The sequence below is a fragment of the Tiliqua scincoides genome, chromosome 2, assembly GCF_035046505.1.
Source record: "Tiliqua scincoides isolate rTilSci1 chromosome 2, rTilSci1.hap2, whole genome shotgun sequence".
Lineage (NCBI taxonomy): Eukaryota > Metazoa > Chordata > Lepidosauria > Squamata > Scincidae > Tiliqua > Tiliqua scincoides.
In genome coordinates this window covers 243,292,536-244,445,968 of record NC_089822.1, presented here as the reverse complement: position 1 = coordinate 244,445,968, position 1,153,433 = coordinate 243,292,536, and the positions used below count along the sequence as shown (strand labels likewise).

General features: G+C 43.3%; 4 protein-coding genes and 9 pseudogenes across 17 annotated transcripts in view; 8 read left to right on the top strand and 5 right to left on the bottom strand.

The window, feature by feature from the left end:
* The window catches only part of FHIT (fragile histidine triad diadenosine triphosphatase), a 1,225,929-nt gene extending 949,797 nt beyond the window's left edge, over window positions 1-276,132 (bottom strand). For 3 of the 10 annotated variants that reach the window (XM_066616396.1, XM_066616392.1, XM_066616405.1), the window contains exons 1-3: window positions 276,056-276,132; window positions 213,978-214,026; window positions 12,348-12,416 (exon numbers count right to left, since the gene is read on the bottom strand). The gene's annotated coding sequence lies outside the window, so the exon portion shown is untranslated. Of the gene's footprint in view, window positions 1-12,347; window positions 12,417-19,539; window positions 19,570-34,939; window positions 34,997-211,952; window positions 211,974-213,977; window positions 214,027-244,925; window positions 244,954-276,040 lie in introns of those variants that run through there. The other 7 variants (XM_066616393.1, XM_066616395.1, XM_066616394.1 and 4 more) reach the window with 7 other exon arrangements.
* On the bottom strand, window positions 67,582-67,698 carry LOC136642747 (5S ribosomal RNA; annotated as a pseudogene).
* On the top strand, window positions 255,194-255,313 carry LOC136642610 (5S ribosomal RNA; annotated as a pseudogene).
* A 97,357-nt stretch (window positions 276,133-373,489) lies between the features above and the next one.
* On the top strand, window positions 373,490-1,033,402 carry PTPRG (protein tyrosine phosphatase receptor type G). 3 transcript variants are annotated; one of them, XM_066613931.1, is made up of 29 exons: window positions 373,490-373,749; window positions 531,806-531,910; window positions 708,693-708,872; window positions 722,602-722,750; window positions 801,032-801,127; window positions 857,432-857,498; window positions 886,334-886,491; window positions 891,280-891,472; window positions 912,366-912,550; window positions 914,624-914,732; window positions 917,168-917,217; window positions 919,114-919,891; window positions 941,994-942,126; window positions 976,805-976,896; window positions 993,892-993,983; window positions 1,006,885-1,006,981; window positions 1,009,531-1,009,613; window positions 1,009,841-1,009,975; window positions 1,010,793-1,010,927; window positions 1,011,481-1,011,644; window positions 1,013,117-1,013,252; window positions 1,016,507-1,016,653; window positions 1,019,107-1,019,200; window positions 1,022,223-1,022,299; window positions 1,023,297-1,023,425; window positions 1,027,039-1,027,185; window positions 1,028,594-1,028,736; window positions 1,030,988-1,031,123; window positions 1,031,913-1,033,402. In XM_066613931.1, the coding sequence occupies exons 1-29, from the start codon at window positions 373,665-373,667 to the stop codon at window positions 1,032,057-1,032,059; spliced, it is 4,242 nt and encodes a 1,413-aa protein (XP_066470028.1). In that variant the 5' UTR covers window positions 373,490-373,664; the 3' UTR covers window positions 1,032,060-1,033,402. The 3 variants fall into 3 exon arrangements, with proteins under 3 accessions (XP_066470028.1, XP_066470026.1, XP_066470027.1); XM_066613929.1 differs by having other exon boundaries at window positions 918,976-919,891; XM_066613930.1 differs by lacking the exon at window positions 1,023,297-1,023,425 and having other exon boundaries at window positions 918,976-919,891.
* LOC136643435 (5S ribosomal RNA) lies at window positions 451,239-451,355 on the top strand (annotated as a pseudogene).
* Window positions 552,281-552,401, top strand: LOC136643257 (5S ribosomal RNA; annotated as a pseudogene).
* On the top strand, window positions 718,475-718,595 carry LOC136643134 (5S ribosomal RNA; annotated as a pseudogene).
* LOC136642691 (5S ribosomal RNA) lies at window positions 719,379-719,497 on the bottom strand (annotated as a pseudogene).
* On the top strand, window positions 749,509-749,625 carry LOC136643088 (5S ribosomal RNA; annotated as a pseudogene).
* Window positions 876,298-876,411, bottom strand: LOC136642919 (5S ribosomal RNA; annotated as a pseudogene).
* On the top strand, window positions 979,721-979,840 carry LOC136642463 (5S ribosomal RNA; annotated as a pseudogene).
* A 39,444-nt stretch (window positions 1,033,403-1,072,846) lies between the features above and the next one.
* CEP15 (centrosomal protein 15) lies at window positions 1,072,847-1,092,730 on the top strand. Of its 3 annotated transcripts, none has more exons than XM_066617254.1 (5): window positions 1,072,847-1,072,961; window positions 1,080,282-1,080,370; window positions 1,083,829-1,083,952; window positions 1,090,885-1,090,959; window positions 1,092,279-1,092,730. In XM_066617254.1, exons 2-5 carry the CDS (start codon window positions 1,080,318-1,080,320, stop codon window positions 1,092,420-1,092,422), a joined length of 396 nt encoding a protein of 131 aa, XP_066473351.1. In that variant the 5' UTR covers window positions 1,072,847-1,072,961; window positions 1,080,282-1,080,317; the 3' UTR covers window positions 1,092,423-1,092,730. The 3 variants fall into 3 exon arrangements, with proteins under 3 accessions (XP_066473351.1, XP_066473352.1, XP_066473350.1); XM_066617255.1 differs by lacking the exon at window positions 1,072,847-1,072,961 and adding an exon at window positions 1,073,010-1,073,178; XM_066617253.1 differs by lacking the exon at window positions 1,072,847-1,072,961 and adding an exon at window positions 1,073,010-1,073,205.
* Window positions 1,092,731-1,116,376: 23,646 nt separating this feature from the next.
* FEZF2 (FEZ family zinc finger 2) lies at window positions 1,116,377-1,120,113 on the bottom strand. Its single transcript, XM_066617538.1, has 4 exons — window positions 1,119,229-1,120,113; window positions 1,118,516-1,118,650; window positions 1,118,165-1,118,297; window positions 1,116,377-1,116,651 (listed from the first exon to the last, which is right to left on the bottom strand). Exons 1-4 carry the CDS (start codon window positions 1,120,111-1,120,113, stop codon window positions 1,116,377-1,116,379), a joined length of 1,428 nt encoding a protein of 475 aa, XP_066473635.1.
* Between the last annotated feature and the right edge of the window lie 33,320 nt (window positions 1,120,114-1,153,433).

Here is a 1,153,433-nt window from a genome sequence, read left to right as displayed (position 1 = left end):
AATGATGTGGTTCTTGAAAGATAGAACCTTTCTTCAATTGTAAAAATTCCTACGGGGATTTAGAACAGCCTGCCCATGCAGATCGCCTTGAATAAAGTCTGAGGAGAAATCTGACGACCAAGAAAGGTGGTATATAAATACCTGTATTATTATTATTGTTGTTGTTGTTGTTGTTGTTATGTAGAAGAGAGGTGTAGCTGACCTACTCTCCTGTACAATTGTAAACTCAGTGGGAAAGTGTCCGGAAATACTTTATCGCTGATATTGTGTCTGAGGGCCTCAATGCACTGTCACAACTATGAATATTCAGTTATTCATTTTTGTTTTGATAATTATGCACAAAAGAGAACTTGTTTGCATAAAAGTCAGCAATCTGCATCAACTGAATATTTCAACATTCCAGAAACACCAGCACTGCCCGTTCCCAATGCATTCCCTGCAATAGCCACCTTCACAGTCTTTCTTAAACAATGTAACATCCTGAGGTTGCAATATTAGAATTATTAATACTAGGCAGTCAATCCTGCGGTCTTACTGTAATTTGTTTTCATAGTTATGCTCCGGTATAAACTTGATATTACCCAAAAACAAAATATATTGTCACGCGTTGCTTAGAACTGTTGAAAGCCTAGCTTTGGATTAATTTACACTTATACTTGTATTAATCAACCAAATTTAAGGCACATCATTTGTTAAAGAAATATGCTATATAAGCCTTTGGAGAGTTTTTAGTGCCATGGGGAAGAAGGCTACACACAACAGTACAATATTCATAACGTTATTTGGATGGTTAGTTGTATCACTCTACAAAAATCTAGATAAGTTTTTTTACGTATTTATTATAGGTCTGAAAACATTAAACGATTAATGGTTGTGACTTAGAAAGAGTCAAATATTTAAAAACCTAGAGTCTAGTCAAACTCAAAGACTCTAAGACAAACTCTAAGTTTGTAATTTGCAAACCTGGAGGTGCAGACAAAACCACCACCAAGCTAAAAAAATATGAGAAACAGAAGGATGTCAACAGAAAGCTAACCCAGCGATTCTCAGCCAGCATGCTACAGCACATTGGTGTGTAGCGATTTGTCCACAAGTGTGCTGCAGGAGTTTGGCAGAGGAAAATTTACTAGTAGGGCTATTATTGGGGATGTGAGCCCCCTGCTGGCAGCACAGTGTACCTTGTCAATTGTCAAAAAACCGATGATGTACCCTGAAAATTTTAGCACCTTGTCAGGAAGCAGTGAGATGAAAAAAAAGTTTAAAATCACGGAGTTAACCAAACAGCAGTCTCAATGACTGCCTGAACGAAACAAGATTTTTTTAGAAAATTAAAAAAGCATGTCACAGGCAGATTTATGCAGATGTAAATGAGCAAGGAGTTCCAAAAAGGTGGGTGCCACAAATGAGAAAGTTCTTTAGTGGGTTCCCACCACACACACACTGAATGGGAGCAGTGCAAGCCCATCCATGAGGGCAACTGAGTGGTCAACTCAGGTAGCAGATAGCAGGGCATGCTCATGTCTGTCTATTCACTCACCACCATCCCCACTGCTCTTCCTTCTCTTCCCGTTCCCTGGAATAGAAAAGGAAGAAGAGGACAGAGCAGAAGATGAAGTTGAAGGAGAGCGGTAGGCTGGATGCCCTAGTCCATCAACCTCCTATCCTCCACATTTTTTTTCCAGTTCCATTCCCCTCCTCCTTTACCAACCCAAGGAATGGAAGAAGCAGAAGTTGGCACATCTCCGAGTAAGAGGGAGCTGAATGTGGCACATTCCCGCAAGTGCCAGGAGGATCTGTACAGGAGCAGGTCATGCTTAAGAACATAAGAAGAGCCCTGGTGGTTCAGGCCAAAGGTCCATTTAGTCCAGCTTCCTGTATCTCACAGTGGCCCACCAAGTGTTTCAGGGAGCACACAAGACACAACCTGCATCCTGGTGTCTCTTCTGCATCTGGTATCCTAAGGTAGCCACCTTCTAAAATCAGGACCTTGCACATAACTATCATGACTTGTAACCCATGATGGACTTTTCCTCCAGAAGTCTGTCCAGTCCCCTCTTAAAGGCATCTAAGCCACATGCCATTACCACTTCCCGTGGCAAGGAGTTCCACAGACTCATTACATGCTGGGTAAAGAAACATTTTATTTTGTCTGTCCTAACTCTCCCAACACTCAACTTTTGTGTATGTCATAAGAACATAAGAACAGCCCCACTGGATCAGGCCATAGGCCCATCTAGTCCAGCTTCCTGTATCTCACAGCGGCCCACCAAATGCCCCAGGGAGCACACCAGATAACAAGAGACCTCATCCTGGTGCCCTCCCCTACATCTGGCATTCTGACTTAACCCATTTCTAAAATCAGGAGGTTGCGCATACACATCATGGCTTGTACCCCATAATGGATTTTTCCTCCAGAAACTTGTCCAATCCCCTTTTAAAGGCGTCTAGGCTAGACGCCAGCACTACATCCTGTGGCAAGGAGTTCCACAGACCGACCACACGCTGAGTAAAGAAATATTTTCTTTTGTCTGTCCTAACCCGCCCAACACTCAATTTTAGTGGATGTCCCCTGGTTCTGGTATTATGTGAGAGTGTAAAGAGCATCTCCCTATCCACTCTGTCCATTCCCTGCATAATTTTGTATGTCTCAATCATGTCCCCCCTCAAGCGTCTCTTTTCTAGGCTGAAGAGGCCCAAACGCCGTAGCCTTTCCTCATAAGGAAGGTGCCCCAGCCCCGTAATCATCTTAGTCGCTCTCTTTTGCACCTTTTCCATTTCCACTATGTCTTTTTTGAGATGCGGCAACCAGAACTGGACACAATACTCCAGGTGTGGCCTTACCATCGATTTGTACAACGGCATTATAATACTAGCCGTTTTGTTCTCAATACCCTTCCTAATGATCCCAAGCATAGAATTGGCCTTCTTCACTGCCGCCGCACACTTTCATCGACCTGTCCACCACCACCCCAAGATCTCTCTCCTGATCTGTCACAGACAGCTCAGAACCCATCAGCCTATATCTAAAGTTTTGATTTTTTGCCCCAATGTGCATGACTTTACACTTACTGACATTGAAGCGCATCTGCCATTTTGCTGCCCATTCTGCCAGTCTGGAGAGATCCTTCTGGAGCTCCTCACAATCACTTCTGGTCTTTACCACTCGGAAAAGTTTGGTGTCGTCTGCAAACTTAGCCACTTCACTGCTCAACCCTGTCTCCAGGTCATTTATGAAGAGGTTGAAAAGCACTGGTCCCAGGACAGATCCTTGGGGCACACCGCTTTTCACCTCTCTCCATTGTGAAAATTGCCCATTGACACCCACTCTCTGCTTCCTGGCCTCCAACCAGTTCTCAATCCACGAGAGGACCTGTCCTCTAATTCCTGACTGTGGAGTTTTTTCAGTAGCCTTTGGTGAGGGACCGTGTCAAATGCCTTCTGAAAGTCCAGATATATAATGTCCACGGGTTCTCCCGCATCCACATGCCTGGACCTTTTCAAAGAATTCTATAAGGTTCGTGAGGCAAGACTTACCCTTACAGAAGCCATGCTGACTCTCCCTCAGCAAGGCCTGTTCGTCTATGTGTTTTGAGATCCTATCTTTGATGAGGCATTCCACCATCTTAACCGGTATGGATGTTAGGCTGACCGGCCTATAGTTTCCCGGGTCCCCCCTCTTTCCCTTTTTAAAAATAGGCATGACATTTGCTATCCTCCAATCTTCTGGCACCGTGGCCGTTTTGAGGGACAAGTTGCATACCTTAGTCAAGAGGTCTGCAACTTCATTCTTCAATTCCTTAATAACCCTTGGGTGGATGCCATCAGGGCCCGGTGACTTATTGATCTTTAATTTATCAATGAGGTCTGAAACATCTTCTCTTTTAACCTCTATCTGACTTAACTCCTCGGTCAGGAGGGGCCGTTCGGGCAGCGGTATCTGCCCGAAGTCTTCTGCCGTGAAGACAGATGCAAAGAACTCATTTAATTTCTCTGCCATCTCTGAGTCTCCTTTTATCTCCCCTTTCCCTCCCTCACCATCCAGAGGGCCAACCGCTTCTCTGGCAGGTTTCCTGCTTCTAACATATTTGAAGAAGCTTTTATTATTCCCCTTAATGTTGCTGGCCATGCGTTCCTCACAGTCTCTCTTGGCCTCCCATATCACCTTCTTACGTTTCTTTTGCCACAGTTTATGTTCCTTTTTATTCTCCTCATTAGGGCAAGACTTCCATTTACGGAAGGAAGCTTCCTTGCCCTTCACAGCCTCTCTAACTTGGCTGGTTAGCCATGCGGGCACCCTCCTGGGTTTAGTGGAACCCTTCTTTCTTTGCGGTATACACCTCTGCTGGGCCTCTATTACTGTTGTTTTAAGCAGCCTCCATGCACTCTGGAGAGATTGGACTCTTTTTACCCTCCCTTTCAACCTCCTTCTAACCAGCCTCCTCATTTGAGGGAAGTCCGCCCGTCGGAAGTCAAGGGTTTTTGTGAGAGATTTGCCTGGTATTCTTCCCCCAACATGCACGTCAAAACGGATTGCAGCATAATCACTGTTCCCCAATGTCTCAGTAACGTTTACATCTCTAACCAGGTCCTGCATATCGCACAATATTAAATCCAGAGTCACCTGTCCTCTGGTGGGCTCCGTGACTAGCTGATCTAAGCCACAGTCATTTAGCACGTCAAGAAATCCGGTTTCCTTATCATGACCAGAACACAAATTGACCCAGTCAATATGAGGATAATTGAAGTCCCCCATGATTACAACCCTGTCCCTCCTTGTCACCTCCCTGATCTGTTTCCTCATTTCAAGGTCCCCATCAGATTTCTGGTCTGGAGGACAATAGCACGCCCCCAGTATTACATTGCTGCACAAGCCTGGTAATTTAACCCACAGAGATTCTACGGTGGAGTCGGACCCACCTTCAATCTCTACTTTGCTGGATTCTATCCCTTCCTTAACATAAAGGGCCACCCCACCTCCAACACGCCCCTGCCTGTCCCTCCTGTAGAGTTTATAGCCTGGGATTGCGGTATCCCACTGATTCTCCGCATTCCACCAGGTTTCTGTTATGCCCACTATGTCAATATTTTCCCTTGTCACCAGACATTCCAGTTCTCCCACCTTTGCTCGTAGACTTCGGGCATTCGCATAAAATGTCCCCTGGATCTGGTGTTACGTGAGAGGGAAAAGAGTGTCTCTCTATCCACTCTATCCATCCCATGCATAATTTTGTATGTCTCAATCATGTGCTCCCTCAGGTGCCTCTTTTCTAGACTGAAGAGCCCCAAGCATGGAATTAGTCTTCTTCACTGCTGCGGCACATTGGGTCAACACTTTCATCGAGCTGTCCACTTGCACCCCAAGATCTGTCTGCAAGAGGGACTCTCCCAATCACATCTGTGACTGAGCAGGATCATATGGGAAGAGCTGTCCTTGAATTAGTGTAACAGAGCAAACAATGGAGGCCTAGAGCACTGAAAGCTGATGCCATCCAGTTTTTCTATATTTCACATACTAAGCCTGAGCAAAATTTTTATTCTTCAAAAAGAAGATTTAGGTGTTAGCTGCCTAACATTAAAAAAAATGCATTTCTTTGAGAGCTTGAGAAAAAAAATGTTGTTTTTCACTTCATGGGAAATTTAATCAAAGAATCTCAAGTCCCATCCCCTCCAGGTATTCTAACCATGCCTTCCAGCTCTATTTACAGCACACCAACATGTCTCCTGATGTCTCCTGAAGAATATCCTCACTTTGTCTTGATAACAGCCTGACATATGCTCATTTATATTGCTGTTACAAAAAAAAAAGATGCAATTCTACTGAAGCTGGAGCAGCTACTGGCAAAGAGCTAAGTATTCTGTGACATCTCAAAGTCTAAATGGATTCTGGCACGAGCTTGCACAGGCTAGAGCGCACTACATCAGATGCCATGATGTGTACTGTGACAGTTCTGGATATTATATAGACGTGGGTCTATTGCAGTGTTTCTCTACCAGTGGCATGGGTGCCATCACTAGTACTTGAGGTGGTGTCTGGTGGTATTTGCTAGAACCTTGCTGCCTGGCAGTGAGATCAGGAATGCGACAGAACAAACGGTGACAAGAGGCTCAGCTCAGTGAGCAGAGTTTCAAAGCATATTTTCCTGTGCTCAAAAAAGCCCTCTACCCGGAGCCTCTTACTGGTTTTGGTTGCATCACATCTGGCCTCCCAAAACAGACATAACTGGCAATGATGTTACTTCTGGTGGTACTTTCAATAGGTGGACCATGTGAAGTGGTACAGCGAAGGACAAATCTTGAGAAACACTGGTCTAGTGTGGTGGAAACATCGGCTTTACCAGGTGACATGAAAAGAGCACATCCTTGAAGTGGAGATGTCATACACATACACATCAAACCAATTGAAGTTAACAAGCTTCACTCACCAGGAGTCAACAAGCTATGTATACTGTCCTATCCTGAGCTCCTAGGAGGAAGGATGTTATAGAAATTTGAGTGAATAAATGAGTCTTCAAGCTTGAAATGGACTTCCACGGTCAAGTAAACAGACATCATACACTGAGGAAAGGTCCAAAACCTAAAATTAGATTTTATGGGAACAACATGGCCACCAGCAAAAGCAGTAACCCAGTGATTCCTTTTCCACTTGCAGTACTACAAATCATGTGACATCATCATGCTTTGAGGTTATTTAACCTAATTCAATTTCATTGGCTACTGATTCCAAGAGCAGGAAAATGCAAATTATGTTCATAACATGCAACACATTATGTACCATTTCCTATAACAAGCAGGAGATACAGAGCCATGGGTTCCCCAAAACAAGTTGCTCCAAGTCTCTCCAATGGTAATGCAACCATTACCGCCCACACATTTATACAGTGACCTGATAAGGCTTGTTCAACCTATGGTATTTGGCCATTTTTTTTCATTTATTTTACTATGTAAAACGTTTTGTGAAATTTTGTTGTTGTTGAAAAGTAGTATATCAGAATCCTAAATAGGAATGAACAACAATATATGGTGGAATCATCTCAGGACAGACCATAAGAAAGGGACGAAAAATGTCACGGAATTTAAGCCACTATGCCCTGGGTTTACAGAGAGCATGGCAGCTTCCAGGACACAATCATGCGGCACATTCTACTGGGGATATCATTAAGCATAGATTCATTATATTATGTGCTGGAAAGACCCTCACTGCTGATATTCTCAAGTGTGTTATTGGCTAACACAACAAAGATTCAAGTGAATTTTATTTTCAGAAGAGAACCACTTTATACAATCATAAAATATCCCTATTGTTTTTACTGAACACTTCAGAGGGGCTTTCTTGCAATGTTGATTTTTCCCCACAGGGAAATCTCAATCTTGACAACAGAGTATTTTGTCACAGGATGGAATTGGCTCTTTATCTTGTATTGATGGGCAATGGTGTCTGTGGACTGTCTCTTTGTACCTGTTTTTTCTCTCCTCCCCCCTCCCCCCGTCGCCGCAAGCACCACATATTGAACAGCTTTGTAAAACAATTAATGTTCCCCTTACTTACACTTTTGAATAAAATCACAGATATGCTCAATTAACTATTCAGGTGTGTTGAAAAAAACGCATAGTAGTTTCACAATAATAATAAAGTTTGTTCAGTCCACAGTAATGCAATTCAGACAAACCCTTCATGTGAAATCTCTCTCTCTCTCTCACACACACACACACACACACACACACACACACACACACACACACACACACACACACACACACCCTTCACCCAAAGCAAATTGCTCAGGAATCAATTTGGCAAATAGGATTCTAAAGTATCTGTGCCCAAAGGCACAATAAAAAAAAGTTATTTCTGCCTCTTATAAAGGAAAGGAAAGCTCCCAGGCAATAATTTCATGAAATGCATAAAGGTACTGCATCAAAAGTGCACCCTTCTATACAAAAAAAAAAAAAACACCTTTCACTATTTCTGCTTTCCTGGTTTCAGAATATTACTGTGCCACAGTGTATTTCAGAGCAATTCAAGACATTCTGAGGACAGGTGCTATATAAATAGCGGACAGCCACTTTCAATATATTATCCCAATTTTTAAGCTTGGAGCTCCAACTCCATCCTGTTAGTTACAGTCAGTAAAGTCAATATTGTCAGTAAAGCTGCCCTGCCTAAGTTTCTTCTTGTTCAACAGTGGTCAGCGACCAGTTTCAGAAGGCGGCAATCCCACACACGCTTGGAGGTAAGCCCCAGTGATCACAGTGATACTTACTCCCAAGGAAATGTGCAGTGGTTCAGGTCACACGTGTCTTTAACCACACTAAGCATAGATTAAAAATAAAAGCCAAGACAATTTTCAGGGGAGATTGTACACGCACATCTCAGTGTCATTTTTGTATAGAAATGTATCGGAGAACCTCACCCAAGCAAATGAGGAGTGATGGAATCCATATATGGTTTGGCAAATAATGAAGAACAGCTGATGGGACAATACGGTGCGCCACTAGGCTAAGAATGTTTCACCAGCAGTTTCTCGCTCAGGGAAAATTTGCTCGGCAGATAACCGCAATGAGATGCAGGAGAACTACCACAAGGTGGGTAGGCAACGTGTCTAAAAAATATTATAGAACAAGTAAGAGGCAACTTTCTTGAATGTGTTATGTTCCTGTAATCATTAACATACACATCATATCAGAAAGCCTTCTGAGGTTTCCCCACAGTCTTACTTCCAGTTTCCCAGAAGCACTGTTTAAGACTGTGAAGAAGCCTCAGAAGGCTTCCCAAGTTGTCTTTGGGATCACACAAGGCTCCACTGCGCTGGGTATGTGGGGAGGGGGGGAGCGGAATGTTGCAGGGGGCACATCATGGAACTTTGCACCGAGGAGCTTCTAGGGGCAGGTCCATTACTAATCTTACTCCCATTTATTTCCTGGGGAAGGTGTCAAATATGATCCAGAAACAAGCACAACAAGCCCCACTGAAATAAATGGGACCCCAATTCTGCACTGTTCCCATGGGACTATCCTAGCTACCACTATAACTACTGATGATCAACCACCAGTAAGATGCCGTTCAAAAAAGTGCCAGAAGGAGCCCATTAGCAAATCCAAGAATGACTGCATAATAGCAAAATGAAGAGGCCACAGTCCATTTGACTCCCAGTCTCTGCCCTTGCCTAAGCCCTTCACGTGCATGTGAAAACGGTACCACAAACCATCTGGCTGCTTAGAAGTGCGCAGCCTTGGTGCAGTTTGTTGGAACAAAACATTAAGTCTATTACAAGAGGTTTTTATAATGTCTTCAGTCCTTTTGAAGTATCACCAAGGCGTTCTTCCATCAGGCCTCAAATGATGCAATTCATCAGCCAGTTACTGATGGGGCTTCAAGGAAAGTCCAATTCTGAAATATATATGGGACTGTGAATCTTTCGTTAGGTAATATAAATAAATCCAGTCTCAGAAGTGCTGCCTTCTTAATCATCTTTAAAACACAATGGGTCTGTCACTGCAGCCCATGACTCCGGTTTTCAGTGCGGCAAATATGGCAAGGAAAATCAGCCATTCCCTTGAAAAGAATGAAAAATGTGGAAGGGGGAAAAGAATGAACTTTCTCGGAGAAGAGAACCAATGTTTAGCTATATGCACAGATTCTATTTTACAGGACAGACTCCCCTTTCATTTACTGGCTCCGTCCAAACAAAACTACATAGTAATTGTATTTACTCCCCCGCCCTTAATTTGAAAGTGACTAATGAGCTGAGAACCAAACAAGATCTTTCCTGACGAGATACAGTCATTGTCTCATTCAGAGCATTTTCACACACAAACTCATTTTATAAGTGACTGACTCTCTCTCTCATCAAGCTTACTGACAAAATGATTCACCTATCAGCAGCCAGAAATATCAAGCTCTAAAGGAAGCTACAGCAGAGCCATTCTCACAAGCCTGCTTAAGAAGATGCGTCTCACAAATCATCTTAATCTTCAGGAAGGAAGTTACTGTTCCAGAGCCCTGGGGCTACAGCAGAAAAGACCTCCTAATTGTGGCTGCTATCCTAATCACTGGAGACTGGGAGATCCCAAGTATAACCCTGCACATTGAGCACAATGTGTGATTGGTGGTGGTTGAGGCCAGAAGAGGTAAGCTGGTTGCAGGCTTGCAGAGTTTAAACCTCCCCTTAGGCTGTTTATGTGGCACGTTTAAACAAAATTAATACAGGCGAGAAACTGGAAGAGAGGAATTGGTAATGTAAACAACGTTCTGGTCAATGTGGATTATTCAGATTGATTGAATCAAGAGCTTGTTTAAGCCTCATGAGCAAGAACGCCAGTTAGTTACACACTCACACACAAAGAGTAAGGTTCAACAAGAATATTCAGTTAAAATGGCTCAATTGAACTTGTACAGAAAGAAAAACATACCACCTGCATTTTGAGGGCTAGAATTTATATGACACTTTAACTCGATTCACACAACATAACTGCAGTGAATGAATGTGCATGGGGAAAACAGGATCTATGTGCCTTCAGCTCAACATCTGCATGGAGTCTATTGCATAGAGCTCTCTTGGTATGGTTGAGATTCCTTCTTTGCCAGGCTTCTAACTCCATAGAGTGAAATATACACATTGAGACACTCCATAAAGCCATTCAATGCAACACATACACAGGCTGGAGATGACCTGTTGCTGTGATTCCACTTCTGTTTCCCGCCCTGCCCCCCAAATGGATGTTCACTCACTACGTCTTTGACAAGTGAGCAGGTCTTCTGACTGCAAAGTGAAAGTTTGCAGTTTAAAAAAAAAAAAACTGAACAGATGGAGGACAAAGCCATATAGAACACCCAAAACAGAGCAGTATGCAATTAGCTCTCTTTTCAGCACAGCTCCCATTACGAATTAATACAGCATAGATTTGGTAAAATGTCAAGGAACTTATCTCATATACTTTAATGTAGGAAAGTTCCAGTCATGATTTAGACATACTGTAATGGGGCAGGTTGCCAGGTTGATCTCTTCATGTGGTGGAGGAATGGAGAAATACTGCCTCCCACCCAAACACATGTAAAGCCATGATTGGTGTGGTACCTCTATGGAGAGGCCTGTATGCCTGAGAGTGTGATTCACATTGTCCTTCCCTTCAAACAGGGGCAGTCCAACCCAAACCCTCCTCCAAATTCTGCCATGCACAGTGGTATAGTTAAAGGAAGACCAGGGGAATCCATTGCCCTGGAAACCCTTACTTGTGGGGTGCCAAGGGGGTGCCTTTTGGAGGCTTTCCAAGGCCCAGGGAGGCCACAGAGAGCCTCATAAGAACATAAGAACAGCCCCACTGGATCAGGCCATAGGCCCATCTAGTCCAGCTTCCTGTATCTCACAGCGGCCCACCAAGCCTCCAGGAGGCCTTATGAGGCGTGGGGTCGCGTATGGGGAGAATGGTGTGTTAAACCCCTGCTAATTGGGTAAGAGGCACTTTTTCAAGTGGGTGCTCCTTTTTTTAGCAGGGGGAGAGTAACTGGCCCACCTCACCCCAGCACTGTCTGTTCTAGTGGTTGTCTGCTGGTATTCATTTGCATCTTTTTAGATTGTGAGCCCTTTTGGGACAGGGAGCCATTTAGTTATTTGATTTTTCTCTGTAAACCGCTTTGTGAACTTTTAGTTGAAAAGCGGTATATAAATACTGTTAATAATAATAATAATAAAAGTGTATTGGCACCGGCTGCCAGATTCCTTAGCTACACCACTGGCTATACATTTCCCTACCGGTGTAACTCCACATTACAAGAAGCAACAGCAGGGACGCAGGAGGAGGAGGAAAGCTTTTCCTGCTCTTTTTCTTCCTGCTCTGCACTCTTCACATGAAAAAGTGAGAATGCCAGGCAGGTGATGGGCTAGGGGAGGTGGCAAGTAGGCATGGAGAGCAGGGATCCCCCCCCTCCAGCCTGCTGCCTCTCCAGCCTGCTGCCTGAACCAAGGGGTTCAAACTGGTCTCACGGTTGGGCCGCCCCTGCCCTTAAAGGGTGTGGGTGGGAAAGTGCATGAACTGGGTTGCTGTATGCATGGGTTTGTGCATGGATTGCCCACCTTGTGTATGTTACATGATGCACACGTATCTTCCGCAACACAAACTGTAATACTGTTATTGTATGAATAATGCTCTTGAAATGGCATCTGATTACCAAACCAAAAAAAAAACAAAAAACCCAAAATAAGTTGTCGCTGTTGTTTTATTTATTAGTCTTAGCTGGTAAAGTTGAAGATCTATCACCGCTTCCCTCCAGAATGGCAAATATCTGTTGTGAACGACGCGCGTCTCCCATAAGGTATCACACATTGTTACAAAAAGCCAGCATTTCCTACCGTTTTAGTTGTCCTGCCTCAGGGCCTCTTCTCGCACAAGAAAGTCTTCAGACAGGATGTGCTCTGCTCCTGTTGAGAAAAAAGGGGAAGTGTATTGACCCTCAATTTGTAGTTCTACCAAGAATACCTTTAAAGGGTGGGTGGAGAGGGAAAAGACAAATGCAGAACAGAGACATTAGTTCCACGAAGGGGAAATGTTAGATTTTTATAGAAACAAGCTTTTTTTATTATTTTGAAAAAATAAACACTTTAGACTAGGGGTGTCCAAAGTTTTGGCAGGAGGGCCACATTATCTCTCTGACACTGTGTTGGGGGCCGGGGAAAAAAAGAATTAATTTACATTTAAAATTTGAATAAATTTACATAAATGAATATATTAAATATGAACTTATATGAATGAATGAAGGTCTTGCAATAGCTCAAGGGCTATAAAAGGCCTTGCACAAAGCAAGGCTGGCCTTTCCTTTGCTGCCGCTACTGCATCACAGACATGAAACAGCAAGCAGTGGAGGGAGCCCTCATCCCACAGCTCATGCAAGAGGTCAAACAGTCGCCATCATACTGCGTCGGGCCAGAGTGGGCTCCAGCAAATCTCCGGAGGGCCAGAGGCTCATTGGATACTGGGGGTTCCCTGAGGGCCACATTGAGCGGCCTTAAGGGCTGCAAGTGGCTCTAGGGCCGGGGTTTGGGCACCCCTGCTTAAGCACCTTGGTGCAACGAAATGTCTTCTTGCTTCCTTCTTGCTAAGCTGGGGTAGGGTCAGATGTTGAAATGACCACACTGTATTCATTCTCCCCACTCTCTCTGCCACGGATGCTGGCAGGTTCCTCTCCTCAAACCCTGTCCCAGATACTGCAGCCAGCAAATGTTGGAAGGAAAAAAAAATCCCCAGAAAGCATGAAGGAAACCTTTTCTTTGTAAACACCCAATGAGCACCATTACAGAGCACAAGGACCCTCATTATATTTAATAACTTCACTAACACCAACTTGGCTACTAGCAATTTGAGGGCAGTGGGAAGTTAATGATCGCACACTGGATCAAATGAAATATTCTACTTTTACCTGCCTAATTAGCATCAAGCTGAAGCCCTCGGGTTCAGCCAGTCCTGAATGCAAAACTTCCCATTCCAATGCAGTTCTACAAAACAGGGATATTTGTGCTTGCTCCAAGTCTGGAGAATACTCAAAACCCAGCTCTAGTTCAACCAGATTATGGGGGGAACAGGTTGTTGCAAGGCCCCATACTTCTCCAGATGCTGAGAAGTTCTGAGGCAGCGTTACCGAGGTTTGGTTTCCTGCAGAGAAGAGATCTCACTGGAGATTTGTGTTTCCACTGCACTGTGAGCCTGCATGATAGGGTGGATGTTCATCTCAGGCCACATGCACATATATCTGCACGTACTTGTTATGTTCTTTCCCTCTGGCAAGCCTCTCCAGCTGCTGGCTTGCACTCAGATGTTTTTTTTTTCCATCAGCCTCATAAGACAGCCAAAAAGAGACATCCCGCAGCACCCCGTGAGTGTGCCATGATACCTTAAGGCGTTGCAATGCACACTTTGGCAATTCCTGACTTATAGTGTTAGCTGGGACTTACAGCGTTGGCTGATTAAAAGAGGAAGACGGAGCATTAGCCCTTTCCTTCTTGACAAAAAAATGTAGAGTTTACCAGAAAATGCTTCAGCACCCGTCATGTGGTCTGAGATGTTTTAGAAACATGACACAGAATACAAAGCCCCTTGTCTCTCAAAAATCAAAAGAGTGCTTTCTTCATAGGTGTGAAAATAGAGAATGCTGAATTGCCTATTTTGCAAGACCTCCATCCCTTCGTAGAAATACCTAAATAAAGGAGAAATCTGATTTTCAAGGACTAGAGCAATCCAAAGCACGTCTACTCAAAAGCAAGTCCCTTGGAGCTCAATGGCATTTAAGCTGCAATCCTCTTCACTCGTATCTGGGAATAAGATCCATTAACTATTATAGAACTTACTTCTGAGTAAACATGCATAGGATTAAGCTCCTGGTTGCTAGCAACTGTGTTTAGGATTGCAGCTATAAGGTGCTGTGTGTTCAGCTGAGATAGGATATAATCTACTTGTCCATTAAGATCAGAGAAAGAGGCTCTCTTGCACATTCCATCACCCCCTAAGGTTCAGTTGACAGTAAAGCAGAAGAAAACCTTCTCAGTGGCAGCTGCCTAAATATGGAATTTCCTTTCTTGCACTAGGTGCTTGTCTTCCTTCTTGTCAGTATTTCAGCAGAGGTTGAAAACTGGGCTCTCTAAACAGATGTTTCCTGTCTGACATTTTGTTCCTCCACTGGATCTCGCTTTAATTGCACTGCCATCTTTTATTGTGCTTTATCAAATCTTTTTAGCTGATATCAGAAGCCACCCTGAATCCCACAAAAAGAAAAAAAAAAAGAGGAAGAAATGCTTTACATGAAATGATAATAAAATGGAATTCTCCATACAGCCAAGTCTGTCTGCATCCCGCTGTAAAGAAAGAGATAGGTTCTGAAACCAAATGTCTTCTTCAAAATGCTACTTTATTTTGCAATAACAGCTCATACATAAACCACGGACGTATGACTTGCTCCTATAAGCTTGCTGTGGAATCTACTGGTGGTGCCACTACTTTTTGCACATAACAACATTCATTCCACACGTGAGTGGAAAAACAATAGAGGCAACATTGGCGCAGAGGTGTGGAGATATCAGCTTGCCTTTAGCTGAGAAGCATCAGCTCAGGTCTTGCCTTGGATGGGTGACTGGAAGCTGCTGGCAAGAGACAAAGGAATATGGAGGAGTCGGCAAGAAAGGGATACATCCTGAGAATCAGCCTGAGGCACGCTTTGCAGCTGCCTGTGGAACATAAGAAGAGCCCCAAGCCCAAAGGCCCATCAAGTCCAGCTTCCTGTATCTCACAGTGGCCCACCAAATGCCCCAGGGAGCACACAAGACAACAAAACCCAACCTGAGTCCTGGAAATTTGGAAAGCGCAAGAGCTTGTGCAGGCAGGACGATCACACTATGAAGAGAAATGCCTGCAGACATGGATGTTTCTCTCACAGAACAACACTTGTAAAAAACCCCACTTGAAAAAAATGGGGTTTATGGTCAGCCTGCCTATGGAAACCATCTTGAGTCTGCGAGACTCAAGTCTATGAGTCTATGGGAAAGACTATAAATACTGTAATAAACCCATAAAATAAACATTGCTGGGGAGTCCTGGCATCTTCATCGTATTTGGTATATTTAGAAAAATACAAGCTGAGCATCAGATGGAGGCGACAGCAGACACTCCTATCAGGCAACAAATATGATTCCTCATATCAGATCCCCAGAGAGACAACTCTGCACCTCAAGGTGTTTACAGTCAGTTCTTGGCTTCTTCTTTTTCTCTCTATGTATCCCAGAAGCTGCAAATTGCAGTTTCTTTACACTCACACACACTCACAGCACTAAGCTCAGCTCCCAACTCTTGGCTGAAGGCAATCCTTTTCCTCACCTCACATGCCGATGGTTTCCCCAACCCTGAAGATTCCAGAAAGCTCTCTGTCTATCTCCAAACCATTAGCTCACGTTAGGAGATAGCCTTCTGGCCTTCCTCAGTCACAGAAAAATATTCACATTCTTTCTGACAAATCCCAGACTTTAACAGACATTGACTGAGAGGAAAATAATGGTGATAGTCAGCTATCAGACACTACCCCAACAACAATATTGTCTCCACTATTTTAGGGCTCTAGTTCAGAGGACCCTAACATTTGCAATAGTTCTGTCATGAGATGTGATAAAGGGGAATGTGCTGAAAATCAGGAGTTCCCTGATCTGAATCTCGCCTCTACCATTAATTCTCACGTGGTGATCTTGGACAAGCCATTCCCTGTCAGCCTCAACTCCCCAGCTGCAGTATGGTGACAACAACACTTACCATATAGGATTGTTGTATGGATTGCACAGAAGCACTTTGCACGTTCAGAAAGCACTGTGCAACTGAGAAGTATTAATAATTGTTAGTGAATTTTTAAAAAAGAGGAAAAGGCAAAAGAAGAGCCCTGCTGAAGAAGACGGCTCCATATGGTCCAAGACCCTGTTTTTAGCCGAGGCCAAACAGATTATTCTGGGAAACTTAAAAGCAGGGCAGGAAGGCAGGGTTGGCCCATCCATGACACCAATTAGGCTGCAGTTTGGTAGAGACACCCACCTCTGACTGCCTACTTGTCTCTACTGCTTCTCCTTCTCTTTCCACTCTCTGGATTGGGAAAGGAAGATGGGGACAAAGAAGGGAAAAAATGTGGAGGGGAGGGGAGTGCTGAACTGGAACACTGGAGAATGGGAGGACCAGAGGCTGGCACATTGTCAGGTAAGGGGGGCAGCAGTTTGCATGCTGTCTCCAGTGTCAGCAAGGCCAGAGTCAGAAGGTTAGAAGGTTCGTTGTCTCAACATCCTTTTATTTAGATGTTTACCTTTTTTCCCCATTTCTGTTTGTTTTGAATCTTATTACGGCTGGGGGGGGGGGAGAGAGAAGACCCCAGTGTAACTAACACACACTTCTTCCACATTTCAGACTACAAACTGAGTTCTTTTCAAAGCAAGGTAGGAAACCTTGTAAGAGTATACAGTCTGAAGTCAAAATCTTTGCTGTCACTTGAATCTAAACACAACTGTGAAATATTGCTGCTCCAGTGCTAGAAACAACAACGTGCTCCAATTTGAGTTCATTAAGTTGCAAGTGTCTTTCATTCTAGAGAGTCCAGTTGTGACTAAAGCAAAACCGTTATCCTGTGTTTGAAAGACTTTTCATATTCAACCATGAACATCATAAAATCAGCATAATGACTGCACTGTAAAGCTGCAAAATAAACAGAACTGTGATAGAACCACTTCAGCTAATCACCACATATATTATCTGGACAAATATTAGTAACAGCAGCCATTGTTATTTCATGAAGTCTATTCTGGATCCATCTTCAGTATTTAAATGGCAATGTATTCTCAACAGGCCTTGATGATGGCCAGCAAATTCAAGCGAGTCAAAAGCTCCCCCCCCTCCAGTTTTTGCACAGCCATATCTGGAGTCCGTTGACACAGTTAGTTATCCTATATAAGAATTTCTAAATCACTGCTCTCGTCGTATGAAACAAATTCACTTGATAAAGGATTAGGGGCTGAAGCAACCTGAAAAAGAGTAAGTAGCCACCAGCAGATCAGGGGCTTTTGACTCATTCATCTCTCTTACCCCTTCCCAACAAAAAATATAATCAATTTGTCATAAGAAAAAATGTGCTACCCTTTGCCAGACAGCCATCAAAGCCTAGTATTGTACGAAGGCTATTCTGAAACTAAGTACGGCATGGCTGTTAAAAAAAACTAGAGTTAAGGAACACAATTTAATACTGCTCAGAAGTTAAATACCATGGCCACACTACATCTCCATGCAATCTCCATATGAATTGAGGCAATTGTCATGTCCTGGGACAAGCTTCTTTATCCCCTCCATGAAGAATGTTCCCTCCAAGCTCAGCCAGCTCATAACCCCTTCTGCAGGTCGCTGGGTGCATTGTCATGCAGAAGAAGCAGCCAGATGTCAGAATTGCTCTCCTTTTGTTCCTAATCGCTGTCCTGCCTCCCCGGTGATTGTCATCCTTTAAGATCCTTCCTTTAAGGTCCCATTAGCTTCTTGTTGGAGAAAGTTTGTTTGAACTGCAGTTGTCTTACAGAGCTTACTGCTCAAACAGCACACTCACCAAGCAAATTTTGTCTGTTTGGGCACTGTGTTCTGGGACCTTAAAGGACCACAATCACCTGGGAGGCAGGAGAGCAATGAAGTCGGGTTGTTTCTTCCCACATTGGCCAACCAGATGCCTCCAGTGGACTCATGAGAAGGACATGAAGGCAATAGCCTTCTCCGTCTGTACATTCCCAGCACCTGATATCCAATTGCATCCTGTCTCTAAACACGAAGGCTTAATAGGTCTGGGCAGGAGGTCTGGTCTAGAGGGTTGAGCCTCCATTTGCCTGAAGATAACATCCGAAGGTCACCAGTTCGAGACCACCGGCACCGTGCGACCTTGAAGCAGCTGACAAACTGAGCCAAGTTATTCCATCTGCTCTGAGCGTGGGAGGATGGAGGCCAGGATGGAGGCCAGATCAGAACAAAACATCTGAATTGTTGTAGCTCTTGAAAGATAGAGCCTTCTTTCAATTGTAAAAATCCCTACGGGGATTTAAATTAGCCTGCCTATGTAAACCGCCTTGAATAAAGTCTGAGGAGAAATCTGAGGACCTAGAAAGGTGGTATATAAATACCTGTATTATTATTATGTATTATTAATAGCCAGTGACAGACCTATCTTTCATGAATGTATCCAATCCTCTCCAAAATCCCTCTAACTTAGGGTGCCAAACATAAGGCCCACGGGCAGGATACGGACTTTGGAAGCCATTTATCTGGCCCCCATTATAACTGGGCTCTCGCACCATGATAATTTGGCTCTCTCGTATGTTGAAAAGATTATAGTTTTGCATATTTTTTTCTTTTGTCATTTGCAGCTAATGAGTTTCTAAGAGAGAATGAAGTGCTTATTTCTGGCCATCATCTGCTTAATGATGTCACTTCCTGCTTAATGATGTCACTCAGAAGGTGCTATGAATGCTATTCGGCCCACTGTATGAAATGAGTTCGACAACCCTGCTCTAACTACTAGCTATCACTACACCATGTGACAGTTTATTCCATAATTTAACAGTACATTGTATGAAGGCCATGTTTCTTTTGACTTCTTTTGAATGCAATATGTCTATTATGAGCAGGCCCAGTCCAATACAAGGGCAGGGCAGGGCAAGGACAGAACTTGAGACATTTTGAACACATCTTGCATGAAGAGAAACCAACATTATTCTATTCAAGCTCTATAAGCAATGCATTTTTTTAAACATCAGGCAGCATATACTTAAAGCTAGGTTTAGGAAAATAAACATATTGCTTGAACTTTATGTGATGGGATCCAAACATTCTAATGGAATCTGTTTTCTAGGTATCCATTGTCTCCTGTTAACATTAATTCAAAGGGCTGCCTTTCTCGTATGACCATGCATGGTCACCAAGGTCATCATGAGAGGCATTCTTGCAGGTTCCCCTCCCACCTCCTGGTCCCTGAGAAGGCATGCCAAATGCTGCCCCTCTTACCTGATTAGGTACCAGCCTTTTCTCCTCTCGCTTTCAATGGACTGGAAAAAAAGGATGAAGAGGATGCAAAGAGAAGAGTGGTAGTGTTAGAATAACATTTGGGGTGGCAAACACGATACACTTTCCTGAGCTCCTCTGAAAAAATTGACAAAGAATATAGAATATAGTTTTTATGAACTATCTTTCCTTGAGGTTACCCTCTCAGATATCTTAAATTATGCCCTGAGCTTGTATAGTATTTTGATCACTTCCCTTACTTTCTAGCCCTTCTGTGTATGCAGCAGGTTTGAGGTAGTAGAACAGCCTGCACTACTTCAGACTGCAGGTGTAGAATACAGTTTTTGAGTGTCTCCTTCCATCCAAAAACTGCAGACAGAAAACCAAGCACCGTGGGCAAAGGTGCTCAACTACCACTTTTTCTCCTTGATGTACTAGTTTTCTGTTTGGACACCTCAACTTATTAGGAGGTTTGAACAGGAAAGCATTCAAAAGCAGTACCCCCCCTCCCCACCTGCCACTTGAAGAGGTACAGCGCATTCCATTACCAAAGCTTCTCCTTTCCCACCTTGCCGTCTCACATGCGTAGACCCGGTTTCCAACCTTGGCAAGACTTCTTGTGACTCCAGGGCAAAAGAATACAGACCATGGTTTTTGCTTTGACTTGGCAAAGCCTGACATTGGATTCCTGCCCTAGGAGTATTTGCCCTATATTCCGACTCTTATCCTGTTTGAAACCTCCTTTTTTATTACAAATCTGCACACGGAACCTTTGATTTTATTCAGCCTTTCATTTCCTTGGAAGAGATTGTCAAAGTTTCCGTAATGCACAATTTTATCCCATTATATATGAGAAAGAGGGAAAGAAAGAAATCCCTTTCAGACCTGTGCTGCGCAGCAGAGAATGTACACGGAGGATTATTTCTGTTTGTAAAGACTGTCTAATTATTCTATCAAGAAGCTTAGAGAAACCATCCTGCAGAATGAATCTTACAGATTATCAGCTTCCATGATAAAAGTTAAATGTGGTGCTCTCTGTGGCTTTTTTTCTTCCTTCTCGTTCGGCGTGATAAGCATCCCCTTAGAGAAATTTCTTTGAATGAGTAGGAACAAAACATGACCAAAGGCACATGACAGGATGAACAAGCACAGAACAAGCTGCCCATATATGGTGCGCAAAGTCATTCTGAATATTGTGTCAAAATCAAACGTCCTTCAGTCTCACGTAGCCGCATCTCCCCCTTTCCTCTTCCCAGTCTCAGGACTGTCATGAGCTGAGCACTTTACCATTTGGGCCAGGAAATCCTCTGATGTCCTTTGTGTCATGAGGTATAGCCGAGGTTCTTGGCCTCTGCCAACCTACATTCAGACCCTGGAATTCCTTGCAGTGGGATCTCTGTGTACCTATGTGTGCACTCTAACCCCTACTTGGATCCTTTTCGCAGACATCTGTGGAACTCCTTGCCACAGGATGTGGTGATGGCACCTGGCCTAGTTGCATTTAAAAGGGGACTGGATAGATTTATGGAGGAAATGTCCAATGCAGCTTACAAGCCATGATGGGTATGTGCAACCTCCTGACTTTAGAAGTAGGCTATTTCAGAAAGCCATATGCAAGCCAGCAGCAACAGGATGCAGGTATCTTGTTGTCTTGAACGCTCCCTAAGTCATCCGATAGGCCACTGTGGGACACAGGAAGTTGGACTAGATGGGCCTTTGGCCTGATCCAGTGGGGCTCTTCTTCTGTGTTCCTCTCTGTGCTCAGCTTGATGCCAAGCCTCCCTGGGAACCCAGCCTCAATTCTTAGTTTATCAGCCTCCTTTGTCTAGAAGCTTGAGCCTGGTGACCCTGAAAATCTATTCAACAAATCATCTCTCTCCTTATCTTCCATTTTTTGCATGCAGTCCATGTGTGGTGCTACCTTGTCAACTCACTCTCCATCTTTTTCCTCCCTCCCTGACTTTTACTAACAGCAGCCAGGACCTTACAGAGGAGGATCCTTTTATTGCTGATATTTCCACCAAGTCCAGTTTTCTTAATCAAAGCATGAAGGTCTGGAAATCTAGATATCATCTCCATGAACTCTATGAATCAATCCTCCCCAACCACCCATCAACTGCCCTACCTTGTACAGGGACTGTAATGTTCATATACAGCCTATGGGTAAAAAATCCAACATAAGATGCATGGTTAGTTACTGTATTTTGTCTGGGAAGCGAACCTTGCACATTCAGCCTGTTCATGTGGGCTGTATGCAAATGCTACAACCCTGCATGAATATCCCAGAGTGCTGGAAATAGGATTGGTATGCTGGGTGAGGAGGTAGGGCAGCAGTGCTCTTATTCTGCTTCATGTATGCGGGCTGGATTGGGAAGATGCAAGTCTGAATAAGCCCAGAGACAGTTATGATGATCTGCCTGTTTTATACATATTATTACTTATGTTGTGCATGTGCAGGAGGAGAAGGGGAGAATTTGGTATATTTAGCCTGGAGAAGAGACAGATGAGAGTGGATCGAATAGTGCTCTTCAAATACCTGAAGGGCTGTCATATGGAAGAAGGAACAAAATTGTTCTCACCTGCCTCTGAGAGTAGAACTAGATCCATGGGGTACAAACTACAAGAGAACAGATTTTGATTGGACACCAGGAAGAAATTCTTGACCGTCAGGGTGGTTTGGCAATGGATCAGGTTGACAAAAAAGGTGGTGGATTCTACCTCCCTGCAGATCTTCAAGCAAAGGCTCGACAGGCAAATGCTGGAGATGTGCTAGGAGGATTTCCTGCTACAAGAGGGGTTTGGACTAGATGACCTTATGCATCCCTTCCAACTCTATGATTTTATTATAATATTGGGACCTTAGCTGAAAAAAATCTCAATGTGCTTGTTAACTTCTCTTAGCAAAGTCAAATATTACTTTTCAAATATATTAAGTAGGTTCTGCACAGAGTAGCCTGTTCACTTCAGGGTTTCAGGTCTGTTGCTTTCAGTCACAATATCCGTCACTTGGAAAGGCTATGGAAGGTTCTTTGCATGCAGATCGAGGGGAGAATCTGTTATCTGAATCGGATTTCGAACAAGGGCACGTAATGAAATTCAGTACATCTACAAGCGGTGCTCAGTAATTTCCACAACTGAAAAGAAAATGTATTATTGTTCTTTATAGAGAAAGCAAAAATGATAACGTAGGGGGCTCAGTTTGAAAGGAAACACCAAAGGGGCCTTTCACATCACCGAAGTCACAGACGGTTGCATATCTTGCTCCAACGAAAACCCACCTGGAGAGAAAGAGGTCAGCTGGCTGCCTACTGCCTAAGCAAAGAGAGGCAATGTTTGATCTGAAGAGACAGGAAAACTCATGAATTAATATCGGTGCTTATAAATCGCTGCTCTACAAGGTCACACAACTGCCTTTTCTGCGCTCACTCCAGCCAGAGTTCTCAGAAACCAGAGTGTGTGGGGGGGGGGGAGAGAGAACTGGAATATGATTATATGGGCAAGAATAAACAATTCAGCATTGAAAGCAAAAGTGAGAAATATGACACAAAGGTATTTACAAGGTAAGCTCTAAACAGCCTCAGTGCACAGTGACAAAGGCCAAGGACTCTCAAGTCGCCTGAGGATGGGGATTCCTCCTGTGCAGTACAGAACTAGTCCTACAAAGAACAATCATGATTTGAGAGAAATGTAGAAAAAGATCACACTTTAATTAATAAGTTGTTCATGATAGACCATTCTAGCAAGCCACAAACAGATGGGGAATTAAAGGACACATTTGAGTGTCTCTGTTATTGATCATTGTAGCCACTCTGGAAAATTAAACACAGGCCACTACAACTTGTACGTCTGGAATTAAATCTCCTTCTTATCGGTATGAAATATACCATTAACCTTGATATTTCAAAAAGCTATTCTACTTTCAACCTCTCACTCAACAGATCAGATCTCTGTATGTTCACAGTCTTATCAGTTCACTTCCAAGAGCAAGTTTCTGCTTCAATTTTCATGCTTGCTGAAACTACAAAAGCTAACACAAAGAGGCAATGATCCTATTCACTGCTGTGGCCCAAACATAACTGTCAGTTAAGAAGATTATATTAATTGCATCTGGAAAAAACCCACATATCAGATGGAAAGATACAAGGTCTGTTCTACAACTTGGCATTTTATGGATAGGATTTATTCAAGTGGAAGGTGCTTTCTGACTCTGCATACCATCACTAAACCCCTCATACAAGGATTAGCTGGAAGGTACATGGGCAGGGGTATGTGTTCATTTTGGAAATGAATGGAATGAGAACTGAATGGGACCTATTCCTAGGCAAGCAAGCTGGTACACAAGAGTGTTACAGGTACAAAGGAGGTTTGTTTTCAGAATTCAATCATTACATTCATTTCAATCATTACATTCATTTTTAAAAATTCATTTGAATTTTTAAAACAAAAAAAGTCTTACTTTAAACTTGATATTTCCTGCCAATGGCATCGGTGGTGGTCACAGCTTTAAGCTCATCCTCTTCCTAGCATCCTATCCTGAATGCCCATAATTGCCCTGAGATGCAGAGTTGTCCCAGGACAGCGTGGGTTTAAAAAAACAAAAGCAAATATGACCTAAACCATGGAAAAAATAGTGGCTGCTATTTTAACAGCAATCATTAGTAATCCTGCCCCCATATTGCCCTGAGACAACAGCATGCCCTGGGAAATATTGATTTTTTTTTGGGGGGGGGGGATATAGGTTTTTATTTAAAAAGTTTCATACTACAATAAATAATACAAAGGAAAGAAATCACATTTTACATTTTCAACTACAGTCACATTACATCAGCTGTTTAACTAGAACACAGATACATCAAGTTATAGGTGGATTCACCCCATCTAACCACTCCCACCATTTTTTCCACCTGTCTCTACCGGTTCTCACCCTTTCTAAGCCGTGACGCCGTATACTCTGGAGACCACAAAGCAGACCCATCCCTACGTGTTGGTAGACTTTTTCTCCTTTATTTCTTTGCCCCTTTGGATGCCAAGCGCAGAAAGGACATACAGATTTATCAATCTTACCACAGACCATGGCACCTCCCACCTATCATCTTTTCCCCTCCGTTGTCCCACATTACTTTTCCTCTTGGGTCCCTTCACACCTCCCGCCAGCTCCTTCCCAGAGACAATAGTCTCCCAGGTCTGTTGGGCCAGTTCAGGTCACTTAAAGGCCCTCGCTACGCCCCCTCCACAACTCCTTCGCCAGCATACACTCTTGGACAAAATGGGCTACCTTTTCTATCAGCAGCAGGGTGCCTACCGATCTAGAGGGTCCTGACCCCTTACAGGTCAACCTCTTGCACCTCTTCTGATCTTCTTGCAACCATGGGTTTGCCGCTCCCACCGTGAGGACCTGATGGAAAGCCCTCCACCTTAATTCCCATAAACTAAAGGGGATTCTCTTCTTGCTAAAGGCAGTGTGCGCCACCTTCTCCTGCAAGAGGTATGCGGAAAGGTGCATCTTACTTTACTGTTTCTCTTGGTGAGGCCTCATGATAAACTCCTGTACCGTCATTTCATACATATAACACTTGAGTTGTTTCCCTTCCAGCCCGCTGGTTTTTTACGGCTTGGCCGAGAGTCCCATCTCCTTCATCAGAGTCACTGCCTCCCTCATGTACTCCAGCAAAGATCGTTTTATCGCCTGAGTGAGTACGTATCCCGTCTCTCCTTTCACCCACCATTTCTGTCCCCAGGTCATCTTTTCCCAAGTGTCTCCGAATTGGGCCCATACAGATGCAAAAGCTCCCCCTTCCTGTGGCCTCTGCCTCCATTTCCCCCAGTTGCCAAAGTTATAGGAGACAAAGGCAGCCAAGAACAAAGGTCCCAGGGCCCAAACCCCTAGTCGTCCTTCTTTCACTTTCTTATATGCCATCACTCGGGAAAGAGTGAAGAAGGCAGTGCCCCACAAGAAAACAAAAACCTGATGGGTAGCCTTGTCCACCATCTGTTAAGGCGGGGGATAGATTGCCACCAAATTGGATGCCATCGGAACACAATACATATTGATGTAACGCCCTCTGGTACAGGTTCAAGTTCCATTTTTTCCACCTCTTCAGCTTTTCCTCCACCTTAGAGGCCCACAGTTTCCAGTTTTCTTCCAACCCTCTTTGTTTCAGTCCAACAATTATACCTAATTTTTTTTATAGATTCCACCTTTTGAATCTCTTGTTTCCTTTCATCCGTTTCAAAAACAGCCCCCGTGGCCCTCACCTCTGTTTTTCCCCCTCGACCCAAGAGAATAACATTTGGTTTTATCCTCGTTTATCACCACTTCCGAGGCCCTCCTGTATTAATCTATTATTCCCTTCAATGTCTCCATCTCACACACGTCTATAACCATAACGTACACATCATCTGCGTGGGCTACCGTTTTTATGGCATTCCCAGCCTCTGCGCTATTCCCTTCCCCACCATGGCAATTCCCTTTATTCTGGGCTCTGCCTGGAGTATGGCCAGCAACGGATCTAAAGCTAATACATAGAGGAGTGGGGTCAATGGACATCCTTGGCATATCCCTGATTATATGGGTATGATTTTTCCCTTCCATCCGTTTACCTGCAGCATAACCGATGCCTGTTCATACAGAGTTTTTATATAGTTTATGAAGACCTCTGGGACACCCTTTGTCATCAGCGTTTGCCAGAGATACTTTCTGTTTATTCTGTCGAGGGCCTTAGATTGGTCCATTTGTAGAAGTATCCCTTTCCACTGTCCCTTCTCCACCATCTGAAAGATCTTTCTAACCAGAACTAAGGAACTGGTCATCTTCCTCCCTGGGACAGCACTAGTCTGGGTTCTCATAATCAACTTAGGGGCTATTTTGGAAAGTCTATCATTCAAAATCTTTGCTAAAATTCTATTGTCGATGTTTGTCAGAGTAATGGGCCTCCAGTTTTTAGGCAGAGTAGGGTCCCCCTCTTTATAAATGAAGGTTAAGATTCCTCCTTAAAAACGATCTCTAAATTTGTCCTCCTCCCGAAAGGCTCTATTAAAAGCTAGGGGTTTAGCCAGTTCTTTCTGAAACAACTTATAAAAGGTGTAATTTAGTCCATCGGGACCCGGAGCGGCGCCATCTCTTCCCTTTCTTATCACCTCCAGCACTTCATCTTCTGTTACAGGTTTAGTCATCTCCTCGGCTTCTTCCTTACTGGGTGAGTCATAGGCATCCCTAGGCATTTTCATCAAAAAGTCAGTCATGGTTTGCTCTTCTATCTTTTTCTCAGCGTACATTTCCTGGTAGTGATTATTTATGATGCTCAACATCTCATCGGTTGAGTATTTTATCTCCTCTCCTCCTGACTTTCGAAGCCCTTCAAAGTTCCTGATCGTCCTTCCCCCCACCCCTTTGTTTCTTCTCCCAGTCTTCCTGCTCCACAATTGGCCCCTTTGATCTGTATTTCTGCTTTTGTATTCTGGCCTCTCCTCTCCTCCGGTGATATTCTTGGATAATCTTCCCATCCCTCTCTAATTTCTTCTTATTCCATGCCAGTCCTTTGTTGATCCTCTGATGGGCCTTCAGAAAGCCAAAAAGGCCTCTATTAATTATTATTATTAACAGTATTTATATACCGCTTTTCAACAAAAAGTTCACAAAGCGGTTTGTACCAAACCAAAGCCTCTATGGTACTGGGCCAGTTCTTTCCTATACACGTGCGATGACATTGCGATGCACTTCTGCTTAATTTCCCTCTTTAGCTTCTGGGACACTGAACAGCATGCCCTGGGGCACTGAACAATGAGTAGAATGCTTAAAACAAATGGAGTCAATGAAAGAATTAGGGCTCTCTGAATGGGTCCCCAAAAGGAACCAAGTTGAATGTCAATATGATCCTTGAAAACATGCAGAATTCCAAAATTAAACATTTTAGTACACACCCTTATATCGTGGGCATCAGAGTGCTTGTGTTTTTCAGCCGCTACCCAGTGGCTGCCTTCAAGCTATGACCTTGTAGCTTGTTATCAAACATACCCTATGAGCAGGCTTTTGTGATACCGAGCCCCTAACCTGTACATGGCATCCTAGGAACTATGACAAGAGGCACGTGTGGGTGTGTGAACGCGCAAATCTCTTCATACTGAGTGGCGTTTCTGGAGCCTGTTCACAGTCTGAAGCTTGGCAAGCTGTTCCTGAAAGTCAAGGGGCACACTGTGAGTAGCCTCTGATGCCAACTAGAGTGCATTACTAAGAGCCTTACTGCAGAGTACACCTTTCTCTACCTCTCGTTCATCAGTGGAAGTAAGTGGGAGTGTGAATTTAGAGATTAATAGGGAAACTTTAGAGATTAATAGGGAATCTTTTTTATGCAGGAGCTGGACTGATAGGGCAATTTTTACATTAGATCAACTTATTAATCAGGATCAGGAATTTTTCTCATTTGATAGACTTGGTGAACAGCATCGCCTTCCAAAGTTCGCTAGCTGGCAATATTTACAATTGCAACATTTATTAGTTTCTAAATTTGGTCCCTCTACATTATCTGCTTCCCAACCCCCCCCCCCCCACTCCTAGACGTACTTATGCAGTCTGTTGATATGAAGAAACCAGTAATATATGTTTATAAATATCTAATGTCATGTACTAAGTTTGATACACATTTACTTCAAATTAAATGGAACTCTGAATTGGAATGTCCTATCCTGGGTGAGCAATGGGATGTGGCACTTAAGAATATACACACAATATCTAGAGATCTTAAATTATGCCTAAAACAGCAAAAAATACTCTTTGGAATATACTGGACACCACAGAGGCTACTTCTTAAAGGACTTAGCAAGGCATCTAGATGTTGGAGATGCTTGAGTCTGAATGCTACACTTACACATATGTTGTGGTCATGTCCTGTTATTGTAAGCTTTTGGGATGAAATAATTAATACTATAAAAATAGTGCTACAGCAACCTTCAATTTTTACGGATATGTATGTAATTCTTAATTATCTACCCGTTATCTGGAGACTCACACCTGCACAATTGAAATGGATTCTCTGGGCCCTCACAGTAGCCAAAAGACTTATATTACTTCATTGGAAGGAGAGATGCCCACCTACATATGCCCAATGGACAACACAAGATTATCTTGGCTGACAGACCAATTCACTGATAGTATGGGAAAAAGGTCAGTGTGAACAAACCCTGAAAACAGAACTTGAACAATGCATGAGCATCTCAGAGCAGCAGACCCTCAAAGCTGCCACACTTCCAGAAGGCAATTAGCACTACCATCACCTAATCAAATGCTAGATAATGTTACATAAGGCATAAATACATGGAGAGCACACAGGAGCATTGGCGTCACTAGAGTTCGTGTCATCTGGGGCGGGATGCCAGCGTGTCACCCCCCAAGCAGTGGGCGGGGCAATACCTCAGGTGGTGGGCGTGGTGATGTACTGCCCCCACTGGTTTTTTGGCTGTACCTTTTGATAGAACAAAGGCAGAACACATTCTGCATGAAATTACGGATTGACTGATATGTAACAGGACGGCATTATTATTCCAAATTATAATTTTAGTGATTCTGGTCATTAGTGGTGTCACACCACCACCCCCCAAGGGTGTCAACTTACTAACACCTTATTGTAGCAGTTCTCAAACTTTTAGCACTGGGACCCACTTTTTAGAATGACAATCTGTCCAAGACCCACCAGAAGTGATGTCATGGTGGAAGTGACATCATCAGGCAAATTAAAATAAATAAGTATAAATTATTAAAGTAAAACAAATAATTAAATAAGCAGAAGCTAGCCCTGTTCCACCAAGTGAATTTCCTCTGTAGCCTGCCTGCAGTAACACCCCCCTCCAAAACCAGTAAGGTTTTCAGTCCCACCCAGTGCCCAGTTTAATTTAAGAACTTCTGTTTAAACCACATCACTGTCAGGATCCACCTCGCTTTGCAAGTCTCAAAAATGTTCACCTTATCAGCTGCAGCCTCTGTTTTGATCCTTTTTAGTGGGGGGGGGGGGGGAAGGCTGCCTTCTGGAGCACTTGTTTAGATCCAGGTGCATAGGATCAGGACCATTCTGGTAGCCTTGCATTCTCCTTCATCTGATCTTCCACACCAGCCAAGGCACATTTGCTTGCTCATGGGTAAAGTCGACCATGAGGCTTCATTTTGCTTTCCATAGGGCTCAATACATTCATCTGCTTGGAGGGAGAGAGTTCCTTCTCAGGTGTTTTTGGGGGCTGCAATCTTTGGATCAAGACCATTCTGGTGTTGTTGGATTCCTCTCAGCCTGCCCTTTCCAACAGTCTAGGACACGTTCACCTACTCGCGACTAAATGCGCCATACAGCTCACTTTCACTTTCCATAGGGATCCATGCATTTTTTGCTGTCCAGTTTTTTGGCCATAACTTTTGATAGAAAGGAGATATTCCACTCTGGTTTTTTGCATTGCATTCTGCTGGAAATTCCATATCCAACGGTATATAACATGATGGTATTACACCTAACCACCATGATTTTACCGTTTCATCACCCCAGTGCGCATCACCCCCCATGCGCGTCACCCGGTGTGGACAGCACACCCCTCACCCCCTAGCAACGCCACTGCACAGGAGCAAACCCTACAAATGTCTATTGAAATAATTCAAAGCTACTATAGTTATAGATTTGCTTGCAGCGATGCCTGAGCACAACCTCGCTTGCACTGTACAGATCAGACTACGTCTAGTAGATGTAAATAAGTATAGGAAAGTATAGGAGTATAGGAAATTATAGGAAAGTATAGGAGTTTGCCTTCAGGCTGATTCAGATGAGCAAGCACTATGTCAGAATTCACAGATTTTGGTCTAGAAATGTGCTTCTGTAGAATTCTGGCCATTTCTGCCACATCACTTCTAAACAGCATCCCTTCTTTCAACAGTGGCTCTTCTAAAGCATAGCTCGCAAATAGGATTGCCACCCAAATTCACCAGCAACGGGAAGCCAAATCCTATACAACTCCTGTTCAGCAATGCAGCTGCATAAGTGGGGCACATGAGTTATTCCAAATGGGAGTTTTGGGACCTGGAGACCTCTTCAGGATAGGGGAACATTTATTCCCTTGCCCCAGGGTAAACCCACACTGGCCCACTGGGTGTACTAGGACCTGCAACACTGATTTCGCTGGTTGAAGTCCACATGGACCGAGGTCAGGGGATCACGGCCTGGAAGACGGATGGGGTATTGGCTGCGCCGCCGCCACCAATACAGCCCCTTCCTAGCCTTGATTCACCCTCCTTCCTCCTACATCTCTGCTCTGTTCCTGTCCCTCAACCACCTCCTAGCCCATGCACTGACTTAACAGCACTGGTGGGTGTCCTCTGGCAGCTGGAGGGCAGACCAAGCCACTCACAACTTGTGAATGTAGCCAGGCCATACTGAATGGCATGATACATTTTGCAACAACCATAAAGGGCCTTATACTACCAGAACAAGTAAGGCCCTAATAGGATTGGACCAATAATTTAGATAAACACAGTGGCTCTGTCAGTTGGCTACACTGATTTGAAAATGTATGCAGCACTGCAGAAACCTGCTTTGCTTTTGTTGCTTCTTCTTGTTCCACTAGGGCGGGCTCCTCCAAATCCAGCCAGGGGACGAATCTGGGGTTTGGGGAAAGCTTCTGCTCCATGAGCAGACCTTACCGTTCCACCTCCATGCAACTCATATTTCAAGTAGATCTGGGCACCGGGATGTTCTGGGCAGCTGCACCTGCCCGGATATCCTACTGCACAGCCTTCTGGGACACCGGGCAACAGACATGACTGCCCAGAGTATGCTGGTGCTCAGATCTACCCAGAAGACAAGTTGAGTGGAGGTTTAATGGAAATCTCCAGTCTGAACAGGGACCAGTTCTCCATTGGACAGCTGTTACAAGTTTGGCAACCACTGCTCTATGGCAGGGCTGATGTTAGGTATCGGCATCATTGGGTAACAGCCAAGGGCCCAGTGCCAATCTCTAAGGCCACCTCTGTACCCCATATTGTTTGTGCAGGAGTAGGAAAATCCACATCAGAAATCTCCACCCATACCATTTAAAAGCATTTTGTCCACGGGGATGTCTGTGCTTTTTCACCTGGGGAGGGTGAAGGGTTGCATCTTGGAGGCTGTGCACTCCCCCCTCTCCAGCAAACACAATGCTTGGGCATCTAAACCTTCTCATGACAGAATTGAGAAATAGTTCCAGCAGCAGCAGCAGCTTTGACCAAAAGCAAAACTTAGCAGAAACCATGCACTGCTTTTTGTGACAACTGCTAATTAAATTGTATTATTCTAATGGACAGAATATTGTGTACCTCTGCTTGCCTTGAAGTTGCTCTCATTTGCATAACTTACACCCACTGTGAAATGAATATTGCTTCTTGTGTCTTGAACTCAGCTAATACAACTTGCCACTTTTACCTGTCTAAGATATGAGTAATATGGTCTGAATGCCCAGAGGGATTCCACCATGCATACATATGCTTTATGATTTCCATGTTTATTTTTTTTCATATGAACATATTAAATAAAGATTAATAAGACCTTATCGGGCACAGTCAGCAGCATCGCAAATGACAGGCGTCATGCTGATGGGGCTGTATCCCCCCCGAAACGACTTGACTTGGGCAACAAAACACAACATTGACGGAGTGCATTTCAAATCACACAATGCCCTGGAGCATTTCAGAAAGAAAGTTTGAAGAATCTTTAATGACTTCTGAAAACAGAGATATTAAATCCAAGCCCATTATTCTAAATGCTGATTAAAGTTGATCCAAACTTGTCATTTTTCCAACATTAGATGCGAGTGTGGAAACTTCACACATTTTTATCCTTGTCCAGGTTTCACTGGGTGACCAGACAGCCTTTTTTCAGGACATGTCCTCTTTTTTAGCCTTGTGACCTGGAAAAGAACTTAAATGTCCTCCTTTTCCCTGTGAGCAGCCCCCTAAAGGCAGCGCATAGCCTTCTTGTAATTAATTATATGTAATATATGTAATGTAGTTTTAAATTTAATAATAATATAGTGTTTAAATTAACCACATGAAATCAATATAAAGGTGGTGCCTCTATCCACAGGGGATCCATTCCCGGACCCCCTGCAGATACTGAAAACCGTGGATAATCAAATCCACGGTTTTCAGCTCACCTGGGCTCCAAATGCAACAGTCGTCCTTCTGAGCCTCCCTGATGCAACTGGAATGAGGTTCCGGTTGTGTCTGGGAGGTCTGCAGGGGGGATGATCCAGGGATTTAGCATCCACAGTCATGCAAATGCATAAATGCCAAATCTGCAGATAAAGAGGCCCCATCTGTACAAATGTTTTTGGCTTTTATTTTGTCATGTCCTCCATTTTTCTTGGATGCCCTACATTTTGAGGTGCCTTGTCCTCTTTTGCAGTTATGACATCTGGTCACCCTGAGGGTTCATAATTAAGGACGACTGCGGACAGGAGGAAATAATTTGTCCCCCTGTCATCCCAAAATCCTGTGCCAAAGCATATTTCACCAATCTCCACACAAATGCTATCACATCTGAGTTAGGCACCCTCACAAACATATATTTGTCTAATTTACTGTTACACAATCTATGAGGCAGTGCCATTCAACAATTTGGAAACTTCAGTGTCTCTGCCAAGCTCTTATCTAGTGTGAGACTGGCCAACCATATAACCCAGTGGTTGAAGTGGTGGGTTGCAACCCACCATTGGAACCTAAAATTGGAACCTAAATGCCATGTGGTGCCAATGGCACCCCACCATGCCAATGGCAATGCCAAAATGCCAATGGCAATGCCAATGGCATCCCACCATTGGATGCCATTGGATGCCAATGGCACCATTGGATCTATCCAATGCCATTGGATGCCATCCACCATCCAAATGCCATTGGATACCAATGGCACCATTGGATGCCATTAAATGCCAATGGCATCCCACCATTGGAACCTAAAAGGGAAGGTGAGGGAAGGCTCACCAAGGGGGTAGCGAGCCTCCAGGACCCTCTGAGGGGCTGCACAGTCCCCCACGTAGGTGTAAATGCACCTTGGTTCTTGCAGCACCACGATCACTGTGGCGCCATTGGGACATCCCCCCATCCCAGTCCCCACTCCCACAACTACTTACCCTAGGTTTTCAGACTCCCAGAGAGTTTGAGAACCACTGATATAACTCCAGTGCTTTTCAGTTTTAGCTGGTTACATTATTCATTTCTGGGTCCAACTTAAGGATCTGGTTCCTATTTGTAAACCCATAAATGCCTTGGGACCCAGGTACTTCTAGGATTGCCTCTTTCAGTAATGTCCTATCTAGGTGCTTTCATCTTGGGCCTATCCTCCTCTGCAGTGGGCTCCAATCTGCAGTCAGACACCACTTCTGTTTTTGGAAATTCCATGCTCTGACCACAAACCAGAAGTGGGCTCCGACTGCAGACCGGAGCCCACTGCATCAGATGGGAGGCTTGCAGAGGCGGCTGAGAGCCTCCAGGACCCTGCACAGTCCCCCCAGGTATGTATAAACGCACCCAGTGTCCGCGACACCGCAATCGCTACAACACCATCAGGGCACCCATTTATGGGTCACTCCCCTTAAGGGAAAAGTGACCCTTTTAGGTACCAATGGAAGTGATGTCATGGTCAGAAGTGACATAATCAAGCAGGAAAATTTTTAACACCCTATACAATAAAGGGCGCAATCCTAACCCATTAAGTTAGTGCTTTCCAGCACTGACTTAAGGGCAATGCAGCTCTGAGGTAAAGAAACAAACATTCCCTTACTTTGAGGAGGCCTCTGTGAGTGACACCCAACTGCAGGATGCAGCACACGTTCCATTGGCACTGCTATGCCAGTGCTGAAAAGTACTGACATAAGGGGTTGGGATTGCACCCAAAATCACTTAAGTAAGTAAGGCCCAAATCCTAACCCACTTTTCAGCACTGGCATAGTGATGCCAATGGGACATGTGCTGCATCCTGCAGTTAGGGGGTACTCACGGAGTCCTCCTCAAGGTATGGGAATGTTTGTTTCCTTACCTAGGAGCTGCATTGCCCTTATGTCGGTGCTGGAAAGTGGGTTAGGATTGTTCCCTAAGTAAATTAAAAGTTTGCAATAAGTATAAGTTTTAAAATGTATTTAAAATAAAGAAGAACCCTCCTAACCCTCTCAAGTAGTCGCTGGTCTGTTTAAAAAAAATTCCCCCAAAATCCCAAAGCCTGCAATCCTAGCCACACTTACCTGAGAATAAGACCTATTGGCTATCATTGTTGAAAGCACATACACCGTAGCCTGTTCAAAGTACAGATCTGTAATATTTCCCCAAATGCAGTCACCTACTATGGTAGCATCACGTCAAATTACATTAAAAAAAAAAAAAAACACTCTGAAATGAACTGGGACCCACCTGAAATTGGTTCGCTACCCACCCAGTGGGTCTCAACTGTTTGAGAAACAGAGATCTAGAATGAAAGGAGAAGAGTTTATATGTCAAAAGCATAACATAAAGGGAAGCCTGAGTCTTCCTCTCTCCCATCATCAGGGCATATTAGCTCAAAATATGAGACATCATAGGCAATGCAGAAGCAAGAAAGCAGAACAACTGAAATATACAAGAACAAGAATTTGTGTTCATTTTACAGCAGCAGAAGCCATTAGAATCTGAAAGGGAGAAGTCAACATCGGATGATAGATAGTAGACAGCCACTCATAAATGAATCTTCTGAATGTACTGCTCAAGAATAATGGTTGTTAGGTTAATCTGTTTCACTTAGTATTGTTGAGGTGGTTACTGTTAATTAGAATAATGAAAAGAGAAAATAAAGAGGCAGCTCTCTTTATATAAATCAGGGCATGCTTCAGGAATGCTGATTTTGTTGCTTTTGTTAGATGTTTGAGGATTAAGTGCTTGAAAACTAACAGCATAATCCTAACCCCCAGGTTAGGCTGGCATAAGTCACTTGTGCCGACCAGGGGGTGTTGCAAACATGCCATAAGGCACATTTGCATTGACTCAGGAGCCAGGGTGGCCAGCGCAACTCGTTGGGCTGCCCTCCGCATGTCAGAGATCTGGGGAGGGGCATGGGGGGCAGGGAGTAGGCATTTCAGGGCGGGGAAAGGCAGATGGCAGGCGTCCTGGGGCGGGCAGGCGGGGAACGGGCCAGGATCTGATGGTTATGTCGGATCCTGACCTGTTCCCAAGCAGCGAGGAGGCTGCTCTGGTCTACTCAGATTTGTGCCACCTCCTGAGGTGGCTCAGATCCGAGTAGACCCATTGGGACCAGTCAGCGTGACACAGGGTAAGGGGAGAGTTTTCTCCTTGCCTTGAGTTGAGCCGATTCTGGCCCCAAACTTGCGCTGGTTGCAGTGCAGGCCCGCAGGCTTGCTTGCTCCAGAGCAAGTTAAGATTGCACCCTAAAACTTTCTGTCCACCCTACCCTAAATCTCTCTCTCTCCACCCTATCCTGCATTTACCCACTCTCAGAGTGACTGTAGTGGCATTCCCCATGGCAACAGCTGCACTTAAAATGTCAACATGTGTGCCTTCACACAGGTGCTATGTCATATTCAAAAGTTCCCTCACTTAAGAATAGGTTAGAGCAAGTTAAGATTGCACCCTAAAACTTTCCGTCCACCCTACCCTAAATCTCTCTCTCTCCACCCTATCCTGCATTTACACAAGCCCACTCTCAGTGTGACTGTAGTGGCATTCCCCATGGCAACAGCTGCACTTAAAATGTCAACATGTGTGCCTTCACACAGGTGCTATGTCATATTCAAAAGTTCCCTCACTTAAGAATAGGTTAGGTTCTAGGCCAGAGGTTCTCAAACTAAAGTTTCACAACACAGCCCTCTGAAGCCCTGCCTCTGGCCCCTTAAGGGGTGGGAGAAGGGGGAAGGCAGTCACATGATCCCCAAGATCATGCTGCTGCCAGGGAAGCGAAGGGTTTTTTTTTACATACCTCCAGCCAACGCCAGAGTCCTGGGGTGTCCAGGAAGCCCTCCACAGGGCTCTCCGTGCCTCCTAACATCTAAAAACAACAAAAAAGGGCACTTCCAGTTTTCATCGCTACCTTAGCCCATTCCCCGCACAACTTCTAGGCATTTGTAAGTTATTTTGTTCTTAAGTCCAACATCATTATTATTGGCAAATTCACAGGGGTGCCGCAGAATGTACCTGGTGGCCACTTCTTCTGGTTCTCCCAGACCTTGCCACCTTGGATTGTGCGATGCACGACTGTGGCACTCAGAAGAGCCAGGAAGAGGCCACTATGAAAGAAGGGCACTTTGACTCCAGTAAGTTTAGGAACTGTTGCATTAACACATTTTTGTTTAGTTATTTTTTAACACAGCACCATGTTAAACACAGCAGCGAGTACAGGACATAAACTTAAAGTAAAGCATTACTAGATTTAAATAGACTATTGAAGATTGACTAACTGCTACAACAGGCAGAAGTTTCAAATAAGGGAAACATTGGGGCTCTCTCCGTGTTCAACAGTGACAAACACTTTTCTTTAGCTTCTTTGTATCAACCTCTGGATAAGGCAACGGTCAGATCTATTTTTAAATGACATCAGGCAACAGGGGAAAGAAACACATACTTTGTATTTTGAGCTGTGAGAGACAGCTTTTTCCAACAACAAAAGCCCAGCACTGCAGTGTTCCCATACAGGAAGCAAGTTCTGGCAAAGACTAGTTTTATCCGGCATCAGAGGACTAGGCAATCTGACTTTTCACCTTCACCACAATGGCATCGCTGAAAAGAGTTTTGTGGCACCTCATCGTGGTCTCCTGCTCTGCAGATACATCTTGAATTCAGGAGAAGCCCAAACCCTCAAAAATCTTAAACAAGTACCATTGTTTAAGAGCAGTGCTGTGATTTTGGATACAAAAGGATGGGGCCAAGTCACATTTCACATACGTGCACGTATCAATGGGCTGCTATTTTCTGAGAGCATAAAGCAAACGTTACCCTGAGGAAATTCATACTCATTCAAGGAATGTTCAAGGCCTGTACACACATTAAGCCTATACAGTATTTAACAATTAAGCTAATTTGCTTTACCCCACAGTCGTTGACTTTTCTCTCCATGATATGTTAGAGGCAGTCAGGCTGTAATTATCACCTTCCAAGATGCAGGGCTTGCTTCTTATCCCTAAGTTCTTGCTTTAATCCCTTTATTTAGAAGGGAACAAAACTACAGATATTGCTTCAGTATTTCATCTTAACACAATTTCTTCCAGCATTTAAGTGTGAATGGGCAACTTGGTGAGGAAAATCTTTGGACCTAAGCGTCCAAGTCTGCGCAGCATTTACAGCATCAGTCCACCACCACCCGCATTCTGATACATTCTTGCTGACCTACTAGAGTAAAATGTTGAAGTTTGCAGAAATCACTTGACTTCCAGAAATGTGTTCAACTTCCCTTGAAAATGCTGAGATTTTTCACCTTGGGAGGAACTCTTGTTACGTGAAAATCCCATTTTTTCTTTTAAGTTGTGATTTTTATATCTGGTTATGTTTCAAAAACATCATGCAGGCCACATCTCCCCCAGCACGTTTCCAAAGGACCTGGTCAAGCCACAAGCACATGAATTACACAACCCCCATTTCCTTGCAGGTCAATGTATGCATTGTATTGTTTTAAGAAAGGGGCTCCTGATCCAATCACTGTTATGCAAACCCATTAAACCTGAACACACAGGACAATCAAGTCAAGTCAAACTCACAATGACGACAAGGAGTCTGGCATAGCTCCTATTGTTGTAGCTTAATCACTTTTAAGTAACCGTACTCGAACAGCCAGCTAACCCCTCTCACAGGAAGCCAGCCTTTGCTGATAGCTGATTTCCGGACCCTTCCACTGTTTTACATACTCCATGTGTCCCACTGTGTACTGAGCATGCGCATCCAGGAGGCCACATCTGGGTCATTCAGGTCAGCAAAAACCCTTAAAAGAGAAAGGCTGCCATGTGCGCTCTCTCTCTCTGGCTGCCCTCCAAGGCAGAGGTCCTCAATAGGACTCTTCCCCCCTCCCATCCAACTGCTCCTCAGGACAGGTAACTATATCTTGCGTCTGGAACCTTTTCCCTGCTTCCCCCCCCCTTTTTCTCCCCTTCTATACCCATCTTTAGTCAGCAACTGGGTTATGCAGACCAGGGACCCCTAAAATCCTTCCCTACAACCTATCCTTTTCTAATTTCTTCGGATGCACTAAATACATGGCACATGCAACCACCATAAAGCTAGGTACACAGGATCCAAGTACTAGGAACCAAGAAACATATACTGACCATTTTCCATGTGCATTATGTATACCTGTGTGTTTTTGCAATAAAAATATAATCCTATTGAAAGTCATCTTTCTCCCAGTCTCTTTTCAAGCTAAAAAGGAATTTCTTTGCATTACACTGTCTTGTTATCTAGCCTGCAATCCTGAAGTTTCCAAAAGGGTAATATAATAATTCCCCTTAAAACATAACAGCCCTTTTTGATAACACTCTGGTAATCACAGCAAATCTCATGTTCAGGTCTCAGCTGGGCATCCGTCTGGGTGGAGGCATTCCAGGAGGCAGTGATTGCCCTCCTGGCTGTGGCCCCTCTGAAAAGTCTGCAGAGCCCCTGCAATAGGACTCACAGCCCAGAGAGGGTGTGTGCAGCAAAACGGCCATGACTGGGGCTGAGGCTTTGGAAGACAGAGGCAACGAGGGCGCAGTACAAGAAGGAATAGAGGCGCCAAGAAAGCAAAGGGGAGAAGGGGGGCAGGATTCTGCAACAGACCTTATCACACCAGGGAGAGAGGGGCAGGACCAGAAGGGGCTGGCAAACCCTTTATAAGGCAGGAGCAGGCCAGAGATGAAGGTCAGTAGTGGCGAGAAGGCTGGCTGGTTAGGAAGCTGGCTGGCCTGTGAACTCACAAGGAGCTGTGAGCTGGGAGGAGGATAAGGGAGAAGCAACTCCACAGCCTGCGGCCTACAGCTCTGGACCAGTAAAGGAGGACCGGCGTCCCTTTTGCTTGACAGCTGTCACCTTTCATGGACCCCATTGAGCCTGATATCCCTGGGGTGGCAGGCACCCTGCCAGACATCTCACCTTTTGCAAAATTTCAGCGCCAAGCCTAACAAACCATCATTTGCATAGAGAGGGCATCAAGGAGGAAGATGTTGCAAAATTTTGGTATGGCTGAAAGTTCTGAGAGATTCTCCTACAAGGCAGTTCCAGGATCTGTGAAAATCCAAATATCTGTTTCATCTGATCAAGAATGTCATTCAAAGCCAGATAATTAGGAAATGCTAATCAAACTGTTTCTCTGAGGTCAGTTCCTATTCACATGATGCAGTATACTTTCACCACACATCATGTGAATAAGAACTGACCACACAGAAACAGTTTGACTAGACTTACACAATTAATGAGTCTATCTTCTAAGTTGAGGATATTTGCCAGCATGGCAAACAATCTGACATTAGTTCACTGGCTAGGGAAATCAACAGAAAGGTGTGAGGCTGGATGAAAAGATCTGTCCCAAGATAAATAATATTTTAGATATTCTGCACCTTTGTGAGTCCAAGCCACAGAGTCTTCTAAGCCACTGTGAACACGCAGATAATGGTTATCAAACCACTCTTGAGGCTAGACATGGGGAGAGATGGTTAATTAATTAAAATTAATTTCCCATTGAGAGAAAGCAAGGTGCATATATGTAATCTAGGTAAAATCAATATTTGAAACTTGTATGAAGAATGCCCTATTTCTTTCCTTTCTTTTTGCCAATTCCTCTCTTTTTTTAATTGGACCTTTCCTATTCACTCCCTATTTGCCTTCCAGAATGATGCAACCTTCCAAAGAGATTGCCTGGCACCCTAAATGCGAGAGGTATTCTCCTGGGATGCCCTCTGCTTTGTTTGGAACACCATTCCCAAAGGCCGCATGTGCAAGATGTGATTCCCTATTTTCATGACCAGATGAAGACAATAGCTCCTCACCAACCTTCCTGCAGAGACTGGCATGTGTCAACCAAATGGGCAGTCAAACCCAGTTGACTAGATAAAGGGAAGACACAGAAAAGCAAAATGGTTGCCTTTCATTCAACTGGATGACTACAGGACAGCAGTTCCCAAACTGGTGGGTCGCGACCCACCAGGGCAACCTGAAATGGGCCATTCCGCTTTAAGGAGAGTGGCCCAAGAATGGGTGTCCCAACTGTGCTGTAGTGATCATGGCACCATGTGGACCCAGGGGCGGTCTAAAGACTTCTGGAGGGTCCTGGAGGCTCGCAGCCCCCTTTGCAACTCTCCACACAGCTCCAAACTGCTATAGTAGTAGTAGTAGTAACTTTATTGTCATTGTGCTACAGCACAACGAAATTTATGCACCTTTGAGATACAAGCATAAATATATACTACAATTCCAACAATCACACTCTACACACTCACCCACACATTCTATACGACATGCATCATAATATAAAAACAGTATAACAGACCATAATGCCCAGGAGCATGGTAACAACTATATCGCCTTATTCAACCTAATTACGGCTGTGGGATAAAAACTGTTCAGGAGTCATGTGGTGCATGCTCTAATAGTTCTGTATTGTCTACCCAAAGGCAACAGTTCAAAGAACTTATGAGCTGGATGGAAGGAGTCCCTCAGAATACTATATGACTTCTGCAGACAGCGAGATGTATAGATGTCCTCCAAAGCTGGTAGATGAAGGCTGATGATGTGCTGTGCGATCTTAATAATTCTCTACAGAGCAATTTCCGTACCACACCAAGGTATCATAGGTTAGGACACACTCAATGGTGCAACGATAGTAAGACACAAGTAGCTGCTGTGACAAATTTAACCTTTATCGGAGCTTACTTCCATTTTTTGCAATCGCAAACCGAAGTGAACTCCGATAATAGAGGAGAGCTCAGTGCAGCCACACCAAGGGTGGCAGAGAGACCTCCAGGACCCTCCAGGAGGCTTCAGGACACCCCCAGGTCCCTGCAGCATCTTACCACTGCAGCACCTGCTCCTGCCCCACCCCCGCAACAAACCACAGCATTCCCAACTCCCTCTGATGAGTTTTGGAAGCACTGCCCTATGACATAATCAAACCTAGATTTTTTAAAGACATGCACAAAAATACTTGGGTGCATCTAGCTTGGATCTCTTAGAGAAAGTATGAGAAAGACCTCATCCGTGCCTGGAGAACTGGGAGGTGTGATGGCCTCTTGTAAGTACTGATCATGGTGTAAGTATCAGATAGGGGACAGTGAGATTTAGAGGTGCTAAGGAATTATTTTGCTTTTTCCTGAAATCACCTGCTGGTGGATTTTTGTAAGCTCTGAGTACCCAAGCTACTTTATTTTCTTTCCAATACTTTATTTTCTCCCTTTCCAGTTACTGTACCCCAGTTTTTTGTTAATCCCATTTTCTTTTGGATTTTAATAAATTATATTCGTACCACTTGCCCATCTAGTCCATGGGTGGGAATGTCCCCTCCATAGATTGCTCACACCATAGCTTTGGTTTTAAACAGAACAAGTAGTTTCCATGGTCTCTTGAGAGGTAAGGTCTTTCTCACCCAGCCCACCACCTGGTTCCCTCAGTGTGGGTTGACAAAAGCAGCTATCTACCAGGTTTCTTCTTACGCACACTCTAAATTAGTGAAGCAAAGAGAAGGAAGGGATATGCAGAACGGAACGTTACCCACTAGGGGCTACTCCCTTTGGTCAGCCTCCAGCTTCCCTAACACTTTGGCACTATCAATAGCTCAGAGGTCAAGGGGCAACGCTGGTCCTAAATCGGATGTAAGATTATCAGAATGCCTCTTTTTAGGAAGAAAAATAATCTAACAAAGTTTTGTTGAACTAAGAAACAACTGTTCTTTTCCAAGACACTAAATTGTATCTGAAATTGGAAAAAAAAACCAACCAACCAACAAGTTAAAATCAATGAAAAAAGTGTGTGCTTGCAATTATTTTATTTCACTGGTCAATGTACATTGGAAACAAGAGAACTCAAACCTTTAGAAGGAAAGCATAATCTGTATTTGATCTAGTTGAGAAGTCTTTGCTGTCAGCATTTTAAATATCACAACATATTGCTGACAGTCATTATGTTAATGTTACTATGGGGAGAAAAAGCAAAAAGCCACATACTTTTTGCTTTGTTTTGTGTATTAGTGCTGATGAATTGGTTACAGAACCACCAGGCAGCGATAGAATTAATTAATTAATTAATTAATTAATTAATTAATTAATTAATTAATTAATTAATTGTTGTTATTATTATTATTAACAGTATTTATATACCGCTTTTCAACAAAAAGTTCACAAAGCGGTTTACAGAGAAAATCAAACAAACAACCAATGGCTCCCTTTCCCAAAAGGGCTCACAATCTAAAAAGATGCAAAAGAACACCAGCAGACAGCCACTAGAAGACACTGCTGGGGTGAGGAGGGCCAGTTACTCTCCCCCTGCTTCTCCCCCCTAGAATCATGTATTCCTGCATCATCATACAGGTGATGCAACAAGAACGGCAACAAGACCCATACAAGGAGATTACCTATGGTCTTCTCAGAAAAACAAAGAAGTATGTTTTAAGACAAGGCCCATAATCATGGAGGGCTTCCTTGTACCTCAGAATGCCCATTATGGCAAAAGAGTCACTTCCAGTTTTTCTCCAGAAGCCAGACATGGCATTTTAATGTGTCTTCGAGTCATTCCAAAGCCTGTAGAGGCACCAGGCAGATGCGTGCTGCCTCCGTGGGCTTCAGAAAGCCCTCAAGAAGGGACTGGAACACAGCTCCTACTGGAGGCCCCCGCATTAAGCCAGATCAGCAGATGAAAAATCTGTGGATAAACAAGCTCCACCTGTATATTTTAAGACAAGGTCCATAATAATGAGTAAAAACCCATTCAAATTAAAGATGCTGTCTGAGATATCAGTCTGTCTTTCCTAATCTACCCTGCAAGAGACGCTCCTTAGGACTATCTGTACTTTTCATGCCTTGGTGCTGAGAAAGTTAATTAATTCGCCAATGATCCTCATCAACCATACTGAATGTCCTGGTTACTGGCTTGCACTGTGAAGGCTATATCACTAAGAAGAGAGACAAATGTCCTGACTAAAATAAAAATAAAAACACCACAGAGAGGGAGAGAGAGAGAGAGAGAGACCAGAAATATGCATGAAGGTGGACATCCCAAATTAATCTTTTGTTTGATTAGTCTGTCTTTAACACCATTATATTTTATTGATAAAGCAGTTAATATTATTAGGCATTTTACAATTTAAAAAAAAACACACACACACACTATCATTCTCTGTATGTAGACTCACACTCCAAAAATGACTGACATAATGAAAACTTAAAGGTGCAAACTTGCAAAGGTTGAAAGAAATAATAAGGAATGGTAGAAAAATGAACCAAGAATGACCACAGGTTACATGACTGCAGAAGGAAATGCAGGGCAAAACAAGTGATTTCTAAAACAATTTTCTGGGTAGGGATAGGGAGAAGCCAGAGAAAGTAAGCTGATGAGATAGCGTCAAGATAGCAGAAGGAAAAAATGGACAAAGATTATGAAGGAGAAGGAAGTATAACTAATGGCGCAATCCTAACCTGCGCTGGAACAGGCAAACCAGAAAGCTTGGGCTGTATCCAGCGCACAATAGGAGCCAAAAGCAGTTCAGCCAGAGGCAAGAGGAAACATTTCCTCTTACCCCTGGGAAAGGCGCCCTTTCCCCTATGGGTCTCCTCGGACATGTGCCACCTCCTGAGGAGAGCGGAGGAGAGCGGAGGGGAGCGGAGCGGAGGAGAGCGGAGCGGCTTGAAGTCACTCCGTTCTCCCTGGGAACGGGGGTTGGGATCCGGTATAACCGCCAGATTCCAGCCCCACCTCCTGCTGTCCCACTCATCATCCGTCCTCCCCCCGCCCAGGAATAACTCCCTCCAGCATCCTCCCCGCCTCTCCCCCGCCTAACTTTGCTCCCGTGTGGAGGAAGCTGGTGCAGAGGCTTGTGTCGGCCTCCACAGGCCAGTGCTTATTTGAGCGCCAGCCTTGTTTCCTCCTGGGAAGGTGCAAATGTGCCCTACAGCACATTTGCGACCCTCCTGGGCTGGTGCAAGGGACTTGCACCGGCCCAAGTGAAGGGCAGGATTGCACCCTAATACAGACAGAGAAACCTTATTATTATTATTATTATTATTATTATTATTATTATTATTATTATTATTATTATTATTATTATTATTAACAGTATTTATATACCGCTTTTCAACTAAAAGTTCACATATGCTTGAATGACTGAAAGGAATAATGAAGAAGTGGCAAATAAACAGAACCAATGAGATAAGCAGCAGTTTCAAAATAAGAGGAGAAATTTGAGATGAAGGAAGACCAATGAGAATATGAGCATAATCAAGACAAGAAACATTCAAAACGGAAACAAAAGCATTATCAACATCAAAAATACTAGGTGAATCCTTAGAGTATGAAACAAAAAATAACTGAAAGTCTTTGCTACAGTATTAATGTGCAATGACACAAAGATAAATCAGAATCCAATGACACACTAAAACTGCAGGCAGTGGAAGAAGCAATGAAAAAAGCATTATTAACAACAGTGAGGACATTTCTGACTCTGTTGCTACTTTCCCTGATCCTTCTGCATGACACAAAAAATTACCATAATGAGGCAAGTCTCTTTTATTGCCTAGTTTGCAGGTTTGGGACAGGAGAGCTATTTGGCCAAAGTGTGCACTTCTGTATAAGAATTTTTCCACAAGTTGAATTCAGTAAATATCTTGGTAAGTTGATAAATAAATAAATGAAACTAAAAAGGATAATGTCTCCAGTGGAGATTCTCCACCAACCACCACCACCACCTAGCTCAGCACACTTTCAAGAAAGACATATTTGAATAAATATATGTGTTTTTATTGTGGTTAACAGGTAACCTTCATTTCCTATGGTTGTGCTACATAATTCTGTCTCTAACAAGGACGTGATTTCTTTGTTAACTGATGCATTCATTTCACATTTGTATCTTGCTGAAATGTCAATATAACGCTTCCATTTTTTTTAAAGGGACGGAGTGTAAGCATAGAGAAAAGTAAAATGTGTCATCAAATGTGAAAAAATGAAATCATTACTATTGTTGTTTACTTCCATTTCTATGGAATTTCAACAGCACATTTCAATGAACCACATAGGATTATATTTGCATATCTTTGCAATAACCCAGTAAGCCACATGAGAAGCAGTGATCAGGATAAAGTCACTTGGGAAGCTTATAGGCTGAGCATGGATTTGAAACTAGAATCCCAATTTCAACCATATTGACTCAGAAGTCCTCCTTATTTCAGTTGAATATGTTCAAGAAAGTAGCAGAACTGCAACCTGCTTCTCCTATATTCAAGCCCAACGCTACTCACCACACCACAAGATGTTCCCTTATACTCCCCAACCCTTCTCTTGCTACACAGACCACATCAACAAGATGTGAATAGCACTTTAGACACACACACAAAAACCCACTGTTATGCAAATCAGGGCACTCCGCGGAAGAATTCTGACACAAATGCACATTGAACTAGTATGAATTTGTGGGGTGAGCTTTTAGCTAGTTTGATTTTTGGCTATAACATTTGAGGAGTCTCAGAGAAAACCTACAAGAAATCAGTAATGGACTGATTTCACAGTAACTGACTGTGAAATTGGACATCTAAATACAAAAATATTTCCCATTTTCACAACTTCTCCGAAATAAGCATAATAAACTGTCAGGATTACAGTCAGCAGCACTGGAATATGCTCATGAAGCAGGGATTTACCCCACCCCCATTATAAATGTTATGGGGTGCATGCAAGTATGCATGTAGTACGTGTATGAGAAACAGAAAGAGAAAAGCAGGTCTTTAAGCCACTGCTAAAAAAGCTGAGTGAACTCTTTGCTATTCAATATGATGGAACTTGCTAATATTGCTGCACAAAAGCTTATAAATAGCAGTACCTCCCTTAGAATGCTATTTCTTTTTTTAAAAGTCACCAAGAGGCACTGCTGGCATGCAACTTGAAAATTTCACGCAACTCCGCAGGACGTTGGTTCCTATTATGTTGGCACCCCTGAGTGTGTCAAACCCTTGTTTATTACAGTGGGGCTGTACTTGCTGAGGTTCTTCTCCCAAAGGCTGAGATTGGTAAGCGAGTATTTAACGGTGCTTCTCCACACTGACTTTTCCTCTTTACATACTGAGAAATATGCAAGGAAAGCTGCTCTCTCACAGCTGCCTTTGAAGCAGGGGTGTCTTTGCCTAGCCCCACCTGTACGTGAGACAGGAGCAGGTAAAATGAAGCTCCTTATTGGTTGTGTCATGGAAAGGGGGAGGGTCTAAGGCAGCTGTTGGCTCAGCATGCCTCGCACCTGGGGTCCTTTTGTCTACATTGGCTAATGCCATTTATTTAAGGGACCTGCAGCAGGGCATTTGTGGCCTATTAATGGCTTCTGGGGCGAAGAACGATAAGCTCCAGGCTGACCTCCCCCATGTGGCAGGTCTAATGCAGGTCAGAGAGTAAGAGTAGGGAATTTTACTGTGAAACTTGAGGTCAGTGGAGAAGTCTATACCAATCTCCAGAGGCTCCCTGGCTTAGAGAGGCTGCGTGGCAATCCCTTGGGCTTGGATTGTAAAGTTGACCTCAAAGACCTTCCTGCTTGGGAGAGGCAGAGCAATTCAGGTGCCTCAATTCATTTGGGCAGTGGTTTCCAAACTTATCCTGGTCGCAGTGACCTTAGCTATGTGGTAGGACAGAGATGACCGCCAGCAGCCTCCCCAGATCACACAAGATCTCAGTCTAGCCAAGATGGCAGCCCCCCTGGAAAACATTGTTCAAGAAACACTGCCTTTGGGGGTTAGCACTGAGAAGTGGTGTTTTTTAGCAGGGTTCGCTAAAGTGTATCAGAATAGGACAGATTCATAGGACTGAGGATTTTAACCAATGGTTTCCTTGCACCTACAGACCAAATCCTTCTACAAGTGGAAGACTTCTTCAGCAGGTGGAAGAAAACCTGAGGGTTTCCACCAATTTTCCATTTAGAACAGATACAAAGACATATTGACAAAAAGCTGACTATGGGCATCAAAAAAAACAAAACAAAAAAAAACAAAAAACAGCCTCCTTTGTCTCAATAGGCCTCTTTATCACCAAGAATATTCAAGTTAACCAGGCCTGAGCGGGCGGGCCCGGGATTCCAGGGGGCCTGGGCTGTGACAAAGAAACTGAACAGTACAAAACAAATTTATGAAGAGGGCCCAGTCAGGCATCTTGCCCCAGGTCCAATGCCAGCTCTCAGCAGCCCTGACCAGTTCCAAATGTAAGTGCTCAAGACCCCATGCAATTTTCTTGTTCAAGCCTACTTAGACGCAGTTCTCAGTTCTGGATTCTATCACTTTTAAAGCGTTATTAAGCACCCCGTCTGACAGACAGCTTCCAGTTTGGGCATTCCAGGGAATAAACTGAATGCAAGAAAGCCCAGATTCCCGTTACCTTCTCTGTTATAAAAATGTCAGGCCCAAGGAAATGTTGAATACATGGCAAACCTTCCTTAAGTCATACAAGGAATACTTTTGAAATATTCTTGTTCGTCAACAGCAATTAGGCAAAAGCTCCTTTGAACTGATAAGAAGGAGCAAACAAAACCTAAGAATGCAGTAACATTTTCTCCTTGCAAATAAATAAATTACAGCCCAATCCTGAGCTGCCCAGAGTGCCCAGGCTCGGCGGCACCAAAAAGGGCTGGCGCCGAATCCTGCGCCTCCCGCGGTATTGTGGGAGGCTCCTCAGGAGAAGGGGACGTTCATCCCCTTCCCATGAGTAAGGTAAGCAGCCCCTCAATGGAGCCACTCACTTTAGTAAAGGCGCTCGTGTAGGGCGCGTAGCCCTGCACGAGCATCCTGGATCCTGCAGAGCTCAGCTCTGCGGATCCTCCTCCCACCCACCCCCTGGCACACCTCCTGCCCATCCCCACTAGCCTCCCCTCCCCAGAACACCTCCCTGTCCACACCCGCCTCCTGTTCCGCAGCCCAGCAGTCCAGGAGACTGCCAAGCCATGGAACTTGGGTCACCACCTGGCGCTAGCCCAGGACCAGCCGGTGCTGGACTAGCACCGGTGGGAGCCCAGTGGTGAGCCCCGCAAATGTGCGTTATGGCATGTTTGCAACTGTGGCCACCAGCATGGAGCCATTCCATGAACTACAGGATTGGGCTCTCAGTCAATAGCGCTATTTTAAGAATAAAAATCCACAGTACAAAAGTTTCTTCAGCATAACAGATTAAGGTTTCAATGCAGCATAAAGACAAATGGCACAAAAAGGCAAAATGCAGCTGCAAAGCATCCTTCATCTCAATACACACAGAGAGACTTCATGTTGGTGTTACTTTGCCAAAGTTCCCGAGAATCTGCCAGGGTGGACAGCAGCACTCACCCTTTTTGTAAAGGAAAGTCACAGAGATGGTGAAGTCAGACCAATATTGGACCAATAAGGGTCCAATATTACTCCACAGAGCATTTCATCCCTGTGATGCTCTACTTCCAACTGGTCAAGTCAATCTTTTAGCTTGCAGACCCCACTGGAATACCGATTCTCTGCATTTTGCGTACATCTGCAAAAAGCAATCTGCAAGAGCATATTTCATAGCTGCATATTTTTACATCCTATCAGCTGGAATGGGGCACGGGATATCTAGTCTTCCATTCTGTTTATCACAAATGGATGTATTGTTTTCATAAGCAGTCTCAACTAGTCCTTCAAGGCAGAAAAGGAAGAAAGTGGGGTAGAAGCTATAACTTTGAGTTAAAGAGTTGGAGAAGAATATGATGGTAAAAATGAAATTTTGTTGGGAGTACAAGAGAGAGACGGGCGTGGGGAGCAATCCTGACAATTTGGCATAAATTGCTGTACAGGCATCCCCCCATATCTGAGAGGGTTCTGTTCCAGAACCCCCTGTGGATATTCCAATCCGCAGATATGAGGGGACGCCCCCCCACCCTCCCCTCACCTCTGGAGGGTCTATTGAGGCCCACAGAGTCCACACGTGATGGCCCACAGCTGCTGAGAGCCTCAAAATAGCTGAAGAAGAAAACAAAAACACAAACACAAACAAAAAAAACCTTCCAGTTTTACAATAAAAACTGGTCCTCCAAAAGCCATATAAGGCATTTAAAGTGACACTTCCGGTTTTATTGCAAAACCGGAAGTCACATGTGGTTTTTTTTTTGTCTTTTTGGCTATTTTGAGGCCCAGAGCAGCAGTGGATTGTTGTGGGCAGCCTCTGTGGGCCTCAGGACACCTTCCAGAGGTGAGGGGAGCCCAGTTCCCCTCGCCTCTGGAGGCGCGCAGAGGGACGTACGGGGGGGGGGGAGTGATTTGATCAAACAATAGATACAGGATCAGTGGATATGGCCCCCCCTGTACATTTTAAAGAATAAGAGAGACTGCTATTAGAGGAGAAGAGAAGCAATTACCTTTGAAGAATGAGAAGAGTTCAGACGGAGCAAAACAGACCTGACCCAAGGAGTCAAAAGTAGAAGGGAGCTGGAGAAGGAGAAGGCAGGTAGGCTGCAGGTGCCTGGCAGGAGACCTGGGGCATAGGCAGAAACAGTCAACAGAGACCAGGGGAGAGGAAGAAGCTGTATTCCCAGAGTGCCAGAGCCCAGCTTGGTTAGGGATCCAAGAACCCTAATTAGCCAGCAAGTGGCCAGAGGTCTGAGCTACCCCTGAGGACCTTGCGCAGGTTGTCACTATATGAGGAAGGCCTCTACCTAAGAAGCCCAGCAGGCCTCCTCAGAGGTAGAGGAAAGAGCAAAGTTCACCCAGAGAGGAGGGGCAGCCCTTTCCTGCTTTTCCCCTCCACATTTTTTAGGTAAAATAAAGAGACTGTAAATGCTCTGCAGTGGCATGTCAGTGAGGGCGCAATCCTAACCCCTTACGTCGGTGCTTTCCAGCACTGGCATAGAAGTGCCAATGGGACATGTGGTGCATCCTGCAGTTGGGTGTCACTCACAGAGGCCTCCTCGAAGTAAGGGAATGTTTGTTCCATTACCTCAGAGCTGCACTGCCCTTGTGTCAGTGCTGGAAAGCACTGACATCAGGGGTTAGGATTGCACCCTGAGTTTCGCAAACCCCCTGGAGATACAGTTTCCCCCCAGGAGGAGGAGAAGATAGAGATAACATGGGAGCAGGAGACATCTGGACAGCTGAGGGTGCTGAAGCCAGAAGAGTGAAGGTGGTGGCCAGGAGTGTAGTGGGTTATGAATGTAGCACAGCAGTTCTCATCTGGTGGTATGCGTATGGTGGTATGCCTGGTGGCGTTGGGTGGTACACGCAGCACCCACTGCCCAGCAGTGAGACTGCAACGGTAGCTTCCAATGGCAACTGGAATCTCAAGCCAGTGGGGCAGAGCTCTAGTGTTTTCGAGCACAAGAAAAAGCTTGCCTAACCCCCTGAGCCTCTAACCAACCGTAGTAATTCCTGTCGTAATCTCCAAATCCAGAAGTAACTGTCGATGATGTCACTGCAGGAGGACAATGCAGCGGCATGTGGTCCATAGGGGAGCAACTTTGAGAAACACCGGTGTAGTACAATGCTCATTTTCATTGTAGGCACAAATGTTCATTAAATAATAAGCTTCTAAGAAGCATCCATAACAAAGTCATTTTTTAAGAAGGGAGAAATAAGAAAAGTAATAAAGATATATTGGTAATGCACACAGCTACCTAAGAACAAGGATGAAAGCTGGATAAAGGAAAAGATCATATTTGCAAGGACGGATGGATCGGAAGAAATGAGAGCAATCCTTGCAAATGTCAGAAACCTGATAAAAGCAGAGTGGCATTTGATCTTCAGGCTGAACACTGAACATAAATCTTCCCTACTTTCCTTACCGCCCAGGAGCGGAAATCTAACTTTCCCTGTTTTGAAGATGAAAAGGCTCCTGGACAGTTACCAACAGCTGCTGCTAGTTAATTGTGAACAGTAACCCACTATATGGGTCTGACTCTGCTTGCAGTTCTGTGGCATTCAACTCTGTGGTAGGTAATTGACCCTCTTGCCAGCCAACCTGTAGGACACTTTCAAGGGCTAAATTCTGCTCTGGCTTGCACTTTTCTTGCCATCAGCAAAAAAATGACCCTTCATTAGTGGATGGTTGAAGATGAGAGCAACCAAGGGCTAAACTTTATGTCACATTATGTGTGTAGTTCGGCTTTGTGCACTTGCTTTCCATAACTGAAACAGCACACACACCGGAGGAAACCAGAAGTGGAACCACAGCATAGAGAAGGAGGGTTTTACATACACATCCATGGCCCCAGTCCAGTTATTTGCCCAACTTCTGTTTCCCTTTTGCTATCAACACTAATGACAGCCTCTCTCCAAGAGGAAATTGCAGCACAAAGGTGATTCAGATCAAGGCCCCAGTGCAGTGAAAAAGTTAAAATCTATGAAAAGTCACCAGCCTGGATTAACAATTGCCTGGAGCATGCTAGAACATAGAGCAGAGGTAGACAACCAACGGATATACATGAGCTACTTACCCTGCTCCTCCAGCCAGTAGGAGCCCGTCCTCCTCCACTTGGCAGCCTGACCTGTTTTGAGGCTGCCAGCCAGACCCACCAGCTTTGCCCCTTCCAGCAGCGACCCACTCCTGGACTCTTGCCGGAGCTTGAGTGAGTTGCTCCTTACTGCTGCCTGCCACCTGCTCACCATCCCACCTACCCCCCAGCTGATCATCGGCAGCAGTCACGGCCTTTTGTCTTGCTGTATGATTCCCTAGCCAGCCAGCAGCCACGGCTTCCCTTCCCTGATGGCGGCCAATGCTCCACCCCCTCACCTCCCTACCAGTGGGGGTCCTGAGCGACCAAAAATGGACCCATAAGCAAAGGATTGCCGACCTCTGACACAAGGGTTCCAACATCATTTTCTGAGAACACCTTCTTGCCTGTGCTTTTTTTTTTTTTCCAATTCTCCAGAGCAGTGTTTCTCAAACTGTGGGTCGCAAGCCAATTACAGGTGAATCCCCATTAATTTCAATATTTTATTGTTAATATATTAGACTTGATGCTACCACTGCATTTGGGGAAATGTGACCCCTGTATTTGGGGAAAAGGCCCCTGTATCTGTGAATCTGCACCCCTCGTGCCCCTACCCCGAGCCCATTAATGTTATTGAAAGTCTTACTAGGGTGAAGTGTTTCTTGCTTTTATAGTAGTAGTTGGCAACTTTCAGTCTCGAAAGACTCTGGTATCGCGCTCTGGATGGTGGTTCTGGAACAGCGTCTAGTGTGGCTGAAAAGGCCAATTCGGGAGTGACAATCCCTTCCACACCGGGAGCAAGTGCAGCCTGTCCCTGGTCTGTCTCCCTGGCTATGGGCCTTCCTTCTTTGCCTCTTTGCCTCAGTCTGTTGGCCAAGTGTCTCTTCAAACTGGGAAAGGCCATGCTGCACAGCCTGCCTCCAAGCGGGCCGCTCAGAGGCCAGGGTTTCCCACCTGTTGAGATCCATTCCTAAGGCCTTCAGATCCCTCTTGCAGATGTCCTTGTATCACAGCTGTGGTCTACCAGTAGGGTGCTTTCCTTGCACGAGTTCTCCATAGAGGAGATCCTTTGGGATCCGGCTATGATCTGTACTTTTAACAGGCTACTATGTATATTCTTTTTAACAATGATAGTAAATGGGACTTATTCCTGGGTAAGTGTGGGTAGGATTGCAGCCTAGGAAAATTTTCCTACTTGATGATGTCACTTCTAGTCATGACATCACTTCCAGTGGGTCCTTGACAGATTCTCATTCTAAAAAGTGGGTCCCAGTGCTAAACGTGTGAGAACCACTGCTCCAGAGTTCAAAATAAAACAACTCAGCATGAAGGGGAGATGGTGACCATGTCCCAAGCTGTAGGGACATTTAACAAAGAAGCCAATCCCAGCATGAATAGTCATATACTCAGAAGAGAGTCTGCTTTTGTGTTTGAGTATGAATCCAGGTGCAGCAAAGGACTAAGCATGACTTATAGATCACAAATACAGAAATGCCTTGGATCACACAGGACATATGCTTCCCAAAAGCCAAGTACTACCTGAAACAGCATCAGGAGACAACTGAGACATCATTGATTGAATAGACAAGAAGCAGATGCTCACTGGCCCAGAATGCACTGCTCCCAGTGGTTGGAATGGGTGCCAATCACATTGGGACAAAGAGCACCGTAACTAATCAGCACTAAAAGAAGCTGGGTTGTGTGAGGTACTGTATGTAGGGAGTCCTTGGATATGATTCAGCAGGCCTCTTGTTCTGGTTCTTGAATCTGGACCTGATCGATGCCACATGACAAAACACGTGCCAAGCAGAAAAAGATACACCGTTTTTTAAAACCTTGGAGCACGTTTCCTAAAGTCAGGGGATAGCTCAATAACAGCAGAACCATTGTTTGGTCACTAAAGAAGAGCTACCAGCCCATGGCAGCCTCGGCAGAGAAAATGTATTTCATACTCCGTATCTCTACATGCCGAGCACTTTATCATGCCAGAACACAGAGCAATAATTGTAATTTAATAATGCAGACCGCAGTACCCAGTAACAGTTGAAAATTAGAGGAAACAAATGAGCTTTCCACTCCAAGCCAGATGTCAAGTTCTTCTGAAACAGGCTGTCTCTGGGCACACACAGATAATAAATAGAAATGAATGGATATTTGTATTAAGGTATAGTAGGTCAGCCTCCAGTGTTGAGCTCCTGAAAATGAGAAACTAGTGAGCATACCGAAAGTGGACACAGAGCATTAATTCACTACAGAGACTGCAGACATTTGAGAAACAGCTGCATTTTCTACATACGCAGGATAGGGCTATGCCAATACAAATAGGAAAAACAATATCTTTTTATTGGGTCACAATCTATGCTAGTTTTCACAGACAGTGCAGAGGTGTCATCTTGGACATCACTTCCGGACTCAAAGTGACTGGTGATGACATCATCGCCAGTTCCTTCCGGGTTTGGAGACTGCATGGGATGGTGGTACAAATGATGGTAAGAGGTTCGGGGTGGCTGGGAGTGTCTTTCCAGGCTTGTGAAAATCGCATGCAGGAGCTCTGCCCGCCAAGCCAATTCTCCAACCACTGTTTGTAACTTCACATTGTGGTCTTAGTGCAAGTGGCCCACAACACCTCGGGGAGTGCCTTGCAAACCCCAGGATATCACGACACACAGTCTGGGAACCCCTGCCATAATATAAGGCAAGAGTGCTGCAACTCGGAATACCATCTGATGCTGTCTCAGGTTCAGCACTGCTGCACTACAAAACCCCCCAAACCCCTTACCATGATGGTCACATGCTGCTGACAAACTCAGAAGTGTGGGACTTCCAGTTTTATTTTACAGCTTTAATAGTTCCAGAACCAGAATAGCTGCAGAATAGCCATTGCTGGGAATGGCTACTCATCCTGCTTGCGAGCTTCTCTAGCTGGTCTCTGTGAGAAAGAGGAGGCTAGGCTAGGTGGACTTTTGGTATGATCCAGGAAGACCTGATAGTGTCCATTTCCAATGCTTGATGAAGTATCAGAATGCATTCCTGTGAGAATCCGGTAGCATGAATTGTTCCACGATGGGCTGTGGGATCAACCTCAAAGATCAGGGAAGCACAGCATTTCTGAATGAATGAGCCCAATATACCCTATTCATGCTTCTTGAAAAACTCCTTTAAACTTCAGAGTACTCTTTGCCTTTAAACAAACAAACAAAACAGCAAAACCCTAGAATTTCAACCCTATGGATTTAATCAGTTTTGCATCTTGAGAAAATGCCTCTAGGAAGCCATTTTTCCTGACCTTTGTGTGTTCATGTATTGTCATCCATTATGTAAAAATCAAACCCCTTAAATTAAAAATGCAGCACATCAGAGAAATATTAGTTTTTGAATATTATGCTGTAAACTCGCTGTGTGTCTAATTACGTTGCAGACACATTCTATTTTTCTAAACAATTATTTCTTCTTTTGTCAAGTTAGCTATTATACATTCCAGATCTGATGCTCGACTGCCAAAGAGTTGGTAGCTTGTATAAAACAATTTCCATTTACTTCACATTAAGTCAGTCATCTAAAAAGCTTTGGCTGCCATCTATATGAATGCCTTCAAGAAAAGCTAAATGTATCTTCTTCTCCGCCACAACAAGCCACTGAAAGCCGATTTAAGGAAAGTCTTGACAGATAACACAATGCCAAATTTTATCACTTTTGAAACTAGTAATGAAATGCCATTGGAAACGCCTCATTAAAAATGTGAAATATACTTTGCATCTTCCCAGTTGGAGTCAATAGCTGTGCTGTGAGAGACACTTCTGAAGATGTATAATATCCAGTTTAAGTCACATCTCTGAATAAAATTCAGGTGTTGAACATTCTTAGGCACAGGCTGCCACGTTCACTTATGCTGACAGCAGTCAGAACCATGTCTGAGTGTTGAGAGTTCAGTTGATGACATTAATTTATTAATCAGACACATTAGTCACCTGAGTAAAGGAAGTAATTTTTCCAGCACTAATCACTTTTCTAAACACAACTTAGGTAAGTGTTATTAAAATTCTTCTAGGTATATTTAATTTATTTACAGCGCAAACCTAAGCTGCACTTGGGCCGACGCAAGTCCCTTGTGGTGGCCCAGAAGGGTCACAAAAGTTCCATAAAGCACGTTTGTGCCTCCTCACAAGCAAGTCACACCGGCGCACAGAGGTACGCCAGCACACAGAGGCAGAATCCAGCCTCCACGGCGGCTTGTGCAGCACGCCTTGCGTCGGCCCACCAGGGTGGATGGGGAGGAGGCAGGAGGGAGGCGTTCCTGGGCAGGGGGAGGGCAGGCAGTGGGCGTCCCTGGGGGTATGCGGACAGGTGGGGAGCAGCAGTCAGGGCTGGGATCTGGCAGTTATGCTTGAAGCCGCTTCGCTCTCCTCAGATTTGTGCCACCTCTAAAGGTGGCACGGGTCTGAGGAGACCCATAGGGACCAGGGTGCCTTGCCCAGGGGTAAGGGGAAGAGTTTCCCCTTGCCTCTAGCTGAGATTATTCTGGCCCCTATCCTGCGCTGGATACAGCACAAGCCTCTTGGCTTGCCTGTTCCAGAGCAGGATAAGATTGCGCCCTTAGTTCGTTAATTGCTATTATTTGTTTGTTTTTATACCACCTTTCCTCCAAGACACTCAGGGTGACTTACATGGTTCCCTTCCTTCTCCTGTCCTCACAACAACCCTGTGAGGATGGTCAGGCTGAGAGATAGTGAGTGGCCCAAGGTCAGCTAGGAAGCTTCATGAGCTTCGGATGTGAACCGATTTTCCAGGTCTATGTCCATCTCTTGAACAACTACACCGTTCTTGGGTTCAAAGCAACTAATGAATGGGACACAATGGGCTGCATCTTTACTTCTGTACACTGAAGAACGTCTGTGCCAGCTCTGCTCTCAGAAAACTGCTTCAGACGATTTGTAGGAATTTTTCTGTCCCTTGCAATAGCCTCTGCCCCATCTCAATCTATTCTGCAATACCCAGTAGTTGCTGGGGGGTGGGCCTGCTGTAGAAAGGAGGTGTTAGGTAGCTTCCCTCATGCAATCCTCCTTTCACCAGATAACACAAAAACAAGAACACAGTGGAAATGACAGAAAATCATTCACAAAAAAAGCAAAAAACCATAGTTTGTGAGCCAAGAGCAAATGCATGACTTAAAAGCATGAGTCTGCAAAAGGAGGCAAAAACATAAACCAATGGGAGTTAGGGAGCAATCCTGTGGCAGGGAGTTCTACATCTTGGCATTACCATCAAAAGGCCCTCTCCTGTATTCCTGCCAGGTGTACCTCCAATAAAGGTGGGACATGAAGGAGAGTGTCTTTAGATGACCTCAGATATCAGGCAAACTCACATGGGAGAAAAACTGTTCTTTAGGCCCAAAACTATTTAGGGCAGGGGTGTTCAATAGGTGGATTGCGATCTACCGGTAGATTGTGAGGCAAAATGAGTAGATCGCGGAGTGCCGACCCCCCTTCAGGTGCCTCTGGGAGGAAACGCCGGGAGTAAGGCCCATTGTACTCAATGGGGCTTACTCCCAGGTAAGTGTGGCTAGGATTGCAGCCTCACAGCCTAATCCTAGGCATGTCTACTCAGGAATAAGTCCTGTTATACTCAGTGGGGCTCAAGGTACACCAACATACATTGTACACATAAATGTTATATGTTATGATGGCGCGAACATTGTAAAAAAAACTCTGGTAGATCTCCGGGCCTTGCTGGGTTTCAAAGTAGCTCTCGAGCCGAAAAAGTGTGAGCACCCCTGATTTAGGGCTTTAAAAGATAATAGCCAACACTTGAGGTCAGCCCAAGACATTTTTCTGCCTGAGTTAGACATAGAGGCTCACTCTGACCCCTTCCTGCATGCTTCGGTGGTACTGGAGCTGCTTCTCCATGGTTAGATCATAGAATCATAGAGTTGGAGCGACCTAAAAAATCATCTAGTTCAACCACTGCCTATAGCAGGAAATCCTTCCAAGGTATCTCCAGCAGGTGCTTCTTGCACTGCTTCATGAAAGGTCTGTATAGGAATCACTTGAGTAGGGCCAACAGCACAGGTCTTTCCTAATCTCTACCCAGACTGGAAGGAAGGTCATGACTAGACGGGAAAAGATAGATGCAACGGGTCCCACCCAGATTTTTCCAGTAAAGATGCTCGCCACATCAGCATGCTGTCTCATCACAGAAACCTGGCTTCCATGCCACTGAGATAATGTGAGAACAGTCCTAAAAGTCTCATGCAGATATGGCCACAAATTGCTTTCTACAGTAGTTAACAGTGTCACGATGTAGCCCATAGTATGGAGTATCTGTTAAAAACATTCTCTTGATATTGTGGCCTTCCAAAAGGTTCTGTCCACTAACCTCCCCAGAAAAGCATTAAAAACGTTTGAGAAGTTCTGTCCAAGATTTGGTGAAGCCTTTTCCATTTTTGTATTCTGATTTCCAGAGTACCCACGAACAGGAGTGCTGTACAGAACCAAACATAACATTAAGTGCTTGCACCCCACTTCCCTGAATAGAGAGAAGTTCCAGCGATACAGCATTATCTGGGTCCAGGTTTTCTTTAGGTCAGTGGATCTCAGACTGTGAGTTATGACCTGATTTTTGGTGGGTCACCAAAGGGTGACGGAAAGATGAGGTAACCAATTGCCTCAAGTCCTGAGACTATTCAAAAATCAGATACTGTAGCTGCTAATTATCCCTGCAAAGAGCTCAGCTCCTGCAGTTTGCAAGCAGGTATTATTATAGGGAGATAAATGTTTGAGGGTCTTTTATCCAGTTATTATTAATTATAAATAAATAAAAATACTATTTCTTTCTAGATACCCTTTTTTAAAAGCCTGGTAAACCTAGGTGTGTTTAAAAAGCATGTTGTTTAAAAAAAATGGGTCCCAGTGCTAAAATGTTGGGAACCACAACTTTAGGCAAAGTGCATTTTGGTGGTACTTGGTAACTTTGCAGTATTTGCTTTATTTGCTGCTATGCAGGTTCGAGCTTTCGGATGGACCAGGGCAGCACACTCCTGCAAGTACCGTCAGCTATATGTGTCTTCTATGCCTGCTTGCAGCCAACAGCAGCCAGCTTCTTGCCTTCCATTGCAGTCTCAGATCAAATTCTAGCTCTCTGTCTTCTCTAGCTTCTTTCTACCCTTTGTCTTATTCACTGACCACACAAAAGGAGTCCTATTGACACTCACACCTCATCCCCTTCAGGTGCCTGCTTGGCTTTTATCAGCTTTCTAATCAGATCCAGCCCTCTCGCCCTTTCTACTGTTGATTTGTTCAATAAAAGCCTGCCCTGGAATAAAAGTTCCACCCTCCCTCTGAATTCCTGGCTTAGAAACAGAGAGCTGGCCAGCTACAATTCTATCACAGAAGAGCACTTGATTTAATATTTGAATTGTAACCCACAAAACTCATTTCCTAATCCTGTTAGCAGTAGGATAACTAAGTAACAGATGGGATACACAAGGGAAGAGAAGCTGGGGCAAAGGTAGAGAACGGTCTACCGAGGAATACAAAACACTGACTTTCCTGCTTCCTAACATTTGTAGAATGCCTTCCGTAGTTGCACATATCAGAGAGAGAGAGCTTTTCAGAAGCAGATGCATTAACTAATGAATCTGACATTAACTAATTAATTTGCAGACCAAGGAGGAAAAAACAATTCTAGAAAATGATTAGTTTGAAAATTGAATTATTATTTTTTTTTTTAAAAAACAACCAGAATGGGTTACTACAATCCTATACCTGGAAGCAAGTTCCATTGAACTCAGTAGGATTTACTTCTGAGCCGACATGCAGAGGGCTGCTTTTCTTCTTGCAAAAGCACAGAATGGCTCACAGCTGTAGCAAAGCAAGCGACTGCTCCTTCACAGGGAGCAGAATTAATCTGCATCATTCCTATAAGGACATGAACTTACTCAACTGCACTGACATTAAAACATGGTCACAGCTGGAACAAATCCATACAAGCAAGCAAAATCTGGCATTTGATTTCATAGTTTTGCATGTGTTGTTGCCCTTATTGGACACAGTGGCTGAAGTTACAAAGTTTTATTGGCATGTATATTCTCCTGGTTGCCTGCAATGAATCAGAATCACCTCCAGAGGAGTAGACAGGAAATCCTTTAGGATTCACCAGAATAGGGATTTTTCACTTTTAGACACAATTCTTTTTTCCTTTTCAGGATATTAAAGTGCCATAAATTACTAACACAGGCATGTCCACCAAGACAAGCTAGGGAAAAATGTTGTGGTTACTAATGTTTATAGATTGATTCAGAAGGCAAATCCAGGAGACATAAGTCATGTTGGGTCCTATATAATTTAACAGACAAAAGTGCTACATCTTATTCACAATAGTTGATTAAATATTTCTGGTCATAAATCTGATGCTTGCTGCACACTGATTTTAGGAATGGATACCCAACACCTTCAGCTTTGCTACTCTAAGGGCAGCTTAAAGAACCTTTAAAAAATGTCAATAAACTCTCAAAACAACCAATAAAGTCAATAATAACCAACAGTGCAGGACAGGAGAAAGCATAAAAATGTAGATACTAGCACTGGCCTGAGAGTTTTATTACTAGATTGTAGTTTTTAAAATGCTGCAAGCCACCTTGGGGGTCTCTTCAAAGGTAGAAAAGTGGGGTCCGGATAAATGGATAAAAGCAGTAATTCAATCAAGCAGTGTTTCAAAGGCCAGGAAAAAGATCTTAAACTTAATGACCACTAGACATGATGGGTATGTACCATCTTCAGTTGTAGGGAATAAATGGTTGGGGAGAAAGGTCTTTCTCTCCTGCTTGTGGGCTTCCCAAAAGCAGCTGGTGGGCCACTACAGGAATCAGAATGCTGCACTGGATGGGCCTTTGGCCTGATCCATCAGGGCTTTTATTATTATTATTATTATTATTATTATTATTAACAGTATTTATATACCGCTTTTCAACTAAAAGTTCACAAAGCGGTTTACAAAGAAAAAATCAAATAACAACTAAACGGCTCCCTGTCCCGAAAGGGCTCACAATCTAAAAAGATGCAAATGAATACCAGCAGACAGCCACTAGATGTCTTATGTTCTTATGTTCTTTTGACCCCACATGTATAAATGTATACAATGCAAACAGTAGTCTCCCAGCAACCTGGAACTGGTCCTACCAGCAGGAATATAACCACCAAAGCACATGTTGGCAACCTTCAGTCTCGAAAGACTATGGTATCGCGCTCTGAAAGGTGGTTCTGGCAGAGCATCTAGTGTGGCTGAAAAGGCCGATTCGGGAGTGACAGTCCCTTCCACACCGGGAGCAAGTGCAGTCACAAAGCTCTCACAAACCTTGGCCACTTGGTTTAACCAGCTTTGGAACAACAGCTCTGTAGAGCTGACCAGCTTTGGAACAACAGAATCTTCTTTGTTTGCTTTTATGTGGCACCAGAAAGGGATATGCCCAGTGGCCATGATGCACCAGCTACCTTGAAAGGAAGGCCAAAAAAGAGCTCAGGAAGTGAAGAAAATCCCCCTCCCCACCTGATGGTGCTTCTTTAAAAAGTGTAGGCTTTGCCCCTTCCCCTTTGCAGTGGCCATGGTGCACCAACTGCCTTGTGAGGAGCAGGGAAAGGGTGGGGGAGTTTATGATTTTATGCTCTTTATCATTGCATCATACACTTTATGTCTAAGCCAAAAGCCTGGGGTGTCATGAATATGTGCATGTTAGGCCTAGGTTGGCAGTAGAAGCCTGAACCACACTAAGACAATGTAACTGAGGAATTGCTAGCCGTCCCTAGCTGCAAGAATGTGAGTAAATAAACAAAAAGATTCTTGTCTCTCCTTTGCTGGCCAGAAAGGACAGATAACAAGAATTACAACCCATTGGAATGTTAACACCTTAGTAGACAGAGAGGCGCCTGATCAAGTGGAATGGAACGCAGCTATGGATCTCCAGTTGGGAGGGTTAAAGAACTATGAGGGGCTAGCAACCAGGCCAACTTTAGGAAGGTTCTCTCCTCAAAAGTTTCTGATTGGACAGTCTAAATAAGTATCAAGTCACCTCAGTACTATTAGCATGAGAAGTATAATAATGAGACCCGAAGGGTGTGTGTGTGGTTCTTCTTGAACAGAGTTTTGGGTGCAACATCCTGCACGCTGTGAGCTCCATTGTCTACCATGGGCACCTGGCCTCATAGGTAGCCTTGGGGCTAAAAGATCTACAAGAGAAACTGACCCAGGTGAGAGATAGGGATTAATAGAGATAGCCAGCTAGCTTTATTATTTTATTGCTGATATGTTTCCTAGATGTTTATGCCTCTAGCATTTGCTGCCTTACTGTAACTTTATGTAACCTTATGTACTTAATAAACTAAAATCTCTTTTACTAAGTTGTTTCATTGCCTGTTGGGGACAAAGGTTCAGAATCCTGCCTAGCCATTCAGCAAGCTACCAAGTGCTCATTGAGGTCTAGTAACTTGAGGACTGAAGCTTTAATTGGAGAAAGAGCTCAGTGCCTGCAAGGGATAGAGTTAAGCCTAGAGGGTCTAGAGGGTCTCAGTGTCCCTGGACTGAGGCACTGGCACATACAGGGTGGTGGCAGTCCTACTGGACAAGGGGACATTGAGGGTTTCAGGGTTCGAGAACCAAGAACTCTGAGCACCCCAAACCCCCTAAGTTTGTGACATGGGGGGAGCAGAATTAAAATATCCATTAAAAAATACCATTGGTAGCCCTGCCTGATCTCTTACATTGAGGATGTCCCAGGGAAACTGGTGGTTAATCAGTTCCATCTGATTATATCTAAGCAGCTATCAGAATGGATTTCAAACACAGCCTATTCATAAAGCAATAACTCAATACAAAGACACTTTACAAGAGAAAGGAATAAAATAAGTACAATGCAATCCTAAGCACGTTTACCCAGAAAGTCCAATTAAATTCAATGGGCCTTACTCTCTCATTCATGGTTTTAGGAATACAGCTTGAGTTGATTTGAATTCCAAGGATCTATTTAAGATCTTGCAAGTCTAATTGCTAGAAAATTATGAACCGATATATAACTACATTCAGGGTCACAGCTAAATTAAATTATTGATTTAGATCAGGGTTTCCCACCCTCCCTCCATGCCTACACTTCCAGAATTTTTATATAAATATATATTATACTTACAGGGAAGATAAAATCTTTTATAAATGCGATCTGTTTCAGAATTTGTAGGATTCTTCAGGTCACTAAACTGAGATGTTCGAAGGAGAGGAAAGGTATTTGTTTTTCTCCTCAATGTTATCAAGTCCTCTTAAACCTTAGCTACTTTTTATAAGTATTGTTTATATCCTTCTTCAAAATAATATGGCAGGAAATGAACTACAATGTCCCATGTTGCTTTGCATGTTAAGTGAGTAATACTAAATCTGGGTCTGCTTGCTTAGTAACATTTATTGAGAACTCGGAAGAAATCAATGGTTTCACGAAACCAGTAAATAAAGTGTGCTATAATCAAAGCCCCTAAAATTAAGGTAATGAATATTCAATTTTTTAAATCTATACTCTTTAATTACAGATAGCGTCTCTCCATTTTCACAAGCCATTTCTGAACTTGCACCAGCAGCCTCTGTTCAGCATTGTTGGAGGCCCACAAACAAGAATGATCTTGCTCTAGGTGCAGAAGTGTCTCTAGATAGAAGCTCACCAATGGGACACAAAGGCAACACCTCCCCATACCTTGATGTCAAATACACACTGTGTGTGTGTGTGTGTGTGTGTGTGTGTGTGTGTGTGTGCTGGAAAGGAAGAAACCAAGAACCGAATCACAGCCCAATCCTATGCACAGTTTCCTGGGAGTAAGCCCCACTGACACTAATGGAACTTACTTCTGAGTAGACATGCATAGGATTGAGCTGTCAATCTCATTTGGTTCATTTTTTCGTCATTTTGAAACAAATGCTTTCAAGTTACAAGTGGACGTCTGGAAGAAATTAATGGCAGACCATCTATTTAATTCAAAACCTCATTAGTTTTTGTAAGGAATTTACCCTGTAGCACAGAAGATAAACTTTTTTTATCCTTTAAAACAAATGCGGTACACTTTAAATAGCCAGCAGCAGAGCTCCTTTCCTTGCGGCTGCCATTTTCCAGGTGGGGGAAAAAGGTGATCACTAACAAAAAACCTCTCCTGGCAAAACAGGTGCCTACCTGCAGGGACGGACTGTGAGTAACAAGGGAGTAACAAGGGAGGAGTCAGGAGCATGCCAGGGGAGGAGGTGATCTGGCAGCAGTCATATATGTCACGTCTTATCCCCTCTTTCTTGAAGTACCCTGCCCCTTTTCTCTCCTTGGATATATGCCATCAAGATGGCTGACATTTTGCCCAAGGAGACCTACAGGCAACTGGGCAGCCTCCCCAAGGCTAAGTAAAAATATCTCTTGCAGTCTGTCCAATCCCTGCCCCCATAGCAAGCAGCACATGCTCCATTGGGATGACTGTGTGCTATAACATGGCTGGAGCTAGGGTTGTGCAGTTGGAGCCGCAGTAAGCTTTTTTGGTCCTTGTCCCAATTGGGGACCGGACCATTTCTTGACATCACCACCTATGCAGGGGAGTCTGCACGCATCCCCCCCCCAAATTCCTTATCTACTCACCACATTTTGTCTTCACACCAGGTTTAATGTTTAAAGGAATCACTTCCATTTGAACTTTAACTAATTAGTGAGTATCAAACCTAGGGAGAAGGTAGCAAAGCGTTCGTTCCTTGTGCAGCATTTAAAGTTTAAATGGACATGTTTAAAGACATGTTTCCTTTAAACCCTGTGTGAGAACAGAGTGCAGGGAGGGAAGGAGATGATCCGATTCACAAACAGGGAGTGGATCAATGAGTGAAGCAGAAGGATGCACTAGCAGACTCAGGGTGAAGGGCACCCCAAATTTGCTCCTCCTCCTGCCATCTGGCTCATCAGGTTGCTTCCCGGCTGGGGTGATATCTGAGAGAAGATTAAAAAAACTGTTTCATAGCAGTGACCCATTTAGCAGGGCCAGGGATGTAATATCTATAGAGGCCTGTAAACACAAAGCCTGTTAAGAGAACAGGACGTCCTAAGTCCTGGAAATTCTACGTGTGAGCAGTTTTTGCAAAGATCTGCAGACATGAAAGTATAAAAGATCAATATTTTCTGCTAAATCATCTCTCGGGTGAAGGGATCAGCACACGGGCTTTTCTATATAGTATGTTATCCTCTTATCAACTAGACTATTAGCTAAACATCTGGCAAGTCCTTTTCTACCCAGGTTAGGCACTTTGGACATTTTGTACTCCTGCGTGTGTGTGTTTCTTCTCTTTCTCTGATTGCAGCCACTACTTTACAACCTTAGACAGACTAATGTTGCTTTGCAGCCTTTAGCACAACCTTTTCTCCTAAGCACGTCATCGGAGAGTAAGCTCCTTGGTGTTCAATGGAACTTACTTCCACAAAGTGCATTGGGATGGAAGCTTGAAATCTACACTGGCAGTCAGTCTTTGGCTATCTTCTGAAAACATTAAAGGCTTATACAAGAGCATATTTACCCTTGCATCCCCTGTGTCTTTGTTGTTCTACTATTGACAAAAGTAAGCTCCTTGGGACAGAGAATCAGTAGCGGACTTCCCCTTTGGATGCCCCAGAGCAAAGATCTGTGATGGAAGCTGCCTGCATGAAGCTGCCCCTCCCCCCACTTACCTGGAGTGCACGGAGTCTTGCACGATTTCAGGACGCACCAGGGAAGCTTACTGAAGCTTCCCCGGGCTCTGTGTGCTTCTGGCACAGTTTTTGACTGCGGCAGGAGAGTCAGTGAGGCTGCTGACGCAGTCCTAAAGGCACACAGACTCCGCGCCTGGGGCATTTGTCCCTTTGAATCAATGGAAGGTCCGCTGCTGCAGAGAATTCTATTCTCTATATAGTGTTGCGGACATTAATAGTGTAGTAATATCTCTCTCCAATTTTTTATATTTTTGCCAATTTAGCCCCATTGCTACATCACCATAAATCCTGACCCACCTTCTGCACATTCATAAATATGTAAAACAGATGTGCCCTTTTAGACCGCCACCTCTATACACTGAGGTCAAAGATAAGCCAACTGAAGAATGGGAATATCTCAAGGGAAGGCCAGTGACATGCTCCTTTCCCTCTTCTACACAGAGACCACAAGGCTCTCGGAGAAGGTTTGAAAAGACTTAATGTTTGAACTAGGCTTCGAAAACCATGGGGTGTGCCTATTTCCCTTCATTTTGAACGTATAGCATTCTAACAGTGACACTTCCTGATATATTTTGTACTGAAGCACCAATATCAAAGTACAAAATACTCGTGTGCTGGGTCAATTTTGATAGGTACCTACATATATGCTAATACATTCACTGACCTGATCCTTTCCAGGTAGCCACTTGCACAAGTTTTGAAAGGAAAAGCCATTAAATGTACATACAGATGAGGTTGCACATTTAGGTGTTTTGTTTTGTTTTTTTTCTTCATTTTTTTTCTTCATTTCCCTGATCCTACCAAAGCCCAATACACCCCTTGAAAACTCATGCAGGGGCCTCTTATGCTGGCCTATATGTCAGAAAAAGTCATCCTCAATGTCATGTGATACAATCCAGGCAAAAGGACCTCTTGCTTTAGTATTCATTGCAAATACAGTGCAGGACACTGGTGGCACACAGAGATGGACCCAGACAAAAATGCTCAAGAAAGACTAATGCAATTCTATTCCCTAGGAAATAACACAAACAAAAAGAAATTTACAAGCTTAAACCACAATCAAGACTTTTTTTTAAAGATTACTGCATACTTCTCCCAAGAGAAAATATAAATCTAATATAATATCTTATAATTGAAGTGAGACTTGTCACATTCCCCCTGATGACAGATGAAACACTGAGGAGATCTAAGAATAAAATGCATGTCTTCAAAGACTTACAATTTTAAAATATTATTATTTGGCTAGTTCATATGGAACATACGCCCGCTTGACAGAAGGTGTTTAACTGAAAGCGAAGCAAAACTATATTGGTTACAGTAGTGGAAATTATATGCAAAGTTTATTCCTTGTTAATCAAACAATTAATTAATTTGGGAATTAAACATTGAGAACACACACCCTGGGCTTCTAGAAAGTTTGGCATCGGGTTTTGAGTATTTTCAGCTTTGGTGAATTATTGAGGAAAGGGGGGATTGTGGTGTTTCACAAGCAGGTCAACTTGGTCCAAAGGGGAGAAAAGCAGCGAAAGGGGCCAAAGTGTCCGCTACTGGATTCCTTTCACCACTTTGGGGGCTCCAGACACATGAAGTCTTCTCCACCCTGGGACAGCACCACCCCTTTAACCACAGGGCAGGTCCAGGTAAACTAATTCACACAAATACATTCTATGCTTTGGGGGAAGGTTGGCAACCTTCAGTCTCGAAAGACTATGGTATGGCATAAGCCTACAGCACCCAGTATTCCCAGGTGGTCTCCCATCCAAGTACTAACCAGGCCTGACCCTGCTCAGCTTCCAAGATCAGATGAGATCAGGCATGTGCAGGGTAACAGTTGAAGACAACCTCACAAATCTTTCTCCCTCCCTTATTGAGGAAGTAACTGTTAAACGTCTTTTAGACGGAATTATCAATGCGCGTGGTGCTTCAAAATCATCATACTGATGTTTGAACTTCGACTGCTGGGCTCAAAGTCTAGAGTACTAACCACTGGAACTTAGTGCTCCAGAATGGCAGTCTGACCCTAAACCAGGGGTCGGCAACCTACGGCCTGAGGCCAGATGCAGCTCACCAGGCCCACCAGATCAAAGTCTTCAGGCCCACACAGAGCTCGACTTGGGAGACAAAGCCTCCCACTCAAGTCACTGCACACCAGATGGGAAATGGTGGCTCCACAAGCACAGGCAGATGACCCCACCATTCCCTGTCTCTCATGCAGCAAACTGGGTGGAAGGCTTTGCCTCCCAAGTTGAGTTGAGCTCCAGCTGTTTACAGGTATTTGGCAACCTGGATGTTCGGAAGTCACATGATGCCGTCACTTCCAAATGTCTGGGCAGTTTAAATAAGAAGGTTGCCAACCCTTGCCCTAAATCAGCAAAACCAAACACTCAGGGAGTTTGAAAACTGCGTTTGAAAAGTCCTTGCGGGGGGGCAGCAAGGGCGGGGGAAAGGCAGCGGTGTGATTCCTAGGATCGCGCCACTCAGAGGGCTGCAGGGGCTTGGGTGCACTTACCAGAGCCTCCTGCAGCCTCCTGGGGGTGCGGGGAGCCAAAACTGCAGAAGTGAAAGTGGAGCAATTGCGCTTGTTATGCTATATGCCCCAGGCCTGCAGAGAATTTACAGGCTGGACAGAGCAAGGCCCTGATGTCTTGGCCTGCATACAGTGTAGCATCATGGGAGTGGCTGATGCAATACCTTGTCACCCGATGCGTCACCAGATGGTGAGTCATGGAATCACCAGACTGTAGCCCACCTCTCATTGGCCAGTGCCAGTATATACTGCAGCCTGTGCAAGCTGCTATGTGGGAGATGTTATGTGGAGTGTCTGCGGGAAGCTACGTCAGTGTGATTCGTGATCGGAGTGTCGAGAAAGAGTGCTGTTTGCTGGCAAAGCTGCCTTTGAACTGTAAATATCTTGTACATACTTCAAGTAAAGGAACATCTGGTGGTGGAGCACTGCCGTGTGCCTCGTTATTTTCCGGGAGTACTTGCCTGATCTTGGGTCTCTGGAGCTTCCAGTTTAGAGGAAGTGGACAGCGATCGCTCCACTTTCACTTCTAAAGCATCGGGGAGCCCTGCAGATGGTCATGCAGCCAAGCCCCTACAGCCCCCTGAGTGGTGTGATCCTGGGGATCACATCGCTGCCTCCTCCCTGCCTTCTCGCTGTCCCCACCCCTTAAGGGGGTAGAGGCCAGGGCCCACAGGCTGAGGCGTCGTGATGCCCCAGTTTGAAAAGCCCTGCCTTAAACTATCATCCACCAACCACCCCAAAGTATATTTAAGTGGAACTATTTTAATGCCACAGAACCTCCTGATGGCTATAGTGTACTTCCTGTTGAGCAAGAGGGGATGGACAAGGGGAGGGATGGGGAAAAGAGAGCTCCTTCCTGACCCATGTGTGTTGCAACAGTGACTCTGTAATCAAAAGACCGTGCTCTCAGATAACATTCATATAATAAATATAGTAATAGCCAATGTCCATATTTTAGAAGATAATTGTTATTTTCTTATGGTATTATTGCAGAACTAAAATACTAATGACCTTGATTTAAGCAAGCAGTCCTTGATATTTAAAGATAAGCTTTCTAAACCAGAAAAAAATTATTTAGCCTGGGTAAATCCCAGCATAATTTCTATGGCCCTTTTGAGATCTTTATGCTTTTAAAGGCGCTATTATTGTTTGGAATACTTCCCGTAAGTGCTAAGCATTAAAAATGGCACCTGGACAGCAGCTAAGCTGAATCACCTGTACAGTACCCTGGAGAACTAGAAGTCATTTAATACAATATTATGAAAAAGTGATCTCTCTCTCTCTCTCTCTCTCTCTCTCTCTCTCCCACCCACACACACACACACACACACACACACACACACACGCAAAGAGGAGAAGGGAAAAAAGTGTCTTTGCACTTCAAAAAAAAACACACAACTGTGTTTAGTTGGCCACTGGAGATGAAGTTTGTGCAATCCTGTTTCTCTTACCTGGGAACGAGCTTAGTTGAACTACATGTATCTGAGCTCCAAGTAAACACGCATGGCATTGCTCTACTAAACACAGACTGAAAATACTTTTCTGAGTAAAAAGAAGGTGATTCCTATTTATTATTATCATTATTATTATTAACAGTATTTATATACCGCTTTTCAACAAAAGTTCACAAAGTGGTTTACAAAGAAAAATCAAATAACTAATGGCTCCCTGTCCCAAAAGGGCTCATAATCTAAAAGATACAAAATACCATCTAGTGCAGGGGTGCTCACACTTTTTTGGCTCGAGAGCTACTTTGAAACCCAGCAAGGCCCGGAGATCTACCAGGCACTCCGCAATCTACTCATTTTGCCTCGCGATCTACCGGTAGATCGCGATCCACCTATTGAGCACCCCTGATCTAGTGCCACTAGAAAAGACACTGCTGGGGTGAGGAGGGCCAGTTACTCTCCCCCTGCTAAATAAAAGAGGAGCACCCACTTGTAAAAGTGCCTCTTACCCATTAGCAATACTACTCCATGCTCAGTATTTGCATCAAGAAAACTAAACTTTCATCTCAAACCCTGCATTACCTTTTTGTAAAGTTGCAAGCTTGGATTGTCAACAAACTGCAGCTTCAAGAGGCCAGAACTTTTCAAGGGCTGCATACATTAAAACAACTCAGGACTAGAGGGAATTATCTCAGCTATGCCAAACCCACAACCTGTAAAGCAGGATGCGACTTCTGTACACGCTTATGATGAAGTAATTCCCAGGATGCTTAATGGGACTGACTCCTAAAAAAACATGCCTAGGATTATTCTGTAAACTTATTAAATTCCACTGATTGAAAATTAACTCTGTTTCCCTCCTCACCCCTCTCCACAAGCACACAATCGACAGGGGCTTGTTAAATGCCCAACGCAGAAACAACACAAGTTGTCTCTAGTTTCTCTCCTGCCCCTTCTGCCAGTTATTTATTGCCATCCGAAGGCAGCAAAGTAATTGGAAAGCTGATAAGCTCCTCCACACGTACATTAAACTGAGATTTAAGTTAGCTCCTAGAAAAGGGTCCTGAGGGATTCTAAATGAAAGTTTTATAAGCACTGATATATGCACATATTATTACTCCAAATCGTAATACCTTATTTACACAATTAGCCTTTGCTTCTGCAATCAGCGCTGCCGAAATTTTGCGAGAGTGCTCGTCGGAGCCAAGGTTGCATTCTCACACCTAGCAACTGCAAAAAAACTGGAGATGAGGTTATATAAAGAAGACCCGCACATTTTTGCTTTACAGTTCTGAGGAATCACTTCCCCAACTGTTCTTCTCTCCCCCACTTTCTGGGAAGCATTGCATTCCACACACATAAGCACAAGGACTTGGCTGCTGGGGATAAAATTAGAATTCCCTGTCGGAGCTTCCCCTTCAGATAAAGGTGTACTCAGCATGTGTGTATACTAAAAATTCCACATCACTGTTCTTGGCATTTAATTAGGGGGTAAAGTAAAACGTGCAGGACTAGAATTTTAAGTGTTGGTTTAATAACCTTTACCCAGTTCATTTCTGAATGATTTTCTTCCTCTCTGGAGAGGTTTCTAATGTCAAACTGTGGTATTAAGGTGAGTCATGGTTACTGAAGAGGCACAAGGAAAGTACATGACAAAATTTCTTAATTTCAAGATGGGGGGAAGCTGAAGTTATCCCTTCCTTTTAGAAGGAAGTGAACTATGTATGAAGTGGCACTCAAAACCTATCTCCAACAAGAAGTATTGAATCATAATCTGGTCAGCATCAAGGATAAAATGTCATCCACATGTGCTTTATTCCTTTATTTATTTCAATTTATAACTCACCCTGTCACAAACAGGTCAATCCGGAGAGCAGCATTTATAACCCAGCCTTGTTTTGTTTTACAAATGTCATTTCTTTGAAGAAAACAATATAAAATATAACAAATAGGCAGTTAAAATTACCTCTGCTTATCCTTAGCCACTAGATTAAATAAAAAAGGTCTTCTGTCATGTCCCAAAGATATTCTGGTTCAGAACTGAATTAACCTGTAGTGGATCATGCTGGGGGGGAAAAAAATCTTCCTAAAAGGCTTGATCATACACTGTCATCATTGTTGATATGCAGTGACGATGTAGATCAGGGGTGCCCAAACCCTGGCCTTGGGGCCACTTGCGGCCCTCGAGGCCTCTCAATGCAGCCCTCAGGGAGCCCCCAGTCTCAAATGAGCCTCTGGCCCTCTGGAGATTTATTGGAGCCCGCACTGGCCCGATGCATCTGCTCTCAGCATGAGGGCGACTGTTTGACCTCTCGCATGAGCTGTGGGCTGAGGGCTTCCTCCACTGCTTGCTGTTTCACTCTGTGATGCAGTAGCGGCAGCAAAGGAAAGGCCAGTCTTGCTTTGTGCGAGGCCTTTTACAGGCCTTGAGCTATTTCAAGAACTTCAATCATTCATATAAGTTCATCTTTAATATAGTCATTTATGTAAACTTATTCAAATTTTAAATGTAAGTTAATTATTTTTTCCCCTGAGACAGTGTCAGAGAGATGATGTGGCCCTCCTGCCAAAAACTTTGGACACCCCTGATGTAAATAATACTGAGCTAGGTGGAGCAATGGACTAAACTCAGAATAGGGCAGCTTCTGTGGCCTCCACAACCCATTCTAAGCAGCAGAAAAATTGAGGAAGCATGAAAGGCAAAATACACTGGATACTAACCAACGAATGTTAAGAACATTGGAGAGCCTGATACCAAGCTGGTTCCTGCTGGCAGAACAGGCACATGTTTAGTCACAAATGTGCCGTAAAGGCATGTTACGGCTCTGCGGAGGCCAGTGCTGCTGGCAGAGAGGCCTCCACTGGCAGGCCTCCTCCAGCGCTGGAGCTCTGCTCACCTACCAGGTGAATTCCTGGGCAGTGAGGAGGCAGGGGGAGGGTGGCCTGGGGGTGGTTCAGATCTGGATGGGGTGGGCAAGGCAGCAAAGGCTGCTGCTGCATCCTAACCCCTCCCATGCATCAAAGCCCTACATGGTTCTCCTCAGTTCTGCTCCAGCAATTGAGCTGGTGACCCAGGGCCTGACACGGGATAAGGGAATCAATGTTCCTTTATCCTGAGGAGACTTCCAGCTTCCTCCCTGGTCCTGCAGGATACAGCAGTGGTTGTTGCGGCACAACTATACTATGGAATAGGCAACCTGCATAGGACTGGGCTGTAAGCTGTGACGCTTGTTCTGACAACATTATGTGCCCATAGGGTTATAATTCAGCATACATGATTCCCCACAAACCAGACAATCCTTGTGCACAATCCTTGTAGATTTCTCCCTCTACCCAAACAGAGATCACACATCAGACACATTGTACTCATAGGTCGCTTAGGTAGAGATGAAGCACTGTTGCATCAAAACACTGAACTAGTTTCATTCCTAGGTAAAGTCCAGGGCTTCTACTCCAGTGCTAAAGCACCAAAGAGGAAGCATTAGATTAGATTATTCTGTGTTCATTTAATATTTTTAGATAAGCTTTAATAAAATGTAAAGGTCAAACAGTGTGATGTTATCCAAAAAAAGAATATTGACTATCCAAAAGTAACTAGCTAATATTTGAAGTCTAACCTGATTGTAGTGCTATTTTAATCAAGATATTTCTCCTAAGGCAGAGGTGGACAACCAGCTGCATGTGTGCCACTTAGTGGCATGCTGAAGTGTATGGAGTGGTATGTGGGATACCTGTGGATATGGTGCTGGGGTGCTTAGGCAAGCCCTCCCTCATTTGTCTCCCTTTCTGCTGCAATCTAGACAGCAAGCTTCTCCAGACAGACACCTGTCATGCTATTCTGCAAAATGCCACCATTTGAGTACCATTTGAGTAAAAGAAGTAAAGAAACAGTTTTGCTTACTAAACCAGGAATGAGATTGGGGAAACAACACTTTCAACCTTCCAGAGTTGGTCTGATAGAGGTCACAAAGGTATCCTGGACTCCTGGTCATTACTTTGAGTCTTCCCTTGACATTCCCCCCACAAAATGTTCAACCCCAAGAAACTTTGAAATGCCCATTTGGAAGCCATGTTGTGATCCTTAATCTTCCCCTACAATATGTGCTCATTATTCAGAATTGGAATTCCAGCTCTGCACATCAGGAAAACATGACTGTATGGCTGATGGCTAAGAAACTCAATACACCGGCATATTTTAAGCTCAAGAGAACAACTGTTTGGAACAAAAGGGAAGCTGTTTCTCTTTGTCACAACGACAAGCTGAAGAGGCTCATTCAGTCTTACTCTTTCACTCCCATGCTATTTTAGCTAAGTCAGAGGATGTCATGAAAGTTCATCTCACAAAGTTTCCTTTGTATTCTACCTGCTACCTACATAATCTAGAAGCCACACGCACAGAATCACAGCCCTGCAAATCCATTATTGAAGCTGATGAAAGTACAAAGCCAACAGTCTAATCTCTCTATACTGAGGTTCTCTATAGTGAGGTTCAAACTGACCTTGCAAAAATTAAGGGCAACAGATACTGTAGAATGGGATATATAGTGCAAATGCTGTTTCATCTTGTGATGCAACTCATTTCCACAATTCTTACCTCAATCCTTAAAGTTTTCTTTTAAGACCTCTTCTGGAGTGGGGGCAGGGGGAGTTATAACTCCCCATGCTTAGTTAAAGGCTGAGAACAAAACTTCCAGGAAAGTCGGTTTAAAAAGCCACTGGGCCAATTTCTGATTATCATTGGATAAGAATATATTTCACTGCCCTTTATGTTTTGAGGAAAGAATCGGGATGTGCTTTCAACAACAAAAGAAGCAATTCAGAGCTCAGGAACAAAAAGATAGTCACTAGGGCAACTGAGATCAGAATCTATGCCAATGACTTGTTTGCAGGCAAAGAAGGGGTATCAGAATAGGATCTGTGGGAATCCTGAGCTGCTGGATCTTACTAGAACACCTGCAGGTCAACTTTTATATTATAAATTGAGGGCTTGAGAATAGAATGCGGTGGCAAAAGCGCTCCTAAATTAGCATTTCAGTACCTTTTGGCAATGCAAAGTTTCCAAATGAAAAACATGTCTTATGAAAAAGTTCCAGCAACTGCCCATTTTCCACTTAAACTGTTTTCAAGTATATACATACAAATGTATTTTTAATTGAAACTATTTATATCTCACCTTTTCTCTCTTAAAAAAAGGCACCCAAGGCAGCACCACAATCATAAGGAAATTAAAATACAGCATCAACATAAAAAAGAAAAGCACAGATATTTCATGAGGTATTCAAAGCAATGGTTGTTTCTGTAAGACAAGTATGGGATTCTCTGTTTGCCTGCCACACCCAGTCAGTCTGCTTTACAGAATAAAAAGAAACTGAGCTGCGCTCCATTTCCAACACACCTTTTACAGAGTTAAATTCCATTGATTTTGGTGGAACCTACTTCCAAGTAATAGTGTTTTATATTAAGCCCAAGGCAGAGCACAGGAAAGAAGAGTTTATCACAGCCTCCCCTGAAGAACAGGATCTCATTATCTAAAGAGGGGTCTAAGGAGAGGACCCTTCACCCCAAACAGGTTTAAACACTTACAATTAGGGTTAATCTGGAAGCAGTGAAAACCTGTTTCTCCCTCTAATGAAAAAGATGAGAAAATGCACTGTGTGCTGGGTTATTCACACAGAAAAGAGGTCACCAGTGTTATTAAGCATTTCATGCGTTAAAAAACGAAACAAAAACTTAGCATACATTGCCTGGCCTTAAGCAGAATGCAAAGTATCTCAGAAATTATCAAGACAATTGTGATCCTCCTTCCAAGTGTGGGAGATTTTGGCAATACACCATTTGGCCCTTAGTCGTGATTTTTGATACAACCCTCTGTCTATAACAAGAGAAGAAGCCCAACTGATGTTAACAGAAAGGTGCTACACTTTCCCTTGATACTTTGTCGCACATCACTTTGGATAAGAAGTTAAAACAAGGGAAGCAAGGCAGTCTCAGAATGCTTCTCACGTTGTACACTACTGTGGGTTCAAAGCGTTTTGAGCGTCAACTTCCTTGTGGGCAAAAATATCTTATTCCGCTTCATCTCGTATTTCACTCAGTGCACAAGAGCTGCTCCCCTCTTTTTTTCTGTCATCACTTTCAGTACCCAGTGGGGGGGGAAAAGGTTAACACATTAGCATTCTTCACCGCTTTGGATGCCACAATACAACAGCACTGTACAAAAGAAAAGGAAGAGAAAGATACCATTTTGGCTTTTCAAAAAATTACGCATATTTATTTTTAAACAACTATACAAGTGGTTTAGAGGCCGTGTCTTTGGATTTAACTCTACTCCATATGGTTCTGCTAAGCTCATATACTAATCCCCATGTTAACAATTTTGCCTGGTTAAAAACATATGATACATAAACCTTTCCAGAGAGCAAGTGACTCCCACCTCCCCTTACGCTGACATTACACTGATTTTTCAAGAACTTTAAGTGAAAGAGATGTTAATCCATTGCCTAGTAAGCTAGGGATGTGGATGACAGTCATGCAAAATAACCCAAGATGCAACCAACATCCCACTGAAGTCAACTGCAAAACTCTCCATTGACTGAAGATACTTTGAAAGTCTAAGCCCTACTCACAGGAGAGGGCAGAAGGTAGATGTGTTTCACTGATGAATCACTGACAAATTTCCAGTGGACTACCTAGAGCATTTTGAGATTCTTGGTAAAGAATGCTGGACTAGGTGGAGAAAGCACTTATCCTGCACCTGATCCTGCAAAGCATTTGTTACATTCTTAAGCAAGGACTGCAGACCCAGAATCACTTTATGCAGAGGCATTATGCTTTAATTGCAAATAGATCCTAAGTATGCACTCTTGCTACATAAAACATAATCCCCAGAGTGGATCCTGGGGATTCTAGTAAGTGCAGGATTGAAGTTGGTCCATTCTTGCAGAACAGCTGATAAAAGAATTAGCAATTACATTTCTCTTTCATCTATAGAAAATAAAAAGTTGGTGACAGTGTCATATCTGAGGTGGGAGTAAGGGGTGCAAATGGCCCAGGCACCAGACTTGGGGAGGGGGTGCCGTGCCACCATCCTTTCCTCCAGGTGGCACTCAGTAAGCATGCTAATACTGCGCACTAATCGGAGGGCTGCCCCCTGATGGCCACCCCCCAGAGGTGTTCTGCGGGCCAGGGAAGCCATGTGCAGCCTCCCCAGCCCTCAGAAGGCCTTGCAATGCCTTCAGGAGGCCGAAAATAGTCACTTCCATTTTTTGGCCAAAAACTGGAATTGACCATTTTTGGCCTTCAGAAGTCCTTACAAGGGCTTCTGAGGGCTGGAGAGGCTGTGTGCGGCCTTCCCATCCCTCAGAATACTTGTTGGGGAGGCACCTCCAGGTAGAGGCAGCACCCCTGGGGGTGTGCCCTGGATGGGCCAGTTGCCATTTGGTTAAGTATATAATGTGGCAAATAAATAAATCCTCAGTTGTAGAACTCTCACAGAGAGGACTGGTCTGACAAAAATGTTAATTCCAGCAAAAATGTCAGGTAGACATTTACTGTAGACAGTAAGTTCCCCAAAACTAAGTTTCACAAAAGAGTGTAAGTTTCACAAAAGAAATTGCCTTCTCTGGAAATCTGCTTCAGCATTCCTGGACTAATAAAAGTTAACCATCCACCTACTTCTACACATTTATGGATGCATAAAAATCACAAATAAAGGAGGGTGACAGTACTAAGATTAGAACACAATATTTCTCAGCAGGTAGCTCCTGTCTGGTACTACGAGTCCAAAATGCAGATAACTTACTAAAAGAGAGAATAATTTTAATTAAATACCTTAATTTTTCATTAGGACTATCATTCTTTCTGGAAGTATCTGTCTGATATGCAACACACACAAACTCAGCTTTGTCATGAGGACAGCATGATAGCAGCTGTATTACATCAAACAGCTGAGTTAATGAACTTAATGAAACTAAAACATTTTACAGCAGTCAACATCTTCCCTTCCTGCTTCTTGTTTGACTAAGGCCCAAATCCTAACCCACTTTCCAGCACTGGCGTAGCTGTGCCAATGGGACATGTGCTGCATCCTGCAGTTGGGGGACACTCATGGAGGCCACCTCAAAGCAATGGAATGTTTGTCTCCATACCTAGGAGCTACATTGCCCTTATGTCGGTGCTGGAACATGGGTTAGGATTGTGCCCTGAGTGCTCTAGGGGCCCATACACAAGCATGTTGCACCACATTCACCATTGGTCAATTCAGTGAGTGACAACCAGCTAGACCAGCTATTTTCAACCTGTGTGCCATGGCACACTGGTGTGCCGCGAATGGTCCACAGGAGTGCCACAGGAGTTTGGGGGAGGGTAATTTGTTAGTAGGGCCTTTGGGGATGTGAGTCTCTCACCGACAGTGTGGTGTGCTTTGTCAACTATCCAAAAACTAATGGTGTGCCTTGACAATTTTAGTTCCTTGTCAATGTGCCGTGAGATGAAAATGGTTGAAAATCGCTGAGCTAGACCAATAAAAGACTGGTTTTAATTGAATTTCACACACACAAATCAAGTAGCCCTCTTTCAGTTTAAATGTGCTCTCACAAACAGCTCTTTTACTGAAAACAGTAGTGTGAGGGGGAATGCTTCTTTAAAGATTCACAGAAATTGGGCTACTCTGCCTTTTGGGGTCAATATGGACTTGCGCCAGCTATTGAGCTTGCCTATGTCTGAGTTGACCCATAGCAGCTGCTGGGGTTTACCCTGGGGCAAGGAGACAAATGTCCCTTTACTCAACGAGACTTCCTGCAGCCAAAAATCTTCTGGGGGATACAGCGGAAGCTGTGATGGTGCCACTGTATCTCCGTGGGGGGATTTAGTTTGGATTGGGTTGGAAGTCATGCTAACTAAATCTCAGCGTGATGAATTAAGACGAGATACTCAGCACAAAACTATCAGGCCTTGTAGTCAAAGTTCAAACACAAACTTTAATTACCATGGTGCTGTAAAGCAAAACTGTAATGCCTTTCCTTCATTAACAATAATTTCATGAAGCAATGATATTGCTATAGTTAGCAGGATGAGAGCTGAGAAGAAAATATGACAACAGCACTAACATATGGAACTGGGGGAGAGAGGCAGCTTATGTCACTATTGATCAACCATAGCACTCACAGCAGAGTCAAAATTCAAATCCCGCACTACAGACTGCAGTGGCCCCATAGTTTGCTTACGCTGCTCAGAATGTAATTATAGACAGCTTGATTAACAAATATCAGAGATACCATATGGGCTGATAGCAAGCTGAATCCATAGTTATAGATCACAATCTGTTGCTGAAAGGCATATTCAGAATACACATGGTACAACTACATACAACAATAAATCCTATGTGCTAATTACAGTGGAAACGTCCTGATCAATAAAGAGTGCTTTTTGCCGCAATGGGAAATAAAACGCAGGGATATTAATAAATACTGGGTTCTTTGTTAAGAACGAACTCCTGAATCAATAGAAAATTAAATACACATTTAGCTGTAAATGCCTATAAAGTTTACCTTTAAGAAAAAAAAATAGATCTTGCCATTGTCGCTGAAACACGCAGGGTCACATTTTGTTTCCAATCACTCTACTGAAAAGGCAGAATTGCTCTATTAAAACCAAATCAATCATCATGCTATCTTTGCTCCAGGATGCAAGCCATAAGGAAAATGGGACTGAAAGTGACATTGACATACACAGGACACATCCCAGTTTGTTAATACCCCACCAGCCCCATATGCTGTGCCCAAAAACCCAAGTCTTTTTACTGTCCATTTTTTTCTGACAATATATCTTCATCTTGTTTGCACAGACTACATTTCTGTTCCAAAATCTTTGTTTTGGAACACTTCTTTTGAAACAAATATGCAGCTAACATTCAGTAGTCATGTCTTTTCTTGTTATCTTTCCCCCTTCTTTTCGAAGAGGAAGCAAATAGTCATAAAAAGTTTCATTCCACGGAACAATAAGCAAGTCCGTATTTGCATCAATATTACATTCTACACTGAATTACACACTGAATTCTACACTGACCTACAGAAGACTGGTTGCAAATTCAAGTTCAGGTCCTACTCAAATCAATGATGTGCACCTATGAGTTCAGTTGTATAGTCATTAAGTAAGTATTTATTTGTTTTCATTTTTAGTGAATGCAGAGTCGATTGATGCAGCCTGCATCGGCACTGGGATGGAAGGAGGCAGCAGCAGACTTAGGTTGAACGGCACCCCAAATCCACTGCTCTCTAGCCCCCCACTCAGATGACACAAGCCTCATCAGCCCTCTTACTGAGTGACGCCCATTGTCCATCAACATCTGCACTGTCCATACTGATTACTGGCGGTAGCTGTCTGGTGTTCCAGGCAGAGATTCACAAAAGGTGCAAAAGAGAGTGACGAAGATGATTACTGGGCTGGGGCACCTTCCTTATGAGGAAAGGCTACAGCGTTTGGGCCTCTTTAGCCTAGAAAAGAGACGCCTGAGGGGGGACATGATTGAGACATACAAAATTATGCATGGGAAGGATAAAGTAGATAGAGAGGTGCTCTTTACACTCTCACATAACACCAGAACCAGGGGACATTCACTAAAATTGAGTGTTGGGAGGGTTAGGACAGACAAAAGAAAATATTTCTTTACTCAGCGTGTGGTCAGTCTGTGGAACTCCTTGCCACAGGATGTGGTGACGACATCTGGCCTGGATGCCTTTAAAAGGGGACTGGACAAATTTCTGGAGGAAAAATCCATTACGGGTTACAAGCCATGATGTGTGTGGAGTGATCATGCCCCGGGATGGCTCCGCTTTTGCTTTCACAGCTGCTGGGAGCCCTGCAGAAGGTCGTGCTGGGCTCCCCGCACCCCGGGGAGGTTGCAGGAGGCTTGGGTAAGTGCATCCAAGCCCCTGCAGCCCCCCCCCCGAGCAGCACGATCCTGGGGATTGTGCTGCTGCCTCCAGGCTGCCCCCCCCCCGCTCCTACAAGCACTTACAATGGCTCAAACACTCCATGAGAGTTTGAAAACCACTGCCCTAAACTGTCCTTCAATCACCACCCACAACTTTCTAGCTCATTTCTGAACAGTGACACATACACAGCATGTCCTCCGTTGTCACACAGAAAGGTATGCTTGGCCCAGAACGCCATACAGGTTGCTTTTATTACTCAATTCATTTCTGTTTCAGTGCAGGAACTCTTAAAGGAAGATTCACAAATGGTCTTTTTGTGTGTGTGTTTTTTATCTGTGTTTTTTTTTTTAATAGATTAAAGAACAAGATGATTTGTGCATTGAAAATGTTTTGCTGTACTTGCCTCGTTAAAGAGTTTTCTTACATGAAATACTTTAAGGTTATTGGACATATGGTGTACTTAGGACATAGAACTCTGTCCTGTAATCACAACCTGTAAGTAGGAAGCAGGGGGGGGGGGTTTAAAATGTTTTTAAAAGTACAACAAACCTTATAGTTAATACCCTGTAGAAGACTCTCCAAATTACCTTGTCCCAGCACTGCAGGCATATCACAAGTTTACATTGTCTAAATTAATTAGAAAGCATTTTATTTCTCATCATGTATACGCCCCTGCAAAATCAGCATTTAATTAGAAGGCTCATTTTGCTTGTCATTTGTTTTAAAATAAATTGCAACAGCAGGAGGAAATAAGGTCCACTGAAAAATAAATAACAAATCAATAAAATGGCAGATATTCAGCTGCACTTGCAAAAACAAGCTCTGTTTTCACTAATCTGAATATGGCTGTGAAGTGGAAAGGGAACAGTGGAAATTATGAGCAGCACTGCTTGGCTCAGCACATGGAAAATGCACCTTGCTCCCATCCCTTTCTTCTGGCCCATGCAGCAGTGTAATGAAAAACAAAGGACTACCTTCCCTTCCTTTGCAAAAGAAATCCAGGAACTGGCAATGTCTTTGGCTCCCTTCAGATCCAGTATGAGAAAGTGACAACAGAGATACAGGACGGGGCACAACTCACAATGATCTTTAGTTATGCCTGTAAAAAGCATCTGGTTCTTCATTATAAATAGTGGTATACTGCAATCATCATAATTCTTAAAAAAAAAAAAAAATCCCTGGGTGTATATCCCCAATAAACACACTATTGCTTGCCAAGTGCATCAGAAGGAAAGGCAGCACAAAGAATTAAAAAGGCAATGTTTGAGCAATGGGCGTATGCATTTTAAAAAATCCCATCAACAAATGGCAAGTGGAAAAGAAACAGCAAAAGTACCAGAAAGTAGTAACAGAAAGGAGGTAGATTCAAAGTTAAGGCAAGCAGGCAATTGGCTGGGATCCTTCAGGAGAGGACTAGGCTTTATGGCACTGTTATTTTAAAAAAAACACTGTTTTGAAAAAAAAAAAACCAGTAGTTGCCACCTACTGTTTGGTAGCAGTAGTTACCAAAACAGCAGGTCAGATTTCCCCTAGTAACAGAAAACGTGCTCCCCCTCCACTTCATCAGCTGCCCTCTTTGGGAGGAAAGCTCACAGTACGATGATGTCACATTTTGTATGACTAGGGGCCCAATCCTATCCAACTTACCAGGACTGAAGCAGCTGCAATGCAGCACTAAGACAAGGGTACAAATGTTACCTTTCCTTGAGGAGTCCTCAGTGACAGCCCCCCACCCCCAATGCAGGATGCTGTGCATGTCCCAATGACACAGCAGTATCACAACTGCAAAGCAGATTGGGCCTTAGATGCAACAGAGGATATTCAGGGCTGCTGTGTCTGGCGGTATCCATACATATTCTTTTTTTTTTAATGGAGTTTATTTATTTATTACAGATACAGGTAAGGAAAATCGGTTAGACTTAGGGCTGGGACTACACAGGTTACACATGGGGGTACTGGCCATCGATTACAACATACATTAGCCCCCCCCCCAAAAAAAATAAAGTGATAATGTCTAAAAACGAAATTATTCATCAATACAAAAATTATCACATTTGTTAGTCTACTGATTAATAATTTAACTAAACAATCAATATTTTTTATCTAAAATTATCTAGCCAATCATAAAAAGGCTTCAAATTTTTACTTATACACTCTTCTTGCCACTAAACTAATATTTAAAATAAAATATTTCTTATCTGATTCTTAGTTTCTGATGTCGCATTTAAGAGGAATGTTTCCAGTTTAAATGGTAATACACACTTCAATATCTCTTGTAACAGTTTATATATTATTTTCCAATATTTCTTTGCTTTTTCGCATATCCACCACATATAATAAAAAATTCCCTCAATTCTTTACTTATCCAACATTTGTTTGATGACCCAGGGTACATTTTTACTATTTTCTCTGGAATTAAATACCATCTATAAATTATTTTATATAATTTCTCTTTTAAAGAATAACCCTTTTAGTTATCTTAATGCCACTTTAATTTTCGCAATATTTGTGTTCCAAGTTTTCATTTAATATAGTTTGATTTAATTAAGTTTCATTAAGTTTGATTTAATATAATTAATGGAATACTCTTCATTTCTAAAAAGAATTCGGTCCATTAATATCTACAAAAGGAAAAAAAATTCTACTTGTTCAGCCATTTTCACTTTCTGTCTTAGTACTTCCTTTGTTCTCTGTCTTATTGGTGTTTTCCTTCTTGCTCCTCCCACTGCTCCTTCCACTTCTTATTTTTCTTCTTAACCCTCTTAAATTTCTCAACCCCTCTCTTTTCTTCTTTCTTTTTCTTCATTCTGTTCTTTTTGGATTTAATCGAAAAATTCTTCCTCTTCTTGAAAGAACGTGCTCTCTGAAAGTTCCCTCTTTTTTCTTCCTTAAAATTCTTAAATCTGATAATGAAGGTTGCTTTTTTCATCTCCTGTCTCATTTCAAAAATCTCCACTTCTTTAGTTTCATCCAACATTTGATCCATTCTTTTTTTTTTTTGTCTGTTATTTGTAGTCTGTTCCTGCATGCTTGTCAGGGAGGAGTATATTTGCTTCATTTGTTCAGATAGTTTTCTGACCTGTTGCTTCATTTCACTTCTGAAATTCCACAACAAATCCATTACTAAGGACTGGCTTTTACTAACATCCTTTAAATTTTTAAATGCCATTCTTATCAATATCAAATCAAGCCAATATACCACTGGCTGTAAAAAAAACAGAGATAAGATGGTCCAACACTTAAAAAAAAACAACCAATTCTCATTATCTTGTTTCACCTTCTTGTAGAGCTAATTTCCAATTTTTATATCCAAAAAGCGTAAGTCAATATTCCACTTCCAGTCATTAACAATGTCAAATCAGTCAAACAATTAAAGAGTCATCCAAGTCTTTATCTTGCATCCCTTCTTCCAAAAGGGGTGGTTCAGTAATCCAGGTCAATAACACTGTCAAATTAAGTTAGTATACCTTTAAATGACCAGTCCTGAATCGAGCCTTGCTAGGAAAGCGAAAGTAAAAGTTATTTCAGCCGTTGAAGATTATTTATTTCTTTTCCATGCATACCATTCAGCAGGGTGATTTTATCTTCCTCTGTCCTTTTCTTGCAGTCATCCTTATTACGAAACAGAGAAAAGTAAAAGCGATTTACTTGCTAGGAAAGCGAAAGTAAAAGTTATTTCAGCCGTTGAAGATTAGTTATTTATTTCTTTTCCATGCATACCATTCAGCAGGGTGATTTTATCTTCCTCTGTCCTTTTCTTGCAGTCATCCTTATTATGAAACAGAGAAAATACTCCAGCAAGGGTCTCTTTAAATCCAGATTCGCTCATTTCCCCTCTGGGTGGCTACCAGCCAACATAAATAATCTTAAAGTTATCTTTTCCTCCTTCCAACCTCTTGATTGCAGTTCTTTTTATAGCCTTTTAATGAGCTGATTACTCACAATTTAAAGCTGTTTTCGCTGTCATGTTGTTGTATCTAGGCCGTGGGGGGGGGTTCTCAGCTGTCCGAATCGTATCCGAAGATTGCGTCCGAGATACGATGTGATTCAGCACAGAGCAAATGGGGAAAATCTCTGAAATTGCCTGTTTCAAGAGACTCCGCCGTTCAAGCGCTCAGCCTTTGTTCCTTCTTCTTGGCAACGAAGAGTACCTCATTGTTGAGGCACTTGAAAAAAACATCTATTTAGCAGTCGCCTCGGGAGCCCTCCGAGGTTTCCCTGCTACTTCACTAAGTGTTAACTCTGCCCCCCTCCATACATGTTCTATAGGCTCTAGTCCAGTGTTGCCAACACTGTTCTCATACACACACACATTCATGCGTCTACCAGTTTACATGCCACCATACACATTCTCAGGTCCAGGACTGCCTGGCTAAGAATTGAACTAAGTTGGAAGAATGTTTGACAGGAGAAGTCAAAATGCAATGAATTGTCATTTTGGAGGTGCTGACCAAATAGTCATAAGAACATAAGAACAGCCCCACTGGATCAGGCCATAGGCCCATCTAGTCCAGCTTCCTGTATCTCACAGCGGCCCACCAAATGCCCCAGGGAGCACACCAGATAACAAGAGACCTCATCCTGGTGCCCTCCCTTGCACCAACAACCTGAAACAGTCGAGCAAACAACCTGAAAGTGCCTCTGAATCTTGTTTTCCAAAACAGTATTGATTTCATTGTAAGTCAGAGAAAACTACAGAAAAGGCAATGCTTGCATGCAAGACCAGTTGCACAGAAGTTTAAGTGGTTGTGGGTGAAAGGATACCTACAAATAGTTCAATTTGGACAGGCACAGATTTAAGTGAAGGAGAGAAAGAGTGAGCGTCAGGCTGCCTGCTGAGCTGGCCTTCCTTTGCCTGTGACCACCCAATAGGAGAAAGGAAGAATATTAGTGGAGAGTTTAAAACAGGCTTAGGGGAGGATTTTTGGTGGAAGAGTTTTTAAGAGAGAGAAAAGCAATTCTTTATCCTTAGTCTACTGGGTGGGCTGGAGTACAGTGTCCTTCTGCGGAGTGAGATTGAGTTGCTTGGCTTCAGATGACAGAGAAAAATGGAAAAATGCCTCTTAATGGGGTGGGGGAAAGCAGCACCTCTGAGAATGGCAACACCAGGCCCCATGCATATAGGTTGAGAGACAACCTCCATGGAAAGTCATCTCAAAGTTCATAACGTCTCTTCACTGAAGCAACTCTGTCAATTGCTTCACACTACTTAGTTGCTCCAGTGAGGTTACATGAAAATAACTTTTGACAGGAGAAAGCACTATGTGCAGAGGAGTAGGTAAATGCATAAATGAAAATAAAAATGAAGACCACCTTAAGTGGAAGATACAGGACTATTTTTCAGGAATCATAAAGGTCTATCCATTGAACAACTGAGGCCACTGCATGGGCATGTTGTTTGGATCAACTTTCATGGTAAGGGAAGCGCCAATCGTGCTTCAAAATTCATTATTCATATACTTTTTTTTAGGAGTGTTGGCAGGACTTTGATGATCCTAAACTTTCTAGCTTAGGAATCATCTTTGATTCTTCCTTTGCCTTCTCCCCACATCCACAGGCTCACCAGTTCTTCAGCTTCCTCTTTGGCAACATGCTGACTCTCCTGACTGCTGAAAACCTTATCTATGCTCTTAATTTATTCGCCTAGGTCTACTCAGAATGACATTGGTAAATTCATCATTTTCTCCCTGTTGCTATGAACTCTCTCCTTCAGCACTCCTGCCACTCACTGACATCAGCTCCCAGCTTCTCCTCAATTTTAAATCTCTCCACTTCCCGGTCCCAGTGGTATTGCCTTATTTGTCACACAAAAAGCTCTGTTGGATCAAACCACAAAACCATTTTGTTCAGCATTCTGCATACCACAGTCAACAACCTGATGCCTCTGAAACCCACATAAGCATGATATGAAGGCCACAGCCATTTCCCACGATTGGTCCCCATCAAACTGGTATCCAGAGACATAGTGCTTCTGATTAGAGATTTCCTTCAGTGGGTACAGCTGTTCTGACAGATGTATTCATCAAGAATTTGTTCAATCTCATGGTTCAAGCCGACTATATCAGCAGCCATTTCCACATCTTGCTCCACATTCTATAACAGGGAATTCCTAAAAAAAAAAAATGCTCCCATAGCCTGCAGCAGTGTCTATTTACCAAGGGGGGGGGGGGTCTTAATGCAGAGAAGAGTCCATCTATCTCCAGTAGCCTGTACAGCCATCCAGTGTCTGGCAGGGAGTGTCTGTTTACACCACAAAGGAACTTGATTGGTGTCGAGGAAGGAGCAGCTTCTTATCAGCTTAAGCAGCTCAGGTTAAATTTTCTCAATATGATGAAACTTTTGCACCTACAGTAAAGGGTGAAGCTGTTAGACTCGCTTTAGCCACTGCAGCCACAAAAGGCTGGCATATACATCATTATGATTTTAACACTGCGTAGCTGAATGCCGAAAAGAAACTGTCTACATGACCCAAGCCCCAGGTTATGAAAGTAAGAAACCAGGCACAGTATACAGGCTAAAGAAAGCGCTATATGGACTGAAACAAAGTGCCAGAAATTGGAATAAATGTTTAGACAAAACTCTTAAAGACATAGGTTTTGTATCAACAAGAGCTGATCCATGTGTGTATGTGAAAGGCTCTGGAAATGAAAAGATGATACTATTGGCATTTGTTGATGATATCTGTCTAATAGCAAAAGAAATCCAACAGGTTAAGCAAGTTGCCCAGGTGCTAGCAAAAGAATTCAAATTAAAAGACCTAGGGGAGATTCAAAATCACCTAGGAGCATTTTACACAGCTTGGGCCCTACCTTATCCAGGCCAAATTTCCCCAGGTTGTTTTCTAACCCTGACAATTGGACTGAATGTTCACTTAATGAATTGCATAACAACGGGGCTCAGAGAACATATCCCTGTCATTAAGTAATGCACACATGTAATATCAACCAGGTCATGATACTACTAGCATCACCACCATGGTCCACAAGGATATCTTGTGGTAGCAGTAGTGAAGCCAAGTAGGCCACTCACAGGAGGTCATTCCATCACTACAAAGGCATGAGCAAAAAGGCCTTTACTCACATCAGTTCACTATAGCTCACACAGTGGGAGGATGTGGAGAAAGGCCTCTGACCTTTATCTAAGTGATTGGGTAGGTGCATTTGAGTGGAGATTGCACCAGACAAGATTGCAAGATCAGACAAGATGGTGGGGCAAATCTGGAAGCTGACACAAATGTGTCCAGTTCTCCATGGTCCAATACTCCCTCTTCTATTGGCCGTATACTATATAGGCATTTCTTCCTCTCACTCCTGCACAGTGCCAACACTGCCTTCTGCATGTGAGGAGGCCACTGTTTCTCCTCCTCCTCCAACTTCTCTCATCCCTGCCTGCTTGTATCTATCCTGAGCCCCCCTCTCACCCGTGCACCGCCACAGTATTCGCAGATAACAGAGTAGGTGGCAATTCTGCCCCTTGTAGGTAAGTGAATTCACAGATAGCAAATTTGCATATAAAGAGAACTGACTGCGTATGCCCTCCACCAACGGCAAAACTGGCATACAACTGATTCCTGTGGAATGCACAATGGGAATTTCTAAAACAATAACAGTTTATTGCGATACAAGGACATCTGCAAGAGGGATCTGAAGGCCTTAGGGATGGACCTCAACAAGTGGGAAACCCTGGCCTCTGAGCGGCCCGCTTGGAGGCAGGCTGTGCAGCATGGCCTTTCCCAGTTTGAAGAGACACTTGGCCAACAGTCTGAGGCTAAGAGGCAAAGAAGGAAGGCCCATAGCCAGGGAGACAGACCAGGGACAGACTGCACTTGCTCCCGGTGTGGAAGGGATTGTCACTCCCGAATTGGCCTTTTCAGCCACACTAGACGCTGTGCCAGAACCACCTTTCAGAGCGCGATACCATAGTCTTTCGAGACTGAAGGTTGCCAATATAATAAACAGTTTATGCAGTGGTAATAGCCCATCCATAATTAATTTGCTTTATTCCATAAGTACATCTCTCTCTCTCTCTCTCTGAAATACAGCATTACAAATAGCTGTCGCTGCAACTTAAACCAAACAAAGTCTCTTTGTAATTCTGCTTGTGTGCCAAGGAGATCCAATTGAGCACTACAACCATTAAACCTCACAAGCTTCCTGGTAAAAAACTCAAAATAATCACGTCGTACAGCTGTGAGTTGATACCCAGTAATCTCTGTAAGACACATACTTACCCAATTAAATACAGACCAACAATAATGTAACTGAGCTAGATTTCCAAAGTTAGGCACTCCCGCTCAAACCTAATAAGCAGTGCTCTTCATCTGCATTAAGGAAAACATCTGGCATGCCATTCACCTTTCATTGCCCCCGCAGGTCTATCTTTGTGTCGACCTGCTGCTTATTACAAAGCTGCAGTGACACATTAGCTAACAGCACAGGTTGCACATGGCTGCGAATGAGACACCTGAAGAAAAACAATAGATGCTTTGAAAATGGACATCCGTTCCACACAAGGCAGCATTAACCCTGGCTGCTGGTACTTAATTTTACTGTAGTCACTCCAGTAGAGACCATGCTGGGAAAATTCAATCTACAGGATGGGTCAAGATGACCATCTGAACATGACATCTTGCGCAGTCAGAACATTCAAACGCTTGTGCACTAATGCTGCCAGGGAGCAAACAATCTCCAAAACGGGGGCATTTACAAATTTTAGAAGCAAGAGAAAAATATCCCTCCTTGCAAGACATTTTCTTTTTTTTAAAACAGATTTTTATGTCTGCTGTCGATCTTGGTTCACACACACAAGTGCACCAAGATTATAGATGGATGGCAGCTGAACTGACTGTGCTGAGAAAATTTATGCACAGTGCCTTGTTATTGTGTGATCAATATTCATTGGCGAACCATTTTGTAGTAGTGTTGGAAACTTGAGTCAGTGCTTCAGACTCGAGCCGCGAAAATGCAGGATTTTTGCTGACTCAGCGATTTGTGAGTTGCACGCATAGAGGACTCTGAAAAAGACTCGAGTCAAGTCTCGGCACTCATCCCCACACAACCTGACTCAAGCCTGCCTGTGTCTGGGGGTGCTTGCTTACAGTTTCCGCAGCATGGAAAACCTTGTGGGGCCATAATTCTGACCAGCGAGCACCAGGGAGTTCCAGCTGGGAGACAGGAAAGGGTTAATGTGCAGGACTGGACTCTCTTTTCCCTTCTCTGATAGGAAGGAAGGAAGGAACAGATTATCAATGGACAAAGGATCAGCATTCTCATATTTCCACTGGCTGAGGGAGGGCAGGAGGAGGAGCCAGCATGACCGATGGGGCGGTGAAAGCTTAACTGAATGACCAGCTGCAGTCGGACTACTTCTGAGTAGGGCTACCAAGAATTGTGTCATTCTAGTAAGCCTCCCAGCTGCTGTGTGTGACCCTCCTCCCTTTCACCACTTCTGTCCTGGCTCTCACTCAGTCCCATCCACCCTGTTATAGATGGAAGAGGGCAGCAGAAGGAGTAAGTCAAGAGGACTTCAAGGCAGGCAGGCAGGCAGAGACCAGCAGCAGCCCCATTTTTCCCACAGAAGGCTTTTTAAAGGGGGATACTTAGCCCAGGGAGAGAGAGGAGGTAGAGGAGGAGTTCATAGCAATCACACTTTGCACGGCATGGCTCTGTTGTTACTTGGGAGGAGAACCCTCATTGAATGACTGGCTACAGAAGGACTACTTGTGAGTATGGCCAAGGATCAGGTCGTCCTGGTAAGCCTCGTAGCTGCTGCTCTTGACTCTCCTCCTCCCTCTTGCAGCTTCTCTCCCACTGCCTCCATGTTTACAGATGGGCAGGGACAGCAGGGGAGTGTTCAAAGAGAGCTCTGACACTCACACAGCCCAAAAACAGCCCCGTTTCTTTTTTTTTGCAGCTGGCTTTTAAAAGGGGGCAGGGACTCAACTCAAGTCCATTAGATTCACTAAAGGGTGACTCGGGGACTCTGAAAGTACCCCTATTAGGACTCAAGTTGCGGGGGCGGGGGGTGATGACTCGGCGACTTGACTCAAGTCAAGCCATGCTTTGTTTTCCCATCCCTGGTTTTTAGCATTCTTTTTTTTTTACCATAATGCTACATTGACACTGTGTCTTCTTTCCACAGTTGTCCTGACAGTTTTTCTACATCAGGCTCATATTTGTCTGAGTCTCCAGAAATCTTTATTTTTAGAATTCACAACGCCATCCAAATAAAAATCTATGCCTCACATAACTTTTGCCAGACAGACAGACAGACAGATATAATAACAGTGTCACCATTTTTGTGGGCACATTCTCAAAAGGGAACTGAAGAGGGAAAAAAATTAATTTTCAAAAGTTCTGGCCACACATTTCAATCAATTCCAACCTTTGATAACTTCAAGAATACACAAGGGGCCCTTATTCCAGAATATCACACACAAACTCATAACATACAGTTCCATGTGCAAAAACCAATTAGTCTTAGAGCAGTGTTTCTCAACGTTTGACTTCCACCATACCACTTCATATGGTCCACCTATTCAAAGTACCACCAAAAGTGACTGGTGATGACATCATCACCAGTTACTTCTAGATTAGAAGGCCAGATGCAACACAACCAGTAAAAGGGTCATGGTGAACAGGAGGGCTCTCTCAAGTGTGGGAAAGCATGCTTTGGAGCTCTGCCCACCAAGCTGAGACTCCTACTGCTTTTTGTTGTGTCACATTCCAGGTGGCAAGTGCCCAGGCATCCCAAAAGTACCACCAGACACCACCTCAAGTACCACTGGTGGTTCCTGTACCACTGGTTGAGAAATACTGTCTTAGAGAAAATTCACACTCTATGGAATTCCATTGTTATTCCAGAGTTTGCTGTGGCGGAAACGTGAAAAGAAGCACATTCCACAAACTGCAGCCACAACCCAAGGTGCAACATATTTCTACCAGTGCTTGGGAAATACATGTTTCTTCTTTACACTATGCATTTAGTGTGGCAAACACAACAGGCAAATGTCATCTTGGATCCCAGAAAATGGGTGCAGGTCCTGTTCCTTTTAGCAACTCAAGAACTTTCTCCTCTACTACAAAAAGATTAGAAAAACTTAAACATTGTGTCAAGGCCTGGAGAATTCCATGTCTAAGAGGATCACGACAAGTTGTAAATGGCACCCAAATTTTATTTCATTTTATTAGCATTTACTAGAATTTATATCGGGACACAAATTCAGTACCAGCCTGCAACCCCAACATCAGAAGAGAAGAAGGATTTACTGGGAAAAAGAATCTAAACCCTCTTTATGATGATGATAAATGACCAGAAGAACAACATATTCACAGAGTGTGGTTAGCTGCATTTGGCCCAACAGCATATATTGGCCTGATACTTTGTCTGTACATTAGGCAGACAAACAGCTCTGAAGGGATGTGACACAAGACAAGGTTCTGTATTTAGACTCTTAATCGACTGTAAATTGTGAGAACCACCACCATCCAATAAAATCTTTCATCTTGCTGTGCAGTTGCTGGTCTGGCTATCCACCTTTATATTCTGCGTTATTAGCACCTAGCGTCCGTGATTGAAGTAAAATAGAATAAGGGAAGGAGATTTTAATAATCAAGCAGCAGGCAAGCAAAAGGGATGGGTGCTTAACCAATACAGAGCAAAGAGAGCCTAAACACTGCAATTAAATGTAATTTTTAACTGCTTTTATGTGAGCCACAGGGGTTTTTGTCTTGGTTTTTACTATTTAATTGTTTTTAATGTTTTACTATTGGAACATGTTTTAAATCTTGATTGCCAAATTGATTGCCCTTACTGGGAGAAAGGCAGGGTAGAAATTCTTCAAATAAATATTCAGATCGTTTTCCTCTTAAGACCTTCATGTTTTTCCCCCTTAAGTGACTTTGTACTACCAGAGTAAGAGACATACATCATTCTCAGCTTATGCTCTACAATCACAACCAGTTGTTCCTGGTTTTAAGAACTGGGAAATACTAGGCTCAAGGCAGGCAAAGAACTAGGAAATACCAGGTAGTATGATTTCCTGGTGCTTGAGGAGGTATGCCAAGTGCTGCCTCCATTATCTCATGATGCACTAGCCTCTGCTTCACCCACTCCCTGGCTTGGAAAAGGAAGAAGGAGGCAAAGAGGATGAGTGGAGGAAAGTAGAGTGGTGGGCCAGAGTGTCGGAGGCATTCTAACCCATCATGCTCTTCTCATTCCCTTTTCTTTTGGGTTTCCTTTCCAACCCAAGGAGGAGGAGGAGGGGGACAGCGGTGATGAATGGGTGGGCAAAGGTACCCCATCAATCTGCCACTTAAGATAAATGCTTGTCGGCCTCATGGATAGGTTGGCCCAGAATGTGCATAATGAGCACCCTTCTGCCCATGTGAGGTCCTTTCCTATTGTATAAGACAGGGGTCTCTAAACTTTCCGGCCGAAGGGCCACATCAAATATCTGGCACAGTGTCGAGGACCAGAAAAAAAATTAAATATAAAATTTAAATAAATACATTAGAGATGGAACTTAGATGAATGAATAAATGAATGGGTTCAAATGTCCAGGACTTCTCCAAACGTGAACACAACCCAAGAAATAAAGCACACACTTAAATGGACCCCCACTCCCTCACCCCACAAGCACAACTCTGGTTCTGTTTGGTCAACTGAGCCAGAGGTGCTCAGGGGAGACTGGGCACGGGCCAGACAGAGGCTAGCCATGGGCTGCATCGGGTCCCTGGGCCAGGGTTTGGAGACCTCTGGTATAAGAGGAGAAGAAACCTTTAAATACTCTGGGCTCAGGCTTACTATATACAGTTTTTAAAACACGTCACCATGAAATGGCTATTACCTAATCAAACCAAAGAGGTACCTCTAGATTGCATGGGGTCCAAGGATACACATTGAGGTCATCTGATGCAATAACCTTGCTGAAGCGAAGTAGGTCTGGATTTGGTCAGCATCTGGATGGGAGACTGCCCAGGAACATCATCATGAATTCATGATGGAAGGAAGGAAGGAAGGTGGAATACGAATGAATGAATGAATAATAATTGTCTTCTGTAGAACAATGTCTTAAAATGTGAGGAATGACATCAACATATTGAACGAAAAGAACCAGCGAATTGATCTGAGGGAGGAGAAGCAACAACGCCAAGAAGAAGAGATTTTTTTTTTCCCCAGCAGCCTTTGGATGGACTATATGGCCAATGTTTCATCATATAAATACTCAGCTAACTGTACACAAATACATAGGAATTGGGGGCATACTGTCAGGCTGATCCTCAAAGGTCACTGTATGAGATTACATTCACTCAAACAACAGTGAAAATGAAGAATGAAAAATGGCACTGTCATCCAATTTAAATACGCTAGTAGAGTTCCCCTCCATCCAAGGCATGTCTGATACCACTTGAAAGCGCTTACTGAACTGAGAAGAGGAACACAAATTCAAAGTGACAGAACAAAATATTGTGCATGGCTTGCTTTGGAATGTTAACCTTTTAAAGTCATTTTGGCTTATAAAGCAGCAAACGGAAAATCTAACCCTTCAGAAGACACGCCCCAGAATCTGCTCTTAAGGGTCATCATCTTCCAACAGTATGTCCCGTCCCATTCATGCAGTTTCTCAGCCTCTCTTGTTAAACTGCTAATTTCTACAAAATCAGCTAGCCTGAATATTTTACCTCCACAACCAGGAGCCAGGACTGGTCAAGTTTCCAAATCCACAATTCTCTTCCTTCCACTGCAAAATTAAGTTTACAGATATTGTATCTGTAGGCTCAACCACACTCAGCCATTCAAGGATTTCCTGTTCCCTCAAAGGGCTCTACCCTTTTGCCCCTCTCCATTCCTTCTTCTTGGCATTGCTGGAACAACATGGATTCTTTCAAAGATTCCAAATGAAATCTTTGCTTAATGGGTTTGCTCACGAAAGAGGTGCCACGTTGCAGATTTCCAACCATCACTATTGTACAACCAGCTAAAATATGCAACTTAAATCCTTTCATAATGGATGTAGCTAAATTCCAATACCATTTTGGCTTTATTCTCTCTAGCCCAACCACTAACCAAGGCCTCTGCAGCAGGACTGAAGTATTCGGCATTGCACTCAACTGCCTCTTAAAAGTACAGTACATAATGTCCCTACAACTCCTTAGTCTTCATATTGTACTGTAATCAACCCTATGTAATTGAATGAATTCTTTTTCTCCTCCATGCCTCCATTTTCCACGGCTGCCTTTGTTGTAACAGTTTTGAGACTGTAAGCCCCTTGAGACGGTCCTGCCTCTTTTTATTTCTGAAGGACCAGACTTACTGAAGGCACTACAGTAAAAAATAAATGCAAATACAAATGTAAACAAACAGGGTGTAAATTCCAGTGTATAGGATTCATGACACAATCAAACACAATGTCATTAGACACAATCCCAGAACTCCGACAGGATTTCTCCATCAGTACCAAAACAAAACCAAAAAAAAATGTGTAAAAATGAATGAAGCCGAAAGGCATGAAAGAAAAAGAAATGACTGGAAGAGTCTGAATAGATAGCAGCAAGGACAGAGAGGAAAAAAAAGAATAAAATCTAAAAGACAGCAGAAACCTCCCATAGAAGTAGCTGGTTGGCATCTTATTTAATTATTTACTTACATGCTGCCAACACACTCCAGGTGGTTCACAGTTTAAAACAATGATTTGCAATCTAATGGCAAAACAAGAGGAAAGGAAGCAGGATGGAAGAAGGAAGTCTGTCTGACAGATTCAGGCACGAAAGCCACTACAGAAACTGGCAGGGAAGAGCCAAATGTTCCCCCACCAGGACTTTAGAAGAAGCCTCACTGTCTCACCTGACCCTTCTATGCAGCCAGGTAAAACAGTAGCTGATCTGGTTTTGGGAACAGAGAAGCCATGCGAAGGGGGAAACAACAAAGAGCTGTGTTGGCCAAGGCAATATCCTGCAAATTGGTTCCTGTCATAGTTGGTTTGAGGATACCTATAACAAATTATTTAAACATACTTAGGGGCAGAGCTAGACAGAACATGGATGACATTGAAGCATCCAATTATTCTTTTTCAATGAGAAACCACAGAGGCCTTCAATTAGATCATGGGTGGTCAACTTTTCAACTTTAGGGCTCCTGGTCCTTTAACAATTGGAGTGTACACTTCTAAAGTGTAGAAGAGGGAATTTCAGCAGGTGCAGCTTGTCATCTCACAGATGTCTCACAGACGATAAGCTGTACCTACTGAAATTCCATTTCTGCACAATTATTAAAGGTCCAGAAGTCATAAAGTTGAAAGGTTGGCCACCCCTGACTTAGATCAAAGCCATGAAGCAAGGGGTTTTGCCCCACACTTATTCTCTAAGGTGGTGTTACTCAAACTGTGGGTCAGGACCCACTAGGTGGGTCATCAGCCAATTTCAGGTGGGTCCCCATTCATTTCAATATTTTCTTTTTAATATATTAGACTTGATGTGACCATGGTATGTGACTGCATTTGGGAACAAGTTACAGACCTGTACTTTTAACAAGCTACTATGCGTATTCTTTTAACAATGATAGTCAATGGGACTTACTCCTGGGTAAGTGTGGGTAGGATTGCAGCCTAGGATTATTAAAAATGTTTCTGCTCGATGATGTCACTCCCGGTCATGACATCACTTCTGGTGGGTCCTGACAGATTCTCATTCTAAAAAGTGGGTCCCGGTGCTAAATGTGAAAAAACCAATGCTCTTAGGGCACAATCCTAACCTATTTTCCAGCAGCGACATAAGGGCAACGCAGCTCCTAGATAAGGAAACAAACATTCCTTTACTTTGAGGTGACCTCTGTGAGTGCCTCCCCCAACTGCAGGATGCAGCACACGTACCATTGGCACAGCTATGCCAGTGCTGGAAAGTGGGTTAGGATTTGGGCCTAAAGCAAACTTTCCTCGTTCCTCCACCCAAGCTTTACCTGTGGAGAGGGAAACAGAGGCAACCACTGTGCCTATCTCCCCAGCTACTATTAGTAGTAGTAGACAACCTTCAGTCTCAGAAGACTATGGTATCGCTCTCTGAATGATGGTTCTGGAACAGCGTCTAGTGTGGCTGAAAAGGCTGATTCGGGAGTGTCAATCCCTTCCACACTGGGAGCAAGTGCAGTCTGTCCCTGGTCTGTCTCCCTGGCTATGGGCCTTCCTTCTTTGCCTCTTTGCCTCAGTCTGATGGGTGTAATATGCATTGAACAGTAGTTCAGGGGGAGAGGGTTACCTCCCTTCCCAAATCAAGTTGCAATCAGAACCTCTCTGTATGTCCTATGCAATACCAAGTTTGACCATAACAGACGATGTTTTATGGCTATCAGCGTTAACAGGTAAGCCACAATTCCAAATGCGTTATTCTAATGGTACAGAGTACATCTCTTGAAATGCAGTGTCTCTCAAACCCACTGGGAATGAAGGATATTGTCTTGTCCAACTCTTTGTTGCTGTTGTGTTTTTTTTCTTGTAAGTTTCATTCTGCCTAGCTGTGCAGTGTATGTGATGGTATCACTTTCTTTACATGGGTTTTTTATTTGATCATTCCTGGAGGTACAGAACTCTAACACAATACATTCCTTTAAACGAAGAAAATAAGTTTCTCTCTCTCTCTCTCTCTCTCTCTCTCTCTCCCTCTCTCTATACATACATACACATAAATACAGGCCAATACAAATTCCTTTCTCTCCAGTAAACTAATGAAGAGTCCTTTTGAAGGTGAGGTGGGAATACACTATCACTTGATTAGATGGCCTTAGTCAGTACAGATGGGAACTGCAGGTATTCAGAGTCTCTCTCTGTGAAACTTTGTCATTAAGAAAAATCTGGTTTTATTTCCTTGACAATATCCAGTTCACGCAATGATAGCCCTTGGGCATTTCTCTCCAACAGCCTCTTGTTTAGGGTTTTAATCCTAAGAACATGCTTATGTCTGAAAATGATTGCTTCTGTGAAATTCTACTCCTAGGGGTTTCTACAGGAAGAACACTTAAAAATAATATCCAATAGACCAAGGCTTATGTTAAAGAACACGGTGCAAATCAGACAACTTGGAAGCAAAATTGCTCAAGATTAAATACAGTACATTATAAACAAGAATATGAAAGATATGAAACTCCTTTCCACCAACCCAATCTGTTAGTCCATCTAGTCCGATATCATCCACCATCTCCATGGTCTGCTACCTGTGATCCTTTCCCCATTTTTTTTTTAAGGCAAACATAAGACCCACGAGAGATGCCACAAATTGAACATGAGATCCTCTCCAGAGACATGAATGAGATCCACACGCAACTCTGAAGGGAATCTTTGACTTGTGGCTCATGACATCTGTACATTGTGTATTGGCACTTGAGGAGTTAACAGGACAGACAGACAGACATTATGAATGACTGCCAGTTTACTGAAGAATTATTATTTACAATATCAGGAAGCATGGAAAACCATCAAAATAAGGTGGAGGTTGTAGAAATCAATACATTTTACAATTGACCAAGTAGGAATGTTGGAACATGCTGTGCTCTGCAAATGACCAGAGAGGGGAGGAGGTAGAGTACAGACAAAAAACTGATAGGGTGTCTCTTTCAAACTCTCCTGTTTTGAGAGAGAGAGAGAGAGAGAGAGAGAGAGAGAGAGAGAGAGAGAGATGAATAGGCACTATCCTTTATCATTGTTCCCATTAAATTCAGTGGGGTTTGTGCAGGAAAATATCTGAATTGGGTTGTTCCTTAGCTCTTCAACTTAAAAACAAACAAAAGTTTCAGTTATTTAGAGAGGTGCAGTAGTACATGAATGAGGACATATAATTATCAAATGCTTTAACAATACATACAGAGCATAAGAGAATTCCGGGCAGCCCAATCCTATCCTGAGCTGGAATAGGCAGGCTGGTTGGCCTGTGCTATAATCCAGAGCAGGATAGAAGGCAGCTGCCATGCAAACCAGACTAAGGGGATTTATTTCACATTACCCTGGTTGTGCAACAGCCATCCCAATGGGGCTACTTGATTCTGTGCCAGCGATTTCGCTGATGCAGATAGAGCAGCCTGGTATAACGTTGGGAAGGGGTTAGGATACAACCTAGGTCACCCAGGCTGGTCCCACCACCCCCCTGGGCCCAGTCTGCCCTTCTCTACCCTAAAACACCCCCTGTTTTGCCCTCCCACCAACCTACCCAATCACCACGCTGGCCAACCTTGGCTGCACAAACTCACAGTTCAATGGTGTGGATCTGGCATGAGGATGCCAGTGTACATCCTTGTATCAGCCTCCCCAACTCTGTAGTCATTGCAGATATGCCTTATGGCACATTTGCGACACTCCTGGGCTGGAGCAGTCCTTTGCACTGGCCAAAGTCAGGGCTTGGATTGCACCCTTAGGCACTCTATGACACTTTTCCCTCTCATGCTGCTAATTATCATTCCTGAACAATATGAATCCAGGCAACGAGAGCAGTCTCCTCCTCTGAAAGCAGTCTAAATCCCATCTTTAGTTTAAGATAAGATCACTGAACAAGGATGTTGATTGTGCTCAAGAACCTGAGAGGTTTAGGCTGCAATTCTAACCATACTTTCCTGACAGTAAGCCCCATTGAACAAAATAGAACTTACTTCTGAGTAGACCTGGTTAGGCTTGTGCCCTTAGAGTGCTGGGAAAGAAATATCCTGACGGAAGTCAATATATGTGGGGAATGATGTAGACACTCTATGACAATAACAATTTTTATTATAACCATTTAATATGAAACATTAACAAAATGCAGCTGCTTGGCAGCAAGAAAAAGATGAAATGACTAAAGAATTCATACTTTCAAGTTCACTTCCTGCCTTGCACCTCATATGGTACAGCCCGCCAGTTCCAATTTTTCAAAAAAATCTAACATCTTCCCTTCAAAATTCAATTACTGGCCATCCCATCTGAGAAAATGGTTGCACATGGGTTGTGCATGCAAAGCCTAATGTACATGAAACTGTAGCAATACATTTTATTTATCTTTCATTTTACGACCAGACCGTTTTCCTGGCATATTTGCAATCAAGACTGCAGGAGGATGCATCAACACATACGTAACTGAGAATATCACTGATCACATCCTAAGCAAGCACAGGATACAGAAATGATAATATCCCACATTGTGCCAAATGATTAAGATAATGCTGCAAAACATAAAGAAGCTACAGGTCCATTCCCCCCCTGCCTCCAGTGCATCTGTCAATTTCACTACTGTAACAGGTCCTAAAGAAAAAGAGATGCTTTCAACAAAACCAGTATCATTCGCAACATGTAGATATGCTTTGAGTTTTAAACATGAGATGCTTCACAGTGTTTGTAAAAAAAAAAAAATATCCACAAATGTTATCCCACTGAAATACCAATGCACAAAATCTTCCTTTTTCCTTTGTTCCTGTTCAGTGTTTCACCAGGCAGAGAGACAAGCTATATAGCCCACCTTATGACAAGACAAAAAGGACTGATGAGATACGGAGGGCCTTGGAAATGTCACTTTCTCAGCAGAGGCGGAAAAACAAAACTTTCTGCTCCTGTCTCTTCAGCATTCAGCATGGCCACACAAGAGGAAAATCAAATAGCTGTTTTTATAGCAATTTGTTTGAAATAAAAAAAAAATTAAGTGGTCTTTAGGACAGAGTGCATTTTTATTTCATTTTCCTAGAAAATACTCCCCACAGTATTAAAAATACGGAGACAAATTATTGCGATAATAGGTTCAATTACTTGGCAATGCAGTGAAATCCAAAGATTTGGGTTAGAACTGAGGTATATGACATGTATAAAGGGAAGAGGGAAAGTCAAGAGAAGGTAGGATTGAACTGGAGAGATTTCTTTGTCTCACCATTTTTTATTCTTCTCTTTTTTCCAGTAGTCTGCTTTATAGAAACATCAGAGGTTGACATGATGCTGTGGTAAATTTTTAAATACAGGAGCTCTTCCTGACACCACCATGCCAATAGATATGATCCACTAAGGGTGCAATCTTATCTTGCGCTGGAACAGGCACCAGAGATAAGGGGAAACTCCCCAGGTTAGCCAACTCGGCACCAATGAATCTCCTCGGACTTGCACCACCTCCTGAGGTGGCACAAGTCCGAGGAGAGCGGAGCAGCTTAAAGTTACTCCGCGCTGCTCAGGGAATGGGGTTGGGATCCGGCATAACTGCTAGGTCACAGCCCCGTCTCCCTCTCCCCACCTGCCTGCTCCTGGGGCTGCCTACCACTCACCCTCCCCTCACCCCAGAACGCCTCCCTCCCGCCTCCTCACTGCCTCCTCCCCACCCATCCCAGAGTCTTGCATTGGCCGACCTTGGCCAATGCAAAGCTTGAAGCCTCCATCGGCACAGAGGCTTAAGTCAGCTTCCATAGGCTGGTGTGCCCAGTCAACTCACAAGGAGCCGCAAACGTGCCTTATGGCCTGTCAGGATTGCACTGTAAGACTATACAACAAAAAAATCAAATTACATTTTTCTCTTTAGAGTGTTTACCTTCCCCTGCCACTTCTCCTTTGAAACTTAACCTTTATTTAAATATGCAGATCATTTCATCCCAGTCTTCTGAGATGGGTTGAGAGAATTTTTAAAGAGGTAAATGAAAAAAATTAAGAGGCAGAATTTTTAAAATTTCAAATAAATATTAAAAACAAATCCTATGCATATTTACTGAGATATTTACATATCCTTCACCTTTGTGGTCTGGGTGCCCTCATCCAATGAAATGACGCAAACAATCTCTCATTCCCCTCCCCTCCTTCCATCCAACTGTCTCAGAGTCCAATCCTAGGCATGACTACTCAGAAGTAAGTCCCATTATAGTCAATGGGTCTTACTCCCAGGGATAGGATTGTAGCCTCCTATCTGCCCACCCATCTCCACCCCTTTCCTTTTCATCATTCATCTACATCTAGTGCAGTGTTTCTTAACCAGTGGTACAGGGACCACTAATTGTATTTGATGTGGTATCTGGTGGTACTCGTGGGACATCTGGACATCTGCCACTCAGCAGCGAAAATAGGAATGTGACACAACAAACAGCAGTAGGAGGCTTGGCTCAGCGGGCAGAGATCCAAAGCCTGCTTCTACACATTTGAAAAAGCCCTTGAGTCCACCCTGAGCTCCTTACTGGTATTTGTTGCGCTGCACCTGGCGTCCCAATCCAGATCTAACTGGTGATGATGTCATTGCCAGTCACTTCCAGTGGTATTTCAAATAGGTGGACCATGTGAAGTGGTATGGTGGAGTGGAAACGTTGAGGAACATTGGTCTAATGACAGCGCAAACTGGTGCTTATGACCCTAGGCATGTTTCTGAGATTGCCTCCTGCTGAACTTGAGGTTTCTCTCTCAACTCAGGTCCTTTGAGAAAAAGTTTCCAAGGCAGCACCCAAGTGCATGTGCTGATGCTGTCTCCACTCCTGCTATAAAAGAAGATACTGTGGTATGCTCTTCAACCCACCTCCCAGCTACGCTTCTACATATGATCGAAATGACCCTCTCTGTTATGCCTACAAGGTTGAAAACGCAAAGAGCTCATCTTTGGATAAAGTAGAACTAACAGCATAAACTGTCAGAACTTAAGCAGGGATCACTACAAATACTCAGCGTACATCCCCCTCCTAATCTGGAAACAAAATTGCCCAGTTTACCATCTTTTTGTACTACTGGTTCAGATGAGACGCCCAACAATTCGCTTCCTTACCTTAAATTACCAACAGAGCTGTTTGTTTCCGGTAAGATCGGATTACAGCCCAAGTCTTCCTGAACACAATGGACAAACTTCTGAGTATAATAAATAACATCACTTTCAAACACTTCTAGTTGCCATGTTTAAGCCACACTGACAATCAGACCTCTGACTAGAAACATCCAACGCTACTAGACCCCCACGGATTCTTCGCAAAGAATCACCTGTCATATTCAATGCAAGCCCTGTGCAAAGTGATACAGCAACAGCGATAGCATGGTTGAATTATAACAAAATCAATGCAAGATTGTTGTTCTGCATTTCATTGCTTTTGATATTTCTTTAGCAATCATCTTTGCAGGCTGTCTAAACAATTCCCAGTGCACTGACATTCACAATAATGTGTTTTCATTGCAAAGTTAGACACTGTCACTAGATTTAGCAAAAGGCTATATTTTTCAGTTCCCAAATATTTTTCACACCTCACTGGGATAGGAAATGGAAGTTTTACATCTGTTATATTTACTTGAACACAACGAGCACTAATAACAGATTACTAGAAATCTACAGCGAGAGGATGTATTAGTCATCCAACACAGGAATCGGAATGAGGATACGAGCTAACCATACTGTTTTGTCTTATTGTCAGCCACAAATTAAACTTTCACAACACACATAAAAACAACATTCGTACTGTTTGCGTTAATTCATTCCAACTTATTAAATATCTCTTTTTCCTTCTGGCTCCAAGTGATTGAGCCAGGAAAAAATTTATAGCAACGTACTCAACAATTTCCTCCTTTACAATAGCCTTAATGTGCTAGGCTGGAGTTCTGATTGCTAGCATCTGAAATTCGTCTCACCAGTTGTGACACTCAAAATCCAACACCCTCATCTCCTCCTCACACTTTCCTGCTCACTTCCCCACTCCTTTGCAAATCTAGGGATTTATTTATTATTACTGTATTTATATACTGCCTTTCCTTCTCCTCGGAGTACTCTTTCAGATATTACTCAAGGCAATTTACATAGGCAGGAATCCTAGACCCAATAAGGGTCTTTACAATGCTGTTCTATGTACACAGGGCCTACTGTAACCACGGATTCAGGAGCCATGGATTTCATTCTCCATGAACTTTCAAACTAGCGGTGTTGGGCCCACATAGAAAATTCAGAGGCAATTGGCACTGTGCTACAATAACCTCTGAAGGATTACAGGGCCCCTGAAACCTGCTGATTTCATCATCTGTGAGTTTCTTTATCCTTGGGGGGAGGGTCCTGGAACTGAATCCCTGCAGCTAACACAGGACGCTCTGTATACAGAACCCTTCAAATTTCTGCTGCTATCCTTCAATAGTGTAGCCAACTTCCTCTTAGCTGCACGAACACTCCAAGTGGTCCACAGGCAAGCCACACAAATCACACCAAAAGGAGATAATCCTTCCTCCAGATACCACCCAGGCTGTACCTACTTATCTTCCAGTAGTCTTCAGGCAGCTATTCCTCTGGACCACACCTCCTGCGGCAGAGGTGGGCAGGCAGATGAAAGCAGGAGTCTTCATCCAGCCTGCAACCTGGTAAGTGTGTATAGGATTGCAGGCTTGCTTAATGTGGTGCACTCCTATGGAGGCCTGATAATGGAAGGTCAAGGCTAGAGCTAAGTACACCTGACAGTTGACCAGATACTGTCAATTTACTCCTGTTTATTTGACCATGGTCCAATACTGGCAAATATTCCACAAAGAATGCCCCCCCCGTATGTGTTTTAATTAATGATGATGTTGCTCATTAGCAAGGGCAGAAATTAGAGCTCCTTGCAGCTCTAGATCTGCAGCAGGTCAAGGATATATAGATGACCAATTTATATAGGTGGAGAACACAAGAATAGCCCCATTGGATCAGGCCATAGGCCCATCTAGTCCAGCTTCCTGTATCTCACAGCGGCCCACCAAATGCCCCAGGGAGCACACCAGATAACAAGAGACCTGCATCCTGGTGCCCTCCCTTGCATCTGGCATTCTGACATGGCCCATTTCTAAAATCAGGAGGATGCACATACCCATCATGGCTTGTAACCCATAATGGATGGAGGTGAAAAACCAGTTGAAGCCAATGCTTGAAGAACTGCCTTGCCGCCTACATAGCACAACTACCTTTAAAACTTGAATTTATACAATAGTTGCCGTCACTTTGTTTTATGTATGTTTTAATAACTGCAAGCTGATCTAAGGTAACGGTCAAAGAGAAATCTATTCAGTGAATCATTTCATTACGTTACATTGTTAGAAGTTAGAATAATAATTTGCTACACATTTTTAAAAGTTAATTTCATTGTTTCATTATAATAGTTAACTAATCGCTTTAAGTAATTAGTATAATTATCTAACATGTTGATAAAGAATGTTTTATAAGTTAATCCTTTAGAAATATTTGACAAATGACTGCATTTGTGTCAATAAACTGAATCTTTTCTGATTGGTCAAACGCCCAACTCTCGGGCGATTTCTACCAGTTCACAGACTTACACCATAATGATTAAACTCTGAAGTACATGTGAACAGTTCTGTTTTCAAGAAAGAAATAACTTGATCAGGCCATGAAAGGCCTCTATGGCTATTGACTCTAAGTCAAATATCTAATTTGTAAGCAGCTTTACAAAGGTGGTGTAAAACCAAAGAAAAAATACTAAATAGGTTCCTATTTTTTTTTTTTTTTTTTAATCAGTTGAAATATTGTATGGGTTCAGTGTTTCTAAATTATTTGGTAAAACTGTAAAAAAATTAGTCTTTTTTAAAAACTTCTTTACTGTTTGTTTAAAAGTTTTTAACCGTGCCTTTCCTCTGCCGGAGCAAATGCCCAAGATGGCTTAAAATTTCCATCTAAAAATATACAATATATAAAAACAGATAAGATCACAAGATTAACAAAACCAATTGGAGGATGGAAAACTATTCACAACTCTGTGCTACAGAGGCATAGGAGGCAGACAACCCATCACCCAAACGCTAGACAGAACAAAAATGTTTTGCGACCGAAAAGCTACAAGGGAGGGGGTAGATCTTAATTCTCCTGATAGGGAGTTCCATAATTGTGACACTACTACTGAGAAGGCTCATCCCTGTGCCACCATCCTACTAGGGGAAAAGGTGGCACTTGCAGGAAAGCCCCCTCAGATGACCTAAGAGGGAGGGCCAGAATATATAGTAGAAGGTGGTCCCTCAGATAACCTGGCCCCAAACCATGAAGGGCTTTGAAGGTCAATACCAGCACCTTGAATTGGACCCGGAATCAAATGGGCAGCCAGTGCAGTTGCCAAAGCAGCGGTTCAAAAGAATCAAACCACCGAGCTCCAGAAACGACCCTGGCTGCCGTATTCTGCACTAGTTGCAGCTTCTGAACCATCTTCAAAGGCAGCCCCACACAAAGCGCATTACAGTAATCCAAACTTGAAGTCACTAGGGCATGGATCACTGTGGTCACATCCAATCGACTCAAGTATGGCCACAGCTGGCACACCAGCCGAAGCTGGGCAAACGCACTCCTGGTCACCACAGCAACCTGGTTCTCCAGGAGAGCTGAGAGTCCAGGAGCACTTTCAAACTGTGCACCTGCTCCTGCAGGGGAAGAACAACCCAATTCAGAGAAGGCAGATGACTACCTTCAAAGATTTCCTGACCAGGAGGACCTCTGTCTTTTCTGGATTCAATCTCAAACTATTAGCCCTCATTCGGACCCCAACTGCCTCCAGACAGGGCTCCAGGACTTCCACAGTCCCCCTGGAATGATATGGTAAGGAAAGATAGAGCTGGGTGTCATCAGCATATTGGTGACAGCGTACTCCAAATCCCCGGATGATCTCCCCAAAAGTTTCATGTAGATGTTAAAAAGCCTGGGGGACAGAATATAACCCTGTGGCACCCCACACTTTAAAGGCCCAGGGTGACAAACAGGGATCCCCCAGCATCACCACCTGTCAGCTAAGAAGGAGCGGAACCACTACAAAGCAGTGCCCCCAATCCATAGTTCGCCCACCCAGCCCAGAAGGATACCATGGTCAATGGTATAAACCACTGAGAGGTCCAACACAACCAACAGTAACGTACTCCCCCATCGGGTCCTTGGCGAAAATCATCCAGCAGGGTGACCAAGACTGCCTCTGTCCCAAAGCCTGGCCTGAAGTTAGACTGGAAGGGGTCCAGATAATGTCTCATCTAGGACCCCCTGGAGCTGAGATGCCATCACCCATTCGATCACCTTACCCAAGAAAGGAAGATTAGACACTGGTCAGTAATTGTTTAAATTGGTGGAATCAAGGGAAGGCTTTTTCAGGAGGGGGCAACAATTGCAATCTTCAGGATGCTAGGCCTCATTCCCTCCTCCAAAGATGAATTTATAATGTGATCCACCTACCTGCCAGAACAGTCCTGGCAGAGCGAATTAGCCACACTGGGCAAGAGTCAAGCAGGCATGATGACAGTCTCAAACCTCAGAGGACCCTATCCACATCCTCAGGCTGTAACAGTTGAAAAGAATCCATAACGATGGAATTGACAGATGCCATAGGGGCAACTTCTGGAACTGTGAAACCAGGGTCCAAGTCACGACGACTATGATTGATTTTATCTGCAAAGTGCCTTACAAACTCATCACAGCAATCGAGCCCTCCAACTTGTTCACCGAAGAGGGTGAGTGGGCTCCGTGGGACGGCTCCTTGCAGATGCAATGGTGGCAGTGAAAAAATGTTACTGTTACCAAAGAGTTTACAAAACCAAACCCATATACAGTATTTCAACTGATATAATTGTTTTTAACTGGTTGAAAAATTAGGGATAACTACTGTTATCTGACTCACAACCACCAACATAAATTTGAATTCATATTTGTCAAAAGAGTGGGTATTAAAATGAATAATTTTTCTCAAAGGTTTACATGAAGCAGGTCACTAGAAAGAGGCGGTTTCGGGTAGCCTTATTATGTCCTAAGATCCCGCGTTCCATATGCTTGAAATAACTAATCCTTGATAAAGTTGTGCCTTGAATAAGTACAACCCACACTCTTCAAAACATTTATCAGCAAGGAAGAGTTTATACATGTGTGTAAACTTTCTGCAATGAAGAAAGACATTTAGTGAAATGAGACTGCAGAAAAATTGTGAACTAGAAGTTAAAGTTTGATTTCATCAGCTGAAAATGGTTGCCCATGAATGGCCTTACACTGTGTTTTGTTGAACACCACATGTTTTCTACTATTTTTTCTACTTCATCAAAGACATGAAATTCAGATCATCCAAGACCATATGAATAAGTGCAAAGTTGACCTGACAGAGATTCAAGAACACATCTATGAAATGGGCAGTAACTAACAAAGTAGTCAATGTTGAAGGAAGGGAATGTAGCTCAAAGCTTGCAGATTTAATCCTTGGCATGTCCAGTTAGGACTGGGAAATACACTTGTCTGAGGTTCCCTAAAGAGTTGCTGCCAAGCAGGGTAAACACTACTGAATTAGGGGGATTCTGTGGTCTGACATGGCGGCTACTTATATTCAAAATCAGAGTTTTAGAACGACACCAGAGTCCAAACAGTGGCAGGTCACAGGTCAATGAGCACCCTCTTTCTCCAGAAAGGCAGCAGTGATAAAGGAAATCTCTAAAGAACTCTGATTCTCCTGAATGACTTTTCCCAGGTAGGACAAACACACGCTCAAAAAACAGTGGGCAATGTTGACTGAAATGGGTCTAAATAACTGGAAAGACTGAGACTTTGAAATCTGGGACTCTGAAGGTACATTCATCTTCCTAGCAGCACGACTTAACTTTTTTGCATAACCATGAAATGATTAATTCAGCGATTAACTTGAAACCCAATGCAACAATGAACAACTCAGTCCTCACATATCTTACCAACAAGAATTTCTTAACATTATATATCAAAACGACCCACTCGCTGACAGTCTATCTTGCCCATCTTGTTTTATTCTTTTGAATGTCAATGGGATTTTTAGTAGATTTTCAAAGGCATTGTCAAGTGATTTGACAAAAAATTGGAAACAGGAGAGAGAAAAACTAGACACTATTTAAAACACATCTTAAGGTTTTTCAAATCCCCACCGATTAAGCAGCATTGTTTGGCATTTAAAAGGCCATTGTCACATTGCAGAAGATCTGAAAAGCCCAATCATTTCCCAAAGTTATTGGTGAGTTCTGCCTCAGGTACTGCCGCAGTTGGGAACTGATGCCCTCATCAGCAGGTGTCACCGGTATCTCCTGTAATTCCCAAAGTGTTCAAAAGAACAAAAGGAGATTTTGACCTGCTGAGAAAAAAGGCCTCGCAAGCTGAACATCAAACTAAGAAATAGGCCTTTGATGTCTACCTGATAGCTGTAGTTGTGTTTGCTCTTGCTGGTGTGCTGCAAATTTTAATCATGAAAGGAAAGATAGCCACTTAGTCTACACAGTCAGTATAATAAGGACGTCAAACCCAGTCTGAAAAGACTTGACTGAAAATGGATTTAACAATATGACTCTCAAGTATTCAAGACATCAGTAATGGTATTACTCTGTACATACATCTGAACCATAATCATGAACAAAAAAAAAATACAATTTCTATTCTCCCTTTTCAAGCACAGATCAGTTTTACAAAGACAACTATGCACATTTTTCAGTAAGTCTAACATAAAGCTTACTTCTAGTGAGGGAGGTAGATGTACTTTGATTGACAGGATTCCCCAAACACAAAGGAATCCTGGAGGTCTTGGACAGAGTTCTCTTTACCAATGCTGCCCTTGTGGCGGCTTCACATAGTTCTGCTCTGGGCAAAAATAAATTTATAAACATGTCATCCTATTATAGTTCCTCCAAGATATTTTAGCATTGGGCTGTTTTGCCTGCGAATGTAGGCATTAACGTGAGTTATGCTGATTTACAGTCACTGGTTTAGAAGAACGTAAAAGAAGATTAGACAATTCCATAGAAGACTATATATGCGGGAAATAGGATACTGCATTCAGGCATTCAGTAGGATCCAACCGGGTTTTTCCTATGAAGGTATCTCGCAGGGATCATGGCACCTCTTAGGAACCCTGAATTGGGAACATCCTGATCTGAAAATTATGATCTGAGAAAACTAGTTTGGTGAATAACCTGGGAACTCCCTGGGAATGTAAGTACATTAGGTCCTCAGTATCTGTGGGAAATCCATTCCAGAACCCAACCCAACCCAACCCTCCAGATACCAATTTCTGCAGATAATCAAAACCACAGGGGACCTTGCCAGCAAACCGGAAGTGTCTCTCAGAAGTCTCCAGGAGGGAAGGGTGCAAGTGACCTCCTTGCACCTCACACAGCCTCCTGGTCACAACTGGAAGGCACTTCCAGTGATGACCAGGAAGTCCTAGAGGCCCTCCAGATGCGGGTTCGGCACCTGTGTAGAGTCCAAGGTGCCAAATCCACGGATAAGGACGGAGCATGGGGGGAAGAGGGCCCAAATGTGGGCCCCTGAAGTTTGCTGGTAACATGGAGCTTTTAGATTGGCCAGGTCTGGTATAAATATTAGGGGACTGTCTTTGGGTGCAATCCTAACCAATTTTCCAGCACCAAGTTAAAGACAAGATAAGGGAACAAACATTGCCTTATTTTGAGGAGTCCTCCGTGACTGCTCCCCAACTGCAGGATGCAGCACATGCCCCACTGGCACAGCTATGCCCGTGCTGGAAAGTGGGTTAGGATTGTGCCCTTTCTGTCTTAACTTGGGGAATGAATTGTACCTATAGCTGCCTAAACTTCAGACTACAGTGTCTCCCTGCTCACAGATCTTTCAGCTTCCTTTTACTAGGGGTGTTTGAAAATGGTTTTATTTTTTTCACATATTTTGTGATTTGAAAGGTAGAAAGCGGTGATCTGTGTTTTTAATTCCAAGTTCTCATTTTTTATTAATTTTAAATACTTTAAAAGTAGACTAGGTAGGTGATATAATGTTAGCAGATGCAGCAACAGTATTATTTCTAACTGGAAAAGTAATCTATTTTAGTTTCTGGAAAATACCTTAAACACCAAAATGCGGAGTTCTGTGTTATTATTTGTATATTTTAAACACAAAATGCAGTGTTTTAAGAACATAAGAAGAGCCCTGCTGGATCAGGCCCAGGTCCCATCTAGTCCAGCTTCCTGTATCTCTTAGCAGCCCACCAGATGCCTCAGGCAGCACACACAAGATACTTGCATCTCGCCGCCACCTCCCTGCATCTAGCGTTCTATTTACGCTCACACACCCTAGCAAAGACACCAAATTGCAGTTGAGTTTAACATATGCTACTTTATTAAACACAGTGACTAATTTTTAATGCATGTAACCTACTGAATATACCTTCCCTCCCTCACCAGTCTGGGGTAGGCAAATACACTGCCATTCCCAGCTGAATCAGATGACAGAAAAATATCCCTACCTGGCCCTCATCATGAGCAGCTAGCTAATCTCAAACTGTACATACTCATCATGGCTTGTAACCTGTGATGGAGTTTTCCTCCAGAAATCTGTCCAATCCCATTTTAAAGGCATCTAGGTTGGATCCCATCACCACATCCTGTGGCAAGGAGTTCCACAGGCCAATGACACGCTGGGTAAAGAAATATTTTCTTTTGTCTGTTCTAACTCTCCTGACACAAAATTTTGTGTTTTTATGGATTTTTAACAAACCACCTATTACAAGAATAAACTCCAAGTCTAGTGTCAGGTACTGTGTCCCAAGATCCCAATTTAGTCTTATCAAGCTCTTCAGGTCATTTGATGGTGATGAAACCTAGCAACATTTAATATATTTATTTGTAGAGAACATCATCCTAACAAATAGCTTCAATCCCAACATAGGAAGATAATAGATATCTCACAAAAGAAATACCGGTCAGTTCTTGCCCTAAGGTCTTTGGATCTTGCAATACAAATTTGAATAATGCTGTAGGTCAGTATTTCTCAAATGTCTTGGCCCCTGGAACCCTTCACACTCTAAAAAAAGGAGTTTTGGGAAGCCCTTCAAGAACATGTACAGAGTCTCAGGGAGCCCCAGAATGCCGGTGCATAAGTAGAAAGGCACAGTGTTGAAGCCAACATCAAATACCCGTGAAGAGCCAGAACAGGAGGGGAACAAGGAAGAAGAGTCATGAACAGGGGAGGTGGGAGGGACAGTGGCCTCCACAGGCCCCAGAATGCTTTATGGAAGTGACCGGAGGTAATTTCCAATTTGCAGATGCAAATTCCATGCAGCATTCTGGAACCATGGAGGCCAATGGAGTGTGTTGCCAGGCCAGCATGAACCACAAGTGGCCTCCAGGGGCTCCCAATAAGGCATTGGACCAGCTCACTGAGAAGGATGAGGTGGGTTCCAATACTAAAAAGTTCGGGAACCACTGAGTTAAGGCTTTTGCGATCACAACTAGAACCTTAAATCAAGCCTGAAAACAAATTGAGAACCAATGCAGTTCATGAAGAATTGGGATACTGTGTTTCCACTGGTTAACAATCTGGCTGCTGTATTTTGCACCAACTGAACTTAAAAGCTTCTCATAGGCTTCTTACAAGAATTGTGATAGTCCAACCAGGAGGTGACCAGAGCATGGATAACTGTAGCTAGGTCTAACCTCTTCAGGAAAGGCCACAGATGTCCACTCAGTCAAAGCTGATAAAAAGCACTCCTAATTACAAGAGTCACAGGGCCACGGGGAAAAGCTTCAATTCAAGGAGCAGCTCCAAACTGTAAACATGCTGTCTAAGGAGGTATGCAAACCCATAATCTCTTATGTTCTGAAGAAGAGAAGTGCTTTGATTTTACTCAAGCTAACTGGCTTAAGTATTTAAAAATAAAAATAAAAAATATACTTACTAAGTCTGGGAAATCAGAATCTGTGTCAGAAAAAAATATAATTAAAAAATCCTTTTCACCTTGTTTATACAAAACATTAACTTCCCAAAGTGTAAAGTTCATCAGTGCACATAGACAGACAAATACAAAACTGGTATCATTCTTTTTCAATCATAAAAGTGCTTGTTTTATCTGTCAGAGGGAGTATTTTGGAAGAAGTTATGCTTCTTTAAAACTTTATCCAGATCTCTTAAAGAACAACATGAAAGAGATTTTGTTATTGGATATACAGCAGATGCTCTTTGACCTTCCTAAGTCAACAATAAAATATTGAGGTTTCCCAGTGGTAAACGAAGTCAAACCAACGTAGAAACTGCTTTTTTCACTAGAAGAAGGCAAATCAAAGAAAATAATCTAGGTCATTTAAACACAGGGCAAGTCTCTGAGTGCCTGAAGGAAGAGCCACCAGAAAGATAAAACCCTATGAAAAATGAAGGATTGGACCTCAAAACTGTCAGTCAGCATGAAAAGATTGTGATCACATTGCTCTGCTGACATCAGTGACAGGCTGGAACTCTCACTCTCTCTCTCTTGCCCTACAACAAGCGAGAGGCCTGCGCCATCCCAACCACCTGCCCGAACCTCTTTAAGAAAGCCTACCCCCTATTCTAAAAACCAAAGGTGTGCAGAATATTGCTGTGTGTCATGTTCTTTTCAGAAAACAAAAAGCTCACCCACATTGTTGCAGTTGAAGCACTTGGTCCTTTATTTTAGATAACGGTCCATGTTATCATTGACATAAGACTAACTTTATCTGAGATTTAAGGTGCCAAATACTTTGTGACTGTATCTGTTTATTACGTTGTTATCCCACACTTCTGTGGTATTCCGTGCGATCCAAAAAGTTACATATTTCATCTCCCCATGTGGATTTAATACGTTTTGCCTTGCTTCGCTTGAATCTGTCATTGATTTAATTGGAACCAGGCCTCAGTATCAAATAGTTCAGGCTGCCCCCTCCCAGACGCATTTGATAACACTTTGAAAATAAGGAATTTCATCACTTTCAACATTAATGACACTTGACATTACAAGACATTATGGTACAGTGCGAAGAACGTTCGTGTCATACAATAACCAGAGATATGGTTCTAATCAACCACTGGTTGAACGTAACTTGAAGCAAGACAGTTCTATTTAGAATTTAAAAATAACACCTTAGCCTGTTCAAAGGGAATATTTGAGCACTTTATTGCATAGAGACATGAAGACAAGAGGCAACTCAGGACATAGATCAGGTACATAAATGGCACCTCTATAATTTAGGGTGGAAAACACAAGGTGCTAGAATTTATTAGCTAATTAAATTCAGCACACTGTGCCATTAAATTATTACTCACGTTTACTAGACGTCACAGTGGCAGTACAGCAGAAAAAAACATCTGTTCCAGTACCAATACAGCAGTGATATATGATTCTGCATGCTCTGAATTAATTCTTTGGCTATATGTAAGGAACAGTCTCATTAATAATTCACTAAAGGGATTCAACAACTAAAAAAAAATTTCAAAATGTTCCAGAATGTAAAAGGGTGCAGGGACATGTACACCCATTCTGTATCACCAGTGGCTTAAGACAAGGGTGACATCCTGAAAAACCAAAGCTATTTTTGTAGAGATGGATGCATTATTAATTGCACTGGTACAAAAGTGGCAAATGAAAGATGATCACTGAATGAGGACAGGCTAGGGATTTGGTCAAGAGGACCTTGGTCCAGAAGTCTTTTTTTTAGATCTTGAACACATCTTTAGTCAATATCATACCTGCACAAGTAAACAAGTGTCTTTCTTGCACAAGTAAACAAGTGTCTTTCTCCCATATGCATCTTTGTAAGGTCCAGGTAAGAGAAACCTCTGTTTATGACGTATTAAGCCAGTGGCTCCCGAACTTTTTTCAGCTGGAGGCTCCTTTGATCTACTGAGCCACTGGCCGTGGCTACAATCCTATACATTGTATAGGGCAGTGGGTTTTCCCCAAAATGCATTCTCTGAATAAAAGTTGACCAGTATTACATGTTTGAACCCCTCTGTTTTTATTATTAAACTTCAATGAAACTAGGTCAGGTATGGCAGAATCCCATCCTAGTATTAGGATCAGAATCTTCTGAAGTTCCGTTTGATTACTGGCTCTGATTATCTCACTGATTCTGTCTCACCTTTTTTCCTATTTGGGTGAATCCAGGCTACCTATTGAGACTACTTTAGCAAACTGCCTGCAGGTCCAGACAGGATTTCCATTAGGAGTCATGATAGCTGTTTTTAGTTTCCAACTTGCTGAGTTTCTGGCTCTTTGTCCTTTCTAACCAAGCTGCTTCTGGAACTGTGTTGTTCTGTCCATAGTCCAGGTTTCTTTCAGTTTGGATCTCTTTCCATCAGACTGATTGCTTGGAGCTCTTGACTTGGATTGTTCTGCCAGGAGTTCTTGGAATATGAGCCTGGGAAGACTATCACAGTGCATAGGGAATATAATTGTAAGTGGATTGCTCTGGCCCCTGCCACTGTGCCCTGTACACGTGTATACTCAAAAAGGTCTTGGCTATGAGTAATTCATCCTTGACTGCATCATGGATAGCTTTGTGGTTTGGGCTGGAGGAAATTAAAAATGGTTTCCTCTTTGAGGGGGAAGCAGAGTAGCTTAAGCAGCGGACCCCCCCCCCCCGCCCTTTGGGTATCAGCCCAGGGAACCTCCTTCACCCAGCTGACTGCTATTCAATAAAAAAGACAAAGAGGCAATGGCTTGTTAAAGTTGCAAAAAGAAGTTATTTACTTACAGTTCCATTGAGTGTATATTTACAGCATCTGATTAGGATCAGAGGTTCAGTTAACACTTAGAGATAGCAAGGCCCTGGAGCTGCCTCACCCTGCGTGCCTTGTGCTCAAGATGGCCTGGGCATCAGAGCCCTGGTGTGCGCCATCTTAACAGGTTGGTGATCAGAGGACAAGAGGAAGTGCTCAGAGGAGAAGGGAAGGATAAAGGGTTAGGGCCACACCCTACAAGGATCACAGAGAGAACAGGTAGAAAGGTCAGAGTCACTGGGCCATAACTTGACCCCTTCTGGACAGCAGACAGAGTTGCACCAACTCCAACAGTTTTCAAGCCCAAATTTCCTCTAAATAAGAAATCTTGTTACCAAGTACATACTATAGTTGTCTGTTTAATTCTTGTATTAGAGGGCCTTGGAGAGGTGGCACAAGAAATGTGATTTTGGTTAATGTTCTTCAGTCCTACCCAACACCTAGCAAGTTGGATGTTGCACACCGAGGGACAAAATAAATCACTCCACCAGGAATACCTGGTAGAGGATGCAGTCTCATGCCTCCGATTAAGCGAGAGGAGGAGCAGTTGCACAATGTGTGGCTGTTGCTGGAATGGCCAGTTGTGTACGACAGATAATGCTGTTCCATTAGTACAAAGTAATAGAAAGGTGTTACGTACCATGCCTAGCTAATTAAGAGACTTGGATGGAAATTAAAAGTCTGGTAAGAAACATTCCTCTGCCCTTGAATTTGCTTAGCCTGAATGGAGAGGAAGGGGCAGCCTATGCAGCCTGCTCAATCATACCTACTGGGCCTCATCCCCCCAATACCTGTACATTCAGCATTCATTTAAAAGAGACGGTACTTGCATGCACACAGAGCCCATTCTCATTTAATATGTGAGCATTCAGAGTTGTCATGCCAACATTGGGGGCAGGCTAGCAGGTCAGAGAAAATGGCAGCACAGCCCTGGATATTGAGACCTGCCAATTGGATAGGTCAGCATTTCTTAACATTTGTCCCCCACTGTGCCGCTTCACACGGTTCACCTATCGAAAGTACCACTGGAAGTAACTGACGATTACATCATCGCCAGTTACTTCCGGACTGGGAGACCAGATGCAACGCAACAAACACTGGCAAGAGGCTCAGGGCAGACAGGAGGACTTTTTCAAGTGTGCAGATATCACACACTGAGACTCTGCCTGCTGAGCCAAGTCTCCTACCACTGCTTGTGATGTTGTGTTACTAGTCACACAGCCAGGCAGAAGGGGGTCTGGGGGTCCAGCACATAACACCGGACCCCATGTCAAGTACCACCAGTGTTGCAAGTACCACTGGTTGAGAAATACAGACAGAGAGACACAGATGGGCACTAATATAGATACCAAATGGTATCTACAAATAGATACAAGGGTTCGTTGTTGTTGTTTTTTGCTGCTGCAGCAGACCAACACGGCAATCCTGACCCGGAAATAAATATTTGGCTTCACTTCTAACTGTCTTAAGTTTAAAAAAGAATAAAAGCCTGTTTATTTGTATGCCTCCTACATGAGCAGTTACTTGCATGAGCAATCTCACTGATAGATCATTTGAGCCGATTCTATGAAAATGTAAGTAAAACACTCTGAGCACTTTGGAAAAGCATTGCATAAATACTTAACAACAAAAACAACACTTACAATAAATATTACGCAGTGCATCCTTTTTGATACAGTCAACGACCCCACACAAAGAACTCCTCGTACCTCTCGCATGAACTGCTCATATAGGGTCCTCTTCAGATTAGAATCTGCCACTGCAGAATTGTGATAGCACACCCTATGACCTATACTTGTTATGTACTCCCAGCACACCAGTGGGAAGCTTCCTTACTGAGTTCATTCAAAGCCCACCTTCTCTATGAACCTCTTGGCACCTTGCCTTATTCCCCATTCGGAGTAGAACTTGCAGCACAAACCTATGCCTGTCGACACAGTCATAAGTCTCATTAAATTAAGTTAGGCTTATTCCCAGGGAAATGTGTACAGCTTGGTAACCTAAATTAAGTACATGAAACTGAAATAACCACATGCAGTTTCTGTTTACCTCTGCCTCCATCCCCTTCTAGGGGCAGATCCAGGGGGGGGCAAGGGTATGTGGGGAACACCCACTGGGCAGGCATCAGTGGCAACATTGCACCTGGCCAGGAGCCCAGGTCTACTTGCCTGGAAGAAGGCAGTTTCAGAATGGGAGCCCAGGTCTACCCAGCAGGTAGATCTGGGCTCCAAGTCCAGGTGAGAGCTCAGTTCTAACTGCCTGGAAGAGGTGGCTCCAGAGGGCAGTCTCAGAACGGGAGCCCAGGTCCACCTGGCAGGTAGCTCTGGGTTCCAAGTCCAGGTGGCAGTGTGGCTTCTGGGGTCTTGAGGAGGCCATGGGGAAGGCGGAGGACTGTGGGGGGAGGGTGGAACTGGATGGGGGGAGAGTAGGAACAGGCGCGGGAGGGGACAGAGACAGTGGCAGGCTCTGCTGCTGTATCCTATGCCCCCTCCCGGCCTGAGCAGTCCGACACAGGCATCTTTGGGTCTCTGCCCGCTCAAAAGCAGGTGCAGATCCAAGGAGACCTACTGGAGCTACAGCAGGGTTACCCAGGATAAAGGAGCAAACACTCCCTTATCCTGAAGAGACTCATGGCACTGGCCCAGTGCCCATAAGATACAGTCGTCGCCATTCTGGCGCCACTGTAGCCTTGTGTGCCGGTGAGGATAGGATTGGGCTGCCTGGCTGTAATCCTATGCATACTTACCTGGGAGTAAGCTCCACTGAACTCAATGGGACTTACTTCTGAATAGACGTGCATAGGCTTGCACTATAAATAAAAGACAAAGGGCCTTTGGGAACCTTCTTTTGTCTGTTTTTGTAGGAAGAACAGCCTCCTTAAGTTCCCTATACCCGAGAAAGAAGAAAAAAAAGAAATAACTGTATTACAGGATGTGTTTCCAAGAAATTGAGACTCTCAAAAGCTATACTAATCAAGCAAGAAAAGAGCTTGCAGCACTTCAAGACTTCCATTGCGCAAATAAAAAAAAAGTCAAGGTAATTTTTTTTAAATAAAACACATTCCTCTTCAGAATCCTGAAACCTGTTCAAAGATATTTGTAAGGAAGATCTACAAAAGATGATGTTCACAGATAAAAATAATTTCCCTTGTGTCACAGTGGCTCAAAGAACAAAATGGTCCTCAGAAGGCTGACTTGGTGTTCATATGTCAAAAAGAATTTTAATTTAGTGGTCACAATAGAGGAAGTCTTGTCAGCATAAGTACTGGATTTAAAAAAAAAAAAAAGTCTCAAGAGTACCTTAAATTAAACGGCCTTTTAAAAAAAATTGCACTCAGGGGGGAAAAATCAAGGTTCGATAAATCCACTACAAAAAAACGGCACTGCAAGGCAATTATGGAAACCATCACACACTAATATTTTAAAAAATTGTACTTCTCTCTCACTTTCCTTCTCTCCACATCTCGTTGTTAACATATTCTATCTTTCCAAAAATACCCAGTTGCCTTGGTGGTTGGAAGCATTTGTTAACTTTCCTTCAGACAGTGGATGCCATGTCAGTCACTCTGTGATGCTTGCCTTGTTTGAAGAGGGCAGAAACATGCTAGATGGGCATGCAAGTCAGAAACTGGCCAGATCATTCGTCAAACTTCACTTGATATTTTAAAAGACAGGAAGCTCCTGTATCTGCTGATCCTAAATCCGAGATTTTAATTATCCATGGTTCTGGACGTGCGCTGGCCTCTGGAAACCATCTCCAGCACCACTGTGCCAGAGGAAAGGTAGGTTTGCACCAGCTGTTGCAGGCCGGCGCAAGCGTCTGGGGAGGGTGGGCAGGTGGCAGATGGGTCCATGGGTGGGCCAGGGCAAAGCGGGGGTGAGGACAGAATCCAGCATGTTTATTTAGTTTCCCTCCATATCGTATTGCTGGTATTTTCATGTGGAAGATAAAGGTGAATCTTCTTCTATCCAGCTTAGGTGCGAAAATCAGTCTCCTTGAATTACTGCTTTAAATGAGCAGGTTAGCAACTTGCTACCAGTAAACCCTTGAGAGCTGAATTTATTCCTGGGTTCGAGAGCTCAAAGTTGCTGGGCTTTTTTATCTCAGATAGTTGAAATCTAAGAAATTGGATTGATTTATGACTTGTGCGACACATGTCACAGATAACAGATTCCAGAAAAAAGAACCTATTAATTTAATCACAAATGAATTGTGGTACACTTCATGGATTACGATCAAGAGCACAAAGGGATGCATTGCATTAAAGCCCCCTCCTCTGGCAATATCACTTAGGCCAATTACAACATCTAAAGCAGCATCCTTTTATCAAGAATCTAGTGAAGAGTGACCATGTTCCAACTTACCATTCAAACAAAGGTCACATTTGCCTCTTAAACTTCACCCAGTTTTACATGAGTTTTGAGTTATAGAACAGTATGTGGAAGAAGCAAAGTTTGTGTTTTCAGACCCTGAAAAACCTTAAGAAAATACTTGGATGTTTTCAGTGTCTGATTTTCCCCCACAGCACAGCTTTCAAATTAGACGAAAGCATCCATGACAATTTCAGGAACACCACAGGAAGTTAAAACACGATATTTAATTTTTTAAATGAGCATATTGAAAACTTGATATTTCACCCCTCATCACCCAGGACAACCAGATTACATCACATGCTGCATCACTTCACATTGTGCAGTGATATCTCCTTTGGATGGCAAGATTATTATTATTATTAACAGTATTTATATACCGCTTTTCAACTAAAAGTTCAAAAAGCGGTTTACAGAGAAAAATCAAATAACTAAATGGCTCCCTGTCCCAAAAGGGCTCACAATCTAAAAAGATGCAAAAGAATACCAGCAGACAGCCACTAGAAAAGACACTGCTGGGGTGAGGAGGGCCAGTTACTCTCCCCCTGCTTAAAAAAGAGAAGCACCCACTTGAAAAAGTGCCTCTTAACCAGTTAGCAGGGGTGATCAGGAAGATCAGGAAAACATGGGCCTTAAAGCAGGGGGTGGGAGTTAAGGGATAGGAACTTGATAAATGTCCAAGAATACACCTTTACAAAAGAAAACAGGAGGAGGAGTTTAATGTATCATTGAAGTCAGTTAAGGAAAAGATCAAAAGGTAGTGGAAGAAGTTGTTACTAGGGCATGTTTCCAGCCATGCAATATGCAGATGGAGAGGGGTCTCCAAAAAGTGGTGAATGGGCTGAGAAAATTGAACAGTGTAGAAATTCAGGTGTTATCTCAAGTACCATGTTGTGCAAACAGTGGCAAATTGTCAAAAATCTGGTGTTGCTCTTCGGCACCAAGAGTCCTGGAGATCTCTGACAAGACAACAGACTGTAAATCAATCACAGAAACTAAGTTGGTTTTCCAGTTTCTCTGAGGACAAAAACAGGCACAATCAAATTCTCTTTAGTCTCAGGTCTCCTACCTGTACTTTTATATCATATTCTAGGAGTCTTAAAATCTATTTCTAGACAAAATCTAGTGGTCTTAAAAGGCATCCCATCTTTCAAGTGTGTTACTCAGTCTCATGACTGAGTATACATTCAGTATGTTTGGGGAATGTTACATTTTCTTATAGTCATATACAGTATCTAGATCTAGCCAAGTGGATAACTGCTTCTCACAGTCCAAATCTCAACAAAGATTTTGCTTTAAACTTTCCCCTTACAACAGAGAAGAAGTCTCAACACTGGGGCCCAAGGTGCAAAATTCAGAAATCATTCCATCAAACAGGGCTAGCTTTCGGAGGTTCCACCAGCAGTGATGCCCTCTTAAATTTTTTGTTAAAAGAACTTCCATTCCCACACCCCAACAAGCTTGTTGTCACTCACTTGAGCAACAAATAACCAGACTGTGTACATCAGCATCAGCTGTGCACTGCACATGATGAACAAGCTGTTCGGAAACCGAAATCCCACTGTATTTGCTGGGTGTTCATTCCTGTCTTCGCTGTTGTTAAATATTAAGGACATTTTGAGTCAATCTGTTCCAAGATTAACAGCAGCAACAAGCTCATGCACAAAGGGCATGAAATAATTAAGAACTACAGTAGCAATACAAGGGATGTGAGGAAGATTTAAATTTCACCCTAAAGGGATAATTGGATGCTGTTTATTCTACAGATGGATAGGGTGCGTACAACAAAGCAGAGCAGATGTATAGGCCTTTCTACCCCAATTTTATTTTCAAAATGAAGTTGCCTGAGATTACACATGAGGCAGCTCAGAGGTAAGTTGTTGAACTGCCAGGGTTTAATTTGTGTCAGGCCCCAGCCTCCTACTGCCGACTTCATCAAATAAGCAAACAAAAAATGGTCACCAAGAAAGTGCCAGTCTCTCTCTCCCTCACTAAGTACTATGTATACACATGGGCCACTGCCCAGTTCCTTACAATAATTTTGGGTCAATGAGTCTACAAAGGCAGCTTACAAATTTAACTTAAATTAAAATAAACAGTAAAATACAGTACAGCAGTGGTTCTCAAACATTTTAGCACTGGGAGCCATTTTTTAGAATGTCAATCTGTCAGGAACCACCAGACGTTATGTCATTAACCTGGAAGTGATGTCATGGCCAGAAGTGACATAATCAAGCAGGAAAATTTTTGACATCCCCCCAGACAACAAAATCAAATTCAATTAATTAAAAGATTTCAATAAGTATAAGTTTTAAAATTCATTTAAAACAAAGAAGAACATAACCTTCCCAAGCAGTCACTGATCTGTTTAAAAAATTCCCCAAACATCCCAAAGGCAGCAATCCTATCCACACTTACGTGACAGTAAACCCCATTGACTATTATTGTTTAAAGCATATACATAGTAGCCTGTTAAAAGGACAGATCTGTAATATTTCCCCAAATGAAGTCACATTTGGCATCAAGTCTAATATATTAAAATACACATTGAAATGAATCAGGACCCACCCGAAATTGGCTTATGACCCACCTAGTGGATCCCGACCCACAGTTTGAGAAAACGCTGCAGTACAGCACAAGTAGTGAATGTTAAAACAATTACTGAAACCTTAAGACAGTTACCCCAATGAGGTGTGCCCCAAAGGTTCTCTGGAAGAGGACCAGCTTGGCCAACTGCCTAAGAAGAAAGAAAAGCAGAGCCCCACCCCTTAGATCAGTGTTTCTCAAAATGTGGGTTTTGAGTGTTTCTCAAACTAGGTGGGTCATGAGCCAATTTCAGGTGGGTCCCCATTCATTTCAATATTTTATTTTTAATATATTTGACTTGATGCTACCATGGTATGTGACTATATTTGGGGAAATGTTACAGACCTGTACTTTTAACAGGCTACATGTATATGCCTTTAAGAACAATAGTAAGTGGGATTTACTCCTCGGAAGTGTGAACAGAACTGCAGCCTAGAACTGTTAAAAAAATTTTCTATTTGATGATATCACTTCTAGTCATGACATCACTTCCGATGGGTCTTGACAGATTCTCATTCTAAAAAGTGGGTCCCGGTGCTAAACGTCTGAGAACCACTGCCTTAGAGTACATCCAGGAGTGAATTGGATACATCTACTAGAAATAGGGGCAAGCCAGAGGATAGTTCCAAGGATACAAAGCTTCAGCTAGAATTCTTGTGTGCACGTATACACTCAATTTAATAATGTAAGATATATTATGCTGCAACAAAGTGAATTGAAACTCAGGTTTATGAGGTCTGTTAACCAATATAGTTTATTTAAAGTCTCTATCAATGGAAAACAATTCCCTGCTCCTCTCAAACAGGCCGGCTTTTCGTGACGTCTAGTTTCAGTCATGCCAAATGTTTGCTAATGCTGTACAAACAGTAGTCATTAAAATTTATTGCTCTGCAAACCAGACACCTTTTCCAGAAGTCTTCATTAATGCACCAAGGCACCAGATCTGACCTGTATCCATCCAAATGCCAGACGCCAAGTAAATACTTCCTATTAAAGACAGCAGTGCTAATTATTAATGAGGTCTGGCCACTGGCCAAAACCACTGCTGAATCCCAACACCATTTGATTAAAGAGTGAAAAATTAAAAGTTCAGTGGCGTATCTCTAGATTAAATGACAAAGGGTGGGGAATGAGGGTCTCTTTCAACATTTCTCTTGCAGAGAGAAAATGACAGAGGAGCAGACCAGCATTTGCCTGCCTGTCAGCCCATTCCTGCTTCTATCACTACCAACCATCAATGGTGGGATAAAGGCATGATGGTAGATAGATGAGTCTTAGAGTAGGCAGTGACTAGTCATCTCCAAAAACCAGCAGAGGGAATCCCATTTCATTTTAAAAGGCCAGTTCACTGGCCAGTTGGCTTCTGGTTGCACTTACATTTCCTCAGTATTTTGTCAACTGTTTGTGTAATTCAGAGCAACAGATGTTTTCACCAAACATCTGCAGGTTCCAAATTGGGGTGGGGGAGAAGATCACATAGCAGGAAGCTCACATGAATACTTTATCCTAAACATTTGTGAGGTCTTGAATAAGGAACCCTGGCAATCAGAGTGCACAGCTCTGGAGGCTTTACACAGATGACATTATTTAACAACAGTGTCACTTAACGATGGGGAACGATGAGTACCCCGATCCCCATCGTTAAGTGATGCTCACCTATACAGGGTACAGAGCTGCTGAGCAGGGTTGGCTCCCAATGGGAGAGTAGTGTGGTGCTTTGCTCTGAATAGGTGTGAAGATGGAAAGCTGAAAAGGAGGTAGGGCTGTGAAGTTGGAGAAGCATCCAAGTCTGTATTCCATTTTGACGTCTGAGCTGGCATGTCTGAATTCCAAGTTATGCAAAATAACAGCAGGAGCATGCTGTGTAATGGGACCATTGGCTGATTGCAGCTTAGGTCTGAAGTCTAAATTGATGAAGTCACTTGTGGCCATGACATCACTTCCAGATTAAAAACATCACTTCTGGTGGGTCCTGACAGATTATCATTCTAAAAAATGGGTCCTGGTACAAAAAAGTTTGAGAACCACTGGTCTACACCATTAACAACTAGCAGTATCTCCTAATTAGATAAGGCTTAGTTGCTCAATCAAATTAATTGTAATCAATTAAGTATGCATATATTTGCATATCACTAAATACCTTTGTAGAAAACACTATTTTTGCTTGTTTTTAAGACAGGAGGCACCATCTTAAAAGAGGCATTCTGTCCTATGTGAGTGAAAGTGGAATGCCTTTTCTAAGATGGTGCATACCAGCTGATGTTTTTACAAGTACAAGTGTATGCCACTTAACAATAGGGATATATTCTCCAATCCCTGTTGTTATGCGATTAGGTAATTAAGTCATTAAGTGAAGTTTCAGTCCAATCTATTGCCTATGGTGTGTAAACTGACACCCCCTGCCAGACACTAGCTGGTTGCACAGGCTACTGGAGACCAATTGCCTCTTCTTTGCATGAAGAGCCTCTCTGTTGCGTAAACAGACACACTGCTGCAGGCTATGGGAGACGTGATTGCCTCATTAAGAGCATCTTTATTGTGCGTTGACCCTCATCATATATGTGGTCCATTGTTAAGCAAATGGTTGCTAAACGGCATACACCTGTAGTCAAATTACAAATTTGTCAATTAACACAATTTTTAAAAAAATGCTCAACCTTATTGCTACAAATCTGTAAACGCCATGGACTTGGGTGGGCAAAAGCCTCCATTGCCCTGAATTAGAACAACTGGGGGACACTTTTCAGCTAATTAATCCAAACAATTAAGGGTTGCAGTCCTAAATTCAACTCCACAGCTGGCTTTCTGAGCTGGCTCTTGATGGCATCTTCAGCCTGACAGCATTTTGTTCTATGAAGCACCTGATATGAAAGGGATTTGGTGAGATCTCAGGACATGGCTACTGTTTGGTGTGACAATGAAATTGTACTTCAACTGGTGATATTACGTAGAATGAGACATGCCAAGATGTTCCACTGCTCACAAGAAACACAGAATACACAGCATATTCAGACACAGGAGAGGTATGGCTAGAGGCAACTTAGCCATCCGCTTGAGGAACACAGCAGGAGTTGCCTTTGAATTTCTGTTTGATGCTTCAGGCTAAAAAGAAGTGCAGGATAATTATTCTTTTATTAAAACGTTGTAGAAAGTGTCACACTAGGACATATCATAGACCAACCATGTGAATTGGCACTTCAAGATAAGCACAGAAGTTATTATTGGTGATGCTGCCGCAATGCTTAAGAGTATCAGGGGGTCACAGTAAGTAAAACTTATCCTAATCAAAGTAGCCCTCCCAAACTCAACTGTCAAGGCTTTCCACCCCCACGGCTGCTTCTTCTAAAGTTGCCCCACATTTCTTTGTACAATCAGGGAAAGAAATGTCACAGGCAGAGAGAGAGAGAGAGAGAGAGAGAGAGAGAGAGAGAGAGAGAGAGAGATTTTAAAGGAGTCATAGCATTATGGTTTTTTGCTTTATTTCTTTCCAAAAGCAGCGTTACATGATCAATGTACCAAAACACTTGGACTGGACACGGCAAAAAAGCAATTTTTAAAAATTGCAATGTTACACATGAACACAAAAATGTTGGTGATGTTGGCACTAAGACAGTTTTAGCAGGACCTTGATGTAAGAATTTTGACTATAAAACATCCCATTTCAGGAAGGGATGTATATACTGCCAGCACATTTAATAGGGCCAATTTCTAACAGTGAAATTACAAGCACATTTTCCAAATCGAAAAAGGGCACTTCACACAAACAAGTAATAATTATTTTCTCCATGAGAACATAGCTCTGCAGAAATGTCTGTGGCTGTTTCTATGATCTAGGAAGGCAGTGATTCACAACCACGTTTCTCCACAAAGTTGCGTATTCTGGTGCACAATCTGAGTGGAGAAAATAAGCACCCCTTGTTTGGGTGAAGGGATATGAAAATAAGTGTAACTTGAAAGCATGCATATTCCTTAAAGTGGAACAATGTATCTCTTTAAGTTCATTTTCCCCAATTTCTTATTCTTTGAAATCATCACAGCAACTGTTTTTTTCCCCAGACCATTAAAAAAAAAAATCCACTTTTAGGCCTTATTGTTGTGAAGAGGGGAGGTGGGAAGAAGAGGAGGAAATGGATCAGATTGCCATAATGCACATATTTTTATAAATAGCAGAATATTTTATATTGGTAAAAAGGAAACAGATTGGAGATAAACCAGCTTTCAACATTTTACTGCCAGGTTAAAATCCCCTTGAAAACAGAGCCCTTTAATGGAAACCATATAACAACTTTAATTGTCTTACTACCAGTGGAAGCTTACACTATAAAATAAATGTTTTGCTTAGCAGTAGGACTGCACAGTTCAAGTCATTTCAGTCAGGCTTTTTTACCGGTAACAAAATGTACTGATTTAAACTGGTCTAGAATAAAAGTTAGTTTTTGGGCGCAATCCTAACCCCTTATATCAGTGCTTTCCAGCACTGGCATGGCGATGCCAATGGGACATGTGCTGCATCCTGCAGTTGGGTGTCACTCAAGGAGGCCTCCTCAAAGTAAGGGAATGTTTGTTCCCTTACCTCAGAGCTGCATTGCCCTTATGTCAGTGCTGGAAAGCACTGACCTAAGGATTAGGATTTGAGTCTAGCAGTGCTAGGAAAAAATGGAAAGGCAGAAAATTGGCATTTAAATCTAGATCCAGCAACAGGGTCCCAAGGATTCTAGTACAGCGTTAAGTAGGTATTGACAAGTATAGGCAAAGTAGAAAATGTACCTGAATGGGATCCTGAAAACCCAGGCGGAAGCACTGGTCAGGAGTAGTATTTTATTGTCTTTGGCTACCTTCCACTTCTGAAAAAAGGGGGTATGGCTTCTTTCATTCATACCCTTGTACATTATTATTTGTTTACTTTTATTTTCATGCTCTTTGCCTTTACGTTGTATGTGAGCACAGAAAGTTTCACAAATAAAAAACGCAATCACTGTTTGTTCATATACTACTATATACTATAAAATCTTCATTGGTTGCCAGTTTGGTTCCAGACTGATTTGATCCATTAAAGTGCTAAATAGCCACGGCACATTGGTGTGCCATGAATGGTCCACAGGTGTGCCGCAAGGGAGGATCATTTATTAGTAGGGCCATGGGGGATGTGAGCTACCCAATATAGTGTAGCGTTCCTTGTCAATTGTCAAAAAACTGATGATGTGCCTTGACCCATTTTAGCACCTTGTCAGTGTGCTGTGAGATTAAAAGATTGAAAATCACTGCTTTGGAGACAGGTTGGGATACAAAAGCAATACAAACAATAAATGTCTTCGGGAAGGCTATTGCCTGGATTGTGTAATCTGATCTGGCGAAGGCCATACCAGGGTCTGGGACACAGCTAAGAATGAACTGGACGGCCCTTTGGTCTTTTCCACCTGAAAGGAACTCAGTGTAAGAGAGTATCAGATGCCCTGCAAATACAGCAGCCTACAGCACGAGCCCTTTGATGAGTAACAGGGCCATAAATTAAAAAGCATTCAAATGTTCCTCTGAAGAATATACATATTGAATCAGAAAATTCTCCCCAGCTAAAGGCAGGCAAGAATTTAATTAAGTATAACAATAGAGTAAGTCTAATCAAGCTTTATATCTAGTCCAAGATGCAGCATTATTAAAACTGGAAGAGTTTTTTTTTTCTTTGCAAGCTGCTTTATTTGCAGCAGACAATCTCTTCCACAGAAACTGTACAGAATCTACTTTAGAAGAAAAGAGAAGAGCAGCGATTTTCAAAGGAAAAGCTAAAAGTTAATTCAAGGTAATCGAAAGAAAGAAGAAGCAACTTCCTGATATGAGAGGTCTTTGTTCAAAGTGATCTGAGCTGATCTAAGGATGTAATGCTCATTCCTATACATCATGGCTCTCCAGCACGAGGGTCAGATCTGGTGCCTTCCATAACCCCTCCCCTGCATAAATGGCGCTTACTGTTCCATTGGGGAGCCACATGGTTGAGGTGCCACTCTCCCTCAATACGTACAGCAGCTTGCCACATCTCAAGAGGTAACCACAGGGGATTGCTCCCTCTCTTACAGTGAGCGGCAGATCTGCTCAGAAGTCTCCCTTTGCAGCCTTCACTGGTATTTATTTCCAAGTACCAGCACGTGCTCCAGACCTTGCCACCAAGCAGAAGGAATTTCACATGCAGCCACACCCACCTCAGAAGCTCTGTGAACATATTTCCTTTGCGTCTTTTTTATCTACTGGCTTTAGACAACACTCCTCTTCCTGCCCTCCCCCCAGAAGCTGCCAGCATCCAATAGTGTTGTTGCTTGTTAGCAATTAATTTGCAGCTAATTGATCACCTTATTTCAAAAATTGCCAGCATAAATTAGACTTCCAGTATTCATTTGCAAATCACGCTATTTCAAAAATGTGCAAACTAAGACTGTGTTAATGGAGAGCTGCTTGTACACAAATCCACCAGAAAAAAACCAAAACAAAGAACCTTTGTCCATCTTCATGGACAGAGCTTTTCTGAAGGTTCAAGAGGCATACAGGCTTGCAAGTCTTTTTCTACCACAACGACTATTCATACTGGGAGGCATGTCATGTTTTCCCAAGCTCAGCAAATGCAACCATCACCTCAACCACCAAGCTACAAGTAGCAGTGTGAGAAAAATATGAGCTAAAGACAATAAATGGACATAGTCATCATTTCCAAAGCACTTTTTCATTTGTATTTTGTTCAACTTCACAAGCACCACTCAATGAAGCACGGCGCTGTTTTCTCATTTCACTGAAAATAATTGAAGCCAGGGGACAGTGGGTTGATGAGTTTAAACCATTTCTGCCCAACATTGCATATATGCAACAAGGACCAAATGTGTACACATATGGGCTGGACAGAAATGGGTTAAGCTGCCACGTCAATCAGATCAATATTGTGTTCAGCCCTACACTGAATCCTCTGACTGAGGAGGTTCCTCTTCTCCAGAGTCTCACAGGCAGAAGGTTTTGGAACTTGGTCAAGATAGGACTGATCAAGAACATTTGCAAAAGAGGGCAGAGGAGACACCATTTGAAGGATAAGAATTGCCGAGAGAGAGAGAGAGAGAGAGAGAGAGAGAGAGAGAGATACAACAAAGGAAAAACAATTTTGAAGGGTAATTAAAGAAACTGGTGCATGTCCCAGAACAATATATAACAAGCCACAGAGTCTATTGCCCTTGTAATGAAAACTAAAACATTTGCACAGCTTGCTTATTTAAAACAAGTTTGAATGTCATACTTTTTAATATACAGTATTTGATACATGCAATTGGATAAGCACTGATCAAGTATGTATCTTGGTAATTTCTCCCTTTCTTTTCAACAGTTCTTTTATGGTGAATCAAGCCACTGGTCTGCCAACTCTAGCCCAATGAATGGAAAAAGAATGGAAAAGGAATGAATGGAATTTGTCACTGATCAACTGACAAAAGGAGAATGGGAAGTGTCGGCAAAGGATGGCAAAGGAGTCAAAAGACAAGCAGGAAATAAATTAAAATTTCTGTTGCAGCTAATTGGATATGATCTGTATTCTAGAAAGTCACACTATTCCAAGATCCTAGTCCTAATATTCCCTCTTGCAGCAACATGAGCAGGTAAGGACCTCCTGTGCAGCATCAGATGGTTATGGTTTCTCACCAAGGCAAATTAGAAGAGATGTGTGTGTTTACATGCTATGCTTTACACAGCTGTGAGAGTTAACCCTGCTTTACCTGTATAATGGTAAAGCAGGGTTACCTGGGGGCTGGGGATAAGAATAGACCCTCAGTTTGGCTGTACTTGTCGTAAGAGGCGACTAAACAGCCACCGGGTCGATGGGACTCGTCAGCCTGGGAAGGCAGCTCATCTGAGAGAAGGAAAACTCTGATCCCAAACCTCCACTGCCTTGTGGCTACATCCAGTTATGGAAAAGGCTTCAGGAGTCAACCTCGAGGCAAAATCCGGAGCCGGAGTCCCTGAGGCAGTTCATGGCTGAACACAGTCACGTTCTGGCAACTCCTGCAACGCCGCTGGAACCAACCGTATTGGCCTCTGCCTTTCCATTGGACCATTCCAGCGACGTGGAGAGGGGGGATTTGCTGCATGGGTAACAGCCTATCCTCCATACCTACTTTACCCAGGCTTCGCGCACTGGAAAGGACACTCTGTTCCAGAACCACCATTCAGAGCGCGACACCATAGTCTTCCGAGACTGAAGGATGCCAACAACCTGTATAATTGAATGGAGGGTCACCTGGCAGGGCCTTCTTTAAGTGAATTGGACCAATTGCTCCCAATTGGGTCCCGAGCTAGGGTAATCTATTTTTTTTCTTTATATATATATTCGCTTAAAGACGGCCCTGCCAGGTGACCCTCCATTCAATTGTACAGGTAAAGCAGGGTTAACTCTCACAGCTACGTAAAGAAAGTATACGTAAGGCAAAAAATAGATATTTACTTAATCATTTCACAGTCACTAAAACAAGTGGTTTATGTAATTACTTGTCAAAGGTGATCTACGCTTTTTTCACGTGTAGGTTTACATGCATGCAATTTTTTATTAAAATGTGCTTAATCCATTTGGTCCATTAACTCATACTCACTTTTTAAGTGCACATCTTGATTGCTTTCCATTCTGCTATAGAGACATAAAGTCTATAAAAAATTTTATTTGTATCTCTAAGGGTGCAATCCTAACCTCTTATGTCAGTGCTTTCCAGCACTGACATAAGGGCAATGCAGCTCTGAGATAAGGGAACAAACATTCCTTTACTTTGAGGAGGCCTCTGTGAGTGACACCCAACTGCAGGATGCAACACATGTCCCAGTGGCACTGCTATGCCAGAGCTGGAAAGCACTGACATAAGAGTCAGTGCAAGAAGGCTTGCACTGTTTCCAGCACAGAATAGTGGCCATAAACGGCTTAGCCAGACGCAAGGGGAAACTTTTCACCTTACTCCTGGGTAAGGGCTACTGGCACCTATGGGTCTCCTCGGACTTGCGCCACCTCTGGAGGTGGTACAAGTCCAGGGAGAGCGGAGCAGCTTGAAGCTGCTCCTTTCTCCCCAGGAACAGGGATTGGGATCCCAGCCCTACCTCCCACTCCCCACCTGCCTGCCCCCAGGGCTGCCCATTGCCCACCCTCCCCCCGCCCAGGTACACCTCCCCCTCTCTTCCTGATTTGTTCCCCCTCTCTTCCAGGTACGCCTCCCCCTCTCTTCCTGAGATTTGTTGGAGCCCGCACTGGCCTGACGCAACTGCTCTCAGCGTGAGGGCCACTGTTTGACCTCTTGTGTGAGCTGTGGGATGAGGGCTTCCTCCACTGCTTGCTGTTTCACGTCTGTAATGCAGTAGCGGCAGCAAAGGAAAGGCCAGCCTTGCTTTGTGCAAGGCCTTTTACAGGCCTTGAGCTATTGCAAGACCATTCATATAAGTTCATCTTTAATATATTCATTTATGTAAACTTATGTAAATTTATTCAAATTTTAAATGTAAATTAATTCTTTTTTCCCCCGTCCGTCCCCCCCCGACACAGCATCAGAGAGCTGATGTGGCCCTCCTACCAAAAACTTTGGGCACCCGTGCCTTAGACCATTCCCTCCTCAGAGTCCAAAGGAGCTGAGTAGCCTGGGGGAGTGTTTAGCTCATAAGAACATAAGAACAGCCCCACTGGATCAGGCCATAGGCCCATCTAGTCCAGCTTCCTGTATCTCACAGCGGCCCACCAAATGCCTCACGGAGCACACCAGATAACAAGAGACCTCATCCTGGTGCCCTCCCTTGCATCTGGCATTCTGATATAACCCATTTCTAAAATCAGGAGGTTGCGCATACACATCATGGCTTGTACCCCATAATGGATTTTTCCTCCAGAAACTTGTCCAATCCCCTTTTAAAGGCGTCCAGGCTAGACACCATCACCACATCCTGTGGCAAGGAGTTCCACAGACCGACCACACGCTGAGTAAAGAAATATTTTCTTTTGTCTGTTCTAACTCTCCCAACACTCAATTTTAGTGGATGTCCCCTGGTTCTCTGTTAAGTGAGAGTGTAAAGAGCATCTCCCTATCCACTCTGTCCATCCCCTGCATAATTTTGTATGTCTCAATCATTTCCCCCCCTCAGGTGTCTCTTTTCTAGGCTGAAAGGCCCAAACGCCGTAGCCTTTCCTCATAAGGAAGGTGCCCCAGCCCCGTAACCATCTTAGTCGCTCTCTTTTGCACCTTTTCCATTTCCACTATGTCTTTTTTGAGATGCGGCGACCAGAACTGGACACAATACTCCAGGTGTGGCCTTACCATAGATTTGTACAGCGGCATTATAATATTAGCTGTTTTGTTCTCAATACCCTTCCTAAGGATCCCAAGCATAGAATTGGCCTTCTTCACTGCCGCTGCACATTGGGTCGACACTTTCATCGACCTGTCCACCACCACCCCAAGATCTCTCTCCTGATCTGTCACAGACAGCTCAGAACCCATCAGCCTATATCTAAAGTGTTGATTTTTTGAATCAATGTGCATGACTTTACACTTACTGACATTGAAGCGCATCTGCCATTTTGCTGCCCATTCTGCCAGTCTGGAGAGATCCTTCTGGAGCTCCTCACAATCACTTCTGGTCTTTACCACTTGGAAAAGTTTGGTGTCGTCCGCAAACTTTGCAACCTCACTGCTCGCCCCTGTCTCCAGGTCATTTATGAAGAGGTTGAAAAGCACCGGTCCTAGGACAGATCCTTGGGGCACACCACTTTTCACCTCTCTCCATTGTGAAAATTGCCCATTGACACCCACTCTCTGCTTCCTGGCCTCCAACCAGTTCTCAATCCATGAGAGGACCTGTTCTCTAATTCCCTGACTGGAGTTTTTTCAGTAGCCTTTGGTGAGGGACCGTGTCAAACGCCTTCTGAAAGTCCAGATATATAATGGCCACGGGTTCTCCCACATCCACACGCCTGTTGAACTTTTCAAAGAATTCTATAAGGTTCGTGAGGCAAGACTTACCCTTACAGAAGCCATGCTGATTCTCCCTCAGCAAGGCCTGTTCATCTATGTGTTTTGAGATACTATCTTTGATGAGGCATTCCACCATCTTACCCGGTATAGATGTTAGACTGACCGGCCTATAGTTTCCCGGGTCCCCCCTCTTTCCCTTTTTAAAGATAGCTCACCCACCCACCACTTCTTCACTTGAAATTGGTCACTTTCTGCCTATTCACAGCTGTTCAGCAGTGACTTATGGTCTAGGACACAGGCCTTGCACAAGCTTTTGCACTTCCTCTGCACAAACACACTGTCCTCCTCTGAAAGTTGCCCTCATGGAGCCCTGGACTGTGGTTGTTCATGAGTGTCATGTCAATATTCTTTCCCCAGGGGAGACCAATCTAGATCCAATGAGTTCAGCAAAACTAAGCCCCTTGTGAAAGGAAAGCAAATGTTCCTTGAAATGTCAACCTTGAACTCTTTCAGAAAAAAAATGGGTGGCAGGCGCCAGCACCAACTATTGCATGTGATGTGACAAAAATTGGACACAGAATTCCCATTAGCATTAATGGAAGTGCTACGAGTGTGCTTTGAATGCCCCAGCAAAGAGCAGAACAACTGCAATCTACTAATGCAGTTATAATTGAGTAATGTCAACTCAATGCAAAGCATAAATCTTTGAGAATTCATTCCCCCCAACTGATACAATTTGTAATCCAATGTGATAGGTTGCCCAGAAGATTGCTTTAGTGTGCTAATTGATACTGAATCCTAAAACAGTAACAGCAGCTGTGAACAAGTGAGTCTGTGCACCACAAGCTTTTTAAAAACTCCTGTGTATTCCCTGGAACTTTAAATGCCCACCCTTCAACCCCACAATGCTTACAACTAACATCAAAAGCCTCAGCAACACTTAGCCAGGACACAGCCATGCTCCGGGTGATGCTACTACATGTACTTCAAGAGTTAGGAAAAGCTCACTTTTTTATTATCACCATCACTAAGAAGCCTCTAAAGTTGTGCTAGGCACTGTAAAGGTAAGACACAAGGGCGCTAACACTGCACTGTAGCTATTCACCTATAAGTCAATCTCACAGAAGTTTAAGGCGTGTTTTGAGTCAAAAATCACGGAATGTTCTATGACCCTTAGAAAAGTCAGGGACTTAGGGGGATGTCTTACTATAGTTTTGTCTGATTTTACCTGAGACCAGATCCTGAAAAATAACGTATCAGTAATTGTTATCTAAGAACTGTAAAAATATAGTAAAAGATCATAAGATACATTTTTTTTCTTTAACTTTTAAAATTCTGATCTTCACAACCTTTTTGTAAACACTGTCAGAGTAAGTGCACTGTAAACAACATACCAGTAGAACAGTGGTTCCCAACCTGGGAGTTCATGTATCCCAGGGGCACCTGACAGGACCTTTAGGGGTACTTGAAAAAGAATGGAATAATGGCAGAAAAAGGCAGATAGTGCTCCAGAATGCCTTGCAGGGCCAGCAAGGCAGGGAGGGAGGTAGCTAGTTGGCTGTGAAAGCCCCACCAATAGCTAGATTTTGGTCATCAATTCAGGGATGAATCAGTGACTGAAAACCAGCACAGTAAAAAAAACTAAAAGTGATCTGATTAATCTTCAAGAATTTCTTAGTCACTTCTGGTACAAAACACTGACAAGGCATAGTCTTCAGTTCTTTAAACAGATAAAAGAGAAAATACTGTGATGAATACATGCAGTATGGGTTTTCATATAGAAGAGATGAGGACTTATACTATAATATTAATTACAAACATTTAGTTAATATGAGGGGTACAATTTATGGAAATGGGCTGCCAAGGGTATGCAAGTGAAAAAAGGTTGGGAACCACTGCAGAAGAACCATTAATCAAATCCTTCTTTAAGGTGCCTGGTGTGTTAAGCCAGAGGCTGTACATATAACATATAACACATAACTGGGAGTGTGCAATTCAATTCACAGCAGAGAGACAAGCAACAAGCAGCTGCACGTAGTTGCAACCCATTGTTTTCCATGGATGTTATTCTTAAGTAATGGTGCACTGAATTGTAGGCTGGAACTTTATTTCAAAAGGAAACCAGGACTACATCTTAGTGTTTAAAAAAAACAGATCTCTGCATAGCATTTGCAAAAATGGAAGGAGGCTGCAGCAGGGTCTGCTAAAGAGAACAAGGCTTGCTTGATTTCAAAAAGCTTTGAGCCCTTTTCTCCAGAGAATAAAAGCTTAACTTTGGCTGCAGCTTTCCATGAAGGTTACCATGTAGATTAACGGCCCTCTAATTATCTCTGCATTGCTTCTCTGGTGCTGGGACTTGCTTGAAAAGCTCTGAGCCCTGAGTGACCTTGCAGATAAGGTGAAGTGATTATCTAAGCTTGATTTATTGGCAGACATTTCTCACCCTAGTGGTGAGTATCTATGGCACAAGTGTGTGTCTTCTACAGCAGCAGAAATGTCCTTGGCATTGTAGAAATGGAGAGAAGCAGGAGGAATGGTGCAACAGTGTGTACTGTAGCTGCTCCAGCTGCATTAAGTGCTGAGAGCTGGCCTTAGGATGGCCTGGGTGGTGTGGGAGAGAGCTGCCTGAGGGCAGACAATACCAGGACCTTGACAATGAATCCCTGTAAGCCACCATTTCAATGAAGGAGGGGGGAAAAAACAACACAAATCAAAGTTGCGCTAGTCAATTAGGAGGTTAAAAAAAAAAAACCCTCCCAAATCCACAGTAGGGTAATACCTTTATTTCAGGTGAAATCACACATTGCCCTCAAGGCATAATGCAGGCCCCCCCCCCTTGTGTTTTGCAGATGTTTTAAATAACAACCTGGAGGTCTTCAATGGAAGTTTTTTCTCTCTCTCTCAAATGGGGAATTGGAGGAGGCACAACTGAGAGAGCAAATTCAGCAGGGAAAAAGTCTCAACCCACCCCTCAAACGAATTCCACTCCCTTCAGCAACCTCACAGGTCATAACCTTCTTAAAAAATTTTTTAAAGAATAATGAACCCAACCAGGCCATGTTCTCTGTTTAGGGTAATGAGTGTTATGGCCCCTAAATAAAATGTCACAAGGTAGTGAGCAAGCTCAGTGCAGTGGCCCATCAGACTGGATTTTAAAATAAGCTCCTTTACAAAATACAGTTTGGAAGGAAAAAAAACGCACCTATTGAGAGCACCACAATCAAATCCTGACCATTCTTAATCTAACCAGGCAAGTATGTTGGCCAGCTGGGTTGAGCAGCATGTGAGCGGCCAAGTGGCAAATGCCAAAGCTTGTGCATCTTCTCCCTGCTTCCTAGCGCTTGCTTGTTAAATGTGAGATCAACAGCTGCCAAAGCACTGTATGGACAAATACAAAGCTACCTGAGCTGCTACTCCATAAAGCCAAAAAACTTACAGATACCAATACATTTTGTCCCTTCATAGGGCAAGTAGATAGAAAGATGTGGGTGGTGAGAGACAGAATGAACACAACACAACTGGAGCTGAAACCACAGTTTGATCTTGTTTGGTTTCCAGAGCTGTAACTAAGGTGGAAACTGAGGGGCACCTGCCCCAGCGCTAAGCCAAGAGGGGGTGCATTTCTGCCCCATAGCCTCTGCCCTAGCTACAGAGGAGGAGCTAGGAGCTTCACACCACCCATTCCTTCTCCTGTGGTGACTCCCCTTCCTCTTGAAGAGGAGCTTCCATAGGAAAAGGAACAGGTGGTGCAAAGCTACCACAGCCAGTGCTTCTTCTCTGGGGAGAACCCAGAAGTGACGTCACTGCCCTCAGAGCCAAGGCAGTGCATTGCAGCTCTGTTGGTTTCCCTACCTATGGCTTTAACTAAGGGCACAATCCTAACCAGGTCTACCCAGAAGTAAGTCCTATTTTGTCCGATGGGGCTCACTCTCAGGCAAGTGTGGTTAGGATTGCAGCCTAAGTCACAGTTCCCTGAGTTCACAGAACTGTGTTTTAGTTCAAACAGAAACTACATCTCCATAGTGAAAAACTATGTCTGAAATGGGCCACTGTGGCCTTAAAATGAGTAAAGCAGACTGGCCACTACCCAACAGTAATGCAACTCCTGAAACTCAATGCTGCAAAATTGCTTCATGTCAGCTTCACATCAATCTACCACAAGCAGATGTATGAAAAAACACAGTAAAACCCAACTTCTACTTTACTTTTTAATGCTTACTTTCTAAGGTGCAAACTTAGTTGCTTCCTGCACTCAGACTTCGAAGAACTTTGCGTATAACTAGAAAAAGGCAGAGGATAAAGGAAGCTCTATATGAAGACATTTAAAGCCAGGAAGGAAAGGAGTGAAAGGAAATAAGGCAGTAAAAGAAAAAAAGAAGAACCTGTTGAGGTTGAAAAGCAACACTTCACCTTTCCAAGAGCTGAATCCAATAACTCAAGGAAAAAGATAGGGGTTTTGCTACAGTGACGGAAATTCTGGTACCGCTGAACACAAACTTCTATTACCCAGCCAACAACAGTGTGAAAAAGTGGCAGTGTTGTTTTTTTCCCCCCTTAAGATAGATCTTCTTGGTCAAAGAACCAGCCTGTTGTCTGTTGAAGATAAAGGAAGGGGGGTGAAGTAACTCGGGGGAGGGTCTGATTGATTGAAATTTTATGAAACTTTTAAGTCCACAGTCCACTGAGCTGTTGCATTGCTTTTTTTCCCCCATTTGCTTTGAATTACTGGAGCTGCCAGCATTTGACACTTTGGTAGAATTTACTTGGCAATACATTTGTTACTGCCAAGATATAGGTTGCATCAGAGATCCTTCACCTGCTTTCAAGTCTGGTTTATCAAGCAGCAGGCGAGGCATTCTGTTCTGTGCTGCCTTGCTTATGTTTTGTTCCAGAAGTTTACATTATTGAGCAGCACATTTATTTTCATCTCTCCCAGCCAGCACAGGAGGGACTCGGGTAGAAAGCCTTTTATCCATGCTTAATTTAGATAAATGACTTTTCTTATTTGGTGTTTGTTCCATGGTAACTGAAGTTGCATTTGGACAGGTGTAATGGTAGTTTAATAATAATACAGTTTAATTGGTCTATTACTTGTGAACCAGCTATGTCAATTTCAAAATGGTTAATTCATATTACTGTAAAAGAGACATGTTTTGACATGCCAGATTGAAAAAAAGTGAAGCAGGGTTCTGCTCCATGGTACATATACTCCAGCACTCCCAGGTCTCAAACCACTGCTGCATTTTGCCACTATTATTGTGGGCAGAAGGCAAGAAAGGTAACTTGTTAACATTTTGTTAGCGTGAGTTGTTCAAGTTTTGATTCTTCCCCAGGGTGTCAAGCTATTAAATCTTTGAGCGAGGTGCAGTTGCATTAATGTATCTTTGTGTGCATGAACTCTAAACACCACACACATAGCCTTTCTCTCCACACAATAAAGCTGCTGAGCTTTATTTAGAACTGATGATAAACAGGGCCGGCCCGAGCATGGGATACGCTCAGGCCCACCATTGTCCTCACATTTCCTCTCCAGTCTGGAGAATGGGAGGAGGAGCAGTGAGTGAAAGGGGCCAACGGAGGTGTCTCCCGCTAATCTGCAGTTTGAGGCAACTGCCTCAGTTAGCCTCATGGATGGGCTGGCCTTGCTAATAACCCATTGTAGGACCCTTATGCTTTTGTAGGGTATCTTTAGCCCAATAACCTCTCTCTTTCTCTCTGATTTTAAATTAGTAAAGGACATAAAATAGATCAGGACGTGATCACTGGTTTAAGAATAGAAGCATTGCAAGCATCCCTGTTTTCCTCTGTAAAATGTTAGAGCAGTGATTTCCAACCAGTGTGCTGTGAATGGTCTGCAGGTGTGCCATGGGAATTTGGGGGAGGATCATTTATTATTAGAGCCATTGAGGGATGTTAGCCGCCCCACCAGAATCATGGTGTGCCTTTTCAGTCATCAAAAAGCTGATCGTGCGCCGTGATAATTTTAGCACCTTGTCAGTGTGCCCTGAGATGAAAATGATTGAAAATCGCCATGTTAGAGAGTTTGATCTGAAATACTTACTGATGACCACAGACATAAGTAGTTTGCAAGCTACCCATGAAAGTAGATCCTAACTCTGAGAGTTACCATGATGAAGCAGTTAGTCTGTCAGATTACAACCAGGAAAATCTGAGTTCAAATCCTCACACAGCCACATAGCTCAGAGGGAAACCTCAAACCAGTCACAATCTCATTGTTTATTCTAGTTTACAGGGTCATTGTAAGGAGATAATGGGCAGGAAAGGACTATGATTCTCACTCTGCTCCTTGAAGTAAGAGTGGGGGTATAAACCATAAACCATGAATAAACCATTTATTCATGTCCATAAGAGTGGACATGAATAAATAAGTCCAAATTCCATTCAAAGACTGTTCAAGTCCATTATTAAGCTTCCATAATGAAAGTATCGGATGTTCAGGTGAACAATCTCCCCCACACTGGGCAAAATTAGAATAAAAGGATTTACTGGGCTCTGTCTCCTAGAAGTGGTCCTGCTGAGGCAAACATTAAGGTGTATGTTTCAATTTCCAACTACATTTACATTTTGATTAAAAATTCCCTGTAGGGACCAAAGTTCAAGATAATCTATTGTTTTCACTTTCAACTTCCTCTGGGTAGACTGTCCATAAAGCAGATCAAATGCAGTCTTTGATGTCTTCACTATGTCCAGCATTTGGGACTTAATCGAATTGAGGGATTTTCACCCTACTACAGATGTTAAATAATCAAAACAAAGGTACAATGATTGTGTCGCAACTTGCTCCTGTTGCAAATAGTCATTTTGTCATATCTTGCGTATATTTCAGCTGTCACAGACTAGACATCCTGCTTTTAATGGTCTTTTGGCCCTGGCGCACTCTCTCTCTCTCTCTCTCTCTCTCTCATATGAAAGTTTAGCCTGCAAGAAATTACACAAGAAGGTACCACAAAACACTATTGCATTTGCTGCAGCAAACTAATGTGGCTTCCCTGCTCAAAGTGGCTTCCCTCTGCATGTCACACAATGGTCTTTTGGTCAAAATCATTAATACACCATTGAGGATATAACCTGTATTAAAATACTGACGTATTGCAATCAAGAATTTCATTGGTTACAAGAAAGACACAATAACGACAACTACTTTTATTTGGGTTGATGTTTATAATATAACGCGCTAAAACTAGAAATGCTGCTGTTGTTTTTTTTTACTCTTTACCCTACCAAAAAACAATTCATTTTTTCCCAATATATCTACTAATCTTTTTTGAAGAGCTTCCAGTGCTAGATTCCTGTAAGCAGGCTGTGCAGCATGGCCTTTCCCAGTTTGAAGAGACACTTGGCCAACAGTCTGAGGCTAAGAGGCAAAGAAGGAAGGCCCATAGCTAGGGAGACAAACCAAGGACAGACTGCACTTGCTCCCGGTGTGGAAGGGATTGTCACTCCCGAATCGGCCTTTTCAGCCACACTAGACACTGTTCCAGAACCACCATTCAGAGCACAATACCATAGTCTTTCAAGACTGAAGGTTGCCAACAAACCAGCTGCTTATGCTAACAGTAAAATCTATGATTTAGTTTGGTCACTTCCTTTACTTATTTAGCTTTATCCTTGCAGCATCCACAAAAATCAAAGCAAATATGCTGAGGCAGCCAAATAAACTAAGATCAGACCAAATGTGCAAAAACCCTTCTGGCAATGGGCATTTTCCACAGAATAAACTCATGTTTGGAAGCAAGATGTACACTGGCTCCCTAATCTCATAGGTTTTGTGCCATAGGATATCAACCTCTCTCTCTCTCTCTCTCCCACTCTTAATCCATACTCTCCACGTGGGTTTTCAACCATATGGTTGCAAAGCCCCAATATCCATGAGTTCAGCTCCTAAAGGCAGGAATAGAGCCAATGGAATGAAACTACAGGGATGTAGATTTAGACTACACATGAGGAAGAATTTCACAACTGCAAGCAGAGTGAGTTTGCCCTGTCCTGCCCAGCCATGAGGTGACCTGAAGTGGTTTGCATCCTTCCCAAAGGATGTGGTGATGACACCTGGCCTATATGCCTTTAAAAGTGGATTAGACAGATATACGGAAGAAAAGTCAATCACAGGTTGCAATTATTATTATTAACTTTATTTATATCCCACTTTTCTCCCCACAGGGACCTTCTGGTTTTAGGCTAGCTCAGAATGCCATGTGCAAGGAAGTGGCAACAGGATGCAGGTCTTGTTGTCTTGAGTGATCCCAGAGGCATCTGGTGGGCCACTGTGTGATACAGAAATCTGGACGATATGGGCCCTTGGCCTGATCCAGCAAGGTTTTTATGTTCTTATGTTAGTTATCCTTAAAATTATAGCTCTGGGCATTGGAAATAAATTATACATTTCAGTTGCCATAACAACATGTAGTATCTATGTATTGCCTTATAATGACAGTTTAAATGAGCTGATGCTATCTATTTTAAACTACTTATTTTAAATAATGGTCTGGTGGTTTAATAGTCAACAAGTGTGGTTTTTTGTTTTTGTCTCATCTGTTCAGTGTCTCAGGCAAACTTAGAAATGACCTTTGGTTTATATTTTTTTAAAAAGATTTTCATCCAAATCTACATTTTTAGTTTGTCATTTATCTTTTTCCATATAGATTTTTCTTTTAAATGCTATGCACTTTTTTCCTCCATCTTTCATAAACATATTCCAAGAACCAGAGTAGACAATGGCCCCAATCCATTTCCGGAATTATCTTTTAACCTTTAGGAGAACTATAGCTTGGAAGTGTGGAAGACGAATTACCTGGTTAATTGAGATTTTATGAGGCTACCCTTCTGGAATTTGAAATTTCATAAAAATACTAAAAGTTTAATTAAAACAGTCAACAGTTTTGGAAGATTAAGTTGTAGTTATGAATTATCACGCAATATTCATCTAGTGTGTGTTTGCTGATTAAATCACAATTAGACATAATTAATAATATTTTACTTGCGTTCAATTTCTCTGGCAGAAGCTATGGATCTTTTCTATTATCTAACATATTACTTGAGTTTAGTATTGCTGTGGCCATGGTATAAGAACCCAGAACACTAGTTCTCAAACATTTTAGAGGCTCTAGAAGCTGCTGTCGGAATGATAAATGCAAAGGGGTTTGCCTCTAATGGTAATGGGGCAGCAATGCTCCCCCCACAAGTAGCAGCTTGTTAAACCCTCGATGCACATAGCTTAATCTACCCTGACATTTTCATGAAGCACCAAAAATTGGGTCACAACCCACTGGTGGGTCCCGAACCCACAGGCTGAGAACCGCTTACCTAGAATATTTTCTCTCCCCAGCAAAATGTTGGTCCAATAAATGGCATCAATTTATGTGATTGGTGTGTCTTTTTTTAGGCATTTAGTACCAATGAATGTGTAATTTTAGGGCTTAATTTCACTTTGCATTAAATTTGTGTTCAAGTAATGTGCTTCAGGCTGGTCTGTACCCTTTCTAAAGAGAATGTAGGGTGACCCATATCCAGACTGAGATATTTTCACTCATGCTGTTTTGCACTGGAAATAATCGTCATTGGTTTGAAGAAGAACATGACAAAGAGGATGAAGAATCATGCACATTACTTTTAATGTATTCAACATTACATATGGTTTGGCCCTCAACCTCAAAGTAGGAGGCATAACTCCCATGATAAGCAGCTTCTAAGGCCAGGAGGAAGTGTGAACTTTTTCTTGGCTCCTTCCAATCTTGGTCTGTATGTCTCAATTAGACTATGTGCTGGAGTGACAGTACATCACCCTCTAGTTGGCAGGGATTCCTCAGATTACCCAGATTCCTCTGTTTTGTTTAATTTCTGCTGCCTGCAATCACATGCTATTTTCAAATGTAGTAAAGTAGCAAAAAATTAATCATCAATTTCGAGTGTGAATCTATATTTTGAAAGTTGATATTGAACTAGCAAAATAAACTGGGCTTGTTCAAGATTGTCAAGTAACATCTCTCACTATAAACATTACATTCCAGCTTAGAACCACTTCATGATCACGGGAGCTTCAGGCAAGCCCCAACTCCATGGTGACAGGATTCTAAGTCTTAGCAGCCTGCCTCCCTACATACAGCATTTGCATGCAGCAACAAACACTATACCTAGGGAGATCTTCTCCCTGTGATGAAGAATGCTGGGTACCAGTACTTTCCAACAAGCATAGAAGCTCTCCCCAAGTATCACCCATGTGTACAAGAAAACATACACATGGATGGTAGACCTTCTGGAGCATGTCGCTGCAAGGCTGTCCAGTGAGCTCTGGTTTCTCCCCCAACCACGTGGTGACTGTATGCTGGAATGAAACCTCTGAATATAAGGCTCCTGAGAGATGCATTTAAGCATCTGTGTGGGGAAACTGACATACCCAAGTGCCTTGACTGAGTCCACAAGTAGCATGTGAGTATTCTCAATTTATTTTGCTTGCTTTTACCTTTATAAAGACCAAGCAATGGTTGCTTGAAGACGGCTGCACATAGGACAAATGAGGAATTCTTGCTCCACGACAAAACCAATGATTTCAGCATCTTCCTATTCCTCAGAAAGCAGTTGGGGTTGTAACTCTCTGATGTCATATAATGCACACATTTATTTTTATTCTTTACTCCCATTTCTCACCAGAGGTGAGAAAATTTAACATACCATGGTTGCCTAGACACTTTGCTTCTATTCTGGATCTCTCCAGACTGGCAGAATGGGCAGCAAAATGGCAGATGCACTTCAATGTCAGTAAGTGTAAAGTCATGCACATTGGGGCAAAAAATCAAAACTTTAGATATAGGCTGATGGGTTCTGAGCTGTCTGTGACAGATCAGGAGAGAGATCTTGGGGTGGTGGTGGACAGGTCGATGAAAGTGTCGACCCAATGTGCGGCGGCAGTGAAGAAGGCCAATTCTATGCTTGGGATCATTAGGAAGGGTATTGAGAACAAAACGGTTAGTATTATAATGCCGTTGTACAAATCTATGGTAAGGCCACACCTGGAGTATTGTGTCCAGTTCTGGTCGCCGCATCTCAAAAAAGACATAGTGGAAATTGAAAAGGTGCAAAAGAGAGCAACTAAGATGATTACGGGGCTGGGGCACCTTCCTTATGAGGAAAGGCTACGGCGTTTGGGCCTCTTCAGCCTAGAAAAGAGACGCTTGAGGGGGGACATGATTGAGACATACAAAATTATGCAGGGGATGGACAGAGTGGATAGGGAGATGCTCTTTACACTCTCACATAATACCAGAACCAGGGGACATCCACTAAAATTGAGTGTTGGGCGGGTTAGGACAGACAAAAGAAAATATTTCTTTACTCAGCGCGTGGTCGGTCTGTGGAACTCCTTGCCACAGGATGTGGTGCTGGCGTCTAGCCTAGACGCCTTTAAAAGGGGATTGGATGAGTTTCTGGAGGAAAAATCCATTATGGGGTACAAGCCATGATGTATATGCGCAACCTCCTGATTTTAGGAATGGGTTAAGTCAGAATGCCAGATGTAGGGGAGAGCACCAGGATGAGGTCTCTTGTTATCTGGTGTGCTCCCTGGGGCATTTGGTGGGCCGCTGTGAGATACAGGAAGCTGGACTAGATGGGCCTATGGCCTGATCCAGTGGGGCTGTTCTTATGTTCTTATGTTCTTATTCAATTTAGCTATAATGAGCCTGTGCTACTCCTGAACGTCAAGGTAAGTCACCTGTGAACATTTTAGGACAGCATGAACAGAGACAAAGTGAAAATGCAACCACAGGAAAAACCAGTGTCATGATTTCTATATGGGCTACTCTAGAGTGACAGGAAACGGAAGTGGCTGAGCGATGCAAGGATTGGAGGAGAGATCAGGTGCGACAAAAGGATACTGCAGTACAGAACGGAAAGCTCCACATTGCACAGGGACTGCTTTTCAGGACACCAGATCCAGCCCATGGGCCAGGATTTGTTGTTTGTTCTCTTAAGTCAAGCAGAAGTCACTTTGAAGTTGAGAGTTGATTACTACAATTTAAAACAGTTTACTACAAATTACAGTTTTGCTCTTGGGGCTAAGTGATAGATCCAGAAACGAGCACTCTCTTGGACAGAAATCAGGAATAAATCATGGCTAGGATCTGCAGTGCTGCTTTAATTATTTTGACAAACGAAACAATGAAGTGCTAAATGTCAGTGTTGCTGATCAACTCTGACTATTTTTGCACTATTGTCATTATTTCACGGTGGCGTCATTTAGATTAATTGGCTGTCGTGGTGACATCATTATCTAGAAGAGCAGCAGTGTGATGTGCTACGTTAGAGCTAGCCAGGACACAACTTTTTACTTGAATCCAGTATATAGAGTTTGCAATGCTGCTTAGTTTAGGTTCCAATTTGAAATACTCAGTGACTTGTAATGCTCACCTTTAATATAATAGGAATGTAATTCAACCACCACTCCAATTTGAAACTCAGTGACTTGTAATGCTCACCTTGAATATAATAGGAATGTAATTCAACCACCACTCCACAAACAGTTCTTCTCTGGCTTAGATGAAAGCCCTTCCCTGACCTATTTACCATACAGGTGAATGTTAGGAGTGCTGTGAAAACTATATTTCCCATTGTCATTCACACCAGGTTCACAAAGCTGCATGTCATTTTATCAAAATATAGAGAGAAGTTGCTGTGAAATTTAATTTTTACAAAAAAGGGAAAACCCAAAGGTTGGTTTATTTTTTAAGCAAGTACACCTCAGTTAATATGATTAGCAGAACCCAACTGAGCAGAGAGTACATGGGATCATTGATGTAAGTTTTTCCATCTGCCTCTGAGAATTAAAACTCAAACCCCATTAAAATGTGAAAGGCTAGTGTAGTTATTTCAAATCCTATATACCATGTGAAAACTTATCTTTGGACCTGGTAAAACACAAATTGATTTTAGTTAAAGTCTTTGTTTCCAGTGGTTTTAGAGGAGCCATTGTGCTTTTAATATTTTAAGCAGAAAACTAGTTTTAATGGCCCTTTTCACTTAAGGCTTTTCATCTGTTCACACAGGTGCCATGTTTATGGCTTTCCTGTGTTTTTTAAAAGTTTTTAGAGGAAAGTGATGAGGAATGAATACACCTTGTGAATACCTTTTCAAAACTCATTATGGAAAAGCGATGACCATCTTCACATCTTCCAGGATTCATCAATCCTAACCCTTTCATAAATGTGTCACCGCCCACTCAGCCAACCCATCACAATTTAATAGTCTTGTAGACTAAGATGTAGTGTTCTCGTAAGAGAGACAACGTTCTGAATTTCGGCCAGCTTTTCTGTACTGTTGAATGAAAACGTAAATAACTCTACATTTAGAGAGAGTGCCCGGTGTGCCTAGAACTTGCCTGCAGGATTCTACAAATCCACTGGGGAACTACCATAGACGAGAACTGTCACACAAGATGACTAACAAAATATGCAATCAAACAATATATAAACATAAACATTAAAACTGCTCTAGCACATCTAAACAGGGTTAAACTATACATCACATTCATCATGTAGATTGCCCATGTCTGTGTCTTTTTAAATAGCCATGAGAGGTCTGATCAGGATTGGGTCCATGTCACATGAAAAAGGTTTTTTAACCTTTCCTCTCATGACACAGTCCCAAGAAAATTAACCTTTCCCTTCGTGTCACAGTCCCAACACAAACAATAATAATGCCTGCTACACACAGATGCAGGCAAACTAGACGTTTAACTCACTTCTGCCCAGCCCACAGGCATACATATTTGATCCCTGTTGCATATATGCAATGTGGAGCAGAAGTGACTTGAAGCACTACTGTGGAATCTTTTTGAAAATATGTTCATTAAATATTTGAGTTCTGCAAAATAATTCCCTTCTTCAGCTCACAGAAATCCAATGGATCAACAAGAAAGCCATTAATTTCACTTTAGTGCTTCATATATACTGTGAGTTGACAAGTAAAGCTTGTGTCCTTTAGCAGTCAGTCCTTGAGAACCCTGACAACTTTTGGTTGAAAAATTGAGCAAATAGGTAATTGTTGCAGTGATGAGACTCCCAGTTCCCTGGGACTCCAGTTTGCCCAAGGATATCCATAAAAATAGCATGGATCCATGATGAGTTGGGTGAGGATGATTTTGCTCACATTTATTAGCAACAAACTGTTCTCAAGCACCTATGTCAATGCCCTGATGATACGCAAGCCAACATCCTAATGATCGGGATAACATAAGAACATAAGGAGAGCCCCACTGGATCAGCCCAAAGGCCCATCTAGTACAGCTTCCTATATCTCACAGTGGCCCACCAAATGCTTCAGGGAACATACAAGACACAACCTGCTATGTGAGAGACAACAAGACACAACCTGGGGTGTGAGGTGCTGGGAATGAGATATTACTGGTACATCTCTAAGCCCTTCTGTTGTGTCAAGTTTGGTTCCTTAACTCTCTAGTTTTCTTTAGAACTTTCTATATATAGTCTGTAAATAGTTGTTGGCAACCTTCAGTCTCGAAAGACTATGGTATCGCGCTCTGAATGGTGGTTCTGGAACAGCGTCTAGTGTGGCTGAAAAGGCCAATCCGGGAGTGACAATCCCTTCCACACTTGGGAGCAAGTGCAGTCTGTCCCTGGTCTGTCTCCCTGGCTATGGGCCTTCCTTCTTTGCCTCTTAGCCTCAGACTGTTGGCCAAGTGTCTCTTCAAACTGGGAAAGGCCATGCTGCACAGCCTGTAAATAAATATTCTGGAAAATGTGTACACACTGAAATTGCAGGTATGGTTTTCTACTCTTTTGGTTTTTCCTTGAATTAGTCTAATTCTCATCAGGTAAATTATGTGAACCTTTGAACCTATTAAGTGCAATTTTCTCTAACTCTCTTTAGGTAGAAAACTAATTTTCATGAACAAGATGATTGTCCAAACATTCAGGCTCAGTTTTCTTCTGCCGAAGTTAATAATAAAGCTATTCCTCTAACATAAAAAGACATAATACGGGTCAATCCTCATCATCCACGGGGGTTCCATTCCCAGAACCCTCACGGATGCAGAAAACCGTAGATAATCACATGTGGAGTCTGACCTATTTTTCTGAAATGCGAGGAGGCCTCATTCTACCTCCCTATGCCTCAGAATGCCTGCACTTCGGGTTTTTGTGAAAACTGGAAGTGCCTGCCAGAAGTCTCTGATAGGCATTCTGAGTTGCAGGGAGGCCGCACACTGCCTCCCTGTGACTCAGAAGACCTCCCAGAAGTGACTTCTGGAGGATCAAATCCACAGGTTCTGAATCTGCGTATAAAAAAGAAGACTCATTGTACCCCTTTCAAACAGTAGGTGTGATTTCATTTTTACTTCTTTTTTTATTCATACGTCCAGGGGTTTTTACTACATAAGAACATAAGAACAGCCCCGCTGGATCAGGTCATAGGCCCATCTAGTCCAGCTTCCTGTATCTCACAGCAGACCCACCAAATGCCCCAGGGAGCACACCAGATAACAAGAGACCTGCAAGGCTTCCTGGGAATTGTAGTTAAGAACATAAGAACAGCCCCCCTGGATCAGGCCATAGGTCCATCTAGTCCAGCTTCCTGTATCTCACAGCGGCCCACCAAACGCCCCAGGGAGCACACCAGATAACAAGAGACCTGCATCCTGGTGCCAGGATGTTCAAGGATTGCACATTTAAGTTTAAATATGGTTATTCATAATATGTATAAACGAATCTGTGTTGGAATAGAATCAAGCTATCCTTCAAAAGAAAATCGGCAGCCAAATGTTGATATAATTTTTAATTTTAGGATATTTTTATCCTACCATTCGGCCTCCAAAGAGGTCTTCTGGGTGCCTCACATCAATTAAATACTACAATAAAATGGCAGGGGAGAAAGGGGAGGGGAGCACAGTAAACCTGTTAAAAGAGACTGCAACAGGTAGAGTATATAGTAGTTCTTTGCTTGTTGGTTTCCTTTCTCCTCCTCCTCACAAGGTAGATGGTGCCCCATGGTCACTGAGCTAGGTTTAGAGAATAGACCCATAGTTTATGGTAGAATTTAAACTATAAAATGAGCTTCCCCCTTCTTTTATTCTTCTCTGTTGTTTTTTTCTTTGTTTGCTTTTTCCAAATATTCCAAAGTCATTTCAGTTGACATCAATATGCACTAGAGCCAGCGCGTACACAAAACCAGTCTGGAGTCTATACAAACAGAACAATCTGGAAGTAAACCAGATTTTCCCGCTTGGTTACTCCCCCTACCATACGTGCAACCAGGAATGTTAACTTGAACCTATGCAAGTAAAGTCCACTCAACAATTAGGCTTTTACAAAGCAGAGGTGGACCAACCAAATGGGTGGAGACACTGATATGGCATTGGCATGCACTGATGCATCCAGGCTTCGGTTCCCTTGAATACCATGAATAGGGAAGGATGTATAAGACTGAGACTGACTCCTTTACCACACCCGCATCCCACCCAGGACAGTGGGTGAACTAGCACACTTTCAAATTAATGTGTACAATGCAACACATCAACAAGCTTTTACAAAATAAATTTTTTTTCTTTTTACTTATAAACTTTCTATCTCAAATTCTCAGGGTACATGCTATCATTTACATGAGGCATAAGGGGAAAAAAATATGAAATTTTAATAAAGACAGTCCAAAACATTTCAATCATCCTCCAAACTGTTTGCTATCAAGCCTGTAAGCAAAGGTCAGATGGCAAAAAGTAACAGATGCCACAAGCTTCAACAACAGCAGCAAGATGATTATATGAGAAGACAAATTATTGAGCACTGATTCAGATGACAAAACTGACGCGCTGAAAATAAAGGTTGAAGAGATTAATTTATAGTGGCTAGCTTCCCATTGGCCGTTTCTGCCATCAGAAGCTCTCTGGGAAAGGAAGGAGCATTCCACTTGTGCAAGGACCCTTTGGGCAAGCAGAATGCAGTATCAATTCCCAGAGGAAGTGCCCGACACCGGAAGCACAACTTGAGATGCTATCCTGTCTTTTTAACTCACCTGTTCCCCCAAATCGAAGACTGAAGGTGCAAATAAGACAAATAAGGGTATACAAAATAAATAAAGTTAGGAGATTATGAGCTTTACAATCACATAAAACACACATCAAATAAAAGCTAACTGGAAAAAAAGTTTGAAGATTCAGAGCCACTGGATGGTATAAAAATTGTAGGTAGCTGTGTTGGCCGAAAAGATTTTGGTCTTAGGGACTTTGGACAATACCGAATCTAGCCAGCTAGCAGGGAGATTGTGAAAATGACTAAAATATTTATCACCACCTGAAGATGAGACTTTACTTTTTGAGGGAGGTATGCCCTCTATCCAACCAGTAGGCATTACCAATAATTTCTTTAATCAATTCTGTACCTAGTGAAACATCAATTAATGCTCAGCTTTGCTAAAGATGAAGAAGCTACCATCCTTTCTTTTTTCTACTTCTCTTCTTTACAAGGGTTGTGCGCCTTAATTCATGCTATAGATGTATCAAAGTAAAACTGCCAGGTTGTATATTTTCTAAAAGTTGGGTACAGCCAGTATTGACATATTCATCCTAGAAGCCCTGGGTTCATTCTGAGATCCACGTCTACTATCTACTGAAGCTTATCAGCATGAGTCTGCACAAATTCTCGTGACTCCATCTTAAGACTTTTATACAATGCAGTCCTTTTTGAGGCAATTTCTGCAGATCTACCTACCCCTTTGCTTAACAACAGTGGGCCCTCCTTATCCATGGATGCCAAGCCTGCAGCTGAAGGGTCTCAGAGGACCTCCTGCATGCAACCGGAAATGGCTTTTGGTCATGTCCAGGAGGTGTTCTGAGGTGTGGGGTGACTGCGCGACTTTCCTGCACTTCAGAATGCCTCCCAGACACAACACAAACATCCAGTTGATGCTCGCAACACATAGTCACATCCGGGGTCTCAGATCACCTCCCAAATACAACTTGAAGTCACTGGTGACTGCCCAGGAGGTTTCTGAGGAGGCCGGGAGGCTGCTTGCAACCTCTGGCAGTCCAGGCAAGGCCCCCAGGCAAGTTATTGTGACACTACACACCCCTCCCATAGATTTAATTATCCATGGATTTCAGTATCTGCATGAGGGTCCTGGAACAGATCCTCTATGGATACTGAGAGTCCACTGTATATACAACCTACATCTAGGGATAGTAGATGAACAGGCACACTTCCAAATTAATGCTTGGGGGGGAGGTATGGTATATAAATGCCCACTCTGCAGCACCATTTCCAACAGTCACAATTAGCAGTCAGTGCTGTTGCAGGGAAGGATAGGCATTCCAGGAACTGGGACTCAAGATCTGTCTCCTCCAGGCAGAACCTCAAAGAGTCCATTACACCTGGACCTGAGCGCTGAGTTGTTTTTACTTATTTTTATTTCATCTTGAAAGCACCCCAAACAATTTTTTCTTTAAGTCTGAGAGCTCCTTTGGAACAGTTCTACAAACAGAAATATATATATGCAATGAACCCATGGGATGGAACAGGATGTAAACCAATATATGACAACACCAACAATTGTTATATTTGTGAGCCAGGCTGGTAGTCTTTGTAGAGGGCATAAAGGTGGGATAAAATAAGTCTGTCAAATAAGAAATAAGACATAATAAATTTAAGCAGGACTCTCACAATGGAGTTTGGAGAACAGACACAAGCAAGGATGCCTCCTTCAGAATCATGTGAGAAACCAACAGAAGGCCTAATACAACTTGAGCTGAAGCTGAAGTTTTAAACTGAAGGGGGGGACAGTGAAGGGGTTTAGAGGGAGTTAACTCCAGTTCATTTTAAAGCCATAAAGGGTTTGAATAACACTCCAATCCTATGCCACATGGTACAGCAGTACTGAAATAACTGCAGCTGCATCCTGCAGGGCCAGAGCAGCTGCCAGAATCTTATTGGTTCCCTTCCCCATGTTGAACTCGACTGGCCCTAATGGGTCTTGGATCTGCGCCAGCTCAGTAGCTGGTGCAGAACCAAACAGACCTGTGTCAGACTCTGCAGCACCGGAGGAAGGACAGGATTCAGCAGCAGCCTCTGCCACTGTCTCCGCTTCCTTCCCAGACCCGATCCACCCTCCTCCCTGGCCAGTTTTGCCCCCTCCTCACCTTTCCCCTGCCCTGAAAAGTCTTCCGGCTGCCCAGTGGGGGAACTCACCAGCTGGCACTCCTTGTTGGTGTCCCCCACGGGCCTCCCCACCAGTTCTGAGTCTCCCATCGGCAGCAAAATGTCTTATGGTACTTTTGCGACACCCAGGGCTCGTGCTATGCTTGCAAAGGATTGGGTCCTAAGTGTTGAAAATGAATTGCTCACCCTTTCTATAAGGTATAAAGTTTAATCTATGGCAACCTGCAGTTATCTAAACATATTTAAAGACCTTCAGTGCATATTTAAGCAAACGGTAAGAGTAATATTGCTGTAATAATGTTGGCAACCTTCAGTCTCGAAAGACTATGGTATTTCGCTCTGAATGGTGGTTCTGGAACAGCATCTAGTGTGGCTGAAAAGGCCAATTCGGGAGTGACAATCCCTTCCACACCGGGAGCAAGAGCAGTCTGTCCCTGGTCTGTCTCCCTGGCTATGGGCCTTCCTTCTTTGCCTCTTTGCCTCAAACTGTTGGCCAAGTGTCTCTTCAGACTGGGAAAGGTCATGCTGCACAGCCTGCCTCCAAGCGGGCCGCTCAGAGGCCAGGGTTTCCCACCTGTTGAGGTCTACTCCTAAGGCCTTCAGATCCCTCTTGCAGATGTCCTTGTATCGCAGCTGTGGTCTACCTGTAGGGCGCTTTCCTTGCACGAGTTCTCCATAGAGGAGATCCTTTGGGATCCGGCCATCATCCATTCTCACGACATGACCAAGCCAACGCAGGCGTCACTGTTTCAGCATTGCATACATGCTAGGGATTCCAGCTCGTTCCAGGACTGTGTTGTTTGGAACTTTGTCCTGCCAGGTGATGTTGAGAATGCGTCGGAGGCAGCGCATGTGGAAAGCGTTCAGTTTCCTCTCCTGTTGTGAGCGAAGAGTCCATGACTCACTGCAGTACAGAAGTGTACTCAGGATGCAAGCTTTGTAGACCTGGATCTTGGTATGTTCCGTCAGCTTCTTGTTGGACCAGACTCTCTTTGTGAGTCTGGAAAACGTGGTAGCTGCTTTACTGATGCGTTTGTTTAGCTCGGTATCAAGAGAAAGAGTGTCAGAGATCGTTGAGCCAAGGTACACAAAGTCATAGACAACCTCCATGGGTAAGGGTAATATTGCTGTAAAACATTGAAATAACAGAAAAAGCTTTGTTTCTTTGGAAGATGTCATACCTGTGCTCCTCAAAAATTCTAGGCAAAATGAGTCTTCTCTGAACAATTATCAAATTTCTAGTACATTTTTACAGCTTTTAATCACCTTTGAAAAGAATGTCATTAGATACAACACAAGAATTTCTGAGAAGCAGAATGATTGGCAACCTTCAGTCTCGAAAGACTATGGTATAAGCCTACAGCACCTGGTATTCCCAGGCGGTCTCCCATCCAAGTACTAACCAGGCCTGACCCTGCTTAGCTTCCAAGATCAAACCATTCTGCAATTTGAATAGCCAAGCTTAGACACTAAGCATGTTGGTTCTGCTCTATTTTAAAGCCTGAAAACATTGTCACAAGAACAATATTGCATCTCTGTGCGGTCTCCATTATTCTCATTTTACAGATGGTGAACTGAGATTAACAGGTTCAATCAACTAATAAGTCTACAGCAAAGTTTGACTTGAATTCAGGTTCTCAAACCCAAGTCTCTTGAGACCTTTCGGCAAGGCCTGAAGACCCTTCTGTTTAAACAGGCCTTCTGAGTTCTTGGCCTTTTAACATCTTTTTAACATCTTTTAATATTTTTTACAGGCCTGATTCTTTTATGACTTGCTGCTGCTCTATGCTCTTTTTACCTATTTTTTTTTTACTCTGACTGCTGTTTTTAGTATGTGTTAATATGTTTTTATTTGTTTTTAAATTGTTTTTAATATGTTGTAAGCCGCCTTGAGTCCCTTCGGGGAGAAAGGCGGGGTAGAAATAAAGTTATTATTATTATTATTATTATTATTATTATTATTAAGTCAAATTCTCAGTACTCTGGACTGCACTAGGTCTTTACAACAGTAACAGAAAAATAGAGCTATTAGCTGTGGGCTATGGTATTTGCTTTTTAGCCACAGGATGGAAAAGTGAGGATGAGAATTAATGATGGGCTTAAAAAAAGAAAAACCAATTACTATTTTTAATAATTAGTGATGGCCTTGTACGCTTTGAGAAGATTAATTATTCCAAGGCCAAGTTAACATTGCACAATGCTGTAGTTTAATGAGCAAATCTACATACAGTTTTGTAAAATATCTACAATCATGCCAACTGCAACAAAATTGTATTACCAGAAGGATTCAACAAAAACCCATTAATTCTCCTTTTGATTGAAGTGCATATTTACTATACTTGATCACATGCTCACCTCTTCCTTACTCTGAAAGCAAAGGGGTTAGAACCACTTTTAAAATATGTGGTTTCAATGAGGCACTATTAGGTAACATCCTAAAGATGAAAAGATTCGACTGGCCACAAATAAGAAACTTGGAAGAAGTCATGCCTTTGTTTCAGAATGTCAACTGCACTGATCAGGGAGAACGCACACTTTTTTTTATACCACTACACTTCCTCAGAAAACAAGGAAACACATTAGCGATAATTTTTCACTGTCTGTAGCCTCCAATTCAGTTCACTGCTCATTTAAAATTAGAAACAGACAACATCCTCTGAAGAAACACCATCCTTCGCTGCTGTCTGGTAAAGTGCTACATTCTTACCATAACAATGTATATCTATGAAAAGAAAATTTTCCAGATCCATTTACATCTGGCATCTCATGGGAATGCCACTCTTGGAAAGTAGTAATTAATATCACTCCTGGGCACAAAAGCTTGGTGTTCAGGTTGCTCTAACTGATGTTCAGCATCCATTGTCATGTTTGCTTGATGTATTTTCCTTATTTGTATATGATATTTGTGGTGTTTTTAAGTGCTTAAGCAGAAGCACACAGAAAGCCTTGGTGATATGGCAACGGGCAAACCCTCCCTTGTTATGGCATGCCGACAGGGATGCTAGTTCCCAGGCTGAAGTGTGACAATAGCTGATACAGCACTCTGTGAAGAAGCACCCATTGTTCTCACCCCTGTATGAGATTCTAATGTGGCTTTATCTGAGAACTGAATGTAGCTGTTAATGTTGCAAGTACAATAAAAACGCAGGAGGAGGCTAGTAGAATCAGCTTTTCTCTCTCTCTGCTTTGAATCCAAAAGTCTGTCTCTCGTCTCTTCCTTGGCTCCTTGATTCTTTCCTGCACTTATCCAGCAACCTAGCCCGGGGGCTTGGTTGCTCCCCCAAGGGTCACTGCAACAATATTTTCTCCGGTCACCATCTAAAGGCAATCTTCATCAGTAGCATTAATGAACTGGACTAGATGCACCCTTAGCCTGATCCAGGAAGATTTTTCTTGTGTTCTAGCTTCTTTGTGCTCCTGATTAGCTAGGTATAGATTTTGTCTTACCACTATAAAAGTTACCCAGAAGGCGCTTGGTTGTAATATAGGTACTTTTGGACTATCTGCTTGTCTTACCAATTTGCACTCAGCTGAGACACAAGCTCTCCTCACACAAATGAAAATCCTGGCCTGTCTGGATATAGTTCAACACCTTATTCTTTCATTTACTATTTTTTTAACCTGCTTTTCATAACCAATCGAAGGGGCAGCAGCATAGCTAAGAGACTGCAGGGGGTAGCAGGTAGCAGGGGGTAGTTGCACCGGGCATCAAGTTTTCGGGGAGCAACAAGCTGAGCTTGACAGTAGTGACCAAAATTGTGAAAATCTTGCTCTGTATGAATAATACAATCATGTTATAGATCATTGGAAAGGCATTTTAATGCAGAGTGCAATGAAGCAAACTGCACTGGAATATCTGTATTCTATCAAAAGTTATGGCCAATTAACCAGAAAATGAAAACACAATTGTCTTGTGGAACAAAAAATGGATTTGCTTAACTCCAAACTGACCTATGACACTGAGGGCACAATCCTAAACCCTTATGTCAGTACTTTCCAGCACTGGCATAGCGGTGCCAATGGGACATGTGCTGCATCCTGCAGTTGGATGTCACTCACGGAGGCCTCCTCAAAGTAAGGGAACATTTGTTCCCTTACCTCAGAGCTGCATTGCCCTTATGTCAGTGCTGGAAAGCACTGACATAAGGGGTTAGGATTGCACCCTGATTGTTCTGAGTGCCAACAAGATGTTATTATAATACAGCATGGAACCAATAGCTTTTCATTTATTTACTTAATTAAATTTGATTTTATCATGCGGGGGGGGGCCTACAAAATCTTCTTTGACCCCGAGTAGCAGATAGATGCCTTAGCTATGCCACTGACTGGGAGGAGGCAGCAGAGCAAGTGGGTGGTGAACTGCTGGGGGGAGGAGGTGGGTTCCTCCCAATTTTCACTTTTTAAAAAGCCTGGGTATGATGTCACTTCCAGTTGTGACATCACTTCTGGGGCAACATTTTGAGCTTGGCATTGGGCTACATGATCATTAGCTATGCCACTGCTAAGGGGCTTACAGTAAAAAAAAAAAAAAAAGAATTGGAAAAGGAAAATTAAACATCACGAAAATCATAAATATATATATCAGGGGTCTACAAACTATGGCCAGGGGGCCACATCCAGCCCCCACAAGAGTTTATCTGGCCCTCAGCAACTTAAAATATGTATATATGCCAATAAAGGTTACTGGATTGATTGATTGATTGATTGATTGATTGATTGATTTTAGCAATTTTCTTTTTGCTAACATTGGACATTTTTACTGGTAGATCATTTCTAAGTTTAAGCATGGCATTGTTTCTTTGCAGTTGTCACATTTCTCTTTTGTTCTGAATCATATCATGCCGATTACAAAAAAGATCTAAGTAAAACTTATCCATTCATTCACAAAACTTGATTTTTCTGGCATGCAAAAGTGTAAAATTTACGATGGAGCCCTCGAACCGAAAAGTTTGGAGACCCCTGCTACACAGGTATATGCCATAAAAAATGATAACATTGCCACTAAAAGTGGTATGCAATGGAGTGATCTTAAAATCAACTCTGGCAGCAAAGCGTTAATACCTTGTATCATAGAGCAGAAAATAAGCCATACAAAATTTTTTAAAAAAAAATTAACTTCTGAAAAATGCCAGCGAAGGGGCTTTTCAAATTTCTTCAGGAAGGAAGTTTCATGCCTGCAGGGCAACATCTTCCAACTAAGGTGGGACCCTGAACGTGCCTCATCCACACCTATAGGAAGCAGAGCATCAGGGCATGTGAAAGACATGAGGGCAAAAGGTAGAAAGAAACTGGCAGAGGTCCACAGTGGTCCTGATAAAACTCCGTCATTCAACTAGAAAGCTCATTTATGATCTCATCATAAATAAATAAAAGGGCAAGCTGCTTGAAAATCTATTTATTCTCCCTGGCTTCTCCAGGTGTTTCCATTTCACAAGGTTGTTTTTTGTTGCCCTTTTGCTGATTCTTTTTTACCTACACTGCTTTTGTGATGCTTACTCTGATGACTGTGTTATTGCTATTTTAATTTTTAACTTCTTGGAAGCCGTCTTGAGAACCTCCCATTGGGACGGGTAAAGCAGGGCAAAAGTGGTTTTGTTAGTTAAATAAATCCAGCCAACTATTGACTGGTTCCCTCTGAAATTTCTACCAGAAAAAAAAAGTTAGTACTAATCAAAACTATAAGGGAAAACTTTAAATACACACTCGTTTTATTATGTGGATGTCATCATAGCACGGAGTTATGCAGCTACTTCACTGAATCCAAGCCAAGAAGTAGCTAATGGCCAGTCGAGTCCAGTGCAGAATGCTCGACATTTAAATGAGTGAGATGAGTTGTGTTTAATTCTGTCTTCTTTGTTAACATCTCTGTTTGAATGCAGCTAAAAACACTTCTGTCACTCAGACTCTGTCAATCTAGTAATAGGTCTCAATTTAAGCAGAGTGGAGGCAGTTGTCTTTGCTGCCAACAATAAAAGAGATATACTTCAGAAGAAAAAGCCTAAGCAAAAATGATTTTCTTCATTTGTTGTTACAAAAAAAAAATAAGCCAGAGTACCTAGCATTATCGTTTTATTCCATTTTGATGTGTCTGAAATGTAGGGATGTGGCATTAAGAAGAGAAGCCTAGAAGCAGCGTAGTTATGATTTCCAAAATGTTCTGCTAGCATGAAGCCTCTTACACAACACAAAAAAGTACAGTGCTATTTTTCTTTCCTTTTTTTAAAACATCAAAAGGTCTTGGGAACCCAAGGTCATATCTGCTATCCCTAAAATTTCTGGTACAAATGAAACCTGGCCAAAATTCCAGTTCAATTCAAGCAAGGTGAGCAGAAGTCCTCATTTTCCAGGACATGCCCTCTTTTTTAGCCTCATGTTCTGGAAAATAACTTAAAGGTCCTCCTTTTCCTGTGAGTTGACCTCTGCAGGCAGGGCTCAGCCTTCTTGTAATTAATAAATTATACGAGTAATATAGTTTTAAATTTAAAAATATTGATTCTAGTGTTTAAATTAAACATGATATTGCAACATGATGGTATTATTCTTAAAAACCACAATTTTAACTAATTTGGCCAGTAGTGGTCACAGATGCACACATGTGCATCACCCAGTGCGATGCCACTGATTCTGCAGGTATTGTGTTGCCATTTTGACTTATTCTCTATGGCTCCTGAGGTCCGAACTGGAACCAGTGGGCTGAAACTGCAGGGAAATTGGATTTGGGCTCAACACAAGAAAGAATGTTCTAAGTAAGAGCTGTTTGACACTGGAACAGTCTGCTTCAAACAATAGGGAGTTCCTTCTCATTGGAAGCTTACAAGCAGAGATGGACAGCCACCTGTCAGGGATGCTGCAGCAGCAGCTTGCACTGAACAAGGTCTAGATGGCCTCCAAGGTCTCCTTCAACTCTACCACTGTATGATTCTATCTTGGTATTTTTCTTTCAGTCACTGAGAGTTCAGTTGTTTGGGTAGTTTGCATGTCCTACTTTTTTATTAGCACGATATCCCCATGAGAAACATTTACAGTTGAGCATGAGAATCCTAGCTTAATCAGGGCATTAATAAAAAACTTTTGTAATGGAAAAATGTGCACAATACAGAGATTCAACAGGCATATGGAGGGTGGGAGGGAAGGAATGCTGCAGAATAGATAAACCTGGGGAAACATCCATCTTTAGTCTCTTTCATCGCCCATTTGCTTGGCACTATGAGCTGGGATTTCCTAAATCTAAGTGCTCATCTAAAAAACATTAGTGCCTCCCAGTTGGGAGGATTTGCTTTTTACTGCCAAGGGCTTAATACAGAGAAGATGCACTGAGCAGCCTGAACACATTTGAACACCCAGAGGGTTATTTTGGCAGCTGTAGTGAAAAGCCTCAAACCATGCCCGCAAGAAGGCTCTACCTTTGCAGGAGAATGAAGCAACATGTCAAAACCTGCTCATAACAATCATGTTTTCAGCCTCACAATTACCTCTAGGGTGACTGTGCCACAGATAGAATAGTGCTACCATGACAGGACAGCCAAAGGCTATTCATATACACTGCCGAGACAGAGCTGTACAGGGAATATCGGCATTTTGTAGATTACCCAGATTAGAAATGTTAACACATGATCTATTATGAGTTTTGACTGCCTGAGACCAGCAGTCCTTCAGCAATTGAATTTCAGTCCTTTTTCTTTACATTATACACACACCAAAGTAAAAACTGACACCCACAACATACACGTCCATGCAGCAGCTACACACTGACAATTTGTGGAATCTATGAACACCAAAAACCACAGCACCATTGCCTATGAAACTGATAAGAAAAGATTCAGATATAGCACAAACGTTTGCCAGAACTGCAAACATTTTAAGGTGTACTGCCATTACAGGAATATAGGAACACAGCATTTTTACACAAAATGATTACATGCACAGATTTGTTCTCTCTTTTACCTAAAAATGGAAACAATTGCTTTCCCACAATAGCAGGTTTTATCTTCTAACCTGGTCTTGTTCACTGCCACAAAAGTTGCTACAACACTGGACCACAACACAATACATAATACATCACTGATATAATTGCCTGTACTCATTGGCAGAGCAGTAATTTAAAATAGTCCCAGCTTTGATGATGCTGCTGCCATTAAACAAGTAAGAGCGGAGGAAGTGCTGTCAGAAGGAGCAAGTAAGTGCAAGAATAACTATGTATTGGCAGTCACTGGTGGATAGCCCTTTGGCCATCTGTTGAATACCTAGGGATCCCCTGGTTTCCCTGGGATCTAGGATGCTGTCAGACTGCATCTTAGATCCCTGAAGCAGTTTCCTCCATGCTCTGAATAATTGGGATCCGGAGGATTTTCAGTGAAAACACTGCTTGCAAGGGGTCTGTCATGTCTCCCTTACAACTGCAAGCATATGTGTACCTATTTCTATGTTATCAGTGAGCTAGTTGGATAGGTTGGGATCCAGCATTCGGATCAGATTTCTCATTGGTTCATCCTATTTAGAGCAGAGCTGTGAAAATCATTAATAAACAGAGATTTATGAAAATGGTGTTATTGATCTTACTCAAAAGTAAGCCCATTGTGTTTAGTAAGATTTAGGGTGCAATTCTAACCCTTTATGTCAATGCTTTCCAGCACTGACATAAAGGCAATGCAGCTCTGAGGTAAGGGAACAAAATTCCCTTATTTTGAGGAGGCCTCCATGAGTGCCACCCAACTGCAGGATGCAGCACATGTTCCATTGGCACCGCTATGCCAGTGCTGGAGAGCACTGACATAAGGGGTTAGGATTGCGCCCTTAGGCTGTGATCCTATCTTACTCACTGGAAACAAACACCTCTATTAATCAATCATACAGTGAAAGCCTCGAGGAGACAGTAGAATTAAGGAGGTTGAAAGAGCTGGGTAGAGAAGGCAAAAAGATGACTGAAAGGGGAAGACACTGATCTTTTTCAATATTTTGGAATGTAATAGGGTGAATAACTGTTCCTTCCATCAACTCAAGAAAAAATATGGTTGTGCTTTTCCCAGTCTGGTCCCCTGCAATGATGTGTTTGATTAACTTGGGATTATTTCATTGAGCCCCCAAATATCAACAGAAACTCATTCCACAACACTGGCACTGAACCAATATGTTTGGACCCGAGGAAGAACTCAATTCTTAATTTCAAAAGGCTTCAAGCGATAAAGAAAATCTACCACACCCCAAGATTGGCCGTTGTAGTGATGAATTGCCCTTACTCTTGCCATCTGATTGTGTTTGGTTGTTTACCGAAACCTTCATCTCCACAAGATTACCTTGGGTCTGCAGCGAGATTATTTTTCCCCCAGTTCCTACCACAATCTTATTGTAAAGCAAGTTATGAAACCCTGGAGCTCTAATAGGCCTCAATCACGACACTATACAATTACAAGATGTATGACCTCATGACTTGTTACTGAACTGTGGAATTCCTAGAAGTCAAGAAAATTGACTTTGATACAGCAAGCACCGTATGCACTCTGTATGTGTTGGGATATTCTCTTTCTTCCCAGCTAGTTCTTCAGCTATAAAAACAGTCATTAACGAAGCAACCTTGCCTAAAGATTACATTTCCAGACACTCTTATAGCACTCAAAGCTCTCAGAAAACACATTAGCATGATAAAGGGATCACAATCTGCCAGGCAACAACTCTGCATTGGGTTCAGTCTGTTCGCTTACATCTAAAAACAGAAAGGCATTGTCAAAGATGCATGTTCTTTAGATATTTACTACGAGTTTGCCAGCAAATCAATCAAATATATATATTGTTCCTCCAGAAATGCGAAGAGCCTTGAACTGATTGTGTTACATGACACTGTGCTCAGAACAGTTTCTTCCAATGTTTCTTCCAAACTTCTTATGGTATGAGATAAGACCCCTGAGAATATTTCTGTGTTCTCTTGCCCTTCCTGCAAAGCCAGCAGCATAAGTCATTTGGACTGAAGGCTACTGAAGGTTTCTCTATGTGTCTGAATGCGCACTTTATCCTCCAACCTCTCTCTCTCCCCGTCTGTGTTCAGAACTGTATGCCTGACCTCACTCTAACCAAGAATACTTGCTTTTATCAGTTATTGCACTTTCTTCCCCCCAAACTCAAACTCACAGAAACTGCTGAGTGCAAGATATTATTTGTGTAATAATCCTCATGCATGCTTAGGTTCAACAGCATGTAATAAAAGCAAGAAAACCTATATTACCATCTGCATTAGAATGTCATTTTCTTAAATTTTCACATGTGCTCTTAATCTAACCAACAGAACACATTCACCTCTCTACCTCATTCACGTTGGGATATAAACTTCACCCATACAACGACACGCTTTGATCATGTGACTATGATGAGGTTGTCACAAAACGCTCATCTGATCATGTTTGACCACATCACTTTTATATAAAGGAAAGAAGGAAAGAAGGATGGTCAGTCGGCAGGGCAAAGGCCACTATAACCTCCAATCATGCCTTTAAAAGTTGACTGTGCCCCTCCCCACTCACAGGGATCCATCAGTTTCTTCTGTGAGGAGAACAGGGAAAAAGTGTGTATTATCTTGCAGATGAAATGGAACCCACCTTGAGAGTTTTTTTAGGAGGTAGAAAAGTGAGATATAAAGATCAGTGGTTCCAAAACTCTGAGTCATGACCCACCAGGGGGCCACAAGTTGATTTTTGGAGGAAATGAGGGCCAATGACAACTGTGGCACCACAAATAATTCTGGCATTGTACCTGGCCACCAAAAGGCATTTAGTAGTGCTACATGGTTGATGAACTGGGTCATGGTGCTAAAAACATTGGAAAGCACCAGTCTAGATAAATAAATAAGATGGGGGGTGTTCTAACAGCTACCTTGTTTCCACTAGATACCTATTATGATTACTACTACTACAAACATTCACATATAGTCTTACATCTGAAAGCATGGGGGGGGGGCTATGTTTCCTGAAAGTTGAACACTACGTGGAACAGCCCCATCATAGACATTGTTTCCTATGTAGCAGGAAACTTAAACTGAGTAGTCCTGCACTATCCAGATGCACTGCTCCCATTGGCTACAAAGGCTGTCAATCACACCCAGAATGAAAAGCACTGTTATGAATCAGCACCAAAGGAAGCATTGTTCTGGGAGTTATTACCATATTGCTTTGTACAAAAAATGAATAAATAAATAATCCCAAGAAAGTACAGCTTCTCTCAAAGTGCTTTTAACAAAAGCAAAGATTTGTTTTGAAATGTGTCAATGTGATTGTAACATACTCCGAAGAGCATTGTTAAGTTTACAAATTGTTTTTTCCATGATGCAAAGTGCTTAATAAGTTCTGGATGTGACTAGCAGGCTGTGCCTCTAAATCCTGCTGGCAACCCTGGAAGAAAAAAAGCCAAGCTATGTGTGACAAACACAGTATTTAACCCCACTGAAATTCTTCATCCCTCCATGACTATTTGCACTCAAAGCTGTTACTCCAGCAAAGCAGGGGGGCGTGATTTATAGCAAGAAAATGGCATGGGTGGAGAGTTAACCTCTCCATCTCTCTGCAACACGGTCATATGCTAGATCAGTACCAGTGTGATACTGTTTTAAAAATAAACAGATGAATCCTGTGCTTGGAATTATTTTCAACATCATACTTTACACTATTTGGCCCAAAGAATCACAAGGACAGGTGCTCTCACTGTTGCCAGATGGATGTGTCACTGTTCATGGCATTCACTTATTGGGTTGGATGTTATTTCATGAAAGCTATACAATCAATAGAGCAAAGAACCACCTCAATTTGACTAGGTTGAGTTCTTTCAAGTGAGCACATGTCTTTCTGAAGCCTGCCACTGAACTTATAAGATAATTATGTTGTAGTTAAGGACACTGTACCACAATGTTGCAATTTTGCTCACTCTTGATAATTCAAGTCAATGCCAAGCCAGTCACTTCGACATCTCTCTCTCTCTCTCTCTCTCTCTCTCTCTCTCTCTCAAAATGAAAGATTAGACTTCCTCCTTAAAGCGGACAGGCAACAATGGGAACTAGCAGGCACTCATAAATCCTTCCAAGACCCTGCTGCAGAACAGTTCTTGAGCTACTCCATGCCCTGCAGTAGGTGACACAACACTTAAACCCGTTTAGCTTCCTGTATCTCCTTAGCTGGATAGCTCCCCTGCTACTTGGAAAAGCTGGTTCCTCCCCACTGGACAGGTCCCACCCTCTCTAGTGAAGTCAGGACCCTGAGCCACAAACAGCAGACAAGAACAGAACAAAGAAGGGACAGATATTGCCTGTCTTCCCCATCCATTCTCCACTGAAAGGACTTCTTCACACATACTGTCTGCATTAACATTGTAACAACATTGTTTCCCTCCACAACACTTAGGTCTACGGTAGATGCCCTAAAACTGGTGGTAGTTGCACATTTTTTTTATTTAAAAGATATTTGTGCTGCTTTTCCATAGCTCAAAATGGCATACAACAGATTAAAAAGATAATTTAAAGCACCAAAAAACAGCTATATAAAATACAATGCATTACAATAAAACAACAATAGCAGGTACTTTAAAACCATAACAATATCTTATGATAAGAAAATATTTTATTGGCACATTTTATTCTGAAAGCATTTGATCTTATATTCTTTTTCAAGAGGTCTCAGTCACAATAACTGTGCTACTAAAAAAATAACAGCAGGTTCTCTGTCCTACACACTGGTGTTGTGTTCCTACTAATGGGCAATCAGGAAGGGAAACCGAATGGCATTCTATTTAATGTGATAACTTCAGGCCCTGGAACATCATTTTGCTTAATTGCAAAAAAAGGGGGGGGATCAGTTTTCAAATCAGGCATTTTGGTATAAAAAGTCAAGAGCTGCTAATTAGGAGAATGAGTGATGAATCATAATCCCAGCATCACTCATTACACAGATCTGCATTCAACATGGATTTACCACACTGAGTTTTAATAGTAAAGAATATAAATTAATTCCTTTGCTAAAAGCTCCCAAAGTTTTCCACCATTAAAAAACAAGGCTTTGTATCATATATGGTTCTTCATCCAGGATTCCACTAATAATAATACAGGTATTTATATACTGCCTTTCTTGGTCATCAGATTTCTCCTCAGACTTTATTCAAGGCGGTTTACATAGGCAGGCAATTTAAATCCCCATAGGGATTTTTACAATTGAAAGAAGGTTCTATCTTTCAAGAACCACAACATTTCAGATGCTTCTTTCTGATCTGGTGTCACATTCTGACCTCCATCCTCCCACGCTCAGAGCAGATGGAATAGCTCGGCTCAGCTTATCAGCTGCTTCAAGATCTCATGGTGCCAGTGGCCTCGAACTGGCGACCTGTGGATCTTATCTTCAGGCAAACGGAGGCTCTACCCTCTAGACCAGACCTCCTAGTCCCATCTTGCAAATGAGAACACCCCTGCAATAAGTTGTTAATTCCACTCATTTGGATGTATTTGATAAAATGAAGGCAAATGCTTCCAGTTGCTGTTCTGAATATGAGAAAGCACTCATTACCAAAAAGAAAATAAGATCTTGTCATGGCAAATCTGACAGACAAGTTGGCAAATTAATTTTCTGCCCAGCCTACAAGTGTACACATTTGATCCCTGTTGCATATATGCAACATTAGGGAGAAACAGCTTAAACAAATTCACTGGGCACCATTTCTCAGTCATGCCCTAATCAGATATACACAATCATTTAATACAAAAAGATAAAAACACACACAACACTGTGGCTGCCAAACCTAAGGTTTCTCAAGCTTTGTGACACGGTCAATCATAACTTCTATTTTTTTTTCATTGCACACCACTTTTCAGGTCAAAGCCTCCCAAAGTAGTTCACACATAATTAAAAAACAAAACAAAACATATATGTCATTTTTCTCCACAATGTCACTGCAGACTCTGCCTGCCACCTCTTCTTCTCACACAGCAGCTCAAAGAGCCAGCAAGAGCTAGGGGATGGGATGGCAACAGAACTCACACAAGCCCAAATGTTCCGGCAGCTGCCGGCTTCAAGGCATGTCTCATGTTAACAGGCCCCAGGAAAATGACGACTCACCATATGAAGATTTCCCCATCACATCTGGCATCACCTCTCCATACACCTCTGGTAGCAGCAAACACCATGTTACTCATGAGAACAGATGCATGTTTTTAACAGTTGCTACATTACTGTATTTATGAAAATAAACAAGTTATATACACAAAGTCCCCAAGATATGTACCAGTTGTGTTCCACAGGTTTGTCCTCTGGATTCCAAATTCATAAATCGGAACACACGTAAATCAAAACCACCAGCTCTTGATGGCTCAGAGCTTTGTTACTTGTGTAAAAGCAGCATACTGGATGGACTGCACCTGCACAAAAGATCGACATGATCCTCCGTAACTCAAGTACTCAGTGCAGTGCTTTTCAACAACAACCAAAAAAGCTCATAAAGCAGTTTTACAGACCAATGACATACTAATGAGCAAGTTCCAAGAAAGAGAGTCACAAAATGTGGAGTAAAAGCCCGGCTTCATTGCTGTTGGGGATCTGCATTGTATACCACAGATAGTACATAGCTGTTATCAATATGAATGCAATGATGCATCCCTTAGTTCGCATTCTGGCACTTACGTGATTACAATGGATGCCACTAGCTATAAGTGAAGCTGTCACCTTACTTATGGTTTCTAGTTCTGTCATAGGCTTCCAATGGGAACTTGGAAAGACAATTAACCTACATGTGCTCTGCAAAAACAGGGGTAATGGCCCCTTCATAGCAAGGCTTTATTCATTCATATCTGCAAAGTGCTTTGAGACAAACAGAGGAGCAAACACATTTTTACAATGTTAAATATTGTGGTTGGAAATGTGTTATTTTGAAGAAAACACTTTTTTACAAGTAGCAAACTCAACAGCTTCCTAAGCTATTGGGTGCATATTAAAGTGCTAAGGCATATGCTAATGCAATAAGATAAATAAAATATGTTAAGCCCCATTAATGTCACTAAAAGGTACTGTCTAAATTCTCATTGTTTTCCCTTTCTTCTTTCTCACATTTCTGCACATCATCAGTCAGTTACTCAGGCATTCATAAAGAGTATAAGCAGATCCTCAGTCAATTGATGAAAACACTTTGCTGGAAAGAAAAAAAAATTATACCATCTGAGGCTTAAGGCAACTGGGAACCACAAACAAGGAACTCTTTTAGAACTACCAACCTGCACAACTGACTGAGAACACCAGTTACATACAAAAGAGTTGGAGAAATGATGTGAGCACTGAGAGGATACAGGTAGGCAGGAATGGACAAGTGCAGAGTGCTAGCAAAATGCTGTACCCATGTTCTCATCATTAAGCTGAAAGATGGTCTGCTCCATACAAACATGGCCAACCATCAAGATATTCTTCAGAGGGACAAATAATGGGGAAAGCAGACACACATCAAACAAATAATTTTTAAGATTTTCCAAGAGCTCCCACTTTCGAAGTTGGACGAGTAGCAACCAAAGAGTCTAGTTCTGAGGGTCAGTTCAAGATCTCCAGGTGCATGTAGCTACCCTTCTTTACCTGCTGAGGTGTCTGCCACTGCTTCTCCTACCCTTGTGTTGAAAAGGCAGAGAAGAGTGGAGCAGAAAAGGAGGTATGGTGGATAGGAAAATGCTGAGCTACCAGCCTACGGTCTACCATCCTACTCTCCACATTTCCACTTCATCCTCTTTTTTCCCCAATTCAAGCAGTGGGGACTGTGGGTGGAGCAGCAGTGAAGGTAAAAATGATGATGGGAGGTGCCCTCCCCCCAATCTACTGCCTCAGCCTCAGTGACGGGCTGGACCTACCTGTTCTGTCTTAGCACCACAGAAGACCTTTTATAATAATAATAACTAGGTATTTATATACCGCCTTTCTGGTCATCAGATTACTCCTCTGATTTTATTTAAGGCAGTTTACATAGGCAGGCATTTCTAAATCCCTGAAGGGGATTTTTACAATCATAGAGGTTCGCTCTTTCAAGAACCAACAACATTTCAGTTGGATCTTCCTGGTTTAGTCTCATTCTGGCCTCCAGTTCTCCCACGCAGGCTGGCAAGCAGCTCCATCTCTCACCTGGAGGGCAGCCAAGACGCTTCTTGCTCACACCAAGAGCAGGTGGAATCACTCAGCTAGGCTTGTCAGCTGCTTCAAGGTCTCGCCATTCTCAGCCATTCAGGGAGCTGCCGGTGTCCTCGAACTGGCGACCTTCTGATGTTATCTTCAAGCTAACGGAAGCTCTACCCTCTAGACCAGACCTCCTACCCTTTTCCCAACACATGTGGCTAATGCCTGCCCTCTGCATTTTCAAACTAAATTCACTTTATTCACCCTTAATTTAACCAACAATGCTGTTGACTTTATTGCTGCTTTTGAGATTTTATTCTTATCATATGTATTGATTTACAGTGTGTTCTACTGATTTTGCAGTGTTTGCATTTAGTTCATTTACCAAGATTTCTTAATGCTAATGCCTCAAATGTGAATGTCTGCAGATTACATACAATACCAGCCAAATTCCACAAAGGGGTTCCTAAGAGCAAGTATAGTTCTTGGCCAAGACAGCACATATGAGCCAAGTAGGTTTGGCACCTTCTTTCCTGACAGTCTTTAACTGGACAAATCCTGTAGTATTAAGATCTTGCCATCCATCCATACCAAGCAAGCTCATCACCTGGAAAATGCATGAATACCCCAAAGCATACTTATCTATGAATGGTCCATTACTTAAAGCATTAAAAAAATAAAGTATTGAGACTGTTTGGAGCTCCCTCAAAAAGCCATCCTGCACATCAAGATGGCACAGATCAATCATTTTGGAGTATTCTGCAATCACTGAACACTGCAGAGCTGCTATTTGTCAATAATTTCCAACCTGTTACTACGGGAGGAAGTGTCAGGATTTTCAATACAGTGGGCATTGAAATGGTGACCTGAAGTAGGCAGCTGAGAGTTCAGTCTGTGTGCATCTACACAGCTCTGGCCAACAGAAATCTTTTAAATCAACAAGGGCCTGATCCTATTCAACTTTCAAGCAGCTACAGTGCAGCCCCATGGTAAGAGAACAGATATTCCCTTATTTTGACGAAGTCTCTGTGACTGCCCATTACACCCCAGAATGCAACATATTGTCATGGTTGCATCAGTGCTGGAAAGTTAGGAGTGGGCCCTAAATCACCTAAGTCAACAGATCACTCCCCAATCCCCTATGACAGCTTTCATGTTAGATCTGAGTAACCAGACAATCTGCTCTTACTGACTACAGACCAACCTTCACCATGTTCTCCCTTTGTACCCCCAAAAGGATCCCCAAAGCTCCTGCACCCTGCTGTACAGTAGGGAGGACCAGCTCCACAGGAATCAGAGCCAACAGAGAGAAACAATTCCTGAATCCCATGGATTTCATTGCATGTTTGGCACACCACTATTTTTGCTACCCTTCTTAGCACTTTGTGCTTTTCCTTATCTTTTCCTCCTTCCGAAAATCAGATCCCTGTTCTTTTAAGTAGACAGACTACCTGCTGTTGCTGAACCCGAATTTCACATCAAGAGCACAAATTTCACATCAAGAGCACAAATTTCACATGCAGCGCACTAAGCAGACTTCATAGCCCAGGATACAATAGCAAGGGCTACTTCATTCCCGAAATACATTACACTCTTTCATATAAAACATCTCATCTGGCATTCCTGCAGTACATTTTAAAGAACCGACATTTGGCAACAGAATGGAAAGTAATTTAATGGGGAATGATTCATAAGAAAAGGAGAGAACCTTTGGCTAAGCGCTGTTATTTCAATGGGAACAGGGTTGGTTTCAAAAGGAAAAAAGAAGGAAGACTTTGAGCAAAAATCTGTACAAGTAGGCAAAAGATTCTGCCCTCTCTTCATCTATTCTAACTGGTAATAAAAGGTATAAAATACAATTCTACACATTATCACAGTGATAAGACAGGGTTCAAGAAATGGAAGAACAACATTACTAAGCTAAACTTTGGGTTGTTGTTTTTTTAAAAGAATAACTTGAAATGAATACTAGCTAGGTTAAGGTGTAGTCACAGAGCTTTAGGTCCAACAGTACTAAATTACATGTAGTAAGAAAACAGTTCTTGCAAAAAAAATTTTTGCTATTTAAAAAAAAAACCCAAGGCATCCTGGATAGGCTCTGTCCAAGCAGAAAAAATGGCAAATGGCAAGAATATCTTTCCCCTTTAGCCCTTTTTCAGTTCAAAAATTCCCCACTTGAAGCTGCTTTTTCACCCACAGGGGAAGAAGACAAGGAAGACACGAGGATCCTGTATCATTACCCTTGCACAGGGGTGTCCAAACTTTTTGGCAGGAGGGCCACATTATTTCTCTGACATGGGGGCAGGGGAAAAAAGAATTAATTTACATTTAAACATTGAATAAATTGACATAAATGAATATATTAGAGATGGAACTTATATGAATGAATGAAGATTCCGGTGGGCTAGAGGCTCATTAGAGACTGGGAGCTCCTTGTGGGCTGGATTGGGGGCCGCAAATGGGGTATGGGCACCCCAGATGAAAAGTGGGGGGGGGCAATTTTTGAACAACAACTGGAGGGGAAAGGAGCCTCTCTCCATACACCCTTCATCTACTCAAGACTCCTAGCCTGTCCAAGTTCATTTGCATTTCCTAATGAATATATGCTAGTTTGGTCCTGGTTGTTCTGTGAGTCTTTACTGCCTACTTAAAACCCTGTTGTAATTATAACTCCTCCTTCAAAAATCTTAGTGACTCAAAATGCTGCATTCATGATGTGGCTAGATTAGATATACAGTATTTCCCATAACCAGGACATGCTTTTGTACCCCATCAAATTTATTTAATAATGCAGTTAGATATGTCAGAGCACCAGCATTCAGCTAGAAACACAGCTGCAAAACCACTGATTGACTAACCATGTGGAAGGCCCAAGGACAGCACAAAGAAGTGACTAATAGGATTCACAAATTAACTAACAGGAACACTAGAAAGAAAGCTAGGCATCGGCTTCTGCAACCAGCAAATCCGGTGAAGAAAGTGCACAACTGAATACGTACCTCTCTCCACAGATCAGGCTAGATGCCAGAGAAGCGAGTTCTCATCTAGCCTTCTTCCTAATTTATGTACCTCTACATCCCACCTTCCATAAAACTCAAGGAGGCAAACGTGAGGTTCTCAAGAGGTCTCCCATCCAGACAATGACTACACCCAAACCCTTCTGAGTATATCCTGCAAATAATATGGTGAGTTTCAAACATGCAAGATATGTGTTTTGATATATGCAATTATTCACCCATTCTGCTATAGTTATAAGTAGTACAGCTTGGACCAGGGCCAGCCCATTCATGAAGCCAACTGAAGCAGCCAACTCAGGCAGCAAATTGGCGGGGGGCACTCACTTTTGTCCACCTGTTTGACTCCATTGATCCTCCTCCTCCAATTCCCTGTTTTGGAAAAGGAAGAGAGGCAGAAGTGTGGAGGAGAGAAGAACAGTGGGCTAGAGCGCAGGCTCTCTGAGGTCTAGGGCTGGACACAGTTTTGTTTTTCTTAGGCCTATCATTCTTCTCTTGTACTTGCAATCCAAAAAATTTGATAACTGTTAGCCACACTTAGGCCCAATCCTATCTTCTTCAGCGCTGGTGGTACACACATACCACCGGCTGCGAGTGTGGCAAAGAAGCCATAAAGCATTTTTGCAGCACCTGGCAAGGAGGGAGCATCAGTGCTAGCTCTCAGCACCACAAGGACAACGCACGGAGCAGTCAGTGATAACATCAACCGCCAGCCACCAGTGCAAGGGGGAGGGGAAGACCCAAGGCAGCTACCGCCATATTCTGTGCTCCCTCCCTGGCTTGGAAGCCCAACACGGGCCTCCTTGAGTCTGTGCCTGCTCAATAGTGGGCACTGATCTGAGAGGACCTATTGGAGCTGTAGCACCATTAATCAGGGTAAAGAAGCAAACATTCCCTTATCCCAAGGAGACTCCAAGGAGCTGCCTCAGGATATAGAGAAGGCCATATGGCACCACACACCATAGGATTGGGCTGCCCTTTTCATTATGTATTTCTAAAGTCACCAACATATTGGAAGTGCAACAACAATTTTATCACATAAGGAGGTTTAGTCAAAGCACAACAGGACACGTTTGAAATGATATAGCAACATCTTTACATTCTGTTACATACAAGTCTCTTTCTCTGCTTGCTAGTATTGGATAAAACTGCAAATGGTTAAATGGCATTCAACATTTTATTATAAGCAACATTTCTAATATTGGAATAAACACAGCAAGCTGGGGAAAAACTATAGTAAATTGTTTCTAGGCAAAAAAATATTTTGCTCCAAAGAATTTACAAGTTCTATATTGGTAAAGTCAAACAATTTACTCCAGACATGCACTTCCTTTACTTAGGAATAAATGCGAGACACTGGCAAGCTTTACTCTGGCCCAATTACATTGGCTCACAAATTACTCGCTTATGAAGGCGCCCTTTGCCTTAATGGAATCAATGTTTAAAATCTGCAGCGGATAACGAAAATTCTGTACTCCTAATAGAAGGAATCAGTTGAAATGCTACTATATCAAAGGCATCCTTCTAAACCCGACTAATCTACCATTCCTTCAAAACATCACGTTCATTCATGACTTTGAATAAATAATATCCTGATGTCTCAAAGGCCAGGGCATATTTAGATAACAGTATTGATCTAAAATCAAAAATAGAAAACATACCTATCTATGCTTTAATTTCTGGAGTCGTGGGCATGCACCTTTACTGTGTGAGCATATAAGCATCTCAACACTAAAGGAAATTAGGTTTTGCAGCTAAAATGCACTAATGCCTCCCTTATGGAATTAGCCATTTGACTCTATGACAACTTTTTATGGCGATTCTTTTCCTTAATGCAGTTTGAAAGTCAGTAATTGACGATCTGCGAAGCTCATGCTCAGCAGTCTCATCGCTAAATACTTGAAGGTTTAATGTATGGCAAAGAGACACGCTGGGGATGGGAGAGAGTCAAACAATGACATGCTGGCATCCTTCAGTCTCAGAAGACTATGGTATCGCGCTCTGAATGGTGGTTCTGGAACAGAGCTTCCTCTCCAGTGCGCGAAGCCTGGGTAAAGTAGATATGGAGGGTAGACTGTTTCCCATGCAGCAAATCCCCCCTCTCCACGTCGCTGAAATGGTCCAATGGAAAGGCAGAGGCCAATACGGTTGGTTCCAGTGGCGTCGCAGGAGTTGCCAGAACGTGACTGTGTTCAGCCATGAACTGCCTTAGGGACTCCGGCTCCGGATTTTGCCTCGAGATTGACTCCTGAAGCCTTTTCCATAACTGGATATAGCCACAAGGCAGTGGAGGTTTGGGATCAGAGTTTTCCTTCTCTCAGATGAGCTGCCTTCCCAGGCTAACGAGTCCTATCTACCCGTTGGCTGTTAAGTCACCTCTTACAACAAGTACAGCCAAACTGAGGGCCTATTCTTATCCCCCAGCTCCCAGGGGAAAACATAATGACAAGGAACCTTGAAACACCCTAAAGCAGCAGTTCTCAAACTTTATACAACCACGATTCACCTTGTCCTCCATGCCGAGACACAACCCAATGCTCTCTGTCGCACTGGAAAGCACTACTAGGAACCAGCAGAGGCTGCTTCTGGGTTGTGCCGGGCCCGTGAGATTGGCTTCTGCGAACCCCAAAATGCTTTGCAGAAGCAAACTGAAAGTCCTGGATGCAAACTTCTGGTCACTCCTGCAAGGCATTCTGGGGACCATGGAGGCCAATGGAGCAGGTTGCCAGCACAGTGTGACCCGGAACAGATCTCCAGTGGCTCCCAGTAATGCTGTGCAGTGTGACAGAAAATCAGGACGCAACCCACCAGTGGGTCACAACCCATAGTTTGAGAAATGCCGCCCTAAAGACCAATATATTTTAGCATAAGCTTTCATGCTGTTCATTTCATCAGAAGTACAAAACAAAAGTGTGCACAGACTGCAGTCCAGGAAAGCTTATGCTGAAAAAAATTGGTTCGTCTTTGGGGCTGCAAGACTCCTTGACAGTTTTGCTGCAGCGGACTAATAAAGCTGAAAGTTCCAAACATAGGAAATGGAGGAGCCCAATTCCTACTTCTCTCCCCCCCCCCCAGCAATCAATTTTGTGTCCTCTCGTGTTATTATGCCACCATTCAACTCTTTCCGCTGCGTAGGAGGTGGGATAGTTACTGTAATGACTACAGGTCACATGGTACAGTGTGCTACAACATTTCTTTGCTCCCTGAGGAATTCATTTTCCTCTCTCATCTAGCTAACCGAGCACTTTGTTTTCATGAAAAACCAACTGTGCATGCAGATATAAAATGTAGAGTCTTATTTTATTTAACAGGCAGTACACAGGCTAAATAAGATCAGAGGAGTCAGGCAACCTTTGCCTCCTCCCAAGGCGCACTGCCACTGTTCCCTTTCTCCTTCTTATCTTCCCTCCCCACTTGAAAGGCGGAGGAGGAGGGCAGGAGAGAAGAGAATCAGATGTCAGGGTCAAGAGGTGGAGGATTCCTTCCGAGACACATTTCTTTGGGCAACTAAAGAAACAGTTCAGACTTGCAAGAGACCTAACTCAGTCCACCATTTCCCCTACAGCATCCTGTTCAACTCCAAAGAACACCAGTGCCCTTGTGCCAAATCTGAAGTAACATGGCGGCACAGGCAATCATCTCCCGACTTTTGTTTCTGAATTTTTTTCATGTTCCTCTTTCAGCTTCTTCTCTGGTGCTTTTTGTTTTTTAACCTTCCATAGAGAAGAGGTTCTATTTACACCACCAGCTAGGAATTTAGGGTCTCATTTTTGATACTTGTCTTCAGGAATGAACAGGCATCCCAATATTCATCCTAAAGGAGCCTGAGCTTTCACACACATTCCAGGCAAACAGCGTCTTTCACAAATAGATTCAACCTTTGCCAAAAGGCTCAAAGGTTCATAAAGCCACTGGCTCCACTAGTTTCAGCTTTCCCTTCCCCAAAAGCCAAGAGTCTTCTCTCACTGCAGTACTCTGACTATACAGATTTTCACTCATACAGGACATTGCACATTATCTGAGGGGGTTCTGTTCCAGGAACCCCTGTGGATAAGGAAACCTGAGGATAAGGAAATCCACAGGTTTCAGGGCCCTGTAATCCTCCATAAGTGAGGGGAGCTGTGCTTTCCTGGTCCTTTGAAGGCCTTTTTCCCATAAAACTGAAAGTGACCCTCTAAGGCCTTCCACAGGCAGATGAGCGCTGCCTCTCCAAGCTTCAGAAAGCACTCCGGAGGGGACCAGAGCACAGCTTCAGTCCCCTTCTGAGGGTCCAGTTGCAGCCCAAGTCTGTCTCAACAAAGGTCAGGATCTGTGGATATGGAGGACCCATCTGTAAGGCTTGAGGTGCTAAACCTCAAAATGTGATGCTAGAATTTCTGAAAGACGTTAACATTGTGTTGATGCTGTATAATGTTATTAAATGTTATTTATTCTATCATGCCACATCCTTTCCCTTATGATTTTAGGCATTTAGGATATTGCTGGGTGAACTTGGAATGGATTTGGAATATGTTAGAATTTTTCCCATTGAAATTAATGCAATAACTGCACTCATCAAGATTTTTACTATAAGAACTGTTTTCAAGGATGGATTCCGTACATATAAGAGGGGAAAGTGTTATTGCCTTTGGTACCATGGAAAGCAGCAGCACTGGGGTGTCCTTCCTCATTGGAACCACTCCTTGAATCCCAATTGACAAACTTCTACAATTTGTGTCATTTCTGCCAATGAGAAGGCCGTAATTCTGTCATCAGTGATGAAAAGTTTGCGTGCTATAACCCATTTCCCTTTTTTAAGGAAAAAAAAAAACCCCTGAATGTAGGTTAACAAACAGTAGCACATGATTATTCAACAGGAGTTCTTCATTTATGAAATACCAGTGTAGCCATGGTAGGTCACATGGTTAGGTACCATCGATCAGCAACAGAGTATACCAATTTCATGTAGAAAGCCCTAAGTTCAAGCAAAGAACCCCGTCTCCAGAGAGAGTCTGGACAACGGCAGTCAGTCAGTGGCATACTGAGATAGGTGGCAGTTTCCGATGTTCTGACTCAGCAAAAGGTGGTTTCCTATGTCAGAAAGGACATCAAAAGAAATACACAGTGTCCGCCGAACAGAACAAAAGACGAAACCTCCTGTCATAAATGCAGCGTTTAAACATTAGCTGAACAGAAAAAAAAGCCACAAATGCTGCTATACATGGAGAAGTAAAAGGATTTTAGTTCATTAAAACAAAAATAAACCAGGTAGTATTTCATTAAAGCACTAGGGAACCACATTACTTTGAAATGTCACTTTCTCTTTTAATTAGTGCACTCAGATGATAAGTGTGTGTCATTCTTGCCTAACGAAACTTGGGAGTGCATATGGAATCTGGGTCACATTTCACAACTGGGAGTCACGTAGGTAAACACAGCATAAATTACGTTTGCCATCAAAAGAGAGAACAATTAAAACAACACCTTGGTTGCCAGCATTTTTCTCTAGCTTGCAAAACAATTTCCTAAATTTTTAAAAACTACAAAAGCGTCAAGTTGGCTCATGATCCCAGTTACTGCTATTTCAGCTCTTTCCTGTAAGACTGGTGTATCAAGGCGAGCTAATCGGTTTCATATGAACACAAAGTTTCACATGCATTTGTCTCATCGTATCTCTGAGGCGTGATTTTTGAACAAGGCCACCTGCTCAGAGGTATATATTTAATAGAAAGTAACAATAGGGCCACCTGTTCTGAAGAAAAAACTACATATATCACCCAGTTGCACAAGGCTTCCCTTCCTCACAAGGTAGCATTGACTCCTGCAAAATAAATCAAACCCTTACAAAATAGACAGAGATTTGAACCAAAAAACAAAAACCTGAATTGTCAAAAGAAAAAAAAGTTGTAAATACATTGTTCATTTTATCTGAAACTCAGGGAAGGTGACAGCAGAAGGGCATGTACTCAGAAGATTTAAGAGCTACATGTCGTGGCAATGGAAGGAGATAGAAATCCCAGTGCCAAATGGGATGTGCAAGACGTTTATTTTAATGTCAGCAACCAGGATGCTCTCAGTCACATTTCATACCACTTTCTGGTGGTTCGCAGAAACAGAAAAGCGTCTGGAGTGAGCTTTAATGTACATGCCATTCCCTTTATGAGCACTTTGCATGAAGGATTTCTGAAAACCTCTCTCAGCATTTAGCCTCCTCACCTTTCCTGAATGGGGATTACTTATAGACTCCCACATCTGGAAATGTTTTTCCTCCCCGTAACAAGCCTTGTGTTAGACATCAGCAGGGGATTAAACTAAGCCAAAGAAAAGCTTCAAAAGAGGGAAAGGCAGTTGATTTCCTTATATCATATGATTACAACAGGCTCAAAAAAAACAAGAATAGAAACAGAGCTACATATGCTGCCTTTTAAAAAATTAAAACAAAAAACAGCCATGGTTAATAGCCTCTGCTTCATGATCCACTAAAAAAAAAAATTTCTTTGTATTATCAAAGCTTGCTTACTACATTGTCAAGATCTGTTTTCATTTGCTGGATCCTGCTGGATCAGGCCAAAGGCTTATCTAGTCCAGCTTCCTGTATCTCACAGTGGCCCACCAATGCTTGAGGGAGCACAAAAGGCAGCAAGACACAACCTACATCTGGCATTTGAAGGTAGGCAACTTCTAAAAACAGGAGCTTGCACACACCTGTCATGACTTGTAACCCATGATGAACTTTTCCTCCAGAAATTTGTCCAATCCCCTCTTAAAGGCTCCTAGGCCAGATGCCATCACCACTTCCTATAAAGAGTTCCACACACTAATTACACGCTGGATAAAGAAATATTTTCTTTTGTCTGTCCTAAACCGCCCAACACTCAATTTTAGTGGATGTCCCCTGGTTCTGGTATTATGTGAGAGTGTAAAGAGCATCTCCCTATCCACTCTGTCCATCCCCTGCATAATTTTGTATGTCTCAATCATGTCCCCCCTCAGGCGCCCTTTTTTTAAGACTGAAGAGCCCCGTGGTAGTTCTATGTAGGGTCAACTCTCCCTAAAAGTCAAACTATATTACTAGTAGGTTAGACTATTGTAATATGTTCTGTGTGGGTCTGCCTTTGAAGACAGTCCAGAAGCTTCAACTGGTTCACAATGCAGCTGCCAAGATTCTGACTGGAACCATTAGATCAGGTCACATTTTTCCCATTCCACTACCTGCAAAAGTACCAGTTTGCTTCTGGATTCAATTAAAGGTGCTCGTTCTGAATTTTAAAGCCCAGAGCAGCTCAGGATGAAAATATCTGAAGAGTCACCTCTTTTCATATAAGCTTTCCCCAGAACTGCATTTCACTTCTGACCCTCTACAGCAGGTAAGTAAGAGAAGGCATTCTGTCACCCAACATTTGAAACAGCATTTCAAGAGAGGAGTATCTAACACTGTCATAGCCTGCGTTCAGTGAGACCTCATAATCTCCACCATTTGTGAGAATTAAAACAACATTTAAGCTGCCTACGAGAGGGGAAAGTGTGTGAGGAAGAGGAGAAGTGCCTGTTGTTAACCCCCCCCCCCATGTATTCATAAAGCAAAAGGGGGGACAAACTTAATATTAATTGTTCTTTGTTCTCCAGACTCTTGGAACCAATGAGAGTTTCCTCCTGAGGCAGCACAGCCCTGGGGGTTTCAACCCAGATTAAAATAACAACAGATACAAAGGTTCAAAGCCTCTTCCATGGACAAAAGCTCCTGTGACTGCAAAATGAATTAAGGCCCCATGAAAGCAATTCACATTAAATAAAATGAAACATACAGGGCTAAACCATATAATTAGTGTCACATCTATTTAGCCTTTTTTTACAAAGACATCAAGGTTTCAAACTCAAAATCAATTGCCAAGGCATTGAAAAATTGCCTTGGCAGGCAGCTGTTCACCCTTTCATGAAAAGTGGTAAGGTTTGGAGTACAAATGATAGCCATGCCAGTAAAATGTGCCTATGGTGGAGTCAAGGGTATATCTTGGAGAGAGGGCTGGATAGGCTTCTGGATGACTGCTCCCACCTGATCCAGCATGAGATCCTTGGGGACAGGGGGAAGAGGAGTGAGCATTAATGCTCAGCATCTTCAGAAAGGGGAAGGCCGTCATGAAGAGGAAGTTGAGTCAGACATGGTTGACTTGGTGCACTGATTGGTACCCTGTCAGCTCAAGGAAGATCTGCCTAGGATGCACCAAACAGGTAGCACTAAACCATCTCCCTGAAGCCTCATCTGTACAAATGTGATACTGTGTAGAAATTCAGCAGTGTGCTCTTTTTTGACAGCAAAAATTGTGAGGCAGAATTTAAAGTTCTTATCCAATAGGGGTTGAATGATACTTATCAGCAAGAGTCTGGCGGGCCACTGTTTTCTTGTTATGGCATGACGAGATAATATATTATTACTGTATGACGTACAGCCCAAAATACAAAAAACACCTTCTTCACCAAGCCCTGGAAACTCAGCAGGAATTAGAAAAGAATCAGTGGATGGCAAGACGGGGGGGGGGGGAGAGAATGTGCATGCTGAACTCACCAATTTCTTTCCCATTGTTCTGCTGCTCTGTACCTTCAAAATATCACCACTTGATGAGGGTGGCCAAATAGTGGATAATGCTCATGAACTTCAGAACGTTTTCCCTTCAGGGATCACAATTACTCTCTAAGCATCCAGCTGTTTTGGCACAACATCACTGCAGCTAAGCAAATGGCAGCCAGAACATCAACTCTGACAAGTTTATAACATATAAGGAGATGAAACCAAGATGGACAGATCAAGCCGACAGAAATGAAGCAAAGAGCAAGAAAGCGAAAATGAAGAGGGGTGGAAAAGTTCAGTGATGTGACGTATTGCATCAATTAACTGGTTACTGATGTACGTACCTTGATAAATATGAAGTGCAGACGGAGTTCTCAACCTGATCTGCACTATTCATGTCTCTGTTAGAGTTACTGTATCAAAGGTGGTTATTTAAGATCCTGGCACAGCAGTTGATCCAGTAAGTTCCCAGGACTGTAACTTTTCTTCTCCTATCATCTATTTTATTGTTTACTTAAAGTTCTCTTAGAGGTCAACCACCTGTACTGCTCTAATGCATATCCAGCTCCACGCCAAGAATGACAGGTTGCTATATGAGTAGTTTGTTCTCCACAATTTTCTTCTTGCCTTCTTGATCACACTACAGCATAAATAAAGGACTAGTAGGTAATCAGAAATGTAAACTCTTCTCCCTCGTTCCCCACCCCAAATTCCTTTATAGTTTCTGATAGTTTAAGTCTAGTAGAACTAAGCATATGCTTAGCTATGGGGGAAAAGACATTCTTGCACAATTACTTTACTAAAATAAGCCAACCAAGAAAGTTGTGGGGAGGGGGGTGGATTTTGACATTTCATATTTGGTTGAATGCTATTACTGTTCTGGCAATCACTGTCTCTTACATACAAATTAACAACCCACCATCTGTCAAGTGTTCAGATAATCACAGGGTTTAATGCACAATATGGTTATTAGAATGTGACCTGACAAAAAGAAAAAGAACACAACCTAATTTGGACTACAAAATCTATGATCTCACTTGCAAACGACAGTTTGACAAGTCATTATTCTGCATTTTGGCTGCAACAGTAGAAACAATTTTATGCATACGTAATTCTATTAGTCATACAGCCAACTGTCTGTGAAGATTACTTTAAACTATAGCATTTGCTTGGTCATAGAATCTTTTGAATGGATTCTTACACAAACATTTTGTGTGTCAGCTAAGAAATGTAATGATTGTATATCTGCAATAAAGCACAGAACACTGAGCTGTAATACAGAACTAAAAAAAAGGCTTATTTTGCCATTTGGTGTGCAACCATGATCATGTCCTTTCCAGTGCATATCTTAACGGACAGCTCCAATAGAGTTGTTTAAGATGATCAATTACACAGACCCAAATCAAAAATCAAACAGATTTTGTAAAAAGCTAATATATGGGAGGAATCGTCTGTAATGGGTGTATTTCATGCCCAACGGTGGTAATTGCTAATGAGTATCATTAATATTGTCAGTTTTTTATTTATTATAAATGCCATTTATGTGAGCCATCTTTATGACACATCCTGCATGGAGCACTTCATGTTTTCACTAAAAAAACACAGAGTACTGACAGTTTTATTTAATGAAGGCATTAAAAGAAAAAGAAGAAGAAGAAGAAAAAACTAGTTCCCTACTGGCAGGATACAGAGCATCTAGTAAACTGCACAGATTTTTAATGCTTCTATTTTTCTACGCCTCTCAAACACATTGCGCAGGTCATAAAAGTGGCATATTTCCCAAATGTATTATAACACCAAAGAGTTAAAGATACAGTCACAGTGTAAAATATACACTTTGAGGATGGATAAGAACATAAGAACAGCCCCACTGGATCAGGCCATAGGCCCATCTACTCCAGCCTCCTGTATCTCATAGCGGCCCACCAAATGCCCCAGGGAGCACACCTGATAACAAGAGACCTCATCCTGGTGCCCTCCCTTGCATCTGGCATTCTGACATAACCCATCTCTAAAATCAGGAGGTTGCACATACACATCATGGCTTGTACCCCGTAATGGATTTTTCCTCCAGAAACTTGTCCAATCCCCTTTTAAAGGCATCTAGGGTAGACGCCAGCACCACATCCTGTGGCAAGGAGTTCCACAGACCGACCACACGCTGAGTAAAGAAATATTTTCTTTTGTCTATCCTAACCCGCCCAACACTCAATTTTAGTGGATGTCCCCTGGTTCTGGTATTATGTGAGAGTGTAAAGAGCATCTCCCTATCCACTCTGTCCATCCCCTGCATAATTTTGTATGTCTCAATCATGTCCCCCCTCAGGCGTCTCTTTTCTAGGCTGAAGAGGCCCAAACGCCGTAGCCTTTCCTCATAAGGAAGGTGCCCCAGCCCCGTAATCATCTTAGTTGCTCTCTTTTGCACCTTTTCCATTTCCACTATGTCTTTTTTGAGATGCGGCGACCAGAACTGGACACAATACTCCAGGTGTGGCCTTACCATCGATTTGTACAACGGCATTATAATACTAGCCGTTTTGTTCTCAATACCCTTCCTAATGATCCCAAGCATAGAATTGGCCTTCTTCACTGCCGCCGCACATTGGGTCGACACTTTCATCGACCTGTCCACCACCACCCCAAGAGCTCTCTCCTGTTCTGTCACAGACATCTCATAACTCATCAGCCTATATCTAAAGTTTTGATTTTTTGCCCCAATGTGCATGACTTTACACTTACTGACACTGAAGCGCATCTGCCATTTTGCTGCCCATTCTGCCAGTCTGGAGAGATCCTTCTGGAGCTCCTCACAATCACTTCTGGTCTTTACTACTCGGAAAAGTTTGGTATCGTCTGCAAACCTAGCCACCTCACTGCTCAACCCTGTCTCCAGGTCATTTATGAAGAGGTTGAAAAGCACCGGTCCCAGGACAGATCCTTGGGGCACACCACTTTTCACCTCTCTCCATTGTGAAAATTGCCCATTGACACCCACTCTCTGCTTCCTGGCCTCCAACCAGTTCTCAATCCACGAGAGGACCTGTCCTCTAATTCCCTGACTGTGGAGTTTTTTCAGTAGCCTTTGGTGAGGGACTGTGTCAAACGCCTTCTGAAAGTCCAGATATATAATGTCCACGGGTTCTCCCGCATCCACATGCCTGTTGACCTTTTCAAAGAATTCTATAAGGTTTGTGAGGCAAGACTTACCCTTACAGAAGCCATGCTGACTCTCCCTCAGCAAGGCCTGTTCGTCTATGTGTTTTGAGATCCTATCTTTGATGAGGCATTCCACCATCTTACCCGGTATGGATGTTAGGCTGACCGGCCTATAGTTTCCCGGGTCCCCCCTCTTTCCCTTTTTAAAAATAGGCGTGACATTTGCTATCCTCCAATCTTCTGGCACCATGGCCGTTTTGAGGGACAAGTTGCATACCTTAGTCAAGAGGTCTGCAACTTTATTCTTCAATTCCTTAATAACCCTTGGGTGGATGCCATCAGGGCCCGGTGACTTATTGATCTTTAATTTATCAATGAGGTCTGAAACATCTTCTCTTTTAACCTCTATCTGACTTAATTCCTCGGTCAGGAGGGGCCGTTCGGGTAGCGGTATCTGCCCGAGGTCTTCTGCCGTGAAGACAGATGCAAAGAACTCATTTAATTTCTCTGCCATCTCTAAGTCTCCCTTTATCTCCCCTTTCCCTCCCTCACCATCCAGAGGGCCAACCGCTTCTCTGGCGGGTTTCCTGCTTCTAACATATTTGAAGAAGCTTTTATTGTTCCCCTTAATGTTGCTGGCCATGCGTTCCTCATAGTCTCGCTTGGCCTCCCGTATCACCTTCTTACATTTCTTTTGCCACAGTTTATGTTCCTTTTTATTCTCTTCATTAGGGTAAGACTTCCATTTATGGAAGGAAGCTTCCTTGCCCTTCACAGCCTCTCTAACTTGGCTGGTTAGCCATGCGGGCACCCTCCTGGATTTAGTGGAACCCTTCTTTCTTTGCGGTATACACCTCTGCTGGGCCTCTATTACTGTTGTTTTAAGCAGCCTCCATGCACTCTGGAGAGATTGGACTCTTTTTACCCTCCCTTTCAACCTCCTTCTAACCAGCCTCCTCATTTGAGGGAAGTCCGCCCGTCGGAAGTCAAGGGTTTTTGTTAGAGATTTGCCTGGTATTCTTCCCCCAACGTGCACGTCAAAACGGACCGCAGCATGATCACTGTTCCCCAATGACTCAGTAACTTTTACATCTCTAACCAGGTCCTGCGTACCGCACAATATTAAATCCAGAGTCACCTGTCCTCTGGTGGGCTCCGTGACTAGCTGCTCTAAGCCACAGTCATTTAGCACGTCAAGAAATCCAGTTTCCTTATCGTGACCAGAACACGATATGTTGAAATAATTAATTTGTAAGGGGGGGATATCTTAAGGTGACAAGGCAAAGCAAAACTTTAGTGCCAGCAATTAGATGACCTGCATAGTTTCGATAAGAAGAAAACAACCAGAAATGTAAATTATATTTCTTGGTTTTAGCTACTGCCAAGCATCTCGTGCGTTCACATTAAATCATGTAAAAAATAATCTCTTTTTCTGTCATGTTTCAATAAGACACTTCTGAGTCAGCATGCTGAACCTCTCCAGGGAAGAATCAGGATCAAGCGACGGACTGTCCGTCATAAAAGCTGAAATATAATTTTGAAGAATAATGTGGTGGATTTTCAAAGCTGTAGTTACATTACCAAAGAACTGTTCTACAATAAAGATCATGAATGCCCTAAGGAGGTCCTGGAGAAAAAAAAGAAGCAGCATGATTAATGTATGGCCTGCTGGCACTATACAAGGAAAATACAATTTACAGCCATATTGGACAGTACTTATCCAATAGAGCAGCCATTTTCAACCACAGTGCCATGGCACACTGGTGTGCCACGAGTGGTCCACAGGTGTGCCACAGGAATTTGGGGGAAAGATCATTTATTAGTAGAGCCAATGGGATTGTGAGCCCCCCACTGGCAGCACGGTGTGCCTTGTCAATTGGCAAAAACCTGATGGTATGCCTTGACAATTTTAGAGCCTTGTCAGTGTGCCATGTGATGAAAAAGGTTGAAAATCGCTGCAATAGAGTGAACTCTATTGTGACTCTGTTTAGCTGCTCCAAGGAGGACAGAACAGGATCAAGTGTACAGTCCATGCATATTACTCAGGGCAGGAGGTCTGGTCTAGAGGGTTGAGCCTCCATTTGCCTGAAGATAACATCCAAAGGTCGCCAGTTCGAAGCCACCAGCACCGTGTGACCTTGAAGCAGCTGACAAGCTGAGCCGAGTTATTCCATCTGCTCTGAGCGTGGGAGGATGGAGGCCAGAATGTGCGGCCAGATCAAGAAAGAAACATCTGATTGTTGTGGTTTCTTGAAAGATAGAAACTTTCAAAATTGTAAAAATCCCTATGGGGATTTAAATTGCCTGCCCATGTAAACCGCCTTGAATAAAGTCCGAGGAGAAATCTGAGGACATAGAAAGGCGGTATATAAATACCTGTATTGTATTGTATTGTATTGTATTGTATTGTATTGTATTGTATTGTATTACTCATTATTTCATATTAAGGGCAATGAAAAGTTTCTTCTGCCAAAGCATGTGTGCATACATCTTGAATTATACAGGAGCAACCTTAAGATTGCCACTGATCCTGTTTAGATACCAGGAAGGGCCACCCATTTCAGAAAGGAAGAAAAAGCATCAACTCTGAGAATCATTTTGGTCACTGCTTACATACATCAAGGTAATCAGACTAGTTAATCACATAAATTCTCTATTTTAGCATCTAACACAGTGGTTCATGATGCCCCACAGCCTCCTCCCCACAGGGCAGGAGGTCTGGTCTAGAGGGTAGAGCCTCCGTTTGCCTGAAGATAACATCCGCAGGTCGCCAGTTCGAGGCCACCGGCACCGTGCGACCTTGAAGCAGCTGACAAAGCTGAGCCGCGTTATTCCATCTGCTCTGAGCGTGGGAGGATGGAGGCCAGAATGCGATACCAGATCAGAAAGAAACATCTGAATGTTGTGGTTCCTGAAAGACAGAACCTTCTTTCAATTGTAAAAATCCCTATGGGGATTTAAATAGCCTGCCTATGTAAACTGCCTTGAATAAAGTCTGAGGAGAAATCTGAGGACCAAGAAAGGCGGTATATAAATACCTGTATTATTATTATTATTATTATTATTATTATTATTATTCTTTTCAGCTCAGTTGGGTACCACCATCTTGCATCTTACAAAAGGCATAATCCTATGCATGTCTACTCAGAAGTAAGCCCCATTGTGCTATATAGGACTCACTCCTAGGAAAGTATGTATAGGATTGCAGCCAAAATCTCCTGACATCCAAGACAGCGGCATCCAAAACATTTGAGCTTTCATGAGATCCAAGATGGTGGCACCCAAATCTTGTGAGATTTGGGCTCCACCATCTTGGATCTCATGAGATTTTGCAGGAGGGGCAAATGGGGACATCCTAAGGCACCCCTGTGAGGGTGCCATGATGCCCCTAAAGCATCACTATGCACACTTTGGGAACCCCTGACCTAACCTACTGAGAACTGTAGGTGATTCCAGACTACATAAAATTATTTTCTGGCTGATCCATGATGCCCCAACTTCATTAATAGAACCAAAGATCAAAAATTATGAAGTCTTTTAAAAAATAAAACAAAATTCTCAGATATTCTGTGAGTAAAACTGTTCCCCATCAGGTAATGAAATTGAAGTTTACAGAATGTTTCATGGTGGTTGGTGCGTCAGGACACAAGCAGTAGAACAGGGACTGCAGGTAGGAATGACTGTAGGAAATGACTTGGACCCGTTCTGAATGAAGTACCTGATGATGGCACTTTAGCTCCTCACCCATATGCTCTCAAGTTTCTAGGGCTTTATCAAAAATACCTGCGTGTTTTAGACTTGTTAAAAATAAATATTATTAAGGTGATTTCAATACAAGAATTATAAAGAAATTCAAAGAAAATAAAAATTTCATGTTGCCAATAGCACAAATTTTTCACCTCTCAAATGCACTGACAGAAACACAACACATTGCTCTCTGCAGGGGAGTTCAGCTTTTATTGCCATGGAACCCTCCTAGCGATATGCATGTTCCATCATGCTTTTTCCAAGGGACAATGTGCTGGTATCCAACTTCACTTCCTAACTTTGATCCCTCTAAGCCAGCGGTTCCCAAACTCTCAGGGACTCTCAGAGAGAGATTGGGATGCTGAAAGTGCTTGTGGAAAGAGGGCGGTGATGTGATCGCCATGTTCACTCTGCCACTGGGGACAAAAGTGTGTTTCTTTTAAAAAATTACCGGGGGGGGGGGCCTATGGCTCTCCAGAAGGTTTCCATCAGAAAACCTGAAGTGGCCTTTTTCAGCAGTTTGGAGGCATGAGGAGGCTGGCGGAGGGTGAGGTGGGCTCCCTGAATCCACTGGAGAGCCATAGCGACCACCGAGTAAGTTTTTAAAAACCCTTTTGTTCCTGGCAGTGAGATCATGTAGCTGCCATCACTGTCGCCCCGCCCCTTTAGGGGACAGTGTCAGAGATTCCCTGGCCGGGGCGTTGCAACACTCCAGTTTGGGAACCTCTGCTTTAAGCCAAGGACCTGGTCTATGCAGGCAAAAGATGATAGGAGCCTGAGGAGGTGGTTGTATTATTATTATTATTATTAATAAGAATATTTATAAACCACTTTTCAAACAGAAAAGCTTGCAAAGTGGTTTACAGAGAAAATTAACTAAAAGTTTCCCTGTCCCAAAAGGTCTCACAAACAAAAATTCATCAAGTATAAGGGAGCTAATCTAGCTTAGCTGATAATGCTCTAGATTTTCAAGACCTAGTTTCAAGCACCATAAAATGACTAACAGGTCTATCACATTGCAATTCCCCAACTGCAATTCCAGAAAAAGAGCAACAGAAATTTAAATAGAATCATATACTTAAAAGTGACCCAAATACAATCTAACCCTAGAACAAGAAGATAGTTGCTGGAAGAATGCAATAGAGACCTCATTTTGTACAATAAAAGCCATCTAGAGAAACTTAAAAACAGGTTCCATTGTCTACAACAAATTGGTCACAGTTTAGATTCCCCCAACTCAGTTGTCCTCCTTACTTCCTTGAGGCTTCCTTGAGGCTATTTTAACTCAGGAGCTAAAAACAGCATTTAAAATCTCAGGTTTCTATATTTTCAACAACCACCAAAAAATACAGGCTAAGAGGTCTTTTAATTTCCAGTTGGGTCGAGGGGGGGAGCATACAAAAACCCCACACAAATACAAAATTAAATAAAACTATGTTTTTTTAAAAAGTGTAACAGAACAACCCACATGCCATATTTCAAATGGCAGCAGGGATGAGCCCATTTATACAAAACTAGAGATGAGCAAACAAGAGAAAAAAGGTCAGAATAGGTGTATTTTTCATAATGAGAGCAACTTCATGATTCCTGTCCCCCTTCATCTACCCACACTATTCTAGTATCAGTGCTGCCTGCACATTTGCTTCTCTATGATATGCTCATCCCTAACAAGATCAGAGAAGATGATTTATTCCACCCCCAGCCTTCCTACATTTGAACACCATCCTAAGGGACACTAGATTTCTGAATTGCTTTTGGCCATCCGATATTATATTACTGCAGCTTTCCTTCGAATGAACCAGAGAGAGGGGGGAAAAATTCAAAATAATTACATTCATGCTGGGAATCAAAGTTTATTGACTTTCCCTTGAGCAGTGATACCAAAAAGCTGGGTACAAAAGTTGCCAACTTATATAATGATACAGCTACCTCCTCCCTATGCTTGTCAAAATATCTTTTGAAAACATTCTCAAAAGAGACACTTTTTTAATGCACAGCAATATCGTATCCGTTCCTTTTCTAAAGGCAGCTAGTTTTCATCATCCCTCTCCTTTTTTTAAACACTCAAGTACATCTGAATATTGAGCACTTTTTTATCTCCCTTCTCCCATTCCCAGTTGTCAGAGTCTAAGAAAGTCAATTCTGGTACTGGAAGATACTGTCATTTCAAAATCTTCCCTTGAAGGAGAGTTTTGGATTGTCATACACTGTGTCATGCAAGCTGATATGTCATTGCAGTCACACCTTGTATTCATTTATTATTTTTGTTGATATACCTGTGTAGAGACTACATTTCAATAGGAGTATTGATATCACCAGCAGCAACTAGCACTCTTTTCCCCTCCAAGCAGCCTTTTCTAACAATGTAGTGCTGTGTGACTTCACCTCCCCAAGAATGGGATTTTTAAGGGATCAGAAATCCTCCATAATCAGAATAAGAATTTACAGTATTTCCTGATTTTTTAAAATTGAAACATGACTATTTACAACAAGAGACAATACCATTCCAGTAAAAATTTACCTAATTTTCAAAACTTCAGTTGAAATTAGTTATATACCAAAACTGAAGACTACCCAACTTGGAATACAAATGTTATGTTCTCAAATACAATATGGATTAAACACTGTTCCCCTAATAGCTTTTTGGAGGCTGGGGATAAGAATAGGCCCTTGGTTTGGCTGTACTTGTCGTAAGAGGTGACTAAACAGCCACCAGGTAGATGGGACTCATTAGCCTGGGAAGGCAGCTCATCTGAGAGAAGGAAAACTCTGATCCCAAACCTCCACTGCCTTGTGGCTACATCCAGTTATGGAAAAAGCTTCAGGAGTCAACCTCGAGGCAAAATTCGGAGTCCCTAAGGCAGTTCATGGTTGAACACAGTCACGTTCTGGAAACTCCTGTGACGCCGCTGAAGCCAACTGTACTGGCTTCTGCCTTTCCATTGGACCATTTCAGTGATGTGGAGAGGGGGAATTTGCTGGATGGGTAACAGTCTAGCCTCCATATCTACCTTACCCAGGCTTTGCGCACTGGAGAGGACACTGTTCCAGAACCACTATTCAGAGCACAATACCATAGTCTTCCGAGACTGAAGGATGCCAACAACTGTTGCTGATTATGGGTCCTCTCCTAAACACTGTGCTGCCATAGTTAAGGCACACTGAATGCAATTGGCTGATACAATGTGTAGGATTGTTATCATCAACCAACTGCTTTCAGCAGAATATCCAACAATAGTGATTTGGAACAACAGCTTCCATGAAATAATGATGGCATGCTATATTGCAGAAGAAGTCTCATCACCAATGACATCAGTCAAGATGTACCATGACTTTCAAATACTATCAAAATTTCAGGACATGATTGCAATCAGGTAAGGGTGGGAAGGGAAAGTTAAATAAAACAGGGAAAAGGTGAAAGCAAAATGGCTAGGGTAAGCTACGTAACTTTTTCAGGCAGTCAGGCAAAGTTACTGCCTGGTTCCACCTGAATGGAATTGACTAACTACTACAGATTCCATTTGACTATAATTTTCACACCTTTGCGTCTCAATACAAATTTTTGCCAGTCAACATTCAAATTAGTCTCTTAATAATGGGAGGTCAAGTCACATGGCCATTGGCTGCACACACTTTTTGAATCTGTAACCTATGCAGAGTTGTATTTGTGGCAAAATGAAACCTGAACCATCACTAGTACAAATTATACCATTATAAAGACTTCTAGAGCAGGTCAAGCAGATGCATGCTGAACTACAGTTAATATTCATTATGACCACTTTCAGCTGTACAAGTGGTATTTAGGCCCAAAAAGAGAGTCCTAGGCCAGTCACATACAGTGCTCACTAGAAATCTCATTCTCAAGCTGCCTTCAGAACCTTCTCTTAATACAGTGTGACCTTCTGACCTGATGTGTTTGGGTACATACATATAATTGCTCTATGAGAACTTCTATAGTATTAAATAAAATCTGCAATACCCAATGGAGTCCAAGAGTATCCTTTCCAACCACTGGTTCTACAAAAACTCCAGACTGCTGTATAAATCCCTGAAAAGTTGTCTGGGAAGGTGAGGCAAAAGCTTCTGAAACTGAAACTCAGGAACAAGATATCTGAAGTCACATATATCAGTATTCTTTTCAGGTGATTACAGCAACCTGCTAAACCAACATTTCCAAAAACAGCCTGAGAATGTCATGTGAGCTAATGTGGCATAAGGGTGTGACCTCAGTATCTGCAGGGATTCTGTACCAGAAACCCCCCCCCCCCCCGATACTGAAATTCAGGGATACCAGGTGTTACCAAAAAGGGCTGTTTTATTTAGGGGAATTAGTATATTAGCCTTTTGGAAACTTTTAGGATCGCAGGCTGGATAACAAGACAGCGTAAAGCAAAGAAATCCCTTGTCTAGCTTAAAGAGGAGACTGGGAGAAAGGTAACTTTCAATCAAAGATTATATTTTTATTACAAAACACACAAAGGTAAACATAACACACATTTCTTGGTTCTAGTACTTGAAAAATGTACCTAGTTTTTTATGGTGGTTGCATGTGCTATGTGTTTGGTGCATCCGAAAAGGAATTCAGAAACAGATAGGTTGTAGGGAAGGATTTTAGGGGTTCCTTAATCTGCTAAACCCAGTTTGCTAACTAAAGATGAGGGAAGAAGGGGAGAAATAGGTAGGATGGAAGGGAGAGAGTTTTAGACGCAAGATATATTTACCTGTCCCGGGGAGCAGTAGGGGGAAGAGTCCTATGTAGGACCACTCCCTTGGGAGGGCAGCCAGAGAGAGCGAGAGAGCATGTGCTCAGAGTTCTCGTAAAGGGTTGTGTCTGACCTGGAAGCTGACCTAGAATGACCCGGAAGTATCCCAGAGCTGTGCACATGCTCAGTATACACACAATGGTACACATGGAGTATGTAAAAAAAAGACATGATGAACCGGAAGTCAGCTTACCAGCCAGGCCGACCTTCTGGTGGAGGGAGGCAATTTGCATAAGGTGTTTAAGAGTGATAAAGCTACAACAAAAGAACGATAGACTTCTTCCTTTGGAGGTGCATGCTTGTTTTGCATAAAGGTGATTGAATCAGGAGGCACAGTGATTAGGTTACATTGACCTGCAAGGAAGTGGGGGTTGTGTAATTCATGTGTTTGTAGCCTGACCAGGGCCTTTGGAAACATGTGCTGGGGGTAGAAGTGTCCTGTATTCTGAGGTTTGAGCTGCATGAGTTTTTCCATAATACATACAAAATCACAACTTGGAAGGGAAAAGGAGATTTTCACTTAACACCATTTAAATGCCTGCAAGGAAGAAAAATGAGCAAAAATAGCAGTTCTTACCATCGAGCGGTGGTTACCAAGCTTCTGTGGGCTAAAAATACTATAAATATCCTACTTCCGAGTCTATGAAGGTTTCTAGCTCCTCCTATAATGCGTCACTGGACCAGATGGGCCTTTGGCCTGATCCAACAGGGCACTCTTATGTCGTAACAGCTATTACTGTCACTGGATTGTGTTGAATGTAATTCCATGAACCTCCACAGACCAGGAAGTGGGTCTTATCGCACGACAGTAGGAACCACTATTTTTGCCCATTTTTCTTCTTTACAGGCATTTAAATGGCAACCCTGGTATCCACAGTGAGTTAAATCAGATCCATGGATACCAAGGTTGCAACTGTAGTAGTCTGAGTGTTGGTTTAGATTGAACAAGGGACACCCAGGTTCATATCACCAAACTCAGCCATGAAACTCACAGGATAACAATAGGCTACTAGACTGTCTCACAATCTAGCAAAAAGAAGAACTAGGTATGGCTTCTATGAGCTCCCTGGAAGTGTGATAAAATTATAAGAAGCAAACGTATGAGAGTATATAAGCTGTTTTAAACAATGTTCTGGCTGGCTGATCCTTTTACATATTATACGCATACTTCCCTCCATCAAACAACAAAACCAACACAAAACGGATGCTCTTGGGAATCTGCATGCAGGGCCAAGTTTCTGAAGTGGCAACAACCTTACAGAATATCCCGAGGGAGATCTGTGACTGCCTGACTTCAACAATGCTCGCTTTGAGTCATCAGGCCAGAATCTGGTTCTTTGAGAAAGTCTTTGAGCAAAACTAATTGCTTCTGTATGGGTCAGAAGCATATAGGTCAGTCAGCCTCTGCTCTGCATTTGCTGCTCTTTAGTGTGCTTTTTTCTGCCCACTGTTGTATTTTTTCCCATTATGTTTTGATGCTAGATTGTTTTAAAGTTACTTGGAATTATTTTCTGATAAAATAAAGTGGGATAAATTAATAATAATAATAATATTCCCCACAGGAAAAGATAGCTATGCGTCTTCTAAACCAAGACACAGTCTTAAAAATAATAATTCAAGGTACACTATTTACAAATCAATTTCATTCCCCACCCCTGCCACACACTCACACACAAACACACCACTTCTCCTGTGCTCTTCTATGAATGCAACAAAACATCCACATGGGTTCATTCTGGTTCACTGTGAATTTAATTTCAAGTTCATTTAATTGTATTTGAAATAGGCTGGGTTCTTGAGAAGCCTATTCAGGGAAAGAGCATATCACTGCCTTGGGTTAAGGCTAAAGGTATTGATTGGCAGCTCAACATTCCAGGGTAGAAACTTATCCGTATTAAAAAAAAGAAGAAGACATAATCAAAGATAGATGCAAATAACACAGCAGTTGAAAACATTTCTGTAAACATAGAGACACTATAAATTAAACAATTCTAAAATTCATTGGTGCTTTGTAATTGATTCATCAGGAAACCGATATTTTTTGCATAATTGAAACAGAGGACAGACAGATTCCAGAAAGAGAGGCTTTGGAGTGTTATTCCCCCTGTAGTTACTGTCACATTTTAATATGTTTTCAAAAATCTAATTATGGCTGGAATCCTATGCAGACTTACCTGGGAGTCTGGCAAGCCCCACTGAATGCCATGGGATTTAGTCCTGATTAGACATACCCAAGATTACACTACAAACAAGTGATATCAAAACATCAGCATGACAGGTTGTGATGAATACCGTTTTTGTCCCTAATTTTCTCTTATTTTCAGACACTTCTAACTGCACAGAAGCTCCTGTGCTGGTTCAGTAGCATAAAAGTTGCTGACATGCAGCCTTTGTCTGGAACTCCATTAGCCCCTAGCCATGTGTAGATGTGAACTCAGAAAATTCCTGACTGTCCTAGAATACTTCTCCTGCTTAGCAATTCACCTGCCTTGCCAACTGGGCAGCAATCGCGTCTAATTAGGTAAAGGGAATGGGATGGAGAAGCCTGGAGGATTCTACTCCAAATTAGGTCACTTGATATTAGCCAACCAAGGCTTTTTAAGAGCAAGCACACAGGAAGCTCATGTGTCCTGCCCAGTCTCTGCCGTGGATACCTAATGCTGGTACATGGAAGAGCACCTCTTATTCGCTAGGGGTGCAAGGGATTCCTTGGACAAAAACAAGTCACTAGGACAGAGACTCCATTTTCCAGCAAGTTACATTCAGGAAATTTATTATTATTATTATTATTATTATTATTATTATTATTATTATTATTATTATTATTAACAGTACTTATATACCACTTTTCAACAAAAATTTATTTTGCTATGTCTGCTATTATTCCAAGCTGCTTGTCAACTTCCCTGAGTTTATAGAGATAGGCATTGTCTTGGGAAATTGTTCTTCCCTGACACAGGTGAAGTACAGAACCCAATGCAGCCAATGGTAAAATTAAAATGGTAAGATTCCCATTCCCATTGGATCACATTTGCACATTTTCTATCCAACCCTAACAAACTATTACAACACCATTCACATGAATAGGGGTAGTGCAGCAGAACATACTGGGTCACTCCAAATAGATACCCCAGTGTAGATCACAAGTCTTCTGCTGTTCACTTCCTGTTAGCATTTTTACTATTGTTTCCTGTAGCATTCCACTAGCAGCTACTAGTCTAGGTTCTCACTGTCTGATTCCTATTCCAAAGCAAAAGGAAGAAAAAACTGCCTTTTGCAAAACATTTGCAAACAAAGAGAGGTGAGTCAGGAGCAAAATGTGGGGAATTTGACTAGGGTTCACTACTATCTGTGATTTTGGCTATCTGCAGTAGCAGCAGGAACCTATCCCTCACAAATATGGGGGGGTGCCTGTGCAGAGAAATTCCTAAAAAAATTTTCTGATGGCATAAATCTCTGAGGACCCCTGACAACAATTCTACAAATAAAACAAAATTTTTAAAAAAACCAGAAGTTTTTATGTTTTTTCTATCCTTGGTCCCAAATGAGTTAAACACACACATTAAGTGGTTGGACAAAAAGCTAACCAAGGACGCCAGAGTACCAAAACAGTAGCTATGAATGTTTTCTTTCAAATGTAGAAATATCTAGGATAAGTCATAAACACTCTCCACTGTACAGTAAGTTTCTCAATTAGGCAAAACCAGCTTTTCGTATCAATAGCAATCATATGTCAACAGTATAATGTAGGATGAGAACAGGCGGAAAAGTTATCTTTATTTGATTTGTACAAAGAGGCTAAAACCGCAATTTCTGAAATGCTTGATAAATATTTTTAATTGAATGCCATTATTAACATATTGTCAGAGAATCTTTCCACCTTTATTCATTAAGTGGCTATTATTTCTATCACTGAGTATTGTTCCTGCTCCAAGTTCTGCCTAGAAGTCCCTTGACGAGAGAATGATGCACATTGACCATTATTCCTACAGGAAAATATTAAATAAATATCTACAAATGCCTTTGAGGATGTATGTGTTTTTAAGACAATGTGAAGTAAAATTGTTCTGCCAGGACTTACAAAAGATAACCGCTCCTATTAAAGTCACTGGGGAATGCACAAGGAGGCAGAAGATATTCCTGGTGCATGGCGCCCTGAATCTGTAAAAGCCTGTAGTGTGCTCACCTAGTAGCTACATCTTTTAGATATATGACTGCCTTGGCTTTGAGAACATCCCGCTGTACATTATGCTTTCATCAAGATCATAAGGCCCTTAAGAGAATATAAAAAGCTCATTATTTCTGGGTATGACTGATATGTTTGTGCCCTTAACAAAAACATCCTAGGCCAAAAAGTATTAGAAAAAATATCAGCATCCTCAATGGGCTTTGGTGCAATCTAATTAGGCACCCCAGCACTCCATTTTGTCAAAAAAGACTCTGACAACCTAATAACCAGATTGTCATTGCGTGACATTGAAAAATGATATTGTGTTTTCCAGCAATGGAAAAAAAAGAAACATCGTTCTCTGCCAGGCTCCTATAAATCCCATCCATTTGCAGTGATATTTAAATTTTCATTTCTCAGCTAACAAAGTTAGTCTGGCACTATTCCTGCTTAATTTCCTTTAAACTTAATGGTTGAAACTCAGAAGCACCATGCATCTCATTTCAAGCCTAAAATTCTAGCGCCACAAGGGATTGTGAAGACAGGTGTGCATAGGTGTGCATTTTGTTTTGAAGAAATGTAATAAGTCTCTCTCCCAATGGAGAGGAACAGAAAGGACATCCATTGTAGACCTTCACAGGTTTTAAATCCTACAATTTCTGGTAAGCGGCTGTGCTAAGTGGGAGATAATGAAAGCATTATGGTGTGATGACACCACTTTCAACAACCTGAAGCAGTAATGTGTTGCTACACACAAAAGTTAGACTTTGGCAATGGCAGACCAAGAGTTAATTAAACTTGCAGTCATGGGGTCCTCTCAGTATGCAGAAGATCAGGGTTCCAAAAGCACCCCGGTGCCAACATCTCCCTGAATGTAAACAGCATATACATCCTAGCTTTCTTCCTAATTTAGAACCTTTCCACATACAGGGCAGTATGGGTGTTGGGCAGCATTAAAGCAAGCACTGCCTCCTCAGATTGTGGTGAAGTCTCATAAGCCATCTCAAACATTTGCAAAAGTTACAACTAGTAATAGCAATGCTTTTTAATACCAATTAGTTACAACAACACTAAGTCTACTAAAAATAGACCCTAACAGAGGCATTATAGCCAGAGGTATCTACTGTATTCCTAATAAATATTCATTAGTTTTCTGTATCATTTCAAACCACATGATTATAGATTCAACCTACATGAATCTGTTGATCTACATGATTGACACTCTGTAAGATGTATCTGTTGCTGCACTATATATCAGTTCCAGAATGCATACCTGGGCAAAGAGGCATTTTTAAAAGTGGTTCTCTTATAATTAGCAAGGAGAGAGCACCTGTCCCTATTCACTTCTGCACAGGATCTTCTCCAGTGGATGCTTGCTTGGGTTTCTTCTGTATTTTTTTAACTCTGTAAGCTATTAAAAACGATTGATTGATGTGTGAACCGTTTTGTTGAAAGGCGGTATATAAACATTCATATTATCCCACTTCCACCTTTCCCTCTGAATAAACAGAGTACTCGTGGCAGTGATGATGACAACTACGTCACATCATCATCGCCCTGGAGATCTCTATCAGTGAATTCGCAGCACCATTGCTGAACATCCCAGTGTTCTTTAAACTGGTATAAATTGATACACTGCATGCTTATATCAGTTTAATTGCCATAGCCTTCCTCCAAAGAATGAGTTAGGTGAAAGCATTGAAAATTCTCTGCCAGACATCACTAGACAACTCAGCAATCATATAGAAAGGCAAGGCTGGTTACAGGTCTTGGGGGTCCTCAGCAAACTGATCACCTTGAGCCCCCTTTTACCTGGAGGGCTGCTCAACCCAGTTCCACAAAAAAGCTGCGGTCACAGAGATAGTCTCAGGGATCAGCAATCAATCCTTCAGACGGACCACAGCAGCTGCCCCACAACTCCAAACTCTGATACCAGACCTGACTGCTAAGAGATCCATTAGATCAGTGTACAACTGTAGTGTTGAGATGCCCAAAATCAAATTATTCATTTTATTTATTTAAGAAATTTATACCCTGACTTTCTGTCCAATGAAAGACACTTAAGGTGACAAGAGCATCCTTGTGATGCCCCGAGTGAGATAAGATGTTCCTCCATCCCCTCTTCCACCCCAGCACAATACAGGTGCAACCTATTGCCCGATCAGTTTCAAGGCAGCCCAAAACACTGCAAAAAGGCTCCACCTCACCCAGGCAGGGAAATAGCCCTGGAGCCATGGAAGGGATTCCCCTTGCAAAGGAACAGTAACACTCCTGGAGCCCCTGAGCCAGCAAAGAGGCTGAAGAGGAGGGGGGGCGGAAAACCTCTGTAGCCAGAGCATGGTGAAGCTCTCTCTCTCTCTCTCACTCACACACACACAAGGGCAGGTGCAGTAGCAACAGAGGGGATTGCTTTAAAAAACCCAGGCAGTGTTTCCCAATCCCCCCCCCCCATGGTGCAGGCTCTCCTGGCTCCAGCCTATAGAAACAAAACAGTCCAGCAAGCAAAAGCAGGAGATTTAGGCTACAATCCTCTCCACACTTTCCTGGGAGTAAGCCCCATTGACTGCAATGGTGCTTACTTCTGAGTAGAAATGCATAGGACTGGACTCTTAAAAGCTCAGCATCCCACCTGTGAAAGGGGGAGGAGGGGGAGGCGAAGGAGCAGAGGGGAGGGAGATCAAAACTTCACACATAGGCTGATGGGTTCTGAGCTGTCTGTGACAGATCAGGAGAGAGATCTTGAGGTGGTGGTGGACAAGTCCATGAAAGTGTCGACCCAATGTGCGGCGGCAATGTGCGGTGGCCAATTCTATGCTTGGGATCATTAAAAAAGGTATTGAGAACAAAACAGATAATATTATAATGCTGTTGTACAAATCTATGGTAAGGCCACACCTGGAGTATAGTGTCCAGTTCTGGTCATCGCATCTCAAAAAAGACATAGTGGAAATGGAAAAGGTGCAAAAGAGAGCAACTAAGATGATTGCTGGGCTGGGGCACCTTCCTTATGAGGAAAGGCTACGGTGTTTGGGCCTCTTCAGCCTAGAAAAGAGACGCCTGAGGGGGGACATGATTGAGACATACAAAATTATGCATGGGAAGGATAAAGTGGATAGAGAGATGCTCTTTACACTCTCACATAACACCAGAACCAGGGGACATCCACTAAAATTGAGTGTTGGGAGGGTTAGGACAGACAAAAGAAAATATTTCTTTACTCAGTGTGTGGTTGGTTTGTGGAACTCCTTGCCGCAGGATGTGGTGATGGCATCTGGCCTGGATGCATTTAAAAGGGGATTGGACAAGTTTCTGGAGCAAAAATCCATTACGGGTTACAAGCCACGATGTGTAAGCGCAACCTCCTGATTTTAGAAATGGGTTATGTCAGAATGCCAGATGCAAGGGAGGGCACCAGGATGCAGGTCTCTTGTTATCAGGTGTGCTCCATGGGGCATTTGGTGAGCCGCTGTGAGATACAGGAAGCTGGAGTAGATGGGCCTATGGCCTGATCCAGTGGGGCTGTTCTTATGTTTTTATGAGGGAATTGATAATAGCTGCCTTAGTTTCCTTCCAGCCCCAAGTATCAGGCTGCAGCATATTTGCTTCACTCTATGGAATTTAGCACAATGCGTTTTTTATTAGTCGAGACGGGTTAAGGAACGGAACTCACGCATATAAATAGGCTCCACCTGTATGTGTTTTGATTCAGTCAGGTCAGGTGCCAATTCACATTCAATTTAAAGAAACAAGACAATGTGCCAATTGTTGATGTAGCCAAATCAGTGCTTTACATTTCACAAACATTTCCCTGCCCAAGGGGTCAGAGTAAGCTTATGTGCTCTATTCCTTCCTGTTTCTTGGAATCTACTTAAAACCAAGGGGAAAGTATGGAAGAATGAGAATTGACAGACAAACCATCAGCTTGTTTTTGCACGCAAAAAGCCCTGAATGTTTTTTATGTTTTAACTTAAGGAAGCTTACAAAGGAAAATTTGAAGAGCTCAGGCTTTGGGGCAATTGCAGTTGGGGAATGATTACAGCTTTCAGGTATTAGAGAACTATGAATTCTTTTCATCTGCTATCTTGAAACTGCGAAAATCAAAAAGTACCAAGCAGATTGCTATATTTCTGTCTCCATCCACATGCTCACATTGAAAAGCCTGGCACCGTTTTGGCAGCTGCTGTATCAAGATCCTGAAAATGGAAGTCAGAAACCAGTATGGTATACAACTTGAAAATTGTAATCTTTGCCTTCAAGTAGTATAAAGCATTAATCCCTAACTCTAGCAATTTGACACTGGCTGCTGAAATCATGTGGTTATTTGCTTTCAAAGGGCAATTATTTTAAAAACCAATACAGATTTCTAACAGAGTTTTTAACAGCATCAGAAGCCTGGAGGAGGCCCAGTTTTGTCTTCTCTCAGGTATATACCTGCTGTTCTCGTATTATTGCAACTCCACTTGGGAAGGAAGTTTAGAATCCCTTGATGGTTGCCACGCTTGCAGCAGGATCCTGACACATATCTGCGGAGTTTGCTTCCAAATAAGCATATCAAGGACTTCAGCTTTAGATAGCCTGTCCTTATTGGATTTAAAACATTGCACAGTAAGAATTCAAAGTTCTTGGCCATGGTAGCCAACCACTACCTTCAAAGACACTAAATGGATTGCATATTACAGAGTATCGAGCAGCTCAAGATGTTGCAAGGTTGATAGAGCAACTCAAGACTCAAGAACAACTTGGTACTCAGGGATGAAGGTCCACAAGCTTTTATTTGAATTGCATGCACTTGGTCCACAGGACTCATGTCCAAAGCATGGACCCCATTTGATGGTGTCACAGAACTTTTATGAATTTCTCAGCCCTTTGTCTGAAAACTTAGACTTCCCATTGGCTGAAATGTGACATCAGAAATGGGGCTAACTCCTAATAGGATATAGATAAGATACAATTTACATTAAAGATAGAAAATAGGTGGGCAATAAGTGGGCAAAACCATTGATTGGCTCTGATTTACATACAGGTGGGGTTTCACCTTAAAACTTAGCCAAAATTACACAATTCCCAAAAGTTTTCAAAAACCAGCAGGGTACGCTATATTACCATTTACTCAGTTTTGAACCTTATTCACATCCATCATTTCAATTAAGAGTATTTTGACACGTCCTCTTACCAACCTCATTAAAAGAGGGTACAAAAATACTTAAACACAGGTGTGAAGACCTCATCTTTGGCAGAACTTCAGACCCATTTCTTGGCATGCCCATCTTGTTAAAGCATCCTGATACAGTCCTCTTATCTTTTACACCTGTTGCTTAACATAACACAGCAAAGTAGCTTTTGGTTCCTTTTATTGAAAGGGGTTTTCAAAAGCTTTACTAAAACTTCTATAGCTTAATTCTATATAACTATTGTGACCAGTTAACCTTGAGTACACTGGTATTAAGGGATCACTTGGTTTCCATATGTCTTTTGCCCTAAAAGCATGCAAGTATAGTTACAGAGTTTTTCTGGGGGACACAGATATGTTTAACTTCTGCCAAGGCTTACATCTCCAGCCACTGCCTGATACTGTTATCTAAACTAAATTCCAAAATGTGTAACACAGACTTTGAGGCCCCAAAATGAGTCCGACTAACCTTATTGCTTTTAAAATCAAGCAGCTCTTTACCAGTGTATGTATGCTAGTGTATGCTATACTGGGCTATCCAGTGGCTCTAGGGTCAAAGGTCACCTTGCCTCAAAGACACAAAGGTGAAAAGTCACAAACATGGGCAGGAGGTCTGGCTCAGTTGGTAGAGCTGCCGCCTTGTATTCCTGAAGATCTGAGGCTGCCAGTTCGAAACAACTGGAAGTACCTGAGAACTGACAACACGATGATATACTGATGAGCTGACCCTAGGTGGCAGAGAGGAGTTGCCGTCAAGTGCAGCATGGGAGGTGAAGGGCCAGAGAGAGGCCAGAACAGGAAGGAATCCAGCTGGAACAAGGAGTTCTATGAAAGACTAGAACTATTCAATTGTAAAAATCCCTACAGGGGTTTAAAACAGCCTGCCTATGTAAACCGCTTTGGATTAAAGTCTGAGGAGAAATCTGATGACCAAAGAAAGGTGGTATATAAATACCTGTATAAATAAATAAATAAATTCATATTGCTGTTACGACATGGAAGCATAACTCAGCTATCATCTTGATGAGCAACACCCAACAAGCAAACTTTGAGGTTTCAGAGCTAGTTGTCTAAAATATTTTATTCAACTAAGAAAAACTAACACACAACTGTGTGTCCATTTAATCCTATCAAAAATCAGCTCCATCACTTAGAGCTGGACTTAGAATAGGAGAATAATATTCTGCTTCTAGTTTCATAGGTGGAACAGAATGAAAGAGAGACAGTATGCATTTCCACTGAGCAATGGGTGGGCTGGAGCTGTGTACATGGAAATATGGGGTTTGCAAGGATACCATTAAACCTCACAGAAGAGGAGAGAGGAGCATTCCTTAAGTTATGGGGAGGGGAAGAAGAAGATTGCCCCCTTTGAAGGAACGATGGTCTAGGTTAGAAAATAATCTGCTGCCTCATTTGGGCCACACTTGGATGACATTAAGGTCAGAGGTGTGAAAGTCAGACAGCTAAAACCTATGATGCTAAATTCACAAGAAAGGTTTCTGCATAAGCAGATTTGATATTCATGGAAGTTATAATAGAACATAGAAGAGCAATTCTTTTATATGATAACACAGGCCTACAAAACTGAGGGTCAGAAAAGATTTTCCCAAACTTTATGGTGGTTTGATATGACTGGGATGCCAATTCCAAAAATGGCACTAGTTTATGAACTAGAGGCGAATGAGCAAGAGGCTTGCTGAGACGCATTCATTCTTACCTAAACCATAGTGTAACTGATTACACAGGCCTACAAAATTGAGGGTCAGAAAAGTTTTTCCCAAACTTTATGGTGGTTTGATATGACTGGGGTGCCGATTCCAAAAATGGCATCCGTTTTGCCCTATCACGTTAGTTTTGGAGATATAGTGTAGCCTCATTAGTGAATGGTTCAAGCAGCTTCCTCATGAGGAAGGCTACACCATGAGGTGTAGGCTTCCTCATGAGGAAGTTGCTTGAACCATTCACTAAAGAAGCTATGCCATATCTCCAAAACTAGACGTGATAGGGCAAAACGGATGCCATTTTTGGAATCGGCACTCCAAATATACCTAGGAATTGGTGTAACATTTAAGAAAGCAAGGTGTGTGTTGGCCTGTGTAATTAGTGCATTTCAATTTTCCGAGTCAGGCACCAAATGCATTGGCTCAGCCTATCCTTTAGTGATGAGCACCTGGTTAATATATTTAATTTGACCACTAATGCCTACCATATGTAGCTAGGTGTTCACACATCCAAACACAAATAGTACAGATTTGCCCCTTTCCATTGCTGCCTCTGATACATCCAAAGGCACACTCTCTTCCTTCTGATGCAATAAGGTGGTTTATGAGCATACTCAGCTCTCAAAATGACCACAGCCGATAACTAAAGCATGACAGTAGACCATAATGTGCTTTAGAGCAACCGGTAATTTTTACAGTGACACATGTTCATTAAAACCTACCATGGCAGTGGCACAAAGCCAAAGTAGTAAGAGAAGCTACCATTGCAACAGATGGCATGGGACACTGGTAGAGTTAGTTAATTCTGCAGAGATCCACACAATCCCAAGTGACACAAGAAACCAAATGCAAAGCAATAGCTGTTCACATACAAACGATGCAACTAGTGATGAAATCAATCTGCATGTTTTTTTCTGAGCTCCCAGAACTACCTTATTGGTCTTCTGAGCACAGCAATGAATGTGAAATGGGTGAAATTGCTTTGGACCTCTGCTTACCTGCCCGCTTCAATCACCAGCTACAAGCCACCCTGAGCACAGAATACAAAACACGTTCTACAAAATGTTCCTGATGCTATGCCATGCAGATAAATGAGGCAGTATTGTACTGTATAAGCAAAATGAAAAATGACTACACCGGACTGCAGCATCCCTGACGAAGCAGCAAGTTCTGAAGTCTCAAACATACAGATAGGCAGACAGTTCCTCCCTTCAGTTATACTACTGAAATTTTCTGTGTATAAAAGTACAAGATGCATTTCTGTTACATTAACAAACTAATGGGCAACTGTTTGTCCCTTGTCTCCTTCCCCAGTCTCCTCTCTTTCAGAAGAGAATGGAAGAATCTTCCTCTGAAGAATCTTCTTCAGGAGAAATCTTCCTATGAGCATCCACCGAAACACCTAGTGGATATGGCAAGCTGATCAAAAGATACAAGTCTCTGTACCACATAGGTTAGCCAAAGTAACCACTTCTACTATTGTTTATTTTATTTTATTTCCTCCATTCCCCAACACAATGAGCAAAACCTCAGGCTGGAAGGGAACGCATGAAATATTGCTTACAAGATTTCAAAAGCCATGTATTTATGATGGTGAAAATATGTTTTCCTCCAAATAATTTTCTGTTTGAACTCTGTTTCAGATTCCACATACACAAAGGCATGTAAGATTTATGTCCAAGTAATTTAGACATATATACTGCACTCACTCTCAAACAGTAGATGGGGTTCCATTGACAGCTGTTGGTAACTGTATATTAAACAAGAGTTCCACATCAGCTCTTAAATAGTATACTTCTGTATTGTCTACACTGGGAGTGTCCAAACATTTTGCCAGGAGGGCCACATCATCTCTCTAACACTGTGTCCAGGTTGGGGGGGGGGGGGATGAATTAATTTACATTTCAAATTTGAATAAATCTACATAAATTTACATAAATGAATATATTAGAGCTGGAACTTATATAGATGAATGAAGGTTTGCAATAGCTCAAGGCCTATAAAAGGCCTTGCACAAAGCAAGGCTGGTCTTTCCTTTGCTGTCGCTGCTGCATCACAGATGTGAAACAGCAAGCAATGGAGGGAGCCCCCCACAGCTCATGTGAGAGGACAAACAGTCACCCTCACACCGAGAGCAGTTGCATTAGGCCAGCACGGGCTCCAGCAAGTCTCCAGAGGGCCAGAGATTCATTGAAGACTGGGAACTCCCCGCAGGCTGGACTGGGAGTCCCCGAGGGCCGCAAGTGGCCCTAAGGCCGGGGTTTGGGCACCCCTGGTCTACACAGTCAGTAGTGTACCAGTTTTGTCTGACTCACAGATATGCACACAGAGATATTAAAAATAAATGACTATACCTATAAATAGTCTGTAATCTAATTTAACATAATTTTTAAAAGCTCAGACTGGTTCCTGTTGGGGAAAGGTAGCCTCCCTAGCATCAGTTTTGGCCTTACCCTAGACCAGGGTCTCCAAACCCCAGCCCGGGGGCCAGATGCGGCCCACAGTGAGCCTCTATCCGGCCTGCGGCCAGCCTCTTGTCCCCTGAAAACCTCTGGCCCACTTGGCCGGACGTGATTGGAGCTGTGCTCTGGTTGCATCTGGAGGGTGTTCTAAGGGCCAGAGCGGTTGAATGAACGAGCTCATTCATTCATTCATTCACTCATCTAAGTTCCATCTCTAATTTATTTATATAAATTTTATATTTAAATTTCTTTTCTGGTCCTCTAAACCGTGCCAGATATTTGATGGAGCCCTCTGGCCAAAAAGTTTGCAGACCCCTGCCCTAGACAAACCATAGAGGGATACTGAAACATACATAACATCACATATCAAGGAGGAACAGCAAGGGGTAGCAAAATTGTGACAAAAGAGAAAAGAGGCAGGAACGGTTAAGAATGCAGTGTTGCGTTTATGTTTGCTTGACCAGTGGGATTGTTCAGTACACTATTTACTCTATCAATTGTTACATTAGGTCTTCTCTCGGTTCCCCACTGAATGCAATGAAAACGGACTTGCTTACTATGCCTGAATGCTCTGTGTTTATGATCACCAATATTTTCCCTATGTATGTAACCGTGTTTTGGGACCTCATATTTTCTACTTGGTTGTTCTTCTTTATAAATGTGAAACATTCTCTAATAAAAAGTTAATATTTATTACACAAGATCAATATATTTTTACTGATAAATTTTTTTCTGCTCTCAAGAGAAATACACCTTGTATGTATTCTACTGCAAGCTACCAGAGAACTCCAGCTAGAGGCTCTAGCATCCAGCCACAAAGGCCTTACTGCAGGGCTTTTCAAACTGGGGCGTCACGACACCCCAGCCTGTGGGCGTGGCCTCTGCCCCTTAAGGGGTGGGGGCAGCCAGGAGGCAGGGAGGAGGCAGCGGCACAATCCCCAGGATCGAGCCGCTCAGGGGGCCGCAGGGGCTTGGGTGCACTTACCCAAGCCTCCTGGGGGTGCAGGGAGCCCTGTGTGACCTTCTTCAGGGCTCCCTGGAGCTTTGAAAGCAAAAGTGGAGCAATTGCGCCCCGCCTCCGCTAATGCAGAAGTGGAGTGCGATCGCTCCACTTTCACTTCTGAAGCTGCGGGGAGCCCTGCAGAAGGTTGTGCAGGGCTCCCCGCACCCCTTGGAGGCTGCAGGAGGCTTGGGTAAGTGGACCCAAGTGCCTTCCCCCCACCCCCTGCCTCCCCCCCCCACCCCTGTAAGAACTTAGAGCAGCTCAAACTCTCCCCGACAGTTTGAAAACCGCAGCCTTACTCTCTTGGTCACTAGTCTGTCCCCTGCTATACTTCGACATCATGAAAACATGTGGCTGGGGTGTTGTACTGAAGCTTGCCAACACAGTGTTGTCATATGATACAAGGAGCCCAATGAACATTCACTTGACCCTACAAATCCTTAGTTTCTGGCCTGGCCCTTTCGTTTCTAAGCCAGTGAATTTCAACCTTTTTCAGCTCACGGCACACTGACAAGGTGCTAAAATTGTAAAGGCACACCATCACTTTTTTTTTTTACAATTGACAGGGCACACCATGCTGCCATTGTGGAACTCACATCTCCCAATGGCCCTACAAATAAATGACCATCCCCCAAACCCCCATAGCATACCTGTGGACCATTCACTGCACACCAAGGAGCCATGGCACACTGGTTGAAAATGACTGATCTAAGCAACTAGTCTTATTAGAAAAAGAAGATCAAGTTGCTGTTGGACTACACATGCCTGTTACCAGGGCACCCGTCTGCCTGCCCAGCACACTGACACATTGTGCATCCCTCAGTTTGCCAGTGTAGGTGGAATGGCTGACACTATCTCATGCACTACAGCAGACTGGGCTAGGTCTGTCATTTTCACTAACAGTTGGGAAACTGAATGTTTAAATGCTTCATCACCAAGCACCCAGCACAAACAAAATTAGCATGACAAGAAGAAGGTTCTAGCCCGGCCTTTTCCCCCAAATCATCACTTTTGAATAGCCCCAGGCTGTTTGTTGTCTCTCCCCTTCAAATGAAAGGTCATATGAAAAGAGTGGAGGCAAGAGAAAAACAAGAATATTTCAGGTAGATTTGGATAATGATTGTGATAATTTAGTAATTACTCATAATGATAGTAATTTCTGCTGGAGAAAGGACTCATCACATTTTCAGTGAATGCCCTCTCTCTCTCTTGTCACAACTTGGCCAACCCCATCACTTCCTCTGGATGTGTAGCAGGCACTATGAATGTTCTCCTGTGGGTGAAGTGGTATTGGATGGAAGGAAGGAAGGTTCAACTTCTTAGCCACGTTACAGAAGAATTATCAAGGTTGAGTTGTATCTACAAACCTTTTTCCTAGATGTTGGTGGCTGCTGTCCCCTGTGTTTGCATTTAAGGTACAAAAAAACCTGCATATTTTTATATACCGTATCCACCTATGTGTTGCATTCTACAAGCATAATATATCAGCAAATTGGCATCAAAGCAAGAAAGCTAGTATTATATAAGCCAAATAGATGCTTTCGGAGCAGTTTGTGAAAGAAATTCAGCACACACTAGCAATTGGCACACATACTGAGAAAATAAGTACTGTTCCTTTAAATAGGTGTATTTGGATAGATTTTATTTCTCAAGGCTCTACACATAGCAAACTGGTTGTTACATCGTTTAAATTTCTGATTACAAATAAAAGATTAGGTATGGGGATTTTCCCCCACTTTCTGTGTGCATATGTGTTCATAAGACTTCCTTTTGTAGGATTTAAAGATTCTTACAGAGCGAGGGTTAAGCTGGGGCAAAGCAATTTGGCATGCCTGCCTTGGATTTTCAGACGGAAAGCAAGAACAGGCCTGAGCTGACCTTAACAAAACTGAGGTGGAGATGCTATGCGTGGGTTGGTGAAAGCCAGCAAAATTCATGTTGAATGAATTCATTCAGTCATGAAAATTCATATGGTACTATGGCCAGGAATTAGTGGTACACTTTAAAGTGCAGAAAACTCATCGGACTACATCATCATACCAGGGTACACTCACATAACCATGCCCCAGTAATACTGTTACACACACACAAACCCCTTAAAATTTCTTTTTTCTTCTCCTGCCAACTATTTCTGCTATGAAACTTATACTTCTCTGAAAGAGCAGTCATAGCTCATTTCATCCCAAACTCGTTTTAAAATTAATGCATAAACACTGAGCAATGAGATTTAAAAAATTACCCTCCAAAAAACAGAAGGAATGCTAGCCTATGCATTCTTACTCAGATGTAAGCCCCACTATGTTCAATAGGGCTTACTCTCAAGAAAATGCGTGCAGACAAATGTAGCCTTAATGTAACATGAATTACATACTGTCTCTCAGCCCTTGGGAAAGATGACGACCTAGACTACGGATTCACGAACTTTGAAGCACTGTGATCAACTTCATCCTCCGGGTGGGTTGCCACATGCCTAGTGGTGCTGGAGGGTTCCCTCGACCCAGCAACTCACTCTGCAGACCTCAGAAAGGCCCTTAAGTCACTTCCGAGTTTTAGAAGCAAAGCAGAAGTGGCTTCCAAAAACCAGAAGGGGCTTGTGGAGGCTTCTGAGGGCCATTCTGAGACCTGAAGAGGCCTATAGAGTGGGTTGCTGGGCCAGGAGAGGCTCCTGGAGGCTCTGATGAGTAATGGGGCTCCCAGAAACCAGTGCAAGCATGGGCAGGAGGGCCCACTTGCAACCCACTGTGCTTGGGCTTGTGACCCACCAGTGAGTTGTGACTCACACTTTGGGAAGCACTGATCTAGACTTTAACATATGACCTTAGGCAAATTTCAAAAGGAAGCACCTAAGTGCTCCTGCTGATGATATAACCACATGTTATAAGAGAAACCCCAGAGCTTTGCTCCCCAACTTCCCTTCAACTTTGCCCCTGTGACTACTGTGTTAAGAGCGCCAAACCACATGCCTTTGAGGCATACTTGATTAAAATTCAAGTGAAAGATCCAATGAACTGCAAATCCCTAATGCAAGGGACTTGCAATAGCCTGGTGGAATTTTCCAATTTTTCCTTCTAACCACATCTTAGCTCAGTCCTATCACAGTCAGTCTTTGCTCGCAATTACAAGTACAGTTTGTCATGAGACATGAGAGATTCTGCTTCAGAACACTACGGCTACATAGAGAGAAGCTACTGGTGGATACTCTACAACCATAATCTACAATCCTCCTATGGAAGATTATTCATTTGAATGTTTTCCAGAAACAGTAGAAGACCTCTGTCCTTGGGTTACAATCTGGCAATTGGAGTTAAGTAGCTTTACATTTATTCTGCTTTGTAGATTGGATCCCAAGGACAGGGTGACCAGATGTCTTCTTTTTCCAGGACATGTCCTCTTTTTTAGCCTTGTGTCCTGGAAAAGAACTTAAATATCCTCCTTTTCCCTTTGAGTGGGCCCCTGCAGGCTTCTTGTAATTAATAAATTGTATGGAATAAATTATATGTAACATAATTTTAAATGTAACAGTGTTCAAATATAGTGTTCAAATTAACCACATGAAATCAATATAGGAGTGTTTTTAGCTTTCGTTTTGTCATGTCCTACACTTGGATCTCCTACATTTTGTGGTGCCTTGTCCTTTTGTGTGGGTTATGACATCTGGTCATCCTGCCTGAGAACATTGAGCGTAACTCTGCTCTTGCTATGGCGACTTTCAGTTTCATCCATCCCAGTGCAGCTACTTACATGCCCCCTCTCCCAATTGCTCCTGAGTGTCAGAAACAAGGTCAGGTGTATTGTGAGAAGCTGCAGAACGACAGGGAAATCTGCAGTAATCAGGATGGGGGGAGGCTTAAGTTTCATTCACCCAAGAGTCTCTTTAGATTCTAGCCTAGGTTTTAAAAGTATAACATCATACAGTTTTTTATATAGCCTCTGAGCTTTCAGGACAGGTTAGGTCATAAAATTAAATAAATATGAACTGTGCAAAAAGCAGGCACTGTGTAGGAATAAAATAATGGCAACCACGAGAGCCACAGCAGCCAGCCAGTTTGCAACATAGCTCTGTTCTTCTACAAAACAGACAATGGCCGGGGCTGGTTTGTTGTCGTTTTTAAGCTGACTCCAGGGAGCAACAAAAAGAGCATGACTGACAAAGCCGACTGTAAATAGAGCCAAAAAGAAAATTGGACTGGCTATTTTACAGTGTTAGCTTCAAAAACAGGGGAGGCAGTGCTAGCACCACAGTGAGCAACTTCTAATACTTCTTCTTTTACCAGCCCCATGGAATTCAGCTCCCCCACACACCCTCCTATGCCGCAAACTGGGCAGAATTTGAGACAGAGGAATGTTCAGATGTAACACTAAGCCACTAGTGTTAAGTGCATAAGCAGTCACAAGCCTGAGGCTCACACACTTGCCACCGCCTCCTTCCCTTCCTGCAGGAACAAAGAGAGATTAGAAGTCTCAAACCATAGTTTGCCACTGCAGTTTGGCCTTCAACCAGGACTGCAAACCACAGTTTCACCCATGTAAGCCAATCTGGGAATGGGGGCAATGCAAGGTAGCATTCCAATGATTTAAAACAAACCCTGATTTCAGGATAATTAGACCACAGTTTGCCAGGTTTGGATGCAAACTATGGTTTGCTAATGCAGTCAAAAACACGTGGAGGAGGAGGAGGAACACACAAGCCTAGGCTCATGGGTCCTCCTAAGCTATGGTTTCGCGTACCTGCAGAATCACAGAGAGTTGTGGAGTTGCCACCGTTCTAAGTGCCTACAGGTAGCAACTGCTTTTTCAAGAAAAGGAGAAGTTACTACTAAAGGCAAGAGAAATCCAAAACTGGTTACAAAACAGAGAAAATGAAAGTGTTCCCACACATTTGGACATAAGCCAGAAGACATAGGGCACAATCCAAACCTGCGCTGGAGCAGGCAAGTCAGGAGGTTTGCGCTGCATCCAATGCAGGTTCATTGGCTTCAGCGGCTCAGACAGGGGCCAGGGGAAGCTCTTCCCCTTACCCCTGGGTAAGGGCTGCACGTCCTCTGCACGCCCTCTACCTCTGGAGTTAGCGCAAGTCTGAGGAGAGCGGAGCGGCTAGAAGCCGCTCCGTTCTCTTCGGGGATGGTGGATGGGATCCAGCATAACCGCCGGGTCTCAGCCATCGCCCACCCCCCCGCCCAGAAACGTCCCCTCCCACCCCCCCACGCTTACCTTTGCCGCTTGTGCCAGCGCAAGTGCGCCGACACAACCGGTGGCGCAGGAGCCACCACAGAGGCTTTTGCCTGCCTCCGCGCGTCAGCGCATCTGAATGCGCCAACATGGCTCCCGCCCACGGAATATGTTGCAGGGCCTCCTATGCCGCCATAACTGCTGGTTAGGATTGCGCCCATAGTGTCACAAAGCAATTCCATGCAAAAGATCTACAATTCTGGAAAAGAAAATGGTGTCAGGAACATCTCTCAGTCAACACATAACTATTCACAAGTGATAATCCACTAGCAAAAATTTCAGATGAGACAACACACCTCAGAAACTCAGTTTAACCAATGTTTTCAGCAGTTGATCACAGTGGTTTACAGCTGATGACACTACAAGACTAATAATTTACATATCACTGCATAATGTAACATTCTTCAGTTTTTAAATCTGCCATTTCTGTTATAGGTAGCTTTAATTATCACAACTCACCATTTCAACATTTACCTCTTTGAAGACTGTCAGTAAAATAACATTCCTCCTCCCCAAAAAAGACTAGTTGCTGAACAACTGCCAAAAACCTCCTTGTTAATAGGGGACGCACCTCATACTCACCTTAACCTCATACTCACTTAAAATTATTTAGTAGCTGTGCATTTGCTACCTAAAAATAAAATCACAAATGACAACTACATTACTGCCAGGCAGCCCAATCCTGAACAGCCCAGGGTGCCCAACCTCGGTGGCACCAAGAATGGCTGCCGCTGGATCCTGTGCACCCCAGGCTAGCGCGGGAGGCTCCTCAGGAGAAGGGGACTTTCATCCCCTTCTCCCGAGTAAGGTAAGCAGACCCGCAATGGGTCTACGCACTTTACCGCCAACCAAAAGGTCGGTGGTAAGGTAAAGGCACTCACGTAGGGTGTGGAGCCCTCCATGAGCACCTTGGATCCAACGGAGCGGAGCTTCGCAGACCCGCCTCCCTCCCTCCCCCCAGCACGCCTCCAGCCTGCCCCCCTCCCCGCATCACACCTTGCCCCGCCCTCTCTCCACCCCCCACTGGCCTCACCCCTCCCCGGAATGCCTCCTCCCCACCCCCGCCCCCGCTTACCGCGCCGTGGCTCTTACCGTGGCTCTAACCGTAGAGACCACTGAGCCGCGGAAGCTGGGCGACCGCCCCGCGCTAGCCCAGCACCTTGCAGCACGTTTGCGACTGTGCTTGGCGGCACGGAGCCATGCCGCAGAGCACAGGATTGGGCTCTTATTCATTTATTCTTAAGTCTTTCTCCTCTCTTTTTCTAGAATGCACATCCATCCATGCTTTTCCAGCAGAATTTCTATCCCCAATCCTCCTCCTGCAAGAGTAATCTCTCTATGCATGCAAATTAGGCCATATTGTGCTGTTTGTCACTTAATTTCAATTTACAAGAATAGCCTGCAAAAAAGAGAAATGGAAGTTGGGAAGGGGGTGGTATACGATGCCTGAATAGTAAAGAAAGGTCCTTATTCAGCAAGGTCACAATTCCCCATGAAGCTGCTGTGTAAGACCTTCTGAAAATCAATGTAAAGTCCAACTTGCAAAGGAAAAGCGGCCCATTGGAGTCTGTCTTTGAAATATACACCATTCATTTAATAAAACCGATTGTACATCAGAATCATAGTGGTAAACAGTGGCATTGTAGAAAGCAGTTGGGGTATCTATCAGCAAAGGCCTGGGAGGAATGATTACGTAATCAAGACTATATCACTTTAATTCAATACAACTGAATCATTGATGGTTTGAAGTCAAGAGGATTCTCCTTTTTCACCTGTTTGTGAACTCCTGCCTATGGTGCATATCAATTCAAGGTAGTAATAAATAATAAACAAACTGCAGCAGCCAGGGGGAAAAAAAGTTCAAAATCACAATTCAAAAAGGAAAAATAAGACACCAGAGGCCAGCTCCATCCTACACTCTTTACAAGGTTACTATCCTCACCAAAGACAACTACGTTTGCCCTAGAAGAAAACTCCACAGGATCATTATTCTTTGACTTTTGTACAGCACTGGCAACCTGAGTGCTATACAGGTGATTTGGCTCCCTATTAGCATCTACAGGGGTTGCTTCATTTGATAGTTAGATGGGTAAGAAAATAAAAAGCAAGTACAAAACCAAGCCTGGAGGGCATGGCAAGCAAGCAATAAATTTATTTCTCCCTTTCTGCAGAGCCATTCACTGCCCAATATTCCCTATCGCGATAAATTTAACACAGTCAGATTAAAATGTGACTTAACAGTCACTTTAAGTACTTTATTTTGCCAGCTGGCTTTATGCAGCTATTGACCAAAAGTAATACCAGTTTCCATGGGGTCTTTTGCTCTTTATGCTGCCACATTAATCTTAGTGAATACAGCTACACTCTAATATCTCAACCGCCAGGAACAAAGCTCGTGTCAGCAATCACACCAATATTTGGCCATACTCAGCACATCATTGCCTTTCTGTGCACTTTCTCCCCTAACTAGGGCTCAGAGAGTTGCACAAGGTGGGACAGCCGGGTGGTGAAAGAAGTTGTCCTGTCAGCTCTATCATTAATCCAAGTTCTTAAATCCCTGAATAAAAGAAAAATCAATGTTGGTACGGCAATGTTTGTCAATGCAATGTAATAAATACACTTACCTTTACAGAGTATTCTCAATGGATTTCACTCCTTTGCCGTGCTTCAAGGCTACAGGGGGATAAAGAGAAGAAAAAAGGAAAGCATTGAGCTGCCTGCCAATGGAAAGAGAATGTCTGCTCTCTACATTACTGCCCATTTTTAAATGTGTCAGAGCTGTAGGAGCTGAATGAAACCAAGAAAAAAGAGCTGTTACTGGTGTGCTGAATTGACCAAGCTCTATCTGCTGCATACATGCACCACCACACAATTCTCCCTTCCCACCATGAGAGACGGCCACTACTGAAGACAGGTTATTGGCACAGGGACATCTGGAGAAAAGAATAGCCATCTTCTAGCCACTGAAAATCAGTCATAATTTATGTATGTCTACATGACATGAGCAGGTTGGTTGGCAACCTTCAGTCTCGAAAGACTATGGTATAAGCCTACAGCACCCAGTATTCCCAGGCGGTCTCCCATCCAAGTACTAACCAGGCCTGACCCTGCTTAGCTTCCAAGATCAGACAAGATCAGGCATGTGCAGGGTAACATAAGCAGACTTACAGCCAAATCCTATGCAGGCTGCCCATGCCATGGCACAGCAGCGCCAACATGGCCCTTGCCGTATTCCACTGGGCCAAAGAGGTGGTCAGACATCTCCTTGGGGTAAGGGAATATCAATCCCTTAACCTGCGTCGGGCTCCAGCAGCCCCTATGGGTCTTCTCGGTTCTGCATTAGATATTTAGCGCCAGCTATTTAGGATGTGGTGGTAACCTCTACTGCCATTCCTGCCCCCTCCTGGGCCTTAATCACTCTCCAGGCCATCCTCCCCTGCCCAGTTTCACCCCATTCCCGCCTACCCACTCCTCGAAATGCCTCCTGCCACTTGGCGGAAATCACACCACCGGCGGCTCCACAGAGGCCCAGCACCAACTAGTGCTGGCCTTCCCGTTGGTATTTTTCCTCTCTCCGCTGCTGTGACATGCCTTATGGCATGTTTGCAACAGCCACTGCCAGGGCAGCATACAGGAGACTGGCATTGCTCTGCAACAGGATCAGGCCCTTAGTAAAAATATTCTCTTAGCCTACATGCACACAGTATGCCAGCACTGTAAGATCCAAGTGACAATTGCACTATCAGGTTCTGCACAACACTTGAACCAAGAACCTTATGGCTGATAGCTGGAACCTAACCTAATGGGTCACCTAGAATGTTACAGACACATAACAACTAAACCAGCCCCCAATTTCAATTGTCCAAAAGAAACTGTCAATTAAGTGTGCTTGAGACTGTGGAATAAAGCTCATTCATAACACCCAACGTCACTGCAGACAAAAAAACAAGAGTCTGAATATTTCAAACCAAAAAGCAGGCAATGGCCTATTTTTTGGGTTCTGACTTGCCTTAAACTCAACTACATGGATTGCATGGTTCAAACAAGTCTCTAAGATCAGTGCCATTACAATCTAAAATGAGAGAGAGGGAGAGACTAAACCTCTAGGCACAAAATCTATAAGTGAAAGTTAATAGTTATGATGAATGAAGAGAATATTTGCAAAAAGCATCAAAGTGGCCCAGTTCAGATAATACAGGCCAAAACACATTTTGCTTCCTTAAACGTTACACCAATTCCTGGGTATATTTGGGGTGCCGATTTCAAAAATGGCATCCGTTTTGCCCTATCATGTCTAGTTTTGGAGACACAGCATAGTCTCTAGTGAATGGTTCAAGCAGCTTCCTCATGAGGAAGCCTACACCATGGCTTCCTCATGAGGAAGCTGCTTGAACCATTCACTAATGAGGCTATACTATATCTCCAAAACTATTATTAACTAATTAACTAATTAGTTAACTAATTAACTATTAACTAATTAACTATTATTAACTAATTATGTACGTAAATGGGAAACTACAGGTTAGTCAAAAATGACAATGGAAGGTTTCGGTCTCCAGTTTTTGTTCACTTCATATGTGCTGTGGTTTGTTCTCATAGTGCTCTTACTGTATTAACACTATGTCTGAAGTGGGACTCTAAGCTACCTGTAAATGTTTGAAAGTGCTAATGTGAGATTCTTTTTCTGAAGTCAACCAATAGATTACTGTCAGCAAAAAGGAAAGAAAAAAACCATGAGAATTCTAACACAGGCTCAGGTTCGTTGCCTTTAGGAACATGAAGCAAACACAAGGGCCCTATAATTAGGATATGACCAGGGCTTTTTTTCTAATGGAACGCGGGGGGGGACGGAGTTCCGGCACCTTTTTGCAGGGGCCCCTCCCCTTTGGAGGCATTCCAGGAGGGGGGGCAAAGTAGAGGCATTCGCTTGAGGAGTGGGCGGGCACCTGGCCCCTGCCTGACCGCACAATGACCCCCTCCTGCCCTCATCTCTAAGCTCTCGCCTGAGCCCAGCCCGCCTCCCCTCCCCCGCGCTCTGCTTCCCAGTGCAGCTTCTAAGCCGGTGGAGGGCGCGGGGGACATGCGCCGACACTGAGGAGGAGGATGGACAGCCAGCCAGGGAGACGGGCTGCGGCACCCACAGAACTCCTAGGTACTGGCTTGGCGGAGGAGGAGAGGAAGGAAGCTGGTTGGTGCAGCCCCCGTGCCAATCTGCAGCACGAGCCTAGGCATGTCTACTCAGAAGTATGTCTCTTTGTGCTCAATGGGGCTTGCTCCTGGGAAAGGGTGCATAGCCTTGCAGCCTGAGAGCCCAAGCATGTCTACTCAGAAGTAAGTTCCATTGTGTTCAATGGGGCTTACTCCGGGAAAGCGTCATAGCCTTGCAGCCTGAGTAGACAGGCAGAGGAAGGGCTCTGTGGCTGTAGTCCTCTCCACACTTTCCTGGGAGGAAGCCCCACTGCCTCTAGTGGGACTGACTTCTGAGTAGACAGGCACAGGAGGGGCTCCGAGGCTGCAGTCCTCTCCACACTTTCCTGGAGGAAGGCCCACTGCCTCGTGGGACTGACTTCTGAGTAGACAGGCACAGGAGGGGCTCTGAGGCTGCAGTCCTCTCCACACTTTCCTGGGAGGAAGGCCCACTGCCTCGTGGGACTGACTTCTGAGTAGACAGGCACAGGAGGGGCTGAGGCTGCAGTCCTCTCCACACTTTCCTAGGAGGAAGGCCCACTGCCTCGTGGGACTGACTTCTGAGTAGACAGGCACAGGAGGGGCTCTGAGGCTGCAGTCCTGTCCACACTTTCCTAGGAGGAAGCCCCACTGCCTCTAATGGGACTGACTTCTGAGTAGATTGGCACAGGATTGGGCCCTGATGCTGCCATCCTATCCACAGTAAGCCCCATTCACTAAAGTGGACTTCTGAGTAGACATGCATAGGATTGGGCTCTTAGGCTGCAATCCTAGGCACTTTCCTGGGAGTAAGCGCCATTGACTAGAACGAGACTTACTTCACAGTAGACATACCTAGGATTGGGCTCTTAATCCTGGCAGAGATATATACATCTGCACCCGTTTTCACATGCTAAGGGCAGGTGAAAAGGGATTCTACGTGTGTACAACGTGCTGTCCAGCCTTGCCAGAGATCCTCCTCATCCTTCCCCCACAAGCATGCCCTCTGCCAGCCAGCATTTGCAGCTCCTCTCCAGCAATGCACAGCAGCTGCTCAGGGCAGCAGAGAACATACAATTGCATGCCAAGCGCCTTCCCAAAGACACAGAGTATTCTGATACCTGAATTAAACCATATTTTATCGCTTGTTTGCAAACGTAGCTGTTTCTATGTGCACCTAAGGACCCCTCTCGTGTAAGAATTCCTTTTTTGTTCTTACTCCCACAGTTGCTTAGAGTAATTTTACTACATGGAACTCATGTAAGCCATTTTCCGGAATCCATTCACTGCTTCCTCTCCTCGAAGTAGTGCCACACTACATACTACACGCTACAAGTGCACCTGTACAGTATTTTTCCCCATGTATAGAAAAAATAGCTAGGGGGAAGGGGATGTGGAGATTGACAGCCTGATCCTATGCATGTCTACTCAGAACTAAGTTCATCTTGAGGGGGAAGCACATAAAAAATATTATATTTCTCCAATAAAAAATGGTTTATAAATAAATAAATAAATAAAAGATTAACAAGTTGTGAGTTCCTGCACCTTTTTATTTACAAAAAAAGCACTGGATATGACCATTCATAAACTGAACTCAAGACTTGCTGGATCCATATATTATTGAAACTTGGAGTACTTGTCATAAAACAACGTTTAGTAAATTCTCATCATAATCATTCCAGTCGAGTAATATTTAGAAGCACAGAAGCACCACGGAATTGGGGTGTGTGTGTGTTTTAAAGGCAGCTGCTGGAAGTGCTGTATACAAGTTTAGACGGGCGCAATATTTATTTCGAATCAAATCTCATACGGCTCCTGGAATGCCTTTTACTTGAGTGTCGTCTGCCATGCTGGCTGAGTTTCAAATCACAATATATATATGAAATTTTATGTACATGCTGCAAAACATTCTTTCCTTCATGGGCACAATGTTCTATTTGATTAAGGAAACATCTATAAAGTCCTTCAGATTCATTCAACACAGAGAGCGGTTTGACAAAATGGATTTTACCTGAATATTAAGCAGCCTAAACTTTTCAGCCAACTCATTTTGAAAGAGAATAAATTCTTTTAAAGAAATATTAGGGTAGGACTAAGTTTTATTTTAAAAAAATACAAAACCATGAAGGTTGCTACCTGCCACTTACAACAGCAAATCCATTCTAATGACTGCCTTCACCCACCTGGCTACACCTGGCAGACAGGTGACAAAGTGAGGCCTCGTTCATCGGCACGCCTGGGATTAACTGCCATTTGACTCCTCCATTCTCAGACCCTGTCTTAAGAACATAAGAGCAGCCCTGCTGGATCAGGCCATAGGCCCATCTAGTCCAGTTTCCTGTATCTCACAGTGGCCAACCAAATGCCCCAGGCAGCACACAAGACAACAAGAGACCTGTATCCTAGTGCCCTCCCTTGCATCTGACATAGCCCATTTCTAAAATCAGGAGGTTGCACATACACATCATGGCTTGTAACCCGTAATGGATTTTTCCTCCAGAAATTTGTCCACTCTCCTTTTAAAGGAATCCAGGCCAGATGCCATCACCACATCCTGTGGCAAGGAGTTCCACAGACTAACTACAAACTGAGTAAAGCGTCTTCATCAGCAGCATTCCAAGTGACCTGGTCTGGTCACTTATTTAACTATAGTTATTTGATAAATTTATTTATTGCCTTCCAATGAAAAAAAATTATCTGGTACGTCAGACTGGAAATTATGAAAACAATAGTAAAGCAATAATAATAAATGCATCAACTAAAATAGTAGGCTGAAAATATGAGCAGTGTTCATAACGATTTGGATAATAAAAGCCCGAGAAAAATTAAAAGTCTTGCTTCACACCAAAAAGACATCCAGGAAAGCACCAGGTGAGGCCCCCTCCCCGAGAATTCCATATACAGGTGAGTGCCGCTTAACGATGCTCCAGCCAACAACAGCTCTTATTTCCAATAACTGCCATTGGGCCCTGCCAACCCCCCCCCCCCACAGCCTCCAAAGCCAAGGAGAGTTGCGCTTCCCTCACCTCTGGAGGTTTTTCTGAGCCTTGCAGAGGCAGCATACAAACATGCACTGCCTCCCATTTTGGGCAAAAACATGACTTCTGGTTTTCCGGGAAGCCTTTTCACTTGAAACGAGCATTCTGAGCCTCAGAAAAGCCTCCTACAGCGAGGGGAACGTGGCTCGCCCTCGCCTTCAGAGGTTCCACATAATGTTAAGTGCCGCTTGATGCCGGGGATGCCGGTCCACATCCCTGTGGTTAAGTAGCACATGACTGTACAGGTGTGTGTCCCTTAACAACCTTCCAGCTAGTGACAGGTCACATATGCGACGGCTGCCACTGGTCAGGAGGTTGCACCCCCCCCCAAGCCTCTGAAGCTGAGGGGAGCTCTGCTCCCCTCACCTCCAGAGGCTTTTCTGAGCCTCCCAGAGGCAGCGCACAGAATGCCCCAGTCGCACAAGGGACGCAGTTTGAATCTCTTGCGAATTGTGCAAGAAAAGTTGAATTTCTTGCACAATTCTGGCATTCTGATCCTCTGATCCTTGCAGATGTGCACTGGGAAGCTCAAACAAGCCTCTGGAGGCAAGGGGAGCGGAGCGGAGCAGCGTTAAGTAGCGTACGACTGTATAGGGTGTCCTAACCAAGATGACCCTCTTTCAAGCCCACCACACACCAAGAGGGGGGCCTACAAAGAATACGCAGGTAGGCTTGTGCTGGAAGAAGCCATTCTTAAGGTATCCAGGTTCCAGCCAATCAGGGCTGTATGGTAAGAATCAACACTTTCAGTTGTATTCAGAAATGTACAGGGTCCTAGAGAAACTGAAGAGATGAGTTCCAATGAACTGATCCCAGCCAATGGCCTAATGGCTATACTTTGAATTAACTGCATTTTCCAAAGAGTATTCAAAAGGGATATATAAACGAATTACAGCACAATAATCTGGAGGTTACGTGAGCATGGAAAATAGAGGCCAAGCTATGCCTTCTGGAAGAGGGGTCGCAGCTGGCACAGTAGCCTGAGCCAACTGAAAGCATCCCTTGCCAGAGAGGTCACTTCAACTGCCAGTGACAACACTAGGTCTAAGAGTACTTCCAAATGGCAAACCTGATTATTCCAATCCCAAATTGACCACCCATCACCCAGTGGCAAATGAACTCCCTACCCACAATACTTCTATCTTGTCTGGACTAAGTTTCAGATTACGGGCCTCTAGCCAACCAGTCACTGATTCCAGTCATTTAGTTACCAATTTAGCACATTCACTGTTTCATCTGAATCAGATGTAAAATAGAGTAAAATGCCACCCGCATCTTGACAACATCCCACTCCAATTCTCTAGATGCCCTCAACTCAGTGGCTTCTTGTAGGTGTTTAAAACCATGAGAAACAAGATGGAACCCTGTGGGAAACCACAGCTTAAATGCCATGAGCTAAGCAGTACCCCTAGCAGCACTATAAATATTATACTATCTAACAGCTTATATTCTGATTTCTTCCCCCCCCTTTTCTCCCCATCCCTTTTTTGCCTTAATATCCTAATCATTACATTGTATGTCATGATTTTAAACTTTAAAACGCCTTGGGTGTTTCAGGAGAAAGGTGATAAGTAAGAATATAAATACATGAATAAATACTATGGTACAATGTACTTTGTGACCTGGTGCAACACTGAGCTTCCCCTACCCACAGAATGCAGTAATGCAGAGGTGAAGAAATGCCCAGTGTAATGACAACAGGCATAAGTTTTTCTACAAATGAAAGAGGGGAAAGACAGAAATCAATATGGGGCTGATGGCTTGGGCGGAAACTTTATTTTATCAATTGTGGGGATTTATAACCCGGTTTTTCTGACCCCAAGGACCACATAAGGTGGCTTAAGGAAAATTAAAACAAGATAAAACAAAAACAAATCCCACTATTTTCAAGATAAAACCACCACAAAGGGGCAGGAACTAGAGTACATATTTCTTGTGATGTGTAGTACCACCATTAGTTGAAAACAAAGACTGATAGGGGAAAAAATGGCTTTTATTAATCTAAAAGAGATCTAAGAAAACAGCTCATTCTAATTTTCTTGAGGGTTGTGATTCTTTTTAAAAAAAAAAAATAGTGCCATTACCCTGCAAAACGTAGGCTTCAACTTGCAAGCGCTCTCCTTGGTTGTAAAGACTGCATACATAAATCTTTGCAGAATCAGAGTCCCTAATTGAACTTATTGTGCAAACTTGAGGACCAATGAGGAAGGCAAATATTGATGCTGCCATATTTAATTTAGGAGGGAAATAAGAGTTAACCAGTTTATTGTTGTAAACAAAGGCATTTGGTTAAATGAAAGTTCCATCAAAGCTTAATAGCCAAATTCAAGTGAACATAAAGTAAAGGCTTATGTACTTTCTGTGGTTTCTATAATGGCTAATCTAATAACTCTAAATGGAGTGTTATTGTTTATTCCTTTGCCTCCATTCCATAAATTAGATAAACCAACCTGACAGTTACAGTACTTGGGAGTTTTATTCTACTAAGTGATTTTTAAAGGCTTCTCAAACTCTAACAAAGTCATGACTTGAATGGACTACTACAGAGTCCTATCATTTTTTTTAATTAGAGAAACCTCAGCAATTTAAATACAACACATTACAAATATCAATGTAGCCTCTGGGTTTAGCTACCCCTCATAATTAAATATGTGTGATTCAACCCTAGGAACCTTGAACACTTACCAGCACCCAGTGTACCTCAGTGAGAGCTGAACAGATAGATTCCCTTGGATCTGGTTTCGAGTACCATCTCTGCTACTACTTCATAATTTTAGCATCAGGATTGTTTGTGATTGGCTTTTAACTATTTTTAATTAATTCATGTCATCTTGCACGTTTGGCAAGCTATTATTAATATTTTTTTCTTGAGAAGCAGCATAAACAAACATCATCACCATATTGCAAGGTACATTTCCTCAACATCTGGGAAATTATCAACAGAACGGGATCAATGGAATGATTTGATTTAGTTCTATTTTTAAGCTCTGCAGAATCAGAGTCCCTAATTGAACTGACTGTGCAAACTTGAGAACCAATGAGAGTCTGCACCAAAACACTATCTGGATGGAAAACTACTGAGCTCTTTGGGGAAAGACTGGATATATAAACAACAACAATATTTATATACAATAACAGCAACAGTATTTATAAACTGCTTTTCAACAAAAAGTTCACAAAGCGGTTTACAGAGAAAATCAAATATCTAATGCCTCCCTGTCCCAAAAGGGCTCACAATCTAAAAAGATGCAACACCAGCAGACAGCCACTAGAAAAGACACTGCTGGGGTGAGGTGGGCCAGTTACTCTCCCCCTGCTAAATAAAAGAGGAGCACCCACTTGAAAAAGTGCCTCTTACCCAGTTAGCAGGGGTTACTCCATGGCACCACTGTAAAACCGAAATAAAATAATATTTTTGTATTGGCAACCTTCAGTCTCGAAAGACTATGGTATCGCGCTCTGAAAGGTGGTTCTGGCACAGCGTCTAGTGTGGCTGAAAAGGCCAATCCGGGAGTGACAATCCCTTCCACACCGGGAGCAAGTGCAGTCTGTCCCTGGTCTGTCTCCCTGGCTATGGGCCTTCCTTCTTTGCCTCTTAGCCTCAGACTGTTGGCAAAGTGTCTCTTCAAACTGGGAAACGCCATGCTGCACAGCCTGCCTCCAAGCGGGCCGCTCAGAGGCCAGGGTTTCCCACTTGTTGAGGTCCATCCCTAAGGCCTTCAGATCCCTCTTGCAGATGTCCTTGTATCGCAGCTGTGGTCTACCTGTAGGGCGCTTTCCTTGCACGAGTTCTCCATAGAGGAGATCCTTTGGGATCCGGCCATCATCCATTCTCACGACATGACCAAGCCAACGCAGGCGTCTCTGTTTCAGCAGTGAATACATGCTAGGGATTCCAGCACGTTCCAGGACTGTGTTGTTTGGAACTTTGTCCTGCCAGGTGATGCCGAGGATGCGTCGGAGGCAGCGCATGTGGAAAGCGTTCAGTTTCCTCTCCTGTTGTGAGCGAAGAGTCCATGACTCGCTGCAGTACAGAAGTGTACTCAGGACGCAAGCTCTGTAGACCTGGATCTTGGTATGTTCCGTCAGCTTCTTGTTGGACCAGACTCTCTTTGTGAGTCTGGAAAACGTGGTAGCTGCTTTACCGATGCGCTTGTTTAGCTCGGTATCGAGAGAATGAGTGTCGGAGATCGTTGAGCCAAGGTACACAAAGTCATGGACAACCTCCAGTTCATGCTCAGAGATTGTAATGCAGGGAGGTGAGTCCACATCCTGAACCATGACCTGTGTTTTCTTCAGGCTGATTGTCAGTCCAAAATCTTGGCAGGCCTTGCTAAAACGATCCATGAGCTGCTGGAGATCTTTGGCAGAGTGGGTAGTGACAGCTGCATCGTCGGCAAAGAGGAAGTCACGCAGACATTTCAGCTGGACTTTGGATTTTGCTCTCAGTCTGGAGAGGTTGAATCTGATCTGGTCCGGAGATAGATGCCTTCTGTTGCAGTTCCAAAGGCCTGCTTCAGCAGGACAGCGAAGAAAATCCCAAACAAGGTTGGTGCAAGAACACAGCCCTGCTTCACGCCGCTTCGGATGTCAAAAGGGTCTGATGTGGAGCCATCGAAGACAACAGTGCCCTTCATGTCCTTGTGGAAAGATCTGATGATGCTGAGGAGCCTGGGTGGACATCCAATCTTGGGGAGAATCTTGAAGAGGCCGTCTCTGCTGACCAGGTCGAAAGCCTTTGTGAGATCTACGAAGGCTATAAAGAGTGGCTGTCGTTGTTCCCTGCATTTCTCCTGCAGTTGTCTAAGGGAGAATACCATATCAGTGGTGGACCTGTTGGCTCGGAATCCACACTGCGATTCTGGATAGACGCTCTCTGCAAGTACCTGGAGCCTCTTTAGTACAACTCGGGCAAACAGCTTTCCTACAACGCTAAGGAGAGAGATGCCGCGGTAGTTGTTGCAGTCACCCCTGTCACCTTTGTTCTTGTACAGCGTGATGATGTTTGCATCCCTCATGTCTTGAGGTACTCCACCTTCTCTCCAGCAGAGACAGAGGATTTCATGCAGCTCAGTGATGATGATCTCTTTGCAGCATTTTAGGACTTCAGCAGGGATGCTGTCTTTTCCAGGTGCCTTGCCAAAGGCAAGGGAGTCCAGGGCCACGTGAAGTTCTTCTAGGGTTGGTTCACTGTCAAGCTCTTCCAGCACAGGCAGGCACTCAATGTTGTTCAGTGCTTCTTCGGTGACTACATTTTCTCTGGAATATAGCTCAGAGTAGTGCTGCACCCAGCGTTCCATCTGCTGTGCCCGATCCTGGATGACCTCGCCTGTGGCAGACTTCAGAGGGGCAATTTTCCTCTGTGTTGGACCTAGGGCCTGCTTGATACCATCATACATCCCCTTGATGTTGCCCGTGTCAGCTGCTATCTGTATCTCGGAACAGAGCTGGAGCCAGTAGTCGTTAGCACATCTCCTGGCAGTCTGTTGGACTTTGCTGCGAGCAGTTCGGAGGACCTGCAGGTTGCGCTCACTGGGACAGGCCTTGTATGCTGCTTGAGCTCTCCTCTTTTCCTCAATGACTGGTGTCAACTCCTCAGAGTGGGCTTCAAACCAGCCTGCCGCCTTGTTGGTCTTCTTGCCGAATATGGACAAGGCGGTGTTGTAAACGGTATTCTTGAAATGTTCCCATCTGTTGGATGCGTTTGCGTCGGCCGGGCCTGGAAGAGATTCCTCAAGCGCTTGTGCAAATTCCTCCACTCTTCTCTGATCCCGGGTCTTGCTGGTATCAATGCGAGGTCTTCCTTCCTTTTTAGTGTGATACAGTCGCTTTGTTTGCAGTTTCAAACATGTATAATGTAAAACCATTATAATGAATGGGGTCACCACATGAAGACCACTCATAAACCAAAAGTGATTTATGAACCAGTTAGTACTAACTGTATATTGCCTGAGTCTAGTTCCAAGGTATTATGGCCATCTTGATCATCCCTGACATTTCTGTCCCTGGCTCCCTAGCCTAACCCTACACGCACTTCTTTCCAGCTGGGTGGATAGTCTTTCTTGACCATAATCCTCATTTGTTCCTCCAAACAGATTATGATGAACTGGACAAGCCATGCCAGTTTCAATCCGCACTCAGCAAGTGTTTCTTTATTAGGCTTTTTGACCAGAGCCACGGAGACCTTGGAATGTTCAGTCAGAACTGTGTGAGGCAGCATAGGCACTAGCAGGACTGAATCCAGAAACAATAACATTCTCAGTCTCAGGGTTCCCCAAAATGTGTCTCGCAATCTAAGTGGGTTTACCAATTACACAAAATTCTTCAAAGGCTCTTATAATCAAAAGAATCTCAACTTTCATTTTTGTCTGTGTTTCCAGGACTTCCAGTTTTAGATAAGCCAGTTAAAACAGTTCTACTGTCTAGGATTGCCATCCACTCAGAAGTCACATGGCAAGTGTGCAGCCTCAGTCAAATGGATAAGTGCTTACAGATAGTCATTCATGGCACACCTGTCAACTCTTATCTCTTTAAGTGTTAGACCACTTTTTAATCCCTGAAATTTCTGGTTTTCATCTATCACTTTGCAGTTTGCATCAGTTCAGGGAAGGACTATAGCTTACTGGTAGTACTAGTAGAGCACATGTTCTCTCAAGAGAAGAAAGACATCTCCAAATAGGGTGGGGGAAGACCCCTCTCTGAAACCCTGGAATGTTCCTGCCATTTAGTGAGGAAAATATCAACAAGATGGAACTATGGACTGACCATAAGGCAACTTCATACGTTCATAGAAGAGTCTATTTCTACTAAAATATTGCTAAACATTTCTGTACTCACTGAGCTTTCTCCACTGTTTCTTGATCAAACTGATATTTCAGCTTCTAAAAACAATTTAAGTGAAACCATAGTGGAACACTGGCCACAGAATGTGCTGTACACCTGTTCTAGATGCCTTTAAAAGGGGATTGGACAGAGGAAAGGGGATGCCTTTAAAAGGGGATTGGACAGAGATTATAGAGGAAAAGTCCATCACAGGTTACAAGCTGTGATGACTATACGCAACCTCCTGGTTTTAGAAACAGGTAACCTCAGAACGCCAGACGCAACAGAATAGCAACACTTTACAGGTACCTAGTTGTCATGTATGTTTCCAGAAGCATCTTGTGGGCCCGAGATATAGGAAGCGGGACTAAATGGGCCCTTGGTCTGATCCATCAGGGCTCTTCGTATGTTCTTATGTAAAATGGGTTTCTAGACACTAAGGGCACAATCCTAACCCCTTATGTCAGTGCTTTCTAGCACTGGCATAGCGGTGCCAATGGGATGTGTGCTGCATCCTGCAGTTGGGTGTCACTCACGGAGGCCTCCTCAAAGTTAGGGAATGGTTGTTTCCTTACCTAGGAACTGCATTGCCCTTATGTCAGTGCTGGAAAGCACTGACATAAGGGGTTAGGATTGCGCCCTAAAAAGTGAAAATTGTGTATACTGCAAAGAGCACTCAAGGCACAAAAGAACAATGAATTAGGCTTTCTTTCACAGTTTTAAATTTAAAAATGCATGTTGGATATCAGCCAGTGACTGCCACTGGCCATACTGGGGGAAATCTATATTAATTAACCTGCTGAGTGTATAACTTTTTAATGAATGTATTGAACAGTAAGCTACTTTTGCTGCTGCCAATGCCTACATTCTTGAATAGGGTTAACACTGACAACCAGCACGGGAATCTCTGTTGTCCTTGTTTCAGATCTGTGACCATCATTCAATAAATATGAAAAGTCAGCGTCCTTGGCCTCTGTTCAACTGTGTGAGACACTAACAAGAGCAAGACAAAAGGTGACAGCATCTCATCTGTCTGCTCAGACAGTGTAAAAATAATCAAGGTCCTTCATCCCAAGCGGGCTTCTTGGATAGCTCAAAGGCGTCCTTAAAACTTGCAGATCTTTAAGCTTCCAGGATATAGGACAAATGCTTCTCTAAGACTTTTCTTTACCAATTTTTTCCTCCTGTGCACCCGCGATTTCACTGATAGCCTCGGAAGCAATCAGTGGGGGTGGGGGGAAGCGGTGGAAATAGCCCCCTGAGCATTTCATTCACGTAAGATTCTGCAAGCTGTTCTGTATGACAGCTGAGCACTGTGAGCTAAAGCAACTTGTTCCGCCTGTCAGCATCCAAGAACCTACAGCAATGAGATACAATTGTGATGACACCGCTGTAGTAGAACTGGGTCAGACTTACGGTCACTTTAAAGCGGAATGTCAACCGTTCCTTTCTACTTCAGTAATTTGATTCACTGGCACTTGAAAAACCGTTAGAAACTATTAGCTTCATATCTAGGTTCAAAATCAAACTGTGACAAGTGTTAGAGGAATCCTCCTGTGAGCACCAAGGATTGCGGCAATGCAACGCCAACATGACTGGCAGATTCCATAAGTTTTCTCCAGAGATATCAAGTACTTTTCACTCCAAAACCTCTCCCTGGTGACACACGGCATTGGGCATCTTCCTTACTTCTGCCAGCAGAATATTTCCTAGCAGTGCATAGCATTTAAACTTCCCACAAATTGTAATGGTAACTAAAAGTTCCCAAGACAAATAAAGACAACAGTGACACAATTCAAACCAATTAGAAACTAGCATATGTTTTCCAACAAAAGTAAAAGTGTCCTGAGTATGGTTCTGTAATACAAAACAGCTCTGCTATCCCTAAAACACTTTTGCTAGTAACATCTAAATTTGGCCATATTCTGCAAAATAAACAGGCAAGCGACACTGATAAGATTTATTTTAAAAACACATTTGCTCCAACTGTGCCAGCTAATCTCACAGGTTGTGTTTCCATTATGTTTTGATAGGAACAAACTCTTGTACCAAATACAACAGTCATGCTGTGCATCTGTTCACAGCAAGAGTAATTTGGTGTAAACAGCTGATCAGTACAACTTTTATAATACAGCACCAAAAGGTTTACATTATAGCCTTTGGCAATGATAAAATCCTTTACTGCCCATCCCTCTAAGACAAAAAGCAAACAAAAAATAGAATATATTAAAGCACACATTCTTTTAATATAGCAATCTCTCTCTACCAGTGGTTCGCAAACTCTCTGGGAGTTTGAGAAGCAGGGTAAGTCTTTGCGGGGCAGGGTGGAAAGCAGCGACACAATCATCATGATCACACCACTGCAGGGGAAGGGGAGCTGTTTTTAACATACTTTCTGCTGGGGTCTGGGGAGCCCTGCAGAGACCTCTGCAGGGCTCCCCACAGCTTGTAGAATGTAAAAAATAACCTATCATGACCCGGTTTTGCAATCACAACCCAGAAATGGGCAGCAATCTTTTTTTTTTTTTACACATTCGACACGTCGCAGAGAGCCCTGCAGAGGGCTCTGCAGGGCTCCTTGCATCCCCCAGACCATAGCAGCAGTTAAAAACAGACCCCCTATTCCCCCACAGTGGTGCGATCCTGGGGATCACATCGCTGCTCTCCCAAGCCTCTGCCTCTTAAAGGGAAAGGGGCAGTGGTTCTCTCAGACTGGTGGGTCACGACCCACCAGTTTGAGGATCACTGCTCTCTCTCTCTCTCTCTCTCTCTCTCTCTCTCTCTCTCTCTCCACACACGCGCGCACACACACACACACACACACACACACACACACACACACAAATCAAACAATATTGGAGCGCATTGTGCTCTCTTTCATTGCTAGGCACGCTCATATTTTAATTGCACAAGTAATTTACAATATGATAGCAAACACACCAAATGAGTGAGAGACACCATAAGGACTCTTGGCATGCCCTAGCAACATGTTCTGAACTACTTCCCTACAAGTCATTTTCACATCTATGCAGGATGCATTTGCATACATTTGCAGACATGCTGAAGTGCATTCAAATATCTGGAATAAACCAGGCAATTCAGTTATAACAAACAATATTCTAAAACAGGGGCGTTCTAACTTTTTGACAGGATAGCCACATCATAAGAACATAAGAACAGCCCCACTGGATCAGGCCATAGGCCATCTAGTCCATCTTCCTGTATCTCACAGTGGCCCACCAAATGCCTCAGGAAACACACAAGAGACCTGCATCCTGGTGCCCTCCCTTGCACCTGGCATTGTGATGTAGCCCATTTCTAAAATCAGGAGGTTGCACATACCCATTATGGCTTGTAACCCGTAATGGATTTTTCCTCCAGAAACTTATCGAATCCCCTTTTAAAGGCATCTAGGCCAGATGCCATCACCACATGCTGCAGCAAGGAATTCCACAGACCAGCTACATCATCTCTTTGACATGTGTTGGGGGCCGGAGAAAAAAAAAAGAACTACCGCAGACACTCATCTATAAGTCGGCCCCACAGATAAGTCGAGGGCAGGTTTTGAGCCAACAACCATGGAATTTTCTATGGCCCTCAGATAAGTCGGGGTTAAACTTATCTGAGGGGTGTCTGACTATAGTTTTGTCTGATTTTACCCCAGGCCAGATCCTGAAAAATAACCTACCACTAATTGTTACCTAAGAACTGTAGTCTCTAATTTATTAGAAACATAGTAAACTATCATAAGATACATTTTTATTCTTTTTAAATTCTGGTCTTCACCACCTTTTTGTAAACACTATCAGAGTAAGTGCACTGTAAACTACATACCAGTAAAACAGTGGTTCCCAACCTGGTATTCACGTACTCCCAGGGACACTCAACAGGACCTTTAGGGGTACTTGAAAAAGAATGGAATAATGGTAGAAAAAGGCAGGTCATGCTCCAGAATGCCTTGCAAGGACCAGCAAGGCAGGAAGGGAGGTAGCTAATTGGCTGTGAAAACCCCACCAACAGCTAGTTTTTGGTCATCAAATCATGTATGAACCAGTGATTGAAAACCAGCACAGTAAAAAAGCTGAAGCATAATATGTAATCTATCACCCAGAATTTCTCAGCACACTTCTGGTGCAAAACAGTGCAAAGGCAGAGTCTTCTGTTCCTCAGACAGATAAAAAGAGAAAACACTGTGATGAATACATGAAGTCTGGGTTTTCATAGAGAGGAAATGAGGGCTTGTATTATTACAAACATTTTGCTAATATGAAGGGTACAATTTATTATTGCCAAGGGATATGCAAGTGAAAAAGGTTGGCAACCACTGCAGGAGAACCAGGAATCAAATCCACCTTTAAGGTGTCTGGTGTGTTAAGCCAGAAGCTTTGCATACAACATACAACCCATAACACATAACTGAGAGTGTGCAATTCAATTCACAGCAGAGAGATGCAGCTGCATATATTTGCAATCCTTTTTACTCAGAAGTAGACTCACTGCTTTCCATGGGTGTTATTCTTAAGTAATGCTGCATTGAATTGTAGCCTGGGAATTGTTGCTTGACCTCTGCCAAATGCAAAGCCTTTGCAAAAGGGAATCGGGTTGCAGCAGCAAAAGGGAACGGAAGGGATAAAAAGGCTATTCTTACGTTCTAAGCAAGTGACAACACCAATAAAACCTAAACAATGGAGTGATTCAACCTTACAGCAAGAAGTAGATCCAAAAATGCCATCAGCACATGTGTAACAAACAAAATTATATATTTTAGTTCTTAACCACCAAAATTTTTGGAGAACATAAAGTGCTTTCTGTTGGCACTGAAAACATGCCAAGTGGAGGTGGGTGGGGAGGCTGGGTGCCTTAACAAAAAAGGCCTTGACCAGGAGTGCCACACAGATAATTTCTGAAGTGGGAGGCACCAAAAGCAGAGCTTTTGCAGATTATCTTAATGGCATCTACATCATAAAGGGGAACTGGTTTACTAATCACCCCATTCCCCATATATCAGAATGCCAGATGCAAGGGAGGGCACCAGGATGAGGTCTCTTGTTATCTGGTGTGCTCCCTGGGGCATTTGGTGGGCCGCTGTGAGATACAGGAAGCTGGACTAGATGGGCCTATGGCCTGATCCAGTGGGGCTGTTCTTATGTTCATACACACCCAGAGTATCTATAGTAATTAAATTGACATAAAACCCAACAATTGTGATTAACAAAAATGAGTATTTAGTGGGGAGATACACCCTGTGATTCCTCAGATGCAGCTTCTCCCAATAAAGTGTTGCAGTATTGGGCCATATACATTTGATAGATATCTCTAGGATTAGACACATACTCAGTACTTGCACATATTCAGTACCCACAGCCAAGAAATGGATGGGAAAAGCACGGGCAATTACATGGAATGCAGTGAGCCAGCACATACAGAACTGCTTGTGAATTCAAGTGGAGGGTGGTCCCTTATTTGCCAAGCGGACAATCCCATTGGAGTAGGTGGGAAATTCCTCTCCGAGCAGAGCAGAGCAGAGAAGGGAGATCCAGATTAGAACATAGCATAGGGAAAGATTAAAGCCTTCCTTCCTCCACATTAAGGTTCTCATCAGCCCCCACTCCAGTAGCTGAAATGTATGGTTAAGAAAACACACAGACACAGAAATGGATGTCAGGTGGAAAGATTCCACTGGTAGCTGCAAAACAAATGAAATGCAGATGGGCGATAAACAGGGTAATAGTAGGTTTAAATAGAATATTGGTACCTGTATGTGCTAATAGAAGGGTACGAGGTGCAAACAGCAAGAGAACAGAAGACAGAGAAGAGCAAGGCCATGGAGATGTCTGCAAGTACTAGAAGACGCTTAAATGAAGAGAAGGGCATAAAAAAAATAAACAGCACCTGGAACAGAAACATCATCAAACGGCAGTTTTTAAGACAGAGCTGGGAACCACAAGAACAGAAATAGGGAGACCACCCAGAATGTTACAATACTCAATGTGGAAATGAATTATGAATTGAATAAATGGGTTCAATCTTACTATGTTCAACTTATAAATAATGCTGCCAGTGATCTGAGAAAGTGGTCTGTTAGGAATTTCTTGGAGTGCAGAGATTTCTGGGCTGAAAATGAATGAGTTGCCTTCGCTGAAAGCTCCGTGCGAGAATGCAATGATCCCAGCCAGGTCTGCTAGGCACTAAAGCAAGTGACAATGTATGCTTGCTTTTCATAGCACTTCTGTGGAACAATAAGAAGACTAGAGAGGAGACCAGCCTGCCCATGAGCTAAACAAACCTGCTTGCATTGGGCAGCAATTTGGGTCTGGAGCAGAGGGGACAATGTACACAAGGGATGCCACCTTACCCCCCCACACACACACACTGCAGATGGAGCCAACCTCCTTACAAGCCTCTATCACCACACGGCTCTTGAATCAAAGCAGGAAAAGCAGGGCCTTCCGGGATCGCTCCAGTATGCTCTACATTTCCTGCTTCATGTGAAGAACCCATGCAGAGGAAAGAGTGAGATCAAATGTGTTGATCTCCTGGCAAAGAAAGAAGCAATGTGAAAAGGCAGTAGAGGGTCACAGACCACTGCTCTCCAAAGATCAGAATGCAGGGATTCCTGCCCACATAACAACAACAACAACAACAACAGTATTTATATACCGCTTTTCAACAAAAAGCTCACAAAGCGGTTTACAGAGAAAATCAAATATCTAATGGCTCCCTGTCCCCAAAGGGCTCACAATCTAAAAAGATGCAACACCAGCAGATAGCCACTAGAAAAGACACTGCTGGGGTGAGGTGGGCCACTTGCTCTCCCCCTGCTAAATAAAAGAGGAGCACCCACTTGAAGAAGTGCCTCTTAACCAGTTAGCAGGGGCCAGGCTCCTTCCTCTGCACAGGACTGTACTGCAAGTTTATTACAGACTTGGAACAGGGATAGGAAAATACTTTCTCCCAAAATGCCTTTATTGATGTTGCTTATTTGTAACAGCACCTTTCTGTTGTCTGGAGGTATTTTCCTTTGGGAACAATATTACCAGAAATAAAGATCTCCCACTAGGAACTGTATAAACCCGGCTCAGATAACATACGTAATTATGAAGGGGATGGATAGAGTAATGTTCTTTTCCCTCTCACACAACACTAGAACCAGCGGACATCTACTAAAATTGAGTGTCAAATGAGTTAGGAAACACAAAAGAAAATATTGCTTTACCCAGTGTGTAATTAGTCTGTGGAACTCCTTGCCACAGGATGTGGTGATGGCGTCTGGCCTAGATGCCTTTAAAAAGGGATTAGATAAATTTCTGGAGGAAAAGTCTATCACAGGTTACAAGCCATGATGGGTATGTGCAACCTCTTGAATTTAGAAGTGGGTTATCTTAGAATGCCAGATGCAAGGGAGGGCACCAGGATGCAGGTCTCTTGTTGTCTTGTGTGCTCCCTGAGGCATTTGGTGGGCCACTGTGAGATACAGGAAGCTGGACTAGATGGGCCTATGGCCTGATCCAGCAGGTTCTTCTTATGTTCTTATGACATGAAAGAAAAGGAACCTCTTTGGTTTAACCATCAGCAATTAACTCATGTTAGTATGCAGAACTGTAGAACTGAAAAGCCGGTATGCGGGTTGACTATTTTGATCAAATATGAAAAGGTACGAAAATCTCAATTTTATCAGTTTCCTGTATCTATAACCCAATGAGAGAAAATGCTGGGCTATGAAGTTCTGGAACCTGTCTGTTACCTTGTATTCACCAGAGGTCTTTTCTGCTTCTCCTTGCCTAGATATAAAAGGCAGTCAACAGAAGGTCTTGTTTTTGTTGGTACCCAACACTCAACTGTTTAGTAAAGATTTATAAAAATGGCAGTGATGATTGCTGGAAATGCCTCAAAGGGATTTTTATACGTGCATGGTGGACTTGTGATAACACGTTTGTTTATTTTTGGCATGTATAAACATCAGTGAAAATTATACAGAAGACACATCAAAGACAAGCAACAGGAAAAAATGTTTTAAAAGCCAGATCGGTTTGTGTTGCAATCTAACAGGTTATTTAACAGCCTGTTCTGACTTTTCTCTCTTCCCATCTGGTTAAGAAAGTCTTTCCTTTGGGGCATGGGCAGAGCCACCTCAGCTGGAGCACCAGAAGTTAGCTGGCAACAGCTCATCAGCCTTTTCCAGCTTCTCCCTCCTCCCTTAGGGCAGGATGGTTAGGAAGTTTCCACATTCAGGAAGGAAGCTGTGGTGGTAATCAGTAATAAGGCCAGTTACTCTATTCAGTTGGGAAGAGACAGTAAGCTCAGTGGCAGAACATGGCCACTGCAAGCAGAACAGGTCTCAGGTTCAATCCCTGGCATCTCTAAGAAGGACTTCCAGAAACCCAGAAGACTGATGCAATGCCAGTCAGTGTAGGCAACGCTCAGCTAGATGGATCCAATTATCTGACTCAGCATAAAGTCACTTCACATGTACAATCTGAATCATTTCTAAGGGCTTGGACTCCATTTGTTGTTCAAGATGGACATCAACTCGCAAGGCACTTTCAATGCTGTCTTTGGTTTGGTTATAATTGATTTATAATTGATTGTTGCACTTACTTAACCTTTGTATACATATAAATGTTTATCCATCATAGCTGTTTCAGATGAAATTTTAAAAAGGGATTACAGAGCAAGTTAGCCACTTGCTTTCCATGGTACTTAAACACAAACGTTAGCAGAATCACAGTACCATTTCCAAACTATCCGGTTATTTATTTATTTTTCACATTTTTATACCACCCTTCCTCCACAGAGCTCAGGGCAGTGTACACAGCTGCTCCCCTCCTTTTGTCCTCACAACAACCCTGTGAGGTAGGCAAGGCTGAAAGTAAGTGACTGGCCCAAGGTCATCCAGGAAGTTTCATGGCTGAGGGGGGATTTGAACATGGATCTTCCAGGTCTAAGTCCACCTCCCAAACCACTACATCACACTATAGTGGCCAACATCACTTCTCAGTGCATGGTGTACTACAATTTTATCACTATTATACCGCTTTATACCATAGAAGCTATTCAGCTGCTGGACTTGTAAATAAAAAGTGGGAAGAAGGAAAGGGTGCGTGCATAAGAACATAAGAACAGCCCCGCTGGATCAGGCCATAGGCCCATCTAGTCCAGCTTCCTGTATCTCACTGCGGCCCACCAAATGCCCCAGGGAGCACACCAGATAACAAGAGACCTCATCCTGGTGCCCTCCCTTGCATCTAGCATTCTGACATAACCCATCTCTAAAATCAGGAGGTTGCGCATACACATCATGGCTTGTACCCCGTAATGGATTTTTCCTCCAGAAATTTGTCCAATCCCCTTTTAAAGGTGTCTAGGCTAGACACCATCACCACATCCTGTGGCAAGGAGTTCCACAGACCAACCACACGCTGAGTAAAGAAATATTTTCTTTTGTCTGTTCTAACCCGCCCAACACTCAATTTTAGTGGATGTCCCCTGCTTCTGGTATTATGTGAGAGTGTAAAGAGCATCTCCCTATCCACTCTGTCCATCCCCTGCATAATTTTGTATGTCTCAATCATGTCCCCCCTCAGGCGTCTCTTTTCTAGGCTGAAGAGGCCCAAATGCCGTAGCCTTTCCTCATAAGGAAGGTGCCCCGGCCCCGTAATCATCTTAGTCGCTCTCTTTTGCACCTTTTCCATTTCCACTATGTCTTTTTTGAGATGCGGCGACCAGAACTGGACACAATACTCCAGGTGTGGCCTTACCATAGATTTGTACAACGGCATTATAATACTAGCCGTTTTGTTCTCAATACCCTTCCTAATGATCCCAAGCATAGAATTGGCCTTCTTCACCGCCGCCGCACATTGGGTCGACACTTTCATCGACCTGTCCACCACCACCCCGAGATCTCTCTCCTGATCTGTCACAGACAGCTCAGAACCCATCAGCCTATATCTAACGTTTTGATTTTTTGCCCCAATGTGCACGACTTTACACTTACTTACATTGAAGCGCATCTGCTATTTTGCTGCCCATTCTGCCAGTCTGGAGAGATCCTTCTGGAGCTCCTCACAATCACTTCTGGTCTTTACCACTCGGAAAAGTTTGGTGTCGTCTGCAAACTTAGCCACTTCACTACTCAACCCTGTCTCCAGGTCATTTATGAAGAGGTTGAAAAGCACTGGTCCCAGGACAGATCCTTGGGGCACACCGCTTTTCACCTCTCTCCATTGTGAAAATTGCCCATTGACACCCACTCTCTGCTTCCTGGCCTCCAACCAGTTCTCAATCCATGAGAGGACCTGTCCTCTAATTCCCTGACTGTGGAGTTTTTTCAGTAGCCTTTGGTGAGGGACCGTGTCAAACGCCTTCTGAAAGTCCAGATATATAATGTCCACGGGTATATATAGTGCATGCTAACCACTAGGGCGCTACTCCCCTTGGTCAGCCTACCTTCTCCTGGTAGTCCCTTTCCCTGACAGTTAAATCAGTTTACTTGTGGTATAAACATGCCCTATGAGCACTGGTTACAGTCTCTCACTGTGGGAGAGCATCCCCACAGATGCCTGGCCAGGAAGTAAGAAGAAAGGAATTAAACTTCTGCTGTCCTCCACTTACTCATACACCCCTTCCTAGCTTGAGAGGCCCAGGCGGTTCTGCACACTATAGTTGTATGCTGGCTACCACAGTAATGATACCTCAGTGTTAAAACAGCATCTGGCATCACTCAGTAGAAAAGCAAATGAATTCCCTTCTAGCTTTGAAAAATTCAGAGTAAGTCACTGGAATAATGTACTGCAATATCCTCATCACAGTGGTAATAACTTGCTAGCGCACACAGTCTGATGAAGAGGGAGTGCAAAAGTTGTCACAATTAGACGCTATCCAAGAAAGCATAAATGAAACTTGGGTTCTCTTGGGAGACAAACATCTTGCTCCTAATGGTATTTTTTTACTAGGAAGCCAGTCCCATTACTTTCTGCCAAAGTTTGCTTTGGGATTGTAGCCAAATAAATTCATTGATTCACCTATACGAATGATTTTTGTGAATGGATTTTTGTCTTTTGCTTCTGCTCTCCAAGCTACTCTCTGGTATCAGCCTCTGCAATACAGATTTGTGCTCTACCTTCTTTTCTTCATGTCTCCTGTTTTTGGACTACCCTCTACAGTGTCTACCCACCTCCATCCAGTTTTTATGCTTTTCCAACACACATGTTCGACATACGAACTAGAGAAGATCAAACACTCCAGTGAGCAAAAGGTGAACACCTGCAATACAAAGCCAGATTCAATCAATGTTTTGATGTGGAAATTCCCCTGGGCAATCCTTGCATGAAATACTAATCATTTTCTCCAAGGACATGGCAGAAAGAAAAGGAAAGCATTGCCTTGTGGGTTCCCTTTTGCTAACTTCCAGAGAATGGCTGAACTATTCAAGGTCGTTAAAACCAATAATCCTTCTGATCTTGCGGTTTCTCCCAAGCAGCATGCAGACACTGACATTGTCTTCTTGGAAACCACAGACCAAACAAATTTCCCCTACCCAAGTGAGTTTCTCATATCACATGCACATTATCATCAGTTATGCTTTAATTGTTCTATAATATTTTTATAAACTACTTTGTATGACAATCTGGGAGAAAAGTGGGGTAAGAACTGAACAAACAGTTGTATTTTAACCTTCCTCCAAACTGTTCAAGGCAATATCAGGGACACCAGGCCTGAGGTGAAGACCGAGGTTGACTTCTATCCCCCCTCCCAAACTCTTTGCTGCCACTACTTTTGCCAATAGAGGCAGCAGTTAGGATTGCATGATATCCGCAGTAGAATAAGAAGCTATATCCACTTGAGAACTATAACTGATTTCCAAAGAGTTTTTGCAGACACCAGTGGCACCATGGTCAACAGAGTCACTCTTTTAAATCACTACTTCAGGAGGCAGTAAGAGATATGATGCTAACTCTGATGAGATTTTGTGTTGTCCCATCCCCCCCAGCTAGACTGGCAGCCCAATCCTAACCAGTGCTGGTGCAGCATTTGTCTCCTTATGCCAGGTAGAGCCCCAGCCTGCCCTATAGGACTTCTCTGATATGCGGCACCTATGTAGCTAGCATAAATCCGGGCAGCCCAAACACTTGTAGGCCTAGAAGGTAGGATAGGAATGGCAGAGGAGGCCTCTGACAATCCTGCACCCCTCCTGGTCCTGTTGCATTCTACTCTGGCCTACTCCACCCAAAAGCACCCCTTCCCCACCTCCCTACCACCCTGTGCTGATTTGCGTGAAACTCACCTCTGCCAGCATCCCAGGGGCCTGGTTGCAGTGCTGACAGGCCAGCAAAGGCCATCCCAGTGACTCTGCTTGCTCACAAGTTGGTGTTATGCGCTTTCAGCTCTTTCACAATGGTTCACAATGGCGTAGCAGCCACCATGCCAGCAAAACAAATAGGATTGCACTCTGGAATTTGTTTGTTCAAGCATTGGGGCAATGGGATTCATACATTTAAAGATATTTTATTAGTGGATTCTGCAGTATATTGTTCAGAGTTTAGATGATGATTGTGGTTTTCTGTAATATTTTATTACATTATTATTTTTAAAGTGTTAAAAGCCACAGGCCTTAAGGTTGACAGGCAGAATTATACACATAAATTAATGGGTGTGCTCTGCCAAGCCAACATTGGTCAGGTTTCAACATTTACCTGCCCAAGCAAAAGTGGCAAGTAGAAGCAAAGAAGCTTCATGGTAAGCCAGAGATTAAGCGTATTCATTTCAGGCCATTTCATACGTTAGATGTCAGCAAACCTAGGCCTGACACCACGTATATAATGTACACATATTTTAAATTAGTAAATAAAAATGGAAAGCAAAGGACATGAGTTATTCTTGCAAAGAGGAAAGCACAAGTATGTCTAGGTGACAGAGTTTTGCCTTCAGGCAGAAAGCTACTTTAAGCAGGAGAAGAAAACATTCCCACAAAATTTTGGAATAGCCAGATAGGATGGAGGTGAGTCAGACTGTCAGTCACAGGATATGCTGCATATGTAACACATCTTAGTCTACTCATTCTAATGAGGGAAAGTGTCATTCTAGTTTGGCTTTTCTGAGCAAAATACTGCTGAAATCTCCACTGAACAAGAAAAAGACCACGCCACTAACAGCCACAGGACAACCAAACCTGTCTGATGGTGCTTGCAAGAATGACAATTTCTGATAGTACCATCAGGAGCACTACGCAGCCTGAAACTTAGACACAAGTGCACCTGCTTACAGGCTGCACATTTCCATGCTGGGCTTACAAGCAAGTCACTGAATCATTTTTAAGCAATAAAAACAGATTACTTTTAAAAAGATGCAATTCTCCTCTTCTTTTACACGAAAATTGTCATTGATCGTGATCTAAAGAACTGCAGGGGGGGGGGGTTCCAGCCTCACATTTTGAGTGGCAGCCTCCCTGAAAAGTATCTCCCAGAGATCACAAGACTCTCTGCCGCACCACCAAAGAAGAAATCACAGCCAGAAAGGAAATCAGCAACCACTTTCTCTAAATCCCACCCTGAGTCACAGTAATACTGTACAGTAAAATTTGCAGTTTATTAAGAAGGCTGGGTAAATAAAGTTTTCAACAGGCATCTAAAACAAATACTCCAGGCAGACTGCTTGAAATGTGAGTTCCATTCCTAGGGACCAAAAAGGACTCTTCCAGGATGTACAGTATTTCTCTTTGGATCCTAGTCATCATAGATCCAACTTTTAATAATAGGTCATTCTCAGAACTTACACACTAACAAGGATGAACCCTGTTGCCACTTGAAGCTTTGATAATTCAATGTACATCCAACTATAAGCCCCACCCTAAATGTTTCCTACCATCAGTTACTTGATTGAGGAAAGTAGTAGTGTAATCTACTTATCTGAATTCTGGTTTATCACAGATAATCACATACCACAAGCCATTTTTAGTAGTAGATGGGGGAATTACTGAACCACTCCACTTATTTAAAGGACTAAAAGGAACCTGCCTCCGAGTCACTAATAGAAATATGGATTTGCAAATCACACTAAGTATCTTTGTGTGTCACACGGCTTACATGCAACATATGCTTCCTTCTGCTCGTCCCCTTCGTTTACAATTATATCATTATTTTAGAGTTTACAGTAACAAAAAAATCTATAACTGAACAACCTTATCAGATTAAAGATGCCAGCCCAATTACAGCCTTGTCCCTTATATTCTGAAGCATTATATAATTGGTGTTTACTTGCTTTGATTTTTAGATATTTTCTTTGATGTCAAACATTAATATTCATTCATCTTCTAAAGTTAGACTAATGAGAACCTTAAGTGTTTGTGAGACGGGATTTAAATACTATGCTTTGAATGCTGCTTTTTCATAGGGGTGGGGGAGATGATCTGATCCTGGGATTTAACACAATGGCAAATAAGCATTCAGGATGAAGGTCTGGCTAACAGGATATTACACCAGCACAGATGCATAATTTAGCGTTATCAGTCAAGTATATAAATCGCAACGCCCTTCTACAATGGCACTAAAAAGACTAGCAGGGCGCATAGCAAGGTGGAAAGCTCCACTTGCCTCCCACAAGCTATCTCAGTTATTAGCATCTTTAAGGTTGTAGAATCAGCAATTGACATCAGAAAGAATTTGCACTATAAACGCAATATTTATCTATTGAATTTCTATCCTGCCCTTCCTACAACAGCTCTAGGTGGTAGATTCTCCCCATCCACATTTTTATTCTCACAACTCTGTGGGATAGGTTGTGCCAAGATAGTGACTGGGCCAAGGTCATCAATCAGGCTCCACTGTGACGAGTGAGCCCAGATGCCCTAAATCCTAGTCCTGTATTTAGACACTATATAAGAATAGCCCTACAAGATCAGATCAAAGGCCTATCTAAGTCCTGTTTCCCACTGTGGCCCAACAGCTCAAAGAAGAAAAGGGTTAATTTTTCTCCCGCTACTGGTCCCCTGAAATGCTCTCTTGCAATCTGCTGTTGCTATACCACACTGGTTCTTCTTTCTAGAAGAAGAGAGCTCAACATAAAGGACATAACAAAAGAATTTCAGGAGCAATTCTAGCTAGCAAAGGTTCTGTATTACTTCTATTATCTTCTGTCCAAATGACAGGCATCTGTAGAACATCTACATGCTAAGAGCTGGATACACAGAATAAAGGCAACCCAATCCTAAGCTGCCCGGTGCGCAAGGCTGCCGTGGCGCAAAAATGGCTACCGCAGCATCCAACATGCAACCGGGCAGTCTGCAGTGGCTCCTTGGAGAAGAGGACTTGTGTAAGGGAAGTAGCCCCACAATGGAGCTACTCAATTCTGTGGCAGTTCTGGAGCTGCTGTAGAATCAAGGAGTCCCATGTCGGGTCGCATCTCCCGACATGGGGCTCAGGATCCGGTGGAGCTGAATTTATTATCCCTGCAGTGAAAAACCCTTGTAATTACTCAGCTGTAAAAGAAATGAAAATAAATTATCATTCTGCCTTTTACTGCTGAGTCCTAGGTCATGATCTGAGAGCCAATGATAGAACCATGTGGTTGAAGGTAAGCAAGTTGAGAGTCTGGATGGGTGACTGCCTGAGAATCCCACATATACTGCCTTGAGGGCCATGATGAGAGAAAGGTGGGATGAAAACATAAGAAATACATTAAATAAATACTAGGAGAGGCCTTGGGCCAACAATCCCACACTTGCTAAGGTAACATAGGAAGCTGTCTTCTAATGAAAAAGCCCACTGGTTTATCTACTGCAGAACTGCCTACTCACAATAACTGGCAGTGGCTCTCTAGGTTCTTCCATTCCTACTTGGCAATGATAGGGATGGAACCTGAGACCTACTGCACACAAGAGGTGTTCTGCCACCAAGTTACAATTCCATCCCCTAAAAAAAAAAAAAAGCAGGAATAAGGAGCACTTACAGAGGGAGGATCAGTGGGAGGGAGACAAACTTAACCTAGCCCGGACTTGACAATACTTGCCAAAAAATGCTCCCATCCCAAGGCTGTTTTCTCTCCAATCAAGTAAAGCTTCTACTTTTTGAGAATGACAGAGGGAAAATGTATGAGAGAACATTCAGACATGAGAAGGGTTAAGAAGCTGCCCTTCTACCTACCTGTGAGTGCTTCCCATCTACATTATGTAGTACAAAAGAAAAACATGGGGCCGGGAATGCCATGTTTGCCTTGTGCTCTGCAGTTCCATTCAGAATCAGTATCTTAGATGAAACCATTCTTTTCAAAAATTGCACATTATGAAAGCTGAACATTATTTATCAGCCTTTTCAGCCACACCAGATGCTGTTCCAGAACCACCATTCAGAGCGCGATACCATAGTCTTTCGAGACTGAAGGTTACCAGCTATTTAAAACACACACACACACACACACACACACACACACACACACACACACACAAACAAAATGATGTTCAACCTCTACAAAAGTGAATGCATGCCTTTTAATAATTTCTTCATTTTAAGCACATTCAGTTAAATGCAGTATTCCCCCCTCCCCCCGGGGGAAATTCCTCTCCAACAGACAAAGCTCAAATTAGGAAAAAAAAAATGTCATGGCAAAATGGTTTTGATCTAGGACAGAAAAAATGCAATCCACTCATTAGGTTCAGCAACAGACAATTTTTTTTAGATTGAACAAAAACATTGCAAAACACACTAACATTAAGCTGAAGGACAATTATGGTTTGTCTTGAATCCTACTCACTTCTGGGCCTTGCTTGTACCTTTTAAAACCAAAATAGATGCAAATACCATTACAGAGCAAAGAAATAATAACAAAATATTAATGCAATATACAAATGCTTACATCACGGACTCGTCATTTAAATGGTAAAAAAGCAGAGTATTACCAATCACAGCCTCTCCCTCCCCATGAAAAATCTCCATGAAAAATCTCCAGAAATATGTATTTAATAGAAACCCAATGCTCTTGCCAACTGCTAGTTGCATGCTTGAAACCTGCTGTAATTAGCCATGCTTCACTGACTCATAGCCTTTTTGTGGTTTTATTATTATCCATCCTGAATTTTAATGAACATGAGTGTTGGATTCCAACCCGATTTTAAGTCTCCACTTTACTGGAGCATAACTCAAAATGTCAAAATCTGTTCTTCTGAAGATATATTTCAAGAATTTTGCAAACCGAGTGAGGGGAAATTCCTGCTCTCTTTTTCGTCTTTTTCCAGGCAAACATACACCAAATAAATTCAAAATGTCAGCATAATAGAGCATCCTGTGATCCTGCATACCAAACCTATGCACATACAGTTTGTACACTCTGTATAGAAGTTAAGCTGAACACATCTGGTGGTGAAGCCAGTAAGCTGCTGCCTAATGGGCATTTAGTCTACACAGTGTGACATCTGCACAGACCTATAGCGTCATCCCGTTCTGCAGGAAGACACAGGTCTCAAATTATGTGGGGAAGGCATTATGCCAAAGGAAGCATGGCTGCATCAGAAGTGTGATTTAATTCACTCACTCACCTGCCTTAAATCCTGTTTTCATGATGTATCTATGGTGAGCAAGTGAATGCAGGGACAGAGCAGTATCATGCCTGCTCCCAATCTATGCATGTTGAGTTGACTGTCTGCATAGTGTGCAGATACCCAACACTCTCTTCACAAAATCCGGCACCCTGGAAAAGCAAGATTCCCAACTGTAGGAAGAGAGTCCTATGAGTGTGTGCAAGGCGCCCCATGAAGACATACAATCAAACCACATAGTCACTTTACCTAGGATATATCTTAAGAAAAAGATAACAATGTTCCATAAGAGAAGTTTAAAAGGGGGTAGGGCTAGTGTACTTTACATATTTAAAACAAAACCTGATTAACCACTGTTTCTACAATTCATAAATAGCAACTTCTACTTTCCAGAATTGCACGCTACTGCAATTTCACTGCATGTATGAAAGCATGTGCACATATATACACCCCCCCAAAACAGAGAGAATCAAATTTAAGCATACCACCATCAACATCCCATGTTCAAATCAGATAGCTAGTTTTGACCATTGTTTCAGCTCAATACTGGCTATTAAGGTATTAAACTGCCTTTTTTGTAATTCTACTAGCCAGCTCTCCCCATGACCTTTAGAGAGAGTTTGCAATGTATACCTATGCAGAATAAACAAAATAATCTCTAAGAAAATTCACTGAGCACACCTGACCTTTGAAAACAGCATGGCTAATTTTAATCAGATTTGTACGGCATCGACCTCTGTGTCGACCTTTGTATACATTCATAAACATCATGGGAAGATTTCCAACATAGAGAGGGAAAGATGCATAATCTCTAAGTGCAAACATGTGAAGCAGACTATCAACCATACCCGAGAGTGAGGAGTGCACTCCCTTGGTACATATCATAAAGATTATACAAGGAGTGTGATGCAACTGTACTGTTCCCCATTGACAGCCACCTTTTTGTTACCTACAAGGAAAACCACTAACATTACATAAGCAGATGAAAGTGGGGGAGGGGTTTTTGTTTCATGGCTTACTGGTTTCACCTTCGCATTTATGGCTGAAACTTGAAGGCCTTGGTCCTAATAACCTAGGAAGAAAGAAGAATATTCATGTAAAACCAGTGTAAAACCCCCAAAGTGTAAATCCTCCAACAATTTGGCTCAAGTAGGATAAAGATGAGAAAACAGAAAAGGGGGCAGTGCACTAACTTTGCCTATTTTAGTTGACACACACACATAATTACAAATTATTTTACAAGTGTTGCAGGGTTTTTCCACATTTCTTATCTTCTGCTTCCTCAAACTGGTTGCCCTAGTAGTATGTGTGGACTATATTTCTGCAGACTGGAACTCTGAAAGAAGTGGCCAGAGTGACCTGCAAGGAGTCCAGGATTATCTGAACTCATACCAAGAGAAGAGGATGAATTTAAGCACTGAGATTCCCAGTACATCGAGTATGTCTGTATGCTATATTAATGCTTCTGAATGTTTGAATGAGACCAACCAAACTACCACTAGAATTGTTGTCCTAAATGTGCAAATAGATCATTCATTCAATTAAAAAAAAAACTTGCCTCCAAATCTATTTTGCTCTTTTTATCCCAGCCCAAAAAGGAGGCTACACAAACATCAGGTCCACTGGGCTAAGAGTACAGTAACCCAGACTCTTTCAGAGCCTATCACACAGAGTTTGCTCCCATGGTTCAGGATGCATACTGTTGTCTTCTACCATGAAGCCGCAGCAGGGAAATGTAACATGAGCATTTTGTTTCATATCCAGGAGGCCCCCGTATCTGCGGATCCTATATCTGTGGTTTCATTTATCTGTGGATCGGGTCTGTGGGCCCCCCCCACATGTACCTCCTGCACACACACCCTCTGGAGGAGAGGGTAGCACAGCTCCCCTCGACTCCGGAGGGTCAGGGTGGGGCATTTCCTCATATTCACTGATTCAGCTATCCACAGGTGGTTCCGGAATGGAACCCCACAGATACGGGGGCATGCCTGTAATAAGCAATTAATTTTTAACTGCTGAAAATTAATATTTCTATTAGCCAACATTCTGCAGTGCAACATGATAAACATACACATGCACAAAAAAAACACAAAAGGCCTTTAGTATCAATATTACCATTACAAACAGTGATATCTAGCAACAAGATGGAAAGAAGGAGCAAAGAATAAGAAACAGTAAGCTTTAAAAAAACTGTAGAGATTCAAAGTTCAGAACACCTGCCTTCATTATCCAAGAATTGCCAAGGAAGGTGACAGTGGGCAATTGTATAATCTGAAAAAGTGAACACCTTGGTCTACCTTGTTCAAACACAATTATTCAGGAAGGTCACCTTCAAACAAAGCACTAAATGAGTACCTTGAACCTTATGCAGGAGTGGGTGAAACAACTAGAACAATGGCATGAATTTAGCATTAGTGCACAGATGCAGCTTTGTTGGGGAAAGCTATTATTTTCATCAGAAGACACTGGCTCACATTATTTCCAGAATAGTTGATTATAAGTCTGTAACTTATTTGCCTCTACAATACAAAAGATATTTAATACTACTGAACTGCTAATGTCTCCAGAAGAGCCCTGAGCAAAGCATGAAACTTATCATTTAAACCACAAAAAAGTGGTAGCTATCTACCTCTCACAAAATCCAATCTTTAGAGTATAAATGATTAGTTTATAGGACAGGCCCTTCATTCCAGTAATTTTCACCAGCTTGTAATTTTTATTTTTAGAATGATAGCAGTTTGGGTCCGATTTAAATCGTGGAGCAAGCAAAAAAAAGCCACTTTGTGAAATGTTCAACCTATTACCAACTAATACAAAGTTGGAAGAAAGCCCTTATCTTCAGAACTACACTAGAACCTGTCCTATATTTGAACTGAAAATACTGACCCTTCCTTCACTTGTACGTATCTACTTTCAAGGCAGTACCAAAAAAAAGAGGAGGGGAAAAAGAGTTCTATGTATAGAGTTGGGCCCAAGGGAAGCTGCCTTGTCTGGCATCCATTGGTGGCTCCTGCTAAGGTCAACTAATTGTTTCTTATTTAAAGGCCCAAGTGGACCACAGTTTGCTAAATTTTTGTGAAAGCTGCACCATTTTCTGGACCCAGAACTCCAAATAAAAAATGGAAATGAAGCAAAATTTAGGAATCTTCTGAAGAATAAAGGTTTCAAAGTGAGGCAAAGTGCATTATCAACATACAATTCCAGAAGTTCAGTTTCTTTAACACAACTGACAGTTAGTGATAACTCTGCTGCTGATTTTCATTAGCCAAGTCCAAGGGTCCCTAGTACATGTGTCCCCCTGTATCTATTCTCCCCTGGTAGATAGAGAAACTGCGGCTATGGGGGAACCTTATTCAAACAGCAGCCTCCCACCCTCCCCCCAACCATTACCTTAGTTTTTGTTTAGTTGCGTTGGAAGCACTGGTGTTTAACATTCTTGCTTCACTGAAGAGCAATATGCAGGCAATCAGCCTGCACACTACAGGGAGCAGACAAACTGCTCTTCCTGTGAATATCCAGTTAGTCTTCCTCTAGCATGAAGGCTGGTTGTCTGCACATCATATTATTCCATTAAGCAATAATGTTGCTTTGATAAAGCAAGAAACACAATGCTTCCAGCACTACTGAACAAAAACTAGGGTACTGTAATGTGCTTGGGGAGACCCTGATCAGTGGATCAGCCTATATATAAGTAAATGACACTCTGTTTTCTACAACACTTCATTTCAAGAACTGACTTTTCTATAGCTGTAATGTAAGTCAACTTTAATATAGACCAGCACTAACCAGGACTATCAGATCTGAAGCACTGCAACTCCTCCAAAAGAGAAAAAGAGTAGCCCTGATGGATCAAACAAAGATTCCATCCGGTTCAGTATCCCATTTCCAGCAGTAGCTAAGCTAGATGCCTCTGGAAAACTCACAAACAGGGCACCAAACAGCCTGTCTCTGCTTTTTATACCCAAAAACCTGTATTCAGAAGCAAAGTGCTACTGAATATGGATATTCCACTTAGGTATCACACATAAAGTCATTAACAGACCTATTCTCCATGGCTGCCTAATGGCAGTGAATTACATTAATTAATAATGCAATGTGAATGAGTATTTTCTTTTCTCTGTCCTGAATCAGCTGTCACTCAGTTTAATTAGGTAACCCTGAGTTCTGGTGTTAGCAGAGAAGGGTTTGTTGTTTTTTTTACGTCTTGCATTCAGAGTTCCTTTGGGCAGATTAGCCAGAAATTCATCTTGGAACATCATATATTAGTGTTGCCAGCGGCATCACTAGGGTTCACGCCACCCGGACGCCAGCGCATCACCCCCATGCAGTGGGTGGGGCAACACCCCAGGTGGTGGGCGTGGTGATGTACCATCGCTCTGCCCCCACTAGTTTTTTGGCTGTACCTTTTGATAGAACAAAGACAGAACACATTCTGCATGAAATTACACATTGATTGATATATAACATGATGGAATTATTCCTCCAAACTGTGATATTAGTTATTTTGGTCACTAGCGGTGCCACACACACACACACCAGCGTCAACTTACTAACACCTTATTGCAGCATTTCTGAAACTTTTAGCACTGGGACCCACTTTTTAGAACAACAATCTGTCCAAGACCCACCAGAAGTGATGTCATGGTAGAAGTGACATCATCAGGCAAATTAAAATAAATAAGTATAAATAATTAAAGTAAAACAAATAATTAAATAAGCAGAAGCCAGCCCTGGTCTACCAAGTGAATTTCTTCTGTAGCCTGCCTGCAATAACACCCCCCTCCAAAACCAGTAAGGTTTTCAGCCCTACCCAGTGCCCAGTTCAATTTAAGAACCTGGCTTTGCAAGTCTCAAAAAAGTTCACCTTATGAGCTGAAGCCTGTTTTGAACCTTTTTTGTGGGGAAGGGGGAGGCTTCAGGAGCATTTGTTGAGCTCCAGTTAGAGCAGGACCATTCTGGTGGCTTCACATTCCCCTTTGCCTGACCACCAGCCAAAGCATGTTTGCTTATTCGCAAGTAAACATGACCGTGAGGCTTAGTTTCGCATTCCATAAGGCTTAATACATTCGTCTGCTTGGAGGGAGGGACTTCCTTCTCAGGTGTTTTGGGGGGCTGCATTCATTGGATCAGGACCATTCTGGTGTTGTTGGATTCCTCTCAGCCTGCCCTTTCCAAAGGACTAAGGCACGTTCGCCTGCTCACAAGTAAACACACAATACAGCTCACTTTCACTTTCTATAGAGATCCATGCATTTTTTGTTCTCCGGTTTTTTGGCCATAACTTTTGATAGAAATGAGATATTTCACTCTGGTTTTTTGCATTGCATTCCACTCAAATTCCACATCCAACAGTATATAATATGATGGGGTTACTCCTAACCACCACGATTTTAGCGTGTCGCCCCAAGTGTGCGTCACCCCCATGCACGTCACCTGGTGCGGACCGTAACCCCCACACCTCCCTAGTGACGCCACTGGTGTTGCTCTGAACACCGGACATCAGGAAGAAATTCTTGATGGTAAGGTTTGGCAGTGAAAGGTGGTGGATTCTCCCTCACTGGAAACCTTCACACAGAGATTCAACAGGCACCTACTGGATGCTCCAGAAGAATTTCCTGCTAAGGCAGAGGTTGGATTAGATGTCCTTGTGGGATACTTCCAACTCTATAACTAATCACTCTGGATGATGACCTACACCATTAACTGGAAAGAAGGAATGTGTCCTGTTGGTTCTGCCAGACATCTTCGTGAACTTCATACAATTGTCCACGATATCCTTCTGGCCATGTTGGGGCTGGGATGTTTTGCAGTGATTCTGTCTGGAGGTTAGGGAATAGAAGGTAGTGCTAGCAAACTACTCTTGGGTCCTTAACCTTGGGGTCCTCCCTCGTCCTCTCAGTAGCCCTGATGCAAACTAGGCCACTACACAATAACCTTTGGCGGGGGAGGGGGGAGTCAGAAATGCATCCACACAACTCCAGCATCAGACAAGTTTGACCTTCAACTCTGTACCCAGACTACCAGCCAGCTGAAAGAGATCCAGAAAACTGATAGCTTTCATGTTCACTTGAAGGGAGAAACCACTCACATAACAACCCTTCACAGAAAGGAAAGGCACGAAATGAGGCTACAATAGCATTCTACATTTGAGTATACCATATGTATGTTTCTAAAATCTATGCTTTGACATAAAAGAAATAGCTGGTATCTATCTTCACATCTGCTGGCTGCAAAAAAGTAACACCAGCTTTCACTATGCATCATCCCGCATATCATAACCCACTATTTGACAAAATAAAATATTTTTCCCCTACAAACTACAATTGCAGAGAATTCCCTTGTGCAACAGATAAAAATGACACATAAGGTTTATAAAACAGTACAATGAAAGGCTTCCCAGCCACAGCGGAATATCACAAGACAAAGTACACAGCCACCAAAAAAAAAAAAAAAACCCACTCAGACTATACATATTGGGCTTTGAGGCAAACCTCTCTAAGCAATTAATGCTGACCTCCTCCTCCAAAAAAAAACCCTGGTTGTGGATGCACCATCATTAAGATGCTCATTTTTATGGTGATTTAGAGTCAATCCTAACCAGCTTTCCAGTGCCAATGCAGCCTTGCCAAAGGGCCACAGGCTGCATTCTGCAGTGGGGGGGGGGGGCAGTTATGGTGGTCTCCTCAAGGTAAGGGAACATTTTTTTTCCTTACCATGGACCTGCACTGTGGCTGCACTGGTGCTGGAAAGTTGGTTAGAATTGGGCTGTTCTACTCTGGCTTTGGGGAAATCCTTCATGCAGATGCATAAGAGTAATGCTGGTTCTGGCATAAAGGAGTCCTATTACATTGGCTATTGCCCAGTGTACTTTAGAGCACTGTATTTTATTTATTAAAATACTTGTGTCTTGTTTTTCTACCTACAAAGTGACAGACACACACAGCAGCCAACAACTCACATTTTAAAATATAACAGAAAGAACAAAAGGGCTCCAGTACCAAAATAAAGTTTTAAAAAGAGGAAAGAAGTGTCAAAAGCAGTCAAGCCACAGCCCATTGGAACAGAACTGTTTTTAACACGATGCTGAAAAATCAACAGAGTAGGAACCAAACATGTCCCTTAAGGGAGGGAACCTGGACACCATACCCTCACATACTCACTAGCTACACCACAGCTGACAATGGGATACAAGGCAGCAGTGGCGTAGCTAAGGAAGTGCATGGGGAAGCAGTTGCACCGGGCATCAAGCTTTGGGGGGCAACAAGCTGAGCTGGACACTAGTGACCAAAACTGTGAAAATCTTGGTATGTATGAATTATACCATCATGTTATATATCATTGGAAAGGTAATTTAATGCCGAATGAAATGAAATAAACTGCACTGAAATATCTGTATTCTAACAAAAGTTATGGCCAATTAACAAGAAAATGAAAACACAACTGCCTTGTGGAACAAAAAGTATATTTGCTTAACTCCAAACTGACCTATGAGACTGATTGTTCTGAGTGCCAATGAGATGTTATTATGATACAGCATGGAACCAATAACTTTTTATTTATTTACTTAATTAAATTTGATTTTATCATTCAGGGTGGGCTACAAAATCTTCTTTGACAGATAGTTGCAGATAAATGCCTTAGCTATGCCACTGACAGGGGGGAGGCAGCAGAGCAAGTGGGTGGTGAACTGCTGGGGGGAGGAGGTGGGTTCCTCCCAATTTTCAGTTTTTAAAAAGTCTGGGTGTGATGTCGCTTCCGGTTATGACATCACTTCCAGGGCAACATTTTGAGCTTGGCAACAGGCTACACGATCATTAGCTACGCCACTGCAAGGCAGGGCCCCTATCTAAGAAAAAAATAGGAGTCAGGATCAAGATAGGAGAAGCACTGCCTGCCCAGTGGTTGGATGCTTTTCTTTGTGTCCTTCATAGCTCCCAGATACCCAGGGACAAATCCTAGTCCAGTCCTGTTTGGACTATAGGCAGAATAGCAAGCAGACTGTACCACTGTTTTATATATACAACATACATATCCCATATACATACATATATATCCCCTACATTCCAGCCCACGCTCTTAGGTCATCTGAGGGGGCTCTCCTTCAAGAGCCACCTTAAGCCCAAGTTGGAGAAATGATGGCACGTCTTCTCTGTAGTGGTGCCACTACTGTGGAATTCCCTAACAGGGAACTAAGAACTTCCTCTAAGAATGTTCTGAAAACATTTTTGTTCCATCTTGCATTTAGGTGATATGCTGTTGTCTGTCTCCTGTGTCCCTATAGCAATGCTTTGGTTGTAAATAGTTGCACTCCCCAAACTGCTGTCATCCTTATGATTTGTTTTTAACATTGTTTTATACATTGTATATTTTAGCCTTGAATTGTGTGTGTATGTATATGTGTGTATTTTTGTTGTTGGCATCCTTCAGTCTCGGAAGACTATGGAGTCACGCTCTGAATGGTGGTTCTGGAACAGAGTGTCCTCTCCAGTGCGTGAAGCCTGGGTAAAGTAGGTATGGAGGATAGGCTGTTACCCATGCAGCAAATCCCCCCTCTCCACGTCGCTGAAATGGTCCAATGGAAAGGCAGAGGCCAATATGGTTGGTTCCAGCGGCATTGCAGGAGTTGCCAGAACGTGACTGTGTTCAGCCATGAACTGCCTCAGGGACTCCGGCTCTGGATTTTGCCTCGAGGTTGACTCCTGAAGCCTTTTCCATAACTGGATGTAGCCACAAGGCAGTGGAGGTTTGGGATCAGAGTTTTCCTTCTCTCAGATGAGCTGCCTCCCCAGGCTGACGAGTCCCATCTACCCACTTGTGTGTTTGTGTGTTTGTATACACACAAACAAACACAGTATTGCACAAACTGCTATTTGTGGCAGTGACTGCCATTCTGTATACACTGCCAACAAGTGACTGCCATTAAGTATACATCATACTACTCAGTAGTGAAGATGTTACTGTAAAATATTCTTTCCTAATCAGGCACCTAACTGAACACCATCTATTTTTGGCTCTAGATTAAAAAGTCAAATATTTGAGTGGCCAAAAACATTTATTATTTCCTAAAGCATATTAATATAATTTATTTAAAGACATAAAATGATATAACAACTACATCATAATAATTTAGATGCACCAATAAATGAAAAGGAATCATACCATCTGTACATTTTCTGAATTTCCACATATGGTTCTCACAGTTTCCTTACCTCTGTATATTTAACTAGATAACTGGCAAAGCTATTGATTTTGATCAGTTGTGAGATACAGCTATAACCAAGTGTAGATAAGAATCTAATAATTGAATCCTAGATACTTGGGGGAATACACATGTTCAGGCACGTACAACAAGATTGGTAGGATGTGCAACAAAGAGTTGTCAAATCTGGGCAATTTCAATAAGACTGCTACATGCACTGTTCTCCAATGGTATTGCACCCCCCTTGAAATTATCACTGGGTTACCTGGTCAGAAAGTGCACGACTATCATTTTATTTAATCAGCCTTCTAGATTTTATCTGAAGCTGTAGTGTCACAAAACAGCAAGCGCTGAAATCAATCTCCCTTTAGAGAATCCTCTTTTCACCAAAAGTAACACAATACTGAATTTAATCTTTATCATGAAAACAAAGTACAATTCAACACTTTCTAAAGGATCTGATACCTTTAGAAATGGCCTTTATTTCTCCTTTGGATCATGAAATGCTTGCAAAAATGCGCCAATGAGGTAGAGGAGACGGCACCACTCCATTTTTATTTGGGTTTTGAGTGGGCTGGAAAATGAAGTGCAGCTTCTCAAATCACAAATTAATTCTGCATATCCTCTTAAAAAACAAAAACATTTACTGATATTTCATTACCTGATCTCAACTGACCCTTCTCACTTTTCCGCACATACCTGACTTCTATTCCCATTGCAGATGACATGATTAGTAGCTATCCAATAATGCTATCTATTCCAGAAAAAAATCATGCTGCTTGGCATGATCTTGTACTGTCTGCAAGTCCCCTGGAGGGAACCTGCTCCTTCCCTACAAAGGCTTCTCTACTTAAGAACAGATTAGGTTCCAGGGATCTGTTTGTCTGTTCATCTTTAAGCCCATCATCATCATTATCATAATCATCTTCCAGTTCCTGCTGGAAGCTCAGAAGGCAAACCCAGATGCTGGATTCCATTTGGAAAAAAGGATTGTAGGAGCTACCCATAGAATAATTATTGCAAAAACTCATTTGTACTCTACTGTCGAGCTTTGTAAGCTGCCTTGGGCATTTGCTTCAGCATGGGAAAGGCAGGATATAGATTTCTCAAATAAATCTCTATTATTGGGAACGAACATGTTGCAAAATATAGGGGAGATGTATTTATACAGTATACCTGCAGTTTATAGAGTACAATATAATGTGTGGACTTGCCTTGAAAAACAGGCTAACAGGGGTGATTGAAAAGACTGGGAATGTTCAGGAATGGGCACTCAATGGACATATAGCCAGGCATGTTTGTATCTTGAAAATTCTTGATTTGAATGTTCTTAAGTAGGTGAGCTTCAGTATATCACTAGTCTTTGGCTTGTTTTTTGTTTATGCTATTAAGAAGTGTATGGGATGGAGGTGTTAAAAAGATACATCATAGCTTAACAAAGTGGTTCCCAAACTTTTTAGCACTGGGACCCACTTTTTAAAATGACATTCTACTGGGACACACCTAGCTTTACAAGACAGGCAGCCTAATCCTGAGCTGCCTGGGGCGCCCAGCTTCGGCAGCACCGAAAACTTTCATCCCCTTCTCCCTGGTAGGGGGAAGCAGCCCCACAAGGGGCTACTCACTTCATGAGTAAATGCATTCATGTAGGGCACCAAGCCCTACACGAACAGACACAAATGGACAGCAGAGCTCCACCAGACCCACCTCTCTGCTTCCCCGCTCCCTCCCCCGGCACAACTCCTGCCCGCCCTCTCCCCGCCCCTGACTCCCCTTTACACCTCCTCCCCACCCTCTGCCTGTCTCCCCCCTCCCCGTCACACCTCCTCCTCACCTCTCCCCCCGCCCCCAATTTCCTCTCCACAGCTCAGCTGTCTGTGAGACCACCAAGTAGCAGAGGTTGGGCACCCGGCCAGCGCTAGCCTGGCACTAGCCCAGCGCCGGCCAGCGCTGAGCTAACACAGGCAGTAGCCTGGTGGTAAGCCTCGCAAACGTGCCTTACAGTACGTTTGCGACAGTGCACCCTGGTGGAAAGCCAGAGCACCAAGCTCAGGATTGGGCTCTTAAAAAGATCTAGAAAGAAATAGTGGTGACAGCAACTGTTACCCTGCACATGCCCAATCTCATCTGATCTTGGAAGCTAAGCAGGGTCAGGCCTGGTTAGTACTTGGATTGGAGACCGCCTGGGAATACTGGGTGCTGTAGGCTTATACCATAGTCTTTCGAGACTGAAGGTTGCCAACCAGAAAGAAATAATATTTTTCATTTCTTTACACAGGTACTATTTTTTTTTCTTTCTTTTGGGAGCTGAGCCACTTGCAGAGCCAACCTGCAAACTGCGGGAGCTGAGCTCTTATTGCAGGACAAGGAGCAGCTATCTCATTTTTAAAAATTCATTTATTTATAATACTAAAAGAAAAAGTACAAGAAAAACACCAAAAGAAGAAGGAAAAAGAAAACAAAATATAAGAACATTAAAGCTACATTTAAAAAATGAAAAAACTAAAAATGTAGCATGGGCAAAGTCAAATATTCTAATTACTTACAGCTTTATATCTTAATACTCTAAATTCCCACCCATATATATGAGCAGCTGTCTGATTTCTGAATAGCCTCAGGGCTTGAGGAAATTGGTTTCCATCAACAGTGTTTTCACTGTAGGCCCTGCTCAGTGCTACTCAACCCGCCAAGAAGCACATTGAGACCCACCAGTGGGTCTCAACCCACAGTTTGGGAATCACTGGCGTAACACATACAATTATTATATAATCCCAAAATGTAATTATGATGCATTCAGTTTCCTAATTTCTGTCCTACTGTGTAACACTTCCCCCCAGTTACAGTGTTTTTCAACCTGTAAAATGAGTTCCACTGATGATATTTCACAATATGACAAGTGGTACCTGGCCTCACTGCCATGGTGACCACCTAACACTGCTCTTTGTGGCCTGAACCTGTCAATTCAAGCGGTATAATTGAACAGGTAGAACTTAATTAAAACATTTTTTTAGTTGACAGCAAACATCAAACATTGACTAGCTCTCCCACTCCAATTTGAATGCATCTATGTGTTCGCTTTTTAAAGAGAAAATGGTCCCCACTGAGAAAGCTCCTCAACAAATATTATTTATTATTAAGAATATTCACTGTCGTAGGAACTCACAGAATGGTAGCCGTGTTCGTCCATAGGAATAAAAAAACAACAGTCTGTTGTACACCTAGGAATTTCTTCCAAACTGAAATTAATTTCACTTATGTGCATAAACAGTTTTCAACTCAAGTTAAAAAAAAATGATCTATTAAAGCAAACAATATGTTGAAGCAAGTGATAATAGCACTGCTGTAATACACACTACATTAAACCAACAAAAAATATTTCCTCAAAATATTTCTTTTATGGCCTGAATTTTTAAAATATTGTTCAGCTATCCTTGAACTGCAGAGCCATGAGCCATCAATCTGTTTTTGTATGTTTATCCGTACAGTTTAACTTCGTAATTTTAAAATGCTTTTTAATGGTTTTTATTTATATGTTTATATGGTTGTATTTGTATTTTTTTTAACTGTATAGGAACATAGGAAAGGCAGTATATAAATCTAAATAAATAAATAAATAAAATGTTCATGTGGCAGTCCTGTACTTCTGCTACATACAGAGGCCAACCTTGGTTCCTGATAAACATATTTCTAAGCAGAGAATGCCTTCCAATGGTGAGAGCAACCAAGCCCAGTAATAAGCAACTGCTTTAAAACTTAACACAGACAATGTGCAGCTATTAAAACCCTCTTCATAAAAATACTTGACAAGCTTGACAAGTTGAAACAAGAATCAATACTGACTGTTTGGTCTAGTCACGCATTACAATGCATCATTAAGTTTTACCATGTGGCCACTTCTAGAGGTGCTGCAATGCCAACATAACTTTGGAAATGTATATGTTCAGGGCCTGATATACACATTAAGGTGATAATGATCTACTTAATCACTGCATTCCAAGCAAAGTTTGCAAATAATCCTGATAAGAGTGAAACCAAGGAGCAAATTTACCCAAGAAAGTTTTAGGATGAAAAATTTGCTTAACAAAAAATTATTTTATCCCAGTGATAAAATCCTCCAAAGGTGAACATCCACAAGTGTGCAACTCCTCAAAGTGCCCTGTTCTTATATGCGTCTCATGTGACTCATATTTCTCTTTCTTGGGAGTACTGAATTCCCATCAGTGCTGAACGTCTATGCTGACAAATAAAGAGGAGGAGTGTTTCGGCATCAGGAAAACAGTGGGTTATATCGTCATGGTGCTGATGTGGAATTTCCTACAATACAATAGAATTATTGTATTCTACAATAATAGAATAATTATTATTGTAGGCAGGAGGTCTGGTCTAGAGGGTAGAGCCTCCGTCTGCCTGAAGATAACATCCACAAGGTCGCAGGTTCGAGGCCACCGGCACCGTGCGACCTTGGAGCAGCTGACAAGCTGAAGCCGAGCTATTCCATCTGCTCTGAGCGTGGGAGGATGGAGGCCAGAATGTGAAGCCAGATCGGAATGAAACACCTGAACGTAGTGGTTCTTGAAAGAAAGAGCCTTCTTTCAATTTTAAAAATCCCTATTTAATAAGGGATTTAAATAAGCCTGCCTATGTAAACCGCCTTGAATAAAGTCTTGAATAAAGACCAAGAAAGGCGGTATATAAATACCTGTTGTTGTTAATTATGAAAGATAAGGCCCTTGATCCCTTTGGAGTTCATATGGGATGCTATGCCCTGCTCCATTTACTGAATCACCTTCTGAACTAGAAGTGAACTGCTTTATTATTGTCAGATACATGCAATTCTATGAGTTAGCTGCTTTGTCGAATAATAATTTTCAGCTAGTTAAAGGAAAACAATAACTGTATTAAAATAGAACTTACTGGGATATATTTTGACAGGTGTAAGAGAAGGTAGAACTACGTACTAATGTGTTTTAAATGTTGGTCTAGCACAGTGTTTCTCTACATTTGTCTCCTGCTCCACCACTTCACACAGTCCACCTATTTGAAGTATCACCAGAAGTAACTGGTGATAACATCACTGACAGTTACTTCTGGATTGGGAGGCCAAATGCAACACAACCAACACCAGTAAGAGCCTCAGGGTGAACAGAAGAGATTTTTCAAGTACAGAAAAGCATGCTTTTGAGCCTTCAACTGCTGTTTGTTGTGTTGAGTTCCTGGTCTCACTGCGGGGCGGCAGGGGTCCAAGGGTCCCACAAGTACCACTAGACACCACCTCAAGTACCACTAGTGGCATCCATACCACTGGTTGAGAAACACTGGTCTAGCACCATAAGCTCCTTGGTAGGAATGCCACCCTGAAAGAGCGCAAGTGAAGAAAATAAAATTAGGTGGAACTTATTCACTTCTAGTATGCTCCGAAATGCCCTTTGCAATGTATAATCCTAGCAACCATCCAGATTTATGAGGCAAGAGTTAACCCACCCACCTCTCACATAACTCAGTAGCTGTTTCACTGTGGCTTCATTCAGGCTGCCAAAAGGTAACCCAGGGTCACAACAGGAGGCAGCCAAAAAGAAGAAGCTGAAGACAAACCTCAATCTTTTCTTTTTAAATTGCTGAAGTGGCTATTATTTATTTAGTTTAAACATTTGTATCCCATCTTTCCAGTTTGCACAGAGTGGCTAACAATTTAAAATAGTTACAGTAAATACAGCATAAATTAAAACTCAACCTCAGAATAACTCATCAAGCAGTGAATAAAAAAACAATTCAAAATGATATGATAGTAGATAAAATACACTAAAGCATAAAGGCAAACAGCCCAGTAGCAGCTATAAAAGTAGTGGCAATAAAAGGAACAAAGCAAATAAAACAATAAACACAGCAAACATGGTAAAAAAACAACACAAAAGCCCCACTCTCCTACCCATTCTCAAAAACAAACTAAAACAATAAAGTCTTCAGGGCTTGCCAGAAATTTTCTAGTGAATGGGGACTTTATTAAATTCCTTGGGAAGAATTCCAGAGGTGCAGTGCCACCACTGAAAAGGTTCTTGCTAACACCATTTCCATCTCTGATGGTAGTGGAACTTTCAGTAGGGCTTCTGTCTGATGACTTGCAGGAAAACAGTACATTAAATGATGGAGCAATGTTGACACCAGGTTGCTAGAGTCTCTGGTACAAAGCCCTGCACCAGACTCCCAGGGTGCCTCTCTTCCATCCCCTGTTAGACCACTGATTACTCCTACTGTCAGCCAGTACTGAGGGTCAAGGAGCTGCCTATTCAAGTGGACGCTCTGATGGGTATGGGGCCTCAGCCAGAAACCAACATGGTTGACCCTTGGTACTACCCCAGGAATGGATCCAAAACAACCCACAGGGTCTGGTCTTAAAGAAAGCAAGGCAGCCACATTGCTGAAGCTATGCAGTCAGGGCTGGCCCATCCACAAAACCAAATGAAGGGGTCGCCTCAGGCAGCAGGTGCATGGGGCAGGTCTCTATCTACTTACTTGCCCCCACTGCTGCTCCTTCTCCTTCAACTATCCAGATTGAAAAAAGAAGATGGGGACAGACAGGAAGACTAAAAGTGGAGGGAAGAGGCATGCTGAGCTAGAATATTGAAGAGTGGAAAGAGCAGAGGCTGGCACATCATTGGATAAGGGGGGGCAGCATTTGGCACTCCAGGATCAGGAGATCTTGGGCTGATCCAATAGGCAGGTCTGGGTTAGATGACAGCAGGCAACACCTGTGGGGTACCACCTCCTTTCTTTTCCTTCCACATTGGACACAAGACCAAATAATTTGGAACACTAAGAACCTGGGAGAAATCTGGATTAGAGGAATTTTGAAAGCATCCTGAAACTCAGGCAAAGATCCTTCTAACTGTGTTACGGAGGTTCTCTGTATTTTTATTTACCTCACTGTACAGTTAAGAGTTTTTAGAAGAAAAAGCACCAACTCCCTCCCAGAACTGGAGGGAGGGGGGAATTGATGTAATGAATATACAGAAGAGGATTTAGATGACAGTGGATGACAAACTGAACATGAGTTTGCAGTAACATAAAACAGTAAATCCCTTCATGTACGAGTATATACAAGGTTATCACTTGCAAGACAGCAGGATAATCCTGCCTGAAGAAAAAGGTTACAATAGCTGGGCCAGGTGATTTTCTTTTTTTCCCATCCTATCAGCAGCTAGCAAGATACAATATGCCAATATAACCAGCTAAGACCTTTCTTTGGTAATGTGGAAAGTTCAACTTAAATTAGCAGCCACAAGTGACTAATGCTGCAGTCCCAGGAACACTTACTGTGCAGGAAGTCCCATTGAACTCAGCAAAACTTATTTCAGGTGAACATACAGGTTGCATGGCAGGCCCAAGTCACAGCACTAAAGCAAGCTCCATTTGTAAATGTTTACAGTTCATTGGCTTCACTTAAAGCAGTGTTGTAATATGCAGCATTTATCGACCAACATTAAGATCTACTGAAAAGAGCACTTGGCGAGTTAAGGCCCCCTGCATGTCTATCCTACCTTGAAAACAAGTCCACCAACATTACTAGCCCAACTATTCTGATTAGACAATTGTAAGAGAGAAAATAATGTTAATGTACTTCCATTAGCTCTATGTTGGCCCACACCTGGCCCTTCATAGTGTTTTGCCTTTCCTTTCTTAGCTTCTTCCTGTTAAAGCCTAAGGAAAGTTGTGTATTAGGGTGGATAAAGTGTTTTGCTTCTGTTTATATTATGTTGTGATGAATGCCCTGTTTTTTGCCTGTTTTTCCTTATTGGATATTTCTAACTTCCCAGAAGCTGTGCAAGTTTAGCCGTCTAAAAGTAGCTGGGACATTCCTGAAGCAACCTTTTGTTTGAAATGCCATTATCAGTCAACCATGTGCTTTTGTGTGTTCAGGGTCCTTCTCCCTGTCTGGAGTAGCTATGTTTCCTACTGATTGGAATACTCCTACTGATTGGGCAGCCAAACCTGTCAATCTAGGGAAACAAGTGGGATGGAGTGGCCAGGGGGGTTCCATTCACTTGGGTAACAGTAGGACATAATCAAACCTATGTTACTTAGGTTCAAGCACAGGGATGCTCATGTACGTTTCTGCCAGGTCTGCCATGAAGTCTGATGCTAATTTGCAGAAGACATACCCACTTACTCTCCAGTGACTGCACAAACCAAGATTCTTGGGCAATCCAAGTAAGTAGTAATAGGGGCTATGATCCTAGTTGGATGCATGAGGGAGTTAATTTACTTTGTCACTCCAAGCTGCCCATAATTATGTGTGCTCTGCTCTTGAGTTTCATCCCAGCTTCATCTGCTGGGCACTGCTACTTACTTACAGTTATCTAATTTGGTCAAGCTTTTTCTTTTTATCTACCCAGCCACAATCAGGCATTTTTCATCAGCCTGCTTGAACTTTTCCTATCTCCCACTTTCCCCATTTAATTCCTTTTCTTCCAGATGTTGATTCTTTCCTTGCCCAGACCATACTTGTGGGTTATGCAGTGGGCTGCCACGTCTCATCACTCTTCAGAGGCTACTGTGTCCTGTATTTTTAATAAAAACCCCTGGGGTTCTATACTATTCTGTGAGGGTTTCCCAGACAGCCCCCCTCTTCCTGGTCTCTATAGCCTGGGGTACTGACAGCAGGCAGAACAGCAGGAGTTTCTTCTCCATTCAGCTGCTGGTCCCATAAAAAGGAAACATGGAGAGTAGAAAGGGATGCATGCACGCTAACTACTAAGTGCTATTCTCCTTGGTCAGCTTGCCTTCTCATGGTACAATCCCTGACATAATTCTAGGGTTTTTTTTGTTTTTGTTTTTAAGTATTTGTAAGTAAATATGCCAGTAATTTTTTAAAAGCCTCACTTGTCTCAAGTTACTAGTTATAAGGCCACTATATATATTCCATAGGATGGGGGATATTTGTATTTAAAGTAAAATTAAACAAACAGCATTCGTTTTCTGAGATTAAGATGGTGTTGCATATATTGGACTGGATTCAGTGTTTTCACTCTGCACACAGGAGGAGATTCCATTTATGAAATATAGTGCAAGAAGGGCCTCTGTGTTCCACGAACTGAAGAAGATTGGATAAAATCCAATGTAATCCATTTTCAGTGGTCTGTAGAATGCACAATATAGGTATGATTTCCAGTTGTAGAAACTGCTGAGATTGCTACTAATAATTGCTGTCAGTTCACCCTTGGCAAGGCAAATTTCCTCAATGTTTTCCCATGACAAAAATTGTAAGAAAGGATCATTGCATCTTACCACCACCTTTCTTAACTGCCTAAGGCTGCAACAGTAAGGCACACTTACAAGAAACTAAGTCCCGCTGAGCTCAGTGTGGCTTGCTGCTGAGTAAATATCTTTCCGACTACAGTGCATGTTCCTTATAAGAGCAAATGAATAAAAGTGCATGAAAACGAAACAATGTGCACAGTCCTATCCTTTTCAGATAACAGGTCCGAGTTTTACACTGCAATGCCACGTGTATCTACTCAAAAGTAAGCTCTATTGATTCCAATGGGACTTACTCCCAGGGAATGTGCACAGGATTGCAGTCTTCGTGTTGAGTGCACTTTTAATATTTTTATTTTAAGTAACAGATTAACATTTATCTGGATGCATCATTGGCAGCCTCTGTAACTTGATCTGAAAAAGATTAAAATGAAATTGGGTCTTAGAAAAAAAGTTATTATAGGTTGAAGCCCCTGGACACCTTTTTTCCTCTTAGGAGGGTTCTGAATTTAAGTTTAAAGATAGGAACAAGTGCAAACCAAAACAAACTTGTGCGTAGGCAAATTCATCACAGGAGGCACAAGATGGCTCAATTCTTCAAGCTGAGACAACCAAAATCCACCAAACCATTTTCAACATTTTTCTGATTTTTTTTTAACATTATCTACACTGCCAATAGCCAGTTTAAGTGCTACTTGATGGGAATCTGTGACCTAGGTATTTCTAATTGCTTATATTCATGCTTCATTCATCTCAGGTCCCTTATAAACCACCAAGAGTATCAGCAAGTCAGCTGCAAAAAGCAAGATACAGTTCCATACGTTAACAGAACAGTCATAAATGCGAATATCCCCCAGATAGTACAGAAATCCAGCTCGTGCCTTTAAAGACCATTCTGGGAAGGCCAAGCAGAGGCAGAGAAACATATAGATGAGAGATTCATCTGTTGATGGATGATCATCTCAAAAATTCTATTCAACAAGGACACTCAGGAAAGTAGATAACACATCTCTAATACAGTATACTGAAATATTAGCAAGACTCAATAATTAAGCTATGATGCAAAGCTGAAGCAGAGAAATATAGTAGCATCACATACACATGACATATCACGGGTAGGATTAAGCAGAGGCCCTCCACCTGGAGTCCCAGGTAGGCCATCTGATGTTTCAAGCCACTTTCTGGTTTATTAAAGTTCCTAGGACATGTCCAGGAATGGATTCTGGGTCCCTTTGTATCCTGCCATTGCACAGCTCCAAACAGAGCTGTGCCTGGGGTGGGTGCTTCCCTCCACTCCTCTGGCTACCTGCCAGGTCACCGCAGCTGGCTTCTCTTTCCTTTCCCAGAATCCTTTCTAGTTCCTTTCCTCTCCCCAAGATGAACCTGGATTTCCTTGCCCCTACTTTCCTCCCTCCACTCTTTCTCCTCCTGGGCCTGGGCTTTCCCACATCTTTTCCATTTCATCCTCTCTCTTACCAACTTCCAGAACCTGCCTCCTTTCCATCCTTTGTCCTTCTCTGTCTCTCTTGGCTCCTGATATCCTTTCCATCCTTTTTCTCTTGCTGCAGGGAGCATTTGAAGGACTGGAACCAGCCCCCAACTTTCCCTCACCAGATACTAGTTGGGTTGGCTGACTGCTGAGAGTGGGCATGGCCAGTGACATCACCAGACATTGCTCCTTCATCCAGCTGTTCCACATTCCCACCTGCCAGTTCACTGAGCCTGACCAGGGCTCACAGATGGCTACTAGCATAAAAAACGTTTAAGAAATGATCAAGCAAAAAAATGAAGGAGACACCCATTGATGGCTGACTCGTAGCTATCCCAGTGAGAACCACATTAAATATGTTTATAAAAAGTAGACCTTTGACTATTCAGTATGAAGGCCCATCAACAAGCAACAGCTATCACCATTAAGCCCAGCTTCAGATTCTCTGGTTCGACAGATTGCTGAGCTGTATAAACCGCTGGTCTAATACAGTATAGCAATCCTCCAAAATGCTCAACTCCAACTCCACAGCACAAATGCAGCAACTCCAAAACACAAAAATGTGGAATCAAGAGAGGCATGGCTGAAAGCTATCATAATGTGCAAATACATATAATCAGTAACTATCTAAAATGCTTTCAAAGCATACTTTTCATTTCCTCCATAATATAAATGAAACACTAGCTATGTGACAACATAATTAGCTGTGTCAATAAAGTTAGTGAAACTAGCAAGATTACCTTCCATATTCTGGAAAATAAGAGCTCTTGAGATTTATGCATGTTAATTCTTACACACTACCATAAGAATACAACCCATTTGTCTCTGAATGTCTACATTCAATTAGTTGCACTTGACAGATGTTTGCTCCTTACCCAGTGATTCATTTAGAAATTTGTAACAATTTCTAGGGTCTACAGTTCTCTAGAACTGCTGCCTATTCATTTAGGCCTTGCACAAGATTTAAACCAATTAAAATTACCATTACCATTTTTAAAGAGAGCTGATGAAGTAATTTAATTACATCCCATTACTTCTGAATGTTCATGCAATGCAATATCAGAGTTTAATGTGAAGTAAAAATCATAATATTCCACAGGGTGTTCTCCTGTCTAAGCATCAATGATTATCCATAGGGAAATAATAGATATAGTGGATGAACTGGACCAGGTTCCATTCAGCTGTAATACAAGGGCCTTCTTAAACATTCTATATAGGAAATGCATAAACAACTTTGTATACAGGGGAAAAAATAAAAACAGGAATAGATTTTGATGTGCAGTTATCACTCACGTGTCTATTTCATTGCGTGTACATGCACTGAAGAGACTGAACTGACAAGTTAATTACATTTAGCTTTCATGAGCACTCCAAATCACCCATTCAGAATATTTTTTTAAAAATGGAAAAGGCAGTTTGGATGTTCAATCTCTTTACAGTGCACAGAATGTAACTTTAAAATTAGGAGTACCATTCAGCTGTCATTCAAGAAGATTTAAAGGTGCTCTGAATATCTTAAAATGTGTTGGAGAGAAATATGAAAAGCAGGTTATGAAATCAAGGAAACTAGTATCTGTTGGACATCACAGACATCTTGCCCTAGGGAAAAAAGGGTGAAATACTTAATGCAATTTTTCCATTAAGCATTTCAATGATTCAATTGAAACTTAAGTGGCCAACATCCTACCACATATTCAAGAATGTCTTATTTAAACTGCCAACATCGAATATTTGGAAATGAATTACTAGAAAATCTGCCTGGAGGTAGGACATATTGTTGGCAATTATTCTGCCACCTGAACTTTATAGACGCATGCTTTGGAATATTACATTTCAGATTAATTGTATTGCTCTCTATATAACTAATTGCAACACATCCTAAGTGCATCTTCAAAATGAGTGCTGCATACATCGTCATTAAATGAGTAATTTAACATGTCACACCAAGGTCAGAGTCACTTCTTTTAACCAACTAATTCCTTCGTTCTAAGGAGAGTCCTACACATTTTTCCTAATGGGACTGTTAATTTACAAAGATAAAGAAGCAACTTTGAACTTCAAGGGGAGAAAAAAAACCAGACTTCTTACAGCCTCCTTACTCCTAGCTTTGCCAAAATCTGCTAGCATTGCCGGTCAGTTTTCAGCTGCAACTCTCTTCAGTTTTTCTGCTAATAGTCTCTTGATTTCAACCCCATTCTTCTACAAGAGTATTCAAAGTGGCTTACAAGATGTATAATACAGCACCATTAGATGTAAATATCAGTTGTAAAAATAAAATATCAGATGTAAAGCACCAAGTAAGCAATAAAAAAGTACATACAAATATTTCAAAAAACCCACAACATTACAGCAGATGAAAATAGTAGGACAGTTCTATCCGGTTTTTAACTAGAAGGCGGGGTATAAATTATTAAAACAAATACCCTGATGAATAAGACAATTCCAAAAAGGTCTCCTGAACGGTCATCCCCAACCATCTAATACAGTGACTGGGATAGGCATGCCTCTCCCTGAAAGCTATTCCAGACCTTGGGCACCACCACTGTAAAGGTCCTAGCTCCTATAATCCAAAGTCAGAGGAATCCAAACAATCTCAAAGTGGAACAGAGTCATCTTGGATGCTTGTGGGGGTAGTGGATGGGGAGGAGATTCATGATACTTTCTGGTCCCATTAAAGGCATTAAAGGTCAAAACCAGAACCACAAATTAAGCCCTGAAGAAAACTAGGAACCAGCAAAAATGGAAGCAAAACTATTTGATCAAATGTCCGCAGACGGTTCACTGCATTCCAAACCAAATGAAGCTTCTAGAAGGTCCCATGGATAAGTATATTATAATAATCTAGATGTGAGAAGAGCATGACTTACCACGGTCAGGCCTCTTTTCTTCAGGAAAGGGCACAGCTGGCATACCAATAAATGTGGTATAATAGGCTCCTGGCCACTGCTACCACCTGAGCATCTAGGGACAAAATCAGGCCTAGGAGTATACCAAAACCGCAAACCTGCTGCTTCAGAAAGATTGCAAACCTATCCACAAGTTGAATGGCCCCTCCTACTTGTGGCTTTTCATACTCAACTAGTTCAGTGGTACGTCGAACTCAACTCACCCACAAGTTGGCATTCTGGCCCTTTTCCTAAAATACCATTTAGTGCCTATTTAGTAAAACAGGTACCAGAATGTGAAAGTTAGGGGTGTTTTCTGACCACATCATTCTAATCTAGTTCAATGGAAAAAGTGAGTTTGGTTGGTTTGCCTAACTTGGAAGTTGGTGTTCAGGGTCGTTTATCTAGAATACCATTGAATGAATAGAAGAGTACTAAGAACATACATTTTGTGGATATTTGGGGGCATATTGCAGCATTCTCAACCCAGTCTTTTCTGGTATATGTATCTGGCTTTGAATGGAGGGGAGAAAGAGAATAGTGAGAAGGAGGATGAAGCCGAAAGAGACTAATGACAACTCTGCAGCATGGTTTCAGCATTATTCTATAGCAGGGGTGTCAAACTCATTTCATCCCAGGGGGTTACATTGGATTTATGGCACCTGCTGAGGGCCAAACTCCAAATGTGGCTCCCGGAAGTCACCTGAACACCAGAAGTGACATCACAAGTGACATCACTTCCAATGTTTTGAAAAAGCTGAGGCTTCCCCCTTGCTCTGCTTCCCCATGCTCTGCTACCTCACCTCACCCCATACCCCCTCCTGTTCACCCCCACCAAGCATCCTTGCTCTGCTGGCCTCCCCCTCGCTGCCTCACACCACCCCAGATCCCCTGCAGTTCACCCTCACCAAGCACCCAATAGCCCCCCCCCCAGCCACTGGAGTAAGGGAAAGGAGCGGGCAAAGGCACATTCGCCACTTCTGCTTGCAAAAGTCTGGAGTTTATTTTCTAGTGAAAAAACAACCCTGAACTTTTTGCAAGCATAGGCAGTGAAAGCTACCTCTGTCCACTTGCTCCCACTGCTCTACTGTCTCCCACCTGCAGCATCCCTCTCCTGCCTGCCCACCCGCCAGCCAAGCCCCCTGCTCGGCCCCCAGCCCCAACCTACTTGCCACTGTAGCTGATCCAGGGAGAGTCCAGAGGGGGTTCCAGGGCAACCTACCCCCACTTGCTCCAAATGTAATCGAAGTTCCCCTCTGGTCACACCTGGAGGGAAAATCTGAGAGCCAGGGAAGCCATACGCAGCATTCCCAACCCTCAGATGCCCCCCTCCGGACACAACTGGAGCAAAAGTGAGATCCAGTAAGGCCTTTTGAGGCCTCAAAAATGTCATTCTGAGGGCTGGGGATGCCACGCGCAGCATCTGCAGCTGTCAGAATTCTCCTTCGAACATGACCAGAGCAGAGCACTGGTCAAGGTCAGAGTGAGCAGGAGTGGGGTGGCCCCAGAACTCCCCCAGAGCATGGGGGTTGCCCAAAAAGGTTCCATGGGCTGTATCCAGCCTGCAGGCTGTATGTTTGACACCCCTATTCTATAGTACCCATGGGAGTTTTTTAAAAGCAGTTTGCAGGATGTGGGGCAAGAAGGTGAATAACACTGATAAGTGAGAGTGGTTAACTCTTTCCATGTGGGCTGTTTCTGCAGTCAAAATTACCCTTTCACAAAGCTATTTTCCCACCTATTAAAGTCACTTTATCTTTCCCTGGTCAGATGTGTATCTGCCCCATCCCCTCACCTACATAATCTGCACCTGCTTCCCCATTAAAAAAAATAGTTTGAAAGGGGATATTAAACAGTACTTTAAAATACTGTAGTTGAAGCTATGGCCATTCCTACCACTTAGTGGTTGTCAGTGGCCAATTTAAAAAAAAATTCCCCCTTTTCACAAAACTGACAGGTTGAAGCAAAGATCAATTTAAAGTATCCCCCAAGACCTCTTCCAGACCAAATCCAGGACTCAGTTGCATGCAGATACTCCTTGTGCTCTGCTACCTTGCATGGGAATAGATTGCACTTTTGCCCCAGCAAATCAGAAAATGAGAACCTGGACAGACTGTGCATCTAGGCTTTTATAAATCTATAATGGCACCTCCTCTTTGGGTAACAGTGTTGGGAGAAAACAGAGCTAGGGGACAAACATATATGACAAAAAGATGAGAGATGCTTTGCATTTACAGCCCATTTCTGTGCAGGTCTACAGAGAAATGAGTCCCCCTCCCCCTCAGAGTGTTGAATTAGAGCCTCAGAGTCAGTGTGCCAGTCCTTGAAATAAAATATTCTGGTGCCTGAGGGGAGCCCCTGGAAAACACTGTGTTCATCCAAAATGTATAGCTATTTGCATATGTTTGTGTAGAAGTAGAATGGCATGTTCCATTGCCAGATCAGTGGAGGTTAGAATAGAATAGTCCAGAAGTGGGAAGCTGACAACTTTAAAAAAAAAAAAAGTAGAAGAATGCAACTTACAAATCCTGTTTGAATCCAAACAAATGATCAAATGCATTTAATTTGGTAGCAGAGGATGGTTTAGTGCTGCTGTGTAATACAATAAAGTGAGCAAGTGTCTTCATCATTTTTTTAGCTTGTTTCACGCTGGTCAGTTAGACAGACTCTGCTGCCATCAGCTATGTTTGAACTCTTCCTGGACATAAGAAGTCATAGCAAAGTAGATCAAGATAGGGTGGAAAGTCTCTGCATGGAAATAAAGGGACAGCTGTGTCAACTTCAAAGTATGGTTCTGCTGAGTTGGTGCAAGTACTTGGGAATGGATGGAAGAGAGCCAGGTGGCTTGGAAAGGTCGAATGACATCACTAAAGCACATTAGTCAGCACTTTGATGGTAAAAAGGTTGTTGGCCTACAAGACCAGGGGCTATCCTTATTAGACACGCTAGGACCATAAGCAAGTTTTTAGTGGTAGTGTTTAGAAGATAATTTAAGATTAACAGTTTGGGGGCTTGAATAAAAAAGAAGGACTGGATTTTTCTAGTCTGGTGAATCATATTGAAGTAAGACTTCAATAGGGCTGTTCAGAAATGGAAATAATGAAAGCAGTAATTAAAGCAATTGCCCTCCAAAATAGCTTGTGAAGGAAAGGAAATTGTCAAAAGGAAATTGTACCATAGTCCTGCCAAATTAAGGTGAATTCTAAGGGCTTATTATCACAAGAAGAGTACCACAGAGCTCCACAGTCCCTTAGCTAATGACTCTTGGAGAATTAGGAAGAAACGCTCAAGATTTCTTGTTGGGGGTCATGTATTAGAGCAGAGAGCTCCGAACTACGGTCCACAGGCCAGATCTGGCGCCCATGCTAACCCCTCCCCTGTGTGAATGGAACTTACCATTCCATGGGGGAGCCTGCTATCTTCGTTCCCTATCTTCCCCAAAGTTCACACCAGCCAGCTGCTTCCACATACTGCTGCCCCAGCAGGCTCTGCACCCAGATTTCTAGGCAGAAGCGGCTGGGTGGAGCAAACTTTGGGGGAGATCAGGAACTAAGACAGCAGGCTCCCTGGTGGAATGGTAAGCTCCAGTCACTCTGGGGAGACTTTTTTCACTGTGCAGCTATCTCCAGTGTGGAAACCACTGAATTTGAGACAAAAGATACACAGGACAGGATATAACTCCTTTCTGATGTAAGCACATTCCTTCATTCAGTTTCCATAGAGTGATTTTGTTTGCACACGAACTTGCAAGAACTTTACCCACTGCATAATTAATCTGTGGAACTCTTTGCCACAGGATGTTTTGTTTTTAATATTATTATGCTGTTGCTACTTTTAAATTTTAATATCTTTTGTGGCATATGGGACTTTATGTGTTTTACATGTTACAGATCAATAGTCTCCAGGCTGTGTCCCAAAAAACTCCTCTCCGTCCTGAGCAGCAGTTACCATTCTGCTGTGGTGCTTCATTTTTTTCGAGCTGATTTGGGCACAGGGATGCAGAACATAAGCACTGCTCATGGAAGGGGGGGGGCTTTTTCCAAACCCTGGATCTGGTTCACGGGTTGGGGTTTGGAGAGCCCTGTTATAGATTTGTGTATTGAGAGCCCAGTTATAGATTCTTGCATAATCGGTGATTCCATGTCAAAGAATTCCAAACACCTGCAGCGTATTATCACCAAAAGTTAGCCAAACCACAAGACAGAGGCAGTCAGACGTCCACTTCACAGCCAACATGACCAGTAGTCACTCTCAAAGGTCCTCAAATTGTCACAGCAGTTAGAATTTTTTTCTTCTTCTGACCTCCCACCTCCTAGGACCGCCAGCCCATAGCATAGCCAGCCCATAGCTCCTAGGACCGCCAGCCCAAAATATTGAGCAGACTGCACTACTGGGATTGCTTCATGTGGTTAAAAAAACTAAATTACTATAAAAGCTGCAATTCACAAATGGATCCAGCTCCCTAAGCTGCCATTTCATGCTCCCAAAGCTTTGGCAAGTAAAAGAGAGCTACTGGAAGCCTAACAGCCCAGTCCTAACTCCCCGCACAGCGCTACAACGGCACTAACATGGCATCTGCTGTATCCCATGGGAAACTTTTGGCATATAGAGGCCTCTTCAGAGGAACAGAAAATTTGTTTCCTTTTCCCAATTAATCCCCCAATGACGTCATGGGTCAACCTGTGGTGTAGCTAAGGAGGTGCAAGAGGTAGCAATTGCACTGGGCAACAATTTAGGAGAGTAACAACCTGAGCATGACACTAATGGCCAAAACTGTGAAAACCTTGGTATGTATGAATAATACCATCATGTTATATATCAGGGTTGCCCAAACCCCGGCCCTGGGGCCACTTGTGGCCCTCGAGGCCTCTCAATGCGACCCTCAGGGAACCCCCAGCCTCCAATGAGTCTCTGGCCCACCAGAGATTTGTTGGAGCCCACACTGGCCCGACGCAACTGCTCTGTGTGAGGGCTACTGTTTGACCTCTCGTGTGAGCTGTGGGATGAGGGCTCCCTCCACTGCTTGTTGTTTCACATCTGTGATGCAGGAGCGGCAGCAAAGGAAAGGTCAGCCTTGCTTTGTGCAAGGCCTTTTATAGGCCTTAAGCTATTCCAAGACCTTCATTCATTCATATAAGTTCATCTTTAATATATTCATTTACGTAAACTTTTGTAAATTTATTGAAATTTTAAATGTAAATTAATACTTCCCCCCCGCCTCCAACACAGTGTCAGAGAGAGGATGTGGCCCTCCTGCCAAAAACTTTGGACACCCCTGTTATATATCATTGCAAAGATAATTTAATGCAGAATGCAATGAAACAAACCACATTGGAATATCTGTATTCTATCAAAGGTTACGCCAATTAACCAGAAAATGAAAACAACTTCCTTATGGAACAAAAAGTGGATTTTCTTAACTCAAAACTGACTGATGAGACTGATTGTTCTGAGAGCCAATGAGATGTTATCATGATACAGCATGGAACTAATAATAACCCACTCCCTTCCTGGGCATGATCCCCCCTCCTCCCTTCCTGTCGCTTCCCTGTTTTGCTCACCCCTTCTGTTCCATTCCACCCCCTCCTGACCCCTGCACAATCTTACCATCAGCAGCAGGTGTCCAGGCCTTGCTCACTGGCAATGTCATAAAGCTGTTTATGCCACCAGAACACTTGTTCTGGTGGCATAAACAGCCAATAGGATTGGGTCATAAGTCTGCTCACGCCTTCAGTAAGACACACACACACAAAATCACATAATCATGTAAGGAACACAGTTACTGTTACTCAGGCTGCAAGCTTAAGAGCCCTACTGAACAGTGTGACTTATTTCTGTGTGAACATGAAAGGATTGCACTCTCATTGGTATCTATGGTAGCATGCTCCTATGCTGCTTCAGTTCCCCCCAATGCTGCCTGTGTGTGTGCATGTGCTCCAAAGCCTTTACTTACTAGGAGCATGATCCATGCTGCCTGGTCCACGCTGCTTGTTTGAGATGGAAGAAGTGCCATCTGGGTTCCCAGCATGCACCTCTTCTGCTCATACCAAACAGAAGCAGCGTGAACTAGGTACACTCCTGGAAAATAAGCTAAAAGAAAGACAGTGTGGGCTCCAAATAGCCTGTCCCTGCATAGTGGGAAGCGGTGGTCTGGAGCTCAGTGGTCTTTTGTCACCCACTTCTTCTCCCATCAGTGAATAGAAAAGAAATGTTCCTTACCTCCTTACTGTGCTCTGTCCTATGGGGTTTAAATAAAACATCTCCTTTTAAATTTTAAATTCTATGTGAGCATGGAGCAAGGGGATAAGCATGGAGCAAGAGGGTGCTCATTCCTCATGCAGCATTTAAAATAACATGTTCCCTTTAAACCACAGGCAGAACAGAGCATGGGGAACGACGGGGATGATCTGATTCCTGCTGGCAAGCAAGTGAGAAAGGGATCAATGTGGCTTGCATCCATGGTGAGTTGGACAGAGAGTGCAGGATGAAGAGAAACCTGAATCCTCTGCTCCTTCCACCAGCCTTGGTGTGCATTATGTGACTTCATGGTTAGATTGGCCATGCATGCATACACTGCTAGCAAGTACGAGCTCCATCCCAGAACCACCCCATGTCCACTTAATTCTCTCTTTTCAGCCACTGGTAGTCCCACTTCCAGAGCCATTTTAAACATGCCTACTCAAATGTAAGCCCTAGGAAGAAAGCTTTTTAGGACTACAGCTTTACATGCCTTTGTACATTACTTAGCCAGCACAAATGTCCATGGAGCTTACTCCTTTGCATAGGATTGCTGTCTTAAAAGCCAGCTGGGACAATGAACTGCCATGAGTCGGACACATTAATTCAGACCCTTGCTCTATAAAATTAATTGGATGACTTAAGTGCATCTCTATCCGCTATCCCAACTTACCAGAGCTTTTTTTTTTTTTTTTTTTGTGGTGGTGGTGATATTCCTCAGTATGTTTTCAGTCATAAAAATTTTTTCTAACCCACTCTCCAGAGGTTGCATATTGCATAATTTATAACTGCTAGATTTGCAAAAATACAGATTAAGGGATGGAGAGACTGCTAGAACGGACGCTTTTGTTTACCATACATAGATTTAATTCTCTGCTATTAAGCAAGAGAAACAAATGCAAACACACATAGTAAGCTGTGATGCATGTTTGCAGAGAATCTGTTCCTAATATTCAACAGAGCATGAAAATGTTCTCTTTAAAAGAAGCTGAGTCGGGATCTTGGAAGTAACACAAATTCTTTGTTAGGAGCTGCTGATGTTTCTAGCAGGGCACACACTCTTTTTCAGCTGTTTCCTATTTCAGATCCAAAACTAATAACCTTTATCTCTCAGACTTCAGCAATAACAAATGCTAAATATTATCTGGTACCTACCAATGACACCTCTTCAATGAACCAAGTTTTTGAACAAAGTGCTTTGCCAGCCAAGAGGAATTTGAGGAGGGGTCTGGCACCATGCTGCATGGGAACTGTAGTTTCTCTTTATGGTTCCAGAATTTCTACGGTAAAGACGCTTTAATATACAACACTACAAATCCAAGAAATTATATTTATGCAGAACATGTTTTTGTCATGTCTCCTGACTTTTAGGTCTCACAATTCTCCATCCAGAGAAATTTTAAGTCACATTTAAGTATCAGTGAAGATCTACTGGGTCTAAGTCAGTGTTTTCCAAACTGTGGATCTGGTCCCACCAGTGGGTGGTGAGCTGATTTTTGGTGGGTCAAAAAAAAAATGAATTTTTTTTTAAAGAAAAAAGCTTTGCAAGAATCCTTTTGCAAGAAAGTTTGCAGAAGAAACCTGCAGCAGTGGATATAGAGAGACTGCTTTCCTGACTGGAATGCTAACTTGTGGTATGAGGTAATCTTCACAGCACTAGATTAAAATGTCACATATCCCAATTTTCTCTTGTAATTGGCATGCTGTAGAAACTGTGAACCCAGTTTCAGCCTTTGGTCTGGACTAGAAGCCACTAACTGAACATCTTGCTCTCCAATTCAGCCTTCTAGGTACCCTGGAATGACTATAAGGTTTGGGGGAACAGTCCTTGAACTCCATTTCCAGGAGAGAGTATAGGAAAGGTAATAGGCACCCACACTATATGGAAGGTCTCTAGCAGCCTTGGGAGCACAGGACACTGATTATTAATTATTCTGATTAATAAAAATATTCCTCTCTACATCACTTTTTTGTGTAGTAAAGAATACACTTTCCAATTGCTTGTCTACTGAAGCTATATGGGTCACGATAGATTGGGTCATTTTAAAAAGTGGGTCCCCCTGTGCTAAAAAGTTTGGGAAGCACTGATCCAAGTTAATTTGCAACACCTTTCACTGGTATAAAGTGAATTTAACCCATTTTTGCCCACAGGTGTACACATTTGATCCCTGTTGCACATAAGCAGAAATTGGCTTAAATACAGCTGGCTTTCTTTGAATTGGTACCAGCAGGTTAAGGCTGCAATCCAATCCACACTTACTGGGGAGTAAGCCCCCATTAACTATAATGGGACTTACTTCTGAGTATACGCATAGGATTTCGCTCTAAGGCTGCAAATCCTACCCACACTTACCTGGGAGTAAGCCCCATTGGCTATAATGGGACTTCTGAGTGGACATGCTTAGGATTGGGCTACAAAGCATCAAGTAGCAGCATCCTCTGCACATTTACTCAAGAGTAAACCCCATTAAAGTTAATAAAGCTGTCTTCCAAGTAGTCAATGATCTCAGGATCACAGGCAGCTGTTTGTTGTGTGGAAACCTTTTGTCTGAGACAAAGGTACAGTACAGTACCTGAGACAAAGGTACAGTACAGTAATCCTATCCACACTTACCTGGGAGTAAGCCCCACTGCCTATAATGGGACTTACTTCTGAGTAGACATGCATAGGATTGGGCTCTAAAGCTGCAATTCTCTCCACACTTACCTGGGAGTAAGCCCCATTGACTGGAATGGGACTTACTTCTGAGTAGACTTGCATAGGATTGGGCTTTAAGGCTACACTCCTATCCACACTTTCCCGGGAGTAAGCCCCATTGCCTATAATGGGACTTACTTCTGAGTAGACATGCATAGGATTGGGCTCTGAGGCTGCAATTTTACCCACACTTACTGGCGAGTAAGCCCCACTGACTGTAATGGGACTCACTCCTGAGCAGACACGCCCAGGCTGGGGCTGCAAGGAGACTGGGTGCCCAGCTACGGCACGGGCGGGGCCGTGTTGAGGTGCGACAGTCGAACGTCCCCGGCCTCGGGGGCTCAGCACAACGGCGGCCACTGCGCGCCACGCACCGACGTCCTACTTGCCTCAGAGCCCAGCAGGGGAGGGAGGGGGGAGTTCAGGCGGCGCCCAGCCTCCTCCGTCAGCCCGCTCAGCAGCCTCCACCGCGCGTGCGTGCTTCTGTGCGCGGAGGCCCGGCAGCAGCCTCTCGCGAGACATCCGGGTCGCTCCGCCGCAGCGGCAACAGGTGAGGAAGCGGCGGCGGCGGCGTCGCCATCACCATGGCAACCATGGCAACCAGTGCCGCATCCCTGGACCAGGCGCTATGGCGAGGGCGACACAGCTGAGCCTGCCCGCCCAGGTAGCGCTGCCAAGGCGCCCCTTCGCTCCTCAGGACGCGGAGCGCGTGGTAAGTTGACCAAGACTTACTTAAAGCCCAAGCCTATGCTTGTCTACTCAGAAGTAAGCCCCATTATAGCCAATGGGCCTTACTCCCAGGTAAGTTTGGATAGGATGGCAGCCTCAGAGCCCAATCCTATGCATGTTTACTCAGAAGTAAGCCCCTTTATGGTCAATACAGCTTACTCCCAGGTAAGTGTGGATAGGATTGCAGCCCTATGCTCCAATCCTATCCACACTTTCCTGGCAGTAAGCCCCATTAACTATAATGGGACTTACTTCTGAGCAGACACGGATAGGCTTGGGCTCCCACAGCACAAGCCCTTGCATGTCTACTTGGAAGTAAGTCCCATTGGGTTTCATGGGCCTTACTCCCAGGTCAGGGTGCATAGGATTTCAGCCTCAGGTGTGTGGGGGGAGGGGAAGAGGCATCAGGTGAGGTATCTTCTTGTGTGTGATACATGATTTTAATTATATTAGATTTTTTTGATACAAACATGGGGGGACATGATTGAGACATACACAATCATGCAGGGGGTGGACAGGGGGATGTTCTTCTCCCACCCACACAACACCAGAACCAGGGGACATCCACTAAAATTGAGTGGAGAGAGAGAGAGAGAGTTAGGACTGACAAAAAAAATATTTCTTTACCCAGCTTGTCATTAGTATGTGGAACTCCTTGCTACAGGATGTGGTGATGTCATCTGAACTAGACGCAGTTAAAAGGGGACTGGACAAATTTCTAAAGGAAAAGTCCATTATGGGCTACAAGCTGTGATGGGCATTTGCAACCTCCTGATTTTAGAAGTGGGTAATCTTAGAATGCACGATACAAGGAAGGACACCAGGAGGCAGGTCTCTTGTTGTCTTGTGTGTTCCTGGAGGCATCTGGTGGGCCATTGTGAGGCAAAGGAATCTGGACTAGATGGGCCTTTGGTCTGATCCAGCAGGGTCATCTTATGTTCTTTTAGATGTCTTACTTTTTACTGTGAGCTGCCATGAGATGTTAAGTAGCAGGGTATGACTTCTGGAAATATAGATAATACAGTACATACAATTCAAAGGAATTTTGGCTTTGAATTCTTTTATGGCCAATTTATTTCTTGTTTAAGTTGATGTTAAAAAATGCTATTAGAAAACCTTTATCTAAACGATTAATGCTAGTCCTATATTCTCTTTTTCAAAATGCATGTGCTGTTCGACTTTCTCTCATGCTGTGAGAAAGATATACTTCGTGAATTTTTACACATAACAGTGGACCAGTTTGGATGCTGCTTACCAAACTAGCACATGCATGTTCCCCTCACTTTTCAGCCCACCAGGTCTTTTTAACCCTATTGCATGGAAAGAGGACCAATGCTGCTGTCTTATAGCAATGTAGGTAAGGACCAGCACCCTGGTACAACTAAACAAAAGTCCCCAGCAGTTTGAGAAGTGGGCATCCTCACCCTGCAAACATGTGAAGGAGTCCATATTGTCCAAACTGGCTCCTTTTTTGTTTCAAATTAAATTCATAATTTAATTTGGAGATTTTACCAATATTCATAGAAAGTCAAGTGTTTTATAGTGGTTCAAGCTGTCTGGCATTTCTGAGTATTTTTCTTAGATACCAGCCTTTTCAGTGCACTATTGCACCATTCAGTCCAACAAGTTGTTCATCTCTTCTCCTCTGTCTTTCAAATACTGTCTGAAAATTGATGGTCTTGGCTGAAGAACAATGGCCGCATATCTAGCCCAAACCTCAAAATCAGTAACACCAACTATTCATTTCCCTCTTTATATGCTGATTGTCGCCAGATGCTTCACCCTTCTCATTTCCAATGATTGCACAAAGCACGCATCCACAGATAACTGTGTATGTTCACTAAGAGCCCAATCCTAAACAGTGCGCATTGGCTCACCACCAGTGCACACTGTCGCAAATGTGCTTTGAAGCATGTTTGCAAGCCCTTAGCACCAGCCCAGCGACAGAGCTAGCCCAGCACCAGCTGAGGCTAGCCAACCAGCAGGAAACCTGCAGTCCTATTTATGTTTTCCTGGGAGTAAGTCCCATTGAACTTAGTGGGATTTATTATTGAGTAAATATGTATAGGATTGTGCAGTAAGTGAAAGAAACCATGTAGGCACAGGTGGCTTTTTTTGTAAAATGTATTAAATACAACCATCATAAATGGAATCAATTTAGCTATGTCTGGTTTACATTTCAGCTTTCATAAGCTGTTTAGTAAAAACTGAATGCATACAAAAAGATTTTAAGAATGCAGTGGTCTTGCCAAAACTTTTCTGTAGTATAGAATCTCTTAATACAGTATAGGTACAGTATAACCATAGCATGTGACAAGGGAATATAGAAACATTTGCTGTTCTTAGGCAACATTTGGGTTTACAAAAAAGATTAAACATCTAGAAATACTTATGCCCGAGGACTTTCAGCACAATACTCTGTGTGTCAACTCAGAAATAAATTCCACTGAGTTCAGTGGGAGCCTTGCAGAACAATCCTATGTTTATCTGCTAAGAAGTAAGTTTAATTGTCAATCAGCCTTATTCCCAGGAAAGTATGAATAAGATTGCAGGCTTGGTAATATTCCCTAAAAGTAAGGAGCCAAGGTGTTAACAGATGATGATCTTGTCTTGCTTTTCAGTTGAACCATAAGTTGTTCTTAAATAACTCTCCAGAGATATATAATATGGAATATGTTCAAGAAAAATGCACTGGATATATAGTACTACAGTGGTTCTCAAACTGGTAGGTCATGACCCACCAGCCCAAGAAGACTTGTCACTGTCCTCTTATGGGGCAGGGCAGGAAGATGGTGGCAACACAATCTCCACAATCACACCAGTGGCAATGAAAGAAGGCTTTTTTTTTTAACTTACCTCTGTGCCAACCACCAGGGGTTGCAGCCTCTACAGGGCTTCCCACACCATAGAACAGTGAAAAAAATGTGAATGTAACCCACTTCCAGGTTGCAATCACAAAACCAGAAAATGGGTCACAAAACACATTTTTTCACTGTTCTGAGGCAAAAGGAGACCTGCAGAGGGCTCCATGGGGCTCCCCGCACCCCACAGAAGCCAGTGCAGACAGAGGTAGGCTTTTTTAAAAACCTCTCTGTTCACACTAGCAGCATGATCCTGGGGATTGCATCACCACCAACCCTCAAAAACACTTAGAGTGCTTCAAACTCTAAACTAGCCGTAGAGAACAGATGCAGTATTATATGAAAACACCCTGCAATACAATGGAAATATAGTTTTGACAGTACAGGCAATGGGGCCATGAGATAACAGATTGTTTTCTAAATACTTTGAAAAAATATATGAAATACAAGATTTAAGCTAAGAGTATTCAACACAATAAATTGTTTTTCTGAGTGTGTGAGTTTTGTCATGTTTATCTTAATTCCTTGATGAATCTATATTTATTGTTAACCCACTTAGCAATAGCAAGAGACTCTGTACAACACAAAGGCATGGAACTACAGTTTCATCATTTGATATATAGTAATCCTAGAAAGTATCTGCTAGTAATATATGCTTTGCAATAAAGCTCTAGTCAGCAAAACATTATAGCAAAATGCAATATTTCAATCCATATGTCAGGGCCCCCCTGACTTACCTGGGGGAAACCTGGAGGAAGCAGGCTTGCTGAGCAAGAGGGGGCCTCAAAGCAAGGAGGAGACAGGCTTGAAGGCCAGCTGCAGGAAGAGTACTAGCCTGGAGAGCCAGGGAGGGGGAAGGCACACCAGGCTCCAGCCTTTTAGCTATCACAAGCAGGGAAGAGCAGGGCTGGGGGGGGGGGAGCAGTCAGCTTTTTAACCCTCCCATGGAGGAAGGGGCGAGGCCTGGAGGGGCTGGTAATGAGCATAAAGCCCAGCTGGGCCAAGGATGAAGGCAGTCTGGGTCAGGCAGCTGGTAGGAGCAGAACCCTGCCTGCCTAGGAAGTAAGACTAGCTAAGAGCCAAAAAGCCTGAGTGGGGGAGGGCCTGGGTGAAGCAACCTCCTCTCCCCCACACTCTTTGCTGAGGCCCCAGTGGTTGGGTCCTTGCTCTGGGAGACAGAACCTCCAGTGCCCCACTGCTGCCTCTCACAAATAGGAGGGTCCCTCTCAAGCCAGGATTCCACATCATAGTACTTTAAGAAGCCATAGAAAAATTTGCATTGTTGTCTGGGTAGGGAACCACTATAGGCTTTACATTGGTAGCTGGTGACCTATTGTATGGATCAGATACTGCAAATAGATTGCCTGAGAAAATACCCTTACAGCCCAGTCCTATGTGGGAACTAGCGCAATTTCCACTGCGTGCATCCTTTTGGAGAGGCTGGTTGAGAGCAGTAAGAGGAATAGGACTTAACTGAATGTCCTGACTGCTGCATAGTCCCCTATGGAATTCCCCAGACCTATGCCAGCTTTACTTGTGGCACAGCTCTGAGGAGCCACTGGGAGCTTGTCTGGCTCAGGACAGGGATTCAGGTCCAGCAGCTGCAGGCTCCACCTCATCCTGTCCTGCTTTCTGCCCCTTTGCCACCTCTCCATTGGTGGGGTTGTGCCAGCGGCTAGTCTGTGCCCTGCTGCCAGTGGCATGGGGTTTTGCAGCTGCTACACCAGAGTACATACAGCAACCACCAGCAGGGAGGCTTTTGCAATGGTGTGCCTGGTGCTACACTGGGATTGGGTTGTTATTCTCTGGCTGGCTCCGCTAGTTGGGGCACAGTTTTGGGGTTCAGGTTTGAGAGATCCATTGTTTTTGACCAGTGGGCAAGCCTATTCTACTGTGTTAATTATACGTCATTTTCCACCCCCTTTCAAAAGCTTACCATCAAACAGATTACTGTATATGTTTGTGCCAGGTGTGTGGTAGTCAAATAGCTAATAATATGTTGTATTGCTAAGACATTTCTGGATTCACTTATGTCCTATCTCCACCCAGTTCTGAACTACAGCAGACTTTATACCTGGCAACGTATATTTTCACAAACGTTCCATGCTGTGGCACAATATTCCTAGTTAATATGAAATACTAATGTCAGATTGTCAGATTGTCAGGTGTGAAAATGAATTCCACTCAGAGCACTCATGTGCCAGCACATCAAGTCTCAGCACTGTAAGGCTGCAGGCCTTTGCACACTTAATTGGAAGTAACTACTTCTGAGCAAATACTGTATACACTCAGGACAATTTACAAGACCTGTAATTTTTCATTACATGGAGACATATTGGATGAAGGAAGGCCTCTTGATGAATTAATTCAAGGCAATGAGTATAAGAGAGGTATAGAAGAAACCCTGAGCAACAAATTGGGGAACATATTTCCACATCTAAATAATCCAGAAAGGAGAAAACGATTGCCCCCCACAGCTGGATGTGTTCAGGAGGACAGTTTGCCATTATTTACTGCATAATGGGCAAGTGAGGCATTTGAAGAGGCTCCTTCAGAACAAAATAACTCTTATTTTGGAATTATAGAAGATTTTAGTTTTGAAATGTTTGAGATGAAATATGTTAGGATCCACATTAAGGGAAGTGTTGGGTTGGGATAATTCTTGCTCACAGAAAAGAATTTGAGAACATAAATAGACATTTGTTGCATAATCTGCTGGTACAACTGAGAAGCTATTTTACCATGGCCTTTATTCATCTCTTTTCAAAAGTCACCTTAGGATAGAAAACAGACTTCCAAGTTTCTTGGAAAGTGGAGTAACTACTTTTGAATGAACATACAAAGTGTCAGGCTATAACAGTGCTATATACCTAAATTTTAGATAGTCTGGTCCAACAAGAAGCTGACGGAACGTACCAAGATCCAGGTCTACAGAGCTTGCGTCCTGAGTACACTTCTGTACTGCAGCGAGTCATGGACTCTTCGCTCACAACAGGAGAGGAAACTGAACGCTTTCCACATGCGCTGCCTCCGACGCATCCTCGGCATCACCTGGCAGGACAAAGTTCCAAACAACGCAGTCCTGGAACAAGCTGGAATCCCTAGCATGTATGCACTGCTGAAACAGAGACGCCTGCATTGGCTCAGTCATGTCGTGAGAATGGATGATGGCCGGATCCCAAAGGATCTCCTCTATGGAGAACTCGTGCAAGGAAAGCGCCCTACAGGTAGACCACAGCTGTGATACAAGGACATCTGCAAGAGGGATCTGAAGGCCTTAGGAGTGGACCTGAACAAGTGGGAAACCCTGGCCTCTGAGCGGCCCGCTTGGAGGCAGGCTGTTCAGCATGGCCTTTCCCAGTTTGAAGAGACACTTGGCCAACAGTCTGAGGCAAAGAGGCACAGAAGGAAGGCCCATAGCCAGGGAGACAGACCAGGGACAGACTGCACTTGCTCCCAGTGTGGAAGGGATTGTCACTCCCGAATTGGCCTTTTCAGCCACACTAGACGCTGTTCCAGAACCACCATTCAAAGCGTGATACCATAGTCTTTTGAGACTGAAGGTTGCCAACAGAAGCACAGCCCATGTCTGCTTTAGATGTGTCACAATATTTGTTGTAGCTTTTATATTTAGGATATTTTAAAGAACACTTTGCTGTATCCTTACTGATTTGTAGTTTTCATCTCAGGTGATAAAATGTTCAAACACTACTGGAAAGCCAATCAGTGGCAAATGATGTCCGACATTACTTGATAAACAGTTGTAAGATTTAACAGCTCGCTGGGAGAAAGTTCCGATATCGGTACCCTATTCTACCTTCTGAAAAATAGACCAACTCACAAGGCATCAGTTAAGACTGAAGGATAAATCAAGTCATACACCTTCAGTTCAGGCTGTTTGTCATCTATTGGTTTTTCAAAGATCTGTTAGAAGGTAGTTTTTCCCTCCTCCTCCCGCTTTTTAGAGCAAGGTTATTCTTTTGCACAATTGTATCTCTCCAGAATATCTGAATACATGACTTTTCAGACATATTTTCCTAGATCCCATTCATGCATAGTTTTATGCAGGTAAAAAGGAATTTTTGTTTATCAAAAGCGATTTTTAAGTTACTAATAAAACATAAAATAGGGTTGCATCAGACACCAGGGGAAGAATGCAGATGGCATAAGTCACACCTAAAAAGCAATTTCCACAACTGTATAATCAAGATTGGAAAACAAAAGGAATTGATACAATAGAAACTTGTTATCATGGTGGAATAGCCTGCTTTCTTAATTCATCAGAAAGAAACGCACAATATCAAAAACAATTATTTTTGCACCTGAAGTGTTTGTTTCTAACCAACATGAATTGTTGCTACATTTAGTGTTTTCAACATTTAGTTTTCAAATAAGATACAAATCTCTTGGAGATGACTTATAACAATTATTCTACATCAAGGCTCACCTTATTTGCATAGTAATGAGTCATCCCTCTTTTGAGGTATCTGATTGAAAATAAAACTTCCTGGTCAGAGATTTTCAAACTGTTCTCTCACCTAACTCACACTAAACTTTGTACTTTTTCTCATTAAAGATGATTAAAGTCAAAGTCTCTGTTTTAAAATCTTTGATTGATTAGTCATGTAAATGAATGTTTTCATGTGTAATACAAATCTCAAGAAAATGAATGTTGCAGTACAAATCAAGCTGGTTCTTTTTTTTTTCCCAGAGAGCCAAACATATAAAGTGAGCAAGCTCTAATTACAGAACATACAGAAACATTTTCCATTACATATAATTAACCAGATAGCAGTGAGATACATTCAAGGGGCTACAACCAAACCACAAAACAATCATTAAAAAGGAGGAGGGGAAAAGCTGATGTTATCTCAGCCCAGTCTGGTTAAGTGAAAAGCCTGCAGACAGATGAAATGACATATTTCTGCACCTCAGCTTTCAAACACACTTGTAAATATCACCATCAATTGCATGACCTTCTCTGGAATGAGCATCACATTCTGGATCTACATTTAGACATTTCTCACAGATCAGAGAATACAAACTTCACCTGCCCACCCACATCTGATGTACAGGGTTCTGTTTTGTTTTTTAGATTTAGTGTGATTGTTATTTTTTAATACATTATCCCAAAATTGTAAAATTCAAGATGCATTTGAGATAAATAAAAGAGATGACAGCTGGGTCATGGCTGCCATAAAAATAGCTTCTGGGAATGAAATCATTTAAATTTTAATAACTATCTTATATTGTTTTATATTTTAAAAATATGCAAATTTCCTTTAATACAGCAAATTGGCCCTCTTAAAAAACTGTTATCTGGTGAAAGGAGTTCTCAACCTTGTAATCTAGTCACAGTTAAAGTTTAGGTCCATTTTACACATAACAAAGCCCCAAACCTGAGTTTCCTGACAAGTATACTCTCAGTAGACTGAAGGGTGTACATTTAGAAGAGATATCATTTTATGTATCTGTTTGTCACGTTCGCCCTTTACATTTTTACATACATGTTTAAACTGTTTATGGTAGGTGAACTCCAGAAAGTCATAATGTTTAAAGAAGTAAGAAAGCACAACCCATTGTCATCCTTGGTTTGGGGGCCATGCACATTTCCTTGGGTCCTTGTGCAGCCTGACCTACCACTTTTTTTTCTAACTCTTTAACCTTCAAGGAGTCACCCCTCAGTTTTCATTTCTGTGATGGCAATCTTGTGGTACAGACTCCTGCCTTTCTGCACAGTCACAAGCTGATCATTGGAATGTCTGTGCAGACTGTACTTATTCTAAAGGGTATCCTTGTTAACTGTATGACCTGTAATTGATTTCTCCAGCTATGTAAAATACTTTTGAAAATGTGCTTTTGCGGGCGTTCTTTCAAACCTTCCAGTCCCAATCAGGGTCTACCCCATTACTTCTTATGGAAAAAAAATCTCCACTAACCATGGATCACTAACCAAGTCAATTTTTTTGTCCCCTTGACCTTGGATAATGAGGAACCCTGTATAAGTAGCCTACATAGGAAAGTAGGGAGACATCTGTTATGCTGGATGTCTGACTAGAAATTACATGGGACTTTGTACTATTATATCTTCCAGGAGAGTCTCCACAAATGTGCATACAACTTTCCTATTATGCCTCTGCAGTCTTTATTCAGTCTGCGGTACCTTTATTCAGTCATCCAACAACCAATCAATCACTCAACAATGGAGACCCCAGCTGTCTGGGACCAAGTCAGTGTGTTACTATGGGCCAGCAGCAGCATCTGTGCCTACTAGTCTTCAGTATGTATAGCATTCCTTCTGAATAAATTCGCAATAGGGCCACAATCCTAACCAACTTTCCAGCACTGTCATAAGGACAATGCAACTCCAAGGTAAGGGCACAAACATTGCCCTATCTTGAGGAGTCCTCCATGACTGCCCCCCAACTGCAGGATGAAGCTCATGCCCCACTGGCACAGCTATGACAGTACTGGTAAGGGTTAGGATTGCGCCCTAAGTGAATTAAATAATTTTTTATATTCAGGCTACCAAACTGGTTCTGATACAAGATAGCGCCACAGGATGAGCTAGATCCTGGATTTCTTTTCTCCCCACCTAATGGTCCTATCCTTGAATAAGTTGTATGAATTACTGTGAGGAAACATTTTCATATGTACCCAAATGTTATACCAGAAGTGACTGTGCTTCAGTTCTTGTAAACAGCATTTGTAGAACGCTAAGCAATTACACAGCAAAAAGTAGATCCTGACATCCTGCTCATTAGTTCTTCCCAATACTGTTTGTTTCTGTTGCAAAGAGTTATTTTTATTTTGTTCATGAAATAAAATAAAGGGCCTGGTGAATCTTAGTTTTAATTTCAAGTAAAGTGGATGACATCCACAAACAAAAATAAAAATGTTCAGCACGAGAGCAACCAGGCTGAAATCAGAGCAGTTCACGTATATGTTTAAAATAAAGCATTTGCAGAATTTCCATTTGAGATCTGCTATCCAGACACCTACACACAACCAGCCTTCAGAAATGTATTGATGTCCTTCTTATATCTTTGTATTTATAAAAAAAAACATTGAGCACACAGTGCCATGCTTTTTAGGAAACCATCAAATACATTTTACTACTCAAGTTTGCATCAAATCATGCCTTAACAGTAAACACAGCAATCCAAAAGCCCATTTTAAACGGCAAGGTATTGAAGAAAAATATTACGTAGAATGGAAGATGAGAGAAGCTATAAGGCAATATAGCTGTATGAAGCAATAAAGGATACATGGGGCAAATGAAATATATACTACAAGAACAGAAAAGGATAAGGGAAGGTTGTATAAATACATTCTTGGAAGCAGGAGAAAAAACCCAAAGAAATCCAGTACTCCCACTAAATCAAGGGGAAGGTAAAAAATGCTGGCTCTAGGGAAGGCTGCAGCACTGAACACCTATTTTTCGTATTCTTGATATAGAATACGAAAGCAGCACAAAGCTGAGATAAATATTAATGAAGCTCTGGGAATATCAAGCAGCAGCATTAATAAGGGACAGGTAAAAGAATATTTAGATGATTTAAATATTTATGATTCAAACCGGCCAGCTCACATTCTCTGAAAGGATTTTTTTAAGGAACTAGTTGAGAAGTGTGTGAAGCTTGGCTACTTGTCTTTCAGAGCCCTTGTGGGTTCAGGCACAGCGTCAAAAGTATTAAGGTCTTTTAACTGTTTAATAAAATTCATGTTTTAAAAATGAAGATTGGTAAGTTATAATTGCACCAGCTTCTCAAAACCAGAAGAAGAAGAAGAAGTGGCAGAGATCAGCAGCATCTTAAGTGTGGGATTATACAACAGTGCAAGACTGCTGGTCAAACTTCACTTTGCACGGAATACCATTTTCCCATCGCCAATCCTTAATTTATGAGCAGTCTCCACTGCCGATAGAGTAGGTCTTCTCTCATCCTGTCCTAATTCATTAATCTCCAGATTACTATCAGATCAGTTCCCACTGCAAGCTTCCCCCATCTGTAGAGACAGGTGCCTTGCTAACGTGTCAGTATCAAAGCACTTTCTGCAAGAATACTAGCGCATCTCTTTATCTAATATGCCACTGTGTCTTGCTCAAAACTATCATTTTTCACATGTTCTGCTGAAAGTGTGCGAAGCAGGATCACATGCATCATTCCTGCTCCCCCCCCAGTTCAGTGTAACATGTGAAAAGTGCTATTGATGCAGTTTGCTTCACTCCTTCATTACTATAGCCTAGTCAAGTAGCTTATCTGCATCTGAGATCCACAGCATTCCACCTCCCACTCCACAGCTCTTATGGGCTCTGGTCTCCCAATCTCAATAACGAGCTGTTTCACCATCCACACCTCACTGGCCTTGGACATAGTGTACTCCCGATTCTCTTTCTTTTACAAGGATTCTGTGCTTCTTGCTTGTACCATCCTTGTTTCCATATCACATCAAGCTTTTTGACCTTCCTTTGACTACTGCTATTCCTGTGTAACTGAAATACATTCATCAAAGCAATAATTGGAAAAGATTGACAGATCCATCTACTGGAGAAACAAAAAATGCTGCTTCCTAGGCAGATACCCAGCATAGTCTAGTGGTTAGTCCAACACAATAAACATACCTGCCAGCAAACATAGTTATCTCCAACTCTCTAGCTACATATTAGGCAGTTCTAGAGTCAATACAGCCCCTAAACAAGAAGGGGGGGAAAGGGTTCGATCCCCCGCCTGATGGCTGCTCCACCACCCTGTCCCTAGGCAATGTCATGTAGTCAATGTCCGTTAACATCCTAGACATACTCCTGGGTCAGGATCCCGCTACAGTACCCAATCACCACATTGATTGTTAGATGACCTTTGGAAAATTGCACACTTTCTGTTGGCCTAATGTACTTCACAATGTTGTTGTGAGAATCAAATGGCAGATGGGCTACGTATGCCACCCTGAGCTCTTTGGGAAAAAGGTGAGAGAAGATAGTTAACACATTTTTACCAGTCCACAGGTGTATATATTTTGTCCTTGTTGCATATATGCAACATTAAGCAGAAATGGATTAATATCTGGAGTGACTCCAGTGACTTAATATCTTTAAACCTTCACTGTCTCCCAATCTTTTTTTTTTTTACCCTGGTTCAAAAGTGTTAAGCTGGTCTTCCCTTTTAAAGTATATATGGTTTGCAACCAGGGTAAGAACATGAGAACAGCCCCACTGGATCAGTCCATAGGCCCATCTAGTCCAGCTTCCTGTATCTCACAGTGGCCAACCAAATGCTCCAGGGAGCACACCAGGTAACAAGAGACCTGCATCCTGGTGCCCTCCCTTGCACTGGCATTCTGACATAGCCCATTTCTAAAATCAGGAGGTTGCACATACACATCATGGCTTGTAACCTATAATGGATTTTTCCTCCAGAAGCTTGTCCAATCCCCTTTTAAAGGCATCCAGGCCAGATGCCGTCACCACATCCTGCGGCAAGAAGTTCCACAAACCAACCACACACTGAGTAAAGAAATATTTTCTTTTGTCTGTCCTAACCCTCCCAACACTCAATTTTAGTGGATGTCCCCTGGTTCTGGTGCTATGTGAGAGTGTAAAGAGCATCTCTCTATCCACTTTATCCTTCCCCTGCATAATTTTGTATGTCTCAATCATGTCCCCCCTCAGGTGTCTCTTTTCTAGGCTGAAGAGGCCCAAACGCCGTAGCCTTCCCTCATAAGGAAGGTGCCCCAGCCCAGTAATCATCTTAGTTGCTCTCTTTTGCACCTTTTCCATTTCCACTATGTCCTTTTTGAGATGTGGCGACCAGAACTGGACACAATACTCCAGGTGTGACCTAACCATCGATTTGTACAACGGCATTATAATAGCCGTTTTGTTCTCAATACCTTTTCTAATGATCCCAAGCATAGAATTGGCCTTCTTTACTGACGACGCACATTGGGTCGACACTTTCATCGACCTGTCCACCACCAGCCCAAGATCTCTCTCCTGATCTGTCACATGTATGTAAAGAACTACCTCCTCCCATACGATCCTGCCTGACGGTTATGTCTTTAATCTGGCCATGCCCTGCTATCATTAGAAGTGTGGCTTGTGAGTATGCTGGGCCAGACTTGAACCCCACACCATTGATGTTACAGCATTTAGTGAGGACCATCTTGTCTCAACATGTTTTTGATTCACAGAAGGATTAATCCACCCTCATCGTATTTATTTGTATGTTGCTTTGGCTGTTCTTGTTTCTCTACTGCTGTTAAAGTGACAGGCAGTTGCCCACTGGCACCTAGCATCCCTAAATAAATGTGAGACTCAGAAACTGAGTAGCATCATGCAGAAAAGGGACAGAGGGCAGAACAATTCTTATACTCTCACAACATCACTCTCACACAATCCCTAGACTCACACAATGTCCACAGAACAGTTGGTGCTCTCAGTGATGAATCAGGGCAACATCCTTGGGTGTGATCTTAAAAAATCTAGGTTGATGAGTTCATAAGTTCCTGGTCACGTGGGCTTGGATGCCCCAAACTGGTGCAGTCCGGAGCCTTCCCATACTTGTAGTCGTCTCTCCCACCACCCACCAGAGCACATAAGCCTGTGAGAGAGTTAGGAGGGATGGAGCAGGGCAGAATGGGGCAGTGACGGGCTGAAACCAAGCAGGGAGGGGGGCATAATAGGGGTGGGGAGGCTGCAGGAGGGGTAACTTTCCCACTTGCCCTTATCCATCGCAATAGCATGCACAGGATCCTGTCCTCTCTGGCAGCAGCCTCCCTTCCCCCTGTCTCTCCTTGGAGTTGCACTAGCAACATAGCACATGTCCAAGAAGACCCATTGTGGAGTGGGAGGCTTACACATGGATAAGGGGATTTAAATCCCCTTTCCTTGCTGATGCTTCTTGATTCCCCCCCCCCCCCATACAGCACACCCGTTTTTGGTGCAGCTGCACTTGCGGGTAAGAAGAAGAATGGGATTGGGCTATTAAACACATATATGTCTTCCTTATGGCCACCCATGTTCGTGGGATCATTCTGGTAAGAAGAAACACAGTGTGCATTTTCTCTCCTTGCTTGTGCTTGCCTCACTAATCCTGCTTCTGCCCTGATCTACATTCCTTCCCTGCTCAGCTATGCTGGTCAGTAGCTGTGTGTAGCTCAGTCATGCTCAGGAGGTATTTGCTCAGTGAATGATCATTACATGTAAGGGAGGAGGAGCTCTGAAGCAAAAAAATATGCAACCGAAAATGGTTCTTAAAAAGCCCACTCATCCAGCTCTATCTTTCAACCTGGAAATATTGATAATTACAGTTCAAAGCATTCACTGCATCCTCTAATAAAGCAGAATGAGGCTGCTGGTGATGGTTTTGCCGCTACAAGTAAAGGTTTATGTTCCAAGAAGCCATGGAACTTGGCAAATTTTGATCCTCTAGGCACTGAAGAGGTGTTAGTGTGCCTTGGATCTAGACTTTTGGTTTGGCTGGCATTGGTTGTTGGAATCAGCCACACAGTTTGGCTGGAAAGGTTTCACATTCCAAATCCGCCTGCCAAAATGACAGGCTGTTTCAATCGAAGGGTTATACATCTAAACAAACCTTAGATCCTTGTGGTTGGCAGATTGCTTCAAGCATGCTTCATCTCCCCCATCATAAGAACAGACACATCTACGCTTTGCTGGCTAGCAAAAGCAGTGGGGCTCCAAGCCAGGCCTGCCTGTTCCTGGACTGTGTACTTATTGAGTGAATTATCTGCAGTTCCAGATCTCTTACTTGTGCAGCCATGTATTAATTTATTTTAGATCTGGATTTTCAACCCACCCTGCTGTTTGAGCCTCAGGTAGGTTGCTTCCATTTTAAACTATGGAAGTTTAAATAGAAACAACATACTGTATTGGTAGATAGAATGATATGGTGATATGAGTAGTGACCTAAGAGAAGCTCATGCGATCCCATAACTTTCTACAGAGACGTCATGGGGATAGCTATGGAGTATGGTCAGGAGATGACACTGGATAAGGGATTGTTAGCTGCACTAATCAGAGCATGGCCAGGGCAGCAAGGATAGTGTGGTGTGGCAGACATCTGGGGCATTGTGTGATGATGTCACAAGTTCTCGGGCACTGTGTGTGATGATGTCAGAAGAGAGAGAGTAGTGGCCCTAACAGGAGGAGCTGGAATTGTAGGAAACCTTTGAGACAAGTGTTGAAAATGGGCATGGTGGAGGTCAAGCAGCTATTTCAGCTTCAATATAGGAAAAATTATACCATAATTCAAATCAGTTTTTGCATTGCATTATAGCTCACTTCCCCCCCCCCCCCAGCTTCCTTAAGAATTGGTGTGAGGGCTGAGCTGTGCTTTGTCCTTGAAACAGATGATTAGCTGCCAGCCTAGCTCAGAGCAGGTCACATACTTTGCATGCAGAAGGTCCCAAGTTCAATTCTTGGCCTCTCCAGAGCTGGAAAAGACTCTTATTTGAGACACTGGAGAGTTCCTGTCAGTCAGTGTAGAAAATACCGGTTTTAATACCTTTACTAGGTACATCATAACATACTAAGGAACTAGCCTTTCCACACCACTAAAATCCCTAAAACTCAATTAATGTGGGCTAAATTTTTTTTAAACTACTGTACTGTATGCACCCAGACCAAGTAGTCAAGCAATGATGGCGTGAAATTAAAAAACAATTTTCACATCATGAATAATAATCTGTTCAGTTTTTATACAAATAAAATAAGAAGTATGGAACCATGCCATGAATAATGAGAAACTAGTTGGTAGAAGTGAAAAAGTAGGCTATTAAAAACTATATTATTGGAATCTACACTTGCACATTATATTAATATATGTTCAAAAATTCATTTCATAGTGATAATGAATTTGTACGTAATTAACATCCTATCACTCAGCTCCGAACAGTGTTACAAGAGTCTTCTAAAGGCACTAAATAATCAGGCAAAAAAGAAAACCAGGCATTTTGATAGAGTGTTCATCTTATTTTTACACCATTAATCTTTGGGTCTCTCCACAAACAGAGGACTCCTTCCAGACAATTTTATTCAAGTCTTGGGTGTACTGATTCAGTGCATCTTGGAAGCAGCCCTCAAGCTGATTCTTGCTCACACATTAAGCAGACCAGGAACTAGTACAACCAGTGCAGTTGTCACGTCTTGAAATAGTAGTTGTCATGCAAAAAACACCATGCTGCTGATCAACACCTTCCATTTCCAGTTTGGTGCTGCAGTCTTCGGAAGGCACTATGTAATTGCAAGCGTTTAAAAAAGAAAAAAGCTAAGAAAACCAACATTAAACCAGCTGTGGGGAAGGTGCCATCTGGACCATCGTTGCTTGTTTCAAAAAGGAAGATGGAATGCTTACAGAGGGAAAAAAGATGAAGTAGTTATGTAAAAGGAACTGCAGTGAAGCCATATATCACAAGACAAACTAGGAAAGTGCAAATGTTGGAAGAAGCAAGTAAAATTGTGCTCCAGGAACTTTGTTATTCAATGTGTACTTCAAAGATCATGGATTGAATGCTGATCCTGGTGTCTTGGGCCAACCAGTTCAGCATATGTGAGGCTCTAGGAACTCCCACCCATTTCTGTAACTTGCTGACTCCTCACATCACTTCCTTACTTCTCAGGGCGTTGGGCAGCCCAATCCTAACTCATTCCCTCATTCATCAATGCCCACTGTCTCCTGTAGGGGAGTTTTGGCCTCTGGAGGCCTCCTGGGGGCAAGAGAATGTATGTTCTCCTGCCCTGGGGTAAGCCTGTGTCAAGCTACCAGGTCTACTCAGACCTGCACCAGCTATGGAGCTGGTGCAAGTCTGCAATGACCCATGAAGGTGGATTGAGGCCAGGAAGGGGGTTTGGATTCAGTGGGTCCCATTGCCACAGAACATGCCCCAATCCACCCTCATTCTTGCCCCCATTTCTGCTCTGTTCTGCCTACTCCATTCTATCTACCCACTGCCTCCCATCCCCTGTGTTCACTGGGGTCGATGGGCATCTATCAGTTGCTGGTGCATGGAGCTGGCCACTTCACTGCCTTTTGAGACAGCCAGAAAGTGCCTAATGCCACTAGAGCACTTGTGTCAGCAGCATTATACACCCATAGGATTGGGCAATAAAGGTACTAAAATACTTTAGTATTGGGCAATAAAGGTACTAATTACCTTTATTGATTTATATTTTTAATTTATATTTTTGATTTATATTTTAATTACCTTTATATGATTGGGCAATAAAGGTACTTAAATACTGTTAATAATAATAATAATAATAATAATAATAATAATAATAGGAGCTGCTATGCTTACACAAGCCTTGCTCTTGTCCCAGAGGAGCTCATGGGCCATTTTGCTTAGCTTTTCTTGCTACTTATTGGGTGCTCTTGCTTACTACCTATTCTTTACTTGCTGCAGTGCTGTCCCAGACAAGCTGTGTGCCCTCCATTAATTTTCATCTGATCCATGCTTCTTAGATTGCTAGCCTAATAGGCAGGACTGTCAAAACCTCCGTCCTCTCCTAGGAAGTAGTACTCTCACTACTACTACTGTGAACTGTGGTTTAAGTTTAAATTCCGAGTCAAAACAAAACTAAGGCAGATACAGAGGTGGGGAATGGTTGGGGATGATTGAGTTGAACTAATGATTAGAAGAATGGGTTCTGAACCCAGAAAACAGAAAATAATATAGATGAATCACACCCATAAGGAACATGGCAATTTTGATGGGGAGGAGTGGATAATTTAGGGACAATAGAATAGGAAGGGATGTCTCGATGTAAAGAACATAGCAAAAGTTTCTGGAATCATTCACTCCAAGGGAAAAGTCACATAGGGTAGAGAAAACAGATGACCCAAGAACTATGTGTTTTCACAATTCCCTCTCAGGCATCACACTGATAGGAAAAGGAAGCAAAAGTAGCACCAATTAGCATCTTTCATTCTGCTGCTATGTGCCTCACTGACTGCTCAGAGCTGTCAATCACACAGTCACTTGTCTGATCGCCTCCTCCTATATATGGAAGAAAAGGATGCAGGCTTCCAGAGACAAATAGAAGAAGGGGGGGAGCCAAAGGAAGCATCCAGGCTTTGCTTGTTTTGTTTAGGATTCTGTCTGAAAAAGCATCCTTCATTGTGGAATGTGATTCTCCCCCAATCAAAGGTACACCCTTCAAATCCCTCAATGTCCCTCAATGTAGGAAGACTTCTGGAATAGTTAGGTGCCAGTAATCTTAGGGCCCAATCTTATCTCATTTTCCAGTGCCAGTGCGGCTATGCCAATGGAGCATGCACTGCATCCTGTGGTGGGGGAGGTAGTCATAGATGCCTCCTCAAGGTACAGGAACATTTGTTCCCTTACCTCTGGACTGCATTGTGGCTGCACTAGTGCTGGAAAGTTGGATAGGGCACGTAATCCGTTCCGCATTGGCTGTGTGACCTGATAGTCTGGGCTGAAATGCCCTGTGCATGTGTACTGTCACAATCAGATGTTCTGTGACTGTATTACCGCAGTATTTACACTGTATTTACACTGATTACAGTGTAAATTACAGCATTTTTACAGTGTAAATTACAGTATTTACACTGAAAAATGCAGTGGGCCCTCCTTATCCGTAGGTTCGACACCCATGGATTTGAATATCTGTGAATGCTGAGCTTGTGGCTGGAGGGCTTCAGAGGACCTCCCAGATGCAACCAGAAGTGGCTTCTGGTCAAGTCCTGGAGGCCTTCTGAAGCCTCCCCATGCCTCCGAAGGCCTCCTGGACATGACTGGAAGATACCTCCGGTTTGCTGGCACTCCACAGTTATTATCCACAGAATTCGATATTCATGTGGGTTCCTGGAACAGATCCCACAGATAGCAAGGGCCCACTGCAATATACAAATTCTAAGTCTTGTTTATTATAAGTATATAATATCTTTCTTCTGCCAGCCCAAGTGGCTTACAAAAATAGTAGGAAAGTAAAAATAATAAAACAAAACCCTCCTGCTATAACAGCAAGTAATAAAACCGCAGACTCAATCAATATCAATAGTCAAACATACTCGGGGCCCGTCCTATCCCTGACCAGTGTGACATGGTACAGCGGCAATGAAACAACCACTGCTGTATCCTGTGGGGCCAGAGAAGCAGCTGGAGGTCTCCTTGGGGTAACTTTGGTTCCCTTACCCCATGTAGAGCCCTGGCAGCCCGAATGGAAGAAACATGGAGCTGCACCAGCTATTTAGCTGGCACAGAATGGAGGAGACCTGTGTTAGACTCTGAGGTCCAGGAGGAGGGATAGGAATTGGCAGCAGTCTCTGCCACAGTCCTGGGCCTGAACCGCTCCGTGCCACCTTCCCCCACCCAGTTTCACCCCTTCCCCACTTTCCCCCTGCCCCAGAATGCCTTCCCACCACATGCTCTTCCTGGTCCTCCCACCAGCACCAACAGGCACTTGTCTCTCTGCTGTTACCTCTCCCCTCCTGGCTGCCACAGCATGCCTTATAGCACGTTTGCAGTGGCTGATGCCAGGGCAGCACGCAGGCCGCCAACACTGCCTTGGCGTAAGGTCAGGCTGCCTGTGATAAAACTCATTGATTTTTGATTTTGATTTTGATTGAAAAAACTCATTGATTTTTTAAAACTCTAGATTTAACTTCCAGAAGCTTTTTAAAAAGCCTCATTTCTGCATGTGTGCATGTCTGTGGGATGAAAATTCACAAGAACACTACTGTGTGTCTGACAAGGACTTGCAAAGCCTGGGGATCCCTATTGAGAAGGCCCCTTCTCTTCCCAACTGCTATTCTAACTTGTCTGGAAGATGAGGTTGTGAATAGGATCTTTCTTGTAAAACTTAATGGGGTGGAGGACCACAAACTGATTTTCAAACAACCAGGATCAATTTGCTTATTTTTAGCTTTTCCAGTCCTAAGGGGGCTTGGGCAGACCATGATAGTCTAACATCAAAAGCCAAATGTAAAGAGCAGAACAACATCTAGCTGGAACGTAAATGTAAAACATGATGTACAGAAAGCAAGCAAACACATTCTTCGCTGTGGCAGATGGAAGTCTGCTCAGATAACCTTACGAAGATTCTGAAAAATGCTCATTATATGGGAGTGCCATGAAAGACACAGAGCCTGTCTTTCCTCAGGCTGTCAGGAAAGTTTAGTGAGTTGTTAAAGTGGAATCAGTCTTTAGCTTCTGGTAATTCAACAGCTAAGAAACTAACTGCGGGCTAAAGCTACCTTAGGTTCCCTCCCAGTTGGCTCCTTACCTCTTCCTTATAGATTTTCCAGCAACTTGTGAAACTTTATCAGCAGGAGTCCAGTGGATCTGGAGAAGAAAGGAAACATGCCATCACAGTAAGCCTTGGGCCTCAAACACCAATGGATTTATTCATCTTATTTAAACTATTTATAGGCCACTTTCCCCATGTTCAAAGCAGTGTACAGTGTTGAAAAACAATAGAGCAATGAAATTAGAAAACAAACCACAAAGAACCCTCAAATTTATAAATCAACCAAAAGCTCCCCCCCCCCCAAAAAAAACTAGATTTGCAGCTCTTCTGGATTTCAGCCAGAAGTGGGTTCCTCTCTATGTCTAAAAGGTTGAAGAATTTGGTTTTGCTTAGTTTGGAGAAGAGACAGCTAAGTCCAGAGATCACATAATAACTGTCAATATCTGAGGAGCTGCCATGTGGAAGTTGGAATGGATTTGTTCTCAGAAATTCCCAAGGGTAGGCTTGGATGAATTGACTTAAACTACAACAAAATAGTTTCAACTAAATGTTAGGAAGAATTTCCTGACAGTAAGAGTGGTTTGACAGCAAAACATTTTGCTTCAGGTGGTAGATCTCCATCACTGAGGCCTTAAACTAGTGGCTAAATTGCCATCTACCAGGGGTGTTGTAGTTGTGCAGTGCCTACATTAAGCAGGGGGTTGGACTTGATGATCTTGTAAATCCCTTCCAAGTCTATAATTCTAAAGGCAGGTTGTTCCTAGGTCATGTGGCTGCCAGTAAAAGCCCTGTGTCTCACTGCATGATTTGAAAATATGATGAGAATGTGAAAAACTGGACTTGATCACTTGATTGTTATAGGATATAAGTAGGGACTGCCCTTAGTGATGTAGCCCTGAAACGCTATGTCAAAACTAGCCTCTTGCGCTGTGCCTGGAAGCACCCTCATAGCCAGGGCAATTATGCAGGACTAGTTGGGTATACATACTATCACCGTTCCATACCATCAAGAATATGGGTAACAATATTTTGCAACAGCTGAAAAGTCCAAGTCATCTTCAAGGCCAGTCCCATGTAAAGTCCATTGCAACACTCTGATAGGCAATCTGTGCTGGGGAATCTTGATTCAGAAAGAACAGTTACTCAGCAGTCACACTAAGTATAGGGGGGGAAAACAGTCAAATGACAGGAAGTTGGACATACCAAGTGGTACCAAGTGGCTGGCTACTAGCAGCAAGAGCGATTCTGCCTCAGAACAGGTGACCCAGGGAAGTCTCAGCTGCTTTAGGCGTGATGGATCTTCTTTCGGAGCAGGAGCAGGAGTTCGTACTAGATGATCAATGAGTCCTTTTAAACTCAACAATTCTATTTGTGTCCCTTTGCCCGGGACTGGCACCTTGCAACAACTGTGTGCAGATGGCAATCACTGTGTGGAGTGCTAACTCTGCTTGTTTAGACCTGCGGGCTGCTTCACTGCACCCAATGAGCTATAGAGTGCTTACCACTGTTCTATACTAAACAGTTCTGGCAGTGCCACTTCTCATAACATGTAAGTGTTGCTTCCACTTGCCTTAACTTTGCAAAACCTACTGGCAAATCTTCAGACTCATCAAGTTTATAATTAAGTCAAGAGGGCTTTAAAAAAAAAGTAATGACAAAAATAAGTTTCAGCTTTTCCATGGCTCACTTGTAAACAGTGGGGATTGTAGTGTGGAATCCAGTATTATAGAGAAAGGGAAAACATGAGGAAGGCACTCTGTGGCACATCATGTATTGCTCCAAGAATATAGAGTGTTAAAGTTGTGTGACTTTCTCTTACTCTTTTACAGTGAAATTGATCAGTTTCCTCTCTGTATCTTTCTTTCCAAAGAATAGTTTTCCAACAATTGGAACACTGAAGAATTTAGCACAGTGATATTTGAAGTGAAGCTGATCATAACTACGAAGGCCTTGTTAAGATGTACCTGCACAAGCACAACCTCATGACTTGGCTTAACACCACATGTGGATCAATGTGCAACTGAATTATGCATCTTGCACTATATGTGGGCTGGTTGTCCATCAACCATACACGAATGAGGAACTCAGTTATGGAATCCACATTGTAGACTGGCAACATTGGTACAATTGTGATGTTGGCACTTGCATAAGTTTATGATAAGCATCAACACTCCAATTGTCATCCTCTATGCTTTTACTTGGGAGTAAGAGCTCAATCCTGAGCTCTTTAGCACCAGCAGTAGAAGCACACTGCCGGTGCTAGGTGTTGCAAACATACCATAAAGGATGTCTGTGGTATCTGGAAAGCAGGGGCCGCTGGTGCTGGGCCAGCACCAGCTGGCACTAAGCCTCAGAATTGCTCAGAGAGCCGGCAGGCACTCCAGCAGCACCAGCCAACAGTAAGTGGTAGAAATTGGGGCAGGAGGATGTGGGACTGGAGGAGCTCTGCTCCAGCAGATCCTGAACTCTGTGTCAGGTCAGAAGGCCTGATATGAAGTCTCTCAATTCTGCGCCGGCAAAATAGCCAGTACAGATTGCAAGGCTTGGGGCTTTTCCCAGGAAAAGGGAACAAATTGTGTATTGAGTACTGGAACTGAGACTTCAGGAGTTAGTCTGACTAGGTGGGCCCTCTGCTAGGCATTGGACAACTTGGCCAACGCTTGAAACTACCCCTGATTATTGGTCATGAGTCATTGTAGCATTAATGGTGTTACAGCAAACATGTTTAAGACGTGACTTTGGACCAACTTTCTTTATGGCCTAGTTTGAAATCATAAACCATCATCTTCCTAAGAGGAAGCACATGTACCTAATCTGTTCACACACACACACACACACACACACACAGGACAGTTGGAATTGCACAACATAATGCAGTATTTCTCAAACTGTGGGTTGGGACCTACTAGGTGAGTCGTGAGTCAGTTTCAGATGGGTCCCCATTAACTTCAATATTTTATTTTTAATGTAGTAGATTTGATGCTGCCATGGTATGTGACTGCATTTGGGGAACGTTACAGACCTGTGCTTTTAACAAGCTACCATGTATATTCTTTTAGCAATGATAGTCAGTGGAACTTTTTCCTGGGTAAGTGTGGGTAGGATTGCAGCCTAGGATTGTTAAAAATGTTGAAGTCACTTCCTGATGTCGCTTCAGGTCATGACATCACTTCTGGTGGGTCCTGACAGATTCTCATTCTAAAATGTGGGTCCTGGTGCTATAAGTTTGAGAACCACTGACATAATGAATTTCCTAACAAGCCAGTCTTCAATAGACCCTCAAATTCTGCCACCTGGCTCTGCAACTGGCTTACTCTGCCTTATGAGAGAACAGTTCCTGTGCTTTTGGTACCTTTTCTTTGTAGAGGCCAAAATAAATATGATATTAAAAGTACCATCATACTATTTGGGGTTTGCTTTCACTTTCAAATAGCAGCTTTCTCTGGGCCCAGTTCAAACCAGTACTGCATCCAGGAGATAGGGGTGTTTGACCTCTGAATCCTGCACACTTTCTCACAGAAAATTTCCTATGAAACTTCTCTGGGCACCCAAAGATGCCATTACCGCAAATGGCACCATTTTTGACAGGACAGAGAGGAATTGACAGGAAAATGGTGTGGAATTAAACAGACTCCACCTGCAGTCCCAATCAGGATAAGGCCACCCTGTGGCTACTATCTGAAAGTGAGTATCAAACAAGATGATGCCTTTCTATCTACTTTGGCTCTGAAAGTCTTGCCATTTTCCCTCAACCTAAATGACAGGGTTCAACATGCATAGGCAGCTGGGTGCTCCAGCATTAGTCAATATAACAAAATAAATAAATTTAAATTTAAACTGTAAAATTATAAAGCCACATTCAGACACCCACATGAGAGCTATTCAATGTAATTGTCTACTAGTGTTGCTACTAATGGTGGGGACCTATCTTTTTTCATGATTCATTCAATTATGCCAATTTTAGTGCCATGAGTTTGTCACGCATGGGTAGAGTTTGACTCTGACCAAAGTCTATTGTTGTTGTTCATCTGTTAAGTCGTGTCCGACTCTTCATGACCCCATGGACCACAGCACACCAGGCCTCCCTGTCTACCACTAACTTCTGGAGTTTGTCCAAATTCATGTTCATTGCCTTGGTGACACTATCTAACCATCTCATCCTCTGCCGTCCCCTTCTCCTTTTGCCTTCATTTTTTCCCAGCATCAGGGTTTTTTCTAAAGAGTCCTCCCTTGTCATGAGATAACCAAAATATTTAAGCTTTAGCTTCAGCATCTGTCCTTCCAATAAACATTCATGGTTGATTTCTTGTAGGAGTGACTGATATGATCTCCTTGCAGTCCAGGGGATTCCCTGGACTAAAATCTAGCTAAAAATAAAAACAAAAATTAAAAGTTGGACATTCCTTACACATCATGACAATACAAAGAAATAGATGGTTAATACCAATTCCACTGATCTCCACAAATGGGTTTCCTCCCCAGCCTATGGAAGCAGAACTGGACATATTTCTGGAAGAGAAAATTAATTTGAATGCAGTATCGATCTGGGCACATTATGGATGCACCGGAAGTGAGCCATCTGTACATGTAATTCAGCTCATTTCCCACAGGAAATTAATTTGTGTGTTACACAAAAATTGTCATGCACGCCTGGGCGCTGTCCCCAGATAATTGCAGGGACAGCAGCTTGTGATTTGCAAGGCATGGAAGCAAAGTTGGCTGAGCCATATGGATGCTCAGATCTGTGTGGACAACAGGAAAATGATATACAATCCATAATAGGCTTGGTCCTTGCCTTTTCCTCCCCCCCCCCCCACAGAGAGCTGCATTCTCTTGCAATTACACCATGCAAAGAACTAACTGATCTTTTTGTCGTTCAAGTCAAACCTTAGCATTCCAGAGTTTCTTGCTGTAAAACACACAGAGACGGCAGAATAACAGTTTGCAGTACATTTGCGGCAATAGAAACACATCGTATTAAAAGTTTCAAGAGGTTTTTTAGTATGCAGGAGTGGTATACATGCTCATCGTCTACATTAGCACAATGGCTCTTTTGGAGCCATTATAGTTGATCGTACCAATGATCCATGGATTATGTACTTTTACAGGGTCTGATGCACTTGCAAACAAAGGATGGGATTTTCTTCTTCTTTGCATTCCTAGCTTCTCATGAGAGATTTTTTTTTCCCTTCTAACATGTAAAACTAACAGAGAAGAATGAAGGAACTAAATAAAGGAACATTAACCTAACTCACTAATGTAACTCCATCTGAAAAACAAACAAACATCAGAGCTAGGATAATGCTTGCATATTTACTTGTATATTTACTCCTGCAGTGTGAAAGCAATAAAATCCACACACCCATTGTTATCTTGCTGTGCTACTCCTTTATTAAAATGTATTTATTTGCTTTATTTAAAAACCTTTATACTCCGCCTTTCCACTTTTGAAAAAAAAGGCATCCAAGGTGGCTTATGATACTATAGACCAATATTAAATACAATAATAAAAAATACATATTGATATAATATTTTATAGTGTTTTGTTTTTAATGTGACATGTATCTACGATTGCTAAACAAATTTCAACTTGTTTGAAAACCAGAGTGAAACATCTTCATTCTATCAAAAGTTATGGACAAAAAACCCAGAAAACAAAAATGCATGGAATCCCAGTGCTATATGTTTGAGAACTGTTACTTTAACTCAAAATGGACCAATGAGACATCCTTGGGAGGCGGTGACACCCTAGTGATAAAAATTGTGGCTTTTAAGAATAATACCATCATGTTATATACCATTTGATGCAGAATTTTTATCCATTACTTGTGGGGAAATATTCACTGCTTTTTTTTTTTTCTGGCCATTATTATTATTCATTTCATGTCATACCTATTACTATCTCTCAGTCTCATCTACCTCACAGGGTTGTTGTGAGAACAAAATAAAGGGAGGAACCCTGAGCTCCTTAATTAATTAATTATGTCATATGGGGGGGGACACAAAAATTGAAGATGTCAAATGACCTAGCTATGCCACTGCCTCTCCTGCCCTGATTGGTCTACTTGGACCCACACCAGCTACTTTGCTGGTTCAAATTTAAGTGGACTCAGGTAGGTGTTTCAAAGCTGGTAAGGGAATAGGATATCAGTGACATTGTTGTGGCCAATACCCTCTCCTTTTGAGCCTTGATCTCCACTCCCCATCCCAGTCTCCTCCCTGTCCCTGTCCCTCCCCTCCTCCTCTGCCCATTCCCATCTCCCTTGTACTGACTTACTGGCACAGGGGCTTGGCCAAAGTCACTTGGCCCCAGCCACTTGCTGACTGTGGCAGTGGCCAAGCCATGAGGCATGGTGTCTTGCCTTTTGCAACAGCTATAAAGCATGCAGTGCTGCCAAAATGCAAGTTATGGTGGCGCAGCAGGCCATTAGGATTATGTCCTTATCCTTCTTCAGTAGATGATGTGCATTGGAATAGATTCAATGTACACAGCAATGTATGGCCATTCTCCTTTGCAAGTGCGTCATCGTTCTTACATTCCTGAAGAGATCAACAATCAGAATAGCATCCTCATTTTCTTCAGTCCAGCTTCTATTGGGTTAATTTTTAAAACCTGCATCTCCTAGAAAATAGTCATGATAGAACAAACCAGAGACTGAAAAGCTTTATAAGAGATGTGCAGGTTTATTTAATTAATTGAATTAATTAACTGTGGAAACAAACATTAGATTCAATAATAATAATAATAATAATAATAATAATAATAATAATAATAATAATAATAATAATGGTATTTCTATACCGCCTTTCTTGATCGTCAGATTTCTCCTCAGACTTTATTACATAGGCAGGCTGTTCTAAATCCCTGGGAGACCACCTGGGAATACCGGGTGCTGTAGGCTTATACCATAGTCTTTCGAGACTGAAGGTTGCCAATCATTTTTCTTTGAAAAGGTCAACAGGCATGTGGATGTGGGAGAACCTGTGGACATTATATATCTGGACTTTCAGAAAGCATTCGACATAGTCCCTCACCAAAGGCTACTGAGAAAACTGCACAGTCAGGGAATTAGAGGACAGGTCCTTTCATGGACAGAACTGGTTGAAGACTAGGAAACAAAGAGTGAGTGTCAATGGGTAATTTTCACAATGGAGAGAGGTGAAAAGTGGTGTGCCCCAAGGATCTGTCCTGGGACCAGTGCTTTTCAACCTGTTCATAAATGACCTGGAGACAGGGTTGAGCAGCTAGGTGGCTAAGTTTGCAGATGACACCAAGTTTTTCTAAGCACTGAAGATCAGAAGCGATTGTGAGAAGCTCCAGAAGGATTTCTCCAAACTGGCAGAATGGGCAGCAAAATGGCAGATGCGTTTCAATGTAAGTAAGTGTAAAGTCATGCACATTGGGGCAAAAAATCAAAATGTCACATATAAGCTAATGGGTTCTGAGCTGTCTGTGACAGATCAGGAAAGGGATCTTTGGATGGTGGTGGACAGCTCGATGAAAGTGTCGCCCCAATGTGCGGCGGCAGTAAAGAAGGCCAATTCTATGCTTGGGATCATTAGAAAAGGTATTGAGAACAAAATGGCTAATATTATAATGCCGTTGTACAAATCTATGGTAAGGCCACACCTGGAGTATTGTGTCCAGTTCTGGTCGCCACATCTCAAAAAGGACATAGTGGAACTGGAAAAGTTGCAAAAGAGAGCGACTAAGATGATGACTGGGCTGGGGCACCTTTCTTTGAAAGCATGTTCTTGTTAGAGACTTAGGGCCCGATCCTATCCAATTTTCCAGCTCTAATTGCAACCATGCCAACGAGGAGTGTGCTGCATCCTGCGAGGGGGATCACACTCTTCAATGTTAGGGAATATTTGTTCCCTTACCTCAAGACTGCATTGCAGCTGCATCAGTGCTGGAAAGTTGGATAGGATTGGGCCTTACTCCCAGGAACATGTGCATAGGATTGCAGCCTGAGGAAGGGAACCTTACCTGGGTGCATCCTGCATCAATCTGAGAAAGAACTCATTCTTCTTTTCATTGTATTTACCCATGTTAATCTAGATTAAAATGATGCTGTTGGAAGAGGGAATGTCAGAGTAGACACTGAGGGCTAAAGACTTCCATGATAGAGATGGGGAAGATGATGAGGGAAGGGACTGCTTGGTATCGGGTGAACAGTACAACTCAATCTGCAAAAACTGTATTATGATCTTACTTCCAACCTATCACTTCAAACCAATGTCATTCTCCTTTTTTTCCCCTTTTTCAACTTCCAAACTTGCCGTTGTAGAAGTGTTTTTGTTTGTTGGGCAGCCACATAAGCAGAGAGCCACGCTGTGGTTCTGTTGAGCTGGGATACATGCTGAAACAGAAGGCCTTTAGATTGAGAACAGCCCAGATCTGCTGACCATGAGAAACTTTGGCATTAATATAATTTCTTTTTGTTTGCTGTAGGCCCTCGTTCTAGGAAGTAGTTATTAAATGGAAGATCAGTCATGCAGAATACTGACTAGGAGAAAAAAATTTAAGGGCTATTGTCAAAAAGACCTTGAAATTGTCAGCCTAGCATATCAGGGGGGAAAAGACAGCTGAAATGCAGCAATGAAAGGATGTAAATGCCGAAGCAGAGAATACTAATCAAAAGATGTTCCATTGTTAATGTTTAAAAATCTGGACCCATCTGTAGTTTTGCAGTCAGCTCTGATTACATTTTTTTCATAGAAAGGATGTTGCTATCATCACCCCAGGAAGAGCAGCAAAGCAGGATGACTCCAAGTTATAATGGTCTTTGAGACAAGGCAATTATAAAACATTAAACTTGCTTTCATTGGGAAGCACCAAAGAGGCATAATAGAATTTTTCAAGGTGACCACAGAAGGATTATGCCATAATTATTCATAAAATATCATGCACTTGACTGGGATGAATGGAGAGATTCAATAGGCTGAAATCACAGCCATCTCACCAATGGCGAATGGCTGGGATCCAATGGTCAATGCAACCCCTATTGGTCTGAAAAGACATTGCAGTAGAATTTATTGATACCACTAGAGAGTCTGTGGAGTTAGTCTGTTGGAGTTAGTACAACTCCGTCTGCTTCCACAGGTGGCAGGATACTGTCCATTGAAAGGTTAGGCCATAGCCCAGTGACCCTACCTGTCCCCTTTGCCTGACCTATGTGGGGGCATGGCCCCAGACCCTATTTAACCTTCCCTTCGCTCCAAGCATGCCCTCTTGCTCTCTTCTTCATGACCACTGACCAGACAAGATCACCGCTCCCAGCAGGGCTCTGCTGGTGACGACATCTTGACCACATGGCATGCAGGACAAGGCAGCTTCAGGGCCTTGTTATCTTTTAAGTTAATGTACCTCTGATCTCAATAAGATGCTGTAACCTTACTTCCTATGAATCGTGAGTAAATGAATCTCCTTTGCAACTTCAACCAGCCAATGTTGTTTGTGTTTCTTGATTAGCAGTCAGCTGGGTGTGGGAGGCTCCCTGGGTTGATTCCCAGCAAGAGGGGGGGTCTGCTGCTGAAGCCACTCTGCTTCCCCTCTAAGGAGGAAACCAGTTTTAAGAGATTCCTCCAACATGGTCCTCCATCCATTGGTGTTCAAGGCCGTCCTTTTAGGCCAGTGGTTCCCAAACTTCTTTCGACTGGCAGCTCCCTTGACCTACTGGGCCATTGGCCATGGATCTTCCTTAGGGCTACAATTCTATACATTGTATAGTGCAGGGGTGCCCAAACCCCGGCCCCGGGGCCACTTGCGGCACTCGAGGACTCCCAATCTGGCCCTCAAGTGGCCTCCAGTCTCCAATGAGCCTCTGGCCCTCCGGAGACTTGCCAGAGCCCGTGCTGGCCTGATGCAACTGCTCTCAGCGTGATGACCAACTGTTCAACCTCTCTCGTGAGCTGTGGGATGAGGGCTTCCTCCACTGCTTGCTGTTTCACATCTGTGATGCAGCAGTGGTAGCAAAAGAAAGGCTGGCCTTGCTTTGTGCAAAGTCTTTTATAGGCCGTGAGCTATTGCAAGACCTTCATTCATTCATATAAGTTCTATCTCTAATATAGTCATTTATGTAAATTTATTTAAATTTGAAATGTAAATTAATTCTTTTTTTTCTTGGTCCCCAACACAGTGTCAGAGAGATGATGTGGCCCTCCTGCCAAAAAGTTTGGATGCCCCTGGTATAGTGCAATGGGTTTTTTGCAAGGATTCTGGCTGGTTTCTGTGGCTGTCCAGGGAGAGGAGCTTGAGAGGAGCTCAAGGTTTGAGAACCACTGTTTTGGACACTTAGTGTACACTGAAACTGATACCCCAGTACCCATCATGGAAAGCCAATGGGAGCTTTTTAAAAACTATAAACAGTGCATAGCAGGCACAATCCAGGTGAGAACTATGTCAGGGAGAAAGTATTAATGTCCTTCTGCCCCCCCATCTCCACAGTTTGGCTTTGGATCATTCAATTCCCCCATGCTATTTTTAATGAAACCATAAAATGTTTCAAGGGCCAACACACACTTTGATCGTAATGTATACTTTGGCCCTTAGAGTGCCTCACTCTGTGTTCACGGCCATGAAGATTATTAGCAGCCAGACAGTGAAAAACAAAACTGAACCAATATGGATTGCAACCAGAATGCTGCTGTAGGTGACCAAAGAATGTGTCGGGCACATACTTAAGAGTCACAACCCAGCTTTTTCTGATTTTTATCATGCTAATTTAGTGATAAACAACACAGCCCCAAAAGAACAGTGAAGAAGAATGGAAGTACCCTAGGACTGCCGGCGGGCTCCTCAGTTTGCTGTCACCTAAGCTCAAGCAGAAAGTCTCCCAGGAAATGAACCTGGAAAAAAAAAGCAAAAGGAACATGATACTAAAACAGACTGCCACTGAAAAGAGCCACCAGGCACAGTAACAGCCAGCCCTTTCATGTGATCCCATGCACCACTTCAGATCCAACTTCTGAAAAGAATAAGCCCAGACCGATGACTGATCTTTTATTGAAGCAGAGAAGAGAAAGTGCTAAACCGCAGCATGCTGGAAAAGTTCAACAAACAACACCTAATATCACAGCACAGTATCAGTGTCTTACTCCCACAGCTCAATCCTAACGAAACTGCTACAAGGCAATGTGGTGGCGCTGGCACTGGCTATGCTGCATCTCATGCCAGACTTATGGCTTCAGAAGGTCTCCTCGGGGTAAGGGCACATTTGTCCCATTGCCCCAGGGTAAGCCCCAGCTTACCCTGCAATAGGTCAACTAGAACCTACACCAGTGTTATCACACCGCCTATATAGGTGCCACCCTCTTAGGTCATCTGAGGGGGCTCTCCTGCAAGTGCCACCTCTGTTCCAACTTCAAGGGATGTACAGAGAGAGTGAGACTTTTCTGTAGCGGTGCTACAATTATGGAATTCCCTGCTAGGGGAAGTAAGAACTACCCCCTTTCTCATGGCTTTTTGGCATGGGCTCAAAATTTTTCTGTTTCGTTTGGTGTTCGAGTGATGGTTGATGTCTGCCTTCTGTGCCACTATAATAGTGTTTTGGTTCTGCTGCTTCTTTCCAGTTCAAATAGTTCCCCCCATGGTTTTATTGATTTTATTAATATTTTATTTATTGGTTTTATAAAATGGTAAAGGTAAAGGTCTCTCCTGCAAGCCGTGTACGACTCTAGGGGGTGGTGCTCATCTCTGTTTCCAAACGGAGGGAGCCAGCATTGTTCGAAGGCATCTTCCGTGGTCATGTGGCCAGCATGACTAAATGCCAAAGGGCACAGAACACTGTTACCTTCCCACCGAAGTGGTACCTATTTATCTACCTGCATTTACCTGCTTTCAAAATGCTAGGCTGGCAGGAGCTGAGGTACGTAACAGAAGCACCGGTTCCACAGCACCAGGGTCTTGAATTTTGGGCTGCCAACCTTCCAGCCGACAGTCCAGTGTTTTTAACCACTCAGCCACCACACTTATTGGTTTTATACAGTGTGGTAAATTTTTATTGTGGAACTTTGTAACCCACCTTGGACATTTGTTCTGGCATGGGAGAGGCACGATATAAGTTTTTAAAACATAAATACAAATAAATAAAATTGATGACGTAGACATATCCCACCATTACTTCTGCTGCTGCTCCCTCACCTGCCTAGTTGTTTGCTTGAATATGGCCAAGTGGGCAGGAACAAGTTGGAGGAGGTGGTGGACAGAAAAGTAAGAAGGTGGGCTGCTCCTCCTTGTTCTCACCCACTTGGCCTTTCTGTTGGGTGGGCAAGGAGGGGGGCAGAGGTGGAGTGATCCTGTTTTTATCACTCATGGGAGTGAGCAGCCAGACCAAGATTGCCTTGCTGCTTCTTTCTGCAGGACCATCACCATGAAGTCCTAAGCACTGGTACCGGAGGAAGTAGTGAGTTGCCAACTGCTGCACCGACACTCTTCTCACTCTCAGAATTGGAGCATCAATTGAAGCACCTGGTAGGAGGCAGGCCGGAACAGGGTGGAAGGCAGATGCAAGGAGCAGGACATCCCATGTCATTTCACCACCTCCTCCAGCGGTGGACTCCTCCAGGACTCCAACGGCTCAAAGCAGCTGTTGCAGTCACCCTAATCGCGGGGCAGGCCCCCACCCTCATTGTCCCCCACCCCAGTGGCCACTATAGAGGTGTAAGAGCAGAACAGAAAGAATTGAACCTGCAGCAACGGTATGTGGTAGCAGGAGATGCTTAGAATGTCCACTAGGATAGCGCACCTCTGAAATCTTTAACAGTCCTTTTAACAGCACTTTGATCTGCCTGCCTTGCAGATGCTAATGTTTAGCTCAACCTTCAGCTGCTAATGTCTGGAGTTCACACATCTGTTAAAGAGATAGGAGAATAGCAGGCTTGGGGTCCCCCCATTTCTTCATTCTTTGTTCCATTATAAAAATAGATTGCCAAGAAAACTAGATTCTGATTATGGCTATAATCAGTCCACACAGACTCACATGGCTGCCTTTTGCCTTTTAGGGTTTTGGTGTAATTAGCCCTGCCTCGTGATAAGATCGTTTCTTATTCCAGGATTCCTCCAAGAAGTAACAGATCACCCCCCAAGTACGTCGTTAACTTATATCCACTATTGCCGCACCAGTGATAAGTTTTATAAATGAACTGGTCTTCTAGATTAAGTTATTTCATCAGATTGCTTCATCTAGTTCTACAGTATCTGCTTGCTGTACTCCCTGGCAGTACATAAATGCCCAAGCCAACCTATAACAACGTCATGATTCTCATGATTGATACGAAGTTGACAAGAAGCCAAGAAGTACTGTGTGAAAACATACACCCTGCTGTTTTTTAAATTTTGTTTAGCGAAGCTATGAAAAATAGATGCTCTGACTAGCACTAATTTGGCTGGCAATGAATAAATATAAATGAAAACCAGGTTAATGCCCTTCAACCTTCCGGGCAGTTATTTGCACTCAATATTCCACTGAGGAGCTTGAATGTTGATGCTGCCAGCGGTCCGGCATGCATTTCTAATGCATTTTGAGCTTTTTCCTGCCAGAGGATTGCATGTTAATGCTCCATTCTGGAACAACTACCAAGAGGGGGACTTGACACACAGGTATGACATTGCAAGTGGTTTAGTATTACACACACTCGCAAAGGACTGCAGCAGGGGAACCCTTCATTTTCTATCCACTGTAGGGCACAATCCTAACCAGGTCTCCTCAGAAGTAAGTCCTATTTTGTTCAATGGGGCTTACTCTCAGGAAAGTGTGGTTAGGATTGCAGCCGTACTTGCTCACAGACAATGCAATCCTGTGCATGTCTATTCAGAAGTATATTCCATTGAGTTTCCTATGCACACGTCCCCACATTTCCAATGTGGGGAAGTGTGCATAGGACTGCAGACAGAGTAAGGTTTACTCCAGATTGGCCTGATGCTAAGGAACAAGACATGTCAAAACCTCAAACACTAAACAAGCAATTGCTTGCATGATGAGCAACCTGAGCCTCAGGACTAATGCAAGGTTAGTTCCTTGTACCCATACTGGGTAGGACTGGATTTATTCAAAAAGACACAGGAGGGTGGGAAATTTGGCCATAGCACTGAGCTGTAGTACCTGCTTACCTGCCAGCCCCTTGCAGCAGCATCAAAGAACTTCTGAAACTTTGAATGGATGTATCTTCTCCTTCCAGTTGGGTTTTTCCTCACTAAATTGCTTCAACCCTTTGAATTCCTGTTGAATCTCTTACCAAACAAGCCTATGCATGTCTACTCAGAAGTAAGTCCCACTGTGTTCAATAGGTTTGACTCCCAGGAAAATGTGCATAGGACTGTAGCCTTAAACTGGTCTAGAAGACAAATAATAGGAATAACTTGGATGTTGCGGGTCAGGGTATTTGATGCTTTCAGCAGCTTGCAGGGAACATTTTAAGCAAGCATTTTGATCCATCCACAGCCTTAACCTGCAGAGGCTCCTGGAGAAGCCATTGTCCTAACTCTGTCCTGATGGAAGTTGTTGGCCTGCTCTCCGGCTTTCCCCTGTAACTTTTCCTGCAAGCAATGATTTAGTCTTTCTGGTTGTGTTTTCCCATTCAGTTTCTGAGAGGCTCGTTCCAGTTCCCTGCCTCCCCCTTAGGACTTTGCCAGCCGTCAGATTCAATCTAGTCCAACTCCCAGGGCTTGAATCAAGTCTGGCTGCTTGTGTCTCTCATAGGTTATGGAGAAGAAGAGGAGAGGGACATTCATCATGGCTCCATTCCCAGACAGTTCATTGGCCCCCAAAACCAACCTGGTTATTAATACTTCCAGTTGATGCCTGAGTCTTGTCTATGAGGGGAGGAGTCTACAATGTGCAGCGCAATCCTATCTTGTGCTGGAACAGGCAGACCAGTAGGAACAGGTATCCAGTGCAAGACTGGGGCCAGAAATGGCTTAGCTGGAGGCAAGGGGAAAATCTTCCCCTTACCCCCGGGTAAGCCACCACAGCCGCAATGGGTTTCCTCAGACCTGCGCCACCTTAAGAGGTGGCACAAGTCTGGAGAACAGAGCGGCTTGGAGCCGCTCCATGCTGCTCGGGGAACGTGGTTGGGATCCGCCTCCTGTTCCCCGCCCACCTGCCCCCTAGAACACCCTCCGCCCACCACGTGCTTTATGGCACATTTGCAAACCTCCTGGGCCAGCACAAGGGACTAGCACTGGCCTAACACAAGGTTAGGATTGCTCCCTTAGTGATAACTACAGCACCTGCTCTGCATACAGAGCATCCCAGAGCCTGGCAACTCCAGGTAGGGCTGGAACAGACACCTGGGAAACCACTGCCAGTCAGGGTACACAATGCTGAGCACATGGAGTAATGTTCTGGCTCAGCATAAGGCAGCTTCATAGGTCTGCATAAAGATCTAGCTAAGACTTGACTCACCTTGCTCTCTGCAAGGGCTTGGCTCACTATCGTCTTAAGTTCCACTGTGTTTGTTTACCAGTCTGTTTGCTACTTGTCTGCATCCTGCCCGCTTTGGACAAATCCCTTCTGGATGATACCTAGAACATCAGGCCCAATTCTAACCCATGCTGGAAGTCAGCCTGCCCATATCCAGAGCAGGGTTGGGGCTTCCTGTGGCTCAACCTGGGACAAGGGGAATGCATTCCCCTAACCCTGGGTAATGTCGCAGCAGCCCCGGTGGATCTACTTGAAGCTGTGTCACCTAAAGAGATGGTGCAGATCTGACCAGCTTGAGCTGTGCCAGGTTGCCCTGGAGTGGGGTAAGGATCTGCCCTAAGTGCCGGATCCTGGCCCCACCCCCCACTCTGCCCTGGCCAACCCCCAGGCCCACCTGCCGCCCTCCTTCTCCCATCCCAGAACACCTCAATTCCACCCTCCTCCTGCCCTCCCCAGGTCCCTGTGCTGGCCTGACTCAACAGGCACAATGTTACCTTTCTGCCAACTCTGTGGGGCACGAGTGAGCCTCCCTCTTCTCCCAGTGGCGCGAAAATGACTTACAGCACTTTCACGACACCTCCAAGCCAGCGCATGTGACTTGCGCTGGCCCAAGGGCTGGTTTGGATCTGAGTGTGTCTGGGATTGGGTTCCTGTCCACACCATAATACGACGTACTCAATGGCTGAAAACTTTCTGTGTTTCCTTCACCCGGTCATTTCAGTCCTGTCTCATTCAGGTCACCATTCCTGAAATTGGACACAATGCTTTCTCTCTCCTCCTTGGTTTGCTTTTTGTTCTATATCTCGTATGCTCTGTTTGTATTGTAAGCAAGGAAATGACTTTTCCTGCCTATGTCTTAATACAATGGAGCTCTCTAATCTCACTTCGGGCTTCTAGACATTGCTGCAATTCAGAGGATAAGAATAAACTTGTGCCACCTAGTAGCTTGTGCTACTAAACCTGACGCTGAATCTAGCAGCTTGTGCCTCATGGCAATTAATATTTGTCATACCTTGATAACATTCTTACAGGAGATTTTTTTTTTCTTCTCCATAATCTTATTAACGTGATACACCTCTGCTTTCAGGGACTGAAGGCTATATTACCTCCAAATGAAGATACAATAGCTTAGCTCCTTCCCTGCACTGCAGTCTTAGGGAACAAATGAAGTTTCTAGAAGTTTGTGACTAAGTGCCTCTGTGCATAGATCAACAAGAAAAGGTGCAATCCTAACCAACTTTCCAGCATTGACATAGCAGTGCCAATGTGGCATGCACTGCATCCTGCGGTGGGGAGGCAGACATGGCGGCCTCCTCAAGGTAAGGGCATGTTTCTTACCTTAACCTAACGCTGCATTGTGGCTAGGTCAGTCCTGGAAAGTTGGTTAGGATTGCGCCCATACTCATACTGATTGTCCTTGCATAGGCTTGAGCTGTGCATCTCCTAGTATAGGAGACAAATCAGCTTCCTAACCAAACCCTTATCAGCTCTGATATATTTTCATGATCTATTTTTGTTTTTCCCATCAGCTGCTGGAAAAATTTAATTTCATTAAATTAATAAAGGGTTCGATCCTATCCAAGGAGAATGAGAGAAATGACTAGTTGGATTGGGGTCCAGAGGAGTGTGTGTGTGTGTAATGTTGGTCAGACTGATTGTTCACAAAGTTCATTTGATAAAACAATTCTATTGGTATGCTTACAAAGTTAAAAAAATGAGTCTTCCTGGACCAGACAAAATCTACCTACTCCAGCATCCTGCCTCCAGCAGTGATCAGCAGCTGATCATTTATAAAGCATGTATATTGCTGTGTAGTAATAATATATTTTTAAGATCTGCATTTAATTAATGATATGATTAATATAATTGCACCCTATTAAATAATATATTAACATTTATAGTTAATATATAATATCATATAGTTAATATTTCTGGCCACTTCCTGTTTAATTATGTCACTTCCAGCCCTCAGGAACATGATGGGGAGTCATGGCCAACAGCCATGGGGGTCAAGGGAGCCACTGGCTGGAAAAGTTTGAGTACCACTGCTCTAACCCTTTCTCTGACCTTGATCCCCTATCCCGGCTCCATGTGGATTTGCACCAGCAATATTACTGATGCAGGTTCGAGTAGACCCAATGGACCAGAATGGGCTTACCCTGAGGAGGCCTCTGGAGATTGAAACTCCTCCGTAGGATGCAGTGGGCACTGTGTTGGTGCCACTGCATTGCCACGCAGGGAGTTGTGATGGGTTGGGCTGTTTGTTGTTGGACTGGTTGTTAGCTATGCTGTGGAAAGGGCAGGAGGGAAGATTGAAGAGTCCAGAATAGGCAACCAAGGCCCAAATCCTAACCAGCTTTCCAGCTCTGACATAGCTGTGCCAGTGGGGCACGGTTGGGGGGGGGCGGTCAAGGAGGCCTCCACAAAGTAAGGGAATGTTTGTTCCCTTACCTCAGAGCTGCATTGCCCTTACCTTGGTGCTGGAAAGTTGGTTAGGATTGCACCCTAACAGCAGACCCAGGTTACCGTCACATAACTGAAAAGTAGCAGGTGGAGTGGACGCAATAGGTAAGGAAGGAAGAGGAGGTATGAGAAGGGTGCTTAATCCTTTCCTCACCTTTTACTTTTCCTGTACACACCACTCCATTTTGGCTTGTCTCCCAGTCAGACTTCTCTGAGAACAAACACTGAGGGATTGGTTGCAGCAACCTAAGGATAGCAGTCCTTCTTCTGCCCACTGCTCCTCTTCTCCAAATTGCACACGTCCCCATCCCTCAGCTATTTCTTCCTATATTTGTGGGCTCCTTGAAAATGCAACCATGAATCTGCATTGATCTTCATAGTCCGATGATGGCGCTGAGTAGGATTTGAGAGGCTGTGAGGTAATCCTGATTGCTGGAGTCGAGAGCATATTTATAAACAATTAATGACAGCCTTGCCTGTTTCTTCCTCTCTCCTGCACACCTTGCCAGGGATAAAGAGCTCTCCATCCATCAGCTCTGCACTCCAAAAAGACAAAGAGAGCGATGAAAGGAGAACAAGTTTCAGCAACTTGGGGGGGGGGGGGAGAGAGGGGAGTGTATAGCAGAGTGTATAGTAATTTGCCACCTACACAGCACCTTACTTTCGTCTGCCACCTTCTTCACAATGCTGCAATTTCCAGGGATAGATAATTTGTGGGAAAAGAAATCATTAAAGGTATTTAGAAAAAAGATTGGTCACTAAATAACAATGGCTTGCAGTTCGGCTACATGTAATTGAAAATGCATATTGTCAAGAGGAACAGATGCATGGAAAAAACGGGCAAGAGGTGTAATCAGCAACAAGTGCCACCTTTATAACTAGGCCTGTGTCAGCTTGGTTAGTTTAGGAATGGAGAGCGGTGGAGAAGGGAAGAGGCAGCAATATGACATCATAGTTCAGTGTGTAAGCGTACATGCTTTGCATGCAGAACATCCCCTGATCAATTCCTGTCATTTCCAGTTCAAAGGATGGCAAGCAGCTACTCTAGAAAGAGCAACATTGGTGAATTATGGAGAAACCCCTTCAGGAAGCAGGATTTTCTTTGGTACCAAGAGGTACCAATGTCCATCGGTTGAGCAGGCTGAGGAAGAACGCAGGTAGACCTCTCATGGTTAACATGACATTAGGATGTTAAAAGTAGAATACTCTACAGATGACACATAGAAGACTTTAGTGTCCCCCAGGGCTAGACCAGAAACCCTGGACTCCCTGCAGGACTGCTCTGTAGGGTGAGCCACCAAGCTGTAGTTGGGACATCTGTGGGGCAATAAGTAAAAAAAAAAAAAAAAAATCCACCGAAATTTGAAAAAAATATAAAACCATTTTATTTGATTTTTATTTCTTATTTAATGGTGTGTGTACGGGCAATGACTGTGGCTGCATCTGCTGACACTATACCACCTATATCACCTACCTAGTGCACTTTAAAAGTGATTTTAATTTTTAACTATAATTTGTAAATTTTGAACAACAACACATAACACAGCTTTCTGTACGCCTAACTTTGGAAAACACAGAAATCTGCAAAAAAAATAAAACCATTTTCTCCCACCTCTAGCAATAAGGTTTCTGAGATTCTGGGCTGGTTCTGCCTACCAAGGTTGGCATTGTACCCTCCTGAACAAGATTTAGGGTCCAATCCTATTGAAAGGCTGCTGAAGGGCACAATGGTGGCAGCACAGGCTCCATTGCATCCTGTAGGCAACCACAAACCAAGTGGTGGCGGAAAAGTCAGTAAACGTTTTGTTTACTTACCTAACTATGCTTCTGCATGGTCCCTATGGGTTCTGCTTAGACGTGTGCCAGCACTTTAGCTGACACAAGTCCAAGTAGAGACCAGGGGATGTGTCTCCACCAGAAACTAGCCAATGGTCTATGGTGACCAGGTTTTCCTTCTGCCCATGTCCTGTATTGCACATGCCTGTAATATAGAAGATACCAGAGGAATGGATGCACTGAAATAAAGCATTATACAGATCATGTAAAATGGGAACGGACGCTGTACAATTTCGGAATTCTTTTCTAAAACCCACTCCCATATGCTATATTTTATTGCCAGGACAAGCTTATTTTAAAAAGAAATAATAGCAATTTATAGCGTTGAGGGTGGGAAAATAAGGATGTGAAAACAGCAGCAACATAGCTGATAAATAATAGATCATTTCTGTCTTAAAGTGTACTCTTGACAGAGTCACATGAACCTGCGTTCTTTGTCTTTTGCCTTAAACCCTGATAGTACATTTGGCTGTTATTGAATAACCCCCTCCCCTGGGGTTCCCGAAATTAAGAGCTTCATCTCTTATTCAGCCAGTCAAACTCACTTTTCCAAAAGTCTTGGATTGTCAGCCCAGCCTCTTAACTAATTTATACTTAGTAGGAACACTAATTGGTACTAGTCTCCCAGGAATCCAGGAAGCTGTGAAGAAAATATATCCCAAAGCACAGACTGCCAATTAATAAGTAACTAAGGTATTGGGCAGACATTTTTCTAGGAAGACATTTCATCTGATTATTGTTTTGGGTTTTTTTTTTAATAAAATGCTGCAAGAGCCTTTCCCCTTAATCTGCATTCTGTGCTGAAATGAGCAAATCAAAACATTGTGAAGATTTGATAGACCACTCCATGAGGACGTTCAGTGTAGAATTCTAAAGCGTCAATGCATGGCAGAGTTTGACACAATGCTGTATTCCCACCGTTGAAGTGAACAAAACCCTTACAAACTTTGTTTCAGTCTCTCCTCCTGGTTTACACAATTATCTTTCATGGCAGATCTAGCTTGTTTCCCATGAAAAATGCATAAGCATGATGCAGTGGGGAAACTTCAGTTCCTTGCACTTTCTTTCCTGTCCTGTTCTTTCTACAGCTATTTCTGTGTGCATGCACATGTGTGTTCCACTGTTTGTTCCAGTGCATCCTGATAGCCACATCAGTATATGGTTGTCCTCAAATTTGCATATTTAAGACTAACTAGTTGCAGTGAAAAAAGGTCAACAAGCCATCTGTGATCCCTGACAAACCAAAATACCCATTTACTGTGGCTTGTATTTTGTCTTGTCACAGCTCCTCCCCACTGGGCCTTGTGCCCGCTTAAGGCTGATTAGTTTTCCTTGGTTGACTCACCAGTACAGCACGCAAAAGTCAGAGTCCAAAGTCAGCAAGCCACATCACAGTCCAAGGTCAGTTTGTCAGTCAGTCAGTCCAATCAGTCAAAGGTGCCAAGTCAGAATCCAAAGTCAGCAAGCCAAGTCACAGTCCAAGGTCAGTTTGTCAGTCAGTCAAAGGTGCCAGATCAGAATCCAAAATCAGTCCTCTCCACACTCCCTCCTCCTACAACCCACAATCCTTTCTATCTCAGGTGTTCCTTATATCCTGAGGGATCTCCTTTGGCCTCTAGTAGCTGCAGCTGTGCAGCACACCTCCAGCTACCACCTGGGCCTTAATCCTGCATTCACTTAGAGCAAGGGGCACTGTGGACACCACACCCTATCTCCTCGGTAATATCTTCCGCAATGTCACTACATATTTCATGGGTTTGTGTGACACAGTCAAGAATGGCTGTCATGGGGCTGTTACCTGGGCTTGTAACAGTACTCCAGTACTCTGAGTACAACATCACACTGGCTTTAAGAGATAGGTTATGATTATAAGGTAGGCAGCCTCCAATCCTGGCACTTTTCATTTTTTTAAAAATAAGCAATGACTCCCCCTCCACCACTATCACTAATCTATACTGTCTTCTGAGGGAGCAGTGTTTTTTTCCTGCATAAAGCCTTTTTAACAGTCTCCCAGAAGTATGCTTTTAATCCTCTGATAGGAGGTTCAGAGAACCCAATCCATCTGGAGTATTTGTGTGTGTGCGTGTAGATAATCCTTGCTTCAAGACAGCGCCTTTTGAAAAATACTTGCAGTATATGCGACAGAACTGTCATTAGGCGTCAAAATAATATATTTTTAAAAAACACTTGCTTAGCAGTTGTTTTCATCTATAATGTACAGTAGGCACTAGGATTTTCCTTCCCCCTTGCATTTAATCATGATTTTAGTGGTCTGGTGGGGTTCTGAACAGCAAGGATGGGCAGCGTCCCCAAATGCAGGATCTACTTTTGTTTTCTACTAGCTCCTTGCATATTGGTATTTGAGCCTCTTGGCTCATGCATGAAACCTCTGGACTATGTATACTCTGGTTCTGAACTGAGACCTTTAAGCCAGGGTGGGCAAACATTTTGGCAGGAGGGCCACATCATCTCTCTTATATTGTGCCAGGGGCCAGGAAAAAAAAAAAAAGAATTAATTTACATTTCAAATTTGAATAAATTTACATAATTACATTAGAGACGGGACTTATGTGAGTGAATGAATTTTACTAAACTGTTACCCTGCACATGCCTGATCTTGTCTGATCTTGGAAGCTAAGGAGGGTCAGGCCTGGTTAGTACTTGGATGGGAGACCACCTGGGAATATCAGGTGCTGTAGGCTTATACCATAGTCTTTCGAGATTGAAGGTTGCCAACCAAGCTTATTTATAATGCACATGAAAACTATAATACAGGCATGTAGAACCACATGAGAACTGTGAACTGTTTGCCACATACCTTGTGGACAGTGAAAAAACCAGAAACACATGAAGACATAAGTTGTTCAGAAGCAATGTAGGGGAGGTTAAAATAATGCCCATGGAAAAGCAGAAAACACATGGAGACTATAAAAGATCTTGCTCTAACGCGGCCCACAGCTCACGTCTGGTAGTCGACTGGCAATGGTAGGCCAGTGCGACCTCCAACAGTCTCAGGATTGTCCTGCGGGCTAGAGTTAGCCCACTCTGGCTTTAAGCGAAAGGAAAATCAGTAAAACCACCAACCACTGTGGATTAGATCAGATAAAACTTTATTATTTTGTCTGTTCAAACAAAACTAGTGAATTGGCTTGTCCGCTTAAATGAAATGTTCCTATTTCAACTGTGTAACAGACAACCACTTAGCAGGCATATGCCACCAATAATGACAGGATAATACAGGCATCTTCTATGAAATTAAGGGGAATGTAATTGCCCAAGAATGTCTTGTAAAATACCAACTCTCCGCCCTTATTATGGGCATTACTTTTGATTACCATATCAATGTCTCATTATCTTACAAACATCTTTTCCTAGAATTCTTTTGGAAAGTGATCAAGTACATTGCCTTCTAGAAGGCAGAGGTAAGCAGAAGCCTTCATCAGCAGAGGGCTCAGGTTGAAAATACCTGGCCTGATCTTAAAAATAATTAGAGGTGAAAAAAGCCGATGGTGCTTCACAAGGGAAGGTTTCTTAGAAGGCTGCTCAGTGGGTGCTGCTGAGCTGTGGTTTGTTTCACTCAGGGGGGCATGGGGAAGAAAAGAAAGGAGGCTAGAAAGAGAAAAGAGCTGTCTAATACCCGTCCCATGTGCCAGTTCGCACAGCTGTTCTTGGGTCATTGACCATTCAATCCTAACTGGCCCTTGAATTGGCGCAGCCATCCCTATGATGACTCCAAAGGTCGCAAATGTGCCATTGGCATGCTTGCAATGACTCATAAGCTAGCTGTGCCAACACAAGGGCCTGCGCTCGTCTGCTAGCACTGCATCCTGGAACAGTGCCAGCTGGCACAGATAAGGCTGCGCCAGGCAGCTCAGGAGGTGGGAGAGAGGGACAGGAGGTCATTCTGGAGGCAGGGAGGGGGTGTTTGGGATGCTTTACTCAGGGTAAGGGGAAATATATCCCTTTACCCTGGAGAGACCTCCAGCTGCCTCCTAACATAAGAACATAAGAACAGCCCCACTGGATCAGGCCATAGGCCCATCTAGTCCAGCTTTCTGTATCTCACAGCGGCCCACCAAATGCCCCAGGGAGCACACCAGATAACAAGAGACCTCATCCTGGTGCCCTCCCTTGCATCTGGCATTCTGACATAACCCATTTCTAAAATCAGGAGGTTGCGCATACACATCATGGCTTGTACCCCGTAATGGATTTTTCCTCCAGAAACTTGTCCAATCCCCTTTTAAAGGCGTCCAGGCCAGACGCCAGCACCACATCCTGTGGCAAGGAGTTCCACAGACCGACCACACGCTGAGTAAAGAAATATTTTCTTTTGTCTGTCCTAACCCGCCCAACACTCAATTTTAGTGGATGTCCCCTGGTTCTGGTATTATGTGAGAGTGTAAAGAGCATCTCCCTATCCACTCTGTCCATCCCCTGCATAATTTTGTATGTCTCAATCATGTCCCCCCTCAGGCGTCTCTTTTCTAGGCTGAAGAGGCCCAAACGCCGTAGCCTTTCCTCATAAGAAAGGTGCCCCAGCCCCGTAATCATCTTAGTCGCTCTCTTTTGCACCTTTTCCATTTCCACTATGACTTTTTTGAGATGCGGCGACCAGAACTGGACACAATACTCCAGGTGTGACCTTACCATAGATTTGTACAATGGCATTAAAATACTAGCCGTTTTGTTCTCAATACCCTTCCTAACGATCCCAAGCATAGAATTGGCCTTCTTCACTGCTGCCGCACATTGGGTCGACACTTTCATCAACCTGTCCACCACCACCCCAAGATCTCTCTCCTGATCTGTCACAGACAGCTCAGAACCCATCAGCCTATATGTGAAGTTTTGATTTTTTGCCCCAATGTGCTTGACTTTACACTTACTGACATTGAAGCGAATCTGCCATTTTGCTGCCCATTCTGCCAGTCTGGAGAGATCCTTCTGGCATCTCCTGAATCACAGGATCCTTCTGATCCTCCTGAATCACATTGGGTGCAACAGGCCATATGGCCCCATAGCACCAGCACAGTTTAGGATTGGGCTGCCCAGGGAGTGGTGCTTAAGGTAGCAGCAACAAAAAGCTCTCAGCTACCTTCCTTAGGAGGAAGGAGGAAGGGGATTGTCCACATTGGGGGTCTTCGACAACCCAATGTAGAGTCTTTCGAAGGGTGGTTTTATCCCCAACTATCTTTTGTTCTGAGATGGTCCTTGATGGGTTTCTCCCCTGGTGGAGATGATTCATCTCCTACTGTGTAGCAGCCTTCTCAATCTCTCAGGAGACCTGTATCCGATTAGCATAAGGCTCTTGATTGACATTGTACTTTTTTGTGAACACAAGTGTCCTATGCCTCTCAATGATGTGGCATTGTTTGCAGGTCTGAATAGCATGGCTGAGCACCATGCAGTTGGTTGTGAAAATTTCCAAAGTACAGTTTCTTACAAGCCAGTTGCTGGAGGGTAGGAGGTTGCACCCACAAATCAAATTTGGCATGTTGATTGTGGGACCTGACATCAGCCCAAACAAAGCAACGTGAGACTGGCCAGGGTCACGCCGTCCTGGCATGCACCCAGTACCACATGCATGCCAGTGACATTCCAGGAAATGAAATGAACTTCTTGTCATGAATTGAAAGTACATCATTATGTCTTCACAGCTTTCTAGAAATATCTTAGCATCAAATGGGGGGGGGGGAGGGATGAATGAAACTGCCCAAGGGCAGAATTTTAACATCTGACTTGCTGCATGCAAGTACAAATTCTGCATACAGTACAAATTCTGTACTGTATATTGCAAATTCACTCAGCATGTATGAAGTGCAAAGTGCTGTTGAAAGCATGAAATAGGGATTCTGGGTAGCCCTGGAAATCCTGAGATACATGCTGGAAGATTGCAAAGGTGCTACATTTCATTACTGGTGCTACGTATACCAGATCAGTCCAGGTGTACTGACAACGAGCCGCTGAGGAAGTGTCCTGGTTTACATCTAACTAACACAACAAATGCCACTTGGGGAGAGATTTATTGAAGCAGAAAACTGGCAGTGAGGAGGATTGCTGCTTTTCTTTTGAAAAATTCCATAAACCAGCACTTGTGAATATCATGTAGTTTGCATCTGAGAAACCCCTGCCCAGCTCTCCAATAAGGGCAGGGGAAGATAGCAGCTCTTGTGAAGATTTTTGAAGTTGAGAATACTGAGCACAATGATTCTGAGAGTATTTGAGAGCCACCTGGACCTTGCTTGCAGGCGCCCCTCCCCCCACACACAAGGCACTTAAGGGAGAGCTGGGAAGAAGGCATGTCTTGGAAAAGAGCTCCAAGGATGCAGAGGGCATCAGTGACACCAGGATATAGAGTCCCAAAGAAGGGAACTGAGAATAGAATGGAGCCTTGCCAAAATGTCAATGGGGCAATTGCATATCATGGCAATAGCACAAGGGAGATGCGATCATTTAGAGAAGGTTTCACATGCTATACCTGTTCATATGATCTCATCACCGGACGCCCCAATCCCCAAGGTCTCCAGTTTAAGACTCACAGCTCCAGCATCTAGAAAACATTTCAAAATGCTTTTCTGGGAAGCCATTGGCTTCCCTCCCCAGCCTTTATTTATTTGAGGGGGGAAAATCCCATGCCAAAGCAAATGCCCAAGGACGCTTACACAGCACCAAAATAAAATGTACAATGTATCTCAACAATAGGTTAAAACATTAAAAAATAAAAAATAATTAAACCAATTCCCCCAGGGCAAGGAACTGGCTTCTTATTCTTTGTTGAACACCATGAACAAGGTAGTGCCATAGAGAATAATGAGACCACAACTCTATAGAAGTTTTTATTACAACTGTTAGTAAAAATCATGCTCTGCACAAAGAAGACTCATAGCCTAATCCACTACAACTTCCCAAGTGGTGATGCAGAGATACCAATCATCATTCACTGAATCCCGTGGGGGAGTTTTGACCTTGGGAGGCCTCCTTGGAATAAGGGAACACTTGTTATGTTCTCTCCAATATTTGTTGCACCCATGTTATATATCATTCAATGTGTAATTTAATGCAGAATGCACTGAAACAAACTACATTGAAGTATCTGTGTTCTATCAAAAGTTATAGCCAAATGACCAGAAAAGGAAAACACAACTGCCTTATGAAACAAAGTGGATTTCTCTAACTCAAAACTGAGCCTGAGTGTTCTGAGAGCGAACGGGGTTATTATGACACAGTATAGAACCAACAAGTTATTATGAATCAGCTCCCTTTTCCAAGTATCAGAGCTAATACTCAAACCCATTCAGTTGTGTGACAGTTATTGTATGACTGTTTTCTTTATGGTTACTGATTGGTTGTTGATCTGTACTGTTCTATAGTAAAATAAATAAATAAAGTTGATGGGGTTACCAGACTGGGTGACACCAACCCTAGTGACGCTACTAGTAGGAAGGTTAGGGGTGTTGGTCACTGGCTTAGATTACTTTTAAAGTAGATTCTAAACATTCATAGTGGATTATAGTCTATCAGTGGTTATTAACCATCATGATGGTTGAACTTCTAGATGCAGGGGCAATATGTCACTGAGTACTATGCACAGGGGAGCAAGTGCAGGGGAGGGCACTGACATTCATCCATTGCTTGTGGGGAAATATTCATTTATTTTCTGGTCATTATTATTATTCATTTCATATTATGACTATTACTATCAACCTCACATACGTCACAGGGTTGTTGTGACGACAACAGAAGGGGAGGAACCATGCACACCACCCTGAGCTCCTAAAGAGGAAGGCTAGTATAAAAATGTGAAAACTATAAATCAAGCAATCAATTAAATAATCAAATAAATGATTTTATAAGGGGTAGCAATAATTTTTCAGCCCCAGGTGTCAAATGACTTAGCTACGCCCCTGTCCAGTGATATTGCTGGCACAAGTTCACATGGATTTGTGAAGGCAGAAAAGGCCCAGGTAAGGTGTCCAGTGTCTGTTGCCAAGTGGGCCCAGCTGCTCACCACTTCCAGCAGTGGCCAGGCTGTGCTCTCCATCAGGGTCATGACTGACAGCTGCAAAGCACTTATGCTGGCAGAACGCATGTACCACCGGCATAACCCACCCTTACTGGGCCTTCAGAGTGCAAGCCTAGGCATTCAATCCTATACACATTTACCCAGGAGTAAGTCCCATTGAACTCAGTGGTATTTACTCCTGCGTAGACATGCAAAGAATTGTGCTGTCACTGTTTTTGTTGTCAGGAAAAAAAAAATCAAGAAAACAGATGTGCTGTATTGTAAGGCACCAAGAAATGACTGGAAATTATTCTGGGAACTTTTCAATCCAGTGTAGGACTGTATTTTAATTGAGGTTCAGTTTCTAGTAATAACTGGGATGGAATTTCTCCTCTTGAGAGACATGGAGCCCTTAACTAGAAGGAGAAACCCCATTTTTCTGACTCTGTAAGCCAGCTCCCTCCCGAGCATGGGGAAAGCTCCTTTTGTAGCATGCCTGATGTGTTTTTGTGTATTACAGTGGGTGGGTGCTGAGGGCAGAAAGCTGCCTGGGTTGATCTTTACTAGGTTTTCAGTTGTTGCCTGTAGGCATGCAGCTGAAATTCTGCATGTTACTCATTCCACAAAGGCTCTGCAGATCCGTAGAGATTTGATTCTCCTGAACTGAACTGCATGGCAATGACAGAATTACCACAGTGAGAGCCTAGGAACATCTTACATCTCCAGGACTTCAGTACCACAGACATAATGAACTTTTCTATTAATATTTCTAATTCCCTCCCTCCCCTATCTTTCTTTTTCTCTTCTTCTTCCTCACTGAATTATTAAAATGAGCACCCTTTAATGCCATGGCTGTTCCTGCTTCAGTCCTTTCCTCTCCTCCTCCTGCAGTGGCATAGCTAGAGGGGGTGCAAAGCACTAAGTTTTGCAGGAATCACCACCACAGTGTACAAGCAGTCTCTACCCTTCCCCCTCCCCCTCCCCTTCAGTGCCATTCCGTGCAGTGTTCCATTTTGCTCCCACAACCCAGAATGGCTCCAAAGGGGAGGGGGGCTGCTTGCATGCTGCAGTGAGGCTCCCTGCAAAGCTTAGTGCTTTGCCCCCCTCCAACTATGCCACTGGCTCAGGGTTTGACAGAGGGAGAAATTTGTGTGCAGGGGGGAAGGAGCAGGATCACAGCCCTTGCTGTGTTGTCTTCTGCAACTGCCGAACTGTATACTGTCTAAGAAGAGCATAGGTGGGGGCCAACAGCATGCACACTTTCCCTAAGCAGCTGATGTGCTATCACCACATTAGAATCTCAGAGAAAGAAGCCCAGCACCCAAATCCATAGCTACTCACTACTCACACATGGCTTAGACCAACTTCCCCTCCTTAGCTGGGTTGTGGCGTGACCCTTCCCAGGGCCTCTGAGAGGAATTTCATCAGGGGGTACAAGGTTTCTTTTGGGCCCCTTCCCAAAGAGGGAAGGGGTGAAACAGAGTGGGGGGTAGCAATGGGGTGGGCAGAATGGGGGCAAAATAGGCAGGGGGAAGTGGCAACAGCCAGAATAGTCTTTGGAGTCCAGGTCTACCAGTCTTCCTTATGCAGAGCTCAGATCTACCTGCCTGCCCTGCATTGGCAGCTAGATACAGCATTCTGCATGGACAGTGAGCCTGGTTGAGACTGGAAAATGTAAGATCCCAGGAAATTTCTGGGCCCCCTCCTTTGGCTCCTGGACCCCCTTTCTGACCCTGGGCCCAGGTACAAATTACTCCCTTTACCCCCCTCTCCTAGGCCCTGACCCTTCCCCCAGCTCTGATGGCTTTTCCATTCCAGACATTCAAGAGAGATCCCTGGATCAAGCAACGCTTGTCCTAAAAATTAACTCCAATACATCAAAATATCAACCAACCATTAATAATTAAGTGATCCACATGAAAAGGAAATGGTTGGCCTCCTATAGCAATATCTTAAGCCTAAGACTCTCTCTCTCTCTCTCTCATCACAGATTTTTATTCCAGCTCCTCCTCTGCCTTGATTTGTGAACTGTATAGATCTCTTTTAATGTTTTACCCTGATTCAAGAGCAGTCAGGCACAGGGCTAAGGTGCTCACTTACCAGATGTGTCCACTATCAGGTCACATATCCAGGATCCTCTTTTACACCCATGGCTTTCATATTTTGAGGTGGGTTTTCAAACTTTGAGGAGGTACCTAGAAAGGTACCATAGATACCTAGGGGAGAAATGGATATCTAGAAGGTTGGTACCTTCCAGATAAGATTCACAGGCAGGCAATGCCTCTTCCCACACTAGCCAAGACCTGGGTAGATCTAGTGCCCTCTGGAAGTGGCCACTGACTAATGTACTCTGAATTTAGGGAGATCACTGCACCCTTATAGTTCCACCATTCAGAATTCAGAAAGAGCTGCTTCTTTGCTCTTACATTTCCCTGGGAGTAGTGCACAATTATCTCTATGCATTCACCTATCAAACAGATGATTGGGGCTAGGTGGTGGAGGTAGGAGGTCACATACATTTAGAACATGGGCCTGAGTTCAAAACATTTGATGGGAAGGGGGTTAGGAAGTTGGGCTTTCCAAGGGAGTGCTTGAAGTTTAAATACAGTGGGAAGGGGGAACAAGAGGGAAAGAGGAGATGGACTCAACTGTTTCAAATGACTGCTTCTCCCTCACTCAGACGCCCCCCTCCCACACACAGCTTATTGTCTCCTTTGTCCTGCTCTGTCTTGGGTGCCACTCCAGAGATGCCTCCATGGGCGCTGGTGCTGAGCGAGGGGGGGCTGCTGATGGCTGTGGTGGCAGATTGCCCTGCTCTGCCCTGCCCAGCCCATGGAGCTCCTGCAGCTGGGCAACAGCCTGAAGGAGCACACCCGCAAGCAGCAGCAAACGCTCAGCAACAGCCTGCACAACCTTCTCTCCGCAGAAGATCACTTGCTCCCTCCCTCAATAGTGATTGGCTGGCTGGCTCACTCGCCTCCCCCCCACCCTCGCTGCTTGCCTGCCCCGGAGATAAGGCGGGACAATGATTCAGGCTGCTTTTCTGGGAAGAAATTTTTCGCCTTATAGGTGAGTATCTACTATACTCACATTGAAACGCATATTGAAACTTACCTTGAAAGTTACTTACATTGAAACGCATCTGCCATTTTGCTGCCCATTCTGCCAATTTGAAGAGATCCTTCTGGAGTTCCTCACAGTCACTTTCACAATCAGATGGCCATCACACAGTCACAGTCAGATGGCCATGTTATGCTTGCATTCTGTGCAAGGAGCTTCAGGTCCAAATCCATGAGCCAAATGAATGCAGAGATGAGTATACAAGGAAGAAAAAAAATAAAGCAGCAAAAAATATGTGACCTTCTGCTACTTATGCAGAAATTCTAACCAACTCTCCAGCACTGGCATATGGGACCAATGGGACCTGTGCTGTATCCTATAGTTGGGTGGCATTCACGTAGGCCTCCTCAAAGCAAGGGAATGTTTGTTCCCTTACATCAGAGCAGCATTGCTCTTATGTCAGTACTGGAAAGTGGGTTAGGACTGCACCCATAGTGAGGTGCATATTTTTAAAACCATCACAACATCCAACTAACTATGTAATGCTAAACCAAGTTGGCTTCCATAGACCCTATTCCATTGGCTTTCATTCACTTCCATTAGTGTGTTCACTAAAATAAATTTTTGCTTTGGCTATTATAAGGATTACCATGTTTTTCTTTGCATGTACATCTCTTCTCTGCCTTTTGAGGGACCCATTGGTTTCAATTAGTACAACAATAGGAGTCAGCAATTTTTCTTGCCAATCCTGTGTGATGACATCTAGCCCTCCAGTTACTAGTCCCAGAGACAACCAAGGGGCCATGGAAAAGATATACCTGTGGCAATAAGATGCAGCAGGCTCTTAGGAAGGGCTGGCCCATGTTCTGCCAAATCCCAATTCAATGGGCCTCGTGCCCACTTAAGGCTGATCAGTCCCCATGGTGAAACTCACCAGTGCAGCAAGCAAAAGTCAAAGTCCAGTTCCAGTCCACAGATGCCAAGTAAACTAGTCCAATCAATTAGAGTTGCCAAATCAGAGTCCAGAGCCAATAAGCCAAGTTACAGTCCAAGGTCAGGTTTCAGGTAGGTCAGTCAAATCCATCAGGATGTCCAAAGCCAAAGTCCAATCACAATCCACAGTCAGATTCCAAATTCAATAAGCAAAGTCAGTCTCCTCTCCAACCTACACTCCTTCTACAACCCACAAACCCTTTCTGCCTCAGGTGCTTCTTATATCCCTGAGGGCCCTATTGCCTTCCAGTGGCTGCAGCTGTGCAGCACACTCTGCTGGATGCCCAGGCCTTACCCTTAAAGGGGCCACTGCTGACACCACATCCACCTCCTTGCCAGTTCTTCCAGATTCCAATACAGCCCATCCATGCAGCTGTGTAGTGTGGTAAATTTAAGAGCATCCTGCTATCCCACCCACCCACTTGCTCAGTCACCTGCTTGCTTACCAGACCACTGTTGCTAATGCCAGTGTCACTGCTCTTAAGTAAGAGAAGATGCTCTAGCCAAGTGTTCCCTCTCTTTGTGTCTTCATTCAGACCCTCCCCACCCTCCTTTACAAATTCAGGATGGAAAGAGAAGAAAAAGAAGAAGGAACCAATGTTCACCCAGCCCAGTTGATTGGTTGCAATTCACTGCTGCTGGGCTGCCAAGGAAGGGGGCAGGGACAAGTGACAAGGGACCAAGAGGGTGACATTCAGTACCCCACTTCAGGTACCAGAATATCTTGGGCAACTATTGGATTTTTAGTCCACCGTGCTCCTGTGAGGGTGGCCATGCAAAAATTTACAGCCCAATCGTGGTGGACAATCTGCTGGCAGAACTAGTGTTCCACCAAACAGTATGTTTTGCAGGAGCCTCAGCATTCCATGTACGTGGCCTCTCCCCCTTACCTCCAAAGTTGTTTTGGGTTGTGAGAGCAATGTGAAGGAGACATGTTCGTATGTATGACACGTGTTAATCTCACAGGTCAGGCATTGGGAAGTTTTAGGGCCCAATCCTATCCAACTTTCCAGAGTCAATGCAGCCGGAATGCAGCCCTGAGGTAAGGGAATGAATGTTCCATTACATTGAGGAGGCCTCTGTGACTGTCAACCTACCACAGCGACACCCCATTGGCACGGCTGCATCAGCACTGGAACATTGGATGGGATTGAGCTCTTCAACTGGGGTTGAACTCTTGTTCAACCTCAGTCCCCAACAATGTCATAATTGGGAACATTAGCAGACACAGCCTTTTTTACAGGAATACTGTAAGAATGGATAAATAAGAACGTTAATCTAATAGAAAATGTTTCGCTTGATCTTCGCCAGAAGGCTGAGAAATGGTTACAACAGGTCCACTATTGTACTGGCTTTTAGTACCTCTTAAAACATGGACACATTGTCATTTCCTGCTTCCCTGTGTGTGTGTGTGAGCGCACACTCATGTGGCAATCTATTGCTCATATAACATTTTCGGAGCCAAAATTCTGAATAGGAACTGACAGTATCTAGGATTTTGCCAGTCGTTCCATCTGGAAAAAGATACATAGTGAATCAATTGCAGTCTGGGGTCTTTACCCTTCCAACTTATTTCTTCTTCTTAGGCCTACAATATGTTTTTTATTCAACCACCTTCATCTTTATTCTCTGGTTTCTTGGAAGTTTCCCTGCTTTAAAAAAAAAAGAAGAAAAAACATGATTACTTTCTTTTGTAAATACTGTACTTTAAAACTGCTTTTCCCTCCTTCTGCCATTTTACTCCTAAATTTGTCCTTGTGATGAAAAGCCCTGATTTCCCCCCACTTTTTAGACCCCTCCCTTGACTGTTCTGGAATGCTTCATGTAAAAATCTCTGAAATCAGCACCATTTTGTGCACCAGGTAATTCTGTGGACTGCTTGTCTTCAAATCCCCTTAACACTTGACTGAGTCAAGGGGCAAGTAAGGGTTTCCAGATGATCAACCATCTAATCAGATGGACCAGTGGTTCCCAAACTGTGAGCTGTAGCTCCCTGGGGAGCCACAGAGGGAAGCCATGGAATCCTTGCAAAAAACTCACCACGCTATACAATGTATAGGATTGTAGCACTAATGGGAAGCCACAGCCAATGACCCAGTAGGTGATGGGAGCCACCAGTCAAAAAAGTTTGGGAACCACTGAAATGGACCTATGACATCATCAGTCTTAGGCTGCAATCCTATCCACACTTACCTGGAAGTAAGCTGCATTGACTATAATGGAATTTATTTCTAAATAGATATACATAGGATTGAGCTCTTTAGTGAAAGGCACACCCCCTCACCATACTGGAATTTGAGAGAAAGGACCAGGCTCCTGGGACAGTATGAATCACTGGAATAGAGACAATATTCAGTTAATTATAACAGAAAATGTGTTTTCCATTTGCATTGCAATATCTTTGCCAACAACTTGCCTTTTGTTGTTCAGTCTGCATTTTGATATGTGCCTTGTTTTTGCCATTGTTTGTTTTAGCCAAGCATTTGTATCTTGCCTTTCCACCTCTGAAGAGTTTCTCAAGGTGGCTTTACAACATTTTAAAATATGTCCAATACCATAATAAAAACATTAAAAATATACAAATTTTTAAAAAACCAAATCCCAATTAATTCCAACTAATCCAAAAAACAAATCCCAAATCTCAATAAAAGAGACCAGTATTAAGAGCAGGGAAGAGCACAAACTGCAGGTGGTGTCATTCTTGGTTCATTCAGCCTTCTAAGAAACAGTGTGTTTCTTCTGCCTGCCTGATGTATGTTCAGCCAGGAGGGAGTAGGTTTGCCACACCTCTCGGACCATCATGTTCTGCTACTGTTTGCTTTTGAAAGAGGGTTGCACATACACCCCCAGATTCTGGGACTCTCTGTTAAGCAGACAGTGGACAGTTCCTCAAGCTGAGGAACTGTTTTTGGTTTCCTAACCTTGGTGGTGGCAGCAAGAAAATTACCAGTTTCCCAGTCAATTCCCAGTCAGATCAGTGATAAGAGTGAAGCAGAGAGCAATGGAGAAAGGGATTGTTCCTATTTCCCATTTTCAACCCTATTTTATTTTTTTATCTAGTGTATGTGTTGCAGTAAAAACCACAAAATTCCATTAGAACAGTAGTTGCCAAGCCCCAGCCTGCAGACCGGATCTGGCACCCACCATGATCTTTCCCCTGCGTGAACAGACCAGCCAGCTGTTTCCATGTTCCATTGCCCCAGCAGGCTTTGTGCCTGGATTTCCACGCAGATGCAGTTGGCCAGCATGCAGTTTGGGGGTGATCAGAGGCATAATGTGTAGGCTTCCCAGTGGAACAGTAAGTTCTGTTTGCACCGGGGAAGGGTTTACAGGTGCGTAGTGGTCTCTAGTTCGGACACAGCTGCATTAGAACATCAACTAGTAAAAACATGAAGCTCTCAAGTGTCTTGGAAGTCTCCAGTTCCAATACAGTAAAGCTCTTTTGGATAAAGCACTGGAGCATCTTCGAAGTTACTTGTTCTGACTAGTAAGAAGTAGAAAGCTCTGTCCTGAAGAACCCAGTGCTTTCACTTTCTGTCTGGTTAAAATACAAATCTCCAAAGACTTACATTTTTACTAGGTGGAACACATAATGACAAATTTTAGGTTTTTACAGTAACATATATAAATGAGCTATTTCTCTAATTATACAAAGTACACATTAAAATAAATACCATAACACAGATCACTACCAATTTTAAAGGCCCATCTTAACATAGACACAGATATGTACATTTAAGAACGAGTAATAGCACTAATTTAAAACATCCACACTTATAGAAAAATACCTACAAAAGAGGAAAAATTACTGTGCCTACATTCTTATACCATTCCTTTTTAAATCTTCACATACTATAATCTAGCTGAATGAATTCTTGCTAAATCATCTTAACTAATCAAATATTTAACTGAAAGGTCCAAATGTCATAATTTCTACATAATCATTTGAAGCAATTGTACATTTATTTAGACCTAAATTATAACTGTTTCTCATGAATTCATTTATTGTAGATGAATGGTAGATGGATGATTCATGTAAACTTACATCATTTCAACTACCTTCCATGCTCTAACTGTGCAATCCTTTACTTCTGCTACACCAGTCCAAGAGGTATAGGATATGTAATGTGACCTTGGATGTTGGCACAACAACACTGCCCTGCCACAACAATAGAAACTGCCCTGCCATCACAGCCCCAGTTCCACTGCCTGAGAAACCATGGATGCTGGTACAATGCCATGCTGGTAAATTACCAGCTCTAGCACAAACTGTCAAATGGGGCGAAGATGTGGGAAGGTTGTGGGCAGGATGAAGAGAAGTTGACATATGGCATGTCAGACAATTGACATGACCCAAATGTTGCTAGAATGCTATTGTGATATCAGGGCTGGTGGGGGAATTCAAAATCCCAAAGAAAACCACATGAAGGGGAAGCATCAGGCATCCTAACTCTTGTCACCCCATCCGCTTTCCAAAAGCAGAGCATGGATAAGCTACACTCCCCAGCCAATCACAGCACATCAACCCCAGTACTAAAACCCCTGCCAGGGAGACCACAACTCAGATAACAGGTGCACAGCCTGGTACTTAAATTTTAAAGAAAAACACTCCCAAGAGGCAAAAAATTGGGACCACAAAACAAAGACTGTCCTTGGTAACAGAGACAATTAGAGTGTACACAGGTGTTGTTTCAGAACCTGTATTTATAAATAGTGGCATTCAGGTATAATAGCTTCTTCGCAATGTTCTGCCAAGACACGGTAGTACAAAGTGTATGAGTACAAAGTACAATCAGTGGTGCAATGGAAGATGAGGATTTTTCTTTCCCCTCAATGCTTAAATTCTAAAAATAAGAACGCTGCAGCTGCTAAGTTATATCCATGTCATGGGAGCTCTGCCAAGGGTGGTTGTCAACTCTCACCTGTCCAGATCACTCAGGCTTGCAAAGTTTGAATGAGTTCATTAGACTTGTGATGAGAAGTAAACCTAAACGGAAGTGCAAACAGGACTCTGCCTTCTGGCTAAAAAAGGACAGTTCCAGGCAACATGTACCTTAGGAAAGAGACGTGAAGATAAAGCCATCTTGATGCAGTGATTTTTCATTTTCATCCTGAAATACAGAAAGCAGGCAGCATAATGGACTGTGTAAACGGCCCCTCCCACTCACCATTGGAGCCATTCTGGGTAGCAGCAACAATGCTCAAGAGGCACCATTTGGTTCAGCAAGTGCTTGTGCATTGCCATCACTGCCCAGAATGGGCAGAATGGGAGGGGCCAGTTACACAGCATGTTGCCGCATCTGTAATACTGTACTGCTATTTTGCCCCCTCTCTAGCTATGCTACTTCCCATGCTCATATCTTTAAGTAAACAGATCAGGAGCTTTGAAAAATTGTTTAAAAGGATACCAGATTCCAAGTTCCTTCCATTCTCTCCATGGCAGAAGATTTCTATACTGATCCTGGCTGGATTTTCCATCTCAGGAAAACGGAAATGAAAGTCTTCTACTGTAATAGACTTCCGAACAGAAGCCCCCAAAAACATAAGAATGACTTGTTTGGAAGAGGAAAATTGAAATGAACTATCTTGTTTGCCCAAAAAAAGACCCAACTACTCCAGCTTTCTAACTCCAGCAGCAGCCAATCAGATGCTTCATGAAGATCACAAGCAAAGTAGGAAAGCAGCAGCCCTCCCCTGTTGTTTTGGCCCCAAGAACTAGCGTTCAGAGGTACACTGCTCCCAGACATGGAGGCTCCATTTAGTCACCATGACTAAAAACTGCCTATAGATCTATTCTTCCTTGTAATTTCAGTTTCCCAAATGAATTCCACTATTCCTACAGGTGCCATTTTCTATCCTTCCCCCATCCCGTGAGTCACATGAGCTTCCTTTCCACTCTCAACATAATAATTTTATTATTTATTTGTAAAGTTCAGGGGGAGTGATGCCAGTTTATACACACACACATTATATATATACAGAGAGAGAGAGAGAGAGAGAGAGAGAGAGAGAGAGAGAGAGAGAGAGAGAGAGCAAATATACTCTGGCAGACTTGTGTCATTTATGAGCCATGAAAATGACATCAAATGCGATCTGCCAAACATGGCAGCCTATGAGAAGCCAACATCCTGGTTTTGCTGACAAAACTGCAAAATGTGTATACAGTACATATGTGTGGGGAAGTCCACTGATCAGTCCAAAGGCCTGTCTAGGCCAACTTCCAAAAGATGCTTAGGATCAAGCTCAGGCTCAATCAAATCTTTTGGGATAGGGAGAGCGAGAATTGTTGTGTAGGTTAGTTGCTGCCTAATCTATTGAGTCTTACACTGAGAGCCTCACTTACTTCATCTCTTTGTTTCCTTGTGCCTCCTTCAGAGCCAGCCCATCCATGAGGCCAACTCAGGCTGCCTCAGGCTACAGATTGTGGAAGGCGTTCATCATTGCCTGCCTGCTTGCCTCCACTGCTTCTCCTTCTCCTCCCACTCATAAGAACATAAGAAGAGCCCCACTGGATCAGGTCATAGGCCTATCTAGTCCATCTTCCTGTATCTCACAGACACAGACTCCCTGGATTGGCGGTGCCAGAGGAGAAAAGGAAATATGGAGGGGAGGAAAGAGCTGAGCCTTAACATCTGGAAGTGAAAAGAGAAGCTGGCACATCATTGGGTACAGAGCCATAATGCACTGCCCCGACGCCCAGGTCAGTGATGTCATGACATTATGTGATGTCATGATGTCAGTTCTGGGTTCTCCCCAGAGGAGTGGACAGTTGGTGCAATGGCTTTGTGTGCCCTGTTTCATCTCCTCTGGAGGCTGGGAGAAAGTAAAGCACATGTGAAGTTACCCTCAGGGACTTCACCTTCTCTGGGGAGAACCTGGAAGTGACTGCTTTGTGCTGAAAGCACAAGTAGTGCAAGGCAGTCACTTCCAGGTTGTCCTCCTCGGAGGAAGCGCTGGCAGCTTTGCACACCCTGTTCCTTCTCCTTTGGAGGCTCCCAGCCTGGAGCAGGTGCTCCACAGGCTCCAACCTAGGCAAGAGGTATGGTCTGGTACCTCCGTTAGCCTGAAGATAACATCTGAAGGTTGCCAGTTTGAGGCCACCGGCAGCTCCATGAATGGCGAGACCTTGAAGCAGCTGACAAGCTGAGCTGAGTTATTCCACCTGCTCTTTGGTGTGAGTGAAGAAGCGTCTTGGCTGCCCTTCAATTGAGAGATGAAGGGGCTGCTTGTCAGCCAGCGTGGGAGGCATCTAGGGGCCAGAAGTGATACCAGACTGTGAAAGATCCATCCGAAATGTTGTGCGGTTCTTGAAAGATAGAACCTTTCTGTTATTGTAAAAATCCCCTCAGGCGTTTAGAGATAGCCTGCCTACCTTGAATAAAGTAAGAGGAGTAATCCAATGACCAGAAAGGCGGTATATAAATACAAGTATTATTATTATTATTATTACTACTGCTCTGATTGGGTAAGGGGGGCATTATTTGGCATGCTGTCTCTGGTATCAGGAGATCTTGGGCCAGGAGGTCTTGCACATGCATCTCATCTGCAGTCTCCTTCAGCAAATTCACAACAAATCCTGAAACAAGCTCTTGCTTTAGGCTGTCATTGTGATGATGTTGCCACTGCTGTACCATACATCCCTGTCAACTTTGGACAGTTCAGAAGTCATTCAGTTTAGTTCCTTCCAGCGTCCTTGTTGCCTGCGCCCCATTTTGTCACCTATTCAACCTGTGCTGAAAGTCAAGTCAGTGAAAGCACACAAGGTATTTGAACATTTGGATCCCTTCACAACAGATGTATTATTATTTTACAGCATAGCCACGCCCTCTTTCTTGCAAGTTGCCTACATTTTAGAAGATGAGAAAAGCACTTTTGGAAATTATATTTGCCCATCCTTCTTCGTATGTAAAAATGCCTTGGCCCTCATTCAAGCCTACATTCAGAGACAACAACTGCTCACCTTGACATCCATAAATTCCATTTTATTTCTACCATTTTCTACACTGTCCCCTTTTATGAAGAAACCAAGCATGGGCAGGGGGGAAGAATCATTCCATGTCATGAAGCATCACTCGTAACCCAAAAGAAAAAATGTTTCCTTTCCTGAAAACTGGAGATTAGCCTTAAACTGCAGAATAAGCCTCATTGATCTAGGCATGGCGAGATATCCATTGAATAAGAAGTGTTTAGCAAAGTTTTCCATTTGTAAAGACTTCCTGTAAATTAAGGCTCAGCTAGTGTGCGGTGTAAACATGTCATGTCAAATTGGCTTGCAGTGGTGGGGAAAGCTTCTTAATTCTTAAGAGAGAACAGCTGAGACACACACACCCCTCGTGAAATGTGTGAAGTGGAGATACGACAAGGTTGTTTGTGGAGTTGCTAGACCAAAATGTAAAAACAACACAACAAAGATTAAGAGATGCTACAGAGCTTTCAGAAGGCATGGAATCAGTTGATCTATGTTTCTTGCAGGGCCGAGTCATACAGTCATTAGAGCTGTAATGTTCTGAATTAAACAATGCTCCATACTCTTCTGTGTCCCAGCCTTCAGTGTGCCTGATCTCCTTGCATCAGGACATCCACTAAAATTGAGTGTTGGGAGAATCAGAACAGACAAAATAATTCTTTTTTTAATCTAGAGCAGCCATTTTCAACCACTGTGCCGCGGCACACTGATGTGCCGCGAGTGGTCCACAGGTGTGCCACAGGAATTTGATGGAAGGTCATTTATTAGTAGGGCCAACAGGGATGTGAGGCCCCCACTGGCAGCATGGTGTGCCTTGGCAATTATCAAAAACCTGATAGTGGGCCTTGACAGTTTTAGTGCCTTGTCAGTGTGCCATGAGATGAAAAAGGCTGAAAATCACTGGCCCATAGGTAGGATAATCAGATACAATAGGGGACAGAGTGCATATACCTTTAAAAGTTGTATAGAAAAGGATATTTGGGCAGGTGCAGCTTTTTAAAGCCTTCCATGTTGAGCTGCACCTGCCAAAGAAAATGCCCTCTTGTGTACAATGGTGGAAGGTATAGGCCAGCTATTTTCAACCACTGTGCCGTGAGTGGTTCACAGCTGTGCCACAGGAATTTGGGAGAAGGACATTTATTAGTAGTGCCAATGGGGGATGTGAGCCCCAGCCAGCAGCAGAGTGCACTTTGTCAATTGTCTGACAAAGTGATGATGTGCCTTGACAGTTTTAGTGCCTTGTCAGTGTGCCGTGAGATGAAAAACCGCTGATCTAGAGAGTAATTAATATGTGGAACTCCATGTCACAGGATGTGGTGAAGGTGTCTGGCCTAGATGCCTTTAAAAGGGGATTGGCCAGATTTATGGAGAAGTCCATCACAGGTTACAAGCCATGATGGGTACATGCAACCTCCTGGTTTTTTAGGCTGCCTCAGAATGCCAGGTGCAAGCGAAAGGCAACAGGATGCAGGTATCTTGTTGTGTGCTCCCTGAGGTATTTGGTGGGCCACTGTGACATACAGGAAGCTGGACTAGATGGGCCTATGGCCTGATCCAGCAGGGCTCTTCTTATGTTCTTATTAGACATCGCATCCATGCAGATCATGCATCAAAGTTGCGAAATGCAATTTAAAAAACAAAAAAACAAAAGGCTACTCAAATGTTGAACAAATGGAAGGCGCACCAAAGATGTCCCTTACCTGGAACACCATTTGGTCCTGCGCCGGAGCAGATAACCGCATCCCATTTGAGAATAACCCAGGCTCCAGAGTGGAAAATAGCACAGAGGAGTTTTCTGTACCACATCCCCCAAGCAGTGTAGAGATTATTATTTGCTATGGCTGCAGCTGACAGGTTGACAAAATACTGGTGAAGTGCTTGCACGTATGTACTTAGCTTCGGTCATGTAAACTGGGGCAGCAGGAAGAGCAACTCAAGTTCTGCTGGCTGCACATAATCCCTGAGGGACTTGTTAGAATCTGAAGACTCCCAGCTTTCATGGGTGGAAAAAAAAAAACACCCCAAAACAAACATACCCAGCTTCTAACCCTGGGAGTAGTAGAGAAAAGCTTTCGAATGAGATGACAGTGCGTGTTAAGATTAACAAATAAAGCAAACACATAAAAGCGGCACTGATGATTTAAAGAAATAAATATTTATTGTGCTTGTTGAGTGTAAGCCATGGCACTGAAGGGGCCAACACTAGATGATTCACATTTCAAGTGAATTACTCCAATTCAGGAAAGCAGGAAAAAGAGCACCTGTAATTGTGTGCAGATTGTGCCAAGACATGTAACCAGAAAGATAAATACGTGCTGCCATCTGGACTGTGTGATGCATTCCTACTAATACCACTTTTGTTCGGCACCTGATTGCGCAACTATTAGGTGCTTTCAGTGTACAAATAGTACTAGTTGTGCTGTTTAAGAGTTGTTTACAGCAGGGGTCTCCAAACCCCGGCCCAGGGGCCAGATGCGGCCCGCAGCAAGCCTGTTTCTGGCCCACAGCCAACCTCTTGTCCCCTGAAAGCCTCTCGCCCACTCAACTGAACATAACCAGAACCGTGCTCTGATTGTGTCTAGGGGGTGTTCTGAGGGCCAGAGAGGTTGAATGAATGAGCCCATTCGTTCATTTATTCACTCACCTAAGTTCCATCTCTAATTTATTTATTTAAATTTTATATTTAAATTTTTTTCCGGCCCTCCACATCACGCCTGATATTTGATGCGGCCCTCTGACCAAAAAGTTTGGAGACCTCTGGTTTACAGGGAAGAGTCCCCTTGACATCTCAGCTGTCAAGAGTTCTCTTGACATCATTAACAGCGCCTGTTCCAGGCGTGTTTACATAATAAAAGTTACATTCCACTGAATACAATGGGACTGAACTAATGCACTGGTGAATTATTATAGCCCAAGCAGGTTAAACAAATGGACAGCCCAAGCCCATACTGTATTTCAGACACACTGTTCTAAATGGTAAAAGATCTGGCAGCAACCCTTGGATGCTGGCGCAGCCCCAGCCCCAGACACAAATGCAACCCCACACCAGTGTACCCTCACCACTGGGGCAATTTCTGCTGCTGAAAGTGCCACATGGGGCAGAGACTAGTGTTCTACTAAGCTTTGCAGCCACAAGGGTAGAGAGTGGGCCAAACAGGGGAACAGTTCAAGATCAGGAAAAGATAGATCTCAGCAGCAGTCACACACACTTGATCTTATCCCTCTTTCCAGGCCTGGACTCACCCCCCATCCTCTCCTCAGATTTAGCACCCGCAAAATAGTTGGCAAGCCTAAAATACCGCAGACACTCGCCTACAAGTCGGCCCCACAGATAAGTCGAGGGCAGGTTTTGAGCCAACGATCGTGAAATTTTCTATGACCCTCGGATAAGTCAGGAGTTAAACTTAGGGGGGGGGGGTGTCTGACTATAGTTTTGTTTGATTTTACCCGAGGCCAGATCCTGAAAAATAACCTACCACTAATTAAGAACATAAGAACATAAGAACAGCCCCACTGGATCAGGCCATAGGCCCATCTAGTCCAGCTTCCTGTATCTCACAGCGGCCCACCAAATGCCCCAGGGAGCACACCAGATAACAAGAGACCTCATCCTGGTGCTCTCCCCTACATCTGGCATTCTGACTTAACCCATTCCTAAAATCAGGAGGTTGCGCATACACATCATGGCTTGTACCCCATAATGGATTTTTCCTCCAGAAACTCGTCCAATCCCCTTTTAAAGGCGTCTAGGCTAGACGCCAGCACCACATCCTGTGGCAAGGAGTTCCACAGACCGACCACGCGCTGAGTAAAGAAATATTTTCTTTTGTCTGTCCTAACCCGCCCAACACTCAATTTTAGTGGATGTCCCCTGGTTCTGGTATTATGTGAGAGTGTAAAGAGCATCTCCCTATCCACTCTGTCCATCCCCTGCATAATTTTGTATGTCTCAATCATGTCCCCCCTCAAGCGTCTCTTTTCCTTTTTACCTAAGTTAAATTTACCTAAGTTAATTGTTACCTAAGAACTGTAGTCTCTAATTTATTAAAAACATAGTAAAAGATCATAAGATACATTTTTATTTTTTTAAAATTCTGGTCTTCACCACCTTTTTGTAAACACTATCAGAGTAAGTGCACCGTAAACTACATACCAGTAAAACAGTGGTTCCCAACCTGGTATTCACGTACTCCCAGGGACACTCAACAGGACCTTTAGGGGTAATTGAAAAAGAATGAAATAATGGCAAAAAAAGGCAGGCCATGCTCCAGAATGCCTTGCAAGGCAGGAATGCCTTGCAAGGACCAGCAAGGCAGGAAGGGAGGTAGCTAGTTGGCTGTGAAAGCCCCACCAATAGCTAGTTTTTGGTCATCAATTCATGTATGAAACAATGATTGAAAACCATCACAGTAAAAAAACTGAAACATAATATGAAAAGTGAGCAAACACCCAGAATTTCTCAGCACACTTCTGGTGCAAAACAGTGCAAAGGTAGAGTCTTCTGTTCTTCAAACAGATAAAAAGAGAAAATATGTGATGAATACATGAAGTCTGGGCTTTTGTATGGAGGAGATGAGGGCTTGTATTATTACAAACATTTTGATAATATGAAGGGTTCAATTTATGGAAATGGGCTGCCAAGGGATATGCAAGTGAAAAAGGTTGGGAAGCACTGCAGGAGAACCATGACTCAAATCCACCTTTAAGATGGACATGAGGAGAACCATTAATCAAAGACTGGTGTGTTAAGCCAGAAGCTCTACGTACAACATACAACCCATAACACATAACTGAGGGTGTACAATTCAATTCACAGCAGAGAGATGAGATATTTGCAATCCTTTTTACTCAGAAGTAGACCCACTGCTTTCCATGGGTGTTATTCTTAAGTAACGGTGCATTGAATTGTATGTAGCCTGGGAAAGAGGGTCCCATTCTGGTGTTTCAAAAAAAAAGACTTGCTTTGCAGCATTTGCTGCAGCAGAAGGAAGGAGAATAAAAGGTTAACTTTGGCTGGAACCTCCCTGGAAAGCAACTATAGCAACTAAGTAGGTGCCTGCCTGAGCTGAGCAATAGCTCAGCTGAGAAAGGAAACTGTTCAGAGTGGAGAGGCTCTGCCCTCTGATTGACCCAGAGATCAGGCAAAGTGAGAATTGGAGCTGGATTACTTGGCAAAAATTGCATGTACTATACGTGAGTATCTACGGTACTTCTTGCTGTCTGTCTGATCACACACACACCACCATCAAATGCAGCTTGCACTCTGTTGGTGGAACTAGATGCTATGAACTGCTGCGGGATAGGATTGGCTGTTGGATGTTAATGACTTCAGTATATCACTGTGTGCTCAAGTCCCATTGAATTCAATGAGGTATATGAATTATTTTTTTTCTCATTCCTTCTTTATTTGCTCTTTTTCTAGCTTAATTCAGAGTTACATGCTTTACAAACAACTCCCACTGTGTGTGCAGTGATTGTCAGGAAGCTATTATTATATATGGATTTCATTTTCATAACTTATTTGGGCATGAAACATCATTACTGAGATCCTTAATCTGTAGAAATAATTCCATTCATATTCTCTTATTTCAAGGGGAGTGTGTCTCCTATTTGTGCATGAATGCATGTGTACGTGTTAATATAGTAAAGGGTTAACATACATTGTTAAAGTGATTGAAGAAGCAATGGAACTTCCTAGAGGCACTGGAAAAGGAGGAAATCAAAACAGTGCTCTTTCAGGAATCGCATCTAATGTTGCGAGACGCTGACAAATGAAAATGGAGATTGGGTTGGTCAAGTATTTTGGTCACATGGGCTAAGCTAATAGAGAACGGACAATTATCTTGATATACGTATCTTCTGGGAAGGAACCAATCTACTGTTTGTTAGGTTCAGAAAAGAGTGTGTAATAATAAATACTTTGAAATAATTTTCATAGATAATTGAGGTGGCAATCCGCACTTTTTTCCTAGCAGATCCATACCCCTCTTCTGTTCTGTCTTGATCTGAAAGGCCTTCTGCCAACATGACCATAATTGCAATCTGGGACAAAGAAGATTAAAAGAGCAACAAGAAGCACTTTCAAATGCCTTAGGCCAGTGTTTCTCAAACTGTGGGTTGGGACCCACCAGCAGGATGACAAGCTAATTTCAGGCTCGTCATGGAACACCTAGCTCAGATGCCACTGAAAATACAGAGTTGAAAATGTGTACATTGCTGCTGGGCAGCACCTCCCTAGCGACGCCACTGGCTCCATACTTCCTTTTGTATTCCACTCTCCAATTCCTTTGTAAATCCACAAGCAGGAACCAGAACCAGTCACACTGCTGGTTAAGTGGGGGCGGCTTCCGATCTCAAGGACCTGAGGACCTCAGGCCAATTTTGCTCTCCAGAGGTTTAAGGACCAGTCTTTGCTGCCCTGGTTTATTGATTTGATTACTTGCATGAGACGGTAACATTTTCCATAGTGACGCAACTGATTTACTGAGGCTTAAATCCTAACCAACTTTCCAGCTCTGACACAGCTGAATCGATGAGGCATGTGCTGCATCCTGCAGTTGGGAGGCAGTCACGGAGGCCTCCTCAAGGTAAGGGAATGTTTGTTCCCTTTGACCTGCATTGCCCTTACCTTGGTGCTGGAAAGTTGGTTAGAATTGCACCCTTACTTACTTAATTCGATTTTGTTGTATGGGGAGTGTTAAAATTTTTTCTCCTTGATGATGTCACTTCTGGCCAGTGACATCACTTCAGGTGGGTCCTGACAGATTTTCATTCTAAAAAGTGGGTCCAGGTGCTAAAAGATTTGAGAACCACTGCTTTAGGTAGTCTGCTGCCTGCCGTTCCACTGGACATGCAGTTAATGTTCCATAAACTGTCCAGCCTCAGACTCGCCTCCCTCCAGGATGGCTTCCCCCTTTCCAATGGGCCCAACAATAACAACAACTCAGCAAGCCTTTGCAGGCCTCCTGATCCACTTGAGAAATTACCACACACACCCCAGAGTGGTAGGGAAGCTGCCTGTTGATGAGCACAGGTGACACAACCCCACCAAGGGAGTCAGCCTAAAACAAGACCTATGGGAAAGGCAGTGCTGCCCCCAGAGCAGGCAGGGGGAACTTTTGAGCCCCCAACTCCACCACTGGAGAAGGGGATCAGAGTGGTAATGGCCCTTGGGATTTGGTAGGAGAAGGTGCACTGGTGACAGCACTAGGCAGGATGGTGAGGCAACCCAGATTCTCCCCAAGGCAAGCGGGACCCCCCCCCCGGGTAAGAAGAAAAACTCCTGGGTCCCCACAGCATCATGATCACTGCGGTGCCATCGGGACACCTCCCCAAGTTCCCAAAGTGGTGGTTCTAAGTAGGACGCTGGACTAGAGGAGTTATCCTATTCCTGCCAATGTAGGAGCCTCAGATTCTCCACCTATTGATAAGACAAAGGAAGTAGCCCGTGGGAGGAGTGGCACCTGCCACGAATGACTTCTGCAGGATGCTATCCCCTCCATTGCCAGCCAACACTCTCCCTTTGTCTCCTTAGACTTGTGTCAGCTGAAATATTTCCCGTACTGAAAGCTAAAGAGCTGGCGCAGGTCCAAGGATACACATTAGCAATTGTGGGTCTTACGGGGGGGGGAGGGAGGAAAGATTTTCTTTTGCCCCTCCCATGTGTCCCAATTGCCCCTGATTGTAGCATGCAGCATAGCCAGTTTTAGTGCAGTTGCACGCTATGGTGGGGGAAAGGATAGAATTGGGCTGCCAGACATGCATTCTTAAAAGAGCCCCTGATTCAGGACATGCTTCAAAGCACACTTACCTAAAAGCTTTGGGCCATGCCAATATAGTCCCCAAGATTAAAGATGCTTAGCCTCAACCACATCTTGAAAACTAAATGCCTATAATTCGAATGGATAGAAAAAGCTTCCATCCAATTAAATCCCCTTGCGGTTGTTTTTTTTTTCCCTGCAGTGATTGTGAGGAGAGACTGAATGGATACAAAGTCTATCTGTCAACCTTCAAGACAGGCTTTCCTCCCTGTTAACAAGAAGAGCTGCAAAAAGCACCACTTTACCCGATAAGTCAAGTGGAAACCTTTTGTGGACTGATATTCGCTCTGCCACTGCCAAACCTGCATCTTTCACCACCTCAGGATACAAACAGAATACTTGGTTTTCTATATAAACCTGTGGTGTGAAAATAATTTGGGCAGACTTCTGGTCTATCTCAGAAGGAGTTGCTGCAAAAGTTTTAAAAATATGGTGGATTGCTATGAATGGGCCTGTGATGGTAGGGGGAAAGTAGCCCTCCTGTTTTCCCCACACTGAAAGCCTCTGATGGGCTCCATCACTGGCCACCATCAGGGAGAGATGCATGATCTGCTCTGCCAACTATTTGGTTGCTCATTTGTTTGCTATCTTGCTCATCTTCCTCATCTGGCAGTCCAGGACAAAGAGCAATGTCCAGCCCCCTCCCCCCAGCAGCAATCCGCATAGACCAGACTCTTGGGCATCCAAGTTCACCTGACAAAATAGAGGACACTTTGGCAGGCTCAGATGAGTTGATTTGTACCCATCCAAATGTTATTAAAATCAAAGCCTGAATATGTTCTGGACTCTTTGCTTTAGTTCTTTCCAGGTAAGTGCTAAATATAGCTGACTCCCCTTCATTAAGGTTTGAAGCGACCCTCCCTCCCCAGCTTGGAAAGTGAAGGACCCCAATTATTTGCCTGAAGTAAAAAGCCTTTGGTCTTGACTAAAGCCTTCTCCTTACTGAATTTCCATCAATTCATCCGGTTTGCCCAATCCAGCGCAAATTCCCACAAAGCAGTGCAGTAGTGCAGGCACAACCAGAGCTGCATCTGCAAGGGAATTTCAACTGCTGGAGGTCTCCTTGGAGTAACTGCAGTTTGGCAACTTAGACCTGCATGAGCTCAATCACTGGTGCAAGTTCATTTTGCCCCATGATGGCAGATCAGGCCCGGGAAGGGGGATAGGATGAGGCACGCTTCAGCACCGCCAATATGGCCTCTCTCTGGGCCTGATCAACTCACCCCCTTCCCCTTCCTGCAATTTAAACCCAGTTTGTTTAAAGTCCTCCAAAGATGTGGAGAACATTCTCCTTCTTCCTGATGTCCTTCCTGCCATGTAGCACAAGGATGGCATTTTTCTATCACCACACCTCAGATGGCAGGAGATTAAATTGGTTAAATTTAAGACTCCTTTTCCTGAAATAAACTCTGCGTGGGCAGATGGCTGAACTCACTGATTGTTTATTACAGGATGAGGGGTCTAAATGGGCTTGTGCTATTCAATATGTCAGATGAAGTCTCCCTTCCTAACATAAAATCAATTTGTCTATGAATCATTTCCCATAGCACATTCCACCGAAATGGTCAATACGTTCAGGTCAATGGGGTGAGAGAGCCAGGATCACAGTCTGCAAAAACGTAGTAACATCCAGGAATCAGGTTAGGTGCCAGGGCACTATTGGACAAGACCAAGGGGGTTGCCCCCTCTTGTCAAGGCTAGAAGCAGGAAAACCCACCTACCCCCTTGTGGTGATTCATCAGGGCTATGAGTGTTTCATTTAATATCATGAAATCCTTTTTATCCAGCTGATAAAACAATGCAGTAGAAACATGTGGGAGAGTCACCTGGAGAATGAGGGTTTCCTTGGCACTATTCATCCATGCTTTTCCAACAATCACAGCCCAATTCTATCCCCTGCCAAGCCATAATGTGCAACAGCTCCAACAGGGCATGCACTGCACGCTATGGTGGGCATGAGTAATCAGATGGCCAGAGAGAGATAGATAAAAATAATTTTTACTTACCACCTGGTAGGCTACCTGATTGCCCAAGGCCACCTTGGACCTCCTTTCGCTGGCGTGATGAGGAGAGGAAGGAGGCAGGTCCAGGCCAGGAAAGGGGTATAGGATCTAGCAAGCATGTCTGCCACCGAGATCTTCCCCCTCCTTCTCACTCCTTGCCTTCCACCCTCCCTTCTCTGAACCTCCTTCAAGCCACCCACGACCCACCCCACTGCCGCTTTACCTGCTCTGGAGCAAACCAGATCTGTCAGTGGCAGGTGCATGGAGCTGCTGGTTGCTTGCTTCAGCGGCTCCAACGTGCTTGGCAGAGGTGCGCCATTTCCTTACACTGGAATAACCACAGCTGTCTTTCTTGCTTCTCAGTAACAAAGGAAGTAACTACAAGTCACAGGATAACATTTCTAAGAATACCAGCCTTTCTCATTTTGCAAATTTAAACAACCCCCATCTCGCTAGGAGCCATGGTAGTGTGTGCTTGCTTCCAGGCAGCCATTGGAGTGGACAGAGTGGCCCCGCACATGGCAGCAGGACAGGGGCAGTGTGCCAACTCAGGTAAGTTGGCAGGGAGGGCAGAATGGCCCAGAACGGGGTGGAACGGGGGAGGGCGGGGGGCATGATGAAGGGGTGGCCCATGGCACCAGTGACTTGTGCCATATGCTATCCCCTCTGATAGCAAGAGGCACTCCCCCTCGATCTCCTTGGACTTGTGTCGGCTAAGGAGTTGATGCATGTCTGAGGAGATGATCAGAAGGCTTGCAAATGGGTAAGAGAAAATGTTTTGTCTTTCTCTTCCAAAGCCTCCCGATCTGCCCCCTCACACCATAATATTCAGCGCAGCCTGTTTTGGTGCTGCTGCATGCTATAGTGGGGGAAAGGACAGGACTGGGCTGTAAGTTCCATCTGGAACAATGGTGTCATTATTCCGTTAGGCAGGTTAGCACTTCCAGGAGAGATCCCATCCAAATCAATAGGACTGCTTTGTCTTGTGGCCACAAGCATTGCCTTGAAATGCTTGCAGTGTAATCTTATGCCTGTTTACTGAATTCAGCTGGCCTTGCTCCTGGGTGAGTATGCACAGAATTGCAGCCTTAGACATAAATAAAAGAATTATGCCTCTGAGGAAAGTCTTGTTTCCCATAAATGTAGGTAAATATAAATTGATCATTAATTCTTTTAATGCAGCTTTTTGGAAATGAAAATTAGTTGTCTCACTGAATGGTTTGTGGTTTAAAAAAAAAAACACCAGAAAAATGGGGAAACAGTTACAGAAATGATTGCTCAGCCATACTTATGCATATGGAAAATAAAAAAGGAGTGTTGAAAACAAAATGACACCCAGTCCATTATGGAGAACCATTTAATCAGACTATGGCAAGCAATAAGGTCTTGTCCATTGGCCAGAATTTTTTTTTTTTAATTTTGGTGTGCTCTCCTCCAGTTGCTACAATAATATGATCACGGGGAAATATATGTGTACCTTTTTCTGCTTCCATTTGCCCTTCCCACCCCATCTAAAACAGCCATGGAATGTGGGCCACAATCAAACCAAAGGCAGCTGGAATCAAGTGACTCAATTCAAATGAATAGAGACCCCTAGAAAGACGGGAGAGGTACATGGGCATGATATTCCCCTCCTTTTCTGATGGATTGGGTTAGAATCTCCACTAACAAACAGGGAATAGGAGGTGAGATGTAGAATGAAGTGGTAACGTCTCTTCTGTAAGTTCTTATGTGAAAGCGAATATCTTTAATTTCTGAAGGATAGGTTGGTTGGAAACCGCCTTTAAAGCTGCAATCCCATGTACACTCACCTGGAAAGGGCAGCCTAATCCTGAGCTGCCCGGAGCCCAGAGAAGCAGCGGTGCCAAAATGCCTGCTGCTGCATCCTATTTGCGCTGGGTAGCTGCTGGTGTCTCCTTGGGGGAAGAGGGCATTCATCTCCTTTCCCCGGATAAGGGCACAGGCCCCTTACTCAAGTCTGCACAAGCTGTTTTGCTGGTGCAGAGTTGAGAGTCCCCGTGTTGGCTCAACATAGAGTACAGAATACAGCGGAACAGAGCTCCAGCAGTCCTGTCCCTCCTACCCTGCTCCCTCCTTCTGCCCCGCCCCATCCTGAAATGCCACCCCCCCCCCCCGTCCCAACAAACCTCTCTGCCGCCCAGAGCTCTTGCTTTGTTCTGTGCAGAGGGCGACAGGCTTCCAGCTGGCTGGCACGTTTGGGACACCTTATGGCATGTTTGCAACACTCTGCACTGGCACTAGGACAGTGATTGTCAACCTTTTTCATCTCATGGCACACTGACAAGGCACTAATATGGTCAAGGCACAGCATCAGGTTTTTGACAATTGATAAGGCACACCCTGCTACCAGTGGGAGGCTCACATCTTCCATTGGCCCTACTAATAAATGACCTTCCCCCCAAATTCTTGTGGCACACCTGTGGACCACTCGCGGCACACCAATGTGGCATGGCACAGTGGTTGAAAATGGCTGCACTAGGAGCTCAGGATTGGACTCTGAGTCCCACTGAAATCCATGAGACTTTCTTTTGTGTAGACATGCATAGGGTTGTGCTATAAGACCCTAGATGTCATATGTGGGTTTTAATTGAACAGAACAGCACAATATAGCCTTTGTTTCTCATTGCCCATTGATCAGTGCATACCGAAAACAAGAGGCCATAGTTAAAAATAAGCAGCAGCTCAAGATTTTTTTAAAAAGGAAAGAAAATGAAAATAAGTCTTCTGCAAAACAAAAAGGAGATGATACAACAACAAAAAGACATTGAAACAGAGGAGTGTCACATGTTCCAGACGACCTTGCTGAAGGCCTGACCTTTCTGCAGCTGCTTACAGTAGCCTGAGATTCTTCTTTCAAAACTTGTGAGAGTTGGTTACAGCCATATGCTCAAAACCTCTGTGAGCTGAGATGCTGGAAGGCACAGAACTTTCTTCTGGATGCACTAGCCTCATTAGCACCGGTACAGTGATAAACAAATAAAAGATTATGGAAAGCATTCCCCAAGAAATGAACACAGGAAGCTACAGTTGGGGTGTGGTAAATCTGGTAATGCCGTAGGCACCTCCAGCTGTCATGAGGACTCCTACCCTGACCTCTGTGACCTGCTATTCCCATTTCACCACAGCCCCTAAAGAAATATTCCCTGCTCACTTTTGAATGCCTCATTGACAGCAGATTCCTGGTGATGGGGCATTCAAATTTCATGGTGAGTAGTGGAGACCTCTTCCTCCAAGAAGGTCTGGATGAACCAGGAGTTACTTCTGATGCCCCAGGAGGACAGCATTGGTGTGGATCAGTGGTAGATCATATCCTTGGGTGGGGGTAACTTACAGCTCTGGAGCAAATGTAGAATAGTGTCAGAAACCAGTGTAAGTGTGTTCAGGCATGATCTAAATCAGGGGTCTCCAAACATTTTGGCCAGATGGCCACATCAAATAAAAAATTTATATAAATAAATTAGAGATGGAACTTAGATGAGTGAATAAATGAATGAATGGGCTTATTCACTCAACCTCTCTGGCCCTTAGAACACCCTCCAGATGCAACCAGAGCACAGTTCCAGTCATGTCCGGCCAAGTAGGCCAGAGGCTTTCAGGGGACAGGAGGCTGGCTGCGGGACAGAATGAGTTTGGAGACCCAAAATCTAAATCCTTAGGCCAGCTTTTCTCAAACTTTTAGCGTCTGGATCCACTTTTTAGAATGACAATCTGTCAGGAACCGCTGGCAGTGATGTCATGACTGGAAGTGACATCATCAAGGAGAAAATTTTTAACAATCCTAGGCTGCAATCCTATCCACACTTACCTAGGAGTAAGTCCCATTGACTATCATTGTTAAAAACTTACCCATAGTAGCCTGTCAAAAGTACAGATCTGTAACATTTCCCCAAATGCAGTCACATACCAGTCCAATATATTAAAAGTAAAATATTGAAATGAATGGGGACCCACCTGAAAGTGGCTCGCGACCCACAGTTTGAGAAACACAGACAGATTGTCACTTTTCAGTTATACCAGCAGCCCAAATGAAGAAGGGACCTGGAAACTGAGTTGCGTAATTTATGTATGTGGACTAAACTGACTTGCCTGTAAAGATACATACAGCAAGAGTGATCTGTAAAGAAGCAGAAGCCTATGGATTATTAATAGCTAAGTACTGGAGAGTCAGCCTCATGCAAATAACCCAAGGATAATTTATTTCCTAGAGACAACCAACTTCCAGCTACCAACATGCATGCAACTTCCAACATGCATGCAACTACCAACTTCCAACATGCATGCATAAACGGAGTGCTGAAATTTAGGGCACAATCCTAACCAACTTTCCAGCACTGACAGCATCGCAGCTCTGAGGTGAAAGAACAAACATTTCCTTGCCTTGAGGAGGCCTGCACGACAGTCACCCAACTGCAGGATGCAGCACATGCCCCATTGGCACAGATGTCAGTGCTGGAAAATTAGACCCTAATAACTCAACAGCAACACAGTCCAATATGTAAGGTAGAGGTAGGTGTGTGTTTTACCACTGAATCTTATTGTTAATGCTCCGTTTGCTCGTTTCAAAATAAGATCAGTTTGAATTAGGTTATTTCTGATATATAGCACTTTATGTAAACAAAGGACTTCACAATCTGTCTTATTCGTTATTTCTGTGGTGCAGCGGCAATTATAACTACTATCTTACAAAGGGGAAGTGAAGAGAAGTGACAACAGAAATAGTCAAGGCTGTGCTTATGCTTGAGCAGAGATGGGATGTCCTGGGCCCAATTCTAGCTCTCCTGCATTACAGTGACTGAAGGCATGTAGTCACTAAAGGAAATAACAGCTAGAGATAGGTAAAGGTCATAATTTCATGGCAGACTGTGTACATGTCTGAGGCTGATTGTAATAAATCTTCAGACCTGTTTAATAAAACAACTTCAGTACAAACAAATATGTAGAGCATGACTTACCAGAATCTTTCATAGCTGCCTGACCAGGTTGGGCACCTGCTCCAGCAGAGGAAAGGTGGGGTAAAAATCTTTTAAACAAACAAACTGGTCCAGCCTATGGAGAGACTGAAGGAAAACATGGTTTTGAAGAGTTTGGTATGCTAGAACTACTAGAGTTTGGTATGCTAGATCTACTAGAAAACATGCAGCAGACTTCTAGATACTACACATAGCCAGGAATATCTGCATTCATCCATTTGTTTGGCTCTCCACCAGTATCTCCCCTTCCACCATCATCTCAGCCATCATTTTCACCCAACACTTGAAGCAGTATTCCAGATATTCCCCCTCCCTCTCTGTCCAACCATGGCTTCCTACACTTTTTTTTTAAAGGAGAAGAATAGAGGGGAAGAGGAAGTGTGGAGGTGCGTGTATCCCTCTTCCATTTTAAATCTAGGGAACAGGAAGAGAAGGAGAAATGGTGACAGCTGACATACTCTCCTTCAACTCACCTCCTGAGACAACTCAGCCAATCCTATCCAACTTCCCAGTGCCAATGCAGCTGCAATGCAACCCCAGGGTAAAGGAACAAATGTTCCCTTTACATTGAGGAGGCCTCCATGAGTGCTCCCCCACAGCAGGATGCAGCATGTGCCCCACTGGCACAAATGCATCAGCACCGGAAAGTTGGATAGGATTGGGCCCTCGGTCATCCTAATGAATTGACTGATCGTGCATTCCATCAACTTCACTGCCTATAGTTTTTTTGGTATTGGAACCCCCTTTGAGATTCTTGAAGGGGAGGAAGAGCAAACTGAATGAAGGGAAAGTGATCACATTGGAAAGGGAATGAAATGGCAGGTTTTTGGGGAGGGGACAATTTTTGCATTTTTTTGTTTCTTCTGATTTCATGAGAGCTCCTTCTTTGTTCTAGTTAATTAGCAAACTACTGCCAGCTTCAGTCACTCCTCAAAAAGTTATTTATTTTGTTTCACAACATTTATTTGCACAGTACTACTGATGTGTACACAGATTACAATTTAATGAAGTTCTGAACACCCTCACACAGCAGGCATTTTCTGTTCAGGCCAGAAAACACAATGTGCCATGTATAAGCTTCTGACTAAAATTAATCTCACTCAGTTTTTACCCTGCCTGATTATTTTTCATGTGTTCGCTCGCTCCCTCCTCACCCCTTCCCCCCATTTTCTTTGGCATATTATTTTTAGGCCTTATTTTGACAATTTATAATGATTTATATGCATAATCTGTTTACAGTCCTTTTCACAGCTGTGTTCAAGATAGTTTGGCCTACCTAATTGAAAACTAGTTTATTCATGTCAAAAAATAATGTGAGTTTGCCCTGTGAGTATCCTGAAAGGAAAAGCAAGACTTCAAAGCATGATAGTAATGAGAATTCTCCAATATCTGTACTGGGAAGACAGCTCAGTACTGTTGTCTGAAGTCAGTGGCACAGCAGATCACAGGCCCCAAGACTGATCTCTGGTAGCCCAGGTAGGGCATGAAATCCTGGGGAGTTGCTGCCAGACAATGTTGATGATGCTGAATTACATGGTCCTATGGCCTGGCTCAGTGTTATTTATTTTATTTATTTATTTTTCACATTTTTATACCGCCCTTCCTCCAAAGAGCTCACAGCTGCTCCCCTTCTTTTGTCCTCAAAACAACCCTGTGTGGTAGGCGAGGCTGAGAGAAAGTGACTGGCCCACAGTCACCCACCCAGGAAGCTTCGTGGCTGAGGGGGGATTCGAACCTGGATCTTCCAGGTCTAAGTCCACCTCCCAAACCACTATACCACCCTGGCTCTATAAGCCATATATATCTTATAAGATATACCTTACATATATTATGGTATATAAGTATAAAGTATAAATGTATAAAGTAGCTATATATATGTTCAGTTGGTACTAAGGAATTTGCATCCTGGATTATTGTGTCCTGGCCAAAGTCATTGGCACCCCTGGACATTTGTGTCTGGGTTTTTGTTTTGTTTTGTTGCATCCTTGTCATTTTATCCCACTATAATTCGGAAACAGATAAGCTACAACTGGGCAACAAACTCCATGTTATATATCCCATGCCTCTTACCCCAGCCCTAACCCTAACCATACCTTGGCATTATAAAAATAAAAACTACATCTAATATAAATACAGGGACACAAATGTTCAGGACGTAAAAAGAAAGGGCACAAATGTCCAATACCAGGACACATTTGACTGGCCCACAGATGCCCAGCGCACAATGGTCCTGTTGCTGTTCAATCATGCTGGAGAAAATTCTAGTATTTTGTAATAAAATGACATGTGTGTGTGTGTGTGTGTGTGTGTGTGTGTGAGAGAGAGAGAGAGAGAGAGAGAGAGAGAATATGGGAAACCTTGGTTCAAGTCCTACCTCTACTCTTAATGCAGTGGAGCCAATGCCCCGTGGACCTCCTAGGGCCCCTGCCAATTCATCCCATGACCATAATTACTTGCATCAATCAAAAGGTCTACTTTTGAGATCTACAACCACATGGTGACTCTAGATTGTCTTAACCGGTTTCACTCTCTTTAATAAGCCAGTTTGTGAAATGAGAACCATTCCCTATAGTTGTAAAATGGAATGTGATTGGTGATATATTTTACAGATCAAATGCAAGACATTTGAAACACACACACGCTCAAAAACGCTGATGGATAGAGTGGATGGATAGAGTGGATAGGGTGGATTAACAGGATGGGTAGAGTGGATAGAGAGATGCTCTTTTTCCTCTCACATAACACCAGAATCAGGGGACGACGCTAAAACTGAGAGTTGGGAGAGTTAGGACAGGCAAAAGAAAATATTTCTTTACCCAGCATGTAATTAGTCTGTGGAATGCCTTGCCACAGGAAGTGATGATAGCATCTCGCCTAGATGCCTTTAAGAGGGAATTGAATAAATTTCTGGAGGAAAAGTCCATCATGAGTTACAAGCTGTGATAGGTATGTGCAAGCTCCTGATTTTAGAAGTGGGCTACCTCAAATGCCGAATGCAGGGGAGGGCACCAGGATGCAGGTTGTGTCTTGTGTGCTTCCTGAAGCATTTGGTGGGCCACTGTGAGATATAGGAAGCTGGAATAGATTGGCCCGATCCAGTGGGGCTCTTATGTTCTTATGCTGTGCCCACTGAAAAGTGATGTATGGCGGAGAAAGAGTTGGGTTACCAGAGAAGTAGGAAACTGATTGCAAAAGAAGGGAATTTGTTCAGTCCAGGCAGATTTGATTCCCATGTTCTGTGCACAGCCTGCCTCTTTTTCCCATCACACATGATGCTTGCTGCCTTTTCATGACTATCCTTGATGTACAAGATTTGCAGACCTGGGCAGCTGCCCTGCTGGAGAGTGGCAATCATGCCAACTTGGTTTAAGTGTGGAGGCGGCGGCGCCAGCAGCAGCTGCCAGACACATTAAAAGCAAAAAAACAAAACCCAAGGTATTTATCTTATTTTATTTACTGTAATAAGGTGCCTGTTGGAGAGCCTCTAAGTGCAGTACAGTAAAATCAATACAGAACATTAAAATCAGAAATGAAAACCAACCAACCCCAAAAAAGCTACCAACCAGAATCTAAATGCACTTGGCACACAGGCAATCTTAATAGCCCAGGTCATGAACAATTATCCCTTCCTCCCCGCCAATTCCAACACTTCCTTGTCCTCTAAAATGGAGCCACTTCACATGGAGGAGATCAAACCTGAATTCTATACTTGGTATATTTGCAACAATAACTGATAGGAATGCTGAACAATTGAGGTTAAACTATTTGAGCAGGCATCTTCAGAAAGAAGGGGTGCCATTTAGGGAGGACAATGAAGGAGAGTGCTCTTAACATACAGTGCACTTATGCACATTTGACAAGTTGATCCTGTGGTTTCACTGCACTAGGGTTATACTATGCCAGGTCTAATATTGTTGGAACCAGAGCCAACTCTTTTACAAGCCCAATGGGGATCCCTAGTGGCATGTCAGACCTTTCTGCACATTACCTGGCAGCAGCATGACCAGGTAGCTGCTACTGCTATCACACTGCTACTGCCCTCCTTCTCTTTCCTCCTACCAGCTCCATTTAAAAAAGAAGAGAGAGCATGAAATGAAGAGGATGTGGACACAGGCAGCCAGTCTTCTCTACTGTCCCATCTTAATTTCCTCTGCCCATTCCCTGCCCTTACTGAATTTTCAAATGGCAGAGAGTGGGAAGGAGAATGGTGGCAGAAGAGAAATGGGCTATGGAGGTGCAATCCAGAGGCTGGTGGGCAGCAGGATATTTGGGGACAGATATTTGAGATGGAGGGTTGATACAGGGACTGGACACATGGAAGTGTGATTCAGGGGCTGGTGGGGCTTGTGATCTGGGGTAGGGGATTTGGGGGTGATCCAGGAGCAGGAGCAACTTGCATGGCATGCTTCACACACTATGGGGATGCAGATGGCAACAAATCAATCTCAGGCACAAGAGGGCTTCATTCTGGGTCTTGTTGGGAACATAGTTGTGATCCTATGTTCAACCAACAGCAAAGTCAACAGCACAAGAATTGCTATAGAGAAAAATTTTTTCCAACAGTCACTCCTGCCTGTGTCTGACAACTCTCTCAGCATCCACCAATCACAATAGTGTGTACCAATAATGCCTCCACATTAGCCATGCATAGAAGACACAAACAAGTAGATAGCAGTGGCCAAATAACACCATCATGTTGCCCAACCTTGTAGACTTACACAATTCACAGCTGACCAGAAAGAGATCCCAGTGCAATAACTCACAGAAGGCAGTGGCTGATTCCTCTAATCATTCACTCCAAGGCTTCCTGGAGTTTGAATCTGTTTGAATCAGATAGATAGCAAACAGGCAGAAGCAGACAGGAAAGTAAGATGAGCCAATCCGGTACCAACACCCAGCCCAGTGGACAGGTGAAATGCATGGAAATCCCATGAGTTCCTCAGGACAGGAGAACACACTGAGCTCTGCTGTGTGGCAGTAATATTTAGATACTTATTAGGACATTACAAAGGGCAGCCATAGTAGCTCTAGAATGAACACTAAAAGCATTTTGCAAGGTAGAAAGTCACATGGTCAAAGAAGAGAGAAAAGAGGAAACTCCTAGGAAACATCCCCAAGAAAGGGCATTGAAAAGAGAACTAGAAGATGGGGGTTCAAGTCTTGCAACATGGCAACATTTACTTGTGTGGTTTTCTGCCAACAACAAAGATTTTGGATGTATAAGAGGGGGAGTAGGACTGTGACTTCTAAGTTCACAGAGCATGCAGCCAGTGGCATAGTTAATGATCATGTAGCCCGATGCCAAGCTCAAAATGTTGCCCCAGAAGTGATGTCACAACTGGAAGTGACATCACACCCGGGCTTTTTTAAAAGTGGAAATTGCGAGGAACCCACCTCCCCCCACCCAGCTGCTCACCACCCACTTGGTCTGCTGCCTCCCCCTAGTCAGTGGCATAGTTAAGACATCTATCTGCTACCCGGGGTCAAAGAAGATTTTGTAGCCCCCCTCCCCCCCGGCATGATAAAATCAAATTTCATTAAGGAAATAAATAAAAAGTTATTGGTTCCATGCTGTATCATAATAACATCTCACTGACACTCAGATCAGTCTCATGGGTCGGTTTGGAGTTAAGCAAATCCACTTTTTGTTCCACAAGACAGTTGTGATTTCATTTTCTGGTTAATTGGTCATAACTTTTGATAGAAAACAGGTATTCCAGTGTAGTTTGTTCCATTGCACTCTGCATTAAATTACCTTTCCAATGATATATAACATGATGGTATTATTCATACAAACCAAGATTTTCACAATTTTGGTCACTAGTGTCAAACTCAACTTGTTGCCCCCCTAAAGCTTGATGCCCAGTGCAACTGCTACCCTCTGCACCCCATTAGCTACGCCACTGAATGCAGCCATAGCAGCAAAGAACCATAACAGGGCTTCTGTATAGTCCTAGTGACCCATCCTGGCTGAACAGGTAGAATCAATTTTCCGAGCAGTCTGTCTCTGCAGCAGCCCTGCCAAGCAGAAGCACGCTGAGATGCAGAACTAACTCTATGGCTCCCTAATGGTGCATTTGCTATCTCATGGTTTGTTCAAACATTTCATTCTATCAAATAAAATCATCTCTAACATTGTTAACCTGGTCATCCCTATGGCTGTTTTCAATCCAAATGACCCACTGTCACACTTTTTTTTTTCTCTCAGCTCTTTCTGTAAAACAAAGTGGTTGATTACTTTGGCTGGAATTCAGCTGGCTCTGGAGATATAATTCTCAGGACCTTCAAACATAACGCTTGTAAACTCTTTCGTTCTGTTTCAGCTTGCCTAGTCACAGTTCGCTCAGAGGAAGGGGCTGCAGGAGCAAGAGAAAGCCCTTTGTTTACCTTTCAGCAGCAACCCAGCCAACGTTCACCACCTAGTATACATGGGATAACACCCCAGCAAAACAGCTTGGAACCTCATCCAGAAGATTTAGCAGACAGAAAACAGTAGATAAACTAGTGCAACAACACCATGCAATGCTATTGTCCCTGTATCCTAACCTTTCTCCAATGAATTTGAGGACCACGTTGGTGATCATATTTTAGCCTCACAAGTGCCTGCATTGGGATGAGATCCCATACCCCGGTCTACCAGGAAAGAGTCAAACTAGACATGTACATAAACACAGGATACAGACTTGTTCTCCACAGCAGATGTGATGACACAGGGGACTGATTTTGGCTTGGCCTATGGCACACAGAGAGGATAGGGGGTAACTCTTTCCCATGCACTCTTTTCCTAATGAGAATTGCACACTAAAACAGTGATTTGCCCCCAAAGTGAGCATGGGCCAATCCTATCCAACTTTCCACTGATGATGCAGCCGCAAAGCAGCCCTGAAATAAGGGAACGAATGTTTCCTTATCTTGAGGAGGCCTCTGTGACTGTCCCCCCACTGCAGGATGCAGCACATGCCCCATTGGCACAGCTGCACCAATGCTGGAAAGTTGGATAGGATTGGGCCCTATGACTTCAAATAGCTTTCTGAGCAAGAATTTCAGCTCAACTCTTCCCAAGCTATCACATGATGGCCCAAGACTATTGGTGCCATATGCCAAAAGAAAAAGCGCTTTCTCACTGTTGCAGAAGGCAACACACTGGAGCGCACAGCCTGGCTGCTACTGCAAGCAACGAACATTTGACTCCACATGCCAGCAGCCTCTGGATACCCACTGGCACAGGTAAGTGTGTGCAGGGGCTAGGAGCGACGGGGGTGGGGAGGAAGCCGATCGATACTGGAAAGGGGGCGGGTTTGGCTGTAGCGGCATCCACCAAACCCTTTCAGCCTCAATCCCCCAACCTGGGTTCATGCAGACTTGCACCAGCTACAGAGCTGGGGCAGGTCCAAGTAGACCCAACAACTTGGTATGGGCGTACCCCAGGGCAAAGAAACAAATGTCCACTTACTCCTCTGAAGCCTCCAAAAGCCAACCCCCCCCCCCCAGTATACAGAGGTGCATCACCATGTGGGAAGTTGGTTAGGATTGGGCTGTAATTCTTCTACATGTGCTTGGTAAATCTCTAGTTTCACATAAAGATAATGTTTATAATGTTGACCTCTCTCTCTGTCTCTCTCTCTCTCTGTCTCTCTCTCTCTCTCTCTCTCACACACACACACACACACACACACACACACACACACGTGCGCGCGCACAGAGAGAGAGCGCTCTTTCTCTAAATACTCCATGTTAGGTTACCAACTGGCCATAAAAGACACAAACCTGATCTGTTCCTGCACCTTTGAATTGGAAAAGTCAGCAAGTGAAAGCTTTTCACGGCATGACATAAACATATTATCACCTGCTGCTGTCTGCATATCAGGCTGCTTTTGAAAGCCACAGTTACAGTGTCTGGTTGAAATTCTAGGTACTTCACATACTGTATATGGTTTCAGTAATACTTGCCACTAGGCAGGCCAGTGTTGTTATCTCCATATTATCAGCAAAATGCCACAGGTTATGGGGAAGGGAGGAATGAGGAGGCAGGTTGCATTAAGCTTAGAAAATTCATGTACTGGAGAGAGTTTGGCAGACCAGAAAGCTACTGAATCAGACCACTGATTCATCTGGGTCAATATTGTCTGCAGTGAGTAGAAGTGGCCCTGTTGGATTTCAGGTAGGGTCTTTCCTATCTCTATCTAGAAGTGCCAGGTATTGAAACTAGGATCTTCTGCATTCAAAACATATGCTTTTCTGCTATGCACTTCTATGTGCACTAAGCGCATGTGAGTTAATGGATGAAATGGACATAAGCACATTTTAACATAAAATTGCATACAAGACTGGAGTAGATTATCCTAGCACGGGAGCCCCTTAGCTGCAGGGTTCCGTTGGGAGCAGTTAGTCTAATGGGCTTAAAGCTGGCCCTGCTCAGAGGCTGGCCAGAACAACAAAATACAGACTTTGAACAGAAGCCCTTCCTCATGAGATTAATATGTTGCCTCCAAACTAGCTACAGATTGAAGTAAACCTAACAAATATTTGACATGTCACGTTAGGAAACAACCTACCCATGAAAGGACCTGGTGCCTCCTCGTGTCTTTTGAAACAGAAATAATATTACAAATGCACAGCATTCTTTAAGACTTTGTTTCACTTGACAGCTGTTTGCAGAGACTAAGTGAAGCAGCCGGGAACCCAAAAAAATGCATTTTATGAAAAAGAGAAAGATCTTCACTCAAGCAGCAACTCCCCCTTGTGGTAGAAGCAGGCCACCTCTTGGGCCTCTTGTCAACCTGGGCTAATGACTGCTATTACTTGGGAGATAGGCCTGCCAACAGCAGCAGCTCCAATACTTGGTCATGGACCCAAAAAAAGAGCACAAGGTTCAGCAACAGTCCATTCTTTGGATTCCTCCCTTCTTAAAATCCTGCCAAGTTAAAAATACCTGCCACATTTTGTTTGTACAAGATGTAACCTTTTGCTGTAGTGTGCCTCCAGGAACAATTATCACACCTCAATATTTTATTGGTGTGAATTAATCATATTCACGTTACCTCTACCCAAATTTTCTTTAATTTGAAAGTTGACACCTTTGACAGATGACAGCGCAATTATATTTTCACATTTATCACTCTGCAGTTTTGGGGGGAAAAAAATTTCTACATATAATTTCACATTAAATTTAAAAACGGAACAAAAACCCAGCATGGACTGTAATTAATGAGTAGCTTGACCCTAAACGTGTCTATTCAGAAGTAAGTCTCATTTTGTTAGGTGGGGTCTACATAATTGTGCGTAGATTTGTGCTGTAAGTCTCTCTTTGGGGTATTTTGTGCGAAAAATATCCCTCCGGGTTATGACCTAGAACAGGGGTGCCCAAACCCCAGCCCCAGGGCCACATGCAGCCCTCGTGACCTCTCAATGCAGCCCTCAGGGAGCCCCCAGTCTCCAATGAGCCTCTGGCCCTCTGAGTATTTGTTGGAGCCCACACTGGCTCAATGCAACTGCTCTCAGCATGAGGGCGACTGTTTGACCTCTTGTGTGAGCTGTGGGATGAGGGCTTCCTCCACTGCTTGCTGTTTCACGTCCGTGATGCAGTAGCAGCAGCAAAGGAAAGGCCAGCCTTGCTTTGTGCAAGGCCTTTTATAGGCTTTGAGCTATTGCAAGACCTTCATTCATTCATATAAGTTCATCTTTAATATATTCATTTATGTAAACTTATGTAAATTTATTCAAATTTGAAATGTAAATTAATTCTTTTTTCCCCCGGCCCCCGACACAGTTTCAGAGAGATGATGTGGCCCTCTTACCAAAAACTTTGGACACCCCTGACCTAGAACAAGGTTTCTCAAACTGTAGGTCAGGACCCACTAGGTGGGTCGCAAGCCAATTTCAGGTGCGCCCCCATTCATTTTAATATTTTATTTTTAATATATTAGACTTGATGCTACCATGGCATTTGGGGAAAGTTACAGATCTGTACTTTTTAACAGACTACTATGTATATGCTATTAACAATGATAGTAAATGGGACTTACTCCTGGGTAAGTATGGGTAGGATTGCAACCTAGGATTTCCAAAAATTTCCCTGCTGGACGATGTCACTTCTAGTCATAACATCACTTCCAGTGGGTCCTGACAGATTCTCATTCTAAAAAGTGGGTTCCAGTGCTAAAAGTGTGAGAACCGCTGACCTAGAAGCTTAACAGCCTGATCCTAACTAGGGCTACATAGCCCTTTATGACAGCAGAATACTGTGCCGCTATCATAAATGGCTATACGGCAGCAAGCTGTTCCTGCCACAGACAGCCATTTTGGGGCTATCGCTGCAAATGGCAGTGGTGCCAGAGACCCCCTGCCTCAGCTAGTTACCTCCAGACTGTTCCTTTTGAGGAAGCCTCTGGACTGCCCCGTTACAGGATACAGCATGTGTTTTGTTGGTGCAGCTGCATCTCTATGGGACTGGGGTTAATTAGGATTGGGTTCTGTTTCAATCCTTAGCCACCCACCCATCCCTTAAGGAGAGAGGAACTAAGAGGAAAAACCTTAAAGAGCTCCGTGAAAACTGAACTAGGGGTAATCAAAACTTATAATCAAAGGCAATATATAGCTGTGTTTGTGTGTGAGTCAATAATGTAAAGCAGTTTGTGCTAATGTAAAAAGCAAATCCGAATATTTAAAATAAGATGGCCTGATTCAATTTCTTTCATGGTACACTCCCTTGAATATGATGTCGTCCCAGTTGTTGTGACTGTGTGTCCCTGCCTAATAACAGAATTTAGGTCAATACCGGTATTGTCCTCTGTGCCTCAGGCCCTTCCCTAATGCGGTCCAATCAAACCCAAACAGATCTGATTAATTATTGGAATCTTATAGCATTCCAAAATTGAGAGCTGTCTTTTTTTCCCTTCATGGCATTTCATGTCACCTCCCATTGGATTTGGTGACACTCAAGGCCTGTTTCTGCATGACAAAGACATAACATTTCTCAAAGATTGTCATTCCAGTCAGCGGAATGGTGCTGAGATGTCATAGGTCTGTATAGTTGCAGGGGGGGGGGTCATGGTGGTGGGGAGGGCAGTCATTACGAACACAGCAGTGGTTCTCAAACTTTTTAGCACTGGGACTCACTTTTTAGAATAACAGCACGTGGGGACCCACCAGAAATGATGCCATTAACCTGGAAGTGATGTCATAGCCAGACTTGACATCATCAAGCAGGAAAAATTTTAACACCCCCATATGACAAAATTAAATTAATTTCATAAGGACGTACGGCTGCAATCCTAACCACACTTTCCTGAGAGTAAGCCCTATTGAACAAAATAGAACTTACTTCTGAGTAGACCTGGTTAGGATTGTGCCCGAAGTGAATTAAAGTTTACAATAAGTATGTTTCAAAAATCATTTAAAGAAGAACCCACCATACCCTCCGAAGAAGTTGCTGATCTGTTAAAAACAAAAATTGCCCAAACATCCCATATGCTGCAATCCTATCCACACTTACCCAGGAGTAAGCCCAATTGACAATCATTGTTAAAAGCATGTACAGTACATAGTAGCCTGTTAAAAGTACATAGCTGTATCATTTCTCCAAATGCAGTCACATGCCATGGGAGCCTCAAGTCTAATATACTGTATTAAAAATAAAATACATATTGAAATGAATGGGGACCCACCTGAAACTGGTTCGAGTCACAACCCACCTAGTGGGTCCCAATCCACAGTTTGAGAAATGCTGGATTAGAACATGCAGAATACTCCTTGGTTCAGAATGCTCTTCCGGAGCAAGGACCATGGGAATAGTCATGCTGAACCATATTATGGGGTTCTGTGGATAAGAACAGAGTTTCTAACTTTTTCTGCAGAGAACCAGCATGGCGTAGTGGTTTGGGAGTTGGATTGTGACCTGGAAAATGCAGATGCAAATCTCTGCTCAGCCATGAAGCTTCCTAGGTGACCTTGGGTCAGTTACTATACCTCAGCCTCACCTATCTAACAGGGTTGTTGTGAGGACAAAAGGAGGGAAGGAACCATTATGAGCATCTTACAGGAAAGTGGTATTAAAATAAATAAAATAATTACATTTAATACTAGCCATGCCACAAGGGGCATTTAGTTCCACCCCTGCTGATGATATACAAAGAAGAGAATTCAGGATTCCAGTGGGCCTTCACAAAACCCCTGAAGGAAGACAGGGCAGAAGCCTCATCACAGAACAAGCTTGTGGGGAATCCCTCATGTTGAAGGATGCTTTCGAGATATGGATTTGTCTCTGCTCCTATCATGAGGTAGGAATGACAGAGAGAAAGACCTTTTTCCAAGTGTGGCTAGGGACATTGGGAATAAGCACACTGAACATAAACTCTACCCACTTCCACAATGTCCCTTATATTTGATGCAGTATTTTGAGGTGGCTATTGTTGTGATTGCCTAGTTTTGCTTTCTTCCTTTAAAAGGTTTGTCTCTTGTTCATGTAATGCATGCCCGAGGGAGGGAATTATTTCATTTCACAAAACCCTAGTCATTTTAAGAGGATTTAACAAGCTAATGCAGAACATGTCAACAAAAGGGCTGAATACAGTAACTGGGAGAAATTCAAAGGTATGGAATGTTCATCTTACATAGAGATGGATGTATAATGTCCTGGTTACGGGTTACATTCATCATATGAAAATAAGTAAGACAGGCTCTGCATGTTAAGAATTCTGAAAACTCCCCTTGCACCTGTAGAACCACTGGCTGCCTTTCTCCATCAGCTGTTTATCTATGTTCAACATCTCTCCACAGCAGCAAATAGTCTCTTCTCAAACCCTAGGGGTGATCAGCTGCCATGACTACATACCTGAGAGATGGCGTTGTGTAGTGGCTCAGAGACCGGGCTGTGAATCTGGACTTCACTGTTTGAATCTTGTCTCTTCCATGAACTCATTGTGTGGCTCTGAGGCAAGCTATTCCCTCTCAGCCTGAGTAACAACATGGTGCTACCTTTCCATGGTGATTGCAAAGATTACTTCAAATAACAAATACGCTCCAAAAGTGCTGCACAAATATTAAATACTGTTATTATTGTCTGCTTCTGTCCCCACACCAGATCTCTGTTAGACACACTGGACCTTTACTTCTAATTAGATCTAATCCAACCTCTTTAAAATAGATATCTTCAAGCTGAAGCATCTCCCATGAATATCTTTCATTTTTTTCCTAGTAACCTTCTGAAGTAAGTGATCCTACAACTTAGTTTGATTTAGGCTGCTATCCTAACCACAGTTTCCTGAGAGTAAGCCCCATTGAACAAAACAGGACTTACTTTTGAGTGCCCTCAATTGTGCCTTCAATCATTTATGAACTTGAGAACAGAGCAGGCTCAGTTTCTTGAATGTCATTTCTATGGCATGAGAAGAGTTAATGCAACCCTGCTACCCACTGTCAGGTAGGAATTGCTCAGTTTCACACTTTGGAGTTTAAATTGTCCTAACTTTATACCTCAACTCTACACTTAATGGAGTTTTTTTTTGTCACTGAATTCTTGTCTAAAGTGTACTCTCCTTCTCATTTTTCAAGGCTTTCATTAGCTACCTCTTCTACAAAGCCTCCCTAGAAGTCTTCCATTTGCCTGTCATGCAGCGAAACTAGTTGATTTGCTCAAAATTCTTATGTGCATCCATTTCCTCTTCCTTCCCTTGTCTGTTGTCATTTTTTTTGGTCTGCCTTTAGAATGTAAGCTCTTCAAAATAGAGAACCTTTAGAAATGAGAGCGGCAGGTTTGCCCTCAAAAAAAGGCAGGACTTCCCTGTTTGAAAAGACTGCAGTTGTGTATGTACAGGACCATGTGTGGGTTCCATATCAACCCACCAGAGCCCTGAGATTGGGCTGTCCTCCAGGAAACATTTGTTTGATGGGCACCAGAAACAGGGTCATCTCAGTGGCAGCACCACTATTATAGATGCACTCCCAAGTGAGACAGAACTGGGTCTTTCCCAGTTCATTCTTAAATTGAGATTTTAAACTTTTCTTCAAGTCCTTTTAAATGGTTTTCATAGCAAAATAATGCTTTGGTCTTGTCTTCTTTTGTTTGCTGCTTTAGTCTGTCACTTTTGTTGTAGTTTTATGTTTTGTACTTGAAAGCATTTTCTTTTAATTTTTTTTTAATTATTAGCCATCTTGGGTTATAACTGAAAGGAAAAACAAGATATAGAATAAATAAAAATAGATACTTTCACACAATTCTGAACCCTGATTCCAGACCCCTGATTTATACACATGGAAAAATATGTTTGGCAGCCCTGTTCCAAAGTAACTTGGCTTCAATCCTATACACACTTTCCTGGGAGTAAGTCCCATTGAACACAGTCAGACTTGTGAGTAGACATGTTTGTCCCCCACTGTACCACTTCGCTTGGTCCACCTATTGGAAGTACTACTGATTGATGTCATTGCCAGTTACTTCCGAATTGGGAGGCCACATGCAACATGACAAACACTAGTAAGAGGCTTAGGGAGGACAGGAGAGTTTTTCTGAGCGCATGAAAAGTGTACTCTGGAGCTCTGCCTGCCAAGCTGAGCCGCCTACTGCTAGTTGTCATGTTGTATCACTGGTCTTGCTGGCAGGTGGAGGGGATCTGGGGCCCCCAGCAGACACCACCTCAAGCACTCATACCACTGTTTGAGAAACACAGCACAGACAGCAGAACCTTTAGAATCTATTGTTATATATACAGTAGGTGATTCCTGGGTCACTGCTTTCCACAGTGATCGTTCACAGTATGGTGATAGTTTACAGTATGTCTAGTAGTACAAGTACCACCAACTGAAAGGGACAACGAATTTGAAAGAATGACCTAGAAATTGAACCCAGGATGTGGCTATGAAGATGAAGGGGTGGAGTTATTCAGGTTTGAAATGATATAGTTCTCAGTAGCTCCTATTTTATATCCCTTGGAATGAAGGAAAGGAGCTGCAATCTGGGGCACAGGTAGTTGAGGGGGCATGATCACACTTGTAGTCACCAAGAGATAAAGACAAGAAGAGCATTAAGCCCCAATTGGATGATGTTCCCAAGTGTATCCTTTGCCTTCATGGTGAGCACCTTAAAGTACCAATTGTACTATGTACCCAATGTGTAGCTAACATTGAAGATTAGCTACAAGCTGTGCCTATTAGCCTGACACAAGACAGCATGAAACGGGGCACTGATCCCATAATTTGGCTGTTGTATGCTGAATTTTTGAAACACTGAACCACTTTGGGTTACAAGATTATACTTCACCAGGAGAGTGTACAAGCAAATAACACCTAAATGCTAATCTGTGTTTCATGGATTGTTGAAATACATATTTTCCCAAAATTATCTGGTGTGAAACATCCCCACACCTTCTGGATGAGGCTTGCCTACCACTGTACTGTGATTTTGTTCACTTAGTCCACTTAGCATAAAAAAGTAGTGAATCAGACTCAGCATTTTTATAGAGCTGCACTAATACAAACCAGCTGACAATTTGGGGTTGATTTCCAGCGTTATAAAGTTGAATTGTAACAAGTCATTCCTTTCCTCTTTATTCCCCTGTAGCCTCACCCAATTCTTTGCATGCATTAACGAGTCTGCTTTAGAAATTATTAATACCATTAATATCTGTCTACTTCAATAAACCTTCTCATCTTTGAACCACTTGCAATATCTTGCTGTTCTCTTTCCCATTTCTCTACTAATTCATACATATGACAAATGTATGAATCTTGGTTTCAGTTTTCTATTATTTCCCTTGTCTGATCAAATAAATTAACAGACTTTCATTCCATTCCCAGGAGTGATGTCCATATGCTGATGGAAGCAGCAGTAAAAAAATATTACCTGTTCAAACAGGGAAAATAAAAGAGAAAAGTTAACACATGTTACTTGCCCTCACTTGCAAACCAAACAGAAAGAGATGCTGAGTTTACTCTTTTCATCTGGATGTTGCCCACTGAGCTTCTTGGTCAACAATATATTGCTACATTTGCAATGTTCTCATCAAACTAGACTTTACTGTGTCATATTTAATGTCCTACCCCACCTTTACATTCACCTGAATGTAATTGGAAACTATTATTTTAATCACTGGAGAGAGAATTGGCTTGTCTCAGCAGCAGACACTCTTTCCAGCTGCACAGCATCAAAGCAGTCATGAAACATGGTTTTTATGCAGTTTCCTCTGTTTGAACAGCTAAAGGAATGATTTGCCCCTACCTCTTGTTGATAGACAGTGTGCCATAGGCAAAGAGATACTGGAAAGGAAATAGCTAACTGCCTAATCTTGTTTACCTTCATTCGCCAGACCTCTGTCATATATTTTTACGGCTCCTCAACAGAACCGAATTGCTAATGCAAAAAGAAAAATGACTCCATCATTCCTGATCTCAATCTCATATATGCTGATGATGTAATAATGATTGACCTGTGGCTGCAGGAAAATGGGTATGGAAGTTCTATCCTGAACTTCTGGAACCAAAAAGCCCTTTCCCCAAACTATTATACCCTTCAAAATATTCCACAGATACCATTGTCAGAAGGAAGCATTTGCTTGGTGCAGACATAATGCATAACTATGATAAATGCAAACAACAGCTGGCAAATCTGCTTCAAACCATGGTTTCACATCTTGGTTTGTAGTCATGATTTAAATTTTTTTTAAACATGGTTATGTGCTTAGACAGTGACTATGATGGAGTGTAAATCAACACCATCTTGTTTGCAGGTGCAGCTTCAAAGATATAAGATCCAGTATCTATATCACCCACCGTAGTGTGAGTCCATAGCCCTAGATTTGTATCTAATGTCCTCCACATCAAACAATATGTGGTGTTAATTCCATTATTAGGGCTGGCTAGTTTGTTTGTAACTGAGTGAATTGCAATCCACTCAGCAGATTCCCCTGGCTCGTAGCAGGGGGAATGGGATTTAACCATACTCACCACCATGGTCTCAATCCAGATTGGGGGATATGTGGATGCCAAGAAGGGAAAAAACACCTATGGAAGCCTGTCCATAGGGCAAGATTAGTAACCTATGTATGAGATTAGTAAAAGGATCTCTAGCAGCACAACTGAGACTGATTTCTATCTAACCCTAGGAAAGCTACTGCCAATGACAGTAGACCAGTGTTTCTCAACCAGTGGTATGGATATCACAGGTTGTACTTGAGGTGATGTCTGTTGGTACTCACAGGATCCCTGAACCCCTGCTGTCTGGCAGCGAAACCAGGAATACTACACAACAAACAGTGGTAGAAGCTCCAAAACATGCTTTTCTGTGCTCAGAAAAAGTTCTTCTTTCCACCCTGAGCCTCTTACAGGTGCTTGTCACATTGCATCTGGCCTCCCAACCCAGGAGTAACTGGTGATGATGTCATTACCAGTTACTTCCAGTGGAACTTTGAATCAGTGGACCGTGTGAAATGGTACAGCAGAGGATAAATGTTGAGAAACACTGCAGTAGACCAATACTGGGCTAGGTGGACTCATATAATTCTCTTTTTCTATAATATGTAAACATCAGAAACCAGCATAGTTAGGATGCCACAAAGACCATCAGAAACAACATAGAAATGTTATGGTGACACATTGTTCATATAATCTGGACCTCCTGTAATTTTGTGCTGGAAAAAATTCATTTGAGGGGAAATAAAAAACAGTGGTTGGCAACCTTCAGTCTCGAAAGACTATGGTATCAGCCTACAGCACCCAGTATTCCTAGGTGGTCTCCCATCCAAGTACTAACCAGGCCTGACCCTGCTTAGCAGCCAAGATCAGACAAGATCCGGCATGTGCAGAGTAACAGTTGCTGCAATGTATCATTGAAAACATATTTTTATTCATTTTACCTCTCCACTTGATGGCTATTTCTTTTTCTGTTAACCTGAGTCCTACCAGGAAGATGCTCGTGTGTAGTATCAAATGACTCTGCTTGTTTATTCGAATTGCTACATTCGTGTTTGGCCCATTTATGCAGCATATTGTACAATGCGGCATGTTGTAGTTTGGGGGTTTTATATGCATGAAGAGGTCTTCGACAAGACAACAGAACATTGTTAGGAAGATGCCTGGATTTCAGCTGAGCATACTGTGGACTTGGGCTGGACTGGAAACATGCTACATTGTGGAAGAAGGCACTTTCTGACTAAGAAAGAAAGGAAGATACTTACTGGCAGAGGAGTTCAAACAACTCCACAGGCTCTTAAGGCATGGATCACTATCTTTTTACTTAATCCAGGACAATTAGTTTATTACCTTCTGGGTGAGTTAACACAATGCATATGCGTTAAGGCTTTCCAGTGCAATAATGACTTATAATGCAAAAAGTCTGTGATCTTGATTGTATTTATTTCAGTTGCTCAGGAATCTTGACCCAATGGCAAGATAGGAATGGAGTGGTTTCACTATTTTGGAGGTGAACCAGGCATGCAATATATATGCATACTGTATACTTATAGGCAGTCTAGTACAACCCTTTGACACTGTGTGGGCAGGACCAGGGAAAACATCATTAATTTACATTTAAAATTTGAAGCAATTTCCACCCTTTCCCATCCCATTCTGTCTTCCCTACCAAGTCACCAGCATTGGCAGGAGCTCCTACCCCCACCACTCTCCAGTGGTGCTCTGAAAGTGCACAGTTTCTCATGCTACTGGAGCACTGTTTGCAATACCTGTAAAACAGGTACCACTATTGGAACATTTTCTCTAGGGGATATGACCCATAACTTTCTGTCATCTTTTTTTGCTGCTGATCTGAGTTTGCTTACCCTAGACACTGTGACTAATTAGGGCCAGTTCACCCATTAGTAGCATAGGAGTCAGTTGTGGTTTTCTCTCACTGGAGATTTTCAAGCAGAGGCTGGAAAATCACCTGCCAGGGATGCTATAGCAGTTGCCTATACTGAGCAAGGGGCTGTACTAGACAACCTCCAAGGTTTCTTCCAACTCCAACAAGTCCCACTGAGTTTAATTTGATGTATATGTGTGTGTGTGTAATCGCAGCAGTACAGTACAAACTTAAGCACATTTACTCAAAAATAAATCCCACTGAGTATAATGGGGCTTAACTCCAAATGTGTGTCAATAAGACTGCAGGCCTAGTGTCGTGTCGAAATACCCCAAACCAATGTTTATGCTTGTGATAAACCATTTTCGTGCTACAACCCCAATATTGTATATAAATAAATAAAGCATGAGCTAGACCCTCTATGTATCTATCCCTCACACCCCCAGGTTCCTATTTGCCCACCCCATCCCCATCGCTGCCCACTCCTTGCCTTTGTAATGCCCCCCCCAGCACTGTTCACTGTAACCAAATATTCTTATAAGAGAGGGCAGAAAAAGTTACCATGAAGCCTGGCACTAGCGAAAGCTATTTTAGCACAATTGCTAAGAACCTGAGCAGGACTGGGACACAATCTCCTGGTCCCTGAACGGATACACCAGATGCCTCCCCCTTTATCTGGTGGTGCTCTCGTTCAATGGTCTTCAACCTTTTTCATTCCCATAAGTTGCTATGACCCCACAACTGAGGCTTCACGACCCCACTGGGGTCCTGACCCCAAGGTTGAAGAACACTGTGATAAATGATTTAAGGCCTAATCCTATCCAACTTTCCGGTGCCGGTGCAACTGCACCAAAGGGGCATGTGCTGCATCCTGTGATGGTGGGGCAGTTCACAGTGGCCTCCTCAAGGGCCTAAGGGCCCAATCCTATCCAACTTTCCAGCACTGATGCAGCCACAACGCAGCCCTGAGGTAAGGGAACAAATGTTCCCATACACTGAGGAAGCCTCTGTGACTGCCTCCTCACCACAGGATGCAGTGCATGCCCCATTGGCACAGCAGCACCGGCAACGGGAAATTGGATCAGATTTGGGCCTCAGTTGACCCACAAATAGTAGGTTGGACAGATTGGGATTGGGAAAGAGTGAGAAACTGCTCTGGTTATTCCGTGCTGAGGATGGAATTCTCAGACCATGTTGGGTCTTGGGTCATCCTAATAAACGTAGGATTTTAAAAGCCTTGAAATACTCATATTTTGTGGTATTCCTGGATCCAGCCAGACAAGAGAGCCTTTGGTTAAAAAAAAAAAATTGTTTTGTATTAATCATTTAAAAATAAATGAAAAAAAATGCACTCGCCTGTACGGAGGATGCTGTAGTAGTACAAGTAGCTTCAAACAGATACAATTTAGATAAGGGCTATTTAAAAAAAAATATTACAAATGCCAAATTATCTGGACTCAATTACACATTTCCTGGGAGGGGGGGAGAAAGCGGCTCGCAGGCACTGGTTAGGAACAGCATCAAGGCAAAATAAGGTGGCGCTTCTCAGGAAGACTGGATAAAATCTTCCCGTCTAAAGGAAGGGACAGAACTCATTACAGATAAGGCATTTCCCCCAGAACGCCTCTCGCGGATTGCTTTTTATTTAAGCGCCTGGGCTCCAAAGGAAATCGCTCCCTCCTATCTCTGCCCGAGATCAGCCTCGCCTCCGGGCTCGGCTTCGTTCTGATCACAGCAGCCAGGGGTTCCTTTGAACCTCTCCGCCACATCGCAGCGCAGGGATCTTCTCCTGGGCTGCGTGCGCCTGGCTGTAAGAACACTGGGCTGGGCTGGGCTGGGCATGTGCTCCCTGCCTGCATGATGTGCTGCTGCTTCTTGTTCGGATTAGGGCTGTTTAGTCCAAACACGACGCTGCCCCTTGCATTCCTCCCCCCCCCCCATAGATCGATCTTGCTTGAAGCCCCCCTGCTGTCAGGAAACGGGAAAAATGTGCAGCCAGCCTGAGCTTGCACAGGGGCTTCCAGTGCGCGCCAGCCAGCCGCGCATCGTGGAGCGGGTTCCCTGGCTCCCCACGCGGGGCAGCCTGCACCAGCATGCCTGGCACCAGGGGGCGCGTGGGGCGGGGGAACGGAGGGGGTGGCTGGGCGGGCAGCAGAGAGGGAGGGAGGGAAAAGGCGAGGGGAGGCGAATGGATGCGTGTCGGGGTGAGAGAAGTGTGTGTGTGTGAGATAAGTGAAAACATCTACGTGTGAAAGTGATCACACCTGTGAATACAAATACACCTGAGGGCGTTCCTGGGGTGTCTGGAGAGTTCAGAACAGATGTGCAGCGAAAATGTGTGTGTGAGTGGCACGGAAAGTGTGTGTGTGTGTGTGAGAGAGAGAGAGAGAGAAAAAGAGAGAGAGAGAGAGAGAGAGAAAGAAGGGGGTCCCTGTCTCGTGTGAGCAGCAAAGCATGTGTACCAGTCACCGAAAGTATGTGCACATCATGTGCAGGTAAGGGATGCCTAGCAAAGAGAATTGTTGTGTGTCTTTGTGTACAGTGTTCTGTTAGCACAGTGTGTATCAAAATAGCCTGTCCGCTCAGTGTGAATGAGAGAGAGAGAGAGAGAATTCCTCTGTGTCTTCCCGCACAAGACTCATGGGGTGTGGAGAAGCTGCCCAGGCGAGTGACACACCGTGAACATGAAGGAGACGGCTCTCTCTCTCTCCGTGTGTGTGTCCCAGAGGTGCACGAATCCCTCCCTTCGGAATGAATGGGAGGGAGGCAGAAAAGTGCGAGGGGGCACCGAATCTACCGGAGAGAGGTGTGGGAAGCGGCGATCGTGTGAACGCGTCTCTCGTGCAAAGGGCGTGTGTGCGCGAGAGCCCGGGCGCACGTGTGCCAACGCGGAACCAAATCCCCCACATGTGGCTGAGAGGCACACACTGTTGAAAGGGCGATGGTGCGCCACGGGGGCGCTTGAGGGTGCTGCTTAAGAGCACAGGCGTGTATGTGGACACACAGTGTGCAGAAGAGCCTCTCGAAAGGCGCTCTCTCCGGTCGCCGCTGCTGCCTGTGCAAGTGGATGTGGGGAGAGGCGCGCGTGCGCTGCCGCTTTAAGAGCCTCGGGGGCGCGCCAAGCCAGCCCCCCCTTCTCTCCCCCTGCGCGCCCCCGCCTCCTCTCCTCGCTTCTCCTCTGCTCTCCCTTCCGCTCCCTCTCCCTCTCCGCTTTAAAGTCTCCGCCAGGATCCAGGCTCACATGTTACTTCCTGTATGGAAGAATGGAGCGCTTCCAGCGGCTCCTGCCTGACTCTCGCTCGCCCGCCGCCCGCTCCGGAGCGCCAGCTCGCAGCCCCGGCATGGACTGAGAGCTGCGGTGGGCATCCCTGCTCTTGGCTGCTGCCGGGGACCCTCCGTCGCCTGGGCTGGGGAGAGGATCTGCCGCCGCCGCCGCCCGCGAGAATGCCTGCTTCCCTCCGGCCTGGCGAGGAGCTGCCCGCATGAAGAGCGCGCCCAGCCCCGGCGCCCTCTCGCCCCCGCTGCCCGGCGCCTTCGCAGGCTAGAGTGGAGGAAGTTGCGGGCTCCCTCGCGGTCCCCAGGCCCGCAGCGCGGCTGCTCTGTCCGCTGAAAGACCGCGGGGTGGGAGGCTGGGCTTGCCCCTCTGCCAGGAGCGGGGGGCCACCGCCGCGCCGCGCCGCGGCTCCGCTTCCCCTGCAGGCAAAGGCCAGGCGGGGCAGCCGGCAACTTTGTCTCCCTGCCCGGCAAGTTTGTTTCCGCGCGCCTGGAGCCCCGCATCCTTTTGCTGCGCTTCCAGAGAGAGCCCCCTGCCCCTTTTCGATGTACGGCTTTGGACATGCGGAGGCTACTGCAACCGTGTTGCTGGATCTTTTTCTTGAAAGTCGCCGTCTCCGTGCTCCATTACGTGGTGTGCTTTCCCGGTGAGTGAGCGAGCGAGCGAGCGGCCGGCCGGCTCGGGCTGGGATGGATGGGAGCTCAGGACCTGGAGGGGGGGGGCTCGCCGAACCCCCTGCTCTGTTTCATCCCTCCGATCGCCCCCATCCCTCCACTGGTGGCGGGCGAGGGCAGATGGATTGTAGCCCGAGGTGGGAAAGGTGTCCCTCTGCCCCCCCTTTCCTCCCTCCTTCCCAAGGAAGGCGTGTGTGGCTTGTGGTGCCTCTTGGTGGCAATTCGGTTCTGGGTGTCTTGAGACTCCCCATCTGGAGGGAATGAGAAGACCGGGTCCTTCTGGGGATGTGGTGCCCAGCTTGGACAGGGAGATTTTTGCAGGGGGGGGGGGCGAGGAAGAGGAAAAGCAAACCTTGATCCCTCCCAACTGTGTTAACCTTCTGCACAACTTGGAGCCCAATCCTATCCACACTTTCCTGGGAGTAAGCCCCATTGACTCTAAGGGCACCGAGTAGACATGCCTAGACTTGGGTTCTCAGTCTCTTCACTGTCTCTCATCTGTGTCCCCCCGCCCCCCCCCCCGACTGCTCCAGCCCCTCACCCGTTCGATCCTGGTGGCGGTCCATGGGCGTCAGCCGAGCATCCTTCCTGCTGTGCAGTGTGTGTGTGTGTGTGTGGTGTGCTCCTCTCCATGCCTGCCCCTGTGAGTGAATGAGTGTATGTGATTGCGCCCACCAGCCTCGGTGTTCCCTTCCACAACCGTGTGTATCTCTGTGTGAGCGCTTAAGTGTGTCTAATGGGACTGCCACTTTAATACCTGGTGCTGCCGCCTATCACCTCTCCTTATCTTTCCCCTTTTAGCAGGCACATGTATCCCTCTTCGCCCCCACCCCCCACTGGCTGATGCCTGGTGAATTGCAGGTTTTAGGGAGCAGAGAACTCCCCCTCCCATTTCCCGGAACTGTACCCCTTTTAGCCCTTCTCCCACAGTCCTGATTTTTTAAGGGGGGGGGGAAGAGGTTACCAATATCTCTCCACTCCCCCCCCCTTTTACCTAACCTTTCCCTCGCCTGCCTAGATCTTGGATTTGGTGCAGTGCTTCCCTAGGCAGAGCCTGGGCATCACAGGGTATGAATGCCAGTAGTGTGTGTGTGTGTGTGTGTATGTGGGTGGGTGTGGGTGAGTGGGGGGGGGGTTGAGCACCACCCTACTCCATGCTGATGGCTGAGTAGGCACCAGGAAGCACTCCAGCCATGGCACCTCGGGGTAATAATAATAATAATACCTGCCCACCATTTGTATCACAGTTCTGGGGATAACAATGAACCCCATCCTGACTCTTTGTGTCTCCACCTGCACCAGTCCTGCCCACCATGCCCCCTGATCGAGCTGAGCAGTGTCACATCACTGACCTTGGTAGACATGATCGGATCCTGTTTCTGGGAGAGGAGAAGTCAGGGTTCTGAGATCGTCCATGATGTCCAGCGTTTGAACTGGGCAGATGAGATGTAGATGATTGGCCTGAGATGTTGCCTTCCCTTTCCCAGGCAGTTCTAGGGAAATGGGCATTGTTAAAATGATTCTCGGGTTGCTGGGTGTTTACAGGAGTCTCCTGCTCCACAGTGTGCTTTATTAATTGGGGGGGGGTGCGAGAGAGATGGTTACCCCCTATTCACACACACTGTGGAAGCATTGGTTAAAGGCAAGATTCTCCAGGTATCGAAAAGCACATCACACTTGCTCCCTATACCCTCATTTTTTTGTTACAGGCTGACCGTGAAGCTCAGGAAAGTTAAAAATGTCAGGGAAGCTAGCAGGAAGATTCCCTCTTTCTCTCTTCCCCCCCCCTTGCACTTTCCCCATGTGCAGTAACATCCATGGACCAGTAGAGGCACCGCTGAGCTTTGGTCTTTCTGGATTGTGTTCAACACAGATCCCAAAAGTCCCTCAACATATGTGCACAGATCCCCTGATAAGAGCTGTTCTTAAACTTACAATTAACCCATCCCTGTTTTCTAGAAGGTGTGACTTTGTTGTCTGCTCTTGCCAGTGTTTTTAATTGCAGCGTAATGTTGGCTACTGCAGCTGGAGAGATGAATGTCTGAAGCTTAACTATGTCATTCTGTGTGTTGTTTCTAGGATCTCCCCCTTCCTCCCCCCTTTTTAAATAGGTAGCCCGCAAATTTGCCTGAGGAAAAATCTTGTGTTCTACATAGCATCCTTCTCTAATTGTAATATCTTGGTGGGGAGAAATGCTGAAAAATGCCGGATCAACTTTTTCTCTGAATATCTTACATATAGGCAGGGGTCTTTCCCTAGGGCAGCAGGGAAACGGATCTGTTTGCAGCATCCTATGCATGTTTTCTCATGCATGTTTATTCAGTAGTAATTACTCCCTACAATGTATGGATTTCACTCTTACAGTGTGAATCTGTGCATGTTTACTCTGAGTTCATCATGCCTAAACACACTTGCCTTACTTAAGTGTGTTTAGGATTGCAACCAAAAGTACAAATTCAGCTAAGTTTAGAGTCACAGGATGTGTACTTGCATCCACACCTTTCTCCTCCCCCCTTGGGATCTGTTGCTGACTTCATACGCCACTTCCTCTCCATACTGTAGTTTTATTAGGCTTTTAATCATTTTTATTAGTGTCTCTTTATAGCTGTGATTAAAAGCAGAAAGTTTTGTGACATTGACCTTTTTGATACTGTTTTTTTTTAAACCTTGGATTGCTTTAGAGGTTGAAATAAAAGAGCAGGAAAAAAAGTAGTTCTTTAAAACCAAAAGATCAAAACCCAACATCCATACAAATAGTTTAGTTGTATCTGAATTCTCTCTCTCTTGGCAGCAGCTCCTTCAAACAAAGAACAGATTTCAGTTCAAAATAAGTCCGAGGGAGGGTGGTGCTAAAACTTCTGTTTGAAATTCTGCAGCTCTTGAGAAGAAACATTTATCTTCTTTGTATTGATTTCTTCTTGATTCCATTTTTCCAAGTGAAGCCCTTCTTTCTGATTCTGATATATATTGCACAGTAATTACATCTAGAAGGCAGGCCATGGGAGCACTTCAGGAAAACAAGCACTGATGTAAGTTTGATATGACACTGTTGTAAGACTTGAGAATAGGTGGAATTTGAGCAAAATCACACATCTGTATGGCAGACTCCCGCAGATCTGCTGGCCTTTGTGTCTGAGCTCTGGTTTGTAAGATGTAAGAATGGTGCTAGCGGCAATAATGTATAAAGAAGGGATCCGTTTTAAGTGAAATCTGACACTGGATAGTGGTACAAGTTTGTTTAAAAGCAAGCAGTATCTTGTGAAGAATTTTTGTGGATATGGATTTGGAGAGGGGCCATAGCTCAGCGGTAGAACACATATTTTGTGTGTGGAAGGTCCCAGAGTCTATCCTTAGTATTTCTAGTTGCAAGTCTGGGAAAGATCTCTACTTGAAACCTGAGCTTGGATTGTCACTGTTGTCATGGTGTCTGATGCTGGGCTCAATGGACCAATAGTCTGATGTAGCATGTAGGGCCAATGTAGCATATAGATTGGTCCTTTCGGTTTTTTTCTCTCCTCCAAATACAGAAATTGCATGCTGCTTTTGCCTTAGCACAGCAAGGCAAACAGGGACTCTCCATACTGCCCTGGGGTTTGCAAACTTAGTACTCTCTGTGGTGGATGCCTGCCCGCAGCTCCGGCAAGTCTGATGGGTCCCAATGCTTCATCTAACCTTGGAACTGTGGAAGAAGGGTGAGAAGAATCATCTCTGCAATCTCATTGTGGTTTGGAAGCACTCTGAAGAACTCCGAAGCTCAGCATGATCTCAGAGGGGAGACTTCCCATATCTCCTCCAAATTGAGCTGTCAATTGGGCTTGTTTTCTGGGCTCCTAAAACTATCCCTATGAAGTTCTTGTAAAAGAGGGATGCCAGAGGCAGGATCACTCCAGGGATCATCTTGTACAGGATGTAAAAGTAGAACAGGAGATGCCACCGACATCAAGTTTCAAAGTCATGGTCAATGGGGAATACTTGCCAACATGTAGCTATTCTGCCAGTGGCATTAAGTCTCTCTTTCAGCAGCTACCTTTAAGCAAACTGGAATGCACACCAGAAAAAGCAGATGGTTTACAGTTTAGCAGGCCAGACCAAATTATAGTGAATATGTTTACTCCTAGCCAAGTTCATGTGAGATCTAGGAGAGGGTAACAATACTCTGTCCTAAAATGGTTTTGCTGAGACACTCTCAGCACTTTTCTCTGACTTTTAAAAGCCAGTCTAAAGCTTCCCCCCCCCCCCAGCTTTCCTTATTGGAAGGAAGGGACGTACAGGGCCATATTTCTAGACAAATGCTACACGTATAAAGGTTTTGCCATTTTTCGTGGCTCACTCTGCAAAATGCACCCAGGTAGCACTGAAGTTTGATAAGCTTCACCAATCCATTATGTAGTAGAAGATGGGTACAAATGTGGATTCAATGTGAGTTCATATGGCAGTCTTGTAAATACCCTGTGCCTGTGATAAGAATTGGCTCCAGATTGCCATGCTCCTTACTATAACGTAGGCAAAATATGTATAATGGAATAAGTGCATATTCTCCTGTGATCATGCAATCTTTCCCTGTTTATTCCTGCATCCACTTCCCTCTGAAGGTGGAGGAGTCCTGGCCCTATGAAGCACAACTTCCACCTGGAGCCCAGGTCTACCAGTAGGGTACATCTGTGCTCCTGGTCATGCTTGGTGGAAGTATCTTGGAAAAAGACTCAGTTCCTCATCTCCCTGGTAAACCTACAACATTATTAAGTCAAGTGGAAATATTCTGCAGATCCAAATAATGAAGAGACCCTGATAGTGGCCCTAAACAATATTAATAGGGAAAAGCTATACAAAACCACACACAAACACACACGAACCTGGCTTTAACCTAAAAGAGCAAGATGGGCATTTATTAGCCGGAGGCCCATAAAAATGTGTAGTCTAATGTAGTCTTTCCCAAACTCTGGGTCTGGAACCAGTGGGTCACAAGCTTGTTTTTGGTGGGTCTTGAAAAGTTTCTGAAACATTTAAAAAAAACTTTGCAAGCACCCTTTCCCAGTTTGCAGAAGAAAACTGTTAGCTGGTATGAGGTAATCTTCATACATGCCAAATTCAAATGTCACATTTTCCAATTTTCTCTAGTAATTGTCTTGCCAGAGATCACCTATGAACTCAGTTTCAACCTTCTATCTTGCATGGAGGTCCTTAACTGCACATCTTGCATCTTGTTCAACCTTTTGGGTGCCCTGGAATGACTATAAAGGTTTGGGGGAACAGTCCTTGAACTCCATTTCTAGGGTGAGTCTAGTAAATAGTATCTACAGTACACAAACATACCATTACAGTACAGGTGTGCTCCTGTATCTGCAGGGGTTCTGTTCCAGAACATTCCCTCTATAATTAAGTGAAACTATGGATATGGGCGATCACCCTGCAGAGTTGAAGCAAGCTCTGCTCCCCCTCTGATGGGTCATCTGAGCCCAGCAGAGGCCTCAGACATCTGTTCACACCCTCTGCTGGGCTCAGACTGAGAGGACAAAACACATCATTTCTCGTTTTTTGGAAGAACTGGACGTCATGTGTGTTTGCCTCTAAGGTTCAGACATCTGTGGCCTCTGCTGGGCACAGACAAGCTTCCAAAAGGAAGCAGAGCACCCCTCACCACCAGAAGGGGTGCGTGTGGGAGACCCCACAGATCTGATCATGGATAAGTAAATCTGAGAATGTGGGATCTACAGATATGGGCCCCCCCTGTATATATAAGGTCTTTAGCAGCCTTGGGAGCACAGGACCTTAATTATTATTAATAAATAATTTACTATTAATAAATGTTTTTCTAGATCTCTTTTTGTCTAATGCAGTGTTCTCACACATTTAGCACCAGGACCCACTTTTTAGAATGAGAATCTGTCAGGACCCACCGGAAGTGATGTCATGACCAGAAGTGACATCATCAAGCAGGAAAATTTTTAACGATCCTAGGCTGCAATCCTACCCACACTTACCCAGGAGTAAGTTCCATTTACTATCATTGTTAAAAGAATATACATAGTAACTTGTTAATAGTACAGGTCTGTCACATTTCCCCAAATGCAGTCACATACCATAGTAGCATCATGTCTAATATATTAAAAATAAAATATTGAAATGAATGGGAACCCACCTGAAATTGGCTTGCAACCCACCTAGTGGGTCACGACCCATAGTTTGAGAAACACTGGTCTAATCGGTTGTGATTGTCGTTTTTGAAGTGGGTCCTGGTGCATAAAAAGTTTGGTAAGCACTAGTCTAATAACGTATTTGCAAATCTAATAACATAATATGACCAGAGATCTGCCACCATCAGGGCCCCTAAATTTATTGGGCTTGCAGTGTATTTTCCGTTCAAGTCCATGCTTTCCTGAAAAACAGTTAAGTTTTTTGATGTGTGTGCTTAGTTTTATATTGGGTGCTACTTTTTTGCAAATCTCTTTGCTTCCAATTTGAGATTTTCTTCTGAGTGTTCAGAGAACAGTAGCCATACTGCTACAATGTTCTTCAATGACTTGCTTTGATGCTGGGTTTTAGTATTTTCTGCACTGAAATAGATTCAGGCCCATTTCTTTAATAAATCAGCTAGCTGTACAATAGCATTTGCCACTAAGTAGCTAAATACTTCTGAATTCACTTTTTGCCTTCCTATTGCATTCTTTTATATGGAGCGCTCAGGTGTGGGTCATAAGGTTCAGTTGAACTTGGAATTCCTTTAATCTTAAAAATAATCATGTTCTTTGCTTACTTAAGACTGCTTGGAACTCACTGAAATACATTTGAGAAGAGCAGTATGCTGAATAGAATTGCACAGATTATGGATTACTAACCAAAATCTGCCAGTTTTGGAGATACTCTCATGTATTCTAGAGCAGAGATGTCAAACTTGTTTCATACAGAAGTTAGCATTTATGGTGCTTGCTGAGGGCCGGAAGTGACATCATTAAGCAGATATGGCCAGGAATAAGCACTTTGTTCTCACATAGCAACTCATTAGCTGCAGATGACAGAAAAGAAAATGTGCAAATCTTGTTCATATTTCCAAGGCATGAGAGGGCCCAATTATCATTCTGGGAGAACCCAGTTATAAAGGGGGCCAGATAAATTGCTTCTGGGGGCTGCATTTGTCCCGCAATATTCATTCATTCATTCATTCATTCATTCATTCATTCATTCATTCATTCTGCTGGATTGTACCCTGCTTATATGTTTATAAAATAGTATATATAAGACTGGCATTGTAAACCTCTGTATAGCTCAACTTTGTTCTCTCGGGAATTCTTGTGGTGTTGCATTGAGTCTCAAAGTGATGTATTGTAAGGCAGATTTATTTTAAGAGAAATTCTGTTCAGTTGAGATAATTTTCTTGTTGTAGTAGTAAACCTGTAGAGACTTGTGTTTGTACTTTTGTGCTGTTCGTATTTCTGGATAGAAAGCTTCTGGATAGAAAGCTTCCAAAAGTTTGGAATATTGTCCTTTTTAATATTTTATTCACTCCTTGTTGAGCATTCTGATGAGGTGCTTTTGTGGTTCTCTTTCTGTGTGTTTGAAAATTGGGCTTATTTTGGCATGTTTGTAGCAAGGATGTCTATAGCAAAAACCTGTGTGTTTTTGTGATGCTGTTATCTTCCAGAAAATATGGAATGTACAGGAGAGGGCCCTCCAAGACTTGAGTTAGTCTTCTGGCTTTATGGAGATGATACGTCTTACATTTTAATGATGACTTTACTTTTGAGTGCCTTCCTGCCCATGCTTCATATTTCTGGAACTGTCTAATGAAGTCCTTGCAGATTAAGAATGTCAGATGTCTGTCTTCTCTTTCCCAGGCAGTGGCAGATGAACTAGCTAACAGGCTTCAGAGGAAAAGGCAATGAGGGGAGAATTCTGATATCCATGAGTAGGTTTACAGAAACTGGTTGTACGGTTAAGGATGCCAGAGTGTAGCTTTTGAAAAACTTGAAACCGGTTATCTTAATGAATGCAGTGAGGATGATTTGAGAAGGGGAAAGGGGAAAAAGAGGGAGAGAACTTCAGCATATTAAAAGGAGGAAAGAACAGACTGCCCGTTTCGGGAGAAACATGAAGCATAAAATACCCAAAAGAATGCTGCTGATGTTATGTACTTTAGAGCCCAGTCCTATTCTTCCCCCTTCTGCCATTGCAGTGGTACCCAAATGGCTACCACTGCATCCTGGGGGTGGGGGCAGTTGTAGAGGTCTCATCTGGGTAAGTGTACAATCATTCTGTGACCTGGGAATGTCTCTGTGTTGTGGGGGAGGGTCTACTCAGACCTGGTCTGCCCTCCCCCCCAACTGTTGCCCCATTTCCCCATCTCATCCACCACTTTCTGTGATGTGCAGCTCCGGATCTGTGGCACTTGTGGGAAGGCTCTGGACTTCCCACCAGTGTCCCTGGCAGTGCGCAGAGTAGTAACCTTCTATGATAAGTGCTGACTGCTTTATGGCAGTCAGTGCCAGCAGAAGAGACACTGAGGTTGAACTGAGCAATTGGAGAGCCATTTGGGCTGCAATCCTAAGCATACTTACCAGGGAGTAAGTAGGTGAACTAAGTGGGTCTGTATTCTGAATGGACATGCATAGAATTGCCCTGTAAATATGAAAGTTATTTAAATCAGTTTGCTTCGTAGTTTGTAGATGGTGGGATCAGTTCTTTGATGATGTTCTTGAATACTCTTCTTCTTAAAAATTAGGTAATAGAACAATTATACTCTGGGCCAGATAGCTTTCAGCTTCAGATTGGGGAGAATGAAAGTTTTTACACTGAAGCATTTCTAAAACAGTTCTCAGTAGAATGACCGTTATCCTCTGTTACAGATTTTTATCCTCTTGATGTAATAGTCTGTCTGGAATAAATAAAAATGCTGAGAAGTGATGAAGTCCCCCGGGAGGGGAAAAATAAATTAGCATTAGTGAGCTTGTTGTGCATTGTCTGCTAAACTTCACAAATGCTTACAATCCGTCAGATGTTAGGAGTGCCAAAATCTATCAGTAGGATTTGGGATTTTTTTGTGTGTGTATTTCCTTATGCATTTTTAATTGAAGCTTTTTAGTGCAATTTTTTTGTTTTTAAAACTCTTGTTCTTTGTGGTCAGTTACGAAAAACACTTTACAGTTCCGCATGTGATGATCGGCGTTCCACTCGAACTGCTGATGGCTTTTGGAAATTGTGTTAATTTTCAGTGCTCTGTAGCTGCATTTAAAAGGGCTGCAAAGTGATAGCCTGAAGTATCTTGGTAAAAGATAAAGATAACAAAATTTCAGACATCTGGTCACCTGTGTGCTTGGCATAGAGTTTATAAACGACGGCTGTTGAGGTCTGCTAACTGAGAGGACTTGGTTAAGTCCCCCTGTTTGTGGGCCGCTAGATCGGCTTTTCTGTCTTGTGGTACCAAGAACGTTCCATTTCATACCCAAAAAATCTGCCGTTGTTTTCAGCGTGAAGTTTCTTCAAAAAATAATCGAGGTCTTCCTTCCTAAAGGAAGGCTTCTGGGCAATGGTTTCCAAACTTTGTGTGGTCACTGTGCCCTGCTTTTGCCGTGGCCTCTTCTTCCTGCTCTTTTAGTTTGTTAAAACGAGCTAAACTAGCTGTCTGATAGTGCCATTCATTAATTTGGCATATGAGTCAGGGCCTGATAATATACACAGGCTAAGAATTTTAGCTTCTTGGCAACTGAAAATTCACATGATCTTGAGAAGTGGAGGTCTGTGCCCAGACAGGAAATTCTGCAACTGAAATACATTGTGTTCATTTGGAGGATCAGCATAGATGTATAAATTTGCTTGTGTTATTTTTTTTTCTTTTCTGAAGGATTGGGGGGGGGGAATTGGTGGAGAAATGTTGTTGGGTAGATGGAGACAAGGCTTTCAAGAGTGGGAACCCTATTGTATGGCTACTTTCAATTCCACAGCCATCTTTTCTGTTACCCACCCATGAGGTTAAAAAGTATGTTGGTGGTTTGTAGAGAGGCTGCTAAGCTATAGCTCAGAGGTGCTCACACTTTTTTGGCTCGAGAGCTACTTTGAAACCCAGCAAGGCCCGGAGATCTACCAGAGTTTTTTTTTTTTACAATGTTCGCGCCATCATAACATATAACATTTATGTGTACAATGTATGTTGGTGTACCTTGAGCCCCACTGAGTATAACAGGACTTACTCCTGAGTAGACATGCCTAGGATTAGGCTGTGAGGCTGCAATCGTAGCCACACTTACCTGGGAGTAAGCCCCATTGAGTACAATGGGCCTTACTCCCGGCGTTTCCTCCCAGAGGCACCTGAAGGGGGGTCGGCACTCCGCGATCTACTCATTTTGCCTCGCAATCTACCGGTAGATCGCGATCCACCTATTGAGCACCCCTGCTATAGCTAGAATAAAAACCAGAGTGTGCATGTGTGTACCATGGTATATGGCCTTTGAAGTTTTGGAAGAGGAGAGGATGAAGGAACACCTTGGAGTTGTAATACAGGCTTTCCTTATTTGTGGAGTTTTGACTTCATTTTTTATACATGTTGCTGCTGGAGCTGCAAGTTTTTCTAAATGACATCTTAGGCCCAAATCCTAACCCACTTTCCAGCCCTGACATAGCTGTGCCAAAGAGGCATATGCCGCATCCTGCAGTTGGGTGGCAGTCACGGAGGCCTCCTCAAGGTCAGGGAATATTTGTTCCCATACCTCAGGGGTGCATTGCCCTTACCTCAGTGCTGGAAAGTCGGTTAGGATTGCACCCTTAGAAGGATATTTTCCTGTAGGAGAGCTATTTTAGAATCCTGAGTAGAAGGGGACATTATGATAATTGTGCTTTTCTGAGTTGGAACGCACTCTCAAACGTATTGTGAATTGTTCCAGACTTCTTCAGCCTTCTTGGGTTGTTTGTTCCAGTGATGAGCCTGGTCCGGGCTTGTTGCAAACTGGAGCTGTGAGAGACATTGACAGGGGCAGGTACTTTTCTAACCTGTTAATCATTTGCATTGATACCAAGATGACTCGGTCAAGTGTTGAGACTGTAGGATTGCAGGTATAACTGTGTCTTGAACTGCTGCTGCTGCTGAATGTTTAAGGGAGGCAAAGTGAGTCAAGATGTGACTTTCATGTAAATCCAATTGTGGATTCTTTTTGTCAATAATTGCCCCTGAGCCTGCTTTGGCATTCGTCCCCAACTTTAACTTGACAGTGAAAGGAGGAAAAACAAAGACATGGGGCCTGTTTTGTGTGTTGGCCCAGGTCATGTGTTATATTTTAGATGTACCTATAACATGTCAAGTACAGATATAGTGGGGCCCTTGGTATTTGTGGGGGATGTGTTGCAGGACCCCCTGTGGGAACTGAATTCGGTAGATAATTGAAACTGTGGTTGTGGTACTGCAACAACTAGGGCTGTGCCTAGCCCTCTGGAGGGTGAATGCAGCTCCTGACCTTCTCAGGCGGCCTTTTGGACGCTACTGGAAGGCACTTCTAGTTCATGCTGGTAAACCAGCAGTGCCCTCCAGTCACATCTGCGAGGTCCTCTGAAGCCCTCCAGCCTCAGGCTCAGCATCATTCAAATCTGCAGATACTGAGCCCATGGATCAGGAGGGCCCACTGTATGCATCTTGTACAGGTGTACTTGTCAGGGACACATGTTTGACTGTAGCTCCCTTGGTGTGCCTGTGTGTAATGTGTAAAATAGTTCCCCCCCCCCCACACACACACTGGATTGTGTGCATGCATTGAAAGCAGCAGCTACTTGTGACTCTGTCTAGAAATGTCTGCCTCCCAGTTACTGGAATCTGTACTTGAACGATGGTTGCAAGTATACATACACGTGGGTATACATGTAAGACTTTTCCTTATTCTGTTGCCTATTCAGTCCTATCACTGTTCTCTTTTTAAAAATACCCTCTCCCCCCCCCCAAAGCCCCTGAAGCTCTCTTCAAATATTGGCCCTCTATGGAAGACCAAAGCATGAGGAAGGCAAATGGAAGACCTCCCTATTTAGCTGTGCCCCCCTACACTAACGTACTACCTGGTCACGTCCTTAGATGTCACCATGTTCTTCCCTTGTCTTTAGAAGGCAGCCACTCATCATGGGGAGCTTTCTTCCCCATAACTTATAACCCTGGTTGGCCATGGTTAGAAATCACAGGGAGGAACGTTCTCCTCGTTCAGAGCCTGCCTCCTACAAATGTTTGGAGAGGGTTGATATTGCCAAAAAGTGTGTCAGGTCATGTGTTGAGGCTAGCCGGCATAATCCCCTATGCCAATTTTGTGTGTTGGTCCTGTAGAAAGGATGATATTCTAAAAGGGATAGTCAAGATTCTGCTTCAGTAATTGGATGCTACATTTACCTATCACATTCAGCGATCTTTGTAACAGTTGTTGATTTGGCCATGCAGACTTTCTGAGCCTAAGGGTATAGTCATAACATTTGTCTTTAATATGCTGAAGTCTATAATGGGAGGAATTATGAGTCAGTCTAATTTCTGTTTGCTTTTAAAGTTACTACGTTTTTCACTTTATTACTGAGAAATATATTATTAATTGCTGCTGTGTTCACACCGTGCTGTGATTCTTTATGATTATGTATTCCTGCTTGCAACCTTTTTTTGCAAGGCTTAATTATATGGGGCTTTTAAACTGTAAGTTTTAACTCCCTGCCTGCTTCTCTCCCCCCCCAATTGTTGAAATCTTGAAAAACTTTTGTGTTTTCACTAGTGAGTCTGCTCTCTGTTCAGTAGCATTTTAGTAAAAAGGGATGTTGTCTGCCTTTCAACACTTTTAAAAGGAAAATGACTTCATATGGTATGCTATTTTGATTCTGTTCATTTATTTGTGTATTAAATCTCCTGCCTAAAGAAGTCACAACTAGTGACATTTGGCCCAGGTTAGAAGGTTTACATGCCAATCCAAAATAAATGGAAGTTGGGTCCATTTATTTCCATTGAACTTCATTCCAAGTAATGTGTTCAAGACTGGAATATAACCTGACCTTTTGTTTGTAGATACAGCAGTAGCAATTGCCCTGAGGAACCTCTGTCACAACTGAGGAGCAGTGTGTGTGTGTGTGTCTGTGTGAATTGTGGGTGCTGCTGAGCAACTAAATTAACTCCAGTCTGGAGCTGCAAGTAACCTGGCAGGATTTTCATGGTGCCCTCTTGCCTTCTCTGACATTCTTCTAATGCAGACTACTTGCCTTCTTGCCCTTAGAATTAGGGTTGCAAGGTTTAGTTGGTTGATTTTAGTTTAGTCAATTTCAAAATCTTTTTCACTTTAAGAAAGGTATCCCCAATTACTGGAGCAGCAGATTTTAAAAAACATTTAACTATTTTTAATACACACAATTGAAAGAACTGTAGGTGGTAAGCACCATCTTAAAGAGGCGTTTTGCCCCCTTCTCTCTCATACACAGAACAGAATGGATCTCTTAAGATGGTGCTTGCTGCAACCTGTGCTTAAATAATTTTTTCTTCAAAAGCGTGCTCTCTTTCTCCCCTTCTGAAAGATAGTTTTACTTGTACATGCAAATTTTAAGTAACACTTTTAGCATTCATTGACTGAGATGTCTTTGATCTTGTGACAGACCTGCTTAAATCAAAATGGCTGAGTGATGAAATGACAGTTTCTTCCACCCTGTCGTCTTATGTTTCTGGATGAAGTGGAGCTGAGCATGATCAATCCAATTTTATGAGAACAGTGTGCTACCTTCCGCACAAATCTGCTCTCACAAAAGAGGGCATCATCAGGTAGAGAAGAGCTAACAGGATAGGAGAGGCAAACAGTAGTTCGGCACCAGAGCAGCAGTGAAACAGTTACTCAGTACTTGTAATGAATGGAATAGCTTTGCAGCTATTTGAATTAAGCTGGCTTTCAAATAAAGCAGTCGTCTCAAGGCAAAATCTGGATATCATGTGATATTCTGCAGGTGTATGCTGCTGTTGGAGAATATATAACCACTTGACATGGTTACTAATCAGAGTATCTTAACCCTTAAGCATCAAGTAATTGGGATGAAGGACCGTTTCATAGAATTAGGAATATGGCCACAACCTGCACCTGTCATGGACTCTTGATGTCTCAATTGTGGCGGGTGCTGCCATTTTATTTTATTATTTTTCGTATAAACAGTGGTCAATGCTGGGGAGAAGTGGCTTGTGCTTGGGCATGCTCTTTGCCAACTGCTGACTTAAGGGGCTTTTTGTTTGTAATGCAGAAATCCACGCAAAGGAATTTGCTGTTGTTCTCTCAGAGATTTCCCCATTTGAGAAAGTCCTTTTCTGTGCTTGCAGATACTTAATGAAGGAGACCTTGAGCCAAGAGGAGCTATGCTGCTGGTGCAGAGCAAAATGCTGGATATTATGTAGTCATGTGGCAGCTGTGGATGTGTTTGTTTGTTTTGGTTTTCTCCCTTTCTATGAAGAGCATGCCTGTTCTCCTGATAGAATGCTTTAAAAGCCCTTCTTCTGACAGCCTGTTGATTTTGGTAACTAAGAGGAAAGCTATGTCATCTTTTTCTCCCAGGCAAAATAGACGTTTGTACAAATCCTTTCCCTTCGTTTCTGCAGAGGAAGAGATGCTGATACAATTCCCCTTCCCTTTAATCAAAACAGGAGTCCATAGTGTGACTGCACATAATGGCACTTAGTTAACTTCTGGATTGTTGCTCTTGGCCGTTTGTGAAGTCTCAGTCTTGCAGGAAAAGAGTGAGCTGCATCTGATAAGAAAATTTAATTTTGCATGTTTTCTTTTTAATTTTTCAAGTGTTGCTGTCGAAAAAGGTTACACTTAATAGAATATGGATGAACTGGAAAAATTATGAGCAACTTGAACAGGCTTGACTCCAAAGATCCACTTGGTTGGCAACCGTCAGTCTCGAAATACTATGGTATAAGCCTACAGCACCCGGTATTCCCAGGCGGTCTCCCATCCACACTTGTATGAATGAAAATGCCAGGTGTGGTTTGGAAGAAATGCATGCTGGGAAGTCTACCGATTTCCCCCATGTATGTGCCAAATGCCCTGTAGTTTTAAGGGATGACTAGGAGAAGATGTGAATCCAGGTCACTCCTAGTCCAGCATTCTAACCTAGCTCCATACTACCTCTCAAGATGCTTCTGCTTGTACAAGTTGATATTTGCATGTAAACCACAGAGAAAGAGGATAGATTCTGTAATTCTCTTGTGCTCCATGATGTTTTGTGGGAGGTGGACACATCTATTTGTTTTTTTAGGGGGGGAGGGAATAAGCATGTTCTTATAGAAACTTCTTTTTTTCTTTGCTTGATGCTCTTGTGGTAGATATTTTTATAAAGCCAGTTGTTTGTTGAAGCATCTTGGATGTGCTGGCTTGCTCACTTAGTGACCTCAAACATCTAAAGGTAGTGCTTTTTTTGTAAAAAAAAAAAAAAAGTGCAGGGCTCACAACTTGTTAATCTTTTATTTACCGTATTTTTCGCTCCATAAGACGCACTTGACCATAAGACGCACCTAGTTTTTAGAGGAGGAAAACAAGGAAAAAAATATTCTGAACCAAATATAGTTTATTAAATATTTTATTACACTAACAGAATAACATTTGAACCATGTAAAGTGAACAGCAGTCAACAGTGGCATTAAGAACCATTATCACTGTCATTAACAAATGGAGAGACTTAAAGGTTTGAGTACTCTAGTTTTCTGGAAACCCCAAGAACTCATCATCGCTAGAGTCAGAATTTATGAAGCTCACAAAAGCAGGTGCACACAAATAGGGGATCACATTATCTTTCTGCTACAATGATGTTCTGCCAAATTCCAAACAAATTAAAGATCAATAAGTCACCGGGCCCTGATGGCATACACCCAAGGGTTATTAAGGAATTGAAGAATGAAGTTGCAGATCTCTTGACTAAGGTATGCAACTTGTCCCTCAAAACGGCCATGGTGCCAGAAGATTGGAGGATAGCAAATGTCACGCCTATTTTTAAAAAGGGAAAGAGGGGAGACCCGGGAAACTATAGGCCGGTCAGCCTAACATCCATACCGGGTAAGATGGTGGAATGCCTCATCAAAGATAGGATCTCAAAACACATAGAGGAACAGGCCTTGCTGAGGGAGAGTCAGCATGGCTTCTGTAAGGGTAAGTCTTGCCTCACGAACCTTATAGAATTCTTTGAAAAGGTCAACAGGCATGTGGATGCGGGAGAACCCGTGGACATTATATATCTGGACTTTCAGAAGGCGTTTGACACGGTCCCTCACCAAAGGCTACTGAAAAAACTCCACAGTCAGGGAATTAGAGGACAGGTCCTCTCGTGGATTGAGAACTGGTTGGAGGCCAGGAAGCAGAGAGTGGGTGTCAATGGGCAATTTTCACAATGGAGAGAGGTGAAAAGCGGTGTGCCCCAAGGATATGTCCTGGGACCGGTGCTTTTCAACCTCTTCATAAATGACCTGGAGACAGGGTTGAGCAGTGAAGTGGCTAAGTTTGCAGACGACACCAAACTTTTCCAAGTGGTAAAGACCAGAAGTGATTGTGAGGAGCTCCAGAAGGATCTCTCCAGACTGGCAGAATGGGCAGCAAAATGGCAGATGCGCTTCAATGTCAGTAAGTGTAAAGTCATGCACATTGGGGCAAAAAATCAAAACTTTAGATATAGGCTGATGGGTTCTGAGCTGTCTGTGACAGATCAGGAGAGAGATCTTGGGGTGGTGGTGGACAGGTCGATGAAAGTGTCGACCCAATGTGCGGCGGCAGTGAAGAAGGCCAATTCTATGCTTGGGATCATTAGGAAGGGTATTGAGAACAAAACGGCTAGTATTATAATGCCGTTGTACAAATCTATGGTAAGGCCACACCTGGAGTATTGTGTCCAGTTCTGGTCGCCGCATCTCAAAAAAGACATAGTGGAAATGGAAAAGGTGCAAAAGAGAGCGACTAAGATGATTACGGGGCTGGGGCACTTTCCTTATGAGGAAAGGCTACGGCGTTTGGGCCTCTTCAGCCTAGAAAAGAGACGCTTGAGGGGGGACATGATTGAGACATATAAAATTATGCAGGGGATGGACAGAGTGGATAGGGAGATGCTCTTTACACTCTCACATAATACCAGAACCAGGGGACATCCACTAAAATTGAGTGTTGGGCGGGTTAGGACAGACAAAAGAAAATATTTCTTTACTCAGCGCGTGGTCGGTCTGTGGAACTCCTTGCCACAGGATGTGGTGCTGGCGTCTAGCCTAGATGCCTTTAAAAGGGGATTGGACGAGTTTCTGGAGGAAAAATCCATTATGGGGTACAAGCCATGATGAGTATGCGCAACCTCCTGATTTTAGGAATGGGTTAAGTCAGAATGCCAGATGTAGGGGAGGGCACCAGGATGAGGTCTCTTGTTATCTGGTGTGCTCCCTGGGGCATTTGGTGGGCCGCTGTGAGATACAGGAAGCTGGACTAGATGGGCCTATGGCCTGATCCAGTGGGGCTGTTCTTATGTTCTTATGTTCCAATCCACTGGGCCTCGTGCCCGCTTAAGGCTGCTCAGTCCCCCTTGTGCAACTCACCAGTGCAGCAAGCAAAAGTGAGTCCAGTTCCAGTCCACAGATGCCAAGTAAATCAGTCCCATCAATCAGAGTTGCCAAATCAGAGTCCAGAGCCAATAAGCCAAATTACAGTCCAAGGTCAGGTTCCAGGTAGGTCAGTTAAATCCATCAGGGTATCCAAGTCCAGTCACAATCCATAGTCAGATTCCAAATTCAATAAACCCAGTCAGTCTCCACTCCTACCTCCAACCTGCACTCCTTCAAAACCCACAAACCCTTTCTGCCTCTGGTACTCCTTATATCCCCGAGGGCCCTATTGCCTTCCAGCTCTGCTGGATGCCCAGGCCTTACCCTTAAAGGGGCCACTGCTGACACCACATCTACCTCCTCACCAGATCTTCCTGGATTCCAATACAAGGGGGGGGAGCAGATCTCCATACATACCAGTGCAAAAGCAGGGGAAAGGTGTGGGGGAGGGAAGATCTCTGTATAGACATCAGAGCAAGACCAGTGCAAAACCCCTTGCACACAGAACCAACAGATGGAAGTGGGGGGGGCGCAGATCTCCATACATACCAGTGCAAAAGCAGGGGAAAGGTGTGGGGGAGGGAAGATCTCTGTATAGACATCAGAGCAAGACCAGTGCAAAACCCCTTGCACACAGAACCAACAGATGGAAGTGGGGGGGGGGGGCGCAGATCTCCATACATACCAGTGCAAAAGCAGGGGAAAGGTGTGGGGGAGGGAAGATCTCTGTATAGACATCAGAGCAAGACCAGTGCAAAACCCCTTGCACACAGAACCAAAAGATGGAAGTGGGGGGAAGGGACAGATCTCCATACATACCTGTGCAAAAACAGGGGAAAGGTAAGTCAGCCCCAGTAGAGTCGTGGACTGGGGAAAAAGCCTGCCCGTGGCTCCTCTCCCAGGGAGGAGCCTGTCAGGTGCTCATTCCCTGGGCTCCCTGGGCTCACTCCCTGGGCTCACAAGCCTGCCAGGGGCTCACTCCTAGGGATGTGTGGGCGGGAGAGAAGCCTGCGATTGACTCATTTCACCTGGAGATCAACTGGTAGCTCGAGGATCGACATAATGAGCACCCCTGCACTAGGGGCTTGCTCAGCAAGACTGCCACCCCACCCACACTTTCCTGGGAAGCCGAGCAGAGCTGGCAGGGGGCGGGGCTGGGGGCGGAGTTTTTTTTTTGCAGTATTCGCTCCATAAGACGCACACACTTCCCCCCTACTATTTATTTGTTTATTTGTTTATAAACAATTTTTTATTGGAGAAAAAAAATTTTTTTTATGTGCTTCCCCCCTAAAGATGAACTTACTTCTGAGTAGACATGCATAGGATTGGGCTGTCAATCTCCACATCACATCCCCGTCCCCCTAGCTACTTTTTCTACACATGGGGAAAAATACTGTACAGGTGCACTTGTAGCGTGTAGTATGTAGTGTGGCACTACTTTGAGGAGAGGAAGCAGTGAATGGATTCCGGAAAATGGCTTACATGAGTTCCATGTAGTAAAATTACTCTAAGCAACTGTGGGAGTAAGAACAAAAAAGGAATTCTTACACAAGAGGTGTCCTTAGGTGCACATAGAAACAGCTACGTTTGCAAACAAGCGATAAAATATGGTTTAATTCAGGTATCAGAATACTCTGTGTCTTTGGGAAGGCGCTTGACATGCAATTGTATGTTCTCTGCTGCCCTGAGCAGCTGCTGTGCATTGCTGGAGAGGAGAGGAGCTGCAAACGCTGGCTGGCGGAGGGCATGCTTGTGGGGGAAGGATGAGGAGGATCTCTGGCAAGGCTGGATAGCACGTTGTACACACGTAGAATCCCTTTTCATCTGCCCTTAGCATGTGAAAACGGGTGCAGATATATATCTCTGCCAGGATTAAGAGCCCAATCCTAGGTATGTCTACTCTGAGGTAAGTCTCATTCTAGTCAATGGAGCTTACTCCCAGGAAAGTGCCTAGGATTGCAGCCTAAGAGCCCAATCCTATGCATGTCTGCTCAGAAGTCTACTTTAATGAATGGGGCTTACTGTGGATAGGATGGCAGCCTTAGACTCCAATCCTGTGCCTGTCTCCTCAGAAGTCAGTCCCACTAGAGGCAGTGGGGCTTCCTCCCAGGACAGTGTGGACAGGACTGCAGCCTCAGAGCCCTTCCTCTGCCTGTCTCCTCAGAAGTCAGTCCCATTAGAGGCAGTGGGGCTTCCTCCCAGGAAAGTGGGGAGAGGACGGCAGCCTCAGAGCCCTTCCTCTGCCTGTCTACTCAGGCTGCAAGGCTATGACACTTTCCCAGGAGTAAGTCCCATTGAACACAGTGGAACTTACTTCTGAGTAGACATGCATAGGCTTGGGCTCTCAGGCTGCAAGGCTATGCACCCTTTCCCAGGAGCAAGCCCCATTGAGCACAATGAGACTTACTTCTGAGTAGACACGCCTAGGCTCGTGCTGCAGATTGGCATGGGGGCTGCACCAGCCAGCTTCCTTCCCCTCCTCTTCTGCCAAACCAGTACCTGGGCGTTCCGTGGGTGCTACAGCCCGTCTCCCTGGCTGGCTGGCTGGCTGTCCGTCCTCTTCCTCGGCGTTGACGCGTGTCCCCCACACCCTCCACCGGCTTGGAAGCTGCGCGGGGAAGCAGAGCACAGGGGAGGCAGGCTGGGCTCAGGCGAGAGCTTGGGGATGGGGCAGGAGGGGGTCGTTGTGTGGTCAGGCAGAGGCCAGGCGCCCGCCCACCCTGCACCCCCCAGCACCCACCCAGCAAATGCCTCTGTTTTGCTCCCCCCCTCCTGGAATGCCTCCAAAGGGGAGGGGCCCCTGCAAAAAGGTGCTGGAACACTGTCCCCCTGCGTTTCATTAGAAAAAAGCCCTGTCTAAAGGTATGACTGCATGAGAACTATCATCAGGATTGCACATGTTAACATGTCCACACGCATTCCCTTACCATTCACTTGATTTAAAAACTGCTTCACCCTCAGCCCAAAACTGTTCTGTATAGGGCGTACAGATGTAGAGGTGAGATACCGTATGTGCAGATTTGATGTCTGCAGATCTAGTTATCTGGGGACCTCTGCACATGCCCATTACATTACCTTTGTTTTATTATAGAAGCATTTGCAGCGCCGGTGCTTCTTAACAGCCTTGCTTAACCGAAGAGCCAAATGTGCAGGCAATCAGCCTGCAAGCTAGAGAGCAACTAACAGGAAGTGGGCGGGGAAGTTCGAGGACCCACATACCTGGTGCCAGCCATGTGGCTCTGGGCTTCCCAATTCTGTTGTGGTTGCGTTTGAAGAAACCATGATACCTTCATCTATAACAGGGGTCTCTAAACTTTTCAGCCAAAGGGCCACATCAAACATCAGGCACAGTGTCGAGGGCCAGGAAAAAAAATTAAATATAAAATTTAAATACATACATTAGAGATGGAATTTAGATGATTGAATAAATGGGCTCAAATGTCCAGGATTTCTCCAAACATCAACACAGCCCAAGGCACACACTTAAACGGATCCCCATTCCCCCACCCCACAAGCACAACTCTGGTTGTGTTTGGTCAGCTGGGCCAGAGGCTCTCAAGGGATCAGAGGCTGGCCGTGGGCCTGATAGAGGCTCACTGCGGACCACGTCTGGCCCCCGGGCCGGGGTTTGGAGACCCCTGATCTATAAAGTGGCCTTCCATAACATACCTTTTAAGATCCTCTATAAAAGTGCAAAGAAACGAGATCTGTAGCTACAAGTCTTTTGTAGTATCTGAATTTCAGCAGTCGAGAATTAACATACAAAATAAGTTCCATATTGCTAATTATTTTTAAAAAATCTTATTGCAGGGAAATGGTTGTTCTTAAATATGCACTGTTTGAAATTATAACCTGAACCTGCTTGTTGATACCTATTGCATCATATTCTAATTGGTGAGACTGGCAATGGAGAACTCGTATTCTAAAATTAGTTGTTTATTTTTCCTTTGTTCAGTGCCCAAGGGTCTTGCATCAGATTTATATGGCTTCTGTATGTCTGTTTGTGTTCCAGTGCAACACATTTTCTGATTCTTTAGCTATTTAAGTAAGTGCTAAGTGTATGGATTCAGTGATAGCGGTAGTGATTTGCCTTGAAATTGTTGCTTTCTACATGCATTGTTTATGCAAAAAGTGCTCCTCTCTTGTTTATTTTAGAAAAAAATAACTGTTTTTGTAAAACTCTGGTTGCAGAATGTGTGATCCTATAATTTCTTGGGGGGTGTATCTGCCATCTAGGGGTATGTCAGTGACAATACAATACTGTACACTGTAATTTTTATTCTGTCTTAAATACAGGACAAAAATATCCCAATCTTTATACAAATTCTGTGTATTTTGAGCATGTTCTCATTTTAGCAATGCATTTCTAAAGTTTCATAAGTCTGTCTTTTCTGTTAATATTTGGGTGGCAGTGAACTTCTCTAACTTTGTCCTTAAAATGTCTATTACAATATTTTATATAACCCCTTTCTCAATAAATTCAGGGTGGTTTACATAGGCAGGCTGAACATAAATAATTTTTTAATGAGATTTTCACAAGTATCATTCCATGAGACAACATCATAGAGCTTCCATTTCTCCAGGTGTTATCCCTTCACAATGGAGTTATCATTGAGGTTGCTGGCTCTTGCGCTTTTCAGCGGCAAATCAAATTTTAGACAGGTTTCTCAAGGATGTTATTGGCATCATTTTATTTTTGGCCAACTTACAACCCAATCCTGAGCTGCCCGGAGTGTGGGGCTGCTTTGGTGCCAAAATGGCTGCTGCAGCATCTGACACACAACCAGACAGCATGCGATGGCTCCTCAGGGGAAGGGAAGTAGACCTTCAATGGAGCTACTTGATTCTGCACCGGCTCTTGAGCCGGTGCAGAATCGGAGAGTCCTGTGTTGGGCTGCATGGCCTGACATGGGGCTCAGGATTGGGTGGAGTGGTCCTGCCCACTTCCCGCCCTGTTCCCTCCCCCACCATGCCTCCCCCTGACCTTTCCCCATCCTCCCCACCTCCCCCCAACCCAGAAAGCCCCTTCCTTGCCTCTCCCAACACCTACACTCACCTCTCCGCCACCTGGTGTTCTGGGTGATTGCTGGGAAGTGGAACATGAGCTCAGCACTGGAGCTGGCCCAACACGGGCTTGCTCTGGGTCCACAGTAAAGATTTGCAAACATGCCTTATGGCACATTTGTGACAGTGCGTGCTGGTGGTAAGCCAACGCACACTGTTCAGATTCAGGCCCTTTACTTCTCCACACAGACGTATCAGCAGTCTCTTGGTCTCTCATCTAAGCAGCAGATTCTGCTTAGCTTTTTCAGGACAGGTGACAACTCAACTTCCAGACCACACCTTCTGCGCTGTTCCCCTATCTTTGTACTTTATACTTACGCTCTACATAAATTTGCTTTCTGATGGCTGTGACAAAAGCTCCATATCCTACAACTCCAGCATAGTAAAGTCCAGTTCAGCAGTTGGATGGATCTTACCTGTAGCTACGACTAAGCACCTGTAACCTTCATAAGCTTCATTTCAGTAGGATTTGTGTGGGAGAATAAGTTTGTGTGAATAAATTTGTGTGGGAGGAGGATGTCTCATAGTCCAGATTGTCATTAAAAGTGCCAGAGATATCCAGAATTTGCAACCTGACAGCCCAATCCTGAGCTGCCTGCAGCGCCCAGGCTCGGTGGCCCCGTGGCGGGCTCCTGCCGGATCCTGTGCCTCCTGCGCTACCGCAGGAGGCTCCTCGGGAGAAGGGGACAAACGTCCCCTTCCCCCGAGTAAGGGAAGCAGCCCCACAATGGGGCTACTCACTTTAGCACCAACCAAAAGGTTAGCGCTAAAGTAAAGGCACTCGTGTAGGGTGCGCAACCCTTCCCAAACGCCCTGGATCCTGTAGAGCTCGGCTCCATGGATCCGCTTCTCTCCCTCCCCCCCAACACGCCTCCCACCCACCCCGGCCGTGCCTCCGCCCTCCCCGGAATGCCTCCCCCATGCCCCTGCCTACTGTTCCGCAGCCCGGCGGTCCTGGAGACAGCCGAGCCTTGGAGCCCGGGTGACCGCTGTGCGCCAGCCCAGTTCAGGCCAGCGCTGGGCTAGCTCTAGCGGGAGCCCGGCAGTAAGCCCCACAAACGTGCCTTACGGCACATTTGCGATTGTGGTCGGCGGTACTGAGCCGTGCCGTGGACCACAAGATGGGGCTCTCAGTCACTTGTCTCATCATGTCTCTTAGCAGGTCTTCTTCAGATTGAGAAGTCATTGCATATGACTTGCAAAGAACTTCTAGTCTACTGTACAGACCACAGCAGAGGGGATGGAGGTGGCCTACCAGCTGTGCAACCTCACAGCTGTCATTGAAGCCCTGCACAATATCCCTCTTGCACCCTGGGTCCTGATGCTGACATTGCTGAGATGTTCTCCCCATGCAGCCACTGTAGGGCTCCATGCACTGCAGGGGAAAATTAGAGGGAACACCAGGAGTATAGGGGGAGTATAGGGGGGAGATGGAAGAAGGTTTGAAGGAGGAGATGATAAGAACGAGTCAAAAAAATGTGAGGGAAAACTAGGATGATTGGTAGGGATGTGTTTTTTTGGGTGATTTTTTAAAGAATTTCTTCATTAAAATAGCTAATTGTGATGTGTTTATTCTAAGGTCATATCTTATTAAATCTTAATTATAAATGTTTAAAAAAATGTACTAAGTAGGTGATATGGTGTCAGCAGATGCAGCCATGGTATTATTTCTATTTGGAAAAGTAATCTGTTTTAGTTTCTGGAAAATATCTTAAACAGCAAAATGTGGTGTTTTGTGTTTTTATTTGGATATTTTAACACCGAATAGGTGGCATTTTGTGTTTTTATGTTCTATGTTTTATTTTTTTTTAATGTTAAACACACCCACCTAATGATTGGGGAGGAACTTTGATAATGTTTTTGATATGGGAGTAAACGTATCTGCAAAATTCTTTTTGGATAGCTTCTAGTCCTTTTGCGAGGTTGCTTCTGATGTGATGGCATACTGTGTCTGACACCTCATGTTTTCCTGTTGACAGTGGTTTGTTCAGTTGGGCTTTTTGTTAGCTTTTTTTTTTAAAGGTAACATTTTGAAAGGATGTCTATTTTACCCAGAGGAAAGCAAGGCTCTGGCTGTTTCTCTTTTTAATAGAAAGAGGTCTGTCTGAAGTATAAAGTGGGTTGGTATATTTGTGTAAATAAAATACAGTGCTTTTCTGGGAAATAACTGTGCAGGTGGGCATCTCTCTTTGTGTATGTGTGACTGTGTAAGAGGGTGATCTTCCTGTAGGAAACTTTTAAAATTTATTTTGGGAACCAAGTATGCAAATAAAGGGCTGTTTCCTCTTGTTAATACTGTAATTAGGAGACAAGCCCTTGGATTCATGATGGCTTGTGATTGGGGGGAAAATATCATCTGGATTTAGCATTTCATTCTGAAGGGTTTATCTTTAATTAACCAAGAATAATTGTAATGTTTGATTTCATTATATATGCCAATAGTTCTTGGCCACTGTTATGTATAGTGCTGTTAATGCACTCGTTGCTGAATTAATTGTTGACATGTTGCCATGTCTCCCCTCTGCTAAAATTTAGATTATCCGCAGGCAGCCCAATCCTAAACTGACCGGCATGCAGGGCTACTGTTGCGCCAAAATGGCTGCCACAATATCCAGCGCACAACCAGGCAGCCTCCAGCAGGTCCTTGGGGAAAGCGGACTTTAGTCCCCTTCTCCCAGGTAAGAGAATTAACTCTGCAATGGGGCTACTTGATTCTACGGCAGCGACTGCTGGGTAGTGGAACATGGGCCCAGTGCTGGAACTAGCCCAGCGCGGACTGATGCTGGGCTAGCTCCAGCTGGGCCCATGGTAAGGGCTTGCAAACATACCTTATGGCACATTTGCAACAGGGCTATGGATCATGCCCTAAATTATTACCTGCCCTTCTCAAGGCAGGTACCTGTGTGCATGGGATTTTTAATGGGCTTTTTGCCTATGTGACTCTGTAAAGGGCCAGGTTCAATGACACTATGATAATTGATATGATACAATTGATGCTGCCCTGCATCTATTTCCTGGAAGCTTGAGCAGGTCTGCAACTGGCTCTTCTACCTTCCATGCAGTGTTAACCAAAAAGAGCTCATAACACCTTCTGTCATTACTTTCTGCAACACAAAACCTAAGAGTCATGGTAATAAAATGGTATTTCAATTTGTAACCCAATCATCTGTGTCAGGCTTGGACTCCTTCAGTTTCTCTGTGTGTGTGTGTGTGTGTGTGCGCGCAGCCCTGGTGCCACTCAGGGAGAACATGCTGATAGCACTTAACGTTTAATTGCTTCTCTTGATTTTGTTTGTAAATTAGAACCTGAAAGAATCTGGAAGAAAAACTGCTGCTGCATCTTAATGTCTGAACTGATGCATATGAGCAGGCACCCCGAAAGCTTGAGCAGTGGAAGAATGCAAACACTCATATTGATTCAATCAAACAAAATGTCTTTTTTCATCGCTCTTTGAATTCACCTATTTTAGTAGCTGTTTCCATTTCTAAGATTCTTACAAAAAAGTCCATTGAAAAAAATCCTAAATTAAAATCAATGAGCTGCAATTTCATTTTATATTTAACTATTAGGATGGTTTTTCTTTCTTCTGAGACACCCCCCCCCCAGCAAAACATTATGTCCTTCTTTGATATGTTGATATATTGTTCAAAAATAGAAAAATCCTTGCCTGGCCCCATTGATTCAGAACATAATGCAGCAAGTTCACAGCACAGTGGGTTAAGGAGTGTCTGTGTGTGTTTGTGGCTAGTGCCCAATACAGTGACCATATAAACCCTACACTGCTGCACTGACAACTACTTAGTTTTTTTTTGGGGGGGGGGAGCCCAGTACAAAGTGCTAGCTTCAACTTTTAATCTCCTAGCCAATGTTCCCCAAACTGTGTGCCTCCAGGGTTGCAACTTAGAATGCAGTGGAGACTGTGCTGGCACAGCTGCAACATTGTAGGAGAGTTTAAATAGGATTGGGCTGTGAGTGTTTTATTTGCAGAGATTTTTGGAACTTTTTTGTTACTTTTAGAATGTCATGCTGCAACTTTGTTACTTTTTATGTGTTTCTATCTGTAAGCTGTTGCAAGAACCATTTGGGTTTATTGGTGAGGTATTAAATGTTTGTGTATGGAGGCTGTGGTTTTTTTTTCTTTCTAGCACTCATAATAGAATATCCAATGATACATTCTGAAAATGGACAAGAAGCACCTGAATTTTGGGGGTAACTAGTCTTAAAAATTCTCAGATCGGAAGATCTGTTTGAATGAGAGTAGAATCTGTTTCTGAATTCTGGAAGTTGCTCCAAAGAAATAATCTTTAAAGGCAGAGGAAGTTGAGATTTCATCTGGTCACTTTGGCTTTTAAGTGTCCTGCCTTGTCTTTTTTCCCGTGTTCTATTTCCCTATTAACTCCACTACAAAAATGGATGCATTCTGGTGAACCCAGTTTTCTTCTGTGGCTTTTGGTGCTCTCCCCCATGACTGCCTGTGCTCACTCGTGTAAATTGAATTTTGGTATTGGACATGAGAGCACTAGAAGAAGCTGATTAGGGGATGAAAAGAGTAAGCAAGATTTAAATGAGCTGTCTTGTTATGCTTCCAGCCAAGGAAGTACACTGGAGAATCAAAGCTGATGGAAAAATAAATGGTAGTCCCATTAATCTTGTACGCTTGAGAAGGTCTGTAGAACCTAACTGAGTAGCAGTGATGTGGATGAGGATGCTGGGGCCCAGATGCACTGAGATGGGTCAGAAAAGAGTTTGACTAGGCGTTTGACTGTCAGACTAGGGCTGGGCACATCTTTGCTCATCTGTGGAGCTCACTATGGACATTGAGCCAGTCACTATCTCTCAGCTTAGCTTGCCTCATAGTGGTGTTGTAAATGGCAGGTGGGAGATGCTGTCCAGAACTCCTTCAAGGAAGGGCAGGATACAGATTAAACCATTACTTTCCATATAGAACAATGAACTGAGGATAAAGGAGGTGACTTGTCCAGGGCCTCCTCAGAAGTGCATGGCTATGCTAGCATTTAAACTAGAGTTCAAGTTGTTGCTCCATTTCCTTGCATCGCAATTGCTCACACAAGTACTAATTTGTCTTTGATACTAACTGCAGAAGTACACTGGCCTCTGAGCGGCCCGCTTGGAGGCAGGCTGTGCAGCATGGCCTTTCCCAGTTTGAAGAGACACTTTGCCAACAGTCTGAGGCTAAGAGGCAAAGAAGGAAGGCCCATAGCCAGGGAGACAGACCAGGGACAGACTGCACTTGCTCCCGGTGTGGAAGGGATTGTCACTCCCGGATTGGCCTTTTCAGCCACACTAGACGCTGTGCCAGAACCACCTTTCAGAGCGCGATACCATAGTCTTTCGAGACTGAAGGTTGCCAATACAATACAATATACAATACACTAATTTCAGTTATTTAGTGGCATATTGCTCATATGTTTGTTTGAGAAGCCCTGCCGTTGGCCATCACATCTTCTAGTGCCTTTATAAAAAATATATGTTTTAATCCCCTTGTACAATTGGAATCCAAGACTACCGAGCAACAAATACCCATGCTGTGTTGCTGGACAAATGAAGTTGCTTTCTTTAGAACCTTCTGTAGGATCACTGTCATTTCTGTTTGGTTGTGGTGCATGTTCCAATGGAACCAAAGATTTGAGTGGGCAACGCCAATAATAATTTTGAAAAACTCTTCCGGTGTTTAAAGAATCTGTAGGAAAGGAGTCTGTAGGCCTATTGGCAGAGCTGTGAGAGTGTCTATGAAAGCCTGAGCTTCTGCTAACAGTGTATCACCTCTGCGGATCAGTGGAGCATCATCCCTTGGGCTGTGTAGCCAACACTTTTAATGAGCCACTCGTCTCGCACTTAAAACATAATGCCTTGTTGTTGTTCTTTTAGCCACAGCTTACCCTTTATATCACACTTCCTTAATAAAAAAGGGGGGGAAGGCCAGTCTTTTCCAGATTAAATTGCTGTTTTGAATTAAAAATAGCTGACACCAAAAGAAAAATACACAGACTAATTTAAGAGTTGAGGTGTTTGGTTCAAAATCTGTTGGATTTAGCTTCTCTTTTATTCTCCTTTGCTTTGTAATTGTTTCAGGAACTATAATGAAGTGAGGGAGGACAACGAGGGGTCAAAGTGCAGGGAATGGTGTCTGAGGTAGTAGTGGTGGAAATTCAAATTTATGTAAACTGTGAAGAACCAATTCAGCTTTGTTGCTACAAATACTAATCAACAGGCAAGTTCTGATCAACAGCAGTGCCCTTCCTCCCCCATCTTTTTCTCTGTAGGTATTTGAAGACCAGCTGAGATCAATAGAGAGTTTCAAGTCTGATGTCAAAAGCCTCTAGATCGAGGTCTATTGGTAGATCTTTGGAGGGATTGGCAGGAGTTTCTGATTCTTATTGTTTAATAATAGCAACAGCCACATGTCTTCTTCTCTTCCAAAGTAGACTGCTGAAACAAATTTTGATGAGCAAATCAGGAATAGAATTTTGTTTGTAAGTGTTGTGAACTCAGCTCTGGTGCTGATAACAAAGCACCTTGGTCTGCGCACATGTGCAGAAGCATCCTATTTCCCACACATGTGGGAAATCACATCCATGAGTCATATCCATGAGTGTCAACAAATGTGAGATTTGCAGCCACAGATTCACTCCAGTCTGTGAGCTTATCTGTGGAAAAAGCCATGATGGTCTCTCCTCCTCTGCTGTTTATCATCATTTGAATGTCTTCCCGTATTCTGCAGATATTCCAGCAGCACCTGTCTGCTGAAAGGGGTGGGAGGTCCCTCCTGAGGGTTTACCCTCCTGAGGCAGGAAACATTTTGGTCTTGCAAGTCCTCTGAGGACCAAAACTCACAGGTATCAGAGAACCACATGAGTGTTCCAACCAGATGTTCAAAACAAATATGGAAGATTCTGAACTTGCAGGTTAAGTAGCAGAAAAGGAACTTGACTTATTCCCTGGGAGAAAAATCTAATGGATCAGGTGTTATATGTGAATTTTGCATCCAGATATGTGATACGTCTATGAAAAGTGCTGATATCCATGTGCAGTTTTTGCAGATTAGGTGTGGGCCTAAGCCTATGACTCCCCAGTACAGTTGTATACTAGGCTTCCATGAAAAGAAACAAAAAAGTAGACTGTGTGAGCATGAAAACTTCTGCCCCTTGATCTCTCCATCTATTTCTATCCGCCTTGAGTGCTCCTTTCTGGAGCGAAAAGGTGGGATATAAATTCTACCAATAAATAATAAATAAAGTCCACAAGCCATTGCTGAGTGGGTTATAGCCACAATGGGAACCACCCAGAAAGAAGGGGGACACTTCTGACAATGAAGCTTCTTAGAGAGGTGTCGCTGTTCCTGCTGGAGATCTGCAGCTTTGTGAAAGAGAAAGGAGAACAAATTTCATGCTTATGCACACACAGATCAGAAAGAACTGAAACAGAGAATGAGACCAAGACAAAAGTAGACTGGATGTTCTATGCAGAAAACTTCCATGCACCCACCCCTCATCCGAATCGTGTGATCTGTTAGCGTGTTGATTCTGAAACAAGATCCACCAAGTTTAGTAGAGCTTATTCCCCCCAAAATGCAGATGCGACAGGAAATTGTTTGCGGGACTGCTTGTGTGTAGTTCTTAAAATAGAGCGCCAATCTCCTTGAGGAAGTATGAGCAGTTGTCAAGGGGCATACAAATGCCTTGCCTTGGGGCACTGTTGTGCTTTCAAATATGTTTGTTTTTTTTCCAAAGTCAACACATGTCACCACATTCAGGTGTTTCAGTTGATTGCTGATCTGCAGTGCTCTTCTGTCTGCAGTACTACCAAGTAGGCATGGTAAGTGATGGGAATGTAAAGTGTAAGGAGCAGGACTAGCACACTTCCGGGCACTTCCGCTTTCCCAGCTGAGCTTGTGGTTCATGTTCTATCATTAATGTTTATTTGGAGTTGCATGGATTGAAACATTTCTAATGTGTGTTATTTTCCTAAGCCTTAATTTTGAGCATTCAGTTCTGTGTGTTTTTTTGTTTTGCTAAAGGCAGGTCAGCACTCTTATTAAGTGCATACTTGAACAAATTACTACTCAAACTTAATCTCTTTTGGGCTCTATTACTGTCAAGTTCATTTGCTGAAACAAGCCCGCCATGCTAACCTTATGCTTTTTAAAAAATTTGTCAATCGGTTGTGCCTGTACTGTCCAGGAAAGCATTGGAACATACATGTGTTGTTCATGTATACACACACACATACACACAAAGTATTTAAGCTATCTTAAAACTTTGCTACTTGCCATTCTGTGCCCAGAAAATAAAATCTATCCTTGATTCTTATTGTGGAGAATTGCCTGTCTTCCTGATGAGCTGGAAATGAATTATGCTGCTCTACCAACAGCCTGATTTCTCTTTACAGTATGGACCACTTGATCCAGTGTACCATATAATGTATAGCAAAGTAAAGAATCAATAAAGCCATTAGCCAGCTCTCTGTCTAGCTAGAAACATTGATGAATCAGTCCATATTTCCCCCCTGGGTCTATTTAGTGACTTATGTCAGAGGGGAAATAAGTAGTATAAACAAAACCTGACTCTTCTCAAGTCGCTCTCTTGCGTGTAAGTGTAAAGGAGATCATAGCTGTTTGTCTCCTGCTTTTTGCACCTTTGTTTTTCTTGCCTTTCTCTTAAAAGTGCTGTATTGTGCTGTGCTATTTTGTTTGCGATGGCTGGGTTATCCTTATCATGTTTCTTGCTTTCAAAATTCAGCCATGACTGACTAGAAGTATATTAGAGATGTACTAAAAGTTTCCTTTCTTGGGGTTCTGAACCTGGTGGCCCCGGTCATCCAACCCCACTGCAACCAAGTCTTTGACCATTCCCTTTGTGCTACAAATGGAACAACTCGTCAGTTCCCTTTCTTCGGTGGTTCCTTGGCCCCTTTGAGTAACCATAGGAACAGAAGAAGAGCCCCACTGAATCAGGCCAAAGGCCCATCTAGTCCAGCTTCCTGTATCTCACAGTGGCCCACCAAGTGCTTCAGTGAGCACACAAGACAGCAAGACACAACCTGTGTCCCGGTGCTATCCACTGTATCCGGCATTCTGAGCCAGCCAACTTCTAAAATCAGGAGCTTGTACATGCATATCATGACTTGTAACGCATGATAGACTTTTCCTCCAGAAATTTGTCCAATCCCCTTTTAAAGGCATCTAGGCGAGGTGTCACTTCCTGTGTCCACTTCTTGTGCAAAGGAGTTTCACAGACTAATTACACGCTGGGTAAAGAAATATTTTCTTTTGTCTGTCTTAACTCTTCCAACACTCCATTTTAGCGAGTGTTCCCTGGTTCTGGTGTTATGTGAGAGGGAAAACCATACAGACACACACACAAGGGGTCCTGAAAATGTTTAAGACCCATCCTCTTAAATTATCTGAGGAGGCTGCCCTACAAGTGCTGCCTTTCTCCCAAATTAGAGGGAAGGTTGCGCTTGGGCAAGCCTTCTCTGTAAAAGTTCTACACAGTTCTAAAACTTCCTTCGGAGGGAATTATGAACTTCGTCCCTAACTCATGGCTTATCAGTGAGGGCTTTTCTGTTCATCTGGCATTTGGGTGATGGGTTGTTGTCTGCCCACTGTGTCTCTATAATAGTGGCACTTACTCAAGTGTAAGTGTTTTGGTTGTGCTGCCTCTCTCTGATCCAGATAGTTGCCCCCCATGGTTTTATTGGTTGTTTTTTAATTTAGTGATTTTACTCACGGTTTATGTACAGTTATTATGGAACTTTGAGAGCCGCCTTGGGCATTTGCTTCGGCATGGGAAAGGCAGGGTTAAATCCTTTAAATAATGCTACACTTGGAAGTCACCAACCACCGAAACTTGCCTAATGATATGGGCAGACCCAACAATAGTTATGAGTTTTAAAGTGTCCCTATGCAAGCAGGTGGAGCAACTTTTTTCTTGTTGCTTCTTCCATATTTTCATCTTATTCCCCTGTGGCTAGGGCAGGTGCTAAGCCATTTTCCTGTAATCCTGTCCACTGTGGGTGGTAAATGCTATCTGTGTTTTGACAACAGGCGAGATACCTTCATGCTTGTACAAAAAAGGAGCAACATTTTGCCAGTTAAGCAGTGGACAGTAAGCTACGTAAATTGCACAGGATGTGGTTCCTGGTTTATATGGACCAAATTAGTGTGTGTGTATCTGCTCATGCACAAAATGGGATCTGCAGCCCATATTTGGCAATCCAGATTTATTTTGTCAAACTCTTAATTAAAGGTTTGGCCTTTGTGGCTTCCTTTCTTATACTTGAGCAGCATAATGGCATAGGGATTTATATTGCATGGCCCCTTCTGGCATTTGAGTGCAATTTGTAAGAGATTGCTATAATGTTATCCGTCAAGCCTACAGATGGATGTCTGACATAATATGTTAGACATCCTCTATGCTGGCATTAGTGTGGTACATGGGAAGTTGGCTTATCCTGATGCCTTTGCAGGTGGTCCAGCAGCACTTTATTCATTCTGGGATGGCTTGTGAACTGGAGTGAACAGGTGGGAGAGGCATTGCGGCAGGAGGCTCCACCCTCCTGTGGACACAGTGAAAGATGCAGAGTGCTGCTGGAATATCTGGAAAGCTTTCCCTACTATCTGTCAGAATTGCACAGTAGCTTTGAGCAAGGCACTAGACCAGATACTGGGCAGAAGCATGGTTTAACCCTGGTTCTGTGTAACATTAATGGGCTCATATTCTTCCTTCTCCCCTTCAGGTGTAAGTGGAGGAAGTTTTTAAATTTTAAGTCTTAGTTTCAAACCAACTGGGATTTGCTATGATATCTGAATCCAATGAATCGTAGTTTGTTCTAATCAGAATCTGCAAACAAGTCCAAATATAAAACTGGGATTGAATTGTGCAAAGGGTGTGGTCCTGAGGCTTATGAATACTGAGAAGAATTGGGATTAAACTGTGGTTCCCTGTAGTGTCTCTCACACTCTGTTTCCATTGTGTAAATTGGTAATAATAATGAGGCTTAACTGGACTGGTCTCAGAATGCTGATCAATCCTTGCATTCTTCAGGAGGGCTCTGTGGACACCTGTTTAAGATCATGTGGACACCAGTTTAAGATCATAATGACAAAACTCATCAATTTCTGAACCCCCAAAACACTAGAAGTGGTAGTTAATTACGTAATAAGTCTTTGCTTTTGGATGTTCAACTTTTTTTTTTTTTGGCCTTTGGGCTGAGTGTTTGTTTTTTGGGAAGGAACCATAAAAGGAATGAGAGAAGGTCCCTTTTGCTTGTGTTCATGGAGGCAGCCCATTGATTTCAATGTTGCTTCATTGTATGAATAACATCAAGTGTGTGTTGAATTGATTTTAATGAAGTGAGTACTTTTAATGCACAAGCCTGTGACCAAAACCACTAAAAATCACAGTTTGGAGGAATAATACCAGCATGTTATAGATCAGTCAATGCGTAATTTCATGCAGAATGTGTTCTGTCTTTGTTCTATCAAAAGGTGCAACCAAAAAACCAGTGGGGGTGGAGTGATGGTACATCACCATGCCCACCACCTGGGATGTTGCCCTGCCCACTGCATGGGGGGTGAGGCGCTGGCATCCCACACTGGGTGACGCAAACCCTAGTGACACCACTGCTTCCACTTCAGTAGCAGGTCCTTGTCAAATGTTTGCAGAGTGAATATTCCTTTTTATTTTTTTAACCTAGAGAAGATAATAAGCATACTAAATAAAAGAATGTATTTTCCCTCCATTAGCATTATACTTGCAGCAGAGATTACATTATATTAGAGTAAATATTGGATTGATAAATTAGGATTGTTTTAATACAGGTTATAATTGCTAATGGGTAGAGTTGCCTAGAATAGGCTAAATGATTGTTCTTTTTAAAAAGAGCCCCACAATTCTTAGACAATGGGGCGTTCGGTGTGACCTAATTGTTGCTATGTTTGTGCGATGATGCAGTAATGCTGACTAGGGGGGGGGAAAGGAGGGGGGAGAGGTGGATATTTTTAACAACTTGTGCCCATGAAAAAGCTAGTGCTTGTAATAAATGTCCGAACAGAACAATATTGTGAAATCAACAGTACTCATCATCAGCCGCGGACCTCTGCAGCCCCGCACCTGGGGCAACGCTCCGCAGTGGCGCCCCCTCGCGGGCTATCGCTGCCCCCTGCGGGCAGAAATTCCCCCCTCCTCACCAGAGGCTCATGGAGCTTTGCGCGACCTCTTCCCACGCCAGGGAAACCTCAGAGGTTCCCCGGCGCTATAAACTGTGCTTCCTGCAAACTGGAAGCAGAATTTCTACCCCCGTCGGGAGCCTCAGAGAGGCTTCCGCAGGATCCCAGCAGCCGGCGCCTGGGGCTTTTGCTCCATCCCAATCTATGGCAGGCACGCAACTGCTCATCATGTTGGTGATCCCTGGAAAGTTGAAAAGTGAAATGGAAGTCTGTGTAGGTTTGTAACAAAATATTTTGTAACACCTATAGAGAAGGATATACAGTGTTGGCCAACTGGGTGCCCCCCCCTGGTTTGTGTGGGAATGGCAGGGTATAAATATATCAAATAAGTGTCATGTTGGGCTCATTCTAGAAGAGGAAGATGCCCAGGCAACTGGGAAAGCCTTTTGATGTGTTTACACCTTGTGGCCTTAAACTGTTATGTTCTTCCAGCGTAGCCGCTATTGCTGCTTTCTGTAGTGCACTGTGGCAGTGGTTAGTGAATAATTCTTGGGGCAAAGAAAGAGGCAGGCAGAGTTTGGAGGATCTTCATGCATCCCTGTTTGTGCTGAGCAGCAGTGTGAAGGACCTTGTTCTTTATTTTCAAAAACCCATTTTGGCAAGAGTGGGAGTCGGATCTGTGTATCCCTTTCTTAAGAGTTGCTTGTTAGTTGGCCGTGATAATGCAGATTTATAATGGATTTAAAGATTTCTTACTATTTCAGTAGCTTACCATACACCAAGGCTGTCAAACATAGTACAGGGAGCTTAATGTAGTCCTTTGGGGGGGGGGGGGTCCACAGAGTGGTCTGTGGGAACTTGATTGAACACCATACAAATTATCAAAGCAGCTTTGAAGTTTCAAAACTGATGCACTTGGGCTACAGTCCTATAAATGCTTTCCTAGAAGCATGTCCTGCTGAACATAATGGGGCAGACTTTTGAATATAATGCATGGCATTGTGTTGTTAGTAGGATAGATTTGCTGATCTTCTAGTGATTGCTTCCCCATGGATGACTGACTCTTCCACATGTCATTTAACTTGGCAGCGCAGCTATTGAGAGGAATGGAATTTGAACTGGGTGTGACTGGGTGGTGGCAGCAGCCTTGGATGACAGGAATACTTGGGATTTAAGGGGAAACAGTGGTATATAGAAAGGGGCAAAGGTGGTGAGGAGCTGGGAACTGCAGGCCTATGCTCAACTTCTGGTGGAGGGAATTTGGCAGGCACGATCTGCTGGAATTGGATAATAAGAAATATTTCTCAAAGCTAATCATTGGTCCTGCTACCTGCTCCTTGCTTCTGAAAACCAAGGAATAACCCAAGAATCCTGGGAATTGTAGGTTATTATGAATCCTATTAAAAGTCTTTGGCATTCAGGCCGGGCTTTGGGACGGAAACTGCCTTGGTCGCCTTGGTGGATGACCTACGCCGGGGACTGGACAGGGGGAGTGCGTCCCTGTTGGTCCTGCTGGACCTCTCGGCGGCTTTCGATACCATCGACCATGGTATCCTTCTGGGCAGATTGGCCGAGTTGGGAGTTGGAGGCACTGTTTTGCGGTGGTTCCGCTCCTACTTGGAAGGTCGGTCCCAGATGGTGGTGCTGGGGGATGCCTGTTCGACACCCTGGCCATTGAGGTGCGGGGTGCCGCAGGGCTCAATTCTGTCCCCCATGCTATTTAATATCTACATGAAACCGCTGGGAGAGGTCATCCGGGGGTTTGGAGTGGGATGTCATCAATATGCTGATGACACCCAGCTTTATCTCTCCTTTCCTCCAGACTCCAGGGTGGCAGTTGAGGGCCTGGAGCGCTGTCTGGAAGCAGTGAGGATCTGGATGGGGGCTAACAAGCTAAAATTAAATCCGGATAAGACAGAGGCTCTCCTGGTTCGGAAATCCTCGATGCAGGTGCTGGATTATCAGCTTGCTCTGAATGGGGTTGCACTCCCTCTGAAGGAGCAGGTCCGCAGCTTGGGGGTCCACCTGGACTCGCAGCTGCTCCTGGATTCCCAGGTGGCGGCTGTGGCTAGGGGGGCCTTTGCTCAGCTTCGGCTGGTGCGCCAGCTGCGTCCGTACTTGGATCGTGCAGACCTGGCCACGGTGATCCATGCTATGGTGACATCGAGGATAGATTATTGTAACGCGCTTTATGTGGGGCTGCCCCTGAAGACGGTTCGGAAACTGCAATGAGTGCAGAATGCGGCGGCCCGTGTGGTCACTGGAGCTAGGCGGTTTGACTCTGTCAGCCCGCTTCTCCGGGGGCTACATTGGCTGCCCATTCGTTTCCGGGCCCAATTCAAGGTGCTGGTTTTGACCTTTAAAGCCCTATACTGCTCTGGGCCAGGTTATCTTAGAGATCGCCTACTCCCGTACAATCCGGCTCGTCCTCTCAGTTCATCAGAGAAGGCCTTTTTACAAGTGCTGCCGCCTAAGGAGGTACGTGGGGTGGCGGCAAGAAATAATAATAATAATAATATACAGTATTTATATACCGCCTTTCTTGGTCTTTATTCAAGACTTTATTCAAGGCGGTTTACACAGGCAGGCTTATTAAATCCACGCAGGGATTTTTACAAATTGAAAGAAGGTTCTCTCTTTCAAGAACCACCACATTCAAGATGTTACGCTCCGATCTGGTTTAACATTCTGGCCTCCATCCTCCCACGCTCCGAGCAGATGGAACAGCTCAGCTGCAGCTTGCCAGCTGCTTCAAGGTCGCACGGTGCCGGTGGCCTCGAACTGCCGACCTTGTGGATGTTAATCTTCAGGCAAATGGAAGCTCTACCCTCTAGACCAGACCTCCTGCCCATAGGGCCTTCTCAGTAGTGGCACCAACGTTGTGGAACTCCCTTCCCCTTGACTTGAGAATGGCTCCCTCCCTCGAGACCTTTTGGCGAGGCCTGAAGACCTTGTTGTTTAACCAAGCCTTCTGACGTTATGGCCTTTTAGACATCTTTTATATATCTTTTAGTTGCTTTTTTACAGGCCCGATTCCTCTAAGAACTGCTGTTTTATGCTCTTTTATTCTGACTCTTCTGACTACTGTTTTTATGGGTTCTGCTAATGTGTTTTTTAATATGTTTTTATCTGTTTGTGAAATTATGTTTTAATTGTTTTATATGTTAGCCGCCCTGGGTCCCTTTTTGGGAGAAGGGCGGGATAAAAATAAAGTTTTATTATTATTATTATTATTATTATTATTATTATTATTATTATTATTATTATTATTATTCCTTACAGACCTGCGGTTTCTAGGGTTTCCTTGGAGGAAGATACGACAACCAAACCAACTTAATCCTGTGGTGTAGCTGTGCCCTCTTTATTCAGACCCTTTCCTTACAAAGGAACCAATCATATATTCTCCTAATAGTAAAGTTCCATTACTCTGCGCCTCATATGAATGATCCCCTCCCCATTTTTTCCCCCTAGTTTTAATTGTTGGTAAATTTGAGCCTGGGTTATACCATTGCAGGTAGGATCTCACATTTGTCATGCCAGACAGAACCATTCTAGGTTAACTTTCTCCTTGATATCTGTTTTTCTATTTATAGAGAGTGGTTATTTCTAACCAAGCAACTCTTGATTAATGCATTCTTGTCTGTTTTGAAATAGCGCAATCTGGAAATCAACAGTGGAAGTCTAATTTACACACAGTTTTTGAAATAATGCTGTCAATTACCTGCTTGTAATTGCTAACAACACCATTAGACTCTGGCAGTTTTCTGTGGGAGAGGGAAAAGTCTCCTCTAAAGCTAGAAGATAAAAAACAGAGCAAGCATGCATTTTAACAAATGCATGAATACCCTCAATGTCTAGTGAAATTGAAGAAGCTGAAATGGCCTGTAGCCATCTGTGGTCTAGCTTTGGAAGCAGGACTGAAAATATTCTGGTGACCTTATTGTTCAGGCTCCTAGGAACTTTACTTATTTTTTCCCAGCCCACAGGTGTACACATTTGGTGCCTGTTGCATATATGCAACATTGGGCATATATGCAATGTTGTGTGCATAATGGCTTTATATTGTGCCTAGGAAGGTGTAAACTGTTTTGAGGAGCCTAAAAAAATCTGATGTTAACTTGGGGAAAGGTATTGGTTGGCACATGAGAAGCTGAAGTGCTTCCCAAGCAGAGCTGAAAAGATATCACTGCCAACAACATAAATACCGGTAGTTTACTTTTTGGTATAACTTTGTATATCTACAGCAGTGGTTCCCAAACTTTTTTGAGTGGCCGCTCCATTGATCTAATGGGCCTTTGTCCACGGATCTCAATTAGAGCTACAATCCTATACATTGTATAGGTGGCAGGCTTTTTGTGAGGATTCTGCAGCTTCCCTAGCTGGTTTATGCAGTTCCCCTGAGAACAACGGCTCTCAGTTTGGGAACCACTGATCTAAAGGTATGCGAATCTATGGATCTATGTCAACTTAGAACCAGCAACATCTGGCAGCTTTGTGAAGGATGAGGGGTGAATAAATTTTTGTTTTGCTAGTCACAGTGTTCTTTTCATGTAAATTGGAAATCTCATAGAGAAAATAAAAGATAATCTGTGAGTGTTCTAGGCATAATGGCAAGGGATGTAATGCAAATATTGGCATGCCTACGCAGTAACAAATCCCTCTAATTCATTATTTAGAGGTATAAAAAGAACCCCATGGTCCCTCCAGGGGCACTTTGTCTTGTGCAAAGCAAAATATTCACAGGCATATTGGCAACCTTCAGTCTCGAAAGACCACGGCATCGCGCTCTGAAAGGTGGTTCTGGCACAGCGTCTAGTGTGGCTGAAAAGGCCAATCCGGGAGTGACAATCCCTTCCACACCGGGAGCAAGTGCAGTCTGTCCCTGGTCTGTCTCCCTGGCTATGGGCCTTCCTTCTTTGCCTCTTAGCCTCAGACTGTTGGCAAAGTGTCTCTTCAAACTGGGAAAGGCCATGCTGCACAGCCTGCCTCCAAGCGGGCCGCTCAGAGGCCAGGGTTTCCCACTTGTTGAGGTCCATCCCTAAGGCCTTCAGATCCCTCTTGCAGATGTCCTTGTATCGCAGCTGTGGTCTACCTGTAGGGCGCTTTCCTTGCACGAGTTCTCCATAGAGGAGATCCTTTGGGATCCGGCCATCATCCATTCTCACGACATGACCAAGCCAACGCAGGCGTCTCTGTTTCAGCAGTGAATACATGCTAGGGATTCCAGCACGTTCCAGGACTGTGTTGTTTGGAACTTTGTCCTGCCAGGTGATGCCGAGGATGCGTCGGAGGCAGCGCATGTGGAAAGCGCTCAGTTTCCTCTCCTGTTGTGGGCGAAGAGTCCATGACTCGCTGCAGTACAGAAGTGTACTCAGGACGCAAGCTCTGTAGACCTGGATCTTGGTATGTTCCGTCAGCTTCTTGTTGGACCAGACTCTCTTTGTGAGTCTGGAAAACGTGGTAGCTGCTTTACCGATGCGCTTGTTTAGCTCAGCATCGAGAGAAAGAGTGTCGGAGATCGTTGAGCCAAGGTACACAAAGTCATGGACAACCTCCAGTTCATGCTCAGAGATTGTAATGCAGGGAGGTGAGTCCACATCCTGAACCATGACCTGTGTTTTCTTCAGGCTGATTGTCAGTCCAAAATCTTGGCAGGCCTTGCTAAAACGATCCATGAGCTGCTGGAGATCTTTGGCAGAGTGGGTAGTGACAGCTGCATCGTCGGCAAAGAGGAAGTCACGCAGACATTTCAGCTGGACTTTGGATTTTGCTCTCAGTCTGGAGAGGTTGAAGAGCTTTCTGTCTGATCTGGTCCGGAGATAGATGCCTTCTGTTGCAGTTCCAAAGGCCTGCTTCAGCAGGACAGCGAAGAAAATCCCAAACAAGGTTGGTGCAAGAACACAGCCCTGCTTCACTCCGCTTCGGATGTCAAAAGGGTCTGATGTGGAGCCATCGAAGACAACAGTGCCCTTCATGTCCTTGTGGAAGGATCTGATGATGCTGAGGAGCCTGGGTGGACATCCAATCTTGGGGAGAATCTTGAAGAGGCCGTCTCTGCTGACCAGGTCGAAAGCCTTTGTGAGATCTATGAAGGCTATAAAGAGTGGCTGTCGTTGTTCCCTGCATTTCTCCTGCAGTTGTCTAAGGGAGAATACCATATCAGTGGTGGACCTGTTGGCTCGGAATCCACACTGCGATTCTGGATAGACGCTCTCTGCAAGTACCTGGAGCCTCTTTAGTACAACTCGGGCAAACAGCTTTCCTACAACGCTAAGGAGAGAGATGCCGCGGTAGTTGTTGCAGTCACCCCTGTCACCTTTGTTCTTGTACAGCGTGATGATGCACAGGCATAGGCAAGTGTTAATACCCTGCCAATCAAGGAGAGCCAGCCCCTATATACTAAATTTTCATTTTTTTAAAATAGACATCATGATGTGTTAAATATTTAGGTATTAATATTCCCCCATGGCTTGAGCAGCTATTTTGAAACAAATTGTCTAGCTCCTCCACTGTCACAATTAGAGCTTAACATGCTGAGGTGAAAGGGATTGTCTCTCATTGACTGGAACGATGTGCTTGGTGCAAAAATGGAAAGATCCTCCCATGTTAAAATTACCTGCTGAAAACTATTGCAATTATGAACCAAGCAGTGTGTGTTTCAGGGTGGGATGATGAGATTTAACAGAGAAAAATGTGAGTGTGAGTAGCAATTTGCACTATCCTTGCAGCTGGGCCCTATAAGCAGAGGAGGCGTTTGTTAATTGCAGGGATTGTAGCTTGCCCCCCTTAATCATATAGGTCAGTGGTTCTCACACATTTAGCACAGTGACCCACTTTTTAGAATGAGAATCTGTCAGGACCCACCGGAAGTGATGTCATGACCAGAAGTGACATCATCAAGTTGGAAAATATTAACAATCCTAGGCTGCAATCCTACCCACACTTACCCAGGAGTAAGTCCCATTGACTGTCATTGTTAAAAGAATATACATAGTAACTCGTTAAAAGTACAGGTCTGTCACATTTCCCCAAATGCGGTCACATACCATGGTAGTGCCAAGTCTAATATATTAAAAATAAAATATTTAAATGAATGGGAACCCACCTGAAATTGGTTCGTGACCCATCTAGTGAGTCCCGACCCACAGTTTGAGAAATACTGATATAGGTGGTAAGGCTTCTGTTACTCATATACTCGTACATGTTTGTCCCACCTTTGGGATTCCCACTTGTGTTCCCCTATCCATATGTCCCTGCCTAGTTCATTATACCTATCTACATATAACTGCTAAGCCTTACCAAATCCATCCAGAAATTCAAATATCAAATTCAGGAAAAACAAACAGCTTGTAAGCTGAACAACTTTATGCAGCGTTGGCATATCTTACATATAACTCATAGACTTGCTTATTTTTTATTTTTAGCTGAGGATATGATTGCTTAGTGTGAAATTTCAATTTTCTTGGTTGTCTTTGAGGTTCTTCTTTGGATTGTATGTTTTGAATACAGTTTTTGTTTCCCACCCTATTTCCAAGTATGTGACTGTTTGTTCCCCTTCAAGTGAAAGAAGAGATACTGTGTTAAGTGTACAGTGTGGCAGTTCTGGGTGTAGATTCAGTGTCTCCTAACAGCAGGGCTGCTTCAGACCTTTCTGTGTGTCGCTGGCAGACTCGTATACAGATGTTGGCTCCAGAATATTAAGAGACTATCTTCCCACATGAACAGGTACTAGAATCATGAATCAAAGATGCATGTGTATTTCAAGAGAATATTCTGTGTAAATTAGACAAGCAAAGTATGATAGTATTTAAAAAAAACCTTGCTGAATAAAAAGGCCATTAAACTATTCAGGAAAGTCAATACTCATCTTTAGAAATTGAGTGCTGCTCGGTTATTTAATATAAGCTCAATAAGCAGCCCCCTTTCCCATTACTATTATGAAGGAACCTGTCTTTGCCTTGTGAAGATAAAAGGTCTTGTGTAATTTGGTATGCTTCTGGAAGAGCTGGAGATCCCACCCTGATATATACCTGCTTTTCCAGTATCTGATATTGACACAGTTTAACATACTTTTATGAGTATTGTGTGTTTAGATGGGTAGCCTAGTGCTGGCTGCCCGGTATTGAGGAATTCACCTTCTGGCCCATAATGATGATCACTCTGTAGATCTTGTCAGAGAGAAGGGATGACCTCCTTCGCTTGCTTCTTGTCGAGGTATACACAGCTAATTGCCCATCAGAGAGTTCATTTTGCAAGCCTACTTTGGATATAGCTGCCTTGTCTGATGTCAGTTCTTACATTGCCAGAGGCTTTGCTTTAATAGAGAATCCAGAACACGTTAGCTTTAGCTTTCTCAGGAAAGGGTTTTCCAGATGTAAGGAACAATATATTTTGGTATAAATGGCATTTTAATGCTGCAATCTGCTGATAGCTATAGGCAAACAGTCTTTTGATTCAGTAAATTCTAAGTGTTGGAACAATGATAGTATTTTAGGAGTGCAGTATTCCAAGCACTGCTTCTCTAGGGGTGCTGTTAATCTTGCTGGGCACTTTGCCCTCCATAGCTTTCCCACTTTATTTGTTTATCACAGTTGAACAATTAGTTCTCTCTTTTAGCTGCCATGATCAATGCCAGAGTGAATTTATATTGCGCAAAGGGACTGCAGCAGGGCATGGTATATGCAGGGTGGGGGTGTGGAAGAAAAAAGACTGGACTTTCTCAGTTGAAATGGCATTGCTTGAAAACAAATGTGAAGCTTAAAATGGGACCAAATGTGTCTCTGGAGATGCAACTTTCAAATATTGTGCAGAACAGAGTCCAAAGTGTTACAACTGGGACAGCACATATTCAGCACTTAGTTTTTTTTTTTAGGGTCTGTGTACAAAGGTAATACAGGCGGTTCAGAAAAACTGGATTCTGTGAGTTGCATTATGCAGAGTAAGCTGAATGCTTATTTTGTGAACCTTATTTGGCTGGCTTGCCGTGGAGAGGGTGAAGGGCATACACTTCAGTCTTGTTCTATCCACTGGAAATCAGAGGCTCTGTTCAGAAATAGAGGTAGTCCCTACCCTGAGTGCCTATGAGAGGAGGTAGAGCCACTGGAGGGCTTGTAAAAATAGTGGACATTGTGAAGCCATTGGCAGTACCCCGCTGTCCCTCTGTCTTTCTGAAACTGCATCTAGCATCTGACATTTCTGCTTGCATGCTTTAGTATCATCTCAAACTAAAAGTGTCTGGGTCAGATCATTTCTTAATCTGTGGAATTCCTTGCCACTGGATACAGTGATAGCACCTGGCCTAGATTCCTTTGAAAGGTATTGGACAGATTTACGGAGGTAAAGTCCATCATAGGTTGCAACCCATGATGACTGTATGCAACCTCTGGGTTTTCGAGGTAGCCTGTCTCTGCCAAATGCAAGAGAGTGGCAACAGAATACAGCACAGGTCTTTTGTGTGCTCCCAGAGGCACCTGGTGAGCCACTGTGAGATACACAGAGCTGGACTATATGGGTTTTTGTTCTTGTTATGTTTTCCTCTATTGTTGTTTACCCTGTTGAGTAGGCTCAAAGCCTTTGTTTATGCCCTGGTCCATTCCAGCCCTGGTCACCTTTTGTGCTGCTAAGCCCAAGGTGTGTTGGCAACCTTCAGTCTCGAAAGACTATGTTATCGCGCTCTGAATGGTGGTTCTGGCACAGCATCTAGTGTGGCTGAAAAGGCCAATTCAGAAGTGACAATCCCTTCCACAGTGGGAGCAAGTGCAGCCTGTCCCTGGTCTGTCTCCCTGGCTATGGGCCTTCCTTCTTTGCCTCTTAGCCTCACACTGTTGGCCAAGTGTCTCTTCAAACTGGGAAAGGCCATGCTGCACAGCCTGCCTCCAAGTGGGCCGCTCAGAGGCCAGGGTTTCCCACTTGTTGAGGGAGATCTATGAAGGCTATATAAGCCCGTGTACATGAAACAATTATATATTCTTCCCTATCTACCGTAGCACCATCCCTGTCCATTTTTATGTTCTCTCCCTTGCATCTGTTTTAGCTGGTGAGTGTTTTCTTTTGTAAAATGTTGTACACATTGATGGTGTTAAATAGAAATAAACTCTCATTCAGATCATCACTGTTGAGTTTATGATTGCATACTTTTCCTTAGGTTAATTAACAGAATACAATTGTCACTCCATTACAAACAAATGTTTCTGAGAACATCATTGTGATTAAAATTGCTATAAATGTTAACTGATCCTGAGAACATGGGCTACAGCCTGAATGTCAAAATCAGTGGGTTTGGGGGGGGGGGGGGGGACAGGGGGAAATGAGTCCAAAATTTGTCATTTCTGGCCAATGTTGCATATATGCATCAGAGATCAAATATGTACACCTGTGGGCTGGGCAGAAATGGGTTTTAAGATCAAAACATATGTAGCAGAAATAGCATCCATGTATTATTTTTTTCCACAGTAGAAAAGCAGCTGGGGTGTGAGTTGGTTGTGGGGAATGGACTGAGATGAAAGGGTTAAATCAGCTGCCGCCCCCAGTTAACCAGGTCTTCAATTGAGTTCCCTCATGGTCCTCTGTGATGCCTAAGCAATCTAACTACTGCAGTAGAAGCCTGACTACAATAGGGTTTGTCAAATAAGAAAAATTACCCATATCCTTAAACATTCGATTTTGCAACAATTGCATTGTTAAAATGTTATGGTAGTTCTCTTTATTTTACAGCTTAACTTGGGTTAACAATGGTGTTAAAAAAATATTTATTGGTCTTTACTGGGAAGAGAGCAGCATTTTTACTTTTAAGTTTTTTTGCCCCATATGAAATTTCGGCTTTCTGGCAGTGAATGAGCTGCTCACCACACTCTTAAAAACACACCCTCCATGTAAATAGGCTTTTCACTTGAGGGAAGCTGGGTAATTATTATTCATTGGATTTATAAGGTAGGGGAAACATAATTTTAAAAGCTTTGTTAGAAACAGCCTTTCATTCAGCCATTTGGGGAGTATGCAGTAAACTTGGGGAAGCCTCCGTTTATGCAAAACCATTTTTGAAAAGCATGAGGTGGCGATAGAGGTTATGCAGAAGAGGATGTAATGTTATCCCTCAGACACTCAGTGGCCTTAATGAAAGGATTCTAATTAGCACTGCTAAGAATTATCGGTGCAGGTCTCTGAGCTGCACCAGGGAGAGAATGGACCAGCAGAATGATTGGCAGGTTTTGCCCCCAAATTGCTCTCTGCATCCCCGAGAACTGTAATCCAGCAATCATCCCTTTTTGATATTTTTATTTATCTGTCCTGTTTGTGTAGATTGCTCTATTACACAGCTTTAGCCATTACTCTGTCAAACTTAATCAGCATAAGACAGCTTGTGTCTGGAAACTTAAAGGTGTAAATATTTCAGATTGGGTGTGGTGAGGCAGAGGTGGTCCTGGGCTTTTTCTGCCCGGGATCACCTCTCACTTAGCTGCCCCCCCACCCCTTACCCAGAAGAAATTGGGGTGATGTCATCACGTTGCCACAACCAGAACCGTGCTGGGAATTGAAACCTCTCCCTGTGTAGTTTTGCTCCACTCTGGGCCACCCCCTTCCTCTCCTTGGAAAAGATGAAAGATGCAACCCAGAGCAGTGTGGAATCACACCCGGAGTGGCTGCCACTCCTGGTGCAGTGCCGCTCTGGGGTGTGTCTTCCTTGGAGGAGACGAAAGATGTGGTCCAGAACAGTGCGGAATGGTTCCCTGAGTGGCTGCAACTCCTGGTGTAATACTGCGTCTTTTATCTCTTCCTATAAAGGAGGAGAGGAAGGAGATGGCCCAGAGCAGTGTGGAAATCATCATAGGGTCCATGAAGAGAAGCTATGTTGTTGGATTTAAAAACCTCAGATAGAAAGCCAAGGAAGAGTGAATGTGCAACTGAGGGCCTGCTAGTCAACAGACTAGCTCAAATCCAGGAAAATTGCAGGGAGACAAAGAGGAGGAAATGGGTGCAGGTTCCAAACCCCTTCCCTTCTGTCATCATAGCTGAGGTCGTAAGATGGAGTGAGAAACTGAAGGACCTGAGGAGAGGCTTACAACTATATATAATACGATATTCTGGATCTATCATTGTTCTGGCAATAAGATCTAATAGCGTTGTAATTTTTATAAGTTTAATGTGAACTACTCTGAGATTGGTTGAAAAGCCATATACAAATGTTGCAAAAATAAATAAAAAATGAATAGTGATTCCTCAGGAACATACATTGCTATAAATAGTTAAGACTATTTGCTAGGTATGCATGGCAGGTAGCAAATCTCTTGACTGGAAGAAAGGTGACTATCTGACCTACTTTGATGTAGTGATTTTGTAGTATTTATAAAGAAAATAACAGCAACACATGCTCTTTAATATTGTAAATAATAATAATAATAAATAATAATAATGTAATGTCTCCCTCTATCAGGGAATCTTATCCCTTCCTGAAATCTCTTCTTCTCACTTCTCAAGATATGTAATGCCTCCCACAACACATTCAGCATGAGAGGCTGCTGAACCAGAACTAATCAGCACCAGAACTAATTAAGGCCTACCTCAATATTAAACGATACACAAAGCAGTCATTTCACTAAAAAGTGTTCCGGGGGGTGGGATGTGACATTCTTTTCATAACTTCATCCTTGTGCTTCAACTTTAAAAAAGACTGAGTAGGAAGGGGGTGTCTTTCTGAGTTGCAAAAGTGTTTTGGGGGGTGGTATTGGATACAATTTCAAGGACGGTTAATCACTGGAGGAGATTTCCCTTTATGCATTTCTGGCAAGACAGTATTATTTATTTATTTACAAATTTATACCTCACTTCAGCTCCCTAATGCAGTGATTCTCACACATTTAGCACTGGGGCCCACTTTTTAGAATGAGAATCTGTAAGGACCCACTGGAAGTGATGTCATGACCAGAAATGACATCATCAAGCAGAGAAATTTTTCACAATCCTAGGCTGCAGTCCTACCCACGCTTACTCAGGAGTAAGTCCCATTGACTATCATTGTTAAAAGTACAGGGTCTGTCACATTTCTCCAAATGCAGTCACATACCATCAAGTCTAATATATTAAAAATAAAATATTGAAATGAATGGAGACCCACCAGAAATTGGTTTGTAACCCACTTAGTGGGTCCCAACCCACAGTTTGAGAAACACTACATAATGGGCATTCAAAGCAGTTTATAAAAATCATTAAAATATAAACATTATAGAAATACAAAATATAAACACTAAGATCTCCTAAAATCAATAAACAACCTTAAAATCCCATTAAAAGCCAAGAGCAGGAAAAAGCAGAAAACCAGCAGCAAAACAATAAAAAATGCAGACTCATAAAACTAATAAGCATAACCCCCCCAAAGCCTAAAACTCAGAAGGCTAGAATGTCTTTAGGCCCTGCCGGAAAGCCTCTAAGGAGGAAGCAGTTTTTAAATTAAGGAGGGAATTCCATAGGATTGGTGCCACTATGGAGAAGGTCTTACTCCTTGCTCCTGCCCCTTCTACCTACCTTTTATGGGCCACACCCATAAAAGGACCCTCTCTGATGATTGGACAGGCTGAACTGGATTGTATGGAAGAAGGCAGTCTCTCAAATATAGATTGCATCACAAGATGGCGGTAACTGACACTGTCTTGGGTGATTTTACAGAAGAGTTGGCCACTATAGGGTCACTTAATCCTCAATAGCCATATTAGTCCGAACCCCAAACTTGCATTTCTAGGTTTACCTGACAATGAATAAAATATTGCTTACAGCAATTTTGCTTTATATTGTTTGTTGGCAACCAGACTTTACTTGGAAGTAAAGTGGAAGAACCCTGCCCTCCCAATAACATCCCAGTGGTATCAAAAACCGTGGATTATTCCCTTATGGAAAAATTTACACAGCATGGACTGACAAGAAAACACTTTTTAGTAGAAAAAATGGTATTCTTTTAACTCCTTTTCTAATAGAAGTTCAATTATGCAACCTCTGTTTTCTTTTTACTCAAACCTAATTTTGGACTGAAGTTTTTGCTCTATAAGACCCACTCAACAGCCTCTCTGGAATGCACCTTACTTTGCAGACTGTCCTACTCGTGTGTCATCTTTCTTGCAAAAAACATTTTCCAGTTCTTGCATTGATTTATGACAACTTGCTTTCCCTAACATAAATGAGAAAATATTCAATAAAGACAAAGGTTTTTGTTTTTAATAAAAAAAGGATTAGACCAATTCCTTGTGGACATAATCAGTGGCAATTAGCCACTATGGGTAAATACTGCCTCTAGACCAGGAGGTTTTATCTCTGAATGTTAGATACTTAGCACAAAGTATCTGGGGAGGGTGTGTGTGTGGGTGGGGAGGGGGGTTGACTGTTGCTTCTGTTTACCTGATTTAAAATTTCTAGAGCCAACCAGCTACTCCTACCTGGAAAATCTGAATTAGATAAACATGGACTTCATCCTAATAGCTTTAACCTTGAAGTTAGGAGCTAGGGTTTGGATGGGTTGCATATCTTTCTATTAGATAACCTTTCCGATCTGTTGAGAGGAAGAGACTTGCATCGGGTGTCGTCCTTCTAAATTGAGTATCTTTTTGATACTCAATTGAGTGGCCCTACTAGTAAATGACCCTACTCCAAACTCCCACAGCACACTAATAGATCTTCCACAGCACATTCATGGAACACCAGTGTGCCGTGATACACTGGTAGAAAAGCTGCTCTGCCTTCTTGCTCTCTTCCCATGTGATGTTGCTGCCAACTCCCACCTAGACATTTTGTTGATTTCTTTAAGAAGCTTCTCATTAAAAACCAAACAGTTGCACTTGCTCAACTAGTGCCTACTGCAATGACTCTCTGCTAATGAAGAGTAGTGAAATGTGAAGTGAAAGATCACAGCTTAATTTTAATATGTGGTCTTGAAATAGCTTGGGGAAGAGTGAACTAATATTTAGTAGGGTGATAAAAGAATTTACTTGAATGACAGCACACTCGCTTCTCCTCCTCTGCCCCCCTCCATTTCCCAGGTACGTGACTTGTGAGAGAAAGTGTTGCAATGTCACTAGGGTAATATATAGCTGATAACGCTGCCTTCATTTGCATTTTTCCTCTTGCCTCATGTGCTCTCCCCCCAACCCCGAAACACATGTGTTGGGAATTGAAAATGCAGTTTGCCTATTATACGCTGGCAGTAATCTTTCAATTTTTTCCCCTCATAAAAAATGAGGCAGCTAACATGAGCAGCCAGTGATGTATGGGGCTATAGATGGGAATTGAATTTGCAAAGGGAAAATGGGATTTGCTTGCAGTCTGAACTGATAATGATGGGGCCCAAATGGATTTGCGATGGTCATTCATTCCGTCATTGTTTTCTCCAACTGTGTGGCTTGACAAAAGAAAAAATATTACATATGTGTGTGCAGGTGACTGTGTGCACAGAATAGACTCGCTCAATGCGTGCAATTTAACGGCTAATGGCAAGTAATAGCTATGCAAACAACAGGCGTATTCGGCCTCTTCCCACTGATTTATATTAGACTCTAGGTAGGATTAAATGACTTCCTCATGCAGGAGGCCTGAGAGGGAGAGAGGGTCGGTGAGAATAGCTGGGGTTAGAGCAGACTGCTGTTTACTACACCACACGCATCCAGACAGAGCAAAAACATATCTTGGCAGGCATTTTAAGAATCTTCTATGGGAATTCTTTATTGCTTTTCATTATTTATACCATACTTAAATGATAATGGGACTCTTCACACTGCCTCGAAAAGTCAGGTTGGTGCCCTTAACAGCTGACAAAGTAGCTCAGGTAAGTGCAAAATGTGAGGGAAAATAAATGAGGGAGTGCACAGACCCATTGAGCCTATATCGGATTGCAGATGGCTGGCTTTCAGCCCAGTCCACAACTCAGTTGGTTTGAAGGGCTTGGCTGTAACTTGCCCAAAGCCCCAGGCCTAACTTCAGGCCAAAGCCTATGCTTATCTAAGAGCAAGTGTGTTGAACTCAGTGGAACTTATTTCTGAGTAAACACCCATGAATTAGCTGTTAGCCTCATTTTACTGGGCCAGAGCAGATGGGACTATTGGACTTTAACTCTTGTACTCAAAAAGACATGCACATGTGTGCTCGCTCACTCTTCTTGGGTTTCTTTCATTGTTAGAAAAGAAAGCTTCCCCCCAGATTCCTTGACCCCTGGGATTTCAGTGTTGCATTGAACAAGTTTTGTGATCATCTAGGGAGGAGGCAAAGTTGAGTTCAGGGCTAGAAATATGCCTGAATCTTGATGAAAAGTTCCATTTTCAAAATTGTGATTTGTTCCTGTTCAGTTTCATGTTCCGTAGGATTTCCTGTTAGATGAATTCCATGTTCTGTCGCACAAGCTTGAATGGACAATGCTGATTTCTGTGTCCTAGGAATACTCTTCACTTTCTGTACAAAGCAAAATTGTTTTCACAGCAATGTATCCACTCTGAATGAGTGCACACTTTCCAAGACGCACCTGTGTTGATATTCATCTGTTGATATTCATAGGATCCAGTTGTATAGACCTTTTTCCTAGTTCTTCACAGGTTCATTCTTACTTTATTGGAAAATGATGCTTTTATTTTCGTTCTCTTAACAGTTGCTTCAGAGGAGGGCAAGACTTTACATGAGTACTCCACATGATAAAGCATTGAAAAGGAACCTAGATTTGGCCTTGATACACGCTTTGTGCTGTTAATCAGACATTCTTTCACCTAGAGACTCTGAGAACTACCATGAAGGAGTTTATAGTTAAATCCACCAGTGAGTTACTTGCTTTAAAAGCTCTTCCTTTTATAGAAGAAGGAGAATTCTGGTTAAGAGACTTCCAGTATAAAGAATGAAAAATAAGCAAAGAGCAAATTAGATCTGCACCAAAGTTTCGTGTTTTTTGCTGGGAAGCAGCTATTTGTGGGGCATGAAAATGTTCTTAGAAAAAAAAAATCCAAACACCTACTTTTTTGTGTCTGTTTATGGCCATTACTTCCCTAATCTACTGTTGGTTGGCCTAAATTTAGGTTTTATCGTGTGATTCCGGGGCATTCAAAGCATCTTGTGTGATATAAAGAGAAGCTATGTGATTATATTACATGTTGTTTTCCATCAATCGCTCGTATAGATATAGGGTCTCTGCTGATTGTTTGAGGAGGCAGAGAACTATGTTGTCTTCTGTGAACAGTTGTGTACCTACCATAGACGTCTATGGGGCAAATGCCCCAGGCGCGAGTTTCTAGGACCTCACAGAAGCCTCTCTGAGACTCCTGAGTCCTGACGGGTTGGAAACTGCTTCTGGTTTCCTGAAAGCGCAGTTTATAGCATTAGGGAACCTCAGAGAGGCTTCCCTGGTGTGGGTTCAGGTCGCACAACCTCCATGAGCCTCAGGTGAGGGGGGCGGCCACCACAGGGGGTACCATTGCGGACCTTTGCCTTGGGGAGGTCTGCCGCTGTCTGTGAAGGGGTGTTTTGTATGTAGAAATACTGTCATTAAGAGTTTTGGTTCCACTAAAACTCATTGATGTGCCTTCTGGATGCAATTGAAAGTTCCTTTGTAGGGGGGAAAAAAAATCTTGCCTGTTGCATTTTTTGTGACTTCGTGAGGGACAACACGAAGAAGGCTGAATTGTGTGCACAGTTCTGTTTCCCTATGCAGATCTCAGCCAAAGCCTTGTGAGACCAAGACATGCTTAAGCTACCTGTTGGAGGTACCTGGGCAAAAATGGGGAGATGATTTCTCTAAACCTGTTCAGGCACTGGCATGATCAGTATTGTCAAACTTTATAGTGCTGTCCATCCATTCAGTTACAGGAATTCATGTGCCAGCATTCAGCCCACTGGTGTGCATGAGAATCGATAGACGGGGACCAAAAACTTTTGAAATGCTCAGTGGAGTATAGAAGAATCATAACTCTGAATAAAGCAAAAATAGTTTCCCCCCCCCCAACCTTTGTCTACTTTGTTGCTCTTCCTGACCCCACCAACTTTCTCACAACATGGCATCGGGTCATTTGTTAAAGACACCTGCAAACTATTCCAGTAATAACAGAAAGGAATATACAATTTGGCTTGAGCCATTTTGGCAAAATACACATCTACTGTATCGCTTCATTAGTTTCCAGCACAAAAACACTCCATATGCTCATGCACATACTGTTGGTGTGTGTGTGTGTGTGTGTGTGTGTGTGTGTGTGTAAACACTATCTCTTGTCTAAACAAAATTTCCTTATTAGTAGAAGATTGCTTCCCCCCACCCCCAGCAGTTCAGTAGCTCTGTTGATAAATGAATTAATAAGGCGAGTCTTTCAGGAACAGACCCTTGTATGTCAGTCTAGCGTTGTTTTTTGTTTTGTGCTGATGCTTTTTAATATATTTACTCTTTATGGAGCTCTGCCTGTGTGTTTCCCTTCAACACCTGCATAAAACATGGAGCTAATTAAACTTTTATGGGGGCAATCTATAATAAGGGCTACAAAAGACTTTGGAACAAAAGGGAGCCACCAAACTGTTTTGTTCAAATTAACCCTGTCTTCCAACTGTTCCCTGTGCTCCACTGCCAATTGTGCCTAGAAGGTTGGAAAGGTCTCCCGTGATGATATGCCCGATACCTTTTTGTTGCACAGGGCTGCTTTGGCAGTGATCTTGAGTCGGCAGGAAAGCAATATTTTCTTAACTCTTGTGACTTATATTACTTTTGTGATCCTGGTTACGGAGGAGATAAAAAGGGCAAGGGGTTTAGTGTAGATTCTCTCGAAAGCATGTTGAATTCTTGAAGTAGCAATAACAGGCAGATTAGAATTGATCTTGGTGAGACTTCTGATGTTAACTGATGATAGAAAAGTAAATGATTTTACCTTTTTGGCTGCTTTGTCGAAGAAGTCGGGTTGCATTGGTCTGTTGAGGAAACTGAAAGTCTAGCAACATCTAGGGCTTTGGAAAACCCTGTTCTGGAAGATTCCGGAAATAATGGCACCTCCCCACGCATACTCAAACAACTGTAAATGACAACTGTCCCTTCGTTGCCTTGTCTTGTGCAGGTTTCGGTAGGTAACAGAACAGACCAGTGCTTCCCAAACTCCTGCAAGGGAGTTAAGAGCTCTGTAAGTATGTGCAGAGGGGCTATGGCAGCAATGCAATTCCCAGGATCACGCCTCTGCAGGGCTCTCCAAGTCTCCAAAACATAAAAAAAACTTGATTGAAATCCACTTCCTATTTTTGATCAAAAGCCGGAAATTGCTTTCAGTTGAATTTTTTACTATTACAGAGGCTTGGGGAGCCCTGCATAGGTGTCTGCAGGGCTTCCCATGCCCTGTGGAGGCCAGCAGTTTCTAAATTGAAAGCCCCCCTCCTCCAGGCAGTAGCGCGATCCTGGGGATTGGGTTGCTGCCTTCCCCCCACTGCCTTCCCCCCACCCAGAGGTAAGTGCTTCCCAGGCTGGTGAGTTGTGACCCACCGGTTTCAGAACCACTGGAATAGACTACCGAACTGGGGAACTTTTCTGCATTTCTCAGGTGCAGAAATGTGAGATGGATACAGCTTGTGCACCCTTCTTTCAGACCCTGGAGCAGTAGCCTGAATTTGTCAAATGCTTCCTTGCCAATACTTTTTGCTTCAGACAGATACACTCAGGATACCAATGCTAAATATGCAATGAATAATGCATTCACATGTGAATGTTCAACACTTATTGATTAGAACATCATGATGCTTTGGATGTCTGAAGTAGCCATTGCAGATCAACCAGACAGAGTTTTACTGTCACCTATCTGCACATGTTCAGCTGCAAATGATGTACTTAAGTCTTATAGGGCAGTGCTGATTTAGCATCCAAATGACTTCCTAGTTATGCCGTCTGATTGCTTATTTCCATGACCTTGTTCATCTGATTTCCCCTTCTTTCCCCAGTGGTTCAAATTATTGGGGAAAATCTTGCACTTGTAGTGACTGTCATTGTAGTTTATCGTAACCAGAGTTGCTATTTTGACCGGCAGCCTTGCTTCAAAACCTAATTTCATATCTTTGATAATATGGGAATCCTGGTAAGCAAGAACTATGTTTAAGCTTGGAACAGATGTAGCCCTTTATCCACAAGGCCATTGGGCAAAGACAGCATGCTTGAAAGAGTAGGACTAGGGGACTAAAGGCCCAATACTATGCTTCCCTAGCACCCAGGGCTATAGCAGTGTCAAAATCGCTACTGCTGTATCCTGTGGGGCTAGGGAAGTGGCCAGAGTTCTCCTTGGGATAAAGGAAGAAACCCTTACTCCCTGTTGAGGAACAGTGACCCCAATGGGTCTCTTCAGATCTACGCTCGCTATTGAGTGGGTGCAGAATCTAGGAGGCCTGTGTCAGGTTTTTCGACTCGGGATGGAGCGTTGGATTCAATGGCAGAGTCTACTGCCATCTCCACTCCCCTTCTGGACCTGGTCTGCTCTGTGATCCACGCTCCCTCCACCCCATTTCACCCCTTCCCAACTTCCCTCTGCCTCCCTCCCATCCCGAAAAACCTTGCCAGCCACCAGTTGGAAACTGACTATTTGGCGTTCCAGTGATGCATCATTCTGTCACTGAACTCGGCGCTGGCACAGTGTCCTTACTGCTGGTGCCAGAGGGCCTTACAGCACATTTTGGGACACACAGAGCCAGTGGTAAGTCTGGTGTGTGTGTGTGTGTGGGGGGTAGTCTAATTGGATTGGGCTATAAATCTTCCCAGGCCCAATGGGTGGGTAAAATAACTCATGACACAAGGTTCTATACATGTTGTATGTACTGCACTGTAAATATTGGTTCTAATTAAAGTATTTTTTTCCCCAACATAGCAGCCAGATTGGTCCACCGTTATAGTGCACCAATCTGTTTTTTGGAGTTTGATACCTGAGCATTTCTCAGTTGCTCCCACAGAGGTTTATTGGCATGAACTTAGAGCAAAGGTCTTCAAACCTTTGTGATGAACCTTTCATATCAGTTTTGTTTTAAGTGGAACATTTTGATATTTTTCAAGGCTTACCACAACAATCAACTGAGGCAATAAAAATGTTTGTGGATATGGGGAAAAAAACTAGAAGTCATTACTTTAAAATGAGCATTTTGGTGCCACTTGAGACAAAAGGTGTTCATGTAAACCTGAGCTTTTTGGTATTCTAAAAGTTTGTGGATTATTGCTCTTACAAATCCTATCTGCTGGTGTTAGAAGCAAAAGCAGACATTACTGTTTAACCCAAAGAGGTCAGTAGGAAGTTGCCTCTTTCTTTTTATTTACTTTCCTAGCATCAGATTGCTTCAACCGAGGTGCCCATCATATGTTTAAAGTAGTACCAGGTCTTAGGCATGTGGAGTTGGGCCTCACAAGTTCAGTGTCTTGGCCTCAAAGCTCATGTTTTGCTTTAAACAAAGTATCTTTATGTATCCCCTGGCTTTTTGAGATCTCAGGTTTTCATATTTTAAAGCTTATCCATTGTAAGGGCCATACATTTTTTTCATTCTAAAGCATGACTCTGCGCTTTTCATTTCCTTTTCCACACAGTGGTTGGAATTTTGTGTTTTTTGTTTTCTTTGTTTTCAAATATGGGTTTCTGACCTTGAATGTAACCTGAGCTTTCAGATTATGGAAGGGTTAAATAAACCCATAAATAATACATCCCGGAATGTTCTATTGTGACTGCTTCAGTATCCTACAGCGAACATTGATTTTTAGCGCATGTTTTGTGCTAAAATAAGCTCAGTGACTAGTCTGAATGTAACAGCAGTGAAGGGAAAATGCTGCTTATTTCAGGACTGATATAGAAACCCCAAAATGAAATGTATGCCCCTGTCAAGGAGTCTGAACATTACATGTTTACTTAAGATACTAATGTGTGGCAGTAAGGAAAGGGTGGAATTTCAGTGTGTCTTAAGGGGTTACATATCAAATTTTACTTGTACCTGCTGTTCAAATACACTGTGACAAATGGAACTTTTATTTTGCTCTGTGATTTGTGTACCAAAATCTCACATTAGGCCAACTGTCATAATCTACCTGCTGCTTACCTTCAGGATTCTAGTCCATAGTACTTGGGACTTCTTTTAGTACTTGGGACATTTTATTGTCCTTTTATTTCAAGGTGCATTTTGGTTTCTACACACATAGGCCTTTCTGAAAGGGATCCCATGTATGGCAAGAATCCAGAAGCAGCTGTAGACTCCCAGAATCTTTTTCCCTGAAAATATTAATGTCCATGTTACTTTTTAAAATACATGGTTGGATTTCAGAAGATGCACCTATGTGCAACCTCTTTGGTAGCTCTCATTTGTAATCATTCAGATCTTGGATCCTTGACTCTTAACCGCATTCTGAAGGCCCTCTTAACACTTAGATATTCATGGCTTGTTCTTCTGTGTGTGTTACCACAGCTAGAGTTTTGCAGCACTTCAGTTACACTGCTTCTCAACAGAGGCATTTCATACAATCACTAGTGGTGGGTTAACAATTAATGAGATAGGAGATTATGATGTAAATGCATGTGTGAGCCAACCTTCGGATGTGCAATGTTGAATGGCAGCCATTGCTAACTTGACTCAAACTTTCTCTGTTTGCAGTTCCATTTAACAATATTCTCCTTTCCCCACCCTGGTTTTCTTCTGTAATCATGAATATGAATACCAAATGTTGTGTCCAAAATGATATCTCCAAAGTGAAAAAAACAATAGTATCTCCAAAGGTAAACCAAACTCCTCATTTTTTTTGTCTAGTTCCCCATAGTGGCACAGTTTTTGGCCTGTGCCTTTTTCTAAGTTTTCTAACTTTTTATCAGATTTCCTTGACATCAGATTATCCCAGTACTGTGTGTGCCGATGGCACTAAACCAGTGGTTCCCAAACTTCTTAGAGATGAGACCAACTTTATAAAACTACACTCTGTCAGGACCCATCAAGCTTTACAAGACTAAAAAAAAGTTTCACTTTACCAACCGCTCAAGCCTCGGTTTTTTTTCCTTTTTACTATGGTGGTGGGAGGACCGCCTTCCGAAACATTTGTTGAACTCCATGTTCATCAGATTGGGACCATTCTGCTGGCACTGTTTTCCTCTTGGCTTGCCCTTCAAAGTGGACCAAGGCATGGTCATATACACATTAGTAAATGTACACATACTGCTCCTTTCTTTTGCCATACATTTTCCTTGTCAGTGATCAGTTTGCCGGTTTTGTGACCCACCAAAAATCAGGTCACAACTTGCTGGTGGGATACACACTTTGGGAACCACTGCACTAAACAGTAATAGTTTGCATTGTGTATACTTACCTTAACATGATATGCACCTGGCTGTTTAATAAGTGCAAAGAATAATGTGTCTTTGACTGTCCCATTTTTGTGCTAGCATGATTTGGGGGACAAAAATAGATGAGCACCTTTATTTTTCCTCTCATGAAGAAATAGAGGATTCCCTTGGGTTTCTTTTGCATGTGGAAATGGTATTTTCTTGGGTACAAGAAAGGCTTTGTTAAACTCTTTTTAAAAACATGATTTTAGATAATATACAGTCCATGAGTTGCTTATTGCTCAAGGGCACATTTTGGCTTATGGAGATTTGTTTCAATGTTGGCCATATTAGATCTGTAAATGACCATTTTAGCCCTCCTGTTTATAGAGAAAAGTTGGAAAATGTGATGGCTTGATGGAGGCATGGTCTAGTCAGGAAACTGGCTTCTTCCTAGGAAGGTGATTGTCTGCTTCCATCTCCAGCTGCAAAGAGAGTTCAGCCCTTCTGTTCATTCAGATTCCTTTTGTGTTCAAGTGAGCCAATGAACTTTTCACTTCTGCATCCAGCTCACTTATAGAGGCAGCATTCATTTTGAACAAATAAATATAAAGAGCAAAGCCAAACAGTTAATTCCGCTTGCAGTAGATTGCTGTTTATTTTGCTGCTTTTGTCAACTCTGTAAATCCACCAAGACCATATACATACAAATGTTATCTAGTATGCACAAGCAAAAGAGATTATTAGGGGGAAATGAAATTTAAAAGCCTAGTGGCAGCCACTCACTGCTCAGAAACAAGCAGTAGTTCAGAATGTAGAAGCAGAAAGTACAAAACAATTCTCCCCCCTCCCACTTTTTATTTTTGTTCTTGTATGTGCTGAAGCCAACATACTGCACAACTGGAAGAAAATGAGACATGGGCCAATGGTTAGCAGTGGTCATAAATTTTGGACTGGTACAGTGTAAGAGGTGAGAACTTTGCATTTCAGTACCAGTATCTTTCAAAGGTACTGAAAGGAGGTCAGGAGGCCTGGTCAGAGGGTAGAGCCTCCGCTTGCCTGAAGATAACATCCGCAGGTCGCCAGTTTGAGGCCACCGGCACCGTGAATGGTGAGACCTTGAAGCAGCTGACAAGCCGAGCCGAGTTATTCCACCTGCTCTTTGGTGTGAGTGAAGAAGCGTCTTGGCTGCCCTCCATGTGAGAGATGAAGGAGCTGCTTGTCAGCGAGTAAATGTGACTGTGAGGCTGCTTTGCTTTCCATAAGGCTCCATAGACTGGGAGGGAGGCAGCTGGGAGGGAGGAACCTCCTTCTCTGGTGTTTTTTTGGGGCTGCATTCATTGGATTGGGACCATTCTGGTGTCGTTGGATTGCTCTCAGCCTGCCCTTTCCGACGGGCTATGGCAAGTATGCCTACTCATGAGTAAATGCGCGATACGGCTCACTTTCACTTTCCATAGGGCTCCATGCACTTTTCCTTCCGGTCTTTTGGCCATAACTTTTGAACGAAAGGAGCTACTTCAGTTCTGTTTTTTTGCTCTACACTCCGCTGGCCATTCTGCATCCAACAGTGTATGGCATGATGCGGTGGCTCCTAACCCCGCAATGTTAGTGCATCCTCCCCCAGGGCGCATCACCCACCCAGCACGTCACCTGATGCGGCCTGCACCCCCCTAGCAACGCCAGTGCTCTTACATGCTCAGTTTTCAGACACCTTCCTGTGTGGCCCTTGAGCAGCCTCTCACCAGAAGAGAAGAAAAAGGGTTGTCAAAATTGCAGGTAATTGCTCAAGCACTTGTTTGTTTTCTCCTCCTTCCTGCCGCATGGGAGAATGAACTGTGTTTTGCTCATGACCTCTATGAAATTCCCTCCTCTGGAGAGTGCAGATGAACCAAATTGGAACTCTAGGGAAGCTTATAACCACTCAGAAGTATTTCTTTGAATTAAAGCTACCCATGGCACTTCGTTGGAAGAGGTCAGCCTGTGCTCTAATGAACAATAGGAGTTGTTCTAGTTAGGAGACTATTAGCCTATTGAGGTGTTCTTACATTTTACACAGAAAGGAACCCATTTGTTTCTCTACTTCTTCGACATTTCTTAGAACTTGGCAAGCTCCAGTGAAATATGTTTGAGCCTTACTGTCAACAGTAATCAGCCAAGTAAACTTAGGTGGTGTTTCCTTCTTACAGTGCCCAAAACATGCCTACACTGCCATGCTGATTGCTGATGCCCAGTTTTGAAAAGGATTCCTGTAGCTTTAACAATGACTCAACTGTGGCCTGCAGTTTATTGCTGGATTCCCCAGAATGCAGCCCCACAATGGGACCCAGCCCCGTTTGGTCTCTTCTCCTTATCATACAAGTGATGAAGCTGCTGGAGGTCCTGACTGGCAACTTGAATTTGGGCAGAAAATTACTGCAGAGTCTTAATACCACTTTGTCCCTTTGGTTTCACACAGCCACAAACTACAAAGTGATTCTCTAAGGCAGGGGTGCTCAATAGGTGGATCGCGATCTACTGGTAGATCGTGAGGCAAAATGAGTAGATCGCGGAGTGCCGACCCCCCCTTCAGGTGCCTCTGGGAGGAAACGCCAGGAGTAAGGCCCATTGTACTCAATGGGGCTTACTCCCAGGTAAGTGTGGCTAGGATTGCAGCCTCACAGCCTAATCCTAGGCATGTCTAGTCAGGAGTAAGTCCTGTTATACTCAGTGGGGCTCAAGGTACACCAACATACATTGTACACATAAATGTTATATGTTATGATGGCGCGAACATTGTAAAAAAAAACTCTGGTAGATCTCCGGGCCTTGCTGGGTTTCAAAGTAGCTCTCGGGCCAAAAAAGTGTGAGCATCCCTGCTCTAAGCATTCTCAGGCTGCTGTTTGATGCAGGCTTACCTGAGAGTGAGCCCCACTGAACACAGTGGAACTTGTTTTCTCAGTAAACATGCATAGGATCACACAGAGCCTTAGAGAGGATGAACAGGAACATTCTGATGGTTTTTGTGCCATTTCAGGGAAGAAAACTTGAGACCGTGTCTGTATTTTTGAAGCTTTCTGTGTGGCTGTGAGCCTCGCCTATTAAAGATACTGGCTTTTAGATATATTCTCACTTCGAGATAACGTGCACAGTTGACTATTTGCAGGGCAAACAAATGCAATCAAACCCTAAAGCTTCAAGGAGATTAGAGAGCTGCCAAGGTCTGAACTATATCAACAGCTTGAAATTGGCTCATTCAACAAAGCTTTGACAGTATTACATGGGCAAAATAAACACACCATTGGTGCGCTGGTCACGTGTGGTACCACACTCCAGTAAATCCTTTTTGCAGGTTTGTGGGGTGGATATGATTGTGTGGAGGGGAAATTTTTATGTAAGCTTATGGAAAAAGGAGAAGCCAATGCTTTTAGATGTTGCAAAACTGACAAAAGTGGTTACAGGTACGTGTGGGGAATCATAAAGCCAGCTCCTTCTTCTATAAGATATTTTTGGAGGGATTGTAATTTATCAACCAGTTAGGCTTCATGCACACCTTTCATCAGAAAAAAATCCACAATCCATAAAATCCATCTATGAACTATTGAACAAAATCTGTATATTTCAGGGTGCAAATATGTCTTTAAAATGCCATCTATTGAGATTGGGGGTAGCATAAGTGAGGATGCTGCTTGATGCTGCCTTGGGTACGTTGCTGCCTCCTCAGCTGCGGCATGCTGAGAAAAGTCCCTTGCTCTGCTCCATTGCATGGTTTTTCAAACCCCAAAATGCGGGACTTCTGGTTTTAATTACAGGGACTGTGCAAATGTAGCTTCTTCATGTCCTGGACTTCAGTTTCCAAAAACTACACAACAGAGCACAGTAAGGATGATCCACTTCCTGCTCCATCAGGCTGGAAGCAGATCAGTCTGGTGCATGACTATAGCGGTCTAGAGGGAGGAAGCAGAAGACTTGAGGTGAAAGTGATGAAAAATCCGCCACTCTCTAACTCCCACCATCTGCTACTGGTGCAAGCCTCATCAGGATGCCTCATAGCTGGGTTAGTCATGCTTTTATAAACTATTTTTGTTCCAGAACTTATAACTGACAACAACTGAAGAATAATTAGTATTTTTAATGACTTGGTTCTAAAGATCCTGCTGTGAAAACTGGCTCTGCATGGTAAAGGACACTCCAGAGTAGGTTTTTTAGGGGGCTTGCATGTGGCAGGGGAAATCTGCAACATTTCCTTAAGATGGCTTGGAAATTTCACATAAAACAGATCTGCCAAAACATACATAGCACAAAAGGTCCCTGAGGGGAGACGTGACTGAGACATACAAATTATGCAGGGAATGGATAAAGTGGATGATGTTCTTTTCCCTCTAGCACAACATCAGAACCAGGGGATATCCACTAAAATTGAGTGTTGGGAGAGTTAGGACAGACAAAAGAAAATATTTCTTTATCCAGCATGTAATCAGTCTGTGGAACTCCTTGCCACAGGATGTGGTGATGGCCTTTGGACTAGATCCCTTTAAAATTGAATTGGACAAATATATGGAGGAAAAATCCATCACAGGTTACAAACCATGATGGGTATGTGCAACCTCCTTTTTTAAGAAGTAGGCTACCTCAGAATGCCAGATGCAAGGGAGGGCACCAGGGTGCAAATGTCCTGTGTATTCCCTGGGCATATGTTTGACCACTGTGAGATACAGGAAGCTGGACTAGATGGGCCTTTGACTTGATCCAGCAGGACTCTTCTTATGTTCTTATGACATGAAAGAAAAGGAACCTCTTTGGTTTAACCGTCAGCAATTAACTCATGATAGTACGCGTATGTGGGTTGACTATTTTGATCAAATATCAAAAGGTACGAAAATCTCATTTTCATCAGTTTCATGTGTCTATAACCCAATGAGAGAAAATGCTGGGTTATGAAGTTCTGGAACCTGTCTGTTATCTTGTATTCACTAGAGGTCTTTCCTGCTTCTCCTTGTCTAGATATAAAAGACAGTCAACAGAAGGTCTTGTTTTTGTTGGTACCCAACACACTGATCCAGTGGTGCTCTTCTTGTGTTCAGAAACCAGAAAGAGCAAGACAACTCAATTCTTTAGAACTAAATGCATGTTGAAAGAGGAATGTTTTGATTCCTGTGAAAAATAAAGTGCAGGCTGCACACAGCTGTCTGACATCTTTTGGCAGGGAGTTCCATAAGATGGAATTTTCTTCACATGGAAAATGCGCTCCCAAGTATAGTTACCAACCGTGCTTCCATGAATGCGGGTACGTGGGAGAGTCTCCCTAGAGGATCTTGGAGGATGGGTATAATCTTATGTACCTGATTCCCAGGTAGTGTTTGAACCTTTTAATAGTTGCATAGAAGACAGCAGGTGCTGCTCTTCCATCCTTGCAAAGACTAGGTTGTTGACAAGCATTCATCCTTGAGCAGTCTTTCAGGAACTCTGTGAAGAAATTAAATGATTAAAATCTCTTTTGAGCACAAAGTCCCCATCCACCCAAGAGACTGTCCCTGTATCTCTCTGCATGATTCATCTTTTGTCCTGCCAATTATCGTCCTGCTGCTGGGGTTGGGTCTGATTCTACAGTGTCTCTGCATTGGGTGGGATTAGGTCATTCAATTCCTGCTGCACCACAGAATGATTTACCTGTTGTGCCTCTGCATGCTTTGTTGCTGCTTTTGAAGCTGACAAGGGAGAGGCATGCCCAGAAGAAACAACCCTGGAAGGAAACAGGAGCTGAGCTTCATGGGGCGTGGGTAATTCTTATGATGATAGACTCCAAAATTCATTTGTGGGTGTCATTTGTGCACTTGTAACTCTATTTTAACTCGGGGTGGGGAAAAAGTAAGCACTGGCCTGGTTCAGACATAACTGGAAACCATAGTTTTTCACTAAGTGAATTAGCCTTTGTGATGTTTGCTTTTTCTTTCTTTGAAAAGAAAAATAAAATCACAGGTGTGGTGGCAAGCTGCCAGTACTGCCCGACACAACTACTACTATTTTTGCCTTGGACTGGCATGCTTCCTGCTTCCCTCTTTTCTTTTTTTGCTTCTGGGAATGGAGGAAAGAGAAAGCTTTCACTTTCTCCTTGAAATAATCAACAATTCCTTGATAAAATCACACTCGGGAACTGTAGTTTAAAGTCAGAGTTTTGGGAGAACAAACTAGGATCAAATTTTGCTTTCAGGTCCTGGTTTGTTCCCTAACTGTGGTTTGAAATGAACCGTAATTCCTAAAGTTACGGTAATTCCTCTTTTGTGGGGGGAGGGGGGACTGAAGAAGCCTGTGGCTTGCAGAGTTTTGTCTTTTGGTCTAGGCCGGGAAACTGGTTTCCTGCTGCATCTGAACCAGGCCGCTGTCTTAGAGCAAATCATCTGAACTGAGCATCAGAACAGAAAAGGCATAATCACACCTTTAAAGGAGTATGTAGTCTCATATACAGGTGTTGGTAATTAAGAGTGACCATCCATCAGTGAAACCCAATCGCACCTTGTTACAGTATGTCTGCTGAAGTGTCTAGGAATTGGATTCTGAAAGTCTTAGTGACATACCAGGAAGGTTTAAGATTAAAGAACCAATTCCCCAGTGACACACTTTCAGGACACATAAATGATTAGGTTTAGTTGCACCCTGTTGTGAGGTGGTCATAAAAGGGAGGGTAATGTAGATGTAAAGCACTTAAGCTCTAGGCCAGGGGTTGGCAACCTTAAACACTCAAAGAGCCATTTGGAACCATTTTCCAGAAAAAAGAAAACCTCGGGAGCCACAAAACCCTTTTGACATCTAAAATGAAGATAACACTGCATATATAGTTTGGGCTCCCCTCTTATAGGTCCCAATTATATAATGCAGTCCCCTCTTGTAGGTCACAGTTATATAATACATTCCCCTCTTATAGGTCCCACTAAAAATCAGGTCCAGACCCACAGTTGGAGAACAACTGTTTTAGATTGTGCACAGGTGAACTGCTTGTGAAGGATACTGTCATTCTTTACTGTCTTTTACTTCTGTACTTCTATAAATGCCTTTCCACACAATACCACCTCTGAACAAGACCGCTCAGTACTACTTAACACTGTTCACAAAAGTGCTTCTGAACAAACAAGCTAAGAGTTCAAAACTGCATAAAATAAAAGGCATACTAACAGTGATTACTTCCCAACCATGAAATATGCTTTGGTGCTACATATACAGTATGTTACACATACAGTATACCAACATATACAGAATACCATCTGGTGCAGGCATGTCCAAACCCCTTTCAAGTTTCCAAGTGAAGGAAATGGAGCAGTGAGAGTGTGAGTGAGTGACGGGGGATGCTGAATGGGGAGCTTGAAGGCTGTAATCCTGTGCACACTTTCCTGGGAGTAAGCACAATGGGACTTACTTCTGAGGAGACACGCACAGGATTGTGCTCTAAGCTTGGGAGGAGGACAGAGCAGCTGCACTCAATTGCTTGCTTTTGCCTTGGCTCCATGGGGTCAGGGCTGCTTGTGGGAAGGGGGGTCATCACGGTGTTCAAACCCCGTTCGTTTATGCGCCCTCTCCTACACGGGCAGGCGGCTGGCGCTGCGGCTCGGGCGGTAGGGAACATACGGCGGGGCGGTGGGGGGCTCGCCCGTGGTGGCGGTGCAGGCTCTTTGGGCAGGAGCTGCTCCAGCGCCCTCCTCTTCCTCCCACCTGTGCCGTCCCTCTCTGATCTGGCCTCACCTGTGTTGGCTGGAAGCTCAGCACTTGAGGTGTGGGGCAGGCAGTTGGGCTACTTCTCAGCGCGGCTGCATGTGCGGGCGCGCCAGCCGTTCGCACCCTCTCCTATGGGGCGCAGCCGCAGGAGGCGTGGGAGCTGCGCACATGTGCTCAGGCTGGTGAGCAGCGGCTGCATCACGGGAGGGGCGAGCCCCTCTCCCCGGGACGGGTTGGCCCCGCACGGAGCCGCAGTAGACGGCTGAAAGAGCCGCTTGTGGCTCCAAAGTGGCGGGTTGCCGACCCCAGCTCTAGGCAATTTTGATCGGGTAAACTGAATGCATGTCTGTGCCAAGGTTTGCCTGGCTGGAAGCAAGTAGTTTCTCTTCCCTTTTTTAGAAGTATATGTGACAAACAGTTTAAATTGCAGTTATGTAAAGATTCTTCAGAGGTCCACTTGATTCTTTGGGCTGTTATATCTCTCACAACATCAAAGTACAAGAGTAACCATGTGTCCAATGAAATGGCAAGGTTTTGATCAGAATTTCTGTTCTACCACATGTAATCGCTAAAAGTAAACCCATAGTATCTGAGGCAACTCTTCCTACTATGACTTGGCCATCAAACATCTTCAGATCTGTAGAATGCATGGGGAACAGATAATGCCTTTTAAAAATGTGAGCACATTTGTTAAATTGTGGAACCATGTGAATTAAGCAGAGAAAAAGTTTAGTGAATTCATTTTTCTTGATTGGTTTGGACCAGGGGTGCTCAAACTTTCAACTTTAGGGATGCTGGACCTTTAACAAGTGTATAGAAGAGAGAATTTCAGCAGGTGCAACTTGTCATCCCACAGATGACAAGCTGCACCTGCTGAAATTCTCTCTCCTACACAATTTTAAAGGTCCAGGATCCCTAAAGTTGAAAGTTTGAGCACCCCTGGTTTGGACAATATTTTGCCCTCTGAACCTCTTCCACATGATTATGGGCATGCAGACTAACTGTGCGCACACATCTTGGTCCTTCCCCTTGCTTCCAGAGAAACTTCTTCAGTCACCGCTCATGTTTGCTTTGTCTGTGCTGCTAAATCTAGCTTAGTTTTAGCAGGTCATGGAGAGGGCTGACCCCCCCCCTCCCATTAAGCAAAGTAAGCCCCAAAGTGGTAGGATAGGTCAGGACACCCATGCATTATGAATGCACATGTCGGTAATCATGTGAGGCCAGTTCAAGGGACTAAACTACTGTCTGCCCTGGCCCATTCTGTGTTCCTAACAGCTGAAAAAATAAAAAGGTCTTGTGTTCCATACTCCCCATCTCCCAGGGAGATGCAGCAGAACAGGTGCTTGTGTTTCTATAGTCAGATGTTGCAGGGTGGTGGTAATGACCACTTCATTAGGCTTGACATTTTGTATCTAGCCATTCAGTGAAAATTTCTTTTTGTTTCTTTGATTGAAATGGACAGTATGTGGGGAGGGGGGAATGTGTGAGCAAGTGAGGGACAAGGAGGCTTAAATAAATATTAGCAGCAAAATGTTCTTCTGTTGCATCATTTGGATGCTTAGAAAGAATAGGCTTCTTTTGTAAGACAGTGCTGAATTTAATTGCATTAAATTTCCCATTCATATATGCTGTGGTGGTATTCTCTCTCTTTCATACTAGAATATACTAGTACAGTGGTGCCTCGCATAACAAAATTAATTCATTCCGCGAGTCCTTTTGTATTGCGAAAATTTTGTTTTGCGAAGCGCGGTTTCCCATAGGAATGCATTGAAATTTAATTAATGCGTTCCTATGGGCAAAAAAAGTCAGAACTTTGGTTTACAAAGTGTTTATTAAGTGCTCTTTAAAGGCATACATACTGTACAGAGGATTTCAAAAATTTCAAGCACAAAACTTCAACTTTTTAGTTTTAAAAATTCGTCTTGCGAAGCACGGCCATAGGAAAAAATTCGCCTTGCGAAGCACGGCCATAGAAAATTCGTCTTGCGAGTCACCAGAAAAAATTGCAAAAACGCTTTCGTTTTGCGAGTTTTTCTGTGCACGAGGCATTCGTTATGCGAGGCACCACTGTATTTGTGGACAATTGTTTTCTGATAAAGAGCAGGACAGTTACTTCTGTAAAAAGGTACTTTAGTGAAGAAGGTGTTTATGAGGAGCTGAAGCAGAGCCCAGGCCTATGCATGTTTACTCAAAAGTAAATCCCATTATCGTTAATGGGGCTTAATCCCAGGTAAGTGTGGATAGTATTGGAATCTAAATGCAGTGTATGTGTGTTGTATCTCTACATCCCCATCTCCTAATATGACCCTAATCTGGTCTCCCTTAAGCTCATGTTGTATTTATGTTTTACTCCAGTAATTTCCAATGCTGTCTTTACCACATTGTGTTGGCCAGGGGTTACACTGCTGACTTCATAGCATTTGGAAGTATTTACCCACATTTTATTGTATTGCTACTTGAGCTCTTTTCAGACATACAAAGCAAAGACAATGAAGCTTGTGGGAGGGCCAAATGGTTCTTAGACCAACCTCTGTGTGGTCATTAAAACTGCACCTGTAGCTGCACATGTGGGGAATTTTGCAGATTAGAGGATGGAGGTGGAGCCTGCCACTAAGATGCCCCCTTGTGTGCACTCATTCCCATTATGAATACCTGAAAAAGCCTTTGTTTTTCTGTTATGAAAATATTCCTGTTACTGGATTCTAAAAGGCCGTGGGCAAGACGTTCTACAGCAGCGTTTCTCAAACTGTGAGTTGGGACTCACTAGGTGGGTCGCAAGCCAATTTCAGGTGGGTCAATTTCAATGTGTATTTGAAACACTGAAACATTCATTTCAATGTGCATTTTATTTTTAATAGTAGTAAGTAGTAAATCTTTATTACGGTCATAAGACCAGCCACTATTTTTAATATATTAGACTTGAGGCTACCATGGTATGTGACTGCATTTGGGGAAATGTGACAGAGCTGTACGGTATATGCAGTGGCAGTCAATGGGGCTTAATTGTGACTCTGTTCTGTGTGTGTGCTTGCTTGCTTCCCCCCCCCCCCACCGCTTCTGCGACTCAACTTGTTTCTTAAAAGGACTCAAACTCAACTAATAAGAACATAAGAAGAGCCCCGCTGGATCAGGCCAAAGACCCATCTAGTCCAGCTTCCTGTATCACACAGTGGCCCAACAAATGCTTCAGGCAGCATACAAGACAACAGACACAACCGGCATCCTGGTGCCCTCCCCTACATCTGGCAATCAGAGGCAGCCTGCCTCTAAAACCAAGAGCTTGCACATACCTACTATGACTTGTAACCCGTAATGAACTTTTCCTCTAGAACAGGGGTGCTCACACTTTTTTGGCTCGAGAGCTACTTTGAAACCCAGCAAGGCCCAGAGATCTACCAGGGGGGAAGGAAGCATCTGACAGACACCCCCTTTAATGTATGGAGCCCCTGCTGGAGTCTAGTCAGTTTCGTCAGTTTTGTTGCTGCATGCCTGAAGAGCAGCTAAAGTGTCAGTTTCAGTGTCAGTTTAGCTAAATATGTCAGTTTCGTCTAGTCACTAGACGAAACTGACATATTAACAGTTTGGAGAGACAGGGCTCCGTGATCTACTCATTTTGCCTCGCGATCTACCGGTAGATCGCGATCCACCTATTGAGCACCCCTGCTCTAGAAATTTGTCCAATCCCCTCTTAAAGGCATCTAGGCAAGATACCATCACTACTTCCTGTGGCAAAGAGTTCCACAGACTAATTACACGCTGGATAAAGAAATATTTTCTTCTGTCTGTCCTAACTCTCCCAACTCTCAGTTTTAGTGGATGTCCCCTGGTTCTGGTGTTGAGTCAAAATAGCTCAAATGATCTGGATGAGTTGTGATGGCCACTGTTATGACTTGTTTGTGACTTGAATCAAGGGAGGCCAGACTCAGAACTTGACCTGAGGCTCTGACACATTGCTGTCAGGTTGTGCCTATTTCTGGGTCCTGATTGACCTGCTGAAGTCCTCTGTTTTCTCATACTTTGGTATCCGTCCACACAGTGATAACTTGGCTGCCACAAATATTTTTGTGCTTCCGCCTAGGAATCTGGTATTGGTCATGTGGTAGTTGTGTGCAATGGTATGGATGTAATTTGGAAAAGTGGAGGCAAGGAATTGTCAGATGTATAAAAGCAGCAGTCCTACTTCTCTGCAGAATTGCTGCTGTGACAGTTGCTGCGCAAATTCCTTACGGAGAGCATTTCTTCTCATCCTCATGACTGTTAAAATGAACAAGTTGTGAGGAATGGGAATAAAAGCACTGGAAAGTGACCAAGATGGAGCCTTTTTTTTTTTTTTACTAGACTTCAACCAGCTTCATCTTCAGGGAAGGGACTGTAGCAGGGCATAGGGTTTGCCTTGTTATTGTTTGAAGCTTGTGGTGCTCTTTCCAAAACTGGCTGAGGCCAGACACTTCAGAGGAATGCACAAACAAAACCCATGAGGCTGAATAATATCCTGAGAGCAGCAGTTGTGAGTGGGTAGATTGGAAGACAACTCCTCGTAATGACTCACAGCTGAGCTGCAAAAGCAAAAGAATGAGATGCTGTCTCCCATTAAAAACTACTATATGCACATGTGGGTATTCAGGCTGTTTGGTAGTTGGGTCAGAAGTTGCATCTAAACAGTGGAGCGTTTCCATGGCTGGCCTGGGGGCATTGCCGGCCATAACTGCTGCTTAGAGCTAGCAGTTGGAGAGAAGCTTGTGTGTATTTTTCCGTGAGCCGTAATCCAGAGATAATTCACCAGAGCTGGAGAGAAGTCCACCAACTGTTAATAAATTTAATTATCTCCTCCATACATAAACCTGTCTAGACTCAGCAAGAGATTAAGGAAGAATTTTCCCCCTCTTTCTCTTCTTTACTTATTAACTTGAGAAATGACTTTGCTGTCAGTGCAGAGTAATGAAGATGAAATCAATGGCCAGTTACTTGTGTCAAATTCTACTCATGGTAGACGGCTCTCATTGATGTACAGTACTTGGCTGATTCAAATTCTGTTCATTTGCAGGGATATTTGTGCTGGTGGAGCCCTTTAGGGACTTTGGTGTGTGTGTGTGTGTGTGTGTGTGTGTGTGTGTGTGGCAGTTGACTCATTTATCTGAAGGGGCCATTTTGACCTCATTGCACTTCATGAACTAATTACTGACAAAAACAAGCTCTCAAAGATTGCACAGTTGGATTCGAAATAGTGGATTTATTTTAAAATTAATTTTATTAAAATATAATCTTTCTCTTTTAGTTCTCCAGCCACTTCTAACCTTGTGATGTTTGGTCCAGATTACGTCATGCATTCAAGTGATTAAAAGTGCTTTGTGTTTTTGCTCCCTCAGTGGCAGAGATAACATTTCCCCTTTCTCTTTGATTTCATTGTAGATTAAATAAACTTTCTCAGTTTTTCTGATTTCTTTGCAAACAAGCATAAATACATCAAAGCCCCCCATGTGTCCATCTGTATACAATAATTTACAAGCAGCAAATGTTGAGATCACCACATCACAGCGGGGATCTGACTTTGTAGTTCAGTCTAGTTACCAGTTCTTCCATAAGGGACTTTGGGACATAGGATCAGACCAAAGTCTATGTACAAGTGGTGCCTTGGTACTATGAGGGATCAACTCTCAGACCCCTGTGCAGATAATGAACCAAAAAGGCTGTTTTGTTTAGGGGAATTAGTATATTAACCTTTTGGAAACTTTTGGGACCATAGGCTGGATAACAAAACAGCGTAAAGCAAAGAGATCCCTTGTTTAGCTTAAAGAGGAGACTGGGAGAAAGGTAACTTTCAATCAAAGGATTATATTTTTATTGCAAAAACACACAAAGGTAAACATAATACACATGGAGAATTGATAAGTATAGATTTCTGGTACTTGTGTACCTAGCTAGTGGTGGCTGCATGTGCTATGTATTTAGGTGCACCCGAAAAGGAATCAGAAACGGATAGGTTGTAGGGAAGTATTTTAGGGGTTCCTTAATCTGCTAAACCCAGTTTGCTAACTAAAGATGGGGGGAGAAGGGAGGAATAGATAGGGAAGAAGGGAAAGGGTTTTAAACGCAAGATATATTTACCTGTCTGGGGAGCAGTTGGGGGAAGAGTCCTGTGTAGGACCACTCCCGCAGGAGGGCAGTCAGAGAGAGAGAGAGAGAGAGAGCATGTGCTCTGAGCTTTCTCTTATAGTCTTGTGTCTGACCTAGAATGACCCGGATGTGTCTTACAGCTGTCCTAGATGCGCATGCTCAGTATACACACAGGTACACGTGTAGTATGTGATGAACCGGAAGGAAGTCAGCTTACCAGCCAGGCTGACCTTCTGGGGGAGGGAGGCAATTTGCATAAGGTGCTTAAGAGTGTTAAAGCTACAACAAAAGAACAATAGACTTCATCCTCTAGAGGTGCATGCTTGTTTTGCATAATCAGAAGACACAGTGATTAGGTTATACATTGACCTGCAAGGAAGTGGGGGTTGTGTAATTCATGTGCTTGTAGCTTGACCAGGGCCTTTGGAAACATGTGCTGGGGGAGGAGTGGCCTGCTTGCTTGGTCTGTATGATCCAAAATAACATAACCAGATATAAAAACACTACTTGGAAGGGAAAAGGGGATTTTCATGTAACAAGGGATCAACTCTCAGACCCCCGTGCAGATACCAAAAATTGCAGATAATGAACCCTTTAAACCCTCTGCAGGTGACCAGAGCTGAGGGTTTTGTGAGGCCCGCAGAAGCCACACGTGTCTGCCCACGGGCTCTGCAGGCTTCAGAATGACCCCAAAGTACAAAAAAGTGACTTCTGGTTTCCCTCGGAAGGGGCAGGGATCAACTTCTACAGGTTGAGCCTATTTATCTGCAGATTTTCCATCCACAGATCTGGCTCAACCTGGTTCCCCTGGATCCACATTGAGCCAGACTTGGCCCGACCTGAACTCTCTGAAGGCGACTAGAGCTGTGCTGTGGTCACCTCTGGAGGGTTTTCTGAAACCTGGCTTGCCTTTTATCCCTGCCCAGTTAATGCCATTCTGCAGGCCATTTCTTTGCTGTGCTTGGGATCCTCAAACTCTTGCAGAGACTGTTGCTTTCTTGAGTGATGGACAGGGAGATGAACGCTAAGAGTTTTGGTCAAAGGTCTCATTGAGGTGTAAAACTGCTTTTGTATGTTTACCTGATTGTAATCAAGTTACAAAATCAAGCAGCTGGTCCACCCACATTGTGTTGCCCCTTCAGCCTGGGAAGGGCTCTCTGAAGCAAAGACCCTGCTACCTGATATCCTTTCAGTGGAGTTGCTGAAGATCAAACCTAGATTCTTCTTCATTCAGTGCATGGACTCGTACATGAAGTGCAAGGATTACTGTATCTGCTGTGGTCACACTTTCTGCCGTGCATTATAGAGGTTCCCTGTGCTTTGGCACACTGTGCAGAGGACTGTAGCCAAGCAGCTACAGGGAAGCCTCAGCTGAAGTGCTTAGCAACCGCCTGTCTCCACTTAAGTGGCTTATGCCACTTGGCAGGGAGGAGGGAGGGGAGATATTTTTCAGAGACTGGCACAATACATTCCTTTGGCCTGGATAATTTTGAGATGTTGCCACTTTAGTATAACTTCTCCCTTTCCATATTGTTTGTTGATTTTGAAATATGCAAGTCTCAGGCAATGTTTCTCTCTCAGTGTCTAGAAATGTTGTTTTAAATAGCTGGTTAGTATATACTTTCTTCACATGCCAAGATGCTGCATTTCAATGAAGGGTCAACTTCCCATCTGTGATGGAAAAGAGCCTCGTTTATATTCCTGCGCGTACTGCTGGAAATAATAGCAATTGTCACTTTCAGTATGACAAAGATGTTCCATTTTAGTCAGCCCATGTAGCTTGAAATGCATATTCATGTTTATAGATGCGTGTGTTTATGTGTAAACTTGTCCTATTTAAAGTGCTGCCAAAATCTCCCAGATTTGACGGAGGCCTGGTTGCCCATATTTTGGAGGAAGCGGAGCTCCAGGATCAGGACTTGGAAGAGGGTGCAGCCAGACTCTTGCTTGCTTCTTTCTTTGCAGCAGGACCCACTGCTGAAATACCAGGCTGCTTTTGAAATCAAACAGTGGCTTGACTGTTTATCTGTGAGAAAACGAAGCCTCTGGCAAGCCAAGCTTTGTTGGTGGGCATTTTGATCCAAGGAAGAAGCATATGTGTCTGTTGTAGATCTTGGTCTGCCTATCTAAGGGGTACATGACGCAACTGGTGGTTTCTGTGTCAGATTCTGGCCCCTCTAAGGATGGGGACTGACTTTCCTGTAACCCACTTAGAAGCAAAAGGAATGTTGGGAAAAATGTTTTCCTTGTCAGCAAAATGTGATGAGGGTCACTAGCATTTTAAGGCTTTAAAAGGAGATGAAACAAGCTTATGAAAGATAGGCTTATCATTTGCAGTTAATCTTGGTGGTCCTTTGGAAACTCCATGCTTAGCCATGGCTAGAGACAACAGTGGGAGAGATACATTGTCCTTATGACTTGCTTGTGACTGTTGCAGGATGCTGAACTAGATGGACTTTTCTAATCTTCTGGCTCCCTCAGTAACAGAACTTGCTGGCTGGCAGTTTTGGAGAGTTGGGGGTATCGTCATCATCGTTATCATCATCAATAGTATTAATATATATTTTTCAACAAGCAGATTCACAAAGCGGTTCACAGGCAAAGTAAAATAATTAAATGAATAAATGTGGCTAAACAATCTAAAACGTTGCAGAACACCAGCAAACAGCCACTAGAAAAGACTCTGTGCTGGGGTGAATTGAGAACATTGTGGGCCAGCATCTCAGTCAATGATCCAGAGGGAAACCAATGGCTAAACAATGAGCTAGTATATCAGTCTGCACCACTAAACAGACTCACAGGTGCTCTTTCTCTGAAGTGAAAAGTATGTTGCTTCTACGTGTGTGTAATGTTGATGTGTGGAGTTGAGAGACAAAAACTATGTACTCAACAGCTTTTGCTGTCTTGCTGGCTGTGGCTTTGAATAACCCTATGTGGAGGAAGGGATATATTGCAACCATCTTCTCCTTTTTAATGTGAGATTTATATAATTTTAAATACTTATAGGCTGCTCTTTGGTCTTAATGAAGGGACCACCAAAGTGACTTGTCTTATTTGGTGCCAAAAATTACTTTATTTTCAGAACTCCCAATTCCTTGCCAAATTATCCCAAATAAATGTGTAAACTTAGTTATATATTCAAATATGATGCAAGTTATTCTGCTTACACAATTTAGGGTTACTAAGACATTTTGGAAAGGACTAAAAGAATATTTAGAGAAAGAGAGGGTGTTGAAACTGCTTAGAAAAGTTATAGGAGTGGTGGCCAGAACCCGCTGGTTGCATTGGATGGCATAGGAAGCTGTGCTGAGTAATGGATTTATGTAGCTGAAATTCAGCTTTCTTCCATGGAATTTGTGACAGTCTAAAGTTTATAAGTGTTCTTCCACCCAGGGACTGATTAGATCCAGAACTGCTTGGTCTCGGTAAGGTTGCTTCATCATAAGAACATGATTAGAGCCCTAATGGATCAGGTCAAGGGCCCATCTAGTCCATCTTCCTGTATCTCACTGTGACTCACCAGGTGCCTCTGGGAGCACTCAAGGCAACAAGATACTAGTATGAGGTTGCCAAGATATTAGTATCAGGTTGCATTCAGAGATAGGTTACGCCTTACACCTGGAGGTTGCATATACTCATCATGGCTTGTTACCTGTGATGAACTTTACTTCCATAAATCTGTCCAATCCCCCTTTAAAGGCATCTTGGTCACATGCCATCCCAATGTCCTGTGGCAAGGAGTTCCACAAGCTGGGTAAAGAAATATTTCCCTTTGTCTGTTCTAACTCTCCTGTCAGTCAATTTTTAGTGGATGTCTCCTGGTTCTGGTGTTGTGCGAGAGGGAAAAGAACCTCCCTCTATCTATCCCATGCATAATTTTATATGTATGAATCATGCCCCCCCCCCCAGATGGTGGGAAGACTTCAGTGAGCTTCATCATGAGCCTTTGCATCCTTCCCAGGGCATTGAAGTCTAACCATTGGTAGTTCTGTCAAGCTTCTTTACCAGATAGTTCTCACAGTTTTTCCTCCAGCTTTTCCATGTAGTGTTAAGGACTAGAAATCTGCATGTGTGTATCCTTCAAGTTAAGAGTCTAATGATAAATATCTTGCACTACCTTAGCAGTCCTATTTATGTGCAAAATTCAAGCGCCCATCTATGTTGAATTCTGACCTGGAGATCCTAAAAAAGGATAACTGAAGTTTCTTTTCCATAAAGTGCTTTTAAAAAAGTATCGTCTATGCTAGTGTATACCCTAAAATGTGTAGGTTTAGTTTAGTAGGAAGTGACTGACTATGGTGTCATCCATCCTGATAGTGTTTGATAGCATCTAATAGAGCAGGGGTGTCCAAATATTTTGGCAGGAGGGCCACATCATCTCTCTGACACTGTGTCTGGGGCCAGGAAAGAAAGAATTAATTTACAATTTAATATTTGAATAAATTTACATAAATGAATATATTAGAGATGGCACTTATATGAATGAATGGCCAGCCTTTCCTTTGCTACCACTGCTGCATCACAGATATGAATCAGCAAGTAGTGGAGGGAGCCCTCGTCCCACAGCTCAGATGAGAGGTTGAACAGTTGTCCTCATGCTGAGAGCAGTTGCTTCGGACCAGCACGGGCTCTGGCAAGTCTCTGGAGGGTCAGAGGCTCGTTGGAGACTGGTGGCTCCCCGAGGGCCTGATTGGGAGCCTCTGAGGGCTGCAAGTGGCCCCCGGGCTGGGGCTTGGGCACCCCTGTAATAGAGGAATAAGTTTCTAGCAGAAAAGTCTTGCATCCAGTACTTTGCACAGAGATTTTATATCTCTTTATAATGGGGGAGTAAAAAATTACCTCAATTGCTTCCAGCAGTAAATGGATTTTAATAGAATATTTATGTAATACTGAGTTTCATCCAGTGTGACTTCCATAATGGTAGAAACACTTACAGGCACAAGGAAGATGCTGAAACCAACTTAAAATGCTGGAGTGAATGCAGCCTTGCAGACCAATCTTGTGTGTGCTTTTGCTGAAGTTCCACTAAATTCAATGTAGTTTTTTTATGGAATTGCAGCATTGTGCATGCTTTCCTGAGACTACACCCTTCTGAGCACAGTGGGACTTATTCTTAGTAAATGTGTGGGATTGTTTTGTCAGAGCTCAATCCTATCCTTCCATCGCTAGTGCAGCAATGCCAAAAAGTCACACACTCTAGTGTTTGTGTGTGTGTGTGTGGGGGGGCAGATTATTTCCCCTTACCCCTCCATAAACCTTCTTCACAATGGGTCTCCTTGAACCTGTGTCACCTCTGTAGCTGATGCAAGTCCAAGGAGAAGAAAGGGTTTGGGAGGTTTAAAGAAGAGAGATAGGATCCGGCATGTGCCGTTGCCACTGGATCCACCCTCTCCTGTTGCCCCCACTCCTGTTTCTCCCCCTCCCCACCCCACTGCTACCTTACATGCTCCAGTGGGCAGAGCAGGATTTGGTGGCAGTGTATGCAAACTGACATAAGCACATGCAAAATGGCCACCAATGGAGCACTCCATGCACACTTAGCAGCCTTTTTGCAACAGCTGTTGCAAACATACTCCAGCCAATAGCCCAATCCTCAATAGGATTGGCCTGTCAGTTAACTAGCATGCAGCTGTTACCCTGCAGATGCCTGATCTCGTCTGATCTCAGAAGCTAAGCAGGGTCAGGCCTGGTTAGGACTTGGATGGGAGACCACCTGGGAATACTGGGTGCTGTAGGCTTATACCATAGTCTTTCGAGACTGAAGGTTGCCAACCATCTAACTAGCATGGGATTGAGGGCTCTGTGATGTGCTACACGCTTGTTCCTCCTTCCCCCTACCAAACAACACATGGTTGACTTCTTAGACAGTCACAAGGGCACGTTGCTTCTGATATGTGGTTGGAGAAGAAGACTTTTCAAATATAAACTGGAGTCTGTATTAGTTTTGCTGGGGATTTTCCAGCAGGGTAATATTTTCTGAGTGCCACTTTACTTTAAAAAAAATTATTACTAGATAAAATATGCAGTACATTTTCACTTCTCAACGATGGGGCCTCTCTTCATCATACCGTAAGTGGAGAGGTTTGCATTCACAACAATGTATGCATAAAAATGATCAAGAAGCCTGCATAGTGATCGTTTGACCCTAATCTAAAATAGTCAGAAGATATGAACAGGTATGACAAAGTAAAGTAGCTACACTGCTAATTTGCAACAATGTCGGAGGAAATAACCATGATTATCACTGTCTCTGTTAGCTAGGCAACTTCCTCTGGGGTTTATCCTTGTTGTGTTGAGTGTCTTAAAGTGATTCCATACATAGACCCCAATCCTAAACTGCATACTAGCTCACCACAGGCGTACACTGTTGCAAATGTGCTGTAAAGCGCATTTGTGAGCCCTCAGTGCTGGAGTTAGCCCAGTGCTAAAAAAAGCCCTATCTGTGGAAGTGGCAACCCAGCTGGTGCTGGGCTAGCGCCAGTGGAAACCCAGTGCTCTGCCACTTGGCAGTCACCCTAACCACTGGGTGGCAGAGAGGTAGGTGGGGGAGGTGGGGAGGAGGCATTCTGGGGCAGGGAGAGGGCAGGGAGGAGGTTGCCGGGGGAGGAAGTGGGGTGGGAGGAGGGCGGGACCAGTGGAGGTCAGCTCCACTGAACCCTGAGCTCTGTGTCGGGCCCCATGGCCTGACACAAAGCTCTCTGATTCTGTGGCAGCTGCAGAGCTGCCCTATAATTGAGAAGCCCCATTGTGGGGCTACTTCTTTTACTCAGGGAAGGGGATGAGCATCCCCCTTCTCCCAAGGAGATGGTGACGGCTGCCCGGGGTATGCTGGATGCTACTGCAACCTTTTTCACCTTGCAGCAGCCCCATGCTCCGGGCAGTTTAAGATTGGGCTGTTCATTCATCTCATTAACAAAGAGAACTCTGCCCTTAAGTTTATGGAAGGAGAGACTGTACAGCAAGAGATACAGGAATCATTTGGAAACCTCTGTTCAGGATGAACAGGCAGATGTTTGCAGCACCTCTATTTTTCCTATTGTAATATTCAATTAGAGACTATACAAGCCTGTCCTGACTAACTGAATGGATCACACACCCCATGGCATCCTCCCTAGTGTTGCTTACTTTCTTTCCCTGGAGGTGTTGATCATCAGTTGTCTCTCACTAGGGTTTAAAATAAATAATGCTTCATGTTCTGTTAAGCAGTGCAACTGTAGCTTGTATGTGTGGGTTGCCACTTTCACAGATAGGGCTTTTTTTTTCCTTTCGGCATATGTTTGGCTGTTTCTTTACTAAGTGTGACAGCAATTTGGCTCTCCAACACTATATTAGTCTTAGTGTGTACATGCATCTGTGCATACTAGGTTTAGGAAGATTTCTACTCTTTTTGTGTAGCTGGAGTGAGTATGAGGCTGCAATCCTGTCACACTTTAACATAAGAACATAAGAACAGCCCCACTGGATCAGGCCATAGGCCCATCTAGTCCAGCTTCCTGTATCTCACAGCGGCCCACCAAATGCCCCAAGGAGCACACCAGATAACAAGAGACCTCATCCTGGTGCTCTCCCCCTGGTGCTCTCCCCAGTGGGGCTTACTCCCACTTTCCTGGGAGTAAGCCCCACTGAACACAACGGGGCTTTTTTTTTTTTTTTGGAGTAGACCTTTATTGTGCCCTGGTTATACTTGTCATATACATCCCTGCTTGCAGGAAACTTTGGAACCTGGAGTACCAATGACAACTGCATGACATCCATAATACATAAGAGGAATCAAGCACTTATTTGCTCAGAAATATTATCTACTTGCCTGTGTTCCTTTGTCTACTAATTATCAAACCAAGCATTCAGCAAGATGTTTCCCTGGAAATGTGGGTTGTACGCTATCAGTTTTTACATAAACATGGAAAGCAAACCTACAATAATAGTAAATGAAACCGCATATCATAAGTATGCAGAGCGATAAACTACACAGAGTTAATAAACTAAAAGGCCTCTCAGATTCTATTGTTTTTGAGTGTGGCAGAGGTATTTATGGCTTACTGGGTTTGGGGCCAAGAGGGAGAACAGTGTGCATCACATTAGTGCCAAGCAATGTTGAATCCCTCGGGGTCATCTAAAGTTGCACATGAAAGCTGAAATGGTTCTGTTGCATGGGGCTATTACCAATATGCAGAGCTCCTGTAGCTACTCTCCAGAAAGCCAGAAGAGATGATAATTATAATTGTGTTTTGATCTCCCACCTGCATAATGAAGGGCACTTTAGTTTCACACAGTAATGTCTATTGTTCATTCAGGCTTCCTCAAGTACTTGCAATTTAACCTCTCTTGAGATAATGTTTTCTTCTTCTTCTTGTGCATCACTGCTGTCTTCTACCAGCCTTAGCTACTTTTTTCAGCAGCTGCCTCTGATCCATCCCATGGATCCTATGAGTTCACCCTATATCTTTACTTACAAGGGAGCGTGGCTGCCGGTAGCAGCTGGACAATTATCGGTGGTCCTGTAGCTGATAACAAGCCCTGCGTTACCACTCCCTCCCTCCCTGCCATTGCTACGTATTACCCATGCAGTTTGCTCAAGGGACCTGCTCCGTGTACCCCCCTTGCCACTTCAGCAAGTGCCTACTAGAAGGAGAACTTTTTGTCAGTTGTGGCACCAACTTTATGGAATGTCTGCCCCAGGGAGACCCTCCAGCAGGGCCAGCCTTAGGGGCTGTGGGGCCCAATGCAAAACATTTTTGCAGGCCCCCACTGACCCCCACTCACAAGGATGAGCAGCAGTGGTTAGGCACCCAGCAAAGGCGTCACCGACAACTGCTTCTGGGCAGGGCCTCTGACAGGAATTTTATCAGGGGTACTAAGTTTCTTTTGGGCCCCTTCCCAAAGGTAGAGAAGGCAAAAGGGGGAGGAGGAGGGTGGCGACAGCTGGAATAATCTTTGGAGTCCAGGTCTATCTGCCCATGTGGCATCAGCAGCTTGATACAGTAATATGGAAAACAAAACACACTCCTAAGTCTCTCTTAAATCTTTTAAATATATAATATCATTGCCCCCCCTCCAAATTAACATCATTGTATTTAGGCTCACACTAGAATGAAAAGTATCCATGCGTACCAAAATTTGCTTCTGCAGCAGTTGTAGCCCCACAGCTGTGTCCCTGAGCTCCTATATACTCCTTCATAGTAAGCAGATCCACGAACCAAAGAGTTATTACAGCAGGCCAGTTCCTCCCAGATTTGACACTGTGTTAAGGAGTGTCATGTATGCATTCCTTGGCCCAGCATATGTGGCTTGCCAACAGCTGCAGTAGCTGCAGCCGCAAGCTCATGGTAGTGACCCCGGCAACCCATGCAGGCAACATCTGAGTAGATAGGGAAAGGTAATATTCCAGGAAATTTGTGGGCCCCCTCCGTTGGCTTCTGGGCCCTTTTTTTTTTGACTTTGGGCCCTGGTCCAAACCCACCACCCCTTTACCCCCCTTTCCCAGGCCCTGGGGGAGCCAATTCCAAGCCAATCGGACCCAGCGGCAGGCGGGGCTGCCCAGTGGAAATGCTCCGCCCGCTGTGCTATCCTTTGTGAACTTTTTGTTGAAAAGCGGTATATAAATACTGTTAACAATAATAATAATGTGGCTTTTCACAAAGATCTTTGGGCCAGCCTGGTTTGATTTTATTGGTTTTTTTGTGAGGTAAATGTTCCTGTTATAAGGGTCTTTTTTTGCTGATTTTGTAATTGGTGTGTGTGTGTGTGTGTATTTTAATGTAAGCCAGTTTGGTTTAATCCGAAAGAAAACGGGATATATATTTCAAATTTCAAAATATCCATGTGTTCCTGGATTATATAATGGTGAGGATGAAAAATGGAGCATGTCATGGGGAAGACTGTATAAGAAGAATGCTTAAATTTCTCCCCTCCCCAGCTTGTTTCCTCCCCCCCCCCATCCTAGTTTGTCCCTCAGAACTGGCAAAGTGTAGTAGCAAGGGAGCTCAAGGAGCTGCAGTCATGAACATTTGTGGTTAATTGCCTGGTGTGGAATCCTTGAACTGGTCTGTAAAAAGCTGGCTGGAAAGCAATTAGACAAAGTTTTGGTTCAGTTGATCAAGGATCTCCATTGCAGCAAAACGGCTTATAGTAGATCTCTGTAGGAAAAACGGCCTTTAAAGCCAACTGGAGGTGGTTCCACCTTTGCTATTCATTCAACTTTAGAGTCTTTTCTTTTTAAACTACCAGTTTCTCAGAACCAAGGCTAGATTTACTCCCAGTTGTTTGGAAAATAGTAAGGAGAGATCAGAAGGTTGCCTTTACTGCATAACCCTATACATATTTACTTGGAATTTTCTCCTTTGTTCAGTAGGGCTCACTCACAGGTTAATATGTATAGGCTGTCATTCCCATGGAACACTGTGGATTCTACTTCTGACTAACCCAACTTAGAATTGTAAAACTATATAGTCCTGGTTCATTTGGTGCTGAGATCTGACCAACTGTGGTGGAATTGTCCTCCATTTGGGATGGATGTCTGAATCATCATCTTCTAAACATAGCAGCTGCATGAATAGATGACCGAATGAATGAATGACAAGCAAGCCTGTGGGATTGCAATGGTTTCAGCAAGTGCTACTTCTTCTAGGAGAGGACTTTAACATATTTTGTGGATAATCCTCAATGCAGGTACTGGACTATCGACTTGCTCTGAATGGAGTTGCACTCCCTCTGAAGGAGCAGGTCCGCAGCTTGAGGGTCCACCTGGATTCGCAGCTGCTCCTGGATTCCCAGGTGGCGGTTGTGGCTAGGGGGGCCTTCGCTCAGCTTCAGCTGGTGTGCCAGCTGCGGCCATACTTGGATCGTGCAGACCTGGCCACGGTGATCCATGCCACAGTGACATCGAGGTTAGATTATTGTAATGCGCTTTATGTGGGGCTGCTCCTGAAGACGGTTCGGAAACTGCAATTAGTGCAGAATGCGGCGGCCCGTGTGGTCACTGGAGCTAGGCGGTTTGACTCTGTCAGCCCGCTTCTCCGGGGGCTGCATTGGCTGCCCATTCGTTTCCGGGCCCAATTCAAGGTGCTGATTTTGACCTTTAAAGCCCTATACTGCTCTGGGCCAGGGTATCTCAGAGATCGCCTACTTCCGTACAATCTGGCTTGTCCTCTTAGGTCATCAGAGAAGGCCTTTTTACAAGTGCTGCTGCCTAAGGAGGTACGTGGGGCGGCGGCAAGAAATAGGGCCTTCTCAGTAGTGGCACCAATGTTATGGAACTCCCTTCCCCTTGATTTGAGAATGGCTCCCTCTCTTGAGACTTTTCGGCGAGGCCTGAAGACCTTTTTGTTTAAACAAGCCTTTTGAGTTCATGGCCTTTTTTTTAACATCTTTTCTATATCTTTTCGTATTTTTATAGGCCTGATTCCTCTATGATTTGCTGCGTTTTGCTCTTTTTATCTGACCTTTTATCTGACTGATGTTTTTATGGGTATCTGTTAATGTGTTTTAATATGTTTTTATTTGTGGTTAAATTATGTTTTTAATCTGTTTTTAATATGTTGTAAGCCGCCCTGGGTCCCTTCGGGGAGAAGGGCAGGATATAAATAAAGTTTATTATATTAAAGTTTATTATAACAGTGCTGTTGTCAGGAGTTCTGAAATGTCCAAGAGAGGCTGATCAATGACATTGATTGAAACTCTGGCTCTAGATAAAAAGCTTTATATCAGGGTGAGTTTTCTGTAAACCAATGAAAGGAGATGATATTTTCATATGAATAGCATTTTAATTTGAACAGAATCTAGTATGATTGTCATCAAGAGAGACTAGTAGAACCTTTTTATTTGGGATATTTCTTTGCTTAAATGCAGTAGTCTGTAGGTTTTGAACCTTTCCATGTGTCCATGTCCTTTTTGTGTTTTTTTATCCTTACCCTATCTCTTGCAATACTTATTAACAAAGCTGGAAGTTGTCCTGCAGCAGCTAGGTATGGTGGATATGTTTTGCCATATAATGTTTGGTTGCATAAATATCCATAACCATCTATCCTGTGTTTTAAGCATATTAGCCTTAGCATATTTGTTGTGTTGTGATGTAGGAGTTCTCTGAAGGAACTCCATGGAAGATGTCCCAGGACAGGAAGGTTGGACCAATGTACATTGTTCTCTGTACCCATTATCTTCACACTCCTGTGAGAAGGTTAGGCCGAAATATGGTGACGGTCTCAGGACTGCCCAGTGAGGCAGAGGAGAAATCCAGGTCTCCCAGGTTCTAGGCTAACGTTTTAAGAACTACACAACACTGTCATTTTTGGCTCTCCAAAAAGTCCCCTTTAACATGACTTTATAGTTTATAAATAGTACGTGTGGAAGTGGGGACGCAAAGCTTTCGGTTGACACGACACACTGATAGCTGTGTTCAAATCTTACTAGCAGGCAAGTGTACGGCTATGACTGAAGGTCAGATTACATGTAGTATTAAAAACATCATTGTCTAATTAGGTTGTTTAAAACAAACTTTAAAAAAAAACAACCACTACAGCACATGAAAATGGCTGCTCTAGGGGCTTGTCATTTTTCCCGACTAGACTTTGATTTGCTTATACAGTATTTGGGGATAGCAGTTTTTGTCTTAAAAAACCCTTTTTTCATTGCCTAAAAAACAAACAAACAAAAAAATACTCCTTTATTAGTTCAAAAGCATAATTCCAGGCTTTCTCAGTTTACATATAAATGGGAAAATAACTTGAGCTATCATAACTTGAGTCATGGCAAACGTTTTCCTCAGTACTACTGCAAGATTAGATTACTTAACCATATCAGTGGTGTTTTCGCTTCTGACCATTAGAGAGGAAGGAATTGGAGACAATAGCAGAATGGTCATTTAATATAAAGTGTTATCATTAAGTAACATGTTGCTTTTATTTTTTTATCTGATCTTGGGATGATAGCATCCCATGATAGCATACAATATTACCTTCTGTAGTTTATTTAAAAAAATTAAATGGGGAAAATATTTTTGCCAAATCAAACTGTAATATACTTATATATTTTATTAGTATATAAAATATTAAGGAGAACCTTTAATTGGTTTTATCACTGTTCCCCAAAGGTTAGGTACTGCATGTCATAGTCTGTTGCTTGAGACTTAATGAGATCTCAGAAGAAAATCACCAAAAAATCCCTCTGAAGTATTTTTCAAGATGTTTGCTATCTTGCACTAAAAATATGTTCCCCTACTACAATAATTTATTAGCTGGATTCACTCCACCACACAAGCTCTTTATCTGAAATTGCTATAAGCTGTAATGTAAAGCTTTTTACTTGCACATCTCTAATTGACAGAATATTTATTTGGTATGTATTAAACTCGAGACTGGCCTAGTTTTGAAGAAATATTTATTGCTTTGAATCTTAGTACTTTCAAAGGAAGAGGTTTTTAAAAACAACTTTCATTCCCATGCTGAGGCTAATCAAAAGTGCACCTTTTGGTTGTTTTGTTAATAAACCTCTTCCAAATGTTGCTAATCAGAGTACATTTGGCAGTGAGATATTATAAATCAGGAATGTTAACAAAGTTGATCCTTCAGTGTAAATTAGAATTGGGCAGAGAAAATGGAAGACAAGCTTAACATTTACTGTTTCAGGCAGTGTTGGAAATGGTGTGGCATCACATACATGTATGAATTTTTTTAATGCTGAGAATTATCAGTCTAACCCAGTGGTTCTGGCACTCACCGGGCACTGTGTGGCCTCTTTTCCTTGTCTCGCTGGGTGGACAATTTGCAAAATTTCGCACGATAAGCTATTTTAGTGAAATCATGCAGTATTTGTGTGAGATTTCAATGATGTAGGCCCAGCTCACTGAAAAGAAGAGGATGTGCGGCACCCCTGTGAGTGTGCCGTGGTGTCCTTGGTGTCACAGTGCACATTTTAGGAGCCTCTGGACTAACTGAAGACACTCTTTCTTTTGTTTAAAAAAAATGAAATTGGATATCGCAGGGCCTAAGAGGGGGGGGTAAAGGGGGTAATTTGTACCTGGGCCCAGGGTCAAAAGGAGGACCCAGGAGCCAAAAAAGGGATCCAAATATTTCCTAGGATCTTACATTTTCCTATCTATTCAGACTTGCTGCCTGCTTGGGTTGCTGGGGACACGACCACAAGCATGTGGCTGCAGCTACTGGCAAGCCATATATGCTGGGCCAAGGAATGCATACATGACACTCCTTAACTTGGTGTCAAATCTGGGGAGAAACTGACCTGCTACAGTAGCTCTTTGGCTTGTGGATCTGCTTGCCATGAAGGAGTGTAGAGGAACTCAGGGACACAACTGTGGGACTACAGTTGCTGCAGAAGCAAGTTTTGATATGCACAGGACACTTTCCATTCAAGTGTGAGCCTAAATATGATGCTAATTTTCTACATGATTTTCTATATTTAAAAGATTTTAGAGTGTGTTTGGTTTTCTGTATTACTGTATATCTAACTGCCAATATCAAATGGGTGGGTAGATCAAAGCTCCAATGACTTTTCCAGCTATATCCACCCTCTCCACCACCTTGTTTTGCCCTTCCCTGCCCCCTTCTGCTTGCCTGATCTTGTATAACCAAAGCTGTGGGCCAGGAACATTCCAGGATGCAGGGCAGAATGACCTCCTAGTTAGAGCTGGGACCATGCACTAAACCCGGCATAATAGGCCCAATAAGGAGGTAGAAGTGACATACCGTGTCACATGGGTAGCTTGTTTATTCCACTTTATTTAATGTGATTTTCTGGGTGTGGTTCTTTGGGAAATGAGATGGGATGCTACGGTGAACATTTGTATCCAAACTGAATCAATTGGCTTGTGTAATTCACTTACTATTGTAGAAATAAAGCCTCCAAACCTTTCTTAAAGGTCTGTAACTGTTTGGCATTGCATCAGTGAAAAGAATCTGAAAATCTTTCCAACAACACTCCACAGGGATGCTGTTCCATGTTGTGAGTGTGACACAGACCTCTAAGACCAATTGAGCATTTTCCCCAGAAAGTAACACTTTAACAGACATGAACTAATAATATGCTCCGACGTCACTATGGGCCTGAACAACCCAGGAGGGCTGTCCTAGTTGGCATGGTTGCTTATGGTTTCACTGTTTTGATGTCACAAAGAGCCTGGCTAGGCTTGATTCGTGGGAGAGAAGTGTAATGGCAACCACAACTGCTTGTCCTTTGAATATATGTTCTGACTGACTCTTGGATGCTGTATTTACCTGAGGTGGTTGTTAGATGTGCCACAAATTGACTCTGTTATGTTCCTACCAGAGATTTTATTTAACTGTAATAAACATCATGTGCCTTTATGACGGCTCTGTAAACAATCACCTGCTAAACATTTACAGTGCTCAGACATTACTGTCAACCAGGCTACAGTCCTCTGTGCCAGTGGTTCCCAAATTTTTTAATACTGAAACCACTTTTTAAAATGACACTCTGTTAGGACCCACCTAGGTCTACCAGACTTTAAAAAAGGAAGATCTAGAAAGAAAAAATATTTTATTTATAATAATCAGAAAAAGATCCTCAAGCATTTCTCTCTCCATAATTACACATGTTTGCAAACTGCAGGAGCTGAGCTCTTTGCAGGGTAATTAGCAGCTAAGGTATCTGATTTTTGAACAGCCACAGGGCTGGAGGAAATTAGTTGTCTAATCTTTCCATCACCTTTTGAGGACTCACCAAAAATCTCTTAGCCTCCATTCCGTTTTTATTTTGGAATTTGTATCCTGATTGAAGTCCATCCTAGGCCTGGTCTGTACATGCAGCAGAGTGTGATGGTAGAATTGTGAGATGGAGGATGAACTGTATCACTTCAGAATGCGATCATAAAATACCACTTTTTAAAATTCTCCCTACATTAAAAACTCTCTGCAAGTAGAAAACCAGCATAAAAGGAACAGGCTAAGCTCAAATCTTCCCCTGATGTGTTAGATTTTTACTTGCAGGGATTGTTTTTTCCATGTGGGAGCATTCACAATTGGTAGACCCCATCTTTAGTCTGAACTGGTACAGTCCCTTAGGATTCTACCACTGGTTTCTCCTGCTAATGTAGACCAGGGCATGAGCAAGCTGTATAGCTGAGGAAAGTAATGGTTTCTTAGAATCTGTCCTCATCTGTAGAAAACTGGAAGAACCACAGCCTAGAGGATTACTTTGAAGTATGCCTTGCGTTTTGAAAAGTAGTCTATTAAAATGTTTACTGCAAAAGTGTTATGATTTAAAAAAGAGCCTAGTGTCAGAGATTCTTCTGAAAAAATAAACCTTCTTCTCTCTAGTGAATATTCTCTAGCATCCGTTTAGAGCGAATGGCAACAGCTTTAGTGTCTGTTGTACAAGGAGCTGAGATGCATGTAGTCAGCGTAATGCAAGGGAAACATTTTTTTCTGACAAATGAAGCAAGAATCACTTTCTTTCCTGCAGTGTTTCTGCCCTCTCTATTAATTTTTTTAAAAGATTTTTAGTACAGGCTGCCAAAACAGGAGGCAAGTCTTGCCTATTTTTAGTTGACTTTGGGCGTCCACTAGACAGGAAGGAAACACAGAAACAGTAGAGCCACTTAAAAAAAGCATTGAAATAACATCTGGTCACCCAAGTCGGATACTTAGAATTACTGGCCTTCCTGAGCAATCTAAAAATCCTAGCTGTGTTTTTAAGATAGCGGATCTCCGTAATTAATCTTTTCTGTTCTCGACTAGGTTGCATACCGTGGCTGGCTATCCTTGAGGTAGATTTTTGTTTTTGTTAAAGTCAATTTTTAAATAAATCATTATTCTTCCTGGCATCAGGAAGGGCGGTGATTAGATAATCTTTGTGAAAACATCTTGCTACTTTTGATGTTGAGGTGAAACCAACAAGTTGCAAAGGGAGGGAAACTGGGGTGTTGGATGAGATGGCCTCACACATACGGCCATGTTGTAGAAGCATATCCTGCAGCATAGGAGGAATTTGCTTTAGGTTCTTGCTAATGCTACGTTAAAGGGAAAAAGACTCCTTGCTCCCAGAGTGCCCGTCAGCAGCCATTTTGCCTGGCTGTGTGTGAGGGAGAGTTGAGTCAACAAGGCCTCCTCCATCAGCCTGGCTGAGACCAATTGCCTCTTGGCACCTGCCTCTCTCAGAAGTGAATAACACTTGTGGCCATGATGTGTGAATTTGCCCATTTTTCCTCTTACCTCCTTGGTCCTTTCTTCTTTGCTGTCATGTCTCTTCTGTTGTAAGCCAGTTATTTAATATGTGAACCACTTTTCTATAATGCCCTTCTTCCATGGAGCTCAGGGTGATTATCCATGGGTTTGGAACCTGCAGATTTGACTCATCGTGGGTTCCCAACCCACATCTAGAAGGCTGACCTGTACTAACCGGACACAACCAGAGGTGCCCTTTCATTTTTTTGTGAAAAACCAGAAGTGCGTCTTAAAGGCCTCTAACAGGCTCCCTAAGATGCAGGGAGACCGGGCACAGGTTCCCCACACTCCAGAATTCCTCCAGATGCAACTAGAAGGCACCTCTGATTGAGTCCAGAGGTCCTCTGTTGGCCCACCTCTGGATCCTGTTATGTGTGGATTTTGGCATTCATGGGGGTTTCAGGAACAGAGCACCTGCAGATGCTGAGGTCCAACTGGTTCCTTCTGGCAACAACCCTGTGAGTTAGGTGAGGTTGAGAGACAGTGACTTGCACCACCAGGTGGTTTATAAATACAGTAAATAAACAAGTGTAGGACCTGTGAGGAGGACATCAAAACCCAAAGGGTTATTAAGCTCTTAAGTGGGCAGATGATAGATTGTGTTTAGCTTTTTGAGTTGCAGGTTGTGCACACCACTCCTAGAGGTATGTCCAAATTCTTTACATGGCATGTTATAGACAGGGGAGTGAGTTTCAGTGGAATTATCCTCAGCCAGACCAGCATCAGGACTGTCCGTTGACCGAGAGCTGTACATAAGCTGCTCTGAACATCCCCAAGAAAAAAAAATAGCAGATAAATATAAATTAATGAATAAAACCAAGTGGAGGACGGAAGAATCCTGCATGTGACCATAGGGGTTGGGGGTGGAAACAGAGAAGCTCATTGCTTTATGTAAAACTAATTTTATATTATAGGTTCTGTTAAGGTTGGGCTTTAAATCAGCTTCATCAGCGTGGCAAAGCATTTGACATTTTTTCACCTTCTTTCCTCCTGCTGGGCAGTTCTGCTCTGCATGAAGGATCTGTACTGCTTAGTAATTCATCTGCTCCTCCTATTAAGTATTCCGCGCACACTTGCAATCATTTCATTTGCAGTGACATGATCTTATTTATTTATATTTATTTACTTTATGAGCTTTTATAGCATCTGCTTCGCTTACCATCGAAGCGCGACTGTAAACAGGATGTTGCAAACGCAAGCCAGACACTGAGGCCCGAATTCATAGATAGCCGCTAGTAGAGGGGGTTTTTGGAAAGGGGGGGAAGGAAAAATCTCATGGATGCCAGGATTGCAAGGCTGGGACCCCAGCGGAATAGGATTTCTAGCAGAGAATATGCAACTTAAACTCTAGAGCAGGGGTTTCCAAACCCAGGCCCGGGGGCCAGATGCAACCTGCAGCAAGCCTGTTTCTGGCCCGCAGCCAACCTCTTGTCTCCTGAAAGCCTCTGGCCTGTTCAACTGAACATGACCAGAACTGTGCTCTGATTGTGTCTAGAGGGTGTTCTGAAGGCCGTAGAGGTGAAATGAATGAGCCCGTTCATTCATTTATTCACTCATCTAAGTTCCATCTCTAATTTATTTATTTAAATTTTATATTTAAATTTTTTTTCTGGCCCTCCACACCACCCCAGATATTTGATGCGGCCCTCTGGCCAAAACGTTTGGAGACCCCTGCTCTAGAGCAACAAAGATCCTGTTTAAATCTGTTGTTATAAGGCAGAGATATAGTAAAGGATGGCATGTTAACAGCCTTGTCTTTGCTGCAAATTTCTCTTGCTCTCCACCCACCCCTAATTTTCCTTGGGGCGTCAGTGGCATTTCCATGCAACATGAGTTGAACTTCTAATATAATACCAGTGTCTCTAATTTTTTTTTAAGGGACAGATTGCAGATATGATGTAGGCTGGTTTTTCTGTATGTTTACATTCTATTGCCTAGAACTGAGAATCATGTTCAGCAATGAGCCCAGCACTGGAAGAGCATCACAAGTGCATTGAAACTAATTGGTCTATTCCCATAGTTACCATTCTGGCAGATATAGTTAGCATGCATCATATTCATTACATTTGCAAGAGTTTGAATAAATCTTTGTCGCCTTTTGTGCAAATTCCAATGTGAGGCTACAAGTGGGCATTTATAGGATTCTTAGCAGTTGATTATCTGTTGACTATTTCAGTTTAATTATTAGGAACTGGAAAAGGATTTTTCCTCCCCACTGAGTAGTAACCCTGAGGGTTTTGCTTTTCATCTTCCCTTGCAGAGGGTTGCCTGGTTTTCCTGCTTGGACCACCTGGAGCAGTTTTGCAATGTAGACATTCGCTGGTGTTCTGGCTTTCTGCTTAAGCAAACCGTGATCTGGATTTGGGGTGTGGGCTGCAGTAGCATGTCCTCTGCATTGCTCTCGATGCTGCCCGGAATGACTCTGCAGGCAAGGAGGAGGGGCCACTTATAAGGTGCACTGAGCTGCCTGCAAAACTTTGTGCTGTGCCCCTTTGGGAATGCTACTGGTGTGCTGTGTGCCTGGTGGGTCTTGTTCTTTCCATAGGGAATAGAACTGCATACCATTTTGCTTCCAGTTCTCCTTGTGGTTTGTACACTTTTTTCTGAAGAAAACAAATTCTGAGGGTGAGATACCCCCTGCATATGGTGAACTTAGGCTGGCAAGTTCCCCTTTATAATTAATCTCTGTTGTAATTTTGTATCTGTTAATCAGTTTAGGAACTTTTTGACAGGCGGTGTTAGCCCACTGGAATGCCAGCGAACAGCTTTTCTTTCTAGTGTGTTTGTAAGAAGCCTTCCATGAGACTAAAGTGGGATGCACTTAGCTCTCTATAACATGACAAATGAGAGCATTAGGAAAACATTTTCAAGGTATTTTATATTAATATGCAGCCATATGTACTGCTTTCTGGTGAATCAATTTGTTAAAACCTTAAAGCTGTCAGCTTAGGTGCACATTGCGAAGGGGATTGAAAGTATTAGATAAGATTGTTGGGTCAAATCTCCCAGAATCTGGGGTTCAGCTTACTTACGGGTTGGTATGAACTTAGAGGGGGGCGTTGGTGATGTGGAGGGGAGAGAGTATCATTAAACTCCCTGTACCTCAATCTTAAGTATTTGTTGTTTTCCCACAACATCTGGTGTAAATGTGCCCTGTGGTCCACATGGCATTAAGACCGTTTAAAGGCCCATTAGGTGCCCATTAGGTGTACATTGGCAGAATGCTTATGCCCTTTTTGATTGACTGAAGCTGGGTGGACACATACAGAAGAGGTTGGTACTGTATGGAGTGCAGGTAGGTGGTGCCACTTTTGAGTGTAAAAACAAAACAAACCAGTGAATATGTAGTATAGCAGGGAGAGAGGCTCAAGCCTAGGAGTTTGCCTACAACTGTATAATGGTTTTCCTGTTTGTGGGGAGCTTTGAGTTGAGGGAAGCATTCAGAATTGTGATTCCCCCCATTTCATTCTGAAGTGATGCAATCTATGCCTTCATCTGAATCTTTTGCATCTTTAGAACAGGACAGAATCTCATGAAAGTGCAGGATACTGTAAGGCCCGAGTGATAATGCTAGAGGGGTAAGATTGTCAATGAATGGGTTTCCACTCCATTATTAAACGCAAGGTGTATCTTTACAAATACATATAAATACATACTGCCCTAGCCAATCTTTCTTGAGAGCAGAATAAGGTCAGGGAAGAACATTGTTCTGGTTAATTTAGATCGTAAGGATTATGAGTTCTTTTCCTTTTCTTTCGAGCAGAACATTTCCTCAAGTAGAAAGGTTTTTGTGGAAGCAAATTTCCCTTTTCCAAGATGATTGTTGCAGCAGTTTAAATTGTCTGCCAAGCATCATAATAGAGTTTTACAACTGTAGAGAAATAAAAGCACAAAGATAAGGCCAACTCATTTGAATTTAAACAACAAAAAAGCATGAGAGAGAGAAAGAGGGGGGGGGAGAGAGAGAGAGAGAGAGAGAGAGGCAAGCACAGCAAGCCTCTCCCAAAGATGAGCAAACTCAGGGAACAGATTCTATAGACTTAAGTAGCTTGAGCAAGGTTCTTGCAATAACTCTAAAGACAAAAAATTATGTATTTTAAAAAACAATACCACCTCATCACTTGTCACAGAACACCACTGTCATTCTGATAGCCAGTTTCATTTACTCTGGTAATGAGCGACAACATACGTGAATTCCTCCGAGCTGAGTCCAAATTGTTTTGGAGAAGAATTTCTCAGAGGTGGTATTACTTTTGGAAATGGCTTGTGGGATATGTGATACTGTTCACGTCCATTATATTGTTGTGTATTGTCATCCTTACCCCCTGCATATGGCAAAGTCATAAATGTGACATAGTGTAGCTAGCTTGTCAGAATTACCACCCATCTTTAACCCCAACTTGCTATAAATGATTTACTTCTCAGGACTTTTTTTTCTAACAACATATAAATCTTTCCAGGTTCAACAACATAACCAGGTGAATGACTGTGCATCAGCGGAAGGGGGAGGAACACACAAGGGTTTGGCTGAATGGTTGCATGGAGTCTGTACAAATGTCTTCCTGTAATTGAGAATCCTGCTTTTCTAGCGTTCCTCATTGTGCAGAGAAAGTCCATTCAGATATTCAGCTGAGTACATGCTGATTAGGAGTTGACCAAAATCCAGGTTTCTATTCCTCTGCCCTCCAAGCCTTCACTTCTCCTTAATATATCTGAGAACAAGATTTCTCTCTCTCTCTCTTCCCCCTTTACACTTTCTCCTTATTCCTCCTCATGACCCATCACCTTTCTGCTTTACCTTCTCTTTCCCCTAGCTTAAACAAAAACAGTTAAATGACAGGATGGTGGTTGTAGCACTGGTGTGACCCACCTTAACTGTGGTGTCACCCAGTTCTGGGTTCTGATGCACCAGCTAAAAAATTTTTTATATGCCAGGACAGGAGTTGGAAAAAACCACATCTTTGTTAGAATCAGAGTTCACAAGGTGTGAAGTTCTAAGTCAGACACAGCTCTGTACGTATATGCTTTTTAAAGTAGACAAGGGGGGAGAAGGTGTTCCTGCCTATAGTCTGAAGGTGATAATGGATGGAACTCGTGCAGGCTAATTAGTTTAGAGCAGTGATTTTCAACCTTTTTCATCTCACCGCACACTGACAAGGCACTAAAATGGTCAAGGCACACCACCAGGTTTTTGACAGCTGTCCAGGCACACCATGCTGCCAGTGGGGGCTCACATCTCCCATTGGCCCTATTAATACATTATCTTCCCCCAAATTCCTGTGCACACCTGTGGACCACTCACGGCACACCAGTGGGCCACGGCACAGTGGTTGAAAATGGCTGGTTTAGAGCAATGCCTTATACAAAAGATCTCTGGTTATACAAAGCCAGTTGTTCTTCCAAAGGGAGATCTTTCATTTGCTACTCTGTCTAGCACTTCTGTGTGACTGTGGCTATGTCTATTATATGGAGAACTGAGCCAGTGTATTGTGAATATATTTGCGTGTTTTGATGCAGTGATGCTTTGAGATAGAAACAAAAAATTGATGGAGGCAGGGCTAATGTAATGCCGGTACATGAGGGTAAGATAAGCTTAGCAAAATAACATCTGAAGCCCAGTGGATAAAGCACTTCAACATGTTTGGTAGCTAAGCAGAAAATGAGTTCTGTTATAGCGGTTTCCTATTTGTAAAAAGTGAGTGGCGGTTTCAGGATTTTTCCCCCCCCTTTTGTATTTTTTTTGAAAGCTTTCACATCAATTAAAAAAAAAAAGGATAGATAATGAAATCACTGAAAACTGCTAAGCCACACAAACAGAAGTTTGCTAATGCAAGAGCTCTTTTTTGTGCATGTAATCCCCACTAAAGGCAATGAGATGTTCTGTCTCCCCTCTGCAGGCAGATCAGCTGACTGGGTCTCCAGTTTGAAATATATTATACACTGATAACCATAATCCTAGTTGTTTGGATTCCTTTTTCTTGTTTATGGGATGAGATCTTAACAATGCAACGTGTTAAGGCTTCAAATTGGAATTTGGGGGCCTGTTGGGGATGTTAAGGGTAGAGTTTGTTCAAGCAAATTGACAGACACAAGAGCAAAAGCCACCTTTTCCTAAGAATGTGTTACCAGCTGTGTCTGGTTTCTTTTTACATACAAGGTAGCTTTATCTGTCAAGCTAATAGCTTTGAATCAGTAGTTGTTTGCTCTAAGTGAGCCGCTGATTGTGAGGGTGGAATGAAATCATCTATATGGAGGGAGGAACCTGGGCAAAACCTGGGCTACAAATTTAGCACATGGCTAGAAAATTATGCATATTTAAATCTGAAGGTTGTTTGATTATGGGTACAGAATGTTGGCTTAGTGTCAGAAGAAATAGTAGGTGTTTCAAAGTAACAATACCATCCATGTGCTTTGTTCTTATTACAATAGATGAATGGGATTCAGTGGGATACTGACAGACAGCTGTAGATAAAGGTAAAGAGACTGTGATCCTTAAGGCAGGACAGAAAATTTTGCACAGTGGATAATTTTTTTTTTCCATAGATCACAAGACGTTCCTTTGAAAGCTTTCTTCTGCAGCCATGACGTCTAGAAAGTTAACTTTTTAAACAAAGAATTCTAAGAGTTTTTACCATGTGATTGGACTTTGACTCACTAGAGAGGCCTAGTTTGTACTCTTCATAGAGTTCATTGGGTGTCCTGGTGTCAGTCACCATCTCTGAGCCTAAATGTACTTCTCAGGGTTGTTGAGAGGATAAAATGGGGGTGGGGCGAGACCATTTTCACTGCTCTAAGCTCCTTGGGGGAAAGCTGGACTGAAAATGCAATAAAAATAGACAAATAATTTGGATCATAATAAGTTAAGGTCACTCTTCCTGTCTGATTTTACACTGCATCTTCAGAATGGTAGGCAGTTGAGCAGTTTACCCCCCCCCCCGAAATTAGTTTTGAGATTGATTTAGCCTATCTTGTGTAAGGCCATGGAACAAAGATCTGTTCCTATTGTATCATTTTATTTGCCTGCTCACTGCCCCTGACTTTAACTTTACAACAATCTCAGTTTGATTTGCCACACTAACTCTAATCCTAGCCAGCCTACAGATATCTGCAACCTCCTGACTATATATTTTTCCCCATCTTTTCTTTTGATGCCGTATTCCCAGCATCCTCGGTTGTTTTTCTGTTTGTTTTATAGACTGGGTGACCTATCAAATATCGTGTATGTAATTTGTATTCTCTGGTCCATGAAGGCATGAAATTGTGTGCTGTTTATATTCCAGAAGAAGGATATTTAAAGCCAACTTAAACCTTAATGGAAACAAGATTTCAATTATTCTTGTAATGATAAGGATGAAAGTTTTCCAGTCTCACCAGAGAAAGTCCTGTCCTCTAATGAACTTCAGTAATTAGAAATGTGCCAGTGTACGCTGAGGCTTCTAATGAATAATCTATAGACATATGTGTTGTACAATTTAGGAACTGCTGTTTTCTCCCCTGCACCCTTTGTTCCATTCACAGCCAGCTGCATATTTTCCCACTGTGCTCTCAGAGAGCTGCATCCTCACACCATATGGCCGCCACCTTCTAGCGATTAATAAGATTTCAGGCAAAGCCCTTGGATCTGTTCGGGGATGATATTTATTTATTTGGAGGCATTGTGAGAACATGCAGAATTCCAGCAAGAGTTTTCTCATTTAACAAGTTAGTCAATCAATTCCAAATAATAGAATTGTACCAGAATCTCTCCTCTTTTAAAAAATGTGCACGTGTGGGCAACTTGAACAAATTTTGTTTTCCATGCTGTTGGGTCATTTATTCATTTTCAAAGTACACTGATTGATTTCATGACTGGCTTGATAGATCCATGGAATTATTGTGCTGGTAAACATATTTAAGTCAACTATACATTTTTTTTTCCTTTGCATTAAATCTTATATTGCAAGAGGAATCCTGGGGAGTGGTGGTAGAGGACACTGATGAAATTTCAAGTCATGATGATATTCATTCACATTAGTGGGGAGTGTGTGTATGTGTGGAGGTAAAAGAAGCTGGTTGCAACAAAAATGAAGTATGTTGAAGCTGCTTAAGGCTACTTCAGCTATGACTAGCATACCAGATAACAAACACATAGGCAGGGTTGTATGTTGCTTTGTATAATCAGTTCCCTCATTTCACAAGCATGTAGACTTGTTTTACATAATATTGACATGCTGGTCAGTTGCTGTCAACTGACTCACCAAATGTTCCATGAAACCAAAAGTTGCCAGCTGACCTGTTTTAACTCATTATCATGTAACTTGCTACCAAGATGTTGACCATAAGAAGAGACCTTGAACCAGGGCTTGAAGAAGCTGGGCCCAGGTACCTTATCTCCATGCTAGTGGGGCAGCTCTTAAGCAGAGGGAGCTACTAATCTTAATCTTGCTGGACTGTAGCATCTCTACAGAGAGGTCAGAGAGGGGCATCATCGCTCAGTAGCCCAGCCGGACCAGATGATCTAGGGAACCAACAGGCAGGGATGGGCAAATTCAGCACGGCTTGACTTGAGTCGAGTCACAAATCTCTGCCCCCTCGACTCAAGTCGAAAATGAGTCCTAACGGGGGCATTTCCTGAGTTGCCTGGGGCATTTTTGTGACTCGAGTCAAAAGTCTTTTTGATACACATGTCAGGAAAACTCAACCCACGAAAAAACCGAGGCTGCTGCTAGGGTTTGTATGTGTTGGCGTTCTCTTTAAACACTCCCCTGCTGTAAACACTCCCATCCCTTCTGTAAACAGGGCAGGAGGGAGTGGGACAGACTGCGAAAGAGCATGGACAGAAGTGGCAAGAGGGAGGAGTGTCACACACACACAGCTGCGAGGCTTGCCAGAATGACCCAATCTTTTGCAACTCTACTTAGAAATAGTCCCACTGCAGCTGGTCATTCAGTGGGGCTTCCTTCCCCCAAGTAACAATGGCAGTAACAGCTGCCATGTGATTGGAAAGTGTTATCTTCCCTCTCCCACTTCCCTGTCTCTTTTCCCCCCGGGCTCTCCAGCCAATCCTAAAGCAAGAACACCCTTCTGCCCTACTTCGTCCAAAGAAAAAAGCCATCCTTCATCCAATGACCACTGATTCTTTTAGAGATGGGTAAGAGACCCCGCTCCCCACCTGATGCAAAAGGAAAACATTAAATCTTCCCTGCCTCCTGGCTGGAACTTCCCTGCTGCTCGCCCGGTCTGAATGATGACCCCATGACGTTTTTCACGCTGCAAAAACGGTAAGCAAGCACATCCAGACACACAGAGATTTGAGTCTACATGTGTGGGGACTGAGGGCTGAATTGGGGGCACTTGACTTGAGTGTTTTGCTGAGTCTTTGGTGCGTGTGACTAGAGTGTATACGAGTCAGCAAAAAAAAAAAAAAGTCAACTGATTTTCATGACCCTTCCCTGCCTCCTGGGACTCTGGTTCACCTGACTCAAATTCTCATCCCTGCCAATAGGGTCCTGACTGTCCCTGCAGTAATGATTGCTTTAGGCTTGGTTGCTCAATTGGAGTACGTTGTAGCTATAAGTAGTCACAGCAGGCTCTTGGTGCTCATCCCCTATGCCTGGCTTCTCTGGAAATCAATCCTTTAAGTCTTAATTATACTCCTGCATTTGAACTCTTGGTTCCTTTTCTACTTGCTCTGAACTTGAGCTTGATTATTTGGACGATGCCTTTGTTTGGCAGCCAATAACCAAGATGAAAAGAACCCCTGCTGAGGACTGACACAAGGATAAGAGTAAGGGCTGCTAGTCCCTAGCCCAGTAATTTTCAACCTTTTTTGTCTCACGGCACACTGACAAGGGACTAAAATTGTCAAGGCACCGCATTAGTTTTTTGACACTGGACAAGGCACACCATGCTGTTGGTGGGGAGCTCACATCCCCCAATGGCCCTATTATTAAATGACCCTACCCCAAACTCCCGCGGCACACCTGCAGACCATTTGCGGCACAGCAGTGTGCCATGGCACAGTGGTTGAAAATGGCTGCCCTAGCCCTTCAGAAGTCTGGGGCAAACCTATCAGCATAACACAATGACTCCTTCTGGCCACTTGATATCAGAACTGCACATATCTCAAAAATGAAACGCAGGCAGTCATCAGTGACAAATGTCATTGCCTTGGACCATCCTTGAATCCATCCTGTTGGTTGGAGCTGTCGTCCATGTGTTTTGGCTGCCTGCTCTGTACAGCACCTGTGAGAGACTCGGTATGTGTCTAGAACCATTTAAAAGTTAATTGTGGTGTTTTACAGTACGTGCTGACTTCTTTTTTGGAATCAGCATACATATCAAACCTGTTGATAACTGCTCTGTCTTTTTTGCTTTTCTAATGGCGTTAATCCTTTAAAAATATTTGAACATTATTTGACTAGTCTCTTTGGCCACTTTTCTTTTTTAACCAGTCAAATGCCCAGCACTAGTTTCTGCCTAAACTTTCCTTCAAGGCCTTCTTGAAGGTAGTACAGTTTTGTCATATATTTATACAAAGATTTCACGTGTTCATGTTTGCAGTTGGATCCTAAGCACATGCACTCCTTGAAAAAGTAGGCAGAAAGGAATACCCCATGTGGAGAGCAAACATCCCCACTTAACTGTCATATTAAAGCCAGACTTGGTGATATTTTAAAAGTAGCTATGCATGAATGCATGAACACTGTTTTTTTGTTCAACTTAGTGGGTTTAGTGGCTGAACTTGAGGTGCTGCTGTGCTGAGGTGCTGCTGTGCTGTCCCATCCCCTCAGGGGAACAAAGGCAGGATAAAAATGCAGTGAATATTACTTGATAGTCTTCTTAGTAATGTTTGAGGCATGTGAAAGGGCAGAGAGAGAGAGAGAGAGAGAGAGAGAGAGAGAGAGAGAGAGAGAGAGAGAGAGAGAGAGAAGATTCCCAGGGCACAACCTCACAAAGGGTGTCCTCCATTTGTCTCTCCTAGTGCCAACCTGTCTGCCAGAGGGCAGGGTTGTGGGGAGCATAGAAGGGAGGATGATATCACTCAGGCTGTTTCCAAATATGTCTTCAGAGTCATACCTGCCAGGAGTCTTTCAACTCTAGAATAAGAAGTAGAAAAAGCAATAACAGCGATATCAGGCTTTTTGTAAAATTTTGTTTAATTTATGCCTTGCCTTTCTCTTGGTAAGCGTGATCAAGGCAACTATATTTTATGTTGTTCTCCTGCTAGCCTATTCATAGGGCCTGTTAGGATCTGTCAGGACTTGTTCGGACCCTTGATCCTATATACTAGTGTCATTTGTACTGAGTCACTCATAACCCCAGACAGGGCTTCTCAAATTCACTCACCAGGTCACCAGTTATTTATTTAAAAATTTTATATCCCGCTTTTTCCATGCCGAAGCAAATGCCGAAGGTGGCTTATAAAGTGCCATCAAAAAAAAAAAAAATGACAATATATAAAACAATAAATAAAACAATAAATAAAAACCATAAAAAACAATTGGGGTTTGGTTATTTAGACCAAAGTAAAGCAGCAAAATGAAACACCATATGTAAAGGCACAGGGGGCAGATACCAACCCCTCACCTAAACGCCTGAAAAACAAAAACGTTTTCAGCCCTCACTGAAAAACCATGAGGGAGGGGGAAGTTCTTAATTTCCCCAGGTAGGGAATTCTGTAATTGTGGTTTCACTACAGAGAAGGCTCACCTTTGCGCTGTCTTGGAACAGAGGTGACACTTGTAGGATAGCCACCTAAGATGACTTAAGAGGGCAGGCCGGAATGTAAGGGAGAATGCAGTCCTTCAGATAACCTGGTCCCAAACTGTAAAAGTGAATACCAGAACCTTGAATTGGGCCTGGAATTGAATGGGCAGCCAGGATAATTGCCAAAGCAGTGGTCCAACAGAATCAAGCTTCAGTAGCCATCCAGACTGTCGCATTCTGCTCTAATTGCAGCTTCTGTACCATCTTCAAGGGCAGCTCCACATAGAGCACATTACAGGAATCCAGTCCTGAAGTCACTTAAGGCATAAACTACTGTGGTCAGGTCTGATAGACTCAAGTACAGCTGCAGCTGGCACAGCAACTGAAGATGGGCAAACACACCCCTCATCCCACACCACACCCCTCATCCCACGGCACATCCAAAAAGAGCTGTGAGTCCAGGAGCACTCTCAAACTCAACTCTCCCTTTCTGGGATTTCCCTTCTGAATTCTTCATGAAGGGGGATGGGGAGGGGTTTGCCTTTGGAGATACTTGAGACAGCTTTGTGCTGTTTAGACCAGTGGTTCTCCCACGTTTAGCAGCAGGACCCACTTTTTAGAATTAGAATCTGTCAGGACCCACTGGAAGTGATGTCATGACTGGAAGTGACATCATGAAGCAGGAAAATTATTAACAATCCTAGGCTGCAATCCTACCCATTCTTACCCAGGAGTAGGTCCCATTTACTCTTATTGTTAAAAGAAAATACATAGTAGCTTGTTAAAAGTACAAGTCTAACATTTCTCCAAAAGCAGTCACATACCATGATAGCATCAAGTCTAATCTATTAAAAATCAAATATTGAAATGTATGGGGACCCATCTGAAATTGACTTGCGACCCACCTAGTGGTTCCCAACCCACCGTTTGAGAAACACTGGTTTAGACCAGGGGGGGCCAAACCCCGGCCCTGGGGCCACATGCAGCCCCCAAGGCCTTGCAATGTGGCCCTCAGGGAGACCCCAGTCTCCAATGGCCCTCTGGCCCTCTAGAGACTTGCTGGAGCCTGCACTGGCCCGCTGCAACTGCTCTAAGCGTGAGGGCAACTATTTGACCTCTTGCATGAGCTGTGGGATGAGGGCTTCCTCCACTGCTTGCTGTTTCACATCTCTGATGCAGTAGCAGCAGCAAAGGAAAGGCCAGCCTTGCTTTGTGCCTTTTATAGGCCTTGAGCTATTGCAAGACCTTCATTCATTCATATAAGTTCCATCTCTAATAAATTCATTTATGTAAATTTATTCAAATTTTAAATGTAAATTAATTCTTTTTTCCTCCGGCCCCTTATACAGTTTCAGAGAGATGATGTGGCCCTCCTGCCAAAAACTTTGGACACCCCTGGTTTAGACAAAAGCCCTGTATAAAGCCAAAAAAAAAAAAAATTGAAAAAATTGAAAAATCATACAAGCAAACACAGAAAAACGGGGAGGGGAGTGGAGGGGAAGGGAGAGGTTGATGATGACAAAAAATAATTGTCAAAAGTTTGTGAGGGAAGGAAGGCAGTAATGATTATGGCCCAAAAGCCCTCCCACCAAGGAGGTGCCAAAGGAAAAATGATTCGTGCAATTAAATTGTGATGTAATTATAGGGATAATTTTTCCTTTGGGTTCCTATTTGTTTCTCTTTTGGGATGCATGCTATGAAAAATATGTGGACCCCAGATGAGCAGCATGTTCTCCAAATACAACTCTCAACCGTAAATAATGTATTTGTTCCAGCCGTCTGTGTGCTCAGCTGCCTGCAGGAAGGTATCCATATGATTTTAAAGAGTTCTCCATAATCTTGATAAACAACTTCCTTTTAGAAAAATGAAGGCTCCATTTTTTTTAAGGTTATGCAAGAACAAGGGCCAGCAACACAGGTGTATGCAGACATGAACCTGGTACTCCGATATCCCAGAGCCCTTTCATGGATTTGCCCCATTCAGTAAGCAACAGAAAGCAAAAATGTTAGTCTGTACACATATATAAGGAAAAGCATGCAGATATCATTCTATCCTGTTGTTCATTAAAAAGTTAACTAGCTCCAGATCTCTAATTTTCTGACCAATGACTGCTAAGGCACTGGGACCACTCCGAAATCTTTAACTCTTATTTGATGGCTTGTTGCCTTTTTTTCCATCCCAAACTAAATTCGATTTAATTATGATCATTATTAAATAACTTAGTTTACATTAAAATTTTATAATGGGACTACTTTATATTCAAAAAATTTTCTGTTTTGCCTTGACTTGGCATGTTCTCTTCCACCACTTGTCCCCCTCCCCTCTCCTCCAAGATGAGTCTGATGGGAGCCACTAGGTTTTGTGTGTAGCTTTATTCCACACTGAAAACAGCTGTGCTGCTCTATCGCACGCTAGTACTTTCAGATTGTTTAGTTGAGTAAAGAAAGCAGGAGACTGTACAAAGGCTGTAGAATTTATTTTATTTTTTTGACGGGTAAGTGATTACAAGTAGAGATGGGAAAAGAAAACTACAGATGAAAGGTATTATCATGAAAGGGTATTGTCTGTAGTTCTGTTAATTACATGCAGATCTGCTTAAAAAGATTAGAAGCATTTTTTAAAAAATCCTCAATCAGTGAGTTTAACCTAGCAATTTACTTAAGAGTTAGACCTTAACCTTTTGCACAGTGGTGCTCTTTGCCAAGGAGTTCCTTGTGCGAATGGAAGGAGAGTTGCATTGGACCCTTTCCAAAAGTGCAACTTTCTTACCTGTGTGCCCCCCCCCCCCCAAAAAAAGCACACCAGACCAAAGGCTTAGGAGTTTGGGCCACTTTATTTAATATAACAATCAAACTGCAGCATGAATTAAATTAAACCACCCATTGTGTGGGTACTAAGTTTGGGGGAAAAACTCACATTTCACCCACAAATGAATAGGACATAGCCATCTGACTCCAAGCCAATTCAGGCTAAGCCCGAGTGGCTTATCATCAACCCCAAAGGGTCAAAGTGGCAGGACAGCCTCAATGCCCGCAGGCAAACCCCAGGGGGATCTAGTTTGTCCAGCCGAGGGAACTGCCAACCAGCCTCACGGACCTGGTGGGAGTCATGTATGAGCGGTTCTGGCATCTCCCTTGACTTTGCTCACCTTAGCATGGGCACCAGTAATCCAATTCTACCTACCCTGCCCGCAAGTTACCTGTTAAAGTGACCAAAATGAAACCTAATAACCCACAGGCAAAATATAATTCCCTGCCTGAAAACCCATAGCCAATCCTGGGTATGCAAAAAACTGCGAGCACCAGTGCCAATCCGGCTCACAGTAAAAAATTCCTACCCAGCCCCATAAATGGCTGCCAACCAGCTAATCTCAGACTGTACCATGGGTGGCCAGGAGAGGGTGCCACAGAGCAAACTGTGCCATGGAGCGAGCTCCAGCAACAGTGCGTGGCTCGCCCTTCCCCCCAGGAGACCCTAGCAACTGATTAGAGGCTGCTATTTTCCTGCCCCGTCAACTGTACTTCGGTAGGGCCAAGTGGAGACACACGTAACAGCATGCCACCATAATTATCTTGGTAGAAGGAGTTCCTGGCTGTGGAGCACAGCAGTGCAAAGAGTTGCTGGATCTAACCTTTGATAAAAGATCAGAGCTGCTGAATTTTTTTTTTTTTTTGGTTTAAAAATAATCACAAGTGGAGTTTGCTAATGAAATTTCATCTGAGGTAGAAATCTGTCCAGGACAAACCTTGTCCATTGGCCATTGGAAGTCTAGTTTTGTATCTATAGGCCAGGAGTGTCCAAAGTTTTTGGCAGGAAGGCCACATCGTCTCTCTGACACTGTGTCGGGGGCCGGGGGAGAAAAAGAATTAATTTATATTTCAAATTTGAATAAATGTACATACGTTTACATAAATGAATATATTAAAGATGAACTTATATGAATGAGTGAAGGTCTTGCAGTAGCTCAAGGTCTATAAATAGCCTTGCACAAAGCAAGGCTGGCCTTTCTTTTGCTGCTGTTACTGCATCACAAACATGAAACAACAAGCAGTGGAGGGAGCCCTCGTCCCACAGCTCACGAGAGAGGTCAAACAGTCGCCCTCATGCTGAGAGCAGTTGCGTTGGGCCAATGTGGGTTCCAACAAATCTCCGGAGGGCCAGAGGCTCATTGGAGACTGGGGTCTCCCTGAGGGCCGCATTGAAAGGCCTCGAGGGCCTTACGGCGTTTGGGCCTCTTCAGCCTAGAAAAGAGACGCCTGAGGGGGGACATGATTGAGACATACAAAATTATGCAGGGGATGGACAAAGTGGATAGGGAGATGCTCTTTACACTCTCACATAACACCAGAATCAGGGGACATCCACTAAAATTGAGTGTTGGGAGAGTTAGAACAGACAAAAGAAAATATTTCTTTACTCAGCGTGTGGTTGGTCTGTGGAACTCCTTGCCACAGGATGTGGTGATGGCGTCTAACCTGGACGCCTTTAAAAGGGGATTGGACAAGTTAACCTGGGGCATTTGGTGGGCCGCTGTGAGATACAGGAAGCTGGACTAGATGGGCCTATGCTCTGATCCAGTGGGGCTGTTCTTATATTCTTATGAGGGCCGCATGTGGCCCCAGGGCCGGGGTTTGGGCACCCCTGGTATAGGCTATAGAAATTTAGTGGTCCTTCGACAATGAAAGGTCAGACCCTCAACAATCTCAGTTCTGCCCCCAGCAACACATTTCTTTTTCTGCATATGTGCAGTATCTGTACTGCCTAGGCTAAACAGGGAGTTGGGCTATATGATCCAACTCAAACATTCTACAATTCTGTGGACCATAGAATAAGCTGAATCCTAAAGTTGAAGTTGAACTTCGCTGATGGTGTGCAAGTGAACAGTTGGAATTGAACCCTCCCTTCCACTGAGCATCATTACATGGGACAATATCCAAGTCTGTAACATCCAGTTGGTTGTCTCAGTGATGCCTGCCTTGGCTCCCTTCAAAAATACCTCACAAGTTCTCTTCTAAAATGCAGAAAGTTCACTATGTCTTGTATTTCAAAAAGACCAGAAGTGATTGTGAGGAGCTCCAGAAGGATCTCTCCAGACTGGCAGAATGGGCAGCAAAATGGCAGATGCACTTCAATGTCAGTAAGTGTAAAGTCATGCACATTGGGACAAAAAATCAAAACTTCACGTATAGGCTGATGGGTTCTGAGCTGTCTGTGACAGATCAGGAGAGAGATCTTGGGGTGGTGGTGGACAGGTCGATGAAAGTGTCGACGGAATGTGCGGCGGCAGTGAAGAAGGCCAATTCTATGCTTGGGATCATTAGGAAGGGTATTGAGAACAAAACGGCTAGTATTATAATGCCGTTGTACAAATCTATGGTAAGGCCACACCTGGAGTATTGTGTCCAGTTCTGGTCGCCGCATCTCAAGAAAGACATAGTGGAACTGGAAAAGTTGCAAAAGAGAGCGACTAAGATGATTACAGGGCTGGGGTACCTTCCTTATGAGGAAAGGCTACGGCGTTTGGGCCTCTTCAGCCTAGAAAAGAGACGCCTGAGGGGGGACATGATTGAGACATACAAAATTATGCAGGGGATGGACAGAGTGGATAGGGAGATGCTCTTTACACTCTCACATAATACCAGAACCAGGGGACATCCACTAAAATTGAGTGTTGGGAGGGTTAGGACAGACAAAAGAAAATATTTCTTTACTCAGCGTGTGGTCGGTCTGTGGAACTCCTTGCCACAGGATGTGGTGATGGCGTCTAGCCTAGACACCTTTAAAAGGGGATTGGACAAGTTTCTGGAGGAAAAATCCATTATGGGGTACAAGCCATGATGTGTATGCGCAACCTCCTGATTTTAGAAATGGCTTATGTCAGAATGCCAGATGCAAGGGGAGGGCACCAGGATGAGGTCTCTTGTTATCTGGTGTGCTCCCTGGGGCATTTGGTGGGCCGCTGTGAGATACAGGAAGCTGGACTAGATGGGCCTATGGCCTGATCCAGTGGGGCTGTTCTTATGTTCTTATGAGGCAAACATTGGACTCATTTTGAACCACATGCAACCTCTTCTATCCCCCTTCACCCACACAAATACAATTAAATTTTTAGAGATTATTTATTAGAGACTTATTTATAGAGAAGATATGGGGGTTGATGCTTCTGTTGCCAGCTGCAGCTGTGGGCGGTCCTTTCTCCACCCTCTCTGGTGGTCCATGGGGGAGCACTCGCTTGGTGAGATGCTAGAAGTGATTGAAGGTGATCTTTTGTTTCAGAAGACCTTGTGGACCACTTCTCTGCATCTTGTTTACTACTTGTGGTCCATGGATCACGGGTTGGGAACCAGTGCTTTACATAAACCAGAATTCTTATCATGTCAAGGAATTTGGCTTATAAAAGCCATCCCTGCAACACAGGATTGTGCATGTCAGTCAAGATTCTCGAAAATTAGCATGACTTGGTAGTCCGTGTACTAAATGTTCCTACTGGTATACCGTAAATAATTCAGTACAGAGTGAGAATTTTTGAAATCCGGTACAGATAATTGAATGGAAACAAGTCTGATCCCAGGCATCTGTAGGATTTCTTAGAAGGCAATTCCTTAAGTCCTGAGTGTCTTAGAAGCAGATTTGCCTGTAAGTGTGTTTAAGCCTCATAAGACTTTGACCACTGCCATATGGTCATTCCTGAGTTTGCGATATATGCAAGAACATTAAACTGATTTGAAATTCTGTGTAGTTTAACGACAGTGTCAAAACATTAACATCTGTTTTCCACCTGGTTCAAATAAATTTGCAGCTGTGAACCACCATTATTTTAATTGAAAGTAGGCAGTAATAGAAGTGCTTCTGTGTTCAGACAGGGAGTAGTGTTATGCTCTCTCTGCCCTCCCAGCCATCCATCTAAATATCCAACTGATCTTTCTCTGTCAGAGCACCCATTATTTCTGCCAGGTGTAGATATACAACTCTCTTCTCACACAAAGCCCACGCCTGAGTGTCTTGGAATATTTGAAAACCTTTTTTATTTGGACTGGTTTCTGCTGGGTAGCATTAAACTGGCACTTACAGAGGGAGGAGCCTGTTGGTATTTGGTTATTTCCTCCCCTTTTCCCTTTTTAAAAATAACCATGTTTGCATAGTGGTTTCTGAATTTGTGAAGCATTTCGCATACAGTATCTTGATGTAATCCTTACAACAACCCCATAAGGTAAATTTTATCATCTCCAGATTGCAGCTGAGACGGAGAAGGAGTGGCTTGCCCAGGGCGACGTCATGACTTCATGAGTTGAGATCCAAACTGGGGGAGTTTGGATTTGTCACTCAGGCTCATACCTGATGTTATGCTATACCATGATGTTCACAGGGCCCATGACTTTGGGCCCATGATTTTCGGTCAGACTAACTCACCTGACATGATTCTTAGGATGTGATGGTGGGTGTTATAACCTTGTTCACCTCCTTGGTGGAAGGGCACGATGGAACTATCATATATACCCACTCTTCTGCTGTTGTGAGATGAACTCATTCTTTTTTTTTAAAAAAACAAAAAACGCAGTGGGTCTGTTCTTGACCCACTCAAAATTCTTAGCACTGAAATGGAAATTGAAGCAAACCCAGCAAATCTGTCAGCAGCACAGATGTAACTTCTTCCATGTGGCACTGTGCTGGCACGGCTATCTCTACACCCATCTTCGACCATTAATTTCAGGGAAACCGCGAATTAGGATCAGCCTGCAAATGTGAACGCTGAACAAGCAAAGAAAACATTCTCCATACAAAAGGATTTGGTGGAGAGCTGAGAGCTATTCTTAGTCTATGTCTGCTGTGGCATCAGGTTTCATGGCTATGTGTAAGCCTCCTCTTCTGTTGCAGATAATGATAATTGGGAGTAACAACCAGTGTGCTGCCTTGCAAAAAAAAAAAAAAAAATGCACTATTGCTGTCTCAAGGTGACAGTTTTCCTCATGCATGTGGTTTCTTCAATTCACGTTTTATATAGAACTAAACTGTTTTATATAGAACTAAACTGACAGCCTTTAGGATATATTGCTGCTCTAAGAGGAAATGTATTTTTCCCAATGTATGGGTAGTAAGTAACATGATCTGCAGTCTTCCTTCTTAGCAAGAAGAGTGCCTTAGATTCCCAGCCTAGGAGCAAATTTTTTTAGATCAACAATTTCACATTTGAGCTCCTTAAGAACTTGGGTATACCCTCCATACCTGGTGAATTGTTAATGTATTTTTCAATTAGCCCAAGAACTTCATTTTGTCACCTCTATTTGATTTGTGACCCAGTCCTGCTAGCGCATTGTGCCATTGGAACAAGCGTTCTGGTAGCACAATGCAGTCTGATGATGCAAAACACAACCTTCCAGATTTGTGGGCTAGCTACTGGTGGGAGTGGCAAGTGGCCAGCTCCATGCAGCAGCTGATGCCTACTGCTGCAGGTAAGAGTGAGTAGGGGTGGGAGGGAAGCAGTGGTGGGCGGAACAGGGTGGCAACGGTGTGGGAAAGGTGGATCGGAAATGGGAAGGAGATGGGTTTGGCAGCAGCGGTGCCTGCTGAATCCTGACCCCCTTCCCAGGCCTGACCTGCCTTTATGGGTCTATGTAGGGTGTTGCACACATGTTGCTGGTGCAGGTCCAAGGAGGAAACAAATGTTCTCTTACCCTAAGGAGGCCTCCTGAGGCTGAAACTCCCCCGCAGGATGCAGCAGTAGCCACAATGGTGCGGTTCCCTTGCTGCTTGGAGAGTTAGAATCAGGCTGTTAGTTCTTCAGGTGTCCTCTGTGAAAACCATTACCTAAGGTTTGTCCTTGTTGGAAAAATGCATTAGCTTTTAGTGACACTAAGGATGTATTGCGAAGGAAGTTTTGTTTTTGGTTTTCAAACATCTTGTTTTCCAGAATGGATAGACTTGCAGTGTTGGAGAAATCCACTGATGGCACAATCCACTGAGTACAGCAGTAGCTTTCAAACTTTGTTCTATGGAACCCCAATTTTCCAAAAAAGTTAATCAGAATATCAATAATGCCAGGCAAGCTTCCTGAAAGGTAACATGTCCACCATTACCAGGTTTCCTTCAGTACATAGCCACAGGGCTTGTTCCCAATTGCATCCTAGACTGTGCCCCAGAATTCTCTGCAGTGTACCCCCCAGGGCATCCCTGGGCCTCCTAATGCCTTATAAGGCATTAAATATATTGCACTTCTGGTCACATGCAGAAACTGGAAGTGCATTTTTTAGCTCTAGGGCTCAGTCTGTGGCCTCTGCTGGGCGTCTACGGCCTCTCCTAGGCTCAGAGGACCATCTGGAAACAAAAAGTACCGAGCTCCCCTCACCTCCAGAGGGAGTGTGCAGGGGGCACAGACTTGATCTGCGGATAACTGAATTCGCGGAGACGTCCTCCACTGTACCTAGCGATTTGTACCTAGCTGATGATTTGGCATACTTACTCAGTTTTATGCAACTCGAGCCAGGAAAGTGTGGTTCAGGCATCCTCTGAAAATTGCCGGCATCCTCTGAAAATCGCCACAGCCTAACCTCTGAAAATCATGTGCAACCTTGTGATCATGCACACGTTTTGCTCGTTTGTACCTGAATAAGCGGGTAGGATACATACACAATCACCAGGTTAGGCTGCAGCAATTTTTGGAGGATGCTTGTGGTTTATTTCTGCTGCCGGCCCTGTACCGCACGTTCCTGACTTGAGCTGGAATCTGTACATACTTTCCTGGTAGTAAGTTGCTTTGAACTCAGTGGCGCTTATTTCTGAGTAGATGTGCACTTAATCTTATTTATTTGAAATGTATGTATAGTCTTGGTTCTCCACAGAAACATATGCAAAATGCCTTGCATCTGCTGCTGCTTCAGAAAATAGGTGGGTACCTTCCAAAGTGCTGCCCCAGAAGCCTGATCTGTGTCATCCAGAGCTCTGGTTGGTTCTGCCTGTTGTAATTCATAAGCATTTCTGGTATAATTGTTTTTATAAGACTGCTCAGGGCTTCATGTTGGAGAGAGTTAAATTATGGCCTGTATAAATCCTTTTCAATATATAAAACTTTTAAAAGATTTCATACACCGACATTTATGTGTGCACTTGAGAAAAATGAGGGCTGCCTGGAGAAGGCAGCACATAGGAGAGAGTTGTTTTCAGGCAATGGTTATAGTACAATAGATATAATTAAATGTATATTGATTTAGAAGCCCTCAGTCTGGAGCAGAATGGTTTGGTGATGGAATGGTTTATCTTCACTAGTTTTAAAGCCAGGCTCATAGGAAATAAAACTAACAAAAAGTTATGAGCAGGCAAACAACAGGCCAGCCAAAAATTTTAATTAAAAACTCTGAGGTTTTTTGATAAATTGCAGTGGGAGGAAAGGGGCGGGGCCATGGTTCAGGTTTAGAACACATCAGTTGCATTGCTAGGGGGGTGACCGCTCCGGGGGAAGGAGTGACGCCACAACTGGCCAAAATTGTTATAATCTCAAATTTTAGGAATAATACCATCATTCAATATGTAATTTCCTAGAGAATGCAATGCAACAAACTGTGTTGAAATATCTCTATTCTTTCAAAAGTTATAGCCACAAAACAAGCAGGGGCAGAACTATGATGTGTTGCCATGTATACTGCATAGGAGGAGGTCCATAATGGGGGTGACACGCTATCCTCCTGCACCTGGTGTTGCAAACCCCAGTGACGCCACTGGAACACATGCCTTGCATTCCGAAAGTCCCATTGTTACTGAGCATGTTGTATGTGCAAATAAAACACAATGCAATGTACCTGTTCGCAACAGTCATCCACACAACTATAACATCGGTAGGTAGAATGAAAGAGAGAAGATGTCCTTACAAGGAAAGAGGACATGTTACGGTACAAATGGAGGAAGGAAGGAAGCAGAACATAGGGAGATCAGGAGGAACAGGAGCTGAAAAACCAGGTATTCTGTAGTACTGGGAATGGAGGGGAGAAGAAAGATTGAAGGAAAGAAAAGAAATGAGACAGGCCAAGGTTTCAGTTGTGGCGTAAGACCATGGCCCAAGCTTTGTTCTGTGCGGTCTTGCCTATAACCAGGGCTATAGGCAAGAAAGTGAGCCCCTTTGGCAAGCCATGAAAACACTTCTCATGTTAGAATGTTATGCTAGACTTATAATACGAGAATTTCAGGTGCATAAACAACATTGAAATGGAGCTCTGAAACATTGATAGGGACAGCATGGTTGCTTCTTAGATCTAGCTAAACATGTGTTTTTGTTTTGTTTTGTGCTCAAACACATAAAACACATACATGTTTTAACTTAGGCACAATTTATCCACATCTACCTGGGAGTAAGCCCCTTTGGCTCTGGTGGGACTTACTTCTGAGTAGACGTGCATAGGATTTGTTTCTAAGATATGTATTTTCTTGATTTAAATAAAACCAGATCCATGCTGAAATTTTAAGAAGCTGTAGTAATCTATAGTTTTTGAAAGAGAGTAAGAATTTAAAATTTGGTAACCTGTACGGCATTGTATGAAATGTGCAGAGAATAGCTAAAAGGCTATTAAAAAGTGTTTCTAGGACAAAGGCTGAGCTCCAGTATCAATCTCTGGGCTTCTCACCCACCAGTGAAGGACTCTTTTCATCTGGGTCAGCCACCACTTTAGCTTTAACCGAGCTTAATTTTCCTAACGGTCAGTCATTAGCCATTGCCTATCCATTGACCTGTTCAAAAACCTGTGGCGGCAATATCAAGCAATCAATATTGAGCACTTTGGAACATCATTCTGTATAGACCCCTCCCCCCAAATCAATGGGAGTGGTGATGTTTGTTTGTAGCAGATACAAAAATCACCCGATACAGTGTCAGCCGCCATTTTAAGTTTACGAAACTATAACCCTAGAATCATGGCATTGGAAGGGACCTATCAGACAATCAAGTGCAGTGCAGATTGTCAGTGCAAGTGCACCCACAACTGCAGAGTCCCTGATAGATGGTTATCCAACCTCTGCTTAAAGACCTCCAATGATGGAGCGTCCACCATCTTCAAACACTTCCACTGCGCAACAGCTTATACCAACAGGAAGCTTTTTCTAATATTTAATCCAAATCTCCTTTGCTGTAATTGAAGCCAATTTCTCTACTGTGGGAGAGGGGGAATAGTACATACTCACACCCACTGCCCTTTGTGTTGCCCTGCCCACTGCATGGGAGAAGGTCCCTCATAAGGGTGACATGCTGGCCTGCCGCACCAGGTGACACGAACCCTAGTGACGCCTCTGTACTCCGGTAAGGGAACGAACGTTTCCCTTATTCTGAGGAGACCTCCAGCCTGCTCAAATCCAGCACAGGATACACTAGGAGATGTTTGGTGTCACTGCTATTGTGCTGGATAGGATTGGGCTTTTAATGCCTTCTATTTATTGAGGTTCAACCAGAGAGGCACAGCAGTGAGCATGAGAAGAGACAGGGTGCAGTTGAGGGGGAATACTTTAGTCAGTGCAGAGAAACTAAAAACCTACAGCATCAAGCCAGCTGCATCTTCTTCGTGTTGGGGAATATAGTACTGGTGTGTATAATATTTTGGGAGATTGATACTACTTAGAGAGAGTAGTCTTTACCTTTTCATCTCAATGGGGCCTTTAACAATGTTTAAGCCCCCCCTCTTTTTGTGGGCAGATGGTTTTTTTCTCTGCATTAATCCTATTTTCTTTGTAGGATAATAGGATGTTGTTGTTACTAAATAATGGGCTAATTGTTGTGGCCTAATAGTAAAATGAATATTCTACAATTGCATTATGCTCATTAAATTGAGATCGTTATTGAAATAATGGGGTACTATTATTTTACTATAGGCATTTTATTGCTTTTGAATATTAAGTCGTACTCCATTTGCTGCTGTGCTTTTGGTGCAACAGTGGGGTAATCTCTACTGTTAAATTATCGACATCCTAAGACTTGGTGGACGTGGGGAAATAATTTCCCATTACAAAATCTTTATGATTTATTAGGAATAGCCTTTGGGTGTAGAATTTTTATTTAGTAACTTTCTGTCACTCTACCCCCATCTTTTCAAGAGAGTTCCAAGAAGATCACCACAAGCTTACTTTAGCTTAATTATGAAACTTCTATCGGTGCCCTCCAGCACTCTTTCTTCATCTCTTGCTTCATCTGAAAGGTTCTGAAAGGGCAGTATTCATTCGTTTTGCTTCCAATGTTGAAAACACCCTATTGGGTATGGCTGTTCAATGTCATTAGCAAACTATTTTTGTATTGATTTCTATTGTTCTAGTTTTCTCTCTAAAGGCATCCACTGGAAATGCCTTGAAATAACCTCTAACAACACTATGCTCCACAAAAGAGTATTGCATGAGTGGTTCCTGCTGTCGTTTGGTATGCTCTATTACCATACATCAGTGGTGTCGCTAGGGGGTTGCGGGGGATGTGGGCCACACCGGCTGACGTTCCCAGGGGGGTAGACACCACTACTGGCCAAAATTTGTTAAATCTTGGTATTTTCAAACATGTTGGCATCCTTCAGTCTCGGAAGACCATGGTGTCACGCTCTGAATGGTGGCTCTGGAACAGAGTGTCCTCTCCAGTGTGCGAAGCCTGGGTAAAGTAGGTATGGAGGACAGGCTGTTACCCATGCAGCAAATCCCCCCTCTCCACATCACTGAAATGGTCCAATGGAAAGGCAGAAGCCAATACGGTTGGTTCCAGCGGTGTCGCAGGAGTTGCCAGAACGTGACTGTGTTCAGCCATGAACTGCCTCAGGGACTCCGGCTCCGGATTTTGCCTCGAGGTTGACTCCTGAAGCCTTTTCCAGAACTGGATGTAGCCACAAGGCAGTGGAGGTTTGGGATCAGAGTTTTCCTTCTCTCAGATGAGCTGCCTTCCCAGGCTGACGAGTCCCATCTACCCGGTGGCTGTTCAGTCGCCTCTTACGACAAGTACAGCCAAACCGAGGGCCTATTCTTATCCCCAGCCCCCAGGTATTTTCAAACAATACCATTATGTTACATAGCATTTGATGCGTATTTTCATGCAGAATGCAATGGAACAAACTGCATTGAAATTTCCTTATTCTATCCAAAGTTATAGCCAAAACACCAGTGGGGGCGGGGTGATGGTGCGTCACCATGCCCACCGCCCAGAGCATTGCCCTGCCAACTGCATGGGAGGAGGTCCATCATGGGGATGACATGCTGGCCTCCCTCACCAGGTGACACAAACCCTAGTGAAGCCACTGACATACATGGCACAGCAAATCAGATTTGGCTATGCAACATCCCAAAACCAATTCAGAGTGAGGCCACTACACTGTCTTTTATTTGAATGGGCGCCAGAGATAGTTTCCAATGATGCAAACACTTTCTGCTTCTGTTTGCCACTGTAAAAGGTGAGCGCTTTTGCAGGGGCAAATGTGGTTATGAAAACTACTTAGGTCTTTGCTAGTAGTATCCACTGCTTTGGTCAGTGCTAGTATTGGCAGGAATTTTATTTCTTAGGAACTTATAGCTCTTTAGTTGCAAAGTCTGTAGTTATTTTGAAATCCACAGAACCAATGGACATGGTAATAATGTGTGGCTTACCACATGGCCAGATTCTACAGGCATCATGTAAATCTGCCATGGAAGAGGTATAAATTACCAATGGAGTTTGATGGTACTCTGCTTTCCTTTCTACCAGATGGTTTCTCAGTAACAACTGTGGGCTGTGTCCAGGGTAGATGTCCTACCTATATAGTAAACGTGCAGCTCCAGGTTGAATGTAGGAGGGCTCCAAAATGTATCCTAATGCAGTGCAAACTGTTGCAGAGTAAAAGATGATCAGTGTCTCAAAAATCAAGGATTGGATACATCCCTACCTCATTCCACCCACTTCCCTGTGGAGCAGGGTGTTTGCCTTTTCCTCATCCCTTGCTGCTTGAGGAACCTGAGACATGGCCTGGAAGGCAAGGAATTACCTGTTTCTTCTTCCTGAAGAGTCCTCCTCGGCTTGAACAGAGAGAGGACTTTTACCAAGAGGTGCTTGCATGTTACAGAAGTGTGCTGTGTTCCAGGAGTCAAGCGTGAAGGGCAGAACTAATACGCGACACAAAATATATTTTATTGGGCTGGCCTTTGTGGGAACGAACCGGACACAAATTAAAACAAGCTTTTTAACATTTTCATGAAAAAAGCACAAATGCTCTTCTGCAGCTGCATTGCAAGAGAATGAGCCCAGCCAAGGACATGTAGCAAAACACTGTGCTGGGAATTGCTAGTATTCTAATGTTTTCTCCATATGATCTTCTTCTTTCCATTGCCCCCCTCTTTTCCTCCTCCTGTCTTAGCCAACTGTTATCTGTCTCTGGAGAGTGATGAACCCTCTGGTTCCAGCAAACCTAGAGTAATTTCACACCTGGTCACTTAAGTCTTATCTCCTCCTGGTTGTGCTGTGTATAATAGATATTCCCTCAAGGGAAGACACTGTTCTTTTGCATACCTTAAACACTAGTTGCGTAACATACCACTTGGCATATGTTATTTAAGGGAACTACAGAGAGTGGTGGCTGTTATTTGACTTGACCATAAAGCTGAGTGCTGATCTCACCTAGGGCAAATGCCATTTTCTTCCCAGTGCATGATACTTTAAAAATAAAATATAAAAAAATCAAATTGCCCGTTTGTCCAAGTCAATCCAGGCTGACCCTAAGCAAACAGTAGAAGAGCCAAACATGTTGACAGTGTTGAATCCGTTTCCTCTTAGGAGATTATACTATCAAGAGTCTCTAACTTCCTCCAGGAGAGCTGGATTTCTTTTCCTGGTGTATAAAGGGGTATTTGAATTCAAACTTGAAAAGTCCTGGAATTGGAGCAAATAGAGCTTCCCATTTGCAAAATAAATGCCAAGGCTAAAAAAAAAAATTGAACGGCAACTTCCCATTTCAGACCAAGACACAAACATAACTTACTGTAGTAAAATGTGGTAATATAATGTGCTGGATGGTGGGGAAATGGAGAGAATAAAAAGTTGTTTCACGGTTGCAGCGGTAAAAAAAAAGGAAGGAAGGAACACTTAGCATTCTTCTTTCGTGCTGTTTAGATTCCCATCTATTGCATGATGAGTATGCCTGTGAAATTAATTAAAAAGGACTGCTGAAAATATTGATATTTTAAAATGTTGATTTCTTTAATGGAATACTGATTAAAAAAAAATCAAATGGTGTTTTACCCCCACAGAAATCCCACTGTGAAATGTTTGTGTATAATAAGGATCATTGTGGTGCCTGCTGAATCTGAAAGTCACTTTGTTTTGGCCATACTGAAAAACTGAATATGTTTCCAAAAGAATGTGGTTTTTTTTAAACACACCAGATGTAGAAAGAGGCAAGAATAATGTCATGTTGAGCAATGAACACACGCATAAAATGCAGAAGCAGAGCTTCCCAAAATGAGGGCATTTGGGAGGTTCTGCGCACTTTGCCCTTTGCCCAGCTTGGAAGTGTCTGGACGTACGTTGTGTGTGTTGCAGTAATCGTTAGTGCCTGAAGTCTCAGAAGCCTCCCCCCCCCCCCATTTTCAACAACCAGGCTCATTTTTGCCTACTGAGTGTGGGCCAAGTATAGACTGTGGAGCAAGTAATTTCCTTGAGTAACAGAAACTTTCCAAAGGTAACAGAGTCCCATTTGGAAGCTTTTTGCATTCAGATGGGGGGGGGGGGAATATAGTGCAGAGTCCCGCTGTAATTAAAACCCCAACCCAACATCCTTTGCTGAAGGAGAAACCCGCTATTGTTGAGAGGCTTGCTTGGCAGTGTTCCTGGCAGAGGACTTTGGTCTGTGGAAAACCTCGCTGTGTAACGCTATTTAACTTAACAGCAGCTCTGTGTTGGTAAGGGTGAATGAATCCCAAGGACAGCGCTGCTGTTTCTTTAAGAAGGATGTGACTTGCACATCAAGCACTGGGGTTGTTATGTGGGGGCACACAGTCCATTAGCACTATTTTGTAAAGTGAATTAAATGTTTGTAGTAACAACCAGATTAATAGCGTTGGGATGGAAAGTCTTCTTTCTCCCCTGCTGACTAAATGCTACAAAAGGCTGTAGAAAATGCAACCCTGTGCAGTCTGTCAATGTACCTAAACATTGTCCCTCCTGTGGGAAAGGGAGGAGAGAAATGTGCAGTTTGTGTGTAGAATAGAAGATATTGCAGGAGGAACCAAATCATTCTACAACTCCTCTAACCTGGCTGAAAATTTGCATGAACGCAACACGAAATTATTTCTTTGTAGGCTGAGGAGAGACTAGGATCTGAGCATACATTCCTTTATAAAAAATGGAGTACTTCCAATGAAACAGGAACTGTAGCACAAGGGGGGGGAAGAACACAGTAAACTTCAGTAGAAATCAAAGACATTAATTTAAGATAAAGGCCACAATAATTTCATGTTAAGATATATTTAAAACATATTTTAGGTTTATGGCTGTTTATTGTATACTGCAGTTTTGTTTTCAGGGCTTCTCTCGTTCAGCCAGGATTAAACAGATCTCTATGTGTAGGAGGATCCCTGGTTGCACACATATTATATTGTCACTGGGGAATTATGGGGAGTTCTCCTTTCTCTGTAAATAATGTATGCTGATATTTTAATACTTTTTATTATAATTGGATTCTCTGAAGGATGTTGCAGTTTATGTGTTTGGAAACAAATAGACATTGCACATTATAGATGTATTCATTTTGCACACGTTTGTCTCAAAACAGTTTTTATTGCTTCCTTATCAGCAACACATGAATTCAAACTCAAGACATTTTCTCCCTCACCACCCATGGCTTTGAAGATGTCATTCCTTCCCAATTCTTTCTGCACTTCAATTTCGCTCTCTGTAGTGTCCTTTTTTTTTGGCATTAAAAGCTTCCTGAGTAGAAATTTTCCATTTTATATCTGTGCTGATTATTTTTCCCCCCCAGATATATAACCTTGCATTTCTCAAGCTTATATCGCATCATTCACATTTGCCCTTTTTTTTTTTTATTGTGGCAGATCGTTACACATTCCTAATGCGTCCTATTCCTTGCTGGAGCCTGCTATCCCTTCCTAATTTTGGCATCTCCCACAGTTTTTAACAAACATGAAACAAACACTGGCCTCCATACCATTGTTTCAAAGTATAGAAAGAAACAGTTCATGTATTTCAACAGATGGCAGCGAGAATCCGCGCAATGGTTGCCTGCCATTTTCGCAGATCGTGGTGTTGATAGTCACACAGTGTATATAACTCTAATGTCAAAGCAGTTACTGTAGCTAATATTGTCTTTGCTCATTGCATTCTGCTGAGGCCATTTTCTACCCTTAATGTTTCAATTGCTGAAGGCAGGATCCAAGAATGAGCTCCAAGCCAATATCTACTGTCTGCTAGAAAGACTGTTGCGGGAGTAAGGACACTCTAACTACATACAGCATCCAAATGGAGCGTTGTTTGCCATGCAGTGAAATGTTGATAGAGTCTGAACTTACTCTTAACTTGAAATGAATGGCACGTTAACACCGGGGTTATCAGACCACCTACCCAATTAAGAGCCTAATCCTATCCAATTTTCCAGCACAGGTGCAGCTGCAATGCAGCCTCAAGGTTAGGAAACAAGTGTTCCCATACCTTAAGGTGGCCTCTGTGACTGCTGCTCCACCACAAGATGCAGTGCATGCCCCATTGGTACAGCTGCATCAGCACTGGAAAACTGAATAGGATTGGGCCTATCAGGTGTTGCATGTCTGCTGCGGAGCAATAAGATGATGCTATTGATTGCCTTTAGAGTTTCTATGTATATTCTGAGCAGTCATGTTTAATTCCTGAAAAAAAGTGCAGGTGTTGGCAACAGTGGTGCCTAGAACTGCCTACTGCGGCATTGTCATAGTCCTCACCTCTGTGAAGCAGAGATCCACGAGACTGGCTTGCTGCGATTGGTGTCTGTGGCATTTGCTTTGCTGTCAAGTGTTAAGCTTTGGTTTGTGGTGAGATCGCTGACTGCATAGTGTTTGAAATGTGAGTAGGTGAATCACCCCCAGCTCAGTGGTGGATATGCTCAGAACTGTAGTAGTGACAGTCACTACTTGCTTCAATTTGTGTTCATATAATACATAGTATTATATGTAATACATAGTATACATAGTATACATAGTAATACATAGTATACATATGAACTATATGTTATATGAACATATAACACAGTTCATATAATTGCAGCACTGTCTTACCACTCATTTATCTTTGTACAACTTTGTAGGCTTAGACCTTTTAGCTTCCCTATATGCACTTTGTGTAACAACTGCTAGATGGCCTGATCTTTCTGTACTATTAAAAAAGCAAAAAGGAAGATTCACTGATACCTTGATATTTCCATTAGCCAGATTATGAAAGGCAAATACCATTGAATGGATTTTCTTAATTTAAGAATTGTCTAATTCTAGCTCAGTCATGTAGCCAGCTTGCAAATCTAGCAACACCCAGGCTGATATCTGTTTTGCCTGATGACTGCACAGGAAACTCCATTGCTGAGTGGTGTGGAGCAGGCTCCTACCCCTTTTGCTCTTAACCTGTGCCTGCAAGTGTTTTGCTTGCATCCCGAAGCTGATTGTTTTTATATATATCTTTGGTTTTAGAATTCTTTTCTCCTAAGAATGTCCTGTGAGGTAAGTGACTTGCTGAGACTGAGGGAAATGGAACCTTAAAACCACAAAGTTTTTAGACTCAGGGCCTGATCCTATCCAACTTTTCAGCACTAGTGCAGTCGTAATGCAGCCCTAAGGTAAGGGAACAAATGTTCCCTTGCCTTGAGGAGCCCTCTGTGACTGCCTTCCCACCACAGGATGCAGCGCATGCCTCATTGACATGGTTGCACCAGCATTGTAAAATTGGTTAGGATTAACATGCCACGCACTGAACTCCACTAGCTGTGGTTAATAATAGCTGCAGTGTTAACCATGTGTTAAGCAAGTGCGGGTGGGTGGGAAGTAGGAATTTGGCTTTTTGAACCCTCTTCAGTCTGAAATTTGCTCCAATTTGGAACTGAACTTTCATTGGTCACTCCAGAGCAGTGTTTCTCAAACTGTGGGACCCACTAGGTGGGTTGTGAGACAATTTCAGGTGGGTCCCCATTCATTTCAATATTTTATTTTTAATATATTAGACTTGATGCTACCATGATATGTGACTGCATTTGGGGAAATGTTATAGACCTGTAATTTAACAGGCTGCTGTGTATATGCTTTTAACAATGATAGTAAGTGGGACTTACTCCTGGGTACGTGTGGGTAGGATTTCAGCCTAGGACAGTTAAAAATTTTCCTGCTTGATATCACTTCTGGTCATGACATCACTTCCGGTGGGTCCCGATAGATTCTCATTCTGTCCCAGTGGGTCCTGGTGCTAAATGTGAGAAACCATTGCTCTAGAGCAGTGATTTTCAACATTTTTCTCCTCATGGCACACTGACTTCTATGGTCTTCTCTGTGATCTTTGCCTCTTGTGATGTCACTTCTGGGTTCTGCAGCTTTGTTTCTAGGGCAACTGTCTATAGTAATGAACTGTCTGTCCCATTTCCTCCATTGGCTCTGCTCTGGTTTGGCAGTAGAGGAAGTGGAACAGAGAATTTGTTACTACAGAGAGCCGCAGAACCCGGAAGAGTTTTTCAAGGATTTTTAACTGCTGTGCTCCAAACTCCCGCAGCACACCTGCAAACCTACAGCCCACAGGTTGAAAAATCTCTGCTCTAGAGAATGACCTGTACCAGGAACTTGATTGGGGGGATGAATGCCTGCTGGTTCTGCTGGACTGCTCAGAGACTTTTGATAATCTATCATTATATCCTTCTGGACGGACTGACCAGGCTGAGCATACAGAGCATGGTTTTGCAGTACTTCTGTTTTTTCCTGCACAAGGCATGTGTTCATTGAAGCAGGGACCAGGGTTTTTAAAGGATCATCTGCTCACACACGATCCTTCCTGCTGGCTGAAATCTTTGAGGGAGGCACTATTCTGTGTCTTGTCACATTCAGAGATATAGTTGTTGGAAGTATGGGACAAGACTTTCTTGATTGCAGAACCCAAACTGTAGAATTTCCTAAACTGTCTCCTCTCTGAGAAAAATTGCCTGGTCTCTTCCTTATCAAGGTTTTGATGTTACAGAAGACCATCTTTTTCCAATGTGACATCAGTAGAAAAGGTCCTCCCACAGTACCCTGGTTCTAGTGCTAATCTTGCTCTTGTTTTTGTGCTTAGTTTTTAAAATCAATTTTTCAGATTGCATTTTTATGATTTTCCCTCTGTATGTTGCTTGGAGGTGCACTTCTAGGGCAGAAAAGCAGCACATAACTGCTTAATATAGATACTAAATATCTTGTATTCATCCATCCATTCTTATGCAGATTTTTAGTTACAGATTTTTAGTACCTCAACATCCCTTTTGTTTCAAGGGAATTCCCCAAGGGAATCTTGCAAGTTTCCCCTCTTTGGGAAAAGCAAGAAGGAAACAGCAGAGTTGTGATCCTAGCTTGTTAGCACTTACGTACTGGAAGAATCTAAGGGCCCAGTCCTATCCAACTTTACAGCACTGGTGTAGCCACAATGCAACACTGGGATAAGTGAACAAATGTTCCCTTACCTTGAGGAGGCCGCAATGACTGCTCCCCCACTGCAGGATGCCGCACACACCTCCTTGGCATACCTGCATTGGCACTGGAAAGTTGAATAGGATTGGACCCTAAATTAAATAATCCAGAATAGGGCAGGAGGTCTGGTCTAGAGGGTAGAGCCTCCATTTGCCTGAAGATTAACATCCACAAGGTTGCCAGTTCGAGGCCACCGGCACTGTGCGACCTTGAAGCAGCTGGCAAGCTAAGCCAAGTTATTCCATCTGCTCGGAGCGTGGGAGGATGGAGGCCAGAATGTTAAACCAGATCGGAGTGTAACACCTTGAATGTGGTGGTTCTTGAAAGAGAGAACCTTCTTTCAATTTGTAAAAATCCCTGCGTGGATTTAATAAGCCTGCCTGTGTAAACCGCCTTGAATAAAGTCTTGAATAAAGACCAAGAAAGGCGGTATATAAATACTGTATATTATTATATTATATTATATTATATATTAGGGCTCTGGAGATGCTATCAAATTCATTTCAAACTGGCACGTTTGCTTATGTATCTTTGAAACTGACTGAAAGCAAACTGTCATTCAGTTAGTAGACAGAGTTAATTTTATATACTTTTACAGTAAATGCACTCCTATAAATTATCAATGATAAATTTATTTCTCATGGTTGTGGCATCCCCCAAATGCTCTTTTTGAAAGTCTGTGTTGAAAACTGAAGAGGATTTTCCATGCTTGATTTAACAGCAGGCAATTCAAGTATGTGAGGAGGAGGTAACTAGCTAGTACTTGCATAAATTCATTATTTTCTGTGAATGAATCTGAGTAAAACCGTCTTTTTGTGAATATCCTAATATCAAATGAGTGGGTCTGCTCTGGTTATTGTAATATTCTCCCCTCTTTGTCACTCCATTAGTATCACTGGAGTTATTCCCAATTTACATTGTATAAGCAACATGAGTCTTTAAGACTGCAGAATATATAAGCTCAATTTTGCTTGCTAGAAGAATAGTTTGGGCTCAGTCTCAGCGACGTCGATAAGAGAGAGGCTTTTTGGCTAAGTATGATCCTGTGATGTCAGGTTAATTTCTCATGTCTCCTGTTCTGGATGAAACTAATGAGGTGTCCTTCCAAGAAGACGTACTCGCTGAACCTGTGGAGCTATTTCTTTTTATAATGTCCTTTTTATAATAGCTCAGGTCATAACTTTTAAGTATTAATGTAAGTTTTAGTGGTGTCTTAAATTCTATGATAGGAAGATGGGGGTATTTATATTCAGGAAGCTTTAAAAAAGCTAGCAAGAGGGTGGGAGTGAAATACTAAAACTCTCCCAAAGGACTCCCCCCCGCCCCATCTCCAGGGTAAACTGCCCCTAATTTCTACCAAGATTGCCACTGTCATTATTTTTGCTGGCCACAAAAGAGCCAACCACTTCTAATCTTACAAAAATATGTGCCATTCTCTGAAAGGCTGCTGAAGGTTGGGGGTCATTTTGGATGCTTCAGATTTTTATGTATGTTTCTCTGGGGACTGATTTTTTCAGTGAAGGAGGATTGGGGTTTCTATGGACCTCCTTTTAGTCACAGGAAGTGATCGAAATGTTCCATAGGGTTTTTGCTATGTCTGTAACACAGCATATGTAGGGGATTGTTGGTTTCAAAGTGCTATTACATCAAAAACCTCATTGTATATGAAAATAGTTAACCTATTTGGGGGAATGCTGGGCTAGGAGCCTTGTCCCAGGTAACTTTGTTCAGGTAGAGAGATTTCAACACAAAGAGAACTTTAAACAAGCCATCTTCCATTTGCATTCTGTATAAAATATTGGTCTCTGCTTTTAAAACTGTTTCCATCAGTTTTAAGACACAGTTATCAACAAGGCCTCAGCAGCTTCCGTAGTGCTTTTATCAGACATTGCTGAATTCTTACTGGATTGCTGGAGTATTGCTGGATACTCATACTGTATATCAGTATGTCTACCAGCCCAAGAGCTCTGGGCTTGTTCTAATGTGACCCTGTACCTGCAGGTTCCTTTCCCGAATATGCAATAGTGTCCTTTTGAGAGAATAGCCCTGGTTCAGGGTGACCAGATACCATGGAGGACAGAGTGCCTAACCAATGTTCAGAAGAGGGAATTTTGGCAGATGCCCTTCAACATATAAGGGTTTAAAAAGCTACACCTGCCAAAATCCCCTCTTCCATATACTGGTTAAAGTTATAGGCACCCTGTACTCCATTGTATCTGGGCACCCTGCCCTGATTCTTTGTGACAGTAGTTTGGAGTCTGTTGCTATCAAAAGATATGCATGTGTGTTGAAAGCAGTTTGACACCTCACTGTGGCAGTATTCACATTTCCAGTGTACACGGGGATGAAACAGTGCACAGTTCATGGAATATAATGGACGTTGCTTTTTTCAGAACCTAGACTTGAACATAAGCTTCTCCTGCATGTCCTTTACTAAATTTTTTTAAACATCAGAAAGAATCCAGTTTAGTCACTTACAATGAGCTCAATTTGAAGAATGTTGCACTTGCTGAAAAATTTCCTGCTGCATTCTCTCCCTGCACCCTGCTTCTTCATTAACAATCCTCCAATATATATGGAAACCTGCTACAAGAAGCGTTGAACTGCTGCTCTATTTTTTGGTTTGTGTGTGTGCATGTGTACCCGTGTGCTGTTATTAGATCTGTCTTGTGAAGTGAGCATAAACATGATTTTGCACAGAAAGCAAAAAGGGAAATTGCACCCAAAAAAAGAAAATTCCCTCTTTAAGGTTCCATTATTTTCAGAGGTTGATTTGCAGAGCCATATGGTGCAGCACCTAATTACTGCTGGGTGAATCGAGGACAGAGGCCTTGGTACCATTTGAAGCTTGGGAATTTCTTTTCCTTCCTAAACTTTTAAGATCATATGTGTGGGAAGCTAGAGGGCAGAGGAACTGACCCTTTCAATAAAGCCACTAATTTACTTTGCCTGTTTTGTTTTGTTTCCTTTTAAACTACTGCATTTTATTTGGTTTGCACTGGAAGAGAAAGAAAATGTTAGCTCCCTAGATCTAACCTGCTGAGAAAGTCTATGGTGACATTAGGCAGCTGCGAGGCAAAGAATAGCAATATCAGAAATTTGACTTAAAAGCTTACAAGTGAGGCAAAGTAACAGAGGAAGGTCATTAGGAAGTGGAGATATGCTTTTAGTTGAGAAGCTACATAAAAGGAAAATGACATGAAATCTTCCTCTTATGCTTGGATTTTATGTAGGTTCTTATACCCCAGCCTACCACCCCCAGTGTTCAATAACAGTAAAACAAAAAGCAGAATCTTTTATGGTGCCATCCTGTGCACACTTATTTGAGAGCAAGTCGTATTGAACTCATTTGGTTTACTTTTGAGTGGATATACATAAACTTACATGTAGCCATGTCACCCATGGCTAATCTGGTTTCACCAATTGAACAACCAATGATCATGCAGAGATGAATTATGATGAAATGTATGTAGAAGGAATACTGGGGAAGACTACATTCAGTATATGTTTTTATGCATAGACTTCAGTGGTTTATAAAAGTGTATCTAAACAGAGATTTAAAAAAAAATCTAAATGCAGTGTTCTTGTCCGTTTTCTTCCAGTTGATATAAATTCAAAGGCTTTAGTCTAATGCAGGGATCGCCAAACCCCAGCCCAGGGGCCAGATGAGGCCCACAGCAAGCCTCTTTCAGGCCCACGGCCAACCTCTTGTCCCCTGAAAGTCTCTGGCCCACTCAACTGAACATGACCAGAACTGTGCTCTGATTGTGTCTGGAGGGTGTTCTGAGGGCCAGAGAGGTTGAATGAATTAGCCCATTCATTCATTTATTCACTCACCTAAGTTCCATCTCTAATTTATTTAAATTTTATATTTAAAATGCCAGATATTTGATGCAGCCCTCTGGCCAAAAAGTTTGGAGACCCCTGGTCTAACGCCATAGTGAAAGTCTGTTGAGGTTAGAAAAAAAAATTCTTTTTCCTCTGTAATCAACTTGAGATTTTAGACACAATCTCTTCATGGAGTCCCGAGCTACTTCTAGCAATGCTGTAGTGAAAGTTGCATTAAGGCCCTTGGAGGGAGGCCTATCCATTAGAACTCCTTTAGCCAGCAATGAAATGCTTTGTTGTGTACAGTGAATGGCAACAATGAAATCCTTCCCGGCCTGTTGTGGTTTTTGGCTTGGTTTGCCTGTTTTGAGGGCCAGTTCATCATCAGACGTGAATTATATCTTGCCTCCTACCTACAATTCCTACTTGTCCTGTCCCCCCAAACAGGCTTGGCCTGGTTGGCTCTCTCCCACCTAGTCTTCTTTCCCTTAGTTCAGTGTTCGATGATGAGCAAATATTAAATGAATTAACTTATGAAAATGAGTAGATTTTTCTGATCACTTGTTGGATAATGTAATCAAACTCAGGCAAACGAGAAAGAGAGAGAGAGAATTGTTATTGCAGAGATTTCAACTGACTTAACTTAGGGCGCAATCCTGAGGCGCGCTTGGGCCAGTTCAAGTCCCTTGCGCTGGCCCAGGAGGGTCGCAAACATGCTGTAAAGCACGTTTGCACCTCCTCATGAGTTGGCTGGGCTGATGCAAGGACATGCGCCGGCCCGTGGAAACTGAATCCAACCTTTGCGCCAACTCGGCTGGGGAGCCTTGCATCAGCTAAGCTCGGCCGACGCAAGGCTCTGGGGAGGGTGGGGAGGAGGTGGGAGGTGAGGTGTTCCGGGGCGGGGGAAAGCAGGTGGAGGGTGGTCCTGGGGGTAGGTGGGCAAGGAGTGGGAGGTGGGGCTGGGACCTGACTCTTATGCCAGTTCTCAACCTCTGTTGCTGAGCAGTGTGGAGCGGCTTCAAGCCACTCCACTCTCCTAGGACATATGCCACCTCTGGAGGTGGTGCAAGTCCAAAGAGACCCATTGGGGCTGCAGTGTCTTATCTGGGCATAAGGGAAAGAGTTTCCCCTTATCTCTGCCTGAGCCACTTCAGGGCCCTATCATGTGCTGGAATCAGGGAGCCTGGCCTGCCTGTTTAAGTGCAAGATAGGATTGCGCTGCACGTTTCATAGCACTGGATATGCCTCTTGTATAGAATGATGTAAGCTTTTATATACCCTATTCAGCTAGATATGAAATTCTTATTTCTTTTTAATTGTCACCGAGCACCCAAATTGAAAGTTTTTTCTCTCTCTAAATTTCAAGTTTTAGTTCATATGAGCCAATGAGCAGTTCTCAAGTAAATTAAATAGTATTGATCCAGACAGATAGGTCCATGTGTCAAGTGTACTTCAGGGTACACAAATAATCCATAGACTTAGTGAAAATATAGGCGCTAGGTTTATTAAATAAAGAGTAGGTTTGGGAATACATCAAACTAGGGTGCTGTTGGCCCTCAGTTGGAAAACTGTATTTGATTTACATTTTGATATATGGAAACCAAAAGTGGCAAGGGGCCCTAGAAGGAACCATAAAAGAAGAAAAACCCAGCAACCCTATCCTATAATAATGTACAATCTGTTATTGTAAGAGAATAAATATAAACAGTCCCAACTGGTCAGTGTGCAGTATTACAACAATGAATTAGTAAGACACAAAAGAATCAAAATGAAAAAGTGTGATAAAACTAGTAAATATTACAGTCTTGTCATTATCGTATTTTTTATTATGATTGTCAGTCATTTGTATCTCTCATAGACTCATGATGTATAATTGTCAGACTGCATAATAAACAGTTGAGGTTGCATGTATTTATTTTCTTACAAAAATAAGAGCTGGTACTCCATTTTTGTACGATTGGGGTGCTCTGTTCTTCTTTTGTGGCACCTTTTAATATATACACAAAGCTCGTTCCCCCTACTTGTTCTTCTGCTTTAATTATATTCTTAGGTTCCAAATTAGCATTTCTTGGAAATTCAATCCATTAAAAAGGGAGGGATAGGAAAATGACTGAAGCTGTCAGCTAATAAAAATGAATAATTAACATTTTTAGACAGCCAAGGGGACAGAAAGGTACAGTAACATTACAACATCCCGTTGTCATTCTGGTAAACCAATAGCATGATTAGGCCTAAAAATGTATTCGAAAAGGGTTCTGAGGAGAGCATATGAGAACCAGCAATATCTTATTAAATAGCGTTTGAATTACTGAAGGAAGGGACGGAGGTCCCGGCTCCCTTCTGATGATCAGTAGAGGCACCAGAACAAATATAGGTGTGCATCACTTAAGGATGGGGATACATTCTCCAATCCCTATGGTTGTGCGATTAGGTTGTTAAGCTTCAACAAAGAGGCTTTTAATGCAAAGAAGAGTGTATTATGGTATATTTAGTAGATTTTTGAAAGTGTATTGTGGTATATTTCACATTCACACTTCCATCCTCATACTGAAGGAAGTCATCATAGTTGTGGTGGAATTACTGTCACAGGGTCCAATCCTATCCAACTTTCCAGCACTGGTGCAGTTGTATCAATGGGGCATGCACTGCATCATGTGGTGGAGGAGCAGTCGTGGAGGCATCCTTAAGGTAAGGGAATGTTTGCTCTCTTACCTCGGGGCTGCATTGTGGCTGCATCAGCACTGGAAAATTGGATAGGATTGGGCTCTTAATTTCTAGTTCATGTTTCCACAGTGGATCCAGCAATGGGCACCATGGAGATATTTCATTAAGCCTGCAATCCCATATACAACTTTCTGGGAGTAACAGGGCAATCCACTCCCCATGTGGCAATGAAGCAGCACCAACATGGTGCCTGTTGCATTGCATGGGGGGGGGGGTTGGGCACAAGAGGCCTCCTTGGGGCAAGGGAATATTTTGTGCTTCATCTAACCCAAGAACTTTTTAAGTTCTGCTGATTTCAGCAGGAAAGCTATTCCCTTATTGTAATACCTTACTTTGGAATCACTGGGACTTAGAGGTACTTCCCCTTGTTTGAACATAAGAAGAATCCCACTGGATCAGGCCAAGGGCCCATCTAGTCCAGCTTCCTGTATCTCACAGTGGCCCACCAGATGCCTCAGGGAGCACACAAGACAACCTGCATGCTGGTGCCACTCCCTTGCACTTGGCATTCTGAGGTAGTCTACTTCTAAAACCAGGAGGTGGCACATACCCATCATGGCTTGAAACCTGTACTGAATTTTTCCTCCAGAAATTTGTTCAATCCCCTTTTAAAGGCACCCAGGTCAGATGCCCTCACCACATCTTGTGGCAAGGAGTTCCACAGTCTAATTACACGCTGGGTAAAGAAATATTTTCTTTTGTCTGTCCTAAGTCTCATAACACTTAATTTTAGTGGATGTCCCCTGGTTCTGGTGTTGTGTGAGAGGTTTGGATTGTGACCTTTGAAACTGTAAAATGGGCCTGGTGATTATGTGAGTTACAATTACAGTAGGGAGTATATTAAATCTCTGTCTCTCCATGAATAAATGCTGTTTTTAAAAACTGGCCTTCCTTCTTTCTTTTGACCTTGAAAAATTGTACTTACTCATACTTCACAACCTCCTCAATTTCTCACCTGTCAAAACTCTGCCAAAAGCAGTATTTTCCTTACAATGAAGGGCATTTGAGAGAGAGAGAGAGAGAGAGATGCCCTATAGGATGGAGCTATTCTGCAACTTCCCAAGGTCCTTTTTTAGCCTTATTGTTTTGCCCCTCATTAAACTGACAGCACCATGTGAGGTGAATGCCTGAGCAGTGAATGTCCACTCAGTAGCTTCTTTTGTTAAGGAAAGCTGTTTTGTTGCTGCTTACCATGCAACATTTTTACCTCTTTGAGAGTCTCCCATCTTATCTGAAGAGTATGTCCTTGGAACCTATGTTGAGCAGCCTTGATTGGACATGGACACACGAGGCAAAAAGAGATATGAACTCAACCTTGGTATGGAATGGCCTAAGCTCTCTTTCTCTCATGTCTCTGATGATTCTTGTAGGTAAAACCAAAACAAAAAACTCATGTTCAACTTGTGGAGAAGCCGATTTGGGTCATAGATATGCATTTTTTTGTTTATAGTGGGAGAATGATGATGATGGTGATGATAAAAAAAAAAAGGCTTTGGTTTTGAACAAAACATACAGGCATCCTCCAGTATCCATGGAGGAGAGGTTTCTGCTGCTACCCTGAATAACTGAAACCACAGATGGCAGCAAACCCTACTCAAATTCCACTGTCACAATTATGACTTGTCTCTCTGTGCATAAATGTAGTAAAAGGCAAATTTTTCTTCATTTTACTTTGAAACAGGAAGCAGGAAGCAAATAGCAGGAATGTAGATTCATATTGCTAGATCAGGGGTGCCCAAACCCCAGCCCTGGGGCCACTTGCGGCCCTTGAGGACTCCCAATCCAGCCTTCAGGGAGACTCCAGTCTCCAATGAGCTTCTGGCCCTCTGGAGATTTGTTGGAGCCCACACTGGCCCAACATAACTGCTCTCAGTGTGAGGGCGACTGTTTGACCTCTTGCGTGAGCTGTGGGATGAGGGCTCCCTCCACTGCTTGTTGTTTCATGTCTGTGATGCAGTAGCAGCAGCAAAAGAAAGGCCAGCCTTGCTTTGTGCAAGGCCTTTTATAGACCTTGAGCTATTGCAAGACCTTCATTCATTCATATAAGTTCATCTTTAATATATTCATTTATGTAAACTTATGTAAATTTATTCAAATATTAGATGTAAATTAATTCTTCCCCCTCCGGCCCCCGACACAGTGTCACAGATATGCTGTGGCCCTCCTGCCAAAAACTTTGGACACCCCTGTGCTAGAGGATGCTACAGGGGGTGATTGTGCTGGAAGTCCTCTGCGGTCCACTTCCTGTTAGCATTCTCGCAATCTGTTCTGTAGCATTCTCTAGCAAGTCTAGGATCTTGCAGTTTGCTCCCTGCTTCCTGTTACAAAGCAAAATGAAGAAAAAGCTGCCTTTAACAAAGCAGTTGCGCAAAGAGACAAATCATAATTGCAGTGGAGGGGAATTTGGAACCGCGGATATGGAGGTGCCTGTATACAGCAATGCTCAGACAACAATAGTTATTAGATATTCACCTATCCTAACAACATGGTGGGACCCTATGAAAAGAATGTGCACTTCATATATTTTATGTAAGCAATGAGTGGAATTCAGTGAGTGATGCTTCCGAGACTTCCCTTTCTGCCCAGGCATTCTCTTCTCTCCCCCAATCTGCCCCTGGAGTGGCCTTCATACACAGTTTGGAGCTGCAGATCGGAAGGGTCCAGTTGTGTTCACAAGGCTCTTTGGATCTTGGCCATAACATTTAAAATATTTGGACATACATTTCAATTATATTAAAATTATAAAAAATATATTCATCAGAATTCTACCTTCTTATCAACAACGGCGATAAACATACATTTTGAAATGGTTTTTCATATTTTCAGTTCCAAAGGACTTTGGTTGGCAACCTTTAGCCTTTCAAGAAAGACTATGGTATAAGCCTATAGCACCCGGTATTCCCAGGCAATCTCCCATCCAAGGACTAACCAGACCTGAGCCTGCTTAGCTTCTGAGATCAGACGAGATCGGGCATGTGCAGGGTAACAGTTGCTGCTTTTGCTTCTATATCTCTACTTGTTGCTGGGAAACTTAATTTCACTGGGTCACTTATCCTCATGCAATGTGACACCATGTTTTACTTTCATTTTTTTCCGTCTTAAAATTGAGGGCTGTGACTTAGCTTCTTTCTGAATTTAAAAGCAGCTTCCAGAACATGTGAAATTGTGACTGGAGAAGTTTTAAAGAGGAGTGTTGGAAGCAAAAAGGGATTTGGATGTGATGGGACTTAATGGGCTGTTGTTTCACTTAAAGTTTGCGGAAATCTCTCCTGGTCCATGGTGCGAATTGGCAGTGCTGGTGCCAGGTTGATGGAGGGCAAAGCTCTGTACTGGACAAGTTTTATACAATGAAGTATGTGTGAATTAGAGTTCATTAAAATGTTTGTACAGTCGTGCCTCAACATCAAATGGGAGTTCCATTCCCAGATCCCTTGCGGATGCAGAAACCTGCAAATTCATGAGTCTGAGCATGCTAAACCCTCCCAGGGCAACTGAAGCTGTGCTCCAGTTACATCTGGAGGGTCTTCTGAGGGCCTGGGAGGCTTCTCTGACCCTCAGAAAGCCTTCTGGGGAAGGCCTCCAGAAGACCGAAAATAGCAACTTTTGGCTCTGGTTGCTTTCGGAGGGTACAGGTCTGACCTCCACCCAGAAACTGTGGGTTTGGAACCTGCAGTTAGTTAAAACCACAGGAGCCTAATCCATGGGTAAGGAGATGGTACCTGTACATTTTTTTGAGATGTCTTGTATTTACAGCTTTGAAACTGCCAAGCTTGCCTCATATATTGGTAATGGCATCCACTCACTGTTAATTTTATTAAACAATGACTATTTAGAAATGGAAAAAAATTCCATGGAAAAAGTTTTCTGCCTGATTCCATCTCTGTTTGCATTTCAGCAACTGTCTCCTACAAAGAAATCAATTATAACTTTTTTTATAAGTGGTATATCACTCCTGTGCAAATCCCCCCCACCTGGAGTAACGGAGTTAGGGAAATGTGCACTAGATATGATAAAGATGATACTTAATCATTATATTCTGCTTAACCTATGGTAGGTTTTTAATAAGTTGAAAGTGCATTCCCAGGTGTGCTCTAAGACACATCTAAGAAGTACACACAGGAGAAATGGTTCATGTGTGCAGAGACTGAATACAGTGGCTTACTACACACCCCAGTGGATTGTCACTAAATAAGGAGGAAAAAAGTATAGGTGCAACGAGAAAAAGATGTTTTTGTGGGTATAAATATACAGTAAAAGAAATGAGAAAAATCAAAAAGGTCCTAGACTCATCCACACTCACACCAAGCGAAAGAAAGAAGGGATAGAAATGGTAGCTGTGTCTTCAGTTCAACTGCATATGGTACACAAAATAGTGTGTATCGGGCCCAATGTACCAATGGACATTCCATAAGACGGACATTCCATATTACCATTGCCAGTTACTATTCCGTATTTACTGGGATGAGACTTGAATTGCTACAGGAGTCACAGGGCTAATTAGCTAAGGCGTAGCAATATCCTGGTTCAGATGGGGTGCAAAGAAAGAAAAGATATTCTTTAAGGACACTGACGGGGGCTAGGCAGTAGCCTCACCCAGGTTCAAGGAGGGAAAAAGGCAAAGGAGCTGAGAGTACTTTTGCTGGAGGAGGCTTCTTGGAGGTGACGCAGTGAGTGCTGGGCTGTGGTTAGTGCTCAAAGAAAAAGGCCACGGGTGAAAAGGCAAAAGCTAGAAAGAGACATGAGTGGTTCAGTACCCTGTCCTGAGCATTTGCTAGCCCAGCAGTTCTTGGCTCATGGAGGGGAATTGTAATGTTGGGCTTCGTGTGGGGTTGGGGCAGTTGTTGTCTGTGGAGCTTTGTTCCCAGCCTCTCAAGCCTTCCCAGTGGGGGAAGAGGCCTAACGAAAGGTGAAGTGCCTCAGGATCCTCAGCTGGGTGACCAGAGGAAGGGGGTTACAGCACCCTTCCTCTCCGCTGTCTCTTGGGGGAGGTGTTCACCAGCAGGAACTATTCCACACCTTGCCCTCCTCATCACAGGCTACCCTTATGAAGTCCTCTCTGCTCCACCCTTCCTCCCTCTCCCTCCTCCCACTTCCTTTGTGAGAGCCTTAAAGGGCCTGGGGCTCTAGTCCCTGCCTCCCTTCTTTCCCTTGTGTTTGGTGGAACAGGCAGCTGGGTGGGGGTGCCCAGGGTCCAGGCAGCTGCTCCCTGTCCCACCGTTTCTGCTGCCAGTTTGGGGACCCTCCCCCAGCCTCTCCAGGTAAGTTGGGGTGGGAAGGAAGCAGCCGACCCTGACATGTAGTATGTGATGCAGCACCAGTGGGTTGTGCTCAATGCAAAAAGGAGGAGAGGCAGCAAACAAGTGTCTTCCTCATTAGACAACATGGAAGCTGTTGTGGGCTGAGCTCATCTTGGACCATATTTTTTTGTCTTCTTGCCTTATCCATGGCAGAGATGGTTGTCTTCTATTATGCAGCACCCTGAGAAGGGTATAGTAGGGCAGTTTTTGATTGTTCAGAAGGCCTGCATCTTGATTGACACCTGGCTCTTGGCTGATCTTCTGATGCAGTTAATGAGGGAAGCCAGGACTGAAGACACCATTTTTGTAACCACAACTGACCTTGTTTATCTCGGAGTCAGGTAGCATTCAGGATGTGGCATTGTTTGCATGTCTAAATAGGAAGACCAATCTAGGTCTGGCTCGTAATGGAATTTTCCAAGGCAAGGCTTTGCACAAGCCAGCAAGGGGAGTGGGCAAGTTGCTCCAATTAACCAAAGGCCTGTGGGACCTGATGGCCTGTGACCATTTTCCCAAAGGTCTGTGGGACCTGATGCATATTTGCCATCGTCCCAAGCAAAACTGGCCAAGACTAGCCTGGGTCACACTTGCTTGGTGTGCACCATATACCAGAGTATGTAACTGTATTGGGCAGCAAATGGTGATTTGGAGTTACACATTTAATATGTTGCAGTCAGTTTAACAGTTCCAATCTTGCAATAATACTTCAGCACTTAAATCAATGAAGAAGTACTGAGGACACTGTCTTAGCTAAAGTTGATAGATCTGATACACATGGTACAAACTTGCAGTAGAGCTGATTCCTGGAAAACTGGATTCTCATTTCAAAGTGCTGTTGACTTGTTGAGGTCTGAAACCTGAGAAATCCCTCAGGTCTTGTTCACAGGAGGAAAGGTGCAGGCACTGTACCTGATGTAGCCTGCTGGTGTTTAATTCTGTTGTGCTCCATGTATCTAAGTGGCAGGTGATCTTAAGTGCAAACCCTGTGCACCTGAGTTTGGGCGTGGCCCAAGCTTGGATGCAGAGGCCCCCTGATTGGTACACCAGGTATGTTTGACATATAAAGTAGGCCTGCAAACCAACACTTTTTGGGTATAGGAGATTGTGGAGCCAGATGTGGGCTTTTGTCTGTTTGACCGGCGTTCCTGTTACGTTGCTGTAAATATCTCCTGTAAATATACATTGGTGATGGATCTCAGCCTTCTGTCTGGAGTGGTTATTTGCAACGGTCGTGCCTCCTGTGGGACAGCCTTGAGCTTTGGCTTCATGTTTTTGCTGTGAAGCCGTTTATATTATTCTGCTGGAAGCTACTACACTTCCCATCATGACTGTAACAAACAGGAAAAACAAGACTGGATCAGTCCAAGACAAGTGCATATAATAGTAAATTTGCACTATGATTGATCAAGACTCACTGGTGTGGGAAGCTACACCTATAAATATGGATGGTGAGAGGAATTCTTGATGTTTGACGTTCTTTATTTTTACTTGTTTCTGATGCTGCTTTTCTATGTATATTTTGAAAAATCTTAGTAAAATCTATATTATAAAGCCCCATCCAGAAAGACAAAATGCTCTTATGCACACAAGCAGCACTGTGTTGTATATTGGTCTTGACTTGTATGTAGCTCTGCAAGGTTTCTGGAGAGGGAAATTCTCCAGATGTGTTTTCATCTAAAGTTTACAGATTGGTGTTGATAACTGAAAAAGGGAAAACCAAGCTTTTCCATATGTGCACAGAGTTAATTACTATCCATGATTATGTTTATTTCCTTTCATCACTAAAATAGTGAAATAATATCATGAATATAAGCCAGAAACATTGTTAAGGAAGGAACGAGTCTCACCAGAGAAAATGTCTCCATTTCTCTTGCTTCTAGGTCAGTGGTTCCCAAACCTTTAGCACTGGGACCCACTTTTTAAAATGACACTCTATTGGGATCCACCTAGGTTTACTAGACTAGGTAATATTACCAGAATAAAATATTTTATTTATAAGTAATAATAACCAGAAAAAAGACCCTTAAACATTTTTCTCCCTATATTTACACATGCTTGCAAAGTGCAGGAGCTCAACTCTTTGTAGGACAATTAGCAGCTATCTTGCAAACTTCAGGAGCTGAGCTCTTTGCAGGATAATTAGCAGCTACAGTATCTGATTTTTGAATAGCCCAGGGCTTGAGGCAGTTATCTGATCTTTCCATCATCCTTTGGCAACCCATCAAAAATCAGTTGGGACCCACCAATGGGTCCTGAACCACTGTTCTAAGAGCCCAGTCCTGCCAATGCAGTAATATTGATTCAAGGCTGGTTCCAGGTTTAAGGAGGCAATGAGCAAAGTGCCCTTTGTTTTCTACCTTCTACATTCACAGCTTCCCTCTGTATAGGTGAGCCCAGATGGCATTACCGGCTAGCAGAAGCAGTAGTATTACGTCTTGGAACACCACTGCAGTGGAAGCCTCCCCCCCCCCCACAATGCCTTAATGCTGCAGTTTTCAAAGTCTCCGGGAGTTTGAAACCCGCAGTAAGTCTTTGCGGGGGCAGGGGGGAGGCAGCAGGGGCATGATCGCCCCACTCTCCCTTTCCCTGTCCTGGGGGGCCCTGCAGGCATTCGTGCAGGGCTCCCCGCACACAGGGACGGCTGCTGCAGGGACTGGAGGGTGCACCCCAGTCCCTGCAGCCCTGTCAGGAGGGAAAGCGGAGCGATTGTGCTCTGCTTCCGGTTTTGCGGAGTGGGGTGCGATTGCTCCACTCTCACTTTCCCTGACCTGGGGAGCCCTGCCGAAGGTTGCACAGGGCTCCCTGCACCCCTGGGAGGCTGCAGGAGGCTTGGGCAAGTGCACCCAAGCCCCTGTAGCCCCCCTGCCTTCCCCCTGTCTCCTGGCTGCCCTCGCCTCTTAAGGGGGCAGAGGCCAGGACCCACCGGCTGGGGCGTCGTGAAGCCCCAGTTTGAATACTAATGTAGGACAGAAGGAGGGGAGTGGCTGTGTACACTGCCCTGAGCTCTGGAGAAAGGGCGGTATAAAAATGTGAAAAAATAAAAAATGTGGCACAGTTCCAGGGCTAGGCTATGTCAGGGGCATTTAGCGACTCCCAACTGCATTGATGCTGAGATGAATGAAGTGTGTGTGTGGGGGGGGGGATTAATGACTCCCAATGCAAATATTAGTTATGGTGATTCCAGAGCTGCAAGGGTTCCTGAATTTGCTTGATGTGGTCCATGTTTATGGCAGATCCGTATTATCTGTTGTGCTAATACAACATTAACCAGCAAATGACTAACGCCTAGGCTGTGCTTGCATGTTGTTAAACCTATGAAATTAGGGCTGCTACACTTCATCTATTTAAGTGGTTAGCTTAATCAGTTAAAAATATTTGACTAAAAAATTCTGATTAATTGGGTAGCAAGCTTTTTAAAATGTTTTTTTTAAAACACAAGTAATTTATAAACATTGCAGATGATAAGTATGGTCTTAAGAGATGTTCCGCCTCTTTTTCCACCCCAGAGGCAATGCTTCTTCTAAGACTGACACAAACATGTACATACAAAGGATGTTTTTGTAACAGAAGCCTGTCAAATGCAAATTTGATTAATTGATCAAATAAAATTCATATGATCAGCTAAGCTTTTTCTTGAGTGATGGCTACAAAACAACATTGCTGTTTCATTTCAGGATTGTAGGCAGTATTCTCTATCTCAGTGTTTCTCAAACTGTGGGTTGGGACCCTCTAAGTGGGTCATGAGTCAATTTCAGGTGGGTCCCCATTCATTTCAGTATTTTATTTTAATATATTAGACTTGTATTTGGGGAAATGTTACACATCTGTACTTTTAACGGGCTATGATGTACATGCTTTTAAACATGATAATAAGTGGGACTTACTCCTGGGTAAGTGTGGGTAGGATTGTTAAAAATTTTCCTGCTTGATGATATCACCTCCTGTCACAACATCACTTCCGGTGGATCCTGACAGATTCTCATTCTAAAAAGTAGGTTCCGGTGGTAAAAGTTTGAGAACCACTGCTCTACCTTTTACTGACCAGACTACCTTTTTTATATTTTTAATTTCCCTACATCTTGAAGAGTGTTTGAAGCCAAATAGAATAACAGCAATCTTATGCACACTTTCCTGGGAGTAAGCCCCATTTAACACAGTGAAACTTACTTCCAAGTAGGTATGCATAGGCTTGTGCTATATGGCTAAGAAGAAAACTGCCATATTATATTAACGGTAGCAATTGCATACTCACATATCCTATACCCTCAGATCAGGGGTTCCTAAATGGCATCTCACTGGGGCATTGTGAGCCAACTGCTCACTGGCAGCAAGACCACGCAGGACACCTGCATATGGCAGTAGGAGGCTCAGGACATTGGGCAGATGTCCTGCACATAATTTTCACGCACTGTTTTCATACTGTTTTCCTATTGTAATCTACTGTGTGTTCTACAGGAGAATGGAAATATACAGGGTGACCCTCATTCAGTGGCATAGCTAAGAGGTGGAGGGGGTAGCAACTGCACTGGGCAACAAGCTTTAGGGGGGCAACAACCTGAGCTTGATACTAGTGGCCAAAATTGTGAAAACCTTGATATTTTTGAATAACACCTTCATGATATATACCATTCAGTGTGGAATTTAATGCAGAATGCAATGAAGCAAACAACTTCAAAATATCTATTCTATCAAAAGTTATAGCCAGATAACCGGAAATTAAAAACACAACTGCATTATGTAACAAAAACTGGATTTTTTAAACTGAAAATTGACCAATGAGACTGATTGTTCCAAGAGCCTATTAGGTGTTGTTATGATGCAGCAGGGAACCAATAAGATGTTAATATGAGGGGAGCCTAGGGGGAGGCAGCAGAGCAACTGGGTGGCGAGCTGCTGAGGGGGAGGAGGTGGATTTTCCCCCATTTTCACTTTTTTTAAAGCCTGGGCGTAATAACACTTCTGGGGCATCATTTTGAGCTTGGTACTGGGCTACGCTATCATTAGCTACACCACTGCCCTCATTATCCGCAGAGGGTTCTGTTCCTTGACCTCCTCCCCCCCCCCCCGCAAATACTGTAATCCGTGGATGTTTGAATCAGCAGATTTGGGCCATCTAGACCCTTCAGTGCAACTGGAACAAGGTTCTGGTCACGTCCAGAACCCTTCTGAGGTCCACAGAGGCCTCACATGGCCTTTGCAGACCTCAGAATGCTGCCTGCAGGCTTTCAGAGTGAATTTCCGGTTTTCACTGAAAACCGAAAACAAAGTTCTGGTCATGTCTGGGAGGGCTTCAGTGGGGTCCAGCTACAGATTCGGAACCTGCAGATGATGTAATCTGCGGATTCCGAATCCACACATAGGGAGAGACCGCTATATACATTTTTCAAAATAAATAAAGGCAGGGAACAAGAGTGACACACTTTTCGCAACTGAGCATTCAAAATATTTATAGAGAACCTATGGGACCCCAATTTGGCCATGGCCCTATGTTGCAGTGTGCTTAATGTACTACTTACCCTAGCCTTTTTTTCTTATACTCAGTATTTAAAAGCAAAGAAATTGCCGCTTGCCTGTGTCAGTCTTGGTGCTGTGATTTTTTTCCCCTCTGTTGGAAGCAATTTTCAGGATCACATAAACAAGGAAGGGATTTCTGCAAGCCAATTTAAAATAGGAGTGTTAAGAACACTTATAGGCTTGGATACTATGGTGATAAAATATGCCTATGGCAAAAGCACACGTTTGTATGTGTGTATATTTAGAGAAAGGTTGCTAGGATAGAAGGTCTGAAATTATATGCTGTGCTGTAAATATGGGTGTGGGGCTGAAATTAAATGCTGTACGAAAAATGTGCTTGCACCATTCTGATCTAGGTGCCAGCCACAATTGATGTGCATGCCTGCGCATTTAGTTGTGTACTCAATGCCAGTTTTAATTCATAACGACACCAAAGGTGGGCTCATGTGACAAAAGAACAGCCCCACTGGATCAGGCCATAGGCACATCTAGTCCAGCTTCCTGTATCTCACAGCGGCCCCACCTAATGCCCCAGGGAGCACACCTGATAACCTAGAGACCTGCATCCTGGTGCCCTCCCTTGCATCTGACATAGCCAATTTCTAAAATCAGGACGTTGCACATACACATCATGGCTTGTAACCCATAATGGATTTTTCCTCCAGAAACTTGTCCAATCCCCTTTTAAAGGCATCCGGGCCAGATGCCGTCACCACATCGTGCGGCAAGGAGTTCCAAAGACCGACCACACACTGAATAAAGAAATATTTTCTTTTGTCTGTCCTAACTCTACCAACACTCAATTTTAGCGGATGTCCCCTGGTTCTGATGTTACGTGAGAGTGTAAAGAGCATCTCTATATCCATATCATTCTTCCCATGCATCATTTTGTATGTCTCAATCATGTCCCCCCTCAGGTGTCTCTTTTCTAGGCTGAAGAGGCCCAAACGCTGTAGCCTTTCCTCATAAGGAAAGTGTCCCAGCCCAGTAATCATCTTAGTTGCCCTCTTTTGCACCTTTTCCATTTCCACTATATCCTTTTTGAGATGTGGTGACCAGAACTGGACACAATACTCCAGGTGTGGCCTTACCATAGATTTGTACAATGGCATTATAATATTAGCCGTTTTGTTATCAATACATTTTCTAATGAGCCCAAGCATAGAACTGGCCTTCTTTACTGCTGCCGCACATTGGGTCGACACTTTCATCAACCTGTCCACCACCACCCCAAGATCTGATCTGTCACAGACAGCTCAGAACCCATTAGCCTATATGTGAAGTTTTGACTTTTTGCCCCAATGTGCATGACTTTGCATTTACTTACATTGAAACGCATCTGCCATTTTGCTGCCCATTCTGCCAGTTTGGCGAGATCCTTCTGAAGCTCCTCACAATCACTTCTGGTCTTCACCACTCAGAAAAGTTTGGTGTCGTCACTGCTCACCCCTGTCTCCAGGTCATTTATGAAGAGATTGAAGAGCACTGGTCCCTGGACAGATCCTTGTGGCACACCGCTTTTCACCTCTCTCCATTGTGAAAATTGCCCATTGACACCCACTCTCCATTTCCTGGTCTTCAACCAGGTCTCAATCCAGGAGGGGACCTGCCCTCTAATTCCCTGATTGTGGAGTATTCTCAGTAGCCTTTGGTGAGGGACCATGTCGAACGCCTTCTGAAAGTCCAGATATATAATGTCCACGGGTTCTCCCGCATCCACGTGCCTGTTGACCTTTTCAAAGAATTCTATAAGGTTTGTGAGGCAAGACTTGCCCTTACAGAAGCCATGCTGATTCTCCCTCAGCAAGCCTTGTTCATCTATGTCTTTTCAGATTCTATCTTTGATGAGGTATTCCACCATCTTACCCGGTATAGATGTTAGGCTGACCGGCCTATAGTTTCCCAGGTCCCCCTCTTTCCCTTTTTAAAGATAGGCATGACATTTGCTATCTTCCAATCCTCTGGCACCATGGCCATTTTGAGGAACAAGTTGCATATTTTAGTCAAGAGATAAGAACATAAGAACAGCCCCACTGGATCAGGCCATAGGCCCATCTAGTCCAGCTTCCTGTATCTCACAGCGGCCCACCAAATGCCCCAGGGAGCACACCAGATAACAAGAGACCTCATCCTGGTGCTCTCCCCTACATCTGGCATTCTGACTTAACCCATTCCTAAAATCAGGAGGTTGCACATACACATCATGGCTTGTACCCCATAATGGATTTTTCCTCCAGAAACTCGTCCAATCCCCTTTTAAAGGCGTCTAGGCTAGACACCATCACCACATCCTGTGGCAAGGAGTTCCACAGACCGACCACGCGCTGAGTAAAGAAATATTTTCTTTTGTCTGTCCTAACCCGCCCAACACTCAATTTTAGTGGATGTCCCCTGGTTCTGGTATTATGTGAGAGTGTAAAGAGCATCTCCCTATCCACTCTGTCCATCCCCTGCATAATTTTGTATGTCTCAATCATGTCCCCCCTCAAGCGTCTCTTTTCTAGGCTGAAGAGGCCCAAACGCCATAGCCTTTCCTCATAAGGAAGGTGCCCCAGCCCCGTAATCATCTTAATCGCTCTCTTTTGCACCTTTTCCATTTCCACTATGTCTTTTTTGAGATGCGGCGACCAGAACTGGACACAATACTCCAGGTGTGGCCTTACCATCGATTTGTACAACGGCATTATAATACTAGCCATTTTGTTCTCAATACCCTTCCTAATGATCCCAAGCATAGAATTGGCCTTCTTCACTGCCACCGCACATTGGGTCGACACTTTCATCGACCTGTCCACCACCACCCCAAGATCTGTCTCCTGATCTGTCACAGACAGCTCAGAACCCATCAGCCTATATCTAAAGTTTTGATTTTTTGCCCCAATGTGCATGACTTTACACTTACTGACATTGAAGTGCATCTGCCATTTTGCTGCCCATTCTGCCAGTCTGGAGAGATCCTTTTGGAGCTCCTCACAATCACTTCTGGTCTTTACCACTTGGAAAAGTTTGGTGTCGTCTGCAAACTTAGCCACTTCACTGCTCAACCCTGTCTCCAGGTCATTTATGAAGAGGTTGAAAAGCACCGGTCCCAGGACAGATCCTTGGGGCACACCGCTTTTCACCTCTCTCCATTGTGAAAATTGCCCATTGACACCCACTCTCTGCTTCCTGGCCTCCAACCAGTTCTCAATCCACGAGAGGACCTGTCCTCTAATTCCCTGACTGTGGAGTTTTTTCAGTAGCCTTTGGTGAGGGACCGTGTCAAACGCCTTCTGAAAGTCCAGATATATAATGTCCACGGGTTCTCCCGCATCCACATGCCTGTTGACCTTTTCAAAGAATTCTATAAGGTTTGTGAGGCAAGACTTACCCTTACAGAAGCCATGCTGACTCTCCCTCAGCAAGGCCTGTTCGTCTATGTGTTTTGAGATCCTATCTTTGATGAGGCATTCCACCATCTTAACCGGTATGGATGTTAGGCTGACCGGCCTATAGTTTCCCGGGTCCCCCCTCTTTCCCTTTTTAAAAATAGGCGTGACATTTGCTATCCTCCAATCTTCTGGCACCGTGGCCGTTTTGAGGGACAAGTTGCATACCTTAGTCAAGAGATCTGCAACTTCATTCTTCAATTCCTTAATAACCCTTGGGTGTATGCCATCAGGGCCCGGTGACTTATTGATCTTTAATTTATCAATGAGGTCTGAAACATCTTCTCTTTTAACCTCTATCTGCCTTAACTCCTCGGTCAGGAGGGGCTGTTCGGGCAGCGGTATCTGCCCAAGGTCTTCTGCCGTGAAGACAGATGCAAAGAACTCATTTAATTTCTCTGCCATCTCTAAGTCTCCTTTTATCTCCCCTTTCCCTCCCTCACCATCCAGAGGGCCAACCGCTTCTCTGGCGGGTTTCCTGCTTCTAACATATTTGAAGAAGCTTTTATTATTCCCCTTAATGTTGCTGGCCATGCGTTCCTCATAGTCTCGCTTGGCCTCCCCTATCACCTTCTTACATTTCTTTTGCCACAGTTTATGTTCCTTTTTATTCTCTTCATTAGGGCAAGACTTCCATTTACGGAAGGAAGCTTCCTTGCCCTTCACAGCCTCTCTAACTTGGCTGGTTAGCCATGCGGACACTCTCCTGGATTTAGCGGAACCCTTCTTTCTTTGCGGTATACACCTCTGCTGGGCCTCTATTACTGTTGTTTTAAGCAGCCTCCATGCACTCTGGAGAGACTGGACTCTTTTTACCCTCCCTTTCAACCTCCTTCTAACCAGCCTCCTCATTTGAGGGAAGTCCGCCCGTCGGAAGTCAAGGGTTTTTGTTAGAGATTTGCCTGGTATTCTTCCCCCAACGTGCACGTCAAAACGGATCGCAGCATGATCACTGTTCCCCAATGGCTCAGTAACGTTTACATCTCTAACCAGGTCCTGCGTACCGCACAAAATTAAATCCAGAGTCACCTGTCCTCTGGTGGGCTCCGTGACTAGCTGATCTAAGCCACAGTCATTTAGCACGTCAAGAAATCCGGTTTCCTTATCGTGACTAGAACACAAATTGACCCAGTCAATATGAGGATAATTGAAGTCCCCCATGATTACAACCCTGTCCCTCCTTGTCACCTCCCTGATCTGTTTCCTCATTTCAAGGTCCCCATCAGATTTCTGGTCTGGAGGACGATAGCACGCCCCCAGTATTACATCGCTGCACAAGCCTGGTAATTTAACCCACAGAGATTCTACGGTGGAGTCGGACCCACCTTCAATCTCTACTTTGCTGGATTCTATCCCTTCCTTAACATAAACAGCCACCCCGCCTCCAACACATCCCTGCCTGTCCCTCCTGTAGAGTTTATAGCCCGGGATTGTGGTATCCCACTGATTCTCCGCATTCCACCAGGTTTCCGTTATGCCCACTATGTCAATATTTTCCCTTGTCACCAGACATTCCAGTTCTCCCACCTTTGCTCGTAGACTTCGGGCATTCGCATAAAAGCATTTATACACGGAATGCCCCAGGATGGGCTGCTTATTCGCTCCTTTGTCCCCGCATCCTCTCATTGTGCCAAACCGTCTATCACATCCCATCACCCTACCTTTCCCAATTTCTTCTCCTACCCTGCCTTTGTCTTGTTGTTCTCTAACCTCCCCATCCTCATCCCATAGGGATGAGGAGTCCCGAACCGGATGCCCCTTGGCTCCTGTCGGCCTTCCCCCAGGGATCAGTTTAAAAGCTGCTCTGCCACCTTTTTAATGTTATGCGCCAGCAGTCTGGTTCCATTCTGGTTCAAATGGAGCCCGTCCCTCTTGTACAGGCCTCGCTTGTCCCAAAACATTCCCCAGTGCCTAACGAATCTAAACCCCTCCTCTCTACACCACCGTCTCATCCACGCATTGAGACCCCTGATCTCCGCCTGCCTAGCTGGCCCTGCGCGTGGAACAGGTAGCACTTCAGAGAACGCTACCTTTGAGGTCCTGGCTTTCAGCTTCCTGCCTAAAAGCCTAAATTTGGCCTCCAGGACCTCCCAGCTACACTTGCCCACGTCGTTGGTGCCGACATGCACCACAGCCGCTACTTCTCCCCCAGCACTGTCTACCAGCCTGTCTAGACGAGAAGTGATGTCCGCAACCTTTGCACCAGGCAGGCAAGTCACCATGCGGTCCTCACATCCGTCGCAAACCCCCCTCTCTATGTTTCTAATAATCGAATCCCCCACTACAAGAAGCCCCTGACCCCCTCCCGCCGAGGAGTATCCCGAGTGCGCTCGGATACGGGCCCATCCCCTGGAGAAGGGATCCCCCCTAGGGGATTGTTTCCCTCCTCTCCAGGATGACGTCCTCCGGTCCCGAGACTTCCCACCCGGGCAGCCGAGGAGCTGCACGCCTGAGGTTGGGACGAAGCCTGATCGTCCCCAGAAGTCTCCCCACGGTCCTCCTCTGGCTGCCTGCGCTTCTCCAGGTCGGCCACCAAGGCTTCAAGGGAGCGGACGCGTTCCCTGAGAGCCTGGAGCTCCTTGCATCGAGGACACACCCATGACTTATGCCCCAGAGGCATATAATCATACATGTGGCACTCGATGCAGAACACTGGATAGCCCCCACCCTGCTGCTGGCTGTCTGACTGCATAGCTTTTTTGTTGTTGTTGTTGTTTTATTTAGGGGTCCTTTTAAAAACCGTACACTGGATAGCAGCCCTCTTCTCAAGGGAAGAGGAAGGGCAGCGTATGGGGCCCTGGCCTCCTCGCCCTGCTGCTGAACTCGCCCAGATGCTAAACTCTTGTGCCTTACCTGGCACTTAGTTCCCGAGGCACTGGGTTCCCAGAGGCCACACGCGTCTGCAGAGAGCCTCACGCGATGGCCTGCCTAGCTTTATACTCCTGGCTGGCTCCTCCCCCCTCCTTCCTTCCTGATTGAAAGGGGGCTGGCCTTCCCAGGTGAGTTTACAAAAGCTCAGGAAGGCAAATGGCTGCTGATGGGCGTGACCTACTCTGCAGGCTCCTGAATGGACTGCTTGGATTAGCCTAATGGGGCTCTTAATGGGTTGGGAATTGGCCCTTCCTAGGTCCTTTCCCTCCTAGTTCTGTTCTCTTAGGCTGGACTGTTTTTGTAACCTCAAGCTAGTTTTTATTTGGGTTTGTTTAATTATTTATTGCTCTCTAGATCCTGTGTCCCAATTTACTGACCTGTTTAGGTTATGTTCTAACTTAGATTAGGTTTAACCTGGGTTAAGTATAGGTTTAATTTAAACAAGTAGAAAAAACCTGCTTTCCACTTTATCCTCCTCCCTTTCTTCGATTAAGTGCTACCTTAGGTGCAGCTAACTTTCAACTTTGATTTAAATGCCTGACCCTTGGGCTCTTACTCACGAGTAGGACTCTGCTCCTGCTCAGAGTAGCCCTATGTACCTCCCTTAGGTGCTAACTTTCAATTTTGATTTAAGGTTGCTTTAAAGGTAAGGTTAAGGTTAGAAGACAGGGAGTTAGAAAGACAAAGCATTAGAATGAGTACACTTACCTCCTCCTCCTGCTCCTCCTCCTCTCCTTCTCCAAAACTCAGAGGTCTCCTTGCCTTCTCCTTGCCCAGATGCTAAACTCTTGTGCCTTACCTGGCACTTAGTTCCCGAGGCACTTGGTTCCCAGAGGCCACATGCGTCTGCAGATTAGCAACTTCATTCTTCAATTCCTTAATAATTGTGTGTACAGATCTGCCTTTATTTTAGCGAGTGTTTTTAACTGACCTGAGCACTTGTATTATGGTTCTGAGCTAATTAGGAATGTAATTAATTATATCAGTGCAGTTATTCTAATGTAGCAAGGCTTCAGTGAAACACAGGCTGGCAGGAGCCATAGCTGAGAGTGAATCTCATAGCAAGAGTGTATTGTGAAATTATTTCCTAGTAAAAGCTGGGTGATCAGCTTTGAGGTTTTACATCTTTTAACACTACTGACTAAGAGCTGGTGTTCAAATGATCACATATAGAGTATCGGATGTGGATATAGTATAATTGTTTATATGCAAAACAGATGTGTATGAAGAAATAATTCTGCTTATATACATATTTTTTTAGCATGAACTCTAAATGTCAGTAAAAATATTCAGGAAGGAATTGCCTTATTATACCTTTTGAGGTCACCTATGAATGCTTTTGAAAATTTTAATAGGAGGCAGAGCAAATGGGAAGCCAATTAGAATGTTAAACAAACAGTACACAATTTCATTGCTGACTGTAGACATGTGACATAAGACCAAGCTATTTTAGGTAGCATATGGGATCTGATGTTGTAATACTGATTGAAACTAGAGGAAATTGGGCACGTGGAGAATGCTTTAGCCTGTGAACTGTGAGAGGGCCCTTTGTTCCTCATAGGTAGCAGTTGCAATATTTTTCATATAACAGCTGCTGTGTCAGTAGTGGACATTTGGTGGGGGTGGCATTCAACACACAGGAGTGTATGTGAGGCTAGTCCAGACTTCTCACAGGAGAGGCAGACGTACCTTCAGCAAGAGAAGTAAGGATTTGAATATTTTAAAACTCTTTTGGTCCCACTTCTTTTTGTCACAGGACAAGCCAAGTCAAAAATTAAACAACAACAAAAGCAAAGTATGAATGTTGTGTGACAACAGAAGAGCCAAACAAAAGGCTGGTCTAGTAACACCCCCACCACTGCAACCTTCATTGCCCCCCCTCCCCAAAAGTTGAACAAAAAAGCCAGGTACTTACTAGCATCCAGCTCCAATTCAACTTAAAGCCTTCCACCATCTTCCTGTATCCCTGTACACCTACTCAGTTCCCTATCCCCCAAAAAACCTTGCTCTCAACAGTCCACTGCCCAGCTATCCTCACTCTTATTTTTTAAGTTTCAATCCTGCCACTCTCCATGAAGCCAAGGGTGACCCATGTGCTCTTCCTGGCTGTAACCTCATGGCAATCATGAAAGCTAGGCTAGACTGAGCAATATGGTGATTGGCCCAAGGCTACTTAGGAAGCTTCTTGGCTACAGGAGGATGTAACCCTGTGCTCCGCTAGTCCTAATCCCCATGAACTACTGTGTCGCATGCTTGCCAGCTCCGTTCATAGCCCTGTGTCTTCTGAAGACATCAATTCCTTTGTGAGGGATTTTGGTAATTTGTACAGAGGGGAATGTTTCTGTGCCTCGGCATGTCATAAAAAGATGGAGCAGATGCAAATAATTAACAATATACAAATAATACATACATAATTTAAAAATGAGAGCTAATCAGCAAAATGCTGGTGGAAAGATGTCCGAGTGTATAGAGAGTGTAAAGTGTATAGCTGGGGCACAGGAATCTGGTGGCAGGTTGGATTTGCGAGCGCTCAGGCAAGTCCATTGTTTTTCTAAGCACATTTTTCTTTCCTAGCAGAGAGTTACATGTGTTCTTGTGTGTGCTATCAGAAAGCACTCCTGATTTGCCAACAGTGTGTATGAGGGAGGTTAACACATATTGGAAAAACCTGCCCATGTTGATTCAGTCTTTGCTATATTGCTGTTATGAACATCAGGATAGAGGTAGGGGAAGAATTAGACACTATAATTTTAAAACTATTGGTGGTTAGTTAATAATGGGTGTGTGTCTGTTGCATGTCTCAGGAGTAGGATGTTCTATCTTGAGCAACCCAGTGCTTCCTTTTTGCTTTGCTTTCATGGTTGGAGATTCAGGGATAAGTTTGAAAGGCGTGCAGTCACAGTGATGGCTTAGTAATCAAAAGACAGCTGGGTAAAAGTCTCTAGTGTTGCCAGGATGTGGCTTTTACTTCATGCCAGCTCCCTGCGCCTCTCGCATGGCTAATGTTCCCTGCCGTCTTTTCCCTAGTGATTATCTAATCCAGATCTCGATGCCTTTTCCTTCTTTGCAGGCTCGTGTGCTAACATTGCTGAATGCTCAATGTTCCTTAGAAGCTTGCATGTTGAAAGACGAACGTGCTGTAAGGAGGTGATTAAACGATATAATTTAGTCTCTATCTACAGTCTTGGTGTTTGTTTGGTGTGGAATATATTCTCCCCCATTTGTGCAATGTACGTACCTTAAATCCAGATTAGAGCAGTGGAACACATTTGAATGTTGAGGCACAGTTGGACATCAAAGGATGTCTCTGAGGCATGGAACTTCAGCCCTTTGTACTTTGTGGATTACTCTCATTTCTGAAGGGTGCAAACCTCGATTCTGCTTCTTTGTCTTTTTTGCTCCTTTAGCTTATCACTTAGTGCTGGTAAAAGGTTCTCTGCCTTATGCTTCCATCTTCTGGCTGCTGCCTGTGCTACCTTCCAGCCATTCTGAGGCTGCATTGCTGTTCTAAATCTCCTTTGCATTAGTACAGTCTCTTCATATCTTCTGTCTCCTGTCTGGCTGTGCTCCATTTGTCCCTGGAAAGAGCAGAAACCCAACTCAGTTGCTATTTTGCAGATCAGGTGAGATGATCCCAAAAACGCTTTCGTCATTGTGCATCAACAGTTCACCACCAATGACTAAATACAATAATATGTTAATAAAGAGTTTCTGGTTCCATTTGCAGAGAAAGAGGAAAGCTCAGCTATAATACATTAACTGTATTATAGCTGTATTATATAACTGTATTATACATTAACTGTTAGTAGATTCAAGGCTTTATTTTCCATGCAGTTCTTAAACAGCTCATGGCAGCCAGCCCCAAATCTCTTAATCTTGCTTCAGGGTCCCCTAAAACCATGAAATTGCACTATTCTGCCCCCCTCTTTTTTCCCTTTCATTCTCTCAAGCCTGCAGGCAACACTTGATACATGTTTTTAAATTTAAATCTCCACACTCATCACTGCTAATGAATTGGAAAGGAAGAGCCTGGCTTTATTTCCAGAGAAAATTTGCAATTTTCGGCTCTGAGAACCCTCACACACTTACAAGGATCACAACAGAAGTGTTGCCAGACTCCATATTTATGTTAGAATTGTTTATGGGTATGTATGTTGGGACTTCTATTTTCTAGCTTCTGAGTGAAAGAAGAACTTGTAGCCTTTTGAAAATGTTTGTTTGTGGTAAAAGGAACTTCAGGGGGATAACAATTGATGGGAAGCATAAACAGGAACAAGTAAAAGTGACTTTTTAATGTATCAACATGTGAGAACTTTGAGCTACTGGGATGCAGAAAGTGGCAGAAATAGAGGATTTGAAATGTAGTGTGGAGAGTACATTTATAGGATCTATTAGTTTTCCTACAGACCTTTGAAGGAAGGAAATGTTGAAGACATTTTATTCCACTGGTACCCCAGTTTTTCCCCCCTGTAAGGTAGAAATAACATTTCCTTTAAGGTTATATTTATATATGGTTGGTTTGTGAGGCTCTTGCTTGCGTGCATGAACACACACGCACCCCCCCCCCGAAAATGTGTTAGAGGAAGATATGAGCCTGCCCTTCCATCTTAATGTCGTCCACGCCCTATGCCAGAACAGTATCTTTATGTGGTACAACTGCTTACCTGTTACAAACTTAGATTTATAGTTATTATGGGAGTCTGTGGAGAGGAGAGTGAAACTGCACATTTTCAGAGGAGCTTCAGATTTTTAATTGCATAAATAAGATGCTGACTTAAGCAAGTGCTCAATTTCACACCACTAAAGTAAAAGATTCATAAAGGCCTGGATTTGCATAATTTAATTTTCTGCAGGAAGATACTGAAAATCAATAGCATGATTCATAGCCACACCATAGAATTGCCATGCTGCCATTCTTTGACTACTCAGGCTCTGAGTACCAAGGATTTTACAATTGATTAAATTTTGAGTGCTGAGGGAGTGTTTTCTCTTCAGAATCTATAAACTGTTTTAACCTGTTCTCTTTACCCTTGTGTCACTAAGAAAGGCTTGCTGAGGGCCTCTAAGGAATTATTAGTAGTGCAATTTCTCTTTTCTGGAAAAGTGGGAACCATCTTACTTATGACAAGTTTTATCTTTTTTTTGCACAACAGGGACATTTTCATGGTCCAGTTACTTTAGTTTCCTCTTTCCAAATTTGATCTAGCTGCAAATGCGTGCTCTAGGTTTGCCAAATGCCTCTAGTATAAATGGACATCATGCTTCTGACCATCAAAATGCATGGAACAAAATCTTTGTCTCATTATGTTAGAAAACATCACAGAATAAGCATCATGGTCTCCTGTTTTTAGATGTCTGACAACCCCGTATTGGACACTCTGTGATAAAAGTCTGTGCATTGAATGTTACGTCCTTTGCAATTAAGTTGTGGTTGAAACTCGGAAGGCAAAAGATACCAAACAGGCAGGCATTTGAGCCAGGCAGGCAAGTAAAGCAGGTGGACATCAGGCAAGTAAATGGGAGTGGACAGACTGGGAATAGCTCAGTTTTGCCCCTGATGGTTCAACAGCTCAGGCTCTCAAAGGTGGTAGACCATGTCACCAGCCTCTCGCCTCTGGCTCTCTACCGTGATGGCACATAGAAAAGGGAGTTTCTGGTTTGAGATCCCAGTGCTGCACATGATCCTCTTGTAATTAGGGCATGTCTGCATGAGAGCTTCTTGGGTGCTCCGGTTACCATCTGGTTGGTCATTGTGGCTTATGAAATGATCCTTTGGTCTGATCTAGCAGGGCTCTTTTTGTATTCATGGTGTCGGTTTTGCATTTATAAACCAGAAGTACAAGAGGGCAGTATCTGAAGTGGTTATGTTGATGCTAAGTTTTGCAGAAAACTGTTAGACCTCAAATAATTTCCCCTGATCAACTTTGTGAGCTGTGCTGTGGAAGGAACTGTGCTCCTGTTTTGTCTTTCAGTGATTGGATGCTCTGACTTTTGACCAGAAGCAGACCTGCAGGTATTTACTATGGCTTGAAAACCAGAGGTTGTTTTAGTAGTGAGTCATGTTGGATGTCTGATTGACAGCTGTGGATATACACACCTCGAAAATGTCACTGATAATTTGCTTAAAAGTGGAGCATACACTGATTTTGCTCCAACGTCTGCTATGCACATCTAATCAACAATACTATTAGGCTCTCCTCATTTTCTCGTCTCACTAGTGAGACTCTAGATCAGGGGTCTCCAAACTTTTTGGCCAGAGGTCTGCATCAAATGTTTTGCATGATTTTGAGGGCTGGGAAAAAATTTAAATATAAAATTTATATAAATAACTTAGAGATCTAACTTAGATGAGTGAATAAATGAATGAATGGGCTCATTCATTCAACCTCTCTGGCCCTTAGAACACCCTCCAGAAGCAACCAGAGCATAGTTCCAATCATGTTCAACAAAGTGGGCCAGGGGCTTTCAGGGGACGAGAGGCTGGCCACGGGCCAGATAGAGGCTCGCCATGGGCCAGGCCGGGGTTTGGAGACCCCTGCTCTAGATCAGTGGCTGCGACTGCTGTCTGTCAAAAAAGCAGACCCCGTTCGGACCGGAGCTTACTGTTCTGCCTCTGCACTGCATGTATTCTCAGTAGATCTGGGCTCTGGGACGCTCTGGGCAGTCACATCTATTGCCCAACGTCTCAGAAGTCTGTGCAACAAGATGTCTGGTCAGACGCGACTGCTCAGAGCATCCCGGTGCCCAGATCTACTGAGAATACATGTGGCGCAGGTGTGGAATGTTAAGCTCTTCTCATGGAGCAGAAGGCTTTCCCCAAACTCTAGATCCAGCTTCTGGTCCAGGTTTGTAAAGTCCTGCTCTAGATTCTAGAGAGAGTGCTACTCAGTTTTGACTTCCTTTGGAAGAGAGAGCTATGGAGACTTAGGGTTTTTTAAATATTTGCTTTATTTACAAATATTCAAGTAGAGTGTAGGTGAAAACTTGGAGCATGCATAGTTAACAAGCAGTAGGTCTGCTGCTTTATGTTGGATCCCTTGAAGAGGTTTTCTGCACCCCATGAAGTGTCTTAATTTCACAGTTCTCTTTCTGCTTCTCTGTTGCATACTTATGTTTTCTTCACAGATGCTCCCCTTAGGGTGCAATCCAAACCTGTGCTGGAGCAGGCAAGCCAGGAGGCTTGCGCTGCATCCAACGCAGGTTTGTTGGCTGCAGCAGCTCAGCCAGGGGCAAGGGGAAGCTCCTCCCCTTACCCCTGGGTAACAGCTGCACGCCCCAATGGGTCTCCTCGGACCTGCGCCACCTCTTGAGGTGGCGCAAGTCCAAGGAGAGTGGAGCGGCTGGAAGCTGCTCCGTTCTCTCCAGGGATGGGGTTTGGGATCCAGCATAACCGCTGGGTCCCAGCCCTGCCCTGGCTTCCCGTGCGCGCGCCCCCAGGGCCACCCATCGCCTGCCTTCCCCCGCCCAGAAACGCCCCCTCCCATCCCCCACATCTACCTTTGCTGCTTTTGCTGGCGCGAGCACGCCGACATAAGTGGCGGCGCAGGAGCCGCCATGGAGGCTTCTGCCTGCCTCTGCACGTCGCCATATCTGAATGCGCCAATGCGGCTCCCGCCCACGGAGGCACAAATGTGCCCTGATATTCCAGGGCCTCCTATGCCGGCATAACTGCCAGTTAGGATTGCGCCCTTAGGCCCCTATCCTTAGCTGGGGAGGGCAGGAAGTATCACTGTGTCCAAATTTCAGCAGCATCTCTCCATTTTTAGCATTCTAGAGAGATCTCTGGATCCTGCAACCATCTTTTAACAAATATCTCCAGTAAAGAAACTTCTATTGACCATAAGCATCCTTTTATCAAATTTCAGAGGAAACTGCCTTGTACCTAATCGGACCATTTGTCTATCTACTTACAGTATTATCCACACTGATAGGAAGGGGCATTCCAGGTTCTTTCCGAGCCTTCATCCTCAGGATTGAACCTGAGAACTTTGTGAAATGTAAAAGGTTTTGCTATTCCTCTGAGCTGTAGCCCCCTCAAACCATGATCAGGCAAAACTGTAAGGCTAGCCTGTGGTGAAAATCTCTTTGCAGTAAGTTTGGATTGAGGCAATTGTGGACAAAAAACCACACTGATCTCCTGATGCATTCCAGGTGCTCAGGGTTCACTGATGGCATTGGGAAGGGGAGTTAATTGGGCCAACAGTTGTCTTCTGTTCCTTCAAGTGGTAAGAAGACAGTTGACTTTATAGCTTAGAGCAGGGGTGCCCAAAACCCAGCCCTGGGGCCACTTGCGACCCTTGAGGACTCCCAATCCGGCCCTCAGGGAGACCCCAGTCTCCAATGAGCCTCTGGCCCTCCGGAGACTTGCTGGAGCCCACATTGGCCTGATGCAATTGCTCTCAGCGTGACAGCCAACTGTTTGACCTCTTGCATGAGCTGTGGGACGAGGGCTCCCTCCTCTGCTTGTTGTTTCATGTCTGTGATGCAGCTGCAGCAGCAGTGAAGGAAAGGCTGGCCTTGCTTTGTGCAAGGTCTTTTATAGGCCTTGAGCTATTGCAAGACCTTCATTCATTCATACAAGTTCCACCTCTAATATATTCATTTATGTAAATTTATTCAAATTTGAAATGTAAATTAATTCTTTTCTTTCCTGGCCCCCCAACACAGTGTCAGAGAGATGATGTGGCCCTCCTGCCAAAAACTTTGGACAGCCCTGGCTTAGAGCAGTGATTTTCAGCTATTTGTGCTGTGGCACATTGGTGTGCTGCAAATGGTCTACAGGTGTGCTGTGGGAGTTGGGGGGAGGGTCATTAGTTAGTAGGGCTGTTGGAAGATGTGGGCCTCTCACTGGCAGCTCAGTGTGCCTTGCCAATTGTCCAAAAACAGATAGTGTGCCTTGACAATTTTAGCACCTTGTCAGTGTGGTGTGAGATGAAAAAGGTTGGAAATTGCTAGCTTAGAGGATCCTGAGGGTGGAGGGAAATTATTGTAATTCCTTTGACCCTCTCAGCCCCCTTCAGGCTGAAGAAAAGTCATCAACCACAGTTTATTTTATTTATTTATTTTTCACATTTTTATACTGCCCTTCCTCCAAAGAGCTCAGGGCAGTTTACACAGCTGCTCCTCCCCTCTTTCTTGTCCTCACAACAACCCTGTGAGGTAGGTGAGGCTGAGAGAAAGTGACTGGCCCAAGGTCACCCAGGAAGCTTTGTGGCTGAGGGGGGATTTGAACCTGGATCATCCAGGTCTAAGTCTACCTCCCAAACCACTACACCACCCTGGCTCAGTGGGGCATTTGGTGGGCCGCTGTGAGATACAGGAAGCTGGACTAGATGGGCCTATTGCGTGATCCAGTGGGGCTGTTCTTATGTTCTTATGCTGCCTGACTTAGAGTTTGTGCCACCACACTGCTCTTTGCTACAGCATTCCCACATGTGAAAGATATGAGGGCAATGTGATTCTACAGCTCTTGACCCTGCTGAGGTTTGGGGGAAAGTGAGAGGGTCATTAAAAGCACTTTCTTCTTGAATGTCTTGGGTGGGAGGTTCCAACTTGTAGGAATTGCTCCTGCCCTTTCTTTTCTTCAGTTTCATCACCAAGTTTATGTTTATGCTTGTTACTCAACGAAGGGCACAATCCTAACCCACTTTCTAGCACCAACATAAGGGCTATGCTGCTCTGAGGTAAAGGAACAAACATTCCCTACTTTGAAGAGGCCTCCATGACTGCAACCCAACTGCAGGATGCAGCACACGTCCCATTGGCCCAGCTATGCCAGCGCTGGAAAGTTGGTTAGGATTTGGGCCTAGTAAGAGTAAATGGTTGCTTCTGGATTGGGCTTTGCTCACCTGTTTGTCCAGCAGTGCTTTTACATTTCTCATTCCTTTTGCAAGCAAGTTCTGCTTTCGTTTGCACTTCATGTAATTGGGGCTTGTGTGTGTGTGAGAGAGAGAGTGAGAGAGAACTGTGTCCAAGCTAGCTTTCTAGCATTTCTGAAGCGGCACTGCTCCAATTTTGTTCAGTTGAATGTACAAAAGCAATAAACAAAGATTTGCATGCTTACAGTAGCTTTGCAAATGGTGGGCTTTTATTGAAAAGAAAACAGGAGTGATAACATTAAACAAGAATCTCGAGGAAATAACAGAAAAGGCTCTGGAGGAAGCATGAAGCAAGGTTTTTTTGTATTTTTTTTTGTTATAAATCCAGTTTCTTTAGTTTTTGAAGACAAGCAAATTTCCTTTGCTGTGGCACATCTGAGTTTTGATGTTAGGCAGGTTCAGAAGAAGCAGCCTAGTCACAGAATGAGAAAAAATGAGAAAAAGAGAAAAATGTCTTCCTTACTGCAATGGCCTGAACTACAAGTGTGCATATTAAAAAAAATTGTTCTTCATTTCCAGTTGTTCCATGTTTTCATGTTCTTCTCATTTTAATACTTGTAAAAATAATAAACCATGCTTCCTTTTCTGTCACGAGGAGAACCTGACCAGGTCTCTAATCAGGGTGACCAGAGGCCCCCTTTTTCTAGGACATGTTCTCTTTTTTAGCCTTGTGACCTGAAAAAGAACTTAAATATCCTCCTTTTCCCTGTGAGTGAACCCATGCAGACACCACATAGCATTTTTGTAATTAATACATTTAAAACTATTACATGCAAGTAATATAGTGTTTAAATTAACCACATGAAATAAGTTTTTAGCTTTTATTTTGTCATGTCCTACATTTTTCTTGGATGTCCATTTTGGGGTGCCCTGTCCTCTTTTGTCATCGTGACATCTGGTCACCCTGCCTCTGCTACAGTGTCCTTTTACAGGTGCCAATTTCTTACCCATATGCTATGCAACTCAGGAGTTACCACAGGGCAGTAAGAGTAAAGAACACCGCAGTGACTGTCCCAAGAAAGCAGCTGTTGGTTAGGAATTCCTCAATATGGATAAGAAACATGGCTTATTTTTTATGTTTTCAAAAATAAAAATGAACAGCAAGGAGCGTGGTGGTGTCCTCATTTGTTGCCATTCTTTTTGGAAGATGTGGAAATAGATTAGAGTGGGGCCCATTTGTGTCTAGACAGCATTGCAGCTTGTTATCCCGTCTTCTTGGTGGGTTATATTTTATTAACTCAGGCTCACCCTTGGACAATAGGGAATTCTGAAGGTGTGTACAGTCAAATGAACCTAGTTGGCATCCTTCAGTCTCGGAAGACTATGGTATCGCGCTCCGAATAGTGGTTCCGGAACAGTGTCCTCTCCAGTGCGCGAAGCCTGGGTAAGGTAGATATGGAGGAAAGGCTGTACCCATGCAGCAGATCCCCCCGCCTTTCCACGTTGCTGAAATGGTCCAATGGAAAGGCAGAAGCCAGTACGGTTGGTTCCAGCGGCGTCGCAGGAGTTGCCAGAACGTGACTGTGTTCAGCCATGAACTGCCTTAGGGATTCCGGCTCCAGATTTTGCCTCGAGGTTGACTCCTGAAGCCTTTTCCATAACTGGATGTAGCCACAAGGCAGTGGAGATTTGGGATCAGAGTTTTCCTTCTCTCAGATGAGCTGCCTTCCCAGGCTAACGAGTCCCATCTACCTGGTGAGGTAGATGAAATGCAGTCAAATGAATGCATACATTATCCATAGTTTCCCTGTGATAGAGAGAGCTTGTAGGGGTTTTGGTGTGGGAAAGACTGGCTTCCAACCAGGACAGAGTCAGCCTGTGGCTGCGTGTATATGAACAGTATGTGCAAGTGTTCCTGCTAATTTGTCTGCTTTGGGAAGGGGCTGCAAAGGAGCTCTGTCACGCAGATTTATTTATTAGATTTCATTACAATTTTTCTAAAAACCCAAAGCAGTTGATTAATTCATCAGTGCAATAACTGTACCTTGAGTTTTGTATTTTCCTCTGTATGGAGGCTGCAGTCTCTGCTGATCTAATAATTGCAATGATGCCTAAATGATTTAACTTTTCAGTCAGTGATTGTCACTTGGCTAATTGCATCTGCTTCTTTTTCCTCTCGCAGCTTTGACTGAAGGTTATGAGAGCTCGCTGCATGAAAGCAGGCATGGCAGTTCAGTGCAAATTCGGCGGCGGAAGGCATCTGGGGATCTTTACTGGGCGTACTCCGGTGAGTTCTTCTGGTTTGTTTTTTTAATTTATTTTTTTGGGCATCACCCTGACCTGTCCAGCTATACCCAGGTCTTGGATAGGGCAGAGCAACATGTAAAAACAATATGGTCAACCTGAAAGGTAGTGTGTTAAAAAATCACTTGCTAGAATCCAAAGAAGAAACAACCTTGCATAGAAGAGAATGGTTCTATACATGCAATCTACTTTCAGTGGTCTCCACAGCCAAGGAGACTAGGCACTGTTTAGCTTAAGAAGCCACCTGCTACTTCAATAGCGAGAACCGCCACAACAGCACATGAAACTGGTGGTGTGTGAAGTTCTCAGGTGTCTCCTTTGGACTGTGGCCATTGTGTTTTAATTAGTTTATTTACCAAAATGCACAATTGTTTGTTTCTCAAACAGGGAAGTCTTTGTTTCCGCCCCCTCTTCTGCTAATTTTCATGTGAGTGTAAGAATTTTAGTGAAGTATTTTTGAGTGCTTGCACTCATCAAGAGTTCTTTCCTTTTGCCGTCACGTCCGCTCAGTTATATGGAAGAGTATAATAAACTATGAGAGAACATATCTTAATCTTGTCAATAAGAATATTCTTAACTCCTAATGAATTTCCAGCATTTGGTCGCTCAGCCTTGACCTTTTTTCCCACTCAAGCATTTGTTTTGCAACCCATCTTTACAGTGCTTTATTTTCTTTCACTTCATTCAAATGTATCTGAAATTCCATTCCATGCAGCTGCTGCCTGCTTTGCAACTACCAGGTCAACTGCAAACACTCTCTGCAAGTTTTCCTGGATTTTGAGTTAGTCAAAATCAGACCAAATAATTTCTAATTTTCGTAGTTTTTTTTAGTATGTATTTCATTTTGAAACCATGTTCAGTCATTGAGTATAGATGTAATTGTTGCTGTTTACTTACTTATCTAGCTAACCTGCCAGCATCATCTCAGTGCTTGATGCATGCTGTCTAGTCCTGGTTCTTAATGAGAATTAAATGGATTGAGCAGGGATGTGGCAAGAGAACAGGAGCTGCAGATACTTGGCAGGGCATTGTGGTGTTTTATGCAATCATATACACATATTTTATGAATTTTATGCAAGGTATCATAATATGCTGTTAGATTTGCTGGAAGCAGTTTTAAACAGCAGTGTTGCTTTTTCTGCTTGTTGACCAGCAGAGTCATGAATATGGGTCAGAAATCTAAGAGGATATACAGCAGGTTTTTCTTTTTAAAGCATCACAAACCAGTCAACTGGATAGTGTTATGCTCATTTTATTTATTAGAGAGCTCTCTGAAACATTTTCATAAATACCTAGAGCAGTTGTTCAGTTTTAGGGAAACAGAACATTTTGTTTGTTTTTCTGAAAGTATTTTAAGACCATAAGAAGAGCCCTGCTGGATCAGGCCGTAGGCCCATCTAGTCCAGCTTCTGTATCTCACAGTGGCTCTCCAGATGGCTCAGGAAGCACACAAGAGACCTGCATCCTGTTGCCCTCCATTGTATCTGACATTCTGAGGTAGCCCGTTTCTAAAATCAGGAGATTGCACATACCCATTCTGTCCTTTATAAAATAAATTTTTTTTTTCAGAGTGGCTACCACATAAAAAGTTACAAATATGATCAAGATATTATGATAATTATATATAAAATAATTCAAGCAGCAGAAAAAGCAGCATTAACAATACATGGAAAGAATTAAAACAATACGTGAGAAGACAGGTTTTCATTGGGTACTGAAACTTTGACCAAGTCTCAGATGGTGAACTTCTTTGTGGGCAGCATTCTGTAACTGGGTACTGTCACCTGTCTCTCATTTTCATGCATCTAGTCTCAAATAAGGAAGACACTTGGAGGAGGTCAATAGCTTATTCAAATCAGTTAATTCCCTTCACGGCATGGTACCACGTTGTAGACTTGAAAAAGCCTCTCTAATAAAATGTCTGGGTTGCACGAGAAGCCGCATGACATACTATGGCTGCAATCAAACTCATGCCTTAGAACAGCCATTTTCAACCACTGTGCCGTGGCACACTGGTGTGCCGCAAATGGTTCCCAGGTGTGCCACAGGAATTTGGGTGAGGGTCATTTATCAATAGGACCATTGGGGGTGTGAGCCCCCCATTGACCTCACAGTGTGCCTTGTCAATTGCCAAAAAACTGAAGGTGTGCCTTGACCATTTTAGTGCCTTGCCAGTGTGCCAAGAGACGAAAAAGGTTGAAAACCACTGCCTTAGAAGGTGCTGTTGCCTCATGTGCATTCAAGAAGAAGTCCTTATACATGCTCCTTTCCAGGACTCCAAAGGGGTGATTGCTGGTGAGGAAGGAGGCCCAGTTATGTACCCTCCAGACCTCTACTTCCATACTCTCCTCCCTCTAGCAGTTCAGTAAGGCTGTGGTGGGGAGCCAATCAGGGAGATAATTGTCTAGTGTCAGTGTATTCGTGAAGTGGCACAGTGCTGACCAGATGGCAGCCATTTATGGTGTGCTTGTGGAGCCCCTGAAGGGGCTTCTGAGAGGAAGAGGAGAACTGAGAGAAGGAAGGTAGACATGCTTAGGAAGTACAGAAGGGAGGATTGATGGTGTTTACATATTGATGTGAATCAACCAAAGCTTTACTAAAAGCTTCTCGTTATAAATAACACGGGAATAATGCAGTCTTTTCCTGTCTGTTAAGGATAAACAATTAGATAATTTCTTCTCCTATTCATTCTTTACACACAAGCTCTAGCTACCTGTCTATCTTGTAAATCTTATTGTATAAACAAACACTCTTCAGTATCATTTTTCAACTGGATAGCTTCTACAATTACGGTTAACAGAATTAAAAAAAAATACAAAGCACAATGTAGCAGTTATTTTCCATTGCTATATTTAAAACATATTTAAGCCAATGAGATTTAAATTAACTTCACGTCTCGTTGAAATTGCGCCCACTGTCGTGTCATGCAAAATCTGTATGCTTTGAGAATTGCCAAATTGGCACTTCCTTGTCGACTGTCCCTTGATCACATATATTCTTTGAATGTGATCCAGACGAGATTGTCCCTCTCATACTCAGAATTATCTCACAAATCCATCTGAGAATTTTCGTGCTTTGTGCAGTACGTGTTCTAACTGTTGAGCAGCGCATAGTCTATACTATCTTGAGAGAATGCTGGTTTCTTTTTATTATTTTTGAAAATATTATTATTTCTAGTTTAGATTTAAAAATTTTTTGGGTTTTTTTTTGTTATTGTTGGGGGGGGGAAATACCCTGGTGGTTTAATTTCCTGCCTCCTATCCTGTATTGCATCAACTTTGTCCCCTACCTGTCCTGCCCTCTGCTTTAGCTGGTATGGTGGCACTCCCTCTACTCACCTTTTTGTCTTGTAGATGAGAGTCACAGGCAGCAATGGCAAGAGGATGGCTGCTGTCCTATGAAGGAAATAAATAAAAAATTGTATAGTTCTTCCAACAATAAAACAAGAAGAACAGAGTTGGTATCATGTTCCCCCTTCAATAGTACATGTTTTAAGCAGCTGTGCGATATTACACATGCCACTCCAATTTGAGGAAATGTAGGTAGAACAAATACTGGCAGAACAAAGTAGATAAACCATCAGTATTTGGATCACACTTGGTGATTGGCTGGACACATCAAGCACCAAGCTGGTGTGCAGTGCTATTATTGCTTCTTAAATATTTTTGCTTTCTGAACTAATGTTGATCACAAAGAGCTGGGATCTAAGTTTAATAAACAGTTAAATGGATGGTTCGTTTCTATCTTTCTGTCTTCTCACAATGAAAATGAAACCTTAAGTGATGAATGGCATATCCATTTTGTTTTTATTACTATTTTGAAAATGTGCTTGAAACAGTAATTTCACCCTTTTATAGGAAAAAAAGTGTCTGTAAGAAATCGTTTTGTCAAATTTCAACACTCTTTTGAGTACTTGCATTTCTGTGTGGTTTATTGTTAACTGGTGACGCATGTTGTTAAGCTTCTCATTGTACGTGACAGTTTTTCTCTCCTTCTGCAAAGTTTAAACTCTTTATTTTGGGGGTCAGATACCAATCCAACAAAACACATTCTTACCCACTACATCTTTAGGTGCATGCACATGACAGATCAGTAATTATACTTGAGATGTTGGGTTTGGATGTTCTCCCTTTGATTCCATCCTTTTGTCTATCAACTAATCTTCAGATTCTAAAGGCAAACAAACCAATTACTCTTTGTTTCACACTGAAGGGGCAGTGATTTCTCCATTGTCGATCACATGCAATTCCTCCTGATTGGTGTTCTCTAATTGGAACACTTTTTGTCACTATTGTTGATTAACATGAGAAGAAAACAGGGGAATGGGAGCAGGAAAGAAACATTTATCATTACTTGCCAAGAAACAGAGAGGATTTATTGTCAAGTTGTCCTCGCAGTGTCAACTAGGAGCAGCAGTCTAAGATGGCCTTCTGTTTTCTGCTGATCACTTTGCAATAATAATAGCACTAGAACAGTATAATCTGTAACTTAATTCCAATAGGAACATTTTTCACAGTTGTTGGAAGACGTTTTGGAGATTATCCAGATAACACAGCATTCGATCCCATCAAAGCCACCTTATAGTACCATATGAGAGAGTATTCGAGCCTAAGGCAAAGTGAACTTTCCTTACCAGCAGGAAAGGTTGTTACCAGTTGAGTTACTGAGTGGCTGTTGATACTTTCATCAGCAATTGTGCAGTATCGTTCTGCACTTATTGAAGTTTCTGGATGGTCTTCAAAAGCAGCCCAACATTTTTACTGATGCTGATAATAAAGCGTATTATAGTAGTTCAATTTCGATGTAACTGTTGCATGGATAACCATAGCTGGATTCTGCAGGTTCTAATTCTTATTTTGTTCCCAGGCTAAATCCTAATCTTTGGAGTACAGGAGTTGTGTTAAGGTGTAACTAATCATGTTATGGCTTCTGATGCGATACCTGAGTTGACATAATGGAGGGAAACCAGTTGAGGGGGAAAATGAAGACTAGCATCAGGTGAAAGAGAAGGCTGTCATCCAATGCACATTTACTTGGGAGTAAATCTCATCTTGGTATGGCTTGCTTCATAGTGGGACTTATTTCGGAGTACACCTGCATAGGGTTGTACAATAATAATAATAATAATAAAAATAATAATAATAATAATAATAATAATACAGGTATTTATATACCGCCTTTCTTGGTCTTTATTCAAGACTTTATTCAAGGCAGTTTACATAAGCAGGCTTATTTAAATCCCCGTAGGGATTTTTACAAATAAAAGAAGGTTCTTTCTTTCAAGAACCACAACATTCAGGTGTTTCTTTCTGATCTGGTTTCACATTCTGGCCTCCATCCTCCCACGCTCAGAGCAGATGGAATAGCTCGGCTTCAGCTTGTCAGCTGCTTCAAGGTCGCACGGTGCGGGTAGCCTCGAACTGGTGACCTTGTGGATGTTATCTTCAGGCAAATGGAGGCTCTACCCTCTAGTCCAGACCTCCTGCCAATAAGTAAGTGCTGGTATAAAAGCAGGTCTAAAAGATTTCTGTTGACAAAATCAAAAAATATCTTTATCTCAACTCTCCCCCCCACCTTTGTCCTGGTTTACTTGTGGGATTTTCAGACATCTCAGATACCTTTTCCTGTCTGTTACTCTTTCCCCTTGCAGCAATTTTTTGTTAAATTAGGGGCTAGATCCTTCAGTCAGTGTTTCACACATTGTGATGAAAGAGGTAAGCAATATAAGAGGGCAGATGTTGGACATGCCATGACTTGGAGCACAGCACAGTGTATTAAGGCTAGCAGCTGCCTCTCTTGCTGTCACTTCTGCCTCTTCCACATATTTCAGATACTTCCTTAGGCAGGACATCCTCATCTTTTTTTAGCTTATGTACTAATGAAATCTATCTTTGGACAGTGGGGAGGTTTCATAAGTCCAGTGGGCCAGCACCCAATGGATTGTTCATTAGTACATAAAGTAGGTTGCATTATTCAGACGTCAGGGAATCATAAACACTTTTCCATGAGATAATGTCACAAGTCATAGTCTCTGCCTTCAGTTTGTGGCCACAGAATACCCCTGAGGCCATGGCTACAATTGCTGACTTGGAGCAATAACTGTTAACGCTGAGCAATTTTTTTTTGTAAATTTTAAAACTTGCTCTTAATGCAGTTTAGCAGCTGGGGGGAAGAGAGAGCCATCAAATATTTCTAATCAGGTTGTGCACCAGTCACTTAGCATCTGCACTTCACTGGGAACAGCCAACAAAAAGTCCTGCCAGGACAGCGAGGACTGCTAGTTAATCAAGTTATCTGCTTCCACTGAGGATAGTGATTGACAGTGCCTCTGACCTTGCTGGTGTGCTGGGCAAACTAACAGAAGAGCAGCGAGGGCCTGGAAAGGCTCTCCAACTGAGTCTGAATTGGTTCTTCAGGGGGGAAAAGGACCAGGGTGGATTTTATATGATTTCTCATCAAGAGAGTGTGAATCTCCAACATTGGCAATGCCATTCTGCCAAGCATATTGTTTGAATTAAGGTTTGTATGAAGATTAGTTTTAAAACAAAATTTCCAAAAAAAACTCCCCCCCACCCCAAAATGAGGACTGCCAGCACATCACCACAGTCCATTCTTTTAAATACTATTCTAAATACTAATACTAAATAAAATGGAAACATTTCTGGAAAAGGGACTGTTATTTACTTTTTAAGAGCTGTGATGTGTTTTAGGTTTAACTGCTTCGTTGTGTATAGGAGATGACAAGATATACATATTTAAATAAATAGATGTTTATTGGGAATGATTACGGGGCTGGGGCACCTTCCTTATGAGGAAAGGCTACGGTGTTTGGGCCTCTTCAGCCTAGAAAAGAGACGCTTGAGGGGGGACATGATTGAGACATACAAAATTATGCAGGGGATGGACAGAGTGGATAGGGAGATGCTCTTTACACTCTCACATAATACCAGAACCAGGGGACATCCACTAAAATTGAGTGTTGGGCGGGTTAGGACAGACAAAAGAAAATATTTCTTTACTCAGCGCGTGGTCGGTCTGTGGAACTCCTTGCCACAGGATGTGGTGCTGGCGTCTAGCCTAGACGCCTTTAAAAGGGGATTGGACGAGTTTCTGGAGGAAAACTCCATTATGGGGTACAAGCCATGATGTGTATGCGCAACCTCCTGATTTTAGGAATGGGTTAAGTCAGAATGCCAGATGTAGGGGAGAGCACCAGGATGAGGTCTCTTGTTATCTGGTGTGCTCCCTGGGGCATTTGGTGGGCCACTGTGAGATACAGGAAGCTGGACTAGATGGGCCTATGGCCTGATCCAGTGGGGCTGTTCTTATGTTTGAAAATAAGAAATATTCCCTTAGATTAAGAGGCATCTAACATGTTACATAATTGGACATCAAACAAGAACCAATTCACAGTCGAAGAATAATTGATCTGGGACTTCTGATTTTGTAAGGTTTTGACAAGTTTATAGAATGAACTACTCCATCAGAAAGATGTCTCCCTCATAGACACGCTACACAATCCCACATGCCAATAATCTAACTTCAGTTTTTGATATTGACCTAAAGTTTCTATAAAAGCTTTAGAGTTCAACATTTCCCTTGATGTGCAGTTACTGTGAGATTATATTTATTGGTCTATAAGAAAAAGAGGCTAATTTTCAGGGGGGGGCTAGGGAGAACAGATGGTATCTTTACTCTGTTGCAGGAACTGTAACAAACATCACCCCTGGGGTAGGGAAGGACCAAGGGAGACCCCCAAACCAGCCAGGACTCAACCCTCCTCCGCCTACACCACCTTCCACAACCCCCAAGAGTAATGTTTATTTATTTTTGCTCACTCCAAGCCCCAGGTCCCATCATACATGTCCCTGGTCAATCACTGCACCCAATGTTTTATATAAAAGATTTTTATTAAAGCTTAAGGGAGCTTCAATTGCTCCAAAAAGACATAACTACATGTATCACAATAGCTTTAAAAACAAGAAAGATCTTACCTAAATAGAGGCTAAAACTACCATCTTACAGGTCTCAGTATTGCTTCCAATATAAAAGCTGTTAGCACCCTTCCTCCTGCTCTCTGTTTTCAGGCACCCAAGCCCAGGTTTTATTCTTTAAGTTATTAATACCCTACACCTGGTTAACCAACACCCAGCCTAAACCATCTTAAAGGGAAAGGGACATGCCCCACCCCATGACAGGAACAACCAGGAAGTGGGCTGTAAACCTCTGCCTTTGTCAAAAATATGATTTCCAAAGATTTAAGTGAATTCTGAATTATTTGAATACCTCCCTAGAGAACAATGTCCATCTTGGTGCTTTCTAGACTTTGGGCACCTTTGATAGTAGGTGCAAGGTGGAAATTCTGGGGTTGAAGTTAGGTATGACATAAACCTCTTGCCATATGCCACTTCTGCCCCATATGATATGAACCTCTTCAAGAGCAAGTAGTATAAGTTCAGTATATTTAAACCTTATATTTATTTGTGTATTTTAAAAAATGAACATGTAATAAACTTAAAGGACATTTACAAAATACTTCCGTACAAAGACAAGAGTTTTCTTTCAATTGGCATTGCATCATTTTTTATTGTTTTCAGTAGCTGTTCATTTTTTTACTACTGGGTCAGATCTGTTCTCATTGGATATCTTTGCTTAAGTGAAACACTTTGGGGGGGGAAGTCTCAAGATGACTTTGATAGGTACACTATAATGCACATATCCAAAACTAAACTGTAACCTACCCCTTGCCAATATTTCATAAGCATTTAATGAATAGAGGTTGGCAGAAAAATATAAAGACAATTTTGCTAATATAAAGTTTTCAGAAGGATCTGGTCACACTGTGTCCTGGCAATGTGAAACTACTAGCTAAATAAGGGCCTGATCCTGAACCTGGTGTGCTGGCTCATTGCTGGTGCGCAGTGCTGCAAACATACCATAAGGCATACCTGCGATGCATATTACCTGGCCAGCATGGGTGTTGGCTGAACATGAGCCCATACTGAATCAGTACCAGGTGGAGGAGGGGTGACCGCCATCCGGAGCTCCGGGCAGTGGAGAGATAAGTGGGGACATGGGGGAGGCATTCTAGGGTGGGGAGAAGGTGTGGCAGAGGTGGGAGCAGGGTGGAAGGGGATGTGACCGGCGGAGCTCAGCTCCGCCAGATCCGGAGCCCTGCGTTGTGCTTCCCAGCCCAACATGAGACTCCCTTACGCTATGCTGGGATTATGGGGTTACTTTCCTTAGCCAGGGGAAGGGGACAAATGTCCTCTTCCGCCGAGGAGCCGGTGGCAGCTGCTTGGCATGCTCAGGATGCTGCGGCAGCCATTTTGGCTTCACAGCCTCCCTGCATGCCAGGCAGCTCAGGATTGGGCTTTCCTTACCCAGGGGAAGGGGATGAATGTCCCCTTCCCCTGAGGAGCTGGTGGCAGCTGCCTGGCATGCTCAGGTTGCCACAGCAGCCGTTTTGGCTTCACAGCTGCCCTGCACGTCAGGCAGCTCAGGATTGGGCTGTTAATCTTGGAGTTTTGGAGCCATTATCCTTGAGAATGTACATATATCAGTTGAGATTTGAAGAGGAAGACCAAGGGAGAAAAGATATTAGTGTGTGGGACATTAAGAGATCATGGCATCAAATAATTGATTTGTGTGCACCTAGAGGAAAATGAAGGAATTACTGGTAATTAGAGTGGATTTATTGGGAACCACGCTTGTATGATTTAAGCACTATAAATTGCTTAGTCTATAATATGAAAATACCAATGAAGATAATGTTTAGTTCAGTTAACTGAATACCCTTCTTTAAAGCAATAAGCTGTCTTGCATTTAATGGATTAATTGAGCAATTACATATTGCTTAACCTCAACACAGATGAGATCTGAGTAAGAAATGTCTTTTTCTCTTGGTCATTCCAGTAAGAAAAATAACTTATTGTTTAGAAAATTTTAAAAGTTATTACCGGTCCAGAGAAGCTGAGTGGGGGAGGGGGGTACATCCATCATGTGGGCTACATTAAAAATTAAACTTTGCAGTGATGGAACAGCTGTTCAGAAAAAAGAAAGTGAAATTGTGCACACAATCTCTAGGACAGAAGTAAGAAAACTTACTAGATTGTGTCCATTGTCTGAATCAAAAGGGCTGGTTTCACATAGGACTATGTAGATTAACCTGCTGTTATTTTATATTTGCAATTAATATATTAATTCATTACAGCAGTTAATCAGTGCTTTCAGCCTTCAGGATGATAAACTTACTTATTTTTTTGTCAAGGTGGCTACTTTATTGTGTTGGCGTATCTAATTGATCTACCTAATTTGTCAATGACACATATATAGCTGTTATTAACTAATGTATCTAAAATGCCTTGAATCTTTAATGTCTTTCCCATCAAACCATTTACTGGAGGCGGGGAGAGTACAGTCTTCTCTGTTCTGAGCAACTGAGACTCAGAAGAACTAGTTTACTCATCTAAGATCATGTAAGAAGGGTGCGAACAGCATTATTGAGGGATAAATCCATATTACTCCTAAAGCCCATACAGATTATGAGCAGCCCAATCCTGTTGGGCTGCCCCACTGGCAGAACACGTGTTCTACTAGTACTGGCCGCTGGCTCACGCTGGCAGACCCGTGAAGACCCGCTGGAGCAGATATACCCACACGGGGTGGTCCGGGGGTCTCTCCATGTTAACATTCCCAGATGCCTTGGGCCTAATGTTGTACTGAGGTGGGATATCTAGAAATTTTTAAATTATACTGGTCCCCAGAGAAGAAGTAGAGCATCAGCAGACTTGGGGTCAGGGGGACAGCTGGGGCAAAAGTGAGTATCTGTATAGCTCCTTTCATGGATATGAGCCACCAGCATGTGCTCAGTCAGGCGCACCTGTAAAACTGCTCCGCTCACATGATTCATCTCTTTAAGAAATTGGAAATAGACTGACAAAGAATTTCCATTCCAGTTTAGTTCTGTTAAACTTAGTGGAATCCAGGAGTCTTGACTTTTCTGATTTATTTGTCTTTAACTATCCAGACCTAAACGTAAAAAAAAAAAAGTGCCTCTTGCAAGTTTTTAGAAGATGACAAGAAACCACAGGTAGTCAGGAACCTCTTGTGTTACTATTTCCATGCTCTTCCTGATACTACTTCCCCCTGTGTGCTACCAATTCAAGTCGCTGTAAAAAAGTCCCTTTTAATCCACACTTCTTTCTATGAATAATAATAATAATAATAATTAATAATTAGGTATTTATATTCTGCCTTTCTGGTCATCGGATTACTCCTCTGATTTTATTCAAGGCGGTTTACATAGGCAGGTATTTCTAAATCCCTCAAGGGGATTTTTACAAACATAGAGGTTCTCTCTTTCAAGAACCAACATTTCAGAATGGATCATCCTGGTTTGGTCTCACTTCTGGCCTCCGGTTCTCCCACGCAGGCTGACAAGCAGCTCCATCTCTCACATGGAGGGCAGCCAAGATGCTTCTTGCTCACATCAAGAGTAGGTGGAATCACTCAGCTCGGCTTGTCAGCTACTTCAAGGTCTTGCCGTTCTCAGCCGTTCAGGTAGCTGCTGGTGTCCTCAAACTGGCGATCTTCTGATATTATCTTCAGGCTAATGGAGGCTCTACCCTCTAGATCAGACGTCCTGTCCCTCTTGTAATGAACTTTCAAAGCTCTTCAGAGGGATACCGTACTTGATTTAAATCTGCAGCATTAAACAAATCAGAAGAAAATGTTATCTATCCCTTGTTGGAGGCTAGGCAATAAGCATTAAACTTAAAATTTCATTTTAAGATGCAGTGGAATAATTGTAGATGAATAAAAAATGGAGCAGTGTGTCTCCGATGCCATGGAAGAAATGTCACAAACTGCAGGCTTTTGAATAGCCTGTAGTAGTAGCCGGTAAGCATACAGGTTGTAAGTGAGCTGGGAACAGTGCATTTACAATAACTGAGCTTGAAATAATCAGGGGCTGAATAGATTTTAACAGAAATTGAACTCTTGGACCATATAAATGTAATGGAAAAATCAAGTTCTGAAATAATTGTGTTTGCAATAGAATTGTACTAATTTTGTTACATGTTTAATTTTATAGATCAAAAGATGCTTGAAGCTAGTCTTTATTTTAGAATGAGATGCCTGGAATGACCCTTCCAATGCAATGTTTTTCCTGGGTGGAAGAATACCCATGGAAAAATGCATATAGGAGTGGGGCAATCCCAGCCAGCTGATTGCCTGGTTACGTCACTCGTGTATAGGAATTGGAAACATGATTTAGAACTGTGTTGGGCTGGCATCCAGAAGTGTTATACCAATTTCTATACACTTGCTACTCTTACTGAGAAATTTAACAAGTGCATGAACAACATAATATATTAATCTAATGTTTACATGAGTTTAGTTGATAGGAACCATGAACAAAAGTATATAGGAACCTGGTCTTTCACTTGCAGATTTTTTCTGTAAAATTCACCAGAATTCTGCATTGTGGTTTTCATGTGTATTCCTGTATGTCATTCTCTGTAAAGAAAATAAAAAGATGCTTGACCTAGTAGATTGTTCTCCTACAATGAAATTAGCTAGTCACACAGTTGCTACTACCTGTCGTGACTTTAGATGACCCCTTTGGAGATGGAATAGTTAAGGATAATGTCTTCGCAAGGAAACAATTTAGTTGTGCTCTGCTAGTTCTGACAAAATCACTGTCAAATGACAGTATTTTTAGATGTTTGATGTAGTTCTTCTTTAAAGATGGGTGGAATTGTCAGGTTGCTTTTAAAGTGAATGGTATATGCCTTTCAGCTTAGAGAGAGAGGCAGAATTAACAAATGTTGCATGATGTCTCATGAATTGGGTCTGGTTACCTTGGTGATCACGGTTTAAATGCTGCCATTAACTCGATTTAACGGCCGCTTTGTGTAATTGGAATTGGGATGGGAAACAGAGTATCCCCTAACAGAGTAGGTGTTGGCATAAGGAATTCATTTCTTTTGTTTGCTTGGCAAGGCAAAATGGAGTTGTAATCTAAGTGTGAGTTTGAAATCTTGGGAAGGAATGTGTAGGAAGAGTCTCATTTCTTGAAATTTTTAGTCTTAAAAGTAGTTTTTTCAAAACCTTTCTATTCTGTTGTTCAGTTCTGTGTATTTTCTGTACCCGATGCAAGTAACACATATGTATAATGTTTATAAAACTTGGAAAAGACTGGTAGAATCATTTTTACATACCCCTAAAATAAATTGTTGCCATATGGTAGAAGGAAAACCAGTAGATTTTCCTGAAAGCTAATCTGGCTTGTAGATGGTTTTTTAAGGTTCTTTCCATCTGTTAAGTAATGCTCCTCATGTCAGGTGGGTGTGCACTACGTTATTGCAGATAGATGAGATATTCCCATGCTGGTTTACACTGGTTTATATGTAAGTTGATGAAATGTGGGTCTGGCATATCTTTTGAAACCCTGAACGCATTCAGTAATTTGATGTGTTGTAGATCATACATTATGAATTCATACATAGTTGAGTAAGATGTTCAGTGGAGACAAATTCACAGTGCTCTTTAGTTAGAAATTTTAATCCGGCAGCCCTAAATATAAACAACAGATCAAGTTATGTATTTGAACTCATTTCACTAAAATTATGTTTGTCCACCAGTGTTGCCAGTGACATGGCAATAACCCTGACATTTAATTCCGTTCCATTTATTAAAAAGAGTGAGATGGTCATTGGTTTGACAGGGCATATCAGGGTGAGCAAAACGGCTGCAAAGTGAGTGAAGGTTGGCTGACTTTTGATCTGGAGCTTCTGCCGAGATGAGGGATTGAGCTTTTACTACTGTACAGCCATTCCTGTCTTTTTCATGTTTCTTCATGGCAGTCTTATGGCCAACCTTTCTGCCACATATATTGAACCCTGTGGATGGCCTGCATCAGTTGTGATGTTACTTCCACCATAAAGTTACATCAGCATGGCAATGCAGGAACCTTGTAGAAGAGTGCTCAGAGATACATTGTTGCCCAGTCTCTTGACCATACTGGACTTCTGTTTTCTGTTTGAGCTGATGTTCATTGCCATGCTACCTCTTGACTACAGAGACCATTGATAGCCTAGCAACTATAGATAGGGCTATCCTCTCTGAGAGGGGTGACCAACCTTTCGACTTTAGGGCTCCTGGACCTTTAACAATTGTGTAGAGAGGAGAATTTACGTAGGTGCAGCTGGTCATCTGTGAGATGAAAAGGTGCACCTACTGAAATTTCTACACAATTGTTAAAAGATCCAGGAGCCCCAGAGTGGAAAGGTTGACCACCCCTGAGTTAGTCTAATCCAGGGGTGTCAAACTCGTTTCATACAGAGGGCCGAATAGCATTCATGGTGTCCTCTGAGGGCCAGAAGTGATGTCATTAGGCAAGTAGTGATGTCATTAAACTGGTCATAACCAAAAATATGCACCACTTTTTCTCACTACTATACTTACTACATTAACTGTAGTTGACTTGGAATCAGTACTCTAGTTAGAAATATTTGTTGATCTTACCTACCAATCAACCAATTAGCATGCACTTTTATTTAGGAATTACTAGTGTTTAAATAATACATGGATTTTTAAAAATTTAGAACAATGACTTGAATTGGCCTTTTTGGGGTGTGTGTGATTTAAATGTCTATTTAAATACATATTGTAAACTTGTCAGTGCTTAGAGGAACAAATGACAAGTTTAAAAAAGAAAAAAGCCAGACTTTTTGTGGGGGCAGAGTGTGGCTTAAAGCACGTTACAGCTACTTTTGAGTCATAGGAAATAGGCAACCCAATCCTAAGTTTTTCAAGCACCCAAGGCTCCAGTGGCACTGAAATGGCTACCACTGAATCCAATGAGGCCAGAGAAGCAGCTGCAGGTGTCTTCCGGGGTAAGGGAACAAATGTCCCATTACCCTGTGTCGACCTACAGAGGCCCGAATTGGTCTACTGGGATCTGTGCCTGCCTTTGAGAAGACACAGAACTGAGGAGACCCATGCCAGGTCTTCTGGCTTGAGAGGGGGGATAGGATATGGCGGTAGAGTCTGCGGCCATCTCCACTCCCCGTCCTGGTCCCGATTCTCCCCTCCCTCTTACTGCCTCTGCCCAGTTCTGCCCCTCCCCGCCCTCCCCCTGCCCTGAAAATCCATAGCACCAGATGGCAGTGACACTCACTGTCGCCCATTCCTCAGGGTTAGTACCACAGCTACAGGTGGCTACAAAGTGCCTAATGGCACTTTGCAACCGCCAGCGTTCTGCCGGTGCTAATACCAGTAGATTGGACCCTTACGTAACATCAGGGTTTGTGTGACCATAGGCGCAATCCTAACCCCTTATGTCAGTGCTTTCCAGCACTGGCATAGCAGTACCAATGGGACATGAGCTGCATTCTGCAGTTGGGTGTCACTCATGGAGGCCTCCTCAAAGTAAGGGAATGTTTGTGCCCTTATCCCAGAGCTGCATTGCCCTTATGTCAGTGCTGGAAAGCACTGACATAAGGGGTTAGGATTGTGCTCCAACTTTCATGTTTATGATATCTTGCTCTCTCTCATGAAGCTCATGTCTCAGCTGGGTTCTTTCACACCGTTTTGATATGAAAAGAGAGTCCACAGTCCAGAAACTAACCTGTTGTTAAACAGAGGGGACATTATTTCCCCCAAATGTATCTCAGGTTTTTACAACTCACATGACTTTTTCTTTTCTCTATTGATATTGATTTTCTTCTTGTGAGAGTTTGAGATTGAGACACTTATCAAGGAGATTATAGCATTATGCTGTTGTTCTGTACTAATGTTGGTTTCCAAGGGGATCAAGTTTTCTCTCCTTTAAGAAAGAACTTCTTTTGATGTTTAGGTGTCTCTGAAATTCAGAGTTCTACTAGAGATGTCTTGAGGTTTTGTGGGTAGTGATTTTTGATTTCCAGCTAATTTCCTCCTCCAAGAGAACTGAACTTGAGATATTTCCATTTGATATTATGTCCTATCCTTTTGTTGTAAAACTTCTAAATATAAAAGAAGAATATTACGGAGTGGTTTAAGAGAGGATTTCATGTATCTCATTCCTACTTTCCATGTAAGAGATGTCTGTATTTGAACATTTTGTGCGCTGGGATAACTTGATTGTACTCTGCTTCTGAGTAGACATGCACAGGATTGTACTGTAAAGACCCATTATGTTCAATGGGACATACTCTCAGGGAAGTGTGTATAAGATTGTAACATCAAACCTTTAATGAAAATGGCTGGGGAAACTTTTTTTTTAAATCAGTTTTCAATATTTTTTTTAATGTAAGTATGCATTACACTGTAAAATCAAAGACTTTGAATTTTCTCTTTTAAAAAGACTTGAATTGGGGCATGAGATGATTAGAAATGGGCAAATGGTGGATGATAGCTTGTGTGAAATATGGAAATACTTATAATCTAAGAAGGCCATCAAAGGATGGACAATTGCTAAATGCATCTTCATTTGGAGCAGAGAATCAAGCACTGCAAAGTTAAATTTTGCGAAAACATAATTCATACCCATGTGTGTGTGTGTGTGTGTGTGTGTGTGTGTGTGTGTGTGTGTGTGTGTGTGATATAGTGTGTTTTTGAGAAATATTTCATATTGAGCAAAAATTTTCAAGTGTGTTTGCTGTGTGGTCTCACCAGCATAATTTTGTGTTGATTGGTTACAGCTCTTTTATTTAATAATAATATTAAGAGACCCATGTCAGGTTGCCCAGCTCAGGAGGAGGTTCAGGATTCAGCAGCAAACTCTGCCACCGTCTCCACCCCCTCCTTGGGCTGATCCTCCCCTTCCTTCCTTCGCCCCATTCTGGCCACTCCTCGTCTCCCCCTGCACCAAAAATACAGCCGGCCAGTGCTGGAGGATCGCTGGCCATCCATCCACATGTCACTGAGGCTGAGCATCTACTGGCACTGGCCCAGCCCCAGAACATCCTCCTCCTCCTGTGTTGTCAGTGTGCTTTATGGCACGTTTACAACAGTTAAAGCTGGCAGTATGGACTTCAGGATTGGGCCCTGAATACACGGGGAAGAACGTGTGTGTTTTTGCCTTTATTTGACCCCAAAACAACCTGTCAGCCTGTGTTTTAATAATACCAGCAGGGATGACAGAGTCTGTTAAAGCATGAGACTCCTCTCAGTGTGCCTCAAATTGTTCCCACTGGGATAATGTTAAAGTTTTTGCACAGTTTGTTATCAGTTCATGCTAGTTTGTATAAATGGGTAATATTTTTCTATGATGTGTAGCAGAAAGTGCCAAAACATGAACATCCTTCTATCTGTGAGAGGCAACATTAGCAAGAAACCAAGCATGTCATAGCAGGATATAGTGTTTTGAATTAAAAAGATGTTAGCTGTATTGCCTACATATTCATAAACCGGTATTAATAGCAATTTAAGAATCTCTCTGTTTAGCTAACAGAGATTTTGTTATAAAGCCAACACTGTGTTCCTCCATTTTAAAAAAACATTAGATCCTCTTATCAAAAGAAAATTATTCAGTCAGTAAGTATTAGTGCTTTATTTTAAAACCAATCCTATCTACAGTATTTTAGCATCAAGTGTGCCTTTTGGGAAATGGAAAAGATGAGCAAATAAAGCTAATTGTAATGGAGATCTGATACATTACTCTAATGCAACTCTTAGTTACCATATTAGTGGTAACGGAATACAGGAAGCTGCTCTCTTAACACCGTCTAAAGAACTCTTGTGATTATAAAAAGAGGTGGTTCAAAGCATGACATTATTTATGCTTTAGCTAGTTTTTCAAACGTGGACACTAGTGGACACTGTAGTGTCTGCAGTTGGGATATTAAGCAAGCACCACTTGCTGTCTTTTGTCTGCTATCGCTCATCTGTCATGTCTAAATATCTTGTCATGCCTTCAAACATCATGAGAGTCTTCAGATGGGATGGAAAAGAAAAACAGGGAAATATGGCCCAGGGTTAATATGAAGGCAATTTTCTAAAACCAGAGGGAGAGTTCTCTGGTAGTGCTCCTCCTCATGCATGGTGACCAAGGTCATGTGGGTTGGTGGAGTATTTCTAAAAGTCCTGAAATAGCAGACTCAGATTTCAAAATTCGTTTAAAAATTGGGGGTCGTTTACAGTCCCTCCAAACTGTCAGTAAATGGAACGGGGCATGCAGTCAATCCTATTGCATTAGGGAAGCTGAGAGAGGAGCTACTTCTCTTCCAGCAAGTTATGATGAGTTCCTTGCCTCACAAGAGACCCAGTGTAGACCCAGGGCCCAATCCTATCCAACTTTCCAGCACCGGTGCAGCCCCAACGCAGCCCCGAGGTAAGAGAACAAATGTTCCCATACCTTGAGGAGGCTTCTGTGATTGCCCCACCACCACTGGATGCAGTGCACACCCTATTGGGACAGCTGCACAGGGACTGGAAAATTGGATAGGATTGGACCCTCAGTCAGCTGGAAGTGCTGTGCGAAATGCAGTATTTAAGGCCAGTTATACAGATCAAGTTATTTGATTTAGAAGGAAAATGGTTTGCCTTGAAGAAGGGGTTCATTTTAAAGTTTGATGAGATCGTTTAAAAACTTGTCAGGATTGTCCAGTCTCAGCTGGTAAGACAGATTTTGAACATCTTGTTGCCGAAGTCCTATAGGTCAGTGGTTCCTAGACTTTGGGTTGGGACCCACCATTGGGTCACAGATTTGACTATGTGCATCAAGGGTTAAACAAGCTGCTGGGGGGAGCACTGCTGCCCAATCACCATCACCATTATAGCCACACTCCTGGCATTCATAAATCAGGCAGCAACCTTAAAGCCCCCCTCCCCCGTAAACTGTAGTAGCTAAGGCTAAACCAGGGGTGCCCAAACCCCGGCCCGGGGGCCACTTGCGGCCCTCAAGGCCTCTCTATGTGGCCCTCAGGGAGCCCCTAGCCTCCAATGAGCCTCTGGCCCTCCAGAGATTTGTTGGAGCCCACACTGGCCCGATGCAACTGCTCTCAGCGTGAGGGCAACTGTTTGGCCTCTCGAGTGAGCTGTGGGATGAGGGCTCCCTCCATTGCTTGTTGTTTCATGTCTGTGATGCAGTAGCAGCAGGAAAGGAAAGGCCAGCCTTGCTTTGTACAAGGCCTTTTATAGGCCTTGAACTACTGCAAGACCTTCATTCATTCATATAAGTTCATCTTTAATATATTCATTTATGTAAATTTATTCAAATTTGAAATGTAAATTAATTCGGCCCCCAACACGGTGTCAGAGAGATGATGTGGCCCTCCTGCCAAAAACTTTGGACACCCCTGGGCTAAACTGAGTCACGTGCACATTTACTTGCAAGTAGGCTAATGTGCCTTGGCTCTTATCAAAGACCAAGTGAGGGGGAATACAAGGCCACCAGAATGGTCCCAATCAGATAAATGTGGAGCTCAACAAATGTCCTCCCCCCCCCCCATAGTAAAAAAAGAGAGGCTTAAGTGGCTGGTAAAGTGAAACACTTTTAGGCTTATAAAGATAGGTGGGTCCCAATAGTGTCATTTTAAAAAGTGGCTCCCGGTGCTTAAATGTTTGGGGGCCACTGTTATAGGTCATTGTATTTTGGTTGTATAGGTACCTGGTAAGCAAGCAGACAGTGTCATCTTTTGGGTCTTTGCAAGCTGCAATATGGTGTTGAAATGGTAGGTTGAACTTGATATTTACTTCAGTTGAATCTTAGCTGTTCTTTAAGAACTCCAATGTCTGTAACCCTTATTTCCCTGTCTTGAGAGGTAGTGAAAATCCTTACTAGGTAAAAACAATGACCTGGTGTTATTGATTGAGCAGTAAAGACAACAGATAACTTGATAAGGATTCTGTCAATAAAACTCAAGTCCCTAGTTAGAATTTTTTAAAAAGGAAAACATTTGTTTAGCTAAAAGGGGAGGGGAACCCATTTCAGCACCATTTTGAACCTTTAGCTTCTGTCAACTGTCATTTCCTGCAGTACTGCAGATAGTGGAATGAGTGGCAAGGATGAAGCCCAAGGAACCTTTGGATGCAGTCCTTTAGTACTGAACTCTGTATGCATAGATGTGAAGAAAACGATGCTGTATCACAGATCGTCTTGTGGCAGTAATCACTGTAATGCACCGACAGTAACGCCCCCAGCATCCCACGTGGGCAGTGAGTCTGGGTGAGATTGGAAAATGTAAGATCCCAGGAAATTTCTGGGCCCCATCCTTTGGCTCCTGGGCCCCTTTTCTGACCCTGGGCCTGGGTACAAATTACCACCTTTACCCCCCCCCCCCAGGCCCTGATCACAGTGACATGCAACTCCATGTGAACTATGTGCTGGCCTGGTTGGGCAAGGAAATAGTGAAATATGGGGATTGCCTTTGTCTTAAAGCTACCTTGCACATGCCTGATCTTGTCTGATCTCAGAAGCTAAGCAGGGTCAGGCCTGGTTAGTACTTGGATGGGAGACCGCCTGGGAATACCGGGTGCTGTAGGCTTATACCATAGTCTTTTGAGACTGAAGGTTGCCAACCACCTGCTCATCAAGATGCTATCATTTGCAGTAAAACGTACAGTTGGAAGGAACCCACAAGGTCATCTAGTCCAACCCCCTGCCTGTAGTAAATAATCTTTCCCTAATGGTTGAGAGAAAATTATCATATTTTATACTTTGTGCTGATCTGGTGAGGATCCTACGGTCCACCTTGTGGGGATGGAGGAAGAAGCAAGGCGCACTACCTGAGCACCTGACCTTGCCACACATCCTTGGGCATTTCATGAGTGGCAGTGAACCATCCCAAAAACATGTAGTTGCTTTCACCAGGAAGGGGAAATACAACAGGGGGTGCCTTTTAGCACCTGTAATCTGGAAAGCTAACTAACCTGCCCAAGCCCAACTTCTCTGCATTCACACTTTGTAGCTTTAGTCCTGAGTGATTTGTCAGAGTGAGAGAGAATAACTTTTAGCCCTAGACAGAAAGAATCACATAGAAAAAACACATAAGTTTTTCCATTAAGCCGAAGGGATCTCATTCATCCTGTCTTCCAAAACTGGCCAGGAGTGATTTGGCAAGAGAACATTTGGAAACTGAGAAAAGAGAAATAAGAAAAGAATATTTAATTTAAAATTTATTTTTTAGTTCATTGTTAGTGAATCATGAAGCTGGTGAGCATATGCTCCTGAATATGAAACTATCTGGCTTGTGGGCTATATGTTAATGTTTCAGCAAAAGTTTCAATATTTGTTTTTAAGTGCTTATTTTACAATATCAATAAGGAAAGTTAATTGAGAATTCTAATACAGTTCTCAGTTTCTTTTCTCCTTGGTTTTTCTCATGATTGGATATGAATATTACAGCAAAACGGATTGCATGAACCTTTTTCTCTTTAAAGAAAAGATTAAGTGGGTTTCATGCCTTGGATAACTTGAGAAGGGTCTTTCAAGATCTTACACTTTAAACAAATTGGCCAGACTTGACGATTCTTTTTATTGCTTGCCTAATCCAAAGCGATGCCAATATCTCTTGTGAAAAGCAATAATGTGGCGAGGATGTATGGGACTTCACGAGCAGGCACTTGCATTTGAATGAATAACTGCAAGTGAAAAGGGAATACAGAAAAATCTTAATAGAAATCTTCAATTAGATGAAGGGCTCGGGTGCACGTGACAAGGCACAATGTCACTTGCTAGATGTTGAATGTTGCATGAGTTGTTTAAAATGCTGAATATAAAATGTAGCAAATAGCCAACTCCTAACTCTTTGGAAAGAAGTTCAGGGGTAATCAGATGTCATCGTTCAGGTGGCAACCAATTTCAAGTATATAAAATGTGCTAGTCTGAGTATATCATTTGAAAATACCTTTTGAGACAGATGTTTCAGGGAAAACTGTAATTTGTGCATGAATTCCCTTTTTGAGCTAGATACTGTCGGCATGTCAAAATATATGTTCATTATAATTTGTTTTTGTTCCTGCCATAATTACCTTTTTCCAACAGTCTATATATACACACATTTACATCAAATTCTGACGTAAGTTTACAAAGATGTGCATGTTGTAAGCTCTCCCTGGAGGATATTCCAATCTATAATTTCTTGTATCTGAGGAAAATCTTATGGAATTCCCTTTAATGTATGATTTTGTTTGTTTTGATTTAAACGTGGTCAGGAAGACGTACCCTTGTGTTGTCAATGCCTGTGATGTGTTGGAGAGTAGTTTAATAGCATGAAAATGAATGAATTTGAAATTGGATAGCTGAAGGTCAGAACTCCACAGTGATAACTCAACTGATGTAATATTCATATTCTGGCTACAAAATGGCACTATATATCAGTATTTTGTCACTACCTGCCATTTTTGTGGAAGGGGAAAGAGGTTTGTTGTATTGACAAATATTGAAAGAAGAAAGTGGTAGGTAATTGCATATAGAGCAGGTTAAAGAATTTCTATGTGCATAGCCAGTGCATTTATCTACAGTACTCTGGATAATATGTATATGTGATATATACCAATTTCTATTCCTAGTTTTCTCTATAAAAAAAGTGACCTGGATGAAGTCAGGTGGGTATTTCCATTTGTCACAAATTTGGTCCTTCTGGAGGTTGTCGTTAGTAATAGGCTGGATGGGGACTAATAATCTGAATCTCAGTCTAGACAAGGCAGAAGTGGTTGAACTTTTCTTCAGATCATGAAGGTGATATTCCACCAACATTGGACAAGGTTTCATTGCTCCTTAAAGATCAGGTTTGCAGCTTGGAGGTCATGCTAGGTTTGCAGGATTCATTCACTGCTAGATTTGCAGTGTTCCTTTCAGTGACATTTGTTGGTGTACCAACAGCCACCATTTCTGTAAATAAATTGTTTGGCCATGTTTATCTGTATCATAGGGCTCAATCTAGAACATGCCCTTGGCCAATGCAAGTCCCTTGTGCCAGCCAGCGTGTGTCACGAAAGTGCCATAAAGCATTTTCATGCCACCTTCTGAGGAGGGAGGCCAGTGCCCAGATGTGCCTTCAGACACCAGCCCATTTGGGCCGATGGATCAGGTAAGCCTGCACCAGCCGAGTCAGGCCGGCACGGAGGTCTGGAAGTGCATTGGAAGGCGGGAAGAAGATGTTTTGGGGGGAGTTCAGGTGGCAGGTGAGCAGGGGGAGGGGCCAGGATCTGGCATTTGTGTCAGATCCTATCCTCACTCCCAGGCAGCCTAGGGCAGCTCCTGGCTACTTAGGTCTGCGCCACCTCTTTAGATGGCACAGATCTAAGCAGCCCCATTAGAGCTGCAGTGGCTTTACCCAAGATAAGGGGAAGCAAGTCCCCTTGTGCTGGGCTGAGCTGAGCTGCTTTTGGCCCCAACCCTCCTCTGGATGTGGGACAGGCCTGCCAGCCTGCCTGCTCCAGGGCAGGTTAAGATTGGGCTGATAGTAACATTTAGGGTTGACTAATTAAATGCAGGTTACACATGGAGCTATCCTTGCACAATTTAACTGGAAATGTGGGATTTGGATAAAAGAACCATATGGCCAAAAGCTTGCTCTTGGATAGGAAATTCAGGGAGGAAAGAAACTCAGCTGCTGCTTCGAATAAATCAAGTATCCTGTGTGTGTGTGCGCGTGCGTGCGTATGAGAGAAAGAAAGGTGCTCAGAGATGCTTTTGCATGATTTTCTCATCTGTCCCAACTTCCAGAGCAGTGAGAAAATATTGAACTTGATTCATTCAGCCAGGAAGGTGTCGGGGAAAGAGACTTCCAGATGAAAACAAGCTGACCAAGGGGAGCAGCATGTCATGATGATCTTACACACCACTTCCTGCTCCCTACTTTTCCTTTACTGGACCAACAGCTGAACAGGGGAACAACTTTTGTGTTTGTATCCACTGCTACTATCCCAGGCCACAAATATAGGAAAAATGCCCTTCCAGGAGGAGAGTGAATACCAGCACTGCTTTTTAAAAAGTAGACTCACAGTAGTGTCTTCAGGGTGAAGGCATATGACAATTCATTGAACATGGACCAAGCAGACAAAGGGGTCAAAATGTGACTAGTTTATTAGAGTCTAAATGAAAAGTGAAATGTGCAATATGAGGAAAGAAAGGGGTAGTAAAAGTATAAGCTGAGTGATGGAAAATGCCTGAACAGTATAGAATTTTTAGATCCAAATTTAATTTCAAAAAATTCACATATTTTATGGAAGCATACTTATCAATGAGTTTTCTTTGTTGTCCTCCAATGTTAAAGTAATTTAACTGAGATGGATTTCATTTGAAAATAATTTGAGGAAATATCCTTCTCCCTTTTTGTTTTGCTTTTTTTTTTTCCTGATTTGCAATCCTTTCCAGTTAGCATTCTGCTCTTTTCTCCATCCAGCCTTTGACAGGTACTTGGAGTAGTCATCAAATGCCTGTCATTTCTAATTGTTCCATGGTAGTGGAGGAAAAATTGTTTTTATGCCTTTGCATCAAAGTTAAATCTGGTATAAAATGTACTGTGCTTATATTAATCTGTTGTGTAAAAACACTGCATGCATTTTGTATTTTAACTATGAGCTGGGCTTTTAAAACTTTTATAAAAACTTTCTTCTACAAAGGAAACCTTGCCAGGCATTTGGAGCAAATATTGGCAATATCACTGCTTATTAGTGGAATGATTGTGTGTGAACAGTTTTCCTACAGTCAATGGCTTTGAAGCCCCCACATTTTTCCCAAAGAGGCCCTTAAGCTTATTTCTTTTGTACAAGTTAGTTGCTGTTGCTGACCCAATTTGCAGCATCTTGGGCACAGTTTTTGCTTTAAAATAAAAAAAAATACTCTTTCTAGTAGTAATTGTGATATCATCATGGGGCCAATTCAAATTGGTTAGGGGAATTCAAATTCACTAAGGGGGGAAACCATTCATTCTCCTCATGCCCTTTTTTGAAAAAAAAAATACTGAAGGGAGGGGACACATTTCTCTGTTTAAATTTTTTTTTTGCAAACTGCACCCATCCTCAACCATGTTGCTTATACAGGTGCAACATATTTATCCATGGATATTATCCATGGAATTGGGTGGGGGGAACTGAAAGTCACACACACCTTTGCCTCCTTTGCCCTGCACTGGCTTCTCACTCCAGGCAGCCCTAAACACTGCAAAAAGGCTCCGCCTCGCCCAGGCAGAGAAATAGCCCTGGAGCCATGGAAGAGGTTCCCCTTGCGAAGGAACAGTAACACTCTTGGAGCCCCTGAGCCAGCAAAGAGGCTGTAGAGGGGAAGGGGGGGGCGGAAGACCTCTGTATACAGAGCACATGCAGCAAGGTGGAGCTCTCTCTCTCACTCACACACACACACACACACACTCTCACACACACACACACACACACACACACACACACACACACACACACACACACACACACACACACACGCAGGGGCAGGTTTGGTAGCAACAGAGGGGATTGCTTTAAAAAACCCAGAGAGTGTTTGCCCAATTCCCCCCCCCCATTTGGTGCAGGCTCTCCAGCCTATGGAAACAAAAGTCCAGCAAGCAAGCCTTCCTAGCAAGCAAAGCATGAGATTTAGGCTACAATCCGATTCACACTTTCCTGGGAGTAAGTCCCATTGACTACAATGGGGCTTACTTCTGAGTAGAAACGCATAGGGCTGGACTCTTAAAAGCTCAGCATCCCACCTGTGAAAGGGGGAGGAGGGGGAGGCGAAGGAGCTTGGTGGAGGGGAGGGGATTGATAACAGCTGCCTTAGTTTCCTTCCAGCCCCAAGTGTCAGGCTGCAGTGTATTTGCTTAACTCTATGGAATTTAGCACAACGTTTTTTTTAATTGCACCAAGTCATGGAACAGAACAACACGGATAAATAGGCTCTACCTGTATAGGTGGTGCTTTGGTATCCGTCAGGGTCCATTCTTGAACCCCCACAGATACTGACCATGGATAATGAAATCCACAGTTTGGGCACCATTAAACTCTCAGAAGGCAACTGGAGCTGTGCTCCTGTTGCTTTTGGAGAATTTTCCGAAGCCTGCAGAGGCCATGCATGATTGCCAGCTGCCTCTGCGGGCTTCAGAATGAACCCAGAGGGCAAAAAAAATAACTTCCGGTTTATCTCGGGAAACTAGAAGTGACTTTTTTGCCCTTATAAGGCATTCTGAGACCCAGGGAAGTCCCTGGTCGCCTTTGGAGGTTCAGGTTGGGCCAAGTCTGCCTCAATGCAGCTCTGGGGGATCTGTGTTGAGCCAGATTCATGGATAAATAGGCACAACCTGTATGCTGTTTTGCCTGGGCTAGTACTTATAGGACAGAACATTTTGTGTGTGCATTTTTGTCTGCTTATTGGGGAAAAGGCCAACCACCTAACCCAGAGTGTGGGTGAACTATCATGTAATGTGTGCACAAAGCTTGTTATAAGTAGATGAGAGTTTATTTTTGACAAGGGCTGATGTCTCACCATGACTAACAGCCTTAGCTGAGCTGTGAATTGGGACTTCCCTGGTTCACACCTTACTTCTGCCAAGCTTTTGTCATGAACTCACTAGGTCATCATTTTCCAACCAGTGGTACACATAACTCCAGTGGTACCTGAGCTACTGTCCAGTGGTATGCAAAGCTGAGCCTCATTGCAAAGCTCCACCTCTGCTGCCCAAGCCAGTTTTGGCTGGAGGATCAGCTTCTGTCTCAGGCAGGCACCTGCTTGCCAGTTGATTGTCGGCAGTGCTGCCGACAGTCAAGTGGTGAGCTGCTAGCCAGTAAGAACGTGAAGATTTGCCGCCTTCCCCGGGAGCTTCTGTACAACAGGGCAGGGCCATGGGTTGATGTTAGATGTATTGGTGGTACTTAAGAGAAGGGGTACATCGTGGCACAAAGTTCGAGAAACACCGCACTAGGTGGTACTAGGTAGCCACTTCTCCGCACTCTCAGCTCCCCAGCTATAATAAGGAAGTTATATAGTTATTTGACAGGCAAGTTATAACATTGTTTCAGTTTCCACAGTCAAAAGCACTGCATAGAAGCATACGCTTGTGGTGTTTCTTGTTAATGAGTTTCCCCTTTTTTTTCTTTCCTGGAAGCGACATTCATAGCCACATCCTAAACTGTTGCAAACTTAAAGCACCTAGTGCACACATCAGACAGCTCATCCATATCATCCCCTGTTGGTCCAAAGCTTACTAATAGCCAACAATCCTGATTCTTCCAGTGCTGTACAGTTGTTTGAGAAGACCTGTCTTGATGCAGCGCAGTAGACAGAACTCTGGCTACTATGAAATACTGATCAGACTCTTGCAGTTTTAAAAGAGTTTTAAAACTCTTTAAAAATTTTCTTTAAATTTTCAGTGATATATATTGAAAATAAATTCACTGTTCTGAATTTAGATTTGAAGACACCAACAGCCATAACAGATTATTTTCCTTCATTTTTTTTCCTTTTCCCCAGAGTAAATAACACCTTGTTGAGCTGCACTGAAGTATGTTGACTTATCCTTGTTAAAGTGGTTGTGAAGTTGTTAATTACTGCGAAGAAGCTTAGATATTAATGGAATTTTTGCATGCTTATTGTTAGTTTGCTGATGAAGTTTTAAAAGCAAAAATGATCATTTAATACAGTATTATCTGCCCTTTTTAATCTGGAGTTAGTGGAGAACTTTTTTTTTGTTCTTCTCTTCCCTGCATATGAAAAAGTATCTTCATCTGTGTCTTGTTGCTGCGAAGAAGAGCCTTTTGATGATATTATCCATGCTAAGAATCAATTATGAAGTTAGAAGGCCAGCAATAATTTTTGAGTTATAAAGCTGAATTCTGCCCTGGTTTACAACAAGTAGTGTGCACTATTAGTATATTTTACTGACCAAATGATCCTTTTATAAATGATATGAAAACATAATGTTCCATTATATTTAAATAGATATTGTACAAGGAAAAGTTATAACAAGGGGACATTGACCAGCAGTAGAGGACAAGATGTATGCATCTTCCTTTGAGCGTCTTAGAGTCCAATCCTAACCAACTTTCCAGCACCAATACGACCCCGAAGAAAGGAAACAAAACATTCCCTCTTGAGGAGGCCTCCCTGACTGCCCCCCCCCACTGCATGTTGCAGTGCACACACCATTGGCATGGCTGCGAGGTTGAAGAGCACCAGTCCCAGCATAGATCCTTGGGGCACACTGCTTTTCACCTCTCTCCATTGTGAAAAGTGCCCATTGACACCCACTCTCTGCTTCCTGGCCTCCAACCAGTTCTCAATCCATGAGAGGACCTGTCCTCTAATTCCCTGACTGTGGAGTTTTTTCAGTAGCCTTTGGTGAGAGACCGTGTTGAACGCCTTCCGAAAGTCCAGATATACATGTCCACGGGTTCTCCCGCATCCACATGCCGGAGGAGTCTGTGCGTGACCTTCTCAGAAGACCTTCTCAGAAGACCTTCAAAAACTGGAAGTTTGGTTTAAAGGTCCTCCAGAAGGCTGAGGATGGTGGCGCTGCCTCCTCAGGCATGGTGCACCAGGGATTTGCTCCCTTAACTCTCCAAGGCATGCCCGTGTTCTGAAGAACTCCTGCAGGTTAAGTATAGACAATAGTTAGGGCTAGATGGACCAAGGGGTGACTCAGTAGCTTCATTTGTTCAACTATAACAGCCACTAGACAGGAGAGTGATTAGTAAAAACTGTTATGCCCTTCCAGGCTTTCAAGGACAGTAATGCTATAAGTACTATGTCTTTACTGAGGACAGTGGGTTAAATTAGATGGTATGTGTGGTTTCTTTAACGTCATCTGAAGAACTGGATCAGACTATAAATCTGGCATGTAATTTTATAGTGCGATCAAGGTTGTGTATACAGAAGTACCTCCCAAAACATTGCTTCCTTTAGGGTGCAATCCTAACCAACTTTGCAGCACCGACATAAGGGCAATGCAACTCTAAGGTAAGGAAACAAGCATTGCCTTACCTTGAGGAGGCCTCTGACTGCCCCCTAACTGCAGGATGCAGCACTTGCCCCACTGCCACAGCTATGCCAGTGCTGGAAAGTTGGTTGGGATTTTGCCCTTAGTTAACTACAGCATTCTTTGTTCTAGTTGTGATGGACAGCTACTGAAGCCATTTGAACTAGCAAATTCTGATTAGCATGGACCAATCAGCATCGGTTACCTGTCTTATCCTTAACTATGACTGTAATCCTATGCACACTTGCCTGGGGATAAGTCATATGGAACACAATATGACTTACTTCTGAGTAGACATGCCTAGACTCATGCTGCTTGACACAACACTAAAATTTACAGCCATATATTGCCTGTGTTATGGGAGGAATTACTGTATTAAGTTTTAATGTCATTGCATCTTACTTCATTGATTTTATATGTTAAGTACAGTGAGCAATGCATTGGGAAGTGTGCTTTATTTTTCATGATAAACAACAACCTTTCTTTACACTCATTTTAGTATTAGGTTTCATGGTGTCTTTATTCCACATGGGAGTTCCTTCTTCATGGTGAACCTTTCTCTTGCACTGGCTCATCCATGCTATTTGGGGAATCTCCTCCATACCTCTGCAAATGGCAGAGGGTGATAGTAGTGGGAAATTTGTTGCATGCACATCAGCATAGCTGATCTGCGTTTTAGTGGGCGTTGTAAAATTAGTGTGAAGGTATGGTCAATGACTTGAGTGCAAATGTCTATTTGTAGTCATTGGCCAGTGTATTGACAATGTGATCTAATAATGCACAGGCACCATTTTTTTTCTGATCATATCTGCTGTGCTATGTGAGCAATAAAATAGCGTCATCTCTCAGTCAGTATCATCCTTCAAAAATGGCTTTTATTGACTAAGAGGCCATGTATATACATACTATTGCCCACTGTAGAGCTTTTCTTGACAGTCAGAATGAAGAGCACCTAACAACATCTCATAAGATTATCTTGTTCTCCTTTGCTACCTTTATTTCTGTATTGATTGAATTATCTGGTCAGCAGATAAGTCTGAATAAGCTATTATTTATTGACTCAGGCAGAAAGGTGAGCGATTTGCTGAAGCGCCTCTCTCTCTTGCTCTCTCTCTCCCTCTTTCTGCCCATACAGATAATTTAAGTTAAAATCCCTTGTTCCATGCCATACAGTGATGTACAACTTTATTAGGAACACCTTTTTGTGCACAAATTAGTTTTAAATTACCCCATCAGATCACAGCAGCTGTAGTGAAAGGCATTGAAGGTAATATTTTAAATCTGGCATTTCATGTCTGTGTGCACAACTTTGAGAGTTCAATTATAGATAAAGCACAATTTAAAATTTATTTGACTGAGGTTCATTTGTTTTTGGTTTTTTTCATAAGACTTCAGGATTCTGCTTTAAATTATATTATTTCCTATATGAAAAAGAGTACTTGCCCAAACATTCAATCTGCTGTATATTTCTCATATATTGTACATGTACATGCATTTTGAATGCTATTTCATTGAATTCGTTTTCTGACTAAAGAAATATACTTTTCTTTTGGTAAATGGACTCATAGGAAAAATAAATACCACAACAGTGATACAGAATGTAAACACAATATAATTAACTATAAAGTTGTATGGGGAAAAATATATATATTGGGTGTGTGTGTGAAAGTAGTTAGCCTTGCCTGGGCACAAAATAGCCTGGCACCAGTCCAGATTTCAATTCTGTACATTTCTACTCAGGATTATGTCCCACTGAGTAAAAAAAAAATTCAAGATATTTTTTATTGTTTGTAATATACATGTGGAGCAACATTTTGTAGGCAGCTTTACTAGTTACTTCTTAATAATGTAATGTTCTTTTTTTTATTGTGGTTTTTTAATCCCATCATTTGATGGATGGAAATTCTGATTTTTATAGTTTACCAACAGGTTTTTCTACAAGGATAAAACATTTTACTGTGCATGGATATTTTTCTGAGCAGTTTTGGGGCAACCTGTGGATGTAAGAGAACCCAAATTCAGTAAATATATTGCGGAATATTCTTCAGTGAGAACAACCACTTAATCTTCAGCACTGTTGCTTTCACAGCCTGATTCTTTGCAACTTCCAGCACCAATGCAGCTGCAATGCAGCCCCGAGGTACGAGAGAACAAGCATTCCCTTACTTTGAGGAAGCCTTAGTGAGTTCCCCCTCACCAGAGGATACAGCTCATTTCCCCTTACTACAGCTGCATTGGTGCTGGAAAATTAGTTAGGATTGGGCCATCAGCTTGACAACTAACTTTTAAAACAAAATGGAGTAAGAAAGGTTTTCTGGATATGCAATGTATTATCATAGTAAGGGCGCAATCCTAACCTGCGCGGGAACAGGCAGGCTGACCGGCAATTCAGACTGGCAACGAGGTGCAATTCAGAGTAAGGGGATTTTAGTCCCCATACCCCAATCAACACCACAGTCAATGAAGCTTACTCCCATGTAAGTATGGATAGGATTGTAGCCGGCAGCACAGTTCTGAGCTGCCCTTTCCGCCAGGACTGCTGCAGCACTGAAATGGCTGCCTTGGCATCCAGGGCAGCCGCTGATGGCTCTTCAGGGGAGGGGAGGGGAAGTAGCCCCATAGTAGAGCTACCAGATTCTGCGGCAGCCCTTGGGCTGTCATAGAATCAAGAGTCTCTGTGTCAGGCTGTGCAGCCAATACAGAGCTTAGGATCTGGTGGAGCTCGGCTCCACTGGTCCCGCCTCCCTCCCACCTTGCTTCTTCCCCCGGCATTCCTCCTCCCCACCTTCCCCCGTCCCGGAATACTTCCTCCCCACCTCCCCCCATGTCCCCACCTTTACTACCCAGCGGTTCGGGTGGCTGCAGAGCAGCAGCCCAGCTGTGTTTACAGACGTGCTTTACGGCACCTTTGTGACAATGCACGACTGCAGTTAGCCGGCATGCACTATTTAGGATTGAGCCCTCAGTCGTCAAATGGAAACATGTTTTTAGTATCTTGCAGACTGTTTTGTTATAACAGTCCTGGAAGTTCCTGAAAGTTCCCAAGGCTGTTTTTCTTCTTTAGTTTTTTAAAAAGTTTTTTTTTTAATTTTAATTCATGAACTCACATCATTTTTGCATACCTTGGGTGTCCCTCCAAGTACATAGAAATCATATTTTTAGGTGACTTTTTTCTTTCAACTCGATAAGCTACTCAAGTTCCCTTTTGGGGGAAATTATATTTAGTTATTTAACCTTAACAAAGAAAAGCATGTTATATCATAGTCCTAGACCTGAGGTATTCAATCTGTGTGTCCTGGTTCCCTAGTGAGGCGTGGCTAGGCTCCAGGGGCGTCACCAGGCATCTCGGAGAGAGGGGCTGGGCTGGGCTGCTCTGCTGCAGGTGCTGCCTCCTGACTTGCTGCTTTTTTGCAGCTGTGAAGAGGTGGGTGGGGCAGCGTGAGGCTGGGAGGGTGTGTGAAACATGGTGGGGGGAGAGGGGAAAGAAGGCTGGCTGGGCAGGCAGAGGTGCCGCATCACATCATGGAGCGTTCTCCATGTGCAACCTTGTCCCAAGGACTACATTTCCCAGTGTGCCCCTTGCCCTGGGCATCCTGGGATTGGTCAAGGCTGGAGGAGAGGAGAAGAGGCTTCAAATTGGGAGGGTAGAGTTTGCAGCTCAGTGAAGGAGGCAGCTAGCCTGCTCTTAGTGGGGGTTGTCCAAATGCCCCAGCCTGCATCCCTCCATCTTGCCTGGGGGGAATAGGGGTGGCATCTGCATGCTGGGTGTATGTGTGTGAGCAGCCCCATCTACTTTGGGGTGAGTTGTAATCTTGCTGTATGTGGCTGCAATCCTTTCCACACTTTCCTGGGAGTAAGCCCCATTGACTCAAATGGGGCTTACTTCTGAGTAGACCTACATAGGCATGGGGTCCTTGTCAGCTTAACCCAGGATCCTCACCTTTCTCTTTTTCCTCCCCCTTCAAAAAAGAAAAAAAGCCACTCTTGATGGCTTAGTCTCCAAAAATTGATTAAAAATAAAAATCCCCATTTCTTTTCAGCCATTCCCCTTTTTCCTTCTGCCTCCTTTTGGGGGGGGGGGGTACTCTGTTGGCTACTACTGTAAGACAAAAGGCACAATCCTAGCTAGGTCTACTCAGAAGTCCAATTGTGTTCAATGCGACTTACTCCCAGGAAAGTGGGGTTAGGATTCCAGTCAAACAGTCTCTAGATCTGTTTGCATTAGTTTGCAATTAGCAGATGCACACAAAACAAAGTCTTCCCCTCCCCCAACAAATTCATCACTTCTTCCCCTCTCCCTTTCCAAAACCCTTCAGGTGTGCTGCTAACAACTCAGGGCACACAATCCTAACTAGGTCTACTCACCTGCTAACCAGGTCTACTGCTGGTAGGTCTAACCTACTGCTAACCAGGTCTACAGGCCAGAAGGAGGCCTTGCTGAGGGAGAATCAGCATGGCTTCTGTAAGGGTAAGTCTTGCCTCACAAACCTGTTAGAATTATTTGAAAAGGTCAACAGGCATGTGGATGCAGGAGAACCCGTAGACATTATATATCTGGACTTTCAGAAGGCGTTCGACACGGTCCCTCACCAAAGGCTACTGGAAAAAACTCCACAGTCAGGGAATTAGAGGGTAGGTTCTCTCCTGGATTGAGACCAGGTTGAAGACCAGGAAACAGAGAGTGGGTGTCAGTGGGCAATTTTCACAATGGAGAGAGGTGAAAAGCGGTGTGCCCCAAGGATCTGTCCAGGGACCAGTGCTCTTCAACCTCTTCATAAATGACCTGGAGACAGTGGTGAGCAGTGACGACACCAAACTTTTCTGAGTGGTGAAGACCAGAAGTGATTGTGAGGAGCTCCAGAAGGATCTCGCCAAACTGGCAGAATGGGCAGCAAAATGGCAGATGCGTTTCAATGTAAGTAAATGCAAAGTCATGCACATTGGGGCAAAAAATCAAAACTTCACATATAGGCTAATGGGTTCTGAGCTGTCTGTGACAGATCAGGAGAGTGATCTGGGTGTGGTGGTAGACAGGTCGATGAAAGTGTCGACCCAATGTGCGGTGGCAGTTAAGAAGGCCAATTCTATGCTTGGGATCATTAGAAAAGGTATTGAGTACAAAATGGCTAATATTATAATGCCGTTGTACAAATCGATGGTAAGGCCACACCTGGAATATTGTGCCTAGTTCTGGTCGCCACATCTCAAAAAGGACATAGTGGAAATGGAAAAGGTGCAAAAGAGAGCAACTAAGATTATTACTGGGCGTTTCTGTCTTTTAAATAATTCATGTCTGTTTGTAAAATGTAATGTACGTTGTATCTGTCTGTACACGTAGGTGTGCACTGATACATATATTTGTGTACTATTTAGGTTTATACTCTCTACAATTTCTGTACAGAGTTCTCACCTATCGAATGTTTATGCCAAATAAAGGTTTTGTTGACTGTTGTTGACTGATTACTGGGCTGGGGCACCTTCCTTATGAGGAAAGGTTACGGTGTTTGGGGCTCTTCAGCCTAGAAAAGAGGGGGGACATGATAGAGACATACAAAATTATGCATGGGAAGGATAAAGTGGATACAGAGATGCTCTTTACACTCTCACATAACACCAGAACCAGGGTACATCCACTAAAATTGAGTGTTGGGAGGGTTAGGACAGAGAAAATAAAATATTTCTTTACTCAACATGTGGTCAGTCTGTGGAACTCCTTGCCGCAGGATGTGGTGACGGCATCTGGCCTGGATGCCTTTAAAAGGGGATTGGACACGTTTCTGGAGGAAAAATCCATTATGGGTTACAAGCCATGATGTGTATGTGCAACCTCCTGATTTTAGAAATGGGCTATGTCAGAATGCCAATGCAAGGGAGGGCACCAGGATGCAGGTCTCCTGTTATGTGGTGTGCTCCCTGGGGCATTTGGTGGGCCGCTGTGAGATACAGGAAGCTAGACTAGCTGGGCCTATGGCCTGATCCAGTGGGGCTGTTCTTATGCACTCAGAAGCACTGCAGACACCTGCCCATAAGTCGACTCCACAGATAAGTTGGGGGCAGGTTTCGAACCAACAATCATGGAATTTTCTATGACCCTCAGCTAAGTCAGGGGTTAAACTTAGGGGGGTGTCTGACTATAGTTTTGTCTGATTTTACCCGAGGCCAGATCCTGAAAAATAACCCACCACTAATTGTTACCTAAGAACTGTAGTCTCTAATTTATTAAAAACATAGTAAAAGATCATAAGATACATTTTTATAATTTTTAAATTCTGGTCTTCATCACCTTTTTGTAAGCACTATCAGAGTAAGTGCACTGTAAACAACATACCAGTGAAACAGTGGTTCCCAACCTGGTGGTATTGTACTCCCAGGGACACTCAACAGGACCTTTAGGGGTACTTGAGAAAGAATGGAATAATGGCAGAAAAAGGCAGGTCATGCTCCAGAATGCCTTGCAAGACTGGAATGCCTTGCAAGGACCAGCAAAGCAGGAAAGTCCCACCAGTAGCTAGTTTTTGGTCATCAATTCATCTGTGAACCAGTGATTGAAAACCAGCACAGTAAAAAAGCTGAAACATAATATGGTAAGTGATCAATCACCCAGAATTTCTCAGCACACTTCTGGTGCACAACAGTGCAAAGGCAGTCTTCTGTTCCTCAAACATAAAAAGAGAAAGCAATGTGATAAATACATGAATTCTGGGCTTTCATAGAGAGGATATGAGGGCTTGTATTATTAATTACAAGCATTTTGCAAATAGGAAGGGTACAATTTATGGAAATAGGCTGCCAAGGGATATGCAAGCGAAAAAGGTTGGGAACCTCTGCAGGAGATCTATGAATCAAATCCACTTTTAAGGTGTCTGGTGTGTTAAGCCAGAAGCTCTACGTGCAACCCATAACACATAACTGCGTATGTGCAATTCAATTCACAGCAGAGAGATGGAGCTGCATATATTTGCAACCCTTTTTACTCAGAAGTAGCCCCATTTTTTTCCATGGGTGTTATTCTTAAGTAAGGGTGCATTGAATTGTAGCCTGCTTCAAATGGAAAGGAGGATTCCCATACTGGTGTTTCAAAAACAGACCTGCTTTGCAAGCATTTGCAAAGCAGAACCAGGCTGCAGCAGAAGGAAGGAGAATAAAAGGTTAACAAATTGCTTCTAAAGGGGTGTGCCTGCCTGCTGCTTGAGAAACTTGGGGCCTGTCTGCAGGTTGAGAAAGGAAACTTATCAGAGTTGAAAGGCTTTGCCCTCTGATTGACCCGGAGATAAGGGGAAGTGAGAATTGGAGCTGGATTACTTGGCAAAAATTTCAAGTTATAGGCAAGTATATGTGGTAAGTCCTATTTTGTTCAGTGGGGCTTACTCTCAGGTAAGTGTGGTTAGGATTGCAGCCTCAGAGTGCTGGCAGCTGCTTTTTTTGTTCTAGTGTATAATTATAACACCTTCATCACCATTTTGGGTGTAACTGAGGTGAGGTGTTGTAATGGGGAGTCGTGGCCAGTGGTTGCAAGGATCAGGGGAGGCGCGATCCAGAAAAGTTCAAGAAGCACTGTCCTAGACTATCATTACATAGACTTGCTAATGAATACAATATAACTGTGGCACTGACACGTAAACTTGAGTTAACATAGTTGTAAACCTCTGACTTCTGTTAGTGTAGTTAAGAGATAGAATACATTAGTTCAATAGGCTCAGTTCAAATGGTAATTTGAACAACTGTTTAGAACAGCATTTCTCAAAGTTTGTCCCCTGCTGTATGACTTGGCATGGTGTACCTATTGGAAGTACCCCTGAAAGTTACTGGTGATGATGTCATTGCCAGTTGCTTCCAGATTGGGAGGCCAGATGCTACACAACAAACACCGTTAAGAGACTCAAGGCAGACAGGAGGGCTTTTTCAAGGGTGCAAAGACTGCAAGCTGGAGCTCTGTCTGCCCAGCCAAGACTCCTACTGCTGCTTGTTGCATTGCAATGTTGGTCTAACTCCAGGTGGTGGAGGTCTTGGGATTCCACAAGTACCACCGACCACCACCACTGGTACAAGTGCCACTGACTGAGGAACTCTGTTCTGCACTCTTCTTCCTCCCAAGTAATTATTAACCTCTCTCTCCCTTCGCAGGTTCTGCAGTCCTCTGTCTCTAATCTTTCCTTATCTTTTTATCTTACTTCCTCTTTCCCTATGCCTTTCACTGAACTTTCTTCCATCACTCTGGCTTCCACCCTTTGATGGTCTCATTTTCTCTGGCCTTTGCTACTCCCCTGTTCTTTCTCCCACCTCTGCTCTCACTCTTACATTTGCTCTATCTTACTTTGTCTCTCTACCCTTCATTCTTTCTCCCTTTCTGGTCCTTCCCCCTGCTATTTAAACCCTGACTCTAGCCTGTTCCAACCTCTCCCCCAACATCTGTCAGTTGTGTGGCTGCCAGTTTCTGCCCAAGGGCCTCCTCTGATCGGCTGTGCTGTGGCTTTGTTGGGCTTGTGAGAACGAGCTGGCTCACTGCTTGCCTTATTCTGAACCTCTGCACAGCGTTGGTCATTACAGATGCAAACAATGCCTTGGGCCACTAAAGAACCTTTTGTAAGGAAAGTTTTTACTTCTATGTTTCAGCTGCTGCCCTGTCTGTCAAATGTATTTTAAGAGAACAAGCCAGTGAAGTCAGTAGGGAGGGTGGGCTGTGAATATTTCTTGTTCCTCAAGGTTCTTTGTGAAGTTGTACCTTCATTTGTTGATGACCTTGTCTTAATCAATACTTCTCTTAAACACTCAAAGTGCCTCTGATATCTTCAGAGTCACTTTAAGGGACCACAGGAAGATGAATAATTAAATGCTGTGTTGACCGACCACCTGAGTGTAGAATGCCCTCCAGGAGTCTAGTTCTTTGGCAAACAGGAGAACAAAACCCACAATTCCACTTGAGCTGACTTTTAAAGGAAATCAGTGTCTAGTGTTCATTTTGTCAATTTGTGTTATGTGGATCTGTCGCAGAACAGACCATGATGAATGCAGGATAGCAAATAGTAGGCATAGGCAGGCAGGCATGGCTGGAATGGAGCTGCCTGGCATCAAGGCATCTCCTGTCCATGATTGCATATGTGGGCATAGTATCAATGAAAATAAAAGAATTCAGGAAAGAATAACCACAGGTAACAATATCACTGCAAGCCCATTGTGCTGGGAATGAGAAATCATTTGTAGTTTTCAGCTTGGAATAATGAGAGAATCCAATTATATCACACATACTTGATGGAATGATGTTCACATAGAAGGTGGGATAGTGGCTCATGGAAACAGCAGCTTCCACAAGCTAAATGGTCTATTTCACATCAGGCTTCTATCTGGCGCAATCACTCACTGAGGAAAATTGATACTGAATGATAAAACAGGAATTTGGTTACCTCTGTGAACTGGTGCGATCTTTTAATTCTGCATAATAAACGTGAGTGATGGACAGCTCTTAATCACTGCGCCTGTAATTGTTTTCCTTCCCAGGTACAATTAGGGAATCACATGATGCGACCTTGTGAAAATGAAAATAAGCTATGTTGAATAACAGCAGGGAAGTGTTTGGGCTTCTTCTTCTATTAAGAGGCTGTAGAAGAAACTCGGATCTTAGCAAAACTGATAAGTGGATAAAGCAAAAAAAGAAGAAAAAAGGCAGACTTTCAGATGTTACAAAACAGTTTCTGGGTTGATTCAAAACACCAGAACCAGTTTTGAAATGTTTACATTTAATATGTTTGCAAAAGAAGGCAATTGAATACAGCCATTTTTCTTCCACCCCATGCTTAATTAATGTATCAGAAGATCAGCACTAGGAGTCTCCATCATGTAATGCACGATGCAGGTAGCAGAGTGTTAAGAACATCTGTGGAAAGTGTCTGGTTATAAAAGACAGACTCTGTAAGGGCGCATTCCTAACCAACTTTCACTGGAATAGCTGTGCCAATGGGGCATGTGCTGCATCTTGCAGTTGGGGGGCAGTCACAGAAGCCTTCTCAAATTAAGGCAATGTTTGTTCCCTTACCTCAGAGTTGCATTGCCCTTATGTCAGTGCTGGAAGGTTGGTTAGGATTGTGGCCTAACAGCCCAATCCTGAGCTCCTGTAGTGCGCAGCTTCGGCGGCACTGAAAACGGCTGCCGCTGCATCCTGCACACCACAGGCTACCGCAAGTGGCATCTCAGGAGAAGGGGACTTTTGTCCCCTTCTTCTGGGTAAGGGAAGTAGCTCCGCAACGGGGCTACTCAGTAGGTAAAAGTGTTTGTGTAGGGTGCCGAGCCCCACATGAATGGACAGTATCAGCAAAGCTCCACCGGACCTGCCTCCTTCCCCACTCCCTCCCCCTGGCACAGCTCCACCTGCCCTCTCCCTGCCTCCCTGTCACGCCTCCTCTCCACCTACCCCCTGCCCCTGCTTACCGCGCCATGGCTCGGCAGTCCATGTTGCCGCCAAGTGGTGGAGGCAGGTTGTCTGCCTGGCACTAGTCCAGTGCCAGCCAGCACTGGGTAAACACAGGTGCTCGCCCGGTGGTAAGGTTTGCAAACGTGCCTTAGGGCACATTTGCGACAGTGTACACTGGCAGTAAGCTGGTGTGTCGAGCCCAGGATTGGGCTCTTATTCAGTAATCGCACCTATTTTACATGTCAGCTACATATTGACCCAATGTACAGCATCTTGTGTATGGTCTCAAGGACACCTACAGACTTTGGATGGCAATAGAGGCAATTTGGTTGAAGATAGGGTTTGGCAACTGCTTTTGGACAACAACTAGGTTGGGTAAGCAGCCGTTACCAGTGGAAGTGGGCAGCCTACATAGTGCTCTTTTACCTTGGCTCCTTAGCATTGCCTGCTGATAAGGACCTTGGATCTCATACATAAAGCTGACTTATACTGAATTATCCCATTGGACTATCTAGGTTAGTACTGCCTACACTGATTGACAGCTCTCTGTTGTGTCAGGCAGGCTCCAACCCTGACTTACCGAGAGATACCAGGAATTGAACTTGGGACCTTCTGCATGTAAAACTTATGCTTTGCCACTGTTCTTGGTCCTTCTTTACCTCCTTTCCTCATTCACTGTTCATGTTTTGCAAAGATTCTTTTCATTATTTAGTGTTTGCCTGTTTGAGACACGGAAACTGCAGGCACAAGGGCCTATATCTGAATATATGAAGGGACCAACATTATGAAAGTGTTTGGTTATTCCAACTTTCTGGGAGGCTCAGCTAATCCTAGTGAGACAAAATTTGTTAGAAATCAATAATCTGATGTTTATGTGCGTAATAAAGTAAGAAGATGGCTGCACCCCACCAAGAAACACGAAGAAGTCTTTATCTCATGCATGCAAATGATATTTATATACTGACAAAAATGCAAAATGGATGTAGCCCCACAAGTGACTCAAGTGGTGAGCATTGACCTACCCTCCATTTGTGATTGAACAGTATTAAACAAATTTATTTCAGTGCTGTCTTTCAGGTTTGTATACATTCGTGGTTCGGTATCCGCTGGAGTTTGGTTCTGGGACTTCCCGCAGACACCAAAAAACTATGTTACATAAAAGCAGTTGAAATAAAACCAAACATAAGTCAGTCAGGCAGTCAATTGGTGCTGCTGTTTTCAGCTTGCTCCGAGAGGGTGGCCCACTGGGGAGTGGAATATAAAGGTTGGACCTGTTTATTGTTCATGTCACTTGTGAAATGGATGGGAAATTGTACTTAAAAATTCAAACTGCAAAGTGGCATGTACTTGTCAGTGATATCAGAGGTTATTGTAGAGTGTAGCAAATGTACCACAAATATAAAGGAAATTTAATAGTTTGTTGGAGAATAATAAAAACTGATGACACCATTGAGTACTTTGTGAATACGCTACAAAGGTAATCAAGCTCGTAAATCCAGAACACCTTTTTTGAAATAGGACCAACTCACTGAATTGCTATCTACATATTAAAAAGGGAAACATTTTAAATAAAATCTTGCTTTCTGGGTTCAACATCTGAGAGCTGTTTTCCCCAGATGCACTCTGTAATCCAATTTATAGTGACTTATGCTTTACTGGCCATATTCTTGTGCTTAAGAGTGGTTCTTCAAGCTGTTTTTCAGCTGTCAACATACAGAATAACAGCACTGCAAATCTTAGCAGTCAAAATTGCATTATCACTCCAAACACGGTTATTTCGACAACCAGACAAGCTGGATTTTTGGGTCCCCAAAAAAACCATGTTTCGTGGCATGAAAATTCAAACAGGGATATGTTGTGAGATAATTAAATCAGAGCTGCTCGAACCCTGGCCTCGGGGGCCAGATCCGGGGTTCCAACAAATACATCTGCCTGGTGAATGGACCTTACCATTACACCCAGGCACCACGTGTGGTCCTCCATGATTGGGGAACAGGGATGCTCTGGGCAGTTGCATCTGCCTAGACGTCCTGTCATGTGGCCTTCAGGGATGCCAGGCAGCAGACATGACTGTCCAAGCATTGAGACATCCACCCAACCCTTCCCCCTTTTGCAGCTCCTGAGAAGAACAGAGCTGGGAACCAATTCTGTCTGTGCCAATGGCCAGTGCCTAAAGGGAGGATATTGACCAGGCTTTCTGTCCACCTCTAAAGGCTTCAACCAAGGGTATTGCTCTTTCAATGTGTCACGTCCAGTGGGCTGGTTGGGTGGCCATGACACTGGCCTTGTGTAGTATACTGGCCATGTGGGTAACCATGGAGAATGTTATGGCTGATTTAGACAAATATCAATTTTGTTATCAAATACTTGACAATAGGCTTGTCAAACACAGAGTTGCAAACAGTGCCTATGTGTTTTGAACAGGTTATAGTTCATATTGGTTATTCCTGTATATGCTAAGTTGGAAACATTTTTCTGTCTGGGATATGCTGATATCCAGTTAAGACTGATTAGGGAGAGCTTTGTGCATAAGAGCCTCCATTTGATATACTTCATGGAAGCTTTTGTCAAACAGTTCTTTGATATAAAATAGTTGGAGAATCGTGCTGCTAAAATTCACAAATACCCTCAGGGACCTTAACTTTTTAAAGGTGATGTACCTGTTTTTCTGTCATGCCATTTCAGATGTTGGCTTCTCTCCAAACGGATATTTGCTTCTGCCAGAGGTTTTATAATTACACACTGGACAAAGTTACCCACCTCCAGGTATCAGAAAGTCATCTTGCAAGTAGCTCATGCTTGCTGCATGGTGAACTCCTGCTGTGCAGTTTTCATCATAGTGTCACAGTTCATATTTGCTTGTGGATGCTTGGCTGATTATCTGATAGGAATCCAGGTGAGCACATGTGGGGAAGAGTGCTGGTCACATTTACACTTGCAGACCCCACATATGAGAATACAGGTGGTGTCTCAGCATCCATGAAGGTTCTGTTCCCAGAACGTATGTGGATGCAGAAAATTGTGTTACATGAAATCAATTAAAGAAAACAAAGTCTCTTTACTCAGCAGTTTAAAAATAGCCTTGCTTATCATTGTAATGTAAATCACTTACAATGTAAATCATTGTAATGCGGAAAAGCAGCAGCAGTCCAATCAATCAATCAATCAATCAATCAATCAACAGCTTAGTTTCAGTTCAGCCTGAATCAGGCATACCCCCTCCCTTCCCCTGAAGCACATGAAAGAATGCAAAGAGAATGCAAAGCGGAGGAGATAATCGCTTCCGCTTTGCATTCTTTTGCTCATGCTCCAGGGAAACGGAAGGGTCTCTAGCCTTGGAGTGAACTGAAACTAAGCTGTTCTAAGACCCTGGAGGGAGTTTGTTTGATTACCTGCCTGCTGCTGCTCTCCTGCATTTCAATGTCAAGTGAGGCTGAGTAAAGGGATATTTTTTCTTTAATTTAAAGGGCCCTTCTCATCTTGTTGAGATAAAACAGTGGGTGAAAAAGCTGTGGATAATTACGTTATAACTGTATGCTTATTTGAGAAGGACAGTGCAACTGACAGGCATTCTTTGTTATCTAGAACCCTTGCTTGCAGCAAATGCCTTAAGGAGCTTAGAGCCCAATTGTAACCAGTGCTGGAACGGGAGGGAGGCTGGCCTGCCCTGTATCCAGAGAGAGGTTGGGGCTGCCTGCAGCTTAGCCCAGGCCAAGGAGAATTCATTCTCCTTACCCAGGGTAATGCTGCAGCAGCCCCAATGGGGCTACTTGGATCTGCGCCACCTAAAGTTTTCTTCCTCAAAATTGGAGAGGCAGGGAGGATTCTGATCACAGATCCCATGATTCCCCCCCCCCCAAACTAGTTTTGGAGAAATAGCAGGAGGAGGTGACAGAGGTAACGAAGATAGAAGGTGGGGTGAATACACACCGGTGTGTGTGCCAAACTAAAAAAAACAGCAGGGCAGAATCGGAGTGCTTTTCTGTTTACCACTTTGACATTGGGCAGGCCTGGCCTGAGTAGAGATCCTAATCAGTGTGGAGGTTCATATGGGGAAAGGTGGTCACTGAAGTATGTTGGTTCCAGATTATGATGGAATTTAAACACAAGCACTGGTACTGTGAATTGGCTCCAGAAGAGCATTGCAACCAATACTGTTGTTGCAAAATAGTTGAATATGTTGTCACATCTACTTATTCATCAGGAGATGTGCTGTGCTATTCTGTGCCAACTGAAACTTTGGAGTAGTCTATCAAGGGCAGCCCCAGGTAAAGCACATTATAGTAATCAGTCCTTTAGGCTACAAAAATGTGAGTGTGGGTAAAAATGGAGCATAAATGGATGGGTGTAGTGAGGTTTGAAGTCCATCCAAAAGGAGCAGCTGATAAAGTAGCTGCCATCAGTTCTGATGAAGTGAATACCGCTCTGCCGAAAGCTTTCCAGCTTCCCTCTGAATATAATAGCTGTGGCATATATAATTACATCACAAAATATTTTTTTAAATGCAGGGCAATAAATATAAAGGAAGAGAGGATTAAGTATTACCTATGTCTGTGTAGTAGGGTTTCTTTTTTAAAGGAGGGAAAGCACCCCTCCCCCCAAAAAGTCCTGCAGTTTTAATGAAAAATAGTGGCTTGAGAAAAAAAGGAAAGATTCTTTGTATCCTCCAAGGAAACCTTCCCATCTTTTCAAAGACCAGCCAGACAAGAAGTATAAATCAGACATTTAATAGGAAGGAGAGAGTTCAGGAGCAGTGTCCTTCAGGGTATTCCGTATTCCACTTATGCTGTTAGGCCTAATGGAGCAGAGACTTGATCTTAATTTTAGCCAAAGAGTGTTTCCAACTACTATAACTGTTTGTCTCTCTATCTATCTTTCCCTCCATGCCTCCATTTTGCTTGTAACTTCATATGTGATGAAATATTTGATGGCCTTCTGTGTAGTGACCTTTATGTGCTGGTGACAAGAAAGAAAAAAAGTTTTCACTGACCTCTTTCTGACAAGACACAAAACAAGCAATGCTCTTGCCATTTTTCTCTAGGATAGCTATACGATAGTTTTTAGAACTGCTTTTTTCCCCCATCCTTGGCGAATAGAAACCTCACGGTTTTTCATGTGATCACTTGCCCAAGTTAACTGTGTATTAGTATATTTTTGGCATAAAAACTATTTACATTTGAAAGAACAAACGACTTGCTAAAGTAAATATTCCGGTAGAGAGGTAATTTCCTAGGGTTTTTTGGATGGCGTGGTGCTGATTCAGAGTATATTTATTCTATGGAAAAGTTATTGAATTTGTGCCTAACACAGAATCACACCTTACAGCCATACATTTTCATGCTTTGATATCGGAGCAAATAAATTTTGTTGTGCATACTGAATTTTAAAATGTTGATTCATGTTTCATGTTCTTTTTCTGTCTAAGTACAAGAAAGCAACAGGCAACCTTGTCCAGGTTCCATTTCTTTGGAGGAAGGGGCATTGTCTCTGCTGCAAAGCAATATCAACACAAGCAATATCAACTAAAGTCAACTGTAGATACTGTTTCTATAGATGGCTGCTGCACATACTGTTCAAAACACCAAACTGGTTATGGTGCCCCCATACTGAAAGGTTGGTGTGGCACCTTCTAGGAATGTGGAATACTTTAATGTTCTTGAAGGCCTATTGTTCAGACACCTATTGTATAATAACCTACTCAAAAGTCTAAAAGGAGAATGTATCCATTATTGCAGCTATTCCCAAACTTATCGTGGCCACTGCCCCCTTCTTTTATGGTGGGTTCCTTCCGAGTCTCCTGGGCATCGCAATCGTAGATCATGTGAGATCTGAGACGGCAGCACCCAGGACAGCTGGGAAGACTTCGGGTACATCCTACGGCACCCCTATGAGTTGGCCGTGATGCCCTTAGGCCCCATGGCGCACTGTTTGGGAACCATTGCACTAGTGGAATGTATCCACTATAGTGGGCCCGCCTTATCCATGGGTCCAGCAGATTTCACTACCCACGGAAGCCCCGGCTACTGAGCTCCGCTTTTTAAAAGTGTTTTTAAAAGTCAAAATAAGTCAATAAATAGCCTTTCCTACCATAGTGCTGCTATGGTGTCATTTGCAGGGCACTCAGTGGCACTCCTGAAGCCACTTCCAGGTCACACTGGGGCAAACCAGGGCCGACTGTACTCACAACTGAATAGCATATTTGTAATACTATGTAAGAATAGGTATGAGCATTATCAAATTGTGAAATCTGCTTTCTAAATAGTGGGGGAATGTTCATTTGGAAGTTTCCAGAAATATTTAATGGCTATCTGAGCCACCTGATTCCATGGAAGCAGTTTTTGTTCTCTATCCCCCCTACCCTCCCACATAATAAAAAATGAATACAGCTATTTTTAATCTGACAATTCTCGAAGGCTATGATGCACAGTGTGCGAGTATCTTAAAATAACACTGAAAATATTTGTAGGCATGAAAATCTGTCTGGAACAAGTTCATTTTTGACAGGGAGTATTATGCATGGATTATTTATGTCTATGGAGAAGAAACATGTTTTCTTGTATTGTTTTGTAAGAAATATTTCCTGTAATTTCCCAACATCTTTTATGTGAGTGGAAGCAAGTCTGAATTTTAGGACTGATTTACGCAGCCACGAACGAGGAATCTTTTCCACACTTTGGGTGACATACAAATTGAACATGTGCTCACCTCACCTGCAGATATGACCGCCACTGCAAACTGGACTTTAATGTCCCATGGTGCCTTTGAGATTCACTTCCAGACTCTTTAACAAGACTGAGGCTGCAATCCTAACCACACTTTCCTGAGAGTAAGCCCCATTGAACATAATAGGACCTGATTAGGATTGTTGATTAGGACCTGAGTTGTGACTGGATCCTACAATGGGATGAGAACAAATCATTGCTCAGTGATAAAAGGGTGGTTCAATCCCCATCGCTATCTATGATACATTCCTTTATTACTAGCTAAATGCAGCTGTCTAGGTATATAATTGCATCAGTGTCAGGTTCATTATCCCAATCTCTCCCGTCATTTGCTTGGGGATTCACCTTTACCCACCCCTGCAAGACGTCACAGGTGACTCTATTCGTGGCTGTGTGCAATGGAGGCAGGGCTTAATATTGCTGTCTGGGCCTTTTGAAGCACCCTTCTGTGTGTGGTATTGGATCAATTGCTGGTCATGGGAAATATCCAACTTCTAAACCACAAGCTGCTGACACATTATTGCAGTTTTTCTCAAACTGTGGGTCGGGACCCACTAGGTGGGTCACGAGCCAATTTCAGGTGGGTCCCCATTCAATTCAATATTTTATTTTTAATAGATTTGATGCTCCCGTGGTATGTGACTGCATTTGGGGAAATGTTACAGATCTGTGCTTTGAACAGGCTACCGTGTATATGCTTTTAACAATGATAGTCAATGAAACTTACTTCTGGGTAAGTGTGGGTGGATTACAGCCTAGGATTCTTAAAATTTTCCTGCTTGATGATGTCACGTCCGGTCATGATATCACTTCTGGTGGGTCCTGGACAGATTCTCATTCTAAATCGTGGGTCCCGGTGCTAAATGTGTGAGAACCACTGCACCAAAGTTAGCAAGAATATGTGGCCCCTTAGAATGTCTTCCCATGATCCATGATGACACTCAATTGCAGTGTTGGTCTGACACCATTCTTGTGGCACTATGTCCAAATCATGTTGCTGTAGGTTAATAAAGAGTGTTCTCCCTTTCCATTGGATCTTAAGTTGCAAAGCCATTCCAAAAGAAGTCCAGATAATTTCTAATTAGAGAGAACTCTAAGGGCAAATTTCTGCCAACTATTTTTTACTTTTAGAACTTGATCAATACTGCAGAAAACTTAACGTTCACATGAGCGAGTTCTTAGCAATATTTTCTCAAGATGGCTGACTGACAGCATCTTTCTGAAGATGCTTAGTAAACTTTGCCTCTAGAAACAAGCAATTAAAAATAAGATGGGGTGCAGTTTTTCTTTGGTGTTACAGTTTTTTAACTGTCACAGACTGTTCTGGCTTTCTGCAGTTGTTTTTATCTGTCACTTCATTATTTGTGGCATTATTTGGAGTTATCACAGCACTGAACCTTATGTTTTGTATATTGGTTATGGTTCCTGCTGCTATTTACTTCACAACCCAGATTTGTGCTTGCTTCTGTTTGTTCTCAGTTATTACTCTATGGCAGAAATATATACAATACTATATACACTTCCCCAATAAAGCAACTCTAAGTCTAGTTTTCCCTTGTCTTTTCTATAGTATAGTATAGACCAGGATGTTCCAAACCCTGGCCCTGGTGCCCCCATTTAGGGCTTGGGGATGCCCTTCTGCTCCATGAGCGGAGCTTACTGTACTGCCTCCATGCGGCTCATCTTTTGAGTAGATCTGGCTACTAGGATGCTCTGGGAAGTCACATCTGCCTGGATGTCCTGTTGCACAGCCTTCTGGGAAGCTGGGCAACAGCAGTGACTGCCCACGGCATCCTGGTGCCCAGACCTACCGAAAAGACGAGCTTCACAGAGGTGGAACAGTAAGCTGTGGTCTGATTGGGGGCCACATTTTTGGGACACAGCAGTCGTGAGTTTGGTGACTGCTAGTATTGACTCACCCTGTGCCCCCAATGGCATTTAATGTGCATTGCCCTGCTTCCACCAAGTAATGATGTGGAGTGCGATGCTTCCTCATAAGTAAATTTCAGGTTGTTCAGTGTACATTTGAACCATGTGTTCAAAGACCAGGCCAGGAACTTGCTTGCCAGTCATGAAAAGGAAGCCCCCTGACAGGAATTGTGCATATCATGCACACATGTGCATACTCCCACACCTACTTTTTTTGTTTTTTGTTGGCAACCTTCAGTCTCAAAAGACTATGGTATCATGCTCTGAGAGGTGGTTCTGGAACAGCGTCTCGTGTGGCTGAAAAGGCCAATTCGGGAGTGACAATCCCTTCCACACCAGGAGCAAGTGCAGTCTGTCCCTGGTCTGTCTCCCTGGCTATGGGCCTTCCTTCTTTGCCTCTTTGCCTCAGACTGTTGGCCAAGCGTCTCTTCAAACTGGGAAAGGCCATGCTGCACAGCCTGCCTCCAAGCGGGATGCTCAGAGGCCAAGGTTTCCCACCTGTTGAGGTCCACTCCTAAGGCCTTCAGATCCCTCTTGCAGATGTCCTTGTATCGCAGCTGTGGTCTACCTGTAGGGCGCTTTCCTTGCGCGAGTTCTCCATAGAGGAGATCCTTTGGGATCCGGCCATCATCCATTCTCACGACATGACCAAGCCAACGCAGACATGAATAAACTCATATTCACCACATGGCTGGCGAGCATGCAGAGACAAGACAAGCTGCATATGTGATGTGTTCTTCCAAGCTCTGCATAAGGAGAAATATAGCTAGCATAGTACTTGGTACATTCATGAACCAGGAATGCTTGGTGTACATTGTAATTCTGTAATGACTGCTATTTATCACAGATCTGCCACATGTTTGTTCACCCTGACTAATGAATGACCTTTCCCTTCCTACAAGCAAACCTGCAGAGTCCTCGGTTGCTGAAGGTGTAGAGTGATGGCTATTTGTCATGCTTCACTTATATTAATCACTGACTCAAGCCAGGCTGCCAGAGAAAATGCCTTGACCTTGTGTTATGATACCCATACATACACATGCACATACACATAGAGTCAACACTTTAGTGCATTAACGTGTGAGAACAGCTGCTTTCTGTCTCTGGTTGCAACAATTTGAAGCTGACTTTGCTAGTGTTTTGAATAAAATTAGAGCCAAATACTGTCATAGCAAATTTATCAGATGAGGACTTGTTTCCCATATTTTTGTAATGCTTAGTCCAATTTGTTTTTTGGTTTTTTTCCTCCAGTGATTCCATTTGTAAAGCCTCGGTTTCTTACATTGATAAATGGGATAGAATATATGGGATGAAAACAAGGTAGCTATAAAATGAGGTAACCACCTCAGCTAGTTTTCAGTTGAGAAAAAGGCAGAAAGGAACCACAAGGTTTTTTTTGTAAGTTAAGTTACATTAGGAAAGAAAGGATTCTGAAATCCTATTGTTGGCAACCTTCAGTCTCGAAAGACTATGGTATCGCGCTCTGGATGGTGGTTCTGGAACAGCGTCTAGTGTGGCTGAAAAGGCCGATTCAGGAGTGACAATCCCTTCCACACTGGGAGCAAGTGTAGTGTGTCCCTGGTCTGTCTCCCTGGCTATGCGCCTTCCTTCTTTGCCTCTTTGCCTCAGACTGTTGGCCAAGTGTCTCTTCAAACTGGGAAAGGCCATGCTGCACAGCCTGCCTCCAAGTGGGACGCTCAGAGGCCAGGGTTTCCCACCTGTTGAGGTCCACTCCTAAGGCCTTCAGATCCCTCTTGCAGATGTCCTTGTATCGCAGCTGTGGTCTACCTGTAGGGCGCTTTCCTTGCACGAGTTCTCCATAGAGGAGATCCTTTGGGATCCGGCCATCATCCATTCTCACAACATGACCAAGCCAACGCAGGCGTCTCTGTTTCAGCAGTGCATACATGCTAGGGAAATCCTATGCAAACTTACTAAGGAGTAAGTAATTTGCATTGAATTCTGTGGCATGCATAGAAGTGTGCTATAAATGAAATTCTATGGTGTAAAGATGGTTTACAGTTGTGTAAAGCCATTCATTTTCAGAGGTCGTTTCAGGCTTGATTTTCCAAACCACCTAATCAGTTGATAATACAGTACTTTTAGGTTAAAGGTAAAGGTTTCCCTTGCACAGTCGTATCTGACTATAGGGGGCGATGCTTATCTCCGTTTCTAAACCTGGGGAGCCGGCATTGTCCAAAGACATCTTCTATGGTCACATAGCCGGCATGACTAAACGCCGAACTGCACGGAACGGTGTTACCTTCCCACCGATATGGTACCTGTTTTACCTATGCTTTCGAACTACTCGGTTGGCAGGAGCTGAGGCAAGTAACAGGAGCTCACTCTGTTCCGCAGCACCGGGGTCTCAAAGTCCTGGGCTGCTGACCCTCCAGCCTGCAGCTCAGTGGTAATACTTTTACTCATGCATTATTATGATAGCTAAGTGCATCCTCCACATCCTCTTCCATATGTACGCATAATCAATTTGTCTTTAGAAACCTAACTTCCTAGGATTCTAGAACTATGTCTTTTAGCACTGAACAAATTGCTCACCTCTCCCCTTTCTCCTTCACCCCTGCAGTGAGATAAGTGGGAGATAAGTGGGGGAGCAGAAAGCATTCTTAATACCCGACAGGGGATGTGCAACTGTTGCGAAGAATGCTAAATGCCATTAATTTATATAATAATGTTCTCATCGTGCTGTTTTACAAGCCAATAACTTAGTCCTTGCTCATCCTAGTAGTTTATTTCCACAGGAGAAATGGATTATTGCCTTGTAAAACAGCACAACAGTATTATCACCGCTATATTACTGATGTGTTATCATCTGATCTGTTTATTTCCTACCCAGTGTGTAATTTGAAATATGGCTTGGATCCAAAGATGTGCTTGTACATGCCCAGTGAAATCTTCAACTTCTTCCTTTTGAGTGACAGAACCTCATGCCATGACACAGATGGCTTTCCAAACTTTGCTGGAAGCACTCCAGTGACACCTGTCACTCAAAAGGAGGAAGTCAAAGATTTCACTGGGCATGCCCAAATATATCTTTGGATCCAAACCAAAGTATGGATCAGTTTGTGAATTTATGGAGCAGTCAAACCTCTCTGTGTAGCATGTGATAAATAAGTTTTCGTTATATATGTGAGTTTAAAAGTTCAGAATATGAATCAATCCTCGCACCCTAATATCATAACTTTGAATTACAAATCATGAGTTATGTCTAGTTTTTAAACCCATTCACATGCTTTGTCTTTTGTTTTCTGAACCAATAAGGACACACGGTACTTGCATTTGAAAATTTATATCTTTTAAGACTAGAAATTGTAGGTGGGTGAGTGGGTGGGAGGGAGAGGGAATGAATATGCATAGGTTTTCTTATTTTGTTGTTTGATGTCCTTAAAACCTTTAGCCCTAATAGCAAATTCCACTATATGTCTTCAGTACAAAATAAATAAGGAATAGAACTGAATGATACCTTTAAATAAAACACCAAGCACCAAAACCTTTCCCCAGTATCTTCCTGTTGGCAGTCTTCTCTCTTTTTAATGATGCACTTTATTAGTGACTATAATCATGCAGAGTTCAAGTGAGCAATGAGCAACCTTCCATATTTCGTCTCCTAGGAAAACTTCCTTGTCCAACCTGACTGGCAAAGCTGTTTTCAGATGCCAGGTTCTCTTTGATTAGGGAAGACCAATTAGGGAGGTCTAATTGAGCTGCGGCTGCTCTGGCCAGTCAATACTGGGATCAAACCCATCACATTCATCTTGGTTCAGATGCAAATGCCATTTCAGCTAACTTTCAATTCCCAGCAGAGACAATTTAGCATACCCTTCCTGAATTCTGCCTTGAGTGTCTGTGTTGCTTCTACTGTGAGAAGAAGTGGTGAGCTTTGAACAAATCCAGGTGTGGGAAAGCGGTTTTTGTGGCTTTGCTTAAAGCCCTCTTAGCAGTTCTTTTTGCTTTTTGAAATAGATATTGGCTGTGGTGTTTTGATCCTGGAAATTTCTCTCTGGTAAAAGCTTTTCAATAAACACTTTTTACTTTACAGGGAAACACCCTTCGATTTCTCCCACCTCAATTATTCACATACCCCTGTTATCTGAAACAGGGTCATATTCCTTGACATTGGCTAATTGCATTGAAAATTACCTTGATTGTCCGCAATTCCTATTATCTTAACTAATTTGATGCTGTGTGACATTTGGATAATCAAGGTCATTTTCTGAAATTCTAAGAGGCTGAGATCAGTCTTCAGAAATTAAAGGGGTAGAGCCATGTCCTCATTTTTGCCCATTTCTTGAACTTTATTAATCATCGTAGTCCTTTTTTGGGATTCCTATTGTATAAAGATTTGTGACCTTGAGAATTCCATACATGCATCCCATAACGTATGTCACGGAACATCCACGTAAAGCAGGGGTGTCCAAAGTTTTTGGCAGGAGGGCCACATCATCTCTCTGACACTGTGTCTGGGGCCAGGGAAAAAAAGAATTAATTTACATTTAAAATTTGAATACATTTACATAAGTTTAGGAGGGCAGGAAGTCCGGCTCAGTTGGTAGAGCTGCTGCCTTGTATGCCTGAAGATCTGAGGCTGCCAGTTCGAAACAACCAGAAGTACCCTAGAACTGACGGCACGCTTATATACTGATGAGCTGACCCTCTGTGGCAGAGAGGAGCTGCCCTCAAGTGGAGCGTGGGAGGCGAAGGACCAGAGAGAGGTCGGACGGGGAAGGAATCCAGCTGGAACGAGGAGTTCTATGAAAGACTAGAACTATTCAATTGTAAAAATTCCTATGGGGGTTTAGAATAGCCTGCCTATGTAAACCGCCTTGGATTAAAATCTGAAGAGAAATCTGACGACCAGAGAAAGGCAGTATATAAATAACTGTATACATAAATATACTTGTGTGTAAATGAAAATTTATTAATTTTCACATTTTTTGCTCGTGGATACTACTAATTGTTTTAGAGTACAATCCTAGCTATGTTTATTCAGAGGTAACTCTTATTTATCTCAGTGGAACTCTCTTGTAAATGTTCTTTTCCCATCAGTTGTTTCAGGATAACTTAATATTAACTGCAGGTATGTGAACAATTACTAGAAATGATTAAATTAGACCTGTTCTTAAGGCATTCTAATGAATAGGTTTGGTAACTACAAATATCCATTCAGTGGTGTCTGGCAGTATATTTCTTTGGACTTCCATTCCCCTCCAAATAATTGTAGTGCTTCAGTGATGTTATCTAACCCATGAGTGGGGGTCGCTAACAGTGCAGTCCTAAGCACATGTGCATAGAAGTAAGTACCTCTGTATCCAATGAGATTTAGGGCCCAGTCCTATGGGCCTTCGGCGCTGGTGCTGAACTCCAGCGCTAGGTGTCATAAACGTGTCTTAAAGCACGTTTACAGCACCCTGGGAGGAGGGAACACCACCGCTGGGCCAGTGCCAGAAGGACGCTGCCCAGAGCAAGGTAAGAACTCTGGGTGGGCAGTGTGGGTTTTTGGGGTGAGGAGGGGGCGTTCTGGGGTGGTGGAGGGCGAAGTGGGTGAGTAACCGGTCTGGGGGGTGGGTGGGACCGTGGAACACTACTTTGGTGGATCCTGTTCTCCGGGTCAGGCCGCAAAGCCCGACACAGCTGTTCTTTCATCTGTGCCAGCAAAATAGCCAGCGCAGAAGTGAGACGCCCCATTGCGGGACCTGGGATTTCCTCTGGAAAGGGGATGAAAGTCCCCTTCCCCTGAGGAGACTTCTGGCAGCCTCCACAGGCCTGCAGGATACAGCAGTCGCCATTTTGGTGCTGCTGCAGCCAGCAGCTCCACCGGAGATAGGATTGGGCTGCCCATCCCTAGTAAATGTGTTTAGGATTGTGGTCTCTAATGACAGTGTGTTTAGCTGATTAATACAACCATGATTCTCCCATGAGAATAAGAGCATGGGTCGTTGTTTTAAATGACTGAGAATGTAGTCCACTGATCTGAATTGTTGTCCAGGGAGAAGCAACATGCCCCAATGACAAGTGAATGTGGGGACAAAGGAGAAGAGATTAAAGTCTTTATGCCAGGGCAGATGTTAGATGATGGTGTTTTTGGTGGATGTAGAAATCAATTGAAAAGAGGAAGACTTGGAAGGAAAGATTATCTGTTCAGTATTTGATATATTTAGATGAAGAGCCAACCAAGCAGAAATATTAGACAGCTAGTCAGAAATGAGGGCAAAAGATGTTGATTAGCCTAATATATCTGGGTGCCACATACATGGTACTGAAAGCTATGGTACCAAGATCCAGGTCTACAGAGCTTGCGTCCTGAGTACACTTCTGTACTGCAGCGAGTCATGGACTTTTCACTCACAACAGGAGAGGAAACTGAACGCTTTCCACATGTGCTGCCTCCGACACATTCTCGGCATCACCTGGCAGTGTTCCAAACAACACAGTCCTGGAACGTGCTGGAATCCCTAGCATGTATGCACTGCTGAAACAGAGACGCCTGCGTTGGCTCGGTCATGTTGTGAGAATGGATGATGGCCGGATCCCAAAGGATCTCCTCTATTGAGAACTTGTGCAAGGAAAGCGCCCTACAGGTAGACCACAGCTGCGATACAAGGACATCTGCAAGAGGGATCTGAAGGCCTTAGGAGTGGACCTCAACAAGTGGGAAACCCTGGCCTCTGAGCGGGTCGCTTGGAGGCAGGCTGTGCAGCATGGCCTTTCCCAGTTTGAAGAGACACTTGGCCAACAGTCTGAGGCAAAGAGGCAAAGAAGGAAGGCCCATAGCCAGGGAGACAGACCAGGGACAGACTGCACTTGTTCCCAGTGTGGAAGGGATTGTCACTCCCAAATTGGCCTTTTCAGCCACACTAGATGCTGTTCCAGAACCACCTTTCAGAGCGCGATACCATAGTCTTTCGAGACTGAAGGTTGCCAACACAACACAATGATGCTACCTATACTATACTACATATGGTACGATGCTACATTTGTGACCCTGAGGAGGTTAGAGCTATGGTTAGGGTGCAGAGAAAGTTAGAGAGAAGAATTGCAGGAGACAACACAGCTCTGAAAGGAGTGGGGACACACACTGAATAACTTACCCCATTAGGAACATATACCAATCTAAGAGGTAGGAGGTGAAGTAGGTGAGAACATGACATGTAAAGATTAGATGGTGTAGTTAACTATCAAAGGCAACTGAGAGGTTAAGGAATATCCAGATAGAAGAGATCTTTGAATTGGGAAAGATTGTGAAAACATGGATAAGAAGGAAGGTTAGCAGGTTAGGTACCTAACAATGAAAGCAGGCAATCTCTATAGTACCATTCAAACTGGTCCAACATTTTAGAAATATGACAACCTAACTGATATAAGTAAATCTTATAGGAACCTGATACATAGGCCCCACTACACACGCCCATAGTCCACTGATAGTGTAACTGTACATAAATGTGTACATTTCCTTACATTTTTGTTTATCTGAATATTCTTACCCCTTTGCCAGTCCTTTTCCTGAAGATCAATATAATACAATTGTAATTATTATCACGCATTGTTAAGATAGGAAAAACTATCCATCAAAGTATTGATGCGTGTAGAGAATGTAACTGATTTTAAAAAAGAACTCAAACATTTGGCATTGACAGTACAATTTTAGAGTTTTGCTTATTTTTCCTATTTGACAAACTGTCATTTGGAATTAATTCTCACCTCCTGTTTACATAAATAGCATGTTGTTATTCAGTGTTCTCAGGCTTTTGATAATTTGCATTATAAAACCCAGAATATAACAAGCTTTTGCATGCTGATTTGGAGGCTCTTGTTAGTTAGATGGCTATGATTCAATTTTAGAGGAGTTGCATACTTTTCCTTTTCTGGTAGGGCCCAAAACTAATGATACAGTACCTTTATAGACCCCGCCCCAAAAAATTAAAAATGAAGAGCCACAGGTTTCTAGTTGCAAAAGTGGCATTCTGTTCCAAACCAGTTGCTGCTATAACAGTCCCACTATAATAGACCTACCTCCTTGATGTTTCACTGGCTAATACTTGTAGTCTCAATCCTAAAAACATATTTAGCAGCAATCTAGAACTCTACAGTTTTCTTAACTACTTACTCCATGGTAGTACCACTGAAATCTTTTGACTATGTTAAGATAATCAATTTGAAAACTGCAACCATTAGGTCTCTCAGTCTGATCTGAGTGGAATTACAGTGGCTTCACAATTTTATAAGAACATAAGATCAGGCCATAGGCCCATCTAGTCCAGCTTCCTGTATCTCACAGCGACCCACCAAATGCCCCAGGAAGCACATCAGATAACAAGAGACCTGCATCCTGGTGCCCTCCCTTGCATCTGACATGGCCCATTTCTAAAATCAGGAGGTTGCACAAATTGTTAGCCAGGGCTGCTTAGGATGCCCTAAAACACAACAAAAATCTATCCTGTTCCTTTAATGAAACATTATTTTACAGGAGGAATACTTCTCTACTGAACTACAGAAGGAACTTCTTAGAATAAGCACTTGGGGCAGGAAACAGTTTCCAGCAGGCAAAATGCAGCCATTTCTGCAGTCAAAGCTCAATGTACAAAGGTCAGAAACCCACTAGAATCATTGGTATTAGGGTCTGACTACTGTGGAATGTTAGAAGGTATGTGTAGGAGCTGAGTAGGCAGGAAATATTTTTAATGCCTTATAAGGGGCACTTGGGCTTCCCCGGGTCTCCCTATGCATAAGAACAAAAGAAGAGCACCACTGGATCAGATCAAAGGCCTATCTAGTCCAGCTCTTGTATCTCACAGTGGCCCACCAAATGCCTCAGGGAACATACAAGACAACAAGATACAACCTGTGTCCTTTTGCCCTCCCTTGCATCTGGCAATCTGAGGTAGCCTACCTCTAAAACCAGGAGCTTGCACATACCTACCATGACTTGTAACCCTTATAAGGCATTAAAAATATCACTTCCAGTTTTTACAAAAAACCAGAAGTTGATTTTTTTTTTTTGCTACTTACAGTCATTCTATGGGAGGACACACACAGCCTCTGCCAGGTTCAGAAGTCCCTCCAGAGAGCGTGCCCAGGGGGTGCCCCACAGACCTAATCTGCAGTTGACTGAAACCATGGATACGAGATCCATGGTCATGGGATCCACGGATATGGGGGCCCCCTTATGCATAAATGGTGCTCTCAAGCTCTCAGGCCAATGATACTTGTTACAAGAAAAGAAATGTGATGAATACATGAGAATATCCCTGTTTTCCACAATGAAATGTTGGAGAGTATGAAAATCCATGTTGTCCAACTGGAGATACCTACAGTCAGTTTAGTGATATGTGAAAGTGTTATGTTTGCTCAGTGTTGGAACTGAGGCAAAGTGCCTCTGGAGAGTAGTTGTTTTTCTTTGCTTAGAGTGTTACATTGCACCATTAGCATTCAGACAAAATAGGTTTCAATCTGCAATTGACCCTTTGGTATGCATGTGTCTCTATTTGCAATTAAGCAATACATTTCTGCATATTTTCTAGGGTTTATGTCCGTCATTTTCGCAAGCAAAAACTCATTGTGCTGTAAACAAATGTCTTTAAAAAGTGCTTGATTTATGTGTGTTTGATTCCTGTTTAAAAAACTACAAATGAGCAACTAAAGGAAAACTATACCAACAATTTAAGAAACAGTTTCATAGTATTTGATTGTACAATTATTTCATTCCTCAAATTATATATATAGCGTATATTGTGAATGTTATATAATTAGCTGCATTTTGCCATATGATTAAATAAAGTAAATAAATATCCAAAAGTGCTCTGATTTCAAAGCTCCTTTTATCCATTCTCAGATTGGCACTAAATGGGTATAGAACATTGGGTCTCTTGACCAATGTTGTATATATTTTCTAATTATTGCTACTGAAACAGAGGCCAAAACTAATAATGGCGTGCAATGGATCAGTAAATGTCACAGTAGTTCAATCATTACTTAATATGGGCCTGTCCTCGAACTGCAACTAACCATAATTTGATTAGGGATATTTATTGTTTTACTAATGTGCCAAAATTTATTGTCAAAATGCTTGACCTCCTTTGGAAGGAAGGAATTTTGAGAGAGAGAGAGAGAGAGAGTTCAATTGTTTGATCCACAAATAGCTAGTTCTTGGTATAAATTTAGAGTGCCTTTTTTCCCTCCCTTTCTACTAATGCACACTCTGGTTGTATGTATTGGTTGTAAAACCAACAGTCCTTACTTTTTTAGTGATACTCTGAGGACAAACATTCTTATTCTGCCTTTCCCATGTCTCCCACTATGCTTTTTTATGGGAGCTTGTCAAATGGGGTAGGCAATGAAAGCAGAAGTTGGGGAAAAAGCACTGACCCATAGAGAGGCTATTTGAGTGAACTGGAGATTAGTAATTAATTTGCTTGTGAGGGGTGCACACTGGAGACCTCTCTTGACCTCAGACAAGATACAGAAGACCCAGAAGTGATATAACTAACCTTTCTCCTTGCTTGTTCTTTCTTGCATTAAATGCAGGAGCTTGTAGTACCCTTCAAATTGTAGGAGAAGCAGATGGAGAATCACAGCAGCTCTGAGAATCTCAGAAGAAAGTCCCATTGGGCTCAGTGGGGCTTACTCCCAGGAATATGGGAGCCTTTGTGGGTATTTATTTAGTTTTTCTGAGGTTTGAAACAACCTTTTTCACCATCACCTGTTTAACCATAAAACATGCATAGTAACAATTTTCAAAAAGTGTACTGAACAGAAACAAGAGAATTCTTGTGCAACGTTTGCCTACAAAGACTTACTGAGACCTTGAAATATGGACACGAGACTTGGAACTGTATTGAAAATCCAGAGTTGGAATAGCTGGAAGCTAGAAACCCACAAGGAATGGATAGACACAGTATGAATTTTTAAAGCTCAAACAAAGCCATTCTTATCTTTAGAATAAAAAAGTCTAGCAAATACTATGTTTTGTTTTCAGGTAAAGGGTAATTTCACTATTCATTGGTCTGTTTGGAGCAACTAATAAGATGTTAGTTTTTGTCATGGTGCTCATGATTATCATAATGTGGGAAGTATATATTATACAAATTGGTTTATTCATTTCAGAGTGGTGCTAATAAGACTTCAGTTTCCATCCATTTTTCCACTGACTTCGGTGCAGAAAAGCTTGCAGACGAAAGCTATTAAATGACCTAATGGGGCATTGAACTAACCTAAGGCATTTTGTGTAGGGAACTACTTTGTCCTTAACTTCTTATTAGAACTCCCTCAAGTATGACATGAGGATGGAGGAACCTTAAACTGAAAATGCAAACAAAATGTGGTGCATTTGGATTTTTTCATCCTGAATGGTGGCACTGCAGTGAAAACACACTGTGGGCGCAATCCTGACCAATTTTCCAGCACTGACTTAAGGGCAATGCAGCTCTGAGGTAAGGGAACAAACAGTCCCTTACCCTGAAGAGGCGTCCATGAGTGACACCCAACTGCAGTACATGCGCCATTGGCACAGCTTTGTCAGAGCTGGAAAGTTGGTTAGGGTTTGGGCCTGTGGTAAACAGCATGGCTGTGGATGCAAACCTAACGACCAAAGTCCAATTGTTCTTCATGTTGTGGTGTTCTAAGGAAGCTAAACATAGCAGTTATGGAAAAGCGAGGAGTTCCTATATTACAGTGGTCTTTAGGCAAGATAATGGCACAGGATTACTATTCACTTGTGTGGAATACGTTTTAAAATACAGGTCTGGGCCTCATCGCTAATATTTGGACTCTTTAGATGAGAAACACCTGGTGGTTCTTTTTCCTATGAGGTGCTTTTTTCCTACTTTTTCCTTTTTTGTATATATTCCTCCATTTTGAAATGTGTTGTTAATAGTTGTTAGTAGCACTAATTTTTTTTTGTCTCACTCCTGAAGCAGGAGGAAGAAGGAAGGAAATTGATTTAGTAGGACTAGAATGTAACTGAAAAGGAGAATCAAGAAGAGCAGAAATATTGTTCTTTTAAATACTCTGGGTTTTTAAGTAGAGAGATTGCAGTGGAACAACTCTCAGGAGTAATCTTGTGGAGCGCCTCTCAATGTGGGTAGTCTCATATGTCACTGTGATAAGGAAAATGAGGTTTTTACACAATATTTCAATGTTAGGCCATTTCTGGACTGTTGAAAGGACTGCTAAAAATAGATCCATCCAATGTTGAGCATTTTAAATTCCATTGATTCAATGGGAGATATTTAAGGACCATATTACTCATTATTGAGATCTGTTGATGCTTTTTTGCTTTAAAATAAAAAAAGCAAAAAGCACATGAGGGGCATGCAAAATGAGTCGAAACCGCAGCATGGAGAAAAAGGGCCCTTGCTATAATTCTAATCCCTGGGCACTATTTCAATTTTTTAAAACAGTTTTTATTGAAAACCAATAGACACTGTTTTCCTTATTAAAGTAGACTGTAGGAGGGCAGGTGGCTGGAATTAGAACCATGGAGTGGCAGAGTGCATAAAACCCTTTACCACTCACCATGTTTCATGTAATTCCCCATATGTTGCTTTTTTAAGGGGGGAAAAAAAGAACCAACATTTGCGTTCTTTAAAATATGTAATTTGGTTTTAAAATGCGTGGTCTTGCAGAATTTATTGAGAATTGAACGTGATTGGCGAGGTTATGGTCATTATGTTTACAGCTAAAATGTGTACACCTAAAAATATAAAATGGAGTGCAAACGACACCTTTATAAGCATGTGTGTCATACAGGTACACTTGTCAGAGTTATGACTGGCTGTACCTGCCTGTCAAATGACAAAGCATAGGTTTATTGCTCAATGATATGTGAAATTGCCCTTTTAGATTCTAATCCAGACAGTTCAGTAAAGAGTTTCACAGGTCAGAGTATGAAAGTATGATTAGAAGCAGGAAGTTCATCTGAATTAATAAAAAAAAACAAGAAAAAATGCACACTAGTCAAAAGCCAGATGATGAATCTGAAATCAGAAACCTGAGATTCTGAAACAGAATGTCAATTACCAAGTGTAATTTGGGGGAAGTTGCTTCTCATGTGCATACTGGCTTTCTACACAGTTAGAACTGTGGAGATTAAAGGATTTAAAAAATAGTTACCATACTGTAGAGATAGATGTTAGAGCCCAATAGATAGCAATAGTCAGTACTGGAAACTGTTATCTATAGGAGGAAAGTGTTGGATGCTGAGACAGGGGGCTTAACACACAGGCATTATTCTGCAGTCCAGGCAAGGCTATACTGCAAGGGCTATATCTTATGGCTGACCAATGCCAATGAAATATAGCCCTTGTGACCTTGCTATAGCTATAATGTTGGGGGGAGGGGAATAGAAAGATGTAAACATGGAAGAGGGACTAGTCCGAGTAAAATCAAATTACTCGTAGGTGTGGATAGAAGTAAACTTATAAAAACTTATGATTTGTTGTTCCCTGCCCTCCTGTCCAGCTCCCGCTTGTCTTGCTCAATCTCTGAAACCTGTATTATGTAATGACTGCAGTGAATATCTTTGATAGATGCTTTATATATTCAGAAAATTTAAATGTTTACCAGGGGTGGGGGGAGGTCATATCACTTTCAGTGTATTTAGCATGTAATTGTAGAGTTAACTAATTTTCCAAAGATCTAAAAGTACTTGAAAATATACCCTTGGGAACAATCTTGCCATAGTGGGAAATGCAGAAGACGAATGAATGAGTTCTTGTTGTCTTTTAATTCTCACAGTCTCTTTTTATGGTCTCTCTCCTCATGAAGTCACTGAAAATTTGCTACATTAGTCACTTGATTTCATTTACTATTATCTTTCCCTATGGTTGCAAAATAAGAGTAAGAAACTACTGATATGGGGGAAATGGGAATGGAAGTGTATGAATATGAACATAGTTACCTTTTATGTTCTTTTTGTAGACTTTGGAATGATATAAAAAAGTAGGTTCCTGCTTTCATTTCAGTCTAGGAATTGTTCAAGACTGTTGACTTGAATGGGAATGAACTCAGGAAGGAATTGTAAAGTGTGAATTTTGCACAGCGAAATTTTCAGGCTGGATGGGAAGAGGAAGTTTGATAAGAGTAGAAAACAGAACTGAAAGGCTCTGCTCCCACTTCTTTGTTTGAGGAGATAATGTGCAAGCTTTGTTTTGTAAACAACTACATTCTCAGATTAGGAATTTAGGTTCTGTATGTTTATCTGGTAATTTAAGCCACTACTGCCCAACATTACATGTATGCAACAGGGATCAAATGTGTACACCTGTGGGCCGGGCAAGAATGGGTTTTAATATTCAGCATCAGTTTGCAGTAACCAGCAATGGTTGGCCATAGCCCTTGGTTAGTTGTTAGCTTTTCTTTAAGAATTGTAGCACGACGTGGAAGTGATTAAATACTGTTAATAATAAATACTGTTAATAAAATGGGCTGCAATAAGATAATCTTTCAAGCCATGGTTTGAGAAATTGGCAATGAACATAGGCTAACAAGCTCACTACTCACAGTGCCTCCACTTCTTCTTGTCACATATGTGACTTAATTCATTACTTCCTTGTCTATTCAAACCATAGTTAACCATTATGTCCAAACTGGCAAACTGTATTTTGAATGGGCCCTCCAAACCAGGATTGCAAACCTGTACTTGGGCCCATAGCATCTGCCCAAACTATTATTTGAAGGATCAGAAAAATGCAGCGGTGTTTTCTTATATAGGCGACCTTACCTGTGGATTTGTTCATACGAGGGTTCCAAACCTGCAGGTAGATCCAGTCTGTACTCTCTGGAGGTGATGGGAGCTGTGCTCAGGAGCTGTCTTGGGAGCTGTTGCAATTTTCAGCCTTCTGGAGGTCTCAAAAGGCCTTCTGAGGGCCACAGAGGCATCCTCGGTCCTCAGAAGGTCCTCTGGATGCTACCAGAGAATAGCTCCAGTCATGTTTAGAGGTTTGTAGGTGCCCAAATCAGACAACTTCATCATCCATGGATTTTGGCATCCATGGGAGTTCTGGTAACAGAATCCTCACCAAGGGCCCACCTGTACTGATATTTCTTTCTGAAAACTTTTTTTAAAGAAAGGTTGCCATTGCAACTCTGGTGAAGGGCTCAAAGGTTTTCCCCCACTTTTGTCCCCGAAGGAATGTTCATGTCTGTGCACACAAATTCAGCAAGTCAGGGGAAGGCATGAAGAAATAAAGGGGCCATTATTAATATTATTAATTTGCAAAGAACTTAAAATAAGTGCTGCTTAGAGAATTACAAAAGATAAGTCCCCATCTGGAAGCTTACAGTTTAAATATTGACAAGGCACAAGAGGAAAGGAGGAGATTAGAGGATGCAAAGGTAATGCATTATGTATAAAGTGCTGCAGTTTTAAAGATGAACAATCATTGTTCCAAATCAGTGGCAGCTTCCCTTTTTGCTTTGTGGGAGAAATATTTAGAGAGGAAAAGCAAGAGGATAAAAACAACTGTTGAATCTTGAAAGTCTTGTTGAAGGAGGAGAAGGAAGGGTAGCAGACTGCAAGAGAAAGACCATTCCAAGTGTGTAGGGAAGTGGTGAAAGGTCCGAAAAGCACCAGTGTGTAGACAACAGAAAAAGCAAACCAATAAAACAGTAGTGATGGGACAAACATTCAGTGCAGGCATGCTAGCCTATGTGCATACCTTAAAAGTGAGGCCAACTAAGTCCCTTGACCTTGATTCTCTTTGCACTCTGCACTAGCTACTACCTCCATCTCAAGCTCCTCCCAGAGGACCAACCCCCCCATGCCTCTGTTCATCACTTTTCAAGGGGGATGATGGAGATAGTAGTCCTGTCCCACCACCCTCTGAAGAAAAAGTTGACCACCCTGTCCTATCCAGAAGGTGAAGAGACCTCAGTGGACCTCCGTCATAAATGCTGGATCTCTCTATGGGAGCTCTTACCCCAGCCATTTTCAACCACTGTGCCGTGGCACACTGGTGTGCCATGAGTAGTCCACAGGTGTGCCACAGGAATTTGGGATAAGGTTATTTATTAGTAGTGCCAATGGGGGATGTGAGCCCCCCACTGGCAGCATGGTGTGCCTTGTTAATTGCCAAAAACCTGATGGTGTGCCTTGATAATTTTTGTGCCTTGTCGGTGTACCATGAGATGAAAAAGGTTGAAAATTGCTGTCCTATCCCAGACTATTTCTGCACATTGACTGCTTTGCAGGAAGGGAAGTGTTCCTGGGGAGAGAGGGATGGGGGAGGGGGGAGAGCCAACAGAAAGTTAGCATTTATACCTTTGAACATTAAACTGACTACTCAAAAACTCCCTCCGGTTTTGTTTTTGAATATTCACCTTTGAGTATGTCATGTGCTCAAACAACTTTACTGGTACTTCCCAGGGTACTGCCACTCTTCTGGTCATGATTAGTCTGCACTGTGTTACCTTGTGAAACAGGCTGTTAGTGGGAGTGCAGCTGAGCAATGTGGTGTGTTCTTTCCCCTGTTCTGTTTTGTCAAGACTCTCCTTGGCTTGCCTGATCCTGTTTGCTCTGCTTTTCTTCACCCCTGTTTGACCTGCTCAAAGACAGGACCGTATCCTGTGGCGCTACAACCTGAATACAGTGGTGCCTCGCATAACGAAATTAATCCGTTCCGCGAATCCTTTCATTATGCGAAATTTTTGTTGCGCGAATCACGTTTTCCCATAGGAATGCATTGAAATCTAATTAATGCGTTCCTATGGGCAAAAAAGGTCAAAACGAAGTCAAATTTGGTTTACAAAGTGTTTATTACGTGCTCTTTAAAGGCATACATACTGTACAGAGGATTTCTAAAATTTGAAGCATACACGAAATTTTTAATTTTTAAAAAATTCGTTATGCGAAGCATGGACCTAAAAAGTTTTCGTTATGCAAAGCACGGACCTAAAAAATTTTTCGTTATGCGAAGCAAGGCCAGAAATTTTCGTTATGCGAGTTACCAAACTCAATCAAAAAACTCTTTCGTTATGCGAGTTTTTCGCTGCGCGGGGCATTCGTTATGCGAGGCACCACTGTAGTTAACGAGGGAATCTGCAGAGGAAAGGGGTGGAAAATGGAGGCATGGAAAGGCAGGCAAGAATATATCATTTTTCAGTTACTCATACTTAAGTTTAGTTAAAGCAGATAGTGTGGACTGAGATGTGCTGTGGGCTTTGCAGAAAAGGTGGGTTTCGAGAACGAATTTGAAGAAATTATGAGAAGTCATCACATAGGAGCAGAAGTGTTCTGGGGGGCACAGTGCTAAGTTTTGCAGGGCTCTTCAACACACCATGTAAGCTGCCCCTCGCCGTTGGAGTACCTTCTGGAGCCATGGAGGCATCTCCTTCACATTGCTCTCACCATCTGTAATGGCTCTGACAGCAAGAGGGAGGGGCATGTTGAGGTGCAAAACTTAGCGTTGTGCCTCCTCCCTCTCAGGAACACTGCTGCATAGGAGTTCTGGGAGGCAGCGCTAGACATACAAAGCAGCCTGCCCTGAAGATAAATGCATTAGGCACTGCCCATAGTTCATACGTTGTGTTCCCGTGCTTTTGCAGTTCACTTTGGTAACATATGTTTGTCAAGCCAGGCAAACGGAGAGATTAACCTACTGCAAACATTAAACCATCCTTCCTGTCGAGCAGGCCTCTTTTAGTGTGCAGTTTGCTTTCCTTCATATCATGGGAAATACATTTGTATTCTGCTCGTATGAAACAAAAGTGTGATTTTATCACTCAAGAGTAGTTACCATTCTAGAAAGTTTCTATTCATTGTTTTTTTTTAAAGCAACATTTCTTTCTGACCATATATTAAACTAATTACTTCATTTGAGCTCTGATTTAAGCAAGTTTTATTCAATGCAGACTGTACACTTAAGGCTAATTTACAGCGTCTAGAGAAAAAAAAATCTTGTCATTTAGTTTTATGGCTCTTCTTAACAGAAAACCAGTTTAAAGTTGTTTAGGTTGTTTATATCCTTGGAGGAATAAAGAGGGCTAAAGAGGTCTACAAGCCCATTTCCTTCTGTAATGGGAAATACTCCAGGCATTTCTCTTCAAACAAAACCCAAAGATTATTTTTACAGACTTCTGTTTAGGAGATCTTGGACAACACCCTAGGACAGGAAACCATAGTTTCTCCCAAATTCAAGCAGGATGAAAATAGATAATATTCCCATCTGAAAATACAAACCACAAACGAATGCTTTCAGATTTCATAATGCAACATTTGGCAATGCTTTCTTTGTACCTGAAAGTTTAAATTTAGTCACCAGTTCAATTTAATGTGGCTTATATAAGACATTGGCTCAAGAATAGCACTGCACAAAGCTGTCTATGCACAAAGGCGTGCATTAACTGGAACTGAGTGATATCCTTGGATTGCACAACACACAAGGTACTTATTGCACACACACAACACACAAGGTACTTATGTGCATAAGGACTGGAAATTGCAGTATGGAAAATAAATGTGTTAACTTCCATGGCTCGCAATAGTAATAGTTGAATTCCGTAGATAAGTTTACATTGTATTTCAAGGCTACAAGACCATGCAGAATCAGTCAGTGCTTAACCCTCAGAGTCTATTTAACCCCCCCCCCCACAAACACTTTTTTTCTCCTCTAACCTTTTTCTAATGCTTTTACTGCTGAGAAATGACATTATTCTTACAGCAAATAGTTCATTATTCTTACAATAAAAGATGCAGGTTTTCTGTGCTATACAGACTTATTTTAGGCTTTAGGCATTTTTTAGCATTTTTCTGTGCTATACAGACTTATTTTAGGCTTTAGGCATCCCAAGTTTTTTTCTGAGAAAGTGTCTAGCTTTTATGTTTCCAGAGAAATAGTTGGTAATGGGATTTCAGTGTCTGAAATTTATCTGAAAAGCTCAAAAACCAGTTGGCTGACAAAAAGAACTCCTGATCCGCTATGCAGATAACTTCTAAAACGCTTCTTTTTAAAGGGATGAGTTATTCAGAAGATTTAAGGGTATAAGGCTCAGGCGTTTTGGTCACTCTAGTGTCTAGCAAGGCTTTAGTGTTGAGAGGCAACGACTGTGACATATCACAGTTTCAGGTTGTTCTGAGCACTATCTTGCTTTTCTTCTTAGACCTGCAGGATAACACTCTAAAGAAAGAAATGTGCAACTTGCATGGGAAACTGTTGAAGTTCATAAAAAATGAATAACATAAAATCAGTGAATACCTGCAACACCATTTGATCTTACACTGAAGCAGTGGCTAATGGGGTGCAGGGGGTAGCAGTCACACCCGGCAACAAGCTTTAGGGGGGGCAACAAGCTTTGGGACACTAGTGACCCAAATTGTAAAAATCTTGGTATGTACGAATAATACCATCATATTATACAGTCTATCATTGGAAAGGTTATTTAATGCACAATGCAATGAAACAAACCACATCAGAATATCTGTATTCTATCAAAAGTTATGGCCAATTAACCAGAAAACAAAAACACAACTGCCTTACAGAACAAAAAGTGGATTTCTCTAACTCAAAACTGACCTATGAGACTGATTGTTCTGAGAGCCAATGAGATGTTGTTTTGATACAGCATGGAACAATATATGGAGGAGGCAGGTTTCCCCCAAAATTTGCACTTTTTAAAAAGACCTGATTTGATGTCACTTCTGGTTATGACATCATGTCCAGGGCATCATTTTGAGCCCGGCACTGGGCTACACATTCATTAGCTACGTCGCTGCACTGAAGATTGTACACATGGAATATTTCGGTTGGTCACAAATACTGCATGATTGCCAATTGGTGCTTGCTGTATAGTCCAAATAATGTCAGTGCTGAGAGAACTGTACTGATTGCAAATTTCAGGGGGAGGGGGTACTACTATACTAACTTTAAATCTTATTTAGCTTAGGACCATTGTATCTTAAGCGACTGCTTCCTCTCCCGTTAATCTTAGAACATCTAGTGGGCGGGGGGGGGGTCTGTTTTGGATGCCTTATGTAACTGAGGTGAGTTTGGCATTCAAAAGGAGCTGAGCATCATCACCCCATTTTTATGGATTGTTCCTTCCCTGGAAATAGACACTGACATCCTTAGACTTCCCACCCTATATCTGGGCTTCCTAGAAACCTCTAACTATCCACTGTGGGAAATAGCTTGACTACATACTGCTTTGGGTGGAGCCAACATAGCTCTTAGTTTGCTATACTCAGGAGACTTATTCTTAAATAAGTTCAATGTGGAAAATTTATAGGATGCTCTTAGATTTCTGTCTGGTCGGTACTGTATCAGGGGAATCCCATAACTGCAGACCAGTATTGCAGACAGGTGGTCCCTAAGATCCAGATAGAGTACTAGGAGAAGTGCCTGTTTGACCCTTGCCAATCATTGTATATAAAATTCAGGAAAATTACTGGTTGCATGCGAGGGGGAGGCATCCTGGCTGCTTTGAAAGAAATGGTCATTGAACCCCTTTCATTTCCCCTTGAACTCTGGTGATCCTTACGAACAGTTAGCAAGTTTTTCTTTTTTAACAAAGTGCTTGGAAGGTGATGACTGTCTAGCTCTAGTCATTTGAGTATTATCCTAATTTTCTGGACTCATTTCAGTCTGACTTCTGGCCCAGTTTGGGGTGTGAAATGGCTCTGGTCACCTCTGGATAATCTGCTTGAGAAAAGTAACAGGGGGAATGCATCCCCATTGATTCTCCTAGTCCTCTCAAGTGCATTTATTGTCATCATTCATGGTATCTTGGTTTGCATGATTGTTTGGGGATTGGAGACATTGCTTTTGTAGTTGTTTCACTTCAACTGAGTGGGTCAATTTCAAAAGGGAGTGCTGAGGAACTGTTTGGCACAATGGCAGTTTTTTGCTATGGTGCCCTGCTGGGTTTTATATTATATTATCTGCCACCTTTGTTTTTATTGTTTTAATTTTCACCCCTTTGTTATCAGTCCCAAGGTGAGGGAACGTGAGGTGGAGAAGTCCTTGGATATGTTGCACAGGATTGCAGCACTAGTCTTGATTCAGCTGTGTAGTATGTGCTTTTAATTAATGATCCTCTGTACAGTGTCCTGTTGAGCAGGATTGATGCTGAGTTTTTAAAAACAAAACTGGTTAAATGACAAAATATATCAACCTATATCTGAGGGGAAGGATATTCCTTCATCCACATGTGCCTGTTGAAAATAGTTGGGCCAACATATAAAAAAAGGTTGGGGGGGCAGGAGTAGGGGTGAGAAAAGCAAGTAAAATCCATTGACATTAATAGAAGTTGACCTTTTAACATCTAACATTTTCTCAATGTGCTTCTTCAAATGGCACTGTAGGAACGTAAATGATCTTGTTTAATATCTGAGGGCTTCAGTGAATGTGAAACAGTTAGACTAAAACATCCTTATTGTTATAATAAATATCTGGTTTATGCTGATAAGAAGTGAGAGGGTTCATGTAGTGCCAGGCGAGAAAGCCCAAAGAATAAGTTTAATTGAATCTTCTTACTTAGAATGTCACAGTTCTACAGAATGGAAGTCTGGGGAATTGTGGCAAAATGCTGTCTTGGCACCTTCTTATTGGCTGAGTGGTTCAGTTGCATTATTGCTTCTGGTCCCACTGAAACCAATTGTAGGCAAGTCGTTTTTTAATAGCAAACAAAATGTGTCTTTTGCGCAAACCTGGGCTGTATAGATATATGGCTGAGGTTATACATTGCTGAATTTGTTAGGTCAAATAAGGGAAAAAAAAATGTTTTCAGCAGTCAGAGATTTATTTCTTAATGGTTCTGTTGTATTATTTTATTACATTTCAGAACTTGCATTCACTGTACAGCTGCAACACTTTTATTTCTGACCTCACGAACACGGTTTCAAAGCCACACAAAACACTCAAACCAGTGTAGCAATGATAGTGCTGTTTCTTTACTAAAGTACTTTTTAACATAATGTTTTGTTGTCACATACACATAACTGACCCCAAATTGCAGCACCTGAAATAGTCATTAAGTGTGGATAGTAGTGCAGCCTTAAGTGGGAGTAAGCTCCACTGACTATAATGGAACTTACTTCTAAGTAGACATGAATAGGATTGGGCTGTAAGCCTATTACTGTCATTAGAACTTCTCTAACTGTTAGACTCCAGATGTTTATCACTGTATCCAGGGGTGACATGTGCCTCTGCGCTGCCTGAATCCTCCCAGCCCCACTGCCTCCTCTGGTCATTTGCATCCCTTCTGTACAGGGCAGGTGGGCAGATGAGCAGGGAAACTTCCATCCCCCATTTCAAAAATCTCTGCATGCACATCTCTTCTGTTTGAAGAGGACAGGCGCAGGGGATGCTGGGAACCCAGAATGGACAGACAGGTGCAGCAATCTTCATAAGGCAGGCAGGCTCCAAATCGCTTTCCCCTGCCTACTTGGTGCTTCATAAGCAGGTGGGGAGACATGGTTTGGAGTCATGGCAGCTTCCTATCTCCTATTTCTTTCTGCAGCAGTGCTCCTGGCAAGTTGGAAGAGGATTGGCATGCCCAGTGGAGCAGTGGGCTGGAGAGGGCAGCAGATAGGCAGGCAGGAAACTCATCTGTTTGTGCTGAGGATGCTGCTGCACATGAACACTTTGGTTGGGCTCATGGTTGGGCTGCCCGCTTCAGTTGTATATGTGTATGAAGCCATTTATACCTGTTAGTATTGGAAACCTTTTTCCAAACACAGATGACATCAGGAACCCATTATTTTCTGATACCTACCTCCTATTTACCAGCAAATTTTTGGACTTGAGAATCAATTTCTTGCCTGTCTTCTTTACATGTGGTTTAGCTTACATGCATGAGTCACCTGGAACTGTTGCTGTTTTATATTACTGTGGCACACAGGGCTCAATCCTAACCAACTTTCCAGCACTGACCTAGCTGCAATGCAGCCCACGTTGAGGTAACAAACAGGAGGCCCCCTTGACTGCGTCCACACTGCAGGATGCAGTGCACGCCACATTTGCACAGCTTCGTCAGCGCTGGAATGTTGGTTAGGATTGTCCCCATAGTCATCTAGAATTCTAGATGGTTCTGCCTTTTGTCATGAAATGGGGCAAGATGGCTTGTTGGTTCCTTCCAAATTTATGATTGTCCAACACTTTGTTATGGAAGTTGGTGACTAATAAAAGTGACTTCTGGAAATGATATCTAGCTCTTTTTTCAATTTGGCATGGGGAGGCAATTTTATGATTGTCCAACACAAAAAATTTCCACTTTTGCTTTCCAATTTGGGCATTTTTGCTGCCTACAAGATAGTTTTTTGCTATAACTACAGAAAAAAACTTAGCCAATTTGTCCAGTGTCACTGAGGCCTTTTGGCATAAGTGATGCAGGGCCCAATCCTATCCAGCTTTGCAGCACTGGTGCAGCCACAGTGCAGCCTTGAGGTAAGAGAGCAAACATTCCCTTATCTTGAGGAGGCCTCTATGACTGCCTCCCCACCACAGGGTGCAGTGCATGCCCCGTTGGCACGACTGCACCAGAGCTGGAAAATTGAATAGGATTGGACCCATGATAATAAGACCCTCTTGCAGATTGGTCTTATTATCATTGGACCCTCTTGCAGATAATAAGAACAGCCCTGCTGGATCAGGCCATAGGCCCATCTAGCCCAGCTTCCTGTATCTCACAGTGGCCCACCAAATGCCCCAAGGAGCACACCAGATAACAAGAGACCTCATCCTGGTGCCCTCCCTTGCATCTAGCATTCTGACATAGCCCATTTCTAAAATCAGGAGGTTGCACCTACACTTAATGGCTTGTAACCTGTAATGGATTTTTCCTCCAGAAATTGGTCCAATCCCCTTTTAAAGGCATCTAGGCCAGATACTATTACCACATCCTGTGGCAAGGAGTTCCACAGACCAACCACGCACTAAGTAAAGTAATATTTTCTTTTGTCTGTCTTAGCTCTCCCAACACTCAATTATAGTGGATGTAAATTTTAGTGGATGATCCTGCAGGGCTCTTCTTATGTTCCAATAGAAGTTCAAGTGTGACTCAGAATATTGAAGAACGCACACTGTATGGAACAGATTACATGCAGGCTGGTTCTTTGACACACAACAACCCTTTCACTTGTTTGTTCGGACCCATGCAGCTAAGGAGCTTAGTAAAACTTTTGGGTAAAACTTGTAAATGAATTCCGAGAAAAGCAATATGGTCTGTGAAATCTAGGATGATTACTTTGGTGGAAATTGAAACGTGTAAAATAAGAATGGAAGCATGCTGTCCACAAAAGTGCAGTTGTGTAATTCTGCCTCAGAGCACTTGGGAATTAAAATGCACATAATAAGCTAACTAGACCAGTAAGAACGCCTTAAAATAAATAAATAAATAAATAAATAAATAAATAAATAAATATATATATATATATATATATATATATATATATATATATATATATATAAAATTGCATTCAGATTTGACCTGAAATCATAATCTTTCATCTTTATCTTTCTGACAGGTTTGGCTCTGTCATTTGACTTGGTACAAAAAAGACAGAGTGAGAGACATTTCATAGTTTACAGAAGCTGTTGTTGTTTTGCAGCCCCTTAAAATGGCTGCTCATTAGAAAGGGATTGTACCATAGTTGAGTGTATCATTCTCTGAAGCCTTTAAAAACATGCTTTCTGAAGCCAGCACCGTTGGCCATACTGTAGCGGGATGTGCTGGTCTGAACTCTGAGAAAGGAACACTAACAAAAACTTGTGAGAGTTTTGCCATCAAGTGGCTTTTGTCAAGTCTTGGAGTGGCAGGAAAGTGGACCAAAATGATTCTTGTCATGAGAAGAGATGCTTAATGTGATGCTCACCATGAGAGGGAGTGGATGGTGAGTGGCAGAGAGAAGTGTCAAATCCACAAATGATACCTCTGTAAAAAATTAGCCCGTGGGGGTCTGGGCAAGCTATCTTGCCTTTACAAGGTTTCCGTTTGGCTATTGTTAGTTAATCCTTTTGTCTTTCTGAAGTATCAGTCAGCTGTGCGGCATGAAAGGAAATATAAACTCTTTTCAGTTGTTTATAGAAAAGTATTATGCCATGCTACTGGCAAGATAATTTTCAACTCCAAGTGAGATAAGATCAGTCACAGTGGTTTTCACAAGATTGATGTGAAGACCTGGAGTAGTGCTGCTTAATCAGAGGTGGGGAGAATATGTGCCTGCATACTCAATTAGTGTAACATTTCCTAAATTGGACAAGAGTGCTGTTGCCCAGCCTTGCTATTAAGAAAGGGCAGCTTTAGTTTAAATTGAAGTCATGGATTTATTGAGCTCTCTCAGTGCATTATTTGCATACTAAACACACCCCCATACCATTACAACTTAGAACCTGAACTACAGAGGTGTCCTTATACTGGTAGGGCCTTGATTCTGTAGCTCAAGAGTTTCTGCATCCATTGAGGGACACTCATAAGCACTTACTTGACTAACTGCAACAAGACCATGCAATTTTGTTCTTGCATTTGTTGCTCCTGATTTCAGTCATACCTGTCATTCATTTATTTAGCGTCTCTGGATCCCACCCTTCCTCCAGTGAATTCAATATGTCACGTATCGGAGTTCCTCCTACTTTATGATCCTCATAACAGCCCTGTGGGAGAAAGCATGCTGAGGACCCAATCCTATCCAGCACAGGAACAGCGGCACCAAACAGTGCCCGCTGTATTCTGTACTGGATTTGAACAGGCTGGAGGTCTCATTGGAGTAAGGGAACATTCATCTCCATACCTGAGTAAAATCCCAGCCTGCTCAATGGGGTATCTCAGAGCTGCAACTAACTATTTTGCTGGTGCAGAACTGAAAAGCCCCGTTTTGGACTTTCAAGTCTGGGAGAGGGGATAGGATTCAATGGAGGAGGCCTATGCCAGTGCCACCTGCCTCCTGTGCCTGTCCCACCCCCATTTCACCCTCCCCCACACTTCCAGGCACCCTCCACAGGCCCCCATACCACTCAGCGCTTACCTTATCTCCGCTGGCAGCCAGGGTCAGACTGCTGTATTGACAGGGCAGCACCAGCTTCCCTGCTGGTGCCACTTTCTCCCTAGATGCCACAAACATGCTTCATGGCACATTTACGACACCATCGCCAGCGCTGTGGGCACGGCACTGGTGCTCAGGCAGCATTGGATTAGGCTGCCTGAGAACTGAATGCTGAATCTCCCTGTGATTGTTCTCTAGTAATTCCATCTTTGCAATTTTTGTATTAATTTTACCATTTTGCCCACAGTTTTGACTATTTTTCAACAACAGCCTACATTAGAATATTTTTGCTCTTTAAAACGTCTTCTTCTAGATTACTTTCCTTGCCTTACTCCTGACTTGCTGTGCCTTTGGAATGATCCACATGAGGCTTGACACTCAAATGGCATTAGAAATAGTTGTAATTTGAACTCAAATCCATGTGTAAAAGTTTATGGTAAAACGCTTAACTCTGCAGAATTAGTGGATGTTATTTTTACAAGCATGTATTATGTGGGTTTATTGCCTTATAAAGTATCTTTTTTATTTTTTGAAGAAATATCTTCTCGTGTTCCAATCATCTACTTCAAATAAAGTTATTACCCTTAAGCCATCAATGTTGTAAAAACAAAAAGTTGCTCTGCATTTTGAAGTCTTTAAAAAATAAACTGATTTTAGTGGCTTTCATTTTATCCCTAATTGCAATTTGCTTTGGCGCAGCTGTTTGAGTAAACCTGCAAAATGAATTAGAAATGGATTGATGAAGCTGTAAGACAACATACAGAGGGATCTAGTTAAGCAGTTTCCAAGAAAAACTCTCTCTCTCTCTCTCTCTCTCTCTCTCTCTCTCTCTCTCTCTCTCTCTCTCTCTCTCTCTTCATTCAGTTGTCAGTATGTAATGGCTTTATTTTGAAAGCAAAATGAAATAAAACAATAGGCCCAATCTCTCTATTAGCAACAAAGGCATAATTTTCTCTCATGCTTCTGAAGTATGCTAAATCCATATAATTATCTTTCAGTCTGTACAAATTTTGTTCTTGTCAATTACAGAATAAGTAAGCCCCTTGCCCTTTTTCCACAGCTCTCTTCAAAAGCCCTAGGATATGACGGTATGCTTAACATAGTCCGATAACTCCACACATTGATATATCTCACATATTCTGTGATTTACACTAGGGTAGGTTTGAAGGAAGCTCATTGCTCTGCTGTAGCAGTCGAAAGCTAATTGAATCCCATTTATAATTGCAAACTGGGTGACTCTCCTCTAAGTGAAGCACCACGTGTAAATAAGCTACGCAGCAGCTGCTACAGGCAGCTGCAGTTAGAGATCTGCCTTCTAGTCCTTTCCTTTTGCAGTGGCCCCAGCAAGGAGAGAGAACCACTATTGCAAGTTTTCTTTTTGTTGTTTTGTGGCTATAAGGAGCAAATAAATTGCTGCCTTGATTGGTTCTACTTCTTAAGGGTGTAATGTTTTATACTTATATCAGAGTCAAATGATTTTGAATCTGGGTTCAGTTCCAGTTCATGTTTATCAGGGAAGGGTGCAGAGTTATACTTTGGACTAGTTGCTGTGTCGATGTCCATTGTTGGTTGACTGCTATGGAACCTTGATCCACAACTGTTACAGTGTGGGGCATGTGCTGTGTAAAGAGAACAGATTCTGCTATCAAAAAAGAGTAACCTTTCCCCCCCACCCCCAATGGGTTGTTGCAGAAAGTTCTTGATCTTTTGTTGTTGTTTTACAGCAAGTCAAAAGTAAGATGGGTACTGGGTAACACTCACCTGTTCAAAAATCTGAAAAGCAGGGTACAGTTGTGCCTTAGCATTTGCAGGGGTCCCTGAACCCATATGCATGCCAAAACCCGTGAGTAATCAAATCTGCAGGTCAAGTTGCACTAAACCCTCTGAACGTGACTGGAAGGCCTTCTGAGAGCTGGGGAGATCTCCCTGACCCTCAGAAGGTCTTCTACGGCCTCCAGAAGGCTGAAAATTGCACAACCAGAATTGTGATTTTTGGCCTTCCAGAGACCCTCTGAGGGCCACAGAGGCCTCCTTGACTCTCAGAAGGACCTCTGGATACGGAGCTGTGTTCTGGTCACATTCAGCGGGTCCATGTTGGTCCTGGTTCAGGCTCAGTGTGAGTCAAGGGACCTGCATTGAGTCATATCCATGGATGAAACATCTGTGGATGATCAGGTACTACCGGTATATTAAAACTCAGGTAATAACCCTAGCCTCCCCATGCCAAATTGAAAAAAGAGCTAGGTATCGTTTCCAGAAGTCACTTTTATTAGCCACCAACTTCCATAATTTGGGACACTGATATTATCATTAAGATTAGGAGCTGTCAGCCAATCTTGGCTTGTGCACTATGAATGTTGTTGTGCTTTTTTGTTCACTTGTCTGTATGCATTTTATAGAATTTTAGCAAAGGCTGAGTAATAGTGAGGGCTGTATTTCTGGGAAACATAGGCAAATACCATACTCCAAGCAAGATTTGTGTAGGAACTTTAGGGGCAGATGTACCATCACGTTTTGTATTGTCTGAGAGGACTTGTGTGATGATGACTGACAAAACATGTATACCTGTTTCACATTTACATGTACATGTAAACATTTCCACATGTATATACCCATGGAAAGTATTCCAGGAGCTATTCTCAGGGCACAAAATAGACCACAGTGGTCTAGGCAGCATAACAGCCTTGCGTTATGGGAAGGAAGGCCAATAGCCAGGGAGACAGACCAGGGACAGACTGCACTTGCTCCCAGTGTGGAAGGGATTGTCACTCCCTAATCTGCCTTTTCAGCCACACTAGACGCTGTTCCAGAACTACCTTTCAGAGCGCGATACCATAGTCTTTCGAGACTGAAGGTTGCCAACAAGTATCAGTAGAGAGTAAGAACAAAAAACAAAACAAAAAACTCCAGCAACTTACAGATATTTAAAACCTGCAATTGATAAGATGAACTATAACGGAAATAACGAGATGGAAAGAAAAGTCAGTATAGACACCCAATGTTGTGAAGAGGAAAAATTAAAATGAGGAGAAAATATAGAAACAGAAACAGAATTAGGTGGTCATAGCAATATTAAATAAATTCATTTTTGAAAGGGAAAAATATCCATGGTGGGACAGATGTAAGACAGGCAGAGAGACTTGAAAAGAGGGCAGTCAGGACTGCAAAGGTACTGCTGTACATAATTGACATAAAAACAATAATGAACATTAAGCCATTTCTGCCCAACATTGCATATGTGCAAGAGGGATCAAATGTGTACATCTGTGGGCGGGGCAGAAAGGGTTAAAGGAATAAATAAGAAAGGCCAGAGGAAGTAAATAGAAAAAAATGGAATCTTGCACAGAACCCCGTAAAGAGGAGAAACAAGAGAAATAGTTAACAATAAATGAAATATAAGAAAGAAACCATGCAAGTACAAGATTATTAAAATTTAAGGCATGAATAGAAAAAGAATACCAAGATTGATGTAGCAAAAGTCAAAGGAGGGTTTAAAAGAATAGAATAATAACTCTAAAAAAATAAAATTAGGATCTAGAAATCTTTAGGATGTGTTCTTCCTAACAAAACTGTTCATCTTTTTTAAAAGTTGAAATTATATTTCTTTCCTATGCAGTAATTCATATAGGACTTGTGCAAAGTGTTTACAGATTTTGCATTCATTCAGTTACCACATTGCTGTTTTTTGGGGGACCTGAAGTTCAGTTCATTTTGAATGTATGAAGCTGTGTATTGAATCAACTCCTTGTCTAGGGATAGGCCAATGCTAACCACTCTAGCTGGTATCTTCAGTCATCAGTCAGAGGTCTTTTCCGGCCAAGACGGATATCTTTTTAGTAATGCTGGGATTGACCCTGGGGCCTTCTTCATCCAACCATATGTTTTCTTCTTGTTCCCTAAGGCTATCTTGTTAGTTCATGGTTGACAGGAATAAACCTTAGATGCTCAGTATCCTAGCTCCTCACTTTCATCTGTTGGACTGCAGTGGATCTTACCTACTCATTTGACCAAAAACTAAAAGCTCTGCTTTACTTCCATTGAAATTATGGCTCAGAATTGACTTTAGTGCATTCAAGTCTTATGGAATTCTGAATAAAGCTGGAATTATAGCACAAGCCTATGCAAGTCTGCTCAAAAGTAAGTCTCTTCTGTTCAGTGGGCTTACTCCCAGGAACGTTTGCACATTGCAGCCTTAGAGACATATATAACTTGAATAGTATGTGCTTTATTTATTTATTTATATCCCTCTTTTCTTTCATGGAATTCAAGGTAATGTTCATAGAGTTCAGTGGGAATCTCCCATGTAGGCATGAACAAAACTCAGGAGTTAACTTCAGCACGATTGCTGCATCAAGAGCCTTTTGACCATGCCTTACAGCAGTGGTTCCCAAACTGTGAGCTGTGGCTCCCAGAGGGCCACAGAAACCAGCCAGGGAAGCCGTGGAATCCTCGCGATAAACCAACAGCTCAATACAATGTATAGGAATGTAGCCCTAATGGTGAGCCATGGCCAATGACCCAGTAGGTCAAAGGAACTGCCAGTCGAAAGTGTTTGGAAACCACTGCTCTGCACAAGTTAATTACACTCTCATTTTATTGAAATCTATGGGACTTAGGTTTGTGTAACAATGCTCTCGGTTGTTGCCAAGTGTTGATTATTTTGACTCAGTCACTATAATATATGCTTTCTTTTGATTTGTGTATTACTTTCAGTAGGAACTCTTCATTCTCTCTCAGACCTCATCTTGCCTTCTGTTTATTTTTGCTTCTTTTTGGTTTGAGAACTATAATCTATACCAATTAACTCTGTATCTGATTTCAAGGAATGGCATCACTCCTTTCCTAAAACCATTTGGGTTATCAATTAAGTAACATCCTGCCTATTCAGTTAACATTTAATCAACCTTTACTTAGATTTCCCCCCCTTTTTGCTAGGATGATGTGAATCATTAGTTCACTGAGCAGAGAAACGAATCAAATTGTTAAAGGTAGATGACTGAAAATTCATTTAATTCTTTTAATTATCTAGTCCAAAACAAGTGTAATGGTTGGGAGTGGGCGGGGGGCTGTTGGCCTTGTTTTCACTGCTCTCTGATTAAGAAAAATTTGTTCCACAGTAGTCCCTTCATTTGCGTGAAATAGGTTGACCTTAATCTGAGTTGTTGAATTATTATTTTATATATAGTGAGAGTTCTAAATTGCCTTAAACTTTTGGAACTCAAGATACTGCATTGGTAAGGGTATGGCAGAGCTGTGGATTTATGATTAAGTGTAATTGTTCTTCTTTGGTCACTGAGGGTGCAATCCTACCCTGCACTGGAACAGGCAAGCCAAGGGTCTTGCACTGTATTCAGCGCAGGATAGGTGCCCAAAGCGCCTCAACCAGAGGCAAGGGGAAATTTTTCCCTTTACCAACAGGTAAAGCATGCTGACCCCTATGGTCTCCTTGGACTTGCGCCACCTCCTTAGGTGGCACAAGTTTGAGGAGAGCGGAGCAGCTTGCAGCTGCTCCAATCTCTCTGGGAACGAGGGTTGGGATCCGGCATAAATGCCAGATCCCAGCCCCGCCTCCTGCTTCCCACCTGCCTGCCCCCAGGGCCGCCCACTGCCTGCCCTCCCCCCACCCAGGAACGTCTCCCTCTTGCCCACCCAGAGCCTTGTGTCAGTCCAGCCAGGCTGACACAAGGCTCATGGATTAAGCCACCATGGAGGCAGGATTCAGCCTCTGTGGGCCGGCACACCTCCATGCGCTGATGCGGCTTACTCCCGAGGAGATGCAAACGTGCTTTACGGCACGTTTGCGACCCTCCTGTGCTGGTACAAGGGACTTGCACTGGCCCATGGGCGCTTCTGGATTGTGCCCTGAGACATGTCCAGTCTTTTAAAGTGAACAAAATTCTAGCAAATTGACTGCTATAGCTGATTTTATTTGGCATCTCTCTGCCTGTATTTTTCTTAGGCTACTTCTACAGTTCTACCAGTGCTTGAACTGGTCCTACTCCTGCATACAGCAAGGCTATCAAAAATCATGGGAAAGAATGCAGGGGAGTTGGCATCCTCTTCCAAAACTGGGAAAGAATCATTCCATTCCAGACTGGCAACTGCTTGCTTCTTTCTGTCTACCCCTTTCTCTCGACTCATGTTTCTATATATCAAAGCCACTGGGAGGGTGCCCTACATTGGCCTGAACCAAATAGCATGCAACTCCATAGTGCTGCCTTCTAGTGTGATAGCCTTAAGCATAATGGGCTCTGGCTTTTTGCGTCCGTTTGCTTCAGGTTTTATAATCCCAATCCCACCCCCTTGTAGGTCAGTGACCAATCATGCAACATTGCTGAGTCAGCATTTAACCAACCCACGAACTAACACATACTAATTGCTAATTAAATTCACCTGGATGATCTCATACCCTTTTCTGCTTAGCAACCAATTTATGATCTTTCTTAAAGGAAAAGGCCACTTACCCAGCCCCCTGGCAATGAGAGTTTATGAGAAACTCACAGCCTTCTCTGCTGCCAACTTCTTTGTGAAGGAAATATAGTCCATGAAAAAAAAAAAATTCATTCCCATGCCCCCCAAAGCAGTTAAGTAGGAAATTCCAGGCCATTCCAACATACTTCTCAGACTGAATACAACTCTGGGGAGGAGAGAAGTCAGTCTTTACATTTTGTGTCACAGTCAACCCTGACCATTCAGAGCTGTGGGGGAAGGCTGACTTTTTATAGGACTGTTCCATCCAAACATCTGGTGCTGTATTCCAGTTCCGTTAGTGGAAGTGGCTAGATGTGCCTAAGCCTATATTTGAACTATTTCTATCCTAAATTCCATCCTAGGTAAATATATTAGTCCAGCATGGAAGCCCTATGTATTTTTCGTGATTTCTTGTCAACAAATATCCATGCAACTCAAATCTGCTAAGCTATTATTATCCATTCATGCTATTAGATTATAATACAGGGGCATTATTTTTAAAGTTCTGGTGGGTGGGAGTAACATAATAATGACTCTACACATCTTAACCTTCCTGTTTTGAGAAGAATAGAATAAATATATGAGTACGGAGAGGCTATAAACTCTTTTGTAAAATGATAAAGGACTTGGCAAAAAAATCCAAAATTAAACACTTCAGGAGGATTTATGCTAATATGGTAGGCCGGGGAGCAACTAAATTGGCCTTCAGAGGTCACAGAATGAAATGATCATATGTAAACTACAAGAGAATACGAAACCATTAGAGTATATATTATACAGCCTGCAAACTCAAAAGGAAACACTGATCATATGAGATACCTCATTGCTTCAAATAATACTCAACAAGGAGGTTTAAAAAAATTATTTTGCGAAATATCAGGGACTAAAAGATCAGAATTTACTAAAGTATGACCATAATGAATAGAAGAGCAGATAAAACATGAACTATTCTTTTGTTAAATTAAAGACTAAAAATGCACTGTGAGCAATTGAATGGATTGGCAAGACTATTAATGCAGATTAAAATCTAATAAAACTTTAAGAGCCCAATCTTATCTCCCCACCACCACTGTTGTGGCAACGCTAAAATGGCTATCCTGCATCCCATGGGGGAGAGCTGTTTTGAAGGTCTCCTGTGGATAAGGGAACATTTGTTTCCTTACCCAGAGATAAGTCTCAGCACTGCGAAGCGGTCCACTTGGACCTGCTCTAGCTAATTTACTGATGGAGGTCCATGTTGACCTATGCCACAGGATTACGTCCAGGAAGGGGACTAGGTGTTGTGGTTCAGGAGTTTGACTGAGACCTGGAAGATCCAGATTCAAATCCCCGCTCGGCCATGAAGCTTCCAAGGTGACCTTGGGCAAGTCACTTTCTCTCAGCCTCACCTACCTCACAGGGTGGTTGTGAGGACAAAAGGAGGAGAGGAACTATGTACACCACTCTGAGCTTCTGAGAGGAAGGGAGGTATAAAAATGTGAAAAAATAAAATAAATAGGATCTACTCATAAAGTTCATTGGAACCTACTTCCAGGAAAGCTTATATAGGATTGCAGCCTTAGTCAACTTCTACCTTAATTGTTGAGTTGTTTTATGCTGACTTCATCTTTGGATTTTGGTTTGCCTTGAGAGTCTATAGCAGGGGTTCTCAAACTTCTTGATGGTAAACTTCCTGAGATAAGTCTTTGCAGGGTTGGGGAAAAAGGCCGGGGGGGGGGGGGCTTTTTTAAGGCTAAGAAAAAGTTTTTGCAGGGGCAGGGGGCCTTTTTATAACACATCTTACCTCCTGCCAGGGTCCAGGGTTACCTCTGCAGGGCTCCCTGGAAGTGGTTCACGATAAACTATTTTCACTTTTTCCAAGCTATGGAGAGCCCTGCATAGCGCTCCACGGGGCTTACTACATCCCGTGGACTCTGGCAGGAGGTAAGATGTGTTATAAAAAAACTCCCCTGCCCTGCAATGGTGTGATCCTCGGATTGTGTTGCTGCCTTCCCCCACCCCTTAAGGGGGCAGAGGGCAGGACTCTTAGGCTGGGTGTGACAATGCCCCAGTTTGAGAACTACTGGTCTATAGTATCTCCTGCTTGTTGGGGCAAACCATAGTTTTGCATTAGCAAAATGTGATTTGCCAATTTGGATGTAACTTCAAATTGTTTGCTTGAGCTAAGAAGTCTGTAAGTATTAGTGAGGAGGAAGTTTGCCTGTCTGAGATTCCTGTGCAACACTATGAATGAACTGGCCCACCATGTGTAAGGCAGAAGAGAAATTTGGACAAAATAGTGTAGTGTGCCTTAGTAATTCATAATGGAAAAGGCTGGAAATAAAGGAAGGGAAAGTTCTACTATGATTCCTTCCACACTGCCAGGAAAAGAAAAGTACTTACTATTTAATTGCCAATCAGAAAAAAAAAAATACTAGCAGGGCCATGAATCTTGTAGATATTGAGTTCCAACCTTGAACATTTTGATATACTGAGAAATACACCCCAAATGGCTACATGTTACAGTGCTGATGAGATATTGCGAATGGAGCGTTGATGGAAGAATTTGTACCATAAAGGAAGCCCATGTTCTGCACATTTCATGAACTTTGTACAGACATTTTTTAAAATTGGATTGGCTGTGGCATCTTTCAATATTATGAAATACAAGTTGTATTCTTCAGTACCAAGAGCTGTTCTGTTTGCCAGAAATACAGTAAATGTCCCCATCAGTCTCTTGGTTTAATCTCGGCATAATTAGCTCCTTGCACAATAGAGTGCTTAATTTGAATGGCTGACAGGGCTCATTAACTTACAGAAGTAATTCCTGAAATTTCTGTTGTTAAAATTGGGATTTCAGTCTCCAGAGAACGTTTTTTGCAGAAGGTGTCACAGGATTCTTTCCAATATCTCAGTATTAGTTTGGAACATGACGCTAGTTACTTAAATGTTCAAGATATATGGATGCCGTCATCTCAGTGGTGGAAGAGGAACTCTACAATTTAATCAGAAATGCACGCATGACTCCTTCAAAGCCATATGGAATTGAAACAATAAGTGATTATCTGCATTGGCTGCCAAATAAAAGTCTATCTCTCCGGGATGGTAGCTGAACATATTTGTGTATTGTTTATCTCTTTCTTGCAGTTCATGCAAGTGTAGTAGGAAATTGCTTGCATCCACATGATTAATTGCATAAAACAAATCTATCTGTAAGGATGGCATTTTTCTGTACTTCATCCTCAACTGCTAGTGCCCCTAATTTCCTTGAATCTGATTAGCTTGGTTAGAGAGGTTACAGTTTGTCACAAAACTGACTTGCTGTTGATGAAGCTTGCTGTACTGTTCCATATCCCTACTCACCCAGCGTTAGAATTGGACAGATGCATTGTTTTTAGAAACTCTAAAGCAGGGGTTTCAAACACAAGGCCCACAGGCCGGATGTGGCCGGCGGGAGCTCTTTATCTGGCCCTTAGGGTCTCCCAGCAACCACCATCAGCTGCTTACAGCTACAGAGCTGCACTGAGGTGTCACTGTTGAAAGGGTGACCGTGTGATAATTGGGCTCTCCTGAATAGTGAAAATATGATCAAGATTTGCTTATTTCCTCTTCTGTCATTTGCTCATGTGCCTAAGTGAGAAAAAAGTTATTTCTGGTCCTTACCTGCTTAATGACATCACTTACGGCCCTCAGCAGGCACCATGAAAGCTACGTATTTGGTGGCCCATTGTATGAAATGAGTTTGACACCCCTGCTCTAAAAAGCTTTTGTGGGCCATTTCACATATTTCTGGTGGTGATGATTGAAAAATTGAAAAAAAAATTTTTTTAAAATGTTTGGAGCAGGTCCAAGTTGACTCATTTCATCTGCTGGGTCTTACCTTTGGGTAAGGGGACAGACGTTTGAGGAGACCTCCAGTAGCCAAAAATTCCTTGTGGGATGCAGCATAGCCCACACTGGTGCTGTTTGTTGCATGGGGTTTTAGGTATGAAAGAGCTGTCTGTTATGTGTAGGGTAAAGAAAGAGTCTGCATGGATTCTTGACCACAAATCTCTGGATATTGTAGACATTGTTTTGTAAGACATTGTTTTGTCACAGGCTTTCAGTAAAGACTTATATGAGCAAAAAGAAGTTTACATGTTTTGTCTCCTGCCCCCAATTCCACTTCACATTTATTTTTCTGCTTTTACTTTAGGGCAGGGGTCTCTAAACTTTTTGGCCGAAGGGCTGCATCAAATATCTGACATGGTGTTGAGGGCCAAAAAAAGAAATTAAATATAAAATTTAAATAAATACATTAGAGATGGAACTTAGATGAATGGGCTCAAATGCCCAGGATTTCTCCAAGCACCAACCCAGCCCAAGAAATAAAGCACACACACACACACACACACAAATGGACCACCTCTCCCCCACCGCACAAGCACAACTCTGGTTGTGTTGGTCTGCTGGACCAGAGGCTCTCAGGGGACCAGAGGCTGGCCGCGGGCTGGATAGTAGCACTCTGTGGGCCGCATTTGGCCCCTGGGCCGGGATTTGGAGACCCCTGCTTTAGGGAGTAACTAAGATCAGCCTCACCTTCCATGTTTTGCTTTTTTGTTGTTGTTTCAGAACAAACTGGTTATGGCTTTCCATATTTGTAGTATAGTACATGTAAAGAGTTTAGAGGAACTATATGCCCGTTCGCTCATGCTAGACTCTGAAATTTCAAAGTACTGAACAAAACGAATGTGTCTACATACCTTGTCATTTATTTGTACTGAATTTCCCATCTTCTGAGATTTCACACTGCAAGTCTGAGACGAATGGTAACAGCTTCCATTTAAATAGCTTGACACATCTTGAAGCAACTTGTCTGTGTTTAAATTTTACATTATTTATAAATAGATAGGTAGGTAGATGGATATTTTAAATAGAATTAGACTCCTTCAGGGAGAGTGATTTATCTGCGTGTTTCACACTGACGTATTTGCTTTGAGATTGGTATATTTGACCCTTTCTTTGATCAATGTGTTATAGACAAATGTGTTGATTGAAGTCTACAGAGAACCTAGATTTTACTTGCATCTTTAATTCTACTTCCACTTCATATTGTTTGCTTTGCCTCCCATTATCAAATTGGTTGAATTTACCCAGTTAACAGCCCACAATTTCAGGTGTTGATGACAGAAAAGACGCAGGAGAGATTGTTGTGGCTAAATATAAACTTAAAAATCTTGAGTAACCTTGCCATGGATGTCACTAAAACTTGACTTTTTCCTTCCAGGACACTGGTGTACCACAGCACTTTCAGTTCTTTTTTCAGTGGTACATAAGAACATAAGAACATAAGAACAGCCCCACTGGATCAGGCCATAGGCCCATCTAGTCCAGCTTCCTGTATCTCACAGCGGCCCACCAAATGCCCCAGGGAGCACACCAGATAACAAGAGACCTCATCCTGGTGCTCTCCCCTACATCTGGCATTCTGACTTAACCCATTCCTAAAATCAGGAGGTTGCGCATACACATCATGGCTTGTACCCCATAATGGATTTTTCCTCCAGAAACTCGTCCAATCCCCTTTTAAAGGCATCTAGGCTAGACGCCAGCACCACATCCTGTGGCAAGGAGTTCCACAGACCGACCACGCGCTGAGTAAAGAAATATTTTCTTTTGTCTGTCCTAACCCGCCCAACACTCAATTTTAGTGGATGTCCCCTGGTTCTGGTATTATGTGAGAGTGTAAAGAGCATCTCCCTATCCACTCTGTCCATCCCCTGCATAATTTTGTATGTCTCAATCATGTCCCCCCTCAAGCGTCTCTTTTCTAGGCTGAAGAGGCTCAAACGCCATAGCCTTTCCTCATAAGGAAGGTGCCCCAGCCCCGTAATCATCTTAGTTGCTCTCTTTTGCACCTTTTCCATTTCCACTATGTCTTTTTTGAGATGCGGCGACCAGAACTGGACACAATACTCCAGGTGTGGCCTTACCATCGATTTGTACAACGGCATTATAATACTAACCGTTTTGTTCTCAATACCCTTCCTAATGATCCCAAGCATAGAATTGGCCTTCTTTACTGCTGCCGCACATTGGGTCGACACTTTCATCGACCTGTCCACCACCACCCCAAGATCTCTCTCCTGATCTGTCACAGACAGCTCAGAACCCATCAGCCTATATCTAAAGTTTTGATTTTTTGCCCCAATGTGCATGACTTTACACTTACTGACATTGAAGCGCATCTGCCATTTTGCTGCCCATTCTGCCAGTCTGGAGAGATCCTTCTGGAGCTCCTCACAATCACTTCTGGTCTTCACCACTCTGAAAAGTTTGGTGTCGTCTGCAAACTTAGCCACTTCACTGCTCAACCCTGTCTCCAGGTCATTTATGAAGAGGTTGAAAAGCACCGGTCCCAGGACAGATCCTTGGGGCACACTGCTTTTCACCTCTCTCCATTGTGAAAATTGCCCATTGACACCCACTCTCTGCTTCCTGGCCTCCAACCAGTTCTCAATCCACGAGAGGACCTGTCCTCTAATTCCCTGACTGTGGAGTTTTTTCAGTAGCCTTTGGTGAGGGACCGTGTCAAACGCCTTCTGAAAGTCCAGATATATCATGTCCACGGGTTCTCCCGCATCCACATGCCTGTTGACCTTTTCAAAGAATTCTATAAGGTTTGTGAGGCAAGACTTACCCTTACAGAAGCCATGCTGACTCTCCCTCAGCAAGGCCTGTTCGTCTATGTGTTTTGAGATCCTATCTTTGATGAGGCATTCCACCATCTTACCCGGTATAGATGTTAGGCTGACCGGCCTATTGTTTCCCGGGTCCCCCCTCTTTCCCTTTTTAAAAATAGGCGTGACATTTGCTATCCTCCAATCTTCTGGTACCGTGGCCGTTTTGAGGGACAGGTAGTGAGTCAGGAATGCTATCAGCTGGTAACTTGATTCTCTATTAGTGCTTGGCCCCTGTGAGAGGTAACAGCAGTTCGTTTATAATCCAATATACTGTATTATATTTGAAATTTTTAAGCAGAGCTCTTGCATTTGCCTGTCCTATAATAAAAGGTGATAAAATTGATATTGTAAAAAGTGAAAGGACTGTGGGTGGATTAGAAAGCTGAGGGTGGACTTAGGAAGCCTCCTGAGATTGCTGTTTGTGTGCATTTGTTGTTTTTTTTTTGCCCATTCAGCACTATGTAGTGTTGGGCAATGGATGGTCATGCTAAACTGTAACTTGGCATGTTTTCCAAACTGAGCCAATGTCTTCCTTATCTGGAAATGTGGAACTAATTACAAATCTTCTAATCTGTTATAGGATGTTAGAGTAATCAGGTTGTCATGTTTGCACACCATTTCACACATAAATCTGCGCCAACTGCTGTTAGCTACTGGACTCTGATTTTGTGAATGGAGAAGCTTTATCAAACTTTGCTACTTGTTACTTATGTTTGAGCTGTTTTGTAGTTTGCAGTAGTGGAATCTTCACTATGTTTTGACTACCTAGCATTATCTCTTTGAAGGAGTCCCTTGCTGGTTTCCAATACATTGGTTTGGAATTCCTACTTTTTTTGACACTCATTTTTATTTCTATAGCTAGCAATATTCTTATAACTTTTCAACAAATGAACTTTCTATAAATCTTCATCCTAGAGCAGTGTTTTCCAAACTGGTGGATTGCAGCCCACCAGGGGAACCGGAAATGGGCCATTCCCCCTTTGTGGGAATAGAGTCGTTTACCTGGGGGAGTCGTGCTGGCCTCAGGTGAGGTCCAGGAAGCTCACAGCCCTCTCTGCAAGCCTCCCTGCAGCTGCACAAAACTCTGATTGGCAGTTGGACCCGGTTTCTGATCTGAGCCCTGATCAGAAAATTTGTAAGCACCAAGGGGAAGGTCATAAAATTTTTTTAATAAAACTCAGAGATTGAACAAAAAAACCTTTTCAAATAAGTGTACCTTGAGCCCCTGTGAGAATACCATCAAAGAGGCAGTTTGCAAATCCTCAGGAAAGGCATTCCATAACCAAGGTGCTGCAACAAAGAACCTTCCTTAGCTATCATCCCCCCTCACCTCTGAAGGGGGCATCACCCGTAAGACGGTCCAGTTAGAAACTATTGAAGGAAGGAAACTGTGTTTTTTGAGTGTATGTATGGTGATAGTCTTGTTATTAAAGCAGTGATTTTCAACCTTTTTCATTTCACAGCACACTGACAAGGTACTAAAATTGTCAAGGCACACCATCAGTTTTTTGAGAATTGACAGGGCACACCATGCTGTTGGTGGGGGGCTCACATCCCCCAATGGCCCAGCTAATAAATGACTCTTCCCCAAACTCCCGTGGCACACCTGCAGACCATTCGCTGCACACCAGTGTGCTGCGGCAAAGTGGTTGAAAATGGCTGTATTAAGGCGTTTACTGGTTTGTTTGGAAGAGTTTTGGACAACATTTTCCTGGGCCTGCATTCATGGTTGGTTATAATCTCTTTGTTTCTATGTAGGAATAGGTTTCTGCTGGTTTGTTTGTGTTTATTATGTGTTGTAAAGCCAAAAGGTTTTGTGGTACTTGAGAGGCTCACCATTTCCAAAAGCACAAACCAGAGTGAATAAATTGTAGTCCAGTTCATACCAGGTATGCATAAATATTTTTTATTTTGTCCCAGACACCTTCAGAGAAATTTAATAGACTTGCATAAAATTATCTTTGCTTTCCTGGTTTGTAGATTCAAGGTTTTGCCAGAATAGTCTGTTGCTTTTACAAGCTGTCATGGCGAATCTTCTGAAATTAGGCCCTAAATATATGGGACATCTAGTCCTGTAATTATGGTTATAGATAAATTAGATTTATCTTACCTTTTCACAAACTATTTACGTTATGTTGGTTGTTATTAGTTTGTTTCTGAAAAGTAGTTGCAAATCTTATTCAAATTATTACTATGTTTTTGCTTTGTGTAACTATTTACAATAAGCCTTAAGATTTGTTTGTTCAAGAAACACTATAATACTTTCCTGTTTTGACTGGTTTTTAGTGTCTGGGATTAAGTGGCTGTTACAATGGGGCAAGGAGTATTCATAGTCTTTAAAGCTTTTATGGGGCTTTGTGTCTGTGTGAATAAATGTTCAAGTTTTATCTCAAATGCTACCTGAGCCTGGCATACAAATCTAAATAATAATAAATAATAATCAGCTCAGTTACATATCTTTGTCTTTGACAAGTCATTGTTTGTTTCCAAATGCCAAAAATAACTCAAGTTGTTCAAGGTGCTGCAAACAGATGCTGTTGAGGCGTTAATACACCATCAAAGAATGCACAAATTATGGATGATGGTATCTATCCTTTTTATTCATACTTTTGGGAAGCATATCCGTACATGGAATTAACAGATACCCCAGTCCATAAAAAGCAGAATGGACTGTAATAATGGATGATTTTTTTAATGGATCTTGAAATGTAGTTTTTTTAATAAGAAAAGACAAACTTGGTTTAAAATGAAATCTACTATATATGTAATGCAAGCATGGTGAAATTGGCATTTTTATCTCCTGTACAAAATCCATAATTCTCTGTTAAGGGCTCCTGTTTTACATAAAGAATGAGTGATTCTTTGTGAGTGAGTGATTTAATGAATGGCTTTGAAAAAAAAAAAAAGCAGACTTCTGAAGCCAGACATTGATTTGTCGCAATGGATCACCTACTGTATTGGTGATTGTTGGCTACAGACTTTACCTAAGGGGCCACACCTAACTTGTCTTGTTGATTTCAGTGGTCCTTAGACATGGTGAAGTTTCTTTGGATAGAACCCAGGAACCAGCACATCAGCACAGGTACTAGGATGCAGGTGACACATCCCATGTCTTACCAGGATGACCCACTGGGACCTCCTGGATTATCATCTACGCCTGTTTACTGACCTTTGACTCAGTCCTGCAATGTGTTCATTCTTCAGATGATGGGGTAGCATTTTAACTACCGTTTCTACTGTAGTTAATCAATGGAAGGAGTGTTCCCCTCACGTGAGGGGCTGTTGTGCAAACAGGAGGGCCCCTTACAAGAGGGAAATGCTTCTTCCTTTCACTAGTGGAAATGCTATTTGGGGTGATGCCTAATATTCAATTTGTTCAAATATGCCAACTAAACATAAAACACTGTTCTGCCCAGTAAATACAAACCCTGATGTATGGAAAGGTCTGGGCACTTAATTTTGGCCTATGTGATTTTCCTTGGTCTGTCATGGATGGCATCAGAGATCAGCCAGTTTGGATACTGGCAGAGGGACCATGCTCTGCTTAAAACTCACAAAACAGCCTTTTTTCATGTATTTATATACCGCCTTTCTTGGTTGTCAGATTTCTCCTCAGACTTTATTCAAGGTGGTTTACATGGGCAGGCTGTTCTAAATCCCCGTAGGGATTTTTACAATCGAAGAAAGGTTCTATCTTTCAAGAACCACAACATTTGAGATGGATCTTTTTGATCTGGTATCACATTCTGGCCTCCGGTTTCCTCCCATGCAAGCTGACAAGCAGCTCCTTCATCTCTCACATGGAGGGCAGCCAAGACGCTTCTTTGCTCAAACTAAAGAGCAGGTGGAATAACTCGGCTCAGCTTGTCAGCTGCTTCAAGGTCTCGCCATTCACGGTGCCGGTGGCCTCGAACTGGTGACCTGCGGATGTTATCTTCAGGCAAACGGAGGCTCTACCCTCTAGACCAGACCTCCTGCCCTTTAGGGTGGCCAGTGGCAAAGTGATGTGTTCAGTGGAGCAGGACATCCTGCTGCTGCCAAGGAAGGTTGTCTTTTGGGTGGGAGAAGTAGGAAGAGCAGGTGTGAATCTCCTTTTATTTTTCCTCCTTCCCTATGCAATTGTGTTATTCATTTTTTTATATTAGTGCAGGGGTGTCAAACTCGTTTTATACCGAGGGCCGAATGGCATTCATGGTACCTACTGAGGGCCGGAAGTGATGTTGTTAGCCAGGAAGTGATGTCATTAAACAACTTGTAACCAAAAATTAGCACTTTTTCTCACTTAGGAATTCATTAACTTCAAGTGACAGAAGAGAAAACACGCAAATCTTTATCATATTTCAAGATATGGGAGACCCCAGTTTTCATGGGGGCTGCCCTTTTAGCAGTAATACCTCATCACTGCTCAGCAGCTGAGAGCCTGCGGGCTGGATAAATATCTTCTGCGGGCTGCCCCTGCACCCAGGCCTTATGTTTGACAACCCTGTCCTAGTGGTTCCCAAACTATGAGTCGGGATCCACTGGTGGGTTGTGACCTGATTTTTGGTGGGTTGCCAAAGGTGATGTAAAGATCCGATAATTAATTGCCTCAAGCCCCGAGGCTATTGAAAAATCAGATACTGTAGCTGCTAATTACCCTGCAAAGACCTCAGCTCCTACAGTTTGCAAGATAATTGCTAATTCCCTGCAAGAAGCTGAACTCCTGCAGTTTCCAAGCATGTGTAAATATAGAGAGATAAAGTTTAAGGGTCTTTTTTCTGGTCAGTATTACTTATAAACAAACAAACAATCAAAATGTTATTTGTTTTTAGATCTCCTTTTTTAAAAGTCTGGTAAACCTAGGTGGGTCCCGATAGAGCAGAGGTCTCTAAACCTTTTGACCAAAGGGCCGCATCATACGTATATCTGCCACAGTGTTGAGGGCTGGAAAAAAAAATTAAATATAAAATGTATTAAATACGTTAGAGATGAAACTTGAATGAATGAATGAATGAATGAATGGGCTCAAATGTCCAGGATTTCTCTAAGCACCAGCACAGCCCAAGAAATAAAGCATACACTTAAATGGATTCCCATTCCCCCATCCCACAAGCACAACTCTGGTAGTGTTTGGTCAACTGGGTCAGAGGCTCTCAAGGGATCAAAGGCTGGCTGTGGACTGGATAGACGCTCACCGCGGGCCATATCTGGCCCCTGGGCTGGGGTTTGGATACCCCTGCGATAAAGTGTTATTTTAAGAAGTGGGTCCTGGTGCTAGAAAGTTTGGGAACCACTGCTCTAAGTGCCTGTCTTCCTACTTTGCTTGCTTAGCTTGCTGAAAACAAGGTAGGTAAAACATAAAGGGGTGCATGGGGAAGGGGAGACCGGTGTGGAATGCCATCTCTTTTTGCTTGCCCAGGGTGGACCAAGCCCAATACCTGTGTGCAGCAAAATGCATGAACTTGTATCTAACTTTTATCTCTAAGCATATACAATTCTGTAGTACAACAGTTAGGTTGATTGCATGATCAAAAGTTTCAAAATAACTCTAGATAGTGTAAAGGATCTGTTAACGTTTGCCTTTGTGTTTTAATTGTTACAGCAACAAATTAGCGTCCATAGTTATTCAGTAAATATGTGTATTACAGAATGTAAAACTAGATTAAAATTGTTCTGTTTTCTTTGTAATAACACAATTTCAGTCAAGTTATTTAATTGCCTTGACTTAAATCGGCACACTCTGATTTTGAAACTACTTGAGAGTAGTCATGTGTGCATTCAATAATACTTAATTCAGAATGTTCCTAAACTCATATATTACTATCTTAAAAAATAAAGAAATCTGCTTCTGCTTTATACAGCATATTGAAACATATTCCACCCCAGTTCATTTGCCAGCCTTCTGCTTCATCTGTTTGGGTTCTTCTGCAATATGCTTGCCTTAGAAGTAATGCAGTATACGTGCTTTCAGCAGATGTCCCTTAAAAAGTGGAGGGGGGGATCTTATGTGCCTTCAGCAAATGATTAGAGGTGAGGAAATGGTTTACAGCTCAAACCATTTCCTGGGAGTAAGCCCCATTGAATCTAATGGAACTTACTTCTGAGTAGACATGCATAGGATTGGGCTCTTTGAGAGGTACATGCACCACTCTTAAGACACCATAGGAAATGTATCAGAGGTTCTGTACTGCCAGTCTCAAAAGAGAGAAGAAAAAAGCTAAGAGTGAAATAAAATTATTCACAGCAGAATAGGCATTTCAGTATGAAGAGGTGGGATAGTGTAAACTAACTCGACCTCCTCCTCCACTAAAGACTGAATGTTCCTGTACTGTTGAGATTCTCACCTACTTCTGCTCCACAGTTGCCGTTTCCTGCTGGAGGCCAAGTGCATTCACACTAGCTTACTCCATGGCGTGAAGGAGGAGGCAAGCTTAATGTTGCTTGTATCCTTCTTGAATTGTGGTGAGCTCTGTCACGAAGAGGAGTTGAACTGCAGATGAAGAACCTGCTGGGTTTGGTAGCAGCTAAGAAGAAAGGGTTAATTTGCTCTTCATAGGTGTGTCCTCACTCTTTAAATGATCTTCACACCATTAATTTGGCACAGACAAAGCATAGCCACAGTACTTTCTCTTGTGACTTTAGCATAAAGGTAGATCCAATGCAATGTTTCTCCTCTTTGTAGTCAAACCTATACAGGGGTGCCCAAACCCCGGCCCTGGGGCCACTTGCAGCCCTTGAGGCCTCTCAATGCGGCCCTCAGGGAGTCCCCAGTCTCCAATGAGCCTCTGGAGATTTGTTGGAGCCCACTCTGGCCCAACGCAACTGATCTCAGTGTGAGGGCAACTGTTTGACCTCTCGCGTGAGCTGTGGGATGAGGGCTCCTTCCACTGCTTGCTGTTTCACGTCTGTGATGCAGTAGCAGCAGCAAAGGAAAGGTCAGCCTTGCTTTGTGCAAGGTCTTTTATAGGCCTTGAGCTATTGCAAGACCTTCATTCATTCATATAAGTTCATCTTTAATATATTCATTTATGTAAACTTATGTAAATTTATTCAAATTTTAAATGTAAATTAATTCTTTTTTTCCCTGGCCCCTGACACAGTGTAAGAGAGCTGATGTGGCCCTCCTGCCAAAAACTTTGGACACCCCGCTATAGAAAATAATGACTCAGTTTGTGTGAGCTGGAATAAGATTCTGCCCCTAGTGTAGCACAAACATTGCGGCAGAAAATGCAGGCTAGTATAGACCCACAACCGCTTTGACTCAAATCCTAAAGGAATGTACTTTTTCCTAGGAAAAAAAAAGAGTTGCCTATTCTGAGCTATGCTTTTTTACTATTGGTTTCCCTGAGGCATGGCATGAAATCTAATAACTCTGCTGGTGTGGCAGGCTTAACATAGAGAAGGGAACACATGACCTTCATCATTCTGCTGGAACATTTGCACCACCTGGATAAGATTCTGCTATTCCGAATACTAAGAACTAAATCCTTACCTTATACCAGTGGTGGGCAAACCCTGGCCTAGGGGCCATTTGCTGCCCTCAGTGTCCCTCAATTCAGCCCGCAGGGAGCCCCCAGTCTCCAGTTAGCCTCTGGCCTCTCAGAGACTGTTGGAGCCCGCACTGGCCTGCAGTTGATGGTCATGACTGCCAGCTGTAGCCTGTGGGCCAAGTTAGAGCAAGGCCTTTTATAGTCTCCATGTGTTTTCTGCTTTTCCACGGGCATTATTTTAATCCCCTCCCTATTGCCTCTGAACAACTTATGTCTCCGTGTTTTTCTGGCTTGGTCTGTATGTTTTCACTGTGCAAGAGGTGTGTGTAGCAAACAGTTCATAGTTCTCATGTAGTTCTACGTGCCTGTATTATAGTTCTCATGTGTATTATAAATAAGCTCAGTAAAATTCATTCATTCAATAAGTTCAGTCTCTAATGTATTCATTTATGTAAATTTATTCAAATTTGAATTGTACATTTTTTTCTCCTGGCCCCCAACAGTATCAGAGAGATGATGTGACCTTCCTGCCAAATGTTTACCCACCCCTGCCTTATACTAATGAAGTTAGCACATTATCAGGCTGTCAGGGTCAAGGGGTTGTGTGGCTTCTCTTTCTGCCCTAATAGAGACAGATGTAATCATAAGCTATTGGCTTATCTGTACAATGTACAGTGTTGGCATCAAAATAAATACAGCTGCAGTGACTTGTAGGAAGGATCTGAGATCATGGACACTAAGGAGTAGAGGGACGGCCACATGTGCTTTTCCTCAGGATGTGCTCCATTGTCAATGATTACCCTGCTTCTTCTCATGCCTGTGGATCCTTTTCCTGCTGCAGTCACCCTCCATTGCTTCTGCTCAAACGCAGAACCAGAGGGGACAGTGGCGGCACAGGAAGTACCAGCAGATTCCACAATGCACTGTGTAAGCTGCTCCTTGCCATTGGAGCCATTTGGGGCAGAGACAGCAGTGCTCTGCGCATTGCCATCGCTGTCCTTAGTTGCTCTGACGATGAGGAGGACGGGCCACTCACATGGCATGTTGTGGAATCTGCCGTACTTACTGCGGCATCACACCTCTAGCTACACTTCTATTTCTGCTGCTTCCTACATCTTAGCTCTGCTTCTTTTCTTCTCATCAGCCCCGTTTCTTTTTCCTGCCTTTCCATCAAAAATTCCAGGGAACCATGTTGCAGAAATCAGACAGACCCTATAAACATAAAGCATTTTCTAAGGTACCATTTTTGGTCTACATATAAACAGTTTTGGTATCACAGTTATACTGAAACTGTTCATTTGTTTGCTGAACAATCAAGTAAGGGGTACCTTAATTTTAAGAGTCCTCTTAATTATAATAGATAATTAATAGTTTGACTGTTCTTTATTCTTTCATTCCCTCAGTTAAGCATTGCACATAAACTGTTTGTATGTTTATTCCTTTGGTGATATTTTTTTTTAAATGAGATGTCATGTTTCTGCCAAATAGAAGATGCATTGTCAGAGAAACTGGGTAAATCCAAGATTTAAGGTGGTCTCATGATCAGGCATCGGTTTGAATTTAAATGCATTGTAAATTCATTTTTATCTCTGGATATTATGTTCCTGTTTTGGCTGTTTGCTACAAAACTCCACAAGAGACTTACATATGTTTGCCATTTTATTTAAGATGTACAGCAGGATTTATGTAAGGGCTGGAGATTATGAGAGGGGAAAAAGAGGCCAAAGAAGGAATTACTGATCTTGTCAGTGATAGTCTTAAACTGTTTAGGTTTCAACAGCAGGGAAGTTTTGTATTATAACTTCTCACCAAATGTCAGAGTAAGCATCCAGTAAGCATTGCCAGCAGATGAATTTTGCTTCTTAGGTTTAATCTTGCATACATTTTAGGTACCTTTGAGAGGTCTTTTGGGATACAGTGGGAGATTAGAAATATCGTGTGTACGTCAGCCCAGCATAGAAACCCAATATATAAACATACTGAGTGTGCACACACCCAACCCCAAGATTGTTCCCCAGTGTGTACATACTGGAGAAGATGGCATTTTGCCTCTCCTCTGCCTGCCACTGTGGAGAGTAAGTAGAGGGAATGGGAAACTTCCAGTAACCGCTGCCTTCCAGCATACTCTCTCCTGTATTATGGGAATTGTTGCAACTTGTTTTTTTTACCTTTTTGATCATGGTGGAAGGCTAAAGATCTACAATGCAAGTTATTAAAGCTCCAGTCCCCTTACTAGGAAATATCCCTCTGGTTTCTGAAATTTCATTTTAAATAATTGTTTCACTGCCCCACTGTCGCACATGTGATCTTCATTTTACCTTCACAGAGAGTGGAAGATGAGCTGGCAGAGAGTGATAGGCCTAAGGCCACCCAGGGAGCATCATGGCTGAGCAGGGATGTAAACCCAGTACTCGCCGTCCCTCATCTAACGTGCTATGTCCACTATAACAGTGGTTCCCAAACTGTGCATCTGGGACCCATCAGTGGGTCACGACCCACTTTTTGGTGGTTCATGAAACTGATAGGGCAGATTAGGCTATGCACATCAAGGGTTAAACAAGCTGCTACTTGGGGGGACAGAACTGCTGCCCAATCACCATTTAACTACACCCCTTGGCATTTATAAATGGGCAGCAGCCTCTAAAAAGTTTGGGAACCACTGTACCGTGGTGGCTTTTGCTAGGAATCCTGTCTTTCAGCTTTAGGGGGTAGGAAACATGAAAGGGAGGAACAGATTTGCTGTTGAAAATAAACTCCATCAAAAATGGTCTTCAACAGCTCCCTTCTCATTTATACTTGTGGTTCTCAGTTCCTTTATTAGCCGTAAGTTTCCATCAGCAGCAGCAACTACAAATCGTGGTCTTTTGAAATCTCTTTCAATTGTAGACAGGAGCGAGTGTGACTCAGCGATTCAAAAACTCTGTTCTGCACTGCCTACTCTTGAGACCCGATGTGCTTTTTGAGCCTTAATAATAGTGAAGAGATAGACACAAGGCCAATAAATCCATGGCTGTTGAAGTTGCATTGCCTGGGACAACGCTGAACTTTAAATGTACTGTAGAGAATGGTCCCCTGATAGGACTGCAGAATAGCAAGTGACCTGTCAGAGCTATTCTGCCTCTGGCTAACACAAAAACCACAACATGGATGAGACCATCGGTCTCTAGCTTCCATTTCTAGGCTTATCTCCATTTCAGTATGACATTATGTTTCTCTGTGATGAGAGCAAAGTGGTGGTGAAGTGAGAAAAATGTTTTGCTAGGTATCTAGTAAATTGGTTTAAATTAGACTCATCATAGTCGGACGGAAAGAGCAGTTCGGGTAAAGAGCTTCAGGGCACCGTATAGCATGTGCAGTTACAGAATGGCAGTTCTTGATACTAATACCCTGAATTTAGCAGAGCTTTGAACACTCATGGTCAAATGATCGCTGTACTGCATTAAAGAATGTTCACCAAGACTGTAATCTTCCACATTTAAAGTATGGAATGGTGCTGCTCTATTTACATTATAACTCGGAATCTAGTACATGATCTTAGTCCAATTTATTTGCAGCTCTTTGACCCGCAATTTTGCTTTTGGTTTCATAACCCCTTCAGTGGGAGAATTCATTAGAGCTATGCGCCAAATTACACAAGAGACATTGTTATTAATTCTCTGTGAGACGGAACTTTAGAAGAAAAAAAAATCCTTTTCTCGGCTTTGTTCACATGGAAACACTTAACTTCATAGGAACAATTTTTTATATCGTTCTTAATGCTTGGAAATGACCTTATGGGTTAATGCTGGCTAATAGCGGAACAGAAGGTGTAACAGGGTAATTATAAGCAAAATGTGATGTGCTCAAAAAACCATGTTCCCAGTTTCCTAACACAGGAATGTAACAGATGTTATTACAGCATCCAGACTGTTATCTTGATAGGTGACACGTCATTATCAACAACTGTTGATGAAGTTGCTTACTAATGCCCTGGAGACATGATGTTGTAGAGGTGAAGAAGCTCTAATTGGAATACACTTACATCTCGCTGTGTTAAAATTTGTTTAAAGTCGTTATCTGGGTTATTGGAACTAGTGTATTTTGGGAAAGCAGATACTTTTCCCCTTGCAGTCATTTTCACTGTTAGAAAATATTATGTAGTGACAACTGATCTAGGCACGTTTGGCAACGAACAGAATGCCACCCCCCTCTTCATCCAGTGTGATATCTTGTTTGTTCACAAGTTGAATTGAAATTGAGAAATATTCACATAGTTTGTTTCCTGCTGTGTGTGTTCTTCTTTCAGTGACTAGATTTACACCCTGGTCCTAAACATTTGTGCTATACTATCTGCCTGCCGTACCAAAATATCAACCTTGCTAAGCTTATGAGTAACATTGTTTGTGAAGCTGGTGCAGAGCTTAAATGGTCCCAACTCAAGCAAACGTTTCCATTACAAGTAATCAACCTAGGGCAGTATTTCTCAAACTGTGGGTGGGTCGCAAGCCAATTTCAGTTGGGTCCCCATTCATTGCAATATTTTATTTTAATATATTAGACTTGATGCTACTATGGTATGTAACTGCATTTGGGGAAATGTTACAGACCTGTACTTTTAACAAGCTACTGTATATATTCTTTTAACAATGATGGTAAATGGGACTTACTCCTGGGTAAGCATGGGTAGGATTGCAGCCTAGGATTGTTTAAAAAAATTATTTATTTATTTATTTTATTTTTCACATTTTTATACTGCCCTTCTTCCAAAGAGCTCAGGGCAGTGTACACAGCTGCTCCTCTCCTGTTGTCCTCACAACAACCCTGTGAGGTAGGTGAGGCTGAGAGAAAGTGACTGGCCCAAGGTCATCCAGGAAGTTTCATGGCTGTGGGGGGATTTGAACCTGAATCTTCCAGGTCTAAGTCCACCTCCCAAACCACTACACCATCCTGGCTCTCAGATTTTCGTGCTTGATGATGTCACCAGGTCATGACATCACTTCTGGTGGGTCCTAACAGATTTTCATTCTAAAAAGTGGGTCCCAGTGCTAAATGCGTGAGAACCACTGACCTAGGGTATTTGTGTTTCCGCATATAGGCACAAGTATTTGTGTGTATACATATGTGTTTTGTACATAGTGCAGGCCAACAAAAGTTAGTCTCGATTTGAAATTAATGGGATGAGTTTCAGCCCAGTCCTACCTAAACACCTCTGCCTATGCAGCTGCACCACCGGGGTGTATGCTGCATCCTGCAGGGAACCAGTCCCAGAATTCACTTCCAGGTAAGGGATAATTTCCTTGCCCAGGGGTAAGCCTCTACTGCCCAAATGGGTCTACTTGGACCTGCCCCAGCAATTTTGCTAGTGCAAGTCTGAATGGATCCAGGAAGACAAATGGAGGCCAGAAAGGTGGAAAGGAAATCAGAAGTGCTATTGTAGCTACCACCCCCTTCCTGGCCTCAACATGCTCCCTGTTCTGGTCTGGTCTGTTCTATTCCTCCCCTTCCCTGCTCTGTTCTGCTCTCTCACACCCGCCCACAAGCTGACTTACTAGCATTGAGGCTTTTCCTGGCTCTGCTGGTGCGCAGCTGTCACCATTTGTGGCAGTGGTCCAGCCACATCATATGCCATGTCGCTTTTTGGGACAGCCATAAAGCACACTGTGCCTCTAGAACATAAGTTCTAGCAGTGCAGAGGCTCAGTGAAATTAGGCCATTAGTCACAACTAAGCCCCATTTCTTTACTTACAGTTGAATTCAATCTTGGCTAACTTTTGATAGCTGTATTTTAATCATTTTTAAAGATATGGGCTGTGACATGCCATTCCAATTTATATGCAATCAAGATAATATTGCAATATACATGTGGATTTTTAAAATACTTTTGTTGTGGGAACAGCATGCCATATTTGAAACCACAGAGCTCAGCTATGTACCGCTCTGATCATAGATCTCTTTTGTTATAGCAACCCACTGCAACCTCCATTAGGGCTAATATTGGGGCAACAACATTGTACTATGTATAATACATCACCAGTTATTCAGTCCAAGGCAAAGACTACTTTCGTCTGCATGGTGTTGAATATATTTGATCTAAAAAGCTGAATTTGGAAACTGCATGTGTCCTGCTGTTGGCAGAAAAATTATGGCTGATAGTCTTTCTTTACATTTTAAGTGTTATATTACTTGTCAAGTTCAATTTGTGCCTAATGGCAATTCTGCAATCGGATAACTGAGATCGTACAATAGTAGGAAACACAGTGTATGTACAAAGGCCATCCAGACAAGCCCTTATTAGAGAAACGATATACTCATGTAATTAATCGAACACATCCTTTTTCATCCTGCTTTTAGTTGCACAAAATGCAAAGTGTATCTTTGGTGGACCACTTTTCATAGTATGTAAGAGGGATTAGTAGCCTTTTGAACTTTTCCTGTGTCAATTGTAGATTTTTGCTAGTTAGAACAATTAGGGGAGTAATATACAGCACGGTCATTCACTATAAATTCAAATAAACCCTCATTTCAGCAATTTAGGAGTAGAGAGAAAAGACATTTTGTGATGCAGAACTATGTTTCCCTTCAGAATTGTGCCCAGATGCCTTCAAAGTAACATTCTGTTTTGAGTGACAAAATACCAGAAAATCCCCAAGTTTAAAGCAGCAGTTTGGACAAATAAGCTGTAAATCTGAATTCTCCTGGATGCAGAATAATCCTACTCTGGGGTCCTGTGTTTAAGACATAAAATTCCTTGACACTGTTGGTGAATTGGAAGCTCCAGTGGGTATTGCTTTTTCTCTCTGCTCCTATTTTAGTAAAGATGAACATGGTAGAAGCGGCAACAGTACAGGTCTTGTAGGATGGCCTGTCCTTGATACGGACGAGTTGCCCACCTTCTTGGTGGAATTCTGTGGCTGATTGGAATTCATGGTCACGTGCCTCCCAAAATGCTGATGTGCTTTTATGATCACTAGCCCACGCGTTCTATAGCACTTTTTACTCTTGAATTCCAAAGGAGTTTGCTAACACCAGATCCTATTCTCAAAGTTAGGGGTCAGGTGAAAGGATGACAGGCAGAGGACTGGTTCTGGGTTTCAGCACACAGTTTTCCACATTTTTGACCTCTGTACGATATTTGGTCCTCAAGGACAGGGATGCTGCAGGAACACAGCCAGCAGTCTTGCACAGTGCCACAAATGCTATCAAAAAGGTGCTGACTGTTATAGGTGGAAATGCTTACATCTTCAGTCTAGTGGCTCTGATTTTGATTATTCAATGCTGCAGGGAGAATAAGAAGTCTCTGTCTGTCTGTCTGTCTGTCTGTTTGCCTGCCTGCCTGCCTGCCTGCCTGCCTGCCTCTCTCTCTCTCTCTCTCTCTCTCTCTCTCTCTCTCTCTCTCTCTCTTGTTTTTGTTTTTTTGTAAGGAAGTGTGTATGGGTTCCCACCACATAATCTGGGAGGGTCTCAAGATGAAATGGAACACTTTCTAACACCAACAAATACTGTGTCCAGTTTAAAGATTCTCTCTCTCTCTTTTCTTAGTTTTCTCATGTTCAGAAAAGGAAGTCGATGCTCACTAGCAGGAAATCATTGCATTCCAGATTTTCCTTTATAGTTTTCCATATCCATCAGACTGATCTACACAAATTCCTGGTTTAATAACTTTAACTTGCCCAGTTAGAGTGCTTAATCTTAGTCATGAATTTTGGCAACTGGACTGACTTCTGTAAAGAACTGTACTGACATCTGGTTGAGGGTGTTGTGTTTTTTTTTTTATTTTTTTGCCTGTCATTAAGGAACATTTGACAAACATAGGAACTGTCACAACAGAAGAGCATTGCAGCTGTTTTGTTGCAGGTTCTGTGCCTTCTCTTACCCATCCCCTAGTTGAAAACTTTGAGCCAGTGGTGCCTACCCAACTGACATGCAGATTATCAAACTTCCACTTCATCTAAACTCATGATGTTTTGACTCACATCCAAGTTAAATCGCATCTAAAAATACTTAGGTTTTTTTTTTAGGGGGGCAGGGGTGGTAGGAATGGAAAATGGCAGATGTGTTATTCCTTGCTAAAATAGGGCCCAATCCTATCCAATTTTCCAGGGCCAGTGCAGCAGTGCCAGTGGGGCATGCACTGCATCCTTTGGTGGGGAGGCAGTCCCAGAGGCCTCCTCAAGTTAAGGGAACATTTGCTCCCTTACCTCCGGGCTGCATTGGAAAATTGGATAGGATTGGGCTGTTAACTGGCCAGCTAAGCTTGTTTTACATTGTCACTTGTTGCAACCTTCCTTTCTTTCTGGTCCTTTGGGTGAAAGCAGATAAATTTCACATTGTAAGCAGCTGCCTAGTGGCAGATTCTGCCACTATGGTCTGGTCTGGTCCTATCTGGACTCAGACTTAAGAGGGAGATAAGGTGAAGCAAAGTGCTATGTCATAGGGGCAACTTTTACTCCCTTAGGATCCCCAGTTGGATTCAAAAGGACAAAATGAAGGGCAGGGCAGCTTTCAGTATATTAAAATATCTTTTTCTCTGTGCACTAAAGCTCTGAATTATTGAAGTAACCAATATCTATGCTGGTGTAAACCAACTAGACCTTCATTGCTCTTGATTTGGTTAAGATTAGAGTTAAAAGATTGAAATTAATTTCAATGTAGTTTAAGCCATATCTGCCCAATACTGTGTATACGCAACAGGGATCAAATGTGTGGGCTGGGCAGAAATGGGTTAAATTAGATTGATAAGCAGACATGATAAAAGAAATAAACAGCCTGGCATTTAGAAAAAGTTCAACTGCATAATATTGTCAAACTGCTGCACAATATTTTCTCAAAAGCTATTTCCCAAATTGAGTGATTGCCAAGTGTTGGGTTTTCATCACCAAATCTGATCTATGCAAGAGATCTGCAGATCTGTTTGGGAAGTTATCTCCATAGGCTTGCCTGGTTGCCTCCCAGAAGAAACTGACTATGATCATTACTATAATTAACCAGCCAGAATTTCCTGTAAGCTGCTAGTGGCTGCACTTTCAAAGTAGCTATTTCAAAACAAAAGATAAACTTATCTGAAAGCTTAAGCTAAGCTTTGCATGCATAGGCTTGTGCTGAGCATTAGTCAGGATTTATCATTTTGTTTAAAACATTGTGTCTAAAGCAAAAATCATTTGAGAATAAGTCCTGCTAAATTTACTCTGAGTAAACATGCATAGGCTTGTACTGAACATTGCTCAGGATTTATCACTGAGTTGAAAACATTGGGCTAATTACCATTGTGTTCTTCTTGTGAGGGTCCCAAAAGCTTTGGACTAGCTACTGTTGGAGGCCAAGCAGTAGTCTAGGTGCCACTCTGATTTGATCCAGATGGGCATTTCTTAACACCAGAAGCATATGCATGCAATATTATCTTGATTTTTAACCCCAAAGTTTGAAAATGAAAAAAAGAAAAAAAAAGCATTGGTGGGAGCAATGGAAATGGAAGGGTTGGGCTTAACCCCCCTAATGTATGTGAGTGTGAAGGCTCTTGTTACATGCATGCATCTGTACCTTTAAGACACTCCCTCAGTTCACCTGAGTTTACCTGAATACATTGACTGAAAGAGGCAGTAGACTTTGCAAATCAACCTTCCCCATTCCTCAGAGACACACACTGCTTCTTAGTCTTCCTTTTCATGACACAGTTCAGAAATTGGCACAGATCAGATACAGAGCAAGTAGGAATCAATTATGTTTTATGAAGTTAAATGGACTCAAATGGAACGTCTTTTGATAATGGCACGTATTGTATTATTACCATTAATCTAGAAAAAAAATGAATGATATTGATGAAAAAATAAAGTTAGCTATATTGATGTGACCTGAAACCTCAATTCCAAGTTGTGGATTGGGGCACGCAGTTGTATCTGCTTGACCAGGTTAGTGAGATGGAGAACTAACTAAAGGAACCAAGTAAATGCACAATATGTTTCAGTGGCTGAAGGTTTCTCTATTTCAGTAGGAATTACTTAGATCAAAATTACCCATGAATTCTATATAGCAAGTTAAGTGACATTTATAGAATTGGAAGGTTTGAAGGAACTGTAGGATTATTCGAGTGTAATCCTCCAAATTGATCAGCTCCAAGGTTCTCCCCACTTACAGCCTCTTTACATATTAAGCTTTTGAAATGAAGTCACAAGGTGACACAAGCACAAGGCAACCAGGTGAAGTCTTCTGTTAGATTCTCCTCTTTCAGTGTATATAAGCTTTGCAGTTACACAGAACACTTCAGTGGAAAGTAGAAAAGGTAGATAGTAGCAGCTCTAGGGCAAAAGTCTTGTTAAGGGGCCCTCAATGGCATACTTCCCCATGCTTTCGAAAGTGCTGGCATGTGCCAGCGCTCCCTTGTGCTATAAATCCTAGGAACCAGACAGCAGGCAGACACAAGTCCTCCTTCATCCTGCCAAGTTATATTTTTAACTTCCATGCCATCCTTTGCCCAACCCTTTTCTACCACAACTGTCATTCTGGGCTTCCTTAAGTTCTGGGCCCCCTTTTCTCTATCCCATTGGTTCTTATTCTTTACCCTTTTAATAAAATGAAACATGCTGTTATATTACTTTAACCTGCCTGGTCTCAGTTCACTGGAGAGAGGATTATTGGTCCATCTTCCCAGACTGCCAGTCTTCACAAATCTCTGCCTTTTAAGGGGACTCCTAAGAGTTTTGGGGCTCTCCATACTTCTGAAGTATGGAGAGCCCCCAAACAGCCTCTTTCTGATGGGTTTTCCTTGGCCTTGACTGGTGACAGCAAGAATTACCATTTGAGTTTAAACTCAGTTTCAAGACGAGATAGTTGAACGGATGGGTGCAGGATGCAGCACCTACCAACTTGCATCCACTCCCAGACTATCAGAGATGCATATGGGTCACTAAGGCTACAACCCTGTGCACATTTCCCTGGGAGTTCTCATTGAATTTAATGTACCTTACTTTGAGTAAATGTGCATAAGCTTGTCTTATCAAGGTCCTATGCATAATTTCTGGGAAGAAGTAACATTGAACACAATGGAATTTACTTCTGAATAGATGTGTGAAAGATTGGGCTATAAATGAAACATCACAATATGTAATGACTAACTTATATTAGGTCATTGGTTTCAGAGTGAATTTAGGTTTCTTTAAGACAGGAGTTCATGACACACAACCCCTAAAGACATAATGACAGACTAAGGATCCAGGCCGATCAACTTTCTAGCGCTGATGCAGCCCCAAGATAAGGGAACAAACATTCCCTTACCTTGAGGAGGACTCAATGACTGCCCCCACCCTGTAGGATGCAGCACACACCCTATGGGCATGGCTGCATGGATGCTAGAAAGTTTTATAGGATTGGGCCCTAAGTAGCATTGATTTCAGTGTAGTTTCTGTGTGATCTTTTTTTGTTAGATGATATCATTTTCAAGGATGGTTATTTTTGTCATATAATATAATGAGGCGAAGAAATGCCCAATTTCAATCCTGTCCATGCACTAAGTGCTTTCTTGGTAATGATTTTATTTCAGCATTATTGTGGCTCCAGTGGAAACCATTATAAATGTTTAATTTTCTTTTTTAAAAACAATATTCATCTGAAAGGCAAATTGACACACCATATACAGTATTTGCTAGCTTTTGCATTTTAAATTAAAATTTAATTATGAATTCATGTACCATAGTGGATGGCTTCTTTAAGAACGGTTTGCTTACTGATCTGAAGTTACACAGCTCACTCAAGCTCACAAATAGCTTATCTGCTTAATGTGAAACTAGTAAAGGGCCTGTCAGTACAATAGGTTATGAGAATAATCAGCTCTTTCCCCATAGCCCAGCACTTTCCCGTCTTAAGCAAACATATTCTCCAGTTCTAACACTAACATTATAGTCCTTTTTTTTTTTTTTTTGCAAACTCCTCCTATAGCTTCTTGATCTTCCTCACCACTCTTGATGCCTGATGGGACCTGTGTTACTTTTGCAAGAGAGCCTGCTGCTTAGCTTTGCATCAAGACTCTGATGTCATAACCCCACAGCAGGGGTGCCCAAACTTCAGCCCTAGGGCCTCTTGCGGCCTTCGACGTCTCTCAATGCAGCCCTCAGGGAACCCCCAATCTCCAATGAGCCTCTGGCCCTCTGGAGATTTGTTGGAGCCCGCACTGGCCCGATGCAACTGCTCTCAGCATGAGGGTGACTGTTTGACCTCTCGCGTGAGCTGTGGTATGAGGGCTCCCTCCACTGCTTGCTTTTTCATGTCTGTGATGCAGTAGCAGAGGCAAAGAAAAGGCCAGCCTGAGCTATTGCAAGACCTTCATTCATTCGTATAAGTTCATTTTTAATATATTCACTTATATAAACTTATGTAAATTTATCCAAATTTTAAATGTAAATTAATTCTTTTTATCCCCTGCCTCCGACATAGTGTCAGAGAGCTGATGTGGCCCTCCTGTCAAAAACTTTGGACACCCTTGCCCCACAGGCTGCCAGTAACTCAACTACTTTGATGTCACCATCTCAGCAATTGTTTCAGCACAGAGGGGAAATATTTCAATCTGAATTCTGATGTACCTGAGCATCCTGAGGAACGAAAGTCACCTCTGTGGAAGAATGCCATAGAATGTAGATGGGTTGAACCATCTCAGAGCCTTTACTGGAAAGTTACAGGGGACTTGGATAGGATAACGTTTTTGTTGCTGTGATCCTTCTTTTTAATAAGCTAAGGTTACTGAGGTTTCAAGAGATTTGTGATGCTTTTCTGTTTGATCTTTTGACTTGTTTTGCCTCATGTTGGAAACCAAAAAGCAAATCTTCTTCTTTCATTATTCATTATTTCATTAGTGATATCCTTCACCTTTTCCCTCAACTTCTATTTTTCTTTCTAAAAGAGAGTGTAGCAATGAGCTGCACTTTGTAACAAATCTTTTGAGATTTTGTAGCCTTTTTGTGCAAATGCAAAATGAAGTTGGTACTTTAAAGAAGATAGTGAACAAACATGGGAGTTCCATGTTAATTAATTTTTCTAACTGAACTCAGGTCAGATTGCATCTCTTTATGATATTGTCACGCTACTCTGGTACATTAAAACATTTTTTAAATCAGTGGCCCAACTGATGTTGCTATTGTCAATTGTTCAAGGATGTTGGGGGGCAGTGGGGACCTTGAAATATCTGACATGGCATTGCAGTGTGAAAAATAATTGTCTCCTTAGAGTTTAAAGTCTGAATCATCCTGAGCATGAAAGAAAGTCCTATTCATCTTAGATGAATTTATAGTTAGAATTGGGTTGTAAGGGCTGAACTAGGCATTGATATTAATGGGCATTGGATTGGTTCAGGTGGCTAAACCAGGGGTGCCCAAACCCCAGCCCTGGGGCCACTCGTGGCCCTCAAGGCCTCTCAGTGCAGCCCTCAGGGAGCCCCCAGTCTCCAATGAGCTCTGGCCCTCCAGAGATTTGTTGGAGCCTGCACTGGCCAGATGCAACTGCTCTCAGCGTGAGGGCAACTGTTTGACCTCTTGCGTGAGCTGTGGGATGAGGGCTTCCTCCACTGCTTGCTCTTTCACATCTGTGATGCTGTAGCAGCAGCAAAGGAAAGGCCAGCCTTGCTTTGTGCAAGGCCTTTTATAGGCCTTGAGCTATTGCAAGAACTTCATTAATTCATATAAGTTCATCTTTAATATATTCATTTATGTAAACATGTAAATTTATTCAAATTTTAAATGTAAATTATTTTTTCCCCGGCCCCCGACACAGTGTCAGAGAGATGATGTGGCCCTCCTGCCAAAAACTTTGGACACCCCTGGGCTAAACCAACTGTGTTTTATTCATGATTGCAAACCTGAAACTTCATGTTTCCCTTTTCTTATCCCTTTTGCCCTCATACATTGCAATCATGGTTTAGTTAAAACCTAGCTCTAAGGTCACATGAACTGCAGAGCTGTGCCTGCAGGAAACCACGTTGATGTTGTAGTTTAACAACAGAGTTGAAGAGCTGAAGGGAGAAAGGGGGAGAGAGTATGCAGGCTTTGGCCATGTGCATGACAGTCATCTCAGTCCTATCTAACTCCCCATGAGCCAATGCATGTGTGTCTGTGGGGGACACACTGCATCCCGCAGGAAAGTTTCATGCCTGGAGGTCTCCTCTGGTTAAGGGAACATTTTTCCATTGCCTGGGGATAAGCCTGTGCTGCCCTGCTGGCAGTGGTGTCACTAGGATTCACGTCACCCGGTGTGGGAGGCCTGCACGTCACCCCATGCAATGGGCGGGGCAACGCCCCAGGTGGTGGGTGTGGTGATGTACCATCGCCCCGCCCCCACAGGTTTTTTGGCTGTACCTTTTGTTAGAACACAGATATTTCAATGTGGATTGTTTCATTGCATTCTGCATGAAATTACGCATTGATATATAACAGGGCTGCTCAATAGGTGGATCGCGATCTACTGGTAGATCGCGAGGCAAAATGAGTAGATCGCGGAGTGCCGACCCCCCCCTTCAGGTGCCTCTGGGAGGAAATGCCGGGAGTAAGGCCCATTGTACTCAATGGAGCTTACTCTCAGGTAAGTGTGACTAGGATTGCAGCCTCACAGCCTAATCCTAGGCATGTCTACTCAGGAGTAAGTCCTGTTATACTCAGTGGGGCTCAAGGTACACCAACATACATTGTACACATAAATGTTATATGTTATGATGGCGCGAACATTGTAAAAAAAAATTCTGGTAGATCTCCGGGCCTTGCTGGGTTTCAAAGTAGCTCTTGAGCCAAAAAAGTGTGAGCACCCCTGATATATAACATGATGGTATTATTCCTCCAAACTCTGATTTTAGAGATTTTGAAAACTTGTAGAGTCTCACACACACACACCCCGTGTCAACTTACGAACAATTTATTGCAGCAGTTCTCAAACTTTTAGCACTGGGACCCACTTTTTAGAATGTCCAGGACCTATTGGAAGTGATGTCATGGCCAGAAGTGACATCATCAAGCAATTAAAATAAATAAATAATTAAGTTAAAATAAAATAATTAAATAAGGGGGAACCAGTCCTGTTCCACCAAGTTCATCTACTCTGAAGTAAGTCCTATTGTGGTCAATGGGGCTTACTCTCAGGAAAGTGTGGGTAGGATTGCAGCCTGTGAGCCAAAGCGTATGCATGTCTACTCTGAAGTAAGTCCCATAGTGGTCAATGGGGCTTACTCTGTAGTCTGCCTGCAATAACAACCCCCCAAAAGAACCAAAGAGATTTCCAGCCCTCCCCAGTGCCCAGTTTAAAGTTCTTCTATTTCAGGCACATCAGAATAAAGACCTTCCTGGCTTTGCAAGTGCAAAATAGAAAACTTTCCCCTTACCATTTAAGCCTCTTTTTTTGTTCTTTTGGGGGGGGGGGCTGCCTTCTGTTGCACTCCAGCTCCATGGGATCAGGACCCTTCTGGTGTCCTCACATTCCCCTTTGCCTGGCCTTATCACCAGCCAAGGCATGTCTGCCTACTCATGAGTAAACATGACTGTGAGGCTGCTTTGCTTTCCATAAGGCTCCATAGACTGGGAGGGAGGCAGCTGGGAAGGAGGAACCTTTTTTTTTGTTTTTGGGGGCTGCACTCATTGGATGAGGACCATTCTGACATCCTTGTAGCCTCTCAGCCAGCCTTGACTAAGGTAAATCCGCCTACTTGCGAGTAAAAACGGCCACGTGGCTTCATTTCGAGCTCAGACTCACAGCTGGGAGGGGGGAGCTTCTCGGGTGTTTTGGGGGGGCTGCATTCATTGGATCGGGACCATTCTGGTGTCGTTGGATTCCTCTCAGCCTGCCCTTTCTGACAGACTATGGCAAGTACACCTACTCATGAGTAAACACGCAATACGACACTTTCACTTTCCATAGGGCTCCATGCATTTTTCCTTCCGGTTTTTTGGCCATAACTTTGAAAGGAGTGATTTCAATTCTTTTTTTTGCATTGCACTCCACTGGCCATTCCGCATCCAACAGTATGTGGCATGACAGGGTAGCTCCTAACCCTGCGATGTTAGCACGTCCTCCCCCCAGGGCGCATCACCCCCCCAGCGCTTCACCTTGTGCGGCCCACACCCCCCATACCTCCCTAGCAATGCCAGTACCTGCTGGGTCTACTCAGAACTGTGATAGACCTGTACCTCCCCCTACTTGGTGGGGGGCAAATCTGAGTGGACCCAGGAAGGTGGATTGAGGTTAGTAAGGGAAATGGAATATCGGTGGTGCCACTGCCACTGATACATCCTATTCCCAGCCTGAATCCATCCTCCTTCCTGCCTCAGTCTCCACTCCCATCCCTCCCTGCCCCATTCTGGCCACCCCTTGCCTCCCATCCATCCCCACTTTGTCCTACCTGTGCTGGAGCTCTTTCTCTAGCCAGTGGTGCACAGACCTAGCTGCTCGCCACTTGCAGCAGTGGCCAGACCATACTGGATAGTGTGTTGCATTTTGCATCTGCCATAAAGGACTTTATGCTATAGGAAAGCTAGTTCCAGCTGCATAAGGTCCTGTTAGGATTGGGCCATAAACAAACTGTTTGTGTGAGTTGTCTGATAAAGCTGGTCATTTATTCAGAGCCTAATTCTATCCAATTTTCCAGTGATGATACAGTTGTGCCAGTGGGGGGTGTGCTGCATCCTGTGGTGGAGAGGCAGTAATTGGGGCCTTCTTAAGGTATGGGAACATGTGTTTCCTTACCACAGGGCTACATTGTGGAGCTGGAAAGTTGATAGGATTGGGCCCTCAGTCATCTGAGCCAACTTCCTGTGTTGTAGAATGTAGCCACCGTCATATAGCTATAAAGTAGTGACTTCTGTAGTTTGGGTTGTAGGAAAGGGGTTTCTGGAGAAGAGTTTAACAACATCCCATCTGCTGCATCTCTCTTGTAATTGCCCCCCTCTTTATAACTGCTCAGGGGCTGCCTATATTTGAGACATCGGTCTCCTGCTGAATTGGCTGGCTGCAATGTTTGGAGGTTTCAGGGCACAGGAAGTTGTGGCAGTACATCTCTGTGAAGCCACTGAAGCACCTGCCTTTGCATCATGTTCTGAGAAGGGTCAAGGCATCATTGGCCTGTTGCTGTGGGTGAGGTGGCATTACACGCTCTTTGGTTCCTTGCCAAGATAGAAGCAGTGACACACACACACACACACACCCCTCAGCACTCTAGGATAGCTTCTAGGTAATTCAGGGTTGGGGATTTTGCTGTTTTAGAGAGCTGTTATTTATTTCCAGCTTGCTTGTTTGTTGTGGCGCCAGAGTACTCTTTCTGCTGTTGAGTTGGATAACTGATGCTGTAGGAAACGGAGTTTCAGAGGAGGAGGAGGAGGTATTGTGCCTGCTTTAGAGCTCCAATCTGGCTCAGCTACTAAAATTCCATTAGGGTGCATCATTCTCTCCCCCCCCCCGCCCCCAAGCGCCTGTTCTCCTTTCCACAATCTTACAATATATTTGCTCAGGTTGAATTTAAGACTGGGTTGTGTCAAAGAGACTGGACCCTAGGTGCTGGAAGCTTGTATGTCATAACTCCAAAAGAAATGGCTTATTTCAAAAACAAGGTGCTGTCGTTTCTTAGATCAACCTGTATGCCTGCTCCATGCTCCTATCTCCTTCACATGCTCATCTCTTTAGCATCTTAGTTCTTTGAATCTCCCTGGACCAATGAAATACAAACATTTCTATTAATCTTAAAGTATGGGGTAAAATGCTATTCTTTGGAGCAGTGATTCTCACAACTTTTAGACCGGGACCCACTTTGCAGAATGACAATCTGTTCGGGACCCACCGGAAGTGAAGTCATCAACCTGGAAGTTATGTCATGGCTGGAAGTGACATCATCGAGCAGGAAGTGACATTGCTTTTTTCACCTAGTAGTTCATAAACTGCAAATGACAAGAGAAAATAGTCCAGCTCAGAAGCTTGTTTCAATTCTCACCCCCCCCCCAATTGCTACCAAGCATCCCACCTGTTCACGTATTAAAGGGAGAGTATCTCATGGTATTTTATTAGCTTGGGTTGGGTTATTTATCAGCCATTTTCCAATAGCAAAGTATAAGGAGAAAAAACCCATTTAAATCTTGACATGTATTTAAACCTATTTAAACCTCCCCCATTTCAGGGATCTGCTGAGGTTTAAGTGCCTGGAGGGGGGTGGGAAGGGCAGAGCTGGGCTGGATGCAAGTGGGGGGAGAGGGGGCTGGATCACAGGGCAGAGCTTGAGCTGGAAGGAGGCGGTGAAAGAGAAAGCAAAACAAACAAACCTGCCCCCCATTTGCAGGGAGAGGCTGCAGCCCACCTCAAGACGATCCAGCAGGGCTCCCTGAGACACTCAGCAGCCACACTCACTCCTGTGCGCCTGTGCAAGCCACCCTTTTGCTCCTGGGAGGAGCTTTGACTACAGACAGGCAAACTGAGGCAAAGGCAGTTCCAGCTTCCAAGATGACATTGCACATGCACAGAAAGCTGGGGCAAAGGCAGTTCCAGCTTCCAAAATGGCGCCAGCTGCCTAATTTGCCAGTTTCCAAGATGACCGCCCGCATCTTTCCGCGACCCACCTGACCTCAGTTCGCAACCCACCAAGTGGATCCCGACCCACAGTTTGAGAAACCCTGCTTTGGAGCATCGCTTCCCCTGCCTGCTCTTGCTTGCTGGGTCTAAATCATTATCAGGCCCTTACATGTTTGATTTTTAAGGAGCAAATTGCAGACTAAAAGCAAGCTGTAGAAGTGGTGAATTCTTTATGGAAGGCATTAGATTCCCTTGCATACTGGTAAGAGCAGAAAATAGCTATAAGCAACGGATACGAAGCCAGGTACACTGCACTGACCGGCATTTTACTTTTCTATGTAAAAATCTAGATAGGCCCATTAAACTGTAGCTTTCCATTTGTACAAAATCACCCTGTTATTTTTATTTTAGGAGTCTTCTAGCGGTGGCCTATGCCCCAAACTGTTATATTTCTCTTGCATGCGTTGACTACAAAACCAGAACTGTTTAAAATAGTGCTTTGCACTTTGGGAATCACCTTGGATGCTGGATTTTTCTCTGTTGAACTCATTGTCTGGTAAGCACACCTATTTATACATGGGTGATGTCGAGTGATGTTGTTGCTAATTTTTCAAAACTTGTATAAGTTTTGCTTCTGTCTGGGTTTCGCCCTGAAAGAGTACCATGATGGGGGAAGTTTGCAGGGGACAGTTTGCAAAAAGTCACCACTTAGCCATATTTCAACTCTATTTTTGGGTCTTGTGGCAATAGAGGAAACTGGAAAGAAAAATACTGAACATGCTGCAGACTCATAAACAAAATTAAGAGGACACTCCTAACGCCTCTTTCATAGTTTATAATATCATGAGAGATTATGTCTTTTTATGCCTCTCATGACAGTTGGATTCATGGGAAAGTAACAGGGAAAGTCTACTTCCACAACCATCATTCTTCCTCTAAGAAACAGAAGTAACTGTTAGGTGAGGGATGTGGGAATTTTATTCAGACAAGCTTGCCAAATGATGATTCTAATCATACTGTCTGTCATAATTCTTCTTGCACTGAAATAACAAAAGGGTGACTACCAAATTGAGTGGGAATTGTAGCACTGTAGCTTTGGGGGCAAGTTCCTTGGAGATGATGATCACTTGAGGCAAAATGAATGGTTTTACCTTGTGGTTGCAGTTGTCCTGAGTAGAATTCACCAGTAAAAACTATTGTGTTCCTGCTTTGGTCTCTGACTCATCTTCCTCCTGGGAAGATAAGCTTTTGTCTGACAAAGGGCTTAATATTGATCCTGCAAATAATCCATTTAAACAAAGAAGCACATCTGCATTACTTACATAAGAATAAACAAAATATTCTCATTCTCCTACTCAGTAGGTTCACCTACAATTTAGTTTTCCTGCCTTCTGACATCTCTGTTCTAAAGTGGTGTACAAAGAACACTTGGCAATAGTTAGTTTGAAACTAGAGAACTGACCTTCAGCCCAGATTCATTTGTGATCAGTGTTCATTTCCACATTTCTTCAGTATTTTCAACATGACACCAATGGGATTTAGAGAGAGGAGTCATTAGCCAAACAGGATGATGATTTTTTAAAATTGCAATTTGTTTGTAACTCTTTAATCAGAAGTAAATATATTTAATCTTGTTAATCTTGCTTTGGAAATTGTATCTTGAGCTTCAGATGAAAAATGCACAATTGGTGGTGTGTCTTTTTGGTCCCTGGAAATCTTGAAGAGTGAAAGTAGAGATTTTTTTTTTTGAAGTGTATTCTTTTCATTTTGACAATGTTTTTATCTACTTAATGTCAAAATGAACTATCCACCAGTGGTGGCATGACTTGGAATGCTGCTGGATGCTGCCTCTGCACAATTGGGGGAGGGGGGAAAGTACGGCACTTCTTACATGGTTTTTAAAATTGTGGAAGTGCAGGACTTCTGGTTAGATTTAAAGACACCAAGAGAATGAAGGTGCTCCTTCATTGGTGCAGTCCCTGTAATTTAAACTGGAAGGTAGCACTTCAGTGTTCGAAGAAACTGTGCCTGGAGCAAAGTAAGCAGATGGATAATCCACTTTCTGCTCACTTTTAGCAGGCAGAAAGTGGATCAGTGTGGGTTTCATCTGCAGCCCGCTGAAGGGGTGCAATGGAGACAGTAGACTGAATCTGCCAGTGATACAACATCAGTGCCCTTGCCAAATGGATGGGCTGCCCCAACATTCCATGCAGATTTCAGTGCCTACAATCTACATCAGGTGTCTCTAAACCCCAGCCCGCAGGCCACATATGGACCTCCGGATGATTTTATCTGACCCATGGGGTTCCCCAGCCTCTTGGAGCTAAAAATACCTCCAAACATGTATTTCTGGGTAGATACAGCAGTCAGCCACTAGAGGTGCTGAATGTAATGCAATGGAATGGAATAATAATAATGACTGAATAAGGTATATACCCAGTATATTCCTCATTCAGCCACTAGAGGCACTGAATGTAATGCAATGAAATGGAAAGAAATTATTCAATTACATTACATTATATTCAGCGCCTCTAGTGGCTGAATGAGATATATACTGATTCTGGGAGACAGAATATAAATATAAACTAAAGTGAATGTCTACGTTAAACTTATACAGAGCAGAAACAGAGACAAAAAAATTATGATTTGCATCATAGGTTTTTTTTTTTCAAAATTCATTCCCCCCTCTTCCTGTGCAAATCAATTTTGCCCTCTGCTTCTCCAATCCTTTTTTCAAAATCTATTCTTCCTTGTGCAAATCAGTTTTGCCCTCTGCTCCCCCCTTCCTTCCACCCCCACCCACTTATATTCAATCAAACTCTCAGAACATCGGTTCTCCATGTATTATCATTTATTTATTTTCCGGCCCTTGACATGTGTCATCTATACGATATGGCCCTCATGCTGAAAAGTTCGGAGACCCCTGATCTACATCAATAGAGAGGAACGTTCAGAGTGGCTTTCTTGGAGATCCAGTATAACTTTGTCCACTCCAGGTGCTCTCCATGTGCACCACATTGTGGCTCTTCTTTACATACTGCAACTCAGACAAGGCTATTCAAGTCCAGCCAATCTTTTGTCCACTTTATCGTTGAGTATTCTGGTGCCTGCTCTTCCCAAAACCTCAACTGTAGCTCTTCTTCTGGGAGTGATTTATACATAATGGGGAAGGAACCATTAATGGCCCAATCCTTACAATAGGATGCACTGGCAAAATGCACACTCCGCTGGCACAAGCTGTTGCAAAAGTGCTTCCCTAATTCAACCAGGATCATGGGTGAACTGAACAAAACTGCTCATTCCACATGTTTGAGATTTTTAAAAAATACATGTCTCTAAGGAGGTGCCCCAAGATGGTGTGTCAGTGGGTGGAAAATGAATACTGTTGCCCTGATTGAGTTTGGAGGATGTGTCTAATAGCAGACTTGCCAGTCACAGGCATATTTCGCAGTTGGTCAGTCCAGCTTTCATAGGGAAGTTCATTTCCCATGTTCTGATCGTTGACCCAGGACAACCCACTGGAATGGAATCAGGGAAGGGAGCCTGGTGGGTTTAAACAGGCGGGTTGCCAGCGCTGCTGGATCTGCTTGATTTTTCCCAAAAAGATCACAAATGCAGTAGAGATAGCAATATGGGGCTGTGAGGTGGTTGTGTTTATCTTTCAGTCAGGTGTGTTGGCTGTAAGTGGTTGCTTTCTAGAATATTGGCTCATGCTTTGTGGGCATCTTGCAGCTGTTACTTCAAAACGAATTTGGGCTCTTGGACCTGTGCCAAAGAAAGAGATGCATTGCCTTATTATGTTTCAAGCGTTCAGCGTGCCTTCTGCCCTGCAGTTGTTCAGATCATTGCATTGCTATGTCATGTTGAATAATTTGCAGCATTTAGCACTTAAATTGGCTCATTGCAGACAATCCAATTAGAATAAAGTCTATTATCGTTTGGGTACCTTAGAATACAGTCAAGTGTTTAAGTGATAAGTATGCCATGTGGACGCTGGCTTTTGTTGTTGTTGCTAGTTGAATGTCCTGGGGTCTTTCAAGCTTTAAAGATTGGCTAGAAATGGCATTTCATATTTAAAAAGTCGTGCCAGGTTGCAGGGAGAGCTGTTTTTGCAGAACTCAATATCACTGGTCTCCAGTATCAGCTATCTTTCAATCTTCAGATATATGGAAAGACTAGCAGATAAGAACTTGAGTTTTCTTTCTTTTCTTTTCTCTCTCCCTATTGATATTGACATATAAGGTTTTGCTTAAAGCATTAATCAAGGTCAGGAACATGCCAGTGTCTTAGAATTTGAATCAAGGTGATTTATGGGCCTTAAACAGAGGACTGGCAGGCTTTAAACTTGGCTTTTGCTCTTATCTGGCTATATACATCTGGCAATTGGACTCTGAAGTACAAGGGAAGACAGTTGAATTCTCTGTTGGCTAGGGAAGTTTTGGAAAATGGCTGCTCAGCAAAGCATAGATACTGAAAACACTATGTGAGATGGAGGCCAACATTTTAGCTTAAGGATGCCTTCATAGGCAACAAATTTCAGGATGTTGTAGCCTTGTGGTCTTGCTCATACTTTGATCACATCTGGTAAATTGCAACCAAGTTCTTGTATACACATGAGTGTATTGATATTGTTGAAATACCTAGTTGCCTGTTCTAATTATCCAGGGATACTTCATCTCTCTTGTGGGTCAGAACTTTTAAACAGTGTGTCTGTTTAAATCAGACACACCAGTTCCAAGTTTTCCAGCTTTCTGAGAGAGCAACCCTATGCATGCTTACTCAGAAGTATGTTCCATTGATTTCAGTGCAACTCCCAGATAAGGCTGCATAACCTCAGTATTGGTAGGTAATTACTGATTTTCTCCTTATCTGTAGAGGTATGTGTTTCTGGTGAGTAAGATAGGATTATAGCCTAAGTCTTACTGAACACAATGGGCTTACTTCTGAGTAAAATAAATAACAGCATTTTCAAACATCCCTGCTTATATGTTCTTTGCCTTGCAGGGTGAAATTCAAATGGAAGTCGGTTTAAAGTTTTAAACTGTCTAAATAAATGAAGAGGAAAAAAAGATTATTTTGTTTTGTTGTTGAAATGAGCACCCAGCTGAACAGTAGTCATCTTTCTTTTTCTTTCTTTATTTCTCTGTATCCCTATTTCTTTGCAATTCAAATCTTGCAATAACAAAGATTAAACAAATAGTATGTTATATACATAGTTGTGGAGCTGGGTGTGGTGTGGAAATTTTCAGAAATAAAAGGGTACATTTATGACGGGCTGAGATGCAGTGTTCCGCGAAATTACCATTGGCGCCTTTAGCGCTAAAGGTCCCTGCCTCCGTCTGATGCAGACAGGCTGGGGCTAGGCTCCCCATTGGCTGCCGTCCAGTGCTTGGGCGGGAGCAGAGGCTGGGTCAGGCGTGCTTCGCCCGACCAGCCTTAGTCCAGGAGCAGCAGCATCCCTTCCCTCTTGCCCTTAACTTCGGTCTGGGACTAGCTGGCTGCCTTTTGGGGTCAGATAGGAATTTTTTGCTGACATCCTGATTGGCTTGTGGCTGTCAGTTTTTTCACCTACCCCAGACCGTCGTGGCTAGGTGATTGACATCATTATTAGGTTTCCCCTGTCACTTTGGCATGAAGGGTGCGGGGTCCGGGTAGGTAGGCAAACTTCGGTGTCTGTCTAAGGCAGCAAAGTCAAGGGGTGACTTACATGATGCCTGACTGGTTTGAAGAGACTGGCCGGCAAGCCCCTTTGACTGGACTTGCACGCCTGGCAAGGCTTGACCTGTGGGCCAGCAACCCTGCTGTCTCAACCCTTACGGGGCAACGTTGACAGGTTGTCCTAGGCCTCAGGTCTGGTGACAGCCTCAAGTTGGATGGTTTCGCCCTTGAGACCCCGGGAGAGGTAGACGGCTAGGTCCGTTTCCCCCAACTTAAAACCCTGCACACCTTGGGGTGGGATGTTTAGTTAACCTTCCCCAGTCGCCGTGCTGTAACTTTAAAATCAATAAAGTGGCCAGGCTTTAAACCCAAGCTGCAGTCTGGTGTGTTTATTTGTGTGTGTGTGTGTGGGGGGGGTGTATGGGTAAAAGGATCTCCCCCTCAAAATCAAGAACGCTAGGAACTCTAATCTAGCAACAGGTACAGTACCTTGATTTTCCATGAGTGAATTTTTAAACAAATCAAGGCCATTTTTGCAGTGCTTATCTGCAGTGCCTGTTGTGTCTATTTTTATAGTTACTCTTTAATTATGACAGTTTTTATCGATCTATATTGAGTGAAAAAAAGTAGAAAATTAAGCAAATAGTGATTCAGATAATCCTGGCAACACAGAAGAAAAAAATATGCTGAATAAGGCCCTAGTCTATCCAACTTTCCAGCACCTGTGCAGCCACAGTGCAACCCCAAGGTAACAAATGTTCCCATACCTTGAGGACACTTCTGGGACTGCTCCCCCAACACAGGAAGCAGTGCATACCCCATACTGACACTGACACTGACACTGGAAAATTGGATGGGATTTGGCCCTCAATATGCTCTGTAAAAATGCTGCTGTCTTGATACTCTTTCTTATGAAAAGTTGTGGCTGGTTCCATTCATATACAGCTACATTCCTCGTATGTGTCTAAAGGCATATGTTGACCGAGCAAGTATAAAAGTTCAGATTGCTAGTATGAACATCCTCATGTTAATGACTTGGTCATCCCGTGGGGGGGGGGGAATTATGTTTATTCCCCCCCCCCCCACACACACACACATTTGTATTATCACATGGGCACCTGGGGAAAGGGGGGAATCTGAGCAGAATAGAAACAGTCCTCTCTTTCTTCGTTCGCCAGCCCTTTCTCATAGAGGAACCAATTAAAGTCATATCCATGAAGAGCACTTTGGCTCAAACCAAAATCTAAAAATAGTGGATTAACATTCAAGTGCTATCTCGGCTCTTAGCTCTACACTGCTACTGCAAAACTATAATGATGTCCCAGTAGCCGGAGCCAATGCAGTAGGTAATGAATCTTCAGTTGGGTATGAACTTTATTATTGAGCGTGGGATTTTCACTTTGAGCCTGCCTCTGGTTGTCACAAGAGCAGCATTTGCATAATTAAATAAATGATCTTAAAACTGTCTACTCCAGTGGGGCTGTGAAATACAACACTTCTTCCTGTCAGTGCTCAAGCTCACGGCCATGGATTATTGGAAAATGCATCACAGAAAATTAGCATCAAACCTTTACTTCGAGCAGTAAACATACAGGAAGCAGACAACTTACTGAACAGCTGGGTTCTGAGTTCTGTTTCTCTTGTCCGTGTCAATTGATCTTTTGCACAATCGTTCCATTGAAGAAGAGACAGGGGTGCAGAGGATGTTATGCATGTTCTCTTGCTGGCTGATTGCTTATTTGTTATTAGTATATTGTTATCAGGTAAACTGTTTGTGGCATGTGAAGATAAGACATAGTCATCATGGATTTCATTCATGTTCTTCATTCCATCCAGCATATTATTCTGATACTTATTGCCAAATGTAAATAGGTGAAGATTGTTGAGAATCCATTGCTTTTATTCCAAACTGTAGTTTTTGTCATACTTTTGCATTGCCAAGGGGTATAGCTTTTGATGAAAGTGCTTAGCTGCCGGGGACCTAGAGGGAATGTTTTCCACAGTTCAGAAGCAGTGCAAAGAAACTGGAAAAAATAACAATGAGTCTGTGTTTTGCCCTGTCCTTCCCATGAGTTAGGAAAGATTCTGCTCAATTCTCTTCTGATTCTCAGCACTGGGTTTTGGGCTCCCTGCCTAACTCCATGAGGTACCTGCACATTTTCACTCTTCTCTGAATTGAATTTCAGTCTGTAGAGGACTGATGCAGAACATTCCTTCTGCTGTAAGGTTTTGACTACAACGGTCATCCTAGCATGGGAGTAAATATTGAGGCAAAGGCTGCAATCCCGTAGTGATTTGCAACCAGTGTGCCACAGCACTTTGGTGTGCTGTGAATGACCTGCAGATGTGCTGTGGACCTTTGGGGTACGGCCATTTATTAGTAGGGCCGTTGGTAGATGTCTTCCCACCTGCAGTGTGTTGTGCCTTGTCAATTGTAAAACAAACAAACAAACAAAAAACCACCACCCCTGACAACACTAATGGAATGCCTTGACCATTTTAGTGCCTTGTTGGTGTGCCTTGAAATGAAAAAAGTTGAAAATCACTGTTATAGACACCTGGGAGTAAGGTCCTTTACACTGGACAATGCACAGTTTGCTTCAGAAATGAAAATAGCTGTAATGAACACAAAAATGACAATGAGAGCTGCCAATTGGCTCCACTTTATGAGAAACTAAATGCATTGTGTACATAGGAAAGACACAGACACTTCGGGCCCAATTCTATCCAATTTTCAAGTGCACCAATGGGGTGTATGTTGCATCCTGTGATGGTGGGGCAGTCACAGAGGCCTCCTCAATGTGCGGAAACATTTGTTCCCTTACCCCATGGCTACATTGTGGCTGCACCACTGCTGGAAAGTTGGATAGAATTGGGCCCTTACGCGTCTATGGAACTGTCTGTTCCACCAGTGTGTGTGTGTGTATGTGTGTGTATGCGCACCATCTGACTTTGCTGGGCTGAGAATGCTTTAACATTCAGAGGATCAATAGAATGGGATACAATCATAGCTTGCTTTTGTCTTTCCAGCCATTACACATTCTGTTCATATAGACACATGTGACCTGTAAAACATCCAGACAGTTTCAGAAGTGTTCTTGTTTAGCTGTACATACATAGGTAAACCTGGGAGAAATTGCTGTATTACACTTAAATTAATTTTATCAGAGAGAGGAATTATTTTATCTCATGCCACTAGAACTGGATTTCGGATTATGGACACTGGAATGTCATCTGTGTTTTACCCTAATTCAGCAAGGGAAAGGAAAATATCTTGTTGCGAAGTCAGAGAGCATCTGACCCGAGGGACTTCAAGGACTTTGCACTTAAAGCTCTTTGAGTCAGTGATGGGTGAGTTCTGCTTTACTGGACTGGAGGCCTTCAGATCACTTTCATTTATCAAATATAGCATTTTCATAAGCATAGCAAACTGCTTTCAGTAAATTATACCCCATTCCTATCCCTAACCAGTTTATGCTGTGCAACCACACTTCCAGAGCATGCACAAACGAGGTGACCAAGGAGAGGTAACTCTCTGTAGGCTGCTGTCAAACCTATGCCAACTATTTAGCTGTCATAAATCTGAGGAGCCTAAGGGGGCATAATGGGATCAGAAAACGGGGTTAGGATTTTGCTGTGTGCTAGTGCTACCAAAATCTACCTCTGCCTGCCCCATTTCTGTCCTCCCCTGAACCCCTGCAGCCAATCTACCTGCTACAGTGTAGTGTCCTAGATTTGCTGGTATACAGCCTCTGGCCTTTTGTGCTACTGGTGCACCTTTTTTGCCACCAGAACAGGACTTACCGCAGTGAATTGCAAGATCAGCTGCTGTAGGCCCTGCATAGGATTGGGTCACCCCTATCATATGTGTGTGTTTGACCCAATTTTGCTAATGTTCAATGAACCAAACACTTTCTAAAATCATATTTTACAAATTTTACCATTTTTACCAATTTTACCAATTTTACCAATTTACACATGTCCATGCTGGATATACAGTCCTTTTAATATCGTTGTGTAGTATGATCACAGCACAGGATATACGAGGCTGTTTGAGCTTAGCTTGATGGCAAGTATCAATTGATATTAAAGTGTGTGAGAACTGAACACATCTTACTAGAGGACACCATTGCCTTACCAAACTAGTTACAGGTCAAGCCACATTATCAGTGAATTTTGCATCTGCGGATTTGACTCAGTGCGGATGGCCATCCACATTGAGCTGCTAAAAAAAGTCCCTTTAAGGATGCAATCCTAACCAACTTTCCAGCACCAAGGTAAGGGCAATGTAGCTCCAAGGTAAGCAAACAAACATTCCCTTACCTTCAGGAGGCCTCTGACTGCCTCCCCAACTGCAGGATGCAATGCATGCCCCATTGGGCATGTTATGTCAGTGATGGGAAGTTGGTTAGGATTTGGGCCTAAATGTTTTTATAGAGTGTGTGTGTGTCGCAAAGCTTCCCTTGCCTCGCATGGCAAGCTGGCGGACAGTCTGTGACGCTCTAGGAAGCTATTTCTGGATCATTCCGCCCCCTCCATTTGCCCTCCATTGTAGAAGCTACCCCATGGAAGAAGCTGCTTGGCACTGCACAGCCACCGTGGTTCCTGCTGGTCTCTCTCTCTCTCTCTCTCTCTCACGCACACACACGAGGCTGTGCTTTCCTAAAGCCCTGTAGTCCCCTTTTCCCCTTGCTGTTGCTGCTGCCTCCACCGCCATCACTGCATTCCTCACTGGGTCCACCCCACCCTCACAAGTCGGTCATTTAAACAAGGGGGCAAAGTTTTGGTTTCTGCTTCCTTGTGTGTCGGGGGAAGCTTTATGGTTGGCTGGCTTCGTCTTGTGGGTGAGGAGGAATTGGAACTGGGTGAATTCCCCTTTTAAAAATGTTTTTAAGGGAACATGAGCGAGCCAAAAGCAAGCAGCCAAGGAGATGGGCTGAGCTCAGCCAGTTGCTTCACAGAAGCACCACTGTGGGTGTCTGTTTAAGCTGAGATAGGTTTGTGAAGAGGGAGCAGACCCCGTGAGGGGCGCAGAGTGGTGGTAACGGCGGCAGCAGAAACAAGGGCGAAAGGGGGCCACGGCTTGCGTTACAGTTAATTTCAGAAATGAGTTGACCAGCTCAAGAACATATTATGAATACATACATGTTCACTTCATTCCCTAGTAAATGTTAACAACCACATTGAGCTGACTACCTACATTCCCTGAATTTTTCAGAAATTCAGAGGAAGTGGCTATGATGATGGACATTCCCATGTGAATATAAATGGTGGCCACAATTATGGCATTCATGGTAACTTTTAGAAGCTTCTTTAGGGATGGGTGGATGCGTGGTCACTTTTTCGTCTCTGAAGTTCTCTGGCACTGTAGTGGGACAATGTATCAAATCATTCATAGTCATTTATAAAAAGTGAAATTCTGAAAAAGAAATTACACAGTTTGGAAGGTAGATCTGGATGACACAGAGCTTGCTGATAGTTAATTGTGAATTAAGCTCTTTTAAGTCCTATCAGTTTTAGGGGAAAATTAAGAACATCCTTTGCTTTCTCCCATCGAAGCCAATGGGGCTTAGAAGTACTCAACTTTGACTGGATTGTGCCCCATTTCCCTTTGATCTTTATTCAACAATTTATTTCCTTTTCTGTGGAGTTACTTTCTCATTTAAGAACATAAGAACAGTCCCACTGGATCAGGCCATAGGCCCATCTAGTCCAGCTTCCTGTATCTCACAGCGGCCCACCAAATGCCCCAGGGAGCACACCAGATAACAAGAGACCTGCATCCTGGTGCTCTCCCTTGCATCTGGCATTCTGACATAGCCCATTTCTAAAATCAGGAGGTTGCACATACACCTCATGGCTTGTAACCCGTAATGGATTTTTTTCTCCAGTAATTGGTCCAATCCCCTTTTAAAGGCTTCTAGGCCAGATGCCATTTCCACATCCTGTGGCAAGGAGTTCCACAGACCAACCACATGCTGAGTAAAGAAATATTTTCTTTTGTCTGTCCTAACTCTCCCAACACTCAATTTTAGTGGATGTCCCCTGGTTCTAGTGTTATGTGAGAGTGTAAAGAGTATCTCTCTATCCACTCTATTCTTCCTGTGCATAATTTTGTATGTCTCAATCATGTCCCCCCTCAGGCGCCTCTTTTCTAGGCTGAAGAGGCCCAAACGCCGTAGCCTTTCCTCATAAGGAAGGTGCCCAAGCCCAGTAATCATCTTAGGCTGCAATCCTAGCCACACTTTCCTGAGAATAAGCCCCATTAAACAAAATAGGACTTATGTCTGAGTAGACCTGGTTAGGACTGTGCCCTTAGTTGTTCTCTTTTGCACCTTTTCCATTTCCGCTATGTCCTTTTTGAGCTGGGGCGACCAAAAAAAAAAGATATAATGTATAGGTATAAGGTATTGAGGTATAATGTATAATGTCGTGTAAAATATAATGTAAAACGATATGAAATGCATATGGAATGCAGGTGTGAATCCTACATAGTGCTTAATTTGATGGAGTACACACAACCGTATTACGATCAAGTGGTTTTTTTTTAGCTCAGTCAAAAGAGAGATACACATCATTTGTTCTGTAGCCTTCTGGTGTGCTTGCCAAGATAATGAGTGACATTTAATGAGCAAAAATTCATTTAGAAAAGGCAACGCGACTATGAGCCTCAGGTGTGTGGGGAGGCTTGTTCTGGGGTTTTTTCTCAGGGAAATATGCCACCCTGCCATGAACCTGGTTCTAATGATATCTTTTTGCTAAATGAAGGGTTACATTATTTGGAATTCTGGAGAAGCCTTGAATGTCTCTGTACTAAGTGGAAACCTTTGTTTTGTCTTTTTGAACTTTTATCTCCATCAGAGTGCAGGACTATCCATATTCTCAGCAGATTAGAAAAGGAAATTTGATGTGCAGTATCGGTACAATAACAGCAAAGGCCCTTGAAAAGGAAGATTTTTTTTTTCTTGAATTGTGGCCACCATTTATATTCACTTTGGAATGTTCATCATCGTAGCCACTTCCTCTGAATTTTTCAGAATTCAGAAATTGAGCTGAAAAACCAGCTCAATGTGGTTGTTAACATTCACTGGGGAATGAAGTGAACATGTATGTATTTACAATATGTTCTTGAAAAAAAAGAATTTAAAATCCAGGCGTATGCAGATGACCTTACTTTCATTCTTGAGGATCCAAAGCAGTCCTTAAAATATTTAATAGATAATTTGACAGAATATGGAGAAATGGCAGGACTGAAGATAAATTATTATTTTTCTCTGTAAACTGCTTTGTGAACTTTTAGTTGAAAAGCGGTATATAAATACTGTTAATAATAATAATACGAAACTACTAGTGAAAAACATTAGAAAACAAGAGAAACAGCAAATACAAGAATTTGGTATTAATACAACAAATAAAGTTAAATATCTGGGTATTATCTTAACAGATAAACAACAACAACAACAGTATTTATATACCGCTTTTCAACAAAAAGTTCACAAATCGGTTTACAGAGAAAATCAAATATCTAATGGCTCCCTGTCCCAAAAGGGCTCACAATCTAACCCCAGCAGACAGCCACTAGAAAAGACACTGCTGGGGTGAGGTGGGCCAGTTACTCTCCCCCTGCTAAATAAAAGAGGAGCACCCACTTGAAAAAGTGCCTCTTAACCAGTTAGCAGGGGTTAAACCCAGCGCATTGGTGGAAAATAACTATTTAAAGTTAATGATGGAGATTAAGAATGACTTTAAAAGATGGAACAGATTGAACTTATTGTTGGGGGTGAATAGCAACAATAAAAATAAACGTGTTACCGAAAATATTATTCCTATTCCAGACAATTCCTGTGATATTAAAGAAATTCATTTTCCAAGAATTGAATAAAGTTATGGCCAACTTTATTTGGCAAGGAAAAAAAGCAAGAGTGAAGATGAAACTATTGCAAGATGCTAAAGAGCGAGCTGGCCTTGGAATGCCTAATTGGGAAATTTATTATTATGCAGTAGCAATGAACTGGATAAAAGCCTGGGCAGAACTGGAAAAATTTAGAGAGTTGAAATTAGAATTACATGATTTGCAGATTGATCCTCATGCTTTTATGATTTATGACAAAGCCAAGTACCATAGTTACTTCAAACAACATTTGATAAGAAGAGCATTGTTATTTGCTTGGGAACAAATAAGATATAAAATTTATGGGAAAATCCCAAGGTGGGTCAGACTGTTAGAAATTAATACAAAGCCAATGTGGATATGGGAATCACAAAATAAGAGATATGACGACTTATTAGACGATAAAGCAGATCTTTATTCAAAAGAAGAATTATTGGAGAAAGGGATTAAATTGGATTGGCTGACAGAATTACAAGTAAAAACAAGATGGATGGAAGACAAAAAACAAGGAATTACCCAGGAGACAGAATTTGATAAAATATTTCTATCAAATGAGGAACACTATATTAAGAAGATGTACCAATATTTGTTAAATATGAAAATAGAAGATGAGTCGGTAAAAGAGGTGATGATCCTGTGGCCAAAGAATATTGGGCGTAATATAACAATGAACAACTGGGATCAGATCTGGAAAAGAAATATGAAGATAATAAAAACAATAACGATGAAAGAGAACATCTATAAAATCTTTTACAGATGGTACCTATCTCCAGATAGACTTGCAAAAATGTATCCTGGCATTTGCAATAAATGCTGGAAATGTAGGGAAGCGAAAGGATCTTTTTACCACATGTGGTGGCTCTGTCCTAAGGCAAAATAATTCTAGAGAAAAGTACATATAAATATTCAAAATATTTTTAAATGAGTTATACCTTTTGAACCAGAGATATTCTTATTGAATATTTTTCCCGAAAGCTGTAATAATGATACAAGACATATTTTGTTGTATACAACTATTGCAGCAAGATTAATCTATGCTCAGATGTGGAAGAGCTCAAAAATTCCCATTATAGATACGTGGATTAAGAAATTATAGGGGATTATTGAAATGGATGTCTTAACTGAAAGATTGATGGTAAGACAGAAACAATACAGCAATTATGGAACCCTCTTTAGATTGATAGACAAATGATTTAAGAGTCAATTAAGTAAAATTGAAATCGACGAAAGTAAATTAATGTTTATGACAATTATAGACAAGATTAGATTGAATTTTTGTTAAATCTGTATTGACATTATAGAATGGAGGAAAGCAGTAATGATTTTTTTAATGGTGATTTAAAATGGTAATAACTGCAGTTCTGCGAATTCCCAATGTTTTCCCCTTTGTACTACCTTTAACCCTTGTTTATTTTGTTCCTTTACCCATATCTTTACTCAATAAAAAAAGAAAAGAAAAGAAAGAGTCAATTAATGTCAATCACTTTGTTTATTTTCACGTTTGGACTTTTTAACCTTCTGAACTTGTTCCACATCTCTTCTTGCCTGTAGTTAATCTGCTCTCATATCACAATGGACCTATCTTGGTACTGAAGATTACCCTTATGACCCTTTTGGATCTTTTTGGCTTAGCGATGTGGTTTTCAAACTCCCAGGGAGTTTGAAAGCCACAGTAAGTTCTTGCGGAGGCGGGGGAGAGGCAGTGGGGGCAGGGGGAAGGCAACCACTCAGGGGAGCTGCAGGGGCTTGGGTACACTTTACCAGAGCCTCCTGCAACCTCCCAAGGATGCAGGGAGCCCTGCGTGGCTTTCTGCAGGGCTCCCTGATTCTTCAAAAGTGAAAGTGGAGCAATCGTGAACCAGAAGCGGTGTGCGATCACTCCACTTTCACTTGTGAAGCTTCGGGGAGCCCCGAGGACAGCCGCACAGGGCTCCCCGCACCCGCGGGAGGATGCAGAAGGCTCTGGTAAGTGTACCCAAGCCCCCACAGCCCCCCTAAGCGACTCCCCAGTCTGAAAAGCCCTGGCTTAGTGGCTCCGAGTCATAGAGAGACATGCTTGCTTTAAATGAGTACTTAGGAGTTCATGTTAGACATTTGGATTTTGAGGTCCTGAAGGTATCTTACTGGTAATGACGTGTGTTATGTCTCCATAAGTATGCTGTAGGATTGTGAATGCCACCCTGTGGGTGCAGATCAACTGAGCAGTTTGGAGTCTTTCATCAGTAAGGAATATTTGTTGCTTATACGGTCAGATCACAGCAACCACTTTTGTCCTTAGTTGGTTAGACAGGACCAAATGAGACCAAAGTGGGCCTGATCTGAGAGTCGCTTTCAAGGGCTTAGAACCATAACCCCATTTGGCCCCTATGAAGACCTCTGGTGGCTTCAAAAGAGGTGGTGAGTCATAGGCCCTTTTTACAGGGCCTTGTCACTTCTCATAATAATAAAAAAATATAAATGTTGAAATGTCATATATGTTTTCCAGCTTTATAAGTTTCTGTAAAGATATCAACTGTACCATGACATTTTCCAGATATAATAAAATGTCATGGTTCTGCCCCAAACCCGATGATTGATTGCCTGCAAAATCAAAGTCAATGTACACTCCTGTGCTCCTTCATTCTCAAACTAGTTTTGCCTTCACGCTTTCGTTTGTTTAACCTGACATTTCGTATTACCATATCCAGACACCTAAATATGTCAAATGTTTATAGTGTGTAAAGAGTGCTATTCTGTGGAAGTAACACAAATCAAATGTGAATCTTGCATAAAAGAAATGTCTACCAGGTGATCCACCACTGTCGGGCATAATCCCCTATTTGAGAAATGGTTTTATGGGAAATATATTGCCTCTGAAAGTGAAAGAGACCTGATTTATAATAGCAATTCAATCCCCTTTTAATCCTCTTTTTTGTATTCAGCACCAATTTCCTTTGGAAGTTATTTCCCATGACAGAGGAACAAACATTTATTTGCAAAGTGAGCGGCTTGCTCTGTTTCTGTATGTTTTTTAATTGTTTGTATTCCTTTGAGGGAAGATCTTTAATTGGGAGAAATCGCCCTTTGGATGTACAATTTTTTTTGTGTGCTTGTGTGAATCAGCTGCCTGAAAGGTGATGATATCGGTGTTAAAACCCTGATTTGGACAATTGGCACAAAAGCTGTTTTGAAAACAGGAGGTATGTTAATCAGTGTCTTAGCTGCATTATCTTCGCTCAATACCTGTCTTATTTGAAATGATTAACAGCAAGCAGTTTGCTGGAATGTTGACCCTCCACCCTGATTTCTCAGCTTTAAATGGCAGAGAATGAATGTTGCAGTCATCAATGCATCAGAAGTCATTGCATGCACCTGTAATGTTTTGCTGCTTGGATTTCAGTACACACACAAACACACACCCAACCTATTAGCGGCACAGGGAGTTTGCCAGCAACAGACTGGGACATCCTCTAGGCATCATGGCTGTCAGCAAGGCTCTAGCTTTGAGTTGCAATAAAGCGATAATGAAATACAAGGGAATAATTAAATTTGGAGCCCTTAGTGAGTCTTGCTTCTTTGTTCTCATTTTATGCATCAACAGAACTTTATTGAACCAGCAGAGCATCATGTTTGTATTTGGTTAGTTTTAAGGATGTCAGTGGATGAAATGAGAAGAATTGTGGCGTGGTGCGTGGGAGTGTTTAATGTGCTATGCTTACAAATCTGCAGGCTGTAGTGACCAGGCCAGATGCATTTCAAACATGCCTGTAATAATTAGTATTTCAGTGCTGTGAAGTTCTGGTGTACATTTTGATTTTATTTTTAGGTTCATGTTTGATATTTGGTGGTGACTTTTAAATGCTTTTGTAACCCAGCAATATTTGGCTATCCCCACCAATATACAAATTGCAAATGTTGCACGTAGTTGAACATTTTTTACTGAAACCACCAATGTTGAAGCTCACTTTTTAGCTCTATGATGACTACAGAAACTTTATAAGATTTTGGGGCTGCAGTTACTAATACGATTTAAAAGAGAGAGCAGAGTATATGAAAATCTAGACTTCATTTTCAGTGATGGCTGGTGGGATTGCAGACCCTATTTCTGAAAAATGTTCAATATGTTCTGCCCTATGAACATCTGCCCCTTGCTACCCCATTTTTAGCCTCTACCTTGTGTGACACCACCTGTTCATGTTATGTTCAATGCACATGATCTTTATGCTCAAACTGTTATTCACATGTTATGTTCAATACACATATAGCAGTTCCCACAACTGCACTCCGCACTTTTAGGGGTTCATTCCCTATGTTGATTTGAAATGTGGACACATGTACAGTCATTTACCAAAAACATGAACATGCGTATAGGCACTGTGTAGCCCTAAAGTGAAGCAATCCAATATTGACAAACATGTAACAGATAATTTTTAAATAGGAATGCATACTGAGGATCTTTGTATAAGGTAAAATACTTTTTGCAGTTCATTGGGCAAATGTGTGAGAATTCAGGATTGCTCAGTCCAGCACTACCATGGTAGTTGTTCCTATTTATTTTTAAGTGTTCTCTCTCTCTCTCTCTTCCCCCCCCCCTTTTCAAAGACAGGTAACAACATAATGAAAAATCAAAACAGTAGAACGTTATAAAAATCCACAAAAATCAAGCTGATAGCAATGAAAATCAAAATCAATATAAACATCTGCAATTAAGGAAATTGTCAGGAGACAAAATATCACCAGAAAAAGCTATTTGAAAAAGAGTTTTATTTCTGCTATATAGTGAGCAGCAATGGGTTCAGGTTAACTTCCTTTGAGAGGGGCTTTTTGGTGGAACTGGTAAAGCACCTTGTTTGAATGCAGAAGATCCCAGATTCTATCCCTAGCTTTTCCAGATAAGGCAGAGGAAAGTTCTTTTCTGAACCCCTGGAGAACCACTCCATTGGTATTGAGACTACTGAGCTAGATGGACCAATGATCTGACTCAAAATGAGTGCCTCTCCTGTTTCCCCATGTTATTTGGCACCATCCTAGGATAAGGCCCTGTTCCTTGTGTCCACCCTCTTCACTTTAGATCAGGAGTATCAAACTTGTTTCATAAAGAGGGCCAAAGTTAGCATTCATAGTACCTGCTGAGGGCCAGTAGTGACATCATTAAGCAGAAAGTGACATTAAACAGTTGATGGCTAGAAATAAGCACTTTGTTCTCACATAGAAATTCATTAGCTGCAAATAACAGAATAGAAAATGTGCAAATCTTGTTCATGTTTTCAAGATATGAAAGAGCCCAACTATCATGCTGGGTGAACCCAATTATAACAGGAGGCGGTTAAATTGCTTCCACAGGCCGCATTGAGCCCATGGGCCCTGCTTTAGATGGTGGGAAAACACAAAGTAGGATCTCAGTGGAAGAGAGAACTAGCAGTCTCTGCTTCTGTTGCCACCCCTGCGAGGAGTGGGGCCAAAATGGTTTTGCATCCCCTTCTGTCCACCCCACCACTCTGAGAGCAAAGTGTTTGGGTAGGAGGCTTCCTTTTCTCAGCATATCTAGATAAATGGTAGACCACTTTCCTCTGGCAATACCACTGGGGAAAGGTTCAAGTTTTTTCCCCCCCAAGAGAGCCAATGGTAGGGAGAGAAGGGCAGTGGTGGATCTGATGTGGGCCGGGGGGGGGCAAATCCAAATGCTGTGCTTGCTGCACCCCCATCATTGCCACTCTGCATGCTGCTTAGCACTGGGCAAGAACCCTTCCTTCACTGTCTTACGCAATAATTTTGGTTTCATTGGCAAAACAGAAGTATTGTTTAAAACAGCAGGAGAAGCCTTGCGGAATCTCGTGCGAGGCTCTGTGAGCCTCAGTGAGTATCCTGGGGAGGGGGGGTGGTGTGATGTGGGGGAGGCAGGTCACAGACCTACCCCAGGTCGGAATGATGGCAGGTTCACTACTGGAGAAGGGATCAGAGAAACAGAGAACCCTACACTCCTTAAAACTAATTTAGGGATGAGGACAGCTGATGTGCTTGAGAGCTCTGCTGCTATCAACATGAAAAGGGGAAAAAGCATGGTTCCCAGGTACTTCCTTGAAGTGAACTGGGTTATGATACTATTGTGAGAAAAATGGGGGTCAGGACAAAGCTGCCAAGGCTGGAGTTTCTCCCCCACCCCAAGTTTTCTTAACATTAATAAAGGGATTTTGAGGTGCCTGAATGAGGGTTTTTGCTTGATAAACTGGGAAGACTGCAGATATGTGAGGTAAAAAGCAGAACTTTGCAGCTGTTTTCATAGGCAAGCTAATGCAAAACTGGAGGTGGGGGCTGAGAGGAAGCGAGAGCCTGGGAAATCCAAGAAAGATATTTTTGTAGTCAAGGAGAGAAATAATCAGGGCCTGTGTGAGAGTTTTAAGGGTGAGAAGGAAGATGAACAGATGGATACTGGCGATAACCCAGCAGGATTGAGTGACCCTGTCAGGGCTCTGGAGTAGAGGGGAGGATGTAGTTTTCAGGAATACAGTGATGGCTTTTTATGTAAGGCAGCACTCAGACCAGTGATTTGATATTTTGCTTGTGTAAATAGATTATAAGGTCTTCGCCAGGTTATAGGAATGGAAACAAATCTGAAAGCGAGAGGCCCTTCAAGCTGCATGGCCATAATCTCCTTTCTATAGAATGTGTGTGTGGGGGAGAGAGAATCTCATGCCTGTAGGCCATATCACCTCCCCTTCCCTGCTTTTATGTTCTATTTGGGCCCCTGAAGTTCCCCTTGGCCTCCTATTGATGTGGCTCTGGCTCATCTTTATTGGCCCATCAACTGGGACAGTCTGAACAAGACATGGATAGGAGTTGGACAAAGGGGGATTTTATGGGTGAGAACACAGAGTCTTTTTCTGTTCTCCATCTTCTGCTGGATTTGTGTGTGTGTTTGTGTGTACGTACACTTGTATGAGGAGGGAAAGGAGAGACCATGTGTATACCTCCAAAGGCGCCCAGAGCATGATACGGTTCCCCCCCTTTGTGCCCCACTGTGTTCTCACAACAACCGAGTGAGCTTGGTTAGACTGAGAGAAGACAATATTTTTTCTTTACCTGGCAACCTGTGGCAAGAAGTTTATCTGTGGAACTCCTTGCTGCAGGATGTACTGATGTCGGCAGCCTAGATGCCGTTAAAAAGGGATTGGATAGATTTACCGATGAAAAGTCCATCACAGGTTACAAGCAATGAGAAATAGGCTATCTCTGAATGTCTGATGTAAGGGAGTGGCAATAGAGTACAGGTATCTTGTTGTCTTGTGTGCTCCCAGAGGTAGCCAGTGTGCCACTGTGGGATACAGGAAGCAGGACGCGATGGGCTTTTGGCCTGATCCAGTAGGGTTCTTAATTGCCCAATGGCACCCAGTGAGATTTGGTCCTAGTCCAACACTCAAACCTTACCACCATCTCTCACCACAAAGTTAGAAGTGGTTGCTTACTTCTGTTCCAGTCTTCCTACTCCTCTTGCCCCCAACATTTCCAAAATCTGAGTAACTGGGATTTAGTTCTATTGTTCATCTTCCTGCTGAAGCCAGAATTCTTCTGCTTTCTTTTTAGCAACTGAGGACACGTCCTGATTGAAAACAAAACCCCTTGAAGTTGGTATAGTCTGTTACCTCCCTTTAATACCACTTTGTTGTGGTAGCAGTGTGCTGTAGAACTAGGATGTGGAATGAGCACTCTGGGTGTCATAGGCTTTTTTTGGTCTTAATGTCTCCCACTTAAAATCTTCCGCTGATCCTGATAGGTAAACACCAGCTGCAGGTTCACACTTTTCACGTTCTCTTTTATTTTATTTGTGTCCAGGATGTCTTACTTTCTGAGTTGGCAACATCACCTGTTAGTTGTACCTGCATGCAAGTGTGAAAACCTCAAGGGCCCAGTTTCATTGAATTGGCAGCAGAATTAAGTGGGAGAAAAGTTTATTTCCTATTAATGCCAGTTGTTTAAATAGTAGCGAACCTGTCAATAACTGAAAGGGGCAAATACCCCAGGCATGGAACCCTGCGCACCTCTAGGACCATGCAGGAAACTTACTGAGGCACGGGGCTGGGGAAGTCCGCCACTGTTTTTAAATTATGGAACAATTACACAGGCCAACACACATTTTGCTTCCTTAAATGTTACACAGATTACTGGGTATATTTGGGGTGCCGATTCAAAAAATGGCATCCGTTTTGCCCAATCACGTCTAGTTTTGGAGACACGGCATAGCCTCTTTAGTGAATGGTTCAAGACGCTTTCTCATGAGGCTGGCTTCTTCATGAGGAAGCTGCTTGAACCATTCACTAATGAGGCTGTACTATATCTCCAAAACTGAACGTGATAGGGCAAAACGGATGCCATTTTTGGAATCGGCACCCCAAATTCATATCAAACCACCATAAAGTTTGGGGAAAACTTTTCTGACCCTCAATTTTGTAGGTCTGTGTTATCAAGGAAATCTAAGATATTGAACAATCTTGTCAAAATCCAGTGACCACCTTTATTTTCTAGGTGTCAGTTTGTTGCAGATGAATGTTAACTATGCCGACCAAGTGATTGTAGTAATAATTTCAGATAATTTCTGGTTTGTGTCTTTTCTGTGCTTTTCACAGTTCTTAACTACACATCTCCTGTGTTGCCTTATGCCGTTTATGACCAACCTGCGTGAAGCTTCCCATTGTATTGTTTGCATATATTTCCACTTTCAGCTTTTGTGAGAAGCTTGTCAGATAACTGATAGAACTCCTAAATGCTGTGAATTAAACTTTTTTCTCAGGACTGTGGCTGGGTTCAGTGCCAAATGCATTTATCAGCTTTATTCTCACAGTGAAATTTGTTAAATTATGCATTCAGCTCTCTAACGTGGAAAAGATTAAATTGGTATTTATGTCTGATGCAAAACTTCAAATCCCATTCAGTCACTAGACAATGCTGCCTTGTGAGTTCCAGTTGTAAAGCCAGGAGTGTGAAAAATTTCCACATGCAAGAATTTGCTATATAGTAATTGCTGTAGGAAAAGTCAATTGAATACAAATAATAGGAGACAGTTGAACACCCTCTTGTTTGTTTGTGGCAGCGCTGTGCTGGAATGAATTTTCCTCTTCCTAGCATGCTAGTTATATATATTAGGAGTCTCTTAATGCCATTGCAATTATCCATTAAGGACATATTTTCATTTTTACAAATGCTAAGAAGCATTTAGGCAATGCAATAAAATTGTATAAGAAAACATTCTTGATCTTCATTTTAGTCAAGGATTTAGGATACTTTGCAACGAGTGATTTAGTAAATGATTAATATGTCAGATTGTTACTTGTCTTCCCTTCTTGCTTTCCCATTTAAATAAGCATGTCTTATGGTATGAATGCAAATATTTATCAGATAGTACTTTACATAATGTGTTCTATTGCCTTAGTTTTTTTTTGTCTCACTGAGAACTTGTTTCGCTGTAGACTTTGGCTGCTGTGCATTTTGTTGGGATTTTTTTCCCAAGACAGAGGAGTCAGAACTGAATAAGATAATAAATCTTCCATAAAGACAGAATCAGCTGGATGCAACACACACAGAAGGACAGTATTTCTAGATCCATGACAGGCCCCATGACCTTTATAGGTCATGATGGCGCCTTTCCCATGGTTCCTCGAAATAAGTCCCCAGACACATAGCTGTCATAACTCTGAAACACGTTTTGGTGATGGAAATGTCAGGAGACTGTTGGGTGATGTACCGGGTGACCAGATGTCATGACCTCAAAAGAGGACAAGGCACCCCAAAATGTAGGACATCCAAGAAAAAAGTAGGACAGAACAAAATAAAAACTGAAAACACCGCTATATTGCTTTCATGTGGTTAATTTAACCACTATAAGAACATAAGAACAGCCCCACTGGATCAGGCCATAGGCCCATCTAGTCCAGTTTCCTGTATCTCACAGTGGCCCACCAAATGCCCCAGGGAGCACACCAGATAACAAGAGACCTCATCCTGGTGCCCTCCCTTGCATCTGGCATTCTGACATAACCCATTTCTAAAATCAGGAGGTTGCGCATACACATCATGGCTTGTACCCCATAATGGATTTTTCCTCCAGAAACTTGTCCAATCCCCTTTTAAAGGCGTCTAGGCTAGATGCCAGCACCACATCCTGTGGCAAGGAGTTCCACAGACTGACCACACGCTGAGTAAAGAAATATTTTCTTTTGTCTGTCCTAACCCGCCCAACACTCAATTTTAGTGGATGTCCCCTGGTTCTGGTATTATGTGAGAGTGTAAAGAGCATCTCCCTATCCACTCTGTCCATCCCCTGCATAATTTTGTATGTCTCAATCATGTCCCCCCTCAGGCGTCTCTTTTCTAGGCTGAAGAGGCCCAAACGCCGTAGCCTTTCCTCATAAGGAAGGTGCCCCAGCCCCGTAATCATCTTAGTCGCTCTCTTTTGCACCTTTTCCATTTCCACTATGTCTTTTTTGAGATGCGTCGACCAGAACTGGACACAATACTCCAGGTGTGGCCTTACCATAGATTTGTACAACGGCATTATATTACTAGCCGTTTTGTTCTCAATACCCTTCCTAATGATCCCAAGCATAGAATTGGCCTTCTTCACTGCCGCCGCACATTGGGTCGACACTTTCATCGACCTGTCCACCACCACCCCAAGATCTCTCTCCTGATCTGTCACAGACAGCTCAGAACCCATCAGCCTATATCTAAAGTTTTGATTTTTTGCCCCGATGTGCATGACTTTACACTAACTGACATTGAAGCGCATCTGCCATTTTGCTGCCCATTCTGCCAGTCTGGAGAGATCCTTCTGGGGCTCCTCACAATCACTTCTGATCTTCACCACTCATCTTATCGCGATCCACCAGAAATTCAGTCGCGACCCACAGTTTGAGAACCTCTGATCTAGATAACTTGGGTCCTGATCCTATCCTCCACCAGGGTACATGAGGCAGTGATACCAACAATCATCTCCCAAACCGCCCCCTTTGCCAACTTACCTGCTGTGACAAGGCATCCAGAAGGCTTTGGCTGTTTGCACCAGCAACACTGTGGCATGACAGTGGTGTAGCATTTGTGACACCTTAGTAGCACTTACAGCATTGGATTGGGATATGTGCCACCATAAGTACATAGTAGGATTGGACTGTTAGTCTTTGCATCAACTAACAGTATATCTTTCACAAACTATTTCTTGTAGAAAAGACCATGATTAGTATTGGAGAGGGCTGATGGCTTGCTAAGGGATGTGAACAAGAAGTAATGTCATTGAGATAAATATGTAAGCCATTGCAGGCAACAATTCAAGGTTCTAATATTGATCTGCATTGTCCTTTGTGGCTTGAGTCATGGGTAAGTGAGGGTCAGTTCACTGTCACAGTTGAATTGATGAATGGGGAAGGGGCTGTGATGTGGGGCTGTTTTGTTGGTGCTGTTGTCAGAGGGAGTGTCTCTTTGCTAAAGGGCCTTTGGCTCATAATTACCTTCCCTTGATGGTTTGTCACTAGCTGACTCTGTTGACATTCAGGACAGAGTGTCAAGATCATAAATCTCTCCAGGTTTGTGCTCACAGGGCTGATTGAAGAGACTGTGATTAACTGTAATCTGAGCTTGGAATTCTGCTTGCTTTGTCATTTGTCAATAAGCCATATATTTTTATAATACATGAACCTAGAGACTGCATGTTTAAAACTCCTCTCGTAAATTTTCAAGTAAATAGGTTACCTTTATAAAGAAAAATGATTATTTTTATTGCTGTATTGTTACACCTAAGAGCTATGGCTCAGAATAAGACCTTGGTTATAGAGACTGCTGGTCTGAACAAGGTGGATTAATCAATTTACTCAGAATGCTTTTCTGTTCATCTAAACTATCTGTTACTTTTACATTTTAAATCTTGTTTGGATAACCCCAGTAAGAGAAGCTTTTCCTTGACTGATTAGTGTTTAACAGCCCAATCCTGAACTGCCTGGAGCGCGGGGCTGCCATGGCACTGAAAATGGCTGCTGCAGCAGCATCCTAAGCGTTATCTGGGCAACACCAGCAACTCCTTGGGGGAAGGGGTCTTTTGTTCCCTTCCCCCAGGTAAGGTACATAGCCCCGCAATGGGGCTACTTGATTCTATGGCAACCCTTGGGTCACTGTAGAATCAAGAGCCTTTGCATTGGGCCAGTTGTCCGAAACAGAAGCTCAGGATCCAGTGGAGCGGAGTACGACTGCCAAGTGGCAGATCACCAGTGTTCCACCGGTGCTAGCCCAGTGCCGGACGGCACATTTGCAACTGTACGTGCCGGCAATAAGTCGGCGTGCACTGGTTAGGATTGGGCCCTAAAGTCATTAGTGGGTATCAGATCACTGCTAGCTGTACAACTCTGAACCTGGGCCATTGGTTATATGAATCCTGGTGCCTTAGGACTAAACTAGATGTATGACTGGACCTGTCTCAATCACGTCACAACCCGCAGGTTGGGAACCACTGCTCTACAGGTTACTTCAAAATGTCCCTCTTTGAAGGGAGCAGTGCCTGCCCGGGATTTTAGAGTAGCATCTTCCTTTGGTGATTTGAGGGGAGGGGGCTCTGCTGCTTAAGCTGAAGCCTTCCTTTGGCTCCTTGCCTCGGGGAACCACCACTGTGCATACTGGAAAGTCCACCTTAGTCATTGTTGCAGCTGCATCCCAGGATCTGGTAGAGCAGGGGCTCATTAAGAGGAAGTCAGATTTGAGTGACCAAGTCGGCCGTTTTTGGTCTGAGAAACTGGAAAGTCAATGTAACACAACACAGAAAATTCCCATGATGCTTTCAGCCATGAAGTTTCCAGATTTGTAGCCTTGCAACATTAACTCCATTTGGATTTTTTAGGCAGTGAATACAAAGGGAACTTAGACATGGTCTTTATTGTTATTGCAAAATAACATCATTAAACTTCGTTTAGATCAATTCAGAGTTGTTTTTTTCTCTATAATCTTCTATAATCAGCAATTTACGTAGGGAATTATTCTACAAATGTGTAAAGTATATGTATGCTTAAAAAAATAAAACTAATAATGACTAGAGCATTAAGTGGCTTAAATTTCCTTTCAAAGGGTAACCTGCTATTTTTGGTTAAAGAAACAGATACATTAGAAGGGGAGGAAAGTGCCCTGCTGTAACCTATAATGCTCACTATTGTGAAACTGCAGTAGGATTTTAAGGTGACTAGAGTTATGCATACAGATTAGACAGTCAGGCATTCTTCAAGGAGCAAATTACCAAGCATTACTGCTGCTCAACCACCATGTATTCATTGGGGTTTGCATAGGAACACTGTGTAAATCCCTTGAAAATGAAAGGCAGCTGGATGGCAGCAGTGTTTGGTGGGCTGAATCCCCTTAGTTAAGGAAACCCTCTTTTTCACCATGTCTGAAATGAATTTTTAGAGAAGAAAATCAGCTGAATTTGTTAGTGTTACTGCTTGTCTTTTGTTGTTGCTAGAATTTATACCCTTTAGAGTTGAGGAGAGAGAGAGAGAGAGAGAGAGAGAGAGAGAGAGAGAGAGAGAGAGTAATGGAGTATGTGAGAAAGGATAACATATATAGGGCAAAGAAATAATACACTAATTACTATTAAGATTCTAATGGCAGATTGCATCAAGACCAGTTAGCACGGACTTCGAGATCAGTGAGCACGGACTGTACCCAAGGGAGAGATTTTCATGAATAGAAGCCGGATATAATTAAAATTATGAAAGGTTTTAAAATATTTTTGGTTCTGCAGCAGACACTATAAACACTTTATGGGGCTCATAAACATGATGGATGCTCAGATTTCTTCATACGCTGGAAGAGCACAAGTTGAAGCATTAAATAATGATACCATGGCACCATCTTGATTAAGATAACTGAATTATGAAGAACAAAGGATCCAGCCAATGCAATAGGTGTAAAGAGGTGCCTATTATGTGTTAGAAGACCAACAGTCCCCCTAGGATAGGAGTATCAATCATGTCTAGATTAGAAACCCAGTTCTCCAAGGTTTCAGTCTCAACATCTGGCATGCTGTAATGAAGAATTTTCAAGATCAAACCAGGGTATTGTACATGAGAAGTATGCCATTTACCATTGACTTATGACAAGCACAACAGTGTGCTTTTAATGTGCAGGATCTGAAGCAGGCTCCTTGCAGAGGTAAGTCTTTAATATATAACCCTTAACAGGGTGTTGGGCCTAATCACATAAATGTGACTGGACCATGGTCGTTTAAGAAAAGGTATTCCAAAAATTTCAGTTCACTAGGAAAGCTGAATCTTTTTGTCATGTTTTCAAGAAATGTTTGTTGTAGTCCAATTCTGTCTAAATTCCTACGCCGACACAGCTTCGGCAGCATCCTGTGAGGAATTTTTGGCTGCTGGAAGTCTTCTCAAGGTCAAGTAACATTTGCTCCCTTGCCCTGGTGTAATCCCCAGCAGTCGCTATGAGTAACTTGGTGGGGGTGGGTGGGCAGAATGGGGCAATGGCAGTAGGGGGAAGAGGACAGATCTGGGCCAGGAAGGGGGTTGAATTGGCGGCGGCAGTTCCTGCCGAATCTCGAGCCCTGTCCTGGGCCTGATCTGCCCTGATCCGATGAATACAGATTTGCACCAGCAGTTGAGGTGGTGCAGGTTCACGTTTCTCCATAGCAACTGCTGGGGATTACCCTGGGGCAAGGAGACAAAAGTCCTTGAGGAGACCTCAAACATACAAAAATTTCCATGCGGCAATACATCTACTCTGGTGCAGCTTTGAACATTATACAGCAATATTTCACCAGGCCTTAAATTCTTGGGTAGAGTTCGAACTAGTGAGCTACCAAAATCCCAGTCCAAACATATGGGGGGCTGTGACACCACTGATAATAAATAATAATGTTAGGTACCACTGTCCAACATTCAAATTCTGCAATCTTTCTTTTGATTGACTATTCTGAGTGATGACAAAATACAAATTATATATACAATTTACATATATAACTTCAGGGAAATACTGGGTAGTTTTAAATATTGTTGCAGTGTTTGAAAATTACACAGGCCTACAAAATTGGGTCAGAAATGTTTTTCCCAAACTTTATGGTGGTCTGATATGAATTTGGGGTGCTGATTCCAAAAATGGCATCTGTTTTGCCCGATCACATCTAGTTTTGGAGATATAGTATAACCTCATTAGTGAATGGTTCAAGCAGCTTCCTCATGAGGAAGCCATAGTGTAGGCTTCCTGATGAGGCAGCTGCTTGAACCATTCACTAAAGAGGCTATGCCGTGTCTCCTAAACTAGAAGTGATCGGGCAAAACGGATGCCATTTTTGGAATCAGCACCCCAAATATACCCAGGAATTGGTTTAAAGAAGCAAAATGTATTTTGGCCTATGTTATCTGTCTAATATGATGTTTAAGACAGGTTTGTTGTGTTTCATACTTTTGATTGTTGAAATAGATTTCTCTTTTCACTCTGTTGTTTAAATTATTTCTCAGAAAGTCACAGTCTAACAATGAAATCTACTAAAATGGTGATTGGGGAGAACTTGTGATTTACAAGGAAGATGTTAAAAATCCCTGCTTTCATGGATATCCCAAGTTGGGACAGAAAGATGTGCGACTTGATTTTCTCTGTTGGGTGGAACAGGTTGTAGCACACACAGTAGTAAACTGTGAATGATTTTGCTTAAAGCACAGAAACAGAGAATACAAATATAGCAATTGGTGAGGCAGCTTTATTTCCAGAGGTTTTTTAAAGCAGTCTCACGAGCTCTGCCACTGGTTTGAGTAAAAAAGATATAGACTGAGAGCCAATTCCTTTAGTACAGCTGGAACTTGGGGCAGACATTGGGTTTTTAGTACTGTATGTGGATCCAGATAAAATGGAAAACATGGAAACTGTTCTGCCCATTCATTTAACTAGAAACAAGTTTGAACTGCACTCCATTATCCCAGCCAATGAGGGAAGTTGTTGCATCATACATCACAGCGTAGCATCTGCCTTTGAGGCATCATCAAGTTGCTGACTTCTGGTTACTTTATGACTCATCAAGATTTGCACGTTTTCTCCGGTGTCATTTGTAGCTAATGAGTTCCTAGGTGAGAACAAAATGCTTATTTCAGGTTACTTTCTGCTTAATGATGTCACTTTTGGCCCTCAGCAGGCACTATAAATGCTTTGGCCTGCTGTATGAAATGAATTTGACACCCCTAAAGAGTTCATGGTAGAAATGGAATTTGAAACCAGGGTTTCTCTTTCACAGCTCAGGCCATACAGCTCTATACTGGTATCAATTGTGTGTTCTGATGTCATATTCCAAGAAATGTACCTCACTATGAGATCCTAAATACATTTATTAAGGAGTAAAAGTCAATGGGATTTGTTTCTGAGTAAATATGCTTGAGGTTGTGCTAGCTGTATCTGTCCCCTCTAGTTCATTATTCATTGTACAGTTTATATTTTTAAAGTTTGAGTGTGGAAAGAAACTTAACTGGCTCCAAATAACCTTATGTGTTTGTTAGACAGAATGATTTAGCCTGAATGGGCAGCACCATCAAATCCCTAGCAGGTTGATCAAGAAACATTACTCCCCACTTGTGTGCACACATAAATTAAGATGTTATTGGCTCTTGAACTGTCCTTGATTGATGCTCTTATTACGGTTTCTATTTCTGCTTCAGCCTTCTCTTTAAGCTGAAGCTTTACCCAAGTGGTAAAAATGCACATTGAGCAATTAAGAGGAGAGTAAGGCTGCAATCCTAACCCACTTTCCAGCACTGACATAAGGGCAATGCAACTCCGAGGTAAGGGAACAAACTTTGCCTTACCTTGAGGAGGCCTCCATGACTATCCCCCAACTGCAGGATGCAGCACGTGCCCCACTAGCACAGCTATGCCAGTGCTGGAAAGTTGGTTAGGATTGCGCCCTTAGAGAAGTCTCTACACAGATTCTCTTTATTTGTGGGTGGATTTGATTGGATTATAATCAGTGAAATGCAGGCTTCATTGAAGTTTCACTCAATCCAACTTTTTGTCTGACTCCCTGTTGGAACTTATGTGATTCCAGGATCAACCCAAAGCCACTGACATGGCATAGCCCAATTTGTGACAGACAATGGGATGTGGATGCCAGTTCTAAATCCAAGTTGGCAGAAGCTCTTATTTTCCTCTTCAAAGCTTTCTGGCCCACCTCCAGAACAAATTGTGGTCAAGGACAAAAATAAAAAAAGGTTCTTCCTTCTGCAAAGAAAGTTATGAGAACAACCTTAAGCTGGCCAGTCTTTAAGCTGTTGCTTAGTCTCCAGTCTGAACAGAAATATGTCAGGGTGGAAACTCTGAAGTCAGCTGTGATGTCTGTTGACAAGTTGGAGAACCTGGCATCAAAAGACAATGCAGTAGCTTATCTCCATATTTAAAAGTATAGGATTTTTTAAAGATTCTCTTACAACAATAGATGACATAGGTTCAAGGTTTTCTCAGTTCATCTTTGTTTTTAGGACATTGTCTCTGTAGGTTAACTTTGGTAGGAGCATAGTAGTTCATCTGTCAACCCTGCCAACTGGGCTTTTAAAATATGGTGGCTTTTATGTAGCCCAGTATAGGACCCCTTAAGCGACTGTGGCCACTGTGTCTCCTTGGGTTTGTTTAGACTGAATGCTTTCGGATAGGAAACCAGTCTTTTGTTTCATTCCTTTGCTATGAGAACTGCTTTGATAACTTTTTTTTAACTGAATGCGGTATGTAAAATGTTCTTAATAATTATTATTACACTATACATCACAGCCTATGCAGGTTATATTCTACAATTGGGATCTAAATTTACGCTGGAATCACAGAGTACTACCACCACTGCTACTACTGCTATTAAAGTTCACACTTCCCCTTCTTGCATCACAATATGTAGTCCCTATTCTTAAGGTCCCTTATTTTTGTGTTATAAGATTAGTGTGAAGAGATCCTTAGAAAACATATATAAACTCTCTATTTTGTAATGCAAGAATGCTAGAAGAGCCAAATAGTGGAGCCAAGTGTTCCAAGGACCCAGCCATTTTTTCTTCTACATACTTTCCTAATAGAATGAGATGAAGCATGCAGGGCTGAATAGTCCAGAATAAGAGAACTAACATACTGGGTAAATGGGAGTTGTTTTTGTTTGTTTGTTTTGTTTTGTTTTTGCATATATGCAGCTTAAGCAGAGCTTGTAGGGCTGTACTTCTTATATAGAAATGTAATTTTTAAATTTCTGGTGCTTGCAGCTGCGAGATGGCAACTGAAGTATGGATTTTTCAGTGTTTGCTGAGTGTTATAGCACTGCATGCACAGAACTAAACAGCCACTGTAAAAGCAGACTCCAGTGGAATAATTAAAAGCAATTCATTCAGGAGTCCTTTTAAGTACTAAAATAAGCTCTAACAATTGTCCAATGAATAACCTGCAGTGAAACTTGTTAGCCCTGAGGGGGAAACTGCAGAGAGACGAAAGCACAGGAGAGCTCCAGTAAGCAAGATGCAGACTCTGCAGGTACTTAACAAATCAGGTGGAAAAGGGAAGCTTTGAAAAGAAATCAATTGGAGTGAAAAGAATGCATTTATCAGTGGTTTGATTAAACATCACAAACACGTCATGGGGAGGATTGGAAAGTTTTCTAATAGCTCAGTGAATCACCTTGCAATAAACTGTGGTCATGGCCAAGTTTTCTGTAGAAAATGGATTAAGTGAACACAGATGGAAGTGGCTGCCCTCTCCCGCTATCTTGCTTGTGCAAGACATGCACAGCATTTAAGGCTAAGGCCTACAAGATCATATTTGTGCTATGGGTCTGTTTACTGAAGTATATGAGCGCTCCCCATACATGACAGTGTTCAGCATTAGGCAGGTGTGTCCAAAAAATTCAGAAATGTTGACCTAGAAAGGGTCAACAGTGGCATGTATTTTATACCTAGGTGTACTTACCTGGATGTAAAATTCAGAGTGGGGAATTGGCCAGGAGAAAGTCAGATGAAGTCCCTGAAGCAGTGATTTCCCCCCGAAAGTTTTAGCTTTCCAGCTCAAGCTTCTGTTTTCATTCTTTTTATTATTTATTTATTTATTTATTTATTTATACAGGTATTTATATACCGCCTTTCTTTGGTTGTCAGATTTCTCCTCAGACTTTAATCCAAGGCGGTTTACATAGGCAGGCTGTTCTAAACCTTACAATTGAATAGTTCTAATCTTTCATAGAACTCCTCCTTCCAGCTGGATTCCTTCCCGGTCTGGCCTCTCTCTGGCCCTTCACCTCCCACGCTCCACTTGAAGGCAGCTCCTCTCTGCCACCGAGGGTCAGCTCATCAGTATATCAGCGTGTCGTCAGTTCTCAGGTACTTCCAGGTGTTTCGAACTGGCAGCCTCAGATGGTGGGGGACACCTTCTGGAGAGTTTTTTGTGCTTGACATTCATCGAATCGGAACCATTCTGGTGACCTTGCATTCCCCTTTGCCTGGCCTTTGATAGAAGCCAAGACATATTTGCTTATTCAAGAGTAAACACGGTCCTGTGACTCAGTTTCACTTTGCATGGGGCTGAATACATTTGTCAGTTTGGAGAAAGAAGATTTCCATCTCATGTGTTTTTGGGGGCCTACATTTATCAGATTGGAACCATTCTGGTAGAGTTGTGTTCCTGTCAGCTTGCCCTTGGACTCAGGCACTGTCTCATACTCATGAGTAAATGTGCCGTGCAGTGCCATGCATCTTCCTTGGCAGTTGTTAGCTTGTCGGTTTTAAGAACCCTTACAATGAGGTTGTGACCCACTGGTGGGCCCTGACTCACAGTTTGGGAAACTCAACCCTGAAACACTTTGTTCATTTCATTGTGCGGCTCAAGAAAAAGGAAAAAAAAAAAAAGCATTAGTCTGTGCTAATATACTAGATTGGATTTTCATTTCTTTTGTGACCTTGGGTGTGCATTATTGTTGCATTTTCTCACTTTTATGTGAAGCAAATGTTAAATAAATTGAATTTTAATGTTTATCATTGCCTCTTAGGAAGATCAGGCCATTAGCTAATGACTACCATGATGAACGTATTTGGAATAGTAAGCACCTTTTAAAATAAATAAATAAAAAGCAGCATGACTTCTGAATGCAAGATGAGACTGTGGGGAATTTTAGGACACTTGATTCTGCTTGGATGAGGATTTAGACATGTTTGGTTTCCGAAGACAATACAGGCCTAGGTAGAAAAAAAGACAAACATACGGTTGATTTATTATCAAACGTCCATTTGCTTTAGGGCTTTATTATTATTCTGCTCTTCTCATTAAGAAAATTCTTTTTTGCAACAGAATGGAATTCATAATTCACGATTATACTCTGGGAACATCCTTATAATAATCCATTTGATATTTTTTCACATGAAAAGAAACAAGCTACGGGTGTAGATTCCTACTGGCGTGTTTTTACAGTGCACAGTATTTATGCATATTTAATATGTTGTTTCAACAATGGCGCTTCATGTTTCTGTTTTTAAAAATTAATTCTACATATGCTGCCTTTTATGTAAACGCTGCATCTGCTATTATGAGAATATTTTGAGGAATTATTGTTAAATATGAGTACACTTCGCAAACTTCAATAATCCGTAGTCAGCTTTTTCTGCCAGCTGTTATATTTGGGAAAGCAGGCTTTAAAAGTAGAGCTTGTCCTGCCGCCCAGACACTTTGGGCTTAGAAGGCAGGAAGGGGCAGGGGAGGGCGACAAAGCCCGGACCATTTAAAAAACCCTGCCACTTATGCCTTGGAGTGTGAAATGAGAAGCAGTTAGCAGCCAGCCACTAAACTCATCTATTGGCATGATGTGAAATCTGACCCCTTGCAGAGTAGTCACCACAGGCCCTCTTGGGCTCTGCTCAAATCGCATTTAAATCCTTAATAGGTGACATAATTGGAGCATAAGGCCTAGATCAGGCCAATGCCCTACAGTAGGCTTCCCCCAGCATGCCAAGAGGAGACAATGCCAGGACAGGCTTATATAGGTCATAGTCACCACCATTTCAAGCCTGTGTAGAAATAGGGCACTTTGACAATACAAGCATTGGAGTTCTGTTTCTCTGCACCCCATGCAGAGAAATGTGGTCACATTGCCTCAAAAGGCCTCCACTTGTGTTAGTTGACTATTGATACCTACCCTGTCCTACCCTGTCCTAGAGATGGAGTTCATTGTTTTGCAAAGTTAGGTTCGTAGTCAGCCATAAACAGCAGGAACATGAGTTAAAATATCTTAGGAAAGTTAAAAAAAATCTGCTTCTTGTATGTCCAGAGGCATTTTGTGTTTTTCTCTTGGCTACTATTCCATCCCAGTTTAATTCAGGCAAACACAGCACAAGCCTCTGTAAGCATTCAGATGGGTAGATTATGACTGGGGAAACACAAGATCCAGGGCCATAAATGAGTGCGCTGCATCCAGTGGGGAGGGGCAGCAGATCTTGGTGCTTCAGAGGCAAAAGGGGAATTAATATTTTTGCCAAGTAATCAAGCTCCAATTATCAATTCGCCTTATCACCAGGTCAATCAGAGGGCAGAGCCTTTCAACTCTGAAAAGTTTTGTTTCTCAAGGGGCAGGCGGGCCAGTGACCAGGTTTTGCAGAGACCATTTGTTTCTACAGCAACTGGTAAAATCCAGCCAAAGTTAACCTTTTATTCTCCTTCCCTTTTCCAAATGCGGTTGTAGCCTGGTTCTGCTTTGCAAATGCTTGCAAAGCAGGTCTGTGTGTTTTAGCACCAGGATGGGATCCTCCTTTCCATTTGAAGCAAAGTCCCAGGCTACAATTCAATGCACCATTACTTAAGAATAACACCCATGGAAAGCAGTGGGTCTACTTCTGAGTAAAAAGGGTTGCGAATATCTCATCTCTCTGCTGTGAATTGAATTGCACACTCTCAGTTATGTGTTATGGGTTGTATGTTGTATGTAGAGCTTCTGGCTTAACACACCAGGCACCTTAAAGGTGGATTTGATTCATGGATCTCCTGAAGTGGTTCCCAACCTTTTTCACTTGCATATCCCTTTCCATAAATCCATATCCACATTTCCATAAATTGTACCCTTCATATTAGCAAAATGTTTGTAATAATACAAGCCTTCATCTCCTCCATACGAAAGCCCAGACTTCATGTTTTCATCACATATTTTCTCTTTTTATCTGTTTGAAGAACAGAAGACTCTGCCTTTACACTGCTTTGCACCAGAAGTGCACTGAGAAATTCTGAGTGATTGATCACTTTCCATATTATATTTCAGCTTTTTTACTGTGCTGGTTTTCAATCACTGGTTCATACATGAATTGATGACCAAAAACTAGCTGTTAGTGGGGCTTTCACAGCCAACTAGCTACTTCCCTTCCTGCCTTGCTGGTCCTTGCAAGGCATTCTGGAGCACGACCTGCCTTTTTCTGCCATTATTCCATTCTTTTTCAAGTACCCGTAAAGGTCCTGTTGAGTGCCCCTGGGGATACATGAATCCCAGGTTGTGAACCACTGTTTCACTGGTATGTAGTTTACAGTGCACTTTCTCTGATAGTGTTTACAAAAAGGTGGTGAAGACCAGAATTTAAAAAGAATAAAAATGTATCTTATGATCTTTTATTATGTTTTTAATAAATTAGAGACTACAGTTCTTAGGTAACAATTAGTGGTAGGTTATTTTTCAGGATCTGGCCTCGGGTAAAATCAGACAAAACTATAGACAGACACCCCCCTAAGTTTAACCCCTGACTTATCTGAGGGTCATAGAAATTTCTATGATTGTTGGCTCAAAACCTGCCCTCGACTTATCTGTGGGATCGACTTATGGCCGGGTGTCTGTGGTATTTCTAATTTCTGCAATGGGTCTTCAGACCTGTGCCTACTCTGTAACTGGCTCCTGTCTGAGCAGAAGAAAGGAACAGGGAGGCTACGAAAAGAGAGGATAGATCTGACATGCCAAATTCACCCCTCCCATCTCCCCACCCAGTTTCCCCCTCCCTGCCCACTCCCTGTACCCTGCTGGTGCCTTACCCGCTCCGGTGGGCATGGCAAGCACTGGCGATATTCACAGAGCACTGCCACCTCTTGTGGCTGTGATCCCTAAATGACAGATGACAGGGTGCTTTGCATTGCTTTTGGCAACCAATTTGCATTTAGTCTGGCAGGTAGCCCAGTGCAGGATGGGATTGGGCTACCAGTATGAGAACTTGGCAAAGCAAGGTTTAAGCAGAGCCCCAGGAAAGAATTCAGTAACGGGATTGTGCAAGGGCCAAGATCTGAGCAGGCCTTAGTCCTCTTTGTTGTTGTTAAGCCCTGCAAAAGGGTAAACACCATGTGTCCTTTGAGAGAGGCTTCTTGTTTCTTCTGCTGCCTCATGAAGGGGTGATGTTCTGGTGGGCTCTAGGAGCACACAAAATAATGAGCTGCTATGGAATAATCTGCTGCTAAAGTGGGTAAGGATGCTGGGTAAGAATCTCTACTTGCAGAAAACTTTCACTTTCTTGCTTTGTGTCCTCATCCACTGATATGGCTACAGACCTATCCAGAATTAGTGACTCTCAAAACATTCTCAGAATGCAAACCATAATTGATAAAAGTTGTTTTTTTTAAATGGGTGAAGTATTTGGGACATCAAAGTATTTGGTCTCTCTTATATTACCTCTGTTTATTGTGAAAGCGGAAATGACATGTTCTTTGCTCAGATTTGACTGAGGTCTGTATGGATTTGGTGACACTCATAATGTGTAAGAAAATGACCAAAGACTTCAGTTGAAAACACAAAGACAACTGGAAAAGGCCAGGCATTGCATGATCCCAACAAAAGATTCCTGGGAGTAAACTGTGAGTTCTCAAAGAAAGTGGCAGCATTCTGTTTCCTTGAGTGTTTCAAGAGTTTCCCTGGTGCCTAAGCTATGAAGGCAAGCTCTTTGCATATGAGCACTTCTGTGCAGGATTTATTCATAAGGTGAATCACACTGGTCCCTATTGGTGTAGAAATCTGTGAATTATTGATTTCTACATTGTAGGGGTTTGTGTTCAAACGTGTATACAACCATTAACATGTGCTTCAATATCACTAAAATATGCAGAAGCGCTAGCTGCCATCCAGGAATTGATGAACTGCTGTTTAAGGTAGATCTCATCATCTCTTAAGCTGCAAAAAAATAGAGTGCACAGGGATATTGCTCTTCTGTAAACGTTTGCCTGAAAAATCTGACAGGCCAAGCTCTGGCTTTTCAACTGTAAGGCGTTTAAAGTTAATTCTAAATTAAAATATTGCCATTCAGATTAGAACAGGAAAGTACACCACTGCTAGCTTCTAATGTCTTTCCTATGAATGATGAATAATAATTACTCGCCATACTGCGTCGGCACAGCACGGGAAGCAGCAGTTACCGGTTATAAGTCTTCGCTCGATTGGCGTAGAGCGTGATGCCAGGGGCTGCTTCCGACGGTGGGAGAGATCATTGCATCTCATTGGGCAGCTACCGCCCGCCTTAAGCTGGGCAGTCCCCAGCCAGTAAGGTGTTGCCTCGCCACGGTCCGTTAACCTCACGGGGTGCATGGGGTTTAGGGTGAAAACCGACAAGCGGATCAACAACTCTGCACCATGCAATAAAAAACTGATGTTCCAAAACCACCTTTCAGAGCGCGATACCATAGTCTCTCGAGACTGAAGGTTGCCAACAACAATATGAAGATAATATGTGGTAAAGAGGAAGTAAGGAAGCACTACAAGGACATAAAATTGAAACACACGTACTTTATTTAATGCATTTATATCCCACCTTTCCCCCTTTAATCAGGATTCCCAAAAAAGTTAACACCACATATGAAAGCACAATCAATGAAAAGGCAGCATTTAAAAAAAACAAAACAATAAAAGCAGGCAGCGAAACACAAGAGTCACTCTTAATGGCAACAGAACTGTAAAACCAAATAGAGAGACAGCAAAAGCAACTCATGGATGGGTCAAGCAGCCACTTGATGGATTTTACTATTTATTCCAAGTTTCACCTTTTTTGTGTGTGCTTTACTGTAAGCAATATTTCTCTTGCTTTCCTAATAGCCCAATCTTGTTGAAGGCCTATGGTGGGGGATCTCTTGATCCATTGTTGCAAGCTTTCTTACAGTGTTGTGAATGGCACACCACTGTTGCATGCTATGGGGTGCTTGAGAGGCTCTTCACATGCGCCAGGTGGCTCCCGGTCACCACTTGAGCACAGGTAAGGTGGTAGTGGGGCCTGGTCAGAGAAAGTTTGGGGTGGGGAGCGAGCCAGGCAGAGGGCAGGAGGGGTAGATCTTGGCTGCAGCAGTGCATGTCAGGATCCGATCTCTGTTTTACTGCCTGGCACACCACTGGATGCAGTGTGCTCCCTGTTAGCACACTGGGGTTCTGATTCTGATGTCTGATTCTGGGGTCTGATTCTGATGTCTAGTTTTGCATGTTACGTTCCACAGTGGAGAGCATTCTGCAACAGGTCTGAAATATGTTGTGCATGAAATCACATATGCGTGATATAAACAAAGCAAACTATTCCATCTTTCAGTATAGATTTTTCTTGTCAAAATAATTACTGCCTCTTCGCCAACTTCAAGAGCAATTAGGCATCCACTAATGAACAGTTTTCTACATTAGATTTTATTCTGCCCTTTTTAAAATAGTGCTTATCTTACTAAATAGTTTTGTTTAGTCAGAAATGCCTAAATTCATTAATACTTTTCAACTACTGGTTGGAAATTTCTAATGCTTTTTAGCTTGAAGTGAATGTGTTCTTTATTTTCAGGTGCATCTGTTTGTAAAAAAACCCAAAAAAACTGCCATTTCCATTTTATAGTAATTTTAATTAAGATTCTGTCTTTAGCCTCAGAATGCTGAGCTGCTGAAACTCTGCTACTTGTGCATCTTTCACCAAGTCTTTTTGCCCTGAAAGTTTATTAAGCGTAAATGAAATTCCTTGTACCTGTATTATACCAATATAGAGAGCCACTCCTGCTTTTGAATGCTGGGTTTGGTACTTTTCTTCTAATGAGCACTCTGTTGCTTGAATCGGAGCTGACCGATTTGCTAGCAGTGCAGAAACAAAGATAAATTTGGTGACTAATATAAAACAATTGCTCGCAAATATGTACGGTTAAGGTTTAACATGAACGTGTCCTGCTCTGTCTTTCAGTTGCTGACTCTTATTATATTCCTACTTGTGACCTGCACTCCTCCAACCCTGCTACCTTCAGTAACATAAAGTTTTCTTGTTCTTTAACTTGATTCTTCCTCTTTTTTTCTTGCTGCAACTGATGCCTATACTCTCCTTACTAACATGTATTTTTTTAGAGTAAATTATACCCCACTGTTCCCATGCTGAAGCAAATGCCCAAAGCATCTTACAAAGCTCCATAATAAAATAATCAGGGTATCATAGCAATAAGTAAAATTTTTAAAAGGCAGCAAAACAAACACTCCAGAACACACACTGTATAGAGCCATTAGGAGGGGGTAACAAATTGGTCCAGAAGGAAGTAATCAAGCGACAGCACTATATTAGAGTTGCAGAGGGCAAGCATCCACCCATCAACCCAATGCCAGACAAAATATATACAGGTGTGCGCTGCTTAATAACCGTTCGCGTAACAACAGACTGCATATATGTTGGCGGTCAAAGCACAATAAAGATGCTCTTAATGAGGCAATCGTGTCTCCCATAGCCTGCAGCAGAGTGTCTTTTTACACAACAAAGGCAATAGATGGGGCTGAATGTTCACTTAATCACCTATCCCTGTTGTTAAGTGCCGCACACATATACATTATATCATGTTTCTCCCTCTCCTCTTGCAAATCTCTTCTCACAAGTAACTTTTTCTGCAAGTTCTTTGAGTTAGCTATGAAATTTTCATTTCCACCTGTAAACAATTAATATACCAGTATCTGTATTTGCTCACATTTGTTCTTGCCTATCATCTTCTCTCTGTTTTCTTCATATTGTTGGATATAGATATTAAGGTTCTCAAGGACAGGACCTGTTTACAGTTTGGTTATAAATCTATGTAAAGTGCCATGTTCACGGATGGTTCTGTATAAATAAAAATTAAAAATAATTTAAAAAGTGATCACTTGCAAGGAACCAAAGGCTAGGTGAGAGGTACCAATGTTGTCACCTAGTGATAGTAGAAATAAATAATGTTGAGTTTATAATGTGACATACCAAGTCAGACCAGTACTGAGTCTTTATGGAAGGGCACCAGTTGACAGGGCATATTGACCCACATCTCAGATCCCATTTTGAACTCTAAACTTCACCTTGGAAAGTGTAAGCAACTGGCTCCTGTAACTTATCCTCCTCAGTTAGCCTTAATGCCCAGAAGCTTTTTCTGCCCTGAGCAGAACTTGCTCTCCAGAGAAAGCCATTAAACCTCTCCCAGCTCTTGGAGTCAAGTAGGCACTTTCCTAATTGCGATCATGCACATGGGATGTTAAACGTTCTCGGATTGCTCTGCAACACCCATCATCATTAAGATCATTAGCTCATGACGTTAACTGTAAACAAGGGTTTGTTCCCTATGTGCAGTTGAAAGCAACTTCGTCAGGATTCCTTTGGGCAAAACTGTATGGCTTGACCTGCTGGAAATTTTGATCTTCTTTCTCTAGCAGGCACTTTTAGGATTCTTCTGTGATTTGGGCACCAGTTTTGTCCAGAGTACAGAAAGTAATATTGACCTGAAACCACTGTGTGGCTCTCTAATCTTTCAGGTATCCTGATTCACAATTAGACTTTTTCCTTTTCGGTAATGGTTGAGTCTCAGGTCAACAAATGCACATTAGAAAGATCAGGGGGCTGTCACAGAAAAATGACATCTACATGTTAACCCTTCCCCCACCCTCCTGCCATGTGTCTTAACATCATTGTTTTGTTCCTCACTTCTATTCCATATGATTGGCTCTCAATGACAAGAGTGAGGAAGCACACGTTTTGATGGTTAAAGACAAAGGGTCATTTGAACTTAAGGGCAGGAGAAATGGGAAGCTGTTACAGGCTGCATTCTTTTGTAACATCATTGCACTCAGAGGCAGAGATGTTCCCCAACCCTTTGCTCTTAGATCCTCTCCACTGGAGATATCCAGGATTGAATACACACTCTCTCTGTTGATTTTTTTCTTTCTTTCACATTTTAATCTCTGTCATCATTTTTTCCTCTGGGAATATGTCAAATTCTCGCCTGTTATATGATAGGGAGGCGACAATCATTTTAATTTTAAAGGAGCCCTATACAAAGAAGGCAGGATTATCACATTTTGTAATGGCCTTAAGCAGTAGTTCAAAATTGTTTTCTTGCTGCCAGCACGTATATAGCATATTAAAATATCTTGATTTCTGACATTCACCTGGAGGAACTGCTGCTGGCTACAGAGCTGCCTTGCAGGCACTGCTCCCTCCTGGCGTGGAAGGCCTGTGCAGTGGCTTACGGAGTGGATGCTGGCTTGTGGCTTCCTTCCAGCAATGGGATTAGTAAATGGTCCCCACTTCTTTGCAGGCTGGTGGGCAATATTATTACTGCAAAGTAAACACAATTGTGCTTTGAAGTATGTGCAAACTAAAAGAACACGGGCACTAGAAATGTAGGATGCGGGCCCTAGAAATGGTTGAATTGGGGTTTTTAAAGAACTTTTGAAAACCACACACCACCTTTCTCTGTTTTTACATAGCATTCAAGGTGGTCTGCGTAGGCAGGGTAATCTAAACCACCCCTTTTCAATTAGGTTTTTACAATATGTTCTGTGGAAAAGACTCACAGAACCCTCAGTTCACCAGATGTTTCATTCATGGTGTGCATGACAGGCAGGCAACCGTATATCTAGCTACTGTATAGCAAGCCCAGACAGGTCCTCAAGGCTGTTCTCCGTTCTTTGCCCGCTGACCTTCCCACACACTCCCCTGCTCTCTCACCGCAGTAATGCACCAACTCAGCAGCAACTCTGTTCTGCCACAACAGGTAACAGCTGCTTGTCATTCCATCTCATTGTCATTCCTGGCATTCCATCTCCCATCCAGAGCAAGACCACACTTTTTCCTGCTTAGTTCTTCAGGCAGTTCGGCAGCTCAACCATCAGACCACACCTCCTGCCTTCCACCTCTCCAGATGCATAAATCTGTGCATCTGTATTATAAAATGTAACTAAATAAAGAGTAACTGGTTGTTAATGAAAGCAGTCATTTCAGTCAAGTAAATGTGGATGTGAATAAGATCAAAAGATAAGTTCAGTACCAATTTGTTTTCCATAAAATTTGTAGTTCATCCAAATCCAATTGGTCCCTGACTTAAGGAATTCTGACTTACACATGTCTCGAGTTATGGTCAGTCATGCAGGCATGGTCTGGTCAGCTTTGTGCTTTTGCTCCTGCACCTGTACACTGTTCTGATGTACATTGGTTACAAGTCATGATGGGACTCAGGTTGTCTTGTGTGCTCCCTGAAGCACTTGGTGGGCCACTGGACACTGAAGCTGGACTAGATGGGCCTTTGGCCTGATCTAGTGGGGCTCTTATGTTCTTATGATCCAGTTCTGGGGTCTCTGGCTCCAGGGTCTCCTTCTCTGGGGTCTTCTGGCTGGCAGACTTCGGTGGCAGTCCGATGGCAAGGCTTGCAGTTGGATCTGGGGATGGTCCTTCTAGTCTGATTCCCCCCCTGTCAGGGCCACTTAATCTCTAGTAGAGAGTCAGGTGTACAGTCCAACTTCTTGCAACTTGACCAGGTTAACTCTATCCTTAACTCAGGTGTCCAGCTGTGACCACCTACTGCCATAAGTGGGGATGGGCTCATCAAATCAGCTTGCAGTATCAGTTTAATTTTTGTTTCTGAGCCTCTCCCCCTGCATTAGTTCTTGCAGATGGTTGATTGCTTCCAGTTCAGTTATCAAATCTTCTATTATCCCAATATATGGAATGAGACTGACTTGCATCAGTAAATGGCACTTGCACTTCTATGTGACTGTTACACCAAAGAAATATAAAATCTTTTTTTTTATTCCTTTGCTGAGAATATTTGTTTAAGAACCATAAAAGTGAGGTTTTGCAAAATGCCCCCATTGCTATTTTTATATGGTGCAAAATATTTGTGGCGCACCTGGAATAATGGCACAGGGCAGGCTGAAATTTTAATGAGCTGGAGTGCCTTGCTTACTAAGACCCCTGAAACACAGGGGCTTATCTAGCTGAAAATACCTAAAGTGGTTTGTACAGCAGATAGCAGTTGACATTCAGGGCATGGTATAAATCTGCTCTGTTTGTTCAGGCTTTAGTCTGTGGTCCACTTAGCAAGGCTTCAAAAAATAAAAAATAAAAGAAAGAAAAAGGTACAAGCTTCAGCTCAACATTTGTCAATAAAGTTATGTGTATTCCTGTTTGATTTTTAATCCCTGCCCCATGGTACATGTTCTGTTTGGTTGATGTGCTTCATAAAAATGCGATTGAATGAATGAATGAATGAATGGTGACACATCTATCTGGAGGGAAAGTCCAGACAATTATGGAGGACCTGATGTAAACCTGTGATAGAATCGCAGAGCAGGTAACGTTATCTAGTAAGATGCAGAACAGTTTATAATGCTGTTTGCTGCTGCTCGACTTTTAACACAGTGTTTTATGTACTTGATTTCTTTGTGTATTTTAAAATGTATTTTTAATCTGTTCAGACTCTGCTTTGGGTGCCCTTTGAAGAGAAAATTCAAATGAGAATAAAATCATAAAAATCAAATGAAATGAATGAGTGTCTAATGGGGTGGGGGGGGTAACATTTCATTTTTTAATTTTTTTTGCTCTGAATTGGTGATACAAAATATGTAATGTGCCAAAATTGGGAGGATGAGAGTGAAACAAAAAAACAAAACAAAACTTTGATTTAGAAAATAATTTAGAAAGTTACATGAAAACAGGAGAAAGAAAATAACATGTATCAATCCCAGTAAACATCATTTCTTATAATGTTATACTATCCTAGCAAAAATAAAAAACAAAATTTTTTAAACATAAGCTACAGCCTTTTCAGTCTTCTAAAGTTGACTGAAATTCTATGCATGTCTACTCAAAAGTAAGCTTCATTAAATCTAGTGGGATTTTTTCCCTAGTAAATATATATAGGATTGCAACCAGAGTTTCACAGAATGGAAAATTACTTACAGCCCAATCCTGTGGGCCTTTTATAACAATGGGACTAGCATTCAGCTGGCATAAGAGGCCCTGCAATGGCATGAAGATTGTGGTGCTGCCAGAGGGCATGCCATTCTAGGCTGCTAACACAAGGCCAGGAAGGCTAGCATGGGAGGGGGGAGACAAAGGGAGCAACTGGGTGGAAAGGGGAGGAACTGGGTGTGGATCTGGCAACAACAACTTTAGCCAGACCCTCATCATTGGCATCCTTCAGTCTTGGGAGACCATGGTATCGCTCTCTGAAAAGGGGTTCTGGAACAGCGTCTAGCATGGCTGAAAAGGCCAATTTGGGAGTGACAATCCCTTCCACACTGGGAGCAAGTGCAGTCTGTCCCTCATCTGTCTCCCTGCCTATGGACCTTCCTTCTTTGCCTCTTTGCCTCAGCCTGTTGGCCAAGTGTCTCTTCAAACTGGGAAAGGCCATGCTGCACAGCCTGCCTCCGAGCAGGATGCTCAGAGGCCAGGGTTTCCCACTTGTTGAGGTCCACTCCTAAGGCCTTCAGATCCCTCTTGCAGATGTCCTTGTATCGCAGCTGTGGTCTGCCTGTAGGGCACTATCCCTGCACGAGTTCTTCATAGAGGAGATCCTTTGGGATCCGGCCATCGCCCATTCTCACGACATGACCAAGCCAACGCAGGCTTCTCTGTTTCAGCTGTGCATACATGTTAAGGATTCCAGCTCATTCCAGGACTTTGGAACTTTGTCCTGCCCGGTGATACCAAGGATGCATCAGAGGCAGCACACGTGGAAAGCGTTCAGTTTCCTCTCATGTTGAGCTAAGAGTCCATGACTCACTGCACTACAGAAGTGTACTCAAGACGCAAGCTCTGTAGACCTGGATCTTGGTATGTTCCGTCATGTTCCTGTTGGACCGTACTCTCTTTGTGAGTCTGGAAAACATGGTAGCTGCTTTACCGATGCGTTTGTTTAGCTCCGTATCAAGAGAAAGAGTGTTGGAGATCGTTGAGCCAAGGTACACAAAGTCATGGACAACCCCCAGTTCATGTGCAGAGATTGTAATGCAGGGAGGTGAGTCCCTGAGCTATGACCTGTGTTTTCTTCAGGCTAATTGTCAGTCCAAAGTCTTGGCAGGCCTTGCTAAAACGATTCATGAGCTGCTGAAGATCTTTGGCAGAGTGGGCGGTGACAGCTGCATTGTAGGCAAAGAGGAAGTCACGAAGACATTTCAACTGTTCTTTGGACTTTGCTCTCAGTCTGGAGAGGTTGAAGAGCTTTCCATCTGATCTGGTCCGGAGATAGATGCCTTCTGTTGCAGTTCCAAAGGCCTGCTTCAGCAGGACAGTGAAGAAAATTCCAAACAAGGTTGGTGCAAGAACACAGCCCTGCTTCACTCCGCTTTGGATGTCAAAGGGGTCTGATGTTGAACCATCAAAGACTACAGTGCCCTTCATGTTCTCGTGGAAAGATCTGATGATGCTGAGGAGCCTGGGTGGACATAAGATCTTGGGGAGAATCTTGAAGAGGCCGTTCCTGCTGACCAGGTTGAAAGCCAGACCCTACCCCCCCCCCCCATTTTCCTACTCAACATGCCTCCTGGTTCTCTAAACCAACATGACATCTGGCTCTTGTAGATTATGTGACAGCAAAATGGTGGGTGTAGGTCCAAGGAGACCCATGGATGCCCAAGAGGTAAGTAAAAAATACCTGTTGCAGGTTGTTCCTTGACAACTTCCATTGGCTTGGCTACATATTATAATGCGGCAGAGGATAGGATGGGGCTGTTCGATTTTGAGACAGAGAATCAATAGAGCCTTTCCTTTATCACTGTTGAGGAACCTCTACCTCAGAGAGATCCTATATCAGACTGAGAAAAAAATAATTAGCAATAAAATCTGAGCTGCATTGAATATAAGGGAAGGATTGATTGGAAAGAGTATTTTTCATTATTTAAGGTCACCAGTAACTTACTTTTTTGAAATCTTATTTTCAGCAAGACTTATCATTAAAAAGTGAAAATGTGCTGAATAATGGCAGCACTGTGTCTTTGTATCAGCTAATGGGTTAGCCTAATCATGTACTATCTTGAGCCCTTCTGACCCTAGAAAAACAAAAAATTGGGAAGAAGAGGGGGGAAAAGACACAGAATTGAATAGATGAGCTGGTAATCAGACTAGTTGGTGAAAACCCTCCCAAAGGACCGAATGGCAGGAGAAAATGGATGCTTTTGAGGGTAGGAGTACAAGTGATATTTGCTGGTAGATACCTGGCTAGGCGTTGGGTTCCAGAGAGCAAGCATGTTGCTGCAAAAATAATGCAGTCTTTGTAGCACCTCAGAGGTATTTCAGCACAAACTTTGGTGAGCTGCAATCCGTGAAAGCTTGTGTTGTTATAAATTGGTTTGTCTGTTAAGGTGCTACAAGATTCTTTGTTGTGTTTGCTGTTGAGGCATGCATTCTTTAAAAGATGCTGGTACAAACATCTCTGAAAGTACAGAAATAACATTCAGTTATTTCTTTAAGTCTGCTTCAGGAATTTGAGTACATCAGGTAATTTATTTGCCCACAAACACAGAGTTTTATGAGTCCCTGATTCCGGTTATTGTAGTAGTAAATGGACCTTCCTGAAATTCTCTTGGCATGGATCTCATGTTTAAAGGACTATACGAAAAATTACAGGAACGTAAAGTTGCAGGGGAACCCACAGAGTTTCTGAAGTTGGTGCAGTTACTTTGAAAAAGGACCATAGATCTACATGTGTTGAGAGTTATTAATATGCACACGTGTGTTCTATTTCAACAGTGGGGGACAGGGAATTAGGAGAAAGGTCCATTCACAATTAAAGGTCATGCTACCTTGCATAATCAGTCTGAAATTGACCTTTCCTTCAAGTTAAAATGGATATGTCCTGTTCTCTAGAAGCTAATAAAATCAATAATCTCTGGTTCAATCTCGGTGTCTCTGGTGTTTTAAAGGAGGATTTATTCTCTTCCCCCCAACACATTCTGAAAGGTACAGCTGTTATCTTGGTCCTTGCTATGTTACAGCTTTGTGTATGGAACTTGTTTGTGTGTTGAAGTTTATACTTATCTTTTGCTGGCACCTCTCAGTATTTTCTCACATTTCTTTAGAAAAACAAAAACAAGTTTCTTGTGTTTTGAGTAAATTTTTGAGGTGTTGATTAAAATAAAATACTTGAGAGTCCCCCTGAAGAGATGTGGTGCTGATATGTGTTGTTGCATCCTTTCTCATGTGATTATAGTCATCTCTTTAAGTTGCAGCAGCTCAAATTATTTTAACGGAAGCATTATTTTCATTGTTTCTAGCCCTCATGATTGCAAAGCAAAGTTTGTGAACCCTGATCATAATGAAGTCTGAACCACAACTATGAGCAGCCCAATCCTAACTAAATCCTCATTTGGTGAAGCAACAGCACTGATGCAGGCTACTTTATATAAGGTGGGAGTTTTGGGCTGTTGGAGATTGTCTTGGGGTAAGGGGACAGTTGTCTCCTTGCCCTGGGCTAAGCCCCAGTAGCCGTGTTGGGTCAACTTGGAACCGCACCTGCGATATCGCTGGCGCAAATCAGTTGATTCATGCAGGTGGATTGTACCGAAGAAAGGGGTTTGTATTTTGTGTGAGCTGCCGCTGCTGAACCTGCCCTCTCCCAGGCCCGATCCACCCACCCATCCCATTTCCTTCCCATTCCACCCCTCTGCCCTCTCCCTGCCCATTCCGCCCCCTGCAGCAGGCTTACCTGATCCAGCAGGCCTCAGTTGCTCTGCCAGTGCATGTGGGAAGGCTCCAGCTTTACAGCTGGTGCACCGACTCCTGAACTGCCACAAAACATGGATTCCTCTAATGCTTTCAATAGAATTGGGCCGTCACATACTGCCCTGGTTATCAGCTAACATGTTTTGTTTTTAGCAAAATTTTAATGGTGTAGTTTTAGTGCATTTTACAGTATTTTACTCTTATGTAAAATATCTTATTTTGTTATTGCTTATCAATGTGTGTTGCACTTGTCTGAAAGGCACCATAGAAATATATAGCACCACATGAACAATAAATATAGTTATGCTGTTCTGAATCAGAGTGCATGAACATGTTTCACACGTGTAACTTGATTTCTGTCTCCAGTGCTCAGGTTTTCGTGTGGACTTCTAATAGCTTCATCAAGACCATGCATGCAGGGTTGAACAGTTAACTGGCCCTTGTGGTTTTGGGTAGGACAATCTCTGGTTGTGGGTAGCTGAAGGAGTGAATCTAGCCTTTCCTCAGCAGGTGATCTGTGCAGTTCGACAGTGCCACCTATCTGGTGGTTGGGCACCTGTCAGTATTTTGGGATTAGGAATCCATGTCTATGCAAACATAGAAGGTCCTTTTTCAAGTAGCAAGATAATCTTGTGTTAACTATGCTATCCTGGGGTGATGAATTTTTGCGGGCTTCCTGAAATTAGATCATTATTTTCTGGGCTGTTTGCCCAAAAGTTGTCATTCATGGCAACTTGTTCCACAGCTTAAAGGACAGCTTGTCACCAAGCAATATTTCTGCATTTTTTTTTTGGAGGGGGGGGGGAGGGCAAACATGCACACCACAGGGTTTTCATTTTAAGATCCAGAAAGTGTACCCTGGTCTGTGTACTTTTTCTTATAAACATCAAGAAATAGAATTTGACTTTTTGTGATCCTTGTTTGCTATATTCACATGAAATTGGACCAGTAACAGAAGAGTGATTAGTTTCAAATAACAGAGTTTTTCTAAGTAAGGAAGTACAAACTAGAACACACAATTCCTTAGGAACACCCTACCCTCTAGTTGTTGACCTTCATTCTTCCTCTTTCCTTTCCTCTTTAACTCCAATTAAGGGTGGTGGTGTTCAGATATCCACTGGACCAAGATTGTTCCTTTTGATGCTTTTAGAACAGCATAGAAAGCAAAGACTTACACAAGACACTGGTTCTGTGGCTGTAGCATATCTTTGTCAAAACACCATGCCAGTGTCAGGTCTTTTTATTTGTTGTATCTTTATGGTCTTCTGGAGAGGCCCTGTTGTGTGTCCCACCACTTCAGAGATATGGTGTGTATGCACATGGGAGGGGGCCTTTCTGTTGAAGTGCCCAGATAATGGACTTCACTGTTGTAGGAGGTTGCTCCAACTGTGCTTGCTTTTGGATGGGACCTGTAAAAAAGCTTCCGCTTTAAGCCAGCTTTTAATTTGCTGTTGTTGAATTCATTCATTCATTTTGTGTGTAAGTTAGCTTTAGTTAAACTACAGATTAAGTATCTCTTATTTGAAACTCCTTGTTTAAAAATCACTCTTCTGTTATTGTTTCAGATTTTGGAGTTTATTATGGAATATTTGCATGTACATAATGAGATATCCCCTGAGGTGGCCTTAAAATATTTTAAATAAATAAATTATAATTGCCAAGCTGATGCCTGTAAAATGTTCTTAAGTGCTCTATAGTGCAAATATACATGTCAAGCTTTATTACTAATCACCGCCACAGGTCTCCATTGGACCTACTGCAGAAACCTTCCCCGTTTTAGATCTGTATGTGCTGCTGTTTTCCCCTAAAAGGGAATGCTTTTCTGGTGAAGTTTGTTTGATTGGAAACAGGGCCGCATACTTAACTACCTGCCGGTGAATTTTTCTATGCCAAGTAATGTGTCAGAAGCTAGTGGAGCGTGGTAAGTTAATTACTTGTGTGCACAGTGAGAGGCAACAACAAACAGCAAGGCACCAGTGATAGGAAGAATGAGACTTCATTTCAGTCACCAGAGATTGTGTTGTTAATGAATCCACTCAGTCAGCTGGGAATTGGTAATGCAGATAAGGCCAGGTATGGTTGTGTACTGATAGGAAGATTAGCCTCTCAACCAAAACATTGCTGTGACTTTTTTTTTTTCCAGGCAAGTTTCATAATAAGGAATTAAGGCTGTATTTTTTTTTCCTACTAGAGAGCTCTGGTACTCTTTTAAAAAGGGAGAGGCTGAATCATTATATCTCCCACCAGTAGTGATGGCAATGAGAGTCTTTTAGGTGCCACTTCTGCTGCAGACTGCCAGGGCTCAGAGCTTGGGTGGGGAAGGGGTTTACTTCTTTACCCTTTACTCTTCTCCTGCTTCCATCCCTTGGTGTCTGGCTTGCTGCAGAGGAGTGGTATTTTCTCCTCCTCCTCAAGGTCTCTTGAGTAGTCCTCTCCTCTCCTCAACCTCATTATAGGTACCTCCTTTATTTCCCCCCAAGGCCTGATTAGGCCCCATAAACTGGCCCATCCAGTTTGCTGCCTCACCCCCATTTCAGTGACCTGGATGCATTGGCTCCTGCCTGATCCCGAAGGCCAGTACTGGCTCACTCCCTTTCTCAGGAGTAAGGCTAGAAGCCCACAGGTCCCCCCCCACCTGCACTGGGTGTGGTGCCACCTTTCCCATGGTGCTTGTGTTGGGCACTGCCTCCCTGGGTATGGCTGTGTTGCCTGCCATCATTGAGGGGTTGTGTCTGCCACTCTGATTACTCTGTGGCTGTTTACTGACCCAGCAGGGAAGCAGCTGTCCTGGTGGAAGGTGAGTCTGAAGCCAAACAGTCTTCTAATGTATTCCTCAAACAACTTATAAATCAAATTGCTTTGACCAAGTAGCTGGCATAACCATTCATTTATTTGTTTAGTATGGAAACTGCTTTAGGGACTACTTTTTTCTTGAAAAGCAGTACATAAATGATCTCAATAATAATAACATAGATAGTATAGCTTTCTGGTAGTAGGGTGAATGTAAATCATAGAGAGCAGCTTGGCGAAGGATACTGGCCAATTTTGTAGGCATGAGATCTGTCATGTTCATGAATTTTGGGCTAGAGTATGTATCCTTGACAATGAGATTGGGCATTAGCTGAGGGGTGCCTGTAGGCCTCCATGTTGTACTCCTGAGCTTCACTACAGATAGATGTTCAGTGAGAAGGGAAAGGACACTTCATTATAGTGTGAAGCATTTGTTGCTGTATATTGAACCATTTAATATCCTGTCCTGTATAGCCTATGCGTTAGTTCCCACATCTTGCAAAAATTGTAAAACCTCAGTGTTTTAACTCCAGGCATCTCTAATCCTGAGCACTTGGCAAGTATGGGTAATTTTGCCTCTAGTTTGAGCCAGAGGTGGGGATCAGGCAGGAACTCGGGCCTGAGTTCATAGCATGCTATCAAGACTAGACCTCTTGTGCTACTTGTGGCACACCTGTTTTAGACAGGCCGCTCACAGAGTATAGCCTGGAGTTTGGTTTGGGTTCCGTAAGCATTTTGGTTATAGTAGTATAAAAAGATCATGGAGTTTCTCCAAATGTATGCATGTTTGGGGAGAAGCATGTTGTTTGAGGAGGATTAGGATGATGCAGTATTTACTAAGGTTCAGGCTTCTATAACAGCCATTTGTGAATGTCTTCTCAGAGGGTCACAATCAGGCAAAGTTATGGGAGGAACTAACCTACATTTGTATGTCAGTCGTTGGCTCATCCCGCACCCCCCACTGGTTGCCTCCCTACTCACTGTGCTATATTTAGAATCCACTTTACCAACCACTGAAGAGGAGACTCTCCAACAAGATAATTAAAAGAGGGAAGCAGAAACTCCAGCACAGTTTAATGTCGGCAGCAGGACCCTGGACTGCAAAATAGTAAAGAATCAGCTTGTTGCATAGAGAACTTGGGATTTTCTACAGTAACCTTAAAGACTCCCTCTGCATTTGACTTTGTCCTTCTATCCAAAAGATTTTGGACTACCTGAATTTGAACAACAAGCCTTCCAAGACCCAATAAGTTGTCTTTAAATGATATATGCTATTAACACTCCAGCACAGTGACTTTTCTAGTGGCTATTTGCTGGTGTTCTTCAGCACCTTTTTACATTGTTAGACCTGTTGGGACAAAGAGCCATTTAATTACACAGGCCAACACACATTTTGCTTCCTTAAAAGTTACACCAATTCCTGGGTATATTTGGGGTGCCGATTCCAAAAATGGCATCTGTTTTGCCCTATCACGTCTAGTTTTGGAGGCACGGCATAGCCTCTTTAGTAAATGGTTTAAGCAGCTTCCTCATGAGGAAGCCTACGCCATGGCTCCCTCATGAGGAAGCTGCTTGAACCATTCACTAGTGAGGCTATACTGTATCTCCAAAACTAGATGTGATAGGGCAAAACGGATGTCATTTTTGGAATCAGCACCCCAAATTCATATCAAACCACCATACAGTTTGAAAAAAACTTTTTTGACCCTCAGTTTTGAAGGCCTGTGTTTGATTTTTGTTTTTAAACCACTTTGTGAACTTTTTGTTGAAAAGCAGTATATAAATATTATTATTAATAACATGATTTTAAACAATCTTCTAATTATCTAAAGAAATTCTTATAAATATCTAACTACTTTTGGAAAATTCCAGGCTGGTAGCTGCAGTTGCTCATTGGAACTGCAGCTTAACCATAATTTATACATTCTGTAATAGATCCTGTTTGCTTCTGTGCTCAGTTCATGGTGCTGGTTCTCATCTTAAAAGTTCTAAGTGGTTTATAACCCAGGTACCCAAAGTGTTACCTTGCTGGAAAGGCAGGACATAAGCTTTCAAAATAAACAAAAATAAATTAAGGGGGGAAAATACATAACAGAGTTCAAATGATTCATAGATGTCTTCCTTTCAAAGGACTCTGGCAAGATTTCAGACTGTGGAGCACAATCTAGGATTGAATTCAGAGTACACTCATTACATGATACAGTCCCATTGGCTTCTGGAACACAAAATTACTCATAGTTTAAAACAAGACCTCTTCCTTGATTCAAATCTTAGGTACTTTTTTGATATCTTTGTTCCATTTGCCTGCTTGTTCTTAACTTTTCATCCCAAGCCTACCTGATTCCTTGGTTTTCTGTTACTGATGAAGCCTGAGAATGACACCAAATCAAGAAGCATCAGCCAAGTCTTATTTCCTCTTTTGAAGTTTCTAAGTTTACATGTCAAATGAGTTGCACACAGATGTTATAAACTGTGTGCCTTTATAAACTAAACTGCTTTGGAAGATGGTAGACTCTCCACTATTGGAAATCTTTAAGCAGAGGTTGCATAACCATCTATCAGGGGTGTTACAGTTGTGGACAGCCTACACAGGCTGATTCCAACAGATGATTCCAACTCTAAGGCTGCAATCCTAACCTTACTTTCCTGGCAGTAAGTCCCATTGAATACAATAGGATTTACTTCTGAGTAGACTGGCTTAGGATTATGCCCTAAGATTCTGTTATCTGTCCCATTCATGTTACCCTGAAGTATGGGGGAAAGAAGTACAGTTCGCTCAGGCACTTTTCCCCAACACTCCGGAATGTGCACAGTTCCTTTGAATCTTGCTTATGTGTCCAGGTTTGAACCTTAAAAGTCCTGGACGTTTCTAAAAAAAATTCTTGTTTGAATGTGACTGTACTGAATGTTGAATGTACTGTACTGATCTTAGCAGTTTAGCCCTATTTTTTATTTTCATGCCAAACTCTTAGACGAACACTCACCTAAACACAGCCTGCAGGCTGGATCCGGCGCAACACTGCATCCTTCTCCCATGTGAGCAGATCTTACCATTCTGCCACGTTGCTCAGAGAAGGCCTATGCAATTGCTGTAACACAACACTCTAGTGATTTTCAACCACTGTGCCATGGCACGCTAGTATGCTGCAGGTGGCCTGCAGGTGTGGGAGTCTGGGGAGGGTCTTTATTAGTAGGGCAATTGGGAGATTTGAGACCCCTACCGGTAGCATGGTGTGCCTTGTCAATGGTCATAAAACAAATGATGTGCCCTGACAATTTTAGCACCGCATCAGTGTGCCGTGAGATGAAAAAGATTGAAAATTGGTGCTCTAGGCAGTCACATCTGCGCAGAAACGCAGGTGCAAAGCCTGCTGGGGCAGTGGGCTGCAGACATGACTTTCTAGATTAGAATGTTGCATTACAGCAGTCAGGTGGGCTTCTTCCACATATCACAGTGGAACAGTAAGAGTGGGCCCGAACAGGAACTGCTTTTTCCTTGCACAGTTTGGCAGCCGCTGCTCTAGACACAGAGTTTGGTCTGGACACAATGTTTATTTCTTTAATAAAGAGTTGTTTAGATTGGAAATTATATGCAGGAGAAGATCTAAAGACTGGCGCTGCGCCTGGTACTTAATGAGCAGCGGCTTGACCAGATATTGTAGGATGGGGTACGCAGTTTGGCAAATATATTATGTGGTTCTTGTATTCTTAATATTGTATATAATAGTATTAAGATTTTAAATCAGAATGAAACATTAACAGGAAACCTGGTGGACTTCTTCAAATATCCCAGCCTCCCTTTCTGACTTTCTGAGGCCTATGCTCAGCTTTCTTTTCGACTTCCCCTGGACTTCACCCTCTTGCCCATCTCTGTTAATTCAAAATACTTGGGCATCCACATCATTCTTTGCCCTAGCCCATGAATTCAGCATGGGGTCTCTTTGTGACAACAGAACAGGTGAGGGCTTCTGCTCTAATTGACCAGTTTATGTTCATTTTCCACTGTATTTGGATGCCCAAATACTGTATTTCCTCCAAGAAGCTCCTTCCCTTTTTCTGTCCTTGCAATAACCCATTGAGGTAGGTGAGGCTGAGAGAGAATGACTGGCCCTAGGTTACTCAGGAAACTTTATGACTGAACCGGGATTTGAACCTGGATCTTCCAGGTCTAAGTCCAACTTCTGAACCACTTACACCAGTCATTTTCAACCTTTTTCATTTCATAGTACACTGACAAGGCCACTAAAGCTATAGGATCTTACTTATATAGCTATGGTATCAGAGCGCGATACCATAGTCTTTCGAGACTGAAGGTTGCCAATACTATACACTGACAAGGCCACTAAAATTGTAAACGCACACCATCAGGTTTTTTTTACAATTGACAGGGCACACCATGCTGCCAGTGGGGGGCTCACATCCCCATTGACCCTACTAATAAATGACTCCCCCAAATTCCAGTGGCACACCTGTGGACCACTTGTGGTACACCAGGGTGCCATGGCACAATGGTTGAAAATGGCTGACTTACACTATCCTGGCTCTTTATGGGCTGATTGTCCCCACTCTGAAAAATGTAGTCTTCAGAAAACTTAATTTTGTTTGGTTTGTTTTGTTTTTCCACCATGCAAAAATTGTAGGACAGAATTCAACAGCAGTCTTTGCTCCTGCCTTGTTGAAAAATGAAAGGGATGAAACACACCACGTTTAAATGTATGCTAATGATAGAATGGTATTAGGTATTACTTTGGGCACATCTGCTGGAGACCTTAAAAGAACCCAGAAGGGGGGAAAAACGGATGTTATTTTGTTTACCATCTTCTTGTTTGCTCTAGTTGCTGCTGCTGCCACATTAATAGTGGGGACATGGAAAGAATGCTAATGGAAAGAGGGCTCAGGGAGTATTAAGTGTCATTAAGTAAGAGTTTGCAATTGCTTGTAAAACATCTTGGGAACTATTACATTCCTGAATATTAGAATGAGGGACAGTTGCACTGAATAATCTGTTGTCACATCAGAACTATTTAAAGTCCCCCAAGATGGGAGGAAAGCTTTTTTTTCTTTCCAACTAAACTACCTGCTGCCTGTCAGGTCCGTTTTTGGCAAATGCTAATTGCTTAGGTGTTGCTTGTGAGACCATCTCAGCAATAGCAAAAGCTGTGGCTTGTGTTGCTTCGGGCATCCAAATAAGAACCTGCTGGGGAAGTCACTGTGGAAAGACAAGCAGTTGACAGTCAACAACTGGCAAGCTAGACCTGTATGGTAACAGTGGCTGTGAGTATATGTGTTCATCCCCTCCAGTAGGAGGGGATGAATAGTGGGTCCTCCTTATCCGTGGATGCCATGCCCCTGGCTGGAGGGCCTCAGAATTCCTCCTGGACCTCCTGGACCTTGCTATCCAAGGCAAACAGAGGGAAAGATGGATATAATGTGAAGTACATGTATGTTTGGAATTCATATGCCAAGTCTAAAACTGTGTGTTCTGAATTTTGCATTTGGATAGCATGTTTTCACAGTTTGTCCTACTTGGATCTTGACAGGTGACTTTTCAACTTGCAGTTTAGGAATTTTCTTCAAAATCAAATGAGAAAGCATGAGAGAGTATTACAAAGAGAATAATATAGTTATCAGTAGTTAATTATACATGTGGAGAAGATTTCAAAATCTTACTATATGCTAAGTATTGAAACAAAGCGAGTTAAGTCAAATAAGAAAATGTGGGAGAAAGATCTGTCCCAGGAAATTTTGGGACCAATCCTATCCAACTTTGCATCACTGATACAGCTGTGCCAACAGGGTCAGCACTGCAGACTGTGGTGGAGGGGCAATCAAGGAGGCCTCCTCAAGGTAGGGGATCATTTGTTCCCTTATCTCCGGGCCTCTGTTGTGGCTTCATTAACACTGGAAAGTCGGATAGTCTTGGGCCCTTAATCATCTATGGCTGCAATCCTAACCATACTTTCCTGAGAGTAAGCAAAATTTTGTTCCATTAAACAAAATAGGACTTACTTCTGAGTAGATCTGGTTAGGCTTGTGCCCTATGTGGTCCTTCTTTAGAGAAAGTTCTGTTGTCTGTTGGTTTAGTTTTGAGAGAAAACTGTATAAAGATGGCCAGACAGATGGCCCTTTACTATGTCTAAAATATACAATGGAGGCAATGGCAACTGTTGGACCTCTAGTGGTCCAGACTTATTGGACTCTAGTTGGTCCAGACGAACAGACTTATTTTGTAGGTGGTGGCACAGTGAAATATCACAGCAATATTGGAAAATGGTTTTCCAGGTGCCGTTCAGTTTACTGAATGCCTCAATCTCTTTGAACCGCTCTTCTTTTTACTTAACTGTATTCTGAAAATTGTCCCTGCTACTCTGTATGAGATAGTTTTATATATGCCTTGGTAACCACAAGATTAGTATTTGCCTGAAATCTGAAAATAAGATCTGTTCCTTCGCTGTCGGAATTGATGACAAAATGGTCAAGTTCACTGCTTGTCGAAAGACATAGAAAGCATTTGTTAAAACAAAACACCATTTGGCACCCAGTCGTAGAGTTTATGTATGAGATGCTCAGTAATCCGCTAGATAGATTTGAATATCTGAACCTTATTTAAAATGTATACAGTATGTTATGTAATATGAGTATGAAATATTAATAATATTACTTGATGTGGTTGAAAGTTTCCAACTATATCTCTTCCTATGGCATTTTCTATGAATCTTGAATAAGTTAAAAAAAAAAGAAGTATCATATTTGAATCTAGTTACTAACTATCTTAAGAGAACACTTTTTGGTGAAGACTTTCCATGAATATCGTATTTATGCTCTTTACGGTCTTAAAACACATTATTCTGCAAGGGCTGTATACTGTAAGCGGCTTTGTTTTATGCCAGTAGCAGAGATAGGGGCTACCTCACTCTTAGACCTGCATTTAAAATCCTATTGCCGATTTTAGAAACTGTAATAATTTCTTAATAGTTGCCAGTGGTTAATTTAACAACATGCCCCAAATATCTTTTTGCAGTGAAACTTTGATGTGGCTTATGGCACCAAATGGAAATTCCTCAAAATGTTAACATTTTGGTGTCAAAAGTGAAAGTGTCAGCTCCGGGGCATTTGATTTTAGCTTGTTATTGGAAACCACATGTTCATGAATCTACTGCCAGAGTTGTTTTTGGTCATGAAATTTTGTAAACTGAAATGAACAGATGAATTTTTCAACAGATAAAAATGTCGTTGTTTCAATAAGTTTTCTGTAAATTATCCTTGATTGTGTTGTGCTTTTTTATGGTGTGACAGGTCTGGCAGGCAAGAGGCAAATTATCTCAGTGGCCCAGATGGAGTGTCTGCCGCTTTATCAAGCAAAATGGTTGGCCAGGCCATATTAGCAAAGTTATGTGAAGGAAAACTGCCATTTTACTCCCTCTTGTGCCAAACTAGCAAATGTATGTACTAACTCCTGGCTCCTAGACAGAGCCTTAAGGCCTGGTAGTCCATGGATACTCATTTGCGCACTAATGCTGCCAGATCAAAACTTCAAAAATACGTGAAATTACAGGATTGCAGTGGCCTGTGTTGAGCCTGCAGGGTGATGTGGAATTAGAAACAGTTAGAAACCCTGCCACCTTCTGACAGGCTACATTTAGTTTTGATAGTTAGTGTTGTTCTAGCTGGTGTTTCCATCTGGGATCTAAGTAACAGCACAATACAACCATCTCATAATGAGAGAGAAAGCCTAACTGAAAAAGAAAAAACAACAACACTTGCAATGCTTCCACAGGGGTTTTTAAGAGGCAATTGTATGAAGACCTAAAAGTGTAGAACATACCGACTTAACCATTCTGTGGTTTTGTTCCAACTGGGAACTTTTTCACCTTGTTTTGTGTCACCCCTAATCAAAACTGTTTGTCCAGAGAATAGATTCTTCTTGGATTGGCTGTTTGGATTGGCTGCTTCTAATATGCATTGGAAGTTGTTGTTTAACTGCAACGGTTGACAAGATAAATTTTGAGATGATTTCGGCTGACAAATGTATGATCTGCATTAGAAAGTTTGTGAAAAGTAAATAGGTATCTGGTTTCTTGGGAAATGAAGAGGTGCTCTTTTGTTAAGAAGTACAGGCAGAGAACAATTTTATAGAAAAACCACCAAACTGGTAATTGGAAAGTTAATGAGAAAGGGAAAAAATGTAAATGACCGAGCGTTAATACTACTTCTAAAATTTATATATTTCATCTATAGGTTTTGTGGGAAAAATATTTGAATGGGGTTTACAAAAAGAAAAAAAAAGAAAACTTGAAAGTTTATATTAGCTTTAATTAGATTTAGACAGAATTCATTATTTTTAATGGCTTTTCATTAGTGAATTGAAGTCATTATTTGGAATGTACAGTAGCAATAGCAAAACAAGCTAATTTTTGGCTTCTATTTAAAGATGGTTTACGTATTGCGGAAGCTATTATTAAAACTACAGACAGAGAGAAAATTTTAGCCCAAGGAAAAAAAGACCAACATTTGCATTGATAGTCTTAACAAGAAGTTATTTTTTCTTCATATGGATGAAAACTGTTTTCTGCAAAAATTAAAAATTGGAAATAGTTTACAGCAAACTTAGAATATGAGAACTGCCTTGATGGATTGAACCAATGTTCCATTCAATCCACTCTTTTATCTCATGCCACATATCTCATAATGATCACAACCTGATGGTACTGCTTCAATCTGCTCATCACCTAGTTAAGGGGTGTCAGTCTCATAGTTTCATAGAGTGGGCTGAATAGCATTCACTAGGTTTGCTGAGGGCCAGAAGTGATGCCATTAAGCAGGAAGTGATGTCTTTAAGCAGGTGAAGACCAGAAATAAGTACTTTTTTCTCACTTAGAAACTCATTAGCTGCAAATGTGAGAAGAGAAAATATGCAAATCTTGATCGTATTTTCAAGGTATGGGAGAGCCTAATTACCATGCAAGCTGTCCTTTCAGCAGTGACTCCTCAGCAGCTGAGAGGAGTTGATGATGGTGCTGGGAGAGCCCAACTATCATATAGTCTGGATAAAGTGCTTTCATGAGCTGCATCTGGCCCATGTGCCATATGTTTGATGCCTATGACCAAGATCATGTTTTGTAGAATATGTGATATTTTAGTATTCTAGAAATTGGACAACTGGACTGGTGTTATGTCACTGCTTTCCATACATCTTTACTATGAGTAGGGCTACAGAGCATCAAACATCCCTCTGTAGCAGTATGACATGGACATAAGAACATACATAAGATCTACAACTCTGAACTTTGCAGACACACTCTCCGCAGACACACTTGGATAAACCCCTGTCAAAAATACTCTTCTGTTTGGCTTGTGTTCTACCAGAATAGATTATAAGGGGAATTTGAATGAGTTCCACATATTTTCCACATGAAAATCCACATGGATGCTCATTTAGAAATGGGCTATGTCAGATGCAACGGAGGGCACCAGGATGCAGGTCTCTTGTTATCTGGTGTGCTCCCTGGGGCATTTGGTGGGCCGCTATGAGATACAGGAAGCTGGACTAGATGGGCCTATGGCCTGATCCAGTGGAGCTGTTCTTATGTTCTTACGTTATGTTCTTATTTAATGAATCACAAATACAGATAGTGAAGAAGAGGCTGTTTTATCAGAACCTGCCTTTTAGAATTATTTGCACTTTTAAAGTTAAGAAGCCGCATCGGGCTCTCTTGTCATTCACTTCTGTTCTATGCAGAGCAAGGCCAGCTATGACACAAGTTGAAAACCTCACTGGAGGCAATAAGGTGGCAGGTGGTTCCCCTTGCCCTGTGGCCACCTGCAACCTCACCCAGCTTGCTGCCTGTCTGGAATCCAGTCCTATCCTCTTCTCATGTGCTAGTGAATGAGAGGAGGATGGGGAGGGTGGGCTGACCTCTATCCACAGAGTCCAAAGCTGCAGCAACTGCTGCCCATTTCCTCTAGCGGGTGGCGGAGGGAATTCTGGGAGTCCGGCATTCTCTCCATGGTCACTCAGACCTGAGTGGAGGGGGACGGGACAAAATCCCCAGGATCTTGGCTTCCAGGGGTCCAAGACCATGGCAAAACAAACTATACAGTAACATCTGGTGTGTAGGGAGATTTAGGAAGAGGGTCCAATTCGGCAACTTGCCCTGGCCCAGTCCCAGCTCTCAGCGGCCCTGTGGTCACTACAAGAAGTGGGTGAGGTGGATAAAGCTTGTAGGAGGGAGGTTAGTGAAGCTCACAGGGCAAGAGTTTCTTACCTCTCCTCTGACCACAAGAGAAAATGGTGGCAGAAACATCACTAACGCTGAATTTAAGGAGGGTGCTAAGATCTTCTCATGTTCCTCAATATCTCTCTCTCTCTCTCTCTCTCTCTCTCTCTCTCTCTCTCTCTCTCTCTCTCTCTCTCTCTGAGCATGCAAGCATTGGGTCACCAGCTGGGCAAGCAGATCACTCCAGGTTCTATTGGACATTTTCTGATATAACAAGCATGTATTAAGTTCAATACAGTGGTGATGTGTACTTCAGAGAGGGAGCATCCCTTAAGAAAGTTGATAGTCACAGTCTTTCAATTTTCTTTACAGGTGCAATTTGCTTAGCGGATGCTTCACCTTTGCAGTATTATAAAAACTACAGATTGAGTCTCGTTATTCGCAAGGGTTTTGTTCCCAGAACACACTTGGATAGCAAAAATCTCATTAAAGCAAATCCATTTAAAAAACAATGTCCCTTTGCTGGTGATTTAAAAACAGCCTTCCTGACCTTTGAGATGTAAGGCAGAGGCATTAGGCAGACCACCAATCCATCAGTCTCTCTCCAGGTGCTTAGAAAGGCTTCACTCCAAGCCAGTGATCCCTCCCTTCACCAAGAGCGCAGCGCTGGGAAAGAATGCACAGTGATTATCTTTCTTTCACGTGCTCAGGGGGAAGGGAGGGGTTCTTGCCTTGGAGCAAAGCTGTTCAAAGTGCCTGGAGAGAGAATGATCAATGGATTGTTAGCCAGCTACCCTCTCCCACATTAATGAGGCTATTGTTAAACGACTTTTTTCCTTTAATTTAAAAGGCTTTTCTCATCTTTTACTACTTGATGTTATATAAAATGTAAGCTTTATTTAGTGTCTCAGTTTTATTTAAAACACTTTACAAAAGACTTTATGTAAAGATTTTAACACCTTTCTTCTCTCTCACACACATTTTTTAAAAATCAGCATGCCAAGGTATGCGCAAATTCATATAAGAAGAGATATAATTCTCTGTACTGTATAAAATGTTTAATACTGAAGAAATTCATATAGTGTGGAGTGGCATTTGTGCTTTGATGTCTGGAATAGGTAATCGATGCCTGCAAGCTAGAAAAAGTGTTCTATTTCCTCCACTAATGATATAGGGTTTTTTGCAAGACAATAGTGTCTGGAGCATGTGACACTTAGAAAAAGAATTAATTTGAAATCTGTAGTGGAAGATCAGTTTCAATTAAAACTGCACTTGAGCGTTCCTAGACAGAAAACCTGGCTGTTAGCTCTAAGCTGCCTGGTTACCAATAAATGAATTCTATTTCAACCAAGCCTCTTGGTTACAAATTTCATAGAATACTAGTATAAATTGTTCTCCCTGCTGTTCCCTTCTCTCAGTTTTTAAAATAAAAACAAATTTTCAACTTGTTTTTAGTTTTGTCCAGTTTTGTTTTAGCTGTTAGTTGTGAAAAAATACCTAGCTCATATTTTGGATTCATACATTGGTTTTGGTGCTGGTCTTCAAACCTAGGCCTTAGGATATCCAAGCATATTATTCATAGTCAAATTCTGTGGTGTCATACAAAGTGGTGTCATAAGTTTTTGATTTTTAGACTTGGCACTCTTGAATGCAATTACTTCACCACTAGGCAAAGCTATCATGGTAGTTATACCAAATGTGGGGAACAGAGCAGCTAACTTAAGTGGTTGGTTTCCTTGTTTCTTAAAACAGTTATACCCCACTCTTAAATTTTGAAGCTTTCAGAGCTTTTTTAGAATCCTGTAAAGAAAACCTCAAAAATAAAATGAGAAATAAATATAAGGCAATAAATGTTATCTGTATCAGAACAGTAACAACAAAGCAACAATTGCAGAATAAGTAGGTTGGTAGAATTTGTCATTAGTAATAAAATCTGCTCATGCTGAAAGACCTGGGCAAATAAAAAGGCATGAAAAAACCCTACACTTTTCATGCTGGGAAACCTTACTAGGGAGAGCATTCCCTAGATTAGATGCTGCATTTGAAATGGTCTTCTCTTGAGACAGCTTCTTCTGACTACAGAGGATAAAGAACCATGGACTGCATCCTCACAAGATGATCTTAGCATTTCTTACTCAGTTTTGTCTGGTTTTTTTGTTTTTGTTTTTTGTTAAACCATCATTATTCATCATTATTCCATCATATTCTGTTTGCCTTTGAAACAGGTGCATACGGTCCCGACCACTGGGTTACTTCAAATGTGGATTGTGGGAGAACTCATCAGTCTCCAATAGATATTGTAGATCATCAGGCACGTGTTGGAGAAGAATATCAAGAAATAAAGCTGGATGGTTTTGATAATGAATCTTCTAACAAGACATGGATGAAAAATACTGGGAAAACTGGTAAGGATTATTTTATGTATGTATGTATGTATGTATGTATGTATGTATGTATGTATGTATGTATGTATGTATTTAAAAGATTTCTATACCACTTCTAAACATCCAAAGTGGATTACAATGAAACATAAATACATAAGAATATCAACATAAATTTATTAAAATAAAAAACCATTAAAACCATAAAACATTTTAAACAACAACAACACTGAAAGAGCAGATAGGAAATAAATAATATATCGCAGCATAAAAGTTTAAAAAGTTAAGGGGTCCTTAAGGACAGGCAGCCCAATCCTGAGCTGCCTGGAAGTGCCCAGGCTTGGCGTCACCGAAAAGGGCTGCCGCCGAATCCTGCGCTCTTCGGGAGAAGGGGATGTTTTTCCCCTTCCCTCGAGTAAGGTAAGCAGCCCCGCAATGGGGCTACTCACTTTACTGCAGACCAAAAGGTCAGCAGTAGAGTAAAGGCGCTCGTGTAGGGTGCGCAGCCCTCCACGAGCACCCTGGATCCTGCGGAGCTGAGCTCCATGGATTCTCCTCCTCCCCGCCCCTGGCACATCTCCCACCTGCCCCTCAGCATGCCTTCCCCCTCCCTGGAACACCTCCTCCACGCCCACGCCTGTCTGGGAGACCGCCAAGCCGAGGAAGCTGGGCAACCGCCCCGTGCTAGCCCAGCACCAGCCGGTGTTGGGCTAGCACCAACGGCAGCCCAGCAGTGAGCCCCGCAGACGTGCCTTATGGCACATTTGTGACTGTGGTCGGTGTCATGGAGCCGTGCCGCCAACCACAGGATTGGGCTCTAAGGGTCCCTAAATTGAGTACTGGGAGAGTTAGGACAGACAGAAGAAAATATTTCTTTACCCAGCGTGTAGTCTGTGGAACATTTTGCCGCAGTAAGTAGTGATGGCATCTTGCTTAGATGCCTTTAAGAGGGAATTGGTCAAATTTCTAGAGAACATATAAGAACATAAGAACAGCCCCACTGGATCAGGCCATAGGCCCATCTAGTCCAGCTTCCTGTATCTCACAGCGGCCCACCAAATGCCCCAGGGAGCACACCAGATAACAAGAGACCTCATCCTGGTGCCCTCCCTTGCATCTGGCATTCTGACATAACCCATTTCTAAAATCAGGAGGTTGCGCATACACATCATGGCTTGTACCCCATAATGGATTTTTCCTCCAGAAACTTGTCCAATCCCCTTTTAAAGGCGTCCAGGCTAGACGCCATCACCACATCCTGTGGCAAGGAGTTCCACAGACCGACCACACGCTGAATAAAGAAATATTTTCTTTTGTCTGTCCTAACCCGCCCAACACTCAATTTTAGTGGATGTCCCCTGGTTCTGGTATTATGTGAGAGTGTAAAGAGCATCTCCCTATCCACTCTGTCCATCCCCTGCATAATTTTGTATGTCTCAATCATGTGCCCCCTCAGGCGTCTCTTTTCTAGGCTGAAGAGGCCCAAACGCCGTAGCCTTTTCTCATAAGGAATGTGCCCCAGTCCCGTAATCATCTTAGTCGCTCTCTTTTGCACCTTTTCCATTTCCACTATGTTTTTTTTTAGATGTGGCGACCAGAACTGGACACAATACTCCAGGTGTGGCCTTACCATCGATTTGTACAACGGCATTATAATACTAGCCGTTTTGTTCTCAATACCCTTCCTAATGATCCCAAGCATAGAATTGGCCTTCTTCACTGCTGCCGCACATTGGGTCGACACTTTCATCGACCTGTCCACCACCACCCCAAGATCTCTCTCCTGATCTGTCACAGACAGCTCAGAACCCATCAGCCTATATCTAAAGTTTTGATTTTTTGCCCCAATGTGCATGACTTTACACTTACTGACATTGAAGCGCATCTGCCATTTTGCTGCCCATTCTGCCAGTCTGGAGAGATCCTTCTGGAGCTCCTCACAATCACTTCTGGTCTTCACCACTCGGAAAAGTTTGGTGTCGTCTGCAAACTTAGCCACTTCACTGCTCAACCCTGTCTCCAGGTCATTTATGAAGAGGTTGAAAAGCACCGGTCCCAGGACAGATCCTTGGGGCACACCGCTTTTCACCTCTCTCCATTGTGAAAATTGCCCATAGAGGAAAAGTAACAAGTCACAGTAGGCATATGCAAGCTCTTTGTTTTAGAGGCAGGTTGCCTCTGATTGCCAGATGCAGGGGAGGGCACCAGGATGCAGGTTGTGTCTGGTGTACTTGTGTCTGTTGTCTTGTCTTGTGTGCTCCCTGAAGCATTTAGTGGGCCACTGTGAGATACAGGAAGCTGGACTAGATGGGCCTTTGGCCTGATCCAGTGGGGCTCTTCTTGTGTTCTTATGAGTACCTCCTTCCCCAAAGGCCAGGTGAAACAGATAAGTCTTCAAACTTGCCAGAAACCATGTCCCAAAAAAGCTGCTCTCAGATCTTCTGGTAGCTGGTTCCAGAGGCATGGTGCCACAATTGAGAAGGTCCTATATCTTGCTACTATCCCACACCTTGCTGCCATTATATTGGTTCATTTTTGTGAACACTGACGTCCATACATTCTCATTCATGGTTAATCCTGTAGATCACCTCTTTCTTAAACTCCTTTTTGGTTTAAAATCCAGTTTCTACTGTAAGGATATTGTTACAAGGTTTCTAACCTAGATAAATCATCTTGGACTAAAGATTATGGAACCCAGTATCCAAGTCTAATGTCCGTATGTTCTGTTTCCTTTCCTCTGTGAGTGTTGTCTGAACAATGAACCTTCCCTTGCTGCAGAACCTAATCCTTTTTCATGCGGGACTCATATGCTCAAAATATTGGCACTACATTTTTTGCAAATACATAAGTCATTCTTTGGATGTGGTGTGGGCTGTGAAATGTTTACAGAAACTTGTGCATTACTGAAAATCCACATTTTCTGCTGCGGTCGGAAATGCTTGCATCTCCATAGGCTATAGATGTTTCTATAGCACAGTCTTCTGCAGTCAGATTTGAATAGCCTGTCTTCCATCCATTCATGTGACGGGGAAATGGCAAAGAGAGTATTTTGTTGTGCCAGAAGGGGCTTTCTGAAAGTTCTAAAACTTCGAGTCCAAAGAACTGTATTAACATAAAGGTTCACCTTTAATGGGTTTTTCAGACAGCATTATACTATGGTCAGCAGAATTGGGTGGCATCTCAAAGCCCCTAAGCAATTTGAAATTAAGTTCATGCCTCTTCCTACCTGTGCTGTGTGTACTGGACACTACTAGCATGTTTAATTTTTTTCCCCCACTTTGGCTTGGGGGTTTTGTCAAGTGCTTTCACTGCAGCAGTAACTTGGTCTCACATTTATATCTTGTCCTAGCTCTTATGTACCTGGACCTTTTGCTGGCTGTCTTCATTGTATTCCAAAATATTTACTTTGCAGCAGCAGCAGCAATAATAATAATAATAATAATAATAGTAATAATAATAATAATAATAATAAACAACTTTATTTATACCCCGCCCTTATCCCCAAAGGGACCCAGGGCGGCTGCACTGATAATCTGCACTAATTTCATAGTGACTCCCAATGTTCTGCTCATCATAAGAGCTCCTGACCACAGTAACATCTGTATTCCCAGCCTAATCCTTTAACAGTTCTTATGTGATAGGACAGGGGTCTCCAAACCCTGACCCAGGGGCCAGATGCAGCCCGCAGTGAGCCTCTATCCGGCCTGTGGCCAGCCTGTGATCCCCTGAGAACCTCTGGCCCAGTTGACCAGAGTTGTGTTTTTGGGGTGGAGGAATTGGGGTCCATTTAAGTGTGTGCTTTATTTCTTGGGCTGTGTTCATGTTTGGAGAAGTTCTGGACATTTAAGCCCACTCATTTATTCAGTCATCAATTCATTCCATCTCTATTTATTTAAATTTTATATTTAATTTTTCTATCCGCCTCTCGACACTGTGCCAGATATTTGATGCGGCCCATTGACTGAAAAGTTTAGAGACCCCTGTTATAGGAGAAGAAATATGGGAAATGTTGCTTTAGGTCAGTGGTCAGGACCCACTGATGAATCGCAACCTGATTTTTGGTGGGTTCCCAAAAGGTGATGGGAAGATCAGATAACTAATTGACTCAAGCTCTAAGGCTGTTCAAAAATCAGAAACTGTAACTGCTAATTACCCTGCAAAGAGCTCAGCTCCTGCAGTTTGCAAGCATGTGTAGATATAGGGAGATAAATGTTTGAGGGTCTTTTTCTGTTTATTATAAATAAATAAATAAATAAATAAATAAATAAATAAATAAAATACTGTTTCTTTCTAAATCTCCTTTTTTAAAAATCTCGTAAATATAGGTGGGTCCTGATAGTGTGCAATTTTAAAAAGTGGGACCTGCTGCTAAAACTTTTGGGAACTGCTTCTTCAGGTTCTCTCAGTAAGTGTAGGGCTTCACTCAGTTTCCAGCTGCTAAATGGTTAGTCAGGGTCTCTGGGGAATGATGGTGGCAAAGGAGTTATACCATACCTTGGACCTGGAGCCAAAGGGAGCCCAAAAGGAGGGGGCAGGGAGCCAAATTTACATTTGAAGAGAAAAGGGAAGGGGCCCAAAAGAAACTTTATAGCATACATAATATTACAGAAATAAAAATTATCTTTCATTCCCACTCCCCAAAAAAGTTATAAGATGAAAGGCCTCTTTGAAGCACAGGTGTAGTACTAAAACCAAGAGAGAATATTAAAAATTTATCCAGAACTAGTATTCTGTGAATATTGTTCAAAATTACAATGAGGTGGAAGTTGGCAAAAAATCAAAATATGTCCCATTTTGTCCTCCCACAGTGCCATTAATATGCTAATACTTGTTTGGCGAACTTTAAAAGTTCACTTTTCTAGGAACTTCTGAGAAATTCTTGACAGTAAGAACTTTTTTTTGAGCAGTGGAACTGTTTGCCTCAAAAGGTAGTAGGTTCTTTGTTGTTGGAGATCTTTAAGCAGAGGATAAATAGCCATCTCTCAGGGATGCTGTAGTTGTGGACTGCCTACGTTGGCAGGGAGGTGGGCTTGGTGATCTTGTAGGTACTTCCAACTGTGAGCCTATGATGGATGGATATTCTCCGTAATTATGCAAGCCTTGTCTACATTGGTACATAGCCATGAATTCTCCAGAAGTATCTTGCGTGGCCATAAAACTCTTGAGAAAGTGAGAAGTAGGGGTGTGTCTGTGTGTGTGTGTGTGTACAAACCTGTGCTTGTCTGTGTGAGTCTGCTATCTTCTTGCACGGTCTAGTAAGAGACACTGTAAAATGAACAATTAGATGAACATTTCAGATTGTAGATCCTCCTAATTATCCTTTTAATTATTCATCTAAAACAAGTAAAATGACCCCTGACAGAGCCATAAATGATTTAGATAGCATCAAATATTTATACAATGCAGTTGAATCCCACTGTGCATTGTTGCGGATTCACAGGAGCCTGCTTTCTTGTCTCCTCTGTTTCACTGTCCATCATTCTTGTCCAAATGCTCCCGCCCTGCCCCACCATTTTTCTTTCTAGCCTGACAAAAATCCTGACCCCACCCCACTCCCAAGCCATTGTTTCCAAGCACTTCATCAGAACCTATTTTTTACACGCAATGAGAGACCTTTCATTTGTTAAACATAAGAAAACACACTGAAAGAAAAGCCTCTGAAGACTATTTTTTACATCACTCTTAATTATACTTCCTGCAGAGTAAGGAGGTAACGTAGTACAATGCTGAGTGGTTACAAGCTACAAGTGTTGCTGTGAATATAATTACAGCCTTAAGATGGTATCTAGGCAAAATCTCAACACTGTTCCGTTGGACATAAAACTATTGAGAGTGACCAGCTGCCACGCATGTCAGCCCTAGATCTCTGTTAATGGTTAGTGATGCTCCCTGGATGTGCAGTATCCCCCTGGGTTAAAAAATCTTTCTGGGTATCATCTCTTGCCTGAGAATCTAGTGGCTCCCTTAAGAAGGTGCCAGGAATCCCTCCCTGTACCCCTCTTACCACCACTAAGTTTGTTTCTGTCTTCTGACGCTACAAACTGAGTAAAGTCATAAAGCTCAAATGGGGTTCACTGATTTTAGTTGGGTGGGTAAATGCCAAATGCGTTGTTTCTGTCCAACATTCTGGCCTTTGCCGTTTGCACACAAGCTTGACAATCAACTAGTAGAGCCTGGAAAGGACTCTCCGTCTGAGAACTGTGGTTTCTATATATGTCAGTTTGGGGAGGTTATTTTCTTTCGAAAGCACTCTTCTGAAGCGTATCTTCAATCACGCAGATTTGTTGATTACACAGCTGGAAAATTCAAATGTGCAAGGAGATCGCTTTGAATTAAGAATGATGGAATTTCTGCAAAGTGCCCTTTGATATTGCCACATGGTTTCCAGCTTTTTATCTCTGCTTGTTAATGCATCTAGCTGCTATTAATGAAAACCCACTCATTCACTGGAGAGATAAAAATCACATGAAAAGTGTGTCTGCAGACGGTTCCTTGAAATAGATTAATTCTGCATCGTGGCCTGTTGCAGCAGTGCATTTCCCACTTGTTCTTACCAACAGTCCTACTTACTGTTATTAAGTGACAGTGCAATCCTCTGTATGTTTCATCAAAGGTAAGTTCAATGGGACATCCTCCCAGTAAGTAGATCTGATTGCAGCCTTACAAGCCTATGCGGTTTACTCAGAACTATGTCCCAGTTTATTCAATAGGGGTTGCTCCTGGTTAAGCATATATTAGATTGCCCCTTTTGTTAGTTAACACTTTTGTTGTGTGTTTCTGCTGTTCGTAACATCAGAGGGACCTAGTATGACAGTCATATGATGTGTTTGGCCTAAGATTTCCGTGCGGTATGATCCTAGTCTATGAAACTAGGATCATAGTCTTTGCAATCAGGAGTTAAACTACAGAATGGGTTTACTGCCCTTGTACAGAATCATTTTAATAACTGTAATACATAATTGCCTGTGTATCTTCTGAATAGGCATTGGGCCTGCTGAGGCTAAGGGGGGAATTAAAGCTCTTAAGGTATGAAATTTTAATTACAGCACAATCCTATGCATATATGCTCAGAAATAATTCTCACCAAGTTCAATTCTCATTGAGTTCAGTAGGGCTTATTCCCAGGTGATTGTGCATAGTATTGCAACTTGAGAATTTGTTTTTATCACCAGTTCCCAACTTGTGGTACGGGGACCACAGGTGGTTTGTGAAACCCTGAGAAGTAGTCCGCAAAGTGTCAGGGGAAAAAAGATTGCCTTTGATCACTTCTAACTTACTTCGCTATGAACACCAGAGAGGTCGGAGAATGAACTGCCAGCAGCCAGCAACAAAAGCAGCAACCCACAAATCTTCACTATAAATAATACATCTCATAAATCTCTAATTATTACAAATTTAATGTTATGTTTTGTGTGAAGAGGTGAGGGTTGCATACAGGGCCTGTCAGGTCAGTAGGGGAGGATAGCCCTTGCTTTCCTGATAGCAGAGTGGCTTGGGAGCATAGGAAGACAGCACAAGAAGCAGTTGAACCCAAACAGAGCGAAAGAAGCAGACACAGGTTTGTTTGTTACAGAAGCATGTGTTGGTAAAAGGAGCAGGCAGAAGAGTAGTCAGTCAAACAGTCCAGAAGTAAGGGATACAGCAGGTCACAATCATGAGAAGGCAGTCCAAAATCAGTACACAAACCAGCAGCACAGCACGCAGAAACTCCACCACAACAACCCACACCTTGGTGTCTGTGCTTGCCCCATATATACTGGGGTCAGCCAATCAGAGTAGGGCAACCTCATAGTCACAAGACAGTCTTGTGACCCACTCTGATTGGCTGTCCAGTGGTGCATTGCACCACTCTACCATAGCCTAAGTGACTCTGCACACATCTCTCCCCAAGTCACGTGACTCCCACTTGTAACAGGTGCAGCTGATTGCTAATCAGCATACAGTGCTGCTGTTCCTTTAAGTACATTTTATACCAGGCCTGGACATCAAGACCCCTCCTGACACATTCTGGCTTATAACAATTCAGGGCCTGGGGTGCCAAAGGCCTGACAGGGCCCACGAGAAGGGGTACAGGGGGATAATTTTTACTTTGACCCAGGGTCAGAAAGGGGGCCCAGGAGCCAAAGGAAGGGGCTCAGAAATTTCCTGGGATCTTATATTTTCCAATTTTACTTGAACTTGCTGCCTGCATGGGATGCTGGATGCATGGCGCTGAGGTGCTGCAAGCCGCTCTGGGCCAAGGAAGGCATACATGACACTCCTGAACAGTGTCAAATCTGGGAGGAAACTGGCCTGCTACAGTAGCTCTTTGGCTTATGGATCTGCTTACCATGAAGAAGTGTATCAAGGGACACAGCTGTGTGACTCAGGCTGCAATCCTAACCACACTTTCCTGAGAGTATTGAACAAAATAGAACTTACTTCTGAGTAGACCTGGTTAGGATTGTACCCCACAGCTGCTGCAGAAGTACTTTTTGCTCTGCACAGGACACTTTCCATTCTAGTGTGAGCCTAAATATGATGATCGAAATTTCTGCAACAATTTTAGAGACTTAGGAGTGTGTTTGGTTTTCTGTATTGCTGTATCTAGCTGTTGACACTGTGAGGGCAGGTAAACCTGGGCTCCGCATTGGGGAGCAGAATAGACCAGGGCTCCAAAGACTCTTCCTGCTCTTGCCACCCCCCTGTCCTGTTTTGCCCCCTGCTCACCCCTGTTCTTCCCACTCCTATTGCCACCCTCCTGGACTTTGTTTCACCCCCTTCCTTCCCCCTTACACTGTACACCCTGATAAGATTCCGCTTGGAGGCCCTGGCTGCATGTGGTCCGCACCAATTCCAATTTTTGCCTCAGTGGTCCAAGGGCTGTTAAAGATTGGGAACCACTGGTTTATAGGGAAATACTGATCAGGTGCTAAGGAAATTGGTGTCTCTTCATTTAATTTCAACAGTATTTAGACCCCCTGTACATTAAAAATAAATAAATAAGTGATTTTGCCTTGTGATTTTGGTTGTCCTTTAAATAGAGTGGGCCCTCTGTATGTGCAGGGGTTTGGTTCTGGGATACTCCACGCGGATACCCAAAACCATGGATGCTAAAGTCTCTATAAAATAGCATAGTATTTGCAGATGGTGGGCTTTAAGACCCAAAAGTGACCTGCCTAACTGACAGTCTGATTGGCTGCTCCCATGTTGACAGCCACTGAAATATCTCCAGCCTTGAAGAAGCCACTGCAAGAGGTGGAGAAGGAAGTGGGGCAAGCCAGAACCTGAGGTCGCACATGGTGCACTTCAAAGGGTAGCTCTAGAGGCTGGAGAAGACGAAAGAAGGAAGCGGGTGGATTGTTTTCAAATATTTTAGATCCGCGGTTTGTTGAATCAGTGGGTGCAGAGCCTGCTGATAACAGTGGGCCCACTGTACTAACAATAGTAAGTGTGTTCACCTACCGATTCAAAATGTGCACCAGTGTACACATTTTAATGCAATGTACGTTAAGCCATTCTTGCCCAATGTTGCATATATGCAACAGGGACCAAATGTGTGCACCTGTGGACCAGGCAAAAATGGGTTAATCAAAGCTGGTGATACAGGTTCTAGAGATCCTGGTTCAATGTGTTGGTTTCTATTACATTCAGTACACACTGTTACCCTGCACGTGCCCAATCTCGTCTGATCTTGGAAGCTAAGCAGGGTCAGGCCTGGTTAGTACTTGGATGGGAGACCGCCTGGGAATACCGGTTGCTGTAGGCTTATACCATAGTCTTTCGAGACTGAAGGTTGCCAACCAATGATTATGTAAAAATGGAAGGTATGTATCCTGTAGGATGAGTAAAGAGCTAAAGAAAAGGTGCTAACAGATTGTCAGGAAAGGCACCAGAAGATAGCCAATTGAGATTCCCCAGGATCATTACCAAGGTCTAGTTTATTTGATATCTTTGTTTGCAATGTTGATAACAGACATTATCGTGCCGATGAAATTTGCGAACAGCGCCAAGTTAAGAGGCTTTATCGGTAGAAATGACTGTATGACAATTATGTGGGTGGAACTGATTGATCTTATACTTTGGAGTAAAAGAAAAAGCATTTGGTTGAGTAGCACAGAGCGCAAGGTCGTGCACCTGATAATAACATTTGCTATTTGCTGGGGAGTCATCATGTTGAATGACAAAAGAAGAAATGTTGTAGTGGGCCCCGAGATGCCAAAGAACTGCCATTAATATGGAGCTATAAAAAAGACAGAGGCAATTTTGGAATGTCTTAGATGAGGTTAAGAGTCCTTTTGGTAGAAACAAAGAAATACTTATCTTCCTTAGAGTGTCTTGGGGATGGTCTCATTTGGAACAGTGTGTCAATTTTCGGTTGTGCTTGCTTTTAGTGCAAGCAGTTACTAGAATGAAGAAAATAATTACCTTTGTCAGGAGAGCAGGATTTTAAAAGACTGTTTCTCAATGTTTGTCTTCCACCGTACCACTTTACATGGTCCACCTATTCAAAGTGGTTGGCAACCTTCAGTCTCGAAAGACTATGGTATAAGCCTACAGCACCTGGTATTCCCAGGCGGTCTCCCATCCAAGTACTAACCAGGCCTGACCCTGCTTAGCTTCCCAGATCAGACGAGATCGGGCATGTGCAGGGCGGACAGAACATGGTATTCAAAGTACCACCGGAAGTAACTGGCGACAACATCATCGCCAGTTACAGGTTGGGAGACCAGACGTGACAGTGACAAACACCAGTAAGAAGCTCAGGGTGGATGGGAGGCCTTTTTCAAGAGCAGAAAAGCATCTTTTGGAGCTCTGCCTGTTGAACCTCCTTCTGTTATTTGTTTTGTTGCATTCCTGGTCTCACTGCCAGGTGGCAGGGGTCCAGGTGTTCCGTGAGTACCATCAGACACCATTTCAAGGACCACTGTTGATGCCCATACTACTGGTTGAGAAACACTGTTTTAAAACAATTTGACCTGCTGATGATCTGATCCTATCTGAGCCTTATGCTACTGGAACTAGTGTTTCAGTGGTGTAGGATGCTTTCTGGCTGTCACAAAACATGACACGCCAGTACGCACAGCCTGACCACTGCTGCAAGAAGGGAGTAGCTGGGTCTGTGCGGTAGCCACCAGAAGACACCCACCAGCACCGGTAAATTTGTGTAGGGTGCTAGAGGGAGGTGGGGAGGGGTTAGAACAGGTTAGGAAGGTGGAAGAACAGGGAGGTAATGGGACAGGGAGGTGGGCAGATCAGCCCCAGGAAGGGGGCAGTATAGGCAGCGGTGGCTTATACTGATATCCTAATTTAAATCTCCCGACCCAAGTCCATGCGGATTTGTGCCGGCTGTAAAGCTGGCACAGGTCTTAGATGTGGTGGCCTGTTACCGGCTTATCCCAGGGCAATGAAACAAATGTACACATACTCTGAGGAGCCCTCGGATGCTAAAACTCCCAAACAGGGTTCAACGTTGGTTCCATGTTGGCATGGCTGCATTGCAGTGCTGGGAGCCGCATTGGATTGGGCTGTGAATTTAATAAATCTGTGTGTGTTATGACATATGATGCCCCAGAAATATCAGTGGGGAAGGGAGATTAAAGTAAAGGCAAAGATAAGAATAAATTTATATATACTTTATATGTTTTTTGGGGGAAAAAACAGGAGAAATGCTTTTAAAATGCATTTTTAATGTTTATAATTGTGTGGCATTTTTGTTGTGAGCTACCTTGGACACCTTTGCAGAAAGATATATATATCTTTTTGTATATATATATATACAGAGAGAGAGAGAGAGAGAGAGAGAGAGAGAGAGAGAGGATTTTTTTTTAAATATCAGGAATGGTAAATGTTACAACTTAGCAAATCTGTTCTTTGTGGAGATAACCAGAAAGACACCACTGTGTGTTGGCTGCCTAAAAACATCTTCTCTGTGATTCCGACCATGTGGAAAGCTTGATTGGCTGATTTCCACTTTCAGAAACCAGGGAAGGAGGCAGCGTCACGGCAGTGCTCCATCAGCCATGTTCAGGCTTTAATTGACTCCATGTGGATAGATCCACCTCCGGGACATTTAGCAGCAGCTACTAATGAGACAGCCTTATCGTGAGAGAGATGAGGCAGCTGCTACAGGTGGTGTATTTTGGGTGCTATTAAGAAATGGCAAATCATCAGTTCTTTAATCTGTTGTTAAATGTTAGTCATGAGAGGAAGTGGGCATTTGGGTTTGCTCTCTGAGGGGTAAAAATGTGGCCACTAACCATCTTTTTTCAGCCTCCGGATATCACTTGCATGTTAAGTCATTGAAGGAAATGCTGAATGTTAGCTCCGGAAAAATTCAACCTGTGTGTACACAGGCTTAGATCTGCAAAAGTAAGGCTGCAGATCTGTCCTTGCTTTTCTTGCAGGTAACTGACCTTCATTTTTAGTTTTTATTTTCATTGTCGTATTTATTTTTGTTATATTACAGCCTCCTTGATTTTCCTCACCAGGAGAAAGGCGGGATATATTTTTTTTAAATAAATAATTTTTGGGGTATTATATTGTATAGTCTGCACATGCCTGATCTTGTCTGATCTCAGAAGTTCAGCAGCATCAGGCCTGGTTAGTACTTGGATGGGAGACCGCTTGGGAATACCAAGTGCTGTAGGCTTATACCATAGTCTTTCGAGACTGAAGGTTGCCAACCATTGTATAGTGTGGTGGCTAAGAGACTGATTTGCAAATCCATCAGAAAGCACTGTGCAAATGTTGTATAAACAGACAGTGTTCAAAGAAAGAATAATAAAATGCATTTTTTAAATTGTGCGTGTTAGCAGCCACGGAAGTCTCAGTGGGCTAAAAGACAGGATCAAAGTCTTTAAAAAAAATAAACTTTACTGAGCAAGGTGAGACTTCTAAGCAAAATGTAGATACGATTAGGCTGTGTCTGCTTAATAAATCCTAGCTTGTCCTATACATCTGCTGATGGAGTACAGCATTATAGCTCCTGAAAGGGGATGAAGTGGTATTTGGGCTGAGGTGTTATGCTTGCACTCTTTAAGCATTGTTGTCTTGCACTCTATACGGACCTGTGCATCTGATCGCATCAACCAAGAGACTTAAGATATTTTGCAGTACAAGTGAACATGTGGAGGGAGTGGTCAGTGTCACGTCTGCTGACCCCAGCCCCAACCACCATGCATTCAAGGCTCCCATTTGAACAGAACCTATATATGTGCAGTTGAACATATGTTGTCCCCTGTATACAAAGACTAGAACCCTCATTGTTCCAGGGTACCACATTGTGCATATAGGAGCTTCCACATGTTGGGGAGCAAGTGCCAACAGGACCCTTGAATTTGTAGAGGGGTCAAGGACAGCTGATATGACTCATCATGATGATGATGATGATGATGATGATGATGATGTACAGAAATAGACCACTTTTCAACGAAAAGTTCGCAAAGCAGTTTACAGAGAAAAATCAAATAACTAGTGGCTCCCTGTCCCAAAAGGGCTCACAATCTAAAAAGATACAAAAGAACACCAGCAGACAGCCACTAGAAAAGTCACTGTACTGAGGTGAGGAGGGCCAGTTACTCCCCCTCTGCTAAACAAAAGAGGAGTACGGACTTGAAAATGTGCCTCCTACCCAGTTAGCAGGGGTCACTCTCACCCACATGTTTATCTGAATTGTGCAATTATCCTAGTGTAAACAGCTACAGCAGATTTGTTACTGACAACTGTGGCAGAAATGTTTACAATCATGCTCTCTCTCTCTTTCTTCTTTCAGTTGCTATCCTCCTAAAGGACGATTATTTCATCAGTGGTGCTGGGCTACCAGGCAGATTCAAAGCTGAGAAAGTTGAGTTTCACTGGGGTCAGAGTAATGGATCCGCGGGTTCAGAGCACAGCATCAATGGGAGGAGATTCCCAGTTGAGGTTAGTCAAAAGAAAGCGCACTCACATCATGTTTATTGCTTTAATAGGTGACTGATCAGAAGCATTTGTCCTTTTTCCCCCAAGTATGTGTGTATTTGTATCTGGTTTTATTGAAATTTCACATTGCTGGTTTGAAGTTATTCTCTTAAGATGAAGGAAGTTGTATGGGTTATTGTGTTGCCAATTGATTCCGTTTCATGTCCAGCATGCTAGCAGCTAGAACACAGCTAAATGCCTGTATTCCCAGCCTAGTCATTAAACAGCATGTGTTATAAAAGGAAGAAGACCAGAAGTGTGGATGTCTCTCGTTACTGAGAGTTAGTGCAAAAGGACCCGTGGATCAGGAAACAAGGGAAGCTACAGGAGAATAACCATATTATTGCCTTGTCTCCTTTCCATCCATTTGTGCTGCAGGTTGACTTTCAATGACTCATAAAAGTGCTGTGTACTCTTTTTATATTTACTTAAACATTAAATCCTACCTTTCTGTAAAATGCTCAAGGGAGTTAATAACTGCATAACTAAAAACTGTGTAATCAATACAGATGGACAAATATAACCACGATCACAGCAGCTAAAATTGTTCTAAATCAAGCCAAAGCTTTTCCTGAAGAGCCAGGTTTTGGCCATGCACAAGAAGGTCAGCAGTAAAGCAGGCATGTGGACCCTCTTCAAGACTCTCTTCAGGGTCGTTCCACAACCTGTAGTCAAAATGCTACAGTCAAAATAGCCCTGTAATGCATCTCAACCTTCCATACAGATAACAAGCTCTAAGTATCAGCATGAACTTAATTATTGTACAAAGCATTGAGGTTTGTCTCTTTGGAAGAAGGCAAAATCTTTAAAATCTTGGTCCCAAGCCCTTAGGGCCTTACATGTTAAGACCAGAGCTTTGATTTGATCCTGGAAGCAAAAATGACCACAGTGCAGGGAAAATAACACCAGTGATATGTTTTGAACACCTGTCCCCAGTCATCAGTCTGCTTGCTCTGTATTAAAGCACTTATAGTTTCTGTGCCATTTCTGTACATAAATGTTGTTGTTGTTATTTAATAATAATAATAATAATAATAATAATAATAATAATAATAATAATAATAATAATAATAATAATAATAATAATAATCGGGGCTGTCAGTGTTCAGTTTCGGCATATAGTCTGAAATGCTGATTGTAGATCAGCTTGCAGGAGCTTGTTGCGCTGCTAATTATCTGACAATGAAATTTCTGTGCCAAAAAGGGCCTTGCCACATGCTAGAGGCTGTATTTCTAGGAAACCCGTATAAAGATAACAACAGCAGCCGCAATGGCCTGCTGATCTGTGATGGCCCATAGATGCAGGTCAGACATTTGTCGAGTGCTCACAAGTATTTTGTCCTCCAGGTTTGGCAGTATTCTGCTGTCTGAGTACTTGAAAGCCAAATGTGCTCTGAACCTAATTGAGAAACCAGATGTGGATGGTACACAGTGTGCATTAGTTCCAAAGACTGCCCCATTGGGGAATGCAGATAAATCTGCTTTATCCTCAGAGTTTGCTCTGCAAACACCAAGTTTATATGTGCATTCCTTGGAAAACAAAATACTTGTTTGGTCTCTTTGTTGAGGGGGCTCATGGAATACCAAAACTAATTGGAAATGTCAGATGTAAGACAGAACCTTATTGTTGGACCATGTTGTTCGTGTTTTTGTTATCACAACTAATGTGTCAGATGGTAAGACACTGCTAGTTAATTGGTTTCCTTCATTGGAGCCCATCTGGATCATATTTCTGTGAGTGATTTATATGTTAAATTAGGGGACAGGATATATGAGAACATCTCCTTCATTATGTTCTCCAGGCATAAATTGGATCAAAGGCACTGCATTTATCCAATTGTTAGATTTTTTTTTTTTAAGGAAAAGAAATAGTGAGTTTGATGCACATGTGGCGTTAGGCTTTTTTTTTTTTCCAGGAAGAAGAGGAATTCAAAAGGGAAAACACCCTTCCTTCTAGACCCAGTCCTCTGTAGAATCAATAGAAACATCCTTGTGAACACAAATTACTAGTGAAATATGCAGGAAATGCCAAAGTGTTTCTGGTTTTAATATGGAAACATCTGTTCTCTAGTTATTGAAAGTTTTAGAAATACTAGTTTAGAATTATAGACTAGGGATTATAACCAATGACTTGGTCATTGCTTTGGTATCAGTGTGTGAAAATCAACACTTCTCTCTTCTATCTGCCCTTTGAAACCCCCAGTGAGTAGACGCATATTGATAAGAGTCTGCTAAACATGTTGTTTTTTTAATTCAGTTTTATTCCATTTTCAAAATGTCACTTCCAGCCTGATCCTAATTATGGCTATGCAGCCCTTTATGACAACGGAACACAGTTCCACTGTTGCAAATGGCCATATGGCAGTGTGCACAGCATGCTACTGGGTGGTCATTTTGAGGCCATTGCCACAAATGGCATTGGTGCCAGAGGCCTTACCGTAAGTGAAGGTGGGTGGGCAGAGTGGGGCAGGGAGGGGGAGTTTCTGGGTGGAGGTGGGCAGGAGGTGGAATGGGGGAGGGTGGGGTGGATCCCAGCAACAATGGCATGTGCCAGAATCCTAATCCCATTCCTTCTCCTCTACCTTACTTGCCTCAGACATGTACAAACCAAAAAGCTTGTGCACATCCAAGGAGACCCACTGAGGCTTATCTTGTAGTAAAGGCTTATCTTGAGGAAGCCTCTGGACTGTGCCCTTCCCCCACTGGATGGTGGTATTTTGGGCCCCTTCTGGCACTACAGTCTTTCACCCCACTACAGCTGACAGCCTGATCCTGGTACGGTAGGTGCCAGACCGCAATACATGACCTTATAGCCATTTTGAAGGTTTTCTGATGAATTCTATTCACAATCTTTAAAATATTTTTATTGTGCGAGTAGAACTCTTCAGGAAAGCATATTTTGGGGGTATAATTATTCATTACTGTAACATTAGGATGCCACTCTCCACACATGTCAGCTTTAAAAGAATACTGTTGGCTTCTTGCCATGTCTTGCTTTTTCCTTCCATATTCTTTGCAAGCAATTCCAAGGCCTCTGTGATCTTTTCATATGCAAGATAGAGTGCCTTTGTTGCATCAGCATGAGAAGACCACCGTGTGTCATTGAGGCCCAAATCCTTACCAACTTTCTAGCTTTGACATGCTACATCCTGCAGTTGGGTGGCAGTTCGATGGCAGTCTAGAAGGCCTCCTCAAGGTAAGGGAGTGTTTGTTCTCTTACCTTGGAGCTGCATTGCCCTTACCTCAGTGCTGGAAAGTTGGTTAGGATTGCACCCTGAGACGTTGAACAACAGGTAAGCTATCAAGGGCATCAACTAAAGGGCATCAACTAAAAGCCCATTGGTGAGTTGATGCACTGAAGAAGCAGTAGATGTTTTCCACCAATTCAAAGAATTCAGATGCTGCAGAAATGTTTGTCGACAGCAGAGTGGCCCACCAGATTCAGGGAATGTGCAAAACATGGAATATAGCAAGCGAATTCCTTTCTTGAATTCTTGTTTGTAAGCCTTTGCATTTGCCACTCATGTTCAAGATGTTATCCGTTGATTGGCCTCTGCAGTCACCCAAGTCAATGTCATATTTTTTTTCCAAAAAGCAAAAGATTCTGCAAGCTCTGCAGCACCGTGGCCCTTCATCTCGATGAACTGAATAAAATCTTTCAACCGGCTCACTTTTAAGAACATAACTGAAGATGCAACATAATTTGTCCACATGACTTTTGTCTGGGATAGAGGCAACAGAAATTGAGAAATATTTGGCTTCTTTGATTTGCTCAATAATTGTGTTTAATACCTTATTTCCCATAATACCTATGAGTTGGTCACATGAGGAGGGAGACAGGTAGGAAACGGAACCTTTCCCTTTATTAGCATGCCTTTCAGTGTGAGTGGCTAGAAATAGGTCAGACTGGGACAGGCAACTCCATGTGCCCAAACAGTTACCATTGGTTGGCAATCCAATCACTTGGTCATTTCCCCTAAAAGCCAATCCATGTTCATTAGCTGTTGATGGTGGCAACAACTTGCTGAAGGACAGTTCTCGCATAAGCTTATTCAGCTTGGCATTGCTGAACCAGAAGGGTATTTACACGGCCAGATTCCTTTGCTCTGTTGCAAAAGGTGATAGTAGTTTCTCTGTGGGCCTTGCTGGTTTCATGTGCTAGCATTTGTTGTGCTGCATTTTTCAGAGCAACCATTTGCTGCAAAGGCATTGTCATCTGATGAAAACTATTTACACTGAAAACAAAATTCCTTGCCTTTGCTCGGTGAACAACACAGCCAGTTTCTCTTTTTCATCTCTCCATTTGCCAGGCAACAGTAAAACATGAAATTGCTAAAATACCGCTTTTCCTTTCCATTCACTTGAACTGAATTTATGATGGTAACATTTTCATTGCGGCACTCATCTCTCCGTTTCCTAGACTGGTAATCCTGCATCTCCTCAGTTATAGTTGGCCACAACCCAAGTTCACATTCCATTATATAGTCGCAAGGAGGATCTACCGGTAGGCATGTATCCTGACTAGGCGGGCTTGTGTCAGGCGGCATGAGTCCTTTGGTTCTGACCACTGGTTCTGAACAACTTCATCTTTGTGCAAAGAGCATTTGCTAGATCAGTGTCCCTCCCCATCCACCTTCCTATCCACCACCTTCAACCCTTGCAAAAAAAAACCCCACAAAAATCCATCCCAAACCAGACAGCATAGAGATATCAAAATAAATGAGAAAACTGGGGAGGGCTGTAAACTGAGTACAGGTTGAGTCTCCTTATTTTCGAGGGTTCCTTGGATGGCAAAAAATGCACTAAGGAAATTAATTTAAAAACTAAAGCTAGGTGATATAAAAACAGCCTTGCTGACCTTTGTGATGTAAGAAAGAGTCATTAAGCAGACAGTCCTTTCTCAAGGTGCTTAGAAAGGCTTCACTCCTGACCCCCCCCCCTTCACCAATGCAAAGTTCTTTCTTTCACATCTTTCTTTCACATGCTCAGGGAGAAGGGAGGGGTCTTGAAGTGAAGCTGAAGCTGCCTAGAGAGAGAATGATTGATGGATTGTCAGCCAGCTGCCCCCCCCCTCCCATTCTTAAACAAATGTTGCATTGAGAAAGAAAAATCTGTGGATAATTAGATTATACCTGTAATCACTTGCATGACTGTCTCTCTCTACAGCAGTAAGAAAAGCAGTGTTTGTGATTTTAAAAGGATGCATGTTTCCCCTTCTTCATGGATCAGCACATTCCTTCTCATTTGCAGTGGCCATTCGTGTTGAGTCAAATCCCTGTATAAAAAATGCGTGTATGACAAGGTTGCACCTGTACTACCTAGTTTTGAACAGTTCTGAACACATAGGGTAAATATTTATTTAAATATTTATCATTTTTTCTCTGCTTGCAGCAGTTTTCTCTTTAATGGCATGAAACAACATAGCTTCTGTCCTTAATGTGAGGTATTAATGATCTTTTCCATTTCTGCAAGATTAATTCTCTTAGCAACAATAACAGACTGTAGAATCCAAGGTCTTTGATAAGAAGTAACTTTCCATTCCATTGGCAATTATCCTAAAAGTCAGAAACTGCAGAAAATGTAAGCACTGAATGGAAGACAGAATTAATAGGTTGTATAACAGTGTCCCAAAAATGGAATTATGATAGGGCAAGATCATAGCATATGGATTAGAGTGCCGCCATCTGCATCTACAATATTGGTTAGGACTAACAAATGTTATTCATTTCCCACTTGAAATTATTTAATTCTCACTTATGAAACTTGTCTGGGGTCCAGTGTGTTCTCAGAATTATCACTTTTTTTTTTTTTTTTGCTGAATAATTTGCAATCTGAGATCCAAGAAACAACATGTAACTTCTTTAAAAATGTCATTCCATATGGAAGTTTGTTCAATGAACTCCCGGTCTGCCTATGTAGGATCCAGAAATTTCTCATTCGGAATCTGTTAATATTTGTGAGCCTCTAGTGCAGTGCTGTTCAACGAGTGTGCCATGACATATTGGTGTGCCACTAATGGTCTGCAGGTGTGCCTTGGGAGTTTGGGGGAGAGTCATTTATTAGTAGGGCCATTGGGCGATGTAAACCCCCCACCAGCAGTGCAATGTGCCTTGTCCGTTTTCAGAAAACCGATGGTGGGCCTTGACAGTTATTGTGTCTTATCAGAGAGCTGTGAGATTAAAAAAGTTGAAAATAACTGCTCTAGAGCAGCGATTTTCAACCTTTTTCATTCCACTGCACACTGACAAGGTGCCGAAATTGTCAGGGCACACTATCAGTTTTTCATGCTGCTGGTGGAGGGCTCACACTCCCCAATGTCTCTACTAATAAATGACCCTCCCCCAAAATGCCACAGCAAACCTGCAGGCGCTTCGTGGCACACTGTTTGAAAATCGCTGCTTTAGAGCAGTGGTCCTTAAACTGTGGGTCCATGGACCACCAATGGATCACGACTCAGTTTTTGGTGGTTTGCAAAACCGACAGTATATTAGGCTATGCACATCAAGGTTTAAACAACCTGCTACTATAGAGTGGGGGGGGGGAGCACGCCTGCCCACTTGCCATTATAGCCACAGAGGCATGAGCGGATGGTAAAGTGAAGGTTTTTTTTTTTAACGTGGGTTCCAATGTTAAAAGTTTGAGAACCTTTTCTAGAGAGAAAAGCTCTAGAGCAGTGGTTCTCACTCATTTAGCACCGGGACCCACTTTTTAGAATGAGAATCTTTCGGGACCCATCGAAATGATGTCATGATCAGAAGTAACATCAACAAGCAGGAAAATATTTAACCATCCTATGCTGCAATCCTACCCACACCATTTACTTTCATTGTTAAAAAAATATACATAGTAGTTTGTTAAAAGTACAGATCTGTAACATTTCCCCAAATGCAGTCACGTACCATGGTAGCATGAAGACTAATATATTAAAAATAAAATATTGAAATGAATGGGGACCCACTTGAAATTGGCTTGCGACCCACCTAGTGGGTCCCGACCCGCAGTTTGAGAAACACTGCTCTAGAGAATAGGAAATTGTGTGATATAACTGATATGTTGCCTGCTGTTGGTGGCAAAAGGAGATTTGCACAGATAGGATTCAACATGTTCGATAATCATCATGTTGCAGGGAAGACCATTCCGCTTTCTATTAGTGGAATTTGCCACCTCTGCCACAGCCTGGCTGCAGTTCTGCTCATTGCTTGTTCATTTCTATGCAAGATGCTGATTATGTCAGTGAAGAGCAAAAATCAGAAGAGTGATTTCAGTCATGACTGTGTTAATTTGATGTGAGCTTTCAGCTGTTTATGAGCTTTCGTCTTAATGGTTCTAATTGTCAGTTATAATGTGAACACCATTATACAATAATGTACAGTAATTTACTTAGTAAATGAGAATCTTGTTCCAAGGACCATATTGTAGGATGCCATGGACACTTAATCCCTTTCATCGTTTACAAATTAGCATGTTTACAGTGTTAGGGCTGGGTTATCTATTAAGGACCTCCCTTTAAATGGCTTCTGAATTCACCCAGGCAAGAGAGTGCACTTCTTCAAGTCTCCTTCTGCATTCCATTTTTTGATTAAGAACAGATCACAGCGCAGGAAGCTGTATGATTGATAACTGTTGACAGTAGAGCATGTGCATAGGGAGAACATACTGGGCTGATTCAAATGTAATTCCATGCATTTGCTTGGCATTATATAATCAAGCCATGGGCTTTCATATTCCTGCTTCTCCTTCGTCCTTCCTTTACTTACACGAATTAAAATAGTAATAATATCCCCTTTTGCACTAATCGTAGTTTGCTGTTACATTCAATTCAATGAACTATGACTTGTCCTCCAAATCAAAATTGCAAGCCATGGCTTACTATACCAGTTTGGCAGACAAGTACAACAAGAGAAAGATACACAAGGCTTTTTTTCCTATGACTAGGATCCAAGGAACTGTGGCACCATTTCAATATTTTATTTTTAATATATTAAACTTGATGCTACCATGGTATGTGACTGTATTTGGGGAAATGTGACAGACCTTTATTTTTAACAAGCTACTGTGTATATGCTTTGAACAATGGTAGTCAATGGGACTTACTCCTGAGTAACTGTGGGTAGGATTGTTGAAAATTTTCCTGCTTGATGATGTCACTTCCAGTCATGACATCACTTCCAGTGGATCCTGACAGATTCTCATTCTAAAAACATAAGAACAGCCCCACTGGATCAGGCCATAGGCCCATCTAGTCTAGCTTCCTGTATTTCACAGCGGCCTAGCAAATGTCCCAAGGAGCACACCAGATAACAAGAGACCTGCATCCTGGTGCCCTCCCTTGCATCTGGCATTCTGACATAACCCATTTCTAAAATCAGGAGTTTGCGCATACACATCATGGCTTATAACCCGTGATAGAATTTTCTCCAGAAACTTGTCCAATCCCCTTTTAAAGGCGTCCAGGCCAGTCGCCATCACCACATCCTGTGGCAAACTGCTGATGAAGGAGGGGGCGGCACGAAATCACTCCCAGAGCTGCTGTGAGTTGCAGCCATTTCGGCTTCAATTCAGCACCATTCTGGACTGCCCCCTCCTCTTCTCCTTATAGAAGGAGGAGAGGAGGGAGGTGGCCCAGAACAATACTGGATCACAGCTGGAGTGGACACAAGTCACAACCACTCTGGCTGAGATTCTGGGCTGCACCTTTCATCCCTTTGGAGGAGACGAAAGATACAGCTCAGGGCTGCATCATGTCCAGAGTGGCAGCCACACCACTCTGGGGCCTGGGCCACTTGTTTCGTCTTCTCCTAGGAGACAGCTAGGCTTTCTAGCCTCAAGCTCTCAGTTCAGATTGCTAGTGCAGCAAGCCTGCTAGAATGTGAAAAAAGAACGCAACTTGAACCTGTTGGAATGAGGAAAAAAATAGCTCTCCAGCACTCCTAGCAGTAGCATTTGAAAAACAAATGCTGCCATACTTTCCTGGGAGTAAGTCCCATTGACTCTAACGGGACTTACTTCTGAGTAGACACGCATAGGATTGGGCTCTAAATCAGTGAGACTTCTAGTCAAGATGTCAAAAGTATAGCATCTATGATAGCTTCATAGGTTTACTGCAGAAATACTCATCTTCTCTTCTGGTGTTCATTTGCAGATGAAATTTAATCTATAAGGTGCTCTCTGTATGTCCTTAAACAAGGGGAGAACCTTTAAAAGTGATATACAAACATTTTAAATAATAAATATGAAGTGTTACTAATAATAATATGCAGGGAAAGAGGGAACTTGAAAGTTGGGAGTTAGGGTGGGAAACAGAGTTTAGTTTTCTTCCTAGCTCAGATTAAGATCCATAATGGGTAAGAATTTTTACATCATAACAATATCCTTGCACTGGAAAGTTAGCATTATGAACCTGACAAATTCACCTTGCAAGCCATGCTTGGACAAACTTGGCAGCATCATGAGTAATGTGTTATGTCAATCTAGCTATGTCTTTCATTATGTGAAAAGCATACTGATAAATTCTAAATTCACCAATAATCCCTCCACCACGATAAGGTAATCTGAAGCTGTCTTCATTTCCTCAGTCCCTTTAAACTTGCTCCTCTGCTGTTTCTCTGCTTGTAAGAACATCTTGAGCTTTTCATCATAAAGTATTCAGTGTTGTCTTACTTTAAGAGGGATGGCTGTACTTCTTATGAACACATGTGTGTCTGGGTTTCCTTCTGTTGTACTTCCAAGGCTACTGTCAGTTTTAAGTGCTGCTCTTGTCTACTTTTGTGCTTTTTCTTTTCCCAAGTCATTGCTGATGCACTTTCCCTCTTGTGCTTGTCTTATGTGTTTCCCATCTTGTGACTAGGGAATTAGTTTAGTCTTTAATTAATGACTTTATTGCAATAAAGGTTCCATTTTAGAGCAGAATGCTTCATCTTCCAGTAGTGAAATATTTAATCTCCATCTGGCTGATCTTTTCTGCGAATGCCCTGTGATAATTAAGAGGAAATGGAAGGGGATGGTTTGAAATTAAAATGTGTTCTGGAGATGTGCTAATGGTCTGTGGAACTGGTTTTGCACAGTCTAAGAAAAGAACCTAGAGTAGGACAGCATCATCTATTATGGTCTTGTCATCTGCTGTCTGCCAGAGGCAAATATCTTTCAATCACTCAGATGACAGACTGCATGTAGAATTTCATTTTGAAAGCCATCCATTGGGCATAGTACTATTAGACATTATCAGGAGTGTTTTCTTTTCCCCTGAGGTTCACCTCTAGCCATGTGTCAGTGCTGTTACACTGCAATTATGATATAATGATAGACTGAAAGTTTAGGTATCTTATCTCAACATAATTCCAATTTTCTTCATGTTTTATACAGTCTATGGGGGGGAAAAAACCCTGCTGAGAACAGAAGAGATCTGTTAGAGGTGAGGATACTAGATAAGACTGACAGCAAGTTCCTATTAGAAAGAAGAGTTATTTTGAATAGGAGAAAAATCAATATAAAGGTTGGTGAATTTGACAGTTATAAAACCTGCTTAATGGAAGGTAACAGATACAGTCATGCTGTGGTTGAACAGTTGGATTGTCTGGGGCTTGAAAACCAGAGTGGGATACTCTGTGAGAAAGGGGGAAAGAAAAAAAAGATGACTCAAATCAGGAAACTTAAGAAATGGGGTGGTAAATGCACCTGCCGAGATAAAAATGTTGGCTAGAAGTAGCAGTGATTATAGGTTGATAAAAGAGGCCAACTTAGGGCCCAATCCTATGCTTCCCTGATGCCCAGGGCCACCACCTCCCGAACTGGTTCCTCCCTCCTTCACCCCAAAATACCTCCCCCACCCCAAAAGGCCACCCCACCCCATACTGTCAGTTTTAAGTGCCACCCCATACTCTTGCCTTGCTCTATCTTACCTTGCTCTAGGCAACCTCCATCTGGTGCCATGGCATCCTCCATCTGGTGCTGGGTCCAGCACCGATGCTGCCTACTCTGAGGGTGCCATTACGGCACGTTTACGACACCTAGCGCTGGCACTGAAACTCAGTGCCGGTGCTAGGGCCCTAACACCTGACGTTTATGTGAATCATACATTGAGCATGTTTGGCTACCCCTGGACTATCAAATGTTAAGAGCAATCAACCCCTGCAAGATGATCCGTGACTAGCTATGCTAATCTTCAGCTGAACACGACCTAACTTTGAAAATCAGGAATTCCAGTTTCTTTAGATCCATCTGCCATTTGTGTAAATTATATATGTTTGCCAACTGATAAGAAAAAAAAAAAACTTTAGTTGATGAATTATCAATGAATCAGGTTTAAGCTAAAGTGTCTGTTACCAAATTTCAGTATGAGCACCTTTTCAAGTAGATATTAATAAACAAAAAGTACAATTGATCATTAGACAGAAAAGCAATTAAAAAATAATAATTATACCATTCCTATATTTGGGTTTCCAGTAGTTTTCCATCCAGCTCTTGCTATTCAGGTCCATAAACATTTTAACTTCAGCAACTTTGATCCTCATTCTTTTTAACACACCGGAAATAAGTAAATATCTACAGTAATACTTCCTATTATATTGCTTTGATTACACTGAATCATTGTTCTTTGTCCTGGTGTAATTGACAGCTGTTGTAGCCAATGGAACCAGTGAATTCATATAAACTCAGTTCCAGTCAATGCTGGTTCTCTGCCTTAACTTGAATTATGCCTCCAATAGTACTCTTCCACACAGTGCTTGACTTGCTCGTAGCCTGTGGTAGGCCTGAGGATCAGGGGGACAAAAGTCCCAGATGCCACGCCTGTGGGCCTTGGGGTCAGCACCGTCACCTCCGCCTGCCCTCTGGAGCTGTTCTGGGGACAGGTGAAGCCCTGTGCAGTGTTTGAAACTTCTCGGAAAGCCTTCTGAGGCTTATGCCGTGGTCTTAAGTAGTACTTCCAGGCAATCGGAAGTACTGTTTAAGACTGCGTCAGAAGCCTCAGAAGGTTTTCCAAGCAATCCCGAATGCTGCATGAGGATCCATGTGATGAGGTAAGTATCTGGATGGGGGGGTGGTTTGCTGTGGGGGCGATATTGCAGACCTGTGCCCGGGGGCGCCATAGGGAGCCAGGTCTGTAACTGCTCGTAACATATCCCCAGCGGTGGAGGTATTATTAAGAATACAAGGTTTTACCTTAGCCTGCAGCCCATTAAATTAGAGTTAGCTCTCACTCATTTATCAGCTAAAATTGAGTTGATTCAATGTGCTCATTAAACCAATTAAAGATGGCAGACCTTATGATAAAGTATAAACTAGGATAAAGCCTTGCTATGTGTTGTACGTATAAATACTGGTTCAATGAATTTTGATCATTCGCAGCCCATATGACAATATTTGGCAATAGCTGACAATATTTGATCAGTCCATTGATCATATCATTCAATTTACCAACTTTACCAACCTGAAATGTTTGAAAATGTGTTTTAAAAAACTATACATGTCTCCCCCCCCGGGGGAGGGGGGTTTACCTGTGGAACACTGAGGTAATTAATCCTTGAGATGACTGGAACATAGAAGTCTAAAAACAGAGGCCCAGTTCGTGATGAAAAGAGCAGGATAATTGCTCACGTTCGTTCATGCCTTAGCTTGAGTAACTGGAACTCAGAAGATTCAAGATTCCCTGCAAAGCTTTTTATACTTTTTGTCACGTAACTTTAAAAAAGAGGAGGAGGCTGTATTTTCTGATAATTTGAAGTTCTTTCTAAGGAAGTGTTGTGCAACTTGCGTTGATCTTTAAAGATTTTACAGTATGTAGATCTTACAACCATTCAGTCCAGAAAAAATATATGCCCAACCATTCAAACCCACAAAAATGCATGCATGACTGCAGTTACTGGAGGTACCACTCTGGCTCCATTGGGTCCCTAACTCTTTCCCTTCCCTTCTCCACTCCCAGATCCACTTTCTCCCCTTCCCATCCATAGGGCCTCAGGGGCAGAGGGGACATAGGCTAGCCCAGTGCATGCTTGGTCTGTGGAACTCCTTGCCACAGCATGTGGTGATGGCATCTGACCTAGATGCCTTTAAAAGGGGATTGAATGTCTCTTGTTATCTGGTGTGCTCCCTGGGGCATTTTGGTTCTTATGACTATAAGACTGCTGGTAAAGAATCAACTGCTTAGTTCAAACCAGCATGTGAAATTCATCTCCCCCCACTTCAGCCACTGCTTTAGGATTCTGTTTATCCCCTTAGAATTGTAATTTCACTATGCTGCAATTACTCTATAGTTTTAGGTGGGCTCAGATGCTGAAAAGTTGGGAAACACATAAGAACATAAGAACAGCCCCACTGGATCAGGCCATAGGCCCATCTAGTCCAGCTTCCTGTATCTCACAGCGGCCCACGAAATGCCCCAGGGAACACACCAGATAACAAGAGACCTGCATCCTGGTGCCCTCTCTTGAATCTGACATAGCCCATATCTAAAATCAGGTTGCTCAAACACATCATGGCTTGTAACCCGTAATGGATTTTTCTTCCAGAAACTTGTCCAAACCCCTTTTAAAGGCATCCAGGCCAGATGCCGTCACCACATCATGTGGCAAAAGAAATATTTTCTTTTGTCTGTCCTAACTCTCCCAACACTCAATTTTAGTGGCTGTCCTCTGGTTCTGGTGTTATGTGAGAGTGTAAAAAGCATCTCTCTAGCCACTTTATCCTTCCCATGCATAATTTTGTATGTCTCAATCGTGTTCCCCCTCAGGCGTCTCTTTTCTAGGCTGAAGAGGCCCAAACGTGGTAGCCTTTCCTCATAAGGAAGGTGCCCCAGCCCTGTAATCATTTTAGTCACTCTCTTTTGCACCTTTTCCATTTCCACTATGTCCTTTTTGAGATGTGGCGACCAGAACTGGACACAATACTCCAGGTGTGGCCTTATCATCGATTTGTACAACGGCATTATAATACTAGCCGTTTTGTTCTCAATACCTTTTCTAATGATCCCAAGCATAGAATTGGCCTTCTTCACTGCCGCCGCACATTGGGTCGACACTTTCATCGACCTGTCCACCACCACTCCAAGATCTCTCTCCTGATCTGTCACAGACAGCTCAGAACCCATTAACCACTATGTGAAGTTTTGATTTTTTTGCCCCAATGTGCATGACTTTACACTTACTGACATTGAAGCGCATCTGCCATTTTGCTGCCCATTCTGCCAGTCTGGAGAGATTCTTTTGGAGCTCCTCACAATCAATTCTGGTCTTCACCACTCGGAAAAGTTTGGTGTCGTCTGTAAACTTAGCCACCTCACTGCTCACCCCTGTCTCCAGGTCATTTATGAAGTGGTTGAAAAGCACCGGTCCCAGGACAGATCCTTGGGGCACACCGCTTTTCACTTCTCTCCATTGTGAAAATTGCCCATTGACACCCACTCCTGGTCTTCAACAAGTTCTCAATCCATGAGAGGACCTGCCCGCTAATTCCCTGACTGTGGAGTATATTCCCTGACTGTGGAGTAGCCACTGTATAAAGAATTGCATGCACTTGTAGCAATTAGTAATTCAAGTCTTTCTCAATCTACTATCCTACCCTTTTAGTTACCGGAACAGCAATGCATTAGTTCAGATTGATCTTGGGGATGGGGAATCAAACAAGAAGGGCCTGTCACCTCACATCTCCTTTGTGTATTCTCAATAGAAAATCTCCCAACAATTCTGTCTCATGTGCCTGAAACAGCTGGTGGAGGAAGATTATGCTGGCGTGAATTTTAAATTTTGGCTTTAATCCAAAATCTGATAAGCTGGCTATTCTTTTGTATAATGCGTGAGGATAATTTCCAGGCCTTATTGACTTGTCATATCTTCACTGCACCAAAGGGAGCTTGACCTGACCACTAGAGATAGCCGTCTGATAATGACACTTAAAAATCAATGCACTGATTTCTTATCCGTGAAATGGTATTTCAGATCTGTTCTCTGGCTTATTTTACTTGTTTCAACATAGTGATATAACAATTCAAGATCCAAGAGATAGTCTTCATTATACCATCATCCAAGTGAAATATCTTTCGCATATTCCACCCCCTTGCCTCCCTGTTTAATGTATCCAACTTCCAATTTGATGTTTCACTGAGTGAGATTTATCTATGTGTTCTTGCTTTATAAAGGGATGATGATTAAAAGACTGAAATGAATGTGATGTAGCATAATATATACTAAAATCAGTTATGCTTACAGTGGCATGAAGTTCTATTGGAGAAAAGCTATCAGCCTTGCAAGATACCTAATCTGTTTACTTAGTGAGACCTACGGCAGACAGAAACAAGAAACCTGAGTGTATCAGCTATCTTTGCTGGCTTTATAAATTGAAATTTAGTCCTAAGAAGACCTTTCTCTCTCTTCCAAAGCTAATAGACTGGTTGAGGTCGTGGACATCTATTGGCTTGATCACTACAACGTTCTATTACATGGCCTTCCCTTGTTCACACCTTCATCCTCTCAAATCTATACAGAATTCTGCACTTCCTCTTTCATGTCTAGTACAAACTCCTTGTCTTTTAAAGCTCTTATGGCCACTCATCTCCATTCAACTATTTTTCTGCTCTCATATCCCAATATATCCCTACCCATGATATTTATTTCTCCAACTTTCCTGTCCACAGCTGTCCAAAGGTGGTCTTAGGACTAAATCTCAATTTATAAAGCCAGCAAAGGTAGCTGATACACTCAGGTTTCTTACTTCTATCTGCTGTAGGTCTCACTAAGTAAACAGATTTGGTATCTTCTCCCTAGCTAGCTCTTTAATGCTTGGAACTGTCATCCAGAACATGTACATGGTTCTTCCTTCTTGAAGACCTGAGCTCAAAATCCTCATCTTCTCAGCCAGGGGTTGGCAACCTATGGCCCGTGGGCTGTATCTGGCTGGCCAGCTGACGTCAGGCCCATGTGGAGCTAGGCTTGGGAAGCAAAGTCTCCCACCCAGATTGCTGTGTACCAGATGGAGAATGGTATAGCCAAATGTCACAGCTGAACATCTGGCCCTTTTAAACAGAAGGGTTGTTGACCCCTCTGTTCTTGCTTCAGTTGGAGATGAGGGCTGCATACATACATTTGCTATTAGGGGGCTGTAGCTCTTTGGCAGAGTACCTACTTTGCATGCAGAAGGCATTGGAGTCATCCCTGGTGACACTAGGTAGCACTGGAAAGATCCCTGTTTGAAACCCTGCATTTATATCTTGTGTATGCTGTTCATCTCCACTTCTGAATGTTGGCTTTTGGTGTATGGTAGGGTGTGGTATGGGGGTGGGCTACCAGTGGAAGGAGGAATCAATAAAAATGCCCCCCACATGAACTTCCACTTGCATTAGGAGCAAGATAGAACCCTTTGTCTGGAACCAATATATCATGGTAGGGAGTGATTTGAGCATTTTGGTGCTCACTCCAGCACAAAACTAAGGTTGCTCCTTTGAAATAAATGTCGACATAAACATACATATTTATGATCCATATTGCACATAGATGTAATCAGCAACCCCCCCCCCCAAAACATGGACCTTTCTAAGAAATTCAAATGTAGCAAAGGTTGAAATTGTAATTAAGGCTGCTGTGAACTGGAGAAAGATTATGAGCAGTCAGCTTCACCTGTTTGCCTTGCATTTAGTGAATATGAATATCTTTATCTTTCACAATTTTTGCTTTATAAAAACATGTCTGCATTATGAAAAAAGGAACACAGTTGTAGGTAGAGAAGTGGAAAGTAGCAAGATGATTGCCTGCGGAATGCATTACAAGGATAGCTCACCCCCAACACTTTCCATTCCTTATTGTTGATGGGCACTTTGCTGAGACATGCAAACTGACAGGTATGATCCTCAGGCAGGCTTACTAGAAGGTGGAAGGTTCAGCATTTCTTCCTTAGCAGGTTTTCTTCCATTTAAGCAGATTATGGTGTGAAAGATGGAATGAGAGATCAGAGTTGGCAGGAAGCTGTGATTTGAATAGGACCTTCAATTTCTTTGACAAGAGTAATGTTCTTATGAATGGGGATGGACCTCTGGTCTGTGATGACAGGTAGGAGGATTGCCGTCAGGAATGATAGGCATTCTGGACAATCAGTAAATCAATTTGCTAAAAGCAGTTGTGACTCACCTTTTTTTGGAATTGGAGTCACCTAACTGCAGAGTGTTTAGCATGCTGGTAAGGCAATGCATTTTCTTCTTGTTCATTCTTGTTGAAGAAAAAATCCTCCACGGATATAAAGTGGGTAAAAAAAAAATAGACTCTGCTTTTCTATTGGATTTCTCACAAGATATATCGGATCCAAGCATGACTGCTTTATAGTCGATATCTGGGATGCAGTTTTGGCTGAAGGGAGACTTCAACAGCAAGGTTCACAATGAAATTATATTATTAATATTTATGTACTGCTTTTCAACAAAAAAAAGTTCACAAAGTGGTTTATAGGCAAAATCAAATAATTAGGTTCCCCAAGCCTCAGGATGTCTTAAAATAGTGATTTCTACTCACCTCTGGTTTTGTGATGGCAAATTCTGCAATTGCTATTTTAAGATAATCTGAGGCGCAGCCTGGCTGGCCTATAAATTTACAGGGGCATAAGAAGTGGAGCTACCCCATACAGGATCAGCTGACAAGGCTTTTCAAGTGTTTGACCAGGCCCCTATTTTAGTGTGGCCACTCCACAAACATCAAGGGACTAGATATGGATAGGCTAGGGGAGTGGATCAGCTGGTGCAGTTCCCCACCATGCATAGATGTTGTGATATTTGCCCAGGGTTGGTGATTCATGAGGTAGCAGTTGGAAGGCTTTGGGGTTTGGGAAATTTCATTATCTTGAATACATGTTGGGTCTGTTAACACTTGAGCTATGGAATCTAAATCTGTAATCCAAACTGTACGTATTCATTCTGCCTCTCAGAAATGGTTTATGGGTGAAGCAAGGAAAATATAACTGTCAAGATAACAAGCATTATGTTTGTTTTAAGCAATTTTGAAATTAAATGAACTCAGCCAAGAAACTTCTTTGAGCTAATGAGGCACCCAGGATGATTAAAATCACTGCATTCCAGAGCACGCAGTATGAAAAGAGAGGCTACGCTTTTGGATAAAAATATACAGGGTGTCTATAAAAAAAAAAGTACACACGTTTTAATGAGCTCTAATTCATATATACTTCATTGTAGAAACATGCAACACTCAAACATCTAAGGCAGTAGTTCCCAAACTGTAAGCCGTGGCTCCCTTGGGAACCGTGGAGACCATCCAGGAGAGCCATGGAATCCTCGCAAAACCCTGCCACCTTATGCAGTATATAGGAATGTAGCCCTAATAGGTAACCACGGTCAATGGCCCAGTAGGCCAAGGGAGCTGCCATTCGAATAAGTTTGGGAACCACTGATCTAAGGGAAGCAACTGAAGAGATGTGTGGAACCATCCCAGCACACACGTTGGTGAATGTCTGCAGATCACTTGGGGCTTGATCCTGAACAGTGTGTGTCAACTTACCACTGGCATGCACTGTTGCAAACATGCCAAAAGGCATGTTTACAAGACCTTACAACAGGCCCGGTACCGGAGCTAGCCCAGGGCGAGCCCGCGCTGGGCCAGCCCCAGTTCACGGTCCACGTTCCACCACCCAGCGGTTGCCTGGACCACTGGACGGCAGAGATGAGTGAGGGTGTGGGGGGGGGAGATGGAGAGGAAGCATTCCAGGGTGGGGGGAGGTGGAGGGACAGCGGAGAGAGGATGGGAAGGAGTATGGCAGGGGGAGGGAGCAGAGTGGGAGGAAGGCAGGACCAGTGGAGCCCGGCTCCACTGAGTCCTGAGCCCCATGTTGGGCCATGTGGCCCGATATGGGACTCTCCGTTTCTGCACCTGCTCAAGTGCTGGCAGAGAATCAAGTAGCCCCATTGTGGGGCTACTTCCCTTACCCAGAGGAAGGGAACGAAAGTCCCCTTCCCCCAAGGAGTCACCTCAAGCTGCCTGGTTTGTTGTTATATTTATACCCCACCTTTCTTCCTGAAGGGATCCGAGGCGGCTAAATGTGACACTATGAAATGTGTATATATTTTCCTGAGATTCCCTGTAGTTTGAATTTCTTTGTTTGTTGTTCTTCATGTTCATTAGTTCTCTGCCCTGCGTCAACTCAGTTGTTTTTTTTTTTAAATATATCTATGAATAGGAGCTGAGCTTGGTGAGTTTTGGAGGGTTAGGAAGTGTAGACTGGTGGGAATTTGATGGGATGGGGTTCTGGCAAGTGTTGACTGGTGGGGACAGAGCCTGGTGGGTTTGGCAGATCATTGGTTCATGGTATGGAAGTCAATTTAAAAAAGGGGAGACAAACCTGATTTATTTAATCAGACTTTGAATGGGCAGGTAAAGTATTTTAAGTTACGTATTTGATTTGTATCCTGCTTAGCTCACAACATTGGTAAAATGTAATTGTTGCATTAACAAGAAAATACAACAGGTCTGTAATGATGCCCAGTGGCGTACCTAAGGGAGTGGGGGGGTAGCAGTTGCAACGGCCATCAAGCTTTAGGGGGGCCACAAGCTGAACTTGACACTAGTGACCAAAATTGTGAAAATCTTGGTATGTATGAATAACACTATCATGTTGTGTATATAATCAGAAAGGTAATTTAATGCAAAATACAATGAAACAAACTGCATAGGAATATCTGTAGTCTATCAAAAGTTATGGCCAATTCACCAGAAAATGAAAACACAACTGTCTTATGGCACAAAAAGTGGCTTTTCTGAACTCAAAACTGACCGATGAGACTGATTGTTCTCAGAGCCAATGACATTTTTTTATGTTATTGGCATGTTGCAATGACATGTTATCATGATACAGCATGAAACTAATAAGGTGTTAATATGAGTCAGTTCTCATTTCCATGTATCATAATATAGTTACCCCTGGTAACTGAGTAAAAAGGCACTTTTTCAAGTGGTGCCCCTCTTATATTTAGCAGGGGGAGAATAGCCATCCCTCTTCACCCCAGCACAGTGTCTCAAACAAATCAAGGGCACACTTCTTATTTATTTGCTTTTAAATTAAATTTGCTTTTGTCATGAGTGGGGGGGGGGGGCTACAAAATCTTCTTTTACCCCAGGTAGCAGATAGATGCCTTAGCTATGCCACTGACTGGGGGGAGGCAGCAGAGCAAGTGAGGAGGAGGTGGGTTCCTCCCAATTTTCACTTTTTTAAAATCCCCGGAGTGACATCACTTCTGGTTGTGACATCACTTCCAGGGCAACATTTTGAGCCTGGCACTGGGCTACACGATCATTAAGAACATAAGAACAGCCCCACTGGATCAGGCCATAGGCCCATCTAGTCCAGCTTCCTGTATCTCACAGCGGCCCACCAAATGCCCCAGGGAGCACACCAGAGAACAAGAGACCTCATCCTGGTGCCCTCCCCTACATCTGGCATTCTGACTTAACCCATTCCTAAAATCAGGAGGTTGCGCATACACATCATGGCTTGTACCCCATAATGGATTTTTCCTCCAGAAACTCGTCCAATCCCCTTTTAAAGGCGTCTAGGCTAGACGCCAGCACCACATCCTGTGGCAAGGAGTTCCACAGACCGACCACGCGCTGAGTAAAGAAATATTTTCTTTTGTCTGTCCTAACCCGCCCAACACTCAATTTTAGTGGATGTCCCCTGGTTCTGGTATTATGTGAGAGTGTAAAGAGCATCTCCCTATCCACTCTGTCCATCCCCTGCATAATTTTGTATGTCTCAATCATGTCCCCCCTCAGGCGTCTCTTTTCTAGGCTGAAGAGGCCCAAACGCCGTAGCCTTTCCTCATAAGGAAGGTGCCCCAGCCCCGTAATCATCTTAGTCGCTCTCTTTTGCACCTTTTCTATTTCCACTATGTCTTTTTTGAGATGCGGCGACCAGAACTGGACACAATACTCCAGGTGTGGCCTTACCATAGATTTGTACAATGGCATTATAATACTAACCGTTTTGTTCTCAATACCTTTCCTAATGATCCCAAGCATAGAATTGGCCTTCTTCACTGCCACCGCACATTGGGTCGACACTTTCATCGACCTGTCCACCACCACCCCAAGATCTCTCTCCTGATCTGTCACAGACAGCTCAGAACCCATCAGCCTATATCTAAAGTTTTGATTTTTTGCCCCAATGTGCATGACTTTACACTTACTGACATTGAAGCGCATCTGCCATTTTGCTGCCCATTCTGCCAGTCTGGAGAGATCCTTCTGGAGCTCCTCACAATCACTTCTGGTCTTTACCACTCGGAAAAGTTTGGTGTCGTCTGCAAACTTAGCCACTTCACTGCTCAACCCTGTCTCCAGGTCATTTATGAAGAGGTTGAAAAGCACCGGTCCCAGGACAGATCCTTGGGGCACACCGCTTTTCACCTCTCTCCATTGTGAAAATTGCCCATTGACACCCACTCTCTGCTTCCTGGCCTCCAACCAGTTCTCAATCCACGAGAGGACCTGTCCTCTAATTCCCTGACTGTGGAGTTTTTTCAGTAGCCTTTGGTGAGGGACCGTGTCAAACGCCTTCTGAAAGTCCAGATATATAATGTCCACGGGTTCTCCCGCATCCACATGCCTGTTGACCTTTTCAAAGAATTCTATAAGGTTTGTGAGGCAAGACTTACCCTTACAAAAGCCATGCTGACTCTCCCTCAGCAAGGCCTGTTCGTCTATGTGTTTTGAGATCCTATCTTTGATGAGGCATTCCACCATCTTACCTGGTATGGATGTTAGGCTGATCGGCCTATAGTTTCCCGGGTCCCCCTTCTTTCCCTTTTTAAAAATAGGCGTGACATTTGCTATCCTCCAATCTTCTGGTACCGTGGCCGTTTTGAGGGACAAGTTGCATACCTTAGTCAAGAGATCTGCAACTTCATTCTTCAATTCCTTAATAACCCTTGGGTGTATGCCATCAGGGCCCGGTGACTTATTGATCTTTAATTTATCAATGAGGTCTGAAACATCTTCTCTTTTAACCTCTATCTGACTTAACTCCTCGGTCAGGAGGGGCCGTTCGGGCAGCAGTGTCTGCCCGAGGTCTTCTGCCGTGAAGACAGATGCAAAGAACTCATTTAATTTCTCTGCCATCTCTAAGTCTCCTTTTATCTCCCCTTTCCCTCCCTCACCATCCAGAGGGCCAACCGCTTCTCTGGCGGGTTTCCTGCTTCTAACATATTTGAAGAAGCTTTTATTATTCCCCTTAATGTTGCTGGCCATGCGTTCCTCATAGTCTCGCTTGGCCTCCCCTATCACCTTCTTACATTTCTTTTGCCACAGTTTATGTTCCTTTTTATTCTCTTCATTAGGGCAAGACTTCCATTTACGGAAGGAAGCTTCCTTGCCCTTCACAGCCTCTCTAACTTGGCTGGTTAGCCATGCGGGCACTCTCCTGGATTTAGTGGAACCCTTCTTTCTTTGCGGTATACACCTCTGCTGGGCCTCTATTACTGTTGTTTTAAGCAGCCTCCATGCACTCTGGAGAGACTGGACTCTTTTTACCCTCCCTTTCAACCTCCCTCTAACCAGCCTCCTCATTTGAGGGAAGTCCGCCCGTCGGAAGTCAAGGGTTTTTGTTAGAGATTTGCCTGGTATTCTTCCCCCAACGTGCACGTCAAAACGGATCGCAGGATGATCACTGTTCCCCAATGGCTCAGTAACGTTTACATCTCTAACCAGGTCCTGCGTACCGCACAAAATTAAATCCAGAGTCACCTGTCCTCTGGTGGGCTCCGTGACTAGCTGATCTAAGCCACAGTCATTTAGCACGTCAAGAAATACGGTTTCCTTATCGTGACCAGAACACAAATTGACCCAGTCAATATGAGGATAATTGAAGTCCCCCATGATTACAACCCTGTCCTTCCTTGTCACCTCCCTGATCTGATTAGCTATGCCACTGATGATGCCTGACTCCCTTATTATTATTTATTTTTATTTTTCACATTTTTATACCGCCCTTCCTCCAAAGAGCTCAGGGCAGTGTACACAGTTGCTTCTATTCCTCACCTCATTCTAAATACTGCCCTATAAGTTTAGTTGTTTCTAATGGCTTTGATGGGTCTCTTCCAACACGCAAAGTCCTCCAAACTTGTAGACCGCTGTCTCCAATTCCGTAGGATTTTCTTACTAATATCAGCGTGACAGCAGAGTCTTAAAGCCATTGTGATGTATTTTTCTGGATAAGTGACTGAAGCAGGATTTATGCACACACCTTGGTTGTTGGAAGCAGTTCCCCAGTCAGGAGTGGCAGGAGGGTTGTTTTTGTTTGAAATGTTCACCAGGAATCCTGGGTGAGAAGAACTCTATTCATATAGTGGGCCAAGTAGTATTCATGGTGCCTGCTGAGTGACATCATTAAGCAAGAAATGATGTCATGAAGCAGATGATGGCCAGAAATTTTGTTCTCACACAGAAACTCATTAGATGCTAATAACAGAAGAGAAAATGCGCTAATCTTGATAATATTTTCAAGATATGACAGAGCCCAATTGTCACTTGGGCTGCCCTTTCAGCAGCTCCGTTTCTACTGAAAGGACAACTCTGGGAGAGCCCCATTATAATGGGGGCTGGAGAAAGAGCTTCCAGGGGCCAGATCTGGCCCACAGGCCTTATGTTTGACACCCCTGGACTAACCTTTTTGTCTAGCACTAGGCAAGAGCTTCCAAAGTAAATTATAGGAATATAAGGAAGTGATTTACAATTGAGTAGCAGTTTGAGTAACCCTCAACACAAACTCAGACCTGGCTAACTGTTGTGGTTTCCTTTCTTTAGTTTGCCTTGAGACCTTCTACAGCGAGTGTTCAGCACACTGCCCAAACTACATTTACCTGGGCTACTTTGAGGGGAACTGTGGGTTAAACTAATACAGCATCAGTTTGCAATGTAGATGTATCCTGAAATGGAGCAGAAAAGTGTATGTATTAAGTCAAGCAAGGCTAATGGAGCTTCTGCCTCAAGCAATGGTATAATTTTTAGCTAGCATGATATTCTGATGGCTTAGCTGTTCACAGTCCTGCATGAGAGATGGATGAAGGATGCGGGAGGGAGGAATTGGTCTTAGCGAAGTGCCTATCAGGTTTCTCCTTTGCTGCATCCATTGAGCTGCATATACAATAGAATTCTTATCTTTATGTTGTCCCCAACAAAGTTTATAAAGTCTGGCAGGGCGATAGCATCATAAATGAGGGAAGATAGCAGGATTTGGATTCAAGCAATGCATTCAAGCAATCCAGTGCCTGGGACTATTAGGAAGATGGCAATTTTCCTCCACTACCATATAGAAAGTAAACAAATAATTTACAAAATTCTGACCACCATATTCTGATGTCCATAGCCTTTCTGTCTTTTTCCCCCTTTTAATTCTCTGCATTGTAAATGGAAGAACTATGCTTCCATCTGCAGCCCTAAGCATTTCATTGTTGTTTTTCTCTCTCTGTATTGGGTAGCATCCTGACTTGCACCTCTACTGTTGGGAGGTCCTGATGATGGAAGGGCTAGCTGGCACGCCACCTATATAGTTGAAAAGTGGTATAGCAATATTATAAATACATGAGACTCCTTTTTCATTGCAGTTGCTGGTAGACATGCATTATGTATTTCATACTATGGTAATTGAACAATAATGTGAAGAGTATATCATTAAGGATGGAAATCATTTAGGGTAATCCATGCATCCATGTATACATTGCTGTCTTTTTTAAAAATGGCAAATCAATACAATAAATAATACATGTGTATATCATAATCAAGATGTAATATCCATAATGGACTTGATCTTTGAGGTGATAATATTTGGAATGGAATGGGTCTTGATAATTATTGTATTATACATTTGTCTCTCATACTTACATATAAAATGATTATGTATTCATTATTTTCAGCTCTGGCTAATGCTGAAGCAAGGTTTTAGTAATTCCGTTCAAAGTACTTGAATGGCTAGCTTTGAAACAGACGCAGTATACTATAATAATATACTTACCACTGCTTAGCAGGTCAGTTAGAACTTACTGATTGAAGAGTTGCATCAGACAGTGCTCGAACGCCCTCTTTGTTTTTTTATTTTATTTTAATTCATTTTAATGAAAAGCAGCTTCAGCAAGCTGACAGTCTCAGTGGAGGAAGGGCAGGCAGGAGGTGAAAGAAGGGAGCAGTTCTGATCTGACAAAAACTGATCTGACTGGAGGGGAAAGGGCTGAATTCAGCAGCTTCCCCTTGTCCTTCTGTTCGCTCAGACTGGCAGTCTGCCAAGGCTGCATATGGTTAAAAACAACAACTCTGGGCCACTTTTCAGTCTGCCACCCTCTTTATGTGAATAGTTCAATTTTATCCCCTGCCACGCTATCACATTCAGCCATACCAAAAAGGTGGTGGTGGTGGTAGTAATTATTATTATTATTATTATTATTATTATTATTATTATTATTATTATTATTATTATTATAACAACAACAACAACAACAACAACTAGGTATTTCTATACCGCCTTTCTGGTCATCGGATTACTCCTCTGACTTTATTCAAGGCGGTTTACATAGGCAGGCGTTTCTAAATCCCTCAAGGAGATTTTTACACTCATAGAGGTTCTCTCTTTCAAGAACCAACAACATTTCAGAATGGATCTTCCTGGTTTGGTCTCACTTCTGGCCTCCAGTTCTCCCACACAGGCTGACACACAGCTCCATCTCTCACACAGAGGGTAGCCAAGAAGCATCTTGCTCACACCAAGAGCAGGTGGAATCACTCAGCTCGGCTTGTCAGCTGCTTCAAGGTCTTGCCATTCTGAGCCGTTCAGGGAGCTGCTGGTGTCCTCGAACTGGTGACCTTCTGATGTTATCTTCAGGCTAACGGAGGCTCTACCCTCTAGACCAGACCTCCTGCCCTGGTCTGGTACAGGTACAGACTACGTGCTATGATGGCAGGTCAACCTGAAACCTAAAAACATTTTACTTATATCCATGTAAGTTCTCAGGCTGCCTCTGAGCCTCCTATTTGGGTATGTGGTGTGCATTCAAAGAGAGAGAAGGGGTAGGGAGCTATTAAAAAAGAGGGGATAAAATCCAGCATACCCAGCTGCCATGGAATCCATCCTCTGCAGCTCCCTGTTCCTCCCCTCCCTGCCCACAACTTGCCCCTGCTGCTGACTCGGCATTGCCTGGAGATCTGGGAGGTCAGCTGCCAACCAGCCTGTGCTGCTCACTATTTCTTGGAGCGACTGGGTATTACACATTAGTGTGTTGTGTTTTGCAACTCTGGGTAAGCAAGAGTAAGCCTCAGTGGCATGGAGGAGTCTACTTAGATCTGTGCTATTAATATTGCTGGTGCAGGTCTGTACAACTCTGGGCTACAGGACAGGTTCAGGAAGGGGCTTTGGATTCTGCAGACACTGCTACTGTCTAACTCAGCCCCTTCCAGGACTCAGTCTGCCCTCCCACTACCCCACCACCACCCCATCCCGCCTCTCCTAATGACTTACTTTTGTTGGTGGTCTTTTTGCTGCATGTTGCTTCCTTCAGGGCTGCTTTGGCCTTGCTGCTGGCTGGCAGGCTGGAGGATGCCTCCTTTTGAGATGGCTGTTAAGTGCTGCTTGCTATCAGAACACTAGATCTGGTGCAAGAACATCTGGACTTTCAGTTAGGTCAGTATTTCTCAAACTGTGGATTGGGACCCACTAGGTGGGTTGCGAACCAATGTCAGGTGGGTCCCCATTCATTGTCAGCAACTGTTACCCTGCACATGCCTGATCTCGTCTGATCTCAGAAGCTAAGCAGGGTCAGGCCTGGTTAGTAGTTGGATGGGAGACCGCCTGGGAATACCGGGTGCTGTAGGCTTATACCATAGTCTTTCGAGACTGAAGGTTGCCGACCAACCCCATTCATTTCAATATTTTATTTTTAATATGTTAGACTTGATGCTGCCATGGTATGTGACTGCATTTGGGGAAATGTTACAGATCTGTACTTTTAACAGTCTACTCTATATATGCTTTTAACAATGATAGTAAATGGGAATTACTTCTGGGTAAGTGTGGGTAGGATTAAATCCTAGGACTGTTAAAAATTTTCCTGCTTGATGATGTCATGACATCACTTCCAGTGGGCCCCGACAGATTCACATTCTAAAAAGTGGGTCCTGGTGCTAAAAGTTCGAGAACCACTGTTAGGTTGTTCAGAGGCATTCCATAAAGAAAAAAGCTGTCTCTTCCTAGCTTGGCAGCAATGTCATAATTATTTAAGCCCCCAAGGCTCTCTTCTGAATATTCGTTCCAAACTACAGGAGGGTAATCGAAAATAAGTTTGCTTTCAAGTGAGCCGCTGTGTCACATACTGACTCTTCCTTCTACTCCCTCATATTAAAAAAAAGAAAAGTTTTAAAAATACTGGGCTGAGGTCCCAGAAATAGTATAGCTTCCTCACTACCTCACTGGCATTGATCAAGAGGAAGAAGAGGCTTTCTAAAATTATTAAAATTATATATAGCATTGCTATATATATGTGGTGCTTTGGAGTGTAGTGTCAGGGGCAAGGCTCATCAGCACTCATTAGCAATTGTTAATTGTCATTGGGGGTGTAACAGACTGTCTGGGTGTGTGTGCGTCAATTGCTCTGAGTTCATACATTTGACACTGCCAAACAAGACACACTGAGAAGAAAAAGATAGGGGCCTCAAAAGTGACATTCAACCCTCTGAATCTCTTCCATCTTGGAAAGGTTCTCTGTTGTCCAGTAATTCAAAGAAAGAGTTGCAGAGGCTACTACACAGTGAGGCACAGGTTGAACCAGGGACTCCGTCTTTAGCTGTGTCTTAAACTATTGTGCTACCTAAAGCGCTATAGGCCTAGAATTGACTTCTCTCATGGCACTACCTGCTGGTTTACTACATGAGACTGATCCTCACAGGCTGTCTGAGAGGGAACCTAGCAATGGAAACAGCAGTAAGTAAAAGGTAAGTGTTAGACCTAAGTATTATTCAGCTGGTAAGAATTATCTGCATGCCAAGTGGGATTCATGGTCTTTTGTGCAAATGGCACTTAGGTCAGGAAGAAAATAGTGTTTAAATATTTTCACAGTTGCCTGCTGTTTTCTCTCGAACAAGTTAATTACTGCTTGACACTATACAAAACGTGCTACATAATAGCAGCTTTATTTAATTGTAATAGGATATTTTGCATTGCTCACTAAAATCTGAAGACCACCCTATGCATGCCACAAATATTTTTAATGAACAAGTCTCCCCTTTTGCCTTTTGATACAGGCAGGTACCTTTCGCATGCATTTTGTCTTCATTTCTCCTAATCCAGGGCTTTTCAAACTGGGGCGTCATGACGCCCCAGTTCTCAGGTCCTGGCCACTTTCCCCTTAAGGGGTGGGGGCAGGGAGGAGGCTCGGGGCTGCTGGGACTTGGCTGCACTTACCAGAGCCTCCTGCAGCCTCCTGGTGGTGTGGGGAGCCCTGCTGACCTTCTGCAGGGCTCCCTGAAGCTTTAGAAATGAAAGTGGCACAATCGCGCTCTACTTCTGGTTTAGCGGAGGCGGGGCGCAATTGCGCCGCTTTTGCTTTCAAAGCTTTGGGGAGCCCTGCAGACTGTCGCGCAGGGCTGCCCACACTCCTGGGAGGCTGCAGGAGGCTCTGGTAAGTGCAGCCAAGTCCAGCAGCCCCCTGAGCTGACTTCCCCCCATCCCCGCTGCCTCTTCACCTGCCCCCACAAGAACTTACAGCAATCTCAAATATATGGAAACTTGCTGTAGTACTTGGTAAATAACTTAACCAAGGGCGCAATCCTAACCGGCAGTTATGCTGGCATAGGAAGCCCTGGACGGTCGCAAACGTGCTGTAAAGGATGTCTGCGCCTCTGTGGGAGGAAGCTGCACTGGCGCATCCAGATGCGCCGATGCACGGAGACCTCCACAGCAGCTTCCTCCCTGCCGCTTGTGCCGGTGCGCATGCGCACCGACACAAGCGGTGAAGGCAGGTGTGGGGGCGGGGAGGAGGAGGGAGGGGCATCTCTGAGCGGGGGGAAGGCAGGTGATGGGCGGCTGCGGGGGCGGGCATGCAGGGAGCTGGGGGTGGGGCTGGGACCTGGCAGTTATGCCGCATCCCAACCCCCGTCCGCGTGGTGAACGGAGCAACTTTGAGCCGCTCTGCTCTCCTTGGACTTGCACCACCTCCAGAGGTGGCGCAGGTCCGAGGAGACCCATTGGGGCGTGCAGTCCTTACCCAGGCATAAGGGGAAGAGCTTCCCCTTGCCCCTGGCTGAGCCACTGCACCCAACAAACCTGCGTTGGATGCAGCGCAAGCCTCCTGGGTTGCCTGCTCCAGTGCAGGTTTGGATTGCGCCCCAAGTTAATTTAACCAAGTAACTTAACCAGTAAGTTAACCAAGTAAGTTAATTTAACCAGTGCTGTAGTCCTTGGTGAGTAACTTAACTTACAGTACAGTCCTATCCTGGGACAGCCCAGAACGGGCAGCAACACTGGCTCAGTGTCCGTTGCATGTTATAGTCTGACCAGGCAGCAGTGGAGAAGTAAATAAAAACTCTTTTACTTACTGCTCTGGCACTGCCTTATCCCCAGTGGGTGTACTCAGATCTGTGCCAGTGCTTTGCCGGGCATAAATCTGGGTGGCATTCAAGGGAGCCCAGGCAGGAGGGGGGAGGATATTGCTGCTGCTGTTAACAATATTTGTCTCTAGCCTGCCCTTGTTCTTGCTGGTCCCAATCCCCACCCAACTCCTCCCCTGAAACAGCCCTTCTGCTAACTTACCTGCTCCAGTGGGGGCTCCAGAGGTCATTGGTGTGTGCCTGTGTCTAGCAGTTGTTTTGGTGGCACCTGCTTGTGCTGCCACGCGAGCAACTGGGGCCTTGTGCTGATGGAACATGAGTTCCATCAGTGCAAGACCCGGATAGGGTTGGACCATTAGAGGCACTATTGCCTCTTCTATTTGAAGTTTACCACTGAAAACAAGTTATCCTACCACTCACTGGTGCACCCTGGTTCAGGTGAAGGCCTCCCTTTTCCCTACCTACTCTTGTCATATGGTCAATATTTTATTTTCCTTTATTTCCAGGTGTGTGGGAGTCACATATCTACAGTACACAAATGAACTTGATACTGAGTGCCTGCCAGGCAACCGTGGGCCAGGCCAGTAATGGGGCCATTTGCTGAACTGATTCCAAGAGGCCACAGATCCATAGGCCAGGAAAGTCACATTTCCAATTAAACCAGGCTTGACTTACGTAATAGAATGCTCATGAAGACTTGTTTATTCAGATTCAACTGAAGTTTTCTTCACTGTTCCAAAATTCAAATGGACCAGATAGGCTCCAAATCCTACTCGTACAGTAGATTTCATACCTTGTGAACCACTACCTTACATATTACTGAAGAGCTCCTAACTTTGGGAAAAGCAAGTGTAGCAAGTCAAAAGAAGAAACTCATATTTTAGAAGTCCGCCCCATGACTGAAGTCTTATCAAGGAGGCATGTTGTAAATGTACTTCCAGACTAGCCACCATGCCTTCAACTGGGTGTGAAAGGCAGGGATCTTCAACTAGAAAAAGAGGGTCACTTGATTAGTTCACCCCACCTAGGATTCTAAGTGGAAAAAAGTCTATAAGAGGCCTGAGCCTCTTTTTTCTCTGTCTTTTGCTGTGTTCCTACTATCCTGCCTTGAAGTTGGTCTATGGCCCATCAACCCATTGAGAACGTATGAACTCTAACTTTTCAACAATGAAGAAACTACGTTTCTCAGAGCTTTTTCAGTGCTCAGAATGGCACATGGCTTTCCACTGAGGGTGGTAAGGTAGGGCTTGGGTCCCATTATACCATAAATTCTTTGTCTAAGCTTCAAACCTTTTCCCTAACATCTTCTTGCACTATCAGGATACTCAGACAAGATGTTTCTAATGTAATTTTCAGTTCCTCTGCAGATGCACAGTGGCACACTGGAAGCTCTGCTGTCCTTGATTCTCTGCATTGCATAAGCAAACTGCTCGTTTTGTCTCGAGGGTGTTAGCTGGTGATTTTGCTGCTAAGCAAAACCTATTTGTGTGGGGAGTGGCTAACTGTAATTTTTCATACGCATTTGTTGTTGATGTTATGGGCCACTTTTTGACCATAAAAGCCCTCAATGTGACTTACAACAAGATAATTACAAACATAAAGCAAGTATTAGGTGATATTTAAAATTAGTTTCAATAATGTAATAACCATTTAATCAAGAATAAAATTCAGATCTTTGTGACATAATAATGACAGTTCTATAGGTTGGCATCCTTCAGTCTCGGAAGACTATGGTATCACTCTCTGAATGGAGGTTCTGGAACAGAGTGTCCTCTCCAGTGTGCGAAGCCTGGGTAAAGTAGATATGGAGGATAGACTGTTTCCCATGCAGCAGATCCCCCCTCTCCATGTTGCTGAAATGGTCCAATGGAAAGAAGCTAATATGGTTGGTTCCAGTGGTGTTGCAGGAGTTGCCAGAACGTGACTGTGTTCAGCTATGAACTGCCTCAGGGACTCCGGCTCCGGATTTTGCCTCGAGGTTGAGTCCTGAAGCCTTTTCCATAACTGGATGTAGCCACAAGGCAGTGGAGGTTTGGGATCAGAGTTTTCCTTGGACTTTCTCAGTTTTCTCAGATGAGCTGCCTTCCCAGGCTAATGAGTCCCATCTACCCGGTGGCTGTTTAGTCACCTCTTATGACAAGTACAGCCAAACTGAGGGCCTATTCTTATCCCCAGCCCCCAAAGGAGTGGAGCTTAGGATAGCCTTCATAGAACTGTTGTGGGATGGGAGGATAATTTAAGTTAAAAACTGAATTCAATTAATATATAATAGGTCTTCTAGGGGAAACGTTTGCAGTATAAATCTGTTTTTGTCATCTTCAAGGTTTGAGGAGTAGCCGTTGGAGATAGGATGTTTGACTGGGGCAATGATGATAAATTATTAAGGGGGATGCAAACCATCAGCTCATTTGTTCATCCTTTCTGTCTTAAAGACAGAAATGCAACTTAAAGAAATGCAACTATTAGCCTTGTTTTTAGTGACTGAAAGAAACCATATATCCTTGTTTTCTTTCCCATAATATAATGGAAGGTCATTAGACCATCAACCCTATTGCCTATTTGTAAATATATGGTGATACTATTTTTGAATGTTTTCTCAATGATAGAGTGACCATTTCTTAGGATGATTTAATATGAGGACAGTGTTTGTGGAATGTGTTTCTGGAAAATTGTCAATATTCTGTACCGCCTTATTAGACCTACCTTAATTACTACAGTAAAAATATCAGTACTACACTGAATATTACAAAAATGCCTCCAGTCAGATGGAAAAAATGGAGTTCTTTAATTAACTAATACGGAGTCCCTGTTCCTACTGCTTTGCCCAGCTTTCTTTGGAATTATGCACTGGGTATCAATTCTCCGGAGACGAAAGTTGGTGCTTCAGGTTATTCTCCTAATGTCATTTAAGCAAAATGATTGCAGCCAGCTTGGGGCACTATTTGCATATTGCAGAGTGCCTTTCATTTGCATTGAAGGCATATGAATTTGACAGATATCAGCATCCCATAGGAGCCAACTTATACAGAGGAGTTCCTGATGCTTCATGTCTGCAAGGTGCACATCAAGCCATTACAAAGGGTGACTGCCCCTTAGTTTCCCCTCCTTCTTGATAATAGGAGCATTGATCTTCCTAAGTGATCCCTTGTTAGATTCTCATAAGTTGTTGGGATTCTTTCTCACCCCCACCACCACACACACAATTCTGTCAGTGATAAACTAATTATAGGCCATACATTTTTAATGTTTTAATCTCCGATCATTTTGCTGGAGAGGAGTGATTCCCTTTTCAAACAAATCAGCCATGCATGGCCAGGCACTCGTCATGAAATGTATGGTTTTCATTAAATTTCACTGTTAATAATGAACATAAAGGATGTTTTAGATAAAAATGGAGGCGTGGGGAAAGGAATACAAGCAAGCTGAAGGATTGCAGTAATAACGTAATAACAAGCACTAACACATGGCAGTCCTAACAAAGTTCTACCAGTAATATGTGACTTACAGCCCAGTCCTAGGCAGGTGTGCTCAGAAGTAAGTCTCATTGTGTTCAATGGGGTCTACTCCCAGGAAAGTGTGGATAGGATTGCAGCCTCAATTGGGGGATTTTTGATAAATGGTACATAAATGTATGATCACATCTTCAAATGGATGACCAGACAGGATTTTTGTAATTAAAAAAAATAAAAGAAAAATACATTTCTGCCTGGACTAGGAGACTACTGTCTTGTGTTTTAATATAGATTTGCATGTTATGTTACAAGAATATGGTGGACCAGTTGTGAGTGGGATAAATCATAGGAGAGGGTTAGGCAGAAAGTAGACTGAGATGATGATTGTTGCACAATTTGTAGTAGGTTCAGGGACCAGCATATGCTTTAGATTGGATTTATTGAGTCAACACAGGCAGTGCATGCCCAGAAAATTGAGGGGGGGGGGAGAGAGAGAGAGAGAGAGAGAGTGCTCTGGCTTCCAATCCTCACTCTTTAATTGCTTTCATTGGGGAGTAAGCTACATACACCTTACAGGGATTGGAAGGACCAGGTTCAACAGGGAGCTCCAGGCAGGTATGGAGACCTGCTCGGGCTTGCCCTTGAGTTGGTCAAAGTTGCCATGTTTCTATAGCTTGTGGGAACTGCTCCCTTTAAACAGGATGGAATTTCCCAGTGCCCCTTTATCTGCTTCTCAGTCCTCCCACCAGATGACTTCTCTGTCATCTCAGCCCCTCCTCTTTCCTGGTCCAGTGAGTCCCTTATCCTAAACTGCTCTTGGGCTGGTCCAGAAGGGACTCAAACGTGCCATAAAATATGTTTGGGCCTTCTCACGAGCAAGCTGTGCCAGCGCACAGAGGTGTCCTGGCACACAGAGGCTGAATCCAGCCTCCGTGGCAGCTTGCACGGCCAACGCAAGGCTCTGGGGTGGGCGTGGAGAAGGCAGGAGGGAGGCATTCCTGGGCTGGGTGGGTGGCCCCAGGGGCAGGCGGGTGGGAGGGGAACAGGAAGCAGGGCTGGAACCTGGCAGTTATGCTGAATCCCAACCCCCGTTCCTGGGTAGTTCAGAGCGGCTTGAAGCCGCTCCGCTCTCCTTGGACTTGCGCCACCTCCAGAGGTAGCGGGGATCCAAGGTGACCCATAGGGGCTGGGGTGCCTTGCCCAGGGGTAAGGGGAAAAGTTTCCCCTTGCCTCTGGCTGAGCCGATTCCAGCCCCTATCCTGCACCGGATACAGAGCAAGCCTCTTGGCTTGCCTGTTCCAACACAGCATAGGATTCCACCCTTAGTCTCCTTCCTTTCCCCAGTTCCCGTGTTTCTTCACTCTGTTGCCTCCTGTTTCACCTGGCCTCATTCTTCCCTCTCCTCTTCCTCTCCCTTTCTTTCCCCCCTCCCCCGTTTGGGCTTCATTTGTGGCCTCATTCCTGGCTCCGGGCTCTTTGCACTTCCCCCTCTTCCTCTTCAGTCACCTCGCCATCTCCCTTCTTCTCTCTCTCTGCTTCCTTCACCTCCCAATCAGGGAGGCTAGGCCTGTCCCTTTCAGCCTCCATTTACTCAGTGATGCTGCCAGTGACCTCATTGCCAACGGTGTCATAGCTGAGTGATCCTGTGGCTCAAGGGGAAGGGTTGAGTGTTACACCCACACTTTTCTGTCTACTGTAATCCTTCCTTCATACTCTTTCCTTCTATATAACTTTTGCTTAGCTTTTACAGTGAGCTGTCTCATTTAGGACCACATAAACTGGATAGATCAGTGTTTCTCAAACTGTGGATCAGGACCCACTTGGTGGGTCGCGAGCCAATTTCAGGTGGGTCCCCATTCATTTCGCTATCTTATTTTTAATATATTAGACTTGATACTACCCTGGTAAGTGATTGCATTTTGGGAAATGTTACAGTCCTGTACTTTAACAAGCTACTATGTATATTCTTTTAATGATAGTTAATGGGACTTACTCCTGGGTAAGTGTCTGTAGGATTGCAGCCTAGGATTGTTAACATTTTTCCTGCTTGATGACATCACTTCCGGTCATGACATCACTTCTGGTGGGTCCTGACAGATTCTTAATCTAAAAAGTGGGTCCCAGTACTAAACATGTGAGAACCACTGGGATAGATGATCAGGTAAGTAGCAATTGAAATGACTTGACCCAGTGTTTTGTCTCCCAGCAGTGGTATGATAGGGAGAAGTTTGACTGGCAAAGGAAAAAGGAAAAGTTAGGATGTGACTATAATTGGTTTGATGGAAGAATTGACAACTATCAAACTTCTCCCTGCAGTGTGCGTTGAATCAGTGTGTTCTAAAAGCAAGAGAGCTGTAGTTGAACTCTTGATTGCATTTCTAACCCAGCAGTGATGAGACTGTGTTTATGCACTCAATCCCTAGTTTTATGTGTGCATAAAGCATGTATGGAACTAACAAATCTCCTTTAGTGAAGACATTTTGTCTCAGGAGTGTGATTTACTCCATGGTTACAAATGTTTATATATGATAAGAAGTACAGAAGTTTAAAACTTCAATTATCTATAATTCTCAAAGAGCAACATGTATTAAGCAAGAAGTGACATGTATCATTGGATGCAAATTCTGTTTGGGAGGGTGGAAGATTTTAATTTCATATCAAGAGACTATGCTTCAGTCAGATTCCTGTGAGATACTATATAGACTATCTTTGAGAGTGGGTAATAATAATAATAATAATAATAATAATACAGGTATTTATATACCGCCTTTCTTGGTCGTCAGATTTCTCCTCAGACTTTAATGATCTGGTATCACATTCTGGCCTCCATTTTCCTCCCACACAAGCTGACAGCAGCCAAAGAGCAGGTAGAATAACTCAGCATAACTCGGCTAGGCTTGTCAACTGCTTTCAAGATCTTGCCGTTTACGGTGCCGGTGGCCTCGAACAGGCGACCTTTGGATGTTATCTTAAGGCAAACGGAGGCTCTACCCTCTAGACCAGACCTCCTGCCTCCTGGGTAAAGTTACTACTAAGCCTTGGTGCAGAAAGGATTTAGCTGTAAGATCAGTGACTTGATCCAAGTGTACATTTACTCCCTGGACTCAGAGAAGTAATAAAATGCATATAATCAAATCTCTTTGGATGACTCTGCAGTTTTAATAAAGCAAAGCCCCAATGCCTGACATTTTTGTCACTTTCCTTGAGGCCTAGTATCACAGAGGGAATGCAAAGTGAGAGGTGCATAGTAGTGAAAGAGGCATAGTGGTGGCCTATCCTTATGGCAGTGGTTCTCACACATTTAGCACCGGGACCCACTTTTTAGAATGAGAATCTGTCAGGACCCACTGGAAGTGATGTCATGACCAGAAGCAACATCATCAAGCGGTGACATTTTTAACAATCCTAGGGTACAATCCTACCCACACGTACCCAGGAGTAAGCCCCACTTACTCTCATTGTTTAAAGAATATACATAGTTGCTTGTTAAAGGTACAAGTCTGTAACATTTCCCCAAATGCAGTCACATACCATCAAGTCTAATATATTAAAAATAAAATATTGAAATGAATGGGGACCACCTGAAATTGACTTGCAACCCACCTAGTGGATCCTGAAAAGCTATGTAGTGTGAACTCCCCGCATTGCAGCAAGAACTTTGTCCAAAACTTTTAAGATTATATCAGTGTTTCTCTAGCACTTGAGATGCCCCTTCAAAACGTATTTTACCTTTAGGGCAACCTATTCAGTAGCAGAGTATACAGGAGATCACAGAGACTGCATATAGAGCAGTGGTTCTCAAACTGGTGGGTCGCAACCAACCAGTTCGTGTAAAGATTCCCCCAGTCCCTTTAAGGGGCAGGGAAGGGGGGCAAGGGGAAGGGGTGCTTTATTTACTTTCACTAATGTAGGGCTGCTGCAGGCTCCAGGAGCTGTGGGAAATCCCACACAGCTCTCCACTGGGCTCCCCCGAGGCTTGGAACCTTGAGACATTAGCATGCAATGAGGAATTTTGCATTTTTTCAATCATGTCCCTACTCGTGTGCCTTTCTTCTGAAGAGCCCCAAATGCTGCAGCCTTTCCTCATAAGGGAGGTGCCTGAGCCCAATAACCATTTTGGTCTCTCTTTTCTGTATCTTTTCTAGTTCCACTATGTCCTTTTGGAGATGTGGTGACCAGAACTGGATGCAATACTCCAGATGTGGCCTTATCATTGGTTTTTACAATGGCATTATAATATTGGCCGTTTTATTCTCAATTCTTTTTTTAAATTATCCCTAGCATAGAATTGGCCTTTACTGTGGCCACACAATGGGCTGGTTGGTTGGTTGGCAACCTTCAGTCACGAAAGACTATGGTATAAGCCTACAGCACCTGGTATTCCCAAGCGGTCTCCCATCCAAGTACTAACCAGGCCTAACCCTGCTTAGCTTCCAAGATCAGACAAGATCAAACATGTGCAGGGTAACAGTTGGCACTTTCATCAAGCTGTCCACCAGCACCCCAAGATCTTTCTCCTGATCTGTCTTAGGCAACTCAGAACTCATTAGCCTATATGTGAACCTCAAGACAAAAATATTCTAAACTAGCTTCTGTACAAGAAATGGCAATAACCTGATGTTCAGACTTTAGTTTCCTCAGTTCTTCATTAGCTAGAGAGGGATTAAAGAGTGCAGTTCCTTGGGAGACAAAAGCCAGGCAGAGAGGTTGCTTGTTAAACTCAGTGAAAAATGAACTCTGAAAAAGGCAGGTGTGATGATCCTTTGAAGACATTTTGGAATAATTGTACCAATAATGCATTAAAATGTCACCAGGGGAACTGATTAATTGTCATTGCCTTCATTTTTCTCTTCCATTTATTAGCATTCCTATCCTGACTGCTTCCTGATAAAAAATAAAAATAGCAGTGTTTGGCCCTAGTACTGTATATGAAGTCCTTTATTACTACCAAGTGACATATGTGAAACCTTGCAACTGACATTCATAGACTTAAACAGTCTACTACTTCAATTGCTTTATTAATGTTTTGGCTTTCAGTGTGAAAGCAAAAGCACTGGAATCCTTGAAAAATGCCGATTATGGCTGTGACATTTTAGCATTTTATAATAGAAACATTAGTAGCTTCTAGACTGAATGTTGGCTTGCACTTTGCACAACTTTTCCATCTAGCAACTTAATGTTAATTCTAGGTTTTGGGGTTTTTTTGGGGGGGGGGAAGGAACACTCCTGAGTTTTTCAGGGCATAGAATTTTGAGAGAGATTGTCAACAGCAGTGTGCTTCACATGCTTGCTAGAGGGCAGCGTCATGTGATGCATTAAAGCTTGGATTGTTTTCTCATAAATGACAGTGACCGTGGACTGCTTTTCACAAGCTCTTTACCCTTGTACACATTCTTATGATGCTTGCAAAGAAGCAGAATTAATGCATGCATTTTTGTAATTATGTGAGTTAGATCTGTTCCTGTTTTTGCAGGCAGTCTGGAGACAGGCAGGTCCCAACCAGGCAGGTAATTGAACATGGAAGTTATCAGATCTTCAAGTCAGTAACCAAGAATGGACAGCTCAGTCTGGGAAGAAAGGCTGTTGTTAGAAGCCTTATTCAGCCTTATTGGCTTTTTGAGTCATCTGATCCCTTTCAGAAGATGGGAGCTGCGGTATCAAGAGGGAGATCATGCCAGAAATGGAATAGCAATTGCATCAACCACCAACTTGTCAACTATCTGCATATGTTTGCTGCACTTACATTTGTGCTAAAATGGCCTTGAGGAGTTGGAAGGATTTTGACTTTCATTAGGTGAATTTGCTGACAAGAATATGATGGGAATTGAAGTGTTCTTGTATCAGTCCCCCACACACACTATAGGCAGAGGTTTCTCACTATTGATTGTGCAGAAATTATTGCTTCCTCTCTAGCCTATGAACTGCATGAAAAGGTCTAAAAGCAAAAGGTCTAAGTGCTTCAGGTTTCAGATGTTAAAATGCTTGTATGCCCCTTCAGAAGACCTGGGTGAAAATACCTCTAAAACAAAAATAATGTGCTTGTTGCTGTGGGAGGCATTTTTACTCATTTTACTTTGTCAGTCTATTTGATTCACTGAACTGATTCCGTTTTAATGGTTCACTTATCTATGCAACTACCTGGAAAAAATAAAGATAAAAATCCCCCTAAAGCATTTTATTGAGTTCTCGGGCCAGAAAATGGATCATAAATAAGCTAAAGCCTAAGCAGCATGGTCTGATTCACAGAAAAGAAAATACAGTCTGTAGACTGAAGGCAAGCAGCAAACACCATCTATAAAATGGAAGTTCAAAAACAGTGCCTGGAATCAAAGATCCAATTCACTATCTTTTGTCTGGTAGTTGCATAGGACACATACTTTCTACCTGTCTTTATTATTATTCTGTAGTCTGTTTACTTTTTTTTTTCAAGAAGCAATTTTGTGAATGAATAGTTTTGGAAGTGCAAATAATTTCATCTACCTTTTGCCAAATGCACAGGCAGTGTTAGCCGTAGGGAAAATTACATAGCCTCAGAATATTGAACAATAAATATGTTGTGTCACATAGACACCATCTGTAAATTATTCTGATAGACGGAACAGCTTGCCTGCCAAATTCTAAAACATGGTTTTGCATAGCGCAGAAGTGTGGTAAAATAGCTCAGGGGAATTCTGGATCAGGTTGTATGAATTAAATGCTGACCTTGAACTTGCATACCTCGCCTTCAAGACTTAAAAAAAATGCCTTCTGCCCTTCAGGTGGATATAGGTGGAAAATTAACAGTCTGTTTTTCAGACAGAAACTAAGGCTATAAAAATAATAGTTTTTAAAAATGAGCCTACAAATATACAGCTGCAAACCTTAACTGTGAAACTGTCTGTATTTCTTGAAGTGGCCAGTAGTACATGAAACATTCCATGGGCTCAAGATAGCTAAAAGAACAAAGGTAGGACAGCATTATCAGTTGACTGCTAAATGCCTTTCACTCCAAAGGAACATTTGATATCTCACTGTGACGGGACCCACAGTCCTCTTCTTCCTACTTTTTGGGGAATCTCCCCTCCTTTCCCCTTTTACATATATAAAAGGAAATTAAGAACTTAATCCTATCCTCCCCTTCCCACTGATGCAGCCTCTCCAAAAATGGGTGTGCTCTGTCCAGCAGTGGTGGGGATGGGGAGATCAGGAAGCTTCCCCTTACTCCTGTATATGCCTCTTGACCCACTTATCAGTCTGCAATTTCGCGCGCGCAGCTTCCAAAGAGAGAACAGGCCGGGAGAGACTGCAGAAAAGGGGGATAGGATCTGGGACATTCCATCACCACCTGGTCCTTCCCTTCTACAGCCTCCTCACTCCTGTTATACTACTTCCCTGTTCCCTTTCCTGGCCATCCCAGGGGTGCTCCCATTTCAAGCACTTTGTCTAATTCATTAACAGGCTAATTAATTAACTGGGTCGAGTAACTGGTTCTGTGTACACTATATGCAGTATAAGTGTGAATTATAGTAGTATAGTATACATGAATTATAGCATAGTAAATTTTACACTATAAAGTGTGTGTACATTTTCTTGAGATGCCCTGTAATGAAAGTACTTTTTGCTTTTGAAATACTTTAGATGTAAAATATATTTCTGATGGCGTAGGATTGTCTTATATTAAGGCAGTTGTAATTGCACTGAAATGCAGAGAGGTAAAAGTCACTTCTAAAGCTAAGGAAAAGCTGAGTAAAAGAGACCAAAACAGTTTCATCACAGTAAGAGAAATCACTTTGTTGGACCTGTGGCATTCCATCAAAGGATGGCTTCCAAATTCTGTCTCCTCATCTAGAATTGTGTTAATTCCAGGCTCTCAAATTGACACAAAATTTTCTTTTGTGCTACATTCTCCTTGACACCCAAATGGATCAAATGTGGAATTTCTGTGGATAAATTCTGATTGATTCAGGACATGATTTTAGACAGAGCACATCCTTATCTCCATTATTTCTACTGTTGACAAGTATTCAGGCATCATGCTTGTACCTAGTGAAAGGGAAAGCTGCCAAGAATTGCCAGCAGGCTGTTAAAATATGGAAAATTTTACACTGCCTAATTGAAGTGTAATATAGCGAAGTTTGTAAGTAAGATCAGTGATGGAGACAGGAGCACCTGAAAAGGATCACATGTTGTAAGATGCTGTGGTGTCGTGTCTAATCTGATTGTTCTGTAGTTTCACAACCATGAATGTTAGAAACTCAGTACTTGATTTAGTATGAGGGAGGGCTCCTCTGATCTATGTATCTAGGTCATGCTTGCTCGATTTATTATTTGAAAAATAACCTTGCTAGATGAAAGCGTTTGCTAGATGAAAACAGTAGAGCTGTTTTTACCTGGTGTATTGGACTTGGGTATACATACCCCAATACAAGATGAATATACCTTGTATCCATTCTGAATGGCATGTGTGTTTAAATAAGTATTTTTTTTTTCCTCAGAAAAATTCTCAGCGGGATCCAATCTATTTCCATATGTATTGCTGAGAAAAGTAGCAATGTAATAATAACACGTACACTTCAGAACTGATTTAAATTGCATGCATGTTGTAACCTGGTATACGTGCCAGTACAAAATATCAAGTACGATGTGGCTTTTGCAAAACATGGAACACAGGAGATTGGCCTGTGCACAGCATGGTGGGGAGGCAGGGGGCTGCCCTGAGCAGAGAGCCAAAGTGAATAAGATGGATAACGGGAACAGCATGTGCTTTGTCTTTCTCAAGCTAGCCAATTAGCTTACTTTTTTTGCTTACGCTGAGATGTATGTAGTACAGTAACACTTTGTCAGGTGACTACTTGCATAGTTGTTAGTACGCCTGCAAGATGCTTGTGTTTTTTTTTAATGCTTATCAGTTACCCATTACTACTCAGGACCTTTCCTATGCCACATCCCATGCGATCCTGGAGGATGTCTCCAATCCTCAGTAGCGGCTTTTAATGGGGCAAAGTGCGTTACGGTGCAAGGAAGGAGGTGGGAGAGCCCCACCACATAAGCAGAACTCATGAAAGGAGGTTTGCATCTAAGAAGCTATCTATTTTTCTAATCGTTATTCAACATTATTATGACATTGTTTCTAAAGTAATTTCAAGAAACAGCTTTACTCTCTAGTTGTAGGATGTCGGCAATCTTCAGTCTCGAAAGACTATGATATCACGCTCTGGATGGTGGTTCTGCAACAGCGTCTAGTGTGGCTGAAAAGGCCGATTCGGGAGTGACAATCCCTTCCACACTGGGAGCAAGTGCAGTCTGTCCCTGGTCTGTCTCCCTGGCTATGGGCCTTCCTTCTTTGCCTCTTAGCCTCATTCTGTTGGCCAAGTGTCTCTTCAAACTGGGAAAGGCCATGCTGCACAGCCTGCCTCTAGTTGTAATGAGTTGCAATTTCTCTCTAATAAGTAGTCTTATTCTGAGATTAAGATTCTGTGGAACATTCTAAAATTAATAGGAATTGGAAAAGTAGTAGAGGCAGAACAGATACATCCAGTTCAGAAGCGGTTCAAGATTCACAGGGAGAATGAATCTTTTGTCACAGCAGCCCAAGCAGCAGTGTGCAACTGGGGTAGGAGGATCTCAGGAAATGATTTGTTGGGTGAGGTACAAAAAATGCTCAAGGGTTGGCCCTATTTTCATGTTATGAAATATCATAAGAATTTATTGACATCTAAGCAATAGCAACCGTTATGAGATTGACTCGTTTGGAGTAGTTACTCCAGAGCAGTTATTTAGAGATCTATATATCAGGAATATTGGATCGGAATTTGCCTGGCTTTCCAAAATTGCCCCCTCTACATCTTAAAACACAGTTTTATATCTCCCCAATAGTACAATTGTATATTCTAATTTAGGATTATCCATGACCTACTAACTTTCCTGCACCTGCTGGAATGTGCAGCTCCCATTGGCTAAAATAACTGTCACTCATGCCAGGACAAAGAGCATGGTCATGAAGCAGCATTATGGAGAGGTATTACTAAACACTGAGCTGGAGCAAGAAAATACTTCATTTTTAGCAGTAAATACTTTTGAGTTTCAGTTTAGAGATTGGAAAGCTAAGAGATTATACAATAGCTTTCTGTACATTGCTGGTCTTTTTGTGGGTTGTGCTACCCAGACAGTGAGTATATATGCAAATTCAGGGTAAAAAAATGAGAATTTTAGTCTTCAGTATATCAATTGTGAGTGCAATTTATAAACTCAGAAAGACAAACAGTAATCACAGCTGCTGTGCAGTCTATAAATGGGCATGCATTTTCAAACCATTCTGTTTCTGTAGTTAATAGTTTAAAAAAAAAAAGTGTGTGCTACATTTCAATTTAGATTTTTTTTTCCAGTTCTGGAAGAAGTTTCCCAGATGGAATGATGTGAATTACTTATGCAGTGTTTAATTCAGAGTTTACTTCCCATCACAACCAATTAATGTTATTCCATTTCATTAAGAATAGCATTTCCTCAATTGGGAAATCACTTATGTGAGGAAAATTTAAATGTCCCACAACATGTGGGTTCAGACACTACTTTCAGGTATGATAGTTATACATTCAGCCATGAATGGCAGGCAGGGAAACAGTTTCTTCCCTGGTTAGGGCAGGTTACCTAAATTGAAATTGTTATGGATTACTGTAGAATTGTTCCATTTTCTTGGATTCTAGGGCAGAGATGATTGGGAAGGTACTCAGCTGCTGGAATTTTGCCGTCCATTATTAATCCTCGTTTTCGTATCCAACATACATTTTAATGTTCATCCTCACACCAATCCTAAATATTCCCATTTTATAAATGATTGGAGCTTAGATGGCATTGACTACATAAGGCTACTGACATGGGCCAGATTTGGGCTAGGCTTTCACCTTTGTTAACCTAAGTCAAACACTCTGTCTGCTAGGTCATATCAACATCCTGCTTCCCGTTTATGTTCTGCCTGTGTCTCCCTAGCATGTAGGCTGCCTGTCTGCTTGTGGTCTATAAGCTTCATGCTTATGTGTCCTGTAAAAGCAAGAGACATTCACTCTTGGTGCTACTGGCAACATAATAAAAACAAAGATAATGCATGCAGGGTGTGCTGAGAACCGCGGATAAGTCAAGCCATAGTTACCAGATCCACGGATACTGGAGTTGCCTGCAATGGCAAATCAGGTTCAAACCATGGTTCAGGGTTCTGATTTGTGGGCAAACTATGATTTGTACAATTTGGGCAAACTATGATTTGTTCCTTTTGGCCTCTTATTTTGGCTCTCCTTGTGCCACAATCATATGAGATCTTATTTGATTTTCATGAAATCTAGCGAGAATGGCACAATCTGAGATGGAAGTGCATGGGAGAATCAAAAGTAGAGGCCACAATGAATGAAGGATTCTGTGACCCTTAGTAAGTTTGAGAGCCACTGGAGTATGGGTCACAGTTAAAATATGTCACAGATCTGTAAACATATGACAGGAATATACCATACTGATAGTTCTTAAGTTGTTTTTTGGATTCCAAACCATTTTAGAATTAGCATGTGCTGCACAGTCCACCACTGGTTTGCATAGAACTGAGGTCACTTTCCAAGCACAAATTTCCCAGCTGCAGAATAAATACTCTTAATGTCCCATCATCAGAACTGGTGTAGATTGCTCTCTCTCTCCCCACCTCCCCATGTTGAGACTGCGGATGGGGTAGGATGTGTAAATCAACGTTCACTTATAGTTTAAAATAAACCAATACTTTTCTGATTTGACAGTGTGTGTGTGTGTGTGTGTGTGTGTGTGTGTTAATTCAAGATAAATAAATAAATAAAAAGATTAGTGAGAAGACTTTCTAGGCAGCAAGGAGGAGAATTTCTTGTTGTGTGTGTCTTGATGGTGTTAATATGAAAATGTGTAAAACAATAGCGCAGAATATATTAAAATCAACATGGAATGAAAAGGATGTTGTGGTTGCAAAGTCAATTAGTAATGTGTCAGGGCACACTGTAACAGAGCTCACATTGTGTGTGCAGTATGACACTGTTTTAAAGAAAATGATGGCTTTTTTTCAGCGTCTGCTGCCTGTCTCTGCTCCCTCCCCCGTTCGTTTTAAAAGTGGTTTACGAAACTTACAATATTCCTTAGCACTACAGGACTAGAAGGGAAAAAAGTGACTTTACTTAATATTCTGTTGGGCACAATTTCTGTAGGAGATATTAATGGAAATGCATTACATTCCAATGCCGAAGCAACATGTATATATGTTAAACGTGCTGTAGTTTATTGTACCTAAACATATTTGTGATGCCTTACCATCTATCCTTCTTACTTTCTGTCTCAGCATTTAATATCAGGCACAACCAGATTTTTTTCGTTCGTTTCTTTTGGTGGTGCAGCTTTTCCCCCCAGAGAGAAATAAAGTACAGCGACAGATGCCATTTGCCAAATATTGAATTATCTGTCTTGAAACATCTATTGTGTAAAGCAGAATTAGAAAACCATACCTTTAAAAAAAAAATGGAATACTGGCAAGGCAGCCAAGTTCAAATCAAATGATAGTCCTTCCATCAGAATACTAGAGACAGATCTTGCTTGCACTCATTGTGTCCACATAATCTTTGGAAACCATGCAGCAGCTAGAGACAGATCTCACTTGCACTAGGGACAGACCTCACTTGCACTCATTGTGTCCACATAATCCTTGGAGACCATGCAGCATCCTATACCCTCTGAACCCCCTGTTGATACCAAGAAGAACATGCGTGGAATCATAGGCTCTGTACAGTGGCACAGTCCTTGTGTGGCTTATATGTCTAGCACCATCCAGGGGCAGCCCACCCATTAGGCAAGGAGTTGCATGAGTGGCAGTGTTGTGGGGCAAGAGGGTGCTGAATTTGGGGTGCCCTTCACCTCTAGTCTGCTGCCACCACTGTCTCCCTCCAACCTGCTGTGAATGGAGCACACACTGATCCAACCACTAAAAGTGAGTGGGGAGTGGATCACCCACATCTTTACCTTGCTCCATGTGTGGTTTCTTTAAACACAAAAGTACAGGATTTCTGAGTTGATTTGCAGGGACCAGGAGAACAAAGGAATGCCATCATTTGTGTGGTCCTTTTAAATAAAACCAGAAGTCATGCACTTCTGCAATTGAAGAATCGGGTAAGATGGTGGAATGCCTCATCAAAGATAGAATCTCAAAACACATAGACAAACAGGTCTTGCTGAGGGAGAATCAGTATGGTTTCTGTAAGGGTAAGTCTTGCCTGACAAACTTTATAGAATTCTTTGAAAAGGTTAGTGGGCATGTGGACACGGACCCATAGACATTATGCAGGCAGACAAGACGAGAATGTTCAACTAGATGAGAAATGTATCATGTGACTGGGCCCTGAGTTAATTAACAATGCTAAATGATTTTGCAACTTTGTCCAGGGTGTTCTTGCTCTATTGGTGTCACATAATGAGCCTCATGATGGGGTGGAATTACATGAACTTTCAAGCTCACAGAAAAGTAGTCAAGCTTTTCAAGTTTATAAACCCGAAGGAAGTGTGTGAAGTCAAGCATTTGCTTACTTCTGCTGTTTCTGCTCTCTCCTTCCTAGAGTCAAAGTAGATGTTGTCGCTGTAGTGGGTAGAGACATTATGGGAAGGATGGATCTGTCCCCTTTGTGGCAGTAGTCTTAAGAGCACGTTTTAAAGAGCACGTCCTCCTAATCCCTCTTCATGTCAACTGCTCCCTCTGGACTAATTTACATAGTCGATTTGAACTGAGCTGACTTTTTTTCTTCTTCCTTTCTTCAGCATTCTGGCATTGCAAAGGCAATATAGCAGAGGCCGAATTGCCATCAGTACAAATTGTGGATATGAGATTTGCTATGTAATTGTCCAGCTCGTTTCAGGGAGGTTCTTAGAGGTGTGATAAATATTCATTTATGGCTGTTGAGAACAATTCAGATAGACCCCTTCATCAGTACAAGCTGCATTTGAAATCTCTTGCGTAGGAAGGACACTTGAGCCTCAGTGATTTGCTTACTGCCAGGAAGGAATTATGAAGCAAAGTTACACAATGTGAGAAGCTTAGATTTGGAATAAGGTATACACCAGTGTTTCTCAGACTGTGGTTTGGGACCCACTAGGTGGGTCACGAGCCAATTTCAAGTGGGTCCCCATTCATTTCATATTTTATTTTTAGTATATTAGACATGATTCTACCCTGGTAAGTGACTGCATTTGGAGAAATGTCACAGATCTGTAGGATTGTTAAAAATTTTCCTGCTTGATGTCATTTTTGGTCATGACATCACTTCCAGTGGGTCCTGACAGATTCTCATACTAAAAAGTGGGTCTCGGTGCTAAAGGAGTGAGAACCACTGGTATACACAGTTCATAGTTTTGCAGTTTTGATTACTGCAAAAATGGCACATACAGGCAGCCCCCCATATCCACGGATCTGGTATTCGCTGTTTCACTTACCCATGGATCTAGATTGCACCCCCCCACACACACACACTCATACTCTCTGCATCCACTACAGTACCGTTTTTCCAATAGAAGCAATTAAAGCATGGGTGTTCCTTGTTAACGAAGGAACATTCTCACTTAGCTGAGGAATGTTTCATGCAGGCAATAAGCCAGCACACTGGAGGAAGGCAGTTTCTCCTTCCCATGCTCCATCCAATCTAAGGACAGGGAAAAGTATGCTGCAATCACAAATTTTCTGGAGTGAGCTGACAGATCACTATTTTGTATCAGGTTCAAGCCTCGTTTCTTAAATACATGGAAGGTGGATGTAGCATTGCCTGGATTGGTCTCAGACCATGCTTTATCCTCCTGTATGCGGTGGCTTCACAAGTGCTGAGAGGGTTGCAGTATTGCTGTCTGCTCAGCATGTTGGAGGTCTTGAAGAAGAGAAGGCACAAAGCAGCCTCAAGAATCATTCTTTACTGCATTGCTACAAGGTCTCTGGCACACTAAGTGGGCAGTCTTGGAGCATGTGCAGAGAGGCCTAGGTGCACTCTCTTAGAGTAGATTTGAAAATACACTTTGGATGCTGCAGTTGCTCCAATCTTCTCCTCTTTGCCAAAACTTTTTAGGGTAGAACCAACTCTGCCCCACTGATGTGCGCAATGGAGATACTATGTGGGAGGAGTGTGTGACCTGATTACTTCTCATAACACCAGCTGCACCCCAGGAGTGTTGGCACTGTAATCCAACCATGTACTCTTTCACCATGGTTAGCTTATTACAAATGTCACTGAACTGATTAAGTTGTATGGAAAAAGATGACATTGCTGCTAAGGCAACTCCAGCAAAGATCAAATTGTACAAAGATAATTTTCACACACATGAAGGGAGAACATAAGAGGTCCTGGAGGCCAAATTTAGGCTATTAGGTAGGAAGCTGAAAGCCAGGACCTCAAAGGTAGTGTTCTCAGAAATGCTACCTGTTCCACGCGCAGGGCCAGCTAGGCAGGCGGAGATCAGGGATCTCAATGCGTGGATGAGACGGAGGGGTTTAGTTTCGTTAGGCACTGGGGAACGTTTTGGGACAAGTGGGGCCTGTACAAGAGGGACGGACTTCACTTGAACCAGAGTGGAACCAGACTGCTGGCGCATAACATTAAAAAGGTGGCAGAGCAGCTTTTAAACTGATCCCTGGGGGAAGGCTGACAGGAGCCGAGGGGCATCCGGTTCGGGACTCCTCATCCCTATGGGACGAGGATGGGGAGGTTAGAGAACAAGGTAAAGGAAGAGTAGGAGAAGAAATTGGCAATGGTAGCATGATGTGATGTGATAGACTGTTTGGCACAATGAGGGGATGCGGAGACAAAGGAGCGAATAAGCAGCCCATCCTGGGGCATTCCATGTACAAATGCTTTTATGCAAATGCCCGAAGTCTCTGAGTAAACATGGGAGAACTGGAATGTCTGGTGACAAGGGAAAACATTGATGTAGTGAGCATAACAGAAACCTGGTGGAATACAGAGAGGTGGGGGCCGGTTAGAAGGAGGTTGAAAGGGAAGGTAAAAAGAGTCCAATCTCTCCAGAGTGCATGGAGGCTGCTTAAAACAACAGTATTAGAGGCCCAGCAGAGGTGTATACCGCAAAGACAGAAGGGTTCCACTAAATCCAGGAGGGTGCCCGCATGGGTAACCAGCCAAGTTAGAGAGGCTGTAAAGGGCAAGGAAGCTTCCTTCCATAAATGGAAGTCTTGCCCTAATGAGGAGAATAAAAAGGAACATAAACTGTGGCAAAAGAAACGTAAGAAGGTGATACAGGAGGCCAAGAGAGACTATGAGGAACGCATGGCCAGCAACATTAAGGAGAATAATAAAAGCTTCTTCAAATATGTTAGAAGCAGGAAACCCGCCAGAGAAGCGGTTGGCCCTCTGGATGGTGAGGGAGGGAAAGGGGAGATAAAAGGAGACTTAGAGATGGCAGAGAAATTAAATGAGTTCTTTGCATCTGTCTTCACGGCAGAAGACCTCGGGCAGACACTGCTGCCCAAACAGCCCCTCCTAACTGAGGAGTTAAGTCAGATAGAGGTTAAAAGAGATGTTTCAGACCTCATTGATAAATTAAAGATCAATAAGTCACCGGGCCCTGATGGCATCCACTCAAGAGTTATTACGGAATTGAAGAATGAAGTTGCTGATCTCTTGACTAAAATATGCAACTTATCTCTCAAAATGGCCACAGTGCCAGAGGATTGGAGGATAACAAATGTCATACCAATCTTTAAAAAGGGAAAGAGGGGGGACCCGGGAAACTATAGGCTGGTCAGCCTGACCTCTATACCGGGTAAGATGGTGGAATGCCTCATCAAAGAATCTCAAAACACATAGATGAGCAGGCATTGCTGAGGGAGAATCAGCATGACTTCTGTAAGGGTAAGTCTTGCCTCACAAACCTTATAGAATTCTTTGAAAAGGTCAACAGGCATGTGGACATGGGTGAACCCATAGACATTATATATCTGGACTTTCAGAAGGCGTTAGACACGATCCCTCACCAAAGGCAATTAAAAAAACTCCACAGTCAGGGAATTAGAGGACAGGTGCTCTCATGGACTGAGAACTGGTTGAAGACCAGGAAACAGAGAGTGGGTGTCATTGGGCAATTTTCACAATGGAGAGAGGTGAAAAGCGGTGTGCCTCAAGGATCTGTCCTGGGACCGGTGCTTTTCAACCTCTTCATAAATGACCTGGAGATAGGGGTGAGCAGTGAGGTTGCAGAGTTTGCAGACGACACCAAACTTTTCCGAGTGGTGAAGACCAGAAGTGATTGTGAGGAGCTCCGGAAGGATCTCTCCAGACTGGCAGAATGGGCAGCAAAATGGCAGATGCGCTTCAATGTCAGTAAGTGTAAAATCATGCACATTGGCACAAAAAATCAAAACTTCACGTATAGGCTGATGGGTTCTGAGCTGTCTGTGACAGATCAGGAGAGAGATCTTGGGGTGGTGGTGGACAGGTCGATGGAAGTGTCGACCCAGTGTACGGCGGCAGTAAAGAAGGCCAGTTCTATGCTTGGGATAATTAGAAAAGGTATTGAGAACAAAACGGTTAATATTATAATGCCATTGTACAAATCTATGGTAAGGCCACACCTGGAGTATTGTGTCCAGTTCTGGTCGCTGCATCTCAAAAAAGACATAGTGGAAATGGAAAAGGTGCAAAAGAGAGCGACTAAGATGATTACTGGGCTGGGGCACCTTCCTTATGAGGAAAGGCTACGGCGTTTGGGCCTCTTCAGTCTAGAAAAGAGACGCCTGAGGGGGGACATAATTGAGGCATACAAAATTATGCAGGGGATGAACAGAGTGGATAGAGAAATGCTCTTTACACTCTCACATAACACCAGAACCAGGGGACATCCACTAAAATTGAGTGTTGGGAGAGTTAGAACAGACAAAAGAAAATATTTCTTTACTCAGCATGTGTTTGGTCTGTGGAACTCCTTGCCACAGGATGTGGTGACGGCATCTGACCTGGATACCTTTAAAAGGGGATTGGACAAGTTTCTGGAGGAAAAATCCATTATGGGGTACAAGCCATGATGTGTAAGTGCAACCTCCTGATTTTAGAAATGGGTTATGTCAGAATGCCAATGCAAGGGAGGGCACCAGGATGAGGTCTTTTGTTATCTGGTGTGCTCCTTGGGGCATTTGGTGGGCTGCTGTGAGATACAGGAAGCTGAACTGGGTGGGCCTATGGCCTGATCCAGTGGGGCTGTTCTTGTGTTTTTATGAAGTTATCCTGAGATCCGTTCACCAGGTATGCTAACAATTGAATTTAATGCCTTATAGCAGGGGTGTCCAAAGTTTTGGGCAGGAGGGCCACATCGTCTCTCTGACGCTGTGTTGGGGGCCAGGGAAAAAAAATTAATTTGCATTTAAAATTTGAATAAATTTACATAAGTTTACATAAATGAATATATTAAAGATGAACTTATATGAATGAATGAAGGTTTTGCAATAGCTGAAGGCCTATAAAAGGCCTCGGACAAAGCAAGGGTGGCCTTTCCTTTGCTGCTGCTACTGCATCACAGACCTGAAACAACAAGTAGTGGAGGCAGCCCTCATCCCACAGCTCACATGAAAGGGCAAAAGTCGCTCTCACGCTGAGAGCAGTTGCGTCAGGCCAGTGTGGGCTCCAACAAATCTCTGGAGGGCCAAAGGCTCATTGAAGACTGGGGGGCTCCCTGAAGGCCGCATTGAGAGGCCTCAAGGGCCACAAGTGGCCCCAGAGCCGGGGTTTGGGCACCCCTGCCTTATAGGTATAAAACATCATGTGCATTTCCTGATTCCTAGGGGGCTGCTTGCAGAGGGTTCCTGCAACTTTTCTGCCAGTGAAATCTAGAGTTTAAAAGCACTTATGTATTTGTCATATTCGAGAATCTGTTTATGAAACAAGGAATCATTTTCATAGCACATGCTTTAAAGTTACAAACCGATCCGTGCTCCTGCTCTGTTTGTGCTGAAGATGATGCACTAATAAAATAGGCTGCTGTTGCTCATTTAAGGAAGAAATTAGTGCTGATCCCAGCCTGTCAGGCAAGTGGGTGGGGCTTCCTAGTTATTTCTCTCTAATTTTCTCTGGAGCACTACTTTATAAGATGTCTCATAACAAGTGAGGCTAAATTACACTGTTCCTTATCCACTGAAGTACTAAAGCCTAGACTACGATATTTATCATAATCTTTGTTACATTCCTGAGTGATTTAATAGGCCTCAGAATTTTTCGTTTCTTAAGAGCTATGTGCTATTAAACTGAAGCAATATTTAGCAATTGGTGCTGTCTCGAGAGGGTTATTACTCAAAAGCAAGCATTTGAAAATTCATCTCCTCCTTGTTGTATAAATGTCTTCAGCACGTGAAGCTTTTTAGTGCTAAAATGAGGCCCAGTGATGAAAGCTGTAATAAAATAGTTAACATTATTGTGCATTATTAATAATGTTTTAAATAATGTTTTGAATAATAATAATTAACATTATTAATAATGTTCATATTTGAGCCACTGTCTCCACACTTTCTAAGTGACTGGGGGAACTTTACCATTCAGCACCTGTTTAGTGTCAACCCTACTGACTGGGAGGAAATTAATGCTGGTAAGTCACCAGACATGGACACATCTTGAATGGTCCAGCACAATTTTCAAGGTTTAAGAAAACCATAGTTTGTTCTGTCATGGGCACAAATATGACCTTGCTTCAGGTATGAGTTACATGTTAATGAGCACTTGCCAGGGATGGGGAATCATGACTTCCACACGCGAGTAATGAAAACATGTTTTTCACAACTCCTTAGATCTCGGGTCACATGTATCAATGATTAGGGCACTGATTTGCAACTTGGGTTTTTACCTGAAAAGAGTCATGACTCATAGATGCCTGAGTCACAAAGACTCCACATTTTGGGCCTGTGACTCAGCAACTCAGCTTTGTGTGTGTGTGTGTGTGTGTGTGTGTGTGTGTGTGTGTGTGTGTATACTATTTTTTTTGCTACTTCCACGTAGCCCTGAAAGCCCTGAAATCTGGATGCCGGTATCCAAACCAGGGAAAATTGAAGAATTGGTGGAAGGAGGGTAGGTTGGCTCCAGGAGGCAGGGGCTGGGGGTGGAGAGGAGAGGGAGTCTGCACAAGGCTGGGGGGAGGAAGCAGAAGAAGGCAAGGGCAGCCAGGATGGGGGGGAGGAGCAGGCTCTCTTGTTTATCTGGGAAGGAATGGACGATTGATTGGTCGAATAGATAGCTTTTTTTTTCTCTGGACAAGAGAGGGGAGAAGGAAGAGCCCAATGGACAGAGGGGCTTCTTCTGATAGGAAAATGCCTGGATAGCCCTGGGATGGGGGCTAAGGCGGCAGGCAAAGCAGGGGAGAGATGGTTCCTTATTACTGTAGAAGAGAAATGCCTTCCAAACTCATGATTCATTTGAAGAGAAGGACTTCAACACATTGCTAATGGCAGACGGGATGAGAACATCAGGGCAGTGTTAAATGAGAACTCTGACACACACACACACACACACACACACACACACACACACACACACACACACAATTGCCTCCATTTTTTTCTACAGAGCTGCACCTGACTACTGCTTGACTCACTTCTTGAAAAAGAGTCAAAATGACACAACCCTGGAAGAGTTGCAATGGCTGCCCATTACGACTGCCACTCAAGTCGGGGTGGTAGAGATACACGACTCAATGCTGTGGCTCCGGCACAACCTTGGCAGTTGCCCTGGCAGCTTGGTGGACATAGTAGAAAACAAATGGTTGGAGACATTAGCCATATTCAGTGGTTCCCTCCTTCAAGAAGAGGAAAAACAGGAGAGTTTCTCCAAAGTGTGCTGCTTTAGCCCCAACCCTCACTGATGTGCACTTTGTCTCACACCTGCACTCGGCTTGTTTGAGTGTTTGTCTGCAGCGATCTACTCCCTGCCATTGCTAAAAATGCTCATTAAAAGTGGAGAGCAAGGCTTCCTATACACACCCTTGAGAAACCCTAATCATTTCTCCACTCCAGGAGAATAAATGCCTGATCAAGGCAAATAGCATTAAATTTCTGAGCTGTTCTCCCTTTGATTGCGAAGGGACATGTTTTGATTACTGTCAACATAGAACCAATAGCCTATTGGCAGTAGGAGATGTGCCTCCACATTTTGCTCTCTCAAACACCAGTGAAGTTAATGGAAGTGGACAGTCTTCATGATGATGATATACATTGTGTTTTACAACAGGTGAGGTCTCTGTCCCAAGGGGCTCACAATCTAGAAACAGAAACAAGGGAAACAACAGAGCAACAGAAGGGGTGACAGTGTAAATAAGGGAAGAATATGTAATTATTTCATGTACTTAGGTCTAATTTCTGTAGGGTAAAGGAGTGGTTCTCATCTAAGAAAATTTTTTCTTCTTAGAGCTGAAGGACTAGTCAAAGTGATCTAATTCTGCCCAGTGACACCTAACTGCAAAGTACAGTAAAACTGTTCACATTCAACACCATGGAATGTACTTTTCTACTGTCTTCTCCCTGCAGTTCAGATGTGACATAGATACATATGGGAGGGAAGTGAATTTGTGCTCCTATCCTGTTCCACTTTGCTCTGACTTGTATCTGCATTATACAAGTAGATGTGTACAAGAAGAGCCCTGCTGGATCAGGCCAAGGGCCTATTTAGTGCAGCTTCTTGTATCTCACAGTGACCACCAGATGCCCCTGGGAGCACTTGCATCTGGCATTCAGAGACAGGGTACCCTAAATCTAACTGTGTACAGAGGCACCTTATAAAGTGGTGTCCTCTGCTTTTTTTGAAAAGCAGTATTTAAGTGTTAATAATAATAATAATACCCAGAGGTTGCATATAATCATCATGAATCCATAAATCTCTCCAGTTGCCTTTTAAAGGCATCTAGGCTAGGTGCCATCACAACATCCTGTAGCAAGAGGTTCCGCAGATTAATCATGCACTTGGTAAACAAATGTTTCCTTTTGTCTGTCATGTTGCATCTTAAAGATGAACACATGTATTGTGCCAGAGCCTTGAAGCTGAAAAAGCCTATTTGACCAGTTGAAGATATGCAGACTTCATAAGGATGTGCTGGCGTGTCAGTCTTGAAAGAAGATGGATGTGTGTCTGCTATATATCCATTCCTCACAGCCCACTTTTTCTCTTTGTTTAATTTGCCTGTATCCCCTGTTTGTCCACACTATAGACCAGTCGGTCATTGCAGTCCACATAGTAGGGGTTGTACTGAAAGGGCAGAAAGGTATTTCCATTTCAAAGGTACTCAGCCAGTTTCCTGTACTGCTGGTTTTGTGAATAAACAGTGAATAAACAGAGCCTAAGAATGCATTTCACAGGCATATCTTTTTTGAATAATAAAAGCATTTGCAGGAGGCATTTGAGAACATATCCAATACTGCTTCGGTGTCAGATTATAATTGTGGGTCACTTTGACCCTGAACGACAACTACAAGATGCAATTTCTGTTCAAGTGTAAATAAACCAATAAACCAACCCATAAGAAGCAATTAGGATGAGCTTTTAATAATATACGACGACAGTTTTAGGCCATCAGAGCAGTGTTGAATGCAGTTTCTGGAAAAAAGCAGAAAACTGTATATGTTTGACAGGATGTACTTCCACGGGCAACATATCCTCCTAGCTGGGCAGGCCAGGGATGGACCATCCATTAGGCAAGATGATGCATGTTGCATCAGGTGCAGATTGCAAGGGGCAGGTTTGGGGTACCCTTCACTCCTAGTTTGCTGCCGCTGCCGCCGCCGCCATTATCTGCTTGGATACAGATCTGCTTTCTACCTTTTTATCAGAAAGTGGACCACTTACCTTGCTGTTCATGCTGTTTCTTCAAACGCAGAAGTGCAGGACTTCCGGTATGATTTACAGGACTGTGCAAGTGAAGAGCTCCCTTTCATTTGTGCAGTCCCTTTAAATCAAATCAGAAGTCCTGCCCTTCTGCAGTTAAAGAAACTGTGTGAGGATGTGGTAAGTGGCTGCTTTCTTTTGTTTTTAAATTGTGCAGAGGCGGCAGACTTGAGGCAGCATCAGGGGGTGTTCTGGGTTACACCAGTGCTGGGGGAGACTTTCAGAATGTTGCTCAGTGGCCCCTCCCAGGCCTGTCCCACTCCTTGTACTGCCCTCCTCCACCACAAAACCTCCCCTCCCCACTTCTGGAATGCCCTCCCGCCACCCTCTCCCAGCCCCTGCGCCACTCAGCGCTTTACTGACTTCCGCCGGTGGCCAGCTTTGGATTCAGCATTGGCGAACCAGCCCAGGTCTTCCATCCAGCGCTGCTCATTCACAAGTAGTCACAAGTGTGTTTTATGACTAGGGGTGTTTTAAAATGGTTTTATTTTTTGCAGATATTGTGATTTGAAAGGCAGAAAGCGGTGTTATGTGTTTTTATTCCAAGTTTTCATTCCAAGTTCTTATTTTTATTAATTTTAAACACTTTACAAGTGTTCTATGTAGGTGATATAGGTGATATAGTTTCAGCAGGTGCAGCCACAGTATTATTTTTAACTGGAAAAGGAATTTTAATTTCTGAAAAATATCTTAAACACCAAAATGTTCTTGTGTTCTTATTAGGGCATTTTAATACCAAAAATGCACATTTGTGACACCCTAGGCTGCCTCAGCATCCGCTGCGCTGACACAGCCAGTGTTTAGGACTGCACAGTGCAATCTAGCAGTGCAGGCTGGTTCAGGAAGGGAGCTGTCACACCACAGGATTGGGAAGGGCAGGATGGAGATTGTTGTTTATGGTCTTGTTTGGACTGTCTACAGGAATTCTGAAACTACTTTGTTAGTTGTTAAGCCAGCCATTTTCAACCACTGTGCCATGGCACACTGGTGTGCCAGGAATGGTCTGCAGGTGTGCCGTGGGAGTTTGGGGGAGGGTTATTTATTAGTAGGTCCATTGGGGGATGTAAACCCCCCCCCCCACCAACAGCATGGTGTACCTTGTCAATTGCCAAAAAGCTGATGGTGTGCCCTGACAATTTTAGTACCTTGCTAATGTGCTGTGAGACGAAAAAGGTTGAAAATCACTGTGTTAACCAGTTTTAACTCCCCACCCCGTGGCCAAAAATGAATACATGGAAAACCCAACCCTATCTGGGCTGCCTGCCCCACAGTACAGCGGTGTCAGAATGGCCGCAGCTGTGGGGTCCAGGAGACAGCTAGAGGTCTCCTTAGGTTAAAAGAACATCAATTCCTGGGACCAGGTAGCCACTATGGGGCTACTCATATCTGCACCAGCTCAATAGCTTTGAGTAGCACATGTAGGGCTTTCAGGTGCAGGAGGGGATGATAGGCTGCAGTGACGGCCTCTGCTGCCATTCCTGCACCCCTCCTGGGCCTGAACTACCCCCTGGGCTGCTCTCCCCCTGCCCAGAAATACCCCCTCCCAGCCTTCATTCCACCCTTCTTCTGGTGTGAGAGGCCAGTTACCCCCCCACCAGCTGTCACGAAGTGCTTTATGGCACTTTTGTGATGGCTGTTGCCTGGGCACTGTGCGCAAAAGTGGAACTGTCCAGGCATAGGATGGGGTTGTGATTTCTGCGGTTGTGAAATGGATCAAACAAAACACTTCATGGGAGTTTAGCAATTTTGGTATCAAACTTGCTTCAAATAATAATCGAACTGCTTTTCATAGTAGTTAAACTCCTTTTTTAAAGACAGTAATTTATTGTATTGGCAACCTTCAGTCTCGAAAGACTATGGTATCGCGCTCTGAAAGGTGGTTCTGGCACAGCGTCTAGTGTGGCTGAAAAGGCCAATCCGGGAGTGACAATCCCTTCCACACCGGGAGCAAGTGCAGTCTGTCCCTGGTCTGTCTCCCTGGCTATGGGCCTTCCTTCTTTGCCTCTTAGCCTCAGACTGTTGGCAAAGTGTCTCTTCAAACTGGGAAAGGCCATGCTGCACAGCCTGCCTCCAAGCGGGCCGCTCAGAGGCCAGGGTTTCCCACTTGTTGAGGTCCATCCCTAAGGCCTTCAGATCCCTCTTGCAGATGTCCTAGTAATTAAACTGCTAATAACACAGGCCAACACACATTTTGCTTCCTTAAACATTACACCAATTCCTGGGTATATTTTGGGTGCCGATTCCAAAAATGGTATCCGTTTTGCCCTATCACGTGTAGTTTTGGAGACATGGCATAGCCTCATTAGTGAGTGGTTCAAGCAGCTTCATCATGAGGAAACCTACACCATGGCTTCCTCATGAGGAAGCTACTTGAACCACTCACTAATGAGGCTATACGATATCTCCAAAACTAGACGTGATAGGGCAAAACGGATGCCATTTTTGGAATCGGCACCCCAAATTCATATGGAACCAGCATAAAGTTTGGGAAAAACTTTTCTGACCCTTAATTTTGTAGGCCTGTGTAATCAATGTTTTAGTAATATTTCGAGTATGTTCCCAAGTATACTTCTGAAGTCGTTAACTCATCAGTGATTGTAGCTACCCTGTTAATAAACACCATGAGACTTTGGAGATGGAACTTAAGAGGATGGGCTGTGTAATTGCAGTCTCCAGCAGCTGCTCATTTTATAGCATTCTTAACCATTCTCTTCTTTTCTGGTTCAGCTTCATTTGGCAAGGATCAGTGTTGACTATTTCATTTAGAAGAGAGAATTTAAAAACATGTACTGTCTTTTCAGGCCTGATGAGTCTGGGCTTTTTTCCTGCTTCACTTTGTAGCAGATACACAATCAGTAAATTGGGAGCATAGACCACCCATTTTGGGCACTTGGCCAAATAAATGGTGGAATTAACCAGGAAAAAGTCATCAAGTGGAGGGTAGGAGCCAAAAGGCAAGGACTCACACAGGTAGGGAATTCATTTCAGTGCTTAAGTGGCAATTGTTGCTCATGATGTCTTCTGAACCATGTCACAAATCCCCCTCCTGGCCACAACAGCTTCTTAGAACTCCAGAGTACAAACATCCAAGCTCATTATCGCTCTTTATTTTTGAAATTTTGATCCAGAAGCATAAAGCGTTCTAGGAGATGAAATGCGTTTCTGTGTAGGTCCCAAATACAGTTCAGTTATATGGTCCCTGTTTTCTTTATTAAATCTGCGGTCATGCTCAAAAGCTTGACATGTCAGAGCTTGACAGTGAACCAACCCTAGAAGAACTTCACGTGGCCCTGGACTCCCTTGCCTTTGGCAAGGCACCTGGAAAAGACAGCATCCCTGCTGAAGTCCTAAAATGCTGCAAAGAGATCATCGTCACTGAGCTGCATGAAATCCTCTGTCTCTGCTGGAGAGAAGGTGGAGTACCTCAAGACATGAGGGATGCAAACATCATCACGCTGTACAAGAACAAAGGTGACAGGGGTGACTGCAACAACTACCGCGGCATCTCTCTCCTTAGCGTTGTAGGAAAGCTGTTTGCCCGAGTTGTACTAAAGAGGCTCCAGGTACTTGCAGAGAGCGTCTATCCAGAATCGCAGTGTGGATTCCGAGCCAACAGGTCCACCACTGATATGGTATTCTCCCTTAGACAACTGCAGGAGAAATGCAGGGAACAACGACAGCCACTCTTTATAGCCTTCATAGATCTCACAAAGGCTTTCGACCTGGTCAGCAGAGACGGCCTCTTCAAGATTCTCCCCAAGATTGGATGTCCACCCAGGCTCCTCAGCATCATCAGATCCTTCCACAAGGACATGAAGGGCACTGTTGTCTTCGATGGCTCCACATCAGACCCTTTTGACATCCGAAGCGGAGTGAAGCAGGGCTGTGTTCTTGCACCAACCTTGTTTGGGATTTTCTTCGCTGTCCTGCTGAAGCAGGCCTTTGGAACTGCAACAGAAGGCATCTATCTCCGGACCAGATCAGACGGAAAGCTCTTCAACCTCTCCAGACTGAGAGCAAAATCCAAAGTCCAGCTGAAATGTCTGCGTGACTTCCTCTTTGCCGACGATGCAGCTGTCACTACCCACTCTGCCAAAGATCTCCAGCAGCTCATGGATCGTTTTAGCAAGGCCTGCCAAGATTTTGGACTGACAATCAGCCTGAAGAAAACACAGGTCATGGTTCAGGATGTGGACTCACCTCCCTGCATTACAATCTCTGAGCATGAACTGGAGGTTGTCCATGACTTTGTGTACCTTGGCTCAACGATCTCCGACACTCATTCTCTCGATGCCGAGCTAAACAGGCGCATCGGTAAAGCAGCTACCACGTTTTCCAGACTCACAAAGAGAGTCTGGTCCAACAAGAAGCTGACGGAACATACCAAGATCCAGGTCTACAGAGCTTGCGTCCTGAGTACACTTCTGTACTGCAGCGAGTCATGGACTCTTCGCCCACAACAGGAGAGGAAACTGAGCGCTTTCCACATGCGCTGCCTCCGACGCATCCTCGGCATCACCTGGCAGGACAAAGTTCCAAACAACACAGTCCTGGAACGTGCTGGAATCCCTAGCATGTATTCACTGCTGAAACAGAGACGCCTGCGTTGGCTCGGTCATGTCGTGAGAATGGATGATGGCCGGATCCCAAAGGATCTCCTCTATGGAGAACTCATGCAAGGAAAGCGCCCTACAGGTAGACCACAGCTGCGATACAAGGACATCTGCAAGAGGGATCTGAAGGCCTTAGGGATGGACCTCAACAAGTGGGAAACCCTGGCCTCTGAGCGGCCCGCTTGGAGGCAGGCTGTGCAGCATGGCCTTTCCCAGTTTGAAGAGACACTTTGCCAACAGTCTGAGGCTAAGAGGCAAAGAAGGAAGGCCCATAGCCAGGGAGACAGACCAGGGACAGACTGCACTTGCTCCCGGTGTGGAAGGGATTGTCACTCCCGGATTGGCCTTTTCAGCCACACTAGACGCTGTGCCAGAACCACCTTTCAGAGCGCGATACCATAGTCTTTCGAGACTGAAGGTTGCCAATACATGCTCAAAAATAAGTTTTCTTTTGTTTTTAAAGCCGAGCGTCAAACTTTGCTATCACATCCACTTTCTGAAGAACTTGGCAATCTGTTAGTCATTACCTGTATTTTGAACTTCAGTGCCAGGCTTTTAATATATTTCAGGCTTCCTGAGCCTCAGTTCAATTTGTATGCAGGAGGCATGCATTTTGTTTGCTGTAATCTCAAGAGAAGATAAGCATGACATCTGGTTCACACCTGTGGTTTTAGGGATAAGAGTGTAGCTGCTTTATGTATTATTCAGGGCACTCTGTTGACACCTCCTGGAGTCTGGCTCCTCAGGCCCTTGATCTTCTCTTTTTGTACTTGTCTAAAGTAAACACAAAATACAGCAGCTTCCTCTTGGTAGACATTATAGGCTGAGTGTAAGCAGCTTCAAATGCTGAAAGATTGGCTATTAGGTATGCAAGCTGCTTTTCTGATTACTCTGATAAGGTTCTGCTTGTGTAACTCATGTTTGAAGAAAGTTCAAGCTAGGTGTCGGGCTTTGCAGTCATTAGTGTTAAGCCAAAGCAAACATTTCAGCAAGGATGAGCTATCTTTTTATTAGATGCACAAAGTTGGTTATGCATAGAAAACCTGGCGATTGGCTTGACAGATAAAGGCAACTCTGAAATAAAGCCTCCTCTCTGCGGTATAGTTTGGCATCTTTGTGAAGCTTTTCTGTCTACAGCCAAAACAACAACAGCCTGCTTGATAATATTTAACAGAGAGCTTGTAATTATGTGCTGCTTCATGAAAGATACTTTAATAATAATAGTAATAATAATTCAGAAGCAAGAGCTGAATACAAAACGGAATGTCTGATGTCTGTGAGAGTATTTTTCACTAGTTTTTCCTATAAAAGCGGTTTACGTAAGTACATTAGTAATGGTTAGGCACAAATTAGTTATTTTAGCTACTTTTTATTTTAGTAAAAAATGCACGCATTATTTTGTTGGTATATATTATATGTACTCCATAAGCACATGGAAGGGATATTTGTTTGAATGGTTTTGTAAGTCGCGGACATCACGGCAGGATGGACTAGTGCAGCCTTTCTCCAAGTGTGCTCCTGGGAGCCCTTGGGCTCCTTCAGACCCCTTCTGGGGCTCTGGGAGCACACAGTAAGTGACCACCATCTGCACCCACCCGGTCTGCTTGTCCACCCCTCCTGCCTCCCCGTTCATGGCTCTCCTTCCTCATTTCCCTTTGGTAACTTTGTAAGAAAAGGGATAGGAATACTTATGCTAATAGTTGAGTCCAATATAGTTGAGTCTAATAGTTGAATATAATATACATGTATTGGCAACCTTCAGTCTCGAAAGACTATGGTATCGCGCTCTGAAAGGTGGTTCTGGCACAGTGTCTAGTGTGGCTGAAAAGGCCAATCCGGGAGTGACAATCCCTTCCACACCGGGAGCAAGTGCAGTCTGTCCCTGGTCTGTCTCCCTGGCTATGGGCCTTCCTTCTTTGCCTCTTAGCTTCAGACTGTTGGCAAAGTGTCTCTTCAAACTGGGAAAGGCCATGCTGCACAGCCTGCCTCCAAGCGGGCCGCTCAGAGGCCAGGGTTTCCCACTTGTTGAGGTCCATCCCTAAGGCCTTCAGATCCCTCTTGCAGATGTCCTTGTATCGCAGCTGTGGTCTACCTGTAGAGCGCTTTCCTTGCACGAGTTCTCCATAGAGGAGATCCTTTGGGATCCGGCCATCATCCATTCTCACGACATGACCAAGCCAACGCAGGCGTCTCTGTTTCAGCAGTGAATACATGCTAGGGATTCCAGCACGTTCCAGGACTGTGTTGTTTGGAACTTTGTCCTGCCAGGTGATGCCGAGGATGCGTCGGAGGCAGCGCATGTGGAAAGCGCTCAGTTTCCTCTCTTGTTGTGAGCGAAGAGTCCATGACTTGCTGCAGTACAGAAATGTACTCAGGACGCAAGCTCTGTAGACCTGGATCTTGGTATGTTCCGTCAGCTTCTTGTTGGACCAGAATATAATATATTATGTTAATATACAGGTGAGTCTCAGTATCCATGGGTATCCGTTCCTGGACCCTCTGCAGATAACGAAACCTGTGGATAATGAAATCCATGGGTTCTGACTCACAGGAGCACCAAACACGACCAGAACCAGGTTCCAGTTGTGTCTGGGAGGTCTTTAGTCTCTAAAACGGCTAATATTATAATGCCGTTGTACAAATCTATGGTAAGGCCACACCTGGAGTATTGTGTCCAGTTCTAGTCGCTGCATCTCAAAAAAGACATAGTGGAAATGGTGCAAAAGAGGGTGACTAAGATGATTACTGGGCTGGAGCACCTTCCTTATGAGGAAAGGCTACGGCGTTTGGGCCTCTTCAGCCTAGAAAAGAGACACCTGAGGGGGGACATGATTGAGACATATAAAATTATGCAGGAAATGGACAGAGTGGATAGGGAGATGCTCTTTACACTCTCACATAACACCAGAACCAGGGGACATCCACTAAAATTGAGTGTTGGGAGAGTTAGAACAGACAAAAGAAAATATTTCTTTACACAACGTGTGGTTGGTCTGTGGAACTCCTTGCCACAGGATGTGGTGACGGTATCTGGCCTGGATGCCTTTAAAAAGGGATTGGAGAAGTTTCTGGAGGAAAAATCCATTATGGGGTACAAGCCATGATGTGTATGCACAACCTCCTGATTTTAGAAATGGGTTATGTCAGAATGCCAGATGCAAGGGAGGGCACCAGGATGAGGTCTCTTGTTATCTGGTGTGCTCCCTGGGGCATTTGGTGGGCCGTTGTGAGATACAGGAAGCTGGACTAGATGGGCCTATGGCCTGATCCAGTGAGGCTGTTCTTATGTTATGTAGTGGGTCCAGCTGCAGGTCTGGAACTCGAGTTAAGTCAAAACCATGGGCCCCAAATCTGCAGATAAAGAGTTTGGACCCATATATTGTTTGGGACTCTGTGTACTGTTTTGTTTTTGTTTTTAAAGCCACTTTGTTCTGGAATGTAGCACATCCCTGAATTATATAAGCATGAAAGAACAATTTGAAGTTGAAATGATATATTTCTGAAAGGGGTCGTGGTGATTTCAGTACTTTGTGATGTTTGACTTCTGAGAGGAAGCCAGATAAACTAATTGCCAATTTTTCCAGGTGTTGGTCCAGTAGAGAATTTCTCTTATGGAGTAAACTTTCGAGAGGGGAAAGAAAAGCTTTTCTGCATCATTCTGGTTCATTCGTTCATGAAATGACATGGCTTTGCATGAAGATTTCATCACAGGTGTGTGCTATGGCAGTGACTCAACAGTCCACAGATGCTAAGGCACGGCCATAATTTATACTGCATATGTCTGTAATGAACTCTCCATGCAGAGTCATGTCATTTCATGAACTGATGAGCTAGAATGGTGCAGGAAAATATTTTTGTCAACTTTTTTCCATCTCAAAAGTGTTTGGTCTGCATGGTCCCAAATAAAACCAGGTGTCTACAAGTGCTTATTACTATATAACATGGGTCTCCAAACCCCGGCCCAGGGGCCAGATGCGGCCCACGGCCATCCTCACTCCGGCCCATGGCCATCCTCTTGTCCTCTGAAAGCCTCTGGCCCACTTGGCCAAACATGACTGGAACTGTGCTCTGGTTGCATCTGGAGGGTGTTCTAAGGGCCAGAGAGTTTGAATGAATTAGCCCATTCATTCATTTATTCACTCATCTAAGTTCCATCTCTAATTTATTTATATAAATTTTATATTTAAATTTTTTTTCCGGCCCTCAACACCGTGCCAGATATTTGATGCGGCCCTCTGGCCAAAATGTTTGGAGACCCCTGCGATATAGCACAGTCCATAAGTCACCCTTAAGCAGTGGTTACCGAACTCACCCAGTCCACAAAGACCTCATCGAGCTCTGGACCTGGAAGTAAGTGCCAATGACACGCTGAGGTCATGCTGGAAAAAAAGCCCTCAAAAATAGCAAAAAAAAAAAAAAGTTGAGGGTGGGTGGATGGGCCATTCTGCAGCTCCACAAACAACCCAGTCCACTGCTCCAGACCTCCACACAGTGCTCCTTTGTGTTGCACTCATGCTGCTGAGCGGCTTGGCCGCTGTGGGTCTTGCAGCACTCCTGGAAATGCATCACAGCACCCAGTTTGGGAACCTCCGCCCTAAAATCTTTCCAAAACCTGAAATGCATTCTTCCCAGTAGGGTTTATTCTTATGCACTAAGAACTGTAGTTTGTTAGATGTGAAGCTCTCCAAGATCAGCCTTCTTACCTTGTGCAAAAGCAGAGAGCCCTGTGGCACTTTAAAATATGTATTGTGACATGAGTCTGATTCATCAGATGCAATTTGCATGTTCATATATGACTGCGTTTTACTGAGTCTGACTAGTGGTCCACCAAGGTTAGTATGGTCAACACTGAGGGCAGTAGCTTTCCTGAGTTTCAGACTGAGGTCTTTCAAAGCCTTGTCTGGACACACCAGGGAAAACAGGAACCCCATACATACAAAAGGTGTGCTCCTCTGAGCTTCTGGATTCTTGTCTGGAGATCATAAGAAATGTGTTCACCTTAAAAGGTGCCACACATTAAGACTACAGTGTTTGCAAAACCACATTTGGTAACATGTAGGTTAAGTGCCCCCTTCACAGAGATGTTCAATGTGGCATGCTGAATGGTGGCTGGTGATCTCCATTAAGAAGCTACCAGAGTGTAACAGCACCGGGTGTGACCATCATATGAACATAGCCATAGAATAGACATTTGCTTTGTAGTTCAGTTCATCATTTCATTGTCCAGCATTGGCCTAAATTTACAGTTCGGATAGAACAACGACCATCGAGCCACAACAATCTATCCACAAGAATCTACTTGTGAACATTTGTAACAACCTAAAAACTGTATGGTTTTTTTTCCCCCTTTTCCTTTTTTGGTCACCCTGAATCATCAAAAATTCCAGACAAAAGCAAAACCAAGGTAGTGATGACAGACAGGACCTGTGATCCAAAGCATATTGACTGCCTTGTTTAGTTAGGACAGACAAAAGAAAATATTTCTTTACTCAGCATGTAGTTAGCCTGTGGAACTCCCTGCCACAGGATGTGGTGATGGCATCTTGCCTAGATGCCTTTTAAAGGGGATTGGACAAATTTCTGGAGGAAAATTCCATCACGGGTTACAAGCCATGATACGTATGTGCAACCTCCTGATTTTAGAAATGGGCTATGTCAGAATGCCAGGTGCAAGGGAGGGCACCAGGATGCAGGTCTCTTGTCTTGTGTGCTGCCTGGGGCATTTGGTGGGCCACTGTGAGATACAGGACGCTGGATTAGATGGGCCTATGGCCTGATCCAGCAGGGCTGGTCTTATGTTCTTACGTAATTGAGCCTAATTTGAAAATCATAGACTCTACATAGGTTATTCTGAAAAGCCCTTTTCTTCAGTGGCGTTTCACAGGTATAATGTGTGAAAGCTTCTTACCGTACGCATGCACCCTCCCCCCTTACTACTGTTATCTCCACCACCACAGCTATCATGCATCTGCCAAATTGTAGAAGTGTTTTGGGCAACTGCCATTGCATGAATGAAGAGGCAAGCATGATTTCTGAATGGTGTACTGGAGAATCCCTTTTCTCCCCTTGCTGGGGCTGTTAAAGAAAAATTGCCTGGACATGTTTAACTTGTTGCAAAAGTCTCTCTCTCTCTCTCTCTCTCACTCCCCCCCCCTTGAAAACCAGCTTGATGCCTGATGGCTATTTATTTACAAATCTCTACTTGTGAAAAAGCATCTCTATTAGTTGCTGACAATAAAATAAAATATTTTGTAGTCTTTTTACAGTTTTTCTTAGTGTTCAGTACACATAGGAAGCGTATGACACATAAAAGGGCTGAATACAGGTTGATAGCATGCTTCTTTCACGCCTTAGCCATGCTTTTTCTTCCATTTCATCACAAACCTGAAATAGCCAGCCACTGTGTGCACATGGCATTCAATTACATTTTCCCCCATTGCATTCTTTATTAGAGACACCTTGCCTGCCTTTTGGATTACTGCGCTATCATGACTGAAACGGCTGTTCTGCCATATATAGAGAGCAGGTTATATTATATATTATCATCACTGCAATCAAATGCTGAAAATGAATAACTTCTTACAGGCTTGTTTCACTGTAATCGCTCATACAGTTTGCAGTTCAGCAGACAACAATGACTTTACCAGAATGTCACCCACTTAAGTTCATAGTCTCATGACACACAAGAATAGCTTCTCTGCCCAATGCAGAAACCCATTCCTATCTGCTCTGCAGGATCTGTAGCATAGCAGTATTTGATGCACATCGAAACAGTCTGTTTCAATGGGAACAGTTCCCACCAAAGCAATGAATGAGATGAGGGGCAACTTGATTTGTAAGCCTGCTAAGATGGTCACCACTGGACTCTACCTTCTCCCATCTAGTTGGTGCACAGAACCTAGTACTACTTCTTCCCCATTATTCTCCATGCTTTCCCTGTGTTTATTATTATTATTATTATTATTATTATTATTATTATTATTATTATTATTAAACTTTATTTATATGCCGCCCTTCTCCCCAAAGGGACCCAGGGCGGCTCACAACATATTAAAAACAGATTAAAAACATAATTTAACCACAAATAAAAACATATTAAAAACACATTAACATATACCCATAAAAACCATAGTCAGATAAAAAGTCAGATAAAAAGAGCAAAACGTAGTAAATCAGAGGATCAGGCCTGTAAAAATACTAAAAAGATACAGAAAAGGTGTTTTAAAAGGCCATGCACTCAGAAGGCTTCTTTAAACAAAAATGTCTTCAGACCTCACCGAAAAGTCTCAAGAGAGGGAGCCATTCTCAAGTCAAGGGGAAGGGAATTCCATAATGTTTGTGCCACTACTGAGAAGGCCCTATTTCTTGCCGCCGCCCCACATACCTCCTTCGGCGGCGGCGGTGTTTAGTAGCTGTATTGATTTACTCTTTTGAAGGAGGTCTGACTCTTTTTTTTTCTTGTTCTCTGTTTCCAAAGGGGGGGGATGTGTGTGTAGCATGTGTAGCATTCATCATGCTGTTGACACATTCATTATGTTTGTACTTATCAGGTATATTTCCTAGATGTTAGGCAAAGCCGCCCCAAGACCTCCTGAGGCTTGAGGTGGCATGCTAAATGCTGCCTCTCTTACCTGATGATATGCCAGCCTTGGTACTCCCACTCTCCAATGCCTTAGCTCAGCACTTTCCTCCCATCTGCATTTTCTTGTCTATTCCCCTTTCTTGTTCGATCCAGGAAGTGGAAGGAGGAGTAGTGGAGGCAAGAAGGTGGGCAGAACAGGTCCTCCAATTAACTGAAGCAAAAGTTCCAGTCAGCCTCATGGATGGGCCGGCCCTGTGCTAAGCCAAAATTTTTGTGGACTTGATATTGTATGACAAAGATTCAAGCCTCTTTTCCATTCTGCTCTTCAGCTTTCCTTTGCAGGCCTTCCATGATGTCACCTGTATCCACGAAGTCACCTGTATCTCTCACCTTCACTTCCTTGTGCTGGTGTCGCATAGCAACAGTTCTCCTGTGCTAGTGTGCTAGCATGTCTATTAATGCAGTTCATGAACATTGATGTTCAGCTGAACCCCCCACTCACTCAGAGCTAACCTGAGGATAAAGATGGGGCAATTAGCGAGTTAATATGGATTGTACATGATCTGAAGTTCAGCCCAGCTCTGCTAAGCTCTTGAACTTCTGATGGGTCAGAAAAGTGTGCACTTCTGTAAAGCTAGAGGCGGTTCATATTATGAACCAGGATTATTTATTTTCATACAAAGAGTGTAATTTTAACAGGCATATGATTTTATTGTATATCTTTTTTCAAGCAAAAAACTTTATTTTTGCCTTCCAGTGCATGTAAGATTTGAGTTGAGTGTAGATTTGTTTTTTCGTGCTGTGCTTTGTAAAGCACTGAATTCTTTAACTTGGTGGTTCCCATCATTGGTCTTCATCCCCTTCTTCACTCTTTTGGAAAAAAAGGTGTGTCCTTCAAAGATAAACCTATTAATACTGAGCAAAACATGGCATTTCAGGGGTCAGGTTTGAGGTTTCAAAGGAGCCTGGACATTTTAGGTCATTTTCTGTTGAAATTGAAGACAAGTTCAGTTGGCTGCTGTGCCTCCCAGGTGCTCCTGGAGGTTTTCACCTTGCCCCCCTCCTTTTAAATTGCTAGACTGCTGAGATTGTTCCCCCCCCATGCCGCCGCAGCCAAAAACTCTTGCAGTTTCTTGGTATGTGGTATGAGTTGGCTCTTCCTTAGAAATGCAATAATGTTTCAGGGTTTGACTAGCCAGAAGGATATTCTGTTTCCTGCAGGAAGGCCTTTGTGTGGTTCCAGGGCCCAAAAACTACAGTAGGAATTTTTCAGAAAATGTCTTTTAACAATTGCTTTCTAAAAAGTCAAGTTTGCAGAATGTTAATTTTCATGATCTGATGATTTTGACTTTTGTACTGCATCCTGGGTATGAGTAGGTTACGGTATGAAAACGTACTCTCTAAAAGTAAATGTACCATGAAATTGAGCTCCTAGTTTTTAAATTTGGTCACCTGGAGAAAGAAACAGCTTACTCTCACTGTGGAGGAGCCCAAGAGAACACCATACTAGGTGTCCTCATTGTCTCAGCTTGGTGCACCAGCAACTTAATTAAGAAGGCTATGGGCGGTATCCAGAAAAAGCCCTTTAGCTCTGTTCCAGTGCTGCCACTCATTCACCTGAACTTCTTGTGGATTTTGCACACACCCCAACTACTGTTCATTGTCCTGTGTTGGCACTGGCAGCTACTCCTGAAGTTCCCATAAGTTTGGGTGGTGCCTTCTCAGGGAACTGTGTTCGGAAGACATATAGTGCATTCCTCTGAATGCCATCTTGTCCTGTTTCAATGACAACGATCAACAAATTGCATCTGAAAACTGTTGTCGAGGAAAATTAGAGCTAATTTAGTATAGTGTTGAACTAGTACTAAGGAACCCTAAGTTCAAATTCCACCTATGAAGTTCGCTGAGTGAACTTGGGCCAGTCAGTCTCTCTCAGCCTAACCTGTCTTACAGATTCGTTGTGAGGATAAAGTAAGAGCTATCCTGAGCTATCCTTAGCCTTTCCTGAGAAACTTGGAGGACGGGTTGTAAATTTAAATAATTTGCTTTTTTTTTTCTTCTGTTCTGCTGAGATTAACTGCAGAACTAAGACTGCATAAGAGTTATACATCCTGAACTTAATGTAATTCCATGAGTATTACTGTTTATTTGATGACATAGTTCTGGCCCCACAAGTGCTTACACTACAATATATTTGTTAGTCTGAAAGGTGCCAGAAGGTTCTGTTTTTATCTCAGTGTTTTCTGAATTTGGAAGAATTATATTGTAGTACAAACACAAAACGTGGAAACAGGAAAGAGTAGTGAAAATGTAAATTTCTAGTGAGGTAATAACCACAGCACTATAATTCACAGCTTTTGTATGTTTTGAAATAGAAGACTTATTGCTGGTTTTGTGTTGGTTTTGAATGATTTATAAGGTTTTACTGGTGGCACAGTGTTGCAATCTATGTTGTCATGGAAATTCTATTGAATTATAGTTCCATTTATCCAAAACGATTTTCCAGACTTCATTTCATGGTGAATCATATGGTTGTTACTCTGAGTACAAAGCAATTTTGAAAAGAGAAAAAAAAGTCTATGTTATAGAAAGTATAAACAGTGGAGCAGTTAGTTTCATATTATGGAAATAGGAATGAATGTAGTGTACAGCTACTCTGTACCACAACTCTTCCTGTTCTACAGTTATTACTTCATATTTGCATATTCTTGCATGTTCAAAGTCAGTCATAATGTAAGAGAGCAGCATGGCCTGGAGTTGTGTAGGTAGAAAAAATCAGCTGTAACTCTCCTAGCATGTAACCATCCACCCACAGTCCAACAGCTGTCTTGAACACAGTGTACCCTTTCTACATAGGAAAAAAATTGGTCCTGAGAGCTCTTACGTTGTTTTGATGTTGGTTCGGTTGTTACATGCTAACCATTGAACCAGGGCTAACTTGACCATGCAGAAGTCAAGACAACTGCCTGCAGAAGTGCAATTCATAGGGATGAATTCAGCTTCCTTTTACTGAACCAGGCCTCTTCGTCCATCCAGCTAAGAACAATCTGCTCCAATGGACAACAGTTCAAGATCTCAAGCAGTGTCTTTAACCTGTAGCTGCCAGGAACTGGCTTTCAAGAACATCTTTTTTGTGGCAGATGTCAGGAGAGTGAACCTGTGCATGTAAAGAAAATGCTCTGTGAAACCCCACATTTCTTACTTTACAGAAGTAATCCTCTCTATCTCGAACCCTATCCAGTATGGACAGCCTGAACATGTGTTTCAGAATCCTTTTTGATATTGCAGGAAAAGCCCAACACAGGGTTGTCAGGAGCATAATGTGAGTTTGTACTTATGTGCTCTTTCAAATACAGCTAACTCCCCATTCAAACACAGAATGTACTCTTAGAATCCCTTGCAAGAAACGTCAGGGTTTGCTCACTTTGCAAAGGTTTGCCCTCAGCTTGTCCCACCTAGGATGCCTAAAGGTTTTACACACATAAAAGTAGAACAAAGGAGCGTGAAAGGAGTCCAATGGTCCAGCAGCTCTAACTCAGTTGTGTGCTGCAATCCTACACATGCTTCCTAGGAGTAAGTCCCGTTGAACTCAGTGGGGCTTAATTGGAGTAGCAGACCTACATAGAATTGCATTGTAAATTAATTTAGAAAATGCGATTCAGGTTGCAAGGTCATGTTGGCATTTCTATTTCTTTGTTTATTGCACAGCTAAAAATAATCAAATGCACTGTGAGAAAAATTCTGAATTCTCTCAATATTTTTGCTCTGCTTAAAACTTTATACGGATATGGAGACTTTGCATACAATTTGGTTCTGAGCAAGAGATTTCACATCCAGCTGCGAATGGTGGTTGAGAATAATTCCTTTTCACACTGCAGCTGAGAAAGGTAATAATAATTAAAGATTAGTCTGTTCAATAGTTAGCTCCACTGAATCAAAGCGAATCGTTCAGAGTCCTGCCTTCAGCATTCCAAACTTGGAGCCTTCCTTAACACTGTATTCTCCCTGAAATAAGCTGATTGTCCAACAGCCTGCTTAACTATTGCCCCTGCACTTATCTGACTGAATAGTCCTGAAGCTGACTGTTTCTAAAAACTTGTGGGGTTTTAAAAACCTGAATTGAATGATACTTCTTGGAAAAACAAACTCATTGTTGCTTTTCAGTCCCTCAAACATGCAGTTCCTGATTCCACAAAGATATTTTTGCATATGCTAAATAAGGAACAGTCTCCAGTGAGAGAACAGCATAGTGTTTTGGTCTTCCCACTTCCTTTAGCAGTATTGGGATTAGTTTTCTTGTGAGGAAAGAGAGTACAGTACTGGGCCTTTTGTAATACATCATTAAGGGCACAATCCTAACCAGGTATACTCAGAAGTAAGTCCTATTTTATTCAATGGGGCTTACTCTCAGGAAATTTGGTTAGGATTGCAGCCTTAGTTTTTCAAATGGACAGGTTAGATCCACATCAGGAAGCAAGGAGGCACCCAGGCAGGCAATCATATCCTTAACACAACATCAATCTCCCCAAAACCCCCAATGTAGGTCAACAGTGTCCATTTGAGGAGCTTGTTGTCCACAGTATCTGGACACATGGTGAGGAGAATTCTACCATGCTCCTGCTACTCTGTGTGCATGGCCAATGTTAAAGTTAACTTCATTGTGGCCTGGTTCAAAGATGGCCCATCCCTTTAGTGTGGTGATTTGCAAGGGATTAGATATTGACGTGTGAATGAACAGTTAGTTCTTCTTCCAGCCCCTCATCCCTGAAGCATGAATTCCCCTTCTCTCAGTCCCTTCCTGCTGATGGTTTCACTACTGATTTTAAAATTTAAGTTCTTTACGTGGAATGTCCCAGTTTTAAAACATGGGCTTAGTGGTGAAAAGTCTGAATAACAGCCCACTCCTACCTAAGGGTCCAATCCTATCCAACTTTTCAGCACTGGTGCAGCTGCAATGCAACCATGATGTAAGGCAGGGGTGCCCAAACCCCGGCCCTGGGGCCACTTGCGGCCCTTGAGGCCTCTCAATGTGGCCCTCAGGGAGTCCCCAGTCTCCAATGAGCCTCTGGCCCTCCGGAGATTTGTTGGAGCCCACACTGGCCCGATGCAACTGCTCTCAGCATGAGAGCAACTGTTTGACGTCTTGCATGAGCTGTGGGATGAGGGCTCCCTCCACTGCCTGCTGTTTTACACCTGTGATGCAGCAGTGGCAGTGAAGGAAAGGCCAGCCTTGCTTTGTACAAGGCCTTTTATACGCCTTGATCTATTGCAAGACCTTCATTCATTCATATAAATTCATCTTTAACATATTCATTTATGTAAATTTATTCAAATTTTAAATGTAAATTAGTTCTTTTTTTCCCCCCGGCCCCCAATGCAGTGTCAGAGAGATGATGTGGCCCTCCGGCCAAAAACTTTGGACACCCCTGGTGTAAGGGAACAAATGTTGCCTTACGTTGATGAGGTCTCTGTGACTGTCTTCCCACCAAAGGATGCAGCACATGCCTTATCAGTACAGCTCCACTGGCACTGGAAAATTGGATAGGATTGGGCCCTCACTCCCCACACAGTGATGCAGCAGCACCAACTGCCTGCTGTATCCGGTAGAGCAGTTTTGGCATCCGGGTGCCTCCTGGAGGGAAGGGAACATTTGCCCCCTGGCATGGTGGCTCCTGCTGCTGCCATGGATCAACTTGGACCTGCTCCAGCAATATCACTGGCTCAAGTCCATGTTGTCCTGCCACCACCGAACCCACCCCTTTCCTGGGCCCGATCCAGCCTCCCTGCCCCTGTCACCTTCCAGTTCTGCCCAGCCCCCATCCTGTTTCAACCCTCCCTCCAGATCACTGCATGGTCAGCAGTGGGTGTCTGGTGTCTGTTGTTGCGCAGATCTAGCCGCACATTGCTTGTGGTGGCGGCCAGGGTATGGTCGCCAGTATTGTCGCATTGGTGACAGACGTGAAGCTGTTTATGGCGCCAAAATGCTTGTTCTGGTGCCATATACGGCTCCCTGCGATTGGGTCATCAGGCCACTGGGTGTCATTGGGACCATTTGCACTTACCCAAACATACATTACAGGAATTAATTTCCTTAAACCATTATGAACAAAGATGTTCTGGACTACTTCTGTCATCACTGAGAATACGCTCAGCAGTAGGACTGAATATTGTTTTTGATCATAATATGTAAGGATGACTAAACATTGTAGTGTTTTGTTTGAAAAACGGTGAATGGTAGTTTGTTGTGAGTGAGAAGGGAAATGTAATTTACTGTCATTACTTGGGATTTTTATTTGTTTCAAATAAGTGAGAGCTCAAGCAATCCAACCTTAAACCAAATTGTTTCTAATTTGACTATCAGTGCACGAATGTATTGTTCTGAATTTTTTGTAAAAGGTGAGAGTTGTCCAAACCTTGTGGCTGTTAATTTGTAAGAGATTGCCAGAGATCTATGAGACTGGGAATATGAATGCAAAACAATTAAAATGTATCCTTCAGCTCTGCAAGACAAATGTATTATCCCCTGAATTTCTGTGGGCTTTGTCAGAAGACATAAAGATAAGCATGACCTAAGAATGCACCACATGTCACAAAATTTTAGCAGTTTTCTACTCAGTACCTACTCAGTTTTCTACTCAGATATTGAAATACCTTCATTATCATTATCAAAATAATGCATGTTTTCTAGTCTTCTTGGTTGCAGATGTGTGAAAATATTTAGGACACTATTAGAGCTAGGGTATTGAAATAGAAGTTCAATTTAAACCTATTACATTCAGTATTTTAAAATATTAGGAGATGAATTATATCCTAAAAGCCTTGGAAATGTCTGTTGTCCCTAGTACATAAGAAGAGCCCCGCTGGATCAGGCCAAAGGCCCATCTAGTCCAGCTTCCTGTATCTCACAGTGACCCACCAAATGCTTCAGGGAACACACTAGACAGCAGACACAGCCTGTGACCTGGTGCCCTCCTCAGTGCAGTGGAATTCAACCCTTTCCATGCCACAACCCCAATGAATGAATGAAGCATGAGACTGGGGACCCACTGCTGATCCTGCCCTTCCTCCTAGAATCTGATCCACCCACCTCCCCCCATTGTCACCTGCCCTGTTTCCCCCTACCTCTTTAGTCTTCACAATAACCCAGTGAGATAGCATATGAAGAGCCCATTGGATCAGGCCAAAGGCCCATCGTCCAGCTTCCTGTATCTCACAGGAATGTTTCAGGGAGCACACAAATGCTCCACCAGATGCCTCAGGGAGTGCACAAAACAACAAGAGACCTGCATCCTGGTGCCCTCCCTTTCATCTGAGGTACAGGCTGAGCAGGGGCAACCTTAGGAGCTGCATGGCAAGACTTGTTGTTGTTGTTGTTATTATTAACAGTATTTATGTTCCGCTTTTCAACTAAAAGTTCACAAAGCGATTTACAGAGACAAAACAAATAACTAATGGCTCCCTGTCCCAAAAGGACTCACAATCTGAAAGATGCAAAACACCAGCAGACAGCCACTAGAAAAGACACTGCTGGGGTGAGGTGGGCCAGTTACTCTCCCCTTGCTAAGAAGAGGAGCACCCACTTGAAAAAGTGCCTCTTACCCAGTTAGCAGGGGTAGGACTACGAGAAGAGTCTGTATATAGGATTATATCAAGAACACAGTTTTGATAAGGCAGTACCGTTATTGGCTTAGATCCAAGTCCTCTCTTGCATAGGCTTTAAAAAGCTGCCATGGTCTTCCAAGTGAGACATCGTGACCTCATTGGGGTCATTACCCACAGGTTGAACAACACTGCTCTAGTGGGAACGTTCTGACAGACGATAAAGATAGACTATCACAGTTGTGAAAGTGTCGAATGGGCAGCTCTCCTGCTTCTCCTGTGTTTCTAGAGGCTGAGCTGGATCATTGATTCCTGGCCCAGCCAAAAATCTTTGGGGAAGGGATCTGTGGAAGTTGGTGCTTCCAAAGAGAGTTCTGTCTCAGTTTTGGAAATCATGGCATTTAGGGAACCACCTGAAGCAGGGGGTTCCAGATTCAGTTTATATTAAGGTGTGTATTTGGAGAAGAAGAGAAAGGAAGTCCAGCAGTCAAGAATCACCATCACCGTTACTTCCTGCTGTACTGTGCCCCTTCGCAGAGAGCCTGATGTTTCAAACCAGATGTGAACTGCCTTCTTAGGAAGTGGGAATTCAGCATATAAAGGCCTGTTTTTTTAAAATATATTGAGTGATAGGTTTATTGTAATTTGGTTAAGAACTTTCACAGCAGACAATGCAGAACCAAAAATAGCTTATGGATCTGCTGAGTTCTGGTTGTCCATGGATTGAACCATGGTACAGATTACTGCTCCAGACTATCATGGTTCCTCTTTGGGAAAATGTCAGTAGAGATAATGTGGTTGGTGTCTCCATGCACCATTAATGAATCCTTTCCATATGTATAGAGGTTTGTTTTTTGAACTGCAGGTGTTGCTAACATTCCAAAGGTTTGTCATTGCAGGAGCAGTCAATGTACAGGTGTTAGTTATATAGCACAGAAGGCCACCCACATGTTGCTGCCTGTATGCATGACTCTAATTTGTAGCGCATTTCTGTTAATAAATTAGAATGGTTCCTGCAGGAGGCCAGATGGAGTAAAGCTGTTCCTTGATTGCTTTCATATTTGCGTAAGCAGTACATCACCATAGCTCAGCCATGTGGCTCCATGACAAGTATTCTGTTAGGCTGCAGTTTTGCTCAGATATATTGTTTTGTTTTATACATGTGCCCTCTCTTTTACACAAAAGGATGGAGGAAAATATGGAATGCCTACCTATAAAGACCTCAGAATTAGATGCCTGTAAGATCTACGGTATTTCTGGTTACTCTGTTTCCTAAAGCAAATATATGCAGCAAAAGATATTCAATTTGAGAGCCTATACTAGTGATTTTCAACCTTTTTCATCTCATGGCACACTGACAAGGTATTAAAATTGTCAAGGCACACCATCCGTTTTTGGACAATTGACAAGGCACACCATTCTGTTAGTGGGGTGCTCATATCCCCCCCACCAAGTCCAAGTCCAGTACATAAATAAATATTCCCCAATGGTCCTATTAATAAATGACCTTCCACCAAACTCCCGCAGCACACCTGGGGACCATTTATGGCACACCAGTGTACCACAGCACAGTGGTTGAAAATGGCTGGCCTATACTCTCAAAGCCCAGGATTTTTATTTTTATACCTCTTTGTATAATTCTTTGAATTATTTTATTTGTGATATCCAACAGAAGAGCTTGAACAGAAAAATCTGATAGGTCACAAATCAAAACAGGAGATGCCCTACACTGATCTGTACTTGCACAAGGAGATGCTTTTGTATACTTCCTTGTCACACTTTTCCTCTTAAAATCCAGGGCCCTTTGCCTTGCTAGCATTGCTCAAGCTGTGATTGTGAACATTACTGAATAGAAAGATGGGAGCCTGCAAAAGGACCTCTGCTATCTATCTATAGCCATTTGTTTTGGATTCATACTGTATGTAGATACTACAGCTATGTGAGTAGCACCCCAAATGTTCTGGTTTTAAAGTCTGCTTTGGAGGAAGAAAAACTGTGGATAATAACAGCACAGGCCAACACACATTTTACTGTCTTAAACATTAGACCTATTCCTGGATATATTTTGGGGTGCTGATTCCAAAAATGGCATCGGTTTTACCCTATCACATCTAGTTTTGGAGATACAGCTTAGCCTCAGTGAATGGATCAAGCAGCTTCTCATGTGGAAGCTTATACCATGGCTTCCTCACAAGAAAACTAATTGAACCATTCACTAACGATGCTGTGTCTTACCTCCAAAACTAGACGTGATAGGGAAAAACTGATGCCATTTTTGGAATCCGCACCCCAAATTCATATAAAACCACCATATATTTTGATAAAAGTTTTTCTGACCCTCAATTTCACAGGCCTGTGCAATTAATAAAACCTTTATGGCAAACTCCACTGTAGAAATTTCATCTTTTCCACTCTGAAGGCGGTGGGGTAGAAAGAGCAAGAGAGATGTCTCTAAGTTCTACCCAATGAACTTCATAGTGGAACAGAGATTTTACTTTCTGGGTCTAGTGCCCCATCCTTGCCTCATTTTCTCAACACAGCTTTCACTTTCCACTTCTTCACAGATGCAGATCTATTTCTACAATCCTGATGACTTTGACAGCTTTGGGACAGCAATTCAAGAGAAAAGAGTCATAGGAGCCATGGCTGTATTCTTTCAAGTAAGTTACACAATGACCCAAACACTTTAAACTGAGTGGTGGCAGAGTCTTTTTTTATTGTTGTTGTGGTTATTCATTGAATTGTTTCTGGCTTAATGGATGCATCTGTTTTCTCATTCACACCTGTCTAAATGAAGGATATTTCATATCGTCTACTGCGTGATTTAAAATGTAAATAAGTGTGTTTAGAAACATAATGGAAATCTTTGCATGAATTATTCTGATTTTTATAGCTGCTTGACTGGTGCACAGATTGGAGAACACATTTATCATAGAACTTACCTTGCTATTGAAGCATGTTGCTCAGGTTCTTGGAATATTAACAGGCCGTTTAGGCTGGAAGAAAACTTTAAATTCAGTTGCAACTTGCTAGTATATTAATCAATATTTTCAGTCAGTTCTCCTGTCCTTTTTTTATGTGGTAGCATCTTATTATAAATTGTCATGGTAACTAAATTTCTCAAGGAAACCAGGTTTTCTGAGTCAGTGAATTTATGGAGCTCCTTTTCACAAACTGCTTTTTCCAAGAATTTGAATGTTCAGTTAGCTCATTTACAGGTTCAGCACACCTGAGGACTTGCCTTTACCGGGGCCACTGCTGATGATGGCTGACAGGTCAAGTCAAATTGAAGTGGTGTTCAGCTCCTTTGTCTCATTATATTGGAGAAATGGTTTTCCTTTTCGGAGTAAAGGATAAATTGAGGTGAAAGTGATGGTCCAACCTTATTCCAGCAGGCTGTCACAAGCACGTTATACACACAGGCTGCGTCTTTCAGTCTAACAGGTCTCAACAGAGCCTCAAACATTTGGGAAATATTGCGTGCGTTATATTATTTTTAAAAACGCAAACTGATAAAATAATAGTATTAAAAACATACATGCTACATTAAAATAATTTTACTTCAGAGAACCGTGCCACCAAAGGACAAAGCTTGTTGTTCTAAATACAGCCCATGTAACAAACCCGTGTGGCAATGTAGCCATTCTGGTGGGGCATAAGCCCTGGTAGTCTCTTTGGGATAAGGGAATACTTGGGGTAACACTTCCTCTGGGCTAAGCCCACGTTAGTTGGCTGGGTCTGCTTGTGGACTCAGATCAGGAGACTGAGGGCAGGAAGCATGATAGGAATAGCAATGCCATTGCCATCAATACCGCTATCTTCCCAGCCTCAATCTGGCCTCCTCACCACCCCATCTTGCCCTGTTCCTCCCACTCTGTCCCTGCCTCTCTCCCCTCCCCCACTCTGTTCCTGCCTCCCTCCCAACACAGCGGCATTGACTTACCAGCACCGGCGGGCATCCTCTGGTTGTTGGAGTGTTGAATGGCATATTGCAATTTGCAACAGCTGTAAAGGGTCTTATGCCGCTGGGGTGCTTGTTCTGGTTGCGTAAGGCCCTTGTTGGATTGGACCACTATAGTGGTCTTTGGCAGGAGAATTCCATAACTGTGAAACCCTGTTAGAGCAATCACAGAAAGTGGAGAAGTGGAACTCTTTGAGAGGGATATAGGTGATGAACTACACTGGGAATGTAATTGTGTTTCTATTATAATTGGCTTTGAAATTTAACAAAAATCAATTTCCATTCATTTGAAAACCAGAAAAAAGCAGGTAATTCTGCTTTTCATGTATGAATTTCTTCTTTAGTCTACGTAGAGAACTTCCATGCTCAACATCTGTTTTTTAAGGTTATTTCCTATTTATTTGGGCCAAATGCTATTAAAAACAAACCACTTGACATTAAATGGAGTGTTTTAACTGCTAGGAAGATAATTGGCTAAATTAATTAGGTCACGGATAGAGAAGGCAAGGTGAAAATATTGTACTGTGTGAAATATGCAGCCACAGAATAGACGTGTGCAGGCATTTATAATGTAGCCAAAGAACAAATCTTGTTTAAATATAGCAGCAAAGGTTTTGTGAAAATGACATTGTGATGGTCAAATGACTAAAAGATGTACAATAGGAATTACTTGAAGGCTTGTTATCTGTCTTCTGCCTCAGTATCATCTTCTGAATATGTGTCATATATTGTATTTCCAGAAGGAGCTTTCCTTTGTTTAATACAAGAGACACGACTTTGTAAAAACACAATAAAATTTTAATCTCCTTTCCTTACTTAACCTGATTGCTTAGTGAGCTTGAGCCTAATGTCATGGGCCTAAGAACCAACCATATAACAGCCCAATCCTGAGGTACCTGGCATGTGGGCTGCAGTGGCACCAAAAAATGGCTGCCATTGCATCCTGCACACTCCCGGCAGCAGCCTTCTCCTCCTCGAGAGAAGGGGACTTTCACCCCTTCCCCTGGGTAAACCGAGTAGCTCCGCAATGTGGGCTACACAATTCTATGATGCCCCAAAGGTTGGCATAGAATTCAGAGCCTCCGTGTTGGGCAGCTAGCCCGACCTGGAGGCTCTGGACAGTGGCGTAGCTAAGTAGGTGCGGTGGGTGCAGTCTGCACCAGGTGACGCACCAGGGGGGTGACGTGTCCTGGGGATGACGTGCTAAAATTAATAGCTACCCCGTCATGCCATAAACCATTAGATGTAGAATGTCCAGCAGAATGCAAAGCAAAAAACCAGAGTGAAATCACTCCGTTCCTTCGAAAGTTATGGCCAAAAAGCAGGAAAGAAAAAATGCATGGAGTCCTATGGAAAGTGAAAGTGAGCCGTAGTATGTGTTTACTTGCGAGTAGGCGTACTTGCCATAGTCAGTTGGAAAGGGCAGGCTGAGAGGAATCGAATGACACCTGAATGGTCCTGATCCAATGAATGCAGCCCCCCCAAAAAACACCCGAGAAGGTCCCTATTTGTCCCCCATATTTGTATTGATGTGCCTGAAATAGAAGAACTTTAAACTGGGCACTGGGGAGGGCTGAAAATCTCACTGATTCTTTTTGGGGTATTGTTATTACAGGCAGACTACAGAGTAAGTTCCATTGACCACTATGGAACTTACTTCTCAGTAGACATGCTTAGGGTTGAGCTCACAGGCTGCAATTCTACCCACACTTTCCTGAGAGTAAGCCCCATTGACCACTGTGGGATTTACTTCAGAGTAGACATGCATAGGATTGGGCTCACAGGCTGCAATCCTACCCACACTTTCCTCAGAGTAAGCCCCATTGACCACAATAGGACTTACTTCAGAGTAGATTCACTTGGTGGAACAGGATTGGCTCCCCCTTATTTAATTATTTTTTATTTTAATTTAATTATTTATAATTATTTATTTTTATTTGCTTGATGATGTCACTTCTGTCCATGACATCACTTCCAATGGGTCCTGGACAGATTGTCATTCTAAAAAATGGGTCCCAGTGCTAAAAGTTTGAGAACTGCTGCAATAAGGTGTTAGTAAGTTGACACGGGGTGTTTGTGTGTGAGACTCTACAAGTTTTCAAAATCAGAATTTGGAGGAATAATACCATCATGTTATATATCAATCAGTGCATAATTTCATGCAGAATGCAATGAAACAGACCACATTGAAATATCTGTGTCGTAACAAAAGGTACAGCCAAAAACTCAGTGGGGGCGGGGCAATGGTACATCACCACGCTCACCACCTGGGGCATTGCCCCGCCACTGCATGGGGTGATGCGCAGGCCTCCCGCACAGGGTGACCCGAATCCTAGTGACACCATTGGCTCTGGATCCGATAGAGCGAAGCTCCACTAGACCTTCCTCCCTCCTGCTCCGCTCCCTCCTCCTCACCCTCTCCCCCTCCCAGACTGCCTCCTCCCCGCCTCCCCCCACACACCCACTTACTTCTCTGCTGCTCGGTGGTCCGCGTGACTGCCGAGTGGCGGAGTTCTGGTGCTCTACTGGCGTTAGCCCAGCACTGGCCAGTGCTGGACTAGCACCCGCAGAGCACCAATACTAGGGCCCAAAGATGTTGCACCATTTGCAACAGTGCATGCTGGTAGTGAGCCAGCGCACACTCCATAAGATTGGTCCCTAAGTCTTCTCACGAGTAGTTGTTCTGTGCTCTAATGTTATTCTTTTATTATTTAATTGCGCTTTCTTTTCCATCCACTTTCCTCTCCTTTGCACCTGTCTTAGGTTTTCGGCTTTGGGCGGAAAGCCTGTCCTTTCATTCTTTGTGAAGTACTCAGTGCATGTAGTTGCTATATAAATAACAATAATCAGTAATATTGGTATGGTTAGATTTATGTTCTACTTTTTGTCCATCAGACCTTCAAAGTGGCTTCCAACAAACTTAACCTCTTCCTCAGAACCAAAGCAGAGATGAGACAGGTGCTCTTCTCCTTGAGGACCCTTCCATTGGCCAGTATGGTATGGAATGGCAGCTGCCTGGATAGTGTGCTCTCCACTCAGGGTTTTGATTACCCGGAGAGCCAAGCAGGAAGGAGCCATGCACTTACCTGTTTGAGGTGCCTTCTACAAGTAGGCATGGAATAAATTTAAAGTGTCCATCTAAAGCAGGGGATGGCAACCTTCTTTGGCATGGGGGCTAGAGGCCATGTCTGTAAGTGGATGGAGCACCATTGCATCAAGATGCCACTCTTGTATGTTCGATGATGACATCATCGTGTCATTGCTGAACGTCGGGGTTGGCAATGTCCACATTGCATGGAGCTCAGCTTGGTGCTGCTCATCTACTCAGTCACATGTGTTAGAGGCAATATTGTTGGTGAGCGGATTGAGGCTGACCAGTATATGGCAGCCCAGCTCACTAAAGTACTAGTCCTGCACCACCAACATACCCATGATGAAGGGGATAGAGCATAGGTAGGCAGGTTGGCCAACCTCAGGCTGGTGACGGAACTTGAGGGACATGCTGCGGACAACCCACAGCCATGCCAGTGTGTACACATTTCCCATCGCAGACATGACCTATAGCACAGTGCCAAAAAGCCTATTAGGCTTTTGCCTCCCCCCCCCTCGCCAACATCCCCCACTGCCACTGGCTTGTGGCCTAGCCCGGCACTTACATTGTGCTTCATTGCAGGTGCAGGCAGTGAAGCCTCCTGCCCAATTTGCTGCATGCTGGAAAGCCAATGGCAGAGCAACCTGCCCAGCCTCATGGAGTCCTGGTCCTGCTGCAAAATTGCTGGTGCAATCTAAGTAGACACATTTGGGTAGCAGAGGCTTACCCTGGGCAAGAGAACAAATATCCCTTTACTTTGAGGAGAGAGACCTTCCTGGCTCAAAACTCCCCCACAGGATGAAGCACATGTCATATTGGTGCTGGGGGAGTTGTGTTAGATTGGACTATACGGCTCCAATCCCTATCCACACTTACCTGGGCGTAAGCCCCATTGACTACAATGGGACTTACCTCTGAGTAGACATACATAGGATTGGGCTCTAAGATAATTAATTCAAAATGTGATAAAAATCCATTGTTGTTATTAAGGCCTGCTGAGATGGACCAAATAAAATTAAAGCAATTGTGGGGAGTTTCACCATCCACAAAGCTCTGAAAGTCATGCTGAATATCAAACTGTGTTTCCCCGAGTTCCTGGAGGCTATTTCTATGCTCCATTTGATTTCCATTGTGGTTATAATCTCTGCTGCATATTGCATGCTGCAGCATCTCACTGAGTGGGAGGTAGTGAACTGTGTCTTTGGAAGACCTTATGAAATAAAAAGGTTTCTCCCTAAGCTATTTTAGGTTGAATACTCCTCTTAACCTTGTTTTATGCAGCATTACAGAAATATTCTTTATATTGCTGATGTCTCTTTGTAATTTCTGCCCAGATGGTCCTAAAACAAGAATGTTGGGATCTCAAGCATATCCAGATTCCTTTTAATATAACCAATAGTGACTAATATGTATAGACAACATACAAAACTGTGAGGTAGGTGTTTCATGAACAATGATGAAAATTTAAAATCTAAATGCTTTACCATGTATCCTTACAACTCAGTGCTTGTGCTCTACAGCAGGGGTGCCCAGACCCTGGCCCTGGGGCCACTTGCAGCCCTCGAGGACTCCTAGTCTGGCCCTCAGGGAGCCCCCAGTCTCCAATGAGCCTCTGGAGACTTGCTGGACCCTGCACTGGTCTGAAGCAACTGCTTTCAGTGTGATGGACAACTGTTCGACTTCTCTTGTGAGCTCGTGTGATGAGGGCTCCCTCCGCTGCTTGTTGTTTCACATCTGTGATGCAGCAGCAGCAAAGGAAAGGCCGGCCTTGCTTTGTGCAAGTCCTTTTATAGGCCTTGAGCTATTGCAAGACCTTCATTCATTCATATCAGTTCCATCTCTAATATATGCATTTATGTAAATTTATTCAAATTTGAAATGTAAATTAATTCTTTTTTTTTTCCCTGGCCCCCGACACAGTGTCAGAGAGATAATGTGGCCCTCCTGCCAAAATGTTGGACACCTCTGCTCTAGAATCTAGTTGATTATCTCTCTGCCCTCCCCCTCCCCATAGTTAAGAACATAAGAACAGCCCCACTGGATCAGGCCATAGGCCCATCTAGTCCAGCTTCCTGTATCTCACAGCGGCCCACCAAATGCCCCAGGGAGCACACCAGATAACAAGAGACTTCATCCTGGTGCCCTCCCTTGCATCTGACCTTCTGACATAATGTTCTAATGTGATGATTCCTGGAGAGAGAGAGAAAAGTGCCCAGACTGTGCTGCTTCTTCCCAGGAACTTCTGGAAGGTCTCCTCCCTGCCAACACCTGGGTTGGAACCATCTTGGCACAGACAGTGAGTATCTGGGATTTTATTCCTACAGTGCAGCCTTTCTCAAAGTGTGCTCCTAGCAGCTTTCTGTTGCCTGAGAGCCCTTCAGAGGCTCCATGTGCGCAGCAAAAGTGGCCACCATCTGCCCCCTGCCTGCCTGCCCCTCCCCTCTTGTGACTCTTTACCCTCATTCTGCTCTTGTTCTGGCTCTTCACTGATATTTGATATTGGACTCAGTACTGCACTACTGATTGTCAGTCCAAAATCTTGGCAGGCCTTGCTAAAACGATCCATGAGCTGCTGGAGATCTTTGGCAGAGTGGGTAGTGACAGCTGCATCGTCGGCAAAGAGGAAGTCACGCAGACATTTCAGCTGGACTTTGGATTTTGCTCTCAGTCTGGAGAGGTTGAAGAGCTTTTCGTCTGATCTGGTCCGGAGATAGATGCCTTCTGTTGCAGTTCCAAAGGCCTGCTTCAGCAGGACAGCGAAGAAAATCCCAAACAAGGTTGGTGCAAGAACACAGCCCTGCTTCACTCCGCTTCGGATGTCAAAAGGGTCTGATGTGGAGCCATCGAAGACAACAGTGCCCTTCATGTCCTTGTGGAAAGATCTGATGATGCTGAGGAGCCTGGGTGGACATCCAATCTTGGGGAGAATCTTGAAGAGGCTGTCTCTGCTGACCAGGTCGAAAGCCTTTGTGAGATCTATGAAGGCTATAAAGAGTGGCTGTCGTTGTTCCCTGCATTTCTCCTGCAGTTGTCTAAGGGAGAATACCATATCAGTGGTGGACCTGTTGGCTCGGAATCCACACTGCGATTCTGGATAGACGCTCTCTGCAAGTACCTGGAGCCTCTTTAGTACAACTCGGGCAAACAGCTTTCCTACAACGCTAAGGAGAGAGATGCCGCGGTAGTTGTTGCAGTCACCCCTGTCACCTTTGTTCTTGTACAGCGTGATGATGTTTGCATCCCTCATGTCTTGAGGTACTCCACCTTCTCTCCAGCAGAGACAGAGGATTTCATGCAGCTCAGTGACGATGATCTCTTTGCAGCATTTTAGGACTTCAGCAGGGATGCTGTCTTTTCCAGGTGCCTTGCCAAAGGCAAGGGAGTCCAGGGCCACGTGAAGTTCTTCTAGGGTTGGTTCACTGACAATCAGCCTGAAGAAAACACAGGTCATGGTTCAGGATGTGGACTCACCTCCCTGCATTACAATCTCTGAGCATGAACTGGAGGTTGTCCATGACTTTGTGTACCTTGGCTCAACGATCTCCGACACTCATTCTCTCGATACCGAGCTAAACAAGCGCATCGGTAAAGCAGCTACCACGTTTTCCAGACTCACAAAGAGAGTCTGGTCCAACAAGAAGCTGACGGAACATACCAAGATCCAGGTCTACAGAGCTTGCGTCCTGAGTACACTTCTGTACTGCAGCGAGTCATGGACTCTTCGCTCACAACAGGAGAGGAAACTGAGCGCTTTCCACATGCGCTGCCTCCGACGCATCCTCGGCATCACCTGGCAGGACAAAGTTCCAAACAACACAGTCCTGGAACGTGCTGGAATCCCTAGCATGTATTCACTGCTGAAACAGAGACGCCTGCGTTGGCTTGGTCATGTCGTGAGAATGGATGATGGCCGGATCCCAAAGGATCTCCTCTATGGAGAACTCGTGCAAGGAAAGCGCCCTACAGGTAGACCACAGCTGCGATACAAGGACATCTGCAAGAGGGATCTGAAGGCCTTAGGGATGGACCTCAACAAGTGGGAAACCCTGGCCTCTGAGCGGCCCGCTTGGAGGCAGGCTGTGCAGCATGGCCTTTCCCAGTTTGAAGAGACACTTTGCCAACAGTCTGAGGCTAAGAGGCAAAGAAGGAAGGCCCATAGCCAGGGACACAGACCAGGGACAGACTGCACTTGCTCCCGGTGTGGAAGGGATTGTCACTCCCGGATTGGCCTTTTCAGCCACACTAGACGCTGTGCCAGAACCACCTTTCAGAGCGCGATACCATAGTCTTTTGAGACTGAAGGTTGCCAATACTAATACTGCACTACTCTATGCATGCACCAGGGCTCTGGGGTTCCCTGAGACTCCTTGTGGGTGGAAAGGGTTCCGGAGATGGAAACATTTGAAAACCATTGCCCTAGTGCATCTTCTTGACATTTGCACATCTTCCATGTCTCTAGGTGTGATTTGCCCTCTCTGGAATGGGGACTATAGTTAAAATAAATTCAAATAACATTACATATAGTTCCTGACAGAACTAAAGTCAGCCAAAGTCACAATGTGCTTTACTTGGTTTGACGCTTGAGTTTTCAAAGTCCTTCCTTTATGTTTCTCAAGCATTCTAAAAGGGGCACTGTAAAACAAATCTGTGTTGTTGTCTCCATGATGCAGGTGGAGAAACTGAAAGATAAACAGGTTGGTTGGCTAAATCCTTTGAGTGAGTTGGTGCTCGAGATGAGATTGAAACCTGAGACTTATAGACTCATGTTCATGGCATCTGCACTATCCCAGCTAATAATATCTACATTCTTTAATATTTAGATTCTATATTAAGTTTGTGTTACACTGAACAATGTAATTATTGGCTACACTTTTAATAATTAAGAACCCTCATTTTTGTCTATTTAATAATTTAACTTCAGTCATATAATAGTGTTCTTACTTAGTTCATCAGGTTTCAAGGACAGTTGCCAAGAGCTAGTTCATTGCTTCTGAAATACAGGAAATTAAAGTAATTATGGCTTTATTTTATATTTGGTAGTAATGAAGGCAGCGATGTATGTGAATTTTGTCTCAGTAGGAACCCCATGGAACTCCAATACTACTTGACTTTCTTGAGTTTTAAAAGCAATGTTGCCTCTGGGTGTAAGATATTTTTCAATGGGAAATGTCACTGGCATGCTCTTTTTCTCAATTTATACATTAACAAAGTTCTTAGTACCAGTTCCCAAATTCCTTCCAGAACTGAGGGGAATTTAAAAAGCAGTACCATGGGTAATCCCACAGGGATATCTTCTGAGTAGCAAATTCTTTGGGCGCTGTAATGCTATTTGAATAGACCAGTTATCCCCATGGACTCTCTCTCTTTCTCTCTCCACACACACATACACAGAGTCAGTTCTATGTCAATTCATCATCTGTGAATTCACTTTATTTATTTGAGAAATGTATATCCCACCTTTGTCATACTGAAGCAAATGCCCAAGGCGGCTTACAAAGCTCCATAGTAGACTACAAATGAATTTTTACAATAAGTGTTCTATGGGCAGCTCTCAGAACCCTATTCTTCTAGATGGAATCCTATATGATGTGGTTGTCACATCTGACATCTGGGTATGCCTTTCAAGCTTTCAGCATGAGCAGTTTCAGGTTGGCCAAACTGTAAACAGCAACACCTCCTGGCTCCATTATCTCAAGACAGCTTTATCAACTTTCAATCTCCCATCCAAAATTCAACCAGGACAGTTCCAGCTTAGCATTCTTCAGGCAACCTTCTATTCAACCACCAGACTATGCCTACCTATCTTTCATTATCTGCAAATCTGTTCTTATTTGCATTATCTGCAAATCTGCTAATACTGTGGTGGTGCTGCATCAAGTGGACATTGGTATTGGCCTGTAAATAATTTTTGTACACATTTGTGTCTGCCCTACCATGTTGGGCACCATCTCTGGGACTTCATCTGAACCTGCACAACCCTGGTGATGATGAGAGGTCTCTAGAAGGCTACCTGAGAGCTGCTGTGGGGCTGGGGCAAGCCCAGGAAAGGAGTCAAGAGGCAGGAGGAGGAGGCATTAGACAGGTGAAGCGACCCCCTCCCCATTGCTGATCTTTGAGGCCTTGTTGTTGGGCCAGCAACTTTAAGTGGGTCGGGGAGTAGCCAACATGGAGGAGGAAGCATCGGATGTTGGAGATACTGATGAACCTTTGCTATCTCCAGTTCCATAGACATCAAGTTAAGATTCAGGTTCATAAAGTTCATAGAGTGTATGCTGAAAAGAGTTCCCTGGAACCTAACCCCGTTTTTTCCTATAGGCATACTTCTATACGTGTTTGGCTGGCTTTATTTCAGCGTGTGGTTACACCGCTCGAAAGGGGTGGTTCTATAGGAAAGTAGCTCCACAGGGGCTTTATGTTTGCTGTTTGTCGATGACTCCAGCCTACGTTTTTATTTTCCTCCAGATTAGCAATAAGATGAGTTCTTTGCTTTCTGGTCTTGAAGAATTGGAGAAAAGATGTAAATATTGTTGTTTACTTTGTGCATGAATTCATTATGTTTAATAGCCATTTCTCTGGTGCCTTTAGGTTTCTGTTTAATCTTCATCTCAAGTCTTGGAAAGTCTCAGGAGATGTTATGTAGAGACTTCATTGAAGTCTGAAAAATTATTGCTTATGGATGATAAACACGTTTCATAAGTTAAAGTGTTTTAAAGTTCTTCTTAATTATTCTCACAACATCCTGTGAGGTGGGTCAGATTAGAGATAGTTACTGCACCAAGACCAACCCAGAGCCATTCAAGTACCTTAAAAGGGTGTTCTAAAAAAGACTTGGGTTTAGAGAAAGACAAGTAGGGAAGTGGCTTCGTGGCAAAATATTCTTTCACACCTGGAGTCTTGGAGAAGAACATTTCCCTATGATTTCACAAACCTTGCTGTAAGTTTATTTCTTATTTTGTAGACTTTGCTCAATCCCATTTATGCCCACAACTCAAGGCTATTGTGTATAAAGTATCACATTTGCCCTTCAGCTTTAAGCCATTTAAAAAGCTCATATGTCCTTTTCTGTGCTTAACAACCCAATTCTATCTAAATGACCCACTCGCCAATATCGCCATGCTGGAGCACATGTGGCATTCGGGGGGGGGGGCTCCTCAAAGTAAGGAACCTCCACTTCCCCCAGTGGGTCTACTTGGAACTGCACCAGAATTAGCGTTCTGATGGTGATTGATACTTCTCGGTGTTGTAAAATGCTTTCCAGAAGCATATAGTGCCATGCACTCTCAGGCTACCATCACAGGTAGTGGAAAGGACCCAGCGCATTGTGGCAGCAAAGAAATTAATAAGTTAGCAAAGCGGGCAGAAAGAGCAGGAGGTGGAAGGATCAGGGTGGAGCTGGGGGGGTATTAGGGGCATGTGGAAGGCAGAAGGGGATGGCCGCTGGTTCAGGCAAGTTGTGCCTGATGGTGCCCCCTCCAGAGTGAGCTGACATGTGCTTTGTCTCCTTGACAATTGAAACCATGTGAGACGTACAAAGGGGAGCTTTTCTTTCTAAGGAGCTGTAGCGACTGTGTCTTCGGTGTGGAATGCTGCTCCAAGTCACACCACCCCTGTGGTTACGACTAAATAAATGGGGGTCAGGATAACCCCTATTGCTAGTAAATATAGATTTCCCCGCCGCCACCACCACACACAGTCACTTGCTTTAGCCTGTGGGGAAGACACACTTTGCAGACACAGAGGAGAGAAGCTGTTCAGCAGCTGTACAGTGGTAAAATTGACACCAGTCAAAGATTCAAGCCACAGGGGAGAAGCAACATTGACCAGGGGAAGGAGGGGTTGAATGCAAGCTCTGAGAGTGAGATGTGCACTGAAGAGAGATTGCACTGTGGAGCAATGAGCTCAAAAATTGGGAACATTTAAAACAGCAGAAAAAGACTTCTGGATGGATGGATGGATGGATCGTTTGCTTGTTTGTCCGTTCCAGGGACAGGTTTTTACCTTTCAAAATGCTTTTGCTTGTAATGTGAAGTCTCCAATGACATGGAGCATCAGAGTAGCATTTTGGGCACCCTTGAAGGTGGATGGAAGGTAATGGGCGTACAATTTGGAGTTTTCTGCCCAAGACAATTATAGGATTTGTACACATAGGATGAAATAATCTCTTAGGTGATACAAACTCACTCTTCATTTCAAAGTTTTAATCCTTTATCCCCAAAACATACTTATCTGTCATTTTCCTGAACAGCTTACATATTTATTGAATTCTAGAGGAAGGGGAGATGGGGTGTTTGTCCTCTCCTGACAGGATTACCTGCTGCTGTAACTGTGAAAATTATAATTATTTCATAGTGACTTTTGTCTGGAGTTGATAAATGCATCTCCAGGTCAGAGGATCTCTTGTTCACTGGATTAGAATTTGCTTATGTTCCTATCATTGTCCATTGAGAGCATTCAGCATAGCTATGGTCATCTTTCTGAGCTCATTCCATTCTCCAAGAGGAGGGAGGGGGAACAGGGAACCCAAAGAGGCGCATGCCTTTTTAAACTGAGACCATGGCTGCAGACTTCCCACCCAAGACACAAGGCATGTCTCCCAGACATGCATCCCAATATAAAAATAGGGCTGTTCTATAACAATAGTGTTATGATATATGCCCGAGGCCTATAGTCAGTTTACAGGCTGGATAGGGCAAGGCTAGGCCCTGATGTCTTGTCCTGCATACATGAAGTATAACCCAGGTGCATCATGGGATTGGCTGATGCAACAGGGCACAGCAGGGATGATGCAATACCCTGCAATACCATGTCACCAGGCAATGAGTCATGCAGTCACCAGATAGTAGCCCGCCTCTCATTGGCCAGTGCCAATATATATTGCAGCGTGTGCAAGCTGCTTTTGTGGGAGCTGTTATGTGGAGTGTCTGCGGGAAGCTACGTCGGTGGAGTTGGTGATCTGAGAGTTGAGAAAAGTGCTATCTTTGCTGTTTGCTTGCTGAGCCGCCTTTGCACTGAAAATATTGTATATATCTCCAAGTAAAGGACATCTGGCGGTGGAGCACTGCCGTGTCTGTGCCTCGTTATTTACGGGGAGTATCTGCCTGACCTTGAGTCTCTGGAGCTGCAGTGTCGGCTGCATACTGCAACATGGGATTGTTGTTTGCAATAGTGTTTGCAAGAAAGAGAGTGGAGAGGTATTTTGAAACAAATTATTGACTTTGGAAATAAGCCTCTTTTTTGCTCATTCCTTTGTGTGTTCCAGATATAGGCATTTGCAGTCTCTGGGTGATGGTGGTTGCTGTGGTGAAACTTTCTATCCACAGACTGATTGGGCAGTGTAGGAAGATAATCTATATATTATGTACACTTTTTTTCCCCTATTGCCCCCCCCCCCCAAATACTGACTTCTGCTTGTTGAATAGTTTTGTAGTAAATTTCAAAAAGGATGGGAGCATCAAAATGTAATGCAGTGGGCCCTTCTTCTCCATGGTCTTGGCCTCCAGTTAAGTTTTGCAGCAGTGGTGCCCCCGGGTGGGTTTCTGTATCTACCGGGGGGGGGGGGTCCTGGAATGGATCCCCCACAGATACCGAGGGCCCACTGTACCTTCATTTTGAAACTTATTGTAAGATGCGTTATTTATAATATATTTCTACATTATGAATTAATGATAATTGTTTTTGTTATCGTAAATAACAAAATTTTAAAGACAACATATTTATTGAATTATAAAATATACCATCTTAAGACAGACATGTACCTAAAATCAGTCGGGACAATTATTAATCAGCATTAATCAGTCTTTGTATCTGTCATTTCCGTGTTGTTTTAGGAAATCTCTAATTAAAGATGTGTGTAGATATAGCTAAATAATTGGAGATCCACAATGTGTTGCCAAAATGTGATGGGGATCTATTCTCAAGTACTGAGAATTTATTGGGTGGCTCACTAGGGTTTCAAGAATGACTCAGGTTTCACCACATTCTCTTCCTTTCTTTTTTGGTCAGGAAAGAAAGATGCAAACCATCCACTGTAGTATCTTTGAACAAAATTATTCCATGAACCGTTGTTGCATTGTTTCATGTGATCAATTTTCTGCCTCGCCACCAACATTTTAGTCAGTTAATATTGGATTAATTTTCCCACTGCCACCATCAACAAAAATGTTTTTGTTTTTTTTTTAATTGCCAAGTTTAGCCACCCATTCAAAACTCTGCATTGTGGAATGGGGTATTGGTTGGCTTCTTGTGACCCTGGTGTTATTTCTTTACAAATCTTGGCTCTTGTACTCTGAAACCAGGTGCATCAGTGCTGGTTGAGAACTTGGTGGGGTCACAATAAAAATAGGATATAGATTATCCCATTGAAGGAAAAATCATGTCTATAGTGCTACACTGGAACTGGCTTTTATGTTGTTGTTTTTAGGGTTTTAAATTACCAATCAAAATCAATTCAGTTAGGTTTATTTTCTGCCAGTTTTCATGAAGGTTGTGTAAAAATGTTGAAATGCGAAGCAAATTCCCTGGTGTTGCATTCACAAGCCTGTATGCAAAATTGTTCCCTTTGGGGGGATAAGCTTTGTGGCACTTCTAGAATTCAAAACCTTTTTGTAGCGTTAAAGCTTGTATTTCAACTTTATTCAGTGAGTGAATAGCTAAGCTAGCCAAGCAATCCAGATAATGTGAAGCTCTCAAACCCCTAGAAAGTCAGTCGAAAGAAAGAAGGCATATGTACAGGAAAATTTGTTTTGTGCATGGCTGCAATTCTTAAGTGTCATGAAAGTTAGTTTTGTACCTGTTTATTGCCCCTATGTGGTGCAGAAACATGTGCTGTGTAGGACCCACTCCTTAATGACAGGTGATAGGATTTTCCATTACAAAAGAATAGTCTGTTCTTCCTCTCAGTGTGTGTAGTGTGTGACTCTGAAGGGTGATATGAATCCATGGAAACCTGGGTGTAGGTGCCGTCAAGGTGTTGTGACAGTGTTATGTTTTGTAAATCTCAAACTGCTTTATAATGTTTGGTTGAGGAATCTGTGCTGAGGATATGAAGAAGGATTTTTGCTTAGCATAGGAAGCCATGGAAATATTGTTGATTGGTAAGCAGCGCCGTTGCTAAGGGGGTGCAGGGAATGTGGGCCGCACCAGGACATGCGCACAGGGGTGTGTGTGTGTGATATCACCACTGGTCAAGATTTTTAAAATCTTGCTTTTTAAAAAATAATACCATCATGTTATATATCATTCAATGCATAATTTCATGTAGAATACAATGATACAAACCACGTTGAAATATCTCTTTTCAATAAAATGTTATAGCCAAAAAAACCAGCAGGGGTTGGGCAATGCAATGGTGCATTACCATGCCCATCCGCAGGGTGCTGCCCCACCCACTGCATAGGAGGAAGTCCATCATGAGGGTGACACTCTGGTCTCCCATACCAGGTGACACAAACCCTGGTGACACCACTGTTGGTAAGTCTCTGGCATTATTTACTTTGCTCAGTAAAGTGGCAAGTGGACTTGCCATCAAAGTCATCCTTGTTGTTGCTTTTTGCTGATTTGGGTGCAAGCTTGGCACGCTTACCAAAATTCTATCAGTTTGTATGAACAGAAAGTCATGTTGGACCAGGCCAGATGTAGTGACAAATGATTGTTTGTTGTTACATGCGCAAGCCAGTTGCAGGCTGGTCTTCCTCTTCTGCACCCAGGCAGGAGCTTACATTTGTAGTTTGTAATAAACTGCAGTTTTCCAATTTGTTCCAATAGAGGAAACTGAGAATTGTATAATTCATAGTTGGTAAACAAACCAAGTTATCAAACTAAGATCTGATTTTACATTTGTTGGGGTACATTATGACAAGCTATGGTTTGCTGTTGCATCAGAATTGGACCTGTATGAACAGAAGGGATTCTTTCACGGAGCAACATAACCGGCACATATTTTTGACCTCCTGGTGACATTGAGACTGATTTCTCACTTCCCTTGCACGTGAAGGAGGAACAGTTCCAATTCTTTATTAATGGGGCTTCTTTCTTTAGTGAATGGAAATAGCAGAGTTTGTGTCATGCATATTAAAGAGTGCAATTTGCTGCAGGGTTTCTTATCTTACTTGTTTATTAAATTGGTGTTACCAGACTTTGTGCAGTAATTTCTGGATTGCTCAGTGAAAATCTTAAAAAAATTACCCTTTTGACGCAATTTTGTGAGAAACCTATATGTCTGTCATCATTGGTGTGGTTTATTGTCCAAAATTGATAGTTTCAGATAATCTGCTTTTTCTTAATCGGAATGGCACTTGCATTAGATAATGCGCATACTGAACACTCTTTAGCGGACATTAATTAGTTAATAAATTACACTGCTGTATTTCTAAACACTGAGTTCCCTTTTTCTGTTGCACTGCTTTTGATATATTTCAAAAGTTTTCACAAAGAAACAAAAGTTTCTTTGTGAAATATGAATTTATACTTTTACTGAATGATCCGTTTTATTTTCTAATGCTAGGAAGAGAAGCTAGCATAGGAATATTTATAGACTCTATTAATTCCTGCATTTGAAATACAATAATTTGTTACCCTGTGAATTAAATCTGCTGTGCCTTTAATAGAAATTACTTTTGTGGTTATACAGGAAAAGATATTTAATTTGAGAGCCCATACTTTATGAGTATGTCTTATTAGCGAGTTTCACAAACAATACTTGGATATCTAATATGTACAAATTACAGTAGTCAGTCACAGCAGTCATATTATCTACACCTCAGTGTGGTTTGGGAGATGATTGATAACTAGAACGCCTGCTGATTATAATGATTAGAATAAAAGAACAAATTAGACGTTCCCTAACCATTGTCATTCTTGGTGCTTTTTTGCATGTTATGCATTGCCAGAAATTATGGTTCCTGACATAATTTAATTTAAGCATTTTTGGATTGGTGAAAGAGGTTCTCTTTTTGTTGCACCATTCTAATTGTAAGACATATGCATAAAACAAAGTAGATAAGGAGGCACCCTGAGAGCCAGTTTAAGAAAAAAAAAAAATAAAGTTTAAAGCCTAAAACTGAGACCACATTTTCATTTTGTTATCCCAGTGTGCTAATTCTCTGATAAACAGGTTTGGCCCCGTCATCTGGTGTTTAAATATGAATTGAAACATGAAATTTGTGGATAAGTGCAAGGCAGAAGATTTGACTTGGGTTTAATTCAACCAGGTTTACTAGGGCTGAGATTTACTCCAGTGTTAGGCTTTGATTTACCCTAGATTTTATGAAATAAGATGTGAATTAATTTCCTGCTAAAGAACAACAGACTTCTCCTTCTAGCACCTATTCCAGTCACTGCTATTCCTGTTCTTGGAAGCTGAGGGAGTCAAGAAGGATCAATGACATGATAGAGGCATTCTGCTCCCAGGCCGGCAGTTTCCCTGCTGTCACAGAGAAGGCAGGTCTGAAAGAGAATCTTCTGAGGGATAATTTCCCCCTTCCTCAGGTTGATGTCCTCCAACTCTGAGAGATAAGTAGTAAGGCCTCAACCACTCACGGAACAAGTAAGGTTCACTCTCCAGGATCCTGCCACTTCAGTCTAATTCCAAATTACAGTAGTGAACATGAGTGCTTATAGCAATGGTTCCCCAACAGAGAGCCATGGCTTCCCGGAGAGCCAAGGAAACCAACCAGGGAGCCGCAGAATTCTCACAAAAACCCTGCCACACTACAACATGTAGGATTGTAGCCCTATGGCCCAGTAGGTCAAGGGAGCCACCAGATGAAAAAGTTTGGGAACTACTGGGTTATAGAGATGGGACAACATGCTCAATTACCTATAAGCATGGACTAGGCAGGTGTTATGCTTTATTATGTTTAATGTGTTTATAAGCCTCATTCTGACTCTTCACAATTCATTCTCACAGCCAGTTACTCTCTTTGTTTTATCCACAACATACATATGGACAGCAGATCTTGAGTTCTGTTTTCCATAAAAGTAGTTCAAGTGTCTCACATGAATGATTAGGTTAGTTTTAAAGTAGGTTCAGGTCCTATTAATCAAGAATTGCCTAAGTGGTTTGTTAGCCTTAAAATTGAGAGACTTTACTGCCAATAAAAAATGAATAGATAAAATTGGAATTTCCTTTGGATTGTAATGTTTTATTGGAAGATTATATAGTTATTCAACAGCCTCATCCTAAGGATCGGTGTTAGCAGAAATGGGCTCGTGCCGCTGCAAATTAAGCAGTGATCTGTACCTGGCAATTGTGACAAAGCCACGCGGCTCTATTTCACTTGCAATTAAAAGATCCTAAAGCTCCAGCTTTTCTTACCTTCAGGCCAAATTTGCTTTTTATGCAGGAGAGATTGGTGACATGCTTGTTTCTTACATTTCTTGCTGAATGCTCTCAAGGGCAAAATGGCAAATCACACAGAGATGACTTGCCATGCTTTGGGCACACATTGTAGAATTATGATTAACTGAGGTTCATGGCATGTATACTTTCATGCCTCACTCTGTACTTGGTGGCGTTAAGTGCACCAAAAACATCTGCCACGTAAATAGTGCATTTGCCCCAGTGTCATTACTATGGTTTGCATCACCTGGTGCGGGAAGCCAGCACATCACCCCCACAATCGACCTTCTCCCATGCGAAGGGGTGGGGTAACACCCTGGGTGGTGGGTGTGGTGATGTACCTTTGCCCCACCCCTGCTGGTTTTTTGGCTATAACTTTTGTTAGAATAGAGATATTTCAGTGTGGTTTGTTTGATTGCATTCTGCATGAAATTATACATTGATATGTAACAAGGTGGCATTATTTGAAAATACCAAGGTTTTAAGCATTTTGGCCAGTAGTAGCGACCCCCCCCCCCGTGCATGTCACTTGGTGTGGCCTGTACCCCCGCACTCCTCTAGCGATGCCACTGATTTACCCTGAGGTGCAAGGTGCCCTTTTCTCACAGTGAGTAGAGGCCACAGAGCAGGAGGATGTTCATGAAGGCATCAGATGTCGCAGGTACAATCAGACTGAAGCAGCAGGTTCCTGGACAGCTCTCGCCTAACTACTTGCTCCATGAGTGGCTGAGTGGTTACCTGTGGTTACCTGTAACCTTGCTACTTATCTCAGAATTAGCCCCTTCTGAGATAAAGAGAGACAGTCCTGGTGCTTGGAGCCTTTCACTCCATCACTGCTCAGTAATTTCTAGCTGAATTCATTGTTGTTTTTGGGTCATTCCATCTCAAGTGGTCTAGTTTTTGAAAAGTGCTTGGCCCGACCATCACGGATTTTAATGAAATTTTGTGTGTAGAGTCCCACATGTCTCAAATGAACTTTGGTAAAGTTTTAGGTTTACCGGTGGAATGCTTGTGGAGATATAGGCATTTGTTTGACCCCATACTGCGACCATGTTCAGTGCAATTATGAGATGTTGACATCTTTGAGACATAATATCTCCTTTGCTATTTTTTCAAAACAAATGAAACTTAGCTACCTTATAAACTTTTTGCACTCTATTTAATGAAACTAATAACAATTTCTGTTGAGTGTGTTCAAAGTGGTTAAAATTGTAGCAAAGTTGGCCGAAAAAATCAGTGCTCCCAAAAAATCCAAAGTTTAATGTTGAATAGCTCCAGCAAAAATTAAGTAATAATTGTGAAATTTAGTACATAATATCCCAGTATAACCTTGTTTTCAAATATATAATTTCAGCCTTCTAGCTCTTTCCATCAGTTTACAAATTAAGTGTAAAATTGATGATTTTTATAAAAAGGCCAAAAATAGGGTATTTTCAACCTGCTTTTACTAAAAAGTACCTTCTAGAAATGCTTTTAAATTAATCTCATTAGAAAAAGCATGTTTCAAACCCCCAGAAAAATGGGTTTGATTTTCTAACGCAGGCAAACAATGCATGAAGAATAGGGACAAAGTTGGGAGACATTGCATTGCAACAGCCTTTATTTCAGCATTCAATTCTGTCATTTTTCAGTTTGTGCTGATTTTTGTAAACAATTTTTTATCCACCATTATAACTATTCCATGGTGACACTGTCACTACCAGTTCAAGAACTTGAACTGGCAACCCCATCGCCGTAGGGGGTCACGCCCAATAGCCGTGCAATACCTGCCATGGGTGGGTTTCTTCATCCAGGTTCCCAAACCAGTAATCTGGTTTCTTTGTCAAGGTTCCAAAGCCTTGTGTGGGTATCTATCTGGTTCCCAAGCCACGCTCAACAGAAATTGAATAGAGAGCAAAAAGTTTCATTGAATAGAGAGCAAAAAGTTGTATAAGGTAGCTACGTTTCATTTGTTTTGAAAAAATGTCAAAATCTCACAATTGTACTGAACATGGTCTCAGTATGGGGTCAAACCAAATGGCTATGTCTCCACAAGTATTCCACTGGCAAACCTAAAACTTTACCAAAGTTCGTTTGAGGCATGTGGGACTCTACACACAAAATTTCATTAACATCCGTGATGGTTGCGCGGGGAGCCCTAGACCACTTGACATGGAATGACCCTTTTGTCAGGTGTCCTCATGCATTAGAGATCAGAAGGAATGAGAGTAGTGGGAGGGAGTTCTGGGCTAAGAGCTTAAGAACATAAGAACAGCCCCACTGGATCATCTAGTGGCCCATCTAGTCCAGCTTCCTGTATCTCACAGCGGCCCACCAAATGCCCCAGGGAGCACACCAGATAACAAGAGACCTGCGTCTTGGTGTCTCCCTTGCATCTGGCATTCTGACATAGCCCATTTCTAAAATCAGGAGATTAGCTCTGGAGATGGGGGTGTGTGTTCTGAGTGACTTAGTAGTGGACTGATGCCAGGTTCTGTGCCTGCTCTCTCCATAACCCACAATACCAAACTCTGAATCCATATTGTGGACATTGCTTGCAGCCACAGCATACCTGCATTGTCTGCAGCTCCCCACTAACAGAACCAGAGCTGTGATTGTCCTGAAGAACTGTCACTTCTTCAGTGCTTGCTGTCAGCCCCAGGCCTCTCTTCCACCACCCCCTTTGCCCAAGGCTGGCCCATTCATGAGGCCAACTGAAATAGTTGCCTCAGGTTGCTGCAGGGGCAGCCCACTACCGCATTCATCTGGTCACTTCCATTCCCTGGATTAGAAAAGAAACAGAGAGACAAAACAGAAGCGCGGAGAGGAAGACAGCAGCAGGTTAGAGTCTTAGGAGCTGAAAATGGTGTATTACCAGGTAAGGGGAGCAGCATTTGGCTCAGTGCTGTCTCCGTCCTTGCCCATCAGGATAGTAACTTGAAACCTTCTGGACTTGGGCTATGTTTATTCTGTGGTCTATGCAGAGCCTTGCATGCTGTTGGCTCTGAATAACTGTTGGAAATGTAGCAGTGATGACACCAGTAGACATAATGGTAGCTGTGGGGCAGGAGACGGGTCACAGTACTGGTGCAAGAGAACTAGCTGCACATATGCCACTGTCGACCCCACACTGGAAGCAGCTGTGACCTACTGTGCTTTAGCAGCAGCTTGTGAAATCAGGTTAACTAAATTTAAGCCATTCTGCCTGAATAAATACGGCCACAACTCTCAAGGCCTTGAGGTGCCAAGTTTCTGCTAGTATTGGCTCTAATAAACAATGCAAACTATGGACAGCATTGCCTGGGTAGCATACCAAGCACTTGCGGATGTCATCCTGGACCAACAGGGTTATACATTTTTAATGCCAATAAAGCCCCATTCTAAGTTTGTGCTTTAGTCTTTTTCCAGTCTGATTCTTGAGGAATAAAAGATGTATAGAATATATATTATTTATGAATTTGCTTCAAATCTTTAACCAAGTTATCCCTTAGGCAAAGAGCGCTTTCACCAAATGTATTGCAGTGAGGCAAGAACATTAGCCACAGTGGAAACATGGCACCAAATCGTGACTTATTGACATTCTTCAATGTAAGCAAGCGTTAACGTGACTGCCAACTTAATTTAAATCAAAAATTGCATGCTTAAACTCAGAAAAACAGCTGTTGGTTAACTTAAAATATCCCTATATGTTTACAGTCTATTCAATGTACAGCTGTGGGTGCGATTGTACATTGCTCAGTTATTTGAGCTGGGCTGGGTGGGTTTCCTGGATTAATTTTGGGAAGAGAACAGTTGCCCAGGGCAGTGGTGTCACTAGGGTTTGTGTCACCCCATGTTACCCTCCTCCCCATGCAGTGGGCAGGGCAATGCCCTGAGCGGTGGGCGTGGTAATGCACCATTGCCCCACCCCTAGTGGTCTTTTGGTTATACCTTTTGATAGAATAGAGAAATTTCAATGCAGTTTATTTCATTGCATTTTGCATGTAATTATGCATCAAATTATAAATAACATAAAATGATTATTATTAATAATAATAGTAATAATAATAATAGTAATACTGGTGTTTACATACCACCTTTCTGGCCATTGGATTGTTCCTTTGGCTTTATTCAAGGTGGTTTACATGGGCAAGCTTTCTCTAAACCCCCGAGGAGATTTTTACAATAAACAAAGAAGTTCTGTCTTTCAAGAATACACTACTTTCCACATGTATCTTTTTCTGTCTGGTCTTCATTCTTGGTCTGTCGCCTCCCACACTGAGAAACAGCTGCAGCCAGTTGCTTGTCTCCCACTCAATGGCTCAGCTCAGCTTGTCAGCTTCAGAGTCTCGTCGCACACAGAAACTTCTGTTGCTCTTGAACTGGCAACCTCCAGAAGTTGTCTTCAGGCTTAATGATGGCTCTACCTTCTAGACCAGGGGTCTTCAAACCCCAGCCTGGGGGCCAGATGTGGTCCGCGGCCAGCCTCCATCTGGCCCGCAGCCGGCCTCTTGTTCCCTGAAAGCCCCTGACCCACTTTGCCGAACCTGACTGGAACTATGCACTGGTTGCATCTGGAGGGTGTTCTAAGGGCCAGAGAGGTTGAATGAATGAGCCCCTTCATTCATTTATTCACACAAAATATAAATTTTATATTTGAATTTTTTTTATGCCCTCAAAACCGTGCCAGACATTTGATGTGGCCCTCTGGCCAAAAAGTTTGGAGACCCCTGCTCTAGACCAGTGGTTCCCAACATTTTTTCATTTGCGTACCCTTTGGCAGCCCATTTCCATAAATTGTACCCCTCATATTAGCCCCACAAGGCATTCTAAATTGTAACACAGACCTGCCCTTTTCGCCATTACTCAATTTTTTTTTCAAGTACTCCTAAAGATCCTGGCAAGTACCCCTGGGGTACATGTACCCCAGATTGAGAACCACTGCTCTAGACCAGACCTCAAGACCAAACCATGACATGATGGTATATTCGAAAGTACCAAGATTTTAAAAATTTTGGCCAATAGTGATGTCACTCTTCTGTGTGTGTCACCTGATGTTGCCCGCACCTCCCTAGTGACACCACTGGCCCAGGGCCAGTCTCAGGGGTCCGCATAGTTTAATAGCTATCAAGGGCTCCACTGGAGCCTGAGGCTACCTCAGCACCCACAATCTATATGTGACAGTAACAGAGCAACTCTCTCAAGGCTAACCAAGGGAAAGAGAAATACATAGAAAGCAATTTGCTGAAGGCTCCTGCAACCTGGAAGTGGTTTGCCATTGCTCCTTAATTTATATGGTGTGACTGTAGAACTGGGTTTAGATGTACGTAGCTGCTTTCATGAAAAAAATCAGGACTATTTGCAGAATTTCCATGCTGGACTGTGGCCTACAGATGGTCTTTTATGTGAACCTTGAGTTCATTCATCTAAAGCAGGGGTGTCCAAACATTTTGGAAGGAGGACCACATCATCTCTCTGACACTGTGTCAGGAGCTAAAAAGAATTAATTTACATTTCAAATTTGAATAAATTTACATAAATGTATTAGAGATGGAACTTACATGAATGAATGAAGGTCTTGCAGTAGCTCAAGGCCTATAAAAGGACTTGCATAAAGCAAGTCCGGCCTTTCCTTTGCTGCCGCTGCTGCATCACAGGTGTGAAACGGCAAGTAGTGGAGGGAGCCTTTGTCCCACAGCTCACATGAGAGGTCGAACAGTTGCACTTACACTGAGAGCAGTTGCATTGGGGCAGCAAGGACTCCAGCAAGTCTCCAGAGGGTCAGAGGCTCATTGGAGACTGGGGGCTCCCTGCGGTCTGGATTGGGAATCCCCGAGGGCTGCAAGTGGCCCCAGGGGGTTGGGCACTCCTGATCTAAAGGGTAGGGAAAAACTTCTCTGAAAAAGACGAGGTTAAACTGTACAAAAAGAGTCAAACCAGCTCTGATTAATCCCAAATGGGACAGGAAGGGTTTTGTTTCCATTTCCAAGCTGTGCTTGATTTGATGTGAGGAACAGGATATAAGAAGAAAATCAGATCTAGGAAAAACGAGTTCAGCTCTGCCACTCACCTAAATCATGCTTTCTCCATCTCAATATAATCTTGGGGTTTGTATTCTCAGATTTCTGCACAACTATTTCATATCCATTGCTTTGGAACAAGTTATTTTTGATGCGTCATGAATGCAGTAAAGTCCATGTCTTGGAGAGTCCCTAAGTCCCTAAGAGAAAATCAGATTATTAGCCAGGGAGCCATTGATTCCTATCCCAAAATTACTCACAATTTTTTTAAAAAGATGCAGAAGAAACAGCCACTAAGCAACAAACAGTCACTAGAAAAGATGGACTGTTATAGAGCAGTCATGTTTAGATGCCACATCAATGTTGAATGGATGCTAGTGTGACATCTGTCATATCTTAAGCCCATGCTACCGATGTCACGCTGGTGGCTCACACTGGCACAGCAAGGACCAAATGCCAATTCTGTCCTGTCAAAGCAGTGCTGGTGCAGCCCTTTCCAGTAACACTCTCCAGCATCCCCACCCCCAAAAGTGTACAGAATATTGATATGTAGTGCTGCTTAAACACAGTGCTTGTTGGAGCCAAACTACAAGTGTCATTGGGTACTTTTCTTGCAGCAATAAGGATTTGGACTGTGGAGTGTGGGGAGAGTCTTTTTCCCCCCATGAAAATGGTCTTGATGAAAATCCTTCTAAAGCTATTTAGCCGAGGGAGGAAGATGCCATTGATGCCCACTAGGGTCTGCCCAGTTGCAGTCCAGTGCATTACCCATAGCATACATACACATGGACTGAAGCTCATCCCTTTGAACAATATAAGGTTCCTGCTTGTGTGCAGGCCTTGCATGCAGAAGATCCCAGGTTCAAGCCCTGGCATTTCCAGCTGAGATCCAGTTCCCACTAAAGGCTTAGAGAGCTACTACCAACTAGTGCTTGATGGACCAATCGTCTGATTCAGAATAAGGCAGTTTCATATCCCCATCTATGTTCATCAGTGTAACAAAAAGTGTGAGCTTCAGCTTCTGCTCAGATATTGCGATAGCTGACCCACCAGGGCACTGTGATGCCTCATCTCCAGGCTTCCTGGCAGATAGTCAACATATTTTTTTTTTTCTACCATCTGCTCAGACATAAAATGTATTCTGGTTGGGCATTACAGAAAGAACGTGACTGAATGATGAGCAGTTTTACAGCAGAGCATGACAAATATTCTTCGTCTATAAAATGAAGAACGGCTAGGCAAAAGGCTCTTACCAGAAGGTATAAAACTAGCTACGGTTTTGATATCACTCTGTATTCCCCATGTCTGCGTTTCACTGGTTTAGGCTGCAAATAAAGTTGTGTGTGTGTGTGTGTGTGTGTGTGTGTGTGTGTGTGTGAGTGAGAGAGAGAGAGAGAGCACACACAAGTGCACACATAAGTGACATGAGGTTGGGAAAGATGTATACTTTAGCGAGCAAACATTAGCTATGTTAAATTTCTGCAGAAAATATGCAGCAGCAGAAGGCAATCGTCTGATTAGCCATATCACTGGCAATGAATTGGCAGAAGCAGAATACTGTAGGAATAAAAACGGCTAACCAAAATTTAATTTGCTGTGGATGTTCCAAGGTAACATACTGAACAAGAGTAGCCTAGATGTGGAACTGAGATCAAAATGTCACAGTAATGTACAAAAGGGGGAGAAAACTATTGTTTTATCTACCCGGAATATAATGCGGTCAAAACTTTACAGAGAAATAGCAGATGTAGCCCAAATTCAGGCAACATGCTAAATTGTGGTTTAATCATGCTTCAACATTGCAATTGCAAACTTTGGGCTCCTACTCTTACCTCTCACTTTTGCATGCAAAGGGAGGATATCTGCAACTTCCAATCATGCTTTAAAACAAATGGCATGCTACTGCTCCTGAATATGGCAAATCCCAGTTATTTCTAACTCAGTGGTTCCTAAACTTTTAGCAGCGGGACCCACTTTTTAAGATGATGCTCTGTTGGGACTCACCTAATTTTATACTACCAAAAAAAAGTTTCACTTTTTAAGATGATGCTCTGTTGGGACTCACCTAATTTTATACTACCAAAAAAAAGTTTCACTTGATCAGCCACTAAAGCCTCTGTTTTTATTGTCTTTAGTATGGGGGATGAATTCTGGAGTATTTGTTGAGCTCCCTGTTCACCAGATTGGGAACTTCCTTCTCAAGAGTTTGTTGTGGCCTGCGTTCATTGGACTGGGACCATTCTAGTGGTGTTGCCTGCCCTTCAAAGTGGACCAAGGCATGTCCGCCTATTCACAAGTAAATGCCCCTATTCACAAGTGCTGCTCCATTTCGGTTTCCATTGGGCTCAGTACATTTTCTGTGTCAGCTATCAGTTTGTCAGTTTCGCGAACCAACAAAAATCCGGTTGTGATCCATGGGTGATCCGCCCCACAGTTATGATCCACCCCACAGTTTGTGAGCCACTTTTCTAACCAGTTTTTTTATAACAAGCCGGGATATCTAACCAGGATGAATCCTGGACACTGGCAAATCCTAATTTGCCTTTTATTTTTATAAAAATATTTTCAACATGCAAAGGATTCGGCTCACAATAATACAAAATCAGAAAAGCAGCAGCCATAGAAGCTAAAAACCAGCGCTAAAACAATAAAGTTATCATCACCATCATCATCAAAACTTAGTTAGAACAGCAAAAAATACAAGGAAAGTCTCAAAGATTGAAGGAAACTATAACAAAGCATGAGGTCACAATACTTAAGAGGGGATAAGTTAAAAAAAAATCAGTTTTTCAGCCCCTATGAATAGGCTAACAGGGAAGACATGGGTCTTAATTTAGATGGTGGGGACTTTCATAATGGTCCGAGCCCCTGAACATGCTCTAAGGGCCCTGTCTCTCCCAGATTTCATTCCCTTTCTTTGACAATGAAGGGGCAGCTCTCAGACCTGGAGTATGTTGCTTGTCTAACGCTTTCTGCCTGATGCAGAATGTATCAGTGAGTGGGTAAATCAGGACATTATCTTGGCACAGTGATGTACAGCCTTTCAAAGAAGTTTGACTTGGGAGGAATTATTCTGTTGCTCCGTTTTCAAGGAGCTGGGGTTCTGGGGGCTCCTGTCTGCTTGATTCAGATTCAGTGTGGTGTGTTGCATCTCTGCAGCTGGTGCTGGTGACTCAGATCTACACAACTTCTCTCCCTCCTAGCAAGCTTCAGCTGCTGTTTTGAGGTTGAGGCCATGACAGGTTGATGTCTGGAAAGGTCAAAGACCTAGTGTCCTAGAATGCTGCAACAGAAGCAGTGCTAACATTTGGCTGAAGCACCCATCACTCCGGAGGCTTTCCCCTTCCCTCTGTCCAACAACAAAACACAAACTTCACAGCTTTTAGCATTCTAGTGATTTATTGGGCTTCCCTCATATTTTTTAATACTTGCAGTTAGCATTATTGCAGAGTTTAAGTATCTGTAAGGATCAGGGAATTAATCTCTTAATCCCTTAGTGATGCAAAGATATAAAGAAAGAAAGAAAAAAGCCCTATGGTGTCAATTTTTTTTTTAAGATTTAAGATGAATTCCCTTTAGAGTAGCTCAGTTCTTTCTTAAAACACTATGCAGATAGTTTTCTTTAACCAATTTTAACCAATTTTCCACCTCATCTGCATTTTCCTCTTGAACTTGCATCCAAGATTATTTCTGAAATAAAATTCTGGAAGGAAATGTTGCTTTTGACCTCCCAAGAAAGATATTTGGGGAGCAAGTAGACCTAATTTAGAGCAAGTGCCCACCGACTACTGTAATTAACAGGTAAGTGGCGGAAGACTGTGAATCTTAGGGTCGAACTAGACCTGACATTATATACCTCATCATGTAGTCTTAAAATAGCAATTGTGCAGGGCCTGATCAGGTTTGGAATACAGTGTGGAAACAGAGGGTATTTCATCTTTAATTCTGTATTATTTTTCCACTGAAAATCACTCCCTTCGCTGTGATGAAATCTTCAGGGACTCATAGCAATTTCTGCAAGGAGATTATTTTCAGTGGGGCAGTGGTCTAGAATGGAGGTTCCAAAATTTTACAGGAGAGTTGGAACCACTGTAAGTAGCTGCGGGGGGTGGGATGTCGGCAATGGGACTTCTTGGATCTTGCCACTACTGATAAAAAAGGCAGTTTCCCACTCACCTTTGGGTCTCACCAGCCCTCTGGAGGGTGCGGGGGCTAGCCCACTCTGTGCGACAAAAACTGGAAGTGGGTTGTGATCACATCAGGGAGCCATTCTGAGACGCGGGGAAGCTCACAGAGGGGCCCCCCACACCCTCCAGAGGGCTGGCATGACCCCCATGTAAGTGGAAAATCCCCCTTTTCTCTTGGTGGTGGCAAGATCCTGGAAGTGCCATTGCCACCATTGCAACGTCGCCACCCCCCTTAAGAGGGTAGCAACCAGTTCCCACTGTCTGAGGTGTCACAACACCCCAGTTTGGGAACCTCTGATCTAGCATTAAAGGGTGAAACACCCTCTGCGTCCATGCCATGGCCCCAGTCCAGAGTGGGGCCTCAAGCAATTGCTCTTTTTAGATTAAAAAACCCCACTTGACTTGATGATGTGTTTAATGTTGATTCTACTTTGGCTCTCAGAGGAATGGCAAGGATGAAATGCAGTGATAGTGTTATCTGGCATGCAAGGGGAACAGGGGTTGGCAGTTTCACAGACATACCAGCTAATAAAACTTTCATAACCCCCAATCCTGACAGGACTCCCTCTGCGGTACCACTTCACCCTCTCTCCTTCATGAGAACTGTCTAGCAACAGAAACAGTCCACTTTCTTCTTCATGAGGGCCTTTTGAGGAAGGGAGCGGAAATGTTCCTGTTCCGAGAGGGCCCCTGTGAGGTGAGGGAGGGGGCTAAGAGGCTTGCTTAGCCAACACTATACTAAGCAGCATGCTCTTTGCTACCTCCTCCCTACCTGAGATCTCAGCCAAGATTTTGGCTAACCAAGTTAGAGCCCAATCTGTGGTCGGTGGCACGGAGCTGTGCCGCCGACCACAGTCGCAAACATGCCGTAAGGCACGTTTGTGGGGCTCAATGCTGGGCTCCTGCTGGTGCTAGCGTAGCACCGGCCAGTGCTGGGCTAGCGCGGGGCGGTCGCCCTGGTTCCGTGGCTCGGCGGGCTCCCGGACCTCCAGGCTGCGGAATGGTAGGCGGGGGTGTGGACGGAGGCGGGGAGGGGGAAGGCCAGCGGGGGCGGAGAGAGGGCGAGCGGAAGGCATGCCGGGGGCGGGCGGCAGGAGGATCCATGGAGCTGTGCTCCACAGGATCCACAGCACTCGTGCAGGGCTATGCGCCGTACACAATTGCCTTTTCCTAAAGTGAGTAGCCCCATTACGGGCTGCTTCCCTTACTCGGGGAAAGGGGATGAACGTCCCTTCTCCCAAGGCGCCTCCCGCAGTAGCGCAGGAGGTGCTGGATTCGGCGGCAGCCCTCCTCAGTGCTGCCGAGCCTGGGCACCCTGGGCAGCTCAGTTTTGGGCTGTCAGTTGCTTAACCAAGTTCCGAATAACAGGATACCATGAATTCATACTGGAGTAAGAGCCAATTTGTGTTAAGTACTGTGACTATGTGTTATTCACTTGGATTGAATGGTCCTCATGAAGATCGGTCATTTCTGAAGTGTAGGTGTTCTTGAGATAGACATGTCACTGCAACATTTAGTGTTCTTTGGTTTTTTGAGAGGAAAAGATGCTTTTTTAAACCTCAGTGCTTCCTAAGCTTTTAACATATGTGCCTTTCTTCTGCACAATCATTTATCTATTTCTTTTAAATACAGAATGAAGCACTCACACTCTGAATTTCTTTGGGAGATATAGAATAAATGGTTAGGTCACCCTAACCAAGAACAACAAAACTACTTGACACTTGATCCTTGCTGTTGAATGCAACATTGAACCAGCAGAAGATAGTAATTTAAATAACTAAACATTTGCATGGCAGCACAATGTGATGATCCTCTAAAGTAGCTGTAGCGACTTACAGGATGCCACCTGCATAGATATGGAACCAGCTGGATTTTTTTTCAAAAGGTTTTCTTGATTGTTTTAGTGGCCTCTATGGACAAAGCATTTTAATTTAAAACTGAATGCATGAGTTAAGAGGAAGCAGAAATTAGGGAGAAGATGAAGTTCAGAAGGGTTTAAAGTCTTTGTTGTAATAGAAGCATTCAGAGGTTTATATCCCTCTTGATAGAAGAGTGGGCCTGACTATTTAAGGCCTGTGTCCATTGTTTCAGCTTGCAGTTCTGCTCTAGGAAAACCTTCTGTTCTTATGAATGCAAAGATATAGATAGCAGCTCCTAAGAAGGAAGAAGCTGGAAGTCTCATAAATGTGGACAGAATGATCTGGAGGGATGCTAGGCTGAAAATATAGTACTGTGAATTTGTTACGGGAGGTTGTCAGATTAAGGGAGAAATGAGAGGTGCAAGGAGTGTGAAGAACAAGGGATTCATGGTAGTGTAAAATCTAATTCATGTTTACTCAGAAATGGATACTTGGGTATAAAAATATGTCCATCAAGTGTGAATGGTGTGCTCATGTTTAAACAGCTGCTTTATTCTGAAAGTGATACAGAAGCAGCCATTGGGAAAGGACTAGGGCTGTTTGCATCAAACATATAATTACGTAACATTAAAAAAATCATAGAATAATAGTTATTAAAAGTGAGAAACAAACAAAAATTAGGAAAAGAGTATTCACCTATCAGCAGTAGTGAGCAGACACACACACGTACCTAGTCTGCATCACAAATAATTCAAGGTGACCAAATTATGTTGCCCGTGTACAGACATTCAGCATCCTAATCCTGGTTCCAGATTAAGTTCCACATGGAGTGAGTTTCCTCAGCGCCCTCCCTACTGTCCCCTTACCCAGAGATTCCCAAACTCTGGTTTTGTGCTTAAAACCAGAAGTGGCTTTTTCCCCTCTGTTTTCAGCAGTTTTGGGGTGCAGGGGGAGTCACGGGCTCCCCAGACCATCTAGAGAGCATAGCGATCCCCAGGTAAGTGTAGCGATCCCCAGCGGTGGTGCAATCGTGGCAATTGTGTTGCCACCGTCTCTGTTGGTGCACCCCCTAAGGGAACAGCTACATAGTTTCCCTGGCTGAGGAGTCACGATGCCCCAGTTTGGGAACCTCTGCCCTTACTCCTTTTTAAATTTCCCTAGATACAGCAAGGAGGGCTTTCAGTAGGCTTCGTGGCAAGGCTTCGGTTAGACCATTCCACAGCTGCAAGAATGCAGAAATCATGGGGAAGTTAGTTCCACGGTTCCTATAGACTTCTGTGCATACTCGTTGTAGGAACAAAATAAACAATGAGAAATGCATTTCCTATGGTTCTTGGTGGTCTTAGAAATTACTGCATAATATTAATGCATGTGGCAACATTTAGAGCCAGGGGTCCCTGATCTACAACCAGTGGACCGCATCTGGAGGTTCACATGTTTGGAGGTTCACATGTTGGAGGCCCATCGACACATGTTGACCAGCCTCCTGAACCCAATAACATTAAAATTGTGTGTGTCCACCTTCTTTTTCTCTGTCTACTCCTGCTCATCATCACAAACTTCCCTCCTTCTGCAGGATGAAGTGACTTCTAGGTTGGTTGCTTTTGCTGAGAATTCAGCTGAGAGCGAAAATACAAGCCAATGTTGTAAATCTTTTGCAGATATGTGCCCTGATTATGAAAATTCTTATGTAGAAAATGTCTTCATTATTTCCTATGACTGACCCACATAGACCCACGATAATAGACTAACAACTCAATCCTTAGGGCAATTGATGATAGCAAGACTAGGGTGCAAAGATAGTGCTGCCATTCAATAATGGGCCATTTGAGGTGGCTGCAGCAGCAGATCCCTGCCACCACGGACCTCAGACAGTGTCGGGGCAGGTAGGCTGGGAGAGGGGATTGGGCAAGGGGAATTACAGGGCAGAAAGAAGGAGGATCTGGAGGGCCTGTTGAGGGTAGGAGGCAGAGGATCCAACAGCAGTGACTTTTGCCAGGTCCTATTCCCCATTTTCCAATTTGATATGTTCCCTGGCTCTGTCAGACTTGCCACCAACTACATGACTGGCATAAGTCTGAGGAGACCCATAGACAAGCGGGCAGCTACCAGGAGGTAAGTAGAAAATATTTTTACTTATCTCCTGTAGTCTATCTGATTGCACCCCCACCATCATGTGCACACCATTGGGGCAGCTTTATAGTATAACATGGCAGATGATAGGACTGAGCAGTTAACAGTGTGGCAGTGACAGCTGAAAAATTTGGAGACCCCTGATTTAGAACCTCATGTAAGCTCTGTCACAATTCCTTTTGCAACCAGTTATGGGGAGGGGGAAGAGACCCAACAAATTAGATTAGATCAGGTCTGTACTTCAGAAGGCAGGCCCATAAAATCCAGTGCCTTTGGAACTTGCCCACTAAAGCTATTTATTTATTTATTTATTTATTTACTTACTTACTTACTTACACTTAGCGTTCACAGTGACCACCTTGGGACGCTCCTGGCAATTTTGTTTGTGTTGAGGGATGTAAATAATTCTGTAATAGTGTGCTGTGGAAAAAATAAAATTATAGAGAAAACTACTTTCAGTTTTATGTAAAATGCATTAAAGTGCATATGTATTCATTTGGTGTTTTCGTTTTGTAGCGGGAAAGGGGCGAGCTTGGGCTGGGCAATTAAGGAAGGGAGTGGGTTATGTGGGTGGGTGTTGATCGGTTCATTTGAGCAGAACAGAGAGAGTAGGAGGGAGAGTATTTTGCTGCACGCTTGCTTCACTGTTAAAAATTATTAGTCTGTGGCATGTATGAGGTCAGAAGAGTTAAAAAGAGAGGGGGAGGTTCCAGGGGAGAACACATATTTTAAAAAATATTGTTTGCCACCCTAAATCTATGGCTTAGGGGGAGGAGTACAAATTCAATTACATACAATGAAATGCAGGCACCTTGTGCCAGTCATAAATAGTGCACATGCTTCGAAGGCCCAAATGCTAACCAACTTTCCAGCACTGGCATAGCTGTGCCAGTGGAACGTGTGCTGCATCCTGCAGTTGGGTGGCACTAACCAAGGCCTCCTCAAAGTAAGGGAGTGTTTGTTCCCTTACCTCAGAGCTGCACTGCTCTTATGCTGGTGCTAGAAAGTGGATTAGGATTGCCTAAATCATTCATTGGGAGGAATGGCAAAATACATGAAAACAAGAGCCAAATCTTTTATCAGTTTAAGCACATGGGTGTCATTTACCATTAACGGATATATTTCTTGTATATGGATACCCAAGTTTTTTTGGGTTTTTTTTAACATATCATGGAAAAATCTTGACCTTTATTTCAGTTTTAGCCACCAGGAATTGATGAACAGGTTGTTTTTTTTTCCTGAACTGATTCTTTAACCTGACAGTGAATCAAAGGGATATACAATCTTTTGCCCAACAAGGACACTTGTCCTCTTTTGAACTTTTGGTCCAGATTCCATCTTAGAAGCCGCAGACACCATGCTGTCTTTTTCATCTCTCTTTTATGGTGGATTTTCTGTAGTCATTAGCCCAACAAAAAAGGCATGCTGTCAACTGTCAAAAAACTGATGGTGTGCCTTGATAATTTTAGTGCCTTGTCAGTGTGCCATGAGATGAAAAAGGTTGAAAATCACTGCTCTAGAGGCAAGGGGAACTGAGCTCCCCTCGCCTCCAGAAGCTCTTCTGAGCCCTGCAGAGACCACAACCTCTGCGGGCCTCAGAATGACTGTTACAATGAAAAAAACATGACTTCTGGTTTTTCGCAAAACTGGAAGTGATGTTTTTATGCCTTTAAAAGGCATTATGAGGGCTGGGGAAGCCCTCAGCGGCTTCCGGGGCTGAGGGGGGGCTCCTGCATCCTTGGAACTATGAATAAGTGAAACCGCAAATGCAGGATCTACGGATAAAATAATCTAAGATTTCTATCTAAATTCTTAAAACGCATCACTGTCTAAAAATATTATATCCTTGGATTTAATTTCATAGTTTATCCTAGTCTTTCAATTTAACCATTGGGCAGTGCTGACTTTGAAAAGAGAAAAGTTTCACTTGTAATGGGTCATTTTAAATACCAATTATAAGTTAACATGCATCCAACTTGCACTTTTCATTGTCTTATTATGCCACTATCTATTCTCACCCAACTTTCATACTTTATAAATAGCAGACAAGTAGCTGCTGTGCTCTGTAAATTCTTATGGTTTTACGTTGTATCTGCAGTTGCATTTTTTTTTCTCAAGAAAATAGATAAAATGCAAGAGACCATTTTCAGTCCTGCAGTTGTTTTTTTTTCCAACTTTCATCCTTGTCTTTTCAAATGTGCAAGACTATTCTTTGGTGACAAAGAAACTGTGACTTGTTTCTCCCTTGGAAATGTTTTCCTTTTTCTTCTCTATTTGAAGTGAAATAGCTGTTCTCATACCTAGTCTTTCTCTTTTTTAAATTAGACAGGTTATGGTGACACTAAACACAGTCCCATGTAAGCCTTCCCCCCCTCCCCAACCAGTATTGAGAACTTGCTGTATTGCTGATGGCAATTTTTATAAGATAGGCTTCATCCTGATAAAATGTTACCCCCTGGTGTGCAATTTTTCCAGCTGAACTGTTGGTGGTATTGAGAGATGTTGCACACTGCTGCTTAAATAAGTAGGCTGTGTGCTTTAAGAAAGGAGGGGAGTCATATTTTCTCAAAGGCAAGCAAGCAAGTACAGAGTGCCAGAATTATTCTGAATTGGCTTCCAGGATTCTGTCTTTGTTTAGCTACAGGAAGTGCATTCTGCCAATCAAATCTTCTTGGGGCTGTTCATTTGAAACTTCAATGTCTCTTTTTTGGTGACAATTAAATTTCCCTGTTTCTGCTGTACCTCAGTACTTACTTGATCAAAATGGTTCAAAAGGCAGTTCATCTATGTGTTTTCCTAAGACAGCTGTATCACATGTCTTTCACAAGATGGATAATTTTCTAGGAAGGCTTCTTCAAGATTTTGTGTTTTAGTATGGTGTTTAGTCACTGTGATCCTGGCCCCTGTGCCGCCCAAGGCCAAGACAGCAGGTTGCCCCCCCCCCCACTGAGTGCCGCCCCTGTCATCTGGGGTCCTTTGGAGGGCTGAAAATCAGTACCACTGGAAGTGGGGTTTGAAGACCTTCCAGAGACCTCCAAAAGCCCCCAGACAGGGTGGGAGTGGCAAGGAAGATGGTGTTGCTCCCAAAGGTGTGGTGCCCTGGGGAAATTGCCCCCCTTGCTCCCAAGGAACGCCATTGATTTTAGTCCTGTTTGGCTTAGTGCAGATTACTTTTCAGCCATGAGAATGCTGCTTCCGCCAGTTGCTGTTATGATAAATGGATTCAGCCACATCACAGCGGTGAGATTTCCTCTATCCTTCCTGTTACATCCTCTCAGAGGAATGAGTGGGGAAATGTGTGAACAAGATTGCTGAGGGTGCTGTGTTTGGAAGAGATTTGCCCTTTCCCTAAGATCTGAATTGTACTGAAGTGGAAATGTCTTTCCTGTGAGGTCCAGTCTGAGGAAAGTGCGAAATCATTTGAAGAAGATGGAGAACTGCCCAGTCAGAGGAATAAAACTGACAAATTTAGATGCCAGGGTGGAGGTTTACTGCCTGGGAATCAAAGGGTGTCTGGTTTCAGACAGGGGCATTGGCATCCCTAGGGTTTGCATTACCCAGTGCGGGAGGCCAGCACGTCACCCCCATGATGGACCTCTCCATGCATTGGGCAGGGTAGTGCCCCAGGTGGTGGGCATGGTGATGTACCTCTGGTTTTTTGGCTATACTTTTTGATAGAACACAGATATTTCAACACCTTTTTTCCATTGCATTCTGCTATAAATTACTCATCAAACGGTATATAAGGTGAAGGTACCTTATTCCTATAAACTGCAATTTTGGTCATTAATGGTGTCAAACCCCCCGCCCCGAGGGTGTCGCCTTACTAACAACTTATTGGTTCCATACTGTGTCCTACTAAAATCTCATTGGCTCTTTGAACAATCAGTCTCATTGGTCTGTTTTGAATTAAAAAAATGTACTTCTTTTTTTACTTAAGACAGTTGCATTTTTGTTTTCTGGTTTTCTGGGTATAACTTTTGATAGAATGGAAATATTTCACTTTGGTGTTTTTTTTCATTGCATTATGCTGTAATTTACACATCAAATGGTATATAGCATGATGGTATTATTCCTATAAACTGCCATTTTACCTTTTTTGGTCACTAGTGGTACCACACACTCCCGAGCATGTCACCTGGTGTGTTTCGCGCCCCCTCAAGCGGCATCACTTGACAGGTTTATCTGCTGCATATCCCTACTGATCTTGCCTTTGTCTTCTTTTCATGGGCTTCCCAGCAGGCAGTGGTGGGCCACTACGGGAAGCAGAATGCTGAACTAGATGATCCGGCAGGGTTTTTCTTATGTTCTTATCTAGGCCTCTATGGCGCTTCAGGAACGGATTGGTATCTAGACTTTCCCTGAATTGATGAGATGGTTTGTTTTAAGATCATACATATATACAGAGAGAGAGAGAGAGAGAGAGAGAGAGATCTGAGCACATGTACCCCCACCTCTACTCTTCATTGGTACTGCAAAAACTTGGTCTCTTGACTGCTCCCGTCATTTATTTTGGCTCAGAGTCTGTTGAGAACGGATGGTAGCCACTTGCCACACCAGAATGTTCTGATGATGATATTCTGCTCAAAACTGTGTGATACAGTGATTCATTCCGCACAAGCTTATGGAATGTCAGAACTTGACATGCAAAAGGCCTCGCTGAAATATATTAAATGTGCTCAGTGGCTTTTAAAACCATTTTAGCATAACCTGCAAAATAATTGTAACCTTCTCTTTGGCATTGCTAGTTAATATCTCATGTTAAATACTTTTCCTAATGCTGTGATGGTGAATTAAGTTAATACATCACTGCAAAAGCTCTCACTCAGGATGATGTATTATATGAAGTGGAATTAGCTAGAAGGATCAATGCATACCCATTATTCTATTTAACATAATCATTTGAAAACCCATTAAGGGTTTCTTTTTCCTCTTACCTTTGCAAACACAATGCAGTCCATAAAACAGTGAGCACATTTGAAGGTAAACGCCCACATTACTGGGACGCTGGGACCTCAGTCTTTCCCTAGCACTGAATGCGCTCCTTGTTCCAAGGATCGTTAGCACCTGGACAATGAAGGAGCTGAAGAATCCCATATTAGTTGCTATGGCATTTGCCTTTGTGGCCACTGAACCTGAAACCTGTGGGTGTAGCAGTGAACTTGCCTCCAGTCTGTGTGGTGGGGAGAGTGGTGTTAGCAGAGGTCATGGTAATATTTTTGAAAAAAAATAATTCTGTTTCACCCTAAGGTTCAATGCCGAATTGTGTCTACAGCGGTGTTTCTCAAACTGTGGGTCAGGACCTACTAGGTGGGTCGTGAGCCAATTTTAGGTAGCTCCCCATTCATTTCAATATTTTATTTTTAATATATTAGACTTGATGCTACCATGTTACGTGACTGCATTTGGGGTAATGTTACAGACCTGTATTTTTAACAAGCTACTATGCATATTCTTTTAACAATGATAGTCAATGGAACTTAGTCCTAGTAAGTGTGGGTAGGATTGCAGCCTAGGATTGTTAAAAATTTTCCTGCTTGATGATGTCACTTATGGTCATGAATACTTCTGGTGGGTCCTGATAGATTTTCATTCTAAAAAGTGGGTCCCAGTGCTAAATGTGTGAGAACCACTGGTCTACAGGTTGAGTCTTGGTATTTGCAAGGGTTCCGTTCCCAGAACTCTTGTGGCTGGCAAAAATCGCGTTAAAGAAAATCCATTTAAAAAACAATGTCTCCTTGCTAGATGATTTAAAAACAGCCTTGCTTGCCTTTGTGAGGTAAGATAGAGTCATTAGGCAAGCAATCCATCAATCAGTCTCTCTCCAGCCACTTAGAAAGGCTTCACTCTGAGCCAGCGACCTCTCCCTTCACCCAGTTAGGAAAGAATGCAAAGTGATTATCGTTCTATCTTGTGCTCAGGGGGAAGAAGGAGGACTCAGGACTTGCTTTGGAGTGAAGCTGTTCTAAGTGCCTGGAGAGAGAATGATTGATGGATTGTCAGCTGGCTGCCCTCTCTCGCATTAACGAAGCTATTGTTAAACAACTTTTTTCCTTTAATTTAAAGGGCCCTTTTCATCATGTTGAGGTGAAACCGTAGGTCAAAAATCTGTGGATTTTATCCATGGATACAGGTTATACTTGCATTTCTTTTTTTTCCTTAACTGAATCCATTGTTCTCGTGGTAACACCAGGGAGAAATTTATCTGACTCTCTGCCCTTTTTATTGTCTCTAGCAATTGAGTTTCCACATTCAGATTTAGCTTAGATGAGAATAATACAAAAGTAGATGATACCGTTCTTAACTAGCAAGTGTTCTTTTCAAAATATTGCAAGTTAACTCTTTGGAAGGAATAATTTTCGGTCCTCTAGACTTTTTTTTTTAATTGAATGATGATTTCTGAGAATAGAGAAAAACCTTCACAATTGCTTCAGTTCCTGTAAAGGTGCTAACAGATTAGCTAGTGCACTTCTAATAATTTGCATATAGAATCGGGGTGGTTATAAAAGGAACTATAGGAGGGGTGACCAATATTGACATATAATGCGTGGCTCTCAGAAATATGTTGCCTGAGCTCCTTCTTTGCATCACTGTTAATATAAAAGGTAAATAAGAAATGTTCGTTTTTAATTCTGAACTGGGTATGAACTGGGAGTTCACTGGATTAAAATGTAAGTTTAGTGTTCATGGTGAGTAAATATGTTTAAGAATTTAAATGCTTCTTAAATATTGTGGCTCTCAAACCTCTCTCTTGTGGCTCCCAAACATCTGAAGTTTATCCAATCTGGCTCTTACATTAAGCAAGTTTGGCGACCCCTGGACTATAGGAATAGTCATGCTCTAAAACTGACCCACAGTGTCTCTTTGAAACATCCTTGGGTGAGCACCAGTGATCTACTGCCCAATCCTTCAGCAGTAATTTGACATCAAAGCTAGTTGAGAACCCAGCTGAGATAAGGGTGCATCCAATAGTAATTCCAGCAGTGAACTACCAGTACAAATCAAACCTTGAATGATAAAAGATAGACTTCCCAGGGAAGTGATGAATGTCTGCAGGTAAAAAAGAAAACAAGACTACCTGTCTTCTTTGCTGCTGTGCAGTCACACACATGGAATCTGCACCTGTGCAGGGCAGCGTTTTGAAACTTCTCGAACTTATGAGAGCATTCAAGCTCCTGCCCTTGAGTGAAAAATCCCTGTGCTGGGCAGTCGTCCCATGGATACCAAAATCCATGGATGCTCAAGTCACTTGAGGTAGCAACGGGAAAGGGAGAAATAGGCCCTTGACAAGAAGGCAGTGAACCTGTCCTGGCAGAGAGCTGCAAGCCACCATGCAGAGCTCCAGTCCAGGCACCTATCCCAGCTTAGGGCATAGAATGCAGCATTCTCAGCAGCGCTGCCAGTCTTTCCCACTTTGCATGCAGGTTGGGCACCTCAGCCCGATCCGAAAGCAGGGAATTTCTGGAATTTTTGTTCAAATATATTTGATCTGCAGTTGGTTGAATCCATGGTTATGGAACTTGCAGATACAGAGGGCTGAGTGTACATTACACATCAAGGGTGGGAGAACTCCTGTTTCCTTCCTTCCTTTTCCTTGCTTTCCTCTGAAAAGTACAGCTGAAATTCTTTATTGCAGAAGTTCATGTTGGAGTCAAGTACAGTTGCTTGACAACATATATCTCCTTCCAATATATGTGCACTTCCTTTTACAACCATCTTGTTTGTTGTCAAAAAGAATGGTTAAGGTGTAATGAAAGTTAATTCATGCACAGTAACTGCAGAGATGCTAAATAATAATAATAATACAGGTATTTATATACCGCCTTTCTTGGTCTTTATTCAAGACTTTATTCAAGGCGGTTTACATAGGCAGGCTATTTAAATCCCCGTAGGGATTTTTACAATTGAAAGAAGGTTCTATCTTACAAGAACCACAACGTTCAGGTGTTTCTTTCTGATCTGGCTTCACATTCTGGCCTCCATCCTCCCACGCTCAGAGCAGATGGAATAACTCGGCTGGGCTCAGCTTGTCAGCTGCTTCAAGGTCGCATGGTACCGGTGGCCTCAAACTGGCAACCTTGTGGATGTTATCTTCAGGCAAATGGAGGCTCTATCCTCTAGACCAGACCTCCTGCCCTGCTGTTCAGTTCCTTGTTTGCAGACATTGGTGGGTAGCTGGGAAGTGATATTTGGGGCTGCTTTTCTGTTAAATCACCATATGGAGGCTGCAAAAATTTGTTTTGCTATACAGGTGGAGCCTCTTTATCCATGGATTTGCCTCAGTGTGGATGCCGAACCCTCGAATTGCCCCCTGCAGAGCTTCCAAACATGATCGGAACCACATTCCAGTCATGTCTGGGAGAATTTCAGAACCTTGAAGAGGCTACGCGTGACCCCTCTGAGGCTCAGAAACCCACCTGGAACAGTTTTTTTACGACTTATGTTTTTTGCCGAAAACCAGAAGTTGTCAAAAACATGCTCAAAGCAATATTCTGAACTCTGGTGGCACGTGGCCTCTCTTAGGCTCAGAAAACCTTCCAGACGTGACTGGAACAAGGTTCAAGTGGCATCTGTGAGGTCTGCAGGGGGCTGATTAGGGGGTTCAGCATCCATGGTGAGAAACAAAGGTGGACTTCAAAAACTGCAGATTTCGTTATCCACAGTTTTCAATGTCCACAGGGGGTCTGGGAACAGAACCCCTGTTGATAAAGAGGCTCCATCTGTAGTACCCCACACAAGATCCCTAACAATTGGGGTTGAGGGCTACAACATTGTACTAGTAGTAGGCAACCTACAGTCTCAAAAGACTATGGTATCACGCTCTGAATGGTGGTTCTAGAACAGTGTCTAGTGTGGCTGAAAAGGCCGATTCAAGAGTGGCAATCCCTTCCACACCGGGAGCAAGTGCAGTCTGCCCCTGGTCTGTCTCCCTGGCTATGGGCCTCCTTCTTTGCCTCTTAGCCTCAGACTGTTGGCCAAGTGTCTCTTCAAACTGGGAAAGGCCATGCTGCACAGCCTGCCTCCAAGCGGGACGCTCAGAGGCCAGGGTTTCCCACTTGTTCAGGTCCACTCCTAAGGCCTTCAGATCCCTCTTGCAGATGTCCTTGTATCGCAGCTGTGGTCTACCTGTAGGGCACTTTCCTTGCATGAGTTCTCCATAGAGGAGATCCTTTGGGATCCGCCCATCATCCATTCTCACGACATGACCGAGCCAAAGCAGGCGTCTCTGTTTCAGCAGTGCATACATGCTAGGGATTCCAGCACGTTCCAGGACTGTGTTGTTTGGAACTTTGTCCTGCCAGGTGATGCCGAGAATGCATTGGAGGCAGCACATGTGGAAAACATTCAGTTTCCTCTCCTGTTGTGAGCGAAGAGTCCATGACTCTCTGCAGTACAGAAGTGTACTCAGGACGCAAGCTCTGTAGACCTAGATCTTGGTATGTTCCGTCAGCTTCTTGTTGGACCAGACTCTCTTTGTGAGTCTGGAAAACGTGGTAGCTGCTTTACTGATGCATTTGTTTTATAACCGGTAAACTGCTGCTTCCCGTGTTGTGCCGACGCCGTATGGCGAAGTTGGAGTGTCCTCTCCAGTACGCAAAGCCTGGGTAAAGAAGGTATGGAGGATAGGCTGTTACCCATGCAGCAAATCCCCCCTCTCCACATCACTGGAATGATCCAATGGAAAGGCAGAAGCATTGTACTAGGTCTACTCTTACCTGGTTACAAAGGATAGTCTGTGATGGCCATTGTTCTGGCCTGTGGGCCTTATTTTGTGGGGTATTGAAAAACCTATCTTCTACCCCACAATCTTAATCAATACATTGCTTCCTAAATGGTTCTCTAACTTTCTTTTTGCCAGAGCCTTTCCTTTTAATTTGTTTGTGTGTTCATTGCATATCTGTGAACTGGAGGCACACTAGGGCCTCCACTGTGGAAAGAAATACAGGATGAGTGATAATTTCTAATACAAAGGCTGTTACAGGATGTATGAAAGTGCCAGGAAACAAAAGAACACTTCTGCTTGAGATGAACCTGCAATGTCTTGCAGGAGTGGATGGGGAGCAGGACAAATGGCTAAAGATGAAATCCTGTGCACATATTCTTGGAAGTAAGCCCCATTGAACACAATGGGATTGACTAGGCATGCACAGGATTGCACCGTAAGAGCAATCTGCAGTGCAATCCTATCTTGTGCTGGAACAGGCAGGCCAGGAGGCCTGCGCTGTATCCAGCGCAAGATTGGGTCAGAAGTGGCTCAGTTGGAGGGAAGGGGAAACTCTTCCCCTTACCCCTGGGTAAACAACCACAGCCACAATGGGTCTCAGGAGGTGGCACAAGTCTGAGGAGAACAGAGCAGCTCGAAGCAGCTCCACGCTGCTTCGGGAATGGGGTTGGGATCCAGCATAACTGCTGGGGTTCCAGCCCCGCCTCCCACTTCCTGCCACCTTCAACACCCTCCGCCCTCCCTGGAATGCCTCCCTCCCACCTCCTCCCCTCCTCCTCCCCACCCTCCCCAGACCCCTGCATTGGCCAAGCTCAACTGATACAACCCTCCCTCCCTAGATCAGTGTGGAGGCTGAACGCAACCTCTGTGGGCCGGTGCAAGGGACTTGGCACTGGCCTAACTGGGAGTTAGGATTGCACCCTTAAATACAGTAGGCAGGGGCAAGTTCTTTAAAAGCTCAAAGAGGCTTGGATTCAGGAAGAAGTGGGGATAACCAAAAATTAGCAAATTGCATGATCAACCTAACCTCACCTTCATATTCCAGAGGGGGTCAAACAAGAAGAGAATGAGCTGTCTGGAAGTGGAACCACTCTAGAAACCACAACCAAGATCTAAGCAAGATCTTAAAAATTCTTATTTTTAAGAATTGCTGGTTTATACCAGCAAATGATACTGAGAATGTTAACCATGACTCTAGAATTGTGTTTAATTTGTTAATACATTATATTCTTCTGGCCATATTTCATTGTTCACTATCTCAGGTCACAATATATGTTGGCAGCCTTCAGTCTCGGAAGACTATGGTATCGTGCTCTGGATGGTGGTTCTGGAACAGCGTCTAGTGTGGCTGAAAAGGCCGATTTGGGAGTGACAATCCCTTCCACACTGGGAGCAAGTGCAGTCTGTCCCTGGTCTGTCTCCCTGGCTATGGGCCTTCCTTCTTTGCCTCTTAGCCTCAGACTGTTGGCCAAGTGTCTTCAAACTGGGAAAGGCCATGCTGCACAGCCTGTGCAGGTCACAATACTTGCTATAAATTGTGGGACACACGCACATATTGTAGGTATGGGGGCTAGAATGTTAGACTTGGATATAGCTTAAAGATGTGATTTTAGAACCTTGCTCAACTGAGAAGGTCTTCAGATGGCCTTTGGCATACTGTAGATACTTCTCAGCTGAACATGTTATGTACCTAAATCACAGCCCCAAAAGCCTTGAAGCAATTTTAAATGCTGAACTGAACAAATAAATATGTTTGGCTTGGTTTAACTTCCCAGCTAAACTGAGAAGGGAGTTGTTATTTCAGCCTTATCTCGGTTCAGTCTTGGACTTTTCTCCTTGACATCGCTTTAAAGCATTGGGATAATGACTAGTAAGCCCAGGTTCTCATAGCATGAGTGTTAGTACCGCAGTACTGCAAACGCATGTGGCTTGAGCCAATTCTTGGCATGCTGGTTGTCTTGGCTGTTGTACTTAGCAGATGGGTAAGACTTGAAAGATTGAAGATTATTGGTTCCCAGTCATGGTCCAAATGGTGCATAGGGAAAAGAGTAAATTATAATTCACTTCTGTGAAGGAAAGCTCAAGTAAGGCATTAAAAAAGTGTAGCCATTCATTTTCTGGTGCAAAATGCATGCTATTTCATATTTCAATAGACTAGGGTGATAGCGTGCTACTTGCTCTTTGGAAATGTGTTGTAATACTATACTGGAGCCCGTTTAATGAGCTTGAAAGCAATTGCTGCAAATTTATGACTGTCTAAAATCTGCCAGGATCTTTTGGATGGGAATGGGAGAGGAGTGCATATTTCATGTCAACTGGTGAAAAACTAGGTTTGTTGCAGGCTGTGGCCATGCTGGATTTGAGCAATATCATTCCCACAGCATGGTGAAATTGGGGGACATAGTGGTTAGGTGTGAATTTAATGGTTGAATCCCACAGTTGTGTGGTGGGATCCCTACAGCAGCAGCTATTCAGAAAGTAGCAATGTCTCTTTTTGCAACCTTAGAGCCAAAGGTGCACTATTCTTAGTGGTGAATGTGATCATGGGGGTCATCTTTTAATAATAATAATAATAATAATAATAATAATAATAATAATAAACTTTATTTCTATCCCGCCCTTCTCCCTAAAGGGACCCAGGGCGGCTTACAACATGTTAAAACACACATTAACATGTTTAAAAACACATTAACAGAAACCATAAAAACAGTAGTCAGATAAAAGTCAGAATAAAAAAGAGCATAAAACAGCAGTTCATAGAGGAATCAGGCCTGTAAAAACAAAAACTAAAAGATGTATAAAAGATGTTAAAAAGACCATGAAGTCAGAAGGCTTGTTTAAACAGCAGGGTCTTCAGGCCTCGCCGAAAAGTCTCAAGAGAGGAAGCCATAATCTTCTGAGGATTATAATGGCCCTTTTGTAGGTGTCTGTATTGCCCTCATGCTGGTAAGTGACAATGGCTCTACATAATCTCTGAAGTTCCTTTCTCACCTAATCTGGAATGGCTACAGCCTTTTCACCTACCTTTCACCAACAGAGGGCAAGGAAGCCCGATTTAGGGATGAGATTACACTTCTAGATCAGCCATTTTCAACCACTGTGCCATGGCACACTGGTGTGCTGCGAGTGGTCCACAGGTGTGCCCCAAGAATTTGGGGGGAGGTCATTTATTAATAGGGCCAATGGAAGATGTGAGCCAGCACTGGCAGCATGGTGTGCTTCGTCAGTTGTCAGAAACCTGTGCTGTGCCTTGACCACTTGCCTTGAGTGTTTCAGACCTCATTGATAAATTAAAGATCAATAAGTCACCTTATTGATGGCATCCACCCAAGAGTTATTATGGAATTAAAGAATGAAGTTGCTGATCTCTTGACTAAGATATGCAACTTGTCCCTCAAAACGGCCACAGTGCCAGAACATTGGAGGATAGCAAACATAAAAGCTTCTTCAAATATGTTAGAAGCAGGAAACCCGCCAGAGAAGCGGTTGGCCCTCTGGATGGTGAGGGAGGGAAAGGGGAGATAAAAGGAGACTTAGAGATGGCAGAGAAATTAAATGAGTTCTTTGCATCTGTCTTCACGGCAGAAGACCTCGGGCAGATACCGCTGCCCAAACGGCCCCTCCTGACCGAGGAGTTAAGTCAGATAGAGGTTAAAAGAGAAGATGTTTCAGACCTCACTGATAAATTAAAGACCAATAAGTCACCGGGCCCTGATGGCATCCACCCAAGAGTTATTAAGGAATTGAAGAATGAAGTTGCAGATCTCTTGACTAAGATATGCAACTTGTCCCTCAAAACAGCCACGGTGCCAGAAGATTGAAGGATAGCAAACATCACGCCTATCTTTAAAAAGGGAAAGGGGGGGACCCGGGAAACTATAGGCCGGTCAACCTAACATCTATACCGGGTAACCCCAGCACTGTCTGTTCTAGTGGCTGTCTGCTGGTATTCCCTGGCATCTTTTTAGATTGTGAGCCCTTTTGGGACAGGGAGCCATTTACGTTATTTGATTTTTCTCTGTAAACCGCTTTGTGAACTTTTAGTTGAAAAGCGGTATATAAATACTGTTGATTGATTGTAAGATGGTGGAATGCCTCATCAAAGATAGGATCTCAAAACACATAGACGAACAGGCCTTGCTGAGGGAGAATCAGCATGGCTTCTGTAAGGGTAAGTCTTGCCTCACAAACCTTATAGAATTCTTTGAAAAGGTCAACAGGCATGTGGATGCGGGAGAACCCGTGGACATTATATATCTGGACTTTCAGAAGGCGTTTGACACGGTCCCTCACCAAAGGCTACTGAAAAAACTCCACAGTCAGGGAATTAGAGGACAGGTCCTCTCGTGGATTGAGAACTGGTTGGAGGCCAGGAAGCAGAGAGTGGGTGTCAATGGGCAATTTTCACAATGGAGAGAGGTGAAAAGCGGTGTGCCCCAAGGATCTGTCCTGGGACCGGTGCTTTTCAACCTCTTCATAAATGACCTGGAGACAGGGGTGAGCAGTGAGGTTGCAAAGTTTGCGGACGACACTAAACTTTTCCGAGTGGTGAAGATCAGAAGTGATTGTGAGGAGCTCCAGAAGGATCTCTCCACACTGGCAGAATGGGCAGCAAAATGGCAGATGCGCTTCAATGTCAGTAAGTGTAAAGTCATACACATTGGGGCAAAAAATCAAAACTTTAGATATAGGCTGATGGGTTCTGAGCTGTCTGTGACAGATCGGGAGAGAGATCTTGGGGTGGTGGTGGACAGGTCGATGAAAGTGTCGACCCAATGTGCGGCGGCAGTGAAGAAGGCCAATTCTATGCTTGGGATCATTAGGAAAAAAAAAAAAAGGCTAATATTATAATGCCGTTGTACAAATCTATGGTAAGGCCACACCTGGAGTATTGTGTCCAGTTCTGGTCACCGCATCTCAAAAAAGACATAGTGGAAAAGGTGCAAAAGAGAGCGACTAAGATGATTACGGGGCTGGGGCACCTTCCTTATGAGGAAAGGCTACGGCGCTTGGGCCTCTTCAGCCTAGAAAAGAGACGCCTGAGGGGGGACATGATTGAGACATACAAAATTATGCAGGAGATGGACAGAGTGGATAGGAAGATGCTCTTTACACTCTCACATAACACCAGAACCAGGGGACATCCACTAAAATTGAGTGTTGGGAGGGTTAGGACAGACAAAAGAAAATATTTCTTTACTCAGCGTGTTGGTCTGTGGAACTCCTTGCCACAGGATGTGGTGATGGCGTCTAGCCTGGACCCCTTTAAAAGGGGATTGTACAAGTTTCTGGAGGAAAAATCCATTATGGGATACAAGCCATGATGTGTATGTGCAACCTCCTGATTTTAGAAATGGGCTATGTATCAGAATGCCAGATGCAAGGGAGGGCACCAGGATGCAGGTCTCTTGTTAACTGGTGTGCTCCCTGGGGCATTTGTTGGGCCGCTGTGAGATACAGGAAGCTGGACTAGATGGGCCTATGGCCTGATCCAGTGAGGCTGTTCTTATGTTCTTAGGCCACATCATCTCTCTGACACTGTGTCGGGGGCTGGGAATGAAAAGAATGAATTTACATTTCAAATGTGGAACCCTTCTTTCTTTGCGGTATACACTTCTGCTGGGCCTCTATTACTGTTGTTTTAAGCAGCCTCCATGCACTCTGGAGAGATTGGACTCTTTTTACCCTCCCTTTCAACCTCCTTCTAACCAGCCTCCTCATTTGAGGGAAGTCCGCCCTTCGGAAGTCAAGGGTTTTTGTTAGAGATTTGCCTGGTATTCTTCCCCCAACGTGCACGTCAAAACGGATCGCAGCATGATCACTGTTCCCCAGTGGCTCAGTAACATTTACATCTCTAACCAGGTCCTGCATACCGCACAATATTAAATCCAGAGTCACCTGCCCTCTGGTGGGCTCCGTGACTAGCTGCTCTAAGGCACAGTCATTTAGCACGTCAAGAAATCCGGTCTCCTTATCGTGACCAGAACACAAATTGACCCAGTCTGTATGAGGATAGTTGAAGTCCCCCATGATTACAACCCTGTCCCTCCTTGTCACCTCCCTGATCTGTTTCCTCATTTCAAGGTCCCCATCCGATTTCTGGTCTGGAGGACGATAGCACGCCCCTAGTATTACATCGCTGCACAAGCCTGGTAATTTAACCCACAAAGATTCTACGGTGGAGTCGGACCCACCTTCAATCTCTACTTTGCTGGATTCTATCCCTTCCTTAACATAAACGGCCACCCCACCTCCAACACGCCGCTGCCTGTACCTCCTGTAGAGTTTATAGCCCGGGATTGCGGTATCCCACTGATTCTCCGCATTCCACCAGGTTTCCGTTATGCCCTCCTGCCAAAAAGTTCGGACAGCCCTGTTCTAGATAAACAGGAATCATCCCTCTTTCCCTGTGCTCTTCTCTCTCCCCTGCCTGTGTGTGTGTGTGAGAGAGAGACAGACAGACAGATGGAATAAAAACTCAATAGCTCCATGCATCCACATTAACTCATAGCTAACTCTCTTCCAGCTGGCACTGGGGGAATACAAGATCTGTATTGCAGTTATAAAAACATTTTCTCTTTTGGTAGCTGAGTTACTGGAAGGAAAAACTCTTGTGTAACTCTTTTAAAAAAAAAGGAAATGACAATATTCGACCTTTTGGAAAATGATGTGACTAGGTAGAACACCATGTTTCAGTCAAGTAGTCATCACCAGTGTTTCATGCCAGAGGATGGCTTCTAGCTGACATTACCTGTGTCCTTTGATTCATACCAGAAACCAAACCCCATGCCCCATTCTTCACAGAGCTGAGAAGAACATGAAATGTGCTCTCTGGTAGGCACATCCAGCTCACTTATTGGTGATTTTTCATTGCCAGGTGAAAAACTGGCTTTGTCTAAGACTTTTCCTATTTTAATAACTGTTTTTGAACTGTAGAACATTTAGCCCTTGAGCGAGAGGCCTATGATTTTAAACCCAGTGGGACAGCCACGGAATTAGGGATATCTCTCTCTACGTTGCAGTGCCTCAGATTGAAATAAAGTGTTTTGTGTCCTGTGTTACATAGCAAATAAACTCTGCTATAGTCTTATCCTACCTTTTGAGATTCCATACTAATCCCTCTAAAATCATACCTTGTTTCTACAATTAAAGCATAAAATAATGTGACCAGTTAAGCTTATAATAAGGTGCTTAAATTGCAAGTGTTAAATTGTGTGCTATTGTTATTGAAGTGCTAGCCCTTCACTCTGCCTAGGACAGTTTGTTCTCATGGGAGCAGAAACTGCATAGCGTAAGTTATAAATAAAGTAATTTTACTGGTTTGATTTACCATTGTATCATTTACATTAAGGTGAGAATGGTATAGCATTGGAAATAGCATAATAGTATTCTTAAATTGCAAGGCTACAGTGTGTTTTTTCCACTGAACTGTACTGAGCACAGCAGTCACTGCAGACACTCACCTGTAAGTCGATCTCACAGATAAGTCAAGAAAACAGTATACATACATAGCCTTACTCTGATAGTATTTACAAAAAAGTTGTGAAGAACACAATTTTAAAAGTTAATGAATAAAAATGTATCTTATGATCAATGACAGGGGTGCCCAAACCCCGGCCCTGGGGCCACTTGCGGCCCTCGAGGCCTCTCAATGCGACCCTCAGAGAGCCCCCAGTCTCCAATGAGTCTCTGGCCCTCCGGAAATTTGTTGAAGCCTGTACTGGCCCGATGCAACTGCTCTCAGCGTGAGGGCGACTGTTTGACCTCTCGCGTGAGCTGTGGGATGAGGGCTTCCTCCATTGCTTGCTGTTTCAGGTCTGTGATGCAGCAGCGGCAGCAAAGGAAAGGCCAGCCTTGCTTTGTGCAAGGCCTTTTATAGGCCTTGAGCTATTGCAAGACCTTCATTCATTCATATACGTTCATCTTTAATATATTAAACTTATGTAAATTTGTTCAAATTTTAAATGTAAATTAATTCTTTTTTTTTCCCCAGCCCCCGACATAGTGTCAGAGACAGGAGACGATGTGGCCCTCCTACCAAAAACTTTGGACACCCCTGATCTATGAGATAGATCATAGCTTTTAATAGAGACTGTTTTTATTACTGTTTTTACTATACATACTATATGTATGTATGTACTATACATACTATACAGTGAGGGGGATCAGCCGTCCAGGTAGGAGGCGCAGCTGCCAGGAACTCCACACAAGGCCCGGAGGAGGTGCTGCTGCCCATCCTCCTTGAGAGTCCCCTCCTGACCCGGGCTGGTGCAGATGGCACCTTCCATCTGCCTGCTTGACTATGCAGATAAGGCAAAGGGGTGATTCACCAGTGATTTGGGGGCACAAATTTCTTATCTTATAGGCGATTATCTACGGTATTTGTCTATTTCAAAGAGAATTACAATCACTGTTGAATTATAAATGGTATGTGCAAATGTCCTACCCTCTTTCCAAAACTTTTCCCCCCCTTTCCTTTAAAATACTAAATTTGTACTAGACTAGATCGACTAAATTTGTACTAGATTTAAAATACTAAATGACTAGATTTCCACTCTTGAGCAAGTCTGCTGACCAAGGTCAGTGCTGAAGATGTGAATAACCATGCTGTGCAGCAGCAACACTGCACAGTATTCACAGAAAGGAGAGACAGACCATGAGGAAGCATGCAGACAATTTGATTTGCACAAGACCAAAACAAGGAGAACAGTGGGGATTTGGTGAGTCTTTGGCAAGGATGTATTGTGGACCAAGGTTTTCTATCCTATTTCTGAGTTGCTTGGGAGTGTTGAGATGTAAAGGTCATGGTGACAAAAGTCCAGTAACTAGTTTGGATGGTCCATTCACTTATTAGCCTGCCTCCACAACTGAGCTCAGTAATGTAGGTGAAGACCAGTAGAGGTGCAAGACCCTTTCCTTTGTTGCAAAAGGTGCTTTTTCAGCACAGGAGTTGATGGCGGAGGCCAAGTTGCAAGAGACCAATTATGCTTTTCCAGCAGGATTTGGAGCTAGAAAGTTTCGTTTGTGTTTTGGAGGCATGAAAATTCCATTTGAATTTTAGGAGCAAACAAATCTTTGTTCAGATTTAGACCATTAGGCTTCCTGGATCAGTTAAAGGGGAGGGGTATTCCATGGTTCTGTGAATAATATGACCTTCTTGGTCTGGATATGTGTCCTCTTGCCATCAGGCTTGTAAAGTATCCATGTTCCTGTTCTGGCCCTTTGTTCTGCAGGCAAGCAGTGGCATCATTGGGGGGTGCCGGGGGTGTGGGCCGCAACATGTGACACACATTTGACGCACACTGGGGGGGGGGTGACGCCACGACTCACCAAAAATTTTTTAATCTTGGTATTTTTGAATAATACCATCATGTTATATATCAATCAATGCATAATTTCATGCAGAATGCAATGAAACAAACCGCGTTGAAGTATCTCTGTTCTCTCAAACGTTGTAGTAAAAAAACCAGTGGGGGCAGGGCAATGGTGCATCACCAAGCCTGCTTCCCAAGGCGTTGCCCTGTCCACTACATGTAATTAGTCTGTGGAATTCCTTACCACATGAAGTGGTGATGGCAGCTTGCCTAGATGCCTTTTAGAGGGGCTAGGACAAATTTCTGGAGGAAAATCCATCACGCGTTACAAGTCATGATAAGTATGTGCAAGGTCCTGTTTTTAAAAGTAGGAGACACTTGGCCAACAGTCTGAGGCTAAGAGGCAAAGAAGGAAGGCCCATAGCCAGGGAGACGGACCAGGGACAGAGTGCACTTGCTCCCGTTGTGGAAGGGATTGTCACTCCCGAATTGGCCTTTTCAGCCACACTAGACGCTGTTCCAGAACCACCATTCAGAGCACGATACCATAGTCTTTTGAGACTGAAGGTTGCCAACAACAACCTCAGAATGCCGGATGCAGGGGGAGGGTGCCAGGGTTCAGGTTTTGTCATGTTGTCTTGTTTGCCCCCTGAAGCATTTGGTGGGCTGCTGTGAGATACAGGAAACTGGACTAGATGGGGCTCTTCTTTTGTTCTTATGTAGCCCCATAAGCATGTTACTGAAATGGAGTCTTGATGTAACTTGTGCGTGAGTCATCAGGCCAGGTCTTAATGACCCAGGATAAGGTACATTTGGGGCACCAATCTAAGCTTGAAAAAGGCATTCCTAGCCACAACCAACATGTGGGCATCAAGGAACAAGGCCCGGCTGAGAGGCACCAGCAAACTGTGAACCTGGTTCTTCAAGGGAAGCATAATCACTTCCAGAACAGACTGACACTTCATAACGAAGCTACAGGTCTACTGACCAAGAGAACATCCATCTTTATTGGGGTTAAATTTCAACTTGTTCATCTAGTCACTCACTGATCCCAGACAGTGATTGGAACTCACACAGCTGTCCACTTGATGAAAGGGAATGGGTGTCATCTAATGCTCTGATCACTGCCTCCAGTGCTTCTGTGTAGATATTAAATAGCATGGGAAACATGACAGAGCTATGTGCAACACTGTAGGCCAATGGCTTTGCATTGAACAGGAGTCCCCCAGCACCATCTTCTGAAGTCTATTCTTGAAGAAGGACCAGACTCACACTGTAGAACAGTGCCTCCAAGTCCTATCCCCACCAGTTGCTCCAAAATTGCATGATGGATGGTATCAAAAGCCTCTGAAAGGTTCACCAGAACCAATTGGGACACACTTCCTGTCTAGTTCCCAGCATAGGTAATTGTTTAGGGCAGTGTTTCTCAAACTGTGGGTCAGGAACCACTAGGTAGGTTGTGAGTCAATTTCAAGTTGGTTCCATTCATCTCAATGGGTATTTTATTTTTAATATATTAGACTTGATGCTACTATGGTATGTAACTGCTTTTGGGGAAACGTTACAGATCTATATTTTTAACAGGCTACTATGTAGTAGCCTGTTAAAAATTATAGTCAATGGGGTATAGTCAACGTTACAGGTCTATATTTTTAACAGGCTACTATGTAGTAGCCTGTTAACAATTATAGTCAATGGGGTTTACTCCCAGGTAAGTGTGGATAGGATTGCAGCCTTTGGGATATTTGGGGAATTTTTTTAAAAAATAGATCAGCAACTGCTTGGGAGGGTTAGGAGGGTATTTCTTTATTTTAAACACATTTTTCAATTTATCCTTATTGTGAACTTTTAATTTACTTAATTTGATTTTGTTGTATGGGAGGTGTTAAAAATTTTCATGATGATGTAACTTCTGACCATGACTTCACTTCCAGGTTAATGGCATCACTTCTGATGGGTCCCAAGAGATTGTCATTCTAAAAAGTGGGTCGCGGTGCTAAAAATTTTGGAAACTGCTGGTCTAGGTTGATCAAGGCTGTTTCTACCTATATCCTGCCCAGAAGCCAGACTGAGACAAATAATTATCAGTCTCATGTACATTTTCTGTGTTCGTATTTTTCACTCGGTCAGCTGCGCTTATTCACTTCTCACTAGCTTCAGTTTCTTGCCTTTCATTTGCATTGGTCTGCCACACAGCAGAGGAAGTGGGGAAAAACACCTTTGGAAGATAGGAAAATGAGTGTGAAAAATCTGGGAGTGACCAGGCTAGTTGTAAACTTTGTCTGAGAATCATTCTAATTTGCTTTTCATTAATTTATTTTAAATCATTTTTAATTCTATCTTCTACCCAAAAATAAGGTGCTCAAGGTGGCTTTCAGACAAAATTAAAACAGTAAAACCTGTCTTCTGCGTCTCTACTGAAATTAATGGCAGATGTGTGCATTCAACTGATACACTGAAATCACTTTAATGTGTACCTGAATTAAACAGTGCATACAAAACCTACTCCTTTCCTAAGAAAAAAGTACAGGTGTCCCGCTTTATCTGAGGGGTTCCACCCCCAGAACCCTTGTGAATGCTGAAACCCGTGATTAATGAATAACAATTTTAGGCTCCTGTATCCCTCTGGGGAAGCCTCCTCAGGCCTCAGAATACCTTATAAAGGCCTAAAACGTCACTTCTGGTTTTTCCCGGAAAACTGTTCAGCCTCCATGGGCCTCAGAACACCCTCTGTTGTCTATGGGAGCACAGCTAGTGTCAGAAGAGAGATTTATAGTGGACATCCACAGTGGGAAGTAAATGGGTGCTTAATCTTTACCTCACTCACTATTGTTCCACTCACTCTCCAAGCCACTTTTCTTCCTTGTGGGTTCCAAATGTGTGTTTCCCCTCAAACATGTTGGGGTTCCTGGTTTTATTTCTTTTAGGAATCCCTGGGTAGTGATGATGAACCTTGAGAAGAAGGCAAGAGAGGGAAAAATTGGTTCCCACATTAAAACATGGCATCTTTTCAACTGCATGAGCAAAAACGTAATTAGCCCACAATTCCCATTATGCACCTGGAACTGCTCCTTTCATTGAAATGAATATTTCATTGTGTGGATATCGTTGTGGATTTCGTTGTGCGGATATCCTGGATGAGGGACACTGTGGACAAGTGTCTGTGGATCTGTTTGTCAAAACTGCACATTGGACATTGGTCCATGGAACTTTTCTTTCTTCCAATAATTGTATACTAAGATTTTTATAGATCCTTTGATTGATGACTTCAAATGAAGTCCCAATCCTATCCAACTCTGAGTGGTAATGCAGCCACAGTGCAGCCCCCTAGGTAAGGGAAAAAAACATTCCCTTACCTTGAGGAGGCCTCCGTGTCGTCGTCCCCACGCAGGATGTAGCACACACCTCATTGGCATGGCTGCATCAGCACTGAAAAGTTGGATAGGATTGGGCCCTGAGTCATCCCAAGAATTTTGTTTAGGTAACTGGTCCTTGAAACACAATTTATGCTGAAGTTGGAAACTTGCAAGGAGACATAAATTTGCCTTATCTTTGGGATGCAAATATACAAAAACCTTTCAATGAAAATAACTGCAACATTGCTACAGGTTGTAAACTGCAAAAAGCATTTGCAATATCACATGTCAGTATTCCGCTACAAAATGTAAAGGTGATTTTTATTTGCTGTAAAAAAAAAAGTTGTAGTTCTGTCACTCCTAGACAGTTGCTGTTTGTTCCCTAGACGCTTTGTACTGCATGATGTTAAAGAGAGCTCCTCTGAAAGCCTGGTGCACAAAGACATGATGAAAAGCAGACATTTACCCTACAAATACAGGAGAAAGAAATGAAGACGAACCAACGAACCAACTAACTAACTAACTAACTAACTAACTAACTAACTAACTAACTAACTAACTAACTAAATAAATAAATAAATAAATAAATAAAAATTATGCTTAGACCCACACGTATAATTCAACAGAGTTCCATTTACTTCAACTGCGCTTTAAGTTTTATGCCTTTTGAGTCTCTTATTTGAAAAAAGTGACTGTTGTTAGATATACTTGATATTTCTGTATTTATCCAAGGCATTTTTGCCTGTAGCACTGAAAGAAGTGAAAGAGCTACCTAACTTATGAAGATATTCCTAACATTTTAACGCATTCTGAAGACTTCTTTGTGTTTCAACTGCTTTTGTCTTATTTTATTGTGGTATAATTCTAAGTTTGTGGTGTTTGGTGAAGACCTGTTTTAAACATAATAACTTAGTAGCTTGCTAGATAGCATCTTCCATCCTCCTCTCCTTTAGAAGATTAAATTGAGATTCTTCTGTCTGATGCCAGAACAGATTTAACCAATCATGTATCCTTTACATGTAGGTCAATCAGAGGGACAACCCAGCACTGGAGCCTATTATCCATGGGTTGAAGGGTGTCGTACATCATGGTAAGTAGCTACTTAAAGTTGCCTTGTGCTGGTAAGAGTTGAAGTCTTGGATTATTGCCCTTAATGGATTGGGTCACCTTTCAAAGGACATATTGAGATGTATATTTTTCATACACTGATGTTTAAGGACACTGAAGCCATTATTTGGTTAGTGTAAAGCCCAAACTCATTTGTTACCTGGGACCAAGTTTGGTCTAACAGTTTTTTTAAAAAAGTGTCTTTTTTTATTTTGGATTTTAGAATGTGTACATGAAATGTTTTTTAAGCTAGTTCAATATATCATGCATTTTAATTCTGTATCTGTTGCCTTCCTGCAGTTTATATGCTATTTTCTGAATAAAAATAAAAAAAGAATTTTCTTCCTCTGAAGTTTTCTATTTGTTTGTAAATTGTTTGTCTTTCAAATTTAGGGAGCTGGTAATGAAACAGAAAATTAACTATCTGTGAAAATTAATTAAAGTTTGCAGCAAGAGAACATCCTTCTGTAACTTACATAAATGTGGTCATTCAGCTATTCTGATGCAGATAAACCTATTATCCTTGAACTTATAGCAGGTAGTGAAATAACAAAATATATATTCTTAAGAAGTTTTTATTGAGAAAATTTTCTGACATCTTATTGAAATTGCAGCAAAGCGCTCTTGTCAGATATTTAATGGAATGTTTTGTACTGTTTTAATAATCTCATTATAATTCACAGGTATCTGCAGAAATGGTGTTAGGTAACCTAATAAATCTGTTTCATCTATAAAACATCTTCACTCCTTTTTTTCCCTAGGAGATTGTCTTTTGGCATTAGCTAGTGCTGTGGAGCTTAACAAACATTTTTTTTCTCTTGACTGGAAAGCTAAAACCAGTTGACAGTGTTAGATTAAAACAAATAGGATTCTAGATTAATTGCTCTGCTTTCAGAGTCATTTAATGTTGAGGTGTGAATGCCAATAAATCTAGTGAAAGTGAAAAGTAGGGGTTAAATGATAACACACCACAGAGTCCTTCATTTAGAGAATTTTCCATAGGTTTGTTGCCATTTATAAATTGCAGTCTTCGGCTGCAGAGTTGAGTTGCACACTGCACACTGAGTTGAAAACCATGTTGTTTTCCGTAGAAATAGATATTATTATCTGGTTCCCACTGGGCAACAGAAGAGTCTGGCATACAACACACATATATACACAAAATAGCAAGGGTGAGCAGGGCTATTGTGGTGATTATATAATTTGTCACTGAAGTCTAACCTACCATTTAAGTAACCCAGAATATTTCTTAGTCTTTCATCCTACCTGCTCTGTATTTCAAGGTCTCAACCCCCTCAAAGATGATTGAAGCTATCCCATTCTGTTTCCATCTGTGCTGCTAGAATACCTGCTGGTTCCTAATCATATTTGTATCTTGCAGGTATACTTCATCCTCTCAAAACAATTGTTATGCAGTTCTTTAGTATGGACTTCCCTCCCCGCGTAATAATGATTTGTCACTCTGGTATTGCCTATACACAGTAGAATCTGGGTGGGTAAGAGACACATATGTTGTTTCCTTCCCACTGGGTGTTCACATTTCAAGCAGAGGAAATGGGTGGATGTGTTTGAAGACTCTTGTTTCCGAATCTGGAAATAAGAAAAAGGAAATTCTCATTTTCCTTCTGCTCATGGAGGTGTTGAGGACTTGGGCTGATAGTGGTACAGAATGGAAAGGATGTGGCTTTGTTTACCTAAGAAAATGGTTTGTTCTAACAATTGGCTGACTGTAGAGCTCTATGATATGATCAGCTGCTGATCATATTATATATGCAATAAGCATGATTGTGACATACAAAATTATGCATGGGAAGGATAAAGTGGATAGAGAGATGCTCTTTGCACTCTCACATAACACCAGAACCAGGGGACATCCGCTAAAATTGAGTGTGGGGAGGGTTATGACAGACAAAAGAAAATTTTTATTTACTCAGCGTGTGGTCGGTCTGTGGAACTCCTTGCCACAGGATGTGGTGATGGCATCTGGCCTGGATGCCTTTAAAAGGGGATTGGACAAGTTTCTGGAGGAAAAATCCATTTTGGGTTACAAGCCATGATGTGTATGTGCAACCTCCTGATTTTAGAAATGGGCTATGTCAGAATGCCAGATGCAAGGAAGGCACCAGGATGCAGGTCTCTTGTTATCTGGTGTGCTCCCTGGGGCATTTGGTGGGCTGCTGTGAGATACAGGAAGCTGGTCTAGATGGGCCTATGGCCTGATCCAGTGGGGTTGTTCTTATGTTTCTTATGATCTTATAAGACTGCTGGTAAAGAATCAACTGCTTAGTTCAAACCAGCATGTGAAATTCATCTCCCCCCACTTCAGCCACTGCTTTAGGATTCTGTTTATCCCCTTAGAATTGTAATTTCACTGTGTTGCAATTACTCTATAGTTATTCACACCTAATAATATTCCCCTTCTGTCCTAATCTTAAGGGCAAAGTAGGACTTCAAGGTCTAGACTAAGGTTGTCAAATTCAATTCATATAGAGGGCTGAATAGCATCCATCCATCTGCTGAAGGCTGGAAGTGATGTCATTAAGAAGAAACTGATGTCATTAAGCAGATAATGACCAGAAATAGGCATGTTTTCCTCACTCAGGAATTCATTAGCTGCAAACAACAAAAGAGAAAATATGCAAATCTTTTTAATATTTTCAAGATATGGGAGAGCCCAATTATCACATGGACCACCCCTTCAGAAGCACTACTTCTGCCAAAGTGTCACTTCGCAGCTCAGCTGCTAAGAGGTCCTCTGCAAAGTGACACCTTGGCAGAAGCAGCACTGCTGAAAGGGCTGCCTACATGATAAGTGGGCTCTCCCAGCATCTCGGCAGCTTCTTCTTTTCTTGCCTCTCTTGATCTGCCTTTTCCACTTACCATTCCTCATCTTCTGAGGCCTCCTTCTGTCTCTCCATCCCAGAGCTTCAACAAAAGTGGCATTGCTAAAAGAGTGGCACTGGGAGAGCCCAGTTAATCATGCAAGCCATCTTTTCAGCAGTGACACCTCTGCAGAAGTGGACTCTTAGATATATTCTTAGATACATTCTGAGCTTTATATATGTTAGGTACTCAAGTGCATTAATAAGTACCTGGTGGTTGACTCTATATGTCTTTTGTTTGATGAGGAAGCAGGTCAAAGCAGCATAACAAACAAGACTCCAGTCCTAATTAAATTCCTTCCTGCCAAAAAAACCATGCTGTGTTCCTGTGTGTGTGTGTGTGGGGGGGGGGGGTTGTGGAGGTCTTCTTGAGGTAAGGAATCTAAAGTAAACTAAAGACCATTGGGTCTCCTTCACCAGCTCATTTGCTGGCACAAGTCCAAGGAGAATAAGGAAGAGGAAAGTGGAAAGTGAGCGGGAGCTAGGTTCTGGTGCACATCGGTTCCACTGAGATCTACCCACACCCTGTTCTGCCTCTTCCCCATCCCTCCCCCAAACTCTCGCATTCTGCCATAAGCCACCCCTGCTCCCACTGCTGGCTCATGTTAACTGAAACAGGTAGCAGGCAGCGATAGTAGGCCTTTGGAACCACTACCAATAGCAGTGGTGGACCCAGAATGTCTACAACACAGAGGATGAACAAGCAGATGGCAAAGAAGGGCAAATAAGGAGCAGGTTAACTGTGTCCTGCTGAACGTAAAAGGCAGCTTAGTCCTAGTTAGGATTGGGCTGTTAGATGTAAATCACCATCTACACAATTTTATGTATATAAATGTTCTTTCTCCCATCACCTTAATCATTCTTGGGACCTGACATTTGAGCATTATCACCTCATTCCAGTATGTAACTTGGGAGTCTGATTTGTTGGGGAGAAATGTCAAATTCAGATTGCTTCTTATGAGTCAATACTGTCATGAAGACAACATTTATCTTAATTAGCATTAATTGTATCAGAAGCATCTAGATAAGTCACCTTGTTATTTTGCTACAGTTAGTAACACTGAAGAGTGGTTTGTGAAAAAATGTTATCTGTGTACTTTATTCATTCCACCCCTGTTCCAAAGCCCAGTGTGAGCCACAGAATATTTTGATTTCATTTTGTGCTCATTATTTTCCACAGATTAAATTGAGGGCTAGTACCTTACTAAGGCCTGGATTTTATGGTAGTGAGTTTGTCAGTATGTTCCTAGTGAGCTATGAAGATCACTTCTAGAGAATATAGGTGATTATTCTTGAAGTGTGGTCTTGTGTGAATTGTGCAAGTGCTTTTTGAGGTGTTTTGTGGTACCGTAAAGAAGAAATGCAGAAGGGCCATTGTTTCATTTGTGTTGCTAAACAGCCATGTCTCTTCAGAAGTGTAAGCAGCTGCATGCTATTTTTCCTTCATGTACAAAGGTAAAAGGTTTAACACTGTTTGTCAGATTGCTGGAGACCTGGGGGAGAGTCCTGTGATATTCCTTGCCCGCCCTCTAATGGTAAATTGGACACTGCCACTTGTTCTTAGGTCATCTTGGCCAGGTGGAGTTTCTGACAGAAATGGGTCCTTGGCCAGTGCCCAGTATGGCTGATCTCTGACACCACCCTAGGGCTTTATTCTCCTAGGACACCACCTGGAGAATATCTGCAGAAACTCTCTCATTCATGCACTGTCAATATGGAGTACATTGACTATGATTTGTCAGTGGTTCAGTTCTGTTAGACCACTGCTCCAGCCAGCTGCACTGGCTGCTGGTTCGTTTCTTGACCCAATTCAGTGTGCTGGCTTTGACCTTTGAAGCCCTTCACAGCATGGAACCAGGGTACTTCCTGCTCCATGCATTCTGACCCACTCCTGCAGAGGGGGCGTATGCCACTCCTGATGTTTTTATTGTTTACTTCTGTTTTTTTTTTTTACCATACATTATTTCTGCTGCAGTTTTATTATTTTACTCTATGCTATTAAATCTAATAATGCTACATACCAGCCATTTTCAACCACTGTGCCGTGACCACAGGTGGTCCACAGGTGTGCCACAAGAATTTGGAGGAAGATCATTTATTAGTAGGGCCAATGGGGCTATGATTCCCCCCACTGGCAGCATGGTCAATTGTTAAAAACCTGATGGTGTGCCTTTGACAATTTTGATGCCTTGTTAGTGTGCCATGAGATGAAAAAGGTTGAAAATTGCTGTTATATACTGTCTTATGGTTCTTTGTTGTTTGATTGCTTTTACTGCTGCTGTGCCTACAGTTGAAATGTTCTCTTGTTCTCTCTCTCTCTCTCTCTCTCTCTCTCTCTCTCAAACACACGCACACTCATTTTCAGTTCTTAACATAAGAACATAAGAACAGCCCCACTGGATCAGGCCATAGGCCCATCTAGTCCAGCTTCCTGTATCTCACAGCAGCCCACCAAATGCCCCAGAGAGCACACCAGATAACAAGAGACCTCATCCTGGTGCCCTCCCTTGCATCTGGCATTCTGACATAACCCATTTCTAAAATTAGGAGGTTGCGCATACACATCATGGCTTGTACCCCGTAATGGATTTCTTAGTAGTAACTAGTTCTTAGACTAGTTGTTTTATGGGTAGTTTTATTGTTGTATTGTTTTACCATGTATATCTTATGTTAGGCATTTTGACTGCCCATGCCATTGGAGGAAGGGTGAGATCAAAATATTATAAATAAATTTGTGTGAAACCACCGTAGATGGTGATGAGTTTGTGGTCATCTTCTTCCTTCAAAGTTTTCTCACTTTCCTATGCCCTTCCAGTGATTAGCAAAGATCTGTAATGTCAGAAGCACATTCTGCGGTAGTGAGAGCTATCTTGGCTGGAGATTTCGTCAGGGATTTGAATTACTGACTAATTTGATGGAACATAAATAATTGTGCCCTTCACACTGTCACCAGCTTAGTAATGATGACAGAGAAATGTCAACATAAAAATCAATACAGAGTTAGCTACTGCTGAGAATGTGCTTTATTTTCTTCCATCCCCAGGGATTAATTTCCTAGAATCCTAATGTTGCACTAAAACTTAATTTTACAAGTAGTACTATAAGCAATGCCCAATGTTAGGGGAAAAAAATGCTCCAAGTTGAAAAATGTACTTTCAACCTAGGGCTGTTTGGGATAAAAAGGAACACTTACAAGGTTTCATCCGTGTATTCCTGCCCTCAGGCATGTACTATAGTTATTTCCAATTCTAAGCATTTTTTTCTTCCCATAAAAAACTATAGAGGAAGCAGCCTCTGATTTCAGAAGTGCTTACATTACAATTCCTTCCTTAGAACTGTCAGGCTTGCTTCCCTTTGTGTATATACACTGCACTGTATTCTGTATGTCAGGCAGGTTGTACATATGATGATTATTCCCCTGTTGAACTCCAGTAAATTGTTAATGGAAGATGTGTATCTGTAAACACTTGGTGAGCTAGTGAGCAGTGGTCAGTTACTGGTCTCCAGCATGCATTCCCTCCCCTTGTGCACCTAGAAGCATCAGTATACAAGAGGTTTGTCTACCCACCATGTAAAATATGAATCAGTCTTGAGTGCTGTTGCCAACATAGCTCCTTCACACACACACACGTGTCTATTCCTACACATGTACGCAAATAATCTTGGGTCTAGATCTTCCTGGCACATAATTAAACTCAATTTGGGGAAATTAGCAATACTTATGGAGCAAGAGGTCAGATTTAGCAGGCTTTAAACACACACAGGAGAATGGAGGCTTTTAGAAGAGAGGGAGAGTAGTTACAAGGATTCAAGGGAACAGAGGAGTGATTACCTACTGGCAGACTAGTGTATGATGCCCTTCTGTGCTGTGAGGTGGGCTGCATGGCTTCAGGTTCCAAGGAAAAGGAAATACACAGAAAAAGTTGCCCCTTTACTGGTCAATGTAGCTCCTCTGTGGGTTAGAGCATATTCCAAAGCAAGAGGCTTTCCAAGTAAGACAAGGCTTCCAAAAGCAGATAGTATGGAAAGCTTTCAGTGAGAAAGAAAGCATCACAAGGCTGATGGACTCTTATGTGAGAGAGACTGCAAAAATGGATAGCATGGACACCATCAATGTCAGAGAAGATGACCCAAAATGGTGGAGGTCTCTATGGAGGTAAAGACCATCAAATGCAAAGCAGGATAGACATGTTCAAAGAATGAAAAGTGACAGAGTTCTGCTTCCAGGGCAGTGCTAATTATAAACTGTTCCCTGGAATCTCCAACCCAAGCCCTGCAGAGCACAGAGCTTGGCAGCATGGAAGTTGAGTGATAACAAGTGATGTCATTGTTGAGGGCTGGGGACAGCATCGTGATACTACACACCAGAAGAAGGTGTCCATGCATTGGTGTGGACCCTTAGAGGGACTATAGGTTATCAGACTTTGCAGAAAGAAAACTAAAACTTTTTTCCTGCAAGAACAATAGCATCTGGAGGTTCTCCTGCATGTGCAGCTAGGAGTTTCCTGGACTTGATTGAGTTACAGGTGTGACCTTCCAGGAGGACACAAAGGCTTGATTACAACCCAGTCAGAGAGGTTCCTGAGGGGCAAAAGATATGGCAGGGTATTCCTGCACCCATGTTTGGGTTGTTGGTGAAAGAGGCTTTCTGGAGAAGGAATCTGAAAAGACTATCCATGTGGCCTGGCCACTGAGGAGATTGAACTTAGTTTATTATGCCGCAGGACTTGTGCTTGCAGCAAAATTCTATCAAGATGGAGTATCCAAAATTTGCGGGATCTTCTCTCTAAGAGAGTTTACTTGTAACCTACTTTAACATTCCAAGTGCAGACTGATGTTTATTTGTTTTAAGAGATTTGTACTTTGAGAATAGAGAGGTTGCAAAAGTGAAAATGAAAGTTTTTTGGTCATGTATGTGTGGTCAAAATCATAGTGTTCTGCACATGCTTATAAATAATAATAATAATAATAATAACAGGTATTTATATACCGCCTTTCTTGGTCTTTATTCAAGACTTTATTCAAGGCAGTTTACATAGGCAGGCTTTATTAAATCCCTATTAAATAGGGATTTTTACAATTTCAAAGAAGGTTCTTTCTTTCAAGAACAACTACATTCAAGGTGTTTCATTCCGATCTGGCTTCACATTCTGGCCTCCATCCTCCCACGCTCAGAGCAGATGGAATTGCTCGGCTTCAGCTTGTCAGCTGCTCCAAGGTCGCACGGTGCCGGTGGCCTCGAACTGGCGACCTTGTGGGTGTTATCTTCAGGCAGACGGAGGCTCTACCCTCTAGACCAGACCTCCTGCTTATAGAGGTTTGTTGAGTGGTCTGCACCTGTCCTCAAGTGAGGTGAACCCAGTGTACACCGAGTGCCTCAAGGGTGCAAAGAACAGCTTCAGCTTAGCTCCTTCAACCACCTCCTCAGCTGCATCATGAAGGAACTCTGTGGGCTTTTCCTTCTGTCCTTCACCTTATTTGACAGAAAAATAATTTTTTTAACCACAGTTTTCAGTTTTTTTATACTTTATGAGTGTTAGTTTTTGGTTTGTACCAAAAAGTAGTAATGTTAGCTTGTAAGTTGTACTCCTGTCTGCTTAGCTTGTAGGTTGTACTCCTGTCTGCCACATGGCGAGCAGGTCACCTTTAAAAGGAAACATTTTTTACCTCAGTATACCTTATTTTCTTCATCTATTTTTACTGTAAAAGGAAAGAGAGGAACAGAAGGAGAAATATTTTACCTGATCCTTTAATCATAACTCCATTTGTCAAAAAATAAATACAAAAAGGGAGGATTCTTTCACTTTAGTGTACTTTGAATCTCACTCTTCGTTGCTTTAAAAAAAGGAAGATGTTTTCCTCTTTATGGTGTGAGCTGCAGCTGCTTGATCAGAGTTCCCGGAAAAAAATTCCAATTTTCAGATTTATGTGGGATGTATAGAGCTGTGACCTGGACATGCTCTTTATTTGAAATTGCTAGTATTGAAGCTGCCTAGAAAAGTTTGGGCATTCAAAGTCATGTTGGAAACATGAAACTAAGCCCAGGGCATAAATCTTCTGAACGGAAGTTGCCAAAACAGAAAACAGGCTCAGTCCCAAGCTCAGTCTCATTCAGTCTCATGTAGGAAGCATGAAGTCAAGGCCTTCCATATCAAAGGTGACTAAACAGATCCCACTCTGAAAGGGACTAGAGCATTCAGGTTCGTGTGGGGAAAATATGAATCCTTGGTTTGGGCATAAAGCCTTCTGCACTGGGGCCACTTAAAGGGGCTCCATTTTGGGAGGAATTTGGGTTCTCAGGCAAGCTGTCAGTCAACTTTCCCTGTTAAGTCTTCTTTGACTGAATTGTTGATGATAACTGATGCTTACAAAAAGTCTACTGACTCCACAAAAGAATGCATTCCCTAGAAGACCAGTACCAATCCAGACTTAATCCAATACAAAATGTCTTATATTCTAGATATCAGAGGCTTCTGTCTCACCCTTTTAACATGTTTTCAGCAGTAGTGCACCTTCAACTTTAGAACCATGGCTTCCATATCAAACTATTGATATGAACAGTTTCAGTGCCTCAATACTGGCTTTTAAACCTGGAACCTAGCCATTTTATGATGCAGCCTAATCCTATCGCTGAGAAACTCCAGTGACCAGCATGCTGCCCCAGCAACAGTCATTGCAAACATGCTCCAGTTGGTGCTGGATCTCCATGCTGGTGGGACAAGCAGCAAGAGTCTGTGGCAGTGAGAGACCTTGTGGTGGTGTTGGATAGCTCAATGAAAACATCAGTTCAGTGTGTGGCAACAGTGAGAACATCAAATTCCATGGTAGGTGTCCTTAGGAAAGGTATAGAGTAATGCATCTTTGGGTCATTTGCCAATTTGATAAGTTTCCCTTCTACTCCTTCATCCAAGGCATTTATTTAAAAAAAACTCAGGATCCAAGCATCCTGCTCAGTACCTTCTTCCAGTTTAATAAATATTCGCTTACCCTGTGGAGACTTTCCATCTGCTCAGATCCAAAGCTGGATACAATGTGGGCCCGGTGGCCCCGCTGTTCCAGTGTTGGATAGGATTTAGCTGTTGTTGCACACAGGATCTTCCCACCTGAAAGCAGGAGCATAACACTCTATAACAGTGTTTCTCAACCAGTGGTATTCACAGCATTGATGGTACTTCAGGTGGTGTCTGTTGGTACACATGAGACCCCCAGACGCCCACCACCTGGCAATAAGACCAGCAATGCAATGTGATGCAATTGTAGCAGGCTCAGCTCAGTGGGCAGAGCTCCAGTGTGTGCTTTCCATGCGTTGAAAAAGTCCTCCTATCTTCCCTGAACCCCTTGTCAGAGTTTGTTGCATTGCATCTGGCCTCCCCATCTGCAAGTAACTGACAGTGACATCAGTGGTTACTTCCAGTGGTACTTCCAATAGATGGACTATGCATAGTGGTATGGTATGGGACAAACTTGTTGTTGTTGTTGGCATCCTTCAGTCTCCGAAGACTATGGTATCGCACTCTGAATGGTGGTTCTGGGACAGCATCTAGTGTGACTGGATTCGGGAGTGACAATCCCTTCCACACTGAGAACAAATGTAGTCTGTCCCTGGTCCGTCTCCCTATCTATGGGCCTTCCTTCTTTGCCTCTTTGCCTCAGTCTGTTGGGTAAGTGTCTCTTCAAAGTGGAGAGGCCATGCTGCACAACCTGCCTCCAGGTGGAACACTCAGAAGCCAAGGTTTCCCATCTGTTGAGGTCCATTCCTAAGGCCTTCCGATCCCTCTTGCAGATATCCTTGTATTGCAGCTGTGGTCTACCTGTAGGGTGCTTTCCCTGCACTAGTTCTCCATGGAGGAGAGTCTTTGGGATCCGGTCATCGTCCATTCTCACAACATGACCAAGCCAACGCAGGCATCTCTGTTTTAGTAGTGTGTACATGCTAGGGGTTCCAGCTTGTTCCAGGACTGCGTTGTTTGGAACTTTGTCCTGCCAGGTGATACTGAGGATGCGTCAGAGGCAGCGCATGTGGAAAGCATTCAGCTTCCTCTCCTGTCGTGTGCAAAGAGTCCAGGACTCACTACAGTACAGAAGTGTACTCAAGACGCAAGCTCTGTAGACCTGGATCTTGGTATGTTCCATCAGCTTCTTGTTGGACCAGACTCTCTTTGTAAGCCTGGAAAACGTGGTAGCTGCTTTACTGATGTGGTTGTTTAGCTCGGTATCGAGAGAAAGAGTGTCGGAGATCGTTGAGCCAAGGTACACAAAGTCATGGACAACCTCCAGTTCATGCACAGAGATTGCAAGGCAGGGAGGTGAGTCCAGATCCTGAACCATGACCTGTGTTTTCTTAAGGCTGATCATCAGTCCAAAGTCTTGGCAGGCCTTGCTAAAACGATCCATGAGCTGCTGAAGATCTTTGGCAGAGTGGGCGGTGACAGCTGCATCGTAGGCAAAGAGGAAGTCATTTCAGCTGGACTTTGGAGTTTGCTGTCAGTCTGGAGAGTTTGAAGAGCTTTCTGTCTGATCTGGTCCGGAGACAGATGCCTTCTGTTGCAGTTCCAAAGGCATGCTTCAGCAAGACAGCGAAGAAAATCCCAAACAAGGTCGGCGCAAGAACACAGCCCTGCTTCGCTCTACTTCTGATTTCAAAGGGGTCTGATGTTGAACCATCAAACACTACAGTGCTCTTCATGTCCTCTTGGAAAGATCTGATGATGCTGAGGAGCCTGGCTGGACATCCGATCTTGGGGAGAATCTTGAAGAGGCCGTCCCTGCTGACCAGGTTGAAAGCCTTCGTGAGATCTGTTAAGGCTATAAAGAGTGGCTGTCATTGTTCCCTGCATTTCTCCTGCAGTTGTCTAAGGGAGAATACCATATCAGTGGTGGACCTGTTGCCTGCAATTCTGGATAGACACTCTCTGCAAATACTTGGAGCCTCTTCATTGCAACTCGGGCAAACAGTTTCCCTGCGATGCTAAGGAGAGAGATGCCACGGTAGTTATTGCAGTCACCCATCGCCTTTGTTCTTGTGCAGTGTGACGCTGTTTGCATCCCTCATGTCCTGTGGTACTCCACCTTCTCTCCAACCGAGACCTACAAATCTCTATAAGGTTGAGATTCTGAAAGTGGCCACTGCATGTGCCTGCAGAGAGATAATTGTTGTCATCCTTCAGTCTCGGAAGACTATGGTATCGCAGTCTGAATGGTGGTTCTGGAACAGAGCATCCTCTCCAGTGCACGAAGCCTAGGTAAAGTAGATATGGAGGATAGACTGTTTCCCATGCAGCAAATCCCCCCTCTCTGTGTCGCTGAAATGGTCCAATGGAAAGGCAGAGGCCAATACGGTTGGTTCCAGCCGCGTTGCAGGAGTTGCCAGAATGTGACTGTGTTCAGCCATGAACTGCCTCAGGGACTCCGGCTCCGGATTTTGCCTCGAGGTTGACTCCTGAAGCCTTTTCCATAACTCGATGTAGCCACAAGGCAGTGGAGGTTTGGGATCAGAGTTTTCCTTCTCTCAGATGAGCTGCCTTCCCAGGCTGACGAGTCCCATCTACCCTGTAGAGAGAACCCCTTAAAGAACATATACTTACAAGTAAGCAATTTGTGTTATTCTAATAATTATGAGAAGGACTTGAATTTTTTAATGGTAGCAGAGCAGCTTTAGAATTGTACTCAGATGTAATATCTTGTTTGAGGTACATCAAAGTGGGTTTTCAAATTTCTCATTTATGAGATTTATATCCCTCTCTTTCTGTAACTTTAGAACAGGTTACAACAGTTTCAGTAAATTGGAACATTTAATCTTCCTTCCCTACCTTGTTCTTTTGTCTGCTAAGTCTTAAGATATTAATTTTGGAAATTAGTTTTAAGAACTTTTTTCTTTTTTTAATGTTCAGGCCAACCTCAGTAGCACTTTTCCTCTAAGAAACGTTTGTGAAACCCCACCCCAGTACTTCATGGAATATACAGAAACACTTGGCAGAAGAAGCAAGAATTTGTCTGATCTTTTATCCAAGTGGTAAATTTAAAGGAGCTTGATCTGTCAATACCCTTGAGTCTTGTTCACCTACAAATATTAGAAGCCTCGTTTTTGGGTTTTTTTCCCAGTGATTGGCTACAGATTCAAGCTTCAGTATCAAAAGGTTCTGTCAACTGGTCTTTGAAGAGAGACTTCACTTCAGATGCATAGAAAATAAACCCTTAACATCACTTGCACATCTGATCAGGACTTTGATACTGAATGTTGGAACTTTGTTAGTTGTTTTTTTAAAGGAAAAAGACCTTAATCATGGCAATCTGTGTCATAGTATAATAAAAAGACAGTATTATGCAGGTAGCATCTAAATATTAAAATATGCTTCCTCAGTTACACAAAATTGTCACATCTTTAAATTAGTAGTTAATATTAGATAGCATGACCACAGGTTTTTTCTTTCCCTTCATGACTTTTTCCCCCTCCCCAATATTCATTCTCTTTGTCCATATACTTAATATCTTCTGTCAGATGCTGAAATTTTTCATTCAAGAAATAGTAATGATTAGAGTGCTGCGGAAACGAAAGGATGTGTTTTGATCAGGTTATTTATTTATTTTAGGGACTATCACTTTCAGGGACTGCACTTTATTCCAGCACACTGTTGCATAGAACAGAATGGATGTACATTATTTCAGAGCGCTGTTGTTCTTCCTGAAAACTACTTCATAACTTTTTTCCCCCTGTGATATCAGTCACTATAGATACTCGCCTATAAGGCGATCACACAGATAAGGTGGGGGCAGGTTTTCAGCCAAAAATCATGGAACGCTCAGATAAGTACGTAAAACTTAGAGAAAGGTGCTTGTGAGGAAGAGCTGCAACTTGTCCTGGAGCCTGATTGAAAGGGGGGAAAGAATCTGAACCATGCCACTGTTTTTGAAGGCATTAACAAGGTGCTTATGGAGTACTGTGTGCCGGGGAAGAGAAGGTAATTTTACCTGCCTGCCTGCCTGCCGAGTCACATGCTGGCAAAGTATCTCCCTGCAAGAAGGAGCTGTTGGGAGAGGCAAACATGGCCAGCTGGAGGTGAGCTTATGCCTGCTGCTCCTCTAGGCTTCTCCTGGCTGCCTCAGTACCCCTGAACTGCCCTGACCCTGTGAGCGACTCGCAGGTAGGGTGAGGAGATGGTCTATGCTGGATTTTGGGAGTAAAATTTCTCGCCTTATAGGCGCATATCAGCGGTGCAATGAAACTTGCATGCAGTGAATTTCAGAATGTAAGGGAATATTCTTTATACTGGTGGATATAGCAACCATTTATGAAATCCAAAACTGTTTTGCATGTGACATTTACCCCTCTGCAAAAGTGGAGGGGAGAACAAGCAAAAGGTTCATTTTGGTTGGGTACAATCAGCCATGGACATGGATGATAACCACTAGTACAGATTTATTAATTTGATTTATTTGCATGCCTTCTCTGATTTGTAGTCTGTCTGGGATGCGTACAAATATAGTCATAGAAATTTTCTGACTTTTCTCCTGGGCCAAAAGCTAATTGATTTTCCAGAAGACACTGGGGCTCTGGCAAATCTTTAGCCAGCGGTTCCCAAACACTCTGGGAGTTTGGGAACTGCTGTAAGTGCTTGTGGAGAGGGATGAAGGCAGCAGCATGATCAACACGATTGCATCGCTGCCAGGGATAAAAGGGTTTTTTTTTACTTACCCTTGCATTGCTGGCCTTCTGGAGGGTGCCCGCGGACCCCTCTGCATGTCTCTCCAGTCCTTAGAACAGCTAAGAACAGCAAGCGTGACCCACGTCCAGGTTTGCGATTGCAAAAACTAGAAGTGGGTCACAATCGCTATTATTAACTGTTCTGAGGTGTGGGAGCCCTGCAGATTGGGTTCGTGGGCTCTCCAGAAGACTGGTGCTTCCAGGGTAAGTTAAAAAAAAGCCCCCTTTTGTCCCTAACAGTGGTGCAGTTGTGGTGATCGTGTTATTGCCTTAACCATCGCCCCACCCCTTAAGGGTGCAGAGAGAGGGCTTACCTGGCTTGCCCCATTTTGGGAACCTATGCTCTAGGCTGAGGGGCTGCTTCAGAGAAAATTGGGATGGAAATGAAGAAAAGAGTCCTGTTATTTCAGACCCCAGCTCCATCTAGTCAAGCATCCTAACTGTGGCCACCTGGATGCCTCTAGGAATCCCACAAGCAGGAAAGGAAGACATACGTCTCTCCTGCCATGGTTCTCCTAAAAGAAGTGTTTAGTGGTGAATTGTTGGTGAACCTGGAGGTAGCATATAGTCACCATGACTAACAGGCATTGATAGGCTGGTCCCAGACCATTTCAAGCTATATCACCAAATGGAGTTCAGAAATCAAGATACTGGAGTACTACTGTAATGTGCTCCTGACAACCCATCCCTGTCAAAAGATGGACCACAATTCTAAGGATTTTGTGTGCAGTGTTGGAGTGGCCTGAAGAAATAGGGATGAGAAAGGGAGCTAATTTGCTTCTAGGTTTTTCCTTTGATTCCTAATTCACTGAGTCAACCTGCAGAAACAATGTTTATGACTCTTTAGTCTTCATATACAATCTGCTTCCCTGTTAATTAAACGCCTTGAGTGCTCTACTTGAAGAAATATCAAGGAGTGAATATTAAGATTGCTTTTTATTTCTCTTTTCTAATGCCGCATCTTGAAGTCAAGTATGTATGCTACAGGTCATGCAAGGTTTTTGTGTGTGTGTGTGTGTGTGCCTGAAAAGACAAACAAAAACAACTTGGTCCACTTGCAGTGAAGGAATCCCTCTAATTTTATTGTCACAATGTTATAGTTGTTAATGATGCTGCTGTGATACTTATTAATTTTCTTTTTGGAACATTAGAGGAAGCACTTTAAAATAATGCAAGCTCCAGTGCTTTTTGCAAATAACCACTGTTGTGCTAATTAGTAAAAATAAATGGAGTGCAACAGCTTCTTGGTAGCATTTTAGTGGCTGATTGTATATATAGAATCTTAGCTGCTAATTTGCTTCTAAGAAGACCGTATAAAAATTGCCAGTATTAAGTCTTGCTTTCTGAATATAGCTGGATATCTTGGGGAGAAAGAAAAAAGAAGCCTGGAAAGAAAGGGGGCTTCTTGGGTGCTGACTGGCACAGTGGTTCTTGGATGGAGGCTGGAATGGAGGTGATTTGACACATATCAACAAGTTAATGCTTCTCCAACGGACAGCAAGACGGAATAGCTGGCAGCAGATGGGGAAGCAAAGTACAAGAGGTTCTGAGCTGCTGTAGATTTTTAACCCCATAGTCAAAATATATCTGAAACTTCTTGGTGTCTATTCAGTATATTGAATTGTTCAATACTTCATTCCAGTTCAACGCTGGAAAAGAATGAACACCATTCTTTTCTCACAAAGAGCCATCTTAATGAAAATGCTTTTAATTTTGTCCTTTGGTTACTATACATTTTTGTACCTTTAAACTATCTTTTGTCCGTTTCGTTCTAAGTCGTTGATTTTCAAACTTTTTCATCTCATGGCACACTGAGAAGGCACTAAAATTGTCAGGACATACTATCAGTTCTATGATGATTGATAAGGCATACCACACTGCCAGCCAGGGGCTCACATTCCCCCAACGGCCCTACTAATATATGACCATCCCTCAAACTTCCACAACACTCCTGCAAACCATTCACAGCACATCAATGTGCCATGGCACAGAGGTGAAAATCACTGTTCTAAGTAACTCCTTCTATCTGTAACCTTCTATCTAAGTAACCTTCTATCTAAGTAACTCCTTCTATCTGTAACTCCACTCAGACTTTCAAAATGTAAGCATGGGGGAAAAGGTCATGACTGTGTTGGATGGCTCTTCCTCCAAGGTGTGCTGAACCCCTTTGTCAGTGGTACTCTAAACTTTTCTGGCCAGTGGCTCACTTGACTCCCATGGCTGATGGCCATGACACCAGCCATCATGTTCCTGAGGGCTGGAAGTGACATCATTAAACAGGAAGTGGCCAGAAATATTAACTATATTAAATATATTAAATTATAATATATTAAATATATATTAACTATATTAATATTAATTATATTAATCATATCATTAATTAAATGCAGATCTTAAAAATATATTATTAATACACAGCAATATACATGCTTTATAAATGATCAGCTGCTGATCACTGTTGGAGACAGGATGCTGGAGTAGGTAGATTTTGTCTGGTCCAGGAGGACTCATTTTTTAAAACTTTGTAAGCATACCAATAAAATTGTTTTATCAAATGAACTTTGTGAACAACCAGTCTGACCGTCATTACACACACACACCGCCCTGGACCCCAATCCAACTAGTTATTTCTCCCATTCTTCTTGGATAGGATTGAACCCTTTATTAATTGAATGAAATTAAATTTTTCCAGCAGGTGGTGAGGAAAACAAAAATAGACCATGAAAATATATCAGAGCTGATAAGGGTTTGGTTAGGAAGCTGATTTGTCTCCTATACTAGGAGATGCACAGCTCAAACCTATGCATATCTACTCAGAAGTAAGTCCCTTTAGAGTCAATGGGGCTTACTCCAGGGAAAGTGTGGATAGGATTGGGTGGGCAATCACTTCATCAATGGCTGATTATTCCCTTCAAATAGCAAGATTCATCACTTTAAAAATACAGCCTCTCCTCTTTAGTCAAACAACAAGATTAATAAATCACTTTAAAAACAGTACCCTTTTTCTGCTCCTGGCCAAGTAAAGTGTGCGCTTCTCTCTCTCCCCACCCCCTTGCCAACTGCATGGTAACAACTTTAAGACCCCTGGTGACTGGTAAAATAGGAAGCGTTTTATTTGGGAGGGGGAGGAAAGTGGGAAGGTTTGGAGATCGAAAGGGGGGGAGTGGAAGAGGGAGGGGGTTGAAAAGAGAGATTTCACTTTGATGAGAAGTGATCCCAGGCTGGGAACTAGGAACCAAGCAGACAAGGATCAATGAGGGTTAAGGACTGCAAGCTGAGCATGCTCGGTACTTACCAGATGAGCTTTGGAAACAACATGCAGCAAACACAGAAGGTGGCAGCCTCGGAGCGGAGGGAGAAGAGGGCAGGGCGGCAGCAGCCACTCTCACAGCTGAGCAACTCCCGTTTCTTCTGCTTTAAAAAAAAGCGCAGACGGCGGGCAGAAGACAGGCTCGTATTCTGCCCAGGGGTGTGACTATATCACTGCAAGAGGACATTCCACGCCTTCCCTTTGAGTTCCTGGCGCCTCCCTAAAGAGCTGCGCCACACAGTTTGAATAACACTGTCCTATGTTTTAAAGGGCATACCAGCATACTGGCCCATGCTCATAGATTCCAAAAGATCATAGATTCGATTTTTTCTGTAAACCACTTTGTGAACATTTTGTTGAAAAGTGGTATATAAATGTTAATAATAATAACAGCATGAGCCACATATCCCATTGTTCTGATATACAGGTTGCCTGTGGTGTGCTAAAGGAGGTTGGGTGTGCTAAAGGAGTAAGTTTTGCCTAGCGTGGTCATGGTTCCCTCCCTCCCCCTCCTGTATAGTTTGAGCATGTGCATAGGGCTTGATTTTCCCATTTAAGGCATTCACAATGTCAAGTGTTCAGGAGAGAATATTGTTTTAGCATTGTAACCAAACATATATTCTGCCAGAATTAAATTGCTGCTCAAATGTGACAAGGTAGTACCAAGAAGCATTTAAAAATTCAGCTCTGTGGGGGAAGGCACATTTTCATCATGTCATTTGCTTACTTGAGTCAGAGTACTCTTAACTGAAGCTAGAGGAATTGGAAATAGTTCCAAATGTGGGATGAAATGTACAGTAGTTATGTGCCTCAAGGCAGAACGGTGAGGATGGTTAACTGTTTGGGTTAAAATGGTTGGCAACCTTCAGTCTCGAAAGACTATGGTATAAGCCTACAGCACCTGGTATTCCCCGGCGGTCTCCCACCCAAGTACTAACCAGGCCTGACCCTGCTTAGCTTCTGAGATCAGACGAGATCAGGCATGTGCAGGTGGGTTATAGATGAGCATTAGGCACAGTTTTTCTGTCTTCCTCTGCCATTTAGTACCCTCTGCTGAAGCTGCTAATAGGCATCATCCTAGAGGTTGTTCTGTTCCTGTTCTAGGCCTTTTAAAGCCTACCAGGGTCCATCCACATCTGTAGCTAACAAGCACATAGTACCCACTGGTGGCTGCTGAATACTTGGCATAGCTTTCAAGAGAGCAGTTGCCTTGGACACAAAAGGTTTCACATTCTGTTAGTAGTCCCTTGACCAGTGTTGTTCTGAAACGTTATTGTAATGGAAACACAAGAGAGACAGAGGCAGAATGTCAGCATGCAAACATTGCTTCCCAAAGTGTTACTCTATAACCTTGACCTCATATAAAGGTCATTCATCAGCAGACATGGTTTCCTCCTGCAAAGTGCAATTGAGTGTTGTGGAAAATGCATATTTGCTACTTAATTTTCAGAGAGGTGTATACATGCGGAATTATGTATAAGCCATTAGCAACCCAGTCACTGATTTCTCAGAGTGCATTATTGAATGCAATATTACAAAATTTGTATGAGGTAGGGAACTTGGATAGTGCCGTGCCTGGCACTGAACTGAAAGTGACCCCAGATTTCTGTGTCAGAATTAATGGATAAACCTTTACATGTGCCAAAAACACATGTTGCTCTCAAACTACTGGATCAGACTGGTCTGTCAAACCCAGTACAATTCTACTATGGCTGGCAGTGGTTTTCCAGCCCCTCAGATGGAAGTCTTTCCCTGCCTTGCTACTTAGCATCCTTTTAAGCCATTTCTGCCCAATGTTGCATATATGCGTACAATGTGTAAGCCTGTGGGCTGGGCAAAAATGGGTTAAGCTAGGATAACCATGCACTGCACCTGTGACCCTCCATATGTGAAGTCCTAGTGAAATTTTGACTTTTGGAAAATAAAAAGAAAAAGGGTTGAAAAGCTGCTTAGATAAGAGTGGGGTCTTTTGGGAAAGATGGTGGTGAATCTGATCTGTTGTTGGCAACCTTCAGTCTCGAAAGACTATGGTATCGCGCACTGAATGGTGGTTCTGGAACAGCGTCTAGTGTGGCTGAAAAGGCCAATTCGGGAGTGACAATCCCTTCCACACTGGGAGCAAGTGCTGTCTGTCCCTGGCTATGGGCCTTCCTTCTTTGCCTCTTTGCCTCAGTCTGTTGGCCAAGTGTCTCTTCAAACTGGGAAAGGCCATGCTGCACAGCCTGCCTCCAAACGGGCCGCTCAGAGGCCAGGGTTTCCCACTTGTTCAGGTCCACTGCTAAGGCCTTCAGATCCCTCTTGCAGATGTCCTTGTATCGCAGCTGTGGTCTACCTATAGGGCGCTTTCCTTGCACGAGTTCTCCATAGAGATCTATGACCAGTTGATAAGTCCAATAGATGAGATTTTAGAGCAAACTGACCACATGCTGTTCTGCCTATCAATGGAGAGGAAAGGTAATCAAATTATTTACATTAGGAAGGAAGCTAGAAGCACTGATAGTTATTATCAGCAATATAGAATACCTTAACAAAACCCCTGAATAAACAAAATGGAAATGAAAATCTGTACTTGCACCCATGCATGCTTTCCTGTGCAATACTTATCACAGGGAGCTGTCCAAGATAGTCTAGCTCAGTGGTTCCCAAACTTTTTAGCACCACGTCCCAATTTTTAGAACAACACTATCAGGACGCACCTAGGTTTATCAGACTTTTAAAAAAGGAGATCTAGAAAGAAATAATATTTTATTTATTTATAAGTAATAATAACCAGAAAGAAAGACCCACAAACATTTCTCTCTATATATTTACGCATGCTTGCAAACTGCAGGAGCTCAGCTCCTTTGTAGGGCAGTTAGGAAATACAATATCTGATTTTTGAGTAGCTTCAGGGCTTGAGGCAATTAGTTATCTTTCCATCACCCATTGACAACTCACCAAAAAGCAGGTTGTGACCCACCAGTGGGTCCTGACCTATAGTTTAGGAATCACTCATCTAGCTGTACAAGAGTCTGAGAGCATATGCAGAAACTCCATAGCTGTACGTATGATGGCAGAGCCGCCTCCTTTTCACCTCCAAGAATCACTGTCTTCCGTCTCCTACTGTGGCTTTCCACATACTTAAAATAAATTCTACCTAATTGATAACCAAATTTAATCATAGCAGGATACTTTCAGTTTGCATTCAAATAAGCCTGTCTTTTGTCTAAATAAGTTTCTCTAGGCTGATAATTCATATTTTAGTTCAAAATGTTTAAAAATGAAAGACAGGCAGGGTTGGATGAAATGTAGACTACGTATTACAGTGTGTATTTAATATAAAAGTCATGCATTATTCATTTTAGCAATCTGAATAACTTTGAATTTAGCATTCCTGCTCATCTTTCCTTTGATGAATGATTAATTATTAAAACATAATATTGTCAGCATCTGCCACGAAAAATCCTTGAAAGTAGAACATGAGCTTCAGTCTACTGCCACTCTTAGATAAAAAGGATATCATGCATTTGCATCGTGCTGTATGTTGTATATTTGTCCGGTATTTGCAATTTAATTTATTATTTTGTGTACTGAAGACATATTTTAAAGCATCTGAAGTTTTAGACACACATGCAAATAGTTACTAGGCATTCATGAGAATTAAGTTTGATGTATAAAAGGACTGCAGAATACTTTAGGGAATTTTTGAAGAACTGCCTGGGGATGGTTGACTAAGTTCTCATTTCCGTTGGATTTGCAATGCAGTCTACACAGCTTCCTTCAACACTGTGCTTCTTTTACAGAGATCAAACATCCCATTATCCTGGCATTCAACAATTGCTACTTCTCCTTCGAAAAATGCTGTTCTTCTGTGAGAGGGTACATTCATGTTTATTAAGAGTGCTATGTAGACTGCATTTAATAGCAGCAAAAAAATTAATATGTTTGTGAGAGTATCATGAGCACCTGTTGGCTCTTGCAGAGAGCTAGTGTTGCAAAGTGGCTGAGCTGTGAATCTGGTCTTTTCCAGTTTGACTGTCGCCTCTGCCATGGACTCAGTAGGAGACTGCGGTAGGTTGCCAACTCTGCACTGAAGCTATTACTAGAGGTTTTTTTTTCTCTCCTCCTCTTTCCAAACATGATGTCACATTGGAAGTTCCTGGAGGCTCTGTTAAAATCCCCAGAGTTGCTTTCCGTAGACACCTGGAGATCGATCCTGATCCCTGGATTTCTAGGCCAGTTCTAGAGGGTTGCCAAATCCCCATATGTAGTGTTGGGATAATGCTGTAGGCTTATAGCATGATCTCGGAAGCTAAGCAGGGTCAGGCCTGGTTAGTATTTGGATGGGAGACCGCCTGGGAATACCGGGTGCTGTAGGCTTGTACCATAGTCTTTCGAGACTGAAGGTTGCAAACCACTTTTCTATAGAATTGCCTCATGATAATACATGCAAAGGATCTGCAAGAATTTTGGCTACCAGATGACAGAACAGTAATGCCACTTCTCTTTAAGGCCCTTTTTGGTTGCCTACCATTCAGGCCAGCAATAGCCTTGCCACAGTTCTGGGTGGCTTGTTTACATCACTTTCTCTTTGTTTGCAAAGGGGACAACTATACTCTGTGTGCGTGTGTGCACGTGTCCATGCATGTGTGTGTTTTGCAACCTTTCAAAAGACTTATAGCCCAATCCTAACCTGTTTTCCAGTGCCAATGCAGCTGTGCCAACGGGGTGCATGCTGCATTCTGTGGTGATGGGGGTCAGTCACAGAGCCCACTTCAGGGTAAGGGAATATTTGTTCCTATACCTTCAGGGCTGCAATGCAGCTTCATCGGCACTGAAAAATTGGTTAGAGTTGGGCAGTTAATGCACAATCCAGGGCCAAAAAAAGAGAAGTTCACATCCTTCTCTGTGGTACAATACCACAAACTAATCTCAGCCTCCACTCTAGTGAGCTGAACAAAGAGGTGGAAGCTACAGTCATCAGGAAAGGTGCCAGGAGAAGCCTTTGTTAATTTCACCTTGCATTAGGGAAAAAGTGGAAGACTTATGTAAGCTCATGTCTTTGCTGAACAGCAATTGAATTAGTCACTGAGCAGTCCCCAATTTTGTTCAAAGAGGTGACAGTTCTGTGACTCATTTGGACATTATGTTTTGAAGGCAGAAGGAGAGACTTTGCTACCTAGATAGCAGGGCAGCTTAAATGCTTCTTCTGGCTCAAAACAAGATCCATTTCAGAGCAATTTCTTAGACTGGATTTAATTCAGACATATACCAACTTCACACTTTGGATTCCTCCTCCATCCCCATCCATGTTCTTAGTTTTGGCAATATTTGCGTGTGTACCAATTAGCAACCCATTTTGAAAATGAAATTAAGGATGAAAAGCACTTGTTCTGCATTTCATACATTATGTAAGCACATATTCTCCTACATGGAGATTATTTGTTTGTATAGGAAAAACTGTTTTGTGTGAAGTGCCCCTCAGCCATAGGAGAAGCAGTGCTCTCAGATGAACCACCTGACTTAGTTATACCCGTGGAGGCTTTAATTTTTCATTTTCTTGGACTAAGTCACAGTGTAGGAACTGTAATGAAAATATATACCGCATTAATTCAATGTGTGCATTCAAACTGAGAAAACCAGAGATCCAGCAATCAGAAGCATGTTGCCTCTGAATAAGGCTCATCGACTTTTAGTTATCATCATACTTAATGACATCGGCAGACCTGTTCTCCATGAATGTGTCTAATCCTTTTTAAAGCCATCTGAGCTAGTAGTGATTTCTACACTTTCTGGCAATGAATTATTTTAATGTTTCATGGAGGGGGGGGAACAGGTTCCAATTGTTTATGAACCTCAGTGCCTTTTCAGAATATGTACTGCTCAAAGTCTGTTGGGCATGTTGGATACGCTAATAACTACCCCCCCAAAAATCCAAAGTTTGTACTGTATAGGAGGTCAAACCAGATTTTCTTGTTGTCCCTGATGTTATTAAATACATATAAAACATCTCCAGAAACAATCTAGTGAGGACAGAATCTTGCAAGAGAAATAAGCTTGCACAGCATGGGAAAAGTTCCATTGTTGGGGCCGACTCTAGGTATAAAGCACTTAATAAGCACCTTGCTGTTACCTTTTTCCTAGCTATAGTAGAAAATTCGGCCAGTTAATCTTGAGAACTGCAGGGGATAACTGTGAAAGAACAGCAGAGATCTGCTCTTACCAGTGACTGTTTCCTCCTCTTTTAGATTTTGTTTTATTCATCTCAAATGTAAATTTTACCAAAGATTATGTATGTCAGTTGTCCTATGGAGTGATGTCTCTTTTCCCTCAAGATGTGATCTGTGATAGCTTAGAACAAGAGGAGTTAAAATAAATACAGGCTGATAAATGTGAAACCTTCAGCCCCTGAGGAGTTGGGTTTTGTTTTTTTTTCCTCCTTGCCCACATGACTTGCATGTGCTCAGATTTGTTTTGTGAAATCTTGGGAGAAAAACAGCAGGCTGTCCCTGGGCTCTGTAAAATGCAGGTGACACCTGCCTTAACACCTGCCTCTTCCAAGTTCAGATCCTTTAAGAGAATCTTCTGTTTACACATAGAAAAAAATAAGGCAAAACACTTTGCCTGAGAGTGATGTAGATTTGCAGAACCAAAGCAGAGACCTTCAGTTCATTCTCACTTTGGCTATAGTTAGCAGGCTCTTCACCTTTCTTGGTAGATCTGAAGAAATACTGTATATCCTTTCCCAAAGGCTATAAAACATACTACCTCTACCTTCAGAACACAGAAACATGACATGAATACTCTTCAGCTATTTTTTTTTTTGGGCTGACCCCTGGAACATGCCTACAGTCATTTTGAAAGAGTTTGTCAGCCTTTCATAGTAGTGTAAACACCCACTGCTTTAGGTTTTCTCAGTATGTGGTCACTTCCCACTACTAGAAGAAAAATATCACCTAACCAGGTTGTGTGTAGTCTCCCTATCAAATTCCCAGGAGCTCTTTTTTCTCTCTCATTGAGAGAAGCCATATCCTTGGCAACTCTATGAAAAGGGCAATATGCGATACTTTATAAATATTTCTGTCTTTGGAATAGTGATGCAAACAATTAAGATGCCACACATCCTGGCGTATCTGCAAACAGAAATGTGTGGATTTTGTATTTCCACTTTGCGCAGTGGAGAAATTCAGTGAAGTTCATTAAGCTCTTCTATGTTGTCTCCCATGCCTCTGTGCATCATGCTTTTCTTTAGGTTAAACAAAAGGAAGCAGTTACAGAAGCAGTAGCGAACCTCCCATTCAGTGACCAGGGCAAATGTCCCGGGTGCAGAACTTGCACACCTCCAGGACCGTGGGGGAAACCTTAATGAGGCTCCCGAAGCGGTTGTAAACTGTGCTTCTGGTTTTCCAGAAGCATAGTTAAAGAGCGCAGCGAAGCCACAGCTTCTCCGGTTGGTCCTGGAGCTGTGTGAGGCCCTGTGTTGCTCCAGGTGCGTGGGGGAGGGCAGCTTCACTCAGGGGGGTGGCTTCATGGATCTTTGCCCCAGGGTGTCTTGAGGGGAGGGCCGCCACTGTACAAACATGAATATTATTCTCATGTTGTGTGTTTTCTGGATGTGGGATGATCATCCTGTTTTCTCATGGATTACAAGCCCATGAGAAATAGGTTGTCTGCACACATGTAGAACCAATATCAGAAATGTCCTGAAGTTTGATTCTACCCATTTTCTGGTGTACACCATATCTCCTCTGACTGAGAAGGAGCCACCAGCATTTAGTGTGTCCATTTAAATCAGGAAGTTTTGAAGAATGTCTGAATTCTTACAGCTGAAGAGAAATGTTAGAGAATATGATGTCAACCATATGCATTGTAGGAGGGGAGGGCTGGGTATTTTGTTTACTATTTCTAGGTATCAACATGTTTCACAAACTCATTTACATTTGCTAGGTTTGTGAACAGTTCTGAGCAATAGCCCAATCCTGACCAGTGCTGGAACAAGCAGGCCAGCTGGCCAGCCCAGTATCCAGCGTGGGGTTGGGGCTGGCTGTGGTGCATCCCTGGGCAAGGAGAATCAATTCTCCTTACCCTGGGTAACATGGCAGCAGCCTGAATAGGGCTACTTGGATCTGCACCACCTCAAGAGGTGATGCAGATCCAAGCAGCGCGATACTATACTGGGCTGCCAGGGAGGGGAGTTAGAATCCAGATGCTGGCACCGTCTCCCCCCTGGGCCCAGACCACCCATGGGGCTGCCCATCACTTGCCCTCCCCGGAATGCCCCAGTTCTGCCCTCCCACCACCCTCCCCAGACCCCCATGCTGGTGGCCCGTCATCAACGCAAACTCACTCAAACCAGAGCTTGCTCCAGCACAGGGAGGCCAGCACACATCTTTGCACCAGCCTCCTGACTCCAAAGTTGTTGCAGATATGCCTTACAGCATGTTTGCAACATGCCTCAGCCAGCAAAAGAGACTTCCACCGACCAATAGAGCACTTGGGATTGCCCTCTCAGGGTCCAATCCTATCCAACTTTCCAGCACCAGTGCAGCTGCAATGCAGCCCCAAGGAAAGTCAACAAATGTTACCATGCCTTGAGGAGGCCTCTGTGACTGCCTACCCACCACAGGTTGCAGTGCATACTCCATTGGCACAGCTGCATCAGTACTGGAAAATTGGATAGGATTTGGCCCTCAGAGTCCTATTTCAGAGTAAGTATCTACCAGTTGTAGTTTGCCTGCATTTGCAAGAATAATATATGTATTATGTTAATTGCAGGCAATATGCAGTTTAGTAGGACCTCTGGCTTGTGATACATATCTGATGCAAAAATATTGTTCCAGCACTCAAAATGTTGCTCACCCCTGCCCTGCAGGAAATAAAATCATATTTGGCACAAGTTTGATAAAGATTTGATCTGGTCTTTGAAGATCTGATCTGAATATCAACTAGTCTGTTGACTTGTAATCATGTTCTTTGAGCCTTACTTGTGATTGCAAATAAATTGACTAACACTGAATACTTTGCAAGTGTTACAGGGATGCTAAATAATAATTCTTGTGGGATCAAACAGATGAAATGGTAAGAGATCAGAATTCACATCCCTGCTCATTCTGAATCCACTGGCTTGTCTTGAATAAGGACGGTTTTAATATCAGTTTTCTATGCATAAAATGCAAGCTATATTGAACTGCTTCATAACATATAAAGCACTAAAGTTCAACTGAAGTAGTAGTAGTAGTAGTAGTAGTAGTAGTAGTAGTAACTTTATTGTCATTGTGCTACAGCACAATGAAATTTATGCACCTTTGAGATACAAGCATAAATATATACTACAATTCCAACAATCACACTCTACGCACTCACCCAGACATTCAATACGACATGCATCATAATATAAAAACAGTATAAGAGACCATAATGCCCAGGAGCATGGTAACAACTATATCGCCTTAGTCAACGTAATTATGGCTGTGGGATAGTAACAGTTCAGGAATCATGTGGTGTGTGCTCTAATAGTTCTGTATCGCCTACCCAAAGGCAACAGTTCAAAGAACTTATGAACCGGATGGAAGGGGTCTCTCAGAATACTATGTGACTTCTACAGACAGCGAGATATATAGATGTCCTCCAGAGCTGGTAGACAAAGGTTGATGATGTGCTGTGCGATCTTAATAATTCTCTGCAGAGCTTTTTTGTCCCCTGCAGAGCAATTTCTGTACCACACCAAGATATCATAGGTTAGGACTCTCTCAACGGTGCAACAATAGTAAGACACAAGCAGCTGCTGTGACAAATTTAACCTCCCAAGCTTCCTCAGAAAATATAACCCCTTTTGTGCCTTTTTTATCAACATGCTGGTGTTAATAGTCCATGAGAGGTCCTCTGTGATGTAAATACTTAGGAATTTGAAAATAGCAACCCTCTCTACTTCCTCACCATTTATGTATAATGGTGCATGTAAATCCCTCTTTTTCTGGAAGTCGATTGTAAGTTCTTTAGTTTTTTTGATGTTAAGTGAGAGATTATTTTCCTTGCACCACAATAACAACACCTGTACTTCCTTCCTATAAGTAGACTCATCATTCCCGCTAACAAGCCCCACCACTGTAGTATCGTCTGCAAATTTTATAATTTCATTGGTGTTATGTGATGGGGTACAATCATGTGTATACAGGGAATAAAGGAAGGGGCTCAGCACACAGCCTTGGGGAGCTCCTGTATTTAATATCAGAGTGGAAGAATGATAAGAGCCCATCCTAACTGACTGTGGCCTATTTGTCAAAAAGTCCTTTATCCACAGACAAATGTCTTGCTGTATGCCCAAACTAGTAATTTTAAAAAACAACCTGCTAGGTAGAATGGTGTTAAAAGCAGAACTATAAACTGAATGTGAAACACTTGAGGTTGCCTTCTGAATGAATACCATCAGCCTGCATTTTGTGTCTGATAGACTTGCACAAATTCAAGTATATGTGTTTGCCCCGCCCAAAAGACTTTAAATAGTGCAGGTGATTCTGCTCACCATTCAGCTTACTCTGTTTATGCCCCAGATTGAGCATGAAGTGAGAGAATGAAGCTGCTGTTTCTTCTGTTCCCTCATGTCTCTTGTACTGTGCCTTCAGTCCTTAAAAGAGACAATAGGTATTTGTTGGATTTAAGGTCGTTTTAACTAAATACAATTCTGGCTTTTTGCTCAGACTTCAGAACATAACCCTCACGTAAGAGGCCAACTGTATTTTCGTATGTGCACATAATGATGAACCCAGCAGTAGCCAAGGTTGATTAGCAGTGTGTTGCTGTTGTATGCATTTATAGCAAATGGTCCAGCCCTTGGGACAAAGTGGACTCTCAGCATGTCGGTGGAAACTAAAAGCATGTGAGACAGACCTTGTCTTATAAGGTGGCCCATCACTTTGATCTGACATTTGTTTCTGTTTGTTTTGCAGAGAAAGAGACCTTTTTGGATCCTTTTGTGTTAAGAGATCTCCTGCCAGCATCCTTGGGAAGTTACTATCGGTATACAGGATCACTGACAACCCCTCCGTGTAGTGAGATTGTGGAATGGATTGTTTTCCGCATGCCTGTTCCCATCTCTTACCGTCAGGTAGGTTTGTGCCAGAAGCAGTCTGTCTAGTTCAGGGGTGTCCAAACATTTTGGTAGGAGGGTCACATCATCTCTCTGACACTGTGTCAGGGGCTGGGGAAAAAAAAGAATTAAATTACATTTCAGATTTGAATAAATTTACATAAATGAATATATTAGAGATGGAACTTATATGAATGAATGAAGGTCTTGCAGTAGCTCAAGGCCTATAAAGCCTTTCCTTTGCTGTCACTGCTGCATCACAGACATGAAACAGCAAGTAGTGGAGGAAGCCCTCATCCCACAGCTCAGGTGAGAGGTCGAACAGTTGTCCTCACACTGAGAACAGTTGTGATGGGTCAGCAAGGCTCCACTGAGTCTCTGGAGGGCCAGAGGCTCATTAGAGACTGAGGGATCCCCGCAGGCCAGATTGGGAACCCCAGAGGGCTGCAAGTGGCCCCCGGGCCAGGATTTGGGCATCCCTGGTCTAGTTTATTCTTTCTCATAGTCTGATTTTTTTCCACCCAGTTCTTGTCCTTGTAAGTTGCGTGTATGTTTCTAGTTTTGCTCTTTTATACCTGGCTACTAAAATTGAATTTTTAGAGGAGAAATGCATAGGGAAATATTATTGATAGAAAAGGAAGTTGGCTGATTTTATTTGATTGTTCTCTGAACATCAGCCACTTGACACAAAAAGATAGTGGAACATGACATCCCATTTCCTTCCAAATGATCTTAGCGATTATCTTTTTGTTCGGATACATTTAAACCGTGGTCTAAATATTTACAAAGAATTTTTTTTCTTCTTTCTCTCTTTTCGCATTTTGTCTGTGAAACTTAGCTGCATCATTTTAAGTGTACACAAACACAGATTAAGTAGTTTGAGCTAATTACATTGAGGAAAGAATGTTTTCTTTCATTTACCATCTTTGTCTGTTTTTAACAACATCGTGAAGCTGCTTTATGCACCTCTGGAACTGGGGTAGGTATCCTTACACAGAGAAGACAGTGAGTGACATTTTCATTGAGAGACATCCCAAAGTAATAATGTGGAAATATGCAGCTAAGTGTTTAACAATTAAAAAGGCTTTGACATTTAAAACCTTTGTTTTCAAAATGTCTCCTTGCTGAAATCTGTTGTGCCTTTTATTTGCTTGTGTTAATGCACTTCATTCTAACAGAGGCCTCTCTGAGGGAAGTTCAATGTAAAAGTCACTGATTTACCTGAATGAATGAATGTAAATATTAAATAACACTCCTCCCCATGATAGACGTAAATGGAAGCATGGAGCCATCAGTTATCTCACTGCTTCTCAATCATTATACTCAGAGGACACACCAAGATCATTTGCCTGTTCACAGGCACTTATACTGTCCTATCTCCAGTGTATGCTGCTGTCAGGGAGCAGATTAAATACGCTCAATGAATGCGTTTTCCTTTTTCCACGGGAGATGAGGGTTGGTAGGGTTTTTGCCACTTTTCAAACTGAATAACTGTATTCTGCCTTGATAGATAAATGCCAGCATCAGTCTAGTTATTTTCAAATTAAATGCCAACAAACACTGGCCTCTGTATAACCAATGTGCCTGGTGACCAGTTCACCAGCCTGGTGACCAGTTCACAATTCACCTGTAATCTAGCAGGCCCCTACAACCCTTGCAAATCACTGAGTTTTCTCATTTAAATGTTGTGCAACGAAATCCTATCTTGCACTGGAATAGGCAGGCCAGGAGACTTGCACCGTATCCAGCACAAGATAAGGCACCAAAGTGGCTCAGCCAGAGGTAAGGGGAAACTCTTCCCCTTACTCCCTTGTAAGCCACTGCAGCCCCTATGGATCTCCTCGGACTTGCTTCACCTCCTGAGGTGGCACAAGCGGCTTGCAGCCATTCTGCACTGCTCGGGAACGGGGGTTGGGATTTGGCATAACAGCCAGATCCCAGTCCCACCTCCCACTCTCCGCCTGCCTGCCCCTGGGACCACCCTTCCCACCCCTAAAACCTACCTCCTTCCCACTTCCTCCCCGCCCACCCCAGAGCTTTGCGTTGGCCAAGCTCCGCAAGCAACCACGGAGGCTGGAGGTAGCCTCCATGCTCCAGCTCACCTCAGCACAGGGCTGCAGTGCAACCCAGGGCAAGGGGAATTGATTCCCCTTACCCCAGGTAATACGGCAGCAGCCCGAATGCGGCTTGCATCAGCCCAACCTTGTGCCAGACCAACCTGGCCTTACGATTGCACTCTTAAGGCGCAATCCTAACCAACTTTCCAGCACCAAGATAAGGGCAATGCAGCTCCCAGGTTAAAAGTACAAACATTCCCTTACCTTGACAAGACCTCTGTGACTGTCACCCAACTGCAGGATGCAGCACATGCCACATTGGCACAGCTGTGTCCGTGCTTGAAAGTTGGTTAGAATTTGGGCATTAGTAGTTTAAAAACACAATCCTTTGCATGTCTACTCAGAAATTCAGTCCCACTTAATTCAATAGGATTTACTCCCAAGTAAGTGTGTATAGACTGCAGCCTGAATCAATTTCCCCATAATATCTTTAATACAATTTAAACAGTGTCTTCTTTCTTCTTGTGAAACAAAAATAATTCTTCTGAATTATTATTTTGTGACCTTTTCACATGTTACTTTGCTCTTGAAATTCTGTCTAGGGTGAGACTAGGCTGTACACTTCCTTCCCTTCTCACAATATCACAGGTTAAAGGTGGGTAACTAGTGAACTGGGAGATTTGATATTTAAATACATGTGGGATCTCCTAGTTCTACCTGTAGTTTCGGGGAAAAGGACGGGAGCTCAAATCCCACCCCTGCTCTTGCCCTAACTAGAATCTTGACTCACAGAAATGTCAATTAAGGAGATGTATTAAGTTAATGAAGGAGAACCCACGCATGCATGGCTTGTCCCATTTTCAGTCATGTCGTTAGCTGCTGTGACAAATGTTCCCACCCCTTAATCAGAAGGTGGTTCAAGTATGTAGAGGGGGAACTGTCAGAGCCCAACCAGTGGCAGCCAGGAACACATTTGCAAAATGCAAACCAGTATTCACTGGTTTTTATGACTTCCTATATTTTCACTTTTCTTTTTCTGATCTTTCTTTACCCGCTTCAGAAAAGTTATAAATACTCTGTTGCCACAGGCTGACAACACTTTTGCAGAATGTTTAATATTAGGACGTTTACACATTTTATCTTTAAGATGCAGTCTTGCCTTCTAAAATTCTTGCGTTCCTGAATAATACATTGAAATCTTTATTGGTTGGAACTGGAAATTATTAAGAGCAAAAATGTTTTGATTTCTAGCAATCAGATGTTTTGAAAGAACGGAAGTTTTTTTTTGGTGAATATCACAAATGCTTCATCAGTTTCAGTTGTAGAGGCTGTTTTTCAAGCAAAGGAAAATAAAGGAAAACTCTGTTCATCCAAAACTATTTGTACACAAATGTTTTGCATTGCATCACCTTCCGTTACCTAGCTTTTTCCACTTAATACAAGATCTAAGTGATGGCAATCTTATTTTATAGAGGCCTTTGGAAATGAAAACTGGTGCAAAAATAGCTGTAACTTTGCAGTATTGTCCTAAGAGCATCAAGGAACTGGAAGGATCAGTTCCAGTTGTGTTATGTATGTCTGCAGAATGAACATAGGCAGATAGTTTGCTTCTTGGCCCTGCTTACTCTCCTTCCACATTTTTTTTTAACAATAGCCTCTTTCAGGTGGAACCTTCCCTCTCTCTTGGAAGGTATTCCATGTTCAACAACACCAGACATGCCCATCTCTCCCTAGTTTCTTTAACCAGCCTGGATGGGCAAAAGTCAAGCATGTGTGTAGCTGGCCTTGGAGCTCCAAGCAACCTGCCCACATCATCAGGTTGAATGAGCTGGAATGTATCCATTAATACAGTGCAAATCAGTATCTCAGGCACACCTTGTATTGCATCTGAAAAGGAGTCCAAGACAGAACAAATGTTAATGACATTACCAGCAGTGCCTTTCAAAACTATCACAGAAGGCCTCTTTCTCTCTCCACTGTCACAGAAACCAAGATGTAAGAGGTTCCTCATTACACATAACATTGCTGATGTGACAATGGCAAAGAAATGGGCTTCTTTTGCCACCATCTCTGCCTTGGAGTAGGCTCTAAATGAGCTCTAGCCTATGTACTTCAGATTCGTCTTGAGTCTCCTTTCACTGTCTCTCTACCTGTTTCCCTATCTGCTTCATTTTGTCCATTTGTAGTTGTTATCTTTATATGGCAGTACCCAGGTTTTCCCATATCTGTGGCCTGCAGCACAATGGACACTTCCACGTGCGGAACTGCTGGGTTTTCAAGATACTGCTGTAAATACAAATAATATAAAGACAGAAATGATGTATGCTGACCTGTGATTTATTCTACCTATGGAATGAATGTGTGCCCCTCTTCTGCAGCATAATAGTAAAAAGAAAGAAGACGACGACAACATGGCATAAAACAAAAGGAGGGTTGTATATATCTGTAAGTGCTTACAATAAATAGAGGCTAGACAAAATGTTTGTCTTGCCTTTCTGAGAACTTAACTTTTGTGTAGAGGGTTTCTGAAGTGTTTTCTATGCTGCTTGGCAAGACAGAAATGGGGCTAGATAAGGCTGTTGGCAGTGATTTCAGCAGGCACCCTGGTTTCCTGTTTGATTTATCAGTCTTGGCATCATACTTCTTGCCATTTTGCATTCTTTTCAACTGCCCAGATTTCACTACATTGTTTTTCTAATTAATGTCTTTCTCCCCCCCCCCCCTTTCCTCATCTGATTGCTTTATCCAGCTGGAGGCATTTTATTCCATATTTACCACGGAACAGCAAGACCATGTCAAATCTGTAGAGTACTTGAGGAATAACTTCCGACCCCAGCAGAGCTTGAACAACAGAATAGTTTCCAAGTCTGCTGTGAAGGATGCTTGGAGCCAAGTTACCAGCAGCATCTTTGAAAATCCCCTTGGCACAGAAGCTTCCAAAGGTAGAGTGGGGTTGTCCACATCAAATAAGTAAAAGGGTGGGGCTTTCATTATTTTAGGTGGGGTTTTTCAGGGGAGAGAGTATCTGGGATACAGAAATGTGTTGTTATAGTCTCTGTGAATAAACTTTTTAAAAAAAAATACTAATGAGCCTGTCCCAGAGCAGTACTGGGATTTAGGCTTACACTGTCAAAGTCTAAGGCAGAAAATCAGGGTGTATGAGAAAAATAGGGAACCTCAGCAAGTTAAAATATTTTCCCTTTACATTTACATCATAACAGAACACATCCGACATGTCTTTAATCCTGATGCTGTGACACTTTTATATAATGCACTTGAATGTGGAAGGACCAGCTAATGAGGTGAAAAATGTGGAGGGTTGTGTGTTCCCCCACCTCTTTTTAATGAAAATAGCTTGTTTTTCAGTAGTAGTTGATTTGCTGCCTCCAGTGATGTTGCTGTCATTACAGGGCTTGATAAGGGGCTGTTTCTGTGAATCGTTTATGTACATAAAACTGCTGAAAAGCAGAAAATTGAAACGAGAGGCATTTCTGCTTAAGCTGTCTCCATGATGCTGTCATACCGATCTTCCTGCCACTTTCTAGGGTCCGTTTTGTTCATGCCAAATAAAGATTGGGATTTGGGGTGTGCAACCCTACACGCTGGGGTGCATTGACTCAATACAGTGTTAGAGCCCTTGCTTATTGGAAATGTACAAATTAGTTTGCAGGTAGCATGTCTCTGCTGTGTGGTTTGCCTGGGAAAATATGCAACCTGTCTCATGGAAATCAGACAAAAAGAAAACAAGCAGGCTGTGGAAGTCTTCTTTTTCCCAAGGAACCAAGCTAGAGAGGGACTCTGGGATTTGTTATTCTCTCTGCACACACACACACACACACACACACACAGAGCAGTAGGAGAAGCACTTGAGATCACAAGCAAACTGAAGAATATTGTTAATCCAAACTGTATTGTGGCTTGGGCCAAATAACTACAACACTGTGATATGAGTGTTCAGAACCGGGACTGTGTCACCATCAGGAAGATTTAATATTTATTGCCTGTGGGTTGCTCGCCTCAGGGTGCTAATGAAAGGTAATGAGTTTACAGGAGAAAATGATGAAACTGACTTGTTTTTATTTTGAGAGCAACTCAGATACCTTAGAAACAAGTGGTACAGAATTGCACAGGTTTTATTGCTTTGGGTGAATGCATAAGTAGTTCTCACCTTGATGGATGGTGTGGAAATGCTAAAATAGACTTGCATGTGATTTTTTTCCTTTCCATTGTGGGCGCCATTTTTCTAGACACAGTGTTCTTTCTGGCCCAGGGAAAAAGAACTCAAAAATTCTTTAACCAAGCTGAAAAGAGTTGCATAGACCTAGTGTGGTTATAGTACTGCTTCTCATAGCCTTAAGGGCTTAGAAAGCACCATATTCCCTAACAATGGTGTAATGCAATTTTCTTTCCTTCGGCCAGAAAATTCTAAAGTGCTTCAGAAACTGCCAGTGCTCATGCTGGGAACTTTCAGACCTGTGCTCTCCAACTGCATGTAGCAAGCCTTCAGTGACCTAAGGTCAGGTGGGCCATAAAATCAGCTGAAGGCTTCAGAATTTCTCCATCCAATCATTAAGAACATAAGAACAGCCCCACTGGATCAGACCATAGGCCCATCTAGTCCAGCTTCCTGTATCTCACAGCGGCCCCACCAAATGCCCCAGGGAGCACACCTGATAACTAGAGTCCTGCATCCTGGTGCCCTCCCTTGTATCTGACATAGCCCATTTCTAAAATCAGGAGGTTGCACATCCACATCATGGCTTGTAACCCGTAATGGATTTTTCCTCCAGAAACTTGTCCAATCCTCTTTTAAAGGCAACCAGGCCAGATGCCATCACCACATCCTGTGGCAAGGAGTTCCACAGGTCAACCAACCACCTCCTCTGCTTTATCCTAACCCCTGTGTCAGGCTCAGAAGCCCAAGACTTCTTGAGTCTACACTAGCGCAACAGCTGGCACAGACTTGAGAAGCCCCATTGAGCAGGCTGGGGGTAAAGGATAGAATTCCCAGGAGACCTCTAGCCTGCTTGGATCTAGCACAGGATCCAGCAGTAGCTGTTTGGCGATGCGCGTGAGCTGTGAGTGCTTGTGCGCCTCACACAGCTGCTGTGTTTTTCAAAGGACTACAGTGGGGATGCTCTGCCTCCACTGCTTGCCCACCCACTGCACACCCCTGACACAGGGTCTGAGTGACACATTGGCTTCCCTTTTCTTGATAGGGCTATAAAGACTGATGGGTCAAACTTAGTCAAGCCTTAGGCTTGACTATGGACCCAAACCTATCCAACTTTCTAACATGGTTTTCAAACACAATACAACCCCAAAGTACATTCCCTTGCCTTGAGGGAGAGAACAAACGTTCTCTTATCTTGAAGAGGCTCCCATCACTACTCCTTCACTGCAGGATGCAGTGCTGGAAAGCCCATTGGCATAGTTGGTTGGGATTGCGCCCCTTGTCTTCATGGCTGCTAGCATTGGCTCTGGTGCCTATAAGGCGTTTATCCATTGCCTGCCTGCCCACTGGCTTGCTGAATTTCCATTTACACTCTGATTCTGGGGACTTCTGCTTCCTGTTTTCTACCCTTCCATCTCTCTAAAGCTGTCTGCCAATTCTAAAGTCACTATATGAATGTTGAGGCTGTTTCCTCTTCTGAGCCAATAAAAGCTGCTATGGTGGTATCATAACTCTTTTTAGCCTGATAATTCTGTTCACTCTGATAACTCTAATAATACTGTTAATAATAATTCCTTGTAGTAGAGGCGGAGGAATAAATGCTCATTTTACCCCAGATGAGATGGTACTTACATGGCATATGGGTGAAACTGGGTGGGGGGGGGAGGGGAGGTTTCCTTTTAGTATAAATGTGGAATCTAGAATTATGATGATAACCTAAATGTAGTAGTTTAAGTAGACATATCTATCTTGAAATGTTTGTGTTTCAGATTTATGTGCCACCTCTTCTTACAAGGAGCCCAGAGCGAATGAGATTAATCAATGTTTATGATCAGGTAGATTAGGCTGAAAGAAGTAGCCAGCCCAGTCTCACCCAGAGAGTTTCCAGGTTGAGGAGGAACATGACTCCCAATCTCCCCAGTCCAAGTCTTTATCCAATACATTGTCTCTCCAAAATTACTGACCTGCTTTGTAAAGTGTGGTCAGAGTCTTCAGAAGTCTAAGACAAGGTGCATCACTTTGATTCATATTCGCCACACACAGAACATTGTCACTGACTAATTCCAATCTGCGAGAAACCATCTCTTAAGGTCTGATTCACACAAAATGTTTTTATGTGGTTAAAGTTATTGACCTGGTGGAGTGATTGCAATTATGCTTTGAAGTTAGCAATCTCAGACGTATTACATGCGACTTTCAATGTGTTTGTGGGGCTCAGCCTGAAGTAGAAAGCATTTGCAGCAGCTGTTACTTCATTCCCTTTGGCAGTCTGTAGTCGAGGAGTTTGTAGCAGGCGTGCAACACATGGTAGAATCTGCACACTTGCAAACCATCTCGAGGCTACGCACTGACCCCATGACTATTCCACAGATTGCTTGCCAGGGTATGTTGTTGAGTATATGCCACTTGGTGAAACCTGAAATAGTGACTCATGTTGCTGGGGACATAGTGTTTTCATGCCATAATCACAGTGAAACAATCATGCGTATTTGTCCCATGGATTGCAGAAGAATTGTAGTCTATAGACAAGTTCTACAAAACAAAAAGCAAGCAGTAATATCTGTCTTTAGCCTTTTAGCATTTGTTCCTTTCTCTTGTTCACAGTATTCATATAAGGATGATAGCAGTGGCATTGCTAAGGTGGTGCGAGGGGTGTAGACCGCTCCAGGTGACGCGCGCAGGGAGGTGACAAAATTTTTTAAATTTGGTATTTTTGAATAATACCATCGTATTATATATCAATCAATGCGTAATTTCATGCAGAAATACAGGTTGAGTCTCACTATTCGCGAGGGCTCCGTTCCCAGGACTCACGTGGATGGCAAAAAATGCACTAAAGCAAATCAATTTAAAAAAACAAAGTCCCTTTGCTCTGGTGATTTAAAAACAGCCTTGCTGACCTTTTGTAATGCACACAGAGGCCATCAGTCTCTCTCCAGGCGCTTAGGCTTCATTAGGAGGCAGCAATTCCTCCCTTCATCAGGAGCCACAGTGAGGGGGAAAGAATGGAGGTGACAATCACTGCCATTTAGCTTCATTCACGTGCTCAGGGGGAAGGGAGAGGTTTGCCTTGTGCCTGGAGAGAGAATGATTGATAGATCATTCATGATAGATTGTCAGCTGGCTGCCCTCTCTGGCATTAATGAGGCTATTGTTAAAGGACTGTTTTCCTTTAATTTAAAGGGTACTTCTCATCACATTGAGATAGAAAAATCTGTGGATAATTAGGTTATACCTGTAATCACTTGCATGACTGTCTCCCTACAACAGTAAAAAGCAGTTTTTAAAACTGTGATTTTAAAGGGGTGCATTTTTTCCCTTCTCCAGGGATCAGCACATTCCTTCTCATTTGCAATGGCCATTCGTGTTAAGTCAAATCCGTGTATAAAAAATCTGTGCATAACAAGATTGGGCCTGTATCTCTGTTCTATCATATGTTATAGCCAAAAAAAGCATTGGGGTGGGATGATGGTGCATCAAGATGTTGCCCTTCCCACTGCATGGGAGGAGGTCTATTATGAGGGTAACATGCTGGCCTCCTGATTCGGGTGATGCAAACCCTAGTAATGCCACTGGATAGTGGAAACATACTGACATGATATGCAGTGCCAAAGATTCCCTCATATTAGCCTAGTAGATAAATTTCACTTACTGAAGACTATGCACTGAGGGTCAGTTCACAAAAACATTTTGATGTGACTTTGTTTGCATGCCAACCACTCTTGTATGCACATTCTGCTAGATTATTTTCTGATTGTCTGGAATCTGTCTCCTGTTAAAAGAGTTATGGTTCTTTAGAGTCTTGGGCTCAGCCAAGTGTATTATTCTCCCACACTGAAAGGAGCAGTTCCCACCCACTTCAGTGTAGTAGATTGCAGGCTTACACACCTTTTGAGCAGACAATGTACAGAATAAATTAACATGGGGAGACTTTTCTCTGCATTTGGGTTCTCTTTTTGAAACTTTAGGTGCCTTGATTGGTATTTATCAGACCTCTAGTGGATTCTGCTCCCTATTCACCCCTCTCTTGTTCTTTTTTCCTCCTCCTTTTAGTGTTCAATGTTCAGTATTTCAATATTGTTCAATAGATGTGAAAAGCTACAAATAATATAATTTTAAAAGATATCAGATTGTACCATTTCTTGATGCAGCATATGTTTCCAAAGATAATGAGCTCCATCACCTCCTGAAAAACCTCTGAAATGTGGCCTGCATCAAGAGAATGTAGCTCAGGTCAGTTGTAGAACACATATTTATTGTCGGCTGCATTGAATATAAAACATTTTGACAGAAAGACAAGATATAAATAAAATAGACAGACTATACCGTTCACCATGTCAAAATGACCACATCAGACCCTTTTTCAATTCTGAGAGGAACAGAGGCTAAACATTCATGTGAAGTTCCCACTCTTCACTCCACCCAGGTGGAGTGTACTGTCTATAAGTGTTAATGTGTGATCCAGGTCAATTGTCCCCATTACCTCTTAAAATAATAAGAAGATAAGGTGATCCTTACTGGATTAGACTAATCCAGTTTGGCACCCTTCTTCCCACAGTGACCAGCCCAATACATCTTGGAAGGTCCCAGGCAAGGACTGAAGGAAATCATCCTCTCCCACTGTTGCTTGCCAGCAGCTGGTGTTGGGGGCATACAGAATCTGGAGGTAGCATATCGCTGTCATGACTAGGCCATTGATAGACTTATCCTCCATGAATCTGAGTAATCTCTTCAAAAAGACCTCTGCTTTATAAAAGGGGGGAGGAGGGCTTGGATCACATGAATCTAGGTGACCTGAGACCCAAGTCAGAACTAGAATTTCAATCTAGATCTTGATGCTTTGGACATAGCTGCTGGCCTGTGGCATACCTGGGGGGGCAAGGGGGACAAATACCCTGGGCGCCAGGCTCGCTAACAACAGGATCTGGAAGCGGTATTAGTAGGGGCCATAAGACTGACCTATGTGATGCAGAAAGGCACTCTTATGCAAAAATATTAATTTCCAGCTTTCTGGGAATAAATCATGGTACCTTCTAGAACAGGGTAGAATACATACAATATAATTTGCCAGTAAAAACTATCTCAGTTAAAGATTCAAGAGAAAAATGGTAGCTATTTCCCCGTTATGCCCAATCCTTACCCCCATTCCCTTGCAGCATGGAACAACCTCTGGCTGCTCCATTCTGCGCCACGTCTTGAGGTGTATCGTGTATCCTGTATCCTGAGGTAGCGCAGATCTGAGTAGACCGATTGGCAATGCTGCAGCTCTCCCCGAGGTAATGGGAAAAGTTTTCCCTTGCCCTTGCTGAGTCACAGTCAGCCCCAAACTTGTGTTGAATGCAGCACAGGCCTGCTGGCCTGCCTGTTCCAGCGCAAGTTAAGATTGTGCTGCTTGTGAGACTTCCTTTTGAATAGACATGCATGGGATGTGCTGAACTTTTAAACTATTTAGGAAACCTTCAAGAAGGTAAAACAGAGATGTTTTAGTAGGATAGTGAGAAACTGCTAAAGAAAGGTTCTTAGCAGACTGATCACTCGGTTTCCCAGATTTTTGTGCCTCTTAGATTTTGCTGCAAGCCTCTTGTTTTTTTCCTGGGGTATGTTGTTTTATTTTCTGTCTCCTGTCATTGTAAATCAAGAATGACTGTTAAAATTGTCAACAAGGTGAAAACCTGACTTCTTTGCAGCATTTTAGATCTGCAAGTGAGGTACAAATAGAATCTGACAGTCAGGATCACCCCATCTGGTATATGATTTGTTGATTCTGGACTGACAAGTAGTAAGTAAACCATACATCCCAGACTGGTAAGGGAGAATGGCCACAACCCTCTTTAGTGCCATGCACTTCTATTTTATTTTATGGCCCTACTCCAGAGTAAATGAACTGTGGATTATAGCAAGAAAAATTGCTTTTCAACATTTATTACAGCGCAATTCTATCTTGTGCTTAAACAGGCAGGCCAGGAGGCCTGCGCTGTATCCAAAGTGGCTCAGCAAGAGATAAGTGGAAACTCTTCCCCCTTAGCCCTGGGTTTCCCTGGGCTGGGAAACCACAGCCCAGGCGGGTTTCCTCAGACTTGCGCCACCTCAGGAGGTGGCATAAGTTTCAGAAGAGCGGAGCAGCTTGCAGCTGCCCTGCACCATTCAGGAACAGGGGCTAGGATCTGGCATATCTGCTGGGTTCCAGTCCTACCTCCTGCTCCATGCCCACCCTCCCCCAGGACCACCCTCCTCCCGCCCTCCCCCAACGCCAAAACGCCTCCCTCTTGCCTCCTCCCCACCCTCCCCAGACCTTTGTGTTAACCAATCTTGGCCAACGCAAGCCTCCCCTTTCAAGTCGACACAGAAGCTGGATTCAGCCTCCATGGGCTGTCACACATGTCCTGGCCCAGCCGACTCTCAGGGAGGCGCAAACATGCCTTACTGCACTTTTGCGACCCTCCTGGGCCGGCACAAGGGACTTGCACCCGCCCAAGGCGCAGTCAGGATTGCGCCCTTAATCTCTTAATGATACCAGTGTAATTTTGCCCATAATAATGCCAGCACCCCATCATATTTTAGGACAATGCACTGGTGTATTTGCTACTACTGTTACAGTGTAGTCCCATGCATGCCTACTCAGCCCCATAATGGTAGTAGACATGCACCAAACATCAGATCCACAACAATTCACAAGCCCATAGGTAGTAGATGTTATTGGTGGCTTATGTTGGTCAAAATACTTTGGTCCATCAAGATTTTTTTAACATAAGAAGCGCTGTGAAGATAAAATCAGAAGCTCTTCTGATTATTCACTGACCTGCTGTACCACTAGGTTTGCTGGTGGGCAACGGTGGGTCGCTTCAGCTTGGATGTTCACACAAAGCTCATTATTCTTCAGTTCTGGGGTGTCAAGTCACACCAAAAGGCCAATTCAATGCCATTACTGATCTCAGACCTGCTGCCTTTTCTCTTACTTCCCTTACTCTAGGTATCAGCAATGAACAATCCTTACCTGGTAAGATCCCAGATAGGGTTTGTGGACTTGGGGGCTTTTACATGTTGGGTGGTACATATTGCATCTAATGAGCATAGTGAGCTGAACCCTTTCTATTCCGTATATGCACTTTAACCAATATGTGGAAATTGTTCCATTGTATACATGTCAAATATTAAATTATTAAGTAATCCTGGGGTATGTAAGCTATGTGTTGTCCTCCTCACTGTGCTCCTGTGTCTCTAATCTGAGACGATAAACTCTGTTTCTTTTAGAACTGTATTTGTTTTATTGAGAAAGTTTTGGCCCTCATTAACTGTGCTGTTGCAGGCTTCACAACATTTACCCAAATGTCCAATGGGAGGTTCTTTTGACATCAGAGTTGCCTGGCACAGGTGCCTGATTGCTCTTTGCTGTAGTCTCACATGGCACTGCTTGTCATCAGTGGGAATTTGCAGTCAAGTGCCATCTTTAATTGTGAACCTAGACTTAGTTAATGAACGGTTACAATTTTATTACATTAGCACCTACCAAGTGGGTGTTTGACTCTAAATCAGCGCCTGCGATGTTTCTGAAATATTCAACATATATTTTCTTCTCTTCCTCTCCCCCCTTCCCATATTCAAATCTTCATAGCATGTATACTTTTAAAGAATATGTCATGCAGTTTTTGGAATATCAGTAGGAGTACATTACATTTTGCAGTGTGAGTTGTTTTGATTTCTTGCAGTATATCATCTGTGAATTTCACATTTCAGGTATCTGTCATCTTTCTCAACATTTGCCTTATTTTTACAGTTGTTGTAGGCTATAAGCTTGTGAACAGCACTTGGTGTCTTCCTTGCCTATATAGTTTCTTTTACTGTAATTTAGAAACTACATCATAATGCACGTTTTGCAAATGAACAAATAATATAATAATGTCCTTCACCTCTTTAATTCTGTGTGTCTGCTTTGCCAGTATGAGTAGGATATGGCCTCTTAAAGCTGAGAGTTAAGAAGTTAATAGATGTCAAGAACATAACAGGAGCCTTGCTGGCTCAGGCCAAATGGCCCACCAAATGTCTCAGGGAGCACACAAGACAAGATAACAAGAAACCTGAAGCCCAATCAATGCTACTCCCTTGCATCTGGCATTCCGAGGAAGCCCACTTCTAAAACCAGGAGGTTACATGTACTCATCAAGGACTGTAACCTATGCTGGACTTCTCCTCCAGAAATTTGTCCAATTTCCTTTTGAAGGCATCTAGGCCAGATGCCATCACAACATCCTGTGGCAAGGAGTTCCACAAACTAATTATATACTAGGTAAAGAAATATTTTCTTTTGTCTTTCCCAACTCTCCCAACACTTTTGGTGCATGTCCCCTGGTTCTGGTGTTGTGTGAAAGGGAATGTTGTATGCGAAGTATGTAACCTTTTACTGCAGATGAACCTTCCCCACCCCTCCACATCTTTCAAGGAATTGCACAGGACAATGGCCCTCTACTAGATAACTAACCATGCTTTTGGTTATAAAGGCAATCACTCTTTAAGTCCCCAGCCTCTTCTCAGAACTGTTTGAATGCCTAACACTAGGAGCAAAGAGGCAACGGCAGCTATGCTTAACAGATTTGGTAACAAAGAATGAAGGTAGGTATGCAGAAACAAGCAATAACTGGCATACTTAAGAAAAAAAAGACTGAGTAACAGTGCAGACTCGGTGAAACAGGAACAGAGATAAGGGTCCCGTGAGAAAGGAAGCTGGGTCTATGGAAAAGATAGCGAAGGCAAAGTCGGTTTAGAAAAGAAGCTGGGACTGGCAGATGTCTGCCCCGTTCCGTGGATAGCTGAAACGGTGAATACGGACAAACCAGGCCCCCCCCCCCTTCTGGAAGCAAGGGGAGCTCTGCACCTCTCGTCTCCGGAGGGGTTTCTGAGCTCAGCAGAGGCCGTGGACATCCATCCAGGGTTTCTGCTGGAGTCAGACTGAGCTATAAAACAGAAAACGTGACTTCCACTTCCTAACTGAAAGTGATGCTTTTAATGCCTTATATGTCATTAGGAGGCCCAGGGAAGGCCTCCAGGACTCATTCTGAGCCTGGCAGAGGACATGGACATCCATCCACGTCCTCTGCTGAGCTCAGAAGCTGTTCTGGAGGCGAAAGGAGCAGAGCTCCCCTTGCCTCTGAATGGGTTGCACGGGGTGGGGGTGGGGCAGACCCAATCTACAGATACCTGAATCTGCAGATATGGGATCCACGAGTATGGGGCACCCCTGTACTTGTATTTTCAAGTCAATCACATGTAAAATGTAGACAGATAGGTCTGAATGAGCAGGAGACCTGAAAAACTTAGAAACAACCATCATCACTTCTATTTGCTTAGTCCTTGCTTTTACGTATATAACATTGTGAGCTAAAGATAGAATATTGCATGCACTGTGTGATAGCAGTAGAGGATGATTGGCTATGTACCTTGTGTGACATATGAGCGAGATCTTTTTTCTGTAGTTATGAGAACTACAAAGGGAAAACACCACGTAGGGTTCTGCTGTGCAGAACATTTATTTCAGTGATGGACACAATCTGTCACAGAGAACAATGGGATTCTAAGAAACAGTATCAGACCAAAGTTTGAGGATAGGAAGAAATTGGATCCCCCTCCAAAGAAAACACTGAAATCTGGAAGGGCAGCAGGAGGAGGAAATTGTTGGCACAAGTCCAAATGGAGCTGTGTCAGTGGATCTGACCTGGGAAGGGGAATAGGATACAGTATGCACTGCTGCTACTGATCCCTCCTGGGCCCAGTTTGCCCCCCTGGCCCTCCCCCCAACCCAGCGCAGAGACTATAATATAATAATAATAATACAGGTATTTCTATACCGCCTTTCTTGGTCCTCAGATTTCCCATCGGACTTTATTCAAGGCGGTTTACATAAGCAGGCTAATTAAATCCCTGTAGGGATTTTTACAATTTGAAAGAAGGTTCTATCTTTCAAGAAACCACAACATTCAGATATTTCTGATCTAGTCGCAACATTCTGGCCTCCATCCTCCCACGCTCAGAGCAGATGGAATAACTCGGCTCAGCTTGTCAGCTGCTTCAAGGTCACACGGTGCCGGTGGCCTCGAACTGGCGACCTGCAGATGTTATCTTCAGGCAAACGGAGGCTCTACCCTCTAGACCAGACCTCCTGCCCAGATTACCTGCTCCAGTTTTAAGAGAGCACTCAAAATGGCTGCTGGTGTTGCTCTGTGCCCTCTGCCAAAATTTATTTTACAACAGCAGAATTCTGTTCCACTGTTATAAACTCCTGTGCACACTGGCCCAGTCCTGAATAGGATTGGGCCATAAAAATCCTAAATTTTGTGAACTGGTTAAAAAAAAATGCACATTCTTCTTTTGATAATTATGATACCTATTGTAATAGAAGGAAAAAGAGGCACTGAAAGATTCCAAAATACTGTTCATCTTTCTTTCTTTCTTTCTTTCTTTCTTTCTTTCTTTCTTTCTTTCTTTCTTTCTTTCTTTCTTTCTTTCTTTCTTTCTTTCTTTCTTTCTTTCTTTCTTCTTAGTTACCTTATTATGTAGCACATTAATTAAATCATCATGTCAAATTAACAGATCAAGTGTTTTTGATTCTATTGTGTCCTGAGAAAGTTAGCTAAATTAATAAACATATGCTTCATTTTACAAACAAGGAAGGAAATTATTTTTGCCTACTCGTCAATCCAAATATTCTAGTTAGTGCTTATTATAGCACATTTTTCCCTTGTGTCTTAGATTAATTGGGGATGGGCAAGCTAACAGCACAATCTTATGCGTGTCAGTTCAGAAATAAGTTACCATTGTGTTTAGAGAAGTGCTATGGGATTGCAGTGGGAAACCCTGGCCTCTGAGCGGCCCGCTTGGAGGCAGGCTGTGCAGCATGGCCTTTCCCAGTTTGAAGAGACACTTTGCCAACAGTCTGAGGCTAAGAGGCAAAGAAGGAAGGCCCATAGCCAGGGAGACAGACCAGGGACAGACTGCACTTGCTCCCGGTGTGGAAGGGATTGTCACTCCCGGATTGGCCTTTTCAGCCACACTAGACGCTGTGCCAGAACCACCTTTCAGAGCGCGATACCATAGTCTTTCGAGACTGAAGGTTGCCAATACAAAATGGGATTGCAGCCTAAGTAAATTGTGTCACTTTCTACATAATGAAGGTTTCTCATTGTGAAATTGCATCATACTGAAGTCCAGTATCTTTTTTAGCAATGACAGTGAGTGGGCCCTCACTGTCTGGGGGTTTCGTTCCGCAGCCCCCATGGATAATAAATTCCACAGATACTGGAGTCCAGTTGGGGGCAGGGTCACAGCACCACAGTAACTTACCTGGAGGTCACACCAGGCACTCTGCAGGTTGTGTTAGGCGCGCAGCCCATTCCATGGGCGTCCGCAGTCCCTGCCTCCTCAGAAGGCCTCCTGGATGCTAATGGAAGTGACTTCCGGTTCATATCTGCGTCTTTCAGTCACATGTAGAAGGTGTTCTGATGTGTGGGGGAGGCCCTTGGGGTGGTCCCCAGGAATCCCCATGCCCCAGAACACCTTCTTGATGCAACTGGAAGTGGTGAACACAATCGGAAGCCACTTCCAGTTGCATCCTGGAGGCCCTCTAAGGCACAGGGATGCACTGATGGATGATGGAATCATACAGTGGAGGGCCCATTGTAGTTGAATTTGAAACAGGGTTGCTTGATGCTGTCTTCTGTTTCTGCTGCATTTAGCGCCCCATGGCAGGATGTTCTGCCCTTTGATCCAGCTCCACTTTACATCATATTTGTATAGCTCAGGTAGGCAGAGACATGAAGAAGTAACCTTTGCAAGAGTTGCCCCTCCAGGCAATAAGCAGCCTGATAAATAAGTCCAAGTGAACCAAACCATGCACTGCTGGAGGAAAAAATTCCTTTAGATTTGGTGCTACCAAACTGCTATGCATGATGCAAGCCTCCGTCCTCCAAGCTTAGGAACAATTCTTCAGATTTATTGCCATCACTTTTATACTTTGCTTTTTAAAAAGTTGAATTTTAAAAATAGAACAATTCTGTTGCTGCAGAGGTGTTATTTTTATAGGAGAGGTGTTGATGAAATTTTCATTGTGAATAATTGATGTGACTTTTTGATACAAAAATATATATATTTGAAAAAGGTGTTCATCAGCATTGATAAGTGCCTGTGTGAATTATAGAGCAATCACGGGAGTCCTAAACACTTGGAAAAGAAAAACTACAAACATAAGGGAGCAGGCGCAAAACGTGATTTTAGCAAACCATTAACTAGGGATAAGTGATGGCAAACAAACCTCAGAGTTGCTTCCTCAAGTTGACTTTTAGCACCTTGGTTTAATCATATGTCCTACTCAGTACTTTGAGAAAATTTGTAGGTCTATGTTTAACCTCCAGAATCAACATTAGTTAAGCTGCAATCCTATCCACGCTTTCCTGGGAGTAAGTCCCATTGAACACAGTAGGACTTACTTCTGAGCAGACATGCATAGGATTGTGCCCTTAGTCTTACAGCTTAACCACGGAAAGGGGAACTTGGGAGAAATTGCTCACTGGGAGAGAAGAGTTGAAGAGGGAGCATGTAGTCTCAGAGAATAATTCTCATTAATCTACCCTATCTAATGGCTAAGTAATATTTCTTGAGACTGAGTACATCCATGGGTTTGGAATCAAGAATTCACCAGAGGGATCATGTACTGTCTCACCCCTTTTTATGCATAACCCCCCTCCCATCTTTCTCCATTTTATATGTTTATTTATTTATGTAGTGCCATCAATGTGGATGTACTTTGCAGAGCAATAACAAGGTGATATGTGGCTGCCCTGGGGAGCTTATAATTGAAAATTCAAATTAGTGGAAGCATTAAAGGGGTGGGAGACGGTGGAAGAGGGAAAAATATGCATTCAGCACATGTGACTTTTGCTAGTTCCACTTAGGAGTGTTCCTAACCTCCAATTTAGGAGGCTCATCAGAGTTCTTGCCATCTGAATATTGAATTCTTAATCCATGGTTGTACGTCATTCCAGCACTTTTGATTTTGCACAGAGTACATTTCATCCTAAAGGCAAGTACTTCTTTATTTTGACATAATTTTCTTCTATTATTATTATTATTATTATTATTATTATTATTATTATTATTATTATTAATGATGATGATGATGATGATACAGTGGGCCCTCATTACTCATGGATTTGGGATCCACGAATTTGATTATTCATGAGTTGCGAACCCGTGGGGTTGGCCTGATATGAACCCTTGATGGGGTTGATGGGAGCCAGACACGCCATCCACTGGCCTCAGAATACCTTCAAAGACCTTCGGGAGACCTTAGAAAATCACTTAGAAAGTCAGAGGAAAACTGGAAGTGACGTTTTAGGCTTTTAAGACTTCCTGAGGCCCGAGGAGGCATTATAGGGGCCTTAAAAGGGCCTAAAATGTTACTTCCAAAAACCCCGAAAACCAGAAATGACCTTCTAAGTGTGCCCAAACCTGCGGGTTTCAGCATCTGCAGGGGTTCTGGGAACGGAAGCCCCACAGATAACACCAATAATAGTAATAGTAATAGTAATAGTAATAGTAGTAGTAGTAGTAGTAATAATAATAATAATAATAATAATAATAATAATAATAATAATAATAATAATAATAATAATAATAATTTATTATTATTATTATTATTATTATTATTATTATTATTATTATTATTATTATTATTATTATTATTATTATTATTATTATTATTTTGCACAATCAGATAAGAACAGCCTCACTGAATCAGAACATAGGCCCATCTAGTCCAGCTTCCTGTATCTCACAGCGGCCCACCAAATGCCCCAGGGAGCACACCAGATAACAAGAGACCTGCATCCTGGTGAAGCAGGTGTTATCAACTGGTTTGTTTTACCCAGACATAAAGTCCATTCCAAGGACATGGGGTGCCTAACTTTTGATGTTACCAATATGATCGCAAAATTTAAGTTGTTCCCAGTAAAACTGCTTTTTGTGACTGGTTGATGGTAATTTCTGTGGCCCCTGTGCTGTTAAGGTTCTCTTCAAGATTTTTTGGAATTGCACCGAGGTTGCCAGTTACTACTGGGTGATTATTACTATTAGTGGTCTTGGTGGTGTCAGAATCTAAAGCACTTCTAGATTCTGTATCAGAATTGTAAAAAATGATACTGGCCCTAAACCCAGAGGTTTACAATTGAAGGATGCATCCTATCCCAGCTGCACAAGCTGATTCAGCACACCACCCTCAACAAATTTTGCGACAGTCTGTAGTGGCACATTTGATTCGCTTTGAAGAGCTCTGGCAAAAATGAACCAAGTTTGGCATGATATAAGAAAATACTTGGCCATGTGCCTAAGCTTTGTGTGAATCAGGCTTCGCTCAGAATGGCTGGGTGTAGATACAGTTTACATCTATAACCAGAGGGAAGTACTGCAAATACAGCATAGCATGGTATAAAGGTTAATGTCCTGCTTTTCTTTTGTGCCTCTGCATTATAACCTCCATTTCTGGTGTTTGGAATTGACACACCTCTCAATTCAAAGGTGGGGTGCTTTTGCATGATGCCACACCTCATAGACTTGGTCAAGTGTTGTGTGCAAACACCACCTTAAGTTTCTCTTTAATTATTACCAAGAAATCCTGAAGTTGTAAAGGAGTAAAGCTTGTCTAATTAAACTGTATGCCACAAGCTGGGACCATCCACCCACATCATAGGTAGTCAATAGACTACAAGTTGCAAAGCTGTTGAATACATATGCACATTTCAGCCTCAGATGTGTAAAATCATTTGACTCACAGTCAGGAGATCAAAGTCCAGCATCAGAGGTCACTGGATCAGAGAAGTCAGGCACTGGCTCTCAAGGGCTTCTGACTTCCAGTTCCCAGAACCCTCCTTTATATGGAACAGCAGTAGAGCATTATGCCCAGCTGAGTGTATTTCCCTGCTGTTGCCTCATTCCTTCTTTCTGGTTGATTTGCTCTCCAGGGACTTCTAGGTTCCTGGAGAGCAAGTATGACTGAGGGGGGTAAAAGTCTGCCAATGGTCCTTCCTTCTGTTCCGACCCTCCAATTAATCACACTTGCTCTTCAGGGATCTTCTAGATATAGATAGTCCCTGAGAACAAGCACATGCCCTTCTGGCAGCTAGATAACCTGTGGATGAGATGGAAGGATAGCACTGGGGGAGACAGCCTGGTCATGGTAGCATGTGCATACAAGGTTTTCCCCCATTAATAGGCTGAGGCAGCCTGGTGCGATTACTGATGAGATTGATTTCACAATGAGGCTGGGTCCAAGTCCCCATTCTCGCATTCTCCCATTCTCCCAAATCCCCATGTTCATTGGGAGGCCGTGGGGTAGTCGCCATATCTTAGTCTCACCTACCTTGCACGGTTATTGTGAGAATAAAATGAGGTAGAAGAGGGACTGAGCTTCTTGGAGGAAGGGCAGGATAGAAATATAACAGAATAAATAATCATGCACACCCCAAATCACAGAGAACTAGATCACAAAAATGTGAATGCAAATCATGTTCCCCCAAATTTGCTATTAAAGCTGTACTCGGCATCTATGGGAGAGTCCATTCCTGGAACCTCTGCAGATAAACAAATCCATAGGTCTGTGCTATCACCTGACCTCTGGACACAGCTGGAAGACAGTTCTGGTCGCATCTCAGAGGTCAGGTGGAGCCCTCCACTACAGGTTTTCTGTTCTCCTTCATCATGTATCTGGCATGTGTTTTGTTACTGGGTAATTTACTCAGACAATTAATTTTAATATGTCTGTGATGGGGTCAGGTAAAAATGAAACATTGAGATAGTGATGGAACATGTCCCAGTAACGTGTTTTTTTCCTTAGAAAGGTTTGAAGTGTCTTCAGTGAAGGGGAGACAGTTTCATATTATGTGCTCAAACCAGACACCCATCAAGTTGGGATTACCATTCATCTTGCCTGACTGGAGAGGTCTTTGGCCATGCAACCCAAACTGTCTTATGCCTACTCTTGAGATTGCTGATGGAAATTTGAGGTTGTTCTGCATCAGCTTGAAACAAGAAACAGGATAAGACAAGATAATGGTTGAAATTACATAGCACTACAGTTACATAAGTTACCGAGTTAATGTAGTGGAGTGACTTGAAGTGTGCGCCGGGCACTCTCTGGTTCAAGTCTCTCCTCAGCAACAAGCTTGCTAAAGTTGCAATCCTAAGCGCACTAATTCAGCACTTCCCAAACTGTGGGTTGTGTGCGGTGGGTCATGACCCAAAGTGCGTTGGACCCATCATGATGCTTCCTGTAGTGCTTCAATGCCTTCTCGGGAGGCCCAGGAGGCTATGTCCGGGTTGCGCCAGGCTCATGGCTACCACTCTGTTGGCCTCTGCAGGCCCCAGAATGCCCCATGGTGGCAACCGGCTTCCAGTTTGCAGATGCAACTTCCAGTTTGACCGGAAGTCGCTTCTGGTCACTTCTGCATGGTATTCTGGTGCCCACAGAGGCCAATAGAGTGGGTTGTGAGCCAGGCACAACTCTCCAATTAAGGCATTGTGGCACTACAGGGAGCATTGGATTGGACCTACAATGGAGGATGAGGTGGGTCGTGGCACTTGAAATTTTGCGAACCACTGCACTAATGAACAAGTACATTCTATACAGTGGTTGCCAAACGTTTATGACTGGCAGCTCCTTTGACCTACTGAGCCATTAGCCGTGTCTCCCCATTAGGGCTACAATCCTGTACATTGTATAGGGTAGCAGGTTTTTTGCAAGGACTATGCGACTCCCCTGGCTGGTTTCCATGGCTCTCCAGGGATCCACAGTTCACCGTTTAGGAATCACTGTTTCTATTGATGACACTGGGACTTACTTCTAAGTTGACGTGGTTAGGATTGCACCATAGGCCTTAAGTAAGTCACTATTCTTTCCGTTTCAGCACCCTGACTGCAGTGTTGGGCTATGACTAGTGTCTTATCTCAAACAGCTGTCGCAAGGATTGCCAGTTTAGTGTGGGTTTGAACATGTGAAGTGCAATGTGTGCATGTGGAAGTGTGGTTTGTGAAGCCTTGAACCACGCTGTCAGCAAATGCATTCCACTGCCTGATGTCCCCTTGGCAAAAATTGGCAAAAGTGAGAACCTGCCCTGATGTGATGTTTGTGAATCATGGTTTCCAAGGCTTAAAAATAACCAGCTGTCTTTAAGGAGAAGCACAGTACTTTACTTTATCAGTTGCCTATCAGTGCCATCTAGTGTTCTCTCTTAATACCTTTATGCTTCAGTTACTTAATGGAAAAAATTCATTCAGCCTTTGTAGATGGGCAGAGTTCTTATTGTGCATACAAGATATGTTCCCTTGCTGTCTTCTCATGTAGGTAGTTATTTTAATAGCAGCTGGAATATGCGTAAACTTGACCTCTGCTTTTTCCATCCTGCTAGAGGTACTTCCTTATAATCTTTGTCTTGAGTTCCTTCTCCATTATCAGAAATCATTGGTATTGCTGCATGGATTTTCAGACCTTGTAATGTAATTTAGGTTTCAAGGGGAAATTCTTTATTATTGTTTATTAATGTTTTCATTTAACGTATTAGATTTGGATTGTAAATGGAAACTCCAGTTATATGACTAAGGGCCCAATCCTATCCAATTTTCCAGCACTGGTGCAGTCGCAAAGCAGCCTCAGAGTAAGGGAGCAAATGTTCCCATACCTTAAGGAGGCCTCTGTGACTGCCTCCCCATCACAGGATGCAGTGCATGCCCCATTGGCATGGCTGCACTAGCACTGGAAAATTGGATAGGATTGGGCCCTAAGCTAGTACCATTCTGTTCATATTATTTCTTAACTCAGTCATTTTCAACCTTTTTCATCTCACAGCACACTGATAAGGTGCTAAAATTGTCAAGGCATACATACCATCATTTTAACAATTAACGAGGCACACCGCACTGCTGGGAGGCTCACATCCCCCAGTGGCCCTACTCATACATGGCCCTCCTCAAGCGCCCGTGGCACACCTTCAGATCATTCATCAGTGTGCCACACTGGTTGAAAATCACTGCCTTAACTGATCACTGCCTATCTGTCATGGGAGCAGATGTTCCTTGAAAAGGTAGATTGAGAAGGTAAAGAAATGCATGGGTTAAAAGAGAGATACTGTAGATTAGCAACATGGCAGTCAACTTTTGTCTTTACTGTAATCTTTCTCAGGAACTACAACAAGGATATGCTTATGTAATTGAATTACACATTTTAGACACTTCACCACAAAACCTTGGATGTACCCAGGAATGGATATCAAAAAGAGCATGCACCAGCAGCCGTTCTCAAACTTCTCTTTAGTAGTCCTGCAGGGTCACACTGAGCTTGCTGCTTCACATGATTTATTTGATGATTGCAGCCTCAAATGCTTACTTAGAGCTAGTATGGGGTATTGGTTAGTGTGTCAATCATAGATCAGAATGACCCGCATTCCAATCTGCACACAACTATGGTGCTTACTGAATTATCCTGGGCCAATCATACTCTTTCAGCCTAACCTACCTCCCAGGGTTGCGATGAGGAAGAAAACGTGGGGAAAGGACTGTGTACGCTGCTCTGTGTTTCTCAGAGGAAAAAGTAGGATAAAAATGTAATAAATCCATATTTGAAATTCTCAGCTTCCTCATAGTCCATTACTTTCTGAGCACAAGCAGTTTACAGTTTCATTAAGACAGCAAATAATTTTTGAATAACTTGGTTGTGGGTTTTATGGTAGTTATGTTCTTTTGAGGGATGGTTTGCCTTTTGTATGTTTACTGTTAAATTGACTATTTTATGTTCACAGAAGGTTAGTATTGTTGACTTCCAAGTAACCAATACTTTTAAGTCAACCAATGCAACAAATTTCACAGGCCTCGCTCTCTGTAACTCATTTCTTCCATGTGTTTGTGTGTGTCTGTCTGTGTGTGGGGATACACTGCTATATTCCTTGGGTCCTGAACTTTAGTGGTTGTGGTGTTGGTAAAGGGAAGTATCCATAGCAATGTAGTGGTGGAGCGCATATTTTGCTTGCAAAAGGTTCCAGGTTTAATTACCAGTATCACCAAGCATGCCTGGGAAAGACGGCTTTCTTAAACCACTGAAGAGCCATTCCCCAACAGTGTACACAATACTGACCCAGATGGACCAGTGGCCTGACTCGGATGTAAAGCAGCTTCAATAAATGATGGTGATATGTTGGCCTGGTTCAGCATGGGCTTACCTTCATTGTTAAAAATTTATAAAGAAAATAAAATAGAAAGAAAAGTAGAAGTAGTTATAGTAATAACTGCCATAGCAGTTGCAGTGAAGTAATTTTATGTAGGTGTGTTTGAGCAGATTTGATGGAAGATGACGTCTAGCTATTTAGCTGATGCTTTTGTTTTCTCCCTATACCTTAGCAAAGTGGTTCCCAAACTAAGTGCTGCATTCTTATGGAGCACCCCAGAATGTACCTAGCAGTCTCTTTTCGGCTCTCCCAGGTACCATCATCTGAATCACATGGTCCTGTGCAGTTCAAGATGACTGCACCTGGGAGATCTGGGGATTGCAGCACTGCAACAAGGCATTGTGATTGCAGCAGTTTGGGAACCGCTGCCTTAGCAGAATGTCACACCTTTTTCTCCTTTCTGTTTAGTTTGCAGTACACCTCCTGTAAATATGAAAGTGCAACCAGTTAACAGAACAGCCTTGCTGGTGACCTGGAACCAACCAGAGATTATCTATCACCCTCCCATTATGAACTATATGGTATCCTACAGCTGGACTAAAAATGAAGAGGAAAAGGAGAAGACCTTCACCAAGGACAGTGACAAGGACCTGGTAAAACTACAGCATCAGAAATTGCCATTAGTGTTAAGATAGCCTTACTCTGTCTTTCCTCAGTAGAAGGTAGGGGTGTGAAGCATTTGGGCCTTAAGCTATTATTATTTCTACTTAATTCTGTTTAAATACAGAAGGTGTTACTTGGTATCTACATGCCATTTCACAACATGAAAACGTCTAATTCTTCGTCTCTGGTTTTACAAGAGTAGAAGGAATGGTTAGGCAGATTCTTCACCTTATAATGCACTGAAAACTCATCAGTTTGAGAACTATTTTAGTGTGATGGAGGGTCAGGTTTTAAGTGGTGTCCTACCTGTTAATTTATGCCAAATGCCTAATCCTGAAAAATACTAAATGAAGTTCAAACTTTGTGCTGTAAGTAAGACATGGAAAATATTCTCGAGAATCTCAATGTTAGCACAACCATTGCAGGTTTACAGAATTTAGCTTTCAGAACTATCTGTGCTGTGGAATATGTGGCTTTGTAAAGAAGTCGTGGACTTCATGCAAAAACTAGATGCAAGGCAGTCTGAATGTGGATTGGAATATCAATCTAGCACTTAAGATAGGATCTACTTGGCATTCCAGTTGCTGCCCAAGCAGAGGCAAGTGACAACTGTACAAGTCTTTAAAATTCCATGTGTATAGAATCACAGTGACATATTCCATTTTGAAAAGGCTCAGTTTATTGTTAATCAAAGCAAGCTTCTGGAATAATGAAATCAGTAATTGTATATGCACATAAAAATGCAGCTGGAATGAGTGAAATTTCTAATGACAGTTATCTTTTCTCCTTCTTTGCAAATACACACTCCTTGGGTACCATTCAATCAGTTATAGAATAATACATCTCTTATTCTCCGTTAGATTGAGGTTCTTTTACTTAATTTTCATTTATATTTTCAATTCCCCCCCCCCACTAGAAGTTGTTATCTGGGTCACATTAGGGAGTGATGTGCTGCATGAAATCAGAACGCAATCTTCTGAAAGGCATCCAAGGTTAGGATGTATTATAAACTCAAATTTGTTGATATTTCACACTCTTAAGGGAGATTTTCTTTTAATTAGTAGTAAGAACATGCTGCATTAATCTGGAAAAAGATATGATCACAAACTCAAAGAACTCTCTCCTGAGAATGGCTGTTGCACAATTTCCATTCATTTTTGTTATTTTAGAATTGATTGCTTAGCCATTACGGATGCTGTGGTAATTGGCACTTAGGAGCCATGGTTTCTAGCCAGCACCAGTCTGTGGCCAAGAGGATGCCAGACCAAGTGATTTTTTTCCTGAGTATTTCATCTGCTACTCCATGTGTATCATTTCCTGCACCTTCTGGGTGCTCTTTTTGAAACTAGTACCTCTCTTCCCTATGGAAGAAATATTGGAAATCGGAGGGCGGCATCTCTGCCTTCGCTGGCCAGCAAAGACAAGTGGATAGAACAATTCTTAGGATCCACAAATGCCTGGAATACAAAGAGAGAACTAACCTTCCCTCCACTACTGTGAATAGAAATCTGAAATTTGAATAGAAGTATGTTGATTTTATCATTTGTCTTCTTGAACAAATGATTACAAAAGCATTTTTACCTCAAGGCAAAGAAAGACAGTCTTATTGACAACAAAGCAAAAGATAAAAATCTGGAGAGTGTCAAGCAAGGTTCAGTTCATCAAGTCATTCCTAAAACTTGGTGGGAACAGCTTATACCTCATATATCAATATTTCATACATGCTGTTGACTCCCTGTTGAAAACAAAATGCCAGTGTGAATTTTCACAGTTTAGGGTCCTGACTATCAGCCACAGGTTTTTTTCCTTATATGCAACAAAGCATGCTGAGAAAGACTATAGGTAATTCCTGACCAAATTGCTACTACATATACTCAGTGGAATTTTTCCACTTCTATATGTTGTTTGGCACCGTTCCTTAATCCAAACCCACATCTAAGACATGAGTTATTCTTTCTAAATATGCCTCTTGTAGAAAATGTATTCTTTATGTTTTGCTGACTGATCATTCAGAATCCTGTTGGGAGGGATAAAACTGAATAATATCTATTTTTTTTAAACAGAAAGCCATCATTAGCCATGTCTCACCTGACATCCTTTATCTGTTCAGAGTTCAAGCAGTTTGCCGAAATGATATGCGCAGTGATTTTAGCCAGACAATGCTCTTTCAAGGTAAAACCATGGGATTTTCATTTTCTCTTGTAACATTCCCTCTACTAATGAAAATATGCAGGTAAACAGTTATGGCGGACCATGTGGTTTTTTGTGGCAGACCATGTGGTTTTTAGGAGATATTCTTCTGTCCAGTTATGAACATATGAGGTTAGTAGAAACATACTTTACATGAGAAAGTTTGGCTAATGTGATTCACAGATTAGCAAACTGTCAAGTTTGAGTCTTTTTCCTTTGGGCAAGGAGGAAAGGAATTGAGCCCTGACTGGCTATAGGTTTGTCTCTACATCCCATTCTCTTATGCCAACATTGGTTTATGTGTTTTAGCAGGGAGGGAGGGGGAGAGAGAGAGAGAGACTGCTTTTCTGCACACTTGGGTTCTCTCTCAGTATGGAGTACTCTCCAGTCATCTCTGGGGCCTGCCTTTTCATTCAGTACATCTGCATGTTCATTCCAGTGTTCACTAATAGGTGGAATGATAAATGTTCTCAGCTAAATAATCAAACTTCATTACTGAGGATTCAGCATATTACAGGTGCTTTATTATTTTTATTTACTCATACATACATGTACTCTGTGTGTGTGTGTGTGTGTGTGTGTGTGTGTGTGTATATGTATTTCTATAAATAGAAATGTATATAAATAACAAAGTATAAAGCACCTAAAGTTTTCTAAGAGGAGTAGAATCATACCTCGGCATCTGTGGGGGTTCCATTCCCCAGTAGATGCTGAAACCCACAGATAAATCGTCCAAGTCAGGGTGTCCAAATCTCCGTATGTGACCAGAGCTGTTCCTGCACTAATGTAATGTGAAAAGCTGCAGTTGAAAGTGGAACTTGGCAAGGATTGAGTGCATGCGCTTGAAACCCTGGGGTGTGCACAGGGAAATTGTTGGATCCTGTCCAATAACTCTTCAAAATGTTTCTACTGCCACCTTGTGAGACTTATTTGGCACAAAGCAACTTTTGAGTGCAAAATGCTGGGTAAGCAAGTCTTTCAAACTTGTTCTTTCTATGGCTAATCTTTTTTTAGTAGACATTAATTGCTTGTTCAATATTTGTCTGTCATATACAAACTCCAATTTGTCTAAGTAATATGATAGGTTTGACATAATAAATGGCACTATAATACTGAAGAACAGATAACTGTTTCAAAGCAAAGGCCATTGGCATTTACTGCAGTTCTTTTAATACAGTGGTCTAGTCCTCATGATCTCTTACTCTGGTTTCATTACATGAGAAGACTATTAATGCTATTGCATTGTTTCAAAAGTGTTACAAGAGGGCCATGTAATTCTGTTTTATATAACTGGCAATTTCTGGAATATACCTGTTTATAGGTCTGTTGACCAGGAGTCTAACAGTGGTGACCAGGATGTCTAAGGGCCCAATACTACCCTATTTTCCAGTGCTGGTGCAGCTGCAATGCCGCCCCAAGGCAAGCAAGCAAATCTTCCCTTACCTTGTGGAGGCCTCCATAGCTACCCTCCCACCACAAGATGCAGTGCACACCCCATTGGCATGACTACACCAGGGCTGGAAAGGTGGATAGGATTTGGCCTTAAGTGTGGTGAGCAGGGGGTCTAAGTGGGGTGGTCAGGCTATGCAAGTGACTGCAAGTGATAGGCTGAGCAAGTGGTAGGGACAGCTGAATAATATAGTCCTCCTAGAATGGAGAATTTCCCAATATTGTTTTCCCTCCAAAGTGTTTGTTTTCTGAATGTCACAGGTATACTGCTTCATAATGGGCTGCAATCCCAGGATCCACTGTACCTATGTTGTAATACTTACAATGTTTCTACTGGTAACAGCAGTCTGAAGTGGGACAACTATCTCGAGAGTAGTTACCCAATCTTAGTTTTACTTCCAGAAATAGACACTTGTTGCCCCTATAGAACACCAGTCTAGGTCGTCAGAGACCATTTTGTATTTATTTAATGCCTGTAATTTGTGCTGACAAGAACGTGTGATCACCTGTACATTCCAGATGGTGACATCTGACACCCTAGAGGTAGGAAGGTGGCAGGGAATAGGATAAACAGATGGTAGGAGATAAAAAGAGGAGTTGAATTGTGAGACTAAGGGCACAGTCCTAACCAGGTCTACTCAGAAGTAAGTCCTATTGTGTTCAATGGGACTTACTCCCAGGAAAGTGAGGTTAGGTTTGCAGCCTATATCTTGTGGATATTGTGCTAAAAACAGAGTACAATCAGTGAGAACTCTGCCTCTGGAAAGAGAGTGGAACAATGCTTAGGAAACCCTCATCCATAGAAATCAGCTTATTTATATTTTCCTTATTCCTCCATTTGCATATTTTAATTGTACCTCTGTGATCTTTTAAAAAAAATTTATTATCTTCCATTCTAAAGTAGCATTTAGGAAGTAATTTTTGAAGTTTTATAATCCACTTAAACATTCTTCTTTTTTGTTCCCCAGCTAACACAACTCGAATTTTCGAGGGGACCAGAATAGTAAAAACAGGAGTGGTAAGTTGTGGAAAATAAGTTATTGGAATAAAAGCATTTGTTAAGCTGTGGCAATGTCTTCCCCAGCAGGTGGCAGCATAATGTAGTGAATTCCAAAACAATAAATCCTAATTTTAATCTAGAGATTCCAACAGTATTTTGAGATGCCTTTTAACACTGGTTAACTCAGAAAGCCTTCATATAATCCTGGGCTATGATGACATGTTTACCTTTTGTAAATAAGTAATTAATGTCAGTTTCCCAGGAGCATTCATTGTAAACTAAACTTCTCTGTTTGGCACCGAACAACATTATAAAATATTTAGCAAAACTGTAGACTGAATTGATGTGGTGAGAACATACTGTCACTGTTTTATTTCTGGTTTGCGAACTGCAAAATGCTACCCAATCCCTTGTGAAGGACCACAGTCAGCAGCAAAACATTCTGAACACCACTGAGACAGATTTTCAAAATTCCTTCTCACATTTCATGGGATTAATAACATAAAGCAAGCATCCTAAAGCTTTCAGGGTGCCTTTTTGTTGGGATAGGAGCCTGTAAAGGAACTGTATGTTGCATAAATCTCCCCCTTTTCTTTATCAAAATCTTTCCTCCCCCAGTTATGGTCAGTGTAACTCTCTCCAAGTGTATAATGTGAGCATTGATCTTGTGTACCATGAATGAAATGGCAGCTTCTGCTGTCCCTCACAACATTCTATGTGGTTTCCATCAAGCCACATCTTCAGGATTTTCCATCCTACCTATGTAACACAAAAAATGGAATGAACACAAGATCGCAAAACTGGAAGTGGGTTGCTATCATATTTTTAAAATGTTTTGGGGCGTGGGGAACCCTGCAGAGGGCTCCGCAGGGCTCCCCACACACCCCCGGACATTGCTGTGGACAGGGTAAGTAAAAAACAAACCCCTGTGTCCCTGGCCACAGCATGATCATTCCAATTGTGTTGACACCACCCCACTCGCATCAAGACTTACCTCCGTTCTCAAAGCAACCCCCTTTAAGAAGCACTGCGTTAAGACCTAATGGGTGAACAGATTGTAGCAAGTGTAGATTTGCAATTTTTCTCTTATTTGATGGAGAAATCTTTTAAGGACATAATTTAACAAATCATGTTACACAACATCGCAATCTTAGGCATGTTTACTCAGAAGTACCATTGCATTTAATGGGGTCGAGTCCCAGAAAATTGTGTATAGCACTGCAGACCAAATGTGTGATGCAATTCTTTGCTTCATTTGTTATCCAATTAATTAAGAGCTGAGTGAAAACATCCTAGCAAATGAAACTCGGATAGTAATCTCCCAAAGATACCAAAAACAGCACACCATGATTGAAACTTGTTAATGTTTGGCGCAAAACACGTGCGCAGGCACACACAAATAAGTGTTTCTAAGCCCCATTGATTTTCAGTAAGAGAGATTTGTGCATGTGCTGCTTAACTCTCCCATTGAAATCAATGGGATTTTAAAAAAAAACTTAACATTGGCTTGATTGTGCCTGAATAAAAGTAGGCCGTTTTGTAAATTGTTACATTTAATAATGCTAGAATCTGTGAAGTTCATTGCTATAACCTAATTGATCTTTCAGATTTAAAGTAAAAAGCTAGAACTTTGGCAGTGTTTTGGAGACAGAAAGGTCTCTCTCAAATATAATATAGCTGATTTTTTGCCTTTGGTATTGTTTTATCTTGTCTTTGTGTTATTAACCAGCTAGATTTAACCACAATTGTTTAAATATACTTGTCTTATTTAAACAGAGTAATGGGCAGAATGGAAAGTTTGGAAAGAAAAAGAAAACAAAAGGAAAAAAGAGCCGAGGTAGCATGTCAGGTACCTCTACTGACGCTCTCTCTGCTGTGTTTTCTTCTCTTGTTCCCCCTGGTGATTTCTTCAAGCCTACAGCTTCTCCTGCACCTTCAGCTGACATGGCTCCCATCAGTTCTGGATCTTCTACTTGGACTTCCTCAGGCCTTCCTTTTTCCTTTGTGTCCATGGCCACTGGCATGGGGCCTTCCTCTAGTGGGAGTCAAGCGACGGTGGCCTCAGTGGTCACCAGCACCTTACTTGCAGGCCTTGGGTTTAGCAGTAGTGGCATTTCGTCTTTTCCTAGTACTGTTTGGCCAACTCGCCTCCCCACGGCTGCTTCGACCACTAAACAATCAGCAAGGCCAGTTGTTGCTACCACTGAGCCTTTAGCATCTCCGGGATCAGACAGTGATTCCACTCTCACAAAAGATAACGAAGGAGCAGAGGAGAGCGAAAAGGATGAGAAAAGCGAAAGCGAGGATGGTGAAAGAGAGCACGAAGACGAGAGAGAAAAGGATTCGGAAAAAAAAGAAAAAAGTGATGTGGCAGAGGCTGCTGAAGTCCAGAATAACACTGACGCTACAAACACTACAATTGCTCCTAACAGGACTATGGAGGAGGGAGGGATTAAAACTATAACTGATCAAGAGCAAAGCCAAAACATTTTCCCCACAAGTAGGACTCCCAGAGGAGAAGGAGTAACAGAAACAGACACTCAGTCCAAAACAGTTCCTTCCACCCAAGTGCCACCAGCATTCACAAATGAACAATATACCGAAACCATTTCAAGGAAGCCAGAGGCAGCATCAACCACAGAATTTCCAGATGAATACCCACCAGATAACAGATTTATTACCATTAACCCAGGTGAGTGATTTTTGTAGGGGCTGGGGGAGGGCAAAGGGTGGAGTTAGGCGCTGGAAGTGAGTAGAAAAATTCAACCCAATGAAATGCCGTTGTCACTTTTCAACTCTGTTGGAAGTGTTGTTGTGTCAGCATTTGGGCTTATGCTTTCAGATGGACCTCATTGCATGTTCTAGAGAATCCTTTCATAGATAATCCACACACATGAACAGTACATATGAAGTTTTATATTTTGAAATGCTGGTAATAACAATCTTTCACAGTGTACCATAATTTCTGCCTTGTATCCTATAGTCAGCAGCTTTCCACTTATTAATTTTTCAATATGGAGATTAATATCCGGGTCAGAAAAATTATCAACATCCTAAATCTTGAAGTACAAAATGAACAGCTTTCGTTTAGAAGTGCATGTCTCTTCATGTGTCTACAGTCTTCTAAGTTCCACCTGTTTATCCTGAGAGAACTACTGCTTAAGAGAGTTTTTTTTTTTTTTTCTGGAAATGCTGCTGCAAATGTTACCACCAGAGAATTTACTTAACTGCAATGAGTGCAGGCGTATTTTGATCAAGGTTGCAATCTTTATGACGCTCCATTTGAGGATCTTTTTTCTCCAAGTTCTTTTGGCAGCCTCTGCATTGTTTGCAAACTCAGGTGCATAACACACACTCCCTTTACCCTGTCTGTTACTGCTTGGGTTTCCTTCTACATGTATCACATGGCAAACAAGGCAGCAGATTATGTAGTACAATACTGGTGCTGACCGGGTAGATGGGACTCGTCAGCCTAGGAAGTCAGCTCATCTAAGAGAAGGAAACTCTGACCTCAAACCTCCACTGCCTTGTGGCTACATCCAGTTCTGGAAAAGGCTTCAGGAGTCAACCTCGAGGCAAAATCAGGAGCCGGTGTCCCTTAGGCAGTTCATGGCTGAACACAGTCACGTTCTGGCAACTCCTGCGACGCCGCTGGAACCAACCGTATTGGCTTCTGCCTTTCCATTGGACCATTCCAGCGACGTGGAGAGGGGGGATTTGCTGCATGGGTAACAGCCTATCCTCCATACCTTCTTTACCCAGGCTTCGCGCACTGGAGAGGACACTCCAACTTCGCCATACGGCGTCGGCACAACACGGGAAGCAGCAGTTTACCGGTTATAAGTCTTTGCTCGATTGGCGTAGAGCATGACGCCAGGGGCTGCTTCCGACGGTGGGAGAGATCATTGCATCTCATTGGGCAGCTACCGCCCGCCTTAAGCTGGGCAGTCCCCAGCCAGTAAGGTGTTGCCTCGCCACGGTCCGTTAACCTCATGGGGTGCGTGGGGTTTAGGGTGAAAACCGACAAGCGGATCGACAACTCTGCACCATGCAACAGAAAACAGAAAACTACTGCCCTAAAGCTGGGCACCTGGAACGTTAGGACAATGACACCTGGCTTCTCTGATGACCTGCAAGAAATAGACGATGCACGCAAAACAGCTGTCATCGACATGGAGCTGAGCAGACTGCAGATGGACATCGTCGCCCTTCAAGAGACTAGGCTGCCAGATTCCGGATCTGTCAAGGAGAGAAATTTCTCATTTTTCTGGCAGGGAAAACCACCAAACGAAACCAGGGAACATGGCGTTGGCTTTGCGGTCAGAAATACCCTGCTGAAATCCATCATCCCACCTACTGTGGGAAGTGAAAGAATTTTGTCCCTGCAGCTCCAGTCATCAGCAGGACCTATCACTCTCATCAGTGCTTATGCACCGACTCTGTCGTCTCCAGCAGAAGCCAAAGACAAATTCTATGATGACCTGGCCACCACTGTCAAGAAAATCCCTGTAAAAGAGCCATTGTTCATCCTCGGCGATTTCAATGCTAGAGTTGGTGCTGATAACAGTTCATGGCCCACTTGCTTAGGTCAGTTTGGCACTGGGAGGATGAACGAAAATGGCCAACGCCTGCTAGAGTTTTGCTGTCATCACGGTCTCTGTGTCAGCAACACGTTCTTCAACACAAAGCCCCAACATAGAGTCTCTTGGAGACACCCAAGATCAAAGCACTGGCACCAGCTCGACCTGATCCTCACCAGATGCTCCAGCCTTCCCAGCATCAAGATCACACGCAGTTATCATGGTGCTGCCTGCGACACTGACCACTCCCTGGTGTGCAGCAGAGTGAAACTGCAAACAAAGCAACTGTATCACACGAAAAAGGAAGGAAGACCTCGCATTGATACCAGCAAGACCCGGGATCAGAGAAAAGTGGAGGAATTTGCACAAGCGCTTGAGGAATCTCTTCCAGGCCCGGCCGACGCAAACGCATCCAACAGATGGGAACATTTCAAGAATACCGTTTACAACACCGCCTTGTCCATATTCGGCAAAAAGACCAACAAGGCGGCAGACTGGTTTGAAGCCCACTCTGAGGAGTTGACACCAGTCATTGAGGAAAAGAGGAGAGCTCAAGCAGCATACAAAGCCTGTCCCAGTGAGCGCAACCTGCAGGTCCTCCGAACTGCTCGCAGCAAAGTCCAACAGACTGCCAGGAGATGTGCTAACGACTACTGGCTCCAGCTCTGTTCCGAGATACAGATAGCAGCTGACACGGGCAACATCAAGGGGATGTATGATGGTATCAAGCAGGCCCTAGGTCCAACACAGAAGAAAATTGCCCCTCTGAAGTCTGCCACAGGCGAGGTCATCCAGGATCGGGCGCAGCAGATGGAACGCTGGGTGCAGCACTACTCTGAGCTATATTCCAGAGAAAATGTAGTCACCGAAGAAGCACTGAACAACATTGAGTGCCTGCCTGTGCTGGAAGAGCTTGACAGTGAACCAACCCTAGAAGAACTTCACGTGGCCCTGGACTCCCTTGCCTTTGGCAAGGCACCTGGAAAAGACAGCATCCCTGCTGAAGTCCTAAAATGCTGCAAAGAGATCATCGTCACTGAGCTGCATGAAATCCTCTGTCTCTGCTGGAGAGAAGGTGGAGTACCTCAAGACATGAGGGATGCAAACATCATCACGCTGTACAAGAACAAAGGTGACAGGGGTGACTGCAACAACTACCGCGGCATCTCTCTCCTTAGCGTTGTAGGAAAGCTGTTTGCCCGAGTTGTACTAAAGAGGCTCCAGGTACTTGCAGAGAGCGTCTATCCAGAATCGCAGTGTGGATTCCGAGCCAACAGGTCCACCACTGATATGGTATTCTCCCTTAGACAACTGCAGGAGAAATGCAGGGAACAACGACAGCCACTCTTTATAGCCTTCATAGATCTCACAAAGGCTTTCGACCTGGTCAGCAGAGACGGCCTCTTCAAGATTCTCCCCAAGATTGGATGTCCACCCAGGCTCCTCAGCATCATCAGATCTTTCCACAAGGACATGAAGGGCACTGTTGTCTTCGATGGCTCCACATCAGACCCTTTTGACATCCGAAGCGGAGTGAAGCAGGGCTGTGTTCTTGCACCAACCTTGTTTGGGATTTTCTTCGCTGTCCTGCTGAAGCAGGCCTTTGGAACTGCAACAGAAGGCATCTATCTCCGGACCAGATCAGACGGAAAGCTCTTCAACCTCTCCAGACTGAGAGCAAAATCCAAAGTCCAGCTGAAATGTCTGCGTGACTTCCTCTTTGCCGACGATGCAGCTGTCACTACCCACTCTGCCAAAGATCTCCAGCAGCTCATGGATCGTTTTAGCAAGGCCTGCCAAGATTTTGGACTGACAATCAGCCTGAAGAAAACACAGGTCATGGTTCAGGATGTGGACTCACCTCCCTGCATTACAATCTCTGAGCATGAACTGGAGGTTGTCCATGACTTTGTGTACCTTGGCTCAACGATCTCCGACACTCATTCTCTCGATACCGAGCTAAACAAGCGCATCGGTAAAGCAGCTACCACGTTTTCCAGACTCACAAAGAGAGTCTGGTCCAACAAGAAGCTGACGGAACATACCAAGATCCAGGTCTACAGAGCTTGCGTCCTGAGTACACTTCTGTACTGCAGCGAGTCATGGACTCTCCGCTCACAACAGGAGAGGAAACTGAGCGCTTTCCACATGCGCTGCCTCCGACGCATCCTCGGCATCGCCTGGCAGGACAAAGTTCCAAACAACACAGTCCTGGAACGTGCTGGAATCCCCAGCATGTATTTACTGCTGAAACAGAGACGCCTGCGTTGGCTTGGTCATGTCGTGAGAATGGATGATGGCCGGATCCCAAAGGATCTCCTCTATGGAGAACTCGTGCAAGGAAAGCGCCCTACAGGTAAACCACAGCTGCGATACAAGGACATCTGCAAGAGGGATCTGAAGGCCTTAGGGATGGACCTCAACAAGTGGGAAACCCTGGCCTCTGAGCGGCCCGCTTGGAGGCAGGCTGTGCAGCATGGCCTTTCCCAGTTTGAAGAGACACTTGGCCAACAGTCTGAGGCAAAGAGGCAAAGAAGGAAGGCCCATAGCCAGGGAGACAGACCAGGGACAGACTGCACTTGCTCCCGGTGTGGAAGGGATTGTCACTCCCAGATTGGCCTTTTCAGCCACACTAGACGCTGTGCCAGAACCACCTTTCAGAGCGCGATACCATAGTCTTTCGAGACTGAAGGTTGCCAATACTGTATACTGGTGCTTTTCAAGACTCACAGATCACTCAACACAAGGGCAGATCTACTTTGAGGGAAACTGAAAAAAATGTTTGTTTCACTTATTGGTTAATCTTAAAGATGGCGTCTTGTTTCCCATTTTACTTGTATGTCTACATTGAACCTGTTTGTGTTTATATGATGTGGCCCAGTGTTTGTTTACTGCTCAGATCGGAGACATTGAATATTCTTCCTTGGTATCCCATGTTGTTGGCAACCTTCAGTCTCGAAAGACTATGGTATCGCGCTCAGAAAGGTGGCTCTGGAACAGCGTCTAGTGTGGCTGAAAAGGCCAATTCGAGAGTAACAATCCCTTCCACACTGGGAGCAAGTGCTGTCTGTCCCTGGTCTGTCTCCCTGGCTATGGGCCTTCCTTCTTTGCCTCTTAGCCTCAGACTGTTGGCCGTAACTTGCCTATACCTGAATGGCCTAATCTTGTCTGTGATGGCACAGGATGTAGGGCTGCCACTGCAACGTCTGCTGCATCCTTGTCTGTGGACAAGGCTGGTCAAGAGGGGTAGGAGGAGAAATACTTACCTTCCTGGCCTCCACATGCTCCCTGATGGGACTCTTCAGATCTGTGCCAGCTCTGTTGCTGTGGGGTGTGTCTGTCTTGGAATGGGGGTTTGGGATCTAGGGACCCCTGGCTCCACTGTGACCTGTCTCACCCTGATTCCTACTTCTTTCCTGCGCCTTTGCTGTCAGAACCCCACCATTGCACGCTGCAGCAGCCATCACTGTGCATGTGTTATGTCACTACAAGCGGTCCACAGGATTGGGCCGTAAGTTCCCAATGTATGTACCAGTTCCATTCAAGAGCTCTGTCTAGAAGTCATATACATACAGGGAGGGTCTATATCCACAGATCCTGTATCGGTGGTTTCAGGTATCTGCACCCCCCACACTTCCTCTAGAGGCAAGGGGGGGCTGTGGCCCCCAACACCCACTGTGCTCCCTCTGGGTTCCCCTTGCCTCTGAAGGGTCTTCTGAGGCCCTCAGAGGTCATATGCAATGGCCCACAGCCGCTGCTTGTAGAGGTAAGACAGTGGGAATATTGCCAATGAGGAAAATAACAAACATGTAGTTGTTAGAAATATTTTCTTTTCATCATGAAAAAGTTCTCAAAGTGGTCTATATATCAAAAGGAATAAGAAATAGTTAAGGGGCTTACAGTATTAAGCACACACACACAAGGGAGGCACCAGCAAACAGCCACTGGAAAATGGCACCATGCAGGAATGAATAGGGTTAGGTAGTACATGTAAAACAGTAATATTAAACTACCCTAAAGGTATTATGTATACATAACAAACAGAAGACACTAGTAAAGGGCGAAGACCATTCTTTAAAAGTGAATGTCTCAGTCAAATTAGGGAAACGCACACACAAAGGATTTTGAGGAGCAGCTGGATAAAGATATAAAACCACAATTTTGTTTTTTCAAATATATAAGGGAGCTGCCAAAGAAACCACGGGGCTCTTGGACTACCAGTGTGTAAGGGGAGCACTCATGGATGACAGGATAAATGAGTTCTTTGCATCTGTCTGCATAAAAGAGGCTATTGGAGAGAGGCCAACACTTGAATGGGTGATGAATTGGAAGAAAAGTCGCATGTTGAAGTGTCCATAGAAGATTTTTTGGAGCAAATTCACTGATACAAGGAGTGACCATCCAACCACACCAGATGGCATTCGCCCAAGAGTTCTAAAATAACTCACATATGAACGTGCTGAAATACTGACTCTGGTGTCTTAACCATTTTCTTATAATCCACTGTATACTAGAGGATTTTAAAATGGTGAATGAAGCACCAATCTTTGCACAAAAACACACCCCATAAATTATCCTAGAACTATATAAACCTGATGAACACCTGGCCTGTTAATAAAACATAACTTTAACATTAAATTCATACACCTTAAGAGAGAGAAAGCATGGATCGGGATTCTGTGATCAGATTGAATTATAGAAGTATTGAAATTCCGATCTGTGGGCTGATAATATTCATGCCCAAGGGTCCTGAAGGCATTGAATGGGCAAATCTCAGAACCAATCTCTATCATGTACAAGCATCTATGGCAGCGCTCACCAAACCACAGCCCATGGGCCAGATCCTACGCAGCAGATGTATTCCTGCCCCATGTGAGCAGTGCTTACCATTCCACTGTGTTGCTCACAAGAAGCCTTTCCATTGTTGTCACGTGACTATCCAGATAGTCGCGTCTACCTGGAAATCCAGGCACAACACCTGCTGGGCTGGGACAGTGGGCTACAGACACAACTGTCCAGGGTATCACACAATGAAGATGGAGGAGCTTCTTGTGAGCCATGTGGCAGAACGGTAAATGCTAGTTTGAACAGTGGCCAGTTTAGCGCAGCAGAGTAGTCGCAAGTTTGGCGACCACTGATCTATAGGGAAATGATACAGTCCCAGAAGATAGGAGCAAGCATAGTGCCTGTTATTAGCAGTCCTCATTTGTATGCAGCCCAATTATATCCAGTTCTGTGTAGACGTAAGCATCAGTACTATTCTAAAGAATCACTGAAATGTATAGTGGGAATATATACTTATAGTGGGAATATATACATATAGTTGAAATGTATAGTGGGAACCCAAGAGGGCACAATCTTAACCCACTTTCCAGCACTGACATAAGGGCAAAGCAGCTCTGAGGTAAGGGAACAGACATCCCTTTACTTTGAGGAGGCTCTGTGACTTCCACCTAACTGCAGGATGCAGCACATGTCCCATTGGCACAACTATGCCAGTGCTGGAAAGTTGGTTAGGATTTGGGCCAGAGTTGCATAGTTTCCTGTGGGCCTGCAGAGGGCACACTGACTGTTCTTGGATAAAGTATCAGCACGGTGAAGCAGTGCAAATAGTTCTGCTATTGTTCCCTTTTCATTGCATATTTCAGTGGAAAATGTACCAGTAGCTGTGCCCAAAAAGTTGGAACCTATTTTATGACAACGTAGGCGTGATTGGTTGAAAATATTCATATACCACTTTTCCAAAGTTCAAAGCAGCATACAGTGTAATTTTATAAAAGAAATAAAGTACTGTAGTAAAACACACAGCAAACAATCATAATAAAAATAACCAAGAACTACTATAACTCTATCAAATTAAATGCCTGCCAGAGTAAAGAAATCTTGTCATTCTTTGGAAGAAATAGACAGGTACAAGCTCTTCCTCTTGTTCACAGGCAGACCATTCCAAAGGAATCACTGGAATTTCTTATTGATTCCCACTTTCCCCAATGAGAATGTCCCACCATTCTAGTTCTAGAGGGTATACTTACTTTAAGGGACGTTTGCAACCCTCCTGGGCCAACGCAAGAGACTTGTGCCAGCCCAAGGTGCACTCAGGATTGTGCCCTTAGTGTCACCTCTTAAGCGGTGGTTCTCTTATACCTAACAATTACCCCTGTTCAGCCCACCATAGCATCTTTCCCACTGGCTGTTTACCGGTGTCTCTTTCGTATTTGTTTTCAGATTGTGAGCCCTTTGGGACAGGAACCATCTTTTCTTTTCTTTTGTTATGCAAACCACTTTGTGAACTTTTTGTTGAAAATGGTGTGTTAAATTTTTTATAGCAATTTCACATGTCCTTACACGTAAACCTAGGTCAATTGGTAAGGAAGGCTGGGTAGTTGGTAGTCGCGACTACTTTTGTACATTGTATGCTTCCTCCACCACCCCACTCTGTAGGAATAAAATATGTTCATTATGTTCATAAGTGGTGGAAATAACCAGGAAACAAATCCATAAGTAAATATTTCTGTTTATTTATTTAAAATATTTATACCGTGCCCTTCTTCCTAACAACAGGACTTCAAGGTAGCTGACAATAAACTTAATACACAAGAAATGTGAAGTTTGTTTTAGAAAGTAAAGATGACCAATGAAAGGGTGTGCTATGGCTGGTCAACTGCTGCTGCTGTTCAGAAGTTCCTGTGCTACCTAGCAACAGAGCCAGGTATCACCAGATGTTTTTGTTGAGTGGGAAAGCATCTTGTCAGTCAGGTAGACAGTGTGTAGTCTTAGGCGGCTTGCAGCTTTTAGTTCTTCTCAGTAAGAGAGGGGCCTTACGAAGCCTCTGGTGGGTCAGTGATGGAAAAAAAATCTCCTTTCAAGATCTCAGATGGTACTTCTAGTGCTGATTAATGAATAATATGAAATCATTAAGTGTTTTTTAAAATTGAAAATATAATTTATGAAAGTTGCATTTTAAAACATTGTAAATACAGCTGTCTCTTTTATATGTCCTAAACTTCAAACTAATGTTATATAGCTACATAAGCAAAACCAAGTGTTGATATTTTTCCAAGGACTTTTCTTATATGACTTTTCTAGCTCCTTTCCTTGAAACCCCTGTCAAAACCTAGAATAGGTTTTTCTAAGGTACCCTAACCTTCTTCCTTTTATTTCCAAATGAATTATTTCCTGCTCTTCCATTGCACACTTGTCTTTGCCTCTGCACTTGTCCTGTCTAACTTGAACAATCAGCCAGTGTCTGTTCTGTGTTACTTTATTTGCTGCTAAATTAAATGTTTAGTAATTGTACTAATCAGACATCTTGTATTCATTACTTTGTAAACCTATCGCTCAGTTATTCACTTACACGGGCTGGTGAGAACATTGTCAGTCCATTACCTGCTTGGGACTGCCTTGTGCAATCAGGTGTCCCAGGAAGGCTGGTTGAAACTATCTCCATGTAGTGGCTTTTTTGACACAGCAAACTACTTTTGTGACTTACCAGCATGTCATGCAAATTAGCATTCATGTGTAATTTATCTTCACACTGTTGCCTGCGAGCTTCCATGAGAAATGAGTGGCGGCGGCATGGAGGGGAAGCATATGAGGGGGCCGAATTGATGAGCAGAAAATAGTTTTCATCTGGAGCAGCTACCGAAGAGGCCGCTATATGGAAGCTGTGTATATATGTTATAATCACATCTGTTTTCTTCTGTAGACTTTGATAATGTTGTGTCAGAGTCCACAAAATGCTTTTCTTCTACACTCACATTCTTTTAACTGATACTTTTCCACCATTGCGGATGGACAGGAGGTCTGGTCTAGAGGGTAGAGCCTCCGTTTGCCTGAAGATAACATCCGCAGGTCGCCAGTTCGAGGCCACCGGCACCGTGCGACCTTGAAGCAGCTGACAAGCTGAAGCCGAGCAATTCCATCTGCTCTGAGCGTGGGAGGATGGAGGCCAGAATGTTGCGACCAGATCAGAAAGAAACATCTGAATGTTGTGGTTCTTGGAAGATAGAACCTTCTTTCAATTGTAAAAATCCCTACAGGGATTTAAATAGCCTGCCTATGTAAACCGTCTTGAATAAAGACCAAGAAAGGTATATAAATATACCTTTATATATATATATATATATATATATATATATATATATATATATATATATATATATAAAGTTATATAAATATAAATGTATATAAATACCTGTATTATTATTATTTATTTTTATTATTTTTTTCTTTCCATCTTGCCTGGTAGGGCGCTGCCTGCGCTCAATGTTTGTCATGCCTCACAAGCAAACTGGAGCTCTTTTAACCCATTTCTGCCCAACCTGCAGGTGTACACAGTTGATCCCTGTTGCACATATGCAACGTTGGGCAGAAGTGGCTTGTTATGCAATTCGGCTCTGTGCCCCTCCCCACTGAAAATGTCTCTGAATCAGTGTAATCAGATGCTATGACAGTGTCACCATCGTTAAAGTATGTTGCTACAAAGAATGGCATAGGCAATGGGAAGAAATGCTGAGCCAGGCTGAGGCAGGTGAATTGCTGTAGAACCGTACATTGTGATGCAAACAAGATCTAGGCACATATAGCGCCAGTTCTCTCTTTATTATTTGGTATTAGTGCTAAAACGAAATATGTGTATGGAGTAGGCATAAAAGGTACGTCCTGAAAATTCAGCAGTAGTGAACATAGTAGTTGTAAGAAAGGTCCTTCTGGATTAGGCCCAAAGTATCTGGCCCAGCATCCTCTTTCCCAGAATGGTCAACCAGCTATCGCTGGGCAATCCTCAAGCAAGAAATGAAAACAGTCCCCTTTCCCACTATTGTTCCCCTGAAATTAGTATTCAGTGTTTGTGAACTGGGAGGTAGCATATACCTACCAGGGGTGTCCAAACTTTTTGGCAGGAGTGCCATATCTTATCTCTTTGACACTGTGTCAGGGGCCAGGAAAAAAAAGAAATAATTTACATTTCAAATTTGAATACATTTACATAAATGAATATATTAGAAATGGAACTTATATGAATGAATGAAGGTCTTGCAGTAGCCCAAGGCCTTTAAAAGACCTTGCACAAAGCAAGACTGGCCTTTCCTTCGCTGCCGCTGCTGCATCACAGACATGAAACACCAAGCAGTGGAGGGAGCCGTCATCCACAGCTCACACGATTGGTCAAACAGTCGCCCTCACGCTGAAAGCAGTTGCATCGACTCAGCATGGTCTCCTGCCAGTCTCTGAAGGACTAGAGGCTCATTGGAGACTGGGGGCTCCCCATGTGCCAGATAGGGAGTCCCCGAGGTCCGCAAATGGCCCCCAGGCCAGGGCTTGGGTACCCCGATCTAGACTATCACAACTAGTAGCTAGGGGAAAAAATTAGGCTTCTGCTTATATTTTAAAGAGACACATGCATAGTTCTACATGTGTGTACCGTACTGCATGTACAACTCTGAACTAGGCCCCCAGTGGCTCCTTCCTGCTCACCGCTGATGGTTTTTTTTACCCTAGCCAGCAACCACCACCCCCAATTACTAGGCAATGATGGGTGGTGGCAGTTTTACTTTCTCCCACCCTTGGAGGGTGGGAAGTAGAGGAATTGCCATGTCCTATGGTCGTTTTCATTGCAGGCTTTCCCCCTCCCACCAGCTGATGGGATTTCTCCCACAGTATGGTCATTGGCTATTGAGGGGGGCAGGAGAAGAAGGAGCTGCTGCTCTTGGTCAAGAGACAATAGCAGGTCCTTGCTGAAAGTGTTGGTTTTTCACCAAAATGTTTAAAACCAACTTACCTTCTGCTATAGAGAATAACAATAGAAAGAAATTGGTGGGGGGTATGGATTATGTCAACAGATCTTCAACGTTGGGACTAGGCATAATCGAATGAGAATCTAATTGGACTGAATAATAAGGGTAATTATTTAGGATGATTTCTAGGATAATTTCTGAGTGTGTTTAGATTTTAGATTTGGCTTGTCATATGGTGGGTATTTTGTACTTTGAGATTTTAATAGTAAAAAAAATAGATGCATGGATAAATAGATATGTGCATTAAGTACAAGAATATGTTGTGTTTGTTTACTTGTGGAAACAAAACTTATATATGGAAGTTAAAATCTTATTGCTTTCTATATCTGAAGTCAGCAAACTCATTTACTTTCAGATAAGCAACAGGGCTACCACGTCTGGGGCTTTCTCCCCTTATATATGTAAAGATTAAAACCGAGATAGGCCTGGACATGTGCCACAACAGGACTCCATCCTTCACCTTCCTAACCTTCTATGCTTACTCTACTACCAAGGTGTTACTGTATGTATTAAGGCTTTTTAGCCTCTGTGTAGAACTGTGGTGCTGAATGAATTTCAGTTGTATGGAATCTTTTTTTTTTTTTTTTAACAAGCCTGAGGTTGTGCAAAAGCCTTTGGGATAACCTCATTAAGATAATTAAGCATCTGTGTGGGTTTTCTTTTTCTTTCTTTCTCCATATGTGGCAAGAATTATCAAGTTATAATTTTTATGATTCTCAAATATTTTGCATTGCAGCTTATAGAAGCCTGCAGTCATTCAGACAGTTTGCATGCAGATAAACAAAAGAATCAGACCAGATTTTGCTGGCAGACTGTGTACACACAATATGACATTGTAGAAAAGTCTTGCCAGTCTAAACAGCAACAGGATTTACTAAGGTGTACAGAGAGAAGAAAGAAATACCTGCAGCTAAATGGTAAAGAATATATTCTACTGCTGCCTGTTTTATTACTGCAAGTAAATCATTTTAGCTAGCCAATGTTTATGGGTTTAAAAAGCTCTCAAGTGCCCACTGTTATACTGAATGGAAGCTACTGCATTGGAAGTAGTGTACATTGGTCAGTTTGTGTATTTCTGTGTATAAATCAGCACACAGGATTTCATATTCTCATGGTTTTTTGAGTGCCCTCCAAGTAAATGAATTGACAGCACTGGCTGGTGGTATTCTCGATTCAGGTTACATCTCTTGTCATATTTTATGGCATCTGCCTGTCTGCATTATTAGAAAAATGAGAAATAAATATTGTCTCTATTCCAGTAGTTTTTGCAGCATCAAGATGCTATAGAAAGGAATTTTCATTCGGGTATATGCCCCAAGATGATACTTTCACACATTTACCAGTTATGCTGAGTGATGTTACTTATGGAGAATACTCCTGCGATTGTTCTCAGGGGTTCATTATGATGGGCAGTCAGAGGGGCAGGAGGTCTAGATGATTGTCAAATATATTTTTCTTGTGTTGACCTCTGCCCATAATCCTTGCCATGGCACCCTTAATTATCTTGTGAAAGTCCTGGCCCAGATTGCAAAATGGGTGAAAAATTGCTGAATGAGGTTGTCTCAAGAAAGCAGTTATGAATAAGCGACACATTTCAGTTTGTGGAGAAGTGGCTTTCACAGTGTCGGTGATCACGCTTAGGTAGGGCTCCCTGAAGCAGATACACTGCGATAGTTTTTCTTTCTTCCTACTGGGATGAATTCCAAGACAGTAAAAGGCAAACTGAATTAATTCAGCAGTGACATATGCCACAGAAAAGTGTTTGCATTTCTTAGCAAAACTGGAATTTCTTCACCCTTTATATATATATATATTAAAAAAAAACAACCCAAAACAAAATTGGGCAACATTACAGGCAGGCTCCATTATAAGAACATAAGAACAGCCCCACTGGATCAGGCCATAGGCCCATCTAGTCCAGCTTCCTGTATCTCACAGCGGCCCACCAAATGCCCCAGGGAGCACACCAGATAACAAGAGACCTCATCCTGATGCCCTCCCTTGCATCTGGCATTCTGACATAGCTCATTTCTAACATCAGGAGGTTGCACATACGCATCATGGCTTGTAGCCCGTAATGGATTTTTCCTCCAGAAACTTGTCCAATCCCCTTTTAAAGGCATCCACGCCAGGTGCCGTCACCACATCCTGCGGCAAGGAGTTCCACAGACTTACCATATGCTGAGTAAAGAAATATTTTCTTTTGTCTGTCCTAACTCTCCCAACACTCAATTTTAGTGGATGTCACCTGACTCTGGTGTTATGTGAGAGTGTAAAGAGCATCTCCCTATCCATTCTGTCCATCCCCTGCATAATTTTGTATGTCTCAATCATGTCCCCCCTCAGGTGTCTCTTTTCTAGGCTGAAGAAGCCCAAACGCCGTAGCCTTTCCTCATAAGGAAGGTGCCCCAGCCCAGTAATCATCTTAGTTGCTCTCTTTTGCACCTTTTCCATTTCCACTATGTCTTTTTTGAGATGCGGCAACCCGAACTGGACACAATACTCCAGGTGTGGCCTTACCATAGATTTGCACAACGCCATTACAATTTTTGCTGTTTTGTTCTCAGTATTTGTCTACAGCTGCTGAGTTGCCTTTGTTTGGAAAGGAAAGTTGAAAATGCTGGACTTCTGTTGTTGTTGGTAGGATGCAGAGAAATAGAACCGTCTGTGTCTTTCTGTTGAAAGTACATTTTCTTCAGCATTACTCAGCAGGCCACCTCTTTATAGGCTTCTCAGTGCTAAACCCCTGCTGGTTGCCCAGATGTACTGTGGCCGACTGCTAGCACTGAACACCACCAGTTACTTCTGCTGGTATTGTTTTGTATGCTTTTGCATATTCTCTATTTGCAGTTAAATATGTTCAGATTGGCTGTTTGGAAAGCCATTTTCATACATGACCTCCTGTGCAAACGTACCCCAAAATTTCCACCTGCACTTCTTAATATGGTGGTATGGGAGAGGTCCTGCTTTCCTTCTGATCCATTCTTAATGTAGACTTCGTCCAAAATGAGGCTTTGTAATACATTAAAAGTAGAAGCAACTAAAGTAGGCATTCTCAACTGGTGTTAACATGTACCACTAGTGGTACGCTGGACAGTATTGGGTGGTTCATGCAGCACTCACTGCTCAGCAGCGAGACTGAGTGCAGTGAGCACTCACTGCTCACCAGTGAGACTCAGCAGTGAGACAGTGACAGAAGCTTCTAATGATGGTACGAGGCTCATCCCAGTGAGCAGGGCTCCAGTGCACTATGTTCTTGCACTTGAAAAAGCCCTCCTGCCTGCTCTGAACCTCTTACTGTCGATGGAAGCTCCCATCACAGTCTGCAAACCTAGAAGTCACTGGTGATGACATCATTGCCAATTACTTCCAACAGAGAGCATCGGAGCAAGTGGTACGTTGGGGGAGCAGCATTGAGAAATGCTGGACTAAAGGTTTAAACAAGTGTTCATTTCTTATTTTTTCTTGCATTAACTTACCAGTGAACGGCCCACAAGGGAGGAGGTCATACTGAGAAGTCAGCAGCCCTCTGATTCCCCCTGATTTCACCTGCCCTGCATCATCTGGGATGTTTCTGTTCCTCTTGCTATCCCCACTAGGCATCAAAGTTAAAGATCAATAAGTCACCAGGCCCTGATGGCATCCACCCAAGAGTTATTAAGGAATTGAAGAATGAAGTTGCAGACCTCTTGACTAAGGTATGCAACTTGTCCCTCAAAACGGCCATGGTGCCAGAACATTGGAGGATAGCAAATGTCACGCCTATTTTTAAAAAGGGAAAGAGGGGGGACCCAGGAAACTATAGGCCGGTCAGCCTAACATCCATACCGGGTAAGATGGTGGAATGCCTCATCAAAGATAGGATCTCAAAACACATAGACGAACAGGCCTTGCTGAGGGAGAGTCAGCATGGCTTCTGTAAGGGTAAGTCTTGCCTCACGAACCTTATAGAATTCTTTGAAAAGGTCAACAGGCATGTGGATGCGGGACAACCCGTGGATATTATATATCTGGACTTTCAGAAGGCGTTTGACATGGTCCCTCACCAAAGGCTACTGAAAAAACTCCACAGTCAGAGAATTAGAGGACAGGTCCTCTCGTGGATTGAGAACTGGTTGGAGGCCAGGAAGCAGAGAGTGGGTGTCAATGGGCAATTTTCACAATGGAGAGAGGTGAAAAGCGGTGTGCCCCAAGGATCTGTCCTGGGACCGGTGCTTTTCAACCTCTTCATAAATGACCTGGAGACAGGGTTGAGCAGTGAAGTGGCTAAGTTTGCAGACGACACCAAACTTTTCCGACTGGTGAAGACCAGAAGTGATTGTGAGGAGCTCCAGAAGGATCTCTCCAGACTGGCAGAATGGGCAGCAAAATGGCAAATGCGCTTCAATGTCAGTAAGTGTAAAGTCATGCACATTGGGGCAAAAAATCAAAACTTCACATATAGGCTGATGGGTTCTGAGCTGTCTGTGACAGATCAGGAGAGAGATCTTGGGGTGGTGGTGGACAGGTCGATGAAAGTGTCGACCCAATGTGCGGCGGCAGTGAAGAAGGCCAATTCTATGCTTGGGATCATTAGGAAGGGTATTGAGAACAAAACGGCTAGTATTATAATGTCGTTGTACAAATCGATGATAAGGCCACACCTGGAGTATTGTGTCCAGTTCTGGTCGCCGCATCTCAAAAAAGACATAGTGGAAATGGAAAAGGTGCAAAAGAGAGTGACTAAGATGATTGCTGAGCTGGGGCACCTTCCTTATGAGGAAAGGCTACGGCGTTTGGGCCTCTTCAGTCTAGAAAAGAGACGCCTGAGGGGGGACATGATTGAGACATACAAAATTATGCAGGGGATGGACAGAGTGGATAGGGAGATGCTCTTTACACTCTCACATAATACCAGAACCAGGGGGCATCCACTAAAATTGAGTGTTGGGCGGGTTAGGACAGACAAAAGAAAATATTTCTTTACACAGCGTGTGGTCGGTCTGTGGAACTCCTTGCCACAGGATGTGGTGCTGGCGTCTAGCCTAGACGCCTTTAAAAGGGGATTGGACAAGTTTCTGGAGGAATAATCCATGACGGGTTACAAGCCATGATGTGTATGTGCAACCTCCTGATTTTAGAAATGGGTTATGTATCAGAATGCCAGATGCAAGGGAGGGCACCAGGATGAGGTCTCTTGTTATCTGGTGTGCTCCCTGGGGCATTTGGTGGGCCACTGTGAGATACAGGAAGCTGGACTAGATGGGCCTATGGCCTGATCCAGTGGGGCTGTTCTTATGTTCTTAAAGTTAGCTACAGAGAAAAGGGATTGGTTGCCATCCTCAGCCCTCCTCAATTGCCGGGGTTAGTTTGCAGAAGGCTTTTTGAGCTGAGGTAGGGACCTACTAGGCCCACCCCTTTCTGCTCTGACCTTTCCTTGTCTTCCCCCTCTGCCATTTTCTTTACTCTTCTGCAGGCCCTTGAGGGATGAGCCTGGATCCAGCCAACCACCTTTCTGTCAATGCATTCAGAGTGGTTTATTTATATCCCATTTTTCTTCTGTCGTGGAGTACAAGGCAGCATACAAGGAGTTTCTAAATAATCATCCATGCAGGCACTGAACCATACCTAAACCCAGTGCCACTGCTATGCTGCCAGGGTCCAGGGGCTCAAATCTGCTCTATGCCCCTTCCAGAGATGGGGACTCGAATCAAGAAAGTGCACATTTTTCACTGACTCGGCGACTTGTGAGTCATGCATGTGGAAGACTCTGAAAAAGACTTGAGTCAGGGCCCCATGTGTGCTGACTTGAGCCTGCCTGTGTCTGGGTGTACCTGCTTACTGTTTTCACTGTGTGAAAAACCTTGTGGGACAGCATTCCTACCAGGCGAGCAGCAGGGAGGTTCCAGCCGGGAGGCAGGAAAGGGTTAGTGTTGCAATGAATGGGGGGAGGTGGGACTGGGCTCTCTTTTTCCCCCCTCTTAGATAGGAAGGAAGGAACAGGATGAACATTGGAGAAAGGATGGGCATTCTAATATTTTCATTGGCTGAGATAGAGTAGGAGGAGGAGCCAAGGGGGTTGTTGTCTTACAATTGGCTTGAGAAGCCCAGGGAGGGGGAGGAGGCAGGGATGGATGGAGGGAGTTCGTAGTGATCAGTTTGCATCGCATGGCTGGTGGGGGCAGAACAGAGCCTCATTGAATGACCCGCTGCAGTGGAACTACTTCTGAGTAGGGCTGCAAAGGATCAGGTCGTCCTGGTAAACCTCGCCGCTTCTACGTGTGACCTTCCTCTCTCTTTCCACTTCTGTCCCCACTCTCTTCCTATCCCTTCCACCCCGTTTACAGATGGGCGGGGACATCAAGGGAGTGAGTAAAGAGAACACACACAAACCCCAGCAGCACCTCTGTTTTTTTCATGGCAGTCTTTAAAAAGGGGACAACTTGACTCAAGTCTTTTAGAGTCTTCTGAGTCTAAAGGGTGACTCAGAGAGTCGGAAATTGCCCCCATTATGACTCTTTTTTGAGTCGATTCATGGGGGGGTGACTTGGTGACTTGACTTGAGTCAAGCCCCACTGGATTTTCCCATCCATGGCCCCTTCTAAGACAGAACTTGGAAAATCAGACCACTAAAAATCAGCAGTTTCGACATACTCAGGAAAACTCCTTGGTATGCAGAGTATCTAATGTTTTTATAAATTTATTTTTAAAAGCTTTTATATAGTCCTTCTTCCATAGGACCGAAGGTGTTATACAACAGAATAACAACTGCAAAAAATAAAATCACAATCAATAAATTCATCACTAAATCAAAATACAACAACCTAAGCTGTTGCAGCAGAATATACAGCAAAGCAAAAAAAAACCAAAAAACTGAATGCTAATATCAAAAGCTTGCAGTGTGAGTGCCTGCATGACTCCAAGGGCATTTAAAAGGTGGTGCTACCCTGCTTCTTGTGGATGACAGTTGTACTGCCAATGAACTGGGCACCCAGACCCCTGCTTCAAATTATGATATAAGTGTACAGGAGAAGGTAACACTTCAGGTACCCAGGTCACAAACCTGGTTTTTCAGGGTCAAAACTGGCATTAAATCCTGTAGGGGCCTGCACAAGCTCGATCAGTGTAGGTGTAATAGGCTTCTAGCCACTTAATAAGCTTGGCAGTCATGTTTTGAACTTACCGATACTTTCAATCATTTTCAAGCACAGCTCCACATAGAGTATGTTAAAGTAATCCAGGCAACCTGAAAATGGATGACTGTAGGTAGGTATGTTTTCTACAGGAATGATTTCAATTGAGCCAAAGTTGGTGGAAGAGAGAGAAGTTGAAAGCCACTGCTGTGGCCAAGTTGCTATGAAATCTTGGGAAAAAGCCTAATATTGGGCTCATCAAAGTATTCCCCTATGTATACCCTCAATGGTATTTTGGGTTTTACAGCAGCCATTAGTGTTGATGGTTCAGGGCTAGGTGGGCTTTCTGATAGGCATGAATCCTGGATTATAGTCCAACCTGGACACCCCCTGATGCCCCCTGTGAAGAGTACTTCCTAAGTCTCCCAATTCACACATCCTTCCCCGCTGGCATTTGTGGTGCAGCTGCATCAGCAGGGAGAGGATAAGATTGTGCTCCTAAAGATAAAGTTCAGTGTCACATATTTAGTAAAGGTGGGTAAAATATTCAATGGGATGTTTATCTAGTAGTGCCAATCTATGCATTTTTACTCTGAAGTAATTTCCTCTATGTTCTCTGATGCTAACTCCCAGGAAAATGGGCATAGGATTACAGCCGGGCAGCCCAATCCTAAACCCCTCAGTGCTGCTGGGTACAGTGGCACCAAAAGGGCTACTGCTGCATCCAGTGGCCCTGCGGAGGCTGCCAGAGGTCTCCTCAGTGGAACATTTGTTCCCCTGAATAAGGGTGTAGGCCCTGTAGTGGGGCTATTCAGGCCTGCGCTGGCTATTTTGCCAGTGCAGACTGGAGAACAACCACATCAGGCTTTTTAGCCCAACACGGAGTATAGGATCCAGCGGAGAAGGCCTCCCACAGTCCCACCCCCTCCCACTCCGGCCCCTCAGTGCTCCCTCCTCCAAGGGTGCCGTAAACATGCTTTACGGCACATTTATGACAATAGTGCCTGCGCTGGAGCTCAGCACCCATAGGATTGGGCCCTAAAACTGCCATCTTGCATGTACTTCCCTAAACTTATATTTCATTGAATGGAGTGGGACTTACAACTGAGTGTGTTTTTTATCACAGTGTTGCGCATACAAGATCTTTGGACAACTCCATATTACAAACCTGCATAGCAAAATAACTATTTGTTGCCATTCAAGAACCTTGATTCATTTAAAATCATAACTTTAAAAAAAAAAGATCATCATTATCTTCAGATTACAGAGCCTCAATCGAACAACTCTTTTCAATTATTATGTTTGTCTTTGCAGGCTAAGGCATAAACATTTATTCATATTGTAAAAAAGTTTTGAAAGTGCTTTATAACTGTTTATGAAAAATGTGCACTACTGATTTTATTGTATGTATTTAACCTTGTATGGCCAGCTGCTCTGAGAGTTTCTGTTCTACCTCAGTCTAGAAATTTAACAAATTGCATTAGAATGCCTTGGGATTATGCCACAGCATTACTGGTCTTGAACCCAAGTATTTTGATAATGTTCTCCACTGGTCCTGTAGGGATGACTTGCTAACCATACGATTATATCATTCTATATCCTGAACTGTGTCTTATTTAGGATGTTAATCCACATGGTTTGGCTTTCAGAGGTGCAAGATGTCACATGTTGTTACTTAGTCTACTCTCTGCATTGTGTCTGATTGGCTGTATAGATGTATATGATCTTATATATGGTAGCCATAATGAGAGATGGAGACAGCGGCAGCCTTGGCTACTCTGGCACTGACATCTTATTTCCCACCTCACCCATAGCTTTGGGGCTTCCATAGCGCCATCAGTCTTATAGTTGATAAGTGCAAATGAAGTCTACCAAACAAATCTAGACAAATTTTTCCCCACATATGCAACTGAGGGCCCAATCGTATCCAACTTTCCAGCACTGCTGCAGCCACAATGCAGCCCTAAGGGCATAAATGTTCCCTTATCTTTAGGAAGCCTCTGTTCCTGCCCCCCTTGCAGGATGTAGTGCATGCCCCATTGTTACAGCTACATCAGTATGGAAAAGTTGAATTTAGCCCTCATTCCACTTTTTAAATCCATTTTGATAATTGAATATATCAAAATGTGTTGCTCTTCTAGAAAACTTTCTTCACCTGCTTACCGTAGACCCTCTAACTAGTCCAGATTCTAGAATGTTCTATTAGTTAATATTACTGAGAGCTAGTCATTTGAAAACCTTTAGGTTCATATTAAAATCTGTCATGACAGTGCATCAAAATTTGAAAAAAGAAATATCTTATTGACTTAGTAAATCACGAAACTTTTATGAAAAGAAAGGATAGATTATGTTATCAGTGAATATGAAAGCAGCAAGACTGAGAGCATTCATGAAGGTTTAAGCCAAGTTAACAGTGGTATAATATTGCTTGAAATTCTGGAGAAATAAAGTCGAACACACAAGAAAATGTGTCAAAGGGGGAAAAATGTTAATTCATTGATTTAAATGTTTACAAATGTAAAATTGCCCTTTGTTTAACCTTGCTGTGAGTTCTATAGATTGTATCTCTGTACACATGTATTTTTCTCCACCTTTCCCCTTAGGAAATTATAAAAATATCTGGGTTTGGGGGAGATTTATAAATTGATTTGTATTTTTCTAAGACAAGAAGACAAGTTTGCTGGGCACAACAAACTGCATCTGTGAAGACATCCCAAGTTTCACAATAAGAAGACACTGCACTGAATAATGGTTTATGTGTTATAATATTAAAGCCTGGAGGGAGGGAAATAAAATGAAGATAGTCCATGTGACATAAACTGTGAGAATTCAAAACAATATTAATGCATACTATTCTTGTGAATACTTGACGCTGGAACTTAAAAGAACTTTTTAATCATGTCAAAATGCTTCTATGTAACTACTGAGACTTTCCCATCTGGAACTTTTTTGTTTTGAGTTTAATTCCATGCTTCACGGAGTACTCACCTTTAGTTAGAAGTCTGTGCAGAAAGTCCTCTGGAAATTAATAGTATTCTCTATTTTGGCCACTTTCCATATTACATTTTTAGGTGTACTAAAGATGTTTAAAACATACAACTGAAAAATATTATACATGAAAGCAACAACAGTTACATTTATAATTTGGGGGTGCCTATTTGGGAGTCCTAATTCCCTGTAACCCTTTTTGAATGTACATGCAATGCCAAATCCACATCTACATAAAGTGTGAACTGGTACTCTGTTAATTCTATTTGTAGCAGTTTGATTTGTTTCTGTCATTACTAATTTTTGTTTTTAATATGCAGCCGAGAAGAATGTTTCCGGTATGGCAACCAGACCTGCCCCTGACCAAATGGAATGGATCATTCCTCTCATCTTAGTCTCAGCCTTGACTTTTGTGTGCCTCATACTACTTCTTGCTCTGCTAGTTTACTGGAGGTGAGTGAGCTTTTTGTAAGAATCTAATCTAAGTGATGGTAAGCACTTTTGTGACTGCACTTTGATTTCCGGCTTGCTTTTTGCTTTATTATTCTCATTGAGCAATTGTGATGGCAGGTGCTAGAGATATCCTTGACAACAGCTATCTGTTTCCAGTTCCTAAGTATGAATAGTATGAATGGGCACATGCTGGTGACATGCCACTGGAAAACCCCAGTGAAGTTGCTTTCTAATAGTGTCCTGCCGCACATGCGCCCAAAAGAAAACAAGGTGAATACCATTTAAGTGGACTATTAAGTTGATAATATCTGTTTCACAAAAGCAAGAAACATAATGGCAATAAATCAATGTATTAGAGTGAAGAGTGTGATGTGACATTGATAAATGGAATTTTAATAATAAAGGATTCACAAATAGCAAATTCAGAAATTCACAGCAGTGGCAGATCTGTTGGTGGGGGCAGAGGGGGCAAAAATCCCATGCGCTGTGCTCACTTTGCCCCATGCTGCCACCCCCATGTGGCACTTGGCAGTGCGCAAAATGCCTTCAGAGGCTGCTCACACAATCTTAAGCAATACTTCTGGTTTCGTCAGGAAACCGAAAGTATTGCTTAAAACCGCTGAAGAAGCCTCAGAAGGCTTTTCAAGTCATGTCGAGTCAGGCTCTGTGAGCTTTGGTGAGTATCCTGGGGAGGGGGAGCAGCATGATGGAGGGGGTGCCATATTGCGGACCTGCACCCTGGGGCTCAGTGGGGCCAGGTCTATTACTTAGTCCAGCCACAGAAGATTTCACTGTACATTGATGCATATGGATGTGCTCATCAGTACAGAGAATGGGTGGAAGTCACTCTCAGGACCTAATCCTATCCATCTTTCCAGTGCCAATGCAGCTGCAATGCAGCCCCAAGGTAAGGGAACATTTGTTCTCTTACCTTAAGGAGGCCTCCACGGTTGCCCCCTGCACCACAACTATGTGCCCCATTGGCATGGTTGCGTCAGCTCTGGAAAGTTGAATAGATTGGACCTTCAGACAAATAGAGAAAAAATGGTAAGAATCCACCCTTTCAACAGTTTTGGTTGAAATCAACAGTGCTTGTCATAGGCAGTGATCATTCTGACTGCATAGAACACTGCTTTACGCCATACGCCTGTGTTCCCCTTCAGTTTAATTTCCTTTTCTTGGGAAAATGAATGGTTTACCACAGACATTTTTTTTTAGGCACAAAGGATCTAATTTAAAGTTAGGAAATTGGTATTGAACCAGGACATCAGAACAATGTAATAGGCAACATATGGAATCATTTGGTAAATGAGACTATCAAAGCAAATAACATGAAAATGAGTTTGAGATGTATTTCTCTCTCTCTCTCTCTCTCTCTCTCTCTCTCTCTCTCTCTCTCTCTCTCTCCCCCTCACAGAAGAGAATGTGGTATCAAAATGAATAACAAAAAACAATTCTCATCTTTTCCAGTAGTTAAGAAAATCTATCCCTTCAGGGGACAGGCTTGTTAGACCAATTGGTCCTTTTCTGACCAGCTTCCCCCCCTCCCTAACCCGCATAAGGAAGGCAGTAAGAAGATCAAAAGGAGAATCAGAAAACATAGGAGACATAGATTACCCTGTGGCAATGCATTGTGAAGAAGAAATAACTTTGTATTTTTTTTTTCCTTTTCAAGCATGTGAAAGACTAGATGATTTGAGAATAGAGGTGACATATATAGAGCACTGAAGAAAAGCAAAGCCTTCTGGTTGTCTGGATTGCACTAACGCCTTATTAACATGCAGATCTAAATAAGGTTTTAGACATTTGTATTTGATTATCTTCAACTATCAATTTAAATTTTAGAGATGAAACATAGTCACTGGAGAGGTTCTGATTGGTGTCAAAGAATCAGGTGGAATACAAAAGGCAGGTGTTCGTTTGCCCTCCTCTCCCCCCCTTAGCTAGTCAGTTCACAACTCCATCCCTCAGGGAAATTACTTGGTTGAGCATCAGAGTGATTGTCATAAAAACATAAGGAGAGCCCCACTGGATCAGGCCAAAGGTCCATTTTGTCCAGCTTCTTGTATCTCACAGTGGCTCAACAGATGACTCAAGGAGCATGCAAGACAACAAAGTACCTGCATCCTGTTGACACTCCCTTGCATCTGTCATTCTGAGGTAGCCTATATCTAAAACCAGAAGGTTGCACATACCAGTCACGGCATGTAAGCTGTGATGAACTTTTCTTCCAGAAATCTGTCCAAACCCCTCTTAAAGACATCTAGGCTAGACACCATCACCACATCCTGTGGCAAGGAGTTCTACAGTCTAATTACATGCTGAGTAAAGAAATATTTTATTTTGTTTGTTCTAACTCTCCCGACACTCAATTTTAGTGGATGTCCCCTGGTTTTGGTGGTGGTGTTGTCATGAACAATGTTTCCATTCGATTGTGCCTTCTGCCATATAATACAGCATTGTCCCTTTCAGTGTTAAGAAAGGCAGTGCCCCAGTGACATATTCAACCTACTAAGGCAGTGGTTCTCAAACTCGCAGGAAGTTTGAGCTCCGCAGTAAGTTCTTGCAATGCAGGGGGGAGGCAGCAACGCAGTCGCCAGGATCACATCATTTTGGAGGGGCACAGGGGCTTGGCTGCACTCACCACAGCTGACAGCAGCCTTCCAGAGTTGCGGGGAGCCCCATGCTAGCCTCCACAGGGCTCCCCAACATTCAGAGACAGTGCATCTCCAAAGTGATGTGATGCTGACGATAGTGTCACTGCCTCCCGCCCACCCCATCCCTTAAGGGGGCAGAGGCCAGGGCTCTCTGGTGACGCCCCAGTTTGAGAACCACTGTACTAAAGTGTCCCCCACCAGCAAGTCTGTTGCTTATCTCTGACAAGCTCTGGGAGAGAAAGGCTATAGCAAGACAAATTGAACAGGTGCCGTTCTTGAGTCACCTACTATGACTTTACTGAATTAAATTAGAATTAAAGCTGAGTGAAATAAGAACACAACAGGGCAGATTTCTAAGTGAGGAATTTGCTTTACTGTGTATCAGTCTGGCCAAATAATTGAAGCTGTTACATAGCGATATGGTGTGATGTGGAACAACATGTGATGTGATATGCTCTAATACAGTGGTTCTCAAACTGTGGGTCGGGACCCATCATGATCCGATTTCTGGTGGGTCGCGAGAAGCTGACGGCAGCCATCTTGGAAGATGGCAAAAGACCTCGGTGGCATCATTTTGAAAGTGGGCAAAGCCTGGGTGTCGCCATTTTAAGCTTCCCGGCATAGAGATGTAACTAAGAGCGACTTGAACATGTGCAAAGAAAGCAGCATGCTGTTTTTCCCCCGAAAGCGTGCTGCTGCCTTCCAGCTGGACCTCCCTCTGCACTTGGAGGCTTCCCTCAGGGGGGCCAATCGTGGAATGCAGGCTTGGATTGTAGGCAAAGAAGGACCGGGAGAGACGCAGACAAGCCATCCAGGCTTCTCCCCACCAACCTTTGTCAGCTTGGCTGCCTTGATGGGATGGGCTGCCTTGGGGCTGCAAGACAGAGCAGCCCTTCCCCCCCCCCCCGCAGCTGGACTGGGTTAGAGAGTATAGGCGGAGACCTGAACACAGGGCTTTGGTGAGTAGGCAGACCCGCGGGATCTCCCCTCTTGCGAGCCTGCCTTGAAAGCAGCATCACCGCCGCCACCACCCCACTGCCGTTCTCGTCCTCTGCATCACGACCTCTCTTCCTCTCTGAAATCGCCTGGAAGCCACGATCCTTTCCTGCCCTGACTAGCACATCCTCTCTTTATATCTTTGCTGGGGTGAGCGGAGATCCCTGGTTGCCAGGCTGCTAAGAGAGCAGCCGGGGGGGGGAGGAGGGAGGGCAAGCCTAGCATGTGGGGGGGAGGAAGCAGCCAGGGAGTACTGCTCCCCCAGCCACTTCTCAGATGTGCACCCTTCCCCTCTTCTTACTTCTCTCTTAGGCTGCAATTCTGTCTACTCTTACCTGGGAGTAAGCCCCATTGCCAATAATGGGAATCAACTCTGAGCAGATGCACTTGGGCTTGGGGGAGGTGAGGGGAAGCGTCCCTGCTTATCTTCCTTCTGAGGGGGATACTACTTTTTTATTTCCTTTATTTACAAAAACTCAAGCTACTTCTTGTATTGAGGTGCATGAGTAGGGTGCACTTGTTTCTGGCTAATGCTGTACACACGATCAATTGCCACATCAATGTTTGTTAGTTTCAAGTGCAATACAAGAAGTAGCTTGAGATTTTGTAAATAAAGACAGAAATAAAAATAGTAGTAAATAAATACACAAATATTTTGTTCCAGATGTTTTATTTTTTCCTTGATAGCAATGGTAGCGAGGGCAGGGAGAATTGGAAGAAGCTTCTGAGCTGGAATACTGTCTCTTGTCATTTACAGTTTGAGTTTCTAGGCAGGAACTTCCTGCTTAATGACATCACTTCTGACTCTGACACCACAGTGATGTCACTTCCTGTTTGATGATGTCATTTCTGGCTGTGACATCACTTCCAGGTTGCTGACATCACTTCTGGTGGGCCCCAGACAGATTGTCATTCTCAGAAATGGGTCTCGGGCTAAAAAGGGTGAGAACCACTGCTCTAATATAGATTTCCTTTGTTGGTAATTTACCCAGTCTTTGGATCTGGAAATGGAGATCTTGGCCTACAGATCTAGGCCTTCTTCCAGCATATTCCCAAATGTGCTTAATTTCAAAAGGCGTATGCAATATGGAAACATTTCATTTTCTTTCTGTCGTGCTAAGATATTTAGGGACTCGCAAAGTGTATGTCGGTGAGACTCTTCACATCCAGCAACTGCTATACAGTCGCCTCCCTCCTGGTCTCTTGTCCTCTGTTCTCTTCCTACTGCTCCACTCTCCTCCTCTCTGGCTCACTCTGCAGTGTGTGTGAAACAAAAGAACAGGCCCATACAGGTTCTGAGAGTCAAGGGCTGAGCTGCTTCTTTGCCTTCCTCTTCCTGCACATTCTGGTGCCCTTTCAGCAGAGCTTCTGCTGAGGTGTCACATCACAGCTCAGCAGCTGGGAGGTGAGGAAGATGGTAGATATGGGAGAGCCCAATTATCATCTGGCCTGCAACCTAGTTAAATTTTGATGTTTTAGTCTCTCCAAATTCTGTAAGGATTTTTAATTAGTATAACATGCTGCAATGGAACCATAAATACCTGACACATTTCAAACTGTTAACTGCTTCCTTAGGAGTGAAAGGTGTAATTGGAAAAAAAAATCTATAGATTGGAAAGAATTGTGCTTTTACAGTTAGGAGCCTTCTGACTTCAGTAATCATTCCCCCCCCCCCAACTTTTTGATAAAACGACACCTTTTGAAACTGTGGAGCTGCTTAGCAGATCAAAACTCATCAGGCACTCATTGGAATAGTTTATACTAATTTTAAAAACCTTCAGCACTTGGGGCCCCCCTCTTTTTTCTCCTAGCCCTCTTAGGAACCCCATGCCTCTAATTTATAAATTTATCAAGCCCTCTGGGTGTTTATAGAAGGAAAGGAGCCTTCACAGAATTGTTGTACAAGCTATGGGCAGTGCTTGGCATGAAACAGAGTTGTAATTGATTTGTAATATCTGTGGCATTAGGGTAAGGTAACACATTTCAAAGTCTGCGTTATGCTTTAGGAAGTTTGAGCCTAGAAATACAGGGTATAAACTGAGGTATAGCTTCTCCCCCCTCCTGCCTTGCTACCTAGTTATTGCAGGTTGCCACTGTTACTAGGGTGATGTCAACATGCCCTTCTCACACATCCTTGAGCTGCATGTTGGGTCAGCATGACATGTGACTCAGAACTTGAAATTTTAACAGTGTGCTTTTGTGTTCCAGGCACTGTGCTTTTAATTTCTGAGAACTATGGGCATTCAGTTATGATGCTGTGCCGTCTTACCACGCCTTTTGTTGCCATTCACTACTTTGTCCCTCAAAAATTAAAACAAAAATCAAGTTGTTTATAAAATCAGAGGATACATCTTTGCCACTTTACATAGCAAAGAAACAATGTATTTTGTTATCATCCAGGGCTAGGCAGTGATCCTGTATATGCTTCCTAGGCAGAAAGATTGGGATGATTAGGATGCAATTACTACCTTAAACGCTCAAGTATGAGTTGATCTCACAGATGACAAAGGCAGATTTTCACCAAAAACCATGGAATTTTTATGACCCTTGGATAAGTCGGGGAGGGGGTTAAACTTAGGGAGGTATCTGATGATATTTTGGTATATTTGAGACCAGATCCTGGAAAATAACCTACCAGTAATTGTTACCTCAGAATTGTACAATCTCTGATTTATTAAAAATGTAGTAAAAGATCATACGATATCTTTTTATTCATTGACTTTTAAAAATTCTGGTCTTCGCAACCTTTTTGTAAACATTATCAGAGTAAGTGTAACATTATCAGAGTAACTGTAAACAACATACTAGCAGAATCATTAATTAAATCCTTCTTTAAGGTGCCTGTTGTGTTATGCCAGATGCTCTAAATATAACATATAACACGTAACTGGAAGTGTGCAATTCAATTCACAGCAGAAAGACAAGCAACAAGGACTAAACATAAGCAAGCATAGTTACACAGAGTTGCAACCCGATTTACTCAGAAGTAGACCCATTGCTTTCCAATGGATGTTATTCTTAAGTAATGGTGCACTGAATTGTAGCCTGGGACTTTGTTTCAAGTGGAAACGAGGATTACATCCTGGTGTTTAAAAAAACAGACCTCTGCAAAATGCAAGCATTTGCAAAACAGAATGAGGCTGTAGCAGGCTCTGCTAAACTTAGAGAAAGAGGCTTGCTCAAATTCAGTGGAATTCAGTGGAAGTCTCAGGAGCAGTGAGGAGGTTACCTTTGGCTGGAGCTTGCCTGGGGTTGCCTTTGAGATCTAGTGGCCTCTAATTATCTCTGCATTGCTTCTCCAGTGCTATTCGAAAAGCAATGCTGCTTGAGAAGCAACTTCTCCAGAGTTGAAAAGCTCTGCCCCTTGTGAGACCTCGGAGATAAGGCAAGGTGATTATCTAAGCTTGATTTATTGCCAGAAATTTCTCGCCCTGTAAGTGAGTATCTACAGTAGATATAGCTTCTGTCCTGTGTCTATTTACACAGCCAGTTTGGATGAAGGTGGTTACACGGCAAACCATCATATTGGGTTATAATAATTCTGGATAGTTACAACTGGAATGATAAGTCCAGATGCTGCCATTTCATCAAGGTTCAAAGATCTCAGCTCTTAAAATGAAATCAGCATTTTGTGTACCCATAGAGCTGTGGTTCCATACTTTCCCAGAGTTTGTGATCACAAAACCAGAAGTGGATCGTGATCATTATATTGACATTCTCTGCGGTTTGGGGAGTTCTGCAGAGGCTTCAGTGGGGCTCCCTGTACCCCCGGGAGGCTGCTGTCACATCCAAGTAAGAAAGCCCCTTGCACCCCTAACAGTGGCACAATCCTGGAGATCATGTTCCTGCATTCCCCCCCCTTCCTGCCCCTTAAACGGGAAATGCAGAGGTCCTTGGGTTGGGGCGTCGGGACGCCCGAGTTTGAGAACCTCTATCATAGAATTTCTCTCTCAAAGGACATTCAGTGTGAGTGGTGACCTTTTCATTGCCTTTCTTATTTTTTTTTTCTTTGTGGTTCTCTTCTTAAACAGAGTCCTGGCATAGATAGTGTTGTTTTTTTTGAAAGGGTGAAATAAGCAGAGAAAATGAAGAAGCAATTAACATTTCAGGATTCCAGACAACAGCTACTTTTAAATGGGAGTTAAATTATAACCACTTCTGACTTCCAGCTAGGAGAAGGAAATTAATTCTCAAGTGCAGCTTCTGGAGTTTCTTTTTCTTAGCCCTCATTGGTCACCGCAAATCACCTTTGAATTACTACAGCCACTGCCCCTGGGATCCAAAAGACAAAACAGCACTATTGCATTTAATTTCTTGGGCGACTGAACAGTCTGAGCAGGGCTAATATGTTGACATTTGGGGGGGGGGTTGTTTTTTGAAGCAATGCAGCTGCTGACTAGCAGAGAGCAAGGCAAGCTGGCAGCATTCATTAGATTTCACAAGTGTTCCGAGAGAGGTTTATTTCCCCCGCTCTCACCTAAGTTCTATAACTACACTTCACAAATATACAAGGTAGCTTCCCTCTAAGGGGCGACTTTGCCTCTTCCCCACCAGTGTCATGTAGGCTGTCTTATGTAGGCTGTTTTATAGTCTGTTCACTTTCACATTTCCCACTCCATCTCCAATAGTTGGTGCTGGATGCAATTAGGAAGTCCATCATTTTTCACAAGCCGCCTACTTGCTTGTCATTGTCAGAATAAAAGAAATAATTTTTGCAGCAGTTCTCAAACTTTTGAGCATTGGGACCCATCTAAAAAAATTCACTTTGCCATCTGCTCAAGTTGCTCTGTCGTGGTGATTGAGCAGCAGTAACCCCCCCCTCCCCAAGTAGCAGGTTGTTTAATCCTCAATGTGCATAGCTTAATCTACCCTGTCAGTTTCACGAACCACCAAAAATTGGATCATGACCCACTGGTGGGCCATGGACCCACAGTTTGAGAACCACTGAATTATTGTAATGGGACTTGCACATGGAAAATTATAGATCTGGAGTGAATGTTTTCAGCTATGGGGAGGTGGTCTTTTTCTGGCCACATGATGGAAACAGACATCAGCGACTGTCTCATGGGAAATCTAACCCCTCCGCCCCTCCCTGGTCTGAACAACCTGAATAGTCCGCCCTAAATCAGGGGTGGCCAACCTGCAGCACACCAAGTGCCATGTGCCACCTTTAATGTAGAGAATCTTGAACATGCCACTCCATCTTACCATCGCTTTTAGCTATTACCATGATAGCTAAATAGAGCCTCCAGGTTCAGGGGCAGTCTATCTCCGAATACCTGCAGAGCAAGAAACACAAGAGTGCTGTTGACTATTCAGGGCTTTCTAAGGACACCTGGCTGAATGCTGATGGGCTCAGAAAGGTGGCCTGCGTGAACCTTTAGTCTGGCCCAGCAGGACCCATTCTGAAGTCCTTGTAAGGTGTGTTCATTGCCCTTCTGAACAGCTCAGCCCGCCTCTGCCTGTCCATCTTCTCATCCTCAAAAATGATCTTAGCTGAGATCTCTTTATGGATGATTTTCCTAAAGATGGTATCTCCGTCTTGCTAGGCCACCTGGGCTTACCTGATCTCAACTATCTCTGCTCTGCTCTGCCCATACTGCCTTTCACAACCTGTCCCGGGCCTTCTTAGCTAAGTGAGTGACCCGCCAGTTATTGGAATGCAACTGTCTAGCATCAGACCGATTGACTTTCTCCCCTGTCCATCTTTCTTTTCCCATCTTTCTCTGTGTTTTTCAACCAGAGCATATCAAGCAGAGTAGGTGTGGCCACCCTGAGTGCACTCACTGCAGCATTAGAAACTTGAGAATATGCTGTGTAAGGAGTAGCAAAGAAATCAAGCAAACTGTAAACTGCTGTGGTGCTTTCTTAGTTTTTATTTAATTTTTTTTCAAAAATATATGGCAACTTTGTATGTCTGCCACATGCTGAATCACCACCTTCCATTCCCAAGGTTCAGGATCTGCGGTGGGATTATTAAATGATCTTTTGCAAATCCTTTTAGACAGGATTCAGACCTCTGTAACTCAGATATGCTTTGTTTCTAGGCAAATGCCTGAAAAAGGGTCATGCGTACAATGTGTTTTGATCCTGAAATGCTGAAAATCAATTGTATGTAGCCTTTTCCTGTATATCAATCACTGTGTAGTTAGCAAACTTTTGTTGTTTTTTTCTGATGATGAAGGGTTTTTTGTTTGTGATTGCAGTGTGAAAATTTGCATATTCTTTTACAAAGAGAAATCCACCCAATAAAAAGTTGTCTTCTTGCCTATTTTATATATAATCAGCTTAGGACTTTTCAGAGATATGTGGTCTGCAGTTTATTTCTGACAAATGCAAGCACTGGCTATTCCAGTGAAAGTCTGGAATTCTATACATATCATACTGCCACTTTGAAACTTCCACAGCTCAAGATATGAGACAATTAAGCAACTTCTTTGTTTCCAGTTGAGAAGAAAATCAGAATATACAGGTAGAGCCGATTTATCCGCGTTAGTTCCATTCCGTGACTCGGTGCGATTAACAAAAAACGTGTTGTGCTAAATTCCATAGAGTTATGCAAATACACTGCAGCCTGACACTTCTGGATGGAAGGAAACTAAGGCAGCTGTTATCAATCTCCTCTGTACTCAGCCCTCAGCCCATACTCAGGTGGTGATAGCCTTCACCATGGGGGTGGGGTTGCTTGTGTCGGTGATTGCCTGCACCATTTCAATGGGGGGGGGGATTTGGCAAACACTCCCTGGGTTTTTTAAAGCAATCCCCTCTCCTCCTCCTTCGTACTCAGCCCTCTCCGTTGCCAGCTGCCCGGCTTCTTTCACAGTTGGGATGCTGATCTTTTAAGAGTCCAGCCCTATGCGTTTCTATTCAGAAGTAAGCCCCATTCCAGTCAATGGGGCTTACTCCCAGGAAAGTGTGGAGAGGATTGTAGGCTATATCTCATGCTTTGCTTGGTGGGAAGGCTTGCTTGAGTGAGTGATTGTCTGCACCATCTCAATGGGGGGGGGGGGAATTTGGCAAACACTCCCTAGGTTTTTTAAAGCAATCCCTTCTGTTGCTACCACACCTGCCCCTGTGTGAGTGAGTGAGTGAGAGAGAGCTCCACCTTGCTGCACGTGTTCTGGCTACAGAGATTTTCGCCCCCCCTTCCCCTCTTCAGCCTCTTTGCTGGCTCAGGGGCTCCAGGAGTGTTACTGTTCCTTTGCAAGGGGAACCTTTTCCAGGGCTCCAGCGCTATTTCCCTGCCTGGTCGAGGCAGAGCCTTTTTGCAGTGTTTTGGGCTGCCTGGAAATAGCAGCGCAGGGCAAAGGAGGCAAAACTGTGTGTGACTTTCAGTTCCCCCACCCCATTATCGTTGAGACAAATCCTCAGATAAAAATCCATGGATAAATAGGCTGCACCTGTACTGTACAATCTTTTTAGCACAAACAGTAATCATACAAATTTGTCTCCAGCCATATTTTGCCTACTGCCTGAAACATTAGATGGACTCCTTTTACCTGAAGTGCATTGTGCCTCAGTCATTTGGGTTCTTTGCTAGTCTACCATGCTCTGTTATGAGGAATTCAAAGTGTCCTTTTCTGACTTCACAGCTGTTCTGAGAGGTTGGTGACACACTTCCCTCCCCTCCCCTTTCTGTGCTTGAATGGCCAGCACAGGAAAGTGCAGCTGTCCACAGTGGCAGCCTCATCACATGGTACCTGATAAAGCCCTTTGCAACCTTTTGCTCAATAACTATCTGCTCTTTTTCAGAATTCACAGGGGTCCTCAGTTGTTATAGTAACAAGCCTACTGCTGCTGAATGGGTTCTGAGATGCTTGTTCAGCCCCTTTGAGCAAAGCTACTCATTCTCATTTAGACTGTCCATTCTCCCCCCCCCCCAAAAAAAAAAAATAACTAAAGATTGCTTTAAATATACTTTATAATTCCCCAGGGGTCAGGTAATATGTGTATGTGTGCTGCCAGATGTTTCATGTTCTTCCCATTATGAATCTATTATTACTATTAGATTTCTTTAGGAAACAATTTTTCCATTATTCTTATAATAATAACAACAACAACAACTAGGTATTTATATACCGCCTTTCTGGTCATCAGATTACTCCTCTGACTTTATTCAAGGCGGTTTACATAGGTAGGCATTTCTAAATCCCTCAAGGGGATTTTTACAATCATAGAGGTTCTCTCTTTCAAGAACCAACAACATTTCAGAATGGATCTTCCTGGTTTAGTCTCACTGGCCTCCAGTTCTCCCATGCAGGCTGACAAGCAGCTCCATCTCTCACATGGAGGGCAGCCAAGACGCTTCTTGCTCACACCAAGAGCAGGTGGAATCACTCAGCTCAGCTTGTCAGCTGCTTCAAGGTCTTGCCATTCTCAGCAGATCAGGAGCTGCCGGTGTCCTCAAACTGGCGACCTTCTGATGTTATCTTCGGGCTAACGGAGGCTCTACCCTCTAGACCAGACCTTCTGCCCTTATTCATCCTTTTTCTCCTTTATATCTGTACCTTGTACATTTTTCAGAGATAATGTTCTCAGCCTTCTTTTGAATAAGAGTGCAGGCAATTTTCATGCAAGATGAAAAAAAAAATCATACAAGATCAAGTAACCGTAAAAGAGAAATATAAAAAATCGCATTAAATTACCTGAATAAAAACAACCATTTAAAGGGCAATCTTGCAAAGGCCTTTCTGAAGAGAGAAATTGCTTTGCTTTCAAAGAGCAAGTTGTTTTGGCTTGGAGGAAATCTCCTTTGCCAAAATGCTCCACAGAGTTTGGGCCACCACAGGAAAGGTTCTGTGCATGAAGAACCACAGGAAAGGTTCTTCATGCACAGATTTTGGGCCCAATCCAATCCAAATTTTCAGCCCAATGCAGCTGTAATGCAGCTCTGAAGTAAGGGAACAAATGAGTGCCCCCCCACCCACTGCAGAGTGCAGTGTACCCCCTGTTGGCATGGCGGCATCAGCACTGAAAGGTTGGATAGAATTGGGCCCTTCATCTTTGATTATCTTCATGTTGATCCCTCTGATCATTTGAGAAGAATTCAAGGTGACTTCTTGAAACTGATTTTTTCCCTACCCTTGGGTCATGTCTACACTATTACAATATGCTCTGACATGCCTGAAACAGTAGTCACTGTTCCACTCATAGCTACCTGTAACATGAATTCAAGGCCACATACCATTCAACCAGGGGTCACCTGTTAGCTGGGTTACCTGAGTGCAGGCTAGAGAAGAGAGAAGCATCTGAGACCAATAGCCCCTCTTCTTTTCCCTCTTGTCCACAGATGCACACATGGAAACAACTGAAGGAGAGAGGGACAATCACTCTTGAAGTTAAAGGAACAGGCAGGTTGTTTAATCAAAGCAAAGGTTTATTGAAGTAAAGGGGACAAGTCAATGTACAACTCTGTATGATTCAGTGTGTGTTTCCTGGCACTGGACAGGTTGGGTATCTTCAAATTAACCCTATCCTTGCTGGACAGTATTGAGCATTTCCTTGACCTGGCAGGAATCTCTCAACTGACTCCTGTTGTTCATTTCCTTTTTAACCCTTTTTGGGGAGGCTAGAAATTTCCCTCTTCCAAGTCATCTGGGCAGTCTTCAAACTCAGCAGAGCAATGAGCAGTTATGAGCTGGACTTATCAGAGATCCAGGTTTTTTAGCCAAGGATAATATTTTCTTTGGTGATACCAGATAGTCTTGGAGCCCAATCCTAAATTTCCTTACCTCAAGGAGACCTGGTGGTGCTTCCCTGGCCCCATAGGATGCAGTGGCCACCATTTTGGCGCCACTGCATCCCTGGGTTCTGGAGAAGCTTTAGGATTGGGCTGCGCATGTGTTCAGTACAAATCTTAGAGTGAGTCCACCTGTTGCATGTGACTCAGAGCTCTTGACATCATGGAGAAGGGAACAAGCTGATTTCTGTGTCAACATCAGTGTACTCAGAGGAGGTTGTCATGGAGGGGAAAGGTGACTGTTCACTGTAATCTCAAATCTCAGAGGATGTCAAAGTTCATTGAGGAAGAGAGACTCCTGAAGCTATGCTGTCTTTTGTGAGTTTGATAAATTTAAAAAATAAAGTCTTCAGGTTGAATTGGATCTGGATGCTAACCAGCAGCCAGTACAGTTCTCAGGAAACCAACAGGATGTGTGTTGGCAGCCAGATTTTTCAGCTTCTAAATCACTGAAGTAATATATCCTGCAGCTTGCCAGAGTTTAGATGACAGTTGCCAGATCTCTAGAGCACTCTAGGGAAGCCAATCTGAAAACAAGAAGAAGTTAATAGAAAGCACTCCTGACCACAGCCACTGCCAGAGATTCTACAGATGCTATCAAGTCCTAGAATCATTGTTGGCAGTGGACCTGATCTGCTTGCATGGCAAGACACCAGTAATCATAGGCAACATGCAGTTTCTCAGCCACCATAATTTCTTCCATGTCTGCATTTTAGGACTCAGTTGCAATTGAAAGTCAATGCAATTTTAGCAGCCTGTCTGCTATTGCTGAAATTTACTTTAAACCCTCTTATCAAATTTATCTTTGTCTGAACGTACTGAATTTCTCTTTGTATTCCATGTACTAGAATTAATTGCTTTCCAGTAAGTCCAAGATTTCAAACACATAAGAATGTCCGTTCATTACACAGCTCTTAGATCAGCAATTTTCAATCTTTTTAATCTCATGGCACACTGACAAGGCATGAAAATTATCAAGGCACACCATGCTGCCAGTGGGGGACTCACATCACTCACTCACCATTGGCCCTACTAATTAATGACCTTCCCCCAAATTCCTGTGGCACACCTGTGGAATACTAAAGGCACACCAGTGTGCCATGGCACTCTGGTTAAAAACAAATGTCCTAGATCCTACCCTCTGTGAGACTGGGAGCACTCCCTAACCTTTCTTTCAGGTAATAAAGATCACATGTTCCCATCAGCACTGGATCTTTCCAGTTTGGTCATTCACTTCTGCCAGAAGGCCGAGAGCCTGACACCTGCTTTCCTGTCTTGCCATGGGAAGAGGTAGTGTTAACAGTTTTACCTATGTAATACTTATATGGACATCACTTTGCAAACATCATCACCCAAACAACTTCACCTGCAGTACCTTGTTAAACATGTTTTACTCTTTAGCAGTTTCGAAAATTACAAATAAATGAGAGGTAATTAGCTAATCCCATTAGTCAAGCCCAGGTTCCATGTAGTCTAGCATGCTACTTCTGACAGTCAAATAGCAATATTTGAATTTTTAGAAGTCATATTCTCAAACTTTTACCTCCCTCATTTCTCAATGGATTTGCCTGAAATTATGATGAGTGGCACAGAGACTGACTTGTTTTCAAATTTAAGGTAGATTGGATGGATGGGTTCAGGTTTATGGTAGAACACAATTTTTTCACCTCATACTATTAATGCAGGCACTTTTGTATAATTTGAAGCAATAAGTCATTTTATGGCCCAGTCCTATCCAGGATTGGGCCAGCGTGCACAGGGGTTTATGATGGTGGAACAAGAGTTACAGTGCCATAAAATGGTTTCTGATGGCCATTTTGCATGCACTGCCACAAGGTAGATGTGAAAGTAGGTGTGATGATGGTGAGGGCAGAAGGTAGGTGTAATGGCAGAGTGGGTGGAACAGGTAGGGAGGAATGAGGGTGGACCTTGTCAGGGTGGAGGGTGCAGCGGGAGATAGATTGGGGGTGGTGCTGGCTGCACTCACCTTAGCTGATATCCATTCCTGTCTGTTTCCCTTACTGCCACTGTTACACGCCTCTGACTTATGTCTGCTAAAGAGAAGACATAGATCCAATGAGTCCAATGGTGGCATTGGAGGCTTTCCCTGGAGTAAGTGGAAAAAAGTCCACTTATCCCAGAGATCTTTCCAGCTGCCCCCCTCCTGTGGATCAGTGCACACTACATTGGTGCAGCTGCATCAGTGGGGGGATGTCAGTATGACTGAGCTGTTCACCTCTCAGATAATCCCATTGGATGTAAAAGGGTTGTGGCAGAAGAAAAACTGGTCCGCCTCCTTTATTTACTTAAACCATATTTTTTTAAGTGCAATGTTCAGTTTCAGACTACTTCCAAGGATTACTCAGATTTGTGAAATATTTCTTGCAACTTAAAAAATGCAACGTTTCACATTCAAGATATGTATGGGGAGGTACTGAACCGGTTTCCTCTAATAAATTGGTACTTTTTGTGTGTTACTCTGAACTGTCAGGGTTTGTGTACCAGCGGCAGACCTCCCCAGCCCCTCGCCTGGGGCAAAGGTCTGCAATGGCGTCCCCCACACAAAAAGCCCCCCCAACTCACCTGAGGCTCACAGAGCCTCGCACGAGCTCCACCCACCCCCTGAGGTTCCCTGACGCTTTAAACTGTGCTTCCAGAAAACTGGAAGTACAGTTTCCAACCCCATCAGGAACCTCAGAGAGGCTTCCGCAGGGTCCTACAGGCTCACACCTGGGGCATTTGCCCCATGGGATCTAATGGCAGGTCTGCAACTGTTGTGTACATATATGTGCTGCCAGGATATCCCAATTTAGTATTCCTTCTCAGAAAGCAAGTTTTATTACTGTAAAATGGCCTGGTTCTTTTTTCTCCACCCACACAACAGAGTTGTGCCATCATTTAATACCTTGGAAGGAGGCAGGTGCTGTGTAAACCTTCAGCACTGAAAGGCTTATTTGGATGTCAGGATGACAAGAAAATCATGGAGTCGTTTCAAATGTGCTGTTTTGTTCTCTCCGACAACTTCAGAATTTGTGTGTTATGTGCACAGGTGGTGGCAGGTCATTCCTGAACAGCACTCTGTATCAGACGTGCACTTTCTTCTCCCCAATGCTTTACAAACTGGGTGTTATTTTGATTCCGTCAGATTGCAGCGTGTCACAAAGTGAAGACAGGCATGTTGCAGAATGGCTCTTCCAGTGCAAACAGCTCCAGGTGACTCAAACAAGCAAAAGCAAACACAGTGCCAAAATGTGATCCTCTAAGGAGGACCGAACTAGACATGACCTTTTTCACATCATTTGACCTTGTGTGTTTGGGTATTGTTTGGTTTTTTAAAAATGCGAATAGCAGGGGTTGAGGAAATTTAGACTGAGAACATGGTGCTAGCTAAATAGAGCTTTAACCATTTCCCTTGCTGTAGCCCAGCTCTGAATCAGGGCCTCCTTCTGCTGCTATTTTCTCCAAGAGGGAAGCAGACTGCGAATCCAGCATGGAAACTTGGTGGGGCCAGAACCTTGAAAATGGATCAGGTCACCAATGGCTATTTATGTTTTAAAAAATGAGTATGCAATGCCAAACGACTTGGAGTCAGTGACACATCCCTTGGGATAAGACATTACTCTGACTCCCACTGTTGCCACTGTGTGGTGATTGAGGCAGTATCTGTGTTTCTGAAATGGGTCCATCAGTGTGTGAGTGTGCAGTGGATGGAGAGTGTGAGGATAGAAAGGGCCTCTGGATCTTGCCTGCCTCCTGCCCAGAAGCATCACCTGGTGCGAGGGTTCGTTACTTCACCCCTGTTATGGATCTCATCCCGTACCAAGCCATACAGAATAAATTACAATATCATACACACAACCTAAATGTAGTGGCATCCCTAGGGTTGGTGTCACCCCCATTAACTTTATTTAAATATGTAATAGTACAAGACACCCAATAAATCACTAATCAACAAAAAACCAGTGGCCAACCTGATGGCACTCACACAATTGAATAAGAGATCTAGGATTAACTCTGATACATGGAAATGAGAGCTGACTTAATACTAACACCTCATTGGTTCCCTGTGGTGTCATAATAGCACCTCATTGGCTCTTGGAACAACCAGTCTCATTGGTCAATTTTGAGTTTAAAAAATCCACTTTTTGTTACATAAGGCAATTGTGATTATGTGGCCATAACTTTTGCTAGCATACAGATATCTAAACGGGGTTTGTTCCATTGCATTCTGCATGAAATTCTGCATCAAATGTTATATAACATAATGGTATTTGAAAATACCAAGATTTCACAAGTTTGGCTAGCAGTTGTGTCACACTGGGTGTCATCCAGTGCAGTCCACGCCCCTTAGCGATGCCACTACTCCTGCCTTACCTTGCATGCTCTCTGTTTTTCCTCTTTGGCCCCTAGCACCACTATTCATTTCTGGTTTAACTACACTTTCTGTGGTTCTTCCTCCAGACATTTTTCAGATAAAAACCAACTGTGTGAGCAGCTGTTAGGAGCAAGAAGTGTTCTGCCTCTATCATTCTAGTATTTGTCAGCTGAAATACACACACACACACACACACACACACACACAGGGGCATGTACACATCCTCAGTTTCCTCCCTAACACCAGAAGAAAACATATGATGAACCCAAGATAGAAAATAAGTTAAGGAGGTTGATTTCGATTGAATAATTGGCAGAAAAGAAAGACATTAAGCAGGTGCTTCCATCGTGAGATCTTCATCCCAGTTTCAGCTTCCTGAAGATTAGGTGCCCCTAAATATTTTTGAACTGGCACATATTTGAATTTGAAAGTATTCTGTAATTTCAAACAATCCCTTATCTTCAGATAAGGAATATGTATTCCACAGTTGTTCTCCATAACATATACTTGTCTTTTCCTAGATTTGAATAAGTGAAGCAAAACTCATAAATGCCAGCTATATATTCTACTAAAAATCTGTTTTTCTAACAAATTCATTTTGTTTTTTTCTTTAGTATTGCTAGGTTAATTTGCATCTGGAAGCTAGATCTAATTTAACATCGGTGATGTTTAATTTAGTATTTTAAACCTTTTTTTGTCAGGAAAGCCAATTGTATCTCTGTTGAAATCAGTCCTGATACAAAAGAGCATTAAAATGTTGTTTTTCTAAAGGTGAGTGGATAATGATTAAATGATTTCTTTTTCTTAAAGGTATGAGATACAATTTTCACTTTTCAAAGGAAAACATTGTAATTACTCAAATTTGTAAATTGAAATTAGCCCTCACTGGTTTGCCTCTTCATATCTGTGATTAAATAGAGTATTTAATTAGCATTTATAGTATTCAGGTTCTGAATTTAAATATAAACTAGAAAAGGACTTGATATGCTCTATTGTTAAATGCAAAATACCAAAAGTGAATATGCTAACAATGTGAATTAAAAACAAAATGTAAGGACAGAAGGCACTTTTTTTTTTTAAAGTAATGGGAGCAAACCTTTAAAAACAACTTTTCTCATTTGCATACATATGAGTCCTTTGTAAAAGATTATTAATTCTCTTCATTAGGCTTTAGTAAATGTGCTTTGAATTTTGAAAAATCAAATTTGGAGAATGTGGGTCTATTTTAAATGAAACATTTAGAATCGCTATCTTATGTATATTGCTTGTCTACAATCCCATCTGCTTAAAAAAAATTATAATGATTGCAAGCTTTTGTGATTAAGGAGCTGGCACTGGTCCCCTAGAGTCTCCTCAGAAACAATTGGGTACTTCAGAGACCACTTAATCCAGTGTGTTAAAAATACTAATTTTGGTCTTCTGAAAAAGGGTAAATTAGTTCCAATCCTGAAGCAAAAGGAAAAGTGTTTTGTGGTTTTTTTTTATTTCCTTAGGTAAGCAGAATGGAATTATTTAACAATGACCAAAATGAGAGTAGAGTTTATTTGAAATCAACTCAACTTCCTGATTGTATTCCCAAGACTCCATATTGGATGTGGCTGGAGAGTGGGCTGTATTGTGTTAACAGCATGTGACCTGTGGTGGTGGTGGTGTGTGCCTGCAGGTGTATGCATGCGTTTGTGTGCCCATATATATTCCTCCACTCCATTTACCAATAAACTCCAGAGCTGGTTCAGTTGTGTGAATAAACATTAATGAAATAATTATATCACATGCATGAAAAGGGGGGGGAAGTATTGTGTTTTCTTCTCTGTTAAAAATAGTAATTTAATATCTGTTAAGTGGCTTCACAGGACATCAGCATGTAAACTGACAAGCATCACATCATCAGATTCTCCATTCCAGAATTCCAATTAGGTATTTCAGCACCAGATTGTCAGCAAACTGGTTATCAGGCTTGTGTCATTATATCACAGTGGGGCCTAATTTAGAGTCAGGGACCTCTCCCCCCCCCCCAACATTTTCTTATTTCCATACACCAGCATTTAATGTCTGTATTACTCTAAAGGGGGTATGCTTTCTCTCCCCTGGAAGTTTTGCATCTCATTGGTTTATTGAAACTGGGGAGGGGGATTGCAGAGGGGAAGGGGGTGGTGTCCTGTTTTCAAACAAGAACAGGGGATGTTAATTAAATACTGTATATTCCTCCACATGTCTCTCTGAAATAGAAATGACTCATTTGTTAGTCAACCGAAATTATGTTGCCTTGGACATCCTGTGACTCTGTGACAAGATTTGCCTGGCATGGAAAAACACTTGTATTAGCCATTTTCTTTTCTAAGCGACTGTGATGTTTTTATATGGCTTCAAAAAAAATTGTGTTTGATTGAATATGTATTGAGGTTTAGTAAATAGATATGGATATAGGGTTGTATCCAAAGAAAGTGAGTCCTGACTAAGTGCTGTTTAAATTTAATAATCCCAACTAACTGCTTTGTGAACTTAAGTTAGTTTAATAGGACTTAAGTTAGTCTCAACCAACTGCTTTTTGTTGTTGTTGAAAAGCAGTATATAAATAAAACAACAACAAGAACTAATTTGTCTCTCTGATTTCTGTGGTACTCAGTCAGGATTCATTTCTTTGGATACAACCCATTGATACAGACATCCCAATCCGCAAACCTATTCAACCAGATAATTCAGATTGTGGGTGATGTAGTACCATTCAGCTCAGAGATGAATTTCCTAACCATGAACCATTTTGTGTGTTAGGTGGAAAGACCTTGGTCAAATTCACTTTTGAGTAAATGCATTCATTTGTCATAGATACTATTAGGCCAAATTCAGTAGTGATACTAACAATTCATATAAATCTGCTTCTGAGACCCTTATTTCTGCCCCAGTCACAAATGTCTGACGTGTATTGGAGACAGAGCTTTTTTGATGATTGCCCCATGACCTCAGAACTCCCTCCCTAAAGATATCCCAGCAGCTCAAAGACCTCTGGATATTTTGTTCACATTGGAGGTACTCATTCTGAGCCATATACAGTGAGATTGGAGGCATCACCATTTCATACTTTTCTGTATGTAGCGTAGATGCAGATTGTAATTGCAACTGAGCCAAATATAGTTGATTAAATAAGAAACAAAAAGCTTTGAGCTCTGCACTGGCTCCTTATTGAACATAGGTAGACAGCAAAATTGCTAAGCAGAATTCTGGCTGATTTAGATTGCTGATGCTCCCCTCTGGACCAATCATAGCTAGTAGATAGACAGATGTTAATTGAATCACAGTTCAGTTTCCTTTACCCAGAGAAGCAATGACTCGTGGCTTGGCCATCTTTTAGGGACAATATTCCGAGGAAACATATGCAGCAGATAGAATAACTGCTAAGTTCAGCAAATCTCTGTCTTCTGTCCAGTTGAACTGCATAGAGCAGTGTTTCTCAAACTGTGGGTCGGGACCCAGTAGGTGGGTTGCAAGCCAATTTCAGGTGGGTCACCAGTCATTTCAATATTTTATTTTTAATATATTGAACTTGATGCTACTATGGTATGGGACTGCATCTGGGGAAATGTTACAGCTCTGTACTTTTAACAGGCTACTGTGTGTATGCTTTTAACAATGATAGGCAATGGGACTTACTCCTGGGTAAGTGTGGGTAGGATTGCAAAAAATTTTCCTGCCTGATTATGTCACTTTCGGTCATGACATCACTTCTGGGGGGGGGGTCCTGACCAATTTTCATTCTAAAAAGTGGGTCCCAGTGCTAAAAGTTTGAGAACTACTGGCATACAGCCTTGGTGTCACAAAGGAGACACAGTGCTTTTTTAAAAACAAAAAAACTTTGGTTTGCTGTTAGCTAAATTGATTTGGAGAGCACACAATGAAAAGAGTGCAATGATATTTTAAATATATAAATATATACTGTTATAAATATATAACAATATTTCTCATCCCTGTATTTGAAAAGTGGTATTGTCAGGAGCTGGGCTGCCTGGGGTACTTGGCAGCTTCACTCCCTGGCCTGCCTGGCCAGTACAACCAGGTTGGAAGTGCCAGGACATCACCAGTGCCAATTCAATGGCACTCTGGCACACACTATGGGAAACATGAAGGGCTCCCTTAAATTGGACAAGAGGATAGAACCAGGGGTGTTAGGGAACAGCATACAGCATGAATTCCTTTTTTTTCTAAGACGGCGACAAAGGACTCTGGGTGTGTGGGAGCTACTGCTGTACCAGGGTTATCCTTTCGAGGTGATGTGGGCACAAAGAACACCTCTGTGCTTGAGTATAACCATGACAGTGACGAATAATCAACAACTGTTTGGCCAAAATGGGTTTGTGGATCAAGATCACTGGCTCACTGCCCACCTTCTAACAGATAAAAGGAGTCTTTTGACTTTTTGACTTTGGTTTGCCCTGCAGCTTACCATCAATATGCTGCCCACATTTCTTGCAGTTTCTTCCCCTCCCCACAGAAAGAGAGAGAGAGAGAGAGAGAGGACAATTATAAGGACAGTAGACAACCAGGAAATATGTTGACCATGTCATTGAGTCCCAAACACAATTATAGTTAATATGCAAACAGTTTGTGTTACTTATTTTTTAATTATATCCTTATAATTTAACTTTTTCAAGAGTACTTCTGTACTCACTTGTGTGAATTTCCTTTCAGTTTGCATGCAGAATTTCAGGATTGAACTGCTGTCCCTGGGTGCTTCTCCATTCATGTTTTGCAAGTATCGGGGCCTCTGGTGTTAACATGTTACCTGCCTGTTCCCACTGAATTATGCAGCTGCGTAGCTCTAAGCCGAACCTTGTGCAACTCGCAGCGTGGCTTCCTGGAAGCCTGCGATGATGTTGACATCATTGTGAGTGCTCTGCAGCTGTGGCTGGGCAGCCACAGTAGGGCTTCATGCTCTGGTGGCAAAAATTAGAAGGAACCCTAGTTACCTGCTACAAGCAATTGGTACAACACATAGGGGAGAAGTTTTGAATTCTTATTTTCTTTCAATGAATTGCAAGCACAGGCAAAGGCTTTTAGTGGCATCCACAGGTGCATAAGTATATTTGAACTGGTCCAAAACATATGTTAAGTTTTACTTTTAATCAGCATGTTTTCATTATTATAAATTTCCACTATAAGTATTATGGCAGATGTACATAACCATATTCTATCTTAGATGGTTTTATACCTCCTAAAAATTAGTAGCTCAGAGTAAGGAGCTTCTTTTCTTTTGTTCCTTCAATTCAGTATTACTTGTGTTTTAATTTTAAAAGTCTCTATTCTGATAGCCCAGAACCTGCGTTTTCTGTGTAATTAAGCATTGCTGAAAGCTAGTAACTCTCCTTAAATGTTACAAATGCCTTGATTTTGCAGGCTTTTTGCATAAGAAATGGTTCTTCTTTAACTGTCTGATTTGCTGTGTTCGGGGACTAGAGTTGAAACTTCAAAGGTGTCCTTCATTCTTTCTTCTTTTTGCAAATATTTTGCACAAAGGTGATTTGACTCGGGTCTTCCTTTAGATCCAAGACATGTTATGACCTTTTACTAACTTTGTATAATCCTCATTGCCTCTTGAGTAGCTGAATTCAACGGCTATACGCTCTGTTTGGAATTCAGATGAGTATTCTTTTCCTCCCGCTTGAAAATATTGAACCAGTTGTTTCCGCCGTCAGCTCGTGACTTTCAGAATAAGCTTATGGCTCTCAGTGGAGTAGCAGAGAGAAGGGTTCTCATCATTTGTAAATTTAACATAGCTAAAATCTTTCAGTGCAGCTACTTTTATAGGTACAGGAATAGGCAATCTTCAGTTTCACAGAACTATTGATTAGAATCTCTAGGAGAATTTTCCTGTTGATTGTGACAGGTGTCAATATTCCTTGATTCTGTAAGAAGCGATCAATGGATTGTGCGAGGTTCCAAACAGGCAGAGGAACTGTTATGATTAATAGTGTACCATGGGTTTTTCTCAAGTGTTTCAGTTGGCTGAGGTGATTTATTTTCAGCATACGGACAAATTTTCATTAAAAGAGCAATGCAAATGTGAAATTATAACACACAGCATTATTTGTTGTTCTAGGGTTTGTTACGTTTCGTATAACTTCCAACTCTTATATTAATCAAAGTTCCTTATTGTGTATACCTTCAAATCACATTTGGAACATTTGGTTCTCCACCCCAAGGTCTCTGTCACGGAGGAAATAATTTGGATTGATAAATCTCGTCAAGGTAGGGTTTCCTGTTTGAGCCCCATGACAAAGAAAAGCAGGCGTGGCCAGTCCATCCACTTTCCCACCCCTTATCAGTGCTTCAGCAGCCTGGTCCCCCTACATGTGTGGGACAAGAGTCAGAATAGGAAGGCAATCTCCCAAACATTAAGTACAGGTAGACTGACATATGATACATAGACCTCATTGTAGAGGTTTATGCTTGCTTTTTGTTTTAGTTATTCATTTTGCTGGAGTCTTCCCATTTTAATTTTCTTCTGCTTTTTGCTGGATCACCTTTGGCCACTTTTGGAAGCTTTCGAGTAGAGCCTTGAAGCAAAATTCTGTCCGAAGCTGATAGTTCTGGCCCCATTATGTTCTCTGCAAAAGAGAACACAGATGCTCTCCCACATGAGTACAATATTACACAGACAGGCTAAGCGCTCATTAATATTCAGTAATTGGTTTATCATGTGGGCTTTCTCTCTGTGGGCTTCTTAATTGCTAGAGCCTACACGATTTGCTCGTAAAAGTCAGTGACTGATGACCCCGGCGAATGCTTTGCAGACTGCAGGCAGGTGTCGCCTTGATGTGCAGCCCACCAATCATTGCTTCTGCGCAACCCCCTTCACTGAAGCCTGCACACATGCTGACCTTTCAAATTTATTCTGGATCTATTGTTGCACTTCTTGGTTGCAGATACTTCCCAAGGTGTTGTTGCAAGTTTTGAAGTCCTCAGATGTCCGAGGAAAAGCAGGCATTTAAAAATGTAAAGTAGCTGCTACACATGACTATGTCTGTTCAGTTTTGTGATGCGTAATACTTTGTTACCGAAACTCTGGATTTGCACACAATTTATTTACAAATCTGTGCAAGCTTATATGAGCTGCTTCGCACGATGCTGCTTTGGCAGTTATGCAGAGCTGGACAATCCATGAGGCTGACCGATGCTGTTGCTTCATCTCCCTCCCTGGACTGGAAAAGGAAGCAGATGGAGTGGAGCAGTAGAGGATGTGTTGAGGAGAGGCGAGTGGCGGGCTAGAGTGTTAGGTAATACGGATGTGTGGAGGTGGATGTGCTGGAGTTTTCTTGCTGCTGGGTGGCAGGTGCCCCGGGGTCCGGCAAATACCACCAGACACCACCTCAAGTACCACTGGTGGTACCCATACCACTGGTTGAGAAACACTGTGCCAGGTTGTATGAACAGGAAGCATACTGAAAATAGGATGGCCAGTATTGTAAAGGTTTAATATTAATGCATAGGTGGCCACATTTGGCATGCTGTGACCTGTTCTGTTACCCATACACACCCATGAAGGGAAACTAAAATAATTAGGGGGTTGGAGCACCTTCCCTGTGAAAAATTAGATTCAGCTCATTCAAAAGACTGTCCTTCTACAGACAGTGTGTGGAATTCTCAGCAGCTAAGCAGGATAGTGGCCTCAGATGGGTGACTGATTCTGAGAGTTGCTGACAGAGGAGCGGACTGTGGGGAACTCAGCAGGCAAGGGCAGATAATGTTCTTGAGATACTGGTCTGAAGCTTGGTGGTTTATCTGCCACATGTGCTAGTCACGCCTGCCTTTCCTTTTCTTAGAGACCAATCCTGTTCTTGTCTACTCGGAAGTAAGTTCCATTATAGTCAGTGAGACTTCTGTATTGGCAACCTTCAGTCTCGAAAGACTATGGTATCGCGCTCTGGATGGTGGTTCTGGCACAGCGTCTAGTGTGGCTGAAAAGGCCAATCCGGGAGTAACAATTCCTTCCACACCGGGAGCAAGTGCAGTCTGTCCCTGGTCTGTCTCCCTGGCTGTGGGCCTTCCTTCTTTGCCTCTTAACCTCAGACTGTTGGCAAAGAGACTTACTCCCAGGTGAATATGAATAGGATTGCAGCCTCAGGGCCCACTCAGCATGCGCCGGCTCACTGCTGGCACGCACTGTCACAAATGCGCCATATGGCACGTTTGCGAGACCTGGTGCTGTTGCTCCACAGTGCTAGCCCAGCACTGGCTGGCACTGGGCTAGCGCCGGTGGAGCACTGGAGCTCTGCTGCTCGATGGTCGCGCGGACCACCAAGCAGCGGAGAGGTAAGTGGGGGCATGGAGGGAGATGGGAAGGAGGTGTTCTGGGGCAGGGGGAGGTGGAGGGATGGTGGGGCAGGGCGGGGAGGAGGTGTGCCGGGGAAGGGAGTGAGGAAGGAGGAAGTCTGCTTCACCAGATCCAGAGCCTCCATGTCGGGCTGGATGACTGATATGGAGGCTCTTTATTCTATGCCGACCTTTGGGTCATTGTAGAATTGAGTAGCTCCATCGTGGGGCTAGTTGGTTTACCTGGGGGAAGGGGACAAAAGTCCCCTTCTCCTAAGGAGGAGGCGGCGGCAGCTAAATTTTGCAATATCAACAAAAAACACCATGTTGATGATTTTGCATTTTTCCATGTCCGTTTCATTTCTTTGGCCATACTTCACTGGATTCAGCTTTGTAGCTGAGTAGGGGTTTTGCTTCTTATGCTGCCCTCCTCAGCTGCTCTCCAAATCCTGTACATCTGTCCTGTCCCTGGACTGTGGGGTTTTAATCTCGCAGTGTAGACTTCCTTGCAGTTTGTTGTCAGTATGTACAATGGTCTGTCTGAGATCTCACGCAGTTATTGTTCCCTGGGGAAAGTCAACCAAAAAATAAAGCATATGGGGTTTGGGGAGGTGGTGGTGGTGAGAGAATGATGGGTCTGCCTCAGTGAACACACTGGTTTCTTTCAAAGACAACAGAGTTCCCAGTGATTTGCAGAAAGTACGTGGGCCGTCTGGATTGTTCTGGAATGAAAATGAAGAATGTTATTTCAGCTATGAGATTGTGGAATTCTCTTTTCTGTTCTAAAAGTATTTCAAAAGTATGGATTCAATTCTTTATTCAAATACGTTCATTCATTCAATAGTTGCTCCTTCTGTCAGCTGAAGAAACATCTCAGATACCTTGATATACAGAGGATTGCCATAGTAAATATAGCAGGAGCAAAAACATATTAAGGGACACTGCAGCAGTGGACAAGCAGTGTTTATAGTGGCTCTGCAACAAAAACATTTTTGTGACTAAGAGCTCTTGTAATAATTGTGAAAATCACAATATTAGTAACAAAACAAAGCACCTAATTTTCAGTTATTGTTAGTTGTAGAACATTTGAAAATTGTGATGGCAAAAAATGTTGCAGAGTGAGAAATGAGAATTCCCAAATGAAGGATTTGCTTTTGTTAAAATGCTGTATATACACTACTTGCAAATTGCTGCTTTATGTGCTGGTATGATGTTGGCGCACTTTCCAGGCTTTCAAATATTAGTTTCATATTTCCATGTGAACTTCGGGTTTGCAGAAAAACAAGACTGTCACTACCTTCTGCATTCCATGAAAATAGCTTCTCACTTGGTAGAGAGCCTAGATTCAAAGCATAAACAGAGTTCTAGGGTTGCTCCTCTGTTTAAGGGGCAATGAATACGGTGAACCAGTGTATAGGCTGAACTACATACAGGCAGCTCTCAAATTACTCAAGGGTAACATTACTGGAAAAGGGCTCCTATATAAAAAAATATGTGTAAATTAAAATGGATTTTCTCATAAGAAATAATAGGATTGGTATGAGTTAGGGAACACTCATCGCTCACTAGTTTGCATTTCAGAACTGTGGTAGCAACATGATGGGTGCTGTTACCTTGCTTGCCTGAAGAAAAATCATAGGTCACATTGTACTTCCATTCTAGAGTACCTGATATACAAACGAAGTGGTGAATTGGGAGCATGTATACTTTTGTACTCCTCAATATTGTCTGTTTTTATTCTGTCACAAAACACTTCATTCTGTGTGTCCACATATCAGGCCTTCTTCTAATAGGTGGTTTTCTCCTTCCAATTTTCAGAGCTCATTTTTCTGTGATCCTAGAAAGTTATATGTTATTATGCAGTGCTACAAGCAAGTACATAAGTATACAAGTATGTGTGTGTGCATAGTGATCTGCCCACGCAGAGGGAAATGCATTTGTTAAAGGAACAGAAATTGTGACTGGAGGAGGCATTTAAGTCACATATGTCGCAAGTCTAAGCCTCTTTATTCAGAAATGTGTTCACCAATTTCAGCATGACTTACCTCCAAGTACATGTGCATAGGACGGCAGTCATACTTTAGTAATTTGGATTATCAAAACATTTTTAAACCATGGTTTTGTGTAAACATAGTTTGATCACCTAACCATGACTAGGCAATCAGGAGCAGCAGCGGACCTGCCATTGAACAAAAGGGGCAAATGCCCTGAGTGCAGAGCCTCGCACCCCTCTAGGACCGTGTGGGAAGCCTCCTGAGGCTCTGGGCACAGTCAGAAACTGTGCTTCTGGTTTTCCAGAAGCACAGTTTAAGACCACGGGAAAGCCTCAGAACGCTTCCCCAGTGAGTCATGGAGTCGCACAAGGCTCCACTGCGATCCAGGTAGGTGGGGAAAGCAGCTTTGTGTGGGGGGAGTGCCATTGCAGACCTTTGTCCCAGGGTGCTGCGGGGCAGGCTTGCTACTGTTCAAGAGTACCTCCTTGGCTTCTTCATATGGGTGTTCCTCCTTTCCTTTTATTTTTGGAGTTAATTATGCATAGCAATAATATATGCACAAAAGTTTCCACTTACAGTTAACATTAGGCTAAAACCATGGTTACAAACCAATGAACGGGTTCAAGAACTCGTAAGGAGCTCCTGATCACTTAACTGTGGAGCTAACTATGCACTGTGCACTAAGCCAATGGAATGAGCCAATTACAGTGATAGTTATCCATATTCTTTTTTTTATGAAGCTACTAGATATTTTACTTGTTTCTTTGTATCCTACTTTTCACAGACAGTCCTAAGGAGGCTAACAATCTTTTAAAAAAAAATTATAATAAAACCAAATTTAAACTACTAATTTAAAAAAAGCTTGAAAGGGAAATGCTTAAGTGACAGCTCACATGCCAAAAGCTGGAAGGCCTTAAGTACCTTTTGAAAAGCAGAGATGGGGAGCTTCTTGGATCAGAGGGTTAAACAGTTGGGAGGATCTCACAAAGTAGATTTGATCCTGCTTGCATACAAATCAAGCTGCACTCAGTGATGGCATCCAAAGTTGGCATCCAAAGTAGTAGTTGGCAACCTTCAGTCTCGAAAGACTATGGTATCGCGCTCTGAAAGGTGGTTCTGGAACAGCGTCTAGTGTGGCTGAAAAGGCCGATTCGGGAGTGACAATCCCTTCCACACTGGGAGCAAGTGCAGTCTGTCCCTGGTATGTCTCCCTGGCTATGGGCCTTCCTTCTTTGCCTCTTAGCCTCAGACTGTTGGCCAAGTGTCTCTTCAAACTGGGAAAGGCCATGCTGCACAGCCTGCCTCCAAGCGGGCCGCTCAGAGGCCAGGGTTTCCCACTTGTTGAGGTCCACTCCTAAGGCCTTCAGATCCCTCTTGCAGATGTCCTTGTATCGCAGCTGTGGTCTACCTGTAGAGCGCTTTCCTTGCACGAGTTCTCCATAGAGGAGATCCTTTGGGATCCGGCCATCATCCATTCTCACGACATGACCGAGCCAACGCAGGCGTCTCTGTTTCAGTAGTGCATACATGCTAGGGATTCCAGCATGTTCCAGGACTGTGTTGTTAGGAACTTTGTCCTGCCAGGTGATGCCGAGAATACGTCGGAGGCAGCGCATGTGGAAAGCATTCAGTTTCCTCTCCTGTTGTGAGTGAAGTGTCCATGACTCGCTGCAGTACAGAAGTGTACTCAGGACGCAAGCTCTGTAGACCTGGATCTTGGTATGTTCCGTCAGCTTCTTGTTGGACCAGACTCTCTTTGTGAGTCTGGAAAACGTGGTAGCTGCTTTACCGATGCGTTTGTTTAGCTCGGTATCGAAAGAGTGTCAGAGATCATTGAGCCAAGGTACACAAAGTCATGGACAACCTCCAGTTCATGTGCAGAGATTGTAATGCAGGGAGGTGAGTCCACATCCTGAACCATGACCTGTGTTTTCTTCAGGCTGATTGTCAGCCTGAGCATCCAAAGTACAAGCCTGTGTAATGCTGGGTTGCTTAAGTTAGCATGTAGCCCCAAGTGCCGGATCCTGGCTCCATCCGCCCCCCCCCCGCCTGGGCCCAGTCTGTCCACCAACCTGCGTGCCACCCACCCTCCTCCCACCCCGAAGAGTCCTCTCTATGCTCTTCCCAAACTCCTGTGCCAGAGGTACACCACTGTCATAGACTTACTGCATCCCAGCACAGCCAAGCACACATTGGTGTGGTGGCCTCACCTCCCTCAAGTTGGCGCAAATGTGTTTTACAGCACATTTGTGGTGGCCGGAGCCAGGGCGATAGGATTGCAGGAACAGGAAATAGAACCATTTCGATGCACTTTTGTCATGGAGATTGTAGGGTGAGTCAAAATCATGCCAGCCTAGTGGACTTTTTGTTCACCTTTCGTTAATAATATTGAGACTCAGAACAAGGTAATTCTGATATTGTTAAGTATAATGCCATATATAGATGCTGCAGGGATGGAAATGACAAGCTTGTGGTTATCGATTTGGTGTATTCCTTTTTTGTCCTGCAAAAATCTAAAAATACTAGTACAGGATGCTTTTAAGGAACATAGTACCAGAAGCATCCTCAATAGGTGTTTCTGAATATTTCACTCAAAGGAGAAAGCCCTGAGTGCATCACACACATGCATGCTCTGCCTGTTTTGTATTCATAGCCCTTCCCCTTATTGTGGCTGAATTATTCCCCTCTTTGCCCCCAGAGTGTTCATAGTCCCAAATAAAGGCAGCCCAAGTAGGAAAAAGGCCCTCTTTGCTAACTAAGGAGGAGGAAGAAAAGCAGTCTGGCTATTCAGGGAGGAGAACAGCCAATTTTGATAGGAATGTTTGGGCATATGCCGCACACCTGAATTCCCATACATCACTTCCCTATGGAGTGATTCCCAACAAAGTATGTTTGCTGCTAACCCCTATGCAGTTATTAAAAGACAGGCTGTCTGGAAGCAGAGGTCTGCTGTGCTGTGAGTCAAACCATTCTGAGAAAGGTGATCTTTGGAGGCTGCCTATTGTTTCAGTTGTTCTATGAATTTAGCTGCCTGGCTGCTTCTATTATTATAAAGTGCCATAAGTGCACAATAGCTGGGATTGCTAGGTTGTCCCTATTATGTATGAGAGTTACAGCGCAATCCTATCTTGCACTGGAACAGGCAGCCCAGGAGGCCTGTGCTGTATCCAGCGCAAGATAGGGGCCCAAAGTGGCTCAGCCAGAGGCAAGGGAAACTCTTCCCCTTACCCCTGGGTAAGCCACCGCAGCCCCAGTGGGTCTCCTTGGACTTGTGCCACCAGCAGAGGTGGCATGAATCAGAGGAGAACAGAGGAGAACAGCCGCTCCACGCTGCCTGGAACGAGGCTAGGATTCAGCATATCTGCCAGGTCCAGCCCCACCTCCCACTCCCTGCCCACCCACCTCCAGGACCGCCCTCCCTCTCCCCACCCTGGAGCACCTCCCTCCCCCCTACCCTCCCCAGACCCCTGCTTTGGCCGAGCTCAGTTGACGCAACCGACATGGGGCAAGCTGCCATGGAGGCTGGATGCTCCATGCTCCATGCTCCAACACACGTTGTGCGCTTGCTCCTGAGAAGGCACAAACGTGCTTTACAACACGTTTGCAACCCTTCTGGGCCAATGCAAGGGACTTGCACCAGCCCAAGGATGCTTTAGGATTGCATCTTGGTGTGATGTTGTGGACCGATTTGGCCCAGGGAGACATGGGTTCAAATTCTGCCTTGGTTATGAAGAAAAGAGACCAATTCTATCCGTGTCCACTCAGAAGCCCAATTATAGTCAATAGGCAGAGCTTACTCCTGGGTAAGTGTGGATTGGATTGCAGCCAAAGTGGGGAACTTTGACTCAACCACAATCTTTTATCCTTGTCCAAAGAAATGCTGTGAGGAATTAATGGGCTAATTAATAACCCACAGGTACGTTGTTCTGGGCTAGCTGGAGGAAGGGCAAGATAATGTAAATATATATGCACATGTAAGCGTTATAATAGAATAAATTATTTGATGGTACCAATTTAAGTAGAGTTGTTTTTCTGTTCTTTAATGTTAGCGTCATTAGATTGAAAGGGTGGTGGGATATAATGCCTTACACAACAAATACATTAAGGCCCAAATCCTAACCAACTTTCCAACTCTGACATAACTCTCTCAATGGGACATGTGCTGTGTTCTGAAGTTGGGGGGCAGTCATGGAGGCCTCCTGAAGATAAGGAAATGTTTGTTCCCTTACCTCGCAGCTGCATTGCCCTTAGGTCAATACTGGAAAGTTGGTTAGGATTGCATCCAAAAATATTTTATTCTACAGTATAACCAGTCCATTGACTGGTTGTCCCTTAGTTTAAACCACAATAGCTCAGTGGTTATCAGAGTGTGGGATGGGCCACATAAGGCACCTGAGAGGAGATTTGAATTCTAGGGAGGAAATATATTCTTAGGTATATGGAGCCTTTGTCCACCCTCAACTGAGATGCATTGAATTCTCCGGATAGAGAATGCTCGCTGATAAAATTTGCATACTTGGGGGTGATTGCATCCTATCATTCCAGAGTGATTTGAGAGGATGAAACTCTGAAAGGGCTTCTGCTTACTTTATCTGATGACCATGACTTGTGCATGATTTGAGGAAGGGAGCTCAAAGAGAGAGCCTGTTCTATCCTGCTGCTAATGTGTTGAAATGTGTACCCCAGTAGACTGTGTGCACACTACTGTAGGCAAGAAGATATCTGCACACCCACCTTTTGAAACCATGATTGGCATTGGGTTGGCGGGGGTGGGTGGGACAGAAGGTACAGTAGGTTGACAGTAGACCGAAAAGCTCACAAAGTTACAAGAATACTATCAGCATGCCAAACTACACAGAGCGCTAAACACATCACTTGTGCCTGCATTTTTGTTTTTAAAATTAAATTAGTAGCTGCAGGAAGAAGATCAGGATTGGGGCTGTGTGTGGGGGGCATTTAACCCATTTCTCTCCCACCATTGTCCTGATGAAAATGTCCCAACACCCTAAGTTGCCTTCAGCCTTGGGAGCAAAGCTGCTAATGCCATCAATAAGAGTTTTCCTCCTGAGACCTGGGAGAGAATTTAGGGTGGGAGAGAATTTTGTTGGGGCCAAAGAATGAATGCACATGCACCATCTTCCCAACCCTGATTCCTTGTGGCTCCTATTGTATTTTTTTTAATGTAGTGGAAGCACAGTTGATGAATGTAATGTCCTTTGTAGTTTGACCCTTTGTGTTAGTACAAACCAAACACGCCAGACCCATGTACACATTGTCGCAACGTCTTGTAAGAAATTCCTGTGGGCTTTTGAGAAGCTGTTCAAGTTGCACTGCTTCTTCTTTTCACTCTCTGCTGTGTATCTGTGCTGGAAACAATGGAAGTACAAATTGCTTTGACAGTGTCAGCAGAGCTGACGGGATGGAGTGGGCTTTTCCGCCTGGCCGTAATTCCAGCGCCGGTCCTTCGTGGCAGAGAAGCTACAGACCTTTACAAGCAGAAGCGGCCGCTTGCCTGTCAGGGCAGTGAATTGGGGCTGCGCTTAAAGGCTCTGCACAGGTGTTGAGGAGCAGTTCATTAAGCAAGGCAGGAAGAGGGATCTCTCTCCTCTGGCCAGGCTATTGTTAAGAGCGCCTGACAGCTGAGAGCAGCCCCTTCTCTTGCCACAATAGCTGCTCATGCTGAGCAAGACTCATTAAATATGCAGTTCCAGCCTCAAGCAGCTCATTAAGGCAGCAATGAGCAGTGACGCTGCTGTTGGAAAACCCTGCCTTGCTTAGCATCACCATGCAGAGGCTCACTGGATCTCTGGATGCTCTTCTCCTCAGTGCCTTCTCTGTGATGACCAGCTTGTGCTCTCTGATTTGCATTAAGTACAGGTAAAGCAAACAATAAAACCCTAGGTGGATTCGTTCTTTAGCATTGGGGTGTTGGGCAATGGGTGTGCTGAGTTCTCTTCTGGCCTTTTCAGAGTCACTTTCTGGGGGCCTTAGTTGACATCAACTACAGGCTTTTGCTTTGCAGCAGCTGTGATTTGAGTTTTGCAAGAGGAGTCTGGGAAGCGGAATGCACAGCTGCACGGAGCTTGAGGAGGCAAAGTTCTTTTGTGTTGCAGTCGTAACTTTCCTTGCATGTCAGTCAGATGTACTGTGTTTCAGATACTGTCCATTATTTACCTGACATTACGCAGGAATATTGTATGTAAGATGGACATTTCCAATAGCTTATTGTGGTTTTTGTTCTTGTTGAAATGGATTCATCTCTTGGGCAGGAAAAAAACTGCAATCCAAAAGTTTCTCTTTTTTTTTCAGTGAATGCAAGAGGAGCTGCAAGAGCGCAACTACTGAACTTCCTAGGCTTCATAAGTGTACATTTAATCATAGATAAGAAACAGGGTGCTCCTTAATGCAATGCTTGTTTGTGATGAAAAGTGACCTGGATTTTTCTGTGTCTCGAGAGGGTCACTGCCATAATGAAATGGAATCGGAATTACAACTTTATGGAACATATGTGGGTGATTCCTTGCCCATTAAAATGACTGGCATAGCAAAAATAGCTTTTCTGGATTGTTGCATGAGCCCGAATGTACTGATGATATTTCTCTGCCGTTCACAGAAAATGTTTTCAGACAGCTCATTTCTATGTAGAAGACAGCAGCTCACCTCGAGTGGTGCCAAACGAAAGCATTCCCATTATTCCCATCCCAGGTAAGCCAGGCCTGAATTTATAACTTCCGTATGAACTCATTCATGCCCTGGGTTAATCATACAGATGTGACAGAGTTTGGGGGGACAAATCCTGGTTTGTACAGTATGCCTCAGCAGCTTAAAATCAACTGCTTACGACATATTTCTATGGCTCTTTAAGTAAAATCAGGGGGGAACCCTGTAAGGGATTACCATGTCCTTTGTTGGATGAGGCGCTGATGTCATTACAGAGAGGCCCCCACATGTCTTACTCAGCTCACCTTCTTCTCAGACCCTGCCAACCCCACCATCTTGCCAGGAGGGACTGTCTCCATTTCAATAGCTTTCAGCAGTACATAGGTGGAGCTATCTATTTGACATCGTAACTGTCAAAGACAATGGTCCTTCATGTGTGATACCTCTTTGTAGCTAAGTATAGATTTAAGTCCATGCCAGATAAGTAGAGGTGGGAGAAAATGGTTTGATTTTTTTTGTAGACTTCTGTGTTTTCCAAAGGTAGAGGTGTAGAAAGCAGTGAAAATGTGTTTTAATTCAAAATATGCATTATAATTATAATGTAATTATAAATTACAATCACTTTAAAAGTGTACTAGATAGGTAATAGCCTAGATGATAAAAACCAAATAAAATGGTTTTATTTTTTCACAGATTTTGGCTGTTTTTTTAAAAAACAAAAATGAGACGTGCAGAAATTAGTGTTAGTGTTTTTATTTTGGTATTGCTTTCCCCCGCTTCTATAGATAAAATGTCTCAAAACCCAATCCTAACCTGCCCAGGAGCAGGCAGGCCCTTAGGCCTGCCCCACATCCAGAGCAGTGTTGGGGCCAAAAGTGGCTCAGCCCAGAGCAAGGGGAATTGTGTCCCCTTACCCCGGGTAAAGCTGCAGCACTCCTAATTGGGCTCCTCTGATCTGTGCCACTGGAGCTACCCCGTGCTGCCCAGAACCAGGGGTAGGATCCATAATAAGTGCCGGATCCTGCTCCCTGCTCTCTGCCCAAAAGCCAGTCCCCCAACCTGCCCTCCCACCACCCCGAACAGCTCCTCCCTATCCTCCCCACACACCCCCAGACCCCTGCACCAGCCTGATTTGGCCAGCATGGGCGTATCCGATTCATCGGCCCAATGGGGCTTGGGATGGCCTACCTCCTACAGAGTTGGCGTGAAAGTGCTTTATGGCACTTTTGCGATACTCATTGGCCAGTGCAAGGAATTTGCACTGGCCAAGGGTGGGCTTCGGATTGCGTCCTGATATAAGTAAATCCATTGTCTTCATTTTAGGCAGGCGAGGTTGCACCATTTAAAAATAGTAGCCAATTTGGTCCAAATTTTTATTCAGGAAATAAAATTAAGAAGAATACAAGTCTACTGTTATACAGTCCACCTTGGAGTGGTCTTCAGTTGTAAAATCTGAGGCAAAAGCCACACTGATGGGGTTGATTCAGATGTTGTCTGAGATATGCTGCTTTTTATTCCTTAAAACAATTAAAACTTGTAAAAAGGTTGTGAAATTGTCCCAGCCTTTTTTCTGACAAAATATATAGGCTGTCAAAATAAGATTAAAATCCATTCATTTCACTTTCTCCATGTAAATAGTTATTTTGATTGAGTAAGTCGGTGAGTGACACAAGCTTTGTAGTTTCTAGATTCGTTTGCCAATATCTTCCAAAGTTATTCCAAAGCTATTGAAAGACATGCTTCACTGGTTAGAACAGGGCTCTCCAGACTCTGGCCCAGGATCCAGCGCCCTTCCAAAACCCTCCCTTGCATGAACATCGCTTACCATTCCACAGGGGAGGCACAACAAAGCGCCTCTATTCACCCCCATTCCTCCTTGCATCCAGCCACTTCCAATCTCTGATGCCCCAGCAGGCTTTGCACCCAGTTTCCAGACAGCAGCAGTTGGATGCAAGGAGGAATGGGGCCAAACAGAGGCACTTTGTCGTCACTTCCCCGTGGAACGGTAAGCGCTGTCTGTGCCGGGGAAGCCTTTGCAGGCATACAGTGGTCTCCACTTTGGTCTCCACTTTGGAGACCACTGAGTTAGAAGATGAAAGTGATAATTTTCATATATTTGTTCATTGCAAATCATTGCAAAACAGAGAGTTATTTTAGACTGAGATTATATCTAACATTGTGAAGACTAAAGGCTGACATCCATGGGGAGCTTTTGTGTGGCCCAGCAGCTCTATTAAGAATTGTGAGTCTCTCAGCTTAAACTCATGGGAAAATTTTTTCAAAAGTGACCTTGAGTAAATATACACTGAAAAGTCACCTGCAGCCCAGTCCTATGCAGCATTGGGCTACTGGCCATAGCACTTTGCGACAGTGGAACTCTACTCCACTGTTGCAAAATGACCACTGTCAGTGCATGGAGCACTCTGTTAGTGGCCATTTTGGGAGCACTGCTGAAAGAGGCAGCAGCACCCCTGGTCTGTCGCAACCACTGGAGCAGGTAAGGCAGTGGCAGGGATGGGAATGGGGAGGAAAGGGGATAGGGAGGCCATGGGAGGGGGTGGATCCAGCAGCAACGGCAATTCTATTCCCTCCATCAGCAGCCTTCTTGTCTCCTTTCTCTCCTTGGATATCTACCAGCTAAAGAGCGGTGCAGGTCCAAAGAGACCACTTGTGGAATGGGAGGCTTAAGAAGGGGTAAGGAGATTTAAATGTGGTATGACTGCAGCATAGGGGGAGAAAGATAGGATTGTACTCTTAGAATGGGTTATATATGTCAGTTTTCCAAGGATGATCCTATTAGCTGGATTCTGAATTACTTTACACCTGCTTCATAGGATTTGTCTCTAGAAAAGGTATGTAGCTAATAATTTCTGGCAGCAACTGTTACCCTGCACATGCCTGATCTTGTCTGATCTTAGAAGCTAAGCAGGGTCAGGCCTGGTTAGTACTTGGATGGGAGACCACCTGGGAATATCAGGTGCTGTAGGCTTATACCATAGTCTTTCGAGACTGAAGGTTGCCAACCATTATTAATAATTTCTGACACAGCTTTACTTCATATATACTACTCCAATAACACCAAAATCTCATGTCAGAATTATCAGTAAGTTCTTGTGTATTTCCACTGGCAGTGACAATGTTTTTTACAAATTAGACTTGACGCCAACAGCAATTTTTTGCCCATCAACCTAAAAAGGGATAGCACATTCTTCCCATCCTCTTGCCTTGTATTAGAAAATCATATGACCATACAGTATCCTTCACTCACAGAATACTAGTTATTCTGTTAGTCACATTATGCCTGGTCTTTCTCTGGGTGCTTCTATGGATGAAGTGTGGAATGTTCAAGAGTATAACTATGAAACATGAATACAAGTCTGTGCTGTCAACTGACAAAGTCAGAGCCAAGCTATTCATTCAGAAAAATAGAGGGCTTCTAAAATGTGATTGCTAAAGACTTCAGCCATGGGTCTGCTCTACCTCCGCAAAAGCGGAAGTGGAGTGCGATCGCCCCACTCTCCCTTTCCCTGACCTGGGAAGCCCTGCAGGCGCTTATGCAGGGCTCCCCACACACAGGGACGGCTGCTGCAGGGGCTGGTGAGTGCACCCTAGTCCCTGCAGCCCTGTCAGAAGGGAAAGCGGAGCGATCGTGCTCCACTTCCAGTTTTGTGGAGAGGGGCGCGATCGCTCTGCTTTCACTTTTCCTGACCTGGGGAGCCCTGCCGAAGGTTGCGCAGGGCTCCCCACACCCCCGGGAGGCTGTAGGAGGCTTGGGCAAGTGCACCCAAGCCCCTGCAGCCCCCACGAGCGGCGCAATCCTGTGGATCGCGCTGCTGCCTTCCCCCGTCTCCTGGCAGCCCCGCCCCTTAAGGGGGCAGAGGCCAGGACCCACAGGCTGGGGCATCGCGACGCCCCAGTTTGAATACCACTGATACATGGGAACAGTAAAAACAAGCCTATTTCTTTCTTCTCTTGGAGGCTCTAGTCTTTTCCTGATGCCCTTTCCATGCTTCTACCAAACCAGAAAAGTCTTCAAATCCCATTTCCCCCAAGCAATCTGCTGACTGAGTGAGTTTGCACCTGCCCATCAGTTGTAGCTCCTGTACAATCGTTCTGCTGAAATGCCTTTTGAAAGGTTAAATGGAAAATTCTCCCTTTCGATTCACTTATACTGTTGATAAGATGATACCTCTTTTGAACTTTTATTCCCCTTTAGAAGCAGCCAGAGAGCGTGAGAAAATTTTCCATGCTGTATTGATTCTGGAAGTAAAATAAAAATGACATTTTAACAAATGCCAGTTCCTTAAAGTAACCTTATTTGCTAGTGACACCCCAGGCAGTCGTTTAAGTGGATAGTTAAATATGTCCCTGTAGAGCTATACATCTCTTTCATTGAGCTGAGTGGACCTAATTTCATTCTCAGTTTCAGTCATGCAGTAACAGTGAAGGCAATTTGGTCATGTATATCTAAAAATGTGTAATACCTTTGCATTTCTTATCTTTTCGCTCTAAACATTCAGTCCTACGAGAGCTTTCAAGTTCTTTGACAGTTCCTAAGTACACGGCACTAATGATGGGTGACAATAGAGTTTTGCTAGTTCCCATCTATAACATTATCTCATAATTTAGATGCTTCACTACTCACTGGAAAAAATTTACTACAGTATTGAGCATGAAACTACATAACTTATAGCCATGCACTAATCTATGCACATTCTGTCCTATAGCCCAGAGTTCTCATTACAACTCATAATTATCTTTACTGGGCAATCTAAAGAAATGTGGGACACAGACAGGATCATTAGCCTAGTCGCCCCTACAGTTATTACATGTTAATATAAATCAAAATATATAGGTCTCCTCTGAGATTGTGTCCTTTGGGGATGAGCAACTGTGTCTGGTTAGCAGGTTTATTTAATGTGCTGTTTGTGTGTGTGTGTGTGTATTTGTACATGTACATACACGATTCCCCTACTTCATTTACTTTAGTCCAGGTCATTTTATATGATTCATAATGTGTTCATGAAGTTCTGATATCTAATCTAATCAGAAGATTAAACAAGGTTTACAAGACTGCATTCATTAAAATAAAAACTTCTTAAAGTAGATCTAAAATCGTAAACCTTTATCTGCATTATAAAACAGAAAAAATAACATTTACAAATGAACATTTATTTGTGTTTATATCTGACTTTTCCAGCCCAAATGACAGATCAAAGTGACCTACAACATAATTAATGGCCTATCCAAGGCTTACCTGCACAATGTAGCAGCACCAAAAGAGCCTATTGCATCTCATTGGCACATTGGGGCCCAGGAATCAGCAAAAATATAACAATTTTTTACTTACCTAATCTGTTGTTCCCTGAGCTCTCATGGGCCTACTCAGATCCATGCCAGCTATTTTCCTGATGTTAATCCAGTAGATCCAAGGCAGCATCAAGGCCAAGCTGGGGGCATAGGGATGCTTCTGCCACCCTGTCATGTCCTGGTCCAAGTCCTGCCCCTAGGTTCTCTCTGGCTGTGGCTGCAGATTGTAGTGCATGGGGAGGTGTCTCCCAAATGAGCGTGGCCTATTGACGACCAGAGAGGGCAGAGAATGAACTTCAGTGCTGGCTGTGGGCGGCCCATTCTGTGCCCTCTCTGGTGGTCCATGGGGGAATGCTCACTTGGCAAAACGCGCACTGGAAGTGATCAAAGGTGTTTTTTGTTAGACATCGCAGATCACTTCTTAGGGTCTCACGGACCACAGATTGGGAACTATATCTTTAAATTTTAGCACATAGACACACTGAAATTGACCTATTAGGCCCCTTCCAACTCTGATTCTATGAAATCGATTAAATGCAAGCCAAATTATAAAAAACAAAAACAACTCCCTTCCAGAATGCCAGCAACATGGGGAAAGGCCTAATTTCAATTGGAGGTTATTTCTGTAGTCTGGGCATTGCCCTAAAGAAGACGGCACCTGCAACTGGGCCATCTGTTATTATCTCAGAGGATGGGCAAGTTCTTCTGGTGACAGTCCTTCAGAAATCCAGGTCCCAAACTTTGTGTACAGTGTTCAAAGGAAGCCCCAAGTAGAGTGCATTATAATACAGTAAGCCACTCCTAATCTTGCAGGTTCAGAAACAACAAATTTGACCCAACATCTGGCCTGACCCACATCAGAGGGCCTAACTGAACCTTCTGGAATCAGACTGGAAGAGTCTTCTGGTCACATCTGGGAGGTGGTCTGAAGTGCGGGGAGGCTGCATGCTGTTTTCCCGTACTTCAGAAGGTCTCCTAGGACCCTAAAGGCACATCTGGTTTTCACAAAAACCAGAAATGCCTTTCTAAGGCCTCTAGGAGATCTTCTGAGGTCCAAGAGGACTGCATGTAGCCTCCCTGGTCCTCAGAACAACTCTCAGACATAACCAGTCACGTCCAGAGGTCGTCTGATGACCCCCACCCACAAATTCCATTATCCATGAGTTTTGGTATCCGCAGGGGTTTATTGGTGAGGAAGGATTAAATTCCCTTGTGCCTGCTTGATTTACCTGCAAATCACATCCTCCTGCTCTGCAACAGAAACCGCAGTCAGGAATTGAAACATATTGGTAACATGTAGCACTGACTGATTTTAAAACTGGTTTGGAATCTCCTGTGTCTTCTAGTTCTGTAGAAAGTTTCCTGGAAGGTGTGGTGTGTAATCATAACATTTGTGCATTTTCTAGATTCCAAACTCCATGAAATACTCAAAATATTCTTTTTTTATTTAAAAAAAAAAAAGAACAAGCACAACTAAAGCTGCAGTTCTGTGCACACTTACCAGGGAGTAAGTCCCATTGAACTTAATGGGACATTTTTGAGTTGATATGCCTGTATTCTAAGTATTGTTTTACAGTGTGAAAAAAACTTGTTGAAATTGTGGTAACTTACAGTAGCTCCATCCCTGTGAATGGAGTGAAGAGACACACTGAGAATGATTTCATAGGACTACTATGCCAGGTTCTTTGGCTTTTACTTTTTTTAAGAGAATGGCTTTAATTCAAATAGTAGCCATTGTTTCGTACTTGCAGGTGGAATAATTTGAAAATCAACCAGAAAGAAGCATACCTTTCTACATGTTGCTCAATAATTATGATTTCCTTCTCTGATTCTGTGATCACTGGCTTCAGCAGGATGCCAGCATCTTAAAGGGCATTCGGTACTTTGTTTAGGCTCCAGGGAAGACATCAGCTGAGTTTCCCTGTAATTATAATTTCTGCAGAGACCATAGAAATGAACTGATATTTCAATAGCATGAAATTCAGTCCCTCTGTAGTTATTTTATCAGAAATAAACTTACCTTTACAAGATAGGCAATGAAAGATTTTGCTGACTTATTTTGCTTGCAGCAAAGATCAGTGACAAAATGGAAAAACAAACTATTCTAGAAGATAGATGAACACATCATTTTGATTGTCTCATCCTTTTCAGGAGAGAAGGCAAATCTTTAACATAAGTGACTTAGAAGTAATCAGACTTGAAGTTATATATGGGGGCATAACCACAGATCCCATATCCACAGTTTCACTTAATCCACGGATTCCCCCTCGTGCCCCCTGTGCATCCATTAACTTGTTTAGATACCACTGCCACCAATTCTTCCTTTATTCAGGTCACTGTAAGCTTAGGACCAGGACCAGACTACATTTTCACACAGTGTGGAAGGGACTGTTAATTGACCTTTTCAGCCACAGTAGACGCTGTTCCAGAACCACCATTCAGAGCACAATACCATAGTCTTCTGAGACTGAAGGAGGCCAACTAAGATAAGCTTAGAAACTCAAAGCAACCCTCAGGCTGCCTCCTGGTTGCTTAAAAATAACTAGATTGATCTCATCAGGAAGAGTTTAACTTCCGCTTCCTGTTGAAACTGATCTAGTGATTTTCAAGCAACCAGCAAAGTGAACATCACTATGCGCTTCTAAGCTTATAGTGACCTGGTTAAAGGAAGAATTTTTGCCTGGGGTAAATCTTTAAACCAACAAATGGGCATGTGAGGGGGTGTAACCCCATGCACAGCCCCCTTGCATGCCCATTTACAAGTTTTAGCACATACCAGGGCAAAATTCTTCTTCCTTAAACTGAGCGCTATAAGTCTACAGGCTGACAGCACTTTGAAAGTGCCTCCTGGTAGCCAGAATGCTTAAAAAAAACTTGAAGGAGGACAACAGAAAGTGACATTACCATGATGTTATTCAGTCACTGCTGTCCTACCCCCCCCCCCAAGCTGAACCACTCAGAGTGAGGCCGTGGGCACAATCCCAATGGCACACAATCACGCTGAGAATGAGTTTGGAGCAGCGGGCAGAATAATCTTTCTCTGAGAACCTTGCTCTGAGCAGCTCGGCTGAGGGGGGAGCAGGACTGCAGTGACTGGATTGCCGCAGAGGGGAAAGCATTGCCACCCCCACCGAGTGACCCCCCTCAGCTATGCTACTGCCCCCACCCATCCATGGTGCCTCAGAGCAAAACGAAAAGTGACAGGAGATAAAGCAGCATGCAATTCTTCCACCTCCTCTTCTGCAGGGCAGCTTCCTTGGGCTCAGATTTCTCCAGAGCCTTTCACATCCTGCTCTTTCTAATCTACCTCATCAATGGCATTGGAGCAGGTTTTAAACCCTCCAGGGACTTGTGAGCATATGTGGCTTCACTTCCTCCCTTCTTGGACTCTGGGCCTGCTACTCCTTTTGCCCAGGGAGCTACAGTAGTGCCATTTTCCAGTGTCCACTAGCCTTACTTTCAAAGGCATCTTTATGGTAATAGGTCTAGGAAAGCACTGGGACTGTACCAGGTGCAGAGGGGTACGGGAAGGCTGTTGCTGGGCATTGGAAATGCATAGCATGGTCCTTTAAGAACACAAGAACAGCCCCGCTGGATCAGGCCATAGGCCCATCTAGTCCAGCTCCCATTGGCACAGCTATGCCAGTGCTGGAAAGTACTGACATAAGGGGTTAGGATTGCACCCTAAATGTCACAAAATAGAAATAAACATTGGGCCATTCTGAAGTTGGGCTTTCAGGTTGAGCCTATCTGTGGATTTTTTAATCTAAGAACATAAGAACAGCCCTGCTGGATCAGGCCATAGGTCCATCTAGTCCAGCTTCCTTTATCTCACAGCAGCCCACCAAATGCCTCAGGGAGCACACAAGACAACAAGAGACCTGCATCCTGGTGCCCTCCCTTGCATCTCGCATTCTGACGTAGCCCATTTCTAAAATCCAGAGGTTGCACATACCCATTATGGCTTGTAACCTGTGATGGATTTTTCCTCCAGAAACTTGTTCAATACCCTTTTAAAAGCATCTAGGCCAGATGCCATCACCACATACTGTGACAAGGAGTTCCACAGACCAACTACACGCTGAGTAAAGAAATATTTTCTTTTGTCTGTCGTAACTCTCCCAACACTCAATTTTAGTGGATGTCCCCTGATTCTGGTGTTATGTGAGAGTGTAAAGAGCATCTCCCTATCCACTCTGTCCATCCCCTGCATAATTTTGTATGTCTCAATCATGTCCCCCCTCAGGCGTCTCTTTTCTAGGCTGAAGAGGCCCAAACGCCATAGCCTTTCCTCATAAGGAAGGTGCCCCAGCCCCGTAATCATCTTAGTCGCTCTCTTTTGCACCTTTTCCATTTCCACTATGTCTTTTTTGAGATGCAGCGACCAGAACTGGACACAGTACTCCAGGTGTGGCCTTACCATCGATTTGTAATTTGGATTTCTTTCTCTTCTAAGTTACATGATTGAGGGGGCCCAAGGTTGTGCAACACCATGATAGGGGAGGGGGCTTTAAGTCTTTGCCATGGATGATGTCTTCTGCTCTGTTTTTACTGAAAAAAAAACCTTCCATTGAAAGGCTAATGCCCTCCTAAGCTCCATTTTAGAAATCCTCTGACTTGCTATTTAGGAGAAGCAGGGGGCCATATTATGCATTTCCAATAATGTCTGGCCTCGAATACCTGCTCTAATTAAAAAGGTGATCCACCATTCCAGTAGTATTAAGCTGAGTCTGTCAGATGCCGTTTTGTGACGAAAACACAGAAACTGAATGCGCGAGCCACTTATGCATCCTTTTCCACTGCTTCTGGGCAGTGTGGTCAAATCATCGTTTCTTAGCAAACTCCTTACCCTAAAGCAGCCATTTGCAACCACTGTGCAATGGCACACTGGAGTGCCGCAAATGGTCTGCAAGTGTGCCGAAGGAGTTTGGGGGAGGGTCATTTATTAGTAGGGCCATTGGGGGATGTGAGGCCCCTACCATTAGCATGATGTGCCTTATCAATTGTCAAAAAACTGATGGTGTGCCTTGACAATTTTAGTACCTTGTCAGTATGCCATGAGACCAAAAAAGGCTGAAAATCACTGCCCTAAAGGGTTGTTGTGGAGATAAAATGACACAGAGTGACACCTGCTTAAATAGCCAAGAGTCCAGTTTGCATCATGGATGCAAGTCAGGCTTCCCATTTGTAGTTCAGATACTTCCGAAATAAAAATGCCATAGCTATTTAAAAATGTTGATGTACAACAAAATGACAACTTACTGCTACATAAGCAGGTAACCCAGAACTGTTCCTATAGCTCATATGTGACTTTTGCACTTTTGTTTTCTGTCAGTTTTAGAGACTGGTGAAAATACACAATAAGTGGACTTCTGTTTGTGTGTACAACTCCACTGAGCAAGACCATTTATTTGAAGTACATGTCACCAAATGTCCAGCTGTAAGGGCTGGTTGTTCCTGGACATTTTTTTCACGTAGATTTGGAAATATAGACTAAGATTTAACATGTTAATAAGTAATTATTAATCTTAGCTATTTTTTGAAAAGAGAAGGTTTTTCATTATTTTTTTAGTATATATGATCTACTGTAACATGGCAGAAGGATATATTGTAGTGCACTCTGATCCTCTGGGATAGGGTAGAAAACTATTAAAATAAATAAAATTTATATTATGAAGCCTCATTATTACAGCAAATGATTATCCCATTTTATTTATCCCATTTGAGTCTTGTTGGAAGGGTGTTTTATTGTGATACTAATGAATGCTGGTCTGATTTTAGGCAGGGAAAAAAACTAATCACACAAATGGGAATATGCATTGAGCAACTGTTAGGTTTCCTAATTAGCCTTTATAGGATTTCATTAATCTCCTCAGTAGACTCAAAGAGTTACAGTCCCTGAAGTACATCTGTCTTGAAATGGAAAAGGAGCTTAAAAGTAGTAGCCAGACTAGAGGTACCTGAAAGAAACACTTTCCTTATATCTTAGCAGATTTTATTTGAGAAGTTTTTTTAAACTGCAGAAGCAGAAAATATCAAATGCTATCAAAGCAGGACAAAGTTCCAAACAACACAGTCCTGGAACGTGCTGGAATCCCTAGCATGTATTCACTGCTGAAACAGAGACGCCTGCGTTGGCTTGGTCATGTCGTGAGAATGGATGATGGCCGGATCCCAAAGGATCTCCTCTATGGAGAACTCATGCAAGGAAAGCGCCCTACAGGTAGACCACAGCTGCGATACAAGGACATCTGCAAGAGGGATCTGAAGGCCTTAGGGATGGACCTCAACAAGTGGGAAACCCTGGCCTCTGAGCGGCCCGCTTGGAGGCAGGCTGTGCAGCATGGCCTTTCCCAGTTTGAAGAGACACTTTGCCAACAGTCTGAGGCTAAGAGGCAAAGAAGGAAGGCCCATAGCCAGGGAGACAGACCAGGGACAGACTGCACTTGCTCCCAGTGCGGAAGGGATTGTCACTCCCGAATTGGCCTTTTCAGCCACACTAGACGCTGTGCCAGAACCACCTTTCAGAGCGCGATACCATAGTCTTTCGAGACTGAAGGTTGCCAATACAAAAATCAAAGAACATAAACGAATGTCAAACGATGACTTCATACTGTAATATGAAACTCTCAGATTCTATTTATGGCTGAATATATGTATGCCCACAATAGAGTGCTCCTGATATTTATGAACTGTATTAAGTAGCTGTGTGGAAATTCCTAAAACTGACAGATCAGTTCCCCAAACTACCTTATTTAACATGGCAGTGGTTCTCAAACTTTTAAGGTGTGTTACTTCCTAAGTAAGTCTTTGTGGGGGAGAGGGGCGAGGGCAGGTAAGGGGGGTGCTTTTACTTATTGTGGGCTGAAGCAAGGAGCAGGAGGTGTGGGGAGCCCCACGCAGCCCTTGTAGGGCTCCCCAAGTGTTAGAATGTTGAGAAACAGCGCGCGCAAACCACCTCCTGCAAACTGGAAGTGGTTGTTTCTCAACTTTGTAACAACACAGAGGTCTCCCCACGCCTCCTGCCCAAAATAAGTAAAAGCACCCCCCCTGAAACCCCCTTAGTGACGCGATCCTGGGGATCAGGTTGCTGCCCTCGCCCCTTCCCCCAACCCTTAAAGGAATGGGAGAATCTTTACATGAAGTGGTGGGTCGAGACCCACCAGTTTGAGAACCACTGTAATATGGCATTTTGAAACATGATAGAAAGACAAAGTTAAAAGTGATTTAGCAATATGTTTCTATCAGGCGTTCATTCTGGAAATCAGAATAATTTTTCAATCAATTTGTTAGGCCAGAATAATCCTAGTATTTTAGGATTGAGTCAGAAAATATCTAGCTGAGCTCATACACTGTTTCAGAAATTTCTTTACTTAGACAATTGAGAGAATGACTTTAGTGTCTCAACTGAAAAGCTTTCACACATCAAATATCATAGTTAACGCAATGTATACCCGAGTAAAGAAGGGTATGGAGTTGTCAGGGCCTAATTCTATTTTGGCCTGGCACTGTGTGGTACAGCAATACCAGAGCAATACTGGAGATCTCCTCAGGATAAGGGAACATTAGTTCCCTTACCCCATGTAGAGCTCTAGAGTCCCTAATGGGTCTGCTTGGATCCATGCCAGTTATTTATCTGGTGAAGAAGCAAGAAGACTTGTGTCAGGCTCCGAGCTTGGGAGAGAGAACAGGATTTGGTGGCAGCCTCTGCAGCCATCCCTGTCCCCTTCCCTGGCCTGAACTATCCCCTGGGCTGTCCCCTCCCTGTGTAGTTTTATAAGAACATAGGAAGAACCCTGCTAGATCAGACCCAGGACCCATCTAATCCAGCTTCCTGTATCTCACAGCAGCCCACCAGATGCTTCAGGGAGCACGCAAGACCACAAGATACTTGCATCTTGCTGTAACTCCCCTGCAACTGGCATTCTATTTACACTTGCACCCCCCAATGAAGATACCAGACTGCATTTGGGTTAACTTGGGCCACTTTATTAAACACAAGTGACCAATTTTTAAAGCATGAAACCTACTGAACACATCTTCCCTCCCGCGCCAGTCATCCCCCCTCCACGCCTTCCCAGGAACACCTTCCCATCAAGCAGCAGAACACTTGCCGCTTGCAGGCACCCAGCATTCTCCTATTGGCACAGATTGGCACTGGCCTCTCTGCTAGTTCTTCTCTATTCTCAGCTGCCACAAAGGCTGTTGCCTGGGCAGTGCTTGTGTAAATGATGATGATGATGATGATGATAAAATTAGTAAAACTCAGGATCTAAAAATTGACTTTCAGAGATTATGGTGTAAACCAGCAGTGGTCATCCCGGTGGTGACTGGCACATTAGGTACAGTCCCAAAAATGCTTGAATTACATTTAAAGCATCTCAACATTGACAAAATTATCATTGGTCAAATTCAAAAAACACCACCCTGCTTAGTTCACACACATTATTTGCAAATATATTACGACATCCTCGGCCCCTGGGTGGGGCCCAACTAGTTAGCAATGCCAAGTTCAGCTAAAGAATCGGCAGCTGTGTCGTGAGAAATATTATTATTAATGTGCTCGTTCCATGGAGGGCATGTCTCTGTAATCAGGGCAGGTAGAAAAAAAGCTGGCATACTGGGAAAGACTGTAGTCTGCCTTATTATTTATGTTGCGAATCTTTTTATTGGATATGTTATAAACTTGTAATGTAAAACTGGTACACTGAAAAAAATGGCTCAGTGATTCTGACTGTTGGTTGCGGCTCTACATATTTTAATTGACCTTGGATTTAAAAAAAAAAAATATTCCATTATGTCAGTAATTGGTTCAATTGAAGGTTGTGTTGGGAATTCATTTATTTTTAGGAAGGTTATCTTGCATTGGAAAATAAATTATTGAAATGCACATGGATGAGAGAAGATCCTTAAGAGAATTCTTCTATATATTATCATATTATAATGATATTCTAATCAATATAAAGTAGAGGAAGGGCATACTGTCTGGTTTAAACTCAACAAACCCTCGATATTAGAGGCAGTAGTGTTCCTTGAGCTTTATAGAGAAAGGTCAGCATGGGTACAGGTCACCCAATACTGCAATTATGATTCAAGCAAACACACAATTTTATGTAAAAATGTTGTAGTCACACAGAAGAAGCTGCAAGTTACTGACTGTACATTCAGAGTAAGAATAACTGTATTTCTTGCATGGATCATACTAATGTAGTTTTGCAAATGTGGCCTATCCTTAGCAATATTATCACAGGGTACAATCCACTGACACCTCAATCCTGAGCTGCCCGGAGCTGCAGGACCCGGCGGCTCCACAGAGAGCTCCCGCCAGATCCAGCGCCTCCCGCGTTACCGCGGGAGGCTCCTCAGGAGAAGGGGACATTCGTCCCCTTCCCCCGAGTAAGGGAAGGAGTCCTGCAATGGGACTACTCACTTTAGCGGCAACTGTTTGGTAGCTGCTAAAGTGAAGGTGTGAGTGTAGGGCGCGCAGCCCTACCAGAGCGCCTTGGATCCTGTGGAGCTCGGCTCTGCGGACACACCTCTCCCCCGCCCCCGACACACCTCTCCCACGCCCCCAGCCACACCTCCCCCCTCCCTGGAATGCCGCCCCCGACCACGCCCCCATCTCCCGTTCCGCAGCCCGGCGGTCACAGAGACCACCAGGCTGTGGAACCTGGGCACCTGCTAAGCATTAGCTCAGCGCTGGCCAGAGCTGAGCCAGCTCCGGCGGGAGCCCGGCGGTAATCCCCGCAAATGTGCCTTACGGCACGCTTGCGACTGTGGTTCACACTGCAGAGGCGCGGCGCGGACCACAGGATCGGGCTCTGAGATATTTCCATGGGAAAATTCTTTTTGACTGGGCTTCTACATTATGCTTTCTTAGCATACTGCTTCATTCAGTTATGCATATCGCATTTGGATCAGTGGTAGCAGACAAGATGACAACATAGTACCTACACACACACACCACAAAGAATCATCTCACTGTTGTCTCTCAATATATTCTCACCTTTCTGAGTGTGTCACAATTATCACCCAAAGAGTCAGAGGCAAATTAGGGGAAATTCTAAACCCTGGCAGGATGCAGCCTATACCCTCTTTCACCAGCCTTAATCCTAATCCACCTAACCCTTGAGGATAATGTGCTTATAACACTATAAGTACCCAGGTTCTTTTGAAATACATTCCCTTGGTTCATAAAAGAAATACACTTAATCTTCAAAATAGAAGAACTTTATTACAAGAAAAGGTTAGTTTTTAGAGGAGCCCTTGTTGCTCCATAAACATTAGTATCATGCATTCACAGTAGCACACAAAACAAGAAAAGTTAGCTAGCTTATCTACAGGATAGTAAGGTTACTAAGGGTGCAGTCCTATCCTGCGCTGGAACAGGCAAGCCAGGAGGCTTGCGCTGTATTCAGTGCAGGATAGGGGCCATAAGCGGCTTAGCCAGAGGCAAAGGAAAACTTTTCCCCTTACCCTAGGTAAGGGCTGCTGGCCCCAGTGGGTCTCCTCAGACTTGTGCCATCTCTGGACTTGTGCACCACTTGTGCACCTCTGTGGTGCAAGTCCAAGGAGAGCGGAGCGACTTGAAGCCACTCCATTCTCCCCAGGAACGGGGGTTGGGATCTGGGATAAGTGCTGGATCCCAGCCCCGCCTCCCACTTCCTGCCTGCCTGGGGGCCGCCTATTGCCTGCTCTCCCCCAGGAAACGTTCCCCCTCCTCCTCCTGCCTCCCTACTGCCTACCTTTTTTGCTTGCGTCCACCCACTGGGGCCGACGCAAGCATCTGAGGGGAAGCCGGCGTGGAGGCTTCCGTCAGCAGGATGTGCTGCCAGGAGGACTACTGGCAGCCTGGAATGAGTATGTGGTTGTGGAATAGTGCCACAAAGGCTCCAAAGACATGTGCTTTACAGCACATTTGCAACCCTCCCAGGTCAGACCAAGGGGCTTGGACTGGCCTAACTACAAGTTAGGACTGCGGCCTGAATTACAACATTGCAGGACAGTCAGCAGCCCAAGCCTCCATCAGCTGCTTCCTAGCATACTGCAGCATAAGAACTACGAACCCAAGATTCCTCTCCTGTTCTGTGAACCCACACCCAGGTTTTATACTCCAAATTACAATTGACCCACACCTGGATAGCCTCACATCTTCTTAGCAAACAGCTGGAAACCTCTCTTAAAGGAAAAGGCTGCTTTCCCAACCCCGTGACAGAGTGTTCTCTGATTTTGAGAGGCATCCAAAAATATGACTTACGTATGTCATAGCGCCAAGGTACATTAATTTGTCCTGCTCATATATGTATGAGATGTGATTAGCCTCACTGCAAAAGTAATCAAATTTGTCAGCCACTCTCTAGGCAGACCCAACCACTATAGATGGATGGATGTCACACAAATAAATCCTGGTCCAGTCTGTCAAGGTCCACCTTGTTTCCACTGTGTTCATGAATGTTCTTCCTTTCATTAGAGTCTTTATAAAACAGAACCAATAAACAACCGTTTGTGTTCATTGGACTCAATAAACCAAGATGAGAACATGGCAAAATAGCAGCAACTAGTGATCAGTTGGTGATGTATGCAAGTTAGTGATACCGTCAGCGTAACAAGTCATATCTACTCAGCATCCACTTAGTTGTGTGTTAGCTGAATGCACACCATTGGGAACAATTTCAGCGCTTATATACTCCGATTATTAACAAGAGCTGCATATCTGTTTTCATTTTGCAGATGACATGGAAGCCATTCCTGTCAAGCAGTTCGTTAAGCATGTAAGTGAGCTGTATGCCAACAACCAGCATGGATTCTCAGAAGACTTTGAGGTATGTGTTTGAAGACATTAGCATAGAAATTTCTCCCAGAATCTCAGTTTTGCATGTTCCAAGCAACCTTGGATGTGAAGCAAGTGGACTGCATGTGTGGTGTCGTGGGATTTTGAAGGGTTTCTGAAAAGGAATAGCGAGACTTTTGGGCTGCAATCCTAATCAAACTTTCCAGCACTGGCATAGCTGTGCCAGTGGGGCATGTGCTGCATCCTGCAGTTGGGGGGTAGTCACAGAGGCCTCCTGGGCAGAACGAACAGAGGCAATGTTCGTTCCTTTACCTCAGAGTTGTATTGCCCTTATGTCAGTGCTGGAAAGTTGGTTAGGATTGCGGCCTTAGTATAATAGTTCCGGCTGTAGAACACCTAGTGCTTATGGACCTGCTGATGCAAGAACAGACTACTGGCAGCCTGGAATGATTGGATGGTTGTGGAATGGTACCACAAAGGCTCCAAAGACAGAAATTGCAAGTCACCTGCTTGGAGGGAAACCAAATAAGGCAATGGCTGTAGCTGGATTCATCACATCCTGGTCAAGACACTGTGGAACATGACCTGGAGACCCTACAAAGCATGAACGGCACAATCAGGGACCCCAGGTCTGCAGCCTCTGCCACAGCATGCTAAAAAAAGCCCTTGCCATGCTCCATCACTCAGTTTTCACAAATTAGTAAGTAAACAACTTCCAGTTTTATTTTAACTGGGACACACAAACAGAAAATGCTCTTTCATTCGCATGGTCCCTTTATGTAAAACTGGAAGTCCCACAATTCCTGGTTTGAGGAAACTGCACGATGGAGCAGAGAATGGAAGCAGACCAATGTAGCTTATGTCCATGGAAGGCTGGTGGGAAGTTCCAGCATACTCAGGGGAAAGGGAACTCCAAATCTGTCGCCCCTGCCATTCACTGCTCATAGAAGCTGCATGAGCTCACTTCATGGTTGGGCCAGCCCTGCTAACAAAACATATATTCTAACATGGTAGAGTCCTTGAAAAAATGAACAGTGGCTGTGTGGATCAGCCATAAATTCTGCTTGCTGCAGTTTAGTAAGGACAAGTTTGAAAGTTCAGAAAATAATAAAACAGATATCTGTGTGCAGGCACTTTGATGTTTTCTTACTTAGGCATTGCATGTGATAACCAAAAAAGCAGTCAATGTGATAAGACTGACATGGGGGTTCAACACTAGCGACTTAACAGTCCAATCCTAACCAACTTTCCAGCACAAATGCATCTGTGCCAGTGGGCTGGATACTGAATTCTGTGGTTGGAGGGACAATCACAGTAGGCTCCTCAAGGTAAGGGAATATTGGTTCCCTTACCTCAGGCCTGCATTGCAGTTGCATCCGTCTTGGAAAATTGGTTAGGATTGGGCAGTGAGTCAAAAACCATGAGAGCTGAAGGCATTTACAGTAAATACAGGAGTCAGGCTCTGCAGCTATGTTTTCAACCAGCTCTGGTGTAGTTTATGGGTTTGTGGTCATGTGGCTTATTTAAACTCAGTTTCATGCTCAGTAGTGATAGCAGACTGACAGCCCAATCCTGAGCTGCCCAGAGCGTGGGTCTGCCGTGGCACCAAAAACAGCTGCCGCGGTATTCGGCTTGCCCCAGGCAGCCGCTGCCATCTCCTTGGGAAAAGGGGACTTTCCCCAAGTAAGGGAAATAGCCCCACAATGGCACTACTCAATTCTGCAGCAGCTCTTGAGCTACCACATAATCAAAGAGTCCTGTGTTGGGCCGTGCAGCCTGACACAGGGCTCAGGATCCAGTGAAGCTGAGCTCCACTGGTGCTGCCCTCTGCCCGCCTTCCCTCCCCCCCCCCACCGGCGCTCTGGCACGGAGCTCGCAGTACAGGCTTGCAAACGTGCCTTACGGCACATTAGCGACAGTGCAGGCTGGCGGTAAGCCGCCATGCAGAGCTCTGGATTGGGCCCTGAGGCTCTAATCTGCCAAAACACTTATTCCAAAAGCCATTATTAACCATTCTGTTTCCTGGAGTTCCTTTCAGCCTGCTTGAAGTGGAACTTTGAAAATCCTGTCAGGAAGGAGGGCTCTCCCAACCCCCTCAGCCAAAAATAGCATGCAGCTGTTGTGCCCTCTCCACCAGGGGTGAGAATAAAGAATTATGGTTAGGGGGCCTGACATTCTTTAGTACCCACATATTAAAAGCCATAGACTGAGTCATAAAAGGCAGCTGTATTTACAAATGTGATATTGGCCTGAAATTGCCGGGTTGATATCGAACGCCCCTTTGCTCAGTGTAATAAAGATAAGGCTGCCACCATTGTCTCATGCATGGCTCTTTCAAGCCTCTTCTTACTGCTGTTTAGTTTCTGTCCTTTGTGGCTGGCTGAACTGTCTGATAACTCCAGAACTAACCAAACTAACAGAAATCCCCTATTGTGCCAGCCATAAACGTTTTGCATTCATGAGGACAGCGGCTGTGCAAGGTGTTAAAGTGATTTAGTTAAATTGACTGTTGGCTGGATGACTGAACAAGGATATCGAGGCATTTAACAATGTTGATGGTATTCAGGACAAACATTTATCCTCGGGAGAGCAGAGTTTGATGGGAATGATCAAATGCAGCGCCGTCTCCTCAATTATTTATGAACCGAGACCCCAGTGCTATTCATCACAGCTGGTTTTGACACCATTTAATTATTCAAAATAATCAGCTACACATCTGTAAACTTTTGCTGACTTAAAGTGGGCTTTGCTTCATCTGTCTCAGAAACCACCGCCATTAACAAAAAGCAGGACAGCTTCTATCTGCGTTGTGCAGTGGAGCGATCTGTCACTGAAATAGTCATTCAGAATGCTTAATCTCCTTTGCAAGCTGCCCCTTAGCTACTCAGTAAATATTGTTTTGCCTTTTAGTTTTGATTTCTAGAACTGGGTATCTCCACTGAAGGGCATTATAATAACTTTGTAATTGTCATTTTAAAGCCAAAGTCCCTTTATTCTGCATTAATAAACTTGGAATGAACCCATGATTTGCCTGGGCCATGATTTTATGGGGCCTCTAAATTAGTGATCGGGCAGCTTCAGGTTTTTACACGCCTGCTACTTTTCTCCTATGTAGTTATTCTCTATAAAGTCAATTATTGAAAATGTCTGCAAATTAGTCCATTATTTAATTTGCAAGTTGTCAAGAAATATGTATATAGATAACCAGGCTCAGTCTAGTTTATACAATAGTTCTGTCACTAGCAGATGAGGCCTGATGATGTATGAGAAGGATTGGGCCATTCTGCACATCCATCCTCTTCAGAAGCTTGCCCGTCTGTCAAAGTTGAACATATTGAGCTTAGAATAATTTTCTTGCTGTGCTTATATACTATTCCCAGTATTGGCTTTGGAAACTTCAGTCTTTCGAGACTGAAGGTTGCCAACAATGGGCTTTGGAAAGCAATAAATGAGAAACATAGTGACAGATGCTATGGCTATCTATCATCTTTCTTCTACCAAATCTGATAAGATCACTAAAACTTTCATTTAGGCACAGAGTGCTGGAAAGGCAGGATCAAGCTGTGTAGGTTGCCAGTATTGGAGCCTTCTATATGACAGCTTCCAGATCTCTTTACCAAGACACAGAAAGTTGCAATTGTGGCAGGTACTGTACCCCAAGTTTAAAGGGTGATGCACAGGTGTAAAATAAGCAAAAAAAGATGACAACATTCAAGGAAAAACCATGGTGTGGGTGGCTTGACAAATACACAGAACTTGAAGTTGTTTGTAGGACCAGGAGATTCCTTCCCCTTGCTCAGAGTCACAGTGGAATGACCTGAGAACTAGATTAGTTCTCAAAAACTATGCAGTTGACAGAGTACTGGTAAAGCTTTGTATCAGTCTGGAAATCTTTTGTTTATCCATCATTCATTAGTCTCACATGCCACTCACTCTCAACATTTTCTGCCAACATTTTGGCAGTGTACTAGAGGATTGGGCATATATGCTTGTACAAGATGGCTGTTTGCCCTTCTGAAAGATGCTCCTCCGGTCATCCTTTCTGCTCCTCTGGGAACTTTAATCTGGTTTTTGCTAGAATTTTGGAAAGCAGAGGTTGTTTTAATACTGTCCTTCATGAAAGAGGATTAAGTGAGAGGATCCCTGAAGAGCTGGAATGGAATGTTGAGGGTATGCCATGCAGTGTATTTTAGAACCCAATTTTATTTGTTTTGCATAAAATTCGCTAGCGAGTTGGTCATCCCAGCTGCTCAAAAGATTAGCTATGGTGAATATATAATCTTGCTAGCTTTGTCTTCTGCCTGTGGAGGAACAAAAGCTGTAGTTCAATCCCAACTTGTCTAAACAGAAAATCAGCTGTGCAGCTTCCTTCTGTGCAACAGAAACTTAAAATAACTTTATGCTTAAGTATCCTCCCTATCCCACAACCTCTGAAAGCTAAGAAAATAGCCATCAATCTGTGAATGTTCAGTGAAATAATTTTGCATTTGCTAACATCACTTATGCATATGATTGTTTATGGGTTTCTAGATTTTTTTTTGATACTATCAAGATCCTTGAGGATATTCCATCCAAAGAGTGAAGGCTTAGAGATAATACAGTCATCTTATATCATACACATGACTGACTTGCACAAATTGAAGTATATACACTCCCCACCCACTCCCCCAAAAAAGACAGAGAAAGACAACAGTTTAAATAGTGCTGGAAGTTCCACATACCATTATATTTACACTGTTTATGCCCCAGAGTGAGCCTGAAATGGGAGGATCAAGCAGGTGTTCCCTCACAGCCTGATCCTCACTAAATCCCCATGTGGCAATTCAGCAGCACCAGTGCAAGCTCCGCTGCATCCTATGGAGGGATTTAGCGACTGGAGGTCTTCTTACAGTAAGGGGATATTTGTCTCCTTGCTCCAGGGATAAGCTCCAGCAACCAAGTCAACTCAGACCTGCGCCAGCAATATCGCTGGCGCAAGTCCGAGTTGATCAGTGTCAATGGGTCAGACCTGGTAAAAGGAATAGGATATGGTGAGTGCCCTCCCCCTGCAGTGGATTTATGTGGTCCAGCAGGTGTCCCTGGGAGACACCTACTAGACCTACCAGCTTCAGCCTTCCCACCAGTATGCCAGCTAGAAGTACTGTTGCAAAGCACTTTCCAATGTTTTTGTGACAGGGTATGCCAGTGGAATGTATGTTTTGCCCACACAGGGATACCTTAGGATTGGCTGTCAGTCCTCTCAGTTGCTGCTTGCCTCTTGTACTGTGCTTTTAGTTCTTAAAAAGACAGAACGTATTTGTTGAGTTTCTGCACACGATTTTGGTTTTGCATGCTGACCTCGGAATATAGCCCTCGTGTAAAATCTGGGCCTACTATACTAGTATTTAGCTGTACATAGTGCTTTAGAGCAGTGGTTCCCAACTCCTACAGGGGAGTTGAGAACCTTGTAAGTCCTTGCAGGGGTGGTGATAGCAAAGCCCTTGTTTCCAGTTCCCCTCATGGGTTACGACCCACAGGTGGGACCCATTGCTTTAGAGCACTTCAAGAGTTCCACATACATTTTCTCAGCAGTCCATATTGAGTAAGTTGTAAGACCCTACTTTCAACTTTGTAAGTTAGGCAATATTAATATCCCCATACTGTAGAGCAGTGGTTCCCAACCTGGGGTACCTTCCAGGACCTTTAAGGGTACCTGAAAAAGAATTGAATAATGGTAGAAAAAGGAGGTCTGTATTATAATGCCTTGTGGGGCTAGCATTAGACTGTATTTCAGGACTAATATGATGGGTACAATTTATGGAAATGGGCTGCCAAATGGTGTGCAAGTGAAAAAATGTTGGGAACCACTGTTGTAGAAGATGGGCTAAGACTGAAAAATTAAACAAATCATAGTGGATTTATCAGAGGCTGTTAGTTTATAGCTAAAAAGGAACTAAGATGTTTACAGTCATTTTTTCTGAGATATAATCCCATTGTTGGTTCCAGCACTTCATAAACAGGGGGTGGCTCTTTCCATATTTCTTTCTAAGCTTCCCAAGGCCTGACTCCTGTTGGAAACAGAGAGCTGAACTATATAAGACATGGCCTAATCCTGCAAAATGGTTTTTATGCTGAAAAGACTTCTGTTTATTTTCATAATTCTCATTGCTAAAGTCCATCAACTTTACTTCAAATCGCATTCAGTCCCTTCCTCCATTCTGGGAGGTATTGCTGGAGGGTCTAACAACCCAATCCTAAACTTCTCGGTGCCTGCTGGAGCAACAGCACCAAAATGGCTACCGTTGCATCCAGCGGGTGCGAGGCAGCAGCTGGAGGTCTCGTCCCCTTCCCCCAGGGAAAGCCCCAAGCCCCACAATGGGATTTCTTAAGTGTATGACAGCTATTTTGCCAGAGCAGATTTGAGAGATGTCACGGGCATGCCTTACGGCACATTTGTGACACTCTGCACTGGCAATAAGCCAGCATGACGAGCTCAGGATTGGGCTCTAAATATTCAGCACAGAGTAAAGCACTCTGCAGAAGGTCTGTCTCACCTGAACCTGAACTCTTCTGTTAACATACCCTAGTTTACACTAAAATCCTATTTTTCTTTGTCTTCAGTAGATTGATTTCTGAAACTTCTAGAGCAACTTTCCACAATTCAGTCTACAAGACAGTGAACAAAATCATGTTGAGTACTGGAGTGTGTTGCTTTTTAGAGTCATAACTTCATTCTCTGAAGTTATATCAGAATGTCTTTGCAGTCAGCCATTCCAGTGAAATTTCTAGCTCATTATGTCTCATTATCAGACACGTAGCTATTGGATTTTACATATAAATTTAGCAAAAGAATATTTGAAGTTTATAAAACTAATCAGCAACTTGTTTCAGCAGGACATTGAGAATGAATGAGTCATTAAACCTGGGTGTATTAAATCCTAATCAGTGTTAGCATGGACAATATAATTAAAAGTTAAATTAGCCATAATGGCACAGAATAGTTATAGCTGTGACAAAAGGTTGATTAAAACCAAGTGCACTAGAGTCCAGGGTTGCCAACAATACATTACAATGCATAAAATAATAAGAACAGGAGCTATTCATCTTTAAACAAAATTAGCATTTTGGGACATTAAACATCAAGAACTTAACTGTGGTAGTCAGCTTGAACAAATATGAAGAATGTAGGGTGGGGGAAAAGAGAAAAGTTATAACAACAACAACAACAACAACAACAACAAGGTATTTATATACCACCTTTCTGGTCATCGGATTACTCCTTTGACTTTATTCAAGGCGGTTTGCGTAGGCAGGCGTTTCTAAATCCCTCAAGGGGATTTTTACAATCATAGAAGTTTTCTCTTTCAAGAACCAACAACATTTCAGAATGGATCTTCCTGGTTTGGTCTCACTTCTGGGCTCCAGTTCTCCCACGCAGGCTGACAAGCAGTTCCATCTCTCACATGGAGGGCAGCCAAGATGCTTCTTGCTCACATCAAGAGCAGGTGGAATCACTCAGCTGGGCTTGTCAGCTGCTTCAAGGTCTCGCCATTCTCAGCGGATCAGGGAGCTGCCGATGTCCTCGAACTGGCGACCTTCTGATGTTATCTTCGGGCTAACAGAGGCTCTACCCTCTAGACCAGACCTCTTGCCAGACTTTATGCCACAACATTCTTGCCATCAAACCTTTCCCTCAGTGTGGTATGTGGAACAGTCCAGCAAAACAGGTAGCGAGGAAGGGGTGTCTATGGGGAAGAGACTGCAAAATGGCACAGAAGCATGGACACCTTTATTTGCCAGAAAGATGCCAAAACATTCAACATGTACACCTTCACTGGAAAGAAGATAATATAGTTTTGCTTCCAGGGCAGGGGTAGTCATAGGACATCACCCAAAAGAAACAAATGCATTATTGGGTGGACAAAAAAGTTTTGAGCTTCTCTTTGGGGATGCTTGTTTCCTTGACTGAGTTTTAGGACACACTAAATCAAAAGCTTGATTGCAAACCAATCAGAGAAGTTCCTAAGAGACAAAAGTCATGACAGGTCATGTGCTACACCCATGCTCAGGTTCTTGATGGGCTTCTTGGCAAAGGAATCTGAAACTACTGTTCAGCTCATTGGGCAACCTGAAACAATTTATTATGCAGCAGGGCTTGTTCTTGCAGCAAAAATCTATCCAGATGGGGTACCCAAATTTGCAGGACCTTAGAGGAAAGGATACTTAGAGAACCTTAGAGGCCAGGAGAAGGTTGCCCGGCAGTGCTACATCCTTCCTTCCCCTTAAATGACCCTTAATTAGCATAACCTCCCCAAAGAGTTCAGAGTGACATCACCCTCTTCAGAGCAAAGTCCTGCCTAGCTCCCAAGATTGTCAACCAGAAAACAAGGTGGAGTTAAAGTAGACTGCACACGTATTGGGATAAAGAGGGCATTTTTAACAGACGGTAAACATTCTCTTACAGTCTGAGGCCAGGGCTGCTGGCTGAGCACCACTCTCCTTATGGAAGCATTAAACAGACAGGCGTACCCAGGCAGAGACTTAGGGCACAATCCTAACCCCTTATGTCAGTGCTTTCCAGCACTGGTGTAACTGTGCCAATGGGGCGTATACTGCATCCTGCAGTTGGGTGTCACTCACAACTCACAAGGCCTCCGCAAAGTAAGGGAATGTTTGTTCCCTGACCTCAGAGCAGCATTGCCCTTAAGTCAGTGCTGGAAAGCACTGACATAAGAGGTTAGGATTGCGCCCTTAAGTTAATACAAATAAAGCTTTGTCAGCTTTACTCTGAGGTTTTCATGTGGAGAAGACAATGCAAATATTTTCATGTTTCTGGAATGAGTGTTTCTCGTAGCTCTGAACAGTGGCGTCACTAAGCTTTGTGCTCCCCTTTGCTAGAAGCCAGGACATCACCCCAATGATGGCTCTCATCCCATGGGGCAACGCTCCGGGCAGTGGGCCTGGTGATGTACCATCACCCCACCTCCACTGGTTTTTTGGCTATACCTTTTGACAGAATAGAGATATTTCAAATTTTGGCGAGTAGTGGTCCAGCATGTCTAGCAGCCTACACCCCCTGCATCTCCCTAGCGACACCACTGGCTCTGAATGTATGAATCTGTTAAAATTAAAATTGCATTTTTTACTTGGAAAAAATCAGCTCAGAGAACAATGATTAGCAGTTACCCTTGACTGGACAGCATATGCTTGGTCAAGAACAGGACACATCTCTTGCTTTTTTAATTAAGCCACTGTTCAATACTTGAGGGAAACATCTTTCCAACACAGTCCTGCTTAATTCTACCAGTACAACTTCTTAGTTCAGTGGTTTTGCCGGGAAATGTCCCAGTTTCTAAACCAGTAGTTTCCTCGCCTCTAAATGATAGTACCCTTTTCAAGAATGACTAGAATTATCCCTATTTCAGCAGGCAGTAACATCTTGTCTATTTGAAGCAGCCCCCAACTTAAAATAAACTATTATTATAGCAGACAACAGACCTTGAGTGTTGAACAGAAACCTCCAGCATCTTGTAAGACTTTCAGCAAATAAAGCTTCTTTGTCAAGAAGTCACAGACCTTTATTACAAAAAATAATATGATTTATTTGCTACATTTTTATAAGGATGCTGTACTTAATTCCCGGGAGGCACGGTGGCTGAGTGGTTAAAAATGCTGGTCTGTCGGCTGGAAGGTCGGCAGCCCAGGAGTTCGAGACCCCGGTGCCGCGGAACAGGGTGAGCTGAGCTCCTGTTACTTGCCTCAGCTCCTGCCAACCTAGCAGTACGAAAGCCTGTAAATGCAAGTAGATAAATAGGTACCACTTTGGTGGAAGGTAACAGCATTCCATGCACTTCGGCGTTTAGTCATGCCAGCCACATGACCATGGAAGATGTCTCTCCAGAACACTGGGTCCCTCGGCTTAGAAACAGAGATGAGCACCGCCCCCTAGAGTCGTATACGGCCGTGCAGAGGAAATCTGTGCAGGGGAAACCTTTACCTTTACTTAATTCCCCCACAGTGCTGTACTTAATTCCCCCTCATTCCCCCGTGAGGTAAGCTAGGCAGAGGTACTGGCCCTAGGTCACCCATTTTGTTCATAGCAGAGTAGGGATTCAACCCTGGTCTCTCTGGTTCAAGTCCACCACTTTAGACCAGTGGTTCCCAAACTCCTACAGGGGAAATGAGAACCTTGTAAGCCTTTGCAGGGTTGGGGGTCAGCAATGGCACTGCAGCGATCACAGTGCCACAGTGACCAAGGTTTCTTTGCATACTTGGGGGAGGTAGTGCTGGCCTTTGGCAGGGTGCAGGAGGCTGGCATCCCCCTCTCCAGGCCTCCTCGCTGCTCCAAACAGCTTTTATCGCGAATTTAAACCCACTTCCGGGTTGCAATTGCAAACCCAGAAGTGGGTCGCAATCAGAGATAAGAACTGTTTGGAGCAACGGGGAGGCCAGCAGAGGAGGCTGTGAGTTCTCTGTACCCTGCCCAAGGCCAGCACTACTCCCCCAGGTATGTAATGAAGCCCCTTGGTTGCGATGAGGGCACAATCACTGCAGTGCTCTCACTGCCATTGCTGCAGGGCTGCTCTCCTTAAGGGGGAATGCCTGGCTTCTGGTTCCCCTGGTGACTTGTGACATACAGTTTGGGACCCATTGCTCTTCTAGACAACATGCTACATTGGCTATGATATGAATATGTGGCAGAGAAATATAAATTGTGATCAATTCCAAGCATTTCTACTAACTTATATAATTGGTCCAGCAGCTATATCCTGGCATTTAAAAATAAAATTTAGATTTTCTCCAGTTCATCATTTTTGGCAGACATTTTCACTAAATCAGTTACCATCTTGACCAGATTCTCTCATCTCTAAATCTATTTGTCATCATGTTTCCAATCTCCTATCTTGATTGGCTCTGCATGGGCCAGCTGAGGTTGCAGGACAATGAAAGAAACCATGAACTCCAAGCATTAATAAGGTTAAATAAAATTACAGACCTTAGAAACCAGGTCCATTTGGAGAGAAAATTCAAGATGCAATGGCATCTTCCATTTTCAGTACATTATTTAAAATTATGGCTAATTTGTAGAGAGATACTAAATTCTGAACAAAGTACAGCAAGATTTGTTTTGGGGTTGTTTTTTTTAAAAAGAAGTTTGGCTCCACCCACATGACTTCTACAGAATGTTTTAAGATGAAATTAAGTCACTCAATTTTTTTATACAAAGGCTTTGGATTAGTCGGCATTAAATCTGCTGAAGACTTTTCACTCTGCCTGTGCTGGCCTTTGTGTGCATGTGTTGGCTTTGCGATTGAATCTTTGAGTTCCAGCTCTTAGACTGAACTGTTCATGTGAAACATGCAGTTATAAGTGACATTGTGCCAGTTTAATCCATATGAGGATTTATTCTGACATCTTTTCTACTTTTCTTCCAATGGAGGACTGTGTAATTTTTCTTCTGAAGGAAAAAAAAAAACACATCCCTGCTTTATTATTATAAATGCCTCTGAAATTAAACTTGGATTTGTGATCCTTTGCATATTAAACAAATATATTAATGTTTGGGGTGGGGGAGGAGAAGGATGTTTTGAATTGTTATGGAGCTTCTTTATGAAATGTCTGCATAATCCTCAACTCATGTTGCATCTGCTGTTTTTCTAACATTTCTCTTGATAATTTGCTCTGCCACTTAGCTCTTGATCCTTCTTTGCAGCAGCTGTGCTGTACTAATGACTTCCCTTATTAGAAAGCTTCTGTATTAACATGTAAAGCCTGGAGTATCAAACAGTTTGGCATCTTTGTGACCCTGGGATGGAATGGGGATACTGGATAGAAGAGATGCAGAAGTTACCTTTGGAAAAAATTCAGATAAATATATTGAGAAGGTACTCAAGAAAGAGCGAATACTAAAACCTTCCATCTCAGTAGTGAAATTAGGACACTTTAAGTAAATGCCAGAATTATTAAAGGTTGTGATGGGGGGGGAAGAAATCACTTCTGTGTTTTCCCACTTAGGACTTCTTGATATTTGAATGTTATTTAAAGTTACCAAAAATCATAAAAGTCAGACAGTGCCATTGTCTGTAGCTGGATGGAATCACTGGCATCTTGGAGAAGAAGACAGCAAAATGTTTTTTTGGCAATCAGTCACACATTATTTGGCTTGATGGTGTTGATGTGCTGAATTGGATCATGTTGCAGACATCATTGTACTGTACATATTACACCTGAATAGATTTGACAAAGATGAATAATATATGATATTCGTTTACTCAATTTTCCTCCTATGGGGCATATTTTGGTTAATGACACATCTTTTATATGTGCTTTTGACTCTCATGCTACATTCTACCCCTTGTACACATTGGAACCCCACTATAAATGCAGTCAGTCATAAATTGAAAGATCCTGCCCTGTTTTTAAGGAAAGTACATGTGCTTTGGGCAGGCACTTGATCTTTTGTCAGGCCTATGAAATTATGGGAAAGCATTTTTTCCCAAAGGGCCTTGGTTTTTCTATGACACAACTGGCCCAGAGCATGCCCTTTTATTCAGCAGAGGAATATCTATTTTGGACAGTTTTTCTGCCTTCTAAAAGTTCCGATTGCTGTTAAGCCCTGGGCAAATGAGTAGCAAAATGTCTGTGACCACACTATATCTATGTCTTGCTGTTGTTGAGGGAGAGCCAGACAGACATAAATGCTTTGTGTGGGTTTTTGCACCGGAGTGAATTTTAATCACCATGGACATTATCGGATACTGGGAACCAGGCAATATCCTTTAATAGAACAGAAGATGTCTAAACAGTGTTATGTTGAAAGAATACTCTTGGGAGAAAAAAATCAATTACACCCCTGGCATTTCAATGTGTTCTGAATGAGCTATTTGTGAAATGAGACAAACAAAATGTTTTGTGCTCATCTGTGGTTTCCAATTTAATTGTTTTCTTAACAGGAAGTGCAGCGTTGTACAGCCGACATGAACATCACTGCTGAACATTCCAATCACCCTGACAACAAGCACAAAAACAGATACATCAACATTTTAGCATGTGAGTAATAAGGTCCTTAAGAGGAGAGAGAGAAAAGTGTGCATCTTGTACCGATACGAGAAAGCTGTGTGCTCAGCATGAGGCTGGTCACAACAACAACATGTAAGTTTCATCAAAGGGACAAAATGTCCCTCTTAGGCATACTTTCTGAGATAGATAAAGTGGACAGTTTGACATTAGATACTTGAAGATTTTGGTTAGCAAGTAATGATCCCGCCTAACAATTTTGCAACTGATTTTTATGGGCTAAATTACTGCCTGATCTCAGTATGCTAATCTCTGAAAAGTGACTTAAGGGCAGACTGTTAAGGACAATTGACAAACCTTGGCATTTCATCCTCTCCTAAATTTGCTAGGACTGCTGTCTCTCTCGAATTTTCAAGTACTCCAGAAGGGGGGGGGGGGAAAAGCCAGGAAGTCTTGATCACTTGCTGAGAGTTTCTGCAGCTCAAGTCTGTTTTCTGGCAGGCTGATTATTTCATTGGAGCAAAGGGAGCTGGAATGTGTTGCTGTGTAACCTACTCTGATATGCAACTAATAGAAGAGAAGGCTAAGCCAAAGCAAGTATTTTGATAGAACTAAAGACAAACAGCAACTTTCATACCTCTATGGAGACCATCTATTATCACACAATGATATCATTCCAATGTCAAGAGTAATTGATCTAAATGGTATGGTATGAAATAGATTCCATAGGCAGTAGACTTAACAGCCTGATTTTCTGCAGCAATGCTTTATGCATAGCATCCAGATGTTCACATCCTCCTGCCAACAGAAAGGGACAATTTGCTGCCTTCTGGCACCCCAGAGCAGCAATAAGGTATCCCACTAGTAAAGTCTCCCCCCATTGTTTGGTCTATTGTGTTCCATCAACGCAAGATCATTTACGGCAGTGCGAAAGCTTGGCTGCCATCCAACACTTCTGAGCTGCTGAATAGCCAGAAGTGCAGTATGTGCAAGCAGATCCTAGAGACCCCGCCAGTGTGGGTAAGTTGGTGGCAGGGAGAGGGAAGGATGAGTTTCAGAGCAGAGAGAGTCATGGGTGGCTTGGGGGTGGATCCCAACAGCACCAGTGTGCACCAAGGTTCTATCCCCTCTTCTCAAACCATCCGGCTCCTTTTCTCTTCCTTGGACTTATGCCAGCTATACAGCTGGCTTAGGTTCAAGGAGATCTGTAAGCCACCAGGAAGTTTACTCAAAGGTAAGTAGAAAATATTTTTACTTAACTCTGGCAGGCCTCCTGATTGCTGTCCCCCACCACCACTGAATGCAGCATGTGTTCTGTCAGTGTGATTGCATTGTTGTTAATGGTGGAGGATAGGATTGGTGGAGGATAGGATTAGATAGAAAGCATCTACTGTGCAAGTGAAATGTGTTTTAAGTTCAGAGTTGACCTGTGAAATCTAAGATTTTTTTAGAAAATTTTTTTTTTCTAAACTGACAGAGATATGAGAAAAATGAAAATGTCATCATTTTCCCAAGATTATGTTTATTTGAGAGCCGGAATAAAATGCAGTGTTGTTTCAGTGTCCAGGAGCAGCATTGCCCTCCCCTAGACTTGCACCTGTCAAGTCTCCCGGTTCCAGGCCACCCTCCATGCATAGCCGCCAGGCCCACTACTGGAGTCACCTGGTCAACCAAGGAAAACACTACCAACAAGCCATCCACCTGACTCCACAGCTAGCATTGTAGCCACTGATCTGATATAGTCAGATCCTGCAACTACTTACACCTCCCCCAAGGCTTCCAAAGCTGGCTCCTTAGTTGCCTGGACAACAAGACCACTGGAGAGTGGGCTCTGGACTAGAAAGGGCTACACATGCCCATAAGGCAGACTCCAGTACAAAAGGCTCAGCCAGTGCCATTGATGAGGCTGGAGGCCTCTACAGTCACAAAGAGACAGCAACCCTAGGAAGCAGTCCTGTGAGAGGAGGAGAAATTGGCTGCTGCTCAAAGCAGCACTGAGGCGGTAGGAGAAGATTGTCCAAGTGGGGTCTTCAAGGTTCCCCTAGACTGACAGAGAGAAACAACCCTGTGAGAGGAGGAGAAATTGGCTGCTTACATCTCAAAGCAGCACTGAGGCAATGAGGGAAGACTGTCCAAGTGAAGCCAGCAGGTTCTCCTAGATCGGCAAACAGAAACGATTGCAATACCCTGAAGGGTTCTTCCAGATAGCAGCTAGCAAAGTTGGCCTACCTTCCTTCATTGACTTTAGAGAGTGTCACTGGCTCATTTTTGTCTGTGGACAGAACTAAATATTATGTTAAATGTGTAGTTGCCACCAAAAGTGGTGATCGTGGGGTATCTCCCCTTCCAGCAATTCCTAGTAGAACTATGTGGAAGAAGTGAGAACGTCATATGGCTGCAATTTTTACAGGAGTTTGGCTGTCACTGAAGGAAGAGGTGGGGACTTCAGTTATGTTGGCATCTCTCACAATTAGGGATGACTGGGTTTGGATTTGCTTATTATCTTTCTTGTTAGATTCAGCAATCCAGAAATGGCATCAGAATTATTTTCTAATTTATTTTGTGTATTTTTTTCCCTGCAGATGATCACAGTCGAGTGAAGCTAAGACCTTTACCAGGAAAAGACTCTAAGCACAGCGACTACATTAATGCCAATTATGTTGATGTAAGTTTTTTGACATTCCTGTCTCTTTTGAGAAATATTGTCTAACAGAAAAAATAGAAGCCACTAGTGCTTGTAAAGGGTGTTTTTTGTTTTGTTTACTGACTTTATCTCTCAGCTGCTCAAACATTTATATTGGGAAAGATATCTGTTTCTGTGATATATGCATTATTAGTATGACTGCCATGCGGGTACTTTCATCTTGCTTTGCTCTGTGGTTTTCTTTGAAGGGTTACAACAAAGCAAAAGCCTACATTGCCACCCAGGGACCTTTAAAGTCAACATTTGAAGACTTCTGGAGAATGGTTTGGGAGCAAAATACCAGAATTATCGTCATGATTACAAACCTCGTGGAAAAAGGAAGAGTAAGGACAACACAGCCTTTCAGTAGCCACTTTTCTTACTTTTCACCATGTTTGTATAGTCTTCTCTTAGATTTGTTAAGTGGAAGAATTTCTTCCATTAACTATAATATAAATAGTAACACAATTTGGAATATAGAAGAGATTATGCTTTTGTTAACAGGGAGACCATTTGTTCCCACATCTGTGATAAGTGAAAAAAAAGTTCTATAAAGTTCCATATTATAATGCTATTTATTATTTGATTGCTGTTGAATTCAATTCCTATACTAATGGAATTTAAAAAAACAAAACAGGTCTTCTATTCTTGTCAGAGATTCTTTTCATTCTTGTAAGCTTTTTTGATACCCATCGCACCTCTGTCCAGGTGACAGTGCACTAAGGGATTTTATGGTGGTTTTGGTGACTAGAATCTTTGGCAGTGTCTTCCTCAGCTATCCTAAAGTCACAGAGAGCTGGACAAGAAGAGTCACTGAATTGTGTTAGCTGAGTTGATTTCGTTGTAGAGGATCTGTTATTAAAACAGGATCCTGAAAAGGCAGCAAGCCAAGAAGTTACAGGAGAGCCTAGAAGACTGAGGTTGAAAGAGGGAGTACTTCAGAAGAGGAGAAGAGGGCCAGAGCTATCTGAGGGGAAAGAAAAAATGAGAAAGAAATGGGACTGAAAGGAGCTCACCAGGATCAGGAGAAGCAAATGGTCTGAAGCGCATTTTTAGAATCTGAAAAACCTATTAAACAACTTTTGATTGAAGGTTCCTGGATGGTATTCTCAATATACTCTAAAAACAAATCTCAGCCTCTGCAACCCTTTCTCTCCTCAGAGAAAATGTGACCAGTATTGGCCAACAGAAAATAGTGAGGAATATGGCCATATTATAGTAACACTGAAGAGCACAAAAGTATATGCTTGCTACACAGTCCGCCGCTTCACAGTCAGGAATGCAAAAATGAAAAAGGTGAGGAAAATCATTGTAATATGGCTTTTTCAAACAATGTTGCTGTTATGATATACATTGCTATCAGTGGAATAATGGTAAATGTTAAGTCCTGGAGTTCGTCCTGACACCCAACTATAGCCGTGCCCCCTCGTCGACAACCCATAAAGACTGTAAAAAAAATCAACCTTAAATTGCATTCTTCTTTTACCATTTATTTTCTACATTGTAATTTATTATATTTCATTTACAGCCCAATCCTATGCTGGACTGTGCTGCCAGCCATAGTGCTTTGCAATAGCGAAACTCTGTTCCACTGTCACAAAATGGCTGCCGACAGCACAGATACCATAGGTGAAATAATGCCCAAATCAGCCTTATAGCCTTTTTCAGTTCATTGAAAAAATTATCTGAACAAGTGCTTGGATTGAGGTTCAGTTTAAATCCCTGCCTATCTCACCACCAAACACACTGCAGTCCAGTAGCCCAGATAGAGGATAGCATAAAGATGGGGTCCAGTCATAAACTAATGTGTTTTCTACCTGTATGTGTTTCGTGCATTCTGGATTAAAAGGGAAACCCCAAAGGACGCCAAAATGAAAGGACAGTCATTCAGTACCACTATACACAATGGCCTGACATGGGCGTGCCTGAATATGCTCTGCCAGTGCTGACTTTTGTGAGAAGATCCTCTGCCGCCAGGACCCCGGAAATGGGTCCAGTCATTGTACACTGCAGGTACTTCTTGACATGGTTAATTCAACTTACAGCCCAATCCTGGGCTGCCTAGTGGCTGTGCTCCAGCCTCACCACTGGTGCTGGGCATCATAAAAGTGCCGTAAGACACTCTGGCATCGGTGATGCCAGGACCTCAGCACCGGCGGACTTGTCACTGGAGTGCTGGGGAGTAAGTTTCCCTGCTTGGTGAGGAGACCTTTTGGAATGGGGGGGAGGGGCAGAACTGGACAGGGGAAGGGGCTGTTGGGCGGATCAGCCCAGGAGAGGGCAGGGACAGCGGCAGAGGGGAGGATCCTATCGCCCCCCCCCGAGCCGTGGAGCCCAACACAGGTCTCCTGTTCTGCACCAGCTCTAAGGCTGTGTCCTGTGTAGATCCATTGGGGCCAGCTGCGTTCAACATGGGGTAAGGGAACCCAGGTTTTCTTACCCCAAGGAGACCTGTGACACCTTCCCTGGACCCACAGGATTCAGTGGCAGCCATTTCGGTGCTGCTGTTTCTTGCAGCACCAGGGAGGGATGGGATTGGCCATAGTGGGTAACATGTTGAAGATTAATTTTCCTCTAAAGTTGGGTCTGCCCAAAAGGATGATTTAACTGGGGTCTCAGGAACTGGGAAATGAGGGTGTCATCATGCTAAGCATAATTCCTGTGTTTGTAGCTTTTTGTATTCGCACAGTCTTGTTCTTCACAAACCTGAAAAATATCATCAGCTGAGCCCATAATTTATATTGGTTAACCTTCTGCTTTGGATGGTTCCATAGGACAAAAAATGAAGCACAAAACATGTACAGTACAACATTTTATATTTTGAGTTGCACTGCATCCACCTTCAAAGCTTTGGTCCAACACCCTAGGTCCAACACAAACATGCCGTAAGGCCTCCTTGGGAGGAAGCCGGCTTCCTCAGCAAGGCTTGCGTCGGCCCAGCTGGGCTGACACAAGCCTCTGGGGTGGGCAGGGAGGAAGCGGGAGGGAGGTGTTCCTGGGTGGGGGGAGGGCAGACAGTGGCAGCCCCGGGGGCAGGCGGGCAGGGAGCGGGAGGCAGGGCTGGGATCCAGCACTTATGGGATCCAGCACTCCCAACCATCATTTCTGGGGAGTTCGGAGCAGCCTGAAGCCTCTCCACGCTTCTCGGACTTGTGCCACCTCAAGAGGTGGCGCAAGTTCAAGGAGACCCATAGAGGCAAGGGCACCTTACCCAGAAGGGGAAAAGTTTCCCTTGCCTCTGGCTGAGCTGCCTTGAGGCCTCTATCCTGTGCTGGATACTGTACAAGCCTCTTGGCTTGCCTGTTCCAGTGCAGGGTAGGATTGCTCCCTTAGTCAACGTGTAAAAGCTGACTGTTAACGTATTGTAGAAAACCTGAGAGCAGACATTATAAACTAAAGAATTTTGTTGTGACAGCATTAATATTTAAGCATGTTGCAGTAGTCTTCTTCAATATTTAACTAGGCTGTTTCCCTTTTTCTGTCAGTGCTGGTGTTGGCAGAACTGGTACCTACATTGTTATAGACAGTATGCTGCAACAGATAAAAGACAAAAGCACAGTTAATGTCCTGGGTTTCCTAAAACACATCAGGACACAGCGCAACTACCTCGTCCAGACAGAGGTTAGTATACAAAGAAATATTCATGTTTGTGACAGTAAACAATTGGCACCAATGAAACCTTACTAAATTTAGAATGTTTTGATGAGCATAATTTCCAGTGGAATCTCTCTGTTGGTGATGTACAGTACTACATGTCTTGTATTTTCTGTTTCATTCAACACCTGAAAGAGACTGTTCTTCAGGTTGAGTAATATGTCGCTGATGCTACATTGTAGTGGTTTTAACTGAGCTATAGATGAAAATAGTAATATTCTGTCATTTTCGTATAAGAATTCATCATATATTTAAATGATTTATATACCACCTTTCCCTCTGAATAATGGAGCACTCAGTATGGTGCGTCCTATGGTAGATTATTCCTGGGATAATGGTCAGTGATTGCACCTCTTTCATCCCCTAGTCCAGTGATTTTCAACTTTTTTCATCTCACATCACACTGACATGGCACTAAAATTTTCAGGACACTATCGGTTTTTTGACAATTGACAAGGCACATCATGCTGCTGGTGGGAGGTCACATCCCCCAATGGCCTACTAATAAATGACCCTCCTCCAAACTCCTCTGGCACACCTGCAGACTATTTGCAGTACACAAATGTGCTGCAGTACACTGGTTGAAAATAGCTGCCCAATCCTATCCAATTTTCCAGCACTGGTGCAGCTGCAGTGAAACCCCAAGGTAAGGAAACAAATGTTCCCTTACCTTGAGGAGGCCTCTGTGACTGCCTCCCCACCACAGGATGCAGCACGCACCCCATTGGCACAGCAGCACTGGCACTGGAAAATTGGATAGGATTGGGCCCCTAGCCTGCTGACTCCACAAGCACAACCTTTTTTCTGTTTCACTGTTCTGCGCTCATGTGTGTTTGTGTGTGTGCTCTGCTCACTGACATCTGATGAAGTAGACTGTAATCTATGAAAACCTATGCTGACATAAATTTGTTGGTTTTTAAGATGGTACAAGATTTGTTGTGGTTTTTCTGCTATGGTCTAACAGGGTCCCTCTTTGCAAAGTTATGCAAGGTAAAGTTATGCAACTTAATGCAAAGTTATGCAAAATTAAATGTATAATTAAATTTAAAAGTTTTAAATTTAAACGAATTAAAATTTAAAAGAATTAAAAAGTTCAGCACTTTCCTAAAGAGGAATTTTGATCAATGATAATTCATCTTTAGGAAAGTGCTGAACATTTTAATTATACATTTATTAAGATGAATTATCATTGATCAAAATTCCTCTTTCTCTTGTAAAAGTAGAGCAGAACAATATTAAGTCTTTAAAAAAGAGCCTAGAGAAGTCTTGGCGGTCAGTCAGTCAGAGGCGAAGGAGAATTCCAAGCATAAAAAGAAGTAACAGCAAGTAGAGAAAAAGCAGGCAGCAAAAGAAATAGGAAAAAAAAATCAGAAAAGTTGTCTAGGCAGCATTTTACTGTACATAGACCTTGTTCAAACATTTTGTTGAACCTATGGAATTCCCTCCTGCGTGAGGTATATTTTGGTCCTTCTCTGCCAATTTTTTGGAGGAGACTAAAGACTGTTTCTTGCTTTCTAATCATTTTCTTGTTTCACTTCTATTTTGCTTTTTAGTTCTTTAAAATTGCTGTATGTATTTAACTTTGTCGTACGCCACCTTGGTTCTGTCAGAAGTGTTAAAGTTCCTGCCTTTGCTAGTGAAAGGCAAGGTGGAGAACACATCATGCCTTGATGAAACGTGTGTTGTTTGCACTGAGCCAGTTGGGAAGTTGTTGCAATATATCACTTGTTTCAGAAGCATGTATATTCACAAGAAATTTATATCCTATTATTATTATTATTGTTATTATTATTATTTATTTTATTAATTTATATCCCGCCTTTTTGCCCCATGGGCACACAAGGCGGCTTACAACAATTAAAAATACAAAAATAGCAATTAAAAACAATAATTTAAAAAGGTGCACATAATTAAAAAATCTAAAACAAGCCCCATGGATTCTAATATAAAAGAGAAAAGAAGAAAGAAAGCCAGCCAGCCTATCAGCAATTAAAAGCTTTTTGAAATAAAAAGGTCTTCAGTCCACGGCGAAATATTAACAAAGAGGGAGCAGTTCTCAATTCTAAGGGAAGGGTATTCCAGAGTTCGGAATCTTACCTTCCATTATACGTAAAAGTTCACAAGGTGGTTTGCAGCAGGTTCATAAAAATAAACAATACTACAATAAAACATAATACACTTGAATAAAATGACAGTGCAGCCTATTTATCCACGGATTTTTTATCTGCAGATTTGTCTCTAAATGGGGTGGGGAAACCGAAAGTCACACACACCTTTGCCTCCTTTGCCCTGCGCTGGCGTCTCACTCCATTTCCAGGCAGCCCAAAACACTGCAAAAAGGCTCTGCCTCACCCTGGAAATAGCCCTGGAGCCCTGGAAGAGGTTCCTGTTGCAAAGGAACAGTAACACTCCTGGAGCCCCTGAGCCAGCAAAGAGGCTGAAGAGAGGAAGGGGGGGCGAAAATCTCTGTAGCCAGAACATGTGCAGCAAGGTGGAGCTCTCTCTCTTTCTCTCACTCTCACTCACACAGGGGCAGGTATGGTAGCAACAGAGGGGATTGCTTTAAAAAAACCCAGGGAGTGTTTGCCAAATCCCGCCCCCCATTGAGATGGTGCAGGCAATCACTGACACAAGCAACCCCCCCATTGTGCAGGCTATCACCGACACAAGCAAGCCTTCCCACCAAGCAAAGCATGAGATATAGCCTACAATCCTCCACACTTTCCTGGGAGTAAGCCCCATTGACTAGAATGGGGCTTACTTCTGAGTAGAAACACATAAGGCTGGGCTCTTAAAGATCAGCATCCCATGTGAAAGAAGCAGGGCAGCTGGCAACGGGAAGGGCTGAGTACGGAGCGGAGGGGATTGATAACAGCTGCCTTAGTTTCCTTCCAGCCCCAAGTGTCAGGCTGCAGTGTATTTGCATAACTCTATGGAATTTAGCACAACATGTTTTTTGTTAATCGCGCCGAGTCACGGAACGGAACTAACGCGGATAAATCGGCTCCACCTGTACAGAATAAAATCAGCAAAGCATAAAAAGACATAGAAGCCATTATTATTAACTTAAAGCTTGGGAAAATAGCAAGCTAAGATGCTCCTTAATCAGTCCAAGTAAATGAGAGGGAAAATGGTGCCAGGCAAACTTCCCTAGGGAGAGAGTTCCATACGTGCAGTGGATTTGCTTATTGCTCATGATTTGTTTACTCCTGCCTTTCTAGGAGCAGTATGTTTTTATTCATGATGCCTTGTTGGAAGCCATTCTTGGGAAAGAGACTGAAGTTTCTGCCAGTCAGCTACATAGCTATGTTAATAGCATTCTCATACCTGGAGTTGGAGGCAAGACTCGGCTAGAGAAACAGTTCAAGGTAAGCTTCTATTCTAGGTCATCTGAGTTTTGTAAGAGGGCAAAGTGATCTGGATGAAAACATTAGATCTGAGTTGGTACCTATCATTCTGTGAATGTTCAGATGAAAGACTCTTAGGTTACATCTATATGATAAGCCTAGATATTATTTAGTACTAGTACTTTATCTAGAACCTCGTAGTAATATATTTCCAAGAAGCATCATCTCAGTATATACTATGGGTTGAAGTTGCCCTTGTGCATATAGAAAAACACAGCTGTAGTCTTAGCAAGTACTTTTTTACATTAAAATAAACCCTTAAACCAACTCTGGTCAAAATAAATGAAAAACTGAATATTCATAAGATGCATACATCAATCCTACATGATTAGATTCAGAAATCAAAAGGGGCCGAACCATTCATGTTGCATTTAAGTGCTTCTCAACCTGTCTTCTCAACCTGGATAAGAGGCACTTTTTCAAGTGGCTGCTCCTCTTTGATTTAGCAGAGGGAGAGTAACTGGCCCTCTTCACCCCAGCGGTGTCTTTTCTAGTGGCCATCTGCTGGTATTCTTTTACATCTTTTTAGAGTGTGAGCCCTTTTGGGACAGGGAGCCATTAGTTATTTGATTTTTCTCTGTAAACCGCTTTGGGAACTTTTTGTTGAAAAGCTGTATATAAATACTGTTAATGTTAATGTTAATAATCTTTCACATACAAAAGTGAAAAGGTGATTGAAGCCTTGGTCTGAAGGGGGACAGGTGTAGTATGAATAGCCTGATGTATAAGAACACAAGCATACTGTCTTCAGTACTGGCCAGCCATATAGAAGCTTTGGACAAGCTTGGAACATCAACCCAGCTCTTGATATAGGAATGTTGTATGACATCTGTACACCACTGGTATATCTTCACAGATGTGGCAAACTTACCTATTTGGCTTCTAAGGGTAGTTCAGCCTCCTTAGCCTGCAGTGCATATAATATTTGGTAGCGCCTGTGGTAATGGAATTGGAGCAGACAGGCTTTCAGTAGAACAAACTTGAAAGAAACATTGATGGCCTTAAACTGTGTGCATCATTGAAACTTCATATATCAGTAGATAAGTAGTATTTAACTTGCTGGAAAATGGAGCATAACAGACTCTATATCAGTGGTTCTTAAGCTTGTTGAGTGACATACCCCTCTGAGAATCTGATGAAATCTATGGATCATCTCCCCAGAAAAATGCACGTAAATACATATACAGGTGGTCCCCCATATTCACAGATCTGGTCTCTGCAGATTCAGTTATCCACAGATCCAGCCCCCCCATGACACTTGTCCCCTTGCCCCAGGGTAAGCTCCAGAAGTTGCTATGGGATAACTTGAACCTGCATCAGCTCAGTTGCTGGCGCAGGTCCACATTGCCCCAGGAAGGTAGATCAGGCCCAGGAAGGGGGTTGAGATTCAACATGCACTGCAGCCACCGATCCTGTCCCCTTTGAAGCCCAATCCACCCTCCTTCACGCCCCATTCACCCACTCCTCCCCTTTCCACCCCCTTTCACCCTCTTCAACCAACTCTCTCCATCTCTCCAACCCCCTGCACCAGCTTACTTCTCCGGTGGGTATTCATAGATCTACCAGCACGCACAGGAGGCTCCAGTCTTCCTGCTGGCACTTGAGCAGCATTTGCTCCTGGAGTGTGCTTTACGGCTGCTTTACAGCAGCTGGTGTCAGCAGAACACACATTCTGCCATTGCTGAAGCCTGTTTGTCTTACTTAACATGATTTTGTTGCATTAATAGTAATTATTTTTATTTCAAGTTATGTTTGATTAGTGTAAGCTGTCTCTGAGGGCTGATTTTTTTGTCCAGGAAGCAGAAAATAAAGGTAGATCATAAATTAATAAATAAACCTTGATTTCAGTTTCAGCAGACATTGGCTCAGCAGCCTGTTTCAGTAGTGAATTCTTGCATACACACTTCTGGCTGCTATGTGCCCAGTTTGCACCATGCAATTTTCACAAAGGGAGAGTGGCAGACAAAACAGACTAACTTAGAAATAATGGGTCTCAGCAGCAGTGCTCAGGTTAGGAGGGAGAAAGAAAAAAATTCCTTGTTTTGATGTTTTTTAAATGAAGAGAATTTTTTTTTTAAGAGCTCCAGACTAACATAAACCTTTAGGGTTTTGGAATAGATCTTCAGAGGTAATTAAACTGACATTGTCAAAACAGGTTGGAATGGAATTTCATGTACTCTGCTTGCTATAAATGAGACCTATATAGACTTGAGGGCCCAACAAGCTTTTGTATAAATACTTGATGCAGAAAGTTCCGTTCTTCTTGGCATTTTCAATGTTTTTAGCAAATTGAACAATACAGTTTGATCTTTCAGGGATAACAGTATTTTTTGAGAAGGAAAACATCTCTGTGTGTTTTTAAAGAACCGCAAAAATGTAATCAATCTTGCTTCTGCTTTATTTCAATATCTTAGCTGGTCATGCAATGCAATGCAAAATACGTGGAGTGCTTCAGTGCTCAGAAGGACTGCAACAAAGAAAAGAACAGGAACTCATCAGTAGTACCATGTAAGATTACATCTTCTGCTGCGATTGCTGCTCTGCATAAATTCCTTGTACTAAATTCTGAATTGTGTTTGTGCGAAGAGCATCAGGTCCTACTTTGGATTGTTATGTGTTTCCGGGTCACATAAATCTGGGCTGTAAGTCCTGATACAAGTGATGCGTACAGGCACAAATCAGAAGTTTCCGTTTGCTGAATAGTAATATGGAAGTTCTGTATATTGATGAAGTAATTTATAAGTAATGTATCAAATATCTTCAACAAACTTAACATAGCTGTATTTTCCAAAGCCATATTTTCCAGTTATTTTCTTTTCTTAGGCCAGAACTACGTTGCATGCACCCAATAATACTCCAATGGCTTCTTGTAGACAAAGAAGCTTATTAAGGTCCTGTCCCCACCTCATATTTTCTAAGTCCATTTCTCCACCTGCTTTTGTCCTTATTTAGCATGCACCATTAGAACTGAGACCTCATTCAGCACATAGCTGTCCCTGGAGTAGTCATAAGCCATCCCAGCAGTAGTTCTGATATATTAATGAATTGCTAACATTGTTAAATGTCTTCTACTGCAAATAGATGTACAGGTGAGTCTCTTTATCGGTGGATTTGGCATCCGCAGATTCCGAACCCTCAGATCACCCCCCTGCAGACCTCCCAGATGCGACCAGAACCTTGTTCCAGTTGTATCTGAGAGGTTTTCTGAGCCTCCGAGAGGCCATGCATGATGGCATGCGGCCTCTCCAAGGCTCAGAAACCCACCGGGAGCATTTTTTGGATGAAAAACGTAAAAACGCTCTGGGTGGCATTCTGAGCCTCAGAGAGGCTTTGCATGGCCTCTCCAAGGGTCAGAATGGCTTTGGTCGCATTCAGAGCAATGGTGTGCTCTAAAGATCACAGATTTTTTTATCTGCCGTTTTTGGTATCTATGGGGGTGGGGGAGTGGGTGAAGGAACAGATCCTTTATAGATATAGAGCAACCACCTGTAGTGTCCTTTCAATTAAAGTTAACTTGCTCACCCACCAAAGATCTCCCTTGCCTATTTCATGGAACTTACCAGTGGTGACAGTAGGGACATCTTTTAAAACGCATTTTTTCATGGCACCTCTGCAGGCAGCAGCTTGCTATTAGCCCTTCAAGTGGTAATAGCACTCTCAGTGGCCTGCTGCTGCTGGCCACAATATATTTTTTTTCTCTAGAATGTGTTACATCATTCGAAAAAGCCACATATTCAAGAGGAGGGAAAAGGTGGGAACTGGCAAGAGCAAACTGTTCAGAATGCTGTTAAGTGCTTGAAGTCCTGCTGAATACAGGTACTGGCTGCAGAGGTACAGCAAAGAAAGTTTGTTTAAGAAAACCTTTCTCAACACCACTCACCCATCAAAAATTCTACACTGCCAGTGGCTACCATGCGAGTGGTTAAAGTCAAGGCTGAGGTATATAGCTGATCTGTGCATACCACTTCCATCAGAGCGCAAACTGCTTCCATTTCTCTCTGGAACTGGTCTCATTAGGACCATACCTACTGCTTTCTGTTCATTTAGCAACAAAAACTATGCTGAGATATGACCCTTCTGCCCACTGGACAGGTCATGCCTTTATAGCTTAGGAGAATTTGGGGTATTTTCTTTAGCACAATACTATGCATGTGACTCTGAAGTCCCATTGCGTTCAACGGAGCTTACTCCCAGGAAAGTGCAATATAGGATTGCAATATAAAGTCTTTTATATATCTTTTATATAGAGAGATTATTTTTAGTGCTGATTGTCAAGGAAATGCAGCAACTGTTACCCTGCACATGCCTGATCTTGGAAGCTAAGCAGGGTCAGGCCTGGTTAGTACTTGGATGGGAGACCGCTTGGGGATACCAGGTGCTGTAGGCTTATACCATAATCTTTCGAGACTGAAGGTTGCCAACCATTTTTTTTTTTTGTCAAGTGTTGGACTCACTCTGATCCTTCAGGATGGTTAACAAATCAAAGTATATAAATGACCCCAAAGTATATAAATTAATTAATTAATGACCCCTGGACATGACTTCATAGTGGCTGTGATCCACAATCTATTCAAGTACATATAATAAAGCTAAGGGCGCAATGGTGACCCACTGTCAAGCACCGACATAAGGGCAATGCAGTTCTGAGGTAAGGGAACAAACATTCTCTTACTTTGAGGAGGCCTCCATGAGTGCCACCCAACTGCAGGATGCAGCACACATCCCATTGGCACAGCTATGCCAGTGCTGGAAAGTGGGTTAGGATTTGGACCTAAATTGATTTAGGATAATTGACACCATTGGCCCAAATCAGCATATATGCAAGCATTTGTCTGGTTTAACAGCTTCACTGATCTCCACAAAAGAACTGGAAAAGATGGCAAGCTCTGCAGTTACAAGAGATCAGATACATTGAATATCAGCCCAATTCTAACCAACTTTCCAGCACCAATGCAGCAGTGACAGTGGGGTATGAGCTGCATTCTGCAGTGCCACAGCAATAACAGAGACTTCCTTGACCTTAGGGCTTTGTTCCCTTACTTCAGGGCTGCATTGGCACTGGAACGTTGGTTAGAATTGGACTGCTTGTCATGTACATTTATGTAAATAATAATTGCAGTTAATGCAATAGTCAGATAGCTTCTTATCCCAAAGTTAGGGAAATGGTTGCTTGGGCTACTACTTTTGGGCAAGGATGTGAAAAGCAAAAATCAATCAAACATTGTGTGCAATTCTGGGTAGACAGAATGTTGTGCCAAGAATGAAATGTTCACATGGGGACATAATTTCAAGAAACAAATTTTACTACTTGGGAAGCCCAATCCTATGGCTCTCGGCATCCACAGGAACAGCAGCACTGAAATAGCAGCCACCTAAGTCTCCTTGGGGTAAGGGAACATTTGCTCCCTTATCCTGGATAATGGCACCACAGCCTCAGTGGGTCTCCTGCACTCATTGAGAGTTATGTTGCAATATCTGTGCTTTGATTGTGAATTCTGATTGATATGGGGTTTTCCATTTGATATTTCAGCGGAACGAGCAAGGGTGGGATTGGCACCGTTGCCTGGAACAAAGGGAACTGATTACATTAATGCTTCTTACATAATGGTAAGAAAATCCACATTTCATTTATAAGCAAGTCAATGGAGAAGACTGAATATAAAGTTGATATGTCCCTTAGATTTACAGATGATTACAGATAGTACTGTATTATGTTCCAGTGAAGTAATGATGTTACTATAATTTCAATGAACATGATATCAAGTAATCTTGCTCATCCTGAAGTGTGGTTTCAATTATGCCAGTTTCAGTTTTCATAACTTAAAGGGCATTATTCACTCACTCTTCCCTGCCTGATTCCAGAATAAGAGCAACATAGAGCTAACTGGAGTTCTCTGATTCTCACTCCCTACTATCAGGCAGATATATACCAGTAACAACTGTTAAAGAAGAGAGGGCCTAAACATATCTCCCATTCAAAGGCTAGCCAGTTTGATGAAGTTCATGTGCCTCTGGCTGAGGGCAGACAGCGGAGTTAAGGGGCTCAAGGCCGATGGGAATCCTGTCCTGGGTGTACTGCTATGACCTGCATGTACCTTGTATTTCTGTCCTTCTTGGTAATCTTGTTTACTGGTAACATATTTTCCATAGCTATATATTGTGTGACATTTGCAATTTCATCTTACTAGATGAATCTTTACTAAACATCCTGAGTGACACTTGATGCATCAAAACCCAACGAGTGACATCGTAGAATGAATGCAGCCATTTCAAAAGCTATGCTCTGATGCATACTTAAGTTTTTTCTAAGTACTGTAAAAACAAAATAAACTGCAGCTCATCCTCCTATGATTTCATTAAGTCCCTTGGCACTCAGCAAGTTGCTGTTCCTGGTGCAAAATATTAGATTAGGTGCAACACATTTACAGAGTTTATTCTTTTTTATCATGTTCTCCAATATTGCTGTTAGGATAAATTAGCACAGCAGGGAACTTTGAAAATCTTGCTGTCTTAATAGTTTTGTCTGATCTCATCCATGAAGTTCAATGTTCCCTAAGTATTTCCCACACTGAATGACTGCTAAGTTTGGGTTTTGCATTAAAAGGGTTACTACCGGAGCAATGAGTTCATCATAACGCAGCATCCCCTGCCACACACAACTAAAGATTTCTGGCGAATGATCTGGGATCACAATGCACAGATCATTGTCATGCTTCCAGACAACCAGAGCTTGGTAAGTAAGTTGACTCCACACACTGTATGATAATTATTAGCACAGCGGGAAACCAAAGCTGGGTCACTTAACTATATACCGTATTTTTCGCTCCATAAGACGCACCTGACCATAAGACGCACCTAGTTTTTAGAGGAGGAAAACAAGGAAAAAAATATTCTGAACCAAATAGTGTAATAAAATATTTAATAAACTATAACAGAATAACATTTGAACCATGTAAAGTGAACAGCAGTCAACAGTGGCATTAAGAACCATTATCACTGTCATTAACAAATGGAGAGACTTAAAGGTTTGAGTACTCTAGTTTTCTGGAAACCCCAAGAACTCATCATCGCTAGAGTCAGAATTTATGAAGCTCACAAAAGCAGGTGCACACAAATAGGGGATCACATTATCTTTCTGCTACAATGATGTTCTGCCAAATTCCAATCCACTGGGCCTCGTGCCCGCTTAAGGCTGATCAGTCCCCCTTGTGCAACTCACCAGTGCAGCAAGCAAAAGTGAGTCCAGTTCCAGTCCACAGATGCCAAGTAAATCAGTCCCATCAATCAGAGTTACCAAATCAGAGTCCAGAGCCAATAAGCCAAATTACAGTCCAAGGTCAGGTTCCAGGTAGGTCAGTCAAATCCATCAGGGTATCCAAGTCCAGTCACAATCCACAGTCAGATTCCAAATTCAATAAACCCAGTCAGTCTCCTCTCCTACCTCCAACCTGCACTCCTTCAAAACCCACAAACCCTTTCTGCCTCTGGTACTCCTTATATCCCTGAGGGCCCTATTGCCTTCCAGTGGCTGCAGCTGTGCAGCACACTCTGCTGGATGCCCAGGCCTTACCCTTAAAGGGGCCACTGCTGACACCACATCTACTTCCTCACCAGATCTTCCTGGATTCCAATACAAAGGGGGGGGGAAGCAGATCTCTATACATAGCAGTGCAAAAACAGGGAAAAGGTGTGGGGAAGGGAAGATCTCTGTACAGACATCACAGCAAGACCAGTGCAAAACCCCTTGCACACAGAACCAACAGATGGAAGTGGGGGGGGGGGCGCAGATCTCCATACATACCAGTGCAAAAGCAGGGGAAAGGTGTGGGGGAGGGAAGATCTCTGTATAGACATCACAGCAAGACCAGTCCAAAACCCCTTGCGCACAGAACCACACAGAACCGTCAGGTGCTCACTCCCTGGGCTCCCTGGACTCACTCCCTAGGCTCGCTCCCTGGGCTCACAAGCCTGCCAGGGGCTCACTTCTAGGGATGCTTGGACTGGATAGAAGCCTGCGATTGACTCATTTCGCCTGGAGATCGACTGGTAGCTCTCAATCAACATAATGAGCATGCTCAGCAAGACTGCCACCCCACCCACGCTTTCCTGGGAGTGAGCCCCAGTGACTCTGAGACTTACTTCTGAGTAGACAGAAGGTCTTGCTCAGCAAGACTGCCATCCCACCCACACTTTCCTGGGAAGGCGGGCAGGGGGCGGGGCAGGGGCGGAGTTTTTTTTCTTTTTTTTGCAGTATTCGCTCCATAAGACGTACACACTTTTCCCCCCACTTTTTGGAGGGGAAAAAGTGCGTCTTATGGAGTGAAAAATACGGTACTCTGGCTGTCTTTCAGTGAAAAATATAGTTGATGTCTCCATAATCCAGAGCATTCAAAGAAGCATGAGAGATGACTGGGGGCAGATAGGTGAAGAGAGGACTTACCTGCTCAATATTTCTCCACCACATTCTAAAAATGTGCACATTCCCCACACCTTGACTCTGAAAATTTTTTCTCTAATACATGGACCAGAGATACCCAGGTTCAAATCCCCTCTAAGCCAGGAAGCACACTGAGTTTTACCCAGTCACTATCTTCCAGTCTAACCTGCCACACTGGGTTGTTGAGAGGATAAAAGGGAGAGTGAGAACTATATACACTATCCTGAGCAACTTGGAAGAAGGGTGAGATAAAAATAAGAAATCAGACCAGTATACATGGTGTGCAATTTGGCTCTTACCACAGTGAAATGCAGTTTCTACCCTCTTGCCCATACTCGCATCTGCTGGCCAGCTCAGTGTATAATGGAGTGACAAACAATGTCTTTACCATCCCATACTATCCAAGTTTCATTGAGTTATAGCCCAACTGTACATAAATTCCTCCATGCCGATGCAGTGGTGCCAGTGTGGCTTCTGCTGCATCCTGCAGGGGAACTGCAGCTGCTGGAGGTCTCCTCGAAGTAACATTCATCCCCTTGCTCTGGAGTAAGGCTCGGCAGTCACAATGGGGCAACTTAGGCCTGTGGCAGCAAGTAATTGGCACAAGTCCACACTGCCCTATTTTGGTGGATCAGACCCTGGAAGGGGGTTAGGATATGGCAAGTGCCTCTGCTGTTGAGCCTGTCCCCCCCCCCCCCTTGGGCCTGACAGCCATGCCTACTAATCCACTGTAGGGCTCTGCGCAGTACAGAAAAAATTTAGCGGGAACATTGATTTGGACTGTTGTGTACTGGAAGCATGTTTTGTGCTGCCTTTGGCAAGTTGGTGCATTAGTCTAATGTCCAAATCACAATTAGGTATTAGGATCACAGCAAAAAAGATGCACTTTTAAAAGATTGATTTTGATTTTAAAATTAAATATAAAGTAATGTACTCAAGGAAAATTAATTTTTTTTTTCAACATTTATTGGGATATTTCAATACCTTTAAAATATGTTTGTTTACTATAACTTTACTGTAGGAACAAACAATGATAGCTCTCTTTCTGTATCTGAAACTTGTTATTACAATGCAAAGTCTTTCCATTTCTTTGAATCAAGGCCTAAAGGGATATATAAATAGAAAACAAAAATTTAATATCTAATTATCATTGCAGTTTTAGGTACATGTCTGCCTTGAGGCATAATAAACAATACATTATAATACAATTGTATTTCTGTGAAATTTGTAGGCGTGTAAAGTTTCAATCATATAAATAATCTAAAATAAGCATTTCCCTTTGAAACCAATTAGACTTGACCTGTTTGGGAAGCTGAGACTATTTCTACAGTAGCAGCGTTATTTTAGGTTGAAAAACTTTGGATCGATCGGTTTGCGATACTGCCTATTAAACCAAGTTTTGATCCTCTGAATGTTACCCTTACAAAAAGACAAAGGGTGCAATCCTTTCCTGCGCTGGAAGAGGCAAGCCAGGAAGCTTGGCTGTAACCAGTGCAGGATAGTGGCCATAAGCAGCTCAGCCAGAGGCAAGGGCTGCTGGCTCCTATGGACTTGCGCCACCTCTTGAGGTGGCGCCAGTCTGAGAAAAGCGGAGCGGAGCGGCTTGAAGCTGCTCTGTTCTCCCAGGAAACGGGTTGGGATCCCAGCCCTGCCTCCTGCTCCCCGTCCGCCCTCCTCCCACCCAGGAACGCCTCCCTCACCTATCTTTGCTGCTTGGGTCAGTCCAGGTGGGCTGATGTAAGCCTCAGAAAGGAAACTAGCGTGGAGGCTTATGTCAGCTCCTCCTTATGTCCACTCTCTCAAGGATGCGCAAACGTGCCTAACAGCATGTTTTTGACCCTCCTGGGCGAGCCCAAGTCATTTCTAGGATTGCGCCCAAAGAAATACATTGTCTTCTGTTTATTTTCAGGCAGAGGATGAGTTTGTATACTGGCCGAGTCGAGAAGAATCCATGAACTGTGAGGCCTTTACTGTGACCCTTATCAGCAAAGACAGGCTGTGTCTCTCTAATGAAGAGCAGATCATCATCCATGATTTTATCCTTGAGGCGACCCAGGTATATAAAACATGCATCAGAGGTGAATCTGGAATCTGCTTGCAATTCAAAATGCTGCCAATATCAGTTAACACTTGAATTGATTTTCAATGGGATTGTCTTAATGTCTCTGGTCACAGTGGACAGAGGGAATTGTGGACAGAGGGAAGAAATTCTGTTGCATCTCAGTTTTGTTTTCAGCGTACCATAGAAGGTTATAACATTTCATTTCTTATTGCCTACAAAAGTGAAACTGCTTTTCATACCTGGGTTGGGCCTGTAGTTCTTCAGACATCATCAGGAGGTGCAGGCTATACTTGCGTACTGATCCTTTGTTGAGTGTCCCTCCTCCCACTTCTTGATCACATTCTTCTCAGCTTTTCAGAAAGCTATTCGTGCAGCCACACTGGTTTCTTTAAATGTTCCCCAACTGTTTTTCCTATGGGGTCTGTCCCTTTTGAACAAGTTATATTCTTCAACTACTATATTCTACCCTGAGTCTCATCTTACCAAATTTCTGTGATGCCTGTTAGATAAGGTTTGATGTCCCACATAAGAATTGCAAGTTCATCTTGTTTATCAATCTTTAAGGATGGATTTTTGGAGAAATTATTCCAATTTTTGGAAAAAAAATTTCAATCGAAGCTCCAATGGAAAACCTGGTCTCCGATCAGAGCTCACTACTGCAGTATGGAGGCTTGCAGAGGGGCCTGTGAGCCCTCTGGGAGGCCTCACAACCCTCCCAGGTATGTTTAAATGCCCCCGGTGTCTCCACAGCACCTGACTGTTGTAGTACCATTGGGGCACACACATACCCACTCCTGCCCCACCCCCACAACCACTTACAGGGTTCCCAACTCAGGGTTTGGGAACCACTGATGTAGACCAGGGGTGTCCAAAGTTTTTGGCAGGAGGACCACATCATCTGTCTGACACTGTGTCAGACGCCAGGGGAAAAAATAATTGATTTACATTTAAAATTTGAATAAATTTGCATAAGTTTACATAAATGAATACATTAAAGATGAACTTGTATGAATGAATGACGGTCTTGCAATAGCTTAAGGCCTATAAAAGGCCTTTCGAAAAGCAAGGCTGGCCTTTCCTTTGCTGCCGCTGCTGCATCACAGACGTGAAACAACAAGCTGTGGAGGGAGGGAGCCCTCATCCCACAGCTCACTTGAGAGGTCAAACAGTCGTCCTCACACTGAGAGCAGTTGCTTTGGGCCAGTGTGGGCTCCAGCAAATCTCTGGAGGGCCAGAGGCCCATTGGAGACTGGGGGCTTCCTGAGGGCCGCATTGAGAAGCCTCGAAGGCCGCAAGTGGCCCCAGGGCCGGGGTTTGGGCACCCCTGATGGAGACTATCATTCACATTTGAATGTCAGGCCTGAGTTTTTAAATATAAATGTTGAATTGGTTTTCGTTTTAGGATGACTACGTTTTAGAAGTACGCCATTTTCAGTGTCCCAAATGGCCAAACCCAGATGCCCCAATCAGCAGTACCTTCGAACTTATCAATGTGATCAAGGAAGAGGCCTTAACAAGAGATGGCCCCACCATTGTTCATGATGAGTATGTATGCCTACCAGATCACATTTATTCATGAATGGGACAAGAATAATTGCAGTCGATGGGGTACTTATTTGGACTTTCAACTGGGATGAAGAAGAGCTATCCAGCTCTGAGGGTTCACAAGCCTACAGCATTACCAGCTTCCATAATAATACTTCTTTTCCTTCCACAATCATTTACTTTCAGTGACATGTAAAATACAATGCTCAGTATGCCGTAACTGACACATTTATAAATGAAAGAGAAGGACTAGAGATTATTAGAGGTCTCTTTCATACATGAAATATGGTATTGGCTGCTGACACAACTGCTCCTAAATGCCTTCTCCCTTCAGGTGGAGGTTGGGTGCCTTGGTGTTCTGAGGGTGGTGAAATTGTTCCAACTTGCAGCCCAATCCTATCCTGGGCCAACCCAGAGTGTGCAGTGGTGCTCACATCACTTCTGCTGCATGTTATGAGCCGGCTGGGGGCCAGGCAGGTACGGAGAAGTAAGTACTGTTTTACTTACTTACTCCACCACTGCCTGGTTTGCCCAGTGGGCCTACTTAGATCTGCGCCAGATCTGTTCGGCTGCTGTAAATCTGAGTGAGTCCAAGAGCCCAGGATCTGGCCAGCCACTTACTCAGTGCTAGTCAAAGCCATCTGAGGCAGTGTGTCACCTTGCTACCCAGGTTTTTGTGCACACTAGCATGTGTGTACACTTTGGTGATGCAGTGAGACAGCGAAGGAAGCAAGTTATAGATACCATATGCCTTGCTTTCCATACACTTTCCGATACCTTATGGGTAGCGGTGAGCTATCTCCAAAAAGTTTCTGCCACTTGGAAGGGAAAAGACAAAAGGGACACCCTTCCCTGCCATCTTCACATAAAAGGGTAGGTCCAGTTACCAGGTTCCTTTCATCACAGTCAGTTACTGCAGGAGCAACTTGGGAAGCAATCTCACCTGGCCAGACCCTTGTATCATTACCTATAGGGAATGAGAAGCAATCAGTCTTCTAGACAGAAAAGAATTGTCAATCTGGTCAGAGAAAAACTTGCAAGTATATGTAAAACTAACAAGAGTTTATGACCAAAGACAAAAACACAAAGGGAAATGGAAAAAGTAAAAAACAGGCACTTGAATTTAGAAGCAAAATTAAAACAATAAAACCTAATAAACTACTTAGACATAAGCCCTGTCTAGAAAGCAATTGCCTTGTTGCAGTTCCTCTGTTCACCTACATGGGGCTAGAGGGCAGTTTGCAATGTGCAGGTAGCACCTGCAGGTTTTGGAGCAGAAAGTACATCAGTTCAGGGTAGCCAGGACCCTATATGGGATGGGGGGGGGGGGTAGGATCAAGTTTGATCATCCAAAGACAGGAAACCTGGGGTCAACCAGAACCTCTCCTTTGGCCATGATCAAGTGGATGGACTTGATTCATAGATAGCTGTGAGCAAAACCCAGCAGGGTACAAAAGTGGTATCCTGCCTGGCGCTTTGTTTCACCTAGGTTAGGGCTACACTGTCTGGCATGATCCTGTTGGCAAGAAAGCAATCAAGGAAGTCCATTTCCAGCTCTCCAGATTTATTTCTTGCAAGACTGTAGATCTATTGGCTGGAAGCTGGTGGGTAGATGTAGAGGGATGCAGTTTTCCTGTAAGCCCTCCTAAAGAAGGCAATTAAGGATTCTACATGTGGATATTCTTTCACCACTTTCTGACCACCTAAAGCAAAGGATAAAACACTGGTGCTTTTGCCAAGTTGTATTAAGCCATGGCTAGTTTTAATGCTCATTTAGGTTATGAGTGCTTTTGCTGCTCTTGCAGTATTCAAAATTGCTTTACAAAATTAGGACAGTTATTGATTTGGGCATTTCATGAGACACACAAAAAATCAAACTGCTGTTTCTAACGGTGCTGAGTCATTTCTTCTGTAAATTGCTTTTGGGAGTTATTTGTTATATTCACTGATTTTTTATGCCTTAATACATAATATATGTTCCACTTTTAACTGCATTCTGAGGAAATGTAGCTGAAAATGAAATTTTTTTCTTCGGTGCACCCAACCTCCTCCTCATTTATTTTATCCATTAATACTACAACAAACAATCCCAGTATAGGTACACCTCGACACATTTCTGCCAGGGAACACAGGGTACAATTTAAAGAAAACTAAGGCCAACACACTGAAATTAGATTTTCATAACTGCTTGGTCAGAAGACCTTCCAGTTCACCCATGAGTAGCTAACAGAAGTGTTCTATGGATTTGCAGGTATGGAGCAGTGGCGGCTGGAACATTATGTGCCCTTACCACTCTGTCCCAACAACTGGAGAACGAAAATGCTGTGGATGTTTTCCAGGTGGCAAAGATGATCAATCTGATGAGGCCTGGAGTATTTACAGACATTGTAAGTCTTTGAAAAATAAAGTTGTTGTTTACAAGGTAGTTACAGTTACAGAACTCGTAGTTACAGAACAGAAAATGCTAATTAAAACTTGCACATGTATGTTGTGTGCAATTCCAAGTTCTTATGCACATCACTCTGCCTTCAGACTGCGGCAGAACTAGAACCAACAGTGCAGCAATTCCTGTGGTTGTCCTGCCTGTTTTTCTCTGCATTAGGGTTGGAGATTTCCTTTGCTTCTTAGAGCTCCAGTGTCAAAAACAGTCCGTTCAAGACGGAGGGCAGCACACAGTCAATGTTACTGTTCGGCTGCCTTCTACCAGCTGGCATCCCTGAAGGCTAAACAGTGAGCAATGGTTATAGATAAGTAGCAACACAAAACCTCAGATACAATAGCTCTGTAGTCTCAGTCACAGCTGAATGAAAGCACATGTAATATTAAAGTGCCAAGCAAGTAAAGACAACTTTGGATTTAAGAAGTAGTTTTTTAGAAAATACTCAACAGGACATCTAACATAGTAATGTTGGAAATGTCAGCCATAAGGCTCACACTGAAAAAGTTGATGGGGGGCCAGAAGACTCTGGGGTGTCAGATTATGGAAGAAGTAAAAGACTGAAAGTATCCAGTTGTGGATGGCAAGCAACAAAAGAAATCATTTGATTGCTCTAAAAAGTTTTTGGTTATATTACATAATTGGTTAACATCCCTAACTAACCCCTAGTTAGAAAATGCAAACTGAACATTTTCTAGAAAATTAGGTAGCTTTATACTTTTTGGTCTTTCTGTTCCAGGAGCAGTACCAGTTTCTTTACAAAGCAATGCTAAGCCTGGTCAGCACTAAAGAAAATGGAAACGGTCTCATGGCATTGGACAAAAATGGTGCTGTTATGGCCAACGACGAATCAGATCCTGCAGAAAGCATGGAGTCTCTTGTCTAATTGGAATATTGAATATTCCATCTAATTGGAATATAATCTAATTGAATCTATTTGGAATATTGGTGGAATTTCTGAAGACTGAGTGAACTTTCTGAGGCCTTTTTTTGCCAGACTCTAGGTTATACAATAACCCAATTACTTTTTTACACTGATAAAAGTTTTGATATTTATTTTTGCCATTTTATGTCTTAATGGTATCCTACTGAGCATTTGCACCTCTGTTTATTTCACAGTGAAACGCAATTTTATCTAGTTTGCACTATATGATCAGTGTTAACTGCCTATAAAGTTGTAATACAAAAGCAAACAAGCAAGCAAACCCTGATGTGACATTCCATGACAACAAACATGATACTTTTTAGTTGAAATGCCGTGAAATTTTGGTCATTACCATGATCCTTGACTTTAAAGTCTTGAATGATAGACCAGAAGGATTCTGTTCAATTTGTAAGAAATACTGTACCCTTGACATACTCCAATATTTATTTTTTAATTTTCATATAACTTTGGTAATTGCTTTAGGTCTTCTGTATTCCAGTAACATGGATGAGTGGTGGGGGAGAGGGTTTTTTTGCTTGATTTTTGACAATGTAGTGGGGTGATCTCTAGCTACCCTGCAGCACAGTAGTTTCCAGAGCCTAAACAGCTGTTCTGCATTGTTCTGGATTCCTCTTTTAGTCTACAGAGAATTGCTTCCCATGAAACATATAAAATAACATTCCCAAAACACAGAGCAACTCACATTTGAAATACAGTCTCAGGCTTCAGCTTTACAGTTTCACTGATTCCCCTGTTTTTAAGAGCATTTACATTTTTGATTCTGCAACAGCAATATGGGAAAATACTTTGAACATATTTCCACCACAGACAATTTAGTAATTAACAGTGCAACAACCAACAATCTGGTCTTTTTATTCCAAAAGCATTAGATAGCTATATCTCCAGCTATCATCCTACTCAACATTTTAAACACGTATTTCCTTACTTCCTCTGGAACAAGACCTCATTCTTAACAGTATGTTACATGATGGAGAAAGGACTTTCTTAATTTCATAGCTGTTAGATGCCATTTTCACAGATGTGTAATTTTCATATTTTAGTGCTAAAACGTACTGATCCATATTACTGGTGAAGCGATCTAATAAAAAAAACTACCTATAAGATTACACTCTTCCTCTTTTTTGTTTTTACTGAATTATTTAGTATTCACCTCCTGATGTCATTAATTCATTTCTATACAGCATAGAAATGTACTTATACTGTCCCTGCTTTATTCAGACAGCCACTTAAACTCTTTAAAGCATAAGAAAATTCCACTTCTGTTCCTTAGTGTAAACAATTAAGACTGCTTCAAATGACTTAAAACTGCTGTGTTTACCAAACCACTTTCTGTGCAGTTCAGTTAAGTGATGACTGTCCACCTGCACTATTGTTGTTGTTGTTTTAATTTACATTGTAAAAACAGCAAATGAACTAAGTTCTGATGAGGTGCTTGGTGACATTGCCAAAGACATCTACAGACATTGTAAATAAGCAGTGAATGCCTACAGGAGAAAGATTTCAAAGTAGACCTTGCTGTGAGCAAGTGAAACTCAGCTTAATTGGCAGCACTGGATGTAACAGCTAAGATGCATAACTGCCACATTATGGTTGCTCAAATTAGTTCAATATAAGCAGCTTGTGTGCTAAGCTTCTCCCTGAATAAGTTTGTTGAGAGCCTTTCTCAACATTTTTTGGGCTATGGCCCCTTAGGAGCTCTTCTCAGGTTCCAAAGGGGCCCCCCACCCTCGTCAAACAAAAGATACAATACAAATCGCTAAACATAAAATCCCCTTCTCACAGTTTTCAGCCTGTGACCCCCTTCAGATATGCCAGGGCTCCCCAGGGGGCCCCCACGTAGAATGGCTGGATCCTTCCTCACCAGAATTCATTTTATTCTGCTTCCAATTTAGTTTTAATACAGCGGCAAGGAATATAAAAACATATGGTGCAAGATGTTTGGCCACGGAGTAAGAAACTCAGTTTAGAGCTCTCTCTACCTACAGGTGCTACCACTTATATCAGTAGTAGCAGTTATTGGTGGAAAAACTGCTGGCCTTATGTGAGAAATCCATAATCAGCCAACAAAGGCACTGGCCTAATTCTCATCAGAATGGTAAACCTGTGTCTGGACTGTACAACTTCATGACTGAATACTCCTGCAACTCACAGAATCCCAACCCCTAGAAAATGAGAGGTTAGGAAGAAGAGTTCTAGTCTATCTTTCTCCCAAACATCTAGTTTTCAATGTGCAGGGCACTTTGTTCCATCTGTATATCCCAAACACAAATAGCTCCACAGTTCCTCTCATGACCCCAGCCTACCCCACTGGCTCCTCCAAAAAGAGTCACAGAAAATTCTAATATTTGGTAGGGGCAGAATGATACCATCATGTATAGAATTATTTCCATTAAACAATCCTACCATTGCTACTGAAATACTCTGTAATATTACAGGAGCTGCTATGCAAATACTTGGTGTTCTAGTCATTGCATCATACAGTGAGGTTTATAGTACAGTCTCTCCAGATATCTGCAGGGAAAACCATTTTCTCTTTGGAGAATGATTTCAATTATTTTTGCTACAAAATTAGGTGTGTATGAGGAAGTAAATTAGGACATAAAATATTTATTCAAAATAAAACATTCACATGTGTAAGGAAAACTGATGCAAATGGTTAGGATTCCATTGATCCCAAAATGAAGTCCTGCCAACCACACCAGTTAAAGACATGGCCTTTGTGTTTATGGATTCCTTCATAAGAAAAAGTCTGGTTTAAACCTGACAGCCACACTTTTGATACACTTCACCACTAAACATCAAGGAATCTGGATGATCGAAATCCTTCAGTAGAACAATTTGAAATTGTTGCTGTTGACACAATCAATTCAGATGCCATATTTTCTTAAACAAATGTCTACTTCTTATAATACTGTCTTCTAAAATGCGATGCCCTCTTAAAAGGGTATGAAAAGAGTCAACACAACAGGGACATTATTCAGCAAAAGTGAGAGCCGTTTTGAAACTTATCACCTAAGCTGCTACTTGTAATTGTTTATAGTCACACAATTAAGTGCCTCTCTCATATTGCCACCCATTTTAAATTTGCACCCTACAAAATACAAAGTTGAAGTTATTACTATGGCATCAGAAAAAGTATGATACAACATCACAAGAAGTGACTGCTTCATCATTCTTTGACAGTTCAGATGCTCGGAAGGAGCTTTCTCTGAGACTGAAGTGAATGGGACAGCCGTGGTGCGCACTGAGCTTTTTGTGCGTATTGAGATCATGGCATAGACGCGAGAGCTGCTGGATGAGGGCTCTCAGTAAATAGGCTGAATTCAGGGAAGCCTGCCAGCGAAGGGTTTAATTAGTCCATTGCATTGTGTAAAAATTAGGACTGACCTTTTTTTAATTCCAGAAGTGGCACTCCACCATAAAAATCCATTTCAAGTTGTGCCATCTCTCCTGCTTCTGCTATGACTGAGAGGCACACTGCTTGCATTGGCATCAGGGACTGCAGTGTTCCCATTGCTGGCAATGGGCACTGCTTCAGGAAATTACAACTTTTGAGCATGAGATAAATTTTGATCACTTCACATCTGAAACTTTGTGGCAAAAATGACTAGTTCAAGAAGTAAAAGAGGTGTTTGGTTTGGTTTATCCCAGTTTAGCAGAATTTGTTGGTAACTTTTCATTTCAATCTGGTTTTACGGAGGGGATACTACAGAGGAAAATGAATGTGCTTGTGACAAGACTGCCTGGCTGCACTTAGGCCACTTCCTTAAAATGTGTACCAAGCTGTGCAAGTGTGTGTTTGTGTGTGAATTTTAAGTCCAGTTAGACCAATGTAGCTGAAGTCTGTCTGTTTGCAAAGCTATTGCCAGCTGAACTGGCATTTCAGTTTTCTTTACTACTAACATAAGGCTTAGTCTATAGGTGTATAAGTTCCATTCAATGTTCAGTAACTTTGCTTTTAATTATTCTACATGGAATTCAAGCGATGGATTGTATCCAAAGAAAGTAAGTCATGACTAAGCACTAATGAAATCAGTGAGACAAGTTAGTCATGACTAGCTCAACTTCCACATGACTGACCCATGACCAGCTTTCTCTGAATACAACCCTATATGTTAAAATGGTTGTCAGCAGATAAGGAGGAAGGTTTAGAGAGGAGGATGTTCAAGTGTCATAGGATAAATTCATTGAGACAGAAAAAGCTGCAATTGTGAAGCTGTAATTCTCAGCTTTTACTAAAGCAATTGTATAGACACATACCCCAGTGTGGTGGAAGTCAGTTATGATGTAAGACTCATTGAAATCAATGGGACAAATAAGCTCATTTAAGTCCCGCTCATTTCAATAGCACAACAAATGCTACAATCCTATACATACTTTCCTGGGAGTAAGTCTCATTACATTAAATAAGACATCTGAGTAGACAGCATAGGATTGTGCTGTAATTTTATCTGGATCGGAGCCTTAAGTTTGCTCCAGGACAAACTGCTTAAGGATTTATTCTCTCTCTTTTTTTATATTTCAACTCTGAATCTTGTATCTGCTTATCAGAGGGATATTGTACTTCTGCTTACACTGAAAACTCTGAATTCATATGAACAAAGATTAGAGGTCTCAGATTTCTGATACTTATAATTTGTCTTTCCTACTAGAATAATGCCAATTATTTCAGAGAGGAAAATAAACTAATCTTTATTATAATATTTGAATTCTGGTTAATCTGTAAACATGAGTCGTTTCCAGTGTTCTCAAAGGATTAAATATTTTCAGAACTGGTACAACCTGGCTTTGTTTACATGGTCTTGATCACATGTACTCTGGAAGCAAAGAAACCATGACACTGAAAAATATTGCTTCCTTATATATTGGAGTACTCACCACAAGGCCATCAAAATCAGTACTGTACAATGAGGTTAAGTAAAGCAAAAGGACAGATTATTTTTTTTTAAATCTCCAGTCAATGACATTCCCAGACTACAACCTTGGTCCTGCGAATACATGTTTTACTTTGTACTTCTTGAGTACAACTGTTAATGCAAGTCACTTTTCACAGATTAAGAATCATAGAAGAATGATGCAGGAGCTGAACCAAAATGTTTATTTTAAATAAAAATTTATCCTTCAGCATTTCAGTTTGTTTTTAATGATGAATGAGGAAAAGCATTTTAGTGTGCGCGTGTGTGTGTGTATGCAAGAGACCTATAGGATCCATTCTAGAATTAGTGGGATTCTAATCAGACAGGCAGGTTTTGCATCTTCTGATTTCTAAATGATACCTTTAACCCCACGGGGACACACTGGAACACCACCAAAATATTGTCCCTTGTTAATGACAGCACAATAACCTTGTTATGAATACATGTTTTCTTATAAACTGCTCTTTTATTTTGAAGTAGAAATAACAATTTTACCAAAGAAACATACTAATTCTTAGCAAAAATAATGAAAAAATTAAAGAAAAAAAATAAGAAGGAAAGTGTAGTTGTCTTAGGCTGCAATCCTATGCACACTTTCCTGGGAGTAATCCCCATTTAACACAGTAGGACTTACTTCTGAGTAAACATGCATAGGATTACACTGTAAATGACTTAGCAGTCATGCTCTCAAATTCATTCTCTTCTGCCACCCACTCCTGTGATAGATGGTTATGTTAAAATGGTGCCAGTGAATTTTACATGAAAGGGAAATGCCTCATTGCTTATCCACTGCATTTCATTTCTTTCCTTTTTTTAGGGATGTAATTCTCTATTTGTTAATCCCTTGAACTTTCTCTCTTGGTTGTCATTATACTGTATACTACATTGGCTTTGCTTATTTGTATAGGGAAGGCATGCAAAACAAAGAGATTGAGAGAGAGAGAGAGAGCACACAAAGATACTATAATGAAAAGACTTGGCCTCAACATTGTCTTAGCTGTTCAACTGTTTTTAGTATTTTTGTTCGATATTTGCAAAGGGAAGCCTTTTCTACAGAGGATAATTAATTTCAAGAAAAATGTCTTGAGTTTTAAGAATAAACATGTCTCCAAAAGAGGAGATCGTCAATTTTATAAAATGTCACAACTCTCCAACATTTGGGGTAGTGACCTTTCTTTTTTTTGTTAGAACCTTTGAAACTAGCAAGCAGCCATTGTTTCTAAAGAACTAAGTATTCATCTCTAGCCATTCTTTTCATTTCCTTCATTTTTAAATAGCAGAAATCATTAAAACTGTAAATATTTTGTTGCTTGAATAAGCATCTTCTGGGAACTTTGTATCTATGGTATATAATCATAGAATTTTATATTTTCATATAAAGCTAATTTTTTTCTAGTTTCAACTTCTTCATAGTTTTTTTTTCCTTTTGTGGTGGATATGTGAATACATACTTTCTGTGTATTGAAGTAGTGAAATGCCATCACATTCCAAAAAGAATTCAACACGTTATTTCTTTGGGACAGTGATTGTTGATGCTGGATTTTCTTTAAATTCCATTGTCAGTGTGTGCAATAGGAATTAGACTTAGCCAGTCACTGGATAAGTTTGTCTCATTGACCCATTTGGGAAAATGTGGTGTTTGGTTTTGGGGGAGTTATTAATTTTTTTTGTTTTTGATTTTCCTTTTTGTAACTTGAAAAATTTCCTTTTTGTTATGTTTTAAAGTATATCAAATCATTCTATTATAGTGTTATTTAATATGTAAATTGTATTGCTATACATAAAATAAAGTATGGTTTTTGATGTATTTACAAGACTTGGCTGATATTTTCAACATATGCACAAACCGAAATAGACTTTAGGCCCAATCTAGCAAGACAAATCTGTGCCTGGAATCTGGCTTCTTTTCGCAGATTCCCATGCTGAATTAGGAACCATGTGCACAGACTGGACATAGATGCAAGTCTCAGAAGAGCCTATGATTTGGTAGACTGGTGGGGTACACTTATTTTAAAACAATAAGACAATCATCTGCATTGCACTGTGCATGTAAGGCATCCCAGTGCAATTCTTCTCCACAGTTCAGTGGGTTGGATAAGGATGCCTGCTTAGCCTTGCAAAACAGATGGGAATATGCACCTCCATCTGCCATCTTTAAACTATTAATTGCACAGAACACTTGGCTGACTGCGACTGGATCCGAGTCTTAATTTAGAAGAGACATATATCACACTTTAAAGAGTCGGTTCTGAAGTCGCTGCTCCTAGTGGGCTGCTGCACTATACAATGGGGAAGCAGAGAGTGCATCCTATAAACATTTGAATTTCTAACTTTTTACACAACATTGATTACACTTCTAGTCAGAAGAGCCTCGGTTTCGGTTCCCATCCACTTGCACCATAGCCATGGAGGGAGGTGGGGGAGAGAGCAGGGCCAAATTGACAGCATGAAGTCTACAATCTTAACATTCTCATACATTCTCGAAAGTGTGCCAGGATTTTACAGTGCTTCTTGACAGAAACTCCAGAAACAAATAAAGTACAAGGACCATGCACACTCTTTTCATTCTCTTGGTTAGAGCAATCATGACTGGCAGGAAAGAATTCTAGCGGATTTTGCTGGATGCTTTGTTTTCTGCAAAACATTTTTTTTTTCAGTTGTGGTTTTTCTTTTCAGCCCATAACTGTGTTTCTGTGAGACTAAACCTTTCAGATGGGCTTTCTTTGCTTTTCCATTCGAATATATTCATCACTACATCTCAAAATAATATTCTTTCAGACTGCTGTAGGCTTGTTTATTCGCAAGACTGCAGAGCTCACTGATGGCTGCAGGCGAGAGGGGTAGCGCAGCAGGGACGTTCCCGGGCAGGGAGGCACTCGCTCCTCTCTGCTCCATGGCCTCCTGCTTCGATGGAGTTGCAGGCTGGCGGATTACGCACCAGAGAAGGGTGGCCACCGCGTAACTGAGGCCTACTGGTTCTGCCATGTGGAACCAGAGAAGCCTAGAGTAGAGAAGGAGAAACAAACTAGCAGAGCTCGCTGGAGCTCTGCGAAAACCCGACCTGTCCCTATGGAAGCCAGGACTGGACTGGGTTGGGATGCTCTGCCACCAGAGGAGGAAGCACCAATCAAATCCAGCCCTGTCTCATGTGGCGGGAGGGGCATACCCACACAGTGAAGAATGCCCCCCTTCCAAAGAACAGGTCATTAATCCACTTTCCCACCATTCACTTCACCCAAGTTTTCCTTTGTTCCCACTCCCAGTATATTATTAATGGCACACGTGTACTTTACTATTTTTGCCTGATTATCTCAGAGCTTTTTACTTGCAAGGCAAGCACCAAACTCCATGTCCCTTCTCCCCCCCCCCCCGAAAAACCAGTTGTATGCCTTCCAATCTTTTTATTATTTCTTTCATATTTAGGAGCTACTCTTTGTTCAGGGACTTAGTTTCCCTGGAGATTTTCACTTTCTTACAAATCACCATTCAACCCTGAGTCTTGGCAGATGAGCACCCCAAACATGTCAGATCAAGAACTGGATACACTTCCTATTTCATAACCCAACTTAAGGCAGAAGTACTGCATCTTCACTTCCACCATGCCAAAATCTGCTGCTGGAGCTTGGCTTGCTCATCTGGATTGGTGCCTTTCTGTCATGCTTGTAATTTTTTTCTAATTCCTCTTTAATATTAATTTACTGTTAGATAGCAGCCAAGCTATGACTGTATGCCCTTTTCAATGTCCTGTAAACTAGTCAAACAGACACAGTCCATTGAGCACCTTCATATATCATGCCCCTATGCTGGAAAGAAAACCATGAAGTCATAGCAAAGCAAATAAATCAGAGAACAAAATTTTTGTGATGTCATGAGTGCAATCACCCACAAATGCATAGAAACACAAACAAAAACACTACAAAGGAAAATGAGATAGGAAACTTTTTTATTGATGCATGTCCCTAATCTTTTGTCCTAAACTACTTCCAAGGCTTCTGCAAGAATCTTACATAAGGGTGTCTCAACACCTACCAGTCTGTCTATGCTTTCAGTGCTTTTGTGACAACAGCTACTCCAATCCCCACTCTCAGCTTAAACCTGTCTGCATGTCTAGCAGCTAACACGAATCACAGCAAATAAGAGGAAAAGTCTACCAATTGGTCTGTGTGCAAAGGCCCCCAACAAAAAAAAAAATTTGTACATAGAAGTGAGGATTCACCACACCTAACCAACGCCTGAAAATACAACTGTATAACAATGCAGAACTTTGCACTGGAAGGAAGGATACATACAATCAAACCAAAATAAACACTACTCATTTTATGTAAGAACTCTTACAACTCTTATGCTCATTTCTATACATATTCCAACCATTTGGTGGGCATCCAGTTAATAATAAGTCAGCTACAAAGTGCTTTATGTATTAGCAATAATGTCGCTTTTTGTGAGAAAACAACTTTCCATATACTTTCATCTGGAGTGCTAGGACTCTAGATCTTAATCCCAAACTTTCAGCCTCCACATCCCTCAGGCTTGCTCTTATGGTGGGCTGCATCAATGACACAAAAAATAATATTTTGAACATAACGTTAAAAAAAGAAAAAATTGCAAAAATTTGCCACTGCAAGCCTGTTTGTTCTCTCTCTTTTATCAGGGAGAGTGTTCCAGCCCAGCAGTCACTTCATCCAGCAGTAAGAAGAAGGTGCATGGTGGCAGGTGGGGGGGAGCGGAGAAGAGGAAGGAGTAGGGGCATTAGAATACCACTGGGTTCACAGGCCTGTTAAAAGGTATAGGTGAGCAGTGTAGCCAAATGCAGAAGATGGCTGCGGATTCTGCAAGGGCCATTTAGAACAACTTCCTACAGTTGACGCATTAATCAATGGCAACATCAATTGCGACAACTAATCCTGTTCCAGAAGTAGCTGTATGTATTTTTTGAAAAAAACTTGACAGCCAGTCTTGCTAGTTTAGTTACTCTTGATGATGGCTAGAAATTTGGCTGTAGCTGTGGGGAACTAGTAAAAAATAACCAATAGTGGGACCTATGGATGATGGATGAACATTCCATTTGCAAAACAGAAATGCATCCAGTCAGTTCAATAGAGCTTGGATGAGGCTGGAGACCCACAGCAAAGGCACATGTGGAAAACAAATTCTTAAAAACGATAATCCTGAAGTCGATGGGACCTACAGCCCTGGCATTGCCTCTTTGACTGCAATTAGATAGCTTCATCTATAAATAATTGGTATAAAGAACTAAGGTTCCCAACACTCCCCACTAGTGATGTTAAGGTTCAGTTAACTGCCTGTATCAAGAGATACCAACGTTGTATATACATTAATAGCAACTAATGAGTTTAGCCTTTAAAGATTCCAGACCTTGCTAACAGTCATATTCTATTTCATAAATAACGATGATATTTGCATACAGTGGGTTTAAATGTCATAAGCTGCTTCTTCAAGAGGCAATTGGCTTTGTGAAAAGAACGTTGATCAATGTGTTGTGTTCATGCCATTAAATGCCAGCCAGCATCACACTATACTTCCTGTGCTGCAGTTTCAAACCTCACTGGAACTCAGTCTTTATTGATCACCCTTAGTTTATGTTTTGTCTTTGTTGCCAATCAGTGGCCCTTCATGTTCTTCTGATTTAAAAAGGAAAATGTCAAAATTCTGTTGTCATTCGTCCTGTGTTCAATTACTCTCACAAGAACTGTGCTCTTCTTCCTTTCAAAATCTATTATCATCACAGTGTCCTGAAATCTAACTGGATTTCCACTTTGCCCTTAGAGGAACATGGTTTGGGTAAAGACAGTTTCTTTTCTGGAACCAAAATTTAATAAATTTTAAGCTGTACTGCAAGCCTTTGAACTCTACACCATCCTTTATGAGACACAGGTGTTGAGTGCAATTTAAAAAAAAAATTGATTAGCTTCTTATGTCTCTGTTCTTGATAGTTTTGCCATCTGTTCACTCAGAGAATGAGAGATGACTCTGTTAAGGTCTTGTTAATTGGATTATTGTTTGCTTTGCTTTGCCCACAGAAAGGTGCTTTTGGGACAGGTTTATAGCCCATTAAAGAACAACATAACTTTGTTTGTTTTGTGTTCTCGTTTCCATTCGAGTTTTATAGAATTATTCTAAAACAAAATAGAAAAAGAAAACACAGAAACTTTTCCAAAAACTTGCTGGACAAGATCTGCACTCAGAAGTTGGTCATGACTGTAAGAGTCAATCAGCAGAATTTCTCATTTAATTCTGCTCCTCCTTGCAAAAACCTCCCTGCTTCCTTTAGCAGTGGTAGATGTTTACAGAGTTTGTATACTTTGGTTGAAATCCAGAGACCAGCTAATTGCCCCTAAATCTGGCAAATGGACAAACTTGGTACCTTCTCTTCTAAAGAACTTAAATAAAACCAACTATCTGAATTGGCACCCAGTTCTATGCATGTTTACTCAGAAGTTCCACAATGTGCAGTAGGACGTATTCTCAATAAGTCATTGAAGTGCACATAGAATTGCAGTCCAAATGTTTAATGAGATGTGACTTGACATCAAGGCTACATTTAGCCCAGTACATTACTGCAGGTCAACCTATGTTTTGAATGGGTGTCAAAATAGGGATTCCCATTCATAATGAATATTTTCAAGCTCCCCCCCCCCCCCGGAAGTAATTTAATGTGTTTTTCAATATTTAACAGAGTTTCATTTCACATTTCAGCAATTTCAGTAAGCATCTTTATTACTTAAACCTCATGTTCTAAGGTTGCTTACTTTTGCCCACACTCGCTTCTTTGTCTTGATGACTCTTTACTCACTGTAAATTAACTGCAACCTGCAAAAACAGCTTTAACTAAACCTTTTTCAAAGGAAGAGGATGAACACTGTCTAGTAAACACATATAGATTTTCTATAAAGTCGGAAAAGAATATTGATCTCTTAGCAGTAATATATTGCTTCACTTATTACACCATAATATCTGTCCTGCAGTTGTCTTATCAATGTGAGGTATGTGCATTAATAATTGTGATACGTTTCTTTAAAATGTTGATTTCTTCTAAGCCTCTTTTTGTATTTATGCAATAGTCACAATCCATCGGAGAGTTAGGCAATCTGAAGCCATATTGATTTCAATAGGACTTCAGAGTTCCTAACTAAGTAATGGATTGCGATCAAAGTCTGAAATGTATCTGTTTGCCAGTTGTCCTATAAAAGGTTTATATAACACAGAAAAGGCTGATAGTTAATGAAGTAGTAAGTACAGCAATAATAGTTCCCAAATCTTTTACTGTCTGAATTTTGAGTTTCCTCCAGCTTGTTGTTAGTATGAAGCCCAGCCCCTAGAAAAGCTTACAGACAGAAACATTCACTTGCTGGGAAATAGGTACCCAGAACCATTCTGGAAAGCAGACACCTGGTCTCTCCACTGCTCTTGTCTGTTTCTGTCTTCCATCATCACAACCTAACATCATGTAGGACAAACAGATGCTATTAGCAGTTGTTATGTAACGCGATTCTGCAGGTGCCAGAGCTTCACCAGAGCTTTTAGTTGTACAAGTACTATGAGCTGGCCTTGTGCTCTTACAAGGTAAGAAATACTGAACAGCAATAGTTATTTTAGTCAGTATCATCTACTCTCCAGGGTCTCTTCCCAGTCCTATCTGGAGATGCCAGGGATTGAACCTGAACCTGGACAACCAACACTGCTGTAGCCGTTCCTCTTGCTCGGTAGCCAAGAATGTATTTAACTACTTGGTTAAGAGTTAAACAAAATGCAGATCCAGTTCTTGTAGATCCAGGCCTGCAGAAAAAAAAAAAAACATACACACCATAAAAGAGAAAAAATGACCCAAATAATTCTACGATTGGCAGAGAAGAAAAGAACTTGATATGGAGATGCTGTTTTTGACAGTATCCTTGTGTTGCACATAAATGGTAGTTTCACCATAATGAAACACAATCTCTCCCTCTCTCAAACACACTGCATCATTATCAATGCAGCACAAAAAGGGAATTGACAGCACAAGCTTTATTTAACAATACCCAATTAAATATAAAACTCTCACTTTACCCATTGCTCAGTTCTGCATTCCTCTCCTCTTGATACAGAGCAAAGTATTGCTGGGCCTGCAAATTCTATAAGCACCTTCCAAAGGGGCATAATCAGCCTTTGGAAATTAGATGTCTTTCGTACTCTTATACCAACTCTTGCCTGCCCTATGGAAGTGGAAATCTGCACTGATTTTTTTTAACACCTCCATCACAGATATCCTTCCTGGTCAGTGTGATACTTAACTTTCCATATAATAAAGAATCCTTGTTTGGCTTCCTGCTCTGAAACACACTTGTGTGTTAATGTTAATGGAACATTCAAGCATGGAGCTGTGTCTTGAAGCATTAACATTTTACATTTCCTGCTTCCAATGTCTTTTTAATGGCACTTCTTTTCCCCTTATGGGTTGATAATTCCAAAATAAATATTCCAAGGTTCCAACCTTGCCTTGAATTGCATCATTTAAGCAACACTTTGGGCTGATTTCTACAATAGAGACATTAAGAGTTATTCTCTACCTAGGTTCTTGACTTTTAAACTAATTTTAAAGTCCATATGATCATCTCAGGGGTTGAAAACCTAATCCTCATTGTTAATTGTAATTACTGTTCTTCAAAATTACTGTGAAGTCTTTTTGATGTTTGTTTTTTAATCACTTAGCCAATAAAATTAATAGCCTGGTACTGTAAATTGGTCTTGAAAAAGTGACTTGTGTTGCTACAGCTTCTGCAATCTCCTGGCAAATAGCTGGCTGCTCTCCCAACTACTTTGAGTTAAGAAACTAGACACATGCCTTCTTACACCAATTTGTTCCCCCACAAACGTCTACTCCAAGAAGGTTAACCTCTTAACAAAATATGCAGAATGAGAAGTGTTACATACAGCAAATTCATACTGTACTTCCATCTACTGGATTGACAAACTCTCATTCTGTCTGCAATTCTGCAGCACAATTGCCAGGTGAAATATGTTCTTATAGTGACCATTATTCTGCAAGGAGAGTTAATTTACCTCTTTACCGTCAAGATGACTTTTAACTCACTTCAACATGGCAGTACTGTAGTATCAACAATTTTCAAACATTTGATCCCCAGGGAATGTTTTTCACATCAACTTGTTTGCCTAGCCTTTATGCATGCCACAGAATGTTACAGAAGATTCTGTAACCTGCTCAGGCAGGGTACTGGTGAAGTCTGTTGGGCTGAATCATGATCCCACATGAACTGAGCACACCTACAGTGGCTGTACATTCCAAGGGAAGAGAAATTGTGATGGGTAAATTGTTTTTCAGTGAAGAGTGTCCTACACCACTTCTCATTGCTCTCTCAAAGGTCCCCAAGAAACTAGTCTGAAAACCATTGCACTAATTTATACTTCAAAAATGGGAAGAATGTTCTCTTATCTAGTTATCTCTTTTCCAATATTTACAGTTGTGATGGTTTATACTGTTTTTAGTTTGTTCACTAATCATACATTCTTAGAATTAAATTATAAAAAATAAATCTGATTATACTTTCGGATCTCAACCTATCAAAAAAAAACACACACATATTACGTTATTCTTTTATAACTACGTTATTCTTTTATAACTACATCTTATGAATCCCCAAACATTTTACAATTTAATAAAAAAAAATTACTCAAACCTTTAGTACTATTGTACCAAAGAAAAAATCCATTTCATTTCCTAAAGATAAATGGATTATCACACAAAGTACAATTGCAAACACTGATTGCTTCATGAAGAGAATACGAGATTCGTATTCATCACGTATTTGAGGAAACCTCTGTCCTATTTAATATCCCTAATTTCTAGAGGGCTAGATGTGCCAATCTGTGGCAGTGAAAACAGCATAATCTTCTGGCAACTTAGAGCCCAATCCTGAGCTCCCGTGGTGTGCAGCTGCGGTGCCATCCTGCACCGCATCCTGTCGCATCCTGCGCACCCACGGCAGCCACAGGCAGCACCTCAGGAGAAGGGGATTTTGTCCCCTTCCCCCAGGTAAAGACAATAGCCCCACAATGGGTAAGAGCCTTTGTGTCAGGCGCCGAGCCTGACGCGAAGGCGCATGATCCAGTGAAGCGTCGCTCCACCAGTCCCGCCCCGCTCCCTCTCCCTGGCACACATCCACCCCACCCTCTCCCCGCCTCCTGCCTCCCCGACACGCCTCCCCCCAGCCTCTCCCCGCCCTCCAATCATCTCCCCCCTCCCCAGAATGCCTCTTCCTGCCCCCGCTTTCTTCTCCACTGCTCAGCGGTCCATGTGACCACTGAGTGGCGGAGGCCGGGCGCCTGCCCGGCGCTAGCCCAGTGCCAGCCAGCACTGGACTAGCATGGGCGTGCACCCAGCATTAGGACTCTCAAACGTGCCTTACAGCACATTTGGGATAGTGCACACTGGCGGCAAGCCAGCATGTCTAGCTCAGGATTGGGCTTTTAAAGATTAACAAATTTACTGTGGCATAACTTGTTGAACTCCGAAGCCCCTTCATCAATTATGTGAAGTGAAGATCACTTAATGAGTAGATATCTATATATACCCTAAGTACAAAGAGAAAACATGAAAAGTAATTTGGTACAAAGCCATGAGGCCAGAATGCCATGCAATGCAGAAAAGAATGGTAAGCATGTCATATTACTATACAGTGTGCCAAATGAATGCAACAGACAGTCAAAGGAATATAAGACACAGTCAGTGTGTCCAGGACTGGCTCCTGGTGATGCACAGACAAAAATGAGATGAAAGGTGCACACAAATGCCTAAAAAGGGGCAATTAATTTCAGTGGTGAGCTAGTCACTCCCAAGGATCTATTGAGCTCAAGTAGTACAGGAGTGTCAAACTAATGAATTCTAACTCTGCAGCTCCATGCTGGAATCTCACTTTGAAACTGGTGGGTTGAAAGTATGGTGACTTTAAAGTGCTGCAGAATGTCATCCCGGATCGAAATGCTTCCCCACTGATTTCTGAGGACCACCATTTTTAATGTCATACCTGTGTTCATTTATTCTCTTGCCTAGAGACTTCTTTGGCTTTCATCAACAGAATAAAGACATTGCTGGCAGATGATAGCATGTATCTTGTTAAAACCTCTCCAGCACTTCATCAAACCCTTCCTTCTCACCTGCCTGTCCTGTCAGACAGTTCCCCAAGTGATATGGCTGTTCACTAGCAGCAATGGTTTACAAAGAGATACTGTACATACCAAACACCCTGCAACAAATCCCAGCGTCAACTTTGTCCCCATACCTGCTTGAAATGGGTTTAAATAATTTTTTTTAACTCTTTAAGGTTCTACAGGACTCTTTGTTGAATCCAGGGCTGGTCACTTTCTAACACCTGAGGTGGAGTTACAAAATCTGCCCTTATCAAGTGATGTTCCAGCCCCTGCTTCTCCCACTCTCCAGTGTTCTAGCTAAGCACTCTCCTTCCTTTCTCATTTCCTCTTCCCCTCTTCCTTTTTCAATGGAGTAGAAGGAGGAAGAGGTGCAGTGAAGGCAAGTAAGTTGTCAGGAACAGGCACCCCCCCCTTAGCAGTCTGCTGCCTGAAGCAACCAGGGCCTCTGAGGAATTTTATCAGAGGGGACAGTTTTGGGGGCTCCTTTTGGGGGTACAAAGATTCCTTTGGGCCCTTTCCCTTTTGCCCCTCAGGCTCCTCCCTAATTACAGAGGAGGCACTGCGGCTTCACATCCCCATTCCTTTTCCTGTGGAGAAGAAATGTAGGCGCAAAGCCACTACAGCAAGTGCCCTCCTCCAGGGAGAATCTGGAAGAACCGCTGAATCCTGAACTCAGAGTCTTTCAAGTCTGCACCAGCAAAATAGCCAACACAGACTTTGTGGGGCTTGGGGCTTTCCCTGGGGGAAGCGGATGAAAGTCCCCTTACCCTGAGGAGACCTCCGGCTGTTTCCCAGTACCTGCTGGATACAGCAATAGCAGCTTTGGTGCCACTGCTCCAGCAGGCACCCAGAAACTCAGGATTGGACTATAACGCAGTGATAGCAGGAAACACTTCCTGTTATCGTTCAGTTAGGTTCCATCTAGCATGCAGGCTGGTTCAGTCACTCATCATTTCAGCAACAATTTCGCTTTTTTAAAGGAAGAATCACTAGTGCTTCTAGCTAGTGATTCTAGCACTAGTATACAAAAACTAAGAAAATGGAATTAGTGCAGGGCCACCCTGGATCCCCAGATAACTGAATCCCGGACACCTGATTTGTGGATACAGAGGCTCGCCTGTGTGTTTTGTGTGTGTGTTATCCATTCAGTTGTGTCTGACTCTTGGCGACTTTATAGGCAAGAGCTCTCCACATTACCCTGCAAGCACAGCTTCTTTCAATTGTTGGATGTTTATCTTTGCATCTGTTTTGGTAGAATCAAGCCAGTGCATTCTTTGCCTGCCCTTTCTTCTTGTTCCACTAATATCATTGGCCTCTTGAGTGAATTCACACACATGACATGTTTGATGTATGTTGTGTTATTGATCTTAAAATTAAAAAAATTATTGCATTATTTAAATAATTATTTAAAATGCATTTGCGTTTTTAAATGGGTTAAAAAAACTAATCTGGTATAAAACAGTACCACTCAAAGGTCAGTGCTGTGCCCTATGAGGTCTGTGCCCTAGGCCGCTTCCTGTTGTCCTAATAGCAGCACTGACCCTGGTCACACTTGTCCACATCTTTCCTCAGTTGTAGCAGGTGCAGCAATAGGGGTGAGGAGGAAGAAAAACAGGGCAGGGGAAGGGTGGTAACAGCCAGAACAGTCTTTGGAGCTAGGTCTACTAGACTTCCCAATGTGGAGCCCAGGTCTACCTGCCTGCACAGTGTCAGCAGATACAGTAATACTAAACCAAACACACTCCCAAGTCCCACTAAAATCTTTTAAATATAGAAAATCATTGCAGAAAATTAGCATCATAGTATTTAGGCTCATGCTAGAATGGAAATGGATCAAAACCTACTTCTGCAGCATCTGTAGTCTTGCAGCTGTATCCCCGAGCTTCATGGTTAGCGGATCCACAAGCCAAAGAGCTACTGTAGCAGGTCAGTTTCCTCCCAGATTTGACACTGTATTGAGGAGTGTTATGTATGCATTCCTTGGCCCAGCAGATATGGTTTGCGGCGGCAGCTGGCACTGCGTGTGCAGTATGCCACACAGTCAGCAAGTTCAAGTGAGATCATAAGATTCCAGGAAATTTCTGGGCCCCTTCCTTTGGCTCCTGGGCCACCTTTTTGACCCTGGGCCCAAGTACAAAATACCCCCTTTAGCCCACTCTCATGGGCCCTGGAAGCGACCAGTTGACCTCATGGATGGGCTAGCCCTGGTTGTATCACCTTGAGCAGCATGAATACAGGACCAAACAATAGCAGTCATACTGTCAAAGACTCAGGGCCCAGTCCTATCAAACTTTCCAGTGCTGGTGCAGCCGCAGTGCATCCTTGTAGAAAGGGAACAAACATTCCATTACCTGGAGAAAGCCTCCATGATTGCCCCCTCACTGCAGGATGCAGTGCATGCCCCATTGGCATGGCTGCACTGGTGCTGGAAAACTGGATAGGATTTGGTCATCATTCATTTGCACATCTTCTAATGTGGCTCCAGCCATGCCTGGAACAAAGGTACCGTTTTCCCACAATGTCCTGGTCCCTTACACAGCATCACTCCAGTGTTGCTATGCTGTGGCATTCTGGGGAAATGCAAATTTCACCTCTGCTGCACCCATAGCAATGCTGAGTGCAAGGAAAATTTTATGCTACCTGCCAGTGCCTGAAAGGTAAAACCTACCCACAGCAGTGGTGTCAAGAGGAGCACTTCAGCCCATCACAGTGTCTTCCTATCATTTGTTGCAGCTGCATCTCACAGGAGAGTTTCAGGCTGCAAAGGCCTCATTGGGGTAAAGGAACATTTGTTCCCTTGCCCAGTGGTAAGCCCTCACTGCCTCAGTGGGTATACTTAGACCTGCGCCAGCTATATAGCTGGCCTACCCAAGTGGACTCAAAAATGCAGATCAATGCTGGGAATGGGGATAGAACATTGGCAGCGCTGCTGCTGTTGATATCCTATCCCACTTCACAGCTCCAATCTATTCTCCTCCTCTACCTGATTCCGCCTGCCCCCCTCCCACTGACTTACTGGTGCTGGAATTCCTTCCCTGTCCACTGGTGAGTAGACCCAGCTGCTCATCACTTGAAGTGGTGAACAGGTCACCCTGAATGGTATGTCGCATTTTGCAACAGAGTAACTTATACTGCCAGAACGCTAGTTCCAGCAATGTAAAGTCCTGTTAGAATTGGGCCATTAATGTACTATGAAGTGATAGAATTAAAAGAAATTACTCTAATTTGTGGCAATTACAACAGGACTTTTTAAAGTCCTATTTTAGATTTAGTCCTATTAGTAGATTTTTTTTTAGTCTATTTCCATAGTTTAAAAGTTAATATTAATCTCTGAAATAATCAAAGAGAACCATTTCAGAGAAATCAGCAGTGGGGAAAAAACTTTGGATATCATGCTGCATATGTCAAGGGGCCAAGGCACTAAGTCTTGCAGCAGAGCCAGATACTACAGGATCATACTGGGCCTTTGTGTTGGCAAGAGTAAAGATAGTCTGAGCCCCACTGATACTAAGGGTCAGAGAAAAAAATGTGACCAGAAACACAAGTTAATAGAAAGGCACAAATTTAAAAGGCACTAGTATCAAAGGATAAAACAAATTGAACAGCTGAATGAAGTTGAACTGGGAAAGATGGCTAAAGGAAGTTCAGGGGTAACAACTCTCAGCAAGGGCTAACCCAGCTAGCAAAAGACTGTGCATTCCATAGGCAAGAGTAAATCAGGAACCAGGATATTTATGAAAAGCACTGAGTTTCAGTCAGGGAGTGAGCTGATCCAGGTGACCAACACATGCTGCTAAAGGCCAGGAGTTGCTGAACATGAAGGCAAGCAAGATCTGTGTGGGACCTATCTGAATCCGTCTCACTGAATTTCTGCCCTTTACAACAGTGTGGGTTTCATAGTATGACTCTTTGTACTTTTCTACACTGTTAATGTATTAATCAATGTGCTTTTAACCTGATTTAGGATATTATAGATTTCACTGTCAGATTAAGACGACAATAATAATAATAATAATAATAATAATAAAAAACAACTTTTTTATACCCCACCCTTCCCCCAAAGGGACCCAGGGCGGCTTACATGTTACAAACAGATTAAAACATAATTTAACAAACAGAAGCTGTTTACCACATGATAATTTACCACATGAAGCTGGCAAGATACTAATTTACTAGACTAGAGATGAATAACTGAATGTATGAAGCTGCCTTATACAAGTCAGACCACTGGTCTGTGTAGTTCAGTGTCTATGGTGACTAGTAGTGGCTCTTCAAAGTCAGGCAGTGGTCTCTCCATTACTTGAAATTTTTGTTTAAATACAGATGCCAAAGACTGAGCCTGAAACACCTATCTATTCATACTCCACCAACGAGCTCTGGTCCCTTCAAAGATACAGAAAAAGGGAGAAGTGAGAAAATGGAGAAACAAGATTCTGGGGGTTTGTGGAAGAGGAGAAATCAACTACAATGCATCATCCTTTTTCACATGACTGGCAACAGATGATAGGCAACTGCAGAAAATTGCTACAGCTACATGCCAACATCTTACTGTGATGGGGCTTATTACTTGTAGCAGCTCCAAGTGCAACTTCTTTCTGCCCAGTGTCAAGCTGACGTGTGGTGCAGGAAAACTACATTTTACAAGGAGTGGACACATGCAGTTTAGAACTGTTTAGATTTCTAGGAAATGCCAAGGTTGTGGAATAGTGGCTTAAGAGCTTCCGGAACTTGGATTGAAACAAGTGGCAAATTTACCAAAAATAAGGATAAAAATAAACAGCTCCCAGTGCGTATCACAACTACTACTGATTTTAATCCAGCTAAATTGCATCCTAGCATTGAGTGAAATAGGCAACTGCAAGCTAGCACAACTGCCTTTCAGTTCAAATGTTTACATATTATTGCCCGGTACAGTAACAGCTCTATCCAACCTAAATCCCCATGTGGCAAGGCATAAACACCAATATTGTGTTCACTGTATTCCACCAGGGAGTTTCAGCGTGTTGAGGCCTCCTCAGGGGAAGAGGATATTCGTACCTTTTCCCTGGATTAAGTTCCATGGGTCAACATGGACCTGTGCCATACATATCACTGAGGCAAGTCCCTCTTGACCAGTGAAGGCAACTTGGGTTCAGAAAGGGGACTGCATACGGCTAGTGCCACTGTTGCCAATCCCACCCCCTTCCTGGACCTGATCTGCCTTATATCCCATATTTATATCTACAGAGCTCAGGGTGGTGTACATAACTCTTCTCCTTCTTATCTTCACAACAGCCTATGAGGTAGTAATCACCCAGGAATGCCTAGCAACATAAAGGAGGGGGAATCTGAAAGCTCACTGATTTCAAAATCCAATTGTCCCCACCTCAAGTATACAGTTCTTTAATTATATTTCCAGGAATGTGTGTGTAACAATGTATTATATTCATCAGATTGATATCATATATGCGTCCTGATGGGGTTACATTGTTTAATTGTCTTCTGGTTGGAGGGTGCTTTAAGATAGGGGTCTCCAAACTTTTTGGCCAGAGGACCGCATCAAATATCTGGTACGGTGTGGAGGGCTGAAAAAACAATTTAAATATAAAATTTAAATAAATAAATTAGAGATGGAACTTAGATGAGTGAATAAATGAATGAATGGGCTCATTCATTCAACCTCTCTGGCCCTCAGAACACCCTCCAGACATAATCAGAGCACACTTCTGGTTACGTTCAGTTGAATGGGCCAGAGGCTTTCAGGGGACAAGAGATTGGTCAGGGGCCAGAAAGAAACTTGCTGCGGGCTGCATCTGGCCCCCGGGCCGGGGTTTGGAGACCCCTGCTTTAAGATGTGAGGAAATTTTTACTGGGTTCTTGACTCTTGTAAAAATAACAGTCTGTTTCAGGCATTGCTTCTGATTGAGACAGGGGAGGGGCCTTCCTCTAAGATAGCAGTTTTCAAACTCTCAGGGAGAGTTTGAACCACAGTAAGTTCTTGCAGGGGCGGTGGGGGGGTAGCAACATGATCCCCAGGATTGCATCACCAAAGAGGCTGCAGGGACTGGGATGCACTCACCAGCTCCTGCAGCAGCCTGTCGGTGGTGCAGGGGCGCTGCATGACCTTCTGCAGGGCTCCCCAGGGCTTAAAAAGTGAATGCAGAGCAATTGCACCCCGCCTCCGCAAAACCAGAAATGGAGCACAATCACTGCACTTTCACTTTTTAAGCTGCAGGGAGCCCTGCAGACATTCGTGCAGGGTTCCCCGCACCACCGACAGGCTGCTGCAGGAACTGGTGAGTGCATCCCAGTCCCTGCAGCCCCCTTAGCAACGCAATCCTGGGGATCATGTCGCTGCCTCCTGCCTGTTCCCCCCCCTCCTTAAGGGCAAAGTGGCTGGAGCATCACAACATCCCAGTTTGAAAAGTGCTATTCTAAGTGTTTACAGTTTGGGCCTGGATCTTATAGCGGGTAGATAAAAGAGATGAATATGTGATGGGTATTTAATGTAAACTGGCAAACTTAAATGCATATAAAAATATAGAGAGATACTGTCCTATCCTAATTTTCTAATCCTGTTCGTGACGCCAATTTGTCCCATCCAAATATCTCAACTCCCTTCTAATGCCCGCTTTTTGGCTAATTAACACCCTCTTTATCTCTAGAACAACTGCTGTGGTGTGCAAAGGAATGAACACAGAACTCCTTATCTATAGCAACTACCCAAATTTATTGCTATGAACACAGACACTCCCTGCAAGTCCTCTTGTCCAGAGGCTTTCCCTCCCCAAAACTCCACTTAACTCAGTGGGTAAAGGTCTGAAGCCTCCAATTCAAGTCCAATCCGGTCTCCAAAGCACAGTCCAGTCTTCCCAGTCTTCTGTGTCCTCCAGCAGAGTCCTGGAAGTCCCCTTCTCCTGTAGGTCTGGGTCAGGTAGCCCTCTTGGTCTGGTTCCCTCCGGGTAAGGTAGCGTCTCTCTCTGGGGCAGGGTCCGGATTTCCCTCTGGGTCAGCGTCCCACTTCCGGCTCTCCCTCTGGGTCAGCGTTCAGCTCCTTTGGTCCTTCTGAAGCTACCTTTTATCCTTTGTGTCCCATTAAGTGCAAATGCAGCTCAGCTGTGAGCTACCTCCTTAGCTCATTCAAAGTCCCATCAAGGTCAAATGAAGCTCAGGTGTCCAACCAGGTCTCCATTGGCCTTGATTGATTACAGCTGTGGAGCCAGCCCTTCCCTTCCCAGAGCTGTCAGCCAGCTGTCAAAACATGGGATCGCTGTCAACACCACAGCATCCACCTGGTGATCTTCTATTACAGATACATCATTTAATAATTTCAAGCCTCATTTTAAGTTTTTGTCAGAATGGTCACCGCTGTGTTGAAGCACTTTGCACACACAACCTACTTCTTCGTCCTAGTGATTTTCCTGCGTCGGTGCAGGGTTTGCTGTTCTGCAAGCTGCATGCCATTTGGCATAGTCCAGGGTGTCTTCTGGGGCAACTTTACATGTCCAACCTGCTGCCCTCAAAACATATACAAGAATAAATTTTCAGGGTTTAAGTGTAAATGTGTGTGTTTGACCTGATGGTGGACTCCACAGTGGACTCCATGCCAGCTGGCAAAGCTCACAGAGATAGCTGCTGTACTTTGGAAGATCAGGAAGAGAGAGAGAAAGAAGAAAACACGAATCTGCTGCACACATATATGTTACATTTTTAGTTCTAAACGTTAAAGAGGCTTGAATAGTAAGCATTACATTACAGAACTACAGTCTATATTTCTTAGGGACCAACTCAGAACAACTCCCTGTGCCAGATGTATACATATCAGAAGCCCTAGTTTTTAAGTGGTATAGAAAAATGAAAGCCCATAAAAATAAAATGCACTGTGCTAAATGCTAGTAAAAATGCCAAATTAAAATACTATCACCATAAAAGGCGCAGTGGTGGGTAAGACATTACACTCCAAAAATAATATATCAAGCATTATACACTTTAACATTTTATTTCACTTGTCTGTAATTATTTGTATGCATCTAGTATACCAATCTATGACATCTTTTGGAGAATATAATTAACAGCATGTTGAATGAAAATATTTTACTGTTTTTGTGTTGTGATATTTTAAAACACTTTCTGACTTAGTTGTGTTTAGCTGCCACCTAGTGTTAAAATTAACCAATTTCTCTTTAAAAGAAGAGAGTTTCAACATGTTATTTACATTAAGATAAAGCTGCAGGTACACATTTATGGCAAGAGGGAAATTTCCAATTAATAATTTGAAACCAATGATCTGAAGCTCATTTTTTTTTAACAAACTACTTGCTGTTTTTAAACAAACTGGTTAACAAACTACAGTTCCCTGAGTTTGTACATAATTTAGAACAGCAGTTTGTTTTTAAAATGAAAAGAAAATTTTCACTCACCTTTGAGCACACAAATATGTGAGCCTGCAGCTCTCCCAAGTTTATGCACAAAACAACAAACCATGATTTAGCATTACATCTGAACAGGATCTAAGGCAGAGTAGGAGATAAAGATTCCCAAAGAAAATGATGACAAGAGTGGAAGTCTGACATCTTCCTTGTTACTACTATCAAGAGGTTACTCCTCATTTAACTAGGATCTGAAGAATAAACAAGTATAATCATTGTAGTGCCCTAGACCACTTGTTAAGCCACAAATAACAAAAACCACAATCCCCCACAGAGTCCTTCCTATGAGAGCTCCATTTGAGCCTATCTGGCAACATCATGTCTCAAAGAAGTTATTTTCTCTTTAGCCAGTTCTCCATGATGAAAATAGTATGTACTTACACCTTGTTCAGATTTTGCCTCCTCTATCCTAATAATATTATTTTGTAACAGGACAAGCAGCTCAAACTCTGTAGACCAGTGTTTCTCAAACTGCGGGTCACAAGCCAATTTCAGGTGGGTCCCCATTCATTTCAATATTTTATTTTTAATATACTAGACTTGATGCTACCATGGTATGTGACTGCCTTTGGGGAAATGTAATAGACCTGTACTTTTAACATGCTACTATGGATATTTTTTTAAATAAAGATAGTAAATGGGATTTACTCCTGGGTAAGTGGGTAGGATTGCAGCCTAGGATTGTTAAAAATGTTCCTGCTTGATGATGTCACTTCCGGTCATGACATTACTTCTAGTGGATCCTGAAAGATTCTCATTCTAAAAAGTGGGTCCTGGTGCTAAATGTGTGAGAACCACTGTTGTAGACCAAGGTACTTTGTGCCAATCCTTTAATTCAGTGGTTCTCAAACTTTTACCACCAGGACCCACTTTTTGGACTGAGAATATGTCAGGACCCACCAGAACTGATGTTATGATGACAGAAAGATTTTGGGATTCTTTTTACTGATGCACTGCTAAAACAGTCAAAGGTCTTTAGGAGGGTTTGGAAGCTTTATTTTACATTAGTAGATGAATTACATCTCAGTTTGGATACAAAACTCCACTGCCTGCTATCCAGCCCCATCTGTCAAACCACACCCACTAGCAAAATCAATTTATCCTCTAGTCTACAACAACAGCATAACAAGTCCAGGAAAACTTTGTCATGTCATTTAGACCTTATTTTACCTTGGTTATACAAGATTTTGGATAGCTTCCCTTGGGAAAGTTATGATCTACATGCATTGCCAATCATTGTCTCCTAGGGTCACTGTGACATAGCGACCCTCCTATATCCTGCCTTTGGGAGAAATTGGCTCCAATTTGAGTTATTTTTTTTTAAATCAGAGAAGAGGATTAACCATTAACCATTTAAGATCTTTCCATCAATGACCAGAAGTAACACCATCAAGCAGGAAGAGTTTTAACAATCCTAGGCAGCAATCCTGCCCACACTTACCCAGGAGTAAGCCTCATTGGCTATCACTGCTAAAAGCATATACGTATTATTATTATCATTAACTTTATTTTTACCCCGCCTTTCTCCCCAGAGGGACTCAAAGCGGCTTACAACAAAGGTTGAAACAAATTAAAAAACATAATTTAAAAACAGATAAATCAGATAAACAGATAAAAGCATATTAACAACAGATAAAACAGATAAAAAACAGATAAAAGCATATTAACAACATATCATAAAAACAGTAGTCAGATAAAAAGTAGTCAGGTAAAAGAGCATAGAGCAGCAAATAATAAAAGGATCAGGCCTGTAACCAGGTTTTAAAAAAGATATTAACAGATGTTAAAAAGATGTTAAAAAGGCCATGTACTCAGAAGGCTTGTCTAAACAGAAGGGTCTTCAGGCCTTCTTCGGTCTTCAGGCCAAAAAGTTTCAGGAGAGGGAGCAGTTCTTAAGTCAAGGGGAAGGGAATTCCATAGCTTTGCTGCCACTACTGAGAAGGCCCCATTTCTTGCCACCGCCCCACGTACCTCCCTAGGTGGCAGCACTTGTAAAAAGGCCTTCTCTGATGACCTAAGAGGATGAGCCAGATTGTACGGGAGTAGGCGATCTCTAAGATACCCTGGCCCAGAGCAGTATAGGGCTTTAAAGGTCAAAACCAGCACCTTGAACTGGGCCCGGAAACAAATGAGCAGCCAACGCAGCTGCTGGAGAAGCAGACTGACAGAGTCAAACCGCTCACCTCCAGTAACTACATGGGCTGCTGCATTCTGCACTGTTTGCAGTTTCCGAACCGTCTTCAACAGCAGCCCCACACAGAGCATGTTACAATAATCTAACCTCGATGTCACTGTGGCTTGGATCACCCGTGGCCAGGTCTGATATACATATCAGCCTATAAAAAGTACAGATCTGTAACATTTACCCAAATGCAGTCACATACTATGGTAGCATCAAGTCTAATACAGTATATTAAAAATAAAATATTGAAATGAATGGGGACCCACCTGAAATTGGCTCACGACCCACAGTTTGAGAAACACTGCTTGAAGTTATGTTGATCAATGTATCTTCATTATGGTGATAACTCATTTTGGATGAATTAATTAGAGCCTCACTAACCATCACTACTACACCACAGCCCAGACAGGTACATTCCCTCTGCTTTACATTTTGGCTTGGCAGACTGATTCCAGGACTGGAGCTCAGACTTGCAAACTGCTAAAGAAGACAGAGATGTGAAAACATGTTCCTTTTCCCCTTTATATGATCAATATAAAATTATTTATTTGTCCTCCTCTGAAACATCAGCCCTGATTTTGGCTGGAGAGGTAAAATAGAATTTATTGCTCAGTATATACAGGTGGTCTGATAACATGTGGTGGTAGTGGGTATTTTTCCTCTAGACTTCAAATTGTGGAGCTTAGAAACAGAGTAGGTTACTCAAAACTATCTTAAGAATAGCTACCATTTCAAGATTTCATACATTACAGAATTACACCATCCAAAGCATTAACACACTGTGTGATAAAATAGTCTTCAGGCAAAAATGCTGGAAAGTTATCTGCACTCACACATCAGAATCTATGCAACTGTAGCAACCTGCTGTTGCAGCCCCAGGCATCCATGTGGAGCTTGAGTAGAGATGCTCACCAATGATGTCACTGCTGTGCACCTCTGCCTCCCAACTGATCAGCGACAAACCCATCTCTTAGCAGCCAGCTGCTACAGCTGGAAAGGGGCAAGCATTGCAAAAGGAGGCTGGCAATAAAGGACAGAAACACCAGGTCAGAGCAAAGGTGGCAACAGAACCCAGAGAAGGGCGGGGGGCACCTGGGGCAAGAAGGGGAAGGATAGGAGCCATAGAAGACAGGCACAGGGCAAGAGGAGAGGGCAAGGAAAGGATGGCAAAGGACAGGAGCCAGAAGAAAGAAGAGGATGGTGGGGAAGAAAGAGGTGACTTTCATTCTTCGGAGACCCCAGAAGAATGCAGCCCCCAGTTACTCAGACTGCCATAGGGGAGCCCCCTTGGGAAGATGGTGAAGGAAGCTCCCCTAGACTGGCAGACCCCTCAAAGGGAAGATGCAGAAGGGCCAGACTACTACAGGGCCAGAAAACAGTATTGTACTCCGTTTTGCCACCCAGATCTTACGGTTTCTTCACCCCACCCTCTGATAACTTCAAGCTTATCTGTATTTTAAATGTATTTTAATGTTGTTGTTTTTAAAATTTTATTCTGTGTTTTTCTTTTCTCTTTTTCTTTTATTATAATAAATAAAGATAATACTAAAACATGCAGCAGAGTGAAACTGCAAACAAAGCGACTGTACCACACGAAAAAGGAAGGAAGACCTCGCATTGATACCAGCAAGACCCGGGATCAGAGAAAAGTGGAGGAATTTGCACAAGCGCTTGAGGAATCTCTTCCAGGCCCGGCCGACGCAAACGCATCCAACAGATGGGAACATTTCAAGAATACCGTTTACAACACCGCCTTGTCCATATTCGGCAAGAAGACCAACAAGGCGGCAGACTGGTTTGAAGCCCACTCTGAGGAATTGACACCACTCATTGAGGAAAAGAGGAGAGCTCAAGCAGCATACAAGGCCTGTCCCAGTGAGCGCAACCTGCAGGTTCTCCGAACTGCTCGCAGCAAAGTCCAACAGACTGCCAGGAGATGTGCTAACGACTACTGGCTCCAGCTCTGTTCCAAGATACAGATAGCAGCTGACACGGGCAACATCAAGGGGATGTATGATGGTATCAAGCAGGCCCTAGGTCCAACACAGAAGAAAATTGCCCCTCTGAAGTCTGCCACAGGCGAGGTCATCCAGGATCGGGCGCAGCAGATGGAACGCTGGGTGCAGCACTACTCTGAGCTATATTCCAGAGAAAATGTAGTCACCGAAGAAGCACTGAACAACATTGAGTGCCTGCCTGTGCTGGAAGAGCTTGACAGTGAACCAACCCTAGAAGAACTTCACGTGGCCCTGGACTCCCTTGCCTTTGGCAAGGCACCTGGAAAAGACAGCATCCCTGCTGAAGTCCTAAAATGCTGCAAAGAGATCATCGTCACTGAGCTGCATGAAATCCTCTGTCTCTGCTGGAGAGAAGGTGGAGTACCTCAAGACATGAGGGATGCAAACATCATCACGCTGTACAAGAACAAAGGTGACAGGGGTGACTGCAACAACTACCGCGGCATCTCTCTCCTTAGCGTTGTAGGAAAGCTGTTTGCCCGAGTTGTACTAAAGAGGCTCCAGGTACTTGCAGAGAGCGTCTATCCAGAATCGCAGTGTGGATTCCGAGCCAACAGGTCCACCACTGATATGGTATTCTCCCTTAGACAACTGCAGGAGAAATGCAGGGAACAACGACAGCCACTCTTTATAGCCTTCATAGATCTCACAAAGGCTTTCGACCTGGTCAGCAGAGACGGCCTCTTCAAGATTCTCCCCAAGATTGGATGTCCACCCAGGCTCCTCAGCATCATCAGATCTTTCCACAAGGACATGAAGGGCACTGTTGTCTTCGATGGCTCCACATCAGACCCTTTTGACATCCGAAGCGGAGTGAAGCAGGGCTGTGTTCTTGCACCAACCTTGTTTGGGATTTTCTTCGCTGTCCTGCTGAAGCAGGCCTTTGGAACTGCAACAGAAGGCATCTATCTCCGGACCAGATCAGACGGAAAGCTCTTCAACCTCTCCAGACTGAGAGCAAAATCCAAAGTCCAGCTGAAATGTCTGCGTGACTTCCTCTTTGCCGACGATGCAGCTGTCACTACCCACTCTGCCAAAGATCTCCAGCAGCACATGGATCGTTTTAGCAAGGCCTGCCAAGATTTTGGACTGACAATCAGCCTGAAGAAAACACAGGTCATGGTTCAGGATGTGGACTCACCTCCCTGCATTACAATCTCTGAGCATGAACTGGAGGTTGTCCATGACTTTGTGTACCTTGGCTCAACGATCTCCGACACACATTCTCTCGATACCGAGCTAAACAAGCGCATCGGTAAAGCAGCTACCACGTTTTCCAGACTCACAAAGAGAGTCTGGTCCAACAAGAAGCTGACGGAACATACCAAGATCCAGGTCTACAGAGCTTGCGTCCTGAGTACACTTCTGTACTGCAGCGAGTCATGGACTCTTCGCTCACAACAGGAGAGGAAACTGAGCGCTTTCCACATGCGCTGCCTCCGACGCATCCTCGGTATCACCTGGCAGGACAAAGTTCCAAACAACACAGTCCTGGAACGTGCTGGAATCCCTAGCATGTATTCACTGCTGAAACAGAGACGCCTGCGTTGGCTTGGTCATGTCGTGAGAATGGATGATGGCCGGATCCCAAAGGATCTCCTCTATGGAGAACTCGTGCAAGGAAAGCGCCCTACAGGTAGACCACAGCTGCGATACAAGGACATCTGCAAGAGGGATCTGAAGGCCTTAGGGATGGACCTCAACAAGTGGGAAACCCTGGCCTCTGAGCGGCCCGCTTGGAGGCAGGCTGTGCAGCATGGCCTTTCCCAGTTTGAAGAGACACTTTGCCAACAGTCTGAGGCTAAGAGGCAAAGAAGGAAGGCCCATAGCCAGGGAGACAGACCAGGGACAGACTGCACTTGCTCCCGGTGTGGAAGGGATTGTCACTCCCGGATTGGCCTTTTCAGCCACACTAGACGCTGTGCCAGAACCACCTTTCAGAGCGCGATACCATAGTCTTTCGAGACTGAAGGTTGCCAATACAAAAAAAAAATACTAAAACAACAGCACAAAGCTAGCCATGTCTACTCAGAAGTCCCATTGTGTTCAATGGGGCTTACTGCCAAGAAAGTGTGGGCATAGAATTGCAGTCTGACAGACATACCTCCTCAATGAATTCACATAAATTAAAAAGGAAAAATTCACTCTTTCCAAAACTTATGGAGTTTAGTGAATACACAGTTATGTCTTTGGCTACATTTCTATTGATGCAGGGATGGGACTTTAGAAATAGGAAGATTCTCATTGTTGTATGTTTCCAGATTTTTCTATTCTGACCCTGATGCCCACCACTTTGAGTTTTGCATAGCAATGTCATACTGTACATTTAATGACCTTTTGGCCCCATCATTTAAAGTTTCTTTCTCTGTCTCTTCTATAAATAACTTAACTGCCAATTGAGGGTGACATTCTGCACACCTACTAAAGCAGACTCCAGTCCACAGAAGTTCATAGCTCAATAAATATCAGTATGACAAGGTTCCTTTTTGCTTTTACCTGGGAGTAAGCTCCATTGAACTCAGCAGAACAGAATAAAAATGCCTAGGATCAGCCTGTGTATAACCTTGAGTTCAAGACTACAACTCAAGTTCCAAGCACAACACAGCTTGGTACCCAAGTGACTGAAAGAACACCTGCTCCCACATATTCCTAACAAAGCACCCAAGGCATCTTAAAAGATCTTCCTCCAAGCGCCCCTGCTTTCAGAGAGGAGGCAGCTAGAGACTAAGGAGAGGACCTTCCCCACTGTGAAGCCCCAGTGGGCTTTTTATACCCCTAGGCATTTTAGAAAAAAATCATTTTAGCATTCTTTTAATTAAATTTGTCCAACATTATCACATTGTCAAAACAATGTTGTATCTGTTGTTTTAACTATTTTTGTTATATAATTTTGTGTGTTTTTTTAAAACAGAAAAGTTGTTTAAACACTGTTTAAATAGAAAATTTTAAAAAAAACAAACCTGCAGGTAACATGCTGTTTTGTACTTCTGCTCGATTGCTGTTTTATTGATTTTATCACTGTTCTTTGCTGTTATCTCTCAACAGTTTTGCATGGCTGATTACATGTGTTTCATGTAACACTTGGGGGGGGGGGCTTTTGAGCAGGGGAAGGCAGAGTAAAAATTGCCTAAATAAGTAAATAGCTATGTTGGCCCATTTGGAAAAGAAATAATGGCAATAATAATTTTATTAGGACCAAACACATTGGTTCCTACTAATACAGTTACACTATCTTCTCTTGCTTCCAACTTCCAGAAAGATAGTCCTGTAAGAAAGTCCTAGCATCAACAGCCACTGAACACACAACACTTACTTCTGAATAGTAAACATTCTCAGAGTTCACTCTAGGAGCCCAATCCAATGTATGTCTACACAGAAGCAAGTCCCATTATGTTCACTGGGGATTACTTCAAGGAAAGTGTGGATAGAATTGCAGCCTTACAGCTCAATCCTAGCCCCAGTGGCACTGCTGGGTGCAGTGGTGCCAAAATGGCAATCACTGAATCCAGTGGTGCCACCAAGGCCACTGGAGGTCTCCTCAGGGGAAGAAGACTTTCCTCCCCTTCCCCTGGGGAAAGCCCCAGGCCCCACAATGGGAGCTTCTCAAGTCTGCGCCAGCTATTCGCTGGCACAGACTTGAGGACCTATGTCAGGCTTTTCAGGATAGGATAGGACAGGATAGAATATGGAGGAGCAGGACTCCATCAGTCCCACCCCCTCCTGCCCTAGTTCCACTCCCTGCCCCAGAATGCCTCCCCCCACCCCAAAAGTCCTTACCACCACCTAGAGCTCTTCCCTTGCTCCGGATGGCATCTGTCCAGTGCTGGGCTCAGCACTAATGCTGGGTCAGTGCCACTGCTCCTTACACTCTGGGAGCTGTAAACATGCTACATCACCCAGTGCCTAAGCTCAGAGCCCATAGGATGGAGCTCTTAGTCTGTTGCAGCAAAAACAACTTCAAAAAAAAATCCATGTTATTTCAACAGAAGCTGTTGTGGTCTATCACTATCCGCTGGTATCAGATGACATAAAGTGGCAAGACTTTAAAGGGCTGTAAGAGTCTTGTTTGTTTTGTTCAGAGTGACTAGACATCCTCTTTTTTCAGGACATGTCCTCTTTTCTAGCTTTATGTCCTGGAAAGGAACGTAAGGGCCAAATCCTATTCAATTTTCCAGTGCAGGTGCAGTTGTACCATTGAGGCATGTACTGCCTCCTGCTGTAGGGGAGCAGAGGCCTCCTCCAGGTAAGGGAACATTTGTTCCCTTTCCTCATGGCTGCATTGCGGCTGCACTAGCACTGGAAAGTTGGATAGGATTGTGCCCTAAATGTCCTCTTTTTCCCTGTGAGCAGACCCCTGCTGGCAGCACATAAACTTCTTGTAAATAATAAATGGAATATATACACAGAGAGAGAGAGAGAGAGAGAGAGAGAGAGAGAGAGAAAGAGAGAGAGAAAGAGAGAGAGAGAGAGAGTCTTGTTTGATATATGTCTTGTGTGTGTGTGTGTGTATATACACACACACACATATATATTTGTATATATAAAATATGTGTATATGTGTATATATACGTCTATATATTTATTGTGTATATGTGTGTGTGTGTGTGTGTGTGTGTGTGTGTATACACATATTTTATATATAAAATGTGTATATGTGTGTGTATATGTGTCTATATAAAATACGTGTATATATATATATGTCTTAGCCGATATTCAGGCAGCCTTTTGCCCTGGAAGATCACACCTTGATCAGACTTTAGTGCTGCAATTTTTTGTCGAAAAACATCTGGCCACTAGGGGTTCTAGACTTTTTGCAGCCTTTGTTGATTTCAAGGCTGCTTTTGACCTAATCCCTAGATCAAGGCTATGGGATAAGTTTGCAGCTTTGTCCATTGACCATCGATTATTGCTGCTTATGGTTAGCTTGTACAGCAATTCTGGCATAAGGATTAGGTGTTCATCTAATGGTCATCTAACAAATCCAATTTTGGTTAATAAAGGGGTTAGACAGGGTTGTGTTCTTGCCCCCCTCTTATTTAATTTTTATATAAATTCATTGATCACTTCTTTTGATGATCTGGCCTTACATCCTCCAAAGCTTGCTGATCGTCATGTTCCTGTTCTGGCATATGCCGACGATGTGCTTATATTATCAAGAACACAGGTCGGCATGAGGAGAGCTCTTCGCCATCTAACCCTGGTCAGTTCACAGGAGGAATTAATTATAAATTCTGATAAAACAAAGGTGCTGGTTTTTGCTAGACGTTATAAGGCCTTTCGATGGCTCCTAAATGGGAAACCCATTTAGCAGGTTAAACTAATAAAATACCTGGGGGTGATCTTTCATTATCAAGGAGGCCGTTTGGCCCACAAAAACTATGTCGGTCAATCAGCACAGAAAACATCTGGTGCCATTTATCGTTTTTATTCATCTAAAGGCACCAAATTTCTTCCTGCGGCTTTAAGGCTGCACACTGCTAAAACTAGGGTTCAATTGCTCTATGGCTCTGAGATCGCCCCATATTTAAATACCAGGTCTTTGGAGGTGATCCAGACCAAATTTTTGCGCCAATTGATGTATGTTCCCCGATGTGTACCGAACACTGTGGTCAGGTTGGAATCCGGTACCCCAAGTATAGGGATGTCAATGTGGCTAAATGCCTTACATTATTTTTTGAAGATTAGAACATAAGAACATAAGAACATAAGAACATAAGAACAGCCCCACTGGATCAGGCCATAGGCCCATCTAGTCCAGCTTCCTGTATCTCACAGCGGCCCACCAAATGCCCCAGGGAGCACACCAGATAACAAGAGACCTCGTCCTGGTGCTCTCCCCTACATCTGGCATTCTGACTTAACCCATTCCTAAAATCAGGAGGTTGCGCATACACATCATGGCTTGTACCCCATAATGGATTTTTCCTCCAGAAACTCGTCCAATCCCCTTTTAAAGGCGTCTAGGCTAGACGCCAGCACCACATCCTGTGGCAAGGAGTTCCACAGACCGACCACACGCTGAGTAAAGAAATATTTTCTTTTGTCTGTCCTAACCCGCCCAACACTCAATTTTAGTGGATGTCCCCTGGTTTGGGTATTATGTGAGAGTGTAAAGAGCATCTCCCTATCTACTCTGTCCATCCCCTGCATAATTTTGTATGTCTCAATCATGTCCCCCCTCAAGCGTCTCTTTTCTAGGCTGAAGAGGCCCAAACGCCGTAGCCTTTCCTCATAAGGAAGGTGCCCCAGCCCCGTAATCAGCTTAGTCGCTCTCTTTTGCACCTTTTCCATTTCCACTATGTCTTTTTTGAGATGCGGCGACCAGAACTGGACACAATACTCCAGGTGTGGCCTTACCATCGATTTGTACAACGGCATTATAATATTAGCCGTTTTGTTCTCAATACCCTTCCTAATGATCCCAAGCATAGAATTGGCCTTCTTCACTGCCGCCGCACATTGGGTCGACACTTTCATCGACCTGTCCACCACCACCCCAAGATCTCTCTCCTGATCTGTCACAGACAGCTCAGAACCCATCAGCCTATATCTAAAGTTTTGATTTTTTGCCCCAATGTGCATGACTTTACACTTACTGACATTGAAGCGCATCTGCCATTTTGCTGCCCATTCTGCCAGTCTGGAGAGATCCTTCTGGAGCTCCTCACAATCACTTCTGGTCTTCACCACTCGGAAAAGTTTGGTGTCATCTGCAAACTTAGCCACTTCACTGCTCAACCCTGTCTCCAGGTCATTTATGAAGAGGTTGAAAAGCACCGGTCCCAGGACAGATCCTTGGGGCACACCGCTTTTCACCTCTCTCCATTGTGAAAATTGCCCATTGACACCCACTCTCTGCTTCCTGGCCTCCAACCAGTTCTCAATCCACGAGAGGACCTGTCCTCTAATTCCCTGACTGTGGAGTTTTTTCAGTAGCCTTTGGTGAGGGACCGTGTCAAATGCCTTCTGAAAGTCCAGATATATAATGTCCACGGGTTCTCCCGCATCCACATGCCTGTTGACCTTTTCAAAGAATTCTATAAGGTTTGTGAGGCAAGACTTACCCTTACAGAAGCCATGCTGACTCTCCCTCAGCAAGGCCTGTTCGTCTATGTGTTTTGAGATCCTATCTTTGATGAGGCATTCCACCATCTTACCCGGTATGGATGTTAGGCTGACCGGCCTATAGTTTCCCGGGTCCCCCCTCTTTCCCTTTTTAAAAATAGGCGTGACATTTGCTATCCTCCAATCTTCTGGTACCATGGCCGTTTTGAGGGACAAGTTGCATACCTTAGTCAAGAGATCTGCAACTTCATTCTTCAATTCCTTAATAACCCTTGGGTGTATGCCATCAGGGCCCGGTGACTTATTGATCTTTAATTTATCAATGAGGTCTGAAACATCTTCTCTTTTAACCTCTATCTGACTTAACTCCTCGGTCAGGAGGGGCCGTTCGGGCAGCGGTATCTGCCCGAGGTCTTCTGCCGTGAAGACAGATGCAAAGAACTCATTTAATTTCTCTGCCATCTCTAAGTCTCCTTTTATCTCCCCTTTCCCTCCCTCACCATCCAGAGGGCCAACCGCTTCTCTGGCGGGTTTCCTGCTTCTAACATATTTGAAGAAGCTTTTATTATTCCCCTTAATGTTGCTGGCCATGCGTTCCTCATAGTCTCGCTTGGCCTCCCCTATCACCTTCTTACATTTCTTTTGCCACAGTTTATGTTCCTTTTTATTCTCTTCATCAGGGCAAGACTTCCATTTACGGAAGGAAGCTTCCTTGCCCTTCACAGCCTCTCTAACTTGGCTGGTTAGCCATGCGGGCACTCTCCTGGATTTAGTGGAACCCTTCTCTCGCGACAGGATAACTTTACTTATTTGATCTTTTCTGATCCTTTTGTAGGCACCTGGGAAAAAAGGTGCTTGGATCATTTCAAACTCTGCGATCTCTCCCCAGAGTGTTTAATGATGATGAGCCCGGGAGACGCAAAAGAAATTTTGCGTCAGAGGTTGGTAGACCTTGAATTGAGATCTGCGAGAGCCAGACTTTCTGTGTATGTTTTTCTTGGGGATCAAGCTCTTGCATTTTCTCCTGCCAGATATTTTTATAATATTGTTATTCCTAAATTTAGGATTGCTTTTACTAAAGCTAGGTGTAATGCACTTTTATCAGCTGTTCTTTTGGGGCGTTATGCAAGGCGTCCCTACTCAGAGACTGTGCCCCTGCCCTCAAAACGTGGTGGAGACAACTGCCCACATTGTATTGCAATGTCCATACTATGATGATTTGAGATCTAAATTTATCTCCCCGATCTTCGGTATTGAAACGGGGATGCAGGTGGGGAAATGCTTGCTTTTTTGCTTTCTGATGTGTATTCAGATATATCACTCAGGGTTGCCCGCTTCTGTTATGCTGCACAGTTGGTAAGGAAGAAAACAGAGAGTGTAAATCTCTGATTTTATGATTTTACATATGTGTAACGGGGTGTTGGTTTTAATTCTGTGTATTTTGTTTTGTTGTTTGTGATCAGCTGGTCGGATGACCGTAAATAAAGTATCTATCTATCTATGTCTATATATCTATTGTGTATATATAGATTTGTGTGTGTATATATACACACAAATATATATTTTATATATTTGTATATATAAAATTTGTATGTATATGTGTGTATAGATTTGTGTGTATATTTATGTATGTATTGTATTGGCAACCTTCAGTCTCGAAAGACTATGGTATCGCGCTCTGAAAGGTGGTTCTGGCACAGCGTCTAGTGTGGCTGAAAAGGCCAATCCGGGAGTGATAATCACTTCCACACCGGGAGCAAGTGCAGTCTGTCCCTGGTCTGTCTCCCTGGCTATGGGCCTTCCTTCTTTGCCTCTTAGCCTCAGACTGTTGGCAAAGCGTCTCTTCAAACTGGGAAAGGCCATGCTGCACAGCCTGCCTCCAAGCGGGCCGCTCAGAGGCCAGGGTCTCCCACTTGTTGAGGTCCATCCCTAAGGCCTTCAGATCCCTCTTGCAGATGTCCTTGTATCGCAGCTGTGGTCTACCTGTAGGGCGCTTTCCTTGCACGAGTTCTCCATAGAGGAGATCCTTTGGGATCCGGCCATCATCCATTCTCACGACATGACCAAGCCAACGCAGGCGTCTCTGTTTCAGCAGTGAATACATGCTAGGTATTCCAGCACGTTCCAGGACTGTGTTGTTTGGAACTTTGTCCTGCCAGGTGATGCCGAGGATGCGTCGGAGGCAGCGCATGTGGAAAGCGCTCAGTTTCCTCTCCTGTTGTGAGCGAAGAGTCCATGACTCGCTGCAGTACAGAAGTGTACTCAGGACGCAAGCTCTGTAGACCTGGATCTCGGTATGTTCCGTCAGCTTCTTGTTGGACCAGACTCTCTTTGTGAGTCTGGAAAACGTGGTAGCTGCTTTACCGATGCGCTTGTTTAGCTCGGTATCGAGAGAATGAGTGTCGGAGATCGTTGAGCCAAGGTACACAAAGTCATGGACAACCTCCAGTTCATGCTCAGAGATTGTAATGCAGGGAGGTGAGTCCACATCCTGAACCATGACCTGTGTTTTCTTCAGGCTGATTGTCAGTCCAAAATCTTGGCAGGCCTTGCTAAAACGATCCATGAGCTGCTGGAGATCTTTGGCAGAGTGGGTAGTGACAGCTGCATCGTTGGCAAAGAGGAAGTCACGCAGACATTTCAGCTGGACTTTGGATTTTGCTCTCAGTCTGGAGAGGTTGAAGAGCTTTCCGTCTGATCTGGTCCGGAGATAGATGCCTTCTGTTGCAGTTCCAAAGGCCTGCTTCAGCAGGACAGCGAAGAAAATCCCAAACAAGGTTGGTGCAAGAACACAGCCCTGCTTCACTCCGCTTCGGATGTCAAAAGGGTCTGATGTGGAGCCATCGAAGACAACAGTGCCCTTCATGTCCTTGTGAAAAGATCTGATGATGCTAAGGAGCCTGGGTGGACATCCAATCTTGGGGAGAATCTTGAAGAGGCCGTCTCTGCTGACCAGGTCGAAAGCCTTTGTGAGATCTATGAAGGCTATAAAGAGTGGCTGTCGTTGTTCCCTGCATTTCTCCTGCAGTTGTCTAAGGGAGAATACCATATCAGTGGTGGACCTGTTGGCTCGGAATCCACACTGCGATTCTGGATAGACGCTCTCTGCAAGTACCTGGAGCCTCTTTAGTACAACTCGGGCAAACAGCTTTCCTACAACGCTAAGGAGAGAGATGCCGCGGTAGTTGTTGCAGTCACCCCTGTCACCTTTGTTCTTGTACAGCGTGATGATGTTTGCATCCCTCATGTCTTGAGGTACTCCACCTTCTCTCCAGCAGAGACAGAGGATTTCATGCAGCTCAGTGACGATGATCTCTTTGCAGCATTTTAGGACTTCAGCAGGGATGCTGTCTTTTCCAGGTGCCTTGCCAAAGGCAAGGGAGTCCAGGGCCACGTGAAGTTCTTCTAGGGTTGGTTCACTGTCAAGCTCTTCCAGCACAGGCAGGCACTCAATGTTGTTCAGTGCTTCTTCGGTGACTACATTTTCTCTGGAATATAGCTCAGAGTAGTGCTGCACCCAGCGTTCCATCTGCTGCGCCCGATCCTGGATGACCTCGCCTGTGGCAGACTTCAGAGGGGCAATTTTCTTCTGTGTTGGACCTAGGGCCTGCTTGATACCGTCATACATCCCCTTGATGTTGCCAGCGTCAGCTGCTATCTGTATCTCGGAACAGAGCTGGAGCCAGTAGTCGTTAGCACATCTCCTGGCAGTCTGTTGGACTTTGCTGCGAGCAGTTCGGAGGACCTGCAGGTTGCGCTCACTGGGATAGGCCTTGTATGCTGCTTGAGCTCTCCTCTTTTCCTCAATGACTGGTGTCAACTCCTCAGAGTGGGCTTCAAACCAGTCTGCCGCCTTGTTGGTCTTCTTGCCGAATATGGACAAGGCGGTGTTGTAAACGTTATTCTTGAAATGTTCCCATCTGTTGGATGCGTTTGCGTCGGCCGGGCCTGGAAGAGATTCCTCAAGCGCTTGTGCAAATTCCTCCACTTTTCTCTGATCCCGGGTCTTGCTGGTATCAATGCGAGGTCTTCCTTCCTTTTTCGTGTGATACAGTTGCTTTGTTTGCAGTTTCACTCTGCTGCACACCAGGGAGTGGTCAGTGTCGCAGGCAGCACCATGATAACTGCGTGTGATCTTGATGCTGGGAAGGCTGGAGCGTCTGGTGAGGATCAGGTCGAGCTGGTGCCAGTGCTTTGATCTTGGATGTCTCCAAGAGACTCTATGTTCATCCTCGGCGTATATTTATATACATATATGTATACACACATATACACACACATACACACGAAAGACTCATATGTATATATACACAAAGCAAACAAGACTTATAGCCCTTTAGAGTCTATAGCCCTTTAAACTATATATATATATATATATATATATATATATATATATATATTTTAAATTTAATAATGTAATGTAGCATTTAAATTTACCCCAGAAATCAATACACAGCTGGTTTCAGCTTGTATTTGATCCTGCCCTCCATTATTTTTCTTGGAGGTCCTCCATGTTGAGGGTGCCTGGTCTTCTTCTGAGGTCACGCCACCTGGCCACCCTGGTTCTGTCCTGCTGCCCCACAAGAATGCACAGTACTAGCTCACCGCTATTTACTACTTGGAGCTTCCTACTTCAGAAGCTCCTGAGAAACAGTAAAGTCACCCCCGACCATTATGGGGTGACCTCCCTGCTGCCCTCTCCTCCCAAACAGAAACGCTGTTGTGCTGTATACTGTTCAGGCTCTTCCACCCCCCCCCCCACATCTTTAACGGTTCTTCAAACACCGACCCCGCCCCTTTAACGGTTTTTTTCAAACTCCAGCCCCGCCTCCTTTCGTCGCGCGCCACGCACCGAGAGGTCTGAGTGGAAGAGCCCTGCGCGAAGGTAGCCACGCCCCCTCCAGAGGGATAGACCAATCGTACGATTGCAAGGGCTCACCCTCTGCCACGGCTTCTCCACTTCGCCGCATGCGGGTGCGCATGCGCGCGCCAAGCAACAGCTCAACAGCCCACCGGTTGGAATGGTCCATCGGCTTGCCCCAGTGGCAGAAACGGATTGGCTGAGGAGGAACGTTGCGGGGCGCTAGGTGTGCGGGGGCGTGGCCACGCTGCGGAGGTGGTGTCTGTAGTCATAGAAAGGCACGGTGTTTAGCCGCTATTCCTCTCCAACAGCCTTTTTCTCCCCCTTTGGTGGAATGGAACGGTCCTATTGTCTTCCTCTTGCCCCCACTTTGCGGTATCGTCCATGAGCCCCCTTTTTTCCAATGAGGTGGGCGCTTCTGCGCATGCCCCTCCTTCGCTTAGGTACAGTAGTTCACTGGCTGGAGAGCGGTGAGTCCCTCACCGAAACTTTACTCTCCTATGCTCGCGCGGTGGTACATTCCACACAGTGTTTCAAAGGCGGGAGGAAGGCGCAGGGCGTTTGGGATGCCCGTGGGGGGGGGGGTGATGATGATAAGAAGGCTGTCTGCTTCCCCAACCTTTGGGCTCAGTGCAGTGGAAAGGGGAAGAGGAATGAGGGTGTATGAGCGGGGGAGGGGGGGCAATAAGTCTTGATGCCAGTCTGTGGGCAGGGAGGGCAGTCAGTGAGTTGGAACTAAAATTGAGTGTTGGGAGAGTTAGGATACACAAAAGAATTTCCCACCCAGCATGTTATTAGTCTGTGAAACTCGCTGCCACAGTATCTCTTTGCCCAGCCTGTAGTTGGTCTGTGGAACTCGCTGGCACAGTATCTCTTTGCCCAGCCTGTAGTTGGTCTGTGGAACTCGCTGCCACAGTATCTCTTTGCTCAGCCTGTAGTTCTGTGGAACTCGCTGCCACAGTATCTCTTTGCCCAACCTATAGTTGGTCTGTGGAATACCCTGCCACAGGATGAGGTGCTGGCATCTGGCCCGGGTGCCTTTATTGTCTCTCTTGATGTTCTTTCCCCCTCACACCAGAACCAGGGGACAGCCACTAAAATTGAGTTTTGGGAGAGTTAGGACAAACTAAAGAATGTACCTCTTTACCCAACATGTGGTTAGTCTGTGGAACTCCTTGCCACAGGATGTGGTGATGGTGTCTGGCCTGGATGCTTTTAAAAGGGACTGGACAAATTTCTGGAGGAAAAGTCCACCACGGGTTACAAGCCATGATGGGTATGTGCAATCTCCTGGTTTCGGAAGTAGGCTACTTCAAGATGCCAGATACAGGGGAGGGTATCAGAGTTCCTTCCCCCTGCCCCAGCTGCCTCCCCCTGCCAGAATTTACAGCAGTGTAAACTCTCCATGAAATTTTGAAAACCACTGCCTTAGGCTGTTCTCTCTGTTTCTATAGTTGGGATTAAAAGAAAGTTAGAATTTAATAAGTACCATTGACTCAATGGTACTCAATACCATTACTAAGTTACAGCCCAATCCTATGCATGTCTACTCAGAAGTAAGTCCCATTAGAGTCAATGGGGCTTACACCCAGGAAAGTGTGGATAGGATTGGGCTGTTAATTACATAAGAACAGCCCCACTGGATCAGGCCATAGGCTCTCTAGTCCAGCTTCCTGTATCTCACAGCGGCCCACCAAATGCCCCAGGGAGCACACCAGATAACAAGAGACCTCATTCTGGTGCCCTCCCTTGCATCTGGCATTCTGAAATAGCCCATTTCTAAAATCAGGAGGTTGTACATGCACATCATGGCTTGTAACCCGTAATGGATTTTTCCTCCAGAAACTTGTCCAATCCCCTTTTAAAGGTGTCCAGGTCAGATGCCATCACCACATCCTGTGGCAAGGAGTTCCACAGACCAACCACACGCTGAGTAAAGAAATATTTTATTTTGTCTGTTCTAACTCTTCCAACACTCAATTTTAGCGAATGTCCCCCCCCCCCCCGGTTCTGGTGTTATGTGAGAGTGTAAAGAGCATCTCTCCATCCACTCTGTGCATCCCCTGCATAATTTTGTATGTCTCAATCATGTTCCCCCTCAGGCGCCTCTTTTCTAGGCTGAAGAGGCCCCAACGCCTTTCCTCATAAGGAAGGTGCCCCAGCCCAGTAATCATCTTAGTTGCTCTCTTTTGCACCTTTTCGTTTTCTACTGTCTTTTTTGAGATGCTGTGACCAGAACTGAACACAACTAAAGTTGTTAGGGACGTTGGCTGTAATGAACATACAACCCATTAATTTTGGTGGGATTACTACTGTAATCCTGTGTACTCTTGTCTTGAAAGTAAACCATGTTGAGTACATTGGGAATATCAAATTGCACATAGTCATGGCTAACTTCTTTTGGGTTCAACCCTTGAATTTTGTATCCTTGAAAAATGTAGGTCATACCTTTATGTATCCTTGAGTGCCCCTCATTGTAAAGACCATTTCTATTATTTGCTCTTGACTTATCTTCCTTTAGTATAGTTTTGCTTACTCTCACCTGTGTATTCCTAGTTCCTCTTTTTTCTACCTTCAGATTTGCTTTGCACAGTCTCACCCGTGCTCATAATTCTCCATCTCCTGCTATCCAAGCTCCAGCCTGACTGTATGTTCTGTAAATTGGAGCAGGAACTAGTTTGTTGATTATATTGTAATCCACATATTTGTCCCCTTCCTCGTTCAGAACAAATTTGGAGTGTTGATCATTACATTAGGTGAGAGAAAAGGGAGCAGGATGAGAGGCTAAACCAGGACAGAGACATTAGGCTGTGCCCATATCAGAAAGAATGTTTGGGAATAAGCAATTGAGCATCCACGTTTAGTGCCAGATATCTCAGGCACGATTCCTGAAAATCAGATAAGTATTTTCTCATGCATTTTATTTTTTTGGAACATGGGAGCTGAAAAAGTCCTCTGCAGACTCTAGAATTACCTGCCCTTTTCTAGGGCTGAATGACTTGCACCAAAATAGCCTAAGTACATTCAAGCATGCACATGACATTAACGTTGGCATGTTCATGTACGTACCAAAATGAACTCAACATGTTCAGGCATGCAGCAAAGTAATGTTGACATGCTTACACTGTACACCAAAATAAATTCCAGAGGTAATGAAATATTGAAGGACTCTTACTCTGTTTTGTTTTTTAACCTGATAAATGCTTCTGTATAACGCTTGCTCTGTAGAAATAAATCCCAGATTAGCCATATCATAGAAAAGACTTTTGCCTAAGGCAGGGGTGCCCAAACCCCAGCCCAGGGGCCACTTGTGGCCCTCGGGGGCTCCCAATCAGTCCGGCTGGGAGCCCCCGGTCTCCAATGAGCCTCTGGCCCTCCAGGGACTTGCTGGAGCCCGTGTTGGCCCAACACAACTGCTCTCAGTGTGAGGATGGCTATTCAACCTCTCACCTGAGCTGTGGGACATGGGCTCCCTCCACTACTTGCTGTTCCATATCTGTGATGCAGCTGTGGCATTGAAGGAAAGGGTGGTCTTGCTTTGTGCAAGGTCTTTTATAGGCCTTGAGCTATTTTAAGACCTTCATTCATTCATACAAGTTCCATCTCTAATAAATTCAGTTATGTAAATTTCTTCAAATTTTAAATGTAATTTAATTCTTTTTTCTCCGGCCCCTGACACAGTGCTAGAGAGATGATGTGGCCCTCCTGCCAAAATGTTTGGACACCCCTGGCCTAAGGGTATGTTCACGTCATCAGAACATTTTCTAGTGTGTCTTCCCAAAGAGAAAACTGCACGACTCTGCCATGTTTAGACTTTCCACCGTCTTACTTGGAAAAGATGCTAGGCTGACAGACCTGTCCCCTCTCCCTCCTTTTTTAAAGATTTGGCATAACAGTAGCTATCCTCCAGTCCTCTGGCATGCTGGCCATTTCAAGTTGCACATTTAGTCAAAGACCAAAAGTTCACACTTGAGTTCCTTAAGAACTCTTGGAGGGATGAGATCAGCCTCAAGCCTCCTTTCCCAGAACAAATTCCACTGACAGATTTTTCAAGCCACAGAGGAGCTGAGAAAAGTCCTAAGTTCCTAACTAGGGCTTTTCTATTGGGGATTCCAGTTATATCTCCCTCCAGAAACTTGATACACCAGCTAAGAGTGCTTATTCAGAGGGAGAGACTAGCTCCCCCACCACAAGTGTGTGCAGTGCATTCACGGACTGCTTTTGGGCTCACCCCATGCCCATAAGACCTCAGTTCAGGCTACTCAGGGCTGCCCGCAAGCTGCAGACTTTGCTGCAACCTGAACCTCAGAACCTTCTTCCCCACTAATCACCCCATTTTCCTTTCCTCTTTCCTCCTTCCCTGCACGCAAATCTTCCCATCTCCCAGTTTTCTTTGGGAAACCTATGTCCCTTCTTCCCTCACATTTTCCCTTTTCTTGTCCTGCCCTTCCTTTGGGCTAGGCCTTAGATTGTAGGACAGAAATAAGCATTCCTTTAGAATCTACAGGAAATAGTCTAAATTGAGACTATTTGCAAATTTCGGCTTTGTCAGCTCATGAGTTACTCTGGGCTGTCCAACTTCCTGGTTTGCAACTGTATGGAATATTTAGGGCACAATCCTAACCAGGTCTACTCAGAAGCAAGTCCTATTTTGTTCAGTGGGGCTTACTCTCAGGAAAGTGTGGTTAGGATTGCAGCCTTAATGTTTTAGCTTTGAAGACTTTTCTACTGTGCATCTGGCAGTACAGTTCTTTAGTGCACAGACTGCTGCAGTCTGGTATGTTGTTGGCTTTGACCTCTTCTTTCCAGGAATCTTTGTTTATCTAAGGTGTTTGTGTACTGCTTTCCAAAATATCTATTTCCCCAAAGTGATTTGCAATAAGACAAGTCTTACTAGTATCACAAGTTGCTGTGCCTTTCATTTTTTTTCCGAGGTGATTTTTTTTGCCTTGTTCTGCATGATGGTGGCTAAAATCGAGGAGGAGGGTAAAATCAAGCAGATGTACTTCAACCTTCAATTTGTTTGCATGTTCAAGAGTTAAATCAGTGAACTGAAAGTGAATCAACAACTATCAGCAAAATCAGAGTTTCCTGACTCATTTCTCTTTTGTGCCAGCATGGAAGACCATTAGAGACCATATAAACATTAGCATGGTTATTGGCTGGAGTTCACAGTCCCATATAACAGCCCAGTTAAAGAGTCCTCCTCCATCAGAATTCTAGTGATACACCACTGTCTTTCAAACTTATAATGCAACAGTGCATACTCAGGATCGGTTAGCAGTTAAGGCATAACTTATCTGGACTAGGTCATGCTGAGGGTGCACACTTAGGAGCATCAGGAATGCCTTGCTGGATCAGACCAAAGTCCATCTCTAGACTATTCTTTCCAGGAGTTCACCTTTCCCAGGGTGGTTCTGGTGGACCACCAAGACACTTGGTAAAGTTGGCCAGAGGTCCGTAAGTAGATCAGCCTATTTTCTGCAATATCAATTCTGCAATTTTCTGCAATACCATGCAAAATCAATTACTGGTTATGTAATCAAGTATAGATGATAGCACACTTGAAAAAAAGTGCTGACTTCCCTTCCACCACCAAATCATGTTCCTATCCTGCTTCTCCATGCTTTTACTGGTCTGGTGGTAGAGAGACAGTAGCAGCATGGGGAAAGGAGAAAAGGAAAAACTTTCCCAGTTGCCAATGAAGCACATAGAGCAGAATACCAGGAGGCCTTGGGGACTTGAATATTCCCAGAGCTACTGTTGCTGTTCCACTGCCACCAGACTGATAAAAAAAAATTGGGTGGGGGAGTGTGTTTGAAAGTGCTATTAAGAGGGTGTTTTGTTGTTGGCGGCTGGTGCCATTTTCCTTGCCTAAATTGGCTCAGAAAATGAGCTGAAGTCTCTTCTAATTGGGGGGGGGGAGGAATCCCAAAATCCAAGGCAACTGACAGAAGCCTCACCTATCTTTATAAGCAAGTCACTAAGATTATATAAAGGACAATTTAAGGACTTTAGAGGAGCTCTGCTGGATCAAGGATCTGGTTTCCCCAAGTTTTCAGCTAGATGCTCATGAAAATCCCTCATGAGCCCCCTCCCAAAGATTACTGCTCTGAAATAAAGGAAGAGTGAATATGCACTTAAGCCATTTCTGCCCAGCATTGTATATATGCAACAGGGACCAAATGTGTACATCTGTGGGTCAGCCAAAAATGGGTTAAAGTAGGTTATTTATGTAAATACAGTGTACATGCACTTTTCAAATAGAAAGGTATTGATTATTTTGTGTAAATTGAAAACCATTTATACACTGAAAAAAGCCATCAAATTACTCTTAACAATAACTTTGTCCCTCAACGGCAACATTCATTTAACAACACCTATTTGTGACAAAAAAGAGAAAATGTAATGGCCAGGTAACATCTGAACAAGGTAAGTGTCTGCTTGTAGCCATGTTGTTAGGCCCACGTGCAGGGCCCCAGCTGTAACCAACTTCCAATTAGTGCATACCAGGCTTGGGAGAACTATGGAGGAGGCCGCTTCACAGGGCCCTCTGATATCATACCAAGCTACCAAGTGGGCTTCAAGGCCAACTTGATTAACAACAGGGTTCAGCTGTGAACGTCTCAGGTTGGGAGGGGGGATTCCACCATGAGTAAGAAGGCTTGTGGCACGTCCACCTCTAGAATTTTCGGCTGGAACCGAGTTCTGATTGGTGGATGGGTCAGGAGACCCATAAAGGTGAGGGAGAAGAGTTTCTTTGTTCTAACTTTGTCTCTGGCTGAGGGGGCCTGAGACCCTTGACCACTCTGGCAAGAGCCAACTTGTCTGCAGCAAGATGTGTCAGATTGGACTTTGGAAAGCTAAGACTTTGGTGAGTGATAGAGTTAGGAGTTAGTTGTTATCGTTTTATTAGGCTGGGTGTTGTATTGGTGTGCTCTTTTCTAAATTCCTAAACGTTTGACTGATGCAGTGCTGTCTGTATAACTATGCTTTAAACATTTGTTCAATAAATCCTACTTATTTCAACTGACTGGATTATTGGGATTGGAGAAGCCACAGGGACTGGTTGTGGGAGGCAATCCAGTGTGTCTGGGGTGTACCCTGGGGGGCTGGGGTACGACTCAGGGGAGGGTTCCCCAAATTTGACCTGGCTACCAGGATTGGAAGCTCTGCGGTTTAAGAGCTATTTGACAACTGGTCTTGAATAGACCTGCAGGTACCAAGTGACCATAAGGGTTTATGGCCACTTGATCACCCTGAAAGTAATAAAGAGATTACACGGCCGTTAAGGAGTGTGGTCTGATTTCCTTCACACTATTTTGGGGGGAAAAAATTACAGTGCTTTAGGTGTAAATATTGATGAGCAATTTTATGATGCTGATAATATTCAGGATTCAGAGATTACATTTTTAAAGAAGAAAACAGTTGCCCGGCCACTAATTCCAAATTGTATTTAAATTTATCACTTTTTAATTTACTTCACCAGAAGTATCATTGTGTGTCTTTAGAAAAAATAAGTTTTTATTCTTATTTTTCTTAACAGAGTGGTAAAACGGGGCCATTAGTCATATAACCAGAGATGGCATCCCATTTAGCACAAGAAGTTCAGCTTGCTAAAAGGCATGAAGAAATGTAAGTACAGTACTTGTTTCAGAAGAAATCCTTTCTCCAGGATTTGGAAACAACAGTTGTCCAGCCACTTAAAACTTTAATGTTAATTTCGAATTTGAAGTATTTTCCCAGACCTGTCATTCATACCAATATAAATGCCAGGCATTTATACTGGTTTATGTGACCAAAATAAGACCAACTAGGGAACAGTTCTGTGTGAACTGCTTTTGTAATTATTAAGGTACTTCTGGAATGGTACCAGTATCTCAGTGCAGTATCATTTCTGTCTGATCTCAGTAACAGTTCTAACAATAGGAAACTGTGCCCTTCTGTCAAAGACAAATGAAGATGCTGCCTCTAGAGGGAGCTATGCTTCCAGTGCTGCTGCTCAAATGAAATGCTAAATCCTGGCATTGAGTTATCCTGATTACGTTCCAGCTACTGCTGAGCAATTGAATTCTGCCCTCCAAAATTCAACAGACAGTTTCTTTTCTGTGCAGTATTTTTTCCATATTGAATTTAAAAATTTAGAATACAAGCAGGTATCTGACAAAAGTTTATAACTGAATTATAAACTGAGTTATGTGTTGGCTGTGTAGATCTGGGTTTTCTCATTTAAAAGTGGCTTGTAAAACAGAGGTCTGTATCTGTACACTCACTCTCTCGGTATCAAAAAATCTTCACACAATTATTTCCTTTATTTTATATATCTTCCATACACAGGAACATTTTGCAGTAGTTGTTTCTGCAATGTGGAGACAGCTTACAAATTGGACACTGAAACCACTCGTGCTGCCATTTTTATCCCACCTCCCAGAATGGCTCCAAAGGGGAGGGGGAAGGACTGCTTGCACGCCGCAATGAGGCTCCCTGCAAAACTTAATGCTTTGCACCCCTTCTCGCTATGCCACTGCAGTCAGGCAAAGAGAGCATTAGCAATATTTAGACAGAGTTACAAATAATATAGAAATTATCATGATGTAGTGTAGTGATTTCTAGAGCTTGAGGATCAGGATGTTCCACAGTTTGAATTGCATATTTGCCATGAATTTTCACTAAGTGGTCTTAAGCAAGCCATTCTCTCTCAGTCTTAGCTTCCAAGCTGTAACATGGGAATGATAATATTTATAGGGTTATTGTAAGGATTGCACTAAAATAATACATGTGAAGTGCTTTCCACACTTCGAAAACACTGCACATACTTTTATTCTTATTCTTGTTTTATTATATCCATGCAACAGATATTTACACATCTTTAGCAGATCAAGTAGCACATTATCCCCCCCCCCTTTTGTTGGCTGCCTTAAAAACAAATCACCAGCCACCAACTCTGGGCCGAATCCTATCCATCTTTCCAGTTCCAGTGCAGCCACAATGCAGCCCCGAGGCAAGGGAACAAATGCTCCCATACCTTGAGGAGGCCTATGTGACTGTCCCCCCACTGCAGGATGCAGTGCCTGCCCCATTGATATAGCTGCACCGGCCCTGAAAAATTGGATAGGATTGGGCTTTCAATTTTCTGTTTTATCGCAGTGTGGTAATCCAGCTATCAAAGTTTAATGGGTTCCACTGCTCTTACATATGTTACTGGGTCCTGTGCACTGCTCAGGAGAAGTTAAGAGTTGCCTCTCCTCTTGTTAACGTTGTGATTACTGTTCTAAGCCATAGTCATTCATCATATCTATAATGCTTTTCTCTCTGTCACAGTCTGAACGTACATTTATCCAGTGAATGTTGAAACCACCCAATACTACAATTCTTCTCTTTGGTTGCTTCCCTGATTTCCTCCTCCATCTCAAGATCATCCTGAGCACTGGTCAGGGGGCAATAATATGATACATTCCTAAATTACTTTTTGGAGATGGTATTTTCACCTGAAATAATTCTGCAGAGAACTTTGTTTCTCTTAAGTGTTCTAATCATTCAACTCCATGCTCTTTGTTGGATAGAGCAGCACCATCTCTAGTGTGTCCTTTCACGACTAATCCTCCCACTCAGTGTTCCAACACTGTTGACTCTTACATTGTTCTGATATGCCTACCAAATCTGTGTTCTTTAGTATCAGGTCCCTCACTTGCCTTATCTTGACTTTGAGGCTTCTGGCATTAATATATAAATACCTACATGTTGTGCCATTTTACAAATGTCCTTTTTGTGTGCAACTTATGCTACAACTCTTCAGTCTCTCTAAACAACTGTCAGTTTCTGTGTGCTAGTTGCCAAGATGTCCCCTCGCATCCCCTTTGGAAATATTTTGGAAGTATTTACGCCATCATTCTTATGAGAGGGTTCATCCCAAACAAGATACATACATCATAGTTCCTGTTGGCCTCACAAGTAGGTTTAAGCACTCCTTGGCAGACTTCTGGATTTTAAACTCTTGAAGGATGGTTCCATTTTGGTTTGAGTGGGTTCTGCGTCTTTTATACAGGCATTGCTTATCCCAGAATGCTCCTTGGGGCCTTAAAAATCTAAATCCTGTCTCCTGACACTGCTAGCCCACCCAAGCATTGACACCCTACAACTCTGCCTATCTTATAGAATCTGCACATGGAACCACTAGTATTTTTGAAAATGCTGCCTTGAGGGGGGATCTTGGACATCTACAGCTTACCTATAAGAACATTGGCTTCCTGGACTTAATGACTATATTTCCTGGTGCTGGTGGTACCAACATGTACCATGATTACTGACTTGCGCCATCTTTCAACTTCTCAGATAACCTTTGCACCAACCAAATGTCACCATGTGGTTGTCATGGCTGTCACAAATCTGTTTCTCTATGTTTCTAATGATCAAATCTCCTACTACCAGGAGTTCTGTGGAAAATAATGTCCAAAATCAGACACATCAGGGTAGGAAAAAACAACTTATCCAGGGAGACTCTGATATAAATGTTGATAATAAAGTTGGGATCTAAAAACAACCTTCTTATACAGTTAAAATGAGGGTAGGACCTTAGAAAAACTTTGTGCAACAAAGGAAAGTTTTGAAAAGACCATACCTCGCAGGAACAAATTCAGGTGATTATTTACAGATGTTGATTGCAAGAAAGAGAAAAGAATATGCTTTTAAAAATTGCAAGTCGGTTGAACAGATATGTGAAGTCAAACTTAGATATGTAGCAACTTTCCTTCCAAACATGGCAGTTCACAGAGTCTACACCCTTATTAGCAGAACCTAGTTAAGCCATAAAATAGCTAATGCTTCTGATTACTAACTGCATTGGAAGCACATCTCTTCTGAGGCATTCAGTGCCGGGTGTCTCATTTGTGCTTGTTGTACAACACAACAGTTACTTTCTCCATGGGAGCACAGCAAGGAAGGGACTTCCTGTGCTTCTTTCCTCCTTCAGTGCACCCACGCTGCATTCAATATAATTAGAGAAAAAATGGGTGAGGGTAAAAGGTTGTTGTTTTCCTGTCTGTTGTGCAGAAAAAAGGGTCTGCCTATTTATGAGACATTTTTCTCTTTTGTAGAGTATCTCAGAGGTTGGTGTTGCTCCAGCAGATGGAGAATCATCTAAGAGACAAAGAGGCTGAGAAGACATGGCAAACGCAAGAAGCTGATACAGCTCATAAAAGAAACACAGTACTTTTAAATGCAAGTTTCTGTCCATCAACTATATATAATATTTCCATGTGATATTTTAAGATGATTGTTTTCTAGTAGTGACTAACCTGATCAGGTCTCTGTGGTGAAGACAGTAGAGATGAAGATTATTTAACCCTAGGTGTGACAAGGAATATTTTCTGCTATTCCTGTGACAGCAAGGATGGTAGAGGCTAGGGACATGTCAAACACCACCTCTGTTTCCAAGATACAGGCAACTAGGAAGTTTTGTTGATTCTGTTATTATTAATATATCAGTAACGTACAAGCTCTTTATTATTGCAATACTAAAGCAGGGGTCTCCAAACGTTTTGACCAGAGGGCCGCATCAAATATCTGGTGCAGTGCTGAGGGCCGGAAAAAAAATTTAAATATAAAATTTAAATAAATAAATTAGAGTGAATAAATGATGAGTGAGTAAATGAATGAATGGGCTCATTCATTCAACCTCTCTGGCTCTCAGAACACCCTCCAGACACAACCAGAACATAGCTCCAGTTGTGTTCAGTTGAGTGGGCCAGAGGCTTTCAGGGGACAAGAGGCTGGCTGTGGGCGGCATCTGGCCCCCGGGCCGGGGTTTGGAGGCCCCTGTACTAAAGTATAGCAGATTGGTTTTAGGAGGGAATAATTGCATACTGGCAGTGGGTAGAGGCAAAACCCACAGCATCTACTGGAAAAAATTAAACAATAATATTTTTAGTCCTATGCAGTGCTTAAAACATATAGTGGAGCATTCTAATAGCAGGTCATGTGTCATCGTTAATATCAGTCCAGAATGTGGGAGGATAGTTTCTGGTCTTGTGACGGTCTCGCGCAAAAAGAAAAGGATACGTTCAGGGTGTATTTGTGTTGTTCTGAAGAAATCTAATTCCACATTCAGTTGGTTTCCATTATAGGCAGCACAGACTTTAAACTTAAATGTTTGTTAAACTTGTGTGACTTGTTTGTTAAACTTGTGTGTCCAGTTTTTTATATTTCTCTTGGCAAAATGGCTGTCATTATGACAGCCAGGTTTTCTGAGTGGAAAGAGGGCCTGTGCATTGCAGAGATTTTTGTACATTACCATGGCAGAGATAATTTGGCAGACGCACATTTTCCAACTGATGCGTCCCCCAGCAGGATCCCTGTTGCTGAAGACTAATCCACCCCATGTCAGTGACAGTGGGGTGATTTTGACATCACAGTAAGTTATGTCCCTAAGCCTGTGCTTCACTTCTCCTCCTAGGAATGAATTGAAGCCATGCACCTATATAGAAGAAGCAAAAGGGTATACCCAGGGACCACAAAAATTGGGAACCAAATCTTCCCTCCTCCTAAAGGCATAGCCAGATTCCAGTTTCTGTTCTTTACAGTATGGCTATATTGGGTCAGTGACTTTTCTGGGCATAGATGGAAGCTTGAAAGCCTACAAGACCCAGGGAGCTTTTTTGGGAATAAAAATTGAGTCTAGACTGACCTTTTATTTCTTGGAGAAAGTCTTTTGCCTGGTGTTTTGCCAGGCACTGCAAGTTATTTTAAGCTTGCAATGTCTGAAGCACTTAGTGGGGAGGTAGAGAAGTACTGCATGTGAGCTCCAGGTTATGGAGCCCTATCTGTGTACCCTCTCTCAGTACACCATGTAAAGATAAAGGAGTCCTTTGAGCAGTTTGACAGTCCTTCCAAAGAAGGTGCTCTGAGCTCATGATATTTCTTTCGCGCTTGCTCACCCATTCCAATAAAGGCGATCTCCACACATTTTATGACAAAACATTTCTCTAGGAGTGAGCCAAGACATGAGAAATCGTCCCAGTTCTTTCTTTCTCCTGGCTCAAATTCAGCAGGTTCTACTGTCTCTAAGGAAACCATTTCCAACTGGCTGATTACTGACTCTTCCCTTTAGGCAAGCATAAACACAAGATTCGTTTTTTATATCAAGGACTTTTTTTCCCCTATGGTGATAAGATTGAATTCTTTGCAAATAAGAGGCATTCTTGTCAACCATCTATAGATCAGCATATATGCATTCACCACTATGATCATATTGAACCTAACTTCTTTCTTGATTCGTCCTGGGAGCATGTCTGTTCCTACCGTGTTTCTCCCCCACTTAAAAAACAAAAAAGTGCATGCTTTATACCCCTCACAAACATATACACAGATCTATTTACAACTGTGTCTTAAAGTACATTCACCTTGCTGCTTTTCCACTGCTTGTGGTGTCGTGTTTTGTGACAGTGTGTCTTTGTTTTATTTTTCTAGAGACATCCCTGGGGCAGAACAGTCTCAAAGAGTGCGGATGTGTCACCTCTTTCTTTGAAAAATGGGAAATTACTTCCCTTTAATTGCTTTGTTCGAAACATGTTATGACAGATCACCCACTCATCCACTCTGCTCTTTTTGGAGCTGGGTTCTGTAACCTTCTTGTGCATATTTCAGTTCAGTGCATATGAAATTATTTCTGTCTAGAGCCGAAAGGGGAATTTGCACATGGTGGGACTCCTAGTTCTTCACAGGAACTGGCATTTGGCTCTATTTTGATGGAATGAGCAGTTGAGAGCTTTGAAGAAGTCTCAGTGTAATCTTTAAAAAGAAACACTTGAAACACTGAACTGATATTTTTATTTCTGCTCCTGGCCAGCCTTCATTAATGTGCTGGACTCAGTATGTTGAGTTCAAGACTGCAGTAATTCCATATAGTTTCAGTATATTAAGTCAGGGATCACTTCTGTAACCAGGTTTTTGCTCCTCTCCCTGTCTTGTGTAATAGAAGGCAGTTCAGGACAGGAAATGTTGTCATTTTATGAATGTGAAACAGGGTCAATCGTGAGATAATTGCTGTACTGCAAGCGTTGGTTGGCTACTATTAATCCATATAGCCTGCATTCTGCACAGGAGAGAAATTTACAATACAATCCTATGCAAGTCTACTCAGAAGTATGTGCCCTTTAGGGACCTACTCTTGAGTAAGTGTGTATAGGACTTTAGCCTTAATCTATCATCTTGTTACTGTAAGAATGTGGTTTCCAAAATTCAGTTTATACCTACACAGTTCACATTTTTTTAGCTCTCACTTGCAAAGGAGGTGACAACTGTGCATGCTAAAACAATGGTTTGAAGTGAGACGGTAGACTGAATAATTGAATCCTCTAGGAGTAATATTTAAAAGCATCCAAGTTATACAGAATATTCCCTGTCTACCATCGCGTTGCTCTGAATAATTTCTCCAAGTGTCAGAAATGTTAGAGCATTCGTGGAAGAAATAAAAGCATATGTATGACCATCAAAACAAATTGTCTGGCAGGAAAAAGCAGTATTAGTAAATGTAGATATATTAATTTTATTCTCGCTTTAACAGGCATGCCGCACTGCAGATGCTTTCTGATAACAAAATAAAACAGGAATGAGATCCATGCAGAATACTATATTAGAACCTTGAAAAGAAGGTTCAGATTTATGTGCCAACTTTAGAAAATTGTTCCCGTTACGAGGCATTGTACATTTCACAGTTACCATGTGGAGAGTTGTTGATTTGGCTTTCTCAGAAATACACCGATGATGCCATGATGAGGTGTTGTTGTATCTGACTGCATTTAAATGAAATAGCTTCGGTTATGTTTTTAACTAAGAAAAGAGTTACTGCTCCTCTCTTGGTTGTAACTGAAATTTTGTGTTTCCAAATCTGAGACATGACTGACACACAAATATTCAAGCTTGGCTTGTTTTGTTAGTTGCATTTAAAGGAAGAATTTTTTTTAAAAGAGTAGTTTTAAATTTGAGGATGTTTGGATTGCAGTCCTATACGCACTCTGCAGGACTTCCCAAGCATCATAATGCTTAAAAATAGCTATTGCGATCACAAACTGGAAGTGGGTCGCGATGGCTATGTTAATGCATTCTGAGGCTCCCTGCACACATCCCCCAGGAGGCCAGCGCTGCCAGGCGTAAGTTCAAAACACTTTCATCCCTAGCAGCCGTGGTTCCCAACTTCCATGTAGAAGTTTGGGAACCACTGCTATACACAGTTATATGGGAGTAAGCTTTATTGAACTCACTTCAATATACACACAGGATTGCACCAGAAGTGTGAGATTTGGACTGGGAATCTCAAGTCCTATATTATAGCCCTATTTCACTTCACTAGGTGATGCTGGGCTGGTCATTATCTCTTAAACTCCCCTCACAGGGTTGCTATGAGAATAAGACGAGATGACCACCTGCATGTTGACCTGGAAAAGATATGGGCATACAGATGTAAGTAAGGAGAGTTTTATGGACAGCGCTACTGTTCTTGAGATTTTTAAAAGCAACTGTAGCACTGATGATGATGTTATATCAGCATTCTCAATTTTGCCATTCTTCACTTCTTCCTGTTTCTCATATTAAATTAGTGGTATTTGCTGGATGTTGCAGGGACCACATACAGCCTGACAGCTTCCCTTGTCTGTCTGTCTGTCCCTTGATCTCCCTCCTATCAGAGCTGTCTTAGAAACTTTTGTAAAGCTACAATGTGTGAAATCATGGTGCCCAAAAATTGCATTTCATGTATCCAATCTGTCTGCACTGCTGACTTCTGGAATATTGAAAAGAATTGCCCAATGCAAACCCTGTCAGCAACCCTTAAAGGAAAAATCCCAAAAAGACAGGGCTGCCTCTAGCTTTCAAGCAGCATGCAAAGGTGCCATCTAATCTTTCAGCAGCATCTTTTTCTCCCCCGAAAGCATATTTCACCTTCCGGCAGCAATTTCTGTCATTGCCTGTCATTAAATCAGTATTTTGAATGACAATAGGCTTCAAAATATGCTGTATGGGGAAAGCAGCAACAAAAAGACATATCTGGTATGTAGGCTGTGCCAAAAGTGCCTTTCTCTACTAAAATCAAAACAAGCCAGCATTTTTTTTTTTCTGTTGTCCCGGAGTATCTTATTTATAACAAACATAGTTTGGAATAAATTAAAGGAGCCAATACACTGATTATCTCAGCCTGCATTGTGTAATCCTGCAGAAATATTCATAGGGCAGGGCAGAAAGTGCTACATTGGATTATGTTAATCTGCCCTAGAAAACCAAGTTTGAATGGAGGTGTCTTGTTGTTTTGACAGTTGACCCCAGTTGTCAGCTGGGGCCAAGAGGGAAGCACTTTGGTAGGAGTCTACATTTCACGGAGTGACTGCTCTGTCATTTAATCTCTTGAGCTGTTAACCTGACACCATGAACCACCCTCTTTTAGCGAGATCAGGAGGTGCTGCACTTCTATAAATGCACAAGTGTGGGAAGGTTAGCTTGCATCCTTCTTCAGGTCTTGGTATGCTAACAGCCTCTGAAATGGTCACTTCTTTTCATTGTTGTCGGCAATAAATTAGGTCCATATCCTTTCATCCCTCTTTGTACTGTTTTTACTTCTGGTAATATTTCCATTGGTCACTTGACTCCTTGTGAGCATTGTATCTTTTTGGCCTTGTTGCTCCAGCATCTCTATTCTTTTGAGCTGCCATGCCTTAGGAATTATGGGAAGTCCCTTTGGGGAATTTCCTTTTTTTTTTTTAAACTTAATTTTTAAAAACGCCTTACTCTTCACACTCACTTTCTGCTCCCGACGCTGCCATCTGCTATCCTCTCTTCTTCCATCTCTGTTCAGCATTGGCTCCTTCACACCCCACTCCCACGCCCCTTCCCATCTCTCTTAATTTGCCCAAAAGGCCTGCGCTTGATCTCTTTAATGTTTGTGTATGAAACTCAGCCCACAAAAGAGAGGGGGGTGTTGCAACTTCAAGGAGGCTTTTTTTTCCTCCCCTCTCCAATCGAGCCTAGTTCTCTGTGAACCCAACACATGGAAAGTGGAAGCCCATGTGCAAATTTCCTAAGAAAAGCCAATAGAGGTGAGTTTTCATTGGAGTTTGAATGTCTGGTGAACAGCTTGCTGCCTCTCTCCATCTTTGAGCACATGTTATGCATGCATATTAGCAAGTCATCTTTGTCTTGAGCAGCGAAGAGCTCCAACAGAATTGCTTTCTTTCTCCTTTGCTTCATTACTTTGACTTCATCCCATGTGCGCAACAAATGCTTTCTCTCCTAAATGGTGAATCATCTTCACTGTAAATTACCCAAGCACATAAAAGTTCAAAGCAGGCACAGGGCTCTCCAGAAAAAGTACCTCAGCAATAAAAACTGCTCACCCTGGAGGTGCTGGTCAAGGGTATAGTTGATTTGTTTAAAATCGATGATACTGATCCTGTTCCTCAAAAATTATTTTCATGAAGATTTTATGTTACAATGTGAATAAAGAATAACCACTTTGGACGAATTCAGGCATTTCCTGGGAAGTCGTGAGACAATATTTATCGATAATAGTAATGTCATTGTTCTTTTGCGTTTCCATTGTCACAGATGGGCTAAGAACCATTTCACATTACACTGCAGCAAACCCAAGTTTGCCACTGAATGTGTGGCTCCTTAGGAAGCCAAAGGCAATTCCATCTTATGAAAGAGTGTACCAGTACACATGCAGAAACGTATTTGTTGCTCTGATACTTTGTGCTTTTAGATAAAAAATACCTTAGGTATATTTCTAAATGTCATTGCTTATAGACAAAGTCACCACAATCCGAAACTTGAAAGAAACAGAGCCTTCAATAACTGCAGAGACACACGTATGCATTTGCTGTAACAGTGACTGCAGTGCAATAGAAACAAAGTTGAACCAAAACTGGATGTGAGCAGTTGCACCTACCACGTGCTTAGATATCCCAGCAACTTGGGGGCTCTGACTCCTTTTGCATGTGTTGTACAAGTACCGTGTGTAAATTCATGTCACTGATAAATTACTAACAACCTGGACAACTGAAGAAATGTCTTGGTTGTTGTGGTTGCTAAAAAGAAAATTAGATTGCATATGTATGAATTCTGGAAGCGCCAGAATTTAGAAAAGATTGTCCATGTGTTAACAGGATATAGAAACAGCAAGGAAAAAACTACATTCAAGAGAGCACTTGCTTCTACACCCTGATACTGTCAATCTCGAGGTAAGCCTAAAGACAAACTCTCATCTTTTCAGTTTTAACAAGAGCATTTGTTGCCTTTAATGGTGATGTTAAAGAACAATATTCTTTACAATGCAGTCACTGCAGGGACCTGGTGATTTGCAACTGATTCAGGCCCTTTGTTAGGCTATTAAAATGAATGTTGCAGGAGGCAGCATCTCCTTTTGCTTGATACTGCTTTAGTTGGGTGTCAAATTCTGTTTCTTTGATGCCACAATTTCTGTTTTCAATACATGGTATGTTATCCTTATGGAATCCAAAACTGATGGGGATAAAGGCTGCTTCTCACACTCAAGTATTTCATGTTTTGAGGACTTATCTCAGAAATGCTAAGTGACTGTTTTGAAAAAAAAATATGGATTCTAGAAAATCAGCCTGCAGTAAATGATCAGGGAGACAGAATAGTCAGAATTCCTCCAGAGCCTAGTGTCATTGCAAGAATTATCTCCTTCCTTCCTCCCAACTCAAAGTTTGGGAGGAAGCCTGGAGGCCCGGCCTTATTCATGTTCTGTTCTTTGGAGATGCTTCAGATACCTTGAAAGTACAGTGGTAAAATAGGTAAGCTCCAATCCTCCTCCTAAGCTTGGAGTTGGAGAAGAGAGTGGGAGATTCTCCCTGACTCTTCATTGTCCTTTGAGATGCTTTGTATGCCCTCATAGCCCAACATGACATCAGAGAAAACGCCCCCCCCCTTCACCATTGAATGGGCAGCAGAGTCCTGGTAGTGGTCACAAATTCTGAGTGACAGTTTGTTTTCTTGCACATTCAACATTTGGAAGTAGCTGTGGATTCATTACACATAGAATTTTATCCTAAAACTGTGAAAGCGCAATGGCTTCAAAATCCTTTAAATGAATACTGTTCATTCTTGTATTTTTGTAAATGCCAGAGTTTTTTTCAGACCCCAAATAATTAACATTGTCTTAACCAAGGATTTTATTGTTAATGATCCTGGAAATGATTTTGTGGTTCAGAGGAGCATAACTTCTGTGTAACTTAGTGAAACAATTATAAAGTTCAAGGATTACCATTCTAATACATTATTCACCACAAGAGGGCACATCCAATCATTTCAGATTTACTCTAGGCATTGAAATCCTTCCAGCTTCCATTATATTGTATAATTGAGGGATTTGAGATTTAGTACCAAAGTAGTTTGGCCTTTTCTAAATTACTTCACACATAAAACAAGCTTTAATAACACATTGTATGTTTGGATTGTTTTGTGATGGGTTGGCAAACATAATAGATTACATTGTGAAGCAAAGTTAAATTGTATACTGTATTTGTCTCTTTTCCAGACTCTTTACTGGGCGAAAATAGATGAATCCATCCCCAAATGGGAAGCATTTTTTTTAGGAAGAACACAAACCCCTATTGGCATTAAAACCATCAAACCAGCAAAGCAGGGCAGAAGTTCCATTAAAGGATCCATACCAAGATAAACAGGAAGCAAAAATCAAACTAGGTTCAGTGGGGGGGGGGGATCTGCTCATTAAATGACTATTTAAATTTTGTTGTATAAGCACTGTTTTAAATCAACATGGAAGAGTTGAACAGAGCAGGAGCTACACAAAAGTGACTTCACTTCAGATGTGGGCAACACACTGCAGAGTATAAATTCAGCTGTTCAATTGCATAATGAAACATAATGAAACATAATGAAATTTCATAGTCAAAATGAAAAAAGGGGAGGTAATCTGTCACTTTCACAATGGATGAGTGTTTTTCCCAATAAAAGTGGAAACAATTATTGATCCAGTTGTTTGTCCCATGAGAAGATTTGCTTCATGAGAGGGCGTATGATTCACATCAAGGTATGAGAGGTGGGGGTGAATTTAGCTGATAACTGAGGACTCAAAGCACAGGCTAAAGAAGAAATTGGATGTTCCCTCTTAACCAGACCATTCCCTCTAAACTGGACCATATTTCCTCCTCCCCAGGAACAAGTCACATTGGTTTTAACACAGGTTCACTGGCTAACTATTGCTCCATTCTCTTATAATATTTTTGCCTCCAGTTGGTATAACAGAATTTAACCACAGAATTTTGGGATTTTGCATCCCTGAAAAACCCGTTATTAACTCAGTTTTGATTGTGGAATTGATTTTCCACCACCAAGCACAGCAACAGAAGCCCATATCAGGCAATATTTTATGTGGGCATATTTGTCAAAATGCTTAAACAAGCACCTCTGTGGTTTCTCATACCTTAAAATTAGTATGAATGCCCTCATTTTTGTCAGCTTCAATCTGCAGCTCTGAACAGTGGAATATAATTAAAGAGTTACGGTCTGTATGCACATTTTATACTTGACTGTTAAGGACGTGGATTTCTATATTGTCAAATGAGCATCTGAAGAAAATCACAAGTGGGAACAGGTGGGAGGTGTGGATGTGTGGACGTGTTTGGAGCCAAGTTGCAAAGGAAAGACAGGTGTAGGCCTCATGTGAGACTACAGGTTTTAATAAACAATGTTTAACCTCAAACTAAAAGATCTTATGCATAGCCACGTTCACACCATGGGTGGTACAGAATAGCACCAATAGTAGTTTTATGGTGGTAGGTATATATATGCTTCTTCATGAATAAATAAGAACAGGAATAAATCTAATTCTGGGTGACATCACCATTCTACTACAGATGATAATCAGATGCACTGGTCGGAAAGGGAACAGATTCCCATACAGGAGTTAATCTTAGGAATTGTATGACACCACTAGTAATCAAGCTGTCTTAGATGGATAAAGGCACCACTCTTACCACTTTTGGACTCTAGTTGTAGGGATGTGTTCTTTGGTACCACTGTCTTTGCTGCAATTTGGTTGCTTCAAGTTTGATAATGACTACAGCAAAATCTGGTTATGGAGATATGCATTACTTTGTGTATTGATGTGACAGTCAGTTGTCTGAAGTTATTCCAGGTAAATAATTCAGCTTTTTTCAACCTTCACCAAACTCATTCAAATCTAAAAAGATCAATTGTTCTCTAATACGGTGATAGTTGCTATGTATATTTGCTTGACTGATGAAATCCTGCACAATCTTTTATCCTCCCAGCCACCCTATGAAAAAGACTAGACTGTGATGTGCCAGTGTCTGGCCCAAAGTTTTCCAAAAAGCTTCATGTCCAAGTGGAGATTTGAACCCATGCTTTCCTAGTTCTAGTTCAACACTTGAATTTTGAAAATTCTTGGCTTCTGACTCAGTGGTCCTCAGATCCTACCACATTGCCATGAAAATGCTTATGCTTCGGCATTCCATTATGGGATTAGTAAAATTTCATTTCTAGTGTTATGTCTCAAAATATGGCGCATTCCCTTTAGCCACGGATGTGGTCACACATTATACTTCGTTTTTGCATACCCAGAGGTATGTACACTCCCCTGAAAATTAGGTTGGTGAAGATACATTGCACAAGGAGAAATGAGCTGTAGAGTTGAAATGGGGTGATGGTGCACCGAATGGCTTTCTCTGTAACTTTAGTGGTGTATGGTTGTTTTCCCATTGATATAATTGGCTGCTCCCATAATGCCTCAGTATGTAGTGTTCTTTTACCAGTTGAACAGTTTCCTTTCACTCGGCTGAGAAAAGTGAGGTGTCGCACTAGCAAGGAACTGTGGGATAGTGGCAGCCAGACCCTCAGACGCTCTGAAGAAGTGATGACGAGAGCAGGTGGTGGGAGTGAACATCTGAAAGAGGCAAGGAGCCGACCATATAACCAGCAGAGGGAGCAGACACACTACCACCAGGTGTTTTTCCCAAAAGATCTTGAAGGGGTGAGATCCATACAGCAATCTTTGGAAGTGTCCAGGGAGCCTGCGCTAAATTTAAATTGTACTAGGCAAAAATGTCTACTAAATTGCCATTTTGTAAATGTTTCCATGTTAAAAGAAGCCTGCGAGAAGTTTGCTGTCAACTTTTCCCCCCTTTGCTGCTGAAGTATCCATAAAACTAATCAGGTTTTCTAATTCTTTTTTTTCTTTTTTTTTAACAGAAACTGCCATCTTAGAACTATCCTGTTGAGTGGGTGTTGGTGTTTGTAACAATAACGTTGTTTTCATAATATGTGATGGCAGATTAGCAGGCTTCTCTACAGTGTTGCTAACAGTTGTAATTAAGGAATAAACAGTAAAGGGTGTCAGTCCGATGACAATTTCATCTATAGTGTCACAATACAAAATGTCACAAAATATTACTGTTATATAACTACAAAAATATCAAATTAGGCTTTCATTTTAGAAGCTGGGAGGATTTTTTTAAAAAAACACAGAAAAAACACACAACAAAACCTGGCAGAGAGACCGTCACAATTTTATACCTACTTAGTGTTATGTCATGAAGACAAGTTGGGAATATTTTCTTCTGTAAGATAGCAATTTTGGTTCTTTGCCATGCAGTTGAATTAAGAGAAAGCGTACAAGCCGATCGTTGGCTTAGGATTTCTGAACACCCTTGCAAGTAGGAGGACAGAGGACAGTGCAGCAATTTTAATGAAGAGTCCTCAAATGTGCGCAAGCTAGCCGTTCTGTTTCAACACGTGTCTTTCAAAAAACGTCCTTAAGTGTTTCCTAAACTATTATGATTTTTAATTCACTTTAAAGTCAAGAACAAAATGAAAAAAAATTGAAGGAGCATTGGAGAATACAATCGCAGGTGCTCAGTCACATCGTGTTTCTCCCATGGAGAATAGAGTCACCAACTGTTTAATTTGTAGGTTCTCCAAATGTGAGGTGGGCCATCCTTAAGATCAATTAGGGAAAGTGCAAAATTGTATATGAATCTAGGTCGGGACTAAAAGAAGTGGTTGTATAGGAAGAAAGTCAGTCATGACCAAGTCCCATTGGAATGAATGGGACTTAAATTAGTCACAACTAACTTCTCGTGATTTCAGTGGTGCTGAGTCATGACCAACATTTTTTGGGAGGCCATCCAAGAACAGCATTTTTGGAGACAACCCAAAAACAAAATTTAGATGGAAGATCGACAAAAATTTCTGAAAGCACATGTTTCGTGTCTGCTGCTAGGAACCCCTTAATACTGCACATTCTATATATTGCTCACACCACATAAAGTGGAGAGGCATTTGTAGTAGATTGCCACATGGTGTTTGTTTCAGGCAAAAATAATAATCTACCCACTATCATTGTTTTATGTCACCTTCAGCACCTTGAGAAACATTTGTTTTGTCTTAGTAAAGCTGCAGTTGCTTCCATAGTGTTTGGTTGATTTGTTTGTACAACCTGCTTGATCCTTGGCATCTTGATGGGTAAAAGCACCTTTCCCCAAAACAGCAAGTATTTAGTTCTTGCATTTAGATGTACTGCTCTTCCTCTGCTCAGGGTGACATACGCAGCTTCCCATCCTCACAGCAAGCTGCATAGCTGAGCAGGGATTGGAACCAGGTCTGGCCATCCATTAGGTCCAACTGAAGTGGTTGCCTCAGGCAGCAGAGTGGCTGGGGACACCCACTTCTGCCCACCTGCTTGCCTTCACTGATCCTCTTCCTCCCACTCCCTGGTTTGGAAAAGGAAGAAGGGAACAAAGTAAAAGTGTGGCAATAAGGAGAGAGGTGGGCTAGAGTATTGGAGAAGCAGAAGATGGCACATTAGTGGGTTGGGAGCAGGTCTTGGCAGGATGCCAAGTGCCAGGAGGTCTTGGGCCAATCCTGACTTGAACCAGTCCATTCTACGTCCAGCACCCTACTGTGCACTGTAACCTCTGTGGTGATAACCACTACATGACGTTGGCTCTCATGTGTATAGAATTCTACCTAGGTAAGGGCTTTTTAAGAATCACTGTCTCTAGCTAATTAGGTTAAATTGTCCTGTACTTTGAAAAAATGAACACTTCACTTGGAAAAAATATAGCAATGGGGAAAGGCTGGATGCCTTATCATTGATGTCCTTTCTTAAAGGAATTCTGTGACCAAAATAACCAACTTTTCTATACATAAGAACAGCCCCACTTGATCAGTCCATAGGCCCCTCTAGTCCAGCTTCCTGTATCTCACAGCGGCCCACCAAACGCCCCAGGGAGCACACCAGATAACAAGAGACCTCATTCTGGTGCCCTCCCTTGCATCTGGCATTCTGACATAGCCCATTTCTAAAATCAGGAGGTTGCACATACACATCATGGCTTGTAACCCGTAAATATTTTGAACAGGGAGAAGTTTTGAATGGAGTGTCAATCGAGCATAAGTTTCTAAAGGCCATGGTGCTTTCCAGACTAAGGGGAATACTGAGAATTAATAAGAATGTTCTCCTGCCGTGCCATCCGTACTCCTGTTTCTGACCTCACACCATCCACTCTGATTTGGAGTATCCAAAACATGGATTAGAAATCAAACTCCCCCCCCCCCCAGATAAACCTCCCCCACCCAGATAAACTTGTGTTGTTGGGTCCTCTACCAATTGCTCATTCCTCCCGGGATATGACAAACAGTCTCTCCAGTAATAATCAGTTTGCTTTTGGTTCCCTTCAGTCAGAAGCTTCTACTTCTTAACTTACCACACAGAGGGGAAGCCATTTGTCTTGACTGAGCAGCCTGCTTGCCATTTGCACATCACTGGTAAAAGCACTGTCTAAATAAGAAATATCTGTTGCGGCTGTTCAGCCATGTTAGTATAACTGACCGTCATTTCACAGCTAATAGTTCTGCTTAAAATCCAGTGTGCCTGTTTGTCATATTTACATCTCACCTTTCCGAGATTTTTGAGTGGGTTGCAAGGGGTTGTCTCATTTTATTCCACCACTCAATTCCTCCCCTAAGCTGTTCAGTAAACTTAATAGCATGGTGGAGTTTGGAACCAAAATCTGCCCAGTCCAAACCCAGTTCAAACCACCTAGTTCTTAACATTTTGTTTTGCTTTGGAGGAATTGATCGATAAGTATTTATTTACTCATTTGGGGCATTGCTTTTCTCCCCAAAGGGCATAAAGCTGCTTATAGAGCCATAAAATTATCAAGTATAAATATGAAAACATCACAAATAAAACACATGCCAGCAGCAATCATCTCTTAATAAAAGAAGGGCCAAGTCTTTAAAGTCCAATCTGCAATGAAAAACAACCCCATAAAAAAATCACCAGTATTATAACAGCTACAAATTCAGAAGGCCAATCTGAAGAGAAATGTCTTTAGGCCCTGCCGGAAAGCCTGTAAGGAGGGAGCAGATTGTAACTGAGAGGGAGGGAGTTTCATAAAGCTGGTGCCACTACTGAGAAGGCCTTATTTCTTGTTGATGTCCCTACCACCTCCACAGGTGACAGCACCTGCAAGGACCTTTTCTGGTGACCGGAGGAGTTGAGCTAGATTATACAGAAGTAGGTGGTCTCTCAAGTATGACTTACCGATTCATTAAACTTCTGCTTCCAACCTTCATCACAGAATTATCAAGTCTAAATGATAGCACTTTTAAATCATATGTTTGAATGATATGCAATGCAGGATGAGAGAGAGAGAGAGAGAGAATACAGTTTGCTGGTTAGAGTGTTAATCCTCCAGAACTGATCTGGCATCGGTATCAATCTCCATGTGACTACAGAAAGCAATCCTGCAGATTTTAACAAGGTATCTTTGGCTTAACAACATGACATCATGTTGGAAAAAGAAACAGCTTTGCTCGGGGTTTGTAACCTTACCTGCATTCGAAATAATAAACAGAAATAGGAATAACCTCCTCCTATGTTATTCACGGGAGTTGAGGACAGTTCACACTCCTGAACTTCTCTCTGTGACTGGGTATGGTGGGCCATGGAGGGCAGTGAGAATACACAACTGTGTGGACAAACGTCTGCACAGGTCACACAGTACATGTGATGAACTGATAGCCACCTCTTAGTCCAGTGTACTAAGTTTCCCAAACTTAATTGAGTCTGGTCCTAAATTCAGTTTTTCCTTCTGTCCAACAACTCATGAAGTTGGTACATAATAATAATAGCCCTTAAGAAATATCTGTCCAGTGTAATCACAGACATGATAACAGCTGAACAACTGCGCTACTAGGAAAATCAAATGTTATATGTCAGAATCTCACCAGGTCTTAAACTCTTGGGTAGAGTTATAACTAGTGAGCATCCAAAAATCCCAGTCCAAACATCAGGTAGGCTGTGACACCACTGATAAAAATAATAATCAAAATGCTCTGGAGTGCTCAGCAATGATGTGATCACTGAGCTCCACGGTGCCAGAAGTGAAGCTGTGCTTGGCATCAATTCTGGTTGCCCAGCTAACATAGAACATGGCTTCCCATGATCCTCAGGAACACCATATGACCCTCACTGTGAACCATTTGGTTCTCACTAACCATTTTCTGCATGGCTGTGTGGGTCACAGAATTCAGAAGTATGAAGTATTTTCCATTTGCTTTTTTTTACTAGAAGAGGATTACTTGATGGCGTAGTTAGAACCTTTTGATGTCCATGCAAAAAAGCTACTGACTTGAACATTTTGTGTTAGCTGCTCTGTTCTGAGCGGCTTCGGCTCCTCTGACTGAAGCACTTGGTATTGTCCAGGATTAGTAACCAGCGTACAATTTTAGATCTGAGCCAGACTCTTGCCCTGCTCCTCATCCCACCGTTTTGGTAAAATGCAATGTTCAATAGGAAGGATTTTGGAAAAGAATGGCCATTTATTTCTGAAACATCCTTGTGCCTTAGAAAAAAAGGGTCCCTAAAAAAAACCCGCCGTTCCAACGACGGAGTGTAGTCTTCAAGAAGATGCTTGGAAATGAAATGATTTTGGTTCTTTGTTTCACAAAGAAAACATGAGGAAGCAAAGTGAAGCAAGACTGCAGATTTCCTTGGGAATAAATCCCATTCAAGTGAATGGGGCGTGCTTCCAAGAAAACATGGACAGAGTCAGGTGGCAGGGCTTATGCAGATATGTTTCGCTAAATGATATTGTCTGGGTGGATGTAGTAAGCAAGGTCATTGTTTCACTGCCAACATCTTTTGGACCTATTAAATGGACTGTGTTACCTGAAATACACAAACAAAGCCAGTCACTTGTTATAGCCACATGATGCAGGAGGGATATGGGAAGGCTGGAGTTTGCATAGCATGGTTAAGAAGAAATACACTGCTGCGTCCAGAGAATTCTGCCCATAGTTATACCATTTACCTGGCTCCATTTTTGTGACTAACCCTAAAGACAAAATGGAGTCAAATCTCATTGGTTTCTTTACCATACAGCTTCTGGCCATTTCCCATTTGCGTGAACAATAATGGGTCACCAACCTACCTGTAAAAGGACTCTGCAAATTTGGAGATCTGTGTCTGACACACACAAGCATCCACATTTACATTACCTTGTCAATTATTGGATACCCTTACTCTTTACTTTCTCCCATGTAGGTGGGTGATGTCCATTCACTCCTACAGAGAAACATGATTATGGTTCAGAACCACACTGTATTGTATGTTTGTCAGTCATCCCTGACACATGATGGCCTCATTCACTACCAAGAGGAACCTCACTGCTGAATGTTACATGTGTCTGCTCACATACAGACGCTCATTCTATAGAGATATGCTCCTGACATACAGATATTCTGCACACCTCCCCATCTGTCATAACGATGAGCATCTCTCTGGTTCAGGTGGCAGTTAACCCCACTGCAATGGTGACCACATGGCACAGCCTTGCCTGACCCAACCCCATTGGAAGTGGAGGTGATGGGTGGTGGTGCACCAGTAGGAAAAGATGTGGCTATGCAGCTGTCTGGCCATGCAAAGGGGCACCATCTGTGGAAAGGGGGTGCAGAGTAAAGCCATCTGTGGAGCAAGTCACCCACTCCTGTGAACAGTTCTGGTGGCAGTAGTGGTACTACCAAAAATGGTACCTGCAAAAGGTGGCAGTACTAAAAATGGTACTTGCAAAAAAAAAAGGGGGGGGATGTGTGTCTGTGTGTGTGAATACAAGTTGCCATGTAGAGCCTTTTTAGTTCAAATGAATTAATCATCTATCTGCCAAACCAACCTATATATGAAATATGGTAGACATTAGTATTTCTCTGTCAAATACACCCAGCCATTTTTTCCCCATGTCAAACCTCCGCACTTACGTGTCACCCACATTCTCCCCTCTGCAAGCAGCTTGATTTCTTGAAACTGCGTCTACCTGGCTGCACAGTTATATCCTTTACTTGTGGTTTTGCCAGACATCAACCTGAAACTGTATGCTAGTTAATCACAGAGAGGGCCTGAAGAGGTATTGTATATTCTTAATCACTTAATAACAATGATAACTCAAAGGAAACAAGAGATCAGCTACCCTTTGTGCTTCCCTGGAAAAAAAAAATACACCCCCGTAATAACAGCGCTGTGGGAGAAAGGCCTAATCTCTCAAAAACTGGTTTGGTGCCTGAATGAAATGAAGTCTGTCACCATGCCTCTGTGTCGTCTATGAACTGTCTTCAAAATGTGTCTCAAGATCCAGGACTGACCTACACTGTGTTCTGTTTTGGAGACATTTCCTCTCCCTCGTCATCCCCACCCCCAAGTCTTTGATTGCCAAGACATTGGTTGAGTACAATTGTGCTTTTTTGCCTGCAGCCTCCTCTTTCTCCTCATGCTGGATGCCTATTCAGTGATGGCAAGATCCAGGCTGGTGACATCCCCAGTTTGTGAACAGATGAATCAGAAGGAAGAGGCTGGTTCTGAACCAGAAGCTTCTATTTCTGCAGAACGGCTTGGCGACTGCCAAGGCAAGTGGGGAAGGAAGTGGAAAAGAGTCGTCTTGGCAGTTTGTGGGGCTTTTGAGGAATCTGATGGGGAAGATGAGGCTTGGGTTGTCTTCCTGTACCTGCCAACCCTAAAGGTCACACATTGCCCAGCCTCACTTACAACCGTACAATGCGGCAGGAGGGTCTGTGTCTTGCTGGATCTCTGGGCGGCACAGTGTTCCTCTCTCTGAAGGCTTGAATGGTGAGTTAAAGCCTCTGAACCTGTCCATGTCTGTGCTAAGAAAAAAAAAAAGTCAAGAGCTGAACATTCTCCAAGGGAAATTGGACAGTTCCAGAGTCTTCTGTCATGCAAAGCGTTCCTCGGTTCTTCACATTTAATAGCACTTCTGTAGTCATGATAGATGGGGGAATATTCTCATGTATACTTTTCATGATTTTTTCATGTGCACTTACTTGGCCTTAGTTACAGTCAGGGCCGGCCCATCCATGAGGCCACTTGAGGCAGTCGCCTCAGGCAGTAGATTGCTGAGGGACGCCATCTGTGTCTGCCAACTTGCTTCCACTGTTCCTCCTCCTTCTACTCCCTGGATTGGAAAAGGAAGAGGGGACACAAAAGAAATGCAGAGAAGGGGATCGTGCTGAGCAAAAGCATTGGAGAGTGGGTGGAGCAGAGGCCTGCACACCATCAGGTAGCAGGGCAGCTTTTGGCATGCTCACCTGGGGTGGTCTTGGATCAGCTCCAGTATAGGATGAGGATTAGGGAGTCGGGCCAAAAGCTTCATGCAGGTGAGTTTTGAAGAAGAATTTGAAGGATGTAAGAGAGGTGGCATCATGGACACCTTCTGATAATGGATCCAATGGGATGCTGCAGTTGCTACATAGAAAATATTCTGCCCAAGGTGGCTGAAGCAGCAAATCTTATTTTTTTATTCAAGGATGAATGAATTACCATAGGGAAGGTAAGAAAATATTTCCTGTGGCCCCCTCCCCAACTGAGCGCTGACTGCAGATTTTTCACTTTCTTTTATAGTTGGTGTGCTTCATTTGGGAACTCTATCTTCTTTCTTACTAAACATCTTGGGTTGTTGGGGGGGTTGCGGCACAACCTGACGCTTTTTATCAGACTCCTTTTGGAGACACACCTTGAACTGTTTCAAGTTTTTGGCAGACTCCATGTTTGGCATGTTTAGAACCTGCTGCCAGGCTAGTGGCCAGTGGAACTCACCCAGAGGTGCTGTCAGGACTGCATGCACACCTGGTCACACACTAAGCACACAGGATACCCTGGTCAATGAGTGAATGAGCTGACCCAGGGACACATTATGATGAGATCATTTCCATTGTCAGTTTCACATGGTGATTCTATTTTTTCATGAATGTACTCCCCTCCCCCCCACACATACCTGGTGACAGATGGTGTTTAGTTCTGCAGTGGGAAAGCTTGAGAACAAACAAACTCCCTGATGTGGTAAATACCAGCTTTTCTTATGTGGGGGTGTACTGATGAAAAAGAGTCACCGTGTGAAATTGAGGAGGTTTGAATGTGCAACTGAGGCACAGCCACCATTCAATTGCTTGGCATAGACCTTGCCTTTCCCACAGGGACTGTAAAGGGCTAGTATACCCAAAGGGACCTTGTTTGGAGGCTCACCTATGCACAAATCATCAAGGCAGCTGGGAGAAGACTGGTCCACCTCTCGGGAACTTTAAAGAACTTGCAGCCTTTTAAACGCAGTTATATATATGGATTTTGCATGGTGTTCACTCAGTATGGATTGTTGCCAGTGGATGTCAGTGTGCATCAATCACAGATGTTCTGTAGATTCCTCAGTTTGTATGCATTGCACAGCACAACCTCACCTTTATACATTGTCCACAAACATTGTATGTTGTCTGCAAGCAGAGAACATGGACACTGTCAGTGTACACACAGTCAGAACTGATTAACACTTGTATACAGTCTCTGCTTGAAAACTATGCAGTGCCTGTTGATGCACAAAAACTTGCATCAATGTTGTCCGTTCTTGCATTCTCCAAGCCTTCATGTAAATGTGCATGATAAATGGTGTTGAATCAGTGACTCTTATTACAATTTCATTTGGCCCACATTGACCACAACACATGCACACATGTGTACTTGTGTGTGTTACACACACACACATGTGTACGAGTGTTTGTTTAACTATATAATCTCCTGCCAGTTTCAAAGTAAATGTTTTAAAGGAGAACTTAAGCTATCCTTCAGCACCTTCCACTTCTGATACATAAGTCTAAGACAGGAAGTCGCTCCCTCTTCACCCATCTTGCATAGGGCTTTCACCCCTATAGTGGTCAACATGCACCCAATTCAGGGATGGCTTTTGTTCCTTTAGGGGCAGGACTTTTTCAATACTTGGAAAATACTATATTAATGTTGTTAGAAAGCATTACAGAATACTCAGGAGATCTGGCTTCCTTATCATTGATGACGAAATGCTTCCAGTGTCCGCCTGTCCGTCCTCCTCAAACTGACAGTAGCAAGAAGTGAGGCTTGAAGCAGCAGGCCTGCTGGGTGAGGGATGCCAGCTCTGCTGAGTTTCTCCTGCCCTGGAGCTCTCGAAATAAGAGGGAACCACCTTTCAAATCTGTCCCTGCTGCTTCAGAAGAAGGGGAAGACGGGAAAAGCTTGCCCTTCCTGAAGGCCTGGCCCTAATCTCCAACACTTAGGCCTGGTTTTAAAGCACAGTGTATGAATTTTATTATCTCTTCCCCAAATGTAGTGGGTTCACAAATCCCCATTCATCCCCTAATTGGGAAGCTTTGCAATGCATTGCTGGAGATAGAGGAGCGGGGCTTAAGGATGCCCCGTCCAGCCATGGGGGGGACATGCCAATGCATTTCCCATCCTGATGGGGCAATGGAGGGCTCCACTCCATCCCCGCAGCAGGGGCCTTTCTTTTCTTTTCCCCACCAGCTTTGAGCAGGCCTGTTTCAGATTGGCCTTTTTATGTTTGATCTAAAGAATAGTTGTTGGCCAATTCCATCTTTTCATCACGGCTCTGCCAGGCCTAGATCCAAGCGGCTTGTCAGATGCTCATTAACTCCCCCTTTGGCTCTTTGCAGTGTGTCTCCTAAGCTCATTGTGCCAAGAACTGGCGCTTCTTTCTCTCCCTTTCTCTGCTCCATCAGGGAGACAAATTACTTTCCAAAAAGGGGGCATCGCCAGGGATGGTTTAATGAGAATTTCTCCAGGCCTGGCGGTGGAAAGCGATGTAGTTAACATTCGGTGGACTTAATTGGACTTTTCTCTTCTGCCTCCTTCAAAAAAACTCTGAAGCTATCCTGTTAATCTCTCATTTGTAATCAATTGTGTTGACTCAACAAAAGTCTAGGTCGTCCTTTCTTCTTGTCCCAGACAATCCTTTGTTGCCTCTAAATGCCTCTTTCTGGAGTGCTCCTGGTCTTGTAGATGGGCTCGATTGTTGACAGTTCATTATTGCGCTTTTGTCCATTTCATCTCCCTTGCTGTGTTTTGCATGTGCACGCCTTAATGAGCTCCGTTGGCAATTAACATGTTTCTAGCAGCAAACTGGTTGCTCAGACATTGGGAGAGTGGAGTGCAGGGAAAAGGGCAACGCAGCTGCCTGAAGGTTCCCTGCTTCCCAGCCCCTACATTTCAGGGCACATCTCCCTCCCTCCCTGAAGGTGCACCTGGGACAACCTGCCTCCTCTGGCTCTCCCTCCCTGCCAAGAAGGGAAAGGGAGAGGTGAACATTTGGTGGGCTGGGAGGGGGGGATTTGGAACACTCAGCCAGGCAAATGGAGTTGACACCCAAAGGGCTGTTTAAAAAAAAAAAAAAATCCACACGCCTGCAAATGCTGGCAAGTTTTAAGTGTCATTCTTTACATAGAGGAACCTCTAACCCCCCCTTAGGCACTAGGCCTGTTCAAGCTGTTGTGTTCATGACTGTGGCTTTGGAAGAGGGTTTTTCTTTTTCTTTTTTTTTTAAATATTATTTGAAGCTTGCTGGCAAGATTGCTGAAGTGTGAGCAGTCATGGACAGAAGAAACATCTTGTGGGGGAAAAGATAATTGGAGCCTTTTGCACGTGTGTGTGTGTGTGTGTGTGTGTGTGTGTGTGTGTGTGTGTGTGTGTGCATGTGACAAAAATTACCCTCCCTTAGATTTTAGCTTTTCAATATTATGTGTAGCATAGGAGAGAAGAGCCAGGATTTGAGCCCACCTTGTTGAGACGAGAAGGAGTGTGTATGTTGGGGGGGAGCGGTTTGAAATCACAACATACAAGTCATGGCTAGGACAGATAGGAAAGTAAATTTGTCTCCGCCGAGGCCTATAGATTATGTATTTCTATCCTGTTGCAAAGGGGGAACAGCCATTATTGGGGAGGATTCTTTATATAGGCCACTGCAGTAAACGGATGGACCATCCGAATGATCTACACTGGCTGGCTCTCCAGGGTTTCAGACAGGAAATGTTCACCTCTTTTCTCTGCTGTTCCTGAAGATGCCAGGGATGGGATTTAGGGCATTCCTCATGCAAAGCATGTGCTGTACAACTGAGCTTCAGTCCCTTCCTGGATTTGTTCTGAGTCATTTTACCCTTAATGCTTTACAGTCCAATCCTATCCCCTGCCAGTCCATGGCCTGTAGCACCACAGACCCAGCACATGCTACACGATGTGGTGAAAGGGATAACAAACAGTAGGTCCTCCAGTCCTGATTGCCAATGGCTCACCTCAGGTCCATGCCAGTTATTTTGCTAGTGTAAATCTGAGGAGAGGCAGGGGGCTTGTTGGGCTGGGAAAATGGGGATAGCATCCTTGTGTGTGCAGCCACTGCCATCCAGATCCACCCCCTCCCACCCTCAAAACGCCCCCTGCCCCCTACTCCCTGCCCTGCTCCTCCCCTTCTCACCCTTGAACAGCACCCACCGTCTTAAATTATCTGGAGTGTTGTGGCATCCAGCAGCCACTGCTGCCCACATGGGGCCTGTGGCTGTTTGTGCTGGCAGCCCTGAAATGAATAGGCAGTGACACACTTTTTACAACACCACAACAGCACTTGCGGTGGCAGACCTGGGGTTCCACAAGTGGCCCATAGGATGAGGCCATTAGGGACATACATGGACCCAAGCACATTTCAACAGCTATTAGCAACTATTACAATAGCATTGTAGTGATTAAACTTGGAAAGATCTGGGTTCAAATTCCGATTTGGCCATGAAGTTCAATGGATAACCTTGAGCCACTCACACCTTCCCCATCTAAAGAAGTTGTTCTGACAATGACATTAGGTATTGGTGTTATCTGTATCACCTGGCCTGAGTTCTTTAGAGGGAATGTGGGATATAATTGTGAAACAAACAAATGGCCTATCATAGGTGAAGGAAAAGCACTCAACAGATTCAAATTTTACGGAAGGGAATATTATGATGCTAATATAACCAGGGTTATCTACCAAGGTAGAAAAGTGTCCAGCACCGCTGGTGTCTTTACAACAAGTAGCAATCTTACAGCTCTCTATCAGCAGGCATTAAACTTGTACACCCCCGGAAGAGTATATAGAACCAAATGATGAAAAGATGCCAACAGTATGTTCTTTTCATGAGTGATCCTTGATCAGGCTTCCAGAGTCTCACATTTATAACACCACAATGGTTTTTAAGCCACCAATGATCATCAAAGCGTCTAGCTAGGGAGAAATTCCTTTACAATACCAAGGGATAGTAAATAAACAATGATGCTCTTCCCTGTCCATTTTCTGTTACTCTCCACTGCAATTATACATAGTGCTAATCATAACTAGTATAACATAAATCCACAATGCTACTAGCCTAATTTCGTTTGGCCTCCCAACCTCCCTTGCTTCTATTGTCCTATTATCTTTGCCTCTCCCACCCCCTCCTCTCCTTTATTGTTCCTTTTCTCCTCCCCCATTGTGTAATTTGCAGCCCAATCCTGTGCATGTTTACAATGGAAGTAAATCCTTCCATGTTCAGTGGGGCTTAATCCCTCCCTCCCCCCAAAGTGACCAGTAATAGGATTGCAGCCTGTGTTTGTAAACGGTTTGCAGCAGAGACCTAGATTTTTGGTCCCTTGCTCTGTAAAATGCCATCTAAGTTAATGGTTTGGTTGTGACCACAACAGTAACAAAATCAAGGAAGCCATGGCACAGAGTGAATGAAGTAATAAGAACATGAACAATGACTTGGCTAGATCAGCCTCAAGTCTTTCAAGCACAGCATTCTCTTTCCAAGCTCAGCATGAAGGCAATGGCCTTTCCCCCCTATTGCTTCCCCTCACATCTCATGTTCAGAGGTATATTGTCCCTGCCCATGGGCTATCTCAAAGTTATTATAATTATCACCAGAAAAATAACCTGAATATAAGGTCAGAACATTCCGGTAGAAAAGGCACTGAGTGTCTCTCTCTCTCTCTTCTAATAGTTTCTAGCTTTTGACATCCTCCATCAGCTCTTGTAGGGGAAAAAGCAGGGGATGAAGTACTCCTCCATTGACAGTAACTCTTGCTTTATGGGTGGATGGTTACTCTCTGTACTCTGTCATGGTGCGGTGGCCTGACTGCTTCCCTGACTAATTTGTATCCCGCCCCCCCCAATGGCTTGACAAGTGTGTTGGGGGTTTTGTTTGGTTGGTTGGTTTTAATTTTTTTTACTAATTGTTGTGATACATTGTACATTTTATTCTGGAGCTCTGTAGGCTGCCTTGGGTGTTTGCTTTGGCATGGGAAAGGTGGGATATAAATTTTTCAAATAAATACCTCTGAAAGAGACCCTGTACACTAATTGTGTGAAATTACTGTTGTTGCTTAAATTCACTAAGGCTGCAAATAATCCTGTGTACACCTTCCTGGAAGTAAGTTTCTTGAATCAAATGGAAGTTACTTCTGAGTAAGCATGCCTAGGTTTGAGCTGTAAGTCCAATGCCAGTGGATTGGTTGATATAAAAATAGCACTTCCATCCATCTGAATTTTTTACAGCCCAGGTCTAGGATCTGCTAGGCTCACACTCAAGTAATGAAGGGGAGGATTCCTCTGTCAATCAAAGCTGTGTTATAAAACAAGACAAAAACATTCTCCACTGTTTAAAATAAAACCAGGACTAGGAGACACTTCTGCCTCAGATCTTGGACAATAAATGCCAGTCAGAGTCGACAATACTGAAGAAGATGGATGAATTGTCTGCTGTCTTAGGCTACAATCCTAGCCACACTTTCCTGGGAGTAGAAAATGTCCCATTAGACACAATGTGTGTCCCTTGTGTCCTATTAGACACAATGAAATTTACTTCTGAGTAGACATGCATAGGATTGAACTGTAAGGCTCACTCTCCTATGTGAGGCAGCTTCATATGTTCCATATCCCCATGGGGGCACTGGAACTGGTGTTAGCAGTACAAGCATCTCAGATTTTGAGCCATCATTCTAAGCAACCTGAAATGTAATGTGCCCGGACTGGAACACACATGGTTAAAAAAAAAAAGCCCAGACTCTCTCCAGCTGCTGCTCAGTTGTGATGAGGTAGGCACTGTTGCCTGATCTCTCCTATTGTGACTGAAGTGTCTGCATTTAGTTTGAGTTTCTGCAATTATAGCCCCATGTGAAATATCACCTTCCCAGGTGCAACAGAGACAAGGACTTGGTGTTAAAAAATACAGAATGAGTGATCCTTTTTCAGACCTGCAGGGGGCAGAAAATGCTGGAGTAGCACCTCTTGAAACCAAACAGGCTCCTCTGTCTACTCCCAAACTATTAACTAGCTTTCCAGGTGTAAAATCCATTGGAATTGATGGAGATTTTGCCATTGACTTAAGGGAGAGCTAGGATTTTGCTCTGATCAAAATCCATATTGTTATGTAGGCTGTGGCAAGGAAACCTGCTTTTTATTCAGTTGAGGGAAAAGTCAATTTTCCTTTGACTGAGTCAAAGATGCTGAGGACATGCTTTCCAAAACTCTACACCAGGGGTCTCCATACTTTTTGCCAGAGGGCTGCATCAAATATCTGGCAAAAATTTAAATATAAAATTTATTTAAATAAATTAGAGATGAAACTTAGATGAGTGAATAAATAAATGAATGGGATCATTCATTCAACCTCTCTGGCCCTTGAACACCCTCTAGATGCAACGAGAGCATAGTTCCAGTCATGTTTGACCAAGTGGGCCAGAGGTTTTCAGGGGACAAGAGGCTGGCTGCGGGCCCAATAAAGGCTCACCGTGGGCCGCATCTGGCCCCCGGGCCAGGGTTTGAAGACCCCTGCTCTACACCAGTCCGATTTTTCCTTCACCCAGCAAGCCTGAAACTGTGTGTTGTAGCTTCCTAAATTCCTAAGAGAACGGGTTTTTGTTTTTTTTCACAGTGCCAAGTTACTCTGATCATGGAACATAAATTCTTGGCTACATATTAAAACCATTAACAATTCTCTCACTTTCCAATGTCACTGAGCAATTTGAGTTTTATGCAGAAAGGAATGCAAGATTCAACATTACTGTATTCTAACTGATGTCCTCCCAGGCTCCTTCCCTTGCTGCAACAATAAACAACTGAGGAAAATGCAGTTTATTAGCTACACCACCAGACTACAGTGTGCATCTTCTTCTCCAAGTTTTTTTTTAAAGAAAAGTCAACACCCACCTCTCACCCACCCACCCCCCAAGATTATGTTTAAATCTAAAGCTGTTGCTTGAGCACTGTTGGAGCGAAATAAATGTTACTGAATAGTAATAGTAAATATTTCCTAGAAAACTATGCAATCTGTTGAGGGTCACTGAATGTTGCCTCTGAAATCTAAAATAATAGTCCCATCATGTACAGGATTGGGCATTGAATAGAGCAGTGGTTCTCAAACATTTTAGCACCAGGACCCACTTTTTAAAATGATGCTCTCTCAGGACCCACGGAACATTACAAGACTTTAAAAAAATGTGATCTAGAAAGAAATAACATTTTTATTTATTTACAAGTAATATTTTTATTTGTTAACCCAATCCATTTCTCATAATGAGGTAGCCCTAATGAATAGCCTCAAGGCTTGTGGGGCTTAGTTATGTGACACAGCCTTCACCTGCCCCCACTACCTATAATTGTCGGACTTGGGGAAAAAAATACATAGCAAAAAAAACAACACACTAAAACATTTGACTTCCTATATATACACAAGCTTGCAGACTACAGAAGCTCAGCTCTTTGCAAGGCAGATAGCAGCTATTTGATTTTTGAATAGCCTCAGGACTTTAGGCAATTAGTTATCGGATCTTTCCATCACCCATGTTTTGGTTGGAGGCTCTGTGGGACCCACCAGAAATTGGATCACAACCCACCAAGTGCGTCCTGACCCACAGTTTGAGAAAAGCTGGAACAGTGGCATTCTTTATGGGTCAAAACAGATCTTTAGAGAAGCTACGCTCCTTGCAAGGTTAAGGTGGCATTCCTCTCAACTTACCTAGGAGTAAAGCCCATATAATAAGGCTTATGCTCCAATCCTATACACAATTGCCTAGGGGTGGTGGTGGTGGTAAGACTCATTTAACAGAATAGGGTGTGGGTGGTAAGTCTCATTTAACAGAATAGGGTATGGTTGGTTGGCAACCTTCAGTCTCGAAAGACCGTGGTATAAGCCTACAGCACCCGGTATTCTTAGGTGGTCTCCCATCCAAGTACTAACCAGGCCTGACCCTGCTTAGCTTCCGAGATCAGACAAGATCAGAATAGGGCGTACTTCCTAGTAAATATCCATAGAATGTCACTGTTAGGCTTTCAGAGTATCTGTCCATAGGATTGCACTGTTAGAGACTGAAAACTATCAATATAATTTAACCAAGTAAGCACATTATGGCTACAGTGTATGGCTGCTTGGGGCCTCGAGACCTAGACTTACAGCCCAATCCTATGCCTGTCTACTCAGAAGTAAATCCCATTAGAGTCAATGGGGCTTACTCCCAGGAAAGTGTGGATAGGATTGGGCTATTAATCCTGTGTGGTGGGAGGGCCAGTGGGGGTTTCTCTGAGCAAAAGAGAGTGTCATTGGAAAAATACAGCAAAATGTATTTTGATGGTCATTGACACAAAGGTGTTTGTTGATGCCATTCCTAAAGAGAAGCAGGGAATGGCTTAGACCAAAACAATCTCCCTTAGCATAGCGCCATATAGCATAGTGTTGAGGGATGCTCAATCCTTCATACAACTAGCAAAGCAAAAAAGTAACACCTACAGCACTGTTTTTATGGATGTGATTAAATGTTATGCCAAAGGCACACTACAGGTATCAACATTAAATCCAGATTTCAAACTCTCCTTTTTAGAAAAGCCTTTCTTCCCCTTGGTGTTAGGATTAAAGCCATGTCAGGACATAGGCTGCTTGGAATGAGAAACCTCCCACTGATGAAAGTTTATATCACTGATAAATTCTGATTTGTTTTATGGGATCTCCTTTCTCTGCCAGGTGCACCTTGTTTGTGTGGCAAGGAACGGGCAGATTACTCTTCAACATTTGATCACATTTACCATCATAATATTTTCTTTCCTGCAGAAGCCAGCTCTCACTGGTCTCCCAATGAGTGATTGGCAATTGAAAGACAGGGCCAAATCTAGTGCAACCGCCACTCACTTCCTCTACAAATTTTGTTGCCCCTTTGAAACCAGTCTCAAGCATGCCCACTGCAAGACGCAGTGCACACTGATGCACTGTGATCAAGATGCACACTGCAATGGAATCAACAGCAGAGCAGCCCTATAAGCAATGGAGGGATCATAGCTCAGTGACTGGGGTAGAGCACACGCTTTGCGTTAAAAGAGTCCCAGGGCCAAGTTTCAGTGAAACGGAGTCAGCCAGACTGGGAAAGATCTCTACCACTCGGAGTGGTCACTAGTGGGCTAGATAGCCTGCCAGTTTTAGGCAGCATATGCATTCTGTCTTGGACTCTGAAGATGGCGTTTGGCAAAGTGCCACATTTCCACTCTGTGAAAAGTGTGCTCCAGTCTCCCAAACTGTGCTTTTGATAGTTGCCTTGATCAAGACCTTTTGGACACTTATCAGAACAATATCAAGATAAATGGAGCCAAAGCCCTGCAAAACACACACATTCCACTGGAGAAGACAAGAGGTTTCACAGCAGCAGTAAGGCCGACGAAGTGGCATTGTGCTTTCAAATGTACTGATCAAAACTAGTCAGAAACTATTAAAATCAACAGGAATCAACCTCCTCTCTCTGAAAAACCAAAACGATCCCTTGTTATTTTTAAATTCCAGGGTTTGGCTACCTGCAAATGCTTAAGGCTGGGCAAAATGTGAATGGGGTAGATAATAATCTAGGAAAGTAATAATAATAGATGAAAAGGTTAAATAATAGATGAAAAGAATTTGAACCACTGTATTGCTGTATTGCAACTCTTATGGCACTATCTCTTTTGTGAAAAGTAATTAAGCTGTTTCTGCCCAGCATTGCATATATGCAACAGGATCAAATGTGGACACCTGTGGGCTGGGTAGAAATGGGTTTTAAGCAGGCCTTATGTCAAAAGACCTAGGAATCTCTCTCTCTCTCTCTCTCTCTCTCTCTCTCATAACATTATATAAATTTCCCAATGAAGAATAATTTAGCAGGGTTGATATTTTCTTTTAAACATAAGAACATAAGAACATAAGAACAGCCCCACTGGATCAGGCCATAGGCCCATCTAGTCCAGCTTCCTGTATCTCACAGCGGCCCACCAAATGCCCTAAAGAAACTCAGTGTCTTCTAATTAACTATTTAGAACTTTTGTTAATGCTGGGTTTTATTTTTTTCCTTCCAGATCTCCTTTAGCCCCAGATTCATGCCATTTAAGGCTCCAATCATACACACACTGACCTGGGTGTAAGCCAGGCTGAACAGAATGGGGCTTACCTCTGAGTCAATAAGGCTGCTCAAGGACATTTCCAAAGAGCCTCTAAAAAATAGTTTTGCCTCCTTCTCACCATGGAGAGAATGTAGGAAGGTTTTGCAAAACCAATGCAGGGAACCAGTTACCCAGAGAGGAAGAATCTGAGCTTCCATTCAGTGGGCTTGGCTGCTGCTTACAACAGTCCCTCAATTAAACTTGCTCGCTTGTCAGGATTTAACCACTCAATTAACCAGAGGAAAGGTGAATTCCCGATCAAGCTGTCCCCAGACGGTTTGGAGGTCCTGCTTAATTCTATGTTTCATTGGCAAGCGTGGATTGAGCCCCACGAGCATGGCTCGGCCTGTAGCATTGCGCTTGCTCCCTGAAATAAAATTGTGGGCAGAATTGACATTGCCATATTAGAAAGCTTAACGGAGGGGGGAGGGGAGGAAGTGGGCAAAGAATCCTGAGTTTAGTTAATCCAAGCTCTTGATTATCCATATTCTGATTTTTTTTTTTTTTAAAGAAAGGGTTCAGGGGCCTGCTGTGGATGATTAGATGATTAATGTAATGCGGTTTGAAGGGTCTGTGTTTTCTCTCTTAATTTGGGTCATTACTCAGAAAGCAAGCGTGAGATTGTTTCATTAGTGTTCAGGGGTGACCCCCCCCTTCCCCCCTCCCCCAAAATACACAGAGAGCAACAGTCATTCAGGAAACGACTTAATAAATACATCTTAATTGAGGGACCCTCCAAAGGTGACACGTTATGATGGAAAGAGGTATGGGGAGGCTTCTGATTTTGAGCTGAACACACACTTAACTGATTCTCTCTTTTAGAAAAAATCAATCTAATTTTGCATCTCTCCCCCCCCCCCCCCAGGGATGGAAAGAAGCCATCCAAATGGGAAGCTGTTTCTCATCTAACCCGGAGATGAGCTAGAAAAAAGGAACTGCTGGTGGGTGTTGGTGGCAGACGCCTGGGGAGGGAAGGAGGGACCCCGCTTTGCCCTTGTTTGTTGCCAGTTGTCGCCTGCCTGAATACGATTTCCAAGCCCAGAAGTCCTCCCTTCCTCCCTGCTTCAATTAGGATTCATCAGGATGGCTGTTCACGTTCCCTGCTGCTGCAGAGGTAGCCTGGGCTCGGCGATCTGGGCGTCAGGAAATCACACCCATTCCCCCCACCTCACTCCCCCCAAACACACAACACACACACACACACACACACACACACACACACACACAGGGTTATTGAATCCGGAGTAGGCAGCCAGCCTGGCGCTTTCGGGGCAGAGTAATGGGCTGGATGGACTTGCAAGTCCACACTTTCCTGGGCGGGGGGTGGTCCGGGGCTTCTCCCGCAGACGAGGGACACGGAATTCGGATACCCCGCTCCCCAGACTCATTCACGCGACGATCTCAGTTCGAAATCAGCACGTTCACACCCTGAGGCTTGATCTCACACCGGACCCTTTGCAGGCACGGGGCTGGGGAAGGGGGGGTTGGTGTAAAATCTCACGCGTGGCCATGAATACTAACCCAGAGACTTGGCGCGATTCGCAGCCCGATCCGATGCACGTTTACTCAGAAGTCAGTCCCATTTTACTCACTGGGGCTTACACCCAGGTAAGTATGGATAGGCTGGCAGTCTGAGAGTCCAATCCTATGCCCGTCTACTCGGAAGTCAGTTCCATTAGAGTGGGGGGGGGGGCTTACTCCCAGGTAAGTGCGGATAGGATGGCAGCCTCAGTTCGCTGCTGCTTCCGGACGAGGTGCGAGAGTCTAGTGCACACGTGAAATCGGAGTCACACCGCATCACTCCAGAGCAAAAACTTGACACTATGTGGGGTAAATACCTCTCTTTGCAATTGACATAAAATTGACATTGACATGAAACGGGAAGAGTGCGTTATTGCAACGAGACGATGGAAAATACCCTCCCCCTTTTAAAGCACTGCTTTGGGATCTCTCGCTCTCTCTTTTAAAAAAATAATAATTTGGAACCGAAACGGATATATATATAAATCCGTTTCAGCAATCTATATATATCAATTTCGGTTCCAAATTTTTGATTTTTCAAATTATTATTTTTTTTAAAAGGGGGAGATATATATATATATCATATATATATGATCATATATATATGATATATATATATATGACTGATTTATAAAACTGATTTTTATTTATATATAAGCTATATTTATATATAACATATATATTGTATTTTATATATATAACTGATTATAAATTTGTAAATAAAATAATTTAAATCTATTTGGGGAACTGAAAACAAGACTCTTATTAAGCGCCTTTTTTTTATTGCCTCGCAGATGATAGATTCCTTCGTGATTCAGGGGTACATTAAAATTTAAATTTACAGGCATTATATACATCTTTATAGAATGTTTGGGCGGCGGATCGATTTTTTTTTTTTCCCAGTCCAGGAGGGCCCATTGGAGAAACTTTGCTTTTAACTCAGTCCAAATCTGCGATCCTTTCGTCACAGGCCACTTGAACCCACCGCAGCAGCAACGGAATTTTAAATAAGGTTCCTTTTAAATATATATATATATTTATATATATTTATATCTCTGTATATATATATATATATATAAATCTATTTGCTCTTACACGCACGTGTGGTTGTGAGCCCCACCCTACTCCTGCCTACTCAGAAGTAAGTCCCATTCTAGTCAATGGAACTTACTCCCTGGTAAGTGTGGCTAGGATTGCAGCCCCTCTCGGCGCGTCGTGCTGCTCGGGAGAATTTCTCAGTCCTGCAGACGGCTGGGAGCCCAGGGGAGCAAGCCCTCGGCCCGCACGCTGGTTCTTAGCTGGGCACGGTCCTCGAGAGCTCTTTCGCGGAAGGCGTGGAGGCGGCGGCGGCGGCCACCGAAAGCGTGTCGTGCAGCTTCCTCACGTGCTTCTTCAAGTCAAAGTTCCTGCAGAAGCCTTTCCCGCAGGTGACGCACGTGAAGGGCTTCTTGTCGTTGTGCGTGTGCATGTGGAAGGTCAGGTTGTAGATCTGGTGGAAGGCTTTGTTGCAGATGGTGCACTTGTACTGCTTCTCGCCGCTGTGGGTCAGCTTGTGGTTTTTGTAATTCCCTAATGGGGGGGAGGGAGGGAAGATCGGAAATTGGAGGGTCAACTGCAAGAAAGTTGACTTGGTTCTCCCCCCCACCCCACCCGTTTTTTTTTTCCTCCCAAGATCTTCAACTCCCTACTTTTATTTTATTTTATGGGGCAAGTCCTGCCGGACTCGAAACAGTTTTCTGGTACGGGGGCTTCATTAGGGAAGTGTCCTGCAAGGGACAGTCAAGAAGTTGTCAAACTCAGTCTGTGTCAAAGCGGAGCCGTCTGCAACTGACGAATTAAAAAATTAGAGGCCGGGTCAACGTCCTGACCCAAAGCAAATGAGAGAACCTGGATTAGGACGGGGGGGGGGAAGCCAGAGAGAGAGGGGGGGGGGACAGGATGAGGACGATCCCGCTCATTTAAAACCATTTAGCTGAGGCGCAGGGAGGTCTTCAAGCCCCATCCTGGCGGGGAGAAAGTCTTTGCACCACTTTGGGGTCTTTCCGAAACTTTCCTCTTCTCAACAGAAGAAGTTTTTTTTGTAAACCCGGAGCCAACCAGCAAGCAAACAAAAGCAGAACCCCACTCCACCGGGAACTTGTGGCAAGCCCCATGGAAATGACTCGGGGCCCAATCCTGCCTAACTTTCAGCCCCGGTGTAGGCCTTAGGAGAGGGAACAAACGTTCCTTTACCTCGTGGAGGCCTTCATAACTACCTTCCCCCCACAGGATGCAGCACACACCCCATTGGCACGGCTACACCAGGGCTGGAAAGTTGGAGAGGATTTGGCTCTCAGGCCTGAGGGCTGCCCAATCCTATGCGCGTCTACTCAGAAGTAAGTCCCACTAGAGTCCATGGGGCTTCCTCCCAGGAACGTGTGGATAGGATTGTGCTGCGATTCAGCACTCCATAGGGTCGTCCTGTGAACGTCCATAAATCCCGCTGAGTTCGGTGGGGCTGACTCCTAAGTAAGCGCGCGCCAGAACCCCGTTGATTTCAAAAGGAGGCTCGAAAGCAGACGCTGCAGAGCGCTTTTGAAGGATGCTTTCGTTTCTTGCAGGATCGCGCCCTTAAGACTGAATTTATTTTAATCGCCCTTAATACCGGCTGACAGGTTTGAGCTAGTCTTTCACTGTTGCCCGAGGGGAAGCCCCCTGAGGACATTTGAGGGACGGGGAGGATGTGGGGGGGGGGGGTCACCCACTGGTAGGCTCTCAGTGCCTTAAGAACCTTGGCGACTTTCTTGGAACGCGAAAGAACCGCAGGATTCCATTTCGAACGTTCGCAAAGTTGGAACCTGAAATTGACCAGGAAATTTCCCCTACATTCGCGTGTTTTTTTTCCCCCTTGTACATGGTGGTTTCAAATAATATATTTCGAATAATGCAGGGCGCCAACGAATCCAGCCTCCCCCCCACCACCTAAAGAAGCTTCTTTTAAAATTAATAATAATAATAATAATTATTACTATTATTTTAATCCCTCTAATTAAAGCCCCAGGGCCAGAAATATCGAAGTGAAACCACCTTTCGATTTGGATACCTTTTTGATGGAATCCTTTGCCACAGAATTCACAGACGAAGGGTTTGTAGCCCGCGTGGATCCGAATGTGGGTGTTTAACGTGGAACTTCTGTTGAAGGCTTTCCCGCACTGGTTACACTTATGGGGTTTTTCCTGTTGGGGGGGAGGGAGGAGAGGACACTTTTAAAGACACAACTATGTATGGCGGGGCGGGGGGGGGGGAGACACATTTTTTGCCAGCCTTCCAGGTCATCGCTGGCAAAGGGGTCGGCTAGGAATTTATTTGGGGGGGGGGGGAGAAGCACCACTTATTGGGGGGGAGGGAAATCACCCACAAAACCCGGACGATTTGATCCCCTGGCTCAGCCTACCTGCGTGTGAATGATTTTGTGCCTACAGAGCGTGCTGGCCTGCCGGAAGCCCTTGCCACAGACTTTGCAAACGAAGGGCCTGGCTCCCGTGTGAACCGGCATGTGGCGCGTTAAGTTATAATGAGCATTGAAGACCTGCAAGGAAACACAAAGCCGGCGACTTTTGAGGCGGGAGACTCTCTTCTGCTGGTCCTTGCAGCTTCTCCTCCGCGCTGGTCACTTCAGCTACCCGTGCTCCAAAATCAAGGGGTGGGGGGAAACGGCCCTAGTGGCTATAGGACTGTGTGCTTGGCCGGAAAGCTGGGTCCAGATCCCCTTAAGCCCCCAACACCCACAATGGGCAGGATCGCCCAGCCTCAGTGGCCTTTCCGGCGTCTGTGAAATGGGAACAAAATTCAGTGCCCAGGAGAGGCGAGCGCTGGCTGTTAGTTCAGCTGCACTGCCCAGGCCGGGAAGGCCATTCCCAGGGGGGTCTCCTCCTGAGCAGCAAAGTGTGGGGAGCACCTCAGCGCATCTCCCTCCCAGCCTTTGCAAGGAAAAACTAGCCCAATAACGGTGATTAAGATAAGCAGACTGGCATGTGTGTGCGGGGTAAGACAACTTTTTAGTGGGGGCGGGCTGGAATGATGCTCCCCTCCCGGTGGTGGGGCTCAGCCCCGCCGCCGCCCCCCGGCCAAGCGCGAGCCCTCCACGGCTCCCCCCTGCCTCCATACCTTGCCGCACACCTCGCAGGTAAAGTTCTTGGGCTTGCCGTCGGCCGAGGCTCCTCCGCCGCCCGCCCCGCCGCCGAGCTTGCCGTGCGGGGCTTTGACGCCGTTCCTCTCGCCGGCCAGGCCCGAGTTCTCCTTCATCACCTGGTCCAGCTGCCCGGGGAGGCGCTCCTTGTGCGGGTACTGGGCGTTGGGGAACTTGTCCGGGGGCGCCAGGGCGGCCAGCTTGGCGTTCTCCAGCAGGAAGAGCTTCTGGTGGGCGGAGAGGGCGGCGGCGGCGGGGCCCTGCGCCGAGGGGGGCAGGAGGCCGGAGGAGAAGAGCTGCCCGTGCAGGACCTCCGACGGGGGGTACGAGGAGGAGTCTAGGTAGTTGAAGTAGTAGAGGCTGGATCCATTGGCGGGCAGGCTCAGCGCCTGGTTGATCGCCTGCGGCTTGATCACCCTGCCGGGGGTGCCGGTGGGGGGCAAGGCGGCCGGGCCGAGGGGGTGGTGGTGGTGGGGCAGCTCCCCCTTGCAGCACGCGCCGCAGTTGCCCTTGCAGAAGCCGCCCCCCAAAGAGCAGGTCCTCAAGCTGCTCTTCCACAGCTCCGAGTAGTTGAGCAGAGCCTTGGAGGGCATCTCGTAGCCGGGCAGGGGCTGGATGGGGATCACGCAGGGGATGGGCGAGCAGAGGCTCAGCAGCTTCTTGCTGGAAGGGGGAGGCTCGCCTGGTCGGCCCTCGAAGGCGGCGGCGGCGGCGGCGGCGGGCTTGTGGTGGTGGTGGGGAGGCTCCGAGTTCTTGGCCATGATCCGCTCGATGGAGAAGGCCAGGGTCTTGGCAGGGTTGGCCCCCGCGGTCCGGGCGCAGGGCGAAGGCACGACCGTCTCCAGCGAGGCAGAGGAGGCCATCTCGAGGGGAGGAAGGAGACCGGCGCTGGAGAGGAGCAGCCAGATCTCGCCCATAAAAAAGAAAGGAAGGAAGAAGAGAAGGAGAAGAAGAAGAAGAAAAATTAGGTGGTGTTTTTCTTGGGGGGCAAGGGAAAAAAAGGCTCTGGAGAGTCAGAGCCCAGCCAAGCTCTGCTGGGTCCTCCAGCTCAGCATTCCAGAGAAGCCAGGAGACAAATCAGTTTCAGGAGTCCCTCTTCCTCCCTCTCTTTCCTCGCCCTCCTCACCACCCCGGCATCTCCTCCCCCATCTCCATTCAAATGAACACCGAGCGGGTGTGCGCGCGGAGACCAGATTGCTGCTCATTAAGCACAGCGCGGGGATGGGGGGGGGGGAGAGAAGTAACAGACCAACTCCCCAGACCCGGGAGGGGGAGACGGTGGGCCTGGGTTTGGAGCTGGGCTGGGTGAAGAGAAGAGAGGAGAAGCAACCCCCAAGCGCCCCCTTCCCCCATCTCTTTCACTGGGGTGCTGGGGGGGGGGGAACAGAGTAGGCCTGGCTGAATTACCTCGGATGGAGACTCATCCGAGCAGCGCCGTGTGGACACACTTGTCAGAGTCGGATCCCCAACCTCTTCCCCCGCGCCAGCTCGCTGTCTCTTGCATTGAAGGCTGACATCACAGGGAGTCACTTGGAGCAGAATGACACGGGAGTTGGGCCACCATGGAGGGGGGAGAGTGGGGGGGAGGGAGGGAGAAGGGGGATTTCTTTTGCCCAGATCTGGACTGTTGGGGGGGGGGGAGAAGAAAGGAACCCCCCCCTTTCTAATTTAAGACACAGCCTGGCTTTCCTGGAGAAAGAGCCTTTGCCAGGGGAAGTGGGCACTGGGGGGAAGGACGACTGCAAGTTGCAGGAGCGGCGGAGGCGGGCTGGAGGTGCGAAGTGCCGTTCACAACTGGGCTCAGAGCGAACGTGCGGTGAGAAGCGCCTCCCAGTAGCCCGGAGAAGAGTTGAGGGGTGGGAGATGGCAGGACAGCTGTTTGAAACGGGTGAAGGCTGCAATCCTACCCATACTTTCCCCAGAGAGAGTGGGATTTACTTCTGAGTAGGCTCGGGCTCTCAGGCCTCTCTCCCCCCCTTCATAAGAACATAAGAACAGCCCCACTGGATCAGGCCATAGGCCCATCTAGTCCAGCTTCCTGTATCTCACAGCGGCCCACCAAATGCCCCAGGGAGCACACCAGATAACAAGAGACCTCATCCTGGTGCTCTCCCCTACATCTGGCATTCTGACTTAACCCATTCCTAAAATCAGGAGGTTGCGCATACACATCATGGCTTGTACCCCATAATGGATTTTTCCTCCAGAAACTCGTCCAATCCCCTTTTAAAGGCGTCTAGGCTAGACGCCAGCACCACATCCTGTGGCAAGGAGTTCCACAGACCGACCACGCGCTGAGTAAAAAAATATTTTCTTTTGTCTGTCCTAACCCGCCCAACACTCAATTTTAGTGGATGTCCCCTGGTTCTTCAATGTAGGCAACCTGTCCTCAATCAGATGCTTTGGAGATGCCAGCAGAGGAGATCAAGTGATAGTTTATGGAAGATCAGGGCGCAGCCCCCGCACCTCTTCCCAGCAGCTCCCATCAATGACTAGAGGGCCCTTCAGCTAAGATCCGCCTTAACGGGAAGCAAACAGACTGGCGGGACCCTCGCCTGGGCCAGTCAAACACACCAGCCCAGAGGAATTAAACGGAGAACGAGATGCTCAGGGACAAAAGTGCCACCTCCAGATTTTGTAGGGAGGAAGTAGAGGGGATGCTCCCCCCTTTGTGCCCTGGTTTACTGTTTGTTTTTTAAATCACTTGCTAGTAAGAACGCCAGCCTAGGCATGTCTACTCGGACGTTTGTCCCAATAGAGTCAATGGGGCTTACTCCCAGGCAAGCGTGGCTAGACCGTGGCCTAAGTTTCTTTTCTGGCCACGATCCAACGCCCAGAAGCCTTGGGAGGGAGAGAGCTGGAACAATGAGGGGGTCCCAGCGCCAGGTGCCCGAAGGGCGTTTGGGGCTGAGGTCCAGTGTCCACGTGGTCTTGGAGGGGCAGCTCAAGCCGGGCCCTTCCCCGCCCGCCTTGCCCTCGCCGGAGAGCTGGCTCCGGCCTCCTCCTTCAATGGGAGAGACTCTAAAGCGCTGCGTGGAACCCAAATCTGCCTGTTCCCCAAAGAAAGAGAAGGATTATTTGGAGAGGTGGGGGGGGGGAGGTTGAGAAGGGTCGGCTGACGTAGTGGGTAAAGCCAGGGCTGAAAAGCACCTCTCCCCCTCCCTCTCCCCTTCTTTCTTCTCTCTCTCTCTCTCTCTCTCTTTCTATCTCGCAGCCCTTTGAAACCCCACTTGGGAGGGATGCAGCTTTTTGTGGGGCGCGCACAAAGCAGCCCTCCCCCCCTCTCTGGGGGTCTGTTTGCAGACTCGCTGCTTCACCTGCGAAGCACAACAAGAGAAGACACCAACCACAACATGGAGTGGCCCGAGCTGGGGGTGGCGGACTGGCGCAGACAGAAGGGGAGAAAGGGAGCCGATCTCTGCTCCGAACAGCGCTTTGTCGTCCCGGGTCCCTCGCCCTCCAGCCACAGGCGAGCCAAAAGGCAGAGCGGCGGCGGAGTGACTTCGTTCGGACTGACGTCGAGTTCGCCTTGCGCGCCCGTTTCCACGGGCTGGACCAGAGACAATAACTGGAAGGCTGGAGGACGGGAAGGGCGCTCTCTGCGTACGCGGGAGACCCTGGATGCCTTTCCTTCAAGTTTCTAGACCTCATTGAGTTATTAAGCACTCTTTGCAATGGAAACCTGGTCTGCGCCACCCTGCGAAAACAGAAGCGGCTGCAAACATCTCAGGCTGCAATCCTAGCCACACTTTCCTGGGAGTAGGCCCCATTGACTTTAGTGGGACTTACTTCTGAGTAGACAGGCTGATCGGGCTCTCAGGCTGCAATCCTACTGGAAGTAAGCCCCATTGAAGATAATGGGACTTACTTCTGAGTAGACCTGAATAGAATGGTGCTCTCGGTTGGATGCCCCCTTTGGAGCAAGACCAGTCTCGTGGAAGAGCTGGGGTTAGGCAGGAGGGGGTTTCCTTGGGCGGGAAGGAGTCAATTGATTCCTGAACCTTCCTTTCGGGTGGGGGGGCGCCGAGGGCAGCAGCATCACCGCTGGCCCACCTGCCGCAGACCCCGCGCAGACTTGGAAGACGGGGCCGTCCGAGGCATCCGGTGGGACCTCCAAGTCTCTGTGTGGAAGGGGTGGGACCCTGCATCGCAGCTCCTGCCCTAGTGGAAAAGGTGTGGGGCAGGAGGGGGGCGGGGACGGACCCTCTCAGACTGAAGACACCCAGATCCCCGGCTCTTTCTGTGGAGGCAGCTGTGGGATTTTTTTTTTTTTGGGGGGGGGGTTTGGTTGGTTCATATTTGGACCAGGTTTTATTTTCTCTTGAAGTTAGCTAGGAACACTTTTGACTATAACGGGACTTACTTCTGAGTAGACACGCATAGGATTAGGCACACACATCTCTGTATGTGTGTTTGAGAGAGAGCGCGAGAGCGCGTGCTTCGTTTCTTTCGCCTACCGAAAGGACGCCGAAATAACCTGGGCTCGCCTGTTGTGTGTTGCGCGCGGGGCTGGGATGCCCGGGACAGCCCCGCGATTCGCGCAGCCCCGCTAGAGAGGCCAGAGGTGGGCCCGTTCCTGTGGGCCAGGTGCGCCTCCGCCTCAGTGGTGCCTGTCCGTGAAATGGGCCTGTCCTTCAGACGTCAGGCGCAGCTCCCCTCCGCTCCTGCCCCGCCGGGAGAGCGCCGTCCTCCTCCGCGGCGGCTGCTGCTGCTACCGGGCCAGGCTTTCGTCCTCACTCCCCCCAAAGGGGTCTCCTTCTCCTCCCTCCTTGGATGGCGGCGCACCGCAGCCGCCCCCGGCCCATCTGCCAGCCGGCGCCGCCCCTGCGCGGCTCCCTCCAAGACGCGAGGATCGGGCTCCAACCAAGGATTTAATGAGCCTCGGCCCCCCTTTCTTTCGCCCCCTCCCACCCCCCAACTGCGCCCGCAGATCCCGCCGAGCGGAGGACCGGGACCTCCTCGCCACTCGGCATTCACACTGTCAGGAGGCTCGCTCCAACCCGCGTGCGGCTCACTCCGCAACCCCCCTCCCCAGTAAGCACGGGGCGCGCTCCCCCCCTCACACGTCGAGCAATTAACTCCCGGCCCGATCGGGAGTGCAAGCAAATATTTGCTGTCAGCCGGGCGAGGAGGCGAGGCGGAGGAGGCAGCGCTGCGGGGAGGGGGCCGGGCGGCGAGGCGCCCACCGCTGGACCCCTCACTTGGGTGCCAAACACGACCAAGCCACTCTGAGCTCACCTTCCCATGGGAATGGAAAAGGCGCTCTTCCCTGCCCCGTCCAGCGCCCATTCCTTCCTTCCTTCCCCCTCCCCTTTTCCTTCCTTCCTTCCTTCCTTCTTTCTTCCTTCCTTCCTTCCTTCCTTCCTTTCTTCCTTTCTTTCTTTCCCCTCCTCTCCTCTTTCCCTTTCTCTCCTCTTTCCCTTCTTCTTTTGCTCCCCTTCTCCTCCCAGTTTTTCTCCCCCTTTCCAGCCCCACTTTGGCCCTCTGCGGACACTTTCCTTTCTCCCTCCCCGCCCCCCCGTCTCTTGCTTTCCTTCCAGCCCCGTTCAGAAGGCTGCCTCCCTCCCTGCCTGGTTCCGGCCTTTCCAGGCCCCCGGGGAGCATCTGCCGCCTATGTCGCCCCCCCCCCCATCTCAACCTCCTTTGGAGCTGGCCACGACCTGCCTGATCTTAGGGGACTCTCCTGATCCCCACCCTCTCCAGAGGCCAAGGCAGCCCAGCTCTCCCAGAAAGAGGCCAGGAGAGTGTGGTGGGGGAGTGTGGGGTGAGGGACAGGAGCGTTGGAGCCGGAGTGCCAGGCTCGCAGCCCATCTTGAGCTCGCCTCCCGCCTGGGATGCCCCCGGGCCCCCGATTCCGCCCCCCAGCTTCTCTGGCCTTGCGCCCCATCATGATCTCGTTGCCCTACAAGACATCGGGCCAACCCGCTCTCTCTCTCTGTTCCATCTAGCAGGGAAAGAGCAGCTGTTTAGCCCAGGACAGCATCTTATCAAGGAGAGGGGGATTTGCTGGGGCACTTCTTCGAACTCGAGGTCCGGGAGGGGACTGCTCTATATCCAGCTTGGAGAATGGGGGGTGGGGGGCGTTGAAGAGAAGAACATACTGTTGATTACCGCAGAACAGAGCAACAGCTATCACTGTTCTTCTCGATTGTGAAGTCCCATAGTTTCTCCTGTCCCTTCTGTGCTCATCTGACTCTGCACGGAAGGGAAACCGATTCCGGGAAGCTCGCCTGGGGAACTCACGGACACTGGGAACGGGGAAAGGGGTCCACACTCGCAGAACTCTCCGATGGCGGCGAGAGTGCCTAGCGGGGAGAGCCAGATCCGCTGAAAGGCAGCAGGTGCGCAAAGGGGCGCAAAGGGGCGCAAATGGGGTCGCCCGAGGAGGTCCAAGGGAACTCCAGGACCGACCAGGCTGGAGGCGACAGAGATTCGCCTTAAGGCCAACTGCGGGGAGGTGAGGAGGGACTTGGACCATCCCTCCTCCCCCCACTTCCAGAGACGGTCTCTTCCGCCATCCCTCTTCCACCTGCCCTGTGGGGCTGGACTCCCCAGTGCGTGGCGGGCCTCGCTTCTTGGTGACCCTCCGGACCTGCTCGTTCAGGCCACCCCCCTTGTCTGCAGCACCCGTGGGCTTCTTCCTCTCAGGAGGGGCTCATCCTACTCTCTGAATACCGCGCTGCAGTCCTGGAAGAGGAGAAGCCCCGCGCAAGGCAAGAGTTCTTCTGAGCCTGCGCAGAGTTCTTTTTTTTTTTCCACCTGTGAAAGAGAGCACCACAGATGCAGCCCTAAATCTGGGATGTGGGAGGTTCCCAAGTCTAAATGGGGATCCTCTAAGTTGAAACTAGACTCCGCCTTGGCTTTCGACGACCAGAGAAAATGCTCTCACTAGAGAGGCCTCCCAGGCGCTCTCTCTTCTGAGTGTCGAAAGTCGGTGGGGCCCGAGAGGCTAATCCCATGCCATAATCTACTCAGAAGTAAGTTCCATTAGAGTCAATGGAGTTTGCTCTCAGGAAAGTGAGGGTAGGATTGCAGCCTGAGTCCCGCCAGGCAGGCAGGAGCAGCGGACAGTCCCCGGAGCTCCTTGAGGAAGCCTGGAGGTCCTCAGCTGTTCTGTGGCTTTTTATTATTATTATTATTAACAGTATTTATATACCGCTTTTCAACTAAAAGTTCACAAAGCGGTTTACAGAGAAAAATCAAATAACTAATGGCTCCCTGTCCCAAAAGGGCTCACAATCTAAAAAGATGCAAATGAATACCAGCAGACAGCCACCAGAACAGACAGTGCTGGGGTGAGGTGGGCCAGTTACTCTCCCCCTGCTAAAAAAAGGAGCACCCACTTGAAAAAGTGCCTCTTACCCAATTAGCAGGGGTATTGGCTTTTAATTTCTTTATCTATAAATAACAAATAAAACGATGCTTCTCCCCCCCCCAGTTATTTCCTCTAGGAACTAGAATTCTTCTAGAATCAGTGTTTCTCAAATTGTGGGTCAGGACCCAATAGGTGGGTAGTGAGCCAATTCCAGGTGGATCCCCATTCATTTTAATATTTTATTATATTCGGTTTGATGCCACCATGGCCTGTGACTGCATTTGGGGAAATGTCACAGGTCTATACTTTGAACAGATTACTGTGTATATGCCTTTAACAATGATGGTGACTGGGACTTACACCTCGGTAAGTGTGGACAGGGTTACAGCCAAGGATTGTTAAAAATTATCCTGCTTGATCAGGTCACTTCCCGTCATGACATCACTTCTGGTGGGTCCTGACAGATTCTCATTCTAACAAGTGGGTCCCGGTGCTAAAAGCTGAGAACCAGTGAGCTAGATACTACCTGGAGAGTTTGTTTCTGGTGAGTAAGATAGGATTGCGCAGCTTCAGTCTCACTGAATGAGCTTACTTCCGAGCAAGGTAAAGAACCCCGTTTTCAAATACCCCTACCACTTTCAAAGACTTGGTGCTGTAGTCCCGGGCAGTGGCGTAGCTAGGGAGGTTTAAACCACCAAGTTTTGCAGGGACCCTTACCGCAGCGTGCAAGGGGCCCCTCCCCCCTTCGGAGCCATTCCAGGTAGGGGGAGCAAAACAGGGGGGCCCTTGCACGTTGCGGTGAGGCTCCCTGCAAAACGTAGGGCTTTGCACCTCCTCTAGCTACGCCACTGGTACCCGGAAAAGGTGCCCTTTCAGACTCGAATTTTTCTCTCCATTCACCTGGCTGCATGGGTGGGTAGGTGGGGGGTAGCCTTGGCTGGAACCAGGTCCCACTGGGTTCTCTCCTCTCCTAGGCCACGTTAAGTGCATTTGACTCCCCCCCCCCAACAGGATGGGTCTACCTCTGGCCGGCTCCTTTGGCCCCACTTTGGTTTGAAACGGACACATTCGGGCTCCTGCTTCGAATTTGTCTCCCGCTTTGGGCGACGATCTGGGCCGTTCTGCCCACAGCCTCGCCCACCCACCAAACACTCTTCGCAATCCCACCTGTGGGTGCGAGGTCGAGAGGGGGCGGTTTGGGGATGAGGGCCACGTGGTGGTGGCTGCGAGGAGAGACGAGAGGTTCTCCTGGGATCCCCCTGCATCTCCAACCTGCACCCATTCTCCCCAGTCAGGATGCCCAGGCGTCCTCTTTTTCCAGGACACGTCCTCTTTTTTAGCCCCGTTTCTTAAATGTCCTTTACAGACAGCCTTCTAGGAATTAATAAATTATATGTAATAAACCATACCTAAGATAGTTTTAAATTTATGAATAAGTAATCTAGTGTTTGGAATTAGCCACATGGAATCCACACAGGAGTGTTTTTAGCTTTTGTTTTGTCATGTGGTACATTTTTCTAGGATGTCCTACATTTGGGCGTGTCTTGTCCCCTTCTGGGGTTAAGACATCTGGTCACCCTGTCCAGGGTCCCACGTGGAAGGGACGGTGGCGCGAGGCTGCGATGATGTCCAGGCCAGGCCTGGGATGCAGCCCGATCGTGTGAACACGCACTTGGTTGTCAGCTCCATTGAGTCCTACTCCCAGCAAGGGGGAATTCAGGCTTCTGGGTGGCACACCGAGAGACTTTGCCTGGGGCAGTGCCTGGGGAGGAGTGCCTTCTCCTCCTCCTCTTGGAGAGGGGAGCAAGTACAAACGAAGCTGGATTCGAATCCAGGACTATGGGCGCAGGGCAGGGTCCCGGTTCGAATCAGGGAGGGCGACAGCTGAGAGGCCAGGCATGCCTGGACGAGTAAATTCTCCCGCTGGGGTCCACCCGAAGGAGACGACCCCATTGGAATTGGAACCCAAGGAGAGCCCCCCAAATTTTTCGAGTTCTCCATAGATCAGCGGTGGGGAGGGTTGGGAGATATCTGCTAAGGAAAGGATCTCCAGGCTAGAGGTGCACAGAAGAGATATCCTGGGAAAGAGGGATCCTATGGGGTGTGCAGGGAAGCCAGCGAGGGGGCACCTCGTCGGATCCTTCCCCCTCTCCTGGCTCTTGGTTTCACGTTCTGACCATTCACGCTTCCCACGTCCTTGAATGGGTTTTCAATTTCCTTCCATCATCATCATCATCATCATCATCATCATCACAATAATGAGTAGAGTTCGAATTAGTGAGCACCCAAAAAATCCCAGTCCAAACATCTGGTATGTTGTGACGTCACGATGATGATGATGATGATGTTAAATTAAATGAAAATAGTAAAATAAAAACCAAGTTCCCCCCCCCAACTTTTTTTCCTTTCTCCTTTTGCAGCCCTGAGATTCAAAACGTGCCCCTTTGAATGACCCTCCGTTCCAGGGGGCTTCTTTCCTTCTGGACTAGATGTCACTGGAGCCCCAGACACCAAGGGGCACCGACGGGGGAAGGGGAGTGTGTGCTCTCCCCCGGAGGCCTGGGCCCCCTCCACCACTCGCCCTGGGCTGGTAGGGGTGGATTTGCCAAGTCCTCCCTCCCTAGAGCTCCACTGATGACTTTGGGCCCAATCCTCTCCAACTGCATTTGCAGTGCCAATGCAGCCATGCCAACAGGGCATGGGCTGCATTCTAGGGTGGGTGGGGGTCAGTCTTGGAGGCCTCCATAAGATGCGGGAACATTTGTTCCTTTACCTTGGGGGTGCATTGTGGCTGCATCGGTGCTCGAAAGTTGGATAGGATCGGGCTACTAGTCTACATCCTGAGCCCTCGCCCACCCAGGGACCCACCCCGGGGACCCCTTCCTTCCTTCCCCCGCCCCTCCTGGTCCCCTCCTCGCTTCCCGTCTCTCGATGTCTTCACTGCACCAGATCTCCACCCCAACTCTTAAACTGCTGTGGTGGGCTCAAGGCGCTAGTCCTTCCTGCTCCTTCCCTGCGCATCTGGCTCCGACGCCGGAGACCCTGGCCGAGCGTCGCGGGCTGAAGCCACCCAGGGGGCGCTTGTGGAGCCAGGCTCCAGCCTCTACTGGCCCCCAAGCCAGTCCTTGAGCTGAAAATTACCGGCTGGGTCGGGTCTGGTCTGGTCGGGCGGAACCTGGCCCGCGCTGATGGGTCCCGCTAGGTGGTTAACGTGGGCTGATCTTGAACCATCTGGCCCCAGATGCTGTAGTTCTCCCCCGATAGACCGCGTCCCTAAACCTGTAGGAAGAGGCTGGCCACCACCTCCTGCAAACCCGGTGGTTCCACTTTGGAGGTAATACTTCCTGTATGTCAACGCTGCTTTTTGGAGCAGGAATGGGGTTGCCCCGGAGTAATCATCTTGACCTTCGGCCAGCTTAGAGCCCAAACCAATCCGTGTTTACTTATAAGCAAGTCCCACTATAATCAATGGGGCTTCCTCTTTGCCTATTTCTACTCAGAACCAAGTCTCACTGAGTTCCCGAGGGCTTACTCCCAAGTTAAGTTAGCTGAGGATCGCAGCCTTTTTTTACCCCCAAAGGAAGGACACGTTTTTAAAGCTCAGTCTTAATTAAGAAGAAAGGGGTTAATTAGTGAGGTTTTCTGCCTCATTGGCGGGTTTAGGGATCCAGCCCGATGAAGGCTGAAGGGCAAGTCAGTCCCGTGGAACAGAGTGGGGCTTCATTCCGCGGAAACGCTCAGAGGATTGGATTGTGTGAGGCTCGCAACATTTACAACACCCGAAGTGACAACGGCTCCAATCTTATCCACACTTTCCTGGTAGCAGGATCCATTGACTATAATGGGACTTACTTCTGAGTAGACATGCATAGGCTTGGGCTGTTACGCTGCAATCCTATCCACACTTTCCTGGGAGTAAGCCCCATTGACTATCATGGAGCTTACTTCTGAGTAGTCATGCATAGGATTGGGCTCTAGGGCTGCCACACTTTCCTGGGAGTAAGCCCCTATTGGCTATAATTGGACTTACTTCTGAGTAGACATGCATAGGGTTGGGTTGTCAGGCTGCAATCCTATCCACACTTCCCTGGGAATAAGCCCCCATTGACTATAATGGGACTTACTTCTGAGTAGACATGCCTAGGATTGGACTTAACGTTAGTGAGAAATTCTACTCCTCCAAAAATAATAAAAAATGAAGTTCGTTTTAATTTTTAGCAAAGCCTGAGTTGCAAATCCAATTCTTTTAAATAATCCCAGCGTAAAGAAAGCGTCTTTCGATTTTAAAGTTCACATTTTCAGCCAGGTTTTGTCCTTTGATTCGCTTTTATTTGATTTTTATTTGAACACAATTACTCAGTCCACGTTGATCCGCAGGGAATATGCTAAACGTTCACCGAGAGCAGGATTTTATTTTTATTTTCTTTTTAAGCTGGTTTCTTCTGGGCAGTGGATGAAATACTCCTCTCGAGATGAAGATTTGACAAGACCAGGGAGAGAAATCGGGGCTGGAAGTGAAGGTGACATCAAGCCAATGGACGCGGGCTGAGGTGCCCAAACCACCCCGTCTCAGTGGGAAGAAGGAGAAGGAGGCGAAGGAGATCTCTAACAGCAGAAGGCAGAGGAAATCATGGAAGATGGTGTTTTTTTCCTAGGAGCAAGTCCCACCACTTCCTTACGAAATCTACACTCAGAGGATCGGGCCATCAAGGAAACTGACATGAAAAATAGAATGAAATAATGGGGGGGGGAGAAGGAATGGGGGAGTGAAATAATGGGGGGAAAGAAGAGTGAAATAATGGGGGGAGAAGAAATGGAGGGGTGAAATAATGGGGGGAGGAATGGGGGAGTGAAATAATGGGGGGAAAGAAGAGTGAAATAATGGGGGGAGAAGAAATGGATGGGTGAAATAATGGGGGGAGGAATGGGGGAGTGAAATAATGGGGGAGGAATGGGGGACTAAAATAATGGGGGGAAAGAAGAGTGAAATAATGGGGGGAAAAGAAATGGAGGGGTGAAATAATGGGGGAGGAATGGGGGAGTGAAATAATGGGGGGAAAGAAGAGTGAAATAATGGGGGGAGAAGAAATGGAGGGGTGAAATAATGGGGGGAGGAATGGGGGAGTGAAATAATTGCGGGAAAGAAGAGTAAAATAATGGGGGGAGAAGAAATGGAGGGGTGAAATAATGGGGGGAGGAATGGGGGAGTGAAATAATGGGGGAGGAATGGGGGACTAAAATAATGGGGGGAAAGAAGAGTGAAATAATGGGGGGAGAAGAAATGGAGGGGTGAAATAATGGGGGAGGAATGGGGGAGTGAAATAATGGGGGGAAAGAAGAGTGAAATAATGGGGGGAGAAGAAATGGAGGGGTGAAATAATGGGGGGAGGAATGGGGGAGTGAAATAATGGGGGGAAAGAAGAGTGAAATAATGGGGGGAGAAGAAATGGAGGGGTGAAATAATGGGGGGAGGAATGGGGGAGTGAAATAATGGGGGGAAAGAAGAGTGAAATAATGGGGGGAGAAGAAATGGAGGGGTGAAATAATGGGGAGGAATGGGGGAGTGAAATAATGGGGGGAAAGAAGAGTGAAATAATGGGGGGAGAAGAAATGGAGGGGTGAAATAATGGGGGGAGGAATGGGGGAGTGAAATAATGGGGGGAAAGAAGAGTGAAATAATGGGGGGAGAAGAAATGGAGGGGTGAAATAATGGGGGAGGAATGGGGGAGTGAAATAATGGGGGGAAAGAAGAGTGAAATAATGGGGGGAGAAGAAATGGAGGGGTGAAATAATGGGGGGAGGAATGGGGGAGTGAAATAATGGGGGGAGGAATGGGGGAGTGAAATAATGGGGGGGAAAGGAATGGGGGAGTGAAATAATGGGGGGAAAAGGAATGGGGGAGTGAAATAATGGGGGGAGGAATGGGGGAGTGAAATAATGGGGGGGAAAGGAATGGGGGAGTGAAATAATGGGGGGAGGAATGGGGGAGTGAAATAATGGGGGGGAAAGGAATGGGGGAGTGAAATAATGGGGGGAAAAGGAATGGGGGAGTGAAATAATGGGGGGAGAAGAAATGGAGGGGTGAAATAATGGGGGGAGGAATGGGGGAGTGAAATAATGGGGGGAAAAGGAATGGGGGAGTGAAATAATGGGGGGAAAAGGAATGGGGGAGTGAAATAATGGGGGGAAAAGGAATGGGGGAGTGAAATAATGGGGGGAAAAGGAATGGGGGAGTGAAATAATGGGGGGAAAGAAGAGTGAAATAATGGGGGGAGAAGAAATGGAGGGGTGAAATAATGGGGGGAGGAATGGGGGAGTGAAATAATGGGGGGAAAGAAGAGTGAAATAATGGGGGGAGAAGAAATGGAGGGGTGAAATAATGGGGGAGGAATGGGGGAGTGAAATAATGGGGGGAAAGAAGAGTGAAATAATGGGGGGAGAAGAAATGGAGGGGTGAAATAATGGGGGGAGGAATGGGGGAGTGAAATAATGGGGGGAAAGAAGAGTGAAATAATGGGGGGAGAAGAAATGGAGGGGTGAAATAATGGGGGGAGGAATGGGGGAGTGAAATAATGGGGGGAAAGAAGAGTGAAATAATGGGGGGAGAAGAAATGGAGGGGTGAAATAATGGGGGGAGGAATGGGGGAGTGAAATAATGGGGGGAAAGAAGAGTGAAATAATGGGGGGAGAAGAAATGGAGGGGTGAAATAATGGGGGGAGGAATGGGGGAGTGAAATAATGGGGGAAAGAAGAGTGAAATAATGGGGGGAGAAGAAATGGAGGGGTGAAATAATGGGGGGAGGAATGGGGGAGTGAAATAATGGGGGGAAAGAAGAGTGAAATAATGGGGGGAGAAGAAATGGAGGGGTGAAATAATGGGGGGAGGAATGGGGGAGTGAAATAATGGGGGGAAAGAAGAGTGAAATAATGGGGGGAGAAGAAATGGAGGGGTGAAATAATGGGGGGAGGAATGGGGGAGTGAAATAATGGGGGGAAAGAAGAGTGAAATAATGGGGGGAGAAGAAATGGAGGGGTGAAATAATGGGGGGAGGAATGGGGGAGTGAAATAATGGGGGGAAAGAAGAGTGAAATAATGGGGGGAGAAGAAATGGAGGGGTGAAATAATGGGGGGAGGAATGGGGGAGTGAAATAATGGGGGGAAAGAAGAGTGAAATAATGGGGGGAGAAGAAATGGAGGGGTGAAATAATGGGGGGAGGAATGGGGGAGTGAAATAATGGGGGGAAAGAAGAGTGAAATAATGGGGGGAGAAGAAATGGAGGGGTGAAATAATGGGGGAGGAATGGGGGAGTGAAATAATGGGGGGAAAGAAGAGTGAAATAATGGGGGGAGTAGAAATGGAGGGGTGAAATAATGGGGGAGGAATGGGGGAGTGAAATAATGGGGGGAAAGAAGAGTGAAATAATGGGGGGAGAAGAAATGGAGGGGTGAAATAATGGGGAGGAATGGGGGAGTGAAATAATGGGGGGAAAGAAGAGTGAAATAATGGGGGAGAAGAAATGGAGGGGTGAAATAATGGGGGGAGGAATGGGGGAGTGAAATAATGGGGGAGGAATGGGGGACTAAAATAATGGGGGAAAGAAGAGTGAAATAATGGGGGGAGAAGAAATGGAGGGGTGAAATAATGGGGGGAGGAATGGGGGAGTGAAATAATGGGGGGAAAGAAGAGTGAAATAATGGGGGGAGAAGAAATGGAGGGGTGAAATAATGGGGGGAGGAATGGGGGAGTGAAATAATGGGGGGAAAGAAGAGTGAAATAATGGGGGGAGAAGAAATGGAGGGGTGAAATAATGGGGGGAGGAATGGGGGAGTGAAATAATGGGGGGAAAGAAGAGTGAAATAATGGGGGGAGTAGAAATGGAGGGGTGAAATAATGGGGGAGGAATGGGGGAGTGAAATAATGGGGGAAAGAAGAGTGAAATAATGGGGGGAGAAGAAATGGAGGGGTGAAATAATGGGGGAGGAATGGGGGAGTGAAATAATGGGGGGAAAGAAGAGTGAAATAATGGGGGAGAAGAAATGGAGGGGTGAAATAATGGGGGGAGGAATGGGGGAGTGAAATAATGGGGGGAAAGAAGAGTGAAATAATGGGGTGGAGAAGAAATGGAGGGGTGAAATAATGGGGGAGGAATGGGGGAGTGAAATAATGGGGGGAAAGAAGAGTGAAATAATGGGGGGAGAAGAATGGAGGGTGAAATAATGGGGGGAGGAATGGGGGAGTGAAATAATGGGGGAAAGAAGAGTGAAATAATGGGGGGAGTAGAAATGGAGGGGTGAAATAATGGGGGGAGGAATGGGGGAGTGAAATAATGGGGGAAAGAAGAGTGAAATAATGGGGGGAGTAGAAATGGAGGGGTGAAATAATGGGGGGAGGAATGGGGGAGTGAAATAATGGGGGAAAGAAGAGTGAAATAATGGGGGAGAAGAAATGGAGGGGTGAAATAATGGGGGAGGAATGGGGGAGTGAAATAATGGGGGGAAAGAAGAGTGAAATAATGGGGGGAGAAGAAATGGAGGGGTGAAATAATGGGGGAGGAATGGGGGAGTGAAATAATGGGGGAAAGAAGAGTGAAATAATGGGGGGAGAAGAAATGGAGGGGTGAAATAATGGGGGGAGGAATGGGGGAGTGAAATAATGGGGGGAAAGAAGAGTGAAATAATGGGGGGAGTAGAAATGGAGGGGTGAAATAATGGGGGAGGAATGGGGGAGTGAAATAATGGGGGGAAAGAAGAGTGAAATAATGGGGGGAGAAGAAATGGAGGGGTGAAATAATGGGGAGGAATGGGGGAGTGAAATAATGGGGGAAAGAAGAGTGAAATAATGGGGGGAGAAGAAATGGAGGGGTGAAATAATGGGGGGAGGAATGGGGGAGTGAAATAATGGGGGGAAAGAAGAGTGAAATAAGGACAGGGGTGGTGGATTCCCGGCTTGAGCAACCAGTGGGGTTGGGCCACGGGGGGCCGGGGCTCGGGGGAGGGAACGAAGGCTTCGAATGGCAGGGCAGCTCAGCTGGCACTGGATCCCGTGCGGAGGATTCCGGTCTACACGGGAGGCAGAGCGGGAAGTCCGGGAGACTCGCCCTCCAGTCAGCAAGGCCAGCCCTGGACGGAACTTCGCCCCTTCTCCCTCCCTCCCTCCGGCTCCCAACTTTGCAGCGCTTCGGGACCCTCCAGAGGCACCGTTCCCCGGCCCGGCGACTGGGTGGCGGGCGGCGGATGCAGGCGGCGGCTCCAGCCCAGCACCTCCGCTGAACCCCCCCCCAGTGTCCATTCAGAGCCTCCCTCCCACCCCGTGACCGCCCCCCCCCCGCCGCCCGCGCGGAGATCGCGTCCGGATCTTCCGGGTGATTGAACTTGGCAGCTGCTTAAACTCCGCCGTGGAAGCTGCCCGCAGTGATTAGCGTGAAGCCGGGCAGGCAGAAGGGCCGGGGCTTCGCTCCGGCGGAGGTGGTGGCAGAGCGGGCGGGCGGGCGGGCGGGCTCGCTGGGCAGCAGCAGCCTGGATCAAGACCCAGCTCTCCCTTTCCGGGCCGGAAAGAAGGGGGTGTGTGTGTGGGTAGAGGATGTGGATGTGGGTAGGGGGTGTGGGTCTCCACTGAGTTTCAGGCACACACGAGCAGTCCCATCCTGTGCACACTGATGGGCAAGTGTGGGGGTCACTCTCCATTCCAGGCTTTCAAGAGCTGCAGGCTTCATCCAGCGGGTTTCTTGTTCCCAGAGAAGGCCGCGCAGGATCGGGGCCCTGCACTCTCCTGGACCCCCGGGGGACTCGACTGGCCAGAGTTCAGCAGCAGCCAACTCGCCCCTTTCCCACCTGCCATTTAGACCTGCCCGATAGTGCGATCCTCTCCCTGTTGACTCAGAAGTCAGTCCATGTTCCACCAGGTTTACTCCCGGGTGAAGCTTGCGTGTGTCTAGGATCGCTGCCTAAATTCCCCCCCCCCCCCATCGCTCCTGCCGCTGCAGATCAGATCCGCTGGTTTGCTCGCTTTGGAAAAGGGTTTATTTGAGGTGAACCGGTTCTCCTCTTGCAATATCCCGCAGATTAATCCCGATCTGGTTCTAGAAAGAAAAAATAATTGTATTCACCATTAAGCCTCAATCCTTCTTCTCCTGCGTGTTTAGTCATTTCGTGAAAGAGACTCCCCCCCCCCCAAGCCAATGACCTGGCCCTGTCTCCATAAACAATTCCATGGCATAAACAATTCTTCAGTCCCTGTCCCAGTGAAAAATCTATCTATCTATCTATCTATCTATCTATCTATCTATCTATCTATCTATCTATCTATCTATCTATCTTGTCTGTCTGTCTGTCTGTCCGGCTGTCTTCCATGGATGCGATTCTTTCTTCAGATCAGGGTGAGAAACTGAGCCAATTTCAGGTGGGCCCCCATTCATTTCAAAATTTTATTTTTAATATATTCGTCTTGCTGCTCCCATGGTATGTGACTGCATTTAGGGAAATGCTGCAAATCTGTACATTTAACAGGCTACTATGTATATGCTTTTAACAATGCTAGTCAATGGAACTTACTCCTGGGTAAGTTTGAGTAGGATTGCTGCCCAGGATTGTTAAAACACTTCCTGTTGATGATGTCACTTCCGGTCATAACATCACTTCCGGCAGGTCCTGACAGGTTCTTATTCTAAAAAGTGGGTCCGGTGCTAAATGCTTGAGAACCACTATATTAGAGCCTTTTAAAACAGAGAACTGGAATGAACAAAAGAATTCCTACATATCACTCCGCAAATTTGCTCTTGAAATCCCGGAGTGTGTGAGTTTTGAGTTAGAAGTTCATTTTGTGCATGGGGTTCTTGTGAGATTAATTACCACTAAACATATGCATTCCAGCCTAATATCAGCAACGTCCCACGTGGCAAGCATGCGCTTCTTCACTTCACTGCAGAGATTGCATTCCCACCAGGCCTTTCCAGCACTGCCATTGTCAGGGCCTACTGAGGGGGTCTATCCCCTGGTAGTGTGGCTCGAAGGCAGCATTTGCCTGAGCACTTGCCAGCTTCTTGGTAGTCACATGGGAGGATCTGTGTCCCTAGTGGGATAGCTAGAGGAGATGCAAAGCACTAAGTTTTGTAGGGAGCCTCTGTTGGAGGAATCTTAAAAAAATTGGTTTCCTCTTTAGGGGGGAAGCAGAGTGGCTTCAGCAGCAGAGCCCCCCCCCTTGCTGGGAATCAACCCCAGGGAAGCTCCCACACCCGGCTGACTGCTAATTAATAAAAGACAAATGGCAATGGCTGGTTGAAGTTGCAAAAAGAAGTCATTTACTCACGGTTCCATAGAAGCATGTTTACAGCATCTGATTATGATCAGAGGTTACACTAACGAGATAACAAGGCCATAAAGCTGCCTCATCCTGCATGTGCCATGTGGTCAAGATGGCAGCGCCAGCAGAGCCCTGCTGGGACCCATCTTGTCAGGTCAGTGAGGAAGAGGAGGGCGTGCATGGAGCAGAAGGGAAGGTTATAGTGTCTGGGTCACACCCCCACATAGGTCAACCAAAGGGGACAGGTAAAGTGTAGGGTCACTGGGCCATGGCTTAACCCTTTCAGGACAGTATCCTGCCACCTCTGGACAGCAGACGGAGTTGCACCAAAAGCACTAAGTTTTGTAGAGAGCCTGACCACAGCATGCAAGCGACCCCTTCCCCTTTGGAGCCATTCCAGGCAGTGGGAGCAAAAGGGAGGCATATGCCTTCCACCACCTGGAATAGCTCTGAAGGGGAGGGGAAGGGGCTATTTGCATGCTGTAGTGAGGGTCCCTGCAAAATGTAGTGCTTTGCACCCCCTCTAGCTACCCCACTGGGTGTACTGCTTCTTAGTGTGCCACTGGCTGACTATACAACTCCTGGATGACTTCTTGCTGTCAGCTGCCATACCTGGAAAGGAGGCAGCTGGACTCTGCAAAAGAGCTTCCCACCTACTCCACGCTTTCTCCCCACAATGTGCAACAGGCCACAAGGCCACATGATGACCTCGTTTGAGTGGAATACACCATGGAAACCTTCTTCTGGAAACATGAGGTCAATGTAAACAGGTAGATGTCACCTTACACAATCTTTCCAGAGCAATCCAATCAGTCCATACCTGGTTCTAGGTGGGATGGGAGAACCAGCTGAGAGGCCGTGGCATCTTTACATGCTGAAACCCCAAGAAGTTTTCATTTAAAGGAACTACCAAGAGTGTAACTGCATGAAATAAGAAAACCTTCTGCCCCACCTTAGAGCCCCAGCTCTGCATCACTTCCACTGCCAGTCACACTGACTGCTATCCCCACACTTAATCCTTTTCTCAAGCATGCATCCTACTGAGGTGTGCTACTGAATTGAGCCAAAATAATTTACAGTGCTAAGACCTAAGTGTTCCTGCCCTGGGACACCTTCCTACCTTTCTTTTGTAGTGAGTGCATGACTTTCAATGTGGCTGGATTTCTACTCTAGAGTTTTCTTGATATGATTAGTCAAAGAGGTCAGTGTAGTGGAAACACACAAGATCCCTTGAGGAGATAGGGTGTGGTAGCAGCAGTGACCCCTTGCCCAAACATGCTTCCTTGCTGGGAAGCATGGGGTTAAAACCTAGGCTTTTAGCAGTGGGTGTGCTGCACAGCTTCAGCCACTAGAGGCAACAAGGTCTTCAAGGATAAAAGCAGCACCTGGAGCAGCGGTGCCCAAACCCCGGCCCTGGGGCCACTTGCAGCCTTTGAGGCCTTTCAATGCAGTCCTCAGGGAGCCCTCAGTTTCCAATGAGCCTCTGGCCTTCCAGAGATTTGTTGGAGCCTGCACTGGCCAGATGCAACTTCTCTCAGTTTGAGGGTGACTGTTTGACCTCTTATGTGAGCTGTGAGATGAGGGCTCCCTCCACTGCTTGCTGTTTCATGTCTGTGATGCAGTAGTGGCAGCAAAGGAAAGGCCATCCTTGCTTTGTGCAAGGCTTTTTATAGGCCTTGAGCTATTGCAAGACCTTCATTCATTCATATAAGTTCATCTTTAATATATTCATTTTTGTAAACGTATGTAAATTTATTCAAATTTTAAATGTAAAATAATTCTTCCCCCCCCAGCCCCTGACACAGTGTCAGAGAGCTGATGTGGCCCTCCTGCCAAAAACTTTGGACACCCCTGACCTGGAGAAAGGAAAATTTGTGGGTAGTAGAAGGAAGAGAACTTGAAGCAGGAAGGGGTAAACTGTTTGATTTACTGACTGACTGGTTGATGGACCAAGTAGCTGAACAGAGGCTGCTGAGTGGTGGAGAGCTGAGGGGGTGCTGCTGCACCACCTAGAAGAGTTGCTGCTTTGAGGACTGGGAGGAGGGACTCTGCAGCCCCACAGGCAAGCTATGTGCCCCATGGTGCACCCTTGGTGCTGGGGTACAATGGTAGTTTTCGTATGCTGCCATGTTTGAGCCAGGGGAACTAATTCGCTGAGAGTGGGCATAAGCCCTCTAGATCTAGAACAAGCTTGGAAAGGGAATTTGGCAAAACAGTCAGTGGCTTCTATTGTTTTAATTATTACAAATTATTACAAAGCCACAGTATTTCAGCCAAGCCTTGTGAAGGGTTTAATGACTGATGAATTTTGAATCCAGGTTTTCCATGTGCTTTCCACATTTTCAGCAGACAATGGGGGACTCTTGGCTTGGTATGTGTGAAGCTGGATTCTCTTTTGCAGTCCCGTGTCCTGATCTTGAGCCACAGGTTTCCACAGAAAACCTGGCTGCCAGTTGTTGCAGACTGTAGTTCCTCATCGGTTCATTTAACATTATCAAGTCCTATTGCTATAAGTGAAAGCTCATGGTTTTATTGCCAGTGTGGCTTTTTCTCACTGCATGATGGAATTTGTAGTGTGAAGGCTGGATACATAACTGGTGGTTCTTGTATGTGTGTAGGAACGTAAGAAGCTGTCTTATCCTGAGTCAAACTATTGGTCAGTACCGTAGACACCGATTGGTAGGTCAGTTTTTGGTAGGCAAGAGTCTTTCTTGGCTCTGCCTGGGAATTGAACCATCTGCATGCGAAGCTTGTGCTTAACCACTGAGCCACAGCCCCTCCCTTAATTGTGCCTTAGACTCAGAACCACACTACAACCATGTGTACAATGTCAGGGAAATTTAGCGTACAACCATGTGTACAATGTCAGGGGCATAAACAGGTTGAAATATTCCAAGCATGAGGCTGTTCCAATTTTTCTCCACACACTGTAATGGGAATGCATACATTCGTAATTGTAGAAGCAGGACTCACTTATGGACCCATGGAGAGCATGGTGGATTGAAAATGGCTTCTAGAATGGTTGGATCAAGAATCAGAAGGGATGGAAACAGAACATACAACATTAATTAAAAAAAAATTTTTTTTTAAAGCAACCTGACTAGTGAGCCACTCAAATACCTGCATGCATTTTGTATGGATTCCTAGGACCAGTTCCATGATGCTTCTTTGAACTACAGCTAAAATCGGACAGTCAGGACTAGCTGTCTCTTTAAAGGAGTCACTTCCCCATCTTCCCAAAACTCTTCTTCAAACTCCAGTTCTGGTTTTCTCTGATCCCTTCTAGCACTTTCCAAGAAACCCAGCCTCTTGCCCATTGTAATGTATGCCTTGATACACCTGATCTTGATATTGCCTGCAGTCCAGCTTTCTTTTCTTGGGTGGTGGGGGGTTCTTTGTCCTTACTGTTACCTTTGCACTGATTGAGAATGTTGGTTCTGTCATGCAGTGGCATAGCTAGAGGGGGTGCAAAGCACTAAGTTTTGCAGGTACCTGAGCAGGCCGTGCAAGCAGCCCCTCCCCTTCAGAGACATTCTGGGTGGTGGGAGCAAAATGGGATGCGTATGAATTAACCCAACTCTGTTTTCCCTTCTGAATGACTTCACAGACTGCTGTTGTGGCTGCAGCTTGAGTTCAGAGTTGGGCCACTGATTTCAGTATGTGCACAGTTACCCATCTGCACCGACCCTGACATGTGCCACTTGAGTCATTCTCTGGTGGGACACAAAGAGGAGTCATGTATCAGCCAGTAATACAAGAAGCAGTCCTAAATCCATTATTCCTGTCCAGGATCTCCCTTGTGTATAGGCTGATACTCTTGTCTATGGTGCCTGCCATGTCATTTGCAGGTAGTGTCCTCTGTACCCCATTTGAAAGGGTTAAGCAAGGTTTTTCCTGAATATGCTCCCACTCTGTATCGCCCCACAAAAAACCTACATCTTCACATAGGGTTGTGACTCCATTTTCTTCCTCTGCTGCTGATTTGTGGATGAAAGTTCCACCCCAAGGACAGATAATTCCAGGCCTTTGGGAGGTACAGAATCAACAGTATGGCTGTGTCGAACACTTGGATAGAACAGATGATAGCAGTGCCAAATTCTCTTGTTCCTCAAAAACCCGGCTTCAAGGCAGGAGAGTAAAATGATATCCTTATGAATCTGAGACCTGTTGGGACTTCAATGATGGAGCAGAATGTAAGAAATTTGGACAGAGTTTGCAATGCCATTAACTCCCTATGTTACTTCGGATGTCTCTCTTATTCCTAAACATGCTAAATGTGTGCATGTCATAATTGCTTCCATTGTCTACAGCTACTTCCATCCATGGAAGTATGAGGGATGAGCTCCCTCAACCTTGTCACACACATATTCTGTTTCCTCCCCTCAGATTTTTGAATTGTTTAACCCTTTTGCCCATTTGCCACTAGGTCTGTACAGTGCATAAAAATATGGCAGCTCACAGCTGTGTGTGGATCATAAAGATCCCAACACAAAAACCACTTGCAGTGGCTTCCTGCGGCTTTGGTGATCCTTCCACATTCTGCTTATTACATCACTTGCTCCACACCATTCTTCCACAAGTCCCCTTAATATTGTAAGATGTGCCACTTGAAGATTCAGAGAACTAGACAGTCACAAAAACTGTGCCTTCTGGAGGGTTTTTATCCAATGTGCTATAATGTGTGTTCCCTCCCCCTTGTGAAGTAGCAATGGTTGGATTCCAGTTGACAAATGCTGAGAATGGATCTGAGATGCTGAGAATGGATGCTCCAATCATGAGAGCCTTGCCACATGTGCACTTGTCAGTGGAGTGGCAACTTTCTGAAGACCTTTTCTGAGACTCAAATCTTGATGCCACATTTTAAATTCATAAGCTTGTTTTTATATATGCCTGATTTTATGTTCTCTTCTGTCACTCATGAATATATGTAAATACACCTGATTTAATATTAGTGCATCCCGCCTTTTTCTGTGGTAGCAATCAAAGTGACATGCATAGGGTTCCCAGAAGTCTTTCATCTAGGTACCGATTCTTTTTTGCTCCAGTTTGGCCAGTACAGCCTGTGCCTTTGGATAAGCCCTGGGCCCACAGCTAATCACAAACCTTGTGCTTTATCTGATTGATTCTATGCTATTGTCTCATAAAACCCAAAATAAGCCTTAGTCCAATTCAGGAGAAGACTGATTTGATCATCAGGAAAGGGTGCATTTGATGTAAACTGGACTTCTCTACCTTCTTGCCTAACTAACAGCCCAACCCTATCTGACCCCCACCCTACCAATGCAGCCATGCAAATGGAGTGTGTGTTGTATCCTATGGTGGGTGGAGGTTCAGTTGTCCTCATGACAATGGTTCTATTGTCATAACTGTTTGGGTTGGGCCCAGGGTGACCATGCGTCCTAATCGCAAAAGAGGACAAGACACCTCAAAATGAAGGACATCCAAGAAAAATGTGTTGGAGTTGGTGCAACTCCCTCTGCTGTCCAGAGGGGGCAGGATGCTGTCCAGAAGGGGTCAAGCTATGGCCCAGTGAATCTGACCTTTCTATCTGTTCTCTCTGTGATCCTTGTGGGGTGTGGTCCTAACCCTTTATCCTTCCCTTCTCCTCTGAGCACTTCCTCTTGACCTCTGACCACCAACCTGTTAAGATGTGTACACCAGGGCTCTGATGCCCAGGCCATCTTGAGCACAAGGCATGCAGGGCGAGGCAGCTCCAGGGCCTTGCTATCTCTAAGTGTTAGCTGAACCTCTGATCCTAATCAGATGCTGTAAATATATACTCAATGGAACTGTAAGTAAATAACTTATTTTTGCAACTTCAACAATCCATTGTCTGTCTTTTTTAATTGTTTAGCAGTCAGCTGGGTGAGGGAGGTTTTCTGGGGTGATACCCAAAGGGGGGGTCCGCTGCTTAAGCTACTCTGCTTCCCCTAAAGAGAAAACTATTTTTAATTTCCTCCAACAAAATGTAGGACATGACAAAATAAAAGCTAAAAACTTGTATATTGATTTAATGTGGTTAAACACTGTATTATTATTAAATTTAAAATTATTTTACATATAATCTATTGATTACAAGAAAGCTATGCGCTGCTTCTAGGAGCCCACTCACAGGGAAAAGGAGAACATTTAAGTTCTTTTCCAGGACATGAGTTTTTTAAAAAAGGATGTCTCATCACCCTGATTGGACCCAGTCATCCTGGTTAACATATGATGGTTAACATGATGGTTAAGCACCAATGTGGAACACCCTCCTAAGTGTTAAAAGTCACCCTACTGCTGAATCCGAGATTGAGAAGTAGGTTTGACTCAACAATGCCTGTGTCTACAGCATCTCCGAATGTTTTATTGCCCTTGCACTTTTGTCCATGCTGCTGGGGAACTGACTGTCTCCTACTATTTATGCCACATCCAGGATAATGTTGCACTGATATGATGCTGTTAAAGCTGGTAGACACCTCTGCTACTCACAGCGTCTGTAGATGTCATCACACTGCTGCTCTGATGATGACACCTATCATTCATCCTGTGGATGTTGTTTCAAACAATGAGAGCTGGCGAGCCAGCATGAGGTTCACAGGCTAGGAGTTAAAGTTAATGGACCTCCAAGGGGCCTGTGGTTTGCTTCTGGTTTCTGTGGCTGTCCCAGAGTCTTCTCCCAGAGCATTCCTGCTTTTCACCGTGTGCCCACTTCCTTTGGCAATGTCCTGTGGCTATAGGATGCAGTGCCATTCTGGGACTAGCGGCTGGAGATAGTCTGGGACTGCAGGTTGAGGACCATTTCACTAGAGGTGGATGGCCATTAAAATGAACATGCACATCAAGGACATTCTAAATACACAGCTAAACATGTAAAGTACGAATGTGACAAACTGTGTCTCATACAGGTGCTCTTGTTAATTGATGCAACTCCCTGTCAAGTCTAAGTGGCAATCCTGGATGGCCTCTGCACAGTGTGTGATGTAACCACATGTGTGTGTACACACACACTCCCAGTGCACATGCACACACCCCCTCCAAACCATAGTCTTTAGGTCTGTAATCAGTGAGGCAGCAAGCAATTATCACTCTCACCCTTCACACTTGTTCTCTTTTTAGAGCAGTGGATCCCAACCTGGGGGTCGTGACCTCTCAGGGGGTCATGAGTTAATTTTTCAGGAGGCTGCAGAGAGCTCTCCCAATGTACCACAACAGTTGCATCTGTGCAACATTAAAAAAGTTGCATTATTGCAGCATTTTCAGGGAACTTCCAGAGCAATGTTTTTGAAAAAATTTCAAGGTGTTCCATATATCTGAAAGCAACTGTTGCATTTGGTAACCTCTGGTAATCTACATACTTGTTTTTTACAGACATTGTCCTGGGTGCTGAGTATTAATTCCTAAATTAAAATTGTGATTTATTAAAACAATGATGTCACTTCCTGCTTAATGACATCACTTCCAGCCCCACTGGCGTAATGATGTCATCTCCTGCTTAATGACCTCACTTCTGGTCCCGGGCAGGTTTTCATACCGGTTCTAAAAAGGTTGGGAACCGCTGTTTTAGAGACATGGGTTTGCATAGGAGACTCGAAATCTGTATTTACTGTAAATTATGGGCTGGGAAGGCAGGGCATGAAATGCAGAGATTACAAGCAATCTGCTGGCAAAGCTGTGCCTGTGCCATGATGAAAGTGGTTTGTGGGTCAAAACAAAGAAAAACACTGAGCAACAACCGAGTCCCCAGCAGCAGCAGCTAATATGGAGACCAACCTGATTAAAATTAATTCATGCAAAAAGGAAGCAAACAAACCTGGAGTAATATGAACACTTAAGAAGACGGAAGTCAAGAACAGGTGCCAGAAGCACAAAAAGAAGATTGTGGTTATCCGGGAAGACTCTGAGCACTGCGAGATGGGCAACACAATTGCTAAACACCACGTCGTCTGCTGTGCCCGTCACAGATTTATTGACTCATTTGCTATGCAACAAAGACAGTCATTGAAATAAACAAACATGTTATGACTTATTTGTCTGATTGGAAGATGAGCCAGGTGGTCAGATTTGATGAAACTGACAAGAAACTTGGTTTCCGAAAGAGGGAACATTGCACTGCCGATCTTAAGAGTGTGTTCATAGAATGGCGGGGTAGAAGATAATGGTTAGAAAGTGGGATTTCGAGGAGAGCTGGGTTCAAACCCCTGATCACCGGATGGCATTGGGTCCATCACTAATTCAGTTTAACCTACCTCGCAGGCTTGTTGTTGGGATAAAACTGGGCGGCGTGCTGAGATTTTTGGAGAATGGGTGGGATTAAAATGAAGCATACCTACATGAGCGATCTGTTGCTACACCTGCAGTCCATGTAGCAGGGTACATTACCACACATGTTGGTGCCTTGGCCCATGCATAGCGCACACCAGGTGATTAGGAGTGGGAAGCAGTGGGAAAAGAGCAGAGACATTAAAAGGACAGAGATGGGCACCAGGAGACTGGCTTATGGCCCAATCGTATCCAATTTTCAAGGGCCGGTGCAGCCATACCAATGGAGCACGCACTGCATCCTGTAGTGGGGAGGCCGTCACAGAGGCCTCCTCAAGGTAGGGGAACATTTGTTCCCTTCACTGGCGTAGCCAGAAGGGGGCAGCACACTAAGTTTTGCAGGGAGCCTCCCTGCAGCATGCAAGCGGCTCCTCCCCCTCCGCTTGGGAGCCGTTCACCTCCATTCCCCCCCCCACACTTAGTGCTCCTCGCCCCCTCTAGCTACGCCAGTGGTTCCCTTACCTCGGGGCTGCATTGCAGTTGCACCAGTGCTGGGAAATTGAATAGGATTGGGCCCTTAGCGGGTGAAATGTGGTTTACAATTTGCCTATTGAGAAACAGGAGCCTAACGTAGCTATCCGTTAACACAGGCAGTTGCCTTCAAGCTTCACTGAGCTAAATCCCCTTCTAACTACTTCTCAGCCTAAGCTATGGACAATGGTACAAGCAGCACCTTCCTAAAAAAGCCCCCCCCGCCCCTAAATTCCACCACCCTGGATCATTTCTGGCCAATGTCAAGCCTCCCTTTTCTGGACAAGGTCATTGAAGGACCAATCCTATGTGCCACGGCTCTGGCACTCTGCTGGTGTCGCTGCTGACCTGACTGTCACAAAAAGTGCTATAAGGCATTTCTGTGCCAGCAGCACTGAAGTGCCACCGCCGCTGAGCCCAGAGTCCTGAAGATGGTAGCTGAGAACTCCTGGTAATAAGGATGGCCAGCAGCATCCTGCAAAGGCGGCAGGCCTTTTCAGGGAGGGTGAGGGTGGGATGGGGGCAGAAGTAGATGGGGGATGGTGGGGAGGGGAGGAGCATGTCCAGGAAGGGACAGAGACGGCTGCAGGCTCTGCTGCCTTATCTTGTCACCCCTCCCAGGCCAGGAAACCTGACACAGGTCTCCTTGTTTCTTCGCCAGCTCAATAGCTGGCACAGATCCAAGAAGACCCATTGGGACTGCCTGGGTGTTACACAGAGTAAGGTAATGTTTGTTTTCTTACCCTGAGGAGACCTGGTGCCGCTTCCATGAACCATAGGGTATTGTGATTGTCATTTTGGTGCTGCGGTAGCGCTGGGGAAGCTTAGGATTGGGCGATGAATGGGTGGTTGTGTCTGGTAAACCTAGGTGGGTCCCAATAAAGCTTCTTTGTAAAAAGTGGGTCCTGATGGTAAAAAGTGTGGGAACCACTGTTCTAGATACTTCATAGTAGCAGTAGTAGGAGTTGTCATTATGGGTTGTGGAGGGAACACTCGTTGTAGGGAGATTGTTTCTTCTTTTTTGTGAAATTCTCCTTGTCTGGCACACAAATAGAACTTTATTTAGTGCCCAAAAATATTTCAAGCTTTTCTCCCTGGAAAGGGCTAGATTTTTTTTTTTTTTAGTATAATGAATTCTGTGCCATCTGTAGAATTTGCAATAATTACACACACATACACAAAGTGTTAATAAAAGATGGGCCATGCTTGCAATGATCTTAATCATGGATCTCAAGAAATGTGGGGGGTTGAGGTTGGGGGAGAGGCAATCATGAGAGCCTGATGAGAATACCACCCATGCCTCAAGCCAAACTTTAAGTAGGCCAAATGTGCTCATGACTAGCTTTTCATTTTTTAAAAAAGATCAAATTGTGGCACTAACTAAGAGCTAGATCTTGTTCTTTGCTGCACAGCAACACGAATAGACAGAATTAGATACGTAATTTCCTGCAACAAGCCTGCAACCACCATGAACTCTGATGTCCCAATATGTCTCCTTATTCAGGGAATGGATAGCGTGGACTGAGGGATGTTTCTTTCCCTCTCACACAACATCCATTAAAATTGAGCGTTGGGAGTCCTTAGATGGGTAGATGCATGGGTAACAGTCTATCCTCCATATCTACCTTACCCAGGCTTCGTGCACTGGAGAGGACACTCTGTTCCAGAGCACTATTCAGAGCGCGATACCATAGTCTTCCAAGACTGAAGGATGCCAGCAAGGAGGGAGTCCTTGAACAGACAAAAGAAAATATTTCATTACCCATAGTGCAATTTGTCTGTGGAACACCTTGCCACAGGATGTACTGATGGTATCTGGCCTCAACGCCTTTGAAAGAGTCTTGGACAGATTTCAAGAAGAAAACTCCGTCACTGGTTACAAGCCATGATGGGTATGTGCAGCTTCCTGGTTTTAGAAGTAGGTTACCTCAGAATGCCAGGTGCAAGGGATTGGCAACAGGATGCAGGTATCATGTTGTCTTGGTTGCTCCCTGACGCATCTCGTGGGCCACTGTGAGATACAGGAAGCTGGACTAGATCCAGTGGGGCTCTTCTTATGTTCTTATACAGCATGAAGCCAGGGTATTTGAGATACTGCATTCTTCTGTGTAATCTGGCTCATCCCCTCTGGTCATCAGAGAAGGCCCTATTACAGGTGTGGTGACAAGAAACAGGGCCTTCTCAGTAGTGGCACCAACTTTATAGTATCCCCTTCCTCTTAGTTCTGTACTCCTGCCTTAGAAGCTTTCTGGTGGGGCCTAAAGTCGTTTCTCTTCGGACTGGCCAAGTCCATGTTTTTTTCATATTGGATGTCTGTGGTTTTTTATGGGAATGTTTCCAATGCTGATTAGATTTTATAGGCCTTGCCCTTTCCTGTTAAGAGATGGCTGCTGCTGATTTTGTGTTTTGTTCATGATATTTTAAGGATGCTTTAATATTTATATTTTAAATTTTAGCTTCCAATGTGATTTTTATGGCAGTGTAAGCTGCTTTAGGTTCCCTTTGGGGAGGAAAGCAAATGAACAAATAACAAATCAAGTCCTGTCACAAGATCTTAAGGCCATGAGACTAGCCTTATAACCTAGCGCCAGTGCAGAAGGTTGACTATGGAGGGTTAGAGGACATCTGAGGCATGACTGTCCTGCACCATATCATTCAGGGTTCTGCTGCAGCTGCTGCAGCAAGAACCTTTGCTTTGCTGTGGTTTAGAAGAGGTGGCATCAAACTTCCCATATATTTATTCCCAGCCAGGGCAAACAGCACTGAACTAACTGCGCAAGCCTATGCATGTCTGCTCAGAAGTAAACCCCATGAAATTCAATGAGACTTACTCTCAGGTAAATGTGTATAGGATTGCAGCCTAGGTTGACCAAACTAGATTGCAGCCTAGGTTGACCAATCAATCTATTGTCCCCTTCCCCTGATGAAAGTCAGGCCCTGCTATGTGGCTACTCAAGTCTGCACCAGTTTTTTTTTGGTGGTGCGGACAAGAGAATACCCATGTTGGGCTTTGCAGCCTGACGTGGGGGATAGGATCTGCCCTCCCTCCTGGACCAGTCCCTCCTTCCTCCTGCCCTCACCCCACCCCACCCATAATGCTTCCCCCACCCTGAAAAGCCACACCACCACCTGGCGGTGCTTCTTGCTGCTGGTGGCTCCTCCTCATTGTCCACTTCCTGGCACTAAGGCCCATTGGTGGTGCTCCCTCCTCTCTAGGTGCCATAAACATGCTTTATGGCATGCTTGTGACTCCCACTGCTAGCGGTACAAATGTACCGCTAATGCTAAAGCCTTTAGGATTGCACTCTTAGTGACTAGACAAATGTAATCCAGGGTGTAGGAATTTAAACCCAGGGGTTCCAGTCTGTCTGCCACTCCACTCTGATCCTCAGGGTGGAGTCACATTTACATGTAAATAAAATACTGTCAATAATAATAATAGATGACTTATGGGATGACACATTAACTGCTTCCATTGATCTTTAGGTTAAGGAGATGTGAGGTGATACTAAAGCTCTATCCTGTCGTATTTGATCAACAATGACTATTTCACACATTCAAGTCATCCCTGGATGTCCCAGTCCTCAAGCATTGAACTTGCTTTCCTCCCACAATCTCTGGAAAACAAGACTGTAGCTCAAAAGAGGCCTGAGGACAACAACCTACAGAGCAGTTGTGACTTCCTGCATTACTTTGAATCCTTTGTACAACATCTCTTGGTTTAAACAGAGGGAACTGGGCGGGGATGAAGGTGGAGAGAGAGGTGGAGGGAGAGCAGTTTAGTTCTCCGCAGTTCCTTTAGGCCAGGAAACAAGCTTTGCAGCAGAGTGGAAGCCGACTGCTGGAATTTGAAACAAATGGGATTAATAGCTGGTGACATGTGTCAATTTGCTTGCCTTTCCAGTCTCCACACTGCCGCATGCTTTAGCACTGCCAAAGAAGGAGAGCTTAGCTGAACTTCCAGAAGATGAGAGAAAGTGACGGAGCCGGGCACGATGGTGTGAGGTTGGATTCTCTTCCAAAGGAAATCTTTGCCCGGGAGGGTTTTCAAGCTGAAGTCTCCCAGTGTCAGTAACGAAGGAGAGAGTCTGATTTTTGTAACGGGCTTCCCCATCCTCCCGTCTTCCCCAAAACCAATTCTAAAAAGGCAGATTTGGGCATTCAAGTGTGTAATTCTTGTGCTCAGAACATACTAGGAAACGGTGATATTCTGGGGGGGGCGCAGAACTAAGTTTTGTAGGGTGCCTCAATGCACCGTGCAAGCTGCCCCTCCCCCTCGCCACTGGAGTAATTCCGAGGGGCAAGAGAAGCGCAGAATGGCACAGAGAGGGAGCGGCAGCTTACACAGCCTATTGAGGAACCCTGCGAAACTTAGCACTGTGCCCCCCTCAAGGAATGCCACTGCTATGAAAACAAGCACAGTTTTGCTAAAATAATTTTTGCTAAATGATTTGGTTATAACTTTCATCCGTTTTCAAGCCTTTTGAGTGGCATAGTAAAGGCCAAAGAGGACGTAAAGTACAGAGGATGAGTGTTGCTGCTTGGAAACACAGAATGGTTCCATACCGCAGCCTAGTGCTGTATTTCCAGAACCCCCATGATCAGACTTCAGGGTCCATCCATTAGCTGCACCTCCACGGTGGTTTAGGGCTGAAGCCTAGAGCTGAGCTATGCATGTGCATTAGTCCCATGATAATGGCACTGGCCACCCAGGTAGTAGCCCATGATACAGCTCTTCTGGAGGAGGCTAGATAAGGACTGATGATCCCCTCCTAAATCATTTGGCCTGCGTAACTGGTCAGTCCTAACTAAGCACTCCCCAGTGATGCACCCATGCCAACAGGCCCACACTGCATCCTGCAGTCTTTTATTCCCTTATCTGGGCTAAGCCTCCACTGCCACAATAGGTCTCCTCAGATCTTCTCAGCTGGTGCAGAACCAAAAAGAGTAAGGGAGAGGGAACAGGGATAAGACCTTGGTACAAGCTAGTGCTGCCAGGGTCCAGCCCATTCTTCCTACCTGCCTCACCCCCAACTGTTTCAAGCCCGCCCACCATCTGCCTCTTGTGAGGGCTTACTTGTCTCAGCTCAGGTTGCCCTCTGAGCCACCGCCACCGCCATTTGCAGCAGCTTCCTGGGAATGGCTGCTGGCGCCACGCTGCTTGTGCCCTTATAAAGGCATGTGCACTGTCATACATGCCTTTGTCATGTTGCAAAGCCTAGTTAGGATTTTGCTGTCAGTCAATGACAGCCATAGATAAGCAAGGACATACCGGGGACTTCCTAGTAGACTGTTCTTTCCAGGAGGAGAAATGTGCTTCTGGTGGAGCAGCTCCAATCACAGCTACGGCTTCAGCCAATGCATAAAACTGTGTGTCTGTTTTACGTAGGTAAAATACAAATGACAGGCTTTGAATTCTCCAGAGTACCAAAGCCCTGTTCTATCATCCTGCTCAGAGTCCATTTTGTTTCATGAGCCTTCAACGGATATTTCTGAACACATTTAAAATGCCTTTATTGCCACCATGAGTCGCAGCAACATGCTTTAAAAAAGAACACAGAGAGAGAGAGAGAGAGAGAGAGAGAGAGAGAGAGAGAGAGAGAGAGAGAGAGAGAGAGAGAGCTATTCTGCTAGTGATGTTGGGAACTGCACATCAACTGGGATATGCCCAGGTCTGGTTGTGATCTGCTGTTATGGAACAAAACAGCTCAACAATATGCGACCGGTTTATTGCCTTTTTACTGATTCCTGGTCAGATAGCATCAAATCAACCAATTAATCCATTCCAGTTAATGCAAATCAAGTTCTGCATAATGAATGGGGTTTTTTCAGACATGTACGCAGCCCCTTTGCCATGTAGCCCCCAGGAACTGGCTGTAAAGAGAGAGAGAGAGAAAAGATTGCTGAGGTTGGAAATGACCACAGATGGGTGTCCCCAGCTGTAGCTGCCAACCACATCAGATGTTGGCCTCAACTCAGCTCTTGCTTTTCCTTCATTCTCCTTTCTCCTTAAGAATCTTCATTCTAACATGTTATATTGTTCGCTTGGAGCTCAACGCACCTTCCTTATGGCCAGCGCTAGATGTATTACAAAAAAGCCCCATTTCCTATAGTTCAATGTTTCTCAAACTGTGGGTCTAGAACCGCTAGGGGGTTCACGAGCCAATTTCAGATGGGTCCCCATTCATTTCAATATTTTATATTTAATATATTAGACTTGCTGCTCCTGTGGTCTGTGGCTGCATTTGGGGAAATGTGACAGATCTGTACTTTTAACAGGCTACTATGTATATGCTTTTAACAATGATAGTCAATGGGATTTACTCCTGGGTAACTGTGGGTAGGATTGCAGTCTAGGATTGCTAAAAATTTTCCTGCTTGATGATGCCACTTCCGGTCATGACAGCACTTCCGGTGGGTCTGGACAAATTCTCATTCTAAAAAGTGGGTCCTGAAGCTAATTGTCTGAGAACCACTGCTATAGTTCTATCATCACATTAGACATTGTTACTGTCATACAGGTATCGCTTATCTGGATTTTTTTTTAAAGAACCCATTGAGTTTTAATTCAGTATACTCAGAAGGAAGTCCCATTGAGTTCAATGGGACCTACTCCCAGCTATGTATATTGGATTGCAATTTCATAGGAGACACATTAGATTGTGGAATTTAGTGTGGGTGGGTGTCTATGAACAGAGAGACTGGTGGGTCAATCCTTAAGGTTCCTACTGCAGCAGGAATGAGTATTTTGGTGGTGTTGGGTGCTTTCCAGTAGTCACAAAAGGCACCATGCTGG

Coding starts and splice junctions, on each gene's coding strand:
- PTPRG (XM_066613929.1), top strand. CDS start 373,665: ATGCGGAGGCTACTGCAACCGTGTTGCTGGATCTTTTTCTTGAAAGTC. Junction 914,733..917,167: donor CCAGACAATGCTCTTTCAAG/GTAAAACCATGG, acceptor TTTGTTCCCCAG/CTAACACAACTCGAATTTTC. Junction 1,009,976..1,010,792: donor ACCTCGTGGAAAAAGGAAGA/GTAAGGACAACA, acceptor TTCTCTCCTCAG/AGAAAATGTGACCAGTATTG.
- CEP15 (XM_066617254.1), top strand. CDS start 1,080,318: ATGGCATCCCATTTAGCACAAGAAGTTCAGCTTGCTAAAAGGCATGAA. Junction 1,080,371..1,083,828: donor GCTAAAAGGCATGAAGAAAT/GTAAGTACAGTA, acceptor TCTCTTTTGTAG/AGTATCTCAGAGGTTGGTGT. Junction 1,083,953..1,090,884: donor GAAACACAGTACTTTTAAAT/GCAAGTTTCTGT, acceptor ATGTGTTAACAG/GATATAGAAACAGCAAGGAA.
- FEZF2 (XM_066617538.1), bottom strand. CDS start 1,120,113: ATGGCCTCCTCTGCCTCGCTGGAGACGGTCGTGCCTTCGCCCTGCGCC. Junction 1,118,651..1,119,228: donor CCTGCGAGGTGTGCGGCAAG/GTATGGAGGCAG, acceptor GTTTCCTTGCAG/GTCTTCAATGCTCATTATAA. Junction 1,116,652..1,118,164: donor CAAAGGATTCCATCAAAAAG/GTATCCAAATCG, acceptor CCCCCCCATTAG/GGAATTACAAAAACCACAAG.